Source organism: Chiloscyllium punctatum, chromosome 42 (genome assembly GCF_047496795.1).
Source record: "Chiloscyllium punctatum isolate Juve2018m chromosome 42, sChiPun1.3, whole genome shotgun sequence".
In the NCBI taxonomy this organism is placed as follows: Eukaryota; Metazoa; Chordata; class Chondrichthyes; order Orectolobiformes; family Hemiscylliidae; genus Chiloscyllium; species Chiloscyllium punctatum.
The window spans coordinates 19,845,030-20,998,462 of NC_092780.1; the positions used below are offsets into that span (position 1 = coordinate 19,845,030).

The window sequence follows — 1,153,433 nt, forward strand, 5'->3', positions numbered from 1 at the left end:
TGTGTTTCATTTGATAATCTTGTAAATAAATTTTGTTTTGCTTAAAATTAAATGGTTTGACTAGCGACATCTCTCATGGAATATCCACTTTGCACCTGCATAAAGCAACTAGCAAAGTTAGGGTCTGGGCTACTTTCTTCAAATGTTTTGAGGGGGTCTTGCCTGGTCCATAACACCTCACACAGTCCAAAGATGTTTAGGTGGATTGGACAAAGCCAAATTACCCATAATATGTAGGTTAGGTACACGAGCCATGAGGAAATGCAGGATGACAGAGATGGTGGGACATGGGCCTCAGTGGGATGCTCTTTGTTCGTGCGGACTCGATGGGCCAAATGACCTGGTTCCATACTGTAGAGGATTCTATAACAATTAATCAGTGTATTTGAAATTTAAGCAAGGCTAATGAATTTTATTTTAACAGCGATGTTAGCCATTTATTTTGACTGAACTAGGGCTCGGTAAATTTGTGGTCTGACGTGCAACTAACATGAGACACTTGAATATGGAGCAAACGTTTTGCCCTGATGTTTGACCAGATGTTGCTGAAGTGAGATACTTTACAATTGTTTAAGGAGGCTGAAATTCAAGTTGCTTCTACCCTGTTGGTTCATCAATTGATTTAAATAAGTAAAGGATCTTTAGATAGGCATCTTGTTGGCAGCTTAGACATGTACACCGCTAATCCATTGGCTTGTCCAGTAGTTGGTATCTTGGTATCTTCCTTCAAGTGGTAAAGATGGTTTATGGGCAGCATGGTGGTTCAGTGTTTAGCACTGCTGCCTCACAGCACCAGGGTCCCAGGTTTGATTCCAGCCTTGGGCGACTGTCTGTGTGAAGTTTTTCCCTGTGTCTGCATGGGTTTCCTTCAGGTGCGCTGGTTTCCTCCCATGATCCAAAAATGTGCAGGTCAAGTTAAATTGCCCATAGGTTAGGTGTGTTAGTCAGAAGGAAATGGGTCTGGGTGGGTTACTCTTTGGAGGGGCGGTGTGGACTTGTTGGGCTGAAGGGCCTGATTCCACACTGTAGGGAATCTAATCTAAATTTCATCCACTTGTTTAGTTATATTTTTATCCTGCTTCTCTACTGTAGCATCCAAACACCCTCTGACTTTTCTGACTTACAAAATGAACATGCAGGCCACTATGGACACAACTACATGTATCAATGTCAATTCTACCAGTGTCTTTAAGTCGTGTCCTGTGATACACCAGGGTATACCATTAAGGTCAAAAAGTGTGATGCTGGAAAAGCACAGCGGACTGGGATCCGAGGAGCAGGAGAGTCAACACTTCGAGCATAACCTCTTCATCAGGAATGTTGATGCCTGACCGGCTGTGCTTTTCCAGCGCCACACTTTTTGACTCTGATCTTCAGCATCTGCAGTCCTCACTTTCTCGATACCATTAAGGTGATTAATGTTGTTAGGCATTGTGACGTTATGAACTCATAGACTATTTGATATTAAACATCATGTAAGACAAAAAGGATAGTTGTAAATTACCGAGTGGAAGACTGTTGGGTTTTTACTTGGAGAGCCAAAATTTAAAATTCATTTTGTAAAAGCATCTGTGAAAATACTGTGCATGTTAAATAAAGGGCTTGTCAGTCTGATTAAACATTGGGACACAGAGAGGCTTCACACTTATTGTTGGAAAAGCTGAACTATCGTGAGAATGTAATTGAAAAGAAGTTCTGGGATTTACATATCAAAAAACAGAAACCAGCATATCCAATTTTAAATTATGAAAAATTTAATCTAATATTGTTTACCATATCACATCTCTGTGACACTGGACTCCTTTGGGCTATAAATTCTGTGATCGTGATCTTATCCTCCACAACCACCTGATGAAGGAGTGGCACTTCCAAATAAACCTGTTGGACCAAAACCTGGTGTTACGCAATTTTTAACTTTGCCCACCCCATTCCACACTGGCGCCCCCAAGCCATGCTAAATAAAGAGCATTGTTAGGGCTGTAGTACCGCTGCGTCCAGCTGGTGGCAGTATTAATAGAGGCTTTGAATTGTGGGCAGAATTTCCAGCAAGAACATAGTGTTATTTGTGAAGAATTACACTTGTATGGCCTTAGCCTGTTAAGAACCATGTTATCATTTTCAGCCAAACCTTGTTATATCACTGTGATAAAGTATGAAGCAAATCTTTTCTTAGAAAAGGAAAGTCCAAATGAGTAAATTATGGAAATGTTTTCGATGCCAAAATGAAGATACTTTGAGGCAGGCTTCAAAAATAAAAGAGGCTTTAGAATAAGAAATAACAAAAGTGATGATATAACTTGGAGTTAATCTGACAGTTGTACTCCTGCAATCAGGGAGATGGGAATGAGCAGCATTATACTTATAGTCAACTCTCCAATGAGGTTACGAGGGGAGATGAACAACTCAGATTTCTGAGGTTAAGTATATTCAATCCTCGAGTTTCTGAAGACATTGCATTTCCATATTCCTTTATGTTTAAGCCTTTGTTTTCGAGGATTATATAAAATGACCGTACCCTTATTAAATTATGCACTAGTTAGATTTTGTCAGCATGCTCATTTATTTCTGAGAGCTCCTTTCATTTTCTTTTGTTTGGTTCAGTTTTGACGACTGTCTTATGTCTCATGGTCAGTGTCTTTAGAAGACATGTTTATGATGTCTTCACTGTCTTATAGCATATGACCTGAGGAGCTAATGGTCTTGAATTCTATCTTACCTTGGATCATTTGAAGCAGTGACCCTTTACTGGCAGCATGCTGCTCTCTATTGTAAACTAAAAGCTTCATATTAGCTCAGCCATGTATGTGCCTGAGGAATGTGGGCTTTGTACATAATGGCTAAGTGTAATAAATGTCTGTTGCATTTTTTCAGTACAGGGAATCTCTGATTTAAGAACAGCCTACTTACGAACACTGGTGCTTACAAACACATTGTATTTATGAACGGGAGCCCATAGAGGGTTATGTTAATATTGATTTTAGAGATCTTGCACACAAATGTTTTATTTTACTTAAGAATAGCTATTTTATATTGTCCTGCATTGTTTTCCAACTTGTATGAAAATTGACTTGTTAGCAGACTCAGACTCAAGTATAGAACCCCTTTGCAATCCAAGGGCCACCTATACCACGATGTCCACACCTAATTTCTTAGTTTGAGATGGATAACATAAGCATTATCGTGAGGGAAAACACATTCCTAGAGGCAAACTTACACCATTGACCAACTACATTAATCATCTCATATGTTCCTGTGAGCAGTGAAGGAACAGCTTCTGTCTTTCATCTCAAAATTTCCCAGAGACATTTTGCAGCGCGGTCAGTGGAGATTTCTTGTGAATCGGCGTTTCATTGAGTGTGACATTCTCTGTTCAGGGCTGTGTGAGCAAGTCATGCAGCAGTCAGACTATTGAATCAATCAAATGGTAGATTCTCACTATGACACACGTGCGCCGTTGCTGTCAGCTTTACCCCTGGAATGATGTCAAATGTTGACTGCGGCATCATTGTTAATGCAGCAAAATAAATCCCTCAATGAAATATTACGGATGAGATAATTTTCAACTTAATATTGGAGTCTCAAATTGATCATATTTGATTGCCTGATCTCCCTTTCATTGGATTTTACAACTTTCACCTTTATGTTCAAATCTTGCCTCTGCCTCATCACTTTTTATCTCTATAAATTCTTCTTGTCCCCTTACAATCCCCACTTTGAATTGTTCCACCATTGTTGGCTACTGCAAAATTACTAAAAGCCTAGAATTTCCTCCCTAGTCTTCCACACCTCACTATCTTTCTTTCTCCATTCAGGATGATCCTTCAAACCTACCTCTTTGATCAAGTTTTTGGCTATTTACTGAATACCTCCTTATGTAGCTCTGTTATAGATAGAAAGAGATGGTGGTGGCAGTTACCCCTTTGCCCATACCTCTCAATTGTTCAAACGTTCCTAGCCTGTGAGCTCTTACTTTAAGTAAAACCTTTGATATTGCAACTTATCAAATGCCTTCTGGGAATCCGCCAGGTTCCCTTTACTAATAGGATATAACTTCTTAAAATAATTGGTCAAATTGTTTTTTCCTTTCTAACACCAAGTTGACTTTGAATGCTTCTCGAAGTGCACTGCTATAATATACAATATCTTTCCCTAAGAACTTTTCATATCTTCTCTAGGAAAGATGTTATGCTAACTGATCTACAGTTTCATCCTCTTTGCCTCCTTCTCTATTTGAATAAAGAAGTTGTGTTCACCATTTTCCCGTCTCTGAATTGATGGCATCTCATAAAAATAAATCTAGTGCACCAATTATTTCATGAGACATTTCTTGTATAATCTTGGGGTGATGTCCATTAATACCATCTCGCTGGTGATTGTAATTTTTGTTTGCATTTCTTTCTTTCTTCTATTTCCTGAATTATATCTATTTCTGGGAGGTTACATGTATCTGCCCTAATGAAAACTGATACAAAATGCCATTTAATTCATCATCCATTTTATTAGCTTCCACTATTAACTCCCCAGCATTACTTTCTGTTGGACCACTGTGTTAACTCTTTGATTTTTTTGCTTATTTTCTCTCATAATTTAATGTTCTCCCTCGTAATTAATCTTTTAGTCAATCTATGTTGTTTTGCTTTTTAACTGGTGTACCTAATCTTCTGACCTGTAACTGATCTGTGCACAATTATACATTTATTCCTTTAAGTTTGATACTTTTTTTTACCCTTTTTAGTTAACCACAGATTGAGGATCCAACTCATTGAATTTTGTTTTCTCTTCGAAATGTACTTGTTCTGTGTATCCTGAATAGTCCTTTAAATGTCTTACATTGCATCTCCAGTGACCTATCCCCGAACCTAATTTACCAATTCACTTTAGCGATCTCTGCTTCCATGCTGTCATAATTGTCATTATTTAATTTTAAAATACTCATTCTTGGATCCACTTCTCTCTCCCTCAAACTGATTGTAAAATCTAATCATATTATGGTTGTGGCTAGCTCAAAGTCCCTTCACTGCAAAGGCATGAATTAATTCTATTGCATTGCACAATCTTTCTCTTCTCCTGTGGCAGTACCTCCGTGGTGCCTGAGTAGTCAAATCCTGGAGGCGGAGACTCTACCACAAGTGGTGTTTGTTGAGATAGTTGGGGGCTAATACTCCAGATACAGGCCTCTGGACATGGCCACCTTCAAGCTCACAAAGCCCTTTGACTCTGCCAAACATGAGGGATAGTGGAATACCCTCCTCAAGTTTATCACCATTCCCCGGCTGCTTCACAACAACATGCAAACTGTAATCTTCACCGAGGGAGCCACCACAGACCCAATGCAAGTTCAAATTGGGGTCAAGCTTCGCAACGAAGCTTTTGTCCATTTTCATAAAATCATAGAATCCCTACAGTTTGGAAACAGGCCCTCGGCCCAACAGGTCCACCCTGACCCTCCCAAGAATAACCCACCCAGACCCATTCCCCTACCCTATTATCCTATATTTACCTTTGACTAATGGACCTAACCTACACATCCCTGAACACTATGGGCAATTTAGCGTGGCCAATTCACTCAACCCGCACATCTTTTAGATTGTGGGAGGAAACTGGAACACCAAGAGGAAACTCACCAGACACGGGGAGAATGTGCAAACTCCACACAGACAGTCGCCAGAGGCTGGTTCGAATCTGAGTCCCTAGCGCTGTGAGGCAACAGTGCAAACCACTGTGCCACTGTGCCCACCTTCCCCCCTCCACAGTCTCCCCAAGTGAGCCACTGTGCTGTTCCTCACTGCTACACTCAAGCCTGTCACCATGAAGCTCCCCACTGGATTGAAACAATCCTAGGTCTGGTATAGCCTGGCCTCTAGTCAGGTCCAGCACATGCGGTCTTAAAAACTGATCCCAAAAACATTCTGTGAACTCTGCAGCCAGGCTACCTTTGCAAATCTGATTCTCCAGTCAAGATGTGGAGTAAAATCTTCCGTGTTATTCACTGCATCTTTCTGACAAACTCCCATTACTTCTGCATTTATACACCATTCTACTCTAAGGTTACTGAGAGGGTACAGTTGTACAACTTTTGTCATTTGCATAAATTATTTGGATGAGAGCATAAGAGGTACAGTAAGTAAGTTTGCAGATGTCACCAAAATTGGAGGTGTAGTGGACAGCCAAGAAGGTTACCTCAGATTACAACAGGATCTGGACCAGATGGGCCAATGGGCTGAGAAGTGGCATATGGAGTTTAATTCAGATAAATGCAAGGTGCTGCATTTTGGGAAAGCAAATCTTAGCACGACTTATACACCTAATAGTAAGGTCCTGGGGAGTGTTGCAGAACAAAGAGACCTTGGAGTGCAGGTTCAAGGTCCTTGAAAGTGGAGTTGCAAGTAGATAGGATAGTGAAGAAGGTGTTTGGTATGCTTTATTTTATTGGTCAGAGTATTGAGTACAGGAGTTGGGAGGTCATGTTGCGGCTGTGTAGGACATTGGTTAGGCCACTGTTGGAATATTGCGTGCAATTCTGGTCTTCCTCCTGTCGGAAAGCTGTTGTGAAACTTGAAAAGGTTCAGAAAAGATATACAAGGATATTGCCAGAATTGGAGGATTTGAACTATAGGGAGAGGCTGAACAGGCTGGGGCTGTTTTCCCTGGAGCATTGGAGGCTGAGGGGTGACCTTATAGAGGTTTACAAAATTATGAGGGGCATGGATAGGATAAATAGACAAAGTCTTTTCCCTGGAGTCAGGGAGTCCAGACTAGAGGGCATAGGTTTAGGGTGAGAGGGGAAAGATATAAAAGATACCTAAGGGGCAATGTTTTCATACAGAGGGTGGTACGTGTATGGGATGAGCTGCCAGAGGAAGTGGTGGAGGCTGGTACAATTGCAACATTTAAAAGGCATTTGGATGGGTATATGAATAGGAAGGGCTTAGAGGGATATGGGCTGGATGCTGGCAGGTAGGACTAGATTAGGTTGAGATATCTGATTGGCATGGCCAGGTTGGATCGAAGGGTCTGTTTCCATGCTGTACATCTCTATGACTCTATGATTCTAAGTGGCTTTGCCCTTTTCATTTTCACCTCCATTCAAACTGCTTCTGTATCATGTACTTCTGAATTTAGGACATGGCTTTTCATAATACTAATTAACAGACAACTCCTCCATTCTTATCTGGCTGTTTGTTCTTCCTAAATGTCATGTACCCTTCAATATTCAGCCCCCAATCTACATCAACCTGCAGCAATGTCTCTGTAATCACTATCTAACATTTGTTTTTACTTCTGTTTGTGCTATCAGTTCATTTGTTTCATTTTAAATGCTGTACACGTTCAGACACAGAGCCTTTAGAACATAAGAATGATAGCCCCTCCAGCCGGCTCCATCATTTGGTACATTCATGGCTGATGTCATCTTGGCCCGAACTCTACTTTCCTTCTTGCTCTCCATCACTCTTTAACCCATTACTAATTAAAAATCTGTCAGGACAATGACCAAGTGGTATTATCACTGGATTCTTAACATAGAAAGTTAGCTGATCTTCTGGGGAGCCAGGTTTGAATCCTGCCACGGCACATGGTGGAATTTGAATTCAATAAAAAATATCTGGAATTAAGAATCTAATGATGACCATGAAATTATTGTTCATAAAAACCCATTTGGCTCACTAATGTCATTCACGGAAGGAAATCTGTCTCCTTACTCTGGTCTGGCCTACATGTGACTCCAGACCCACAGCAATGTGGTTGACTCTTGACTGCCTCTGAAATGGCCTAGCAAGCCATTCAGTTGTATCAATTGCTACAAAAGCTCAAAGAAGTGAAACCGGACAGATCACCTGGCATTGACCTAGGCACTGGAAAAGACAATGGAAGAAATAGCACTGCCAATCCTGCAAAGTCCTCCTTGCCAACATCGGGGGCCCAGTACCAACACTGGGAGAGTGATCTCACAGATTAGTCAAGCAACAGCCTGACTTATCCATTACAGACAATGTTACGGACACCACTATCAACATTTCTGGATATGTCCTATCCCACTGGCAGGACAGACCCAGTAGAGGTGGCAGCACTGGGGTGTACATTCAGGAAGGAGTTGCTCTGGGAGTCCTCAACGTTGCCTCTGGACCCCATGAACTCTCATGGTTTCAAATTAAACACGAGCAAGGTAGCCTCCCGCTGATTACCATGTTCCACTCTCCCTCGGCTGATGAATCAGTACTCCTTCATATTGAACAACACTTGGAGGAAGCACTGAGGGTCAGTATCAAAAGGTGTGGTGCTGGAAAAAGCACAGCAGGTAGGGCAGTATTCAAGTAGCAGGAGAGACAATGTTTCAGCCATAACCCTCCTGATGAAGGGCTTATGACTGGAACGTCAACTCTCCTGCTCCACGGATGCTGCTTGACCTGCTATGCTCTTCCCAGTGCCACACTTTTCAACTCAGATTTTCCAGCATCCTCATTTTCGCCGGAAGCTTTGAGGGCGGCAAGAGTGCAAACTGTACTCTGGGTGAAGGATTTTGATGTCCACCACTAATCAAGCTGATTGGGTCCTTAAGGACATTGATGCTAGACTGCGTCTGCAGCGCGCGGTGAGGGAACTAACAAGAGGGAAAAACATACACAATCTCATCCTTACCAATCTGTCAGCTGCAGATGCATCTGGCCATGACAGGATCAGGATTAGAGTGGTGCTGGAAGAGCACAGCAGTTCAGGCAGCATCCAAGAAGCGGGAAAATCGACGTTTCAGGCAAAAGCCCTTCATCAGGAATACAGGCAGAGTGCCTGAAGGGTGGAGAGATAAATGAGAGGAGGGTGGGGGTGGGGAGAAAGTAGCATAGAGTACAATAGCTGAGTGGGTGTGGGGATGAAGGTGATAGGTCGGGGAGGAGGGTGGGGGAAGGTAGCAAAGAGTACAATGGGTGGATGGGGGTGGGTATGAAGGTGATAGGTCAGAGAGGAGGGTGGAGTGGATAAGTGGAAAGGAAGATAGGCAGGTAGGAAAAGTCATGGGGACAGTGCTGAGCTGGAAGTTTGAAGCTGGGGTTAGGTGGGGGAGGGGAAATGAGGAAACTGTTGAAGTCCACTTTGATGCCCTGGGGTCGAAGCATTCCGAGGTGGAAGATGAGGCGTTCTTCCTCCAAGCATCGGGTGGTGAGGGAGCAGCGGTGAAGGAGGCCCAGGACCTCCATGTCCTTGGCTGAGTGGAGGAGGAGTTGAAATGTTGGGCCACAGGGCGGTGTGATTGATTGGTGTGGGTGACCCAGAGATGTTCCCTAAAGCGCTCTGCTAGGAGACATCCAGTCTCCCCAATGTAGAGGAGACCACATCGGGAGCAACGGATACAATAAATGATATTGACAGATGTGCAGGTGAAACTTTGATGGATGTGGAAGGCTCCTTTAGGGCCTTGGATGGAGGTGAGGGAGGAGGTGTGGGTGCAGGTTTTGCAATTCCTGCGGTGGCAGGGGAAGGCGTCAGGACAGGAGGGTGGGTTGTTAGGGGGCGTGGACCTGACCAGGTAGTCATGGAGGGAACGGTCTTTGTGGAAGGTGGAAAGGGGTGGAGAGGGAAATATATTCCTGGTGGTGGGGTCCGTTTGGAGGTGGTGGAAATGTCAGTGGATGATTTGGTTTATGCGAAGGTTGGTAGGGTGGAAGGTGAGCACCAGGGGGGTTCTGTCCTTGTTACATTTGGAGGGGTGGGGTCTGAGGGCGGAGGTGTGAGATGTGGATGAGATGCGTTGGGGGGCATCTTTGACCATATGGGAAGGGAAATTGTGGTCTCTAAAGAAGAAGGCCATCTGGTGTGTTCTGTGGTGGAACTGGTCCTCCTGGGAGCAGATACGGCGGAGGCGGAGGAATTGGGAATACGGGATGGCATTTTTGCAGGAGGTAGGGTGGGAAGAGGTGTAATCCAGGCAGCTGTAGGAGTCGGTGGGTTTGTCAAAAATGTTGGTGTCAAGTCGGTCATCATTAATAGAGATGGAGAGGTCCAGGAAGGGGAGGGAGGTGTCAGAGATGGTCCAGGTAAATTTAAGGTCAGGGTGGAATGTGTTGGTGAAGTTGATGAATTGCTCAATGTCCTCGCGGGAGCATGAGGTAGCGCAAATGCAGTCATCAATGTAGTGGAGGAGGAGGTGGGGAGTGGTGCCAGAGTAACTACGGAAGATGGACTGTTCTACATAGCCAACAAAGAGACAGGCATAGCTGGGGCCCATACGGGTGCCCATGGCTACCCCCTTTGGAAGTGGGAGGATTTGAAGGAGAAATTGTTAAGGTTGAGGACCAGTTCAGCCAAACGAATGAGACTGTCGGTGGAAGGGCACTGTTGGGGACGTCGGGAGAGGAACAAATGGAGGGCTTGGAGGCCCTGATCATGGCAGATAGAGGTGTAGAGGGATTGGATATCCATGGTGAAGATGAGGGGTTGGGGGCCGGGGAAATGGAAGTCTTGGAAGACGTGGAGGGCATGGGTGGTGTCTCGAACATATGTGGGGAGTTCCTGGACTGGGGGGGTAGGACAATGTCAAGGTAGGTAGAGATGAGTTCAGTGGGGCAGGAGCATGCTGAGACCATGGGCCGGCCAGGGTGGTCTGGCTTGTGGATCTTGGGAAGGAGGTAGAACCGGGCAGTGTGGGGTTCCCGGACTATGAGGTTGGAAGCTGTGGGTGGGAGATCTCCTGAGGTGATGAGGTTCTGTATGGTGTCAGAAATAATGGTTTGGTGATGGGTGGTGGGGTCATGGCCGAGGGGGCTGTAGGAAGAGGTGTCCTTGAGTTGACGCCTGGCTTCATTGGTGTAGAGGTCAGTGCGCCAGACTACCATTGCACCCCCTTTATCCACTGGCTTGATGGTGAGGTCGGGATTGGAGCAGAGGGAGTGGAGGGCAGCGCGTTGTGAGGGTGAGAGGTTGGAGTGGGGGGGTAGGCAGGTTGAGGCGGTTAATAACTTGGCAGCAGTTGGAAACGAAGAGGTCGAGGGCGGGTAATAGGCCAGCAGGGGGTGTCGAGGTGGATGGAGTGTGTTGGAGGCAGGCAAAGGGGTCCTCGAAAGGTGGGCGAGAGTCCTGATTGTAAAAGTAAGCTCGGAGGCGGAGGCGGTGGAAGAAGTGTTCGATGTCACGGCGTGTATTAAATTCATTGATGTGTGGGTGGCGGTGGACGAAGGTGAGTCCTTTGCTGAGGACTGATCATTCGTCCTCAGTGAGGGGGAGGTCAGGAGGAATGGTGAAAACTTGGCAGGGCTGGGAGCTGGGATCTGGTGTGGGTGCGAAGCTGGGAGTAGGGGCGGAGCCTGTAACTGGAGTGGGTGTGGTGGGGGAATGGGGGTGGAGTCATGAGCAGGGATGGTGTTCCCCTCAGGGTTCTGGGGGGGGGGGCGGGGATGGTGACAGTGGGATCTGTGGGGGGGCATGTCAGCAGAATGCAGGTGAGTGACATTGGTGGGGGGGGGAAGTGGTGGCAAACATGGCAGTGGGGGTGGCGGAAGTCACTGAGAGTGTGACATCAACGACGATGTGAGGGGTGGAAGTGATTGCACATGTGGTGCATGATGAATTGCGAGGGGTGTAAGTGACGTCATCCATCACCGTGGAGATGGTAGCTGCATCAGCCGCATAGCTTATGGCGTCCGAGCAGTTCCAGAGGCCAGGGGAATCTACTGGAATTTGTGAGGAGTGCTGGTTATGGAGGTGGGTATATAAAAGTTTGTTGTACTTACAGTTTTTGATGTTTGAGACGGAGTTGAAATACTGTTTGTTGAGAGTATGAATTATCCTGAGGATGTAGTACAGAGTGGGTCCTTTGCAATTCTGAGAGAGTGTGGCCCTCAGTTGAGGCAGGGCTAACTGTAGAGAGGTTAGGTGCCGGCACCTCGCTGCAAGCGTGGAGCGGAGGATCTTGAAGGAGAACCATTGCTGGTGTTTTTGAATCTGTAGTCTGTACTGTTTGTCCTGTTCTGACCCAAACTCTGCTGGTTTAAAGGTGGTCCGGAGTCCGTGTGGGATGAGTTGGTTACGGAGGCAGGCACTGAGAAAACTGGAGAGAAAGTAGCATAGAGTACAATAGGTGAGTGGGGGTGGGGATGAAGGTGATAGGTCGGGGAGGAGGGTGGAGTGGATAGGTGGAAAGGAAGATCGGCTGGTAGGACAAGTCATGGGGACAGTGAGTAAGAACAATCAGTCTTTGAGGAGACCAAGTCACTTCATACTGAGAATAACCTCCATCATTTTGTGTGGCATTATCGCATAAATAGGACAGATTTCGACCATGTTTTAAAAGAAGCTCCTTTAGCCAGGCTTTCACAGGTTAACGAGTGAATCGATTAGTTAATAAATTCAAGAAAACTTAATAGACAGAGAATAGAAATAAGAAGTAACTCCAAAAGCAGATAAAAATTAAGACCTGTATGTTCTGTCTGTGGATTATTAGTGAAGAGTGGGGAGTGAAATGTTAGTGGTTGACCAGTTAATTTGGAGATTCTTGGCTTTCAGGTTGATTAATATTTTTGTCCTATTTCCTTTTGACTGGCTCACTGATTCACTGGCTTAAAATACCCCATACTTGCAACACAGGGATAAGTAATTGGTGGCTCTTTGACTTTGATTTTCATAACACAGTAGTGCTTGAAATTAGACTAGGAAACATGAGTACCTCAGCTCACAAGCACACATACTGGTTGAACTGGCTTTTTTCCTTTTTCTTGTGTATTTTTGAAAAGGAGAGATATATAATATGTCTCGTGCACAGACTGCTGTCTTTTCTCCCATCATGTTCACAATCTGAGAGAACTCCTAGAGGTTTGCAGTTCAGTTTGTAATGTATGTTCACATTTTTTAAGTTCATCCCTTTGAAGCTCCCTTGATTTTGTAGGTTAGACTCCCTACAGTGTGGAAACAGGCCCTTCAGCCCAACAAGTCCACACCGACCCTCCGAAGAATAACCCACTCAGACTCATTCCTTTATATTTACCCCTGACTAATGCACCTAAGAGTATGGGCAATTTAGCATGGCCAATTCATCTAACTTGCACACCTTTGGAGTGTGGGAGGAAACTGGAGCACGCGATGGAAACCCACCCAGACGCGGGGAGAATGTGCAAACTCCACACAGACAGTCGCCCAAGGGGGCAATTGAACCCAGGTCCCTGGTGCTGTGAGACAGCAGTGCTAACCACTGAGGCACCATGGCACCCATAATTGATACACAACTACTGATTTAAATACAGTTCAAAACTACTAACCTATTAGTCGTTTTTTAATAATCATGCAGAGTCATACAGCATGGAAACAGACCCTTTGGTCCAACTTGTCACAGTCAACCAGACATCCCAATCTGATCTAGTTCCATTGTCATTCCTGAAGAAGGGCTTATGCTTCTGCTCCTCGGATGCTGCCTGGCCTGCTGCGCTTTTCCAGCACCACACTTTTCAACTCTAGTTCCATTTGCCACCATTTGGCCTATATCGCTCTAAACCTTTACTATTTATAAACTCATCCAGATGCCTTTTAAATGTTGTAATTGTACCCACTGGTACTACCTTGTCTGACAGCTCATTCCATACATGCATGACCAGTTACCCCTCAGGTCCTTTATAATTGTTCCCCTCTCATCTTAAAACCTATGCCCTCTAGTTTCTCCCCCACTCTAGGAAAAACACCTTGGATATTCACACTATCCATGCTCCTCATGATATTATAAACCTCTATAAAGTCATCCCTCGGCACCCAACATCCAGAGAAAAAAATCTCGAGCCCATTCAACCTCTCCTTGGAATTCAAACCCTCCAACCCCAACAACATCCTTGTAAATCTTTCCTGCACCCTCTCAAGTTTAACGGCATCTTTCCTATAGAAGGGTGACAAGAATTGTATGTGGTGTTCCAAAAGTGGACTCATCAATTCCTGTACAGTTGTAACATGTCATTCCCAGCTCCTATGTTCAATGTTCTGACCAATGAAGGCATATTGGAATTGAAGTTCTATATGTCCATAAATGATGCAAAATTATGTTCTATGGTGATAACAAGCGACTAGGAGAAAGTGAGGACTGCAGATACTGGAGATCAGAGCTGAAAAATGTGCTGCTGGAAAAGCGCAGCAAGTGAGGCAGCATCCAAGGAGCAGGAGAATCGACGTTTCGGGCATGAGCCCTTCTTCAGGAATGAGGAGAGTGTGCCAAGCAGGCTAAGATAAAAGGTAGGGAGGAGGGACTTGGGGGAGGGGCGTTGGGAATGCAATAGGTGGAAGGAGGTGAAGATGAGGGTGATAGGCCGGAGAGGGGGTGGGGGCGGAGAGGTCGGGAAGAAGATTGCAGGTCAAGAAGGCGGTGCTGAGTCCCAGGGTTGGGACTGAGATAAGGTGGGGAAAGGGGAAATGAGGAAGCTGGAGAAATCTGCATTGATCCCTTGTGGTTGGAGGGTTCCTAGGTAGAGGCGAAGGAATTGGGAATATGGGATGTCTCCGCCGCATCTGCTCCAGGAGGACCAATTCCAATACCGAACAACCCAGATGACCTCCTTCTTCAAAGATCGTAATTTCCCCTCAGACGTGGTTGACGATGCTCTCCACTGCATCTCCTCCACTTCCTGCTCCTCCGCCCTTGAACCCTGCCCCTCCGATTGCCACCAGGTCAGAACCCCACTGGTCCTCATCTACCACCCCACCAACCTCCAGATACATCGTATCATCCTTCGTCATTTCTGCCACCTCCAAACAGAACCCACCACCAAGGATATATTTCCCTCCCCTCCCCTATCAGCGTTCCAGAAAGACCACTCTCTCCGCAACACCCTCGTCAGGTCCACACCCCCCACCAACCCAACCTCCAATCCCGGCACCTTCCCCTGCAACCGCAAGAAATGCAAAACTTGCACCCACACTTCCCCCCTCACTTTCATCCAAGGCCCCAAGGGATCCTTCCATATCCATTACAAATTCACCTGCACCTCCACACACATCATTTACTGTATCCACTGCACCCGATGTGGCCTCCTCTACATTGGGGAGACAGGCCGCCTACTTGCGGAACGTTTCAGAGAACACCTCTGGGACACCTGTACTAACCAACCCAACCACCCTGTGGCTGAATACTTTAACTCCCCCTTCCACTCCTCCAAGGACATGTAGGTCCTTGGCCTCCTCCATCGCCAGACCATGGCAACACGACGCCTGGAGGAAGAGCGCCTCATCTTCCACCAAGGAACCCTCCTACTCCTTGGATGCTGCCTGACCTGCTGCACTTTCTCAGCAACACATTTTTCACATCCTTCGAGTGGAGGATGGCTTAACATTTAAATCTTCCTCACGGAAGTATTTGGTTCCTTTTAAAAAGAGCCACAATTTGCAACTGCCCTGGATTGCTGGATTTACTATGCTGCTGAAACAGTACAAAGCCTACAACAACAATAGCTTCATCCTTTTATAACAGCTGACATCATACATCTTCTACATGTTGAGCAGGTAGGCTGGTAGACTTCTTGATACCCCAGTGTTATAATTAATTTTGAATTACTCAGAGGAATCATGTAGTGATCTAACTTATACAACAAATTAATGAAAAGTTATCATGATGAGTGGTTTAATTGATTTTTTTTAAAAATTCTCTGAACAGAGATGAATTATTGACCTCAAACGGATACTTGGTAATCAGCATGGGCCATTATACTCTTAGCTGAAAAACACAGAAAATCATTGATGCCAAAGCTACAGCAGCTCAACAATAGAAAAACAAAGTATGAATTTAACCATGAAAAAACATCATGTGGAACCTTTTCTGTAAGCTTGAACTTGTCCTGGATTGACACATTGTTCTACATGATCTGAGGTTTTGGATTTGCTCTTTTCAGTTGTGAAACTCGTGGTGGGTTGCTAATCAGGAGATTGGCCTTTCCTAGATTTGTCCCCCAGGGTCAGTATCACACGGTTCTGAGGAGGGGTCACTGGGCCTGAAACATTAACTCTGCTTTCTCTCCATAGATGCTGCCAGACCTGCTGTGGCTTTTCCAGCAACTTCTGTTTTTGTATCACCCTTTGCTGATCGAGTGCAGATGCATCAACTTTATTAGAAAGTACATGCTTACACTGCACAGTGCTATATATTTTTTCTCATTTCTAACTTTAATTGGCCAATTTTGATACATAGAGATGTACAGCACAGAAAGAGACCCTTCAGTCCAACTCATCCATGCCGACCAGATATCCTAAACTAATCTAGTCACATTTACCAGCACTTCGCCCATATCCCTCTAAACCTTTCCTATTCATATACCCATACAGATGTCTTCTGCATGCTGTAATTATACCAGCTTCCGCCACTTCCTCTGATAGTTCATTCCATACATGCACCACCCTCTGTATGAAAAAGTTACCCCTTGGGTTCCTTCTTTTGACCAAAGTTTCCAGTGCTGGATCAGAAGAGCAGAGAATGAATCAAACCATGCAATGTACACTAGCCTGTGACTAAAAAATAGGATAGGTATAAGGGCCAATCTTATAGGGATCTGAGCGATGTGGACAATGGAAGATTTGTGGTAAAGTGGGATGAGACGTCCAGCGAGGTCTCTCTCTACACCATGAGCATTGTGTTCCATGTCTGCCATGTTTCTGGCATGGTGAGTTTCTCATGAGGCAGAGGAGAGTTGTCAAGGGGGATAACTGTTTGTTAAAAACTTTATTAATGCCACAACTCATCTGATTAATATTCAGCTTCCTATCTTACCAAACACACCAAACAGGCTAGGTATTGAGAAATCTCAACATGGAAGTCAGTGCAAGTGCCTAGCGACTTCAGGTCACTGCTGGCTGCGACCAGCCTCCATGTTGCTCAGCAACAAGTAGTATTTCCGGACATGATTCACAGGCAGCAGATGCGCCTACCCCTTATCCACAGACATTGGCATCCAATATTCATCTTCACAATCATCATGGCACTGCCCCAATCCACCTGCAGGAATCAGAGACCTGCAATGAATGGCTGCTGCAGTTTCTCAGAGTAGGTCACTTCCTTCCTTGGTGCCATCCAAATCTTGCCTTGCTGTCCCAATTAGTGCAGTGACACAATCAGGCAGTTTACCCTCCTTTTCAGCCATCTTCAATCAAATCAGGCTTGCTTTTTACTGTAAGGCAATGTACTGTGTTAATCTCACACCTTGAAACATACAAAATAGGAGGAGGCCGTTCCATATGATCATGGCTGATCATCCAACTCAGTACTTTTTCCCTGCTCCTTCATCAGGCAGCTGTGGAGCAGGATCATAAGACACAGAATTTATAGCAAAAGATTACAGTGTCATGCTACTGAAACAATATATGGAACAAACCTAGGTTGCTGTTAAGTCTTTCATCTTTTAGAATGGGTTGCTGGTTTTCATTAATATGTAAATCCCAGAACTTCTTTTAAGTCACATTCTCGAGATACCTTAACTTTGTTCAATATATCATTTCAGCTGCATAGCACTGTAATAGTTTGTGTAAATTCTGTGAATTATGATCATGTTCCACAGCTCCCTGATGAAGGAGCAGCCCCCCGAAAGCTTATTGGACTATAACCTGGTGTTGTGTGATTTTTAAAAATGTTATGTATGTTACAGTGTTGCTAAATATCAAAAATCTATTTTTGTGACCTTTAAAGAGTAAAGCTGCTTAAATTCTGGCTTACTTTTACTTTGTTTTTCAAAGGTCACATCAATGATAATGAAATTAATCAGCTACAATGGAATAAATAAATAATACAAGGATGGAAACACAACTGAAAATCTCATAACGACATATGTTCTAATTGAATAAAAATCAGTCTGGTCAATCATAATTACTAAAAGAGCCTAAGGTTCCTTCAACGAAATTGGTAAATACTTCAGTAAAACACATGTCATTCCTGCTAGAAATAGTTTTTAACTTTATATATATTGTCAACCATAAACTTTTATTTCAATTTAAAACCAACCATGTTGTAGGGAATTTTATTTTATATGGTGCATTTTAAAATATTTCCACAAGGGGCCACTCTTTGACTAACAAAGAGAGCAATTATTTTTTAAAAACGCAATATGAATTCTAGCAGTAATTGAAAAATGTACTCTGTGATGGAATATTAAATCTCACTCCCTGAAATCGACTTACATTTTACTTCCCCATAAATCCACATGAATATCTGTTTGTGAAGTCAAAACAACCTACCCACCCCCAACACGGGGACCCCAACTTAGCTTTCTCATCTCCTTCTTTTGCATTCAAATTATCAAGGGCAGAAATAATTTGTACTACCGTTTATTCTTTTATGGAACTTGGGTGTTGTTAGTAAGGTATTTGTTGCCTGTCCCTAAATCCCTCTGAAGGGCGGTACGGTGGCTCAGTGGTTAGCGTTGCAGCCTCACAGCGCCAGGGACCCGGGTTTGATTCCAGCCTCAGGTGACTGTCTGTGTGGAGAATGTACATTCTCCCCGTGTCTGCATGGGTTTCCTCCAGGTGCTCTGGTTTCCTCCTACAATCCAAAGATGTGCAGGTCAAGTGGATTGGCCATGCTAAGTTGCCCATAGTGTTACGTGCATTAGACAGAGGGAAATGGGTCTGGGTGGGTTACTCTTTGGAGGGTCGGTGTAGACTTGTTAGGCCGAAGGGCCTGTTTCCACACTGTAAGGAATCTAATCTAATCTAAACTAATTAGCTTACTGACCTTATCAGAGTGCTGTTAAGAATCAGCCACATTACCGTGGATTTGAAGCGAGAGTGGCAGGCAGTGGAGTAATGGTACCATCACTAGGCAAGTAATCCAGACATCCAGGCTAATTCTCTTGGGCCACGAATTCAAATTCACCATAACAGATGGTGAACATTTAAATTCAATTTGGATCTGGAGTCACGTGTAGACCAGATCCGGGTAAGGATGGTAGATGATCTACTTTAAAAGGTATTAGTGAATCAGATGGGTTTTAGGTTAATTGGTAGTTTCATGGTAACCATTACTGAGGCTACCTTTGCTATTCCAATTTATTAATCAAATTCAAATTCAATCAGCTTGCTTTAGTGAGATTTACATGATGTCCCCAGGGTAATATCCTGGGACCCTGGATTAGTAGGCCTTACTATTCACAGATGTTCTTTAAGAAGTGAGTCTGTTATGTTTGCCTTCACCACCACTTCTCTCTCAATTCATCCCTCATTCTCTATGTTACACTTTTGCAATCCTGATCCTACAACTTGACCTTCACTAAGGTTCCTCAGTTTCTGTTCTAGATTTTCTGTACAGTCAATGCATCAACACCTCCTCTCTATGCTTAATTTAGACATAGAATCTCTACAGTGCAGAAGGAGGCTTTTGGGCCCATCGAGTCCGCACAGACCCTCCAAAGACCATCCCACCCAGACCCACCTCCTTACCATATCCCTGTATTTCCCATTGCTAATACCCTATGCCTGCATATCCCAAGACTCGATGGGTAACTTCCCATGGCTTATTCAACTAACCTACACATCTTTGGACTGCAGGAGAAAACCCACGCAGACATGGGGAGAACATACAAACTCCACACAGACAGTTGCCTGAGGATGCGATCGAGTCCAGGACCCTGGTGCTGTGAGGCAGCAGTGCTAACCACTGAGACACTGTGCTGCAATTTCTAAAGAGAAGACATTGTTTGGATGAACTAAGACCATAACTTAAAATTTCAGTGCTTTGTAATCTCACAAGTACAAGAAGGATTCAAATTATTCTTCCATTCTCTGCTTTATGATTATTTTAATACCACAGGAGGGGACATATGAGCTTTACTGCAAACCATTACAGCAGTAATTGCTGTTCTCAGCTTTTTAGTATTTAATTGTTGATACATTGGAAAGCTTCAAATAGATGAGAGTTGTTTTATACACCGTGTGATGCCAAAGTTCACACATATTTCATGTCCTTATAACAAATCACAAATGCAGATATTGATCAATGGAACAGAATTCATCAATTAGCCACTCAAACCAGTTCCATTGTTCATTAAGGGCTGGGATGAATCTTATTTTTTTTGGGAGTGCCAGTTGTGTTAAAGCTTTTGGAGGGTTTTTGCCATGTGACCTCACGATATTTCTTACTGCATCTTACCAAACTCACCTTGTAAATTACCGACCTACCCCCCCGATGGTATCTGTCTTGTCACATTCCAGCCCCATCTTACCACAGGCCATTCCCAGAATAACTCGCCACTCAGCAGCTGTCTGCTCAATGACATCTGGTTCCTGTGTCACATGCACTGACATTCCCAAGCTGCCCAGACTGGTATTCATTCAGAAGATGTTGGAGAAGAGGAAGATGGCACTGCAGAGGGGCCTTATGGAAGGGGTAATGACTCTGAGGCAGAGGGGCAAACTTTTCCTGAAGGACAAGCTTGACAACAGGTCCTGGCAATCTGGTCAGAGGTCACTATCTGGGTAAGTCCTGTGGAACAACTACAATGCCCCAAGGTCAATGACGTTTCCCCCTTTCTCTAGAGTAATTGTCGCAGTCTCTAGGACCAACCTACATACCACTTCAGCCCTTCAGGACTTTCCGTTGGAGCTTAGGGACAAGTATGGCTGCATGTTTTCTGTCAGCATCCTATGCTCAGGGACACAGAAGCATCGGCACACATCAGATCAGATGACTCAACTTACTTTCCCAGCACTCACTCACTTGGAGGCTTCCAGTTTCTGTGGCTGACAAGGCATTTTACTGCAAGCAGAGAGAGAGAGAGAGAGAGGGAGGTAATTGTCGCAGTCTTCTCTCCTCTACATCATGTTCATTTTATCTCTACTATGGCACCCACCTCCTCGTGAGGCTCATCTTCTGCCACTCTCACTGTTGCCTGCAGCATCTTTCCTCATGCACAGAACTCCCCATATTTAAACCTAAGCTGCATTCCACTCCTAACTCTACCAGAGCACGTACCTCCCACTAAATGTTTTGAACATTAACTCTCACTGCTGCATACATTATGTCAACTCAACAGCTCTCACTCATCTCTTTCTCCCAAGCTGCTAACCTTTCCAACTTTCTGCATTTCTTAACCCATCTGCCCTTTGAATCACCACTAACTGCTCTTCCACCCACTTTCATCATGGGCAGTTCCCTCCCTTGCTCTCATTGCAAGAAATACAGGCTCAGCATCTGGACTGATCTCACCAAGTCTCCCTGACCAATCTACCTGTGAACCCTAGATTAATTTCATTTGAATGATTGAACCCCAACCCCCAGTCCGCTAGCTCACAGATTCAAAGACTCTGTTAGGACAAAGTACCTGACTGACCATGGCCCTTAAACAGGGACCGAACAAGCCCCTTGGCTGACCATGGTGTACACCCAGATTGTAGCTACCTCTTGTTTAGGACTGCTTCTGTTTGCCTGTCAGACGTGATCATTTGCTTGATCATGTACGGTGTTTTTGCCACATGAATTGTTGGCACAAGCTGCAGGTGTGACGTTGACAAATCCTGGTGCCGCACAGTGCCATGTCCACCCCTGTGATGAGCTGTGTTGAGTTGACATAATGTATGCAGCAGTGAGAGTTAATGTTCAAAACATTTAGTGGGAGGTACGTGCTCTGGTAGAGTTAGGAGTGGGATGCAGCTGAGGTTTAAATATGGGGAGTTCTGTGCATGAGGAAAGATGCTGCAGGCAACAGTGAGAGTGGCAGAAGATGAGCCTCACTAGGAGGTGGGTGCCATAGTAGAGATAAAATGAACATGATGTAGAGGAGAGAAGACTGCGACAATTACCTCCCTCTCTCTCTCTCTCTCTGCTTGCAGTAAAATGCCTTGTCAGCCACAGAAACTGGAAGCCTCCAAGTGAGTGAGTGCTGGGAAAGTAAGTTGAGTCATCTGATCTGATGTGTGCCGATGCTTCTGTGTCCCTGAGCACAGGATGCTGGCAGAAAACATGCAGCCATACTTGTCCCTAAGCTCCAACGGAAAGTCCTGAAGGGCTGAAGTGGTATGTAGGTTGGCCCTAGAGCAGGCATGAGGCTATAGTGAGACTAGTGGTTAGCTGTTGCCAACTTGTGTGGATAAAGGAGAGTGGTGACCAGGGAGCATGCAGTGGCATTGTGCTGAAGATGGAGTTCAGTGGTGGCCAGGGCAACCAAATATGAGCTGCAGCTGTAGGTGTCTGCTCTAATTTGCTTATCAGGAAACCGCACTATTACATTTCTCAGGGAAGAAGCGGTTAATTGGCGGTGCTGTTTAAAAACTGCTTCACGGTGAGATTCTGAAGTTGGTATTTAAAGTTTAAGGGGAAAATTGAAAAAAAACTTTCTTGACACGAAATCCTGATTACTTTTCATTCTTGCTGTATTTTCTCACATTCTATGATATTGCTCATGCTGCTCCAGTGAATAGAAAATTTCATCCATAATTTCAAATATCATGGGTTTTGAACAATCACTAATTGTGCCCAGCATACTAGCAGGAGTATTACTTATAATGTTCACATTTAAATTCACATCAGTGGGGAAAGCCCTAATAAGCAGATAATTAGCCTGAATGACCTGATGTAATTAAGGTCAGCAATGAGAAACTTCAGTACAGTGGTCAGAGAACTGTCCTTTATTAAGGGATCATCTTCGTGCACAAATCTACTCTTCAAACAAGAAATGAGACAAAAGGCACCGTTGCTTAAAAAGACTCTCCCATTTACTTATGTCAATCCTTTCTGCATGTTATTCTTCAATCAAATTAGACTGTTGTGTTTTTTTGTGAGTATGTGAGAGAGTGTGTACATGGATACTGCAGTATTCTCATGTTCTCATGTGTAAGTTCTTTCCTGCACTCTACATATAAACAATAATTTTTTATGTTGTTAGATGTTTAAGCAAAATAAGTAAAATGATTGAAAGGTGGACAGAAAGCAATGATCCCAGGAAATTCTTAAAATGATACAACAAATTTACTGTAAGTACATTAAGCACAAGCTTCTCTGCAAGTTATGTTCTATAGTTGGATTCTTGGTACTTTGGGACAATGGCATCTCTTAATTTGTCCTCAGATTACCTTCTCCCTTTCCAGAATCCACTTAATGTTTTTCCATTTTAGTCCATTTCTTAGCCAGAACATATAATAGGATATTAGACATGATAGAGTGGAAAGACTGCAACAAAAACTACCCGATCTTCTGTGAATTATGAATGATGTAAAGTGGAATTGAATGGAAAGAATGCAGAGCAGCTGCACTATCCACACTTGGCCAGATATTCCAACAACACCGTGACGTGGAATGCTCCATGCCAGAACATAAAGATGGAAAATTACCCCCTTATCTCGTTAATCAATGATACTTTAAAAATACCACTGTTGTAAATTACTAGCAATTAAAACTGAAAATCATTTTTTTTTCAGTAATCAGTTCATGTCCAGGCAACTGGCACTGATAATTAGTATTTATATGTATTTTGCAGCTGCATATTCTGATATTTATACTTCCACAATAGCAATCTGAGTAACACCATGGCAGGTCCACTAATTTTAAAATTACTTTCAATTGAAGTACCGCATCTGCTACCTTGCAATGTCATCACTTTCCTTGCAAGTGGCTAAGCAGTTAACTTATGCTAGCCTACAGGTCATGATAGGGCACAGGACAATGGCATAGCTAACTCTAACTTAGTCCACAGAAAGAATGGGAGGAATTGGGTTTTCATGGATTAGGGAATTAATTCCTGATTGACCAAGTTTGCTAAAGCAATTCAAATATATACATATATTTAACTTGTGTTTTGTGCAGTAAACAGCAAATTAGTTTCTTACTCTGGGTTGTCTGTGCCCTTAGGGGGACACATATATAATTTAGATTGCAATAAAATTGCATGGCTCCTGCACAAATGGTTTTCTTCAGTTTCAGTGGTCAGGTTTGTTACTAACAATGTAGTGCTGAGTTTCTGGTTGAGGCTAGTGTTGTACTATATGCTTATCAAGCTGAATATGGATCCTGAGATTTGGTAGGAATTATTATACACAATGCTAATTACAGTTATTTGGTAAGAAGCTGCTGATAAGTATGTAAATTGTACATATACATAAATTATAAATGATAATGGGAACATTATACACAGTGGGAGTTGGACAAATGAATGATGTAAGAGGATTTATTGCTTCACTGCTGAGTCCATGAAGATTTTCCAAGAAATGTTCTTGTGATAATAATGATTTTATTGTACTTTCATGTCACACATTTACGATATGTCTACTATAACCACAATATTGACCTAAGCGTAAACCATCATACAGCATATGCAGTGACCAGTTGTTACTTTTAAACCTACCGAGTACCATGCATTCAAGTGACCAGTAGAATTACTTTTGGATAAGGCATATGATAGTGGGAGAGACACATGATTGGAATCCTGCATAAATCATAACACAGATCTTTCATTTAGATATTATATTCCGCAATAATAGCATTTAAAAAGTGGCTGCCACAGTGGCCATGTGCTCCTGTGGCGGGATGTATCAGATGCTCAACTTCCCACGTGAAAGGTCTTTGAAGGGAAAGCATTCAGGAGATGAATATTAATACTGGTGCTGCTGTATATTTCCAAACACTGAGAATTTATCATGGATCAAGTGCCATTCTCTATCTATGCTTCTTGGACAGGAAAGGAGAGATTTAGCACAGATTGTGTTGTAATAGGGACAGACAACTTTTAATTATCTTTATAACTGCAGCCCGTGACCATATAATCAAACATTTTGACCTATATTAGAAAATAAGAGGCAGAATAATTTGGAACTTTGAGACTGCCCTGATCATGCTTAATTTCCTAACTCAACTTTACTTTATCAATGTCTCTTAATTCCATTCATAGCCCTTGAATATATTGGGCAACTGAGCATCCGCAGCTTCCTGCCTTAGAGAATTCCAAAGATTCACAACCCTCTAAATGAAGAAATTTCCTGACATTTCAGTTCTAAATGCCCAACTCATTATCTGAGAGTGCCACTAAATGATGAGAGGTTGCAGAACTCTGAGATGCAGAAAGATCTGGGTGTCCTATTGCATGAAGATCAGAAGGTGAGTCTGTAGTTGTGGGTGGCACGGTAGCACAGTGGTTAGCACTGCTGCCTCACACCGCCAGAGACCTGGGTTCAATTCCCACCTCAGGCGACTCTCTGTGTGGAGTTTGCACATTCTGCCCGTGACTGTGTGGGTTTCCTCTGGGTGCTCCGGTTTCCTCCCATAATCTAAAAATGTGCAGGTTAGGCGGATTGGCCACGCTAAATTGCCCATAGTGTTAGATACAGGGGAATGGGTCTGGGTGGGTGGTGGGTCGGTGTGGACTTGTTGGCCCAAAGGGCCTGTTTCCACACTGTACAGCCAGTCATCAGAAAAGCTAACAAAATATTTTGTTTTATTGTGAGGCGAGTTAAAGACAAGAGCGGAGAAATTATGCTTCATTTATTAAGGGCATTGGTGAAACCGTATCTAGATTACTTTGTACAGGACTGGTTACCATAGTTATGGAACTACATTAGTGCATTGGAAGCTGGTCAGAGAAGTTTTACTAGGCTAATAATTGAGCAGATTGCCCAATGATTAGGTTCCCTATGATATGGAAACAGGCCCTTCAGCCCATCAAGTCCATACTGACCCTCTGAAAAGTAACCCACCCAGACCCATGCCCCTTCCTATATTTACCCCTGACTAATGCACCCAACACTGTGGGCAATTTAGCACGTCAAATTAACCTGGCCTATACATCTTTGATTGTGGGAGGAAACTAGAGTACCCAGAGGAAACCCACACACACACGGGGAGAATGTGCAGCACTCTGAAAGCTAATAGCTACAAGTAAACCTGTTAGACTAGAACCTGGTGTTGCGTAATTTTTAACTTAATTGAAACATGTAAGACCTGAGGGGACTTGACCAGATGGATGTCAAAAGGATGTTTCTTCTTGGGGAGTTCTAGTTTAAAAATAAAGAGTTTGCATTTAATACAGAGATGAGGATTTATTTTCCCTCAGAGGTTTGAGAGTCTTTAGAATTCCCTTTCTCTAAAGGCAGTGGATGCAGAATCTTTAAAGGCAGAGGTTGATAGATTCTGATTACGAAGGGGATGAACGACCATTGAGGATATGCAGGAATGTAGAGTTGAGATTAAAATCAGATCAGCTGAGTGGCCTGCTCTTGTTGTTTATTTGTGTGTCACCACTAGATCTTGGAAATGTCTAAAGGACAATGTCTCCATCTGCATTATCTAATGTTGGGCCTCTGCTACCTGCCAGTGTTGGACTGGGGTGGACAAAGTTAAAAATCACACAACACCAGGTTGTAGTTCAACAGGTTTATTTCAAAGCACTGGCTTTCAGAGAGCTGCTCCTCCACCAGATAACTGTGGAACAGCTACCTGATGAAGGAGCAGCGGTTCGAAAGCCTGTGCTCCCAAACAAAACTGTTGGAATATAACCTGCCGTTCTGTGATTTTTAACTTAATCAAAAGAAAAATGATTGCCTCTGCCTCTGTTATCAAGGTCACCACGTCTTCCTGATATTTTAGCTTCAGGTTAAATCAGAGATTCCTTAGGCTGCACTAATAGCTTCAGTTGTTTGCAATATTGTACAAATTGTTTCCGCAGTTAGCAGTATCTTCAACAATGCCAATAAATTATCTTTACACAATCTTTATTTATGTGTGGAGTTGCTGATAACAAGGGTAAGAGTGTGTGGTACATGTTGGAAGACAGAATACATGAGATGGAGATGGAACCAATTGATGTTTATGGGAGATTGAGGATGAAAGACCAAAAACGGAGGAATGATGCTCTCAGGTGCTGAATACATTTGGCACACTGGCATCTCTGACTGTTTCTTCGTGACTTTTGTAGGAACTGTATGCTTTTCATCATCGTTTGAATTCCTAATTGATTTTGATTGTATCAGTGAGTGAGCACAACACGGAAATACTAAAATGAGGAGGCCTGAGTAAAGATGGAAATGGGAAGTCAGCTCCCTAATTCATGAAGATGGTATTTGAATGGCAACGTGTCATCTGCAGGCAGTGTTTTCTCCCAGTTTTGTAGACATGGATGACCATGTGAGAAAAAGAGCACAAAGGAAAGGCAAGAACATAAAATTACTCTGAAGTAGGGGCCAAGTGAAATGGATGTATTTTATGAGGGTAAGCTGTAGTGTAAAACATGTTTGAAATACTTAGTGATAGCAAAGTTTGTGAGAAGATTTGTAGCTCGGGAGCTCGTTGTTGTGGTTCTGTTCGCAGAGCCGAACACAAATTCCCGGCTCGGCGAACAGAACCACAACAACTTAGTGATAGCTTCAATTCACTTGGAGAATGGGCAAGGCACTTGTGTTGAAAGGCAGATTGAAGGAACAAAAACATTTATTGGTGTAGCACTTGTCATGATCATTGGCCTTCTTAAAGCCCTTTGACTATGAATGAAGTACATAGTCACTATTATAACATAGGAAATTAATGGGAAATTTCAAAAACCTGTGAATGCTTCTTTTCTAGTATTACACTTATCCACGGATACCATATCCAAAGACATGTTACAAGTTTTGAATTGCTAACCTGTGATCATTTCAATCGAGCTGTGACTGGAGCTTTGATTGCAAGTTCATTTAAAGTGACTAGGTCATATTGTTCCTCTCAGCTGAGTTTTTACACCAAGGAATCCATAAACTCCAGAAACCCACTCATGCTCTATCATGCATATTTAGCAATTATGAGATATGCACAGAATCATTTCAACTAAGTCATCATCAGAGAACTTGTTGCAAGGAATTTTTTAATCGGTGCTTTAAGAAGTCCAGATCTTGATCATGCATCATAAAAGAAGTAAAATTGGATGAGACCAGGAAATAATGGACCCATCTGGAAGAGCAGTTTTGACAGGACCAAGGTCGGATGGTACTTTTTATTCAGCCGAACCTTGGTTCCAGATTGGCAGTCAATGAACAGTGAAGGGCTTTTCCTTGCTCGGAATTCTTTAGACTGCAATGTCCATTCTATCCTTCCATCTGGATACAGGCAAAACTCCAACCTTCAAATCATAGTCAGAATGGATGTGACATTCTCATGCTCACGGGCTGTAAGATCCTGGAAACCTGACAGGTACATTTTACTCGGACTTCCTTTAAAGAGATTTTCTTTTTTCAGGGAACTTGTACTTGGGGGTGCTGCCTCATCACACAGTGAACACTAATGACAACTCAAGCCCCTTGCCCTGATTTCAGAGATGGTTGAAGTCAGTTGTCAGATCCTTCAAGTACATCAATTATCAATGTAGCTACGTATCAATCCTTCAAATGAAAGAACACTTGGTTTTGAATGTGCCTGAAAATTATCATGGGAAATTCATGACACACCAACAGAAAATATGACAAAAATTAATTAAACCCATCGGCAAAGAAATTGTACTAATTAGAAAAATTAAGTCTCTGCTATTATGTCTTCCAGCCTGTCATTCTTTTCATTATGTATTAAACACAGCACCAGTTGTCCAGAGACCAAGCAGTAATAAATGTAACACATAGTTAACAGCAACGCAAAGCAGCGAAGTTACAATGATGAATCTTAGGGAATTAAAAAGGGGAACATTTGAACTCCCTCTGCCTGGTATAAGCCAGATGGACTGAGGGAGTTAAAACACAAGTAGTTTGGTTGTTGTTTATTTCCCACAGTATTCACAATAAGTAAGAAGCAACAAAGCCCTGCTTCATCTGTTTCTCTATCATCAATAGTTGTTGTGCAGCTAATTCTTGTGGGATGTATAGTGAGGTAGAGTTGTAGTTGGTTCCTAATGGCAAAAACTGCAATGCTTCTGGTATATGAATATTGACGAAAATCAAGATCATCAGAGTCATGTATGTGGCAGTATTTAGCTGTCCTTTCAGACTGAACTAAGTAGCCTACCATCCTAATGTCATTAGTGAACCTGGGCTCTGTTCCTTGCTATGTCAGCAATTACTGATCTGACTGTAGTTTCCCTGTTGATTGGGATAGCAGCTATTCAAATAGTTCCACAGAGGTCAGAATCCCGTCACCAAGCCACATTTTATTTACATGAACGCTGTATTTGACATTGGTTTGGCTTCCTCAGAGTCAGCTCACAGAGTGAACTTCTGACACTGCTGATTATATCTGTCAGCCAAGGCTCCCTAATTAGACCAGGTTAACAGCCCCAACTAGGGAATTCATATTCTATGAGGTCCACCTAGCTGACTTCATGACAATCAAACAACGATTATGATTATGAGCAAATCTACTCTATGAAACCCTTCATCACAGCATGCTCTCGGTAAATGATGAATACTACAAGCTTCTAGAACTGCTCCTGACTCATCAAATATCCTTTATTTCAGTTTGGAACTTCTGTAACTATTAACTGTTTGAAGTGCCATAGCAGAATGCAATATTTACATGTGATTACCTGAAATCCATTTTCAAATTTTCACAAGCCTTTCTAATTCCTTTTTCTCAGGACTTTACATGCTCATTGCATGAAAGTTTAGCTTGTTATTGCTTTGATATATTTAACTCTTAATATATTTAATATCGAACATAGAGATGTACAGCACATGAATGGGCCCTTCGACCTCCAATGTGCCAAACATGACCCCAAATTAAACTAATTCCTTTTGCCTGTCCTTGGTCCATATTGCTGCATTCTTTGCATATTCATGTGCATATCTAAAAGTCCCTTAAACATCCCTATCATATGTGTCTCTGCCACCACCCCAGCAGCATGTTCCAGACTCCTACCACTCTCTGTGTCTAAACCTCACATCTCCTTTGAACTTTCCCCCTCTAACTTTAAATGCATGCCCCTTAGTATTAGACATTGCAACTCTGGGAAAAAGATTCTGACCGTCAACCCTATCTATGCAACTCATAATTTTATAGACTTCTCCCCTCAGCTTCCGCCGCTCCTGAGAAAACAACCCAATTTTTTCTAGTCTCTCTTTATAGCTCATATCCTCTAATCCAGGCAACATCCTGGTAAACCTCTTCTGCACCCTCTCCAAACATCCATATGCTTCCTGTAATGTGACAACCAGAACTGAATGCAATACTGTTGACCTAACCAAGGTCTTATAAAGCTGCAACATTACATCCTGACTTTTGTACTCTTTTCCCTGATCAGTAAAAGCAAGCATGTCATAGACCTTCTTTACCACGTTATCTACATGTGTGGCCACTTTCAGGGAGCTATGGACTTGAACCCAAGATCCCTCTGTTCATCGATGCTGTTCAGGGTCCTGTCATTAACTGTATACTTTTCCTTAGCATTTAATTTGTCAAAATGCAGCACCTCACACTCATCCATTTGTCATTTCTCCACCCATATCTGCAACTAATCTCACTATATTCTTTGACACCCTTCTACATTATCCACAAATCCATCGATCTTTGTATTGTCTGCAAACTTACTAACTCACCCACCTACATTTTCATCCAAGTCATTTATGTATATATATATATATATATACATATATGAGGCGCCAGTGTGAATCCCTGTGGAGCACCACTAGACATGGACCTCCAGCCCGAAAACCACCCTTCCACCATTACCACCACATATGTATTATATATATGTGTATAATATATGTTTATTTCATAAAGTTTCACTTACAGAAAAAAAAAGTTAGGTCTCTTAAGATCAGATGGTTTCACATCCTTGTGAAATTATTTTCTCTGCTATTTTGTTGGTATTAACTCATTTAAAGCCTCTGATAAACCATGAGACTGGATTTCAATCAAAGTCCCTCAACATCCTTTCAGGGTTCCTACTTCTTTAAATTTTGAAAGTAACTTCTGTCTGTAGGGGGCAGCATTAGGTTTTGTTGAAATCGTATTCTCATTTTCATTTAAATCCTTTATAAATTGATATTGTTTTCTGAAAGATCTTAGATTTTACAATGTTGCTTAGATTTTTCTTTTTTTTTAACCAATGTATTTCAATTAAATTTATTCAAGTTGCAGTTTGGAATAAGGACCTATTATTAGTAATGTTTGACTTGCAATGATTTTAAAGACATGTAGTTAATGAACAATAAATCCATTATTTAATATGGAACAATAAATGTAGTGATAGTATTGTGGATGCTTGAACTTTGCATCACTAAGATGATCTACAGCCATCACTTACATTCCCTTCTTCTTGAACTCCTTTTTTGTTATGCTGCTTCATGGCTCTGTTTCCCAATCTCATTTTCATTTTACTTTATCTGGTTTTTTTATGAGTCTGCCTCTGTTTTTCTCTCTGCTGTTCACTCATTCCGTTTATCACTTCCCTGAGGGACCATTGCAAGGCAGTATTCTGCTCCAATTGGTCAGTCTGCTCCGTGTACAGCTCCTATCTCCAGAATCACCGTGATGCTGGATACAGTTCCCAGGGAGTCTCCAAGACCACAGCAGCCTTCCTGCAACAATGCTGCACATGTTCCTGAGCGTTCTACCTTCACAGATCTCCACAAGAGCAGCTGAAGCGAGGACAGCTCCCAGTTTTCTACACTGTCTGGAAGCATTAAGCTACCTAGCAACGGGGAAACATCATTCGAAGTGAAAATCCTGGGCTACCTAGCAACTAAACAATGTCATTTATTGCCTATCCAACTCCCAGATTCGAAAGGGGACCTGCCTCATAACACAAAGACTAAAGCTGCCTCAAGAACAAAACTACACCGGACAGCGATTGATGTTTTCAGTGTGCTGCTGAAAGGATGTCTGCACTCCGTAGAAAATTCGGTGAAGACTATCAAGTTGTGAACACTTCCCGGGTTTCCACTTACAGTGCTCCCGTAAAAAAGAAAAGGCAAAGGTTTGTAGACAAGAACGGTCGTTGTAATGTGCAGCATGGGAACTTAGGTGGAGAGACAAGTAGGTACATTTCTGATTTGTTCACTACTTTAGTGGATCTGAAGTGGAGATGGAACCTCCTAATCTTCATTCTGACTTATACAATTGCCTGGCTGGTGATGGCTTCAATGTGGTGGATCATAGCCTACATCCGAGGAGATATAAACCAGACCCATGGCGAGAACTATACCCCGTGTGTGGCCAATGTCTACAATTTTCCATCTGCTTTTCTCTTCTTCATAGAGACAGAGGCCACCATTGGTTATGGCTTCAGATACATTACTGAGAAATGCCCAGAGGGCATCATCCTCTTCTTGTTCCAATCCTTGCTTGGTTCCATTGTGGATGCCTTTTTGATCGGGTGTATGTTCATCAAAATGTCCCAGCCAAAGAAAAGGGCAGAGACTTTGATGTTTAGTCACAACGCAGTCATCTCCCAACGTGATGGCAAAATGTGCCTGATGTTTCGAGTAGGGAACCTTAGAAACAGCCATATGGTTTCTGCTCAGATGAGATGCAAAGTGATAAAGGTAAGCACAAAGAAACTAATTTGCTGGTAAAAGTCAGCGCAATATGTTCAAACAAACCAGGCACTCTTAATTCAATTTTGCTCTTTGGATTATTTGTTCAGCTAAACTGACATGTTTCCTAAACAAATGTTTTATTACCCAATTTTGTTGTAATCAGGAGATGGAAATTGTTATAAATTGAATTTCAAAGCATTTAGCATTTGCTGACTGAAACACTTAAGCAGAAAACAGTGTTCTAGGCAAATACAGCTGTGAAAGAGTTAAAGTGTCATTACGGAGATTTCAAATACATTCGGTATTTGTGCAGCCTTGAAATGTAAGCAATTAAACAGAGTTTATCTGCATATGTTCAAATAATCCAAATAATCTCTGCTGTCTAGATGTCTAGTTACATAAATGATAGTGGTCAGTGACCTGGAGCTGTAATCACTGATATTAACAGCCACTGGTTAGCCAGACAGTGAGACATTTGTTGTTCCTCTATGTTGCTGGAAGTCCTATTCAGTATGTTAAATAATAGAATTTCAATATGTTGCTTGTGCCCATGTAGAATCCCTACAGTGCAGAAAGAGGCTATTTGGCCCATTGAGTATGCATCAACCCTCCGAACCGCATCTCACCCAGGCCAACCCTATTCCCCCACATTCCAACATGGCCAATCCATCTAATCTGCACATCTTTGGACTGTGGAGGGAAGCTGGAGCACCCAGCGAAAACCCATACAGCCATGGGGAGAACATGCAAATTCCACACAGACAAATTCCCTGGCATTGTGAGACAGCAGTGCTAACCACTGAGCCGCCATACCACTCTAAGTTGATTCCTAATTTGAATAATGAGTTAAACAAAGTCAATAGCTCAAAATTTCATAATATATCAAACCCAACAGCTTGAGTTTACAGAATGAGTGGGAGCCACCTCTGTTACATGTATCAATTGGATGCAAATCCCTTTAGGGATGCACCTTAGGCCACCCATTTGGCCACTTTTGATGAAAATGGTGGGAAACGACCACTGTCATGGGAGTGCTGGAGTTTGGAAGTGACTATTCAGCAATTTCTTCCCATCCCCTCCCGCTGTGCCTTCTTTTGCAAGGAGACCCCCATAAAAGAGGTAGTTGCATTTATATAGCAGCTTTCTTTGGTTCTTGCCCCAGTACTTCACAGCCAATAAAATGCTTTTGAAGAGCAGCCAAGGTTGTAGAGACAATGATAGGCAATTTGTGTACAGCAGTTAGATCAATTGCCGGTTGAAGTATTTTTGCAAGTGTTATAGTTGAAAAATAAATGCTGGCTGTGGCAAAACTTCACTGTTTTTCCAGTAGTGCCATAGGATTCATATACTTGATCAGGCAGAACTGAACCTTGGAGAAAGATACTACCCATGAAAATAATAGAGCACCTCCCTCTCTTCGAAGTGTTGATTGAGATAATGTGCCAAAGGGTAGGGGTGGAAGGAATAGTTATGGGGCCCTCAAGCATGGAAAATATGGAGAATGAGGTAACAGACATGAGCTGAATACGAAAGTTTGATTTCCTCATAGCACATCGAGAAGTCGACATTCAGTCAACGGCATTTGTTCTGTGGTCGGTTAACACATGTAATACATTTGCATGCATGAATGCCTATTACCATAAAACACTTTAAAATAAAGTCATATCTTCGAGATAAAGTCAGCTCGCAAGAGAATCTGTGTCACCTGTTTCAAATCAGTTTAAATGTGACATGAAATTGTGTCTCAGGTCAATTGTTATCATAGAAACACTATTCAATATGAGTTCTGATCATTAGGCTCAATAGTCTAATCTTGCCCTATCACCCAATGAGCCACAAGAACTATATCTACCTCCTTCTCGAGAACATTTAATGTTTTGGCCTCAAAACATTTTCTGTGGTAGTGAATTCTATAGGCTCACCACTGTTTGGGTGAAGACATTTCTCCTTATCTCAGTTCTAAAACATTTTACTTTTTATCCTTAAACTATGAACCCTGGTTCTGGAGTGCCCCACCATTGCGAACATCTTTCCTGCATCTAGCCTGTCTGGTCCTGTTAAAATTTTACAGGTTTTTATTAAATCCCTTCTCATTCTTCAAAACTCCAGTGATTCAATCCTAATTGACCCAATCTCCTCTCGCATGAGAGTCCTGCCATCACAGGATTCCATTTGTTAAACCTTCAATGCATTCCCTCTATGGCAAGAACATGCTTCTTTCGATAAGGAGATGAAAATTGCACACAACATTCCAAGTATGGCCTCACCACTGTCCTGTATAATTGCCAAAAGACACCCCTGTTCCTGTACTTGGGTCCTCTCACAATGAAGGCCAACATACCGTTTGCCTTGTTTACTGCCTGCTGCACCTACATGCATGCTTTCCATGACTGGGTGCATGAGGTCATGCATAACCCATACACATCCTTGTTGAGCTCTACAGCACAAGTGAGAGGAACAACACAATTGCAGCTTTCATAGGGACTCAGCTTTGACATACATGAGTCAGTGGTGGTGGCGAGGTGTGGCTTGTGTTAGGGGAATGATGGAATGAAGTAAGAATCCTTGAGGTGGTGGGAGTTGGTAGAAACAAGGGAGCTTGATCAACGTAAAAACCATGGGATGTAAAGGGCAGTGTCAATGCTGTGCTGATAACAATCCAATGCAGGGTGTTCATTGGCAAAGTTTCTAGGGCTTTGAGTTCACTTGCAACATTCAAATTACTTCTGCTGAGGGTGATCTCTGATGATGTCCTTCACAATGCATTGAAGAGAAGGCTGGCTGCCACTGCACTTTCAACCACTTCCCACAAAGTGTCAAAGACAACATTGCACTTTAACATGAACATTCAGTAAAGAGTGAACAAAGAAACACTCTATTTGAAGGAAACCATAATGGAAATGACCCTCTCTCCCCTGTAACCATCAATGTCATGCCAAATAGTTTCCATGCAACGCATTTAGATTTCTGACTAAGCTAATTTTAAAAATAACAGTGATGCACATATGAATAAAATGAAATCAATATAATGTGAGTTATTTAAAAAGTGAAGTTTAACTTAAAAAATACCATGCTTCCTTTTTGTCCTCAATATGCCTAATATTAAAGGCAATAGAATGGGACAGGATAGTTGTGAACGTGCTGAAGAGTCTTCATGTTTGGCAATAAGGCCCTTTTCTAGCCTGCCTGTACCTGCTTTGTTGTCAGCTACGGATGGGTTTCACCATTGGAAAGCCAACCTGATGTGTGGTCACACTTGTCTCCCATGTACATTGGCAGCATTTTAACTTTAAACTAGAATCATGCGTGAACCAGCAAAAAAAAATAGAAGTGACACATGCATCTAGTTCCACCATTAGGAACGGTATGCCACTGTTAAAATGCCACCCAAAATTGTTTGAAATGACATCTGAACCCATTGCATAACTTTTTAACTCAACAGACTAAAATTAGGCAAAGCTAACACTTGAACCAGGATTTCTGCAGTTACTTGGCATGTCATCTAGCATTACAGTGCTGGATCCACAATTGAGGATCAGTAGCGGAATCACTGTCCTAGAGAGGTTCATGCTCCCCCAATCCAACAATTGCCTCTTGTTCACCTTGACAGGAGCAGGTGGAGACTCTGTGTTTTAAAAGGCAGTGAAAAAGCTCTCATAATCAGCTTGGAACTGACATTCTCCTGGTAATTTCCAGTAGGAAGCTGGTGCAATCTTGGGGATATTCTGGGTCACTAAATTCTTCTGCATTTTTGGCTAATTTATCTCCCCTGGAACCTTTCATGAAATTTCCGGTTATGTGAGTCACTGTTTTAGGATGAAAGGTTATTTACTGGAATTGTACAGACGGTTGTTGGACTCCTGAAGCCAATTTGGAGGCATGCATGCACGGAGGCAAGTAACAGAATCAACAAGTTAATCGAGTTTCAAATGATAACTTTCATAAAAATGTTAAAATTAGAACTGTCCAGAGTACAACTTGACAACTGAGATAAGTCCAGAAATATAGAAATATTATTGATAGCAGAAATACAGAATAACCCACTACTCATATGGCAAAGCAAATAGCTCATATTATAGTGTTAATGTTTGCACTAAACATCAATATCATATGCTTAGGATTATCAACATGGTAAACGGTTATCATGGAAAATAGAATTAATAAAAACAAACAAATTAATAAGAGATCATTTCAAAAAAGGGTATATTAAAAACATTCATCATAATTTTTCTGGAACCATTCCGATAATAAAATTATTCTTATGATGTTTTACTTTTTTATTATACTAGTCACGTATCAAAATGTTCTGGGGGGTGTAACAATTCCAAATTTCTAATGGATTTTGTAAATGCATTAATGAAAAACTAGAGAACTGATGATCGCATTTAAAATAAGTAAATAATTTAAATGAATTTGCCTAAAACTGTATGTTAATAATACAATCTCATTACATTCTTGCAGTATGTAACCAATATACTCTCTTTTAAATCTTTGCAAAATGCAAGTAAAACATCTTTTAGATCTATACTTTCTCATGTGTATAATCTGTTATTTTATTGAACACAAAATTATAGATCTCCATGTTGTGCAGATATGTTAGCTGCACGTCTGTTTTGTAACATATTGTAATTTCAGTTGCAGGTCTTCGTTTTTGAATTTGCACAACATGAATTGTAGATTCTGGGTTAATATAAAATATCGTGAATTGAGTTGAATTCTGTGATCAAGATGGATTTAAATGTAAATTGCTGCCATGAAATGAATTGATTGCACAGTGACAAAAGACATGAACTTAATGTTGACATTAAATCACAGCCACTTTTATAATAGCCATTTTGATACAATTAATGAGAGTTCAGGTCAAGTTCAAAACTTAGTTGGTTACAAACATCAGTGCAATTCGTGGTCCACCATCATAACAGTTTCCTCAGAGGTGACCCTACATTTGAAGTATCACATACTGTCATTTCTATTAGTCAATTTAGCATCTTTAATCCTTTTCAAGTCTACAACAACGTTTCTGTCTATCAGTCAAATACGGCATTTCCTATTATTATTGACTGTGACATGAAAGAGGGCTGGAATGTGATGCAGAATAATGACAATAAAGCAAGTTTGATCCTGACCGAGGTTGTTCTTAGGCCTTGACTCCTTTCCTTGCTTCAGGATGATACTATAAGCCATGCCAAATCTTTGGATTATCATGTCTCCATACTGACGTCCATTGTATTGAAAAGAAGCATGATACTTCTTAGACTTTAAGGTCTTTAGTCTCTAAAGGTATAAAGGAGCTTCAAGAAGATAAAGGTTTCAAACAAATACAACTCCTGCTTTTCAAAAAAAAATTGAGTAAAATACAGGAATGTGTTCCTTTTTTAACTGGTGACCATCACTAGTTCAAGGATTTAATAGAACTGATTGTCATCTCTCCTGCATATTCAGAAATGTAATGAGGATATTTTGTTATTCTCTTTCATATCAAGCATTGTAAAACAGCTTGTTTGTAAAAGCTTTTTGTAATAAGATTCAGTGTCTGTGTAGAAAACAACTAATCAAAACGCTTGTTCTAGACATGAACTAATACAGACTCAGATCGTGGTAAAGGCCATCCTTATGGAAGGTGAGTGTGGATGACACAGTTGTTACTTTTGGTGCAGGTGTGGAGAGTGCTGAGTCTGACAGCTGAGTGGTTAGGCAGTACAGAAGGATTGCAAGGATAATGCTGTTGAGACATTGGCTCAGTAGCAGCAAAGCTGAAAATGTGTTGCTGGAAAAGCGCAGCAGGTCAGGCAGCAACCAAGGAACAGGAGAATCAACGTTTTGGGCATCAGCCCTGCTTCAGTAGCAGCAAATAAGAGATTATGTTTCCTGTCAATATTGAGAGTGGCAGAACATAAGCCTTGATGGGAGATGGGTAGAGTGGCAGAGATAGAGTGAATGTTTTGTGTTGTAGAGAAGATACTGGCACTTATGCTGAGCTTTCCTCCAGGCAATTGAGAACGTATTGAGTGTAGGGGCAACTTCAGACCAAGCTGATATGGTCTGGTGTCTTGTTCCCCTGCTGGTTCTGAGGGAAGAGGAAATGCTGCCCTGAATCACTTTTTCCAGCAGCATCCTCAGGTCCATGCCTGCACAGCATGGTACCCCTCTTTGACCCATCTGCACCAAATGTCAGCAACTGTACAGGGCAGCTTCAGGCAGCCAGTGATTAGCTGGATGCACAAGTGCCTTTTAAAGATGGCATGGACACAAAGAATATTGGTGGATTCAGATTATCTGCAGAGTGGCAAGTTGTTGGGAAGATGGGTCTGAAATCAGATATGAGGATTACTACAGGTGCTGGTCAGGTAGTTAATGAGCTGAGTTAGGTAAGAAACAGTGATAAAAATCATGATACCTATGTGAAAAATGTCATCCATATGTAATGACTTCAAGTCAAACAGTTATGTTCTTAACTATGACCTTGTGACAGAACTACTTGTCTTTCTGCCAAGTCTGATTTTAGTTGCCCTAGTAATATATTATGTGATCAGTATGTTTTAAAACTATTACAATCAAAAAAATTTTTACATCTACATATGTGTATGCCGAATGTGGAGTGAGAATAGAGGAACCTTGAAAGGAAGGAGTTCAATTATTGACACTGTTGTCAAGAGCCTTATAATACAGCTGGTGTAAATTGCATGGTGTATTTTTGATATGTTTGTCACGATAGAATTCTGTCACTATCAAGGTGTGCATTATGGCGATATAGTGTGATGTGGAATAAAGACTGTAGAGCAGGTTTGATCGTGGCTGAGGTTGTTCTTCAAACTTGACTTCAGGATGATACTATAAGCCATGCCAAATCTTTGGATCTACACTTTGTGAACAGAGAGAGCAGCAACCAGTTGCCATTTTGAGGGGATGGTGCATTGGTTTACATTATGAGGTTAGCCAGTTTTGAGAAGATTTGTAGCTCAAGTCAAGATTCTGAATGTAGGTTTGCTTGCTGAGCTGGAAGGTTCGTTTTCAGACATTTCGTCACCATACTAGGTAACGTCATCAGTGAGCCTCTGGATGAAGCACTGGTGGTATGGTTCGCTTTCTATTTATGTGTTTAGACATCCTTGGGTTGGTGATGTTATGTCCTGTGGTGACATCATTTCCTGTGGTGGTGTCATTTCCGGTCCTTTTTCTCAGGGGTGGTAAATGGGATCCAAGCCAGTGTGTTTGTTGACAGAGTTCTGTTGGAATGACATGCTCCTAGGAATTCTTGTGCATGTGTCTGTTTGGCTTTTCCTAGGATGGATGTGTTGTCCCAGTCAAAGTGGCGTCCTTCCTCAACTGTATGTAAGCATACTAGTGAGAGTGGATCATGTATATTTGTGGTTAGTTGCTGTTCATGTATCCTGGTTCCGAAGCTCTGTAGGAACTGTGCAGAGCAGAGGAAAATCACCTATACAGTGTTATCAAAAAGAATGGGTATCCAATGAATACAGTCTGCCGATTTCTCAGCAACAAATCCAACCAAGTAGACAACACACGTCCAGAAACCCTCGCCACTCTCCCCTACATCAAAGACATCTCAGAAATGACTGCCAGACTACTCAGACCTCTTGGCAGCATGGTAGCCCACAAACCCAACACTAAAATAGCAGCTAATGAACCTGGAAGACCCATTCATTTTGTCACTGAGAGCTTATCCTCTTGAAGCTGTTAATTTGTTATGTCATAAATTGTACAATAAAATGCTGCTCACGTATCTGGAGCTCTTGCCATGCCTCCGCATGCAGATAGCTCAGCAATTTCCATCCACTTGTCATGCAGGCAGCAACCGTCAGGCAAGTGCTTCAGTGTCTAGGGAGCGAGCAGGCAGGCAGGGATACAGGGAGGTGGATCATCACAGCCGCCAGGAGCTCTGTGGAACGTACTCACCTGCTGCTTTTGGTTTTGTGTGGAGCATGAGGAAGAATTTAGCCTTGTAGTTTAGATGGCTGCTGCTCTACAAAAGCCTGACTGGAATAGACCAATCACGCGGGCAGGTCTGGTTTAACTGAGGAACCTGAAACGAGCATTAGGGCTGTGTTCAACATGACCAAGATGCCTTATCCTTGTTTGAAGTCACTACCCTGGAATCCATTTGTGGGGAGAGAAAACACAGTTAACAGTTCAACTCTGGTGACCTCCTTCAGAACAGAAAGCATGTAATTGCACTGGAAAAGTTGCAGTGGAGAGTCAGAAGGATATTGCCAGTATTGAATAATGGCAGCTATGAAGAAAGACTGGATAGGCCATCTTTGCTTTCCTTAAAACCAAAGAGGCTGAGGGGAGATTATATTGAGTTGTACAAGGTTGTGAGGCACTTGGACATAATAGATAGGAAAGACCTCAATCATTACTTGAGGGGTCAGTGATTAGGGGACATGGATTTAAAGTCATTTGGTTGTGAGTATTCCTGGATTTCATATTTTAGTTTGAGATGTAGTTAATCTGCTAGTTTTTGTCTGACAAGGGAAATGGGTCATTAATGCAGTATCTTTGAAAGAAGACGTATTGTGCAGGCACACTTATAATCCTAGAACACTGACAAACTGAACTTTGAGTAGCAGTGTGCAATGTATGATTAATTAGAAGCTCTTCAATCAGGGCAGTAGGGTGGCTCAGTGGTCAGCACTGCTGCCTCACAGCACCAGAGGTCTGGGTTCGATTCCTGTCTCGGGCTACTGTCTGTGTGGGGTTCCTCCCACAGTCCAAAGATGTGCAGATTAGGTGAATTGGCTGTGCTAAATTGCCCATAGTGTTAGGTGTAGGAGAATGGGTCTGGGTGGGTTGCTCTTTTGGAGGATCGGTGTGGTCTCGTTGGGCCAAAGGGCCTGTTTCCACACTGTAAGTAATCTAATCTATACTGCAATTGAAAAGTAAGTCATGAATTTTTTATTTTTTATTAATTTCTGTCAGTATTTTAGAAACTTTTGTAAGAAAGGACTATGGTAATGTATTGAGTAAAACATCCACAAGAGTCTTACCAGCAACGTTATCCTCAGCTAAAGTTTAGCCAATTAAAAGTTTATGAATAACAGCTTGTTCTTTTTAAAATAAAAAAGGCACTCTATTATCTTCAAGTGAATAAGATCTTATATGCATAGAAATATAACCATTGCCACATTATTAGTAAATTAGATGTAGGATATTTAAATTAAATGACTATTGATCAATCCCAAATGATCTCTAAAGTAAGAGTTCTGAGCATCATGTAATTTTGAGTACTCCAATCCTGAGGGCAGATTAAGTGCTGTCTCACCCCAAGTTGGTATTATATCAATCTGAAGATGTTATGTTTCATTAGAGTTAATCACGGGTTTGTTGAAAATTGAAGTCCGAATGGTTAGTCAGGGACTGCTGTCCAGGTTTTGACTGTTATCAGGGATGGTTAACCAGGGACGTCCACCTGGGTTTTGACTGTTATTAGAGATGGTTAGTCAGAGGTGTCTGTCAGTGTGACACATGAGGTTTTTGTCCGAGAGCCAGATTTTGGATCCAGTTTGAAGTCTGTCTTTTATTCCTGATAAGTCTAACTTTTGTGTTTTTTGGTTATTACTTAAATAGTTCTTAGTTGTTAGAAGAGTGGCTTGACTATACCTAACAAAATCTGATATTACACAATAATCCATGCTCTCATCTTGCCTGATGATATATTCCTGTTCAACCTGTTGGATTTGAACTACGCAAGTTTATGGGTTTATTCAAGAATTTTAATTGGGCCAGCTCAACAGAATTGAAATATTGTAAGTTTTCTAAACTCTGTTTCAAAACTGGCACAGTAGAAGCATTAGTGGGAGACGAAGACACTTATTTTCACCCAGTAGGTGATGGGGTCTGGAATTCAGCAATTGAAAGGGTAGCAGAAGTAGAAACTCTCAACTCATTTAAAAGGTTTCTGGATACGCAGCTCAAGTACTGTAATCTCCAGATAGACAGATCAGGTGCTGGTAAATGGGAATACGCTGGCTGGTTTGTTTTTCAGGATGCTCAAAGTGGCCTCCTACTGTGCGATAAATTTCTCTACGTTTTCTAAATATTCAAAGTATCTGCAAAGGAGAAACTTGCCTGGATGTGATGATAGGATGGGGAGAGGCAGTACATGAATTGTTCCTTAGGAGGACCAGCATGGAAATGATGGATCTAAAGGCCTTCCTCCATGCTGTCACAGTTTTATGATTCTATCAGTGTTATCCCGAAGACTATAAATATCTTCATTTTGATCTACAAGTTGCTAAGTTTTGTATCATCTTCAACTTCTGTGATGCTGCTCCCTGCACCCAGATCTCAGTCATTCAGAAAAATTGAAATGAGTAGTGTACCCAAAACTGACAGACAGATTGAAAGGTAATCTCTGGAAGCAGCATTTTTCATGTGATGTTCTGAAATTAAATCAAGAGCAGCCTCCGATACCAGTGCAGGACCTTAGACATGGTCAACCAGCCACATGGACAGCCAGACTCAGGATGGCTTCCACATAAGGGGTAAGACACCAATGTCAGGCTCCCCACCACCTATCTTGAGTCTTTCTGCCCTATTGTGGCTTGTTGTCTTCCAGGACCAAGAGAGAAGCAGGTATTAACAGAAGATTAAAGTATATAGCACAACTGTTACTGTTGGTGCAACTGGGGAGGTGTTCCTAATGGGTGAGTAGGCAGCACAGAGGGCACGCAGAGTTCGTAGTGTTGGTGCTTGGGCTGGAGTTGGTGAGGGTGAATGGGGAATATTGCAGCAACCCTGAGAATGGCAGAGCATGAGCCTTAGTGGGAGGTAGTACATAAGCAGAGATAGCGTGCATGTGAGGTATTGGCGAGACGACGTTGGCACTTACCCTGGTGAAGTGGAGATGGTCATTAACAATTTTACAGTGTTGAGCATTCCTTGAGAAAGCTGAGACTGCTTCAGCCCAGATGGCAATCGCAGACTGGAGTGGCCTGGTGTCATCTGTCACAGTGATCCCCGGAGAAGAGGAAGGTCTGCATTTTCATTGCTCCATTGAGCACAACCTCCAGGCTCCTATCCTTAAAGGAGCTGCCTATTTCCAAGTGATTGCATTTTTCCAGCTGCACAATGGGCTCTTAAAGATGTTATCTGTGTCAGGGATACCAGTCAATTCCGGTATATCCCAGCATGAGTAACTTGTTCTTGGAATGGCGCATAGTAAGATGGGGCCAGAATTAGATGTGAGAGATGGCATATGGCGAGGTAGTTAATGAGGCAAGTTTTTGGTAAGATATGGTGAGAAAACTGCTAAGCTTCATGGAGAAAATCCATCCAAAAAAACCTTACACAACTGGCACATAACCAAAAAGAACTATGATTCAATCTCTAGTTTGGGTTTGAGCTATCTCATCCCTGAGTATTCTCCATTTCTGTATCTTTTAACAGCCTTTCTCAGTCTAACACCCCAATCTAACCCCTATGCAAAGCTATATAATTCTGTCATGAATGACTTTTAAAAGCCTCTTAAAATTGAATTTGTTTTGTTTCATTTTAAATCCAATTTTAAAGTATGAGTGAGTTTCAGAATCCTGATAACAATGGACAAAATGTTCGCAACTGTTTTCCATCAGATTTGCTAATCTGTTTACTTGCCATGCATTTTAATAAAAAATGAAATTAACATCTAGAGGGAAATAAATCCTTAATTGTTGACAGATAATTTGATAGAGCATAAAACAGTCTTCAAACATGGCACTAATTTGATGTTTTTATTTAGAGTAGACAGTGCATCCAGAATTAAATGGCTGTTCTGGGTTTTAATTATATGCAGCAAGGGATGAAATACTGACTGGAAGTTTAGCATTGTTACCTTTTTGTTTTAATGTGGTTATATTGTTGACTTGAATCCTACTAATATATTAATATTAGATGTGATTAATACTGCAGTGCTAGAACATTGTGTAAGATCTTAGGCAGAAATAAATACAGGGGAAAAATGAGAGAGTGCGAGGCAGAAAGATAGCACAAGTAAATAAAGGGGCAAAATGAAAAGTAAAATAAGAAATAAACTTTAGAAAGGGGAAAAAATAAAAAGAACAGTAACAAAATGCATTAAGAAAGTGAAAAAAATGACAGTAGTGAATGAAGCGACCAGAAAATACACAGAAATAGGAGATCATACAATGTTCTCACTTGTAGCTGCAATCTCCAATGTATATGTACTGACCAGCAGTTACTTATTTTCAGAACCTAGGGTGGGATTCATGAGCAAATTCTGTGAAATCAATAATGGATGTTGCATAACTTTCTACTGGACCATAAGGGATTAGAAGTCTTTTTCCTCTGTCTTACTGCCTGCTACATGTGCGATGTCTTTTCCTGTCTTGCTTCCTTTCATTGCCTAATGGTTAAATCCCTCTCTCTTCCTATCCACAGATTACCAGCAATAGATAGGAAATGTCTGGGAAAATGCATTTGTACATGGTTGATTGGCTGGCCTGCTAGACCCATGTGACCGTTACCTCGGCTTTAATGATTTTACTATTGTTTGTGGCAGCCATTGCATGAAATATTCTATCAGATGTATGAGGCTGACATAAGGTCAATATTCAGAACTTTAAGAGCACCAGCTGCTATAAAGATACAGTAAGGAAAGATTGAAACTGCAGTCTGTAATTTTGTAGCATGGGTGAGATGAAATAGTATTGAATTTTCCACTCCCTGTTGTTTTGGAAATGGTCAAAAATCACACGACACCAGGTTTTAGCCCAATAACTTTATTTGAAAACACAAGCCTTCAGAGCTTTATTCCTTCTTCAAGGTGCTACAAAAGCAGATGTGAGACAGAATTGGAATTTTCTCCACTCTCAATGTGAAATAGCGATAATATTTGAACAAGAAGCTCAGCAACTTAGAATAGCTACTGTATTATCAGTACTGTGGGAAGATTATAGCAAGTTTGATTGCAGCCTAAATCTCACTGAGAATCCAGAGAGAAGAAATTTTGAAGACATATTTTCACCTTAACATTGCTAATACATTGTATATGTTCAACTTCACAGCTCAGGGAAAATAAAGCTGACAGCCTAGTGTGATAGGAAAAATAAAGATCTGTAGATCCAGATGGAAGATCTTATTCAAAATCCACTTAATTTAGCTGAACCAAGTCTAATGTGCAGATAGGTAACCTTATATTTACCAGGAAGATACTTGCAGTATTTCACAAGAGGTGAAACATTTGACTGCTGAACAGATTAGGGAAGATCATTAGTTTGTTCTTATGGGTCTTGAATGTTTTCCTGGTGTGCATCATCTCAAAGTAGATGAGACTGTGGGAGCAGTTCAGTATCCCATGGGAAGAGTTTCAGTTGCCTTTGGGGACAGTCTGAAAGAAATAATTAAGGAACTGATGGAGCCACCAACTGAGGAGAAGAAAGATCAGAAAGCAAAGAAATCACCACTTAAGCAGCTGGCAACTGGTGACACAGAAGTAAGATTAAAAGAGGAAATCATTACAGAATGATGAAAGATATAGTCATGATCGAAAAAAAACCATAAAAGAAGGAGACAAAAATGCAATCGAATATGCTTGAAGTGTAGTATATAGGGTCACACACTGACAGCAATAGTAGCAGAGATTCAGCAACCAACAAGTCTGAAAAGAATGCAACAATTTTCTGGATTCATGAACCATCTAACAAATTTCTTTGTTAGATTTTCATGAGACTATGAAGATTTCTTTCTTGCGATGGAAGAACTAAAAGTAATTACCCCTCGATATTATTAGGCTGAATGTACCTAATGGGTTCTTTAAAGTCTGATCAAAATGAATAAAAAAGTCACATTGCACTTTAATATTTAGCAAATTCAATTGCTTAATCTACTTAATATACAATACAATACATTATATTTGAGACATATGCAAATTAATGAGTGAATCTATTAGCCTAAACTAGATAATATACAAATATATAAAAACAAATGGATCTCACAATGTCTTCTATCCATCAGAGATTTTAATGACAGTGGCACTTGGAGCCCTATCTCACATTCCATAGCAATGATCTCATAAACCCCAACCCGATAGTGAAAAGTCCAATGAATAGGGCAAAGTCCATCTCAATAATGCAGTTCTGAATCCAAGATTATGTGCTGAAACCCCATTTCAAAAGGCTTTCAGTACTTTTCTAGACATTCCATTATGCAGAATCAAGTTGAAAGGTTTCAACTCTGTGTTAGTTATATAAAGATATGGTTCCCACAGACAGCCAAGGTTATGCAGTTACCTCCTAGCCAAAACAGGTAGGTTATTTTTTTAACGCCAGGCCTATTTTCATTTATTTTTCCAATTTGCTTCATTTGCTCATTGCTATGACCTTAATAATTAACGTTTAAATATTTTGTTTGAAGATATCTTTAAGTCCAAAACTGCGCACCAGGATGGTCTCAGGGCTCTCCACTTCTTCCTGGAGCAAAGGTCTGAACCATCTCCACCCACCGTCCTCCTCCACCTGGTGCAGCTCGTTCTCACCCTCAACAACTTTCCTTTTAACTCTTCTCAATTTTTTCAGGTCAGAGGGGTGGCCATGGGTACCCGCATGGGCCCCAGCTATGCTCGTCTCTTTGTGGGGTATGTGGAACATTCCATGTTCGAGTTCTTTTCTGGAATTCTCCCACAATTCTTTCTCTGATATATCAATGATATCATCAGTGCTGCTTTCCTATCTCATCCAGAACTGGAAAATTCATTGATTTCGCTTCCAATTTCTACCCTATCCTCACTTTCACCTGGTCAATCTCTAACTCTTCCCTTGCTTTCCAAGACATCTCTGTTTCCATTTCTGGGGATAGAATGATCACTAATGTCCACTATAAACCCACGGACTCCCACAGCTAACTGGACTGTATGTCCTCACACCTTGCTTTCTGTATGGACTCCAATCCATTCTGCCAGTTTCTTTGTCTCTGTCGCAAATGTTCTGATGAGGCTAATTTCGACAAGAGAGCTTCTGAAATGTCTACCTTCTTCCTTAACCAAGGATTCCCCCAGCATCGTCATTAACAGGGCCCTCAACTGACTCCAATCTATCTCCTGCATTTCCACTCTCACCCTCGTCTTTTCCCTCCTGTAACAGTGATAGGATGCCCCTTGTCCTTACCTATCATCCCAACAGCATCAACATCCAGAAGATCATCAGCCACCATTTCTGCCGTCACCAGCGAGATCCTACCACAAGACACATGTTCCCCTGTCCTCCCTGGTCCACCTACCACAGAAGTTGTTCCTTCTGGAAGACCCTGGCACAAGCAGCAACTCCCTACACCACCGTAGCTCGGTAACAGCAGAGTGAACTATCTACGAGAAGCACTGCAGAAATGCACTAAAGATCCTCAGACAGCTTGTTTTAAATCCACAACTACTTCCATCTAGCAGGAAAAGGGCAGCAGATATATGGGAGCAGAACCACCTTCAAGTTCCCCTCTAAACTACTTACCATCCTGTATATTGCTGTTCCTCCGCTGTTGCTATGTCAAAATCCTGGAATTCATCCTTAATGGCATTGTGGGTCAACCCACAGCAGATGGACTGCAGCAGTTGACAAAGGCAGCTCACCACCACCTTCTCAAAGACAGCTGGGAAGGGGAATAAATGCTGGCCAGCCAATGATGCCTGCATCCCACAAATTAATTTTTCTTAAATTAACTATCCAAAATTCCAATTTCCCCTAATTTTTCAGAGCACCAATTCACGCCATCAAACATTCAAGATAAGCAAATCTTACTCAGAACTAAAGATTCATTCATATATTACAACAATAGGATTAGGGAAAGCCCTAAGGCTTTCTATAGGTATGTTAGGAATAAAAGAATGACTAGGGAAGGAATAGGTCCAATCAAGGATAGTAATGGGAAGTTGCGTGTGGAGGCTGAAGAGATTGGGGAGGCGCTGAATGAATACTTTTCGTCAGTATTCACTCAGGAACAGGACATTGTTGTCGATATGAATACTGAGGCACGAATAAGTAGAATGGATGGCTTTGAGATATGTAGAGAAGAGGTGTTGGAAATTCTGGCAAGGGTGAAAATAGATAGGTCCCCTGGGCCTGATGGCATTTATCCTAGGATTCTCTGGGAAGCAAGGGAGGAGATTGCAGAGCCATTGGCCTTGATTTTTGTGTCCTCTTTGTCGACAGGAGTAGTGCCAGAGGACTGGAGGCTAGCAAACGTGGTTCCCTTGTTCAAGAAGGGGAGTAGGGATAATCCTAGTAACTATAGGCCAGTGAGTCTCACTTCTGTTGTGGGCAAAGTCTTAGAGAGAATTGTAAGGGATAGGATTTATGCACATCTGGATAAGAATGATGTGATCAAGGATAGTCAGCATGGTTTTGTGAAGGGCAGGTCGTGCCTCACAAACCTTATTGAATTCTTTGAGAAGGTGACTAAGGAGGTAGATGAGGGGAAAGCGGTAGATGTGGTATATATGGATTTTAGTAAGGCGTTTGATAAGGTCCCCCATGGTAGGCTACTGCAGAAAATACAGAGATATGGCATTGAGGGTGAGTTGGAGGTTTGGATTAGGAATTGGCTCTCTGGAAGAAGACAGAGGGTAGTAGTTGATGGCAAAGGTTCATCTTGGAGTGCCGTCACTAGCGGTGTTCCGCAAGGATCTGTTTTGGGACCATTGCTGTTTGTCATTTTTATAAATGACCTGGAGGAAGGGTTAGAAGGTTGGGTGAGCAAGTTTGCGGATGATACGAAAGTCGGAGGAGTTGTAGACAGTGAGGAAGGATATGGCAGGTTACAGCGGGATATAGAGAAGCTGCAGAGCTGGGCAGAAAGGTGGCAAATGGAGTTCAATGTAGCTAAGTGTGAAGTGATTCACTTTGGTAAGAGTAATAAAAAGATGGATTACTGGGCTAATGGTAGACTACTTGGTAGTGTGGAAGAGCAGAGGGATCTTGGTGTCCATGTACACAGATCTCTGAAAGTTGCCACCCAGGTAAATAGTGCAGTGAGGAAGGCATATGGCGTACTGGCTTTTATTGGTAGAGGAATTGAGTTCCGGAGTCCTGAGGTCATGCTGCAGTTGTATAAGACTCTGGTACGGCCGCATCTGGAATATTGTGTGCAGTTTTGGTCGCCATACTATAGGAAGGATGTGGAGGCACTGGAACGGGTGCAGAGGAAGTTTACCAGGATGTTGCCTGGTATGGTAGGAAAATCCTATGAGGAAAGGCTGAGGCACTTGGGGTTGTTTTCATTGGAGAAAAGAAGGTTTAGGGGTGATTTGATAGAGGTATACAAGATGATTAGGGGGTTAGATAGGGTTGACAGTGAGAACCTTTTTCCACGTATGGAGTCAGCTATTACAAGGGGGCATAGCTTTAAATTAAGGGGGGGTAGATATAGGACTGATGTTAGGGGTAGGTTCTTCACTCAGCGAGTCGTAAGTTCATGGAATGCCCTGCCAGTAGCAGTAGTGGACTCTCCCTCTTTATGGGTATTTAAGCGGGCATTGGATAGGTATATGGAGGATAGTGGGTTAGTGTAGGTTAGGTGGGCTTTGATCGGCGCAACATCGAGGGCTGAAGGGCCTGTACTGCGCTGTATTCTTCTATGTTCTATGTTCTATGTTCTAATATTTGGAAGTTCATTCTGGAGAGAAAATGAAATTCCAAGCATAATAATTCAACCATAAAGTCTTTGAAGTTTACAAGTTATCCAGAACTCTCCCCTTAAACAAAATGCAACACACAAAGTATCGCATTTTAAGGAAAAAGGAAATAAGTTATGCCATCTAAGTTAATTTCCTTTCTTTAATTGGTATCATATGACTGCAATCAATTCCAAGGGGTATCTGTTTTTTACCAAGTCCTTAAAAAACTATAATTCCACATAAACACCTCCATAACATGGTTTTCTTTTACACAATCACTGATAGTTCCTTAAAGCGAAATCAGCTTAATGCCAGCCCAGATCTCGAACTCCAGAGAGGAGAATAAAGAAATGACATAAGACAGCATTTTGGCAGTCAAGGAACAAAAACATACATAAACCACATCACAAAGAATTAACAGTTCAGAGACTATGGACACCGGAGGAATTCACATCCAGACGGAAACAATTTATTACCTCAATCAAACACAAAAGCTGGTCTCTCCTTCTCTCTCCTACAAACTTTCTTTACTCATAATGAGAGTGAGATGTCTTAATAACTTTATATTCAAAGATTTACATTCCAGAACCAGCAGATTGAGTCCACCATCATAGCATTATGTTGGTTGTCTGGTTTCCTACATGATTACCTATTATTCAACTCTTGGTCATGTTAGCTCAGTTTTATCTTGTCAAGTTCTGCCTGTGGCGGCCACTCTCAGGAGTCCATCACTCAGGACCTGTAGCTGCCTTGCCAAGCTAACTTTCAATGGTCCAAAAGGTCGTAACTATGCTGTGTAACTTCGCACAGCTAAATCGCTGTCTACCTTTTGTTCTAGTGTGAGCCAGTGGAATGAATAAATTCATTCATTCACCACCTGGAGTGCACTTGCAGCATCAAGGTGGTTCATTGTAGATACCTCTCTCTTTCTCAATCAGCTGAAGATAATAAAGAGTCTACAGTGATTGGATTCACTTTCCAAGTTTCACCCTCTTATTATATTGGGCAGTGGCCAACTTGAGAACCCTCTGCCAGCACAATCTTCTGCTGTTTTACTGCAGTCATGGCTGTCAGTCAATGTACTGTCCGCTTCCTTTGATTCTCACACCTCATGAGGCAACGTACAGAGGCTGGTCAGCAGAATCCACCCTTTGGGCAGCACCCTTACTTTGTTTTGGAAAACCTACTTCCCCAGACAGTCCTTCCGGGTATGGAGTAGACCCTTGGGAGTTTGCTGCAAATCCCCCAAAACTATGGGAACCCAATCCAGCCAACCACCTCACTAGCTCACCGAACCCATCATTTAGGACAATTCTGGGACATGGAATGTTTCCCCAGCCACAATATCCTCCTTCTTGAACATTTTGCTCAGATTGTGCCAAATGTATTGTTCGATTGAAAGTACCTTGCAGGTTCTTTATGGTATAATCAAAATGAAGACAAGAAGGTACATTCGTTCAAAGCAAATTTATTAACCTAAACTACTTAATATGGGAGTTGGGAAGTTATGTTGAGGTTGCACAGGACATGGAGTCCTTTTCTGGAATATTGTATCCAGTTCTGGTCACCCAGTTAAAGGAAGGATAATATCAAGCTAGAGAGGGTTCAGACAAGATTTAGGAGGATGTTGCAGGGTATGGAAGGTTTGAGTTATAAGGAAAGGCTGCATAGGCTGGGATATTCTTCGCTGGAACCTAGGAGTCATTGTGTCATAGAGATATACAGCAGGCTCTTTGGTCCAACTCTCCATGCTGACCAGATAACCCAACCTATATCTAGTTCCATTTGCCAGTTCTTGGCCCATATCCCTCTAATCACTTCCTATTCACATACCTATCCAGAAGCCTTTTAAATGTTGTAATTGTACCAGTCTCCACAACTGCCTCTGGCAGCTCACTCCATACATGCACCACCCTCTGTGTGAAAAAGTTACCCATTAAGTCCCTTGTACATCTTTCCCCCTCACCCAAAATCTATGCCCTCTAGTTCGAGACTCTCCCACCCCCGGGGAAAATACCTTGTATATTTATCCTATCCATGCCCCTCATGATTTTGTAAACCTCTAAAAGGTCACCCCTCATTCTCCGACACTCCAGGGAAAACAGCCCCAGCCTGTTCAGCCTCTCCCTATAGCTCTCCCTATAGCTCAAATCCTTAACCCTGGCAACATTCTGGTAAATCTTTTCTGAACCGTTTCAAGTTTCACAACACCCTTCTGATAGGAAGGAAACCAGAATTACATGCAATATTCCAAAAGTGGCTTAACCATTGTCCTGAGTTGAGAGGTGGTGGCAAAAGGTGTGGTGCTGGAAAAGCACAGCTGGTCAGGCAGCATTTGAGGAGCAGAAGAGTCGACATTTCAAGTATAAGCTCTTTATCAGGAATGGCATTGCTGATGAAGAGCTTATGTTTGAACCGTTGACTTCCCTGCTCCTCGGATTCTGGCTGACCTGCTGTGCTTTTCCAGCACCGCACTTTTTGACTCTGTTCTCCAGCATCTGCAGTCCTCATTTTCTCCCTGTGTTCTGAGGCAACCTGAAAGAAATTTATAAATTAATGAGATATATAGCTAGTGTTAATGGTAATAGTCCTTTCCCTAAAATAGGAGATTTCAAGACTAGGGGTACATTTTAAGCTGGGAGGAGAGAAATTTAAAGAAGACAAAAGTAGCATGTTGTTTATACAGAGGGTGGTTTGCATGTGGAATGAACTTCCTGAGGAAGTGGTGGATAGCGGTACAATTACAACGTTTAAAAGACATTTGGATAGATACATAAATAGGAAAAGTTTGAAGGGATATAGGCCAGGATTCCAAGCTAGTTTAGTTTGGGATTATATTCTGCATGGACTAGTTGGACTGATAGGTCTGTTTCCATGCTGCATGAATCTATGACTCTATGTAAACCAATGAGTGAATCTATAGTTTAAACTACATAATATAAACAAGTGAGTCTCACACTGCCTTCTATCCATCAGAGATTTTGGTAAGTGGCACTCGGAGCCCTATCTCCGATTCCATAGCAAAGATCTCACAAACCCCAATCTGATGGTGAAAAGTCCAATGAACGAGGCAAAGTCCCTGAATCTAAGGTTACATGCTGAATCACCATTTCAGACTACTTTCAGTACCTTTCCAGATATTCTTTTGTGCAGAAACAAGTTGAAAGATTTCCAGGTGACTCCCTTAAAGAATGGTTCCTAAAGACAATCAAGGTTATGTATTTACCTCTGAGCCAAAATAGGCATGGTTTTTTTTACACCAGGCCTGTTTTCACATATTTTTCCACTTTGCTTCAATTGCTCATTACCATAAACAATGAACCCTTACTGATTAACCCTTAATGATCTGGCTTGAAGATATTTTTAAGCCCAACACTATACACTCAAATAAAAAATAACTAGCAACAACATAATGTGGAAATGCCAACCAGCAGAAATATTGAAGTAAATTACACCCAAGTAATTTAGCGAGTTTTAAGAAGATTTGTAGCTCAGAATGAGGTTCTCGATATAAGTTTGCTCGTTGAGCTGGAAGGTTCATTTTCAGATGTTTCGTCACCATATGAACATCAGTGAGCCTCCAGTGAAGCACTGGTGTTATGACACACTTTTTATTTATATATTTAGGTTTCATTGGGTTGGTGGTGTCATTTCCTGTGATGATGTCATTTCCTGAAAATCAATTTTCTGAAAACTACCAATCAAGGAAACCTAAACACATAATTAGAAAGTGGGTCATAACAACAGTGCTTCGCTGGAGGGTCACTGATGATATTGCCTAGTGTGGTGATGAAGCACCTGAAAATGAACCTTCCAGTTCAGCGAGCAAACTTATATCCAGAACCAAGTAATTTGCTCTGTTTACACACACCTTGGGAACAATATTCCCAAGGGAATGAACATTACCTTTGGAATGAGTAACTCCTTTACAAATTGATAATAAGAACTCATATGTGCATTAGAAAAATAACTGAACACTTTGGAAACAATGAATGATTACATGTGCAGATACTGATGAAAGTGGGGTTGATTGAATGCCAATTGCTTTGTTTTCTATGAGACATGTAACAACATGGTGTAACCTATAACTGCAAATGACTTTGGAAAAATTCATTTGTGCATAATGTGCTGAATGGCTCTCCATAGTGATGTGACCTTCATCTCCGCACTGTTGCTGCGACTTTGTTTGAGGCAGCTTTTAAATACTTTGCATGAAAGATAGATGAAAATTATAGAATTCTTGAAGCTGGCAAGCTGTTCTTATGTTATGATAATTGATTTGTTGTAGTTATTGATTGTTGGAACATGAGCAAATTTGGATTCTAAGATATATAAATGAATATTTGTTTTTTAGAGGGTGTTAATAGTCCACAGATCTGAGTTATATGTGAAAATTATGTATTCTTAATGTAGTGTATGTGAAAACCTAGGAAAATGCTTAATGAGCAAACAGGAACAATACAAAGAACGAGCTCCAGATTTAATTTTACCTTCTCTCTCTCTTCTTCAGTCCAGGCAGACCCCAGAAGGAGAGTTCCTGCCCTTGGATCAGTGTGAGTTGGATGTGGGATTTGGGACTGGTGCGGACCAACTGTTTCTGGTTTCCCCTCTGACTATCTGTCATGAAATCAATCCGAAAAGTCCCTTCTTTGACCTGTCTCAGCGATCATTGAGAAGTGACCAGTTTGAAATTGTGGTGATTCTGGAGGGAATTGTTGAGACCACCGGTAAGTCGACGTGTATTTCTATGCAGCATTGAGCTGTTTCATTCCTTCCTTACCTTTCAAATAATCCAGAAAGTTACGTTTTAACAAACTCCCTGAACTTTTACATGACAATGTCTATCTCATGACAGGCTGTTTCTCCCTTGTTCCCTTTCATTTTGGAAGCTATTTAATTCTGCTTTTTAGTGCTGATGGATGGAGAAGATTTTCTAGTGCCTTTGCTACTGCATATTTTGAAAGGAGCACACTAGTGTTCTTGTTCTTTGCCACACCTACCCTTTTCAAAGTACTTAATTAAGCTTATGATACTGTTAAGACAAACAGGAACTTTCTACTGCTCTGGTGCAATACAGCAATGTAGCATAACATTGTATCAGCAAAGACTCCATCAGTTTGGGATACCTAAAGTTTGGAGATGATGATAAGTAATTGAATGCCTAGTATGTTTGTATCAAATATTTTTACTCTGCGTTTTGGACTGGAAACTTCTGATAGCATTTTAGTAAGTGCTCATAGAGTAATTATCAATGTCCAGGAATTCCAGACCTCAAGCTGTTGTGCGATGGCAAAGAACCACCACAAGAGAATCTCATGACTCAAGGACACATCCCACTATTGTTTATATCATGACAATTTTATGAAAAAATGTATTGACCTCTGTAATTCCTCAGTGTAAATGTGTTTACAATAATATTAAAATTACAAACTGAAAGCCCCTAGACATTTTCACAAGTTTCATCAAAAATATCTGCAGAATTATTGCTTCAGACAGAGAGAAGAAAGAAATACTTACATTGATATAATGCCTATCTCAGGATGTCTCAAATAAATTTATAGTCAAAGATTTAAGTATGTTTTGATAGTGGGCAATATGGACAATGAAATGTTAACTTCCATCATTTGATTGTTATAACTAAGACCTTTTAATGGACTTAAATAATCTCAGGAAAAGCACAAAATCGGCCCAAAAATAGTGCTGTGGTCACCTGATTACAGATGTAGCAAGTACAGGGGACTAAGGTGGAATAAATTAACCAGTCTGCACTGAAATTACAGGTTTATGTAACAACATAAGGGTGGCACAGTGGCTCAGTGGTTAACACTGCTGCCTCATAGCACCAGGGTCCCAGCTTCAATTCCAGCCTCGGGTGACTGTCTGTGTGGAGTTTGCACGTTCTCCTTGTGTCTGTGTTGGTTTCCTCTGGTTTCCTCCCACAATCCAAAGATGTGTGGGCCAGGTGAATTGGCCATGCTAAATTGCCCATAGTGTTAGGTGCATTAGTCAGAGGGAAATGGGTCTGGATGGGTTACTCTTCGGAGGGTCAGTGTGGATTTGTGGAGCCGAAGGGCCTGTTTCTGCACTGTAGGGAATCTAATCTAAAAACATCAAAACCAAGCCACTGAGTCAGCATCAAGAAATTTATATCTATTTTAGTTCACACTTCTATGGTATTTTAAGAAATAGGAGATAAATAGCTCCCTTGCCAGTTAGCTAGCTTGGGAAGACAATGAGCCAGACTTGGAAGTAAATAAACAAATTTTACATATTTCAGGAGTTGTTTTTTGAGCAATACAGCAGAGAGAAGGCAAAGAAATTCGTGACAAGATGAGCTACATGTCTGTCTCTGTGTTTCTTTCAAGCTCTCAGAATATAACACCTCATTAAAAAGCAAATTGGGGAAACAATGATTCACTGAGAACTCAAAGGTAACCATAGATTCTGCAACTGCTAGGGATATAAATCAATAATTAAGTATCTATGGTTTCTTAAACCTCTAAAGGACATTTAAACTGCATAGCCAGTATTCTTTCCAGCTGAACAGCACACTTTTTTTTAACGTATTAACTGACTTTTGTGTGCATTTGATTTTGTATCTTATTTTTTTTCTCCTGGCTAATGGGTAATAAAATTCCTCTTTCTTTCACTCGTAATTGATTCATTCAATTTGAACAAGTTAACTACATGTTTTAATTGAAGTGTGGTAGCTGATCATTAAAAAGAAACAAAAATATTTGATGCGACTGAAAGAGAAGTGTTAAAAGAGGGGAGCTGAATCTCATTTGACTATAACCAGTATAATGTACTGGTATGTGTAGAATTGTATCATGTTGTGTTTTGTATTTTACAAGCAGTTTAATTTTACAAGCTGTTTTCTGCTGTTTTCTACCAAAGTGATTTGTCCAGCAGCCAATTTGAACTCTGCTGCTGATACAAGTGTTACCAAATCCTCAATCCACAAAATGACTGTGTGTATCTCACAGGAAGTATTCCAGTGAGGTGTTGCCAAGAGCCAAGCCTTGACTGATGAAGAAATTAGGTTTTTCTGCTGGACAACAGCAGCTTTTCCATTTTGCTCCTGCCTATTTAGTCACATGAATGGGCGTAGATAAAAAAAAACTTCAAATACAGTAATTCACCATAACCAATGTCAATTTGAAGGATGAGATTGCTCTCCTCCATTTTACCAGTACAGTGTTGGCTGTTATTACTGTTCACATTCACTGTAACTATTTTATTTTCTAAGAAATAATTGCTGCCTAGATTTGTATGAGAACGGGCAACCCTCAGTTTGCAATCGATTGTTTGACATCTTAGCCCAGGTCTAATTTTAATTCTCAAAGTGGGTGGTTTTTGAATGGGTTGTAAAATCAGACTCTGGCCTGTTGCATCTCAGGTCATTTAAGGAGCTAAACCCACCTACATGTTTGAAATATATTAGGGACTGTGTTACTTCTTATTGAGAATTAATGTGAAAATGTAAAATGAGAGCAGTGTAAAATACTGTACAAGTGGAGTTCTGAAAAATAGAACTCACCAATTGCACTTACCTTACTCAAAAGTTTTGGAAAACGGTGCAATTCAAAGCAATGACATGAGTTCACGTTCAAGCTTCTTTATTTGCTAATTATAATATAATACCAATGGTCATGCAAACTTGTAGAGAACGAATTGGGAAAAGTTACATTCATCAAAGCTCTGTTGCAATTACTTTTTCTAACCTGAGATAGGCACAAAGCAGCACTGTAAATGCAACTACTATGAGTTCACTATGTAGTAGAGCCTGGCGAATGGAGCAGGTCAGGTACGCAGGTAAAGAATGGGTGCAAGGTCTGATCTATCTGGGAATTATTATAATGCAGCAATCTCCTTTAGGCTCCCAGAAAGTTTTGTTTCAGTCCAGTGACATCTTGTGCTTCTAATTTGAGGCACAGCTTTTCAATTTTAATTAGGGTACCAACATTTACCAACAGGACCCAATCTCGCCTGTGTTGGGAGTAAACAACCTCACATTGATCCCTGCTGACTTTTGACAAAGGGTATCGTAGGGTAAGCTGCCAACCAATCAGAGGCAGGTGGGAATCTTGCTGGAGGGTCAATTTGAGGTCCCCCGGAACTGCAGGAACTGCAGCCAGCCATTGCAGTTAAGGGAGAAGAAGTTGCCTGACCCCAACATGCTGCACTAACAAACCAACTCGGCACTTCTTAAATATTTGAAAAATACTAGGCACATATGATGGATCATTGTTGTAGAGGGATACCTCTTTCACAGGACAGTCTGTGGCTGTGGCTATGATCACATAGGATGGGGGTAGAGAGAGGGGCCTCAAAGTCACCTTCAAGCATGCTCTCCTATTCTGTTGTCAAGAGGACCCATTCAGACAGCTACTTTGCTTGTAACATCACACGAAATCTGCGATTGATCCCAATTCGCCTTTGATCATTGGTTTATAAGAAACCTAGCAAGCAATCCACAGCTTGCTTTATCCCTGATAGGGACTCCTCTGATGCAGTGATATTGTCCCTACTTCTGGACCAGGAGGTCTGTCTTCAGATCTCACCTGGTGAAGAAGTCGTATCACCTCTGAGCAGGTTGATTCGAAAATATCGGATTTATCCCTGACCTGGCCTTTCTGAAAATGGTTCCAGAACAGGAACTTGGTGACAAACTAATCAGAAGTAGTGTTATTTTCACTGACTCCACTGGTCTCTGAAAATACTGCCATTGTAAATCCCAGCAGTGATATTGTTCTAATTTCCATAGTGATTCCAAAGGGATTTTCTTTTAAGAATTAATTTTTATTCACAATTGACATGTATACTGAGCGGTTAAATTTAGGGTTCGAGTCTTTGAGGATCTCAAAGTCAAACAACTTACATTCAGCTGGAAGAAGCTGATTAGTCTGCTCTGCCCATTATCTACCACCATTATCTATAAATTCTCCTTCTGTCTTTCTCCCAATAAAAGGCATAAAATCCATTTTTTGCATTTTATTTATCTTGTAGTTTTAAAGAGCTATTGCCTGCTTTATTGTGTCGACTGTGTTTTCTAATTCTTACGATCAGGCCATAAAGAAAACATTTTTATGATCTGTTTTATATTCTCTCTGTGAGTGTTAATCCTCCTCATGGCTGAACTGATAACCCTCAACTCCAATTTTCTGCCTTTTCTCCATGACCCTTGCTTCCCATACTGATTAAAAATCTCAGCCTTGAATGTATTTAACCATCTGACCTCTACGATAAAGAATTCTACAAATTCATGATCCCCTGAGAAAAGAAATTCCTCATCATCTCTTTCTTAAATGGACGATCCCTTACTTTGAGATTGTGCCCTCTGATGCTAGACTCTCCCCCAAGGGAAACAACCTTTCTGCATCTATCCCTGCCAGCTCCTCCAGAAACCTTATATTTGGGTGTAGAATCTTCAAAAATCTGATCCTGACTTGCCTTTAGCTCACCCACATTTGACCTTAATTGATGGAGGACAGAGGACACACTACTAATTAACTGTGAAACTTTAAATACATGCTTCACTTGCATTCACCATTTTGAATTTAATTGTAGAAGTCAAGTTCTCACAAAACTTAGGAAACTGGACAGCGAGAGAGTGTCACCACAATTTTTTTATTCATTTGTGGGACTTGGGATTGCTGGCCAGCATTGAAGGCCCATCCCTATTTGCTCTTGAGAAGGTTGTGGTGAGCTGCCTTCTTGAATCACTGCAGTCCACTTGCTGTGGGTTGACCCACAATGTTGGTAGGGAGAGAATTCCAGGATTTTGACCCAACGACTGTGAAGGAATGGCAAGATATTTCTAAGTCAGGGTGGTGAGTGGCTTGGAGGGAAACTTCCACGTGGTGGTGTTCCCAAATACCTGCTGCCCTTGTCCTTCTAGATGAAAGTGGTCATGGATTTGGAAGGTGCTATCTAAGGATCTTTGGTGACTGTCACAATGTGAAACACTAATGGTGCCTGCTCTTTGACTCTATGCCCCATTCATAAAATCTAGAATGCTACATAATTTTCTAACAGCTCTCTATATGTTCTACAACCTTTAATGATTTATGTGCTTAAATGTTCAGGTCTCTCTGAGTGTCTCTATGTGTTCTTTAGAACAGTATCCTTTATTTTGTTCCACCTTTCCCTATTCTAGGAAGCAAAGTGTAGGCACTCACAGTTCTCTACATTGAAATTAATTTGCCACCTATCTTCCCATTCCACCAACATGTCAATATCTTTTGATAGTTTACATCCTCTTCATGGTTTACAATACTTCCAAGTTTTGTGTTACCTTCAAAATTTGAAATTGTCCCCTACACAGCAAAATATAGATCATTGTTTTATTGACAGAAAAAGCAAAGGTCCCACTACTAACCCCTGGGTAACAGAATCCTTAGGTAAGACTCTTAGTTCTAAGTTAGAAAGGTATCAATTTTAAGACTTGGTCACGTAATGTGATGTGACCCTCCAATGTTGTGCTGTATTGTTGGAGACAAACTGCTTTTGGAAGAAATGTGAGTCTGTCAAGTCAATGTTAAAAGATCCAACGTCACTACGAGAAGAGCAGTCTCAGATAATACACCATCCAATGGAAAGAGTATCAAAATAAGTGTTTCACCTCATTGATGTTTGTAGTTCCACCAGCAAATGGTTAAGGCCCCATTATCTGCAAAGCCATTACCTGTTGAAGAAATGATTGTCCCAAAGCTATACAGGGCTATGTCCAAGCACGTACACTAGTGTTAAGTTTGCCTTTGCCACTGACTTCACTGGGGTTTGCGGATATAGGAATGAACAATTGATTAACAATTACCAATGCAGAATGCCACAAGATTTAATCTGATAGAATGCCAGACCAAAAGATATCTTGGGTCCCTCTCTGGCCAAAAGAAAAGTGGAGCTCCCACATCCTCTACTGAAGGTTGAGGATGCGGGTGTCCTGGAGCAGGTATTTAAATTGAAAGTAAGGGATATTGTTCATTGTCTGTGGGAGTTTAGCTGGTACTTTGGCTTTGACCTCTGAGCTGGTCCCAATCAGTGCCATCCCTAAAATCGTTCATCTCTTGCTTCTTGACATTGGCCTCTGATGTTACTCCAGATCTGTGAGGGGAACAAAGTGGATTAGTGCACTGGATCTTGCTCCTCTGATGTAAATGCCCTTGCAAATTCTGTATGGATGATCTTATCTTTACCAGACCTGACAGGTGCTGACAATACAGGTTGGGGTTAGTTTGGTTCTCAACTTTAATTGCTAGCACTACAGACCTGCTGATGTTGATTTGACAGAAAAATCTTCTCAAAATAAAGGCATATACTTTCATTTGGATGTATTTTTTCTTCTAAGAAGGTCTTAGGTTCCAACTTGATTCCTGGAAATGCGCACAATATGTACACTGAAACTCCCATTGCAATGCTGGGTGCTTTTCAGAGAAGTTGGAAATCCTACTGGGCAAAGATCTGGTCTGGAAACCTCCAAAAAATCCTCAACTCCATTGAGTCAGAAACTTTGGATGATTCTGACTTGAATAGTCAGCCAGGAAATGTTAGAGAAATAAATACCTGTTGTAACTCCTGGCTATCAATTAGGCTAAACTTCCCAGCCGGGCTCATCACTGATTACCCCACAACAACTCTTCTGACTCCCATATACAAACAGCACTAAACCTCAAACTGAATCCTGTTGCATTCCTGATCCGACTCCTGACTACCCTCCAATTCCTACCTCAACCTGACCCCTGATGTCCACAATTCCAATATCTCCTGTTCTCCCCTCCATGCAATCTTGGACTCTACCTTCTCTGGATTCCTTACAGGCACCCATCACAGCCACCCACCCTCCCAACATCTGGCCCATCACATGTTCCTCCTAGTAGATCACACTAACCCCCCATAAGCCCTCCCACCAGATCTAAATTGACCCAACTTCCACACCCTTGAGACAGGCCCCCTGACCAAATCCAATTCCCTCTTTCTTCAACTGGACTCACACCGACATCCCCAATAATCCTCCTGACCTTATCCCTTGTCCATCCTAAGATCTCACCTAGTTATATTTCACCTAACCTCTTCCACCCAACAGCTAACATATCCCCTCAGCCCTGTGGCATTAGTACCATTCACACCCCGTGCATCTTACCACCCACCTACCTAATAATTGTACCCTCTATCCACCCAGGAAACTTGCTTCCTCATCCACCCCATCCACCTCCCCCTCCTTCACCTACCTCCTCACCCACCCGAAATCCTATACCGTGGCTCCCAACCTTCACTTGTCTCTCATTCCTACCTTCATTCAGTAGCTGAAGTCAAAGTGACTTCAGGACCTATGAAATTATGCTTCAGCAATTGCTGAAAAAGAAGGGCATGATTTCCACATCAATCCTCTTTGGGGTCTTCTGTTTTTGACATGCTACTTCTACTGGGAAGACTCATGCATTTGGATGTTTGCCTGAAAAATTCCTCCTGTGGTGAGTGGGCAATGTTTAGTCTGATCAGGATGGGAAATAGGAATTCTGACTCAGATCAGAAGACTCAAGCCATAATATTAAGGTCTGTGCAGGCAGACACAATGGAAACAAAGGAAGAACATCCATTGGTTTATGAATTAATCCACTATCTTCTGAGGTAAAGCTGTGACTGAGACTGCTCAAACTGGCATGTAACCCCGGAATCAAAAAGAGTGAGAAATAATAACAGCAAGTTACACATTGGGCCGATGAATCCTCACTATCCACTAAAAAAAATCAATGGAGGTTCTGCAGAAAACTCAGAGAAACAACGGAAAAGAGAGGTATGTCAAAATGTTTTATGCTTTAATTTAAATTAAATAAATCAGCCTAACTTAATCTGCAGGATTGCATGATATAGAATGAAACATAAAAAGTGAAAGTAAGTGGGACTAAATTAGGATAGGATATCTGGTTGGCATGGACGAGTTGGACCAAAGGGTCTGTTACCATGCTGTACATCTCTATGACTCTATGATTAAGCGTTGAAGATCATTTCTACAATCTAGGGTCGAATTCCTCTCGTGCATTTTCTTTTCATGTTTGCTAATGGATCTAATCCTGATTGAGAAAAAGGGCATGTTAATAATTTGCTGCATTGAAAATTAGCCAACAGTTCAAGGAATTAAAAGATAGGCCTTTATTAATTATTAGGATTTGATGGTAAATTTATTACACTACATCATTGCTTTTCATTAATAATCTCTTACCCTCACCAACCTTATAATTTTAAGAATTAACTACATTTGCATGGTCATTGCTGTCTGTTGATTAAGAGCGTAAGCTCTCTATTAACAACATGATAATTATTAATTCCTTTGACCCTCTTGTGGCACAGTGGTATGTTGCTATCCCTGAGCCAAGAGACTTGGGTTCAAGTCCCACTTTCTCCAAAGATGTGTTATAACAACTCTGGACAGGCTAATTAGGAAAATTCATTTCTTGCCAGTCAGGCTCAGAAAATAACCAAATGATAAATTGTATTCTTGAATGCAATAAATTGTTAGAAGTGTTAAAATTATCAAATTTAAAATACTTTGCTTTTTTTTCCCTTTTGGGCTTTTATTCTCTCTTCACCTAATCATTCCTTCCCTTCCTATTTCTCATTCTGGGTTTGATTTGGCTCTCCTCCACCCTGCTTATCCTTTGTTCCTCTGTATCTTCCTCAATCTTTGTACCTTACTGGTGAAGACATAAACTGTTGATCCACGTGTTCCCTGAGATGATCCGAGATGCCAAATTGCCTTTGCTGCATCGTAATCATTTCACACCTCCAACAAATTACATTGCAAGAAAAATCTTCAAGCTGTAAGATACAGATGCAATTCTAACTAATGACATGTACCATTCAGTGCCCATTCTACCTTTGTTGGGTTGAAACTATACTCAGAGGAAATATTCACTGTCAAATAATAGTTAACCCTGAGAGTCCAGTGCTCTTGCCATTCACAATCTGCTTTTTCAACAAAATGCTGCATCATTATACTGCTGGTTACAGCATGCCTACAATATAACCTACTGATCAGTGTAATAAATCAGTTTGTTATCTGCTGAAAGTCCTATTGTTGTCTGAATAATGCAGAAAGAGATCTAACAGTGCCCAGTGCAAAATGCTATCCTCTATCATGAATTGACCTTTTACGTGTACTAAATTGCTGCTGAACTATATTTTGAATATTTGCTAACCTGGGGCCTCAATGAAACTTTATCAACTGCAACCTAAAGAATACAATACAGAGAAAATTCAATCCCTTCATGCCATAAAGAATAACAGACAACTGTTAAAGTGAACAAGGTTGATTAGAGCCAAGGATCCAGTGATTAGATTACTTAGATTACTTACAGTGTGGAAACAGGCCCTTTGGCCCAACAAGTCCACACCGACCCGCCGAAGCGCAACCCACCCAGACCCATTCCCCTACATTTACCCCTTCACCTAACACTACGGGCAATTTAACTTGGCCAATTCACCTAACCTGCACATTTTTGGACTGTGGGAGGAAACCGGAGCACCCGGAGGAAACACACGCAGACACGGGGAGAACGTGCAAACTTCACACAGAGTCGCCTGAGGCAGGAATTGGTGAATGACTTGAGACTAGCTCTGACCATCTACAAGACCAGACAGTATGAATGAATTATTACATTGTAAGTTGTAACGTAGAGGAGGACTCATAGTACAGTCTCTGCTTCTGAGCCAGAAGGTCCAGCTTCAAGTTCTTCTCAAGGACTTGACCAAACAATACGTATTCATAACATGGTCACATATATTGGATATCAATCACAAATGTTTGGCAATGGTCGGTGGGGAAATTCTTGATCAGCCTTGTGATGGAAAGAATTTGGAGTTCTAGTATCACTCGCTACACTTCCAGCCTCCAGGCTACAACATGCGTGCAAAAATGTATGTTGCCATAGCAATTCAAATTCATTGGTAGGCTGATTGGCTCAGTTGGCTGCACATCCAGCATGGACTAAATTGGTAGCAAGTGCAAAGGTTTCAATCCCTGTCCGATTAGGATGTATTCTGACACACCTCCTTGATGTACCTGTGGTGGACATTGTGGTGGACAAAGAACTCAAGGAGAACTGCATGCAGCCATATTACATGTAAGTAAAAGTTTGCACAGGAGTTAATCTCCAGCAATAAATTGCAACAAATCATAACCAATCCATCCATAAATGTGTGGAAAAAAGACAAGGAGAAAAGAATAATGTTACCTTCTAGTATTCACTTCTGAGGTAACATTGAACAGTCATTAAGAAAGTTATATACAAATCAAACAGTTGCTCATCTAGAGAAAGTTCCAGTAACAACATTAATTAACCTCTGACTGAGATCAAGACCAATTTAAAGTATTTTTCACTGGCAATGCTTGGGTGGAGGCCTTAAAAAGTCAGGTTAGCAGTTGAACATTGCAACCATGCTTTATATCCATGGCATGACAGAACTTCAGCTGGTACATATAATAGTCATGGCTACCACTTCTGCCATATGTGAAAGTTATTTTGTAAGTGAGACCTGCAAAATCTGTTAGATTTTCACCAGATATTTGAAAAAAATAAAGCTGTTAAAAAATCCATTATTTTTGTATCCCTTTGTTTTTTGTGGGTTAGTACTCTATCAAGATTGTAACGTTTAAGCACAATGTGTTTCAGAAACAGAAACATTCATTCCTGCTTTGTAACAAGGGCAAAGCTCAGAGAATTTTGATAGGTCATCCAAATGGTCAATGCACAGCGGCTCAAGGGTAAGAGTCAGTTTTAGTCAGTGAGAGAGTATCAGATAGTAACTCACCATTGGACAGAAACAGTCAAAGTGGAAGGTTGCTGTCTTCAGGATGCTGGTTACTCTTGTATTTAGAAGAGTCTCCAAATAGCAGAGGTATTCATGTTAGCAGAGCCCATGCAGTCAGGGCGAGGAAAGAACTGAGAAGGTGATTGAAGATCGTTGGCTCTGTGATGAGATATTAAGGACACATAAGAAACTCCAGGAATGATTCCTAATTTAGTGTGGCCGACAGTGGTTGTTTGCTTGATGTAGTTGAGAAATATTACGATGAAGAGAAAGTCAGGGCAGTGCAAGCTTAGTGAAGCTAGCTGTCTGTGAAAGAGCTGGAAATTGGGCCCATGTTCCAGTCTTGTGAATTCAGTAGAATTACAGTAACAGAGGAAGGGGTTGAACAGTCTTTGAGGAAGTTTGTGATACAGTTGCATCTGAGGGGGTTCTAAGGCTGGATCATCAAAAATAACCTATTGGAATCTTTCATAAAGCAGGCAAAGTTTTAGAGATACTTGGGGGCCCAAAATCTGTGAAGGTGTTTTGGTGGGGATTACAGAGAAATCCGTAGCATCAGTTTGTCTGCTAACACATATTTACCACATGTTATTTCTGAATATTAGAGTATAAGTTGTGTGTTTAGTAGATTCTTTCACTTTTCTTACCCTAGTAAAGTTTTGTGTGGTTGTCCAAATAAAGCACAGAATGTTATGGCTTTATTCTCTTAGTGACTAATTGCAATTCAAATGTCATCTACTTTAAAGTGTTCCTATTCAGATTGCAACATAATTTGCCAGTCTTGTCAGGGATGGGAACATACTAAACAGCAACTCAGCCTACTAATTAGAAAGTAGAATCTTAATTCTAAAAAAGAGGAAAGGGAAATAATATTTTCTTCTGATCTGGAACCAGGATTTACAAACAATTGCCAATCACTAAAACTTTCTCAGCAACAACAGTTAGTTAATAATTAACTTAAGTATATGCCCGTGCATAGCAATTTGACTTTGTGGTACTAAAGTGACTAGCCAAGTTAAACATAGCGCCACTGTATTGGAAAGGAATATATTTTATTTTCATGGCATAATGCTCTGGGCAGGATAAAACAATCTGTAGTAATTACAACACAAGAAATGGCTACCTGACTGCAACAGACCGTGAGCAACTGACTTTAATCACATTTACCCAACCTATTCCCCTATCCTTTCAAAACCTCTTTCCTTCATTCATCTTTTGACAGAAATTTATTTTTAGTTGTTCAAGGGATGTGGTTGTCACAGGCAGAGACCAGCATTTATTGCCTTTTTTGAATTGTCTTTGAGAAGATGGTTCTTCTTGAACTTCTACAATTTGTGGTGTAGGTGTTTGCCTGTTGATATTAGAGAGTCCCAGGATGTTTGGTCAAATGATGATAAAGGAACAGTGATATACTATATTTTCAAAATCCGGCTGAGCGTCCTGGAGAGGATTTCTATCCAGTTTTTGCCCCAGCCATCGAAGCGTTAAGGTCATTGGTTACAAAATTGCTGCTGGAACAGTCTGATCCATGTTTGAATTCAAAGAACGGCTGTCATGCCAAAGGTTTGCATGAGGAATTCGCAAGGGATTCAGGACTACAGGAAGAGTGCGGGTAAGTGGAGTTGAAATGCCCATCAGCCATGATTGAATGGCGAAGCGGACTCCATGGGCCAAATAGCCTTACTGCCACTCCTCTGTCTTATGGACAAGGTGGCTATGGTGCATCTTGTAGTTATAACACACTGAACTGTGTCTGCTCTCATGGTAGAGCAGCTGAATATTTAAGATGGCGGAAGGGTATCAATCAAGGAAGGAAGCTTCTTTGTCGAGCTTCTCGAGTATTGATGAAGTGGCCCTCAACCAGTCAGCAAGAGAATATTCTAACACACTTAATGTATGTCTTGTCAATAACGATTTTGACTATTTTTTCTATTGATCTACTTTACTTTCTGTATAACATCGATTTGTTATTAAAATAAAATCTTAACCTTGTCAAACATAAATTATATTTGAAACGCCATACTGTCAGCCTTGAATAACTTATGCACTTCCAAACTCTGACTTCCTATAAGTAACACCCAGAAGATCCTTTATCTATTCTGCATTGTGACCAGTATTTATTGAAATTTACAGCAAGCTGTTACACTAGATTAGACCCATTGTACAGGGCTGAATAATCTTTATTGTGAAGCATGAATATTTCATTCTGGTGTGATATACTTACTCTGGTAGAAGTAGGGTATAAGCATCTGTTGTTAACAAAACAGCTTTTAGTTTGTTGTAGAATTGATGTGACTGAGAAAGATATTTGAAATAAAGGAAGTATGTGATCCTTCAATGTATTACCAGAGATGGTTTAAAGGTTAGAGAAACAAATTTGTCTTCTCCTTGAATAGAATAAAGAAAGATTTTTTTCAACCGTTCATAAAGAGTGCTGGCAAATGGCAGGTTGAATGGGCTGGGGCTATTTCCCTGGAACATTGTAAGCTGAGGGGGGTCTTATAGAGTCACCCCTTATAACCTCATGAGGATCATGGATAGGGTGAATAGACAAGATCTTTTCCCCAGGGTGGGGGAGTCCAAAACTAGAGGGCGTAGGTTTAAGGTGAGAGAGAAAAGATTTAAAAGGGACCTTAGGACCAACCTTTTCAGAAAGAGGGAGGTGCGTGCCTGGAATGAGCTGGTAGATGAAGTGGTGGAGGCTGGTATAATTACAGCATTTAAAAGACATCTGGATGAGCACATGTATAGGAAGGGATTAGAGGGACACTGGCCAAGTGCTGGCAAATGGGACTAGATTAGGTTAGGATATCTAACGGCATGGATGAGTTGGGCCAAAGGGTCTGTTTCCGTGCTGTATAGCTCTATGATGCTATACGTTGCCTTTGAAAGTTTACATGTAGGCATAAGAGTTCATGTTGGCTGCAAATCTGTTAAAAGTCTGATAATTAAATACTGAACAGACATCCTACTCCTGGAATATGTTTTCTCCAAGCTTGCTCACAGTGATTGAATTACTAGCAATTGAAGCACAAACTACAACAGTCTGGATAATTGTATACTTGACTTCTAAACCTCTGAATACCTACAGTTATAACTCGTTCGAACAATGATCCTAAATATGATTTCATCTGTTGTGTATAATTGATAGTGATCATTGAGGCACGCATACATTAACTCAATTACACGGGTATGACATAATGAGCCGTGGCTCCGAAGGTAGCAATGTTGCCTCTGAGGGACAAGGTTCCCAACTCAAGGCTAACTCTTCAGTACTATCTTTGAAATGGGATACCAAACCATAGGCTTCTTTTGTCAATAGGATGTGAAAAATTCCATGGTACTATATCGAGGAAGAGGTTATTCCCAGTGTCCTGGTCCATATTTATACTTCAATCAATGTGAGAAAAGCAGATAATCTGGTCACTAACAGATTGCTGTTTAGAAGAGTTTGCTTTGTACAAATTGGCTGCTATATTTCCGATATTCCACAGGGGCAACATTTTTAAAAAGCTTTTTCTTTCTTTCCTTCTTTTCTTCTTTTTTCCATCTTTCAAGATTTTTTGGATACACTGATATTATGAAAAGTTTGTGGTAACCAGTAAAAATATGACGTATGGGAAATTTGGACGTAATGTTTCAATGACTACATTATACTTAGATTCAACACAGTAGCAGCCTTTTCCTAGTCAAGCAATATGTCATGAGATGAATAGAGTTCTCCAGTTCATAACAGGCAATACCTCCAGGCCAGGACATCCAGACTAGCTTTCTGGACATGACTGACCATCAGTGTCTTAGAGGCTCAGCCTCTCACATCAGTTCTCTTCAGAAATGTGCAGTATCTCCAGAAGAAGTTCTTTTGCCAGTTTATCCAGCAGATTGTCAATGATAGCCAAGGTTACCACAGGGTCTGAACTTGTTAACTTCCAGCTCCTGGGGATCTGCTGGTGACATTTGTAAAATTTCAGAATCTGCTATGCACCATCTCCTAAGTGATGGGCTCACAGTTTGCATCTACTGATAAGGTCATTCAGAATGAGAGGGCCTTCAGAATTGCCATACCTTTAGATTCCTGAAGGTCCAGAGAGACAATTATTTCACAGTCGAGGCACCCTTAGACCGGCAATATTCATTGATCAAAAAGTTATTACTCCACAATTGTTCATCTGGAATGCAACCCATAAAAATTCACCGTGCTTATCTGTGCAAGATCCCAAAGAAGATGCTGTGATCCTTGATTCGGGACCAGGCAAGGTTCTCACATTTATACTTTGAAGCAAAGTCAGTGGCTGGCCCTGTAAAGACAAATAATGCCTTCTAAGAATGTAAGTGATGGAGTCTATGAGGATCCTTAACATTGTCACTCAGGAAAGATCCATTCAAAACCACAGAACCATCAATTAACAAACCATCGGGATACTAAAATTGTAATTCATGCATCTGAACAGATCTGGGGAAATCTTTCAGTATGCACTCGCAACAGCATCCACAACAATGGTTGCTGTGCCTTACACATCATGGCACAACACAGAGGATTTGAGTCCTAGGGTGAAGAAGGTCATGGTTTCCCCTGCCTGTCTGGAAAAGGAGGAGGAAGAGGAGACTGATTTGACCAGAGTCCTGTTCACTTAGCTGTCAGCTTACAGACACATTTCGATATGCTTCAGCTAGACTTAGACAGTACAGCTGTCAGACATGCCATTGCTGAAAACACAAAGTATTCCCACAGTCAACAATCTATCCTTCTCACTGACATCTTTTGCTTTTGTTATATTACTTTCTTCAAGGCTGGAGGCCACTGGGAAAACTACAACAATGGGCATATCTGGAAAATATAGCTTTAATATAAAACTTAAAAGCATAAACATTGAACATAAGATGAACAATTTAACACATTGATTTTACCGTGTGGAACTTCAATTCCTTTTCTTTACACTCCTATGTGTTGCATCCATGCTATATCAGCAGAATTAGAGTCAGAACTAGAACAGCTGGTCTGTTTGTGGCTGATATCCTTTGGGTCTTGGAATCCAATGAGGTCCCTGCCAAAAACTGTCTCACCTCCACCCTGCAGCAGCCATGATCACAATGACTGAAGAACTATCCGTATTCCCCTGCTTCACCCTGGTCTTCCATGTTCTCTTCTCCTGTAAGGAAAGATTTATGAGAGTGATAAATGGAATGTGTTAACGGGGTGGAAAGACACAGACGTGAAGAGTGTCTGTGTGGGCTGGGTCCAGTGACTGCTCTGATGAGATGTGAAATGTTTTGAAAGAGGCTGGGTGACCTGCTAAGTTGGTCTGAAGAAAGCTGTGCAAGGAAAACCTCTCAAAGTCAAAGTGAGGGAATTGGCACTTGAATGTGACATGCATTGGCATTCACTTACCCTGTTGTGGTAACTGAACCACTTGTGACAACACACAAGAACCTGCTTTATAAAGGTCAAAACATTAACACTCACCCCATTTCTTTTGAACAGTCATGGAAAGTATCAGGAAGATTCGATCTGCATGCTCTTGCTGCATGCCTCCTCTGCCGCTTCTTACCCACTGTTTGAGATGTCTGCGTCCCATTCATTGGGAACAGAATTACCCAGTGAGCCCCGTTGTACAATGTCCAGTGTTGTACCTGAGAGGCTTAGAACAGTATTCCTTTGTTGAGACTCTATCACTTAACTAGCTGTCTCTCTATTTGCAATGGCCGATTTTTGACCTTCACAGAGTTTCAGTAAATTATTGAATCTTCAATGTCACTCACTCCTCTAGTCTTATGTCTCATGGGTCAGTATATCTTTATGGAATATGCTCATGATATCACCAATGTATTATAGCATGAGCCCTGAGGATATAAAGGTCTCCGACTCCAGTCTCTTGAAGCCTAAAAACTGACAAAAGCATTCTGATGTTTGTAACCAAATAACCTAATACTAATGCAGACACTGAAAAATCTATGAAATCTGATATTTGTATATAACGCTGAGCAGTAACAAAAGCTCTGTTTGATTCTTCAATACCACATTACCCATGTCTAGATTCTTACATTCTAAGAGATATCATAAGCATTGTTGCATTAGGGAAAGATTAGAGACAGAAGACACAATGTCTGTACATTTTACTCAGTCAGCAAAGCCAGCAGCAGAATGCTAATGTGTTTGCTTCATTAAAAAGCTGCTGAAAGACCGGGGACTCAAACATTCAGGTGATGGAAACAATGTCAGCTTCATCCTGCTTCGAATAGAATCAAGCATTGAAATTCACCCCATTACTTTTGCTCATTCCTGGTAAGAATCAGAAGGATTTAATCTGCATGCAGTTTCCTAGAAGTTATATCCTGAAGGCTTCCCAGATCAGATTTCTTTGCTAAAGAATGGGTATATGAATAAGAAGGGGTTTGAGGGATATGGGCCAAATGCTGGCAAATGGGACGAGACTAATTTAAGATGGCTGGTAGGTACGGGTGAATTGGACCAAAGGGTTGTTCCCATGCTGTACATCTCTAAGACTTTGCTCCTTTCTCAATTCCACCAGATTGGTGTCAGTCTGAACCAGGAAAGCTCCATAAAGTTCTGATGGGTACCTTTTATTCTGAGATATACTTCAGGTAAATAGTGCTGCCTGTCCTCCAGCACTTAACAAACTTTAGCTGTAGGATTCTAATGGAATTGAACATTAAGTTCTCAAGTCAAATGGGGTTTTGAGTAAATTCATATGACACATAACCATTGCATTATTTTTAGACATCAATAACAATTTGAATTTTCAATGATTTATAGAATACGATGCTAAAATCTTACATTTCACCAGAAGCCACCCTTGCAATTATGATTCTGTTTAAAAAGCAGAAATAACTGGCTCAAAGGAATGCATTAAGCTGTCATTTACTAACGTCACACAACGTTGATGTCTAGTCTATATTATACTATAATGTAATGGAGGAGCAATAACAAAACCTAAGTTAATATAAAGATGTTTAAGCTTTATAGTACTCAAAAGAAAATACAAAATATAAAATGGCATACATACAATAAAGCCAGCATTTCAAAGTACGCCAAGAAATCAGGGCCAGTGGACAAACAGAAATTCGTGATGTGTATATTTAGAACAGATATCCGGAATGACTCTTCTACTCCTAGACTAATAAATGTTGGAATAATCTACCAAGTAATTTAGTAAAGGCTAAATGATTGAGTAATTCATGATACCATTAGATACTGTGATTGCAAATGTAATGTCCTCGAGGGATTAGCTTGGGTGGTCTCTTATCCCTGACAAATGTTCTTTTGAACTTGTAATATATTATTATCTGCATACACCATAAGCAATAACATTGATCAAATCAAGTATAAGATACAAATGTAATGTTGGGAAATAATTTATTTTGCATGAACATTGCTCATGGAAATATTTGTGTTACTAGAAAACAGAACATCTTTCAACCGTATTTCGAGTCCAATTTGAATGTGTCAGGCTGAGAGAAACAAAGGGTATCGACAAATTAGCTGAATGTTCGCATCAGAATCGAACACATACTGTCTCAGCATGAAGCATTCACTTTCATTTCCTAAACCAAATATCTTTACATCTTCATTAAGTCAGAGGCACTTTTGTGCCTGGTAGTTCTGGATTGTCAATAGATTTAATCCTGAGATTTGTACTGCTCTCTAATTCAACTGGCTTGCAGTAAGAAAGACTTTACAGATACACAACAGTGTGTTGGGGTCACATGTAGTGTGACATGAACCCAAGATCATGGTTGAGGTCATCTTCATCGATATGGAACTTGGCTATCAGTTTCTGTTCATTGATTCTGCATTGTTGTGCATCTTCAAGGCCACCTTGGAGGACTCTTACCTGAAGATCAGGGGCTGAATGTTCTTGACCACTGCAGTGTTCCCCGAATGGGAGGGAACATCCCTGTCTGGCAAATGTTGCATGGTGTCCATTCATCTGTTGTCATGACATCCGAATGATCTTGCCAAGATACCATGCCTTGGGGCATCCTTCCCTGCAGCCTGGGGATTTCAAAGAAACCTGTTGACCTATAGCCTGGTGTTGTGTGACTTCTGACCTTGTCTACCCCAGTCCTACATTGGCAACTCTACATCATGTGCAAATGCAACAACATCTCAACAATATCTAAGCTTGGGCCATACAAGTACTAGGCAATGGCCATCTCCAGCAAAAGAACATTTAACCATTGCCCTTTGACTTTCAATGACATTACCATCGCTGAAACATCCCATATCAACATCCTGGAGGTTACCATTGACCATAAACCGAATTGGACTAAAAGGTAAAGGTAAAGTTGGTATGGCGTTCAAGGGACCACAGGGCTGCTCTCTCACGAGAGAGACAATAGGTTACAGTGAGGGGAGAAGTTGAGAAGGAGAAACCTTCATGGTTACCTCAGCCAGTGTCTGAACTGAACCTACGCTATTGGTATTAATATACATCACAAACCAGCCATGGACTAGCCATATTAACACTGTGGCTAAAAGCACATGTCAAACATGGGGTATCCTGCACCAAGTAATTCACCTCCTGACTCCCCAAATCCAATCCACCATTTCTGGGCATAAATCAGGAGCATGATAGAATGCTCCCCATCTCAGCCAAAGCAGCCCACTGATTGGAACCACATTCATAAACATCCAACCCCTCCACCACTGATGCACAGTAGCAACAGTGTGTACCACCTATTACCTGCACTGCAGTGACACGCTAAGACTCTTTAAAGGATATCTTTGAAACCCATTCAGAAGGGCAGCATGCGGACTACAGCAGTTCAAGAAGACAGGTTACCACCACTTTCTCAAGGGCAACCAGGGACTTGCAATAAAACTGCTGGCCAGCCAGTGATGTTTCTGTCCTACAGTGAATAAAAAAAAATTACAACACAACCACCAGCAGACTTCTCTCCAAATCACTCATCATCCTGACTTGGAAACATGTGCCTACAGTATCTTTTATCTGCAATTGTCTCTAACAGGGTTATGGGTACACTGACAGATTGCGGTGTTGGAGCAGATGGCTCACCAGCAACTTTTCCAGGCAGTTCAGGATGGGCAATTAATCCTGGCTCTGTGGCAAAGCCCACATGTCCTGAATGAATTAAGATTTTAAAAAAACTTCCCTTGTATTTCAGTTGTAATATGTGGAATCAAATCCTTGAACTTTCACAGTGTCGATTTTAAGGCAGTTGAATAACAAATATACTTCTTTTAGTGGTCGTTGTAGGAGATAGTTATGGTTGACTGTTTTATCATTTGCACTTCCCTAATCACACTGGACTTGTTTCATGAGTTATTTGACATTTCACTGGTTGCTATGAAGTATTTCATTTCCCAGTAGATGTTAAAAATCTTAAACAGTCAGTGAGGCAGTTTCAGATAGTAAATTGGCATTGATATAATTTATGGAGGAAAATGCAGAAGTAGAGCATTCCCTGGTTCTGAAGAAGGTAGGAAGCAGTGAGGGTGGCATCGAAGAAGGCACTTTTATCCAGAAAGTGAAATCCTTAAGGAGGACATGGACAATAGAGGAATTAAATGTGTTTGGAATTGAAAGAAGGGGGAAATTGCTTCTCAGCAGGAGTTTCAATCTGAAAATTTATGCTACAATATTATAGAAAGGAAACTGTACAATGAAAACAGGCATGCTGAAGTTGTTCTAATCACTAGAATTTTAATTTGATTTTGGATGTCCTTGTTATCATTAGTTTTGATTGCAGTGTCAGCACTGCACCAATTTTTATTACAGACCTGCAAAATCTGGCTGGTTCCCATGCTTGCATAATTTTATTACAGTTCAAAGCTAGTTCTAGTTTTAACCATAGATTTTTGACATTGTTGAATTAAGTAAAGGAATTTGAAGATCTTCATCTTGCACTCATCAGGACATTGTATAAGAGTACCAGTTCAAGGCAAATATCAATCTGCAACGTGAGAAGAGAGTATCAGTCATTATCCACTTAGCAACCAATCAGCATTCTTGTCTAATGATTTTTCCCTTGAATTGGTATTCTTGCAAAATGTTCTGATGAGTGCAAGATGAAAAGCTTTGAGAAAATGTCTCTTTACAACAATATTCAAGTTCTGTACCAAAAAAATGAATAAAATGTTTATACAAATAGGAAATTCATTAACATGTTATAATATGCAGGAGCATTTTCTTCTACAGTTTGTTTTAATGTTACCAACAGCAAATTTCCAGTATAACCTTCAAGTGCTTTATGTTTTTGCATCCGTTTCTTTAAGTCCACCCAAAGGATATTCTCTTTGGTGACTCTTGGAGAAGGGAAGGAAGTTATATTAAAACTTTATAAACCACAGATTAAGCCTCAGTTTGAGTAACATATCCAGTTCCAAGCTTTACACGTTCAGCAGTTATCAAGGCCGTGGAGAGACTACAGAGAAGATTTTCTGGAATAAGAGAGCTGTGAGACCTCAGTTTTGTGGTGAATCTAAAAAAGCCAGCATTGTTTACCTTGAAGCGTGGAAGGTTTAAGGGGGATTTTAGAGGCGATCAAAATCCTGAGTGGTTTTGAGAGTATGGGTGGTGAGAAACTGATCCTTGCAGATGGGGTTGTAACTGGAAGAGACAAATTTAAGAGAACTGGCAAAAGAATGAGAAGGAAATGAGAAGTTTTTCTTTGCAGAATGAGCTATTGTGTTCTGGTTGAAAAGATGCAGAAGCAGACTTAATTGTAATTTTCAAAGAAGTGTTTGATATGTCCTTTGGAAATTGCTGTAAACAGGACTGAGGCAGTGGGACTAACTAAATAGCTTCCTTCAAAGACACAGCACAAATCAAAAAACTTTGTGTTTTTCTCTCTATGTGCTTGATTTTGTAGCCCCTGCAGGAGCAAAGAATGTAAGTAATCAGGAACTAAATTGTTTTCTTCTTTATTCTTCCATGGGATATGGGCATTAATGGCTACATGAACATTTATGCCCATCTCTAATTACCCTGGAGAAGATGAGCTACTATCTTGAACTACTATGGTCCTTGGTGTCTACGGCTCTCCCCCAATGCTGTAAGGACATTCAAGGATTTGGACCCTGTTCCGTAGATCCAGGTCAGGGTGGTGTATGACTTGGATAGGAACTTGCATGGTGTTTCAATATATCTGCTGTTCTAGTCCTTCGAGATGACAGAGGTAGTGGGTTAGGAAGAAGCCTTTGGTGAGTGACTGCAGCTCAAATTGTAGATGGCATACACTAGTGCCACTAGCACACTGAAATAAAGGGAGAGAATGCTGAAGATGCTGGACGGGGTGGCAATCATATGATCTTCTCTGTTCTGGATGGTGACAAGCTTCATGAATGTTGTTGAAGTAAGTGGGAGTATTTTATCCCTTGCTTGTATCCTGTACATAATTGACAGGCACTGAGGAGTCAAAGTTGAGTTACTCACTACAGAATTTCTAGCCTTTGACCTGCCGCAGTAGTTATTGTTCAGCCAGTTTCTGGTCAGTGGTAACTCTGAGGACGTTGATAGTGGGGATTCAATGATGGTAATAACATTGAATGTTAAGGGTGATTATAGACTTTTCTTGTTGGAGATCATCACTGCCTGATGTTTGTGTATGCAAATGTTAATTATCAACCTAAATCTGGCTGTTGTCCAGATCTGGCTGCATATAGACCTGGACTGTTCTGGTACAGAGGAGTCACAAATGTTAAGCTTTACGCAAGCATTAGTGAACATGCACATTTTAAACATTATGATAGATGCAAGGTCATTGATGAAGCAGCTGAAAATGTTTCAGACTAGGACATTACCCTGAGGAAGCCCTCAGTGATGTCCTGGGACTGAGAAAATTGAGCTTCCACAATCATAACCTCGTTCTTTGTGCCATGTATGGCTCCAATCAGTGGAAAGTGTACAACTTGTTTGCATTGATTCATCTGAATGTTGCCTTGATGATAAGGTCAGTTACTACCAACTCATCTCTGGAATGTAGCTGTTTCGTCCATGTTTGGACCAAGATTGTAAGGAGGTCAGAAGTCAGTTGCTCTGGGGAAACCCAAACTGAAAATCAATGAGCAGCTTTTCCCTTTGCAAATGCAGCTTGAAGGCACTGTCAATAACTTCTTCCCTCACTTTTCTGATGATCACGAATAGACTGATGTAGTTATCTTTAGTACTGTAGCCGATGGCAACATCCAGTGCATTCAGCCATTTCTCGATGTCACATGGAGTGAATTGAATTGTTTGAAGACTAGCACCCGTGAGGCTGGAACTGCTGGAGGAGACTAAGATTGATCATCTTGCAAGGTTGAAGGTGGAAGAAAACAATTGAGTCTAGTATTTTCTGTTTATGCTAGGCTTCCAGGTGGGGGTATTTGTGGAGCCTCTGGTTCCTGTTTGTTGTTTAATTTTTCACCGCCATTCAATAGTAGATGTGACACAACTGCAGAGCTTAGATTTTATCCATTGGTTGTGAGATTGCTTAGCACTACCTATAGTATGGAGCTTACCACTGCTTGCCATGCAAATAGTCCTGTGCTATAGCATCATCACATTGACATTTCAACTTTAAATATTAGGGGGTGGCATTGTGGCTCAGTGGTTAGCACTGCTGCCTCACAGCACCAGGTTCCCAGGTTCCATTCCAGCCTCGGGTGACTGTCTGTGTGGAGTTTGCACATTCTCCCTGTGTCTGCGTGGGTTTCCTCCAGGTGCTCCGGTTTCCTCCCACAGTCCAAAGATGTGCAGGTCAGGTGAATTGGCCATGTTAAACTGCCTACAGTGTTAGCTGCAAAGGGCAGCAGGGTGGCTCTGTGGTTAGCTCTCCTGCCTCACAGTACCAGGGACCTGAGTTCGATTCCCAGCCTCAGGTGACTGTCTGTGTGGAGTTTGCATGTTTTCCCTGTGTCTGCATGGATTTCCTCAGGATGCTCCGGTTTCCTCTCACAGTCCAAAGGTGGGCAGTTTAGGGTTGATTGGCCATGCAATAGTGCCCAGGGATGTGTAGGTTAAGGAGGGATAAATCTAGTGGAGAATGGTATTGGGTGAGATACTCTTTGAATGGTCGGTATGGACTTGTTGGGCCAAAGGGCCTGTTCCCATTCTGGGGTGGCACAGTGGTTCCGTGGTTAGCACTGCTGCCTCACAGCACCAGGGTCCCAGGTTCAATTCCAGCCTGAGGCAACTGTTTGTGTGGAGTTTGCACATTCTCCCTGTGTCTGCGTGGGTTTCCTCCGGGTGCTCAGGTTTACTCCCACAGTCCAAAGATGTGCAGGTCAGGTGAATTGGCCACGCTAAATTGCCCATAGTGTTAGATGTATTAGTCAGAGGGAACAGGGTCTGGGTGGGTTACTCTTCAGAGGGTCGGTGTGGACTGGTTGGGCCAAAGGGCCTGTTTCCACACTGTAGGGAATCTAACCTAATCATTCCTGCTGCTGCTCCTAGCTTACCAACCTGAACTTCTTTATTGAACTATAGTTGATCCCCAGCTTCATACTAATGGGAGAGTGAAGGAGAAGTGGGCCATGAGGTTAAACAGTGTAGTTGAATACAAAATTCTGCTGTTGCTGATGGCCCACTGTGACTCATAAATATTAAATGAAGCAGAGCCAGATCTGTTTGAAATTTACTCCATTCAGTACAGTAGTAGTGCCACACAATACAATGGTAGCTATCCTCAATGTGAAGATAGGAATTGATATTCACCCGATCTGCGCAGTGGTCATTCCTGCTGGTATTGACATGGGCAGATGCACCTAAGACAGATAGATTGCTGAGGATAAGATCAAGCACATTTTAACCTTTTGCTGCCCATCCAGAGAGCATTATGTCCCCCTGCCACCCACAGTGCTGTCTCCAAGTGGTGTTCAACATAGGGAAGAACTAATTCATTAGCTACGGGAGGATGGTTGGTGATAATTGGCAGGACGTTTTCTTGTCCAGGTTTAACCTGATGCCATAAGATTTCATACCAATACTGAGGATACCCAGGGCAATTCCTCCTTGCTTGTATTCTATACTGGTCATACTTGTATACTGGTCATCTGGTTGACCAGTAGGAGTTAGCAGTGTCAACAGTCTGTGTTTGCCTTCATTATTTCTGGAGCTTGATTGATGCCATGTTGTCCGTCAAGTTTCATTCTTTGTTTAGATATCATAGCAGTTTGGCATTGGTACAGTTGAATAGCTTGCTCGGCGCTAGAGTCAATCTTATTGCTGTGGATATGGCATCACATGTCAGCCAACCACGTAATGATGACAAAGTTTTTCCCTAAAGGCTGTTAGTGAACCAGATGGGATTTTATGACAATTGACAATGATTGTATGGTTGCCATTAGGCTAGCTTTTAATTATAGATTTTTATGGAATTAAAATTCCAGTATTTAAAACTCATTGAATATTAGTCTGGAGTTCTAGATTACTCATCCACTGACATTATCACTGGACTTTGCATCTTAATATCGCTACTTAATATTACTCTGACAAGGACATACAAGTCTTGGGTCTCCTCCACCGCCAAATTCTAGCCACCCAACACCTAGAGGAAGAACGCCTCACATTTTGCCTCGAGATACTCCAACCACATAGGATCAATGTCGATTTCACTAGTTTCCTCATTTCCTCTCCCCCCACTTTATCCCAGGTCCAACACTCCAACTCAGCACCGCCCTCTTGAACTGTCCTACCTGTCCATCTTCCTTCCCACCTATCTGCTCCATCCTCCTCTCCAACCTATCACCATCACACCGCACCCCCCCCCACCTTCATCTACCTATTGCTTCCCAGCTACCTCCCCCCCAGCCCCACCACTCTCCCCGACCCCTTTATCTCTCAGAACCCTTGGGCCACACCCTCATTCCTGATGAAGAGCTTATGCTCGAAACATCAACTCTCTGGCTCCTCAGATGTTGCCTGACCGGCTGTACTTTTCCAGCACAGCACTCTTTGACTGATCTTCAGCATCTGCAGTCCTCACTTTCTCCTACTTTTTGGTATGCCAAATCTCCAGTTCCATCCTGCTCTATGTCATTTTTCCACCTCATACAGCAGGGACATCCACCCATTATTAAAATTCATGTGAGACCAAATAAAAGCTGCCAGCTAGGATTACTGTGTTGTTCTCCTAGTTCCCACTGGGGGCAGTCACTAGTTCAATGGCCTGGGGGTGGCTTTTCAGTGGCAGACTCAGCATTTGGCTCACCAAATGATTTAAGGACAGCATGGTGGCTTGTGGGTGGCATGGTGGCTCAGTGGGTAGCACTGCTACCTCACAGTGCCAGGGATCCAGGTTCAATTCCAGCCTCTGGCAAGTGCCTGTGCTCTCCCTGTATCTGCGTGGGTTTCCTCCAGGTGCTCCGGTTTCTTCCCACAATCACAAAGATGTGCAGGTTAGGTGAATTGGCAATGGCAAATTGCCCATAGTGTTCAGGGATGTCTAGGTTAGGTGTATTTGTCTAGAGTAAATGTAGAGCAATAGGGTAGGGAAATGCATCTGGGTGGGTTACTCTTTGGGAGGTCAGTATGGAATTGTTGGGCCAAAGGGCCTGTTTCCACACTGTAGATTTACAAACAGGTCTTGCCACTCTGCCTGCCTGGCTGGGAGCAGCAGCAGCTTCATGACACCCTGTGAGGAGGTAGCCCTGCCTCACTCTCACAGCCTTCCTCTTGCTCCCCTCTGCAATCACACAGACCCACAGTGATGGTGTGGCTATGGAAGCCATTTTGTTTTTAATGTAACAGTTAGCAAAGCTGATGAGAGGGGACCTCCATTTCAAACCATCCCTCTCCCTCACCAATCATCGCAACGTGTTGTCCCTTTCAAACTGCAGGGTCTCTGATTGGCCCTGCAGCTTGGACAAGCCACCCACCATCCTTAATTGGACTGTGATCCCACCTCTGGCCATTAATTAGGTACTCCAGGGGAACAGTAATGAATGACTGTTTCCATTCCAGTGCAGCCTTCTGACCCACGCTTGAACCTAACAGCAGGATTCAGAAGCCTGCAGAGAAAACGCTGCATTGTAATGCTATTTACAAAGGATATCTTTTCTCAAGCAATTTCTGTAAGACATCGATTAAATATTTTGAAAGTAGAACAGACCTAGTTAAAATTAGACAAGGATGGCGATCAATTTAGCTGTCCGATTTGATTGTAGGTGTCAATTTTAGTCAGTGCAGTGATTTTCCCAGCTGCTCATGTTTTATTTAAGGTGTTTTCGATGTGTTTTGTGGGAGGTGATAGAGTAGTAGTATTATCGTTAGACTATTAATCTAAAAACCCAGGTAATGTTCTGCAGACCTGCATTCAAATATCACACAGTAGATAGTGAAACTTGAATTCAGTTTAAAAACAAAGTCCACTTGTAAGTGTTCTTGTGGTACAGTAGCAATGTCCCTGCCCTTAAGCCAGAAGGCCTGGATTCAAATTCCATCTCGTCCAGAGCTGTATCACAACACAGCTGAACAGGTGCATTTTAAATAAAAGTCCAATGTATTTCATGTTTAAACAAGCACAGTTGAAGGAATCGTTCACGGTGGCTCAGTGGTTACCGCTGCTGCCTCACAGCACCAGAGTCCGGGTTTGATTCCTGACTTGGGCAACTGTTTGTGTGGAGTTTGCACTTTCTCCCCGTGTCTGTGTGGGTTTCCTCTGGATGTTCTGGTTTCCTGCCACAATCCAAAGATGTGCATGTCAGGTGATTTGGCCATGCTTAAGTGTCCCATAGTGTTCAGGGATGTGTAGGTTAGATGCATTAGTCAGGAGTAAATGTTGGGTAGGGTAATGAGTCTGGGTGGGTTGCTCTTTGGAGGGTCGGTGTGGACTTGTTGGGCCAAATGGCCTATTTCCACACAGTAGGGAATTTAATCTAATCTAAAACTGGAGGGTATTCTGAAAAAAAAGACATATCTCAAAATGCTATGCCTGAATTGTTTTGCCCTTTTTTCTCCCTTTACAAATCTATGCATTATTACCACTTTTTCTGTGTTCATTGTAAATTTCATAGGCTTTCTTTTTGGCACTGTTCATTCTTTTGCTGTTGGTTATGGCTCCTTCATGCACAGTTGGAACACTTATAAGTAGCTCCTGGTACTGATTGATGTCAAACACTTTATGAAAAGACTCTGCAAATATCTGCTTCATTGTGCATTTTAAAAGAGGTTTGAATCACACTGTAATCACACTGGCATGATAACCTGCAATAAAAACAGAAAATAAATACATCTGAAAAGGTGAATGAAAAGTTAACACATCATCAGAACGGAATATAGTAATCTTATTACTTTCTTGAAATAAGACCTAACTATGCTCTGTGCAGTTGTACACAGGATGAAATTTTAATTTGTTCTCAGCACTATAGACATTCCTCCTTCCTCAGTTAATTTCTTTTTCCTTCTTCCAAATCCCCATGAGAAAGAAGGTAAGAAAGAAGGCAATTAATATCTTTCACATCCTGAAGACACTTGAAAGTGCCACACAACTGATTAAATACCTTTGAATTGTAATCAGTTTTGTGTTTTGAAAATTCAACAGCCAACTCAAGAGGCAAAGTTCCACAAACAGCAATGTGATAATAAACAGATCGACTGGGTTTGTTTTTTGATGATGTTGGTCAATTGGTAACTATAAGCCAGTGGTAAGGAGAACATTTCTGTTCCTGTTTGATGCTGTGTCATCCACCCAAGAGGACAGATGTCACCTTGTCCAGTTTTGTTTGACTAGTCTGGCCTGTTGATTCATTGGACCAAACTTGTCTGTTGATTTTTACATTGCTCTAAAGCAATGCAAAAGATATTCACCCTTGGGTTGGACTGCACTTAGAGTCATAAAGATGTACAGGCCAGAAACAGACCCTTTGGTCCAACTCGTCCATGCCGACCAGATATCCCAACTTAATCTCATCCCACTTGCCAGCAATTGGCCCATATCCCTCTAACCCCTTTGTATTCATATACCCATCCAGATGCCTTTTGAATGTTGTAATTGTACCAGCCTCCATTACTTCCTCCGGCAGCTCATTCCATACACACATCACCCTCTGTGTGAAAAAGTTGCCCTGTAGGTCTCTTTTATATCTTTCCTCTCTCACCCTAAACCTATGCCCTCTAGTTCTGGACATCCCCATCCCAGGGAAAGACCTTGTCTATTTATCCTAGCCATGTCCCTCATGATTTTATAAACCTCTATAAGATCACCCCTTAGTCTCCGACGTTCCAGGGAAAACATCCCTAGCTCATTCAGCCTCTCCCTATAGCTCAAATCCTCCAACCCTGACAACTTCCTTGTAAATCTTTTCTGAACCCTTTCAAGTTTCACAACATCCTTCCGATAGGAAGGAGACCAGAATTGCATGCAATATTCCACCAGTGGCCTAACCAATGAGCTTTCCAGCCGCAACGTGTCCTCCTAACTCCTGTACTCAATACTCTGACCAATAAAGGAAAGCATATCAAACACCTTCTTCACTATCCTATCTACCTGTGACTATACTTATTGCATACATATGGCCAAATTGTAACTTTCCATGTACTGTTTTTTAACTCAGCTGCTAAACATTACTTGCTCAGCTAATGATCCACATCTGTAACATGAAGATCAGGCTGTTACAGCAGAAGCAGAAGGGTTTGCACTGGGAGGGAGGGCAAAGGAGATTCCCCAGGATGTTGCCTGGAATGGAGCATTTCAGCAATGAATGGAGGCTGGATAAGCTCAGGTTGTTTTCTTTGGAGCAGAGAAGGTTCAGTTAGGCACCTGAACTGTTTAAGATTATGTGAGGCAGAGACAGAGTGAATTGTAAGCTGCTGATCCACTTAATTGAAGGGTCAATAACAAGGGGGACATTATTTAAAAGTGAAAGGCAGGAACCTTAGAGGGAATATCTTTTCCACCCAGACAATGGTGGGGTTCTGGAGTGCAGTGCCTGGAAGAGTAGTTGGCTACCTCACAACCTTTAAAAAGTACTTGGATGGGCACTTAAAGTTATGGGGCTAGTGCAGAAAAGTGGGAGTAGTGTTGATAGTAGTATACTATTGGTTGTATGGACTTGATGGCACAAGGGATTCTCTAATACTGTAGTATTCCATAATTCTATGTTGTTGTTGCAGGTTTTCCTCTAACTACTTCATATTTTTCCATGGCCTTCTGGAAGAAGGCTCCATGTATGCTATACTTTCTTCAAATTTTAATTGAAAAGAAGTTTGAATTGGGAGAAGAAAATGAGGCATTCCCTTTTCCAGGATTTGGCACTTCAATAATTTCAAAATTGTTTTTTTTCCTTCCCAAACCAATCCTGCACCTGCACTGTTCAAGTGCAGTACAGTAACAACTAATGCACTGCTAAAAAACTGATGCAACAAACATTTTTAATTGGGGGATTATGGTCCCGAATTTTTCATTGATCCAATAAATCTCAGAATCTTATGGTAGTCAGGTTGGTGTATCACATTACCCTTTGGAAAGCCCTGTATTCCTGTACTAAAACAGTTTTTGCTGTCCCTTTTCTTGGAGGGGGATAGCAGCTGAATTTTAGTAGGCCTAGGAGGCCATGATGATCCTTTTGATATATCACACACCATATCAAAAAGCTCCAGAAAGGCAGGACACAAAAACACACACAGACACATGCATACATACACACACGTACACCCACACGTATACACACACACACACACGCAATTATAGTAAATAATTCTAATATTCAATGCTTTGTAGTATTTTACTAAGTTAAAGTCATTATAGAAATGCAAATTGTTGTTGTCTCATCCAAAAGATAGTCCTCCATCAGTGCTACACAACTTCATTACAACAGTAGCTTGTCAATGTTGAGTGACATGCCATGATACATGTTGATTTCATAATATTCTGACAGATTCAAGAGTGCAAATATTGTGCGCTGGCTGATACTTTCCACGTGAATAATTTTCTGATTAAACTCCCACACATGTTAGCCAATCCAGAAATTGCTTCATAAATAGTAGAATTTCAGTTTGGCAGGTATATCTCTAAATCTATGATGAGTTATTACTGTGTTCATTAAATAAGCTGTGGTTGGGTTAAATGAACTTCTTATAATTTTCCTCAGCCTTCCCTTTAATAATTTCACCCAGATGGGGATCTGGCCACACGGGAAATAGTTCTATCCCATGTTTGGTTCATAAATTAAGAAGTGATATTGTTAAGCACTCTTTCCTCAGAGTTAATTATGAACAAGGAAGCCTATGGTAGGCAGTTTTGTATTTTTTCCTCTTCCCTCAAATCTCGTAATATTTTTCCCCTTCAAGCATTTATCTATTTCCACTTAAAATATTGTGATTGAATTCTTTAATGAGGGAATTTTGTTAAATATTTCATATTCTAATAACTGAGTTTATGATCCACTATTTCAGATTCATCTTGAGGCAGAAATGATCTGTTTACCATTTATCAAATGTCTCCATAGTTTTGACTGTTTCTCTTGTTTATTTTAAACCTTTGTGCTCCAGTGAATATAATTAATACTTTTTCAAATCTCTCATCAGTCAGTTTAACCATAATTTATTAAATATTTGAATCGATTTTGGTCTCTTGCATCAAATTAGGATACGTACTTAGAGGGTAACAGCTAAATCCAAGCATGTTATATGTCTGAAGAATTAGCTGTTGTACTAAAGATGCACTTTACACCCTAATAGTGATTTTTGATCCATTATCTGGGAACATAAATTGAACTTTTGAAAATAGAATGTTTAAATACAGACTAATATGACATGACCTCACAGCTAAAATGATTACCACATTTGCATTATTGAAATTTTAACATTATATCCCTATTGAGGTGGAGATGTCTGCAGAAAAGCATCAAAAATGACAAACCCGGAGACAAATAGATGAACCATGTGCACACAATGTCCAGGTGTTCAGTTGCTTGGAGACCAAACTTCAAACCTAATCACTTGAACAGTGGACCCTGGCAAAAAAGAGGGTCATGAGCTAATCACAGTGCAATTAGAATACCTGATCACATCTGAATTACTAGTCAGCCAGAGAGACAATGGTCACATAACAAGTAGATCCTTCTTTATGTTGAAAACACGTTTCCCCAAGCAGTACTGAACAAGCAGCTTAAAACCTGAGAGAAAGAGAGTCTTACTCCCTGGCTGTCTCCACTCAACATTCAAACCTTTGGGGCCTGGTCTTCTATTGTATGACTCTCTCTCTCTCTCCATGTGCAGTAGACCAAGATTTATGAACAGCTCAACTCAGTAGCTGTGTTTCAAGATGACTAACTTAATTTGTGTTTAACTAACTTTCTGGAGTTTATGAGAAGGAAACAAAGAGTTTTGATGAGGTTAGTGCTGCACTGTGCACCTGCTTCCAAAACATTTTTGTCACAGTTCCACACAGCAGATTTGTAAGCTAGGTTAGAACTCCTGGAATCAAAGGGACAGCGGTAACATGGATATAAAAAAAGGTTGAGTGATAGAAAAGAGGGTAATGGTTAAAATGTATTTTTGAGACTGAAGAAAGGTTTGTAGTGGAGTTCCCTTGGGGTCAATATTGTGTTATGGATTAGGCCAGACCCCACAAAACATTTGAAGAAAGTAGCCTAGACCCTAACTTTGCTAGTTGCTTTAAGCAGGTGTAAGATGGATATTCGAGGAGAGATGCAACTGGTCAAACCACTAGTTTTAAACAAGACAAAATGTATTTATAAGTTAACGAATGAAACACAAACTCAACAGATCATCCCAGCTTAATGATGTTGTTCCAAATATCTGCAACAATCCCCATAACCCTCTTGGCACAAAAGGTAAAATCAAACACAGGGTCTTACAGGAGAGAAGTCAGAGAGAGAGAGTACCAGACTTCAGACCAGCAGCTTTTTCAACACCACTGCTAAAGTCTAAACCAAACCAATGAAGAGCTGAGCTGAGAGAACTGGCCACTTCCCTCTCATTGTACAAGTGTTTATTTTCAAAAACGTGAAAGCCTCTGTTGCTAGAGGCAGTATCTGTTAGCTATAATCAAACTGGCCTTAAAACCCTTCAAGTTAGACTTTTCGGAGTCTATGTCTTTTACAACCTCTCTGGAAAATAAACCAAGGTGCCAATGGGCTGAGGAGTGGCAGTTGGAGTTTAATTTAGATAAATGCGAGGTGCTGCATTTTTGGAAAGCAAATCTTAGCAGGACTTGTACAATTAATGGTAAGGTCCTAGGGACTGATGCTGAACAAAGAGATCTTGGAGTGTTGGTTCATAGCTCCTTGAAAGTGGAGTCACAGGTAGATAGGATAGTGAAGAAGGCGTTTGGTATGCTTTCCTTTATTGGTCAGAGTATTGAGAACAGGAGTTGGGAGGTCATGTTGCGGCTGTACAGGACATTGTTTAGGCCACGTTTGAAATATTGCGTGCAATTCTGGTCTCCTTCCTATCGGAAAGATGTTATGAAACTTGAAAGGGTTGGAGGATTTGAGCTATAGGGAGAGGTCGAATAGACTGGGCCTGTTTTCCCTGGGGCATTGGAGTCTGAGGGGTGACTTTATAGAGGTTTATAAAATCATGAGGGACATGAATAGCATAAATAGACAAAGTCATTTCCCTGGAGTGGGGTACTCCAGAACAACAGGGCATAGGTTTAGGGTGAGAGGGGAATGATATAAAAGAGACATAAGGGGCAGCTTTTTCATGCAGTGGGATGAAGGTATATGGACTGGGTGCTGGCAAGTGCAACTAGATTAGGTTGGGATATCTGGTTGGCATGGATGAGTAGGACCGAAAGGTCTGTTTCTGTGCTGTACGTCTCTTTGACTCTATGACTGCATGACAGCATAATCTTGTTAAAGGAGCAGCATCGTCACAATTGGGAACCTTACTTTTCTAGATATCTGTAAATGGCCTAGACATTAGCTTACTGGGGGCTATTTCAAAGCTTGTATATAAAGCTTGGAAATGTTCTAGACTGTGAGGAGGACTTTGTAGAATGTAAATAGGACATTGGCAAGTTTGTGGAGTGGGAAGATAAGTGGTAAATGAAGTTAAGTGCAAAGAAGTGTGAAGAGATACATGTATATAGAAACAGCATTGAGAGAAAGTACATAATAAAGGTTACGTAGGAGCAGAGAGAACTTGATGCATATGTATATGTCATTGAAGGTGGTAGGACAGGTGGAAATATCAGTTACTATCGAATACAATATTCTAAGTTTTATTCATGGCAACATAGATTCCAACACCAAAGAGTTTATGCTAAACTCATGTAAAACAATCATTAGACCTTAGCTGGAGTACTCTGTACATTTTTAGGTGTCACCCTTTCAGGAAAGATATGAAAACATATGGAGAAGGTACAGAAGAGGTTCATAAGAATGATTCCAGTGATTTGAAAATCAGCTACTTGCATAGATTGGAAAAGATGGGACTCTTTTCCTTAGAGAGAAAGCTATGAGGAGATTTCAAAATCATAAGAAATTTGGCAGGGTAGATAGGAAGCAACTGTTCTCACTTATAATAGCATTGAAAATGAGATGTAACAGACTTAAAGTCATTTGCAAATGAATACATATGAGAAAAACATTTTCACAAAGCGAGTAGTTAAGGTCTGCACTGCTTGGGTATGTGGTGGAGGCAGGTTCAATTGAGATATACAATTAGATATACAGGATTATGGGAAGAAGGTGAGAAAATGACTGAGGCATTTAAGAGGCCACTGGATGATTATTTGGATAAAGATAATGTGCAAGGATACAGGGAGAGAAAACAGGAGGTTGGCATGAGGCAATGATGCTCAGTTAATGAGCAGGTGCAGACATGATGGACTGAATGACTACCTCCTGCACTGTAACATTGCCATGATTCAGTGAAATGAATTGCTCATTCAGAGAGCCAGTGCAGATGTGATGCACTGAATGGCCACCTCCTGAATTGTAATGATTCTATGACTCTGCAAAGTTGCTACATATTTTACTATTTTTCTTAGATTGGTTTAAGAATTAATAAAACAAACCTCTTTCTTGGTTCAGTTCTGCAGTTAAACACCCTTTGAATTGACAAGTATGTACTTTTCAAACAGGAAAACCTATTGCAAGAAACAGGAAGTGTAGAAAGAGGAGAGTTATTTGGCCGCTCCTCACCTGATCATTTGACTGTACCTCACCATATATTAAATGATATATGTTTATCAGAAAACTTAAAGGAAGCAATAATAAGGCACTTCCACTCTTTTATGTTCAACTCAGAGAGTTGTAAGGGTATGGAATACTTTGCCTGCAACGGTAGTAGATTTGTCAAGTTTAAGTGCATTTAAGTCGTCATTGGACAGGCAAATGGATGTACATTGAATAGTGTAGGTGGGATGGGCTTTAGAATAGTATGACAGGGCAGAGCAACATCGAGGGCCAAAGGGCCTGTACTGCGCTGTAATGTTCTATGTTCTAGTTCTATGTTCTAACTATATCAATTATCCTGACGTTAATGATATGCAAACATGTTTTATACTAGCACTTTTGTCTAATCATTCTAATTGAAATAATGAGATAATTTCATAAACTCCACCTATTTAGAAAGCTTTTTTTTATTCTGCTTTGCAGGAATGACATGTCAAGCGAGGACCTCATACACAGAAGATGAAGTTCTTTGGGGTCATAGATTTCTTCCAGTCATGTCACTAGAAGAAGGATTTTTCCGTGTGGATTATTCCCAATTCCACTCCACATTTGAGGTTCCCACATCTCCCTATAGTGTAAAGGAACAAGATGAGAAGCTGTCACTGACATCACTTTGTCCCACACCTTGTATCAGCAACAGCAAGAACAGAAGGGAGAGAATTTTCTCCTTGGACTGCATCGATACCCTAGAGGAGAAGGGCAACAAATTGCCAGCCAAACTTCAGAAAATGAGCGCCGGCAAAGAGGAAGCGCAGAGGAAAGTTATGAGGATGACTGCTGACATAGGAGAGAAAACTTGCAGTACTGGCGATCTGCCTCTAAAACTGCAGAGATTAAGCTCTAACCCCAGCAATTTCACTGCCGAAGAAAGACTCCCGCTGAAGAGTTTCAAAGTCAATTCAGAATCCATCACTCAATCAACGGGAGATCTTCCACAGAGGGAACATGGCCTGCAACTCACAGGAATACGAATGGAGGACAATTTACCTGCCAAACTGAGGAAAATGAATTCTGGTCGCTTCACTTAGACAGAGACAATATCAAATACAGCATGTTACTTTTGAAATATCTGTAAAAATCTGAGACTTAAGGCCTTTGCTTTGAGTGTATTGGGCTATTTAGGTATACATTTTCTGTTGATGTTGGCTATGGTTTGCATGACTAGGTGACTACAATGTTTTAGTTGCTTAGTTACTAATTTGAGGGATAAGATGGCCCAATTAAGTCAAAGTCAACACCAAAAAGGCATCTCTTGTATTTCTAGAAAAGCCCAGACAAACTCAATTGAAATAATTTAACAGCAAATCAACTTTTAAAAGGCCTGAGTAAAGATCATTTCCTGGATCCCATGGTGTAGTTCAGTCGATAAATTAACTTTACACTATCAGTCAGTTATGATTGACTTGAGATCTACCAGCTACAGTCAACCTGTGATCTTTCTTGAATTAGTCCATTAGCAGGGTACTAATCTAAACTTAACATTTACTTTAGCATCCCTGGGTTAAAGAAGAGAGAAATCAACCAGTTCTATGCATTGACTCCAACTGGTAAATTTTAACCACCAAAATAGATAGGTTGGAGTCTGGTCAGGCATTAAAAATTAAAAATGAAACCTTACTGAATGTGCTATAACATGCACAGTTGTGGGTTTAACATAGGCAGCGCAAAGTCTGTTTGTGTTTGCAGCCTATCCACTCCTGGGAGACAGGTTGATTAATTAAATACTTTAATGAGGTTTGCAGCTTCTGATGTAAACTGCTTTGGGGGATTAGAAATGATTGGCCAGGTTGATGAGGTCTCAGGAAGTTGGATAGCCTTAGGGACATGGGAACAATTCTGGCAAGAATCTAATTTGCCTTTACAGAAATGCAAATGTAAATTGCTAGAGAAACTCAGCAGGTCTGGCAGTCTGCGGAAAGAAACGGATGAACTCTTCCAGTCTGATATGACTTTTCTTTACAGGACTGATCATGAGGCAGGAGAAGCACAGTATCCCACCCTGATTCCCTGCTCTGCCAAATGCCCCATCCCATCAGATGTCTCCCATACAAAGATGTGTAGGTTAAGAGGTCTGACTCTCTTCTTTGGGATTGAGCACTCTCACCTTCAGGTCATGGATGAGATTTACACTTCACTCTTCCAACTTGATATATCTGTTCCTGTGGCATGTTTCAGAGTCATCCCAGTTGAACTTGAAAGCCAGGCTGTCTTCTTGGTCAGAAACCGAAAAGGCATAAGTTGTGGAGCCTGGCCTTATGGATTTTCCACCTGAAATTCATCCCTTGTAATATGTAGGCCACATTTTTACAGTAATGTGCCTGTTCTGGTCCAAAATAGAATGAAAACAAGTGCCCAATATTATATCAATGTCACAGCGGTATTCAGCCTCCAATAACAAACTCCATCTTCTGGTCCTAACTATTTATTATCAGAAGTGAATTAGTAAAGAAGCAACTCAGTTCTATTCTATAGTCTAATAAAACCTTGGCAAATGCTGAAGTAAATGAACATCCTTGAATGTTATTCCGAACTTCTACAAAGTTCTGGTTAGGCCCTAACTATAAGTGTGAGCCAGATGATCATGACCATTTCTGTGTTCCAAGCTTCTGGATGGATGTCAAGAGCAGGGGAATTATTCAGAGGGAACCAAGTGTGAAGGCTTTGAAATTTCATAAGAACACTAAAAATAGCAGAGCAGACAAAGTTGAGGAACAATTTTAAAATCAGAAAGGGTTTTGTGTGAATGAGGATGAATAGTTCCCAGTGGCTAAATGAAGAGTAACTTGAGGATTCAGATTTGAAGTGAAACCAGTGGCAGGCAACGCAGGAAAATTTTTTTAAGGAATAAGTTCTTCTGATCAGGTTAGCAGTGCCCAGAAGGAGATTCAATAATGCCTGTTGAAAGGGAGATGAAAGGGAATTTGTAGGTCCATGTGGAAAGAGCAGGCATTTTTGGGTAGGTTTTTCAAAGCGCTGATGCTAATGCAATGGGAAGAATTGCCCCCCTTCTGTGTTGTCCCATTCTACAGATGTGAATTGTCAATGATGGATTCAGGTTGCACCTAGTAAACAAAGAGCTGACCAGTATTTATCTTGTCATACAGGATGGCTGCCTACAAGTTGTAATGCAAGTCAGCACCGAAAACTGTAAACCAATGCTGCAGCAAAGGAGGGAAAGAAAATTGGAAGAAAATAATTTTGTATTTTTTTCCTGACATTAAAAATCTAATTTTAGTGAAACAGTACATTCTATACTAGGAATCCAGCTGTTTATTTAGGCTACAAGATAAGGAATCTATTAATTTGAGATTGAATGTATATTGCTTCTATTTTTTCAGTGTAGTTGATTGTTACTCTGGCATTTTGATCTCTGAAAAGCACAACACTTAAGTCTCATCTTGTCTCCAGCAACTCCAACCATCTAACTGACATTGACACGTTACATGGAGACTTCTTGATGTAAACGAGCATCGATAAATATTGACATCAAGATTACTCTGAACTTTGCAAAACCCTGTTAAGATTCCAACTGGAAGATTCTACCCATTCCTGAGTCAACTTCAATTTGAGGAGTACTTTAGACTGTGGGGAGAGGACAGTCCTTCAGGGTAGACCACTGGATTTTTTGACACAACTAGTAAATAACAAAGTTAAAAATCACACAACACCAGGTTATAGTTGAACAGGTTTAATTGGAAGCACTAGCTTTCAGATCACCGCTCCTTCATCAGGTGTTTGTGGAGGACACAATTGTAAGACACAGCATTTATAGTAAATGTTTACAGTGTGATGTAACCGAAATTAAACATTGAAAAATACCTTGATTGTTTGTTGAGTCTTTCATCTGTTCGAATACCATGATAGTTTCACTTCTTTCATGTGTAAATCACAAAACATTTTTTTAAAAGTTGCATTCTCAGGTTAACTGTAACAATTGGTGTTAGCTAGACAATATGTTGAAGGTGTTAGCCCCCTGTGTTCTCTGTCTGTACCATAATGTTTAGACTGATTCTAATCAAAAAGTGAGTTAACAGAGTCTTACATGAATTGATGCAGTTTTTGAGCAAAGTACAATGTAACTCTGCAAGTCCAAATTCACCCCACAAACGTATATGTATATGTGTGCATGTGGATCTTTGTGCAATTTAAAAAAAAAGTTTTGTGATTTACACATGAAAGAAGTGAAACTATCATGGTCATTCGAACAGATGAAAGACTCAACAAATAATCAAGGTATGTTTCAATGTATAATTTCGGTTACAACACACTGTAAACATTTGCAATAAATTCTGTGTCTTACAATTGTGTTCTCCACAACCACCCGATGAAGGAGCGGCGCTCCAAAAGCTTCCAATTAAACCTGTTGGACTATAACCTGGTATTGTGTGATTTTTAACTTTGTACATCCCTGTCTAACACTGGCATCTCCAAATCATGACTAGTAAATAACAAATTGTTTCCAAGTCAAGTAGAAACAAGATAAACACAAAGTTCTACTCTGAAACTGCTTGCATTGTATAATTTATGATTTCTCCACTGTCTCCTTCTTTTGTCTCTTTCTCTACACTTACTGATGTGTCTCTTATTACTGACTCTCTCTCTCTCTCTCTCTCTCCTCTCTTCTCTCCTCTCTCCTCTCTCCTCTCTCTCCTCTCTCTCCTCTCTCTCCTCTCTCTCCTCTCTCTCCTCTCCTTTCACTGCTCTGTATATTCAGTTCCATAGGTGAGAGTTTGGATAAGGCAGTTGAGAGGTGCAGGGAGTATGATTCCTAATTAACCTGCACTCAATTGTGGTGAGTGTTAGGAGGTTCAGAAAACAAATGCTCACCTTTGAAAGGGGTTCAGGAACTACTCCAATCAAACATTAGATAGCAATTAAAATACATAAACATCATTATCAATGAATGAAATGCAGTTCCAAAGCAGACGAGATGCAAAAAGATACTTAATGCTGTCGCATGATTGATCAAAATCAGTTAATATATTATACTTACAAATCCTCCCTTCACATTCTCTATTACGCCTGACTAAAGTTTAATATTCAGAGCCACTTCCTCACCACGACTGCCTGGCACTTTGGTAATGCACAATGCCAAACATTCAATGAAGCCAGAACATTACCCAAACACATTGCACATTTCTACATGTACATTCTTTTATCCCTTCCAGAACAATGTGTAACACAATCATAGTCAACAGCAACAAACCAACTAGGGAATGCGCATGGTACTATGCTGACACTCCCATGATGGAGATGATGCTAGTTATCATTAATGATTCCACAACTGAGGCCATGGTCACTGGCAGGGCTGAAGCCACAGAAGTGATGGAATGTTTTGACTAGTCCTCTTCCTCATATTCTACCTGGCCCCTCCTCTCACGATACCTTCCGATAACTCCAATCTAAAAAAACAGTGCTGAGATGGGATCGAAAAGTGATTTGTAGCTAGGGTAGCCAAGAAAAGTATTGTGGGTGCTAGCTTTGTTAAGGACGAGGGAGAAGTGAGTTTGCCTCCAACAGTGTGCTTGACATGATGTAGCAATGCTTACATAATTTCCATAATAGTAGAAACTGGCTTTGGATAGTGGATCATTCAAGAATTAAACAGAATTTTATTACAACAAACTATTATTTACAAGCATTCTGTTCCTTTGGCACGAAAGTATCTGAGCTAATACTATGCTTTTAGTTTACAACTGAAAAGTATGCTACCAGTAGAGTGTGATGCTTCAAATGATCTAAGGTAAGATGGAGTATAAGATCTTTGAGCTTCCAGGTCACATGGTATGATGCAATGATAGTATCACGAGCTTGACTCTTAAAATCATACTGACATATTGAACCTGAGTCGTAATGCAACATGGTTTCAGCTGCAAGGGATAACAATGAGGACGTCAATAGGGGAATATACAAAAAAAATGACAGGAAGCTAGGCGAAGGCAAGGCCATGACTCTGTTAATTGATCATGGTATTAGCACAACAGACAGAGTTGAGCTAAGTTCAGGAAACCAGAAAGTAGACGTGGTTTTTGTTGAGAAGAGAAATTATGGAAGTAAAATTCGCTTGTTGGAGTTATGTGTAAACCCCCTAAAAGTAACCACTTGATAGGACAGTGTATAAGGGAACAAGTAATGAGAAAGCTTGTCAGAAAGGTACAATAATATTCCTGGTGGGTGTTTAATCCACATATAGACTGGCAAAGTCAGATAGGTAAAGGTAGCCTTGAAGAGGCACTCATAGAATGCTTTCAGAATAGTTTCTTAGAACAGCGCGTTCTGGAGAGCAACCAGAGACCAGGTTCTTCTGCTCCAGAATTGTGCAACAATTATTTACTGATTTTATAGTGAAGGCATTCTTGGATCCAGTGATTATAATGTTCAGTTTTTGTGACAAAGGAATCGGTCCAAGACTAGTATTTTACACTTAAATGTGGGCAGTTATGAGGGTATGAAGGCAGAGTAAATTAAATTGAAATGGCCGATTAGGGGTTATTTCAGAATAACATAACAGAAACATTCCAATGAGAAAGAAGAATTCAAAGGGAGAACCCACTATCTGCAGTTAATTAAAAAGGTTAAAAATATCAAACTTCAAGAGAAAGCTGAGAAAAAATAAAAGGGAGGCAAGAAAATTGAAAAAAAAGCATAAAGGATTACTGAAGAGGGAAAATATTTAGAGTATGAGAGAAAGCTAGCTTGAAATATTAAAGGTTTCTATAGGCATTTTAAAAGTAAAGAGTTAACATTGGGGAGCATTGATCCTATGGAAAGTGAGTCTGCGGAATGAAAAATAAGGAGGTGGCAAATAAACTGACCAGCCATTTTAGTCTACACTATAGAGGATACAAAGAACATCCCAGAAATAGCTGTAATTTTCAGCAAATGGAAGCAAGAAAGAATCCAAATAAATTTGTAATTTACAATTACCAGGAAAGTGGTACTAAGCCAATTGACGGAGCTGTGTACTGATAAGTGCCCACACCCTGATAGACTTCATGCTATGGTCTTTAAGAAGTATCTCATGGCATACTTGATGTCTTGGATCTAATTTTCCAAGTGCCTACGTTTGGGAAAGATTCCATTAGATCATCAAGTAGTAAATGTAACTTCTTTATTCGAAATGAAAAGGGAAAGAAAGCAGGAAACTTAAGTTCAAGTAGCTTAATCCCCCATCTTTAGAGTGAAAATGTTGGAAGAGATTGTTAATACAGGCCATTTCAAAATGTTTGAGACAATCAGGCAGAGTCAACATGATTCTGTGAAAGGGGAATCATGTTTAATGAATTTATTGATGTTCTTTGAAGTTATAGTATGTGATGTGCATGACAGGGAACTGGTGAATATAATGTACTTTGATTTTCTGAAGGTAGTTGATAAGATGTCGCACCAAAGATTATTGCAAAAAATATCGGCTTACACTATAAGTGGTAGCATATTGGGATGGATAGACAGAGATAGCCAGGTTCTTCATTGGTAAGGGGATCAAGAGTTATGGGAAGAAGGCAAGAGACTGTGGTTGAGAAACATGTCAGAAAAGCGCAGCAGCTCAGGCAGCATCCAAGGAGCAGGAGAATCGACTTTTCGGGCATAAGGTAGGGAGGAGGGACTTGGGGGAGGGGCATTGGGAATGCAATAGGTGGAAGGAGGTTAAGGTGAGGGTGATAGGCTGGAGAGGGGGTGGGGGCGGAGAGGTCAGGAAGAAGATTGCAGGTCAAGAAGGCGGTGCTGACTCAGCACCGCCTTCTTGACCTGCAATCTTCTTCCCGACCTCTCTGCCCCACCCCCTCTCCAGCCTATCACCCTCACCTTAACCTCCTTCCACCCATCACATTCCCAACGCTCCTCCCCCAAGTCCCTCCTCCCTACCTTTTATCTTAGCCTGCTTGGTACACCCTCCTCATTCCTGAAGAAGGGTTTATGCCCGAAAAGTCGATTCCCCTGCTCCTTGGATGCTGCCTGACCTGCTGCGCTTTTTCAGCAACAAATTTTACAGCTCTGATCTCCAACATCTTCAGTCCTCACTTTCTCCTGAGAAACATGTCAGCCATGTTTGAATGGTGGAGCAGATTCAGTAGGCCAAATTACTTAATTCTGCTCCCATATCTTACGGTCTGGTGGTCTAACGGATACAACACTGGCTGGCTAACAGCAAACCCAGAATATATATATAGTTTGTTCTGGTTAGTGGGACATATCAGATGTTGTGTTCCAGGAATCGGTACTGGGGAGTTAACTTTTTTAATTTATGTAAATTGGTTGTATGTAAAGACCAAAGGTATGTTTGACAGATTTTCTGATGACATAAAGGTAAGTGGGGAGGTAAGTTGTGAAGACGATACAAGAAGGCTACAAAAATATATAGATAGGTTAAGTGAGTGGACAAGGATGTTCTAAATAGAGTATAATGTGAGAAATGTGAAATTGTCTAATTGGCAAGAAGAATAAAACAGAAGTGTATTACCAAATAGTGAGAAGTTGCAGAGAGAACTGGGTATCTTTGCACATGAATCACAAAATGCAGGATACAGCAAATAATTAGGAGAGTGAATGGAATGTTACTGTTTATTATGTATAAGTTGAATACAGAATTAGGAGACCGAGAGTAGATTCATGTTCTCCTTTTTATAACTAATATTTAGACCTATTTTACATCTCAGTATCTCTTTTACTTTACAATGTCCCTTTGTCTTTTGCTCTGTGCACTTTCACCATTTGTATCACTTACTCCTCCTCCCCCTTTTGACAACAGCATGAGTAAACATCATTTTCCAACCCTGTTAGACCTAAGGAGGAATTATATTGGGATCAAAATGTTAAGTCTGTTTCTCTACACCTCGTGAATCTCCCCAGCACTTTTTTGTTTTTCTTACAAAAGTAGGTAGGTTATATTTCAGTATACAGAGTATTTGCAGTACCTGGTACACCTGGTCTCTTTACTTAAAGAAGGATGTAAATGCAGTTCAGAGAAGGTTTACGAGACTAATACCTGGAATGGGTAGGTTGTCTTATGGCAAAAGGTTGACAGGCTATATTTGAATCTGGTGGAGTTTACAAGAGTAAGAGACGACTCAATTAGAACAAAAAAGATCTTGTGAAGTCTTGACTAGGTGAATGGAACTAAGGATTCACCTATTGAAGACAAAGGTGAGAAAGATTCCCTTTTTTCAAAGGACCACGAGCCTTTGGAACTGTCTTTCTGAGAAAATGGGCAAGTTGATTCTTCTGATATTTTTAAGGCTCAGCTAGATGGATTCTTGGTAAGCAAAGGGGTGACGTATCACTGAGGGTCAGGTAGAACATGTTTTTGAGGTTAAAATTAGATCAGTCATGATCTTACTAAATGGTAGAGTAAGCTTAAAGGGTTGAAAGGCCTATTTCTGCTCCTAACTTGTGTGTTTGTATATGTGTTAGAAGAATAATAGTAGAAGGCTGAGGATTCTGGGTAATCCAAGATGGAGGTTGGGAATAATTGCTGGCTGTAACAGGCTGCTCCTTTTTTGAGGTATTTTAGGTGCTGGAAGTGATTTCCTCGAATTCCAGAAATAGTAATTACTGTTTTACATGCTATTACATTGTTTTGGAACTTTGGAGAAAAAAGAGTCAAAACAACAGCACTTTTAAAAGGGAGAGGAACAGACAAAGGCAGCACATGGTCTGTGCAGGAGAGAGAGAGAAAGAGAGAGAAAGAAACCCACACTGTTAATTGCCACAGCAGTGAACCTGCACAGTTACTGCCTTTGCTGTTGAATGTATCGCTGGACATTGGAGTGCATCTAGGAAAATTAACAGTGAAATTCACAACTGACCTTGGAGGAACCTGTTTGGGAGAGGTCAAAGCACAGAAACAGGTAAGTGAATAGTTTTAAGTGTGGCCTTACTGTAAGTCTGCAGTAGTGAGTAGGGTGGGTTCTTTCTTGATTATATGTTTTATTGAGATACGTCTCTTGATTAAACTTAAAAATATAAGCCACAAGTATTATGTTAGCCTGGAGTAGTGTTTTGTAGAGGAATAGGATGGTGCTATTTTCTGGGTCTGTAGAGTGGAAGAAGCAAAAATGGCCCTTAGTAGAGTGATATGCTCTTCATGTTTGATGTGGGAGTGTAGGGAGAGTTTAAATGTTACTGAGGATTATATATGCAATAGATGTCATTGGTTACAAACCCTATCAGATCAAATGGATTGATTGAAGTGACAGTTAAAGACAATGAATAATTTATAAGAGCAAGGGAATGTGATAAATGGCAGCTATAGGAAGAGAAAAACGTTGCAGATACAGACACATAGATGGGTTAACTTTTTACAATATATGTAAATGATATAGAAGATGGTATCAGCAATAACATTAGCAAATTTGCTGATGATACAAAGCTGGGTGGCAGGGTGAAATGTGATGAGGATGTTAGGAGATTACAGGGTGACCTGGACAAGTTAGGTGAGTGGGCAGATGCATTGCAGATGCAGTTTAATGTGGATAAATGTCTGGTTATCCACTTTGGTGGCAAGAACAGGAAGGCAGATTACTACCTCAATGGTATCAAATTAGGTAAAGGGGCTGTTCAGAGAGATCTGGGTGTTCTTGTCCACCAGTCAATGAAGGCAAGCATGCAGGTACAGCAGGTCGTGAAGAAGGCTAATAGCATGCTGGCCTTCATAACAAGAGGAATTGAGTATAGAAGCAAAGAGGTGCTTCTGCAGCTGTACAGGGCCCTGGTGAGACCACACCTGGAGTACTGTGTACAGTTCTGGTCTCCAAATTTGAGGAAAGACATTCTGGCTATTGAGGGAGTGCAGCGTAGGTTCGCGAGGTCAATTCCTGGAATGGCAGGATTGCCTTACACGGAAAGACTGAAGCGACTGGGCTTGTATACCCTTGAGTTTAGAAGACTGAGAGGGGATCTGATTGAAACGTATAGGATTATGAAAGGATTGGACACTCTGGCAGGAGGAAACATATTTCCGCTGATGGGGGAATGCCGAACCAGAGGACACAACTTAAAAATACGGGGTAGACCATTTAGGACAGAGATGAGGAGAAACTACTTCACCCAGAGAGTGGTGGCTGTGTGGAATGCTCTGCCCCAGAGGGCAGTGGAGGCCCAGTCTCTGGATTCATTTAAGAAAGAATTGGATAGAGCTCTTAAAGATAGTGGAGTCAAGGGTTATGGAGATAAGGCTGGAACAGGATACTGATTGGGAATGATCAGCCATGATCATATTGAATGGTGGTGCAGGCTCGAAGGGCTGAATGGCCTACTCCTGCATCTATTGTCTATTGTCTATTAACTTCAGGAAAGGTAAGAGAGGTAGGTAGGTAGTGCAGGAGTCTTCTGTGGCTATCCCCGTTTCCAATGAGTATGCTTTTTTGGAAAATGTAAGGGAATGTAGCATGAACAGCCAAGTTTCTGGTATCAAAACTGGCTATAATGCAATAAAGGGGACATCGGGTTCCAAGAGATCGATTGTGTTAGGGGACGCTCTAGTCCAAGCCACAGACACACGTTTCAGTGGCCAGCAGCAAAAATTCAGAATGTTGTATTGCCTCCCTGGTGCCAGGATCAAGACTATCTCAGAGAGGGTGCAGAATGTTCTCAAGTGGGAGAGGGCCCAGCAGGAGGTCATTGTACACATTGAAACCAATGACATAGGAAGGGAAAAGGATGAGATTCTGAAAATAGAATATAGAAAGTTAGGCAGGAATTTAAAAAGGAGGTCCTCGAGGGCCGTAATACCTGGATTACTCCCGGTGCTACGAGCTAGTGAGGGTAGGAATGGGAGGATAGAGCAGATGAATGCATGGCTGAGAAGCTGGTGTATGGGAGAAGGATTCACATTTTTGGATCACTGGAATGTCTTCTGGGGTAGAAGTGACCTGTATAAGAAGGGTGAATTGCACATGAATTAGAAGGACACTAATATACTGGCAGGGAGATTTGCTGGAGCTGCAAGGGAGGATTTAAACTAGTAAGGTGGGGGGAGAGGGACCCAGGGAGATAGTGAAGAAAGAGATCAATCTGAGACGAGTACAGCTGAGAACAGAAGTGAATCAAACAGTCAGAGCAGGCAGGGACAAAGCAGAGAACAAGATAGGACTGATAAATTAAACTGCAATTATTTCAATGCAAGAGGCCAAACAGGGAAGGCAGATGAACTCAGGGTATGGTTAGGGACATGAGACTGGGATATCATAGCAATTACAGAAACGTGGCTCAGGGATGGGCAGGACTGGCAGCTTAATGTTCCAGGATACAAATGCTACAGGAAGGATAGAAAGGGAGGTAAGAGAGGAGGGGGAGTGGCATTTTTGGTAAGGGATAGCATTACAGCTGTACTGAGGGACGGCTTTCCCAGAAATACATCCAGGGAAATTATTTGGGTGGAATTGAGAAATAAGAAAGGGATTGGAATTGTATTATAGACCCCCAAATAGTCAACGGGAAATTGAGAAACAAATTTGTAAGGAGATCTCAGTTATTTTGTAAGAATAATAGAGTGGCTATGGTCGGGGATTTTAACTTTCCAAACATAAACTGGGACTGCCATAGTGTTAAGAGTTTAGATGGAGAAGATTTTGTTAAGCATGTACAAGAACATTTTTTGATTCACTATGTGGATGTCCTTACTCTTGGGAAATAAGGCAGGATAAGTGACTGAGGTCTCAGTGGAAGAGCATTTTGGGGCGAGCGACCATAATTCTATTAGCTTTAAAATAGTGATGGAAAAGGACAGACCAGATCTAAAAGTTGAAGTTCTCAATTGGAGAAAGGCCAATTTTGACGGCATTAGGCAAGAACTTTCGAAAGATGATTGGAAGCAGATGTTCATAGGTAAAGGGAAGGCTGGAAAATGGGAAGCCTTCAGAAATGAGATAGCGAGAGTCCAGAGACAGTATTTTCCTGTTAGGGTGAAAGGAGAGGCTGATAGGTAAAGGGAATGCTGGATGACTAGAGAAATTGAGGATTTGGTTAAGAAAAATAAGGTAGCGTATGGCAGGTATAGATCGGATAGATTGAGTGAACCCTTAGAAGAGTATAAAAGCAGTAGCAGTACACTGAGGGAAATCAGGAGGGCAAAAAGGGGACATGAGATAGCTTTGGCAAATAGAGTTAAGGAGAATTCAAAACGATTTTACAAATACATTAAGGACAAAAGGGTAACTAGAGAGAGATTAAGGCCCCTCAAAGATCAGCAAGGCAGCCTTTGTGTGGAGCTGCAGGAGATGAGGGAGATGCTAAACAAGTATTTTGTATCTGTGTTTACTGTGGAAAAGGACTTGGAAGATATAGAATGTCAGGAAATAGATGGTGACATCTCGATAATGTCCATATTTTACGTGTTTCAAGACATCAAGGAGGATGTCTTGAAACACGTAAAAGTGGATAATTCCGCAGGACCTGATCAGGTGTACCCTAGAACTCTGTGGGAAGCTAGAGAAGTGATTACTGGACCCCTTGCTGAAATATTTGTATCATCGGTAGTCACAGGAGGGGTGCCAGAAGACTGGAGGTTGGTTAACGTGGTGTCACCATTTAAGGAAGGTGGTAAGGACAAACCAGGGAACTATAAACCAGTGAGCCTGACTTCAGTGGTGGGCAAGTTGTTGGAGGGAATCCTGAGGGACAAGATGTACATGAATTTGGAAAAGCAAGGACTGATTAGGGATGGTCAACATGGCTTGCGCATAAGAAATCATGTCTCACAAACTTGATGAATTCTTTGAAGAAGTAACAAAAAGGATTAATGAGGGCAGAGTGGTAGATGTGATCTATATGGACTTCAGTAAGGCATTAGACAAAGTTCCCCATGGGAGACTGGTCAGCAAGGTTAGATCTCATGGAATACAGGGCAAACTGGCTTGAAGGTAGAAGACAGAGAGTGATGATAGACGGTTGTTTTTCAGACTGAAGGCCTGTGACCAGTGGAGTGCCACAAGGATCGGTGCTGGGTCCACTACTTTTTGTCATTTATTTAAATGATTTGGATGTGAGCATAAGGGGTATAGTTAGTATGTTTGCAGATGACACCAAAATTAGAGGTGTAGAGGACAGCAAAGAAAGTTTCCTTGGATTACAATGGGATTTTGATCAGATGGGCCAATGGGCTGAGGAGTGACAGATGGAGTTTAATTTAGATAAATATGAAGTGCTGCATTCTGGGAAAACAAATCTTAGCAGGACTTATACACTTCATGATAAGGTCCTAGGGAATGTTGCTGAACAAAGAGCCCTTGAAGTGCAGGTTCATAACTCATTGAAAGTAGAGTCGCAGGTAGATAGGATAGTGAAGAAGATGTTTGGTATGCTTTCCTTTATTAGTCAGACTATTGAGTACAGGAGTTGGGAGGTCATGTTGTGGCTGTACAGGACATTGGTTAGGCCACTCTTGGAATATTGTGTGCAATTCTAGTCTCCTTCCTATCGGAAGGGTGTTGTGAAAATTGAAAGGGTTCAGAAAAGATTTACAAGGATTTTGCCATGATTGGAGGATTTGAGATATAGGGAGAGGTTGAATAGGTGAGGGCTGTTTTCCTTGGACCATTGGAGGCTGAGGGGTGACTTGATAGAGGTTTATAAAATCATGAGGGGCATGGATAGGGTAAATACTCAAGGTCCTTTCCTGGGGGTGGGGGTGTCCAGAACTAGAGGGCATAGGTTTAGGGTGAGAGGGGAACGATATAAAAGAGACCTAAGGGGCAACTTTTTAATGCAGAGCGTGATGCGTATGTGGAATGGGCTGCCAGAGGAAGTGGTGGAGGCTAGTACAATTGCAACATTGAAAAGATATGTGGATAGGCATATGTATAGGAAGGGTTTGGAGGGATATGGACCAGGTGCAGGCAGATAGGACTAGAATGGGTTGGAATATCTGGTTGGCATGGATGAATTGGACCGAAGGGTCTGTTTCTGTACTGTACATCTGTATGACTCTATCACTCTATGATTCATGGGAACACCACCACGCACAAGTATCCCTCCAACACGCACACCAATCTTGTTACTGTACCTTCACTATCGTGAGACAAAAATCCTGAAACTCCTTTCTTAACAGCGCTTTGGGCTTGCTTATACTGCAGCAGTTAGTGGTGACTCAACACCACCTTCGCAAAAGCAATTAGAAATGAACACAAACTGCTGTCCTAGCCAGTAACCCGCACACGGTCTGGAAGAACAGATAAATGTCTAATATGCCCAAAGTAAATTTACAGTCTAACTTCTGGGTTACACCATGGTGAAACTACTCTTCCAATGAGATTCTAATGTGACATGCACAAAGTCGCGACTGTAAGTTTAATTTCATAGAATCTTTTCAGTGTGGAAACCGGTCCTTCGGCCCAACAAATCCACACCAACCATCCAAAGAATAACCCACCCAGACCCATTCCCCTATATTTACTCCTGACTAATGCACCCTATCTACACAACCCTGAACACTATGGACAATTTAGCATGGCCAATTCGCCTAACTTGCACATCCTTGCACTATGGGAGGAAACAGGAGCAAAGTCACACAGACAGTCACCAGAGTCTGGAATCAAACCTGGGTTCCTAGTGCTGTGAGGCAGAAGTGTTAACCACAGAGCCACCAAGCCACCATTTTCTTTAGTAGCTTTAATTTGTTTACTTTAAAGTTGTAACTTTATTTTGTTTGTCACTTCAAAAAATTCAAGCCTAAATCACTGACTCCAAAAGTTACAACATTGCTTGGACTGAAAGTATTGGGATGTGCCTGTGGTCATGAATAAGAACAAATGAATCCTCTGTGAGCTTTCTTGAAGAATTTAAAAGGCTTCACTCTTCAAGTATCCCAGCCACACTGTATCAACTGACCAAACGTTGATGTGGAAAGGCTGAATATCACTGGGTTCAGTCCTAGTACCTTTCTGCTGTTACACTGTCGTTAAGCCTACCTCAAGTCTCCCGCACTAATTTTAATCAAATTACATAACCTATTACATAATAGGTCTGGCCATACCTATTGAAAGAGAAACAGGTTTGATACTTTGAGTCAAATAATTCTTCTTCAAATGGACTATTGCTACTTCTTTTAGTTTAGTTATCCCATCATGTCTTTTTTCTCTCTTTCTCTGCCTGTTGCTTGTCACCTGTTTACGCAAACTGACTTGCCAGAGTTTTACCGTTTTCCCAAAATACCTCAGTAGCTGAACTCCACCATAAATAAGCATTTAGAGCTGCGGCTTCATGCAGGAGCTCCTCTTTTGCTGTTGCTGGAGGAAGGGTAGGCGTAGTGGTAGAAGTACCACAGTTTAGATTATATTGTTTTCTCCTCCCTGTAACTAGCATGCCTGAGACATTTGAACATATAACACGCTCTTATAGTAAGTTCAATGTTTTGTCATTCAGATCCAGGTGCAGAAAGCAATGTAGTTTTTAGTCTGCTAAAGATAAAAGGTTTTCAACATCTTAATGACCTCCAGTAATAGGAAGTACAAGAGACCAACCAGCTTTTCATCCAAACACATTCTGACTGCCAGAGACCAATTGCCAGTATTAAATGTGATGCATCATGATTGAATTCTACTCTGACCCACATATAAGGAATATTCATACCTAATCCAGGATTTTGAGGTACGGATATAATGTTGGCTCTGGATACAAAATATTGCTGTGATTATCCATGTTTGTGCATAGATGTATAAATATTTGAAATTATGTTTGCTGAACTCATCATCTGTCAAACTGACCAAATCAGATTTTGCACTTTGGAGTATTTATGACCCAAAACAATGTAAAATCTCTTATGAAACTTAAAAAAAATTCCTCTGACTATTCTGCTGTGTTCCTGTTTGAAAAGCCTACAAAGCTAATGAGACAATCACCAGATGACCAGCAGCCATGAAAAGTTTAAGCAATAGCATGATAGACCAACAATGAATGGTTACTTGTGTTAGCAAGCTACTGGCTAAGCAAACCTATTTGCGATTTTTAAGAAAATTGAACAATTCTAGCTGCCAATCCTGTATTTGAATAGCAATTCAATGTTAAGGAAAACAACGCAAGAATATAAAACGATGATGGTGACGATTTTTCTTAAAAAAACTATGCATCAATACAACCTTGAAAATCACAGGAAAAAGCCTCAGGTAAGATTTGAAGCAGTGCAGAAGTTACATTTACACTAAGACACCATATAAATGGTGCTGGCTGGACTGTGAATACTTGATTTGTAAGGAGGCCAGCTCAGTAATTCATTCAGTTCAGAAGTGGATTGTGGCTGCAGGGTCACAGGTAACTTGCTGTGCCAATCTTGCACAAGAAAAAGCATGTGAAATGATAAACTTGACCTATAACAGCATGTGGAATAATTTAAACAAGTAAAAATCACAGCAGCTGAACTGTTAAACCTTCACATGGAGTAACCTAATAGGTTTGCTATTATACATCCTCTACACATTGATAGCATTCACAAAGGAGAGAAAACATCAAGAAAGTGACTATCAAATTCCCGAGCATGAATGGGAAATCCACAAATCTCTGATCTGAATCAGGCTTTTTAAACAAAAGGTGGGAGCTATGGACTTTTTAGATTTAGTCATTGCAGATTGAAAATGCAAGTGGTAAAAATAACGCTACACCTTGAAAATAAGAGGCTACACAGATTTGCAGCTCTATCTCAAGAAAACCAGAGAGATCCTACAAAGCTATACGAAATGCTAAAGGATCAGCTTCATATGAAAATGAACTTTCAAATTCACCATCCTCAGGTAATGCCTTTGAGGCAACAGCTATAGAATCAAATGATCAGTTGATCAATAGGAGCTGTGAGTTGTCAGAGCAGATATTGGAGCTGGTTATAGCTTTAAAACTTTCTAAGTAGAGCTGTTGGAGAAAAAAAACAAGGTTATGACATTGACACATTGCTAACAGCTGGCTCTAAATATGAAACTGTTGTAGCCAGACATCATCTGCAAGGCATTTACCAGTATTGACACAGACGACAGAATACAGAAAGCAAGCAAGCTGCATGAAAAGTGCAGTTTGTTGAGCACATTGTGAAGCTATCCTGCATTCCAAGGCTTTTGCAAATCATGATACAAAAGAAAACAAGCTTACCTATGCAAAGAATCTGGTTCTATCAATACAACCAGTGTTGCCTCCTTACCTCCAGACTGGTGCAGATGGAGGCAGCCCTCGGGGTAGCAGGCAAAGTACCTTGGGTCTCCGGGTCAGAAAGCCAATCATCCTCTCACCTGCAGAAAAAGCCACTAATTAGGCTAGTGGTGAGTTGAACTCTGTAAATGGCTGTTGATGAATAAGTCAAGAAAGTCACCAGTGAAGTTTCTTGCTCAATACTTAATTGCTGAGGTGGCAAGAAGGGGCTGCATATCCACAGACTCATCATGCAAATTATTTGCATGTCTTGTTATCTTACTGGTCACCTCCAGGCCGAGGAGAATCATGTCCAATGTGTGGCCCAAATCAGACAGATGGAGGCTTTTGCCACTAAATGTTATGCACCCAAAGACAATTAGCTATCACACGCTTAAATCCACAGCTGACACGCAAACAAGTGAATCAGAATTCTGAAATGTATCTACCTGGATTGTTGGAGGTCAATGGAACTTACAACAGCAAAATTGATTGCTTACAATGGGACAGCCTTTAGGGGCATTGATGATGAAACGCGGCCTCATGACAACACAGCAGAAACCTCAATTAATTATAGACATATTGATCTTTTGGGCAAGACATGTATTTTATTAAAGTAAAGACTACAAGCCAAGCCTAACTGACATTGTAACTAAGAATGGAATTCATTGACTATTTAAAGATTCCCTGGAGTGAACTGTTGTGAAGATGGGGATGGACTGCACCTTAAAGAAACTTAAAAGCTCGCAGAAATACCTGACAGCACCAAGTGTTCTCAGCAACCTGCTTTATAACATGTGGTCCAGCAGTTGGTGTAGCTGGTTGCTGGAGACATAAACAGATTTGAATCACGCTAATCAGTTTAAATTATACTCTCAAAAATACCAAATCAAGTTTGAATTTAGTATATTGACAATCTTAAAAGCCAATTACATAATCCAATGCTTTGGGCGGAGGTGTAAGACCAGGAAAAATTGAACAGTTGGGTGGAGAACTCCCTCAAGGCCAACAGAGGTAGACTGCTAGTCAGAAATGGGAGAAAGTGAGGACTGCAGATGCTGGAGATCAGAGCTGAAAATGTGTTGCTGGAAAAGCGCAGCAGGTCAGGCAGCATCCAAGGAGCAGGAGAATCGACATTTCAGGCATGAGCCCTTCTTCAGGAATCATTCCTGAAGAAGGGCTCATGTCCGAAACGTCGATTCTCCTGCTCCTTGGATGCTGCCTGACCTGCTGCACTTTTCCAACAACTCATTTTCATCAGTGCTAGTCAGAAATGTCTGAGAGATACCTGTCTAGGGAAGGACTTTGCACAGAGAAAAATATTGACACCAACCTGGAGCGAAAATCTGCAAAGAGAAGATTCAACAGCTGCGTAGTATTGAAATTTGAATTTTTCAGTAAATCATAATCGTGGGGTTTTATTGGACTAGTATTATAGAAGGGTGAGTAAAAGATAGGTTAGAGGAAGGAGTTGTAAATAGTTGTTTGTTCATTATTCGCTGTTATATTTTAAGAAATAAAGTTGTTAATTTTTTTACTTTAAATAGTTCTTGGCCTCAGATTTTCACAGATTACTGCACAAGATAAATCTTTTCTGTGTTGCTGGTTTTAAATTAAGCAGGAGATTTTACCCGTGTCGTAACAATTTTGGGGCTCATCTCGGATTCGAACGGTTTGGGTGGGCTTCTGTCTGCGATTTGAACAGTTTGGGTCTTGAATTTGGGATTTGAACTGGCTTAGAAAGATTTTAATAGGTTTGAGCGTATGAAAAATCTCGGCAGATTTAAGCACTCACGGGTTAGTGTCTTAGATCTTTAAATAAAATGTAGGTAAGACAATTTGTTTAATTTTGGTTACTTGTGGTTTATTAAATTATAAGCGAGAGAAATGGCTTTTAAATTGCAAAAGAGGTTCTGGGATTTGAAGATCATTCTCAAATTTGCCAAGAAAGTTTAGAAGGAAAAAAAAGGCCATACTTTTAGAATTAGCAAAAAAGTTAAGTTTGGTTTTAATCAAGGACGAAAGTAGACCTGAAATTGTAAGGGAATTACTGAAACGTTTAGGTGTGTCAGAGAAACAGGCAAGTGCAATAGAGGTAGAAATATTACAATTAAATTAAGGGGGGGTTGTAGGAGTGTAGGTTTGCTCGCTGAGCTGTAGGTTTGATATCCAGACGTTTCATTACCTGGCTAGGTAACATCATCAGTGGCGTCCTCCAAGTGAAGCGAAGCTGTTCTCTCCTGCTTTCTAGTTATATCTTTCTCCTGGATGGGGTTCCTGGGGTTTGTGGTGATGTCATTTCCTGTTCATTTTCTGAGGGGTTGATAGATGGCATCTAGATCTATATGTTTGTTTATGGCGTTGTGGTTGGAGTGCCAGGCCTCTAGGAATTCTCTGGCTTAGCCTGTCCCAGGATAGATGTGTTGTCCCAGTCGAAATGGTGTTTTTTTTCTTCCGTGTGTAGGGTTACAAAGGAGAGAGGATCATGTCTTTTTGTGGCTTGCTGGTGTTCGTGTATCCTGGTGGCTAACTTTGTTCCTGTTTGTCCTACGTAGTGTTTGTGGCAGTCCTTGCATGGAATTTTGTAGATGATGTTGGTTTTGTCCATGGGTTGTACTGGGTCTTTTAAGTTTGTTAGTTTTTGTTTGAGAGTGTTGGTGGGTTTGTGTGCTACTAGGATTCCAAGGGGTCTCAGTAGCCTGGCTGCCATTTCTGAAACTTCTTTGATGTATGGTAAGGTGGTTAGGGTTTCTGGCTGTGTTTGGTCTGCTTGTCATGGTTTGTTCTTGAGGGATCTGCGCACTGTGTTTTTTGAGTATCCGTTCTTCTTGAATACGTCGTACAGGTGGTTCTCCTCTGTTTTTCGAAGTTCGTCTGTGCTGCAGTGTGTGGTGGCTTGTTGGAATAGTGTTCTGATACAGCTTCATTTGTGTGTGTTAGGATGGTTGCTGGTGTAGTTAAATATTTGGCCAGTGTTTGTTGGTTTTCTGTATACACAGGTTTGTAGTTCTCCGTTGTCCTTTCTTTCTACTGTGACGTTTTGAAAATTAAATTACAATTGAGGAAAATGGATTAGAAGATATACAAAAAGAGAGAGGAAAGAGAGAGGGAGAGAGAAAGAGAAAGAGAGAGAGGAAAAAAGAGAGAAGGGGGTTCTTAGCTGAGTAAAGAGAGAGAATAAAAGGGAGAGACAAAAAGAGAGAGATTTGAACATGAGAAGTTGTGACTTCATCAGCAAAGTCAAGTTAACAGGATGGAGATTAAAAGAGAAGGTAGTGATATATACAAAGTTGTCAAAACTCTGCCACATTTTGATGAAAAAGAGGTTAAAGCCTTCTTTATTTTATTTGAAAAATTGGTTAGGCAAATGGAGTTGTCCGAGGATTTATGGGTGGTAGGCAGAGCTAGTGAGGTATTTGCCGCACTGTCAGATGAGGTGTCAAGTGATTATGAAAGGTTAGACAGGCTATTTTTAAGTGCTTCTGAATTGGTATCGGAAGCTATAGACTGTGGTTCAGAAACACAAAGAAGGAACCAGGTCAGACTTACATTGAGTTCAAAAGAATTAAATATAGTCATTTTGATCGATGGGTGTGTGCTTTGAAAATAGATAGGAGCTTTGAGGCTCTACAAAAGAGCATTCTGCTGGAGGTGTTTAAAAACTCACTTCCAGAGATGACAAGAATTCACATGGAGGAACAGAAAGATCAGGAAGTGAGAAGGGCAGCAGAATTAGCAGATGAGTACATGTTGGTAAATAAGGCAAGCTTCCGGCCTGAATTTTGTCCTGTGAGAGATAGAAGTTGGGAGAAATGGAGATCCTACACTAATAAACCAAGAGTAGAGAGCACTGGTAAGAATTTACCATGGGATAAAAAAGAAGCCCAAGAGGGTGGACAGGAGGTGAAAAGCCTCAGGTATTTTCACTGCAATGGAGTGGGACACAGAAAATTGTGGTGCCGGTGGTTTCAGAAGGGCACTGGGAAAAGGTGTTTTCACGGCCAGAAGGTGGGACACGTAACATCTCAGGGCTGATCGTTAAAGAAAGGCATTGTGGGAAAAGATGTGTTAAAAGAAGCTAAGCCAGTGAAATTAGTGAAGGTAGTAAAGGAATCCCCAAGAAGAACCCAAGGAGCTGCAGGAGAGTGCACAGCCTAGGCAGGGATTGGGTATGGAGTTAGTCCATGATCTCTACAAAGAATTTGCCTCTGTGGGTAAAGTTTACTCAGAAAGAACAGAGGGAGAAGGACAAGAAGTTATAATTTTGAGAGATACAGGATCTAACCAGTCGCTGATAGTAAGGATTGAGCGAATATGTACTCTTTCTGATCTGTTACCTGAAAGTGTAGTAATTTGTGGGATAGATGGACAAAAATTTAAAATTTCCCTATGTAAGATCAGGTTGGAGTGCCAACTCAAGCCTGGGGAAGTTACAGTGGGAGTGATTGACAGAGTGTCAGTTCCAGAAATTCAGTTTGTTCTTGGGAATGATTTGGCAAGATCCAAGGTGGGAGTGACATCCCTTGTTGTGGAGAAGCCTAAGGAAGACCAAGAAACTGAGGAGTTAAAACAGAATTATCCTGGTATTTTCCCAGATTGTGTGGTAACTAGTGTCCCACTATCGTAAGTCACAGCACCATACAAAAAGTAAAGAACAAGATGAAGGCGTTGAGGTTCAGTTAGTAGAAACCCTGTTTGACATAATGGTACAGGAAAAACCTGAACAGGCAGATGGTCAGACAGAAGTGTTTAGTCCTGAAAGATTAAGAGACTTGCAACAGCAAGACATGTTAAAAGATATAAATGTGGAGGCGTACTCCGAAAAGGAGGCAGAAAATATTCTGGATGGCTATTATCTGAAAGACCAGAATCCTAAGACTGAAATGGAGACCACAGCAGGTTAGTGCAGAGGGAAAATGGGCCAAAGTGTGCCAGATTATGTTGCTGATAGCATGTTGATAGGGGGTTTTATGGGTAACACAAGAACTACCTGTAGGAGGTCACCTAGGATTATGAAAGACTCAGGCTAAGCTACAAAAACATTTTTATTGGCCTGGAATGCACAAGGATGTAGTTAACTTTTGCGGTACATGTCATATATGCCAAATGGTAGGTAGGCCACAGGTGGTTATAAAACCAGCCCCTTTGTTGCCAATTCCTGCATTTGAAGAACCTTTCATGTGGGTTATAACTGATTGTGTAGGTCCCCTCCCGCGAAACAGTACTTGTTAGTCATAATGTATGTGTCTACCAGATTTCCGGAGGCAATTCCATTACGGAGTATCAAGGCAAAAAAGGTGGTAGAGGAGTTAGTAGCTTTCTTCACATGATATGGGCTACCCAGAGAGATTCAGTCTGATCAAGGGTCAAATTTTACTGCTAGGCTGTTTAAGGAGGTTATGGATAATTTAGGTATACAGCACTTTAAATCTGGTGTGTTCCATCCTGAATCCCAGGAAGCTTTAGAAAGGTGGCATCAGACCTCGAAGACCATGTTGAGAGCATACTGTCAGGATTACCCGAATGACTGGGATAAAGGTATCCCATTCGTATTGTTTGCTATTAGAGATGCCCCAAATGAAGCTACTCAGTTCACCCCTTCGAATTAATAGTTTGAGCTACACCAAACTTTTCAAAATCTTTTAAAGTTTCCATTGATGTTAGTGACATAGGAGTTGAAGCTGTACTCCTACAGGAAGATGAGAATGGGATTGAACTGCCAGTTGGTTATTTTTCGAAGATCAACATCACCAAAAGAAATAGTTAATTATTCTCTATTATACTTTAAGAAATAAAGTTATAGAAATGTACAGCATGGAAACAGACCCTTCGGTTTAACTAGTCCATGCCGACCAGCTATCCCAACCTAATGTAGTCCCATTTAGATTAGATTAGATTCCCTACTGTGTGGAAACAGGCCCTTCTGCCCAACAAGTCCACACCGGCCCTCTGAAGAGTAACCCACCCAGACTCATTTCCCTCTGGCTAATGCACCTAACACTACGGGCAATTTAACATGGCCAATTCACCTGACCTGCACATCTTTGGAATGTGGTAGGAAACATACACAGACACGGGGAGAATGTGCAAACTCCACACAGATAGTCGTCCAAGGCTGGAATCAAACCTGGGTCCCTGGTGCTGTGAGGCAGCAGTGCTAACTACTGTGCTGCCTGCCAGCACCCAGCCCATATCTCTCTAAACCCTTCATATTCATATACACATTCAGATGGCTTTTAAATGTTGTAACTGTACCAGCCTCCACCACTTCCTCTGACAACTCATTCCATACAGGCACTACCCTCTGCATGAAAGTGTTGCCGCTTAGGTCCCTTTTAAATCTTTCCCCTCTCACCCTAAACCTATGCCCTCTAGTTCTGGACTTCCCCCTCGCAGAGAAAAGATTGTCTATTCAACCTATCCATGCCCCTCATGATTTTATAAACCTCTATGAGGTCACCCCTCAGCCTTTGATGCTTCAGGGAAAATAGGCCCAGCCTATTCAGCCTCTCCCTATAGCTCCAATCCTCCAACCCCGGCAACATCCTTGTAAACCTTTTATGAACCCTTTCAAGTTTCACAACATCCTTCTGATAAGAAGGAGACTAGAATTGCATGCAATATTCCAGAAGTGGCCGAACGAATGTCCTGTACAGCAGCAATATAAACTCCTAACTCCTGTACTCAATACTCTGACCAATTGTTAATTTTTACTTTAAATAATTCTTGGCCTCTCGGATTTTCACAGATTACTGCAGGGGATAAATCTTTCCTGTGTTGCTGGTTTAAATTAAGCAGGAGGGTTTACCCATTTCACAACAGAACCCCTAGAATATTGCAACTTGTTGGGTACACGGGAAGCTTCAAAGAGAGAGAAACTACATAAGCCAAAGGTAACCAATTCTCACCCTCTCAGCAGAAAGTCATTTTGTCAGTTCTATTCCAGACTGTGGATCTGAGTTAAAAGGTATATTTCTGTCTTACACTTTCAGGAATATACAAAAATGTGGTTAAAAACCGACATCAACTCTAGTCCATGTGTGTTATTGCACTGATGTGATGAAGATATCAACTAGCTCAGTTGGCTGGTTTGTGAAATAGAATGGTACCGATAGCATGGATTCAGTTCTGGTTGCCAACTGAGATCATGATGAAGGAATTAACCTTTCCTCTCACCTGAGCCATGGTGACTTTCAGGTTAAACTGCCCCCAGTTGTCTCTCTGTAATAAGAAAGTAGCCTGATAGGACAATGGTGATTTTACCTTTTTAATTTCATTTCGGATGCATCAAATTTTATCTTGCAAACATTAGTTACTGCTGTAAGAGCTGAGTATGATAATGAGCCAAGCAGCAGGATGATACCAAACTAACAGCAGGCAAGAGGAGTCTAATCAGCAGTGCCTTAGGCTCAGAAAGTGTACTGTACTCTGTAACTGCAAATTATCAGTTTGTCTGTTCAAAAAAAAAACTGTTTGAGGTTTCTAAGCAAATTGAACTGGCATGATTTGCTGATCCAGTGTGAATTTAATATTTCTGTGTTAAGGAAAGCAACACAATGAATGTGACAACTCGACTTGTATGGCTGGGGTAGGGGCTAAGGTGTTCCACACATCTAGAACAACAAAAAGTAGAAATGTTGGTGTGCCTAGGGTCAATTATTTTATCAGTGTTCCTGATTATTTGCCTTCAAATTGCTGAGGAATTATTTATTCAAGTCCCACCAACTGCCTCCATCCTGATTGCAGGTTGTTAACCAATGAAAGGGACAGATTTCAATCCCAAGTGACTTGACCCTTAAAAATACCAGTATACTGCAGCCTCCAATACATATTTCTAGGACAGCTGCAGAATAATTTCCTCCAATTTGCTTATTTTTCCTAGTAGGAGACTGTACATCTCTATGACTCTATGACTACTCCCAGGAAGTTAACCCTTTTATTGTAATCTGAACTATTTTGCTGATGCCCTGTTTTAGAATTGATGGAGGTTTTAAGATGTTCTCAATTTAAGTTGTCTCTTTACCTCGGTGACTCTTTCTTGTCCGATCCGTTGATTCTTTGGAGAAGCAACAGTTCCAAGTATGTTTTACTTGGTTGGGTCAAAGTTTTCCTTCACCCATCCACAAATGGGCACCTCTTTCTATCTCTTAATTTTAATGGATTTTGTGCTGCAAACTGCATAACTGCCTCACAGCGCCAGGCACCCTCGGGTTCGATTCCCACCTCAGGCAACTGTCTGTGTAGAGTTTGCACATTCTCCCCGTGTTTGCACGCTCCAGTTTCCTCCCACAGTCCAAAGATGTGTGGGTTAGGTGAATTGGCCATGCTAAATTGCCATAATGTTAGGTGCATTAGTCAGGGGTACATGTGGGGTAGGTCTGGGTGGGTTATTCTTCGGAGGGTTGACGTGGATTTGTTGAGCCAAATGCCCTGTTTTCATACTGTAGGGAATCTAACCTAATCTAATTTAACAAAGGATATAACATGTGTAATCAGATGTAATAGGGCTATTTGTAATTCCTAGTACCTTAATAATGAGTAAATGACAATCAACAAGTTGCTGAATGCTCAGAAGGATGTTTTTTGACCCATCATATTTGTATTTTTTCCTTTGAAATCCAGACTAATTTCACTTTTGCTTTATTTAATGCCTGGAGTATTTTCAGCAATGGTGAGAAGAAGTGAAATGAGCTATAGTGGATTCTGCATCTCTACTTGTCTGGGAATAGGAGGGATATGAGGAACATATTGATGGTTAGCCAGGTTTCTTTACTAGTACAATTTGAAGAATAGGAAAATAGTACAAGGTAATTCTCGTTTTGAGCTCCCCTTTGAAGCCCTGGTTACAAGTTAAAGGGGAATTTGGCAGTATATCAAATACCAAGCTATGCCATGTTTTTATAATGCTTGGAATGGAAAACAGATGGTCTTTTTATCAAAGTGAATAGATATTTGAATAATTTTACCAAAAACATGTGCTTGACTGGATTTGACTGAGAAATTAGGACTGGAAAATTATTGAAGGCTGATGACATATATCAAGAGATGCCTGAGTTTGCATTGACTACATGTACAGATGGCAAATAATTCACAAGGAACCTAATAGACTCAGTGCAAGATATGTTTTAAGGAAGATAAGTGAATATACTCCAATGAATTTACTTGTAACTTGTTACAGTTTTACTTATTTATGTATATGTTAAGTGCAATATTGAAGTAGAATTATAAAATATTTACTCAATGAGGTTTGCTGTAACTCTAGTACTTGGTGTATTCAAGCTGAATGGTCATTTTCCAATATTTCAATTTTGAGGGTGAAAGGTTTAATCACTACCCTGATACATTGAGTTAGGTTTATGGAATAAAAATCGAAAGTGCGAGAGAAATTTAGCAGGTCTAGCAGCATCTCTGGAGGAAGAAACACAGTTAATGTTTGAGTCAAACAACAAAATATAATTGACTTTATACTTTGGAATTTATTGGGAAAATGTAACTCATTTACAAAAAAATATTTCAATGTTTGTGAAAACGATGCGTAGAGGGAATACTGGAAACTAAGTCGAGAGACAAAGCATTCTCATTTGACACATTTCAACAGAAATACAACAAAGATAGCCTATCTGATGAACAGACCAGTGTTTTATAGTGCACTTGAAAACTTGTTATTTGTAAATTCATTTAGAAATGCTTCTCAAAAGAAATTTTCAGAAAGGACCATATGACACGCTTGAGGATTTATGAAATTTAGAACCACATAAAGAAAAGAGATTCTATCTCAATTAAATTGATTTTACAGACGAAACAGCACCATATGGTCTGGGGCCTCTGGAAACAGAGATAGCCTACATCAGAATACTTTGTTGGACTCTGCCGGAAATTAAATATCCACACAAAAATAATTAATATAAAAAATGTGAAAGCTTAAACATTTCTAAACAGTTTAATTGTGTGAATCATGTAGCCAATGGATTTAGGTGTGCCTACTTTATTTTTTAAACAATCTACTATCCTTACCAACAATATTACATTGGTGTTTCATCTCTTTTTTGTGGCATTCAATTGACTTCCATCTTGTGTTTCAAACAAATCACCCAATATTGTTTCTGTCTCAATGGAGGAGAAGAAATAGCAGAATTAGCTTTGCTCCTCAGAAAAGCATGGTCTTCAATGGTATTGATGCTCACAGCAAGAATCTTTCATGTTGTAATGCAACAAATAGACTGGACAAGTAAAAAATGACCTACAATTTTACAAGAACTGATGACAGGACTTTGTAGAAAGCCAGTCATTCAAACACTGAGAAAAAGGTATCTCCATCCCTCCAACAAGTAATGATCCCTATCTCAATGACTTGATTTTCCCTCATAACTATGTTTCACCAGAACTAATAAGAACGGATAAACTAGAAAGTTTAAAAGAGCAGTTTCTTATTTATAAAGCATTGTATGGTTGTGATATCAATAAGGACTCATGCCATGCCCAAATTTGTATCAATGTAATGTTACTTGAATTAGTTATAAGCTCATATTAATCACATTTATTGGAACTGTTGCTCTCTAGCATCTCAAAGCTAGATAGCAATTTGTTGTAATGGGGAAAACAAACAATAATGAAAAAGCACGTACATACTGGAAAATTGAGCTTTGTTGTTTTGAATTATGCCCAACAGACGTACTAAACTGCATTGTTGCCACTTATCGCAAAGAAAGGCAAAATCATCATTATTGATTTGTGGCAGGACCTTAATGGAAAAAGTGCATGTTTACTTTTTATGATCTGATATATAATGTCATTTAGTCACGCACATGTTTTTGAGATCACTTCTGAAATAACTGTGCATTTTGTGACTCATGCATTGTTGATGTTAAAACTCTCATTTTTATTTTTGAAAGTTACAAAGACCTCTCAGTGATCAAATGAACTACAATGAATTACCATATCTGTTCCAACTTGTGAAGTGTAGTAATCCCAATTCTTTTCAAGACATTGACAAACAAATGTATGCAAAATGACCGCATCCAGTAAATAAACTATTACAATTCCTTTATTACATCTCCTGTTGCAGCTGTACAGGGCATTGTTGAGGCCACCTTTAGAATACTGTATACGATTCTGGTCTCTCTTCTATAGGAATGATGTTGTTAAATGTGATGTGGAGGTGCTGGTGTTGGACTGGGGTGGGCAAGGTCAGAAGTCACATGACACCACACAACTTCACCTGATGAAAGAGCAGTGCTCCAAAAGCTTGTGATTTCAAATAAATCCCTTTGGATCAGAACTTGGTGTTGCATGATTTCTGACATTGTTAAATGTGAAAGAGTGCAGAAAAAAAATTTCAAGGATGTTTACAGCACTGGAGGGCTTGAGTTATAGGGACAGGCATGAACAAGCTGGATTTTTTTCCCCTGGAGCTTAAGAGATTGCAGGGTGACTTTGTAGAGGTTTATAAAATCATAAAGGCCATTGATAAGGTGAATAGCCAAGGTCTTTTTCCTAGAGTGGGGAGTCTAAAAGTAGAGGCTGCAGGTGAGAGGGGAAAGAATTAAAACATACCTGAGTGGTAATGATTTCATGCAGAGGGTGATGCATATATGGAATGAGCTGCCCGAGGAAGTGGTGGAGATGGGTACAATTACAACATTTAAAAGCCATCTAGATGGGTATACGAACAGGAAGGGATTACAGGTTTATGGGCCAAGTGCTGGCAATGGGACCAAGTCAAATTGCGATGTCTGAACATCATAGATGAGTTGAACCAAAGGGTCTGTTTCCATGCTGCATCACTCTATGATTCTATGACTCTTTATAGAAAACTTTTCCTCAATAACGGTTGAAATACCTTCAGAGAGGATGGTTTCCCATCACCAAATCACCCTTTTATTTGCACATGGAGTGTCTTTGACACTGATTCAGCTCCCTCAGAGCCTGCTCTTAGTGTCTGACATTCCTGTTCTTATCTGTCAGCCTGGGCCCCAATCAGGGAGACTTGGTCCACTTGGCTGACCTCATTACAATCATTTCAATGGTCGTTCCATGTTTTCATTGAAACATGCCTCAGAAGTACCATAGAATAGTATAGCACAGAAAGAAGCCATTCTGCCCATTGATTCAACATCAGTAGTTTAGAAAAACAATTCACCAAGTGTATAATTGGCTATAGTCATTGCTATAGGCAATTCACTCCAATAGAGAGAAGTGGTTATACAGCTCGAGGGACTCCAATCTATAATACGCATGAGGAAAGCCATTAAGGCAGGCTAGTACAATGATGAAACCCTTCTTGTTGACATTGTTCTACACCATACTGTAACCAGTGAGCTACCTGAACTAACCAGCCCCTATCAATTCATTACAAATCACATTTTCAAGCCTTTCACCTTACAACTGCATTTATTTTTCTCATTCAAGTATTTATCCCATTCACTTTTGAAGGCCGCATGTTGGCAGGCAATGAATTCAAAATACTACTCAATTGTTAATTGTTGAAGATTAATTTATCAATAAACTTAATTTCATTGACATAGATATGAAGTATATATAAAGTTTCAGTTACAAATTAATAGTTTGACTTAAAAACACAAGAAGTGCCGAGTGAATAAATCTGAATTAGGGATAATCCTGGGAATTACAGACCAGCCAGTCTTATGTCTGTGGTGGGCAAATTATTGAAGAGCATTCTGAGAGACAGGATTTATGATTACTTGGAAAATCAAAGTTGATTAGAGATAGTCAGCATGCCTTTGTGAGGGGCAGGTCATGTCTCACAAGCCTTATTGAATTCTTTGAGAGTGGGACAAAACACGTTGGTGAGAGTAGAGCAGTGCATGTGGTCTATATGGATTTCAGCAAGGCATTGAATAAGGTTCCCCATTATAGGCTCATTCAGAAAGTAAGGAGGCATGGGATATAGGGAGATTTGGCTGTCTGGATACAGATTGACTGGCCCAGCGAAAACAGAAGGTGGTAGTAGATGAACAGTATTCAGCCTGGAGCTCAGTGGCTAGTGGTGTTCCACAGGGATCTGTTCTGGGACGTCTGAGCTTTGTGATATTTATAAATGATTTGGATGAGGAAGTGGAAGGGTGGGCTAGTAAGTTTGCTGATGAAATGAAGTATGGTAGAGTAGGGGACAGTGTGGAGAGCTGTTGACAGGATGCACAGCTGGGTTGATAAGTGGTAATGGAGTTCAATCTAGAAAAGTGTGAAGTGATTCAGTTTGTAAAGTCAAATTTGAATTCTGAATACAGAGTTAAAGGCAGGATTCTTGGCAGCGTGGAGGAACAGAGGGATCTTGGGGTCCATGTCCATAGATCCTCAAGGTTGCCACCCAAGTTCATAGGAGAAAGTGAGGACTGTAGATGCTGGAGATCAGAATCAAAACGTGTGGGCCTGGAAAAACACAGCAGGTCAGGCGGCATCCGAGGAGCCGGACAGTTGATGTTTCAAACGTAAGCTCTTCATTCTTGGCACTTGGTGTGTTGGCTTTCATTAGCAGGGGGATTGAGTTTAAGAGCTGTGAGATTATGCTGCAGCTCTAAAGAGCCCTGGTTAGACCATAATTGGAATATTGTATTCAATTCTGGTTTCCTCTTTATAAGAAGAATGTGGAAGCTTTAGAGAGGGTGCAGAGGAGATTTACTAGGGTGCTGTCTGGACTGGAGGGCATGGCTTTTGAAGAAAGGTTGAGAGAGCTAGGGCTTTTCTCTTTGGAGTGAAGAAGGATGAGAGGTGACTTGATAGAGGTGTACAAGATGATGAGAGGCATAGACAGAGTGAATAATCAGAGACTTTTCCCCAGGCCAGAAATGGCTGTCACAAGGGGGTATAATTTTAAGGTGATTGGATGAAGGTTTAGGGGAGATGTTAGAGGTAAGTTTTTCACACAGAGAGTGGTGTGTACGTGGAAAACACACTGGCAGAGGTGGTGATAGAGTCAGATACATTAGGGACATTTAAGCGACTCTTGGATAGGCACATGGATGATAGTAAATTGAAAGTTAATAGGTCACTTTGATCTTAGAGTAGATAAAAAGTTGGCACAACATTAAGGGCTGAAGGGCCTGTATTGTCCTGTACTGTTCTTTGTTCTATGTTCTATGTTCTAAATTAGAAGGTGACCAAAAACCTTGTGAAAAAGTTGAATTTTGAAGAGATTTTTAAAGAAAATAGAAATTGAGAAGTGTAGAAAGATGTCATCCATACTCTCATGAGTGAATTTTAACAATCCTTATTAATGTAATCATTTATAAGACATGATGAGAGAGAACATGCTTCTACAGTTTCAGAGACACGGTTCCAGTTCCCTATGATCTGACATTACTGTGACACAGCTCCTTTTGTGCACACTTAACAGATCTTCTTGGAGTAGTCCTGATTAACTTGTCATCATCATTGTTTTCCAAGTTATTTTATGGTACCCCATTTTGCCATTAACATTTAACTGTGAATGTTAAATTCGTTACTCTCATTCACAATCCCCACCCCTGGCCCCCACCCACCAACAAGTCTTTGAAGCATCAGTCTCCAGCTGTATTCTCAGTTCACTGGGATGGAGAGAAGATCTGGACTCCTTTGTCCTAATTTAGAACAGAGAATGCATGCTGTGAGATAGCTTTTTTTCACTCGTAAAGGATAATGCTGGAACTTAACTGTGAGATACAAGTGTATCCCCATGTCTGAAGGAATACAGTTCTGACACACAGGCCCTGTATCATACTGTGTTCTGCAGTCTGGATGGCCAAGGGACTGACTTTTCACATGTTTCAAAGTTTTTTGACAAGATCGTTCTCTTCCTTCAGGTCATCTCGATCCTCAGCAAAGATTCACATCTTTTTAATAATGTTCTGTGAATCAAAAGGAAAATTTTTGTTCAGTTCCTCCACTTAGTTAGTTTTAAATGTTGGATATGAATATTTTCCTCTGCTAAGAGTTTGCACAGAGCTTGGAGCATGGAACATTTCTTTGAGAAAGATTTGTCCTCTTAATATCAAGGCATCCCTTTTATGTGTCAATTGTGTGAGACTCTGCAGGGAGTTTGTGGACCTCTGATGTAAGCTGTTCTTTTCTAGTCTCCAGGACTTGACTACATTGAGTGAATGATCCAAGCAGAGCTTTTAGATCAGAAGTCTCTTTAAGTCTTTGGATTGTTGAAAGTCTCATCAAAACTTTGATCTGTTCGAACTCCTTCACAAGCTTAAGCTGAGCTCTGCCAAAGCATTCTGCCTCTCCTGGAGCTGTGTAGTTTTATCCATTATTTGTTGAAAAAAAAACTGTCAATGCATGCATGGACTATTGATGAGGCATTCCAGCTGCCAGATTTTATGCAGCTCACACTTTCTGAGTACTGGCCTGATCCAATTCAGATTCATTGTATCATTTTCTTTATCAATCCTTTTGCTAACTGCTTGCATTTGTTGAATTTCCTCTCTAAATCATTCCAGATGCTTGAAGACTTTGTCCTAAGTATGTCAAATTTGTGCTGATGCTCTCAATGCATTGTAAAGATGGATTGCATAGGATTGCTTCTGTGTTTTGGGTGGAGCATCTTCCACTCTGTCTCAACCTTCAATGTTTATGAACTTAAGCTGGAATTCAGAAAATATTTAAAATATATTCATGAGGCATGGTATTGCTGGCTTGGTCAGCATATATTGTCCATGCTTAATTGCACTGGCGGGTGATTTACCTTCTTAAATCTTTTATCTCTCCACCCTGCAGGCCCTCTGCCTTTATTCCTGATGAAGGGCTTTTGTCCAAAACATTGATTTTCCTGCTCCTCAGATGCTGCCTGAACTGCTGTGTTTTTCCAGCACCACTCTAATCTAGACTCTGGTTTCCAGCATCTGCAGTCATTGTTTTTACCTACCTTCTTAAATTGGTCACTTCTTAGTGTAGGGAAAACCATTCTGCTGTTAAAAAGGGAGCTCCAAGATTTTGATTCAATGACACTAAAGAATGGCAAATATAGTCCTAAATCAGGATTGTGTATGACCTCGAGGGAAATGTGCAGTTGGTGATATTCACATGTATCCTCTGCATGTGTTCTTCTCAGTGGTAAAGGCCACAGGTTTGGATGGTCCTGCTGGAAGAACATTGGTGAGTTATTGCACTGCATCTCTTAGGTGGTACACACAGCTGCCACCATGTGCCAATGGTGAAGGGAGTGAATGTTGAAGGTGGGTCAGTCAAGCAAGACACTTTGTCTTGGATGGTGTCAAGCTTCTTGAGTATTGTTGAATCTGTGGTGGAAAGTGTGGCAGCAGGTCAGGCAGCATCCGAGGACCAGGAGAATCGACGTTTCGGGCCATCCATCCAGGAAAATGGAGAGTATTCCATCATATTCTTGACCTAGAGTCACAGTCATAGAGTCATACAGCTTGGAAACAGGCCCTTCTGCCCATCATGCCTATGCCAACCACAAATACCAAATTAAGTTAATCTTATTTATCTGCACTTGGTCCATAGCCTACTATGCCCTGGCATTTTAAGTGTTCACCAGATGCTTCTCAAATGTTGTGAGAGTACCTACCTCCACTACCCTTTCAGGCAAAACATAACATTCTACCACGCTCTGGGTGAAAATATTTTTCCTTGGATCTAAACCACTTATTCTTCACCTTAAACTTGTGCCCTGTGGTCTTGGACAGAGCTGCCATGGCAAAAGGATTATCACAATGTACTCTGTCGATGCCCCTCATAATTTTCTACACCTCTGTCAGATTGCCCTCTCAGCCTCCTCTGCTCCAAGGGAAACAAACATAGCCTATTCAGTCTCTCCTCGTAACTGAGACTTTTCATCTTGATGAATCTCCTCTGCACTGTCTCCAAAGAAATCAAATCTTTCCAATAGTGTAGCAATCAGGAGTTTGTCCAGCATTCCATCTGTGACCTAACATTTCTCCAAAGAAATCAAATCTTTCCAATAGTGTAGCAATCAGGAGTTTGTTCAGCATTCCATCTGTGACCTAAGCAATGTTACCCAAAGTTGTAACAAGATTTCCTTGCTCTTATATTCTAATCTGCTTTCTTCACCATCTGGCTACCTGTGCTCAGGGGTCAGTACACTAAGGTCTCGTTTTTCCTTAGTATTACCTATAACCTACCATTCATTAAGTATACCCTTCCCTGTTTAGACCTCCCAAACTGCATCACCTTGCATTTATCAGAATTAAATTCATACCCCTTAATTTACCAGCTGACCAATATCAGACAGTAGTCATCTGAAAACTTAATAATTATATCTTTAATATTCACATTCAAGTCATTAACGTACTAACAAACAGCAAGGGTCCTAGTACCAATCCCCATGCTATGCCACCAGTCATAGGCTTCCAATTACTAAACTGATCTGCTGCCATCAACCTTTACCCCCTATTTGCAACCAATTTTGGATCCAGGTTGGATCCCATGGGCTCTTTTGGACCAGCTTTCCATAAGGGACCTTGTCAAAGGTCTCACTGAAGTCCTTGTAAACTACATCAGTTAAACTATCCTCATCAATACATTTAGTCACCTTTCCAAAAAGCATTATTTAATCAGTCAGAGAACGTCAGCCTGATTGGTCTGTAATTAACTGGCCAATCCCTGTTGCACTTCTTGAACAAAGAAGGGAAGTATTAAGTCCATCTGCAGGGACCCAATAATCTTCTCCCTTGCCTCCAATAGCTTCCTGGGATGTATGTATCAATATGCCCACTTTAACATCTACTACCTCCCCTTATTATTCTAGAACCTCATTATCTCAACTGAAATCCCTGGCTACAACATCTCTACTTCTCTGTGAATTTGGGTAAGAAATATTTATTTAAGATCTCAACCACATCCATTGGTTCAATGCACAGTTTCCCCTTTTGTCTCTAATTGACCCACTCTTTTCTTGGTAATCCTCTTACTCTTACTGTCCTTGTAAAAAGCTTATGGTTCCCCTTATTTATTTGTCCCTTTATTAGAAGGTTTCTTTGGCCTTCTAATTTCCTTTTTAAACAACCTCCTACACTCACTTTAAAGGTCTCCCCTCTTTTTAATGTGCTATACCTGACACATGCTTCCTTCTTTTCCTTTATCAGTTCCTCGATATTTCTTGACATTCAGGGTTCCCTTGGCTTATTGCCTTTACCCTTAAGAGGATCGTGCTGGCCCTGAATTCTCACTGCCGCTTTCCAAATGTAGACTTACCTGCAAGTAGTTGCTCCAGTCTATGTTTGCCAGATCCTGTCAAATGATATTGAAATCAGCATCCCCCTAATGTAGAAGCTTAACTTCTGCACTATCCTTATCCCTTCCATGGTGACTTTGAAACTTCCGGAATTATAGCCATTATCCCCAAATATGCTCATCTACTGAAACTTCAACCACTCGAACAGCTTCATTCCCTAGGATTATGTCTTGCATTTGCCCATGTCTAATAGGGCTAACTACAAATTGGCACAAAAAGCTCTCCTGGATGCATGTTAAAAATTCCACCCCATCTGATCCTTTCATTCTAAGGCAATCATAGTTAATCTTAACAAAGTTGAATCTTGTAAGTGGAAGATAGAAATTGAGGTGACAGATCGTGAGTTACTCACCATAGAATCCCTAACTTCTGACCTGATGTTGTATTTACATGGCTTATCCAGTTCTGTTTTTGATCAATGATTATCCCCAGGATATTGATTGTGGGTGATTCAGTGACAATAATGTCATTGAACATCAAGAGATGATAGTTCCATTTTGGATGGTTGGAGATAATCAGTGCCTGGCAATGTATGGCCCAAATGTTATTTGTCACTTATTAGACCAAGCCTGGATGGTGTCTTGGTCTTGGTGCATATGGACAAGGGCTGCTTTATTATCTGATGTATCGTGAATGATGCTGAACATTATGCAATCACATCCCCACTCCTGATTATGATGGACGGAAAGTCACTTATGAAGCAGCTAAAGATGGTTGGACCTCGGACACTACTCTGAGGAATCTCTCCAGCGCTGTCCTGAGACTGAGATGATTGACCTTCAGTAACCACAAACATTTTCATTTGTGCTGATGTTGACACCAACCAAGTTTCCCAGATTTGTATAGTTTCGTGTTTTGCTCAGGCTCCATGAAGTCATACATAGTTGAATGCTGCTTTCGTGTGAAGGACAGTCACCCCCTCCCACCTCTGGAGTTCAGGCATTTAAAACACGTTTGGACCAAGGTAGTAATGAAGTCGGGCTAAATTGCCCTAGCAGAACCCAAACTGAGAAACAGTGAGCAGGCTATTCCTTTTTATGAATAAAGATTTCTGATTTCCACAATCCAAGGCATCAATGATGCTGAGAACACATTAGCAGCTGTAAATTTATTCAAGTCTTCACATATTTCCCTCTATGATTGAACTTGTATGACTTGTATAACTTATATAAACGGTTCCTGTTTTCTTAGGGTGTTCCAACATCTCACCATGGGAAAATTTTAAAAATCGGATTGCTTCTTTTACATCGATTGGACAGGAGATTGTAGGAGATTGCCATTTTTGCTGACTAGTAAACAAATTTTGCTGTCATTGTCGGAGAGTAACCAATGTTGGGCTTTATAGCTTTTTGTCTATTTTAATCACAGGTTTTCCATTAAATGTATCCCATGCTTAATTTTTCTCATAATTGTAATTCCTGAAAGAAACGCATCCTTTTTATAGCTGTCTATCGCAACCATTCTAGCAGTAAATCATAAGGATCACTTTGATGAATTATCATTACTAATTTGACACATTTTATATCATATTGAAATCCATGGCATAACATTTTAAAACCATTTCCACTGAAACACTGAAGAGTAGTTTGGCAAAATAGAAGGATTTTCATGCAACTGAACTAGATTGAGTGCTTCACAGTTTGATTTCAAACCCCAGGGGCTGTGAACAAAATAAATAGGGTTCTCTGATGGGCTCTTTTTTCCAACATGTGACCGACGTTAACAACCCTGACACTTCTGTGATTAAAGTTTGGTGGTAAACTCATTACTTTCTGTTGCCTGAAGGTTACATTTACAGAGTCTCAAGAAACCTGATCAAACACGAAGTGTCAGATTTTATTTACAGCCATTTCAATTTTGATGCACAGCTTATGCATAAAAGCACATTTAAAATAACAGCTCCATAAATAAACAGTGGGCCACATTAAGCTGATTTACTTCCAGCTACCTTAATTCCACTTAGCACCATATTTTACACTCTAACTTCTTGATGACAAAATTCAGGCAAAACGTGTGAGAACATCATAGTAAGCCATGTATATTCGAATGTTCTGTGTTAGTTGAACAAACTAAATGGAGACCTGACTTTATGTGGTCATATCAAATAGACAACAGAGCAGCAATTTGTTTTGCACCTCACCCCATTTCTGTTTCCATTGACACCAGTAGAAATAAGAGTCAGCGTGGATCTAATCCAACGTTTTTATTGGCGTTTTTATAAGTGGCTCTTCTTGTTGTACAACCTCTTTCCGTGTGGTGCTCAGATGCATTATCCTCCTTCAATAATTTTGATATTACATATTTATCTAGTGGGAAAATCACTGGGCTGGATTTTAACAGCCCTCTTTGGAACTCTTTGCTGCGGGGGCAGAGTGCTCCCTAGATTTAGGGCTGAAATGGATAGATCCTTGGTTAGTAGGGGAATTAATTGTTACAGGGAAAGGGCAGTAAAGTGGACATGAGGGCTATCAATGAAACTCAGCAGGTATGGCCTAAGGAGAGAGCAACCCCAACAAGTTCTGCTCCATAGCTGACCATCAACTCCTGCCCTCAACACATTACCCCCTCCTACCTCACCACCACACATTTTGGGTTACATCTTGACTTTGATCCTCAGGTCTCTATTTAGCTGATTGGTAAAATGACCTTAGCTGCCTTTCTTCGAGGTGCAGTTCCAGCAGAGCCCACCACTCTCTGTGGCACCACTGAGCTGGCTAAACTGCCAGTTCCACACAACAGCATTTGTACTGCCTGAAATGAATTAATTGCCAGACAGCGGGAAAATCAAAATATGGCTGTGAATCTCATCAATGACAGAAGTAGCATTCAGGACATGCTGGGGAATTCTGGTCACTTTGTCCACATGCTCAGTTCCAATAATCTTAAATTGAGTCAGAGCATAAAACCCAACCATTTTTATTAAAGGTGCTGTTATCATGACCACAGGAGGAGGAATGATTGGTTTCCTTTTCTTTGTAACCTCCTCTTGTTGTTTGTCATTTCTGTGAATGAGTTGGATAAGAATTTAGGAAGTATAATTAGTAAATTTGTGCATTACACCAAAATTGGTGGTGTAGTGGATGGTGAGGATGATGATTTAAAATCACAATGGGATCTTGATCAATTGAACCAATGGACTGAGGAATGGCAGATGGAATTTAATTTGGATAAATGGGTGGTACTGCATTTTGGTAAAATGAATAAGAGCAGGGCTTATGCAGTTAATTGTAGGGCCCTGAGGAGTGTTGTTGAACAGAGAGATGGAGGCGTAAGGTCCATAATTCTTTGAAAGTTGTATCACAGGAAGACAGGGTGGTAAAGAGGCATTTGCCATGCTTGCCTTCTTTCTCAGACCATTGAAGTTAGGAGTTGGGACGTCATGTTGCGGATGTACAGGAGGTTGGTGAGGCCACTGTGTACAGTTCTGGTCACCCTGCTATAGGAAGGATATTATTAAATTGGAGAGGATGCAGAAAAGATTTAGAAGGCTGTTAGTTGTACTGGAGGGTTAGAGTTACGAGGAGAAGCTGTATAGGCTGGGACACTTTTGGAGAGTAGGTAAAGATGTGGCAGATGGAGCACAACGTGGGAAAATGTGAGGTCATGCACTTTGGTAGAAAGAATCGAGGCATAGGCTATTTCCTAAATGGGGAAAAAATTCAGAAGTCTGAAGTGCAAAGAGTCTTGGGATATTTAGTCCAGGATTCTCTCAAAGTAAACTTGCAGATTGAGTCAATAGTTAGGAAGGCAAATACGATGATGGCATTTAATTTGAGCGGACTTGAGTGTAAAATCAGGGATGTACTCTGGGGCTCAATAAGGCCCTGGTCAGGCCACATTTGGAGTATTGTGTGCAATTTTGGGCCCCATGTCTCAGGAAAGATGTACTGGCCGTGGAGCATGTTCAGAGGAGGTTCACAAGAATGGTCTCAGGAATGAAAAGCTGAACATATGAGGAACGTTTGAGGTTTATACTTGATGGAGTTTAGAAGGATGAGGGAGATCTACTTGAAACATACAGAATACTGAATGGTCTGGACATAGGAGATGTTGGGAAGATGTTTCCATTGGTTAGAGAGACTAGGACCCAAGGGCATAGTCTTAGATTAAAGGGAAGACCTTTCAGAGCATAGATAAGGAGAAACGTCTTCAGCCAGAGAGTGGTGAATCTATGGAATTCATTACACAGAAAGCTGTGGAGTCCAGATCATTGAGTTGGTTTAAGACTGAGATAGATAGGTTCTTGATTGTCAAGGGGATCAAGGGTTATGGGGAGAAAGCAGGAGAATAGGGTTGAAAACCTTATCAGCCATGATTGAATGGTGGAGCAGGCTCGATGGATGAATGGCCTAATTTCTGTTCCTATGTCAAAAGGTCTTTTCACTCGAGCATGAGAATGTGAGGAGTGCCTTATAGAGATTTTAAAAATTAGGAGGGGCATATATAAGGTGAATGGCAAAGGGCATTTCCCTAGGGTGGGGGAGTTCAAAATTAGGGGCATACTTTTAAGTTGAGGGGAGAAAAATTTAAAAGGGATCTGAGGGGCAACTTTTTTCACATTGAGTGGTTCACATGTGGAAAGAACTTCTAGAGGAAGTGGCAGATGTAGGTACAGTTACAACATTTAAAAGGCATTTGGGCAGGTACAGGAATAGGAAAGATTTTGAGGGATATGAGCCAAACACAGACAGATGGAACTAGCTTAGTTTGGGAAACTTGGTCAGCAGGGATGAATTGGACCAAAAGGTCTGTTTTCCGTGCTGTGTGACTCAATGGCTGGTGACAACAAATTTATTGTATTTCTTTTCTCAGCATGCAGCTTTCACAGTTGATTAGATTACTTACAGTGTGGAAACAGGCCCTTCGGCCCAACAAGTCCACACCACCCCGCCAAAGCGTAACCCACCCATACCCCTACATCTACATCTACCCCTTACCTAACACTAGGGGCAATTTAGCATGGCCAATTCACCTGACCTGCACATCTTTGGACTGTGGGAGGAAACCGGAGCACCCGGAGGAAACCCACACAGACACGGGGAGAATGTGCAAACTCCACACAGTCACTCGCCTGAGGCGGGAATTGAACCCGGGTCTCCGGCGCTGTGAGGCAGCAGTGCTAACCACTGTGCCACCATGCCGCCCACAAATCTTATTTCACCGGGTCACAATGAGGGAGGGCCAACTTCAAGATTTTCTTGTGTGAAACAGAGTTGGGTTTTATTACCTATTAAACCCAAGAGAAAATAGAAAATGTAGCATCAAACACATAGTTAATTTTCTATTCTTGGGACACTGAGCTATAGGGAGAGGTTGAACAGGCTGGGGCTGTTTTCCTTGGAGTGTCGGAGGCTGAGGGGTGACCTTATTGAGGTTTATAAAATCATGAGGGGCATAGATAGGATAAATAGACAAAGTCTTTTCCCTGGGGTGGGGGAGTCCAGAACTTGAGGTATAGGTTTAGGGTGAGAGGGGAAAGATTATAAAAGGGACCTGAGGCAACTTTTTCACTCAGAGGATGGTACATTTATGGAATGAGCTGCCAGAGGAAAAGGTGGAGGCTCATTCAATTACAACATTTAAAAGACATCTGAATGGGTATATGAATAGGAAGGGTTTGGAAGGATATGGGCCAGGTGCTGGCAAGTGAGACTAGATTGTGTTGGGATATCTACTCAGCATGGACGAGTTGTACCGAAGGGTCTGTTTCTGTGCTATGCATCTCTATGACTCTATGACTCTATGACATTTATTGCCTGTCGCTAGTGCCCTTGATGAGCTATCTTCTTGAACCACTTTTGCCCATGCAGGAAGACCCACAATGGCCTTAGGAGGGAATTCCAAGATTTTGACCCAACAACAGTGAAGGAATGGTGATACGTTTCCAAGTTAGGATGATAAGTACGTGGCAGGGAAGTTGTAGGTTGTGCTGCTCTTGCCCTTCCAGATGGAAGTGGTCAAGATTTTGGAAGGTGCTGTCTGAGGATCTTTGCTTTAATATGCTTTAAGAGTTTTGTATGCTTCTGAAGAAGGGCAGCAGGCATGTCCAGTACAGACAGGAAGATAAAAGGTAATTACAGTGAAAAAGTGTGGTGCTGGAAAGGCACAGCTGGTCAGGCAGCATCTAAGGAGCAGGAGGTGTGATGATTCGAACATAAGTTCTTCATCAGGAAGGTGGGGATGGATGGTGGGGAGGGGCGAAAGGGGGTTGAGATGTAAATGGGGTCAGGATGTGGTTGAGGGGAAGGGAAGGTAGCTGGAAAGGCGATAAGGAGATGAAGGTAGGTTGTGATGGTGATAGGTCAGAGCTGACGGTGGAGCGGATAAGTGGGAAGGAGGATGGACAGGTAGGACAGTTCAAGAAGGCAGAGCCAAGTTGGAGGGTTGGATCTGCGATAAGGTGGGGGAGGGGGGATCCCAAGGTGGAAGATCAGGCATTCTTCCTCCAGTCGTTGGGTGGCTGGGATTTGGTGGTGGAGGTGGCCCAAGTCTTGCACATTCTTGGCGGAGTGGGAGGGGGAGTTGAAGTGGTCGGCCACAGGGCGGTGGGGTTGTTTAGTGCATGTGTCCTGAAATGGTCCACAAGTTGGCGTCCTCTCTCCCTAATGTAGAGGGTATAACATTGAGAGCAATCGAGAGGTAATTCTAGTTTACTGAAAGAGCCTTCAGAAAGAGTCTAGCTTGAAGAATTTCTGTCTGTTTATCTTTCCCAATGATTCGAAGTAGACAGGAAATCTTCACTTCTCATGCACCTTCCTGATGTTTCATTTAACAGAACACAATTATTATTCACTTGCTAAAGTTTGAAATGCTTCTTGTATCGATTAAACAACTCATTTGCTTTTTTAAAATGAAATTCTTACTGACTTGAAAAGTGATGCTATAAGCTGGCTTTAATACCTTGATGACAGTGTTTTGTTTGATTCTCATTTCTAATTACAAAGGTGTTAATGGGCTTTCATCAGAAATTACTTGATCCTTCTGTTGCTGGTATTATTTTTGCTTGCTGCTTTCTGTTAGGATTGAACTGAGAATTTTCAGATTAGGAGGATGAAGTTTTAGATTCCATGAGGTGAAAGTGTGAAACCTGATCCCAATTGTTCAGCTGTTTTCTTGTTTTCTCAGAGTCGAGAGTGTGGTGCTGGAAACGCACAGCAGGTCAGGCAGCATCTGAAGAGCAGGAGAATCGATGTTTCAGGCCCAAGCCCTTCATCAGCCCTACATTCCTGATGAAGGGTTTATGCCAGAAACGTCGATTCTCCTGCTCCTCGGATGCTGCCTGACCTGTTGTGTTTTTCCAGCACCACACTCTCGACTCTGATCTCCAGAATCTGCAGTCCTCACTTTTTCCTTCTTGTTTTCTCAGAATGACAAAGCTTGCAGTTAATGTGGTGGATGTTCTGAATGGTTGTAATTGTTCTAAGTTTCTTATCATGAGGTGGTTTCTGAAGTTGAAAGAGAAATTGAAGAGCTTTCAGAATCCTTGTTTTGATCAGTCCATCCCATTCTTTCTTTCTTTTTGCTCAAAAGTTATTGCTTGTCATTTAGTTCTTTTGAAAATTATAATTAGAACTCCTACAGTGTGGAAACAGGCCCTTCAGCCCAACAAGTCCACACTGACCCTCCAAAGAGTAACTCAGCCAGACCCATTCCCCTACATTTACACCTGACCTATACATTCCTGAACACTATGGGCAATTTAGCATGGCCAGTTCACCTAACCTGGAAACCAGAACATCCAGAGCGAACCCACGCAGACACAGGGTGAACGTGCAAACAGACAGTCACCCAAGGCTGGAATCGAACCCGGGTCCAGAGCGCTGTAAGGTCGCAGTGCTAATCACTGAGCCACCATGCAACCCCTGTGTGCTTGATTCATTCCAAGCTGGAAAGTTGTGGGTAACCTTTCCTTTTTCAATATCTGAATGTATTATGACAGTGTGAGTCAAACAAGAGATGCAAATTTTTTGATTCCTGACTAAGTGCCTCTTGATTAGAATGTTAATTCCAGTGCAGCTGGTTTCATGCATTCCATGTGGGTTGACTGGGCTTGTCAAGTGATCGCAACTACCAATTTTAGATCAGTGATGTCCTTTTTAAATAACTTACATTCTTTGAAATGTTCAGGTATTAACATCAAATGATGGAAGTTAAATATTGATAGTCCACTTGTATATTACAATTGTACCATCATGAAAGCAACAGAACAAGTAACATTTCAGCTCAGCTCAGTCCTTATTAGATACCTAGAAACTCAGAAAATAGGAACCAGAGTAGGACAATTACCCATTCGATGTGATTATGGATAATCATCCAACTCAATCCCCTGTTCATCCATTCTTAGCACCCTTAGCACTAAAAGCTCCACCTACTCCTTCTTGAAAACATTTAATGATTTGGCCTCAACCACTTGTTATGGTAGAGAATTCCACAGGCTCACCACTCTCTTTGTCAAAAAGAAAAAGGTGGTATGGGTAGGGTTTACAGAACTGAAGGCAGACACAGCCCTGGGAAAGTTTAAGAAAGCAGGAAAGAACTTAAACAAGGAGCCAGGATGGCTAGCAGCAGCAATGAACTGATCTAGACAAAGAAGATTAAGGAAAATCGCAAGGCGTTTTACATATCAATTACAAGCAAGAGGGTAGCTAGGTAAAGGTAGGTCCATTAAGGAATTTATGTGTGGAGCCACAGGACATGGGTGAGGTCCTTAACAAATACTTTGCACCAGTATTCACAAAAGAGAAGGACGTGGTGAATGGTGAGTTGAGAGGGAGATATGTTGGTATTCAAGGGCACATCGATATTAATAAAGAGGTGGTGTTGGGTGTTTTGAAAACATGAAGATAGACAAGTCCCCATGCCTGATGGGAACAGTCCCAGAATACTAAGGGAAATGAGGGAGAAAATTTCAGGGTCCTTGTACAAAATCTTTGTATTCTCTTTAGTCAGGTCCCAAATAAATGGAGAAGAGGCAGTAATGTTTCTTTATTTAAGAAGGGCAAAAAGGATAGTCTGGGAAATTACAGGCCAGTGAGCCTTACATCAGTTGTAGGAAAATTATTGGAGAAGATTCACAGGGACATGATTTACTCACATTTGGAAAAATCTGGACTTATTACTGATTCGGCAACATGGTTTTGTGGGAGGTAATCATATCTCACGAACTTAATTGAGTTTTGTGAGGAAGTGACAAAAATAATTGATGAGGACAGGGCAGTAGATATTGTCAACATCGATTTTAGCAAGCCCTTTGACAGGGTCCCTCGTGGCAGGTTGATACAGAAGATGAAGTCACATGAGATCCACAATGAGCTGCTAAGATGGATATGAACTGGCTTGGTCATAGAAGATAGACAGTAGTTTTTCTGACTAGAGATCTGTGACCACTGGTGTTCCACAGGGATCAGTGCTGGGACTCCTGTTGTTTGTAATATATATAAATGATTTGGAAGAAACTGTAGGCAGTTAGATTAGTAGGTTTGCAGACGACAGAAAATTTGGGGAGCTGTGGATACTGAGGATTGCCAGCAGATAAAGCAGCCTATAGAACTTGGACAGAGAAGTGACAGATGGAGTTTAATTCGGACAAATGCGAGGTCATGCATTTTGCAAAGTCTAATGCAGGAGAGAAGTATACTGCAAATGGCAGATCCCTCAGGAGCATCAACATTCAGAGGAATCTCGACCACAATTCCCTGAAAGTCATAACACAATTGGATAATGTTGTCAAAAAGGCATCTGGCATGCTCAGTCAGAGCATAGAGTATAATAATTTCCAAGTCATGTTGCAGCTGTATAGAACTTCAACTAGACCATGTTCAGAATATTGTGTACAGTTCTGGTCACTACACTACCAGAAGGATATGGAGACTTGGAATAGGATACAGAAAAGGTTTACCAGAACGTTGTCTGGTTTGGAGCCTTACTAGCTACGCAGAAAGATTAGACAAACTTGTTTTGTTTTCACTAGAATATCAGAGGATGTGAAGTGACTGATTGATAGAAGTTTACAAAATTATGAGAGTCATGGAGAGTTGGAGTCTTTTTCCAGGGTAGAAATGTCTGTTTCCTAGGGGACATAGGTTTAAAGGAAAAGGGAGAATGTTTGAAGGCAACGTGGGATGCAATTGTTTTTATACAGAACATGGTAACTGCTTGGATTGTGCTGTCAAAGGAGGTAGTGGAGGTGGATACAATAGCAACATTTAAGAGTCATCTTGACAAATGCATGAATAGGCAGGAAGTAAAGCAATACGGACCCCATCGAGACAAAAAGTTTTTAGTTTAGAATGGTGCCATGTGTCAGCAGAGTCTTGCTGAGGTGAAGGGCCTGTTTCTGTGCTGTACTGTTCTTTATTCTTTGTTCTTTGTCTGAAGAAATTTCCCAATCTAGTCCTGTTACAACTTTATAGGCATCTGTGAAATCCCATTCTGGATTAGAGGTGCTGGAAAAGCACAGCAGTTCAGGCAACATCCAAGGACTGGTCCTCGATGCTGCCTGAACTGCTGTGCTTTTCCAGCACCTCTAATCCAGAATCTGGTTTCCAGCATCTGCAGTCATTGTTTTTATCTATGAAATCCCCCCCCTTGTTCTTCTAAACTCCAGTGGATATAATCTTAACCGATACAGTCTCTCTTCGTACACCACTCCTGCCATTCCAAGATTCAATCTGGTGAACTATCATTGCGCTCCCTCCATAGCCAGAAAATTTGTTTTCACTCGAGGTCTGATTTTACCAAGGCTCAGGACAATTGCAGAAAACCATCCCCAGTTCTGAAGTTGAATTCTCTTGTTCTGAAGGCCAACATGCCATTTGCCTTCTTCATTACCTGCTACACCTGCATGTTTACTTAAAGTGACTGTTCTGCAAGGACATCTAGGTCTCCTTGCAACTCTCCTTTTCCCAATCTATCGCCATTCAGATAGTAATCCTGGCTGAAAGGTAGGAACACTATCACTGCATCATAAGAGCCAGCAAAACATGTCAAACTATTTAGTACTTAACACCTGTCTCCTCCAAACTGTCACAGTGATGGTGTGGCCAATATTATTAACTCACACCTTATGCAATGTGTTAAAGGATCTTGCGTGAATAATAAACACTTTCACAAATGATTACAATGATAAGAGAAAGGAGCAGGAGTAGATATTCCTGTATTTGCTACCAAACTGTTCTATGATTTCTGTACAATAAGCTAAGATGTTGTTATTGGTAGTCATCCAGAATGAAGATTGAGTTTAGCAGTTCTTTCAGGTACAACCCAGTTCATCATCTCTTCACAGTCCAGAGGAAATATCTTGGTATAAAGCATTGAAATGCAACTGATCAGGTTTCTCTGGGTTTAGGATAATCATCATCACTGCCACTTCTTCTGCCATTTAGAGTCCCCAGGCTCATTTATGTTAGAACATTTATTTCTCTCCTTCTCTCCAGATGTATTATTGCTCATTATCCTTTGCATCATATCACTCTTTTGGAAGAATCTGACATTGCTGTACATTTACAAATGCTTGTTCTTATTTTATGATCATTAGGCTGTTGCTTGTGATGACAAGAATGCCTTGGACTTATGCCCTGTGATTCCTAGTCAATAGGTTAAGACAATATCTTCCTCCTCTCTTAGCTGGTTGAAAACCCAACCTAGATTGACTGAATGAATATGTCTTTATCTACGGTCCTACCTAAAATGAATATGGGCAATTTTCAATCATGTTTAGACAGTTATAGCTCAGTATAAATAAACCATGAATTTGAAAAATTGTCAAATCATTATGAGCAGACAGCTAATTCAGTCATCAGTGTTCTTTTGCAGAAAAGACATTGATTTCAGAGAGAGAGTGAGGAGCAATTGAGATAGAGATTAAAATCACAGGTCAAGGGAAGAAAGGAAAGTGAATATCTCAGTTAGAAATTTGAAGTCAGGCTTATCTGAGATTTTATAGGAGGTGAGAGGTGTTGGAATGAGTGAAGCCTTCAAATGAAGACCAAGTGTCTGAGGCAGGGACCAAGGTGTGAGTTAATGATATTGGCCACACCATCACTGTGACAGTTTGGGAGAGATAAGTGTTAAGTACTAAATACTAAGCTCAGAGCTAGAACGAACAGAGTTGTTGTCTCTGGTTTGTTACCCGTGCCACGTGATAGAGAGTCGAGGAATAGGGAGAGAGAACAGTTAAATGCGTGGCTACAGGGATGGTGCAGGAGGGAGGGATTCCGGTATTTGGATAACTGGGGTTCTTTCTGGGGAAGGTGGGACCTCTATAAACAGGATGGTCTGCACCTGAACCTGAGGGGCACCAGTATCCTTGGGGGGAAGTTTGCTAGTGCTCTTGGGGGGGGTTTAAACTAACTCTGCAGGGGCATGGGAACCCAGACTGTAGCTTTAGGGTGCAGGACCTGGAGTGTAGGGAGGTTAGGAATATGGCATCAATCTTAAAGGAGGGTGCCTGTAAACAGAAGAGTGGCTTGAAGTGTGTATACTTTAATGCCAGAAGTATACGAAATAAGGTAGGTGAGCTTGCAGCGTGGGTTGGTACCTGGGACTGCGATGTTGTGGCTATTACGGAGACATGGCTAGAACAGGGACAGGATTGGCTGTTGCAGGTTCCAGGGTTTAAATGTTTTAGTAGAGTCAGAGGTGGGGGTAAAAGAGGGGGGATGTGTGGCTTTGCTTGTCAAAGATAGTATTACAGCGGTGGAAAGGAAGATGGACGAAGATTTGCCTTCTGAGGTAGTTTGGGTTGAGGTTAGGAATAGGAGAGGTGAGGTCACCCTGTTAGGAGTCTTTTACAGGCCTCCTAATAGTCCTAGAATCATTGAAGAAAGGATTGCGAAGATGATTCAGGAGAAGAGTGAAAGTAATAGGGTGGTTGTTATGGGGGACTTTAACTTTCCTGATATTGATTGGGAAAACTATAGCTCAAGTTCGTTAGATGGGTCAGTGTTTGTACAATGTGTGCAGGAGAGTTTCCTGACACAATATGTAGATAAGCCAACAAGAGGTGAGGCCATACTGAATTTGGTTCTGGGTAACGAACCAGGCCAGGTATTAGAACTAGAGGTAGGTGAGCACTTTGGGGACAGTGACCACAATTCGGTGATTTTTACTCTAGTGAAGGAGAGGGATAAGTGTGTACTACAGGGCAAGAGTTATAGCTGGGGGCAGGGAAATTATGATGCGGTGAGGCATGACTTAGGATGTGTGGATTGGAAAAGTAGATTCCAAGGCAAGAGCGTAATTGATATGTGGAGCTTGTTCAAGGAGCAACTATTGTGTGTCCTTGATAAGTACGTACCTATCAGGCAGGGAGGAAAGGGTCGTGTGAGGGAGCTGTGGTTTAATAAGGAATTGGAATCCCTTGTTAAATGGAAGAGGGCGGCCTTTGTAAAGATGAGGCGTGAAGGTTCGATAGGGGTGATTGAGAGTTATAAGGTAGCCCGGAAGGACCTGAAGAGAGAGCTAAGAGCAGCAAGGAGGGGACATGAAAGGTCCTTAGTTGGTAGGATTAGGGAAAACCCTAAGGCTTTCTATAGGTATGTTAGGAATAAAAGAATGACTAGGGTAGGAATAGGTCCAATCAAGGATAGTAATGGGAAGTTGCGTGTGGAGGCTGAAGAGATTGGGGAGGCACTGAATGAATACTTTTCGTCAGTATTCACTCAGGAACAGGACATTGTTGTCGATATGAATACTGAGGCACGAATAAGTAGAATGGATGGCTTTGAGATATGTAGAGAAGAGGTGTTGGAAATTCTGGCAAGGGTGAAAATAGATAAGTCCCCAGGGCCTGATGGCATTTATCCTAGGATTCTCTGGGAAGCAAGGGAGGAGATTGCAGAGCCATTGGCCTTGATTTTTGTGTCCTCTTTGTCGACAGGAGTAGTGCCAGAGGACTGGAGGCTAGCAAACGTGGTTCCCTTGTTCAAGAAGGGGAGTAGGGATAATCCTAGTAACTATAGGCCAGTGAGTCTCACTTCTGTTGTGGGCAAAGTCTTAGAGAGAATTGTAAGGGATAGGATTTATGCACATCTGGATAAGAATGATGTGATCAAGGATAGTCAACATGGTTTTGTGAAGGGCAGGTCGTGCCTCACAAACCTTATTGAATTCTTTGAGAAGGTGACTAAGGAGGTAGATGAGGGGAAAGCGGTAGATGTGGTATATATGGATTTTAGTAAGGCATTTGATAAGGTCCCCCATGGTAGGCTACTGCAGAAAATACAGAGATATGGCATTGAGGGTGAGTTGGAGGTTTGGATTAGGAATTGGCTCTCTGGAAGAAGACAGAGGGTAGTAGTTGATGGCAAAGGTTCATCTTGGAGTGCCGTCACTAGCGGTGTTCCGCAAAGATCTGTTTTGGGACCATTGCTGTTTGTCATTTATATAAATGACCTGGAGGAAGGGTTGGAAGGTTGGGTGAGCAAGTTTGCGGATGATACGAAAGTCGGAGGAGTTGTAGACAGTGAGGAAGGATGTGGCAGGTTACAGCGGGATATAGAGAAGCTGCAGAGCTGGGCAGAAAGGTAGCAAATGGAGTTCAATGTAGCTAAGTGTGAGGTGATTCACTTTGGTAAAGTAACAAAAAGATGGGGTACTGGGCTAATGGTCGGATACTTGGTAGTGTGGAAGAGCAGAGGGATCTTGGTGTCCATGTACACAGATCTCTGAAAGTTGCCACCCAGGTAAATAGTGCAGTGAAGAAGGCATATGGCGTACTGGCTTTTATTGGTAGAGGAATTGAGTTCCGGAGTCCTGAGGTCATGCTGCAGTTGTATAGGACTCTGGTGCGGCCGCATCTGGAATATTGTGTGCAGTTTTGGTCGCCATACTATAGGAAGGATGTGGAGGCACTGGAAAGGGTGCAGAGGAAGTTTACCAGGATGTTGCCTGGTATGGTAGGAAGATCCTATGAGGAAAGGCTGAGGCACTTGGGGTTGTTTTCATTGGAGAAAAGAAGGTTTAGGGGTGACTTGATAGAGGTGTACAAGATGATTAGGGGGTTAGATAGGGTTGACAGTGCGAACCTTTTTCCACGTATGGAGTCAGCTATTACAAGGGGGCATAGCTTTAAATTAAGGGGGGGTAGATATAGGACTGATGTTAGGGGTAGGTTCTTTACTCAGCGAGTTGTAAGTTCATGGAATGCCCTACCAGTAGCAGTGGTGGACTCTCCCTCTTTATGGATATTTAAGCGGGCATTGGATAGGTATGTGGAGGATAGTGGGTTAGTGTAGGTTAGGTGGGCATTGATCGGCGCAACATCGAGGGCCGAAGGGCCTGTACTGCGCTGTATTCTTCTATGTTCTATGTTCTATGTTCTACATTGACGTGTGTTGGTGGCTCTTGCGGTGCAGTGGTAGTGTCCCTACCTTTGAACCAGGAGACCTGGGTTTAAGTACCACTTGCTCCAGATATGTGCAGTAACATGTTTAAACAGATTGACAGAGAAAGTATTTCTAAGTTGGGTAGCCATCTGTTCTTGAAGAATTTTAAAAAGCTAATTAGAGTTCCTTGCAATTTTCAGAAATGCATACCAATACAGAAAGAAATGGACAAATCCAATATCATTCAAATCAAATTCAGAAATGCAACATGTTAAATGATCTTGCATGAATAATAAACACTTCCACAAAATAAATACAATGATAAGAGAAAGGAGCAGGGGTAGGTCATTCAGTCTCTTAAATCGGCTTCACCATTCAGCAGGACCATGGCTAATCTGATAGTAATCCCAATTTCCTAATCCCATTTATCCCTACAGATATTTCCACCCTTCACGTACTTAGAATCTAGTCACCTCCACCTTCAAACTACTCAAAGACTGTACTTCAATTACATTATCAGGTCATTCCAAAGACTCATGACACTCTGTGTGAAAAAAGTCTCTCATCTTGATTTTAAAGAGTGACCCCTTATTTTTAAACAGTGACCCCCTTGTACAAGACTCTCACACAAGAGGAAACATCCTTTTTACCTTTATGCTGTCAAGATCCCTCAGGAATAGATATGTATTAATCAAGTCACTTCTTACTCTGCTAAATTCCAGCAGACACAAGCTGAGCCTGTCCAACCTTTCCTCATAAAACAACCTAGCAACGCAAATTTCAATGTGGGAAACCTTCTCTGATCTGCTTTGAATGCAATCACATCCTTTCTTAATAAGGTAACCAGTGCTGTGCACAATACTCAAGATTACCTCACCAACGCTCTGTGCAACTGAAGAATAACATCTCTGTGTTAATATTTAATTCCCCTTCCAATAAATGATAAAACAATTTTAACTTTTCTAATCACTAGCTGTGCCTGCACACTAGCCTTTTACAATTCATGTATAGGATACCCAGATGAGGTCAGCAATATCTTACCAGTTAAATAAAATATCTTGTTTATTATTTATCCTTTATTATTTAACCAAAGTGGACATTTCTCTTTTCCTCACATTACACTCCATTTTCATTTGGCAGATCTTTGCCCACAGAATAAACCTATCTATATATTTCATAACTTTTTAATGTCCTCTTCACAACATGATTTTCTACCTATCTTAGAACATAGGGAGGATAGACAGTTTGGACCAGAGACCCATTGGGAAGGTAGTACTCAAGTTTCAAAACTTACCTCGTGTATAGGGAGAACCCACACTGAGCAGGAGTGGACACGGGACTGGTGGGTAACTGAGGCTTTATATTTGAACCATTCCTTTAACCAAAACACTACTCAGGTAGTGTCTCCCACACATCCTCCTCCTCTAACCAAAAAAAAGGGTTCTGTGCAGCGGATTGATAAAGTGAATCATCTCTTTTTCTCTCTCTTTGAGTTTTCAGTAGGTTCTTTGGGAATTTAGAATAGTGGGAATGGAGGTTAGGGCAGTTGAATGTTCCTCCTGCAGAATGCAGGAAGTAAGGACCACCAGTAGTGTCCTTGTGAGGGACAGATGCATGGTTGGTGTGTTGCTTCCCAGGTGTCAGGGTTCGTGATGTCTCTGATTGTGTTTTCGGGATCCTTAAGGGGGTGGAGGAACAGCCCCAAGTTGTGGTCCACATAGGCACCCATGACATAGGTAAGAAGTGAGATGGGAATTTAAGTCAGAAATTCAGGGAGCTGGGATGGTAGCTAAGTGCTAGACAACAGAGTTGTTATCTCTGGTTTGTTACCCATGCCACGTGCTAGTGAGGTTAGGAATAGGGAGAGAGAGAAGTTGAACATGTGGCTAAAGAGGTAGTGCAGGACAGAGAGTTTTGGATAATTGGGGCAATTTCTGGAGTAGGTGGGACCACAACATACAGGATGGTCTTCACCTGAACCAGACAGGTACCAACATCCTGGTGAGAATATTATGAAGATGTGGGTGTACTGTACCTAAGAGAGTTAAAAGCTAATAGAGCTACCAGACAATACCAAGTGTTCTCAATAAGATACAATGTAACAGGTGCTCCAGCTGCTCAGGTAGCTTGGGTAGCCAGTTGCCTGGAAATGACAAAACAGATTTTAATTAGGCCAATCAGTTTAAATTATACATTTAAAAAATACCGAACTCCAATCCAGTTTGAATTTAGTATACTGACATTCTTAAAAGCCAATGATATAATCCAATGCTTTGGAGGTGTAAGACCAGGGAAATTGAATAGCTGAGAGAAGAACTGCCCAGCTACCAGCATGTAAAAAGACTACCTGAAAAATAGCTCTCTTAAAGGTACCCTTATCGATCAGTAATTTGTGAAGCAGAATCCCTAAGAAGAAAAGACAACACAGGAAGATCCAAATAAAAGAATCAAAAGCTGCCTGGTTTTGAGGTAAGAAGTTTGTTTTTGGAAATCGTAAAAGGGAGCTTTATTGGCCAAGTATTATGGAAGGGGAAGGTAAATGATAGGTTAGAGGACAGAGTTGTAAATAGTTGTTAGTTAATTATTCTCTGTTATATTTTACGAAATAAGTTTGTTAATTTTTACATTAAATAATTCTTGGCCTTTCGAATTTTCACAGATTACTGCACGGGATAAATGTTTTCTGTGTTGCTGGTTTTAAATTAAGCAGGAGAGTTTGTCTTGTGTTGTAACAGGAAATTTGTTAATGCTCTTTGGGTGGGTTTAAACTAATTCAGCAGGGGGATGGGAACCTAAATTGTAATTCGAGTATAGAGGAGGTTGAGAGTAGGGAGGTCCAAAAAAAGGCTTCAGAGGCCACCGGCAAGCAAACATTAGTTTAAAGTGGGCTTTTTTTTCAATGCCAGGAGCATCCGGAATAAGGTGGGTGAACTGGCAGCATGGGTCGGTACCTGAGATTTCAATGATAGAGCCATTTCAGAGACATGGGTAGAGCAGGGACAGTTGCAGGTTCTGAGATTTAGATGTTTCAGTAAGAACAGAGAAGGTGATAAAAGAGGTGGGGATGTTGTTAGCCAAGGACAGTATTACGGCTGCAGAAAGGACGCTTGAGGACTCATCTGCTGCGGTAGTATGGGCTGAGATTAGAAAGTCGAAAGGAGAGGTCACCCTGTTGGGAGTTTTCTATCAGCCTCCGACTGTTTCCAGAGATGCAGAGGAAAGGATAGCAAAGATGATTCTCGATAGGAGCCAGAGTGACTGCATAGTTGTTATGTGGGACTTCAACTTCCCAAATATTGACTGGGAACACTACAGTTCAAGACTTTAGATGGATCAGTTTTTGTCCATTGTGTGCAGAAGGGTTTTCTGGCACAGTATGTAGACAGGCCAATGAGGGGTGAGATCACATTAGATTTGGTACTGGGTAATGAACCTGGCCAGGTCTTAGATTTGGAGGTAGGTGAGCATTTTCATGATAGTGACCATAATTCAGGTATGTTTACATTCGTGACGGAAAGGGATAGATATACATCGGAGGGCAAGAGCTACAGCTGGGGTAAAGGTGATTATGATGTGATTAGACAAGATTTAGGATGCATAGGATGGGGAAGGAAACTGCAGGAGATGGGCACAATTAAAATGTGGAGCTTATTCAAGGAACAGCTACTGTGTGACCTTGATAAGTATATACCTGTCAGACAGAGAGGAAGTTATCAAGCACAGTGTGGTTTACTAAGGAAGTTGAATCTCTTGACAAGAGGAAGAAGAAGGCTTATATTAGGATGAGATGTGTAGGCTTAGTTAGGGTGAATGTGAGTTACAAGGTCGCCAGGAAAGACCTAATGAGAGAGCTAAGACAAGTGAGGAGGGGACATGAGAAGTTGTTGGCGGATAGGATCAGGGAAAGCCTTAAAGCTTTCTATAGGCATATCAGAAATAAAAGAACAAATAGAGTGAGATTAGGGCTAATCAAAGACAGTACTGGGAAGTTGTGCGTGGAGTCATAGGAGATAGGGGAAGCGCCAAATGAATATTTTTTTGTCAGTATTCACACTGGAAAAAGACAATGTGTCGAGGAGAATACTGAGAAACACACTACTAGACTAGATTGGATTGAGGTTCACAAGGTGGAGGTGTTAGAAATTCTGGAAAGTGTGAAAATAGATAAATATCCTGGGCCAGGTGGGATTTATCCTGGGATTCTCTGGGAAGCCAGGGAGGAGATTGACGAGCCTTTGGCTTTGATCTTTATGTTGTCATTATCTACAGGAATAGTACCAGAAGGCTGGAAGAAAGCAAATATTGTCCCCTTGTTCAAGAAAGGGAGTAGAGAAAACCCTGCTAATTATAGACCAGTGCGCCTTACTTCAGTTGTGGGTAAAGGGTTAGGAAAGGTTATAAGAGAAAGGATTTATAATCATCTCGATAGGAATAAATTGATTAACGATAGTCAACACAATTTCGTGAAGGGTCAATTGTGCCTCACAAACCTTATTGAGTTCTTTGAGATAGTGACCAAACAAGTGGATGAGGGTAAAACAGTTGATGTGATGAATATGGATTTCAGTAGGCATCTGATAGGGTTTCCCATGGTAAGCTACTGCAGAAAATACGGAGGCATGGGATTGAGGGTGATTTAGTGGTTTGGATCAGAAATTGGCAATCTGAAAGAAGACAGAGGGTAGTGGTTGATGGGAAATGTTCAGCCTGGAGTCCGGTTACTAGTGGTGTACTGCAAGGATATATTTTGGGGCCACTGCTGTTTATTATTTTTTTAAATGAACAGGTTGAGGACGTAGAAGGATGGGTTAGTAAATTTGCGGACGAAGGTTGATGCAGTTGTGAATAGTGCCGAAGGATGTTGTAGGTTACAGAGGGATATAGGTAAGCTGCAGACCTGGGCTGAGAGGTGACAAATGGAGTTTAATGCAGAAAAGTGTGAGGTGATTCACTTTGAAAGGAGTAACAGGAATGCAGAGTACTGGGAAAATGTTAAGATTCTTGGTAGTGTAGATGAGCAGAGAGATTTCGGTGTCCATGTATACAGATTCCTCAAAGTTGCCACCCAGGTTAATAGGACTGTTAAGAAGACATATGGTGTGTTAGCTTTTATTAGTAGAGGGATTGAGTTTTGGAACCATGGTGTCATGTTGCTGCTGTAACTGGTTCAAAAACTCTGGTGCAGCCGCACTTAGAGTATTGCGTGCAGTTCTGGTCACCGCATTATAGGAAGGATGTGGAAACTTTGGAAAGGGTTCAGAGGAGATTTACTAAGATATTGCCTGGCATGGAGAGAAGGCCTTATGAGGAAAGGTTGAGGGACTTGAGGCTGTATTTGTTGGAGAGAAGAAAGTTGAGAGGTGACTTATTTGAGACATATAAGATAATCGGAGGGTTAGATAGGGTGGACAATGGGAGCCTTTTTCTGAGGATGATGATGGATAGCATGAGTGGGCATAGCTTCAAATTGAGGGGTGATGGATATAGGACAGATGTCAGAGGTAGTTTCTTTACTCAGAAAGTTTCTTTACTCAGAAAGTAGTCGGGGCATGGAACGTCCTTCCTGCAACAGTAGTAGATTAGCCAACTTCACAGGCATTTAAATGGTCATTGGATAGACAGATGGATGAGAATGGAATAGTGTAGAGTCAATGGGCTTCAGATTGATTTCACAGAGCAGCGCAACATCGAGGGTCGAAGGGCCTGTACTGCACTGCCATGTTCTCTGTTCTATGTTTGAATGGGGCCTGAAATTTACAAGGCTGGCCATAGAATGCAGATTTCTTGACGTTGTATGTGATATTGACCATTTTGCCTGGTGATGGCTCTTAGTGCCTGGGTCTGTTTTCTACCCATGACGAGCAACTGAGTTTGTTAAGGCTTGCAGATACACTTATCCCTCTCCAGTAGATTCCGTGACTGCCAGTGATGTACCATTTTATCTACAGGAGTGTCATCTATTGATGCATGTGGTGGTACCTGTTTGGGTGATGTGGCTGAATGATTAAATATGTGGGCAAGATACGAAATGTAGGTGTGAGACTTGCTTGAGTGTTAATATATGAGGGTTTGGTGCAGCAGACAAAGTTATGAGTTGGAATTAATGGAGATTATAGATAAGCAAGTGATGAGGATGCAACAAATGGAGCAGTTTTGGGACTACTCATTGCAGTGACAGGACACCTTTGGTAGGGGATTGAGAGTAGCATACTGACATGGATAGTGAACTGGTTGGCAGACAAGAAAGAAAGAATAGGAATAAATGGGTCTTTTTTCTGAATAGCAGCCAGAGAGTGGATTCAACAGGAATCCATGCTTGGACCCTAGCTACTCACAATACAGTACATATTAATGATTTAGATGAGGGAGCTAAATCTAATTCCTCCAAGTGCTCAAATGACACAAAGCTGTGTGGAGGGTGAATGGTGAGGAGGATACAGAGATGCTTCAGTGTGATTTGGACAAGTTGAGTGAGTGGGCAAATGCATGGCAGATGAAATATAACGTGGATTAAATGAGAGGTAATCCACTTCAGCAGCAAAACTTAGAAGGCACCTTATTATCTGAATGGCAATAGATTGGGAAAAGGGAGGTGCATCAAAACCTGGGTGTGTTATATGCCACTGTTCAAAAGAAGGGTGACTAGAACTGAAATGTTAACTCTGCTTCCTCTCCACTGAAACTGCCAGACCTGCTGAGTTTCTCCAGCACTTTCTGTTTTTGTTTCTGATTTCCAGCATCAGCAGTTCTTTGCTTTTTTTGTTTCATGTCTTATGCACCAGTCATTGTAATTAAGCATGGGTATAGTGCCCTTCATAGCGAGAGGATTTGAGTACAGGACTGGGGATGGTTTTCTGGACTGAACTGAGATTTAGTGAAACGACACCTCGAGTACAGTGTACAGTTTTCATCTCCTTATCTAAGAATGGATGTTCTAGCTATGGAGGGAGTGCAACAAAGGTTTACCAGACTGACTCCTGGAATGGCAGAATTGATGTATGAAGAGAGACTAGATTGCACATGCATTTAAGAATAGAGCAACCAAAGTTTAGAAAAATGGGGATATCCCATAGAAACTAATAAAATTCAAACAGGACTGGTAAGCTAGAGGAGATACTTGTTAGGAAGGAAGATGTGTTGGGCATTTTGAAAAACTTGAGGATAGACAAGTCCCCCGGGCCTGACGGGATATATCCTAGGATTATGTGGGAAGCAAGAGAGGAAATTGCAGAGCCATTGGCAATGATCTTTTCGTCTTCACTGTCAACGGGGGTGGTACCAGGGGACTGGAGAGTGGCGAATGTTCAAAAAAGGGAATAGGGATAACCCCGGGAATTACAGGCCAGTTAGTCTTACTTCGGTGTTAGGCAAAGTAATGGAAAGGGTACTGAGGGATAGGATTTATGAGTATCTGGAAAGACACTGCTTGATTAGGGACAGCCAGCCCGGATTTGTGAGGGGTAGGTCTCGCTTTACAAGTCTTATTGAATTTTTTGAGGAGGTGACCAAGCATATGGATGAGGGTAGAGCAGTGGATGTAGTGTACATGGATTTTAGTAAGGCATTTGATAAGGTTCCCCATGGTAGGCTTATGCGGAAAGTCAGGAGGCATGGGATAGTGGGAAATTTGGCCAGTTGGATAGAGAACTGGCTAACCGGTCGAAGTCAGAGAGTGGTGGTAGATGGTAAATATTCAGCCTGGAGCCCAGTTACAAGTGGAGTTCCGCAGGGATCAGTTCTGCTGTTTGTAATTTTTATTAATGACTTGGAAGAGAGAGTCGAAGGGTGGGTCAGTAAATTTGCAGATGATACGAAGATTGGTGGAGTTGTGGATAGTGAGGAGGGCTGTTGTCGGCTGCAAAGGGACTTAGATATGATGCAGAGCTGGGCTGAGGAATGGCAGATGGAGTTCAACCCTGTCAAGTGTGAGGTTGTCCATTTTGGAAGGGCAAATAAGAATGCGGAATACAGCGTTAACAGTAGGGTTCTTAGTAAGGTGGAGGAGCAGAGGGATCTTGGGGTCTATGTTCATAGCTCTTTGAAAGTTGCCACTCAGGTGGATAGAGCTTGTAAGAAGGCCTATGGTGTATTAGCGTTCATTAGCAGAGGGATTGAATTCAAGAGTCGTGAGGTGATGTTGCAGCTGTACAGGACCTTGGTAAGGCCACATTTGGAGTACTGTGTGCAGTACTCACTTTAGGAAAGATGTGGAAGCTTTGGAGAGGGTGCAGAGGAGATTTACCAGGATGTTGCCAGGAATGGAGAATAGGTTGTACAAGGATAGGTTGAGAGTGCTAGGCCTTTTCTCATTGGAACGGCGAAGGATGAGGGGTGACTTGATAGAGGTTTATAAGGTGATCAGGGGAATAGATAGAGTAGACAATCAGAGACTTTTCCCCCGGGTACAACAGAGTGTTACAAGGGGACATAAATTTAAGGTGAAGGGTGGAAGGTATGGGGGGAGGTCAGGGGTAGGTTCTTTACCCAGAGAGTGGTGGGGGCATGGAATGCGCTGTCTGTGGGAGTGGCAGAGTCAGAATCATTGGTGACCTTTAAGCGGCAATTGGATAGGTACATGGATAGGTGCTTAAGCTAGGATCAATGTTCGGCACAACATCGTGGGCCGAAGGGCCTGTTCTGTGCTGTATTGTTCTATGTTCCATGTTCTAGGACCAGACAGGGTGAGTACAAGAAGAATGTTCCCTTTGACCAGAGTGTCCAGAACCAGGGGTCACAGACTGAGCATGGACTGAGATAAGGAGAAATTTCTTCAACCAGAGTATTGAGCCTGTGGAATTTGCTGCCACTGAAAGTAATAAAGACCAAAACAATGAATATTTTCAAGAAGAAGTTAGATATAGGTTTTAGGGCCAAAGGAATCAGAGTGTGGGGAGAAAGCAGGAATAGAATACTGAGTTGAATCATCAGCCATGACAATGGTGAAGCAAGGCTGAATGTCCTGGTAATGCTCCTATTTTCTATGTTTCTGTATACTACTTGATAATATACACACTGACCTTTGTCACGTATATAACATCATTGAAGTTCTTACATCACTTTATCCAGATCCTCAGGGCTTGAATCCTGGCATGGACTTCCACAGATAAAAGCTCTCACTCTTCTTGAAGAATGTTTAAAAATTTCATTAAGGATCCATTTCTTATCTGCAAACAAGTACTAATTGCTAAGCATGTATCTGGAGATCCTTCTAGTCTCTATCAAAGCTCACGTTTGTGCATCCAGATACCTCAAAGTCCACTCACAGTGGGGCCATTCTTCAATGTTTCCCAAGTCAGATTGACTGCCTGCATGATTGCCAGCACCTGGTCCAGTCACAATACACTCTTCATTTCGGAGGGTGCAAGCTGACCTTCAGCAATGCAGATCAGCTGTATGTGGTGCTGGTTACGCATACGATTGGACCCTTGATGATGTCTACCATTGAATTGTGCTAGCTGCTGGCATCATCCAAATGAGCAGGCTGCATTGCAGAAAGACAGGAGCAGACTAATCATACAATATGATACTTGTGCCAGTTTTCAGGAGCTATCCAATTGAGCTTCCCAGAGCTCTACATTATTGGAAGAGAATTCTGAAAACTAATTGGTGTGGAATGAACTGTTATGTTAAGACCATAAGACATAGGCGAGGAAGTAAGGCCATTCGGCCCATTGAGTCCACTCCGCCATTCAATCATGGATGATGGGCATTTCAACTCCACTTACCCGCATTCTCCCCCTAGCCCTTAATTCCTTGTGACATCAAGAATTTATCAATCTCTGCCTTGAAGACATTTAACGTCCCGGTCTCCACTGCACTCTGTGGCAAGGAATCCAACAGGCCCACCACTCTCTGGCTGAAGAAATGTCTCCGCATTTCTGTTCTGAATTTACCCCCTCTAATTCTAAGGCTGTGTCCACGGGTCCTAGTCTCCTCACCTAACGGAAACAATTTCCTAGCGTCCACCCTTCCCAAGCCATGTATTATCTTGTAGGTCTCTATTAGATGTTGATGTACTATTGTTCAGTGTGGATGCAGTTTTGCATTTCACTGGTGTTACAGTTGCCATTAAGCAGCGGAAAGGATCCTCACCCTGAGCTTTTGCACAAGCGTTAACTTTGTACCTTTGAGAAATTCAATTCACATTGGCACTGCATTATCACTAATACGATTATATGTATAAATTTCAGAGTTGAATTATAAATCAAACCTTACCTATAAATCACACTGTGATAATATATCAGTTGGGCTATGTTTCCTTAACAGTATTATGTATGCTGTATTAACTTTGCAATTAAGCACACAGTTGGGATCCATACTCAACCACATAAGTCAGTCTACACCGAAATGATGTATAGTAAAGCTGCTAAAGATAGGTAGCTGTATATAATTTATTGAATCAACAATAAATTACTATTTATTTGATATCATTGTAGAATATAAAAATTCCTTATAATATGATTCAATAACAACATATAAGATCTATGCTGTGGCATTTCAAAATGATAAAGAAGGAAAATACTTTGAAAAGCAATGGACTGGCTATATTCTGATAGAAACTGAAATGGGAAATGAGTGAATCGTGGTAGTTTGAAAAACCATCCAATTTAAAGTTTGCACCTTGAAAATGCAAGGCCAGACCGATTATAACATTCCTACCACATCCCGGAGGGTTCCCCATGGCAACCCTCTAACTCTAGACTAGTTCACAACATAGTTCACTCACACTCGTCAGAAATTACATATATTATGACACTGAGACCTGTTATCCTGTGGCAAAAGCAACATGAACTTGCTTTAGAGATTTAAAACGTGATGTCTCAGACACAATACTAGACACAAAGACGAAGTACATGTAAGGAAGAAAGTGAGATGATTACAGTGTTTGATTATTTTGGTCTCTTTCAAGAGGAAATGGAGGCCTTGCACTGACATTATTCTTCTCGGGTTCAGAAAAACACTCCAGTTCCTCCTGTTGCCATGAGGATAACTGTAGTAATGCTAATTACTTTAACTTAAAGTCTCTTGATAATGCAGAAATTGAGTTTTGCTGAGTACTTGAAAGTACTAGATACAGCCCAGACATACTGATGGATATTATCAGTCAGGCTTGCAATGTGCTTTTCATAATTAAACAAAAGTGAGTGAGGGGACAATAGTTCCTTGCTGAATTCTGTATGGCAGTGCCTTGGCCAATCAAAGCTGACTTGGCAACCAATTAGTACCCTTTTCTGATGCTGCGTAAATTGTCACTCCACTTTTAAATTTGGCATTTTTGCATCTGAAGACAACCAAACGAACAGCAGCAACAGCATGTCTCATTTTTCAGCAATTGTATCTTACACTGAGAGAGCAATTCTGTTGACTAACCAGGTTTTACTGAGTGTAGTGTTGAAGGTGGGTGTTTGGTCAGTGGGGAGTCAAAATGTGATTGTCTTATATCCAATTTGGATACAGTAATGAGACTTTCATCTGATTCAATTGCTCACACCAAATGTCAATTGGAAGACCTTGAGAAATATTCTGCTGGAGTTTTAACTGAGCATTAAATCTCTGTGTTTTAATGTAACTATTGTCCAGTTTAACCTTACTCAACCATCAAGTGCAATGTTACCTTCACATTCTGCCCATTATGCATTCTATTGAAAATGGTACTTTATATAATTAGGCCTGTGCTTTCAACTGGCATTCCTCTGATCTCATGGACATTCTGCTGAGCAAGTTAAACTAAAATTATATTTAATAGGCTTGTAATTGGTCCTGTCTATTCTATCCAGTATGGAGAACTGTGATACACACATATCTAATCCACTCCGCACTCCTGTATTCTTCCTCCTCTGCTCACAATGATCGTAACAGGATATCACCAGTATTTTCCATCAGACTTCAACTTTGAGAGCACATAATCTCCTTTACACAGCAAGTAACATTGTCCAGCTGTTGTTTACACGTGTTGTAAAAGGCCAATGTCAATATTTGTGCCAGTTGACAGATGGGCCCAAGTGGTGAGCCAGCATCAAAGAGACTACAAGGTAAATTAAAACAGTATGGGTGATTGTCTGTGAAGCTGTGATTATTCTTTCAATTTATTTTGGCTGACGCCACAACCATGTTATCAGCGTGATGTTATCTTTAAATGTGCGAGCGAATGTTACAAAACATAAATTTAGCTTAATGACCAGAAATGGTATAATATCCATGTTATTTTATAATCTGATTTAAAAAGTAAACATTTAGTTTTACTGAAACTAGATCAAAAAATTGATATTGATAGAGTGGAGGACATGGCTTATGTGGAAAACTTTGACGTTGATTGAAGATAAACAGAGCTAAAACTTAATAGCATTTTCTTGTATCTAGGAACTGTTTGTTAAAACATATCTTTTTTGTCCAAATATTGGAACATTTTAAATAGAAACTGCAGAACACGTTCAGCTAAGTATAAAAAATATGTCACCCTATCTATCCATCTATCTATAATTGCAGCAAATTGCATCTATGAACATAATATAATAAATTTGACAGTGTAAAATATACAGCATAAGCCATAGAAGTATTATCAAGCCAAATTTGAGCTACATAAGAGGTTTTGAAAAAAAATTGTCCAAAATGTCATTTTAATGAATGTCTTGAAGGATGAAAGAGAGGGAAAGAGATGAAGGAGTTCAGGGAAGAAACTCCAGGGCATATGACCATGGCACTTGCTATAAATGGCACTTGCAGTTTTATTATTGTCTTTGATCAGATCAGTTTTTATATTTGAGATGCATGTACGTATTAACACAGAGTAGCTGGCCTGAATTAAATGATTCTAGAAGAGAGCTTTTTGCAATCGCAAAATAAGAAAAAAGACTATTTATTATCTTGAACTTGCTCTAGAGATTTAAATTGTGTTGCCTCATGCAAACTAGCACACACAAAAATTAGGTTCAGGTACAAAAGAAAGCAAGAGTGGTTAAAATGTAGGATTATGTTGTTCTGTTTTATAACGGGCTTGGCATTTCTTAGAGGAATTAATGGATTACTGGAGGAAGGTCTTGTAAAAATGGAGTGTTCTCAGTCAGCTGAGAGGCAAATTGTATTTGAAATGCCAGGATTTTGGGAATCAGGTGAATGTGAAGCTGAACATGTTGGGGATGAAAGTCTTACACTCACTGTTGATGTATAGTTGCTTTGCTAAGAAGGTAATGCCTTTTAGATGGTGTTCCAGACGGTGTTTGTCATTAATTTTTTTCTTCAGAAAAACAATAAGGTAACAAAGATAGATTCCCTTACCTTCGACAATGCTACATATTACCTGCTGCAAATCCAAAGGCCTTTTCCAACTAAGATGGTGTGTTCAGCCATTAAACATTATGTGCTGTGGCTTTTCACACCCTGAGTGTTTGAGACAGTCAAGGTCATTAGGTTTGGAATAAGGAGCCATTTTTATACAATAAAACGTCAAGAAGATAAATTACCTATTCATCCAGCACTTCTAAATTCCAATGTCTCTATTGTCATGGTAAAGTTGAAAGATGTGTTGACTTGTCTCTCCTTAAAACAATTTCAACAACTCTATTAGATCCACTAGATCCCCTACAGTGTGGAAACAGGCCCTTTGACCCAACAACTCTACACTGACCCTCTGAAGAGCAACTTACCCAGACCCACTTCCAATCAGAATGTTATGAATGAATTTGCCCAAGTGTCTCACAATACCAAAGTGATCAAATCAATATGAACACAAGACGATACAAATGCAAAATAGTCCCACTTTATTAAGAACAAAATTACCATAATCTTTAATATTAAACATACAATCTCTAATCCAATTTGGCCCCTTAAGGTTACAGTACTTCCTGAGTCTCTTGAAGATTCGCTCTACCTTTTATATGGTTTTCAGGAACTTTCTATAGTTCTGGCCAATCAGGGAGATACACTTGACAGTTTGAACCAGATTTAGTCATTTAGATGGCATGTTACTGTTTGTTTCTTTGTGTAGCAGGAGCTGTTGTTTTTCTGTATGGATCCTCCTTTGTTTGGTGGGTTAGTTGTTGGGGACATATCTGTCCAGGATAACCGCTGCATCTTACACTGTGTTAACATCATTAGCACCTGGCTGCTGTATTTGCACTCTGTCTGGTATGTGGGTTTTTATGATTTCAGACTTTTATTTGGCCAATGCGCCCAGCCTCCCTTGCTATTTGAGCAAGTTAGTAATCTGTGTTTTAGCAGTCAGGAGGCTGACACAGATGCATCAGCTGGTGTATCAGAGTCCTATTTGTTGATCATCCATCCTTAATAAGAGATTTGCAATTTTTCAAAAGTAGTAGTGATTGTCTACATTTAGCTAGGTGTCTAGGTTTGAATTTCAGAATTGTCTGGAACTGAATTTGCAAAAATCGCACGATACTTTGCATCTCAAAAAATATTTGTGCCCATTTTAAAAACATAATTTTAAAATTTATGGAATTTTCATGCCTGTATAGGGCATGACACATTTGAAGGCGTAGTGAGCTGCTAACTGTTGTGATCCTAACTAATGATGCTACCAGAATTAAATGTGGCTTGATAAATCATATGTTTTATCTTTCTTCTGGTTTGCTTTTTAATGTGGTGGTGAGTTACTGAAACATATTCACACAAGCCTACAGAATGGATTCCCTACAGTATGGAATCAGCCCAACAATGACCCTCCGAAGAGTAACCCACCGAAACCCATTCCCCTACCCTGTATTTACCCCTGACTAATGCACCTAACACTATGGGCAATTTAGCAGGACTAATTCACCTGACCTGCACATCTTTGGACTGTGGGAGGAAACCCATGCAGACATGGGGAGAATGTGCAAACTCCACACGGACAGTCCCCCAAGACTGAAATCAAACCCAAGTTCCTGCTACTGTGAGGCAGCAGTGCTAACCACTGAGCCACTGTGCCACTCAAAATGTTCTTTAACACAGAATGTAAGTATACAGCACAAGTAAAAGACAACAAAAACTAAGTTATCAATACATTACAATTGGAAAGATCTTGACACAAACATTAAAATAACCTCTCTACTTGTTTCCCAAAACTATCTGTTCATCAAATCACAGAAGTAGATGATTCATTGTGTCTGAATCAGATATCCAATTAGCATAATGACTTAGTGATATTTTCCCAATAGCATTATACATTGTTTTTATTCACACCCTTCCTACAATGCCCTATTCAAAACTCCAGATGCACAGTACTCCAGATGAGGTCCAGTAAGTGGCTTGTATAAGTTCAACATAAACTCCTTGGATGTGTACTCTATGCCCCAATTAATAAAGCCCAGATTGTGTATGCATCATCAACAACCCTTTTCATCTGCCCTGCAACCTTCCTTTGCACCCAGTTATGAATTCTACCCTCTCTTTTACATTGCTTTTCCCGTGGACTTCATACCAATCATGGTTAAAGTGAAACAATTTGTGTTCAAGAGGCCAGGATTGTTGAGTGTAGATATCTTGGAAAGTTGTCCTGCTTGAGGATTTAACAGAAATAAAGCCAATAAAACCAATGCAGCTAAACCATTAGCAGTTATCATAACAATGGAGTTTAGGAGAAATCCCAAAACTCCAGAGACAAGCTATTAATAATTGAAAGCTGCGGTAAAATTTGGTGTTGTTTCCCTGAAGTTGTTGTATTTTTATGAATTCCTGAACAGAGACTGCAATTCAGCAATTATTAATTGGTTGAAGTATTTGGGATGTTTCGAGGATGTAATGAGGCACTATTTAATGGCATGCCCCACATTTTTAATGGAGTAGCATTAATCATGATAAATAAAGTCTACTATTTCTCCAAGATGACTTTTTTGGCTGTGGAGATATGACAGATCACTTCACTTCACAATCGAATATGTGACTATTTTTTCCATTAGGAAACTAAATACATTTCCAATCTGACAAAATAAAACATCTGAAAGTGGGAGAAATACATTTTATATGTCATTCTTTACTGGGAAGAATGAGATTCCATTCAATGAGCATACCTTAGCTTGTCACCATCATATATTCACATGAGATAGTGCTTACATCTCCCTTTATTGAATGCTAGTACATTCAATGAGTGTGTCTTAACTTGTCATCATCATATATTAACAGTGTTTACATCTCCTTTTACTGCATGTTACTTGTGGATGCATGACAAGAAAAATTCTTCCAGTCTCTTTAATACACAGAATTCAAATCTCTAATTTACAATTTCCTGTTAACCATAAAAGCTACCTTTCACCTTAATTAACATAATTAATTTTAAAAACAAATTAAGTGGCAAAAGGAAATAGGCTAAATGGAAGATGATTCAAAGAGTGAGTAGACTGGTACAGCGGGGGCTTGCTGGGCCTGTAACCTGGTGGTTGATGGATCAAAACCACCCTCTGTTGTGTGTTGCTGCAGTGTGGCAGGATTCCTTGGTCATTCTACACCACTGTGCTTTCCTGTAACTGAAATAAATGGAAGGTGATTAAGTGCGGTGAGTGCTCTCGAAACTGAGATGCATTCAAAGGAAAGGATTTAAAAATTAATGGAAATGACCAAATGGTGTTATTTATACAGCAATATATTCTTAACATTATTTAAAACTGGGAAAATATCCATTCACATGTTGATGAGATGTGAAAGCTCTTCATCTTCTATCAATTGTATGTTCAATAGGAATTGCCATTCAGTCACAAGAGTATTTTAATAGGATTTAGGCTGCTGAAAAATGCTGTACTGTAATAATTTATAAGAAATCTCTACAGCATACCTCTGTTGACTTCTATATAAGTTCATCTTGCTTGATTCATTAACCCTGTAATTTGAGATTTATTTTTCACTGACTTTGGAGGATGTGAATGTTTTCTTATTGATTTCAACAAATTTCAAATTCTCTAACTAGCTTTCAAGTTTCATGTGTTTTAGTAACCAAAACACACAACCCAATATTGTAACAGTCAGATTGTTCATGTTAAGAGCAACAATCTCAAAAATAAATATTATAAATTAAACCTCGTACAAGTGGCTGAAATTTCGCCTCCCTGGAGGTGTTGAGAGATGTGGTGAAAAGAGGAAATAATTGGGCGAGTTAGCCCTGAAGAGGTACTTGCCTCCTCCTCACCCCCTATCACCAATTACATGCTGACTGAGAAGATCCATTGGGAGACTTCTTCGACTTATCAGGAATTGTGGCCCTGAAGTGTTCATTTAATAGTCACTTAAGGGTCTCACTCACTATTTCCTGATTATCTTTCTTCTAATAAGGTCAGAAAGGTGACTGCTTTCCTGATCAAGATGTCCTGCATACCAGGTTCATTGAGATAATTCCATTTATCTCAATATGGGGCCAATTAGAGATATGGATGGGGGAGCAAGGATGTTGCTTCTGAAAGCCACTTCATTGCCTTTACCTCTGAATCCTTTATTCTTCACTCTCAGTAATCCTCACCATGTGAGAAGCAAGAGAAGAGAACACTTACCTCTCACCTTTGGATCCTCTAAAGAGTAGGCCTCCTTTGGACCCAGAATCTGCTAGCTTCTGATTGGTCAATAGCTTCTGGTGAACTCAAACTCACTGTTGAGGCCTATGATAGACCAAGAGCTCTCTAGCTAGTTGCTAACAAGCTGATTGGCTTATTATCCAGTGATCTTTCTTCAAAGTTGGAGCAGTGAATCAGTTTCGATATAGCTGTCCTCACAGTCAGCTTCCAAACTTGAGAATTACAGCAAATATGACTTTTGAATATAATGTGATTCTTCTCAATTTCATTTTTTTGCTGATGTTATACAACTTGAAAGGGTTCAGAAAATATTTGCAAGGATTTTGCCAGGATTGGAGAGTTTGAGCTATAGGAAGAGGCTGAAAAGGTTGGGGCTATTTTCCCTGAAATGTCAGAGGCCAAGGTGTAACTTTATAGAGGTTTATAAAATCATGAGGGGCATGGATAGGGTAAATAGACAATGTCATTTCCCTGGGGTTGGGGAGTTGAGAACTAAAGAACAGAGGTTTAGGATAAGAGGAGAAAGATTTAAAAGGGACCTAAGGGGAAACCTTTTCAAGCAGAAGTGGATGTACAGAATGAGCTGCCAGAGGAAGTGGTGGAGGCTGGTACAATTGCAGCATTTAAAGGGCATCTGAATGTGTATATGAATAGAAAGAGTTTAGAGGGATAAGGGCCAAGTGCTGGAAAATGGGACTAGATTAATTTAGGATATTTGGTGAGTATGGACAGGTTGGACCGAAAGGTCTGTTTCTGTGCTGCACATCTCTATGACTCTTTCATTATGGCTGTAAGACTGGGAGTTCCCTCTTCCTCATTGCTGTTTGATATTCTCTGTGAATCTTCACGAGAGGCAACTTTGACATTGCACAATTGCATAAAATGGTTGTCATGTCACCTCTCCTGATTGCCATTTCCATTAAAGTCAGTGGAAGCAATATGTATTTAATCCTAAAGCAACTTTGTAATTGTTAACAGATATAAAGGTTATAGCTGTGAACATAATCGTGAATTTGTGGTTATGTAACATGAAAAAAATTAAAAATTAAAAGCCCAAATAATTACTCAGGTTATGTTCATTCATAGTAAGACTATTGCAGAGAAATTGATAAATAGATTTTTTTTTGCTTTAAGATTCTGACTTTTAGATAAGCTATGAAATTATACACATTAATATGACTGTTATTGTAATCAGCTCTCATATTAAATTTGGTAATTTGAAATTGTTCTTGTTTGACTACATAATTGTTGTCTGACTTCATACACTTTGAATTACAGCTAGAAATGGCAATTTTATCTTCAGCAGGCCAACAATCATTGGCTTTGTAATACAGTTGTTGCTGGTATATGAAATATTATCTTCAGTTTGAGTAAGAACTCTGTATTTTTATTTTTGTATCTTTAAAAACAGTGGACTGCAAGTAGAAAAACCTGTGTTTTTGAGATGATTTTTACTAGGATGGATCCATAATTTCATAGGAATGAATTCAATATCTATTACAAACTTTTATATATATATAGCTATGCATTCCTACAAAGTATGAAGGCTCAGGAGCTGAAAATTGTTTGTGAAGTCACAATGGTTGGCCTTCAGCTAATTGAGCAGATTAGAGTTAGAAACAGGCTCCAGGGACACAGACTCAATCACAGAGAGTGAAGAAGACACAGAAATATATGCTGGTGTTCTCTCCATCAGAAGCTGCCTGTTCTGTGCAATAAAGGAAAACAATTGCATTTTGTTCAATAGTTGCTTTGAGCTGTGACTTTTGATTTGATAAATTAGACATTTTCTAAGTGAATCAGTTGCTCTGTACTTTTTACAAACTAGTGGAAGCTTCAAGAGAATGACATCTGAATCCTGAGAACCTTTTTAACCAAAGAAGGATTATTCCAACATTGGAATCAAGAAGCAAAGACCAATGATCCAACCTTCCAGGTTTTTTTTCTACATTTGGTGATAATCTATTTATTCTATTTTGTTTGTGTGTGTGTATATAAGTGGCATTTATAAAGGGTTAGAGATTTAGTTATATTATGTGCCAATAGTTTATAACAGTTTACTTGTAACTATAACCTAATTACCTATAATAAATAATAATTTTTGTTTTGTATTGAAATCTGGTCTATGCATTTTATCAAACTTGGTCTGAAAGTCAGGAAAGTTGATGTTCTGTACATATATTAATCAAATAAATTTAATATTTGGTACAACTCCAGGAATAGCAGGGCTTGATTTATGCCATATGGCCCCAGCAGGTCACGTTTGAAGCAATGTAAATAAGTTACCTTCTAATGGCTAGCAGTTTATTCATGATGACCTGCGTAACTCAATCTAATTAATAGGTTGCTGGAAAAGCAGTCTAACAGGAAAGAGAAATGCAATACAGGAATGAAGGCATTTTCATTATCTGTATAATTCACCTAATTGTGTTAGTACTTTCACAACAAAATGCAAGTTTAAAACACATTTCTTCAAGTATTTTCCCACAGATATTATACCCTGGTTAGATTAGATTCCCTACAGTGTGGAAACAGAGCATTTGGCCCAACAAGTCCACACCGACCCGCTGAAGAGTAACCCACCCAGGCTCAGTCCCCTATAGTTATCCCTAAATGATGCAGCTGACACTCTGGGCAATTTAGAATGGCTACTTCACTTAACCTGCACAACTTTGAATTGTGGGAGGAAACCAAAGCACCTGGAGAAAACCCATGCAGATACGGGAAGAAAGTGCAACATTTCACACAGCTGGAATTGAACTTGGGACTCTGGGGAAGCAGTGCTAACCACTGAGCCACCGTATCACCCTAATTAAGGGTACCAACAGATATGGAGCAAAGGGGAGCAAATAGAGTTGAGCTACAAATTACAAACAATTGAATTGAGTGACAGTGCATGATGAAGTAGTATTTTGATTAATAACTCCCAATCCATGTACAACACCAGTTTGGACATAGGGATGATACCCTCCCAGAGATCTTAAAGGTTCACTTCAACTGAAGCTTCACACAGCCGTGTTCCAGGCTTTATGTTTAGTTGGAGTAAAGGTAGTCATTTTGCATTGATAGAATTTTGCTGAGGATTTGGAGAATGGGTTGAAGCTACTTAATATGCCATTTTGTTTGTATCCATCTCTATCTCAAATCTGAGTGCTGTTGAAATCCTTACCCATGCACTTGTCACCTCCATTCATTTTCAGGCCGGCACAATTCATGCTGACAGACAGAGCTACTGCCTTCACAAGTTGCAACTTGCCCAAACCCTTTCCTGTAATTTTTCCTTGAATTCCAAGGTTTCAAATTTTCATCGGTATTCACAAACTTCCCTGTCAGTTTTCCCCTACTGTTCTGTGATCTGTCTAAGGCAGTTGCTCCATTACCTATTCTTTGCATGCTTCACCTATGTCTGTTCCACCTTCTGGGATATAGCTTTCAACTATGTCAAACTTGCTCAGAACCTTCCTCTTTGATCAAATCTTTGCTTGCATCTTTTTCATATCAATGTTTCATCTTTCATGTCTCTGCTGTCAAGTGTTTTAGTTTGTTGAAAGCATATCAAATGCAAGATATTTTCATCATCAATATTCTAATGTTTAGAAGAAAGATTATTTGAGATGAAAATTGATAGAGACAAGTTAAGGTAAGGAAAAACAAGCAATGCTGTTCCCATTAGCTGATAGTACAAATATAAGGGAATATAGATTTAAGGTTTTGACCAAGATCCACTCAGATACTATGAAGAAGAATCGGTGTTAATTACTTATACTCCCTATGAGGTTGGTGCAAGCAGAGATGATTGATGACTTCACAAAGGAAATTAGATTGACACATGAAATAATCAAACTTGCAGGACTAATATTATTCATACAAGATTTGGATTTGCATGTAAGCCTCAAGGTAAAATGTGATGATTTGAAATAAAACAGGATGGCCATCCTATGCCATAATGATCCCATTCTGTTCCTCATTTGATATTATGATGAGTAAATCTTCATTTTACTGTTCTCCATCTAGATGTTGGTCAATTTGATTGTTTGAAATGAGCTTCAGAGAGGGATTCCTCCAAAGAGCAGGAAAAAGAACCTTTGAAGATTGCCCATGAGCTGACAGTACTCTGAAGATTGAATACAAAGAATAGCGAGAAGGAAAATTCCAAGTACTTAACTCAGTCAGTCAGGCTTCCAGCTCAGCACTGTTCTCATGACCTGTCCTACCTGCCAATCTCCCTTCCCACCCATCCGCTCCACCTTCCCCTCTGACCTATCACCTCCATCCCCACCCCCATTCACCTATTGTACTATTTGCTACCTTCTCCCCAGCCCCACCCCCATTTATCTCTCCACCCTGGAGGCTCCCTGCCTCTATTCCTGATGAAGGGCTTTTGCTCGAAACATCGATTTTCCTGCTCCTTGGATGCTGCCTGACCTGCTGTGCTTTCCCAGCACTAATTTGATCTAAACCCCAGTCAGGCACAATGCCTGAAGGGATGGCAGCTTTGGGAGAGACCTTGCCATTACCTCAATGATAATATGGAAGATCCACAATGAGGCCAGAAGTAGAACTTTGGAGGCAGAAGATGCAATGCTATAGAATAGCTTCAGGCTTACACATACCAACATGGCCACTTATTTTTATGTGCTGAAAGCCCAATAGCTGATGTGTCTTCGATAAGACAAAGAATGGAACAGAGCATGAATGCCTATGATGCATTAAGTATTTGATGCATACTTATTTAACTTTAATACTAGAAAGACTGACTTCAGTCCACGATCTCATTACTTAAGGGAATCAGTGGAATTAGATGAATTCATCAGTAGCCTCAATAAATTATCAATGAGGTAAAAACAATGACTGCAGATGCTGGAAAGCAAATACTGGATTAGTGGTGCTGGAAGAGTACAGCAGTTCAGGCAGCATCCAACGAGCAGCGAAATCGACGTTTTGGGCAAAAGCCCTTCATCAGGAATAAAGGCAGTGAGCCTGAAGCTTGGAGAGATAAGCTAGAGGAGGGTGGGGGTGGGGAGAGAGTAGCATAGAGTACAATGGGTGAGTGGGGGAGGAGATGAAGGTGATAGGTCAAGGAGGAGAGGGTGGAGTGGATAGGTGGAAAAGGAGATAGGCAAGTCGGACTTCAACTCTATTAACTCACAACCACAACACCAAAAGGAAAGCTTTAATTTCCCAGATGTCATAGTGTTTAAATTGGCACAAACAACAGACAGAAACTACCAATTTTAATTGTCAAAATAACTGAAACATATTTCTACATATATAAAAAAATCACCCAAACTACAAACATTCTACCAACTGGTGAGTTCACAGCTTTTAGTCACATGCTCACATTAACAATTCATACAGTGTTCATTACAATAACATTCGCTGCCTTTTGATGGAACAGTTAGTCTACATATACGGCCTTCAGCAAGTAACTCATTAACTCTGTGGTTTTGATTTTTCTTGGCTCTAACCTAGGTGAATTTGCTTGCTTTAAATTCATTTGTGGGATGTGATCATCACTGGCTGGTTAGCGTTTATTGCCTGTCCCTAGTTGCCTCCGAGAAGGTGATGGTGAGCTGCAGTCCACCTGCTGTGGATTGACACATAGTACCATCAGGGTTGGGATTCCAGGAGTTTGACTCAATGACAATAAAGGAACGGTAGAATATTTCCAAGTCAGGATGGCGAGTAGCTTGGAGAGGAACTTGAAGGTGGTGGTGTTTCCAAGTATCTGCTGCCCTTGTCCTTCTAGATGAAAGTGGTTGTGGGAAGGTACAACCCCCCGAGGATCTTTGTTGAATTTTTTCAGTACATCTTGTAGATTGTAAAACACTGAGCATTGGTGGAAGAGGGGGTGGATGTAATGCTAATCAAGAGGGCTGCTTTATCCTGGATGGTGTCAAGCTTCTCGAGTGTTGTTGGAGCTTCACTCATTTAGTCAAGTTGGGAGCATTCCATCACGTTCCTGACTTGTCAGTTGAGGAGTCAGAAGGTGAAATTACTTGTTTCAGTATTCCTAGCCTCTGACCTACTCTTGCAGCCACTGTATTTATGAGTTGAGTCCACTTGAGTTTCTGGTCAATGATAACTCCTACAATGTTAATAATGGGGGATTGAGTGATGGTCACAACATTGAATGTCTAGGGGCGGTGGTTAGATTGTCTCTTATTGGTGTTGGTCATAGTTTGGCATTTGTATGGCCTGAATGTTGCTTGCCACTTTTCAGCCCAAGCTTGGACATTGTCTTGACAAGATTGAAATTGTTTTCTCTTCTTTGCAGCCTTTTACTCTCTGTCTCTGTACTTGCTGCCTCACGCTTTCTCCCAAGCCCTTTGCAATCTCCTTCTCTCCCCCAGCCTACTTCAACATCCCATCCTCCCCATTCTCCCCTCATTTTTCTTATTGTTTTCCTATCTGGATAAGGCCAGAAACTTTCTGGCAAAAAAGTGGCTCATCACTTGTCCCAGCCACAGCACCAGCAAAGAGACTGCTTCTCCGTTCTCAGTAAACTGACAGTCAACTCCTGGCCTTAAACGCCCGCTCCTGGATCTTAGCCCCTGATCTCAGTTTCCTCTTCCTTAGCCTCTCACTCTTGGCTCCCAGCCTCCCATTCCTGGTTCACGTATTAGTAGCTCTTATTTACTCTGATCCTCTATTCAAGGTTTGTTTCTCCCCCATTTTTATTTGGATTAGATTCCCTACAGTATGGAAATAGGCCCTTCAGCCCACAATTCCACATCAACCCTCTGAAGAGTAACCCACCTAGATCCATTGCCATACCCTATACTTACCATTGACTAATGTCACTTAACACTATGCGCAATTTAGCTTGGCCAATTCACCTAACCTGCATATCTTTGGATTGTGGGGGAAACCAGAGTACCTGGAGGAAACCAGAGAGAATGTGCAAACTCCACGCAGACATCCAAGGCAGGAATTGAACCCAGTTCCCAGGCACTTTGGGGCAGCAGTGCTAACCACAGAGCCACCGTACCGCCCCACATGTTATGTGCTGATTGTTTCCTAATGAGCCCTACAGCAGCAGGGTAAAGGAAAGACCCAGCCCAGGTTTGGAATACATGCTTCTCCCCATTTTTCTTTCAGTCTAATGATGTTCAAATTTTAAATTCTGTCCTGCTCTACTACTATTTGAGATGGATTGAAGTGGAAGACTTCATTCAACTACAGCAGAGTCAGTGGACAAAACCCTGAGAAGGGTGCATGGTTTTCAGAAAGAATTAGAATTGGATCACGGACTTCAATTTGTGAAGGAGAGTTTGAGGAAGGTCACTTTGAAGGTAGGCAACAATGGCTGACAGGCTGTCCACTCCATCCTCAGTTGAATGGAAAGATGGAAACAGCAGGTAAGAATATGAAATCAATGACATGAAGAATCCAGATTAGATATTAACTCTGGTCAAGAATAACATCATTAAACACAATCTCAAGCCAAATCTAACAGCAGCAGAGAGGCACAGCTTTAGACACAGGGTGAAAACTCTGTCAGATGTGTCACCAAGTCTGGTTAAGGGATAGGAAGTCTAATGTCAGATTACCTGAAGATAAATTCAAGAGGAACAGGAAGGCACTGATTTTACTCACGCCAAGGAGAGAGACTGCATATGGATTATGATAGAATATTGGACAGTTGTACCTCTACTGTATCAGAAGCTATACATGGGTCACACCTTCACCATAGTGCTGAACTGAAGTGAACTAGATTGGGACATCCAGTCAGAATTTCAGATCATCTTAACCTGTGACATTCAAAATTATGGAGTGGGAGAGGAGATGATGGCAGTGAAGATAGCAGTGTTCATGGTAATAATTACACTCATAATGATGCTAATGATTGCAAATATTAAGGAAGAACAAACCAACTGGAATATGTAGACCAAAATCAGTTTAAGGTTAGAAAAACTTGGGGGTAAGGAGATGTAGTGTAATGATATTCAGGTAAATCATGATGTAGCTGAACAAATAACTTTGATGTCAATAGGAGATAGAAGTCATGTCTGAGGAGAGAGGTCTTATCAACTATAGTCGAGAGCTATATTTGAGGACCTACTCTCTACAAGTGTAAATAAGGGACTTTTATGGTTCATAAGGAATTGAGAAGCCTTACATAGAGTTAAGGACCAAGGAGCATCAGGGACAAACTAAGTACAGACACCTATATTGCAAGATACTTAAGACTGGTTTCTCAATGTGCAGGTCACACTAATGGTTTAAAACACAAGATGAAACAGAATCAAGTGCCATATTCTCACTTGTCTGATTGGAAATATTTCTCCAGAAATCCTTATTGGATTCATTAATGAAAATTTTACATTTCTGTGTCCAAGACTTGGATCCCCTACATCAACCCTAATGAACTCCTTGATGTGCTTAACTAAATAACATGGCTATAGTGATGTCAGAAATGTAAAAGCTCTTTATTTCTATCATTAATCTAACCTGCAGCTTTAGAGTGATATTGCTAATACTGCTAAAATAGCAAGTGATTTTATGTTGTGGATCCATTAATGTATCTATTAGTATTTGCTAAGAATTACGTGCAATCAAAGGTCTATGTTTGAAACACAGTTTGATTTCAATGAAGAACTGAGAAATACATGCAACATGATTGCTGTATTCAGCAAAAAGCACTTGGCTGTCACCATATGGGTACAATCCACTCAACTCTGCATGATTACTTTTGTCTAAAATATCAAACAATTCTAAATTATAACTGCAGCAAAAACTGCAGGTGATCCCACTTGACCCTCGTTTCTCATCTGCATCTATCATCTTAACTATGTATTCCCTTCTTCATTAAACCTTTGTCATCCTTCCCTTTAAATGCATCTCCACCATGCCCCGTAGCAGAGATTTCCACATTCTTCCCACTGTGGAAAAACATTTCTTCTGAATTCCCCAGTTGGGTTTCTCAACAATTACCTTATATTGATGGCTTCCATATATGCTGTACCCCACAAAAGCAAACATTCCTTTTGCATGTGGTCTGTCAATACCTCTCATAATTTCTTATCTGGCAACATCTTTTTGCACAACAACATGGTCCCTTTTAAAAAAAATGTCATTGCTATGTGATGTCTAGTGAAGGCTGATAACTTGAGGCTGATGCTCCCTGTTTAGCATAAGCATTCATACTGCTAATCTTTTAAATGCATTTAATTCCTGTTGAAGGCAGCATAGATGAACTCTCTCACCTATTATACCATGAAAGCTTAAAATTACGGCTCTGAGGTTACTTCCATTATGCCTTTGTAATCCCTGTGAGAGTATTCTCCCATGTAATTGAATCTGCCTGTTCATCTTGTTCCGGAGATGGATGACTTTTAATACATGAATTTTAAGAGATGAAATTGTTTACCCATCTGTTACCTCCAGTTTTATCATCTGTAGCAAGCATCTTAACAACATCTTTAACCAAATGTTCCATAACAGAATATTATTTCCTTTTGGTACCACGATCAGCTAGACTGCTAAATTAAATCAAAGCAGTTTATTGACTGAAAAGCTGTTGTCAATCAATAGAATCAACAGCTGGATGCACAGAATCAGCAAAGTACTTAGATCTGCCAGGTTCTTCTGTTATTCCTTTCCCTTGCCTCATGTCTTTGTGAGAGTAAGGCTGGTCATCTGAGTTGCAAAATTCAGCTCCATGGCCTGGCTGATTTGATGTGATGGAAGCTTACAGAATTATAGAACCCCTATAGTGTGGAAAGAGGCCCTTCATGCCCCACAATTCCACATTGATCATATGTAGAATGACCTATCCAGATCCATTCCCCTCCCCTATTTTCCTACATTTACCCCTGACTAATGCACCTAATCTACATAGCCGTTAACACAACGGGCAATTAAGCATGGTCAATTTACCTAACCTGCACAGTTTGGAAAGTGGGAGCAAACCCCAGCACACAGAGAGAAAAAAAAAATTGTTGGTGAAACATGTCCGAGGATTTCCAGCGTGGTCAAAAGTGATCAATTGTGTGGACTTCCCTAGTGTGCTTTGTGGTGAAGTCTGGAAGCCAATGGCCACGATCACACCCAGAGTGGGTAGGATAAGGGTCTTGATCTGAAAGAGAGGGGACTGTATGACACAGTCATATATGAGGTCCTTTAAAGGAAAACAATGTTACACAGAGAACCATGCACCATACAGGACAGAGACTTATGGAAACCCAACCCAATGGTGATTCAAATGTGCTAATTTCCCCATCTTTTGCAGATCTCCCGAGCCGGGGCATTGCTGACTGTTTCAATCACATCAGCATCTTTGGACACATTAGCCAGGGAAAGAAGGTCAGGAATGGTTTAGAACAAGGGGCATTGCAGTCAGCAGAACCCATTGGCCTGTATTTACTTTTTTTCCATTTTGCTTTCACATGCTGCAGAAGGCTCCCAGCACAGACATGAATCCATCTTGTGTGGACATCAAGTTAGGCATCACACTGCTACGGTTAAATTTGATGCTATACGGTTATTCAAACAGATGTAGTGCCAAAGCAATAAAGTTATTCAAACATATTCATACACATGCCACCAAAGCATCCTGAATACTTTTCAGTTTCTCTACTTCCCACTGTGTCTTAGTGTAATCCCTGATTCTGAAATTGGAGTGGAGGGAGTCTGCTTTGAAGTGGAGTTCTTTGACCCTGGAGCTTTGGTGAGGAAACCTTGGTGTTTATGTCTTGATAGCACAGACATGCTGAAATCTTTCTGCCAGAGGCAAGTGGACCTTCATCAATTTGAACTTTCAAGAGTTGGAGGGAATTCAGTCTGTGTGGAGCTGGAGGCTCTGGCCACACCTGGAGGGTCCTGAGTGAATTGACCTAGCCTTGATAAGGTTTATTACATGGTACTGAATAAATAACTGCAGGTTATTCTGCTATAAAGGTATGTTTTGTTCATGTGAATTTGCAGTAATGTGATTAACAAATCGGGACACTTTTTAAAGCACAAACTTTCAAAACATGTGTTGGCTGAACGTGATTAGATCACCAACACTGTCAACGCTGTTTCTAAAGTGTGATTTTTTTTCATATAATGCACAAGAATGCAGCTATCATATTATAGAAGAACTACCCATAATTACATTACATCTGAGAGACACATGTAATTAGATTAGATTAGATTACTTACAGTGTGGAAACAGGCCCTTCGGCCCAACAAGTCCACACCGCCCCGCCGAAGCGTAACCCACCCATACCCCTACATCTACACCTAGACCTAGATCTACCCCTTACCTAACACTACGGGCAATTTAGCATGGCCAATTCACCTGACCTGCACATTTTTGGACTGTGGGAGGAAACCGGAGCACCCGGAGGAAACCCACGCAGACACGGGGAGAACGTGCAAACTCCACACAGTCAGTCGCCTGAGGCGGGAATTGAACCCGGGTCTCCGGCGCTGTGAGGCAGCAGTGCTAACCACTGTGCCACCGTGCCGCCCACGATAGCCCCCTGTGAGAAATCAGGTTCTTCTTAATAGTAAATATGCATTACTCTAAGTTACATGGATATAGCACTAGAGCAGCTTAGAAAGACCCTTGCAAAACATCTTGCATGCAGAGTGATGTTGAAACCTAAAGACATGCTGTGCCATAATCATTTCCTTTGGCTCCCTGCTGGCTGAGCAAAATAGTTCCACTGACTCAGCCTGATGATGGGGGGAGGAATATATTGATCTTTGCTCTCCTGCTTTCCTCTCCTGTGTTTGTTCACTCACAAATGAGCATCTCAATGATTATAAATAAATCTTGTTCAGCTAGTTTAAGAAAATGCAATCTGACGTGCTTTATCTGCTTGGTATTACCTAAACTTCCGCCGTTTGGCTGACGCTGGTCATAAATGCATCTTTAAAGAGTACACTCTCCCCAACCACAAGCCCACCCTTCCTTCACCTGAAGCCTGATGTGGCAAAGCGAAATTAAATTTACGTAAACCTTCAGATACAATATCCTGCAAAAACTAATATTAAAAGTGGGGATGCATACCATTAACAGCAAATTAAAATCCAAATGGAGGAGCTTTGGAGTGACAAAACAATTACTTGTTAAAATGATTGAGTACAACATGTTCACTAAACTGATTAAACACTACAATAAGAAACTTGAAATGTAGCTTTATGACACATAAGCACAGACAGAGGATGGTAACAGGAGACATCTTATTTGGAGTCATAGGCTCCAATTCCATATAACCTAACACACTAACTGTACCCAAAGAAAAAGTATAATTCACTTTACTCTCCATATGATTACTGATCTCAAAGGAATTTACATTGTCATCTTCAACCTGGTCAGTCAGATACTCATCTCCCTCCCACATTCTATGGTCTTCAATCTCATCCATGATCAGCAATGCTTCCTCAATAATCCACCTATCTAATGTTAGGAGAAAGTGAGGACTGCAAATGCTGGAGATCAGAGTAGAAAAGTGTGGTGATGGAAAAGCACAGCAGGTCAGCCAGCATCTAAGGAGCAGGAGAGTCGATGTTTCGGGCATAAGCCCTTCATCAGGAATGGACATTCCTCATGAAGGGCTGATATTGGAAATGTCAACTCTCCTGCTCCTTGGATGCTGTGCTTTTCCAGCACCATACTTTTCAACTACCTATCTAATGTTGCCTATTTGTCTGCTTTTCCCCTTATCTCTTTGGTTATAAGACACTTTGAGACATCCTGCAATCATAAAAGGCACTATATAAATGTGTATTCACTTGTTTTTCTTTTCCTTTGATCTGATATCTAATTACTGTATTGCTTCAAGGTTAACTTAGAAATACAGAGACTAGGAGCAAGAGTAGGCCCTTCAGTACAATGCAGCCCGCTCTGTCACTCAATATGACTGTAGCTGATCCTATATCTCAATGCCACAGCTCACTCACCACAGCATTGATGCCCTTAGCATCTAGAAATATTTTGATTTCTTACTTCGATGTATTCAGTGAATTGGCTTCCACAGTTTTCAATGGTTTACAATTTCACAGGTTCATCACACTCCAAGTGGAGAGGTTTCTCCTTATCTCAGTCCAAAGTAGCTTACTGCGTTTGCTGAAACTTTGAGGTCTAGTTCTCTGTTCCCTGCTGTGGGTAACATCATTTCTGTATCTAGTGCAACCAATCTGTCCATTCTGTACATGTGAGAGGAAGTAGAAAGCTGATAGATTTTGATGAAAAATAGAAGATAGTATCCTTTAATCACATGCAAACCATGTGGCCCATTATGTGACAAACTATGCAGGCACCCAGTCAGTGGTCAATCAGCTTCTTGTGCACTGACCCAAAGATTTAGTTGTGATGGATGAGATGGAGCATGTCACTCAAGCAGATGTTCTTTCCATTCCGAATCAACTAAACATTGGCCAACATTATGAACAAGCACTGCTGGTTGGAGGTTGGAGCATGGAGAAAGGGTTAGCAATGATAAAGAAAAGGTAGAGAAAGTGATATGTCACAATGCAGTTCACTTTATAACAAAGGATTTCACATTGGGCGAGGTTTCAAAATGATTCACATTGCTTGACTGGTTTTCTTCCTGCACTGTTAACTTAAATCCTTAAGAACTTTGTGAATCATGAGGGTACTCCAGATAAAATGATTTGTGTTCTTTTCATCAACAGAGACCATTTCAGACTAGTTATAATCCTGATATTTATTTCCATTTGCTCCTTTGCATGTTCCAATGGGTCAACTGTTTATAGCAGAGCTGTCTACATCACCCAGGAACACCTACAGACTATGATTAATAGAATGCTTATTAGTTGGGTTTAAATATTGGCCAGCATGTTACTGTAAGACAGGGAATATTCCTAGAACACATTCTCCCAGAAAAGGGTCAAGCAAGGAGAAGGGGTCATAGATTCACTCCTACAATAAGGTAGTCCAAAGCTTTCCTTGGGAGTGGGAGAATGATCAATTCATCCTTCAGTTTAAAATCAGTTTATCAGCATATAATAGTGCATTCTTGTAAAACAGAATCTCAGTAAAACCCTGATAACAATCATTGGAGTTATGCTGATATTCTAAATTACTCACAAATCATAACAATAATTGATCTGTGCCTTTGAGGTATATTCCAGGAGGTAGACTATGGGGAAGAATTACAGAAACTCAAGCTGTGGTGCCTCACTAACATTTTGCATTCCTACTTGAGAAGGTGAAGTTAGTGATTTTAACTACTGGGTCTTATCTGAATATTATCAGTCAACTACTTGTGCATTTTGGGTGATAGAAATGTGAAGAAGATTAGATGAAGCAGTGGATGTGAAGAATACCTATTTGTGATGAATATCCTGGTTGGAAAAAGAAGTTGGCTCCTTCTCATGAAAACTAGACACAGGTTTTGTGGATTTGTTTAAGGTTTGCTGCAAATTCACTACATCTGACACATTCTTTCTAGCTGACAGATATATTTTCCACCAGAAATCCTGATGTGAGCTAAATTGCCTTTTCATTGAAGACCTACTGGAAATGTACTGTGTCTGTGTCACTGTCATTTTAATAATACTGACGTAATCTGCTTTCTGGCCCTTTGAATTTAAAGCAGAAGTGGCAACACACGCTTCAACAAGACTACAGAGATACTTATCTCAGAAGATTTAACCAGAACATTTCAGAACTAACTGTCCTTCAACTGTTCCTTCATAATTGATGTGTTCTGCTCATCATGGATGTCATTCTTGGTCAGTGCTGCGCAATAGAAAATGTTCCATTATGTAGATGATCGATAATAGAGCTTTGTTTTATAAATGTCAGTTTTATGGCAAACGCAAAGAAAAGAAATGAAATGATTTCATTGCTAAAGTCATTTCTAAATCAAGTAAAACTGAGAATGAGATCTCGCGCTCCACAAATACATTGCAAAGAAACAGATGTGATTCTGGATTACGTGGACCCCTAGCATTCTCAAAAAATATGTTGAAGTAGGGGTAGAGTTGAGGTTGAGAGTTGTAATACAATTTCTGAGATGAAATACAATTTCTGAGATGTTACCAGCTTGAAAGCAAACAGCTACTGCACTTCCTACTCTGTTTAACATATCATCAGTGATTACACATCTAAAGTGATTTATTAGCTGTAAAGTAAACTGGGAAGGCCTGATGTTTTAAAAGATACTACAGAAATGCAAATTCCTTTCACTGACATCAAAGCAGATGAAAAACAGCAGAGAATAACCACTTCCAGTCTGAATAAAAAAAGGGTTAGCTCCATTTCTAGTATTTTGAATTGAACAGGAACAGCTGAAATGGCTCAGTAGGAAGCCTGACCTGGAGTCCTTGTGTTCAAATCCCTCACCAGGACTTGTTAGCCACTGAAGAACTCATCTGTTGAGTAGGCAAGTAATACTACTGGTCCAAAGATGGGTGTGGGGGTGAGGGGGGAGCTGTTGGAGGTCAGTGGGAGGAAGGCATGCATGTGGCTGTGAAGTCAAACCCCAAAAGTGGTGGCTGTTTGTGAAGGTTTTTAGCAACCCTTATGACATGGGGAAATGAGAGATTGGGCATTAGGTCAGTGAAAGAAAAACAAGCCATTAAATTAAATCAAACTTATGCATTTAGCACACTTCCCTTCATTAGCAACATTTGAAAAGATTTGTAGCTCAGGGTTGGGGTTCTTGATGTAGGTTTGTTCGCTGAGCTGGAAGGTTCAGTTTCAGATGTTTCATTAACATATTAGGTAACATCATCAGTGAGCCTCCAGATGAAGCTTCAACCAGAGGCTCACTGAAGATGTTGCCTAGTATAGTGACGAAACATCTGAAAATGAACCTTCCAGCTCAGCAAGCAAATCTACATCCAGCTTCCCTTCATTGCTCAGAACATTTAGTTGAGACATAATGTCATATTTTACAGGATAATTGTGAGGCCACTTGTGGGATATTATGTACAGTTCTGGGTGCCCTGCTATGGGAAGGATATTATTACACTGGAGAGGGTTCAGAAAGGGTTTATATGGATGTTGCCAGGGCCGGAGGGTTTGAGTTATAAGGGGAGGCTGGAGAGGCTCTATAGACTGAGACATTTTTCACTGCAGCATAGGTGCATGATTAAAGTGAATAGCAAAGGTCTTTTCCCTAGGGTAGGGGAGTTGAAAACTTGACTGCATAATTTTAAAGTGACAGGAGAAAGATTTAAAAAGGACCTGAGGGACAACTTTTTCAAACAGTGGTTCATGTGTGGAGTGAACTGCCTGAGGAAATGGTAAATGCAGGCACAGTTACAACATCTAAAAGATGTTTGGACAGTAATATGAATAGAGGTTTAGAGGTATATGGGCCAAACACAGGCAAATGGGGCTAGTTTAGTTTGGGAAGCTTGGTCAACGTGGATGACTTGGATCAAAGGGTCTAGTTCCATGCTGTATGACTCTAAGACTCTATCAGTCTATAAAAATAGATGAGAGAACCAAGAAGAAGAAACCAAGAGCTGGTGCATTATGTTGGGGAAGGTAGCAGCTGAATCCACTTCATCACAGTCAAGACCAAGTAATAGTCATCCAACAGTGGCAAACCCTTCTCTGATTTCCCCTTTATAAAGTCTGACACAGGATTCCTGGCCAATGGCAGGGAGTCAGTTTAACGCATGTACACCATTGAGTTGCATGTCCCACCCCATCTCACTGCACCTCCCTGAAACACACCCTGTAATCCCATTCATTATGTCAATGTGAGGCAAAGATACCATTGCACTCAACCAGCATAGAACCCACAGTCAAACAGCTTGCTAACATTAACTTTCTCATCAATATTTGGCAGTATATGCCATCCAAGGTGTCTTTTCTCACCTTTGCCCTTGGCCTCCTGTGGGTGCATTGCCATCAGCCACCGTGTGTTTGTAAGCCCTGTTGGCGGAAATTGGAGCTGTTGGCATCAGATTGACTAGCAGCTCTCAGCAGACAGGCATTGATGCTGCTGGGCCCAATCACAGAGAAGGTCCATTAGAAGTCTCTTATAGTCCTTTAAGACATGAATCTGGCCAACACACCAACCCCGAATCCACACAAAACTATCTTCAACCAGATGAAACCTCCATTGGCCAACAAAACCAGAACTCAAGTTATCCAAAATGCAGTGTCAACTCAAATGTTCTGAAAAAGGGTCATTGGACCCAAAACTGTTAACTCTGTTACTCTCCACTGCCAGACTGATTGAGTTTCTCCAGCAATTTCTGTTTTCACTTCAACTGCCAATTTCAATTTAAAATTGATTTTTGCATATTGATTATTGTTGGGATAATATTCAAATAAAGTTCTGCCACATATAATCTGGCCCACACTAAGTCCTACACATCAATCACATCTACCTTGAGTAATCTATATTATTACCCATTACCCAGTGTATTCAATTTAAAATTCTTCTTTGAATTTTCCCATGCTTCCCCCATTGTATATCCTCTTCCAATGCAATTAATCCCTTCCTTGCACTACCCAAATCTTCCATTCTTCTGACTCCAGCCTCCTGTGCAAAACCAGGTTCCACACATTTATTAGGTGAAGTATCAAGAAATATTATCCATGTTAAATCCAGTATAAAACACCAGATTGTGGTGCCTACTCAGTAGCTTTATTGCTACAATATTATCGTTTATCCCAGCAGCATGCTGTCCTATATAAGCTGGCTTGTTCCAGTGCTTCCCTATGTCTACCAGCTGCCTGAGAGTTTAATGGGAGCCCATGCCAATTTTTCTCTTGTCTCAAAATTTCTGTGGGCGTTGGTCACCTTCCAACAGTTGATTCTTAGCTAATATCAATGGCAACGTTTCCACAGTTAATGTTGGCAAGCTATTTGGCTGCAGGTGCCATTCTGCTGAACAATACGGTGTCCTGGCCTTACATCCTAATACACAAATATCCAATGAGGTTGAATAGTAATCAGAAATGAGAGCTTTGGTGCAGTTTTTTTCTTATCATTGTTAATTACCACATAGTGACTTAAACTGAGAGCTAAGTTTGGCTTTATTAGATTTTAAGTTTAATTATATTAACGGGGGCTCCTCACTTTGAAGGGACAATTACTCACTTTTTTGTTGGTGACACTGGCTACCCCAATGTCATCCTAATTTTACAATTTAAAAGCAGCATTTTCTTTGCTGTTGGGATAACAGTAATTAATACTTTACAATGTCTTGGCTGTTTGGATGAAATAATGATTGTGCATACTAGTTACAAATTATGAAAGCAGTTTAGAATTCTGAGTTTTCAGTAAAAGTCAGTCAAAAGCACTTTCAGACACAGCTCTGTGTAATTGCTATTGCTCACCAAAAGCATTTTTTTCCTAACTTTGCTACATTATTCTCTCCACCAGTCTTCCTCACATTGAACTTGATGTGCAGACTTTCACAGAATCTTTTGTTCATGTTGCAATGTATGGACATCAATTGACAGAAATACTTTGTAGATCGATTTTTCTTCTTCAAAAGACTCCATTCGGTTTGCTACCTTTTGACATGTATATAAATGCTTCTATTTGTATTATGCCTTTTCATGTCTAAATATCTTACAGTCACTGTGATGTAAGTGACTTTTTTTTATGTATGAAAACAGAAGACATTCTGTTGAGGCAGACCTTCTGTATCAGCAAGAAAAGCACACTGCGACAGTAAAAAAAATATATAATTGCAAGTCTCTCTGCTATTTTCCAAACTGAGTATTGCAGGCACCCTGTAGTATTTGGCAAAAGTGAGTACTGCAGATGCTGGACATTAGAGCCAGGCGTGTGCTGCTGGAAAAGTACAGCAGGTCAGGCAGTGTATGAGGAGCAGAAAAGTTCTTGTTTTGGGCAAAAGCCCTTAGTATTTACCAGCTACAGTCTACATTCTCTCTAATATTTCCTGCAGCTGTGTGGACTTCCAAGGGCTATGTTTGAGAAAGCCTTATCATGTTGTTCTCCTAAACTCGTCATGTTCAATGTCACTCAGGGCTTGGGAAATCTCCAACCTTTTACTTATGGACTATAATTCAATCAAACTATCCTTCCTCATTCCCTGTAATCCTCTGCAATCAGAAATCAATGCATCCATATACCAGATGGTATGGGCAAACACTCCGAGTAGTCATGCAGCTGCGTAGCTTAGAGGAATAGTTGCTATCAGTATGTGGTACTGGTGGTTTGAGTTAGCTCACTGTCACCTAGCCTCCTTTGTCCTGGATCTACGTAATAATTAATGATAGAGAGAGTTGGTTCATTGAGAAGGCTGCACAACTGATTTGCGATGCAGAGTGTTGCCAACAGCATGGATACAATTCCTGCACCAGCTGAGGTTACCATGAACGACTCTCTTTCCCAACCTCTGCCCTAACCTGAAACGTGGTCACCCTCAGGTTAAACCACCATCAGTCATCTCTCTCTAATGGGAGAGTAGCCTAATGATGTAGTAGGGCAATAGTGATTTTACTTTTATCTTAGTGATAGAGGATACACCATCATAAAGTAGGAACAGATGAAACATTTTAATCAAATTTTTAAAACATTATTGCATGATGGCAAAAAGTACAACTACATTTGGTCAGGCATAAGTACTTGAACCGTAGGGAACTGGTATAGATAGATATATCCTGTCTGAAAGCTAGATTGAAAGCCCTTATCACCACCCACAGGCTGCATTTGACATCAATAGAATGCATAGATCCCATGCAACAGGAACATTAACTCCTCCAGAACATTTACTTTGTATAACAGTCTCCATTCCACATTCCCAATTAATAAAAAGACTGACCACTCAATCAGGTCCATTGAACTCCATTGGTTCAGAGAGGACTGTTGGGTAAAAAGCTGGTAGAACTCCCTTCTCAACTTTGAATGAGATATTTAAGGTTGAACAAAAGAAGTAAAAACAGTTTGGCTTATTTTTTCATAAAAAGCAGCACATCTGACACATTAGCAGCTCCTCAATATGCTTTTTAAATATATTCACAGGCTGTAGGTGTCTCTGGTGAGGCCAATGTTCATTCTCCATTCCTAATTGCCCCTGAGAGGGTGGTGGTGAGCTGCTTTTCTGGACTGCTGCATTGCTGTTAGGAAAGGAATTCCAGTTTTATGACCTGGCAACAGGGAAGCAATGATTACAGAATTATCATTGTTTAGTCGTACAAAACTTAAGCATAGTTGAAACAGGACAGATTTTATCAAAGCCCTTTTGTTTTGTACTCATCAAAACAGTGGCAAGGAACACTAAAGAAAAGGGAAAACAACATTTATTTTGTACATGAAGAGAATGCTACTGTGTTGGCAAAGGGACTCTGACTGGTAAAAGTATTGCTATGGAGAATTGACCAGTTAGTGATGACTGACAGTTAACTGACCAGCTTTGTTTAAATTTTAAATTAGGCAGGTTGACTTAAATTATTCTAGAAAGGCAAGGAAAGGTGATAAACAGGTGACACCATCTATTTCAAATGGTATCATGTTACAGTAGCAACATGAGAGGTGTTTGCCTTTAACAGGATGTTGCAAGAATATGCAGGGGAATAATGTCGGATAAAAACTTCAGTGTTGTTGTGATGCTAGGTACATAGGCTGAATATCCCAGGATCTGGGGGCATTATCAAACAGCATATTCCTTTTGATGTTCACAGCAAGCAGTATATTGACCATGCGTGACCAGCTTGGCCTTGTAAACCTCACAAAATGATGGCCAACACTAGATGTGATTCTGTGTTTGAGCAAGATTTTCTGAATAATCCTGAATGTGAAAAGAATTATGCTGGTAACCTTTCAAGCTTACAGTGCAACACCCTTGCATGTATTCAAAACCACATATATTAATACACAGGATCCTATTCTTTGAAGGCACTAAGAAATTCTGTAAACAGTATCTGTTTCAACTTAACAAGATAGTTGACAGCCATTCTCTAGTTCATTTCTCAGGACAGTGCCTTGACCAGAGTGAATCTGGTTGTTTTAAAATGTAAAACAATTCTTGGTAGTTAACTTTCAGTCATCATTAAACTGTGTATTCTCCATGACCTTGAACAATCAGAATACACTGGTTGAAAAATCAGCACTTTTCCACTCATACAATACAAATAATGCTATCCCTTTACTTGGACATTCTCATGACTTGTCCTGATGACTGCAAGATGAAAAGCTTCAACAAAATGGGTCTTTTTTCACTGTGCCTCGGTACACATGACAATAAATTCAATTCAATTCCATTCAATCCAAATGTCAGAAGTCAGATGATACCAGTTCATAGTCCAATAGGTTTATTTGAAATCACAAGCTTTCAGAGCACTGGTCCTTCATCAGGTGACCTTATCTACCTTAGTTCAACACCAACATCTCCAAACTAAATCAGAATGGTTTATGACTTGGAGAGGAACTTGTAGGTAGTGCAGTTCACATGCATCTGTTGCACTTGTCCTTTTAGGTGGTAGAGGTTATCATTTTGGAAAATGCTTAGAAGAAGCCATGATGAATTATTGCATTGAATCTTGTAAATGGCCAGCTCCACTGTCACAACACATTAGTGGTGGAGGAAGTAACTATTGATTATGGTGGATGAACTGCCAATTAAGTGGGCTGTTTTGTCCAGGATGGTGTTAAGCTTCTTGCATGTTGCTGGAGCTGCACTCATCCAGACAAGTGGAGAGTATTCCGTCAGACTCTTGACTTGAAGTTGATAAATATTGAATAGTTTTTGAGCGTCAGGATGTGAGTTACTTGTTACAAAATTCTTGGCTTCTGACATGTTCTTGCAGGTACAGTATTTATATGGCAGGTTCAGTTCAGCTTTTTATCAGTGGCAGCTCCCAAGATGTTAATAGTTGAGGAATTCAGCAATGGTAATGTAATTAAACATCAAAGAGAGATGATTGGATTCTTCCTTCTTGGAAATGGTCATTATTTACCACTTGTGACGAACAATATTACTTGCCACTTATTTGCCCAAAGTCTGATGTTGCTCAGGTCTCACAAAAAAATGGACACAGACATCTTCAGTATTTTAGGAGTTGCAAATAACACTGAATCTTGTACAATATTTCACGAACATGGCTGCGTCCAATCTTATGATGGAACAAAGATCATTGATGAAGCAATTGAAGATGGTTGGGTCAAGACCCTACCCTACAGAACTCTTGCTATGATGTACCACAACTAAAATGATTGATTGCAACACCCACAGCCATTTTCATTTTTGTTAGGTGCCATTTCAGCCAGTGGAGAGTTTTGTCCTGATTCCTACTGACTCCTGTTTTGCTTGTGCTCCTTTGTTCAAATGCTGTCTTGATGTTAAAGGCAGTCACTCTCATCTCACTTTTGGAGTAAAGCTCTTTAATGCATGTTTGGGCCAAGGCTATAATGAGATCAAGAGCTGTGGGGCTCTGGCACATCCCAAACTGAGTTTCAGTGGAAAGTTATTGCTGAGTAAGTTCTGCTTGATAGCATTGCCTACAACTCCTTCCAAGTTACTGTGATGACTGGCAACACAGGCAATTCCAATTTAACCAAGTAGAAATGAAGATGGTGGAATCAGTACAGAAGGAGGCAATTTGGCCTGTTGTGTCCGAAACTACTTTTCTGCAAGAATATCTGAGCAAGACCCACACTCTCATTTTGTTCCTGTAACTCTGCCAATGTCTTCTCTTCAAGTAATCATCCAATTCCTTTTTGAAACCCACCAGTTCATATTCTGAGTCATGACCTTCCATTTTACAAGTTCCTTCTGCAGTGTTAAAATTAACTTGTATTGTTGCACTCTTCTTTCATAGTTTGCTAACAGTGTGATGCATAAAAGTATGAATTCTATTTTTAAAAGGTGAACAATAAAAGATAAACATTCATCAAGATCACAGAATGCCCTCAGTTTCATGTCATTCACGCAAGGAAAATGGCAGATTGATGAATACGATGTATCTCCCTACTTCAAAGCAACTAAACGTCCATGCACTAAACACAACATTAGCTCTCAGCAAGCATGGCCTTATTGTCAGATGCAGATTTCTTTGTGCAGATATTATTGAAATCTGGAATACAGCAAAGATAACTGAAAATGAAATTACATTTTCCAATTGCAAAAACAAATTCTTAGAATTGATTTTAAAGAGTAAAACAGCAATTTATGCAAATATTATAGATTGCTGGCATAGTAGAAATCATACAGGGAGAAATTAATAGGATTGTTCTCCAGTACGTCACATCAAAGAACCTTGCTTCCTCTTGCATTTAAAGGACTTGTATTGCTGAATGCTGGCAAGAGTCTCTTATCTTCTCACTGTAATTGGTTGTATATGGAACGTGTTAAGACTTTTGTCATCACTACATGAAAAGAACCTCAAACTGTGACCTAAAGCCATAGATTTAGTTAAAATGGTTTATTCAGTCCATTGGCATTGTAAAGGATGGAAAAATATCTTTATATACAGATCTTCCCGATGTTGTCCATGATAAATCATAGGATATATTATTTTGTATTAATAGGCTGAGAACTGATCTAAATTTGAGAGGAAAACATTACAGGGAATAAGTGTGATATGTATTCCATACAGAAGGCATTTTGATATATTATAGATATGTGAATCAGTTATATTCAGAAAATGTGCATAAATAACAATGCCATATGTGTGCTGGAATATACAATGTATGGAAGCTTAGAATACTGGCATTACAAGGACAAGTACTGTTGTGGTGGAATTGGCTGCCTCAGTTGGCTAGAGAGTGGTGCAGAATGATTTTAATTGTATAGATTCTATCAAATTCTTACACTTTAAAAGCAGAGTGCAACTCCAACGACTCCCTGTTGTTAACATATTCTGAAGCCAGTTGAAGTAGGAAATAAAATGCCAACCTTTTACTTAATACTAGATTTATTTACAAAATACTATATCATAAATGTTGACTTCCACTCCAAGCAACACCCAGTGTTCTAGAAATTTTTGTATTTATCAATGATTGCCTTCCAATTGTGTATCCTTCACCCCAATGCAGTCAAAATGTCATTTAGGGTTCTTGTGTCACCGGTGCATAATAACATCTCTGAACAAGTTGATTAGAAAATAACTCTTAAAACATCATTAAAGGATACCATTGTAATGTCCGTATATTTGAGCAAGTGTGCCTGGCTTCAAGTCCCACCTGCTTGAGAGCTGTGTATAATAGCATGCTTGAAGAGGCTAATTGGAAAATACCTTAACATATCATTACCACTTTAATGAGTTGTGGTAGTTCATAGAGCACTGCTTCCTTTCCTTGTCGAATATTTGATATCCCCTCAAGCTTTAAACCCACTTGTTTCTCTCTACTAACTGAGATAGTTATCCTCTCCTGTGGACTATGCCTAATGACCTCACCTTAACATTATTTTAAAATCATATTTGTTGTAATATGGTACAAAACAGTCTTCTGATTACAAGTTCTGTTTTGCAGATATATAGCAACAGAACTAATGCTCCCAATACGTGTTATTTGAAAAGATTTAAAAGTCAATGCTAACATTTCTGAATCTGTACAAAAGAGTATATTTCATGCCAAATGTTCACGTTTATGTCCAAATTTAACAGATTTAATTTTACCTTATCACTGGCTTTTTTGCTACGTGCATTTCATTCTTTCCATGATACATCAAACTTAAGCCCCATTTATTTTTTAAATACAGGTTTTAGTGATACCATTAAACTTTCTGAAGAGTGCAGGCATCTCCTGAAACGTGGCAAATAATCTTTCCCTCAAACTATGCCACCAAGCAAATAATCTATTCATTGATCTCACTGCTTTTTTGGAAAATGTTACAGGCACAGGATGATGCTACACTTACTTATATAATAGCAACACCACCGCAAAGCAGTTCATTGTGTGCGAAACATGTTTAAACCTTTCAGTATGAAGCATGTGTCATTTTGCATCACTGGGCTGAAATCATTCCAGTGGCTTCCGAAAATAAATTAATGATTTTCCCTGTGCAATCACAATTTACTGTTCATGTTTACTGCTGTCAATACAGCAGCTGACAGCTATATCCCAGAAGAACATTTAAATAAATCAGAAGCACTAAATTGTTCTACAATGGCACCAACCACTGATATTAAAGGATATTTCTGAATATTGCTGTACCTTTAATTGTATGTTCATGAAAAATCTTGGTATTGGCTAGTTCCATTTAAATATCTTGACCTTCTAATTTTCCCAATGAAGAAAATTGTCAATTGTTAATTCAGCAGACAATATCGGAGATATTCTCTATAAATAGTTATCTACATTCCACAAACACTCCACATACCCATTAATGCAAGAAAAACCACATTTACCTAACCTTATTCTCAAATGTGCATAGAACTTCTACTGAAATGTATCAGTGACATGTCAAACATGCAGCTGAAAATATAAATAAAGAATAGAAGTTAGTAACTTATTCACTGCTAGTTCAATTCTCTCTTGTGAGCCAAATGCATTTCAACTCTTGAGTGAAACAGAAAATAAATGTAAGTATTTTTAAACCTAATGTTGTGCACTTAGACATTTTCCATCAATGATATTATGTTACCAAATCAGAAGCAGTGAGCGCTCTTTTGCCATTTTAGTCATATATGAGATCTTATTAGCACATGCTGAAAAGGATCCAAAGATGTAATTGACCCTTGACTACTATGCCTGAGTGGGCAACCTATCATGGCTGTCCCACCAAATAAAGTCAGAGAAAGCACTGGTTCTAGAAAAGTCACTTTATATTCATCTTAGAAGCCAGCAGGCCTTGCCTATTTTGGCAAGAGGCCTAAGAGGCCTTGCCTCTTATCTTAAAAGACCACAGCATTGTGGAACCTCCTTCATTAGAACATAGAACATACAAAAGTACAGCACAGAACAGGCCCTTTGGCCCACGACGTTGTGCCGAGATTTAATCCTAATGTTAAATATAGTAACTTAACCTCCGCACCCCTCAACTCATTGCTATCCATGTGCATGTCCAGCAGTCACTTAAATGTCCCCAATGACTCTGCTTCCACCACCACAGCTGGCAACGCATTCCATGCATTCACAACTCTCTGCGTAAAGAATGTACCTCTGACATCTCCTTTATAGCTTCCTCCGAATATCTTCAAACTATGACTCCTCGTACCAGTCAATCCTGCCCTGGGGAAAAGTCTCTTTCAAATAATTCTATCTATTCCTCTCATTATTTTGTACACCTTGATCAGATCTCCTCTCTTCCTCCTTCTCTCCAGAGAGAAAAGTCCAAGCTTGTTCAACCTTTCGACATAAGGCAAGCCCTCCAGTCCAGGCAGCATCCTGGTCAACCTTCTTTGCACCCTCTCCAAAGCCTCTGTATTTTTCCTATTGTAGGGTGACCAGAACTGGACACAATATTTCAAGTATGGTCTTATCAGGGACTTGTAGAGCTGCAGCAAAACCTCGCAGCTCTTAAACTCGATCCCCCTGTTAATGAAAGCCAAAACACCATATGCTTTCTTAACAACCCTATCCACTTAGGTGGCAACTTTGAGGGATCTATGTACTTGCACACCCAGAACCCTCTGTTCCTCCACACTGCCAAGAATCCTGTCTTTAATCCTATATTCAGCATTTGAGTTCGACCTTCCAAAATGCATCACTTCACAATTTATCTATTTTCTATAACTTCTACTTTCATGTTAATGACCATTATGGGCAGCCTGATTTGCTATTGCTGGATACTGCTGCCTTCCTATTGTCTGTTGTTGGTAGCCAGCTACACAATGTGTTGCCTGAAATTTGAGTTTAATTATTTGTGGTCCTAAAAAAGAATCCTCTCTGAGATTGTTATGAAGCAAACTTGATTAAGCCTTGTTGTTTTAACCAATTTCCACTTTTTAAAATATTATTTTCCATCTATGGCTGTATCTTGTAAAGAAGCAGAAAGGGAAAGCTTTCTGCTTCCATTTACCCTCTGCAAAGTCAATAGGTTATTCAATTTACTATAATACTTTGAAAGTAAGATGTCTTTTCTGTTTGAAAACTTCATTCAAATAACTTAACTTGCATTTTAGAGCAATAAAGGGAGAGATTGGTGACAATCATTCCAGATTTAATGAAACCAGAATAATCATTGCCTTATTGCTGGAATGAGCATTGATCTTGTATAGACATTGTCATCTGGTAAACAGCCTTGCAACTGTCAGTAAAATGGAATATATTACAATGCCTCCTTATAACTTCCAAATCTTGCTTATATTTCCTGTTTAAACATATAGGAAACACTTCCTAGATAGAAGATAGCAGAACAAATTACAAAACACACATACCAGGAAATAACATTGATGGTGAAAATATAAATATAAAATTTAAATGTTTCTAAGTGATATAATAATGGAGGGGCAAAACAACTTTAAATCTTACTTGCTGGGCACTAATGGGGAAGATAGATAGTTAAAATCTTCCAGACTTCTAAACAGCTGAAAAGCTTTAGAAGGTGGGTGGCTAATTGTAGTTTTTGAAAATGCTTTCATCAAGCAATAGATGAGGAGTCAGTGCCTTGTCTCAAAGGATTTCAACTAGTTTGGCCTTAGTGGTTAAATTAGTATCATGGGCTTAGCTATCTTTTATATTGTTTGAATCCTCAGTGAATAAGCCAGAGAACCTTTTTACCAAAGTCTCAATTGAATTCACTGTCAAAACACAAGAGGTGGCCTTGAATGTAGTATACTTAGCCTGGTTCATTAGATTGCTTAACTATCTATTGGATGGCACCAATATGCCTGATTTGTAGGCTTACCAGAAAAAAATATTAAGATCAGTACTTTCATACTATACTCCCTAGGACAGTTTGACCTGGTCCAAACCTTTAGTGTAATGAGAAGGTTCAGTGGTTTAGGCAGAAAATATTGTCTCTACTTGTGAATGATTGAAAATGAGAGAAAATGTAGGATGGACATTAATAAATACAATGGGGAAATCAGGATAAATGTATTTTCCCAAAGAGTATGAAGAGTATGTTCAACTCTGAAGATGATCTAAGTCTTGACTATTTGGCTTTTATACTTCTGAGTCTGCTCATTGCTTTTTTTGAGCTGCCTAACAGGTGAGTCTTTCATGTCCCAACATGTGAAATTGTCTGGTGTGAATTTAACAGCATGTAAATCTCTTACCACTGACTTAATGTCACAGAGTCATACAGCATGGAAACAGACCCTTTTGTCCAACTAGTCCACACCCACCATTTCCCAAAACAAATAGTTCCACTGATTTTGGATGAAATGATAATTTCAGTGCAGATAAATTTGTATACCTCAGATTTGTTCCACAAGGCTTACCCCAATCTCTGCTCAGGCAAACACAGCATCTGTTTTAGATTAGTATAATGTCACTTTAGTCCATGAGATCTAGGATATTAAATTCAGAAGACAGAAGTTGAATATTGATCGGCCATGGTTATCTTTTGAGGGCAATTCCCCATCACACAGATGGACAGGAGTAATATGTTTTTTTTTAGCAGAGAGCTTCCCATTACTACAACATTATAATCTACACCTCATTGCCAGTATGTTTTGCTCACTGGATTGCCTCTGGTGGCTCCCATCAGTGGTCTCTGCTATGGGGTATATCATTTGTTTTGGGAATGGGGTTTTTCTCAAACCTGTTCCATTTTCTCTGGTACCCTACTGTGATCAGCTGGTTATTCAGCTTATGCTATTCTCTTTTATGGCTCTTCTACTATTTCAAGTTTCAGCTTCACTTTCTCCTGACCTGATTGTGAATACCCCTGATTTCTAGTAATTTTATCATTAATTTAACCAGATTTCTAGTCTAGTCCTGTTATCTTTGTAATTTTTACTGGTCCCTTCTGACTCTTTGGCTTTTTTTATGACTCTTGGCTCATCTCTAGCTCTTTTAACTCATCTGGGAAATGTCATGGCATTTTCTGACATCTTTGGTTTACCTTCAGGCCTGTTTACATTCAGTGGACTGCCTCAACTCTTAGATATTCTATTAACCCTTTCTGAAGCGCCTTGTCACTTCCTGCTGATTTAGTTTGATCAACCTTGTTTAGTCACATGCTTTGTTGCTCCCTGTAAAGCTTTTGATCCATGTTGAGCTCAGTATATTATGAACTTTTAAGTTAAAGCATTTAAAACTGGACACAAACAGCAATTAAAATGGCTGTTGCAAATCATGTCATCATTGGCATTTGAACTACAGACATTCCCAAGTGTCAAGTGAATATCTTATTAAATAAAGCCAAATGGGGAATTTGCACACCACTTTGTTTAAGAATGGACCAACACGAAGGGGCTATATAATTTTCACCCTGTCTGTCTCTCTGTTTCAAAAGGGGACATCAAAACTCAAATGAAAGTGATTTGTTGCATCACTGTCCCATTGTAACAAGAAGTCTGTCAAACCCTCAAAGTGCTAAAGCACAACACAAGGTTTTGGATTATAAATGAACGCCACCTTTACTTGAACTAGGAATTGGACTTTTAGAAAGTCAGATGGGGGAGCCATGTTGTAGTATTTTTGTTTTTAAAATCAGCTTAATATTGTTTGCAGACAATTCCACCTGAACTAATAGTAATACCATAAGCAAGCCAGGCCACAAATTAACAATAGGTCATGTAAGCAAGTGTAATTAATGGAAATGCCTTGAAAGAAAAGTCATACATTTTCCACAACAAAACTTACTGAGCACAGACAGAAAAAAATCTATATTTTATCCATGACAGAAGCATATCAGGTGTACAGCTAACTAAGGCATGGTCTAGTTTTTCAACAGCAGATTAGCTGAGGCAGGAATGGCATTAGGTAACATGATGGAGATAGTCGGTTTTAATCATAATACAGATAACAACAGTGAGCTGCGTAATCCAATTGGCTGGAAATATCTATGGCAACGTTGAATGTATTTGTTTATAATAATTGTATGTTTGTACATAATTCAAAACAGAACACATTTTGGAAACACATGGGATATGGCTTGAATTCTACTTGCAAGCTGAAAATTGCTAATTGATTATTTTATCACAGAATTTATCAATGCACATCAATGGTTTGCTATTGGTCTTCATGCTGTATTCTCTGTATAAAAGATAATGGCATTCAGTGATAGCCAATAGAGAAAGCCTGATTAATTCAGGTTGTGGCTAGTCTTATGTAACCTGTTTTATTGTGTGTTTTAGTCTTCCATGTACAACTTCTCGAGTCCATAGTGTTTTCTTTAAAACTCTTACAGCATCAAAGATTCACATGTTCTCTAGACCCTTGGCAGACTTCCTGCTCCTGTTAGATAATAATCACAATCATGTGACACTAACATGATCATTACATCAATATACATCATCATCATTGCTATCAATTCGGTTGATGTCTCATTACATATTGGCACTCAATTTTTATTTGCGTTTATATATCTCAAAATATATTATTTTATTTCACTGATGAAGTTTGCTATCATCTTGAACAAAGCAGCTCATTTGATCAACACCCCATCCACCACATTAAGCACTAACCCCCTGCAATACTGACACATAATGGCAACAGTTTGTGCTATCTACAAGATGTTTCAGTAACTCACTAAAGCTCTTTCCTCAGCACCTTCCGAACCTGTGACCTCTACCACCTTGAAGGACAAGGGCAGCAGGCACATGCGAGCTCCACCGTCTGCAAAATACCATCCTGACTTGGTACGAGATCATTGCTCCTTCATAGTTGCTGTTTCGAAATTCTGGATCTCCCCTACAAATAGCACTGAGCATGTCTGACACACCATGAATTGCTGCAATTCAAAAAGGCAGTTCACTGTCATCTATTCTGGGGTAAGAAGGGGCAAGGATTAAATGCTAGCCTAGCCAGCAACATCCACATTTCATAAACAAATGAGAACTCTTGTATCGATCAAATGGCACCATGGCATAGTTCAAAGTATATTTAAACTATTAAATTGAAGTAAGATAGTTCCACTGAATACTACCTGAAATCATCAATTTAGAGAATTTTCGAATTGAAAGGATGGCTTACATTGATTATAGCACCATTCACAACTTCAGGGCTTGCCAAGATATTGTACTGCTGATAGTCACTGCTATGATGTAGTTAACCTAACAGCTAATTTGTGCACAACAGGAGACCAAATAATTAACAATTAACATGTTTGAATGATGTTGGTTGAGAGGCTATATTGGACCATGACATGATGGATAACTACCCTGCTCTTCTTGGAAATGCTGTTACCCATCTGAGCAGACAGTCACCTGAAACTTGGCACATCTGACAGTGTAGTTATGGTCTTGGGACACTACAATTGAGGAAAGTGATGAAGAGGAAATGTGAGAATTAAAATGGCATGTATCTCAGACATGAGTCTTAGAATTTTGTACCTTCAACTGCGACCAACAAACCTGAAAATTAAGGTGAGTTTTGGTTTACATTTCAAGGGAGGCAGTAGCATTGTGTTAATGTCACTGGGATAGTAAACCAGAGACCAAGGCTGCTGTTCTGAGGACATGTGTGCAAATCTCATATGGCAGCTGGTAACATTTGATTCAATAAAGTTTGGAATTATGAGCTGATCTAATGGTAACTATGAAATAAAACACCATTTAGTTTCCTAATGCCTTTTAAGGAAATAAATCTGACAGCCTTACATGGTCTGTGCTACATGTTACTCCAGGCTCAGAAACAATGTAGCTCACTCTTAACTGCCCTCTGAAATGGCCTGAGTTCTTACCAATTCAAGGGTAACTGGGGATGGATACCAAATATTGACCTTGCCAGTGACACCCATATCCCATCCGGGAACAAAATGAATGGCGTATTTCAGCTCATGAGCAGTATGCTCTGTCTGACACATAATTTTTAGCTATTGGAATTTATCCAATGTCTCCAACAGAACCTCTTCTCAGTCTTCAAAAGTAGTAGAGCAGGGCATTGAGCAAATGAGAGAGGAATAATATGGCAGTGAACTTTATTTGGAATACTAAACAGGAAAATATATTAAGCAATCATAATCTAATGTTCATACATTCTTTCTTTGTATAGTCTTATCATTACTTGAGTCTTGCTAACTATGGGTGCTAGCCAATCACACTATTCCCTGTGAGGATTCCAAAGACAATTTTCTATTAGCTCAGCTTAATCATCAAATCCACCATCTATACTGTATTTTACTGGTTGCTATGGTTTCTTGAAATTTTCATAACTCACGCTCAAGTCTGAAAATAATTGGTTGTCAAACACATAACTGAAAAATTACGGTCTTTGTGCAGAAATAGATTGGTTCGTAATCTCAAGCCTGATGTTCAAAAATTCACTTGAATTGCCCTCATGGTGTACTTATGCAGTTTTGATTGGAACATATGGTTTCTCTCTTTTTTTTTAACTGCTGCTCATTTTAACTTCTTTAAACATTGTGACTGGATTTAAAATAAAATAAGTCATTAAGTCAAACCTAGAAAACTGAAAATATTAAGTTTTGGAGTCACCTTTACTATTTATTGTTAAGAGTAGCTCTGTAACCCAAGAACTCTCACATTCCCTGAAATTCAGTTCTGTTCAATACTACCCAAATATGAGAGGAGAAATTTCACAAAGGTATCTCACCATCCTAAATAGGATAAAACGAGAGCCTGTCACAAGAAATCAGTTCCTCTTTCGCCTTTAACCCTCAGTTAGACTTTTACACAACACTCCTTTCTGTCTTCATCTTATGAAATGATAGCTTCTCCGAACTTTCCGCCTTCACTATTTCTCTGCTCTCAATACACTGTTCTATGGACAGCTTTTGGTTAGAATTTTGCAGATTAAGACTAAGAAATTTTAACCTTTCAAGTGTGTGAGTGCTCCAAAATAATGACTTCACAGCTCACAGGAACTGAGAAGAAGCAGTTATGTCAAATCTAAGAACCGAACAGCAAAAGAAACGTCCTCTGGATTTCGAGTAACTGTAACCCGGTGATGTTAGGGAAGAGGCATTTTGCCATGTGTTTTGAAATCTTTTCATCTGCACTGGACTGAGATAGACTTATTTTGTTTTCATTTTTTTGTGTCATAAATTTTGCTTTTTTTTGTTAAAAACAAATTGGCAGTCTTGTGCGCTTACATTCCAGAGAAAGACCGCTATGTTAAATGAAGCAAAAGAAAGAAGTATGGTCAATTAATCCAGATTTCATTCTTTGATCCAACTTGTTCATGATTAACATTAGCTGGGATCATAAGAACTAACAAATAACTCTTTCTGGGATCTAAGTTCTTTGTCTAAGTGATCTGTGTCTTTCTTAAAGAAATAAGCATACCCAGGTTCTGGGCACAAATGTCTGTGTTTATTGCACAGACTTTGAAAATGGTTTTGAGTGTTGCCACAAGTTTTTAGATAAAACTTTGGGATATTTCAAATTGTTGTCTTAGTCTAAACTAAGAAGGTTAGCAGATCAATTAATAGAATGAAAAGCACAATCTCAAAAGAAGAAGCTGCTACGAGTGATTATTCAAGATGTAAAATTAAAAGAACAGGAACCTGAAATTAAAATGTCAAGGCTAGAATAAACTACGATAAATTTAGAAATTAAGCAACTTGATTCGAAAAAGAAAAAGAAATGTAACTTTAGAAGGTCAAGAGAGGGAAACAAAAATAAAAAAAATTGAATTAGAAGAAAGGCAGAGACAAAGGAAAGTGCAAACAACTTGAGTGGGAAAACAAAGAAAAGCAGAGTGAAATGGAAGGTGGAGCATCAGAGGCTGAGAGGTGACCTTATATAGGTTTACAAAGTCATGATGGGCATGGATAGGTAAACAGACAAGGTCTTTTCCCCAAGGTGGGGGAGTCCAAAACTAGACAGCATAGATTTAAAGTGAGAGGGGAAAGATTTAAAAGGGACCTGAGGGGCAATCTTTTCACACAGAGGGTGGTGTGTGTATGCACTGAGCTGCCAAAGGAGTTGCTGGAGGCTGGTAAACTTACAACATTCAAAAGATGTTTGGGCAGGTAGTTGGGTAGGAAAGGGATATGGACCAAATGCAGACAAGTGAGACTAGTTCAGTTTAGGAAACCTGGTTGGCTGAACGAGTTGGGCTGAAGGGCCTGTTTCTATGCTGTATGACTCTAATGGAAAAAGGATGGAATTTAAGAAAAACTTGAAGTCCAAAGAGATAGAGGAAATAGACAACATATTTGAACATAGCAAAGCTTAAATTAAGGATGCAAGAAGATTCAGAAGAAAATTCTGATTCCAATGAGAGATTAGATTTAGCTGAGGCTCTATGCTTATGCTTACTGCCTCAAGTTACTGATGATGGAGTTGAAAGAAATTTCAATTAATTTCAGAAGGTAAACATGGCTGAAAGGTATTTGTTACAAAGTGTGTTTTGACAGGATACAACTATAACACTGAATGCAAGATTGTCAGAAGAACAATCTGGAAATTCTGAAACTCTTTGAAAAGCAATACTTCATACTTATGAGCTTCTCACTGAAGCGTGCCCATTAAGATTCTGACCTTAAGAAAGGAACCTCATCAAACATGAGAAGAATTCATAATGGAAAAAGATTTGCTGAGACCCGTAGCTTCAGACACTAAAGAAAAATGAATTTAAGGGCCATTGCTAAGCTCCTGAAATACACAGGTTGTTATCTGTGTCTCTGAGGACATCAATTTAATTGTTTTAATGAGATTGGATGCCTAAGTTGCCTAAATTGAAAGTTGTGTCAGGTATCAAGTGTGCAAGAGTTTTCCTGTTCACATTTTCATCTCATTACCATCCAAATAAACTTAAAAAAAGGGATGTCTTTGAGACAAAATTCATGCCCAGTGATCTGTAACTGGACTGAAATGTTGACAGTGCTACACCGACAGTTTTTGATTCATTTGTCTTCCTTTGAAATTCATCTTCCTCATTTTAAGTAATGGGACTGTCATTGGTTTTGGATAGTCCATTTATCATTCCGTTCATATTGTTGGAGTTGCAGGTTTTGTGAGATCTTGAACAGGGTCTATGAATTGTTGCAAGGATAGAACCCACTAAAAGAGCCTTAGGATGAGATATTTCTTCATGAGCTCTGCTGACATCAGTTTATGGTTCACATTTATTATACTTCCAGTATCTTGCACTCTCAGTTGGATTATCAAGAACCAGATTCATAACTTGCAATTGTGTTGATGCTGCTGCTATAGGCAGTCCATTTTTAAAATTCATTCACAGGATGTGGAGGTCTCTGGCTATCCTCATTGTCCAGAGGGCTGCAAAGAGTCAACCACATTGCTGTGGGTCAGGAGTCATGTGTAGGCCAGACCAGGTAAGGATGGCAGATTTCCTTTCATAAAGGACATTAGTAAACCAAACGAGTATTTTTTTTTATGATAGTGGTTTCATGGCCATTATTGAACTCCTAACTCCGATTCTTTATTGAATTCAAATTCCAACATCAGCCATGGTAGGATTTGAACCAATGTCACCAACATTAGCTGAATATCTGGATTAATAGTCTAATGATAATATCACTAGGCTATCACCTCAAATTGCCCTTGAGTGAGGAATGAGTTATTTTAATCCTTCCCCCCGAGTAACTGCAGAAATCAACTTTTCGAATATGCAATATATTTCTTAATATCTCCTGTAACCTGTAGATTTACTCCAATTTTACATTAAAACTTCTATCATCACATCTTCTTTCTGAAAACATGATTTAGAGATGCCGGTGTTGACTGGGGTGTACAAAGTTAAAACTCACACAACACCAGGTTATAGTCCAATAGGTTTATTTGGAATCACTAGCTTCCGAAGTGCTGCTTCTTCATCAATCACCCGATGAAGGAGCAGCACTCTGAAAGCTAGCGCTTCCAAATAAACCTGTTGGACTATAACCTGGTGTTGTGTGAGTTTTAACTTTCTGAAAACAAATACAGAAATGGATGGAATATTTATTTTTCATCTTTAATTATTTCAATGGAAGTACTGAAGGTATTGACCAAATGGCGAGTATAACAGTAATCACTTTATTTTTAAAAAAGATAATTACTATAAAAGCATTTTGTGACTAGCTCAATTATTATTGGGAATATTGGAGTGGAGAGCAATCGTATTGTTCTTTTGTTCATTTAGAAATTTATGCTCTCTTCATGCCTCCTTAATGCATTTTAATCCCTCTGAATTTTGTGTTGTAGTCTTACAAAACGTTAGCAAGCACTAAAGTGCTGCCATTAATATTATATAACTGTTTCTCAATACCCTCCATCAGCTCAGTAATAACAATGGGGCCAGATGACAATGTACCACCACTGGCTTCTGTTTCAAACAAGTATTATGCTTTCTTTACACCCTTCATACCTTACATTGTCTGCTCTTCACTTTCTGTTGTGTTTATTCTTTCATGGGATGTGGACATTACAGGCAAGGCTAACAGTTATTGCTTCATCATAAGTTGCCCTTAAGGAAGTGCTGGTGAGCTGCCTTCTTGAACTGCTGTAGTCCATTTGGCATAGGTACACGCATGGTGCAGTTAGGAGCAACAGTGAGGGAACAACAATACATTTCCATGTCAGAGTTGATGAGTGAATTCAACTGGAACATGTAGGTGGTAGTGTTCCCATGCATCTGCTTCCCTTATCTTTTATAACTGGTACTGGTTATGCTTGAGAAAGTGCTATCTGAGGAGATTTGCTGAATTTCTGTAGTGCATTGTAGATAAGTACACACTGCTGCAACTGAGCATTGATAATGGAGGGAGCGAATGTTTGTGGTGTGGTACCAATCAAGCAGACTGCTTTGTCCTGGATGGTGTCAAGTTTTTTGATGTTGTTAGAGCTACATTCATTTGAGTTCAATTTGCTCCCGTGTACAGAACTTGGAGTAAAAATCATTGTAATTGTTTAAAGTTTAATATTCTTGCATTTGTCCTGGTTTGATAAAAAAATTACCATCAGGAAATTTGTGATGGTCCAAACTCTTACCAGTAGGAAACTCTTCCAAAATTATCTTTTAAGACCAAAATCAATTGCGCTCTCTTATATAAAACATCTCAGTAATCTGCATGCGTAACTTGGGGTTTGAATCTGAATTCCTGCATGTCACTATCAATGTTATTGCCTTACCTCAATAGCCTCTACTGAATTGTAAAAATGCTTAAACTGTATCACAAATGGGGCGCATCTTGAAATGAATGATGAGTAAAAGCCTTTTAGTGAAGGATCCCTCAATGATTTCATCTGCATTGCAACTTTACACTAAATAACTATTGTTTGAGTATAACACCCAACACGTGGGAGACTACTCACTATTAATACTGTTAGAGAAATTTCTTTGATACATTTTATATAGTTCTGCAGCACTTACAACACCTCAACAGGTCTCTGCTATTAGGTAATAACAATGACTGCAGATAGGTCTCTGCTATTATTGAGCCTCAATTTGGGAACATAGAAGGAGGAGGCCATTCGGCCTCTACCATTCTAGATCCTAGCTAGTCATCTAGTTCAATGCCATTTTCCCATGCTATCCCCTGATCGTGGTCATAAATAGGGATTTATCAATCTCAGTTCTAAACATGACAATGACTCAGCTTCCACAGCTGTCTAGGGTAGGAATTCCACAGATTAACTATTTGCCGAGTGAAGAAATTCCTCCTCACTCGAGTCCTAAATGGCTTGCGCCCTATTCCAAGATATGGAGGTGCCAGTGTTGGACTACCTACCTGATGAAGGAGCAACACTCTGAAAGCTTGTACTTCCAAATAAACCTGATGGACTATAACGTGCTGTTGCGTGTTTTTTCGCCTTCTTCCACCACAATGCTCCTGGTTCTAGAACTCCTGATAAATGAGTGCAAGATGAAAAACATGCCCCTGTTTTCATCATTATTCAAGTTCTGTTCTACCAAATGACTTTGCTATATTTAACCTTGCGCTTATTACTTTGACATGAGCTTTACCGCTGTAAGCTATTGATATTTTAATGCTAGGATAGTTAATATTTGAATTGTATAAACTGCTTGAAAATTTGTTGCAGATACAGACTTCAAAAGCAATTCAATATTTAAGGAGGTTTGCTTGTCAGTCCTTCAAAGATCAATAATTTCTTGGCTATGCAAAAATTTGATTTCTTCAAGGCCATCATTCAATAGTCACCAGAAAATTACTTTCCCACTTAATTAACTTCTCACCGTGTAATTAATGCCATGTGCTGATGAATGCGTAGATTTTTAAGTTTAGCTTGTTAATCCATATGCAATTTCAGTGAAATCGCAAAGAGCTTCCTTTTGCAAAGGTTCTCATGTGTCTTGTCAGGTCTCTAATGGCATAAGGCATTTATTAAACTTTTCTCATTTAGAAACTTGAACAGTGCAGGCAATGAAAGAAGACTCAAGGTTTGCATTTGATAGACAGTAAAACAGTGATTTCTAATATGTAAAATTGTCTGATCATGAGAAACATTACATGTGGCTTTAAACCTGGATCAAAAACTGCAGAAATCAGAAATTAAAATTGCAGCGCCTGAAGAATTTGCAGAAAAATCAATCAGCTTATTTTGTTTCTAAAGTCTTCTATCAGCTCTCTAAAATATCCTATTGGCTCCCAAATTGAAATTTGATAGCTGCATGTTCTTTCCTGAATTTTAACTTATTGACTATCAATGGATTCAATTCAATTTCTATCTTTGCATCATGTGTACAACACAGCATGTGTTGCACACTTGAGTCAGAATCTTCCCAGCTCTATGCTCCACCCCCCCCTACCAAAAACATAGGCAATGACGAGTCAGTTGGGAAATTATGATGAAATCAGAGAAATGAAATTTTTGATATCATGAACAAAATGTCTGACTCTGCAACTAAGTTTTGAGAATTTTGCTAGTGGCCAGCATGATGCCAATTTGAGAGCATTTGCATGCTATTAATATTTAATCACCTCTTGTTGACGTGCAGTGTTCCATTCTTCCCCACACCAGATTGGAACAAGAAGGTGACAACTCTAACTGGAAAATCAGAGCTGGTACTTGATGGATCCAGTCTGTAACATTCTCCTGTGGGCCTACATCTCATAGATCATAGACTCATACAGCATGGAAACAAACCAGTTAGTACAACTGGCCCATGCTCTCCCAGTTTCCCAAACTAAACTAGTCCCATTTGCCTGTGTTTTGCCCATATCACTCTAAACCTTCCTTAACCATGTACCTGTCCAAATGTCTTTTAAATGTTGTAATTGAACTTGCATCTACCACTTTCTCTGGCAGTTCATTCCATTTATGCATCATCCTCTAAGTGAAAAAGTTGCCCCTCAGGTTCCTTTTAAATCTTTCCCCTTTCACCTTAAATGTATGCTCTCTAGTTTTGAACTTCCCTACCCTATGGAAAAGACCTTTGCTATTCACCTTATCTATGCCTCTTATTATTTTATACATCTCGATAAGGTCACTCCTCAACCTTCTACTCTCTATGGAAAAAAAATCCAAGCCTTTCCAATCGCTCCTTATAAGTAAAACCTCCCAATCCCAGTAAACTCCTTGTGAATCTTTTCTGCGTGCTTTCATAACATCCTTCTAATGGAAAGGTGACCAGAACTGTATGCAGTATTCCAAACGTGATCTCACCAATGCTCTATACAGCTGCAACATGATGTCCCAACTTCTGTACTCAATGGTCCGACCAATGAAAGTAAACATGCGAAATGCTTTGTTAACCATATAGTTTTTACAGCATAAAAAAAGACTCTTTGGTTCATTGTGCCATGCTGATCATCAGGCATCTATGTATTCTACCTCGATTTCCACCACTTGACCTGTAGATTTGTATGCTATGGCATTTCAAGTGCACATCTAAATACTTCTTGAATGTCTTCAGAGTTCCTGACTCTACCACACTTTTAGGTAGTGATTTACATATACCCACAATCCTCTTGGTGAAATATACTTCCTCAAATTCCCTCTAAACGACCTTCTACCTACCTAATCGCTGTTCCTTCAGTTAATGACCTCTCCACTAAGGGGAAAAGTTTTCTCTATCAACCTATCAAACTCATTCACAGCTTTATACATACCTCAATTAGGTCTACCTTAGCCATTTCTACTCTAAGTAAAGCAACCCCAGCTGATCTGGTCTCTTTTCATAACTGAATCATTGCAGTTCAGGCACCATCTCCTGAATTTCCTCTGCCCCCTCTCTAATGTAATCATATCCTTTCTATAGTGTGACAACCAGAACTGCACAGAGTACTTCAACTAATGAACATTATACATAGGTCCATCATAACTTCCTTGCTCTTGTACTCAATGCAATAAGGGAAAGTATTGTGTATGACTACTTAACCACCTTATCTACTGTCCTGTTGCATTGAAGAATCTTTGCACATGCACAAATGGTCCCTCTGATCCATTGTAATTGCTTGGGTCCAAATATTCAATAAGAAGGCCAACATGAATAATCCAGGAAAATATAGGCTGGTGAACACTATGTCAGTGGTAGAGAAATTATTGAAGAAGATTCTTAAGAAAAGATTATTTTTCATTTGGAAAAATATGGACTTATTAATGATAGGTAAAAAGCATTGTATGGAGGAGGTTGTGTGTCACAAACTTGATTGAGTTTTTAGAGGAAGTTAGACAATAGACAATAGGTGCAGGAGTAGGCCATTCTGCACTTCGAGCCTGCACCATCATTCAATATGATCATGGCTGATCATCCTTAATCAGTATCCTGTTCCTGCCTTATCTCCATAACCCTTGATTCCACTATCCTTGAGAGCTCTATCCAACTCCTTCTTAAATGAATTGAGAGACTGGGCCTTCACTGCCATCTGGGGCAGAGCATTCCACACAGCCACCACTCTCTGGGTGAAGAAGTTTCTCCTCATCTCTGTTATAGAGTATAAACATTGGCAAGTTATTTGCAGCTGTATGGAACTTTAATTAGGCCACATTTGGGAATATTGTACACAGGTCTGAAGGATGTGGAGGTTTGGAGAGGATACAGAAATTATTTATTGGATGTTGCTTGAGTTGGAGGATATTAACTATGAGGAGAGATTGGACAAATTTAGTTTGTTTTCTCTTGAACATCAGAGCTGAGGGGTGACCTGATAGAAGTTAACAACATTATGAGAGACATGGATAGAATGGACAGTCACAGTCTTTTTTCTACAGGCTAGATATGTCAATTACTAGGGCACATAGGTTTAAGGTAAAACATGGAAAATGTGAATGAGATGTGAGAGACAATTTTATTTACACTGAAGGGTGTAAATGCCTGGAATGTGGTGCCAGGGGTGATGGTAGAAACAGATACAAGAGCAATATTAAAGAATCATCTGGACAGATACATGAAGAGGTAGGAATAGAGGTGCACATAAAGAGAAAAGTTTTTAGTTTAGAAAGGCATCATTTTGTCAGTGCAGGCTTGATGGACCAAAGGGCCAGTTCCTGTGTTGTACTGTCTTTGTTATTTTTGTGTATTCACAGAATTTAGAAGAGTAAGGAGGATCTCATTGAAACTTAATACTGACAGGCCAGGATAGAGTGGATGTGGAGAAGATGTTTCCACTACTAGGAGAGACTAGGATCCAAGGGCACAGTCTCAGAGTGAAGGGATGACCATTTGGAATTGAGATGAGGAGGAATTTCTTCATTCAAAGGGTAACGAATCTGTGAAATATTTTGCCGCAGAAGCTTGCGAGCACAGATTATCGAGATAGGCACAGAGATAGATAGATTCTTGATTGGTAAGGGGCGATCAAGGATTACAGGAGAACGGTGTTGCAAAACATATCAGCCGTGATCAAATGCTAGAGCAGTACTAATAATCTGAATGGCCTAATTCTGCTACTATATCTTCTGGTCTTTTGGCCTGTGTCCTTTGTGGCTGTCCTCCTACCCTTTGTTGTTTCATTTGGACTCTGGGTCTAACGTTTGTCATGATGCCTGTGTAATTGGTGCATTCACCCTTTCCTCAGCTAGTTGCAGGTGAGGGCCAGCTGCTCTTGTTGGGTGTATTGCCAGCAATGATGATGGTCTGTCTGTTCACTCACCTCCACTGCATACAATTGAGCTGACAACTATTCCATGGAAGTCCAAAGTTGCCACTTAGCTGTGTTTTGCTGACTTTGTTGAATTTTAGATTCTGACAAACTCCAATTCTGGCATTGGTTGAAGAGTTTTGTCAAAATTAAATCTGGCTTCCTGCCGTTTCATCTCTCATTTTTACTTGGCTTTTTTTTTGAGAACATTGAAGGCCTATATCTTGACCAGCTCTCCCCTTCTCAACCATGACAATCGCTTAGCAGACTTGTCAAAATGAATTTTGATTTTCTGCGATTTCTCCTTGGCTTTCTCACTCATACCTGTTCCCAATTCTGGCTTCAGTTGATTTTCTTTCCTGTTAGTAGAATGGCTTGGGTATGATGTGACAAAAGTCTTTGTAGTGGATTGCTTTCCATGCAATCCACTCAAGGGTTGCTTTTGCGTTCATCTCTGTGGGATTTGTTTGATTTTTTTTATGATTTCTTTGATCAATTTCATTGCTACTTTTCCCTTGGATTGGGGATAATGTGGAGATGATATGTAGTATCGAAGTTCCTAATCTAAGGGCCACTGTTTCTCATGACAATGCTGGCAATGCTGTAATAACTGAAACATGCTTTCAAGCATTTGCCTTTCTTTGTGGAAGTCATTGACATCAGCTGAGTCGAGAGTGTGGTGCTGGAAAAGCACAGAACATCAGGCAACATCTGAGGAGCAGAAGAATCGACAATTTGGGCAAAAGCCCTTCTTCAGTTGACATCAGCTGGTCCACCTTCAGCTGACATCAGCTGGTCTACTGTAATGAGACAATTAGTTCTTGAGAAGGTGAAGAGATCAGCTTCCAAATTCAACCAGGGTCTGTCTGGGATTTCATGTGTCATCAGCTGTTCTCTAGTTCCTTTATTTTGGTAGTCCTTACAAGCCTTGATTTTTGTGCTTATGTTTCGCCAGTAGAAAACATTTCTTGCCATAGTCTTTTAAATTGACTCAATTCTTTGATAGTTTGTATGGATGCACTTTAGTACTTCGCCACTCAACCCCTCAAGGATAATATTTCCTTTGTACAAGAGGCCAGTCTAGCCTTGCAATTCACCACTATATGCCCAATACACTCTTGTACCAACAGTTGTGTCCTTGATGCTCTCTAGCCCTCCTTTTATCACTGGTTTTCGCAACACATGGAAAATTGCAACTTATTTGGTAGTCTGCTTTATTTAAGCAAGGAGCTTGTTCGTTCTGTTCAGTGTCTCTGCTGAGGTGATGACTTTCAGATAATGACAGGCTGCTGCTTCACATTGAATCTGGAAGATTTCACACTTGCTTGGAGCAGCCTGCACTTTCTTTATTGTGATGACTGCTTTCGACAGCCTGTCTGTAATATGCATCTGCTCCCCTTGCTTATACGCCACACCCAGATGGTACTTCTGATACGGAGTAACATTCTTTGCAGAGGCCTTGGACTAGATAGTAGCAGGTTGTGGAAAATGCTTTGAAGTGAGTTGTGGTCTGACTCAACTGCCACTTTGTCTTTTCCATGTCTGTATTGATGAAAATGTTTACATGATAAGACATTGGTACTCTTTCTCGAACTGAGCATAACATTTTTCTGTTTGTGTTAGTGCCCTGGATGCATATGCAATTGGTTATCTTTGCTGCATAAGGATTGCTCCAAGTTCTATCTCACTGCAGAGTGATTTCAACCTTCTTGTTGTAGTAGTTCAGCACTGGCATTGTTGGATTTTGGTGAGCACTGCCTCTTCTTCTGTGTTCCAATATCATTGTACATCCTTAACCATGAATTTGCGTAATGTTTTACACTCTGACAACAAGTTGGGCAAGAATTTTACCAAGCAGTTGATAAATCCAGCAACGTATTGCACTGCTTTAGCACCCATTGCTTGCTATATCACTGCTACTGCCTCTCGTCTCTTTGAAATCTGGACAAAGACTTCTTGGTGTCAATACATGGCCAATTATTTGACTTTGGGTATCCTTAATTGCAATTAATCTTGTTCAGCTATGGGTTCCCTTGACAAGCTCTGTCAAGCAGTCACACAAGATTTTGATTGTGATAGTCTCGTTGGTTGTGATTTTGCATCCATGAATTAGCGGACTCTCCTCTGTAGCTTCCCCTCCAGAAGATCACTCGCTATCCCATTTTATCTGCATTGATATTCTGCTGGAGCAGTGGAAATGCCAACTGCACTCTGAATGATCTGTACATCATGAAAGGGTGTCCAGAAAGTGTTTAGAAAGCTACTGTTTTCATCAGTTTCATTTGCTAATGACCATTCTTTATATCTAGGGTAGTGAAGAGTTTTTTTATTTGCAAGTTGTGGCAAAATTCTTTCGATGGGTTAGTGAGATCTCTTTGGGGCTCTGTTTAGATGCTTTGGGTCAATGTGCAGTCTCAACTTTCCAGGTTGTTTCAGGGCTACCATGCTACTAATCTATTCTGTAGGAGTTGACTTTTTTTTATTACTATCTTCTCTTCTAGCTCTTCTATCTTAACTTTGAGGCTGGCCTTGGGACAGCGGGATTGTTCCATGACTTAAAGGCATAAAGCAGGGACCTACTGTCATCCTGACTGCTCTTGGCAACATTGGATGAAACATTGGATGAAACATTGGATCTAACAGCCAGCACCATGATGTGGTGTGGGGTTTTCACTCATGTTAACAAATTTAAGACTGACTTGTTCTTTAGTTTTGAGTTAAGACTTACCTACTAAATAATGTTTACTCAATGGTGATTTTAGTCTAATAAAGTAAAACTTCAAAAACTTTAACTCTTGTGTGTTTTCTTTATATTGGTCACTGGGAACTCAGATATTTGTTAAAAACTTATCACTTTCTGTTGGGATTGTGATAAATTGAGAGTCATTTTTGTAAGATGTGAATCCAGAAGGTGGAAATGAGTACACCGGATCTTGTCAAAATTTACTCAAACAAGGTTTCACAGTTGCCTTTGCAAAATCAGAATGATTACTTCGACTGCACAAGCATTTCTGGACAGGGGATCTACCTTTGAACGCATTGCAGTGGTTACCAAAGGTTCATTTTGAAGATAAAGGCAGGGGACTTCGGAATAGATTCAAGAGTAGGCGCTGAAGGAGAAATTGTTGAAATATTGCTCCTTTTCTCCATTTGTTCTTCTTTATCCCCCTCTTTGTTTTCTTTTTCTCTCACATTGGCCCCGGATGTGAATCCTGGAGCAGCGGGAGGCATCTGTGAGCCTGGAACAGCACACGGGCTGTGAGCTCTGGGACGGTGATGGGCTATGAGCCCTGGAACATGCAGACAGCAAGTCCCGTGCATGAGTGAAGCTGTCCTAGAACTTACACTAGAGTAGCTGTGCTCTGGTATGGAGCGGACTGGAGGCTTGGAGCGGAGTGGGGTTGGCTGTTGAACGGGGTATGGCGCTGGTAGTTAGACCATGTGCAGAAGCCCTGCACTGAGCTGCCACAATGTAATGTTTATTTGAAATTTTTTACCCAACTGTAATGTCAATCCTTTAACAATGTCTTGTTTCTAATATTTTTGAAACCTTGTAAGGTAATGCAATTACTTCTTATTCCTCTGTTGTATCGAAGATTTGTATCTAGGTACTTGTGCCTAAGATGGTGCCATATGAGGCAACCACTGTAAAAACTTTTCAATGCATTTCTACAATGGAAAGCATGTAACAATAAATGATATTCTTTTCTATTCTAATGGCACAAGCGCATCTTGGGGAAGCAAAGAGTAACTCCTTGAGCATAAATATCAAGTTAGGTGGAATTCAATGACATACAGTAGCACCTCGACTTACGAACTTAATCTGTTCCAGGACCAGATTCGCGAACCGAAAAGTTCACGAACTGAATCAATTTTTCCCATTGTTCAGATAGCGTAAGAATGCTTGGACGTAGCAGTGAACGCTGTTCACAGCGCACACGCCAAAGACAAACTGAATGAGATCACGCGGGGCTCGAGAGTTTTTGCATTCAACAAGCACGTATCAAAGCAGAACAATGAAACCACGTGGTCACACACAGGCTTTTTGCGTTCATACCTTCATTCGTACCTTGAATTTCGTATGTATGTTGAAGCAAAATTTTACGTACAATCCTGTTCGTAAACCGATTTGTTCGTGAAAGGGGTCGTTCGTATGTCAAGGCACTACTGTACGTCCAAACTTTAGATGGAGCAATAGAGAAATGTAAGAGGTTGCAACTGAGGAAGTGAAACACTTAAAACTTGAATTCCAAAGTATGTGCCAGGACCTGGGAAGCAAGACTAGCACTTTCAGTGCCTTGAGCCTGTTCCAATTCTCAATTAAATCATGGCTGCAATTTATCTTAACTCTATCTACCCACATTGGTTCTGTTAACCTTAATACATTCATCTGACAAAGCTGGTGAATTTATTTAAAAAAATAAAACACTGGTGTGCTCTAGGTGTCTATGATCCTTTATTAAAATGCTTGAATCATGCAGTGGTTGAGGATTAACAAAACAATTCAGAATGTAAAAATTGTAGGAATAAATATCAATGCCAATACCATGATTTTTGCCAAATTCTGCCATTAAGCAATAAGGGGTGGAAGAATTTAAATAAACATTTTTTACAATGGCTCTCTGGAGTTAGTGCCTGGATCAAAAAACATTGTTCACCCTCATTATGACATTTTGTCGCAAGGTTTTGGAGAATTGCTGGTGACTATGGAAATGTGGAACTGTAAGATACACAATTTCAGGAAAAAATGCTGAATAAAATGTCTCTCACTACCGATGGAGAGTAACCTCATCAAACTGGTATTTGCTGAAGTTACAGCAGAAAATAGACTTCAAAGTGGCCACATCATGACTGAATAAATTACAATACAATATGTTTCAATCCACAGTATTTCTAGTGCAGATTTTCATGCCGTGAGAATGTATGTTGGGAATTTGTAGTATGTGTCACCTTGCATTACCCATCTATTAGATGTGAAGTTGAAAATTTACTTCATAGTCATAAACTTCCATTGATTTGGCAAATGTGATATGAAATATTTAAAATGTTTCTTTACAGAAACACAGATTTGGAAATATTTTTAGTTACTAATTTTGGTAAATGTTATTTAAATCTAAGCCCTCTTATAACTGAACAATTCCTAACACTGTCACTTTAATAAAAACAGCCAAACGTTGAAAAAATCCAGTGGGGAGCAATTACCTTTTTATTACTTTGTACTTAATAATCAGTTTCCACTTATATGATAATTAGGTTCTGTGCTTCAGCTATGGCACTGATTAATTATTCATTACGATGCACAATTAATCACAATGTTTTCTAATTATTTTACTCCAGGGATTTTGTTTACACCATATGTTGCATTGAAAAGGTACTAGGTAAGCATTTTAAACAGATAACGAAGTAGATTTCAGAAAAAAAAAGGAGGAAATGAAGGATGTACCATTCTAAGGGGGCAGTTTGCCAAAAGATGTGAACTTTTCTTCATACGGCAGAATTGATTTTGTCAATTGATCTGAAAATAACTATTTTGAATGTCATATCATGAGATAAAATTCTCATTTTAATTAGAAATCTAGGTTTGTTTTAGATTAGATTACTTACAGTGTGGAAACAGGCCCTTCGGCCCAACAAGTCCACACTGACCTGCCAAAGCGCAACCCACCCATTCCCCTACATTTACCCCTTTACCTAACACTACGGGCAATTTAGCATAGTCAATTCACCTGACCTGCACATCTTTGGACTGTGGGAGGAAACCGGAGCACCCGGAGGAAACCCACGCAGACACGGGGAGAATGTGCAAACTCCACACAGTCAGTCGCCTGAGTCGGGAATTGAACCCGGGTCTCTGGCGCTGTGAGGCAGCAGTGCTAACCACTGTGCCACCGTGCCGCCCACTGATTATTTGCAACAATCTAAAAAAAAAGTAGACCTTGTGAAATTAATTTGCAGCATGCTGCATGGTATGTCCACATCTATCCCGACCAAGATGGCTAAGGCATACCATTGGACAACCAACCTCATTGCAGAACTTCAATGCTATACACCACAAGCATTGAGGTGGTCCTCTCAATGTTGCCGTTATGTTCCATGTATAGCAGAGATGATAACAGATTTGTCTGCTGATCAAATAGTATAGGTGGACCTGCTTTAACTTAAAGGCTGACTGCCTCTTTAAAGCAATCTGGGAAGCAATGCTGCAATTGCAGTTCATGAAAACAATAATAGGACACTAAATGGTTACACATTCACGGATGTATTGCTGAAACCAGTAGTGGGATTGATGGGCAGAAGGTAGATGCTATGATCTTCCAGAGGAGACCAAAGACCCTCAAGGACCACTGTCAGAAAGAAGGGAGTGTAGTCTGACTGGGAAAATCAACTCTAAAGACCCTGAACTCATGGTTCTGCCAGCAGACAAAAGAGCTCCAATGATCTCATGTGGATGATCAATGTCAGTGAATCACTTTTCCTATGAATCTTCTCCCATTGTGCCACCAACCTCTCATACAGCTCCCACCTATACCACTTCCTGGCACTCAGGATATGGGTCGACCATCCAGATACTCCAACTCATTCTTTGAAATCTACAAATTTTGTCAACTTTCCTCCCAACTGCTGACTGTATTCAAATGCCTCCAGTTATTCAGTCTTGGCAGGCAGATCATGAAGACACACATCAATATAAACAATAACATTGTTCCCTCTATCCTGCAGAAGGAAGCAGAGCACAGCAGATCTTGTAGGGACAAGGGTGCCTACATGCCCTCGGAGCTACGAGGGGATGAGTTCCTCCATTGGCCCTTTGTGCTGAGGCCTGCAGCATGTGGTGTCAGTAATGACATTGAAGATCCTGGCATCTTTCAGCTTGTGCCCCTTCTCAGTTCCCAGCACATTCTGGGTCTGCCACCTGATATAATGAGAAAACTGATGATAATGTCACCCTGGATCTCTTGCTTCCCAATCTCAACCCAGTCCCTTCCTTCACCCCCACGTTTTCACTCTGATTTCCTTCCTTCAGATACCCAAGAGCTACCACGTACAAACCAAATAAAAGTTCAGTGAAGAAGAGGAGCAATGATTAAGAAGCCAAACCACTATCCTTCAACAGCACCTGTCAAACACATGACCTCTATTATGTAGGGTAGCAGATGCACAGGAAGAGAACCACTTGCACATTTTCCTCCCAGCCACACACCACCCTTATTTGAAATTGTATAACTCTTCCGTCATGATCACTGGATCAAAATCCTGGAACTCTCTTCCTAACACTGTTGATGTCCCCACACCCCATGAATTGCTACAATTAAAGAAGGCATCTAAACACCACCTTTTGAAGAGCAATTAGGAATGGGCAACAAATGCTGTCCTAGCCAGTTATCCTGTGAAAGGATGAAAATAAAAACAACTTCATCCACACTTGAACTGCTGCTATATCTGTACTTACCTTGGTGTCAAATATTGTGCTGGACTTAGCAATATGGGGAGACATTGGACATAAGTAGATGGCAAGAAGGACAGGGGTAAAGGATGATTCATATACCAGCTTATTTCATTTTGTGACTTTTGATTAAATTGTTATAATGCTTCTCTAATTTACTGATACAAGTTGCACCACCATTATCTATCATTAGCTCAGTCAACTAACTCCACCTCTGAGAATACGTCTCTAGGTGTGAAAATGGCTCTTCCTTGAAATTTTGCTCTTGAGATTTTTTGCTCAATAATTATTTTCCCATGATAAATTCAATACATTTCCTTAAGTATTGGAAGTGCAGTGTTATAATTTTGAATGTTAGACTCTTTGCTGAGTAAACTGGCAAATGTGTTTGGGTCCTATTGCAACTTTGAAATTAGCCAGACATTTTAATTGAAATCTGACTAGCCTGTTGTTAATGCACATATTGGCATATCATTTATTATTGTATTCATCTTCTACAGCAAGCAAGAGAATGTGACCTTCTTCTGCGTCACCAGTAGCTTCCCCTGCAGTAAATTGCTGCTATTGCCTTTGTTCCCTTTTCTGGATTTTGGACTGATGCCAGGAAAATAAATCAGTTCTCTTTATGTATAAGCCAAGGTAGACAGGAAAAACCTTTCAAATTGCAAAAGCTTCAAATACTATTTGAGCTTATTTTTCCATGACCATTATTACATCTTTTTTCTGAGTATTTTTTTTTCCTTTCACCTGCTTTGTTGTCACTTCATTCATTTTACATAGAGTTTTGTTCTTCTGAAAGCATTTCTCGTAACATTAATGTGCAAGTCAATAGCAAATCTCTCTCTGATTAAACTTTCCCCTAGAGCCCTATAAATACATATATCAGCTAAGGTGTGGTATTTCCTTCCACGTAACTATATCCTTGTAGAAGAGAGGACTTTGAGATGACTTGAATATAAAAGCAGGGATGTACTTCTGAGGCTCTATCAAGGTCTGGTCAGGTCACATTTGGAGTTTTCTGCACAGTTTTGGGCCCCATATCTCAGGAAGAATGTACTGGCCCTGGAACGTGTTCAGAGGAAGTTCACAAGAATGGTCCCAGGACCATTCACATGAGGAACATATGTGGAATGTTTGAGGACTCTGAGTCTATACTTAATGGAATTTAGAAGGATGAGGGGGATCTAACTGAAACTTACAGCGTACTGAATGGCCTGGACAGAGGAGATGTTGGGAAAATGTTTCCATTGATAGGAGAGACTAGGATCCGAGGGCACAGCCTTAGAGTAAAAGGAAGACATTTTAGAATGGGGATAAGGAGAAACTTCTTCAGCCAGAGACTGATGAATCTATGGAATTGTCTCAGAAGGCTGTGGAGGCCAGGTCACTGAGCATTATTAATTAGATAGGTTCTTGATTGTCAAGAGGACCAAGGGTTACGGGGAGAAAGTGGAGAATGGAGTTGAGAAACTTATCAGTCTTGATTGAATGGCAGAGCAGACTCGATGGGCTGAATGGCCTAATTTCAGCTCCTATGGTCTTATGGCCTTATGGGCTTATGGCATGACAGTTTAAATTATTGTATTCATAATATTCATTTCATTGGCTTCCCTAAAACAGATCTGTTGAACCTTGGTATGAATGCCTTACTGTGCAGGTTATTTCTTTACATTCTTTACATTAACAAAACTGAAACTAGAATCCTATTTTACCTCTACTTTAAAATAAAAATTACCAAATGATAATAAAATTGCATCACGTTATCATTTAATTTTAACTGGTGTGACAACTGATAAGGCAATATGGCAGGTATAGTCAAAAAGGACAGAACCAGTCTTGAGTTCATCACAGAGATAAGTAGATAACCAACAACTTAGAAAAAAATGCAGGAAGATTTTTATAGCTTCATTTTTTTTTCCATTTATGTCTTCTAAAATATCCAGTAGATTTTGAATTCCTTCCAATTTGGATACACTGGTCATAAAATACTTGTCAATAATAATTGAGAAGTGCCTCAGGTCCACAGCCTGTACTGGTCACTGTTAACATGCAGTCCCTGTTTCTTGGATAAAAATCTGCCTTCTGATTCTGCTCAAGGGTGGAGGTCCTTTATTTCACTGCAATGAAAAGGCTTTAAAGGACGGCAATATTTTCAGTACTGAAACTGGGCTTTGTTTACATTGACAAATGTTCTTGTTGGAAATGTATCTTCCTTTATTGTGAGTTATTTTAAGGGCAGAAATACAAGCTGCTGTCACCTTCATATGGCTTTAGTTGCTCTCCATTGGATAAAAAAAAATCTGGATGTAGGTTTGCTCGCTGAGCTAGAAGTTTCGTTTTCAGACATTTCATCACCATACTAGGTAACATCTTCAATGAGCCTCTGGATGAAGCACTGGTGATGTCACCCGCTTTCTATTTGTATGTTTTGGTTTCCTTGTGTTGGTGATGTCATTTCCTGTGGTGACACCATTTCCTATGGTGATGTCATTTCCTGTTCTTTTTCTCAGGGGATGGTAAATGGGATCCAAGTCAATTTGTTTGTTGATAGAGTTCTGGTTGGAAGGCCATGCTCCTAGGAATTCCCGTTCATGTCTCTGATGGTTTGTCCCAAGATGGATGTGTTGTCCCAGTCAAAGTGGCGTCCTTCCTCATCCATATGTAAGGATATGCAGGGTGAAATGTGATGAGGATGATAGGAGATTACAGGGTGACCTGGACAAGTTAGGTGAGTGGGCAGATGCATGGCAGATGCAGTTTAATGTGGATAAATGTATGGTTATCCACTTTGGTGGCAAGAAAAGGAAGGCAGATTACTACCTCAATGGAATCAATTTAGGTAAAGGGGCAGTACAGAGAGATCTGGGTGTTCTTGTACACCAGTCAATGAAGGCAAGCATGCAGGTACAGCAGGTAGTGAAGAAGGCTAATAGCATGCTGGCCTTCATAACAAGAGGGATTGAGTATAGAAGCAAAGAGATGCTTCTGCAGCTGTACAGGGCCCTGGTGTGCAGTTCTGGTCTCCAAATTTGAGGAAAGACATTCTGGCTATTGAGGGAGTGCAGCGTAGGTTCACGAGGTCAATTCCTGGAATGGCGGGATTACCTTACACTGAAAGACTGAAGCGACTGGGCTTGTATACCCTTGAGTTTAGAAGACTGAGAGGGGATCTGATTGAGACATATAAGATTATTAAAGGATTGGACACTCTGGAGGCAGGAAACATGTTTCCGCTGATGGGTGAGTGCCGAACCAGAGGACACAGCTTAAAAATACGGGGGTAGACCATTTAGGACAGAGATGAGGAGAAACTTCTTCACCCAGAGAGTGGTGGCTGTGTGGAATGCTCTGCCCCAGAGGGCAGTGGAGGCCCAGTCTCTGGATTCATTTAAGAAAGAGTTGGATAGAGCTCTCAAGGATAGTGGAATCAAGGGTTATGGAGATAAGGCAGGAAGAGGATACTGATTAGGAATGATCAGCCATGATCATATTGAATGGTGGCGCAGGCTCGAAGAGCTGAATAGCCTACTCCTGCACCTATTGTCTATTGTCTATTGTCTATTGATACTAGTGAGAATGGGTCACGTCTTTTTGTGGCTAATTGATGTTCATGTATCCTGATGGCTAGTTTTCTGCCTGTTTGTCTAATGTTGTGTTTGTTGTAATTCTTGCAAGGTATTTTGTAAATTACATTAGTTTTACTTGTTGTCTGAATAGGTCTTTCAAGTTCATTTGCTGCTGTTTAGTGTGTTGGTGGGTTTGTGAGTTACCATGATACCAAGAGATCTGAGTCATCTGGCAGTCATTTCCAAGATGCTTTGATGTCGGGGAGAGTGGCTGAGGTTTCTGAACATGTTTTGTCTGTTTGTTTGAGTATTTTTGTTGAAAAGTCAGCAGACAGTTTTCATTGTGTACCCATTCTTTTTGATAACAATGTATAGGTGATTTACCTCTGCTCTGCATAGTTCCTCTATGCTGCAATGTATGGTGGCTCATTGAAATAATATTCTAATGCAGCTTTGTTTGTGAATGTTGGTACCCAATGAACACAGTCTGCCCATTTCTCTGTTTTTCTCCACAAATGCCACCAGACCTGCTGAGTTTTTCCAGCAATTTCTGTTTTTGTTACCACAGAGACTATTCTGCACCCTCAACAAGTCCCTGTGACGGCATTACAGTTGGTGGTGTTTACTGAACACATCCAAGAATTAACCCTTTTAGACACATACATCATTTTTCCTTCATTCCCTCATTCTATTATTGTTCTACATTTGTTTATGTTTTATATGTATCATTACCCTATCTTTCTCTAAGTCTTTCATTTTACTTTACAATCTAGAGATTCTATACATGAATGGTAGTTTGTTGGTTAAAAGGTCATTGACTTGGACTGTCTTCCTTATGTCTGAGGTCTGTAGTTTTCAACTGTATGTAGACAGTTGTATAAACAAATCTCAGGAGACAAAGTTAAAATTATTGTATTTTTTGAGGTATTCTTGTAAATTTCTTCTCATTCAGTAAAAAAGTTAAATGTTTGTGATCCATTTCAATTACCAATTTCCAAACAAGTGTGTTGTCTTAAAATCTCTCACCTGCCCAATTAACCAAGAGACTTCCTTCTAAATCCAAACATATTGTACATTTTTATATCACATGATATTTTTGTTGCATATAGGACTGGTTTTCAGCAGCCATTCAACCGCTCCTGAAAGGGTGCTGCCTTTAAGCCTATAGCTGCAATATCAACTCTTGTTGTTGTTGGAAATGGAGAATTATCATGTACTAGATATCACCATTTTTAACCTGCTGGAAAGTGTTCACTTGATGAAGATTCTAATTGTGTCTTCTTGAGAAGTTGTTTCAAGGGTCCTGATGTGGCTTCTAGATTAAGCAATGATTTTGCCAAGTCATGCAACTATCTATGAATTTTTGTAAAGTCTGGAATGGGTTTGGAGTTGGGAATTCTGTGATGCCTTTCGTAATGATCCACCATTATGTCTTCATAGTTGGAAATGTATCCCAAGAAACAAATGAATTCATTGGAGATTTTAGACTTGCCATTGAAAGGGAGGCTTTTCTTTTGTAAGCATTTTAATATTGCATTCATTCTCTGATCATGCTCTTCACCATTCCTTCATGGATCAGTATAATATCCATATGGAATATAACTCTGCACAGACATTGTCGGATATTTGGCATCGTTTATTGGAAAATCTCTGGGTAGATGCAATTCCAAATCTGTTAAAGTAAAATGTTTTGAATGGAGTGATAAATGTGGCAAGCGACCTTGATTGCTCACCCAGTGGCTCTTGCCAGAATCTGCTATTTGCATCAGGTTTTGTGAAAAGTCTGCCCTTGAATCATGTAGCTAGACTCTCGACAACTATGGACACAGAATGAATTTTTCTCACTACTGCTCTGGTGATTTAATGTCAGAGATCAAAAGAGTCCATATTGTTTCAGGCATTCCTGATGAGACTTTGTCAGATTTATTTCGGCCAAAAAATGGTCTGTGGGAGACATTATTACACAGTATAAATATATATTTTTTAAAAATCAGTGGAAAATAACACCAGTAAAACTTTTAACAGTATATGCTCTGTTAAGAAATATAACTCCAGTGAATATTTCACATGAAAATGTCATTAGCACACATACATAATGCACAAAGCTAATTGATGTAGTTTTCAGAACAGACTATTACTTTGAAAGCAGTGAGTGTCTATACCTGTATCTCATTAACTGAAATATAAGTGTTGCAAATTTATTGCTGATCTAACTTCTGATAGAAATTGGCAGCAATTTAAATCCTTATTATTTGCTGCCATTATTGACCCCCCCCCCAACAGTGCTTTTGGCTCATGAACCAGTCTCTATCAATAGACAAGTGATGATTAATTCTGATACTTTGGAAAATTTTATTTATATCTTACTAATTATTCCCTCTCCTCAAATTCTGGTCTCTTCCTGATTTTCACCACTCCAATATTGGAAGTTAGGGTTTCCAAATCTCCCAATCGCTCCTTTGAATGATCTCGCTGAAGGTGGGATCAGACCCATACCAGCTAGATGCCTGCTATTGGTGGTGGTGGGGGGGGGGGGGGGGGGGGAGGGGTTTGGTGGAGGGGGGTTTGGAGGGGGAGGTCACCAATTAACAGCGATAAATTGGTCACTTGGGGATAAACTGGTGAAGCCACTGGGGTTTTACTGATGGTGGATGGGCCTCCTGCTGAGGCCAAATCTCAACACAATGGCTGTCAGCAGCAGACCAGGAGGCATTCTTTAATACCCCCACCTCTGAGGCCTGGCCTGGCAGCTGTGGCCACAGCTTATTATTAAACATTCAAATGTCTTCAAAGGATACAAAGAACAAAGAAAATTATGACACAGGAACAGGCCCTTTGGCCCTCCAAGCCTGCGCCAAACCAGGTCCTCTATCTAGACCTGTTGCCTATTTTCCAAGGATCTGTATCCCTCTGCTCCCTGCCCATTTATGTATCTGTCTAGATACATCTTAAATGATGCTATTGTGCCTGCCTCTACCACTTCTGCTGGCAAAGCGTTCCAGGTACCCATCATCATCTGTGTAACAAACTTCCCATGCATCTTTCACTTAAACTTTTCCCCTCTAACCTTGAGCTTGAGACCCCAAGTAACTGAATACCCCACTCTGGGAAAAAACTTCTTGCTAACCATCCTGTCTACACCTTTCATATATTTTGTAGACGTCAATTAGATCCCCCCAACCTCCATCTTTCTAATGAAAATAATCCTAATCTACTCAACCTCTCCCCATAGCTAGCATCCTCCATACCAGACAACATCCTGGTGAACCTTCTCTGCACCCTCTCCAAAACATCCACATCCTTTCAGTAATGTGGTGACCAGAACTGTATGCAGTATTCCAAATGTGGCCGAACCAAAGTCCTCGACAACTGGAACATGACCTGTCAACTCCTGTACTCAAATCCCCGTCCGATGAAGGAAAGCATGTCATATGTCTTCTTGACCACTCTATTGACCTGTGTTGCCATCTTCAGGGTACATTGGACCTGAACACCCAGACCTCTCTATGTAACAATTTTCCGCAGGCTTTTCCATTTACCATATAGTTCACTCGAGAATTGGATCTTCCAAAATACATCACTTTGCATTTGCATGGATTGAACTCTACCTGCCATTTCTCTGCCCAACTTTCCAATATATCTATAGTCTGCTGCATTCTCTGACAGTCCTCTTCACTATCTGCTACTCCACCAATCTTACTGTCATCTGCAAATGTGCTAATCAGTCCACCTACACCTTCCTCAAGATCATTTATGTCTATCAAAAACAACAGTGGTCCCAGCACGGATCCCTTTGGAACACCACTAGTCACAGTTCTCCATTTTGAGAAACTCCCTTCCACTATTACTCTCTGTCTCCCGATGCCCAGCCAGTTCTCTATCTATCCAGCTCGTACACCCTGGACCCCGTGTGACTTCACTTTCTCCATCAGTCTACCATGGGGAACATTATCAGACACTTTACTGAAATCCATGTATGTGACATCTATAGCCCTTGCCTTATCCATCAACTTTGCCAATTCCTCAAAGAATGCAATTAAGTTGGTGGAATATAACCTTCCCTGCACAACACCATGTTGCCTATCACTGATAAGCCCATTTTCTTCCAAATGTAAATAGATCCTATCCCTCACTATTTTCTCCAGCAGCTTCCCTACCACTGATGTCAGACTCACCAGTCTATAATTACCTGAATTATCCCTGCTACCCTTCTTGAGCAAGGGGACAACATTAGCAATTTTCCAGTCATCCAGGATTTCACCTGTGTTCAAGAATGCTGCAAAGAAATCTGTTAAGGCCCCAGCTGTTTCCTCTCTTGCTTCCCTCAGTAACCTGGGATAGATCCCATCTGGATCTGGGGACTTGTCCACCTTACTGCCTTTTAGAATTCCCAACACTTGCTTCCTCCTCATGCAACTTGATCTAGAGTAATCAAACATATGTCCCTAATCTCAACATCCATCATGTCCCTCTCCTCGGTGAATACCGACGCAAAGTACTCATTAAGAATCTCACCCATTTTCTCTTATTCCACACATAACTTTCCTCCTTTGTCCTTGGATGGGCCAACCCTTTCCCTAGTTGCCCTCTTGCTCCTCATATATGAATAAAAGGCATTGGGATTTTCCTTAACTCTATTTGCTAAAGATATTTCATGACCCCTTTTAGCCCTCTTAATTCCTCGTTTCAGATTAGTCCTCCTTTTCCAATACTCTTCCAAAGCTTCATCTGTTTTCAGTCACCTAGACCTTATGTATGTTTCCTTTTTCGTCCTAGCTAGTCTCACAATTTCAGCTGTCATCCATGGTTCCCTAATCTAGTCATTTTTAACCCTCATTTTCACAGGGCATGTCTGTCCTGCACTCTAATCAACCTCGCTTTAAAATTCTCCCACATATCAAATATGGATTTACCCTCAAACAGCTGCTCCCAGTCCACATTCCCCAGCTCCTGCCAAATTTGGCTTTATTTGGCCTTACCCCAATTTAGCACTCTTCCTTTAGGACCATCCTTGTTTCGTCCATTAGTATTCTAAAATTTACGGAATTGTGATCACTATTTCCAAATCAGGTCCCCCTGAAACTTCAACCACCTGGCCAGGTTCATTCCCAACATTAGGTCCAGTATGGCCGCTTTCTGAGTTGGATTATTTATGTACTGCTCTAGAAAACCCTACTGGATGCTTCTTACAAATTCTGATCCATCTAAACCTCTAACACTAAGTGAATCTCAGTAAATGTTGGGAAAATTAAAATCTCGCATCACCACCAGAGGTTGTTCCTACATCTTTCCATAATCTGTCTATATATTTGTACCTCTATCTCACGCTCGCTGTTGGGAGGCCTGGAATACTGCCCCAACATTGTTACTGCACCCTTCCTATTTCTGAGCTCTGCCCATGTTGCCTCACTGCTCGAATCCTTCATAGTGCCCGCCTTCAGCACAGATGTGATATTCAGTCTGACCAGTAATGCAACTCCTCCAACCCTTTTACCTCCCTCTCTATCCCACCTGAAGCATCTATATCATCAACTTTTTAATTTTGCTGCTTTGGGAAGATCAAGTAAATTGACCAATCTTAAAAATCATGATGATTGGCACATGGATATGATGCTTCTGTCCCATGTTTATTAAGTAAGGTTTATTAAGTACTTCTACCATGTCGTGTAAGATGGTGATGGTTATAGATTCACAGTGAACATTAGCAAATTTATAGCATTGCTATTAATTATGGTAGGATAAGGCATCTCACTCATGACTATCAGTTCAATTATAGACTTGCAGTGAGCAATTGTACTTTTTGACTAAGCAGCTAATGTGAATGTAATATCTATTATTACTGAATCATTTTCAATGTAATTTCAGTAACTTATTGTTACCTACTGAAATCAAATTTCTTGACCTCGAGTATCTCCTCTGCAATTTCCTACCATTGTTTCTCTTTTTACCTTGTCTCAGTTTCCCTTATTTGTCTCACTGATGGCCTCCTGATTCTTGGAACTTGTCACAAAGGAGATACTGGCGTGAAATCCCAAGCAGAAAAGACCACAATTATCGTGGATTATTCCTTCATGAGTCAAATGTGTTACATATTACAGGGTCAGACATCACATGACCAAATTTCTAAGAGTGTCTCCCACCAGTGTTGGCAGTGATATTGGGACCATTCTGATAGATATAACTTCAAGGTCTGGAATTCCCTCTTCATACCTTTTCGGTTCTCTATTTTTCTCTCTCTCGTTTTAAGATATTCTTTAAATCTTCCTTTGTCACTAAGTGTTTAGTCACAAATATGTGCTGCAATAGCTCATTCTGCTGTAATTGGCTTCCTGCATTAAAGGTGGCTTATGTTGTACATGTTGACATTAAAGCAAAATGAGATTAAGATTGCACTCCAATGTTGCCGCTTTTAAGGTGCTGCAAAAAATTTCTGTTTCCTAGTAATAAGAAAGTGATTGATTCCATAATCCATCCTGGTCTGCAGCTGTAGGGAAATTGTGTAAAGATAGTTACTGTAAGAGTTCCATACTCACTACTGTCCTCACATACGGATGAGGAAGGACACCACTTTGAGTAGGACAACACATCCATCCTAGGACAAGCCAAACAAAGACACATACGAGAATTCCTAGAAGCATGGCATTCCAACCGGAACTCTGGTTGGTTCCAAACACATCGAGTTAGACCCCATCTATCACCCCCTGAGAAAAAGAACAGGAAGTGACTTCACCACAGAAATAACATCTCCATGGGAAATGACATCACCAACCCAAAGAAACCCAAACATATAAATAGAAAGCAGGAATTTTCTGCATTGCTTCGCCTGAGACCCACTGAAGATGCTACCTAGTAGGGTAACGAAACATCTGGAAATGAACCTTGCAGCTCAGCGAACAAACCTACATCCAGTTCCATTGGAACTTCTGAACACTTTGTAACCTTCAGAAAAGTTTATTTAACTACTTATACAGTGGGAGGTCACTCATCCTAATGTATTTAGAATTTACTGGCTGAGTTTGCAGCCTCATCCATCTGTATAAACATGTACAAATTACAGATGAAATAAGTTCATCACAAATATGTATAAACATAAAAAAGCCTATGGTATTAACACTGGACGGGTAACCCAGAGATACAGGTAAAGATCTGGGGACCTGGGTTTGCTTGGGGGAATTCAGTAGTTAGAAAGAATTTGGGATTAAGATAATAACCATGAGGCTTTCAAAAAAAAAGGACTGCAGATGCTGTAAATAAGAAATTGCTGAAAAAGTTCAGCAGATCTGGCAGCACCTGTGGGAAGAAATCAGAGTTAATGTTTCGGGTTGAGTCACCCTTCCTCAGTACTCACAAATGGTTACTGGAGCTCGGGCACAAGCTTGAACGGAATGAGTTTGAAGTTGCCTATGAGCTGCAACCCTCTGGGGAGAAGCTGGGGCTGCCTAGTATATAGGATTAGTTGATTTGAAGGATTGTGAGAGGGGAGATCATGTCTCCTCTGATTCCCAAAGGCCCTTTGTGCTATATTATGCACACCTATAAGAAATTCAGATTTTTTTTTAGAAGCGTGAACAAACGTTATAAATTTTACAGATTCTATGCATGAGTATGATTTTTTTAAACTGTACATCAAACTGCTAGTCCTTGTAAAGATCGCTGCTTTCACTTATTCAGTTTCATTCTGCACAAATTTCTTTCATGTCTGTGGTGTATATCTGGACATTGTGGTCTGTACTTTGAAACGATGAGATGCTGCTTCCTCAACAATGGGTTGATCTGTACTAACAATGCAACAATGAGGATTCCACCAGTAATGTGGATATAGAATGTAGAGGTCTTCTCATTGCTCATCTGAGGGTTTTTTATGGCCAGTGTGAGGTCAGGTTGATAGGCAGAGGTTCGGAACTTTTGCATTTATGTTTGTTTAAACTTCCATCCACTGGCTTATAGAGCCATAGAGCCATGCAGCAGGGAAACAGACCTTACAGTCCAGAGTCCACGCCAAGCATAATCCCAAACTAAATTAGTTTGCCTGTGCTTGGTCCACATCCCTCCAAACCTTTCATATTCATGTACTTATCCAAATGTATTTTAAATATAGTAACTGTACCCACATGCACCACTTCTTCTGAAAGCTCATCCCACACACTAACCACACTGTGTAAAAAAATTGCCCCCATGTCTTTTTTTAATCTTTCTCCTCTCACCTTAAAAGCATGCCCCTACTCTTGAATTCCCCCAACGCACAGAAAAGTCACCTGATTTATACCCCTCATGATTGTATAAACTTCTATAAGGTCACCCCTCAACCTCCAACACACCTGTGAAACAAGGTCCCATATTATACAGCCTCCCCTTATAACACAAACCCTCCATACTCGACAACTTCCTGGTAAATCTTTTCTGAACCCTCTCCAGCTTAATACTATCCTTCCTATAACAGGGCAATCAGAGCTGGACGAAGTACTCCAGAAGAGGCTACTGTGTTTACATTGTTTATGTTAGTTCCACTATCTGTTACCTGGATTATAAACCCTTGTTGTCATCATAAGGCTCATCATAATGTCATAATGGAAAGCAGAATTGCATTTATCACAGCTTACATGGCTGCATAATGGGTGACAGCTAACAATTGATTCCCCTATCTGTACTCACAGGGAATAACAACTGAGAATAATGGATCCCCAGGTACATTTCTTGTTATATCTCACTGCAAGTTCCCAACAGCGTTCCCTGTGAAGGCACAATCAGGGAATTAGTCCTCAAAAGATAAAAGGCAATAACTGTTTTCCATTTGCTTAACCCCAGGGATGTGAATTCTTGCTGATTTGATAAAATCTCTTATTGAATTAAAGCAAATCACAGAGTGTGAAATCAGGAAATGGTGAATCTGCCCCACCTTTTTGACTTACATACATGTTAAGAAGTGAATTAAGAGTCAATAAAGTGTGGCGCTAGAAAAAGCACAGCAGATCAGGCAGCATCTGAGGAGCAAGAGAGTCGATATTTCGGGCTTAACCCTTCATCAGGTCCGGGCAGGGGGAAGGGGGCTGAGAAATAAATGAGTTGGGGGGGGTGTGGCTGGGAATTAAGGGTAATCACAAGGTTTGAAATTCGGGGGAAACAAATAAAATAATTAATGGCAGGGGATTAGTGAGGGTTCTTGGGGCACAGTGATGGCATCCCTACCTCTCAGCTAGAAGGCCTGGGTTCAAGAATCCACCCAGCCCAGAGATGTACCAGGGCATGTTCAAGTTATTAAAATGTTTGCACCCTTTCCAGGCAATGCAATCCTCCATTTGTTTCACAATATCTTAAAAAATTATTTTTAAGAATTAAAAAAGTGTAATATCAGAAATATTTTCCCTGTTTTTAAAGACAGGTTCCCAGCAATACCGCCATCAGCCACTACATCTGCCCAAACTGTTAATTAAAACTGAAAGAACTGCGGATGCTGTAAATCAGAAACAAAAACAGAAGTTGCTGGACAAGCTCAGCAGGTCTGGCAGCATTTGTGAATAGAAATCACAGTTAACGTCCCAGGTCCGGTGACTCTTCCTCAGAACTCAGTTAACCATTGAATGCTGCATTGCTTGAGCTCACTGATAATTTTAACTTGCTGTCCGACAAATCCTCAATCTCAGATTTCTCATCCATGTTTTCAAATTCTCCCATGATCTCACTCCTCTCTACCCCTTCCAGCCTCACAAACCTCCCAGGTAGCTAAATGCCTCCAATTCTGCTCTCATGGAAAACTCTGGTTTTAATTGTTCCACTATTACTGGCATCACCTTCAGATCTCTCAATCTTAAGATGTAGAATTCCTTCCCAAAACATTGCCATTTCTCTATATCTCTTTCTCTCCCCCTTTAAAATATGCCTTAAAACCTAACTCTTTACCCAAGTTTTTGGCGAGTTTTCCTTTTTGTGGTTCATGATTATGTTTTGTTCACTATCGCTTTTGTGAAGCACTTAAAGATGTTTACTCTCTTAAAGATGCAATTTAAGTGTAATGTTATTCTTGAGACTTTGGTTGCTCAATACCATTGGGCTTATCATTTAGAGCTTCTGTTACAGTGGTGTTAATTTCTAAGAGCAATGAGCAACTAATACTCACAACTTTCTTCTATTGAACTCTCCCGGTTATGTATCACCACTCTTTGTGTTGATATGCGACTTTGCCAGCCCAAATACAAGTCTGCTGTGTAACAGTAATAATTCATAACATTAGACCTGTGTTGATTTTATGATCAGGTTGGTGTTTTACTTGAAGTAAGTATAGTAACTGTTCATAGAATAAAACCATCCAACTGTACCGTTTCTATTATTTTCAGGATTTATCATTTTTTAACACTGCATCGTGAAAGTTTGGGCTGGTTATTACATGGCAGCCTCCCAGGTCTGTTTTTGGGGAAGGCATGTGAAAAAGGATGGGTGCCCATCCCACCACCTCCCGACCACCCTAAAGCTCATCACAATAATATGGGATGGGAAGAGTTAGAGAGTAAGTGGAGATGAAATTGGCAAATGCCCACGCTATATAAATAAATGATTAAGGATCAATAGTACTTGTTAAAAACTCAAACTGATCCCAATATGACCTGCTCCCATTCCATAATATGCTTGGTGTGGGCAGCCACTCGCCTTCCTGACTTGGGAATGTTTTGTGTTCATTCATTGTCAATCAGTCAAAATCATGGAATTCCCTCCTTAATGACAGTGTGAGTCTACCTACAGCACATGGACTGCAGCAGTTCAAGAAGGCAGCTCACCACCAACTTCTCAAGGGCAACTAGGCACAGGGAATAAATGTTGGCCCAGCCAATGACATCCATATCCCACCTGTGAATTTCATTTCCTACCCCTATGTATTTTAAAACCTACATATCTGCCCCACCTGACCTCCTCACTAAAATGGCAAAACCCTCTTCACCCAATGCCCCAGACTGATATACATTCAGGGTTTCACTGAATCCACTTCATGGACCTGGCTGCAGTCCCTACAAGACCAGATTGGCAGCACGCACTGCAGAGCTCTGGTGCTGCTGAGGTGGCAGTCCCACTGTGCTCCAATTTAGCCCACCCACAGCACTTCATAGTTGTGGGGCAGGGTTGTCTTCTGTCTGTTGGCTGACTGCTGACTTCCCAAGGGCAATGATGATGCTCCCTTCCATGAACTCCAGTCCCTTGTTTGACCACTGTCTCTTTCTGATGTGCTCAGGAATCTTGTTGTCAACTCTTTCATCAACTAGTTCACACCCTAGTATTCCTCTCCCAAAGCCCTGATCTTCCACCATCAAATCATTAATCCCTGACATCTTTCAGATGAATTCCAGTAGCTTCTCATATTGCCTCAGAACTTTGAAAGAAATCATATAACAGATACACAGGGTTAGAGTGACCACATTACAAGTTAATGGAACAGGAATCAATGAGTGGTGAGTCAACAAACTTTGCTCTCAGTCACCTTGAAGATCTATGAAGACAGATTAAATATCTTGCTCTTTGATATTAAGCAAGAGTAAAGTGACAATATTCTTAGAGTTGTGCACAGATTGAAAAAGGTTGCAGTATGAGTTCTGTTATGGCATAACCCATTTCTAAGATGCAAGACAGAGGGCAAAGGTTTAATTTGTTCTGGAGAAAGTGCCACTGCAACAAGATGGAAATTTGCTTCAGTGGGCAGACTTTCATCCTTGAGAACACTGAAAGTCAGTGCCCCATAGGAATTACATTGCCATGGCATGGGCCATAGCAGAAAAGAAGCTGGTTTAATTCAAAAAGAAATCAAAAAGAAAACACTCCTCATTCTTGTTAACAACATTTTCATACATGTGTCAGTATATATTAGGAAGTATTCTGTGACATAATGGGTTTAACTTTAATAAACTTTACTATGCAATAAGTGTGTATCTTTGTGCTTGAGCTCCCTTTACTTACATGCACTTCCATAAGCTGATTGTACTGGTGATACGTTACAAATAGCACTGAATACTTGTTATCCTTGACTAAAGGATTAGATAAGCAACGGCTAGATTTTTTTTATTCCTCAAGGAGGCACTCCATAACTCCTCCAGACACAATTGACATTTTCTGATTTATGAAAAGGGCAGTCTACTCCTGGAACTTCCTGACATTTGCAATATTAATTAACAATGGATTAGTAACCCAACATCTCATAAATGCTTGTTATTTTTGTTTTTATCAACAAATTGATATCCTTGGTGAACTTGGCTGAATTATTCCATCTGATGAAGTTAAGGAACAAACTTGAACATGGAGATAAGGATTTTAAAATCAAAGCATTGTTGGATAGGAAACCAATTTTAATTAGTGTACAGAGGAACCTCGACTATCCAAAGGACATAGGCAGGCAGTAATGCATTCAGTTAGTCGACTTCCAGATAATCAAATACCTGATAACATAGCTTAGCCAAGCATCGAGACCTTGCAATCTTGCCAAATAATCCAATATTCAGGTAATCGAATGCCAGATATCCGAGGTTCCTCTGTAAATGGGTGATGGGTTAATGAGATTCTTCACTGCGTTTTAGGTTCTGGAAGGTGAAAGATTGGAGACAAGCCAGAAGTGAATTTCAATGGTTAAGGGTGTAGCTAACAAAATATAGATGAGAATTTGAGTGAGGGATGTCCTAAGACAGGAGTAGAGATGGGGAATGCTACAGAGATGGAGATGGACAAAGTAATATTGAGGTGAGAAGCTTATCTAAGGATCAAATAGGAGATCAATAACCATACAACTCCATTTTGAGTTGTTAGATTTTTGGTATTGAATCAAACTGAGCATAAAGACAATTAGACAATCCAGGTAGAGACCAGCGCACTCAAATTGTAGTCTATCTAATCTTCAAACATTACAGTGAGCAACAAATAAATGAGAAGTGCTATTAGTTTGATGTGACGACCTCAGGACCTCTTGTTTAATGGACCCTCTGGTTAAGGCATTGTCTACAGCAGAAATGCTAACTTGCTAAATTTAAGCTGTCATGGGGTTATAGCAGGTGTTCTTCTGTTTTCAACTCTACACATTATTTCAGTCATCTCTTACCATTATATATTTTTCTCTGTAGAATGAAATTCTTCAGCTTTGAAATCTCCTCAGGCTCTTCTAGCAGAGCTGCATGCAACTACCCAATTCTTTTATTCCACTGGGACAAGCCAAGGTGGCTGAGAATAAAAAAAATGAATTGTGAACTAATCTGCCAAGTTATGTTGGTAAATTCCCCAAATTATCCAAAGATCACCAGCAAATAACAGATCCCTAAGGAACCAATTCAGAACTTGGGGAATTTGGGAGCTGTAAAAAAACCCAAAATCAGCCTGTGATAACAGTACAGATTTGAATGGGATGCCTGATATTCCCATCACTGGATTCTTTGCAGTCATTGCAGTATAATTTAAATGATGCCTTAAATAGTTATCAGACACTCTAAAAATTGATGTATTGTTTGAGGTCAAACATTATCTCTGCTTTCTACTGCATAAAGAACATTCAAACCCAAAACTCCTTCAATTAAGTTCATTGAATAATAAATAACAATGGTCCTTTGTAAATTGTTTTTTTTCACATATAGGGCCTCTGGCCTAACTCTTTGAGAAATCTAGTTGCTCTATTTCTGATTTCAGAGCAGACCTCAGACATAATGGATGAAACAGGCAACTCTTAAGTGTTTCATAATTTGTTCTTGTGTGCTATTTACATCTGCCTGGTGATAAGATGTGAGCAACTGATATAAATAACTAAGAACCATTTTCCAGGCTGCTGACATTCTGTTGGTGATGGAACATGTTGGGAGGCCACTCTCTGCAAATGGTTTCCCTTGGTAATGTTGTCAGAGTCGGACGTTCCAGGGGCCCAAACCAGCAACAAAGGTCACCATCACTGGAGGGAAATTCCAACCAATTGCCAGGGCCTGTCTGTTTGATCCCAGTGAGAATAAAATCCGGCACTCCTACTAATTCACTTCAAAACAGAGGTACTCCTGCACTGGCCTTGCTCCCTCAGCAGCAACTGTGGTTATTCATGGCAAGGTTGAGGATGCAGACCTTATGGCCTCTGCAGAACCATTGGGCTGGCAATGTGAAAGGTTCACCCATCTTCTTTACTGGTCATCTCAATCACTGGGGAGACAATGGCCTAGTGGTATTATTGCTGGATCTATTCATCCAAAGACCCAGGTAATGTTCTGGGGACCTGGGTTCAAATCCCATCATGGCTGATGGTGGAATTTGAATTCAATTCTAAAAAAAAATCTGGAATCAAGAGTCTAATTGGCAGAAACATTCACCTGGTTCACTAATGTCCTTCAGGGAAGGAGGTCTGCCATCCTTACCTGGTCAGGTCTACATGTGACTCCAGACCCACAGCAATGTGGTTGACTCTTAACCACACTTTGAGCAATTAAGGATGGGCAATAAATGCTGGCCTAGCCAGGGATGTTCTCATCCCATCAATAAATAAAAAAAAAATCAGAGCTTAATTTCCTCATCCTCATCTTCAATATCCTCAAGAATATCTGACTTCCCAATTGAAAACCTCCCAAAATTGAGATATTCCTCTTCCTGGGAATATCCCAACATAGTGGTTCCATGTCCTTTTATTGCCCCAACTACCCCTTATAGATTCTTAAATGTTGGCCTGATTTCTTCTTCAATTGTTAATATCGGTAGTTAGTCACAATCTAAAAAGCCCTCTTTCAAAACAAAAATATCTCCTGCTTTCCATCTTAAATTTCTTACATTTAATCTTTTACCCATGTACTCTATATTCTTTATCTATTGGAAGCAGTGAAATGTATACACTGCTCCCTTGAGCCCAAGATTCAAGTCATGAACAGTGAACATTACAGAAATATTAGAATTAGAACCAGAATCCCTACAGTGTGGAAACAGGCCTTTTGACCCAAAAAGTCCATACCGACCTTCTGAAGAGTAACCCACCCAGACCCATTCCCCTATCCTATCACCAATATTTATCCCTGACTAATGCCCCTAACCTACACACCCCTAAATACTTTAGCATGGCCAGTTCACCTAACCTGCACATCTTTGTATTATGGGAGGAAACCGGAGCATTTGAAGGAAACCCACACAGACACAAGGAGAACATGTTGAGGGCATTATTACCAACACTACTTCCTGATCACAAATCCTGTGACATGTACTGATATTGATGCCACTGTTTGAATGTACTGGTGTGGATGCATTGATGGGTGAGTACTGCACCCCTCCAATTCTGCTCTGTATACCTTGTTTCTCCTCTTCATTTTCCACTAAGCCAAGAGAAAGGGAATTCACAAGGAGAAACACATTACATTCTACCTGACATGATGGTAGTGCTGGTAGGGATGGGCAGAGTCAAGGGCAACTGGAACAAAATTTAGTGTCAAAGTAGTTGTCAACATCAAAGAGTTAAAAATATTTTGATGCTATGTATATGGCTGCTTTCCACCTTGAACAACTGCAGCCTAACAGTGAAGAGGAAACAATTGGATGTCATGAAGAATAAAGTATGGTGACAATATTGTGCTTCTCAGCTTCAGTTATGGAGAGCGAGTGAAGTAGACGTGAGGCCGAGATAAGATCAGCCATGATCATTTCAAATGGCGGAGCAGGGTTGAGAGGCCTCATTCCCACGTGGTTGATGATACCCTCTAATGCATCTCATCCACTTCCTGACCTCCCCCTCGAACCCCACCCCTCCAACTGCAACAAGGACAGAATCTCCTTGATCCTCACCTTCCACTCCACCAACCTCCGCATAAATCGCATCATCCGCTGACATTTCTGCCACCTACAAACAGACGCCACCACCAGAGATATATTTTCTATCCCCACCCCTATCTGCTTTCCGTAATGACTGTTCACTTCGTGACTACCTCGTCAGCTCCATGCCTCCCAACAACCCATCCTCTCCTCCTGGAACCTTCCACTGCCACCGCAGCAATTGCAAAACCTGCACCCACCTCCCACCTCCCTCCAAGGCCCCAAAGGAGCCTTCTGCACCCATCAATGTTTCCTCTGCACATCCACACATGTTGTTTACTGTATCCGTTGCTCCCGATGTATATTGGGGAGACAACATGCCTACTCGCAGAGCACTTCAGAGAACATCTCCGGGACACCGACACCAACCAACTCCACTGCCCCATGGCTGAACACTTCAACTCCCCCTCCCAATCCGCTAAGGACATGCAGGTCCTGGGCCTCCTCCATCGCCACTCCCTTAAAACTCGACACCTGGAGGAAGAATGTTTCATTTCCGCCTCAGGACCCTCCAACACCATGGCATCAATGTGAATTTCACCAGTTTCCTCATTTCCCTTCCCCCCACATCCTAATTCCAATATTACAGCTCAGCACTGCCCTCATGACCTGTCCTACCTGTCCTTCTTCCTTCCCACCTATCCACTCCACCCTCTTCTCCGACCTATCACCGTTACCCCCAGCTCCATCCACCTTTGCACTCTCAGCTACCTTCCCCCCAGCCCCACCCCCCTCCCATTTATCTCTCCACCCCGAGGCTCCCAGCCTCATTCCTGATGAAGGGCCTTTGCCCGAAACATCGATTTTCCTGCTTCTCGGATGTTGCCTTACCTGCTGTGCTTTTCCAGACCACACTCTTGACCCTTGAGGAGCTGAATTGCCTACTCCTGCTCCTAATTCTTATGTTCTTTGTGTAACTGCATGGAGCTACACACAGATTGCTGCAGTCAATGCAATGGGCATAAAGGCTGGCACTATGTGACTCTATACAAAGCTTCAATGAGGTTCACTGAATCAGAAAATCCCCCACAACCCTGGCAATCATTTTCTTTCAAGTTTTTCAAATTGTTGTGCTGGCACAGGAAATAACATCTCCTTTTGCCAGTCCTGTCCAGGCTGTCATTCCTAAATACAATAGAGGTATCATTACAGAACTAAATGCCTAAAGAAAACCCATAAGTGCATGTTGTCCCAACTAATTTTTGCTAAGTGGTCTGTACATTAAACTGACAGCCAGCTAGCCATTAGCTGCTTTTCTGCTAAGTTCAGTGCCATGCTGCTGCCCTGGCTCCTGATGCACAGCCCTTGGCAGCTCCAGAGGATACTTTCCCAATGTATTAAACCTGATAGGAAGATGCATTAGCAAAACATTCAACACAGAATAAAGGATACTGTGGATTTTAATAGGAATGGAAGAAGGGAAGGAATGGAAAGTTCTGGATTTCCTCAAAGCTTAATTTAAAATTTTTATTTGAAATTAAATTCCCATGTGACTGTTCAATACAGAAATAGCAGGAAAGAGTTTGGGTTGACTGACATCCTTTTTTTAATCATTGAGAGTTCCTTTAGAACTTCGGAAGTGCGGACCTATGGTTACATCACACTGGAAAAATGCCATGTCATGTGAGAAACAGCTCCTGGTCAATGAACATCTATTGGAAACATAAAGATCAGGTTAACCATGTCATCAATCAGCATGCATTGTGGACTTAATGGTAACAACATAATTTTGGAGCATTATACTCCAACTCTTTCTTAATCACACAACTAAAGACAGCTGTAAGGGGAATGAGCAAACTACCTTCCAAAGCACTGAAAAGATGAATTCTCAATGAGTGATTTAACCTGATAATGTGTGTAACCACATCCTTGTGTCATCAGCAAAGAGTCGGAAGGAATCGAAAGGAACTTTAAGAAATAACTCACTGGCATCTGTGGTCCAAGCTGGTGCTATTGAACTGCTTTTCCTATTTTCTTTGTCCAACTATAATATTCATATCTTGTCTAACGTTGTGTGTCTATCGTTATGTGTAAATGGGAATTTTTACAAGGGGTAAAATTTAAGTTGTTCAGTTATAGATTAGCAATTCAATTGTCTACTTTTTGCAATTATTTAAAAATAGTTTGACAACAACAGTTACTTTCTTGTTAATAAAAAAAACTTGATACCCATACTCTTTTAACTTGAATCAGACTGTTGGTGGAACTGGTACAATTGTTGGTGGAGCCTAATCAAATTTTCACATTTGTGATGACTTGGGCAATGATGTAGTTTGATTTACAGCTCACTACCCCCAATGAGTTGTGACTGTGCCCTTGGAAATCTTCAATGGCTAATAGCCCGGTCGCATACATGATGCCTTCAGCCTGCAGGAGTACACAGTGCCAGTTGCAATTGAAATACCATGGCAAGCAAGGGCTGGATGCTGGGTAATAAAGGCAAATCATTGATTGTATTGTTGATAATTCTGGTGCACAGCTCATGCATGAATGCTCAGCATGTGTACAATGGAAACTTTGTTGCTGCACAATAGCATGTAGAGCAGAGCATCGGCATCCGAAGCAATGCTTCCACTCCTTGTCTGCTGTGGAGGAATGCTGAAGTACTTACATTAAGGTTAAGGTGGTCTGCTGTATGCTACACAACCTCTTAGAGGGACAGTCTTGCCTCCAGTTAAATAGCAGGTGGAGGAAACCGCGAGAGTTGTAATCTCTTTATGAACAATCCATCCAAGCATGGTTCCAGTAACTGCAGTCCCAATTCCCTATTCCTCAACTGTCCGACACATTAAATTCCGTCTGGCACTGACGGTTCTGAAAGCAACAGAACTCTGCGTTGGGCACTGCCAGTGCTGCATGCAAGCCCACAAAGGAGACTCAATAGATTCCTGAATTAAATCTATCAGGGAGCTTTTAGAGTTTTGGCATCTCAGGGAGGCAGCTGAGGGGTTTTATGGTCAATATGTAGCTGGGGTGAGATTTGTCGCATAGAATCATAGGACAGAAAGGGTGGGATATCTTCTTGCAGGTGGGCATTGCCCCCATGGGCAAAGGGTATCTCATGAGGATATACCCGTATTCTGATTGTTTTATGCCCATTCTTGCCTGCGTGCACATGGCAGCCATCTTATGGTGTCACTGGCCAACACAGTGCTAAAAATGATCACACTGTAAAAATAAAAACCATCAGAGAATAGTCTTTCCATATCATATTTATGAATGGAATCATGCCATACTACATTCAAATATTCCATCAGGAATACATAATCTGGGATCATACCTCATAAAGAATGTATTGACCTTAGATAGAGTGCAGTATAGAATTTGCCAAGATCGGGGTAAAATTACAAAGAGCGATTACACAAACAAGGTTATATTCTGTAGCATTTAGCCAAATAAACGACAATGTGATTGAAGCTTCTGTGACCTTAAAGGAGACAAAGATTGTAAATAAAGGGAAACTCTTTCTGCTTGTTGGGGAGTAAAGGATTATAATATAGTCTAACTATCAGAGCTAGATCTATCAGGAGTGACATTAGGAAGCACATCCACACAGGAAGAATAGTAAAATGTTGCAATGGCAACAGGTGTCAGATAAATTATTAACTTTACATTTGAGATTGATAGATTTTTGTGAATCAAAAGATTAAGGGCAACAATTGGATATATGGAGTTGGGTCACAAATCATCTGTGATCTTATTGAATGTTGGAGCAGGTTTGAAGAGCTGACTGACCTACACATATTCCTACACAATGCTCATTGCCCATATCCTGTACTTTTATCAGAACGTACAGCATAGCACTAAAATTACTAAATGTTCTGTTATGATCCTAGCTGATGTTATTATTGGACAAGACAGATCCCACACTGAAACTTGATTTGATAACTTGCATTTTGTCTTGCATTGATTTTTTTAAAAATGTTGTCTCTCACTGAAATATAGACACATGATGTTGCTGATTTTGTTTTAGTAACAAAACAGAAATTTATTACCATAAAAAAATGAAGAAAAAATAGAATAAACCAAATAATCTACTTATGACACAAATTCAAAGATTTTCAAACACACAATACAAGTTTAATCCCATTAATCGAAAATGCTCCTTTATCATTTGAGAAGGAAAACAACAGCGTTTGTATAGCACACAAAACACACCCTGGAGGCAGTATCCAAAAACAACCCCGGTACAGCACTCACACCGGAGTCCCTGCCTTGTAGTCGTTTGATAGGTTAAGTCATCTGTTACGTTTGCAGGCTGGATGTGCACGTAGCTTCTTCCTGGAGCTATTGTATGCATTTGTTTAAACATATTCAGCTTTAGGTAACCTCTACAGGATTTTACCTTAACGCTCCTGGTCTGGGAGTATGATTAACTCTTTCCTCTAAGGTAATCTAGTTACACTATGTCCTTCAGTTCTCAAGAACACTGATCTATACAACCAACTTCATCCAAGGAATACATAGAATTGCTCAAAACCCAAAGTAAAACTAAAAAAAAACTCACTAAGCTATGGGTGTTTTTCCCTTAAGCTTAAGAAAAGGTTGCTAGTCTTCAAAATAAAAGCTTATTAATTCTGTTCAGTTGTAAAACCTCACCTATATACAGAGAAAAGATTTCAAGCTTGGCCATAAAAACTATTTAAAAAGAAAATTCCATGGTTACAGAAATGCTTGAAAGTTAATTATTAAATTCAGGTACATGGAAAAAACCCATGTCTCTCATTAACCCAGAATCCACAAATCCAAACTTGCATTAAATTACATTAAACATATACATAAAACAGACAATTTACATTTCGGTATCCTTACTACCTAACATGCAAAATTCTACTTGCCAGCAAAATAACTGACAGTCTTGAGTATTAGCTTCTTGAATTCTCCCATTAATTTTGAAGGAGGGTTTTGTAAAATGTCTCTATCCATATGCAATTCACAAAAATGTACAGTGATAAAAAGCTGTGTCATGCAAAATTATTTTGTAGTCTGTCTATGAACCAGAAGGAGAAAACCAGAATGAAATGATCAAATCAGAAACTCAATATTATTATGTAAATAGCAAAGAAGCATCTTCTTGACCTGGTTTGAAGATTTCAAACATTTTTAAAAAAGGCAATTGAAAAGCCTTCAAATTGATCTTGGATTGTTAAATATTTAACTGCCACATTTAATTAATAATATCGTTAATCATTCTATTTACAATGGGCAGCCTCGGCTTTTATGTGGATATAAGATGGTAGACAATTATGGATGAAGAAAACAAGCTAGAGAAACCCTACTTTCCCAGTTCTCCACTCTCCAAAGTTACATGATTTACTCCTCATATCTGCACTGTGATTATAAATAGAACTTTGATAGCGAGGAGGATTAAGGGAGGAGAGAAAACTTGCAGAGTCAAAGAACAGAGAGCAGAATGGATTGTGAGTGTCACCACTGAGGACAGAGATTCATTCAGACTGAGGCTGAGGGAGGAAATGTGGGAATGAATCTCAGTGAGGGACTCAAGGAAGAGGTCTAGGACAAAAGACAACATGAATTCTAAAGGAGAGACAAACATTAGTGTCAATCAATGCTTGAAGAAAAATGTGCCTATATAGTCAGCTGAGAGAAAATGATGTGAAATAAAAGCATGTTAACATTTCACCCCTAGACCGTCTGCCCTTCTGCAGCAAATCCTAACACAAACTGGAGGAACAGGACCTCATGTACCACTTAGGCATTTTACAGCCTTCAAGACCAACACTGTGGTCAACAACTTCAGAGCATACCATCCTCCATTTTGATTTTAATTCCCCACTCCCCATCATACCTTGCTTACACAGGTTTGCTCTCAGCAATGCTGACTTATCTTCCATTATTTAGATCTATCATTAACACGTATTTTTCATCAACATCACTCCTCTGTTACCACTAGCTCTCTCTTTGTCTTTTTCTCTGGGTGCCCTCTCCCTATGTTCCACTCACTTCTCCTCCTTCTTTGCCAACAGCAAGTAAACCATTATTTTTTGGTCCCCTTCAGTTCCAGAGAACAGTCACACTGGACTTGAAAATTCAACCCTGCTTCCCTCTCCACAGATGCTCCAGACCTGGTTGGTTTCTCCAACACTTTATGTTTTTTTTTGAGATAATGATGAGATATGGTGATAACGTTCACACAGCCATTGCAAACGTTGGGGCAGGGCACATGAAGGAAAGTTGATCCAATGTGGAGTCTTCGGTAAAAGACATGATGTTTGAGTGTTTCACTTTTTTAACCAAGCCCATTGCTCAAGGGCACTGTGTTGTTATTTAACATAGTGCAACTAGATTTAGATTTCTTACAGTATGGAAACAGGCCCTTCGGCCCAACAAGTCCACACCGACCCTCCGAAGACCATCCCACCCAGACCCATTCCCCTACACCTAACACTACAGGCAATTTAGCATGGACAATTCACTTGACCTGCACATTTTTGGACGTTGGGAGGAAACCGAAGAACCCAGAGGAAACCCACGCAGACACGGGAGAATGTGCAAACTCCACACAGTTAGTTGCCTGAGGCGGGAATTGAGCCCGGGTCTCTGACACTGTGAGGCAGCAGTGCAAACCACTGTGCCACTGTGCCACTACAGACAATGGCAATTTAATCAGTTTATTATCCTGAGCAGTCATCACTAAAAATACAATATTGTTAGATATCATTTAGTGGCACATTTTGAAAATGATGCCAGGAACACCTACCTTGTAATTAACATGAGCAAATAAATATAGTCAGAGAGTTCTATCAAGCCTGCACCAGCAGCATGACAGTGTGAACATAATGATTAATTGCTCTGCTTCACTCTTATGCCCTGTCACTGTAGTTACATGGGAGAGATAAAAATGGATTGCAACCTCAATAATCTCAATCTCAACACCAAAAGGGAAGCAAAATCAGTTGACAGGAGTTTTCATGAAGCTTTTCACAGATATTCAGGAGCTCAAATCCATGCAAGGATTCAGCTTACATCTTGGAAATAATTTGATGGTCTTGGCAGCAGACCAATCCACCAGGTGGAGAGCCAGTGGGATTTCTGTCAGGCCCTTCTGGCCCCTCGTCACGACCAAATTCAATGCTAACCATGTACCCATGTGGTTTGCTACATGGTCCTCGTCATGTTCAATGGGATTTTGCTGGGTCTAAAAGCTGTTGATCAATTAGATGCTGCTAGCTGTGGTGCACTGGGAGTGCCACGAGGAAGGTTGGCCAGTCCTGTTACTGTAGGATTGTCGCAAGTGTCAAGGTGAGACAGGATCATGGAGGCAGTCGGGGGGATCCCATTGTGAGAAGGGAGAGGGGACTCAGTTTACACAGAAAGAAGGTGTGGGGTCTTTCCCAATGAGGGTCTGTAGTTGCTAGTTGGCCTTTACATTGGGGAATGGGCTGCCCAAGTAGGATGGACCCCTCAGGCCAGATGAGGAAAGCCATCCACAGCTGCCTCCTGCTCTGGACTCAGACGAGTGGAGTCAGTGAGGTGATAGGGCTTCCACCCCAGATCATCTCCCTGTATAGTTACACTGTCTCACAACCTGCCTCCAAGATGAACGTTAAATGCCATCTTTCATGAGTTTATTTGTCACCTGCATCATAGCAGAACCTGCCAAATATTTGTAATATATTCACAAGACAAATTTAACAAGACAAAATTCTGACCATCAGAGTGTTGAAATTAATGCTCTTAACGTGCTTCAGTTTAGAGTTTCAGAAGCTATCCACAATGACTTGTAAACAGCACAAGCTCAGGAAATCAGATATTGATTTCTGAATCCACGGGCAAGAACTTTCAATCATTCATTGTCAAGCTTTTATGCTCCTAATCAACAGTGCAGTGTAAACAGCACAGACATATGTTCGACCACATTTTAATTATAAATTTCAATTTGTTACTTCTCACATTCTATTAACCTGCATTGAACAATCTGGCAAAATGAGGTTTGGTGAATGAAAAGAGGAGCATTGGTACACTAATGAATGAGCCATTAAATATATAAGAGGCACGCTATCATAATCAAATCAAACCCTTTCAATCTCCTGAGAGAATCATTTCTCTGCACTTTGATGATAATAGTTTTGGACTGTATTAACAGATGGTGACGTTTTTCATTATTGCATGTTGCTAAACGGTAAACAAACTGAACAATCAGACCTCTGGTACCTTACATCAAGAAAACCTTTCAGCCCCTATATTACCACATTCTTTTCTTTGAATGCATATATGGTGTAGCATTTTTAATGCATTTACAGGGTCAGAGTCACAGAATTTTTACAGTAGCAAAGGAGGTCATCCAGCTTGTCATGTCTGTGACAATTCCCTTTAGGAACACCTTACCAGGTGCCACTACCCTGCCTTTTTTGTGTAATCCTACACATTCTTTTAGATTAGAGTCTAATTCTCTCTTGAATGCCTTGAATGAATCTGTCTGCTTCACATTCTCAGGCAGCGCATCCCGGATCCTAACTGCTTGTTAGATGAAAAACATTTTGTCGTGTCACTGTTACATCTTGTGTAATTACCTCAACTCTTTGTCCTCCTGTTTTTAATGATTGGAGAGAACACTGAGTACAGGAGTTGAGACGTCATTTTGTGGCTGCACAGGACATTGAGGAGGCCAATTTTAGAATACTGCTTATAATTCTGGTCATCCTTCTCTACAGGAAGAATATTGTTCAACTTGAGAGGGTTCAGAAAAGATTTACAAGGATGTTGCTAGGACTCGTGAGCTATAGGGAGAGGCTGAACAGGCTGGAGCTTTTTTTCACTGGAGTGTCAGAGGCTAAAGGGTGACCATACAGAGGTTTATAAAATCATGAGGGGCATGAATGAGCTTAAAAGCCAAGGTCTTTTTCCTAGAGTGGAGGGAGTCCAAAACTAGAGGTCATAGGTTTTAGGTGAAAGGGAAAAGATTTAAGAGGGTCTTAACTTTTTCATGCGGAGGGTGGTGTGTGTATGGAATGAGTTACCAAAGGAAGTGGTAGAGATGGGTACAATTACAACATTTATAAGGCACCTCGAAGGGTGTATGAATAAGAAAGATTTAGAGGGATATGGGCCAAATGCTGGCATATGAGACTAGGTCAGATTGGGATGTCTGGTTGGCACAGACATGTTGAACTGAAGGATCTGTTTCCGTGCTATATGACTCTATGACTCCACGATTCTATGATTCTAATTCCACAAAAGAAAAATGTGAATCTGGGTGAGCGACTGCAGTGCATTTTGTAAAAGTGGGTGAAAGTTAAAGATGGTGACTGGGATGCCAATTAAACAAGTTACCACGTCATCGATGATGTCAAACCTCTTGGATGATATTAGAGCTCAGCTAGTTCAGGTAAATGGAGAGCATTCCATTACACTTCTGACTTGTGCTTTACAAATGGTGGACAGACACTGGGGCGGCAGGAGGCAAGGTACTCACTTTAGAATTTTTATCCTGTGGTCTGCTCTTGTAGCCACTAGTGGTGACAAATGGCCAGCCAGTTCAATTTCTGGTCAAAAGTAATATCCAGGGTATTAATAGTAGGTGATTCAGTAAAATCCATCAAATGTCAGAGGAGATAGTTAGGTTCTCTCTCATTGGGGATTCATACTTGCTCTGGTCTTACTCCATATGGGCATAGACTGGTTCAGCCACTGATGAGTCGAATCCTCAGCAAACATCTCCACTATGACTGGTCAGGGAATTAGAGGCTGAATACAAATTTGATGGTAATACCATGTAACGTGAAGGGATTGGTTAAATGTTCCTGTGTTGGAGATTGTCATTGCCACATTTGTGTGGCATGAAATGTTTGCCATTTATCAGTTAAAGTTTCAATGATACAAACATACATACATTGTATTGTATTGGAGATACATTCCATAAAAGAGTATTGCATTCTCCTACCATCCCATGTTCACTGAACTGCACTAATACCTGGTTAAACAAAACCTTTCATCCTCATTCACATGTCCCTCCATGCCTGGCCTCCCTCTATCTCTACATTATGGGCTATTGGAAAAACATGAACAAATATTACAGGCAAATTATAGTACCACTTTAAATGGAAATTGAAACCTGAGAAAAGATAGTCAACTGCTACATCACCAGGCAAAGCATTTATGATAAATAAGCTGTAATCATTGCATCTCCACAGTAAAAAAAATGAAATGTACCTACTGTAGAATATGATGGAAATGCAATGTTGAGTTGGAATAATCCATCAAAAAGAATGAAAAGTGCCTTGACTGTAATTGCACACAAAGAGATTATCCAAAAGATAAACTAACACACTGGCACTTTTACAGTAGAAAAGCTATGTTTAAAATTTGATAGACATTGCCAGTATTGAATTTTATAATATATTCCTTTCTTGCAAACATTGATCAGAATGATTGCTCAGAGAGATGAAGCTATATTGAGAGTTTGGTTGCTGATATTCCTGTTTGCTTAGTGGTGTTTATTAATGCATCATTGCTGAAATGCTTTGATAGGTAAACAATGATGATTTTGGATTTTTAATAAGCACAGAGGACATACACACTGACGCAGACAAGAGGAGGTATATGATCTTATAATTATTCATTAGCATATGCTCTTCTGGTTGCGCTTCATTCAAAACAAGTACACAGGTCAATAATTGTCGATTAGATTGTTGTCCTTTATTAAGTGAAGCAATATAAAGATGTACATTCTCGACTGAAAAAAAGTGGAAAGTGGTAGCAAGGTTACTGGAGATATGGGGCAGAAGCTTCCCAGCCTCTCAACAACCCGAACATTGATGAGCCAGTTAAGAAATACAATGGGATTAGAAAAAAAGAGATTTTCGATGTTGTGAGAAAATGCTCTAATTCTCTAACCAAGTTTTGAATGGTGAGACAAAAATCTCACACATACGTAGCATAAGGCCTATTTGCATCTATTTGCATGACATTAGTATCTCAATTCCTATTTTCATACCCACCAGATAAAAACTAGATGACATCCTCAGCACCTTCGTCTTTCACAGCAGTCCCCAGTGTTTCATGATATGCTCCATGGGCAGAGACTGCTGCATCCACCACCTATGAATGTTTGGCAATGGACACGTACCAACCTAACCACATCATCATGGAACATCTCCGACCCACCTACAATCCAATTCCACTTCATTGCTGCCCTTTGGAGTGCACCAAGAATCTGGATTACTAGAGTCCAGGGAATGGCTCATAGTCAGTCTTGCAGATCGAGTGTAAACTGTCTGAGGAATTGCAGCAAGTCAGTTGATAAGCACATGGAGATCAGTCAGGGATCTGGTCACCCATCAGTCAGGCTGTCCATCCAGGTCAGTCAGGGACTGGGCTACATCAGCTGTGGGAATCAGCTCAATGAAAGTCAAGGAGGATGTCAAGGATCACTGCTGCAGTGGGGAAGTCAGTTTTGGGAATTGGAGGCAGCATGGTGGGATGTAGAGGGGCCAATAATTGTGATGAGGGTAAATTCAAACTACAGGTAAATTCAAAATGCATGAGAGGACATGGGTTATTTTATGAGAGTCCCCTCAGGTTGTGCAGGAGGCCCAGAGTATATTGTTCTCAGTGCCATTTCCACTTGATGGTGTTGCTACAGACTGAGGATGTCCCAGAACAGAATAATGTCAACTAATGAAGGAGGATTTGCAACTTGGAGGGGTGAGTGGCCATTCTATTCCGGTGGCTATTAAGATGACAGCTGCACTATATGTTTACGCAACTGCTTCCGAGGATCCACTGAGAATCTGCATGGAATCTTTCAATCATCAACCCACAAATGTGTCAAGGTCATTTCTGATGCCATTCATGTCAGATCACATCGCTTTGCCCTGATTCCCTGTAAAAAGGTCAATTCTGCAGCTTGGGTAGTAGACTTTGCCAACATAACTCATTCCCCCCAGTTGTAGGGTGCTATAGAGGGCATGCACATTGCATTGAGAACTGCATATTACAACGTGGTTGACTTTGTCAATAGAAAAGGATTCCATTCCATCAAAGTACAAGTGTTCTGTAATCATCAGTATAACTGCACCAGGTAACCTGGAAGCAGCCATTTTTCCGTGAGAACTCTCATACTCTTGCTCTGTTTCTAGGTCAAATGCCTTACAAGGATGGTTACTGCATGATAAAGGATACCCTCTGCAACCATGGCTGATGAATTTTCTAAGGCTAGCATAGATACAATGCTATGCATCTTTCAACCAGGACCAGAATGGAACAGATAATGGAACTGTTGATGATAAAAGTTAAATGCTTAGATCAATTAATGATGTTGCTGGGGGTGGGGGGGGGGGTGTTTCTATGCAATCCAGACCATACAGCGTACAATCCTAGCATGCTGTGCTCTGAACAACTATAGCAGGCAAAGAGGGAATGGGTCGTACTTTGGGTTCAGAGAGTGCCAGCATTCTTCTTAGAGGGAAATGAGGACACAGAGCAGGAAAGACATCACCTTCAACCTGATAGAGCCTTCCAACACCAGGTACAACAAGTTTGACAGGATTTAATTAACATCTGGTTCCAATCGATTTGAGATGGGTGCAATGATCACTTACTGATTATAAATTTATTGCTGTTCAACAGGAAAGCAATCCGTGTTTGTTTCCAGAAGTAAATGCAGTTTTTCTTTGCTTTTACTGTTGCTGAATAAAAGTGAACATTTTCAACCATTTTAAGGCTTTCTGGAAGGTAATGCTCCTACATTGAACAATGGGAAGATGTTGGGCTTGACTAGGCTTTAGTGAAAGAAAAGCACTTCTTTAGACAGGATTGTAAGATCAGATGATGTTATACAAGCAACAGCTGTGTGGCTCAGTTCTTAAATAGTAATAGACATCTGAACGAGAATTTGTATTTGCAATGAAGTGTCAGCCATTGCTACCTTTGCGCCCTCGGAGGCACTTGTTTGGTTCTCTCCTACAATGCCAACTCTAGTGGATAGCTCCTGGATGGCAGCATTTAACTGGGCACATGAGTGGGCTTTAAAAATGCTACCAGTACCAGGAATCTCAGCTGAGGCCACTACTCCTGAGCTGAAAATGTGTTGCTGGAAAAGCGCAGCAGGTCAGGCAGCATCCAAGGAACAGGAGAATCGACATTTCGGGCATCAGCCCTTCCTGACACTGGCAAGATGGAAGATAAAATATCTGGGACACCATAGAGGCATAGTGCATAGCTCATGTGGTGAACAGTAGCACTAGAGTCTAGAGGGAAACTCTCAATAAAATCTGCCAAAATTGACACTTCACTGATTTCTGATAAAATTCTGCCTGTGTTAGCAGTGAATGGCACCAACAAAGACTAAAAGAGTTATGAGATTGTGATCTAGAGCAGGGTGTGGGGAGCAAATTGTGCAGAGAAGTATCACAGTTAAAGTTGAAAACAGAACAGAGTATTGGAGTAAGGAGTGATACTGTCTTCCAACCTCACAAAAGTGACCAGCTAAACTGTAACATAGATGTGCAAAGGTTTGCGGAACAAGAATTTGGGTTTGGTGAGACTTCCAAGTGAGAAACTAATGAATAAATCCAATGGATGTCAGCAAAGATGGAAAAAGTGACTTGAATTTAGGAATGGGAGTAATGGCTTGTAAAAGAAATTGTACCATTCTTTTGCACTTATACTTTCTTGAAGTCTCATGACTATTAAAGCTAAACGAATAAGTTTGTTCAAATGTCTGAGTCTGACTACAATTAGTACAGGGAGCAGACAATTTATTCCTGTATAAGGATGATATTTTGGAGACAATGTTCAGCTGATTTATCTTGTTTATTTGTTAGTCTTAATAGTGAGGTTACTCATGGTAGCACTTTATGAATGCAATAAAGAGAGTGAATGGAACACTGCAATATGAACAAATAAGTCAGGACAGAATAACAAATCACTGCATTGAGAGTATAAAGAAAGCAATTATAATTATATTTTCTGTTGCAATAGTTTGAATACTGTTGTACTTGAAGATCTTTATAGTGTTTCCTCAAGCCACTGACCTCCGGGGGCTGGATTCCAATGCTGAAGACCCCTCTAGTCCCTCACCCAGCTGATTGCACCTCATTGGTAAGTTTTAACGTGCTTGCTTGCAGCATGAAATTAGCCTTTTAACAGCATGTGTCAGGAAATTCTCTATTCAATTTCCCACTTACGAGTTCCTGGGCAAATCCTTCAAGAACACAAGAATAGCGGCAGTACGAGCAAGGCAGATTTCAGACAGATTTGTGATGAAAAGAACATTAGATTTCTGTCATCATTATCCATAGATCCAACATGTATTTAAACATGCATGTTGCCATGGCAACTCAGACTCTGTATGAACTGTGGCGCAACTATAATACACTATAAGGGGCATGTATTTAATATATCTTCGTGCCAGTTAGGGAACCTGCCTGCTGCTATAATGATTTTCTACCATTTGCTGGAAGAAGATGTTTCCTCACCAATAGGGCACTGTCAGAAAGTGATGTGTATGTTACCTCCACACTGTTCTTCCAAATCAGTTTATTAAACAAACTTAAGTAAATATTAACAGAATTTGTGTTTTGCAAAAATTAGTCCTTTACTCACAAGAACTCCAGACCATTTTCTAATGTTGCGAGAATCTCTTTGTCAGCTACTTATCAGATAGAATCTTCCACTATGACTTTGATTCTACAAACATTTCATGATATAATTAAAATCAAGCTTCCCTTCAAACTCTTTCAGTCAATGTCAGATTTCTCGTATAAATGCTTTTGTGAAATTGTCTTCAGATACAAACCACATGGCTCTGATCAGCCATGATTTACACAGGAGAGAGGAATTCATTTTCAGGAATCAGTGGGCTTTGTGCTGTCAGTTTGTGTAAAATGCATATGTGTAGTGCTTGGTGTATGAAGGAGTTCACTGAATCAAATTATCCAAGGCTGTATTACCTTTCAAGCTGTCTTAGAAAATCAGTGTGTGAACCATCACATTCTGTCAAAGTAAACTTGTTTCAGTAATGTGTGAATAATTAGAGAGAATTGTCATGTGCCTACAGATGGCTGCCTCTGTATTTACATATAGTTTTGTGCAGCCTCAGTACTTCACGTAATGGCTCTCAGGGTGAGTTTGACAAGCACCAATGAACATTTCTCATAACTGGATATCAAAATATGATTTTCAGTCATCCTGAAATCGTATTATCTTTGCTTTTGAATTAAGATATGTTTTGTTATGGGATATTGAAAATTGTAACCTCTGACATAAACTGGAAATTGTTTTGCTGTGATGGAGGAAATATGTTTCCTCAGTGCTAATGAATGTCATTTCTACTATTTTTTGAATGAACTGCAGTAAGATTGAGCTCTCTGTTTTTATTAACTCGCCTGTCCACAATGATGAGCACAGTATTGTCAGTATAAGCACAAGTGTCTCCAGTGGGCAATACAATAAAACCTATATCTTTTCTGCTGGGGTTTTCTGATTAAACCAGGACTGGCCTCAAAACAAAATGATTTGGACAGGACTAACAAACCATAAGCAGTTCTCCTTGATTGAGGAGGCAATCACAGGGGGCCATAGTTTTAGGATAAGGGTCAGGAGATTTAGAAAGGATTTAAGAGAAAAGCTTTTTCACTCAGGGGAATCTGGAATGCACTGTCTGGGAAGTAGTGGAGGCAAGAAACCTTATAACTTTAAACAATATGTGAATGGGCACTTAGAATATCATAACAATTAAGGATATAGGTCAAGAGCAGGAAATTGGGTTGAGTGCACTTTTAACGGTAGTTATTGTAAGTACATACTCAATGGGCTGAAGGGCCTTTTCAGCACTGTGCTGTATGACTCTAAGCATCTGTAAGGACAATTGCAGGAGCTCACAAACAGACCAACAGAATTGATCAAACAAATCAGTTAGCTAGTTCAAATAAAATTATTAGTTCTTGATAGCAAAGAACTTGGGTATTGCTGAAAAGAGAAAACATGTTGACAAAGTAGATAAAATAAACTTTGGAAAAATTAAGGACCAGGTGTTGTCACAGCTTTGATTAGATTAGATTCCCCTATCTTGTGGAAACAGGCCCTTCACCACAACAGGTTCACACCGAGCCTTTGAAGAGTAACCCACCCAGACCTACTTTCCTCTGACTAATGCATGTAACACAATGGTCAATTTAGCATGGCCAATTCACCTGACCTGCACATCTTTGGACTGTGGGAGGAAACCGGAGCACCCAGAGGAAACCTACGCAGACACGGGGAGAATGTGCAAACTCCAGATAGACAGTCATCCAAGGCTGGAATCGAACCGGGGTCCCTGGCACTGTGAGGCAGCAGTGCTAACCAAAAGATATTCCCGTATTTAGTGCTGCCTTGAGCAGATAAAATTGGTGCCTTATATCAGTTTCCACAGCAATTTGTTTCTGGAACAGGGTAAAAAAATCGGACAACATCAGGTTATAGTCCAACAGGTTTATTTGGAAGTACAAGCTTTTGGAGCGCTACTCCTTCCAGCTAAATTATTTAGCTGGAACAGGTCACCAACCTTCTTTAGAAGTGCCTCTCCACATCAAGCATAGCTGGCCAAGACTCTTTCCCACTCTTAGTGATCAACATAGGTATGTTGGAATGATTTACAGGATGGTCATCAACCTACTTGACTACAGTATGAATGCACCTTTCATACTCATTAAGTAGGACTCGAACTTAAAATTTTTGGTGTCCATTTAAGAAACAGAGTAAAGACTAACATTCTAAGGAGATTGTTGAACATTTTAGATATTATTTGGGGATTTGCTTTTGTAATTCAAGGCATTACTTGCTGACTGACTTACTGTTTATTCGATGTTGCCTTTAGTTTGCATGTTAACCTAAAAGAACAAAGACAGCAGATGCCTGGGAGCACCACAACATCCAAAGTACATGCCATCCTAACATGAAGCTGTCTCATTGTTTCTTCACTATGTTATGGACCAGGCCAGACCCCCTCAAAATATTTGAAGAAGGTAGTCTAGACCCTAACATTTTCTTATTTTAAAGGCAGATGTGAAGTGGATATTCCAGGTGTGATACAGCTGGTCAAACCACCCAGCTTTAAGCAAAGCAGAATTTATTTAAACACTACAGTTGAAACGTGAACAAAAGAAAATAGAATTTTGAATAACTTAATTGTCTGAAAGCCCAACCAACTCGATATAGCAACCTAACCAAGGAGCTGTTCCAATACCCGCAACATCCTATAAACACACCCCTGGGCAAAAGGTAAATTCAAACACAGGTTCTTACAGGCAGGAGAGATTTCAGAGAGAAAAGTCAGCCAGGGGTCATCTGCTGAACTATGGAATCTTTTCTCTGCAGCAGCTTCTGACTGCCTGCTGATACTAAACCAAACTAGAAAAACCCTGAATGGGAGAACTGGACACCCCCTGCCATTGTTAAACAATTCAGTTCCTTTGCCTTTATGATCTCTCTTGAAGAAAACCAAGGACAAAATAACCTTGTTGAAGGGACAGCATCCTCACAACTGCCACTGGATCAAAATCACAAAACTTTTTTTAAAAGTTACATTCTTAGGTTAACTTTAACAACTGGTGTCAGCACAGATAATGTTTTGAAGATGTTAGCCCCCTGTGTGCTGTTGTCTGTGCCGTAATGTTAAGACTGATTCTAATCTAAAAAATGAGTTAACAGAGTCTTACATGGATTCATGCAATTTTTCAGCAAAGTACAATGTAACTCTGTAAGTACAGATTCACCACACAAATAATTCTGTGTATGTGTGCATGTGTGTGTGTGTGTCTGGAGTGGGGGGTTGTGAGTGTCTGTGAGAGAGAAGGTATATGTGTGTGTCTGAGTGTAAAGGGTGCAGGTGTGAGTGTGGGAGTGTGTGTGTCTGTAGGAGTGTGTATGTGTGTGCGTGTGTGCGTGTGTGTAGAAGAGTCTATGTATGTGTGCCTGTGTGTGTGAGTGAGAGTAGGAGTGCCTGTGTGTCTGTGTGTGTCTGTGTGTGTCTGTCTGTATGCGACTCTGTGCCTGTGTGTGTGTATAGTGCAATGGTGGTCACCTGTAGTGTGACATGAACGCAAGGTCTTGGGTGAGGCCCTCCCTATGGGTACTGAACAAGCCTCTGCTTGACCACTTTTTGCTGCTGCCTGTCCCAAAGCCCGTCTTGAAGGATGGTCACCCAAAGGTCTGAGGTCGAATGTCCTGGACCACTGAAGTGTTCTACAACTGGGAGGGAACACTCCAGTCTATTTATTGTTGTGGAGTGCCCATTCATCTGTTGCTGTAGCCTCTGCTTGGTTTCACCAATGTACCATTGGTGAAACCGAGCATGAATCCATGTTAGTTGTTAACTCATTTTTTAGATTAGAATCAGTCTAAACATTATGGCACAGATAACAGCACACAGGGGGCTAACACCTTTAACACATTATCTGGCCTGACACCAATTGTTAAAGTTAACCTGAGAATGTAACTTTTAAAAAGGTTTTGTGATTTACAAATGAAAGAAGTGAAACTAACATGGTCATTCTAACAGATGAGAGACTTAACAAACAATCAAAGTATTTTTCAATGTATAATTTCAGTTACATCACACTGTAAACTTTTGCTATAAATTCTGTGTCTTACAACTGTGTACTCCACAACCACCTGATGAAGGAGCAGTACTCCGAAAGCTAGTGCTTCCAATTAAACCTGTTGAACTATAACCTGGTGTTGTGTGATTTTTAACTGTGGACTGCAGCAGTTCAAAAACAATTTTTAAAAAAATAACAGTCTTAAAACTTGAAATCTTGTTGGGTCATCCTTTGGTCTTCCAGTGGCAGATTGAATTTGTCCTTAAAAGTTAAACGTCTTTGTAGGGATCATAGGAGATCTTCAAACTCAGTTAGTATTTATTTGTTGAGTCACTTTGTTGCACTGTTGTTGGTGAAGTTATTGGGGCATCCATCTGAAGGAGACAGGATATTATTCTATTCTGCAGTTGTTCCATGAACATCTCCGTGCTTTTTCACTTTGTACCCTGATGAACACTGTGCTGTCTGTTTCTTCAGTAATACTGTATATTAGCGATTGACGTATTGAAAAGTCCATCACCCTTTAAGTCGTGAATGTTCTTAATGGCAAGCTGCCTATATGAAGTGCAAATAACCCCAGGAACACAATTATTGTTCTTAAATAGAGTTCAAATAAGTAAAATTGAAAGTATTGGCCAAGTGGATCAGTCAGCCCATCTGCTGCCTACCTGATATGGTTTGCTATGCCTTAACACTAGCATCCTTATATGTGAGTTGAGACATTGTCCCACTCCAAAAATAAAGCAGAAGGAATATCTATGCTGAGATTTCAGTTCAATATTGAAGGAACTGCTATAGTCTGACATTCTGTTGTTTGGATTAGATGTTAAACCAGGTAAGGTTTAAGACATGTTTAAGAGTTTAAATCCTTTCAGGACATGTAAAAGAACTCACTATTCCAAAGAGGAACATGAGAGTTATCCCAGAAGTCCTGTTCAATTTTTACCCTTTACGACATCTATGTGCAAATTGGTTGACACGTTGTCAACATTACAGCAAGGACCACGCTGCAGGACCTCTTCACTGACTGTAAAGCATTTTTGTGGTAGTTGTTTAAAAATGGCTGCAGGACTCTGAGAGCTAAAATCAAACAATATGCAGCACAGCTTGTTCTGACAACAATTGGTTTTTCTTGACAATAGAACTGCATGCAGTTGGCTAAACTTGGGTGCTTTTTAAGAGACATTTTTTTGTTTATGTGCTAGATATCAAAACTAACTCCATAATGCATGCCTGTAAGGATAGAGGATAGAGACCCTTGTTATATTCAAGAAGTATTTGGTTTTGTAATGCCAAAGCCCACAAATGCCTAGTGCTGGAAAATGGGATTAGCATAGTTACGTGTTTTATTTGACTGTTGAATGGGCCAAAGGGCCTTTTTCTCTGCTGTAAATCTCTATGACTCTAATGCTCTGTAATGTTATAAATCAGAAGAGAAAACATACTAACTAATTGAGCTACATAAATAAAGTTAGTCAATTTTAAGCACATAAATTTCTGGTTCTGATTCAGTTCCAATCCAAAAAAATCAACCCCAATCATTTTAACTCAATGGCATTATTAGTCAGAGAGTCATAGAGATGTACAGCACGGAAACAGACCATTCGGTCCAACCTGTCTACGTCAACCAGATATCCCAACCCAATCTAGTCCCACCTGCCAGCACCCTGCCATATCCCTCCAAACCCTTCCTATTCATATACCCATCCAAATGCCTCTTAAATGTTGCAATTGTACCAGCCTCCAACACATCCTCTGGCAGCTCATTCCATACATGTACCACCCTTTGCATGAAAAAGGTGCCCCTTAGGTCTCTTTTATATCTTTCCCCTCTCACCCTAAACCTATGCCCTCTAGTTCTGGACTCCCCAACCATAGGGAAAAGACTTTGTCTATTTACCCCATCCATGCACCTCATAATTTTGTAAACCTCTATAAGGTCATCCCTCAGCCTCCGACGCTCCAGGGAAAACAGCCCCAGCCTGTTCAGCCTCTCCCTATAGCTCGAATCCTCCAACCCTGGCAACATCCTTGTAAATCTTTTCTGAACCCTTTCAGGTTTCACAACATCTTTCCAACAGGAAGGAGACCAGAATTGAACACAATATTCCAACAGTGGCTGAACCAATGTCCTGGTCAGCCACAACATGACCTCCCAACTCCTGTACTCAATACTGTGACCAATAAAGGAAAGCATACCAAATGCCTTCTTCATTATCCTATCTATCTGTGACTCCACTTTCAAGGAGCTATGAACCTGCACTCCAAGGTCTCTTTGTTCAGCAACACTTGCTTGGACCTTACCATTAAATGCAGAAGTCCTGCTAAGATTTGCTTTCCCAAAATGCAGCACCTCACATTTATCTGAATTAAACTCCATCTGTCACTTCTCAGTCCATTGGCCCATCTGGTCCAGATCCTGTTGTAATCTGAGGTAACCCTCTTCAGTGTCCACTACACCTCCAATTTTGGTGTCATCTGCAAACTTACTAATTGTACCTCTTATGCTCGCATCCAAATCATTTACATAAATGACAAAAAGTAGAGGACCTAGCATTGATCTTTGTGGCACTCCACTGGTCACAGGCCTCCAATCTGAAAAACAACCTTTCACCACCACCCTCTGTCTTCTGCCTTTGAGCCAGTTCTGTATCCAAATGGCTAGTTCTCCCTGTATTCCATGAGATCTAACCTTGCTAATCAGTCTCCCATGGGGAACCTTGTCGAACGCCTTACTGAAGTCCATATAGATCACATCTACTGCTCTGCCCTCATCAATCTTCTTTGTTACTTCTTCAAAAAACTCAATCAAGTTTGTGAGACATGATTTCCCACGCACAAAGCCATGTTGACTATCCCTAATCAGTCCTTGCCTTTCCAAATACATGTACATTCTGTCCCTCAGGATTCCCTCCAACAACATACCCACCACTGGTGGCAGGCTCACCAGTCTATAATTCCCTGGCTTGTCTTTACCGCCCTTCTTAAACAGTGGCACCACGTTTGCCAACCTCCAGCACCTCCAGTCTTCCAGCACCTCACCTGTGACTATCGATGATACAAATATCTCAGCAAGAGGCCCAGCAATCACTTCTCTAGCTTCCCACAGAGTTCTCGGGTACACCTGATCAGGTCCTGGGGATTTATTCACCTTTAACCATTCCAAGACATCCAGCACTTCCTCCTCTGGACATTTTGCAAGATGTCACCATCAATTTCCCTACAGTCTATATCTTCCATATCCTTTTCCACAGTAAATACTGATGCAAAAAATTCATTTAGTATCTCCCTCATTTTCTGTGGCTCTACACAAAGGCCGCCTTGCTGATCTTTGAGAGGCCCTATTCTCTCCCGAGTTACCCTTTTGTCCTTAATATATTAGTAAAACCCTTTGGATTCTCCTTAATTCTATTTGCCAAAGCTGTGTCATGTCCCCTTTTTGCCCTCCTGATTTCCCACTTCAGTATACTCCTACTTCCTTTATACTCTTCTAAGGATTCACTCGATCTATCCTGTCTATACCTGACATATGCTTCCTTCTTTTTCTTAACCAAACCCTCAATTTCTTTAGTCATCCAGCATTCCCTATACCTACCAGCCTTTCCTTTCACGCTAACAGGAATATACTTTCTCTGGATTCTTGTTATCTCATTTCTGAAGGCTTCCCATTTTCCAGCCATCTCTTTACCCGTGAACATCTGTCTCCAATCAGCTTTCGAATGTTCTTGCCTAATACCATCAAAATTGGCCTTTCTCCAATTTAGAATTTCAACTTTTATATCTGCTCTATCCTTTTCCACCAGTATTATAAAACGAATAGAATTAAGGTCGCTCGCCCCAAAGTGCTCCTCCACTGACACCTCAGTCACCTGCCCTGCCTTATTTCCCAGCAGTAGGTCATGTTTTGCACTTTCTCTAGTCGGTACATCGACATACTTAATCAGAAAATTGTCTTGTACACACTTAACAAATTCCTCTCCATCTAAACCTTTCTCACTATGGCAGTCCCAGTCGATATTTGGAAATTTAAAATCCCCTACCATAACTACCCTATTAATCTTACAGATAGCTGAGATCTCCTTACAAGTTTGTTTCTCAATTTCCCTCCAACTATTAGGGGGTCTATAATACAATCCCAATAAGGTGATCATCCCTTTCTTATTTCTCAGTTCCACCCAAATAACTTCCCTGGATGTATTTCCAGGAATATCCTCCTTCAGCACAGCTGTAATGCTATCCCTTATCAAAAATGCCACTCCCCCTCCTCTCTTGCCTCCCTTTCTATCATTCCTGTAGCATTTGTGTCCTGGAACATTAAGCTGCCAGTCCTGCCCATCCCTCAGCCATGATTCTGTAATTGCTATGATATCCCAGTCCCATGTTCCTAACCAGGCCCTGAGTTCATCTGCCTTCCCTGTTAGATATCACAATATGAATTAGTGATCCAACCGTGACATTTTCTTGAATTGAATTTTTGAATGCTAAGTATGTTAAATTCACAAATACCTATGCAAAACTCAGAAAACTGGTAACACATTCTTGATCCACAATAACTTTTTTACAAAATAAAAGGGATTTTTTTCCTAGTTCCCAATTAATTCCCATTTCCCAATAAATGATAGGAGCTAATAAGTATAGGGTAAATAGACAAGGTCTTTTCCCTGGGTGAGAGGAACCCCGAACCAGAGGGCAAAGGCTTAGGGTGAGAGAGGAAAGATTTCGAAGAGGTAGCTTTTTCATGCAAAGTGTGGTGCATGTATGGAATGAGCTGCAAGAGGAAGTGGTGGAAGCTGGTACAATTACAAAATTTAACAGGCATCTGGATGGGTATATGAATAGGAAGGATTTAGATTAGATTCCCAACAGTGTAGGAACAGGCCCTTCAGCCAAACAAGTCCACACCGACCCTCCAAAGAGTAACCACCCAGTCCCCTCTGACTAATGCATCTAACACTATGGGCAATTTAGCATGGCCAATTCACCTAACCTGCACATCTTTGGACTATGGGAGGAAACCAGAGCACCCACGGGATACCCACACAGACACAAGGAGAATGTGCACGCTCCACAGACAATCACCCACGGCTGGAATCAAACTTGCGACCCTGGTGCTGTGAGTCAGCAGTGATAACCACAGAGCCACCATTCTTGCAGAGGGATGTGGGCCAAGTGCTGACAAATGGGACTAGATTATCTGGTCAGTATGGATGAGTTGGGCCAAAGGGTCTGTTTCCATACTGTACATCTCTATGACTCTATGTGTCCAAGTGGAAAGTTGTCTTATTTTCTGTTTATAGAAATTTCAATGTAATCAAACCACGTACTTTGACATGGTGGAAATTGGGCATGTAAAAGAAACGGTGAGCTGCACTGAATCAGATGAAACAAAGCAAGAGTTCCAGTGGTCTAGTACCTTTCACCAGCTCAGGATATTCCAATGTGCTTGCAGTCAGTAAAGTACTCTGAATGTATAATCATTGTGTGTAATGCAGGGAAATTAACACTACATTTGTATACAGCAAGATCCCACAAATAGCAAAGAGTTAAACTGCTGAAATCTGTGTTCAGTGATGGTACTTGAAGAATAAGCATTGGCTAAATCATAGGAGATTTTTCTTGCTCTTCTTGGAATGGTGATCTTCAGATTTCTTGTGTGCATATGAGAGGTCAAACAGAGCCTCTGATTGAACTGTCCTCCCTCAAAAAATCATGTAAATTTCACATTGAACTGAGAATGGCATACTTTAAAGTCAGCTGTCTGAAGTGGGAGAGATAGGAGTTTGAGCTGTAATGCCAGATGGTAATATATCATCACACTCACAGTGATTACAGGATCAGGCTGCTCTGTGTGGGCTGAGTTTATTTTCAAGAAGACAGAGGTAGGTGGTAATAGCTGTGGTCACTGACATCCTGATGAGTAAAAACGTCTTTGTGCTGATTCTTGCACTGTTCGGATAATAGGAGGGATTATTTTTGTTGTGAAGATATTTTGTGAAGTGATGAGATAATTTTTTTAAAAATGAACAACCAGCTGCTACTTAGGAATTTTTAAATTTCCTGTGGTATTTGCCACCTTAAGCTAATTCCAAATCGAACAGGGAATGTGTCTTAATTGGACATGGAACTGAAAACATATCTTGATGTGAACATATTTTAAAATGGGGACTTATCATTATTTGATTTTGTTCAGGCCAACATGTTAAAGTCACTATAGTATAGCAAATGTCAGAATCAAGAGGAATAGGAATGTTTTCACCTTGACTTGTGCATGGTAGGTCAATCTGATACATAAGTGGAGCATTTTATTATTGCGCGTTTACTGTCTGGTTTTAAATAGTATTATCAGGTGTCCAACCTTGAGATTAAATTGTCCAGTTCAAAACTAGATGGTGGCCATTGTAGCTGTTGCTCTTTGAAAGCTTTTCTTTCCAATACTTTCTCTCAGAGCTTTCTTTGCAGCCAACGACAAGTTTGTAAAGCCAATACACAGGCATCACTGGGAAGAATAGCTGAGCAGAGGAGCACAAGGGAGTCTGAATTATATTGATAATGCAATGGATCATGAGTGTTTTAATTTGTGCCATGACTGTTTTCAAAGGTGAGAAAACAAATACAACAACAGCTGGCAACCCTGAAATATGAGCTTTTCAAAAAAGCAGTTTTGAAATAATAGCGTTGAATAATTAGATCCCCTCATGCAAAAAGCAATGCGTCTAACAAACACTCACCCTTATCAGCAAATGTATGGAGTGAATATTGACGCATCACTGCTGTAAACATTGTTTTTATCATTTATCCCCATTTGGATATTGTACAAACAAGAACATCTGGCTAGCCGTATGCCAAACTCTTTATCATGGTCTTCATAGAAACCAGTCTTTCTGTTCAAACACCCTCCTGCACAGTTTTGACTCAAATTAATAATCTAACTGTGACCTCTTGTAACCCTGATATTATTTAAAATTAAATAGAATTTCATCTAATGTGTGCAGTAACAGGTCAGTTTGACAACTTGTCCATGCTGGTATTAATGCTTCTCTTGTAACCCTGATATTACTTAAAATTAAATAGAATTACATCTAATGTGTGCAGTAACAGGTCAGTTTGACAACTTGTCCATGCTGGTATTAATGCCTCTCTTGGTTCATGCTTAACTCCATCAACATGATCTCTCAAACTTGCCATGTCAATCAATTCCCTTGTAGCCATTGTTATAACCTCCCATAACTTCCATGTGAACATGTGCCTCTGTAACTATCTCCCATAATGCTTCAAAACCTCCATTCCCTTCTCCCTCATACATTTGTCCACCTTCCCCTTAAATGCATCCATTGGTTTGCCACATTTAGATTAAGATGTTCCTTCAATTTCTTATCAATTATCTTATATTGACAACTGTAAGTGAAAAAGCTGTCTGCAAGTGGTATGTTCAAAGTCATGAGAATTCCTGACTCCACAACCTTGACTTTCCAAAATGACTGCCAGGATATCCAATTTTCAGCCTTGGGAATGGGACGGAGAGTGGTGGTGGTCAGATTATATCAGTAGTCAGAGCACGCCAATAGTCACGATAAGGATCTCAGCTGCAGATATGGGTGAGTGGAAGTCGTGCCTTGGGTCCTGGCACTGTGAACAATTTTTTTTAAAAGCATAAAACATTCCCAAAACCCTCACTCTTTAAACTCACTCAATCCCCTACTCACTCTACATGTCCATCCATGCAGTGAATGCCACCTCAGGATTTTTCACCCTCCCTCCATAATCCCTGTTACTTGTCATATAAAACAATACCCCTATAACCGCTGTCACATCTTTCATAATCTCTGTTGGAACATATGTCACTGTACTTATCTCCCATAATGCTTCAAAACTTTCATGTCAACCTATTGCCCATACCCAACTCCTGTGGCCTTTATAGTCCCAACATCAATTTAATGTCAATTCATGCTAAGCCATGTTCTCACCAATGATCCTTTATTCTTACACCTATCACATCAAGACAGCCAGCAGACCCCAAAATCTATGTGGAGATGAGAGAAAATAAAAGTTTATGAAAGAAAGATTTATAATTTGTTTCAGACTTCACTATTTAGAAAAAAATGTTCACATTTATAAAGCCCATTTGCTACATTCACATTCCTTCAAATATGAAATTTCTCATTGAAATGCACAATTTAAAGACTCTATAACATCTTATGGCTGTCAATCAATCTGTGAAATGACAGACACCTACCATCAGAATAAATGATTGTGAAACTATTCATACAACAATAATGCATTAATGGAAGCTTTTATGCTTCTGTTAGTGTTCAGAGTAAAATAGCAAGAAATAGTGTTTTTATAACGCTTAATTCATTTCTTTCACGTATTTAAAGGGCAGGTCTTTTAAATGCCTTTACAGTTTGATAGCTGTCTTTGACAGTTACTTTTGGCAGTTCTTCTTGTCAGTATTTATACTTCCTCTTGACAGTTGTTTTGACAGCTCGGACAGTTGATTCTAACAAGTTGTTGACTGTCCGATGAACTTACGAGTTTATGAACTTTGATGCTTACTTCAAACCATTCCAAAGGGTGACCAAACTCCCACAAAGGATAACTTACCATTTCCAACAAGTATACCACAGCCATATCCATATATTTACTTCCCCAAAAGGAGGTCTTGGTAATCTAAAGAAGTTGAAAAAGTTCAGACTTGCTGCTACCAAGTAAACATTGCACACTTTGGATTTCATGCTCCTGGGCCACGAGAACTATACTTGGCTGCAGGCCACTGATAATGTAAGTGGCCAGCTGTCTCTGTGCCTGGGTGAACTACAAGCCTTCCCCATTCCTTTCCAGCGTGTAAATCATAAACATAGCATATGGGACTGAAATTTCAATTTCTGGACTTATCCTCCATTCCTGATGAAGGGCTTTTGCCTGAAACATCGATTTTCCTGTTCCTCGGATGCTGCCTGACCTACTATGCTTTTCCAGCACCACTCTAATCTAGACTCCATTCTTGTCCTGACAGAGAGGCTCTCTGTCTCCGTAAAAATCAAGGCCTTTGTCTCTACTCCAACAGTACCTTCCATAATTTTAAGGACTCTATTAGATCACTCCTTAGCCTTCTCATTTTCAAGGGAATGGAACCTAAATCTAAATTTCCCTTATTGTTGATATGTTTTTGGAGTAGACTAACTAGCTTTCTGTGAGAGAAATCAAGACACATTGATGCCTTGTGAAAAAAAGTTGATGCATGCAAATATAAATTAAACCAGAAAGCGCATTTAGGCTTACTACGATAGTTGGTAAAATTAACTGTGATCGGAGTAGTTTTCTCTATTTTTCTCTCAAACAGTTATAACAATATGAAAACTGGTGGTTTCTCTTTTATGGACACTAACTTCAACTGCATAATGAAAATTGTGATCAATGGGCAAGACGTTAGATCACACTGCATTCATTTTGCAGGTGAAGAAACTGGAAAAAAGTTTGAATTTTGCAGAATGCATGCCAAGGTCGTCTGAAATACATGATCTTGTTTTGTTTTGGGTGTTATTCTGGCATCTCAGATAGTCTCCTAAAAATAGGTATTAGGTCCGCTGAATCTCTTTTTAAAAAGACGAATGCCTGTTAAGGAACTTGTCCATTAAAGCTTGGACTTGTTCTAGACCCCATACTTTTTTTTTTGACTTTGTGCGACCCAATCTTCATTTATATATTTTCCTTTGTGTGGATTCTGGAGAGGAGAAGTACTGCTTTACGACACTAAACCTACAGGCGTTCTGTGTACAACTCATTTCTAATGTCCATCTTTCCATTAACACCTGTCCACTCCCACCCCACCAATCCAGGTCATGATATCTTCGAACCAATCTGCTCAGAGATGTTATTTTAATAATCCAGTAATGGAAACATTTATGCTTCTGTTTTTGTACAGAGTAAAATAGCAAGAAATTGTCTTTTTATAATGCTTAATTCATTTCTTTCAAATGTTTAAAGGGCAGGTCTTTTAAATGCCTTTACAGTTTGATAGCTGGAGCAGTTGGGACTGAACCGGGCCTCCCGATTCAGAGATAGGGACACAACGACTACACCACAACAATTCCCTCATCCTAGGGTCTACCTGCGAGACTCTGTCACTCGACCCAAATTTTGTTTCTTCAAATCATCAAACTGTCTCTGAGCACCCAACTGAAAAAGGCAGCTTATGTAAGCTCATACTTCAACTTGGGACAGGGCTCCAGTTTCTAGCATGCATTTAGAGTTTATTGCCAGTTTCAGGGCTGAAAACTAGCCTCTTCATGAAGGGCTTTTGCCTGAAACGTCGATTTCGAAGCTGTTTGGATGCTGCCTGAACTGCTGTGCTCTTCCAGCACCACTAATCCAGAATCTTCATTTTGGAAGTCTTGTCCTTGTAGAAACTTATCATTCTCTTCATGCAATTACATCAATAAGAGCAATGCTTTAACCACTCATTCAAGAGCAGTTACACTGACATTGCAGTGTTCTTGCAGAACTGTAATGAAGTGTTTCCCTCGATCGTTGCACAAGTATAAAGAAGACCATAACCTCCCAGATGGCTAATGCAGTGAAAATGGAAAAACCAAGCAAGCAAGCTAGCACTTAGCTGTAGTTTGAAATCACATTTGCACTTTTTTTCATTAATTATCTCATCACGATCTGTGTGACTGAATTTGACATAGTGCATGATGGTGATGTGAGCCTACATAGTTTAAGAATCTCATTATAGAGATATAAGGCTGAATCTTACCAAAAATCAGCTAACTTTTTGACAAGTTTCATGGAAGGTCCCTAATGGTCAGCATAAGCTTTCTCAGCCTACCTTCCAAATTCACCTCAGTACCTATGCTCCTATGGCACCTCGCTCATTATTGTTTCCTACTCACCAAAGATGGAAGTATTTGCCATTGCTGGGACCTCCAGAGACTCTCGATGCTAGGTTCTTCTTTAAAGCCCAACCATCTACCTGGTCAAGCACTGTCGGACCAGAGCTGCCCTCGATGGTTCTTGTCAATTGCCTAGACATGTTTGACAAATGGAAATTGGCATCCTGATTTGCCAACAGGGATCTAGAGGTCCTTGTGGATGGACAGGGGGTGCACACAGTTGCTGGCCATGGAGTGTACTTGGAGACAGTGGTGACTGATGTAGGATTGTTGGGGCAAACAGCAAGTTGGAGTTACCAGGTCACCATTCTGATTTTCTTGTCAGGAATTGCTGTGGTCTGATTTCTGTATGACAGGTGGAAGATTAGGAAATTACATATTATTAAGGATAGACAATGTAATAAACTCTCTCATAGGACTGTGAGTTTTTAGAACTCTTTGCCACAGAGAGCTGTGGGAGGAAGACTTTCTGTGTATGTTTGAGCAGAGATCAATAGATACTTGATCGGTAGTAAAATTAACAGTTATGAAGAAAAGGCAGGAAAGTGGATGTGAGGAGTCGAAGTGTGTGGTGCTGGAAAAGCACAGCCAATCAGGCAGCATCTGAGGAGCAGGCGAGTCAACGTTTCAAGCATATGCTCTTCATCAGGAATGTGCAGTCCTCACTTTCTGCCAGGTATGAGGAGTGTCAGATCAGTCACGACTCTTTGAATGGCAGAGTAGGCTCAAAACGCCAAAAAACCTTCTCCTATTTCCTATGATCTAAAGGGTAACCATAGGATCGACAGAACCATAGATCTGTTCTCTCATCAAAGGCGGTGGTTTCACTGGCTGTGGTTTAACCTGGGGGTCTCCAAGCCTCTGGCAACGGGTGGGTTGAAAAGGTGGGATGTCAGCCAATGCGAGAATTGAACCAACATTGTTAGTCCTGCTCCTTGGATACTGCCTGACCTGCTGTGCTTTTCCAGCACCACTCTCATCCAGACTCGGGTTTCCAGCATCTGCAGTCCTCGTTTTCTCCCAGCATTATTCGTGTCAACTTTGAATCGCAAATCAGCCTACTGACCCGACTAATCCCTTGATGATAATGAGGTAATAATACATGCTAATGCATGTAAATAGGCCTCTCACACTCACTAGCAAGAATCTCATCTCACCATTCAACACTCAGCCTGGTATGGCAACTGCTCTGCTCAAAACCGTAAGAAACTGTAGAAGGTTGTGTGCACAGCCTAGACCATCACAGAAGCCAACTTTCATAGACACCACTTACACAGCTCACTGCCACAGAAAGGCTGCTAACATCATCGAAGACCCATCGCACCCCAGTAATGCCCTTCTATGATCACTTCCATCAGGCAGAATATACGGAAACTTGAATACATGCAGCAGTGGGTTCAGAAACAGATTCTTCTCAGCCATTGTTAGATTGATAAATGGACTCTCTATCTTCAAATAATGCTGATCTTGCTAATACTGATCTTGCTTAATGAATGTCCTGTGTGACGTAATCTGTATGCCTCTGCCTACGTTTTTTGTTCACCCTATGATCTGTGTATCCTTATTTACTATGATCTGCCACTGCTGCTCGTAAACAAAGCTTTTCACTGTACGTAGATACATGTGACAAGGAAGAAATCAAATCAAAATGGGGGTACTTGCTCTTGCCGTAAAGCTCCTCCATGCCAATCTGACAGGATTCTCCCAACTTTCTCGTCAATGCCCCCCGTGTTCACATGCCAGGAAAATTCTGCATATAATCTTTCTTTTATGCACATGAAACCAATTAAACATTTGCTTTGCTCCTGTGGTGCAGTGGTAGTGTCTCTGCCTCTAGGTTGGGAAGTCTGAGTTCAATCCCATCTGCTCTAAAGGTGTATGATAACATCTCTGAACAGATTGATTAGAAAGATAGGTTAAATAACATTTTTTTTAAATTACCAATGTTTTGAAGTAATTCAATGGTTTTGGCCTGAATTTAGGCAGCAGACATTCCAATTTGAATGCTCATCAAAGTATGTGATAAATACTTGAGTTGGTCAAATTTGCAAATGTTGCTAAAATGTTTCCACAGCAGATTTGTTAGGATAACATCAGGAAAGATGTTTGGAACTGTAATGTCAGCATTTGCAATGTTTGGTGTATATCATATGAAATGTCAAGTGGAACAATACAGTATTGGAATTTATCGTTTGGAATGTCACCTTGTCCAATTCTCACCAATTGATCAATGTGAATCTACTGAAATTGGAATCTTTCTTGTAAATCCACAATTTTTCAGTAATTAAAGGGTGAACAGGTTGTGAGACTGATCGTTTCTCTTCACTGCTCATGATTTCCTACAGAAAGCATAGTGCAATTTACCTGCCAATTATTTAGTGCACAGACTGACATCATGCTCAGACAAGTTGACAAAAGAGTCTCCGTTCGTTTAGTGGTATATATCGAATTAGCTGATTTCAACCCAGGGAAGCATTAATGATAAAACAAATTATATTCAGCACACCTGAAGCCAGGGCACAGCAATCAGAGTTTCTGCTTCTGACTACTGCATTTAACTGTCCAGATGTCATTGGAGATGGCACTACACTTGTTCATTATTAATAAGGAATAAAAGCATTTTTGAATGCCTTTCACAATGTCAGGTCATCCCAAAGTGACTTATAGTCAATAAAATAATTCATGTAGAGCAGTCACTCGTATCATATAGGAAGTGTGGCAGTCAATTCATGCACACAGTTCTACAAGTATCAATGTGATAACTGTTTGGGAAAAATGCATTTGTATATCATCATGAGGGTTCTTGTGGTGTAGTAATAATGTGGCGTGTCATAACATATCTGAACAGGTTGATTAAAATATCTTGTACATAGTCATGTGACCTCTAACATAGTCAGTTTCATTTTAAACTATAGCCATCAGGTGCAGATGTTCAAATAAAAGCAAAATACCTCAGATGCCAGAAATCAGAAACAAACAAAGAGAGTGCTGGAGAAACTCAGCAGATCTGGCAGCATCTGGGGAGAGAGAAACAGAGTTAGTATTTCAAGTCCAATATAACTCTGCTTCAGAATGGAAGAGAGTAAAAGTTTCCACTGCATTTCCCGCTTGGCTTAATTTGTCCTCTTAGGACACATTTTTTGTTGATTAGATGTGGCCATCACTGCTAATATCAGCAAATACAGTCCATCCTTAATCACCCTCAAACTGTTTGGCTTGTTAGGCTATTTCAGAGGGGTGTTAAGAGTCAACCATACTCTGGGGTTATATGTAGACCAGATCAGATAAGGTCAAAAATCACACGACACCAAATTATAATCCAACAGGTTTATTTGAAAACACTAGCTTTCAGAGTGCTGCTCTTTCATTAGGTGTTAGTGAGGGAGGAAGACCTTCGACACTGAATTTATAAGGAAAAGATAAAAGTGTCATACAACTCATGCAAATAAATTGAAGACACCTAAGATGGCTCTTAGATTTTTAATCAGTTAGAATGGAGGTGCAGGTTTCAATTGATTAATATGCAAATCTCAGACTTTCTTTCAAATCACTGCTTTAAGATAACTTAAAGTGTTATCAATATAAAGGAGTTGACACCTCTGGTCAGACAATGTATTTTATGTGTGAGGTCCTGTTTGGAGTCTGTGTCTTTTACTTCAAAAGTAGGAGTTTATAAAAATGCCACATTGACTGTCTACAAATTGTGTGCTTTTTGAACAAAATAGAATATATCTGCAAATTCACCCCATAGATTTATATGTGCATGAATGTGTGTATGAAGAGAGATGGGGAGAGAGAGAGTGTGTGTGTGAGAATAAGTGTATGTGTGTGTGTGTGTGTGTGTATGTGTGTGTGTGAGGGGGAGAAAAGAAGGGGAGAGAGAGAAAGAGAAGCAGAGACTATGGTGGTGTTCAAAACTATGTCCCCAGGATGTTAACCTAGATTTTGGGAATAATCTTCAGTAACATTCTGATTACACCACCACTCTCCCATATGCAATGTGAAGGATGAACAACTCAAGTTCCAGATGACAGGCATTCAGAAAATTCCATCCATCTCAGCTAAAGAAAGTCTAACCCTATATTGTTAACCCCACACATGCCAGAGGAAATATGCAGTATCTCACAGGCCACTATGCCATTGACAGCTGAAAAAATGATGCTTTTCAAGGATGACTTCCCTGGTGAATATCATCTCAAACTATATGACAATGTGAAACCAACTCTGTACCTGTCTGTGTGTCTGAATGTCTGAAACTAATAATTAACTTGTAAATATTTCTGTAACGATGATGGTTTCTTTTACAATAGTTTTGAAGGCTGGGTGCAGAGTAAATGGCTTTTAGTACACTAATGGACTTCTATTTATTTTAGAATGTTTGTGAGCCAGCATGGAGATTAGTGTGGCCTCAAACATTTGTTAGCCTGTTTTAAAATCCAATTTTTAAGTTTGAGGAGTTAGCATTAGCCGAGGCATAGAGACTTCTTGAAATACCAGCACGGAGGCTGGTGTCCCATCACAAAATCAACCTTTACTTACAGTGCACTGTAGATGTGCTGTGACCAGCCAGCTCCAAGCCAGTCTGTACACTGAGGAGATCTTGTAAATCTCCTGGTTATTTTTTGTATGTTGTGTGTATGCAGATGTGAGACACAGTGAATGACATAAGGTGTACAAATCTTTATTCAATTCTACCACCAGGAAGAAAGGAAAGTGGCCAGTGACAAGTAGTGCCCTTCTTAGAGGTCAATGCTGCATGATCAAACAGTGAAGGGGAGGGCAGGGATTAAATCAAAATAGAGTTGGAAAGGGAAATGATACACTCCACTCCATGCAGTGCCCACCTCTCCCCAAACAGCTCAAGGGTGTTGGTGGACACCGCGTGCTCCTTCTCCAGAGACACCCGGGCTCTAACATAACCGCGGAAGAGGGGCAGGCAGTCGACCCTAACAACTCCCTCCACGGCCCGCTGCCTGGACCTGTTTATGGCCAGTTTGGCCAGGCCCAGGAGCAGACCCACAAGGAGGTCTTCAGACCAGCCCTCCTCCCTCCCCATCGGTGTCCAAAAATCAGGAGCGTGGGACTGAAGTGCAACCAGAAACAGAGGAGATGGTTTTTAAGCAAATCAAAAAGGGAGTGCAAGTGCCCACACCCAATATATACATGGTCCATGGACTCCACAGCACCACAGAACAAGCAGATGGGCTGGGAGTCTGTGAACCACCGCAATCTGCGGTTGCAGGGGACTGCTGCATGCAACACCCTCCACCCCAGAACCCTGGGAGAAAGGGAGAGGACCCCTGCGCAGAGAGCCCTCCACTGGGGAATCTCCTGTTTATTTGTGTTTTTCCGTTTTTGGGTTTTTTTCCCCCACACTACCACCTAACTGCGGTAGTGTTTATTTTTCCCCAGCACTCGTGTGTATGCAGGTGTCAGACTCAGTGAAAGACACAAAGCGTACAAATCTTTATTTAATTTCCACCACCAGGAAGAAAAGAAACACCGGAGTGGCCAGTGACAAGCAGTGCCCTTCACGTCAAAGGGCAATGCTGTTTAACCAAACATTAAAGGGGAGGGCAGGGATTAAATCAAAATAGAATTGGACGGGGAAATAATACACTCCACTCCCTGTGGCACCCACCTCTCCCTGAACAGCTCAAGGGTGTTGGTGGACACTGCGTGCTCCCTTTCCAGAGATACCCGGGCTCTAATGTAACCGCGGAAGAAGGGCAAGCAATTGGCCCTAACGACCCCCTCCACGGCCTGCTGCCTGGACCTATTTATGGCCAGTTTGGCCAGGCCCAGGAGCAGACCCACGAGGTGGTCCTCAGACCTGCCATCCCCCATCTGTACTGGGTGTCTAAAGATCAGGAGCGTGGGACTGAAGTGTAACCAAAAACAGAGAAGAATATTTTTTTAGAAAATCAAAAAGGGAGTGCAAGTGCCCACACCCAATATATTCATGATCCACAGACTCCACAGCACCACAGAACAAGCAGTTGGGCTGGGAGTCCATGAACCAATGCAATCACCACATAACACATACTCCTGAATGATTTACTGGTTAGCAATCCAGTTTTGGAGCTCAAAATGTCATAATTTATGGGAAAATTCTGCACTTAATAAACATCCTCTAACTTGCTGAAAGGGATTACAGTCTGAAATTTATAGGAAGATATACTGGAGAATATGTAATTCCCACCCACATTATTTCATGAGATGAAGGAGAATACATCTGTCACCAATTATCTTCATTGATCAATCTACTGAAAAATACTTGTTGAAATGATGGAACAAAAAGCTAGTCTTTTCAAGAATAACCCACAATCAACTCCTCTCCAAATATTATTGAGCATCAATTATTCCTATCAACAGTGAGAAATGGCTTTATGACAAATATGAAATACAATTTAGCAGTGAAGAACAGAAATTCAATGTGTTGAAAATGTGATTTGACTGTTAAATTGACCCATATAAGGTACGGAATCATAAATGAAATTTACTGACAAAAGAGGTGGGGACATCAACTCAAGTGCAGAAGGAACATTTTAAGTATTCTGTTGAAGGAAGATGATTGACATCAAAATACGAGTTGTGTTTTAAAGCTATAAATAACAGATTAGAATGCATAAGCAAGGAAAGAAATCGTGCTTATATTCAGTACAATAGAGGACTAGTATAACCCAAATAGTGAGTGATAAAGTGTTCCCATTGTTAACTAAATTAATGAATTGGTGGAAAATCAAAATAAAAACCAAAAGAACTGAGGATGCTCTCAACCAGAAACAAAACAGAAATTGCTGAAAAAGCTCATTAGGTCTGGCAGTATCTGTGGAGAGAAACCAAAGTTAACGTTTGAGTGGCCCTTCTTCTGTTCTGAGAAAGGGTCAGTTGGCCCAAAATATTAATTCCAATTTCTCTCCATAGATGCTGTCAGACCTAATGAGTTATGGTGGAAAAATCTAATTCAATTGCTTAATGGGATGATTTCCAATTCTAGGTCTTACTTGGCACATTACTTGTTATTCATTATTCATGGTCGCAAGCTTGAATGAGAAGTAGGCTGGTGGTAGTTAAAAAGACATAGCAGTGAAGATATCTCAGGCCAGATTTCAGCAGAAACAGAAGTGTTTCTAATTTATCCTCTTCATCCACCAGCACAAAATTAATTTTGAGTGAAAGGAAAATTCCCATGTGAATAAAGGAACTAAATAGTTTTACACAGATGACTGTTGTATATTTCTTTCAATGTTATATACCTTGCAACTCTTTTTGTGGAGTCCTTTAATTCATAGATGATTAAATCAATGACACTTACTCGACAGAATGAGATGTGTGCTGCAATCAAACTAAATTCCCTATTATAGAATCAACATTCACTCTTGTTTGCAAATGCAGGACATCAGATACTGAAAACTGTTCTCAATTTCTCACAAAAGGCAACATTGTATTAAATGCAATGGTTTCCTAGGTGATGCGGGTGGATCAATTTAGGAATGACTGGGTCACACACAGCATAAAATAATTTGATCCCAACAAATATAAGTATTAAAATGGATGGCAGTTCCAATTAAACCATCTATGACAATAATTTTTGTAAATTAGTAAAGCAGAAAATTATTTGACAAAAAACATTAAACACCACAATTGCACAAATTCTTGCCGTGGTTGTGGGTATGTTTGCCGAGCTGGGAAGCTGATTTGCAGACATATCCAGCACCTGAGCTACAAATCTTTACAGGGACCTTGTGCACAAATTCTTGCCTAGATGTTCTTGCGCAATTTGAAAGTGGCATTTTCCAGTTAATCAGAAAGGTTTTTAAGAAAATTGTTATACTTTTATTTAGCAAGAGTGTTGAGAGAAACAATACTAGGACAGGTAAATTGATTTGAGATAGGAATCAGCCATGATCATTATTGAAAATCAGAATCTAAGTGTTGAATGGCTTACTCCTGTCTTTATATTCTCCATTTTGAAGAATGTTTTGAACCTGAATTTGTCTTTTTCAATTTTAGTTTTAAATAATCATTGGAAATTTGGTGAAAGGATTGAGACCATGAATCCTATTGTGTCCTTAGAGATTAAAAATGATCTATATCTAACCCTTTCCAAATCTTAGTCCTTAACCTTGTAACTTATAGCAAATCAAGTTTGTGCCATGTACTTTTTTAAATGTATTGAGGGTTTCTTCCTTTCCCACAATATCAGATAAGAGTTCCAGACCCCCAGATCCTCTGAGAGAAAATATTTCTGTTCAACTCCGTTCTGATCCTTCCAACAATAACTTTAATCTTTAACCCCTTGTACCTATCTCACTGCTAAATGAAAGAGATCATAGTGTCATTGTGCTATGGTGGGACGCCATTCAGCCCATCAGGTCGATCACCTAGATTTGATCATTGATTTGTATAGAAGCATTAACATTTAATTGGTTATACCAGCTTTCGGTTGGGAGGGAGAAACGTTAGACAGGATTTCTGTGCATGATCCAACCCAGACATAGTACAAGTGTATGACAAAGTGATTTTTTTAGGACAGAAGAAAAATTAAACTAGACTCAAAATATTAACTCTATTTCTCTCTCTACTGATGCTGGCAGACCTGCTGAGTTTGTCCAACATTCTGAGTATCTGTTTCAGATTTTCAGCATCTGCAATATTTTGCATTTGAATAATATTGCAATTTACAGCACTTCAAGCAGTAGCCCTACTTTTAAATGAAGTGAGGGAATCTTCCTCTCCCATAATACTAGATCATGAGCTCAGAACAATGTCTATTATTTTTTGAAATGTGAAGTACTCTGGTGTCAAATTAACAGTTATAGAATTGAAAGCTTTGTAGATTAAAAATTAGTTCCAAATGTCTTCCAGATCCCACAAAACATCACAGGTGCATCTTTCCTACAGAAAAGCTGGATTTGCTGTCACTATGGCTTCCTTCGTCCTTTGATAACATTTATGTGGCCCTCATTGTAACCAATGGCACAACAAGTATTGAACATAATATTCATGGCACACATTTATTGTCTAAGTTGTGAATATTAGCAGTTCTAAATTAGCATGCAGCAGCCTTTTAATGTGTGTACTTTGTTTCAGATATGTGACAACTGACACTTCTCAAACCAATGCTTCGAAATGGGTTCTCTTGCAAAAGGTATTGCTGCCTGCAGGATGTGATGAATAAGCTGATCTTGTTCTCTATTATACCATCACATGTCGCCGTATCATATCTGCTTGTGTGTGTATTCAAGGCATTGTGACAGAAAACGAAACGATACCAACTCACTGCAATGAGGACTGCGCCATGGAACAGAAAACAGGGAGATTGCTCATTATTAATATCTGTCCCAAGTCCACTTCGGCAGCTATCTAATTAGAATCTGGGAAGGGATTACTGATGACAGGGGTTAGGCAGTAGTCTGTTCAGTCACCTGCCTGTACATTTGTAACCTGCATTCTTTCCAGTTGGAGATTTATTTGCAATGAAGATCCAAATATTAAAAGATGCAAATAATCTGAGCTTAACTGCATTATGCAAACATTTTTATTCTGAAGTAGCTCAAAGAGCACCACACATTATTTATTCCTAAACTGCAAATTCTGTTTCTTTATGCAGCAATAGCCTAAACCATTTGATTTCATTAAAAAAGCAACCTGTTACAATGCTTTTCTTTTGCACTGAAACAATGTTAATGTTTCTTCTCCTTTCTGAAGTGCTCCCTGTATAGGTCAATATCACTAGGCCTGCCAGGCGGTGAGGAGGTTTTGGTGATTTTTTTCCCCCCAGGCTTCAGCTTGCATGATCAGAATTAGGAGGATTTGGCTGATTCTGAAGTCTCTGGGCATCCTGTCAAAGGGGCAGGGCAAGGTTTGAACAACTTGGCAACTGACAGCCGAGAAAGATGAGCATGTCCAGACGTTGAGCAGGTTTATCAGTATTCAGACTTCAACCTGATATAATGACCAACAAAAACAGATGGTGCCCGTTGGTGTGCAAAGAATTGCCTTACAGCCAAGGGAAATATCAGCAGATAACATGAAACAGTACCAACAGCATATGAGGCAGTAAGTGTCTTTGGTACAAGGGACAAACAGACTAGTCAATAGCACTGTGACTGGAGGCAGGGCCAGACTATAAATATAGAATGTCTTGGCACTAATTACTCGTCAATTATACCTTCAAAGCAGTGATTACATATACCTCACATCTTTCACAAGCAAATATAATTACAATGAAAGGGTTTGCATCTCTATCCTGTGAGATCAGTCAGCTTATTTCTGGATGCTTGGCATTGGCAATTAAAATAGATTACAAGGTGATTTTCAACACATGCATTTAAATTATAAAAGTTTTTCTGCTGTCTTTAGTTGACAATTGACTATGCCAATAATTATTCTATACAAAGTACATTACCACAGCAAGGCCTTTTCCTCAGAATGTCCTAGACATCAACAGGACAGCCATCTTAATACAATAAAGTTTGCCTTGTTTTATGTAATATGTGTAATGGCTACTCATTTTAAATTCGCATATCACCAAATAAATCCTGTTTCATTAAAAAAGAGAACATTTGCATGTACTATCATATGCAGTTAGAAGTTACACAGTGTACATTGCTTCTAAAGAAGATGATCACTTAAAGACCAAAATAAATGTGTGTGTATATCCGCACGCGCACACATGTGTCTGTGTGTGTGTGTTTATTCTGGTTTGGTAACTGCTCATTCCCAAGTCTGTATTCTGTATCTGAGGAATTTTGTCCCTACGGCAAGTGCTTGAGCAGTGCAGGATACTTGTCTCTGACAAGGTGAAATGTCTCTGCTGACTTCCAGAGTATGCCAAACCATTGCCACTAGTTGTTGGATTGAAGTAAAATGTGCTTCCTGTTCTGTGGTCCAATACCACAGCATATTCTTAGCAGTTTACACTCTGTTGATTAATTGAGCAAAAATTCTGCCAAATCTTGGCACAGCAGCTACAGATATCATATTGTCATGATCTGGTGAAGTCTTATCACTGCCAGCACATTACTGATGTACTTGACTTCAGGGATCTTTTCTTTCAGCCATAATTTTCTTTCTCAGCTCAGGTTCATCTGATTGAGCTCTGAGATAATTTCTTCCATTTTATCTCAGCATACGCAGATTAGCAGATTATCCATGATCGTTTCCATTTTGGGTGATTATCTGCTGATGTCTGCTAGCTCAGTCAGTTGGTCAGCTGATTTGTGCTGCACAGCAATGTCAACAGCGCCAGTTCAATTCCTATACTGGCTGAGGTTACCATGAAAGTCCTACCTTCTCAATTTGGGCCCTCACCTAAGACATGGTGATCTTCAGGTTAAACTCATCACCAGTTGTGTATCGCAAATGAGACAGTAACCTTATGGTAACATTACTGTCTGGGATTCAAGATCTTAAAAATATAACCAGAGTACAGGATTCAAGTGTCCCTTTGAGGCCGTCAAGGTTAGCTTTTCTGCCCATCATTGAGGTCAAGGGTGTGTACAACTTGAAGCACTCTCACTTCAGTTCTGTTTATATGGCTGTTGCTCTTATTTGTTCAGACTCTTCGTTTGATTCTATTGTAAAAATTTTCAATTCTTTCTCATGTTGCCTTTCATTTTTACAGAACCAAAGACTGTCAAATGTAACTCAAAGTTGAAGACTACTGTTCATACTCTTTGTTGTTGTTTCTTACTGTACCTGGCAGACCAATAGCTCTGGAAGTACAAACAATTTCAGCTGCACACTTCTAAAATCAATGCATTGTGTTTCGTAGCTCCTCATACTAAAGTGAAAGCCTTGTAGCAGAGATCACATGGCAAGGGCAGCGACAAATGTAGAGTCCTTAGTAATGCAATTCTCCAAACAGGCCTGGAGATCTCTTTTGCAATAAAGAGCTAGATTCTCCTCCAATATCCCAACACAAACCAGATGAAACAGAAATACAAATGAAGAGAAATTGAGGCCTACCAACTATAATTCTTATTAAGTCATTTGTACATCTGGCTGTGCAGCAGTATGAAAGGTTCAGTTCAGTTTCAAAAAAAGTACCATATTGAGTTTTTAAAATATTTGTAGATTGAGTTGGGGATGAGGTAGTAGATTTGTTCACTGAACTGGTGTGTTTTTCTGCAGACTTTTCATCGCCTCGCTAGTTGACATTGTCAGTGTTTCCTTGGAACAGTGTTGGTGGTCTGTCCTGTTTGTTATTTATGTGGCATTATGGTATTATGTATTTACATAAATACTAGGCAGGACAGACCACCCCAACACTTTATCGAAGATGCACTGACGGTATCAAATAGCGAGGCGATGAAACATCTGCAGAAAAACATTTCAGCTCAGCGAACAAATCCACGACCTCAAAATACCATATATTAAAAGAAGCTTTGACAAAATTATAAAGAGTACATTGTTATCAACATCTCTCATCTCAACCCAGATTTTGGTTCTGCCCAGCAGTGCCTCCACCCAAACAGGGCACCTGCGGGCAATCATTTCCCTTGTTGCCATTTCTTTAACATTTTCTCCACGTTCCCCTGCTCCCAGAGATGTTCACAATGTTTCAGGGAGCTTTGTTTCTGGCTCCAGACAAATCTGTTCCCGAAAAGTGATCACGGCTCGAACTTCACGTCATCACCTTCAGCTGGATAACAAGTGGCGATGGTAAAACAGCAAGCAGCTCCATGGGCTGCCCACGAGCTAACTGATCATTTTTCAAATAAAAACTAAACCACTTCTTGTGATTCATTGTTATACTTTTATACTTCATTGGCCCAGGGACAAGGGATAAGTGAAGAAATTGCAGAACTGCAGTAAAGGGATAAGGCAACCTTGGGATCTTCACTGTGGGTAACTGGTGGAAGATTGTTCCCACTAATGGGTGAGTGGAGAAGGGGACAGGACTGAGAATTCTCATTAGAACATCTGAGGGTACAAAGAGAAGAAATACTTTTGAACGAAGGAGAGTTAGACAATGGGATGCTTCACTACAAATTATGATTGAGAGTCTATGCCTTTATTTACACATGAATTTGATTGTTTGAAACCTACCCAATACCAAAGGGCAGGGGTGAAATGGAATTACAAGAGACAGTGCCTTTCCAACTCAGGCATTGGAAAGGTGACAATGGAACTGTTTCCTCCCACAGTATTTTCTATCACTCTGAAAACTCTTCATTACAAGCTCAAGAAGTGAATTAAAAATGGTGATTCTGAGCTGAATAAGGAACCAAGATCCCTCTACAGATCCCATAGCACTTATAAGCGGTTGTTGTACAAGAAAAAAATGCTGAACTAAATGCAATAATATTGCTCAACATTATGTGACCTGCTAACGTGTGTCAATCCAAGTACAGGCATGGAGGTATTATAAATGTTAATCTTATGCATTTAGAACAGACATAACAACTTTTAAAGTGGCTGGCCACGCATTGTGTGACTTTGGCCACATCAGTTGCAATGGACAATCATTCAAAGGGTAAGTTTAATTAAAAGAGTCCCTTCATTAGGCAGACCTTGAGTCTGTCAAAACGCATGAAGGAAAAACAGCCACAAATCAAGATGTGCAATGGTATAACTTGCCACCTTATTTGGGAAGCAACATTTGGGAAGCAAGTTAAGTGAGTAAGAGGTCACATTGGAAAGGCAGCCATGTTTATACCTGCTTTCAAAAGTAACAGCAGAGGCTTTTCTGATCAGAGCCAAGTAGAGATATAAAATTCAAGTAATTGAACTAGCTGCAAGCCAACATTGCAGTCAAGATAAACAGCTATGTTTTTAATGTGGAAGCAGGATTCTCCTTCAATCTATTTCAATGTCAAGTTCACCTCAGTACTGACCCCCTGGCAATTCTATTGCAAGAAACCTCCAGCTTAATGGGAATCCTGTGTTTTTACCCAAGCTCCACTCCAGCTAAAGGACCAACATCATTGTTGGCAGTGCCTCGCAGACGCGGATGACTCCCTTCTACTCTCATCGTGAGTCTGTAGGTGGCTGTACAGACCGATGCAGCTACCGCAGGGTCTGTTACATTTAGGGTAAAAGGTGGTCACGGGAAGGAGTAAGTAGGGCATCGGAGTAGCAGTGTGCCCTTATCGCTGTTTTTGTCTGGCTTCTGCTTTGTCCCATTGGCAAGTCTTGAAGTGCTTGACACCTTCCCAAATACTGCTCCTCCACTTTAGACGGTCTTCAGCTGGTGATTCCCTATCCATGGTGGAGCACCTGTTTGGGGAGTCTAGTATCAAAAGCACCAAACCAGCTAAGAAACAAAGGAACTTCTATGAAAGAGGCTGAAATCATTCCTATTTGTAATTGTATGAAATATTTTCCCTCATCTGGATCTAATCTTTCTGGATGTGATAAATTGTATGAGTCATCATGTTACAAGCTCTGGGACAATTATGTGATAATTAACATGTATCTTTATTTTTATTCATGAAAGATTGCTGCATAAACTTATGTTCATTGGGACAAATGAATCATGAATAATAAGAAAATACATAAACTCTGACCATACCACTTGATGATGCTTCATGTAGTTGGACACCACATGATCAAATCTACAGAAATATTTCTGGAAGAACTGTTAACTCAAACTTTTAGTTGCTTTGGAAAATAGATGCCACATCCCCTTTCACCTTTACAGCTCTTGCCATTAAAAACAATATTCTGAAAGTATTATACATCTTATATCCAAAGCATAATAACCCCGATTTCCCTTGATGACTTCCATCTGCCATACTTTTGCCCAGACTATCAACCTGCTTTTGAAAGCTCTCGCCTCTATCCATACAACATACCATGCCTCGTCATGTAAAGTCACTTTCAAACTTGAAAATAAAACACAGAAATGCAGATGCTGGAAGTCTGAAACAAAAACAGAAATTGCTGGAGAAAGTCAGCAGGTCTGACAGTATCTGTGGGAAGAAGGTAGAGTTAATGTCTTGAATCTGGATGTAGGTTTGCTCACTGAGCTGGAAGGTTTGTTTTCAGATGTTTCATCACCATACTAGGTGACATTATCAGTGAGTCTCCAGATGAGGCACTGTTGATGATTCCTGCTTTCTATTTATGTTTGTGTTTATTTGGGTTGGTGATGCCATTTCCTGTGGTGATGTCATTTCCTATGGTGGTGTCATTTCCTGTTCTTTTTCTAAGGGGTTGGTATATCGGGTCCAAGTCAATATGTTTGTTGATGGAGTTCTGGTTGGAATACCATGTTTCTAGGAATTCTTGTGCATGTCTCTGTTTGGCTTGTAATAGGATGAATGTGTTGTACTATTCAAAGTGGTGTCCTTCATCATCTGTATATAAGGATACTCCTACAGATGAGGAAGGACACCACTTCAACTGGGACAACTCATCCATCCCAGGACAAGCCAAACAGAGACATGCACGGGAATTCCTAGAAGCATGGCATTCCAACCAGAACTCTATCAACAAACACATTGGCTCGGATGCAATTTACCACCTCCTGAGAAAAAGAACAGGAAATTACATCACCAACCCAAAGAAGCCCAAACATACAAATAGAAAGCAGGAATCATCAGCAGTGCTTCGTCTGGAGACTCACTGAAGATATTACCTAGTATGGTGACAAAACATCTGAAAATGATCCTTCCAGCTCAGCAAGCAAACCTAAATCCAGAACCTCAACAGGAGCTACAAATCTTCTCAAAATACATTAATGTTTTGAGCCCAGTGCCTCGAAAGGTTCAGATGAAGAGTCACCATTGAAATGTTAATTTAGCCACTATTAACCTCTGTGGGTCAGGTTAATGCACATCTTGCTTTGTGGCTGTTTATCCTTTGTGAGTGTTGTTACAGTCAGGATCTTCTTACTTAAAGGACACATTCAATTCAAATTGCTCTTTAAATATCTGGGTCAGTCTGCAGCTGATACGGACAAAGATAAAATCATAGGTTATCGTCCTGAAAAAGGAGCAGCATTCTGAAAGCTTGTGATTTCAAATAAACCAGTTGGACTCTAACCTGGTGTCGTGTGACATCTGACTTTGTTAATATTTGTGGAGTGAGATGTCTGGGCTCTTTGCACCAAGCAGAATATGTTAAGGGAAAGGAGGCACAGCTTCTCAGATGTGGCACTGGAGATCGTGGTGAAACAGGTCCTGAAGAGGTGGCATATCTTGCACCTGTAGTCTTTAGCTTCAGGCAAATGGAAAGGTGGTAGCTTAGTGGTCACATCACTGACTAATAATTGGAAGCCCCAGGGCAATGTTCTAAGGATGAGTTTGAATCTTACTGTGGTAAAAACAATGACTGCAGATGCTGGAAAGCAAATACTGGATTAGTGGTGCTGGAAGAGCACAGCAGTTCAGGTAGCATCCAACGAGCAGCGAAATCGACGTTTCGGGCAAAAGCCCTTCATCAGGAAGGGCTTTTGCCTGAAATGTCGATTTCGCTGCTCGTTGGATGCTGCCTGAACTGCTGTGCTCTTCCAGCACCACTAATCCAGTATTGAATCTTACTGTGGCAGATGGTGACATTTGTATTTAATAAAAAATAACTGGGATTAAGAAAGCTGGCTTAATAGTGAACAAATAACCACTAATGATCGTTTTTAAAAACCCATCTAATTCACTAATATCCTTCAGGGAAGGTAACTGCCATCCTTACCTAGTCTGGCCTGCATGTGATTTTAGACCCATAGCAGTGTGGTTGACGCTTTAATGCCCTCTGGGCAATTAGGGGTTAGCAATAAATGTTGGTTTAAACAGTGATACCCTCATCCCATAAACAAGTAAAGATTAAAATTAAAACACTTATTTTTGGATGAGGCTCACAGATAATTTCTGCAATAAATGTTACACAAGTGATGATAATCTCTTGGCAAAACATACAAAGAAGTCTTCTGCTGTGTTTCATAGATCTTCTTTGTTACTCTCTCAGCAATAACTAGTTGCTGTAAGGAGAAGATATCAGTCGGACTACTGCCTTGCAAAAATGCTGTGCATCTTCTTGAATGAACATTAACAGGCATTTTAAGTGGCAAACACCTATTTAATAAGCCTCTGGACTGATATTCCTCATATTGCATTCAGTTTCTTTACAACCATCTAATCATGAACACTTCTGTCCTGCCTAGAATATTTGGCATAAATCTTCCTGTGCTCCTTCATCTATGTCATTAATAAATGGTGAAAAGCAGAGACTTCTGTCCAAATTCCTATCACATCAAGGCAATCAGAGTACCCTCACATTATCCCAGTCTCTTTAGCTCACCTGGAGACCTTGAAACAGAACAAAGTTGCTTGAGATCAATCTCCTTAGATAAGGAAAATAGAGTTGTTCTCTCAAGGTTATCTCAGATAACAGTGATGGGTTCCCTCCGGTATAATGTTACTTAGCACATTTCTTTGCACCAAGCAGAATATGCAAAGGGAAAGGAGGCACAGCTTCTCAGATGTGGCACTGGAGATCGTGGTGAAACAGGTCCCGAAGAGGTGGCATATCTTGCACCTGTAGTCTTTAGCTTCAGGCAAATGGAAAGGGGTAGCTTAGTGGTCACATCACTGACTAATAATTGATGGTCTTCTAGCAGTCATTCTAATACCACAGGCAATGTATTATCACCTCCCCAATCAGTGATAAGGCTGAAGTATTGTCAAGAACTGAAATTGCTGCAGTAAGATTATGGGACACCAGAGGTGTAAATGGTTGCATACATCACTTGGGCTTCAATAACATCTTGAAACACCACTGACATCACAATCCAGAATGCTCCCATTTTGATACCATGAAATTATAACCAGTGATTTTTTTTTACTTTTTTGCATGGGATGAGTGTCTCTGGCTCAGTCGGCCTTTGTTGTCCATCCCCAGCTGCTCTACAGAAAGTGTTTGTCTTCAAGTGGTACAGAGAGATAGCTGGGGCTCAAAAAAATAATTGAAGGCTAAATATATCAAGCCATTCCAAGGTGGAAGATTTTATGAGACTATCCTTTCTTAAAAAGGATTAAATTAATGTTTTGATGCGGGAAGGAATTCCTTGGGAATTCAGGTTGCCTCCTGAAGTCCTAAGTACTAGCTTCTGTAGGACATTCCCCCATGTGTATTACATAGTAGGTCTTGATACTGAACCCCATGGTGACTATGTGGGCCATTAGGCACGTAGAGAGCCTACTGTAGAATAGTAGGGTATGGGTTGAGCAAATATTCTCTGTGCACAGAGTTCCCTTGGGATTGGTAGCATTTTCAATGGGCTTGCAAGGGAATGAAGCCAGTGCTGTGGTAAGAGACAGTGTTTTTAATCACAAAATCACAGATGGTGAGGAGGCTGGTCAGCTCAGAGCAGGACTCTGGGCTTCAAGGTAGTGGCTTCAAGGAGGCAGCTGGTGGTGGGTGAACATGGGAACTGGTATCAGCTGCTGCATTAACGAAGGCACCATCAGCAAGGTAGGCCCAACAGTGAAAGGTATCACCTGAGGAATGGTGACTTCGAACGGATGGTGGTTGGGTCCACACTGGTGGCAGTGAAGTGATGGCAGAAAGGTTATGGACTTTCTGTAAGCTATAACCTTTTATTTATTATTCCTAAACTATTCAACATGGTGCCAGGATCACAGTGACAGGGGAAGCTTTTCACTTTATTTTACTGTATTTTTCACCGTGAAATACAGATAACAATAAAAAAAGTATTCAAAAATCATTCCATCAAATTTGAATACCATTCATCCTTTTAGCCAATAAAAACTTGCATCATTTCAACCACAGAAAGTATATGAATAAACAGCATTACTATAATAAGGGTTAACATTTAATTTGAATCCTGAATTCAAGTATCACCCAGAGTGACATGTGACATTCTGATATAAAGGCACCCACTTCAACTTCAGTCACTCTTACTGTGTTATGCAGTCAGTATATCACATCAGTCAGCTAAGTGTACATAATATACAGTTACATCAGTAGAATAGAAGCTACACTATGTGTGTAAGTCTGTGATATATTAATGATGTGAATAGTTGGCATTGTTAATAAACTTCAAAATACCTTTCTTGATAAGAACCTGTATCTTTGTGGGATATGTTGCTTCGACTAATAAATGGAAAGCTATAAACTACATCACTATGCAGTGGTAAAGAACACGATGTTCTAGTTTACACTGCAAATGATGTCTAGTAGACCCTCTGCAAGTGCTCATGATTTTGCTAACATAGCCTGTGCCATTTTAGCTCAGGAACTAATTTGAAGGATGATTCAGCTGTTTGTGGTTACTAGGGGTCTGATTTATGAGAGATGGTGTTACAATATATCTCTTTAAGAGAATGAAGCAAGCAATTTCTGTTGCAGGCTGTGGGTGTTCTGTAATCACTCCTTAGTTCTATGAGAGAACCATTAATAATGTCCATATATTTTAAAGATTGCGAAGTATCGAAAATTTTATAATGGGAGCTGACATACTTTCCATCACAGAATGTTATTTGGCATTAGTTTCTGTTGAAAATATTTGTTAGTTTCCTGGGAAACAATAAAAAGATGCCATAAGAAACAGGAATGCAGCATGTGTTCTTAAAACACTGTGTGGAATCTTGTTGAGTCTTTGGAGGGTCTCACCTCCTGACTGGAGAGCCAACAGGAAACTGCAGTGTCGCTCTGGAGGAAGTTCCACCAAACTGTATGCCATGCAGACATTGGCGAGGCTACCAGAAGACCTTCCACTGGAATCAAGACCCCTAGGACAGGAATGTCACCAAGCTCAATGTATTGGCCAATCAGGGGCCAGCAGCTTTTGCATTCAGCAGCATTACTTTGGTGGCCATGACTGCTTCTGCAGGACAATTCCCTGGAGTTCCAAGAATGTAAAGGACCCAGGAGTCAGTACGATTTGTGCAGGATGTTCACAAGGCAGGTACCGTGGGGGAGTCCAAACTAGAGGGCATTGATTTAGGGGCAACTTTTTCATGGAGAGAGTGGTGCATGTATGAAATGGGCTGCCAGAGGAAGTGGTGGAAGTTACTACAAATGCAACATTTAAAAGGCATCTGGATGGGTATGTGAATAGAAAGGGTTTGGAGGGATATGGGCCAGGTGCTGGCAGGTGGGACGAGATTTGGTTCGGATATCTGGTCGGCATGAACAAATTGGACCAAAGGGTTCTGTTTCAGTGCTCAACATCTCTATGACTCTACTCTACACCATAAACCTAAGCAGATTAAAAACAAAAAGCGGTGTAGAAATTCAGCAGATCTGGCAGCATCTGTGGGGAGAGTAACAGAGTTAACATTTTGAATGTATGGTTCATAATTAACATCGATGACATATTCTTGTTGCTTGATTATCCTTACCTCTATTCAAGAAGATGGTTTATTTTGTGGATTATTGAACAAGCTGACTTGTGGTTTTTGCTCAGTTAGAATTTCAAACTCACCTCCATTTAATTAGAGATACAAGTTGAAGATGCCCCATGTGATTTAGTGTTGCTCTATTTGCAAAAAAGTTTGCTCTGAAGCCATTAGCAATTTGCTTGATGAAGGTCTTATGCCCGAAACGTCGATTCTCCTGCTCCTCAGATGCTAACTGACCTGCTGTGCTTTTCCAGCACCAGACTCTCGACTCTGATTTCCTTCATTTAGGGTGAAATTACATTCTCTAAGACAGTGTAGAGAAGCATGCAGGTACTTTTTGAGTTCACTTTCAGTGGAAGTGTAGATGCAAGTTTATCACCAATACTCAGCATTCCTTCAATACTTCAGTTGCTGAATGTCTACTGATGATTGGAGAGAGCAAAAAAAAAGACAAATTTTTCAGCAGTTTTGATTTAATAGTAGCCTACATTGAAGTCAAGTTGAGCAAAGTGTTGTGCACCATTCACTAATTCCTCAAATCTATGATCTTGATTGTTAGTGTCACGTGTTTTTCTCATTGTACTATTTTGGTTGGTGATCATGTATTGAAGCGGAAGATCATGTATTGAAGCACTCTTGTTAAGTGGAAGAAGGAGGCTTATGTGATGATGAGATGAGATGGATCAGATGAGGTGATGGGGCGTTACAGGTCAGCTAGGAATGATTTAAAGAGAGAGTTAAGAAGAGCAAAGAGAGGACATGAGCAGTCTTTACCTGGTAGAATAAAGGAGAACCCGAAAGCTTTCTATCGGTATGTAAGGAGTAAAAGGATGACTAGGGTAGGAAAAGGGCCAGTCAAAGACAGACGTGAGAAGTTGTGTGTGGACCCTGTGGGGATTGGAGAGGTGCTAAAGGAATATTTCTCATCTGCTTTCCCTTAGAAAAATGAGAATATTGTAGAGGAGAAGAATGAGATACGAGATATTAGACTAGAAAGGATCGAGGTTGGTAAGGGAGGTTAGTGTTATCAATTCTAGAAGAAATGAAAGTAGATAAGTCCCCTGGGCTGGATGGGATTTATCCAAGGATTTTCTGGGAAGCTTGGGAGGAGGTGACTGAGCCTTTGGCTTTGATCTTTGAGTCATCATTGTCAACAGATTTAGTACCAGGGGACTGGAGCATTGCAAATGTGCCCTTGTTCAAGAAGGGCAGTAGAGATGACCCAGGTAATTATAGATCAGTGAGCCTTATGTCTATTGTAGGAAAAGTTTTGGAAAGGAGTACAAGAGATAGAATTTATAATCATCTAGCAAGCAGCAATTTGATTTCAGATAGTCAACATGGTTTTGTCAAGGACAGGTCATGTCTCACAAACCTTATTGAGTTTTTTGAGAAGGTGCCCAAGCATGTAGTTGAGGGTAGGGCAGTTGACATGGTGTACATGGACTTCAGTAAAGCCTTTGATAAGGTTCAACATTGTGGGCTGTTGGAGAAAAAGGGATTGAGGGTGATTTAGCAGTTTGGATTAGAAATTGGCTTTCTGAAAGAAGGCAGCAAGTGATGGTGGATGGAAAATATTTAGCCTGGAGTCTGGTTGCTCATGGTGTGCCCCAAGGGATCTGTTTTGGGACCACTGTTGATTGTAATTTTTATAAATGACTTAGACGCAGGCATAGGTGGATGGGTTAGTACATTTGCAGATGACACTAAAGTCTTTAGAGTAGTGGACAATGTGGAAAAATGTTGCAGGTTACAGGGGTGCTTGGGTAAACTGCAGAATTGGGCTGAGAGGTGGCAAATGGAGTTCAATGTAGCTAAATGTGAGATGCTTCATTTTGGGAAGAATAACAGGAAGGCAGAATACTAGGTCAATGGAAAGATTCTTGGTGTGTAGATATGCAGAGGGATCCCTGAAAGTTGCCATCCAGGTTGATAGTGCTATTAAGAAGGCATACAGTGTGTTAGGTTTTATTGGTAGAGGGATTGAGTTCCAGAGCCATAATGTCATGCTGCAACTATATAAAGCTATACATGCCACACATGGAATATTGTGTACAGTTCTGGTTGCCCCATTATAGGAGGCATGTGGAAACATTGGAAAAGGCACAGAGATTTACCAGAATGTTATCTGGTCTGGAGGGAAGGTCTTATGAGGTGTTAAGAAGGGACTTGATAGAGACATACAAGATGATCAGCGGATTAGATAGGGTAGACAGTGACAGTCATTTTCCTAGGATGATGATGTCAGCTTGTAAGAGTGGGCATAACAACAAATTGAGGGTGATAGATTTTAGACAGATGTCAGAGGCAGGTTCTTTACTCAGACAGTAGTAACGGCATGGAATGCCCTGCCTACCAATGTAGTTAACTCAGCCACATTAGGAAGATTTAAACAATCCTTGGATACGCACATGGATGATGATGGGATAGTGTAGGGGGATGACTCTTAGTTTAGTTCACAAGTCGGCGCAACATCGAGTGTCGAAGGGCCTGTTCTGTGCTGTATTGTTCTATGTTCTACGAAGCAGATTTTAATCTGGCTCACACGCTTGCATTTCTTGATGGTTTATATGAGGGACATTCAAGGCAGAGCCTCAAACCCAACTTTCTCAATAATGTCAAGGTCAATTAAGTGGTGGAAGTACATGTAAGTGACATCCTTCTGGTAGTATTTGTGTAGTATTTAATTTTGCTATTTAACATTTTGCTAATTTTGATAATTAATAAATTTGGGCAAAGCAGTTAAGTTTTTCATAAGCTTTACTTTGTTTGCCAGTACCAGGTGCAGTGGTGATCATGGGCAATATCTCACAAAGACTTCAAGGGGCTTTTGAAGTTGAGGAGGAACTTCACAAGCTGGAAAAGCTTTAGAACTGAGTTCCAAGGATTTATGTTGAAGATTCTATTGAAGAGATTATTTTCCAATCATTTTGATTTGATCAAACAAATTAACAATAAACTTATTTTCTATTTGATTACAGTAAATTGTAAAACACTTCCTGTAAGGGAAACAGCCATGCCGTCCATGTCAAGCGTATGCACATGGATTGATAATTTTATGTGTATTAGTTTATGGCCCAGGCTAAAGAAAATTTAAGGAGACCATTGTGAAAGTGTTTTGGTGTAAAAAGCTTCTGCACAAAGGCACAACTTTATTTTAAAATAGTTTAATATATAAAGGGATATATTTATTGGTTTCTGTGGTATTTTGAGCTTTAACTTGTTTTAGGAATCAGAAACGTATGGTGGGGTTACATGCAGCACGACATGAATCCAAGGTCACTTTTGAGGTCATCTTCAAAGGTTTAGAACTTGGCTATTGTATTGTAGGTAACCAATGGTTCTTTAGTTAAAGACGTAGAACATAGAACATAGAACATTACAGCGCAGTACAGGCCCTTCGGCCCTCGATGTTGCGCCGACCTGTCATACCAATCTGAAGCCCATCTAACCTACACTATTCCATGTACGTCCATATGTTTATCCAACGACGATTTAAATGTACTTAAAGTTGGCGAATCTACTACTGTTGCAGGCAAAGCATTCCATACCTTTACTACTCTCTGAGTAAAGAAACTACCGTTGACATCTGTCCTATATCTATCACTCCTCAATTTAAAGCTATGCCCCCTCGTGCTCATCGTCACCATATTGGTTTTGGAATTTTGGTAAATGCCTCGATGTATCAGCTGGATTATTTATAATGATATTAAATCACCAGGTAAAGTGACACTACAAAACAAAAAGCAGGTGAAGAAATTGCACAACAGTGCCATATTACTTTGGTACTGACATAAGATGTTAATGAACTGAAAAGGACAAGTTGGCATAAAAGGGATGTGATTGCCTTTGCAAGGAACAAATCAAATCAAGAAGTAGAATCAATAAGATGCCCTTTATTCTTAAAGAAACCAATTGTAAGTTGAGCACACACATTTTAGTCATTCTGGGATTAATCATGTGCTGGGTATTCATCAAGATACTAAATAAAGTTCAGCATGTTTCTGATCACTCAGAAGGGTTGGTGACTAGCAAGGGTTCTTAGTAGTTTAATGCACTAGAAAACCATAGAACTTCAGTCAACAGAAGTGCATGTGCCCAGTCAATCAGAAATGCAAGCTGGTGTACTAACAGGGATCAGTTGAAAACAATTGCTTGAACTGAGCATCATTTCTTTTGTAGCTGCTGTCATAAACTTAATAAGTTCAGTGAAACTTGTAAAAATATATTGATAGCTGATCGTGGTTTGTAACTATTCAGGAATAGTCAACTCTTACATAAGCTGTCTCAACATTGTCTATAATAGTAATTGGTTTCAGGTAAAGTCAAAGAGAACACCAAATTTTACACAGTAGTGGAACTATAGAGATATTTATTTCCAATTTAAAACATTCAACAACATTAAAGTCACGCTTAGCTGCTAGTGGCCACAAATATGTGCAATATTGATCACTTGTTATGTTTGCTTCTTTCTCATTGCATATATTTTATTTTTCATGGGTGTAGAATAGGTTGTTAGACTTTGGTCTCAGGTAGAGTCAAATCTTACACATTAGTGGAACGGACGCCCAATACAAACCTCTGTCCAGGTAAATATGGGAGGATGACTCACAGGCTTCTGTCTGGTCCCAAGATGGAAGGGAGACTTGTTTTTTTGAATAGAATCCCTACAGTGTGGAAACAGGCCCTTCATCCCAACCAGTCCACACCAACCCTCCGAACAGTAACCCACCCAGTCCCATTTCCCTCTGACTAATGCACCTAACTTACATGTCCCTGTATGGGCAACCTAGCACAACCAATGCACCTAACCTGCACATCTTTGGACTGTGGGATGCAACTGGAGCACCCAGACGAAACCCGCGCAGACACAGGAAGAATGTTCAAACTCCACACAGACAGTCGCCCGATGTTGGGTTTGAACCTGGGTCCCTGGCGCTGTGAGGCAGCAATGCTAACCACTGACCCACCATGCCACCCCAGGGCCACCTTCAGGTTGCTGATTGCACAAAAGAATGACTGGTCACAAATTGTTAATATGTGTACATTAACTGTTTAACAAAAATCTGTCTCCATTATTTGTTACGTATGTTTATGACATTGTCAGGTAATTGTAAAATGTCAAAACCTGTGGGTGGCTATGTTTGTTATGCACAACCAGAAATTGAGTTTTATAAGTTAATTCCAGTAATTCATCAGTTTAGTTGCCTGGAAACAAATAAATAAGCTTAACCACGCTTGTATAACTCAAATAGGACATCCAACTAAGCTGAACATTTCCCCATTCCTGTAGGTTTGTGACATTGTAAGCACTGCAAAAGAAATTCTTTTTGACTTCACCCACATGGGACATGGGTGTCATTGGCTGGCCAGCATTTATTGCTCACCTCTAGTTGCTCTTAAGAAAGTGTTGGTGAGCTGCCTTCTTGAACCTCTGTTGTCCATGTGCTGTAGGCATACCAACAAAGCCATTGGGATGGAATTCCAGGACTTTGGCCCAGTGACAGTGAAAGAATAGTGATATGTTTTTAAGTCAGAATAATGAATGGCTTGGAGCGGCACTTGCAAGTGGTCGTGTTTCCATGTATCTGCTGCCTTTGTCCTTCTAGATGGAAGTGATCCTGGACTTGAAAGATGTTGTCTCAGGATTGTTGGTGAATTCCTACTATGCCCCTTGTAGATAGTACATGTTACTCCTATTGAGCTTTGGTGGTGAAGGGAGTGGTTATTTGTGGATGTAGTGCTAATAAAGTGGATAGCTTTGTCCTTGGTGGTGACACACTTCTTGTGTTGTAGTGAAGTACTTTTGAAGCATAATTACTATTTGGATGCAGGAAAAGCAGCAGCCAACCTATGCATAGCAAACTCCCACAAATGAGAATCTGATAATGATCAGAAAATGTGTTCTTCTTTTGTGATGCTGGATGAAGAATATGAGTTCCCACCCTCTGCATATAACAGTCTTATGGAGTTGTTTAATCCACTTGAGAGGGTAGGTGAGACCTCAATTTTTCATTTCATCCAAAGGGCTAATTAATCCAGGCTTTCTTTATTTCCTATCTATTGCTTAATGAGTTTTAGGCATATCCTAAAAGGCTATGATTCTTTGCTTGTCCCTAATTATCCAGGAGGAGGAAGTGGTCAAGCCATTCTCTTGAAACACTGCAGTCTGCATAATGAAAATACACTAACGATGCTGGGATAGCAGATTCCATAGTGTTAGTTACCGAACAGTGATATATTTACAGGTCAGGGTGCATTAAAACTTGGAGGTGGTAGAGTTACTGTGCAACCCTTTGTGTTTCAAGGTAGCAGAGATCATAGACTTTAGGAGTGCTTTCCAAAAGGCTTAGTTTTAGCAGTGCCTCTTGATTGGTGTGCTCTCATCATGAAGTGACCACTGTGTTAATAAAGCTTTCAAATACACAGCCAGCATAAAATGCAACAGCGAACATGCATACTCTTCAAAGCTCTCTTCAAATATATAACCTCCCACTGTGGAGGAATTGGTAAAAAAGTTACTAAAATATTTTACAGCATATTTTTTCTTCTGCACTGAGGACCACTTAAGCTTTTTCGAGTTGATGTTAATGGGCTCATCATATTGATGGTAGCAAATGACTTTACACAGCCATTAGTGAGAATAAAAAAAAAACAGAAGAAAGTGAGGACTGCAGATGCTGCAGAATCAGAGATGAAAAGTGTGGTGCTGTAAAAACACAGTAAGTCAGACAGCATCCGAGTAGCAGGAGAGTCGACGTTTGGGTCATAAGCTCTTCATCAGGAATGTAGAGGGGGAAAAGGGCTGAGAGATAAATGGGGGTAGCGTTGGGGCTGGGGCGGAAAGTAGCTGGAAAGGCGATAGGTGGATGCAGGTAGGGTGTAATTGTGATAAGTCGGAGTGGAGGGTGGAGCAGATCGTTGGGAAGGAAGATGGATGAGGAGGATAGGTCAAGAGGGTGGTGCCGTGTTGGAGGGTTGGATTTGGGATGAGTCAGGGGGAGGAGAGATTTGGAAGCTGATGAAATTGATGTTGATGTCGTATGGTTGGAGGTCCCAAGGCGGAATATGAGCCATTCTTCCCCCAGTTGGTAGGTCAATCAGACAAAACAAGACAATCAGATTTATCTTGTAGCAATTACCCTTTCATACTTAAATATTTAGGAAGTAAAATTAACTAACATTTTTGCAAATTAGGGACTGGAGAACTAAAATATAATCATGTAATGGCTCTAATCAAATGTCATTTGATTATTTTCAAAAGAAAAGCTCCAGATATCAAAGAGGTTTCTGTTCTCTTTGTTTATAGTTCAAGACACATTGCACCTTATCAATCACTGAACATTCTCCAGATTCAGTAACAACGTTATTATAATACTGGAAGGGGGTTACAAAGTAATAATGTTATTTGCCTGGGTGATTAGCAAGTGAAAGGATGATCTATGATCTGATTAATTGTGGCAGAGAAATAATTTTTAAAAAATCAAAAATAGGACAGTGCTACAGACAAACCAAATGGCTGGAATAACATGATAGTTATAAGAGTTGCATGTTGAGGGTGTAACCAAAGTAAGAAGTAATCCAAAACTATACAAACTAATTAAGATAGAGTGATTATAACAAGTCATCAAGGTGATGGTGCCAAAACTGAAGATCTTCCAAGTACAGAAAAGTACGATGGGGTTACATGTAGCGCAACATGAATCCAAGATCACGGGTGAGGCCATCTTCATGTGCACAGAACTTGGCTATCAGTTATTCCAGCCATTTGAACACAGAACATAAAACATGGAATATTACAGCGCATCCTTTGGCCCTCGATGTTGTGCCAACCTGTGGAACCAATCTGAAGCACATCTATCTTACACTATTCCATTTTCATCCATAAGTTTGTCTAATGACCATTCAAATGTGCTTAAAGTTGACGAGTCTACTATTGTTGCAGACAGAGCATCTGGTTTATTTCTAGCATCACTTTACTTTTGATTTGTTGTAATTATCTCTCTGACTCAATTAATCAGCTCATAGGTCATCCCTTCATTTACTATTCAGCTGCTGACACTTTACTGACACCATCTGACACTTTTGATCACCTGCAAAGACTTACTATTCAGCTTGTTGATACTCCACTCACACCATTTGTACCATCTTTTGACACTCTTTATTACCTGGAATTATTTTTCAATGATCACTCCGCCTATATAGTCTGTGCCTGTGTGCTTCCCTCCACTTCACCTGATGAAGGACCAATGCTCCAAAAGCTTGTGATTACAAATAAATCTGTTGGACTATAACTTGGGGTCATGTGATTTCTGACTTTAAAACATTTCTGAACAGGTTACTTAGAAAATGCTGATAATTGTTTGCTGCTTTCAGTTCAATGATGATGATGTTTATTAGTTAATAAGAGATAATGTTTGGACATAATGTAAGGAAATATCAGGAGATGGATTGGAACAGAAGGAGTAACATTGCAGGACAAGGCATTTTCAATTTGGTATTCTTTTTTAGGATCATACTGTACATTTTGTGAAACTGGACAAATGGCAACTTCTAATTGAAGTGTAATTCTGAATATAAGCTCATATTGTTAATTAATAATTGTCTTCCAGCTTTGTAGTTATTTCAAATAAGAGACATTAAAAACATAAATAATTTGATATTATTATGGACTAAAATCTGTAATTAGATCATTATTGCTCCAATGTTAAAAGCCAGTAATGTTTGAGGAAATGGAGAATTCACAACTTTTCTATTTTTAGTCATTAAAAAAAATGTTTATGCACATTTAACATATTTGCAGCTGAGTTCTGGTCTAGTAATGCAGAATGCGCTTTACTCCTATTGGTTAACTTATGTCATTGGTCCCTTTAGCTCTGTCTTGCAGGGGTGAAGACCAGGGCTCATTTGCAACAAACATAGGTATTTAGATTATTGGGACCTCATAAGAGTAAGTTTTCTAATTTTCAGTGAGATGACCAGAGTTCAGGAACTGTTGGAAATCAAGTCAACTCAATGATGGTGGGAAGGTAGCAGCTTTACAATTTACAGATATATGGGAAGATGCAGTTTGAAATGATGTTGAAAGGGCTGAACATGGCAGAGAAGTCCTATTCCACTAGAAAAAACATTACTGTTTAATCGTACACCACCATCTTATACTGCTGTGTGAGTTCAAGACTTCTTGCTACTCTCTTGAAATGAGGAAAATTTGAATCTTGGCAACTTTCCTCTGAAAAATCTGCAAAAGTTAACCTCAGCAATGGCTGTTGATTTGGGCCAGAGCTTTGCCTACTTCTCTGGTGTGCTATGCACAGCCTCCTCACCAACCCTCATCATTAATCAGATACCTAACTCCACATTAATCAAGGCTTTGATCTCCAGAAAATCCTACTTTCTGGCAGGGTGGTGATACATACTGGATTGAACCCAACTCCACAAAGGGGAAAATCCATTCCCTTTCTTTTAATATGAAGCATCCCTGGTCAGAACTTGAAGTTTATGGCACTGCAGATTAGACCAGAAAGCATTGCACTTCTCAGCTGAGTGAATGAAGTACAAAGAATTATGTGCAAATCCTCCAAAAGTATTTTTAAAATGTGGTATAGTGGCATATTTTGTTTGTAATAGTGACTACATAAACATATTTACTGGTGGAACTTTGCTATGAGCAAATTGGTCACTATGTTTCCTACTTTACAACAAGGACTAGATTCCAAACTTGATTCATTGGTTAGCGCGTCTTTTAAAGAATTCTAGAGTTGTGAATAGTACTATTGAAATGCAATTCTTTCTTTTTGAAACCCACAACATAAAAGGTCTATATAGTTCAAAGTCCACTGCAGTTTATAATAGAATAAAACCAACTCCCAAAATTACAATGTCTCAGGAATCACTTTGTCAAATCATCAGATGTATGGAAACAAAATAAAGAGACTTGTCACCATTAATTGCTGTTCAGTTGGTAGTCCTATAATGCAAATTAATCAAAAATCCCAATAGAGACCACAACAAAAGTGATTAAGATCCCATATTATTTTTGCAGAAGGACCCTCATTCATCAGTAAATAGATCAAAATCAACTGGCCCAAATTCTTCAAGCAAACATTTCACCTGTTTTCATCCACCTTTTTCCTTACATTCAGTGTGTTCAGACGGTATACTGCCCTAACATGACAGACATAAAAATAGAGTTCTTTAAAAATGTTAAAACCTTTCCATTAAAATTATCATTTGGTGTTTACCTCATCTACTTAAGCAAAGGTAAAGTCACCTCTCTTGTTTGAGAAATGACTAATTTAACTTGAGGGTCAGCACCTGCCTGAGAACGCACGACTTTCATGATAACCTCGACTAGTGCAGGAATTCAATTTACTCTGTATCATAAACCAGACAGCTGAGCTAACCAGCAATCCTACTAGAGGTGTGCCCTTGACAGAATTGCTTTCTTTTGAATAAAACATTGGCTATGAGCTGAACATTTCACCTGAGCTAGTTTGCTCGGAATTTTCACTAACATTGAAAAGACCAATGTGTATTAGAGAGAGATACAGTGCTTGCAGCTTATGCCCTATTCTTATGCTGCTTGTTTAAGGTTTTATTTTCCAGCATTTCTCAACAAGAGCTGCTGGCAGTCAGGGCAGTTGCATTGCAGTCAGTTAAGAGCATTATCTACATACTGCCCAAGACTTGTCATCAGGCTGTCTTCCATTTGAGGCAATCACGTTCAGGAATCGATCTTAGTACAGTCCATGGAGTGAGCCGTATTCAGTCCGGCACCTCAGTTGAATGCGAGTTTGGTGAGGCGGAGAAGTTGAGGCGACTGTAGGGAAATGGAGGTGGAAGGAATCAATGCAGGATTTTTGACTCTGGGTGCTTCAATACCTTGCTTGACTGATGTTGGATCAACCCATTGATTGCCATTGGTCCCTGTTGACTGGTTATTATTACCAAACATGTCAAGCTCCCTGGTTATCTCTCTGTGCTAAAAGGCAAGGCAAGGCAGAGATCGTGTAGGTATCCAAGTAAGTGGAAGTGGGTGAGCTCTAAGAAAGCTAAGAGCTCTGAGGTGCCCCCAGTTCTGATGTATTAGATGAATGCCTATTGTTTAACAGACCTATATTCATGTGTTGAAATAATGTGACAATGCTGTCATGATAAGAGGTTATTTTGTCCTTTTTCTTTGAAGAGAGGTTGTAAGGCAGAGGGTTAAGATACTTATGTAAACAGTTTGGAAGGCGATGTTTTTTTTAAACAGTGTGAGTGAGTGTGGCCAGCTGTCACAGATTAGGTTTTCTAGGTTTTGGTTTTTCAGTAGAATTGGAACCTACAGTGAAAGTCTCCTGGCTGCTGCGTTCTCTGAATTTTCTCTTCATGTTTTTCCTCCACGATTGGGGAATTGCATGTGAGAGTCTGTGTAAGAATTTTCCTTTTCGCCAAGTGTGTTTATGGGATGTTACTATATTGGGTCAGTTAATTAGTAATAGTTACAGTATCTGTTGTTCTGTTAAGTTTCCAATGCAGTTAAGTTATTTTAAATTCCTCTTTCTTTGGTTGTATTTTTACTACAGTGTTTAAATAAATTGTTTAGCTTAATGTTGACTAATTTGACCAGATACATTGCAACTGCAGCAGGTATTTATCTTTATAAATAAGAAGATGATAACATCCAGGCTACCTTCTTAAAATAACTTGAGGGGGTCTGATCTGGTCCATAACAATCAGCACAAACAGATTTCCAGGAATTTTATTGTGAATCTATATTTGGTGCAAGCAGCAGTTTTTACCCTTCTCCTTCAGGACCGAGGGTAGTTCAGAAGAGTGTATAGGGTAAGCTGGGAGATCTGTTCAATAGCTACTCTGAAGTAAGACTAATTGTCTAACTTTTCTGGTATAATAGTTTACTTGACTCTTTAAATGAATACCTTTAGAGGGTTCCACAAGTTTTTTTTCATTTGCTGGCTGGCCAACATTTATTGCCCATCCTCTAGTTGCCCTTGAGAAAGAGGTGAGGAGCTGCCTTCCTGAACTGCTGCAGTCCACTTGCTGTGGGTTGATCCAGAATGCCCTTTGGGATGGAATTCCAGGATTTTGACCATTAAACAGTGAAGGAATGGCGATATGTTTCCAAGTCAGGATGGTGAGAGGGCTTGAAGGGAAATTTGAAGAGGGTGTACATGTTGCCTTTGTCCTTCTTGATAGATATTTGGAAGGATGTCTGAGGATCTTTGATGAATTTCTGCAGAGCACCTTGTGGATATGCGACTGAGAGAGAGTGGATGCTTGTGGATGTTACTCCAAGCAAGTGGTCTGCTTTGACTTGGATGATGTCAAGCTTCTTGAGTATTGTTGGAGTAGCACTCACCCAGGCAAGTGGGGAGCATTCCAACATTCCTGATTTGTGCCCTGTAGATAGTGGGCATGCTTTGGGGAGTCAGGAGGTGAGTTACTTGCCACAGTATTCCAAGCCTCTGACCTACTCTTGTAGTTACTGTGTTTATGTGGTGAGCCTACTTGAGTGTCTTTTTGATTAAGGGTGGTGATTAGATGTCTCTTGTTGACAATGGTCATAGCCTGGCATTTGTGTGGCCCAAATGTCATTTGTCAGCCTAAGCCTGGTTGGTGTTCAGATCTTGGAGCATTTGAACTTGAATTTCAGTATCTGAGGAGTCACAAATAGAGCTGAATATTGTGCAATGATTGGCAAATATCCTTACATCTGACTTTATCAGGGAAGAAAGGACATTGATGAAGTAGCTGAGGATGGTTGTGCCAAAGACACTACCCTGAAGAACTTCTGCAGAGATGTCCTGGACCTGAAATGACTGACCCTCCAACAATCATGACCACCTTTCTGTATGTCAGGTATGACTCCAACCACTGGACAGTCTGCCCCCTGATATCTATTTATTCCAGTTTTGCTTGGGCTCCTTGATGCCCCACTCAATCAAATGCAGCCTTGATGTCGAGGGCTTTCATTCTCACCTTACCTCAGGAATTCAAGCTCTTTTGTCCACGTTTGAACCAAGGCTGTAATGAGGTCAGGAGCTGAATGGCCCTTGCAGAACCCAAACTGATCGTTCCTGAGTAGGTGCTGCTTGACAGCACTGTTGATGACATCTCACTGATGGGGAGGTATTTGACCTGGTTGGATTTGTCCTGCTTTTTATGTACAGGACTTACCCGGGCAATTTTCCATGTTGTCGGGTAGATGCCAGTGTTGTAACTGTACTGAAACAGCTTGACTAGGGGAAGGGCACATTCTGGGGCACAAGTCTTTAGTATGAATGTTGGTTTGTTGTCAGGGTCCATAGCCTTTGCAGTATCCATTGTCTCCAAACATTTTTTAATATCACTTGGAGTGAATTGAATTGGCTGAAGACAAGTATCTGTAATGTTGGGGACCACTGGAGGAGGCGGAGATAAATAATGCACCCGACACATCTGCTTGAAGATTGCTGTGAAAGCTTCAATCTTAGTTCAGCACATCTGTGCAAAAGATCTTCCATCATTAAGGATGAGGATATTTGAGGAGCCTCGTCCTCCAGTGAGTTGTTTAATTGTCCATCAGGACTGCAGAATTTAGATTTGACCTGTTGGTTGTGGAATCACTTAGCTCTGACTATCATTTCCTCCTTATGTTGTTTGACTCGCAAGTGGTCCTGTTTGATGGCTTCACCACATTGACACCTCATCTTCAGGTATGCCTAGTGCTGCTCCTGGCATGCCCTCCTGCACTCTCCATTGAAACAGAGTTGGTCCCCTAGCTTGATTGTAATGGTTGAGTGGGGAATTTCCAGGCCATGAGGTTGCAGATTTTGCTGAATTACAATTCTGCTGCTGTTGATGCCCCGAGCCTCATGGATGCCCAGACTTGATGTGTCTGACATTTGTCCCATTTAACACAGTGGTGGTGCCACACAACATGATGGAGGTTATTCTCAATGTGAAGGAGGCAGGACTTTGTCTCCGCAAGGACTGTGTGGTGGTCAGTCTTACTAATACTGTGATTGGTAAGGATGAAGTCAAGTATGCTTTTCCCTCTTGTTGGTTCCCTAACCACTTGCTGCAGACCAGCCTAGCAGTTATGTCCTTTAGGAACTGACTAACTCAATCAGCAATGCTGCTGCCAAGCCACTCTTGGGCGTGGACATTGAAAACCCCCACCCAGAGTGCATTTTTGCCTTTGCCATCCTCAGTGCTTCCTCCAAATGTTGTTCAACATGGAGGATTACTGATTCATCAGCAGAGGAAAGATGGTACGTGGTAATCTGCAGGAGGTTTCCTTTCCCATGTTCAACCTGAAGCCATGAGATTCCTTGAGATCCAGAATTGTTGTTGAGGACTCCCAGGATAACTCCCTCCTGACTGTACACCACTGTGCTGCCACCTCTGCTGGGCCTGTCCTGCCAGAGGCACAGGACATATCTGGGGATTGTAATGGTGGTGTCTGGGGTATTGTCTATAAGATATGAACCCATGATAATGACCATGTCAGGCTGTTGCTTGACTAGTCTGTGAGATAGCTCTCCCAATGTTGGCACTAGCCACAGATGTTACTGAGGAGGACATTGCATAATCGACAGGGCTGTTTCTGCCATTGTCCTTTCCGGTGCCTAGATCAATGCTAGGTAATCCAGCTGGCTTCATTTCTTAAAGATTTTGTAGCAATTGGTACAACTGAGTAGCTTCCTTCATCATTTCAGAGGACAACTGAGAGTCAATCACATTGCTGTGGGTCTGGAGTCACATGTAGGCCAGAGCAGGTGGGGATGGCAGATTTCCTTCCCTGAAGGACATTAGTGAATGAGGTAGATTTTTCCAACAATCAACAATGATTTTGTGGTCATCAGTAAATTCTTAAGTCTAGATTTTGTTTTTAACTGAATTCAAATTCAATCATCTGCCACGGCTGGATTCAACCCTAGATCGTCAGAACACTAGCTGAGATTCTGAATTAACAGTCTAGCGATTAGTCCATCGCCTCCTGACCTTCTTACTGAAATAATGTTGGTGTATGTGTAGCATTCACCTTCTGGAACTTTGCTCAAGCAGTCATCATACCTCAGTGAGTCTTGATCATTTCAACAGTTGTCAGACTGTCAAAACCACTGAGACCTGGTGGCAATTCAGGTGGCAAAGGTCATCAAAGTCAATGCAGCATCCTCGAAGCAGAGAACTCTCTTTTTCTTAGTACTTGGAAATTATACTTTCACGGTAACCGCATGTAAACTCACTGCAACAATCTGATTTGAAGTTTGACATTCATTGGCCTTTTTGCTATTTCCCATCCATCTCTCATTCTAATCTTCTAGAGTATCTTGACACTGTGTCACACAGCCATTTTAAATGGAATCATTGCTATTTTGGTTCTGGTTGACATGAGGTGGAGGTGCCGGTGTTAGACTGGGGTGGACAAAGTCAGACATCACACAATACCAGGCTTTAGTCTGACAGGTGTATTTGAAATGACAAGCTTTCGGAGCACTGTTCTGAAGGTGCCGCTTCACCTGATGAAGGAGTACTGTTCTGAAAGCTTGTGATTTCAAATAAACCTTTCAGACTATAACCTGGTGTCATGTGACTTCTGACCTAGTTTACACGCAATCTGCTCAAGTTAGTTAGGCTGCATAAATTCAGGGAATTTGTACTTGGTGTCCCATCGCTGGGATTTCCTCACTTATCACCCCGAGTGCTGGTGCAAATCATTATCTCACATTTGCTGTTATTCTGCAGTTTAGTAAATGCTAAAGAGAGCTCTGTGAGATGTGTTTGTCCATATGGGCAGGCGCCCACGGGAACTTAGTACATGTCAAGTTTATGTGGGAGCTGTATTAATAAGGCAATGTGCACAAATAGCCACCTTGTCAGTTGCACATAATTTTCTAGGTCAGTTTAATTCACACAATGTAATTGCAATCATGATTGCCTTCTACTAGATTGTTTTCTTTATAATGTTTTTTTTGTATTGAAACCACTGCATAAATGTGCATTACAGTTCAAGAATATGATGAGAAGCAGGCACATACAGAAAATCAGAATAATGTCATTGTAATTTATAAACTGATAGAACTGGAAATAAATGGAAAGACTGGGAGGAATATAGAGCTGAATATGAAGAGCTGATTACACAATCTTATCCTGAAGTGTGACCAATCTATGCAGAAGTTTAGATTGAGAGAGCAAAATATCCTTGAGGTTTGTTAGGGGTTGATTACTGATGCAGAAGCAGATGGTGCTATGGGCAGAGCTCTGCCAGTAATAAAGAAAGCGGGCGGGTTTACCTTCAAAGCACTTAGCAGCTCTCTCTGTTGTATCTAATTGAGGAAAGCCAGTGGTATTGTCTTTGAACTGACAGATTATTTTGTAATATTTAACATGGGCAAAAGGGGCCTCAGCCCATCAGCTGCAGAAGTGAAGAGAGCCTCCCACCACCTATTCCCATGAATCAAGCACTTTATGGGCGTTTCTTGGGATCAAGGACCCTGGGAAGAAATTCCTTCTTGTCCAGGACTATCAGAGGCTGGCAGCTATTTGTTGCTTGGCACAGCCACCAGGGAGGTGGTGGCTGCATGTATCCTACAGTCACATTCGGTCTAGGCTCATCAGGGATCCAGTTACAAATGAATGATGGTGGGAGGGTGGAGGCCACAAGGAAAGGAGATCGGCAGCAAGGCTCAGAGCAGACCCCCTCCTTTCTAAGTTGGTTCCCACGATCAGGTTTGCGTGGTTTTAAATGAGGAATTTCATCCTGGGTAAATTCACAATTCCAGGTTCCTGCATGTTGAGTGTCAGACTCAGTGCTGGCTGAATGCTAATAAAGGTGGGATGGGGCCTTCAAGTGGGCATGAATCGCCCACTTAAAGGGTCAGTTGACGACAAGTTGGGAAGGCTTTCCATGGGCCATCTCACCATGCACTTCATCAAAGTAGAGGGGGAAAGATGGTGGATCTCTGCCCTGCCCACCACCCTGTGGCTTTGTCAAATACCAACCCCCACCACCAATATTGCCGGGGGAGGGCATTAAATTTCACTCACAGTCTCTGGTTTTCCAATACGTTGAGCACAATCGCAGATAATGAGGTTGGGCTTCTAGGTAGCTCAGTCAAAAAGACAAAATGAAGTTGAATGGAATGGATGTTGAATTGGATACAGCTTTCTCATGTGAAATTATTTCACAATCAAAGGGAATTATTCTCTCACTGTGCTCAAAATTTATCATCAACGCTCTTCAAAATTTTCCCAGGTCCTGCTGAGCTGGCTTCCCAATCTTCCGAAGTCTCTACTAATCTGAGCAATCTGAGGCTGAGTGGAGATGAATATAGGGCTATTTCTTCATCAGTAGTATTCGTGGTTTGGTGGTGGCCGTAGCTTCCATTTGAACTGTAAAGAATAACAGGAATTATGATTTTGAATCAAATAAATTGCAATTTCAAATATGACCCATTCTGTTCACACTGGCACACCATCTCCACTTATATTGAAGTCTAGTATCATTAATGAAGCAAACAAGTGACAGTGGAATATATATTCTGAAATGATGATAACAGAGTGGGCACCCTGCACCAACAAAGACTGTTTAGTAGTGGGAGTGTGACTGACATATATACAAACAATTATATCTTAAAGCTTCTTAATCTCGCCTAATTAAGATGCCTGTTAAAATATTTAAGTTCAGAAAGTGATTCACTCCACAGTTCAGCCGTTTGAAAAGAAGCAAGAACACAGAATTGGATAGCCATTAAAAAGAGTTCATTAGAGGCCTTATTAATAGAGTTGGGTGTAAACTAAATAGTGATATTACATAAAAACAGAAATCCTGGTGAAGCTCTTTTTGTTTCAGAAAATCAGAATCCAGTTATTTGTTTTATTTTCGTGATATGGAATATATTGATCACTTAACTTTTGGATATTAGTTTGTATGTGTGAGGTGGATCAAGAGAATGACAGTAAAGCCAGAATTTTCAACCAAAGCCAGAATTTTCAACCAAACAACAAACCCAACATTTATTTAATATTTTGAATTAAAGTAATTCATCATAGAAAATAGCCTGGCAATAGCTGTACTACTGCTTCACAATGCCGGCTCCTGGGTTCAATTCCTGCCTTGGGTGACTGTCTGTGTGGAGTTTGCACATTCTCCCCCTGTCTGTGTAGGTTTCCTCCAATTGTCCAAGGATGTGCAGAGTAGGTGGATTGGCCATGCTAAGTTGTCTATCATATCCAGGTATGATCGATAGGCTAGATAGATTAGCCATGGGAAAAGTGGATAAGGTAAGTATTTGAGTAAGATCCACTTCAAAGGGTCAATATGGATTTGATAGGTAAAATGGCCTGCTTCCACACTGAAGAAATTCTATAATTATATGATTGATTGAATCAGCAAGATGGTTAATTTGCTTATCTTTGACTACGATATAGGAGCTAAAAATGTGTTGCTGGAAAAACGCAGCAGGTCAGGCAACATCCAAGGAGCAGGAGAATCGACGTTTCGGGCATGAGCCCTTCTTCAGGATCTAGGACAAAAGAAACTGACATGAAAATAATTCAATGTGCATTTATTACAAGCAAACTTATCTTTAACAAGTGGCAAACAAATAATTAAGTACAACAGCAACTTAAACCATATCCCAAACATGCATATATTCATTATCAAATAGTAACATCAAGGCAGACAGCTCTGCAGAAATTTTTGATCAATCTGTTTAGGCATGTTACGACATGCAACAGGAATAAGTGGGACTTGAACTCAGCTCTTCTGAACTGGAGCACTACGCTTCAGCACAAGAGCCTTTTAGTGCTGCAGAAATATCAGGAGCAGAGTTCTTGCTAACTATTTTTTTCTTCTGTGCAGGAGTCTGAGGTCCAAGATGACTGTGGCTTCTAGAACCAGATGAAAATGCTGCGAATAGTGTCGGCACATTGATGTTGCGCATGGACCCTTGGGCCATGCATAGAATCCACACAGTGCAGAAAGAGGCCATTCTGGCCATTGAGTCTGCACCAACCTCTGAAAAGCATTCCACCTGCCCTCACACCCTATCCTCATAACCCCAGATGGGTTTTTTTACCATAATTAACCTACCAAACCTACAATTACCTGGGAAATTTAGCATGGTGAATCCACCTAAACCCCTCATCTTTGGACTGTGGGAGGAAACTGGAGAACTTGGAGGACACCCACGCAGATACAGGCCTGGGTGTGATGCTCTTCAGGGGTGGTTGCAGACTCGATGGGCCAAATGGCCAATTTCCCTGCTGTAGTGATTCTATGATTCTGCCAACTGAAGAGGTTAGCTTACAATTATTTTCACCACTTCCTGAATCACCACAGAACTTTTTGTCTTTTGATGTAAACTTGAAACAATAGCCTCTGGTTTCCAGTGACCTGAGAAAACAACCTCTATTCATCATTCTGATTTTTTTTAGATTTTGTTGGCTCTTGCCTAAACACTTCATTAATTGTTTGCACTAATTTTGTGCTGGAGAACAACTAGGTGTGGTACAAATGAAGTTAAAATATCACCAAAACTTTGCTAAAGTCCACATGCAACCATGTGCATGGAGCACTGAGCTATTGCAACGGGCATACTTGACATGGTACGTATCCCACGGATGCAGTATTATCAATTTCATGCCCAAACATATTCAGGTCCCAATAGACAGAGCTTTATCGAAAGAAATAAAGATGGATATTACTGATTCAACAAGTCAAAAATGTAGACCTGAGAGCCATCCGTATTAATACCAGGTATCTTGGGAACAGCCATGACTTTCATAACTTGTAACATTGTAATATTCAAGCTCTGTTGCAGGAAGATTGCAAACTGAATGAATAACCACTGGGGGATTCTGGCTATCTTGCTCAATCCATTACCATGGCAACAAAGTTCAATACTAAAACCATTTTGAAGTCTTGAAGCAACAGATCTGTTGGCTAGGTCACCTATGTGATGCATTACACCATACACAAAAGAGTATTTTTGAAATTCATTTTTTTATTATTCATTCATCGGTCATGGGCGACACTGGCAGAACAGCATTTATTGCCCGCCCATAGTTGACCTTGAGAAGGTGGTAGCGAGTGGCCTTCTTAAACCACTGCAGTCCATGTACTGAAAGAAGGGAATGCCCAAAGGGAGGGAATTTCAGGATTTTGACCCAGTGACATTTAAGGAATGGCAATATATTTCCAAGCCAAGATGATGAGCAGCTTGGTGGGGAACTTGTATGCGGTGGTGTTCTGAAGCATCTGCTGCCCTTATTCTTCGAGATGGAAGTACTTATGGATTTGAAAGATGCTGTCTGAGGAACTTTAGTGAATTTCTGCAGTGCATCTTGTAGATAGTACACACTGCTGCTACTGAGCGTCAGTGGTGGAGGGAGTGGATGCTTGTGGATGTAGTGCCAATCAAACTGGCTGCTTAGTCCTGGATGGTCAAGCTTCTTGAGTGTCACTGGAGCTGCACCCATCCAGGCAAGTGGGGAGTATTCCATCACAATCCAAGACTAGTACCTCGTAAATGATGGACAGACTTTGGTGAGTCAGGAGGTGAGCTCATCACCAATATATTCCCAACCTCTGATCTGCTCTTGTAACAGTGTTCCCTGTGCTCTTTGATAGTCTATCCACAGAAGCATAGAAGATAGGAACAAGTTTGGGCCATTTCACACCTGGCCTACCTTTCAGTGTGACCATGGCTGATCATCAAGCTCAATACCCTAATCCAACCTTCCTCCTTATCCCTTTAACCATAACAACTATAATTATATTTTTCTTGAAAGCACAAGGTTTTATGTACTTTCTGTGATAGTGAATTGCAGAAACATTCTAGAGAAGCATTGGCAATGTAAGGATGTGAATGCACCAAAAGCACCAAGCAGCTATTATCATAATCTTCAAATGAACACCAATACTGTCAGTATTAGTAATGCTGTGTGAGCAATGACTTCCCTTTCTGCTTGTCTGGTATGTGCTACTGATGCTCTGCAGTTTACAGTGAATGTATAGGGATGAAATACATATCAGCTCAGCATTGATCTCCACAAACATTACATACTGCAATTTAGTGGTCAAAGGAAAATCTCAAGTTGGAGTTTGGGCCCGGTTACTATTTTACATAGGCGAATGCCAATGTCAAGCCCTCAGTAACACCTCCCACATTCGAATAGCAAACCTACCTTCCCTGGTCACTGTACATGTTGAGTTCTGACAGTTCTCTGAACTATGAAGTGACCTTATCAACAATCTTGAATACAGGGCGTTTGTTCACCATGAAAACTTCATATTCAGATCAGGCAGATAATGCTGGATAATTACAACCCTGAATAGATCATTTGCCACTGTATATTAAGCAAATTCATTGACAGTCCTCACGATCCTAAAAACTGCCAAGTCCACCTCAGATATGAGTAAGGTATTTTAAACGTTTGAGCAGCAATGAAGCTAATCGTTTCATGTTGCTACAATGCAGTTTGGGGTCGGGGTGGGGTGGGGGGGGGGGCGCAAATGTTCAAATAGTTCAGTTGGCTGGATTACTGGTTTGTAATGAAGAGTGATGCCAACAGTGCGTGTTCAATTCCTGCACCAGCTGAGTTTCCCGGGCAGGACTCAACTTCTTCCCTCACCTGAGGCATGGTGATCTTCAGGTTAAACTACTATTAGTTGTCTCTCCTTAATAAAGTTAAAAATCATGCGACACCAGGTTATAGTCCAACAGCTTATTTGGAACCACTAGCTTTTGGAGCGCTGGTCCTTCATCAGGCGATTGTGGAGATTCTCCTTAAGGAGACAGCAATCCAATGATCCAGTAGATTGATGATAAATTTACCTTATCTCACTGTTTTGCAACAACATGAGTGTTGTTCACCATTAACAAGATGCTGCTATCAAAAAGACATTTTGTCTGTCACACAAATGAGGAATATGCTTTATGAATTTCAGCGATGGCGTGAAGCCATGTTTGTAGGCTTTGCAAGCCAATGATCATATCCAACAGCTGTTCTCAACAAGCAAAGTACTGATCATACCCAACCAGCCAATTTCAAATGATAAATGAGGTTTGCAGTTTAGTACATTTGCATGTATTGGAAGCTGCATTTTATGCTCAGTCCAATGCTTTGCCGACAGAAAGAACATGTTCACACTCTGCACCTGTTTCAATGTGACAAAAAAAAATGAAAGCCATTCAATTGTTCATTTCTCAAGGCAATGTGATGACAAATCAGAGTTGATGTGCTTGGTTTACAATTTAAATAGAACATGATAGTTAACTGTCAGTCAGCATTGTTAGTGCATTCTCCATGGCAATGCCTCTACCAATCAGAATCCACTTTGTCAACTGAGCATGCAGTATAAATGTTGATTTTCCCCTTGAATTTGCATTCTTGCAAAATGTCTTGAAGAGTTCAAGTCTTAAACCTTTCTCACAATGTGTCACTTTTCAGCAATACTCAAATTCTGCATTACCAACTATCTAGTAGTAGAATGTTTGGTGCAATGTCTCTCTGGTAGCTGGCTGAAGGTCAGTTTTATGAGAAGGGGTTTAGAATCATAGAGTTGTAGAGACATACAGCATGGAAACAGATCCTTTGCTGCGACTCATCCATGCCAATCAAGTTTCCCAAACTAAACTAGTCCCATTTGCCGGTGCTTAGCCCATTTCCCTCTGAACCTTTCCTATTCATGTACCTGTCCAAGCATCTGTTTAATGTCATAACTGTGCCTGCATCTACCATTTCCTCTGGCAGTTCATTCCACATATGAGTCACCCTCTGTGTAAAATATGTTGCTCTCAAGTCCCTTGTAAATCTTTCTGCTCTCACCTTAAAACTATGCCCTCTATCAGCCACCCTAGGGAAAAGAAATTTTCTGTGCCTTGTCTATGCCCCTCATGATTTTATAAACTTCAATAAGGTTTATAAAATCAACCCCTCATGCACTCCAGTGAAAGACATGCCAGCCTCTCTGGTGTCTCCTTATAACTCAAACCCTCCAGTCCTAGCAACATCCTTGAAGATCTTTTCTGCACCCTCTCCAATTTAATAATACCCTTCCTATAGCAGGGTGATCAGAACTATATGTAGTACTCCAAATGTGGCCTCACAAATGTCCTACACCATTGAAATACATTCCAACACCTCTACTCAATGGTCTGAGCAATGAAGGCCAGTGTGCCAAATGCCTTCTTTACCACCCTGTCTACCTGTGATGTGACTTTTAAAGAACTATGGACCTGAACCCCTGGCTCTCTGTTTGAGTAGGTAATGTTAGTGGGTGGTAGACAATGGCAATGACTGTGGAGATACTCATCCTTTCAAAAAAAACATACATTTCACTGAAGGGTGCAATCTTCAACCCATTTGTAAGTAATTTCTAATTGATTTTGAAATCCACTAACACAGCAAATGCAGCTTAACTGTAAAGGCTTGGTTAAAGATGGAGTGACACTAACTACATCGTAGTTAGCACCAGGGATCTAGGTTCAATTCCAGCCTTGGCTAACAGTGTGTGTGGAGTATGCACATTCTCTTTGTGTCTGTGACAATTTCCTCCAGGTGCTCTGATTTCCTCCTACATTCCAAAGATGTGCAGATGAGGTGGATTAGCCATGCTAATTTGTCCCATAGTATCCAGGAATGTCCAGGCTAGGTGGAGTAGCCATGATAAATTTGAGGTTATGGGGCTAAGTCTGGGTGACATGCTCTTCGGAGGGTCAATGCAGACCTGATGGGCTGAATCGTCCCTTCCTGTACTGTTGGGATTCTATAACAGCTTTATAAGAATAGGTCTGGTTCAGGATAATAGTATTTATTAAGTGGGCACTCCATTATATATTAGATGGAAATATGTTCCTGTTCATATAAAATACTCCATCAAATAAGTTGTGAACAATGTCATAGGAAGGTTCTTATTGATCAAATACTCTTTCCCACATATTTATGACAGATCATGTGGTAATGTTGCCTGCCTTGCTTATTATCATGCCAGAAAAAGTACTCAGCTAAATATCTTTGCATGCTTGGCTACCAACCATCTGCTGATACTATGAAAGGTTCAGAACCAGTAACACCATCCTTAAAGATAAATGGTGTTGAAAAGGGTGCTTGAAGTAAAATGCCCCATTTCACGGTAGAGATGTCTTGGTCACAATAAGTTACATATACCACATTACAAGATAGATATGATTCTATGCCATGTATCTGAATTCAGCAGGAACAGCAACAAATTCAATACAATTGGTTATAGTATAAATTAACGAGTGGAAACAAAATCAGACAGTGTTTTATTCCTGATTGCTAATCAATATATCTGAGAGGAAGTGAAAAGGGGTAGGTTAGAATAAAGCAAAGAACTGTGGATGCTGGAGTTCTGAAACAAAACTAATGAAGATTAGGAGTCACTGGACTGGAGACATTAACTCTGCTTTCTCCTCACAGATGCTGCCAGACCTGCTGAGTTTCACCAGCAATCTCTGTTTTTGTTATGGATAGATTAGAAGTTGTTTGAGACCCAGAGGCAGAACTATTAAAAAAAATATGAGCTCCAATATTAATTCTCGCCACTGTTTCAGCTGGGCGATGGGACAGCATCAATGTTACTGGGCCACACTGGAGTGGGGGCACAGGAATTCTATCTCCTAGGTCTCATTACCCAATCCAGGGCAAACAGATTTCCAATACTAAGGGATAATGTTACAACATGGCCGTGAACCCCTCTGTTAATTAAACCAACGCTCAGAAAAGCTCACCTCACCGCATAATCTGTTAAAGTATGAGTGACAGAAAACTCCCAAATTCCACTATTTAAAGAAAATAACATCAGTTTATTGTTTAACTCTAAAAATGAACATTAAACAACAACTATTCACAACTCTAGGCTCCCTTTCTCTTAACTGATTATTATCTGCCTCCAATTCTAGAACAATATACTGTTCCAATAAAACACTTATTAAAATTACATCAACTTAATTTAAAACCATATAGCAGCTGTCATTGTCGGTGTCATTTCTTCTTCCAGCTGAAGATCTCCCTGGGTCATCTTCTTTCTTTTTACTACAAACATGTTTCGTATGAAATGGTATCTTTGATAGAGAGCGTTTCAATGGCAGTTACTCTCTCGATGGCAGTTACTCTGTCTGACTTTCAAACTGCCTGCCTTTTTTATGCCACCAATATTGGATCATCTCATTGTTTCAATGATGGAAAAAACAATAAATTCAAACGCGATTGGGCTTTAGTATCCTGTAGCATAATTAAAACCGATTGGTTACATTTAAATTGTTGTCAAAACAGCAACCAATTCAGGTATCTATTTCACAGCCAAATGTTCCATATTTTCAATTATCCAGTACTCTCTGAGACTGCTAGTTAGCCATATGACAATTGTTTGTAAGCTCCCAGTTCAGAACAGCATTCATTCCCTCTTAAATGTACAATACACACCTCACCTTCGTAACAATAGGAACAATATTTCAGGTGACAGGAGTAATGTGTGGGGGTGGAGCTGATCACAGTCAGGAGAATGGAGGTGAATACAAGGCAGGAGAAGTTCAAAGTTTCTTTCTGAGTCATGTAGGAGCACTGCTCCTGGTGCAAAATAAATTCAAAAACGTTTTTTAAAAACTTAGGGCTGAATCTTGCATTTGTTTTTTTGCTTAAGTCTAAGATTTTTATACTGTTTGTCACCACGAGACCTTGTGAACTTTCTCACTGTATCTGACCAAACTCACCTCAGTAATTACCCACGATCCCTCGTGGTGCCTCTCACTTCCAATTCCAGCGCCATCTAACCACACATATTTTACAATATATATGTGGTCCGCAGACTCCACAGCACCACAGAACAAACGGTTGGGCTGGGAGTCCGTGAACCACCACCATCTGTGGTTGCAGGGGACCACTGCCTACAACATCCTCTACCCCAGATCTCTGAGAGAAAGGGGGAGGACGCCTGCGTAGAGAGCCCTCCACTGGGGATCTCCACCGCCTGGTGGCAAATGGGCATGCAAGGCGTGTCCGGGCCAAGCAGAGTTCTATTTTGTTTCAGCCCTTTAAGATCTAAATTAGAAGTAATAGAAAACTAAATCAATACATTTATAATCAACATTTATTAATCAACATCTTCTTTTGAAAGAGTTTATTCATCAGGTTTAGAGGAGGACATAGTTATAATTATACTTCCTCAAACTGAAAACTCTGTTGCTGGAAGCTTCTGATTGTTGGATAATCCTTGGCAACTTGTGTTCAGCTCACCCATCAACCAATTTCAAATCTAATGAGAAGAATCCATGATCATTAGTGAGTTTTGAGAAGGTTTGTAGCTCAGGTTGAGGTTCAAGGTGTAGGTTTGCTCACCGAGCTGGGAGGTTCATTTACAGATGTTTCATCACCATATTAGGTAACATCATCAGTGAGCCTCCGGATGAAGCACTGGTGGCATGGCCAGCTTTCTGCTTATGTGTTCAGGTTTCCTTGGGCTGATGATGTCATTTCCTGTGGTGCTGTCATTTCCTGTCTTTTTCTCAGGGGTGGTAAATGGGATCCAAGTCAATGTGTTTGTTGATAGAGTTCTAGATGGAATACCGTGTTTCTAGAAATTCTCATGTGTGTCTCTGGCTTGTCTGAGGATGAATGTGTTGTCCCAGTGAAAGTGTGTCCTTCCTCATCTGTATGTAAGAATATTAGTGAGAGTGGATTATGTCTTTCTGTGGCCAGTTGATGTTCATGTACTCTGATGGCTAGTTTTCTACCTGTTTGTCCAATGTAGTGTTTTAATAAATAAAAGTAATAAATATTGGCATGGATATTTGCATAAATGATACCTGACACCATCACATCAAGGGTTCCTGTTCTCCCTGGAGAAGAGATCTGCCCTCACACGAAAGGCACACGAACCCTTGAGCATCAGACCACCAACTTGACAAAAGCACACACTGCATCCTGAGGTCATATGCATAGGGGTATTTCACTAATGAAAAGGGTAATTTGGCTACCCCAGGTAAATTCTCTGATGTGGTCTGCTCTCTACATTCTAGGTTCCAGACAATGGTTATACTTCACTGGTGTGACACATCGGGAAGCTCTGCGCTTCCCAAACACAAAAGTCATACTTTTAAATTCTCCAATGCACAGAATACCCCAGTTTATCTTCTTTTAGACCCAAGCTGACATAAACCACAGACTAGGTTTCTGTACTTAACATGGATTAATATTTATAACAAGGAAATAGGCTCAAGTTAGAGGTAAACAATTATGAACCATAGGCATATAACTTGAACAATTAAAGCTCTAATCCCATTATAAACTTCTCCTTACACGGAAAGGAAAGTTTTTTTTTAAAGAATGGGTGTTATGGATGGAGGGAAAGACTGAGAAAGCAATATAATGGTTCTAGTTCACAGACTTGCTGAGAGAGATTGTGTATTGATTAGAATGTTGCTTCTCAGTCTTCCTTCTCTGGATGCTTTCAGTTTGTGGGAGGCACAGGGTGACTGTCATGAATATGTCAAAAGGTTTCTAACTTATTAATTAAATATCACAGCTGAAGATAGAGTACAATGATTTTCTTCAAGTTTGAAGTGCTTTCATTTACTGCAGAAAACAGAGACAGTTCCCGAGCTGGTGGAGAATAGAATGGTTTCTCTCTACCTTGTCTCAAACTTTTGAATTACCTGAGAATCAATCACTTAGTTTTTAGCAGACAGAAGGTCTTTTTCATTGATAACTGGTCATCAGTCCATAGACCAATCAGTTACTTGTTGAATTTCCCTTTGTATACCACAGCTCATATGTGCCATCACTGATTATTGCTTGAAACAGTAGCTCTCTAAACAGGATTTACAATGACTGTTAGGCCACTTGTTTTCCGAGCATGCAACAATCCTTCGACAGTCCTTAGTTTTACAGTTTTTTCCCATTTCAGTACGTAAGTAAAATTAAGGGAAAAATAAAGGGAAAATTAAAGGAAAAATATGCAGTGGCAATACCATAACCAGATGTAAGTGGAGGCAGAGTCAAAGTGTGTGGCACTGGAAAGGCACAGCAGTTCGTCAACATCCGAGGAACAGGAGAGTCGATGGTGTGGGCATAAGCCCTTCATCAGGAATGTGGGGTCAGGGAAGGGGGCTGAGAAACAAATAGAAGGGTGGGGGTGGGGCTAGGGAGAAGGTAGCTTGGAAGGTGATAGGTAGATGTAGGTGGGGGAGGGGGTGATGGTAATAGTTCAGAGCAGAGGGTGTATTGGATAAGTGGGAAGGAAGATGGACAGGTAGAACAGTTCAAGAGGGCAGTGCCAAATTGGAAGATTGGATCTGGGATAAGGTGGTGGGAGAGGAGATGAGGAAACTGGTGAAATCAACATTGATGCCGTGTGGTTGGAGGGTATCAAGCTGGAACTTGAGGAGTTCTTCCTCCAGGCATCGGATAGTTTGGATTTGGCAGTGAAGGAGGCCCAGGACTTGCATGTCCTCGACAGAGTGGGAGGGGTAGTTGAAGTGGTCTGCCACAGGGCGGTGGGGTTGTTTGGTGCATGTGTCACAGGCATTCTGCAGACACCATTCCATCCGCAACTCCTTTGTTAGGTCCACACATCCCAATAACCCACTCTCCACTCCCAGCTCTTTCCCTTGGTACTGTAAGAGGTGTAAAACCTACAGTTCCCCCCTGATCTCCATCCAAGGCCCCAAAGGATCCTTGCACATTTGGCAGAGATCTTCCTGCACATCTAAACATCTCATCTACTGTGTCTGTTGCTCTTGATGGGTTCTCCTCTACATTGGGGAGACAGGACCCCAACGTGCGGAACAGTTCAGAGAACATCTCTGGGACACATGCACCTAACAACCTCACCGCTCTGAGGCTGAATGCTCCAACCAGCCCTCCCACTCCTCCAAAGATATTAAGTCCTGGGCCTCCTCCACCTATCCGCTCCAACCTATCAGCCCCCACCTTCATCTACATTTCGTCTTCCAAGTTACATTCCCCCCAGCCCTACCTCCTCCTATTTATCTCTTAGCCCCCATTGGCACTGCCCATCCACACACACATGCCTGATGAAAGGTTTATGCCCAAAATGTCCACTCTCCTGCTCCTTGGATGCTACCTGACCTGTTTTTCCAGCGCCACACTTTTTGACTCTGATCTCCAGCATCTGCAGTCCTCACTTTCTCCTGTGAATGGAGACAGCTCGCCATTTAACTCCAGTTATCTCTGTGAACTACATGTGGGTGAAGTCTGGACAATCCCCAAAACCCATCCCCATAAAATCAGAAATTAGGTATTTGGAGATGAAGATTCTGAGTTTCAGAGGTTTCCACCAAACATTTTTACAGTGATGGTGGAAATCTAGGCCCATGTTGCTGCATGAGCTATGCTGGCAAAAACTGAGTTATTCTTTATCATTCTTAATGATGTGAAGCAGGCTGGTGGGATATTCATGTAATGACAAGACAATAACACTGCAACAGTGCAGGATATTTTCAGAATTACTTTTCTTAAACCAGTTCAGCTCTGATAGCTCTCTGAACACTGTGCACTATAACTTCAGTATGATTTGCTGTACTGTTCTTCTGAGTAATGGATTTCAGTTCTTTGTAGATGCATCAGAAAATCATCAAAGGTGATGAGAAACGTGACCCCTTTTCCTTTTCTGCTGCTTTCCCAACTTTTTTTGCTTGTGATGGGATTGATCATCAAGTTGAGGGATGTGAACGAAAGCACTTTTTGTCATATTATGTGTTAATAAATACGATGCTAATTAATAGACTAAGTCTTCAGTGATGTCAGACAATACATATTTCGTGAAATAGGAGCTAAGTGTGTAGAATTCTAGAAATTTCCTCTCCTACTCTGCCCTGTCTATAATGCATTTTTTTTTTAGATTAGATTCCCTACAGTGTGGAAACAGGCCCTTCGGCCCAACAAGTCCACACCAACCCTCCGAAGGGTAACCTATGCCCCTCTGACTAATGCTCCTAACAACTATGGACAATTTAGCAAGGCCTAACCTGCACATCTTTGGAACATGGGGGGGTGAACCAGAGTACCTGGAGGAAACCCACGCAGACACGGGGAGAACATGCAAATTTCATGCAGACAATCTGCCAAAGGCTGGAATCGAACCTGGGTCCCTGGCGCTGTGAGGCAGCAGTGCTAACCACTGAGCCACCATGCCGCCCCATTTAATAAGAGGCTATTGATATTCCTTTACATGTGTTTAGATAACCTTCTATCTAGAGCCCAAACTGTTTTTTTATGAAGCAGTGGCAGCATCCTATCCCTGGGTAGGACTCCCAAATGACATACAGGAAGGTGGGGACAAGATATCAAAGCTGTCAATTTTCACAGAAACAACTCCTAGGAAATGCCCAAAGTGATAACTGGATCGCAGTCCTGGTCAACACTATGGACAGAGTCAAGTTCTAAAATCAGTGTTAGACAGTAAGTGTACAGGAAAGAGAGGGAATATATAAGAACATGCAAATTAATAGCAGTGCTAGGCCATTCAGCTTCTAAGGCCTGCTTCGCTGTTCTACAAGATCATCATTGGTTGAATTGTATCCTCAACACCATATTTTTGCCTGTCTCTGATTATTCCTGACTCTCTTGTCTCCTAGTTGAGACCAGAGAAGGCAGCAAACTCAAGAACTAGTCAGGTGATCAGTGAGCATAAAGCACAAGACCAGAGGAGGTGTGGCACAATGATAATATCATGGAATTAGTTACTAGTGGCCAGGCTAATGCTCTGGATGCATGCATTCAAATACTACCACAGCAGATGGTGGAATTAAAGTCAACTTAATAAATCTGAACGTAAAAGCTAATCGTGGTACCATTAACCAACTGTTGATTGTTTTTTTTTAAAAAAACACTGCTCATTTACTGATGTGTATTCAGGCTGGAAATCTGCCATCCTTACCTGGTCTGACCTACATGTGGCTCCAATCAACAACAAAGAAGCTGACATTTAAGTGGTCCAACAAGTTGTTCAGTTGTATTAAACTGCTACAAAGTGGGAGAGCTGCCCCCCCTGATTAGTCAAGCAGCAGTCTGATACAGTCATACTCATAAAAGCATATCCCCCAAGACAATGTTTTTGTCATCACCATCACCATCCTCGAGTATATCTTCTCTATGGCACCATGATATATAGCCAGGAGGAATTTATCTGGATGTCTTCAACATTGATTCCAGACCCCATGACGTCTCATGACATCAGGGCAAACATGGCCAAGGAAACGTCCTGCTGATTATCACATACTGGTCCTACTCAACTGATGAATCAGCACCTCTCTGTTGAACATCAACTGAGAGAAACACTGAGGGCAACAAGGACACTGAATGTACTTTGGATGGAAGACTTCAATGCTCATTAAAACATTGGCTTAGGAGCATCATGAGTGACTGAGCTATTCGAGTTTTATAAGACATGATTGCTAGACTGGGGTCTGCAGAAGGTGTCAAGGGAACCAACAGGTAGGAAAAACCTATTTGACCTTGTGCTCACTAAACTACCTGCTGCACATGCAGAAATTGCTGGTAAATTTCAGCAGATGTAGCAGCATCCATGGAGAGAAAACAGCATTAACATTTCGAGTCCAATGATCTTTCTTCAGAACTGCTGGTTGGACAGCATTTATTTGCCTGTCCTTAGTTGCTGTTGAGAAGGCAGAGGTGGTGGGCAGCCATCTTGAACTGCTGCCATCCATGTTCTATGGGTTAACCCTCAATGCCATAGGGGGGCAATTCCAAGATTGTGACCCAGCAACACTGAAGGAATGGCGATATATTTCCAAATCAGGATGGTGAGTGACTTGGAGAGGATCTTGAAGGTGACGATATTTCTGTGTATCTGCTGCACTTGTCCTTCTAGATGAAAGTGGTTATGGGTTTGGAAGGAACTGTCTAAGGATCTTTAGTGAGCTTCTGCAGTGTGTCTTGTAGATAGTTCATACTGCTGCTATTGAGCTTAGTGATGGAGGGAATGGATGCTTGTCCTGTGAGCTGCTTTGTCCTGGATTGTGCCAAGCTTATTGTGTGTTATTGGAGCTGTAACCACAAAGGCATGTGTGGAGTATTCTATTAAATTCCTGGCTTGTGCTTTGCAGATGGTTGATGGGCTTTGGGGAGTCAGGAGGTGAGTTACTGGACACAGTATTCTTAGCCTCTGACCTGTTCTTGTAGTCACTGTGTTTATGTGATGAGTCTACTTGAATTTCTCTTATTGAAGATGGTCATTGCCTGGCATTTGTGTGGCACAAATGTTCCTTGGCACTTGTCAGTACAAACCAAACAGAAACCTCTATTTTCTCTCCAGAGATGCTGCCAGGCCTGATACGTTTCTCCAGTAATTTCTGTTTTTCCGTAGGTTCTTTGTTTAATTTTATTAGATTGTTGCAGATGCAAATGCCCATGACAGCACAGGTAAGATTGGCCACTGCACAGTCTTTGCGGAGGTCCAGTATTCAAGTTGATGACATCCTCCATTGTCATGTGGCACTACCACCATGCTAAATGGGTTGGGATTTCAAACAGTGAGAGGAATTCAAAACTGTGCACCTCATGAGTCCATTTGGGCCCTCAGCAGCAGCAGAATTATATTCAATCGCAAAGTGTAAGCTCAGGCCTGGTACATTCCCCACTCAACCGTCAGCATCAAGCTGGGAGATTGATCCTGGCTTTAATGAAAAATGAAAGGTGGCGTTTTATCTTGACAATTTGGTCATTAAATACAAGTAACACTTTCAAGGCTAAAAGTTAAAAGGTTTTGTACTGCCTGAGGTTCTGAAAGGTGCTGTATAAGAGGAAAGTTCTTCCCATTTTCTTGACTTTTCTTCACAATATATCATTAATAGACGATATATCAAAGCAACAGGATTGAGCCTGATATCTGCAGGTGATTGCAATAACACGCTACAAAACAAAAACTGACTTTTGATTGAATACGTGAGTCCAGTATAAACTCCAAATTGATTATTTGTGGACCTCAAACAGAGCGGTGATTGAGTGATGATCTTGTTACCTTCATAAAGATTTTAAACAGAACTGTCGATCAGTCAGGCTGGACTTGATACTTTCTTTTATCAGTGTCCATGTGGTAGAGAACAATCTGTCTAAAAATATGATCCAAAGCCTTCAAAAGTGGACTAAAAGAAAAAAAAACTGTATTTCTAAATCAATTACTACAAACAATAAGCCTTTGAAAATAGCAAAGCTCTTTATCCCTCAACTAATCTGTTTACGTTAGAGAGTGTGTTAACATTTTCCAAAGCTAACCAGTGCATGCTATTGAATCCTTGTGCATTTTCTGTATCTTGCAAACTTCAACTCACTTAATCTGCACCGTTCTCTACATATTAAAACAATATTTTGCATTTAGTGGCATCTTCAGTGTGGAGACGCTTTCCATCTATTTCACCGAGGTGCAGGATGAATGCTGAGTTAAAAAGGAGCAATTTAATAGAGTTGTTTGAGTTTTGAACTTGCTTCAATGAATGGAATAAAGTGTAACGGTTTTCAAGGGCAGAAAGGTTGGATCTGTGGACACAGATTCAATGATTCGTAAAAGAACCAGTGGTGGTGTGAGGAAAACCTTTTGATTTATGCAACAATTTGTGTGGTCTGGAATGCAGTCTCAGAAAGGCCAATGGAAGCAAATTCATTATTAATGTTGAGAAGGGAGACATTTGAAAAGTTTTTAATTTGCTGTGAAATTGTTTTTGGGCAGCAAAATGTTGAGAATACACTTTGTGAATACAAGTTCTTCATTTGTCATCCATCCTGTAGTTCTTCCTTCTTCTCTTTTACAGTGTTCAACTTACTTTCATTATTCACTAAAGTCTCTTCTGTCTCACGTTCATTATTAAATGAGTTTCTAAAGGAAGCTAATCTTGATATAAACAGCAATTCCACTAAACTATTAAGCAAATAATCTCCATTTAACCTATAATATGAAAAACAGAAACACACGACTAATATCAGTTTGTAATCACTGTATAATCTATGTCGAGGCTTTCCCAGAACTGTACAGCTCTATAATGATAGAACTCCTGACTTCTCATTGTGAGTGATTAATTGCTGCAGTCAGCTATTCTGCACAGAGACGTTTAAAATATTATCCAGAATTGGTTTTTATTCCAACTGCCAACTGCAATTAAACATAAGTTAGAAGAAGTTAGCAATCAGGCATAAGTTTGTCAATGATTTTATGCGACCCTCTTTAAAATATTTATCCATCCTTGAGATATAGGGTTCATTGGCAAGCTTTGTATGCTGTTTATTTATTGGTGGAGACCATCTGAGAGTTCAAATTGGACTTCTGAAAAAAAAACTATATACATATGTTAGCTGAATAGAATTGACAATAATAGTCTTTTTCTAGTCTGTGCAGCATATGGTAATCAAAAATTACCCAAGATGTTGAGGGTGTCTATGAAGGCCATTTTAATGAGTTATGGCTGCTCATTTGGGACTGAGGTTAATTGAAGGCCAGTAAGGGGATTAAGAAGGGATTTGGTGGTGCTGTCAATACTGTCCTTAGCTCTGAGACAAAAGATTCAGTTGGAGTCCCTTTCCAGCACTTGAGGCCAAGGGAAGTACATTCATGAAGCAGTCAGACACCTTTTGTGTTTCAACCTGAAAATCCTTCCACAATATTCTGACTACAGGCGGAAACCACATAGGTTTCTGCTTAGCCATGTGATGGAAAGAAAGCGGGAGCCTTTAACATCACTATCCGCAGCTCCAGACTACAATATGCAGGCAAAAGTGTGCATGTGTATGAGAAACTCAGACTCCCTGAGTGAACTGAAACATCTCATTGCTAAGGAAATCAAAGACATAATGTGAAGAGATAAGAAATGGAGTTAATGTAAGTCCAATCACAATCTTATTGGGCAGTGGAACAGTTTTGAAGATTACATGGCTTATTTCTTACTTGTTTTTTTTAATGGCCCCACAAGATCTGATGGGGTTGGCAGAGGAAGTTACCATGGGTATGGGCCTGATATGAATTCCAGAAAAAACTGATTTGTGGCTTTTTGGGATGTAACTCTTTTCAGGACAGGTAAAAAGGGGGACAAACATAAAGCAAATACTATTTGAAAGAAAGAATAAAAACACAAACAATAAGGAAGAAGCCCATAAAGTCAAAACAAAAGTAAAATATGGTGTTTCTGGAAAATCTGATAGCCAAGTAACTTTGTGTTTTGTTGCCTTACTGCTTTAATTAATATGTTGAATCAGATAAAGTAATATTCTATGTTCTTGATAGCTGATACTTCATGAAAAGCAAGGAGAATTACAAACCAATATAAAAATCTAATCATTATTTTGTTAGCTCAGCCTCCCTTGCTGTTCCAAGATACATGATGAAAGATTTTTAATACCAATGAATGTGGACAAATTATTTCTCACCACTGTCAATTTTGGATTCAACTGAATGTCAGATGATTTATAGTGCAATTGCAATTTATTTGTGATTAATCATACTTTTCCTGTGTGGGCGGTAATCATTCTTTGGTACTTTACATTATTCTGAAAGGAGGGTGTTTTTGAAGTATATTGCTTCATTCAGGGCATCTGGAGATCTAGGAATCTGTACAATCATTGCAGCAAACATCATACTCTACTGGTATGATATGGTCTCTAAAGGCTTATTCTAACTTTTCGTGAAACTGAGGATATTGCAGAGAAATGGTAGGTTACAGTAGAATGTGGGTCCCTTTGTCTGAGTTCTGGATGGCCACCATTTTGAAAGTAGTGTTTCCAGTAACATGTGAGAACTTGCCACAGACCGGGGAGATCCTTGTATGCATACAAGACAGTATGGTGCTTTATAGGACCTCTTGACCATGAATTTAACTTACAATGTGCAAGTAGTACACTGTGGTGCTGACTTTGGTGGCATGAATGAAAAAGCAGAACATTAATTAAATGGAAAATGACTGTGCCATTCTAGGGGTGTATATGCTTTGAAGATGGTACAGAGAAAGTTTATTAGATTGATACTGGGAATGAGTGGGTTCTTTTACGAGGATAGGTGGATAGGCTGAGCTTGTTTCCACTTGAGTTTAGGGGAATTATTGATTTGTATGACCCTGAATGATCTTGACAAGTTAAATATGGGAAGAATTTTTTTTTTAAACTTGTGGGTTAGCCCAGAAGTATGCGGCACTGTTTTAAAACTAGGGTTTAGCCTTTTAGGCCTGAGATCAGGCTTTTTTTTTCTCTAAGGGTTGTGCAACTTTGGCACTCCCTGCCTCAGAAGGCAATGGAGACCAGACCATTTAGTATTTTTAAGGCATTGGTAGATAGATTCTTGATAGGTAAGGGAAGATAGGTAGGTGGACTCTTGATAAGTAAGGGAATCAAAGGTTATTGGGGGGTAGATGGGGGATTGTGGAATTTGAAACACAAACAAATCAGCCATGATCATACTGAATAGCAGATTAGACTTGAAGTAAGACCACAAGGCTATTAGGAAAAGGAACAGGAATGGGCTGTTCAGCCCTTTGAGCCTTCTCTACCATTCAATAGGATCATGGCCTGACCTGTCATTCTTCACATCCACTTGCCTACCTCTTTGCCCATAACCCTCGATGCCTCTACCAATCAAAAATGATCTAATTGTGCTTCTATTTTATATTTTTTTGCAATGCAAGAGTCACCAGAGAAATGCAGCATCTACCACTGAAAGGAACTTAGAAAAGAAGGACAGAATCTGATAGGGGTCTGAGTGATATGGGCTTTGGGGAGATCTGTGGCAGAATGAGGTGACCAGTCCAGTGAAGTGCATCTCAATGTCAAGATTATTTTGTTATATATTTTAATACTTTTCACAAGTAGCGTAGCCAGATTCTCGTGAGGGAACTGACAGGGACAAATGCTTATTGGATGTCCTGTTAATGGCACAACTTGCTTCATTAATGTTCAGCCTCCCGCCATACCAACCCCACCAAACAACCTGACAAGAAAGCCAGAGTGAGCACCTGGTGAACTCAGCTCACCATTTACATTGAACAACTTCCACGTTCAATACTGGGTGCCAACATCTCAGGACATGCTCCATTGAAATCAGTTACTTGCATCCCATTGTTGGCATCCAACATGTGCCAGCCTCTAAGAACCCACGTGGTATATCTCTGATCTAGGTACAGCATACTTCTTCACACTTACACTCAGAGACATGGTCGTGGACTGGATGAGGCTGTAACTTCAGACTCTATACTTAGTGTCATAGTGCTCCCTCACTTTGACACTGCCCAGATGCTCACAGCATTCCTGCCTTGCCTTTTTGTGCTTTGCTCCCCACTTCCCCCTGCCCACACCCCCACCCAGAGATATATGGTGCACATTACTGTCTTTTTGCAATGCTGTTTAGCACAGATGCAAAGCCAGGAGGTTTGCCATAGTTGTCAGCAGACCTCAGTCAAGTCCAGGGGGCAGAGAAAGTCCTGCCTCTGCACCACCTCATCCAGCAACACCTCCTTTCCTGAAGAGCATGTCACCGGCCTTCCAATATCTGCCTTGTCCAGAGCAAATGTCAGTAACTGTGCATCGCAGCTTCAGAGTGGCAGGGCTTATCCATGCAAACAATGGGTAATTAAAGAGTGCAAGAGATGCTGGGCAGTTCTGGGATATCCTAAGTGGCAAGTTGTGGGCATTTGCACTCTCTTTTTGAATTTCTCAAAAACCTCCTTCTCTGTTTTTGGTTGCTCTTCAGTCCCACGCTCCTGATCTTCGGGTACCCGGTACGGAGAGAGGAGGGCAGGTCTGAAGACCTCCTCGTGGGTTTGCTCCTTGGCCTGGCCAAACTGGCCATAAACAGGTCCAAGCAGCAGGCCGTGGAGGGGGTCATTAGGGTGACTGCCTGCCCCTCTTCCACGGTTACGTTAGAGCCCGGGTGTCCCTGGAAAAGGAGCACGCGGTGTCTACCAATACCCTGGAATTGTTCAGGGAGAGGTGGACACTTCAGGGCGTGGAGTGTATTATTTCCCTCTCCAACTCTATTTTGATTTGATCCCTGCCCTCCCCTTCACTGTTTGATCACACAGCATTGCTCTTTGATGTGAAGGGCACTGCTTATCGCTGGCCACTCGAGTGTTTCCTTTCTTCCTGGTGGTGGAAATTTGAATAAAAATTCATGCAACTTGTGTCTTTCACTGTGTCTCACACCTGCACACACACACAACATGGGTGCTGGGGGAGAAAAATAAGCACTACCGCAGTTAGGCGGTAGTGTGGGGGTAAAAAAAATATAGAACTCTGCCTGATTTGTGAAGAACTGTCCTGAAAAATAGAATATCTATTGCATTTTACAGGTTGTTATACTGTGTTGTATTATTGTTGTTTGTGTGGTTGAGTTCCAATGTGTTGTACATGCAGATTCAGAAATGAAGAGTGACATTGTTATAGCTGTGCAACATTACAGAGAGAATTTGAGAACAGTGAACATTTGCCATACAGGAGGTAGAGAGACATTTTTCTAAATTGTAATTAATTATCCTCTCTAAGTCACATTTTAAAGGGAAGACGCAATTATATGAAACAGGATTTAAGGTGATAATGATTGAGTGCTAAGGAACTGCAAGCATTCATTTCAGTTATCTTATTACATTTTCTTCACCTCGTAGTGAAATGATTACAACAATATATGAGTAAAAAGATAAAAAGCAGGCAGGAAAGTGGGTCACCACAACATTTGAACGTTGGAGTCTCAATTCACAATTGTCCAGATCAATTCAGATCAAGGTCAGAAGCAAGCAAATTTGATGCAATCACTTCATCCTTGTGATGATTGTGTCTGTGTTGTTGTCATTCCCAGCTATGTACTCAGCAGAAGCATCCAGTAGCATTGCCCAGAAACCAACATTATGCAGCCAGGGTAGACATCTCTCTTAATGAAAAGATACATATAAGAAAACTATTGTTGCTATTCAGTGGTGGTAATGAGAATAGTTGGGCAGCGAGCACTTTGAACAAAGAGTCCAGGGTGACAGAGGCCAAATTGGAGGCATTTACTGTAGATATGGGTAAGTGGAGAGAGGACATGAAGGTGCCATGATTCCTTGAAGATTGGAAGGCTTTGTGAAGGGGTTGGGGGAGCAGTTGGGTTTCAGGATGCCTTCCATAGTCACCCTGTGAAGTGAGTTGGAGCCGGGAGCCAAGGAGGTCAATTCCTCATCCCCTGTGCTTGTGCACCTAAATCTGTATAATAAACGCAGGATTGCAGCACAGAAGACCCACAGGGAAAAAAAAGGTGGACTCCTTTCAGATGCTTTCCATAAAAAAAAATTGCCAAAATATGAGAGTCTGGTCTTTTAAGGAATGCTATTGCAGAGCCCATCTTGCAGCCTCATACTTGATCTTTAGCAGAATGAAGTGCAAATTCATTGCTGGAAATAGCATTGCCCAAATCCAGGATCCTGGCATCACATTGATCAGTTAGGTATCTTGAATATCAGGATGGTGCTGCTGCAGGGGAGTCTTCTGCACCCTGGATATGCCCACATAAGTATCATTTTTAACAGGCCCCACAAGATTGTTACAGTTGGCAGTGCTGCATACCCCTGTAAACCAATGCTGTGCCTTCCACAATTGAATATTACAACTCAGGAATCAAAATTAAGTGGATAATTTTCACTTTGTGGTAATCTATTGGATTGGAATGGAATGATTTTTATGTCACGTTTAACATATTTAATTTCCATTGATACCATCCAGATTATCAGTCAGGCAGAAAAAATGAAAATTACCCCTCAAAACACAAATACTGGACACACATTTGAGATGTGAATTTTGCTAATGGTTTATTGTCAAGCAAAATTTGTTCATTCAAGTGAAAAATCTGTAGAGAAGCCAACACTGTGGTCTGAAACAAATTCAATGCAGTGAGGAAATCAGAAGGGGGTGGAGCATGTAGGAAAGCACAATGACATTGACAAAAGAGGAAGATGAGGAGGGTTGTGTGTGTGGGCAGACACAATTGGGGTCTAGTGGCAAGAGATGGTTTAGGATTGATGTTAGAAAGATATTAAGATGCAGTTGGCCAGATAAATAAGGAAGGTGATCTGCCTTTTGGTTATTCTTGAATCTTATGAGGGGCATGGATAGGATAAATAGACAAAGACTTTTCCCTGGGGTCGGGGAGTCCAGAACCAGAGGGCGTAGGTTTAGGGTGAGAGGGAAAAGATATAAAAGGGACCTACGGGGCAACTTTTTCACGCAGATGTTGGTATGTGTATGGAATGAGCTGCCAGAGGATGTGGTGGAGGCTGGTACAATTGCAACATTAAAGAGGCATTTGGATGGGTATATTAATAGGAAGGGTTTGGAGGGATATGGGCTGGGTGCTGGCAGGTGGGACTAGATTGGGTTGGGATATCTGGTCGGCATGGACGGGTTGGACCGAAGGGTCTGTTTCCATGCTGTACATCTCTATGACTCCATGATTCTATAAATCAAGTGCTGTGAGTTTGCCTCCAGCAGATGTTCTGACATAATTTATATTTGCATTGTGGGCATTGTGTAATAAATAACTTGATATCAAGATATAAGTTAGCAGTTTCCAGTGGCTCCTTTGACCTACTTAGAACTTTACCAACTAACTTTTCCCTATGTTCAATACCACCACCAACCTTTGTGGAAACAATGTGTACCATCGACAAGATGCATGGCAGAAATTCACCAGACTCCTTAGACTACACCTTCTAAATCTACAACTACTGCCATGTAGAAGGACAAACGCAACAGATATATGGGAACACCACCACTTGCAAGTTCCGTTCCAATTCACTCACCATCCTGACTTAAAATATATTGCCATTCATTCAGTGTCACTGGGTCAAAATCCTGGAACTCCCTCCCTAATGGTATTGCAGGTGTACGTGCTGCAAATAAATTGCAGCAGCTCAAGAAAGCAGCTCAGTTGCACCTTCTGAAAGACAACTAGAGTTGAGCAATAAATGCCAGATTAGATAGCAATGCTTAGACAGCAACACCCACCCTCATCAACAAATAAAAACAAAAGAACTGACATTCCCCCTTGTTTTGCAATAACAAGAGAGATTAATCTTCTAGCTTATGAAGTATCACATACTTCCAAGCCTATTTTGCAGTTAATGTTAAAACTTCAATCCTTAAGTAGAAATTTGTGTATTTACTTACTATTTAACCTTATTTATTAATAAACTAATGAGTGGTCTGTATTTGACATTTAGATGGGAAATAATCCAATAGGTTTCCACATTCATGCATCAGTGAAGTTGACCATTCCAAATATCAGACATCAGCTAATGTGCATAATTCCATACTAGGAGGTTTTAGCCCACATGCAATAATTATTTAATAATATTCTTTGTATTTTCTCATGGTATAAGTACATAATCATGGAGATTTACCTCAATAACAACAAGTTTCAATTATTTGAAGAAGGAATAACATATTTTCCCTCCTTGCATTAACTAGTTCAATATTAACAATATAGAGTTCAGTAATGTAGCAGATATGTCCACTACCTCAGTTGTCTACATGACTGGTTTGAATTGCAGAGTGATGCCAATACTGTGGGTCTAATCCTGTATCACTGAGGTTACCATGAATGATACTCCTTCCTGATTTCTCCCCTCACCTGAGGCATGCTAACCCTCAGGCAAAATCAGCACCAATCATCTCTCTAACAAGAAAGCAGCCCTGTGGTCCATTAGGACTTTTGTGACTTTGCCTTTTACCATCTGTAGAAAACAGCAAGCTGCTTTTACATCATTAAGTTACAAAGTAGGAGACCATAATGCAGCATTTGTGTCATTTTCCTTTTTCAGGGCAAATTACTGATGTCTCTGAAGGGAGAAATCATTTTACAACATTTCCAGCTGAAGTTAACAACGCAAAATCAAATCAGTCTTGAAACTTTTAAAGAAATCCATTTTAGTCTATGATAATACTACCCAAATTATTCAAACTTAAAGATACATATTGGTGTTATAATGAGTACTGTGTGACACTCCATAATAAAAGTTCCTCTATACAGTACATAAGTGAACTTCAAAACAATTTATCCAATTCCAGACAGAGCTGAGAATTTTTGAGATGTGAGCATATATAAATGCTTGTTTTTTTATTTTTCTTCAATGATGTCACAATATTGCATTAATTATGAATTGAGATATTGTAGGCTAGAATGATTATTTGTGATATTGTCAAAGAGTTAGTCCATTTTAAACAAATATATGAACACCTTTGTAGAACAGTAGATGCCACGAGACTTCGTCTGTTGAATGTCTGAACTCATCGCTCGGCTGAATTTGCATCGTTTTCTCTAAACAAGTGAGAAGTGCAATACTATGGCAGAGTATAAGCAAAAGGCATCCAACAATGCAGCTAACTGGAACTAGTGGCAACAAACTAACTGGAAATAGTTCAAAGTACGTTTTCATTGGCACGTAGTTAATTCAATAAGATGACATGGCACAGACAGGCAGGAGACAGACACGAATTAAAAACAGGACATCATAATAGTCGATTTTGCTTGAAGTTAGCCCTCGCTTTTTGGCCAAAAAATCCATCATTTCTCATCTACCTCAAACTAGTTTTCGCATTGGCTTTGGTGGCCGGAGCCCGATGCGACTTTACAATTTGTCTTGACTCGCTGGAAGCAAGAGAAAACCCGAGATAAGAATTCAGCACCAAGGCCAGCAACCCGCGGGACCTGATCATTACCGGTAGTTCCGAAGAGCTGACATGGATTCCAATTCATTCAAACAGCTTCTCTCATGTAAGACAACACTCACATGTTATGGATTCATCAGCTTAATTTTAATTACCTTTATTTAACCCGTGCGCACATGTTATGACACACCACCAGGGCAACTGAGACTTGCAGTTGGACATTATCCTTCTCTACCACTGCTCCACGGGATCTCTGAAGCTCAGTTTTTTTCACAAGCGTGTACAGTAATTAATCATTAGTTTTGATGGGAAGAGACACAATTGTGAGAAAATGGGGGGAAAAAAGAGAATGGGAGTAGCTGATTGTTATTTGTAAGATCTCCGAGCAGACCTAATGATCGGAATTACTTCTTTGTGTGCTGAATCAAGCTCTGATTTTACAGCAAATAAATGACATTGAAACAGTGAAATTTTCTCTCAGTAACCTCTCTGCTAACTTTCATCTTTGTCTTGTGTTTAAAGAATTATCTCCAAAACCTGTAGCTGCTCCTGACTGAAATTTGGGACGTTGAAAGGGGCTCATAACAGGGAAGGGGCAGAAGATGAGTAGAATAAACCATTTTTTCAAAAGTCAAGAACAATAGAAAGATAAGAGAAAAATACCACAAAATAAATTAGAATCGATTGTTTGGTACCTGATACCTTTTAAAAGTTGTAATTCAGAGTCAGAGTGAACTTAAGGGAATTTATATTTGCCAGGATTTGGTGTTGGAGAGACTGTTAGGTCTGAAGGTTGATAAGTCTCCGGGACCTGATGGCCTGCATTCCAGGGTACTGAAGGAGGTGGCTCGGGAAATCGTGGATGCGCTGGTGATTATTTTCCAGAGTTCAATAGAATCGGGGTCAGTTCCTGAGGATTGGAGGGTGGCTAATGTTGTGCCACTTTTTAAGAAGGGTGGGCGGGAGAAAGCAGGAAATTATAGACCAGTTAGTCTGACCTCAGTGGTGGGAAAGATGCTGGAGTCTATTATAAAGGATGAAATTACGACACATCTGGATAATAGTAACAGGATAGGACAGAGTCAGCATGGATTTATGAAGGGGAAATCATGCTTGACTAATCTTCTTGAATTTTTTGAGGATGTAACTCAGAAGATGGACAAGGGAGATCCAGTGGATGTAGTGTACCTGGACTTTCAGAAAGCTTTTGATAAAGTCCCACACAAGAGGTTAGTGAGTAAAATTAGGGCGCACGGTATTGGGGGCAAAGTACTAGATTGGATAGAGAATTGGTTGGCTAATAGGAAACAAAGGGTAGTGATTAACGGCTCCATTTCGGAATGGCAGGCAGTGACCAGTGGGGTACCGCAGGGATCCGTGCTGGGACCGCAGCTTTTTACAATATATGTAAATGATATAGAAGATGGTATCAGCAATAACATTAGCAAATTTGCTGATAATACAAAGCTGGGTGGTAGGGTGAAATGTGATGAGGATGTTAGGAGATTACAGTGTGACCTGGACAAGTTGGGTGAGTGGGCAGATGCATGGCAGATGCAGTTTAATGTGGATAAATGTCTGGTTATCCACTTTGGTGGCAAGAACAGGAAGGCAGATTACTACCTCAATGGTATCAAATTAGGTAAAGGGGCTGTTCAGAGAGATCTGGGTGTTCTTGTCCACCAGTCAATGAAGGCAAGCATGCAGGTACAGCAGGTCGTGAAGAAGGCTAATAGCATGCTGGCCTTCATAACAAGAGGAATTGAGTATAGAAGCAAAGAGGTGCTTCTGCAGCTGTACAGGGCCCTGGTGAGACCACACCTGGAGTACTGTGTACAGTTCTGGTCTCCAAATTTGAGGAAAGACATTCTGGCTATTGAGGGAGTGCAGCGTAGGTTCACGAGGTCAATTCCTGGAATGGCAGGATTGCCTTACACGGAAAGACTGAAGCGACTGGGCTTGTATACCCTTGAGTTTAGAAGAATGAGAGGGGATCTGATTGAAACGTATAGGATTATGAAAGGATTGGACACTCTGGCAGGAGGAAACATATTTCCGCTGATGGGGGAGTGCCGAACCAGAGTACACAACTTAAAAATACGGGGTAGACCATTTAGGACAGAGATGAGGAGAAACTACTTCACCCAGAGAGTGGTGGCTGTGTGGAATGCTCTGCCCCAGAGGGCAGTGGAGGCCCAGTCTCTGGATTCATTTAAGAAAGAATTGGATAGAGCTCTTAAAGATAGTGGAGTCAAGGGTTATGGAGATAAGGCTGGAACAGGATACTGATTGGGAATGATCAGCCATGATCATATTGAATGGCGTTGCAGGCTCGAAGGGCTGAATGGCCTACTCCTGCATCTATTGTCTATTGTCTATTGTCTATTGTCATTGAGGCAATTGTATTATGATACTTAAAAGCTGAGCAGAGAGGAAAAATTACAAATAACCAACAAATATTTTATTGCGTTGCTCATAGCGTTGCATGTAGTTTATGAGGTGCCTCCAAAAAATGAGGAATTGAAAGAGCATTGATGTAACAGAATGGATTTCATGATGGTAAAAATTAAATAACAGGCAGACAGAAAGAGGACAAGCCTATTGGATGGAGGACAGAATCATAACAGCCCAGTGTTGACAGTTGTGCATAGTTTATTCTCATTAAGAATCCTGGCACTAAAACATTATGACAACTGTAAGCGACATTGGTATTTCAGAAATTTCACGAATGGCAACCATTACTCAATTAGTGGCTGTCTCCTCTCTGTGTCAGCAGTTTCTGGGTTAAAATCCCAATCCAGAAGCTTGAGTAAAAATATCCTCGGTGAAACAAAAATGCGGCATTAATAGCATGGTGCACTGTCAAAGCTGGTATCTTTCCAGTGAGGAATCAAACAAAGACTGGCCTGCTCCTCAGGTGGACATAAAAGATCCTATGGCATTATTTTGAAGATGAATTCTGAAAAACACCCATGACAGACCGAAAAGTTGACCCTGTTTCTCTCTCCACAGATGCTACCACACCTGTTGAATTTCTCCGGCACTTTCTGTTTTTATTTCAGACTTTTAGCATTCGCAATATTGTGCTTTTATAATGGCATGATGAGTGGAGGAAAGGACTGGGAAAGCAGTTCAATAGACCTTGTTCACAGGGTCAGCTGAGACAGTCATTTTGGATTGTCAAGACATACTGCTCATTGATTCTCCTTCATGATGCAAGTTGCAGTCTTAAAATTACTCCTATTGAGGTGGCATTTTCGCACAATGGAGCACTCTTAATTCTTGAACCAGAAGGTTATTGTTTTCAGTCCCACTACAGAGAGTTGAGCACATAATCCAAACTGACATTCTGGAGCAGTACTGACAGAGTTCTGCATTTTTCAGCATCCCTTAGGATATATGCCATTCAAACTAAAAATTAATCAAAGACACTGTGTGCATCTTAAACTTTAGATTTAGATTTAGATTTAGACTTTTATTATCATATGTACTCAGGTACAGGATCTAAGAGTAAAGTGAATAGTGTACAATGTTGCCACATGCATTGCTACCTAAGGTACAAAATATCATTTACAGAAATGGAAAAATAAATAAATAAGTTAAAAAGCTCAGCGATACAGTCTTCTTAATTTAAAAGCAGAAAAATAAAGAAATAAAGTTAAATTGCCAAATATTACAGTCCTTTCTTAAGCCATGGGCCTGCAGATGCTCTAAACTGGGCTTTCCCCAAGAGGGCTTGTGCTCCACCACACGAGGCATGCCTTCACCCATGCTAGGCTAAGGCCCAACCAGGGCTCAGTGCTGCTCATAAGGTTTCATCTCTGACCACCACTGCCACCATCTGAGCTGAACGCCATGACACAATTAGGAAAAGAACAAAAGTTCTTCCAGCATCCTGGCTCATATTAGTCCTCCAACTAATATCACTGCAATAAATTAACTGGCCACTATCTCATTGATAGTTTGTCCAACCCTGCTGGATGGCACATTTCCCTCAGTAACTTCAGTGACTAGAGTTCTTAACTGGTTTTGAAGCACTTTAGGTTATCCTGAGGCAATCAAAAATACATCATCAATACATTTCTTCCTTTTTAAAGTGTGCTGAACAATATAATATTGGCCCTCATTTTGACTGGGACAGGAGCAGAGGAGCGACAGGTTCTGTATGTTTTGGAGATTTAACACAGCAATTTGTGTCTTTTTCTTTTCCAGCAAGTCCCCCTCCTAATGCTTTTGGCCCACAAGCAGTGCTAGAAAAGCTTTTAGTGCTCCAACATACAGTGTTGCCTCCATTTGTTTGCTTAGCTGCACAAGGCTCCAGAAACCAAGCAAGTTAAGGTTAAACTCAAAAAGACAAATAAAATCGAAGGCATACTGCCAGGTGTTTTCATGAAGAGTCATCCAGACTCGAAACGTTAGCTTGCTCTCTCTCCATGGATGCAGCCCAACCTGCTGTGAGTTCCAGAATTTTTGTTTTGTTTTTAGAGTGACTATAAACTTGGCCAATTACTGGGAATGGACTGGTTTCTTCGTGACCTTGTTAAAATTAGAAATAGGCACTTTGAAGTGGGTTGAATTCAAGTTTCTTTTAAATAATCACAGCTTATCTAACACACCCCCACACATTTTATTTCTCACACTCTCTTCATATAGCTGTAACGTCATGGTTTGAGTGTAATACAATATTTCCAAATTTCTTTTTTTCAAAATCCAGGCTTTCAAATAACTATGCATTGATTAATCTGAAAATGGGTAGGGTGCATTTTCAATGCTGACTTTTATTTTGCAGTAGTATCTAAAAGTTTCTGAAACATTAATTCTTCATTCTTTGAACTCCTGTTGTACATTTTAAGTCCCAGAGAACCCGCATATACTACAAGATCAGAATAGGATCTCTTTCTATGCCTCACAAGATAATTTAGTGGATTGCAAAAAAGAAGGTAGTTACTTTTTGATATGTTTCTTGTTTACGTTTTTCTTATTTGTTCACAGAATCAGGGCATTGCATGAAAAATGGGGGAGGGAGTAATATAAGATGGCTACCATGAATCTGCCAGAGCAAAGTCATCTTCCATCTGTTATGGACCAGGCCAGACTGTAGCCCAGACCCCAACTTTGCTAGTTGTTTTAAGCAGGTGTAAAGTGGGTGTTCTAGGAGAGAATCAGCTGGTCAAACCACTTAGTCTTAAATAAAACAGAATCTTGTAAATAAACAGAATTTATTTACAAGATTACTGAACGAAACACAAAGAGCAGAAAACAGAATACTGAATAACCTATCCTATCCTTTCTGAAAACCCAACAGACTATTCCAACTTAATGATGCTGTTCCGGATAGTTGTAACACTCCCCATAAACACTCCTTGGCACAAAAGGTAAAATCAAGCAAGTTCTTATAGGATAGAAGTCACAGAGAGATTACCACCTGGACCTGCTTCTTGGTCCAAACACTTTTCCACATGACTGCTGAAAGAAAACTAGAGAAAAGCTGAGCTGGGAGACCTGGCCACACCTTTTTCATTGTACAAGTTGTTTTTAACTTGAAAGCCTTCTGTCTGAGGCAGTATCTGTTAGCTATTATCAAATTGGCCCTAAAATCCTTTAACCTTCAGACTTTTTGGAGTCTGTCATTTATAGCCTCTCTGAGAAAAAAACAAGGACTGCATAACCTTGTTAAAGGAGCAGCCTTGTCACACACTTGTCTAAAGCAGTTTTATCTGCTGGGTTTCACCAGATCGTTTCTTTCACCAAATAAGATAAATAATTTGCAAAAAATATCTTCATTTTAAAGTGGCTATGCACTGATAGCTACTCTGGAAACATTCCATTTTTTTCCTTGTCCAAGATCCCACTAATTGTATGAAATATCCTAGAGGCATATACCTCAGAGGAGATAAAAGGATCCTTCTCAGGATGAAAGCCAGTGATTAGTGGTGTTCAACAAGGATCAGTATGGGATCACAACTTTTCACTTTATACATGAATGATCTGGATGAAGGACTGAGGGTATTCTGGTAAGTTTGCAGATGAGACAAAGATATGTAGAGGAGCAGGTGGTATTGAGGAGGTAGGGAGGTTGCAGCATGTTTTAGACAGGTTAGGAGAGTGGGCAAAGAGGTGTGGGAAAGTGTGAGATGATGCGCATGGTAGGAAGGATAGAGGCATGGATTATTTTCTAAATGGGGAGAAAATTTTAAAATCTGAAGTGCAAAGGGACTTGGGAGTGCTAGTTGAGGTTTCTCTGAAGGTAAACTTGCAGGTTGAGTTGGTAGTTTGGAAGGTAAATATAATGTTGTCATTCATCTCGAGAGAACTAGAATATAAATGCAAGGATGTACTTCTGAGGCTTTATAAAGCTGTGGTCAGACCACATTTACTGTATTGTGAGCAATCTTTGGCCCCGTACCTCAGGCAGAATGTACTGGTTCTGCAGCAGGTCCAAAGGAGATTCACAAGAATGATCCCAGGGATGAATGGCTTAAGATGTGAGGAACATTTGACGACTCTGGGACTAAATTTGATGGAGTTTAGAAGGGTGAGGGGGAATCTGATTAAAACTTACAGAATACTGAATGGCCTAGACAAAATGAACTTTGGGAAGATGTTTCTATTGGCAGGCGAGATGAGGACCTGAGAGCACAGCCTAAGAGTAGAGGGAAAACACTTTTGAAAGGAGATAAGGAGAAACTTCTTTAGCCAGAGAGTGCCAAAACTGTGGAATTCATTGCCACAGAAGGCTGTGGAGGCCACGTCATTGAGTATATTTAAGACAAAGATAGATAAGTTCTTGATTGCCAATGAGATCAAAGGTTACAGGCAGAAAGCAGGAAAATGGGTTTGAAAAACCTATTAGCCATGACTGAATGGTGGAGTAGACCCGATGGGTGGAAAGGCCTAATTTCTGCTCCTATGTCTTATGGTCTTATGGCATGGTTCACTGCCTACATGTTGGAAATATAAACCTTTGTCCAAATCAGTTGGCAATTATTGCAGTGCACATGGGTAGTGTGGATACATATTAGCGTGTCTTTTTTTTTAACAGGGACACTTTAGGTGAAGAAATTATATGCTGGAAGGTTTAAGTTTGACTATATTTCTCTGCATTTTCTGTATTACTGGTTTTACCCTTACGTCTGTTGATATGCATTTAAATGAAGCGTGTAGATTCCTGACCTGACAGCTTCACAGGATGGAACAATCCCAGCACATTTGTAAAGTGGCAGTGATAATAAACAGGTAGCAACATTTTCAATGATTCTAGTGCATCTGCCAGCTCATTTCTCCCTCTTTCAGTTTCAGCATGACTGCACCTTACAGTAGCATCAACATCAAAGGCATGTCTGTGGAGAAAAACCCTCGAACCAGTCTCCAAAAGCTGGGATCATAAATATCATCATATGTGGGATTCAAAACCACTGCCAGGCTCACCAATAAAGGTTACTGAAAATGGGCAGTAAGCAGTTCATCGTGTGATAAAAAATGTACAGCACAGAAACAGACCCTTTGGTTCAACTCATCCATGCTGACCAGGTAGCCTAAATTAATCTAGTCCCATTTGCCACACATCCCTGTAAACTATTCCATGTACCCATTCAGATGCCTTTAAATGTTGAGGGAGGAGAAAGTAATGACTGCAGATGCTGGACATCAGAGTCGAGAGTGTGGTGCTGGAAAAGCACAGCAAGTGATAAAAGGCTTATGCCCAAAACATCGATTCTCCTGTTTCTTGGATGCTGCCTGACTGGCTGTGCTTTTCCAGCAATACACTATCAGCCTTTTAAATGTTGTAATTGCACAAACTCCACCACCTCCTCTGGCAGCTCATTCCATAGATGTACCACCCTCTGCATGTTGCCTCTTACATCCCTTTTAAATATTTCCCCTCTTGCCTTAAACCTAGTTTTAGACACCCCTACTCTGGGGAAAAGGCCTACCCATGTCTCTCAGCTTCCGATGCTCCAGGGAAAATAACCCCAATCTATTCAGTCTCTTCCTATAGCCCAAACCCTCTAACTCCAGCAATATCCTTATATTTTTTTTCTGAACCCTTTCAAGTTTCACAATATCCTTCCTAAAGCAGGGACACTGGTTCAGCACTCACCCATCAGCGGAAACATGTTTCCTGCCTCCAGAGTGTCCAATCCTTTAATAATCTTATATGTCTCAATCAGATCCCCTCTCAGTCTTCTAAACTCAAGGGTATACAAGCCCAGTCGCTCCAGTCTTTCAGTGTAAGGTAGTCCTGCCATTCCAGGAATTGACCTCGTGAACCTACGCTGCACTCCCTCAATAGCCAGAATGTCTTTCCTCAAATTTGGAGACCAGAACTGCACACAGTACTCCAGGTGTGGTCTCACCAGGGCCCTGTACAGTTGCAGAAGAACCTCTTTGCTTCTATACTCAATCCCTCTTGTTATGAAGGCCAGCATACTATTAGCCTTCTTCACTACCTGCTGTACCTGCATGCTTACCTTCATTGACTGGTTTACAAGAACACCCAGGTCTCTCTGTACTCTCTGTGATGAAAATAAAAATCCTACAAAGAGTTAAGAGAAACAAGATGCATAAACTCAAGCTGGTTCAAGTTGTTATGGAGATATCTCTGCATTTGTTGTTTTTTTTTCTTATTTTACTTCTGGTGCAATTCCTGTCAGATTACATTTGCTATCCATGCCTTGGATTTGCAAAGAACTGCCCAGGTGTGAAATGCAATTTTTCATTCAAATTTAAAGAGACAAACCTGTAATGAGTGCAGTATACAGTTGACAGAAGTTGTTGGAATCTAGTTAAGAGAATATGCCTCTTGAATTGGAATGCTTTTCTCAGTAGCAATGGGTTTTGAATGCATTCTGACCACATCAGTACACATAGTTTTAAAACAGAAATGCTTTAATGAATGGGACAATTCAATTTCCACTGAAGTGCACTAATCAAATAGCTTTCATACTTACTTGTTGCTGTCAGGATAAACTTAGCTTTATGTAAGTGAAACAGTTGTGCAATTATAACACAGGCTATAAATTGCAATATTGCTATTAAAATGTCTGTTTGTATTGTGAAGCTTTAATTTGCATGCATTGTATTGGGTCACTAACTCATTCGTAGGACATCAATCTGCCTAAACTCATAGAAGGCACAGGCAGGGAATTTACCTGCATCATTCTATGCTGATGTTCAGAGACCAGCAGCATATTGTTGTAATGATAACTTTTACAGTTCATGAGTGCAGAACTATTTTGAGTAGAAGCACATTTAAGCCTTTCTGTGTCAATGATGCATGAACTTGTTAGATCCTCATAACATGGAACAGCTTCAGTGATGTGCTATGTCTTTGTAGGTTGTCCAGGATGAACGTGATGAAAATGCTCAGTCTGACAAACAGTCATCAGTTGCCTGTTCAATGCATTTCCACAATGAAAAATGAATGTGTTTGCTGGTATTCCCTGTTGCAACCTGGAAGGATCCTGAAAAATAAAAATTGTATGCGGTGATTGGCAGCTGTGCTGACAGGTCTATTCCTATATTAGTATGTGGCTGGGTACATGTTTGAAGCATGCAAAGGAATATAGGAAACTTCAAAATCACAGAAGATCATTCTAGTCCCAGTTCAATACAGCTCAGTCACAGATCACTTGTGATGAACAGCCTATGGAGACATTATTCCTTGAACAATCACAGAAAGCTAGAAACAAAAACAGAAGTAGCTGGAAAACCTCAGCAGGGTCTGGCAGCATCTGTGGAGAGAAATCAGAGTTAATGTTTTAGGTCAAATGACCTTTCCTCAGAACTGGAGGCTAGCCTCTATCTATGTTTGCTCGTTGAAATGTGTAAGTAGGTGGGTGTGGTTCTTCTCTGATATAAATTCACCTCCTCTTCTTTCAAAAAGGCACAATAATTTATTCAGAAATTTCCACAGAGATATTGTTGTCTCAGTTTCAAAAACTAAAATAATTAAGTCTGAAAATCCACAGCCCTAAACTTGGCATCAACTGTGAGGATTATATAATTGTGGAAGAAAACTTTCAGAAAAATGAAGCTGACAGAAACAATCAATTCTATTTGTTTCCTCTCCCTTTAAATCATTTCGACTTCCAACATAGAATCTATCGACATAGTGACTCAGAAGGACCAAGACAGTGGGTGAATTTTACACAACCCCAGCTAATGTATTTACAGTTGGGAGTGGGGCATGCATAAAGTAGGCTAGCCCACCCATTTCCTTCACACTCCTGAACTGTCTCTGATAATATTATGGGCTGTTAAGGCATTAGCTTGCCTGCCTAACCTATTAAGGTTATCAAGCAGCTATTTCTCTCGCTGCTGCAATAACATACATAGTGTGAAGGCCCAGATACCAGTCCCATCTTCTCCAGAGATGTATAATAACATCTCTGAACAAGTTGATTAGGAAATATCTATACATGTCTGGGGGAGAGAAGTAGATCAGCCCACTATTTCAACACCTCAGGGTGCAATGATTGCAGCTAATGTGTTACTGGATAAGTCAGATCCCAGAGTGATACCTGGCTTGATAAAACATGTTTCGATTTTGCAGTCAGTGTCTATAGAGTTTAGTCACTGAGCATATGGGAGGCACGGTGGCACAGTGGTTAGCACTGCCGCCTCACAGTGCCAGAGACCCAGGTTCAATTCCCGCCTCAGGTGACTGTCTGTGTGGAGTTTGCACATTCTCCCTGTGTCTGCGTGGGTTTCCTCCCGGTGCTCCGGTTTCCTCCCACAGTCCAAAGATGTGCAGGTCAGGTGAATTGGCCATGCTAAATTGCCCGTAGTGTTAGGTAAGGGGTAAATGTAGGGGTATGGGTGGGTTGCGCTTCGGCGGGGCGGTGTGGACTTGTTGGGCCGAAGAGCCTGTTTCCACACTGTAAGTAATCTAATCTAATATGCACATGAGGCTGCAAATGTTCCTTAACAAAATAATACAAGCTTAGTACTTGGGAATGGAGGACAAAAATAGGGAGGCCTTGCCAAAACTATGCAAGACACTAGTCAGACCACAACTGAGGTACTGTGAACAGTTTTGGTCTCCATATCTAAGGAAATATATATTAGCATTGGCAACAGTCCAGAGAAAATTCACCAAGTTGGCAGGGTGTTGTTTGAGGATTGCTTACATTTTTCAGCCTGTCCTCATTTGTGTTTAGAAGAATGAGGTACTTATTGAAATGCAAAAGGTTCTTAGGGGAACTGACAGGGTAGATGTGGAAAGGTTTCCTCTTGTGGGACAGTCTAGAAGCAGTCAGCATAATCTCAGAGTAAGAGGTCACCCATTTAAGACAGAGATAAGGAGAGATTTCTTCTGTTGGTTGTGTGGAGCTCTTTACTGCGAAGAGCTGTAGAACTTGGGTCACTAAAAATACTCAAGACCGAAACAGACAGATTTTTAGTCAGTAAGGAAGTCAAGTATGCTGGGAGAACGTTGTGGCCAGTTTAGCAGACTAGCAGTAAAGAAAGTGACCCTTCTCTCCAGCATGCCATACCACCAGGACTGTGTCAGTAAATCAAGACACAAAATTGCTTCCCATGGCTATTTTTTTTCCCACACTATTACTAGTGAAGGCTTTCCCTTGCTTTCAGCAATTGAATGGTTAAATGAATGGGATTTAAAGGTAAAGTTGCCATAGTCCCAGAGGACTGCTCACTCATGGAGAGAGATGATTGGTGGCAGTTTAACCTGAGGGTCAATGCACCTCGGGTAGGGAGAAGGTGGAACTTTCATGGTAACCTCAGTTGGTGAAGGAATTGAACCACTTGTATCAGAAGCCAACTGTCCAGCGACAGAGTTTACCAATCCCCTGGGATTTAAATAGGGCACTGTCCAAACTCCATGATAGTACTGTATTATCACAAGGTCTAAGACATAAATGAAGTGAGACATGTGCTCATCAGAGGCACTCTTGCCCAATGCCATCCTGTATCTACTGGGGGAAGTTGTAACCCCCTTTGTCACTCCCCTCCCCCCACCGCCAAAGCCCAAACCCCAGACATTCTTCCCTAGATTCCCGATTCCTGAGCATATGATCATTTCCATGGTCCAATGAAGAAATTATGTTGTCATCTAATCGAAGAGGCAGACCGCAAATTGAAAATTAGAATGATGCTCCCTATTTTTAAAATGGGTGCTTCTTTAAGTCCATGTAAAAGAGAGACTTGCATTTGTATAATCCATTTCACAGCCTCAGGATGTCTCAGAACATTTTTCCAGCGACGTGGTACTTTTGCAATTTAGTCAGTGTTGTAAAGACTATTATCTGAAGGGATCTGCGCTGCACACATCTCCATTCATGCTTCCATTTGATTACATGCAATTTATAAACTGCATGAAAATCTAGCTGGAGTGCAACAAAAATAAATGTTCTTAATTGTGAGCTTTTATGGCTTCTAGAGTGTTTATGAAATGTAGTTTGTACAATCTAGAATGAAGAGGAACTGTTCAGAATAATATATGCATTAAGTCCTAAACTGACTCTATTAATAAGGATGTCTCTATTTAATGGAGAAAACAAAGTTAACAGTGTTTATAGCCATCAGCAGCTTGAGAAAACCTTTGAATGTGTCTGTACTACAACAAAATGCTTCCTCTGTTATAAAAGGAAATGGGAGATAGCATATTTAGCTAAAAATTGTTTCTCTGTGGATAGTAAGGTATTTCTAGAAACCAATATCTGACAACTAACTGTGACAATGAATGTTGAATTTGCTGATTGACATTTTCCCATAACACCCGGGGAAAATGAACTCCAAGTAAAGTTCCATCTGTCAACAGTTTTCGTGGTCACACAGCTAATACTAAGTGAAATGACTGTCAAACCCAATTGATGTAAGGTACAAGCCTAATCCGATATGACCTTTATGCAGGATAGTTCTTATCCATCTCATGGACCAAGAGCATACTTACGCTGGAATCTAGATTTTAAAAAATGGCAATATTTTAAACTAGGGTAATCTAGTGTAAAGAAATTGTAATTGTTGGTTCTGAAGGACGGACTGGTGGAGCCTTTGCACGCTTGCATTAATCAGGAAATAACTGGCATTGAGCCCATAATTTGTTGCTGCATATCAGCAGTGTGTGAGATATTTCACCATGTCCAAGGCCTTTAAACTCTTACTGTGAGTTATAGAATAAAATACTGTGGATGCTGGAAATCTGAAACAAACACAGAAAATGCTGGGGAAACTCTGCAGGTCTAGCAGCATCAGTGAAGAAAAAAACAGAGTTAACATTTTCAGTCTAGTATGACTACTTCTGAACTAAATGTCTGTTCATAACTTTATTTGTAGCCCTATTCCTTCATATTGAACAGGTCCATTTTATTGTTAATGCTTCAAATTACACTTTAATCACATCATTTTGATCTTGTGGCCCACTAAGTATCTATCTTATGTTAGCTCCCTTACATTTAAAGAGTTGATTTTACCATTTGAAATAGGGCACCTGCATTTCTTTTAAATGAAATGGCTTCTCCTAAAAACAGTTTCAGGAAGCACAAAAGCAGTTAGCATCCAACGTTGAGAATTTCCTGAATGTTGGATAACTGCAAGGTGCCAAATAAGTGCCATATACACAGTCTTGTCAGCAAGAGAATGCCAAAATCTCCAGAAGGAGTGCAAATAGAACAGGTACTAACTTGCATGAAAGCATCCAACTCAGTGGATGTGCAGAATGGGAGATGTAGGTGTTTCCATGGTATTAGCAGTTGACCCTTACTATGAAACTAATGACGAGAATGAATTTAAAAGAGACTAGATTTGCAGAGTCCCAACACTACAGGTGCTAGATGTTCATTTGAGGTACTCCAATTAATTAAATAGAGCTCAATGCCCCATAATACCTAATGGACAACATGTCAGGTACCGAAGGTCACAATTTTGCTTTCTCAGGATTCTCGAGTGCAAGAGAAAGGGTTAGAATTATATACCCTTTCCATACAGGAAGAAATATTAAGGGAAGATGAGGTTTTTTTAATCAAGATTTTAAACATTCGCACTAAACCATGGACAACTCAACAGTACAGCTTCTTAAGAATTTACTATTTAGCTAAACAGAGGCATCAGTAGACTGTAAGAGCTTTGAGGTTCTAAGGGGATGCTGCTGCACAGTTCTAAATCAATGTTGGACTTCATTAACTTTTTTTTGGTTAAGGATGTTCATTGATTAAAGCAGGCATTATACCTTTGAAATTGCAATTAAATGGCAAAACGCCTGAGTCCTTTTATACAAAATGGGTTTAGCCCCAGGAAATCAACACTTTCATGAACCACCATACACCAGGTTGTTAGCAATTGGGTCTTGAGATCTCTGGCCTTTCAGTCTCCCTTGAGAGGTTGCCCTACGCTCTTTGTTTTCTTGATCAGGATCCCTTTGTAATCTGAGGTAACCTGCTTCACTGTCCACTACACCTCCAATTTGGTATCAACGATGGGCTGAGAAGTGGCAGATGGAGTTTAATTTAGATAAATGCGAGGTGCTGCATTTTGGGAAAGCAAATCTTAGCAGGATTTATACACTTAATGGTAAGGTCCTTGGGAGTGTTGCTGAACAAAGAGACCTTGGAGTGCAGATTCATAGCTCCTTGAAAGTGGAGTCACAGGTAGATAGGAGAGTGAAGAAGGTGTTTGGTTTGCTTTCCTTTATTGGTTGGAGTATTGAGTACAGGAGTTGGGAGGTCATGTTGCGGCGTACAGGACATTTATTAGGCCACTTTTGGAATATTGCGGGCAATTCTGGTCTCCTTCTTATCAGAAAAATGTTGTGAAACTTGAAAGGGTTCAGAAAAGATTTACAAGGATGTTGCCAGGGTTGGAGGATTTGAGCTATAGGGAGAGGTTGAATAGGCTGGGGCTGTTTTCCCTGGAGTGTCGGAGGCTGAGAGGTGACCTTATAGAGGTTTATAAAATCATGAGGGACATGATTGGATAAATAGACAAAGTCTTTTCCATGGGGTGAGGGAGTCCAGAACTAAAAGGCATAGGTTTAGGGTAAGAGGGGAAAGATATAAAAGAGACCTAAGGAGCATTCATGCAGAGCAGGGTACATGTATGGAATGAGCTGCCAGAGGAAGTGGTGCAGGTTGGTACAATGGCAACATTTAAAAGGGATCTGGATGGGTATATGAATAGGAATGGTTTGGAGGGATATGGGCCAGGTTCTGGCAGGTGGGACTAGATTAGGTTGGGATTCCTCGCTGGCATGGACTAGTTGGACCGAAGGGTCTGTTTCCAGGCTGTACATCTCTATGACTCTATGACCACATTACCCCAATCCCATTCCAACTTAGCTCGCAACAATACTTTGACTTTTCTCCATGCTCTATTTATTATAATAATTTCTGAGTCCCAGCATCTTGGGAGCATGAGTCTCAACATTCTGAATCAGAGTATTTACCAATTGCCATCCCGCTCTTTCCAGCCAACAATTTCTGGACTATATTGTTTTAGAGTTAGGTAATTTATTGTAATGAATGGTTGCAATTCAGTTATTTTACAGCTCATGAGAATAATTCACTGCATTGTCACAGGCCTACGGAAAATATGCCATTACATGTGTAAAGTAACAGCGTTCTCAAGCAGTAATAGTGACTTCCACAGTTACAGTCAATTGAAGTTCACTTTCCTGTTTATTTCATCATAATGCTTGCTGCTGTCTGTATAAATGATGAGCCTTTGTGCCAAGCCCAGGAGATGTAGTCATTTAATTCTACACTGTAATTACTAGATGTGAAGCCAAAGTAGTAATGGGTGCAGTCACAAAAGCATTTGATAAGAATTGATGCATGACCAATGAAAGATGTTACTGGCACAAAGGCATATCTTGCAGATTGGCTTCTTTCCCTGGTGGAATTAATTTCTATAAAGACAAAATGTGAACCTGCACCCATCCTGTTATTCCAGCACATCACACTGGTCTGTTGACGATAATTGATGACCGACCTGGGAAAAAGGAGTGATGATTTTTGGAACGTGGTCAAATATCACTTTGCAAATGGGAATTACTTGCAAGGATTCCTATATTAACATTCAAAAATATCACAGATCAAATAGATTGACTGGGGAAAAGATGCACAGATGCTTCATGTGTAGGTGCTTTATCTGCATGAATATGAATGAATAAGCATTCATTGCTGGAAATAACAATAGAATAACTGAATTTCAGTTTTTCATCCATTTTAATGCCCAGCTGTTCAACAATTTTTAATTTCTGAGTGCAAACAGGAACAATACTTTTAAAATCATCAATTTTTTTTAACTTACCTGAAGTTAACTAATAACAATAAGAAGTAACAGAAAGAAATGGATTGACACTTATATCAAGGTTTTCATGTCCATTCAGTGTCTCGAGTGTTTTACATTCATATAAGTACATATGTTTTACATTCATATAACATGATTGAGTTTTTTGAAGAAGTAACAAAGAGGATTGATGAGGGCTGAGCAGTAGATATGATCTGTATGGACTTCAGTTCGACAACCTTCTCCATGGGAGGCTGGTTGGCAAGGTTAGATCTCATGGAATACAGGGAGAACTAACCATTTGGATGCAGAACTGGCTCAAAGGTAGAAGACAGACAGCGGTGGTGGGGGGTTGTTTTTCAGCCTGGAGGCCAGTGGAGTGCCACAAGGATTGGTGCTGGGTCCTCTACTTTTTGTCATTTATATAAATGATTTGGATGTGAGCATAAGAGGTACGGTTAATAAGTTTGCAGATGACACCAAATTGGAGGTGTAATGGACAGCGAAGAAGGTTACCTCAGATTACAACAGGATCTTGAACAGATGGGCCAATGGGCTGAGAAGCAGCAGATGGAGTTCAGTGCAGATAAATGTGAGGTACTGCATTTTGGGAAAGCAAATCTTAGCAGACCTTATGCACTTAAGGTACTCAGTAGTGTTGCTGAATAAAGAGACCTTGGAGTGTAGGTTCATAGCTCCTTGAAAGTGGAGTTACAGGTAGATAGGATAGTGAAGAAGGCGTTTGGTATGCTTTCTTTTATTGGTCAGAGTATTGAGTACAGAAGTTGGGAGGTCATGTTGCGGCTGTACAGGACTATGGTTAGGCCACTTTTGGAATATTGCATGCAATTCTGGTCTCCTTCCTATTGGAAAGATGTTGTGAAACTTGAAAGGGTTCAGAAAAGATTTACAAGGATGTTGCCAGGGTTAGAGGATTTGATCTGTAGGGAAAAGTTGAATAGGCTAGGGCTTTTTTCCCTGGAGCGTCGGAGGCTGAGTGTTGATGCAATAGAGGTTTATAAAATCATGAGGGGCATGGATAGGATAAATAGACAAAGTTTTTTCCCTGGGGTAGGGGGGAGTCCAGAATTAGAGGGCATAGGTTTAGGGTGAGAGGCGAAAGATATAAAAGAGACCTAAGGGGCAACTTTTTCACGCAGAGAGTGATACAAGTATGGAATGAGCTGCCAGATGAAGTGGTGGAAGCTAGTACAATTGCAACATTTAAAAGGCATCTGGATGAGTAAATGAATAGGAAAGGATGGGAGGGATACGGGGCAGGTGCTGGCAAGTGGGACTAGACTGGGTTGGGAATTCTGGTCAGCATGGACGAGTTGGACCAAAGCGTCTGTTTCTGTGCTGTACATCTCTATGACTCTAAGTACATCCGAAGTATAATCAATGTTGTAAAGCAGAAAGCAGAGCAGCTAATGTTGTATCCAGCAAGCTCCTACCAACAGCAATGACCAGATATCTATTTGTCCTGATGATGATTGTGGGATAAAGGTTGGCAAGGATATCAAAGATAATTCCCTTGATCTTCCTTGGAAGTCCATGAAATAGTTTACATCATTGGAGGCAGTTCAGCGAAGGTTAACTGGAAGTATCCCTGATATGGAGGGATTGTGTATGAACAAATTTAAACAGGTTGTCATGATTTGGAGATGCCAATGTTGGATTGGGGCATACAAAGTTAAAATTCACACAACACCAGGTTATAGTCCAACAGGTTTATTTAGAAGCACTAGCTTTCAGAGCACTTCTCCTTCATCAGGTGGTTGTTGAGTATAAGATTGTAAGATACAGAATTTATAGCAAATGTTTACAGCGTGACGTAACTGAAAATATATATTGTAAAAGGTCTGGATTGTTTGTTAAGTTTCTCATCTTTTAGAATGACCATGTTGGTATCAGTTCTTTCATGTGTAAATCGCAAACGTTTTTAAAAGTTACATTCTCGAGTGAACTTTAACAGTTAAGGTACCCTGTGCGATTTCAGTTACAGCACACTGTAAACATTTGCGATAAATTCTGTGTCTTACGATCTTATACTCCACAATCACCTGATGAAGGAGCAGCGCTCCAAAAGCTAGTGCTTCCAAATAAACCTGTTGGAGTATGACCTGGTGTTGCGTGATTTTTAACTTTAAACAGGTTGTGATCTATTTACTGGTGTTTAGAAGATTAAGAAGTGATCTCACTGAAACATATAGGATCCTTAAGGGCCAGGATAGGTAAATCCTGAAGGGATGTTTCCCCTCATGGGAGAGCCGAGGACAAAGGGAGTAGTCTCAGAATAATTTAAGAATAAATTGGGCACCAATTTAAGACTGAAATAAGGACAAATTTCTTTTCTAAAGGGGTTGTGAGTCTTTGGAACTCCTTGCCACCGAGAGCTGTGAGGGTGAAGTCCTTGTGTATATTTAAGGTCGGGATAGATAGGTTCTTGATGAATAGGGGAATCGAAGGTTCCAGGGAAAATGTAGGAAAATGCCTGGTGAGGAATGTTGGATTGATCGTACTAAATGGCAAAGCAGGCTCAAGGGCCAAATAGCCGACTCTTGTTCCTATTTCTTGTGGTCATATCCACAACGTCAGGCCAACAGGGTCTTGGTTTCATGTTGGATGCAAAAGATGGCCTCTCTGACAGTGTAGTACACCCTCAGTATGGCACTGGGATGTTAGCCTTGATTTTTGCACACAAGTGCCAGAGTGAGAATTGAACCTAGAAGATCATAGGCAAAGATGAAATCATTGATTTGATCATCTTTCCTTCCTTTTCCATATCAGTACTAGTGTGCTGGCACTAAAATTAGCAACATACAATGTAACTTGGTGCCTATAACTAGCCTGTTGACATCCATGAAAATTGCTATTTTTTAAAATTCAATGGAAATCAAATGGCTTAAAAAAAACACATAGAAAAAACTCTACTCAGTTTAAGCTCATATATTAACCATGCCCACATGAGCTGTATCAAATATTTACGGGCTGAGATGAGACTCTCCTGAAATGAAACTTGCTGCATTCATGAGAAGAGTTTTTTTTTTAAATAGATTTAAAAGGTTTGTGATGATGTTACATGGTGGAACAGTTGAGGACCTCAAAGCAGTAACATCTGGGTCACCTAAATGTCCCTGTAACAGTGTCTGTTATATCAATATAACCTGTAATGAGTTGCTGACATGTAATAAACTACATCTTGTTATCGACAAGAGATTGTTGTACTTCAACCAGGAAGTAGTTTTTCGCTACCAGATTGAAGCAAACAAATCATACAATCTCTTACACTTCAAGATGGTGCTCATGGGTAGTTGAGCTGGCCTGCCCATGAAAGGATGAGGTGTGGAATTGGGACTAATGACAAAAAGGTTATAACTTGGCTCAGAATCCAAGTCAACAATAATAACCCATATCCATGCAGTTAGAAATTAGAAGTATATACTGATTTAGAAATTAAATCTAAAATCTAAAATGATTTAGAAGTCAAATCCAAAATGTCCACCATTCAGAGTTCATTTTGTAGATTGTCCATAATAAGTGGGAATAGCTATCATCTTGATCATTATATTGTGTTGAAAATTTCTGTACTTGTCTTACAATTTCTCAGGTTTTTAATGCGAAGAACTTCTTCCTTCTTAATTGTATTCAATCTTCAGAGAGTTATGTATTAGCAGTTTAACTCAAAGATTATTCAAATTGTTCCACATTCAGTTTTTCTAATTCAGTGTTTCAATCATGTCTGAAGTTAACTTGGCCACATTTATTATCAGATCATCTGAATCTTGAGTAGTTTGTCACAACAACAACAAAAAAGCACATTTTTAGTCAGTCGGTAAGATACCAGTTTTTTTTTGGCATGGTTTTAGCTCTAAAGCGGATGGCATTTTCAAATCAGATGCTTCAAACATGGTGTTTAAAGATAAAGATGCGGAGTGGAGTATATGAACAATAAGAAAACTGAATACTGAGAATGGGAACGAATAAGCAGTAGATATGGAAGATAGGGAGAGCAAAGGTCTTTTCTGCAAACCACTGTTTTAAAATATTTATTTCATTCCACAGCATCAAAATTATGATAATAAAAATTACTTCAGACTGACAGTTAATTGCTCTGAGACTTTCAACTACATAATAAGCTGAAAGCCTCGTAAATTGGCTAGCTCGAGGCAATTAGTATCCAGCCTATGTTGAGCTAACTTGGGGAGATGGAGAAATAAATTCTGTATGATCACTGTGTTTGAAAAATCATCTGGATTAGCAGTTTTGAAAATGAAGAGTTCTAAGCTTGGTATATATAAAACTAAGCAATTATAATGCAGAATATTGTGGATCTGAGGCTGCTCCGTGTATGTAGAAGTCTGCCAATGATCCAGTCTACTGCAAAACGTATTTTGAATTTCCATTAAAGTGTACCTGGCATTGTGATTCTTACTAAGAGAAAGAATTTAAAAGAAATGTTACTCTTGTAGATGTGGGGTTATCTTTGTGCATCAGGCTATGCTGTACTTCTTTGTGAAGGGTTGGATGCTGACAATTAGTTCCTAAAAAAGGACAAGTTCCATCTCCAACCTTATTATTCTTTCATTTTGATGAGCACTGTTTTTCAAAAATAAAACATATTCATCAGTCACACACCCCGATTTTTCTTCTGAGGCTATTTCACAGATGGTATTCAGGTTTTACAGTGCATGGTTCTGTTAACAATGACAATACATGCTCTTCAGGGAATTTATGTTGGCTTCAGGTGATTGAAACCATTATGCTACTGATAGGGAACTGCAGAACAAGGCATCATCAAGGGCATTCAGCATTGTCAAATGGCCTTGTTGGTAGCTGTGTTTTGATGGTGAACATTTCAGTAAAAGTCTGCTGCAAAGCAGTCACCGCAATGAAATACTAGGCAAAACAAAAAGAAGGGAATGTACAGGAGTGAGTTAACATATACTTAATCTAATTCACTACCTTTATCCACGGGGAGTCTTATTGATTATGTATATATGTCAACCAGTTCTTTCTTGAAAACAGAGCTTTTAAACACAGCATGTTGGACTGATCTCTCCAGGATTAAAATTATTAACACAAAGGAATGTTTAGAGAGGTTGTAGTCTAACTAAAGGCTCAAGGTTACATTCAGAAATTGCTTTCTGATTATCTTCTCTGAATCATTCTATTAGGTTTTGTTATCTTATTATTCTTGGATTAAAGAATTTAAAATAGTTGTCAAATGCCCAGTGCTAAATGCTGGTATTATACCAATGATACCTTTTCTAGCAGGTTACTATGATGAGCTGACTCACTAAGGCATGTAGTATTATAATAAAAGATAACCCATGCCCATGTCAATAATCATCAATCATGTTAAGTGTAACTCTATGCAACAGATAGCAAGAGAGGAAATCTCTCGAACTATACAGACCAGGCTCTCAATTTCATGCGATTCTGATGACATTGTGTTATTACCTCTGTAGTTCAGTAGCTGTTATTACTGTAACAGTATAGTTAACACTTTGCTACAAATACCCACCCAACTTTGTTCTTCCCACAAACAATTAACCTCATGAACTATTTATCATTTATATCCAACTTCTCTGCCTCCCTTTCTCATCCAATTTGTAGCTAAGCATCTCACTTTCCCAGGATAACTTCCTGAGGACTGTTTGCAATTGTTGTTCCATGCCATCAGTTGGCACAATGGAATCAACAGACAATTTCATCCCACCTTGATAAACAAACAGCTGAGTCTCCTCAAGATAGGCAGCAGAGACTTCACCATCATTGGCAGAATAGTCAAAAAGGGTAGTAAAGCTCAGAACCCCTTTTTCCAACAGATTGCCTTTCTCCTGCACTTTTTCCTGAAAGAGAGAATTAAGATCTAGAACATCATCTTACAGCGAGCCACTGCTACTCTTGGTGCATCCTTATCCTGCCTCCAGCTCTTCCTCAAAAGAAGTGAAAGATCTGCAACATGTTCCGGTGGCCTCCAGTTCACAGTATAAGGAATCAATTTCAATTCCTTTATTAGCTGGTGAATAAAGAAGGTCCAAAGCTGTTAGTCATGCATCAACAGCAGAGAAAATGTTAAAGTCTGTTATAAAGGATTTGATGACAGGATACTTGGAAGATACCAAGGGGATTCATAAATCCATGTTGTCTTTGTGTGAAGGGAAAGTGTTTGACAAGCGTATTGAAGTTTTTTTGTTATGAGTAGAACAAAAGAGGGAGATGCTATGTGGGTATTCAGAAAGCTTTGATAAGACCCCACCTAAGTGATTATTGTACAAAATCAAAATACATGAGACTGGTGGTTGAATACTGGCCGAGATTGACAATTTATTGGCAGAAAAGAAACAGAGAGTGGAAATAAAGGGGTAATTTACAGAGTGGAAGTCTGTGACTTCAGCAGGAATCACTGACATAATACAATCGTAGGACTCAGATGCAGAAGTGGACCATTCAACCCATGGAGTCTATCCTGCTATTCAATGAGATCATGGCCAATCTGATAACTCTTTCATTTTTTGTGCCTTTTCCCCATAACCCTTCATTCCCTGACTAGTGAAAAATCTGTAAAACACATAATGACCCAGCCTCAACAGTCTTCTGTAGTAAAGAATTCTACAGATTCATTGCCATCTGAGAGAATAAATTTCTCCTCATCTCTGTCTTGACTGTGTGACTCCTTTTTCTAAGATTATCCTCTCTGGTCCTTGACTTGTCCATAAGGGAAACAACCTCCTCACATCTACCCTATTAAACCTCCTAAGTACCTTGTTTGTTTCAATAAGGTCAACGCTCCTTCTAAATTCCAAAGAGTACAGGCCCAACCCACTCACCATCTCCTCATGAGACAGTTGCTCTATATCCAGTAGTGAATTTTCTCTGGGCTATTTCCAATGCCAGTATATCTTCCATTAGTTAAGCTTGGTCCCTAGCTATTATCAATCTATTTTTATGATTCGAATGAAGGAATCATATATAATATTGTCAAGTTTTCTGATGACAAAAAGAATGTACGATTGTGAGTGGTGATGAGTTTGCAAAGAGGCTTCAAAGTAATTTCTGATGAAAAGTTTATGCTTAAAACATCGATTCTCCTGCTACTCGAATGCTGCCTGACCTGCTGTGCTTTTCCATTGTCACACTTTTCAACTCAAAAGTAATTTAGACCATTTGAGTGAGTGGGCAAGTGCAGGGCAGATACAGCAAAATGTAGGCAAGTGGATACATATCTAGGGAAACAGAGTAGCAGAAAAGAGCTTAAATGGGGATAGACAAAGTTAAAAATCACACAACATCAGGTTATAGTCCAAGAGGTTTAATTGGAAGCACACTAGCTTTTGGAGCGACACTCCTTCATCAGGTCGCTCCAAAAGCTAGTGTGCTTCCAATTAAACCTGTTGGACTATAACCTGGTGTTGTGTGATTTTTAACTTTGTACACCCCAGTCCAACACTGGCATCTCTGAATCATAAATGGGGATAGTTTGGGAAATGTTGATGTACAGAGGAATTTGGCTGTTCTTGTGTGTATGGCAGCAAGAGGTTAAATCTCATGGAATACAAGAAGAACTAGCCATTTGGATACAGAACTGGCTCAAAGGTAGAAGGCAGAGGGTGGTGGTGGAGGGTTGTTTTTCAGACTAGAGGACTGTGACCAGTGGAATTTAACAAGGATCGGTGCTGGGTCCACTACTTTTCATAATTTTTATAAATGATTTGGATGTGAGCATAAGAGGTACAGTTAGTAAGTTTGCAGATGACACCAAAATTGGAGGTGTAGTGGACAGCGAAGAAGGTTACCTCAGATTACAATGGGATCTTGAACAGATGGGCCAATGGGCTGAGAAGTGGCAGATGGATAAATGTGACGTGCTGCATTTTGGGAAAGCAAATCTTAGCAGAACTTATACACTTAATGATAAAGTCCTAGGGAGTGTTGCTGAACAAAGAGACCTTGGAGTGCAGGTTCATAGCTCCTTGAAAGTGGAGTCACAGGTAGATAGGATAGTGAAGAAGGCATTTGGTATGCTTTCCTTTATTGGTCAGAGTATTGAGTACAGGAGTTGGGAGGTCATGTTGCGGCAGTACAGGACATTTATTAGGCCACTTTTGGAATATTGCGTGCAATTCTGGTCTCCTTCTTATCAGAAAAATGTTGTGAAACTTGAAAGGGTTCATAAAAGATTTACAAGGATGTTGCCAGGATTGGAGGATTTGAGCTATAGGGAGAGGTTGAATAGGCCGGGGCTGTTTTCCCTGGAGCATTGGAGGCTGAGAGGTGACCTTATAGAGGTTTATAAAATCATGAAGGACATAGATAGGAGAAATAGACAAAGCCTTTTCCCTGAGGAGGGGGAGGCCCGAACTAGAGGGCATAGGTTTAGGGTGAGAGGGGAAAGATATAAAAGAGACCTAAGTGGCAACGTTTTCACGCACAGGGTGGTACGTGTATGGAATGAGCTGCCAGAGGAAGTGGTGGAGGCTAGTAAAATTGCAACATTTAAGAGGCATTTGGATGGGTATTTGAATAGGAAGGGTTTGGAGGGATATGGGCCGGGTGCTGGCAGGTGGGACTAGATTGGGTTGGGAAATCTGGTCAGCATGGACAAGTTGGACCGAAGGGTCTGTTTCAGTGCTGTACATCTCTATGACTTTTTGACTCTAAGTTAGGAAGGCAAATAGTATGTTTGGCTTTCATTGCAAGACAGTTTGAGTAGGAGGAACAAGGAAATCTCACTGCAGCTGTAAAATGGGAGGCAATGGTCTGGTAGTATTATCATTGAACTGTTAATCCAGAGATCCAGATATAATGTTTTGGGAACCTAGGTTTGAATTCTGCCACAATAGATAGTGAAATTTGAGTTCAATTTTCAATATTTGGAATTAAGTGAATTATGACGATCATGAAACCGTTGTCGATTGTTGGAAAAACCTATCTGGTTCACTAATGCCTTTTAGGAAAGGAAACTGTCATCCTTACCTGGTCTGGCCTAGACTCACAGCAATATCTTTGACTCTTAACAGCCCTCCGGTCAATTAGTCATGAGCAATAAATGCTCACCTAGCCAGCGTTATTCTCATTTTCTGAATGGAAAGGCCTAGGTGAGACTACAGCTGCAGTATTTTGTGCAGTTTTGATCTACTTATTTAAGTAAAGACATATTTGCTACAGACAAAATGCAGCAAACGTTCACCAGATTCCAGGGATGACAAGGTTGTTGTTATGTTGAGAGCTTGGGTCAGCTGGACCTGTATTCACTGGAGGTCAGAAGAATGAAAAAGCACCTAACTAAAACATGCAAATTGTCTGAAAGGGTTGGACAGTTTGGATGCAGGGATGAAGTCTCCACTGGCCAGAGTGTCCAGAACAAGAGGTCACAACGCCATTTCAGACTGAGCTGAAGAGAAATATCTGTAGTGAATCTGTGGAATTCTCTATCACAGAAGACTATGGAAGCCAAGTCTTTTAAGAAAGGAGCAGATTTACAAGGGTGAAATGTTTCAATGATTCTCTGCTTAAATTATTTAAACTTTATTTCTGTAATAACAGTCACATATTACAAATGATCATGATTGCAGTATTTACAATAACTGAAAGATTCAAGTATGTCAGTAATTGTGAATTGTTGTATATGTTTGTATCAGAGGGATATGTCATAAATATTAGCTTGAGTAGGTTTGTGTGTCCAGAGGTATTTAATTTCACACATAAACATTTATCACAGACTGCTGCATTTGCTCCATTGGCTATACCCATATGCAAGTAAAAGACCCATGCAGAATATATCATCCAAATTTGAATTTTGGTTGTCAACAGTGAAATTAAGTTATTTACAAAAGCAATAAAGAATACCTCATTTCTTGTTCATGTAGACAAATATAAGAGCCCCCAGACCCTGAGCATAGCTTACATTCATTACAAAAACCAATTTGACAACAAAATAATAGGATTTTTTTTAAATGAAGTCATAGAAACCAGAAGCTATTTCAATTACTTTCTAACTGGAATTGAATAAAGAGTGAATAAACAATCAATGGCCAAAGCTGCATATTCAGAAGATTTTGCCAACCAAGGTTTTCAATATAAAACTTTTTAATGTCTTCTTTCCTATCAGTTCTCTCCGAAATGCCATTCTCCCTGAAAAATGGAAGATGTGGAATCACCCCAAAGCCAGGAGCCAACTTTGCTTCACAGCCAGCGGTTGGGTGGTTCTCAAGAGCAGTTTTGACTTGCAGTCTGTTCTTTCATCTCTCCCACAAGCCTCAACAAATGTAAGCTATAACAGCAACTCGATTATACACATGGTCAATCATACATTCAAATAAATCAGCCCCTTTATTCAGTATGTGAATTAAGGTAGCCTTAGCATTTTCCTTGAACAGGGATATCAAAAGACAGTCATGCATTCATTTATAACCATTTAAATATCCAGATGGACAAAGAGCATTGGGCTTTCTGAAGCAATGGCCATAAATGGAGTGTAGCTATGAGTTGGGAAAACACTGAGAGAATTGGTTTTGTCTCCACTGAGGCAGATTTACAAATCAAAAAGAAACATTTCACATTTTTCTAGAATTTGCCTAAGATTCCAGTCATAATTTGACTTGCTCTGTATTCAAACATTAGCAATAAATATCTATCCAAAAGGTGATCTTATTCTCAAGAGAAGTTCTGGCTTTACACTGTCACCAAAATAGCATGGTATATATTTGGATGGTCAGGCATAAAATTATTCTGAAGTGTAACTATGTAATATAATCTCCTCTGGTGAGTTGCAGCTCATTTCATTGTAAATCAAGTGACGGTCCAACACTAGATTGGGTTACATTTATACTGGAACAGCAATAGCAGTGTGGCATGATGTCACTTAACACCAATGACATAGTTGTAATGTTGATGCACACTTCACTTGGTGGTGTTATGGGAATCATTATGATGGAGGAGGGAATAAAACAATTATCTCACATTCCTGAAGCTTTCTCACAATATTTGATTCTTCTGAGGTTTCCCCCCTAATGGGGATAGGAGCAACAGGAGGAAGGAATATTTCACTATTGTCAGACCTAGACTCAAGTCGCTGTATCTTTTTCCTTGGCTGCAAGTGGCCTCTTATTTGATTTCCCATTCCCAGTTGAAATTCATGCACCACTGTCATCAGAATCAGACAGGAGACTGTGTGGGGAAGTGTAGATTACCTAAATGGAGCAAAATGACTTGGACTTTGCCTGACAAGTCCCTGAGAATTCTCACCTAGAATCAACACATTAAAGCCATCGATAATAATCCTTGCAACATTCTGGTTTATTCAACTAAATATGTTTCCAATACTGTTTAGTATTGTACAATAAGCTATGACATTTGTCTGCCATTGGGGCAAATTATAGGCTCCAATCCCAGGCAATTTATTCAATGAAAATTAATCTTCAGTGATGTACAAAGAGCAAGTCATCTGTTTGGCTTGATTCTGTCTTTGTTTTGACTACTGTATTTATCTTTGTTGTAGTCAAGAGGCATCTTACACAAGTAGTCATCATATTAAAGCCAAGCATTGTTCCTTTGCTTGAAATTCCACCATTAAGTGATGTATTTATCCAGTAATAATGTTGTCCCATTAACTGTGAGTTAACACAATACATCACATGTTATTTGAATTCATTTGCTGTACTAGTTTGAAATGTGAGGAGCTACAGTTGAATTCAATAAGCCCTGAAGTTATGTTAGTTGCTGGCAATCTCTTTTCAGTGTGAAACATAAAGAAAACAATGTAGACAATGCACAGGAGGGTTTCTGTGGACTGTAACAATGTACCCTAACATAAATCATCAACTTCGGGAGAGGTAGTAATGGGAAAAAAGGCTGAAGGGCAGAAAACAAATTCATATTTGTGATTTGGGCACTAATGTTGGTCAGCTCTAGGATAGTTTGTTTTATCTGACCTGTTCTCCTGACCATAAATCTGTTGTGCCAATCTGCAATGGAATTCAAAGGTTGCATTAAAGTCATTGACACTGCTATAGACCACTGAAAGGAGAATGTTACACTCCATTGAAGTTCATTCCTAAGCACCCTAAAAGAAAAGTGGTTGCTTTGATGCAATATGAAATAATGACTCAACTGAGTTACAACTGCTAAATAAGGAATGGAGAACTCGGGGGAGCAGACAGACCACTGTGCAATTCCAGTTTGTTCCATAAATCTGAGCTCAAGCAAAACTCTGACGAACATATCCTAATTTCCACCAAATCTCACTTACCCATTAGCCCAGTGCTTGCCAAATTATATTGGATAATGATCTGATAGCAACTTAGTTTTACAATTCTCATCCTCACATTCACTAATTCCATGGCTTCACAACTTCTTATCTTTGTAACCTTGGCACTATTCCAAAATTCTTGGTGTTTCCCCAACTCTGATCTTTTGTCTTATGCATTCTCGTTTAGTGAAACCCACTATTATAGCCATATAATTAAATTAATGGCTAAAAGTTCTGAAATTTCTCTTGTCTAAATTTCTCTAAACTTTTACTTCCCTCTGCCTTTAAACTCCTTTCTTCCTCATTGAAACTTGTCAAATTCACCATGATTTTAGTCTTCATCAATGGCTCAGTGTCAGTTTTGTCCTATTTTTCGCTTCAATGTTTTCTTACAATGCAAATACACAATGTTGCAGTTACTATCGTAACAACATCAAAAAATAAAATCAATCATTCTTAAAGACAGGAGGAATTTCACCATTGCTCCATCTATTGATTCAAAGCTGCAGTCTGGAAAAATAGCTTTTTTCAAAATAACACCATAGTATGAATAAAAATTTCAATGGTAAAGTTTCTGTTTATTCGATATCACCCTATTATCTTCTGAGAACAAAGTTTTCTCCAGTTATTGAGCTTACAAACATATCATTATGTTGTCATGCTGAAAATACTGTTTAGATGTCACTTCTCCTGTATACAGCTACAAAGGCTCAATTTCCAAATATTACTGCAAATCTATTAGCCAACGCAAATCTGATACTTTTACCAATGGTCAAATAAAATAGAAGAAATTGAGTTTGCTTGACTAAAGTACATTTTAGTGTTTACTTGACAGCAGGCTTTGAAAGTTATGACAAGATTATTCTGGGAAAAATTACAATATTTACCTTGACTTTTAAAATGTTTGCATTCTTTAAGTGGCTATTAACTTACTTGAGACACCTTCAGAGAAAAATAGGTCACTGTTCAACAATTTACACAATTCATTCTTTCTCTTATCCAGAGTCAAACACTGGAAGCAGAAATTTACATGCTGTTGGGAGGAGCACATGTTTGCAAATAAAGGGGATGGAGAATTAATGAGTAAATTAGGATAAATAGTAGTTAAACCCTCTTGTGACCCACCCATTTCTAGGCTTAGCCCAGGGGGTTTGCAAGGAGGTGGGGAAAACCACGGGACTGTCGAGGAAGTAACCTTGTTAAATATGTCATTTCAGTTGCATGACACTGTAATCTTTTGCTATAAATTCTGTGCCTTATGATCCTGTTCCACAATCACCCAATGAAGGAGCAGCGCTCCAAAAGCTAGTGCTTCCAAATAAACCTGCTGGACTTTAACCTGGTGTTGTGTGATTTCTAACTTTGTAAACCTCAGTCCAAGAGGAGAACGTGAGGACTGCAGATGCTGGAGATCAGAGCTGAAAATGTGTTGCTGGAAAAGCGCAGCAGGTCAGGCAGCATCCAAGGAACAGGAGAATCGACGTTTCGGGCATCAGCCCTTCTTCAGGAATGATGCCCGAAACGTCGATTCTCCTGTTCCTTGGATGCTGCCTGACCTGCTGCGCTTTTCCAGCAACACATTTTCAGCTCAAACCTCAGTCCAACACCAGCACCTCCACGTCATACGAAATTGGTGTATGTGCTAGCTTTGAATTTCCAAATTCCCTTGATTTTGGAGTAGATCCAACAGTTTAGAAATTAACACATGTAACATTGCTGCTCAACAAAGACATCAGGGTGAAAACAGGGAACTACAATCAAGTAAGGCTAACATCAGTCATTGGGAAAGCTGTTATGGACCAGGCCAACATCCCCTCAAAACATTTCAAGAAATTAGCCCAGATCCCAACTTGGCTAGTGGTTTTAAGCAGGTGTAAAGTGGGTATTCCAGCAGTGATGTAGCTGGTCAGCTGGTTAGTTTTAGACACAAACAGAATTTATTTGCACGATTACTAAACGAAACACAAATAAAAGAAAACAGAATATAGAATAACTTAACCTATCTGAAAACCTGACAGATTATCCCAACTTAATGATGCTGTTCCAAATTCCTGCAACAATCCTCATAAACACGCTTGGCAAAAAAAAAGTGTAAAATCAAACATATGGTCTTACAGGTGAGAGATGTCCGGAAGAGAGGATCAGCATGGAACTGCTTCTTTGGGTCCAGCAGCTTCCACAACTCTGTTTGCTAAAACCAAACCAGAGTGAAGCTGACCTGGGAAAACTGGCCACTCTCTTTTCATTGCACAAGTGTTTTTTTTAATCTCGAAAGTCTTTTGTCTGAGGTAGTATTTGTTAGCTACAATCAAATTGGCAGTAAAACCCATCCAAGCCAGACATTTCTGAATCACTGCTTATACAATCTCTCTGGGGAAAAAAAAAGGCCAAGGACAGCATAACCTTGTTAAAGAAGCAGCGTCATCACAAAGCTTAAGTATCTATTATTAAGGAAGTCTGAGCAATGCTGATAAAAAGCATCTTGTGATCAGAATAAGTCAATGCATATTTATAGATTGGAAATTCTGTTTGACAGATCAAGTGTTTTGAGGATTTAACCAGCATGATACATAAAAAGAATCAGTGAATATAGAATACTTGGATTTCCAAAAGTAATTCAATCAGATTTTGACACACAAAATATTCACGCGCACAAGATAAATGCTTATGGACTTGTGAATAAGGGGTGACCTTACAGAGGTTTTTAAAATCATGAGAGGCATTTTAAGGTGAATAGCCAAGGTCTTTTCCCTAGAGTAAGGAGTTCAAAACTAGAGGACATATTTTTAAGATGAGAGGAGAAAGATTTAAAAGGGACCTGAGGGCAACTTTTTTCATACAAAGGGTGGTTCATACATGGAATGAACTGCCAGTGGAAGTGGTAGATGCAGGTACAATTACAACATTCAAAGGGCATTTAGTCAGATACATGAATAGGAAAGGTTTAGATAGATAGCACAGACAAAGAGGATTACATGGGTTTGGGAAATTTGGTTGGCATGGATGGGTTGGACTCAAGGGCCTGTTCACGTGCTATATGACTATTTACAATCTATATTCTCGATGGCTCAGAGATTAGCACTGATGCCTCGCTACGCCAGGTACTCGAGTTCAATTACACCCTCAGGCAACCGTCTGTGTGGAGGTTGCATTTTCTCCCCATGTCTGCCTGAGTTTCTTCCACGTGTTCTGGTTTCCTTCCACAGTCCAAAGATGCTCAGGTTAGGTGGATTGGCCATGCTAAATTGCCTTGCGTTTGACAGAATTGATGTGACCCTAAACTTGCTGGATTCTATGGTCTCTGTTCATCTCTCCTGAAGAATAGTCGGACGTAAATGTTTCACGCAGTATTTTCTGATCGGTTTGGAAAGCAAATAAAATGAAAGGTTTCTTTCAAACTTTCTTTGACTAGATAGATTAGCCATGGAAAATGCAGGGTCACAGGGATATGGTAGGGTTGGATCTGGGGGAGATACTCTGAAGGTCAATGTGGACTCAATGGGCTGAATGGCCTGTTTATATGCTGTAGGGATTCTATAAGACCAAGAGTAATCTATTCTAAAGTTGTTGACAATACAAAGATGGTGGGAATGTAAACTGTGAAGAGGACACAAAGAAGCTACAAAGATATAGGCAGGTTATATTAATGGGCAAACAGGAGGCAGATGGATCATAATGTGACAACTTGCAAAAATATTTACTTTGGTGGAACAAGTAGGAAAAAGCAGAATATTTTGAAAAGACTTGAAACTTGTTAAAATTGATTTCAGAGAGACCTGGTTACAAGGAACACAGAAAATTAGCGTGTATGTCCGGCAAGCAATAATGAAGGCAAATTGCATGTTGGCCTTTAATGCAAGGGGGATAAGAGCCCAAGAATATAATTGGGCAGGGTTTTAGTGAAACCATACCTGCAAATTTGTTCTCCACATTTAAGGAAATATGTGCTAGCTTTGGAATTGATCCAGTGAGGTTAACTAGTGAGCTCCTTGGGATCAGTCCAATGATATAAGTGCTGTGCGTCATGTCTATATTCTCTGGAGATCGGAAGAAGGTTATGAGAGGTAAACTCATTGAAACATTCAGGATTATGAATGTGCTTGATGTGATAAATTCTTAGATGCAGTTTCCCCTAACTGGAACAAGGCAGAACAATCTTGGAATATAGGACTGATTATTTAAGATTGAGGGGAAGAGAAATGTTTGCACATGAAGAGTTAGAAATTCTCTACTCCAAAGGGTTATGGCTACTCAACCATCAAAACCACTTAAGGCTGAGATAGACAGATTTTGGTCTCAGGGAATCAAGGGATATGGGCAGCAAGCAGAATATTGGAGTTGAGGTCAAACATTAGCCATCAGCACAGTGAAAGGTCACAGGGGACCAAACAATCTTATCTTGCTTCAACCTCTTCTGGTACCATGGATGTCTTTAACAAGTCTTTCATTGGACAGATGCTACTGGTGTATTTCTCCATTTTGCTCAATAAATTGGTATCACTTTCACAATTTGTGCAGTTTTAAAACATAAACTAATTTTCAGTAATAGTCACACAGTTGAACCAATTCATAGCATCCACCATCTGAGTCACACAGAATTTTACAGCACAAATTTGAATGAATTGTCCACTTCTTAATTGTTGTGCTCCATTGCCATCAATCTCAGCTTCAACTCGAATCCATAGTTGATTTCTGGTTACTTTTTCACACCATGATTTACTGAATTATGTGTGCTTCGGAAGTTTGAAAGAAACCTTTCATTTTATTTGCTTTCCAAACCGATCAGAAAATACTGCATGAAACATTTAAGACGACTTTCTTTGAGACAGATGAGCAGAGGCCAAAGAATCCAGCAAATTTGGGGTCACATCAATTCTGCCAAATGTAAGGCAAGTCCTCAGTAAAAATGCTTTTCTTGCTTTCTCAGCCAGCAGTTGATCAAATTAACAAGTTGGTCATTGCTGGCTATGATTAGCAGTGGCAACTGGAGACCACTGGGAAGGTTCCCTAGCAGAGAAGCACACTGCAGATTGGCACTTGTAGGTGACAGGAGAGATGGGTGGGGGAGTCTTTCAGTTATGGCAAGGGTTTCCAAAGAGACTATCATCAGCATTATGCAGGCTGAAGGCTTTCTTCAAAGCCTGAGGAGAGCATTTTGGCTCCTTCTGGACTAGCCAAGGATCATTATAGGACATTTATTTTCTTGATGTCGCAGTTTAGATCTGCATTAAATGAGAGGCTATTCAATTGAAAACAAGTTTCCAATGTAAAAGCCTGTGTGAATGAATGTTCCAATCTGAGAAATGTCTCACTATGTGCCCTTGTAAAAAAGGCAGCAGGCATATATACGATGGGTTAGCATTTCACTTCATTTATCTTACATTTAACCTTTAGTCTCCAGCTCCCACAACTTGATCCTCTACTGCCATTATATGCCAGGTTCTACCAAATCCTCAATACCATACTGTGCAGGCCCATGATAGGTCCTATTGAACTGTTCAAAAAAAAGTACATAAAGTCTCCCAAAATGGGGCCAATACTGATCTGACAACTCTACCTAGAAGAGATGAATCATTTAGATAAGCAATTGCTTCCCATGAGCCCTTACTATATAAAAGTTGACCTTCTCTGTTTTCTATCATTGTAACAGAGACTCTAACTGAAAACTATATGTTTATTGATAAATGTTTAGGGGTATATTGTGGGGTTGGGATGGGATTAATGCTATATAAATGCTTATTCTTTGTATCTTTGAATCTTTTCAGAGTTTCATTATCCAAGGGTCAGTTATGGATTGTGGTGCATCATTGAATGCTGTACTGAATACTGAATATGATTTCATAACCAAGTTGTTCATTATTACAGTCATATAATGGCCATCTCAAATTGGCAATACATATTTATACCCTTTGTGGGATTGGAAAGGACTGCTGACAATCGAGTCTCTCCAGTTTTATTGAATTGTAATTCTGTAATTGGAAAAAAGGCATCAGGAATGCAGAAGTTATTTGGTTCCCTAGTTCACAACCAATGTCGTACATCAGAAATTTGATACAGAGACTTGCCAATCCCCCCAGCAGTTCTGTTTATTGTATAAAACATCCAGCTATTTGGGAGTAGTGACCACTAAATTTCTGACAGGACAAAGGCTCCCAGCAGCAGCAGCAAAAACTTGTAAAATTAATCCTTTAAATTCAATGGAAGGTTGAACACAATGCTAATAAAATTCACAGTTTTCAAATGTCTCGAAGCTTCTAGTTTTTTCTTCAAAATCACTGCAGCCAGAAGGTTGGAAAAATAGGTTTCAGTTAAGTGATATCTTCTCATTGAGCTAGAGATGAGCTAGTTCTAGAAAAGCTGATTAATGAAATTGAATCAAGCATGGCCTAGGAACTTTAATGATTCTGCATAGTTGAATGTCAATTTTTCACAAGGGTGGCTTTTAGTGAGGACTAATTTCTATGGTAACAATTCATATTATGCTGAAAATAATTAGGAATGGCAGAACAGATTCAATTTAATTTATTGCCTGCTTTCTCGCGACTTCTATTAAATCAGCCGTTAAATGAATTTCTTTGTTAGCAACTAATAGGCAAGATTTTATTAAAACTGGGTTAGTTCATTGTAACTAATGGAAAAATAGATTTCACCAAATAAGAGATAACATTAGAGATGCATGACAAGCCACTACAATATACAAGAGCCATAGTCAGGACTCATGACCACTTCTATCCAACATCCATTTGCTCCAAGCCCAGGAGGTGTTCAATTATTCTGAACCACCTTTCAGAAAAATCACCTTATAGCATCTGCAAAGGGCTTCACATATAATGACTGATATTGCAGAGCTGTGACTCTTGTGATGGAGGAAAACCTGCTGAACCTGTTTTGTGCACAGCAGGTTGCCAGTAACAAAACTGAAGTTAATCCATTTTTTAGCTAGAGATCAATGAGTGCTTTTTTAAAAATTCATTTGTAGGATGTTGGTGTTACTAACTGCAGCTAGCATTTATTGCTCATCCCTAGTTGCTCAGAGAGCAGTTAAGAGTCAAACACATTGCTGTGTGTAGTCACATGTAGACCAGAAGTTTCCTTCCCTAAAGGACATTTGTGAACCAGATGGGTTTTTCCTCCAACTATGACTTCATAGTCAATGATAGACTCTTAATTCCAAATTTTCTATTGAATACAAATTGCACTACCTGCCATGGCAGGATTTGAACATAAATCCTTAGACATTACCCCAGTCCCTAGATGAACAATGATAGTACAACTAGGCCATCAGCTACCCTGAAATATTGATGGTGCTGACCAGGATATTCAGATTTCCATTTGCCTTTCATTAATTTAATAAGATCTGTAATATTCAAATAGAGTAACGTTCGATTTGACATCTTCCAAAGGATTACAAATTTCATTAAAGCTTCACTCTCTCGGAATTGCATTGAACCACCTGTCCAAAGTATGCATTTAAGTTTTATAAAATAGCATAATCCCGCAATTTACTTAATTGGGAATGATATCAAATTAATAAAACTGAAAATGACATGATACCAAGAGCCTTCTTAAATTTGTCTAAGGGGAGATGATGGTGTAGTGAATGTAGTAATATTAATATTTTAGATTTAGCAATCTGGAGCCTCAAGCTAATGATCTAGAGACAGGTATTCTAGATAGTGAAATTTGACCTCAATAAAATCTTGAAATAAAACATTTAGATGGATGGCAGCCATGTAACAATTATTGTAAAAACCCATCTGACTCATTAATCTCCTTTAGGGAAGGAAATTTGTCATGAGTGCTTGATCTGGCCCACGCGTGACTCCAAGCACACATCAATGTTGGTGACTTTTTATTGTCCTCTGAAATGGATTAGAAAGCTGCTCAGTTGCAATAAATTGCTACAAACTCTAAATAAAAGAATGAAAGCAGGCAGACCACTCGACAGTAACCTATGCACTGGTAATGACATCAGCAGACTGAGCTCCATTGATCCAAACAATGGGGTCTTTGCAACATCTGGGGGTCTGTGTCAAAATTGGGAGAACTTTCCCACAGAGCAGTCAAGCAACAGCCTGATTTTGTCATATACACAGGATTATACCTTGCAGAAAATGTCCCAAACACCAACATTATCATCTCTTAGTATGTCTTGTTCCACCTGCAGAACTGATCTACTGGAGGTGATTTCACCATGGCAAACAGTCAGGAGGGAGTTGGCCTGGGAGTCTTCAACATTGATTGTGGACCAAATCTTTACAGGTCGAATATGAGCTCAGAAACCTCCTGTTGATTGCCATCTACTGCAGACTTCCTCCTCATGAATCTGTACTCTGACATATTAAGCACCACTTAGAGCAAGCACAGTTGGTAGCAAGGCCATAGAACATTTTCTGGGTGGGGATTTTAATGTCCATCAAGAAAATAAACTTAGCAAAACCACTACAGACTGTACTGGCTAAGTCTTAAAGAATATAACTACTTGAATGGGTCTGTACCAGTAGCAAAAGAATCAATAAGAAAGACAAATCTGCTTTATCTCATTTTTACATATCTACACATCTTAGATGCATCTGCCCATAGCAGTAATATAGGAGTGACCACCACAATCATTATGGAGACAAAGTTATGTCTTCACATTGAGGATACTGTCCACCGTGTTGTATGCCTAACTGAGATAGCCTTTGAACAGATCTTGTAACTTGAAACTGGGCATTCACAAGGTGATGTGTCCGCTCAGAATAATAGCATGTTAGCACAATCTGTAATCTAATGGCCCAACATATCTGACACTTGACCATTAATGGTAGGTGGGGAAATCAACAAAGAATGCAAGAGGGCACACCAGGAGCCACAACAGGCATGCCTAAAAATGAGGTATGAACCTGGTGAAGCTAAAATGGGAGAAAAAGTGATTGCCCTTAACATCTAGGCAGCATTCGACTGAATGTAGCATCAAGGAGTTCAAGCAAAACTCAAATCAATGGGAATCGGGGAGAGTTCGATGCCAAATGGTGGAATACCTAGGAGTTGGTAGTTGGAGGTCAATCATCTCAGTCCAGGACTTCGCTGCAGGAGCCCCTCAGGCAGTGTTCTACACCCAACTATCTTCAGTTGCTTCATCAAAGACCTTCCTTCCATCATAAGGTCAGAATTGGAGATGTTCAGCACCATTGATGATTCCTCAAATATGAAGTAATCTGTGACCTAGACAACATCCAAGTTTGGGCTAATAATTAGCAAGTAATATTCACTTTACACAAGTGCCAAGCAAAGGCCATCTCCAACAAGAGAAATCTAACTATTCTCCCTTGGTTTTCAGTGGCATGACTATTGCTAAATTCTCCACTATCAACATCCTAGGATTGCCATTGACCAGAAACTGAACTGGACTAGACATATAAATACTATGGTAAAAACAATGACTGCAGATGCTGAAAACCAAATACTGGATTAGTGGTGCTGGAAGAGCACAGCAGTTCAGGCAGAATCCAATGAGCAGCGAAATCGACGTTTCGGGCAAAAGCCCTTCATCAGGAATAAAGGCAGTGAGCCTGAAGCATGGAGAGATAAGCTAGAGGAGGGTGGGGGTGGGGAGAGAGTAGCATAGAGTACAATGGGTGAGTGGGGGAGGAGATGAAGGTGATAGGTCAAGGAGGAGAGGGTGGAGTGGATAGGTGGAAAAGGAGGTAGGCAGGTTGGACCAGTCCGGACAAGTCAAGGAGACAGTGCTGAGCTGGAAGTTTGAAACTAGGATGAGGTGGGGGAAGGGGAAATGAGGAAGCTGTTGAAGTCCACATTGATGCCCTGGGGCTGAAGTGTTCTGAGGCGGAAGATGAGGCATTCTTCCTCCAGGCGTCTGGTGGTGAGGGAGTGGAGGTGAAGGAGACCCAGGACCTCCATGTCCTCGGCAGAGTGGGAGGGGGAGTTGAAATGTTGGGCCACGGGGCGGTTTGGTTGATTGGTGCGGGTGTCTCGGAGATGTTCCCTAAAGCGCTCTGCTAGGAGGCGCCCAGTCTCCCCAATGTAGAGGAGACCACATCGGGAGCAACGGATACAATAAATGATATTGGTGGATGTGCAGGTGAAACTTTGATGGATGTGGAAGGCTCCTTTAGGGCCTTGGATAGAGGTGAGGGAGGAGGTGTGGGCACAGGTTTTATAGTTCCTTCGGTGGCAGGGGAAAGTGCCAGAATGGGAGGGTGGGTCGTAGGGGGGTGTAGACCTGACCAGGTAATCACGGAGGGAACGGTCTTTGCGGAAGGCGGAAAGGGGTGGGGAGGGAAATATATCCCTGGTGATGGGGTCTTTTTGGAGGTGGCGGAAATGTCGGTGGATGATTTGGTTGATGCGAAGGTTTGTAGGGTGGAAGGTGAGCACCAGGGGCGTTCTGTCCTTGTTACGGTTGGAGGGGTGGGGTCTGAGGGCGGAGCTGCGGGATGTGGACGAGATGCGTTGGAGGGCATCTTTAACCACGTGGGAAGGGAAATTGCGGTCTCTAAAGAAGGAGGCCATCTGGTGTGTCCTATGGTGGAACTGGTCCTCCTGGGAGCAGATACAGTGGAGGCGGAGAAATTGGGAATACGGGATGGCATTTTTGCAAGAGATAGGGTGGGAACAGGTGTAATCCAGGTAGCTATGGGAGTCTGTGGGTTTGTAAAAAATGTCAGTGTCAAGTCCGCAAAGACCGTTCCCTCCGTGACTACCTGGTCAGGTCTACACCCCCCTACGACCCACCCTCCCATTCTGGCACTTTCCCCTGCCACCTTAGGAACTGTAAAACCTGTGCCCACACCTCCTCCCTCACCTCTATCCAAGGCCCTAAAGGAGCCTTCCACATTCATCAAAGTTTCACCTGCACATCCACCAATATCATTTATTGTATCCGTTGCTCCCGATGTGGTCTCCTCTACATTGGGGAGACTGGGCGCCTCCTAGCAGAGTGCTTTAGGGAACATCTCCGAGACACCCGCACCAATCAACCAAACCGCCCCGTGGCCCAACATTTCAACTCCCCCTCCCACTCTGCCGAGGACATTGAGGTCCTGGGTATCCTTCACCGCCACTCCCTCACCACCAGACGCCTGGAGGAAGAATGCCTCATCTTCCGCCTCCGCATCAATGTGGACTTCAACAGCTTCCTCATTTCCCCTTCCCCCACCTCATCCTAGTTTCAAACTTCCAGCTCAGTTACTGTCTCCTTGACTTGTCCGACCTGCCTATCTTCTTTTCCACCGATCCACTCCACCCTCTCCTCCTTGACCTATCACCTTCATCTCCTCCCCCACTCACCCATTGTACTCTATGCTACTCTCTCCCCACCCCCACCCTCCTCTAGCTTATCTCTCCATGCTTCAGGCTCACTGCCTTTATTCCTGATGAAGGGCTTTTGCCCGAAACGTCGATTTCGCTGCTCGTTGGATGCTGCCTGAACTGCTGTGCTCTTCCAGCACCACTAATCCAGTATAAATACTATGGTTACAACAGTTGGTCAGGACATAGAAATCTCACAGTGAGTGATTTACCCCTGTCTCCTCAAAGACTGACTACAGACGTTTAACAAGGCACTTGTCAGGATTGTGATAGAATACTCTCTATTTGCTTAGATAATGGCATCTCCAACCACATGCAAGTAGTTCAACATCATCTAGAATAGAGTAAGCCTTTTGACTGAGACCTTTTTTTAGAATCCATACAGTGTGGAAACAGGCTCTTCAGCCCAACAAGTCCACACCGATCCTCCGAAGAATAACCCAACCAGACCCATTCCCTGTACCTATTGAATTTACCCCTAACTAATACACCTAACCTCCACATCCCTGAACAATATGGGTAATTTAGCATGATCAATTCATCTAATCTGCACATCTTTGGATCATGGGAGGAAACCCATGCAAACATGTGGAGAATGTGCAAACTCCACACAGTCACCTGAGGCTGGAATCAAACCCGGGTCCCTAGCACTGTGAGGCAGCAGTGCTAACCACTGAGCCTCTTTAATCACAACCATAAACATTCAAGCTCTTCACCACCAACATCAATGATGGACATGCATTCCATGACATACTGCACTAGCTCACCAAGGGTCCTCCAAGATCACCATCCAAAACCACACCCTCTACCATCTTGAAGAACAAGGGCAACAGATACGTGAGAATTCCACCACTTACAAGTTCTTGTCTAAGTCACACATGATCCTGAGTTGGAACTACATTGCTGTTCCTTCATTGTCATTAAGTCAAAATTCTAGAATACTCTCCTCAAAGACACAATAGCTGTACTTACTGAAGCAACTCATTCAGGGCAATTAAGAATGGTCAATAAATTCTGGTCTAGCCAGCAATGCCCACTTTCCATTCATTACTTTTTTTAAAGCATCCTTTTGTCATACATGGAGAGAGCCAATGAATATTATATAATTCAACCATGGAAACCATCGTAGCCAAGTCTGATTGATCAAGACTTTCTAGCAGGAGTACTGGGACATCAGGATGAAGTCTGTTTTACTTCCTTCAACCTCTTGTTCTGAATCCATAACTATTTAATTGAGCTTCTTCTATAACTCAGTCAGTAAATTAATGCCCACCGAGGCTAATTGTAGCACATCTGCCTGACATGTATTAAGTAACTCAGTGATTTGCTGATTTGCATAATTCAATTGATTACTGAATTGTACAGTTCTACTTTGGGCTATGGTGGATACTTAAGACTTCAGAATTTTCAAATTATTGCTTCAGATATCAGCAGCTGAGAGTTTGGCACAATTACAAGACAATCGTTTGTCTGCCATTTCAGTGGCAACTTTACATATTCATTTTATATGGATTAACACTCCTATTAAATACTGAAAAAGTGAGAATGTTGTAAAGCTCTTTAAGCATTATGCACTAATATCTTCATTAAGTGTCAGAAAAGCTTGCAAGCACTTGTGTTTCTTAAATAAGTCAGTCCTTTAAGAATGTTACAGAAATTTGCACCTCAAATTAATAGAACAAACACTTATTATTCTTATAATATAAGAATATAACACTATTTATATTATATCCTTCCTTCCATGTGATCATATTTGGCATATTTCAGTAAAAGAATAAGTTTTTTTTAAAATGCTTCAATTTCCTTAAAATTCAATGTCGGCCATAATCTCTTGAAGGTGTCAGCAGGTGTAAGGGAGGTGGGTTTTCTCATATCACGCTGTTCTTTTTATTGTAGAGTCTGAACATTCCCAGACAAGTATGGACTTTACCAAGTCACAATAATTATTGCTAAACAAGTAGGATATTATTTAGAGCTTGCCATTCGTGAAATAGAGAGTGCAATCAACCAAATCATGCAGCCACTTGAACTCAATCAATTTGCTGGAAGAACTGAATTTATTAAGTGTTCTGATTTTTCAGTAACAAAAGTGAAAATTGGTTAAAATGAGTTGCACTTTTATAAAATAAGGTCCATTAAGCAAAGGATAACTGGTGGAGGTCAATTTTACAAAGTCTTATCAAAGGGAGAAAGAATGATTCACATTTCAAAGAATGCATTTCATGACCTTGGGATGTCCCAAAGTGCTTTGCAGTCGGTGAAGTTTGATTTTGATATGTGGTCATCACAGCAATATAGGAAGCAGACAAAAGGAGCTTACTTTATCCAACTAGTGATATTTCAAAACCAACTATTTTCCCATTGTTCAGTCACTATACATAAACCATTTTGCCCTCTGTTTTTTGCACTGGCATATAAACAGGAGGCACTTATTGAAACCCCTCCTTCAATTAGAGTAGGACTAGACTACCACTTCACCTAACACTACGGGCAATTTAGCATGGCCAATTCACCTAACCTGCACATTTTTGGACTGTGGGAGGAAACCAGAGCACCCGGATGAAACCCATGCAGACACAGGGAGAATGTGCAAACTCCACACAGAAAGTTGCCTGAGGTGGGAATTGAACCCAGGTCTCTGGCACTGTGAGGCAGCAGTGCTAACCACTGTGCCACCGTGTTTATATGCCAGCGCAGAAAATAGAGGGCAAAATGGTTTACATATAGTTTTTTTTAAGATTAGATTACTTACAGTGTGGAAACAGGCCCTTCGGCCCAACAAGTCCACACCAACCCACCGAAGACCAACCCACCCAGACCCATTCCCCTATATTTACCCCTTCACCTAACACTACAGGCAATTTAGCATGGCCAATTTACCTAACCTGCACATTTTTGGACTGTGGGAGGAAACTGGAGCATCTGGAGGAAACCCACGCAGACAGGGGGGAGAATGTGCCTGAGGCGGGAATTGGACCCAGGTCTCTGGCACTGTGAGGCAACAGTGCTAGCCATTGTGCCACTGTGCCACCCACTGCCACTGCGCTGCCCACTTATAGTTTATGATACTAAAATCTGATAGTCACATTTCAATTTTCTACCTGCTGCTCAATGAACCAAATCATCTCCACATTTGGGCACTTCTATAAATTGGTATAAAGCATAAAATCATCAGCCTTTATGTTCTCACTCACAGACCTAAATACAACAATGTGCTCCAACAGGATAAAGTAAAATCAAAATAAAAGTGTCTGGTAGATTTTCCATATCACAACAGTTCTGGTCCCCATAGAGTAGGGATTGTTTTAGTGAGGTAATGTTGTTTATATCACCAGGGAGGATGTATTCTGGAACCTTCTGATTCTGTTTCACAGTATCTTTTCTATCTTGCTTTAAGGATCCATGTAATAAATCATTTTTAAGATCATTATTTTTATCCTCTATGTGAAAGTTAAGGTTGAACTTATAGTTTTCAATGATGTAGTTTCATACTGTTATTTAATGAAAATTACACAAGTGGTAGTAGAAATTCCCAAGGCCTGTAATAAGACTGCTAACAGCATGATATTCATCATACAATTGTAGATAATTGAAATGTGATTGCCATCTTTGGAGATATTAGGATTCAAGCAAGAGGAAATGGTCCAATGCTGGATACAAATTGCTGGGGGGTTATGTGAATTAGGAAAATAAATTAAAATCTAGTGATAGATGGATAAGTGAAGTACGATGCAGGACAAAATGTCAACAAGAGAATTTTGGACAATGTGAGGTTTACAAACAATTGCCAGGAAGAGACCTGAAAGGAAGAGACGGTGGAGAGATGACGGCCGAGTGGCATTATCACTGGACAGTTAATCCAGAGACCCAGGTAACTTTCAGGGATTGAATCATGCCATGGTAGATGGTAGAATTTGAATTCAATTTCAAATATCTAGAATTAGGGTTTTAATTATGGCCATGAACCCATTGTCAATTGTCAGAAAAAAACAGCTAAAATCATTTTGGGGAGGAACCTGCTGTCTTGACCTGGTCTGGTCTATATGTGACTCCAGACACAACAGCAATATAGTTAACTTTTAACTGTCCTATGGACATGGATGTAGATTTGTTCGCTGAGCTGGAAGGTTCATTTTCAGACATTTCATCACCATAGATGGTAACATCATGGATGAAGCTTCAGCTGGAGGCTCACTGAAGATGTTACCTAGTATGGTGATGAAACATCTGAAAACAAACCTTCCAGCTCAGCAAGCAAACCTACAATCAGAACCTCAACCTGAGCCACAAATCTTCTCAAAACTCGCTGTCCTCTAGACAATTAGGGATGGTAATAAATGTTGACCTAGCCAGTAATACCCATATCCCATGACTGAATTTTAAAAAAGAGATATATCCTGCATGACTGATTTTAGCCAATCATTATCACAGCAGATAGCTTATCATTCATGTTGCAACCTCGAAGTGCTATTGAAACAGGGCTATGATTATAAAAAATTATTTTCTTTAGTTCAGGATTAAGTATCAGTAGGAAGTGATTGGGTTGTTATCAAATGAGAGATTTCTTTGAATATGGACATCAAAAAATGTATCTTACTTCATATCTGCTTGATCCTAAGGTCTGCCTATGGTAGATACTAGATGAGTTGGCATGGACGGTTTAAGGACTAATGGTTGTGTGGAGAGTCGATTGACATAGAGCATATGAGGAGCCATCTGGTGGTGGGAGACATGAGGTGATGTAGAGAATATGGGGGTTTAATGGTGCGTGAGCAATGAGGGCTAGAGGCGTTTTTTTTTAAATAAACCTGCACCACTGAGGCTGGTTTATCCCACAGCATGCCTCAGTACCTGGCGTTATGTGTGTTTGGTTCCAAGCTCTTTCCAGGGCAGGGTATCTGACTCTTGCAAGCACTTGGCCACCTTCCTCAAATTCACCCCAAAGCCCACACAAAGACGAAACCAACTATCTGAGGCATTTTTTCCCCTGTCGAGTTTGTGGAGTTGGGAATTTTCCCAACTCTGTCTCAGCCTATACTTAATGACCCAGTCTCAACAGCCCTTTGTGGCAGAGTTCCACAGATTCATTACCCTGTGAGAAATAAAATTCCTCCTCGTCTTCATCTTGAATGGGCAGCTCCTTACTCTGAGATTGTACCTTCTGAACCTAGATTCTCCCTCAAGGGGAAACAACATCTCTCCATTTATCCTTTGAAATTCCTTAAGAACCCTATATATTTCATTAAGATCTCCTTTCATCCTTCTAAATTCTAAAAGCACATCCCAAACTTATCAATCTCTTCTCATAAGAAAATCCCTCTGTACCTGAAAACAGCTTGGAGAACCATTCCTGAACAGCCTTCAATGTCAATATATCTTTCCTTGCATCAAATCATTCACAGTATTCCAGCTATGATCTGGCAAGTGCCTTGTTTGGTTTTAATAATACTTTCCTCTTTTTATATTCGATTCCCTTTGAAATAAGGGCCAAAATTCTATTTGCCTTCCGTATGATTAACTGAAGTTAATCGTTTGCGTTTTATAGCGTATGAAGACCCCCATGTCCCTCTGTGCTGCAGATTTCTGTAAGTTTTCTCCAGCTGAATAATATTCAGCCATTCTGTTCTTCTGGCCAAAGAACATAATCTCACACTTTCTCACATTATATTCCATTTGCCATTCAGTTGCTTAACCTGTCTTTACCCCTCTGCAGACTCTTTGTCTCATTATTACCAACTGACTTCCCACTTAATTTTGTGTCTTCCACAAACTTGACCAAAGTGCATTCACTTACCTTATCAAAGTTATTAATATAATGTAAATAATTAGACCCCAGCCCTGACCATTTTTTTTCCATCTGCTACTAATAAAGCTACTCCAATGCTTTTCCCTTCCTGGTTCTCCTATTGAAAAGTTACATTCCTTGAACATTTAATTTCCAACTTTGATCTCCTGTTAGCCATGTTTCCATAATGGCTATAGATCATACCAACTAACCTCTATTCTATTAATTTATTTATGTGTCATTAATTTATTTATCATATTTTGACTACTATGTGCATTTAAGTAAAGAACCATCTATGTTTCCTTTTTTAATATTTTTATACCTTTTGTCCACAATTCTTGTTCTTCTATGTGTATACTCTCTCCTTTTCTGTCCAACGCTGGGTACCCTTATCAAAATAGTTGTCCTGCAATGCTACCATATCCTTTTGCTTCATAAGCCCTACTTACCTGTATCCCAAATCCTCTCCTCCCAATCAGGGAATATGTTATATGCAAAGAAAGAAAGCAAGTAAACAATTTTAAAATATTTTAAAATGCTCAATTGCACTAGTTAATTGCCAATTTTATTTTGGCAACAGTCTGAGCACAAACATGAACCATAACTTCACTTCTGAAAATCAGCAACATTAAGAGCACCATTTTTGCCATAATTGCTGGCTGCCTTCTATTACTATGACTCTGGTGCATTTCTTTGTAAATTTAATTGGTTGTGCTATTGCTATCTGCTGCTTTCCTTGAGATTCAAATTGTGAGAATGCATGATATTAGTTGAAAAAATATATAACTCACGTAGGAGAAATTACAAGTGAAAGGAAAGACAGACATCACATAATTAAAAGAAATAACAAACTACTGTGTGTGTCTGTGTGCATCAGCAAAAGGATTTAGAAAGAGTGTGAGAGAGGGAACGAAATTAGACTAGGGAGAACAGTGAATATGGGACAGTAACAATAAGAAGCACATTTGAAAATTAAAGGAGCTTGATTACGGAGTCATAACAATGTGAGGTAGGGAGGACAAACCTCTGCAGATTTTGAAGTCATCCTTAAAGCAGTCAGAGCATTCTTCAGTGCTAGATAGAGCCATGTAAATAAGCAAGATCAAGTAAAAGATCAGATCATTCTAACACTCAACCACATGTGGCAAGAGACCAACCAGACTCTGTATACATTTTACACAAGCAAAAAACATCTTTTCTGAACAGAAAGACATGTATACAGTGGGTACTTCTGGAAGTAGCAGTTGAAGATAGCAGGAAGTGTCCTGGCTTCCCATAACTCATGCCAACTCAGATTGCAACAAACACATTATCCAGAACTAAATTTGATCAAACAGATGTCACAGAATTTTCCCCAGTTTCAGAAATAGAAATATTTTCATGGCTCATAGCAAAATCATAGAGTCATACAGCATGGAAATGCACCCTCCGGTCCAAGCAGTCCATACCAAACATGTTCCCAAACTAAACTAGTCTTCTGGATGTAGGTTTGCTCGCTGAGCTGGAAGGTTCATTTTCAGACACCATACTAGGTAACATCTTCAGTGAGCCTCCAGACAAAGCACTGCTGGTGTTTCCTGTTTTCTATTTATATGTTTGGGTTTCCATGGCATGGTGATGTCATTTCCTGTGGTGGTCATTTCTTATGGTGATGTCATTTCCTGTTCTTTTTCTCAGGGGGTGGTAGATGGGATCCCAGTCAATGTGTTTGTTGATAGAGTTCCAGTTGGAATGCTATGCTACAGAAGCAATCATCCCAATGTTCACAAACGAAGTTACATCAAAACATTATCCCAATGAGCCACCACACACTGTAGCACAGAGGAACTATGCAGAGCAAAAGAAAATCAGCTATACAGTGTATTCAAAATGAATGGGTACCCAATGAATACAGTCCACCGATTTCTCAGCAACAAACCCAAACAAGCAGACGAATCATGTCCAGAAACCGTAGCCCTATATCAAAGACATTTTGAAAATGACTGCCAGACTACTCAGACCCCTTGGCATCATGGTAATTCATAAACCCACCAACACACTAAAACAGCAGCTAATGCACTTGAAAGACACAATACAGACAACCAGCAAAACTAATGTCATTTACAAAATACCTTGCAAGAATTGTAACAAACACTACATTGGACAAACAGGCCGAAAACTAGCCATTAGGATACATGAATATCAACTAGCCACAAAAATAATGATACATTCTCACTAATATCCCTACATACAGATGAGGAAGGACACCACTTCAACTGGGACAATGCATCCATCCTAGGACAAGCCAAACAGAGGCACGCACGACAATCTCTAGAAGCATGGCATTTCAACCGGAACTCTATCAACAAACACATTGACTTGAATCCCATCTACCACCCCCTGAGAAAAAGAACAGGAAATGACATCGCCAAAATAAATGACATCACCAACCCAAGGAAACCCAAACATATAAATAGAAAGCAGGAAACACCAACAGTGCTTCGTCCGGAGGCTCACTGAAGATGTTACCTAGTATGGTGACACAACATCTGAAAATGAATCTTACAGCTCAGCGAGCAAACCTACATCCAGAATCTCAACATGAAGTACAAATCTTTTCAAAACTCGCTAAACTAGTCCTACCTTCCTGCACTTGGTCCATATCCCTCCAAACCTTTCCTATTTATGAACCTATCCAAATGTATTTTAAATTTTATAACTGTGTCTGCATCCACACTTTTTTAGGCAGTTCATTCCATATACGAACAACTCTCTGTATTGAAAAGTTGTCCCTCATGTCTTTAAAAATTTGTCCCCTAGTTTGGAACCCCCCACCCTAGGGAAAAGACCCTTGTCATTTGTCTTATCTATTTCCCTCATGATCTTCTAAACCTCAATAAGGTCATCCCTCAACCTCTTACACTCCAGTGAAAAATGTCCCAGTCTTTCCAGAAAAAGCTACAAGAAATCAGGAAAGTACAAAGAGGAGGTATGGAATGTCCCCAGATTGGAAACATTTGCCAAGAAAATAGCTCAAGATATCATCTAAACAGTCCATTTTTGAGGTTATAGCACAAATATTAGGGACACCTAATGATAATGAATGGTTTTCTTGTCTTCAACCAGAGATTGGTCATAACCAGGATATTGATGGGAATGGGCTTTATCATAGAATCCATGGTGAATATGGAAGAATATTTAAATGTAGAGTTTGTGGAAAAAAATCTTTGTTATGGCCAGGAACTTCCAAGGCAATTGCAGACTTCATATTGTCCTGTCATATATGTGTGGCATATGACAAAATACCAACAGAACTTCTAATATTGCCTATTTTACCAGAGACCTTGGCAAAACTTGGGACTAGTTTATTCAAATTCAGAGGAATGGCATGCTTCATTACTATTCCAGGTGGTTAGAAGCTACTACACTGCATAAATCCAAAGTCAAAACAGCAATAAAACTGTGAAAATTATCTTCCCACCCATGGTCTTCCAGATGAAGTTGATTCAGACAAAGGTTGGCAATTCATGAAATCAATGCTTTAAGAAATTTGCAGGATTGGAGAATTTGAGCTATCGGGAGAGCCTGAATAGGCTGGGGGTGTTTTCCCTGCAGAGTTGGGGGCTGAGGGGTGACCTTACAGGGGTTTATAAAATCATGAGGGGCATGGATTGGGTAAATAGACAAGGTCTTTTCCCTGGGGTAGGAAAGTCCAGAACTAGAGGACATAGGTTTATGGTGAGAGGGGAAAGAATTTTAAAAGGAACCTAAGGGTCAACTGTTTTGTGCAGAGGGTGGTGTGTATATGCAATGAGCTGCCAGAGGAAGTGGTGGAGTCTGATAAAATTGCAACATTTAAAAGGTATCTGAATGGGTACATGAATAGGAAGGGTTTACAGGGATATGGGCCAAGTGCTGGCAAATGGGACTAGGTTAATTTGGGATACCTGGTCAGCATGGATGAGTCAGATTGAAGGATCTGTTTCTGTGCTGTACATCTCTGTGACTCAATCACATTATTTGTATTATCTTCACCCAGAAGCAATGGAAGGCTGAAAGAGCAATAAAAGCCAGCAAAATACTGATGTCTATAGACTGGGATTCAGCATTACTAAATTATTGAGCACTGTCCCAGAACAGAGGTTGCTTATGGCTGAAGAATAAAACACAAATGTAATTTTGAAGCAGGATATAGACTGAATATTACATCAGATGACCATGAGCAAGAAAGAAACATGAACAAGAATTTAGAAGAAAAACAGAAAAACTGATGTAAATTCAGGAATAGAATACAACCGCTGTCCACATTCGCACCAGATCAAACAACATGGATCAAAAATTGAAAATCTGTAGGCACAAATGTTGCATAAACTGTAATCCTATCTGGAATGTCAGGAGAAACAGAAAAGCTCAAATACTATTACAGGCTGAAAAATATTTTGACTTCTACAAACTTTAGGATGATAAAGGAAGACTACGTCAATTGCCTCAAAGAATCGTGATTCAGTCAGCGAATAGCTTAAAGACCATCACCCTTGATCAAAGGTGGCAAGAACTGGAACACAGTGAGCTGTAAAACCAACCCAAAAGCTTGGTCCATGAGTTTGGACTTTGTGGGGAGATAGTAGGAATGTAAAAAAATTCAAGGTAATAGTTTAATAAAGTTGTTTCAGCAAGTTATTATAAAATTGAGATTAGGAGAAACTGAAGACTGCAGATGCTGGAGATCAGAGTCAAAGAATGTGATGCTGGAAAAGCACAGCCGGTCAGGCAGCATCCAAGGATCAGGAGAATCAATGTTTTGGGCATAAGCCCTTCAGCAGGAATGGCCTGGTCAAGAATGCTGCCTGAGAGGCTTTTCAAGCATCACACTCTTCAACTAAAATTGAGATAATACTTTCATCACATAGTCTGCTATTACACACAACCCATTGTTAGCCACTAACAGACATCATTAATAACTTGTCATCCTCCTAGCTGGGTTGTTATCCATGCCTTTGTCTGTCCAACTGTTCTTCTCTCCCTTTGGGTTCTATCCCCACCTACTATTTACTCCTTACTATCACCCCTTATCCTGTCTTCTGCATATAAACCAGTATTTTTCCAGCTACCATCGGTTCTGAGGAAGGGTCACTCAACCCAAAATGTTAACTCTGATTTCTCTCCACAGATGATGCCAGACCTGTTGCGTTTTTCCAGCAATTTCTATTTTTGCTACACTCGGTTGGTTTGGGTAGGAAGTACGGCAGGCGATATAGAGTAAGCATAGGATCCCTACAGTGTAGAAGCAGGCCATTCGGCCCATTGACTCCACATGACAGCAGGAGAATTAGCAACAGTGCATTTTAATTTCTTCCAATGGTCTCATCTGCTGGTATTAAGCTTTTAGTGCCCTTAATGGTAAATAGTGAAGTGGGTGGAGTGATATCAAAATGACATGGTAATGCCCATTTTAAGCAACTTTTTTCTGTTTAATTGTTAAATGTAGAAATCTTCTAGAGTACAATTTAGTGGAAAGGACAAAACATTTAAAGAACTTTTTAAAATGTATTCATTCACAGGATGTGGGTGGATAGTTAAGACTTAACCATATTGCTACGGGTCTGGAGTCACAAATAGGGAGAATGCTAATTTCCTTCCCTGAAGGACATTACTGAACTGGATGGTTTTTTTCTTGGCAATCAACAATAGATTCTTGGTCCAGTTTTTTTTTCTTACATTGAATTTAAATTTAACCATCTGCTGTGGTGGGAATTAAACCCAGGATATTACCTGGTTCTCTGGATTAACAGTCCAGTGATAATACCATTAGGTTATAACCATCCTTTGTGCAATATTGCAAAAGCTCCAAACTATTGAGGAATGTCTGTGCTATCTGAAGAGATAAATATATTGAAGATGATTTTCCAGGAAATATGCATCATTATAGTGGAGCACTAATGCCATCAGATCACTTGAACAATGCAAAGAACAAGTTGGGATAGGTGGCTATCTCATCATTATACTGCACAATGTTCTCTTGCAACTTCCCACCATTACGCAATATTATCAACACTTGGTGCTAATTTTCACAGCCTTAGTCCCCGTTATAAACAATGGTGCTCGAAATTAAAAGATGCAGTTGAGTAAAGAGAGTTTAAGAAAATTTTGGAAAATAGAAGTTGACTCGAGTGAATGATCTGTGAACACAATTTAAAGGTTCAGAGGTAAGAACTTTTCATTAGCTTACAAATTATTATTTTTAAAAATGGTTTGTGGTTTAAGTTCTACCTTGATCCTATTTGGATGTTTGTTCAGTTAATCTGTGTCCTGGCGTTTACTAGTGAGATTATCTCCAGCTAAGACTTACTCCTGTCTGACACTGATAGATTTCTGCAAAATTCCTATTATTAACACTATTATACAGGGTCTGCTGGGAGGTAATCATCTCTTTCTGGTACAAACCATTGCTCCTTTCTTTTCAGAGTACAGCTCATGATGTTTAATGTCACTATCACAGCATCATAGATATCACTATCTCATTGCCACCCTCAGGCGACTGTCGGTGTGGAGTTTGAACATTCTCCCCATGTCTCTGTGGGTTTCCTCCAGGTGTTTTAGTTTCCTTGCACAGTCCAAAGATGTGCAGGTTAGGTGGATTGGCAATGCTAAGCTGTCCATAGTGTCCAGGGAAATGCAGGATTACAGGAATGGGGTGGAGCTGGGTGAGATGCTCTTTAGGGAAGGAAATTAGCATTCTCCCTATTTGTGACTCCAGACCAATAGCAATATGGTTAAGTCTTAACTATCCACCCACATCCTGTGAATGAATACATTTTTAAAAGTTTTTAAATATTTTGTCCTTTCCACTAAATTGAATTCTAGAAGATCTCTGCATTTAACAATTAAACAGAAAGAAGTTGCTTAACATGGGCATTACCGGAATACCAGTGTAGGCAGAATATGCATGCATGCCATTCTGATATCTCTTCACCCACTTCACTATTCACCATTAAGGGCACTAAAAGCTTAACATCAGCAGATGAGACCATTGGAAGAAATTAAAATGCTCTGTTGCTAATTCTCCTGCTATCATGTGGAGTGGTGCTTCACAAGTCTGATTCTCATCAAATTTTTGGTCATCCATTAGACGCTGCTCTTGTTGCACATCATGACATGCTTTTTGTCTGAATTAAGCACAGTCCATTTTCATGGATAATTGCAACCATCTTCAGTTCAATTCTGGAAGAATCTCTTTTGTTCAGTATTCAAACATTTTGTTTGATGTAACTTTCAACAGACCAGCTTTTAAAGAAAAAAATAAAGTCAGTTGACATTCAACTTAGGAGATGTAGAGCTGAAATCCTGCTCCCATGAAGAATTAGCAGTGGAACAGGATTACCAACCCCCTTCAGGATTTAACCACGAACCGCTGACTTTCCTCCTAAGCTCACATTTTCTTCAGAGGGCAGCTTAAAGTAGCAATTCCACTCCTAGTAAGCATGAAATATTAATTGAACGGCATATTTTCATTCATTTGAAGGGGTTAACATACATTTTTCGTGTAAATGATTCTTAGTAAATTAGTTAACAACCAAATCAACAATATAGAAACTTGATGTGCTGTTTCAATGTTGCAGTAATTAACACATTTGTTTTACACTTGAAAGGGCCCTACTTTGAAACCAGGCAGAACTACTAACAGAAGCTTGATGTGACCATATTGCCAGTGCACTAGTGGAATTTCAACTCCGTAAAGTTGCCAATTTATAGAACAGGTTATCATCAAGTTCAATGACTGTAGACTGGACTGAAGCATTTAAAAATTAACTGAGGACATTTGTGACTGTATAAAATGACCTGGTACAAAATCAGGAGAGAAAGAAGAGCAGGTTTCATACATGGACCTAAATTAAAGGGTGAGTTCTATGGACTGTACTCCCATGATTTGTTCACAGCCTATATCCAATACTAATGCTGTTGAAACAATATTTGTTCATAAGCTATAAACAGAACATAATAAAATACTGTTCGGCTTCAGATGAAGCATAGTTGTTGGATTTGATATTGTTATTTCTCTCCCTCACTCCAACAGCCAGGGCCACAATTAAAGATTAAAACATGACAGTTAAGGTAGACCTAGCAAAAGTGGCAAAGGATGTAGAAAGGATAACAAACATGGGTCATGCTCCCCACCAAAGTTCATATTTATATAATTTGTCATGACAATATTTTAGATTGGTTTCAAGGGGTGACACGGTGGCTCAGCGGTTAGCCTCACAGCGCCAGGGCCCCAGGTTCAATTCCTGATTTGGATGACTGTCTGTGTGAAGTTTGCACATTGCTCCAGTTTCCTCCGATAATCCAAAGATGTGCAGGTTAGGTGAATTGGCCATACTAAATTGCCCATAGTGTTAGGTGCATTAGTCAGGGATACATATTGGGTAGGGGAATAGGTCTGGATGGATTACTCTTCGAATGGTTGGTGTGAACTTGTTGGGCTGAAGGGCCTGTTTCCATACTGCAGGGAATCTAATCTAAAATGTGCAAATCTTGCTGATCAGTAATGTATTAGTAAAGATTTTCGTATCAGGTATAAATTGAATTATTATTTCATTTGACAATGAATACTAAAAGCCATCACCATTCAAAATCATGTAAAGTCATTTTTGATGTCAGTACAAATTTATGGACAACCATATTTGTTAATATTAGGGTTGTTTATATTTTAAATATTTTAAAATAAATGTGGTTATTTCTGAATGTTTGCTTCTTCAAAAGGAGATACTGCCGCAGAAATTGCACGTTTGTGGTGGAAATCAAGACTTGGAAATTTGCCAAATATAGCAATCTGAGATGAGGAGAAATTTCTTCACTCCAAAGTTTGTAAGCCTTTGGAATGCTGTCCCCTAGACTGCTGTGAATGCCCAGTTAATGATTATATTTAAGATTGATTCATGAATATGAAAAAGAATCAATAGATATAGAATAGAATTGATATACAGGTATATGCTCAGCCATGATCCTATGGGGGGAGTCTCAGTGCAGTGCATGTCTCCCTTGGTTCTCTCTTATATATTTCAATCAGAATATGAAACTGCAGTTCTGAGACAGCAGGAATCTACCTTTAGAATTTTCATTTTTGTGTTCACCAAAAATAAAATATTATTTATCATCTGGAGAAAGCTGCATACATTTTTCATGAAGTGTACCATGTACAGAGCGTGAAACTGCTGAACTTAACTGCCTTGCTGCAACCCAGTAGTTTGGTATTAGAATAATGCTGTGTCAGTCGAGATATAAAGCCAGAGGGAGAGATAACTCACACAAATGTTCAACATAATCAATCATTGTGGAATATCATACAGCTCCTTTTCCTACGTTCTTTTGAAAGTTTGACACACCTCATGCTCTCCCAGCCTAACTCCACATCTCACATTTGTAGGTTTCAAACACGAGCAATAGATATAATAATACATAAATGGAAAGAACTGTGCATAGTGTGCTGTCTACTGCTTAATTTCTCTCTGGTATATGCTCAAGAGTAATGCCTGGTGCAATGGGGCTGGCAGTAGTAATATGTCCTATAACATATGTGTGAATATTTAAAAACTGGCACCAGAAAGTTTGATTTTTGAATAATTAGTTATTATTTCCAATGCAGGCTATACCACTGTCTGGGAGTAGTGTAGCTACAGGGACAGGGTATTGGGTTGATAAAATGTTGAGCCCCTACAGGAGCAGTGAGCAATTGAACTGGATTAGCCATATAAATACCATAAACTACTTTTGTACTCAGAGTCTGGGAATTTTTAATGAATAACTCACTTCCCACTTCCCAATATCTGTCATCTACAAGGCACATGTCAGGAAAGTGATGGAATAATCGCCACTTGCTTTGATGGGTGCAGTTCCAACAACACTCAGAAATACATCCAGATCTTTTGACTGGCACCCCATCCACATCTTCAAAACTCACACACACAAACACCTGAAAGGACAAGGACATTAGCGATATTGGTACACCACCATTGGCAAGTATCCCTCCAAATCACACACTATCTAAACTTGGAACGACACCATTCCTTTATTTGTCCCTAGATCAAATTCTTAGAACTCCCTTCTTAACAGCACTCTGGATCCATCTATGCTCAAAGGTCTGCCATGGATCATGAAGGCAGCTCATCATAACCAGCAAACAATGCTGATCTAGCCACCATATCCCATGAATGGATAAAAAATAATGAGTTTGTGTTCTTTTTGCATAAAAAGGTATCTAATTTCCACAATCCAAAGGGTGTTTTATAACTACCTGCATTATCTCTCCAGATGGATGGCTTGCCATCCCAAAAAAAAGTGTCCTGGAACCAGATTTAAAATAGTACAAAGGGTATCCAAACAAAACATGCTAAGAATACATCTGCTCTGATCTGGTCTATATCCCCATACTCCAGGGACTCTAAACCGTATTTTCTTTGTTAACAATCACACAACACAAGGTTATAGTCCAACAAGTTTATTGAGAAGTACTAGCTTTTGGAACACTGCTCCTTCTTCAGGTGGCTGTGGAGCAGAATAATAAGGCACAGAATTTATAGCAAAGGATTACAGCGTCGCGCAACTGTACCTGATGCTACCCAATGAAGGAGCAGTGCTCCAAAAGCTAGTACTTCCAAATAAACTTTTGGACTATAACCTGGCGTTGTGTGATTTTTAATTTTCTCCACCCTAGTCCAATACTGGCATCTCCAAATCATGTATTTTCTTTGGCAGCAACTAATCCTTCAAATGGCTAGCTGCCTCCAGGTACTGAGCACACGGGAACTGCAGACCGTCCCCAGTCGCAATCCTGCACAAACTAGAGATGCCGGGTTTTAGGACAGGGCTTGATATTCCAGACATCTGCCAATTTTAGCACAGTAGAGGTGCTCTTGGATGTGGTGAAAATCTGGACCATTGTCAAACATGAAAAAGTTTGACCCTTATCAAACACATTTCAGTAACAAACAAACACAGACTCAGTTGATTGTTTTGCAGAACACCTCCACTCTGTCTGCAGGAATAACTCTGACCTCCCAGTTGCATGCCATTACAATAAAACACCCTGCTCCCATGCTTGCAATTCTGTGCTGGGTCAGATCTAATGCTCCAACAAAGTATTACGCAAGCTCAAGAAACAACACTTCATTTTTTGCACAGGCACTCTGCAGCCTCAAACTCTCAATATTGAATTGCATACCTTCAGAAACTGACCATTCTCTGGTTCCTCTTCCCCTTCCCAACTCCACTCCCACCCTCCATAGCCTTTTATTATTTGTTGACATCTTGCTTACTTTACCCTTTGTAAAGACTCATTTCCTCCCTTTCAGATCTTAATTTACACCCATTTTACATCTCTTTTTCTCTTTCCCCACCATCAAAAACCCCTTTGTCTTTTGCACTGGACCTTTCAGAAGTATATATAAAACAATTTTCCAACACCCCTCAGTTCTGAAGAAGAATCTTACCAGACTCAAGATATTAACTTGGTTCTCTCTCCACAAAAGCAGCCATACTTGCTGTGTTTCTTCAGAGTTCTCTGCATTTTTTTTAGATTTCCAGCATCCGCAGTATTTAGCCTTTGTGTCTGTTTCATGACATCTATCATGCATTTATCTGACTTCTATCTTTGTACATTGCTATCACTTTAACAAGAATTTGCCCGAAAAGGCATTTATCGGCAAGTGGAGCACAATTTTAGTGCAAAATTGCCATGTGAAAATAATATCTCATCTCAACTGAAGTAATCAACTGTCCAGATCAGCAGAGCAGAGAACACAAACTACACAGCACCTGATTAAAACACAGAACTACAAAACAACAAGATATTTCTTCTTGCCTTGTATATTTTATAGCTTTCCTGGATCAGCTGCAGCACTTAATTGAATAATTTCAAAACAAGCATAATACATGGCTGAATAATTCATGTTTGTAAAGCTAAACAAAGTCAACCTGGTTCATTTAAGTTATCTTTCAAACAAAAACAATCTTTCATGAAACATTTGTTTGAAGTGGTTAAGTGTCCAATCATTAGAATAATAATGTGCAATAATTTAGTACCTTTATCATAGAAAACATAAGACATCTCACGGGTGGAAACATCAAAGGATAGGAAGTCATTGTCAGAGATTGAGAAGGGATGGGCAAAATTCCTACGCTTCTGTCCCTTTAACAGGGCCCCTGGGATTTCACTGAGGACAAACTAGGTGTTTCCAGATATAAAGATGCCATTAATAAAAAGTGCGAGGGGACATCTCCAATGTCTGGCCTTAGTTCCTGTTTGCAATGGTGGTTAGCACCTCAAGGACACCCAGTGAAGATTTCACTATTCCCAAGCATTCGACAATTGCCCACATTTGGGACAAGCCAAAGTATTTCAAGCCAGCATTTGTCAGTCTAATCAGGAATTTCTGGCTGCTGATTTTGAAAGGCGTGAGTACTCCAGATGCTAGAGATTAGAGTCAAGAGTGTGGTGCTGGAAAAGCACAGCTTGTCAGGCAGCATCTGAGGAGCAAGAAAATCGACGTTTCAGACAAAAAGCCTTCATCAGGAATTGTTGGTTTTGAAAGTCATACAAAGGTTCTGTAGGAGGCACTGGGCATAAAACCTCATTGATCTGAGGATTATTCTGGGTACACAAGAATCGAAACACCTGAGTTTATTCTTTTCTCCTCACCCTCACCCCGTACTCTGAACATTTGACACTGTTTCATGTTTTTTGATATTCTAATTTCGAAAGGATTTTGGCATGCTAGAATTAAAGCTTTCACCTTCTCAGCTTGCTACTGCTGTTAATCCAGTTTACTTTGAATGCTGTTTCCTTCTGAGCATGTCTGTTCACTAGTGACTGTTCCACCACATCTTCATAATTCCTATAATCCAATTTGTACCTCTATGACAACTGAGCAAAGAAAAGTATTTACTGAATATCTGTGGGTCGCTCATTGTCAAGTACTTAGCTTTAAGTGATTTCATTCTCTCTGACTATTATTTTTAAAATAAAAGTATTGTTCTATTCCCTTTATCTTGTCTGTCATACAAACAAAGAATTTGAAGGCAGGAGTAGGCCAATTGGCCCTTGACACTGGTGCACCACTCAATAAGATCATAGCTGATCTGATTGTAAGCTCACATCCACATTCCCAGTTACTCCTGACAACTTTCCACCCCGTTGTTTAACAAGAATCTGTAGTGATTGTAATGACATCAGCCAGGTGGGATCTCATAGAATACGAGCTCCTAGACTGGACCAGATTAATAGCCCCAACCAGCGAGCCCTGGCTGACTGATAAGAACAGGCGGCAGAGAGCCTCTTATGTTGCAGAGGTAGACCCCTTGACTGGGAGGCTCAGGTTCAAGTCCTACCTACTCCAGAGGTGTATAATAACATCTCTGAACTAGTTGATTAGGAAAAATATGCTAAAGAAAAACAGTGTCAAACATCCTGTTCACTCTGAGAGCTGGCTCTGAGGGAGCTGGATCAGTGTCAAGGACTCTGTACATGTAAATAAAGGGTGACTTTGTGACAGAATACCAGCCTCTGTGGAGTTATTTCAGAATCTATCTCCCACCACCTGAAGACTATTCAAAGACTCTGCTTCCAACATCTTTTCAGGAAGAGAGATCACAATGTGATAATTTCTTCATTAGTGAGATCAAATGCTGACTGGGGGACCACTTGATACAGTTTGCCATTATGGTTACCCTAATTTTGAGGATTACTTTAACTTTACTTGTAAGACCTACGGCAATTGCAATGAGAAAGTCAATAATGTTGGGCAGCCCACATTAATCAGAAAAACCATTCCAAGTACAAATATGTTTTCACAAATTTTATGGCATTAACATTTATCACAACAGACACAAATATAATAATATTTAGCATATATCATGGCTTTCAGTCCAACTATTTCCACTTCCAGTTGGTGACTTTGGTTGTTGGGCACTGATCTCTTGTTCTGTTCTATTGACTAAAGTTCTCAATTTTCCTTTGGTTTTCCTTCTTTTATATTGAACCATTAAAACCCAGACCTTATTAACTCTGACAAGGCACTACCCACTATGCATGATTAGATGCATCCTGAACTCTAATTAAGTTAGTATATGAACAGTTCATGGTCAATCTTGGATTTGCCCAGCAATATTGGCCCAATTCCTGATTGGTTTCTTTAAAAAGTAGCAGCACTTCCTGTTGTCTCCTGATGCATTCTTTCACAAGTCAACCACTTTAGTAGGATCATTCCTTCGATGAACAACATGCCCCTCTTAGCTCATTAACTCCAAAGATTTTTACCAATGTGACAATGCGAAATGTACAAATGTATATTGTCACTTTGAAGTAATAAACTATCATCAAAACTAAACCATTCTGAAACATAGATGTGTCTTTGAGTAAAATTACTTTACCTGAAAACATTCTGATAAATTATCCTAAATTTACATTAGCCCAATGATAAAACACAACAATTCCATAAATCAATGACTTTACTTTTGACTTGGACCATATTGGTTTCTTCCCTGTAGAAAACCGGTTTTACAAATAACTTTAAAAAAGAAAATAACTTAATTCCTCACTTATTAATAAAGTCAAACTCATTAATTATTGAAAAATAACTCAATCTTACATGCCTAATGAATCCATAGAATTCAATTCCTTTGAACTGATATATTGACATGAAGTGAAAGAACCCAGATTGTAATCAAAATAATAATTTCAAAATGATAAACCAAAACTCAATTTAAACTATTGACCTATGTGTCTACCTAAAGTAAGTGAGTTGGTCAAAAAGCTTTTTTAAAAATTGCTCAACAAACAATCAGAATCAGAACAGATGTAGAGGGCAAAGGTCGGAATTGTGTCACTGGAGGTAAAGTTTTCATACAATTAACTGTGCCTGAGGAGACATTACAAGCAAGGTTCACCAGACCTTATCAAATCAAAAAATAAACTAAGAACGTGAATTATTTAGTGAGTATTCCAGACTGGAAAAAAAACAAATCAGTGAAGCTTCATGTTAATATTGTAAAAAGTGACACTGACAGGAATGATTACTGGGGAGAAATTCGCCCGGTTACAAAGAGCTATTTTGCTCAAGAATCTGTCAAAAGTGGATTTGTCAAAGTAAACGTGGTTTATTTGGGCCACATAGTGGGACAAGGCCAAGTGCAACATTAGAAGGCATCCCATCGCATTGGGGAGACAAATACAAAAAATCAGTCTGTCAGAAGAACAGAGCTATCCAGAATACCAAGGAGTATGCAGACTTCTTTCAGATAGAAAAGCTGGTCATTCAGAGGTAAGAGATCTGTAATAGCACAATTAGAATTCAACAGTTTCCAAAATAGAAAGGACAGAAGAAAAGCAGTCTTGACTGATTTAAAGTTTGCCAGAGGAAACCTTGAAAAACAGAAGGCTATGGAAGAGGGGTTTAAGGAACGCACGTAAAGAACTAAGTGAGCTATGTTAGTAGTTTGCTTAAGGATCTCAGGAAGAGACGTTAGCAAAAGGAAATAATATCAACCAACTGCACAGATTTGCTGAAAAGAAACTCATTCCTGCCTTGTCACTGAACAGAAATCTTTAAAGTGGAAACAGATGACCCTTTGCTGGGGTTTGAGTATAAACTGTAATAAAATTGTTTCAATTAGTTATACAGTCATAGTCATAGAGTCAGAGCTAAAAATGTGTTGTTGGAAAAGTGCAGCAGGTCAGGCAGCATCCAAGGAGCAGGAGAATTGATGTTGCGGGCATGAGCCCTTCTTCAGGCTTATGCCCGAAATGTCAATTCTCCTGCTCCTTGGATGCTGCCTGACCTGCTGCGCTTTTCCAGCAACACATTTTCAGCTCTGATCTCCAGCATCTGCAGTCCTCACTTTCTCATAGTCATAGAGTCATACAGCATGGAAGCAGACCCTTCTTTCCAACCAATCCACGTTGACCGTAATCCCAAAAAAAACTAGCCCCACATGCCTGTCCTGTGGTCATATCCCTCCAAACGTTTCTTATTCATGAACTTATCCAAATGTCTCTTAAATGTTGTAATTGTACTCATATCTACCACTTCCTCTGGAAGTTCAATCCACAATGAACCATTCTCTGTGCAAAAAAATTGTCTCCCATGATCTTTTAAATCTTTCTCCTCTCACCTTAAAAATATGCCCCTTAGTCTTGAAACTACCCCCTCTCCCTGCACCTATGGGAAAATATACCTTCCATTCACTTTATCTACATCCCTCGTGATTTTATAAACCTTTATAAGGTCACTGTCAACCTCCTACGGTCCAGTGATAAATCATCTCAGCCTATGTAGCCTCTCCTTATGACTCAAAGTCTCCATGCCTGGCAACATCCTGGTGAAACTCTTCTGAAACCTCTCTAGCTTAATAATATCCCCTCTACAACAGGCCAACCAGAACTGGACACTAATCTCCAGAAGAGGCCTCACCAATGTCTAGTACAACCTCAACATTACATCCCAGCTCCTATAGCCAAAGGTCTAAGCAATGAAGGCACATATACAAAATGCCTTCTTAACCATTCCATCTATGCAAACTTCAAAGAATTACATACCTGAACCTCTAGGTCTCTGTGTTCTACAACTCTACCCAAGGCCCCCTCCTTTTAATTATGTAAATTCTGCCCTTATTTGTTTTACTAAAATGCAATACCTCACATTTATCTAAATTAAACTCTACATGCCACTCTTCAGCCCATTGACCCAATCGATTAAAATCTCTTTGTAATCTTCTTCACTGACCCACTGTACGATCAACTTTGGTGTCATTGGCAAATTTACTAACCCCACCTTCTATATTTTCATCTAAATCATGCATATAAATGACAAAAGTGGACCCAGCACTGCTCCCTGAGGAACACCAGTCACAGGCCTCCAGTCCAAAACACAACCTTCCACCATTACTCTGTCTTCTGCTGTTAAGTCAATTTTGTGTCTAATTGTCAAACTTCTTCTGCATCCTATGTAATCTAACTTTACTAATTAGTCTACCATGCAGAACCTTGTTGAAGGCTTTACTAAAGTCCATGTAGACAAATCTACTGCTCTGCCCTCAATCTTCTTGGTTACTTCCTCAAAAACCTCAAGCAAGTTTGTGAATAAAGTTTTCCCTCGCACAAAACCATGCTGACTGTCCCTAATTGCTCCTTGCATATGAATCCTATTTTTCAGAATCACTTCCAACAACTTACCCACCACTAATGTCAGGCACAATCCTTGTATAATGCATTAGTGTTTTTATTTGCTTTTGCGTAATTAACTTTCACATGCTTGTGTTAAACATACATTGGCAGCCTCATGTGAAGATGTTCAGAGATGAATTTCAATAGTAAACAGGATAGCAAAAATTAAACTTATGGTGTGTCAAGGCAGGTTTCACTCTGGGGTCCGACTTGTTCAATATTATTATCTGCTGGGGTCATGACACATGTAACATGTTGATTTTCAAGTTGTCGTCCTTCTTTTCAAATTCCCACGTGCTTCCAATTTCTGTAATCTCCTCCAGCCTCACAATCCCCACATGATATTTGCACTCATCTAATTCTGACTTCTTCTGTATCCCCAATTTTAATTTCTCCATCATTAGTGGCCATGTTTTGTGTTGCCTTGGCCCAGAGTTCCCTCCTTACACTTTTTTTTTTATTCCTCACCTTTCTCTTTGAAGACACCTCTTAAAACCTACTCTTCAACCAAACTTTAATCATCTAACCCACATGTCCTTCTGTGGTGCTTGTCATAGTCTCCTTTACACTTCTTCTGAAGCAAGTTCCGATACTTTATTACATTAAAGATATGAGATAAGTCTAAAAATTGTTGGACTGATCTGCTTTAATTCCACTGAAATTAGCTAACTGCTAATTAAATTTTGCAATCTAAAATTCAGTGCTCACTTTCACTGACACGACAGTAATCACATTGAGAAAGTTCATACTAGAGCTCATAATTACTGCATCTTAGTTACATGAATTCTTTTTTTGATTCATTGCCTTCATATGAATAGAATAATGAATCCCATTCATACGTTATTAATATTCCATTTGAATTCACATAGGCTAGCAACTTTGACGTTTTGCTGCTGATAGGGGGTATTGCCTTATGAAAGGAACGATTTATTCCCCATTCAGAAGAACTGCTTCATGTGTATATTGTGTGATTGCCTGGCACATATATCCTAGGAGTAGAAGGTCCTCAGTGGTTTTTATCTCTGGTTACACCATAATGCAACCCTTGCTCAAATTTATGTTTCAACACTGTTCCTAAAACTGTTACGCTGAACTTAGAGGATTGGTTCCATTAAAAGTTGTTCAAGCAGAAGATTTGAATGGAGCTGTTTTTGTAAGGTGTGTTCAGGAGGGTTTCCTAACTCAGTACGTTGACAGGCCGAGGAGGGGAGAGGCCATTCTAGATTTGGTGCTCGGAAACGAGCCAGGGCAGGTATCAGATCTTGTGGTGGGGGAGCATTTTGGTGATAGTGACCACAACTGCCTCACATTCTACAGAGCTATGGAGGAGGAGAGGATTAGACAAAATGGGAGGATATTTAATTGGGGAAGAGGAAACTATGATGCGATTCGACATGAGTTAGGAAGCAAGGACTGGGAGCAATTGTTCCATGGTAAAGGCACTATAGACATATGGAGATTGTTTAAGGAACCATTGTTGCGAGTGATGAATAAATATGTCCCCCAGAGACAGGCAAGAAGGGGTAAAATAAAAGAACCTTGGATGATGAGAGCGGTGGAGCATCTCGTCAAAAGGAAGAAGGCAGCTAACATAAGGTGGAGGAAGCTAGGGTCAAGCTCAGCTCTAGAGGATTACAGGCAGGTGAGGAAGGAGCTCAAAAATGGTCTGAGGAGAGCCAGGAGGGGGCATGAGAAAGGCTTGGCAGAACGGATTAGGGAGAACACAAAGGCATTTTACACTTATGTGAGGAATAAGAGTATGGTCAAAGAAAGAGTAGGGCCGATCAGGGATAGCATAAGGAATTTGTGTGTGGAGTCTGAGGAGGTAGGGGATGCCCTAAATGAGTTATTTGCTTTTGTCTTTATGAAAGAAACAAACTTTGTAGTGAATGAAACCTTTGAAGAGCAGGTGTGCATGCTGGAATGGATAGAGATAGAGGAAGCTGATGTGCTGAAAATTTTGTCAAACATTAAGATTGACAAGTCACCAGGCCCGGACCAGATTTGTCCTCGGCTGCTTTGGGAAACGAGAAATGCAATTGCTTCGCCACTTGCGAAGTTCTTTGCATCCTCGGTCTCCACTGGAGTCGTACCTGAGGGCTGGAGAGAGGCAAATGTAATTCCTCTCTTCAAGAAAGGAAATAGGGAAATCCCTGGCAATTACAGACCAGTAAGTCTCACGTCTGTCGTCTGCAAGGTGTTAGAAAGGATTCTGAGGGATAGGATTTATGACCATCTGGAAGAGCATGTCTTAATTAAATGCAGTCAACACGGCTTTGTGAGGGGTAGGTCATGCCTCACAAACCTTATTGAGTTCTTTGAGGATGTGACTAGAAAAGTTGATGAGGGTCGAGCTGTGGATGTGGTGTATATGGACTTTAGCACTGGTGAGAGGTGTTCCACAGGGCTCTGTCCTTGGGCCTCTACTGTTTGTAATTTTTATTAATGACTTGGATGAGGGGATTGAAAGATGGGTCAGCAAGTTTGCAGATGACACAAAGGTTGGAGGTGTCGTTGACAGTATAGAGGGCTGTTGTAGGCTGCAGCGGGACATTGACAGGATGCAAAGATGGGCTGAGAAGTGGCACCTGGATAAATGCGAGGTGATGCATTTTGGAAGGTCGAATTTGAAAGCTGAGTTCAGGATTAAGGACAGGATTCTTGGCAGTGTGGAGGATCTTGATGTGCAGGTACATAGCTCCCTTAAAATGGCCACCCAAATGGACAGGGTTGTTAAGAAAGCATATGGTGTTTTGGCTTTCATTAACAGGGGGATTGAGTTTAAGAGTCGTGAGATCTTGTTGCAGCTCTATAAAACTTTGGTTAGACCGCACTTGGAATACGGCGTCCAGTTCTGGTCGCCTTATTATAGGAAAGATGTGGATGCTTTGGAGAGGGTTCAGAGGAGGTTTACTAGGATGCTGCCTGGACTGGAAGGCTTATCTTATGAAGAGAGGTTGACTGAGCTATGACTTTTTTCTGGAGGATAGGGGACCTAATTGAGGTATACAAGATAATGAGAGGCATAGATAGAGTCGATAGTCAGAGACTATTTCCCAGGGCAGAAATGGCTAACACGAGGGGTCATAATTTTAAGCTGGTTGGAGGAAAGTATAGAGGGGATATCAGAGGCGGGTTCTTTACATAGAGAGTTGTGAGAGCATGGAATGCGCTGCCAGCAGCAGTTGTTTAAAGCAAGGTCATTGGGGACATTTAAGAGACTACTGGACATGCATATGGTCACAGAAATTTGAGGGTGCATACATGAGGATCAATGGTCGGCACAACATCGTGGGCTGAAGGGCCTGTTCTGTGCTGTACTGTTCTATGTTCTATGTTCTAAAATATGTTCGTTGACTATAATCAGAGATTAAAATCAGTTGTGACTGAAGTCTAGGATAACACTATCATAGCCTTTGGGTGTTAAGCTCCAATTTTCATGAAGGAATTGGGAAGCTATGAGAAATAGAGTGTGTGCATTACAAAAGGACTGAGAGAGTGGGGGAAAATGAAAGAGGGGAAAAAAGAGAGGGAAAAGGTAGTGAGAAAAAAGAAAGGAGAGAGAGAGAGACAGAGAGAGAGAAAGAGAGAGAGACAGAAAAAGAGACACATAGAGACAGAGAGACAGAGACAGAGAGAGAGAGACAGAGAGATTTCCAAGAGAAACAAATCTGTCTTTATTAGCAGTACTGCATCATCTTAACCATTACCTTTTATTTGTGTTTTGAATGTTTATAAGTGCAGTAGTGGTTGGGGCAGGGAGCAAAACAGAGATCTGCTGTGTGCAATACAACGTCATGTGATGAGTGTTTCCATGAAGAAGGACAAAATTCCATCAAGATTTGATTCCTTTCAATCAATTTACTTTCACAAAAAAGGAAAGAGAATCTTTGTATTATTTTTAGGAAATTGAGATACAGGCATTTTACAAATACCTAGCACAATCCCTGCAAAACCGGAACATTTGGACAACCTAGCCTGATGGTCACTTCGCCAATGATACAATATTGTTGAAAACAGTATAATGACTATTCTTTCTAGTAGAAAAGTAGAGAAAACAGATTGCCAGTTTCAATCAACAATAATGAGTGAGCATCATGGTTTCAGTTTTAACAACAAAAAACAGTTGTTTCTTTTGTAAGTCAGTTGTTACTGCAAACGGCAAGCAAATCAGAGCCTGTAGATAGACAATAAAATAATCAATTACTTCTCATGAAAATAATAGAAGGTTAGTGACATTGCTATCAGTTTAGGAAAACATTTCAAACAGCCTAGTCAGTGCTACTTCTGTCAGTTAGGTCTTACTGCAATGTTTATAAACTAGGTACTTAAATCCCCTGAGGTTGCTTACTTGATAGATTTAGTATTTTCTTACAATGTTCTGTCTCTACATCTAAGGACATTTGTTTTGTTCCATCAAAAGAATTAACTTCCATCTCAACCTCAAGTCCCAAGTGAAATGTGACTGCAGCTCTCTGGAAATGAAGCCTCACAATTTCATGGCAGCAATGAAAGAGGTTCTTATCCATTATATATTAAATTCAAGTTATCACCCTCAGAACACATTGCAGTTTTAAAATCATTATTATTCAGTGCCACTTCCTATCAATAAAGTAAGTGCTGCCCATTTGTTATCTAAGCTTAAAATGTTTTGCAGCAGGTTTACGCTATTATGAAAAGATTTCAAGGTTGCTTGAACTTCAGCTGTTTTGACGATTACTAACCATTATCTAGGAAGAAAACAACATATTCTATAAACATTCATGTTCAGATATAAGCAGCTTATTGCAGTTGTACATATGTACTTTCAAAAGTTGTTCGATAAAGTACAACTAATAATTTGTCGGTAAAATTGAAACAGATAATATAAAAAGGGATGACTTGGTTACAGAATAGAAAAAGAGAGGTTGTGTTTTTTTGGACTGACAAATGAAGTTCAATGCAGAAAGGTAAGGTCAAAGATTTTGAAGAATGAAGAGAAATGACAGGAAGCAAAATGGCACAACTTTCAATGGGGCGAAAGAATTGACATAGTCATAGAGTCATAGAGTCTACAGCATAGAAAACAGTCCTTTGACTCATCATGAGTGCGCTGGTCAAAAACAACCATCTGACCATGCTGATCTCATTTTCCAACTTTTGCCCTTGTCCTTACAAGTGCACATCTAAACCAGAGAGACTAGGGTTTGTGCATTAATCCTTTGAAGGTACCATGACAGTTAATAACGCTTATGAAACCTAATAAAGCTTACAAAACAGCACAAATAAATGATTTTCAGATGGAAGCAAAATACTGTGGATGCTGAAATTCATGAAATAAAAAAAGTGACAAAATTGGATAAAGTCAGCAGTTCTGGCAGCATCTGTGGAGAGAGAGAAACAGTTAACATGGAGTCTGAAACTCTTCTTCAAAACTGAAATTCTTCAGGAGTTTTTGGTTTCGAAACATTGACTATGTTTTTCTCTCCACAAATGCTGCCAGACCTAAGTTCCTACAGTATTCTCTGCTTTTAGTTTACAGTTATACATCTTAAACAGAATAAAATGTTGCAGTTGTGCTTATAGTACAGAGGCCTTATAAAATAAGACACTGAGCCAAACAAGGTGATTTAGTCTGATTGCCAAACATTCCTTAAATCAGTCATGGGATGTAAGTTTCATTGGCAAGGCCAGAATATGCTACCCAGTTCTAATTGCCCTTGAAGAGGTGGCACTGAGACACCTATTTGAACGGCTTATAGTTCCTGTGGTGTAGATATATCTATAGTATTATACGGGAGAATCAATACGTCTAAGCAAAGGTAATCTCGGAAGCTCTATTGCAATCCATCAATCATTTTTGGTCATAGCTTTTTGTTGTAAAATCAAAGCATCGATTTTCCAGCCATCCAAATAATTTTAACTGAGAATTGAGCAGGTTTATCCCAGTAATAGGAGCTCACTTCTGGCATCTGGTGGCTGTTTTGTTTCAATGTTGCTGTCCCATTGTTTTTCAGACAGATTATAAAAAACGCAAGATAGAATGTGTGTTTCTCTAGTACATTTCCTCATTCTGAAGCACTTTACAGACTTAAGGTGCTTTTTTGAAGTTTTAATTACGGGGGAACAAAAAGCAATTTTCACACGGGAAAACTCCACAGATATCAAGAATTGCAGGAATAGCCTGATGTTCTACTTTGATAGTTTTCTTTTACTCAATAACACGCTTGAAAACTTCCCTGTCCTCTGCCTCAATTGTAGTATGGAGCATTCATATTCACTTGGAAAATAAGACTTGGTTTAATGTCTTGTACCTCTTGCAGCTCAAAAAGTTCTTCAGCAATGACAGCAAAATGTCAACTGAGACTGGGGGGGCTCGTTTCTCTGGAGTGAGACTCAAAGCGGCAACCTAACATAAATCGACCAAGTCCTCAGCTGGATTTAGCTGCTGGAGGAGGAAGAGTCACTCCATGGATCCTGCCAGACCTGCTGAGCGTTCCCAGCAATTTCTGCTTTAATTTAGCTGCCGGATTGTCCGACACTCAGGAAACCCATCTAACATAACAAGTTCAGAGTGTAGTTTGACAATAAGGGTTGCAGATTTCCTGCCTCAGTTAAAGCTGGAGGTGCACAGAGCAGAAACAGGTTATTGTCAGTGCTCTGAGTTTTAAGAGTTTAACCCCATCTCTCCTCTATGTAATTGCCCTGAAATTAATTATTTTTGTGTTGTGATCATATGTGGGCAACAATCCTTTTTAAAAATATCCTGGATAAAGTGTACATTTCTTCAGCACATTTCCAAAGCACCCATTTTCATTCAGAAGCCTACGGAAGTTATTGAGTAGGCCTGATCAGCTGAATGATCTTTTCTGCTTTTAATATTCCAAACGCTGTAGTAACGCTTGTTAACAGAACCAATCGACTGTAAATTTCAATTTTAAACTTCAAATTTGCACAATAAATATGTTATTCGTTCTCAGGATGTGAAATGACTGTCAAGGCTGTATTTTCTTTGCTCAGCACTGGTTTCCCCATACTTGTACATCATCCAGCAGTTAGAGAAAGTCTTCCCAATTGTGCCCTGCATCTAAATGATACTTTATAATCCTTATTAAAAAGTACACAGAAAAGCATATTAAATATCAGAAATTTTGAAGATCAAAGAAACAGTTCAGGATTTTTTTTCTGAAATCGTTTACTTTCATTCTCTGTTATGATGCTTTTTTATTGTACACCGATATTTCAGATTTTGGCAATGCTGGAGGATGTGCATTTTAGGTTTGTCATAAGCAGACACCACCTGCTGTAAGTTGGATGCTTAAGAAACATTTCACTTCCTAAAGATACACAAGGCACAATTATACTTCTAAGCCTCCATGTCCAAATCCCACCCTTATACTTAAACTGAATTTCAATTGTAATGTCTTTACCTACAATTGTAACCAAGCAAATTGAAGAATTTAGTCATATCCAACTCTAAATTTCCTGTACTAATGCTTTTTGAAGTCATTACTTCAGGGAGACAATTAATATCAACCAAACTGCAAAACTAATATTTGTTAAAACTGAAGGAAATAAATTCACTGTCTGCTCAGTCCATTTGGTATAATACAGTATGTTGTTCTCTACATCAATGAACTGTGAAATGCAAAGAAAATAATTAAACTTTGTATGCATGTCATGGTATTATCTGAATACAAGCCTTGTAAATGCATCATTAATTTTGTCTACAAAACAGCAATCATTACACTTGAAAAGTGATTCACCATGCACAGTATTTAGAAACGTCATGATTCGGCTCCTTATAAAACCAGGTACTGTCATTTATTGTAATGTGTTCAAATATTGTGGAAGTGAGCAAAAAAGCAATCAATGTTTGAATCTTGTTCAAGCAAATGACATGAAAAAGGTATTATTAAGGATACCAATATCTGTTTAATGGCATGAAACCAGTGTTTTCAGGCATAGGGAAAATGCTGGCCATAATTCACAACTCATTGATAATTGATAGGGAGCTTTGCCTTAGCAGTTCTTCAGCTAAGTTTGACATTGTGGAAGCTCTCATCACAAATCTAAGTTCAGATTTTGCATAATCTGTTTTTCAGTCATTTTACTGGATAGAAAATCAACAGCAGCTTTTGATCTGTTTTGTGATAAAGGCTTCTGCCCAGTGAAGCTCTTAAATCACAATAATCTGATCCAAAAAGAAACACCAAAAATTGTTAGTCTGGGAGGTAGAAGTGTTGGAAGATACAGTGAAGCAAGGCAGGGAGGCAGGGTCAAGTTATATAACTGAGGTACTGCAGAAGTTTATTTAACCTACTAATTTTTAAAAATCTGATCAGAAAAATGTGCTCTAATCTAAAGAAAATCACAGGGCAGCCCAAGGTCATTTTTTTGACTGAATAAATGATCAAAGTGAAATGAGGTCTATGGAGACAAATCTTCAATTTATTCCTGTTTCCTTTGCACTTCTTTATCCTCCTTACTTGAAAACACGAACATTCAAATATTCCTCTTTATAATCAAGGGGCATAGCTTTAACAGATTTCAACAAAAGCTAAGAGATAGCAAAGCTCATTGTGCACAACAAGTTGCCAGATTTCAAATCTGCTCTCAGTTTTGGAAGACAAACTTGCTGCATTTTTTGTGGCAATTTAATGTAACACCATTTTGAAGTCAGTCAGGAAAAAGTATTGCATTCTAAGTGGAAATAAGGTGCTAAATTGCCTCAGTTAAAAAGAAAACAGGTAAAGAAATTGCGATCTCATAAAATAATAACATACTCCACTCGGTGTTCTGATCCAAGTTGATTGGTGCCCAAACTAGAAGCCTTGAAATAATGTGCCAGAACTTCCAAACTTTCGTGAGCAATGAATATCCTATTACTGACTAAAAGTGACAAGTTATTGAATCAGTTGGCAAATAGGATGGAATCAATCGATTAGCTGTACCTAAGGAAAACGATGGTTGTCTTCTGGTTACAGACCGACTGAAATCAAGTGGCCATCGATCTCCCTGTGCCTGATTGCATCAAATGCAATGGTCTGTTTAAACAGAGCTCTGGTCATAAATTCTCATACTGGATTAGTGGTGCTGGAAGAGCACAGCAGTTCAGGCAGCATCCAACAAGCAGCGAAATCGACGTTTCGGGCAAAAGCCCTTCATCAGGAATAAAGGCAACCTCAGCTGTGTTTATGGTGTAGTCAAAGATGAGAGAAGATAATGGCTGTTAGTTTGCATGTGCCATTTCAGTAAGCTCCAATTCACATCCAAGTGAAAGGGAATATATGGTGTTAGTGGATATAAAGTTGCATGAGGTCTGGATAACAAAAAAGACAATTGGTAAAAGTTAAAAAAAAAACAAAAGAAGTTTTGTGCTGCAAGTAACATGACAGTATTAGTTCAATAGTAGCATTTTTAAACTCGGAGTCAGAAAGTTACATGGTCCAATGCAAAGAAGTGAGTACAATTTAGGTCAACTCTTCTGGCAGCACAGTGGTACTGTGCTGTCAGAGACGTCATCGGTCAGATGTAATGTTAATCTGAGGTCTTGCCTTTAGGTCAGAAGATCTCATGGGGTTGCAATTCAAATATTTCTTGCTTGTTCAATGATGCAGCTTCAATGTTGGTTTTCCCTTGAACTTGTATTCTTGCAAATTGTCCTGGTGAGTGCAAGGTGAAGAAGTATCAACAGTTGTCTTGTTTTCAAACAACACCTTCAGATACTTCATTGATGGCATTTTGTTCATCGTAAAAGATCACAAGTGAGGATGTTGATTGATGTTTTGACAGTTTTCTGTTCCATTGTAGTTTCCTAAGTTAATGAAGCAGTTCATATATTCCCATACAACAAGTCATGGATAATATTCAGGTTTAGATAGATGAATGGCAAGTTGATAGATAAATGGTAAGTATTGATAAATGGCTAATGCCTGATACTTAGGTTCGGTACTTATACTCACAGAACATAAGTAGCAGGCATAACTATCTTCAACAGGATAGAATTTATGTACTTGCCTTTGGCATTCAATAGTGTTCAATAGTGTTAAATTACACACCATTAATATCCTGGGGCAGTGAAGTTATCATTGACCAGAAACTTATTTGACCATCTGTATATATTACATGACAACAAGAGCCGATCAGATACTGGCATTATCCATTCAGTGACTGCGATTCCTCAAAAGCCTTTCCACCACCTACAAGGCACAATTCTGATAGAAGATTCAGCATTTGCCTAGATGGGCATATGCCCAACAACACTGATGCAGATGGGCCAAACTTTGACCGTCCATTCATATCTTAAGCTTCCAGCCTCTCTTGTGCACCATTTCTGCAGTGTGCAGTAGAATGCAGGAACACAAGATGTAGAACAATATCTTGCCACAACTTCTTCAACAGCATTTCCCAAACATGCAACTTTTACCACCAAGAAGGACGAGAGCAGGGCATATCTGGGAGGTGCTCACTCACCACTAATCTCTCCTCCATGCCTGGAACCTTTCTCTGCATCCACAGGGGAGGCAAAAACTGCCACCACACATCCCCCCTCACCTCCATCATTCCAAGTCCAGCAGAGATTCACATGTATTTCTTCTAACCTGATTTACTGCATCCGTTGCTCCTGATATGGTCTCCTCTACATCAAAAAGATCGAGTGCAAACTCAGGAACCAGTTTAGGGAACATTTATGGTCCATACACTCTAATCAACCCCACCTCCTAGTTGCCAGCCATTTCAACTCCCCCTCCCACTCCTTCAATAAAATGTCCATCCTGGACCTCCGTCACTGTCAAAATAAGGCCACATGCAAACTGGAGGAAGAAAAGCTCACCTCCGTCTCATAAGCTTAGATCCAAATGGTCTTAACACAGAATTCACCAAGTTCCAAATGTCCTCATGCCCCTTCCACCTCATCCCAGACTCTGCCCTCTCTCTCCATCCCACCCCCCTTAACCTGAACCTATCTGTCCATCCTCCTTCCCAGCAGCTGCTATGTTCCTCCCACTGACCAATCACAGCCCTGCATCCACCTATTGCTTCCCTAGTCATCTTTCTTCCAGCCCCACCCCCTTCCTCTATTTATTTCACTGCCCCCTTCCGCTCCCCCAGTCCTGAAGAACGGTTCCGACCTGAAACATCCCCTCCTCCTCTGATGCTGCTTGACCTGCAGTGCTTTTTCCTGCTCCACTTTGACTCTTCCGTACCTCCAGTCCTCATTACCTCCAAATCTACAATCTTCACATGCCATTCTGACTTGGAAATATATCCACATTCCTTCATCATTACTGCATCAATTTCTTTTTAGAAAAATCCTTCATGGGATGTGGCCATTGCTGACAGTGCCAATATTTACTGCCAATCCATAATTGCTCTTGAGAAGTTGGTGGTGGGCTGTATTTTGAACTGCTACAGTCCATATTTCATTTGTTGACCTATAATGCCCTTAGGCAAAATCCTGGAAACACAGGATTTTGACCCAGTCACACTGAAGAACACCAATATATTTCCAAGTCAAGAAGGTGAGTGGCTCGGTGAGGAACTTGAAGTTGGTGGCGTTCCCATGTATGTGCTGCTTCCTTCAAGACAGGAGTGGATGTGAATTTGGAAGGTGCTGTCTAAGGAGCCTTGGTAAATTTCTGTAGTGAATCTTGTAGCTAGTATAGATGGCTGCTACCTTGTATCGGTGGTACAGAGAGTAGATGTGGTGCTAGGCAAGCTGGCTGCTTTCCCTTGGATGGTGTCAAGCTTCTTGAGTGCTGTTGGAGCTGCACTCCTGAAGGCAAATGAGGAGTATTCCATCACACTCCTGACTTGTAGCTTGTAGATTGTGGACAGTCTTTGTGAAGTCAGCTAGTGAGTTAGTAATTGCAGGATTCCTAACCCCAACCTAGATTTCCTACCTGTAAATACTTTGGACAATCCTGCATTATATGGTCTGTAACAGTCAAAGCGGCCTTTTCATGGCACTTAGATGTGTGCAATAAATACTGGTCCTGCCAACAACACCCACATTCTCGGAATGAATAAATTAAAATTAAAAACAAGAACAAACAAGACTACTAAAAGAGGTAAGTACAGTGATTTTGTAAAAGAAGTTAATTTCAATCAAACTCAGTTGTAATATAGATATGAAAATCCTGTTTTGCCATGTTAAATCAATTGCATACGTTACACTAAGTTGCCTAGGCAACTGCACCTAATTCATTTCAACAAAGGTTCAATGTAAAGACTGCAAAGTAATAACAGTTTTGAATTATCCTTTCAATTTTGCTGATGTCCAATTTAGCAAGTGCAGGTTGAGACATTGTCTAAGAAATTAATTAAAAATGAGTAAAGCTTATTTTTATCTGAGTAGCCTTATCTTGACAGACTTTGAAAACAAATTGAATAAAGTTTCATTTCAGGAGTTGTAATTGTACCAGCCTCCACCACTTTCTCTGGCAGCTCATTTCCACACATGCACCACCCTCTGTGAGAAAACGTTAGCCCTTAGGTCCTTTTATATCTTTCCACACTCATCCTAAATCTATGTCCTCTAGTTCTGGACTCCCCCACCCCAGGGAAAAGATCTTGTCTATTTACCCTCTCCATGCCCTTCATGATTTTATAAACCTCTATAAGGTCACCCCCTCAGCCTCCGACGCTCCAGGGAAAACAGCCCTAGCCTAGTCAACCTCTCCCTATATCTAAAAGTTGAAGTTTTAAATTGGAGAAAGGCCAATTTTGACAGTATTAGACAAGAACTTTGTAAATCTGTTTGGGGGCAGATGTTCGCAGGCAAAGGGACAGCTGGAAAACAGGAAGCCTTCAGAAATGAGATAACGAGAATGCAGAGACAGTATACTTCTGTTAGGTTGAAAGGAGAGGCTGGTAGGTATAGAGAATGCTGGATGACGAGAGAAATTGAGGGTTTGGTGAAGAAAAAGAAGGAAGCATTTGTCAGGTATAGACAGGATAGAGCAAATGAATCCTTAGAAGAGTATAAAGGCAGTAGGAGTATACTTAAGAAGTAAATCAGGTGAGCAAAAAGGGGACATGAGATAGCTTTGGCAAATAGAGTTAAAGAGAATCCAAAGGATCTTTACAAATACAATAAGGACAAAAATGGTAACTAGGGAGAGAATAAGACCCCTCAAATATTGGCAAGACAGCCTTTGTGTGGAGCTGCAGAAAATGGGGAAGATACTAAATGCGTATATTGCAACAGTATTTACTGTGGAAAAGGACATGGAAGACATAGAATGTAGGGAAACAGATGGTGACTTCTTGAAAAATCTCCATATTACAGACGAGTAAGTGTTGAATGTCTTGAAACACATAAAAGTGGGTAAATCCCCAGGACCTGATCAGGTGTACCCTTGAACTCTGTGGGAAGCTAGGGAAGTAATTGTGGGCCTCTTGCTGAGATATTTGTATCATCGATAGTTATAAGTAAGGTGCTGGAAGAATAGAGGGTGGCTAACATGGTGCCACTGTTTAAGAAAGGTGGTAAGGACAAGCCAGGGAACGATAGACCAGTGAACCTGACATCAGTATTGGACAAATTATTGGAGGGACAGGACATACTTGTATTTGGAAAGGCAAGGACTCATTAGGGATAGTCAACGTGGCTTTGAGGGTAGGAAATCATGCCTCACAAGCTTGATTGAGTTTTTTGAAGAAGTAAGAAAAGAGGATTGATGAGGGCAGAGTGGTAGACGTGACCTATATGGACTTCAGTAAGGCATTCGACAAGGTTCCACATAGAAGACTGGTCAGCAAGGTTAGATTTCATGGAATACAGGGGGAAATAGCTATTTCAATACAGAACTGGCTCAAAGGTAGAAGACAGAGTGTGGTGGTGGAGGGTGGTTTTTCAGATTGGAGGCCTGTGACAAGTGGAGTGCCACAAGGATCGGTGCTGGGTCCATTGTTTTTCATCATTTGTATAAATGATTTGGATGCGAGCATAAAAGGTATAGTTAATAAGCTTGCAGATGACACCAAAATTGGAGGTGTAGTGGACAGCAAAGAAGGTTACCTCGGATTGCAACAGGATCTTGATCAGATGAGCCAATGGGCTGTGGAGTGGCAGATTGAGTTTAACTTGGATAAATGCGATGTTGTATTTTGGGAAAGCAAATCTAAGCAGGACTTATACACTTAATGGTAAAGTCCTAGGCAGTGTTGCTGAACAAAGAGACCTTGGAGTGCAGGTTCATAGCTCCTTGAAAGTAGAGTCGCAGGTCGATAGGATAGTGAAAGAAGGCATTCGGTATGCTTTCCTTTATTGGTCAGAGTATTGAGTATAGGAGTTGGGAGGTCATATGCAGCTGTACAGGACACTCGTTCAGCCACTTTTGGAATATTGCATGCAATTCTGGTCTCCTTCCTATTGGAAGAATGCTGTAAAACTTGAAAGGGTTCAGAAAAGATCTACAAGGATGTTGGCTGGGTTGGAGGATTTAAGCAAAACTTTAAAATCCATTCCAGCACAGCTCAAGTCATAGATTTCAGCAAAAATATATACTTTACTAAAGATAAAATGACATTAGTTGCAAACATTTAAATGTAGAAAACAAAGACAATAGTGTGTTCTGGTAAATAATTGATTAAAATCTGTTCAGAATTACTTTACTTACTTCATTTATAGGATGTGGGCATCATTGGCTGTGCCACCATTTATTATCCATTTCAAATTGCCCTTAAGATGGCGGTGGTGAACAGTCATTTTGAGACAATGTTGCTCTTGGGGTGTCAGGACAACTCGCAGAAAGTAATTTTCAGACTTTGAGCCAGACAGTGAAGGGAAGACAATTTAGTTCCATTTCAGAATATTGTATGGCTTGGAGGCATTTTGCAAGTAGAGATGCCCTCATGCATCTACTGCTCTTGTCCTTTTCGATGGAAGAGATTGTGGGATTGGAAGGTGAAGGAGCTGAGGTGAATTAATCCTGTGCATTTATAGATGGTACTCACTGGTGCCAAATATACACCGATGGTCAATAGAATGAACGTTGAAGATGGTGGGTGGGATGCCAGTTACTGTGATGCTTTGAACTGGTTGGTTTGAGATTCTTGTGTTATTGTTGGAGGTGCATTCATCCAGGTAAGTCGGGTGAATTCCAGCAGACTACCATCTTGTAAATAATAAACAGGCTTTGGGGATCAAGAGGTGAACTTCTTACCACAGAACACTTAGCATTCGACCTGCTCCTGTAGCCATAGTAATTTGCACACAAGATACAAATGTCATTAACCAATTTATGAATGATAGTTAAAATTAATACACCAGTAAATTCATTAGTATTTAAATCAGAGAAATAAATTGAATATTATCAATATTTCCAATAACTTGTACAGTTGTAACAAGACTTCATTATTTTTTAAATACCAACCTCTAATCAATAAAAGACAAAATTTAATTTCTTTTCTTGCTTGCTTGTTGCATCAACATGCTAATGTTGTTTCTTTCATTCAGAAGAATGCCCAGATTCCTAAGTGCTGCATTTCTGTTTTGGAGTCTCTCTCCAATTAAATAATAGTCGCCCCATTTATTCTTCCTACTAAATTGCAGGGCATCACACTTTCCTATGTTCAATTCCATCTGTCAAGGTCTTGACCATCACTTGACCTATCGATATTCCCTTGCAGCTTCTTTCTGTCCTGACCAGAGAATATCTGTCTGCCTATTTCTGTATCAACCAATTTGGATACATAATGTTCACACCTTCATCCAAATCATTGATAAAATAGCAAATAATTCAGGCCATTCCTTAGTTCCAACCAAATGAATTCCACATCATCCACTGTACCTGTATTACCATTCACTACTACATTTACATCTTTATTGACAAAGCTAACATATATCCTTTCCCTTCTTGCCTATTTTTCCAGAATATCAAATAACCCTAAATTTGGAGTTCCCGGTCCAGGTAACCCTGCAACCACAACTCCCTAACATCTGTCAAGTCATACTTATTTCTATTTGCGCCATCAACTCAGTTATGTTGTTTCAAACATTGTACGTATTCAGTTGAAGTGCCTTAAACACTGGCTTTTTACCAATCTTATTTATTATGATTTTAATTTCTGTTGCAATGCTGTACTTATATTTTCTGCCCTTCCCTGCCACACTTTGATTACTGTTGTCCTCTTCACTACCCTCTGCCATTTCCTTATGATGTTTTAAACTTCCTTCTTTACATACAGCCAGTTCCCACAAAGCTAAATGTGATAATGACCTAATAATTTATTTCTGAGATATTAATTGAGGAGTGAATATTTGCCAGGACACTTTTCCTCTTTAAAAATAGCACTGTCCAATCCTTTATATCCATCTGAAGGAGTAAAGGGATCTTGGTTTAGCATCTCAAATGAACATCTGCTGCAAAGTACTGATGTGCTTTCAAACTGCTATCAAATATAAGAGGGAACAGAAAATTAAAGAATCCCCTTTACCATCCTTTCCTTTACCAATAGACAGCCAAATTCTACACCTCACACCCTCTTACAACCTCATACATTTTCATAAGAGTACAATGTAAATTCTGTCAGCATAATATGGAGGTAACAGTAGCTTAAAAATGTATTAAACACTCCAGATGGTCAAATATATAACAGTCTGCATACTGAAAAGCAATATTTCAAAATTTAAATCTGTATCTTCTTGATCTAACTGAAAAGAATCTTTTCCATTTAATAGTCCAGTCAAAAAGTGATCATCCACAAGGTTGAAAGTCCCACCTATTACCTTCCTGTTACTATTAAAAACAAACTATGTTTCCTTCACTGCCTGCAATAACTTGTGCAAATACAAGGCTGCCTATCAGGAGTGAGTTTATATCACTTGCCTCAAATGAATTGTAGTTTTATTCCTCCAGACTACATGACACAGCTTGAATTTGCTACGATTTGGCCTTGATCCAAGGTGTTATTGAAGAGGTTGATAACAATGCTCCTGAAAACTGGGATACAAGTCAAAGATACAATTACTATTCATAATATAACCGTTTAATAAATTGATTCGAATCTACATGTCTTATATGCAATTATCTGCTAGAGTCTACTATTTATTAAGTGGCAGTGGTCTTAAAATATTCAGCTCTAACATTCTTTCCATCTGTAGGTCTCTCCCCATTCAGATACACAGTTGTTACTGCTATCGGGTATATTTTAGCAGGTCTCCAGGTTTTCTTCAAGTTAAATCAATATGACTCCATGAGGGAATTTTAAAACGACAAATGCAATCCATCACCTCCATTCCTTGTCCTTTCTTGCCTCCGGCATCACTGCCATTTGATTCCCACATCAGTGTAACTACTGTCAGTCCAATCTGAACTCTGTTCCTTCTAAAGTCCACATATTCAAGCTGACACAATGTCCTCTCTGTTTTAAAATGAATACACATTCAGCATATACAATATCATTCTCAAATCCATTTTTTCCCAGGATCAGTTTGAGGAACAAATATTCAGACTACATGACAGTACCAGGCTCAGAGGAAGGTGGAAACTAAAAACAGCCAGGTCAGCCGGATAGCTGGATGCCAAGCTCCATTCTACCTATGGGCTGTACTGGCAACGGTGTGGTCAGGACTGAACAGGGCCCACCTGAATACAAGGCACTGTAGATTAAGCTTGAAATAGCTCCACAAAGTCCAATATGCATTCACTAAGTGACCTTTTATTTACGCATGCACATTACTTGGCACTGACCCAGCTAGCTCAGAGCTAGCTCCTTGACACTCCTGTTTACCTCTGTTAGCCAGGGCTCCCTGATTGGACTAGATTAGCAGCCCCACTCAGAGAACTCACATTCTATGAGATCCACTTGGCTGACCTCATTGCAATCACTGAAAAGCTCATTATGAATTTAATTGAGACCTGTTAAAGGAGGCTAATTGAAATAATGTAGTTCCAGTAGCCGAGAGGTTTCTGCAGTATAGTGGTAGTATCCCTACCTCTGAGCCTAAAAGGTCAAGGTTCAAGTTCCATCTGCTCCAGAGGTGAGTGAGAATATTACTGAGCAGGTTAGTGAAAAATACCCAGTTCATGCAGCTGAATGTGGGAGCCCTGTGATACAGCAGATCAGAGTTGGGCTGCAGGCAGATCTAAATGTCCATCCTCCTGCATCTTGGTCGCAGGATCACTCTATACTGGAGGCAAGATTTTGGGATTGTGCGATCCAAAGCACCAATGGAGCACAGACTGATCACTCATAGCTGGATGGTTTCTTTCAAGCGCTTGTGTTTTTCCTAATACAGGATGTGCCTTAATCAGCTATTTACCGAGGCCCTGTAAGAAAGCCTGGGTGGAAGGGTGGGTATTTATTTTGTCTCTTTGCATATCAACTGCCCCAACAAGGAGATGAAGGGAGGATAGAGAGTGGAGGTTGGTGATTGGACAGAGAGATGAGAAGGAGAGATGAGGGGGGAGGATGGTGGAGGAAGGGATGAGAGGTTTGTGAAGGGATTGGGGTGGGAGAGATGGGGGTTCTGATGATAAGAAGGGAAGATGGAGTACATACTCACCCCCTACTCAACAACCCTTTTATCCTCCCACCCAAGTCTGAGGCAGGAAAATGGGATCAAACTGAGAAAAAAAACTAGTTCAACAACTTAGCAACATGCCAATTGTGATTGTTGATGAGTTGATGAAAATGAGGACTGCTATTTTGCATTTATTTGGTGTTCCAGATTAGATAGTACTGGACAATAAGTTGCAGTTCACTGATAAACCATGTCAAAATATGTATACTAAGGTCTAGTAGAATATGTGGTATATGCTATCAGAACAATGATCATTAAGTGATGAAAAACTTGTGTAGTTCCAATGAAGCATTTGGTAGTACCAATGGAGGAGTGATTGCTATCCCCAGCACAGCTTATAATCAGTAGGCACATACAAATGACTTTGCCCAACAGCCAATTGTTTAAGTATTCTGAGACCCAGGTCTTCTTTAAAGACAGAAGAGATTGAAAGAGCTACACAATGAGTGAGCAGTTAGATTAGATTACTTACCATGTGGAAACAAACCCCTCAGCCCAACAAGTCCACACCGACTCTCCAAAGAGCAACCCACCCAGACCCATTCCCCTACACCTAACATTACGGGCAATTTTACCCATAGCAGAGCACCTGGAGGAAACCCACGCAGACACGGGGAGACTGTGCAAACTCCACACAGACAGTTGCCTGAGGCAGGAATTGAACCCAGGTCTCTGGCGCTGTGAGGCAGACCACCGTGAATTACAAAAACTGGACACTGGGCAGTTTGTGAGTTGGAAATTCAAATACAAACACATGGATACTAGCAAAGCTTTCTAAAATATGCAACCCCCAGCCCAGATCATACAAAGTCTTTACTGATCATCGCAAAAGAATTGAAGTCAGCTCAGACCCTGCAATGCTGATGACTGTGTAGTAATGTTGAATGACAGCACCAACAGCAAGACAACCAAATTGTAAAACAAGTGAATTAAAGGATAACCCATACCTCCCCAGATGGGCATACCAGATCAGGACCATTCGGCAGACCTCCTAAGTATTATATTGATGTTTGAAATAATAGCACTGTAAACTCTGTTTTACCTGTTTGTATAATTGTTGATTTAACAAAATATGGCTGTTCATCACCCTGTAAATCTGTTTGGGAATTTTTTAATCTTTGTGTTATGCTTCATGGTCAAAATACTTTTTGTTAGGAGTTATGTTCATACTATCATTGCTGTTACATGGCATGTCACCAGAGGGTATAAAAGTTTCATACTCCCTCTTATCCATGGGATCACTTGACGCATGACACTGTGATAGGAGCATGCTCCTCTGTTGTAATCTCATCTCTTAGTGTTAGTCCATTACTTATGACCCTGAATGTTACATCTGTATGTGACATTTAGCTGCAGTAAACGTCAGTCAGATTCTTCAATACCATGATATTCACTCCTGGTTTCTGATATTATGAGGGCTAACATAAGCATTGCTGCATCCGGTAAAATGCCCTGCAAAAGTAAATAGAATTACATCAAGGTTTGCAGACTAGAAATGGTTACTTTGTCAGATTGAAAGGCAGATTGCTATCAAAGCAGCTGCAGTATCCAGTGCAGCCAGCAGAAAAATGCAGAATGGAGGCCAGAAAATTAAATGTGAAACAGAGCTTCACCGTTGAAAAGAATACACAACAGTTAGATCTGGCAGCATTTGTAGGGAGAGGAACAAAGTTAATATGTCAAGTCTGACATGCCTTTTTTTGGGGAGAATTGATAGGAAGAGTAGTATTGGATTTAAAACATAAACACAATCTTTTGCTCCATAGATAATGTCAGATTTGCTGGGTTTTCCAGAACTTCCTGCTCTTATTCCAGATCATCAGCACCCACAATATTGTTGCTATTAGTACACAATCGTCAGGGTCAAAGACAGGAATGTGTTCATTGTAAAGTTTTAAAGTCAGGGATTGAGTTCAAATTATTTCATTCTTCAGTGCAGGGGATAATTAAATCAGTAACATCATCACCACATTAGATCTATAAGAACCAGGTGAGTCGTTCCAACCAGACGGACAACAGAAGAGGTACATTACCTTTAGTGGGCTTTGCTTGTAAATTAATCAATTGGAAAACACGGGAGATTTATTGGTGGTGGTTAATCAATGAAAAATATCACAGGTGATTTGTTGGTGAGAGAAAAGCTGTTCAATTGTGTGTGATAACATTTCCAGATGTAAAACAAAAGACAAAAGTGTAGGTGTATTACAAGATGGTGTGATTAGTCTGTTAAAAGCTGCAGATGGATTGAGAAGGACAAGGCAAGAAAGTTTACCTTTGTCATAGTCAGCTAGGATGTCATTAGGTGACTCTGATCAGATTTCTTCCAACACTGGGGCTAAGTGAATGCCTGATTAGAGGATTTCAAACATGATGTTCTGGGAAAGATTGGCATAGATTCCTGTGGCAACAATACGTATTCAAGGATTTTAAAGAAGAACAGAAGAAATTGAACTTGAAATTGAACATGGAGCAATAATTTGCAGGACAGCGGAGTCAGGGGGTTTTTGAAGAAGGGGTGATAATGGTAGATATGGATGAGAGAGGCAAGAATGAAGGCCAGGAGGGTAAGCATTGGTGGGAGTAGGTAGAAGACTAAAAACAATGAAAGCTTTTTTTTTACCTGTCTGTTATGTGGGCTTATGTGAAGGATCAGCATGAGTTTGGCTTAGTTTAGAAATAAACAGCTAAAAGACAACTGACCATGATCCATTGATTTTTCCCAGGTTCTGGATTCTTGATCCAGCAGCGCATGTAGCAATTAACTGGATGTCCACTCACTGGTAGAATTTGATGTTCATGCAGCTCAGCTACATAGAGACTGGCATGAGTCAGGGCTTGAGGCCTGCCAACCCAGCAGGAATTTAGCTTCCAACATGTTTGTACAAGAGTGATGTGTTTACAAAATGGAAAAATATAGGGTTTGTCTGTGCATGCTGAGTACTGGATTAGTGGTGCTGGAAGAGCACAGCAGTTCAGGCAGCATCCAACGAGCAGCGAAATCGACGTTTCGGGCAAAAGCCCTTCATCAGGAATAAAGGGCAAAAGCCCTTCATCAGTGAGCCTGAAGCGTGGAGAGATAAGCTAGAGGAGGGTGGGGGTGGGGAGAGAGTAGCATAGAGTACAATGGGTGAGTGGGAGAGGAGATGAAGGTGACAGGTCAGGGAGGAGAGGGTGGAATGGATAGGTGGAAAGGAGATAGGCAGGTCGGACAAGTCCAGACAAGTCAAGGAGACAGTGCTGAACTGGAAGTTTGAAACTAGGATGAGGTGGGGGAAGGGGAAATGAGGAAGCTGTTGAAGTCCACATTGATGCCCTGGGGTTGAAGTGTTCCAAGGCGGAAGATGAGGCGTTCTTCCTCCAAGTGTCTGGTGGTGAGGGAGCAGTGGTGAAGGAGGCCCAGGACCTCCATGTCCTCGGCAGAGTGGGAGGGGGAATTGAAATGTTGGGCCACGGGGCGGTTTGGTTGATTGGTGCGGGTGTCTCTGAGATGTTCCCTAAAGCGCTCTGCTAGGAGGCGCCCAGTCTCCCCAATGTAGAGGAGACCACATCGGGAGCAACGGATACAATAAATGATATTAGTGGATGTGCAGGTAAAACTTTGATGGATGTGGAAGGCTCCATCAGGGCCTTGGATAGAAGTGAGGGAGGAGGTGTGGGCACAGGTTTTACAGTTCCTGCGGTGGCAGGGGAAAGTGCCAGAATGGGAGGTTGGGTCGTAGGGGGGTGTGGACCTGACCAGGTAGTCACGGAGGGAACGGTCTTTGCGGAAGGCAGAAAGGGGTGCGGAGGGAAATATATCCCTGGTGGTGGGGTCTTTTTGGAGGTGGCGGAAATGTCGGCGGATAATTTGGTTTATGCGAAGGTTTGTAGGGTGGAAGGTGAGCACCAGGGGCGTTCTGTCCTTGTTACGGTTGGAGGGGTGGGGTCTGAGGGCGGAGGTGCGGGATGTGGACGAGATGCGTTGGAGGGCATCTTTAACCACGTGGGAAGGGAAATTGCGGTCTCTAAAGAAGGAGGCCATCTGGTGTGTTCTATGGTGGAACTGGTCCCCTTGGGAGCAGATACGGCGGAGGCGGAGAAATTGGGAATACGGGATGGCATTTTTGCAAGAAGAGGGTGGGAAGAGGTGTAATCCAGGTAGCTGTGGGAGTCGGTGGGTTTGTAAAAAATGTCAGTGTCAAGTCGGTCGTCACTTTATGGAGATGGAGAGGTCCAGGAAGTGGAGCGAGGTGTCAGAGATGGTCCAGGTAAATTTAAGGTCAGGGTGGAATGTGTTGGTGAAGTTGATGAATTGCTCAACCACCTCGCGGGAGCACGAGGTGGCGCCAATGCAGTCATCAATGTAGTGGAGGAAGAGGTGGGGAGTGGTGCCGGTGTAATTATGGAAGATCAACTGTTCTACATAGCCAACAAAGAGACAGGCATAGCTGGGGCCCATATGTGTGCCCATGGCTATGCCTTTGGTCTGGAGGAAGTGGGAGGATTCAAAGGAGAAATTGTTAAGGGTGAGGACCAGTTCGGCCAAACGAATGAGAGTGTCAGTGGAAGGGTACTGTTTGGGACGTCTGGAGAGGAAAAAACGCAGGGCTTGGAGGCCCTGGTCATGGCGGATGGAGGTGTAGAGGGATTGGATATCCATGGTGAAGATGAGGCGTTGGGGGCCGGGGAAATGGAAGTCTTGGAGGAGGTGGAGGGCGTGGGTGGTGTCTCGAACGTATGTGGGGAGTTTCTGGACTGCGGGGATAGGACAGTGTCGAGGTAGGTAGAGATGAGTTCTGTGGGGCAGTAGTATGCTGACACAATGGGTCGGCCAGGGTGGTCAGGCTTGTGGATCTTGGGAAGGAGGTAGAACCGGGCAGTGCGGGGTTCCCGGACTATGAGGTTGGAAGCTGTGAGTGGGAGATCTCCTGAGATGATGAGGTTCTGTGTGGTCTGGGAGATGATGGTTTGGTGATGGGGGGTGGGGTCATGGTCGAGGGGGCAGTAGGAAGAGGTGTCCTCGAGTTGGCGTTTGGCTTCAGCGGTGTAGAGGTCAGTGCGCCAGACTACCACTGCGCCCCCTTTATCCGCTGGGTTAATGGTGAGGTTGGGATTAGAGTAGAGGGATTGGAGGGCTGCGCGTTGTGAGGGTGAGAGGTTGGAGTGGGGGAGGGGGGTCGACAGGTTGAGGCGGTTAATGTCCCGGCGGCAGTTGGAAATGAAGAGGTTGAGGGCAGGTAATAGGCCAGCGCGGGGTGTCCAGGTGGATGCAGTGAGTTGGAGGTGGGCGAAGGGGTCCGCGGAAGGTGGGCGGGAGTCCTGATTGTGAAAGTAAGCTCGGAGGCGGAGGCAACGGAAGAATTGTTCGACGTCACGGCGTGTATTAAATTCATTGATGCGTGGACGGAGGGGGATGAAGGTGAGTCCTTTGCTGAGGACTGATCATTCGTCCTCAGTGAGTGGGAGGTCTGGAGGGATGGTGAAAACTCGGCAGGGCCGGGAGCTGGGATCTGGTGTGGGTGTGGAGCTGGGAGTGGGGTCGGAGCCAGTACCTAGAGTGGGTGTGATGGTTGGGGGAATGGGGGTGGAGGGATGAGCAGGGGTAATGTTCTCCTCGAGGTTCTGGGGGGTGGGGATAGTGACAGTGGGGTCTGTGGGGGGCGTGTCAGCAGAATGCAGGTGAGTGGCGCTGGTGTGGGCGGAAGTGTTGGTGACCATGGCAGTAGGGGTGGCGGAAGTCACTGAGCATGTGGCATCAGCGATGGTGTGAGCGCCGGAAGTGGCTGTGGGAGTGGCCATGATGGAGGCAGAAGTGACATCATCACTCAGCATGGGTTGGTAGCTGCGTCAGCCGCATGGCTAATGGCGTTTCCGAGGCCAGGGGAATCTTCTGGAATGTTTGAGGAGCGCTGGTTATGGAGGTGAGTGGATAAAAGTTTGTTGTACTTACAGTTTTTGATGTTTGAGATGGAATTGAAACACTGTTTGTTGAGAGTATGAATTCTCCTGAGGATGTGCTCGTTGGATGCTGCCTGAACTGTTGTGCTCTTCCAGCACCACTAATCCAGTATTTGCTTTCCAGCATCTGCAGTTATTGTTTTTACCTCGTTGATTTTAACCCTACTGCAAATCCTCTTGCAAGGATGCCTGCCTTGAAGAAGTTTTCCTCCTCTCTCTACAAGAATCTCAGGGAGTCCCTCTCCCACTGCAACTCCCAGGTCATTTCCTCTGCTCTGAAGCTCTTCAACCATGTCGTGAAACAAACTCACTACCACAGCCACATTTGCTTCCTCAGTGCATGCCCCCGTAACCAACTCATCCCACACGGACTCCGGACCACCTTTAAACCAGCAGAGTTTGGACCCGAACAGGACAAACAGTACAGACTACAGATTCAAAAACACCAGCAACAGTTCTCCTTCAAGATTCTCCGCTCCACGCTTGCAGCAATGCACTGGCACCTAACCTCTCTACAGTCAGCCCTGCCCCAGCTGAGAGCCACACTCTCTCAGAATTGCAAAGGACCCACTCTGTACTAAATCCTCAGGAGAATTCATACTCTCAACAAACAGTATTTCAATTCCATCTCAAACATCAACAACTGTAAGTACAACAAACTTTTTTCCACCTACCTCCATTTCCAACTGCCGCCGGGACATTAACCGCCTCAACCTGTCGACCCCCCTCCCCCACTCCAACCTCTCACCCTCACAACGCACAGCCCTCCAATCCCTCTGCTCTAATCCCAACCTCACCATTAACCCAGCAGATGAAGGGGGCGCAGTGGTAGTCTGGCGCACTGACCTCTACACTGCTGAAGCCAAACGCCAACTCGCGGACACCTCTTCCTACTGCCCCCTCGACCATGACCCCACCCCCCATCACCAAACCATCATCTCCCAGACCATACAGAACCTCATCACCTCAGGAGATCTCCCACCCACAGCTTCCAACCTCATAGTCCGGGAACCCCACACTGCCCGGTTCTACCTCCTTCCCAAGATCCACAAGCCTGACCACCCTGGCCAACCTATTGTCTCAGCATGCTCCTGCCCCACTGAACTCATCTCTACCTACCTCGACACTGTCCTATCCCCCCTAGTCCAGAAACTCCCCACATACGTTCGAGACACCACCCACGCCCTCCACCTCCTCCAAGACTTCCATTTCCCCGGCCCCCAACGCCTCATCTTCACCATGGATATCCAATCCTTCTACACCTCCATCTGCCATGACCAGGGCCTCCAAGCCCTGCGTTTTTTCCTCTCCAGACGTCCCCAACAGTACCCTTCCAGTGACACTCTCATTCGTTTGGCCGAACTGGTCCTCACCCTTAACAATTTCTCCTTTGAATCCTCCCACTTCCTCCAGACCAAAGGCATAGCCATGGGCACACGTATGGGCCCCAGCTATGCCTGTCTCTTTGTTGGCTACGTAGAGCAATTGATCTTCCGTAATTACACCGGCACCACTCCCCACCTCTTCCTCCGCTACATTGATGACTGCATTGGCACCACCTCGTGCTCCCGCGAGAAAGTTGAGCAATTCATCAACTTCACCAACACATTCCACCCTGACCTTAAATTTACCTGGACCATCTCTGACACCTCGCTCCACTTCCTGGACCTCTCCATCTCCATAAAGTGACGACCGACTTGACACTGACATTTTTTACAAACCCACCGACTCCCACAGCTACCTGGATTACACCTCTTCCCACCCTATTCTTGCAAAAATGCCATCCCTTATTCCCAATTTCTCTGCCTCTGCCGTATCTGCTCCCAGGAGGACCAGTTCCACCATAGAACACACCAGATGGCCTCCTTCTTTAGAGACCGCAATTTCCCTTCCCACGTGGTTAAAGATGCCCTCCAACGCATCTCGTCCACATCCCGCACCTCCGCCCTCAGACCCCACCCCTCCAACCGTAACAAGGACAGAACACCCCTGGTGCTCACCTTCCACCCTACAAACCTTCGCATAAACCAAATCAACCACCGACATTTCCGCCACCTCCAAAAAAGACCCCACAACCAGGGATATATTTCCCTCCCCACCCCTTTCTGCCTTCCACAAAGACCGTTCCCTCCGTGACTACCTGGTCAGGTCCACACCCCCCCCCACGACCCACCCTCCCATTCTGGCACTTTCCCCTGCCACCGCAGGAACTGTAAAATCTGTGCCCACACCTCCTCCCTCACTTCTATCCAAGGCCCTGATGGAGCCTTCCACATCCATCAAAGTTTTACCTGCACATCCACTAATATCATTTATTGTATCCGTTGCTCCCGATGTGGTCTCCTCTACATTGGGGAGACTGGGCGCCTCCTAGCAGAGCGCTTTAGGGAACATCTCAGAGACACCCGCACCAATCAACCAAACCGCCCCGTGGCCCAACATTTCAACTCCCCCTCCCACTCTGCCGAGGACATAGAGGTCCTGGGCCTCCTTCACCGCCGCTCCCTCACCACCAGATGCCTGGAGGAAGATCGCCTCATCTTCCGCCTCGGAACACTTCAACCCCAGGGCATCAATGTGGACTTCAACAGCTTCCTCATTTCCCCTTCCGCCACCTCATCCTAGTTTCAAACTTCCAGCTCAGCACTGTCTCCTTGACTTGTCCAGACTTGTCCGACCTGCCTATCTCCTTTTCCACCTATCCACTGCACCCTCTCCTCCTTGACCTATCACCTTCATCTCCTCCCCCACTCACCCATTGTATGCTATGCTACTCTCTCCCCACCCCCACCCTCCTCTAGCTTATCTCTCCATGCTTCAGGCTCACTGCCTTTATTCCTGATGAAGGGCTTTTGCCCGAAACGTCGATTTCGCTGCTCGTTGGATGCTGCCTGAACTGCTGTGCTCTTCCAGCACCACTAATCCAGTATTTGCTTTCCAGCATCTGCAGTTATTGTTTTTACCTCTGTGCATGCTGAGTACTTAGCTAGATAATTTAAATGGAAGATTTCAAAACTTACCGCAGTAGATAAAAGGCCTCCAAAATTTCAGTCATTTATATTTCCCACCATGAGAAGGGGATCCCTACCATTTTGGTGATGATTGAGTATCCTTGAATATTTCTATTTATTCCCATCAAAGAGAAATGGTTTTCAAGTGACCCTAGTTCCAAACGTATCCTGCACCAATATTGTTAAGTCCAAATGCCAATACTGAACCCAGATCTGAGTGGAATCTGAGATCAAACACCACAATGAAATGGTCTCAGTGCTTCCCTCTGTTTTCCCATGTATTGTATACCACAAAGACCAGGTACTTATGGAAACTTACTAACCATAACTCACTTAGTGTTTTTAATTGCTGTTGAGTCAAAAAAGTCTAGTTCTCATTCAGCACCTAACTGCTGAGGTGGCAAGAAGGGAGTAAATATCTCTCCAGGGAAATCTTGGCCCAATTCCCTCCCCTTCTCATCTCCTCCTTCAGCAACTCTGGGGAAGGGAAAATTCTACACTATTAGTTCTGACACACATTCACTGACTCAGAGTTTGCAGGGCTCATGAAGGTCAGCATCCAAAGCTGAGTGAAACCAACAACTCCAGCAGTTCAGTGTCTTATCCGCACTGTTAGAACCTTCCAGGTTTCCCAATCACGCTGCACCCTTATTCCCCACTCCCTCTCCACAAATATTGGAGCTATTAACTCTCTCCTTTATACTGACTGACTTGTTGAGGGTTTCTGTATTTATTTCTGAAAGTATATGCCTTTGTTTGTCTTAAAGTTCTTAATATTCAAAGGTAAATACATTTTATTGTGTTTCATTTACAGACTTCATCTTGCAGGCTATTGGATTTTGTCAGGATCTTACCAACACTCCAGCAACAGCATGTAATTGACATGTATTATTGCAAGTCTCTGAAGTCTCACACTGTTGCTGTCATTACACAATCCCTCAGCAGAAATGCAAAAAGGTCCTCACTCAAAATGTTAACCTACTTTTTTCTTTCATATCATGACTAGCTGTATCAATGTAAAATTTCAAGTTTTTAAAGCTTTCTTTATCGGAGGATATTCTGCAATCCCTGCTGACTCCACAGGGATTGACCTCTCAGTGTTACTCTGGGGAGCCCATCACCTCAGTGATCCTCTAGAGTTAGAGTTTCCAACAATTGCCTTTGGGTCTCAAGTGGCTCAGTGGATCACATTTCCTCCTTAGATCTAGAAAGCTTCAGGTTCAAGTCCCACTTCAGCACTGTGCAGCATAGAAGGTGTCTTCAAACAGCTTAATGCAGATTGTTAATTGACATACAAAATCCTTCCAAACCACATTCTCTAAGGGAGCAAGGAGCGTGAAGACTTTCAGAGCAACAAGTGGGGGCCCAGAGCCTCAAATAGTGATTGAAAATTAAAGATAACATTTTCTAGTCAATAAACAGAACACATAGGAAGTATTCAGCAGAGCAGGTAGCATCTTTGGAGAAAGAAACAGAGTTAACATTTCAGATTAATAAGAGTTCAATAGGTTGTGAGCAAAGGGCAAGTGGGATAAAGGCAGTGATGGGATGGAAGATAGGATCGAAACAGGATAAATTAAGTGACAGAAGCATTGGTCTTATGGAACTGGGGAAGATAACAGGGCAAGATAGGAAAGAAAATGTGTGCCTAGAGCAGGTGTGCTGCCGCCTGAAAGTAAGACTAAGAAAACCTGAAAGACGCAAATAAAATAAAATAAACTAAAGCAACAGAGTTTATGGTTTAAAATTATTAAAGTTAATATTGAGTTCAGAAGGCTGTAAAATGCTTCAACAAAAATGGTTGTTATTCATCAAGCTTGTATTAGGTTTCATTGAGGCAGAACAGCAGGCCAAGGACAGAGAGGTCAAAGTGAGAGCAAAGCAGAGAATTAAAATTATAAACCATCAGAAGCTTGCAGGAGTGATGCTTGCAATCTAAACAGGTCAACTTGTTACCCCATTTGCATTTTGTAGTGATTGGGACCAGGTGGACCCTGCTGACTACAAGGTTTGTGATTGGCTTGGGCCAATCAGGAAAGACTTGGCTAAGAAATATAACCGTAAGATTAGAATCTCCTCAGTTGAGGACTGACTCCAAGCTGGCTGGCCACAGTCAGTATACTGTACACTGGCAACTAAAGGGTGACTTGGTGACGGTAACTGGCCTCTGTGTAGTTATTTCACATTTAGACTCCGCAAAGTAGGGGAAACCACATTATAAACAGAAAATACAGTAGATTACATACCCAACACCACATCCATGCAAATATAGGCATCATTTGACATCTTTTTACCTCCTCTTTCCTTACTACCAATTGCCCCAAAATTCAATCTAGGTGAAGCAACAAATCATGTATTCTTTCAATTCATGTAGCTGTTGCTATCCTTAATATAGCATCAAGCATTGACAATTCAGTGCTGCAGTGAGTAACATTGCTATATATTACCTACCCATATACAAAACAAAGCTTCAATAAATGCTTCAGGTTTGCTGTTAGTTGCAGATAAACTTTATGTAAATGCCACAGAAACTTACAATAAGTACTTATGGAACTAAAACACTACTTCTCCCATTTTTAATGAATCCTGATTATTAGAGCAACTTACAGTGTATCTAGCAATCTACATTTGGTTTATGGTATGTACATTCTGCAGTACTGCTTCAGGCAACCTGATTTTCTTTATATTTATATCAATAACCAATTCAGTTAGCTAGCACAAAAAAAAATATGGTGGCAGTGAAGGATCAGAGAAATAATTAACATTCACTCTCACAAAATACGATATAAATTAACAATTAACAAGCTAATTAAGGTGCAAGTAGCAATACGGAATGGTGTAATTTAACTGGGACTTTTTTTTCCCCAAATGTGTGTCAAAACAACAAATGACTATAGGGATATTTTAGGACTCATCTACTCTAATGTAAGCAAATTCTTCATGGTGTTAAGTCTTAAAAGCTTATTTTTGCAACTGTGGTGTCACATTCTTTCAGAGTTTAATTATTGTTAAAAGGATTTGTTTTTAAATTAAGTGTTTTTTATGTCTCACTCAAACACATCTTTCACTCCTTCCATTATTTTGTTTTATGTTGCATTGGTTTAAACATTCAGGTTCAATGCTTCGTGGTTCAGGTTCTTCACTGAATTAATATTTCTTTAGGTTATTTTCTATTCAAACTATCCAGAGAGATGAAATTATGCACCTCTGGGGCAGGTGTGACTTGAACCCAGGCTTCCTGGTTCAGAGATAGGAACGTTACCACTGTAATAATTCTTCAATTGGATTGGTTAAACTGATGCACAGTTCATACAGGTACTGTCCTGAAATGGCACTAATCACAGTAAGTTGAATCCAACTTCCAAAGACTACTTAAGAGTAAGTATAAGAAACTTTTCTTTCAACACCAAGAGCACAAAGACAGTCAAATACTTTTATCTTGTCTCCTTTCATATATTTATTTTAAGATAGTTCTTTAAATCAGTGATTTTCAATTAGGGTTCTCTAGAACCGAACGTTCAATGAGCATCCGTAACTGGTTCTGTGCAATGTTTAGGTCTTTGAATATTATACCAATATTGTACAGAAGAAATATTTTTGAACTTTGGGCAAAAATAATTACTGCGGACAATCAATATTAGTGCATGACAAAAATGCAATATTGATTGGTATTGTTTAATTTTAGCAGGAATGTGTTGCAGTTCCAAATAATTTCACAATATATTAAAGAATGGTTGAAAGATTCCACTTCAAATGTGTAGACATATAACAGGTAACATTTTGAAGTATACAGTGTTGAAAAACTGCCTTCCAGTTTGATCCCCATTTCTTTTCAAGCCTTTTTGCCCAGTCTCTGATAATAAAACATAGAAAGTGTAATCTAAAACATCTTTGTATTTTTTATTCATGGATATTTTTTACAACAACTGTAGCAACCATACGGCAACAATGATGTCCCCTTCTCATGCTTTCCCACAAGTAGATAAAACGTGTTGTCATGAGACAGCAAGAAAATCTCTCAACATTCATTATGCAATTATGACTAAATTGGTACTTTAACAACATGATAAATGGTCTCAAAGCTACTTTGAAACAATACATGATAATTTCAAAAGCATTCTGACTCAGCTGTGGTTCCTACTAATATTGACTTGCATTTAGACACAATAGTACTTTGGTACTGGATAAACATAAGAAATAAAATTGGTGCATTTTTCAACTTATGCAGTGATATTGCAAGCTATTGCTTGTGCTAAGTCAGAATACTCACTAAAAGACTGAAACATTGGTCCAGGTAATCCTGTGACCAAGTAATCACTGTATCTGAGTAGACTGGATGTGGCACACCTGGACCCATATGGAATCCACAGCATAGCTTACTCAGTGGGAATGGTCCAGGAAGTTGAAATTTCTGAATGCCTGAAACCACTCCGAGAAATCCCTGTTAAATCATAGAATTTGGAGGGTTCAAATTCACTGAAGGTTAATAGTTATAGAATCATACAACATGGAAACAGACCCTTTGGTCCAACCAGTCCATGCTGACCAGGTTTAGCTTCTCCAAACTAAACTAGTCCCATTTGTCTGCATGTAGCCCTCTAAACTTTTTCTATTCATGTACTTGTCCAAATGCCTTTTAAGTGTTTAACTGTACCTGCACCTATCACTTCCTTTGGCAGTTCATTCCATGAAAGCACCACCATCTATGTGCCTCTCAGGTCTCTTTTAAATCTTTCCCCTTTCACCTTAAATCTATGCCCTCAAGTTTTAACTCCCCTATCTTAGAGAAACGACCTTTGCAATTCATTATATCTATGCCCCTCGTGATTTAGTAAACTTCTATCAGGTTACTTATGGACCAATGTTTCAGTCTTTTAGTGAGCATTCTGACTTAGCACAAGCAATAGCTTGCAATATCACTGCATAAGTTGAAAAATGCACCAATTTTATTTCTTATGTTTATCCAGTACCGAAGTACTATTGTGTCTAAATGCAAGTCAATATTAGTTGGAACCACAGCTGAGTCAGAATGCTTTTGAAATTATCAATCTCTTCAGGGGAAAGAATCCCAGCCTGCCTCTGTAACTCAAACATCCTTGTAAGTCTTTTCTAACTTAGGGGTCCGACCTGACCTCCAACTTATCCAATTACCTTGCACCCTATCAGCCCACCACCCACCTACCGTCCTACCCCTCACTTAAATACCTTTCCTGAGTCAGTACTGAAGTCATTTGAGACCAGCTCATGAAATATACCAGCCAGTGTTGTAAAAGAGAGGCACATCTTGTCCTGCAATGTCACTCTTGCAATGGGTGATTTTTAAGAATCATTGAATCTACATTGTGGAAGCAGGTCATTCGGTCCATCAAGTCTCCACTGACCCTTCAAAGAGCATCCCACACAAACTCACACCCCCTACCCAATCCTTGCCACCCTACCATTTCCCATGCCTAATCCACCTAAGCTGCACACTACAGGGCAATTCAACATAGCCAATCCACCTAACCTGCACAGCTTTGGACTGTGGATGGAAACTGGAGCGAACCCATGCAGACACGGGGAGAATGCGCAAACTCCATCAGCCAGTTGCCCAATGCTGGAATTGAATCTGGGTCCCTGGCCAGTAGAGGCTGTAGTGTTAACCACTGAGCCACTGTGCTGCCCTAATGTTCTCTTATGTGTCCTCCAATAAACACATTTGGGACCAGTCAGACTCAGACTCTCTTGCAGAAAAATTGCCGACAGGTAGTTGGGTAATTTTTAAGAGATACTGCCACCATGATAATACAAAGAAAAGGGCAACTGTGGAAGCTGGAGATCTGACACAAAAAGAGAAAATGTTGTTGAAACTCAGCAGGTCCGACACCGTCTGTTTAAAGAAGGCAGAGTTAAAGTTTTGATGCAGATGAAGATGGAAACCACTTCACACCAATAGCAAATCTGCCATGTAATTCCACTTCAGTTAAAGTAAGCAAGATACAAAAATAATGATTAAATACTTTAACAAATAAATTTAAAAATGTATTTCTTAATAGTAAACCTTTTCATCCTCCCCTTTTTCTCTGCATCTTGATATTTCATATGTCACCATTGTATTTTAAGCACACAGTTCCACTTATCAAGAGAACATTAGTATGCAAAGGAAATAAGATCTGGAATACATTATTGATTTATGATAAGTTTGAAAAGCTCAATAATAAATACTTCATGGAAGCTGTAATGTAGTATTAAAAAATTAAAATCTCCGCATGGTGCTTTTAACTTCAATATTAACACATTAAATCAGTGAAGTCTTTCTGCTCAAGTCCTAGTCAATTTAAAGCAAGCAGTATTTTACTCTTCAGCAGCATAGTCAATCTGATTATTAGCAGAAAGAATTTGAGAGCAAGATTAGCAATTATAGTTAAAACACTGAACTTCTTTAGTCCTTGCTTGATCACAAAGGAACAATAAATTTCACTTCAAAATATGTGTGTTTATCTCAAAACAACATTAGATACAGTAGCATAGTGGACTGGTGACCCAAAAGCTTGGACTCACAATCCAGAGACATCAGTGTACAAATCCCACTATGGCAACTGAGGAAAGTTAAGTTCAGTTTTTTTTTGTTTAAAAATGTGAAACAAAAAGCTGGCATCTATACTGATGACCATGAGAGTGTTGGATTTTAAAAAATGCTTGTTTCATTAATGTCCTTCAGTGAAGGAAATCTGATATCCTTAGCTGGTTTGGTCAATACGTAATTGAAACTGAAGTGTCATCTCTAAAGGATGGATTTAACTCTTTATTTTCTTGTGACCAGACAAGACTCCGGTTTCTTTGTTTAGGTATTTATTTATGCATGCATAGGAGATATAAACATTAAGAAAATAGAGTGTATCTCAAACTTTTATCACAAGAACAAAGATTTTATACAAATTTTACAGAAAACAAGCCTTTAATTATTATTACTAGCAATAGTAGTTTTCAGTGAGTTACACACTCTTCTTTGTTTGCACAGCTCATATTCCAAGGTGGTACCCCATGACTATATTATCCAATCATGTTCAAACTAACACAGGTGATAATATTATCCAACCATATTAGTACATGTCCATGTTCACCTCTCATACTGTCAACACATACTTGTTCTTCGAGGAAATAGCCTATTTTCCTTTTCATCATCCGGAATGTCTAAACAAGTCATTCAGCTGTATTCAAGATGGTTCAATGGTGTTTAGGATGGGCAATAAACCTGGCCTTATCAGAGAGGCCTACACAATGCGAATAAATTAAAGTAAATGTTGGACCTGGGAATGAAATCACAAAGTGAATCATATGCACGTTGGTTAATAACTGGCTAATTCTGCTTTATTAATGATGATTAAGCCTGGGTACCTTAAATAGAATGCTGCCATCAATCCTTCTTCCTGTGATAACTTAAGGGTTTTCCATTTTTTTTCTGATGAAGGATGAAGTGTGAATAAGTTTCTTCAAAAGTGGGACTTAAGTAACAAGATAAGGTTTATTTCATTTTGGTATACTATATACAATATTATGTAGGTTATCATATATTCAGGTTATATTATACCGATGGCAACATGATTAGAAAACATGACCAATCCAACTTCAACTTCACAGAACTGTCTAAAAAGTCTTCAAGACACGCTAAACACTCCTCAGAGCTATCTTTAATAATATGAGAGTGGGCAGTGCTTCAGCTTCATTCCTAGATTAACCGTTTCATACCCATTACCACATACAAAACATTTTTCCTGCTAACGTCAGATCAAATCATTAGAAAGTTAGCTAATGAACTGGGTGGCCTTGACTCTGAGACGGGAGTGCATCTCAGATTTCCAATCCATAACAGACAGGATTTTCATTGATCTGAGATTATTACGCATTAACTCTAGGCCTTGGGTCTATTAGTGCAGAGGCATCTATCTGGAAAATATCAGATACCAACAATTACACTATAAGCCAATTTGATTTTGGAAATAAAATTATTGCAATTCTTGAACATAGTGCCATAGCTACTTCTGATCAACAACTTTATCCTATGTAAACCAATTTATTTTGTGATACATACTATTTGGAAAGTGAACAACATATTTTGTGCTTATTATCTTTATGTTTGATATTGGGATGTTTCAGTGACTCGGTGGAGATGTGTTTGTGTGTAGCAGTGAATGCCCAGTGTATTGTACATAGCAAGCTAGAATGTACTGGTTTATAAAGTCAGGATGTTAAACTATATTGATTACAACATAGGTATGAGTCCTTTAGGAAAGTTGATTGGTCTGTAATTTTTAGAAGCTGCACATAGTGACTGCAGGAATGGAATTATCTCACTTTGAGAAACAGATCTCCCAGCACTGTTCACACTAGTGCACTACTTGTTGCTGTTATCTAAGAAAAGCTATTTTGCCATACTAGTGACAGTCCAAAGAAGTTTCACTCGACTGATCCTGGGTCTGGGAGGGATTGTCTTATGTGGAGAGTTTGTGTAAGTGGGGTCTGTACTGAGTGAGGGGTGTTTTATTGAATTGTAAAGACTCTAACAGGATTTAACAGGTAGATGTGAGGAGGCTGCTTCCTCTTGTGGGAGATTCTAGTTCCAGAGGGTATAATCACAGAATAAGAGATCACCCATTGAAGACAGAGATGAGGAGAAATTTCTTCTCTCACAGGGAGGCACGGTGGTACAGTGGTTAGCACTGCTGCCTCACAGCGCCAGAGACGCGGGTTCAATTCCTGCCTCAGGCGACTGTGTGGAGTTTGCACATTCTCCCCGTGTCTGCGTGGGTTTCCTCCCACAGTCCAAAGATGTGCAGTTTAGGTGAATTGGCCATGCTAAATTCCCCATAGTGTTAAGTTAGGGGTATGAGTGGGTTGCGCTTTGGTGGGTCAGTGTGGACTTGTTGGGCCGAAGGTCCTGTTTCCACACTGTAAGTAATCTAATCTAAATATAAGTAAGTAATCTAAAATCTAAGGTGTTGAATTCTTTGCCAAACATGGCTATCCAGGCTGGAATTTTTCAAGGCTGAAACAGACAGACATTTAACAATGAAGGGAATCAAGGCTTACAGGAAAAGACAGGAAAAAGTGGAGTTGAAGATTATTGGATCAGGTATGATCTAATTGAACGGTGGAGTACACACAATGGGCTGGATGGCTTACTTCTGCTCCTACGCCTTATGGTCTAACCTGAAGAAGACCCGTTTATGCCTGCCCTCTGCTTCCTGTTAGCCACCTAATCTTCCATTCATGCCAATGTGCTTTCCCCTACACTGTCATGTTGTCTTCCTCCAATAATTTTCGATGTGGCATTTTATTAAAGGTCTTCTGAAAATCTAAGTACCAGTGGTTCCCTTGATCCACAGCACATGTTACTTCCTCAAAGAATTCCAACAGATTGGTTAACTTGGATTTGCCTTTTATAAAATCATGTTAACAGTCTCGTGAAGCTGAAATTATCTAAGTGTCGTACTTTATTTTCCTTAATAATAGATTTTAACATTTTTACTTAGAGCAGATGTCAAGCTAATTGGCATTTAGTTTCCTATTTACTGCCACACTTCTCTTTGAATAAAGCATTTACATGTGCTATCTTCGAATCTAATGGGATCTTACCAAAATCTAGGTAGTTTTGGGAGATCAAAATCATTGCATCAACTGTCTCACTAACCACTTCTTTTAGACAATAGGAAGAAGTCCATCAGGACCCAACACTTGTCAGCCCACATCTCCAACAATTTCCTCACCACTTTGCTGATATTGTAATTTTCCTGAGTTCCTCCCTCTATTCCATTTCTGGATGTCAAGTCATTTTTGAGATGTTACTTACATCTTCTATAGGGAAAAGTGTTGCAGGATACCCGTTCAATTTATCTGTCATCTCGTTATTTTCTATCATCACTTTTCCAGTTTCATTTTCGAAGGGATTAATGCTAAATTTGATCACTCTTCTCTTGTTTAAATGTGTGAATAAGCTACTATTTATTTTTTATATTTCTGGGCATTTTGCTTATACTGTTATTTTTCTATCCTTAATAATTTACCGTCATCTTTACTGCTTTTTTATATTCTTTCTAATCTTCTGATATGCCTCATGTCTTTGCATAATTACATGTTTTTTTCTTTAAGTTTGATATTACCTTTAACCTTTCTGGTTAATCACAGATTGTCGGTTTGCCTGTTGGAACTTTTCTTATTTGCTAGAATGCACCAATTTTGTATATTTTGAAATATCCACTTAAATATCTGCCGGTGCATTACGATGGACCTATCTTTTACACTAGTTTGTCAATTGATTTTAGTCAGCTCTGCTTTCATTCCCTCTTAATTGCCTGTATCTAAATTCAAAGCTGAAAAATGTGTTGCTGGAAAAGCGCAGCAGGTCAGGCAGCATCCAAGGAGCAAGAGAATCGATGTTTCAGGCATAAGCCCTTCTTCAGGAATTTTCTAAATTCAGAAAAGTAGTTTCAGACTTATTCCTCTCTCCCTCAAACTAAAATGTAAAATTCAAACATTTTGTGATTACACTGTGTTATTGTTAATTAATCCTACCTCTTTGCACAGTACTAAGTCAATCCTCTACTAGTACTAGTAAATTCTGCTGTCTGGTCAGATCCATATTTGTTATAAAAAAAAGCTGAAACCATTCCATCATTCTATTCACTCCTCAACTGGGCTAACCTCTTGTCATCGGACTTTTCCAGTAGATGTAGATTAAAATCTCCCATGACTATCACTCTGCCTTTCTAACAAGGTTCCATTATGTTCAGCCTTATCGTGTGGTTACTGTTATGTGGCCTGTATACCACTCCCACAGCTGTTACCTTTATCATTTCTCATCTCTATCCAAACTGTTTCACTAATCACCTGTATCACCTATCAATTGAATGAGTAAGACTTTAAAAAGTCCTTTAATAAATAATCCTCAAGAAACTCCATAGAACAATACTTAAAAGAATTGTTTTGATGGATAATAAGGTTCAAAGAAGGGGATCTGTTGACACATCTAAGTAGTCTGCAATTATCTGACAAAGCCACGGTTGCAAAGTATCATATTAAAAGCTGCACATCCAATGGTCTTTACGAAAAAAGGCATAGAGTATAAAAGCACAGAATTTTTGCTGAACTTACGTAAAACACTTCACACCCACTGTAGTTATAGTTACCAATTCACAGCACCAGGAGAATATAAAGGTTATGTAGAATTGTCAGAGGAAATTTACAAGTATGTCTCCAAGGATAAGGGATTACAGAGAAGCTGGAGTTCTGCTTAAAAGAAAGAAGCCTGAGGGGATTTGATGAAGATTTGTAAAAATGTGAAGGATTCAGATTGAATAAATAGAAGCGTTTTCAAATGGTGAAAGGATTGATAACCAGAAGACACAGGTTAGCTTCATAAATTGATTCGCATAAGAACCAGAAGCAACCCGATGAAAAGCTTTTCCATAAAGAGTGGTTATTAAGTGGAACTTCCTGGCATTCCCTCCCTGCTCTTCTGATGGATACAGATTCAAGTTAGTGTTCAAAAGGAAACTGAATAGTTAGTTGTAGGAATTAACATGAAAGAACAAATGGAACTGACTATACTTCTCTTGCAAAGAACTGGCACAGGCTCGATTAGCAAAATGACCTCCTTTTATATTTCACTCTTCTTTTCTCCAGATCCCAAAGTCCAACATGGAGGCACTCAACAGAAACTGTTGAGGTTTAAAAGGAGGTGTGGGATAATGGGCCTGGGAACAACAGAAACCATTGTTCCCAGACCCATTATCCCACACCTCCTTTTAAACCTCAACAGTTTCTGTTGAGTCAGGGCCAATGCTTTCTCTCCCAGGCTCTGGGACAAGGATAAATTGAAAACAACAGCACATATACTCTCCAGAGCAGCTTTATATAACAAGATGTTGATTTCATTGATGAATTGAGTTGCACATTCAGTCCCCTGTGGTACAATGGCCAGCAAGCTGGAATAAACCGGAACTAATCTGTCAGGTGCAGATTCAAGGCTAAGAATTCATCAGAATATGTCAACATTGTGCAGAGGGTTGGCTAAACAAATGGCCTAGCGGCATAATCATGTAGGTTTCTTTTAAACATAGAAAACATTTCATTACAATTGATGAGATGTTAGTCCATGATGACAGGTTAGTTATTCAGAGAAGAGACCTTAAAGCAACCACATCAAGATCTACAAGGTAGTCTGGAATTTCAAAAGATATTGAAGAGATTATTTCTAATTGCCAAGTATGTGCAATTTGCCAATCAGAACGCAAAGAACTAAATTTCCAACTAAATATCATTGATTACTTTTTATGGTGGGTTTAAGTTAAATGTTGTAAGCTGCTGTTAGAGACCAGACCAGCCTCCCCCCAAAATATATTCTGCAGTTAGCCTAAACCTTAATTCCTATTTTATTCTAAAGACAACTGTAAAGCGCTGTGTTCCAGATATGATTTGATTGGTCCACCACTAAGCTTTAATCAAAATACACTTTATTCTTTCAATGTAATTAAATGCAACAAAACAAAGAATTGATATAACTTTACTGATATACTGAACCACTAACTGTTCCAATATAGACAGCATTACATAGACACATGCTTTGGCAAAAAAAATGTAATACATCATAACAGTTACAATTCTCACATGCTGTCTCTCTCCAGTCCAGCAGAAAGAAATGCTGAGAGAAACCATCTGCCCCTTCTGATAGCTAAGAGGTGTGATGATACTATTCCTTGAAGAGAGATATGTTCGGCACTGCTTCTCTTACAGAGGGCGTTGCCACAGTGGTACTGAAATGTCTGCTTCAGACAGGCCATTGGTAAACAATTCGCAAGTTCTCCTGAGTGTTTCTTTTTGAAAGAATCATGAGTGGGTGGGGTCAAGGCTCATAAAGGAAGGTCTCTCGTTTTGATTTCAGTTAGTGAGAAGGTTTCTGCTGGCTGCTAAAAGTGAAAAGCTTGAGTTCCCAGCTGCTAGAGTCTTAGACAGTGAGGCTTCCACTTAAAAATTAAACAGGGAAGATTGTTAATTTCGGTGAGAAACAAAGCTCACTCACTTCAATAATTTCAGTCCGAGACAAGATCTGAATCAGTAGTGTCATTTATTTCGCTCTTGCAAGAGGGGTGTGGTGTCTACTGTGTACAAAGGCAGTCACACACACACACTGAATTCAACTAGTACACTGTATTTATGTAATTCATTCCTATTCTTTCATTCCATTGCTCCTCCCCTGTTTACATCTTCCACCTCTCTAAGACCGGCGCCCATTACTCTTGTTCATCTCTTGCCTTATCCAGCCTTGTCTGTGACAAAATGCTTATTTATGGCCTCACAAGGCTATTTGGCCACATCCCACCATGGTCCAGTATCCTCTTCCTGCCTTATCTCCATAACCCTTGATTCCACTATCCTTGAGAGCTCTATCCAACTCTTTCTTAAATAAATCCAGAGACTGGGCCTCCACTGCCCATGGGGCAGAGCATTCCACACAGCCACCACTCTCTGGGTAAAGATGTTTCTCCTCATCTCTATCCTAAATGGTCTACCCCCATATTTTTAAGCTGTGTCCTCTGGTTCGGCACTCACCCATCAGCAGAAACATGTTTCCTACTGCCAGAGAGTCCAATCCTTTCATAATCAGATCCCCTCTCAGTCTTCTAAACTCAAGGGTATACAAGCCCAGTCGCTTCAGTCTTTCAGTGTAAGATAATCCCGCCATTCCAGGAATATAGTTTTCATTCTTGTTGACTCAGCTCTTGGCTGAAACAATTATACACTGGTGTGAGTTCATTTACCTTGCATAAGTAATTATGATTGCAGAAGAAACACTACTTTACCTATATCCCATATTTCTTTTGGACTGGAGAGAGGCAACACATGAGAACCAGAATTGTTTTGTTAAATTGCATTTTTTCCAAAGGGTGTGTTTGTGGGATACTGCCGATATGAGAATAACCAATGATCAATGGGTAAATCATATATTATCTTGTTAAGTATTTCAGTAGAGTTATGCCAGTTCTTCTTGGTGTTTTAAGCTGTTTGTAAGAATGAAATGTGTTTTGCTTTAGGCCTAGTGGTGGTCTAATCGAATTAGATTTGGAACACAGCACCTTCCAGGCACTCAAGGAACACAGGCAGTTCACAGAAACATTGCAATAGAAAATCTGCAGCTCGGAAATCAAAATCAAATCAAATTATTTGCAAGAGTAAAGGGAAAAATATTCAAATGTGATTGTGGAGTGGAAGTCGAGGTTGATCTTTCAGGTGGGTTCAGCTTTTCAGAGAATTTTTCAATTCATGCAATTTTTTCAAAATATTTTAGCTTTTTCACTTTCAAGATGGTGGTGGAGTAGGGCTCCTTAGCTGGAGCTCGTCTATTCCCTATATCTTTTCTTTCTTGTTCTCTCTCTTTTTGCTTTGCTTTTCTTTACTTTTTTTACACCCTGCCCCCACCCCCAGTTCTCAGGCAGCATTGGCAATGTCTGGCATGAAAGCTAGCAGGGACTCATGGACGCAGCGTCGACGACACTTCCCAGAGTCAGCATGGACCCCTCCTCTCGGACCCAAGCAGAGTCCACGCTGGGTCCGAGAGGCAGAGTACCTGCTGGGTCTGCATGGTGGGATCCATGCCTGGGTCCAGGAGGTGGGGTCCAACCTCACAGACCGAGCATGATCCCGACCTCCCGGACCCACCGTGGACCCCACCTCCTGGACTCAGTGTGGACCCCACCTCCCGAACCCAGCTTGGACCTGACCTGCTGGACCCAGCATGGACCCCATCATCTGGACCCAGTGTGGATTCCACACCTGGACCAGGTGACAACCCGACCTCCCGGAACCAGCGTGAACCTCGCCTCCCGGACCCAGCGTGGACTCTGCCTCTCAGATGTCTTGGTTGAAAGACTGATAGTCTTACTTCTCTGAGCACTGCTGCCTCACAGTGCCAGGGACCCGGGTTCAATTCCTGACTCAGGCGACTGAATGTGTGGAGTTTGCACGTTCTCCCCGTGTCTGCGTGGGTTTCATCCAGGTGCTCCGGTTTCCTGCCACAGTCCAAAGATGTGCAGGTCAGGTGAATTGGCCATGCTAAATTGCCCGTAGTGTTAGGTAAAGCGGTAAATGTAGGGGAATGGGTGGGTTGCACTTCGGCGGGTCGGTGTGGACTTGTTGGGCCGAAGGACCTGTTTCCACACTGTAAGTAATCTAATCTAATCTTACTTCTTTATTTTTCTAATATTTTTCCCCAGGAATTTGTATGTAAGAATCTGTACCTAGGTAGCTTGGTACCTCAGAAGGCACAATGACGATTTTCAAACTTTTCACTGAACGCATGTGAGGACGTGTGACCAAGTTAATTCAATACAACTAGTTCAATTACACTTGTCTTTAAATAGGTATGAAAGTTAGGGTCTAGGCTGTCTCCTTATGATATTTTGAGGTGGGGGAATGAATCTGGTCTCGCAATACAGAGGAAAACTTTGTTTAGGTCTTCAATGTAGAATTAGAATTAGAATTTACAAGTAGTTCTGTTATAATGTGCGTTTTGTCAATGCAAATTCACTGTAATGCAATTGATGAATTGAACATGCTACAGTGCAAACATTTAAAACATGTTGGCTGTAAAGTGATAACAGTGCCAGTGCTGTTTCTAAAGTGTGACGTTTCTATAACGTGGGATTGCACAAGAACGCAACCATCATATTATAGAAGAACTGACTGTATTGTCAAGTGTATTCAAGTATAGGAATGCACGAGTACAGTGAAGAGTGCATAAAGTTGGCATTCTGCAACACCATTTTCATTGTAAAATTAGAATCTCAAAAAACAAGCAGAAATAAAAGAAAATCAAAAGGTAAGAAAACCTGACAGCAGAGAAAACTCTAGCTGTCGCCTCCAGCAGCTCAGTAAGAAAGAAAAATCAATTTTGTAATCGTACCAGTCTCCATCACTTCCTCTGGCAGCTCAATACATACACACACCATCCACTGCATGAAAACGTTGCCCCTTAGGTTCCTTTTAACTCCTTCCCTTCTCAAGTTAAACCTATGCCCTCTAGTTTAATCTCCCTCATTCTGGGAAAAGACCTTGTCTATTTACCCTATCCATGCCCTTCATGATTTTATAAGATCACCCCTCAGCTGCTGGTGCTCCAGCCTATTCAGTCTCTCCCTCCAGCTCAAGCCCAGCAATCCTGGCAACCTCCTCATAAACCTTTTCTGAAGCCTTCCTAGTTTTATACCATTCTTCTTATAGGAGGGAAATCAGAATTGTATGTAATACTCCATTGGCCTAACCAATGTCCTTAACAGCTGCAACATGACTTCCCAACTCCTATATACAATGAAAGATATAAAGAGGACCTAACGGGCAACTTTTTCACACAGGATGGTGCCTGTATGGAATGAGCTGCCAGAGGAAGCAACGGATTACAACATTTAAAAGGCATCTGGATGGGTATGTGAATAGGCAGGGTTTAGAGGGATATGGGCCAAATGCTGGCAAATGGGATTAGATTTATTTAGGATATCTGGTCAGCATATACAAGTTGGGCCAAAGAGTCTGTTTCCATGCTGTATATCACTATGAATCTATGATGTATTACAAAAGGAATCACATCTTGTATTTTTCTCCCGGTCACAATCCAGAATTATTTATTTTCTTTCAGGAGAGGAAATTATTCCTGACTTACTGAATCCATTGCCCTCAAGCTCTCTTCTTTTCCTTATTTGATAAGGAACTTCCTCTAATTTTCTATTTTTAATTTCATTGCTAGACATGCATTGTATATGATGAATGCCTTTTGAGTCAATTTCAGCAAATAGAGCAGCTATTTTCCATTGTTTTTGTTTTTGGCTACTTGATTTGTTGCCAGGTAGTGTACAGAGATTTTAGTGAAGCTTAGAGTCCAGAAAGTGTGAAAGCAGGCCATTAGGCTCATTGAGTCCACACTGATGGCTGGGTGGCAGGATGAAATGTGATGAGGATGCTAGGACATTACAGGGTGACCTGGGCAAGTTAGGTGAGTGGTCAGATGCATGGCAGGTGCAGTTTAATGTGGATACATGTATGGTTATCTACTTTGGTGGCAAGAACAGGAAGGCAGATTACTACCTAAATGGAATCAATTTAGATAAAGGGGCAGTACAGAGAGATCTGGGTGTTCTTGTACACCAGTCAATGAAGATAAGCATTGCAGGTACAGCAGGTAGTGAAGAAGGCCAATTGCGTGCTAGCCTTCATAACAAGAGGGATTGAGTATAGAAGCAAAGAGGTTCTTCTGCAGCTGTACAGGGCCCTGGTGAGACCACACCTGGAGTACTGTGTGCAGTTCTGGTCTCCAAATTTGAGGAAAGACATTCTGCCTATTGAGGGAGTGCAGCGTAGGTTCACAAGGTCAATTCCTGGAATGGCGGGATTACCTTACACTGAAAGACTGGAGCAACTGGTTTTGTATACCCTTGTGTTTAGAAGACTGAGAGGGGATCTGATTGAGACATATAAGATTATGAAAGCATTGGACACTCTGGAGGCAGGAAACATGTTTCCACTGATGGGTGAGTGCCAAACCAGAGGACACAGCTTAAAAATACGGGGTAGACCATTTAGGTCAGAGATGAGGAGAAACCTCTTCACCCAGAGAATGGTGGCTGTGTGGAATGCTCTGCCCCAGAGGGCAGTGGAGGCAGTGGAGATTCATTTAAGAAAGAGTCGGATAGAGCTCTCAAGGATAGTGGAATCAAGGGTTATGGAGATAAGGCAGGAACAGGATACTGATTAAGGATGATCAGCCCTTATCATATTGAATGGTGGTGCAAGCTCAAAGGGCAGAATGGCCTACTCCTGCACCTATTGTCTATTGATCCTCCAAAGAGCATCCCATAAGACACACCTCACCACTCTATCCTGCATAACCCTACATGGCTAATTGTAAATTTAACATGGCCAATCCACCTAAACTGCACATTTTTGGACTATGGGAAGAAACCAGAGCACTCGGAGGAAACCTACGCAGATATGGGAGAATGTCCAAACTTCACACAGTCACCCAAGGGTGGAATAGATTCTAGCTCTCTGGTGCTGTGAGACAGCAGTGTTAGCCACCAAGCCACCCTAAATAATGTGTCCAGATTAATTATCCTGAACTCATACTGAGTCAACCAGCCCAAATCCTCTTCAACATTTACTATATGCTTAAAATTGACACGGGTGCAAGATCAAATATCATCTCTGTACATGTCTTCTACGTGATATAACGGATAACTGACAGCATGTTGCAAACCACACAAACTAGGCTAACTGCTTGTAATGGGTATGACATTCCATAAATTTAAAAATCACACGACACCAGGTTATAGTCCAACAAGTTTATTTGGAAATACTAGCTTTCTGAAGGAGCAGCGCTCCGAATAAACCTCTTGGACTATAACCTGGTGTTGAAATCAACTAGGAGAAAGTGAGGACTGCAGCTGCTGGCGATAAGAGTCGAGAGTGTGGTACTGGAAAAGCACAACAGGTCAGGCAGCATCCGATGGGCAGAAGAATTGACGTTTCAGGCCTAAGTCCTTCATCAGCCCTTCCTGATGAAGGCAATGTGCCTGAGATGTCGATTCTCTTGCTTCTCGGATGCTGCCTGACCTGCTGTGCTTTTCCAGCACCACACTCTCGACTATAACCTGGTGTTGTGTGATTTTTAACACTTTCCACCCCAGTCCAACACTGGCACCTCCTCATTATAGATTCTATAAATTAGCATTATTCATTTTAAATACAAATTCAAATTCTCAGAATGGACACCCAAAACCTTTCATTTTCAGGAAAGAAATGTTCCTTTAATAACTTGTCTACCAAAATGCATGGATCAATGTTTAATTATGTAACAAACCCGTCAGTTGTAGCACCAAAGATTCCAGACTATAGTATTATCATACATTTTGGTCACAGACAAGCAGAGCACTGATTCAGATGATGTCCAGCTACAACAGCAATAAAAGTATCATTTTTAACCAGTTGGTGAATGCATCCAACAGTTCCTCAAACTAGCATATTCATTCTGGTCATGAAGTGTGACTATGCTAGAATGTAGTCTTTCAGGTGAACAAGTCATGGTTCTGAAATACTGAAAGGCAGGCAATTGCCACAGATCTATACAAATTATATAACAGCAGATAGCACACTGCAGAGCGAAGCCATGCCACCAAGAGGAGATAACTGTATCTGACCAGGAGCTGGTTGCGTTGTACACAATATACCTATATGCATCCTTGCAATTGTTATTGGAAAAGCGTTCTCAATCCTTAAATGAAAAAGAGTAAATGCTGTGTTATGTCAAATGTTCCAGACTAACTAAGCCTGTACCTTTAAGATACATGACATCATTGTGTGATCTTCCAGCATTAAAGTACCCACATCACCTGCTGTCTCTGTTCCTGAGTCAGTAAAAGTGTCTTCAGTTCATCAGTTATGTATATGAACTGTACAATAACATCAGTAAGCACAGAAACTTAATTATGTAAGTCTGCAAAATCGTTCCTTATAAATAAACTTGTATCCTAAATAAACTTTTCAAGGTATCGTATTCAAGAAGAACCAATTTATTGGTGATATATTATGCGGGATAACATTTAGAAAAGTACAAACAGCATTATGGAAAGCATATTGTACAGGACTAACTCCCTTAATTTTCTTCACAATAATCCCATAGGATTTTTTATAGTTGGCTGAAGAGGAAGATGAGGCTTCAATTTAATATCTTATGCAAGCGCCAACAATGCTAACAGAGCAGTGCATCCTCAGTATTGTACTGGAGTACCAACCTTTACTTTTGTACACATTATTCCTGAAGTGGGACTTGACCTCTAGACCTTACCACTGAGTACTAACAACTGATCCAATGCATCAACCTGACGGTAGCTAGATGAGTAATTAATGTGACCGATTAAAATCCATTTCACAAATAAGTTTAAGACTGGGAACACCCCAACTGGGTGAGTAGTTGGAAGCATTCACATCACACATATACTAAATTGGCCAAATCTCCCAATTTACAAACCTTTCCAATTTCTCATGTTGAAACATCTTCCTTCAGAGAGGATTTGGATCTGTAGCTGTGCTAGTTCAAAAAGTACTGCAGGCCCCATCCACAACTTTTTTAAAAATCACTGTTTGATGTTGCCAAGGTTTCAAAATTTACCTTAGCAGATGTGTCTAAAGTCTTCACAGAAACAATACATGGTCCTCAACAGGAACATTAATTGGGCATGAAAAAATTACCATGATATTTATAAGACAAATCCTACTGTGTTTTTTCCTCAGGTCTACGTCAATAAAGCATTACAATGTCACAAAACATACACCATGGGGCCAGATTTTATCTAACTCACCAGTTGGGAAATTGATGAGATTAGATGCAATTTTGTTTTTATACTCCACAGGAGTTTACTTCCTATTGAAGTCAGTGAGTTATATTGGGTGGGTCTAAAATGAACCTCTGCCTGGTCCTATGTTTTCCCTTTCCACAAGTTAGGTTTAAATTTCCTTCTGTGCCTCAGCTGTCTTTGACATTTTGATTTTCTAATTAAAGTAATGGTGCACATCAATACTGATGCATCAAGTTCAAACTGCCGCAAAACCAATTGAAGGAAACAGAATTTGGTTATATTCAGTCCCATGATGCCAATCTCTAAGAACATACAAGTATGTAATTTCACAGCAAATGAAGAAACAACAGCATAAATGGCATCTGAATGTCATTCACATATTCTCCAACATTGTTAACAGAGCATTTAAGAAATGTCATGTGAGCTGGGTGTAACAGCCAAAATTATTCTAATGGGCTATCGAGAAAAGACAGCATGACAATTTAACTGAACCGAGATTATTTTCCCTCAGTTTAAACTCAAAAACTTAACATATTAAATGCACAATGTGACACTGTCAATTGGAAGCACACTGTCATAAAGCAGCAAAATTACACATGGCTTGTTTCGATAAAAGAAACAAGTTAAACTGGGTGAAACAAAATTGTTGCATCGACAAATCAATGAAGGCTGCAGAAACCAACTGTGAGGAAGCCAAGTGCTGTCAAGAATGAATGGCATGAATGGTGTTGGAAGTAGTTATATTTTACAGCAAAAAAGCTCTTGATGGCAATATTCCATAGCAATCTGAAGAGTTTCCCGTATTACAACAGTGACTACACTTCCACAGTAAATCAATGTGAAGTGCTTTAGAATGTGGAGGTTATAAAGGTGCTATGTAAGTGCAAGTTCTTTCTGTCATGAAATGTAATTTCTCGAAAACATGTATACCTTAATTAGCTTTCAGCGTGTTCTGCATCAAATACAAACAATATTGACAGCAGGACATCCAAGAACTGTTCTCACGATTCTCATTTTACAATATAAGACAGTCTCTCTACTCACTGGCTCTGCATTTTAATTAACAGCATATGTTGGAATGCTATTATTTTGTTTCTGCCCACTCATTTAAAAAACTATGTAGTTTTGTCAAAATTCTATCCTTTCATAACTAAGTACAGTCCAGCCATTTTGTACCGTGCAATTGCAAACAACTTCTACTGAATAAATTTTTAATTGCGTCACATTAAACAAAAATAATTTCTGTCAAGTCTTTAAAGTCAAAAACTTTGAATTTCATTAATTCTAGTCAGTTGAAATCAATTATCAAATTGATTAAAAGTGTTAATATCAGCTTTTAATTCTTTTGCAAACACAGGAATAGTTCCAGTAAAGTCTGAGTATTTTCAATCACATCTAACAAAACTAATGGAAATGCAAGGAGAAATGTTATATTAAATTAAATATTTTTGTTCCACAGTGCCAATTCATCCTCTGCTGTATTGTATAAACCTCACGGATGGAATTAGTTCTCATTAGTGAGGAAAGTTAAACAGCTTATTTCTGTCTCTAAATAAATTGTACTTATGCAACACTAATAATCAGCTTGCTTCAAATAACAATGAGAAACAAGGGATTGACTTTAGTTTGGAGAAGGGGAGTGGGGATTGTTGAGGATGATGAGTAATTATACTCTCCACATACCAATTATAAACATGCCAGTTAATGTCAATACTCAATCTTTATCATGATGACTTTTCTAACAATAGCCAAAAGACTATTGTTTGGGGCGGCAAGGTGGCTCAGAGGTGAGCACTGCTGCCTCACAGCACCCGAGTCCCAGATTCGATTCTAGCCTCGGGCAACTGTCTGCGTGGAGTTTGCACATTCTCCCCGTGTCGGCGTGGGTTTTCTCCGGGTGCTCCGGTTTCCTCCCACAATCCAAAGATGTGCAGGTTAGAGTGGATTGGCCATGCTAAATTGCCCATAGTGTTAGGTGCATCAGTCAGAGGGTAATGGGTCTGGGTGGGTTATTTTTCAAAGGGTCGGTATGGACTTGTTGGGCTGAAGGGCCTGTTTCCACACTGTAGGGAATCTAATTTCAAGACAAAAATGCTAAAAGCATGATTGTTTGGCTGACTTTCATATAAACTGATTAATAAGCACTTGGAAACAGTAATAAATGTTACAAGTAACCAAACAATATTTCTGAACCAATCTGACAAAAAAGAATTACAGTCCTTCTTCATTACAGTTAAGAATAATGGTTGTTTGGAAGAATGCTTCATGTTTTATTATTGTGTCACATAAAGACAATTAAAACAACTTACAACACAAAAAAAAACACAAATGCATTAACACAAGAACATTATGGTTACTAAGCAGCAAAATCAGAAGTCAATATGCTGAAATTGGATAAGATAGGAATCCAGGAAGGAGACTTGAACATGGATCAATAAAACATTAACCAACAGGGTATAATCAAATGGGATAAATGGGTTCTTTTGTCCATGGAAAAAGGTACAGTATTTTTTTACAGAACTACGCACAAGATATTGATGTAATGGATTAATTTTGATTTTGAACTGTCTCAAAAACCAACACAATTAAAGTAGTTGGTTGAGGGAAGAATGTTAAATAATATTGTGGATTCTGATCACTTTTTGGGGCAGTTAAGAAAGTTGAATTGAATTGGCATTAACTGTAATGAACACAGGAATGAGTGCAGTGGAAATTTGTAATGTCTCTGCTTTGGCACCATCTCAGATACAGGGTTCTTAAATACAGATACATAAGTATGTATTGCAGACTTGAGAGAATCATGAATTAATGTTCAGCATAAGAATAACAAATAAAGAAGTTTTTTTTAAAACAAAGTTTGCTCAAATTTTACGAATAAGTTCCTCGAAGAATAATAGGGTAGTTATGGTAGGGGATTTTAACTTTCCAAACATAGACTGGGACTGCCATGGTGTTAAGGGTTTAGATGGAAAGGAATTTGTTACGAGCGTAGGTGGATGTACCTACTAAAGAAGGTGCAAATCTTGACCTACTCTTGGGAAATAAAGCAGGGTAGATGACTGAGTTGTCAGTGGGGGGAGCACTGGGGCCAGCGACGATGATTCTATTAGTTTTAAAATAGTGATGGAAAAGGATAGACCAGATCTAACAGTTGAAGTTCTAAATCGGAGGAAGGCTAATTTTCACAGTACTCGGCAAGAACTTTCAAAAGCTGATTGGGTGTAGATGTTCACAGGTAAAGGGATGGCTGGAAAATGGGACGCCTTCAGAAATAAGACAATGAGAGTCCAGAGACAGTATATTCCTGTTAGGGTGAAAGGAAAGGTTGGTAGGTATATGGAATGCTGGATGACTAAAGAAATTGAGGGTTTGGTTAAGAAAAAGAAGGAAGCCTATGTCAGGTATAGACAGGGGAGATCAACTGAATCCTGAGAAGAATATAAAGGAAGTAGAAGTATGGTGAAGAGGGAAATCATGGGGGCAAAAAGGGGACATGAGATAGCTTTGGCAAATATGGTGAAGGAGAATTCAAAGGGTTTTTACAAATGCATTAAAGACAAAAGGGTAATGAGAGAGTGAAAAGGACCCCTCAAAAATCAGCAAGACAGCCTTTGTGTGAAGATGCAGGAGATGGGGGGGGAGATACTAAACAAGTATTTTGCATCAGTGATTACTGTGGAAAAGGACATGGAAGATATAGAATGTGGGGAAATAAATGGTGACATCTTGTAAAATGTCCATATTACAGAGGAGTAAGTGCTGGATGTCTTGAAAGGCATAAAGGTCGATAAATCCCCAGGACCTGATCAGGTGTATCCTAGATGTTTATGGGAAGCTAGGGAAGTGATTACTGGGCCCCTTGCTGAGATATTTGTATCATCGATAGTCACAGGCGAGGTGCCAGAAGACTGGAGGTTGGCTAACATGGAGTCACTGTTTACGAAAGGTGGTAAGGAAAAGCCAGGAACCTATAGACCAGTAGCCTGAAGTTGTTGGAGAGAATCCTGAGGAACAAGATCGACACAAATTTAGAAAGGACTAATTAGGGATAGTCAACAAGGTTTTCTGGGTAGAAAATCATGTCTCATGAACTTGATTGAATTTTTTAAGAAAGTAACAAAGAGGATTGAGGAGGGCAGAGCGGTGGACATGATCTATATGGACTTCAGTAATGTGTTCGACAAGGTCCCCATGGGAGACTGCTTAACAAGGTTTGATCTCATGGAATACAGAGAGAATTAGCCATTTGGATACAGAACTGGCTCAAAGATAGATGACAGAGGGTGGTGGTGGAGGGTTGTTTTCCAGACTGGAGGTCTGTGACCAGCGGAGTGCCACAAGGATCAGTGCTGGGGTCCAATATCTTTCATCATTTATGTAAATGATTTGGATATGAACACAGAAGGTATAGTTAGTAAGTTTGCAGATAACACCAAAATTGGAGGTGTAGTGGACAGCCAACAAGGTTACCTCAGATTACAACAAGATCTGGACCAGATGAGCCAATGGGCTGAGAAGTAGCAGATGGAGTTTAATTTAAATAAATACGAGGTGCTGCATTTTGGGAAAGCAAACCTTAGTAGGACTTAAACACTTAATGGTAAGGTCCTGGGGAGTGTTGCTGAATGAAGAGACCTTGGAGTGCAGGTTCATAGTTCCTTTAAAGTAGTTTCACAGGTAGTTTGGATAATGAGGAAGGCATTTGATATGCTTTCCTTTATTGAGGATAAGAGTTGGGAGGTAATTTTGTGGCTGTACAGGACGTTGGTTAGGCCATTTTTGGAATATTGCATGCAATTCTGATCTCCTTCCTATCGGAAGGATGCTGTGAAATTTGAAAGGGTTCAGAAAATATTTACAAGCATGTTGCCAATGTTGGAGGGCTTGAGCAATAGGGAGAGACTGAATAGACTGGGGTATTTTTCCTGGAGCATCAAAGCTCAGGGGTGACCTCACAGAGATTGATAAAATCATGAGAGGCATGAATCGGATAAGTAGACAAGTTTTTTTTCCCTGGGGTGGGGGAGACCAGAATTAGAGGGCATAGTTTTAGGCTGAGAAGGGAAAGATATAAAAGGGACCTAAGGGGCAACGTTTTCATGCAGATGGTGGTGCGTGCATGGAATGAGCTGCCAGAGGAAGTCGTGGAAATTGGTACAATTGCAACATTCAAAAGACATCTGGATGGGTATCTAAATAGGAAGGGTTTAGAGGGATATGGGCCAAGTGCTGGAAAATAGGACTAGATTAGATTGGATTCCCTACAGCGTGAAAACAGGCCCTTTGGCTCAACAAGTTCACACCGACCCTCCGAAGAGTAACCCTTCCAGACCCATTTCCCTCTGACTAATGCACCTAACAATATGGGAAAATTAGCAAGGCCATTCACCTAACCTGCACATCTTTGGACTGTGGGAAGAAACTGGAGCACCTGGAGGAAACCCACGCAGACACGGGAGAATGCACAAACTCCACACAGACAGTTGCCCAAGGCTGGAATTGAACCTGAGTCCTGGCACTGTGAGCCACCGTGCTACCACATTAGGTTGGGATATCTGGTCGGTAGGGACGGATTGGACCGAAGGGTCTGTTTCCATGCTGTACATGTCTATCATTCTATCACTCTAAGCTGGTGCCAACCTTTAGACTGCCTGGGCCAAGTCTCTACAACATACTGGGCTGCAAACCTCAAGGCCTTACTCCTAGTCACAAGACTCTCGCCAATGGGACTCACCTCCCCCCATGCAGGCCTGGTTTGGGACTCAGCTCTGAGACCCACCCCCTACCCGTGCTGGCCTGGCCTGGGACTCACCACCGGGACTCACCGCCCCTGTGTTGGCCTGGCCTGGGACTCATCTCCGAGACTCACTGCCCCTGTGCAAGCCTGGTCTGGGACTCATCTCCAGGACTCACTGCCCCTGTGTTGGCCTGGCCTGGGACTCATCTCCAGGACTCACTGCCCCTGTGCAAGCCTGGTCTGGGACTCATCTCCAGGACTCACCGCCCCTGTGCAAGTCTGGCCTAGAACCCTCCTCTGGGACTCACCTCCTCCCTGTCCCGGCCTTGCCTGGGACTCATCTCCGGGACTTGCCTGGACTCACACACCCCTGACCCCATACTGGCCTGGAGAAAGTGAGGACTGCAGATGCTGGAGATCAGAGCTGAAAATGTGTTGCTGGAAAAGCACAGCAGGTCAGGCAGCATCCAAGGAGCAGGAGAATCGACATTTCCTGAAGAAGGGCTCATGCCCGAAACGTCGAGTTTCCTGCTCCTTGGATGCTGCCTGACCTGCTTTGCTTTTCCAGCAACACATTTTCAGCCCATACTGGCCTGGCCAAGGAGTTGCCTCCAGGACCTGTTATGACCTTTGGTCTCCTCCATTTGCCTCAGGTAAGTTAAAGTTATAAGTTTAAAACAAAGAGAGAGAAAAAGGGAAAAAAATAGGTGGAGCAGAGGAGCTCTGGCTGGAGCGTCTTATGCTGCTGCCATCTTGAATGACATTTTACAAAGCTTTTTTTCACACATTGTGCTGTATTGTCGGGTGGATTGATTTTGTACACAATGTACAGTGTCAATAGTTATGGGTGTGGCTGAGATTGAGGAGAGGCATGGTTGGGAATGGAGGTATGAGGTGTCATGCGTGCTGGTTGTAGGGATATAAATTGGCTGTAGGAGACATTAATAAGACTTGACATATCTTTCAGCAGGTTCTTTTATACAGATTGTGATTCATAAGACCTCTAAGGGACCATGAATCGTGAATGCTTGACAATCCATGAACATTACATAGAACTAGGACATGATTTTCCTCACGATATAGCTGATATGGTTCAGGCTGCAGGCTTATGATCCACACCAGCTGTCACCCTTATCTAACTTTAATGAAACTTGACAATGCCAGGAAACCCAGAACTGAGTCCAGATCACCAATTTGCCAAACAGCAGAGTCTCTCCCACTGTTAAAAAAATTCCAGTTCAATGTTTAAAACTAATGGTCCTTCATCAGAACTGAAGCCTATTTTTCTTTCCTTCAGATATCCAGTATCAACAGTATCTTGCCTTTGCAATCTAGTATTGCATATTTTTTATTCTTTCATGGGATGTGGATGCTGGAAAGACCAACAATTGTTGCCCATCTCCAATTGCCCTGGAATTGAATAGCTTGCTAGGCATTTCAGATCACAGTTTAGGGAGAACCACACTGCTAGCAGGTCATATCGGAACCAGCTTGAGTAACAATGGCAAATTCATTTTCTAAACAGTACTAGGAAACCAGGAGGGTTTTTGCAGAAATTGATATTAGTTTGTTTTTTTGTCTCTAATGGGGGCTAGCTTCATCTTCGAGCTTGATGTTTTATTTTATTAACTGAATCAATGTGAATTTGAGCTGATATCCTCAGACCATTAGCTCAGGTCTCTGGTTGGTAATCACATCTACGTATTGCAACAAAGCCTCTGTTGATCCTTGGTCTCAGGTTCACATTCATTCCAATAATCTTTATTATAAAAATTATGGTGACCTAATACTTCAGTATTTTCATGGCTTATGTTTTTTGAGAACTATGTTGGTCTGTATTATTTATTTAGATCAATTAAACTATTACTGCTGCAATCCTATCACATTTTATCTCGCACTCCCTTTCACCCAGTATTTTGCCAGGGTTCACTGGTTCGATATAGAAGAGAGTAAAAACCTAAGCTTACACAAGCATCTACTGACCCCAAAACAATTCATAAGATTTTAAAAATTGTAAATACTGTTCTTATGGAAACAAATGCCGATATAAATTTGCCGACAGCAAGCCCTGCATTTCTCGGATGAATAAGTGAATAAGTTACAATTAGCTTACCTGTCTCTGATCTGAGCTGAGTTCTCAGGCTTCAGAATACAATCCTTTTCATTGTTTCATGAGAACTCATCATCCTTGTTCATGAAGGCTTTCAATTTACCATATCGGAAAAGTGTTTCTCGTCTTCATTTTAACATGTCAAAAGTGTAAAAGAAAACAAGCCCAGCTGTCACAACATACTTACTCACACAACGTAATAAGTAGGGATTATACTCTAGAGCCAATAAAGTATGGAGCCAGAAAAGCACAGCAGGTCAAGCAGCATCAGAGGAGCAGGAGAGTCAATGTTTTGGGCAGGACCCTTCATTAGGAGGGTCGTGAAGAAGGGCTCTGCCTGAAATATCGACTCTCCTGCTCCTCTGATGCTGCTTCACCTGCTGTGCTCTTTTGGCTCCACATTTTAGTGACTCTGACTTCAGTCCTCACTACCTCCAATGGTTATACTTTACACTTTCCCTTCTCTGGAATTATCGCCGAAGTGTGTTACGATTCCAAACAGCATTATCTATGTCTGTAACCCATCATGTTTGGTAGGCACTGTTTAAATGGTTTCAGTTTGATGGAAGGCTAAAGACATATTGTTGGGCAAGAGTAAAAGGTCATTCTGGGATCACTCAAGGCTGACAATAATTGTCAATCACAAACAACATGCCCCCTGACCCAAAATTAACAATTGGCATCCACAGATAAAAAAAAAACCAAAACGGGGATGAGAGAAAGAGCTGATAAAATGTACACTTTTCGGTCCTTGTTGGGATCAAATTGATTTTTGATGATTGATTAGATAAGTGCTATGTGACAGTCTCGTATTTCATGCAGAGATATTAAATATACATAAAGACTAGTTAATAAAACCAATGTTTCCCTGGGGCATTCTATGACTAAATATGAAATGCAAGGGTTTTATCCCAGCTCATTAAAATAAAAATCCTTCTATACAAATATACACCCTATTCTTACCAGTATGAGACCACAGCTAGAAGCAAAGTAAATCATTGTTTATCTGATTTAAGAATAAACTCTCCCAAGTGGCTCTGGGTAAAGAAGACTTTATGTACCGAATCACAAATAGTTACAACTGCAAATCACAAAATGTCTATATTCATTTCGGTTTGAAATATAATTGCACCTGCAAAAAAAAACTAGCAGGCAGCTGCCAAAAAAACACGAAATTATTCTGAACAGATTTAGTAAATCAAAACTATTTATAAATCAGCTGTCTCATGATTCATTTCATTAAATAGGTTCTGTTCCAAAAAAGTTGGAAAGCTCTTTAAGAAAGAGCTAGCAAATCACCTCCTTTGACGCTATGTCAATCCATGTTCCAACTCTCCAATTTAAACATTAAAATTAGTCAATTAGTCAATGTTGAGGTCTACAATGAAGCAACTGGTTAAGACATCACACCTGCTCAGCAGAATTTCAAGCCCCACAACAGCTGAAAAGAACATGAATATCAAATACCAGTCGTAGTGCACTTATGGTGCAGTATCATGACCCTACCTCAGAGCCAGGAGGCCACGGTTCCAACCCCACCTTCCACAGAGCTGGTGTGATTACATCTTAGAATAGGTAGATTTAAAAATAACGTATGCTATTTGCTGAGGGCTCTTATGGTGCATTGGTAGTGCCCTTACTGCTGGACCAGGAGGCCTGGATTCAAATCTAGCTGCTCCAGAGGTGTGACATAAGATGTCTGAGCAGGTTGATTCGAAATTATCTAAGTACAGGTAGCTGTCAATTAATGCGGATTTGCCACAACAAGGTTTTAATTTACTCCCCAGCATTCATATAAGATACATCTGATTCATGAAAATGCAGTCCTTACCCAACACTCAGCAATACGAAGTAAGATTTGTAGCTCGGGTTGAGGTTTTGGATGTAGGTTTGCTCGCTGAGCTGGAAGGTTCATTTCCAGACGTTTCATTACCCTGCTAGGTAACATCATCAGTGGGCCTCAAGCAAAGCACTGCTGAAATGACTTCACCACAGGAAATAACATCACCACAGGAAATGACATTACCAACCCAAAGAAATCCAAACATATAAACAGAAAGCAGGAATTTTCAGCATTGCTTCACCTGAGGCCCACTGAAGATGTTACCTAGTAGGGTAACAAAATGTCTGGAAATGAACCTTGCAGCTCAGCGAGCAAACCTACATCCACAAAGGAAGAATTGCATGTTCCAAAAAGCACACCTGGCAATTTCTTGGACATTCAAGTTGTCTTTGCTATTGCCTGCCTGAATGGCATCTCCACCTATCATATCTCCTCAAGGCACTGGCTGTGAGAGCAAAGAAATGGTCCTAGGCAAAGCAGGAAATCAATTCAATGAGTGTATGATGTTATGGACTAGGCCAGACCACTCAAAACATTCTTCAGCAGGCAGCCCAGACCATAACTTTGCAATTTGTTTCAGTATGTGAAAATTACCCGGAGTAAGTTAGCTAGGTTGACTACAGGTTTTAAAATAGACAAAAACTTATTCAAAAAATTACAGAATGAAACACAAAGAACAGAATAAAGAACACCTACTGAACTCAGTCTATCCAAAGTAGACTTAATTATGCTATTCTGAATACACACAATAGTCCCAATAAACAAACCCCCTTAAACATAGAGTAAAAATGAAATAAAGGCTAACAGGTTGAAGTTAGAAGGGCAGAAGGAGAGAGACTCTTGCAGCCTATTTCCACACAGCACACAGCTGAACTTCTAACTAAAGTTCTGAACTAAACTACTCAACTAGAGAGCTGGCCATGCCCCCTTGATTTATACAGGTTACTTCTGAAAACATAAAAGCTTTGACCGAAAGTCTCATCAGTTAACTTATAAACAAAAGGCCTTTCATCTCTGTACCAAACCAGTTGATTTAGAGCCTGAGTGGTTTACAACCCCTCTGGAAAAAAATCAAGGACACAGTATGCTTGAGGAAAGGAACAGCTTTTAGAAAAATGACCAGCTTTATGATAGAAGTTAGGCATGCTCTCTTGATTCAAGAGTGCTGAGAAGAATGTGCAAATCCAAAGAGCTTTGTAACTCATTAATAAGACTTTGCATAGAATTCAGGGTAATGCTTATATAATTAAAGTGAGTAGCAAAAATGTAACTCCGTTATATCCAGCTCAAATAGTTCATGCACAAAATCAGAAACTACTAGAAAACTCTACAAGTGCTGATAGTCTCTGTGGAGAGAAAGAAAGGTTAATGTTTCAGGTCCAGTGACCTTTCTTCAGAACATAAGTTTTGCTGAGTCTTTCCAGTAATTTCTGTTTTTGTTTTTTACTCTCTGAGTAAAGAAACTACCTCTGGCATCTTTCCTATACCTATCACATCCACAGTTTTGTTTTTTTAGTGGTGACTTTGGAAAGACTTACAGCATCCTGGGCTGAACATCAAAATCAAAGAGATGTGTCTCTTGTCTTAGAACATAGAACATAGAACATAAATCATTACAGCACAGTACAGGCCCTTTGGCCCTCAATGTTGCGCCGCCCTGTGAAACCAGTCTGAAGCCCATCTATCCTACACTATTACATTCTCATCCAACTGCCTATCCAATGACCATTTAAATGCCTGTAAAGTTGGCGAGTCTACTACTGTTGCAGGCAGGAAGTTCCACACCCCTACTACTCTCTGAGTAAAGAAACTACCTCTGGCATCTTTCCTATATCTATCACCTCTCAATTTGAAGCTATGCTAGCCCTTGTGCTAACCATCATCATCCTCGGAAAAACAATCTCACTGTCCACCTTATCTAACCCTCTGATTATTTTATATGTCTCAATTAAGTCACCTCTCAACCTTCTTCTCTCTAACAAATACAGCCTCAAGTCCCTCAACCTTTCCTTGTAAGACCTTTCCTGCACACCAGGCAACATCCTTCTGATCCCTTTCCAAAGTTTCCACATCCTTTCTATAATGCAGTGACCAAAACTGCAGGCAATATTGCAAGTGCAGCTGCACCAGAGTTTTGTACAGCTGCAGCATGACCTCATGGTTCCAAAGCTCGATCCCTCCACTAATAAAAGCTAACACACCATATATCTTCTTAACAGCCCTATCAACCTGGGTGGCAATTTTGAGGGATCTATATATATGGATATTGAGATCTCTCCGCTCATCTATGCTACCAAGAATCTTACCATTCACCCAGTACTCTGCATTCCTGTTACTCCTTCCAAAGTGAATCACCTCACACTTTTCTGCATTAAACTCCATTTACTACCTCTGAGCCCAGCTTTGCAGCTTATATATGTCCATCTATAACCTATAACATCCTTCTGCATGATCCACAACTGTACAGACCTCAAATATCGTCTGCAAATTTACTACCCATCCTTCTACATCCTGATCCAGGTCATTTATAAAAATGACAACCAGCAGTGGCCCCAAACAGATCCTTGCAGTACATCACTAGTAACTGAACTCCAGGATGAACATTTCCCATTAACCACTTCTGTCTTATTTCAGCTAGCCAATTACTGATGAAAATCACTAATTCGCCCTCAATTCGTGCCTTTGTATTTTTTGCAGTAGACTACCATGAGGAATCTTATCAAACACCTTACTGAAATCCATATACACCAAATCTTCACACACCTGTTTGGTCACCTTCTCAAAGAACTCATGAGGCATGACCTAGCCTTCACGAAACAGTGTTGACTATCCCTAATCAATTTATTCCTATCGAGATGATGATAAATCCTATCTCTTATAACCTTTTCCAGCATTTTACCCACAAAGTAAGGCTCACAGATGTATAATTATCAGGGTTGTCTCTAAACCCCTTCTTGAACAAAGAAACAACATTTGCTTTCCTCCAGTCTTCTGGCAGTATTCCTGTAGACAATGATGACATAAAGATCAAAGCCAAAGGCTCTGCAATCTCTTCCCTGGCTTCCCAGAAAATCCAAGGATCAATCCCATCTGGTCCAGGGAATTTATCTATTTTCACACTTTCTAGAATTTCTAACACCTCCTCCTTGTGAACTTAAATCCTATCTAGTCTAGTAGCTTGTTTCTCAGTATTCTCCTTGAAACGATTGTCTTTTTCCAATGTGAGTACTGATGAAAAGTATTCTGATTGTGATACCGGGAAAAGTTAAAGCCCTGTGTGAGGACTTGAAAAAGAAAACAAATAATCCTGATGTGAACTCTTTCCCTGTTAGTTGAGGGTGGTTTGAGCAATTCACAAAGACAGACTTGTGTTATGTTAGGATGACTGGAAAATACAGGGAAAAGAATGGAGGCCTTTCCTGGAGTACTGTCCTCTTCTTGTAACTGCTCCATAAGCTGGTGATGGCAATCATTTTATTTTGCATTTCAGCTGCTAACTGCCTGTGTCTTCATAACGAAGCAATGTTTTAAAGTGATAAACCTAGTTTGTCTTCAAACCATTTTCCTTCCTTCTCCAGTTTTAAACTGATTCTTTCTGTCCACTGCTGATCCCTCTACCATTGATAACCAGTACTGTCATAGAGTCATAGAGTCAGAGAGATGTACAGCACAGAAACAGAGCCTTCGGTCCAACCTGTCCATGCCAACCAGATATCCCAACCCAATCTAGTCCCACCTGCCAACACCCGGCCCATATCTCTCCAAACCCTTCCTATTCATATACCCATCCAGATCCCTCTTAAATGTTGCAATTGTACCAGCCTGCACCACTTCTTCTGGCAGCCCATTCCATACATGTACCACCCTCTGTGTGAAAAAGTTGCTCCTTAGGTCCCTTTCATACCTTTCCCCTCTCACCCAAACCTGTGCCCTCTAGTTCTGGACTCCCCGACCCCAGGGAAAAGACTTGGTCTATTTATCCTATCTGTGCCCTTCATGATTTTGTAAACCTCTATAAGGTCACCCCTCAGCTTCCGACGCTCCAGGAAAAACAGCCCCAGCCTATTCAACCTCTCCCTATAGCTCAAATCCTCCAAGCCTGGCAACATCCTTGTAAATCCTTTCTGAACTTTTTCAAGTTTCACAACATCCTTCTGATAGGAAGGAGACCAGAATTACACACAATATTTCAAAAGTCGCCTAACCAATGTCCTGTACAGCCGCAACATGACCTCCCAACTCCTGTACTCAATATTCTGACCAATAAAGGAAAGCATACCAAACGCCTTCTTCACTATCCTACCTACCTGCGACTCTACTTTCAAGGAGCTATGAACCTGCACAGTGTGTCATATCTTCTGATTACCAACCATTGGTGACTTGTTATGACTGGGATGGTTCACTGTCATCAATTGTGCTTTCTTATCAATTTTTAATCAACTTGATCAGACATATGACACCCTTCTGGCCCAGAGGTTGTGCATGGCCAGGTCTCATAGTGGGAGGGGTTAGGAGTTGTGAGGAATGTACGGTTAGAACTGGCAGCGGGGTAGGGGTTGGTGAGGAGGCTGAGTATCAAGACTGAGGTGGTGGGGGTGTCAAATCAGGGCCTGGAGAAAGTAAGGGGTCACAGGGAAGTGTATTTGGCTGCATGTGATTTAAGTACAGGATCAGTTAATAGTTACTCAGGAGTTAGAACAGGTTCCTGAGCAACTATTTTACTTTATTTCATCAGAACTCTCTGAAGTCTCAGCTTTAAAAGGGGAATTTAATAGATTTCCAGGTGTAGAGGAAACGTTCAGTGGAAAATTCAATTCCTTGGGCAATTCCTTTGAAATGTGCCATGATGGGATTCCACAGAGTCCCCATGCATAATTTCCATTGACGTTAGAATAGTTCCTGTCTGACCAATGGAAAATTCTGGCCCCATTTAATGGCCTAGTCATTGCTTTTTGGAGTGGAGTGTTCCAAAATATCTCATAAACCCCTCAGAGAGAAATAAAACATTCTCCTCATCTTTACCTTAAAAGGCAACCTCTAATTTTAAAACAGTGCCTCCAAGTTCTGGACCCACTCTCATGAAGAAACATTATTTCTACATCCTCTTTGTCAAGACCATCCAGGATACTTCAATCAAGTCTCCTTGATTCATGTAAACTCTCATGGAAACATGTTCTGCTTGTCCAACCTATCCTCAGAAGACAGTGTATTCAATCCAGGTAACAAACTTGTGAAACACTTCTGAAAAGCCGCAATTGAATTTACAAACTGCTTTAAATAATGAGAGAAAAGCTACTCACAGTATTTGAGATTTGGTTTCATTATTGTCCTAAATAACTGAAAATAACAATCCTTTCTTTTCTGCTCAAATCCTCTCAAAGTAAAGGATAGCATCCTAACAGCCTTCTCAATTATGTGATGTCCCTGTGTACTAACTTATTATGACTCATTGAAATTGCATCTTGGAATTCGATAGGTCTTTCTCAACTTAAGTAACACTGTAACATTTGCAGGAAAAATATGAAAGTATTAACTTCACATTTTTCTATCTTATATTCCATATGCCAGATTTTTGCTCACTCACTCAATCAATCTGTATCCATCTGCAACTTCCTTATATCTTCTTCACAACTTACTTTCTTACACAACTTGGTGCCATTTCCAAATTTAGCTAGTTTTACCAATCAGGCAGGGCTGCTTTGTCCTGCATGGTGTCAAGGTCCTTAGGTTTTGTCAGAGCTGCACCCATCCAGGCAACTGGGGTGTATTTCATCACACTCTGTCCTGGCTTGGGCCATGTAGACAGTGTGAAGGCTTGGGAGTCAGGAGGTGAGTTATTTACTGCAGGATTCCTCGCCTCTGACCTGATTTTGTAGCCACAGTACTTAAATGGTGAAGCTGGGGATGGGCTGTAGGCATTCTGCTCCCATAAATTGGAACTTCATTCCTATGAAGGCAATGGCTCTCGGTTGATTAGAGTCAAAGAGTGTGGTGCTGGAAAAGCTCAGATAGTCAGGCAGCATCCGAGGAGAAGAACAATCAACACTTCGAGCATAAGCTCTTCACCAGCTCTCTATTGATTAGGCTGGACTCTCTGTGACAATTCCAGTCACTTTGTAACGAATGAAAATGTCAGCTCCACTGCTCCTGAAGACAAGAAAACTTCCATTTGTACAGTAACAACACTTAAAAATACATTTCCTTTGCTGCACATGATACTTATACTCCACTGATTCACTCAAAATAATGCCCAATATAATTTGATGGTAAATATTATGATTGACTATCCTCAAAGCTCACAGAGACATTCAGTGGAAACATTTTTAAGATAACACATGTGAAACAAATTATTCATGTCAAGCCCAGAAGATATGTTGACCTTTATAAAACATTGCAAAATGGTCAAGTATCAATTCCACTGTATGATACAGTAAGAGCGACAATGTTATTCCTTCATGCTATCATGGGCTTTGTTCTTGTTAACTCCATTCAGATATTCAAACACTACAGATAAATGGATTTTTAATGAGGGATTGAAGCAAACTAGGTGGGCCACCTTATGATGTCCAGCAGCAAAAGGGAGACATCAATCAACTTTTAAATGGTATTTCATTTAAGCTTCAGTTGCGTTATGGTCTAAATTAGAATAATTCCTCCTTTGAGTAAGTATATTGCATACAAATGCCTTTTATGAATTAACCTGAATACAATAGGGAAGATTCTTCAATTTGATCTGCAAAAGAGTGTTGTACATTACTGCAGCAGTAATCCAGTAAATATTCCCAATTTAATGCAATAAATATATTATGTACTAGTTTGTTTCTGTCTTGAACTTCTAAGGATGAATACTTGGATAAAGCCTGACTTTTGTTTTCAAAGATTTCATCAATAGAGGGTTGAAAGTTAACAAATCTATTAAATCATCAGAAGAATCCTCTAGGGTTTGGTCCTGTTAGACTGACAGAAAGATGATTATTGTAGTAAACTTAGGTCTGCACTCAGAAGGAGTGAACATCATCAACAGGCAATTCTGAATATAACTACATGAGAGGTGATCTCACTGAAATATAGATGATCCTTAAGGGGCTTAATCATGCAAATGTTGAGATGTTGTTTCCCCTTGTGGGACAGTCCAGGACCTCAGGGCATAGTCTCAGAATAAAAGGACACTGATTTAAGCCAGAGATGAGGAGGAATTTGTTTTCCCAGTTGGTTGCGAGTCTTCAGAAGTCTTTGCTACAGAGAGCTGTGGGGGCAGAACCCCTGGATATATTTAAAGCTGAGAGTGATAGATTCTTGATCACTAGGCAATCCAGGGTTATGGGGAAAGGGCAGGAAAGTGGAAATTAGGAATGTTGGATCAAATTATGATCCCATTGAATGGCAGGGCAGTCTTGAGCAGTTGTGTGGCCTACTCTTGTTCTTATTTGTTCTGGTCTTTGTGATCTTAAAGATGAGTGAGAATTTCTAGTACCTCACACAGAAGAGAGACAAAGGTATTTTGATTGTTTCTCTTTGCAGGCCAAATATATCTCCACCACAGTGGCCCCAGACAAGCCACGGTCACCTGGTCAGGGGCCAATCACAACATTCTGGTAAAGCAATCATCCTCTTGCACAGAACCTATTGGCTCAATGCTACCTGCATTTGTTTTCAAACAATATAACATGGCAATAACTCACAATGTACTCCAGTAAAAATGAGTCTTAAAACTGCAGCCATCTCTTTGCGCAATCTCTTCGGTTTATAGCTACAGCTTCTTTTTTTTTATCCCCAGTCCAAAAACTAAAGGGAAAAAAAAGTGGTCTCTACATATATAAACACCATCAACCCTCACTTAAGGTAAAATCACTCATTCATGAGGCATGGTGAAGCTGACCCTTTTATTTTACACTCACTCCTGTTTTAAATCATTTGAATTCCATTTGGATTGATTTTGTGTTTTACTAGTTACCTCTTGCTTTCTTTAGCTGCCTTTATAGGCCACATTTTGATTCAATGTGGTTTGATGATGGACAATTGATAATGATGTTAACTGGTCATGTGACTGACATCAACACGAGTGATGATGTCAAATGAGAAGTTGCATGCAAAGAAAGGGATCTCAGGTCACTTTTCCAAACCCCCAGTCCCTTTTATAACAGGTGACCATGCCTCTCCCACATGACCTCATTTCCAAACATGCTTTTACACTACACCTCCTTACATTTTGGATGCTCTTCAGAGGGCATGGTGGCTCAGTGGTTAGCACTGCTGCCTCACAGTGGCAGGGACACAGGTTCAATTCCAGCCTCGGGCAACTGTCTGTGTGGAGTTTGCACTTTCTCGCCGTGTCAAAGTGGGTTTTCAGCAGGTGCTCTGGTTTCCTCCCACAGTCCAATGATGTGCAGGTTAGATGGATTGGCCATGGTAAATTACCCATACTGTCCAGGGATGTGCAAGCTAGGTGGATTAGTCATGGGAAATGTATGGTTACATGGGTGGTGGTCTGTGTAGGATGCTCTTTGGAGGGTTGGTTGAACTCAAAGAGTTGAATGGCCTACTTCCAGACTATAGGGATTCTATGATTTATATTTGCCACCCCTTATAATTTCGTTGCCCTTGCCTCCCAGCTCTCCAGTCCCTAGTCCCCACAATATGGTTCCCCAGTCTCTTTTCTGCAATAGTGGCCCCTTTTATCACTACTACACCCTTACCCCTTGCCTTCATTGGATGGACACAATGGACTAATCGTGGTCTACCCCCTAGACCTGACCTCACCAGATAGCCCTGGCCAAGCAAAACCCAGAACCCTGACTGATGCCTGGATATCTCCTCCACTGTGTCAGCATTCACCTCCAGTCTGACCTTAAGGAACCATAAGGCTGACTGTGACCCATTCCCAAGATTGTATCGAATCACAGAAACATTGAAAACAGGAACAGAAGTAGGCCATTCTGTCCTTCGAGCCTGCTCCACAATTCAGTGTGATTAAGGCTGATTATCCAATTCTGTTCCTGCTTTGTCCCTGTACCTTTGGTCCTAAGAACCATATCTAACTCCTTCTTGAAAACATTTAATGTTTTGGCCTCAACTGTTTTCTGTGGCAGAGAATTCCATAGGCTCACCACTTGATTGCAAAGGCAGAAGCTTGATTGCAAAGGCATGGGTTCCTGAATCGACATTGTCCTAAGTACACACTGTGACTGTGACCAAGCCTCTGGACTAATCTTGGAGAATGCCCTTGATATACTGTGGCAAGACCCCCTGATTGATGGGTGCTGCCGTACACTTCACTGGAGACCACCCTGCACAGACATAGTCGTTGAGACATAGTCATTAGCTCGTAGTACAATGCAACGTGTTTCGGCTTTAAAATACAGAAGCATCCTGCAAGTGGACTGGAGAGGTGCCATGACAGTCCTGAGAAACTGGCAGGTGTCAGGTGCCAGTAGCTATGAATGTACATTCCCTGGAAGGTGCCATGAGACATTGTTGCTGGATGCTCAAGTTGGTGGTCCCAAGGAATAAGTGGCAAGCTGAAGTCACCGGGTATCTGCTTTGACCTTCAGGTCAAGAATTATCCATGTCTAGTTCTTTGCGACAGAGGGTACAACAGGAAGCTGCATATTAGACAAGATGAGACATGATTCTTTGTTAATGAGGCTGTTAACAAGCATAGCCCCCTTTAGAAGGCATATCATTGCTCCATGTCTGGGTAGATACCCATGAATCAGAGATGCTAAATGCCACTATCGGAACGTGCATGTAGCAGTATTGACTTAAAGCACAGATAAAGCACTGGGAAAATTGTATCTATCAGCTAACTCTTAAACTGTACCACCAAGATAAGAGCTGGATTTCACAATGTTAACTCCGAAAGGCAGGGCATGGAAACTAGTTTTCAAAATCTGAAATGAGAGTCAACATGGTTCAGGTGATAACATGCTCATCTAGGATCAGAACCTGCAGGCTCTTAGTCCCAGAGAGGATAAATCCTTTTGTGAATCTGGAGGGCACAATATAGTGACAGTGAAATGAAATAATAGCATAAATGTAAATAAGAGAAATGCCACTCAATGACTACAGCCACATCAGAGATTGCAGTTCCAGTCAACTACTAGAACTGAAAATATAATGGTATTTCACTTTATTCTCAGGATTTGTGTAACATTCAATTAGAGCATCTGATTATACACAGATTTCTCACATTGCAATGATAAGTGTAGGTCAGAAGTAATGCATTGGGAGTTAGCTTGCTACAACTGAGAACCTAATAGTGTCTGCCCTGAGTTAATCTACTTCTCTGGGCCTTCTTCCCAAAAAATACATCACAAAGTTACTAAAAGTGTGAGCTAGTAACATTACAGCAAGGGAATTAAGACATCCAGCGACTTGAGTGAACTGGATAACCGCAAAAGGGTATCTCCTTATCCAATGATATTTAGGATTGGAAAATAAACAGTGGAAGGATTGAGAAGGAAATTAAAGAGGTAAATTCAGTGTTAAACCAGGTACAGAATCTAAATATAGAGAGAGGCAGAATGTTTGGATTAAAGCTGCACAAAATATACAGAGTATAAAAAGGATTCCTGATAAATTATGCAATTTGTCAAGGCTTTTAATCTTGCACTGATCTGGACAATTTGCAATAATACTAATTCAAGGGGAAAGCTAATATCTATGCCGCATGAGGGTAGATGTTAATTAGTTGGCAAGTAGATTCTGAATGGTAGAATCAATGGAGAATGCATCCATGAATAATGACTGAGAGTTCTGGGCTAATTGGTTATAGTCATATCTCTTCAGGTGCTGATTTTACCCAAAACCTGCAATTAAGTGTGCAACACCTGATGCAATTCTGTAATTAGGAAACATTTGCCTGATAATCCTAAGTGTGTGAAGAATTACATTGACAACCAATTAAGGATTGTGAATTGGACTTGCAGTTTGGTGCACTTGTATATACTGGAAGCGGCGTATATTAATAAACAGAGCCTTGTTCCTCAAGATTCTATGTACTCTGGAGCGGTTATAGAGTCACAGAGTCAAAGTGAGGTACAGCATGGAAACAGACCCTTCAGTCCAACTCATCCATGCCGACCAGATATCCAAAACTAATCTAGTCCCATTTGCCAGCACTTGACCCATATCCATATAAACCCTTCTTATTCATATACTCATATCCAGATGACTTTTAAGTGTTGTAATTGTAACAGCTTCCACAACTTCCTCTGGCAACTCATTCCACACATGCACCACCCTCTGCATGAGAAAGTTACCCCTTAGGTCCCTTTTAAAGTTTTTCTCCTCTCACCCTAAACCTATGTATTCTAGTTCTGGACTCCCCCATTCCAGAGAAAAGAGTCTACTTATCCTATCCATGCTCCTCATGATTTTATAAACCTCTATAAGGGCATAAGTCAGCCCCCAACAGTCCAGGGAAAACAGCCCCAGCCTATTCAGCCTCTCCCTATAGTTCAAATCCTCCAACCCTGGCAAAATCCTTGTGAATAATTTCTTAACCCTTTCAAGTCTCTCAACATCCTTCCAATAGGAGGAAGACTAGAATTGCACACAATATTCCAGAAGTTCCAAGATATAATCCCATTGTTAAAAATAGAGGGACAGAGAAAATGGAGGGAATTATAGACCAGTTAGCCTGATACTGGTAGAAGGGAAATTGCTAAAATCTATTATAAAAGACTTAGTAACATTGCACTTGGAAAACTTTGACATGTTTGGACAGAGGCAGCATAGGTTTATGAAGGAGAATTCATGCTTGATAATGGTTAAAAAGGCATTTGGCAAACTTGCCTTCATTGCTCAGGTCTTTGAGTATAAGAGTTGGGATATTATATTGAGATTATACAGGACATTGGTGAGGCCTCTTCTGGTGTACAGTGTCCATTTCTGGCTGTCCAGTTATAGGAAGGATATTATCAAGCTAGAGAATGTTCAGGTGAGATTTACCACGATGTTGCAAAATATGCAAGTTTGAGTGATAAAGAAAGACTGGAAAGGCTTTTATATTGGAGCATAGGAGATTGAGAGGTGACCTGATAGAAGTTCATAAAATAATGAGAGACATAGATAGAGTTGGTCGTTGTCTTTTCCTCAAGGTGGGAAACTTCATCACTAGCACACACATTTTTATGGTGAGAGAAGAGAGATTTTTTAAAAACCGTCAGAGGGAAATTTTTTACATACACAGTGGACAGAGGGTTGTTTGCTTGTGGAATGAGCTTCTTGAGGATGCAGGTACAATTATAAGTTCTAAAAGATGTTTGGTTGGATACATGAATGGGAAGGGTTTGAAGAGATATGGACCAGGAGCAGGCAGATGGGACTAGTTTAGCTTGAGCTTATGGTCGGACCAAAGGGTCTTTTTCTGTGCTGTATGACTCTATGACTATGACTTTATGATGTTTTTCGATAAGTTCATAAATGGATGTGGTTTATTTGGATTTTAAGAAGGCTTTTGATAATATCCCACATGAGAGATTAGCATGAAACATTAAAGCACACAGGATAGGAGTAGTGTACAGGCATGGTAAGAGAACTGTTTAGCAGACAGCAAACAAAACAGAGGAATAAAAGATAATTTTCGGAGTAGTAGCCAGTGATTAGCAGGGTATGACAGGGATCAATGCCTGGACCTCAACTATTCCCAATACATGTTAATGATTTAGATGAGTCAACTAAATGTAATGGCTTTAAGTTTGCATGTGGCATAAAACTAGATGGAAAGGCAAACTTTGAGGAAGATACAGAAACGTTTCAGTGTGATTCAGACAAGTTGAGTGAGTAAATGCATGGCATATCAAGTATTGTATAACGTGGATTTTATCCATTTTAGTAGCAAAACCTGGAAGGCAGATTACTAACTGAGTGGCAATAGATTGAGAGAGAAAGAGATGCAACAAAACCCAGGTGTCTTGTACACCAGTTGTTGAACATAAGCACGCAGGTGCAGCCAGTGTTGAAGAAGGCTTTTGGAATGCTGACTTTCATAGTGAGAGGATTCGAGTACAGGAGCAGGGATGTCTAGCTGCAGTTGTACAGGGCTTTGGTAAGACTACACCTGGAGCATTGTGTGCAGTTGTAATCTCCTTATCTGAAGAAGGATATTCTGGCTATAGAGGGAGTGCAACCAACGATAACCAGACTGAACCTTGAATTGACAGGACTGACCAACGAAGAGAGATTGGATCGGTTAGGGCTATATTCACTGAAGTTTAACAGAATGAGGGGGAATCTCATAGAAAACTATAAAATTCTTACAGGACTAGACAGGTTAAACCCAAGAAGGATAGTCCCAATAACTGGGAAGCCCAGAACCAGGAGTCACAATCTAAGCAGATGGAGTAGGCCATTTAGGACTGAACTGAGGACAAAATCTTTTCATCCAGAGAGTGGTGAGGCTGTGGAATCTGCTGCCACACAAAGCGCTGAGGCCAAAACATGGAACTTTTTCAAGAGGAGTTAGATATATTTCTTAGGGCTAGAGGGATCAAAAGATGTGAGGTAAAAGTGGGAACAGGACACTGAATTGGTTGATTAGCTAAGATCACACTGAATTGCCATGCAGGTACAAAGGGCTGAATGGCCTATTCTTACTCCTTTTTTCTTTGTTTCTATGTTATATCTTATGCAACAAAATGAATTGATATTTCATAGTAAAAGTCGTAGGTGCAAATGTAACAGCACTATAAATTTAAATACCTTTGCAAATTTACATCAGTTTCAAACATAAAGTGGAATTCGTAGCTGTTTACAAAAATTGAAAGGATTAACAATTAAGAGAATGTTTTAATCTCTTCTTTTGATCAATTTCAAACATTGCTTGAGGACCGCAAACATAGTTCTCATTAAGTTAAAAATCACACAGCACCAGATTATAGTCCAACAGGTTGTGTGATTTTTGTCCACCCCCGTCTAAAAGCAGCACCTCTAAATCAGATCGCATAAAACTGACCACCTAATTAACTTTCAAGTATAGCTATGTATCTGAAACAAAAACAAGAAATGTGCATGGCAATATAAATTAATGATATAATTTGCACAAATTAGGAAGGTGTTTTTCTTAAATTACATTATCTAGAATGAGAAAAGACTATTTGGCCCCATTAAGCTTGTCCATCCAGATGCTAGTTATGATTATTCTATTTACAGTGAAATTTTCTCACATTTAATATGTTCAGATTCTCCATATTATGCAATGTCAATTTCCTTCACAGAATACCTTTGAAAAAAGTCACTCATAGTAAATATTTTTAACATTTAATCCCACTTCTCAGCAGATCCAGTTCCTTTTAAAATGTAGTAATAGAGCGCTAGTAATAGAGAAATAGGGCTCTCTGAGTGCTTGCTCGACATATCCACTCGTGTGGAGGAATTTTAAAATGTATAATTCTGCAAAGTTTCTGAAATCTTTACGGTTTTTGCAGTCAATAAAAGCAGCAGTCCAGACTTTAGTCATACCAATAAACAAGTGTGTTCCCTAAGAGGAGGATGTCTACCCAGTACAAATAAACTGCTGTATCATAAGATATTGCAGAGTGAAAAGCTGCAATCAAATCCAAAGTGAGAATTAACTATAAAGTATGTGGCGACATGACAGGGGACAGTTTGTTACTTGAAGGATTATGTGCCTAACAGCTGAGTTCAATATGTAGAATATATGGATGAAAATTCCCGTCATGAGTACTAAAAAAGATTTAACTTAACAATCTATGTCTGAAATTTGTTCAATGCAGTTCTGGATTTCTGTCCATTAAATTAATGGCAGGAAATTCATAGGCTGAGAACTTTCTACAATGTATTTCCCTCGTGCTTAAAGTACAGAAGCAGAAAATCTCCCCACCACAGGAGGTAATCAATGATTCAACTGACTGCTGAACCCAAATGACTGACTGCTGAACCCAACCAAATTGGACCAATGTTGTGTTATTTTATATTCATTTATTTGATCATTGTCACTTACAACAATAGAAGACATATCTATCAATGGTTGGCCAGTAGCAGAACTGTTCACTTATTTCTCATAATAATGCAACCTAAAAAAAGAAATACAAAATAAGCAATTTTTTAAGTTCCAAATTAAAGATTAAAAAATATATTCCCAACATTGAATTCCAAACACAAATCACTGCACCTCGTGTCAACAGTGCAGGCACAAAATTATGACATTTGAGACTGTTGCTGATGGTGAAGTATATTCCTATCTAAAATCTGCACTGGTCTCTAAAATTATGTTTCAATGCAGTGAAGATTGTCATCCTTATAAGCAGACAGCACATTTTGCAGAGCAAGTTACAGAGTACTACAAATCACAGGCAATGCAACCATTTATTAATTTGCTATGGGAGTCTGACTGGGACTCAAAGGGAGTGAAATTACTTTAAGCTAGCAGTGAGAAATTGGTACTTAATAATTTGGCAGCTGATTTTTCACTGGTTTCAATCTCCGTTCCACTAGAGATCACAGAATGTTAATTTTAACTCTTTGGAAGACTCGTTTCTTGGTATCAATGTCCCTTTGACTTTGTTTGAGATTTAAAATCTTAGCAATATTTTCCAAGTTAAAGAATTGGGATGAAAAATTGGTCTCCATTTCATTACATGTACATTTTGAGCACTAGCAGATACCAATTTCAATTTCAACCATTCTACACCAAATTCAATGGCTTGTTGTCCTGCAGTGGGCTATTGTGGGCTGTATGTTTGACTATGAATGGGATATGGGGAGGGGTGTGAATATAATATGAAAGGACGTACAGAATACAATGAAGCTGCATGATAATACAGTAACTAGTATTCCCAAACACTGTTCCAAATGCAAATGTCGAGAACACAATAGCTTGCCTGATGGTAATGTGTTATCCTGCAGTGTACTGACAAACTGCATTTCATTACTTTGATATTTCAACCACAGAGATGGAGGTAGGCATGAATATTAATCTTCCCCTTCCATTTGCCAATCTGCACAACAAGGACAGAATGCCCCTGGTGCTCACCTTCCACCCTACCAACTTTCGCATAAACCAAATCATCCGCCGACATTTCCGCCACCTCCAAACAGACCCCACCACCAGGGATATATTTCCCTCCCCACCCCTTTCCGCCTTCTGCAAAGACCGTTCCCTCCGCGACTATCTGGTCAGGCCCACGCCCCCCTACAACCCACCCTCCCATCCTGGCACTTTCCCCTGCCACCGCAGGAACTGTAAAACCTGCGCCCACACCTCCTCCCTCACCTCTATCCAAGGCCCTAAAGGAGCCTTCCACATCCATCAAAGTTTTACTTGCACATCCACTAATATCATTTATTGTATCCGTTGCTCCTGATGCGGTCTCCTCTACATTGGGAAGACTGGCCGCCTCCTAGCAGAGCGCTTTAGGGAACATCTCCGGGACACCCGCACCAATCAACCACACCGCCCCGTGGCCCAACATTTCAACTCCTCCTCCCACTCTGCTGAGGACATGGAGGTCCTGGGCCTCCTTCACCACCGCTCCCTCACCACCAGACGCCTGGAGGAAGAACGCCTCATCTTCCGCCTCGGAACACCTCAATCCCAGGGCATCAATGTGGACTTCAACAGTTTCCTCATTTCCCCTTCCCTCACCTCACCCTAGTTCTAAACTTCCAGCTCAGCACTGTCCCCATGACTTGTCCGGACTTGTCCTACCTGCCTATCTTCTTTTCCACCTATCCACTCTACCCTCTCCTCCCTGACCTATCACCTTCATCCCCCCCCCCACTCACCCATTGTACTCTACACTACTTTCTCCCCACCCCCACTCTCCTCTAGCTTATCTCTCCACGCTTCAGGCTCACTGCCTTTATTCCTGATAAAGGGCTTTTGTCCAAAACGTCGATTTCGAATCTCCTTGGATGTTGCCTGAACTGCTGTGCTCTTTCGGCACCACTAATCCAGAATCTGGTTTCCAGCATCGGCAGTCATTGTTTTTACCACAGGGAGTATACTGCATACATTGGTCTTCCTAACAGATCTGCTTCCACTTTAAATATGCAAGTCTAATGTCAGGACTGTAAATCATGCAGATTTGGGGAAAGAAACTAAATGGAAATGAGCCAAGATTTTATCTTCTCTGCAAATTAGATTTCAGTGAGCCTGAGATGGGGGCACATTTTACATATTTCTCTTATAGGTACCCTTCCCCTTAACCGTTCAAATCATATTTAATTGACCATAACTGCTGAATATAAGGTCAGTAAGTAAATTGTTAAGATAAGCTTGTAAAGTACCCTCTTGCTCATTAACCTTTGAATGTGAGTTGTAATCTTCCAGGTCAATCATGAATAATTCATTAACTACCATGTGCTGCATTCCATTCATTATTTCTACCTGAGCTATTAACTAAGACATTGTTCAATGGCAGTGTTTTCAATTGTAAGTAAAATATGTTATTTCACCCTTTTCTTTTTCATATTTATTCACTGTATTGAAGGTTTCAAAAACCAGGGCATGTATGTTCAAAATTAGGAGAAAGAATGAAGAACTAAAGTGTAATAAACCATTGGAACAAATAAACACAGCCATTCAAACAATCAGAAGAAATCAGTTCAAGAGAGAATGTGTTTCAGAAAAAAAGATATTAAGGAACATGATAAGAAGCTGGGCAACTGGAGTTGATATTTGAAAATAGTTAGATGTGGGTCACTTCATCCCGAGATTGGTCATCACTCTACTCTACCTGAGGAAAACATGTTCAGCAGGATACTGGGAGAGCTCCATCCTTTTGTTTGACCAGTCATAGAATCATAGAGTCTTAGAGTTGTACAAAACAGAAACAGATCCTTTGGTCCAACTTGTCCACACCAACCACATATCCCAATCTGACCTAGTCCCATTTGCCAGCATTAGGTCCATATCTTTATAAACTCTTCCCATTCATATACCGATCCAGATGTCTTTTAAATGTTGTAACTGTACCCGCCTCCACTAACTCTTCGAGCAGCTTGCTCCATGCACCTCTGTATGAAAACGTTGCACCTCAAGTCCCTTTTAAATCTTTCCCCTTTCATTAGACTTATTAAGATTTCATTTAATATCTAATTCTAAAATTGCACCTCCAACAGTACAGCACCTGCTCAGTACTGCACTGAATGGGTAGCCTATGTCATGTGCTCCAATTCTGATAGGAATTATCTTGTGACTTAGAGAAGAACATCTTACAAACTTGAAACGAATGTTTGCAAACAGCAAGTTAGTGAACAGTGCAGAACAGATAAATCAGGAATATTACAACAAATTAATCATGACTATGATAAGGTGACAGTTTTTTTAGAATGTAGTTCTGACATTATGGGTGTCACTATTAAGGGTAACATTGGTTGTCCATTCTTACTTGCCTTTGAAAAGGAGTAGTCTTGAACTATTGCAGTCTGTATGGTGATGGTACACCTACAGTGCTCTTTAGTATGAAGTTCTAGTGTTGTGACCCAGTGACATTGGAGGAAAGGAGTATATGTTCATAATGGATGATGAATATACAAGAGTAATTCACATTCGAATGATATTCTAGGTAAAGTAAAGAAGGCGAGTGTTTCCAGAATCATTTCGCAAACTGACACCTTGTTTGGAGGCCTGTTGGATATTACGTAGAACATAAAATATAGAATGATACAGCGCAGTACAGGCCCTTTGGCCCTCAATGCTGCACTGCCCTGTGAAATTAATCTAATGCCCATCTAACCTACACCATTCCATTATTATCTACATGTGTGTCCAATACCCATTTAAATACTCTTAACATCGGTGAGTCTGCTACTGTTGCAGGCAGGCCATTCCACACCCCTACTACTCTCTGACTAAAGAAACCACCCTGATATCTATCCTAAATTTATCACCCCTCAATTTAAAGCTATGTCACCGTCCAAGGAAAAAGGATCGCACTGTCCACCCTACCTAACCCTCTGATTATCTTATACGTCTCGATTAAGTCACTTCTCAACCTTCTTTTCTCCAATGAAAACACCCTCAGCCTTTCCTCATAAGACCATCATTCCATACCAGGCAACATCCTAGTAAATCTACTTTGAACTCTTTCCAAAGCTCCACATCCTTCCCATAATTGTGGGCGGCACGGTGGCACAGTGGTTAGCACTGCTGCCTCACAGCGCCAGAGACCCGGGTTCAATTCCCGACTCAGGCGACTGACTGTGTGGAGTTTGCACATTCTCCCCATGTCTGCGTGGGTTTCCTCCGGGTGCTCCGGTTTCCTCCCACAGTCCAAAGATGTGCAGGTCAGGTGAATTGGCCATGCTAAATTGCCCGTAGTGTTAGGTAAGGGGTAGATGTAGGGGTATGGGTGGGTTGCGCTTCGGCGGGGCGGTGTGGACTTGTTGGGCCGAAGGGCCTGTTTCCACACTGTAAGTAATCTAATCTAATCTAATAATTCAGTGACCAGAACTGTACGCAATACTCCAGGTGCAGTCTTACCAGTGTCTTGTACAGCTGAAGCATGACCTCATGGCTCCGAAACTCAATCCCCCTGCTAACAAACGCCAACACACCATATGCCTTCTTAAAACCCTATCAACCTGGGTGGCAATTTTCAGGGATTTATGCACCTGAGCACCAAGATCTCTCTGTTCATCTACACTGCCAAGAATTTTATTATTAGCCCAGTACTCTGCATTCCTGTTATTTCTTCCAAAGTGAACTATATCTCTCTTTTCCACATTAAACTCCATTTGTCACTTGTCCACCAAGCTCTGCATCTATCTCTGTCCCTCTGTAACCCACAACATCCTTCAGCACTATCCATAACTCTGCCTGCCTTAGCGTATCCACAAATTTACCAACCCATCCTTCTATGCCCACATCCAGATCATTTATAAAAATGACAAACAGCAGTGGCCCAAAAACAGATCCTTGCAGCACACCACTGGTAACTGAGCTCCAGGGTGAACTTTTCCCATCAACCACCATCCTCTGTTTTCTTTCAGTGAGCCAATTTCTGATCCAATTCGCTAAATCACCTTCAAGCCCCAAACTCCGTATTTGTACGATAGCCTACTGTAGCAAATATGGAACCTTATCAAATGCCTTACTGAAGTCCATATATATCACATCAGCCCTTTTACCTATATTCACCTGTTTTGTCACCTTCTCAAAGAACTCAGTAAGATTAATTAGGTACGACCTACCCTTCAGAAAACCATGTTGATTGTCCTTAATCAAATTATTCTTTTCCAAATGATTATAAATCCAATCTCTTATAACCTTTTCCAACACCTTACCCACAACCAAAGTAAGGCTCACTGGCCTATAATTACCAGGATTGTTTCGACTCCCTTTCTTAAACAAGGGAACAACATTTGCTATCCTCCAGTCTTCTAGCACCACTCCTGTCAACAATGATGACATAAAGATCAAAGCCAAAGTCTCTGCAATCTCTTCTTAACTCCTATTAATGGATATGAATTAAGATGGGCTGAATGTCTTCCTCATCTTTACATATCTATAATACTCCATTCATGAAAATTAGCAAAAAGGTCAGATGTGGAAAGCTTCTGGTAGCTACACTAATAGTTTGCATATACTGCCATTCAGGTTCAAGAATGTTATGACTGTATGGTAAGAGCTCCATTGCCATTTAACTAGGTGCATCTACAACACTAGACTATACCAGGCTACGAAATATCAAAACTGTAGCAAATATGAAGATCATATTTGCATCATTCAAAGTAAGGAAATTGTAATCCTTATCTCCCTTTTGTCGTGACCAAGACACCTCAGTACAGATTTGTTTTGAGCACTTTGGAATATCATACATAAAAGATGTTGTCTCAAGTCATGGTTCCAAATAGATTAATGTTGAAAACAGCATTAGACTCCCCCAAAATCTGATAATATCACACAATCTTTTGTGAACAATAAACAAGTCCACTTCTGGAACTTTGTGGGTTTAGATGAATCATCCCTGTCTCCTGATAGTCTTATTAATTATGTCTAAGTAGCCAACATAACTTGTATCTATTGCAGTTGTGCATTAAATTATCTTTTGTTGTTAACTGCCTCTCCATGTTAAGAATCACTTGTCATTGATCCTCTACCACTGTTAACAGAACAGGCACTTGAACCCAGCATAACAAGAAGGATTGGTGGGCAGTACTCTACCCCAGTCATTAGCTGGTCATGTTTGTTCTGCAATACTTATGACATAGTGGCAGCTGTGGAATCATTGCTTAAATACTCCAAAGTAACAATAGTGAAAAGAAATTCCATTCAACCCAAGGGAAGGAAATTTCAGAAAGCGAGTTTAATGTTTTAAGAACTTAACCACTTTAAGAATATTCCATCAGATAGCAGCTGCAAGTGCTTAAAGGGTTAAGCCTCCTGCAAATTCATGAAAGGATGAACCTCCACTTCAGAACTAGCAGCAGTTGCAGGAAAAACAATGTGGACTAACAAAGCTATAAAAACCTAGTCAGTTGCAGAGTCCTTAGAGAATAAGGATGTGTGAAGCATCCCAAATCAAGTTTTGGCCAGAAAGGCACTATTCCAGTGTTTTGGCAATAAAGTTAGAGATCCCTGTAGGCAAGGAGAATAAACTTAAAATTAATAGCACAGATGATTAGACTGGGAAGGATAAAGATTAAAAAAAAGAGCATTCACCATTTACAATGAGTGGCATTACCATAGCACATAATGAAATACAGCCACAGCAGTGAAAAGGGACATTAAATTAATTTGCACTGAGGCCACGGCATTGGGAACAAAGCACAACAGATTTAAGATGACAAAACGTTAAGTTAAATGATTTAGAAGACAGTCTGACAGCAGAAGACAGTTAAGAATATTTTAAAACAGTCACAACATCTGGAGATTCATTATTTAATGCAAGGATTTGGTGAGCAGATTTACTAAGGCCTCAGACATAGAGGTTTATTTGAAAAAATCAGGAGCGGGGGTGCGCATTATGTTTTAGGTTGTAAAAAATGGGAAAGTGTCCATTTTGCCTATGAAGTGGCAGGAAACCTTTGTCTAGATTGCATAAAGACTACAAAACCTCCAATTTAGCTGCAGAAGATGGAAACCACCATTTTAATAAAAAAAAAAATTCCCAACAGGCAGTCCAGAGATACAGTATTGTTTACCAAAATTGGAACTTTACTAGAAGAAAATGAATTTAAAGCTTGAAGGGATTTGAAAAAGCGGTTTGAAGATAGATGTTGCAAGATTAAAAATATAAAATTCAGCTGATTAAAACAATTTTAAAGTGTTAAGCCTCAAGAAGAAATGGCAGAAGAAATAACACTATTCATAAAATTTACGGTCACAGATGGTAATAGAACACAGTTTTTGACATCTTGGAGAAAACAGCTCTTAATATACAGAACTGCTTCAAAATTATATATTGAATCACAAGCTGAATAAATAAACATATTGCATTCAATAGGATCTATATTTGATTATGTTTTTAAGTCACACTTTTATAGAATCTCTATAAAATTCTTTAAAGAGCAAGTTAGCAGGAAAGTTCAGCATCAAGGGAAATCCATAACTAACTTCATTAATGATCCTTGCGGAAAATTGCAATGATGCAGCTTCAAAATCTGAAGCAGAAGTGCTGTTGGAATTATTGATGAGTCTTTGCCAGATTTCTGATTTGGAGATGCCGGTGTTGGACTGGGGTGTACAAAGTTACAAATCACACAACACCAGGTATTAGTCCAGCAGGTTTAATTGGAAGCACTAGCTTTCAGACTGCCGCTCCTTCATCAGGTGGTTGTGGAGGACACAATTGTAAGACACAGAATTTATCGCAAAAGTTTACAGTGTGATGTAACTGAAATTATACATTGAAAAATACTTTGATTGTTTGTTGAGTATTTCATCTGTTAGAATGACCATGATAGTTTTCACTTCTTACATCGGTAAATCACAAAACTTTTTTTAAAAGTTACATTCTCAGATTAACTGTAACAATTGGTGTTAGCCAGATAATATTTAGAAGGTGTTAGCCCCCTGTGTTCTCTGTCTGTGCCATAATGTTTAGACTGATTCTAATCTAAAAAGTGAGTTAACAGAGTCTCACATAAATTCATGCAGTTTTTGAGCAAAGTACAATGTAACTCTACAAGTACAAATTCACCCCAAAAAGATATGTTTATATATATATATGTATATATATATATATATATATATGTGTGTGTATGTGTGTGTGTGTGTGCATGTGGGTTTTTGTGTCTGTGTGTCTGTTTGTGTGTGTGTGTGTGTGTGTGTCTGTCTGTCTGGGGTGGGGGGGTTGTGAGTGTGAGTGTGAGAGAGTGCATATGTGTGTGTATGTGAGTGTAGAGTGTCTAAGTCTGTGAGGGGGTGCATGTGTGAGTGCGGGAGTGTGTGTGTCTGGTAGGATTCTAGATTAGAGTGGTGCTGGAAAAGCACAGCAGGTCAGGCAGCATCAGAGGAGCAGAAAAATCGATGTTTCAGGGTGGAGAGATAAATGGGGGGTGGGGGGGACTGGAGAGAAGGTAGCAAAGAGTACAATAGGTGAATGGGGGGTGGAGATAGAGGTGATAGGTCAGAGAGGAGGGTGGGGGAAGGTAGCAAAGAGTACAATAGGTGGATGGAGGTGGGGATGAAGGTGATAGGTCAGAGAGGAGGGTGGAGTGGATAGGTGGGAAGGGAGATTGGCAGGTAGGACAGGTCATGAGGATGGTGTTGAGCTGGATGTTAGGAACTGGGGTAGGGTGGGGTGAGGGAAAATGAGGAAACTGGTGAAGTCTACATTGATGCCCTGGGGTTTAAGTGTTCCAAGGTGGAAGATGAGGCGTTCTTCCTCCAGGTGTCGGGTGGTGAGGGAGCGGCGGTGGAGGAGGCCCAGGACCTGCATGTCCTCGCCAGAGTGGGAGGGGGAGTTGAAATGTTGGGCCACGGGGCGGTGGGGTTGATTGGTGCGGGTGTCCCGGAGATATTCCCTAAAGCGCTCTGCTAGGAGGAGTCCAGTCTCCCCAATGTAGAGGAGACCACATCGGGAGCAACGGATACAATAAATGACATTGATGGATGTGCAGGTTAAACTTTGATGGATGTGGAAGGCTCCTTTGGGGCCTTGGATGGAGGTGAGGGAAGAGGTGTGGGCGCAGGTTTTGCAATTCCTGTGGTGGCAGGGGAAGGTGCCAGGACGGGAGAGTGGGTTGTGGGGGGGGGAGGGGGGTGGACCTGACCAGGTAGTCACGGAGGGAAAGGTCTTTGCGGAAGGCGGAAAAGGGTGGGGAGGGAAATATATCCCTGGTGGTGGGGTCCGTTTGGAGATGGCGGAAAGGTCAGCGGATGATGCGGTTTATGCGAAGGTTGGTAGGGTGGAAGGTGAGGACCAGGGGGATTCTGTCCTTGTTACGGTTAGAAGGGTGAGGTTGAGGGCAGAGGGCAGAGGTGCGGGATGTGGATGAGATGTGTTGGAGGGTATCTTCAACCACATGAGAAGGGAGGTGATCTGGTGTGTTCTGTTGTGGAATTGGTCCTCTTGGTAGCAGATATGGGGGAGGCGGAGGAATTGGAAATACAGGATGGCATTTTTGCAGGAGGTAGGGTGGGAAGAGGTGTAATCCAAGTAGCTGTGGGAGTCAGTGGATTTGTAAAAACTGTGAGCGTCAATTCAGTTGTCATTAATGGAGATGGAGAGGTCCAGGAGGGGGAGGGAGGTGTCATAGATGGTCCAGGTAAATTTAAGGTCAGGGTGGAATGTGTTGGTGAAGTTGATGAATTGCTCAACCTCCTCGCAGGAGCACGAGGTGGCGCAAATGCAGTTATCAATGTAGTGGAGGAAGAGATGGGGAGTGGTGCCGGTGTAACTACAGAAGATGGACTGTTCTACGTAGCCGACAAAAAGACAGGCATAGCTGGGGCCATAAGGGTACCCATGGCTACCCCTTTGGTCTGGAGGAAGTGGGAGGATTTGAAGGAGAAATTATTAAGGGTGAGGACCAGTTCAGCCAAACAAATGAGAGTGTCAGTGTAAGGGTACTGTTGGGGACATCAGGAGAGGAAGAAATGGAGGTCTTGGAGGCCCTGGTCATGGCAGATGGAGGTGTAGAGGGATTGGATATCCATGGTGAAGATGAGACGTTGGGGGCCGAGAAAACAGAAGTCTTGGAAGAGGTGGAGGGCATGGGTGGGATAGAACCAGGGGGGAATAGGACAGTGTCGAGGTAGGTGGAGATGAGTTCAGTGGGGCAGGAGCACGGTGAGACAATGGCTCAGCCAGGGTGGTTAGGCTTGTGGATCTTGGGAAAGAGGTAGAATCGGGCTGTGCAGGGGTTCCTGGACTATGAGGTTGGAAGCTGTGGGTGGGAGATCTCCTGAGGTGATGAGGTTCTGTATAGTCTGGGAGATGATGGTTTGGTGATGGGGGGTGGAGTCATGGTCGAGGGGGCGGTAGGAGGAGGTGTCTTCGAGTTGGCGCGTGGCTTTGGCAGTGTAGAATTCAGTGCACCAGACTACCACTGCACCCCCTTTATCCTCTGGCTTGATGGTAAGGTTGGGATTGGAGCAGAGGGAGTGGAGGGCTGCACGTTGTGAGGGTAAGAGGTTGGAGTGGGGGAGGGGGGGTAGATACATTGAGACGGTTGATGTCTCGGTGGCAGTTGGAAATGAAGTGATTGAGGGTGGGTAATAGTCCAGCACAGAGTGTCCAGGTGGATGGAGTGTGTTGGAGGCGGGCGCAGGGGTCCTCGAAAGGTGGGCGGGAGTCCTGATTGTAAAAGTAAGCTCGGAGGCGGAGTCAGCAGAAAGTGTAAGAGTTTGTGTATGTGTGTGAATTCATGAATTCATGTAAGACTCTGTTAACTCACTTTTTAGATTAAAATCAGTCTAAATATTATGGCACAGACAGAGAACACGGGGCTAACACCTTCAGCATATTATCTGGCTAACACCAATTGTTACAGTTAACCTGAGAATGTAACTTTTAAAAAAAAGTTTTGTGATTTACATATGAAAGAAGTGAAACTATAATAGCCATTCTAACAGACGAAAGACTCAACAAACAATCAAAGTATTTTTCAATGTATGATTTCAGTTACATTACACTGCAAACTTTTGCTATAAATTCTGTGTCTTACAATTGTGTCCTCCACAACCATCTGATGAAGGAGCAGCGGTATGAAAGCTAGTGCTTCCAATTAAACCTGTTGGACTATAACCTGGTGTTGCGTGATTTTTAAGTTTGCCAGATTTATTACAGTTCAAAGAAAATTTGAGTTTGGAGAAAACATTTTAAATAATGCTGCAAGTATAAATCATGAAGATTCATTATGAATCCTGAGAGGAGATGGACAACTTCACCACATGAGAATATCCAATTCTATCCAATTTACAAATTGTAAGCAGACAGACATGATAAAGAGCAACCAAACAGCAGATACTCCCAGCAGTGCAATACTCTGTAACAACAAGAAGCTTCACAGGCACAAGCAGTGTCCAGTTATGAAAAATGAGAATGCTACAATTGTAAAATATGTCATGCTCAGAAAATATGCAGAAGTAGGACATCATTTTGCAGGAGAAAAAGAGTCAAATGGTTACTCACACAAAAATGTTATTGCTATTGACCTTTCAGCATGAAGAGAATTTGGTGATTCAACTGACTCAGGTTTGATTGACTTATTATATTATATGCTACAGGTACACTGCAACACATACAGTATATGAGAGATGATGCATATGTAATTCTCAATCAACAGTTTTGAACCTCCCCATATATCTTGACTTTAACATCCTTGGAGCAGCAGGAGGAGTTCAACCAATTCAAAGTGAACAACTGGTCGATGAACATGCTGTTGCCAATCAACCAGTCAAGGGAAAGTGGGTAGAAGATTTTACTGGGCTCCCAGGATCATGGTGGAATTCAAGAAGAAGAAAGAATTCATTGAGATACCCATATTCTCATAATTTCAAACTCTCAACATAAGGAAATCTGTGACTTTACAGAAACAATAGAAATGTTTTCCATTCCTATTATCACCTCATATGACAAAATTCAGCAAGATTTGTTAGAGTAGCAAATACAGAGATGAATAATAAGCAGAACAGCATGCTTAAACCCCTCAGATTTCATGAAGAAACTCAGACGGTAACTTTGTTTGTGGTGACCATAATAGATATGCATTAATGTTCACCCGTCCATTCAGTTACGTCTGCAAAGCAAGATTGTAAATTCCATTCTGTTCCAAACAGCACCCTGAACTAACTACTTAAGAAGCTTTTAATTAATGGCAAGTGGGTTTCCCATTCCTTACCACTTGCCAGCCCTTTCAACGTTGAAACTATGTGAGAGACAGAAGGATGTATTGATGGCATCAATAAATACCGATCCTCACCACAATTGGAAAGTCCTTCCAAATTCTCTTCTCCCAGTTGATAACAAGGATCCTAGGTGAAGTGAGTTTTGGGAGGAATAAAGTCTCAATTCAGTTCCTTGTTAGTGCCTAAATGTAGCCCTTCTCTCGTAACTAAGCATGGCTAGTTCAGCAAGTCCCTGTATTTATATTGATTTGCAATATGGAATTCTGATCTGCAATTAGAGACTGAAGCAAAATAAAGTCACCCAGTTTGTGATTGTTCTGACCCAGAAATGCATCTGCTAACATCATGTGGAAAACAAAGTTCTATTGAACCTTGACACCATTTCATTCTTACTGAGCAGGGAAGTTCATCAAAAATGTAGAAGTGAAAAGGGATAATGAAAGAAACTTCCTCAACAGTTAAAGCTGGATTGTTTGTTCAGACACATTTATGCTATAGATTTAACTTTGATGAAAAAAGTGCAGCTTGTCATGACACAGTAATGTTAATATAACTTGATTCATAATCTGAATTCTGAACACATGGTCTAGCCAAATGATATGAGACCTTCGCCATCTCACACATCAGTGTAACTTCATATGAAGTGTGGTAACTCCAATTGCTATACTGTGGGTATCTTTTAGTAATATGCTGGACTTCCTGAACATTTTAAATCCTCACTTTCCAATGCTTTTCAACTTCACAATGAAGTGTGCAATCCTTCCTAAGCTCTCTTAGTACTTTGTAAAAAAAACTCCTGATAGTGGAAAGCACTGCACATAAGGCAAAATGTGCCTTTGTTGCTTTTCTCAATGTGCTATTTGCAGTCGAGGTATAGCATTAGTTTGCAAAATATCCACTGTTCTTCATAGATATCATTCTGAAATCAGAAGCAGCTGTATGACTGCCTGAGAATTTTTTTTTGTATTTTTTAATATGATTACAATCCAGATAAAGGATTTCCTATAATCATCATATGGTCAGATTGAACCCGGAGAATGAAAGTTATTCTCATTTGTAAGGGTTTATCTTACTAAAATCTGTGTTTCCTAGTAACCTGTAATGGAACTTCAACTGGGAGCAAGGAGTAAAATGAATTAATCAAGAGTTTCATATGAATAGAATAAATTAAAAATTTTGATCATCTGCACTTTTTAATAATTTGTATGAAATTGTATAATTGCAAACAGACATTTTAGAATAAAAATCGCTATTCATCTTCTACTTTGGCTGCATAACCCATTGTTGCCAATCATTACAGGCATCCCACTGTAATGCCACCTGTCCTCAAACTGAAATTTCCAGACTACCAACTTGGTTATGGAATGCCAGCATATGGGCATCAGTGGGGTATCACCACATTCTCTTAATGATCTCTAAACCACATAATATTATATCTAAAGTACATTTTAACGGAAGATATTTTTCTACTGTTAGCAGAATACAGAAAACCTTTGTATTAACAAATGCTGCTCCAAGATTGTGATACCGTCAGGATTTTTTTTTGTGTTAACAACGCTTCCTTGTCAGCACTTTGATAGAATACCAAGACCAGAGTTTGGCTGAAAATGTGTAGAACATCACAAATTTGAAATGAGCAGTACACCAGATGATTGCAGTTTTCTTTCTTTGTGATATGGTTGCATATGATATTAAATATAATCTTCAGACACTTCAGGTCAAGACCTTCATCAACTGAATGGTTTGAATGTAAAATCATAGTCCTGCAATCATGTGTCGATCCTTATTCTTGATGTTCTAACAAATCAAACCACAGTCTGAAAGGGTTGACTTTGGTTAAGTGGTTTTGCTGCTATACTGTAGAAAGTCAGGCAGCAAAGCAGGGAGAATGGAGCTAGAATGCTTCTCAATACCTCAAATCTGCCAGAAGAAATCTTCCCACACACCTTCACTCTGACTGCACCTCGGCCTCTCAACAATAGGGACGGAGAGGGGTAAACAAATTGGTCTGCTGACCCAAGCATAATCCATTCAGTAGTGAGTACTTATTCAGATGGTGAAGGGAGGGTAACTGAGGTTGTTTAGTTCAAACAGTCACTAAGAGCAATATCAGCTCATGTCAAAATGGGAGCTCAGCTTCTTTAAGGTGGGTGCTTTTTTGGGTGCTAGAATACCACTATGTTTTCATTCTGTATAATCAGGCCTCCCCACCATGGACAAAATTCCCCAGAAGAAAATACAGATATCTGTGGTGAAGTGTGCAATATGATTCCACCATTAAATCCTCCATCATCAACATCTGACAGATGGAGTTTAATTCAGATAAATGCGAGGTGCTGCATTTTGGGAAAGCAAATCTTAGCAGGACTTATGCATTTAATGGTAAGGTCCTAGAGAGTGTTGCTGAACAAAGAGACCTTGGAGTGCAGGTTCATAGCTCCTTGAAAGTGGAGTCACAGGTAGATAGGAGAGTGAAAGTGGTGTTTGGTATGCTTTCCTTTGTTGGTCAGTGAATTGAGTACAGGAGTTGGGAGGTCATGTTGCGGCTGTACAGGACGTTGATTAGGCCACTGGTGGAATATTGCATGCAATTCTGGTCTCCTTCCTATCGGAAAGATGTTGTGAAACTTGAAACGGTTCAGAAAAGATTTACAAGGATGTTGCCAGAGTTGGAGGATTTGAGCTATCGGGAGAGGCTGAACAGGCTTGGGCTGTTTTCCATGGAGCATTGGAGGCTGAGGGGTGACCTTATAGAGGTTTACAAAATTATGAGGGGCATGGATAGGATAAATAAGCGAAATCTTTTCCCTGGGATCGGGGAGTCCAGAACTAGAGGGCATAGGTTTAAGGTGAGAGGGGAAAGATATAAAAGAGACCTAAGGGGCAACTTTTTCACACAGAGGATGGTATGTGTATGAAATGAGCTGCCAGAGGATATGGTGGAGGCAACATTTAAGAGGCATTTGGATGTGTATATGAATAGGAAGGGTTTGGAGAGATATGGGACGTGTGCTGGCACGTGGGATTAGATTGGGTTGGGATATCTGGTCGGCGTGAACCAAAGGGTCTGTTTCCATTCTGTACACCTCCATGACTCTATGACTATCTCATCTAGCACCATGTTCTAGCAACTTAACAAGTAAACCCCTATAAATGCTATGACTACAAGAGCAGGTATTCTCTTGGTATTCTCTGGCGAGCAACTCACCTTCTGGCCAATCGTTCATAATGGCCCTTTGTTCTCCACAGCCTGTTTGATGCAAGGTGTAGTCCCTTTAAGGTTCACGCACAGTCACATTACATCTCATCAACCTAAGTGTGTACAAAGGCCTTTTTGAGATTTCATTCCATTCCAAAGGTGTTAGCAAAGGCTTGTGGTGCATCTCAACCTGGAAGTTCAGTCTATGTGGTCATCTGTAAAGTTTTCACATCTCTCTTAAGTTGGTAACATATTTGTCTCCATCAAGAGAATGTTTCAGTCAAATTTGATTGTCCATACAGAGGTTGTTTGACGTACTCAGACTGAACACAGTTTCTCAGAGATTAAAAATTAACTTTTAGAACCATTATGTTATATTATCCCAAGACCCACCTGGAATTGTAGTCTTTGGTTTAATGTTCAATGTGAAGTGAATTAGATTCCCCTTTTAAGTTGTATAAGGTCTCTGCCAGCTCATTTCAAACATTTTTGGACCACAATGGCAATGTTCCAGAGATAAATCCACAGTCATTCCCTAGCATTGTTGTTGTGAAAATCAAAATAGTTATGCAGTTTCTCACATTTTATACTTCAATTACAATTTTGCTGACATTAATAAATGGAGGGGCAGAAGCATGTAAGGATGGTGGAGACAATTCACCTCACCATACCTCAGCTATCCAGAAATCCTCCAAACACAATACCTGTCTCTGCAGTTGTTAACTTCATTCCTTTACCTCAAAATCTCTTTCAAATCTGAATTATTCTTCTACTTGATCTAACATCCACCACTTTGAACCCCCTCTAGTACCAATGCTTCATAGCTGCAGCACAGAGGTTTCTTCATGTTAGGTCAAGATGTTGGGTCAATCCTTGCAATTCCTATCCTATTGGCATATTATCTACAGCACAGCTGATTGAAGTAGTTCAAGAAAGAAGCTCAGCACCACTTTCTGATAGTAATTGGGAATGGGCACTAAATGCTGGCTTTGCCAGTCATGCTGACGTGCCATGTCTGAATAAATAAAAGGAAATTATTTTGTTGACACTATAGTTGATACAACATTGTCACAGTTTAGTCATTGGCTTAGGTAAGTCAAAGGCCACTTCGGGTCAAATTTTAATTCAAATTGGATATGCAGAGTGAATAGTTAAGCTTTTTGACCCAACACTGTGATGCCTGGGAATGCATGGTAAGTTCTATGAACATCGGAGGATAATGCAGAATCTGCCACATATGCAATCTCAATTGACTGGATGGCTGGTTCACGATGCAAGGTTATGCCAACAGCATAGGTTCAATTCTCACACCAGCTGAGGTTACCAGGACACTCATTCTCAACCTGACTGGTAATGGTTTAACCTGAGGCTTGGGTGACCCCCTACCAGTCATCTAATGAGAGAATAGAACTATGGTGACTTTACCTTTTACCTATTCATGATATGAGGGAGGAATATATTTATGTGATTTTGCCTCAAGGTATATTAAATGACATGATGTCAAATGATCCTTCATTCATTCCTTGGATCCTAATCACTTTGGAACATGGGCTCATTTTTCTAATCCACTCTAACACATGCAGTAATCAGTTACACCCATGTACTTGAACTGAAAACATTTTCTTTCCCCATTTCACTCTTGCTACTTCAGTCTAAATCAACATCCAGCAGAAACTTGCAGACTGAGCCTGAAGGCTGAACAATACATTTTGGAGTACATATCCCTCAGGTAATCATTGCTTCATGCCACTGTTGAATAAATAGCAAGTTCTGTGCTTTTTGTAGCATTGCATAATGTTCTTGTATTTCAAGCTCATGCATCACACATAATTTTGTTTTATCTGCAATGACAAAGGAAAGAACAGAATACACTGAGGTACATTACTCATTTTGATCCTCAGTGCCACCTTTATAGTTTTGCAAAAGTTATTGAGGACAGGCTCCTGTGAGTCATTTGTTTAATGTGTCTGACAAACAATAAGGAGCTCGCACGAATAGTGACGTATGGAATATGAACACAATTGGTTGAGGTAGAGAAATGAAAGGAATACGAGTGATTCCATTTGATGCATATTGAATGGAAAACAACATGCCAACACAATGCATGAAAATAAAAAGGGAACAATGTTGGTATAATACAACTGGGACAGTGAAAAATCCAAACATTAGAAGCAACAAAATTCAACATATTCTTTTAGCTGCGGGTAAGCTGATAAGACTCCCATCTCACAATCACACAGCTTTGAGTTCCTGCCCCACTCTAGAGTTTGACCACAGAAATCAATGCTGGCGCTGCAGTGCAGTACCAAGGGAGTGCTATGCTGTTGGAGGTGCTGACTTTCACTTCAGGTATTGAAGTGAGGCTTCTTCTGCCTTCTCAGGTGTATGTAAAAGTTCCCACAACACTACTTCATAGAAAAGCAGTGGAGCTCTACCTGGAATCCTGCGCAATATTTATCCTTCAATCAATTTTACAAAAACTGATGATCTGTTCTTACGATACTGGATCTAGGTTATGAAAATGTGGGAGTGTGCATGCAATCATTGGCTACCACATTTCTTACATGACAACTGTAACCTTATTTCAAAAATATTTCATTGGCTGCAAAGTGTTTTGAGATGATTGGTAGTTATGGAAAGCACTATATAAATGCAAATCTTTCTTTGAAATGCTCAGCACTAGACTAATCAATGCGGGTAATTTCCAACATTATCAGTTGTAAGCTGGTGAGTGCAAATTGCCTGCTAATTGGAGAGCTCATCTGCCTGATTTCCATTTCATTGATTAATGGAAAGATGTAATTCCTTAAAAGTATGAAGGCATAGAATTCTTCTGGATCTTCTTCAATCTCAGTTTGCAACTTTGTTTTGCTTTAGTTCTGCTTTTCTTCTACGGATTAATCAAAAGATTGCCAAAAAAATTCTCTGTGGAAATCTTTCATGTCAATTCTCCATTTCCATCTTAGATTAGATTAGATTATTTACAGTATGGAAACAGGCCTTTCGGCCAAACAAGTCCACACCGACTCTCCGAAGAGTAACCCACCCAGACCCATTCCCCTACATTGACCCCTTCACCTAACACTAAGGGCAATTTAGCATGGGCAATTCACCTAACCTGCACATTTTTGGACAGTGGGAGGAAACTGGAGAACCCGGTTTCTGATTTTTTCTGACTCATCTCCTTTCAATACAACACTGAAAGTATCTCCCAGTGATTTTCTTTTAGCAATGATAATTGAGGATTATTTTACATCCCTCTGCCAACTGTTTAATTCATTTATGTAGTCTCCTATAATCATCGCAGGTTTCTTTTTAATTGCTTCTTTGCAACTTAGAGTTCAATAAGTTTGTGTGCGTAACTGAGTGAGTGAGTGAGAGAGTGTGTGTATCAGAAAATGGTGGTAATGTAAAGAATAATATTTAGTGAATGTATAGATATTTGCTGAAAGGAAACCATTGCAAACTTGTCAGTTGAGTAGAAAATTAAATAGTGGAGATAAGAATGACAATTCACTGGGGTTGAATGTCTGCAAAAGATATTGCTGGGAAAAAGATTTAAATCTCTCTTTTTGCAGATTATGATTAGATCTTTCTATTTTGTACACATATACAGCTTTTTAATTTCTTTTCTTTTGAGCAACAAGCTTATGTTCTTTTATTAAAAGTACATTTCAGGCAGCCTCTTCTGAATATGTTGAGGGACCAGCTATGGCTACAACCAAATCGCAAAAAATAACTTATATCCCTCTCAACCAGATTTCATCCTGGGTTCTAATTTGTTCAATATTACCATCAGCTGAGATTATAACAAGGAAATATCATGTTCAACCAATTTATCTGTATGCTTTGAGGAAGAGCCAATGGGCTGAGAAGTGGCAGATGGAGTTTAATTTAGATAAATGCGAGGTGCTGCATTGGGAAAGCAAATCTTAGCAGGACTTAATGGTAAGGTCCTGCGGAGTGTTGCTGAACAAAGGGACGCATGTTCATAGCTCCTTGAAAGTAGAGTTGCAGGTAGATAGGATAGTGAAGAAGGCGTTTGGTATGCTTTCCTTTATTGGTCAGAGCATTGTGTATTGGATTTGGGAGGTCATTTGCGGCTGTACAGGACATTAGTTAGATCATTTTTGGAATATTGTGTGCAATTCTGGTCCCCTTCCTATCGGAAGGATGTTGTGAAACTGAAAGGGCTCAGAAAAGATTTACAAGGATGTTGCCAGGTTTGGAGGATTTGAGCTTTAGGGAGACGTTGAATAGGCTGGGCTGTTTTCCCTGGATCATTGGAGGCAGAGGGGTGATATTATAGAGGTTTATAAAATCATGAGGGGCATGGATACAGTAAATAGACAAGGTATTTTCATTGGAGTAGGGGACTAGAGGACAAAGGTTTAGAGTGAGAGGGGTAAGGTATAAAAGGGACCTAAGGGGCAACTTTTTCATGCAGAATGTATGGAATGAGCTGCCAGAGGAAGTGGTGGAGGCTGGTACAATTATAGCATTTAAAAGGCATCTGGATGGGAATCTGAATAGGAAGGGTTTAGAGGGATATGGGCCAAGTGCTAGCACATGGGATAGACTAGGTTAGGATATCTGGTCAGCATGGACAATTTGGACCGAAGAGTCTGCTTCCCTGCTGTACGTCTTTATGACTCTAAGTAACACTTGAATAAAGGGAACTATGGCTATACTTATACTCAGTTTTCGTATGACATTTGATAAGTGGCACATCAATGCCTATTGTGGAAAATAAAAGCGCACGATGTATGGGATAACATATTAAAATGGATGGAAGATTATCACACTAAAAGGAAATTTTGGTCCAGATGTTCTTGGGAGTGGCAATCACAATCAGATTCAGCACAATCTTTTGCAATATTCAGTCTCAGACCATTTTTTGAACTCTGAATGGGCAGCAGCACAGCTCGTCACTTTGATGCCTGTCATGAAAGGAGCAGTATGTAAGGTAAAGTTTGAGATGAGGGTTAAGGGATTAAGGTACCAAGTTGGTCGATGCTAGGGTGGGTAGGGAGCCCAGTAAGTGATGGAGTACAAATGGCAGCCCTCAGCATGCCTGTCTTAGCTTGGTGACAGAGAATGGAGTGTGTTGGGTGAAGTGACAGTGTGAGTGTCACATAGGATGGTGTCAGGATGATGGAGCCATGATGTCAGGCAAAAGGTGGGTGTCAGGGCTGGCCTGTCTTAGTCATTGGTGAGGGGTGTCGAGTCTGGAGTAATGTTGAAGATGTGTGATTCTTTCTTCTTGAGGTGGTCTCACATCTCGTTTCAGAATCTAATCAGGCTGATTTTGAGCACGAAATTTATTTCAGTAGAAATCCAAAAGCACTTTACATTGATGTAAGTGAAGTAGTAAAAATAGATTAATGCATACATAATTTCACTGCAAGCATGCCCACTTCTGTGTAATTTCTAGAGTTAAGCAGGATTTTAGTCAGGTCACTGCACATCACTTCAAGAGATTTCACTTCTACTAATCATGTCTTCAAGGCAAATGTCATGTACAGAAGTGCTGAGCATCTCATGTAATTAATGTTTGCCCACAGGTAGAGCAAGTAATTAGGAAGGCAAATTGCATGTTAGCCTTTTTGTAAGGGGTATAAAGTACAAGCATAAGAAGGTCTTGCTGCAGTTGTATAACGCTTTGATGGGATTATACCTAGTGTAATCGACTGTGTGCAGTTTGGATCTCCATATTTAAAGAAGGCTATACTTGGGAGGCAGTGCAGCAACTCTTGGATAATTACCCTAATATGAAATGCTGAGTAAATTGTGTCCATATTCTATGGGGCTTAGAATAACATTGCGTGAAGAAATTGATAAATACAAGGTTTTGACAGGGCTCAGTAGAATAGATACTGAGATGTTGCTTCCATTGGTTGGAGAACCTAGTATGCAGGGAACAATCTCAGGATTAGGCTTGATAATATAGCATTGGGTTGCAGACAAATTTCTTCACTCAGTGGGTAGAGAATTCCAAAGATTCACAGATACAGATGCAACAGTGTTGAAAATAATTATGGCTGAAATAGATGGTCCTTTGAGGTGGATCTTCCCAGGTTCTGAATGACGTGGGTTATAGTGCTGCAGAGTCAGGCAACAGGTTCAGTGAGCCCCATCTCAATATTGAGATCATCTCGCCGCATCTTACTCACTTTTCTCAAGTGGCGTAGTGAGATTCTCACTAGGTAGCACCAAGTTACCAGTTGATACTCATATTTCTTGTTAAACACATTGTGAAAAGCCCAACTCACAACATTTTACCAAGTTCGCCATCCAAATTAGCTACAGGGAAAACATGGAATGGAAATCATTGTGGGTGACTTCAACAGGTTCAACGTTTGCTCCAAATGACCTCAATGGTGGACATCAGACAACATCTCAGGGCATATTCCATGGGCACTGGCCACATGCAGAACATATGCAGGGACATTGGTATGCGATATATGCCAGCCTCTATGAACTCTCTTGGCATATCTCTGATCCACTAACAGGATCCACTTTCAGCTTCAATATTGCCCTGTATGCAGCACTAGCAACCATGATGGTAAAGTTGTAATGAGGGCATTGTGTGTTCAGGGATCACACACCCAGCTCATGACTAGCCTAGACTGCTTCTCACTTGCTGTCCTAGCACTCACTCACTCTCAGCCTTCCTGAAGGTCCCTGTGTTGATTTGTAGAGCCTTGCCTTTTAACCTCACATCTCCTTAGCCAGAAATACCAGGCTCATATTGCCGTCCAGCCATGCCACTTTGTATCTGCGCTAAGCCAGAAAAATTTCCATAGTTGTCAGCAGGCCTCAGTCCAGTCAGTGGGGAAAGCCTTCACTACAAGGATTCTGGCACAGGAAAGGGCAGCATCTGATACTAGCCCAGACCCTGCTAGTCCAGACCAGTGGTCAGAGTAAGCAACCTCTGCTCATAACGTGTAAGGAGCCAAATAATGGGCATCACACCACCCACGTTGACTCTTTCAGCCATTCCGTGAGCTGGTTTGCTCTTGGAATTAGAGAGAAGCAGATATTATGGAAGATTAAAGCTAACCCAGCTATTACTTTTGGTGCAAGTGGGAAGGTTTTCCCAAATGAGTGCGTGGGCAGCACAGAGGGCATGCAGGGCTTGTGGTGGCACAGGTTGGGCTGGGTGATGATGAGCAGGGATAACGCTTTATGCATTAATGACAGTGGAAAAGCATCAGTCCTGGTGGGAACTGGGACAGTAGTGGAGACAGAGTGAGTGTAGGATTTGGAACTTAGCACAGAGAAGGACATTAACCTTCTTCCTGCAGTGCTGTACTTTCCGCCAGATGGCTGAGACTGCCCTAAACTGAGTGGCAACCTCTGCCAATATGGCATAGTCTGGTGTCATGGTCTCCATTGCTGGTCCCAGGGAAACAGGCATCCTGTCCATGGAGCATCAATTCCAGCAGGAGCTCCAAGACCAAACCTGCACACTGGTGCACCAATTACCATCAGCCATGTGAAGGCAAACATCAGCAATTGAGCAAGGCAACTCCAGAGTGACAGTGTGTGGTCAGTTACACAATGGTCTTGGAAAGATGGTGCCAGGGTTGCCAATCAATTCCAGGATCTCCCAAGAATAGCACATTGCTCTGGAAATAGGATGAGGTGGAAACCAAACATGATTCTCACTGGGGAGGGCTGAAATTCCAATTAATACAGAAGGTTTTTTTATGGCAAAGTGACAAAACTCTCTCAGCCTTGAAATAACTCCACTGAGGCCAGTGTCCTATCATCAAGTCACCCTTTATTTACACATGGAGTGTCCTTCACACTGATCCAGCTCCCGCAGAGTGACTCTCATGTTTATATCTTTCAACTGGCGCTCCCTGAATGAACAGATTAACAGTCCCAATCAGGGAACTCATGAGGTTCCTTGGCTGACCTCATTACAATGCCTACATCCCTACCCCTCTGAGTCCAAGGACATAGTCTGTTTTTTTTTGTAGCTCCTCCTGGGGCATTTTAGGTCAGATTCTTCCAACTCTGCCTCTGATACAGGCAGTGTATAGCACATAGTAGCTTACATTTTGCGTCCGGGGCATCTGAGAAGAAATTCAATCTCCTTTTCAGGTGGCAAAGGCATCAAGGCAGCAACATCCATCGTGTCCATCTCAGAATATGAAGTATCTTCAAAGCTTGATGAAGAGTGAGAACCCATGCATTCTAGTACAGACAGAGTGGCAATTGAGGAGGCCAGGCACATTTTGCTCCCACACTATTTGCAAGTTTGCAGCTCTCATGTGGCCGTTCAGGACCACCACAGCTACCCAAATTTTATACATCACTGGACCTGACCTTGTGTTGACCATGCCTCTTACCCATGTGGGGTCTATAACAAACTCGGTCCTCCAAAATAAACTGTCTTTCACTTAGAGGAGTCTTATATCCAGTAATGGTATTCCTGGTGCCATTTCACCCTCCCCCTGCAGATCAAAAAGCCCGGATTTAACCTGGTATGAGTCTTCTCCCCATTAGCCACTCTGCTGGAGCTATCCCTGTAGTTACGAGGGTGGTCCTTTAATCAAATAGGAACCAGGACAGTTTGGTATCTAGTGAAGCTATAGGCTATTTCTTTAAGCCTGCCTTCAAAGTTTGCACTACTCTTTCTGCCAAACCATTGGATGCATGGTATGCAGCTGTCTTTATATATCAAATCCCATTCAACTTGAGGAAATACACAAATTCCCTGCTTGTAAACAATGGCCCATTATCTGTGACCAACACTTCCAGGAGCCTGTGTATTGCTAATGATGTGCACGGTTTTTCTATCATCATCCCCGAGTTTGCTAAATGAACTCTGTGCATGTCGAGGCACTTTAAGTGGGGGTCCACAATGAATAACAACATTGAGCCCATGAAAAGACCTGCATAGTCAACATGTACCCAAGTCCAGAGCTTACCCAGCCATTCCCACGACTGTGAGGGAGCCATTGGCAATAATTACTGTCCTTGTTAGCATTCTGGGCACTGTCCCACCAATGCAGCAATGTCTGCTTCCAATCTTGGCCAACACACCTAACTTCTCACCAATATCTTCATTTTGGAAATCCCATCGTCAACAGCGACCTGGCCTCTTTGGGTCCAAAAAGGTTTCAATTCTGGCCCTTTGGTTTCTTCCATCACCACCAGCTGTTTCCGTTTGGCCAGGATTGGACCTTCCTGCGTCCAAAGTCTGATTTTGTCAGCTGTAACTTGAAGTCTAGAAAAATTTAAAACTATCATGGTCTCTTCCAGTGGCAGTACCACAACTCATGTATCTGCCAGTGGGAGGTGTTTCAATGCATCACATTTGCTATTTGGCCTCCGGATTATGTTCCAACTTGTAATTATATGCACTTAGTATTGGAGCCCACCACTGAATTCAGCCTGAAACTATGGGTAGCACTGCCCTGTCCTCTTTAAGTAGACCTAGAGGGAGTCTGTGGTCCATTATTACAGATTTACATCCATAAAAGGGTTGGTGGAACTTCCTGACTCCAAATGTCCTCTCTCTCTGGGTGTATTTACACTCTGCATTAGCCAAAATCCAGGATGAATACACTATTGGGCAGTCCTCTCCATTGGGTCACCTATGGCTAATATTATCCCGCTGTCATAAGGGGAGGCATCATATGTCAGTACCAGATCTCATCTGGGAGTGTCAAAATCTTAGAGGATGATAGCTGTTTATTCAGTTCCCTGGAAGCTATCTCTTGGCTACATGATCATTTCCAAGGCTGACCCCTTTCTACAATTTGGTGCAAAGATGCCAGGATGGAGGCCAGGTTATGTATGAACTTTCTGTAATAGCTCACCAGGCCAAGAAAAGACCTAACTCCCAAGGAAAGACTAACATGAGAGCCTGGGCACGTTTGATCGCCCTCACTTTAACTTTCAATGGGCTCAACCCAGTCTTGTTGAGTCTGCAGCCTGAGTAGGTCATTGAGGTGCCTGGAACACATATTTTTCACTCCTAAGTATGCGCGCGTGGTCTAAAGACTATGATCTATGGTCTATAGTCTAAAGACTATGCCCAACTTCTCTAAGTACTCCTTATTGGTCTTCCTGTTATTAGCACATCATCCAGTTAAAAGGCAACCTGAGTTAGATCTTGTAAAACTTTTCCATTGTCCGCTGAAACATTGCACAGGCTGATGACACTCTAAATGGCAGTCTCTTATATTGGTACAAGCCCTTATTGGTATTGATTGTAGCACACTTCTGGGAATCCTCTTCTAACTGCAATTTCAAGTACGCATGACTCATGTCCAGCTTTGTGGAGGACAGCCTACTGCTAACTTTGCATATAAATTTTCCATCCAAGGGATTGGGTATTTATCCAGCTGTGAAAAGGTGTTGACCAATTGTTTAAAATCCCCATAAAGGCAAAGTGAGGCTTCACAATCAGTATGACCACAGCTGCCCATTCTACAAGTTGAGCTGGTTGGTGATTCCTTTACTTTCCAGCTTTCTGATTCCTGTTTCTATCTCTGTAAGGCGAATGGCACTGGGCGGGCTTTGCAGAATCACGGAATTTTTCCTGTTCAACTTTCAACGTGGCCTTGGCTCCTTTGGTAGTCCCTCGACCTTCCTGAAAAATGTCCAGGTATTTTCTAATTGAAAAATGTTGAGCCAATCTAGGTGAATCTTTGTCAACCAGTTTCACCCCATCAAGCTTGGGCCTGAGCCTTTTACTACAATCAATGGTAACTGAATAGCTGCTGATCATAAGAGACTGAGAACTAAAGTTGTACCCTTAATCTGTAAAGAGTCCCTGGTATTGGTTCTCAGTCTAGACAAGGTTGTGCACAAATTTAAATGTTGGAGTCAAGAGCGAATTTTCTTACAGAGCATTTCTGTGATCACTGAAACAGCTGTGCTGATATTGACCTCAATTTGAACCAGGTGACCCTTTAACCAGATGTTTATTTTGATTGGCTCTGAGTGGGATGTTGCTAAGCATTTTAACTCTTCTAAACCAGATACCGGTGGACATTCAAGGTAGTGTACACTCCTCAATCCTGGTCTATAAGTTCTCTTATTCAGTTGAGATCTAGTGGGATTCTTTTGCTGTCTCGAGTCGGCGTACCAGCAGCAAATACTGGCTTGCTGGCCTGGATCCTGAAGAAAATTTTAACCATTTTGCCAAGGCTTGGCTTTGTTTTGGAGTTTTGCTGTGGGCTGACCTAGAGTCCGTCTGTTCAGGATATGTCCTAAGTGAGGCAATGCAATTGCCTTCACTCCCGTGGTGTTGCCCAAGCTCAGTCAGACTAGCGAGGGTGCCCACTTCCATTTGAATACCCTGCAACTCCTAAGCTCCACTTGCTGTAGTTTCCAGTGATATATCCAGTTGTAGTGCCTGTTTGAATTCCAATTGGGCATTAGCTGATAGGTGTTTTTGCATGGTTACATCATTAATCCATTATATCCAACAATCTCTCAGCATCTCATTAAAGGTTAAACCAAAGCCACATCTCTCTGCCAGTCGTCTTAACCTCATCAAAAATCCTGATTTGATTCCCCTGGTTCTTGAATTGCTGAATAAAATCAATAACATCTCAGAATTAGAGAAGGCTTGAGAGGAGAAAATTCTTTAACTAAATCAGTCAACTCTTCAAAGGCTTTAGTATCTGGTGCCTCAGGGAAAGTGAGGCTCCTAATATCAGAAAAAGCTGTGCGTGTCGGTCCCAATGTCATTTGCCCTGAGAAATGTAACGCGTTCTTTCCACAGATGGCAGGATGGAATGAGTCAATCTTCCCAAATAAAGGCATGATGCCAGAGATGCTTATCCCAACTCAAAGACAACTGTTGTGAGCAAACGTCTTCTGAAGCATGCTTTTCTCTTGTCTCCACGGAAATAACTCTACAGAGGCAGATATCCCGTCACCACAACACCCTTTAGTTACACGTGGAGAGTTCTTGGCACTGATCCACCTCCCTCAGAGCCAGCTCTCAGAGTGAACAGAACCCCTGACACTCCAGTTTTTATATGTCAGCCAAGGCTTCCTGATTGGGGCTGCTATTCTGGTCCAATCAGGAAACACATATTCTATGAGATCCACCTGGCTGACCTTGTTACAATCACGACAAGTCTCACAGTGAGAATTGCCACCAAGCTCTTCACAACTTGCACTTTGCCAAAATACCATAAGATTCAACCATTGGCCTTTCAGGGAATCTGGGAACATGGTGAGCAGGTGGGGAGGTGGAGTTAAAGCTGGTAATCAGCCATGATAGTACTGAATGGTGGAGTGGAAGGGAGGTCTTATTTGTCATGCTGTTGAGCTTAAATGTATCACTATCAATGCAATGGATGGTTGCAAGTCTGTTGGATTTCAGACTCCTCCTTCATTACTTCCCTGTATTAACAAGCACACAACATGCTTATATTACAGCACAATCCTTTTATTCATAGGTGTGACAAAGCAAGTCATTGTTGGACTTGTTCTCTGGCAGCACGTGATTTTATTTTAATCAATAAGTTTGTTTCTGAACAGGAAAAATATTTGTACAGAACTTCCTGTAAAGACAGGGGTGAGGGATGATAATTTTCAAAATCCAGGACAAGTGTAAAAAACTTGAATGTTAACTTGGTTCAATAGCTTAAAGTGACTTGGCAAATTATTTCCCTTAGAATTCCCTTCAGAGTTCTCTAATTCAGAGAGCTGTGGATACTCAATCATCCAGGGATGAATAGTGTTTTGGAGACGAAGGAAATCAAAGGATAATGGGGGATGCTGGACAGGCTTAGACAGAAGATGTTTATGGTCTTTCCGAATTTGACACATCAGGTTTGAGAGAGTTGTTGACCTGCCAATGCTCTTATTCCTTTTGATCTTATATATTATGATCCTGCCCCTAGCTACCTGACGAAGGAGCACCACTCTGAAAGCTAGTGCTTCCAAATAAACCTACTGGACTATAACCGGGTGTTGTGTGATTTTGTCTATCCCATCCAACACTAGCACCTCCTCATCACGCCTTATGTTTTTAAGAAAGAATCAGAGAGTTATAGAGATGTACAGCACGGAAACAGACCCTTCGGTCCAACTCATTCATGCCGACCAGATATCCCAACCCAATCTAGTCCCACCTGCCAGCTCCCAGCCCATATCCCACAAACACTTCCTGTTCATATACACATCCAGATGCCTCTTAAATGTTGCAATTGTACCAGCCTCCACCACTTCCTCTGCCAGCTCATCCCATACACGTACAACCCTCTGCATGAAAAAGTTACCCCTTAGGCCCCTTTTATATCTTTCCCCTCTCACCCTAAACCTATGCCCTCTAGTTCTGGACTCCCCGATCCCAGGGAAAAGACTTTGCCTATTTATCCTATCCATGCCCCTCATGATTTTATAAGCCTCTATAAGGTCACCCCTCAGCCTCCGACACTCCCGGGTAAACAGCCCCAGCCTATTCAGCCTCTCCCTATAGCTCAAATCCTCCAACCCTGGCAATATCTTTATAAATCTTTTCTGAACACTTTCAAGTTTCACAACATCTTTCCGACAGGAAGGAGACCAGAATTGCACACAATATTCCAAAAGTGGCCTAACCAATATCTTGTACATCTGCACTCTGATCAGTAAAGGAAAGCATAACAAACACCTTCTTTACTATCCTATCTACCTGAGACTCCACCTTCAAGGAGCTATGAACCTACAGTCCAAGGTCTCTTTGTTCAGCAACACTCCCCAGGACCTTACCATTAAGTGTATAAGTCCTGCTTAGATTTGCTTTCCCAAAATGCAATACCTCACATTTATCTAAATTAAACTCCATCTGCCACTTCTCAGCCCATTGGCCCATCTGGTCAAGATCCCGTTGCAATCTGAGGTAGCCTTCTTCGCTGTCCACTACACCTCCAATTTTGGTGTTATCTACAAACTTACTAACTATACCTCTTATGCTCACATCCAAATAATTTATATAAATTATGAAAAGTAGTAGACCCAACACTAATCCTTGTGGCACTCCATTGGTCACGGGCCTCCAGTCTGAATTACAACCCTCCACCACCACCCTCTGTATTCTACCTTTGAGCCAGTTCTGTATCAAAATGGCTAGTTCTCTCTGTATTCCATGAGACCTAACCTCGCTAACCAGTCTCCCATGTGGAACCTTGTCGAACGTCTTACTGAAGTCCATATAGATCACTTCCATCGCTCTGCCCTCATTAATCCTCTTTCTTACTTCTTCAAAAAACTCAATCAAGTTTGTGAGACATGATTTCCCACACACAAAGCCATGTTGACTATCCCTAATCAGGCCATGCTTTTCCAAATACATGTACATCCTGTCCCTCAGGATTCCCTCCAATAACCACCGACATCAGGCTCACAGGTCTGTGGTTCACTGGCTTGTCCTTACCACCCTTCTTAAACAGTGGCACCACGTTAGCCAACCTCCAGTCTTTCATAAATCTCTCTCAATTTTCATTTCATTAAATTAATTTATTCATTTCATTAACAATCAAGAGACTTAGAATGTTATAGAGTCATAGAGATGGACAGCACGGGAACAGACCCTTCAGTCTAACTTGTCCATGCCAACCAACTATCGTAAGTTAATCTAGTTATTTGCCTGCACTTGGCCCATATTCTTTGAACAGGAGAGTTCTGTGCATTTGTCCTTCAATAGACTTGATGTTCAATATGTCCTCTGCCATTAAAGAAAGATAACCATTCAAGTGTACAAGTTCAAGGTGATCATATTTAAACTATATTGTTAGTCAGGTCACATTGAATATAGTATTTCTAGCTACTGGTACCCGAGAAATATTCAAGCCCGAAACTAATACAGGTAATTTATCCCTATTCCAGCAAGGGATTGTATTGTGTTGAAACTTTTTGAGTTTTTCAGCCTTTTAGAGAAATAGAAGTAAGCTGAATTTATACCAGTTTAAAGAAAGATGGTAGCATAAAGGAAAAGATTCAAACACTTCTTCCAACCACACCATGAAAATAGGTCAGGAATACAGTCCTGAATGAGGAGTCTTGTGGTGCAGTGGTAGTGTCTCTACCTCTGAGTCAGTAGGCCCAGTATTAAATTCTATCTGCTCTAGAGCAATGTCATAGTATCTCTGAACAGGTTGATTGAAAATACCTACAGTAATGAACAACAAACTGAGGACTGATGCAAGGAACACCTTTATGCAAAATGTGATCAACACTTGTGAAAGAATTCTGAGTGGGGTTTTGAAAGCTCGTGCCTAATGTGGATTTTAACTGGAAGGGAGTGGAGAGAGCATTTTAACCTTCAAACTGCCTGAGAGTTTTACATTGTCTACCAAGACAGGATCTTAATTCTGCTGCTTGTTGGTTTTACCTCACTCCATCTAGTTTATCACATTATCTCACAGGTCAGCTGTCTGGAAAGAACACTAGCTGCCTGTTGAAGATACATTTAGTATTCCAAAAAGCCAGCATTTTCTTTAAGGAACACTGGTTATCCCATTCCATCACAAGTATTAATGGATGATTTTTTAAAAATGTATTTATTTTGTGGGATGTGGGCATCACTGGCTGGGGCAGCATCCAATGCCCATCCTAGTTGCTCTTGAGAAGGTGGTGGTGAGTTGTCTTCATGAACCATTACAGGCCACCTGCTGTGGGTTGACTCACAATGCCATCAGGGAGGGATTTTCAGGCATACATAATATCAGTCTCCTATATGTGTCATAACAGACCAGTTGTAATATTTTACTGAGGCTGCTGCTTAAAATTGGCCACATGCTCACTCCACCCCTTCTTTTCTGTGATGCCTCCAGTCAATACGGAGACTTGGGGGGGGTGAGAATGTGAACAGGACAGTCAATTAAACTCTGACATTTTGGAATAGTGGCTTTACTCTGAAATCCCACTTTAAAATGCATAGTTTGAGAAACTTGGCTCTAATAAGACCTACTTGCATCATATATCTCTTGTCTCAGCTCTTGTTCTACTTTCAGTTTCAAGCGCTTTAAAAACCTATCTATTATAATTACCTCCAATTGATGTATTCCATCTTTACCTCCAAGGTATAAGCTGTTGGAGGCCCTGGCTCAAATTCCACCAGGTCCCAAAGTGAATGATAACATTTCTGAACAGGTTAATTAGAAATCAAGATTACTATTCGGCCTCATCAATCTCCAGCTTCTGCTGTGTCTATTAATGCTTATTCTCTATTCAGAGCATTAATGATGATTAAGCAGCATGTTGATAATGTTACTGGATCAGTAATCGAGAGATCAAATCTAATAATCTTGATTTCATAATGCAACATTGACAGTTGGGGGTATTTAAAAATTCAGTACAAATAAGTAGTAAATCTGGACTGAAATGCTAATTTCAAAATCAATAGTCATAAGACTTGTTGTAAAAACACAGTTGGCTCACTAAGAGATTGTAGGGAGAAAATCTGCCATTGTTACTGTCTGCCCCAAATGTGATCCAAAGAAGTGGGTATCTCTTAGGTACCTTCTGAATTGTTGAGAGTGTGTTGCTGGAAAAGCACAGCAGGTCAGGCAGCATCCAGGAAGCAGGAAAATCAATGTTTCGGGCTGGAGCCCTGCATCGATTTTCCTGCTCCCTGGATGCTGCCTGATCTGCTGTGCTTTTCCAGCAACACATGCTCAACTCTGATCTCCAGCATCTGCAGAGCACACTGCCTCCTGCCTTCTGAATTGGCCAAGCAAGCATCTTAGCTGATCAAACCACTACAAAAGAAAGCACTCTCAGTACAACTTCAACGCATGGATTGCAACAGTTCGAAAAGATGGCAATATCCCAAAATATTTCCAAAATGGGGCAGCATGGTGGTTCAGTGGTTAGCACTGCTGCCTCACAGCACTAGGGTCCCAGGTTCAATTCCAGCCTCGGGTGACTATCTGTGTGGAGTCTGCACATTCTCCCCGTGTCTGCATGGGTTTCCTCCGGGTGCTCTGGTTTCTTCCCACAGTCCAAAGATGTGCAGGTCAGGTGAATTAGCCATGTTAAATTGCCCATGGTGTTAGGTGCATTAGTCAGAGGGAAATGGGTCTGGGTGGGTTACTCTTCGGAGGGTTGGTGTGGACTAGTTGGGCCAAAGGGCCTGTTTCCACACTGTAAGCAATCTAATCTAATCTTAGGGAACCTAATCTATTGTGCCATCGGGTCGGCACGATCAGTCCAGAACTTCCCTGCAGAGTTTATGTTAGATATGGCAGATAAGTGAAATTGGCTTCCCACTTTGCAGACAGGGTCTTGGAGGTCCTGCTGGTCACAGTGGTTCAGGGTTAAAATGTACTCTTCCCTCAGGACCAGCACTGGAGGCAACGACAGTGGACCACGCTCAGCCTGCTCTGAGGTAGCCACCCAGGTTAAAACTGTCTTAGCTAACTGGAGGAATGCCCAGCAGTGTATGAAGAAGGTCAATGTCCTTCTCAACTTCACCAGCATCTTCTCCCTAGTACCTTACCCTTACTCTCTGCCATTGCACCCTCCTCCAACCAAGGCTCATGCTCTATCAGATTCATTATTGTCCAAAACATCCTCCCACTTGCTAGCCCCTGACACCAATAACTTTGTGTGCCCTCTGTGCTGCCCATCCCTATCAATAGTCAAAGCTGCGCCACCCATTCATCTTCTGTAATACCTGTATTACTCACATTCCATGAATAAAACAGCCCACAGTAGGGCAGTAAGAGTCTTAATGGTGATGCTATTTTAGATCTTCACCCGTTATGAAGACAGCATCCCATCTCTGACCACCCCACAAACAGTGTATGGACTGGCACTGGAGGCTGCCATTGACTTACCATGGCAGGAATCCCTGAATGAAGGCTATCTCCCTTGAATGGCTTAGAAAACAGAATTACCATTGTGTCTTCATGTCTGCGTCAAATAACATGGCAAAACAGCAATGAGTCCAGTATCTCAGACTGAAGGGTCAAAACACAAAAAGACAAGGCAAGAAAATGCAAGGCAGGGATGCTGTGAGCACTCAAAGTGAGTGAGTGCAATGACAGTGAGTGAAGAGCTCAGAAATACAGCCTGGTCCAGTCCATGAGCTAGGTGTCTGTCCTTGCTGCAGCATTACAATGGCAGGTGTCAGTGCAGCCTGAGATACATGATTGAAGTGCAGAAACATCCTTTCATGGGATTGGAGATGGCTGTGAGAGTTCTTGAAGACTGGTACATGTTAAATGACCATGTCTATGGATGGGAGGTGTGTGTGACATTGCCCATCAAGCATACCCTGATGCTTGGTGCCTGGTTTCCAACATCAAAGTTGTTCAGAACAAGCTGTGAGTTGAACCAAATAAGTGCTCACTCTAGTTTCTTCATTGAGTTTTCCCAATGTTTAACCTGTTGGCGAATTTGACAAGAAGGGTAACTGAATATTCATATGGCAAGTTGAACTTTTAATAAGGTGTTTAACAAATAATGACTGTCAATTAACAGCTTGCCGCTGCCTAGTGAGAATCTGATAATATTGCTTGTGAAAAGGATAAAAGATAGCAGGAGTTGGTGTCGATATGGGCCACATTTCGCCCAATTTCATTCAATGGTACATTTGTTACCCAGTTTTGCCATCCACCTTGCCATCGCCCACACCGGTCACACCCCATAAGTTTCTGCCCTGTATCTTTTCCACAAACCTTTGAAAAGGAAGGTATTATCTGGAAATATCATGTGCTTAGCTGGAAATGACATGAGAAAGTTTAGTCATAATAAAGTTTCACTTGACAATTTCCACCTCTGTCCTAAACCTATCCTCTGATTTTGATTTTGTATTTAATCCTTTCAATCTGTCATCCAGTCTGAGGAAAGGTCACTGGACCTGAACCATTAACTCGGATTTCTCTCCACAGATGCTGCCTGGCTTGCTGAGCTTTTCCAACAATTTCTGATTTTATTTCCGATTTACAGCATCTGTACTCCTTTAGATTCTTGTCTATTTTCAAAGGTTTGTTTTGTGGTAAGCCCTTTCTTTGATCCCTCTGTTTACCATTTTCCAGATTGAGAAAAGTCTCCTGGAACACAGCATCTGCCCACAGCATATTTTACCCATTTAGCTCAGCATGCTGTGTAGCTGATGCTTTTATACAATGAATGTGAAGTTACACAGCCCTGCAGAAGGATACGAGACTAGCGTAATTACATATCTATGTTCCAGATTCCGGGAAAATGCTCTGTGGACATTCCAACCAGTGGACAACAAACCTGATTGCTGCATTGCGAAGAAATTCAAACTAGAATATCTCAGCAAATGACTTCATTTTTTTTCAATATTTGTAAAATATGTAAAACAGTATGAATTCAAAATCAGTAGCAAATGAATCGAGAAATAAAAACAAATATGCTGAAGAAACTCAGCAGATCGGGCAGCATCTGTGAGAGAGACAGAGTGAACATTTTGAATCTATTATGACTCTCCTTCAGAATGTTTCTTGCTTGCCATCAATAACTGTAAAGTCCATACACATGGAGACTAAACAAAGACAGAATTAGGCTCACCCCAACCCCTCAGTATCTGACACATGAAAGAGCAGTCAGAGATACTAGAGAGTTAGTGCAAGTAAGAGATGCCTCTGGTTTGTTTGGATAGAGTCAAGCTCCAATGTTTATTTGTTTTCTTAATATGTTACTCTACATAACTGAACAGCATTTGTGACTGTGTGTGTGTTTTTTTTTGTGAATAAAGTATATTTTTAAAGTAAAATCAACAAGAGAGCTGTTGGTATCTGTGAACCCCAGAGCCAGTCATTACCTTCAGTAAAGATGGTAAAGAAAAGGTGCAAGCTTGAAGTAGCTTCCTTTTTATGTGCATAATCTCATTTTCATTCTGCACAGATAGAATTGGGCCATCAGTTTCTTTATTAGAAGCTGAAGAAATAGCAGGAACTATTGCTACTATCACCACTGGAAATTAGACGGGCCAAGACTCTATCATTTGGGGAAAAAACATTTTAGATCACAACATCTGGTCTGCCAAAGGAACAACCTACCTTTGCAAACTCCACAGCATGCCACAGGTATTATTTTAAATCATGTTGACTGCATGTAAGATCAGTTTACCTCTACTAATGAATTCCCAGAATTTCCATTCGGATCATTTATATGCTGCAGTAATCCTGCTGAACCCAGTGACTAGCATATTTTAGCTTAATTTGCACCAAATTAAACGAATGACAGATATGCAAATGCACAATCAGCTCGCCTCTTTTAGAGTTCAGTCCAATTCGTCCATGCCAACCAGATATCCAAACCCAATCTAGTCCCACCTGCCAGCAGCTGCCCCCATATCCCTCCAAACCCTTCCTATTCATATACCTATCCAGATGCCTTTTACATGTTGCAATTGTACCAGCCTCCAACATTTCCTCTGGCAGCCCATTCAACACACGCACCATTCTCTGTGTGAAAAAGTTGCACCTTAGATCTCTTTTATATCTTTCCCATCTCACCCTAAACCTATGCCCTCTGGTTCTGGACTTGCCCACCCCAGGGAAAAGACCTTGTCTATTTATCCTATCCATGCCTCTCATGGTCTTGCACACCTCTATAAGGTCACCCCTCAGCCTCTAATGCTCCAAGAAAAACAGCCCTAGTCTGTTCAACATCTCCCTATAGCTCAAATCCTCTGACTCTGGCAACATCTTTGTAAATCTTGTACTCGATACTCTGACCACTAAAGGAAAGCATACAAAACGCCTTCTTTACTATTCTATCTACCTGCGACTCTATAGTGGCACAACGTTAGCCAACCTCCAGTCTCCCGGCATCTTATCTGTCACTATCGATGATACAAATACCTCAGCAATAGGCCCAGCAAACACTTTCCTAGCTTCCCACATAGTTTGAGGGGGCACCTAATCAGGTCCTGAGGATTTATCCACTTTTATGTATTTCAGCACTTCCTCATCTGTTATATGGACATTTTTCAAGTAGTCACCATCCATTTCCCTACATTCTATATCCCCCATGTCCTTTTCCACTGTAAAAACAGATGCAAAATACTCGTATAGTATCTCCCCCATCTCTTGTGGCTCCATACAAAGGCCACCTTGCTGATCTTTGAAGGACCCTATTCCTTCCCTAGTTACCCTTTTGTCCTTAATGTATTTGTAAGAGCCCTTTGGATTCTCTTCAACTCTATTTGTCAAAGCTATCTATTGTCCCCCTTTTGCCCTCCTGACTTCCCTCTTAAGTATACTCCTATTGCCTTTATACTTTTCTAAGGATTCACTTGATCTATCCTGTCCCTCCCTGACATATGCTTCCTTCTTTTCTTAACCAAACCCTCATTTTCTTTAGTGATCCAGCATTCCCTATACCTACCAGCCTTTCCTTTCACCCTAACAGGAATATACTGTCTCTGCATTCTCGTTATCTCATTTCTGAAGGTTTCCTGTTTTCCAGCCGTCCCTTTACCTGAGAACATCTGCCCCAATCAACTTTTGAAAGTACTGTCAAAATTGGCCTTTCTTCAACTTAGAGCTTCAACTTTTAGATCTGATCTATTTTTTGCCATCACTATTTTAAAACTAGTAGAATTATGGTCACTGGCCCCAAAGTGCTCCCCCACTGACACCTCAGTCACTTGCCCTGCCTTATTTCCCAAGAGTAGGTCAAGTTTTGCATGTTCTCTGGTGGGTACATCCACATACTGAATCAGAAAACTTTATTGTACATGCTTAACAAATTCCTCTCCACTTCTCTTTCAACTCCATCTGAGTCTTTTGTTCTGTAAAGGATATACTTGGCAATTTAGTGAACATTTAACTAACAAGCTGCGATCGTAAGAATCTAAATTACGTAGGTTTTCTCAAATTTAAAAATGTGGTTAGCTTTATTGTACGAAGTATCGAAGAAAATGAATAAAACACGCAGTAGCTTTCTGTCTATCATCCACACAAATGCACATTACAGACTTGGGAAGGTTGGTCAAATTCTAGTCCATAAAAGTCAACCGAATATTCTACCTGCATTCTGGTGACTCCATTGGCTTCAGGCTGAACTTGATGGTCCTGTGACTTCCTTCCATGGTCCTGATACTTCCAGTTTAAAGATAAAAATGGCTGACTTGCTTGTTCTCCTGGGAACAATAGGGCTGAGTTACATTCTCCTAAAACGTCTCTGTGTGCTGCAGGATGTCTTTGGATGCTTTGAGCAAACAGGGCTCAAAAGCTGCAAGGTGGATTGGAGAGACAGGAAGGTAGGAGGAATCTCTCACTTGATCTTCTCTCCTAGCATTTTAGCTGTTTATCCATAGTTCTGCAAGAAACATAGGTTGTGTTTAAAATAGGTCAGAAGTCACATGACACTAGGTTATAGCCCAACAGATCTATTTGCAATCACAAGCTTTCAGAGCACTGCTCCTTCGTCAGGTGAAGTTAACTGGTGTTGTGTGACTTCTGGCCTTGTCCACCCCAGTCAATACCAGCACCTCCATATCATGTTTAAAATACACAGTTTGTTGATTTGTTAAATGACCTTCCCCTTCCAACTTACCAAGAAATCTAGATGAGGTAATTGTCCATATAGACTAAGGGTAACTCGTTTAATTCATGTCTGAGATGATCTCTTAGTCTGGGTCCTATTGTCCAAGTGATGAGGTTAATCAGTCATCTCCAACAGATGAAAACCTCAAACAAAAACATAAATTCCTTGAAAAACTCAGCTGGTCTACCAGCATCTGTGTGGAGAAAGCAGAGTTAACATTTGAGGTTCACTAACCCTTCTTCAGTACTGACTGTAGGTTGGAAAAGGTTGGTATATATGCTGAAGATAGAGGAGGGGAGGGGCAAGGAGTAAGCATTAGGTGCCCAGAGAGAAAACAGTTAGACAGACAAAGGAATGGATAAAGGTCAGTCTGGGAGAATGAATAGCTATTAACAGGCACCATGAGTGGTAGTGTTTAGGCATGTAGTATCAGTCCATGTGATGAGCGGTCCCTGTTGTGTGGAGATTGGGGTAAGGATAAGGACATGGGAGAAGATTTAGAATCCCTACAGTGTGGAAACAGGCCATTCAGCCCAACAAATCCACACCAACTCTCTGAAGAGCCACCCACCCAGACCCATTCCCTTATTACGCTACATTTACCCTGACTCATGCACTTAACTTACGCATCCCTGAACACGATGCGCAATTTAGCATGGTCAATTCACCTAATCTGCGTATCTTTGGGCTGTGGGAGGAAACCCACGCAGACACAGACAGAATGTGCAAACACCACACAGACAGTCACCCAAGGCTGGAATCAAATCCAGGTCCCTGGCACTGTGAGGCAGTAGGGCTAACTACTGAGTCACCATGCCACCCTGATGCTCCAGCCCTAAAATTGTTGAACTTGATCTTGAATCCTGAAGGCTGCTGGGCCCCCAAGTATCTGCAGTTCTTTTCTATTTTTGTCCAAGAGGTCATTCTTCTTTTGTGGGCTTTGCAGATATGCTGCTCCCATTTTAGATTAGATTACTTACAGTGTGGAAACAGGCCCTTCGGCCCAACAAGTCCACACCGCCCTGCCGAAGCGCAACCCACCCATACCCCTACATCTACCCCTTACCTAACACTACGGGCAATTTAGCATGGCCAATTCACCTGACCTGCACATCTTTGGACTGTGGGAGGAAACCGGAGCACCCGGAGGAAACCCACGCAGACACAGGGAGAACGTGCAAACTCCACACAGTCAGTCGCCTGAGGTGGGAATTGAACCCGGGTCTCTGGCGCTGTGAGGCAGCAGTGCTAACCACTGTGCCACCGTGCCGCCCACAAATTAGGAATGGATGGCAGTCCCGCAGAGGAATGTGAGTCAGAGGCTAGACTAGACATTATTTGAATTCACCCGTCAACACCGCGGATCTTTACAGGGAGCCCACCAGCTGGCAGAGAGCAACCATGAAAATTAGGCAGTGCCCAACAGCAACATATCAATTTGCATATACGTCATGCCTTTAACATAGCAAAACATTCCAACGTGATAAGAGCAATTTGATACAAAGCCAAAGAAGATATCAGAAAAGAAACCTAAAACTTGGTCAGATGTATATTTTAAAGAATAACTTTGAAGCAGGGAAGAGAAATTGAGAGTAATCTTATCGGAACTGACAATCTGCCATATACACAGTGATGGGCTTTTTATCTTCAGCAGGGTATTTGGACCTGATGAAGTGATCCTTGTGTTCGTTCCTATAAAACAAGAGCTGGACGTGAGTAACATTGTACTGAATAATTCAGTTGGTATTTATTACAGCCCTTGCTTATTACATTCACAAGCATATCTGTGTCTGGGCTAGTACTGAGCAAACTTAGTTCCAAAAGGTACACTTCCTTCCTTGTATCATGCTGTAAGTCATCCAAATAAGGTAAAGATTCAGGCATTTATATCATCAGGTCACATGCCATGATACATTGATTACATAATGAACATATCCCTTAAAGGTATATTGCATACAGCAGCAACTAGGAAACACAATATATTGTCTCTTCAAAGAAATTCTAAAGCAATAGTACAAACAGGTAAAACAGGTTAGTATTTCAAACCTCAGTACAATGCTTTGTAAGTTTGCAAAGGCATCCTGATCTGGTGGTCATGTACCCACCTGGAAAGGCACCCTGATGTTCAGGACCCCACAAAGGAAGAGTTTTAAACTTAGGGGAATTATGAAAGCTTTATTTTTTCTTTCTTAGCCCAGCACCCATGCCATGTGTGTGCAGGTGTCAGACACAGTGAAGAACAACAAGTTTGTAAATCTTCATTTTTATTCCATCACCAGGAGAAAAGGAAACACCCGAGCGGCCAGTGACAAGCAGTGCCCTTCACAACAAAGGGCAATGCTGCATGATCAAAAAGTGAAGGGGAGGGCAGAGTTTAAATCAAAATAGAGTTGGAGGGGGAAATAATACACTCTACTCCCTGTGGTGCCCACCTCTCCCTAAACAGCTCAAGGGTGTTGGTGGACACCGCGTGCTCCTTCTCCAGAGACACCCGGGCTCTAATGTAACCATGGAAGAGGGGCAGGCAGTCGGCCCTAACGACCCCCTCCACGGCCCGCTGCCTGGACCTGTTTATGGCCAGTTTGGCCAGGCCAAGGAGCAGACCCACAAAGAGGTCCTCTGACCCCACCGCACCCCCCCCCAACCCCACCCCTCCCCGCACCGGGTGCCCAAAGTTCAGGAGTGTGGGGCTGAAGTGCAACCAAAAACAGATAATTTTTTTAAGAAAATCAAAAAGGGGGTGCAAATGCCCACATCTAATATATTTGCCTGATGAAGGACTTATGCCCAAAATGTCAATTCTCCTGCTCCTTGGATGCTGCCTGACCTGCTGCGCTTTTCCAGCACCACACTCTCAACTCTGATCTCCAGCATCTGCGGTCCTCACTTTCTCCACACCCAATATATACGTGGTTCACAGACTCCACAGCATTACAGAACAAGCAGGTGGGCTGGGTGTCTATGATCCACTGCAATCTCGAAAGCTGCAAGGTCCCCAAGCATCTGCAGCTCTTTTTTTATTTTTGTCCGGGAGGTCATTGTTCTTTTGTGGGTTTTGCAGATATGCTGCTTCCATTCTAAGTTTTTGAATATGGAATGTACAGTAATCCAAACTTGCATGCAGCACCCTCCACCCCAAACCCAGAGAGAAAGGGGAGGACTCCCAGTGGAGAGCCCTCCAGTGGGGATCTCTGGTGGTACATGGGCACACCAGGGCATGTCCAGGTGGTGGATGAGGGAAAAGAGGTGGACGGTGTGCAGCAGCATTCTGTACAGGGTTATGAAAAGCTTTAAGGGGTTGCCTACGATCAACGCATTTGAATGTGTAATTTTCTTACCCCCTGACTTAACAGATCAGTCTTAATTAAACCCACAGCACAGCCTTATGCACATAAAACAAAATGTCTATTTATTTTTACACCCTCCCCCTGGAGTTACTAAGAAGCTGAAAACCAGGTACACAAAATTAGTTATAGATGAAAATTTGAAACAATGTTGTGGTTCTGTTCGCCGAGCTGGGAATTTGTGTTGCAGATGTTTCGTCCCCTGTCTAGGTGACATCCTCAGTGCTTGGGAGCCTCCTGTGAAGCGCTTCTGTGATCTTTCCTCCGGCATTTGTAGTGGTTTGAATCTGCCGCTTCCGGTTGTCAGTTCCAGCTGTCCGTTGCAGTGGTCGCTATATTGGGTCCAGATCGATGTGCTTATTGCTTGAATCTGTGGATGAGTACCATGCCTCTAGGAATTCCCTGGCTATTCTCTGTTTGGCTTGTCCTATAATAGTAGTGTTGTCCCAGTCGAATTCATGTTGCTTGTCATTTGCGTATGTGGCTACTAAGGATAGCTGGTCGTGTCGTTTCGTGGCTAGTTGGTGTTCATGGATGCGGATCGTTAGCTGTCTTCCTGTTTGTCCTATGTAGTGTTTTGTGCAGTCCTTGCATGGGATTTTGTACACTACATTGGTTTTGCTCATGCTGGGTATCGGGTCCTTCGTTCTGGTGAGTTGTTGTCTGAGAGTGGCTGTTGGTTTGTGTGCTGTTATGAGTCCTAGTGGTTGCAGTAGTCTGTATAGGTGTTCTTCTTCCTCTTTTTGCAGTTCTGGTGTACTGCAGTGTGTTGTGGCCCTTTTGAATAGTGTCTTGATGCAACTTCTTTTGCAGCACACACAAAACACCTATACAATGTATTCGCCAAAAATGGATACCCGCGCAATTTCATCAACAGATGCCTAAGGGAAAGACAATGGAATGAGGACATGCCGCAACCCAAAGGACTAGCCACACTACCATACATCAAGAGCATTTCCAAACTGACAGCCAGACTACTGCGACCACTAGGACTCATAACAGCACACAAACCAACAGCCACTCTCAGACAACAACTCACCAGAACGAAGGACCCGATACCCAACATGAGCAAAACCAATGTAGTGTACAAAATCCCATGCAAGGACTGCACAAAACACTACATAGGACAAACAGGAAGACAGCTAACGATCCGCATCCATGAACACCAACTAACCACGAAACAACACGACCAGCTATCCTTAGTAGCCATACACGTAGATGACAAGCAACATGAATTCGACTGGGACAACACTACTATTATAGGACAAGCCAAACAGAGAACAGCCAGGGAATTCCTCGAGGCATGGCACTCATCCACAGATTCAATCAATAAGCATATCGACCTGGACCCAATATACCGGCCACTGCAACGGACAACTGGAACTGACAACCGGAAGCGGCAGATTCAAACCACTACAAATGCCGGAGGAAAGATCACAGAAGCGCTTCACAGGAGGCTCCCAAGCACTGAGGATGTCACCTAGACAGGGGACAAAACATCTGCAACACAAATTCCCAGCTTGGCAAACGGAATCACAACGAGCACCCGAGCTACAAATTTTCTCACAAACTTTGAAATTAGAAACAATAATTATCAACATTTATTTATTTCATTGTAGGCTTGTTGTTTTGAGATTCAGATGCCAAGTTGTTAAAAGTTAAGACTTTGGAAGTGCAGAAATATTATGGAAGCCATGATGGCTTCCACAGTTGATCAGCCACTGGTTAAATTCACAGGCAGGTTGTACAGGGAATGAAGGAAGGGGATAGAGTGGTCCTTTGGTTCTCTCCTGTCGAAATGCAGTTGTGGCCTTTTTCCAGCCTGATTCAGCAGTTCAAGAATGGGGCATGTCAGTTCCTCCCTCCATATGGTAGAGTCCTGAGTTTTGGTGTTATATTAAAGAACTGCAGATGGTGAAGATCTGAAACAAAATCAGAAATTGCTGGAAAAAGTCAGGAGGTCTGACAGCTTCTGTTGAGAGAAAGCATAGTTAGCGTTTTGAGTCCAGTGACCCTTCCTCAGTGTGGTCTATTTTTGTTTTTAGCTTTTAACAGTTTCTGTTATGTTTTAAACAGGGAGAAACAATAGTCGCTGTATCATGTGACCCTGTAGCAACTGTCAAACGATGTTCTGAATAAAGATATTGTGATAATTTTAATTCATAGTTTGAAGTCTCCTCCTCGATCTCTTTTTCCTCCTCTTTCTCTCCCTCTCATCTTCTTTCTCCTCTTCCATTCTTACTCTTTCTGCTCCTTCTCCAGTTGGCATTTCACATCTCGAAGTTTCTTATCAGTCAAACATCTGAAGGGAAGTTCTTAGTGAATAGAGTCTGTTTGTGGACATCCATTGAATTCTTAATTCCATCCAAAATTAAGAAGAGTTTGGATCTATGATTGTGGCTGTCTGTTTTGGAGCCTTTTTAAAGCCAGTATTTTGTTTTCACAAGCTTAAAAGTACATTTTTAAAAACATTTGTAACACTGTCACGACAGCAGGCTTTTCTGACTGTACACCTGCTCGGCTGGGTGTACAAGAGTGACAGGTCCCTTCCCCAGCAAACAGTTTAAATTCTTAATGAGTTAGCTGCATGTCAAAAGATCTCTATCTGCATTTGCTAATTAGGCTTATTTGACAGCAAATCTGGCAGTGTTAAAGTAACAGACATGTGGGGTCAGAGGGGAAAATGAAACTGCTCCATTTTGATTGTTTCTTTGCTCTGTTGTCACTGCTCAAGGGAAGTTAAGGAGAATGATATTTTTTTTCAAGGAAAGAAATTTCTAATTAGACAGAATGGACCCGCTGTTCATTATTTCCTCCCTTTAAATATTACGTTAATTGAGTTTATGAGAGGGAGCCACTACCTGGCTCAACTAATAGACAAGATGGATTAAGGGGACAAAATCTTCCAGTTCTTATCCACATAAAATTATTACAAACTTATCTCACTTAAAATTATGGAAAATAAAGAGCATGAAAGTTTGGGAAGGGTCAAGTTTTGAATGCTTTAAGCGAATTGGTTCCAAACCAGCAGTCTATTTTAAGGGTCTTTGTGGGAATACGATTAAACTCGTGGTTGTCACCACATACGGGGCTATCTTAGACTCTCAAAGCATCCCTCTGGCAGATACTTGATGGCTGTGTGGTAAGTGAAGAGGGTTGCGCCCAACGCTGCCTGCCGACTAGAGTGGCAGCTGTGCACATATAATGGTTGTTATATCAACACACGTGCAGCTTGACGCTACGTCACAGTCAGCTTTGTGCCAAACTAAGCGACGGCATGTCCCTGATCCAATGATTCGGATTGATATCATAGGACAGCTGCGAGGTATCCCTAATGAGTTTAAGGCCCGCAATGAGATTGCCGCAGGCTGGGAGGCTCTCATCTCAGTGATAGGGGTTAGCAAGAATGTTGAATAGATTAATTACATTGATTACAACCAGCAAAGATGTATTAACTATACTGACGATGCCTTTGTGGTCGTGGGAGAACAATTGGATGCTACTACTAAAAGGACATGGCAAAAGAGACAGGCCTTAGATTGGATACTGGCAGAAAAAGACACGGGTTTGTGTGATGTTTGGGGAGCACTGCTGTACCTTTATACCTAACAACACTAGCCCTGGGGGATCTTTTACAAAAGCAATGGAGAAATTAAAGAATCTGAGACAGGAACGGAAAGACAATGCAGGGTTTGGTCATCAGGTTTTTGACTGGTTGAATAATATATTTGGATGTTGGGGAGCATGGTTTGTCAAGATTGATCTTATTATGGGTATGGTTTTACTTGTTGTCGCTTTCGTCTTTTGCTGTGCTTTACCTTTTATTAAGTCTGTTTTAGTTTGCGTCACTACACGGCAACTTGTGGTCATTTCAGCTACCCCAACATGTGCCTCGTCCTCTGACGGAGCCCCACCGCTCTACTATTATGATCTGACAACAGTGACGGTGCAAGGAAAATGTCCACATGAGGACAACGATGATATTTCTGAAGAATGCATGGGTCCTAGATTGTGAGGGATCTTGGGTCTTTTTTTCTTGCTTTGGTTACTAGAGGACAGGGTTTTGGCCCAAGGGACCCCAAGAGCAAAGGAAGAACCCTTTAAGACTCAGACTCACAAAATCATTCAGTCTGTGTTGGGACCTACATTGTTCGTATTGGGCATCAGAGGGTCTGAGCATATTGTCTTCTTTCTCTAGGTGAGACCAGTAGGTCTCAAAGTGGAAATATAGAAAATAAAGAGCATGAAAGCATGGGAAGGGTTAAAGCATGAGGGCCACTGGCAATCTGTTACAAGGGGTCTGTGGAATGCTACACTAGTCAAAAGGTCACGGTGGCAGGATGGGATAGAAATCGTGGAATGCTCCTACACCAATTAGCAGAGTCAGGTTGAGGCTGAAAGGTCACTATGGTGGGATGAGATAACAACAATTAGTAAAGTCAGCCTCGCCTACAAAATATCACCATGACAGGTTTAGTTAGGTCGTGACAATAAATATTTAGGACATTACATTAATTAGTAATGTAATCTAGTTAATAGTTAGTAGAGTCAGCCTGCTTGAGACCCTTGTGGCAGAACATAGAGTCATAGAGTCATAGAGATGTACAGCATGGAAACAGATCCTTCGGTTCAACCCGACCATGCCGACCAGATATCCCAACCCAATCTAATCCCAGCTGCCAGCACCCGGTCCTTATCCCTCCAAACCCTTCCGATTCATATACCCATCCAAATGCCTCTTAAATGTTACAATTGTACCAGCCACCACCACATCCTCTGGCAGCTCATTCCATGCACGTACCACCCTCTGCATGAAAATGTTGCCCCTTAGGTCTCTTTTATATCTTTCCCCTCTCACCCTAAACCTATGCCCTGACATTATATAATTCATTAGTAGTTAGTAGAGTGCGCCTAGGACAGGAGACAACTATGGTAGATGTGGTAGTAAAATATCTAAGCATAGCAGGTCAGCTTGGGACAGGAGACCATTGTGGTAGATGGGGTAGTAAACTAACTAATCATGACATTAGAATAATATTGAGTAGGGTCTAGGATGGAAGTCCATTGTTGCAGAGGTGGTAGTAAAATATCTAATCATGACATCAGAATAATATTAAGCAGAATGTAGGAAAAACTATAGTGACAGAAGTAGAGAGATAATAGGAACTAACATTATTGGTTTATTGTATACCTGGAGTGAAGTAATTCTAACTAACACAGTTGGGCGTGCTGATAAGCTAATGAAAACATGATAACAAAAAGGTATAAAGAACCGTGGACCCTGAGGTTAGGGGGCATTCAAGAATTCATTTTCTGAGCGTCACGGTTTTTGTTTGCAAATAAAAGACCTACTCCTCGAAGAACTCTCCGCATCTCCTGATGATTCTCTACATTTTCTCCACGACAAAGTCTCACTGGGTAATCCTCCACTGCAATATATTTCACTGATGAGAAGTTCTAGAAAATGGTTCAATGCTGTTGGTGGAAACCTCCACAGCACCTCCATTAATCATAATATTGATAAATGACTTGGATAATGGCACAGAAAATCATATATTTAAATTTTCTGATGACACAAAATTAGCAGCATAGTAGGCAGTGTGGGTGATAAAATTACAAACAGATGTTGATAGACTAGGTGAATGGGCAAAACTATGGCAGATAAAGTTCAATGTAAGCAAGTGTGAGGTTATCCATTTTGGACCAAAGATAGGTCAAGGTACTTACATAGAACCTTGTACATTGAACACAGAACAGTACAGCACAGGAACAGGACCTTTGGCCCACCATGCCTGTGCAGGCTATGATGCCATTCTAAACTAATCCCTTCGGTCTACACATTGTCCCCTATTCCCTGCCTGTTTATGTGTCTGTCTAAATGCCTCTTAAACTTACTTTCAACCTTCCTGGCAGCAGATATAGTAACCTACCACCTTCTGTCTAAAACCCTGCCTCATTTTCTTTAAACTTACCTCCTCTCACCTTAAACATATACCCCTAGTATTTAACATTTGCACTCTGGGAAAGAGACTCTGACTATCCACTCTATCCATGCCTCTCATAATTTTATATATTTCTATCAGGTTGCCCCTTAGATCATTTTCATCTAAAAGGTGGAGGCTAAGTTTGTCCAATCTCTCCTTAAAGCTAATACATTCTAATCGAGGCAACGTTCTGGTAAACCTCCTCTGCATCCTCTCGAAAGTCTCCACATCCTTCTGACAATATGGCCACCTGAATTGCACTCAATATTCTAAATGTGATCTGATCAAGGTCTTACACAATTGCAGCATGAGTTGCCAACTTTTACACTCAATGTTCTGATCGATGAAGACAAGTATGTATATGTCTTCCCTATTGCTTTATCCACTTGGATTCCACTTTCAGGGAGCTATGGACTTGGACCCCAAGATCCCTCTGTAAGGACATGGAAGCTAGGGAACTTGTGGAAATAAATATTGAGGTCTTGAAAAGGGTTCACATTACAAAAGAGGAGGTGCAAGAGGTCTTAAAGCACATAAAGGGACATCAATCCCAGGAGCTGATCGGGTGTTTCCCATAATTTTGTGGAAAAGTATGGAAGAGATTGCTGGGCCTCTTGTTGAAATATTTGTATCATCAATAGCCATAGGTGAGGTGCCAGGAGACTAGTGGTTGTCTAAGGTGGTGCCATTATTTAAGAAAGGCTGAAATGAAGAGTCAGGGAACTAGATACGGCGAGCCTTACATTCAATGGTGGGTAAGTTGTTGGAGGGGATTCTCATGGATGGGATTTTCATGCATTTGGAAAGGCAAGAACTGAGTACAGATAGTCAGCATGACTTTGTGCATGGGAAATCATGTTTCCCTAACTTCATTGATTTTTTTGTAGAGGTGACAAAGAAGATTGATGAAGGTAGAGCTGTAGACGTTGTCTATATGGACTTCAGCAAGGTTTTCGGTAAAAGTTCAGCAGTCTTGACTGGTTAGTAAGGTTAGATCACATGGAATCCAGGGTGAGCTAGCAAATTGGATAAAAAATCGGCTTGAAGGTGGGAGACAGAGGGTGGTGATGAACGGTTATTTTTCAGACTGGAACCATGTGACCAGTGGTGTGCCACAAGGATCAGTGCTGGGTCCACTGCTTTTCATCATTTATATAAATGAGTTGAATGTGAATATAGTTGGTAAGTAAGTTTGCAGATGACATCAAAATGAGTGGTGTAATGGATAGTCAAGAAGGTTATGTCAGAGTACAATGGGACTTTGATCAGATGGGCCAATGGACTGAGGCGTGAGCTAGCAAATTGGATAAGGTGGAATTTAATTTAGATAAATGTGAGGTGTGGCATTTTGGTAAGGCAAACAGGGCAGGACTTATACAGTCAATGATAAGGACTGAGAATATTGCCAGAGACCTTAGTGTGCAGATCCATTGTTTCTTGAAACTGGAGTGGCAGGTAGACAAGATGATGAAGAAGACTTTTGGTTTACTTCCCTTTATTGGTCAGTGCATTGAATATAGGAGATAGGATGTCATATTGCAGCTGTACAGAGCAACAGTGAGGCCACTTTTGGAACAGTGCATACAATTCTGGTCACCCTGCTATAGGAAGAATGATGTTAAACTTAAGAGGGGACAGTAAAGATTCACATGAACACGTCTGGAGGTTTGAGCTACAGGGAGAGGTTGAAATCTTGGGGCTATTATTCCTGAATTGTTAAAGACCAAGGGTGACCTTATAGAGGTTTATTAACTCATGAGGGACATGAATCAGGTGAAAGCGAAGATTTCTTTCCCCCTAGGATGACAGAGTCCAGAACTGGAGAGTAGAGGAAAGATTTAAAAAAGGACTGGAGAGGTAGCTTTTTTGTGCAGAGGGTGGTGCATATATGGACTGAGCTGCCAGAGGAAATGGTGGAGGCTGATACAATTACAACATTTAAAAGGGATCTGGATGGGTATACAAATAAGAAGGTTTTGTACAGATATGGTCCAAATACTGACAAGTGGAACTAGGTAAGATTGCGATGCCTGGTCAGCGCAGTTGAATTGGACTGAAGGTTTTGAACACTGACATAAAATGGGGAGGAGGCTGCTTTAATCATTTGGAAAATAACTCTTCTAAACAGAAATTGGAACTTGCACTATGAAAATATTGAAAAGGAATTGAAATTCATTAGGATTGTCAGAGTCACGTACCACAACAGTGTGTTTTGTTTGTAAATTGGGTAAAGGTAAGGTTTCCTTTGATGAATTTACATGCAATCATAGTAAACAATGCCCTGGTAGTATCTGTTGCAAAGAGTAAATGCTAATTGGAAATACAGCACAAATTGACATGAATAAACATCCATAAATCTGCCTTCAAGTCTGTGGGATTGGAAGAGGTGGCTTTAAATTTTATTGGAAACGTGCAGCCTTGTTGGAAGAGAAATCAGATTGGACGTTATTCAGAACTGAGGAAGGGTCACTCAACCCGAAACATTGACTCTGATTTCTCTCCACAGATGCTGCCAGACGTGTTCAACTTTTGAAGCAATTTCGGGTTTTGTTTCTGATTTTCAGCATTCGCAGTTCTTACGGTTTTTATTTAGCCTTATTAGAAAATATTTTCATGTGGGTTGCTGCAAATGAAGGTTAGTGGGTCTTTGTTGCCTTAATTTGGGGCATTTCATCTAACATTAGGCACCCTCCATCAACAAAACATGGGTGTTAAATATGATAGACAGCCCTCATCTTTTCACTGTTCTGTGCTTTTGATCGCTGACATAAAATGGGGTAAAGGTGATTTTAAAGGCCAAGGATTGATGCACTTTAAAAAAAAACTGAAACTCATTGTAAATGCTTTTTACACAATTACTTGTACAAGAAGCATTGAAGGCACTGTTACAAGTTAGAATCAGGGTGCTATAAATGGAGCTTTGACCAGGAACATGTAGTTGATTGGTCTGTGAACTTGGCACCACTCATTGCCTTCTTTCTGGCAATAATTATGTGATTGGCTCCCAGTAGCTGAACAGCCTGGGAGTGAGAAAGGGAGTAGTTGTGTTTTTACTCAGCAGTAGAAAGCTTCTCAAGCCTGTAGAAAGCAAATTCATTTCCATTCATTTGTACTTTAATGTACTTTTATTTTAATTAATAAACCAGAGACATTTATGTGTGAATCAGTCACGCTGACTTCAATTGGCCCATCCAGTCCTTACTGCCAATAATATACTATTACGTACCCACACAAGCCCCTTGAATGTTACAATCCTTCAACTGATTAACCAAGTATTTTTTAATAGACAATAGGTGAAGGAGTAGGCCAGTCTGCCCTTTGAGCCAGCACCTCCATTCATTATGATCATGGCTGATCATCCTCAATCAGTATCCTGTTCCTGCCTTATCCCCATAACCCTTGATTCCACTATCCTTAAGAGCTCTATCCAACTCTTTCTTGAAAGTATCCAGAGACTTGGCCTCCACAGCCTTCTGGGGCAGAGTATTCCATATACCCACCACTCTCTGGGTGAAGACGTTTCCCCTCAACTCTGTTCTAAGTGGCCTATCCCTTATTTTTAAGCTGTGTCCTCTGGTTCGGGACTCACCCATCTGCAGAAACATGTTTCCTGCCTCCAGAGTGCTCAATCCTTTAATAATCTTATACGTCTCAATCAGATCCCCTCTCAGCCTTCTAAACTCAAGGGTATACAAGCCCAGTCGCTCCAATCTTTCAGCGTAAGATAGTCCCACCATTCCGGGAATTGACCACGTGAATCTACGCTGCACTCCCTCAATAGCCAGAACGTCTTTCTTCAAATTTGGAGACCAAAACAATGCACAATATTCCAGGTGCAGTCTCACCAGGGCCTTGTAGAGCTGCAGAAGGACCTCTTTACTTCTATACTCAATTCTTCTTATTATGAAGGCCAGCTTTCTTCACTGCCTGCTGTACCTGCATGCTTGCTTTCATTGACTGATGTACAAGAACACCCAGATCTCTTTGTACTGCCCCTTTACCTAACTTGACTCCATTTAGGTAGTAATCTGCCTTCCTGTTCTTGCCGCCAAAGTGGATAACCACACATTTATCCACATTAAACTGCATCTGCCATGCATCTGCCCACTCACTTAGCCTGTCCAGGTCACCCTGTATTCTCCCAACATCCTCCTCACATTTCACCCTACCACCCAGCTTTGTGTCATCAGCAAATTTGCTAATATTACTTTTAATACCTTCATCTATATCATTAATGTATATTGTAAAAAGCTGTGGTCCCAGCACTGATCCCTGCGGCACACCACTGGTCACCGCCTGCCATTCCGAAAGGGAGCCGTTTATCACAACTCTTTGTTTCCTGTCAGCCAACCAATTTTCAATCCATGTCAGCATTTTGCCCCGAATACCATATGCTCACTAACCTCCTATGTGGGACTTTATCAAAGGCTTTCTGAAAGTCCAGGTACACTATATCCACTGGATCTCCCTTGTCCATCTTCAGAGTTACATCCTCAAAAAGTTCCAGAAGATTAGTCAAGTATGATTTCCCCTTTGTAAATCCATGCTGACTCTGACCTATCCTGTTGCTGCTATCCAGATATGTCGTAATTTTGTCCTTTATAATTGATCCAGCATTTTTCCCACCACTGAGGTCAGACTAACTGGTCTATAATTCCCTGTTTTCTCTCTCCCTCCTTTCGTAAAAAGTGGGACAATATTAGCCACCCTCCAATCCTCAAGAACTGATCCTGAATCTATAGAACATTGGAAAATGATCACCAATGCATCCACGATTTCTAGAGCCACCTCCTTGAGTACCCTGGGATGTAGACCATCAGGTCCCGGGGACTTATCATCCTTCAGACCTAACAGTCTCTCCAACACCATTTCCTGCCTAATATAAATTCCTTTCAGTTCAGGTCCTTCAGCCACTATTACATCTGGGAGATTGCTCATGTCTTCCCCAGTGAAGACAGATCTAAAGTACCAATTCAACTCCTCTGCCATTTCTTTGTTCCCCGTAATAAGTTCACCCGTTTCTGTCTTCAAGGGCCCAATTTTAGTCTTAACCATTTTTTTTCTTTTCACATACTAAAAAAAGCCTTTCCTATCCTCCTTTATACTTTTGGCCAGTTTACCTTCGTACCTTATTTTTTTCTTTGCGTATTTCCTTTTTAGTTATCCTCTGTTGTTCTTTAAAAGCTTCCCAGTCCTCCGATTTCCCACTCATTTTTGCTCTGTTATACTTTTTCCCTTTTGTCTTTATATGGTCCTTAACTTCCCTCGTCAGCCATGGTCATCCCTGCCTCCCCTTAGGATCTTTCTTCCTTTTTGGAATGAACTGATCCTGCATCTTCTGCATTATACCCCAAAATACCTGCCATTGTTGTTCCACTGCCATCCCTGCTAGGGTATTGCACCTTTGAACTTTGGCCAGCTCCTCCCTCATAGCTCCATAGTTCCCCTTATTCAACTGAAATATTGTCACTTCTGATTCTACCCTCTCCCTTTCAAACTGCAGATTAAACCTTATTGTATTGTGGTCACTACCTCCTTATGGCTCCTTTACTTCGAGGTCCCTGATCAAATCCAGTTCGTTGCACAACACCAGATCCAGAATTGCTTTCTCCCAGGTAGGGTCCAGCACAAGCTGTTCTAAGAATCCATCTCAGAGGCATTCCACAAAATCCCTTTCTTGGGGTCCAGTACCATCCTGATTCTCCCAGTCTACCTGCATGTTGAAATTCCCCATAACAACTGTAGCAATATCTTTGTGACAGGCCAATTTCAGCTCCTTATTCAACTTACACACGACATCCAGGCTACTGTTTGGGGGCCTGTAGATAACTCCCATTAGGGTCTTTCTATCCTTAGAATTTCTCAGCTCTATCCATACTGACTTTATATCCCCTGATTCTAGGTCCCCCACGCAAGGGAATGAATATCATTTCTTACCAACAGGGCCACCCCACCCCCTCTGCCAGTCAGTCTGTCCTTACAATAGCACATATAGCCTTGAATATTCATTTCCCAGGCCCTGTCCACTTGAAGCCATGTCTCAGTTATCCCCACAACATCGTAACTGCCAATTTCCAAATGAGCCTCAAGCTCATCCATCTTATTTCTAATGCTTCATTCATTCATATATGATATTTTAAATTTGTTACTCCCCTCACCCTTCCTATCAATTCTTATTTCACTTGACCTTACGGCATGATCCTTTTTTGAGTTTTCTGCTCCATTGATTCTGTTATCTTTCTTGACTTCTCTTGTTCTAACTTTCCCTTTAACTTCCTTCTTACACTTCCTTGTCCCCTCCCCCCGCCATTATTTAGCTTAAGTGCAGCTGTGTTGCAGTGGCAAACCTACCTGCCAGAATGCTGGTCCCCCACCTATTGAGGTGCAACCCGTCCCTCTTGTATAATTTATGCTTACCACAAAACATATCCCAGTGATCCAAGAATTTAAATCCTTGCTTCCTGCATCAGTTCCCCAGCCACACATTCAAGTCCATTATCTCCCTGTTCCTGTCTCCTCTCCAGCCCGAGGAACTGGAAGCAACCAGAGATAACCACCCTGATTGTCCTGCTTTTCAGCCCTCTTCCGAGTTCTCAGAAGTCCCGCTGTAGAATGTCCCTCCTCTTCTTTCCAACGTCATTTGTGCCGACATGCACCACCACGTCTGGCTCTTCACCTTCGCCCTTGAGGATTTCCTGCATTCTGTCTGCGATGTCCTTAATCCTGGCGCCAGGAAGGCAACACACCATCCTCAAATCCTGCCTGTTGCCGCAAAAACCCCTTTCAGTCCCTCTCACTATGGAGTCCCCTATTACCACGGCTCTGCATGATGTCTGACTCCTCGGCTCTGCCTCCATGCCAATATCTGATTGGCAGACCTGACCGCCTCTCAGACTGGCAGTGACGTCTGTCTCTACTGTTTCCAAGAGATTCAACCTGTTCCTGACAGGTACTTCCCCTGGGGTCTCTTGCACTTGTCTCATCTCTGCCTTCCTCATCGTCTTCTCCCTTCTACTCTCTTCTGATAAGCTCAGTGTAAAAACCTTGCTGAAGGTCCCGTCCAGAAAGATCTCGTTCTCTTGGATGAGCCTGAGGTCATCGAGTTCTTTCTTCAGTGCTGCAATATGCTCTGTCGGAAGCTGAACATGTACACACTTTCCACAGTTATACGAGCCAGCTACACCAGAGTCCCTGACCTCCCACATCATGCACACAGTACACTGAATCAGCTTGGCAGTCATGTCTTCACCCTCTTCAACTGTGGTGTAATCACTTCTCTCAACCTCTTTGTCGAAGACTCCTGAGCCAAAGACTTGCTCTTTTCTCAACAGAAACTTCCCTCGACCCCTGTGTTTTGTTGCAAGTCTGTGGACTTTTAACTTAGGTTAGAAGAGGAGGGTGGGAGGGAGGCCCTACTGTGTAGGACCTGGGGCCTAGAACACACCTACTTAAATAACACTCACCCGCCTTCCCAACAGCCTCCACGCTCCGACTTCACTTCCGTCCAGCTCCCGCCGCTCTCTGCTGCAAAAAAAACAAAAAAAAAGTCATCCTCCACTGTGATCTGGTTTCCCCCATCTCCACGAAATGTGTCAGTTTTGCCAGGACTAGATCTTTCTGCATCCAAAGTCTGATATTGTCAGCTTTGACTGGAAGTGTGTCCAGAAATTTAAAACCATTATTGACTCTTGCAGTGGTGGTACCACAGGAGGTGGATTTGCCAGTGGGAGGCAGCTCAATGCATCCGCATTTGTTACTTGGCCTCCCGGATGGTGTTCCAACTAATTATATGCACTTAGTATTAGAGCCTACTGCTGAATTCGGCCTGAAGCTCTGCCTTGTCTTCATGAAATAGACTTGGTAGGAGTTTGTGGTCTGTTTATATTCCAAATTTATGCCTGTAAAAGTATTGGTGGAACTTTCTAACACTAAATATGACCATCAAAACTTCCTTCTCAATCTGGGTGTATTTATGCTCTGCATTTGCCAAAATCCTGGAATCATATGTTACTGGGCATTCCTCTCCATTGGGTCACCTATGAGCTAATATTACTCTGATGCCAAATGGTGAGGCATCACATGTCAATACAAGATCTCGCTTGGGATCATAGTGCACCAACACCTTAGACACTCATAGCTGTTTCTTCACTTCCCTGAAATCTACAGCTTGGCTATGCAATCATATCCAAGGTTCACCTTTTTTAAGAGGTGATGCAAAGGTGCCAGAATGGAGGCCAGGTTATGTATAAATATTCTGTAATAATTCGCCAGCCCAGGTAAAGACTTAGCTTTAAGTGAGAGCCATTGATCTTTGCTTGTCCTCATTTTATCTTCCAATAGATGTAAATTATGCAGATTAATGATTCCACAGATGATTATCTCATACATTGGTGCAAACCCTTATTGGTATTAATTGTAGCATAATTCTGGGAATCCTCAACCAACCACAATGACAAGTCAGCATGTCCAGCTTCCTGAAGCACAGCAGCCCCCTCCCAGCTTTGAGTATAGGTCCTCTAAGCGATGGATTGGGTATTTATCTAACTGTGAAAAGCAATTTACTATTTGTTTGAAATCCCCACAAAGGCAACTCCCCACAGGGCTTCACAACTGGTATGACTAGTGCTGCCCATTCCACTAACTGGGCTGGTTTGATGATAACTTCACTTTCTAGCCTTCTGATTTCCGGCTCTACTTTTGCACATAACGTAAATGGCAGTGAGTACGCGTTGCAGAATCGCAGAATCGCTTCCTGGTCAACATGCAAGGTGGCCTTGGCTCCTTTGATAGTCCCTGGACCTTGCTGAAAAACGTCCAGGAATTTAATTAGGACTTCACTCAGGCAGCCATTCACTAAATGAGAAATGCTGAGCCAATCTAGGTGAATCTTTCTCAACCAGTTTCACGCTATCAAGCTTGGGCCCAAGCCTTTTACTACAATCTGTGGTAACTAAACCAGTTGTTGCTCATATGAGACCAGAACCGAAGTTGTGCCCTTAACCTGTAAAGCGTCCCCCGTATAGGTTCTCAGTCTAGCCAAGGTCTTGTGCAAACTTAAGGTTTTGAGTAAAGAGTGAGTTTTGTTAAAAATTAGTCTACGATCACTGAAACTGCCATATCAGTATCGACCTCCATTAGAACTGTGTGATACCATTTAATCAGACATTTAGTTTGATTGGTTCTGATTTGGATGTTGCCATGCAATTTAACTGTTCAAAACCTGATGTTAGAGGACTTTGCACGCTCCTGGATACAGACCTCTGAGTTCTCTTATTCAATTTAGGTCTCATGGGACTCTTTATCTGTCTCAAGTCTGCTTATTGGTGGCACCTGCCAGCCCAGACCCTGAAGAAAATGTTAACCATTTGGCTGGGACTGGTCTTTGTTTCAGAGTTTTGCTGTGGGGTTGGTCTAGAGTGCCTCTGTTCAGGATGTGTCCTGCATGGGGCGATTATCTTCACTCTGGTGGTGTTCCCCAAGCTCAGCCAGATTGTTGAAGGTGTTCACTTCTATCGGAATACCCTGCAATTCATACGCTCCACTTTCTGCATTTTCCAGTAACAAAGCCAGTTATAGTGACAGTTGGGCTTTAGCTGTTAGGTACTTCTGCATGATTACATCATTAATCCACATACCAAATGGTCTCTCAGCATCTCATTAAGAGTTAAACCAAAGTCACATACCTCTGCCAATTATCTTAACCAAGTCAAAAATCCCGATCCATATTCCCTTGATTCAAGAAATGCCGAGTAAAACCTACAGTGTCTCAGAATTAGAGGAAATTTGGGGTCATAATATTCCTAAACTAAGTCTGTCACCCCTTGTAAGGTTTTAGTATTTCATTCCTCAGGGAAATTTAGGCTTCTAATAACCAAAAAAGCTGCAGGTCCACAAGCTGTCAGGAGAATTACTTATTGCTTTTCATCCACTCCAAAGTCATTTGCCAAGGAAAAGTCATGGATTCTTTCCACATACTGGGCCCAGTCTTTGATGACAGGATTGAATGGGTCCCGAATAATGGCATAATGCCAGAAATGTAGAAATACTTACCCCAACTCTCTAATAGGAATTCCCTCCCAAATGGCATTGTGTGTTAACCTACAGCCGGTGGACTGCAGCAGTTCAAGAACGTAGCTCACCACCACCTTCTCAAGGGTAACTAGGGACATGCAGTAAATACTGGCCAACCAGCGACACCCACATCCCACAGATAATTTAAAAACTCAAAGACAACCATGCGAGTGAATTTCTTCAGGAGCGTGCTTTTCTTTTGTAGGCAAAATCCCGTCACCAAGTCACCCTTCATGTGAAGAGTCCTTGACACTGATCCAGCTCCCTCAGAGCCAGCTCTCAGAGTGAACAGGATGTCTGACACTCCTACTATCTGTCAACCATTGCTCCCTGATTGGACCACAGTAACAGTCCCAATCAGGGAACCCATATTCTATGAGGTCCATCTGGCTGACCTGGCTACAATGAGTGCAGAAGACAGGATTATAGAGTTAGGCCACGTATCAGCTATGACCTCATTGAATGGCAAAATAAGTTTGAGGGGCTGAATAGCCTACTCCTGTTCCTATATATTTCTGTACACACATTTGAATGAGGAATTCAGTTATCATGGTAGTGTACAGGAAAGACTTTCAGGATATGCAAAATATGAAAGAGATAAGCTAAGGTCCTGGAGTCTTGCTTTTTCTCATTTTTGTTTTATAATCTCAAGAGATAGTATTTAATGTGGATTCCTAGTTACCCTTGAGAAGATGGTGGTGACCCATCTTCTTGAACTGCTGCAACCCATTTGGTGTACGGTTGACCCACAATACCATTAAGGAAGGGTGTTCCAGGAGTATAGTCCAGCAATGCAAAAGGAACAGCAGTGCATTTCCAAGTCAAGATAGTGAGTGGCTTGGAAGGGAACTTCCAGGTAGTGATGTTCCCATGTATCTGCTGCCATTGTCATTCTCAATGCTAATGGCTGTGGGTTTGCAACGTGATTTAATTAAGTCTAATCAAGATGTAATGGTAGAATATGTAGAAATTCAGAAGAAATATACTTGAAGTTGTATTTGAGGGAAAATTTTGAATCAGTCTAGAAATAAAGTAATGTGTTGCTTTTGCTCAAACCACTTTTATTTGGGAATTTGGAATTTACTTTGTGCATCAAGTCTCTTGGCAAAAGCTGTCATAATGAAACAATAAACAAGCAAAATCTGAAAGCAAAAGAACATTAGATGACTAATGAAGGTATTAAATGTGGAGCAAAAGAAGGATTGAATAGAGATTTTCCATAATGAGTGTGACACTCGATTTATTAAATATAAATATCCTATGTGGATGTTTTTTCAATAAAATACCACATTACATTATCAAGGTGATGAAAGAGGATGGCGCTCGGGGAAAATAAATTCACTTTCTTGTCTACTTCGCTCATCCATCTCATCTTAAAATGCATGAATGGATGAGCACAGCTGGCTGAGAGTGATGAATTCAAATTATTTGCACGGAATATGGCAAGAAATGGAACAAGAAAATCTGTTGAGAGTGTCTGTTACTTCTGGCAGGAAAATGTCAGCCATTAAAGGTCCTATTAAATGTTCTATTTCCACATTACTGAAGAAGTTCCGTAAAATATTATAATCCTTTTTTCATTCATGCACAGAGCTATTGGGTCTGAAACTCACCAGCTAGCAGCAGGTGGCGGAGATTATTCTGTCATTTTTGGTATTGGATACGCTGCTTACGTCACTGTAACAATAATCTAGATGCCTGCGTTAGTAATCCTGAGAATGAGTTCACATCTCACCACGCTCAGTGTTCTCATGCAGTCTGTGACCAGACAAGCTCAGTCAGTGGTGACTGAGGTGACATTGGAAACAGACATCTTTCACAGATGCTTCCAGACCTGCTGAGTTTTTCCAGCAATTTCTGTTTCTGTTTGCTTCAAGTGCTCTGGTCTGGTATTCTGAAACCTTTCTTGGAAATCCAGACGATCCCCAGGAAGTAATAAATAGAGCTTCCTTGGCAGCAGCAAGTTGACCCACTGTTTAAAAACATATCCCGAGCTGCTCACACTGAAGCTGAGGCAGGCGCAGTCCCTAAATTATGATATATCAAAAATGAGGTACAGATGAGGAAATGTAGCTCCTCCTCACAGACCTGCAAACCAGAAAAGAACAGTGGTCCATCAGGTAGTAGTGTCACTGAAGTACCGTAGGGAAATATTTTGTCAAGCTCCAATGGCTGGGTACATCCATATATCCAATTCTCTATCAGCCAAAAGCTCCAAAAGGATGTGGTAAGGTTTAGCAGAAGCTGCCATGTCAGCCAAGTTAATGGAAAGTCTCAACCTGCAATAATAATTCTCATGCTGGCTTTTGGGAAACCGTTCAGCAAGGTGTTCGTGCACCGTGCAGGGCACCTGCCCAAAACAAAAGAAGATGTCTACACATCCTTTGCATTGTGGACCATGGCAACTCATTTCCCATAGGCTACTCCCTTGAGAACCATGTCTACTGAAACTGTGTTAGAGAATTGACCTAATTTTTCACCTGATATAATTTACCAACAAAAATCTAGGCAGATCAGGGTTGAAATTCTATGTCCAACAAATTCCGCCAGTTTATTGGTAACCTGGCTGTGACCCAGTGGAAATCTTCAGTATATCACCCACAGTCACAGAGGATACTATAAGGGTACCATCATAGAAATCCTACAGTGTGGAAACAGGCCATTCGGGCCATCAGGTCCACATCAGCCCTCCGAAGAGTTACCCTAGCCTATACATCCCTGAACACTATGGGCAATTTAGCATGGCCAATTCATCACATCTTTGGACTGTGGGAGGAAATCAGAGCACCTGGAGGAAACCCACGTAGACACTGGGAGAATGTGCAAATTCCACACAGACAGTCACTTGAGGCTGGAATCAAACCCGGGTTCCTGTGAGGCAGCAGTGCTAACCACTGAGCCACCATGCCACCCTCAAACAACGATCAGGGCATACTGCAATGTTTGCAATAACTGAGTTAAAGGACGAGATCTTCTCTTCACCACGAGGGACTCATCTGCTGATTTTACTGGCTTTACTCTATTTGGATTAGTTTATGGAACCAAGTGTGAGGATTTCTAAAACTAATCAAGGTGAAATTTTCAGAATTGAAGGGGAAGTCTCTATGTTAGACTTCATAGCAGAGTTCCAAAAGCAGCTCCTGTGAGCCTATAAAATGGCTCAAAAACAGCTGAAAATCACCTGCACAATATCAAAATAAAGAGTAGCTAAACCCTCAACCTTTTAGCCAGGAGACTATCTGTTAGTGCTCTTTCCAAAAACATGTGAACTCTTAAACGCTTGCTTCAGTGGCTGATATAGGGTAGTGAAGAAGCTCATTAAGGTGAGTTACTTGATTGAGCCCCCAGCTCGGGAAATAGGCTGTGTCATGTCGATATGATAAAGCAATAGCACGGTGAGAAAGGGCTGTTTCACCTGAAAGGTGTGTCTGGGGCCTTGGATAGTGCGGTGACAGGGGCAGGTGCCGTGGGAATGTGGGGACCTGTTGGGGTTATGCTTGTGATTCACTATAACCATAAATAGAACACAAGGTAGATGGAGGGTGACCTTGAACAGGGAACACTTTATTATGCATCCTCTCAGCTCCACAGGACATCCAGTTTCAGAACCTATCTGATCCAGAGATGCTCAATAACATCTCTAAACAGATGCTTATAAAATATCTACAACCATCACCATTTTCTCAGAGCAATTGGACATGGGTAATGCATGCTATCAATACCCCTATTCAGAAATAAATTTCAAACAACAATGTGCTTAGACAATCCATTTATCAGTCTTCATTCCTCTTTCCATTTCTTTCATTCCGGGTAAAGCTCCTTTACTACCTCCCCAAATATGCTTCCTTCTTTAACTGGAAGATGAGTCATAGTTCCATACATGGATTTCTACTTGGCAACAATCTACCCAACTGTGTAATTAGCTGCTCATAGTTGGGTCACTCTGAGGACTTGCCAGGTTTTTCTTCTGCTACCGCTTCTATTATTACTCTCAATGACTCTCAGCCAATTTATTCAGCCGATGGCAGGGCAGTTCCTTCACTGAATGGGTGAAGAATTGGTACAGTATAAAACTGCAGTGGATGGAATATGGAAGCTAATCCTTCTTGTATTAGCCTAAGCCTACATCTGAACTAAAATAAGCCTTTTCAATGGAATTTTAATACTCCCATTTCAAAAAAGGTACAATTTTAATATGGATGAGGATCCAATTCCCTACACTTATAAAAAAAAGGACCATGTCGCTTTTTTAAATGAAAAAACTTTGAAAAAGATTTCCAACCCTAATACTAAAAATTCATCTTCTTTCTGAATAGTTAGTGTAATAATGTATAAATAAATTCTGGTATATCTCTGCTATAGATATCACAAAAATAATGGGGGTTGTTGGAAATTTTAACTTGCATTCCCATTTCAAACAGCCCATAAAGCATAAAACTACTTTAAAATGTAGTGACCAACTCAGTAGGCATTAACTTCTGAACTTAATGCTTAGGTGAAGCATGTTTTGAATGTAGGCATGAAAGACTGTAAAAAAGAGTTTTGTAAAATATAACATTCTCCTTGGCCACCTATCATTGATGAACACTGCAATGAAAATCCATTGTTTCAGGTTGGATTTTGTTGAGTTTGTTTCAGTAACACATGCTAATGATGCTTTTGGAGACCAGAATTGTGGATGACTAATTATGGCTTCAATATTTTCACTTTTTGTGCATTGTGTGCTGCAGTATCTAGCTATTTACTGCACATTTTAATCACAAGAAGGTAGCCATGATCAATTTCCATCAGACCCACAGCTACCTGCACTGGGATTATTCGCACTCCCAATTAGTTGCAAGACGTTTCTTCAGATTTCGAGCCTTTTACTTGCTAAATGCATTTTATAACATTTGATTGATTTCTCTCAGGCTTTGTATTTTGTTTCATGTGGTTTTCTGGATATTCCAGAACCTAGTAGGATTTACTAACAAGTAGTTTATAAATACTTTGTGAGTTTGACCAAAACAATCAGAAATTGTGTCATCTTTCACCTTTAATTTTGATATAAAATACTCCAATGGAAATTTTATCTCCTTTCTGTGGTTTGGTTCATACTTCAACTGAGTAGGGGACAATCTTGAATATAATGATCGAATAAACTCTATCCTGCCTCATTGAAGACATGTGTTTGTGTTTAGGCTAATAAGCAATGATTAAAACAACTATAGGTCATAGTTCCTGGGTGCTTGAAGCTTCCATTCTATGAATTTTCATTCTTCCCAGAAAATACAATTAAAAGTTTGCAGACTGACCTCAGCTGCCCTTTAAAATTCCCAATCAAGAATTGTTAAGGTACTAACCATTAATTATACTTTTTTCACAAGAGAACAGAATATTCTTTGCAAATGGCAAATGTGAGTGAAGCTCATATAAATTGGCTATTTGCAGTTTATTACTTTGAACTTGGCAATGCAGCACATGATGCATATATAAGAGCATTACCAACAGCTATCAACCTTTCAAACTGGTCCATGTTGCTGACTATAAACTGCAATATACTTGTTTATTAGCATCGAGCTACTCCATCTGTCTCTCAAACTCATTCCTGTCAAGCAATTTATTGCTTGCAGTAAATGTACCTTGATCTCTCTTGCTTTAATAACATTCCTTAGAGCTTTTCATGTGGATAGTTTATTGCTTTTCCTGGGTGCTCTGATGATACCATATCTGTACTGGAAACTTCTGTTCAAAGTGATAGCAGAAAAAATTAGGGGCATTGCATTTCTGTTGTGCTAATGCTTTACTTCTTAATGAGGAAATTCTTTCCTACTTTCAGATCTTGACGAAGAATCTCCAGTCTTGGACTCAACGTTTAGGACCATATAAACAGATGTGCTGATAAGACTTTGTTAGAACTGGGCTTTTCTCTTGCGGGAGGAACAGAGAAGAAAAACGAAAAGCCATGTGCACAAACAGAAAGCTTCTATATGGTTTGACAATTAATAACATTTGCTTATCTCACCCTTCTAGCTTCTTAATGGGCAACAAGGTTTGTAATTGGTAAAGGTTTCTTAAATGCACATTGCATTCTTATTAAGGAGAATGTCATACTATGTGGTTGATGTACACCATTGAAGCTAACTTTACAGCAGGCAAGCCCATTTTAATAAGAAGGTGCTGCGAATGTTTCTTGGAGATGGGTAGGAAGCACAGACTCATAGGATTGACTTGGTTTTATTGTCATGAGCACTCGAACGAGTCCAGTGGAAAGTTTGCAATGTCACTGCTTATGACGCCATCTTAGGTACAAGATACTTAGGTATTGATACTTAAGTATTTGGTATAAAAATGAAAGAATAATAAATAAATTTTGAGCATAAGAATTAAAAGGAAAAAAGGTACTCTATTTACAATTCCTTCAACCCAATCCATGCCAGCACCTAGACTCCAGGTCAAGTCTCGAGACCACGTTGGCCTTCAAAGCTCAAGGCTTCTCCTCTAGTCTGCAAGTGCCCTGCCTCCCAAGGCCAGCCTCCAGTCTGGGAATCACCTCCTCTTTTCCCCTTTGAGTTGGAGCGTCCTACTAGGCTGCCATCTTGAAACCTATCTTGAGACCTTATCACAAACAGCAATTAAGTCATTTTCCAAGCAACATCCTTCACAAATACTCACTCTGAGTGAAGTATCACTCCTGTCTTTATTTATCTGTTCATGGGGTATGGGTGTTATTGGTTCAGCCAACATTTATTGCATAACCCTAACTGCCTGGAGAACTTGGTGGTGTGCTGCAGTTGAAGTAATCCAATGTAAAATCATACAGAAACACATATGAAGATTGATATAATTTGTGTGGGGGATATTTATGTAAAGTTGGTACATTAAGCTTTTGCATCATCTAATAGTAATATAAAAGAGTGCATACTTGCTTAATGTTAACAGAGCTAAATTAATTCTCATTATTTACTTATGAACAGATCCAAATACACAAGCTACCCAGATGATATTATGAATTATATTAATTTGATTTAATTTATTATTTTCATATATACCAAGATACAGTGAAAAGTATTGTTTTGCTTGCTAACCAGACAAATCTTATTTCACATATGTGCATCAGGATAATATAATAGAATGTAGAGTATATTGTTACAGCTGTAGAGAAGGTGCAGACAAAGATCAACTCTACTATATGAGAGGTCTGTTCATAAGTCTGATAATGTGGGGAAGAAGCTGTTCTCAAATTTGTTGGTATATGTTTTCAAACCTTTATACCTTCTGCCAATGGACAAGAGTGGAAGAGTGTATAACTAGGTTAGGAGGGGACTTTGATGCAGAGTTGGGCAGAGCTGTTGTCATATCAAACTATGATACATCCAGACAGAATGCTTTCTATGGTACATTTATAAAAAAATTGGTAAGAATCTTTGTGGACATGCCAACCTTCCTTAGCCTTCTGAGGAAGTAGAGGCATTGATGTGCTTTCTTGACTATAGCATTGACATGGATAGACCAGGACAGATTTTTGGTGATATTTATTCCTAGGAGCTTGAAGCTCTTGACCATCTCCAACTTAGCACCATTGATGCAGACAGGGAGTGTCTTCTCTGCTTCCTGAAGTTTATGACCAGCTCCTTTGTTTTGCTGACATTGAGGGTGAGATGGTTTTCTTTACACTATGTCACTGAGCTGTCTGTCTTTCCTATACTCTGTCTCATTGTTGTTTGAGATCTGACCCACTATAGTGGAGTCATCAGCAAATCAGTAAATGGAGTTATAAATTTTTTGCGTACGAGATGTCCTTCAGGAAGATGGGGCAATGGGTGGTGGCTATTTTGCTTTCCAACGTGCAACCTGATAAAGTCGGGAGGGAAAGAACCAACCCTGTCCTTGATACAGACCTCCCCACCTGGCTCCCTGCAACTTCCTTTTCTCCACACTCCCAAACTTCCCAGCAGCGACTGGCACCCCCTTCCCCACAACTCCACCTTCCCCCCGCCACCCAAACTTCTTTCTCCAGTTTTAATTGCAGTGACAATTAAAGATTTCTGCTGGCTGTGGTACCAGCAGCAACAATATCTTTTCTGGTGGCATTTCCATCCAATATGGCCTCTGGCCTCTCTTTAGCCAGATCTCTTATTAGATGGGACCTTCCAACACCTGCTTCCTCATCCTAGAAATCCTGCTTCTGTTCAATTAATCAGCTAAGATTAATTGACAGGCTGGTCCCAAACCAAAATAATGCAATTTTGGTCACCTTATTTAAGGAAGAATGAAATGCATTAGAGGCAGTTGAGTGCTGATGTACTACATTGATGAATAAGTGAGTTGTCTTGTGAGGGTAGATTGGACAGGCTGGGCTAGTTTCCACTGAAGTTTGGAAGAATGTGGGACATTTTGATTTAAATATGTTCAATCCTGGATGACTTTGACAATGTGGATGTGGAAAGGGCACTTCCTCTTATGGATGAGATCAGAACAAAAGGCACTGTTTAGAAATTAGGGGGTAACCTTTTAGGACAGAAATGAGATTTTCTTTTCTTTCAAAGGATTAGGCAACTTCAGAGCTCTCCAGCAGATGGTGATAGAAGCAGGACCATTGAATGTTTTTAAGACAGAGTAGACAGATTCATATTAAGCAAGGGAACAGAGTTATTTGGGTTGGATGAAAATGTAGAATTCACAACACAAACAGAAAAGCCATGACTTCATTGAATGGTGCAGCAGGCACAAGGGGCCAAATAGGCTTATTTGAACTCTTAATTTGGATGTTCCTAAGGTGAGGCATTCGATGGTTCTCCAGGAGAAAGTGAGGACTGCAGATGCTGGAGATCAGATCTGAACATGTGTTGTTGCTGGAAAAGTGCAGCAGGTCAGGCAGCATCTCCAGCCCCATTGAGTGTCCCATCACTTCAGTCCTGTATCTGCAGTTAGAAACCAATTTAATTGTTCTCCTTTTCAATTACTTTTGCAACAATGAATACAAATACAATAACCTTGATCTTGTGCTGCATGAATATATTCTGTGGGATATGAGGTCTATTAGAAGAATCCTGGCTGTTCCATCTTGTACTTTTATATTATTGCACATTACAGCGCTCCTTGATGAGAGCAAGGTAATGCAGCAATTATACTACCTTCATATTTTACATTTACATATTGTTCTACATCCAGAGTCTGGAATAAAAAACAGCCATTAATTACCACACAAACTTGAGTGTTCATTAAACATAACACTGACCAACCTGTGATTTACATTCTGTGCCTCTATAGCAATCACTTATAATGTCAAGTATATTTTCTGTTTTAGAGAGCTGACAGTTATGGGAAGTTAAGTTAACATGATGTATGTATTCAGCTTCTGCTTTTAAAGTTTGCAAGAGAATGAACTGCAGTTCCAATTTTAAAAGTTATGTAGTTGGTATAGAAAGTAAGGATTACATGCATTTCTTGGTTATTTCTGACAACCAGGTAACAACATAACCATCAAAACTTTGGGATATTCAATTTCTTGGCTGAGATAATGACATATACAATTTAACAGTGCACTGCAGCTTTAAAGTTTTTGTATCTGTCTATTTGACGAGGCCCTAAGACTAACTCCAATCTTGTTTAAGCTCCCAGTGGTCAATGTTGCTTATATCATTTCTCCACCTATTCCTATATACCTTTACTCACGTTCTTTTCAACTATCTATTCAAGCTTATACTTAATTTTTTTTTTCAGTCATTAACTCTGCTGGTGCTTTCCACCACCTCACTAACCACTGGAAAAAAGGTTTCTTTTGATCTTTGCAACAAATCTCTTGTATTTGACCTTGTGTCAATGATCCCTCATTGTCCACTTAATCATTAAAAACAGCCTGTTTCTAAATAATCTGGCTCCCTCTTCAAAAGTTTTAAAAATATCTATCAAATCACTCCTAAAACCCCAAACAAAAATAGCCACAATTTTTTAATGTATTCCATAAAATTATTTAGGCTATAAAACTCCGAACTCGATTAGTTCTTTTTATGACCGTATAAACTTGAGGCACCATTTAAATGCTTCTGAGCACATAAATACATCAGTGTAGCATTGGTTGGGGTGCAGACTTCCAGATGAAATGAGAAACTGAGACCCTGTTTAACCTCTAAGGTGCATGTAAAACATCCAAAAACACGATTTGAAAAGCTATTATCTAATGGTCAACATTTTCATGTTTTCAATCTAAAACTTATCAGTAATATTTACAGTAATTATTAATAAATAGGCACTCTTACTGATTCAATTCAAGCACTACAGTTGCCAAACATTTCTGCAAGGAAAGAAAATCACATTGAACTACTTCCATTTACAATAGTAATGAAGATAAATTATTTGTTATGTCTGTGTATTTAAATAAAAGATTTATCCATAAATACCAGAGCTTGCAATCCTGTCTTCACTACAGATTTGAACAATGCAGGTTAGTAGTTGTTACTGCAATTAAATTAAACAATTGTTTGCTATGTGCCTGAAATGAATACTTTGGGAATATTATTAGTAGCAGTTAGAAACTCATCTTGTTGGATTTGCATATCTGCATATCGCCAAACACAAATCACAGAAATCCAACAAGCCATCACTTACTTTACTGAGCTGTGTTTTCTCCACATGCCCTAACTATAATACAGTATGACATGTTGAAAAAATAAGAGTACATGGGAAAATAAATGATCTAACAAGATTGACTAATCTCTCAAGGGCTTCTATTCATGGTGTCATTTTTTATTTGGTTTATTATAATAGGTCTGTTAAAATGTTGACATATTTTCTATTTTGATTGCAGGTAGCTTTTGAAAGTGCACTTTTTTAATGTTACTTTTTAGAATAAATTTTCCTTTGTTGCTCACAGCAGGAGAATGAAAACCTTTCCAGTTTCTGACACACAACATCAGTATCTAATTAACTCTCAGACTCATGTCAACATAGGTTGAATGTAAAATTCTGTCTCCACTATCTCAAAAAAAAGGCTTTAACCTCAAATCCAGGCAGGGTCACACAACCAAATCAAGACAATTTTTGTATTTTCTGGGATGACTGTCCAAGTTTGATTGCCAAATGGTGTCACGTTGTTGACTATTTTGCATTTGTACCAAAAATAAGATGGATTCTGATTCTGGATTAGTGGTGCTGGAAGAGCACAGCAGTTCAGGCAGCATCCAAGGAGCAGCGAAATCGACGTTTCGGGCAAAAGCCCTTCATCAGGAATCTGATTACACTGCCAAAATTAACTTCATTTTGTATTGCCATTGGTGCAAGCAAAAGCAAACTTATCTGTCAACTTGATTCCAAACCTGAATTCCCAAGATATATTGAATCTTTGATACTCAGTACCTTTTTTTATTTGCTGTGTTAAGTATTTTTGAGGCACAGAGGAAGTACAGAATGCATGATTACATTTTATTCACTTGCCACCTTATAAGGACACACAGCAGACTGATGAGCTGGGTTGGAAGGTATTTAATGTGAAAATATGAAGCATTGGACAGAAACTGTTGTAAAGAACTTACAATACTGGGAGAGTGAAAAAGTGCCTCTCCAGATGGCCTGGGGTGGTTTGGGTAATTGATGTCAGTGTTTTTTTCTGAAGTGCAATAGACATCTTCACACCACTTATTTTGTCTTAAATTTAAGCTGGGGAACAAAAGGATAAAATAGAGTTTAGGGTTGCTAATTCCTCTAAGCAAAGGAATTAATAGGAAGACCGTAAGATGAGAGGACCTAGACAGTTAATAATGTTGAGTTCAAGACTGGGCCTATGCATCACATGAAAACAACAAATGCTGGAGATCACAACAGGTCAGGCAGAATCCATGGAGAGACAGCAAGCTACCATTGAGTCTACACACCTCTTCAGAGTGACTTGAAACATCAGCTTGCTGTCTCTCCATGTGTCTGACCACTGTGACCTCCAGCATTTGTTGTTTTCAGTACAGATTCCAGCATCTGCAGTAATTTGTTCCTACCTATGCATCACATGCTTAGTTTACCAATGCCATTGTACTCATGTATTTACTGTGGAGAAGATTATATAATGAATTTGCCTTTGAATTAGATGGTAACCAGAAAAAAATTTTATCTTTAATTGTTTTTATTCATTACAGCTGTCCTTGTGAAGTAAAGAAAAAGATGAATAGAAACTGAAAAATTGAATTAAATATGTTAGTTCACAAAGCAGTAATCACATAGTAAGTGCAAATATCCCATTGACTGATGGTTTAGCTGAAGGGAAACAAGTGTCCTGATGCATTCAACCCATCAGTAAACGTATATTCATTATGAATTGTTTTATTTAACAGATAATTGGATGTTGTTGATTAGTCATATAGAGAATATTGCAATCGTATCATTCACCATTTGCATTTTAGTTACAAACTTGCGTTTCACAAGACAATCAGAAATCTTCTAAAGCATGACCTGACAGTATATTCCCTTGAAATATTTTTGTACTGTATTACCAAACCTGAAGGAATAGCTTAGTAAAAGTAAAAGGAGACGTAAATACTTGAAGCCACATTTAAATTACTATAGACACCCCACAGAAATTTAAAACCATATGTGAACTTAAAATTACATTTTGTTTGTTCGAAGATAAATTTGTTTATAATAAAACCCTGTGGTTGCTGACTGCTGTGAGAGTTCCAAATTTAATGCATTCTTAATACAATAGAAAATTGATCATTCATCATAATTACAAATAAATTAATGAATGTTTTAACAATAACTCTGTTTATTTGAAGGTCAGGGGCTACAAAAACAACATAGTTAGGGACTGGGAGCTTGGCATCAAAAATCTAGTGAATTATTTTTACATTTTGATGAGCAGCACTCAAATGAAAAATCATGGCTTCTGAATACTGCTTCCAATCTTTAAATCTTACTTCTTGATCCAATTGTTCCCATTGTTAAAAGGATGGAAATCCTGCTCAGCTTTAGTTTTAAATGGACACTGAATGGTTGTTCATGAAACTTAAAGAAACATATCACCAATGCCTCTGAGTCATCAGAAGTTGTTTTATTTATTTTACGTGCAAACTGTCACAACAAGGTGCCCCAATTTTTTTTATGGTTCCAGATGGGATACTCCACATTGTCAACTTCCTGGGTGAGGAGGGAAGTATTAGCTCCTCTTCATTATTCACAAACTCCTATGCTTCATCTCAAATCAGTGAATTCCATCAGGGTCATTTCCCTTGTAGATGCCTTTCTCCAAAGCCAAGTGCATTTGAATCCAAAGAAATCAATTTGACCAGACTTTCTTTTCTTGAGGTTTTGTTACTAAATGCAAGAAGAACCAATAATGCAACACACATACACACAAATTAGGAATGAGAAGTGAGTCCAAAAACGATCAAAGTTGAAAGAAATATATGGATCAGTCTGGGTCCCATGAAGAGGAGACAATAGAATATTGCAGGTGTTACATTCAGCAATACCAGTACACTGATGCTAGCAGGTGTGCACTTGATTTTAAGATGCCTGATTTGTATTTGGTGCAAAGACCTTTGTCTTGTCTCATTTCTCCTTGCTTTCTGGCTTTCAGCAAAAAACAAAGAGATGACTTTCATTTTACCTGCAGTGCAGGGATGCATAGGGGTTTTCGCAGCTTAGCTCTCACATCACACACCTTCAGTCTTTAGTACACACAGACCTGGGTTGAAGTTGGTTTTAACTACTGTTCTTGTCTATCAATGATAATTTCAAATCCACATTCCTGCCTTCCCATGATAACCTTCCACCTCCTTGTTTCCCAAAAATAAGAACTACTGCCGCCTTAAAAATATTCAAAGACTCTGTTTCCATATCTTTTCAGGAAGATTTTCATGACCCTCTGAGAATAAAAAAAACACCTCCCCTCATCACTGTTTTAAACAAATGACCCCTTTTTTTAAATAATGAGCGCTAGTTTTAAATTCTCCCACATGAGAAAGCATTCTCTCCAAATTCAATCTGTCACACTGTCTCAGGATCTTAGTATTTCTCAAACAAATCACATCTTAATGTTCTATACCTCAGCAGATACAAGCCTAGCCTGTCCAATCTTTCCTCATAAGCCAAATTGCCCATTCCATGTGTTAACCTGGTAAACTTTCATCTTCTGCTTTTAACACATAAACTTCATACCTTAAATAAGGAGACTAACACTGCACACAGTACTCTAGATTTTGTCTCACCAGTACTCTGTATATCTAAAGTATAACCTCACTATCTTTGTATTCAATTCTTCTCCTATAAATTAGAATATCTGTTAGCTTTCCTAATTATTTGCTGTACTGGCATACTAGCCTTCTGTAATTCCTGCATGACAACACACAGATCCTTCTGGATTTCAGAGGTCTGCAATCTCTTGGCATTTAGATAATGTGTTTCTTTTTTATTATTTTTCCTACTAAGATGGACAAATTCACGGTTTGCAATATTATACTCCATTAGTCCAATTTTTGCCCACTCACTCTATGTATTTTTTTTATTTCTCTTTATGTCATCTTCACAACATACTTTCCCATCTTCACAACATACTTTCCCATCTTCTCTGTAACATGAGCAAACACCTTCCTGCCTTTACAAAAGCCATCTGCATAAATTATGAACACTTGCATTCCCAGCACCAATCTCTGTAGCATACAACTTGATACATCCTCCAAATGTGAAAAAGATCCAGTTGTGCCTACGTTCTGCACTCTATTAGTCAGCCAACTTTCTATCCATGCCAAAATCTATGCCATGAGCTTTTATTTCAACAAGCAAGAAAATACTGATATAAAACTGTGCACAACACCATGATATCACAAAGTTCTTTATTGCCTATTAAGTAATCTGATTTTCTGATGTTGATTGAGGGATTACTATTGACCAGGACATTAGAGATGTGTCTCTTGACCTGAGACCTTTTACATCTATGTGAGAATAATGTGTAAGATCATCGGCATGTTCAAAGAATCTTAGATAGTAAACCTTCGTCAGTTTTCACTACTAATTGTTTGCACTATGTTTAGATGCATAGTTCAGCAGAATTCCATTTGAACCTCCCTCACTCAGGTCTCAGTTCCAAAAAAATCTGACATCGTTTTTGGAATATTGGAGAAATGCAAACATTACTCCCAACATCCAATATCACTCCTGCATAGAGAAGATTGACAGATAATTCCCCACAATTTCCACTCTCATTTCTTTCAATATCCTTGGATGCACCTCTTCTGATCCCAATGCCTTATGAACTTTCAGTGCCAACAGCTTACCTAATACCTCCTCCTTATCAATGTTATGACATTGTTTTGGTCTAGTTTTAGATTCTTCTACATGAGGAAGCATTCTTTACAAATTCTCCACATCAATCCTTGGTTATTCAGACATAAGCACTGATTAAGTTACCATCGGTCATCAGCAAAATGTGTTTGAACGTTCTTCATTTGGGGCCTGCCATTGTTGACTTTTTTCAAATGTTTTCATTCAGTGCACATGATATTCTAATGGAAAAACTCCCGCCGTGCAGCATTTACTACCCAGCATTAACGTCATAGCACCTCCACCTCGATGATCTGGATTGAACCTGTCTTGTAGGTAAAATCAGATACAAAGCATTCATTAATATCTCAATAATGGCTCTTACATCTTTGTATAAATCTCCTTGTTCCCTCTCTAATCGCCCTACTCCTCAGCAGTTGTCTGCCATTTCAATACACCAACTTGTTCACATGTTAACATTGCTGTCCTGGGCCTTCTGCAGTGAAGCTCAAATAAGTTGGAGAAAAAGTGCAACATTTTCCACCTTACAACCTTCAGAACTCAACAACTTTCAAACATGAACACTGCACTACTTTTAATTAAAACTCATCACCTCACCTCTCCCACTAACCACCACTTCTCCCCCCTCCCCCCCCCACCACCCATCCCACCCCACCTCCAAAATCCCAGTGTCCTGTTAACATAGGTTTGCTCTCGGCAGAGCTTACCTATTTTCTACTATTTACATAAACCAATATATATGTCAATTTTTCAAACCCCCTTTGCTACCATTAGTGCTGCTTTTGTCTCTTGTTCTGGGCACCTTTACCATCCATTACATTTGCTCCTCCTCAGTCAATAGCATAAACATCACCAATTTCCAACCTCCTTCCAGTATTGAAGAAGATCCTTTGGATTCAAAACGTTAACAGCTCCTTTCTCCACTGATACTGTCAGACCTGCTGAGTTTCTCCAGCATGTTCAGCTTTTATTCCTTGCAATTCCTTGTTTACACTTGTCCCTTGGTTCTCCCTGATTTCTGGTAGGATTTTGGCACTTTCCTGTGTGAATAGAAACGCAAGGTATCCATTTAGTTTCTCTGCCATTTCGTTCTCACTGCTGAAGAGGGACAGGATTGCAAAAACTCAGTGAAGTCAGATATAAACTGTCCAGTCAGGTTTTCAGAATATCCTCCCTTTCATCTGGATAGTCATTCCAGGCCCTTGAAGACTGGTTGTTGGAAGACAAAGGTGCCAATCGCAGTGTTGACTAAGTAATTTGGCCTTGTCCAACCTTACCTTTGGCTTGTGGGTTTGGAGGCAAACTGCTGTTGTGTGTGATGACTATGTCAAGAATGCCACGTGCATCCTTGACTTGTTCATGTATTGACTCTTCTTCACATTCTGCTGTGGAACATTGTGTGCTTTGGTCTTCTCTGGGTGATCAAATTCCTTCATATTTTACCCCAACATCTTCCTGTAGAACATAGGTTAATAGGTGACTCTACACTGGACATGTGGTCAGGTGTAGTCCATCATCTCCTGAAGTAAATGGTTGCAACCAAGGTCATCAATCCATTATTCATAATATCAATTTAGAACATAGAACATAGAACAATACAGCGCAGAACAGGCCCTTCAGCCCTTGATGTTGCGCCAACCTGTGAACTATTCTCAGCTTGTCCCCCTACACTATCCCAAAATCATCCATGTGCTTATCTAAGGATTGTTTAAATCTCCCTAATGTGGCTGAGTTGACTACATTAGCAGGTAGGGCATTCCACGCCCTTACCACTCTCTGCGTTTAGACCAGGACTCATAAAGAATGTCATATGCACAGGATGACTAAACACTTACACTCCTTTAAGAGTAGGAAGTACTGCTGGGGAAACTGTTGTTCAACTGTTTAACAGGACATGCGTCAAATTTCTCTCCCCACATTCTAATACAGACTTGAAATAAATGCCACCTTTGTTAACAAGGCAGAAAAGGAACATTGTGTAAATATGAGTACAATGAGCACAGTCAATAATAATTCCAACCTGTGGTGCCTTAAGAATGTATATTCTGACTGAATGACAATGCTGAGGAATATTATTTCAGCAATATGAGTAAAAATGTCTGTTTGACTATTAAAAAATTCAGTTGCAACAAGCTGTTCTTCTTATGACATGATTAAGGAGTTGCCACAGCATTTATAAAGAACTATGCACATCGATCAATTGCTGAAATATATTGCAAGGTGCTATGATGTGAATGCTGGGTTGTAAAATGCTGCACGGCAGGAGTTTTTCCATTAGAATAGCATGTGCACTGATGAAAACATTTCAGAAAGTCAACAATGGTAGGCCCCAACTGAAGAATGTACAAACATATTTTGCTGATAACTGACAGTAACTTAATCAGTGCTTATGTCTGAATAACCAAGGATTGATGTGGAGTAGAAGGAGAAATTTGAACGTAATTATCTTCCAATTAAAAATTCATGTTTTGAATGGTACAAATAGGATTTCATTTTTGTTTCCATGATGATCAGTAATTCAGCATCAGACACGACTTTGAATAGAGTGAACACCACTCAGTGCATACAGAAACCTTCTACCGCATTGCAAAAAGCAATTCATTATGTTACAGTAATTTCTTATTTCTTGCTTCTTCTAGTTTGTAAGACAACAAAACACAGAGTTTATATAACCCATTGCAATATCCGTTAAAGTACAGGGGAGAAAGCAGCAGGGAATAAGGCTCAGCAATATCATGGAGTGTTGTTTGACCTTATTTATATTTTGTGGAAGGAATTTAATGATGCCTCAAAACTGGTACTGGTTGATGTCTCCAATAAGTTAAGCTTTATGTTGATGATATGTATTGCTGAGATTTTGTATGAAACTTAAACTGTGTGCAACATATAGAATTGTAAAAGCCAACGTATGTTCAACATAGGAGAGTTTTCCAAGCAATAATTGAGACAAAGAAAATTTGATGAGGAATTTTTAAGGTTACTGTAATAAAGCAGTTATCTTCAAAGGGTTACCATTCAGCTGAAATCATATATATCCACATGCCAAAGCAATCATTAATATGCATTAGTGATATGTGTTTGAATTGTAAACTATAGTGTCATACTGGTTCACACTTGCTGTTTTATTAAGTTGAGATTCTGTCCATGCTGTGAGGCTGAAATTGCCAAAATAGGTGCCATGTAATTCTTTGCTGGAAGAGGAAATCAAAAGCAGATTCAGTCAAAAGTATTTCTGTGAAAATCTTAGAGATCACTACAAGAACAATATGAAATTACTCAGCCCCTCTAGCTTGTGGCAGTGCATTGAAAGAGCTACCCAATTAGCCCCACTCCATGACTCTTTCTGGGTACTGCATGAAAAGCTACTTAAGATAAGAAACCCCATGGTGTTTGGGATTGTCTATTAACATGGATAGAGGATTGGTTAATTAATAGCTCACAAATGGCTGATTATTACATTTTATTTGGCTAAGACCAAGTTGTGTTGAGGTTTCTGGAGAATACCTTGCCATGACACCTAACAGATTTTCTTACCCTACCTTAACAAACCAACGTTATTAATTACCTACCATGCCCCTATGACATCTTGCATGTCTGATTTCTGTCTCATTTTAGAAAGAGTCATTGCCAGAACAATATATTAGCTATTAGCCTAAACAGTGGCATCCCTTGCAAATGCACCATCTTTAAAGTGCCACAGTGCCCTGGGACGTGCACTGGCATTGCAATTTTGCCTTAGCTCGGTCAAGACTGAATTGGAACATGCAGGAGGAGGGCAAGAGGCTCTAGGTTTCCCTGACATGGACCAGGATATCCTGCTGGCTTAGGTGGTGTAATAAAGATGTGCCCTTTTCCCAAAGGACTGGCAGAGCAAGGTGTCTCATCAGACACTGCCAGCCTGGTCTGAAGTTGGTACCCAGTTCAGTGCTCCCTCCAGGATGCAAGGGACTGACCACCAATGTAGAAGCAATGACTTTCACCATTCTGCTGCATCTTTCTCTCTGCCACCTCACACTCGATCTATCAGTGTCACTCCACAAATTTCCCACCAAGGCTCAGGCCCCATACCTTCAATACTTTTCCTCACCCACCCCCTTCCCTATCAGCCTCCCACATCATCAACCCTGCAGGCCCTTTATTCTGTCTTCTTAGTCTATCTGAACATCGTTCCCCCGCATCCAGGCGGACCAACAGTTGTGTCACCCACCATCACCTCACTCATTCCTCCTCTTTTCAGTATCACAGCAAACAACAGTACATAATAGGACAGAGAGAGCCCATATGTGCTGGGGGATCTGACATTCATACCCTCACCCACTTACAAGGAGTGAATCCTAATCCTGACGGGAGAAGACCAGGACTGCTCCTGTGATATGCTGAGACATCCATGTCTTGTTGAACAATTAAGCGGACTCTGCATGTCACTGCCACTCTTCTAATAACCTCACTATTACTCTCAGTCATTACATACTACTGACTGTGACAGAATCTCTCTCTTTAGTCATTCAGGTTCCACAAGCTTCCCAATGATGTCTGTGGAGAAAATGGCTGCCTGTGAAAGTACCACCTTCCTCGATCTCTGATGATAACTACCAATTTCCTACATGTTCTGGTCATCCTCCATAGTGCTCCCAGGGTTCCTTTTTAAAGAACGTATCCCTCTGGAAAGTCAGTATTCATTCCAACCAATATTTCAGGCAATGTATTCCAAATGAGAACAACACACTGTGTCTGATAAATATCCCCCCCTCCTCCTCCCCCCCACCACCCCCTCCCCCTCCACCCCCCCCCCCCCCCCCCCCAACGCCTCGCTACTGCCACTTTTGTCAACTAAACACATGCTGTCTGGGTAACAACCTTTCTCTCAGTAGTAACATAAATCAGTCTACTGATTCACTCAGAAACATTAAGAAATACCAGGAAAGGCCTTAATCTATCTCATGGCTTGAAGAGGATAGATTTGGAGTTCAGTGATAGGAAAGGAATTAATACCTTCCAAAGGCTGCAAGAATAGCATTTCAAAATTAATTAAAGAAAAGGAAAAAAATGACGACAACTTTCTTGATGCCTTGTTTTGGTGAATCGCTTCAGTTTTTCTTTCTATTAATGAATTTTATAAGCACATTCATTTGACAAAAGTCCTTTTAAATAAAGGCAACACATAATGTTTTATTTTATGATGCATTTATTAGAAAAAATGACAAGTGCAGCTGTGTAAAGCAATTGCGCCCTGTTCCAAATATCATGTCATCAGACTGGTTTTGCCTCGGTTGCCGAACACAGAAGAAGCTAGAAATTTGTCTTGGGCAATAATTGATTACAATGAACAACATAACCCACGTTGCATTTAACTGGAGGCCAATCTGATGCTATCTTTTAACAACTCTACTCCTGAGATGAATATCTAGCCCAATACCTTTTATATTCCAACCATGCTGGGCAGCTTCTTTTTCAGAGTTATACACTGCAGCAGTAAAAAGCATTCTGGAAAATTAAAATGTACAGCTTTGTATATACAAGACATCAATAACAAAGTGCAACAGATAAACTCCAATGATATTTGCTATCAGCTACATCACTTGATTGGATTTCTACTAAGTAATTCATTTATACATGTCTATAATTCTTTACATATAATGAGAGTGTATGAAAGAAAATAAACTCATTATCACAAGCCTGTATATATAATTAAAGTAGCCAAATGATGTCTATGGAAGTATTTTATAAGAATCTTTGCATGATTAACACACAAATCAAAACAATATTTGATCTAAAATTACTTTCAGATGGTATTTTCTTAAAGTCAGATATTATTGAACTTTGTATCATAAAACCAAATTGCACTTCTCTTTCATTTATTACTTTACAAAACCCAGTGGATGAATTTTAATGCCCCCACACATGTCATGCTGGTGGCTGGACCTGGGTGAGACGCTCTTCAGAGGGTCGGTGCAGACTGAATGGGCCAAATGGCCTCTATCTGTCCCATGGAAATGCTAAGCGTCAACAGTGTTGAATCCTTCGATTTTTGCTTTAGGTTTAAATGGAAGGCTTTCATAAACCAGGGTAAACTTGATACAGCCGCTCAAGAATCTTCAGGAAATTTTTATTTGCAAGGTCATTCTTTCCACTGGTTGCAACTAAGTATCAGATGGGAGAGGCTCAGAGCACCAACAAAAGTGGAGAGCTGGACACAATTGCTGTGATTAGTTGATGTATCTATTATGGCAGGAACATATCACATTGTTGGCAAACCTGTCTGGTCACTGCTGCATGGTACCACTTTTGCAGCTTCCAAAAACAGAGACCATCCTGACTTTTCCGCTGCCTGTGTTGGTTAATGAGTTTCAGCACTTCATAGATATGGTTAACTATTTGACATGGGCTCCTACTCAACTTGGCACACATTACTGAATTACTACAGCAGTTCCTGAAACACAACAGTCCTGAGGTTTGGCAACAATAACTGGCCTTTGATATGATGAAGGACAGGCTTATATTTACCCATATGCTGGTCTATAATGGTCACCTACTGCCCATCATTGCTATAGCTGACATATCCTGCATTGGACTAGGGGACATTTTATTCCAGCTTCAATGGCCAATCAACCTGATCCCCAGGTCACTGATAGCCTTGGCTCAGAGATAAGCTGTCATTGAAAATGATGCTCTGGCAGTCACCTGCGTCTGTGAAAAGATTTCAGAGTATGTCATAGGCCTCCAGTTCATAATCCTCCTGAAACTCTCCTTAAAACCAAAGCTGCCACCCTGGTTCCAACAATTCCAATTACAGTCCTTCACAGCACAGAATATAACCAAGGCAAACTTCAGAGAACAGTCCTAAATCCCCGTGAAGAACCCTATGCAGAATAATGTCCAGGGATTGCCTCAGGATGGATCTGTTTGTCTTTTAGGGAAAAGCTTCCTCGCTTTCGGTGATGATTATTAGAATCATAGAATCCCTACAGTGCAGAAAGAAGCCATTCAACCATTGAGTCTGTAGCGACCCTCCTAAGAGTATCCCACCTGGACCCATGGCTAATCAACATGGACACTACAGGACAATTTTTTTAGTATGGCCAACCTACTAACCTGCATGGATTTGGACTGTGGGAGGAAACCAGTGCACCTGCAGGAAACTCACACAGACGGGGGTGAACATATTATCCTTGATGGCTGGAAGCCATGTAACGAGAGAGCCCCGCCTCAGTTGTGGATGGATATCGCTATATTCGAATAGCTTTTTACTACACAAATGAGGACTCTCCAGGAATTTAAATCCACAAGCTATAGATCAACTCATGCTAGGCCATATACAAACAGATTACATGGGCACAGAAAAATAAATAGAGATTACCACATAAATCCATATATTTGTATTAAACATGATCATCTGCAGTCCTCACTTTTTTTCCCTCTCAACTAATCAAGTCATGTTAAATGTCAACTCCATCAACTTCAACAACTGAGACTACTCTTTCTTCCACGTGAGATTGGTTATGAGACATGGTGCAAAGTTGGGAATTTTCATGTCAAGTTTAGAGTGGTGCTGGAAAAGCACAGCAGGTCAGGCAGCATCTGAGGAGCTCATTTCTGCTAAAGAGCTTTTGCCCAAAACTTTGATTTTCCTGCTCCTCGGATGCTGCCTGACCTGCTATGCTTTTCCAGTATCACTCTAGTCTTGATTCTAATCTCCAGCATCTGCCATACCCACCTCTACCTGGGAATATTTATGTCATGGCAAAGGAGGCTCCAAGGTCCTTAACCTCCCAGAGGATTGATGCTCCACAACCTGAGACACCTTCTGAGTGTGTGTAGGGTGTCTTTCTACCTTGCAAAGAGATGGATTTTGTACAGCCTGCTGCTGTACATCACCCACTTCGACTCTCACATCTGCCACCCAGACATACCTTGGCATGCGTATTTAGCAAAGGGCAGTGGGGATCCCCAGTGGAGGGCTGTCTACACTGGAGTCTTACCTCTTTCTATCAGGGACCTGGGATGGATGGTATTGCATGCAGCAGTCCCTCATAACCACATTTGCGGTGGTTCACACGCTCCCAGCCCAACTGTTTATTTTGAGGCACTGTGGCATCCATAGACCATGTATTTATTGATGGTGGCCGTTTGCACCCCCTTTTTAGTTATTTGAAAAACACTTTGTTTTGTTTCTGGTTGCATTTCAGCCTCATGTACCTGATCTTTGGGTAGCTAGTGCAGAGATCTGTGGGCAGATCAGAAGATCGGCTCGTGGGTCTGCTCCTGAACCTGGCCTGGCTGAGTATAAAAAGAACTGGGCAGCAGGCCGTGGTGGGGTCATCGCTGTCGACTGTCTGCTCCTCTTCCACAGTTATATGTAAATTTCTAATTAGCTACCCAAGTGAGTTACTGGTGGTAATTAATAGTTTAAAACATTAGTAGAACAACAAAACAGACCCAGGGCTACATCAGCAGAGCTGTCCATCCTAGGCTGGGACTAGCTGATGTACACTATGAATAGTGGCTCTATTTTGGTGTTCAACAGTTAATGATATTCCTTTCCAGTCAGGCTTCCTGAGTTATTACGAAGAGCATTGCCAACAAACGTGCAGACAGTTATCCTTAGGTGAACCAGGATAACCAATGCAAGTTTGATATTTTTGTATAAGCATTCCTGAAGAAGGGCTTATGCCCGAAACATCGATTCTCCTGCTCCTCGGATGCTGCCTGGCCTGCTGTGTTTTCCAGCACTACATTTTTCAACATTAGCATATGAATTCATGGGAAGATATAATTTCTCTTGCTCAAGCTTCTGATGCAGACAGATATGACTTAACAGGGTCCTGATTTTTGTAATTGTATCCAGCTACTTAATGTTAATTTTGCCTATTTCTATTGTGCAATAAACAGTGCCTTGTTATGTAAGACAAAGTGCCTCACCACTAACCCCTCACCCCTCACCCCTCAACTGAGGCACCGTAACCTTCAGGTTAAACTCATCACCAATTGTCTCTCTCTCTCTAACGAGTAAGCAATCCTATGGGATCAAGTCGACTCTACCTTGTTAAAGCTCCTTATGGTTGAGTTGTCCATCATAACTAATAAGAAATCCATGATTGGGTTTCAAGCAAATATTCCTTGTCAATACTTGATTAGAAGGGATCGACTGCGTTGCCCGTATTGGAAGCATTATAAGCCTATAATGCTGCCAGTGACTTTCCTCCCATCTAAATTCAATTTAGTTTAATTGAAGGAAATTCAACAGGCTCCTTATTGGACGTGATCATCTCCTGTGGGGTTTTCCTCGGCACAACACCCAGGCAATCTGTTAAACTCAAATAGAGGAATATCACCTCTTAATTTTCATTCCACTGTAATTAGTTTGTAAGTGACACCCAATGCCCAGCATCATTATGCACAAATCCACAGAGAGCCACATCAAGATGAAAATGCATGTGGCACTTTTGTATAACATGCAGCCACTACCACCTAGTGGTGGTTATCCTTATTTAAAAAATAGATCAGATTTATCTCCTGATGTACTATCAAAAGGAAAGATTGCTGAGTAATTCTGATGATTGCTGATTTATTCTATATACAATTATAATTTTCTAACACATTGACTGTGTTCACTATAATCCCATCTTAACAGCAGTGTTTGGCTTTAGTTGTCTTTTTCTCATTGAGGTTGAATTGTGTATTCGCCAGAATTGCTAACACAGCTACAGCTACAGTGACAGGCAGGTCAACCATAAAATAGGCTGGATTATAATCATCACTTCTATTTTACTGAACAGTGAGTGAAGTAAAACAAAGATTTGCACTTACATAAAAATTGAATGAACTGTGGATGCTGTATATCAGAAACAAAAACAGAAGTTGCTGGAAAAGCTCAGTAGGCTTGGCAGCATCTATGCAGAGAAATCAAAGTTAATGTTTCGGGTCTGGAGACCCTTCCTCAGAACTGATGGAAGGTAGGAAAATGTAGGTTTATAAGCAGAAGATAGGGTTGGGGGGAAGGGGTAAGGAGTAAACGATAGGTGGGAATAGAGCCCAAATAGAGAGAAGAACAGTTGGACAGACAATGGAGTTGATAACAATCTGGCTGGAAGGGTGAATATTTGTTAATGGAGTTTGTTAGTGGCTAACAATAGATAGTGTGTAATAACAGACTATGTGATAGACTGGGTGACTGCTTAGCAGAACATTTACGTTCTGCCTGCAAAAAAGACTCTGAGCTTCCAGTTGCCTGCCACTTTAACAGAACACCCTTGCCCCTGGCCACACACCTCTGTCTCGGGTTTGCTGCAGTGCTCCAGTAAAGCTCAGCATAAGCCGGAAGAACAATAATGCATTTTCTGCTTGGGGATCCTGCAGCCCTCCGGATTCAGTATCAAGTTTGTTAATGTTAGGGCCTAAGCATCCTCCATGTTCTAGCTCCCCACCACACATACCAGGCCTTGTCTATCCAAATGTTCTTCTTTCCCTTTGGGCTCTATCCATACCTATTGTTTACTCCTTATTCCCTCCCCCAACCCTATGTTGTATGTAAAAACTGACATTTTCCTAGCTACCATCACTTCTGAGCAAGGGTCACCAGAACTGAAACATTAACTTTGATTTCTCTTCACAGATCATGCCAGATCTTTTTCAGCAACTTCTGTTTTTCTTTGTTTTGTTTTATCCATTTGTGTGGAATGGTGACACAGATGTTATCACTGCTGCCTCACAGCACTCGGGACATGGGGTTTGATTCCAGCCTCAGGTGACTGTCTGTGTGGAGTTTGCACATTCTCCCCGTGTCTGATGATTTTGGTCCGGTTTCCTCCCAAAGCCCAAAGGTGTGCAGGTTAGGGTGGATTGGCCAAGCTAAATTGCCATGTAGTGTCCAGGGATGTGTAGGCTAGGGAGTTAGAAATGGGAAATGCAGGGTTGCAGGGATGGAGTGGGTCTAGATGGATTGCTGTTTAGAGGATCAGTGTGAACTCAATGGGCTGAATGGCCTGTTACCACACTGTTAGGATTTTATGGACCATCAAACACCCCAAATTAACTCACAATTATTGGAGTACATTTCTTTGGAAGTACACTATTGTAATGCAGAAATGTGGCAGCCATCAACTTCCTACAAAGAGCAATATGATAACGATCAATTAATGTGTTTTTGTGAAACACCTAAGTACTGATGAGAAGAACCCCCTTGGTCTTCTTTGAAATGTTGCCACACAATTGTTTATATCCACCTGAGAGACACATTCAGGGCCTGAGTTAACATCTCGTTCAAAACATCACATCCTACAGTGTGACAATGAAACATTACTCTTGAATTGATATGCTCAAATTCTGGAGAGGAAGTTGAACACCTTCTGACTCAGCAACTGAGCAACAGAGATGCTGGTACTAGTTCGAGAATCCAGACCTTTTTCTCATACTACCAATTTCTGCTTTAGTTTATCATAATCATCATCATCATCCCCTTTTACCAATTCCATTGGTCTATCCTATCAAGGTGAAAAATCACACAACTTTAGGTTATAGTCCAACAGGTTTATTTCAAAGTATAGGCTTTCGCAGTGCTGCTCCTTCATCAGGTAGTTAGTCGAACAGGGTCATAGAACACAGACTTTATAGTAAAAGATCAAAGTGTCATACAACTGATGAGATGTATTGAACAAACCTGAATTGCAGTTAAGGCTTTAAACAATTAGAATGGGTTGCAGATTTCAATATGTAAATCCCATAACTTCTTTAAAATCACAGTCCTGTTATAATTCAAGGTTTTATAAAAGAAGGTGACATCTCAACTCAGAAAATGTGTTAAAGGTGTGAGGTTAGAGTTTGTCTGTATCCCACCTTGAGTCAGATCGGTCCTATTTTCAAAGTAGGAATTTATTAAATGTCACATGGACTGACTACCTTCAGATTGTGTGCATTTTGAACAAAATAGAATGATGGTGGGATGAAACTTGTTGATATCACTGTGTCATTGTTTCAGTGATTCCTTGCCTTGGCTCCAGAAGAAGAAAATGTCATTAATGTATCTGATGTATAATGTTGGTCAGATGTCCTGTCCTTCCTTCCGAAGATACACAAAGCCAACACACCTGGACATCCCACCATATCAGGTAATGGGACCCTGTGTGAGAACCTCTCTAGCTATATCAACTATACAGTGATCTCAACAAGTTTCATCCCACCATCAGCCTTACCATGGACTACCCTTTGGTATTTGTCTCATTTTTGGACACACGCATCTCCATCAAGGACAGGCACCTCACTATCTCACTGTGCTGCAAACCCACAATGATAACCTCATGATGCTGCACTTCTCCAGCTTCCACCCAAAACATATTAAAAAGCCATCCCCTACACACGAGCCCTACACATACCCAAGATCTGTTTAGATGAGGAGGAACATAACAGACACCTGAAGGTGCTGAAGGACATCTACATATGAACAGGATACAATGCTCAACTCATTGATTGCCAGTTCCAACATGCCACAGTGAGAAACCATAATGACCTCCCCAGGAGACAGTCAGGGGATGCCGCGGATAGGGTAATCTTCGTTTCCCAGGAGCAGAGAAACTACGCCATGTTCTTTGCAGCATGCAACAAGTTATCGATGAGGATAAGCACCTCGCCAAGACCTTCCCTACCCCTCAACCTCTCGCCTTCCAACAACTACCAAACCTTAAACAGACCATTGTTCACAACAAACTGCCCAGCCTTCAGGACAACATTGACCATAACACCATACAACCCTGTCATGGCAACTACTACAAGACGTATCAGAGTGTCGACATGGATACCACCATTACACATGGGGACACCACCCACCACATGCATGGCAGGTACTCATTTGACTCAGCCAATGTTGTCTATCTCATACGCTGCAGGCAAGGATGCCCCAAGGCATGGTATACTGGTGATACCAAGCAGATGCGATGATAACGGATGAACGGACACTGCATAACAATCGCCAGTTATTCTCTCCCATTTGGGGAACACTTCAGGACATTTGGTCTCGGATCTTCAGGTGACCATCCTCCAAGGCAGACTTTGGGATATACAACAATGCAGAGTCACTGAGCAGAGGCTGATAGCCAAGTTCCATACCCATGAGGACAGCCTCAACCAGGATCTTGGGTTCATGTCACAGTACATACCCACTACACTATACACTCACACACAAGCATACATACACACTCATACACACACACACAGATCCTCTCTCATTCACATGGTCTCGCTCAGACGCACACACAACACACACGCTACACTCACACTCATGCGCACATCCTTTTAGAGGCATATACTCCGTCACTCTCAAAAACACTTTACCAAGCATGCACACATGCACACACATACACTCAGACACTCTCTCCCTCACATACACACACAGACTCTTTCTCTCACTCTCTCATGTGCACACGCACATATAAGTTTATGCGGTAAATTTGCATTTACAGATTTGTATTTCCAGATACATTCTATTTTGTTCAAAAAGCACACAACCTGTAGGCAGTCAATCCATGTGACATTTATAATTCCTACTTTGGAAATAGAACCAGTCTAACTCAAGTTTGGAATACAGACAGACTCTAACCTTGCACCTTTAATGTATTTTCTGAGCTGAGATGTCAACTTTTTATTTAACCTCAATTTATCTCAGGATTGTGGCTTGTAAGAAGTTCTGGGATTTACATATTAATTAATTGAAGCTTGCAACCCATTCTAAGTGATTAAAGACTTAACAGCAATCTAGGTTTGTTCAATACATTGCATCAGTTGTACGACACTTTGATATTTTATATGAATTCTGAGTCCTGTGATCCTGCCCCACTGGCTACCTGATGAAGCTTGTATTTCAAATAAACCTGTTGGACTATAGCTTGGTGTTGTGTCATTTTTAACTTTGTCCATCCCAGTCCAATACTTTCACATCATGGCTATCCTATCAAGGGCATTTTGATCTTTCTTTTATATCTTTTCTCTCTAGAATTGTAACTGAGTCAACGATGTACTGTATGATCAGGTAGCTCCTTGTTCCACTTTTTCTGATCCTGTGCTTTCCTCTTCAGTTGTTTGTAGGAGTCTCACATTTTCACTTTCAGTACCAAAGAACACATGTGGTGGTTTTCAGTTGCCTTCTTAAGGCATCATTGAAGAAAGCACAATTTCTCTGTCAGTGGGGTCCTTTTCCAACTGCAAATAGTTGATGTCTCTTTTAGGTCTGGATCTTTCTCCATGACCACTGAATATTCATTGCTCATAACACTGAGCACAAGACACATACCCAGATGTCAGTTTCCAGTTCAACAGGTCCAATTCAACCTGGTGTCAACTAGAACTTGGGACAATTGAGACATGTTGAGTTGGTTTCATGGAGGCTAGGAATAAGTCAGACCTGTTGGAAATTTCAACTGGACCTTTCCTTCTTTTTGACCTATTTTACCAATGATAGAAAGCTCAACTTAATAGTTAGACTTCCCAGACATAAGATGCAGAACAGTGGAACAATTTATCATCACGCTGCTCCCTGCCTCAAAATGTAAATCCCAGAACTTCCTTCAAGTCACAGTCCTGAGATAACTTAAGGTTTTATATTTAAAAAGTGGCATCTCAGCTCAGACCATGCATTAAAGGTGTGAGGTTAGAGTCTGTCCGTATCCCAAATAGTAAAGATATCGTTTGCTATTTATGTTGTTTAAAACTTCCACTCAGAAACTTTGAACTATCTGTGTGAGGCTTAGGTTAAAAATAAAATCTGGTGGCTGTGTTCATGTAGTGTGCCATCGCGAATTCTTCTTAGCATGCATCAGACATGCACCAGCCTCACCACATCATCATGGCACACCTCATACACACTTCGAGTACAGTTCTTCACTTCAGTGCTGTTCTCTGGAAGTCACCAATACTTTTCATTGCATTCCTACTGCCAAGTTGCTTTTGCACGCTGGGATCTGATCGCTCATCATTTAGGACCATCCTTTCAGTCTGTGAGTTGGACCACAGTCAGTCTGGGGTATGTTCACTGATGGTCAAAGGAGTTGTCAGGGGTCAGTAGTGTGGTGGGGAAGTCATTTCTAACAATTTGAGCAATCATACTGAGATGAAAAGATGATAATATTTGAGAAGGTAAGGACACTCAACATATAAGGGTGGGAGACGATACAGCACGTGAGACGTGACCCTACAGCACAAAGCGTAGGGTCAGCAGTGGTCACTTTAATGGGTTGATAATGCAAACTATGTTCGGCATAACTAAGCCAAATGCCTGGGGCTCAGGGGGTAAAGTGCGTAGACGATCCGTTCAATAAAAAAGTTGCGTGGGAACATGGGAAAAATTAAAGTTGATGGGGTTGACAAGGAAGAGCAATGTAGAAAGGAACAAGAAGGTTTGAGCAGGTCAATTAGATTGTGTTGTTTTTACCCTCTGAAGGATTAGATTAATTTTACTCAATGTCCGGCCTTTCAAGAGTCAATAATGTTATATAGACACTCATATAGTACAGCTTAAAGACACCTGTTATTGCATAATTTTGAATATGGACCTCATTCATTGACCATGTGTGTTAACTATCAATCTTAGACACAAGTAATCCTCACCACATCATTCACCATTACAGATTACTCCTAATGAAATGCTGGCGAATGGGTCTAGATCAGTTTAGGATACCTGGTTGGTACAGATGTTGGACCAAAGAGTCTGTTTGTGTGCTGTGTAACTCTCTGACTCTATGATAATTGTGAACCGCGAGGAATGTCAGGTGAAGTATAAAATTCACCTTAAGTGTAAGATTCCATTATCTGCAAAAGATCCAAGAGTTGGTCACTTCACACCTTGAAATATAAAATATACAAACAATTATCATGTGCAATGCTGCATTTCTTCGGTAATGTGGGGATAGAGAGTAAGGGGAGAAATTCTCATTATTTCTATCACATGTACAATAGCCTACTAGATGCGCCAAAATGGTTTGAGCAGCAAATATCTAAATCAGATCAATGATGTGCAAAGTTCATTCAGAGGCATCCCATTTCTTTCCTTATCAGAGTCCTCTGAGGCTCAACTTTTCAAGGATGCTGTTCAAATTTTATTTGTACGTGTTGTGACTTGACCACACTATTGAGGAACTACTTTGATTCTAATAGTTGTCTGAAACAAAGAATGCTATGACTGCATCTGTATCTGAGGAGTCATGAATAGTGCTGAACATTATACAATCATTAGTGAGCATTTCCACTCCTGACTTCACACTGGGGAGAGGGTCATTGATGAAGCAGTTAAACATGATTGGGTCTCAGAGACGACCTTGACGAACTTCTATAGTGATGTTCTGGGTCAAGATGATTGACATCCCACAACCACAATCATCTGCCTTTGTGCTGGGTATGACTCTAACCAATGGAGCGTTTTCCCCTTGATTCCCACTCACACCAGTTTTTTTTCAAATCTCGGCATCCTTGATCTGAACCATTAATGTATGTAAAAGTATACAGCTTTAATATAATCATTTTACACACATAATCTGCTGAAAGCATTATTCTGTGGTGCATTCAGAATATTTTATTAATATCAAATTATGGAAATTTGCTCACTGACCTGTAGTCCTTATAATTTGCTGCGGGATTCACTTTAGGCAAATTTAAATGGCCACCTACCAACAGTCAAATGTAATACTTCTGTTTTTATTTAGCTGAATGTTTGGAAACCTCATTATTTTTAACCATGAATAAATTCTGTCTAAAGTCACAATATTCATTTATATTGATTTTAACATAAATTGCCATTAAGAAAATCTTTATATTCTAATTTTGGCTGACTTCTGTGATTCTGGTTAGTTATTAGTAGATAACTTCTGTTGTTTGAATTCTATTTGTAATAATCTGCATTGTATTAAATTAGTGGGACCGTTTACATTTTGGAAATTAACCTAAAAACAATGAGATTTTAGAAACTTCTTGAAGGGAAGCTCTTTTTAATAAAGAGAACATAACTCAACGTGAGTATAATCTTGTGGTTACGAGATTATCCATTATCATTGTTCTAAATGTGCCATAGAAATCATTCTTTCAGTGGATTATGTTCATAAAACATTTAAATCAATGTTGGATACTGTTACATAAGGTAATGGTCTTGATAAATCAGCTCTAGAAAACAAATTGGAGTCAGTGGGAAACCAAGGAGAAAACTACAACTAAAACTGGTTGAAGTCATATCTAGAACAAAGGACGATGATTGTGGCTGTGATTATAGATGAGAGAGAATTTGATCATGTAATTCTCAATATTTACAGTGTATATGTCAAATAAAGAAAGGTTAAAGTCATTATTGAAATTGGACAGTTCTGACTAATATGAGGCTATGTTGCTGCTTCATAAGTGCAATATAACCATAACAACAGTAATTTTGTTTTTCAGAATATTGTAACTAAGTCACAAGTACAGTTGCCTATGTTCAAAGGCAAATTAGCTCACTGCAAATTGCCAGTAAAAAAAATAATGATTTACTGCATCTTTTTAATTGTTATTCTGGTTTAGTAGCAGCAGTTCATTTGAACCCACAACATGTGATTTGATTATTTTGAAATAATGGGAGACAAATTCAACACAAAACATGTGATTTGCATCTGTCACACTTATCTTTGCCATTTGATGTTCAGTTCCACTGACTTCAACAGATTTGGTTATCATGAAGAGTTTATAACTGATGCTAGATGCCTCCCATGCCAGGTTCAATTTCATCAGCATAAAATCAAAAATGGCTAGAAACCACATCTCATTGTTATCTGTCCAATTGCCATTGGGTATAACTTGTTTCCTGTATAATCACTCCCAAGTATTCATATTTTTTAATGTAATTATGCTGTGCAATCTGTTATTTTCAATGTAATCTCTCCAGGGTATTCAATGATCCCTATATAATTAAATCAAGAGGACCTAAGGACTTCTAGAAAAGCAATGTTTGCACATTTTATACAGTTTAAAAATACATGAAATTGATTTGAAACCTTATGAACCTTCAGGTATTTAGTTGATATAATCTCTTGCTGTAGGGCTGCAGGCTGAGTAAATGACTGGGAAAATGTTCAAGGGCATTGCAAGGGGAGGATGTTGAAGATTCTCATAATAACCAGAAAGAGTTTTATGGAAGTGCAGATATTTAAAATAGATAGCCCTGGAGATTTCGAGGCAAGCTGTTGAAATTAACCACAAAGCTAAAGACAGTCAATTAAATGAAAAAAAAGTGAAGGGACTAGAACAGGGAAATTAAGTGTAACTTTTCAAAAAATGCTTGTTAGAATGGTTGCATGAGGGAAATCACTGTAATGGGAGGGGTGATTTAGCCTCTTAAAGGTGGTTTGAATCTAAGAATGGCTATCATCACTTGACAATACTGCTGCACAAACACCACTCAGGGAACAGAGTCAAGAAATGTTTACAGCACAGAAGGAAGCTATTCAGCCCATCATGTCCATAGCTGGCTTCCACAAGAACTCTTTAGTTAGCCTTATCCCTTCCCTTAGCCAAATTTTCCCTTCAGACACGCACCCAATTCCTATAGAACAATGTGATTGAGTCTTCACCATTTTCTCTGACAGTTCATTTCAAACAATAGGTATTCATGCTATGTTTTCCCTACTTATTGTTTTTATTAAGTTTTATTTATAGAGTCATAGAGTCATAGAGATGTACAGCACAGAAACAGACCTTGCGGTCCAACCGTCCACGCCGACCAGATATCCCAACCCAAGCTAGTCCCACCTACCAGCACCCGGCCCATATCCCTCCAAACCCTTCCTATGCATATACCCATCCAGATGACTTTTAAATGTTGCAATTGTACCAGCCTCCACCAATTCCTATGGCAGCTCATTCCACACACATACCACCCTTTGCATGAAAATGTTGCCCTTTAGGTCCCTTTTATATCTTTTCCCTCTCACCGTAAACCTGTGCCCTCTAGTTCTGGACTCCCCACTCCAGGGGAAAAAACTTTGTCTATTTATCCTATCCATGCCACTCATGATTTTATAAACCTCTATAAGGTCACCCCTCAACCTCCAACGCCCCAGGGAAAACAGCCCCAGCCTATTCAACCACTCCCTATAGCTCGAATCCTCCAACCCTGGCAACATCCTTGTAAATCTTTTCTGAACCATTTCAAGTTTCACAACATCTTTCCAATAGGAAGGAGACCAGACTTGCATGCAATATTCCAACAGTGGCCTAATCAATGTCCTGTACATTTGCAACATGACCTCCCAATTCCTGTACTCAACACTCTGACCAATAAAGAAAAGCATAACAAACACCTTCTTCACTATCCTATCAACCTGCGATTCCACTTTCAAGGAGCTATGAACCTGCACTCCAAGGTCTCTTTGTTCAGCAACACTCCCTAGGACCTTACCATTAAGTGTATAAATCCTGCTAAGATTTGCTTTCCCAAAATGCAGCACCTTGCATTTATCCAAATTAAACACCATCTGCCACTTGTCAGCCCATTGGCCATCTGGTCAAGATCCCATTGTAATCTGAGGTAATCTTCTTCACTGTCCACTGCACCTTCAATTTTGGTGTCATCTGCAAACTTACTAACTGTATCTCTTATACTCACATCTGCGCTCCAATGTCCAGCGATACATGAGTTCAACAGCAAAGGCAGTAACTGCAGGTTCATGGCTGTGTCAGTCAGCACTGTTGGTTTCTTTCTCTCTCTCCTGCAATGACCTCACAATGTGCTTCCTTTGTCTGTTCCTCTCCCTTTTAAAAGTGCTGTTGTTTTGACTTTTTTTCTCTCCAAAAGTTCCAAAACAATGCAACAGATTATAAAACAGTAATTGCTACTCCTGGAATTCGAGGAAATCACCTCCAACACCTAAAATGCCACAAAAAAGGAGCAGTCTGTTGCAGCCAGAAATTTTTCTTGTCCTCCATCTTGGATTACACCAGAATCCTTGCCTTCTCTAAGTGAGTTTCTTCCTGATACTGTTTCTATTGTATTTTGAAATGAGTGCACAGAAGCCGGTATCCCATCATCTATCACCCTTTATTTACATAGCCTTAACATAAACAGCACTGTACATGGGTTGTGACCAGCCAGCTCAAAGCCAATCCCTCAACTGAGGACACCTTCTGAAATCTCCAGTTTATGTCAACCTGGACTTCCTGATTGGCCAAGGTTAACAATTCCAGTCAAGGATTTCACAGTCAATAAGATCTACCTGGCCTCCATTCCAATCACAACACATTTACTAACATGGTTTCAGATTCCAACATGGTAACTTATAGAATTTAAATAGCTGTGAGTATAGAGCACTCTGATAGAACATTTCATTCACTCTTAAGATACCCAGAGCTCAGATGCAAGTCCTCTGCTTTCTTAGTGACCAAGAGGAGCTCAAGTGCATCATTGTTCTAGGAATGTCATTTTGTTTTAAGTTTCCTTTAAAATTTTGATTTTGTTACAGTGCACATTTAAAGACTATCAACAAATCAATTGTTAATTTGATTGTTCTTTGCTCTGAAGAGAGTGCTGACAATCTAGGTTATTTAACAGAAGACAATAGAATAGAATATCCTTTCTTGTCATGTGTACTCAAAGACAGAAGTACAGGAGTACAGTGAAAGGTTTACAATGTCACCCTATATGGCGTCATTTTAGATGCATGGTACATAGGTTCAGATCTTAGGTACAAAATACAGAAATGAAGGGGAAATGAAAAGAAAAAAGTTACATTACTTACAGTCGTTCATAGAACAAGTTAGAAAAATGAGAACAAGGTTGATAAGACAAGCATTACTGTCCTTCCGTAGATCAGGTCAGGGCACTTCCACACCTGTTTTGCTCAGGCTCACAAGCCAATGACCATCTGCACTCCACCAACTGACCCGCTCTGCTCAGGACTCAGGCCCCCTGGCAATCCCTACTCCCCACAGGCCTCCAGCCCGCTGGCCGTCCCTGTGCACTATGAGCCTCCAGCTTTCTGGCTGTCCCTGCTCCCCATGAGCCTCCAGCTCTCTGGCTGTCCCTGCACCCCTTGAGCCTCCAGCCCACTGGCCATCCCTACTCCCCTTGAGCCTCCAGCCCACTGTCTGCCCTTGCTCCCCATGAGCTTCTACCCCGCTGGCTGTCCTTGTGCCCCATGAGCCTCCAGCTTTCTGGCCGTCCCTGCTCCCCATGAGCCTCCTGCTCTCCGGCCGTCCCTGCTCCCCTTGAGTCTCCAGCCCACTGGCCATCCCTACTCCCCTTGAGCCTCCAGCCCACTGTCCGTCCTTGCTCCCATGAGCTTCCACCCCGCTGACCGTCCCTGCTCCCCATGAACTTCCAGCCCACTGGCCATCCCTGTTCCCCATGAACCTCCAGCCCACTGGCCATCCCTGTTCCCCATGAACTTCCAGCCCATTGGCCATCCCTGCTCCCCATGAGTCTCCAGCCCACTGGCCATCTCTGCGCCGCTCCGTGCCTCCAACCGTTCTACCTCTGGAAAGAACACCAAGAAGGGAAAATGGGAGAAAAAGACAGAAGAAAATGGGAATAAACAGGAGTGGTGGAGGTCTAGTTGGAGTGTCCTACTCTACCACTGTCTTTACCAGGTACATGTAATGGTACATTCTGTCACTGAAGAAAAGGATTCACAATTTGGGTTATGACCCACTTATCACTCTGGTAAGTATTGAGTAAAGAACCCCTTTCTTAAAGTGTATTCCAGCCTACTATTCTCTGCGACAAAGATTATATATTTATCCCATTTTCTGGAGAAGTCCCATTGTGTATAGAATGAATCACCATCAGCCATTGTTGGAACCCAAGAATTCAATTATATTTTGTAATTCCAGGAAGATTATCATAAAAACTCGTGAGAATTTTCTATCTAATTTAACTTAATAAACTACAATTGCCTGGCACATTGGTACTTAAAACAAGTTAATGAAGATCATGTGTACAGTGAATGAAGAATATGCAGACAGTATTTCTTATCTGCAAACAAAACTGAAGAAAAGGGTGCTGTTCACAAGTTCTTTAACATACAAGTTGTCTGCTTATCCTATTGCTATAAATGAAAATTAGTTTCCTATCTTTTACATTGTGCTGCAAAGTGGAAGTGTATTGTTTGGTAACTGCAATTAGTGGGACTGTATGTTATATTGATGGGTGTATTATTTTTGCTTGTATACATTTACATGTTTGTGTGATGACTATATGTAGCCGTTTATGTGCATTAGCTAAACTCTGCAATGGACAACATGGGTTTTGATCTGTGTTAAAAGTTAATGTGTGAATGACATATTAATTTTCTTGATAGAAATATGTAGATAGAAATATTTTCCTGATAGAAATATGCACATCTTCATCTTCACTGCTCGCAGAGTAATCTGACAGACCCCTTCCAATTTTCATCTGCTGATCTTATTTTCACATCTATTCTCAGATACTAATGCAGCTCAAAAAGATCTCTCTGATCCATATTTTTGAGCACAATACAACCAAGTAATATTTGAGTTACACCTCATACTGCTTGCTTTGCAAAGTGTGTCCTCGCAGTTGATACCACAATGAAGCACACTGGGAGAAGTGTCTTGTGATTGGTAACGCAGTGAAGCACTCTGGGAGGGGTGTTCTCATAATCGGTGTCACAGTGAAGCATTCTGAGAAGTAAGTCCTTGTAGTTGGCGTCACAGTGAAGCAGTCTGGGAAAGTGTCCATGGTTTGTTGCCTACTTGGTGTCAAGGTGAAAGACATCTTGAATCAGCATGAAAGAATACTGGGGAAAGAGGGGGAGGATCCATTTGTTGTGGTCCATGTTGGCACCAATTACTTGGGCAAGAGCAGGCAAGAAGTCCTGATTGGGGAATATTAAGAATCAGGAACAAAATTAATAACAGGACCTCAGAGGTGTAACCTCTGGATTGTTACCTGAGCCACATGCAAATTGGCAAAGAGTAAAGGAGTAAATGTGGCTAAAGCAATGGTGTGGGAAAGAGGGGCTCCATTTCATGGCCACTGGTATCAGTATTGGGACAGGACTGAACATTGAGATGGACTCCTCCTGAATCAATCAGAGGCCAGGATTCTAGTGGAAAGGCTAAATAGGGTGGTCATGAGGACTTTAAAGGGGGGGATGGCTCAGGAGCGATTACTAAAGTTTCAAGAACAAGTAATAGGACAGATAGTATGGGAAAGATCAGGAATCTAACTTCAGGCACAATAGTTAAGGGACAACTATGACAATGGGGGCAGTCAATGCAGGACTGAGGATTTTGTACTTTAATGTGTGCAGAATACGAAACAAGGTAAATGAGCTTGAAATTGAACTTGGTGGGTACAATGTGTGGGCATCACAGGGATATGGCTACAAGAGGGTCAGGGCTAGGAACTAAATATCCAATGATATGCATCCTAATGAAAGGGCAAGCAAATGGTCAGAAGGAGTGGGGTTGCTTTGTTAATAACGAATGAAATTAAATTGATAGTAAGAAGCAATATGCAGTCAGAAAGCATAGAATCTGTATAGTAGAGTTGATGAAGAGCAAAGGAAAAAAGACCCTGATATATCAGTCTCCTAGATGTGGGTCAGAAAATAAATCAGGAGATAGGAAGGACATGTAAGAAAAGTACTACTACAATAATCATGGAGGGTTTCAATATGCAGACGGACTGAGAAAATCAGATTGGCAGTGGATCCCAAGAAAAGGAATTTGTGAAATGTCTATGAGACAGTTTTTTCAGAGCAGTTTGTGGCAGATCCAATGAAGGAAGAGGCAGTTCTGGATTTGGTGATGTGTAATGAGGCAGACTTGATTAGGAAGCATAAGGTGAAGGAGCCCCTTGGGGGCAGTGAACGTAATATGATAGAATTCACCCTGCTAGGGAGAAGCTAGAATCAGATGAAATGATATTACAATTGAGTAAAGGTAACGACAAAGACACACGAGAAGACCTGGCCAGAGTTGATTGGAAGACAAACCTAGCCGTGAGCAGGCTGGTACAGCATTGGCAGAAGTTTCTGGGAGTAATTCGGGAGGCACAGCAGAAATTCATCCCAAGAAAGAAGAAACCTACTAAGAAGAGGACGAGGCAACTACGCCTGACAAGGGAAGTCAGGAACACTATAAAAGCAAAAGGAAAAGCATACAATGTGATGAAGATTCGTGGGGAGCCAAAGGATTGGGGAGCCAGAGGATTGGGAAGTCTTTGAAAATGAACAAACAACAACTAAAACAGCAATAAAGGAAGAGAAGATGAAATATGAGGGTAGGTTAGCCAGTAATATAACAGAAGATTGCAAGAGCTCTTTTTTAGGGATATGAAATGTAAGGGAGAGGCAAGCGTGGACATTAGACTGCTGGAAAATGAGGCGAGTGAAGTAGCAATGGAGATGAAAGAAATGGTGGATGAACTGAATAGGGTCTTTGCAATAGTCTTCACAGTGAAAAATACCAGCAGCATACCAGAACTTCAAGAGAGTTGGGGTGAAGGTGAGTGTCATGGAACAAAAACAGAAATTGCTAGAAAGTCTCGGCAGGTCTGGCAGCATCTACAGAGAGAAATCAGAGTTTCGAAGAAGGGTCACAGGACCCAAAACATTAACTCTGCTTTATCTCCACAGATATTGCCAGACCTGCTGAGTTTTTCAAGGAATTTCTGTTTTTGTTTCAGATTTCCAGCATCTGCAGTTCTTTCAGTTTTTTTTTAGAATGTAGTGGCCATTACTAACGATAAAAGTCTGGTGAAGTTAGAAGGTTTGATGGCAGATAAATCAGCCAGACTGGATGTTGCACCCCAGGGTTCTGAAGGATATAGCAGAGGTAGTTGTGAAGGCATTTGTAGAGATCTTTTAGGAATCATTGATGTCAAGGAGGATTCTAGAGGACTAGAAAATGGTGAATGTAACACCCCGGTTTAAGAAGGTAGGGAAGCAGAAGACAGGAAACTACAGGCCAGTCAGACTGACCTTGATTGTTGGTAAGATTTTAGAGTCCATTATTCAGGATGAAAGTGTGGAGTACTAAGAAGTGTATTGTAAAATAGGGCTGAGTCAGCATGGCTTCATCAGGGGAGGTCATACCTGACAAATTGGTTAGTATTCTCTGAGAAAGTAATGAGCAAGTTAGACCAAGGAGAGCCAGTGGATGTGAGTTATTTGAATTTCCAGAAGGCCTTTGACAAAGTGCCACACAGGAGGCTGCTAAATTAGATAAGAGCCCAGGTTATGAGCAAGGTACTGGCATGGATAGAGGGTTGGTTTATTGGCAAGAGGTGGAGAGTGGGGATAAAGGAGTCTTTGTCAGGATGGCAGCTGGTAATTAGTGGAGCTCCACAGAGATCACAACTCTTCATGTTATATATTAATGATCTAGATGAAGGAACTAAGGGCATTGTCCTTTCTGTTTTACATCTTATCTTAATCTATGCACTACACGCTAGTTACTTGTTTATTTATTTCAGAGATTGATTATTCAAAGTTATGTTAATATGATAGAGCACTTGCAAATTAATGAGCTCTTACATTTTATATAGCCAGATAATTTTCCAGAACACAATAATTAACCAAAGGATTCACAGATTGGTCATGTCTCCTAGTCAACTTCAACCTAGCATATTGGAGAATTTTATAAATATGTCCTGTCATGTTGTATGTATATAACGAGTAGAGGAATGATATTTGGCTGGTGACCCAGTTGTGAAAATGCCATAAGGGAGCAGCTACTCATTGTAAAGATCATGGAAACTGCCCAGTTTAATTTCAATAATGACCAATCCCTAGTCTTATTCCTGAATTCGATTGAAATCTAATCCAATGACATTAGATGTGATCCAAAACCATTAGTCCTAATTTCAACTCTGTCTGAAAGTGTTTAAAGTGAATTAAAATTTTATCCCATCTTTCTGGTTCAATAACTGCTTCAATCAACATTGCTTCACAATAAATCTGACTTTTAGGGATGAAAATTAGATGAGAAAATACAGTTCAAGCCCTCGTCATCTGATTCCTGCCCTATTCTGCAAAGAAAAGGAAAATATTGAAGATACTGCTGTAGAGTTGTATTACCTTAATTTAGAATTGTTGCTCTTAAAATTAAAGATTTTTAAAATGTGCTTGAAATCCAACAATGGAATTACCTTGTGAAAATTAAACCATACAAATAAAATTCAATATTCTAGGTGTAAAGCATTATCCTGTCCCCCATAAACATGTAAGAAAACTCACATTAATCCCACTTGACCCCAAGCAATACTGCTTTGTGGAAGGAGCATCTCTTAAATGAAAAGTTAGGAGCTCCCTATTGATTCAAGTATGCTGAAAGGGAGGAAGCCATTTCCATTTCACCCAGTCTGCCAGAATTAGAGATTGCTTCACTCAATTTGGTGAGGGAGACCCGAACACAACCTGACTGACTTGGCTGAAATGAAGAAAGCAATCTTCATCCTTTCGATCAAATAAATTAAAGGTAACCTCAGCTTACCGTACTGAAGGGAAAAATAATCTCTCTTATACTTTGATGAAACTTAGACGGAAAACTACCCTACGGCTCTCAAAGAATAAATCAAATTTGCTAGCTCAAGCAATCTGTGAAGAGAGATGTTCTTGATTGTCAGACAGCACTAAATATTGTTCAGGGAGACATTCTCCTTATAAAGTAGCAATGAAAAGAGGAACCGCTCTATTTGAAATTGACCTTCCTGTATTAATCTTTGTCATTTGAATTGATACTAAGCCGGAGAAGAGGTTTTTGTAATTGGAGCCATCGATTCTGTTTCTGTTACATTTTAGTTTGACAGGTTCAAGACATAACAAATAACACACCAGTCTAGAGGCGTTTTTAAATTCTTTGCTGGGAAGGCCAACATTTATTATCCGTCTCTTAATTGTCCTTGAGAAGATAGTTGTCAGCTGCCTTCTTGTACCACTGCAGTCCATCATGTAAGGAAGTGAGTACAGTATTTTGATCTCACAATGTAAAGTGATGGTGATAAAAGTCCAAGTCAGAATGATGTGTGTCTTGGAGAGGTTCTTGCAGAGGTACTGTTCCCATCTGTCTGCTGCTCTTCCTCTTCGGAGGGGTTGCAGATTGACATAAGGGGTGAAAAATGACTTCAAATGTAGCAAAAATGTTAGTAGGAAAACAAATATAGTTACTGATTTGTTGCTATTGTTCTGCATTTCAGTTAAAAACAAATTATATTCCATTATGGTTGGTAGTGGTTCTAGAATCCCAACAGTGCAGAAAGAGGCTATTCAGCCCATCAAGACTGCACCAACTCTCTGAAGAGTATCCGATCCAGATTCCTACCCTTTCCCTATATTTACCATAGCTAATCCACCTAGCTCATACATCTTTGGACTGTGGGAGGCAACTAGAACAGCCAGTGGAATCCTACACAGTCCCAGATGAACATGCAAACTCCACACAGACAAGTCACCCAGGGCTGGAATCGAACCCATGAAGTGTAATTTATCAACTGCCAGAAAGATGTTGTCCATTCATTTGGGGGCATTGTAAGTAGATCTGTATCCTTCAACAAATTAAATTTTGTATTTAAGCCTGAATACAGTCGTCCAAATATTGGATGTTTCTATGATAGATGGGTTATCCTGTTCAACAGATGTCCTCTCTGGTTAAAACAAAAATACAAACCTTAAAGGAATTAAATGCATCTCCAGATTGAAATATAAGTGTTATGATTAGATTACCTAAAGTGTGGAAACAGGCCCTTCAGCCCAAACCAACACTCTGGGCAATTTAACATGGCCAATTCACCTAACCTGCACATCTTTCAACTGTGGGAGGAAACCCACACAGGCACAAGGAGAATCTACACAGACAGTCCTCCAAGGCTGGAATTGAACCTGGGAGCCTTTCACTGTGAGGCAGCAGTGTAACCACTGTGCCATCATGCCATTATCTACCAAGTATTCTACCACATGAGATAATACAACAATGGGGCATCATTTATACACAGGTACTGGGTTTATTACTACTCTTTCAGTGCAAGATCTGTATCATAATCATAATACCAGCTGTCCAGCCCTCCTCTTAATCCAAGTTCAAACACTTCTGTAATCAACTCAAGTGTGCCAGACAGAGTACTCTCCATGCTGAAATAGTGAAGCCCAGAGGGAGAAAATTGGATTTTGACTGAATCTCACATATACCTGTATATGACATTGCTACATTGAGACCAGCATTTTGTTTAATGCTATTATATCCATTATCATCATTCTATTCAAACATCAGAATCACTAATCACATTTATTCAATTCTATATATTATAAAATTAAACTTTTTGATTTGATGCCGGTGTCAAGAAATGTTTCAAGCTATATTTTACCATATAGAACACAAGAGGTATTTTTACTGCATAAGCATATGATAAATGGAAGTTATCCCTTAATTAACGAATATGTATCTGCCTTAATACTGATTTATTTTGGTATTTGCTTCCTGGATTAGGCTTCTGTGCCAAACCAGTAACAAAAGCTCAATGGAAAAATTCTATTTGAGAGAAACATGAATTGATAAGTGAATGAGTACAATTCAATAAGACCCAAGTCAAAAAATTAAATCCAATTACAGATGAAACTCATTTTAAGAAAACAATGACGGTGGATTAAGACCCAATTGGGAATTGACATCAAGCAGGATATCATTGGCCAACATGTCCAGCAGTCTTTGGAAGTCAATATCTATTGAGCAGGCATATAGCTGATTGTGTGGATCCTATTCCCAAGTCCAATTTCATGTCTAAAATATATATTTTTTATCCAGTAATGAGATGTGGGAATCACTGACATCACATCTATCACATCTGAAGGCAGGTAAGAGTCAGCCACATTCCTACGGATAGTCGGCTTCTTTTCCTGAAGAACGTAGGTGAACCAGATGAGTTTTTACAATTGACAACAGCTACATGGTCAACATTAAGCCAGCTTGTTATTCTAAGTTTTTAATGAATTCAACTTTCTCCATCTGCCACAGTGTGATTGTTCCATGCACCCAGAACATTAGCCCAAGGTTCCTGAATTACTAGTCCAGTCACAGTATTGCCATTTCCTCTGTTTATTTCAGGAGCTATAAGAAATTCCTTTCAGGCCAAGTGTCATTTCAGATGGTGTTCTCTGCTGTCAACTCCTTGAGCTGAATCTTTTGGCTGGATCTGAATTGCATTGAGTTTTCTGGAGGGACTTGCACTATGAGACCGAGCAAGTTTTCTTGCTGTTTTCTCACCAAACTTACCAGATAAACTGGATTAGTGGTGCTGGAAGACCACAGCAGTTCAGGCAGCATCAAAGGAGCAGTAAAATCGATGTTTCGGGCAAAAGCCCTTCGTCAGGAATAAAGTCTGAAGCGTGGAGAGATAAGCTAGAGGAGGGTGGGAGTGGGGAGAAAGTAGCATAGAGTACAGTGGGTGAGTGGGGGAGGGGATGAAGGTGATCGGTCAGGGAGGGGGGGAGGGTGGAGTGGATAGGTGGAAAAGAAGATAGGCAGGTAGGACAAGTCATGGGGACAGTGCTGAGCTTTAGTTTGGAACTGGGGTGAGGTGGGGGAAGGGGAAATGAGGAAACTGTTGAAGTCCACATTGATGCCCTGAGGTTGAAGTGTTCCAAGGCGGAAGATGAGGCGTTCTTCCTCCAGGCGTCTGGTGGTGAGGGAGCAGCAGTGAAGGAGGCTCAGGACCTCCATGTCCTCGGCAGAGTGTGAGGGGGAGTTGAAATGTTGGTCATAGGGCAGTGTGGTTGATTGGTGTGGGGGTCCCGGAGATGTTCCCTAAAGCGCTTTGCTAGGAGGCGTCCAGTCTCCCCAGTGTAGAGGAGACCGCATCGGATAAACGCATACAAAAAATAATATTAGTGGATGTACAGGTAAAACTTTGATGGATGTGGAAGGCTCCTTTAGGGCCTTGGATGGAAGTGAGGGAGGAGGTGTGGGCGCAGGTTTTGCAGTTCCTGCGGTGGCAGGGGAAGGTGCCAGGATGGGAGGGTGGGTTGTAGGGTGTCGTGGACCTGACCAGGTACGGAGGGAATGGTCTTTGCGGAAGGTGGAAAGGGGTGGGGAGGGAAATATATCTCTGGTGGTGGCGTCTTTTTGGAGGTACTGGAAATGTCGGCGGATGAGTTGGTTTATGCGAAGGTTGGTAGGGTGGAAGGTGAGCGCCAGGGACATTCTGTCCTTGTTACGGTTGGCGGGGTGGGGTCTGAGGGCGGAGGTGCGTCCGATGTGGATGTGGACGAGATGCGTTGGAGGGCATCTTTAACCACGTGGGAAGGGAAATTGTGGTCTCTAAAGAAGGAGGCCATCTGGTGTGTTCTGTGGTGGAACTGGTCCTCCTGGGAGCAGATACGGCAGAGGCGGAGGAATTGGGAATACGGGATAGCATTTTTGCAAGAAGTAGGGTGGGAAGAGGTGTAATCCAGATAGCTGTGGGAGTCGGTGGGTTTGTAAAAAAATGCCAGTGTCAAGTCGGTCATCATTAATGGAGATGGAGAGATCCAGGTAAATTTAAGGTCAGGGTGGAATGTGTTGGTGAAGTTGATGAATTGCTCAACCTCCTCGCGGGAGCATGAGGTGGCACCAATGCAGTCATCAATGTAGCGGAGGAAGAGGTGGGGAGTGGTGCCGGTGTAATTACAGAAGATCGATTGTTCTACGTAGCCAACAAAGAGACAGGCATAGCTGGGGCCCATACGTGTGTCCATGGCTACCCCTTTGGTCTGGAGGAAGTGGGAGGATTCAAAGGAAAAATTGCTAAGGGTGAGGACCAGTTCAGCCAAACGAATGAGAGTGTCGGTGGAAGGGTACTGTTGGGGACGTCGGGAGAGGAAAAAACGCAGGGCTTGGAGGCCCTGGTCACGGCGGATGGAGGTGTAGAGGGATTGGATATCCATGGTGAAGATGAGGCATTGGGGACTGGGGAAATGGAAATCTTGGAGGAGGTGGAGGGCATGGGTGGTGTCTCGAATGTATGTGGAGAGTTCCTGGACTAGGGGGGATAGGACAGTGTTGAGTTAGGTAGAGATGAGTTCAGTGGGGCAGGAGCATGCTGAGACAATGGGTCGGCCAGGGTGGTCAGGCTTGTGGATCTTGGGAAGGAGGTAGAACCGGGCAGTGCGGGGTTCCCGGACTATGAGGTTGGAAGCTGTGGGTGGGAGATCTCCTGAGATGATGAGGTTCTGTATGGTCTGGGAGATGATGGTTTGGTGATGGGGGGTGGGGTCATGATCGAGGGGGCGGTAGGAAGAGGTGTCCTCGAGTTGGCATTTGGCTTCAGCAGTGTAGAGGTCAGTGCGCCAGACTACCACTGCACCCCCTTTATCCGCTGGCTTGATGGTGAGGTTGGGATTGGAGCAGAGGGATTTGGGCTGCGCATTGTGAGGGTGAGAGGTTGGAGTGGGGGAAAGGGGTAGACCGGTTGAGGCGGTTAATGTCCTGGCAGCAGTTGGAAATGAGGAGGTTGAGGGCAGGTAATACGCCAGCGCGGGGTGTCCAGGTGGATGCAGTGTGTTGGAGGTAGGCAAAGGGGTCCTTGGAAGGTGGGCGGGAGTCCTGATTGTGAAAGTAAGTTCGGAGGCGGAGGCGGCAGAAGAAGTGTTCGACGTCACACCGTGGACAGAGGGGGATGAAGGTGAGTCCTTTGCTGAGGAGTGATTGTTCATCCTCAGTGAGGGGAAGGTCTGGTGGGGTGGTGAAAACTCGGCAGGGCTAGGAGCTGGGATCTGGTGTGGGTGTGGAGCTGGGAGTGGGAGCGGAGCCAGTAACTGGAGTGGGTGTGATGGTGGGGGAATGGGGGCGGAGTCATGAGCAGGGGTGGTGTTCCCCTCAGGGTTCTGGGATCTGGGAATGGCGACAGTGGGATCTGTGGGGGGCGTGTCAGCAGAATGCAGGTGAGTTGTGTTGGTGGGGGCGGAACTGGTGGCGGACACGGCAGTAGGGGTGGCGGAAGTCACTGAGCGTGTGACATCAGCGATGATGTGAGGGGCAGAAGTGATGTCACATGTGATGCATGAGGAATTGTGAGGGATGTAAGTGATTGTAGGATTGGCCATGATAGGGGCAGAAGTGACATCATCAATCAGTGTGGGGGTGGCAGCTGCACCAGCCACATGGCTAATGGCGTCCGTGCAGTTCCAGAGGCTGGGGGACTCTTCTGGAATGTTTGAGGAGCACTGATTATGGAGGTGGGTAGATAAAAGTTTGTTGTACTTACAGTTTTCGATGTTTGAGATGGAGTTGAAATACTCATTGTTGAGAGTATGAATTTTCCTGAGGATGTAGTACAGAGTGGGTCCTTTGCAATTCTGAGAGAGTGTGGCCCTCAGCTGAGGCAGGGCTGACTGTAGAGAGGTTTGGTGCTGGCGCATTCCTGCAAGCGTGGAGCGGAGGATCCTGAAGGAGAACTGTTGCTGGTGTTTTTGAATCTGTAGTCTGTACTGTTTGTCCTGCTCGGGTCCGAACTCTGCTGGTTTAAAGGTGGTCCGGAGTCCGTTGGGATGAGTTGGTTACGGAGGCAGGCACTGAGAAAACAAATGTGGCTGTGGTAGCGAGTTTGTTTCAGGACATGGTTGAAGAGCTTCAGAGCAGAGGAAATGACCTTGGAGTTGCAGTGGGAGAGGGACTCCCTGAGATTCTTGTAGAGAGAGGAGGAAAACTTCTTCAAGGCAGGCATCCTTGCAAGAGTATTCGCAGTAGGGTTAAAATCAACTAGGTAAAAACAATGACTGCAGATGCTGGAAACCAGATTCTGGATTAGTGGTGCTGGAAGAGCACAGCAGTTCAGGCAGCATCCAAAGAGCAGGAAAATTGACATTTCGGGCAAAAGCCCTTCACCAGGAATAAAGGCAGAGAGCCTGAAGCATTGAGAGATAAGCTAGAGGAGGGTGGGGGTGGGAAGGAAGTAGCATAGAGTACAATAGGTGAGTGGGGGTGGGGATGAAGATGATAGGTCGGGGGGGGGGGGAGGATGGAGTGGATAGGTGGAAAAGAAGATAGGCAGGTAGGACAAGTCATGGGGACAGTGCTGAGCTGGAAGTTTGGAACTGGGGTGAGGTGGGGGAAGGCGAAATGTGGAAACTGTTGAAGTCCACATTGATGCCCTGGGGTTGAAGTGTTTCGAGGCGGAAGATGAGGCGTTCTTCCTCCAGGCGTCTGGTGGTGAGGGAGCGGCGGTGAAGGAGGCCCAGGACCTCCATGTCCTCGGTAGAGTGGGAGGGGGAGTTGAAATGTTGGGTCACAGGGCGGTGTGGTTGATTGGTGCAGGTGTCCCAGAGATGTTCCTTAAAGTGCTCTGCTAGGAGGCATCCTCTCTCCCCAATGTAGAGGAGACCACATCAGGAGCAACGGATACAATAAATGATATTAGTGGATGTGCAGGTAAAATTTTTACCTTGCCACATAAACTACCTACCCCATTCTAACGGTAACCCTCGTGTCTGATTCTGGCTCCACTTTGCCATGCGCCACATGCAGAACAACTCGTTACTTCAGGTATTCTCTGAAAGATTGGCAAAGCTTTTAAACGCACATCAATGTAAAGCCGTTGTTCGCCAGACTGGTGTTGGCATTCTGGCACTACTCCTCAACAGCAGCATCGAGGCACAAACACACAAGAGCATTCCCCTGATCCAGGCCAGTTCAAGCAGTGGAACTGTATCTTCAACAAGCCTATCGTGATCCACAATGGTCCTAGTCAAAACATAGGCAGCTATTGTATCTGCACTCTGCATCAGTCAGGGGGGTGTACAATGATGTCATGAGCCATGGTCACAGTGGGTAGCCCTTGTCCCCCTCACACCTAGCAACCAGCTTTGCAAGATCCAGGACCCTCAAATCCTCCAGGTACATGAGAGTGCTCCAGGATTTCGTAGGGGGCACACACATCCAGAGAGTGATCAAATGGATCATAGCCACCTAGACATTAATGAAAGGAACCCTTTACTGTTGATGAATTTCAGTGCATTGTGATAAGGCCATGTATTTGCAGTCGATGGCACCCTGTACAGAGGAGAACCCAGCAATGTTCCCAAATCCTACTGCCCAGATTGTAGCACTGACTTCAACATGAACGGGAGGGATCAAAATGAACGGCTGTGATCTGGCACCGCACCAGTCACTGTCCTGATGTATTTGTGGAAGCATGACTCACAGACCCACACAGGCCACCTGTCGCTCCCCAGGAGGAACCAGTCACATTGAGGTTCAAAGCAGCTGTCACCTTCACAACCACTTGGAGAGGCTGGTTTCTCACTTCTGCAGCCTGCAGGACCCGCTCCAACATCCAGCGTTTGTTCCATCACAGCGTCCCAGGACTTATTGCACCACACTCATTCCTTAGGAAATGGAGTTGGGGCTGGAAAACTCTGGGCCTCCTGCACACCCCATGCATCCTGAGGGACCCTGAAGCAGCGACCTCTCCCTGAGCTGGGATCCCCTATTCCTTCACACTGACCTGCTGCTGCTCTGGGACTTGCTGTCAGCCATGATCCTCTTGCATCCGCCATTTTAGGAAAGCAGCCACAGAGACCAATGTGCTATATGCCAGCAAGCAGGACCCTCAGTGGAAATTACTTAAAATATCAACAAAAGGAGCATAAGAGATTCATAAATCTCAGAACAGCCATCGGTGGCGTACCTTGCAGCTGAGAGCTGAGTCCATAAGTGAGACATACTATACCCAGATAACAATGGAAATATCTGCATCATACATCCACATTCAGGCTCAATCTGTGCAGCAACTTGTCATTTATTCAACATTTCACTGAATTTACTACAAACCATCATTCTGCATATGTGGCAAATGATGAAGTGTTATTTTATGGCTGTCACAGGACCTTTAATAGCGACATGAAGAATGGTTCCCCTTCAGCCAGCATTAGCCTTTTGTAGCATCACTGCTGCTCTCTTCAACATCATTGAGATGCCCAACATCAATTTGCCAGCACCAATGGGCACGTTGCAAATTGCCTTTGACCAGCATCTGCCCCCAGAGCACCTTATGCTGCATGCATAGCAATTGAATAATTGCAAATAAAATGTCGCTGAGCTCTGAAAATGCCTGCATCATATATTTGTTTCCCCAGTAGTCCAGCAGCTAGGAAACATGAATCCCGCACTTTCATTCATCAAAGCAATACCAACTCCACCTACTCTGGGTGCTGTCCCAGCATTTTCTAATAGCGTTTCATGCCTGGTGAACAGGCAGGGATGGCGGGGAATGCTGCTCAGCACTGTCAGCATTGGGCTCCACTTGACTGGACTGTGGAGGAGCATCCGCCAGTTTCTCTCATAGCCACTTGGATGAATAAACGTGCAGTGTGTTTGCCGCATGGGTAGCTAGCAAGCACATGCCAACAAGGTGTTAAGTTGACATTTTGGTGTGTCACCTTCCCAGGACAGATCCCTGCTGACAATCTTAATGAGCAAGTTGTCTGTGTGGCAGTACTGCTAGCCTTTAGGCTCTGGTTGAAGTGCCAACACGTTAACAGGTGTGGCACAACATGGCAAAGCAGGGATGCTGCGAGCACACAGGTAGGCACTGCTAAAGCAAGAGCAAGTGGATAGCTCTGTAATGCAGCCTGTTCCGGACCTTGAACTGAATGTTCATGTAAAGCACCACCGCTTCAGCTTTTCAATACTCGTTGCCAGTGTGCCCCGAAACTGGGCACACGAAGTGGACTACCAGTGTATTTGAGGGGTGCCATGGTACTTATATTAGATTAGATTACTTACAGTGTGGAAACAGGCCCTTCGGCCCAACAAGTCCACACCGACCCGCCGAAGCGCAACCCACCCAGACCCATTCCCCTACATTTACCCCTTCACCTAACACTGCGGGTAATTTAGCATGGCCAATTCACCAAACCTGCACATTTTTGGACTGTGGGAGGAAACCGGAGCACCTGGAGGAAACCCATGCAGACAAGGGGAGAATGTGCAAACTCCACACAGTCAGTCGCCTGAGGCGGGAATTGAGCCCGGGTCTCTGGCGCTGTGAGGCAGCAGTGTTTATCACTGTGCCACCCACAAGTTGAGAGGGGTTGGCAAATGCTGGATGCCAATGTCCATGCAACTGGTGCCTGTGGATGGTGCCCTGAATGGAATTTAGTTGTAAGCAGCAGACAGGTCATTTGGAGCAAGGACGGATCTGGATCTGACAGCTACCCACTCTGATATTCATGGTCACTTTTCTCAACATCTAGTTTGATTGACACTTTTGGCAAAGCTGAATATTATTGAAGTGAGTTGGGCCATCAATATGGTATTTAACAAGCAATAGTCTCCCTTAATTGACAACTTGCCACTCACTGGTGAGAAACTCACTGCACCACTTGTCAAAAGTATAAGGATGGAATGAGATGCTCCCGATATTGAGATGGTTATCGCCTGACTTTTCATCCAATTCTGCCAACAATTCCATTATAGCCCACCTCATTCAGACCCTTATAAGATTCCCCCTTTTATTGCCAAAGAAGCCTAAAGGCCTATCTGAGCCTGCTTGTCTAAATCTGGACTTCATTTTTGTGACAATTAATATCTCTCACTTTCATTTAACAACTTATGTTTCTTTCCAGGCTCTTAGCCAAAACTCTTTTCATGCTTCTTTTGAAATGAGGATTGACAGCACTGGTGAATGGAGCAATTGTTTTATTCTTTGACAAATCCTCTTGCATCTGCTGATGGATGCTCGTGTAACACAGGATTTCCACTGTCATTGTTTACTTCTCTTTGGGTGTGTTACACCTGTCTGGCATTGGATACAGTTGAGTTGGAAATGACAATACTTTCATTCTGAATAAGCATTTTGTCTGCTCCATTTTTTTGTAATCTCTGTCATGGAGAACATTTCATTGCCTTATTATGCAAATCCATTGTTGTGGCTATATGTTACTGAATAATAAATTATGCAAAATTATTCCATTATTTTATTTTATGTTCCTCTGTCTTATTAATATTTATATTTTATTAATATTTTCATCTGTAATGATTTAGTCAATAACGAAATGACATTTTAGTCTATGAACTTAAAATAGATGTCATTAAGATTAAAACGTATTAATTATTTATCCATGTCGGATGCATAAGATAATAAAGGCATCAAAATGATTTACCTTGTATTACAGCCATGACTGTATAGGACTGTATTTAAGATCCTAATGAACTTTTATTCAATTTCTGTCTGCCAAATCCCCAAAGCTCCTTTATATATGCTTATTTATTTCAATGTTTTAATGTTAAAGCCACAAAGGACAGTTATGTCTGCTCTACTCACAATACAAACCAAACTTCTGTTAATAGACCAAGAGCTGAGAAAATGTTTATTTCCTGAACTATTTGATGTGGTGTCTGCAGTCATATACTTGTACAGATAATTCTTCTATAATGCAAGTTTCTCACCAGTGAGTGGCAAGTCGTCAATTAAGGGAGACTATGGCTTGTTAAACACCATGTTGATGGCCCAACTCACTTCAATAATATTCAGCTTTGCCAAAAGCATTCATCAAGCTAGGTGTTGAGAAAAGTGACCATGAATATCAGAGTGGGTAGCTGTCAGATTCAGATCCCTGCTTGCTCGGAATGGCCTGCCTGCTGATTACAACTAAATTCCATTCAGGGACCATCCACAGGCACCAGTTGCATGGACATTGGCATTATAATTCTATAATTCTTCTATGCATTCTTTGCAACCCCGCATTATAGAAAAATCACACTTTAGAAACGCGCTTAGAGTGTTGGTGAAGTAACTGCATTATAGCCAACACACGTTTTAAAAGTTCGCACTTTAGAAACAATGTCTTCAATTCGTCAATCACATCACAGCAAGTTTGCATTAACAAAATGCACATTAAAGCAGAATGACCTGTATGTCAGCTATACACCAGTAATACAGAAATACAGAAAAACCTCTCTCCCATTTCGAACATCCCCAGTTTCTTCACAGGAAAAGAAAAATACTTTTATCTTGCTATTTAATTAGTATGAGGTAGACCAATGTATTCAGTGAATTCTGCACACAGAGAGGTTCCTTTCTTAATCCGTCATGGGGGAGCTCAGCTCTGGTTGTTTTACTTTGCAACCTGCAACATGTGATCTCATCTCAGATCATTAAACATATAACTTTGTTCAGAACGTCTCATTTCAGAATCAAAAAGGGAGCAATTATTCCAACTCTCATGCACACACACCACTCCCCCCCACCCCCCCCCCCCCCACCTCCCGCCCACCCCCTAGTACTGCCCACAGTTCCCCAGGCACAAAGATCATCTGAAAAGGTCCCAAAGTCCCACCAGTTTTCTGAAAGAGCTTAACTCAGTGGGTATCTGCCAAAACCACAGGAGTTCCTAGTTTCTCCTCTCAATCACTTTCTCAATGTGTGCATGCTTCTGGGGTCTACCTTGGATCTGCAGCCTTGAAAATCAGGCTGTTTTTAATCCAATAGTGTGGCCCTAAGATCTGGGCTGATTTTTCGTGCTTCTTTCTATCAATCTCTCAGAGCTGGATTGGCAGCATTGGATGCCCAGGGCTATGCCTTATATTCCTGTCCCTTTCACCAACTCAAACCCATAACAGTGTAGATACCCAAGTTAGAATTTCTGATAATCATGTACTAAGGAACATCTGTGTTCATTCTGTTTCACCCTGCCACGATAATGTTAAAAATAATCTTGCTGTCAGCTTGCATGTACAAGGAAAGTAAATTTCTAACTGGGAGAGGGGAAATGATGATTTGAGTGCACTGTGTTTTGGGTGATCTAAGAAGCTGAAATTTCAGAGTGATTTATCCAAAAGTGCAGACTTATGTGTTTCTATATCCTAATTGCCAATCCATAAGTGGAGATTGCTTCAAATGCTGAAGATAACCATAGTCTGGAATCAGTGCATTCAATTGACAAAAGTTACATTACATCTCCATAGGGATGAGTTTCTCTACTCTGCTCGTGGATAGGACATGCTAAAGTTGTTTTTTCTCTCTCTCTCTGTGAATAGCACAGTGGCTCTAACCTCCATTAAGTAGATATATATGAAAAATTAAAACCTGAATATAACATGCTTTTAACAAAACTGCTTCAGTGTAACCAAGAACTCACTAAACTTTTGTTCCAACTATCAATCATGTGAAATAAGTCATGTTTGACAAAATATTTGCTTTATGGATCAATGGAACCAAACAATCTGAAGGTCGGCAATCAGTAAAAGTATTTTTAAGTAGTCATTTTGCCGGTGCATCTTCCTCATTATCTGCTGAGTTGACCTGTCAAATCATATTTAGCATATGAAATGTCATTTTATTTGAGTTTTGCATTCAGCAATATACAAATACTGCATACACAGTGTGTTGCCATAATAAATGTCAGTTGCTATGAAAACTCCAACCCTGCTCATCCATTAATGGTGTGTTTTAATAAGGCGAGTAGAGGGAATGAGTTCCCTCTTCTTAGCCATCTCTCAATCAATAAAAAAATTTCTAGTGGAGCAAGCATATTACCCTCCAATTAAATCACAATTAACAGTAGATCCGTATGAGTCAGATTACAAGGTTTTCGTGAATGAAAGAAAAAATAATTTTATTATTGACTAACCCTGAAAAAAAATACAATATTAAACACATTAAGCACAGATAATAAGTATAAGTAGAGTTGAGGTAGGAGGATGTCACTGGAGAGAGGCAGGTAAAGGCGGTTGAAGTGTAATAGAGTCCTTGAAGCATTAGGCATAAAGCCGAGTTTGGATGTACAGCTGTTGTCTTGCTTCTTGAAGGGTAGCAAAGTTTGTAGATAGAGTCATAGAGTCATAGAGATGTACAGCATGGAAACAGACCCTTCAGTCCAACTGGTCCATGCCGACAGATATCCCAACCCAATCTAGTCCCACCTGCCAGCATCTTGAATTTTCAGTGAATTGTTGTTCATCCAAGTTATTTTGTCACCTGGCACTAACACCTGAAACTGAGAGAGAGGAAGAGTAAACCTTTTAGTATCATTGTTGTTCTCAGTCCATGTTGCTTTCTATCTCCGTACAGTTCCTTGTGAATTCAGGTGTCTGTGATTTTGCTTCATTCGAAGCTGCACAGCTGTAGGCAATATTTTAACTCACAAATCTGAGATTGTTTTAACCTTCATTAAGTTTTAGCGCCTCTTGATAAAAATGATAATTTGATGCAGTCAGTTTTGTGAATTCCATGCAAGTTCCAGATTTGCCTCAGTCTCTGGTCAGGTGATCACAGTAGCCATTTTAGATCAGCATTTGTTTTTTTTTAAACCTTTTTTTAGTCTGTGGAAAGTCTTTGGGATAACAATCGACAACTGAAGTTGAATATTAATGTTCTTGTCTTTTTCCTATTGTTAGAGGAGATAGTCACTGGTTATAATGGGCAGCGTATTTCACATGATTTGCTATAGAATTGTACATAAGCAAAATAAATTATGTTAGTTTTCCATTGAAAATGGGCCATTTGAAAACAGCTTGAGTTTTCAGATAATCTGTTGCTCAGCATGTTGAAAATATTCATTTCATAGTTTATGTGTTTTAGTAGATTTCTTTAGTATTTGAACTTAAAGTTTAATAATAGAACATGGGGAAAATGAAACTGAAACAAAAGGAAGTCCATTTCATATGAATATTGGGACCACATTGCTTTATGAGATTAGTAGCTGGAAATATAAGATTAGAAACAGTTGGAGGACTAGCTTTGCTGGAGACATTGTGTAATGATGGTCCAAAGAGGTTTTTTTTGTTTGTTTGTGTGTTAAAGCTAAAAATATTTAATGATTGTAAAAATTATTAAAGCCATTTATTTTTATCAGATCAAAGAAATTGTAAATGAGGATAATTTAACCTAAAAGTCAGTTTATGATTAGCACAGAACAGCCTACCTCTTCTTGGAAATATGTGAAGTTGAAGAAGATTCTTCAATTTTGATTTATCATGTGTGTTATGAGGTGTGCCTTTAAGAACGATTTGTTCTGTCATGTTTCTTGCGAAAGCAAGTGTTGTGAACTTGGAGCCACACTATCTTTCTGAGCACAGTTAGCTTTGTTCTTTGTTAAAGTTAGAACAAAGACGCAGCATAAAGGGGTGGGTGGGATCAAGTTCCCACAGACCCAGGATTATGGTTTAAGTTTCACTAGTTGTTGAGGTTTGGAAGCTGTTATACATCTTGTTACAGCAAAACACTTGAATTCTTTCTCTCTCTGTCTCTCAAAGTCTTCTCTTAACGTTCATTCCTCCTGGACTGGAGAATTGCATGTGAGACAATCTATTTTACTGAATTTACCTTTGTCAAGGTTGTGTTTATGGAATGTTGCAGTATTGGAACAGTTGCTGTTTAGTAGTTAAGTAATCTAGTATTCTGTTAGTTTTCCAATTGGGTTAAGTTATTCCAATTCTTCTTTCTTTTGCCTGTGCTTTAATTATAAAGTAAGAATAAAGTGTGCTTCGCTTCAAGCCTGGTAGTCTGACCAATCGAATTGCATCCTAAACACAACACCTTACACATGCATTTAAGAGAATTGGGATCTAGGTTATCTTCTTAATATATCTTGAGGGCGTTTGGCCTAGTTTGTAACATGCGTGTATCTGCTGGGTGAAGTTAATTGTCACTTGAGGTGGTTAGAGTGCTGAAGCAAAAAGGTGCCTTCAGACAGCACAAGCACCTCTGTTAGCATTCTCCAGGAAGTTAGCTCTCAGACAAAGAACCAAGGAAGGGTTAATTCTGTGCTATAGAAAAAGATTGAGGCTTAAAAGAAGCTCAGGGAGATGTTAATAGTTCAGTGCAGCTGAGAGTAAGGTGATGGAGGCTCACAAATAGTACTTGCCTCATGCAGCTCAGAAAGATTGGTGCTTTGAAAAGTCAGTGCCTTTCAGTGAATCTAGCTGCTTGATGGAACCTGACATTTTGTCAGTGCTTAGATACTTGGGAGCAATCTCGTGAGTCATGGAGAACTAAGTTGTAGAAAAAGTGATCGAACTATCAAGACAGAGTGGTAATCAAAGCTGTTTTAGGTTGAGATGTTTTTAGGGTCAAGAGTGTAGTGCTGGAAAAGCACAGCAGGTCAGACAACATCCGAGGAGCAAGAAAATCGATGTTTCAGGCAAAAGCCCTTCATCAGGGTATTTTAAGGGCATTCTGAAGACCTTTAAATGTGAAGACTGGAAAGGAGATGAAAGTTGGATGAAATTTCCTGATCCATAGAGTGACTAAACTCAATGAGATCTTTCTCAAGCACATCAATCATTTAAACTGCTGTCTGTGAGATGTTTCACCACTGTTTGTCTGTTCACTCATTTACTTCATGTTAATGCTGAACGTTAGAGTCCATGTTGTGGACGTATAGTCGACATAGTTTAAAATCATTATCTTACCTGTTCAATGTGCTGATTTTAGTTCTTATTTCTTATGTTTGCTTTGTTCAAGTTTGAATAATAAAGATTTCTTCTATGTTGCAACTCAACCCTCGATTCCAATCATTTATTACTATGTCCTTGCTTCTTTCATGTATTTTATTTTATAAAAAATTATGGTCTGCCAGGCCAGATCATAAAAAAAAAGCTTATCTACTATTACCATAACACGTGCATCCAATTGACATTGAGAAACATAAAAGCAGGAGCAGGTTATACAGCCACTGAGGCCTGCTCTGTCCTTAACCTAAATTATGATTGATCTATAATTTGGTTCCAATTAAATGACGGATTTATCTTGGACAAGGGTTATGTAATCTCATTTTTAAAGTAATCAATTGAGGTAGCACCTCTGAATTTTCAACGAGAGTTTTCCAAAATTTGTGTGAAGAATTACTTTCTGAATAGTCCTAGTTCCAACGTTACAATTATGACCCCTTACTCTAGACTCCTTGCCCATCTACCCAATTCAATCTCTTAAACATCGCCATCACGTATTTCCTTCATCTTTAATAAAGGGCATAGGGAAATTCCTGGGAATTACAGATCAGCTAGTCTTACGTCTGTGGTAAGCAAGGTACTGGAAAGGATTCAAAGAGATAGGATTTATGATTATTTGAAAAAAGAAGTTTGATTAAAAGTAGTCAGCATAGCTTTGTGAGGGACAGGTCATGCCTCACAAGCCTTATTGAGTTCTTTGAGGATGTGATGAGACAAGTTGAGCAGCGGATGTGGATTTCAGTAAGGCATTTGATAAGGTTCCCCATGGTCGGCTCATTCAGAAAGTTAGAAGGTATGGGATACAGGGAAATTTGGCTGTCTGGATACAGAATTGGCTGGCCAAAAGAATACAGTGAGTGGTAGTACATGGAATGTATTCTGCCTGGAGGTTGGTGACTAGTGGTGACCCGCAGGGATCTGTTCTTGGGCCTCTGCCCTTTGTAGATTTTAAAAATGACTTGCATGAAGAAGTGGAAGGGTGGTTTAGTAAGTTTCACAAAGACACAAAAAGCAGTGGTGTTGTAGATGGTGTCGAGGGCTGTTGCAGCCTACAACATGACATTGACAGGATGCAGAGCAGGGCTCAGAAGTGGCAGATGGAGTTCAACCTGGATAAGTGTAAAGTGATTCATTTTGTAAGGTCAACTTTGAATGCTAAATACAGGGTTAAAGACAGGATTCTTGGAAGTGCGGAGGAACAGCGGGATCTTGGGGTCCATGTACATAGATCCCTCAAAGTTGCCACCCAAGTTGATAGGGTTGTTAAGAAGGCGTATTGTGTTTTAACTTTCATTAACAGGGGGATTGAGTTTAAGGGCCGTGAGGTTTTACTTCAGCTCTATAAAACCCTGGTTAGACCACACATGAAATGTTATATCCAGTTCTGGTTGCCTCATTATAGAAAGGATGTAGAGGCTTTAGAGAAGTTGCAGAGGAGATTTATCAGGATGCTGCCTGGATTGGAAGGCTTTTCTATGAAGAAAGGTTGAGTGAGCTCAGGCTTTTCGCACTGGAGAGAAGGAAGAGAGCTGACTTGGTAGAGGTGTACAAAGTAATGAGAGGCACAGGTAGAGTAGATAACCTGAGACTTTTTCCCAGGGCAGAAATGGCTGTCATGAGGGGTCCTAGTTTTAAGGTGATTGGAAGAAGGTTTAGGGGAGATGTCAGAGGTAGGTTCGTTACGCAGAGAGTGGTGGGTGCATGGAATGCACAGCCAGCAGTGGTAGTAGAGTCAGAGACATTAGGGACATTCAAGCAACTGCTGAACAAGCACATGAACAACAGTAAATTGAGGAGTGTGTATATTAGGTTGATCTTAGATTAAGATAAATGCTCGGCACAACATCGTGGGCCAAAGGGCTTGTACCGTTTTATGTTCTATGTTCTTCCAGCTTTGTATCAGCTTTGGGCTCTGATCTGTCCAAAGTTTGTGGATCTCAGGCTGGATGACATAGGAGAAGGCAGACTGTGCTATTAATTCATAATCCAGCTTGAACATGTACTTTAACATTCTGAATCCCATCCAGGAAAAGACATGCAAAATAAATTTAGGGAATATGCTAAAACATTTAACTTGACCTCTGAATGTTATCACAGAATTGAAATTTCTCGGCGAGGAACTGGATAAGCTAATTTATAAGCCTACAATCTGCTTTGGACATCAGTCAGTCATTTTTTTTTAAATGCAAGTGTGTGAGCAAATGAAAAAAAGAACAGGCAAAATGAGATTTAACTCTTAACCAGCAAGTCCTAAAGGAAATGGAGCAGAATGAATAAATCTGCAAAACCTGTCACAGCTAGTTCCACAAATAGCAATGAGATAAAAGAAGTGAGCAGCACAGGCATATTATAGAGTGAGCTACAGATGTTAATGAGGGAGGCAGGGGCAGAACAATACATTGACAATACTCCACAACCATCTGATGAAGGAGCAGTGCTTTGAAAGGTAGTGTTTCCAAATAAACCCGTTGGACTAAACCTGGTGTTGCGTGATTTTTAATTAATATGAAGTAAGATCAGCAGACAAAGGAAACTCAATCATGTAAAAACTGGCATACATATGTTAGGCCAAATGGCCTGCTTCTGAGCTGTAAATTCTAAGTAAAATGGTCACAAAGTACCAGTTCTTGCGGTGTTGAAGTAGTACAATAGGATATGCGTTTGTCAATTATACAAATGATTCTACCCTGGCATGAGCAGAGAGAAACATGACCCAAACTGAAAGAGACGCAGAAGAGAAACAATAAGCTGTGTTCAGTATAATGTATATCAGTATATTAAGAGTTTGCTATACCACAGAAAATGAGAGGACCCCTACACTGAGGACAAAGTAAGAATGCAACAGACTCAAAGTATAACAGTTTAATCAAACAGTGTTACCTTTAAGAGTGTAAAAGTAGATATCAAACAATCTCAACAACCACAAGTATAGAATCCATGAAAGCATAACCAACTGGCAGGCAAGTGCCTGGAGGAGACACACAAAGCATAGACTTAGCTCTAGAGTTCAAGGCATGGTTACACCAGAAGTTTCTCAAAGCTATTGCTTTGAAGAATCAATATGGGTCTCAACTTATCTTTGATATGTTGGAATTCAAATTTACTGTCATATACAAGTACTACAGCAAAGCGTTGGCCTAGATTATATCTGCAAATGTCATTCAAATACAAGCAAAATACTGCAAATGCTCGAAATCTGAAACAAGCACAGAGAATGCTGGAAAAGCTCAACACATCTGGCAGCATCTGTGGAAAGACAAATAGAGTTATTATTTCATTTAAAAGTCTAAAATTACTTGGCTAAAGGTACAAGATAGAGGCATGGGTCTGCAGACTAATGAACAGTTGGTTGATCTCATCTCAAATTAAGATAGTATCCTCTTTTCCACACAGCCTCCAGCAATCCAGACATTTTTGTGGAGATTCTGCAGAAGTTGGACCTTTTGAATAATCACACATAAGATTTTGGGACATCTATCTAAGTAGAACCTAACTTTTCTTTTGTTTATGTTGTCAGGAGAGGAACTCTGGAATGTCACAACTCTGGTTGTCAAAAATGTTTCAAAGATCAAAACTGCGTCACAAATTGAACTGTAATTCCTTGGGAGTTATCTCAGACTATGAATACAATGGGGGAATGGCTGGCTGAGAAACATATTTCAAGTCTTATCTTCCATAAATATGTGACAATAGTGGTTAAGAGCATCTTTCATGAATCACCATAGAGAGTGAACAATTTTTTTTTTGGACTCACTTCTTATTATTAATTTAAATTGTTATTTTTGTGTTCCATAACTAATCCACTCACTTATTGTTAATCCAAGAAAGCTAAGTTAAATTGACTCTTTTGAACATACAAGTTATCCAGAAGGGAGGAGGTTCTTTGTAAATTAACCTTGTTGCAGCCAACTGAGGGGGCAGCCGAATAAAGAGGTTTACTCTCTTAACCAGAAATCTTAATAATTCGGAGAATCTTTTCCAGTGACATAATCACTTGGGTAACCTTGCCCAGGGTATGAATGTAATAGATGCAACAATTCACATCAGAGCCAAGTCTAATTGATGTTGAGAATTTTAAAAAATGACATTCTTACTTCTTAGTGGCAATCATTTTCCAGTTACCATAACATGAATATGTGGGCATATTGCAAATTTTTTTCCAGCTAAACCCTGATCAAAGTTCCAGTCACTTCAGCTGTGCGTCATTTCATGCCTGGTCTAAAGCACAAAGGACACAAAAGCTTTGGAATTTTGATGGTAATAGCATACATACTAAAATAACCTTGGCAAGTTTCTGCAGAGTTTACTACACATAGTAGTGATGTGGGAAAGGTTGGGTCCAGTGGCAAACAATGGTAAAGAAAACTTTTCTGTCCTGAATGGTGTCAAGTTTCTTGAGTATTTGTCAGAATCATCAAAGGACAGACAGTAATAGTGGCAATTGCACTGGGTTAAATTACAGCTAAATTTCTAATCAAATGGCAGCCAGCAGAATTAAACCTATTTCATAAATCAGGAATGTATAGGTAGTCTGAGTAATGGTGTTCATCACAGCCATCAGCGATATTTGGAAAAGCTCATCTGGTTTACTCAATCTGTCAATTTTACCTGCTCTGGCCTTCATGTGACTCCAGACATACAGCAATTTGGATGACTTAGCAGTCCTCTACGACAGCCTAGCAAGCCACTAGGTTTGAGGGAAATTAGGGATATGCTGCAAAGTCTGACCTTGTCAGTGATGCTTACATCTCAAAGGTTAGAGAGAAAATAAAATTTTACTTTTATTTGCTTAAATCAAATGGGTGGCACAGTCACTTAGCAGTCACTGTTGCCTCACAGTACCAGGGACCTGGGTTTGATTCCATCCTTGGGTAACTGCATCTAAACTGCGTCAAAACTGCATCACAAATTGAACTGTAATCCCTTGGGAGTTATCTCAGACTATAAATACAATGGGGGAAAATGAGCATTTGTTTGGAAAAGAACATCTGTTTTGAGTTTGCACATTCCCCCATGTTTGAATGGGTTTCCTCCAGGTGCTCCAGTTTCCTTCCAGAGTCTAAAGATGTGCAGGTTAGATGGATTGGCCATGTAATATTACCCATTTCATCCAGGAATGTGCACACTAGATGGATTGGCCACGGTCAACACAAGGTTACACGGACAGAGTAAGGGGGGCGAGTCTGGGTAGGATGCTCTTCAAAGGATCATTGTGGACTTGATGGGCCAAATGGGCTGATTCCACACTGTAGGGATTTTATAAAATATAAATTTAGTGCAAAATCTTAACAGCTTAAGGGGACAGACAATATATTGCAGTCTGTGGAAGTATGGGGTAATTATGGGCCTTATATGAGCTGAATTATACTGGCGCTGTCTGAAGAAATACACGTGACAACACACTAAATGCTGGGATTAGTAGTGCTCAGCAAAGTGGGACAAACACTTCTCCACTTAGGAATAAACTGTGATAATGGCTGCGCAGAAATACATGTACATGCATAAAGAGTGGAAACAATTGACAACTTGTCAACAGGAAAATGACCTTGGTCATGTATCCCTCATGTTCACCATCAGCCCTATATCCCTGAATCCTTTGTTTATCATTCTGTGTTAAATTGCATTATTGCATCATATTAATAAAATGACACATAGTTGACCTGATTCTAATTTTATGAAAAACCCATTTTCAGCCATTTTAATAAAACAGCATCGGATTCTCACCCTTAAATACATCTATGAAGATGTTTAATACAAAGGAAAAAACATCAATGTATTCTATTGCTCAGACCAATTGCATTGGTTAATGGAAGGTGATTATGCCAGTGAAATTAGGATGAAACTTAAACAATAACTTCACATTGGAAAAAGGGTGCAATCTTTGGCCAGGGTGCCAACTGCACCCCAAAGTGAAAGGTCTATGCCATCTGTTTAATAATGGAATAGATTTGTCATGCTTTAGCACCGGGGGCAAAGTTGGGGACAGCAGCACCTGTTTTGCTGGCTGTTACTGGATATTTAGGAACCGATACATCATGTACACATCTGTTGCATATCTTGGAGAGGGTATTAATGTATGTCTGCTCCTCACATTCATCAGCAGTATGCAAAACAGGCAGATCATAACATCAATCAACGCATCGTTTCGGGGCTCAAGTCTCCGCCAGATGTTCCCTCATAACTTCATACATCTGATCGCACATTAAGCAGCAAGAAGCAATCCTCAATTCCCAACAGCACCGTTTAAAAGGGATCATCAGCTACTTAAAGACTTTAGTTCCAGTTCTGCAAATGTTTGGTGTCTATGGCAGTTCTTTCAAGTTACAAATGTCCACAGAAAGTATGGGGCAGGTGCTAAAGAAAATTCTTTGCCAAAATTAAGGCTGCTGCTCAGACCATTTTCTCCCAGAGACTCGTGCATATTGTGATGTGGCTTGACAAACTATCAGGAGACTCAGGGCGCAGGAAAGTTCCATTTATTCAAGTGTAGATAGGGAGAGCCAGCCTTAGACAATCCATGACAGTACGCTGAGGAACCGTAAGTACGCATTCTTTCTGTACACCTTATGTCACATAGCTTACCCAATTCAAACCTTGTCACAGAGTCATAGAGTCAATGAGACATACAGCATGGAAACAGACCCTTAGGTCCAACCTGTCCATGCCGACTAGATATCCCAACCCAATCTAGTCCCACCTGTCAGCACCCAGCCCATATCCTTCCAAACCCTTCAACTTACAATCTTGTAATAAACTGATTTACTAGCACACCTCTTTGTCCGAGCCTCTTTCTTTATCTGCTCCTGATTACATCTAACAATTGTCCTGTTCTCCTCATTTCTCCTTACATCTTGTTTTACTAAAAGACATTTCTAAGGGAAACTATTTAACCCTTTCAATGCATTATTAGGCATTCTACTGGAATACAGCATGACTGGGAGAATGAACAGCGGCTGCAGAGAAGGTGACAGGAGAGAGAGAGAAGACTGTCTGCTGGAGGCCAAAACTGTCCAGAGTGTTCAGGGAGAATATAAATAATAATAAAGAACAATGTGTGAGACAATAGCTCCTTGAATGTGGAGTCACAAGTAGAAAGGACAGTGAAGAACACATTTGGTATGCTTGCCTTTATTGGTCAGTGCATTGAGTACAGGAATTGGGAAGTCATGTTGCAGCTGTACAAGACATTGGTTAGGCCACTTTTGGAATATTGTGTTCATTTCTGGTCTTCCTGCTATACTAAGGATGTTGTGAAACTTGAAAGGATGCAGAAACGATTTACAAGGATGTTGCCGGGGAGGAGGATTTGAGCTATAGGGATTTGAGCTATAGGCTGGGGTTGTTTTCCTTGCTGTATCGGAGGCTGAGGGGTGGCCTTATCGAGGTTTATAAAATCATAAGGGGCATGGATAGGATAAATAGACAAGGTCTTTTTCCCGAGGTAGGGAAGTCTAAAACTAGTGGGCATAGGTTTTAAGGTGAGAGGGGAAAGATTTAAAAGCGATGTAAGAGGCAAATTTTTCATGCAGAGGTTGGTGCATGTTTGATTTGAGCTGCCAGTGGAAGTGGTGGATGCTGATACAAATGCAACATTTAAAAGGCATCCAGGTGGGTATATGAATAGGAAGGGTTTAGAGCGACATGGGCCAAATGCTGACAAATGGGACTAGATTAATTTAGGATATCTGGTTGACATGAACGAGTTGGATTGAAATATCTGTTTCTGTGCTGTACATTTCTATGACTATGACTTTATGACCTGCACTGCCCTAAAGAAGTTCTCAATGTAATCTGCCACTTGTAACAGGCACAATCCTTTAAAATGGGCAAGCTTCATACTTGCAGCTAATCAATAGGCAGTTAACACTGCATACAGAAATCATCATAGCACGCAGTGCAGAGTTGTCATGTTGTCTGCATTACAATTAACTGGCGCAGCTTAATCACACATTAGGGAAACCATAAACATCTAAGGAAGGCATTCAAATTAACCCTAGTTTTTTTCCTTTCTGCTGAATTGAAAGCCTATTTATTAATCTCAATAGTGAGGGTCTGATCTGCTCCTCTAAAATTACATTCTAATGAACAACAGCTCTAGGGCACAAATATTGCACTTTCTTTGGGTTTATTCAAGAAGACAGGTTGATTCTGCAGTGCCCATTCTCGCGTTTATATATCAGAGGTTTCAAAAGGAATACTTCATTCATCGTAAAGATTAAAAATGGCAAGTAGCAACATTTATCATATCTAAAACAAATTCAAGGTAAGTCTCTTCATAAACCTGAAAATTATTTTCCACTGAAAAGGTTACAATCTGCATTAATGACTTTACCTTTGGCCTCTAATGAGATGCCTCTGATGCTGCCAGTAGTCTGTGTCATGTTTAATTGAGTTTAGTCAATCATAAAACTGAACATGTTAATTGTGCTGCTGGTTATCAACATGGTCGTTTTGATCTATTGTCAAAGGCCAATATGACGCGCCTGTATTTTAAAAACCCTTTAGAGATAACGGTATGTGAAGGGCAAAATTATCAAAACATTTTATGGAGCACGAAACATCAAATTTTACTTTTGATTCAGCACCACTCATTCTATTCTCATTGTGTCTAGAAGTCTGAAACAGAATTCCAGCCATGCTATGCCCATTTATGCTGGGCACAGGAGATATTACATTGCATGAATAAAATACAATTTTCTTTCTTTCACCATCCTGTGAACTGAGCTTTTTATAAATAGGACCTTGCAGCTGTCCAGCACAACTGTGCAAATGGTCATATTCAAGCAACATTATCAGCCTTACAACAAAAGAGATTTATTGTTACCTTGTAACAGTAAGATTGCAATCACAGCAGGAAGCCTTGCTGTCATTGTCATTTTAACAGAAATTTTAAGTCTGTTCTTCAGGTTTTTGCTTGAGTTATCTGATATTTTTCAAGCTGTTAGACAGCTCTTCCATTTTTCCCAGTTGACTGCATGGGTTTGAAATGTGAGATTCACACCACTAGCTTTGCAACATCTTTTTTTTCCTTTGAGGTTTGATGGGAAAAACATGTCACAAAAGGCCTGTGATACTGTCAGCATTGAGGCTATCAATGCTGCACCTTATCGTTTTCCAAGCCTTTCAAAATTGGGCATTTCCTACGTCACCAGATTAAATTTGTCACAGTGGATTAGTCAGGTGCACTAAAGGGTGAAGTCTCTTTTAATTCAGGAGAAATTCTCTTCCCTCTGGACATCTTGTTATCACCTGGGACACTATGGAACATTGCTAAACATCTTGTGACAGTATGGCTTATGATTACAAGAAAAACTGTACTTCAAACATTCTTTATCATTTAAAGTAGTTTGACATAGTCAAGTAAATTGGGATACAAGAGGAAATTCTTCTCAACTAATACAACAACTTTTGAGTTTTGCCATAACATGTGCCAGTCCCTGCTTACTCTGAATTTCATATTATTAAATGGTTAAACTGTATTCTGCCAAAGTCCAGATTTGCACTTGAGAAGAACTGATATATTTCTTTATGCAGAAATATTGCATCTGTTTGTTTAACAGCTGTGAGCTACTTTTAGTTCTAATTAAAAACATACCATTTATTAAAGTGAAAGTTTAGTGTAGTCTTTATTCTTGAATGAGTTTATTTAAGTTTATTTAAATTCTTTGTTTGTAACAAATAATTTCTTAGTCCAACATTAATTCAAACACAGACGAACTCTGACTGCAAAAAGCCAACCATTACTGCAAAACAATCATTAAGGATTTTGAGCCTTCAGGCAGTCCTTTCCAGAGAGTTCTAAAAGTCAGTACCATTTCACATGACACACTCTGATTATATAATATTTCAAGTAAATTAGTGTCCATTTAAGGAAATGTCAGTTATTTAATCTAGCATTAATGAATATAAACAGAACATGCTTAAATTTGTAAAAGGCAGTAATACAATTTGATTTCAGACACTGTTCCAAACACTGTAACTACTGTTCAGGGTGGCACAGTGGCTAGCTCTGCTGCTTCACAGCACCAAGAACCAGGTTCGATTCCATCCTTGGGTGTATGTGTGGAGTGTGCACATTCTCCCAGTGTCTGTGTGAATTTCCTCTGGGTGCTCCACTTTCCCCTCCCACTCCATCCCACACCACCTCCATCTCCTGCGAACCCCACCCCACCACCACCACCGCCGCCCACCCCCCCCCACCCCCACCCACCCCCATACACACACACACACAATCCAAACATGTGGTTTGAGCTATTAGGGAGAGGCTGAATAGGCTAGAACATTGGAGATTGAGGGATGACCTTATAGAGCTTTATATCATCATCAGGGGAATAGTGGGCAGCACGGTGGCACAGTGGTTAGCACTGCTGCATCACAGCGACAGAGACCTGGGTTCAATTCCGGCCTCAGGCAACTGACTGTGTGGAGTTTGCACATTCTCCCTGTGTCTGCGTGGGTTTCCTCCAGGTACTCCAGTTTCCTCCCATAGTCCAAAGATGTGCAGGTTAGGTGAATTGGCCATGCTAAATTGCCCGTAATGTTAGGTGAAGGGATAAATGTAGGGGAGTGGGTATGGCTGGGTTGCGCTTCGGCGGGTCGGTGTGGACTTGTTGAGCCAAAGGGCCTGTTTCCACACTGTAAGTAATCTAATCTAATCTAAGATGAGGTCTTTTCACCAGGCTGGGTGAGTCCAAAACTAAAGGGTCTGGGTTTAAGGTGAGAGGGGAAAGATTTAAAAGAGACCTAATTGGCAATTTTTTTCATGCAGAGGGTGGTGCATGTATGGAATGAGCTGCCAGAGGAAATGGTGGAGGCTGGTAAAAATTACAATATTTAAAAAGCAACTGGATGGGTATATGAATAGGAAGAGTTTAGAGGGATATGGGCCAAATGATGGCAAAAGGGACTAAATTAATTTAGGATATCTGGTCAGCATGAATGTGTTGGACTGAAGGGTCTGTTTCTATGCTGTACAGCTCTATGACTCTCTGTGTAGGTTAGGTGGATTAGTCATGGGAAATGCGAGGCCATGGGAATGATGTAGGTCTTTGGACGGTCAGTGTGGATTCAATGGGCCGAATGACCTGCTTCCGCACCATAGGGATTCCAAGATATTAATAAAAACTAGAAAGAGCTGCTAGTGAATTTTTACTGCCTATTTCTATTGTGGCAGTAGTTGGAATATTTTCCCAGAAGCACTGCATGTCATGTTAATGGATGAACTCTTCAAGACTTTGTGCAGTTATCCTTTATCCACTATGTTTAACAGTCACCAAAACTGAAGACTATCCATTTAGGGTTTGTCTGCTGAAAACACAGACAATACTTAAAAGCAGTGAGTGTCAATAATTGTAAACATTTGTACGAGCAATGAATTCTGAGTCCAGTGAAAGAGATTTATTATTGATGCCATGTGTTAGAAACCTCATTATCAGAGTGGGGCACTTCACTCTGGTTCTTAGTTTAGCTGAAGTTATAAGTCTGTTTGCAGACTTAAAAAAGGCACAAGAAGGAAATATCAAGCACCACATTTCTGGATCAGAAGGATGCCTGAAAGATGACTAAAAAAAATGTCATTCTGTTAAAGCATGAATTGAATATGCTCATAACGATGTCAATCAAAAAGTCAACTACTGTCTTTAGCTGTTCTCAGAGAGAACCCTTATAAGAATCTGGTTTTGGCTCAGCCTACCTATTAGGTATGACCCCATTGTCTTGACAAGATTTCTTCCGTTATCTCCTTTTATCTCTCTGTAGATGCTGTCTCATTTGAATATTTCCAGCATTATCTCTAATATATATTGGCAATCACTGAATGATGTGAGCGAAACAGGATGATAGTTGTAGGGATCTCAACTTTGCTAACATGAGTTGGGAATTGCCTTGGTGAGAAAGGATTAGGTGGGGTGAAAATTTTAAAATGCATCCAAGAGAGCTTTTTGTGACAGTAGGTAGATAGTCCTACCAGAGAAGCGGCAGTGCTAGACCTAATCCTAGGGAATGAAGTCAGTCAAGTGATTGAAGTTTTAATGAACGAACATTTGGGGGATAGTAACTACAAGTCTGTAAGTATTAAAGTCATTATGGAAAAGATAAGGACATTACAGAAGTTAAGTGTCTAAACTGGGAGAAGGCCAATTCAGACAGGATATGGCAAACATAGAAAGGGAGCAGCTATTTGCAGGTAAGTCCACATTTGGAAAGTGGGAGTTTATTAAAAATAGTAGTGAGAATTCAGAGCCAGCGTGTTCCTCTAAGAGTGAAAGGCAAAGACTCCAAATCAGGAAACGTTGGATGTCAAAGCATATTCAGAGATTGATAATGAAAAAGAAAGAAACATTTGCTAGGTTCAGTGCAGAAGAACATCGGACGGCCTCAGAAGTATTTAGGGTATGGGGTTGTTTAACAAAGAAATTATGAGGACAAACTGGTGCCATGGAACATCTTTGGCAGATAGGGTCAAGGGAAACCGGGAGATATTTTCAAAGTACATTAAGAGCAAGAGGATTACCAGTAAAAGCCTGAACCCTATCGGAGATCAAAGGGAAACCTGGGTGTGGAGCCAGTGGCTGAGGTCTTAAATGTACGCGCCTCATCTGTATTTACAGAGAGAAAGACATTGTACCTGGAGATTTCACTTGGGATGGTGAGGTTCTATGACATATTATGATTAATAAGGGGGAGGTATTCGATATGTTAGCAGGCATAAAGGTGCATAAATGCCCAGGGCTTGATGAGATGCATCCCAGGCTGCTTTGGGAGGTAAGGGAGGAGATTGTTGGGTGCCTGGTAGATATATTTTATAGTTCACTCACCATAGGTGCAGTGACAGATGACTAAAGGATAGTTAATGTGGTTCCTTTCTTCAAGGGCAGCAGAGATAGACCAAGTAATTACAGACAAATCAGTTTGATGGCAGTGAAAGGAAAATCTTTGGAAATAATTCTGAGGGACAGGATTAATCAACACTTGGATATGAAGAGATTGATCAGGTATAGCCACCATGGATTTGTTGGAGGGAGATCCTGTCTGACTAATTTGATTGAATTTCTTTTGCAAGGTAACTAAACATATTGATGAGGATAGTGTCTTCAATGTGATTTATGTGGACTTCAGTATGAGCCTTGTCAAGGTCCCACATGGAAGGCTGGTCCAAAAGTTAAGAGCCCATGGGATCCATGGCAAGTTTGCAACCTAGATCCAGAAGTGGCTTGTAAACAGGAAGCAAAGGATTATGGTGAAGGGATTTTTTTTTTGTGACTGGAAGCCTGTGAACAGTGGCATACTACAGGGATCAGTGCTGGGACCCTTGCTGTTGTTGTGTACATTAACAATTTGGATGTAAATGTACAATGTGTATCCACCAGGGATACCCTTATCTCCCAAAGCAGTCTGGGATGCCTGGGCATTTATGCACCTTTATGCCTGCTAAAATCCTCAATATTAATCATAATGTGTCATAGAACCTCACCATCCCAAGTCAAATCGCCAGGTACAATGACCTCAGCCACATCCATTGACTCCACATCCAGGTTTCCCTTTGGTCTCGGTTTGCAGATAGCACAAAGATTGGTGGTATTATTGATATTGAGGAGTATGGTTTCAGGCTACAATCTGATACTGATGAACTAGTAAATTGGTCAGTGCAATGACAGATTAAATTTAATCCTGATAGGTACAAGGTAATCTTAGGAGGTCTAATAAAGGAAGAATATACGCAATGATGGGAGATTTTTTAGGAAAAGCTACAGAACAGAGGGACCTTGGTGTACAAGTCCACGGTTGACTGAAGCTGGTGCAGTCGACAGGGTGGTGGTGCTTATGGGATGCTTATCTGCATTACCAAGGCAAAGAATATAGGAGCAATGAAGTCTTGTTACTACTTTATAAAACATTGGCTAGGTCACAGATGGAATATGGTTTAAGGTGAGACATAAGTGGTTTGGGGGAGATCTGGGGAAACAAACAAAATTAACCCAGCGGGTGGTAAAATTATGGAACATACTCCCTAAGAGGATGGTGAACACAGGTACTCTGGCAACATTTCAGAAGTGCCCGGATGAGCATTTAAAATGCTTGGATATGGTAGGATATGGACCCAGTGCAGGTAAATGAGACTAGTGTAGTTTGGTCAAAGATACAAATTATAGAGATATACAACAGAAATGGACCCTTTGATCTAACTCATCCATGCCAACCAGATATCTTAAATTAATGTAGTCCCTTTTGCCAACACTTGACCCCTAGCCCTCTAAACCCTTCCTACTCATAGACCCATCCAGATACCTTTTAAATGTTGTAGTTGTACCAACCTGCATCACTTCCTCTGGCAGCTCATCCCATATATGTACCACCCTCTACATGAAAACAAAATTGCCCCATCGATCCTTTTTAAAATCTTTCCTCTCTCACTTTAAACCTGTGCACTCTAGTTTTAGACTCACCCCACCCTGGGGAAAAGACCTGGTCTATTTACCCTATCCATGCTCCTCATGATTTTATAAATCTCTATGAGTTCTCCCTCAGCCTCAGACACTCCAGGAAAAATAGCCCCAGTCTATTCAGCCTATTCCTATAGCTCAAACCCTCCAACCTTGGCAACATGCTTGTAAATCTTTTGTGAACCCTTTCAAGTTTCACGACATCCTTCCTATAACAGGGAAACCAGAATTGTAGTATTCCAATAGTGGCCTAACCAATGTCTTGTACAACCACAATATGACCTTCCAACTCCTGTACTCAATGTACTGACCAATAAAGGCAAGCATACCAAATGCTTTCTTCACTATCCTAGCTAGCTGCAATTCCACTTTCAAGGATCATTTGTTGGTTAGCATAGACATGGTGATTGAAGGGCCTGTATCTATGCTGTATGATGCTGACTGCCTATAACTCTAATACGTTCCAGTAATTCAACTTCTTCTGCAGATTGACTGCACAAGAATTATATGGGATGTTATTCTCAAAAATAATGATGCAGTGCATCCTCCATTTGAATATCCTAGGGCATCCTCAACAGGCTGTAAAAGGGCCAGCAACCCAGTAATTAAAACCATGAGCTTCATTATCGTATGTGCAGATTAAGATCTGTGCATTCACTGACATTTTAAAATATATCTTCAAATAACTTACGCTAATTATGAATCTAAGTTGAAGAGCGTAAGTGCAGAAGAACTGCAGATCTCATTAGGTGCACCACATTTTCAAATTATGGTAACTTTAATTTTCAATTTATGGATTCTAATTAGAATAAAGCTCTTATTCATTTTAAAGATGAACCATTAAAAAGCAATTAGTGCGATGGCATGCTGGTTTGATGGAAGGTTTGTACTGGACCAATGAACAATGAACACTCCAAGACATACTTTTTACAGTAAATAATTATTTTATAGAAATAAGAAACCTTTCAAAGTATAGTACTTTGTAAAAGAATTTGGACAAGTCAAAATCAAGTCTGAAAAGAAGGCAAGATTCAGCGTATAATGTGAATTTGGAAACAAATGTGACGCAATACCATTGACAGCTTAGGTGAAGTGGGTGAGAGGGACTCAATGAAAATAAGACCATGGGGAACAGAGTTTGAATGAGTTTAAATTTGTTGAGTGTGGAATGCAAGAGGTTAGCCAGCAATGCATTGGAGCAATCAAGTCTAGGGGTACCAAAGATATGGATGGGGATTTCAGCAGCAAATGGGTTAAAGTAGGGTCAAAGTTGGGATTGTGTGAAGGAAATAAAGAGGTCACAAATGATACATAGGTTAAGTGAGTGGGCAAAGATCTGACAAATGTAGGAGAATGTTGTTCATTTTGGCCGAAAGAATAAAAACAAGAATATTATCTAAATGGTGAGAGACTACAGAGCTCCAAGATGCAAAGGGATCTGGATGTCCTAGTTTATGAATTGCAAAATGTACAGCATGCAGATATAGCAAGTAATTAGGAAAGCCAAAAGCATGTTGTTGTTTACTGCAAGGAAATGTGAAGACAAAAGTAGGGAGGTTATGTGTCATTAATACAAAGGCATTTGCAATTCTATCTGGAGTATTGTAGGTCCCCTTGTTGAAGAAAGGATGTAAATGTGTTGGAAGCAGCTCAGAGAAGGATCAAAGGGTAAATTGTGTTATAAACAAGGATTGGACAGTCTAAGTTTATGTCCAGTAGTGTTTAAAAGTGCAAGAGGTGAATAACTGAAACGTCAGGTGGGATCTTTGGGAATCCGAGCAACATGGGCTCTGAGCCATAAGCAGCAGAATTGGGAGAGAAGTCTGGTAAGGTACAATGCAACATCAAAATCATTTCATCCCAACTTTTATGTTTTTCACAAAGTGGCACAGTGAGCTTATTGTTGGATAGTGGCAAGTTGCCGATTGAGTGTTTATTGTTTATTAAGGTTCTTGTCGACAGCCTAACTCACCTCATTAATGTTCCAATCATGATCTTACCAAACTTTCCAAACAAACTAGTCATCAGGACAACTCAAGATGGATACCACAGCAGATGCTTGGCGGTTTCAGCTTGCTACTTGCTCCAAATAACTTCCATATTGGAAACTAGGCACCCACATCTTAGGGCAATGCTCCGTGAGCAACGGCCAAACACAGCCCACATCCACAGAAATTGGCATCTGACATGTGCCAACTTCTAAGCACCCTCATGACACATCTCCAGTCTCATACATGATGCTTCTGCATTTTAATGTCGCTGCACATTAGGCTACATCATTGTATGGCTGCAGCAGAAACGTGCATCCAGCTCAAGAAACGGACCAAGCTGCACCTCTGGATTTTTTATTCACTGTCATTGGGTTCATTCACTGTGAGCCTACATGGATGCTCACAGCTTGACCTTGCTGTGCTTTGCACTCTCAGCCAAGCTTAAAGGACTAGAGTATTTCCATGTCAGTTCGCCCGAAGTCAGGGAGCTTGTTGTAGCTGTCAGTATGTCTCAGCTGTGTCAAGGTGGATAGTCTTGGCCCCGACAGAGTGAGTCAAGGGCAGCCGCTGATACCAAACGTATAAACATATGAACAAGAAACAAAAGTAGGGCCACTCAGCCTTTTGAGCCTTCTCTGCCATTCAATAAGATCATGGACGGTATGATTTTAGTCCAGAGTTAAAAATCGCACAACACCAGGTTATAGTCCAACAGGTTTAATTGGAATGCTTCCAATTAAACCTGTTGGAATATAACCCGGTGTTGTGTGATTTCTAACTTTGTACACGCCAATCCTACACCGGCATCTCCAAATCATTTTAGTCCAGGGCCTTCTCAGGTCAATCAGGTTAAGAATCCTCTCCTTGAATCAAATGACTGATAGCATAATACCTGTTTTGATACTTTCTGCATTACCATGGGATGTCTTCCTCACGGAATGAGCGAGGCAGTCATTATGAGAGATGAAAATAAATGGGATTGCTATTACTGTTGGTGTAGATGGGAAGTGGGGATGTGCCAAGCAAGAGGGCATGCAGGGTTAGTGGTATTGCAGGTTAAGATGGGTGATGACAAGTGGGGAGACTTTGCAGGCAACAGTCAGAGTGGCAGAGCATAGGCCTTGTTGGAGGTGAGCCCAGTAGTAGAACTAAAATGAGTGTGAGGTTTCAGACAGAGAAGATAGTGGCACCTCTGCTGGCCAAGTGTAGAAGGCAATTGATCTTTTTCCTACAGTGCTGGGTATTGCTTCAGATAGCTGGTGTTTATACAAGCAGATGTGGACAGGATCCCCAGAAGCTACCGTTACTCTCTTGGCTTGTTGTCTAAATTCTTTGGTTCTGCAAGTAAATGTAAAGTGCACTCCAAGGAGACAAAGGACTCCCTCTTCAAGTCTGGCAATGACATACAAGGAACACCATCAATGATACCCATAAATAATGGAACAATAGCGGTCTGAACAGTAAGTGTACTCCAAGTGTACTTCAGGTGCCTGGGCAGATGTGAAAGTGCCATTCAACACTTCAATATGGTAATATTCAGTATTCTGCCTTCTCTACAATATTGCATAGCAATGATGATTAGAGTCACTGGGAAAAGAAAGGTGCTGAATATCATTTGCAAAAGAATTAAATGAAGAGGAGGAAGAGTAAAATGGGGTCCCCAATACAGGTACACATTGCTGAATGTGGTGCCACAGATTCCATTATAACTGTAAGCTTCAGTTAGTCACTCCCACCAGACCTAAGAAATCATCACATCCAAAGACCAGTCTCCGCTTCCCAATCCCACTGAGGCAAAGCAGTTCTGCAACTCACCATTGACTGATTGCACACCCTGCCCACTGAATCACATCGTCACTGCCAGTGGGTTCATGTTGCAGATTGTACTCTTTGCACTTCCACTCCTCCATGAAAAGGTTGGCTTCCTCCAGGGAATATCAATCACAGCAACCAAATGAGTCAACAAGGCTAGAGGAGAACTGGATAGATTTTGGACAGCAACATACTTTTCACATTAAATAGGATGACAGGCACATTTGGTGTGGTGGTGCCATTTTTCCCATTCTTAATTCATATTTTTATTTGTTAATGCCAATGCTATAAAATATGGAAGTTAGAAAATTTAGTGATTTGTAGATATGTGCTGAGAAGCTCATTTCAGGGTCAAATATAACACTAACAATCTGCCTGATTCTGCCAGGTAAAGGGAGTCAGTGACCAGCGAGCCAACTAATGCAAATCAGCAACATTTGGTCCATTGCTTTCATTTCATGAAAAGAATTGACAGAGCATAGATTATCAGTCAAAGTAAATTAGCATCTAGTGTCATTTTCAACTGCAAAGAATTTTAAATACAATGTTGTTTTTAGCTGAGGACAAACACTGGTGTGTATGTTCAAAACTCTCCCACTACTCCAGAAATGAGACATACCATTCATAATAACTTGCTGGCTGTTATAGACAGGAAGCTGGTGAGTGGCTTGCTATCGAGACCAAACTTCCCTCAGAGCTGCACAGGTGCACAGCCATGCAACCATTAGAAATGAGAAATAACAGCTGTGCACAACTGCAGTCCTTAAGGTGCAGATGTGTGCAACCTCGTGGCATTCTTAAAGGGCCCATGCACAGCAGTAAACAGGCCGCACACAAGGAAGAGACAATAGAAGGAAATATTGAATGAGGCCCATCCATTGTAATCAGCCAATTCTCTCTGTAAATATCCTTGATATGGAGGTGCCAGTTGGACTGGGATGGACAAAGTTAAAAATCACACAACACCAAGTTATAGTCCAACAGGTTTATTTGGAAGCACTAGCTTTCGGAGCACTCAGAAAGCCAGTGTTTCCAAATAAATCTGTCGGACTATAACCTGGTATTTTGTGATTTTTAACTCTGTAAATATCCTTGGACATGCTGGCGGCCCAAAATGCCATATCATATCCTGGAGAAAAATTACCAACACCCTTCCCTTTAAAAACCCCAATTTCAGATTGATTCCTATTCTGTTCAATGTGTCTCAATCTCATCTGTTCAAATGTTTAGATGAACAAAAGGATACTTTTTTTTATACATTTAAGTAAAGAACAAGGTATTTTAAGTGGACCCATGCACATTTTTAGTAACCGTTCTAAATTATCATCCTTGGAAGACCAATGTAATGATTAAACAAGATTTGTTGAGTGCTCAGTGTTTATAAATGAACTCTGAATCCGAAGAGGAAAGATATTTGAGAAATATTATTTGTCAGTTGTCTGGTTCCCCTCCTACATGGTTGATGATGCCCTCCAGTGCATCTCACCCACTTCCTGTACCTTTGCCCTCGCACCTCACTCCTCCAACCATAACAAGGACACAACCCCCCCCCCCACCCGCCAATCATCACCTTTCACTCCACCAACCTTCATATACATCGTATGATCCTCTGCCATTTCAGCCACCTACAAACAGACGCCACCACCAAAGATATATTTTTCTCCTTTCAGCATTCCGCAGAGACCATTCCCTCCACGTCTCCCTCGTCATGTCCACGCACCCTCCCACCAACCCACCTTCCCCTCCCAACACCTTCCCCTGCCACCACAAGAATTGCAAAACCTGCGCCTGCACCTCCCCCTTCACCTCTGTCCAAGGCCCCAAAGGAGCCTTCCGCATCCATCAAAGTTCTATCTGCACTTCCACATATGTCATTCACTGTATCCATTACTCCCGATGTGGTTTCCTCTACTTGCACAGCGCTTCAGAGAACATCTCAGGGACACCCGCATCAACCAACCCCACCACCCAGTGGCTGAGCACTTCGACTCCCCTTCCCACTCAGCCAAGGACATGCAAGTTCTGGGCCTCCTCCATCACCACTCCCTAACCGCCCGACACCTGGAGGAATAACGCCTCATCTTCTACCTTGGGACCCTCCAACCACACGACTTCACCAGTTTCCTCATTTCCCCTCCCCCCATCTTATCTGAGTTCCAATTTTCCAACTCAGCACCACCCTCACGACCTGTCCTACATGTCCATCTTCCTTCCCACCTATCTTTTCCACCATCGTCTCCAACCTATCACCGTTACCCCCACCTTCATCTACCTATTGCACTCTCAGCTACCATCCCCCCAGCCCCACATCCCCCCCCCCATTTATCTCACCATCCCTTTGGCTCACAGACTCATTCCTGATGAAGGGCATTTACCCGAAACGTCGATTCTCCTGCTGCTCGGATGTTGCCTGAACTGCTGTGCTTTTCCAGCACCACACTCTCGACTCTAACTGCTTCCCAGAGGAGTCAACAAGTATTAAGATGTAAATGAAAACAGCACAGATAAAAAATGTCTCATTTTCTCACACCAGCTGGACTGTGAAATGTCATCACATTGACTCATTGAACTTATTTCATGTAAGTTCAGGCATTTGGCATAAAAGACCTATTCAACAGCTGGGATAAAACAGCCATGGTTTTGATTCCCTGAACTGGGGGTGAAGGAAACAAACACATGGAAACTAGATTTCCATCCATAGCAATGACCATGACCCATTTCCAGATAGATCTCCACCCAACAGAGATAGCCCACAAGTGCAGCTGAGAAGGGAACCTACAGCTACACCAGAAATAAGAAGGGGCTTCAAGTAAAGGGAGAAGAGGTCCCCTGACAATATTGAAGATGCTTTAGAAAATGGCTCTGACTGGGAGTTGAAAAATGGTGATGTTCAATGTGCTTATTGCTTTTCCCTTACCATGTGGTAACAGTAGCCTTGGGGAGTTTTTTTGTTTATTCGCATGGTGTCACTGGCTAGGATCAGCATTTATTCCCCATCCCTAATTGCTTTGGGTCAGGACTCACATGCAGTCCAGACCAGGTAAGAATGGCAGTTTCCCACCCTTAAGGACATTAGGGAACCAGATGGGTTTTTCCTGACAATTGACAATGGATTCAAGGTCATGATTAGACTTTCAATTCCAGATTTATTTTGAATTCAAATTCCACCATTTACTGGTATTTGAATCCAGGTCCCCAGAACATTGTCTCTGGATTCACAGTCCCCTGATAATACCATAAGGTCATTGTCTTCCCTAATTATTGCAGTGCATCTTGTAGAAGGCAAAGACTGCAGCTTTATTGGATCAGTGATAGAGACAGTGCATGTTAAAGAGTTGGATGAGGTGCTGATTAAGCAGACTGTCTTTTTCAGGATGGCATTGAGTTTCTTCAGTATTATTGCCACCCTCATCCAGGCAAGTGAAGAGCTTCCCATCAAATGCATGACTTATGCTATGAGTCATTTCATGCTGAATGCTCAACTCTGACCTGCTCTTGTATATACAATATTGGTTTAATGGGCCCAGTTAAGTTTCTGCTCAGTGGTTACCCCCATAGATTGATTTTGGAGGAATAAACAATGGTAATACATTAGATATGAAGGGGAGTTTGTTAAATTCTCTCTCAGTAGAGATGGACATTGTATGATATATCACTGATCCAATGAGTCTGCAGTAGCTACCATCTACAAGATGCTATAGTAATTCCCCAAGGCTGCTTTGACAGCACTTCCTAAACCCACAACTTCTAGTACATAACTTCATCTTCTTCTTAGGTTTTCCCTTGTGGTTAAGGATGAGTTGCTTCCACACTAAAAATGAGTTCTCAGGTGACTGAAGAGTCTAACACATGATGTCGAGTCTGTTCTACAGGTGGGACAGAAGAAGGGAATGGATGGTTGGGGGAATGGGAGGGTGGAATGCCAGGTTGCCACATGTGCCTTTCTCTGTCAATACTTGACTCTAGCTTGCCATCGATGATGAGACTCAGTATGTAAAGATCCATACAGCTACAACGTAGTAGGACAAAAGCAGCAGTCACATTAGAATACCACTGTGTTTTAAGCCACACACGTTCCTGATTTGGAAATATATCACTGTACCTTCATCACCAGGTCAAATTCCTCATTAACAGGACTGTGGATGAACCTTCAACACTGATGACAGCAAATGACACTTGGTACTATAAACCCAAAACTGAATGTTGACCAGGTCTCACTGCACATGGGAGTAGACTGTTCAGTTATCTGAGGACTTGCAAGTGGAATTGAACACTGTGTAGTCATCAGCAAACACACCCCCCATGTCTGATCTTTTAATGAAGGTAAGGTCATTGATGAAGGAGGTGAAGATGATTGAGTAAAGAATACTAACCTACGGAACTCCTGCAGTGATGTCCTGGGGCTGAGATCATTAGTAATCCAACAACTAGAATCATCTCCTTTGTTATAGATATAACTGCTGAGTCCACTGTTGTTCATCATTCATATAAATGATTTGGATGAGAATATAGGAGCCATGATTAGTAAGTTTATCGATGACACCCAATTGGTGGGAAATTGAACAGTGAAAATGTTAATCTAAGAGTACAATGGGATCTTGATCATTTGGGCCAGTGGGCCAAGGAATGGTGTGATGGAGTTTAATTTAGATAAATGCGAGGTATTGCATTTTGGTAAGGGAAACCAGGACTGGATTTACACTATTAATGGTAGGACCCTGGCTAGTGTTGCCAAACAGAGAGATCTAGGGACATGAGATCACAGGTAGATAGGATAGTGAAGAAGGCGTTTGACATGCTTGCCGTTATCAGTCACAATTCTGAGTACAAGAGTTAGGTCATCATGTTATGGCTGCACAAGACATTGGTAAGGCCACATTTGGAGAACTGTGTACAATTCTGGTTGCCCCGCTATTGGAAGGACTCTATTACACTAGAAAGGATGGAAAAACATTTCCAAAGATGTTACCAAGACGGGAGGGTTTGAGTTATAAGGAGAGGCTAGATAGGCTAGGACATTTTTCTCTGGAGCTTAGGAGACCGAAGAGTGATTTTACAGAGGTTTAATAAAATCATGAGTGGCATCAATAATGTGAATAGTCAAAGTCTTTCCTCCAGAATAGGGGAGTCCAAAACTAAAGGGCATAGGTTTAAGGTGAAAAGATCTAAAAGGGAGTAACTTTTTCACACAGAGGGTTGTGTGTATATGGAACAAGTTGCCAGAGGAAGTGATAGAGACGAGTCTAATTACAACTTTTAAAAGATATTTGGACAGGTACAGAGATAGGAAAGATTTAGAAAGATATGGGCTCAATGCAGGCAAATGGTACATATTTGGTTTAGGAAGCCTGGTTAGCATGAGTTGGGCCAAAGGGTCTGTTTCAGTGTGACTCCATGACTCCAGACAATGAAGAATTTTCCTCTGATTCCCACTGATGTCACTCCAGCTCCTTAATGCCTCATCAAGAGTACTCAATCATATCTCACCTTTCAGGTGAGGCAGCAATTTTGTTAAATTCCTTTCAATGTAATCTACTTATTCACTGTTCACAATGTTATCTACTCGACATTAGCAAGACCACATGTTTTGCATAATATCTCCACTCCATTCTCAAGAATAACCCTGACTTTCTGGTCACTAATATATTATCTAGCTTTCAGCTACCATTGCTGTCATAGGCCTCTTGCCATGTTTCAGAGAAGCCCATCACATGCTGGAAGAACAGTACCGCATTTTTCACTTTTAACTTTACAGAGTTTAGAAGTCAATACTGAGTTCAACAACTTAAGACCACCGACACTGTTCTCCATTTTGACTACCTCCTACCCCCATTCCTCAGTGCCATGTTTTCATGTGTTTATGCTTTTCTGCTATGACACCTCTCAGCTCAACCTATGTCTCTTCTCTTCAATGATTAGCACTGCCTTTCCCTTTTGTTCTAGGCACCTTTATCATCTGTTCCACTTGCTCCCTCCAACCTATTTTTCTACAGCGTTAAACACGTCACTTTCCCAGCCCCCTTCAGTTCAAAAGAAGAGCTAAAATGGACTCAAAACATTCTCTCTCCACAGATGTTGTTAGACCTGCTGCGTTTTTCAATAACTTTCTGGTTTCATAATTTGCAGCACCTAGTTTTTGTTTTAAAGTTATCCCCAGAGTCCTGGCTAATCAACAGGTCAACATCACAGAAAATGGTGATTTGGTCATTATCGCATTGCAGTTTCTGGGAGCTTGCTGTGCACAGGTTAACTACCACATTTCCTGAATCCCAGAGATCAATAGATTTCAAAAGTAGTTCATTAACTGTAAACACTTTCCAGTAATTGTGAAAAGTGTTGTCTAAATGAGAATTTCACTTTTTTGAAGGTTGTTAGTGAGCTGGAGTTTTACAGTGATCTGATAGTTATTTGGTCACTATTATTTAAGTAACGGAATGGAAATATATGAGTTGCTATAATAAGAGCAGAATTCATGTCTCCAGCTGATTAATACTGGCCTTAGGTTTATCAGTCCAGTAAGATAATTGCTGTGATACCATTCCTGATTTCATCATCTTAAAATGAACATTAAAAAAATGTATGTTCTAATGTTAAAACTTACAAGCTGCTGACACTGTCTTATCTCCACTGCTTGCAATGTCCTTAATAATTCCATTTCATTGCATTTGCTTCAGCTAGTTTATACATACTTTTAAAATTGCTTCATATTTTCAATCTTAAAATCAATGAAGCCATTTAAAATAAGTGAGTCCTTCAAAGATATGACTCTGTGTTTTTCTGAGTCTTGTGAATTATTAAAAGAAATGCTATCACATTTGCACAGCACTTTACAACATAAAACCAATCAGTAGGAGCAGTGACTGGCATGTGTAGATATTATATTTAACATATTATGTTCACAAAGCAAAGCAACAGATTGCAGTTCTTCAGAAGATTTCTTTTGGACCAAGTGGTCTTGTGTGTAAAAAGATTAACAACCTAGGCCTAACTAATCAGTCCCTTTGTAGCAAGTCAGTCTGTTGCATTCTGCATCCACTTACATGTTACAAGGAAATGCTATGCGTTATTACAGAAACAACAGAGAGAAGTGGTCTTACGACTCACTCCTTCAATGTCCTTAACACTCTCCTTAACAGTGCTCATGCCAGTATCCAGGTGGGTGGTACGTGTGTCACATAATCAGTATTAAAACTTTCAGATCCACATACAACAACCATTTCTTAATCTCCCATTGTTTGTGCACCACCTGTAAATGACAAGTTTACGAATCCTCCAATACATAGCGGGTATTTGAGTCTTTGAGACATGCAGGTGTGTTTAATCCTTCTCCTCCACTAACTTATCTTTGGTGGTAATGGGTGCAATAAATCATCTTTTCAATATTTTTGGTTTAGGGAAGGCAAGTCACTCAGGATTTTCACTCTTGAAGTCATTTTTAGCAACATCAATTTTTGAAGTCAGTGTTTCTTTTAATAATTCACAAGACTCAGAAAAACACAAAAGCATATCTTTGAAGGACTCGCTTATTTTAAATGGCTTCATTGATTTTAAGATTGAAAATATGAAGCAATTTTAAAAGTCTGTATAAACTAGCTGAAGCAAATGCAATGAAATGGAATTATTAAGGACATTGGGTCAGACCAGGAAGGAACATCTTGTACATTTATCCCAATTCTCTGTATTCTGTCAGACAGCCAATCCTCAATCCATGCCAGTAGCTCACCTCGAACACCATAGGCCCTCACCTTACTTAGCAGCCTCCCATGAGGCACCTTATCAAAGGCCTTTTGGAAGTCTAGATAGATAACGTCTATTGGGAGTCCCTGGTCTAACCTACTTGTTACCTCTTCAAAGAATTCTAACAGATTTGTCAGGCACGACCTCCCCTTACTAAATCCATGCTGACTTGTTCTAATCCAACCCTGCACTTCCAAGCATTTAGAAATCTCATCCTTAACGATGGATTCTAGAATTTTACTAACAACCAATTTTTGGTTATTGGTAAAATTTTACCAATTTTCCATCTTTTGTCTTGATCCTTTCTTGAACAAGGGGTTTACGACAGCGATTTTTCAATCATCTGGGATTTCCCCTGACTCCAGTGACTTTTGAAAGATCACAACCAATGCCTCTATTATTTTCTCAGCCACCTCCCTCAGAACTCTAGGATGTAGCCCATCAGGGCCAGAGGATTTATCAATATTTAGATCTTTTAGCTTTTCTAGCACTTTCTCTTTTGTAATGACTACCATGCTCAACTCTGCCCCCAACTCTCCTTGTTGGGATATTACTCATGTTTTCCACTGTGAAGACTGACACAAGGTACTTATTAAGTTCGTCAGCTATTTCCTTACCTCTGATCACTAACTTTCCAGCATCAATTTGGAGCGGTCCAATGTCTACTTTTGCCTTTTGTTTGTTTCTTACGTATTAAAAGAAACTTTTCCTATAATTTCTAATATTATTTCTAATATTATTGGCTAGCTTACCTTCATATTTGATCCTCTCCTTCCTTATTTCTCTCTTTGTTATCCTGTGCTTGTTTCTGTAGTCTTCTCGATCTTCTGATTTCCCAGTGCTCTTGGCCACTTTATAGGCTCTCTCTTTTTCTTTGGTACATTTCCTGACTTCCTTTGTCAACTATGTCTGTCTAACCTCTCCCTGGATAATCTTTCTTTTCTTTGAGATGAACCTCTGTACTGTGCCCTCAATTACACCCAGAAATCCCTGGCATTGTTGCACTACTGTCTTCCCCGCTAGGCTCTGCTTCCAGTCAATTGTCAGTTCTTCTCTCATGCCCCTGTAATTATCTTTATTTAACTATAACACCATTACATCCAATTCTGCCTTCTCTCTTTCAAACTGCAGACTGAACTCCAACATATTATGATTGCTGCCTCCTAAGTGTTCCCTTACTTTAAGATCTTTTATCAAGTCTAGCTCATTACATAGCACTAAGTCCAGAATAGCCTGCTCCCTTGTGGGCTCCATCACAAGCTGCTCCAAAAAGCAATCCTATAAGCATTCCATGAATTCACTTCAGTTATTACAGTTCAGGCAGGCTGAATCCTGAAGGACGTGGCTACTAGGTTGCAGCAGGTCATGAAAAAGTCAAGATGGGACAATTGCACACATTTATTTCTAGCAGGGATCAATGCATCATATCTAAGAATGTATACCAGATTGGGTGTACTTGCTATGATCTCTGTTGTTATCTATTTTGTGATTCTTACTGTCAAGGTATAAGAATTACTGCTGGCCACTTGAAGAGCAATCACTGCTTGTGCAATGTTCTCAGAGAGGGACTTACCTCCTTCAAATGAGAAAAAAAAATGCTAGGCTTCCAGATTTTAGAGGAATCAATACCAAGGGTGAAACAGGCACATATACACACAAACATTATCTCTGAATGAAATTGATCCCAGTGCTACTACAAAGACAGACAGTAAGTAACATTAATTGCATGAACCTGAAGCTGGATCAGTGCATGAGAGGGGAACATTAGGCTGATATGATTTAGTGCAGAATTGGAGAGGTGGGGAAGACTTGTGTCGAACTTGTGACCAGCAGAGATAAATGCCTGTTCTGGGCTGTAGGCTCAATGGGGCTCAATGTAAAACATTATTTTTGTTCTCCAATTCAAGTATCACAATGGTTCATTCATTAGGAAACTGGCCTTTAACATCCCATGTGCATCACATTAACAGGGTGTAACCCTTTTGTGGTAGCATGCTGACTTTGCGATTTCCTAATGGTTTCAAACAATGTCCCACACATAGTGGGAGACAAGAGGCTGGTTTCTACACAGCTACACCTCTCCAGGTGTATTTCTGGCAGGGTTCACATAAAGAATGAGGGGCAGCAAAACCTGCCCAGGCAACATCAACCCTATCCCCATTCTGGCTGGGCAGAAGCTGAAAGCAGCTTTAAACAGAATTAACAGGTCACCAACCAATTTGCTCATGTTTCATGTTGCCCTAATGTGGTTATCTGGGCATGCATGCATGAGGGTATAGGCTGTTTTCTATTAAAAAAATGTATTTAGAAAGGTAGAAATGAGGGGGAATGCCCTTTGCACATCAGGGGTATGCCCAAGATCTTTGCTTCTTCCTCCTTGACTTTCAAAACACTACTCCCCTACACCTATGGTGCCCAATCCCACCCTGCCAATAAAGGCCAGCCTTACATATCTCCAGCATCCATCTTCTCTTCTGCCTGGGGTCTGCTTGCAGTTCCAGCAGTGCCCACATCATGGTTCTGCCACTGCTGAGACTATTGAGTTGTTAGCCAATCAGACTAGCTAGAAGCTCTTGAGGGTGGGACTTCTTCCTGTTGAGTCAAGATTCAAGTGGTGCTGGAAAACCACAGCAAGTCAGGCAAGCAACCGAGGAGCAGGAAAATTGACGTTCCTGATGAAGGGCTTTTGCCCGAAATGTCAATTTTTCTTCCTGTCGAGGCTTAGTTGCCCCAGTCTCGGTGGTCAAAAAAACTCAATGAACTGTGGATGCTGGAAAACAGAAATTGTTGCGAATATGTAGCAGGTCTGGCAGTTTCAGCAGAGAGAAAGCAGAGTTAACTTTTCATGTACATATCAGTTCCAAAACATTAACTCTGATTTCTCTCCATAGATGCTGCCATTTCCAGCTTGTTGTATGTTTCCAGCAAGTTCTGATTTTGTTTCCAGTCTCAGTGCGACTCATTCTCTTTTGCTTTTTTTGGTCCATTGGCTGCCTTTCTGATCCTCCATAAGAGGGCAGGTGACAAGCATTATGAAATCCAGCACTAGGACAATTTCCAGAAACTTTGGAGCTTTGTTTACAAAGTTACAATACATAATTTGTCGGAATTTTATTCCACGTCCAAGAACCAGCTAAAAAGAGGTTGGGAATTGGGAAGATAGGGAGCATAAGATCAAGTGCAATGGTAGGGCTTACCAAGATTTTACCAGCTGTGGAGGAGATATTTTCTATAATCAACCTGCTCAGAGATGGTTTACACACCACTGGAGCAGGTGGGACCTGACCCCAGGCTGCTTAACTCCAAATTAGAGCTATTCCACTGCACCACATGTGCCTCCCTCCTATATAATTTGGGGTATTTGGGTATTTGGCAGCCCACTGACCCTTTTGCCAATTGAGGCCTTTCAGTTGACTCATTAATGACCACTTTATGATCTCTTCCCACCACCATTGGTATTTCACCAAGAGTGGTGTTCATGATGAGCCATCTGGTTCCAGACAGAGAGGCCTAGGCCAACCTGTTTAGGCACTGAATGCCCAGCAGAGGCTATTCCTCAAGAAATGGACCAAAGGATCTGCTTCTCATCTGTTAAGCCCACCATCCCCACCTCACACACATCACGCAGCAGCCTCCTAATTATACCCAATCACTGAGGTCTGCCTAAATGGCTAAGGTGCCCTGACCTGGTCTCCTCCATGACACCTCACAGGGGACTTACTGCAGTCTCACCAGTAGCCATCTTCCTACTGGTGCTGTAGCAACTTTCTGTGGGGCAAGAGTCTTTACATCCATGAAAAGTTCTAGTTTCACTGTTTGTGATTCCATATAGTTTTGTTTCTTTTGGGCAATTGTGTAATGAAATAGTTTGCGCAATAGATTTAATAATAAATATGTTTTGCATTGATTTCATCAGAGTCAGCAAGTATTTAGCAATACTTTAATCATCCCTTTGTAGGTCAAGACTAAGTTCACTGTACTTTGGTTCTCTGTACAGTGCCAAATGTTCATTACCCTTCTCAGTCCAATATGGTAATGATGCAACAAGGAAGCCAAGTTTGTAAGCAAAACAGGAAACTGGTTTGGCAGTGTTGCACAATGAGTGGCTCTGCAATTGAGATAATTGAACTAGTCGTTATACTACTGCCATCCTTAGACATTGTATGAGACAGATGCATTAAGTTTTTTAAAACTGTTTTTCTTTGATTCATCTACTTATCCCCCCAGATGTAAATCATTGTCTCTTTCTGTACCACCCTGCAATCTTTAGTAATACCGAAGTATGACCGTCAGAAACGAGATTTGTAGCAAAGAAATGACCCACTAAATATATATTTTAAAAGTTTCAATTCCTCTAACTTCTCCACTGAACCAGGTAGTTAAGATGTACAAGGACTACAGCGAATGCTAATGATACTGGACATATAATCCAGAAACCAGGCTAATGATCCACGCACAAGAGAAGCTGGGAACATTTATATTCATTTAATAAACACATTTGAATTACAATCAAGTCTTGTTCGCTGTGTTTCAGTCTTTTGTGAATTTGCTTTATTGAAACAAAATTTACTGTATGCGTTTTAACCCAAAGTGTAGTTTAAAATAAAAATAATTAAAACTTATTTTGTGGAGTAGAAAATGTACAGTCTACATGTATCTCACACTATGCATGCCACAGTCTATCACATTTGTCATTTGGAGATATTACTGTTTATGAGGTTACCTTGAAACATAACCCTCACAAATGGTGGGATGCTTTTGCAAAATGCTTATAGAATTAGTAGTAATTATGGAACTACATAATTGTTATTAAAGTCCCATCTACTTCCTTCACTAGTGTCCTGAGGATGGGAATCTGCCACCCTTATCTGGTCTGGCCGACACATAACTCCAAACACACAGCCGTATGGACTCTTAACTACCTTCTGAATCAGTCTAGCAAGCCACTTAACTCAAGGCAACTGGGAATGGCCAACAAAGGCTGAGAACAATTTTTTTTGAAGTTATTACTGACCTAGGGTAATTGAGTGTAAATAACATACAATAATAAATGGAAATTAATGTAACTGATGCAGCTCCAGCCACCGACTGAATCATTGGTGGCAAAGCCAGGTCACGTCTGAGGGGGAGTTATGATCAAATCAAGGACCTATTAAACATTACCTGGGCAATGGAGTGGCTTCCTTAGTATTTTAGGGCAGAAGTTTTGCCAGCATTTGGCCACATCCTATTCATATACCCATCCAGATGCCGTTTAAATGTTGTAATTGTACCAGCCTCCACCATTTCCTCTGGCAGCTCATTGCATTCACACACCACCTCTGCTGGAAAAAGTTGCCCCTTAGGTCTCTTTTAAATCTTTCCCCTCTCACCTTCAATCTATGCCGTCTAGTTTTGGACTCACCCCACCCGAGAGAAAAGACGTTGCCTATTTACTCTATCCATACCCGTCATGATTTTATGAATATCTACAACATCATCCCTCACCCCTCAGCCTCCAACACTCCAGGGAAAACAGCCCCAGTCTATTCAGCCTTTCCCTATAGCTCAGACCCTCCAACCCTGACAACATCCTAGTAAATCTTTTCTGAACCTTTTCACGTTTCACAACATCCTTCACAACAGCATTTCAAAAGTGACCTAACCAATGTTCTGTACAGCTGCAACATGCCCTCCCAAGTCGGATATTCAATGCACTGATCAATAAAGGCAAACATGCCAAACCTCATCTTTCACTATCCTACCCACCAGTGACTCCACTTTCCAGGAAGTTTGAACCTGCACTCCAAGGTCTCTTTGTTCAGCAACACTCCCCTGAATCTTACCATTAAATGTATATGGCCTGCTCTGGTTTGCCTTTCCAAAATGCAACACCTCACATTTATCTAAATTGACCTCCATCTGCCACTCCTCAGCCCATTGTCCCCTCTGATCAAGATCCCATTGTACTCTGAGGTAACCTTCACGATACGTTACTCCTCCAGTTTTGGTGTCGTCTGCAAACTTACTAACTATACCTCCTATGTTCATACCCAAATCATTTATATAAATGATGGAAAGCAGTGGACCCAGTACCAATCCTTGTAGCACACTGCTGGTCAAAGGCCTTCAGGTGGAAAAGCAACCCTCCACCAGGGTTTGGACCTAGTCCCAAATGCACAGTTTGTGTCTATGCTATACATCTCTATAACTCTATGACTCTGAATTCCATCCAATGAGAGCTGCAGGCACTGGCTAATTGTAAGAAATGCTGTCTCATAGCACTGGGGACCCAGGTTCAATTCCAGCCTCAGGCAACTATCTGTGTGGAGTTTGCACATTCTCCCCATGTCTGTATGGGTTACCTCCAAGTGCTCCAGTAGATGCTGGAGATCAGAGTCGAGAGTGTGGTGCTGGAAAAGCACAGCAGGTCAGGCTGCATTTGAGGAGCAGGAGAATCAACGTTTCAGACATAAGTTCTTCATCAGGAATCAGGTTAGGTAAATGGGCCATTGGAAATGTAGGGTTACAGGAATAGGGTAGGGAGGTAGGTCTGAGTGGGATGCTCATCAGAGGGTCAGTGTGGACCCATTGGGCCAAAAGGCCTGATTCTGCACTGTAGTAATTCTACAGGTTCATTGCAGATGGCATTATCAGAATCAGCAGGTGCTGCCAGGTGTGCTATAGGTTCCTCACGAGAGACTGTTTTGAGTTCTCTAAGCTTAAGCCATCATGGTGAGGGAGCACAGAGAAAAGGAACAGGAGTTTCAAGGCAAAGTCAACCCCACCACCCCTCCCCATTCCTGATGCCAGATTTTTCCTTTGAGTACATTGAAAAAGGAACCTCTTCCCAAATGTAGAAGCAGGCTGTGATTTTACTGATCACGCTTGCTGAGTGGCCTTCAAGAGGTGCGAGAATACAGTGCCAATCATATTTAGTCCCTGAGCCACTAAGAAAATCTGGCGGAATCAGCGACAATTGGTGTTAAATGGCTCAATAATAAGCCTAACTGATGCCCCCCTTATAATTAAGTGAGTTTTCCCCACTAAACTGACATCTGGCCTCTCTTGCGATTAAATGGGTGTGGCTGTGATGTTTTCCACCACAACTGACTGTGTTAACTGTAGCCAATTGTGGGTCCTGACTCAATATTGGAAAATGCTGTAGGGGAGAAGTTGACATGCATTATATCTACTTTCGAGGCATAAATGCCAGTCATGCCAGTTAAACATTCATGCTCAATGTGTGCAGCCTTTGATCCCACTGATAATTTTGTGGGGAACATATTTAGGCATTCTGGGAAATATCAATATCCATTCACTTGTTCAATTTGCACATTTACCACTAAGAACTCCACATTGCATTGCTCAATGTAAGTTTCATTATCTTTGTGTTATTCTCAGTTGCATTGCAAAATGTAAAAATGTATTTCTAAATTTTCTTTTTGTGTTGAATGCTGACCTTCAACTTGCTCTTCTCCAACAAATATCTCTGATGCTAGAGACTGTTTTCCTTGTTTGTTCTGTATTCAGCCTGTGTCTTCTATCTCCTTTTTAGCTTTGATGGAGCTCTCCAAGATAAAGAAGAAACTGTTCATCAGGGTTCATATTAAATCGGCTTCAGTTTACAGCAGACACACATCATAACTTCTCTGTTGCTGCATGAGGAAGATACCAGCTAAAGCAATCACTTTAAATATTTATAAACAAAAACTCCAGGAGTGGTTTTATTTCCGTCAGCCACAAATTTCCCAGGATGTCCAATATAAAGAGTGAGAATGTGATGGCAATGGAAGTCTATGTTTGGATTTATGAGTCAGGCCTCCCACAGCAACAAGACATTGACCTTTCATAACCACCTCCTTGCAAACACACATTTTTCTTTTGTTTTGTTTTATTTATTTTGCTTTCCTTCTCTTTTAAAAACTTTGATTGCTGCTGTGATACAATTCTCCGGCCACTTGGCATTCTTGGGTACTCTGCACAATCAGCCAGTCTTCACAGTGGTGAATCATAGTGATGTACAACAGGGAAACAGAATTTTCGGTCCAACTCGTCCATGCCAACCAGATACCCTAAAGTTATTTCATGATGTCAACCATTGTCAATACATAGAAATCTACCCTACCTTGACGTTCAAACACAAACATTTTCCAGTCATTGTCATTTAGTGGCAATCCATTTTGATCTTCCTAGCCTAGAGATAATGCTGCCTGTTTCAGATGCTCTATTTACCACTCATTTCCAACTCTAACACGTGGACCATACCCAAAGTAAATTATTTCTGCCCAGGTCTCTGGTCTATTCTTCCCAGAATTAAATGGAGTACATCTAGAGACTTGGCCGCCAGCCTCAGAAACACAGAATCCAAAGATCCATTAGATAGGCAAGAAGAAAAGTTCAATCTAGTGTTATGACAGAAGCTGGAGAAATGCAATGTCTCTCTGCTGTCCCACTACTCCACTAGTCACAACATCTGTGACAAAAATGTTTTGCTCAGTTCTCGACATGACCAACAATATATGTTAATTGATCCATTTCAGAATGTAAATCCATCAACCAGCACTCTTTAATAAACAAAAAAATCTATTAATTTATTATAAAACAAGATTTATTCATCAGAGATACAAAGCTGAATAACATTGCTTGAAATGTGATGGCATAAATATCTAAGTAACCTAACATAGATAACAGTTGAAGAAAATGTACAGAATCTTTAACTACAAGTATCAACTTCACAAAAAAAAATCTTTGGTCAGATCCTTGGGGAGGTGATGGTGGTGCGGTGATAATGCCTCTGGGTTAGTACTCCAGCGTTATGTGGTTTCAAATCCCACCATGACAGAAGGGGAAATGTGAATTAAGTTTATATGGCATTAGGAGGATGGGCCTATTTCTATGCTCTATGACTCTATGATAAACATCTGATAATTCATGAGGAGAAAAAAGGATGTAAAATGTTTCAGAGGCTTTTGTTTGGCATCCAGGGTCAGAGTGGCAAGGAAACTCCTTGTCAGTGGTCATGGATTCCGCAGGCCCTTGTGTGGCTGAAGACCCCAATCTTAGAGCCACATCTCCAACCATACATTTGTCAGATGTTTCCAGGAGATAAAATTGGTCCTTGGCCTTGAGATTACTAGCATTCCTTTCTTCGGTTCCTTTTCCATATTTCCTCTTGCTGACAGGTGTTTGCAAAGAATTGTGTCCCTTCCTAGAGAAATTGCCTCCAAGTTGGATTGTTCTGAACGCGTTGGGTGCCTCTCAAGCGTTGACATCTATGTTGTTTTTTTCTTGAGAGAAGCCTCAGGGAATCTTTGAAAGGCTTCTTTTATCCTCCTTCATTCAAGAGTCTTCTTTGAGTTTGGTGAAATTGATTTATTTTGATATTTGGAACTCAGGTATCCTAACGACATGACCGGCCCAGCAGAATTTGTTTTGAATGATCATGACCTCAATGTTGGTGCTATTCACTACTTCAGGACGCTGATGTTGGTACATCTGTCCACCTGGCTGATGTGGAGGATGGTCTCAAACTGCAGTTTGTGAGCATTATAAAAGAATTGGAAGGATGGCTTACCTACACACAAGGATCTTGGTATCAGCCTGGATGTGACATTCATCAAAGACTCTCAAAGACGTATCTGAAGGCGCTCTCTCAGATTGAGTGAATCGCTGCATCAATGTCAGCATTAGGTGAGAGGTTATTTCCTAGCTGGGGATGAGTTCCATGGTTGGGAGGATTTCTCCATTGATTTTAATGGAGGAATGGCAAGAACGTAACTTGGGACAGATTGGTAAAGGATTGGAGTCATCTTGAGTGTAAGGCTAAGACCAATTCTTCGATATGCTTCAATGAAGCCGTTAGGTAAGACTTGAAGATTCTGCTCCATAAATGTGGAGGCGACGTTGTCATCGACACATTGAAGTTCAACACTGGAATTTTTTCAGGATGATTCATTCTGGTGATGTAGAGAAAATGCCTTTCAGAAACTTCTCAGGTGAATGTTTTGTTTTTTTTTATTTTTGCTCTAAAACCAGTCTTTTAAAGGCTTTTCTCAACATGGTTGCAGAGGGGTGAGTTGGTTGGCTTCTCGCAGCAGGCTACAAATGTCAACTGAACTCCAAACAATATTAAGTAGTCAAAACTCCTGACAGCCAATCCTGTGAAGTATAATCATTTGAGCCCATTGACAGATAGTAGAGATACACTCTGACTGACTGTAGTCCCCCTTCACTGCACCAAGTCCAGCTCTCATTTGACTTCCACGTATCATACATGCTGCAGATCTAACATTGACATCGCATGGTGCGCACAGCACCTGACCACGCCTGTCAGAATGACAGAAAAGCATTCTCCACTATCACAAACTGGCTGCCTTTCCTTCTGTGCAACAAAGTAATATGAGCCAGTGAGGCTGGCAGCCTGTAGGATGATGCTAAAGTCAGTGAATGTGAGCTAAGAAAACAATGGGAAGTAGGCAGAAGCTGTCAGCTCCTCTAATTAAGTGCAAAGTGAGTGAGCACTCGGAAAACAAGGTAAGAACAACAAAAGACGCATGGGGTATGGATGTGTGTCCCTTCATACGGAGCGGGCTGACAGAAGCATACAAGTCATAGGTGTTCCTGAACTCCAAGGTCAAACATTGAATGACTGAAACAGCATCTGACTTGATTCAAGAGCAAGCATGATAATGTGACCTGAGCCTGGTGAATTGCAGATGCCAATTGATGTGGATGGAGGATTGTGGGTGATGGTTACCATGGAACATGAAGGCACATTTATCTAAAGAAGCAGTTGCATAATGACTGGGACAAGCATTTACCAACCTACAACCACCAAGTACATCTCCTAATTCACATGTTGGGAATTTGTGCTGTCTGATATCACCATGAAGAAAATGAGAATTGGAAGTGACATGGAAATAAGGTAAGTTTGAGTTTTAATGAAATGCAAGTATATGGGAATAAGGTATTCACCGCTCAATGGAATTCTGAAATTGTCATTTAAGACTTGAAAGGAAAGTCAAGAAATATTTTTCCACTGTCAAGAATCAGGTCTTTTTTTATTCTGATCATTTTTTTCCCATCTTTCCTGCCATTACACAGACCATACAAGGGAGAGGAAAATTCTGCAGTGAGTCATTTTAATTGTTGTGGTAAGTTGAATTGCTTGTAAATGTTTCCTCAAAATGACAAAAATAAGTAGTTGGAGCAATTTCAGCTTCTATTATGGAAGACCAGAGTCATGTGAGTTGTGATAAGGAAAGCAACAGGGATAAATATTATGCCGGACAAGAGGTAAGTATTCCTTCCGAATAACTTGGGCTTTAAGCACTTCTTACTTATTAATTTTAATATTAAACAAGCCCTTCTAGAAGCTTTAAAAACCAAATATTTTATTCAACATGGGGATTCATCCTAAATCTTGAGTCTTATGTTTTGTAAAATCCCAGTAGAATGCAATGGTCAGTTCTGTAATAAATGTGCCAGGTCTGTGTGCCTCGACTACTAAGTCAATGACAATATGATAGAATGATATTCAGCAATCAGAAAGGGTCAAGACTAATGTGAAGGTACAGCATGATTCTAATTGAATGATGCCTACTGTCAAATTTGTGACTATCTATCTCCTTCCTTTTTAATGTAGCTGTACATTAGCATAACTATTGTTATACTTTTGTCTTCAGTTGTTAATCACTGAGGATTGTCAACCTACAAATCCCAGAAATACTAGCATCTTCAGAATACGTTACAAAATTATCTCACATGCTAATGCTTAAGGGGAAAAAATCTATTTGCTGCAATGAAAGCCTTATAATTTGTTATCAAACCAAAAGTTGTACTCAAGTCTAGTCTTAACATTCATTGAGATAATTTGATTTTCCCAAATATGGACATCAACCACTTTCCATATGTATGAGGGCTGAATGAAATTACTGCACCACTTTCTGAAAATAAATACACGTGAAGAAAGGATTTCTCATGACTAATGATTTTAACATGTTTTCTGCTGACATTTTTGCATTATAATTTATTTTTGTTGATGTTTCAAGGCTGCAATTTTCTTGGACAATCCTCTTGATATATTCAGACTCTATTGGAACTGTTGCATCATACTAGGTCCAGTTCTAATAAGTGTTCACAAAGCATCCTGGTGCCATTGTATCTCATTAAATTACATTGCAACAATTTTCCATGCGTTGCTTCAGGTCATGAATTACAGGACGACCCATAGACATGTGGAAGATGAGGTAAACATGTTGCAATACTCATCAAGGCAAATCAGAAATTACTAGAGAAACTCAGCAGGTCTGGAGCATCGCTGGAGAGAAATCACAGTTGCCATTTTATGTCCAGTGAATCTTCTTCAGAACAAATGGGGAGTGGTTATGATAAGCCAGTGCAGGCACTATGGACCAGAAAACCTCCTTCAGCACCATAACACATCTGTGATAGTTATTCCAATGTTCAGTTTTGAATGTATGGTCGGTAGCTTGCTCATCTGCACCACAATATTCTGAGTTCCAATTCCAGGATTTGAGAGTAAAAATCAAGACCTGAGACTAACACAGTGCCGAAAGAGTACTGTACTGAAGAAGATGCAATTTTCTGGTGAAACTTTAAACCGATGTCCTATCTGTCTGCCTAATAATTTATTTCCCAATCACCATCAGATAAACAGATTATCTAGTTATTATTACAGTGGCTTCTTTTTAATCAGAGCTTGCAAATTGATAGCACATTCCTGTATGAGAATAGTAGACATACTTTAAAACTACCCAGTTGGCTGTAAAGTCAATTATTATGTTTGGCAGTAGTAAAAGGTGCTAAGTAAATGCAAGACATTTCTTAAATATTTCTATATGTTGAAATACATAACAATCTAAGCACAATTGTCTCTAAAGATAAGCTGTAAACTTGGCTCCATCTGGAAAATTTACTAATGACACCTTATATTTATATAAGACCTTTAAAGGAAAATACCAGGCCACAGGAACATTATGAAACAATCCCAAACACAATCAAAACTTGAAGCTCAAGTCTCAGAGAATTTGAAATTCAAGAATGGTCATCCAGTTACAAAGCTATAATTCTGTATCAGCACAGCACAACAAAATATTATCTATCACAAACAAAACAGAAATTGCTGGCGAAATTCAACAACTGATGAAGGGTCACTGCCTTGAAATGCTTACTCTGCATTCTCCCCACAGATACTGCCACATGTGCTGAGTTTCACCAGTGATTTCTGTTTCTGCTTCAGATCTCCAGCATCTGCAGTTCTTTGTTTGATTAAAACATTCCCCATGCCCCCATCTCTGTCCCAAGGTTACCTCAAGCAGTCGATTAGGTCAAAATTAGAGACATGTCAGCCTCAACCCCTTGTCTAGAGAGATTACAGGTAAATTAAATAAATATCAATTGGGTTAGCTCACTTTAAGATAACGTAGGTTTAGCTATACAAAATTTGAATGTTAGCCCTTTTTTAAAGGGGTTTAGAATAGGGAAGTCCTACTGCAACTGCACAAGGTGCTGGGAAGACAAAACCTGGATTATTGTGAGTAGTTTTGGTGCCCTTCTTTGATGAAAGATATCATTTCATTGGAGGCAGCTCAGAGAAGGATCACCACGATGATCCCTGCATTGGAGGGATTGTGTACTGAGGAAAAACTAAATGGCTAATTACCTACAAACCAGAAAATACCAGCAGAAATGAGAGTGGCATCTCTCCAGCATGCAGAATATAACTCCGAGGCACAAGCCTCATGACAACACGAGACAGTTACAATATTCAGTAGAGAATGTAACCAACTTCCCTTGATATCCAATGGGTGTTGAATCTCCCACCACCAACATCCTGGGCAATACCATTGGCCAGGAATTTAACTGTACCAGTCACGTAAATAATGTCACCACAAGAGTATGTCAGAGGGTGGATATTCTGTCGTGAGAAATTCACTTTGTAACTCACCAAAGCTCTCCACTATTTACAAGGCACCAGACAAGAATATGGTGCCTGAAGTGATTCATTTCCAGCAACACTCAACAAGTTTAACACCATCCAGCAAAATTCACCTTGCTTCCTTAAAACCTGGTATACAATGTTAAGTATTTAGTGCCTCCACCACCAGAGCACACAATGGCAGCAATACCATCTTTAAGGTGCAGTCCAGCAACTCACTAAATCATTAACATCACTTCCCAAGTCTTGTCATCTACCAAGAAGAACCAAGAACAGCAGGTGCATAGGGACCACGCCAACTTCAGGTTTTCTTTATTTTTGCTACATTAAAATCCTTGAACAACCAATCTAATTGACCTGTGAATTTTCCATATCATTTCAAGCTGCCGCAATTCAAGGATAATTAAGGATGGGGTAGAAATGCCAGTGACAGCACAGTCTGTGAATGCATTAAAAAAAAGCTTAGTGTATTGAAAGTGTATATCTGTCATGTCTTAAAGCAGCTTTATCAATATCTTTCATCAGTTGTACCATGACTCCTTGCCGTGTTCAAAGTTAGGTGCATCAAGTTGATAAATTCAGGTGAGTTTTGCAGTAAGAAATGATCAAAATCACTGTCTTTTCGACAGCTAGTTGCCACTAAGAAATGTGATGCGTTATGTTTCCTCTAATCTAATTAAAACTTTAGTTTCCGAGACAAGAACAGTATTAGTTGAGATTATTCTGTCTGCTGCATCTTAACACATGATCTTTCCTTAAGCACTTGTTTCATTATAGTTCTCCTCTATTTGACATTGTAGCACTTCTGAAGTTCTACCAGCTTCCAAAATGAAGTAGGAAAGGTGTCCCGTTCCTTTTCCAACATAGGAAGAAGGTTTCTTGTACTGGAAATAATAAATTCAAACAAGTCCTGAAAGGATCCTCATATTGGTCAATTCAGACCATCCTTTGAGGGAGCAGGAATATGACATTCGACTCCACCACACAATAGGATTATGGCTGATCTGGTATTCCTCATGTCCACTTTCCTCTTGTTTTTGAATGAATGAATAATTGAATAAAGAGAGTCCATCAGTCCTAAGTCAGCTCATCAACAATCTCTGTGCCATTATCCTTCCTCCACTGCCTTGCTGCCATCTACATCAGGTGCAACCAATGTTGAAGTTGCCACACTTCAGGCGCTATCTTTCACCGCTGGCCTGAGTCTCCTCTGCTACCACCTTGCCACCACCCATATCAGACCCACCAATGCCAGAGTCGCATCTCTCCCCGTTGGGCCCACCTTGATGCCGCTGTGACAACCACCATTAAAATGTTTGCAACCAGAGGGTTTTGGATGCCTGGCACTTGTTGCCTAAAGATGTGTTTCTTCCTGTGGTTCACCTGGTTTCTGTGCTTGCACCTTGAGGAATCCACCACAACTGGCTCTATCTAGGCACCACCATCTTCTCCATAACCCTTGATTCCATGACTGACCAAGAATCCATCTATCTCAGGCTTAAGTATACATAAGGACTCTGCCCCACAGCTCTCTTGTGGCGACAAGGTCGAAAGACTCACAACCCTCTGAGTGAAGTAATGTCTCCTCATTTTGGTCTTAAATTGGTGCTCCTTTATTCTGAGCCCTATGCCCTCTGGTCCTAGAGGGGAAACATCCTCTCAGCATTTACCTTGTCAAGCCCCTTAAGAATCTGAAATGTGGATGTAGGTTTGCTCGCTGAGCTGAAAGGTTAATTTTCAGACGTTTCATCACCATACTAGGTAACATCTTCAGTGAGCCGCCTTTGGGAAACCTAGGGAAACCCAAACACATAGATAGAAAGCAGGAATCATCAGCAGTGCTTCATCTGAAGGCTTACTGAAGATGTTACCTAGTAGGGTGTCAAAACATCTGAAAATGAACCTTCCAGCTCAGCAAGCAAACCTACATCCAGAGCCTCAACCTGAGCTACAAGTCTTCTTAAATATCTGAAATATTTCAATGAGATCACTTCTCATTCTTCAAACTCCAGTGAGTGGAATCTCAACCCATTTAGCCTTTGCTGAAAAAACAAATCCTCCATGCCAGGGATCATCCAAGTGAACATTCTCTGAACTACCTCCAATAAAGCAATATATTTCCTTAAAGAAGCAGAGCAAAACTGCTCACAGTACTCGAGTATTGTCTATCCAGTACCTTGTACAGTTACATTAAGACTTCCCTACTCTTATACTCTAAACCCCTTGAATTAAGGACCAATATTACCTGTGCTAGGTTTTGTGCTCAAGTGTCCCCAAGTCCCTTGTATTGCACCTTCTGCAATTTTACTCTATTTAAATAATATTCTGTTCTTTTATTCTCCCTCACTTGCAACTTCACATTTTCACACATTATACACCATTTGCCCACTTATTGCTCACTTATTGCCCAATTATTTAACCTTGCAATATCTCACTGTAAACTGCTTGCATCCCTCTCGCAAATTCCCTTCCCACCCATTTTTGCACTCTCCAGTGGACTGTATTTTCACACAAGTACTTATTCTTCAAGAACTGATTGTACGAGTGTGAAATATAATTATGGAGCATATTCACTGTGTAGGAGCGGTGGTCATTGCTTTGTGCAAGTTCAAGAGGGCCTGGTGAAATTGAAATGGGTTCAAAATTGTTGCAATCCAATGAGGTACAACATCTCAGCAGCATTTACATTCTATATTAAACAGAAGGACATCAGGTTCAAAATTTACTCCAGAATAAATGTTGTAGTCTAAGTTTTAAAAACTTTGTCATTGTGCAATCAACTTGAAACCAGGGGCTGAACTAACCAGAACCCTAAGTGAAACACCATTTCTGCTCATGACTCCACCCCCATTCCACCCCCATTCCCCCCACCACCATGCCCACTCCAGTTACAGGCTCCGCCCCCAATCCCAGCTCCACACCCACACCAGGCCCTAGCTCTCTGCCCTGCCAAGTTTTCACCATCCCTCCAGACCACCCCCTCACTGAGGACGAACGATCAGTCCCCAGGAAAGGACTCACCTTCATACCCCTCCGCCCACTCATCAATGAATTTAATACACGCCGTGACGGTGAACACTTCTTCCGCCACATCCGCCTCCGAGTGGACTCCCACCCACTTTCCGAGTACCCCTTCGCCCACCTCCAACACACTCCATCCACCTGGACACCCCGCGCTGGCCTATTACCTGTCCTCGACTTCTTCATTTCCAACTGCCGCCGAGAAATTAACCGCCTCAACCTGTCTACCCCCTCACCCACTCCAGCCTCTCACCCTCACAAGGCACATACCTTCAATCCCTCTGCTCCAATTCTGAACTCACCATCAAGCCAGCGAATAAAGGGGGTGCAGTGGTAGTCTGGCGCACTGACCTCTACGCTGCTGAAGCCAGACGCCAACTCGAGGACACCTCCTCCTACTGCCCCCTCGACTATGACCCCACCCCCCCATTACCAAACCATCATCTCCCAGACCATACAGAACCTCATCACCTCAGGAGATCTCCCACCCACTGCTTCCAACCTCATAGTCCGGGAACCCCGCACCACTGCTCACCACTCCTCTCCCCTCTCCACCAGCACCTCCAGGTCCTAATTGTTAAATCCTGTTAACAATATTCCTCCATCTGACATCTCTACAGCAAATAACTGGAACCATTCAGGGAAGCTATGGTCTGGCCAGTGATTGACCGGGTGAATGGCTGGACTTTAAAGATGGTGCTGGCACTGGGAGTAGAGGGTTGTTCTATCAGCAGCCAGTACTTCCAGTGGTAAAAAATTATCGGTGAGCTACCATCACGGCATACTGCATAGGTAACTAGGGGAGTTTTAGGAAGAAAGCATGAGAAAACTTCTTCACATTTACAAAGAGAAATGTTCCATGAAACTTGACAATATTGACTCTTTAGCTGATGTCTTGTGAAATTTAGTACGGTGTCTATGGTCTCACAATTAGTTACCTGTGTGATGACTTGAATCAATTATATAATCTATGGATTAATATTCAGAAAACTTTAAGCTCAGAGATGGCATTAATGTTATACTTACATCTATAAGTTCTGTAGATGTTCATAATAGGTAATATTTATACTGCAGTCGAAAGTGTGGTGCTGGCAAAGCACAGCAGGTCAGGCAGGATACAAGGAGCAGGAAAATCAACATTTCAGGATGAAGGGCTTTTGCCTGAAAAGTCAATTTTCCTCAGATGCTGCCTGACCTGCTGTGCCTGACCAGCACCACACTCTCTACTTGAATCTCCAACATCTGTAGTCCTCACTTTCGCCTAATATTTACAATGCAGTCCTTTCCAAACTGGCATTATATTTATATATTTGGATGACTTAATTGTTTATTCCTTTGGTTGAAATGTCAGATCTGAGCGCTGAGGGTAAATAATTTTTCATGAATGTTGGTAATATAGACTGGAGCATTGTTCTGATAAAGCAACATGTATCCATTCTCGATGTCTATCCAGTGATCACCAGTTATTGATCATTGTTTGATAACATTTTAAAAGAAGCGTTTTATCAACAGGAAAGCTTGAAACTAATACTGACTATTATTTGCCATCTTAGTTAAATAATCAGTACTAATTATTTAAAGGCAGGGCAGGAAAACAAATTAAAGTTCACATCAATGATTCGCATTTCTTTCTTGGTTTAGATTACTCTGGAATAACACTTCCCAACGCATCATTCTTCAAAATAAGAATATTGTGGGTGCTGTATTTCCCAAATAAAAACAGAAAAAGTTGGAAATGTTCTGCAAGTCAGGTAGCATCTATCCCCTCTCTCATTCCACAAATGCAAAGATTGCTGAGTATTTCCAGGATCACTATATTTATTCCAATTTTTCTTATGCTTTGGTAACTGCTGTCAACCTTTGTTCAAACCATTTAGGAGACAAATATTGTAGCAATCAATATGTGCAAGGCCAATAAAGAAAGCATTCATAGCAAAGGTCAGTACTAATGAAGTTGAATTCTTTTTGTTTTTGGGGAAAAGAAATAAAGGATAGCAAGAAAAAGGCAAATGTCTTACATTGCTATAGTCCACAGGTGCAATTTTTAATGTTGCCTGCAACTCTATAATGACAAATTACATTATTTTTGTTTGTTTACTGACTATTTGGAGATGTTATGTACACCTCTAGGACAAATGGGAATTGAACCTTTTAGTGATTGGAATGAGGTCAGCCAGGTAGATCTCATACAATATTGCGTCCCCTGATTGGGGCTGTTAATCTGGATAGAATGGTGCTGGAAAAACACAGCAGTTCAGGCAGCATCTGAGGAGCAGGAAAATCGATGTTTTGGGCAAATGCCCTTCATCAGGAATACAGGCAGAGTACCTGCAGGGTTAAGAGATAAATGCGAGCAGGGTGGGGATGGGGAGAAAGTAGCATAGAGTACAATAGGTGAGTGGGGGAGGGGATGAAGGTGATAGGTCAGAGAGGATGGTGGAGTGGATAGATGGAAAAGAAGATAGGCAGGTAGGACAAGTCATGGGGACAGTGCTAAGCTGGAAGTTTGGAACTGGGGTGAGGTGGGTTGTAGAGGGTCGTGAACCTGACCAGGTAGTCACAGAGGGAATGGTCTTTGCGGAAGGCAGAAAGTGGTGGGGAGGGAAATATATCCCTTGTGGTCGGGTCCGTTTGGAGGTAGCGAAAATGTCGTTGGATGATTTGGTTTATGCAAAGGTTGGTAGGCTGGAAGATGAGCACCAGGGGTGTTCTGTCCTTGTTACGGTTGGAGGGGTGAGGTCTGAGGGCGGAGGTGCGGGATGTGGATGAGATGTGTTGGAGGGCATCTTTAACCACATGGGAAGGGAAATTGCGGTCTCTAAAGAAGGAGGCCATCTGGTGTGTTCTATGGTGGAACTGAGCCTCCTGGAGGAGATACGGCAGAGGCGGAGGAATTGGGAATACGGGATGGCATTTTTGCAGGATGTAGGGTGGGAGTGGTGTAATCCAGGTAGCTGTGGGAGTCGGTGGGTTTGTAAAAATGTCGGTGTCAAGTCGGTCATCGTTAATGGAGATGGAGAAGTCCAGGAAGGGGAGGGAGGTGTCAGAGATGGTCCAGGTAAATGTAAGGTCAGGGTGCAATGTGTTGGGAAGTTGATGAATTGCACAACCTCCTTGCGGGAGCACGAGGTGGCGCCAATGCAGTCATCAATGTAGCGGAGGAAGAGGTGGGGAGTAGTGCCGGTGTAATTACAGAAGATGGTCTGTTCTACATAGCCAACAAAGAGACAGGCATAGCTGGGGTCCATAATGGTGCCCATGGCTACCCCTTTGGTCTGGAGGAAGTGGGAGGATTCAAAGGAAAAATTGTTAAGGGTGAGGACTAGTTCAGCCAAATGAATGAGAGTGTCGGTGGAAGGTTACTGTTGGGGACATTGGGAGAGGAAGAAATAGAGGGCTTGGAGGCCCTGGTCATGGCGGATGGAGGTGTAGAGGGATTGGATATCCATGGTGAAGATGAGGCACTGGGTGCCGGGGAAACAGTAGTCTTGGAGGAGGTGGAGGGCGTCGGTGGTGTCTCGAACGTATGTGGGGAGTTCCTGGACTAGGGGGGATAGGACAGTGTCAAGGTAGGTAGAGATGAGTTCAGTGGGGCAGGAGCATGCTGAGACAATGGGTCGGCCAGGGTGGTCAGGCTTGTGGATCTTGGGAAGGAGGTAGAACTGGGCAGTGCGGGCTTCCCAGAGAATGAGGTTGGAAGCAGTGGGTGGGAGATCTCCTGAGGTGATGAGATTCTGTATGTCTGGGAGATGATGGTTTGATGATGGGGGGTGGGGTCATTGTCGAGGAGGCGGTAGGAAGTGGTGTCCATGAGTTGGCGTCTGGCTTCAGCGGTGTAGAGGTCAGTGCACCAGACTACGATTGCGCCCCCTTTATCTGTTTTGGCTTGATGGTGAGGTCAGGATTGGAGCAGAGGCAGTGAAGGGCTGCGCGTTGTGAGGATGAGAGGTTGGAGTGGGGGAGGGGAGTAGACAGGTTGAGGCAATTAATATCCCAGCGGCAGTTGGAGATGAAGAGGTCAAAGGTGGGTAATAGGCCAGCACGGGGTGTCCAGGTGGATGGAGTGTGTTGGAGATGGGTGAAGGGGTCCTCGAAAGGTGGGCGGGAGTCTTGATTGTGAAAGTAAACTCAGAGGTGGAGGCGGCGGAAGAAGTGTTCGACGTCACGGCATGTATTAAGTTCATTGATGCATGTGCAGAGGGAGATAAAGGGGAGTCCTTTGCTGAGGACTGATCATTCGTTCTCAGTGAGGGGGAGGTCTAGAGAAATGGTGAAAACTCGGCAGGGCTGGGAGCTGGGAGCTGGTGTGGGTGTGGAGCTAGGAGTGGGGGCGGAGCCGATAACTAGAGTGGGTGTGGTGGGGGAATGGGGGTGGAGTCATGATCAGGGGTGGTGTTCCCCTTAGGGTTCTGGGGGGCGGGGATGGTGACAGTGGGATCTGTGGGGGGCGTGTCAACAGAATGCAGCTGAGTGATGTTGGTGGGGGCAGAAGTGGTGGCAAACATGGCAGTAGTGGGGGGCGGAAGTCACTGAGTGTATGACATCAGCAATGATGTGAGGGGCGGAAGTGATGTCAGGTGTGGTGTATGAGGAATTGTGAGGGGCGGAAGTGGCTGTGGAAGCGGACATGATGGGGGCAGAAGTGATGTCATCAATCAGCATGGGGATGGTGGCTACACCAGCCGCATGGCTAATGGCGTCCAAACAGTTCCAGAGGCTGGGGGAATCTACTGGAATGTTTGAGAAGCACTGGTTATGGAGGTGGGTAGATAAAAGTTTGTTGTACTTACAGTTTTTGATGTTTGAGATGGAGTTGAAATACTGTTTGCTGAGAGTATGAATTCTCCTGAGGATGTCGTACTGAGATCAGTTCTGAGATCAGAGAGCCTTTGCTGACAGATATAAACAGGTGTCTACGTTAGAGCCCAAGTGTCTCTGGAAAAGGAGCATGTGGTATCACCAACATCCTGGAGTTGTTCAAGGAGAGGTGGGCGCCGCAGGGAGTGGAGTGCATTATTTCCCCCTCCAACTCTATTTTGATTTAATCCCTGCCCTCCCCTTCACTGTTTGATCACACAGCATTGCCCTTTGATGTGAAGGGCACTGCTTGTCACTGGCCACTCGGGTGTTTCCTTTCTTCCTCGTGGTGGAAATTTGAATAAAGATTTGTGCACCTTGTGTTTTTCACTGTGTCTCACACATGCACACACACACCATGGGTGTTGGGGGAAAAATAAGCACTACCGCAGTTAGGCAGTAGTGTGGGGGTAAAAAGGGGGGACAAAGAAAAGAGAAAAAAGAAAAAATAAACAGGAGGATTAAAACAAAAGATGTCAGAGATTCTGTTCACTGAGAGATGGCTCTGAGGGAGCTGGACTATGCACATGCAAATAAAGAGTGACTTGGTGACAGGATACCAGCCTCCGTGCAGTTTTTTTCAGAACCCAGACCCCCTTGCCCAGAGATAAGGACACTATTACTGCACCACAAGTCTGATTGTTTGTGACTAGGATTTGATTCCTACATGGTTCCCACAGTGTGCACTTTCCACATGCAAAGCTCTGTGATAACCAATGCTTTAAACTGTTAACATTCCTCATTAATGCAGTTACCCCTTGAAGAACCTTGTGTCACTCTCAAGTAGAGCCCACATGCTCAGACAGAAGATAAAACACATACTCTGCCAGTCCAGATGTGATCATTGCGTTTTTTCCATTTTCATTACATATTTATGAAGTATAAGTATGGAAGCAACATAGGCTGAATTTGCCATAGAGACTTACAACCTGAGCCCAGTAATCAAGGACCCCCTGCATCATCACGTTCCTTTCTAGCACTCCCTGCCTAGTCCCTCGGTTCTGAGCTTCCACATGTTCCCACACACCTCTTTGAATTACGACATAATGTCTGAACATTACCCCCGAGCCCTGGCCCTCCAGCTTCCTCATGCCAACCACCATATTGCACTGTCCCACACACCCCCATTGAGGGAGGGTGGTTGTGACCATTAAATAACACCCCTCCCCCGAAAACGTGTTCGACAATGCACTAACATCTCCCCACCTTATATGTTGAGATTCATTGATCATGATTATTGTCCCTTCTGTGCTGCAGCAATTGACTTCCCCTAATTCCCTACTATAGTAAAGGCCCTAACAAGACCCTCTTGATGTTCAGTGAGTTGACATCTCAGGACTGACTGTGTTTCCCCCCTCCCCCCCCACCCCCGCCACTGACTGACCTGGATAGATAGCCCTGACTGAAGACTGGCCAGATCCCAGACTGATCTCTATGCAGTTTCCTGATTGACTTACCAGGACTCCCCAGACTAGTTGCACTGCGACTCACTGAACAAACTGTAATGGTAAAGACCCCCTGACTCTGGAAGCCCTAAGCAACTGACTGACTATATCCAAGTTCCAAGGGTGATCTCAGATACTGCCCTTTCCTTACTGTGCTGAGTCTTCCTTGGCCTGACTGTGCCAAATTTAGACTTTAAGATACGGCTATTTGGACAAAGCATATGAAATGTGTTTGCCGTGTATGCTGCTGGCTTATGGTGCAAGGAAGAAGTTGATGTAGCTCAGTGCTGTACAGCGGCATTGCCCACCCCCTCAACTGATAACTGCTAACATCCATGAAAGACCGCCTGGCTTTGTGGTTGCTCTAAACAGTAAAGCAAGTCAGATGCACAGTGAGCCTTTACGTTCTGGCTAATGAGGCAAAGCATAAAAACAAAGGCAAGGCAGGAATGGTTTGAGCATCCAAGCTGGTGCAAAGTGAGAGAGCACTAAGAAAGCAAGTGAGGACCCTTGCCCCCTCATCCAATCCATGAAATGAGTGATTGTCCTTTCACTCAAAGCATCCTGGCAACAGCATTACAAAAAAAGGAGCCAGTCCACTCCAAACTGCAGCATTGGAGTGCCTAAGGGTGCTGTGAGGCTGGTATATGTCCCATGCCAAACTGAGGATGTGCAGGTGGTCACTGCCTCTTCATTTTGTGCCAAAATGCTAAAAGAGAGTGATGAAATCTTCTATGAGTTCTGCAGAACAACAAGCCTATATGCTTTGGTAATTCTAGGAATGAAAATGTGCTGCTGGAAAAGTGCAGCAAGTCAGGCAGCATCCAAGGAGCAGGAGAATCAACGTTTCGGGCATGAGCCCTTCTTCAGGAACGAGGAGAGTGTGCCAAGCGGGCTAAGATAAAAGGTAGGGAGGAGGGACTTGGGGGAGGGGCATTGGGAATGCGATAGGTGGAAGGAGGTTAAGGTGAGGGTGATAGGCCGGAGTGGGGGTGGGGGCGGAGAGGTCAGGAAGAAGATTGCAGGTTAGGAAGGTGGTGCGGAGTTCGAGGGTTGGGACTGAGACAAGGTGGGAGGAGGGGAAATGTGGAAACTGGAGAAATCTGAGTTCATCCCTTGTGGTTGGAGGGTTCCTAGGCAGAAGATGAGGCGCTCTTCCTCCAGCCGTCATGTTGCTATTTTGTAGCGATGGAGGAGTTCAAGGACCTGCATGTCCTTGGTGGTGTGGGAGGGGGAGTTGAAGTGTTGAGCCACGGGGTGGTTGGGTTGGTTGGTCCGGGTGTCCCAGAGGTGTTCTCTGAAACGTTCCGCAAGTAGGCGGCCTGTCTCCCCAATATAGAGGAGGCCACATCGGGTGCAGCGGATGCAGTAAATGATGTGTGTGGAGGTGCAGGTGAATTTGTGGCGGATATGGAAGGATCCCTTGGGGCCTTGGAGGGAAGTAAGGGGGGAGGTGTGAGCGCAAGTTTTGCATTTCTTGCGGTTGCAGGGGAAGGTGCCGGGAGTAGAGGTTGGGTTGGTGGGGGGTGTTGACCTGACAAGGGAATCACGGAGGGAGTGGTCTTTTCGGAAAGCTGATAGGGGAGGGGAGGGAAATATATCCCTGGTGGTGGGGTCCGTTTGGAAGTGGCAGAAATGAAGACGGATGATATGATGTATATGGAGGTTGGTGGGTGGTAGGTGAGGACCAGTTGGGTTCTGTCCTGGTGGCGATTGGAGGGGCGGGGCTCAAGGGTGGAGGAGCGAGAAGTGGAGGAGATGCAATGGAGAGCATCGTCAACCATGTCTGAGGGGAAATTGCAGTCTTTGAAGAAGGAGGCCATCTGGGATGTTTGGTATTGGAACTGGTCCTCCTGGGAGCAGATGCGGCGGAGACGAAGGAATTGGGAATATGGGATGGCGCTTTTACAGGGGGCAGGGTGGGAGGAGGTGTAGTCTAGGTTTATAGTAAATGTCGATGTTGATTCGGTCGCCCAAGATAGAAATGGAGAGGTCTAGGAAGGGGAGGGAGGAGTCTGAGACGGTCCAGGTAAATTTGAGGTCGGGGTGGAAGGTGTTGGTAAAGTGGATGAACTGTTCAACCTCCTTGTGGAAGCACAAGGCAGCGCCGATACAGTCATCGATGTAGCGGAGGAAAAGGTGGGGGGTGGTGCCAGTGTAGCTGCGGAAGATGGACTGTTCCACATATCCTACGAAGAGGCAGGCATAGCTGGGGCCCATGCGGGTGCCCATGGCTACTCCTTTGGTTTGGAGGAAGTGGGAGGATTAGAAAGAGAAGTTGTTCAGAGTGAGGACCAGTTCAGTCAGTGGAAGGAGAGTGTCAGTGGAAGGGTACTGGTTGGTTCGGCAGGAAAGGAAGAAGCGGAGGGCTTTGAGTCCTTTGTGATGGGGGATGGAGGTGTACAGGGACTGGATGTCCACGGTGAAGATAAGGCGTTGGGGACTTAGGAGGAGGTGGAGGGCATGGGTGGTGTCCCGAACGTAGGTGGGGAGTTCTTGAACTAAGGGGGACAGGACCGTGTCGAGGTATGCAGAGATGAGTTCAGTGGGGCAGGAGCAGGCTGAGACAATGAGTCGACTGGGGCAGTCAGGTTTGTGGATTTTGGGCAGGAGGTAGAAACGGGCGGTGCGGGGTTGTGGGACTATGAGGTTGGAGGCGGTGGATGGGAGATCCCCTGAGGTGATGAGGTTATGGATGTTTCAGAGTGAGGACCAGTTCAGTCAGTCGAAGGAGGGTGTCAGTGGATTTCAGAGTGAGGACCAGTTCAGTCAGTCGAAGGAGGGTGTCCGTGGATTTCAGAATGAGGACCAGTTCAGTCAGTCGAAGGAGGGCGTCAGTGGATTTCAGAGTGAGGACCAGTTCAGTCATTTCAGTTCAGCACCACCTTCCTAACCTGCAATCTTCTTCCTGACCTCTCCGCCCCCACCCCCACTTCGGCCTATCACCCTCACCTTAACCTCCTTCCACCTATCGCATTTCCAACGCCCCTCCCCCAAGTCCCTCCTCCCTACCTTTTATCTCAGCCTGCTTGGCACACTCTCCTCATTCCTGAAGAAGGGCTCATGCCCGAAACGTCGATTCTCCTGCTCCTTGGATGCTGCCTGACCTGCTGCGCTTTTCCAGCAACACGTTTTCAGCTCTGATCTCCAGCATCTGCAGTCCTCACTTTCTCCTAATTCTAGGAGTGGGAAAGCCAAGGCTGAGACTGACTGGGAGCAAATTGTAAAATATTCACTTTTTGTAAACAAAGGCAAGAGCTGCTGTGCTGTCTGTTTTCAGCTGTAAGCTTTGAAAAAGAGAATGTGAGAAAGACCTCACAGAGACTGTAGCACATAACCAGCAGATAGGTAAGAGTGTTCCCTTTCTATGGGCTGCTAGGCAAATGTGGGCAAGAAAACAGGATCTAGTTAAAAAGACACACCCCATGGAATTCTTAGATATCCGGGGTGATGAACAAGGATGGAGGCAGGGGGAGGAATTCCAGAATAGACCTTGTTGCTGGTATTCAGTTAAAAAAATTTCCAGAATCTAAGTGCTTCTTGATGATCACTCAAAGTTACAATGTGGCAAAATGAGGAGACACGAACCTATAACAAGTGCATTTCTACGGAGAGGGAGACATAAAGTATAGCTATGATGTGGAGTTAGAAGTTAAAGAAGGGATATCTTTACTGTAGTTCATCACCAGTTGCCTACGAAATATTGTTCAGTCAATGTTGCTTATAATATATTTGTTACAGCAAAATTCTCAAAGATGACATCTTATGAAGTGATCCTTCTAGTCAGTCAGATCTCTTGTTTAGACTTAACAGTCTCCATGGGAATCATTAACAACCTCCATTAAGTTTTGAAATTTTTCTGTGATCCCTGAAAAGAGAGGTCTCCATGTGCAAGACTTACTCTACAGGCTTGGTTCCATCTTATTCAGGTACTTCAAAAATAAGGAGATCTCTTTAATTACCCCATCCCTCCTCTAATGATTCATGATTTAATATGACAGCAGCATGTTGCCTTTCTGTATCAAAGTTACCCATTCTGAAATTCTAAATAGAGAGTATTTCTTCTAAACATCTAATATGAAGCATTTAACAAAACAAGTTCTAGTGTGTTCATCCCCAGCTGAAATATACAGAAAAACCCACAAATATCAGTTCTGTAAAGTGCTTAATTCATATAGTTATCGTTCATGTAACACTGCTATAAAGCTTCTAAAATCAATGTGCAAAAGCATGCAAAATGAAAAGCACTTTCTTCCAATAAAACATATGATAAGGTTATCTTCCTGACCTGTAATTTGCCCATTAAAGACCTATTGGCTGCCTTGGATTAAATGATCCAAAAATCTGCTATTTAAAATATTACTCTCTTTTTATTTCATGACCTGGAGTTGCTGGTATTGGACTAGGGTGCATAAAGTTAAAAATCACACAACACCAGCTTATAGTCCAACAGGTTAATTGGAAGCACTAGCTTTTGGAGGGCAGCTCCTTCATTGGATGGTTCATCAACCACCCGATGAAAGAGTAGCGCTCCAAAAGCTGGTGCTTCCAATTAAACCTGTTGGACTATAACCTGGTGTTGTGTGATTTTTAACTTTTTATTTCATGCTCTTTGCTTCGAGCCCTCCTGCCACACAATGCTTTCCTCAACGCTAATGTTCTTCGCCTTCCCCAAAGTATCTGCTCACTGCTTTCTTTCTGCTTGTCACTTACCCTCTCCCAGTCCTCAGGTTAAGACATCTGAACTTTCCCACTTGCTGTTTAATACTCTCTCCCAAAACTGTTGCTGATTCCTGCTCACTGCCATGCTGTGTATTAGTACTCTCAGCAGAGGGTTAGGAACAGAGGCGAGGAAGCAGGAGGGATGGCAAATGGGATAGAGGGAGCAAGAGTGACAGGAGAGGGAAGCAGTGAACAGCAGGGGGTTCCGACAGGGAGCCGCAACATAGCAGTTTGCTCCAAATAAAACTAAACATGAATGTGCAATGTGCTAAAATAAAAGTCAAGGCAGCATTAGTTACAGAACTTTTAATACAAACCGCACAAAAACAAAAACATGTTACTGTTATACACTTTAAATGGCAGCCATCAATAAATTAAATGCTGCAAAATCTGAGTTAAAAACTGCAGTAACTAGTAACGAGACCGATTTCATCACCCCCAATGCTGTCTGCATTACTTTATGGATTCCTTGTTTTTAGTTGAATGAAGTGTATTGTCAACTAGTATCTATGAAGCAGTCTTTCAAGACTGAAGTATTTTTGATAAATAAAAGATGATTGCTTGGTACAGATCATCATTTCCATCTTCTATAAAACAAAAGCTAATTATTTGTGCATTTTGTTGATCTGAAGGGATTGCGTCAGTAAGAATTCCTTATAAATACGAATATAACTTTAAACCTCTGACATTTTTGAGAAGCATTTGATCCCCTTTCTCTATAAGATTGAATTTAGAACATCGAAATGCATTATTTCACACTCTGTGATCACATTCTCAAGTAGAGAGAATTCAGACCAAGCAAAAAGTGCACACTGAGTCATTGCACGTCCTCCAGGGAGTCGCAGCTTTAAAATAATCATGATCATATTCAATTTACTTTAATGTTTTAGAGAAAACATGGAATAGAGATCCCAAAACGATACTTATGATTACACTAGTGAGGCCACTCTAACTTAATAACTGAAGTGAATTCAGTGACGTGTGAACAACCAATCGATGGAAGTAGAAAGCACATTACACAAAGCTCTGTACAGCAATTTGCTTATAGTAAGTAAAGTTCTGAGGAAAGCTCAGGCTGAATTATATTAGGTGCTGTGGTCACTGTCTGGCTAGGCCAGGGTGAAGGGAGAAACTAAACAGGGGGAGAATGGCTGTGCCACAATCAATTAAAGGCCAAATGGACATTAACAGGCTTGAGGTGGGAAGTCCACTCCTCAGCGACAAGAATGTTCTTCTCAAAGAACTGACAGTCCATCAGAAAATCCAACTCCCAATGTATCGGTCATGCCAGAAGGGGTGGCAGAGACTGTTGCTACTCTACTCAGACAATGAGGAGGCAAGTTGCAATGGATAGAAAGTATTTGTTGATGGGCTGGTGTGAGGCTAGGCCTTGAAGGCCAGGTAGGGAGGGAAAGCAGGGTGAAGGAGTGCACAACACATTGACTGGCCCTCCAATTGGCACAGGGGTCAGGTAAGGAGAGACATACTATCTTCTACTCTATCCACCACCAGGCCCTGCAGGAGAACCTGCTTAGGTGGCTATAAGACCAGAAGGAATAGGAGCAGAATTAGACCATTCAGCCCATCAAGTCTGCTCCACCATTTGATTATGGCTAATATGTTTCTCAACCCCCTGCTTCTGCCTTGTCCACCTAACCCTTGATAACTTTGCTAAGCATGAAGCTATCTATCTCTCTCTCTCAAGTATGATTTAGCCATCACAATCCTCTTCAATGGATTCCACATATTAACCACCTTCTGGCTAAAGAAATTCTTCCTCAATTCAGTTCTAAAGGGTTGTCCTTTCACTCTGAGGCTCTGTCCTCGAGTCCTAGTCTCTGCTGTTCGCAGAAATATCTTCCCCAGTCTATCCAGTTCTCTCAGTATTCTGTAAGTTTCAATCATCCTTCTAAACTTCATAGAGTACTGACCCAACGTCCTCTACCACTTGTCACATCAAAAGACCTTCATGGCTGGAAGCATTCTTGTAAACCTCCTCTAGAACCCTTTCAACGCCAGCACATTTTCCTGATTGGAGATCAGTGGTGAGCTGGGTACTGTAGGGGTCGGTGTCAGGCCTGTAACTGTTTCTGTTTTATATATATATATATATATATAGATTTGGAAGAGGAGACCAAGTGTAACGTATCCAAGTTTGCTGACGACATTAAATTGAGTGGAAAGGCAAACTGTGCAGAGGAATTGGAGGGACTGCAGGGAGATTTAGATAGGTTAAGTGAGTGCCAAGGATCTGGTACATGGAGTACCATGTTCATAAATGTGAGGTGATCAACATTGGATGTAAATATAGCAGATCAGTGTATTATTTAAATGGTGAAAGAATGCAGCATACTGTTGTGCAGAGGGACTTAGGAGTGCTTGTACATGAATCACTAAAAGTTGATTCGCAGGTGCAAGGGGTAATCAGGAAGGCAAATGGAATATTGGCTTTCATTGCTAGAGGAATTGAATATAAGAGCATGCAGGTTCTGCTGCAATTGTCCAAGGTGTTGGTGAGGCTGCACCTGGAGTATTGTGTACAGTTCTGGTCTCCTTACTTGAGAAAGGATATACTGGCTTTGGAGGTGGTGCAGAGGAAGTTCACCAGGTTGATCCTGGAGATGAGGGGGTTACCCTGTGAGGAGGTACCTGGGACTGTACTCGCTGGAACTTAGAAGGGTGAGAGGGGATCTTATAGAAACATATGAAATTATGAAAAGAATAGATAAGTTAGAGGCAGGCAAGTTGGTTCCACTGGTAGGTGAGACTAGGACTATGGGACATGGCCTCAAGATTAGGGGTGGCAGATTTGGGACAGATATGAGGAGGAACTGCTTTTCCCAGAGAGTAGTGAATCTATGGAATCCTCTGTCCAAGGAAGCAGTGGAGGCAGCTTCATTAAATATATTCAAGACACAGTTGGATGGATTTTTGAATGGTGGGGGAATTAAGGGGCATGGGGATAATGCAGGTTGGAGGAGCTGAGACAATGAATAGATCTGCCATGTTCTTAATGGATGGCAGTACAGGCTCAACGGGCCAAATGGCCTACTCCTGCTTCAATTACTATGAAACGTTCCTTAGATACAGGGCCCAAAATGTTTCACAATATTCCAAATGTTGTCTGCCTGCATAGCCTCATCAGTACATCCCTGTTCTTGTTTCTTAGCCCACTTGAAATTGCATTTGTCTTCTTAACTACCAATTGAATCTGCATGTTAACCTTAAGACAATCCTGACATAGAACTCCCCAGTGCCTTCATACTACCAATTTCCAAAACCTTTCCCCATTTAGAAAATGATGCATGCCTCCATTCTTCCATTAAAATGTATAGCCTCACACTTTGACACATTGTATTCCATCTGCCACTTCTTTACCCACTCTTCCTCCTATCCAAGTCCTTTTGCAGCTTCCCCGCTTCCCCAGCACGAATTGCCACTTCACTTTGTATCATCTGCACACAAAGCAACAATGCCCTCAGTTCCTCCGTCCAGATTGTTCATGTATAACATGAATAGTTTTGGTCCCAATACAGAACCCCACAGGACACTTCTAGTCATCAGCTGCCATCCAGAAAAAGACCCCTTTATCTCCACACTCTGCCTTCTACCAGCCAGCCAATGTTCTATCCATGCAAGTACCTTGCTCCTAACAGCGTGGGCTGTGATCTTATTTAGCAACTTCCTGTGTGGCACCTTGTCAAAGGCCTTCTAGAATTCCAAATAGAACACTCCCACTGGCTCTCTTTTCTCTAACTTGCTCATTACCTCCTCAAAGAATTCTAACCAGTTTTGTCAGACATGACCTCCCCTCGATGAAGCTTTGCTAACTTTGATCTATTTTATTATGCACTTCCAAGTACTCCAAAATCTCAATCCTTAACAATGGACTTTAAAATCTTAACAATGACCAAGGCCAAGTTAACTGGCCTATAGATTCCTGTCTTCTGCCTCCCTCCCTTCTTAAATACAGGTGTTACATTCACTATTTTCCAGTCCTCTAGGACCCTCCCTGACTCTTGTAATTCCTGAAAGATCACCACCAATACGTCTACAATCTCCTCAGCTATCCCCTTCAGGAGTAGACCAACTGGTCTGGATTTATCCACCTTCTGATCTTTCAGCTTCCCTGGTACCTTCTCCTTAGCGATGGCCACCACTGCCCCTCAGCTCTGCCCACTGACTCTCTTGAAGTTCTAATATGCTACTGTTGTCTTACACCATGAAAACTGATGCAAAATACCTATTCAGTGCCTCCATCATTTCTTTGTTCTCCATTATTTCTCAATCACTTTCTAATGTTCACTCTTGCCACTCTTTTTACCTGTTAGATAGCTAAAAAAAGGGCTCCTGCAATCTTTTTTTATATTACTAGCTGGCTAACTCTCATATTTCAACTTCTCTCCTTTTATTGCATTTTTTAGTTATCTTCTGCTGGTTTTCAAAGTGTTCCAATACTCTGGCTTCCCAGTCATCATTAGATTACTTAGATTACTTACAGTGTGGAAACAGGCCCTTCGGCCCAACAAGTCCACACCACCCCGCCGAAGCGCAACCCACCCATACCCCTATATCTACCCCTTACCTAGCACTAAGGGCAATTTAGCATGGCCAATTTAGCATGGCCAATTCACCTGACCTGCACATCTTTGGACTGTGGGAGGAAACCGGAGCACCCGGAGGAAACCCACGCAGACACGGGGAGAACGTGCAAACTCCACACAGTCAGTGGCCTGAGGCGGGAACTGAACCCGGGTCTCTGGCGCTGTGAGGCAGCAGTGCTAACCACTGTGCCACCGTGCCGCCCACATCATCATCACATTGTATGTTTATTCTTTGGTTTTTATACTATCCCTCATATACCTCATCAGCCATGGTTGCCTCATCCTCCCCTTAAATTTTTTCTTCTTCCTTGGGATGAATTTCTGTTGTGCCTCCCAAATTATTCCCAGAAACCCCTGCCATTGATGCTCTACTGCATTCCCAGATAGACTCCCTTTCCAATCAACTGTGCCCTGCTTCTCCCCCATGTCTTTCCACCCTCATTTAAAGGTAATTACAAAGACATGAGGTGGTCACTTGATGTAAACCTCTCCCATTGCCAGTTAAGTGTGAGCACCAGTAAGATAAGGCCTTTAGGCGGGCATCAAATACCCACTTAAGTGTTTCAATTGGCAAACTAGCAGGTGGGACACCCAGAGCCCTCACTGGGAGCAGGTAAGCAAGTGCCTGGTAGCTTTTGAATTTAATGGGACCCTCCTCCCTCAAACCCACAGTTGACAGAGCACTACATGCATTCTCTTGTTTCTCTGAACATGGACATAACTTATGAATTTCTAGAATTTTCAATTTTTATTTCAGATTGTGGCATGTTAAGTGAAAACACATAACTGAACTTTGAGGAGCAACCTTTCAAATGTGTTTGATGGTGGGAGTGTTAATAAAGAAACCTGCAGTATGACTGCCCTCCAATGATGGGTCAGCAAAATCTCAAGAAACAAGGAAGCAGGCTGTTGGGTATGGATTTTTGTGTCATCTGAACTCCGACTCTACATCCGTTATGAATTAATCATTACAATATCAGTAATGGCATTACAGACATATGTTAACTATTGGATAAACTAAAATAAACAGATTCCACAGTGCAACATTGCAAGTTTTATCAAAAATTGTATTATTGAATCAAAGTAAATGCAAATTTTGTTCTTTAGAATTTGATTATAAAACAAATTTCAATCATGTACAATTTTTCAAAGCAAATTGGAAATCGACAGACAACTATCAAATACAAAGTTCATATTGGTATATAAAATGGCCCAATAAGACATCCCAGATTAGAATAGAAAATACTTGAATCTGTGAAAAGATCAGAATTAACTTTTCAGGCCACCTTGTGGGCCCTTCAATTGGGGTCGGGGGCTAGCTATGGGGAGACCCTCCCAACATGGAGCTCACACAAGGAAACCAGGCTTGTCACTTGTCTCAGTCCTCCCATTGTTGGTTAAATGCTGTAGGCAGTGAAATCAGTTGAGGATGACCCACCTTAGACTTTGAGATATAGTCATTTGGTTGAAACATATGGAATGTATTTGCTGCACATGCTGCTGCCTCAGTGCGCAGGAGTGTGATTTACATAACTCAGCAACATGTCCATACTTTCGACTGCTTACTGCAAATAGCCATGACAAGCTGCCTCAGCAGACACAAGACAGAAAACCGTGAGCCTTTAAGTTCAGGCTGAAGGGCAAAAGGACAAAAAGGCAATGCAAGCCAGAGATGCTGCAAGTTTCCAAAGTGAGTGAGCACTGGGAAAGCAAGTGAGGAGGTCCAACCCATGAGATGGGGGCTTGTCCCTACCACAAAGTATCCTTGCAACAGCATTATGACAAAAGGTTTGGGATACTCAAAATGGCAGCATTGAGGTGCGGAACTGTAAGTAGGTCAGAGATATGCCATGAGGATGCAGAGAGATTGTTATGTGTTCAATGCCAACCTACAGGGGACAGGTGGTCACTGCCCAGGAAGCAAGCTCTGGAATGTTGATGACTGCTATTCAAGAGGGAGAGCCAGATGAGGAAGCAGCAATCTGGTATCACAAGGTACCCAGTTTGCTTCTCACATTATGAATTTTCGCTGTTTAGTTTCTATTTGAGGGTGGGAGAATCAAAAATTATCAGAGATACTCGATGTTAATAAGCAGAGTCCAATTGTCCAACCAAGTTTGGAATGACAAGATGAGATTTTTGCTAGTGAGTGGTGAGAGGCCTATTTTCACTCAGTTGCATGCATTAGCATACTAATATTTCCTAATCTCACCTCATTGAAATGTAATTTCTGATTCTCCAGTATCAGGAAGACTGAAGTCTTTGTTTTTGGTCTCCAGTATGAATTCCAATCCCTAACTACTGACTCCAGCCCTCTCACTAGCAACAGTTTGAGACCATGCCAGTCTGTGTGCTGCTTTGATATTATACTTGACCTTAAAGTGAACTTGCAACTACATATTTGCAGTATCATTAGTAGACCCTATTTCCACTTCCAGAATGTGTCCTGCCATTGTCTTAGTCGCATCTTATCTGCTGTTGAAATCATCGTGCATGCCATTGATACCTCTCAACTATATTTTAACACACCCCAGCTAGTTTTCAACTTACTTTCCTCCAACATACTTGAAATCATCCAAAACTCTAATGCCCCTGCCTTAACTTGCCCAAAACCCATTTGACCAATACCCTTGAAGAACAATGGTTACCTGTCAAGCAAAACATTAATATTAACAATTTTGTTTCCAAGAGATTCTGTGGCCACATCTTCATTATTTTTGTAAACATTTTTAGCCTCAGACCCCCCTGTGATATCTGCACTTCTCTAACTTTAGCCTCTTAAGCATTTCCAATTCTAATTGTTCCAACATTAATAATTGTCTCCAGGAGCTTAGAACTAAGCTCTGTAAATTCCTTCCCATACTTCCACATTTTCGACATTCCTTAAAACTTCCCTCTTTGACTAACCCTCTGATCATCTGAGCTTATATCTACTTGATTTGGAGATGCTGGTGTTAGACTGGGGTGTACAAAGTTAAAAATCACACAACACCAGGTTATAATCCAACAGGTTTAATTGGAAGCACGCTAGCTTTTGGAGCGTCCCTCCTTCATCAGGTGCCTGATGAAGGAGCGACGCTCGAAAAGCTAGTGTGCTTCCAATTAAACCTGTTGGATTATAACCTGGTGTTGTGTGATTTTTAACTATATCTACTTGTGCAGCTTACAGTTGTAATCGAATACCTTGAGATTCTTTTATTACTTTATGAACACTATCTAAGTAAAGATGAAAATCACACAACACCAGGTTATAGTCCAACAGGTTTAATTGGAAGCACACTAGCTTTCGGAGTGATACTCCTTCATCAAGTGATAGTGGAGGGCTCGATTGTAACACAGAATTTATAGCAAAAACTTACAGTGTGATGTAACTGAAATTATACATTGAAAAATTGATTGTCTGTTAAGCCTTTCATCTGTTAGAATACAGTGATAGTTTCACTTCTTTCAGTTGTAAATCACAAAACCTTTTTTTAAAGTTGCATTCTCAGGTTAGCTGTTAACAATGGTGATAGCTAGACAATATGTTGAAGGTGTTGGCCCCCTGTGTTCTCTGTCTATGCCATGATGTTTAGATTGATTCTAATCTAAAAAGTGAGATAACAGAGTTTTACATAAATTCATGCAGTTTTTGAGCTCAGAGTTCTACATGAATGCATGCAGTTTTTGAGCAAAGTACAATGTAACTCTACAAGTACAAATTCACCCCACAAAATATATGTGTGCATGTGGGTCTTTGTCTGTCCGTGTGTGTGTGTGTGTCTGTCTGGGGTGGGGGTTGTGAGTGTGAGAAAGTGTGTGTGTGTGTGTGTGTATAGTGAGTGCAGAGTGTCTTAAGGCTGTGAGGGGGTGCATGTGTGAGTGTGGGAGTGTGTGCGTCTATAAGGGTGTGTGTGGCCGAGCAGAGGCTGATAGCTAAGTTCGGTACCCATAGGGAGGGCCTCAACCGGGACCTTGGGTTCATGTCACATTAAGGTGATCACCATTGCACCACACACACACAGAAAGATATTCCTACACACACATACACTCTCACATACACACAGACATGGGTACACACAGACGCGCACACAGACACCCACACACACCCTTATAGACACACACACTCCCACACTCACACATGCACCCCCTCACAGACTAAAGACACTCTGCACTCATTACACACACACACACACACACTTTCTCACACTCACAACACCCACCCCAGACAGACACAGACAGACAAAGACCCACGTGCACACATATATTTTGTGGGGTGAATTTGTACTTGCAGAGTTACATTGTACTTTGCTCAAAAACTGCATGCATTCATGTAGAATTCTGAGCTCAAAAACTGCATGAATTTATGTAAAACTCTGTTATCTCACTTTTTAGATTAGAATCAATCTAAACATCATGGTATAGACAGAGAACACAGGGGGCTAACACCTTCAACATGTTGTCTAGCTATCACCATTGTTAACAGCTAACCCGAGAATGCAACTTTTAAAAAAAGGTTTTGTGATTTACACATGAAAGAAGTGAAACTATCACTGTATTCTAACAGATGAAAGGCTTAACAGACAATCAATTTTTCAATGTATAATTTCAGTTACATCACACTGTTAATTTTTGCTATAAATTCTGTGTTACGATCGAGCCCTCCACTATCACCTGATGAAGGAGCATCGCTCCAAAAGCTAGTGTGCTTCCAATTAAACCTGTTGGACTATAACCTGGTGTTGTGTGATTTTTAACTTTGTACACCCCAGTCCAACACCGGCATCTCCAAATCATTAGTCCAGTTAGTCTTGGAACTGGTTGATGAGAAAATATTAACGAAAACTTAGCGTTCCTGTGGCGCAATGGTAGTGTCCCTTGTCTCTGAGCCAGGAGGCCTTGGTTCAAGTTTTACCTGCTCCAGAGGAGTGTTATAACATGTCTGACCAAGCTGATTAAAAATTGTTCTTATTAACCAAACATTAACCTTATATCTTCTAATCATTACTGCAAGATCTTCACTTTAATCATGCAAAGCTATAATGAGCTTCCTGTAGTCTATGCTCTCAGCAATAAAGAAAACTAAATTTCAGTGATGCCATTGCAGTGTAGCCACAATGATACAATTAGAACTGCAGATAAAAGCTGAACTGAAGCAAAAGCCCAATCAAACAGATGTTGAATTACAGATGTTGCTGTGGTCTGGGTTTCGTCAATTCAGCAAAGTTGCCTGTGACCTGGAAATTTCTTTGGTTGATTCATTATTTGTCAGAAAACAATCTATTTAAATTATTCCATGAGTGTAGTTACTTTGTGCTAAATTGAAGTGTTTAAAATTAAAGTATTGCTTTGGCATATGGAAGTAGTGAGTTTTAAAAGGGCTTCCATGTAAATTTACAGCAGAACTATATGTATTGTTTTGCAATATTTACCTATCAGCCCATGTGTTTTCCAGGGAGAGTTTACCTTAAGAAGGGAAAGAGAAATGTGACAATGTCCCTTCACAATTTTCTGCATTTTTTAACCACACAATAACACATTCTAAAACTATATAATGGTATCAAACTGCCTGCTTCATGTCAAAATACATTGACTCACCAATAAAGTAATTGCCTGTTCAGCAAGATTCAATTCACTCTTCTTTACAAAGGTACAACAATGCCACCTACTGTTTGAGAGATGTTTGCAAACTATAATGGCTGCACTTCAGCTTTTCCAAATGGTGTGATTCAATGAATTGATACTTGGAAATAAAATATTCAATAATCTCAACATGTTGACAATTCAAAACTTCAATGTGGGTAATGTTCATACTTAACAAAGGCTGAAAGAAAGGACAATCACTTAACAAACTTCTCTTGATCATGATAAAGCAGAAACAAAAAACAGAAATTGCTGGAAAAACTCAGTAGGTCTGGCAGCATCTGTGGAGAGGAAGCAGAGTTAACATTTTAGGTCCAGTGACCCTTCTTCAGAACCAATTGCAGTTATGATTTGGAGGTGCCAGTGTTGGACTGGGGTGGACAAAGTCTGAGGTCAGGTGACAAAAGAACAGCGGTCCATAAGCTTGTGATTTCGAATAAACCTGTTGGACTATAACCAGGTGTCATATGACTTCTGACTTTGATTGACATTAGGAAAAGATTGGTATATATGCTGAAGATGGGGTGGAGAGAGGGAGTGAGGGAAATAAACTATAGGTGGTGATCAAGCCCAGAGAGAGATAACAGGAATTGGTGTTGGTTAACAACTTATTAATTTTGCAGTCTCTCTAAAGATGCTGCTGCACCTGCTGAGATTTTCCATCAATTTTTGTTTCTGTTTTCAATTTCCATCAAGCACGGTTCTTTGGGTTTTTTTAAATTGCAAACTAAAGCAGACTTGGCCAGCCCTGATGAGTTTGAAAGGTTTCCAGGGTGGGGGGTATAGGAAAGTAATGGAGAGCTGGTGAAGTTTCACAGAGGTGCTCTGAGCTACCTGATGAACGGAGCGGAGGAATTAACGAAGTAAAACCTAAATTAGGGGCAACTCAGGAGGCCTAGCAGCATTCCACCTGCAACAGAGTGTTCTCCTGCTCATCCTGGGGAAGCTGCACCTCACTCCAGGTGACCCTCCTGAGGGAAGCTGCGACCTGTTGAAATGGAAGAACCTATTGGGGCAGGAAGCTTAATAGAGATTTGGGGCTAACGCTGACCTTGACATCCCAACCACACCCCTCAGCGGGCTTCCCCACCAATCTGCAGAGCGTGCTGTGCTCTCCATGTCTAAAAAATGTGATTCACTTTACCTTGCTGATAGTGCATTCTCCTACCTGTCTCAGCAGTGTCACAACCCTATCCGTGGTTCTGCCGAGACTCTGGAATTTGTTAGTCCTGTGATTGGACCTGCAGCATCAGAGCCTGTCAGCTTGTCAAGCATGGAGGCAGCTATTGAGGAGGTTGAATCCAGGGACATAGCCTTCCTGGTCTGGCTGCTGGCAGGTGCAGAATCGGGACTCTGACATGGCTCTGATGTCAGAGATCTGAAGCCAGCAGCAAAATCCCACTAGTAACTTCTAATAAGCCTGTGTGGAATAGGGAGGAGGCGTGAATCAATTGAAGACAAGTAGCTGTATGTCAGTTTGTTGGTCTTCCTCTCTGAGATGTAAGGCAACTCAATATATAACAATGCAATATGAAGCCAAGCTGGAGTAAGGGAAGGTTATTAAATCGGAAATCTCCAAAGCGGTTAAGAAAAATCCTGGAAGGGCCCCTAGAGGAAGGCTGATAGACTGTCATTTTTAACTTCAAGGGGAATTGAATATAAAAGTTTGTATGTTCTGCTTCATTTATACAGGATGGGGAAGTGCCGGTGTTTGACTGGGGTGGTCAAGGTCAGAAGTCACACGACACCAGGTTATAGTCCACTGGTTTATTTGAAATCACAAGCTTTTGGAACACTGCTCCTTTGTCATTTATACAGGGCATTGCTAAGACCACATCTGGTGTTCTGTGTGCAGTATTGGTCTCCTTAATTAAAAAAGGAACTCATGCATTGTAAGCAGTTCAGTGAAGGTTTACTAGAGTTAGAGATGGAATAGGTGTGTTGACCAATAAGAAAAGATTGGGCAAGCTAGGCTTGTATTTGCTGAAGTTTAGAAGAGTGTGGAAAATTTGATTGAAACATGCAAGATACTGAAGAGTCTTAACAGGGTGGATGTGGAAAGGATATTTTCTCTTGTGAGAGAGTATAGAACTAGGAGCTACTGCTTAAAGGTAAGGGGTCCCCCATCTAAAACAGAGATGAGGATTTATTTTTCTAACAGAAGCCATGAGCTTTTAGAACTCTCTTCCTGAAAAGATAGTAGAAGCAGAGTCTGTGAGCACTTTTAAGGCAAAGGCAGATAGATTCTTGATAAACATGAAAATGAATGTTTATCAGGAAAGCTGGGATTGTGGAGTAATCAGATCGTCTGTGATCCTATTCAATGATAGAGTCGACTCAAAGGGCTGAACAGTGTACCTTTACTCCTAATTCACATTGGCATGAGGAGAAGCCACTCTATATATTCATAGCAGGACCAACCAGGTGTACTGCATATCTTCTTCAAACAGCTGATTAAATCACATTCTGGTGAAAGACAACAGGATCAGAAACTGGGGTCTTGATTTCAACATATTTCTGGCAGTAAAAATTGGGTCTTTGATTTGGTTTAAAGAGTGTGTCCAAACATGTATCGTCATATCTAACGCATTAAAACAAAATTAAGTAGTTATGAATTTTAGTTCAACAAACCCAATGTGTCAAAAGCATAAAGATTACCCTAGCAAGAGATGAAAAATAAAGAGGAGAAAGTGAGGACTGCAGATGCTGGAGATCAGAGCTTTAAAATGTGTTGCTGGAAAAGCGCAGCAGGTCAGGCAGCATCAAAGGAACAGGAGAATCGATATTTCGGGCATAAGCCCTTCTAAAGGAATCATAAGTAATGAAAAATAAAGAGGCCAGTTAGTTCAGTTGGTTAGATAGCTACATGTGGTTCAGGATAACACCAATGGTGTGGATCTGATTGCAGTTCTAATTGAGGTATACTCAGGATCTGCCTCCTCATCCCTGCTCCTGAGAACTGTTGGCCAAGCTCCAAGTTGTCATCAATACTTTCATTAAGGCAAGAAAAAGCATGAGCTTTACTATACATATTGATTATGTAACCCAAGAATCCCACCTTTCCATTCCCCCAATTACCAACTGCTCCAGCTATGGCAGAGCCTATAGGTCATGGGTTGAACATCACTTGAGAAATCAGTGTTACTCTGGAAGCCTAAGATGAGCTCCTGAGGGTGGAAGGCAATGACAAACTATAACTGAAAATAAGCCAAGGACGAACCATCAGCAGACAATGAGTCAAGCACCTGCCTTCAGGTACAGCTCACATGAAAGAATGAATTGCAATAAAATCTTCAGCTATTAGTTCGCCCAGGAGTTCCAAGTTAATACTCATCATCTGCAATTAGAGATTACATTTTGATTCAGGAACATGTATTAAAAATAAAAGTGAAAAAATCCATTTAGAACAAATTAATTAGTAAAGGTGAAGTTACAGATCTAAAACAACTGTGGAGACCACACAATGATGTAGCTAGTTTGTCTACAATTATAATACACTGTGCTGGGGAGAGGCAGATTCATAGCTGTGATTTTTTCAACACAGACTGTTTGACTTATAGTAAGATTTATCTTAACAGTTTATAAATAAAACTTTCCATTTCTACAAGACACTGAAGCATATGTTGCTGTTAGACTTTTCCATGTATTTCTGGAACACAGTAAAAGTGTGTTGCAAATTGTCACAAGTAGGCTAAAATCCAATAGAGTAAGTGGGGGAAATCTTTAACTGTCCAAAATGGCCGAGTTTGATTTAGGGGGATCAAAACAACGTCCCAACCAATTCACCTCCAATATGCCAGCTTTTAGTTTTAACAGGGGCAGGCATGGATTTGAACAATCAACCTAAACACAGGAAATAGTTTTGTCAATTTAAAGATTATATGAGGTTGCATGCTTCATGATTTTTCACCAAATTAAATTTACTTCTGATCTCAGGAAATCTGGAAGGCAAAGGGAGGTAAGGTCTAAAAGATCCAAGAGGTACAGAAGCAGAATTAAGCCATTCAGCCCGTTGAGGCTGCTCTACTATTTGATCATGGCTGACAACGTTTCTCAACCCCAATCTCCTGCCTTCTCCCAGTAACCCTGGATCATCTTACTAATCAGGAATCTATCCCTGTCTTAAATATACTTGGCCTCCACAGCCCTCTGCATTAATCAATTCCACAGATTAACCATCCTCTGGCTGAAAAAATTCCTCCACATTTCAGTTCTAAAGGGTTGTTCCTTCACTCTGAGACTATGCTCTTGTGTCCTAGTCTCTGTTACTAGTGGAAAATCTCTCCATCTTTCCATGTCCATTCTATCCATGTCTCTCAATATTCCAGAAGTTTTAATAAGATTCCTCCTCATCCTTCTAACCTCCATTGAGGCCAGATACAGGATCCTCACCCCCTCCTCAGATGACAGGATTATTTTTGTAAACCTCATCTGGATCCCCTACAATGCCAGCACATCCTTTCTTAGATATGCTCACAATATTCCAAACATAGTCTGACCAGAGTCTGAACATCCTAAACAATACACTTCTGTTTTTGTGTTAGCGCTATCTTGAAATGAATGCTAACATTTTCCTTCCTAACTACCAACGGAACCTGCATGTTAATCTTAAGAGGATCCTGAATAAGTTTCTTTATGCTTCAGATTTACAAAACTTTTTCCCATTTAGAAAATAGCCTACATCTCTATTCTTCCTCCCAAAGTGCATAATCTTATGTGTTCCCACATTGTATTCCATCTGCCACTTCTTTGCCCACTCTCTTAGCCAATCCAAGTCCTTTCACTGCCTCCCTGCTTCCTCAGCACCAGTTGCTTCTCCACCTACCTTTGTGTCATCTGTAACTTTAGCAAAGCTGCCCTCAGTTCCTTTGTGCAGATCATTAATATATAACGTGAATCGTTGTGGTCCCAACACGGCCAGTAGAACGCCTCTAGTCACCAGCTGTCACCTTGAAAAAGACCCCTTTATCCCCACACTCTGCTTTCTGCCAGTCAGCCAACACTTTATCCATGCCACTACCTTGTCCCTAACACTTTGGCACCTAAGAGGGAAGATGATGGCCTAGTGATATTATAGCTAGATTATTAGTCCAGAGAGGTCAGGCAGCATCCAAGGCAGCCTGACCTGCCGCGCTTTTCCAGCAACACATTTTCAGCTCTGATCTCCAGCATCTGCAGTCCTCACATTCTCCTATTAATCCAGAGATACAGGTAATGTTTGAATTAATGTTTGAGTAGATGGTGGACTTTGAATTCAATAATTTCTGGAAATAAGACTTTAATGATGACCATGAAACTATTGCCAATTCCTTTAGTGAAGGAAATCTGCCATCCTTACCTTTTCTGGCCTATGTGTGACTCCAGACACCCTGGGCAATTAGGGGTGGGCAATAAATTCTTCCAGCCAGTAGCACCCAATCCCATGAACGAATTTTTTAAAAAACTAGACTCATCTTATTTACCAGCTTCCTGTGCAACACATCGTCATTATCTTCCAAATGTCTGTTTTAGCAACAACTTCCCAAACCCCACTCCTCTAATAGGACCCATATCCTCCAATCTTATCCATCTGTTTGATAACCCATTTGTTCTCCTCCTGCAACTTTTCCAATCTTCTCCACATTCTTTCTAATCTTCTCCAATAGACTCAGGCCTCAGAATCATATTCTAATCTCTCCCCTTCTTTGGATGTGATCCTCCCTGTGATCTCCACCCACAACCTTCCACCCTAATCATCCCCCAACCTTCAAACACTCTGATTCCTCTTTCTTGCTCCTCTTTGCTCCATGGCTGTTGCCATGGTGACTAAGGCAACCAACCTCCCAAACTGCCTGACTGTGGCTGGGAAACAGAGATAAAAGTTGCTAACCAGGACTTAATGTTAAATCCAGCAGGGAAGCCCATTCACATAACTGGCAAACCTCAAGTCATCATCCACTCATTCCCACACAAATTAATATCCAGCCCAATGTTCCTTAAGACAATAATCACAAGGTCACTGTTTGAACTATATATTTTACATATTACATAATATTTTATATATTTATTCACTGTCACATTCAACTGAGGGAAGTAGCAAGCAGAATATTTTGGTAAGATTGAATGTCCTCAAAATATAATTGATGAGCGAATGTGTTGCAAGGGAGAAGATCTTAATCTGCAGGCAGCTGTTTCTCCTACATGATAATTTTCAGCACACAAACACAACAAGGGTTTTACTGAGCAGTAATTTTACTATTAGTTGAAAAGCTACTTAAACTTGTAACTAATATTGCTCCATCAGTCACGTGGATTGTCTGCATATGTTCTGTAACTACCTTTCAGATCTTCAAACACTCCTACCACTTCACAAACAATTGAATAATTTCAAACATTGCTTTCTGGTTAGTCACAAATTTAGTCGTCTACTTTTCCAGGCTATTCTGTAGGAATTTAACATTATGTGTAACCACAATATTGCAGGTCAATGCAGTTAAGTTTTATAATAAAACCATTTCAGACTCCAATGTCTATTTTCTTAATTCTTCCATTCAATCTCTTGGTGCATCAACTGACAGCAATTCTGTGTACGTATATGATATTGCTCCCCCACAACCCCCCCACCCTCCACCCCCCCCCCCCCCCCACCAACACCTCCACATATATTCTTTCAAACATTCACAAAGCATTGTATCATAACTAATTTAACCTGTTATTCTTTGTATGAATATTCATGATCTTCTTTATTTTTCATTTTTCGAAACAGAGTTAAATTAATTTGACAGAAGATTAAAGTGCTTTGAATGGGAAGTACTGCAGCTTAATGCATTTTAAAATAAAGTAGTGCTGTTAGCCTGTAGCACTAATGTGCATTACATCATACATCCAGTCACAAGAGTACATGATCTTCTTGTTAATGTACTTTGTCCTTGGCTGCAGGTTGCTTATCTTGGGTTTGACAGCATGAGGTTGTATAATGTGAATGTTTTTTTTCTATTGCACAAACAAATGTCTTGAATACATACTACAAATTATTTTTGAAATATATATGTTCAACTTAAGATGATCGATTTGCTTGGAAGACAATGATATACGTTCAGCCTTATAAACTGTCTGAATTTAATGCATAAAATCTGCATTAACTTTAATAAGTAATGGAAGGTATACTGTTCTGTTATCCAGGGCAAATTTTGCAACAATTGAAATTAATAATGTCTTATTGAACTCTCCTTCCTGTTGTTGTTTTTATACAATTGCAATATCTCATCTCATTTATTTGTCACTAAAATTAAGACTATTCACTTATTTGCCTCATTCTGCTCAAATTCATGATTCCCTAACTATGTCCAACTCACTCGACATACAAAATGAATGTTACAGTTTGTCCCTTGCTTCATACTAGTACTCACCAGATTAATTTCCCATGAGGTCTATCTCATAACTTAGCTCCTAACCACTCACCTGTTGTCAACTGCACCATCAGTTTACTTGGATCTTGATGACCTTGATACTCTGTTGGTAACCTTCAATCTCATCTTTCCCACTGAGGGTTTTCAAATGTTAATTCTTTTAACACTGCTCCCTCTTCCATCAGGTTTTTAATATATTCATAATATGTGGTCTTGGCTGGTTGGGCCAGCATCCATTGCCTATCTCTAACTGTCTTTGCGAAGATGAGCTGCCTTCTTGACATGGTAGGTACACCCACAGTGCTGATAAGGAGGGTGTTCCAGGATTTTGATCCAGCAACTGTGAAAAACTTTCATGTTTTCAAATTAGAATGTTGAGGGCACTTGGAGAAGAACTTGTAGATGATCCCAAGTATCTCCTGACCTCCATCCTTCCAGGTTTTAGTGGTCATGGGTTTGGAATTTCTTCAGTGCAACTTATAGATCGTATACACTATTGCTTTCTCAGTGGTGAAAGGGGTGAACATTTGTGAATATGGAGCCAATCAAGTGGGTTGCTTTGTCCTAGATGGTATCAAGCTTCTTCAGTAATAGCACTCATCCAGGCAAAAGAATAGTATCCCATCATATTCCTGATTTATGCCTTGCAGACAATGGACAGACTTTGAGGAGTCAGAAGGTGTGTTACTCACTGATGATTCCTTGCTCCTGACCAGTTCTTGTAGCCATCCAGATCGGATTTTGGTTAATGGTAACCCCCATGATGTCTTTGAATGTTGGGGAGGTGATGGTTAGATTCTGCCTTGTTGGAATTGATCATTGTCCAGCGCTTAAGTGGCACACACGTTATCACTTCCCATACAGTTCACACAACTAACAGAGCCCTGATGAAAATGATCAACAAAATGTTGTATGATTGACGCATTGCATCTTTGAAGTTTTAATTTAACACAATCATCCTCCTCCACTATCCCATTTCATTATACACCACTCTGATACTGTCCTAATATAATTATATTCCTGCTGACTAAAGACATAGCTCATTCTTGTAAAGGCTTCTCCTCCTGAACTCATGGCATTTCCTCCAAAAACTCATCGTGAGCCATCTCGTTTTTCTCATTTCTATATTACTTTTTGAAAATATTTTTCTTAAGTATGGGGTTAGTATATGTATGTAAACCAATAACATCCAGATTTAATTCTCATGCTACGGTCACTGTGTTTTCTGCTTGTCATCACATAATGAATGACCCAAAACATTTTGCAGCTCTGCATTGGCATGACCAAAGTCATCCTGGTGAGCTTTGGTCAAAACTTTGTCTTAACTTCTTTCCCCTCTCCTAAATGTTCAGGTAGACTAATACCTGGAAATGGAAGCTTGACTTAAGAGCAAAGGCTGGACACACAATAGGCTTGTATCTGTCAAAGTTTGAATGAAACACAAAAGATCCTGAGGAGATTGGACAATAAGAAGTCACTTACTGAAGCCAGAAGAAGGAGAATTTGTTTTCTCACAGAGGTTTGTAAGTTTTGGAATTCTCTTCTCAAAAGGTAGTGGAAGTAGAATCGTTGAATATTTTTAAGGCAGTAGTTGATAGATATTTTGTAAGCAAAGGGGTGACACACTATCAGGTGTAGACAGGAATGTGGACTTGAGTTTAAAATCATATTTTATCGAATGATGGCACAAGCTTGGAAGGCCATGGGAGCCACTCCTGCTCTTAATTTGTACATTATGATGCCAACATTTCTCCCTCAGCAATTAAAACATTAATTGATAAATTATCCAATTACATTTAGTGAGACATGATTATAATGTCATGATTTCCATACTTCCCAAACAATCAACAATGATTTGCATGGATCAACTGTACACCTTTAATATAAAAGGATCAGTAAAGTTGATGAAGAATCAAGGATAGTTTGTATTTTGGTAACAACGTTAATGTAATAAAACATTTCAACACATTTCAGAGGCATTACTAAAAAAATGACATGGCATAAAATGTTAAAAATCACACACAACACCAGGTTATAGTCCAACAGGTTTAATTGGAAAGTGTCGCTCCGAAAGCTAGTGTGCTTCCAATTAAACCTGTTGGACTATAACCTGGTGTTGTGTGATTTTTAACTTTGTACACCCCAGTGCAACACCTGCATCATAAACATCATATTCCTGATGAAGGGCTTTTGCCTGAAACGTCGATTTCGCTGCTCATTAGATGCTGCCTGAACTGATGTGCTCTTCCAGCACCACTAATCCAACACCAGGTTATAGTCCAACAGGTTTCATTGGAAGCACATTAGCTTTCAGAGCACCGCTCCTTCATCAGGTGGTTTTGGAGGACACCTGATGAAGGAGCGGCGCTCCGAAAGCTAGCGTGCTTCCAATGAAACCTGTTGGACTACAACCTAGTGTTGTGCGATTTTTAACTTTGTACACCCAAGTCCAACACCGGCATCTCCAAATCTTAAAAATGCAGAAGAGGTAGGAGCATCATAACGAGGTAGTAACATCATAAACAGGCTGGAGCATCTTGAGATGTCGGAGCACCTTAGAAATGTGGGAGTGTCATAAAGAGGTAGCAACATTTTAGAGAAGTAGCAGCATCTTCAAAAGGTGGCACTTGTACACTGTAATGGGGCACAGTCAATATTCTTTAGATGAACAGAGTCAGATCATTTCGAGTTAACCCAGTGAACATGAATTCAATCATTAGAATGTCATCTGTCTCGTAATTTTACAAGTAATTTTGGTTGGTGGTGGCTTTTTGTTGTTGTTGTTGTTGGTTTTGAACAAGAATAGGTTGTGAAGGTTGCCTGCAATGGAAAGCAGAGCAGGAATGCTCAGCCAAGGCTGGAGTGCAGGCCATAGCTGGGGCAGCGTGGCACTGCGCCTGCGCGAAGGGCTCGGTCGCGTCGGAATTGTCCCCGTGCGAGAGCCCGTATTACCCAGCGTGCAGCGGGGAACCAAGATGGCGGGGCCGAGCGGCCGAACGATGTTGACAAACTAGAGACGGGATCGGGCCTTGGATTCGCGGAGCCCGGCGATGCGAGGTAAGAGGGCGAAAGGGCGGCCGGGGAAGCATCGTGATGGAGCGAGTAAAGGTTGGTTTGGGGGGAAGGGAGAGGGCGGGCGAGTGTCTCTCTGCAGCAGCATCAATGTGCGGCTGCGGCCGAGGGCATGGAGCTCTCGAGAGGCGTCTCGCAGCGAGAGCGGGACAAAAGCGGCGCAAAAGCCGGACACAGCGCCGCTGGCCCTGGGTCCCCTCCAGAACTGCCCCGCTGCCTCCTCCTTTTCCTCAAGCTAGCCCCAGGGAGTGGGGTTTAAAAAGGACTTGGCCAGATAGAATTAATCCGAGCAGTCTATCGCAGCGCAGCCCTCAGTCTGCCGGCGTCGGAGACAAAGCCAAGGACGCCCTCCCTCCTTCATTCCAATTGGCTTAACTTAAGTGAGGCGAATATCTTGGAAGTTCTGGCCCGTTGGAAAACGGGGGCCTGTGCCACTGTTGATTTTGTATGTACGTGTTTCACGATTTTCAGGCACTTTTCTAACTGATGCCTGCAGCAAAATGTGTAAGTCCACAGGGGTAATGCAATCCTGAGCATTTAAAATTAAAATCTTCATCCAAACACTTGGAAATAAGCAGTTTTACCAGTCTTTTGGCCGGCCTGATGGCTAAACCCGAAGTGATGCATGAGTATACTTCATTTGCGAACCATCAGGTATTTTATGCGAAAGGGGGGTTGGTTTTATTTAGAAATGCTTTCTCATGTACGAATTGTTAACATCAGGAACGTTTGATTTTTGGTTTCCATATGGATGTTGAAACTCACTAGCCCCAAGGTTGACAATCACTGAGAATAATACCCCCCCAGCAGCCCCATAGGAATCAACGTGAATCAGACTTGAGTGCTAGTATTATAGTGTTTTTGAATTGGTACTCAATTGTAGTTGAACCTTCCGTTTCCCATGGAATTATTTGTGCTCACAGGCATGCTTCCTGTTGACAATGTAGTTGAAATTCTCTTCACAAGAACATGTGTCACTCTATGCTGTTGCAAATTATTTAAGATTTGCATACATTTCTTTGGAGGTTAGCACGTCCCATAGTATGGATTGGATGTTGGTTTTTCTCAATTTTAAAAGCACTACTACCTCCTGGTTTTCTCTCCTTTAAGTCAAGTTCTGTTGTGGATTTTTGGTTACTTTCCAAAGTAAACAGTTACTGTTCTGAATCCAGAGTTTAAACCTTAACTATGTAAACTGCATTATGTTTCCCATCTTTGTACCTTTCTGAAATTCGCATATCAATTGTGTTTAGTTAAGAACAGCATGTAGCGTTGTGTCAGAACAGTTTCGAAGTGGATGTCTGATGTGTGGAATGCTAAAAGTTCCAGTAGTTTTTTTTTAACTAAGTCTGCATGATTATAAATATGATACTAAATTGTCACATCACAATAGCAAATGTACATTCAGTAAATTGGAGGACTACCAAATTCCTGAAAGCCTAACTAAAGTTTGGAATTTTGCATTCTCACGAAGTATTGTGGTTTTCAAGTTTAGGACTGCTGCAGACTGGCCACTGAGTCATTTAAAGTACCAAACGGTGTGTATGACAGTGCCTGCCCAGGGTGTTCCCTGTAATTGATGCTAGTGGATCACTTTACAACAGCAAGCATTAATATTTTTTTACACAGATAATTTATTTTATGAGAATGAAAATGTTGTATTGATTGCACCTTTCTACCACCCATATATGTTTCTTCTGCTTTGAATGCATTATCAATGACGGATTGTGCATAAAACATGACTGTATGTGTTCTCCAACTGGAATTTTGAAAGCATTAAGTATGGCAATGAGGGAGAACTAAGTAATGGGTGACATACCTTTAGAGTAGGAGAAAGTGATGACTGCAGATGCTGGAGATCAGAGCTTAAAAATGTGTTTCTGGAAAAGTGCAGCAGGTCAGGCAGCATCCAAAGAACAGGAGAATTGACGTTTCGGGCATAAGCCCTTCTTCCTGAAGAAGGACTTATGCCCGAAATGTCGATTCTCCTGTTCCTTGGATGCTGCCTGACCTGCGCTTTTCCAGCAATACCTTTAGAGTAGTCAATTTAGTATACTTGTCGCATAACTGATGAAATATAGCCCCAGTGAAATTATTTACTTTGTACTTCAAAGCCTTTGACAATCTTCACACCTTCAAATTTCACATTGCTTGTTTCTGTTCTGTCATAGTAGGAGATGCTATATCCAGAACTTTTGGTTCTTACTTGGTCCTCACTGACTGTTCAGTTTACACTGAGCAGAACAATTGCATGTAATAAATTGAAAGATTTGTGTCTAAATCCTAGCCTTGCTGCCAAAGTACGAGCTTTAATAAAATGATGTGTTATTTGTAGATAAAGTGAATAGGTAAGAAAACGTTTGGCTTCCAACCAAGCGATATTGGTAAAGCTGGCAAAGATTTCTATAATTGCATACCCAACCCATCTCTCAACTAAAACTAATGTTGTATGACCGGGATGGGGGGATTACATGCAGGATGTAAAGACCACAACTTTTATTTCCTTTATATGTGGACCTAGAAAAGAAGATACTGCTTTAAAGCAAGGTGACTGTGCAAAGTGATAGCTAGAGTTATTTTTTTAAATCATGTTTACTCAAACATGTTGTGAGTTGTATACATTGTTGCACGTTCCTGAGGCAGTGAAAGCAAACACCACAAAATGAATGGTTTATGAACTAAGGGAAAACTACTTGACTACGATGTTTTGATTACCTCCTGACTGTGCCTTGTGTGGGAGCAGTGCGGCAAAGAACCACCTAGCCTACAAAGAGAAAGCATCAAAAATTCTGGGTCTATCTCTTGTGTAGGTACTGGAAGATGTCCAGTAAAACTGGTTATCTTTCACTCACTCTTTTTTCTCTGCAAGTCCTGTGTTGAAAGAGGAGCAAAGCACCTTTAATGACAGCAAAAGGCAAACTCAACCAGAGAATGAAAGAGAATAAGTGTACAGACAACCTCATCTTCTTGGCAAAGAATTCCAAGGAACAGAAAGAAAATAACTCATTGAATCTTGTGGTCCTGACTGGTGCTATTGAACTGTGTTTCCCTGACATTTTTCTTTTCTCTCATTGTCTCTTAATATACATATCCTGTGTGTCTTCCTGTTGTGTCTATTTGTGAAGAGGGAATTTGAGATAAAGTTTAAGTTGTAGAGTCATAAGTTAGCAATTCGTATCTGTTCTTTGCTATTAGTTAAAAGATTATTTGTTCCAAAGAAAGTTATTTTCTTGTTTGAGTACAGAAACCTGGTGAATGTTTTCTTTTAATCTCAGTCAGGTAAATCAGGGACTTTGGGTAGTTTTATTAAATCATTTCATGTTTGTGTCAACTTCAGGAATAGTAGAGCTTGATTTCCAGTAGACTAACTCAGCGAGGCATGACAGGGAAAGAGAGAAAAAAATTAGCATTTCACCCTACAGACATGCTCTGCCATTTAATATGATCCTGGCTGATCTGTTTGAGTTTGGAATTCCATGCTTCCATATACTCCTAATGACCTTAGATTTCTGTTAGGCAAAGGAATCAATCTTGCTCTACCGTAAAAATATTCAATGACCCCACTTCCATCACTGCCTGACGTAGCACTTTTCAAAGTCACACATGTTTTGGCAGAAAGATTTTCCTCATCTCTGTCCTATAGCTAGGAATTGCCCCTTTTAAAGCATTGAATATTTGGATGACTCATAGTTACGATTAAATTTAATAGTTCATGAATCTGGTTAGAAAAGTTCCATCTAAGTAAAAAATGTAAGTGTCTATACATTAGTATCTATGTTGTAATGTTCTCATTTATATAAACGCACAGACAAAAATGTTTAAATATGTAATGTCGATGTCATATGCAAGTCAGTTATGAGTGTAACACCTGGATCTTGCAGTCATGAGCAAACAAATGATGCAAGCCATTCATTAGACTTCTGTTTGTCTACACATCTGTGGAATTTTGCACTGATCTAGAATTCAAAGCTGTGCAACAACCACTGTACGTGTTCTGGGACTGTGGTAACAGGGCAAGCAACTGTGTATCTCCTTTATTCAAATTTCCTGAGTCATGTAAAACACAGAGTAGGTCATTTGGCATCTTGATCCTGATTCAGCATTCAGTAAAATCATAACTAATGTGATTCTGGCCTGAACTTCACTACTCTCTCTGCCCCTCCAATGTTCCTCAATTCCCCTGTTAATTGAAAATCTGTCTAACTCAGCCTTGAATACATTCAGTAATCTAGCCTTCACAATTCATTGGGGAAAGAATGCCAAATACCTTTGACCTATATTAAAGAAAGAAAGAAAGAATCCTCCTAACTTGCTCTTAATAGGAAACTCCTGAATGTTAAACTGTGCTGCCTAGTTCTGGATTTCCGGTGAAGAGAGATATCCTATTAGCATCTAGTCTGTTCAACACCCCTCTAGATCCTTGTGTTTCAAAAGGATCACTTCTCATTCTTCTAATCTTCAGTGTTTGTAGACCCAACCTGCTCAACTTGGCTTCACGAGAAGCTCATAATTCAGAAATAATTATAGTGAACCTTCTCTGTACTGTTTCCAATATATGTGCTTTCCTTAATAATAAAAGGACCAAAGTATGTGCAGAAAGCCACATAAAGCAAAGGATTAAGAAATAGATAAAAGACACAAAGAAAATGACAAAAATGATTTTTAAACTTTCATCAACAATCAATTTCTGAAAGAATGGAACTTCACACTTTAAAAGTAAATTTTAAATGAGAGAGAGTTGGTTTGGCAGTAGTTATCATGCTACATACTATATTTGAATGAATAAGCCTGAGCTTTTCTGTCAAGTTTAATTGGTACCTGTCATTGTACATAGATGAATATCATGTTTTCCCATGCTGAGTCTCTGAGAAATACCATTATAGAAACACCTCTAGTGGTGGAAGCCATCTCAGATAATAACTTCCTGATTTCTGTATTTAACTGCACGCATTGTGGGAAGTTGCTGTCCGTTTTACTCTTTAAATTGAGAACATGGCTGGTATTGCCATTATTTTTATTGTAACATCTGGACCATTAGGTGTTATTAAAAGAAGAGAGTTATCAAGGTTTTAATACCTTTCTCTATACTCGGATTCAGATAGTCTTACTTGCATGCCAGCTCAAGACTTTATTTTTTTAACACCATTGAAAAATTACTTGATTTTGAAACTTATGCTAGGCAATTTTAGTAAGTAGTATGAGCTCCCCTTAAATGAAAGTGTGCAGTATAGGTCCTTAATATTGCATGAATACTGATTTTTTTTTTAAAAGCCAGGTCCACCATAATCTGTAATTTTCAATTACTTAACCTTACTAGAAATATCAGCAAGCTGGGGTTGATTGCTTAATGATAATCAGTAAAACTATATTGATGCCAAGTTTATATTCATGAACCAATGATGTCTGTCTGATGATGAAAGAAGGCTTTATAGAGCAAACACAGAGAGAACTAGACTGCCCAATCTCATTTCCTGTAGAATCTTCATATCCAAAAGACAGACAACAGATTTGCTTTGGGCTTAGAGGTGAGAGAGCAGTGAAACCAGGTTTTCTTTTATTTGTAATAAGTTGGCCATTTATTTGGCGATTTTCTCCTTTCCTAAAGGCTTTACAGTATCACAAGCTTTTGTGACAGATTTCCAGCATCTGCAATATTTTCTTTTCATGATGCTACAGGTGCAGCTTAGCAGTGAAACAGTGGGCTGGCCAGCTTTGCCCTCCCTATCCCAGAGGTTTTCAAAGGCATTTGTTTCAAGTCCATTTGATCTTTGGCTATTACAGTGGTTGAAACTGGAACCTTCTTGGTTTTTACAACTTGGTATTACATCAGATAAACTCTGAGCCTCCCGGGCAACTATTCAGTCTGTGCTGTGTAAAACATGTACACAGTTAATAAGTGGCAAGGTCTGTGTCTGAGTCGTAGCATCTACTGTCAAAGTATGAGCTCGATTAAAATGATAGATTGGGTGTTGATGAAGTCAGACTGTAAGAAAAAGTTGGCTTCTAATGGAGTAATATTGGTAGAGTTCTCAAGGCATTTTTGACTTCCAACCCCACACCCTCTTTCAGGTGAGGCTAATCAGCCATGATCATAATGAATGGTGCTGCTGGCTCGAAAGGCAGAATGGCCCACTCCTGCACCTATTGTCTATTAATCCAAGAAGTTAGAAGAGGTGGTAGGGAAATATTGAGAACCAGTATCATAAACTGACCTTCCTTTGAGGAAATTCATATCGTTGACATGACTTTAATACCACCCTTACGGTTTAAATAATTAATACTGTTACCTGATGTGGTAGGTAGTTAACACTCTTTGGTTTGTTCATGTAATAGCCATCGTTAGTTTTAATTGCACACAAACATTATAACACATTTGGGCATGTTGAATGTTTTGTACTTGTCTTTGAATAGTGATGTAATCAGTGTTCTATATCTATTGCTTCACCATTAAGAGAACGAGTGATGAAGAATGAACTTGTGTGTTATCCAGCTGAAAGAGGAGTCAGCAGTGCTTTCTTAAGCAGAGCATTAGTCTTCCGAACGTACAGCCTTCTCGTAACCAAATAAGTAACCTGGGGATGGCAAAGGCAGGTTGTCCTGTGATGAAATTAAATGAAGAAAGTTGCTCTGTTTTTCAAACAAGAAAAATTCCTGTTAACCAACACTTGATCCTGTTTTGCCTCAATTCAATAATATCTAGGTTAATGTCTAATTATTTTTGATTCAGTACTTTGTTGTGGACATGTTGTTTCCAGGCAAAGAGTTACACTTTCTGTTATGTGACTTGAGTAATTTGTCTGTTGGGAGAGTACAGTTCCAAAAAACTAGGTATCAGAGTTGAGCCCTACCAGCACTTTTTTGTAAAATTCAAAAACAATGGAGAAGAAGCTGTTACTAGGCAACAACAAAACTGAATGATTATGATGTCATAAGTATCGAGAGCAAGGTTTTTGACTGGTTTATAAGCGGAACTTGATCTACAACTATACCTCCTGACCTGGGTTGTGTCTTTATAATTAACTTTTACAGGTAAAAGGTACTCGTACCTAATTACTAATTTCAACATAAATATCCCCCTTCACCCATGTATTAGGACTGCAAACTTACATATATCCGATGCAACATAAATGTTACAAGTTTTGCTGTGACCTGTAAACCATACTACAATATTTTTATCTACTCCATACATGATTTAATGTATAATTTTGTGCATATCGACATGACAGCTGACATATATTTTCATCTCTATTTCAGGAGTGTGCTGCCGATCTGGCTTTGAATAGTTTTGGATTTTACATCATGAGCATTGTTCACGATAAACTAGCGAACGAATTCCTCAGGAACGGTGGGATGGAACCAAACTTCTCTTCTGGTATGATTATGTTCAGTCACCTCCCACCAATCACAAATTTTTCCACCCTTGCTGCTCATTCTGTCGCACCAGCTGTACCTCAGGATTTGATCCTTAAAAAGGATCCCGATGCTCCAGCAGAAAAATATCCTTCAGACTATATGCAACCCACCTCGGATGTTAAAGAGAAAAAGTTCTCCGCACATGATGGATTTGTATTTTTTAAGAATAAACTTCTCGAAGAAGAGGAAATGGGCAGGGGACAGAGCATCTTAACCCACAGTCTGACTCACACCAGTGTAGTAAGTATTGCATTACCATCCCATCTCTGATACTGCTCGTTAGTAAATTTATTTCTTGCCCTGTACATCAATGAACAAAATTCTGTCATCTGCCCAGATTGTGCTAGCAGCATACTTGAATTTTATTGCTGCAATTAAATCTTTGGAGCAGATCACTTGACTCTGTTTTCAAAGTCACCCTTGAGTTTGAGAGATCAGCCTTCACATTTAAACTCAAGACAGACGTACTATTTTACCATGTGCAGATGATTTTGTTTTAGCTAACCATAATTTATTGTCATCTTGTGCTTTCCCTTAGGTAACCCAACACCATCAATGAAAGATGGCACATTTACTTTCTCCCTCTTCTGTATCCGTAAAGCTGTCCATTACCAGATCAATGAGCTCAGCACATACTTGTGATCAAACCTGTCCGTGGTTCAATATTATGCTGCATTCTCTGGTGAATTGCTGGGAAGTCCATCATTTGTTAGCTTTGTTCTCTTTCTCCACATGCGCCACTTTAGAATCATACAGAAGAGGCCTTTCTACCCATCGAGTGTGCACCACCAGAAATACACTGCTTCATTAGTTCTTTAACCTTGAATGTTATATGCTTCAAGTGTTCATCCAAGTACATTTTAAAGGCAACCTGCCTCAACTACCCTCTCAGGCCATGTATTCCAGACCATGTCTCCCTCGGGTGAAAAATATTTTCCTCATATCCCATCTACACCTTTTGCCTTCCATTTTAAAAGTGTGTCAACTTTTTGAAAGTTCTTCAGTTTGCTTATTACAGTCAAAGCTGAAAGTTAGAAAACTTATTTTCCATTTTGACACCTCAATGTCAGCAACAAGAATTCCCAGGTCAAATATTCTTGGATGCTGTACTTCAACAATATTGCATAACTTAAATCTCTGATGAATTGCCTTCACCAGACCAGCATGAATTTTGATGTTTCTCACATACGGAATGAAGAATGAACAGTCTCACTCAAGGCAGCAGTTATTCAAACGATCCTTTATACGAAGCTCCGAAATCCAAAGGTTTTTTTGTGACGTTTTTTTCTCATTAACAAAGTTGTTTGGCATACAAACAGTTAACCCAAGTCGACACCCACTCGATGCGTGTCACTCAGATGCGACTTGGGAGTGCGTGTCCAAGCACTGGCAAGCTTGGATTCTCCCTCAAGGCCTGTTTTTTACTTAATAAGTCTGCTCCTTTGATTACACTTTTAAAAATTTCACCATTTAAATGTGAATATAAATGGATATAAAGCCTGTCTGATTCATGTTGCCATCGAGATGGGCTTCAACAGGGGAAAATAGGCATTACTGAAGGGTTAGCCTACAGAATGAGTTTGTAAAAATGTCATTGAACCCCTCAATGTCTGCCAGAAGTCAGAGAGAGATCTAAAAGATAGCGGCAGCTAGAGTGTGGGTGGGAATGTATGCTTTGAGTGAAGAGACCAATTTGTGAATATTTAAACAAGACAATCAGATTCACCTACCTTTGGGTAGGAAAACAAATCTCCAGAGAATTCTTGTAATAAAAAGCATTTCATTGTTGGGAAGTTATCTAACTGTAAAGAGTAGAGAAGGGAAAAGAAGAGAAGAATAAAGTCGCTGGTGAAGGAACAGAGTGAAGTAGATGGGAGATATTCAGTTGCATTAAAACAGTAACAAGGGAATCTTTCTCCAGTTTAGAGTATGAGTTCCCTATTAAATAGAGTTTAATTGATGTTGCTTTTAATTTGTTTAATACATTGAGAATCTGAAAACTCAACCCTTCATGCAATTCCATTAAATTAGTCACTGGGAATTGTAATTTCGTTTTCAAAATAAGTTGCCAATCTCTGCAGGGATTGCAACAAGTTTCATAGAATCATGCAACAAAGAAAGAAACCATTCAGCCCACTATAGCAATTCTTTAAAATAAACTATTCAGTTAAACCTATTTCCTTTCTTTCTTCCATATACACTGTAAATATTGCACTTTCAATTATACGGCTAATTTACTTTCAGTTCCGTGTGCTTTTACCATTCACTGCATTCTCAATCATTATAATTCACTGTCATAAAAATATGTGTTTCCCCATTTGTCTGATCATCACGCTTCTGTAAAGGCCTGCTACTAATGCTTCTATGCCCTTCTAAACAGTGGTTCTTGAGCAATATACTGTTAGCATTCAAGGAGAGTTCTTGTATGTGAAATAATTATTTTGATCCACTTGCTCAGACATGCTGTGACGCACCTCTGGGTCAGATAGGATTTGAGCTTGGAACTTCTGGCCTAGAAGTAGAGACATTTTAATAGGGGATTGATTTGGAGCTAGTGATCATAATTCTATTAGTTTTAAAATAGTTATGGATAAGGATAAGCCTTCCATAAATGTTAAAATTCTTCATTGGAGTAAGGAAAATGTTAATTGAAGTAAACTCTTCATAGGTAAAGAGACAACTGACAAGTGGGAGGCTTTCAAAAATATGACTGAGAGTTCAGAGGCATTATATTTCTGTTAGAGTGAATGGTAAGGCTGATAAGAGTAGTGAACAATGGATGAATAATGATATTGAGATTCTAGTCATGAATAAGAAAGAATCATATATTAGATAACTGGGATCAAATGAAATTCTTCAAGAGTATAAAGATGGAGAGACATTCTTAAGAGGGAAATCAGGAGGGCAAAGAAGGGATATGAGATAGCCTTGGCAGATAAGGTTGAGGATAATCCAGAGAGATTCTACAAGTACAGTAAGAGCAACTAGAAAGAGAATAGGGCCCTTTTAAAGATCAACAAGGTTGACTATTTCCCTCAGGAGGTGGGAGAGATACTAAATGAATATTTCATGTTAATTTTTACTGTGGAGAAAGAAATGCAGGCTAGAGAACTCTGGGAAATAAATACTGAAGTTTTAAAAACAGTTCACAAGAGAAAGTGCTGGAGGTTTTAGAAAACACTAAAGATGGATAAATCTCCAAAACCTGCTCCAGTGTATCCCAGGATACTGTGGGAAGTTAGGGAAGAAATTGCAGGGTTCCTCGCAGAGGTATTAGCATCAATAACTACAGGTGAGGACTGGAGGGTGTTGTGCCTTATTTGAAAAAGGCTGTAAGGAGAAATTTGGAATAAAGACCTGAGAGTCTGAAATCTGTGATGGATAGGTTGTTGGAGGTGGTTCTGAAAGATAAGATTTATGTGCATTTGGGGAGGCAAGGACTATTTTGGGATAGTTAGTATGGTTTTGTGTGAGGGAAGTAATGCCTCACAAACTTGATTGAGTTTTTTGAGGAAGTAACCAAAAAGATTAATGAGGACAGCACAGTACATGTTGTTTATGTGGACTTCACTAAAGTCTTTGACAAGGTTCTGCATGGTAGACTAATTAGTAAAGTTAGATCACATGGGATTCGAGGTGAGCTTGCCAATAAGATACAAAATTGCCTTGACAACAGGAGACAGTGCTGGTAGAGGGTTCTTTTTCGGACTGGAGGTTTGTGATCAGCAGTGTTCCACAGGGATCAGTATTGGGTCCACTTTTGTTTGCCACTTATATAAATGATTTGGATGAGAGTATAGGAGGCATGGTTAGCAAGTTTGCAGATGACACCAGAATAGGTGGTATAGTGGACGGTGAAGGTGGTTTTGTATGAATACAAAGTGATCTTGATCAATTGGGTCAATGGGCTGAGGAGTGGCAGATGGAGTTTAATTTGGATAAATATGAGGTATTACATTTTCGTAAAACAAACAAGGGCAGATCTTATACAATAAATGGTTGGGCTCCAGGTAGTATTGTAGAACAGAGAGACCTAAGGGTTCATATACATAATTCTTTGAAATATGCATTGCAGGTAGACAGGTTAAGGGGTTTAGATGCTTACATTCATTGCTCAGACCTTTGAATTAGGACATCGTGATGAGCTTGTACAGAACATTGGTGAGGCCTCTTCTGGAGTACCTTGTGCGGTTTTGTTCGCCCTGCTTTAAGAAGGATATTATTAAATTGAAGGGGACTCAGAAAAGATTTACCAGGAGGATTTGAGTGTTTTAAAAAAACATATATAGGCTGGGACTTTTTTCACTTAAGGTTAGGAAATTGAAGGTTGATCTTATTGAGATTTATAAAAGGTTCAATTCCCGCCTCAGGCGACTGACTGTGTGGAGTTTGCACGTTCTCCCCGTGTCTGCGTGGGTTTCCTCCGGGTGCTCCGGTTTCCTCCCACACTCCAAAGATGTGCAGGTCAGGTGAATTGGCCATGGTAAATTGCCCGTAGTGTTACGTAAGAGGTAGATGTAGATGTAGATGTAGGGGTATGGGTGGGTTACGCTTCGGCGGGGCGGTGTGGACTTGTTGGGCCGAAGGGCCTGTTTCCACACTGTAAGTAATCTAATCTAAAAAAAAATAAGGTGAATAGCAAGGGTCCTTTCCCTAGGTGGGAGAGTTAGGGGTAATATTTTTAAGATCAGGTGAGAAAGTTTTAAAAAGGACATGAGGGGCAACTTTTTTCACATAGTGGATGTGAAATGAACTACCAGAGGAAGTGATGGATGCAGGTACAGTTACAACGTTGAAAAGATATTTGGATAAGTACATGAAAAGGAAAGGTTTGGAGGGATATGGGCCAAACATGGGCAGATAGGGCTAGTTTAGTTTGGGAACATGGTTGGCGTGGACTAATTGGACTGAAGGGTCTGTTTCCCTGCTATATGACTGTATAACCAGATTGTGGCCCAGTTATACAATTTCCTGCTGTGTTCATTAAATAACAAGTAAGAGTTGAAGTCCGTGCAGTTTGGGTTTTGTCAATGGGAAGTGAAACCAGTTCAAATTTTGCTTCATTTTAATTTTCTGAATCCAGTTATTACTGAATATGAATGATCACTTGACTTATACTTGAAGGTTTCCACCTGTATTCACAATACTGAAATTCCTATCTTTCTACACTTCCGGGGCTTGCTACCTAAAAACTGCTTTGGAAACTTTGAATATTTATAAGTGCCTGGACTATTTGAATCAATAGCGGAGGTGAACAGCGTTCAAAGGAGTGGTTCAGCTCATTGAAAGATTTACTTGCTAAATATGTTTGTTCTTTGCTGTCTTTCAGTGCTTTGAGTTGGAGGCCAGAATGACCTGTTGTACATTATTGAAGTTACAGTGCAAATGTATAGTACATAGTGTTTTTAATATTTAAATTAGAATTCTTATAACTTAACATTTTGAGTGCCTTTTTATTGAGCCCAGTCATATCTGTGAAAATACTTAAATGTACTTTTTCTCTTATTATCAACATTTGGCCAACATATTTCTCAGAAATATCAATATAACAGTTTATTCCCTCAATATCCTATTTTGCTGCCTAATAAGTTACAGTATATCAGTTTAATGAAACTCATACAGTGACAATATTTTGACAGCAGTTGAAGTAGCTTACCACTGCAGTTCATCACATGGACATTCTAGGTTTTAGACTGATCTTCCTCTGCACTAAAATCTATTGTTTTATTATGTTTATTGAAGAAGGAATTCGAAGGATGCCAGACACATTTACTCAATCGGGTAAGGTTGATCCTCACTTTAATGCTTACACCCTCCAGTTAACTAGAGTTAATTTGCCAGTATTCTGGTTGTGAATACATAATCACCTTTCTAAGCCAAGCCAGGTATATGAAGAAAAAGAAGAAACCGTCTTAAAAAGAAAGAGCCTTTAAAACCATTTTTGAATCTCCCATTTTTCAATGTGAAATCAATTAATAACTAATTGACATGTTTATTGAACTGTTCTAAATTGTCAATACGTTTTGTTGAAAACTTCGAGGAGACAGTGTTCTAGAACTCAGCATAAAGCAAAAGGCCCCTCTGGACATTAGCATTCTCCATTATTGTACTCCAAAGAGGAGTCATTAGACTCAAAACATTAACTCTGTTTCTTTCTCCACAGATGCTACCAGGTCTGCTGAGTTTCATCTGCATTTTTTTTTTCATTTCAGATCTCTGGCATCTACAGTATTTTGCTTTTGTTAACATTTTCTTAATTTGTTTCCCTCCAGTCTCAAGTCAGATATGAAAAAGATTACCTCACTGTTCCCAAACAAGGGAATGTCAAGAGGGCTAAGAAGCAGAACTCACAATCTCAGGATACAAAACCCAAGCGAAAACGAAGTGAAACATCCAAGGTAAGGATTTTCTTTCACAGTGCCTTGATTACATGGAAGATGGCTTGGAAAGTTAACTGTTCAATGAGTTACAGTTTTAGTTAATTCTTTTAGAAATTAACTGGGCAGCTATTAAATTTTAAAATACTCAACAGTGTGCTTGTTGATGATTATACTAAATGTGTCATTAAAATTACAGTACCAAATACAGTGCACCACATTACTTTCAATGGTATTCAGAATATAAACTCAAGGAAGAGGGCCATTTTTAATTTGGATGAGTGATGAATGCTGATCAGTTCAAATACACCATTTAGAGGATTTGACTCTAACCTCGTGATTGAACTGAAGTAATGAAAGCAAGTTTGGTAATGTTCTTTCAGTTTACTTCTGCTACCTTACCAAATTGTTGCTGCCAATTACCACACTTTGTTTTCTAAAAAAGGACAGTGTAAATTATGGCAAAAAGTGATTTTTCTAATGATAGTTGCCATATACTCAACATTGTATGTAAAATGAAACTAAGAGGTTATCTCATGGATTGCAATTCTGGATTCCTCAAGAGTGTACACACACACACACACACAGGAAGTATGGCACTTATTTTGGAAGAATTGCTCTCCCCTAATTAGATATTCCAGTTTTCATATTTTAAAATGTATTCACTTTTTTCTGTATTAATGTCAATAGTTTGAATGTCAGAATAGTTTTATTAACAACATGACGCAATCAAATTTTTTCTTTTTTTTCAAAAAGAAATGCTTATAATTCATGGGTAATCAAAATGCTCTTGAAAATCTCTGATGGAATTAAGCAGAATAATGCATGAATGCCATTCTATAAGCACTGTAGAACCTTGATTAAAGTAGTATTTTCTAAAGAATGCTAAAGCCCTCTGTGTGCGTGCACTGAAAACATGTTGGTATGACTGAGAAATTTAGGTAAAGGTAGTCATTGTTCACCTTGTTCAAGAGTCATGCCATCTTGTCAGAATAAAAAGATTTATTTACAAGCTATTATATCTTACACTTCCTAGATGTTCTTTTGTACCTGTTGATTCTTCCATTTACTTGCTACTTTCTTTACTATTAAATGTTTCAATAATGCATTCCCTTGACCATAATTTAGTCATGACGTAAATCCATTACAAATATGGATAAAATAATTGAAATTGACAATGCAGGAATAAAGATAATATATGACTTCAAAACACAAACTGAATTACAGTTGCCAAGTATCATTTGCACTCTCTGCTGCTAAATGCTACTGAAACTTTTGGCAACTTGTATGATGTATTTTGTGCCCCTATGTTCTATCAGTTTTGCTCATTAATTGTTCTCTGAATTCATAGCATTACAATTATGTTTTGGCAATAGAAGGAAGTTAATTAAATTAATAAAGTTACCACCATCACATCTAAGTTTTTAACTCACCACGGTATCAAGCAGAAAGTATGTTAAATCAAATTAATTCTTGGGCTTTAACGAAGTATATTTTTCCTCATAGTCTTCAACAGGTGGAGACGGTACCAACCTTCTACACGGTCCGAAGGTTCATATATGTGAGCATTGCTGTGCCTCCTTCCGTAGTTCTTACCATCTTCGTCGCCACGTACTCATTCATACTGGTAAGAAATGAAAAGTATTGATAGCACTGAAAGTAAGCTATGAATTTTCCCAATATTTTCCATGTAATTCTTAATGCTTTTTCCTAATGATTTGCTTTTTCTTTTTTTACTGATGAATTTCTTTCTTCAGTTCTTGTTTGAAACTATTTAGTTTGACCTGACAGCCTTTGTTGGAGGGGTAATTCTAAAATTGTTCTTGGTGTAGGTGAACGACCTTTCCAATGTAGCCAGTGCAACATGTGTTTCATTCAGAAGTATCTGCTTCAAAGGCATGAGAAGATCCACAGTGGTATGCACCTAGCAATTTTATTGGCAACTATTTCAGCTAATTCAATGTTGAATTTTTCTTGTAACTACTTAAAATTCTATAACTATGTGGTGTATTATGATACTAGCTGATGGTACTACTGGACAGGTCAGATCCCAGAACTAAATCTGGCCCAATCAATCTTGCATTTTTTTTAATCTTGGCTAACATGATGGTCATTCACTGAAACATAGTCACATGAAGCTGCAGAGTCTCTTTAATCAAAGAACTGATGTTTACTACACGAGACAAAAACAAATAGAATTAACAAGCTTTCTACATACAGAACTCAGCCAGAATATCCTTAAAGGCCTCCAGCAATGATCCAACTCTAGGGCAAACTGATTCTTCGCAGTTTCTGACCTTGCGTGAATACTCTCAAAACTGGGAGCTTAGACTTTCTCAGTTTCTATGAACCTGCAGACTTCTAATCAAACATTCCTGGTCTGGAAATTGCATAAACCAAACTTTTCTACAGAGAGAATTTTACTCCCTGACCAGTCAAATCTCTTCCAAGCTGCCCAAAAAAATGTGAAGTCTGTTATTTTTCTAAACCAAACAACAATTCTTGATTATTCTGAACTTAAAGCAAGTTAATGGCCTCCGGTGTTTACTCCACCTATCATAGGTTCCACAAAATGTGACACTCAAGGGGTTAATGGCTAACTGACACATTAGCTTGGGTCACTGTTGCAGAAAGACTCTGACCTAGTTGATTGGGTTTTGTTTTAAAATACCTTCACAAGATTAACCAACACCCAAATGTCATTACTTTGAAATGCAAACACAAAATGTAATCCATGTATATATACATCACATACCTTTCTTTCCAGGTGGACTTGTGTACAGACATTGATACTTGTATATACTTTCAAGTTTAAAATCTAAAGTATATATGCATATATCATTCTCAGGAGAGAAGCCATTCTGTTGTGATCAGTGTAATATGAGGTTCATCCAGAAATATCACATGGAGCGACACAAACGGACACACAGTGGAGAAAAGCCTTATCAGTGCCACACTTGTCAACAGGTATCTGTGAACTGACTGCTTATGAATGCAGTTCCTGTGAATGGGAAAGATGTAAATAGCAAGGCAGTGTTGTTAAATTAATAAAAACAGTTTTGTGGAATGAGTCTGGATTTATATAATCTAGCTCTGTAATTAGGACCACCATATATTGTGCTGCTTTACTTAAACAGTTTTTGATTAGATTAGATTAGATTACTTACAGTGTGGAAACAGGCCCTTCGGCCCAACAAGTCCACACCGCCCCGCCGAAGCGTACCCACCCACACCCCTACATCTACATCGACCCCTTACCTAACACTACAGGCAATTTAGCATGGCCAATTCACCTGACCTGCACATCTTTGGACTGTGGGAGGAAACCGGAGCACCCGGAGGAAACCCACGCAGACACGGGGAGAATGTGCAAACTCCACACAGTCAGTCGCCTGAGGCGGGAATTGAACCCGGGTCTCCGGCGCTGTGAGGCAGCAGTGCTAACCACTGTGCCACTGTGCCGCCCACATTTTATAATAGTTATGGTTGAAGTAAGTCATAAAACCTGTTGGGCAGTATTGGTAAACCAGTGAACTTATTAATTATACTCTGTTCCAAGAGCTGATTCAGTTTCCTGTGTGTGTAGGCCAGCTGAAGTGTGTGTGGCAGGGCAACATATGGTAAAATATTCCCTGGCTGCTGAGACTTTCAGGAGAGAGCTTGTAGAGAATTAAGTATGTAATCAAAGAGTAGGCCAAATGTTAACCTATTTTGAAATGTCCATGTTGTATATACCAAATTAATTGCTACAATTTTTACAATTCTGTTTGTAGTGGATGGGAGGTGGATTTTTTTGAAAATGTTGAAAGTGACCATAGTCAATATTTGCAGAAGCATTCTAAATTTCACCCCTTAGATTGAAAATTTATAAAAGAATATGCAACATCATATAAGGGTCACCTGTGACACCCTGCAGCATATTGTTCATTATCATGGAAGTGTCACCTACTATTAGTTTTCTCCACTTCCCTGCTCTCAAGGTTGCTGCTTCTATGAAATATTTATTTTTGGGAATAGAGCTCCTGTTTTAGTTTCAGTGGTCATTCATTACTAGTGTTTTATACTGCAGCCATTCTATGATTCTCTAACTGTGGCATGTATGTGAGTGTAAATTATTGTACAAGAGATTTATAAATCTTTTTGTCTTTTTCCCAGTATTTTTCTAGAACAGACAGATTATTAAAGCACAGACGAACATGTGGTGAAATCCTTGGTAAAAGTGAAAATGGAATGGAGCCTGGGCCATCAAATCAAATGGGGAATGGTTGCTTCACATCAACTCAGGGAACTACAGGTCCACGCAAGAAAACAAAATCAAAAGCTACATCTCAGGAGACTAAGGAGAAGACAGCTCGCAAAAAGAACAAATCCAACATTTCTGAACTTCCAAGTAGCTTAACCACCTGCAAAGATAAATTGTCTGTATATAATATGCATGAATATGCTGTTGAGATGCCAATGGTGTCCTCTAATATGAAATTGGGAAATGAAGAGGATTTGCAAACCCGAGCACCAAAACTGGTCATCAAAAAAGTGAATCGGAAGAGCCCTCAAAGGACAGGTCCGAACAATGCAACGCCTCTAGTTATACCTGCCACAGAGCTGGTGAGGCAAAAGCTGATGACTAATAAACAAGGGACTTTGGCATTGAATAATAGCACCAGCATGGATAATATTGTCTTACTGCAGAATACAGGCAATAAAGCAGAACAGGCTAGCAACTGCAACTATGATGATGCAATGCAGTTTTTTAAGAAAAAAAGATACCTGCAGGCTGCTTCCAGTAATAATGACTATGCAGTAAGTATAGGACAGATGGCATCTCAACAGTCTGTAATTCAGGCAGCAGTTGCGAGTGTTATGGATAATGAAAGCTCACTTACTCTGCTGGACTCTTCTCCAATGAATGTGGATGTGAAAGTCTGTCATGAAAAGTCTGGAATTCCAGATGAGGTCCTTCAAAGCCTTCTAGACCAATATTCCCACAAGCATGAGGGCCAGCATGATGTTCCTTTTGATATTGCTGACCAACATATCCCAATCCATTCTTCAGGAGAAAATCCAGAGATACATGAGAATGCTGTTTGCCCAGATCCACATGCATCTCGTGGTGACAAAACAGGAATGCTCCAAGAATATTCTAAGTACCTGCAGCAAGCTTTAGAGAGAACGAGTCAAAGTGATGGGTTTTCACTAAACCCAGGGATGCAGTTTTGTCCCACTAGTCTTCCATCCAGTCTCCCCAGCCATAATTTATTCCCTGATAAACAGGCTTATACTACACCTGCACTCGAGTGTGGTTTCAGTCCATCTATTACCTCAGTATTGCCAACCACCTCACCAAAATCACATTTTGGTTTGTTGATTGGAAGTTCCCAACCTGGCATTCATTTTCCTGGTACAGAAGCTGCTCATCAAAGGCTGACGCCATCTCAGGAGTTAGTGGGGCAGCTGGAACAGCAAAAGAACTTGGAGGCTGGCCTGAACCATCAGGTCTATCAGATTGAGAATTTTGCCCAGGCCTTTGGATCTCAGTTTAAGTCAGGTGGTAGAGTGCCAATGACCTTCAGCAGTGGCACCAACGAAGAGGCAGGCCACAGAATAAGGACTACAGTTTCTGAATTCTCAGGGTACACTAATTTGTTGTCTGATGCTAATGAGCCAATTAGTACAGGAGCCAAGACTCCAACCAGCCAAAGTTACAGGTAAGGTCATAAGTATGACCAGGCTGGAGGGCCTTGAGTGCTTGATACCATGTTTTTGACCATGTGTAAGCACATTGCCAGTCCAAATGTTTATATATCAGGTTCTGAGAAAAAAATGTATGAAGCCCTTCCAATGCAACATTTTACCATTTTGTTTGGTGCATTCAGTCTGTAATCATGTTAGAACAGTTTGTATTAGGAATAAATTTTAAACACAGTGGATAGGCAGAAAATTAAACAAGTCTGGAATTTTTTTCTCAGTGGATTGGGAAATGTTTTAGCAGAATAGCATGACTTGGATGGGGTTAAATGTTTTTTTTGTGGGATTTGTGTTTTTTAAAAATTCAACTGTACTATTAATGGAAAAAAAGAGTAACTCAAAACATCAGGGAAGTGCTCAACGTTCAATTTTCAAAATAGAGACATCAATAATATTGAGCTATGGCTCTAGTTTGTAGTATGACTCAGGAAACATTTGATGCAGTAAGGGGAGATTTCTATTGAAACAAATTCCACAAGCACTGACTTGAAAGGGGAGCAGAACTTTGATGTTGGGAACTTTGCTGTGCACATCTGTGTGTGACGCATTTGGTCCTTGATAACAGCTTTGAAGCTGTAAAGCAGTAACCTCATTGAGTCAAAAGGAACTAATGACCAATTTCATTTCAGTGTAGTAATAAAAAAAGGTTTTAAAAAATCTTTAAAAAAATTAGGTAGGCAAGACTTTATTTACCTCATTCTGCATTTTGAAAGCCGTGAATAGGCAGGTACCAATGCAAGTATCAGTAGTACAAGTAGCATGAATCAACATTGTGTAAATATGATAATTCCCACTAACATTAGCGATGTTTACAGGAGAAAAGATCTTTGTTTCAGAAAACTGCAAAGTACAGGGTGAAAGGTTGAAACTGCAGTTCTGTACAGTGAAAACTATGGGTGCAAAGTATGTTGAAAGGTTCAGTATGCTACATAAAGTCTTTTTATACATTTCATAGTGTTGCAAAAGCATAGTGTTACAGTTCAGATTTGCCCATCAGTTTAATGGTAACAACCTGCTATTATAATAGCCATTAAAAGTGTGTGGTAATTTGCTGCTTTATTTTTGAGTTTTAAGAAATTAAAAACAAGAAATGGTCAAAAGTAACAAATTTAGTTAAACATACACATGCCTGATTTATTCACCTAGTTGTATATATTCAAAGTAATTTTACTTTGATTCTGTATTCCATCCTGAATGCCTAAGGACTCAAATGATTACAGTACATAAGCTTTGTTATTTATAATTCATAAATAGTTTGTGTAGTATCAGAGAGAGATCTGTAAGATTGCTAACAGTTATATTGTATGTTTTGAAAAAGTTGTATTTGACTTGAATTATCTCAAGGAACAGTTAGAGAATTTCCCTTAACTGGGAAAAGCCAGTGGAATAGTAAGTAAACTCTCGTTGTGGATTGTAAGTCTAGAGTCAAGGATATCTCCTAGAGCTTTTCAACCCATAATACATCTAGTGGTAAAGTGATCAGAAATTGTCTAAACAGCAGTAATCAAGATCCACAGCTTCTTTTTCCTTGTGTGTTGGTTATAATCAAGACTGGTGTTAGACCTACTTTCAAATGATACCAGCAGTGTTCTTGTTGCTGATTGAAGTACATCGGTTTATCACTAAAATGACCAAGCCTTTAAACCATTGTAAACTAAATGCTAGGTATCCTATTTTTTTTCAGTTTGAGGCTATGTGTCCTGCTTGTCAATACACTGCCTTATTTTTGGTTCCCTGATTGAACAAAGAACTTAGTTCAGTCTCCGATGGAACACATGCATGGAAGAAAATTAACTTTGTTCTTTGTCCATTGTAATGAAATGAGATTCTTTTTAACTGATAAAATTATAACATTGCAAGACCTGAAATTTAGAGTGTCCTGATTGGTTCAGATTAAGGAGGTCCTTATCCCAGTTTTAGTGTTCTCTTCATAATACAAAATTTATTGTCTTCCCATTGCAGCAACCAACTGTTTCATAAATTAATCCAGTACCCTCTGATCAAACACACTTCCTGATAACCCATTCCATTTGTCCCAATTTTGCCATTCACTGCTCCACATCCTTGTATCTTGCTACCCTGAATTATATAAAGTTATTGCTTTTGAGTTTCTTTACTCTGATTTCTCATCAGGGAATTTTCTTTGAGGTGCAAGAGCCCCATCTTATTCATATGAAGATACTAATTAGGAGCTGGAGTAGGCCACTTGGCCCCACCAACCCGCTCTGCCAATTCTCCCAATTTTTTTTTCTTTGTTGATGGACTTTACCTCACATCAAGTTGTAAACTTGGATTCTTTGCCAAATCAGAACCCAATACAGTGGTTGAGTTTTTGTTTTGTTCACATGCTTTTTGGAGTCATTACTGAGCGTAGTTGGGAAAGGGGTTGGTTGGTGGAAGGGAACTGGAAAAGATTGAAGCCATTGCTTCACAATAGCATCAATGAGCAGGCTACAAAATGGGAGGAAAAATTATCTTAATAATGAGGAAGCATTGATGTAGTTTTCCCAGTTGTGCATGTCTTGATTAGGGAAATTTCTTCAAGTGCAAATCCTCATTTTAGCAGTAAACCATGGCATTTAGATGACAGATGTTCAGTCACAACCCAGTGAGATTAAATCATTAAGTCACAATTTATCGATCCTCGCCTTGTTATAATGGAGTAATATTGAAGTGAAATGATTCTGCACTGATTATTTCTTCTGCCAGAAGCGGGAGACCATCAAGTGATTCTCAAAAATGGACTTCATCAGTTTTTATTTTTGCAAGCAGTTTGCTGGTAATTGGATTCAGACCATTTTTAAAGTCGCAGTACATCAGAATGGTTCTGCATCTCAGAGGCATAACCATTCTTTTGCTATTGAGATCAAAGACTTTTCATTGTTCAAAAAGGTTATAAAAGTTTGCAATTAACATTTTATACCAAATGGAATATGCCTACAAGCCACTTACTACTAACTTTTCTGGTTACTTTTATCTAAAAGTGGATAGAGGAGTTAACACTAGTTTAAGGTATGTTGTGTATAATGTACTAATGCAATTGCATGTTATGTGGAGCATTCATTTCACTTTGACTTCTGCTATTTCCATTATTATTGCAGACTTTTTTGCTTTCCGTTTTCAGTCAGCAATTACATCAAATTTCTATTTTCTGCTTGAAATTATAAATGCCAAGTGCTACACCTTTTTGTTTTTGCCCCGTTTCTGGTAGTTGTCTAGTTGGAAACTTAGATTTGCAGTTTTGTTCCAATTTTGTTACGTGTAGCTAGTGACTTCATTCATCATTGATCCAATTTTCTCTGATATGTAGGATTCACCACAATGCCACAATAACTGGCCAGCTATAAAATACCTTTTGAAGTAATTTTTTAAAACCAGGTGACTAGAATATTCTAATCTGATACACTCCATCGACCTTTGTCAAAACATTATAGACTGAATCAGGTATTGTATATAACTACCTTTTTATCAGCTTATTTGCTGTAAAATACTTCAAGTAAGTCTGGATTGTATGTTCAGAGATACTCATCATACTAAATGTGTAATTTCAGTAGATTAGGTGAGATAATTTGCTGGCAGTTTAAAATTACTCTTCACAGAGATCACACTCTGTATACAATACATCTTTCCACAAGCACCTTTATCGATAGATTATGTCTTTAAAGCCATAATTAGGCCTCACTAAATCAAGTTTTTAAGCGCTGTAAAGCCACTTACTAAACCATTCTCCTGTGCGCCACTGTATGTATATCACAGTGTTGGTAAGAGTAATCTGTAGTCGCTGTAATATTTCCCATTGAAAATTTTGTGAAATATTCAACTGATAAAGGAAAAGTTTGAGTTTGGATTTCAGGAACATTCAACTTTTAGTCGCACAAGTGCTATAAATTGGTTTTGTTATGTGATCATCACGCCATCTAGAGAAAATTGAACTGTTATGTTATTAATTAATTAGCAACATGAAACAAAGGCCTCCTATGACCTCAGCAATAATGAATGTTATATGTGGATTCCTGTTTCCTGCTTTCATGCAAAAGAGTAGAGTAAAAATTATTTTAAGTGATTGCACACTTGTGCAGCTAAAGATGTAAAAATTTTAGTCATTTTTTAATATCAATTCTATTATCAGTCATTCGGATGACTCTTCCAGTGCTTTAATGCATTTTATCTGGCAAGACTTTATGAATCTTGTTCAAAGTTATTTGCTGCTAATAACTTAGATCAGATTGTAGATCTGTCTTTAGGGGGTTATTAGATCACATCTCCCTTCTCTAACTACGTGCTATGACATGTAATTATTGATTGCCAATTGCCCAGTGTAGGCATATTTCTAGATACAATGACATGCTCGGCCTAGCAATATATAAAAAGGAAAGAACAAATTCCTCCAAATATAATATAATGTGTATTCCAACAGGTCTAGCTAAGTTTTTTTTATCATCTCATTATGAACTAATTTGACAGATTTGTTTGAAAATAGTAATCAAGGCTTAGTTTCTTATAAACTACTTTCAAAATTAAATTTACTTGTTTGGCATTTTATAGCTCAATAATACTTTTTGGTTCAATAATACTGTGAATATCTTCAACAATGCATTTTAGAAAATAATAGAATTTATGACTTTGTAATCTAGCCGAATTTAGCAGATGCTTTTAAAGTATAACTCAGTGACACTGATTCAGTAATGATGTCTTTCACAAACTACTCCCAAGTGTGAAAGGCAGAGTTTGGAAAGAGGAATCCAAAAAGATAGATTTAAATCTATATTTCTGCCATAATATTCTATTTTATGCTTGTTCTTAAGATTCTGGCCTGATTGCCTAGAAGTGACCACAATGTGATTACAATTAATTAACTAATTTTGCTTAGTATGCTGAGTACAATGTGAACTACCTTTTTACTTTAAAAATCTTTTTTGCAATTTTTTTTTCCCCAAGGAGGTTATTTCTGATTAGAAGAACTGTAGCACAATGCAGCTTCAAATAACATTATTCTGTGTGCTGCAAGGTCACAGAGTATACTCTGCATGAATGGATTTCTATGTAATTGAGTTATATGAGGAAGTGAACTGGATACTTTTCTGAGACCTTACAGCGCAAGTTATTAATTCATGATTGTGAAATCAGGCTGTGTACCTTCAATGTCAGATATGGTGTCTTCTTTTTAATATCATCTATTCACAATTGCCTATTTAGATGTTGGTGTTGCATGAACCACTGATCAGAATTAGCTTCTTGTGTTGCATAATCAATATAATTCATGAAACAAATTACAGACAAATGAACTTCCTGGATGGGCTGTCAGAGACTGGCTCAAATTTTTAAATAAATTTTCATCAGTCCCTGAAAGTCAGGGGTTGTTGCTGATCATTGGGCCCTGAATTAAGTAAAGGGCATTTTGCATGCACTGTATTCTTTCCAATCTTTAATGTGGATTACCACCTTTCTTGTATTTTGTGACCCATCATATGAAGCAGGTGTTTCTTTTTAGAACTTTGAAGTTAGGAATTTTCTTCAGGCTTTTATCTCCAAGAAAAAAAATGCCCTAGTATTTCAACTTTAAATTCTAGTAGGAAATCCGAATGTGTATTAATTCCTGTGTAACTTTGAACCACAGTGTCACATTGAAATCTTCAAATATGGGTAAATATTTGTAGTACGGAATAGATTAACATGAGATTCCACCTTTAAATATTCAGAAGTAGTCTATAGTGTGTAATATTTTCTTTATCTAGCTGCATTTATGTCTAGCAAGTTTTTAGTAGATTTTAATTTTGCAATAAAGAAATAAACTGCAATTTGTATAAAGGTTGTACCATTTCATTTGGTGGGTGGTAAGAGAGAAAGATTGGTGTTCCTTTTTTCCTCCCCTTTCCACACACGTACACATACTCAGAAAAAAAGAGGTGTGAACAGTGATTTGTAAGTAAAAGTGTTAGAACACTACTTATAAAAGAACCCTGGAGTTACTCTTAGTCCCCTGTCCACATTAGTACCAACTACAGACTGATATCAGAAAAGCCTTGCTTGCATCGTATATGGTTGCCAACTCTGGTTGGACATTTTCCTGGAGGTTCCATCTAGTGATCACTAGCATCCAGCCATACTGCCCGTCCCAAAAGCTATTTTCCCATCTTCAGTATTTTCATAACTAATACAATGAAAAATGCTCCTATGATTTTTTTTCTTCCAGGTTTCTCACAGCAGGAGACTCCTGGAGACTCCTGGGCAATTCTGGAGGGTTAGCAATCCTGACCCCATCTCAATCTTGACACCTTAAGGCTAATTCAGTAGTACTTCTCACCCTGGGCAATATGAAAACAGCAGTACAGAATATTGTAGATAATTAATCCAGGTGGTGATCTATGCAAATTTTATTTCACAAATATAAAAGAACTTCCTTCTTATTGAACATATTTCTCGACTTGCAACTCTTGCGACTGCATTAACAGGACTTCTGGTAGACCTTGAAGCAACCTAACATATGAAAACTTCGAGAGCTATTCTGTTCTGTTGTAGAACTGCAGATATTACGTTTGTCATGAAAAGCCATTACAGTGTATGCCTTGTAAATATTATACATTTATAATATTTAAATATTTTCACCAGAATTCAGATGTGTGAATGTTTAGAGGTCATTTTTTTCATGTCTGTATAAACCTCAATTATCAACTTTATTGACTACTTATCCTGCTATTTCATGAGGTGTGAACAGGCTGACATCAGTTCGTTTGATACACCAACACAAGGATTTTAAGATATTATCAAATCTGCTAATTACAAACTTATGAAAAGGCAAAGTAAATGTATAAGTTTGTAGTTTAAATTTCCAAAAGAATTCATGATCTTTCCAATGTAACACAGTTAAAGGGAGTCTACTGTTTTTTTTTTGTTTTTTTTTTTGCACATGACTAGTTCTCAACCTGTGTAGAACTTAAATTTGTGATTGCCTAATGAACATGAGTGAAGGGGGCAGAAAAGGGTTCTGCGGTAATGCTGTAATAGAAAGCATCTATGTCATGCAGTGGAGACTTAAATCAACACTTGCAGCTATTATTAAAGCACCAAAAACAAATGCAATATTCTGTGAATTAGGAAAATCTGTTATCTCTCTATTTAAACCGTTAGCCTTATATATTAACATACCACATTTACCTCACAATAGCAGTTTTTGTAGAAAGTGTTTAATTGTGCATTTTTTTACAAGTTTGTAAGGAAACTGTTTACTTCCACTCATTATGTGAAATATATTTGTATTATGTAAGAACCCTTCTGTTATAATTGAGCAGTGTATCCTTATTTGCTTCACACTTGATCCAAATTATGTAATGGATTATGACTTCTACCTTTTTCTTTTGTATAGATCATGAAATATTTCATGTGAACTTTATTAATGGTCAAGCTAGTGTGTGGTGCACCATTTCTGACATCAATAAAATGTTCCTGCCAACCTAATACTTGGTTTTGTCCTATTCTGAAGTTCTGCTTAAAGAAAATTACCGGATTATTTTTTTTAAATGCTTAATGTAGCAATGTTTAATGTAAATGAATATCCCTTGAGCATTAACTGCTACACAACCCAGCTCAGTATTTGATCCAAATGTTTGTAGGTGCACAACGTTTTCCATTGCCCATGTAGTCATTGGATATCATTTGGGCAGTCAGTGTATGAAATCTACATTGACACAATGAAAATGTACCCAAATGTATAAATTGTGTTAAGGAAATAAATATTCTTCAAATAGTGGGCTATTGTCAATTGCTTAAAATAAAAATCAATACATTTTTTGTTATATAAACCAATCTTATTAACTGCTACCACACAATTGCAGATTTTATAACCTCTGTTTTCTACGTAGTAAGTCCACTATGTTGTGATTTAGTACATGGATCAGATAGCAGTAATTGTACAATTGCAATTTAAGGCATTAAGTTAATTTATAAAGTTCTCTCCAACTAGTCCATGCCAACTGTATTCCCAAACTAAACTATTCCCACCAGCCTACGTTTGGCCCGCATCCTTCTAAACCTTTTCTATTCATGTATTTATCAAAATGTCTTTTAAATATGGTAACTGTACCTGCATCCAACACTTCCTCTGATAGTTCATTCCACATATGAACCTCACTCTGTTGTTTTAAAAAAATTGCCCCTTGTGTCTTTTTAAAATCTTTCTTCTCTCACCTTAAAAAAAAAATAAGCCCCTTAGTTTTGAACTTTACCACCTTGGGGGAGAAATAGACTTGTGTAATTCACCTTATCTATGCCCCTCATGGTTTTATAAACCTCAATAAGATCACCCCTCAACCTCCTGAGCTCCAGAGAAGAAAGTCCCAGCCTATCTTGCTTTTATTAAACCCATCCCTTGCAATATCCTGGTAAATCATTTCTGAAAATGATTTTACGAATTCTCTCCAGTTTAATAATATCCCTCCTGTAACAGGGTGACCAGAACTGCACACAGTACTCCAGAAGAGGCCTCACCAACAACAGCATCAACATTATTAGTAAATATTTAGGATAATCAGACACATTTCTACTAATCTTGTCAATCTGTGTAAACTGAAAAGCTTTAATGTATAACTCTTCAAAAGGCTACAGTTGAGTATGCTAGCAAGTGAGATTAGATTACCTGCAGTATGGAAACAGGCCCTTCAGCCCAACAAGTCCACACTGACCCTCTAAAGAATAACCCACCCCCCTACCCTATATTTAACCCTAACTAATGCATGTAACATGGCCAGTTCGCCTGACCTGCACATCTTTGGGTTGTGGGAGGAAATCCACTCAGACGCACTGAGAGTGTGCAAACTCCACACAGATGGGAATTGAACCCAGGTCCCTGGCGCTGTGAGGTTGCAATGCTAACCACTGAGCCACCATGCTGCCAAAAGTGAGAAAATTTCTTTGTGCTCAATGGCTTATCTTTGAATATTGTATGGTAAAAACAATGACTGCAGATGCTGAAAATCAAATACTGGATTAGTGGTGCTGGAAGAGCACAGCAGTTCAGGCAGCATCCAACGAGCAGCGAAATCAACGTTTCGGGCAAAAGCCCTTCATCAGGAGGGCTTTTGCCCGAAATGTTGATTTCGCTGCTCGTTGGATGCTGCCTGAACTGCTGTGCTCTTCCAGCACCACTAATCCAGTATTTGAATATTGTATGTAGATTTATCAGGTTTTGTATTGAGGCAATCAGGGCAAAACAGTTGAGGGAAGGGAAAAAAATCTGAGCCTGTAGAGCCTTAATGAAGCTTAGCAGTGTGATCATGCTGGAACTGCTGCCTGTTTTAGTTGGTTCACTTGCATTAGTTCAAGTTGGTTTATGCTGTGAGCAGGGGTAAACCTGAGCTTTAATAATGGCCTAAAATGACCTAAAGGATTTGGAGACATGTATCTGAACGAGCGTAAGACTTGGGTGTAGCCAGCTCTTGGACTGAAAAAGAATTCCACGGGGAGAAAGACTTACTGATTTCACTACTTATACAAATTATTATTGTTGTCACATTTCTTGTGGCAAGATTTTTTTCCCCTTATCCTAAACAGCATTTGTCCAACTGCCAAATTGTCACCCACTTAAAATGGAGACTAAACTATTTTCAAGCCATATTGGGTGTGTACCACAAAATGGAAATTGCAATCCATTGCAGCTATAAAAAGAAAAGTAAATGGAAAAAAAATGGCATCAACTGGACCATAAAAGTGTCCACTTCTTTATCTGACTCTAACCACGAGGTCAGATTTATTTGGAAAGCAGTATACTGTAGAAATAAATCTTATTACTGGTGGTACAAATATTCTAAACACACCAATTCACAAATGATCAAGATAGCGTCCGCAGAAAATTGAGAATCTGGTGATCTGTAAGGGATGTGGCTGAAACAAATGTTTGTACACTACGTAACTCCAGGAAGCACATTTGCCGTGTGATAGATCATGTCTTTTAAGTTACAACATATGGTGCAAGAGGATTCAAGTATTTATCTCGGCTGTCTGTCAAGTTTAAGGATCCACTGGAGCATCCCGTACCCAAAATAATTGATGTAGACCTTTAAATCAATGAGTAGCTTGACTATGTATAACTTAAGTTTTATAATCTTAAAGCATTTGGTCTCACCCCAAAAATAATGCCTCTATTATGATGTGAGACCAGCAAAATCTAATTCAATCTTGCTTCTTGTTCATATCTATTTTTGTAACTCTTCTGACAGACTCGTTGACCCTAGTAAGATTTGAACTGAAACATAAGCATCTAAAGACAATAAGGCACATCATCACTGATATACTATTCTTCACCTCAGCTGAAAGAAGTGCATCTTGGCTTTTCTGTATCTCAATGTTTGAAAAATTAAAATAGTAAGATTTCTCCTGAGTATTGACAAGTCTTTCTCAGATCTTGGGCTGTATTAGAGACAAAAAAACTGCAGATGCTGGAATCCAAAGTAGACAGGCAGGAGACTGGGAGAACACACCAAGCCAGGCAGCATCAGGAGGGACAGGCAGGAGGCTGGGAGAACACACCAAGCTAGTCAGCATCAGGAGGTGGAGAAGTCGACATTTTGGGTATAACCCTTCAGGACTGAGGGTGGGTGTAAGGGGAAGTTGCAGATAAAGGGGGTGGCGGAGACAGAGTGGTAACGTGGGGATAGGTGAAGACAGGTAGAAGGTATGACCTGCTTGGTCAATGGGAGGAATGAATCCAGTTGGTGGAAGGGATGGGAGGGGCTGGGAAGGAAATCAGGGGATGGGAGGGAGGTTATTTGAAATTGGAGAACTCAGTGTTGAGTCCTCCGGGCTCTAGGCTGCTTAGGTGGAAGATGGTGTTGTTCCTCCAATTTGTGGTTTTGTTCGTTGTGGCAATGGAGGAGACCAAGGATGGTCGTATCGGAAAGGGGGTGGGAAGGGGAAGGGGAATGGGCAGTGACTGTGGGCCTGGCTGAGATGATCGGTGAACCATTCCCTAAGTTTATGTCAGTCTCCTTGATGTAGAGAAGACCACATTGGGAGCATCTGATGCAGTAAACTAAGTTGGAAGAGAGGCAGGTGAACCTCTGTCTCACTTGGAAGGACTGTTTGGGGTCCTGGATGGAGGTGAGGCAGGTTTTGCATTTTTTCAGTTGTAGGTGAGGTGATGAGGTGTTTTACTGTCTGGACGACAGAGGGAGGAAGCACCTTGTTCGAAATAGGTGGGCATCTGGGATGCTTGGGAGTGGAATGTCTCCTTGACTGAGCAGATGCAGTGGAGGCGGAGGCATTGGGAGAATGGGATGGAGTTCTTGCAGGATACTGGGTGGGAGGAGGTGTAGTCCAAATAGTTATAGGGATTGTGTTGCCATCTATTAATCCATTCATTGCATTGGTCAATGAACTGTGGCAACACTGTTTGAAATCTTGGAACCTTCCCTTGGCCTATTAAGCTTAAGACAACCCTGTTCCTGTCTACTGAGTCTGCTATTGTAGATCAGTAGGGTGAAAGGGGTTGTGTTGACTGACCTGGCCCATGTGAAGTATGCTCAAAACTCTTTGACCTAATCTGCACTGTCCATAACTGTCATCTGACTTAAAAACATTTGTTTTCAAATTCAGATTGCTATCTGCAAGATTAATTTCCTAAAGGGACTAAGATGTCTCCCCAGGGTTACCAAACATAAACTTAGGGAATGGTTCACCGAGCATCTCAGCCAGGCCCACAGGCCGACCTGACCTCTCAGTCACCGCCCATTTCAATTTCCGCGACCACTCCCTTTCTGGCATGACCATCCTTGGTCTCCTCCATTGCCAAAATGAACCACAGTGCAAATTTGAAGAACAACACCTCATCTTCTGCTTGGGCAGCCTACAGCCTGGAGGACTCAGCATTGAGTTCTCCAATTTCAAATAACCTCCCTCCCCATCCCTCGAATCCCTTCCCAGCCCCTAGCCCTCCCTTCCACTTCTCCCTGCCAACAACTGGATTCATTCTTCCCATTGACAAAGTAGGTCGTACCCTCTACCTGTCTTCACCTATCCCCACTTCACCACCCTACCCCCGCCACCCCCTTCATTGCAGTTTTCCCCACACCCATCCCATGTTCTGAAGAAGTGTTACACCTGAAACGTCAACTTCTCCACCACCTGATGCTGCCTGGCCTGTTGTGTTCTTCCAACCTCCTGCCTGTCTACTTTAGATTTCAGCATCTGCAGGTTTTTTTTGTCTCTAACCAATACTAGCTCCTGCCACTGGGTGCTGCTGTAGAGCTAGGAATGTTGTCAGTGGACTAAATAAATAACTCAGTTTATTCTTTTAGTAGCAGAGAATATTCATTGTGGTTTCCTCAGCTTCGTGCCCAAAAGAAATGTTAGTTTAGTAGGAGAATTGTCATAAGATGTTAGCATAGATTGTTTAAATCACAGTGTGGTCCCTGAGCCAAAATATCATTTTTCTGTTTGGTATCAGTTTTGAGTCAGTGGGTAGTACTCATGCCTCTGGATCAGAAGGTTGAAGTCTCACTCCAGAGCCTTGCAGACTCCAGACAGTAATTGAAACTGATACTCCATTGGAAGATGCTGGCTTCCCGATTAGACATTAAACTGAGGCCCCGACTGCACTCTTAGGTAGATATAAAGGATCCCGAGACATCATGACAAATGAGGAATGGAAAATGACGTTATCCTTAGTGATGATGTGGAAGAGCTGGTGTTGGACTGAGGTGGGCAAAGTTAAAAATCGCACAACACCAGGTTATAGTCCAACAGGTTTATTTGGAAGCACTAGCTTTCGGAGCGCTGCTCCTTCATCAGGCAAAGGAGCCACTTGATGAAGGAGCAGCGCTCTGAAAGCTAATACTTCAATTTAAACCTGTTGGACTAAAACCTGGTGTTGTGTGATTTTTAACCTTATCCTTAGTGTTAGGGCTAATATTTATCCATCACCTTTTTAACAAAACACATGATCTGGTCATTCTCATATTATCGCTGTTTGTGAAATCTTGCTGTGTATAAATTGGCTGCTGGGTTTTGAATGTTCCAACAGGAACAATGGTTCTCGAGTACTTAATTGACCGTACAGTGCTTTGGGGCATCCTGAGATAATGGCTACAGAGCTAGGTTTTCTTTTCCCCATGCTAAAACATTAGCCCAATGTGAAGCGTTATTGTCCAGTCCAGTTTGCTGGCAATGCTGCTTTGAATGGAAGGTGAAACTGACCTGTCCAGCTAAGTACCAAAAACAGAAATTGCTGGAAAAACTCAGCATCTGTGGAGAGAAATCAGAATTAACATTTCAGGCCCAGTGACCCTTCAGTTCTGGAAAATGGTACATACTCCGTGGCATTGCGGGGCAGGGGGTTCCCATTCCCTGCTTGAGCCAATGTCATCTCAGAAATTGCACCAATCACTTCTGTACTTTGTATGTTGTTGATACACTTGCTACCACCATGTTAATGTAAGCAATCTTAATGGAATTTTTTAAATTCACTCATGGGCCCCTCTGGCTGGCCAGCATTTGTTGCTCCTCCCTAGTTGCCCTTGAGAAGATGGTGGTGAGCTGCAACAATTCAAAACCATATTTATTCAACCAAGACAAAACAAACAACTTCAGATCTGAAACGGAAACTGAAATTACTGGAGAAACTCTGCAGATCTGGCAGCATTGGTGGAGAAAAAGCAAAGATAACTTTCTGAGTCCAATGACCTTTCTTCAGAAGTCACCCTACCATCTGATGCCAGTGAGGCTGGATTTGGAACAACCCCAATGCAGCAAAGATAACTGGTTATATTTGCATCTGAGGCATTAACACAAAGGGGAAGGTACTGTGCTTAGGGTGACACAGAATGCATGTCCATTGTCTTTGTTTGTGAACATTTGTATTAACACCAATGTGGAGACAAATTGACAACCAAATCCAACAACAAGACACTAAGTGCTTTTTCCTTGAACTATTTTTATTTGCTCCAAATCAACTGCAAAGCACACTACTATGGTCACACAAATATCATCTGGACATGACACCCAAGCAAGAGAAACAGATGTACATCACTGACATGGTATTGAAAGCAGCCTTCCACATAAAAAAACGTAGAGGGTGTAATGACAGAACATGAAAGCTTCCAGATTCAATGCAATGCAGCAGCTCAACATGCTCAGCAGAAGTATTGTGTCTAAAAGGCAAGTTCCTTGCTCAAATCAAGGGAACTGCCAAACAAGATGCAGCCACCCCCAAGTGTTGCAAAAGCTGAAGATGAAAGGTTGGCTTGAAAGTATCAAGAACATGCCTGTTTTAATAAGGGCATATTAGGCGTACAGAGGGGACGTGAAAGCTCAAGATGGCATATTATACAAAACAAGTCATGGAGAGTTGAAAGGAGAGATGATCAAACATAACAGCCAACAGTAACATATATGAGCACGACTAAGAGACCAGTATGATTTCATGACTACATGTTTAATGCACAGGCAAAGACTGATAAACAAACTGCTAATGCATGAGAGCAGTTGTATAAATGATGAGTAACTCTCACTGTAAATGATAAAACATGCATTTTTTTGTTCTTTTATTTTTCATATAAAAGTACAATGATACTAACATGCCACATTCTTGGAGAGAAAGCAAGTTAACATTCTGAGTCCAGATGACTCTGATCAAGATGGATGCTGCCTGACCTGCTGTGATCTTCAGTATTTTTTTGTTTTCAGTACAGATTCCAGCATCTGCAGTAATTTGCTTCCATACTAATATCCCGCCTGGCTTGATGTAGCCATATGACCTGTACCATGAGGCACTCACTGCAAACATTGATCTTACAACCAGAACAATAAAAACATAGTGAACGTACAGCAGTTGTCCAGTGACAGTCATCTTAATTTCCCAGTCAAGCTATTTCTTGACTTCAAAAGACCGAACTACAATAACCTTGTAATTGATACTGGTCTTCAACTAGTGCTTCAAAAGGTGGGTATGTCAGTTAATTAATGATTCTGTATAGTTAGGTTTTTTAGGAAATATTTCAAAGTTTATTGATTCCTCACTTTTCTATTTGAATTGGAAGCGACATTAAGCTGAACAAAGCCTACAATATGTATATAATGGTTCAGCACAAGCACATGTTGTGTCTTCTATCTGTGCCACTGAAAATGCCATTAAATGTCTTCAAGATTGAATTCATTTCTGTGAACTATAGATACATCATAGTTCTCAACTGTCTGGATTTCTTTACATCATTTTTACTCTAATTTTTCTTTGCCCATAGCTGTGTTCTTGTCCTTCTGACATTAGCTGCCAGGCATGTTTCAGTATTTACATAGGTCCTTGGGGATTGTTTAGTTCAGTTGGCTGATTAGCTAGTTTGTGTTGCAAAGTAACAGCAATGGAATAGGTTCAATTCTTGCACTGACTGAGTTTATTATGAAGGCCCCACTTTCTCAGCCTCACCCTTTGCCTAAGGCATGGTTACCCTCAGGTTAAACCACCTCTTCTCATTTCTCTGTAATGGAAGAACAGCCCTTAGATGACTTTGCCTATATCCTAACAGTGCATGACCGATTACCATTTGTCACAGAAGGCTCACAGTTCAACCAAGGGAAGATAAGATATTGAACGTTGGTAATCTGAAAGAAATGTTGGAAATGCTCAGCCAGTTGATCAGTATCAGTAGAAAGAGAAACTGAGTTAGTACATCAAGTTGGTAATGTTTTTCTAACCATGTCACCAGTACTATTATTACAACAAAACCAAATTGTTGTTCTCATTTAGAATTTAGACCAGGAACAGAAACAGTCATTACTTTACCAGTCCCGATGTTGAGGTCAACTGTAGCATTTCTGCTGCCGTCTCAGGGTGATTCAGCAACAGGAACTTAACCTGGGATTCTTCTGGTCTTTGCGATGCAATTACTCATTGAATTAACTGATCGTGTATGAGGCAATTGTTATTTCAAAATAAGAAGAAGAATAGTTCAAATGCTTGAGGATTGAAATGGATCACGAAAGCTGAACCTCAATCAATCCCCACAGATCATTTTGCTGTGGGGAAATCTCATTCAGTATGCAACGGGCAATGAAACTGTGATCTGGGAAGAGAACCATTTGTCCATTTTTTTCTTATTATAATAACTATCGCCAGTACTGTTCAATGAAGACTTTCACAGTTCCGGATACAGTGCTAATGTCACTGGACTAGTAATTTTGAGGACCAAAATTTCAAACTCCACCATGGTAGCCAGTGAAATCTAAATGTCAAAATTAAATCTGGAAAATATTCTCAGGGATGGTGACCACAAGAGCAATCATTGATTATTGTTTTAAAGATCCATTTGGTTCTTTAGCTACTTTGGTCTGCATGGTCTTCCTGTCAATGCCCACATACCATAAAAGAAACTAAAAATAAAAATCAAGAATGTGAGGTGCTATCAGTAAAGGAATGAGAGAGAAAGGTGGACAAAAAACAGAGTTTTCATTAAGCTACCATCGGTCCCCATCCACAACCTTTTGTAAATAATTCCATAAAAGGAAAGAAAACTTTAACCTTTTGTGGCATAACAGATTCATTAGTAAATTGAGTGCAGTTTACAATTGTAATAGATACCTTCAAATAATTTGTTGGATTAAGGAAGCATAAAATTATTAATGTAAAATGGGAAAATTGATACAGGTCATCCTACTTTAATGGATTATTTCTGGCTGAGTCTTTCATTTCAGCTTAATTGAAACCAATCTTTTACAACCTCAGCCACTTTGCATTTGATTTCATTATATAATTATGTTCATGAATAATGAAAGAACTAATGTAAGCAAAAGTCAATAAAAATTATTTCATATGCCAAAACATGTTGCAGTAGTATTGTTGTGATACTTAAAACAAATGTTGTTTCGAATCTATAATTTACCATTAAAAGGATTTCTTATTTTGGCAACAGCTTGTATCTTAATGATGTAATAAACCTGAGGATTTGACCTGACTGGATCTAATATTGTGGAGAAAGTGAGGACTGCAGATGCTGGAGATCATAGTCGAGATCATGCTGGAGATCATTGCTGGAAAAGCACAGCAAGTCAGGCAGCATCCCAGGAGCAGGAGAATCGATGTTTCGGGCACCCACCCCCACCTCCATCCACCTATCGCACTCTCAGCTACCTTCCCCCCAGCCCCACCCCCCTCCCATTTATCTGTCCACCCCCTTGGCTCAAAACCCTCATTTGCCTGGAGCATGGATTCTCCTGCTCCTGGGTTGCTGCCTGACCTGCTGTGCTTTTCCAGCACCACACTCTTGACTCTGGATTTAATATTGTATTCAGTTGTAAAATGTGAAACAAAATAATTTACATTGAGAAAGCACATTTCATGATTTAAGAATGTCCCAATGCATTAATTAGGCACTCTGAAGTAGAATTAATGCTGCATTGTAGGGAAATACAGCAGCCACATTGCACACATCAGCATTGAGATAATAACCAGGTAGTCTATTTAAGAGATGTTGGTTAAGGGATAAAATTGGCTAGGATGCAAGCAGTATCATAACTTGAAAAAATTAAAATGGAAAATGACATTGTTTATATTTTACTGATAGAAACTACTCCCTGATTTGTGATGTAACAGTAGTAATTTTGACAGTTTTGAGTTTGTTTCACTGACAAATAAAATCACAGGAAAATTGTGTCTTGAATTTGCTCTCTCATATGTTCTTGAATGGAGAGAACTGTTTATCAAAAAGAGCTGTTGAGAGAGGAGCCTATTGTCTACTTTCACCATGCGCTGGACTTCAGTGCCCTAAGGAATCATATCAAAGCAAAATCTTAAAGCTCCATACACTCATTGATCTGTCAATGACATGTGCTATGCCTAGTTGAGAGGGCAGTGCAAACTGCTTTATCCTAACCTCTGTCGCTATTTCTGAATAACTACCGACACAGAGTAGTCAAGAAAATCCCTGCCTCCAACTTGCCCATCTTTCAAAGAGGAGTTGCCAAATGGCCGATCACTAATTTACAATGTGAGGAATTACAGTCATGGGCTCAGAAACCTATGGGATGACAATGCTGTAATGTGCTAAGTGACCACGTCATTCACATCTGTTGTAAGTGTCACGAATGAGCCAATGCCGAAAACATTCCATTCATAATGTGTGGGCTGGCAAAATATTTCCCAATTGACTATGTCAGAGCTACCTGGTAAAGCAGCAAAAGGATATTGTGATAATCTTTCTGTGCTTTTCGAAAGGAAAACAACGTTCTTAAAAAGACTGAAAGATGAGAAGCAGTGAACATGTCCATGAGTTGTTGCCACTAAACTGAGTGACCACTGAGTGATTCCATCTCCTCACTGGTTAAAGTAATCATTTTGTGAGCAAAATGACATTTTCTTTATTTCACAAACTACATTCATTTGTCATTTTCCAGGGACTTGAGGCTTAATATTTGTACAAGACCGATAGCATTATTTACTTCATATAAATCTATGATCCTATCAAAACATCACAAATGGCTTCTTTGCTTCATACATTGATTTAATATTAAACCTCCTTTGTTAATGGTTTGGGTATTCTTTCTTCCTTTGAATCTGTAACTCGCATAAGACACACACATATAAAAATAAGCCCAACCAAACTGTGTGTGGCTGATTTGGAGGAGCTGGTGTTGGACCGGCGTGTACAAAGGTTTGCCTGAGCAGATTTTCTTGCTCCTCAGGTGTTGCCTGATCAGCTGTGCTTTTCCAGCACCACTTTAATCTAGACTATAAATCACACAACACCAGGTTATAGTCCAACAGGTTTAACTGGAAGCTTTTGGATTGCTGCTCCTTCATCAGGTGGTTGTGGAAGATCATAAGAGACAGAATTTATAGCAAAAGTTTACAGTGTGATGTAACTGAAATTATATATTGAAAAAGACCTGGATTGTTTGTTAAGTCTCTCATCATTTAGAATGACCATGTTGGTTTCAGTTCTTTCATATGTAAATTCCAAAACTTGTTTTTAAAGTTACATTCTCAAGTGAGCTTTAACAATAAGTGCCATGTTGGCCCAGATAATGTATTGAAGGTGTGAGGTGCCCTGTGTGAGGCTGTCTGTGCCCAAATGTGCACAGACTGATTCAAATCTAAAAAAGGGATTTACAGAATCTTAGATGGACTTGTATAGTTTTTGAGTAAAATAAAATGCAATTCTGCAAGTACAAATTCACCCCACAAACTTGTGTATGTGTATGTGTGTGTGTGTGTGTGTGTGTGTGTAAGGGTGGGGTTATGAGTTTCTGTGAGAGAGTGTATGTATGTGTATGACTGTGAGTGTAAAGAGATATAAGTCTGTGAGTGGGTATGTGTGAGTGTATGAGAGAGAGCTTGTGTATGAGAGAGGGTCTGCAAGAGGGAATGACTTAACAAACAATACAGGTCTTTTTCATACATCATTCCAGTTGCACACTGTAACCTATAAATTCAGTGTCTCATAATCTTATACTCCACAACTACCTGGTGAAGGAGCAGTGCTCCAAAAGCTAGTGCTTCCAAATAAACCTGTTGGACTATAACCTGGTGTTGTAGTCTGGATAGCTGAAGAACATTAGATTAATGCATGTAAACTGCAATGAGTTTAACACCGTCAATATAAATAGATGGAAATTTGTATTAACACCTACTAAGCAATTGGGCCTAATGGCTTACCTTTAAACACTATTTAACCAAAATAGGTTATTGGTTTGAACTATGCCTGGATGTATTTCAAGTTGATTGTAATATAACTAGTTTGAGAATTGGTATTCATAAAGATTGCAAAGACACCAAGCCATCGTGCAAGTTCTACAGTGGCCTTTAACTATGCCAGTGCTATCTAAAAGAATCTGTATGACATTTAATTTTATTTTATGAAAAAATGAGAATGAGCCCTCTGCTTCAATTCTCATGATAAAAAGGTTTTGTTTAGAAAAACCCGAAAGACAGCTTAATGTTTGTTTTGTCACCGGTGTTAGAGGGCTTGAGCTGTAGGGAGAGGCTGAATAAGATGGGGCTGTTTTCCTTGGAGCAGCAGAGGCTGAGAGGTTCCTTATAAAGGGTTATAAAATCATGAGGGGCATGAACAAGGTGAATAGCCAAGGTCTTTTTCCCAGGGTAGGGGAGTCCAAAACTAGAGAGGATGGGTTTAAGGTGAGAGGGAAAAGATTTAAAAGAGACCTAAGGGGCAAAGTTTTCATACAGAGGCAGGGTGCATATGCAATGAGCTGCCAGAGGAAGTGACGGAGGTTGGTACAATTGCAACATTCAAAGGACATCTGAATGGGTTCATGAAGAGTTTAGAGGGATATGAGCCAAATATTGACAAGTGAGACTAAATTAATTTGGGATATCTGGCCATCATGGACGAGTTGGATCAAAGAGTCTATTTCCCTGCTGGGTACTACTCTGTGACATTGCCATTCAGCTGCACTTGTTGTGAAGTTAAGTGTTAAGGCAGAAAACTTTCTGGAATTGAATTCACACCTTGGAGTTTAATTAGTTTTGAATGGCTTCATATCCAAAATACTCTATAAACAATGAAATATTCAAAGGATTGTGTCTTGGCACAAAATGTATTTTATAACTGCCTATTTGGGGCCAGTCTATATGGCAACTCCCATTGGTAAGTACTTTGATAAAGTAGATTTGTTGGCATTTGGTTTTCATATTTTAAGAAAATGTTGTAAACCTTTTGGTATAGTTTGAAATTGAAGACGTTAACATTTTAAACAAGTAAACCCAGACTTCAATATATTAAAAAAGATGCATAAACAATACTGTGAATTTGACTTTTACAGCCCTCTGGTTACAGGTCAAAATCAATCAGCGATCCCTTATCAGTTTGAGGTAAATTGCTGAAATAAAGAACACCTGTGTCTCTTTGTTTTATTCTAATCCCTTCTGGCAGGACAAAGCAATCCATGGTTAAAGATTACTAGAAAAGGTGTAAACAGCAAACGAAATTGGAGTTAAAGCCACAAAGTCTTTGTTTTTTTTGGCTTATTCCCTTCTTTTCCAAGTAACTCAGATACAACCAAATTTAGAACAGTGTATCTCTTTAGTTTTCCCTGTAACAATGTCAACAAATGTGTTTTTTTTCCGCTGCTTAACTACAAATGTTCTCTAAATTCTGTTTGTTTGGGAAACTTGCAAACCATTTGCAAAGCATAAATCCCATTAAAATATAAAGCCACTAGCATTTTATTTGTGCTACTTTAGTCAAGCATTTCAACATTTCATGTTTTGTGGGATAAGGCTCATAATGGCGATGTTTCATTGTGAAAAAAGGGCCTTTTCCTAAAAGCAAAAGTATCCTAAATTTGCAGCAACTTGGAAGAATTTGTTTTTATATATCTATAATATGACAAAACAACACAAGTTGATTACCAAACAAGTAAGGGAAATTAAAACTGACACTGACCTAAATTGGGAGATTTCAATAGGGCCAACCAAAAACTTATTCTGAAATGTTTCAAGGAGAATGTGAGATGAGGTAATGGGCTGGAGTGACTCTTAGAAATAAGTTGTGAATCTAAGACCAGTCAAGACTAGAAAGAATTTATACACATGGATGAGCATGTTAAACATCAGGCATTTGTCTTTGTACAAACCAACTTAGGGCAGTACAAAGTTAAAGATCGCACAACACCAGGTTATAGTCCAACAGGTCTATTTGGAAGCACTAGCTTTTGGAGCGCTGCTCCTTTATCAGGTTCATTGTGGAGTATAGGATCGTAGGGTATAGAATTTGTATCAAAAGTTTATTATGTGACATAACTGAAATTGTATATTGAAAAAGACTAGGATTGTTTGTTACGTCTCTCATCTTTTAGAATGATCATGTTGGTTTCAGTTCTTTCATATGCATATCCTACAACTTTCTTAAAGTTACATTCTCAAGTGAACTTTACCAATAGGTGTCATGTTGGCCCAGATAGTGCATTGAAGGTGTGAGGTGCCCTGTATGAAGCTGTCTGTGCTCCAATGTTCAGACTGACTGCAGAGGGTAGTGCATGTGTGGAATGGGCTGCTAGAGGAAGTGATAGAGGCTGGTATAATTGCAACATTTAAAAGGCATCTGGATGGGTATATGAATAGGAAGGGTTTGGAGGGATATGGGCCGGGTACTGGCAGGTGGGAGTAGATTGGGTTGGGATATCTGGTCGGCATGGACCGAAGGATCTGTTTCCGTGTTGTACATCTCTATGACTCTATTGTTCCACATGCCTTTGTAGATTCTGTTCCACAATATAATTTGACGGACAACTTGACAGAACAAATTCACAGACACAGTACAGAGATGGATCACATTCACTATTTCATTGAAAGAAACTTTCAGCCAAAAACATTTTGTTTTCTTCCTTCTAAGCTTTTTTTCAAGACAAGCTAATTTCCAACCAAGGTGCTGACTGTTGGTCAGGCAAAACCATACAAGAGATCATTGTGAGTACATACGATAATAGGAAACTATATTATTTATAGTCTTGACATGCTAGTAAAGAATATTTACAGAGTCATACAGAGAGAAGAAAAACATTTACTTTTTCACACAGAGGGTGGTGCATGTATGGAATGAGCTACCAGAGGAAATGATGGAGGCTGGTATAATTGCAGCATTTAAAAGGCATCTGGATGGGTATATGAATAGGAAAGGTTTGGAAGGAAGTGGGCCAAATGGGACTAGCTTAGGTTAGGTTATTTGGTTGGGGGCGAGTTGAACCGAAGGGTCTGTTTCTGTGCTGTACACCTCTATGACCCTATAATTTTATTTTAAAAACATTTTATTCTGCTTTCATCTTGCCAAGAGTTTGCGAGAGATGGCGAGATCACATGACATTCCACCACTTTGTGATGAGGTATAGCATATTTCATATGCATATCTCGCAGTCAGATTTAATGTCCAATGCGACAGAAACTAAGCCCGACAGCACAAAATATATCAGAAATTCATCTGTGTGCTAAGTTCAGAAATTGACATGGGGGGGATAAACACACATTGTGTAACTAATATCCCTCATATACAAAAATACTACATCTGAAGAGGTGCACCTGCTTGTGACTATAAATTACACAAATTTAAAAAAACTTTTAAGAAGCTTATTTCTAAAATTATTATATTTCTACAGCATCAGGCATACACATGTATGGCTTCCTTGCCATTCTGCGGAGTACTCATTGAGTACTCAACCCAATGCTTCCATTCATTGTTAAAAACCACACAACAATAGGTTATAGTTCCACAGGTTTAATTGGAAACACTAGCTTTTGGAGTGCTGCTCCTTCATCAGGTAGCTGTGGAACAGGTTCATAGGACACAGAATTTATAGCAAAATGTTACAGTGTCATGCAACTAAAATGATATATTGAATAAACGTGGATTGTTATGAAGTCTTTCATCTTTTAGAATGGTTTGCAGGTTTCAGTTCATTAATATGTAAATCCCAGAACTTCTTTTAAGTCACCTTCTTGAGATAACTTAAGGTTTTATAACAAAAGGTGACATCTCAGCTCAGACAGTACGTTAAAAGTGTGAGGTTAGAGTGTGGCTGTATCCCAATCTTGAGTCAGACTGGTTCCATTTCCGAAGGGGAATTTAAAAAAAATTACATGGATTAACTACCTGCAGTTTGTACATTTTTTTAAGCAAAATAGAATTAATTGCAAACACAAATTCACCCCATAGGCTTATATGTGTGTGCGCATGCGTGAGAGAGTCAGTGTGTGCATGTGAGTGTGAGTGCTCACGAGAGAGTGTGCATTTGCGTGTGTGAAAGCTTCGTAAAGTCTGTGAGTGTATGTGTTTGTGTGTGTGTGTTTATGTGTTTGTGTGTGTGTGTGTATAGTGTAATCGGGTCACCTATAGTGTGACATGAACCCAAGGTGTTGAGGCCACCCTCATGGGTACTGAACTTGGCTTCAGCCTCTGCCCAACCACCCTGTGTTATTGTTTGTCCCGCAGTCCACCTTGGAGGATGGTCATCCAAGGATCTGAGGCCAAATGTCCCTGACCACTGAAGTGTTCATCGACTGGGAGGGAACACTCCCGCCTGGCAATTGCTGTGCGGTGTCCATTCATCTGTTGTCATACCCTCTGCTTTGTCTCACTAATGTACCATGCCTCAGGGCATCCTTGCCTGCAACGTATGAGATAGACAATGTTGGCCAAGTCACATGAGTACCTGCCGCGTACACGATGAGTGGTGTCCCTAACGGGTAATGGTGGTCTCCTTGGTGACCCTCTGACTCGTCTTGCAGTGATTGACATGATGGGATCGTCCATTCATTGTGTTCCGTGTGATGCTGCGGATTTTCTGGTGTTTGCTTGTCTGTGCCTAGTGCTGCTGCAAAGCAGTCTGGTGTCTGTCAGGTGGATGATTCTTAAGGACAGCCAGGGAGGGATTGCAGAGAAGCAAGCACACACTAATAACCAAATTTAAAACTGCAATTCGCTAATTTTGCCTTCCTGTTCGTGAAAACACTCCCACTAAATTAAATGGAGTAGTCACCCATAATCTAATGATATTTTTAGTGATACTTTGACTGGAAGTACTATTCTGTAACAATAGACCTATATATAATAGTGAATGAAGAAGAACCACAATGTAGATTAGACAATGTTCAAATATTTCTGACCTGATTAATACAGACTCTCTGTGATTTATGTTTTGTCAACCAAGTGAGATACGATTATTTTGTTTCCAGAAACATTAACAGAGCAGATCCAAAACATAGTCTTCGTGAAGTAATATTTGATTCACAGTTAGCTTTGTTTCTCGCAGCCACTGGTCGTTTGTATAATGATTCACCACAGAAACAATGACTGGCTGGCAACAAGTGACACTAAATTGGGATACATTGTTCATGAACCGAGGGAGGAGTCTGATTGGCTGAGTACTTAATTTCATGCTTTCTTAACCTCTTAACTCCATCAAAATGAATTTGACCTCATAAACCGCAGATTGAAACTCAAATATTTTGTGACTGTGATGAGAATCTCATGACTGAATAGCAGCAATAAATTCAGCTGACTAAGACATGGATTTTAATTTTTTCAAGTATTTATTCAGCAACAACTCTGAATGTCAGCATTGTGTCCTGATGGTAATACAAATTACCTGTGTCAGAGCTATATAATTGCATATTGAATCAGCCAGTGCTTCATTGGTAATGCACTCACCTCTTAGAAGGTTTTAGATTCAAGTCCCACTCTGGGACTTGAGCATAAAAATCAAGGCTGATGCAACAAAGCAACGCTGAGGGAGAGTTACATGAATTGTCAAAGGAGCCACCTTTCAAATGGCGTAATAAACCAAGGCCATCTCTAGCCTGAGGTGGACATAAAAGATTTCAACACAGTATTGGGAAGAGGAGCAGGGAAGTTATCTCCAATTTCCTGATCAATCAACATCACAATGAAAGAGATTGTTTGGGGATGTACAAATAGGCTACTGCCTTTCATACATCACAGCAGTAGCTACACTTCAAAAGTAACTTATTATTTTCACAGTTAAAATACTTTTATTAAAGGATTATATGTACACAATGTTTAACTGCCAGCATGTGAAGATTTATTGACTGCTAAGGAGATGTCTTATGGCTAAGTAGGTAATCCCTCCACCTCTGAGTCAGAAGCTCTGTATTCAAGTCCCACTCCAGGACCTTTTGGTCATAGAAGGAGTATTCATGACATGGTTCAACAAGTTAGTGAAGCTAATCCAGACAACTCTTCCCCTTATTCCCCAAGGAGGAAAAAAAATGGATGTTTGAAGATATGTAACATACAATTGGCTGTACAGTGTTTAGGGACTAAGGTCATACAAGGTACTTTATAAATGCAAGCTTTTTTTTCTATTTATTCTATGCAATAGAACACTGACGATCTGTATGGGATAGACTATATGTCCTTGCCAGCAGAGACACACAAGCATTTATAGTCAATATAGCATTGCAACAGTACTTCTTTAAATTTGGGATTTCTAGTTGTTCTTTCACTAAAGACTGGGACAGCTCACACGGAAGAAAGCCACACAATGCATAAAGCAGATCTGTGAATATAGGTACAAGTTTTGTCAAGAATCTTTCTTTGCTACTTCTTTATAATCCAAGAACATGAAAGTCTAATTGGGAACTTTTTTTCCCTGAGTTGAAAAGACAGGTTTGCATTGGGTAGTTTCAATCTTATTCAACAAATATAAATTATCTTAAAAACTGCTCATTATAATTTCTGCATCTATCATCAAAGGAAACAGATTCTTATCTACCAATCTTGACATAGTCCTTTTTTAAGATTCAAGTTCCGCATTATTATTCCTCCTTTCTTCAATTGAATTTTGTACATAGGTGTGCCCACTGGAATTAGACTGCGTAGAAACTTCAGAAGGTCCACACTTATCATCTTCTTTGTCCATAGAATCAACAGTGAAGGATTCTTTTAATTCACCTGATAACTTTTCTAAAACTTCTTCCACTCAAATCTCGCGAATCTTCAATTTTAGCACAAAGAATAGCTTTCAAATAATTGCCCCTGCCATTTTTCCACATGTAACAAATTCCATCATCTCACCCATCCGTCCCATGACATACACATCCCATACTCTTCCAGCATTCTTTGCCATCCCTCATGCCACTCCTCATTTCATTCCTTCCATTTACCCCATATCAATCCCATTCCTCATGGTAACAACTGTTCCATTCAGGGCCACATTCTTGATGAGCACTGCTTGGATTCTGCTGTTTTTGATGTGGAAGGCCTTGCCCATCCACACCCGCCCCCCCCCCCCACCATAACTCTGACAATGCCATGCATTGACAGGCCACAGGTGCCTCCACACACTCCAGTCCTCTTCAAAGTCCACATGCTTCTACAAACACCATGCACCGCCCACCAAATAAACCCACCAATCGACACTTCCCTTAAACTGACCAATCAAAACAGTCTGGCCAGAAAAGTATGTACCATTATTATACGTTCTGTGTACAGTCTCTTGTCATTACTTCCCTAACCTTTTACCACTGTGACCCCATTTCATGGCTTTGTTGCACCGGCTCTATTGGAGTAGGGTTATGTCTACTATAACTCAATCAAAGATCCATGGCAGTCTCTATATGTTTGCCTGTGTGTATATTTGTATGTATAGAGGAATTCTAAAAGTCCTGTATGTGGCTCTAGAGCCACTGGTTGCAGAGTCCTCAACTAAAGTCTTAAATAAATTGTCACATTTGACCATATTGATCCAATGTTGTCCCACACCAGTTGAGGTTACTATGAAGGCCTTTCCTTCCCTACCAGTCCCCTCGCCTGAGGGGTGGTCACCCTCAGATTAAACCATCACCAGTCATCTCTAATGGGAGTGCAGCCCAATGGTCTGATAAGACTTTGCCTTCACTTTACCATATAGTACTTTGATATTAAAGCCAGGGTATAGACAATATGCTACATTATAGGGGTTTGCGAATGAAGTTAATGCACAATCAATTGCAATATTGCAAGTTGATAACAATGTCTAAGTATATCTGTACATCATGTTACATCCTAATAGCTTCCTATTTTTTGGGACTATAAAAACAGGATTATTAGGGATATGCAGGATTGGAGAGCTGCGTTAGAATCAGGTCAGCTGTGATTATATTGAATGGTGTAGCAGGCTTAAAGGCCTGAATGGCCTTCCCTTGTTTCTAGTTTGTATGTTCACATGTTTGTAGAGCCCTGATCTCAAAATCTTAGCTCACAACCTCACCAGACCTCCACTTTGGAAAGCCCTGCTCTTTGTAATCAATATTGCACATTTATTCATTTTGATCTTAAGACTTCCGTGAGGCACATGCTGTCTCCATACAGTACATTGTTAAACAGTGTTTACTGTATTGTCTACTTGCTGTATCAGCTTCACATACTGTTGATTTACATACATCTTTTCATTTCCTTATTTGCTACTCTATGTTCTGCTCTGTCAAAAACCTGTCCCAACTTTTCGAATCCATCTTTAGAACTAAAGTGTATCATCCCTGGAATAATTCTAAGATACCTCTTTAGTACGCTCCAAGACATTTACATCCTTCCTGAGTGTGGCACCCATAACTGTACACAATGACCTTATTAGTACAGTCTAGAATATTGTATATTGAATATTTCAACTTATCGAAAAGACAGGGAGGTCGGCAGAGGGGGTGAGGGTTGCCTTGTTAGTTAAGAACAATATTAAATGTATGGCACTGAATGACATAGCGTCAGATGATGTGGAGTCTGTGTGGGTGGAATTGAGGAACCACAAAGGCAAAAAAACCATAATTGGAGTTGTGTACAGACCTCCTAACAGTGGTCAGGAGCAGGCACGCAACATGTACTGGGAAATAGAGAAGGCATGTCAGAAAGGCAAGGTCACAGTGATCATGGGAGACTTCAATATGCAGGTGGACTGGGTAAATAATGTTGCCAGTGGATCCAAAGAAAGGGAATTCATGGAATGCTTACAGGATGGCTTTTTGGAACAGCTTGTCATGGAGCCCATAAGGGAGCAGGCTATTCTGGACCTAGTGCTTTGCAATGAACCAGAATTTATAAAAGATCTTAAAGTAAGGGAACCCTTAGGAAGCAGCGATCAGAATATGGTAGAGTTCAGTCTGGAGTTTGAAAGAGAGAAGGCAAAATCGGATGTAATGGTATTACAGTTAAATAAAGGTAATTATGAGGGTATGAGAGAGGAACTGACAAAAATAGACTGGAAGCAGAGGCTTGCGGGGAAGACAGTGGAGCAAAAATGGCAGGAGTTTGTGGGTATAATTAAGGACACTGTACAGAGGTTCATCCCCAAGAAAAGAAAGATTATCCAGGGAGGGATTAGACAGCCATGGCTGACAAAGGAAGTCAGGAAATGTATTAAAGAAAAAGAGAGATCGTATAAAGTGGCCAAGAGCAGTGGGAAATCGGAAGATTGGGAAGGCTACAAAAACAAACAGAGGATAACAAAGAGAGTAATAAAAAAGGAGAGGATCAAATATGAAGGTAGGCTAGCCAGTAATATTAGAAACGATAGTAAAAGTTTATTTCAATACATAAGAAACAAACAACAGACAAAAGTAGACATTGGGCCACTTCAAACTGATGCTGGAAGCCTAGTGATGGGAGATAAGGAAATAGCAGGAGAACTTAACAAGTACTTTGCGTCAGTTTTCACAGTGGAAGACAGGAGTAATATCCCAACAATTAAAGGGAGTCAGGAGGCTGAGCTGAGTATGGTTGTCATTACAAAAGAGATAGTGCTAGAAAAGCTAAAAAGTCTTAAAATTGATAAATCTCCTGGCCCCGCTGGGATACATCTTAGAGTTCTGAGAGAGGTGGCTGAGGAAATAGTGGAGGCATTGGTTGAGATCTTTCAAGAGTCACTGGAGTCAGGGAAAGTCCCGGATGATTGGAAGATCGCTGTAACCCCATTGTTCAAGAAAGGATCAAGACAAAAGATGGAAAATTATAGGCCAATTAGCTTAACCTCGGTTGTTAGTAAAATTCTAGAATCCATCATTAAGGATGAGGTTTCTAAATTCTTAGAAGAGCAGAGTCTGATTAGAACAAGTCAACATGGATTTACTAAGGGGAGGTCATGCCTGACAAACCTGTTGGTATTCTTTGAAGAGGTGACAAGCAGGTTAGACCAGGGAAACCCAGTGGATGTGGTCTATCTAGACTTCCAAAAGGCCTTTGATAAGGTGCCACACGGGAGGCTGCTGAGCAAGGTGAGGGCCCATGGTGTTCGAGGTGAGCTACTGGGATGGATTGAGGATTGGCTGTCTGACAGAAGGCAGAGAGTTGGGATAAAAGGTTCTTTTTCAGAATGGCAGCCGGTGACGAGCGGTGTCCTGCAGGGTTCAGTGTTGGGGCCACAGCTGTTCGCATTATATATTAATGATCTGGATGAAGGGACTGGGGGCATTCTAGCGAAGTTTGCCGATGATACGAAGATAGGTGGACAGGCAGGTAGTACTGAGGAAGTGGGGAGGCTGCAGAAGGATCTAGACAGTTTGGGAGAGTGGTCCAGGAAATGGCTGATGGAATTCAACGTGAACAAAGCGAGGTCTTGCACTTTGGCAAAAAGAATAAAAGCACAGACTACTTTCTAAACGGTGAGAAAATTCGTAAAGCCAAAGTACAAAGGGATCTGGGAGTGCTAGTCGAGGATTCTCTAAAGGTCAACATGCAGATTGAGTCTGTGATTAAGAAAGTGAATGCAATGTTGTCACTTATCTCAAGAGGGTGGGAATATAAAAACACGTGTCTGCGTGGGTTTCCTCCGGGTGCTCCGGTTTCCTCCCACAGTCCAAAGATGTGCAGGTCAGGTGGATTGGCCATGCTAAATTGCCCGTAGTGTTAGGTAAGGGGTAGATGTAGGGGAATGGGTGGGTTACGCTTCGGCGGGGTGGTGTGGACTTGTTGGGCCGAAGGGCCTGTTTCCACACTGTAAGTAATCTAATCTAAGTAATCTAATCTAATCTAAACCATTGTGCTACTGAGACTTTATAAAGCTCTGGTTAGGCCCCATTTGGAGTACTGTGTCCAGTTTTGGTCCCCACACCTCAAGAAGGACATACTGGCACTGGAACGTGTCCAGCGGAGATTCACACGGATGATCCCTGGAATGGTAGGCCTAACATATGAGGAACGGCTGAGGATCTTGGGATTGTATTCATTGGAGTTTAGAAGATTAAGGGGAGACTTAATTGAGATGTACAAGATAATACATGGCTTGGAAAGGGTGGATGCTAGGAAATTGTTTCCGTTAGGTGAGGAGACTAGGACCCGTGGACACAGCCTTAGAATTAGAGGGGGTAAATTCAGAACAGAAATGCGGAGACATTTCTTCAGCCAGAGAGTGGTGGGCCTGTGGAATTCATTGCCGCAGAGTGCAGTGGAGGCCGGGACGCTAAATGTCTTCAAGGCAGAGATTGATAGATTCTTGTTGTCTCGGGGAATTAAGGGCTACTGGGAGAAGGCGGGTAAGTGGAGTTGAAATGCCCAGCAGCCATGATTGATTGGCGGAGTGGACTCGATGGGCCGAATGGCCTTACTTCCACTCCTATGTCTTACGGTCTTATGGTCTTATACTTTATTAACCTGCCTTGTCTACCTGTCCTACCACTTTAATGACTTGTGCACGTGCACACCCAGAGTCTATGCTAACTCTTTTGTATAGTGCCCTTTATTTTATACTGTCCCTCTCCATGTGCTTTCTACCAAAATGTATCACCACAAGCTTCTGTACTTTGATCTTCATCTGTCACTTGTCTGCCTTTTTGTTCTATAATGCCTTCTTCACAGTTTACAGTATTTCCATGTTTTAGACCATCTGTAAACTTTTAAATTATCCCCTGTACAATAGATCATTGATACATATCAGGAAAAGGAAGGGACAGAATACATGATGAAGGGCTTATGCCTGAAACGTCGACTCTCTTGCTCCTCCTATGCTGCCTGACCTGCTGTGCTTTTCCAGTGCCACACTTTTCAACTCTGTCAATAGTTTCACAGTCAAACCCACAACATGCCAGTTTATATGTCTATCAGAACAAGATACCTTACCAACATGGTACCAGATTTTGCAGGACACATTATGAAGCAAAATCTGGTACATGATACATAAAAAGATATTAGGTAAATTGACCAAAACTCTGGTCAAAGAGGTAGGTTTTAAAGAGTCTTAGAGGGAGAAAGAGAGGTGGAGAGGCAGAAATGTGTAGGGAGGGGATTCCAGAGTTTAGGATCTACTGGCAACTGAAGGTGTGGGCACCAATGGTGAAACATGTAAAATTCAGGCTGCACAAGAAAAATGAAGATATCTCAGAGGGTCATGTGATTGGAGATTACAGAGATAGGAAGACCATCAATGGATTTGCAATCAAGAATGTAGATCTTAAAATCCTGATCTTGCTTGACTGCTAAATTGTGTCAGTAAACACAGAAATGACTAGTGAACAGGATTGGTGCAAGTTAAGACACAGGCAGGAGGGATTTGGAAATGTCAAAATATGGAAAGTAGAATGTGAGAAAACAGCCAGGACTGCACTGAAATAGGCACAGCCAGAGTTAACAAAGACTTGAAGCAACAAATGAGCTGAGGCAGGGGCAAAGTCCAGAGTTGTTCAGAAGGTAGAAATGGGAGGAATTGATTAAGCGTGTTGGAAGCTCACCTCAGTGTCAAACATAACACTAACATTGCAAACAGATTAGCTTAGACTCAGTTGCTAGGGAGAAGGAAAAAGTCAGTAGCTGGGAAGTGTGGTTTGGGACTGGTACCAATTTATTGAATTTATATTGAAGTTCATGTCGAGTAACATATTGCATGATAGGTTTAAATCTCCAGCAAACACAAAGTGCACTTATGTTCTGACGAACTACCTTCCAAAAGTTTCAGGTGATGTTAATCACAGAGGAACAAGGTAAAATATGCCTTTAACAAAGCAAAGGCACAACAGGCCAGTGATCAAAGAGAACACTTAATTTACAGCATCTACATAGTTTCTTTCTCTCTCTCTGCCGGCTGAAGTAAGCATGCAGCTTTTGAAATTTATGACTTACTCCAACCCACCAGTTGAACAACTGATACCACATTCCAAATGATTGCATTATTTAAAATTTGATGTTGGCGTCAGGATGTTATTAATGCTTAAAGTTCAGTGTAGGGTACTGGATAAATCGTGTGATACGGCTTCGAGGAAGGGATGTAAGGAACATCAATCTCATGCAGTCGCTCATTTCTATGTATGAAGACATCACTTTGTGCTGGTGAGACCTGTAGCTTAGGTTGTGTGGTTGAGTTAAGTGATGGGTTAGAAAGCTGTAATATAGATATGAGGTTTAAAGGCTGGGATCCAACTTTCACGGTCATGTTGGCATCTGGCTGAATTTGGATGTACCTGTCTGTAAATTTGTAATTGCGTTTTGAATGCAAAAGATTTAATTTTTCTAACTATTTATGTGTGATGATGTGGATGTTTCAGTTCTTAAGAATTTTAAAGACTTCAGTGAAAATTTGTCAATAGCAAAAACAAATTCCAAAATGTACATAACTAATAAGCAGCTTATTGCCAGGATTTTGTTAAAAGACAGGGAAGTAGCATATTGAAGTGTGAAATGTTCATTCAATATTGCAAACAATAATTTGTAGATTTTTATTGTGGAAATATGGTGAAAAGTATGCGATAAATTCCATTGTATTTAATTTTAATCACTGTGTTTAGCATTGGAGAATAATATAGAAGAAGTTTATTTTATTTTATCTCTGGTTTTGCCGTGATTTGTTACCAACGAAATCTTGTAATAAATAATCTTTGTCTTTGTGGTAACTGTGTGAGTTCTGATATAACTGATGTCCTTCTGACAGTACCGAGCACATCTTTTAAGACACATTGTATAAGTGCAGAATAGAGACGTTGTCTGCATCACATTTTTACCAGGACGTTGTCTAGGATGAGAAGTTTCAATTACAAGGAGAGACTGGGTAGGCTGGGTTTGTTTTCCTTGGAGCAGAGGAGACTGAGGGGGAAGGGGGAGATCTAATTGAGACGTACAGAATTATGACAGGCTTGGACAGGATAGAGAGTGAGGGTCTCTTCCTCATGGCAGATGTGTCTAAAACCAGAGGGTGTAGGTTTCAGGTGAGGAATAATGGCTTATAGGAAATCTGAAGACTTTTGTTTCACCCAGAGGGTGGCGCATATATGAAACATGATGCCTGAGAGGGTGGTGGAGGCAGGTACTCTCAAAACATTTAAGAAGCATCTGGATGAGCACTGAAAATGCCAGAGCACAGTAGGCTATGAACTAAGTGCAGGTAAATGAGATTAGTGTAGTTTGGAGTTTGTTGGCTAACATCAACATGGTGGGCCAAAGGGCCTGTTTTCTATGCTGTATGAATTTTTGACTCTAAATCACGATCACATAACATCAAGGGATTGTGGTTCTTCAGAATGAGGCCAATCAGCCCATTGAGTCTGCACCAGTTCTCCAAATGAGCATTATGACTTAGTGCCATTCTCCATCCTTTTCCATGTAACCCTGCTCATTCACCTGCTTGAGCTTGTCTTGACCACGATTCCAGGTGGTCAAGACCTGGAAACCTCCAACTGCACGCTGTGTGAGAAAAATATTTTGATTCATTTGCAAACTACTTTAAGTCTCTTAACACTTGTTTTTGATTTTTTTAAGACTGGGAGCAATTTCTCCCTATCTACTCTGCACAGACCCCTCATGATTTTGAAAACATCCATCAAATCTTCTCTTGGCATTTTCTACAAAGAAATCTATCCAACTTTTTATAATTAAAGTGTATCATCCCTGGAATCACTCTCGAATACTTCTTCAGTATTTTCAAGAATATTTACATCCTTCCTGAGTGTGGCAACCATAACTGTACACATGACCTTATTAATACAGTCTCGGATGTTGCATATTTTATTAACTACCCTGTCTACCTGTCCTGCCACCTTTAATGACTTGTGCACATACACACCCAGGTGTTTATGCTAAATATTTTGCATAACGCCCTTATACTGTCTCTGTCTGTGTGCTTTCTACTAAAATGTATCATCATAAGCATCTGTACATTGATCTTCATCTGTCGCTTGTCTTCCCTTCAGTTCTATAATGCCTTCCTCACAGTTTACAATGTTTCCATATTTTAGACCATCTACAAACGTTGAGATTGTCCCCTGTACAATAGATCAGGAAAAAGAAGGGTCCAAATACCAATCCCTGAGGAATTCTATTACAAACATTCCTGCAAAATATTCATAAAACAATCACATGGGGATGAATCCTACATTATATTGGCTAAGTCTGAGTTGTGGTGTATTTTTATGGATGGTGGAAGGTCTAGCAAGAATTCTTACCATATCTGATCAAAATTCCCTCAAGTATCCTCCTCACCTGATTCTAGTCACATCTTACCCAGCGAGATAAAAACAATGACTGTAGATGCTGGAAACCAGATTCTGGATTAATGGTGCTGGAAGAGCACAGCAGTTCAGGCAGCATCCAAGGAGCTTCGAAATCGACGTTTCGGGCTTCCTGATGAAGGGCTTTTGCCCAAAACGTCGATTTCGAAGCTCCTTGGATGCTGCCTGAACTGCTGTGCTCTTCCAGCACCATTAATCCAGATTCACATCTTACCCAGTGCCATTCCCAGAACAAATTGTCACTCAGCAGATATCCCCAAATTCCTGGCAGCCCTTACATCTGCTCCATCTTTGAAAATGCATTGTACACTCAGATTCACCCTGTCAGACCAGAGCTGCCCTGCACAGTTCCTGACATTTGCCCCAGACATTGAAGACAGGAGGAAATTGGTGCCGTGCTTTGCATGAAGGGACCTGCAAGGCCTACTGGAAGGGATGATACAATCAGGACTTCCTCTTCCCTGAGAACATGCGGTGGAGACCACGATAGCAGACCATGCCAGCTTGGTAATACCTTGGTTAAAGCAATCTCTACCATTTGGAGGAGCGTACAGCACTGTAGGAAGAAAGTCAATGTCCTTCACCACTCTCCAAGCATAAGTGTCGCCATCTTCACTCTAATACCCCACACTCACTGCATCATTGCTACAGTACCCACCTGAAAGCTCATGCTGTACCACTGTCACTATCATCTGCAACATTTTCCCTCCCTCTTTCACTCTCACCACCTTTCCCGATGAAGGGCTTTTGCCCGCAACGTCATTTTCCCTGCTCCTCGGATGCTGCCTGAACTGTTGTGCTTTACCAGCCCCACTCTAGTCTAGAATCTGGTTTCCAGCATCTGCAGCCCTTGTTTTCACCCATCCAATGTCTTGACACAACTGCAGGCCTTTTGGTTGCCCAATCACTCCCTTGGGCTGCCTCCTTACTTGCACCAAAAGTAATTTCATCTCCCTTAATAGCTGCCCCTTTCTCATTCCATGAGGAAAACTGGTTACAGAGAGTGGTGAGTTCAGCCCGGACAATCACAAAGGCCAACCTCCCATCTGTAGAATCCATCTACCAGGCCCGCTGTCAAGGAAAAGCCGCCTGCATTCTCAAAGGTTCACCCCCACCCTGGCAATGCTTTTCTATCATTGGGGAGAAGGTACAGAAGCCTGAACACAAACTACAGCTAGTTTTGAAACAGTTTCTACCCGACTGTTGTTTGAATACTGAACGGACTTACAAACTCTTAGCATTTAAGACCATAAGAGCATGAGACATAGGAGTGGAAGTAAGGCCATTCAGCCCATCGAGTCCACTCTGCCATTCAATCATGGATGATGGGCATTTCAACTCCACTTGCCCGCATTCTCCCTGTAGCCCTTAATTCCTTGTGACATCAAGAATCTATCAATCTCTGCCTTGAAGACATTTAGCGTCCCGGCCTCCACTGCACTCTGCGGCAATGAATTCCACAGGCCCACCAATCTCTGGCTGAAGAAATGTCTCCGCATTTCTGTTCTGTATTTACCCCCTCTAATTCTAAGGCTGTGTCCTAAGGCCTGTACCTGTGTTTTGGTTTTTGCTGCTGTTTACCTATTATTTACTTATCTGTGCCTGTATTGCTCACAAGACAAAGCTTTTCACTGTGCCTTGGTACACATGACAATACATTCAATTCAATTCAATTCAAGATGGGGGGGGTGGGCTGCCCTGATATTTGTCCCCTCAACCCTCATATAGAAGGCAAGACAGGGATGTTGTGACCATCCAGATAGATTCAGAGTGAATGAGCTATATGACAGTGACAGAAGAGCCTGGAGATGCAGCCTGACCCAATCCATCAGCTTAGTGTATGCCACTGAGCACACAGTGTCCTTGCTGCATTATTACAATGAAATTTTCCAGTGTAGTAAATGTATGGCATTGACTTGCAGAAGTGTGGGATGTCAATATGTGGAGTGGGTGTGGCTGGTGCCCATGGAATTTGCCATGAGATGTTGATGCCTGGTGTCCAACATGGAGAGCCTTCAGGGTAAACATGAAGCTGAATTCACCAGGTAGCCACTTTAACGTCCATTTAAATTTTCCCAAAGTCTGGCTCATTTGCCAAGTTTGGTACGATGGGGAGCTGAATATCAAAGAGCTGAGTTGGGTTATTAACAAGGCAGCTAGTAAATAATAAAAGCCCTTAACTGGCAACTCACTGCACTCATGTCAAAGGTGTAAAGAAGGAGTGAGATGTTCCCAGTGTCTAAACCGGCTTTACTGAACTTCTCATCTGATTTTGTCACAAATCCCACCAATGCCCATATTGCTCAGTTCTCTATAAAATTCCACCCACAATGCCCTATCATTTAGCCAATCCTATATCTACATGTGACAATGCTGCTCCTCTAACAAGGTTATGTTGTTCTTGGCTTTTTCAAGAGGGGTTGTAAAAGGCAGAGGTTCTGATTTGTCTGGCATTTGGGTCTTTATATTGGCTAACAGATACTGCTAAAGGCAGCAATCAGGGAAAAGGCTTTTACATTTTTTTTAAAAAACAGTTGTGCAATAAAAGGGGAATGGCCAGTTCTCCAATTTCAGGGATTTTTCTAGTTTGGTTAGAAACTGCTAGACACAGAGAAGTAGCTACAGCAAAAAGAGGTTCCATGCTTCAGCAAATGATCCCTGGCTGATTCTCTCTTTCTCTAACATCTCTCCTGTAAGAACCTGGGTTTGATTTTACCTTTTTTTTTGCCAATGGGGTGTGTTTATGAGGCTGTTGCAGGAAATTAGAACTGCATCATTACATTGCATTAGAGTTGGTTGGGTTTCCTGATAGGTTAAGTTATTCCATATTCTGTTCTGTTCATAGTTCATTCGGTAGTGTGTATGTAAACTCTGTTTTATTTAAAACTGAGTGCTTTGACCAGCTGCATCATTCCTGGGACATCCACTTTACATCTACTTAAAACAACTAAAAAGGTTAGGGTCTGGGCTACCGTCTTAAAACTTTTGAGGGGTTTGGCTTGGCCCATAACACATGTTGCTACAGTCCCTTTCATTCCCTTTTATTCTGATGTTTTAAAAATACCTGATGTTTAATACTGATCTCACTGCCCTATCCATGTCATGCTATCATTAGATTACAGCAGAGAGGGAATGTCACAGTTGCTCGAGCCTGCGCTGATACTGGTCCTTCAAATGTAGCCCACGTTGATCCTGTTTTAGAATTAACAAAAACTGTGGAAGCTGGTCTGGAAAACGTCTGCTCTGATTGGAACCATCGGAGATCTTTATTTCACCCTTTTTCCTTTCTGTCCAACATTTGGAAACAGTTACTCAGAAAATAATTTACTTCCCGGAGGCAAGTTACAAATTATTGTCCAACTTAGTCTGATGTGATTTCTCATGTAGAAACCATGAAATGGTTATTAATTATTATTAGCCTGAAATATCCTCTTACTCCTGTTTCTCTTATAACTGTGTGGGCTTAAGCAAAAGGGGCCTTTGATAGGCTGGGGATCGTTTCCAAACCAGCCTCCATTCTCATACAAATCTTGATCCTCTCATGTTAAATCATTCCACACTTCATTAGCACAGCGTGTTGGCCAGGAGCAATGCTGATTGGAAAATATGCCACAGACTAACTAGTGATTTTATATATAGCATCTGTATTAAATATTAAGTGTCTGCAATTGCTGTTATTGCAGTTTTGGCAATGGACAAAATTGGGCTTTTGAGCACCTTGTTAACCTCCCACTAGGTTTGTACAACAAACTTGCTGATCTGTTAACAGTACCGTAAGATCGGTGATGAATCAAGGGGCCGGGGGGACAGTGGCTTTTCTCACAGGCCAGAGCGTTTTAAAAGGATCTCATAAGTGTTACATTTCAAGAAGGAGCAAGAGGCCAAAGTGTTTAACAACAGGAACTTCATTAAGGTGGTGTTCACTCTGTAGGCAGCAAGGTTAGACTAAGCTGTTTCCCTCTTAAAATGGTCAATGGCATCATCATGATGACAAGTGACTGAACTCTAAAAGTAACAGTACTCACCAAATACACAACATCCCTCCCTTTTACATCAGATGATCCTGCAATGAAAACAATTGCAATATTTATAATCATATCTCCAACAGTCAGTAGGTAGGGCATCGATTCCTATGAGTCTGTCAGAGCAGCTCAGGCACCTGTCATTGATGCTGATCACATTTAGCAGGTGTGCACCTAATGACAAAGTTGATGGGGTCCTCAGGAGAGTGTTCCAGTTCAATGGATCCCACCAATACTCTTGTAGGGAAGAGGTCAGGTAGCTCAGTTGGCTGGATGGCTAGTTTGAAATGCAGACTGATGCCAACAGCATGGATTCAATTCCTAATACCAGCTGAGGTTCCCATGAAGGACTCTCCTTCTCAATCTCTCCCCTCACCTGAGCTGTGGTGACCCTCAGGCTAAACCACCACCAAACAACTCTCTAAAGCGAGAGTAGCCCTATGGTCTGTTAAGAGTATGGCAACTGTACCTTTACCCCCTGGGGAAGTCAGCAAATCCATGGACTTTGATACACCAGTCTCCTCACGGTAGAGGGAGCTTGCCATGCATAATGAAGTTAGATGGCCTAGTACCTGTCACCAGTTGAATGCAAGTCCTCAAAACTCGTTTGCAGTCTTTTGGGATGTGGGAATGGGCTGGCTGAGCCAGCATTTCTTGCCATGGGAATGTGGTGATGCGTTACCTTCTTGAACTGCTGCAGTTCATGTGCTGTAGGTAAACCCACAATTCCACTCAGGAGGATGTCCCAAATGTTTGAATGGAAGAAACCAATGCTGTAAAAAATTAGAGCCATCAACTCCTCTATTATCATTGATAGAATTCCTTGCATTTCCTGTACCCTCTTTATAGTGTGCAATTGGTTCAGTCTCCAGCCATAATGCCCTCAATGTGGCATATTTGAACCCCCTACAAATCCTCAAGGTCATTCTTTGTAATTGATGAATGTCCCATAAATAGCACGTTACCCTGCTTTCACCTTCCTTGCAATAGAAATAGCTTGGGTCCTAATGTAATTGCCTTGTATAGCTTTCAGTAATTGAAAAGATAAGGCAGGCAAGAATAAACTCTCAAAAATGCCATGTTAAATAATGAAAGAATCTTAAATAATTTTTAGTCTGCAGAGAAAAAAGCTGCAACAGCCTCTTTACTGACATACCAAACTGAGAGTCATGCGATGCTTGTAAATCATACCATTCCAGGTCACTCATACTGTTTCTTTTCAGTCTGGTTGATCACAGCATTAATCCTGCAATCCTCAAGTAACTACAACAGAGAGCTGAAAGGCAACAATAGGTTTTTGAAAGCTTTGGCAAGACCTAATAACACAGCAGCACATATGATTGAACAATCTGTACAGGTTTAGAACTAATGACATATATCTGTTCTTCTGTAAGTTGCTGAATGTTTACAAATTAAGGGGTGGCATGGTGGCTCAGTGGTTAGCACTGCTGCCTCACAACGCCAGGGACCAATGTTCGATTCCAGCCTCGGGTGACTGTCTGTGTGGAGTTTGCGCATTCTTCCTGTGTCTGCGTGGGTTTCCTCTGGGTGCTCTGGTTTCCTCCCACCATCCAAAGATGTGCAGGTTATGTGAATTCGTCACGCTAAATTGCCTGTAGAGTTAGGTGCATTAGTCAGGGGAATGGGTCTGGATGGGTTACTCTTTGGAAGGTCGGTGTGGACTAGTTGGGCCAAAGGGCCTATTTCCACACTGTAGCGAATCTAATCTAATCTAACCATGGCCAGCATCAGTAATGCAGCTCCCCCCACACCTACCCTCAGTCCTGAAGAAGGGTTACACCTGAAACATCGACTTCTTCACCTCCTGATGCTGCTTGACTTGCTGTGTTCTTCCAGCTTCCTGCCTGTCTATTTTGGATTCCAGTATCTGCAATTTTTTTGTCTCTAGCAACATTAGTGTAGCACTCTAATGGCACAATTACCTAGCGATCTCAGATCTATAGACCTTCTGTTTAATGACAATGATACATTGCTGCTCAATTAAGAAACTGGTAAAGGGTCAAACTATTTTTACTCCTGGATTTTCCTGAGCATTTTCAGCTTTTGTCTGGCCAGTATTGATGCAAGCTGGGTTAGCCTATTGTAGCCAGGAAACATTTCAGTGAGAATGTAAATAAAAACAGGATTTATACCTCATGTTACATCAATCCTTTTCCACCACTCAAAAATGATCATAACTGATCTTCGAATTCAACTTCAATTTCCAGTCTACTCTTCATATCTCTTGATTCAATGAGACCAGAAATCTGTTTAGTTCAGCCTTAAATATACTCAATGATGACCCATCAATGATTCTATGTAGAAATCTAAAGATTCACAATCTCTTGAGTGAAGAAATTTTTCCTCACCTCAGTCCTAAATTATTGACCCCTTATTCTGAGACTGCAGTCACTTATTGATTGCTCTGTCAGGAAAACAGCATCTCAATATTCACCCTCGTAAGCACCTTTGTGATCTTTAATGATTCAGTGAACTACAAAAGGTTGCCATAGGCCAAGTTGACCAATAGGGCTACAGTTTCATCAAAGAGGGACAACTGATGATGGTCTTAAGCCCAGGCTATTGGTGTTACTCTGTGTTGCAAGCCAGATATCCAACCAACTGAGCTAACTGACCCCCTTCAATGAGATGAGCTTTCATCTTTCAAAGGTCCAGAGTGTAGCAACACAGTTTACTAATCCTGTCATTTTAGAATGACCCTCTCATCCAGGGACCGATCTACTGAACCAAGTGACCAATATTCATGAAGGTATTTGAGTGAAGAATGTTGGCAGGCTGGTTAGCTAAGATTTACTTCAGGTTTGATGATAAACTCAAAAGTAATTGATGGACAAAACTCAGAAATGGAAACCCTTGCTAATTCTTTTGTTTCTTCTCCCAGAACGTGCTCACAAGATTCAATAGTAAAAGCCTTATCTTAGCTAAGATTTACTTAACATACTCCCGGGATTGAACCTGGTACATTGTGGTCTTGCAAAGACTCTGAACTAGTCTTCAGTTACTGCTCATCACTGGTGGAGTTTGTAACTGTTAGGCGTAGACCATTTTATTTGCCACAGGAATTCACTGTTGTCCTTAAAATTGGGGTGTATATTCCTCCCAGTGCTAATGCTAAGGAGGCACTCTGTGAACTGTTTTGGGCTATTAGTGGTCTGCAGAATGCATACCCTAATGGACGGTTTATTGTTGCTGGAGATTTCAACCATACGAATCTCAAGGCTGTGCTCCCTAAATTCCAACAGCATGTGGACTTTGTGATGAGAGGGGAGAACATACTGGGTCTGATTTACAGAAACATCCCCAACGCATACAGGACAGAGCCCTAGTCCCACCTTCGCTCCTCAGGCGACAGCTCTGTTATGCTAATCCCAGCATTCAAACCACTCATCAGACGTGTCAAACCGGTTCTGAAGCAGGTGAAAACCTGGCCGGGTGGAGTCATTTCTGCTCTTCAGGACTGTTTTGGCGTACTGACTGGCATGTATTCAAGGAGGTGGGAACCGATGGAGATCCCATCATCTTCGAGGAGTACACAGCGTCAGAGATTTGCGACATTAGCAAGTGTATTGACAGCGTCACTGTATCCAAGACCAACACTTCTCACCCCAACCAGAAGCAGTAGATGAGCACAAGGGTGTGTGTGCTGCTGAGGCCCCGTGACACTGCCTTCAGGGCCGATGACAAGGCGGCCTTAACAACAGCGAGGGCCAACCTGACCCGGGCCATCAAAGAGGCAAAGTGAGCACACGCACAGAGAATACACAGCCCCTTTCAGGACAGCGGTGACACACAGAGCATTTGGAAGGGCATCCAGGCCATCACCAACTACAGAACAGCATCGCCTGCTTGTGTTGGTGATGCCTCCCTCCTGGATGAGTTGAACAGCTTTTATGCACCGTTTGAGGCACAAAATGACATGGCAGTGAGGGAGTCCACCCTCCTCCCCACCGCTCCCCCCTCCCCACCCCCGCAATGACCAGGTGCTGGGTCTTACCACAGCTGATGAGAGGAAAGCCCTATGCAGAGTCAACCCACAGAAGGCTGCTGGACCAGATAACATCCCTGGCAGACGACTCAGAGGATGCTCTGACGTTCTGGCAGATGTTCTCACAGACATCTTCAACATCTCCCTGAGCTGTGCCATAGTTCCAATATGCTTCAAGGCTGCTCCCATCCTCCCCGTGCCAAAGGAGTCTTCAGCGTCCTGTCTCAACGACTACTGCCCTATTGTGCTTACACCCATCATCATAAAGTGCTTTGAGAGGGTTGTCATTAGGAATATTAACACCCTGCTACCCCCCTCACTGGACACCCTGCGGTTCACATCTCATCCCAACTGCTCAACAGATGATGCCATTTCCACCACCCTCCATCTGGCCCTCACCCACCTGGAGAAGAAGGTCAGACCACTGTCCATAGACTTCAGTTCTGCATTTAACATGATCATTCCTCAGCACATGATTGGAAAGCTGAGTCAGCTGGGCCGAAATACTTCCCTTTGTAACTGGATTCTGGACTTGCTGACTGGGAGACCTCAGTCAGTCCGTATTGGGAACAGCATCTCCAACACCATCATGCTGAGCATGGGGGCCTCCCAAGGGTTGTGTGCTCAGTCCACTGCTGTTCACTTTGGTGACACACCACTGCCAAGGTCGAATCACATCACATCATCAAGGTCGCTGGTGACACGACTGTAGTGAGTCTCATCAGCAGGAACAATGAGTCAGCATACAGAGAGGAGGTGCAGCAGCAAACGGACTGGTGCAGAGCCAACAACCTGTCTCTGAACATGGACAAGACAAAAGAGATGGTTGTTGACTGCAGGAGGGCACGGAGCAACTACTGTCTGCTGGACATCAACAGCTCCCCTTTGGAGATTGTGAAGAGCACCAAATTTCTTGGTGTACACCTGGCGGAGAATCTCACCTGGATCTTCAACACCAGCTCCATAGCCAGGAAAGCTCAGCAGCATCTCTACTTTCTGTGCAGGCTGAGGAAAGCCCACCTCCCACCCCCCATCCTCACCACATTCTACAAAGGGTTTGGAAATTGCACCGTCTCAGATTGTAAGACCCTACAACGGATAGTGAGGACAGCTGAGAAGATTGTCAGGGTCCTCTTCCCTCCATTACAAACATTTACTCAGCACGCTGCATCCGAACGTCTAAGAGCATTGTGGAAGACCCCACACACCTGTCACTGAAACTCTTCTCCCTCCTGCCATCTAGCAGAAGATTCCAGACCATTTGGTCTCTCACAGCCAGACTGTGCAACAGTTTCTTCCCCCAAGCCATCAGGCTCCTTAACACAGTACGATCAGACTCTTTCCCAGCTGAAATTCTTTGCACGGCTTTGAATTAAAGGAACAATGTCTATTATTTATCATCCTTCTATTACACTGTAACTTGTGTGTTTTGCACGTCTTATGCATTTTATGCCATGTACGATTGTGTTGTTTGTTCTGTCCATGTAGCACCCTCGGGCCTGGAGGAACGCTGTCTCCTTTTTTACTGTATCAGTTGTGTATGGTAGAAATGACAAATAAAAGCTACTCTACTGTAGTAGTTTAGCACTATGCTAACCAGTAAACTCACCCAAAGAATTTGAGCCTTTTAGGTACTGTACTTTAGTTTCTGTCTAATTGTGTAGGCTATTAACATTACCATAAAATTATCATAGTTAAATTATTAAGTCCAAAGGCTTGAATTAGTATCAGCAGAAATAAAGTGATTGAGTGCTTTGGATTAATTATTGCATCATTTAATAATGTTTGTTGATTACTTACATGGCATACCATGTCTCAATTTTCTATTATTATTTTCAGCAGTTATTTTTAAAAACTAGAAAATCAACAAGGAGAGACAGGAAAAGCACCAGGTAATAATCAGAATCCCTGCCGATAACTTGGTCCTGCATCTTTTTCTTTGCTAAGTACAAGTTGCATCATGCTTTTTGAAGGGTTTGTTACCACAAGACCCAGTGAGATCTCTCACCTTGTCTTACCAAACTTGCATCATTAAATGGCTACCCCTCTCTGTGGCATCTTTCAAGTCTGATATCACTGTGCGTCATTCCCTGAATAACTTACCATTCAATCGATAGCACATACCACCATCCCTTGCACCCACGCCATCTATAAAAGTCATTGTGCACTCAGACAAGCACTGCCTGCAATTGTCCTGCGTGGTTGCTGGCATTTTCGCCAGAATATGACAGATATGGGAAAGACCGTAAGATGTAGGAAAAGAATTAGGACATTCAGCCCATCCAGATTGCTCCACCATTCAATCACGGCAGATATGTTTCTCAACCCCATTCTCCTGCTTTCTCTGAGTAACATTTGACCTCCCTCAAGACATTCAATGATTTAATGAAATTGGCACCTCACTTTGCATGCAGGGACAGTACTGTTATAGAAGTTGCTTTTCCTCTTGGACCAGAGGTGGAGGCCATGGCACCTGTTGTGATTGAAATGAGGGCGAGGTGACTCTCATTGAGTATGAGATCCTTGATTGGGGTTGTTAGCCTGGCCCAATAGACAATAGGTGCAGGAGTAGGCCATTCTGCCCTTCGAGCCAGCACTACCATTCATTATGATCATGGCTGATCATTCTCAATCAGTATCCTGTTCCTGCCTTATCCCCATAACCCTTGATTCCACTATCCTTAGGAGTTCTATCCAACTCTTTCTTGAAAGTATCCACAGCCTTCTGGGGCAGAGCATTCCATACACCCACTACTCTCTGGGTGAAGAAGTTTCTCCTCAACTCCGTTCTAAGTGGCCTACCCCTTATTTCTAAACTGTGTCCTCTGGTTTGGGACTCACCCATCAGCAGAAACATGCTTCTTGCCTTCAGAGTGTCCAATCCTTTAATAATCTTATACATCTCAATCAGATCCCCTCTCAGCCTTCTAAACTCAAGCGTATACAAACCCAGTCGCTCCAATCTTTCAGTTTAAGATAGTCCCACCATCCTGGGAATCAGGGAGCCCTGGCTGACTGATATAAACAGGAGATTCAGACAGCCTCTTCACTCTAGGGACTGGCTCTGAGCTGGCTGGTGAGGAACCTCGATTATCCGGCATCCAATTGTCCGAACATCAGATTATCCAGAAAGATTGCAAGGTCCCGATGCTTGGCTAACCTATATTATCCGGAATCCGATTATACAGAAATCAATTAACCAAATAAAATACTCCCCACCCATGTCCTTCAGTTAATCAAGGTTCCTCTGTACTTTGCCAGTGTAAATAAAGGATGATTTCGTGATGAGATACCGGTCTCTGTGCAGTAATTTCAGCACCAGACCATGCCAGCTTGCTCCAAGGTTGCCTCCCAGATTAAAATCATCTCAGCTCAAGGGGGAATACTCTGGAGATTTGAGGTATTGGGTTTATTTGTTCAAGTTAGGAATAATGGGTCATTTCTTGGTTTTCATAGTTTTAGCAATGTTTGTAGTAATAGTCTTGAGATTTGATAAAGTCTGATTTTCCTCCACTCACTGTACATTGTTTGGGTTTCTTCCTCTCGGGAGATTGTGGGCTGTAGTGTGCAGTCATGGCTAGCAATCTGTTCAGGTGGTGCACCTGGAATATAAAGGGGAGCCATTCCCCCATTAAAAGGAAAACGGTGCTCTCAAATCTTAAGAAGGAAAGGTTGACATCACTCTGTTGCAAGAGACATATTTGACCAATAGGGAACATTTGAAGTTCCAGCAAGGTGGAGTATGATAGGGTATTCACATCCTCCTTTAACTCCAAAAGCAAAGGAGTGGCCATACTGGTACGAAAGAACCTCCTATTTCAGGTGACCGATCAAATCAAGGATGAATACAGATGGTTTGTCCTTCTCAAGGCTCTGGTATGCAGAGAAGAGTATGGCATCCTGAACATTTACTATCCCCCAGTGTATCCTCTCACATTTTTAGTTGACGCGGTCTCTAAATTAATGGCTCTTGGGGTATGCCGTACAATTATAGGAGGAGACTTTAATTGTCTCATGGATCCTGGGCTAGACAGGATGCCAAAGGGACTGTCGGGTACACCTCAGCAGTCTAGACAATTAGCAGACTTGTGTGAGGAGTTGGGGCGAGTGGATGTGTGGAGGTGTCTCTACCCTAATGGGAGGGATTTTACCTTTTACTCTAACCCGCACAAGAATTGATATGTCCTTTACTCTGTTGGTTTGTTTGGACTTGGTGTTGGCCTGCAAGATTTGGAGCATACCTATTTCGGACCATGTGGTGGTGTGTTAGATGTTAAGACCAAAGGTAGTGGAGTAGGCACATAGCACTGGTGCATGGATCCGTTTCTGTTGAAGGATGGCAACTTTGTACAGTATATTACAATGGAGTTCAGGGTCTTTCGGGGCATCAATTGGGGCATAGTCAGTAATCCATCAATGTTCTAGGAGACCACCAAAGCATTCTTAAGAAGTCTGATTATTTCATACTCGGCAATGAGAAAGAGCCAGAGAGGGGAGCAGCAGTGGATATTTGAGGCTGAGCTGAAGGTAGCAAGTCGGCATATTATACCAGACCATCTGTGGTCAAATTACAACAAGTCATGGCTCTCCAGGCTGCTCTGGACTCACCACTCACACAAGCAGAGAAGAGGGGGGTCTCCTTTGCAAAACAAAGGCTGTTTGAATATGGGAATAAGCCAGCTATATACCTGGCTAGCAAAATCTGGTTTCCAGCATTTGCAGTCATTGTTTTTACCGAGTCATTCGTATAGCCAAGACTGCCTTTCGCCCTCTCTTAGGGAGGCCAATATCTCCCTTACTTTAAAGAAAGGGAAAGATCCTGAGGATTGTGCATTGTATCGACCCACCTTGTTGTTGAATGTGGGTTTTAAAATCCTATCAAAGCTGTTGGGTCTGAGGCTGGAGAAGGGGCTGTCTATTATTATAGAAGAGGACCAGACCGGTTTTATCAAGGGCTGCAACTCCTCCAACAGTATCAGGCAAGTACTGAACCTAGTCCAAATATGTCAGTAGAGACTGACTCTGGGTTTGGTGATCTCCCTGGATGCAGAAAAGGCTTTTGATGGGGTGGAATGGTCGTATCTCTTTGCTGTTCTAGATCGCTTTGGTCTGGGAGGGGCCTTCGCCAGGTGGGTGGCAGTGTTATATAAAGACTCCAAGGCAGCTGTTATCACGAATGGGGTTAAATCGAACAGTTTTGGTGTGGGGAGGGGCAGCTGACAGGGATGTCCCCTGTTGCCGCTGCTGTTTACCTTGGTATTTGAACCACTGGTGGAGGCCCTGAAATAATGGCACCAAAGGTGGGACTTGGGGAACACAAAATCATTCTCTATGCGGCTGATGTCCTTCTGTTTTTGGCCAACCCCGAAAAGTACATATCCCAGCAAATTAAATTATTTGGCAGCTTTTCGGGATGCAGGATAAATTTTACAAAGTTAGAAGTCATGCCCATGGGGAGATTGTGGAAGCTGGAGGACAGAATGGAGTTTCCTTTTAGATGATCACAGAAAGGTTTTCTCCATCTGGGAATTTTTATTACCCCTGCTTTCCGGCATCTGTACAGAGCTAACTTTGTACAGTTGTTTGAGAGAATGAAGAAGGACTTGCAGCAATGGGAGGGACTACCCATATCATGGCTAGGCCGTATAGCCTTGATTAAAATGAATATTCTTCCTCGGCTGCTATATCCCATGAGGATGCCCCCCATTGTTATTACCCTAACAGGTGCTGTGGAGGTTTGTTGGGTGGCTTGGATCATTTATTTGGTGCTGCAGGCGCCCCCCCTAATTAAATTCACCAAGCTGGAAATTCCGCAGGATGGGGGGATTAGACCTCCCCAATCTGAAGAGATACCAAATAGGTGCCCTGCTGTCATATGTAGGTGAATGGGTACGTAATGACTCAAAGTCAATATGGCTTGATGCTGAGGCCTCGCAGGTAAGATGTCCCCTCACAAATGTACTATTCATGGATAAGATGAGATTGGTAGTTGAGCAATGTGAATGTCTGATTATCATGAGTACTGTGGGAGCATGGAGGATAATGCGGCAGGGTGAGGGCAATTTGCTTAAGACTTTGCCACTCACCCCATTAGTGGGAGCCCCAGGATTTAGACCCGGGTCAATGGAGTCCGGCTTCAGAGCATGGGAGGGTAAGGAATCTCCTGTCTGGGAGATTTATTCAAGGGAGAGGTCTTGATGTCTTTCAACCAAGTAGGTCAGAAATACGGAATCTCTAACGGGGACCTTTTCCAATACTTCCAGATTAGGGATTATGTGCAGAAGAAGACCACTCTCTTGGACCAACTCTACAAGTCAGATATAGAATGAAGAGTGCTCTGATGTGGGGGCGCGTTCTCAGTTAGTACCATTTATCATCTGCAGAGAGGGAATGCCTCGGGGGAGGTGGAGAGACTCCATGAGATTTGGAATCAGGAGTTAAAAGAAGAAATCTCATCAGAAATGTGGGAAGGCGTATGGGGGTATGTTAAGAAAATTTCAACATGCAATAAGGCACAAGCGATGCAACTGGAGATCTTTCAAAGGGCCCATATGGCACCAGAGACGTTAGGCAAAGTTTAAGAAAGGATCTTCACCGAAATGTCCCAAATTGAGCTCCTCACCCATTATAGGAAGATGATCTTGACTTGCCCTCTTGCAGAGCCTGCATTAGTGCTGAAGGATGCCCTTGGCTTACTGCATCAGGACCCCCTGTGTGAAGACCATGTTGAGGCCTGAAATGACAAGATTCCTGGCTTTGTGTATGCGCTAAATGGCAGAACAAGCCAGCAATAATAATGAGCCTGGTATCTCCGGCTGAGGGAGAGAAGCAAGGCATGGGTGCTGTGTAGCCTAATTCCGCCATAGATCTTGCCATAGCTCACGTCCCTCAGACCCCAAAAAGATTTTCTTTCATCTCCTAATGGTCAAATATCTTAAATAGTGTTTCAAAAAAAATGTTCTTAATGTGTTCAGAGAAATTATGACACATCTCTGGGGCAGGTGGGGCATGAATTTAGAGAGTCTAGATGTAGGGACTCAACTATTTCACCACAGGACACTTCTAAGAGGGTTTCTATGCTGACAGATCTGTCAGTGGAAAACTGGATTCAGGTACAGAATTACCAGATCAGGACCTATCAAATTTCCAGTGAATCCTGCAAACCTCATCAAAGACCAGGAATGTCTGCGTGCATCTTGTCGAAGAATTTCAGCAAAACCATTTTTCTTCCGTGATGCATCTCACAGATGCAAAGGTCTCCTGGATTAAACTTGGAATAAAACAGGGGAGGGGGGATTGCAACAAAGGAAAGCTATAGAACAGGAATAAAAGGGGGCAGGAGGACAAGCAATCAAGAGTCTACAAAAAACAAGCGTTAACAAAAACCGCAGCAAGATCTACGAAAATGAAGTGAAAACAAATAGAAGGTTATGAATGTGTCAAAATGTATACAAAGAACCATTAAAAATCTACGGAAATTATTCAAAGTTTCCATTCTTTCTTTGCTCGCATCACGTTGTGTGTACAAAGGAAAATTAATATGGAAAATCATTGGAAAAATACTGGTTAAAAGTGATTGCTTTGTAATGGTTTCATGCTGCGTAAGTGACAAACTGAAAATGCATTTGTTCCTTGCTATACTGCAGCAATTTATTAATCAACTCACACTGAATCCTAGCTCCCAGACATCAACACTCCAGTCACACAGTCCTGAGACTGAAACATTTGCTCAGCAACTACTAATTATTTACCAGATGCTTTTAGTTCATATTGAAAGAGCACCATATTAATGAAGAGTACACAGAATAAAACATAAGATCTAATAGCAAAGATTTTGTGCCTCATTTTAACAATTTTTATAGTCTAAATCAAGTGAAATTTATGAAAATCTCACTGAAGTGCATATTTTTCTTTGGCAAGAAGCAACAGAGGAGACCTGCGATGTAAGCAGTTGGCAATTCCAGATGAACAGTCATCTGATCCAAGTATAGATTTTCAATGGAGCCCAGCACAACCAAGTCATCTGCTGCACAGAATTCCTGATTCGATAATAGATTTCCAATGTAACTCACCATGGTTTATCTATCCAATAATATAGCATTACAAATCCAGGTATTGTCGACTTCTGATTTCTGGGCTAAAATTTGCCAGAATCATTTTTCTGTGCAAGGGCAGTGGTAGGTAACTGAGTTCCCCGACTCTAATTTAGCCTCTAAGAATATATACATGTTCAAACATATGTTAATGAATACATGATACATGTTAAAAGTTCTATTTTCTTTCCTGTAAAAGAAACGTTCATCTCACAGGCTTGAAAATTGCACCATCTCTTTCTTATTCTTCGTCGAGTTAAGTATCTGAAATGATATCTGTTCATTTCACTCCATTCTACTGCAGATTTTAAAAATCCAAACTTGAGGTTGGCTAACCGCATTCCTGATATGCACCATCTTTTCTGCTGGCCCCTATCAATGCTAATGCTGTTTGCACTGATGGCATTGACTCCTCATTGACATTTTTCAATTTCTTTTTAAGAATCTATTTTAAAGCATGTATTGCAGATTGAGTTACTGGATGAATGATTCCCTGGACTGTGCACAGACACATAAAACGTGATTCTTTTTCATGTGATTTATGGAAATCTTTGATTTAAGTGCAGGGTTTCCTGGTAAGCTAGCCACACAATAATCAGCTTATGTTATAATGCCATTAGTTTGGGGCATATAAGGTTAGACAAATTGCAAGCCATAATAATTCCAAGTAATGTATCAAAAACAAAATTAGGAGGCAAAAATAAATAATAGGGTAACAGCAGGTCAACAGCCAAAAGAATGATAAAGCATGGAAAATGTAACTAATTTTTATCTTTCCCACCTTTTCATATGTTAGGTGTTTAGATGTTTCTTTGTTCCTCTATTTTAAACACTTCTGCATTTCAGTTTTTTCTTTCTCTGCATTTCTCTTAGTCCAAGCTGTGTCTGTCTTCTGATTGAATATTATAAATCCTGACTGGGGAGCCATCCCTGGTAACTTGACTAATCTTTTTCCCTTATCCAGCATTGCTGACCATCATCAGATTGGAGTTTGTGGAGCTTGCTGCACACAAATTAAAACATTTTCCAATGGTAATGACTTTAAAATGTACTTTATTAATTGTAAAGTGATTTGTGGTCATCCTGAAGTGAAAGCCACTAAATAAAAACCTGTCTTTCTTACTCTTACACACTTTCTCCTCTCTCTTCTGAGTTCTAGAATGCCGCTGAGGCGCAGTGGGGAAAGACCATAGTGTAACATCTGCCTGTCTGAGAAGAACAGGGGGCCCACGCTGATGCCTCAGCTAAATATATGGATATATGATTGATAAACGTACAGACCTGTATATACGAATGATCTCTGTATGCAAAGAAATGGAATGTTTCTGTATGTATGGCATGACCAACTGTACAGACCATCAAAATATTTTATGAATAAAGTATATTTTTGAAATATAAAAAAATTCTGAGTTCTAGGATGTAGAACTGCAAGTTATGAATGGACACCAAGTTGAGCATCATTCCTCATGGAAATACATAGAGAATATAACAGGTACACTGCTCAAAATTTCCCAGTAAGTGGACCAGGTAGTGAGATTCCCTCTACAAAGGTGACATCCATAAACTAGATGTCAACTTTCCCAATATGTTAATTGGTTGATTAGAATTCAAAATGATTGCCACATAATAATCAAGAATTGAAATTTGACTGGTGATTTCAGAAATCTGCATTCCTGGTGTTAGATTTTTCACAACATTCTTGAACATTGAACTCAGGCATTTGCACAGACAGTGTAATACGAAATCAAACCTACAAATGAAATTGGCCTCACTTAGTTAGAGATTGAAATATATTACTGTGGGTTAGGCCTTTTCCAATGCCTGTCACAGACAAGCAGCCTTTATGCATTCGCCTTGCTCCCTTCTACCTTTCTTAGGGCCAAAGGGATCAAAGAGTAAGTGATCAGGGAGAAAATAAAAACATGGTTGTGAGTTAGCTGGCAGAACAGGGTCAAAGTGTCAATTGGCTGAACGGTGTACACTTGCTCCGATTTCTTATGTTTCTATGTTTCGACCTGACAATCGACAGATTCCCATGTTACATCATTGTGAAGAAGTTAAAACACAGCTCCGCAAAAATAAAATTTAATTGGTGTATCAATTACCTGAATTTTCCTTACTTAAACTCTTCCTCATTGGATTAACAACTTCAGCTACCTCACTTTGTTACCTTATCAATAGTTTCACTCTTTATCTGAAAGATCTGACTTCACAGTCCGGTGATAATTTAAATTGACTTATATTTATTTCCTGCTTAATTGACAAAAAGGCTGAAGGCTAATAATAACACAATACAGAGATAAGTCAACTGCATGGGACTGAGGAAACAGTAAGATAATCTGATTATTCAAGAAATCAAGTCTTCTAATCCTAAATACAAATGCATTTAAATTCCCCCAAAACTATACAAATGAGATGTAATAAGTCATTGCCTTCCTAATAAGACATTGTCTTCATGACCCTTGCCCCAGGCTGCATATATTCCACTAAGATCAATATTTCTGGTCAGTTCCTAATAATCCAATTGTCACATTTAGAAAGTTTCTTCAATGTCTCTGTGGCTAAATAAAACTATCTGCTGTACGACTCAGATTGGAATATAAGAACTAGGAGCAGGAGTTGGAAGTTCAGCACATCAAGCCTACTCCACCATTTGATATGATCATGGTTGATCTCAACTCCTCTTTCCTGCCACTTTCCGTCAACCTTCAACTCATTACTAATTAAAAATCTGTCTATCTTCTCCTTAAATTTACTCAGTGCCCCAGCATCCACTGCACGCTGGGGGAGTGAATTTGACAGATTCATGACCGTTTGAGAGATAGGCAACAACAAAAAGTAGCCGAGCAGAGGCTGATAGCCAAGTTTGGTATCCATGGGGATGGCAACAACTGGGACCTTGAGTTCCTGTGACACTACAGGTGACCCCATTGCACTGCACACACACACACACACACACACACATTCAGATCTCTTTACACTCATATGTACAGTCCCACACACACCCTCTCACAGACGTAAACCCCTTTAAACTCACACACATACACACATCCTCTCACAGACACTCATAACCCCCCTCAAACCACCTCTCCCCTAACATCCTAACCCCCTGCCACACACACACACACACACACACACATATAAGTTTATGGGGTGAAGTTGTACTTGCAGAATTACATTTTACTTTGCTCAAAAATTGCATGAATCCATGTAAGATTCTGAAAATCCGTTTTTTGGATTAGAATCAGTCTGACCACAGACAGCCTCACAGGGAGTTAACACCGTCAATACCTTACCTGGGCCAACATGACATTAATTGTTAAAGTGCACTTGAGAATGTAACTTTTAAAAAAAGTGTTGTGATTTATGTATGAAAGAATTGATACCAACATGGTCATTCTAAAGGATGAGAGACTGAACAAACAATTTAGGTCTATTTCAATATATAATTTCGGTTACATCACACTGGGAACTTTTGCTATAAATTCTGTGCTTACAATCTTACTCTCCACAATCACCCAAAGAAGGAGCAGCGCTCCGAAAGTTCATGCTTCCAAATAAACCTGTTGGACTATAACCTAGTGTTGTGTGATTTTTAACTTGATACCAAAATTCCATTTTCCTTCCAAATTACCTGCGTATTACTTTTCTGTAATGCATGCATGAGGGCACTACACCCAAAAATCAAAAGTCTCTATTTTTCTATTCCTCTGACCAAGTGAAGAACCTCATATTTAGCTATGTTAAACTTAATCATTCCTGGTTTGATTATTGATTTGTGGTGAATTGGTAGATCTTACCAAAAAAGAAACATTCAATGATTTTTACCACCTCAGGATAGCACAAAGCACTTTGTAGTCAAGGAAGTGCGTTTTTGAAATTAGGTCACTGTTGTTAGAATAGAGAAAGATAGCAGCTTAATCCAGCAATAATGTAGCTGATGAGCTAATCTCCCCTTTCAAAAGTGCAGAAGCCTGGATTGGAGAAGTGCACAGATTCCATGGATGGTTAGAGGGGGAGCTGCAGGATAATACAGAATCAGCAGGATTGAAACTATGGAGGAATTTGAAAACAAAGATGAGAATTTTCAAATTGATCCATTAAGGGTCTGGGAGGTAGTAGATAACCAGAACTTGAAAGCCAAGTTTTGGATGTGCTTAAGTTTATGGAGGGTACAAATTGAAAGACTATTCCATGAGAATAGCAACTATGTGGTGCTAAGATTATAAATTGTAGTCAAAATTTGGGCTTAAGTCCACAACTTTCCAATTCAAAAGTGAGAATATTAGCAATCAGCCAAGATTCAGACCTTTGTCCAAGTAACTAACATTAGTGTGTCTACTATTTGCCTCAAATTATGAAAAATAGAACCTAGAGCTCCTACTCCTCATGTTTCTCCATGATCTGAGCTGGAAAAAGCATTGGTAAAGACAGATGAGTGTTTGATCATGATGGCCTACATGGTTGAATAGGTACCCAACATTCACATGTGAAGAGTGGCTAGATTGATTGATTGATTGATTGCCATCACATGTACCAAGATACAGTGAGAAGTATTGTTTTGCATGCAATGCAGGCAGATTGTATCATACAAAGTGCATGATGGTAGCAGAACAAAATGCAGAATACAGCATTACAGCCACAGAGAAGGTTCAGAGAATGAGATCAGAATTAACATTTGAGAGATCTGTTCAAATGTCTGATAATAGCAGAGAAGAAGCTGTTCTTGAATCTATTTGTATGTGTATTCAAACTTGTTTATCTTCTGCCTGATGGAATAGGATAGAAGAGAGTATAACCAGGGTTGGAGGGGTCTTTGAGTGGGAAGAATACTAACAGGCAGTTAGTCCTGTAGATGTGTGGTCAATATGAGATAACGCATGAAAAGGGAATAAACAGCGTATGTTATGACATTGAGGAGCCAGGCGGTGCCATGATGTTAGTCTAAAAGATTATTCGAAATGCAGTCTCGTGCCAATAACCCGGGAAGTTGTTTTTAATTGTATGTTTCAATGAGAAGTAATGGCGTAAGGTCATTGACTACAATGTTAACTCTTTCTCTCTTTGCTGCCTGACTTGCATTTATTAATTTTATTTCCGATTTTCAACATCTGTAAACGAATTTCAGACCCAATCCAAGTTTTTACAATGCTACATTTTTCCTAACAAGTGATAAACCCCAATCGGATTAGGCCAGGAGAAACCTCTTGGAAGTGGTGAAGTTAGAAAACAGTCATCCAAGATGGAGGACAGGAAAAACCTTTGGCTTTTTTGAGGTATTTTAGATGTTGCAAATTGACAGCAGCCATACTTGTTTAGAAATCTCTGAAGAATTTTGTCTATGACTGAAGGTAATTTACAAACCTGTTTCCTTCATTGTTTTCAAGGAGGGAAGAACATTTGTTTGGTATTGGAGCTTAATCAGTCTCAGTTCACACATCAAGAATAATCTGTTACCATGCCGCCTTCTATAAATCAATCTGTGGTCAGTCTAACCAGCCACACCTTTCAAATTACACACAAAATAAAAAGGGTGCTATACCAACATGACTGATACAACAAAAAAGCAAGATCTAGGAAGCCTAGGAATGGCCTCCAGATTAAAAAAAGAGTATCAAACCAACAGGAGATTGCAGGATTTGGGGCTGGTACACGCTGTGCGAATTCAGCGTGCTATTTAAATATCTTGTTTATTTCTGACATACAATTCATAAGATATTATCATATAATCTCCTTTCAATTCAAACACAATGTAATCAATCTGGCAATCAAAATGTTCTCTTTTACCTAATCACTCCCATTAACTAAATAATATCAGCAGAACATGTGCTTATCCACAGCAGGATTCTGTGTAGGACTTCAAGCCATGTGCTTTAATGTCGCAATTATGTTCTGGGATATGTTGTGTGTGCTGTCATTTGTATCTTCTAAGTTTGTGGGTTCTTTCGAGACTTACATAGTTTAGAGTGTGCAAAGTTAGCCAGCTTCTGGTCTAATCAGAAAAGATTTGTACAATAAAGCAACATTTCCTTCATCTTTTGAACACAGTTCTGTAACTATTTCTTCCTTTGCTCAACTTTGATAAGGTGCTACCAATGAGCCTGGTATTCATGGCTGGAAGTCACTATTGGGTTCACTTCTGTCTTCCAACAGTCCTGTTTAGGTGTGAACCACATTCCAGGGAAATAATTCAGACCATATCTACTGTCTTTTGACCAGTCTTGAGTGGTGGATGTGGCTGCTGCTATCCAGACTGAGTGATGAGTATAGGCACATAATACTGCAAAATGCTGATGGCACGGTGGCACAGTGGTTAGCACTGCTGCCTCACACCACCAGAGACCTGGGTTCAAATCCCACCTCAGGTGACTGCCTGTGTGGAGTTTGCACATTCTCCCTGTGCCTGTGTGGGTTTCCTCCCACAGTCCAAAAATGTGCAGGTTAGGTGAATTGGCCATGCTAAATTACCTGTAGTGTTAGGCGTAGGGGTCTGGGTGGGTTGTGCTTTGGCAGGTTGGTATGGACTTGTTGAGCCAAAGGGCCTATTTCCACACTGTAAGTAATCCACTTGGTGTTGACTAAATTATATGTTTCCTTTGGGGATCTACCAGTGCCTCCATTTCCCTTCAGATAGAACTCCCTAAAATTGTTCCCTCATTATTTGGGTCAAGCCTCAAATGGTCAGGGATCATCATATTCCTATTTTCAATAGTTGGGTTTCACTCCATCTGGCATGAGCTGATTTGTTCCCCCATTCATATTGTAAGTAAAAAACTCCTTTGTGATTAACCGGTGATTGAAACACCTGTATCCTCTAATCATAAAGTCTCTACAGTGCAGTTGGAGACCATTCAGACCATCACGCCTGCACTGACCTTCTAAAGAGCATTCCACCTAGAACCATTCTATCTCCATAACCCCATACTTACCATAGCTAATCCACCCAGCCTATACATCCCTGTATGCTAACAGAGTAATTTAGCATAGCCAAGCCCTAACGTGCACATCATTGGACTATGGGAGGTAACCAGAGCACCCGAAGGAAACCAGTGTAGACTTGAGGAGAATGTGCAAACTCGATATAGACATTCACCAAAGGCTGGATTGAATCTGGGTCCCTGGCACTTTGAGGCAGCAATGCTAACCATTGAGCCACCTTGCTGTCTAAGCACACTAGCATTTCATACCAGCAGCTCCCTGATGATGCTTTTATAAATACTTGTGGGTCCTGTCCACTCCTGCCTTCATGGGCTGAGGAAATGCATTTATTCATTTGGCAATCCTTCCAGGATCTGTACTGGACCAGCTCCCCTGACCCAGGATCTGATGGGGGCAGCTTTACCACAAATAAGTTACTGGCTGGTCTTAATAACCGTATTCAACAATGCCACTATTTCGCAACTGCTGCAATGCTTCTCAAAGTTTTCTTGCTTGTTAAATGGCTACCTCATTTACCCATTGTAGAATGGGTCTGTAATCAGTGTTGAAAATGTGTTGCTGGAAAAGCGCAGCAGGTCAGGCAGCATCCAAGGAGCAGGAGAATCGACGTTTCGGGCATGAGCCCTTCTTCAGGAAGGGCTTCTTCATTCCTGAAGAAGGGCTCATGCCCGAAACGTTGATTCTCCTGCTCCTTTGATGCTGCCTGACCTGCTGCGCTTTTCCAGCAACACACTTTCAGCTCTGATCTCCAGCATCTGCAATCCTCACTTTCTCCTCTGTAATCAGTGTGTCCTAAGAATCCAGAACTAGAATTTTCTGTAGCTCTAACTGATTCCTTCCTTTAGCATATTAAGAAATACTGGTTCATTCAGAATTGGATTATAAACTCCTAAGAATTCCAAATATGCCATGTATTTTCTTTCAGCATAACTCTAGCCAGACCTTTCCCCTGGGTTTTGGGTCACCCCTATTCTTCTTATCACTTCTCCCATTACTTTGTTCATTGCCCAGCACTCCCTCTACTGTTTCTCAAATCCTTGGGATATTTGGTGGGGCATATTTGTTGCCTGGGCATTGGCTCCATTGTTGTCAGAAACATTTTGCTCATAAAAGAACATGTATCTCCTTTGAATGCATATTGTGAATCTGTGTAATTTTCACCAATTAGGTGATGTGAGGCCCTTCAAAGTACAATGGGATCACACAAAAAGACACCCACAAGCAGCAAGTGCTACCTGTGTACTGCAGCTGTCATGTTGTGGACTGTTCTGGGTGCCTCATTTTGGTAAGGTTGTGACCACATTGGAGAGACTGTAAGAGAGATTTACAAGAATGGTTCTTGGATGAAAACCTTCACTTATGAAGGTAGATTGGAGAAATTGCAACTTTTTTCTTTGAAGAAGAGAAGGATAAGAGGAGATTCGATAGAAGTTCTCATAATCATGACAGACCTTACATTGGAATATATGAGCAAGGAACAAGAGTAGACCACTTGGCTTTTCAAACTTGCTCCTCCATTCAATAAGCTCCTGACTGATCTGATTTTAAACGTACATATTGCCTGATAATCTTTCATCCCCTTGAAATTAAGAATCTATCAGCCTCAGCCTTAAAAATATTTATTCAGCATCCTCTGCTCTTTGAGGAAGGGAATTCCAAAGACTCACAACCTTTTGAGAGAAAAGAAATTCCTCATATCTGTCTTAAATGGAACCCTCCTGGAACACTGTTTGGGACATTGTGAGTTTGCCATGTGTATATGTGCTCAAAACCCTTTTCTCCCTTCTTCATAATTGAATTAAAAAACCTGGGCCTGAATGACCTTTTGATTAGTTTGGAATGGGTCAGGGTGGGTGCAAAACCATGCCAAGAAATTATTTCTTCAACAAATGTTAAACATAAAAGAGGTATTTCTTACTGTACAGTGCTGTGGTGCTATCTAATGCAGAAATAGCATAGCTCCCAACAGAGCGATACTTAAGGCCTACCAATATTCCCTATATCTGCTCCCAATATGGTTGCATATTACACACTTTTCCTCCACTTTTCCTGCTTCCTTCATTCTTTTCCAAGTTAAAGTTCCAAAATCATAAAACTACATTTCTGGTTTATCTCACATGCCTTTACTTATATTAGATTCTATACAATGTAAAAACAAGCCCACACTGACCCTCCAAAGAAGGTCCTACCCAGATCCACTTCCTTATATTTGCCCTTGACTAATGCACTTAACTCTAAGGGCAATTTAACATGGCCAATTCACCTAACCTGCATATCTTTTGGATTGTGGGAGGAAACCCACACACAAACCATCACCTAAGGCTGGAATTGAACCCAGCTGCCTGGTGCTATAAGGCAGCAGCGCTAACCACTGAGCCACTGTGCCAGCCTTTAATGAAATAAGTTTGAACTTATTGTTTACTTATGTGGCTTTTCTCCTTGCTCTCTTTCTCTCCTCTAATTGATTTTCTTCTTGCTTTTTCTTGCTCACTGTTATTTCTCCTGCTCATTTCCCTTTATCAAAAAGAATTTTATGCTACTTTTCAATGTTTCAAAGTTTCTTCTCTCTCAGCTCAAATACCCTGCCACTCCAGGTGTCAAGCTAAGCAATGTACAACAAAGGTGGTTGGATAGTTTCTCTTTAAAAATTATGCACTTTTGTCTACCTCCTCTAAAATATCCCATTTGTGTAATTCCTTAGAGGTGAAAATCCACATTTGTAGGGGACCTCAACAAGCATCAATTCCCAACGTCTAACTGGGAATCCAGCAGAAAATGGCAGGCATCTCAATAGTGAGAACACTGCAAATTTTCTCTTGTAGTGTTGACTAAGAAATGTGCCTTGAGGAGCGGCAGCACTTGATCTGTGTTTTTTTCCCATTCGGTTATCTCAAGAATGAATTGGTGCCTGAGTAATGTTCCCATGTAAACACCTGTTCCCCTCAGCAGGGGATCATTAATTGGCACACATTGTACCAATACTGATTGGTGTTGGCTGCAGGCATCTATAGTATGGATTGTGAAGTAGAACATAGAGTTAACATGGTTAAGAACTCACTGTGGGAAACCTCTGTGAATTTACAAGTTAGAAGTACTTCATAAAATGAAGGAGCACAGAAACAAAATCCAGTGTTTAGCCCATGAGCCAATTCAGAAAACAGAAACAGCTTCTTGGTGTTGATGAAATGTGCATTGTATTCTTTTGGGTGGAGCATGAAGTAGCATAAAGATCAAATCTGGATCTGTTTAATGTGGATTCACTGGCCAAATTGCAGGAAACAATATGAACAGTAAGAGACTTGGCCTTCAAACAAATGTTAATAAAATCCTGATGCCTTATATTCATTGTGAAACTTATTGCAATAGTTTGATTAAACTAAAGCTAACTGACTTGCTGCCTTTAAATAAACTTTTGCAACATTATTATGATCATTTACACTCTGCCAATCACCTCCACCACAAATCCCTTCGTGAACTCCTGCCCCTCTACTCTTTCATTCAGGTTGTTTTTCAGTTAGTTCCTTGGTTGACTGGTTTGAATTTAGTTGTCCACTCAGCTAAATTATTAATCATTATCATTTTACAATGCTTTGGCCTTGTGAGTTGCTTAATTTTGTGTGTGAATGTCATGAGCTCAATCAATATTGACTGAGAAATCTAAATGTTAAGATTGGTGCTAGGGATTTCTGACATATGTTGCATCGCAAAGTTACAAACTCCAACCACAAACAAAACCTGATTAGGTTGTCAACCACCTTCCATGAATTGCAAACTTCAAAAAGGCTTTTATTGAAAACAGAACTAAATGATTAGTCTACTCATTTTCTGAATTTTCAAGTTCATGTAAATGGTAACTCCCTTCCCGTTGAGTCAGAAACTTGTGAATTGAAGCCTTTAGGATTTGACCCTTTAAGTGTAGCTCCTGTTCCAGAGTAAATCTGAGGGAATGCTGCTTTGTCAGAGATGTCACCTTTTTAAACTCTAAACTAAATTCTAAATAAATAGAAGAAAGTGAGGATTGTAGATGCTGGAATCAGAGTCAAAGAGTGCTGGAAAAGCACAGCCAGTCAGGCAACATCTCAGGAGCAGGAGAATTGATGTTTCAGGCATAATCCTTTCAGCAGGATAAAGGGCTTATACCCGAAATCTTGATTCTCCTGCTTCTCCGATGCCGCCTGACTGGCTGTGCTTTTCCAGCACCACACTCCTCGGCCCTAAATAAATAGAGTGAAATATTTAAGAAGGATGCAAAATATTAAGTAATACTGGGAAAGAGATTGGAAGGGCAAAAAGGGGATTTAGGAAAAGTAAGATAAAATCGCCACTGTCCCAGAGGACCATAGGACTCCATTAAAAAGAGACAACTGGTGGTGGTTTAATCTATGGTGGGACATTCAGACCAGTGTAGGAATTGAACTAGTTTTCTTGGTGTCACTCTACATTACAAACCAGCCATCCAACCAACTGAGCTATGAAGTAAGAGTAAATTGAAGGAGCTCAAGATGGAGAGATTTTAAATGCGGAAGATGAAGATACTAAATAAACACTTGGTATTTCTTTTCACAAATTACAGTAAAAGCAAACGTGTGCTGACAGGGGCATTTATTAAAAATAACAGTAGGAAAAGAAAATGAATCTGAAAACAAAATTTAGGCTGCAAGTCACAAGTCCCTTATGGTTTGCTTTCCAGGCTGAAAAGGATTAGCAGATGCTCTGGCCATAATTTTTCAATCCACAGTTTTTAAATCCTCACATGCACAACTTGTGCTGCTTAACTGGAAACTAGCCAATGTAAGAACTTTCTTCAAATAGGAAGAGAGGGATAAAGTGAGTAACTGCAGAATAATAAAACTGACGTCAATTGTGGGCAAACTCATCACATTGTAAATCAAGGAAGAAAATAGTCAGCATGTAGAAAAGCATGAGGTAGTCAAGATTAGTTGTTCTGGATTTGTTAAAGGCAAGTCCTGTTTTACAAATTCGGTAAAAGCTCTTTTTAGAGGTAACCAACTGAATAAAACAAATGTGATATTATATAATGTACATGGATTTGTAGAAGAAATTCAATAGTCTGTCACATGTAATGGTCGAAAAATTCAGGCATATGGTAGGAAAGAAAATATGCCATAAATAGGAAATGAATTGATAAAGCAAAAAGCTTGTTTAAATTTGTTCTGAAGAAATGTCATGTTGGCCTTGAGACAATGGCTTGTCTCTCCGCAGATGCCATTCTGCTGACTTTCTCTATCACTTCCTATTTGTACAGTCATGTAAACTGGTGTTGCTTAGATTGGAGAAGGCTTATAAATGGTAACCTGGGTACCGTGCTGTTTATAGTAGACACGGATCATTTAGATATTGGGATGCAGCTTTCAGGTTCTGTGGTTGATACAAAAGTAGGGGTGTTAGCAAGCAAAAATGCAAAAGCCTTCAGGAAGACACATACAGCAGTGGAATATGTAGGCAGGCACTAGCTCAAATTTAACAAGGATTAAGGTGAGGTAATGAATCTCTGAGAGACAAATAAGAAAAGGGAATTATATCTTTAATGGAAAGATATCAAAGATTATGAATAAAGAGACACTTTAGGCTTCAAATTTTCAATTCCTTGATACATGTGTCAGGTGGACAAACTGTGAGAAAAAAAACACCAGTATTGTGGAATTAATAAATAAAGGCACAAAACAGAAAAGTAATGATGCATTTGCAATAAACATCTGTAGAACCACAATTAGAATATTGTGTGTGCCATTAAAGCCATAGGGTTCCATGTCAGTGTGATATTTTTATCTCTGGAGGTGGCAAGAGAGGTGGCAAAAAGGGGAAATATTGGGGTGAGTCTGCCCAAGGCAGAAACTCATCCTCTTCTCATCACCTCAGTAATTATGTTCTGAGCAAGAAGGTCATGGTGACTTTTTGACTTCAGACCAAATAAGCCCCTTAAGTGTTCAATTAATTGCCACTTAAGGATCTCAAGTTATCACCTTCCTAATCACCTGCCACTCAAGCGGATGAGAAAGATGACTAATATTCCAATTGGGAAACCAGCGAAAACTACCTGTTAATTTGAAGGCCTTCAAATTGGTCTAATATGCTCTGTGAGAAGAGTCAAAGTTGTACTTCTGACCACTGGATCCCCTCAGAATTAGGCCTTGACCAGCAAGCTTTATGACCCAGGCGTTTCTGACGTCTCATTTGCCAGCAACATTTAGTGAGATGTGATGCTAAAGATGAAGTTTGTAATTTGCCAAGCATCTTGGCAAGCTATCAGCAGTTGATTGACAGGCAATTTGATGTGCTTCCTCAGCAATGGACTCAGTGCGTTAGTCATTATCCAACCCATTCGACCCTACACTTTAAGAGAAAATGGGAAATTTTCAGCCACAGAGTAAACGCATCAGCCATTGATCAGTTGGTATATTCTTGCCTCTGAGTCATAAGATTTTAGGTTCAAGCCTATTCCAGGATTTGAGCACAATTGTCAAGGTTTGCACTTCAGTACAAAGCTGAGAGAGTGCTGCACTATTAGAGGAGCCATCTTTTGGAGGAAACGTTAGAGAAGGCCAACTACATATAAAATATTCCAGGGCAGTATTTTGATGAAAAACAGAGAAGTTATCCCTGCCAACATTTATAACCTAATAATCTCACAAAAAAAACCTTACCTGATCATTCTCACATTTACTGCATGTGGGAAAATAATGTGAAAATTAATTGGGAGGCTTCCTGCATTACAACAAGGAATCTACTTCAAAAGCAATTTGTTGGCTAAAAAGCATTCTGAGATACCTGATGGCTGTGTAGAGCATGATATAAATAAACCTTGTTAGATTACTTTACAGTGTGGAAACAGGTCCTTCGGCCCAACAAGTCCACACCGCCCCGCTGAAGCGCAACCCACCCATACCCCTAACCTAACACTACGGGCAATTTAGCATGGCCAATTCACCTGGCCTGCACATCTTTGGAGTGTGGGAGGAAACCGGAGCACCCGGAGGAAACCCACGCAGACACGGGGAGAATGTGCAAACTCCACACAGAGAGTCGCCTGAGGCTGGAATTGAACCCGGGTCTCTGGCGCTGTGAGGCAGCAGTGCTAACCACTGTGCCACTGTGCCACCCACATTTTTTCATTTTTGAGCTAGGGTGCAGCAAGGAATCATCAGGTTGGGGAACTGCAGTTACACAAAGATACTTGAAACTACTTCTACTGGAGTGTTGATTGTTAAATTGAGATTTGTAAAACACTGTAAGGTTTTGATAGCACCTGTTGGAAAGATTAGTTGCCCTGTTAACAAGTTATCAATTTGAAGCTTTAATCAAGGGAACAAAGAAACAGGTTTATAGAATATAGATCCATTTGACTCCATGATCACTCTCGCTTCTTTGGGCAACCCTTTCATACACTAATTCATATTTTCAAAAGCGACAAGTTAACCAGGCTTTCTTCAATTAGCAAAAAGAGCAAGCTTATTAATTTCTAAATGCAAGAAAAAATAATATTTCGACATATAGACAGATTAGAGATAAGAAGTGAGTTTAAAAATATTTTGTAAGTGCAAGGATCAGTCTGTGAATTGTTCGTGAAGAGTCAACATTGCAGATGTTGCAGTAGATATCATTAGCAGCATTGACATTGGAAGTTTAACAACCAATTTTGAGGTTTTGGCTTTGTAGGCTTATTGTAACCCTTGGCGTCATTTTTTACAGCAGTGGTTGCCTGGCAGCACTCAGAGTTAGAGTGAGGTCATTCCCTTTGCTTTATCTGCGGTGCTTAACTGGCTGTTTTCAGAGCTGTGGCCAATGTAGCACACTCGTCCACACAGGAGAAGGTCAGTTCAGGCCACTAACACGCATACACTAGGGTGGAGACTCATGTTCAACTCCTGTCCCTGTGTATTCTTGAAAGGGGGAAATGCATTTATGTCTCTCAGAAGATGGGTTTCCTGGAATTCAGCTGAAATTCTAATCCAAGTGCCTCAATAATTCTTTTAACTATTTAAAGGATAGAATGTTTAAATTGAACTTTCCTTAATTCTAGTAGGAACATACCAGTATTTAAAGCAGACACTTCTACGCTGTAGCATGCAAACTCAAAATGCCTTTTGCAGTTGTTTCTTTGCATATTTTAAAAGGAGCCAGGTTAATCAGGCTTTTTTGAAGTAACAGTAGGAGTGAGCTTATTAATTAAAGAGTTAGGGAAGAAATACAACACATGCACACAGAATAAAAATAAGAAATGAGTCCAAAAAGATAAAGTTAAAAATAAAATAAGCTGATCAGTCTGTGAAATTAGATTAGATTACTCAAAGTGTGGAAACAGGCCCTGTGGTCCAACAAGTCTACACCGACAAGCAACCCACCCAGATCCATTCCCCTACATCGACCCCCTTCACCTAACCTGCACATCATTGGATTGTGGGAGGACACCAGAGCAAACCCACGCAGACACTGGGAGAATGTGCAAACTCCATTCAGAGAGTCACCTGAGGTGGAAATTGAACCCAGGTCTCTAGCGCTGTGAGGCAGCAGTGCTAACCACTGTGCCACCATGCCACCCTTAAATGTTGGTGAAATATGAATTGTTTAACATTATGACCTGCTGAGACGAGTTTGGATGGTCTGCCTCTCATTATCTGTCCCTTATTAGGCTTTCCATTAAAAGTTTCCCTGACTTTGGACAGGTATGAGATTCTATGGTGTCATCCAGGACTTTGCCAGATAGTGGTTGAATTTACACCAAGTACATGTTTGGCTGTGGTAGAGCTTGTTTACAAAATACCATTTTGAGTTAAAAGTTAACAATGTCCATGGTAGTTCAAGGTTGTCTTGATTGTACTGTGTCTTTATTGAATTGCTGAAAGATGGATACCTGCACTGAGTGCCTCATGGTAAAGGTCACATGACCACAGCAAGCCAGGAAGCTCATTAGTAAAGTGTTGCATTTCAATACCAAGCATCCTTCTTGTTATGCAAACAAAATTGGATGGTTTATCATTTACATTGTAAATTACACAAATTATCAACTATATGCACAATTGTTCTCAGACAATTATTCTCATCAGTCTTTGCATATGCATTGTACACATAGTCTTTAAATACTCCCGATCTTGAAATAGTACACATGTATGTTTTTGTAGATGGTACACCGGGTGATGTGAAATCGATAAAATATGGCGCTGAAAATAGCACAGCAGGTCAGGCAGCATCCTAGGAGCAGGAGAGTTGACGTTTCGGGCAGGACCCTTTATCTGGGTGATGTTCCAGCCTAGAATGTCTACTGGCATATTGCAGGACCTGGTCTATTCTGTCATGAATATGCTCTCGCTGCTGATTTACAACCTCAATCCATCTGCAAATGTCAATTAATTGCCTGAGAGTAAATTTCTCCTCTCCCTCAGTCATCATGCTTTGATTGTGGGACCTGTAAAACTTACTACAATTGTGTCATTAATTAGATCATCTTTTAGTGAAACAATTCAAGATTCCCAAGATTCTAGGAGCTGTGTCAATGAGATCACAAATTGAATAATGGACTCTTTTTCACTTTGGGGTCCAATTTTGAACATATACTGTTCATAGCTTATATTCACTTGGGCTTCAAAGTGAGCTTTCAAAATTTCTGCTCCATTTTATCAGTTCTTCAGAGAGATTTAGGGCACTATACACTTTGTAACAGTCTCTTCCCAACAGTGAAAAAAGTACAGCCATTTGCAGCTTCTCTCGCTTGTTAATTACATTCGTTGCTGTCTTGCAGTTTTTCCATTGCATGTGGAAAATCTGCCTGTTCTGCTTCAAATTATTTTTCGTTTTGACTGACACTGGAAGAGGAATGTTTGTTGAAGTTCTGTCTTAACCAAACGTTTTCAGCTGTGGCTTGCATCTTTTTTCATTTTCTTTGACTTCCTGTAACTTTTAGCAACCTACAGCAATTCTAACCATTCCTTTGTTCTTCTTTAAGTAGCTATGCCTTTATACATTGCTCCAATAATCTGTCTCAGCTCCACTCTGACACCATGTTATGAACTGGCACATAACTTCATTGCTTGTACTGTGTCTTTGCTGAATTGGCTGTGAGGTACGTATTTGCAGTCAGTGACACATGGTAGAGCTCACATGACTACAACAAGCCAGGAGACACTTCTGTACAGTATTACATTTCTATCCCTAACAGTGTGAATGCTTGGTGTGACATGTTTAACTGAAATTCCAGCAACCTAGGCCAAGTTAACACTACTCTAGGTTTCCTCTCCTTCAAATATGTTTAAGAAATGTTACTAAAACCTTCAGAAAACGATATGTCAGTCTATGCCTGTTAAAGCTTGTGAAAAGTGAATAGTACAGATTTTGTTGCCAAAATAATAGCAATTGATTTGCGCTGGCCAATGCAGAATTCGGCCAGCATCTTGTGGTGAGGAAGAGATACTGTTGAATTGAGTCAGTACTAGTTAGTACAACACATTTGCAGAATTGTTTGAAGTGTATAAATTTCAAATAAAACCATATAACAAATAACTGACCTAAAAGGAATCTCTTTTTTGCTAAATACAAAACATTTAAGCCTCCACAGCCTGTGGCGATGGGATCATCCATATCAGAGCAGGTGGCTTGTGAAAAGAATGACCTTCTTGTGATCTTCATGATAATGAATTGCTCTCCAGGAAACAGGACACATACTTTCAGGTGAAGTGCAACATCAGCAAAATAAAGTACTCTTTACATTATCCCATCATTGTATTTCAACCTCAATACCCAACTGCACAAAAGTGACCTATTAATTTCTAGCGTTGTGCATCATTGTGACCTCTGAGTAAGATTGCAGAATGAGTATTAATTGAAGTGAATTCAAGGGCAATTTTGTGGTGTGCAGATTTTTTTATTAGGAACCACACTGTGACTGAACAAATAGGATATATTAAGTAGCCTTAATAGTCCCTTCACAAACCCTTCTAATCATTCTGTCTGCATTTTTATGATTACAAACAGATTCTAAGGTTTGATCAGAGAACAGCTATATAATGTTGGTTCCAGGATGAGGAATGTGAGTCATGCATCAAAGATAAGTCAACCTTCTTTGCATTGCTTCTTAAATAACATTAATTAAGGTCGACATAGTGGCTCACAACACCAGGGACCCAGGTTCGATTCCAGCCATGGGCGGCTGTCTGTGGGGAGTTTGTACATTCTCCCTGTGTCTACATGGATTTCCTCTGGGAGCTCCGGTTTCCTCCCACAGTCCAAAAAATATGCTGGTCAGGTGAATTGGCCATGCTAAATTTCCCACAGTGTTAGGTGCATTAGTCAGAGAGAAATGGGTCTGGGTGGGTTACTCTTCGGAGGGTCGGTGTGGACTTGTTGGACTGAAGAGCCTGTTTTCACACTAGAGAATCTAATTTGTGTTTAAAATGTGCAGATAAAGAAATATATTCTGCTTGTGCATTTCGATCAGTCTACAACACTTCATGACTGTGAACAGCAATATCAAATTGTCATAAGACAGGCATTTCTGTGTTATTTGGCATGGGAATTTTAAAAATGCGCATTTTTACCTGGATGATATTCAAATAATGTTGCCAGGAATTACTAATTATGACAATCTTGGAATGCTGAAATTCAGTGCAATTTATTTTCTTTGCAATGAGACTATGACTTAACATTTTCCGCTGGATAAATCTAACATAGCTTTCCCTCACAAACCTATTAATGTCCTATAAGGGAGACCGTGCTTAATCGTAATCACTGGGCTTGTCGTTCAAAGGCCAAGGCTGGTTCTTTGGAGATGAACTTCCACTATGGAACTGATTTAAAATCAATTGATAAATTGGGTTTGGAAGTTAATTGCAAAGGTGGCGAACATCAATTTTCATAAAAACCCGTCTGATTCATCAATGCCCTTCAGGGAAAGAAATCTGTGACCTACATTGTTTACATGGATTTTCATGGAATTACATTGTTCTTGTGGTTTCCTATTGTCACTAGAGAGAGAAATGGCCCAGATAGATGTTTTCTATTTAAGTCCTTTTAAGATCATAAAGCATATTGGAAAAAAAGGTATAAATGGACAGTTCTTTATGAACAAACCTTGGCAAATTATTTGAAAAGTATACACATCCAATGTTCCTCCTCCGTTACTTATGGAGAAACTACATCTATGTTGAAACTTTTGCAACTGATTGTAAACATTTAAGATCCTGGGAGCAATTGAACAGGAAGAATGCTGAGAGGATGTTTGCTCTAGTGGGAGAAGCTAAAATTGGGGGAGGCCATTTAAAAATAAAAGAGTCTCTCATTTAAGACCAAAATAAGATTCATTTTCACCGAGGAATTCTCTTCCTCAGAGAACAAGGAACCCAGGGTCTTTAATATTTTTAAGGCTGAGTTAGATAAATTCCTGATTAAGAGAGTCAAATAATATAGGGGGTTGGCCAGAAAATGGGCTTGAGGCTATAATCAGTCCAGCCATGATCTTGTCAAATGACACAATAGCTTAAAGAGGCTGAGTGGCCTACCTTGCTTCTAATTCATTTGCTTATAAAATATTCCATGGTACCTTTTAACAGTGGTGTAGAGAATTATCTCTCGGATCCTAGCTAATATTTATCCCTTAATTAACATTACTTAAGCAGATTATCTTATCTTTTCACATTGCTGTATGTGGCAGTTTGCCGTCAAAATGTTAGTTACTATGTTTCCAACGTTACAACAGACACCACACTTCAAAAGCATTTCATTGTCACTATTGTATTTCAAGATGCCCTGATAATGTGAAAAATTCTAGATAAATCAAAGTTTTACCATTAACTTTATACGCTCTTTATAGGCAGATGACCTCTGACAACATCCTCAAGGTGAATTGTGTGTTTATCCTTGGAGTTAACAACCGATTGTTACTAACAAACAGATTGTGAATACCGTGACTTCACTATACGGATTGACTCTATTGTACCCTGCAATAAACCTCTCCCTTGGTCACTTTTTAATACCTTGACCTATAACCTTGGTATTTAATTGGTACACAATAGGCATTCAATGCCTCACAGCTAATGCAAACTGATATTCTAAAATCCATGATATAACTTCAACTAATGTGAATGCTTTTATAGCCTCTAAATAGAGACAATCTATAGAACTAACTCTCTGATTAGTTGTACCATTTCACCCACCCTACTAAAATCTGTGATCTTAGCAAAGTGAAAATTCATCCATCATTTTACCAATTCAAGAATGATGCACCGATTAGCATCATTTTCTTCTCTGAGTAAGGGATTTAATGCAAAATCTAGGCTGACATTCCAATGCAATTCTGAGAGAGTGCTGCACTGTCACAGATGTTATTTTTCAGAAAAACATTAATCCAACAGGCTGCCTGCTCTCCCAGGTAGATGTAAAAAGATTACACAGCGTTATTTTAAAGCAGGGCAAGGTGTTACCCTAGTATCTTGGCTGCTATTTATTCCTCAATCAAACATCACTTACAAACAAATTACTATAACTTTGCTATTTTAGGACCTTGCTTTTTGAAATTGATTATTTTCTTCTACATTACAACACTGAATCAAAAATAATTAATTGTCTATAAAAGGCTTTGAAATGACTTGGGTTCAGGAAGGCACTTTATGCATGAGAATCCAGCTTGCATCTCATACATTTTAATATTCCCATTTACTTCAAGAACTATTTAATATTATTTATGAATCTACCTCAACAACAGTTTATGATGGAGAATTTCAGATTCTAATTATTTCCTGTGCAAAGATAGCCTCTTAATTAATTCTCTGCGTGGTTATATTAAATATTTGCCCTTCCTTTACTGTTTCACCAACCAACATGCTGCTCTTCAATTCCATTCAAACAATATATTTATCCAGTTTTTTTAAAGTTATTAGCATTTTTATAAATCCCAATCTTAAGCATTGTTTCAGGAATGTCAGTTTTATGTTTATGTGAGATAATTCTCTTAGGCCGGCTTAGCTAAACAGTCTGCTTCCATGAAATTGCAGACAGAACTCAGAATGTTCTGTTCACTTGACAAGCGCCCACATTGGTATGGTTACAGGATTTTGTTTTAAATTCTATGAAGTATAAATCTGTAGAATTAAATCTGGATGGGATAAGCACAATAACTTCTGAGGTGGTTAACTCTGCTCCCTCCATACAGCAATACCTTAAACATTGCACAAACAGTCATTTAGCTATTTATTAGCCTTTAGGTGAAGCATTTTTTGAAGCGAGCATATTCAGTTATAGTGGGCTAATATTAACCTAGGCCACATTTAAGTGTTGCAACTCATGGTAAGTTAGCCAAATGAATGGCACTTTCAAGCAGATTATTTCACTGCTGGTGAGGAACTATCATGCTTGCTATCTCTGAGGAAACTTTAGGCTTCTGATTGCAAAACAATCAGAAGGTAGGTTAGACTGACAAGAGGACATGATTTTCAACATGGTCGAAGCACATTGGGGTAAAATTCTATGTACAAATGGAGGCTGGGAATGTCACCTTATTCACATTTGGAAAACTAAGGTCTGTTGTAGAATCATTGAAAGGTGTAGAAAGAGGCCTCTCTGCACCAGCTGAGGACCAAGCCAATAAACCTAATACCACATTCCAACATTTGGACCATAGCCCTGCAGGTTACAGCACTTGATATGTATATTCAAACATCTTATAAATGAGCTGAGGGTTTCTGCCTTTTCCATGCCCACCAGACTAGTTACAGACCCCCAACGCTTACAGGGTGAAAAACTCTTCCCTCAATACCGCTCTAATCCATCACTTCAAATCTATGCCCTCAGTCACTGACCTCTCTGCTAAGGCAAATAGATCTTTCCCAGACAGCCAGGCTCCTCACAATCTTATGTCCGTTCAACTCTTCTATTTCAACCTATCCAATCCTTCCTCATAGCTCTATTTTTCCAGTCTTGGCACCCTTGTGAATCTCTTCTCTACCCTCCCTAGTGCAATTATATTCATTCTGGAATGAGTTATCCAGAATAACACACCTTTCACCTAAATGTTATGTTGGACTCAATCTTGCAGCAATTTGCAGCACAATGATGTTTGGGGGTTGAATGATGAGTGAAGATGTTTAATTAATAAAAGACGTCTAACTCCAGAAAATTCCATGCCATTGATGCACCATCTTTGGAATTCACAGTAATGTAATCTGAGAATGACACTGCACTGCTGACCGAAGAGAAGTGGATTCCATTTTGCCATGTGTAAATGCAGAAGTGAGTTGAATAGATCAATAAATCTTAGTAGATGATATTGACCCAGTCAAACCAGGGACGTACAAAGACATGATTCTTCATCTGTGTTCGGTTTAGTTTGTATGATGAAGGCATAGCAATGTTTATTTGCTTTATATCTTCACTTACTTTCTTTGTCTTTGGGGAGGTATTGGAAGGATGTGCTGGCTGCTTATCAACTCTTATGAAACATTTCATGAGTATTACATGTCTTGAACTTAGAACTCCTGACTGTGAGACAGCAGAATGACTTATGAAACCACAAGACTCTCAGGGCTGTAACTCATATCCCCTTCTGGTGAATCCAGTTGTGGAAACAGTTAGCTGGGAATCCTGCTTCTAATCAGTTCGTGCTACATTGATGTGGCGAGGATTAGATTCAGTTACAATACAGTACATAGCTCGGTAGCCCATTATCCAGGCTTATATAAAAATAATTACTTTTGCAGTAAGATAATGAGTGATTTGGTGTCATCCTAAATCCATATTGTGCAATTATTTATGTGTCCAGCAGATGGAGTCATGACCTGGTGGTAATGATGAACATGGTTGAGATGTAGAAGATTGAGTTGGAAGCTGCTGCCAAAACAACCTTAATTGGAATAGAGACAGATTCAGAGAAAGGCATTGTTTCTCTTCAAATTCTGTGTATGCAATTACCTCAGTAATCCTTTCAGGAGAGCAGGAAGGAAAAAGGAATATTTTGCATTAAAAAAATATCAAGTATATTTGATTGAAAATAGATCTGAAATCATATTGAGCTTAAGACTGAGAAAAACTCAGTATGATACTGTCATTGTGACTGTAAGACATTACTCCCCTCATTTAAGTGGAGCATGTAAAGGAATTATTTGCAACTGAAAAATACACAAGATTGTTAAATGGTGGGTTTATTATAAATTTATTACAACATACAGTTTACGCAGAGTAAACAGGTTGTACTGTAACCATTTAGGAGCCACATAATAAATTTAAAGCAGCCACAAACTAACAGCCCGAAGGGAATCGGACGCAGCAGATCTAACATTTTGTAACAGTCATCAGGAAATACTACATGTACTCATGACAACGGGTCTGTTCAGGCAGGTAGATTTGAACTGACAGGCAAGTGTCCCCTTTTCTGTTGCTTTCTCAACTGCAGTTTCCCTGTGTTACAGTGACATTACTGTATCTCAAGACACAAAAGAATTAATTTATTCAATCTCCAATGGAGACTGTTTACAGCAGTAACAATTGCAGCCAGGGAGAGCTCAATGAATTACTTGATAGTCAATATATAAAAAAAGGACCATTTTCATCTTCTGAAGAAGCAACAGATTTAGGAACAGGAAAATCATTTTTTTTTCATTTTATTACCTGCTTGAAGTTCTTACTTAATAACAAATTCTATGAGCCTTTATGGTTCATTATATTCTTGCCAATGTAATGTGTTTAGCTTTCTGTTTCCATGTCAACAAGCCTCACTATTAATTGGTAAGAAACCAATTTAAAGCTTCAAATTGAAAGTGTGGGTAACTGTTATTTTGTGGTATCTATTGTCAGATCATGAAGTTCTTGCAAACTGTGTGGAATAGAGAGGGGACAGCAGGGTGGATGAGTACAGTACAATTTTACCAGTTGTTATAAACAATATGCAAACATTTGCTTCCTATGTTCTATTTATAAAATGTGTCCAAACACACAGCAGTACCATGAACACTAACAAGTTATTCACCACACTCCCTGCAACAGTCATCCTCACACCCTTTTAGCACACTACAGGTAGTTCTAAGATGTAGGAAGTGGGTACTGCACATGCTGGAGATTAGAGGCAAGATTAGAATGGTGCTGGAAAAGCACAGCAGGTCAGGCAGCATCTGAGGAGCAGGAAAATCAACTTTTTGAGCAAAAGCCCTTCATCAGTTCCAAGATGTACCCCCAAGCCCATCAGTAACATAACCAGAGAATGCTCTAAACTACATAGGACTCTCAGATGTTTACAGGTATTGTTAAGTTGGCAGAGTGTGGGTGATCGGAGTGGAATTTCTCCTGGGTCAATATCCTGATGTACTAGATTGCCTCCATGGGCACTATTAAAAAGCAAATGGTTCAGAATCTGCCTGAGTTTCTTTCCACTCAGATACTACATCCACTCCCATGATACCATGTTTGACATTCACTAAACCCAGTATGCCTGGGATCAGATCCAGGGAACTCTCTACCTGTATAAAATTTTGATTGCATCTGTCTGGAGCAGATTCAAGCTTCAGTTTTTGAGATGTAAAGCATTTTGTTTGAAACTGTTGTGCCATCCAGTCGAGGTTGAATTGACTTCTCCCTGAATTGATATCAGGCAAGCAAGCATGCAAACAAAATTGCAGATTCGCAAACTGTGGCAGGATATTTTCCACTTGTTGTAATGGATAACAGGGAAAAAAAGTCACTCATTGTTTATGAATCAACTGCAATGTTTTGTAAATGGATTTTGAATTGAAAGCAGGGTTGTGTTCCATTTTCAGAAGGAGGCATTAAAATTTAAGAGTCATTTTAAAATGAATGCTTCCTCTTCTGCAGTAAATGTATACAGCTGGAGGAATAAGGGATCCAGGTTGAGAATCTGGAGTTTGAGTTTCAGACATCAGGGAGGAACAATGTTAGCTGGACACTTCATCACATACTTCAGGTTAGGCATTTCGAACTTCGTCTGTGGTCAGGGGAAAGTGGGTGTGATTGCCGCTGAGGCAGCATTGGGACTCAGAGAGCTTCACTTAAGGAGTCTCAACCCTTAAAATTGCTATGAGGGTCTTGTAAGTTGTGTGGGGACAGCAGCACCTTGGTACAAGTGGCCATCAAGTGGGGACACAGAATGGGAATGTAATTGTGATTGGGGTCAGTATAATGAAGGGAACAGATGCGGTTCTCTGAAACACGGAGTCCTGAAGGCTGTGTTACCTGCCAGGAACGTAGGTTAAAGACATCTCCTCAAGGCTAGACAAGAACTTGGCGAGGGAGAGGAGGGATCTAATTGTTATTATCCATGTTGTTAGCAAAAACATTGATAAGGTTAGGCAGGAGGTTGTGCTGAACAGTTAGGAGCTACATTAAAAAGTAAAACCTCCAACGTAAGACTCTCTGGATTACTGCTTGAGCCACAGGCAAACTGTCATTCAGCAAATAATGTCAAGGAGTTAAATGCATGGCTCAACAATGGGTGTGGGTGGAATGGATTTCAGTTCATGGGGTACTGGCAATCCTGGGGTAGGATGGAGTTGTTCTGGAGGGAGAGACCTCACTTGAAATGGGCTAGGTCCAGACTCCTGATGAATTGAATGACCAGGACTGTTGAGAGGACTTAAAGTAATAGAGGGGGCAGGGTTTGGAGATGGATGACAAAGCAGAAAGATACTGCTATTATTCCAAAAATACTAAATAATCAAAAGGCACAAAAGGAACAGGAAATAAATACAGTAATTATCACTAGAAAAAAAACTAGGGAAAATAATTGGGCTTCCCCCATATCTGATGGCTTGTCTCCTAAGTCATGAAAAGAACTGGCTACTGAAGCGATTACTCTAATAGTAATCTTGCAAGAACTCATAGATCAGGAAAGTGCTGGAGAATTGGAAAACTGCCAATGTAACTTCTTTATTCAAAAGGAAGAGATTAAATAAAAGCATTATAGGCCAGTTAGTTTAACACCTTTTACTGGGAAAATGTTAGTCTGTTATAAAAGATGTATCACAGAGCATTTAGAAATGCATAATATAATCTACCTGAATCAGAATGGATTCATGAAGGGGAAATCATGTCTAACACATTTATTATAATTCTTTGCATGTTGTCCCATTCCCCCCCACCCCCACCTCAGTCAAAGCAAAATGTTGAGAGACTCAATATAGTTTTACCTCCTTCATCTTTATTCCGGGACCTGGAGGGAGAGAGAACGATCGCCCATGTGCACAGGGACATGGATTCACAGTCTTCTCTGGAATAGTAGTTTCTTAATGAATTATATAGTCATTTTACAGGAAGAGCATCCAGATAAGGCAACATATATATTAATTGTGTGACCATTACAATCAACGAGTTCTATAGCAAAGACTAAGCCCTTTACTATTATACAAGGAATGTTCTTAACCTTGTGAACTGGATTCATATAATGGATACTTTTCCACTTGTTAGCTGACCTTGCATACTGAATGCTTGCAATATTGTTAAATGGCTCTACATAATGACTGCTTTTCCACCTTGTTAACCCATTGCCCTTGCTCCCAGCACCCCATTGTTAACTGCATGTTCTTATCTGATCTGAGTCATGCTCAGCTGAACCTCTTGATTCACAAAACTTAACTCTTTCCCTGCCTGCTTATACCTCATACACATTCTCATTCCCTCCTTTTATCATTTCATGATAACCACCGAGATGGTACTACCAGATTTCATAAGACTCTTACAGCTAGTATTTAAGCAAGTTATTGACATACAGCATACGATGATTATAACAACAAAAATTACGAGTCTGTTACAGTGATTAGAGTTTGAAGAATCCTACCATGTGGAAAAAAATCCACCAGTAAAGTTCTTAAATCCACAGTCCTTAGTGACCACGCCATTTCCGCCAAGTCAAACCAGTTCTCCAAAATTCTGCTGTAAAATGTAACAAAGCCAACTGGCTGTTGTGATGTTAGCTTGATCAGTGAATCTTCATTTCCCTTAAATGATTGAAAGAGAAGGTAAAGCTCATGTAGTTTAATGTCCATAGGAAGGCCACTGGCAAAACGCGTACCGACCTCCTCTTCACTGTTAGCTTCTTTCCTTTTCATGCTAATGACTAGGGAGCTGATTGAATTCATTGGATCAGGCTATGGAGGGGTGGTCGGTGGTCCAAAGGCATGCTTTACCTGTGAATGGAGAAACTCTGGAGAAGATGTTTGCTGCTGAAAGTATCATTCCTCTCTCATTCCTTCCTTACCAAGATGGATATCAGTATGAAGACAGTCACGTATTTAACTACACTAAATTGTCTCTGCCTATTTCAAACTTCTTTGAATTCTTGAAGTCTGTTACTCTGTTCACTACTTGTGACATTATCAAGTTTTATACAATCTATAAACTTCTAAATTGTACTACCTAAACAATTCAGTCATTTATAAACAACAATCAGTGGTCCTAAGATCACACCCTCAGGTACCTCATTCAGGTTATTCAAAAATTATTTTCTTTTAACAAATTGATACTTGGCTAATATGAAACCTATTGGTGAAAAAAATTCCAAAAACCAGAATAGCAAGAAAACAACAATCTGTTTCCTGTGCTTTAGCAATTGAAGAGGCAGTTTCAGTTCAGATTTAAATCTCAAATATTCATGGGAAACAAATGCTGAATATTTTAAAATATGTTCTCCAAATGAAACTTCCCAAATAAAAAGTCAGAATTACAGTGGTAACTTCAGTAGAGACCAACATTTCTTTGAATTTGCAATATGAAAGTGGCCAATGAAGTTTTAACAATAATTAACAGAACTGAAACGCTCACCCTCAAGTTCTAATGTTCTCTAGAAAGCCTTAACAAAACATCAAACTCAAAATGTACTCTTCCTTTTGTGAACACTCTGCATTAAAAACACGGCAGCAAAGATATTGTAATACAATACTCTCATCTGGTTAAAGCATGACCACTGACCCAACTGTTCCTTTTTAAACATGCATTGTAGAATTTCAAACACACTGGGGGCTCAAGGCACACAATCAATTTGTTTTAAGGTTACAAGTTTGATAATTTTAAAAAGGACATAATGATAGACAATTTCGATGTTAGAAGAAAATCTGCCCGACCATACACCCCACAAAACACATTGAATTGAGATCCTTATTCAAGCAAGGCAAAACAGTTACTTGAAAGGATGTTCCGAACCGGTATTTTAACAAACAAAAATTTTTAAACATCAAACACTCTCAGCATGGCACAATCTACATTGAAACTTGCCTTTTTCAGCCCAAGTATTAATACAACCTTAATTTCAGTTTTTCTCGGGTTTTTTTGCCTTCTCTCACTGACACTTATAAAAATAGAAAGCCCTCACAGCAGACCACATGGTGCCGCAGTCCAAGCCACTCTCTTCCCCCAGAAAAAAGACTCATAGAGCCTCAAATTCCACCACTTAGGGGACTTAAACCCCTTTCTCACTTTACTCCTCACCAGGGCTCATACCCCAATTAAACACAGAGAGCTCGAATCTCACTTAAACACAGAGAGCTCAAACCTCGCTTAAACACAGAAAGCTCGAATCTCAAACACAGAGAGCTCAAAGCTCATTTAAACTTGAACCCCAGTATCACGCAGAGGATTTGAACCTCAAATCATATCCCCCCCAGGGGACTTTATCCCTGGTACTGCACAAGGGAAATGAACCTCAATCACACCCCTTCCCCCAAAGCAGCACAGAGGACTTGAATCTCTGCTTGCCAGTGTACTTGCAAAACTGTGTCTCTCGACTGAACTAATTACTGTTTGAGGAATCCATGGAATAGAGAGCAATTGAACAAGGGGACCATCTCCAGCACACAGAATATTGAGAAGGACTAAGGTTTAAAATCTTACCTTGTGGGCCCGTCCATCTTGAGACACCAATGTTCTGGGCAACCGTGACAATGTCCGATCATAACTATCCTCTTGGATCCTGACAATTAAGTCAATATTATTGTCCCATTTCCCCTCCCCCCCCCCCCCCCCTCAGTCGAAGCAAAATGCTCAGTGGTGCAATGTAGTTTTATCTCCTTCATCTTTATTCTCGGCCCTGGAAGGAGAGAGACTGATCGCCCATGTGCAGAGGGACATGGGTTCACCGTCTTCTCTGGAATAGAAGTTTCTTAGTGAATTATAGTCATTTTACAGGGAGGAGCATGCAAATAAGGCAACATACATATTAGATGGGTGCCCGTTACAATCAACGAGTATCAATAGCAAACCCTTTACTTTTACAAAATGAATATTTTTAATCTTGTTAACTGGATTCATTGAATGGACACCTTTCCCCTTGTTAGGTGACTTTGCATGCTGAATGCTTCCCTTATTGTTAAATGGCTCTACATAATAACTGCTTTTCTACCTTGTTAACTCATTACCCTTGCCTCCAGCAGCTCATTGTTAACTGTAAGTTCTTATCTCGTCTGAATCATGTTCAGCTGAACCTCTTGTTTCACAAAACTTTATCTAATCTGAGTCATGGTCAGCTGATCTTCTTGTTTCACAAAACTCAGAACTTAATTCTCTCCCTGCCTCCTCATACCCTATACACATTCACATGAGGAAGTAGCAACTGGATAGATAAGGCAAAAGCAACGGAATTAATATATTTTGATTTCTAGAATGTTTTTCATATGATCAGAGCATGCAGTGTTGTACATTAGCATGAAGGGATGATTTAATAGAAAACAGGCAGGGTAAGGGTTGTATTTTTAGAACCATGGGATCAATGCTGGGCCATATTTTTCTCTATACACGTCAATGACTTGATTAGATTAGATTAGATTCCCTGCAGTGTGGAAACAGGCCCACCAGCCCAACAAGTCCACACCGACTCTTGGATGAGGAAAGTGAATATACTATCGCCAAGTTTTTCAGAAGACACAAAATAGGTGTGAAGGTAAGTGGTGAGAATGAGCCAAATAGCGTGCAGAGATGTTAAGAGAAAGGACAAAAATTTGGCAAACGGAATAAACTATGGGAAAATATGAACTTATGTGCTTTGGCAGGAATGACAGAAGAGCTGAATATTATTTACATGGAAAACGATTGCAAAGTACTGCAGGACAAAGCAATTTGGGAGTCCTTATGCATAAATCACAAAAAACTAGCACACAAGCAATGAGAAAAGCAAATAGAATTTTAGTCTTTACATCTATAGGATTGGAGTATATAAATAGAGAGGTCTTGCTAAAACTATGCAAGGCACTAGTCAGATCACGCATGGAACACTGCTGCTTTACCTCAGGAAAGATATGTTGGCATTGCAGGCAGTCCAGAGAAGGTTCACTAGTCTGATCCCAAGTCTGGGGGGATCATTTTATTACAGTTTAACAAAGTGAGAAGTGACGTTATTGAAACATACCAAATTCTTAAAAAACTTGACAGGGTGGTGCAGAAAGGTTGTTTCCCCTTGTGGCAGAGTCTAAGACAAGAAAACATAATCTCAGAGTGAGAGGGTCACACGTTACAATAACACAGGAAAATCACACAGGACTAAAAGAAGGAGAAATTTATTTTCTAAGAGGATAGTAAATCCGTGGGATTATGTAAGACAGATGGCTGTCAAGGCTGAGTTGTTAAATATAATCAAGGCAGAGGTAGACAGATTTTTAATCAATAAGATAATCAAGGGTTATGGGAAAAAGGCCGGGAAGTGGAGTTAAGGATTGTTAGATCAGGTTTGATCCCAACTGAGTGATAGAACAGACTTAATGGGTTGAATGATCTACCTCTGATCCTATGTCTTATGGTGTTGTGATTTCTTGAAGTAACCAAAGGAGTAAGAATTCATAGTGCAGTGGTAGTCTTTTAAAGTTGATCTGCTGTTTTAATGTGTATGTGTTTATGTAGTGTTAATGTCACTGGTCTAATAATCCAGAACACCACAGTAATGTTCTGGGGGGCCCAAATTCAGACCCCATTATGGCCGATGATGAAATTTGAATTCAATAAAAACTGGAGTTAAACATTAACCTAATGACAATGATTGCTGTAAAAACCCATTTGGTTACTAATGTCCATTGAGAAAGGAATCTGTTGTCCTTGCCTGGTCTGGCCTGCATGCAACAGTGATATAGTTGACTCTTAACTGCTCTATGAAATGGCCAGGCAAACCATTCAGTAAGAGGGCAATTAAGAATGGGAAGTAAATGCTAGTCAAGCAGTGCCCAAACATGCCACAAATGAATTGAAAGAAAAATGAATTGCATTAATGCTTTATCAGAGATTTCAAACACTTTCTGGAGAACAAAATATAGTAGCCCTTGGCATGAGTATATAGTTCCACAAAATGGGGATTTTTGAATGGAGACTTTAGGACCATTCAGAAAAAGTGAGACTTTGCCAACAGGATCTAAGTGGAGAGTGAAACATTTGGAAGAGGAGCCCAGATTTCCTCCACTGGAGACAGATAGCTCTGGAGTGTACCATTTCTGCAGCCCTGCAGGAATTCCCCTGAGATCCTCAAACAATATCGTCCAAACCCACAACCACTTCCATCGAGAAGGACAAGGGCAGCAGGTACATGGGAACACCACCATCTTCATGTTCCCCTCCAAGCCACTCCACCATCCTGACTTGGAAATGTATTGTGATTTCTTCACTGTCACTGGGTCAAGATCTTGGAATTCCCTCCCAAGTAGAATTCTGGGTCAACTCACTGCAGGTGGACTGCAGTGGTTCAAAAAGGCAGCTGACCAGACGTTCTTAAGAGCAACTGGGAGTGAGCAATATAAGACTAGCAATGCCCCAAATCCCACTGATGAATTTTAAAAAGTGAGTTAGATGACAAAATTTGTAAACAATAGTAAAGATCCCAGCATCTGACTCACGGAAGTGGAGACAGAAAGTGTCAGGGTCCAGGGGTTTTACAAATGGTAGGGTATTATTGGATGGGTGGTGATGGTCAGGGGTGCAGGTGGAATCCTAGAATATTTAGTCATTCCAATTGTAATTACTCCCCCTATTCACAGCGATGCCATTGGTTGCCAAGGTTCCCAAACTCTCAAGGTCCAGCTCTGTCTTTCTTCATTCCATCTTCAAGATAATCTTTAATACCTTTCTGACCAACCTTTTGGTGCAACAGCTTCATCTTCTTTTGTGGCTCAGTGTCAAATCTTGAAGATAACATTCCTCTGAAACATCTTGGGACGTTTTGCTGTGTTCAAGGTGCTATATAAATATAATTTTCAGTTGTAGGAGTATAAAAAAATGGCAAGAATTGGAGAAGGCAGATCCCTATCCATTCCAAACATACATTTTCCTTCTGGCTCTATTCTCAGCTTGAAGCCATCTTTCTGCACCACATGCATTCACTGCAAATGTAGTTTAATTGTTTCTCTTTGTAAATGGCTCAGTTGAAGCTCTGGGGAGCAGACATGTTACCATCATGACATTGTAGATTAGAATTTATCCACTGAAGAGGTTATAAGAAAACCTTTTGAAACCCCTATGACTAGAGGTTAAAGCAGTGATTAAGGAAAAAGTGACAGCATTTATTGAGTTGCATGATCTCTGAGAGAATAGCTTACCAGTTTTTGCGTGTTTAGTAAATACTTAAGGTAAGGCATTTAAGGAGACAACAGGCTGAAGAGCAGGGAGAATGTTGGAAGGGATAGAAGTTACAGAACCCCAACATTGGGCCTAATAGTATCTCAGGATCAAGTGCACTTGAACAGCAGAGACCTGGAGTGTGACAGGCTGTGGGCACATAAAGTCGTTCAAAATGGGCAACAAGCTCAAGCATTTGGGTTCAGACAAAATGTGAATAATGACTGGTAGACATACTTTCTACGTGATCTGGGAAATTTTACAGATAAGTTAAAATATTTCCACTCACTCCAATAGTACATTCCAAATTGTGAATAGTTGGCAGGTAATTGAGGTTAAAAAACAGAGATAGGAACTATATTGAAATTGTTTGGAGATAGTTCAACTTCTCTTTTCCATTAAATGCTTTTATAACATTTCTATTGAATGAAACAAACATAAAATTGTGCATGTCAACCAACCAAGTTTAAGAAATTTAATGGCGATGGAATGTACGTCGTAAACACAATGCAGAATTTTCCTTTCAATTTGAACAGTAACAGAGAAGCATGATAGAAAATAAAAACATTCAAAAGTTTTGTTGGTATTCTGTGATATTGCCTGTGCAGAGTTGGAAAACATGGTACAGTTCCGCTTGCAGTTGGTGTGTTGTTAGGGAGAAGGACACTCAAAACTAAATCTTACAAGAAATTGATTAAATGTCATTTTCATCAATTTTCATGCAGGGTTTTATCTCCATGGGCATCAAGTCCCTAGGAAACCTATATTAGCTCAATTGTCCCACTCGCTGTAGGCAGAAGTCCTTGCATTGCTGGGATATCACAGGATCCCTGGTGCAGGCAACATCTTTGCAACTCACCAAGTGTTGGCAGTCAGGAGTTGCCTGTCACCAAGCAGGTAGTGAGATAGCTCATACTTCTCAGAACATGTACGGGGCATGGCTGACACCTCCCTGCAGGTACAAGTGCATATTCCTACACATTATGCTGGTGAAACACCAAGCCCCACCTTTCATTTCTCCTTAGCCTCTCTAAGCAGTGCTTCTCATTACTCAGTGCCCATTGTAGGCCAACGTGGTAGGAACATCGCATGCAGGAAAGCCTTCAAACCAGTTACTTTGATTCAACAGCAGCAAAGCCTAACAGCAAACAAATAAACAGGAGCTACAGTTCTCTCTCAGAACAGAAATGGATTGTTTCACTTTTGAATCAAGAACTGATCATTGCACCCAGCTCCCATCCACTGGAACCAGGTTTCAATTAAGTCCCAATGAAGATTTCAATAAACGTTCTTGCTCTCATGCCAACATTTCCATCCTTGGCTTACAGCACAGTGTTCCATTGAAGCTCAACACTAACTGAAGGAACAACATATCATTTTCATCTGAGGTACTTTCTAAGCTCTTGGAATCTATACTGAGTTTCACAACTTTAGAGTAAAGCCCTCTGCTCTCTATTCTTCTGATATGTCACATGCCTGATGAAGGGCTGATACCGAAATGTTGACTCTCCTGCTCCTCGGATGCTGCCTGCCTTGCTGTGCTTTTCCAGTGCCACCCTTTTTGACTCTTCCATCCATTCACTCCATCTATACTTACCCCTGCCTCAGGAAATCAACCAACGTAATCAAAGATCCCTCCCACCTTAGTTATATTCTCTTCCACCCTCTTCCATCGTGCAGAAGATATAAAACTTTGAATACATGTACAAACAGATTCAAGAACAGCTTCTTCTCCACTGTTATCAGATTTTTGAACAAACTTCTCAAATGTTAATCCTGGTCACTTTCTCAGCACCTTCTTTACACTCTGTCCTGATATCCTGATGCACTTTATATGGTAAGATTTCCATGTATAATGCGCAAAACACCTTTCAAAGTATCTTGGTACCTGTGACAACAATAATTCAAACAATCTGTCATTTCACATATACAATGTTATGATTACAAATAATTTCAACCTGTACTCTGCAAGTACATGTTTGATGCCATTACCCCTTGAAGGGTTTCCCATCCCTCAGAACTGAAGCCCATGGATAGAAATGGAAGACTGACTCTGTCCACTCCCAGGTGTGGTTGCAGCATTTTCAATTCACATTTAGTTTGCATTAAGGAGTCCTGAGAACATGGAAGGTACCCAGGCCATAGGCTTATCTTGGTAATCAAAGGAAGTGCCTCCCAACTCAAACCTCCATGACACTGTCTAACAGACACTCCTGATCCTCCACATCTACTGACCAACCACTTAGAATTACATCTGTGACTCTCCTCCTTACCTACTCGGTTGTGCCTTTATACTTTAGTCCTGCAGTGATAGTGACTGCCTTTAACACCCCTCCCACAGCATCCCATGACCATGCAACTTCCCCACTTCATTTGTCAAATTCCCCCCTTTCATCATCCTTGTGCCGTCTGTATCCCAGCTTCTGCCACCTAGCCCCAGCACCAAGTTCCCCCACTACCGTGCTACAGCAGTGCCTCCTGACAACTCCCCAGGTTCCACTGACCTCTAGGACTGAGTGTGACCCTACCCCATAACTGACGGTTGGATCACCCTGACTCCTGACTGACCAGACCCCTGACTGTTCTCTGTGTAGCTCTCAGACTGACAAACCATGAATCCTTTGGCTGCTGCAGGACTGGCCACGGCCTATTCTCTGGACTGATGTCCTTGACTGGCGATTTTAGGAAGTTCTGACTTGATTTCTCTGAGGACTAATCCCCATCGACTTTGGGACATGCCTGTTTGTTTGAAACACATGCGTTGTGCTTGGCGCATATGCACTGGCACATACTGTAGGGTAACATTGACAAAGCACAGTGTCATATAGCAACATGGCCATCCCCACTGACTGATCACTGCTGACAACCACAACAAGCTGCCTGGCTTTGTGTCCGTACTAAACGGTAATGCAAGACCAAATTATTGTGAGGGTTAAGGTGTGAGCTGAGGGGACAAAGTGAGGTAAGGTAAAGTAAGGCAAGGTAAGCTGGGGATGCTGTAAGCCCTGAAGTCAGCACAAGTGAGTGAGCAGCTCAGAGCTGCACCCTGGTTCATGCGATGAGCTGGGTCCCCCGGGCAAAACATACTGACAGCACCGTTGCAATGAAAGGGGCGAGTACACTCCAAACTGCAGAAGCAAAATGTAAGTGAATCAGAGACGTGCCATGATGGTGTAGCGACATTGTTAAATGCTGGGTGCCATGGATGTGTTCTGCACGTGGCTGCTGCCCAGGGACTACAGTTTGTGCTCAGTGCTCAAGATGGTGGACCAGGGGAGGAGGTGTTGAGCTGCAGTCACCAGATAAATGCTCTGACATTTGTTTCGGGAATTCTTGATGCTCAGTTTATGCCTAGCAGGTGGAAATTTGGGCAAATTGCATATTAATGAGGTGAGATTAAGCAGTAATGAGGATGATAATGAATGATAATCCACACAAATAACTCACTGGTCAGAATCTCATCTCAATATCCAACACTTGGTTAGAAAATGAGGCATTTGATCTCTACATCTCTCCCAATTTTCCCAAATTCCTCACGATAGTCCATGTCAATCGGTTTGTGAGGATTCATCTATAACTCCTCTCCTCTCTTCTATCTTCCTATTCTTCTCAACTCTCCTCCTTGTTCTGTATCATACTTTCCCACTCTACTCTTCTTTCTTACTTTGCCCCTTACGAGAACTCTACCCAATGAATGTGAGTTGTAATGTTTATATTTTCTATCAATACAATGCAAGTGATTATTACTCAAGGATCAGTGGCTTTTTAATTTTAAAAAATGAAATCTGGTCGGCATGTACAGGTTGGACCGAAGGGTCTGTTTCAATGCTGTACATCTCTATGACTCTATGAAATGACCTTCAAACTATTTGAGAAATTTTTCCACAAGTTCACTTATCTTTTTCTGTTTCACAACACCACAATGGAGTGGGGCTCACAAACAGCAGGTGCTGACATGCTGTCTTACTGATGTAAGATCAAAAAATTGACAATCGTTTGAATATGTGGAATGTTATTTGAATAAAGCAATTCAAAATCATAAACCAGCTTTGTGATGAAATGTGGAAATTCGTTTACAGCACACAAACGATGTATCATCTTCTCTGTTCTGTTTTGGTTTTTATGCTATTGTAAAATATGTAATGCTTTTTATTAAATTGGAAATCTTAGATTGAAAATGGAGTCAAGAAATATTTTTGGAGATCTACATAGGAAAGAGAAAAATCAATCTGACATTCTGTACTTAATCATTGCACATCAAACTCACTGAGTATCTGGCATGAGGAAGCAGTCTATAGCCTTCTGAATGTACCTATATCACATGCACTGTTATGGTTCAAAAGGATGTCGCACTACCACCTTCTCAAAATCCATTCAGGATATGTAATAAATGGTGATCTTGTAATAAATAGTGACCCCATGTCTAGTTTGTGAACATGCAATATTGATTTGTAGGTAAAGAGTAGCCACTTGGACAAAACACTAGATAGAAGTTAGAAGCCATCTGGGCAACATTTTAACTTCTTCCAATAGGATGGCATGGATGATACTCAATTGTTAAATATCTCATGCAAATTTCTTCTCTAATAGGGACAGTGTCAAGGTATGTTAATTGAAATTCCTATCCAATATCATGAAAATTAAAATTACCCCATGGAACCCTGTCTCAGCAAGAGTCAGAGTCCTCAGCAGAGAAATGGAGAAAGGCATAATTCTCAATGTATCTTCAAAGAACCCATACTAGTAATAAAAGACTTTCAATTTTACGTGAGGTCATTAATAATAAGTAAAGCTATTATAAATTTACAATTCATTAACAAAGTTGCTTAGTAATATAATCTTACACTATTATTTAGAATATGAGCTGATAGTCCCTGTGATAACTAATTTACCAAAACCATTAACAAACTGTATTATGACCACTGGAAAGAATGAGTAACTTATTTTCCAGTGATTTCTGTACATAATAATTCATGGTGAAGATTTCCCTGAGCAAAGTTGGAGTGAAACCTTTTTCACTTCCACCTTTTTTTGCTAGCTGGGAAAGAAAATGAAGTAAACCTCTAGAATTTAGAGGTGCTTATCTTTTCCTGCTCATGGGAAGACTTCAGCTAAGCCTGGCTGGCTAACACTGCAGCCTAACCTGATCTTGTACAACTGAATCCTCTCAAAAATTTGTTGTGTGATTGTAATTCTTATAGTGAAGAATTTTGGAACTCCAGGCAGCATTCCTGTAGGATGTTCTGTAGATGTCTGTTGTAAGGGTCGCAAAAAGAACACGAACGTAGTTATGTTGAGCGTTGGCCTTAAGGCAGAATTTCACATGGGGTTGTGTGGGGTGGAGTAAGAAGGGCCAGCAACATAACATTTGGAGATTCTGCTTGAAACCTTTCATAAGGTTGGCACATGTACATCCGATTTGAAGTACAAGTCGAGGTTGAGATCCAAATCCTCGCAGGCCACAAAGATGTGTTTTGGAGCATTCCCCTCATTTGAAACTATTCACAATAGTGCAGCATTCCTTCAGCACTGAACTGGAGTCTCAATCTATTTCCTGTCCTGAACCAACAACATTTTGATTCAGAGGTAAGTGTGCCAGCACTAAACAAAGATGACATAATTTAATTCAAACTAAAAGGAGACCATTCTGTCATCTTTTAAATGTTTTGATCCCGAAATTCCTCAACATGTTCACTTAGCCTCTTGTTCCATCCACCCCTTACAAATGGATAGATACAGGCTGTACTCTGGCATTCATGTGCTCACATTCCCAGCCGCACTCACACATTCATGTACACCCACCTGAGCACAGCACAATCTGCAAAGCCTTGCTCAGGAGCATGGAGTACAAATGACGTGGTACTGTTCAATTTGCGTTGAAATAGACTCAGCATAACCCAAGGGATTTCCTTAGAGATATGCCTAGTTTTGATTAAATCTGTTGGGGTGCTATTACAACTTTTAAGCATGTTTAATGGAAATTATTAAATAAACCAATAAATGATTAATTGCTGACAGTATGAAGCAGATGATATTTTATCATTAAATAATCATACAGTGTACAGATATTGGTAGGTTAAGCCTTGAAGGAAGATTGTGTAAAAAAACATGCTCAGACTAATAGCAAGTAGAAAAGAACCTGTACGAAGAATAATTATCATGTTGGTTATTAATTTGCTGAAATGTTATTAATTCTCCCTTATTGTGAAACTCCTTGATTATCAGGAAAATTGAAACAATTCACCATTTGGAGGATCGCTTTATAAACTTGACTATTCCGTGTGCAAGTATGCAGATGTCATTTGCTTAACTTCATAGAGAGTAAGGTGCTTCAGGTAATTCTGAAAACATTCTTTAACTTCTGAATAGGAAATAATATTCCATATTGTGTGCATTTCAAAAATTTTCAACATAAACCAGTTGTGAATAAATGTAGGTGGGGACCAAATAAGTATTCCCCTCACAGCTTCTTCCCTCAGTCCAAAGGAAGCTGACACAGAATGTGATACAGTCTCCCAAAGGTCAATCATCCTCCAGTACTTGATTCAAGACCGACTATGACTCAGCTTTTTTTTAAAAATCATGTACACATCACAGATGAGCTCATTTCTTATTCAATCTCATCCACAGCCCAGTGACCTGGTGCTTGTAGGATTGTAATTTTCAGCCTTTGGAAGTCCTTCTTTCTTATAACATAATGTTCATTCGCATGCTCATTCTAGCAGGAACTAGATCATGATCTGAAAGCAAGAATTTTCCATCTTCACCAACTCCAAGCTGGGACCAGTTATTTCTAAATCAGTCTTGCCAAGTGTAAACTGAAACTTGCTGAAACTTACATGTTTGAAGCAACACACGCTACCTAAATTCACAGTGCAGGACAAAGTGCCTGAAACAGCTAGAGGTTACTTAATATAATAGCTTGACCCAGGTATACGTTCTATGCAAAAGCAAAGTACAAAAAATGCTGGAGACCTGAAATAAAAACAGAGTGCAGGAGAGACTCAGCAGGTCTGGCAACATCTTCAAATGAAGAAAAGTCGTAAGGATCTTGAAACATTAACTCTGTTCCATTCAATTTGCAAAGAAAATGCTTTATTCATTAAACGTAGATAATGGTTCAAGCCAGACATTACAGGAAATGCAATATTAAAATTACATTTTTCATTTGAGCATTGCACGTTTCGGTAAGAATCTCTACAGTGTGGAAACAGGCCCTTCGGCCCAACAAGTCTACACTGACCCTCTGAGGAGTAACTCACCCCCCATTCCTATTGCTCTACATTTACCCCTCACTAATGCACATTACCTACACGTCCCTGGACACAATGGGCAATTTGGCATAGCCAATTCACCTAACCCACACATCTTTGGATTGTGGGAGGAACCCCACACAACACAGGCAGAATGTGCAAACTCCACACAGTCGCCCAAATCGAACCCGGGTCCCTGGCATTGTGAGGCAGCAATGCTAACCACTGAGCCACCATGCCGCCCACTTTGTTCCTCTATCCAAATGCAAAATTGGAACATTAACCAAATATGAGCAGAAATTATGTACATTCCAATACAAGGGGTTCAATTACTTAACAGCTCTGATGAAGAGTCATCTGAACTCGAAATATTAGCTTGCTCTGATTCCACAGATTCTATTGTGATTTCCAGCATTTTGCTGGTTTCAGTACACATTCCAGCATCTGCAAAAATTTGTTCCTATTACTTCACAGCCCCTTGGCACACTATGGCAGAAAGGCGCCAAACAGTGCCCTTTTCCCAGTGTACTTTCGGGATTGTCCAGGGTTTAAGGTATCCTTTAGCACTGGTCCTGGACCTTGGAATGTGCCACTCGGTTTTGGACAACTGGAAGATCAACAAGTTTCAGGCAGACCAAAGACGGGTCTTTGAGCAAGTTGTTGGTACTCGAGGCGCAATTGTTAACCCTGGTTCTCCCTCCACAGATGCCAGCGCATCTGCTGTGCTTCTACGGCACTTTCTGTCCTTTTTAACACCATCCACGCGTTGTGGACCACGGCGGCGGACGTAAATGGAAGGGATTCAGTGCCGACTTTCTCGCTCCTGGGCTGAAATGTTCGGAAATGCTGATGGCTGTTCTATTATACCTCACGTCCTGTGGGTGTACACCCCGCATGTCTGAGATGCTGGATGTAATTACCCCGCTCTGTGCATGCGAGTAAGGTTAGCGCTTGGAGTCTGACTCAGACACACACACACACACATATACGGAACCATTGGCTGTGTATTGTCATGTATTCTTGTCAACTTGAGTCATCTCGCCCTAGGGGCAGGAGCTGAGTCTTTGCAGACGATACGCCTTTAAGGCCGGCGAGAGGGTGGAGTCTGAAGGCGCCGTGAAACCGCTACATCTGCTGAAAGTGACCAGAGCCGGGAGTTTTGCTTAACACCTGTACGGTACAGTCCACACAGGGAGTGCGGATGACGGACTGATTGACTGACTGTCTGGGAACCAGGCCCGTTCAGCTTTTCCGTGGGGGGTCGTCAAGGGAGAGACCGCCTGAAGCAGCAGCACTGTCGTTTGGATAAGGAGCCCGCGACCTTTATTTGATTCCCTGCCCACCATCAGCAACCCCCTCACACTGCTCTCTCAGGCCGAATTTGTAACCAGCAACCAGGATGGCGATGATACACAGAGTCACATTGACTTGCCTCCTTTCGCTTATCTGCTACATTACAGTTGAAGGCGACACCAGCAACAGCACTGCGTCCACGGGTAGGTCATTGGGAAATTGTTCCCCCCATCCTCCTGAGGGTTTACTTGGATGGGGGAAGGGGGGGGGGAGGTGGAATAGTAAGAATGGTAACAAACTTTGTTTAAGAAACTTTATTTATTTGGAAAAAAAGGAAACAAAAATGTATCTTTGTTGAGTTCCTTTCCAAGAAACCAATGTTTTATTTTAAAAAGCAAGAAATCCGTCAGGCGTAAAGTTTCGCTAATCTTCTTACAATGATTCGCTGCGGTTCACATAGCAACTGTGCAGTGACTCAGATAACCTGGAGCACTCCAGTGAGGTATCCCCTCATGTTAGTCTGAAATCCAGATCGAACACGTTTAAATCTCTGCCAGTGAGGCTTGTTGTGCGTGTGAGATATATTGTCTGAGCAACATTGCGCATTTTTTTTTTCCGTTTGCGTTACAATGAAGTGGGAGTGACGCCTAAAACAAAAATTCACTGGCTGTAGCTTTCATCGTGTGTTTTTTTTTCTCTCTCTCAGTTGGTATTGCCACGGTGGAACCCGGACAGTTCGGTTGCTCTCTGCCCATGCCTGTTCAGTTTAATTTTATCGGTTGATGAGCCACCAGCATTAACTAGCCCTTGATATTAAGCATTTGGTTTGAACTGTTTTGTCCATAAAACCGCCTGCTAGATCAGTCTTGCCTAAAGTGGACAGTGATGAATGTTAGAAGTCTTTCCTGGGCTCCTTGCGGATCTTTCCTTTCAAATGGACACTTGAGTAAAAAAAATAACTTGAACTATTGAATGCTAACAATCTGTGCCCAGCAGTTGTCACTGTTAGCTGAATTCCAGTCTCCAGTTTAGTAACTGGAGGGAGGTTGTCTCTCTATTGTTTCAGTGATCCCAGTCCCTTTTGTGAAGGGAGCGTAAGTGTATTTTTTCCTGAGTTGTGTAACTTGTCAGTGTCAGAGATGTACAAGCCATGTTTCGTGTCATTCAGTTGATGCACAAGAATTAGGAACAAGATCAAACCATACCTCCAGCTCTGCCATTCAGTTTGATCACAGCTGATCTCGGATTCAAAATGCAAGCACTGAGCTCAACAGATCAATAGTGCAAGCTTTACCCTCCACGTGGAGGTTGCCAGGAACAAGAAAATCTGTGTTACACATGTACGGGCTGTTTTAAATTGGATTCCCATTTTGATCTGCCTTTATCCATCTAAGTGGTAGGAGTGCAATGCTACTATGATTCACTGTTGAATAGCTGTACCAGTGGTTGGTCACCAATGGAACTTGGAGCATGTCAAGATTGGTTTGAAACTATGGAGATTGCAACATAATGTACAAATGTCGCAATTGACTTGCATTTGACTCACTTGGAATGGATCACAATCAGACAACTCTAGTGCACTGTCAGAGTAACTTCAATAAATATTCATAATTTGAAAGATATGTAGCTTCTGTTTTTTTCTAAGGTTTGTCATTTAAAGCTAGGCTTTAATGGTATGGAAAATTAATTGACTGTAGCATTACCGAATCCAGTTAGAGCCCTACTTGTCTGGTTGCCTTTTGCTTGTGCGTCAGTTCTGCCCAGATGAAGCTGACAATATTAACTGATGCTCAGGCTGTTTTGGTCAGAGGCTGTTGGCGGCAATTAGTCAAGAGGTTTTATAGTGAGTCAGGAGGCAAGGTGATGAATCGGCATTTAGCTTTTTATTTGGGCTAACTTCCCCTAGCAAATTGTTTCTCTAATTGCAGGAAGCTGATTCTAGGGTTGTGCTTTGAATCTTTGTACTTTTTAATCCCATTTATACATACAAGGGTACGTAAGGATCAGCAGTAGGCCGTTTGATGCCTTTGCCATTCGCTAAGATTGTGACTGATCTGATTTGTGACTTCAGCACCACATTCCTGCCTATCCCATAAGTTTTGAAAGAGTTGTTTTTAAAGGTGGAATGTTTGTAACCACTTACCTCTTACCTGTGCTCTATACTATTATTCTGGATAAGAGTGGTGCTGGAAACTGTCCCATTTACAATTCCCATTCTTGGTCAGTATAGCTGGTCTCTAATTCTTCAGTTTGAGCACAAGTAGAATGGTACAATCTGCTCATGCTGCTCCTAATTGTTATTAAATGATCCAATGGGGAAATATGGTGGGAATGGTACATGCTAAACAGCTGACACACACAATAGGCTCACAAATCTACAGAATAAAGTCTCAAATTTAAAAATTGGCTTTTTCTTGATGCTAGCCTGCCACAAGGGATGAACTCAGATTTCTCCAGTTTCCTCATTTCCCCTCCCCCCACCTTGTCTCAGTCCCAACCCTCGAACTCAGCATCACCTTCCTAACCTGCAATCTTCTTCCTGACCTTTCCGCCCCCACCCTATCACCCTCACCTTATCACTCTCACCTTAACCTCCTTCCACCTATCGGCATTTCCAACGCCCATTCCCCAAGTTCCTCCTCCCTGCCTTTTATCTTAGCCTGCTTGGCACACTTTTCTCATTCCTGAAGATGGGCTCATGCCCAAAACGTCGATTCTCCTACTCCTTGGATGCTGCCTGACCTGCTGCGCTTTTCCAGCAACACATTTTCAGCTCTGATCTCCAGCATCTGCAATCCTCACTTTCTGCTACCCTATTCAATACTTGTATGATCATCAAGATGAAATAACTAAAGACTCGCTGAACACTTTGTGTAAATCTAGTTTGATGCAGGAGTTACCAGTTCTCGAGTATGCTGGGTCTTTCACCATCTCTTTCCATCATCCAGTTGAGGTTGGGTGCTGGCTCTGGATTTACATTTCAGCATTAGTAACACTGAGTTTGACTACAACCATCATTTATCTAAACCACAACCTAACTTCAAGTTGCAGTGCATCCATTTTGTTCACTCGCCATTTTCAGCCATCCCTGGCTGCCCTTGGGAAGGTGCTGGTGAGCTGCCTTCTTGAACCACTGCAGTCCATTAAATTAGATTCCCTACAGTGTGGAAACAGGCCATTTGGCTCAACAAGTCCAAATCAATGCTTTTGAAGAGTAACCCACCCAGCCCCATCCCTCTGACCAATGCACCTACAGCATTTTCAATCCCCCCTAACCTGCTCATCTTTAGATTGTGGAAGGAAACCAGAACAAACCTGGAGAGAATGTGCAAACTCCACACAGTCACCTGAGGTGGGAATTGAACCCAGGTCCCTGGTGCTGAGGCAGCAGTGCTAACCACTGAACCACCATGCTGCAGGTTATTAGATTAGATTAGATTACTTACAGTGTGGAAACAGGCCCTTTGGCCCAACAAGTCCACACCGCCCCGCCGAAGCGCAACCCACCCATACCCCTACATCTACCCCTTACCTAACACTACGGGCAATTTAGCATGGCCAACTCACCTGACCTGCACATCTTTGGACTGTGGGAGGAAACCGGAGGAAACCCACGCAGACACGGGGAGAACGTGCAAACTCCACGCAGTCAGTCGCCTGAGTCGGGAATTGAACCCAGATCTCTGGCGCTGTGAGGCAGCAGTGCTAACCACTGTGCCACCGTGCCGCCCACATTTATGGTTATAAATGAACTATCATAATTGGCTACTTAATTTCCTACAATTGACTTCTTCTCCTTGGGATATGGAGATTCATGTCTTGATAAAATGGAAAAGCTTAATCTTAATTCTACTTTAGATGGTGGTACTGTCTAATAGTGTGAAGCTTGTGAATTTTTAACCATTCATGGAATCTGGTTATCGTTGGCAAGGCCAACATTCCTTGCATTTTCCTAATAACATCATGCAAAGAACTGAGTTGAAAAATTACGTGGAGGTGAATCATGAATCCCATCTGTGTTTTGCAGAGCTTGGGGATTAAACAGAATGATTTCTTGTAAACATTTCATTTGGAATTCTAATTCGCCCAATTTAAACAACTGGCCAACCGAACTGCATTCAGTAGTTTATTGTTGTCAGTAAGGAAAGGAAGACCCATCATCCTTGACTGGTGGTTTCCCTGTCAAAACAATTCTTCTCTGTGCTTGAATACCTCACGGTTTAGGTTTCAATGTTTTAAAACCTGGCAGAGCAGCCAAGTGATATATTTACACAGAGTCAAAATCCATTTGTCGACTGCAAATGTTTCCAGGAAATTTTTAAAACGTATTGGAAATTAAAGCAACTGTTGAGGCTTATCAACTTAGTATTTTTATGATCTACCTTTTGGAAAAATCAGATTCGTTGCTACAAGTTAGTTTGAATAGTAAATGCCATAACTGAAAATGTGTTGCTGGAAAAGCGCAGCAGGTCAGGGAGCATCCAAGGAGCAGGAGAATCGACGTTTCATCGGCTCATGCCCGAAACGTCGATTCTCCTGCTCCTTGGATGCTGCCTGACCTGCTGCGCTTTTCCAGCAACACATTTTCAGCTCTGATCTCCAGCATCTGCAGTCCTCACTTTCTCCTAGTAAATGCCATAAATAGAGTTTAAACAGCGGGGACCGCCCAGAACAAAAGCTTTCACTGATGCAGAGTGATTCCAAACTAGTAATAGCACACCAAATATTACCTTCCAAAAGCTCCTGAGTTATACTGAGAAATAAAAAAATGTTGTAGGGAACATTGGCTACTCACTTGCCCCCAGTGTGAACTCTGTCCCTTCCTACCCATTGACTACTTACGAGCCTCTGGTATGAATTCTGTCCCTTACTACCCACTTAGGCATTTTTTTTTCATTTTGATTCTTTTCTGCCTTATAAGAATATTGGTGCCATCCTAACTATGAAACGGCCAGTTTGAACCTGAGAGGAGTGCAGTAATGATCAGTTTTGAATGAATGCATTATGGGCTGATTGGACGTCTGGATGGGAAATATGTGAGGAATAGGGCAAGCCATTTTTACTGTGGCTGTTAACAGATTTGTATGCTTACAACAGTAAAGGCAAATGAAGGACTTTTATAAGAGGATCTTTCAATCCACATAAAATTCTTTTAGCTTTGATTTAAAATGTTTTCAAAGACGGAACTATTTTCTTCCAGGAAAGACAGCTCCATGTAATTATAAATCTCATAAAACAGGGGTCAGCCTCCAAATCATAAATTGTTGACAGAAGATTTGGTTACAGGGCAGCTCTGCTGGGAAAACTATCTCAGAAGAAGTTAGGGACTTGCTGGGAACAGAGTAGCTATCTCTTCCCAAGGGATGATTTTAGTTAAAGAATGCACGCTTATAACAGCCTCCCTTCTGAGCTGAGTAATTAAGCTCCTGGGCTCGCTTGCAAGTCTTAATGTTGCAATTGAATGACTCGCCCCTGGTGCCCTGCTTGTCTGTGTTTACACTGTGACTCCTGCTTGATTGCACTTCCAAGATCTTGACAAATGAAGGACGGATAGAGCTCACTTTGGACAGGTGTCCCTCCAAGATAACAGCAAGTATTGCAACATATGACAAAAGAAAAGAAATCACATCTGTGCAGCATTTTCCATGATCTCTGACTGCCCCAAAGCTCCTTGTAGCCAATGCCTTTTGAAATGTAATCACTGTTGTAGGGCATGTGGCAACCAGCATAATGCACAGCCTGGTCTCGCAAACAGTAAAATTGATAAGGAACTGATTTATTTTTCATGTTTTGGAAGAGGTCTGAGGTCTGGGAGGAATCCCTACCAAGTCTTCGAAAACCATGGAGTGTATTAGTAATCCTGAGCAGTAGTGGTTAGCTCTGTTTCACCTCATATCTGACACCACCAAAAGTGTAACATTCCCTCAGTACTCCATTTAATTTGTTAAGTTAAATGTCGTACTCACGACCTCTGGACTGGGCCTTGATCCTGTAATCTTCTACCTCAGAATTCTTCCCTGAAGGCGTGAATCAATTCTATATGGTGTTATTTCCAACGTCATTGCCTTTCTTGCAACATGTATTGGCATTTTTAAACTTTTTTTTGCTTTTGTGGAATAGCTTCTTCTATCCTGATGAAGGGCTTTTTCCTAAAATATCGTCTATCCTGCTCCTCGTACGCTGCCTGACTTCTTGACTCTAATCTCCAGTATCTGCAGTCCTTACTTTCACCTTGCTTCTGTCACCAGTTGGTTGATATATTTTACCAACAAGTTCAGAGGTGTCATGGCGGCACGGTGGCACAGTGGTTAGCACTGCTGCCTCACAGCGCCGGAGACCCGGGTTCAATTCCCGCCTCAGGCGACTGTGTGGAGTTTGCACGTTCTCCCCGTGTCTGTGTGGGTTTCCTCCGGGTGCTCCGGTTTCCTCCCACAGTCCAAAGATGTGCAGGTCAGGTGAATTGGCCATGCTAAATTGCCCGTAGTGTTAGGTAAGGGGTAGATGTAGATGTAGGGGTATGGGTGGGTTACGCTTCGGCGGGGCGGTGTGGACTTGTTGGGCCGAAGGGTCTGTTTCCACACTGTAAGTAATCTAATCTAACCTCTGGAACGGTTTGGACTTGAATGCGAGCCTCCTGTCTCAGATATAGGGACACAACCACTGCACCACAAGAGCTACTAGCTTCTGTAAAGCTTTGTTTTGAAGTGTTGCTGGGATTTATTGTCTTTCTGTAGATGACAGAAAATAGGATCAAAGGTGAATCTCAGCAGCATCTTTGGGGAGAGAAACAGAGTCAACGTTGCCATTAAATCTACTGAGTTTCTCCAGCACTTTGTTCTATTTCAGATTTCTAACATCCACCGTACTTTGCTTTGTTGTTCTCATATGTTGGGGGCTGCCTCCTTGAAAGAAGTTAAAAATCACACAACACCAGATTATAATCCAACAGGTTTATTTGGAAGCACTAGCTTTTGGAGCACCGCTCCTTCATCAGGTGGTTGGGGTGGTACTACCCGATGAAGGAGCGGTCCTCCAAAAGCTAGTGCTTCCAAATAAACCTGTTGGACTGTAACCTGGTGGTGTGTGATTTTTAACTTTGTCCACCCAAGACCACCACCTGCACCTTCAAGTCCTTGAAAGAAGGTTGCAGTCCAATTGGCTACTTAGTCAAAGTATAATGAAACTTTTTCTGTGCTGTATGATGCTATAATGCTATTTATGAATCTGCACATCTATGATTCTATGACCAGATAGCATATTTCAGTGGGTGTGGAACCACATATGGGCCAGACAGGATACAGGAAATGGGATTCCTTTCCGAACAAATATCACTGATTCAATTGGATTTTTAACAGCCTACCTACAGCTTTCTGATTATTTTTGCTGCTACCAGCTTCACATTTCCAGATTTTAAAAAAAACTGAATTCAAATACTCAAATTGCCATTTCAACTCAATTTCTCAGCTCAATAATATAGTTATGACACTGCAGCACCCAAGTTGAATTATTGGGCTAATTATAGCCAATTGTAAGGCTCCTTTTGTTTTAACTACCTTTCATCAGGATTAACTAAAATGTCTTCCACTTTTCAGATGCTAGTTGCCAATATCTGCCTTTGCCAGTTGATGTTGGCATATTGAAATTGTCCCTGGCCAACTTTCTGCTTTTCATAAAACCAAAGAACTGTGGATGCTGGAAATTAGAAACAAAATCAGGAATTGCTGAAAAAGCTCAGCAGGTCTCGCAGCATCTGTGGAGAGGAGGCAGAGTTAACATTTCGGGTCCAGTGATCCTTATTCAGTACTGATTGTAGCTAGGAAAAGGTTGGTATATATGGCTAGAGAAGAGTGGAGGGAGTGGTCGCCCAGTCTGCACTTCGTCTGCTCAGTGTAGAGGAGACCGCATTGTGAGCAGCGACTATAGTAGACTAGGTTGAGTGAAGTACAAGTACTTGCACGAAGTGCAGACTGGGTGACCACTTTGCCGCATACCTACGTTCTGCCTGCAAAAATGACCCTGAGCTTCCAGTTGCCTGCCACTTCAACACACCACCATGTTCCCTGGCCAACATCTTTCTTAGGCTTACTACAGTGCTCCAGCGAAGTTTAAAGAACTGCATCTAATTTTCCACTTGGGAACCCAACAACTTCTGGACTCTATCAAGTTCAACAGTCATAGGGCTTGAGCATCTCTCCCATGTCCTTACCCCATCTCTCACACGAGGCCTTGTTATCATATGGACTGGTACCACACACAACCAACCCGTTGTCAGCCACTAATAGTCCCGATTAGTTATCCCAGGCTGACCTTTATCCACTTCTCTGTCTGCCTGCTTTTCTCTCTCTCTCTGGTCTCCATCTCCACCTATCGTTTACAATTTCACCCTCCCCTGACCCCCTCTCTAACATATCAACCAACAATTTTACCCTCCCCCGACCCCCTCTCTAACATATAAACCAACATTTTCCTAGCTACAATCAATTCAGAAGAAGGGTGACTGGACCCGAAATGTTAACTCTGCTTTCTCTCCACAGATGCTGCCAGACCTGCTGAGTTTTTCCAGCAATTTCTGATTTTGTTTCTGTTATTTATTTCGTGCTGAAGATGGAGTTAGGGAGTTGTAGCTAATTGATGTGAGCTTTGAAGTTGTGTGTTAGTCAAATATCAGATTACCCTAGGGACAAAGGACGTGTCTAATCCTGTTCCCAACTGCATTCTTCATAACTGTGGTCATTGTGTGGTGATCAGGAATGCAAACGCTGGCCAATTTCCCAAACAGAAGCTGTTTCCAGATTTATCAGTGGGCTGATTTGCCACAAATTACCATTGTGTGGACCTCATGCAATTGTAAATTTGCCAATTTGCTCAAGCCAATGTACAGAAAATCTTATTCTTAAACTGGGGCACCCCAGACTATTGACACTTATCATTACGACAGAGTTGTAATAAGATTCCGACTAACGGCACAGGACCCACATCAACTTTTTTTATTTCAGAAATACTTTTTTATTAAAAATCTTGATACGTTCTAAATCACATTCGTACAGGTCTGCAGTGTTTAAAAAAAGTCAAACAAAAGATTGGAACTTTGACATTTCTCAGAGCCTCTCTACAGTTGCAAATAAAACAGACATTTTCTCCTTTATGTTCACTATGTTCTATGAACCATTATGTTCATTTTGAGGCCCCAGGAGGGTCTGACAACTGATTGCACCCATGTTATAATTTGGTAGAAGGACCCTAGACTGTCAGTTTTCTCCCAGTACGCTTTGGCGGTAGCTTTCCTGAGCACATAGTCCTGGACATTGAATATGCCATTCTGCAGCAGTCAGTCAAGTTTACAGTCAAAAACCAACAAGTTTCAGGTAAACCAAAAGCGTCTTTCTTTGTTTGTTATTCATTTTTGTGGGATGTGGGCTTCATTGGCTAGCCAACATTTATTGCTGTCCCTAGTTTGCCCTTGAGAAGGTGGTAGTGAGCTGCCTTTCTAAACTGCTGCAGTCCACCTGCTGTGGGTTTATCCACAAGGCTATTAGGGAGGGAATTCCAGGACTTTGACCCATTGAAGGAATGGTGATATATTTCCAAGTCAGAATGGTGAGTGACTTGGAGGGAAACGTGAAAGTGGCGATGTTCCCATGTATCTGCTGCCCATGTCCTTCTGGATGGAAGTGGCATGGTATTAGAAGGTGCTGTGTGATGATCTTTGAATTTCTGCAGTAAATCTTGTAGACAGTACACACTGTGGCAAATGTGTTTCGATGGTGGAGGGAGTGGATGCTTGTGGATGCAGTGCCAATGAATTGGGCTGCTTTGTCCTGGATGCATCAAACTTCTTGAGTGCTATTGGAGCTGCACCCATCTAGGCAAATGGAGAGTATTCCATCACACTTCTGACTTGTCATTGTAGATGGTGGATAGGATTTGGGGGATCAGGAAGTGAGTTACTTGCCGCAGTATTCCTAGCCTCTGACCTGCTTTTGTAACTACTGTGTTTATGTGGCAAGTCCACTTGAGTTTCTGACCAATGATCACTCCCAGAATTGTTGATAGTGGGGGATTCAGTGATGGTAACACTATTGAATGTCAAGAGGTGGTGATTAGGTTGTCTCTTATTGGTGATAGTCATTTGTGTGGTGCAAATATTACTTGCCAGTTTTCAGCCCAAGCCTGGATATTGTCGAGACCTTGTTGCATTTGAACATGGACTGCTTCAGTATCTGAGAAGTCGTGAATGGTGCTGAACATTGTGCAATCATCAGCAAACATCCCCACCTCTGACTTTATGATGGAAGAAAGGTCATTGATGAAGCAGCTTAAAATAATTGGACCTACGACACTACCCTATGGAACTCCTGTAGAGATGTCCTGGAGCTGAGATGACTGACCTCAAAGAATCATGACCATTTTTGAATGTGCCAGGTATGACTCCAATCAGTGTAGAGTTTGCACCCTGATACCCTTTGATTCCAGTTTTGCTAGGGCTTCTTGATGCCACACTCGGTCAAATACAGCCTTGATGTCAAGGGCTGTCCCTCTCCCCTTATCTGACAATAGACAATCTCTGGAATTCAGCTTTTTTGAGCCAAGGCTGTAATGAGGTCAGCTGTTGAGTGGTTCTGGAGGAACCCAAACTGATTGAGCAGGTTATTGCTGAGTAGGTGCTGCTTGATAGCACTGTTGATGACACCTTCCATCACTTTTACTGATGATTAAGAGTAGACTGATGAGGCAGTTACTGGCCAGGTTGAATTAGTTCTGCTTTTTATATACATAACATATCTGGACAATTTTCCACATTGTTGGGTAGATGCCAGTGTTGTAACTGTACAGGAACTGCTTGACTCTGGGAGCATCAAGTTCTGGAGCACATCTTCAATACTATTGCCAGATGTTTTCAGAGCCCATAGTCTTTGCAGTATTCAGTTCCTCCAACCTTTTCTTGGTATCAGATGGAGTGAATCAAATTGGCTGAAGATTGGTATCTGTAATGCCTGGGGACCACTGGAAGAGGCCGAGTTGGATCATCCATTCGGCACCTCAAGCTGAAGATTGCTATGAAAGTTTCAGCCTTGTCTTTTGCACTGATATGCTGGGTTGTTCCATCATTGAGAATGGGCATACTTATGGAGCTGCCTCCTCCTCCAGTGAGTTGTTTAATTGTCCAGCACCATTCTCAACTAGATGCAGCAGGACTGCAGAGCTTACATCTGATCCCTTGGTTGTGGGATCATTTAGCTCTGTTTATCACTCACTGCTTTGGCATGCAAGTTCTCCTGTTTGATAGCTTTACCAGATTGACAGCTTATTCTCAGGTGTGCCTGGTGCTGCTCCTAGCATGCCCTCTTGCACTCTCTATTGAACCAGGGTTGATCCCCTGGCAGAATGGTAATGATTGAGTGGGGGATATGCCAGGCCATGAGGTTACTGAATTCGCTGGAGTATAATTGTGCTGCTGTTAATGGTCCACAGTGGCTCATGGATGCTCAGTCTTGAGTTGCTAGATCTATTCGAAATCTGTCCCATTTAGCACAGTGATAGTGCCACACAACAAGATGGAGGTTATTCTCAATGTGAAGGCGGGACTTTGTCTACACAATGTCTGTGTGATGGTCCTTCTTACCGATTCTGCCATGATTCACCGAGTTGATGGTCCTCCAGGTCGGTTGATATTTGTCTCGCTGTGTATCCCAGGGAGACCTATATCAATTGCTTCTTGTGGTGGATTCTACTGACAATCAATAAAGAAATAGGTCAAGGAAATTGGTCAGTCTTAGCAACTTTGCCACCCAACTTCTGAGTGCAGCTAACTTGGCACCAACAGATCATTGAGCCCTGGTTTGTCCCTTGCTAACGTCACCAAGATGCTTCTATCACCCTGAGGAGATTTTATTTTCTCTCTTCATCTGTAAGATGAGGTGAGACTGTCAAAACTGTTTTTGAGAGGAAAAGAGCTAGAAGTGTATATTCAGATTTGTGTTGGCAACAATGCAGTCCATATGTCAGTTTAAATGATTATGTGAATGTTGTTTATATGACAAATCATTTGCAAGTCTCCAGCACTGATTATTTTTTAAATTACTGTTTGTTCTTGTAACCTAAACAGGAATATCAAGTTTCAGTATAAAAGTTTTCCACATAATGCTTGGTTAGCAGATTTTGCATTTGTATTTAAATCTCTGCATGCTTGGGCTGGCAATAATGTACATTAGAAATTCCAAATAAAGATCTGCCCTCTGATCAGATCAGCAAATTCAGCATGGATCAAGACTGAAACCTTGGTGTTATTCTAATCTATGTTGTTCAGCTGCTAATTTCAGTAGATTTGCTGAACCATCATAGGGGTCATTCCACATGGTGTGATCCACTGACAGGTAATTAAATCAATACAATTCTTCAAATGAGTATTCAGTATTTTAAAGTGCATTTAATCCATTTGGAGGAACAAATTATTTTGAGCCTGAAGCTTTTCTTTGCTAGAATACTTTAAAAACATAAGAACGAGGAGCAGGAATAGATCATTCACTCTCTCACTTGCTCTGTTATTCAATACTATCAGGGCTGATCTCATCTCAACCTCAACCCTACTTTCCTGAGGTCTCCATAACACTTCAACCCATTATTAATTAAAAATGTGTCAATCTCCCCTGTAAAATTAGAAACCACTGCCCATTGACATTTAGTGGTGTTACCATGACTGAATCCCCTACATCATGAAACCCATAATGATAACGTTAAAAATCACACAACACCGGGTCATAGTCCAACAGGTTTATTTGGAAGCACTCGCTTTCAGAGCATTGCCCCTTCATCGGGTCACAACCACCTGATGACGGAGCAGCGCTCCGAAAGCTGGTGCTTCCAAATTAACCTGTTGGACAATAATCTAGTGTTGTGTGATTTTTCACTTTGTTCACCCCAGTTCAACACTGGCAACTCCAAGTCATGACTACAATGATAAAATCACTCTACTTTTAATCCCTGTTTGTACTCAAGCTGTGCTAACACTCGCTATTCATTCCCTACATGTGAGCTACAGGTACCAGGTACTTGTTTTCAGTTAATGGCACTGTGCAAACATCAATGACTTTTAGCACGGGGCAGCAAAGAAAGGTAAAGGAGATAAAAGTGAATGATTGCAATCTTGACAGCCAAGACATTCAAATGAATGATCATTAGATGAGGCCTTGACAGGGTAGATACGGAAAGAGATAGTCTAGGACCTGAGGTCACACATTTAAGACAGAGACGAGGAATTTACTGCTTTCTGAGAATGGGAAATTTGTGGAATTCTTTTCTGCAGAGGGTTGTTGAGTCTGGGTCATTAAGTATATTTAAGGCAGAGATAGGTTTTCAATCAGTAAGAGAATGAGATTTATTGGGAAATGGCAGAAAAATGGGAGTTGAAGATGGTCAGATCAGCTGTGATTGCTTTGAATGGTCGAGCAGGTTGAATGAGCAAAATGGGCTATTTCTGTTCCTATGTCATTGCTTTAAGTGGCTGAGTAGATTCTGTCTAATAATGTTTTAGTATTGTATGTAGTTAGTTTATTTTTATTGTAATATTCATTTATTATTAATAATTAGGCTCACTTGACCCTTCTAGGGATGGAAAGCTTACCTTATGAAGAATGCTATGCTGTTCAAAATTATGTCTACTGAAGTTTAGAAGAATGAGTGGTGGTCTTGAGGAATCAGATAGGTGGCTACCGAGAGGATGTTTCCTGTTGTTTGGTCTCCCTTTTAGACACGTGAGAATTATTTTTCACTAGTGTCGAATTTTTTCCTCAGGAAGTAGTAGGGTCTCAATCTTTAAATTTATTTAAAGTTGAGTTAGATGCATTTTTGATAAAACATAGAAGGTGAGGTTAATGGGTACAGACAAAAAAAGTGGAGCTTATATCACGACCAGATCATCCATGATCATATAACATGGTTGAGCAGCCTCAAAGGGTCAAATGGCCATTCTGGTTCCTCAGTGCTATGTTACTCTGTATGAAGGCCACACCAGGAATGGCAAGTAAGATTTCAGAAAGTAACTTTATTTTGAGTAGAGGGAACCAGTCTGACTCAATGTTGGAATCCCTGTTATCTTCAATTAATTAATTTTAGTCTCTTTGTAAACTTTCCTAAACATTTTGCTTCCTATAGTATTTTTCTCACTCTTTTACATCTGTGTGGAGTATGGACAAATTAAAAGAGGAGGCAACAGTACACTCCTGAAAGAAAAATTTAAAATTATGGAAATATATAAATGTGTCAGTGTCTGATGGAGATCCAACTACAAAATTGAAATGACAGAGCAAATGGGGGAGTCAATTGACAGCAGTTTTGCGTCTGGGTCTAAGGTTGACTGAAAAGTTAAAAATTGCAAAAACAAATGAAGGGGAATGGGAGATGAAAGTAGGGAGAGGACTAGGGAAAATAAAATCTAGAGAATACTTTTGAATTTGGTCTCTGCTAAAATTAGAAATGTGTTTCTTGTGATCTGATTTCTTTTGTACTTTTTTTGTCCTTCCAGTTCCCAAACACACCTTCTGACTCACCAAACGTTGGAGCAGACTGCCCTTACCTTGATTTGAAAAAATGTTTAGTTGCACAAACCGTTCCGATTACATTATACTTGAACTATTTTAAAATAACTTCAGATGTTATCAGGCTGAAAATTTGACAGGGGGCAAGAGGTTAAGGAACAAAGCATGCCACGATGCCAGTATGGGTAGGGTGGAAACGATAGGCTGAAGTATTTTTATGTCCTGTATGTGTACAGCTCATTATTAGATCATTCTCCCCTTTTTTTCTGGAAATGCTGAGGTCCCAGGATTCAGCAGAGATGCCTGTTATTATACGCTCCTTAGCTGAAATCGGCCAACTTGTTAGAGACCAGCAAATATGCATGAACATGGACGTAAAAACTTCATTCACTAATGAATGAAGCTTTGTGCATCACTGAGCAGTATTTATAAATTGGATCATAGGAAGGTGGGTGGTAACTGTGGAATAACCTTTTGTAAGAAGAGATAATGTAGTTTAAAGTGGTGTCCCCAGTGTCATAAAGCAGGTTTCTTTCAAGTTGGGGCCACAATTTGGAGGCTAAGCCAATAATCTTTGTATTTATTTCTTTCTTGCATTTTGGAGTGTCTTTATTTCATGAGGGTTGCCACTTCAGTCTTCCTGTTTGGGAACCCCCACACATCACTGATAGTAAAGTAAGGTAAGAAATAATTAGGCAAGTTTTAGCTACTATTGAAAACAACTAACTTGGCACAAGCTGTTAATTGAGCCTGTGATTTTCCTGATCTTTATGATGTTTACCCAAGCTTGTTAATGTTTGTCATTTAAGAAGCATGTAACATAATGGGAACACAGATAAACTTGATGTTTTCTCTCTCATTCCTTCCCCAAGACTTGTATGGTATACACTTGTGCAGCCTATAAATACTCAAAGGCTTGAATGCACTTTTGGCTGAGAGATCAAATACACTGTTTAGTACTTGAACAGAGATCAGAAAAGCATTGTGTTTTTTTTTAATCGTTTTCTGTTAATCATCACAGATTTTGGTTATTGCAGTTGACCTCTGTAATCATACACTGAAGAGGCTTGAAACAAAATTAACCAAAGTTCTGGGTGGAGATGAAGGAAAATTTCCTGGAAAGAAGGAACAGATTAAGGTTGTTTGTGCTGTCAAACGGACCCTGAAGAGTCAAGGGAGAAACTAGCAAAAACATGCCATGCACAGACTTTGTTAGTAGTTGTGAAATAAATATGAAATAATAACAACTGAGGAAGTTTTGTCTTTTTAAAAAAAAGGAACTTTGACTTTAAATTTCTATTCGTTCAGTTCAATGTGTTTTGAGATGCAGTTACTAAAGTATTAAATCAATATAAAAGTCATGACTAACAGGTTATGTTATTGACCAGTTCCTCTAACAACTTCCATTTAATTAACAAAAAGATAATCACACTAAACATGTTCAAATTGAGTTGTCATGTTTTGTTAGTGCTGAAGAGTTATGGGTGTGACTGACTGTAGACACTTTTGACAGTTGTTTAAAGCAATGTGTGTAACCAGAATGCAGTTTAACTCACCAACTATATATAAAGGAAGAGCAAATGATTTATTAATATGGGGCCGATGGGGAAGTGTCCACTTCAGTACTGAACATGCTTAAGATTGAAGGCTTCCTGTTGAATCTGTCCGTTCTAATGCTGCAGCTTTACAAGGTTCGGATTAGACCACACCTGGAGTACTGTGAGCAGGTCTGGACTTCACACCTCAGTAAGGACTGTTCGCATTGGAGACAAAGTTAAAAATCACATGACACCAGGTTATGGTCCAACAGGTTCAATTGGAAGCACTAGATTTCGGAGCGCAGCTCCTTCATCAGGTGGTTGACCACCTGATGAAGGAGCAGCGCTCCGAAAGCTAGTGCTTCCAATTAAACCTGTTAGACTATAACTTGGTATCGTGTGATTTTTAACTTTGTACAGCCCAGTCCAACACCGGCATCTCCATATCATTGGAGACAATGCAGTTTAGACCTACTGAAATGATACCTGGGCTTTGAAAGAAATTTTGGAAGAGAGACTATACAAACTAGCATTACATTGTCTGCAATTCGGATTAACAGATGGTTTGATTAAATTACCAAGTTATCAGGTGAAATAGAAATATTACTCTTGGTGGTTGGGAGGTCTAGAGCAATGGAATATGATCTTTAAAAAAGCCAGATCGTTCAGGAGTTAGTTAATGAACAAATAATTTTAGCCATGTCTTTGGGTGGTTCTAGTTCTTTTTGTGCTGCTTATATTATGTTTAGCCGAACACTCCCTAAATCTATAGCTTCCTTTGCCAACGCATCCATGGGAATGTCTGAGAATGAGACCTTGTACAACAAGTTCATATTTGTCAGTACAGAATCAGTGCCTAGGGTCAGAATGGTCTAAGACTGCTGTTTTGTTTTATGAGTAAGTACAATATATTAACTTTCCAGTGTCAACTTGGCTTAATAATAATACTTTCACTTCTGAGTCAGAACGTCACTAACTCAAGCAACACTGTAGGTTTTAGGTGACACTTTGACTATTGAAGGTGTTATCAGATATGCTACTGTGTAGATGTTTTGTTAAACTGAAGTTTGACTTGTGTTTGTAAAGCTGAATGTACAGGATCCCACATTACTCTTTCAGAGAGTACAGTGAGTTCTCGCTCTCATCCTGGCTGACTCTGATTCCTCAATCAACATCACCAAAATGAATCAATAGCTTGTTTGTGTCAGAAAAGAATTGGCTGCCACGTTTCATAGGAATAAGAGTTGGCCATTCAGCCCCTCGAGCCTACTGTACTTTTCAAAACGATCATGGTTGATCTGTTGCCTAACTCTGTATGCTTACCTTGGTCCCATAAGTCCTGATACCCTTGCTTAATAAAAACATTTTTTATCAAAGATGGAAATTTAATAATTGAATTAGCATCAAATGCTGTTTACGTTCCAAACCTCTGCTATTTTTAGTGTATATAAATGTTTTGTAACATCTGTCCTGAATTGAGAATGTGGTACTGGAAAAGCACAGCAGGTCAGGCAGCATCCGTGGAGCAGGAAAACTAACATTTCGGGCAAAAGCCCAACATTAGGAAGGACTTTTGTCCAAAACATCGACTCTCCTGCTCCTCGGATGCTGCCTGACCTGCTGTGCTTTTCCAGGACCACAGTCTTGACTCTAATTTCCAGCATCTGCAGTCCTCACTTTCACCTATCTGTCCAGAATGGCCCAGTCCTAATTTTTATACTAACCCCACTGGTTCTAGTATCTCCAACCAATGGAAATTGTTTGTCTTTGTCTCCCCTATCTTTCCCTGTAAATATCCTGAAAACCTTGATAAAATCACCCTTTAACCTTCTAAAATCTAGAGAATAAAGGCCTAATTTGCCTAATTTCTCCTCATAACTTAACGCCTGAAATCCATTTAACATTCTTGTAATCCTGCATTAAACTCGGTACAGGGCCAGAACATCCATCCTAAAGTGTGGTATCTAGATCTGTTCCAACTACTTGAAAGTGGGATCTAACTAGGGTTTTGTATAACAGCAGCATAATGTCTGCATCCTGATACACCAGCCCTTTTAGATGTGAAGACCAGTGTTCCATGAGCCTCTTGACTGTTTTGCAACAGTGACTGCATTTTAGAGGTGCTTCATCAATTGGTAAAAAGTAAGCTAAAGTCTCTTTAGTTCCCACGGCTGATGTCTCATTAGAGGAACATTACTGGTAGTGGTGGTTTAACCTGAGGGTCGTCATGGAACATTCTTCATCATAACCTTAGCTGGTGCAGGAAATTAATCCACACTGTTGACATCACTCTGCATCATAAAGCAGCCGTCCAGTCAACTATGTTAAGTCCCGCCCCCTTTTGTCAATTGTAAACTGCTTTGGAAGCTCCTGAGGGTGTGAATGGCACTATATAAACGCACAGCATTATTTATATCTTGCTGTACATTAATTGATTGCCCTCTCTTAGCAATGTGACTGTACTTCCAAAAATTATCCATTGGCTGTGAAGTGCTTTTCCAAGTCCCAAGGATGTGAACAAACTATAATGCCCTGCCCTGCCACAAGTATAATTGACATGAATTGAAACTCCTTTGCCCTCGGAATTAATTTAAGTATAGGGGAATCCAGAATTTTTTAAAGAACTGAGATAATTCTGATGTGAGAAGTTATAATCAGTACAATATAATACAATATAATATTGTACAAATTTCAATTTTAAAAAAACTTTAGAATGTACAGCAGTCCTTGTAATGTTTGTCAAATTTCAATTGTTGCATTTTTGACAAGCCATTAAGGATGTCATAGAACTTAAACTTATAAAATTACAAGTCTTAAATTAAAGTTTTTAACTTGTAGTACTTTGACTGCATAAAGTATATCAATAATATGGGAAAACACCATGGAAATTGAATAAGGCATTTCAATGTATCATCCATGAACATTACTGTTGACATGACAAATGCACTGCTGACTACAATAGGCATAAGAACTTCTGTTATGCTCATCCATTGGAAAACTGTCAATGTAGCGCCCTTATTTAAAAAGGGAGAGAGGCAAAAATCAAGTAATTCTAAGTCAGTTAGCTTAACATCTTCCATTGGGAAAATGTTGGAGTCTATTTAAAACAGGCAAATTGCAGACCATTTAGAACTTCCTGACAACCACCTGATGAAGGAGCGATGCTCCGAAAGCTAGTGCTTCCAATTAAACCTGTTGGACTATAACCTGGTGTTGTGTGATTTTTAAATTTAGAACTTCGTAATGTAAAGAACCAGAGTTAACATGGCTTCGTGAAGGGGACATCATGCTTGATATACTTATTAGAGTCCTTTTGAGGACGTAGCAAGCAGAATAGATAAAGGGAGAAGTAGATATATTTGAATTTACAAAAGTTACTTCATGAGATCCAAGCATATGGTGTTGGGGCAGTATATTAGAATGGCAAATCAATAGAAGAGCAAGTTGGTGGCATTTTAAGGATGGTAAACTGTTACTAGTGGAATGCCACAGGGATTGATGGTGATGAGATACCTATAAATATATATTTGCAATATATTTTAATGATCAGGATGAGGGAAGTGAATATATTAAACATCAAATTGCAGATGACCTGAAATAGGTGGGAAGGAGAGTGGTGAGGATGACAGTCTAGAGAGGGACAAGTGGGCAAAGACTTGACAGGTTGAACATATTATGAGAAATTCTGGGGTTTTGCACTCTGGCAGGAGGAATAGAGAAGCTGAATAACAGTTAATAGAATCATACAATCATAGATTCTAAGATTCGCCATTCAAGTGGGAGCACAGTGGCTCAGTGGTTAGCACTGGAACCTCACAGCACCAGGGACCTGGGTTCAATTCCAGCCTTGGGTGACAGTCTGTGTGGAGTTTGCACATTCTCCTTGTACCTGCGTGGGTTTCCTCTGGGTGCTCCAGTTTCCTCCCACAATCTAAAGATGTGCAGGTTTGATGAATGGGCCACGCTAAATTGCACATAGTGTAGATTATTAATCAAAGGTAAATATAGGGGAATGGATCTGAGTGGATTACTCTTCGGTGGGTCAGTGTGGACTTGTTGGGCCGATGGGCCTGTTTCCACACTGTAGGGATTCTAATTCTCAAAGATGGCTGAAAGCTCCAGCACAAATGAATTTGGGGCTTCCATAGCATGAATTATAAAAACTTAATGTCCAAGTTCAGTGGGTATTAAGGAAGGCTAATGGAATGTTGCCCTTTATTTGAAAGGGAGTGGAGTATGAAAATAGAGAAGACTTGCTAAAATTATACAAAGCACTAGTTAAACCACACCTAGAATACTGTGATCAGTTTTGGTTCCCTTACTAGAGGAGGCTTATATTGGTTTTGGAAACTATCTAGAGAAAGTTCATTAGGTTGATCTGAGTGGAGGTCAAGTAGGTTGGATTTTGTGCTTGTTGGAATTCAGAAACATTAGTGTGGCCTTACTGAGACATAGTTACCTGATGAAGGAGCAGCTCTTCGAAAGCCAGTACTTCCAAATAAACCTGTTGGACTCTAAACTGGTATTGTGTGATTTTTAATGTAAACACAGAAATAGAGAACACACACTGGATCATCAACGCCACACTCACAGGAATCTGATTCACTAGAGAGGAAGAAAAGGACAACCAACTCCCATTCCTAGACGTGATGGTACAGAGAACACCTAACGGAGAATTCACCACAAAGGTATACAGGAAAGCCACACACACAGACCAAGTCCTAAACTACGAAAGCAACCACCCCAACACACACAAAAGAAGTTGCATCAAGACACTATTCAAAAGGGCCACAACACACTGCAGTACACCAGAACTGCAAAAAGAGGAAGAAGAACACCTAGACAATGTATTCAACAAAAACAGATACCCGCGCAATTTCATCAACAGATGCCTAAGGGAAAGACAACAGAATGCCGCAACCCAAAGGACTAGCCACACTACCATACATCAAGAGCATTTCCGAACTGACAGCCAGACTACTGCGACCACTAGGACTCATAACAACACATAAACCAACAGCCACTTTCAGACAACAACTCACCAGAACGAAGGACCCAATACCCAGCATGAGCAAAACCAATGTAGTGTACAAAATCCCATGCAAGGACTGCACAAAACACTACATAGGACAAACAGGAAGACAGCTAACAATCCGCATCCATGAACACCAACTAGCCACGAAACGACACGACCAGCTATCCTTAGTAGCCACACACGCAGATGACAAGCAATATGAATTCGACTGGGACAACACTACTATTATAGGACAAGCCAAACAGAGAACAGCCAGGGAATTCCTAGAGGCATGGCATTCATCCACAGATTCAATCAATAAGCACATCGACCTGGACCCAATATACCGGCCACTACAGCGGACAGCTGGAACTGACAACCGGAAGCAGCAGATTCAAATCACTACAAATGCTGGAGGAAAGATCACAGAAGCACTTTACAGGAGGCTCCCAAGCACTGAGGATGTCACCTAGACAGGGGACAAAACGTCTGCAACACAAATTCCCAGCTCGGTGAACAGAACCACAACGATTTTTAATGTAATTCTCGGAGGCATCTCACCACCTTCTCCAGGGATAGGCAGTTAGAGCTGGCCTACTAAGCAACTCCCGCATCCAGGAAATAAACTTAAAAAGAATATGCTGACATTTGAAGGATGCAATAGAAAAACATGTTTGCTTTTTCTTCGTAATTTAGATTTTGTTTTCTTTTTAATGGCCTTAAGAATGAGGCAAAGTAAAAACAAGTCAGTGTGAAAGTACAGTGTAAGGCTTCACCTTGCATTTCCCTTGCATTTAGGTAACTAAGTAACTGCTATGTTGGAAACTCTAAACATCCATGAAGTAACAGTTAAAGAAGGTACAGGGGGCCCATACAGACGTTTTTTTTGGGCTCTGCTGATGCCTCAGCCAAATATATGTATATATACAAGATTGAAAAATGCACAGGATTGTAAAGGACAAGGATAAAGTCGAATCTGTGTTTGTAAATATGGACATATGTATGGCATGATCCAATGTACAGACCATCAAATCATTTATGAATAAAGTATATTTTTGAAATAAAAAAAACAGTTAAAGAAGGTACTATCTTCACATCTCAGTTTTTTTTAAAATGCTGAATATTTACTTGATCAGTTCATTTATCTTTCCTTTTGTGGCTTCCCATTTGGATGATGACCTTGGTAGATAACCAATTTGAGCTATTAACTTTTTATCTATTTATATAAACAGTATTTGGCAGGGATATGTGTTTACACTGCACTATATGCTGGGCCCCATACCGGACAGAACGTCTCTCCCTTGGGAGGAATGTGGTGGTTCTCCTTTCTGTTGGTTAATTTTTATAAAAACTTCCTTATCTCTTTTCTCTGTTCCCACACCCAGCCCCAATTTATGTGCCCTGTTGTGAAATCGTGAAATATTCTAAATTCAATTCATAGCTTTAATATGATCAATCTAATCAGAAATTGGTCAGTCTCGACCATAGTCTATGTATCAAGGTGTGGAGTCAGGATCTGATGACGATACTGGTGAGGTGCATAGTCTCTGGTCAAATCGCTTGCTGATGTTTGCTGTATCTTTCTGGCAAAAAACTTGTGTGATCATAAAGCTAAAGATGCTAATGAAGACTTGAGAGAAGAAAATTTGCAAGGGAGACAGAAAACTTATTAAAACTGATTAAACATAATTTTAATCAGAAATCCCAACAACCATAATTTTCTGGTCTGTGTAATAATCCTTTTTAATGATGTCTGTCCACAGTACTTGTAAGTACAAAATAAACGTGGGCATTGACAGTTGAGTGCACCATGGGGCTGTTCAACCATTAAGTGGAGGATGATGAATGAAAATACATTATTATTATCCTTTTGAGTCACTGCAGCAGCATTCAGCTTGCAAATAAGCACTCCGTTCTGGAATTCAATGTGCTGCACAAACAAGCTAATTAAACTGATGGTTGTCATTACTACTAACTGCTTGAAGACTGGTTACAATGTCTGTGAGTTCTCTGTGTTTTCTTCACATTGCACATTATTTGTGACACTTTCCTGCTATACTCAGTGCTGACCTAATGGAAACAAATGGGGCCTGAGGGTTCAAAGCAAGAATGATTAACCTTAGAAAACTTGAGTTAGAAAACGAAATGTGTATCTGGTCCTTTTTCTCAGCTTATTTTCTGGGTGAGCAATGCCTAAACCTCAGCAGAGATGGCAAATTTATCTCTGCAATTTAACATACTCGGTTCGCAAGCTTTATTTTAAGTTCTTGTATGGTGCTTTGCATATGTTGTGGATTCCAAAGCGATAACTACAGTGCTTCAGGCATTTATTATCTTGCCTCCCCATCTCCATTATTACAAGGACTCCATTACAATTCATACTGCAGCAGGAAGGTAGTTGTCTTTCGTTTTTATGAGTACTTCTCCAAAAATTTCGCTTCTCACCCTGAAAATAAATGATTCGGCTGTGCCGGTGTTGGACTGGGGTGTGCAAAGTTAAAAATCACCCCACACCTGGTTTTAGTCCAACACATTTCTTTGGAAGCACTAGCTTTCGGAGCATTGCTCCTTCATCGGGTGGTTGTGGAGTATAGGGTTGTAAGACGCAGAATTTATAGAAAAATTCTTTGTTATTTTGCAATAAATATTGTGACTTAAAATCTTATACTCCACAAATACCCGATGAAGGAGTGGCGCTCCGAAAGCTAGTGCTTCCATATAAGTCTGTTGGGCTATAACCTGGTGTTGTGCGACTTTGAACTGAAAATAGATGTAAACTAATAGCAAAGCTCCAGCGAAACGTTGTAGATGTCGGAAATACTCAGCAGGTCAGGCAGCATCCATACAGTGAAAACAAGATAACATTGCACATTGTGATGACCTTTTCTTTGGGAATCAAACCTCTATGTTTCACTCTCCAGTGAATGCCGCCTGACCTGCTAGATAAACAGCACTTGACATTTCAAGTTTCATTCTTTGGGCGTGAGCCCCATGAGTTGTTTTCAAATACAAGGTCATGCATTTTGAAGCTAAAGTCATATGATGTTGATGCACAGTATAGTCATCAAAACTTACTCACTGTTACTGCTCTGTTTGTTTAATATTTGTACCTCTAACTTCCTGCCTCTCCAAATAGGGAATGACCATATTTGAAGGCCTGAGGGCTGATTATAACCCCTACCTACCAGCAGCAATCACTTGGTGCTATTTCCAAAAAAAAACTGTCCATATTGCTGGTCACTTCATTTGAGCCTCAAATTGATGTTTCAAAATCCCAACAATGAGCAATAGATGAGGAAGCAGATATTATCATTTAAGGCCCATTAGAAGGGACCTGACAAATTATCTCCAAGCAACCGCTTTAGAATAGAAAGGGAATTGTTAGCAGCTTACGTCAGAAGTGTTGTGAATTAAATGTTACAAACTGGGAGTTTCAGTGAAGATACCATGTTATGGAAAGCATCTTCGTTTCTTTTAAACTATAGAGGTTTTCATTTAAAATTTCTCTCATCATCACCATGTCAAATAACTGCAGTCATTTTTAAAATTCAATATGGAAGAAGACAGTAATTACAGTCAAGTTAACAATGGTTATTTTTACTGCAGTTTGGACTTCTTTCCCTTAGGCTACTGATGTCTGAACCTCTCTTTTTACCCTTCAGATTTGCTTTCCTTGAAGTTTATAGAAGCAAATGGAGATGAATCATGTTTTCTGCTGTTTGTTACTATGAACAATTTGTATAATCACTTGGCCATCCTAACTGATGTCTCAGAAAGTCATGCGGTGAACTCTGGGATTTCAATTTGCACTGGATTTATTGTTGATGGGAATCTGACACATTAGTGGCAAGTTTGGGAATCTCTACGGGTGCATTTACCAGGATTATGGTGCTAGTACTTCCACAGGATGGATGTTTCACTCTGCTGTAGTGCTGAATAACACGAGATGGAAGCACTTGATGCTGGCTGGATGCCAAATTAATAAAGTGCTTATTTGAAAGCACTGGTGCCTTTTAGTTAGAGCTTAAAAAGGAATTTGCCTCAAAAACATCTTCCATAGAAGGTATCAATTTAATTAAACATTGTTGGCCAAATTAATTTATTAGGACAATTTTAGTGACTGAAATTGGACTTGTACTTATGCCAGATCTCAACAGTACTTGAATGCACCGTCAACTGCATTTATGTCACCAGTTATATGTACTGACTCCTGAGTGTTTGGTTGGGCCAAATAGAAATAGAAATAGAAGTATGAATCCCAAAGGTGGCTGGGAGTTACGTTGTGCCAACGCTAACCCAAGTGCGACTGATGAGGCTGGAATCATTGGGGAGGTCCTGTAAACTCGAGTAATCGAGTAACTTTCCAATATAAAGGCAGTATTGGAGTAAATACATATTTGTGGTAGTCGGGGATGGACAAAGAAGATCTTTTGAAGCTTGCTGCTTTTTGAATGATATATAGGGTCATTTAACTTGGCAGAAGATCATGGATTAAGCAGTTAAAGCTGTCTGGAGAGCCTGATTTGGATCGAGTGAGTGAACCTGAAATAGCAGTGGGCACCAACTGAGTTCTAGCTAGCTCAGTCTATGAACCATGTGACTGTTTTGCCACTTGCTTACAAATGTTTTTGGCAGTCATCTAGTTTTTCCTAAATAAATACCTGACCTACTGTATACAAGCGGGCATGGAGAATGGCAGCAATCATTTAAGGTATAAAGTTGATAGTAAATTTGTGTGTACAGGTAGCCCTGGAAACACAAAGGCCTTTGTAGTGTTTCGAAACTGAATCTACCTTGTAATGTGGAAAGGAGTTTATGTTTATGTGTATGGTGTAAATCTGCAGCAACCTTCAAGTTAAGCATTCTGACAACCTAAGGGCATTGTAGCTTATCATGCTCAAAAATATGTGAGATGAAAGATTTTATCTTACTGACTCTAATCTAGGGCCAGTATTTTATTTTCATATCGTGTTATTGGTTTGATTGCCAAAGACTTGACTCAGTTTTATTGAGATAAGCAGTCCTCTCTTAGTGAACAGACAAGAGGAAAAATATATCTGTGAATGAGAGTTTGTCTACATCTTTATTCATTATTAACCTCCTCTCCCCCTGAATCCTTGGCTGTATTGGTGTGGGTTAAGCTCATAATACAAACTGTAGAGTTTTCACCCCCACAGCCTTGTTACCCAGGCTTTCTAATATTCAGAGATTGGGAGTCCTCGCAAAACATGAAACTTTCATACTTCATGTGGCAGGAAATGAACTCCTGTTGGAGTTCTTGTAGCTCCATGCAGATCAAAGAAACAAAGTCGTGTCGGTCCACAAGGTGACTGCGTTGTATGTGTGTTGCTACGCTGACCACTGCCATCTTGTGGTTGGGGTAGCTTGCTGCCACCATCACCTTTTCTTGACTGGCAGTAAGGGTCTACTTGGTTTAAAGTGGGAGAGGAAAACCATGAGTGAACGTTCCTGAGAAGAGGATCTTGTTTTAATACGTGGTTTATGGCATAATGGCAATCTGGTCCCAGTTACTTCACTAAGTTAGACATTGTTTAAAGGACTGAGATGACCTGTGGAATAGGTCAACACCCTACAAGGTCCCAAAGGCGCTCTGCCATTTTCTCACTCAATTCCTAATAACCTCATTAGCTTTGGTAAAGCCTTTCAGAGCTATTGCCACACGCAACAGTGTTGATTTTCACAAACTAGCCAATATGAAAGTATGGAGCAGGAGTAGGCCATTCAGCCCTTCAGCCTGTACTACCATTCAATACAATTAAGGCTAATTTGATTGTAATCTAAAGTCGAGACAGGATTTACATGCATTTGGAAGGGAAAGGACTGTTTATGGATAGTCAGGATGGCTTTGTGTGTGGGAATTTGTGTTTCACAAACTTGATTGAGATTGTTTGATGGTGTGACGAAGAAGATTGAATACAAAATTAACTTGATGATAGGAGACAGATGGTGGTGGTAGAGAGTTGTTTTTAGGACTGGAGGCCTGTGACAAGTGATGTTTTGAATGGATTGGTACTGGATCCACTATCTTTTGTCAATTATACAAACAATTTGGATGGGTTAGTAAGTTTGCTGATGACACCAAGATTGGTGAAGAAGGTTATCTTAGAGTACAACGGGACCTTGATCAGATGGGCCAATGGGTCAAGGAGTGTCAACTGGAATTTAATTTAGATAAATGCAAGATGTTGCATTTTGCTAAGGCAAACTAGGGCAGGACTTCTTGGTTAGGGCTGTGGGTTGTCTAACAGAAGTTCAGGTACATAGTTCCTTGAAAGAGGAGTGACAGGGAGGTGAAGTGGTTAAAGAAAGGTATTTGGCATGCTTGCTTTCATTGGTCAGACCATTGAGTATACAAGTTGTGGCTGTATAAGACACTGGTAAGACCACATTTGGAATACTGCATGCAGTTCTGATCACCCTTCTAAGGAGGGATATCATTAAAGAGTGCAGACAAAATTTACAAGAATGTTACCAGGACTGGAGGGTTTGAGTTATGAGGAGAGGCTGGGATGTTTTTCTCTGGAGCATAGATGTTTGAGGGGGTTACCTTATCAGATCATGAGGGGCATAGATAAGGTGAATTGCAAAAGACGTTTGTTATAAAGTGGAGGTTGACTTCCCTCAGAAAACTAAAGATAAAATACCCAAAGAGGAGCACCTTTCAATATAATGTGTAAAAAGAGTGTGAAAACTGGTGTAACCTGCTCTTCAGCAACTTCTAGTGGTTAAATAAAATAAATCCCTGACACTGACTTTAAAATCAACAAGTAACAGTGCATTTATTCAACGCTGAACAGTGAACAAATTAACTAAACTACGAACAAACCAAATAAATCCCTTCTAGCTACTAACTATTCCCAAATAAACTAAAGATTTAATGGTATGCTGTTCCAATAAATGTAAGTCCCACCCATATACAAAAAAAATTACAATTAGTCTCTCGAAATTACAGCCAGGTTATGTGTCTTCCGGAATGTTTTGTATCTCCTCAGTCGTTATTCTGTCAGGAATGTTTCCTCCGATTCTTCCGTCGGGAACGCCTTTTTCAGTACCATTAGTTTATTTTTAGATGGTGCTTTCCCTAATACATCGGTGACTGAGTGCCAAATTCTCTCTCTCTAGAGCTGAGGGTTTTTAGCTCTGGCTGATGGCAGTTAGCTTTGGGATTCTGTCCAACTGCCCCCTTTTATATCCATGGTGACATATCAATTTCTAACAATAAGATTGGTCCTATGTTGTCAAAATCATCAGATTTAAATTTAATATGCTTTTGGTATCTAAAGGCCTGATTCAAATTGATTGGCTAAATCCAAAACCTGTTGCATTGATTGAAAACTGCTGCTTTGCCTCCTGAGTGTTTTTCAATACAAAATATCCCAATTCAGGTGCTGTCTGTTCCTGCAAACTTTAAAACTGCAGTTCACAGACAACCATGTTTTTCAACCTCAGCACAGAAAAAAGCACTCTTCTCTTAAACGAACCACACAGTGCTTTCCCCATTTTTCAATTTTACACACAGCACCAAATTCTAACTTCCTGCCTCCCATTCCAACCAACTTTGCAACACTCTTCCCGAGGGTAGGGAAATTCAAAACTAGAGGGCATAGGTTTAAGTTGAGAGGGGAAAAATTTAAAAAGGACCTGAAGGGCAACCTTTGCACATAGTCAGAGGTGTGAATATTGAATAAACTTCCAGAGGAAATGGTAAATGCAGATATAGTAATAATACTTTAAAGAAATTTGGACAGTACATGAATAGGAAAGTTTTGGGACTGATTTTAATTTGGGGAAACTTGGTTGGTATGGATGAATTGGTCTTTTTCCTTGCTATATGACTCTGATTTTATGGCTCTGTGACTCTAACCCTGATAACATTTCAACCCATTGCTTAACAAATAAAGTAACTAATTGTGCCTTAAAATTATTCAAGGTCTCTGCTTCCATAACCATCACCGAGACTTGCTTTAAGCATTTGCATTGAAAGATATTACACTTGCCCAAATACTTTTGAACGACATGTCAATACCCTTGTATAATAACCATTCACATTATAATCACCATCTCTGCCATTTCATCTTTGTGTTACATAGATGAAAGTAACTCTCCAGACACAGCCTTTGTTTTGAGTAGAAAAATCTGGAGGGTATAGTAGCAGTTAAGTGTCAGTCTTGAACATTGCTCACTGATAGTTGTTTAACCTTGGAGTCGACAGGCTGTAGATTTGTGTCCTGCTGCAGATGCTCAAATGCATTATCCAGACCAATTCTGTGCAGTGCTGAGTGAGAGCCACACTGCTAAAGTATCCCTGCCTGCTGAGCCAGGAGACTTGGGTTCAGGTCCCATTTACTCCAGACGTGTGTAATGACATCTTTGAACCGGTTGATTAGAAAATTCTTCCTTATCTCTGGGATTCACCGGAAGTTGATACTAGAATCGTTGTTTTTCCTGATTCATATTTGGATTATTTAGACTAAATGTGCAGAGACCTGCAACGTATACATTTTGGTAGGAAAAGCAAGGGTATGAAATGAAGGATAACCTTCTAAAGGGGTGTGCAAATTGTTGAATGCAGCAGGGCAGATTGAGAGCGTACTTAGTGGGATCCTGGGCTTCTAAATCAAGCTATATACTCCAAAGGCTGGGCAGTTATGAAGAATCTTTAAAAATGTTCAGGTTCAGCCACATCTGGAATGTTGTGAACAATTTCTGCCTTTGGGTAAATCTTTAAGTATTTGAGAGGATGCTGAAAGATTTGAGGATGCTCTCAGGAATGAGGGAATTGTGTGGATGGATTAGGGAAACTGGGGCACTTCGTCTTTTAGAAAAAGTTAAGCATCTCCATCTCAAGCGTGGCAGGCATAAAATGCTTTACACAGCACCAAGTTGAGATCTGGAGCATGTTGCTTTGAGAGTCTGGAGGCAATTGAACCGTGACTTTCCAAAGGGAATTTTGCAGGAGTTCAAAGAACAGGAGTGGAACGAGTGAATTTTGCTTTTGCGGAGAGCTGGCAGAGCCCTGACAGGCCAAATGGCCTCCTGCTGTGCTTGGACCATTTTTAGCTGATGCCAGTTCAATGACTGTTGCAAGAAAGAACATATAGCATAAAGTGAATGGTAATGTTAATAAAAATGTTTTTGAGTCAGTGTTACAGCCATAATCTCTAATCATCATGAACTGTTACATGCTGTAATAGTACCAGTTTGCTGAAAAGGTTTAGTCACTAAAAACCTTGTGTTAGCTCCAAGATAGGCTCAGTACTCTGTGTACTTTCATGTTCCACAAGGATGGACACAATAACACTGGCATTCTTCTACTGATATGCAGCTTGGGCATTTCAATCCAGCTGGATAAATATGCCCATTTATTATCTCCAGTGTTATATAGTAAAATTATTGTAATGATTGAGTATACAGTTTTCACCCAAAATTAATTTGTCAGCTTTCATCTCTGGCTTCGGATAATTCTTTTCCCTCAGTGCCTTCCTCTTCAATTGGCAGCCTTTACTGTGTTGTCAAAAGTCAGTGCCAGTTGTGCATATGAACCTGCACCAGAACAGTTATAAAAGTCATAGACTCATTCAGCATGGAAACATACCCTTCTGTTCAACCCGTCCATGCCGACTAGGTATCCTAAACTGAACTAGGCCCATTTGCCTGAATTTGACCCTCTGAACCATTCCTAATCATGTACTTGTGCAAATGTCTGTTAAATCTTATAATTGTACCCACCTCTACCACTTCCTCTGACAGGCGAAAGTAAGGACTGCAGATGCTAGAGATTAGAGTCGACAGTATGTGGTGCTGGAAAAGCACAGCAGGTTGGGCAGCATCTGAGGAGCAGGAGAGTCGAAGTTTCGGGCAAAAGTCAATTTTCCTGCTCCTCAGATGCTGCCTGACCTGCTGTGCTTTTCCAGCACCACTCTCAATTCACTTCCTCTGGTTGCTCATTCCATACATGCAGCACCCTCTCTGTGAATAAGATGCCCCTCAGATGCCTTTTAAATCTTTCCCCTTTCACTTTAAACCAATGCCCTCTAGTTTTGGACTCCCCTACCCTGGGGAAAAGGCCTTGGCAGTGCACTTTATCCATGCCCCTTATGATTTTATAAACCTCTATAAGGTAACCCCTCTGCCTTCGCCGCTGCAGGGAAAAAAAGTCATCCTTGAATTTCTGAGTTTGGTTCCTATCTTAAAGATGGTTAAAAATATCCGTGGAGCAGAAAGAAGTACATTAGGCTTTGAGAAACTCAACAGGTTTGGCAGCATCTGTGGAGAGAAAGCAGAGTTAACGTTTTAAGTCAAATGACCCTTCTTCAAAACCTTCTTCTTGAGCTCTGAAAAAGGATCACTGGACCAGAAAGGGCAACTCTGCTTTCTGTCCATAGTGGCTGTCAGACCCACAGAATTTTTCCAGCATCCGCAGGTCTTTGGTATTTTTCATTCGGCTTCAAGATTGCCTGACAACAGCTGGGTACAAGAACTCTAGTGGTACTAATACGATAACATTTGGCCATCCAGCTGATTGAAAGGGAATGACTTTCTATTTGCTAAACGAGAGTCTACATTTCACTTAAGGTGGCTATTCCTCCTTTGAGTCCCATTGCAGTCACTGAGTTTTATTTTCGGTGTAATTCTACCTCAGCTTTTTCAAGAGCAGCCTTCAACTTTGCAGTGAGCAGGGGGATTTTTTTATTTGGTGTTGAGGAAGAGGATTTTGTGCGGATAAGGCAGAAATGTGGCACTTTTTCAATATTTAGTAGATAGATTGTATTGAATGTTTTTACTGTGTTTGGAAGAAAGATTTGTTTGTGAGCTAATTAAATATGGAAATGTTAGTTGATTAATCTTTCTGTAGAGCTTCAGATTTTGTGAATTTGAAAGTGGCTAACTTTTGGACATTGATTAATGTTTGGCCAATAACTATGCATATTTATTTCAGAATAAATAAGGGTCAAGCAACTGGCTTCAGGATAAGATGAGCATGCACCTGCCTGTAAGGTCAATGCAACTCTTCTGGCAATTCCCAAAGGAATGGTTGCCAACTCTCCAGTTGGATAAGTTTCTCAAAACGGCTTGACTTGCTCACTCTGCCTCCAGCTAATTTTCTCAGTAGAACACCTTTCTCCTCGTCTGCAATATTTTTATCACCTTAAAACAAGTGAAAACAAAATTATGCAAATATGGACATCTGTTGTTTACTGAGTCAATCACCATGACATTGACCCCAGCCAACCCCAGCAAGAGACCGTAAATGCTTCACTAAAGGTGAAATGAACGTGTACATTCAGAGTGTTTGTGTATCAGAGGCAAGCCAACTGATAGAGTTGGTATTGGGGCTACTGGAGTTGGTGGTGGCTGGCAAATACATTTCAGTGCAGAGAAGTGTGAAGGTTAGTAGGAAGAACATTGAAGGACAGTATAGAGTAGGAGCACAATTCTGAAGAAGCTGCAGGAGCAGTGATACCTGTTTGGATGCTCAGTCCTCATCCACCGATTCATTACCGGGGAGGGGTCAGCTCCAGACCCCATTTTTATTTTTATTGACTTGTCCGCTCTGATTGCACAGTCTTTCATAATACCTAGAGTTACATAGAAGCAGTATCAGCAATTTTGGTATCTGCCAGAAGTCCATGTTCCATTCTCTGTGGAAAACAAGGAATTGATGTATATGAGCACCAATCATCAAAGGCAAAAGGAAAGGCAGAGAGCAGTAAATAAAGCACATAGTATCCTTAGCTAGATAAATAAGGGCATAGAGTACAAGAACAAGATGATGTTGAGCACGTATAAAAAAACTTCTTAATCCACATGGACATACATGGAATAGTGTAGGTTAGATGGGCTTCAGATTGGTATGACAGGTCGGCGCAACATCGAGGGCCGAAGGGCCTGTACTGTGCTGTAATGTTCTATATCTATGTTAACAGCTGGAGTATTGTGTACCACTCTGAGCACCACTTTTTAGGAAGGATATGAACACATTGGAGAGAGAGAGAGCAGAAGTGAGTTGCAAGAATTGTTTTTCAGGGATGAGAAATTTCAGTTATGAGGATAGATTGAAGAAGCTGCTAGGACTGCTCTCATTGGAGAGATAAAAGCCAAGAGGAGATCCAAAGGACGTTTTCAAAATCATGAGTGGGTTGAACAGTGCAGATGGACGGAAACTGTTCCAGCTCAAACCAAAAAACACAAGTGTGCAGTGATTTTCTTTCAAAAGAAGCAAGGGTGGTCTTCACAGCAAGTTGTTAGTGTCACTGATGCACTGCCTAGAAGCGTGGTGGAGGCAGGTTCAATTGAGGCATTTGAAGAGTTTGTGGGAATGTTGGATAAACATAGTGTACAAAGGTTTAAGAATAAAAGCAGGAGATTGGCTTTAGTTGATGCTCATTTGAAGATCCGGTGCAGACACGATGAGCTGAATGGCCTTCTCTCGTACAATAACACTTCTGTGATGCCGTAATGTATGACCACAAGATAGACTCAATACTGGAATGATTACTATGGCCTCTTTTCCAAACTTCCAAGTTCTGATTGTTGGCAGAACTGATTCTTATTGACTTGGCATTCTTGCTTCACCTATTCCCTGCAACAAACTACATGAAATATCTTTAATCATTATGCTTGCATAAATCTAAATAGATTCATTCTTAATTGCTATTGTCTTGTTTCGTCTTTTAAAAAACGACTTCCTGAAGTTCCAAATTCTACAATTGTTTTTTGCCTCAGCTGAAGAAATGAGATTGACAGAGTCTGGTGTTTACATCAGTAGATCTGTAGTCCAGGCACTTTATTAGGTGGCTTTGCTTTTGCAACATCATACCAATATCTTCAATCTGCTGGCTCAGCCAGATGGAACTAAACACAAACACTGCGTCATTTCAGTGGTGGGAGTGCTCTCACTTTTACAGGGGTGGAGTGTTTGTTCCTGTTCAGCTTGTGTGAAACTGAAATGTACAAATTCAACTGTATACCCAGTCATCCATCTCTGACCAAAGCGAATTGACCCTGTCCATTATTTTCTGTCCTTTCTGTGTAATTGCTTGTGAGATATCACAGTTTCCATGCACACCAACATGCCTATATTTATCTTTTTAATTGCTGTAATCAAACAGTACAATTTCCATAACCATCGAGAACATTGCAGTCTATCATTATGGAAAGTTTTTTTTTACTGTTTTAGTGTCCTAAGCTGAATGAAAAATCCTCCATAAAATGTGTGTTTTGTTTAATCTTTCACAATTATTTAAATAGGAGATCTAGACTGTCAGAGGTGCCATCTTTCAAATGAAATAATAAATCTATATCCTTGTTCAGGAGAATGCTGAAAGATTCCATGACATTGTTTTGAAGACAAGCAGTGTCCTAGCCAATATCTATTTACTTTTCAACATCTCGAAAAAACAATTTACTGGTTATAATCATACCAATGTTAGTGGGAGTTTGCTTTGTGTAACTGAACTGCCAAGTTCCCTACATTACGCTAAAAAAATTACTTCCTTGGCTAGTAAGTGCTTTAAGATGTAGTTGCAAAAGCTGCCATCTAAAAGCAAGGTTTTTTAAAATCACATGTATACATTTACTTCAATTGGTGACACTGTTCATTACAAAACAATCACCTGTAAATGCTGCGTTTTCTTTCATTTCTACCAAATTTTCACTAACTTGTGTTAAGTTGGTAATTCAAACTTGCACACACTTATGGAAAAATCAACTGTCCTCCTGAGACTGCTGATAAGTGAACATGGCCATCACTGTCTCTATTTAGATTAAGGTGATGAAATTGAGGCCTTCCCAGTCCACAGAGATTAGCAGCTCATCATTTGCATTGGAAGACTTCCTTCACCGCACTATGTTGTTACTTTGATTTAGAAACACAACTAAGATTGTGGATTGTGACTGACCACTTTTTAAATTCTAGTCATTTGACAGCTACTTGCTCCTTCCTCTCTGAAGAGGAGCAGTTGGAAGGCTGGATCTGCCGTGCTCTCCTGTATCTTCAATGTTCCCCTTCAAAATCCTACAGAGTGGAACAAATGAGCATATGAAAATGATAAGAGGCCATGCAGCCTGTCTGGTCAGTTATACTCGTGATCTCAACTTTCCTATTTATTGCTATTCTGTTAAACTCTCTTGTCAATCACTGTTTAACTCTGCCTTTAAAAATCTTGAATGACTTTGTCTCCGCTGCTTTGTGGGGAAGAGAACCTCCAACTATCTAAGGACACCTAAGAGAAAAGAATAACTCCTCATCTCTGTCTTAAATGGGAGACTCCTTATTTTCCAACAGTGTCCCCTATTTCTAGCCTTTCCCATATAGGGAAACAGTCCTTTCGGCAACCACACTACTCCAGAACTTGATCGAAATTAGTGAACCCTAACCCTGCTGCGATTGAATAACCGCTGGATAAAATTGAATCTGAAGCTTCAATGGCTGAAAATGTAGTTTGATTCCTTTTTTCAAAGTGCAAGGCCTGGCAATTTTGAAACCCCAAATTCCTGCCAATTTTATGAATTTTAAAGTTGGAAAGGAGAGCCATATTTGAATCTTGGGGCATTTTAGGACCCAAAGTTGTTCTGTTGATTTGTGAAGTACTGTGTTCGAGCTCTCCAGATCACAGCTGTTCTGTGTCTTAAAGCATACAACCCAATTTAATTTTATGTGGTCACTTGAATGAAAAAGGTAACTTCAATTTGAGTTGGTTGCTCAGATTGATTTTGGAGATGATCAAGTGATGCGTGGAGCAGTTGCATTGATCACTAAAAATGGAATAGCAGCAAACACATTTAGAATTGCCAGTGATGCCATTCACCAGACTTAGCAGTCAGCAGCAATGCTGGGTACATTATTACTGCCTGCAAGGTTTTCTGTGCTCCGATGGGACACTACGGTTTCAACTGGGAATTTGGATCCTGGCTGAAGCAGGAATGTGCAGCACTGACTCTCTCGGGCTAGACCAGCAATCACGGACGTTTCAAAAGAAGACCGCCCTTTTGCTGTTTTTGACTGCACTAGCTGCACAACAATCAACAGACAGGAGTGTTCCCTCCCAGTCGGGGAACACTTCAGCGGTCCGGGACATTCAACCTAGGACCTTCAGGTGACCATCCTCGAAGGCGGACTTTGGAACAGGCAGCAATGCGAAGTGGCCAAGCAGAGGCTGATAGCCAAGTTTGCTATCCATGGGGATGACCTCAACCAGGATCTTGGATTCATATCACACTACAGGTGACCCCACTACTCTCTTTCTTTCCTTCTTTCTTTCTTTCCTTCTTTCTTTCTTTCTTTCTTTCTTTCTTTCTTTCTTTCTTTCTCTCTTTCTCTCTTTCTCTCTTTCTTTCTTTCTCTCTCTTTCTTTCTCTCTCTCTCTCTCTCTTGCACAGACACTCCTACAGACCCATGCACTCATGCAGACCCTCATACATAAGCTCTCTCTCATACACACACACTACACTCCCACGATGCCTCTCACAGACTTATACCCCTTTCCACTCCCATTCACATACATACACAACTCCTCTTTCCCCCCCCCCCACCCAATATACACACACACACACACACACATAATTTTGTGAGGTGAATTTGTACCTGCAGAATTACATTTTACTTTGCTCAAAAACTGCACAAATCCATGTGAGGTTCTGTAAATCTGTTTTTTAGATTAGAATTAGCCTGAACATTCGGACACAGCAGCTCACACTTTAAATGCGTTATCGGGGCCAACATGACACCAGTTGTTAAAGTTCACTTGAGAACGTAACTTTTAAAAAGTTCTGCGGTTTACATATGAAAAACTTAAACCAACATGTTCATTCTAAAAGATGTGAGACTTAACAAACAATCCAGGTCTTCTTCAACATATAATTTCAGTTACATCACACTGTAAACATTTGCTATAAATTCTGTGTCTTTCGATCATATACTCCCCAATCATCTGATGAAGGAGCAGTGCTCTGAAAGTTACTATTTACAAATAAACCTGTTGGAATATAACCTGGTGTTGTGTGATTTTTAACTTTGTACACCCCAGTCTGACACCGGCATCTTCATTATACATTATATTCCTGTATAATGTTTTTTTTTCTAATGGTCCTGAGCCTTCCAGTGGATGGGTGAACAAATGTATAAGTGGTGATGGGAGTGTGTTTCAAGTCAGGTCAAGTTGGATGATTTCTGTGTAGTTGTGACTGGATGGGGTCTTTAGTCATACTTGACGAATCCCTAACTGATACAGACCAGCGTAACCTTTCCTGGATAAATATCTGGCATAAATCTCTCACCAAGAACTCAGGATTGAAGACATTTGTGGAGAGTCCAGAACCAATGAACATCAGCTCACTTGAGTTTAAACCTACCCAGGCAAGTACAGGACACACGGTCACAGCTGGACCCCACACACAACAGACTTAAATCCAGATTTCACTGCTCTGGATGTTGGAAGATTTAGGACATTATATTGTGTTCTCCATTATAGCACAGCTTTTGTTGCACTGGTATCTGTCATTGAGCTAATAAAGGTTCAAAAAGGAATCCGGAAACATTTCCGTTCTGGAGGAGGAGGTGGGTTGAATTCATGCAATGTGGTATGGTTGCAGGATACCAGCTACAAAATATTTCAAGAATGCAGGATAATCCCTGTATGTTTGAGGGGTCAGGCTGTGTGTATGCTCTAGGGCTGATTACAGGCACACGTTGTGATCATTGTACTCATTTATCTTGGCCTCTGATATCAAGGAGGAAAGATAGCATACTAAATATCGACCTTTTGTGCAAGAGCCATAATTATAATTTCTACCACAGAAAAAGGCTGGGCATAAAAATGGCCTTCAAGCAGAGTTTGGGAATTTCATTTCCGTTTGGCATATGCTGAAATAATAATGAATAATTGAACTGGCTGTTTTCATGAATATTTACTGATAAGATTGTTGTTACGAAAGAAAAAAACTGAACTTGCTGTTTTTGAACTGTTACTGTCATGAATAGGGAAGGTGAGTGCATTCTGTGTCTTTTACCTCCCAGCCATCTTTTTTTAAAACTATAAACATTGGATTTTACTTTGCTAAAAATTTCCCTCTAATTTACACAAAAGGTCCAGAATGCCAGATACAATCCTACTCAAATTCCACGTATGTTCAAATGTCTTGAATTCAGCTTATAATTTTTAAAATTTGTGTGGAGTTTGGATTTCTAATATCTCTATTGAGAAACTGAGACTAGCCCTGTAATGTAACGAATGTGTGAAATATTGCCAGTAATCCTTGAGCCTTTTTTTAATATTCATTTACAGAATCATAGCATCACTGGCCAGCACTTATTCACCATCCCTAATTGCCCAGAGGGTAATTAAGAGTAAAACATATTGCTTTGGGTCTGGGGTCACATGCAGTCCAGACCAGGTAAAGATGGCAGATTGCTTCCCTAAAGGACGTGAGTGAACTAGATGGATTTTTCCACAACAATCAGCAATAGATTGATGGTCATCATTGCACTGTTAATTCCAGTTTTTTTAAATATTGAAGTCAAATTCCATCATCCATGGTGAGATTTGAACCCAGATCCCCAGAACATTACCCAGGTCTCTAATTAACAGTCCAGAATAATACTACTACGCCATCACATCTGCTTGATGCTCAGAGAAAATAAGTACAGCTTGGTTGCGTGGCTGAATAATAATGAATCCTTGAATTACCATGTGAGTCAAGAAACTCAAGTGGGCTAAGTGTTCATCATTTTCCACTACCTAAACAAGGTATATACCCTTGTAGATATGCCATTAGAGAAGCGCATTGAATTTGTGCTGAGACATTAACCATTTGTCTGGTCATTGACCAGATGTTTTACTTTGCAAAACAGATTATTTCAGTAAAGTTATTCAAGTGGAAGTAATGGATCTTGTGACAATCTTTTAACTATCAGTTCCTAAACTTGTTGTTTAGCGTTTAGTGCCGTTACCAAAAGCAGAGGTACTTTTGTTAGTCAATCTTGAAATTGGCTCCAAGCTAAAAGGGCACGAACCTTCTGGCATTCTGCCTATGCAATATAAAAGAAGACATCACATTCTGAGCTGATTAATTGGCTTGTAAGATTAGAAAAACACATTGGGCAGGTCAAAGTTGCCTCATGCTACCTGCCACTTGCTGGAAAATAATAATGCTGTTGATTGAACAAATCATTACTTTATGTTCCCTCTGGCAGCTTTTAATAGTTGACTGACAACAAACATAGCCAATTTTACATAGCATTATTTGTAAATTACATTTTTGACCATGTTTTTAACACAAGTTGTAGATTTCTCTTAAATGTTTGTATTGACCATGGAATTATGAGAAACGCGTAGGATAGAAACAGACTATACCACCCAGCTAGTTGATATCTGTTCTGATGCTTCATTTAAGCCTCCACTCCCATCTGCCTCCATTTAACCCTCTCCAAATTTCTCCTCTTATTCAAACTAGTTTCTCCTCAGTTGTATTACTGGGAGTGGATTCCACAAGCTTCTTTTGGTGGTACTATTCAAACGCACCATCTCTACTCTCTGGAAGAATAAGAACAGCAGACGTACAGGATTACCGCCACTTACATAACCTCCTCAAGTTGCACGTGGAATGATTTCCTGCTCTGTCATTGGAATAAAATCCTGGAACAACCTGTCTAACATCTCTGTGATTGTACCTACGTCACAGACTGCAGTACATCAGGAAGGCAGCTCACCACCACCTTCTTAAGGGTAATTAGAGCAACTAGTGTTGACCAAGTCAGTGACACTGACCTTCAATGATAGGTTGTTTTTTTCAAAAATTACAAACTCTGTATCTCCGATTTCTTGTGCATTCTCCATTGAACTGATGAGTGATGGTGGTTATGGCTCATAATTTTAGACTCCCCTCTGCCAAAATGGAAGCAACATTTGTGCTTACTCAATCAAACCCTTTCATAGTATTGCCCAGTTGGCTTTCATACAAATTGGCATGGACCAAGATGCCCTTCGTATTCTATTTCACTCAGTAGGCGCTAAAAGGTTGATTTGAATTGAATTGAATTAATTTATTGTCATGTGTACCGAGGCGCAGTGAAAAGCTTGTCTTGTGAGCAATACAGGCAGATCACACAGTTAAGTAGCATTGATAGTAAATAATAGATAAACAGTGGCAAAAACAAAAACACAGGTACAGGCAAATGCTAAGAGTTTGTGAGACCATTCAGTATTCTTAACAACATTAGGGTAGAAACTGTGTTAAAACCATCTTGTGATTCGACTGACTATGGTGGTGTCATCAATGAACTTGTAAATGGCATTAGTCTGGTATTTGGCGACGCAGTCATTGGCATACAGTGAATACAGTAGGGGGCTGAGTACGCTCTGGGGGGTTCCAGTGTTGAGTTTTAGTGAGGATAAATTATTGTCCCCAATCTTCTCTGATTATGGCCTGTGGGTTAGGAAACTGAGGATCCAGTTGCAGAGAGTGGTGCTCGGTCTGAGATCACTAAGTTTAGTAATCAGTCTCGAGGGGATAATAGTATTGACTACAGTTCAGCCTTCAATGAGTAGGATTCTTAACGTAGCTGTTCTTGGTGTCAAGATGTTCTAGGGAGGAGTGAAGGGGAAGTGATTAAGGCATCTGACGTGGATCTGTTGGTTCAATAGGCAAATTGGAGTGGGTCAAGAGTAGTGGGGAGGCTGGAGTTGAGTAATGCCATGACCAGCCTTTCAAAGCACTTCATGACCACCAAAGTTTGAGCCACTGGGCAGTAGTCATTGAGACATGCTGCATGAGCCTTCTTAGGCACAGAGATGATGTTGGCCCTCTTGAAACAGGCAGGGACAGTGGCCTGCTGCAGGGAGAAGTTGAAGATGTCCGAGAAGACCTCTGCCAGTTGATCTGTGCATGCTCTGAGTGCACGGCCTGGTATGGCCTGCAAAGTGTGAATCTAATAGCAGAAAAGTGCAGTACAATTCAACCACCATAGTAAGACATTTTGAAAGTATTTTTAATTATGTTCTTTTTTGTTCTCTAAATGATTGACTTGAGATACAGTTCCAAAGTTAACATCACACCAGTATCTACTCTACTCTGTGTATGACACTACTCTTTGTGCATGTATCTGTACCCTAAGTGTAGAGATGGTTTCATTATCCTGAGTTTCCTCCATTACAACAGTGACCACACCTTACTGCTGATGAAATGCTATGAGACTATATATAGATGTGAAAGTCACTGTATTTAAATGGAAGTTTATCTTTCTCTGCAAGGACATTGCAGCTTGTCATGGTATGGTCTTTTTGCTCCTCTTGATGTTGAGATGCACAGCTTTTTTTATGTAGAGGTGCACAAGCTGCCATTGTCTTCTGAACAATCCCAAGAATTTCAGAAATCCCAGGGCATATGCGACAAAGCCCCTTAAAATTAATATATTTGCCCAAATTTTCAGTCTGACAAATGGGTGACAAAGAACAATTTCTAGCCCTATACTTTTGAGACTACATTCTATTTGTAAATCCTATTCATTACTGTGAAGGTACTGCTATAATTTCTGTTGGGGATTGAAGGTTGTCTTTAGATTGGATTCCCTACAGTGTGAAAACAGGCTATTTGGCCCAACAAGTGCACACTGACCCTCCGAAGAGTAACCCGCCCAAACCCATTTCCTTCTGACTAATGCATCTAACACTATGGGCATCCACCTGACCTGCACATCTCTGGATTGTGGGAGGAAACTGGAGTACCCAGAGTTTGCTGAATAGCTAAGCCTGTAAGGAAGTACCACAAACAAAAGTGAACAAAGAATTGGTTTCTGCTATTACAAAAACTAAGGAAAAATAAATTAATAATCTTGCAATGCAAATACCTTACAATCCTGATTCTCAGTGCCCAATTACGTTTCTCTGATCCATGTCCAAGTTAACTGACTAAAGCACTGCCAGAGACCTGTTCGAATTGTGCTTATTTTAAAGGGCACGCTGTTCAAAGAATTAAACGCAGTCCTTTCTTTTCCAAATGCAGTGGTGTTAATCACATGAAACTGTGACATTATTCATTTCTGTAATACCACTATAAAATGACCCTTCTTCCCTACAACAACAAATGATTTGTCCATTGTGTGTTGCTGAACTTGAACATTGGTGAGGTAAATTTGAATTTTTTGTTTACTGATGGCAGTTGCTAGGGTTGAGAATTGCTTTCACTCTATTGTGGGAAATTCCTAACTGAAGAAATTTGACAGTATCTAACTGCCTTGTTACAGTTAGAAAGTATTCATGTTTAATGTTGAGATGCAGAGGAGGGTACCATCTTGTTTACTTTTTATGATTAACTTTTAATGCGAGGGATGTGAGCTGGACTGCATGTTGTGCGCAAGTGATCATGGAATGTTTAGTTAACAAGAAAACAATAATTAATCTGCAGCAAAAAAACATGCTCACTCATTGAAAGAAAACAACCAATACCCTCGCCTTAAAAGGTAACATCACATTACCTGTCATCATCACAGAACAGAAAAGAGAAGCAAAGGTGAGAAAATAAAGTCTACAAAAGGGGCATTTAGTTCATTGGAGGTGAGACGGAGTGAAAATATAATCGGAGAATTGCAAGTTTGTATTACAGCGCTTGCAAATGGATTATTGTGGATACATGTCAATTAATTCCAGGTGACTGGTCTTGAACTTCAAGTTGATTTATTAAAACATATAAATCTGTCAGCAGTAAGAGGCAAAATAATGCTTGCTGTTTATAAAGAAACTGTGCTTGCCTATTCTGGGAAAAATCAAAATCTTAGGAAAATCAGATACAGCTAGAACAACCACAAGATCAGTAAGTGACTTTTTAAAAATTCATTTATGGATTGTGGGTAGTCTCTTGTTGGGACAACCTATCCCTAATAACTCAGAGGGCAGTTAAGACTGGATTAGATTCTCTACAATGTGAAAACAGGCCCTTCGGCCCAACAAGTCCACACTGATCCTCCAAAGAGTAATCCACCCAGACCAATGTCTCTCTGACAAATGTACCTAACACCATGGGCAATTTAGCATGACCAATTCACTTGACCTGCACATCTTTGGACTGTGGGAGGAAACCGGAGCACCCGGAGGAAACCCACGCAGACATGGGGAGAATGTGCAAACTCCACGCAGTCACCCACATTGCTGTAAGAGTTGGAGTCACCTGTAGGATAGTGGATTTTCTTTCCTAAAGGACATTAGTGAATCAGATTTTTTTGCTAATGACAATTGACCGTGGTTACATGGTTGTCATGAGGAAAGCTTTTCCATTCACCATCTGCCATGGTGGGATTCAAACACATGTCCCCAGAGCATTTACTTGAGCTCTGAGAAAGAGTCAATTGGACTCAAAATGTTAGCATGCTTTTTCTCCATGGATGCTGCCTGACCCGCTGGGATCGCCAGCATTCCTTGTTTTCATTTACCCAAGGTACCTGGGTAACTAATTCAGTGATATCTCCACAAATCCAAAGCCTTCCTTTTAAACTTTGAGGCCGTTTAAATGTTTGTGAGCACATAACATAATTTACTCCCACAAACAGTGATGATCAGATAACCTGCATGTGGTGTGTACTGAAGAATAAATATTGACCAGGTCACCAGAGACAGCCTTTTAGATTGTCTTTGAAATAGTGCCAAAAACTATGGAACAGTCCATCTACCGCAGCTACACTGGCACCACCCCCAACCTTTTCCTCCGCTACATCGATGACTGTATCGGCGCTGCCTCATGCTCCCACAAGGAGGTTGAACAGTTCATTACTTTACCAACACCTTCCACCCTGACCTCAAATTCACCTGGACCGTCTCAGACTCCTCCCTCCCCTTCCTGGACCTTTCCATTTCTATCTCGGGCGACCGAATCAACACGGACATTTACTATAAACCGACTGAGTCCCACAGCTACCTAGACTACACCTCCTCCCACCCGGCCCCCTGTAAAAACGCTATCCCATATTCCCAATTCCTTCGTCTCCGCTGCATCTGCTCCCAGGAGGACCAGTTCCAATACCGTACAATCCAGATGGCCTCCTTCTTCAAAGACCGTAATTTCCGCCCAAACGTGATCGACGATGCCCTCCACCGCATCTCCTCCACTTCCTGCTCCTCCGCCCTTGAGCCCCGCCCCTCCAACCGCCACCAGGACAGAACCCCACTGGTCCTCACCTACCACCCCACCAACCTCCATATATAGTGTATCATCAGCCGTCATGTCCGCCACCTCCAAACGGACCCCACCACCAGGGATATATTTCCCTCCCCTCCACTATCAGCGTTCTGAAAAGACCACTCCCTCCGTGACTCCCTCGTCAGGTCCACACCCCCCACGAACCCAACCTCCACTCCGGCACCTTCCCCTGCAACCGCAAGAAATGCAAAACTTGCGCCCACACCTCCCCCCTTACTTCCCTCCAAGGCCCCAAGGAATCCTTCCATATCTGCCACAAATTCACCTGCACCTCCACACACACCATTTATTGCATCCGCTGCACCCGATGTGGCCTCCTCTATATTGGGGAGACAGGCCGCCTACTTGCGGAACGTTTCAGAGAACACCTTTGGGACACCCGGACCAACCAACCCAACCACCCCATGGCTCAACACTTCAACTCCCCCTCCCACTCCATCAAGGACATGCAGGTCCTTGGACTCCTCCATCGTCAGACCATAGCAACACGACGGTTGGAGGAAGAATGCCTCATCTTCCGCCTGGAAACCCTCCAACCACAAGGGATGAACTCAGATTTCTCTAATTTCCTCATTTCCCCTCCCCCCACCTTGTCTCCGTCAAATCCCTTGAACTCAGCACCGCCTTCCTAATCTGCAATCTTCTTCCTGACCTTTTCCGCCCCCACCCCCACTCCGGCCCTCCACCCTCACCTTGACCTCCTTCCACCTAACGCATTTCCAACACCCCTCCCCCAAGTCCCTCCTCCCTACCTTTTATCTTAGCTTGCTGGAGACACTTTCCTCATTCCTGAAGAAGGGCTCATGCCCGAAACGTCGATTCACCTGCTCCTTGGATGCTGCCTGACCTGCTACGCTTTTCCAGCAACACATTTTCAGCTCTGATCTCCAGCATCTGCAGTCCTCACTTTCTCCTTTGAAATAGTGCCATGTCAACATTGATGCCCTTTTGAAAGGGATCTCATTTTAACATATCTTCTGGAAATCAGTATTTGGCAGTATTGCATGAACCTACAAACATCTGGTTCCGAAGTGAGGGTGATCCCCACTGAGTCACAATTGATAATGCAACACACTGCTGGAATCCATGACAAAATCTGGCATTCGAGAAACATAAGCCAGAAGAGGGTAGAAATGTCTGTTCGCCTGGCCTTGCTCATTTGGATGGACAATTGTTGATTTTGATGTAAAATTTTCTGTGCCTTTGACTTTTATGAGCTCTCTAAACTCATCTCCATATATTTGAATGTGTTTGCTCGTTCCTTTTGATTAGTGATAACTCCTAACTACTCTATTACTAAGAGCCACTAAAACATCATCCTTTACAAATTTGTCTGTCAACAACCGGTCAATCCTGGCTGGAACAATGTTGGGCTCCCAAATTGGTGTGATAATTCCTGTCACTATTGTCTACTACCTTTAAAAGCTGAATGGTTTTCTTTACGTAGTGTTACCATTGTTTGCAGTTGTTTGGAGTTCTAAGTTTCACTTACTCAGCACCTGTGAAACTGCTTGTTTGCACAGCATCAATTGAAACCATTACATCAAATGTATCTTTATAGCAGGGTCACTTTTTCTTGTTTTGTCATATTTCTTTTTGTAAAGTCTGGCTATTGACTGTTTTGACTTGATGCTTGTGAACGAAATGATTATTGTTTTGTAAAAATATTGCCACCAAAATACTCTTTCTCATCAATGCATCCTGTAACCCCCAAAAAATCTTGTGGTGTTAGTCTTTACATAGACATTTCAAGGATGATAATCCTTGATAATACTGCCTTTTAAGTTCAAAAGTGTACCACTGTGAGAAAAATGAACTGTTCTAATGGTGGTTGCTGTACCTTTTAAATATTTCATCATAATGCATTTGGAATTTAAGCAAGTTGGCTCAGATCAGAAATTTTGTTTCCAAGCCTGTCCAATTTGCACATTTTATCAGTTGCAAGTTTGAGAGTATTATAATTCAAGTTATGAAGTATGCTATATGATTTGGTTTAGTTCATTGCAAACTGGCCTACCCTGATTTTGAAACTGAGATATGTGAATGTTCAAAATATGGATGCCCTGCTAGGCATGTCTTTCTGAATATTGTATTCACTGCAACCAATGTGGCCTACTTTGCATTGGAGAGGCCAAACACAGACTGGGTGACCGTTTTGCAGAATGCCTCCTGTCTGCGCAAAAGCAGGACCCTAACCTTCCCATAGCTGGTCATTTTAACACAGCTTCCTGCTTGCGTGCCCACATTGACTGTCCTCGGCATGTTGCAACGCTCCAGCAAATCACAGCGCAAACTGGAGGAACAACATCTCAACTTCAAACCAGGCACTTTACAGCCTTCTGGACTTAATATTGAGTTCAACACCTTCAAATTGTGAACCATTTCCTTCCTTTCCTTTAGCTTGTTATCGTGGGTTAGAGGGTTTGAGCTCAAGTTAAATGTTCAAGTACTGCAAAATTGACCAGTGAAATCATTCAAATCATTTCTTCATGTTGTATATCAGTTTACTTCATTCAATTTACAGCAAGACACATGGAGAAGAATTAACAACACCTTGACCGGGCAAAATAAGAATTAATCAATTAAAATGTCATAGACTGAGCTCAATAGACTGAGGTAGTTTTTTCCTGGAGAATCGGAGGCTGAGGGTGATCTTAATAGAAACTTATGAAATGATGAGGGACAAGATCTTTTCCCTGGAGTGGAGAGTCCAGAACTAGAGGGTATAGGTTTAGGGTGAGAGGGGAAAGATTTAAAAGAAATCTAAGGGGCACCTTTTTCATGCAGAGGGTGGTGCACGTGTGGAGTGAGCGAACAGAGGAAGTCTTGGAGACAGGTCCAATTACAACGTTTAAAAGGCATGTGGATGGGTACATAAATAGGGAGGGTTTAGAGGGATATGGACAAAGTGCTGGAAAGTGGGACTAGATTAATTTAGAGTATCTGGTCAGCACGGACAGGTTGGACCGAAGGGTCTGTTTCTGTGCTGTACATCTCTATGACTGTGTCCTTCCCTCCCCATCCCACTCACTGTCCTTTCAAGTCTGGCAGGAGACACACCATTGTTCTTCCATTCTCGTATTCCAATCACTTAATGTAGACTACTAACATCGCACTCTACACCCACGAAATAGCCCTCCCGCCCAAACTGTAGCATAAATGCTGTCCCTCCACACTCCATTTCAGCTCTGAGGAAGAGTCCTTTAGACTCAGTGTTAGCTTGCTGTCTCCATGGTTACTGCCTGACCCACTGTGATCTGTAGCATTTGTTGTTTTCATTAGATAACCTTCATATCCACAATGAACAAGCTGTTAATCTAAATGCACTGTCAAACATGCACCCAGATCTTGAAGCAAGGACACATTCCTGAAACAATGGCAATGCTTAATACTTCTGGAAATTGTGTAGCTATCACCCTTGCCATTGTATTTGTCTGAGTTTCTTGCACACTAGCTTAGCAGGCTTTTCTAAGAATACTGTAATGTGATAGCATGAATGGTGAAATACAGAATTAGCTTATTTTCATGAAGATTCTTCTCAGAGGCACAAATTCGACTGTTTTTGAGAACTTAATTTATGTTTGTTTGAGTTTTGTTAACTTTTTTTCTGTTTAAGAAGAAGTTCAACTTTAAATACAGTTCACAAGTAGAGGTAAATGTAAATGCATCATATACAGTGGCTATTCCCTCATGATCAAAATTATATAGTTTGTTGCATAAAGGAAGTAGTGTCAGTACAAAGCAATCTAATCTCTCTGAGCCACCATTCTTAAATGTTCAAGTACTGCAAAATTGACCAGTGAAATCATTCAAATCATTTCTTCACATTGTATATCAGTTTACTTCATTCAATTTACAGCAAGACACATGGAGAAGAATTAACAACACCTTGACCGTACAAAATAAGAATTAATCAATTAATTTGTCATTTAAGCGTAAGCAACACTTGCAAGAGAGTATCCTTTGCATAAACCATTTCCTTTTGATGGGTGGCACAGTGGTTAGCACTGCTGCCTCACAGCACCAGAGACCCGGGTTCAATTCCTGCCTCAGGCAACTGTCTGTGTGGAGTTTGCACATTCTCCCCGTGTCTGCATGGGTTTCCTCCAGGTGCTCCAATTTCCTCCCACAGTCCAAAGATGTGCAGGTTAGGTGAATTGGCCATGCTAAATGGCCCGCCGTGTTGTGGTGAAGGGGTAAATGTAGGGGATTGGGTCTGGGTGGGTTGCTTTTCAGAGGGTCAGTGTGGACTTGTTGGGCCGAAGGGCCTGTTTCCACGCTGTAAGTAATCTAATCTAAAACTCAAGTTAGAAATGTTTTTTTACCTCCATCTTCGGTAAAACAGGTGTCCAGATATGACAGGATCAAGCATACTACAATGCAAATGAAACTACATTCTCCAGAGTCCAGGCTTGGAGGGCCAAAGGGACTGCTCCTGTGCTGTAATGTTCTTTGTTAGCCGCCTGTAACAAACTGAGTCACCTGATCAGGTCATAGAGATGTACAGCATGGAAACAGACCCTTCGGTCCAACCTGTCCATGCCATCCAGATATCCCAACCCAATCTAGTCCCACCCGCCAGCACCCGGCCCATATCCCTCCAACCCCATTCTATTCATATACCCATCCAAATACCTTTTTAAATGTTGCAATTGTACCAGCCTTTGGTAGCTCATTCCATGCACATACCACCCTCTGCATGAAAAAGTTGCCCCTTAGGTCCCTTTTATATCTTTCCCCTCTCACCCTAAACCTATGCCCTCTAGTTCTGGACTCCCTGACCCCAGGGAAAAGACTTTGTCTATTTAACCTATCCATGCCCCTCATTATTTTGTAAACCTCTATAAGGTCACCCCTCAGCCTCCGACACTCCAGGGAAAACAGCCCCAGCCTGTTCAGCCTTTCCCTATAGCTCAAATCCTCCAATGCTGGCAACATCCTTGCAAATCTTTTTTGAACCCTCTCAAGTTTCACAACATCTTTCCGATAGGAAGGAGACCAGAATTGCACGCAATATTCCAACAGTGGCCTAACCAATGTCCTGATCAGCCGCAACGTGACCTCCCAATTCCTGTACTCAAAACTCTGACCAATAAAAGAAAGCATACCAAACGCCTTCTTCACTATCCTATCTACCTGCGACTCCACTTTCAAGGAGCTATGAACCTGCACTCCAAGGTCTCTTTGTTCAGCAACACTCCCTAGGACCTTACCATTAAGTGTATAAGTAATGATTAGACAGAGAAGATATGGCTTTGGAATCTCTGCTTGGGGCTGGAGTAAACCACAAAGCTGCAAGTAGTCTGGTTCATCCCAAGAAGGTCACTAACGAGGAAACCAAAATGTGTGACATTGCTGCATGTTGTTGGCAGAGCCTGGAGGCAATGACTACAATCTTGCCTGTGCTCATTTGTAAGAAATTCTGGTTTGTTGTGATGATTTGGAAATGCCAGTGTTGATTGGGGTGTACAAAGATACACCAGGGTATAGTCCAACAGGTTTAATTTGAAGCACTAGCTTTCAGAGCACTGCTCCTTCATCAGGTGGTTTGTTGTGATCAATTTCCTGAAACAGACTGCTGGACCAGCTGGTGGAGGGATGTCTTAGGTGTCATCAATGTGCATGTAACTACTGTCCCCTTGTCTGTGGAGGTTGATGTCAAGCATAATGCTGATTAAGAAGCCAAAAATAAATCCTTCTAGGATTATGAGAGTAATGAGATTTGAGTAAAAACTAATGCAAATTTTGCAGAAAAAAGTAAATTACTGGGTATGGAATTCTTGTGAAAGGAAAATAAATTATTTCAAATCTTTGAAGATTTGAAAGTTTGTTGCATATTTCCTTTATGCAACAAACTTTATGACTTTGATCAGGAGGGAATAGCTACTGTATATGATGCATTTACATTTATCTACTTGCGAACTGTATTTAAAGTTGAACTTCTTCTTAAACCGAGAAAAGCTAATTAAACTCAAACAAGCATAAATTAAGTTCTCAAAAACAGTCAAAACCAGTTATGATTTGGATGACTTTATTAAAATGAGGGCAATATCTCTTAAATTCGATGTTATCGAGTCAATGAAATGTACAGCATGGAAACAGACCCTTCGGTCCACCCCGTCCATGCCGACCAGATATCCCAATCCAATCTAGTCCCAACTGCCAACACCCGGACCATATCCCTCCAAACCCTTCCTATTCATATACTCATACAAATGCCTTTTAAATGTTGCAATTGTACCAGCCTCCACCACTTCCTCTGGTAGCTCAATCCATACATGTACCACCCTCTGCGTGGAAAAAGTTGCCCCTTAGGTCCCTTTTATATCTTTCCCCTCTCACCCTAAACCTATGCCCTCTAGTTCTGGATTCCCCAACCCCAGGGAAAAGACTTTGTCTATTTATCCTATCCATGCCCCTCATAATTTTGTGAACGTCTATAAGGTCACCCCTCGGCCTCCAACGCTTCAGGGAAAACAGCCCCAGCCTGTTCAGCCTCTCCCTATAGCTCAAATCCTGCAACACTGGCAACATCCTTGTCAATCTTTTCTGAACCCTTTCAAGTTTCACAACATCTTTCTGATAGGATGGAGACCAGAATTGCATGCAATATTACAAGAGGCCTAACCAATGTCCTGTACAGCTGCAACATGACCTCCCAATTCCTGTCCTCAAAACTCTGACCAATGAAAGAAAACATACCAAGTGCCTTCTTCACTATCCTATTTACCTGCAACTCCACTTTCAAGGAGCTATGAACCTGCACTGCAAGGTCTCTTTGTTCAGCAACATTCTCTAGGACTTTACCATTAAGTGTATAAGTTCTGCTATAATTTGCTTTCCCAAAATGCAACACCTCACGTTTATCCGAATTAAACTCTACCTGCCACTTCTCGGCCCATTGGCCTATCTGATAAGATCCTGTTGTAATCTGATGTTAACTTCTTCACTGTCCACTACGCCTCCAATTTTGGTGTCATCTGCCAACTTACTAACTGTACCCCTTATGCTCGCATCCAAATAATTTATGTAAATGACAAAAAGTAGAGGACCCAGCACCGATCCTTGTGGCACTCCACTGGTCACAGGCCTCCAGTCTGAAAACCAACCCTCCACTACCACCCTCTGTCTTCTACCTTTGAGCCAGTTCTGTCTCCAAGTGGCTAGTTCTCCCTTTTATGTGGAATTTTTTTAACCAAATATTGATATTGGAATATGTTGTTTCAATATATTTTCTTGTTCATAGAAGTGGTAAGGTACAATTTACATTTAAGATGCAGCAAGGCTATGGTGAACAGATATTCTTGTTGCTTCTATTTCTTTTCAAGTCAAATTTTGTATTTGGTTAAAGTTAAATATGGTAGTGCTTTGGGTCAGTAGCAAAGCAATAATAGTCAGTGCTAACTTCGAAGAAAGATGCCACCAACAATCTAATTATTATAGCAGAAGAGACTTCCTGATGTTAATTTGAATCTTGTGTCAAGTCAAGGGGATTTCTGAGGAATCCGGCATCAGTGGGATCATCAAACAGGGTTAAATAACCAATTGCCATGAATTCTCAGTGACTAGGAATTAAAGATTGTCTGACACACATTCAGTTCTGTAGATAGCAGTCTAAAATTTTGAGATTGATATTTCAGCTTATTTTAAACTGTTTACTTTTTATCATGAGGAAAAGGGTGACACTGAACAAAAATAAACCCAGTATTTCAGGGCCAGAGATGATGTTCATAATAGGTTTTCACTCAGTACATCATAACTATTTTGATATATTTCCTGTTTCTTTGCAACCCATCTCTGAAGCATATGGGACTTGCAGTCACGTCCCCTGACTCAGAGATAGGAACACTACCACTGCACTAAAAGAATTCCCCCAATTAAATCTTTTGAACAAGATATGATACTTTCAGGGGCTTTTAACAGTGGTATTAGAGCATTAAAAGGGATGATCATTTTGAAAGTGTATTTGTGTTGGGAAAAAAATCACTGACAGTAATATTTGAATTTCCATGATTAAGTGTACACATGCACACTCAAGATATAATATTGTTGTGTGCTGACAGTTTTGCTGGGCAAAATCTAGGCAAAAGGCTCAACACAAAGTAACTACCAAATGAATATCTTTGTGCAGCATAAATTATAGAACCCCTACAGTATGGAAGTAGGCCAGTCAACCCATCAAGTCCACATCGACCCTCCAAAGAGCATCCTGCCCAGACCCAACCCACCGCTGTAACGCTGCATTTTTCCATGGCCAGGCCATCTCACCTGCACATCCTTGAACTGAGAGGAAACCTAAACAGACACAAGGAGAATGTGTAAACTCCACACAGACAGTTGCCTGAGGGTGGATTTGAACCCAGGTCCCTGACATTATGAAACAGCAGTGCTAACCATTGAGCCCCATGCCATAGAGGCCCCTACCCTCTACTCCATGGCAACCATGTTACAAATCCATCAGGCATCAATGATCTTGAAGGCACATATACATCTCTTGAAGTAAAACATTTTCCACTACCTCCATTAACAGTGACTATATTTCAAAATACTTTTCACTTCATCCAAAGCATTTTGAGATGAATGGTGGTCATGAAAAAGACTATATCAATACAAGTCTTTCTTTTCCCTTTTACTTCTCCAACATTGTTTTTCCTCACAAGGGAGATGTCCAGCTTCAAAATGGTAAAATATTTAATTCCAATTTGAGATATGATTTCTTTCAGGAGGGACAAATGCCACAGAATTGACTCCTGTGACGTCCAGGTCATCATCCAGCACCATTACAGTAGTGGAATCGCAGACAATTAAACACATACCCACTTCAAAACCAAGTACAGTTGACAAGAGCACTACTTCAACACCCAGTTCTGCCTCTGAGGTAACTGCAGTGTCTACCACTGTTCCAATATCTGACACAAGTCTTTCAGCAAGCTCCCCACTTATTTCCATGACCAGTGTAACATCATCTTCAACCAGAGAAAATGCAAGAACAACCGAAGCACAAACCTCTTTTTCAAATGCAACGTTTGCTCCCACGTATTCCCCAGTTAACGTGACAGTTGCAACGGCAGGGGCTTCAACTCTTCAAACGGTAGCCACAGCTGAGATTCCAACAAACACCACAGAAAATACCACCCAAAGTTCAACCCCAGAACACACAACCACCGCCGCCACACCTCATAATGCATCAACCAGCATACCAGCTACAAGTGGAGAAATTAATGTTACTATGTCAACAGTCTTTTCCACCACTGAAAGATCTACGTGGGTTCCAATGAACATTACGTCAACCAACACATCTGCAAACAGTGAAGCCAGCACAAATGTTACAATGCCAGCAACTGCTACAGTGTCAATGAATGCTACAGTGCCAATGAATGCTACAGTGCCAATGAATACTACAAGTGAGGCAATGACTCAGAGTACAGAACTTTCCAATTCTACTTGGTCCACAACCCAGCCTCCAAAGACCACGACTCCACAGCCTACAGGTAAGCCTACATTTTTGCATTGGCTGATGTTTCTCAGTCTAGTAAATTGCTTTGTTTCCTTTTGCTCAAAAGCTGGCTAATCAGTTTGGGGTTAGTATTTAACTAAACATCGTCAGTGTTAGCAATAGTTGGCTATTGGGATTACACATTTTACCACAACGGTGAGAACAGCAGTGTCAAGGATCCAAGTACCTGTCAAATAAATCAAGGCAAGATGGACTAACTTTTTTTATGGCATAGTTGTTTGCTGATGTAACTTCCTCCTGCCAAGTGTTAGTGCTCTCAAAATTAACATATATGACTAAACCTTGAGTTTTGTCAGCCATAATGACCTTCATTTCTTCTTCGTGTGTAGTAAATATCTTAAGTTGCAGTGAAAATGTCACTGACAACAGCAGTGAACAATCATCATCAGCATTTTTGCCAAATGAAACCCAAATGTTAAACATTTTTGGATTAAAACCATTCAAACCATTCAAAGTTTAGGAAAAGTAAACTTGATGGGAAGGGATAAATGATAGACATTAATTTCAGAGGGAAAGTGTTCTTTTTTAAAAAGCGATGTGTGCTTAAATCCATGGATTGCCCTTTTAAATATGAAAAAGTCTGAGATCTATGCCAATGCTGAATATATTGGCATTTTGTTCTTATAAACCCATCTTGGAGTCTGATGGAAAGTGGAATTTTCCATTAGTGCTTGTGTTGTTACTGTTGTGAAAGAGTGTCTGTTGTCTAAATAAGCATCTGATTTATTTACAGATTTGAACACCAATTTTCCATCTTGTGCAGTAAAATGATTTAACTTTCTGCTCCAAGGCTGTTTCTGTCAATACTTTGTAAAAATCACACAACACCAGGTTATAGTCCAACAGGTTTATTTGAAGGTACTAGCTTTCGGAGCGCTGCTCCTTCATCAGGAAACGGGTGGGGCAGGATCATAAGGCACAGAATTTATAGCAAAAGATCAGAGTGTCTTGCAACTGATACACTATATTGAACACGCCTAGATTGCTAGACAGCAATGAAGGAGCAGTGCTCCAAAAGCTTGTGCTTCCAAATAAACCAGTTAGACTATAACCTGGTGTTGTGTGATTTTTAACTTTGTACATCTCCAAATCATGTACTGGAGACAATATAGGTTGTTCTTTAACCAAGTTCACAGCAGAGCTTTGATTTAAATGATTATTGAAGCATGAGAGGGAGATTCCTTGCAACTCCATTGTACACTCAAAATTGTGTAACTATAGTTGGCAATGTGGTGGGGGTGGGGAGTTTGCTTGAAACTTGGGTAAATCTAAATCCCATTGTTAAACTCCACTGACAATTATGACCAATACTATAATTACATTTGTTAAATCCTGTAAGAAATAAGTTGTCAGCTGTTTTACTTCTAATCCAATGCTTTGATTCATTGTGTTCAGTAAATTTCAAATCATAGTGGATGTTACTTTACCAAATAAGTCTGTAATGAAACAAATAACAATTTCAGCATGTACTATTTTGATTTCCAGATCATTGCAAAAATGCAATCTGTCCTCCAAGCAGTACTTGTGTGAATCTGTTTCAGACGTATAAGTGTCAATGTTCCCCTGGGTTCTTTGAAAAGGAAAATAGCTGTGTAACAGGTAAAAAGAAAATTGTCAACCCTATTGTTTTCTGATAATATTTACATCAAAGTCTTGACTTACATATGCTACTTTTATATTAACATAAGACCTGATCCAGTGATGCTAACTCCCAATATGCTGGTCTGTCTCAATGAGGGGAAACTTGCAAACATTCCTTAAAATTAATGATCCCAGCATTTTAGTATAAGAGCAGCTTAAGATTTCACTTTTTGGGAGTAGATTAATTACATTTTTTATATTGTAGAGTAGCTGTTTGAGTCATTATGCAGTAACTGCCACAGTCATTGTTGTCCTCTTTATTAAGATGGAGGTAATTTTTAAGATGCACAAGCATGCTCCCTGCTTTAACAAAGGGTCAGCTAGACTCGAAACGTCAGCTCTTTTCTCTCCTTACAGATGCTGCCAGACCTGCTGAGATTTTCCAGCGTTTTCTTTTTTGGTTTCAGATTCCAGCATCCGCAGTAATTTGCTTTTATCCATGCTCCCTGCTTACTGTAGGACAGCAACTGCTCCAAGTTCATCTGTAATAGTCTGCATGGTGGATATGGAGTCACCAATTTTAATGAAGAATGAATTACACTTCCCCCTCATTTTTTGTCCACTGACTATCCTCAATATATAGATCAACAAGAGTATAAGTGTTTCACTGACGTAATTCCTTCAAGCCAATCTGTCTTTGCTAGTCTTTCCATATCTTTCCTTCCTGCACTAGTAGAGACTGATTAAAGTTGAGGATAGGTAAACAAAGTTACTGGTATGGAGCCCCCACCAGCTTTCTCCACCTCTAGATGGGGAGAAGATTGCCTAGTATCAAGAGAAAGTGGATTAAATAAGAAAAATGCATCTCCAAAGACCCTTTTTTTTCATAATCTGGCATAATGTTTTTCATGTGCAAATAACACTTTCTTTTAAACAGTTGTCAGACTGGATTGACTTTGTGGAGAAAAGCAGCCTTGTGTTGATGGTAACTTTATTGTAATTATTACTTGCTGTCGAGTAGTCTTTATTAATATCTTCAAAGAATCGATTCAGGAGAAGAACTCCCACTTCAAGTCTGACATTTGATGATGTTGATTGAAGGGTGACACCATTATGCATGTCCAACTGCCACATTGTCAAAGTTACTGTCCTCCAGCTTCAATCTTAACCCTACCCGAACAGGATCTGTCCCCCTGCTCTCTAGCAGTATGTAAAACTGCAATGAAATCCTGATTTGCTGCCTAACCACCTTTCTCCAACTAACACCACCAAAGTAGTTTGGTTGCTGCATTTATTGGATGCAGTGCCCTTTACATTACATTTAGGAGACAAAAGATGCTACAGAAATGGACATTTTTATATAAAATAATGTTGATTAATTAAAATTTTCTATATTGACTGAGAAACCCTTTGCACAGAAAATATTGGTATTAAAATATTTGCATTTCCATGATAGCTCAATTTGTCCAATATCTCTTTTTTAACATCTGTAGATGCTTCTTTCCTTTTGCAGTAATTTTCACTTTTGTCAAACTGTGACTGAATTGTTTTCTCTCAGTTATAATTGTACACTTTTTTATTCGTCAGTATCTATTTGGAGAATATTTTCCGACTCCATTCTGAGTGAGTTTTATTTTTGAATTATGTTGGTTAGCAAACTGAAAATGACAATAACAGGAATTCATAGCCCATAATCTCACTTGTCCTCTGGTTTGTTTCCATGAGGAAAGGAAGGCAATCTGTCTGCCTCGTGGTTTTTATTGCTTAAGTCCTTACACTAATTGTCCAGGCTACATGGTCAATATGTCAATGTTTTGTTTCTATCTCTCTCTTTCTAGCGAGAATCTTCCCAGGAATCTTGCACTTATCAAAAAGCAATTTTACGGACGACATGAATGAAATAAACTCAAAGGCATTTTATGACACTGCAAAAGAAGTAGAGAAAGAGGTTAGTTATAATCTACTTAGTCATAACTAACATACTAACCTCACACGCAACACCACAATTCTGGTTTAATGTCTGAGGAAATCTCTGGTTATGGGCAATTATTCCCCTAATGGGGTGGAAATATTCCACATTAAATCTCCTGTCAGAATCTTTTTCTATAGTTGCGGAAGAACTCCAAATTTTATATGTTGGGCAATTTGTAGTCATTGAAAACTTGGGAAGCATTTACTAAAGTCCTTAGCAAATAGTGCCAATTGTGAAACTATGTAAATCTTATCTGGCATTGTGTTTAAATGGTACTGTTGGCTAGCCTCTCCTAGTTTAGTTAAGAGGGGACTGATATCCTGCTGGTTTTGTCATGATCCACTGAACAATAGTCTTTATTCAACAAGAAAAACCTTTGTTGTCATGACAAATTGAATGGGGAGAAAACATTGGAGAATTGGTGCCTGCAATCTGCACCTTTTTTATGTGAAGTGTTGTCTTCTGCAATGTATGACCATGTACCTTTTTATAACAGCAGAGGACCTTTTTGTGCTAGTTGATTTTCATTTCCATCCTCAAGTAATTTTATTTTGTACAGAGTTGTGTTTAGCCATATGGTTCAGTGGTATTTGTTTCTCATTTTCTTATGACTTATGTATTTTCTTTCATTTCCCACCAACTGCCGCTAACTTTAGTAATAATTGAACAACACTGTGAACGTCAAAATATTTTTGAACAACCACGGTGAAACTTATTTTAATATGGTGTGAAAGTGCCGTTGCTTACAGATAGACATGTACACATTGACATGATTCCTCAAACTACTTCTTGTTTTCTGCCTTTCTCCCCACTGTTGTTAGATGGCGATCCTTTTCAAAAACGACAGTTCCTTCTACAAATCCGTTGTTCGGAAGCTTGAGTAAGTATCCATATTTAATTGCTGGGTAACCCTGACCATGTGCTAAATCCTGTTTTCAGCTTGGAAATGCATGTTTGTCTGTTTAGATGGACCGATAAGTAAGAGTTACCTCGCGGTCACTCAATAATAATCTGAACAATTTGCCCTTTGACACGACCACAATGTAAGAAAGAAACACATAATACAATAAAAATAAAAGAAGCTCATCATAAGCAATTAATGTTCCAATGAAAGAATGGGGAATCTTCCCAACTAAATGAAAATGCATCTGCAGTTATTAGATGTTGTACGCCCTCCCGGTGCAGAATCTGGGAGTTGGGACTCTTCGACCATGCAAGCTAATGCCAAATTCTTGTATGTATCTGGCTTCTTTGTTTCTTTAATCCCATTGTTCAATTTATTCACTTCAAGTTCTTATTTTCTGCTCCTCTTTTCAGTGCATTATGCCCCAGTGATTTTACAAAGTAAAACACAGGTATAGTTGAACAATGAAAAGAATTGGGACATCTCTTTAACAGTCCCTCAGGATTGAGGATGACTTTCTAGCATGATGGGTTCTGACACGGCTGATAATTCCAAAGTGGAATTTGCAAACTCTGCCACGTCCAGGCAATCAGTGCTCATTGGACGTTTGTGCAGTTTCTCTAATGAAGGCTGTTTGTGTTTGGTGTCTTCATCAGGATGTGGAAAATGAATCAGGATTTCCAGGACTTTGCTGTTGATCTTGAATCGATAGGTAGTAGTTGTTAAGTGAGTGCATGTTGTAAAATGATACGCGTACGTAGATGATTCTAAACTGTCATGACACAACTTGAGGAGATATTGGCCTAAATCTCACTCTAATGTGTTCAGTTGTTGTGCTCAGTCTCAAGAGTGTTATAATAATTTTGTTAACTTGGATATAACCATAGGATTCCTACAGTGTGGAAGAAGGCCAAACAGCCCATTGAGTCCACACCAACTCTCCAAAGAACATTCCTCCCAGTTCCAGCTGCCTACCCAATCCCTGTAAACCATGGCTAACCCACCTAGCCTGCACACTATGGACAATTTAGCACTGCCAACCCATCTCACCTGCTCATCTTTGGGCTGTGGGAGGAAACTGGAGCACCCAGAGGAAACCCATGCTGACATGGGAAGAATATGCCAGATCAAAACCAGATCCCTGGTGCACTGAGGTGGCAATGCTAACCACTGAGCCACCATGCTACACCACAGCATAACTTGTATACAGCTGGCATGTTCATGTAAACAGACTCCAAATCAACTCAGTATAGTTTGGGTTATTTGAGACAGTGTGTAAATTTGCACAGGTTTGCAATGTTTCTTTGTATTGTTTCAACATGAAGGCCTCTGCCCGGATGCACACACTACATCACATGCCTGCAGTCTGCCAAGTGGTGTACATTGGTGCTGGTGCTTAAATTGAGTCAATGGAGAATTCTTGAGAATGTGCTGAAGTTTAAATAGCTCACCTCATTTGTGAATGGAAAAATTGTTCATTTGACATTATACGTAGGTGGTAATCCAAAACAGTTTACGTAAAATGTCAAATTGCCAGTTCCTTTATGTATTACAATGGACGAGAAACTCAGGCAGTAAAACCAGTGCCTTTCCTCTCCATTTACTTCAAATTGTGTACACTGGCTGGATAAAATTAATTCTTAAGTCAGAGCTACTTATTACAGACAAGCCTGCTTGTACATGGAAATATCAACATCTATTATCTTCAGATGAATGGTCTATTTACTTCAAGTAGCCTGTTTAGTTCTAATGTAGGCGATTTAGCAATGTTTGGTTTTCAGTGACATTTTTTCCTTTCGGTATGATGGAACTGCGACAAAATCTACCTTGGACTAGCAAGTTTTGAGAAGAGTTTTAGCTCAGGTTGAGGTTCTGGATGTAGGTTTGCTTACTGAGCTGCAAGGTTCGTTTTCAGACTATGTAACATCATCACTTAGCCTCTGGATGAAGTGCTGGTGGTATGGCCTGCTTTTTATTTATATTTAGGTTTCCTTGGGTTGGTGATTTCATCTCCTATGATGATGCCAGTTCCTGTGGTGATGCCATTTCCTGTTCCTTTTCTCAGGGTGATAAATGGGATCCAAGTCAATGTGTTTGTATATAGAGTTCCGGTTGGAATGCCATGCTTTTAGGAATTCTCACACATGTCTCTGTTTGGCTTGTCCTCGGTTGGATGTGTTGTACCAGTCAAAGTGGTGACCCTCCTCATCTGTATGTAAAGATATCAGTGAGAATGGATCATGTCTTTTTGTGGGCAGTTGATGTTCATGTATCCTGGTGACCAGTTTTCTGCCTGTTTGTCCAGTGTAGTGTTTGTTACAGTTCTTGCACGGTATTTTGTAAATTACATTTGTTTTGCTTGTTGTCTGTATAGGGTCTTTCAAGTTCATTAGCTGCTGTTTTAGTGTGTTGGTGGGTTTGTGGGCTACCATGATGCCAAGAGGTCTGAGTAGCATGGCAGTCATTTCTGAGATGTCTTTGATGTAGGGGAGAGTGGCTAGAGTTTCTGGACATGTTTTATCTGCTTGTTTGAATTGGTTGCTGAGAAATCAGCAGACTTTGGCCTCACATACCTGGCCAGCGCGGGACTGAGTGAATGTTGTGCTAATCTTCCATCTGAAGCCTGGTGGCATGGTGACTCAGTGGTTAGCGCTGCTGCCTCACAGCACCAGGGACCCGGGTTTGATTCCAGCCCCTGGCAACTTTCTGTGTGGAGTTTACACATTCTCCCCAATTGGGTACTTGTTCTTTTTTTGAATACTCTGTATATGTGATTTTCCTCTACTCTTTATAGTTCTTCTGTGCTGCAGTGTGTGGTGACTCATTGAAATTATGTTCTAATGCAGCTTCATTTGTGGATGTTGGGATGATTGCTTCTGTAGTTCAGCGTTTTGTCCGTATGTGTTGTTTTCCTGTAGACGCTGGTTTGAAGTTCCCCGTTGGCTGTTTGCTCTACTGTAACATCTAGGAATGGCAGTTTGTTGTTGTTTCCCTCCTCTTTAGTGAACTTTATGCCAGTAAGGGTATTATTGCTGGTCTTGAAGGTTTCCTCTAATTTGTTTTATTTATTGATGACAAACGTCTCATCCACATAGCGGACCCAAAGTTTGGGTTGGATGGTTGGCAGAGCTGTTTGTTCTGCATTACTGCCTCTGCTAAGAACCCTGATATTGGAGAGCCCATGGGTGTTCCATTGGTTTGTCTGCAGGTTTTGTTGTTGAAGGTGAACATTGGACCACAACATTGTTTCAAAATTTCAAGACTTGTGCTGCTTGAGGGCAAATGAATGTAAAAGTGACCAGAACTGGGGAATGTGTTTATTGGTAGAAGATATGGCCTGGGAATTCATCCAAGTTTCAATCGTTAGCACTGGAGCTTGGAGAGACTTGAGAGACCAAAAAAATTAAAATGAAACTTGGCTTCCAAATAAATATTATGAAATAAAACTAATAATAAATAAAAACTGTCAAGCAATATAAATACATACTAGTGGTAATCAGAGATGCTAGCATGTTTTAAACTGAGGAAATAACCTCCCAATCAACGTTCTGCACGAGCAGCCAGCAACTTATTTCCTAATCTGAAGAACTAGGTGCAGCTTGAATTACTGAATTTGGATATGTTGCATCTAAACACAGAATGAGTTAAAGAATGTTGTGTAACTAATTACTGAAATTGCCCCTCTCTGTCTTGGAGCCCACTGCTTTTGCTTACTAGCCCTTCTCATTCCCTCCAAAACAAAAGATACCATTACATGTTGATGCAATGACACGAGTATTTTTCCCTTAATACAATGCTTAACTTTTGCTGTCAATACCAACCATTAGATTGTATAGAAGTTTATAAAATTATGAGGGCTATAGATAGAGTGAATGATGGGTGTCTTTTTCCTGGGATGGGGATTTCAAGACTAGGGCGTACATTTTTAAGGTGAGAGGAGAGAGATTTAAAAAAAAGACACAAGGGGCAGATTTTTTTACACAGAAGGTGGTTCAGGTGTGGAATGAACTTCCCAAGGATGTGGTGGGTGTAGGCACAATTATAACGTTTAAAAGACATTCAAAAGTACAGAAGTAGGAAGAGTTTGGAGGGATATGGTCCAGGAGCAAGCAGGTGGGATTCGTTTAGTTTGGGATTATGTTCGGCATGGACTGGTTGGACCAAAGGGTCTGTTTCCATATGGTGTGACTCTACATACCAGGCTCATGGGCAGCTACATTCCAGTGGCTGTACCTCCTGAAGTATTTTCCATCATCTCTGACACTTGCAGTGACTAAAAGCAAACCTTGGTTTTGCAATCATGTGATGAAAGGATGCACTTTGAGAAGGGCTTCAAGTATTTGTATCCTGAAAATCTGAAATGTAAATTTTGAAAATCCTGGTTGAATTTGGAAATAGAATTGACTTCATTCGCAAGCTGAAGCCATAGGGACCTTTCTTTCTTTCTGAAAAAGATAAATTTGAAATATCCTTACTTGAAGGATGCAAGATGCCCAAGACTGGAAAATATAAGTAAAGCTTTAATGTAAAATGATCAAGTAAACATCAACTTAGGTGGTTACTTGTACTTTACTTCTGAAAACACAATGAAATACAGCCACAAAGACTCAGGGCTGAAAACTTCCCTTTTCCAATATAAATCTCCCAGAAAGTCCTGAGCTATTTGTCAGGTTCTTAAAAATTGTCCACATTCTTGGGAGCAACACCAAATCTTTCAGCTGAAATCTGAACTTCTGTCATTATTCCAACATATGAACTTACAAATAATTATGAATCTGCCTGATTTCTACTGTCTGTATACTTCTGTACTACAACTGCTGCACAACTCTTGGTCAATCCTTTTCCATTGCCTCTGAACTCTGGGCTTATACATGAAGTTCGCTGCTTCCAGCTCAAAGGCCAAATCTTCTGGCTCCTCCAACATTGAACGCCTGTCTCAGAGCAAAACACACAGATAAACCCCACAGAAAGGCAACATATTTCCATGGTAACGTGGCATGCCTGGAATGTTCCAAACATAAATTTATATTAATTAACTCTTAGCTTCAAAGCAAAACCTGAGATCCGTAGAAATAGTTTAAATTTCTAATGAAATTAGAAGACTTTGTTTTATAATTCTCCAGCAAAATGAAGGTCGAGTTCTCTTTTTATGATGGTAAAAACAATGACTGCAGATGCTGAAAACCAAATACTGGATTAGTGGTGCTGAAAGAGCACAGCAGTTCAGGCAGCATCGAACGAGCAGCGAAATCGACGTTTCGGGCAAAAGCCCTTCATCAGGATGAAGGGCTTTTGCCCGAAACGTCGATTTCGCTGCTCGTTGGATGCTGCCTGAACTGCTTTGCTCTTCCAGCACCACTAATCCAGTATCTCTTTTTATGATGTTCACCCTCCTACCTCTGACCACGAAGGGGCACATGGCAAGGGGTTTTGATAGAAATACATTGGGTGGTCTTGCACCTCGTGACATTTGGTAACATCTCACTTAAACATTTAATTTGCCAAAATTGGCATTTGTATCTCTAAAAGTAATTATAAATGAGGGATATAGATTGTTACCTTAATCTGTGGCCCAGTAAATGCTCTAAGCAATGAGTTGATTATCTATAGAGTCGTTTGTATGTATCTATGCTGATTCTTATTTGCTGTTCTTTGTCTTTTCAGAAAAGGAAGTGTTAATGCCTTTTTAGACAATATTTTTGCATTTTCTTCCAACGCAACAGAGAACTCTGTCGCCACACATATCAGATCTGGTATCAAAAATTGTGCATCCTGTAAGCTAATATCGCCTTCAGACTCTTATACTAGTAAGTGAATGTTCTGTGTTAATATGGAGCTGCATTTCAATAATCCAACAGAATGCATTCTATCATTGTCTAGGCAATGACTGCTGTGTTTACAGCAGAGAAAGAGGCCTCTGAACCCATTGTGTCATGACAGCCAAAATGCCAGCCACCCAGCCTAATCTCATTTTTCAGCAGCAGACCCATAGGCCTATAGTTTATGGCATTTAAGGCAATATAACTCTATTAAAAATGGACATCTGGATTTCTGTTTCCACTACCCTATTGAGCAGTGAATTCCAGGTTCCTACTTCCCTCATCTCCCCTCTAATCGTTCTAATTGTAATTTGAAATAAAGAGCTCTACTATTGTAATTTGGCACTTCCCAGATCTCTCAACGATTTGTACATCTCGATCAGTTGTCCCCTCAGCCTCCTCTGGTCTAAGAAGAACAGTCCTGGCCTGTCCAATCTTCCTTCATAACTGCGTTTTTCCAGTTCTGACAAGATGTGGGTAAATCTCCTATGTGTAACCCTATCTGGTGCATTACATCCTTTTTGTAATTAGGTGACCAGAGTTGCACATAGTACATAGGTTATGCCTTAGAAATTGATTTGTACAGTTGCACCATTGCATCCTGGTCTTATATCCTATTCCTTGACTAATGAAGGATTTAGAAGGGGCTGATGTATGTGGGTTGCTTTCATGACCAGAGTTACCTGTTTGTGAGCAATAAATGTGATCTTATATTTGACTACAGGTTTTGTATTCTGAAATGCAAGTTGGATTGGTCTCATTCTTCACTTGCCTCCTCTCCCCATAAGCACATTTGAAAACCTTGTGGGGGTCAGGAGAGAGTGTACACATCATTCTGTCTATTCTCTCCCCTCTGTTTTCAAGCTGTTTTCGTAGTATCTGCCATCAGCTACATCTGTACTATTACATAGTTGTGAGCTATAATTCTCAATGTTTGAAAACCTGCATCCAGACCATGACCCTGTGGGTATTTGCTTATCTTGCTCAGAACTGCATTTCCTCAGGTAAATTGTATTCTTCTGACTAAGAAGCTGCATAAAAGCTGGAATTTGTTTTTTGTCCTGGGCATGAGAATCACATGCCCTTTTATAAGCTTGGAATATCAGGAACTGGAACCGCTTTGTTGCAGCTGTTTTCTTCTGCCTGAACTGCAGTGTCGAAGAAAATCAATGTAAGTGACAGTGAAGCAGATTTTTGAAATATTTACAGAGCCAAGTGCCAATGCAACAATGACTCGTTCATCTATTGCACCTTTAATGTAGTAACATGTTGCAAGTCACTTCACAGGAGTCTTTGGATGAATGCAGACATAAGGACAAATGATCAAAAACTTGGTTGAAGGGAGAGGTTTTAAGGGGTGCCTCAAAGGAGATGTTTGGGGAGGCATGGAATTCAAGTTTTGCTGTTCTGGCAGCTGAAAGCACAGCTGCTAATGATGGAGCAATTCAAATTGGCAATGCACAAGAGGCCAGAGTTGGAATGGTGCAGAGATGTCTTAAGCCTGTCCAGCAGGCCGAGGTTATAGAGGGCAAGGCCTTGAAGGGATTTGAAAAGAAGGGTAAGAATTGTAAAACTAAACAGTTTCTGGAATGGGAGCTGCTGTCTATGTCCTAACTCTATTTTGGACAACCTCAAAATTATGAAAGATGGAAAACAGGAGGGCAGCCAAATTACTGATATCCTTCTTCGCTTGTTTTGTTCCAATTGATTTGGAAATGTTATTTTGTTGAGTGGAACACTGGCAATAACTGTGGACCAGTTGTCATTGATATCCATTTACAAAACAGCTTCTACTTATAGAACACTGGTTTACTTAAATTATAAATTTACAGGCTCAATATTCTTAAATTACATCTAATTACAGGATCTTTTAAATTTTGGGGCAAAGGGGAGTGTTCAGAGTAAAGTTAAATCTGCATGGTGCAACAATGTTGTGGGCGGCACGGTGGCACAGTGGTTAGCACTGCTGCCTCACAGCGCCAGAGACCCGGGTTCAATTCCCGCCTCAGGTGACTCTCTGTGTGGAGTTTGCACATTCTCCCCATGTCTGTGTGGGTTTCCTCCGGGTGCTCCGGTTTCCTCCCACAGTCCAAAAATGTGCAGGTCAGGTGAATTGGCCATGCTAAATTGCCCGTAGTGTTAGGTAAGGGGTAGATGTAGGGGTATGGGTGGGTTGCGCTTCGGCGGGGCGGTGTGGACTTGTTGGGCCGAAGGGCCTGTTTCCACACTGTAAGTAATCTAAAAAATGTTCTGTGCTCACAATTTAACCACTTCTTTGGGGTTTTTTTTTCCAATTGCAATTGTTAGGAATTTATATTATGCTTGACCCAAGAACAGAAGAATGAGTCAAAAGCAGAAATTGCTAGCGAAACTCAGCAGATCTGGCAGCATAGAGTCATAGAGAATAACAGCAGAGAAACAGACCCTTCAGTGTCCCAATTTGTCCACGCCGGCCAGATATCCTAAATAAATCTAATCGCATTTGCCATGATTTGGCCCATATCCCCTAAACTCTTCCTATCCATGTCAAGAGTGTGGTGCTGTAAAGGCACAGCAGGCCAGGCAGAATCAGAGGAGCAGGAAAATCGACGTCACGGACAAAAGCCCTTCATCAGGACTGCCTGAGATGTCGATTTCCCTCCTCCTCGGAGCATTCCTGAGGAAGGGTTTTTGCCCGAGATGTCAATTTTCCTGCTCCTCGGATGCTGCCTAACCAGCTGTGCTTTTCCAGCACCACACTCTCAATTCTAATCTCCAGCATCCGCAGTACTCACTTTTGCCTTTCCTTCCTATTCATGTACCCATCCAGATGCCTTTTAAATGTAATTGTACCAGCCTCTGTGAGAAGAAAGCAGAATCAATATCTTTAGTCCGGTGACTCTTCATTGAAATGTCATGAAGACTCTATGGCTCAAAACATTAATTCTGTTTTCTTCCCACTCACACTGCCAGACCTGCTGAGTTTCACCAGCAATTTGTTTTTATTACAAATCTCTAGAATCTGTATAGTTCTTTTATTATACAAGATTGGGTCTTTGGTATAAGATAATGAGGAACTAATGTGATAAGGAGATGATAATAAAACAAAGAACTGTGGATGCTGAAGATCTGAAACAAAAATCAAAACTGTTGGAGAAACTCAGCAGGTCCATCAACATCTGTGCAGAGAAAGCAGAGTAAAAGTTTGAGTCCTTCTTCAGAACTGAACTCCAGTTCGGAAATAGTCTGTACCAAGACCCAGGATATTGGTGAGGCCATTTTTAGAATGCTGTGTCTCCATGCTATAGAAAATATGTTGTTAAAAAGATTTACAAGGATGTTGCAGGGATCGGAGGCTTTGAGCTTTGGGAGAGAGGCTGAATAGGCCGGGTCTTTTTTTTCCCTGGAGCATTGAAGGCTGAGGGGTGACCTTCGATAGAGTTTTTTTATAAAATCATGAGGGGCATGGATAAGGTGAATAACAAAAGTCCTTTGTCCAGGGTAGAGGAGTCCAAAACGAGAAGGCATATAGTTAAGGTGAGAGAGAAAAGTTTTAAAAGGGACCTAAGGGGCGACATTTTCATGCATATGGAATGAGCAGGAGACAAAAAAGCTGAAGATGCTGGAATCCAAAGTAAACATGCAGGAGGCTGGAAGAAAACAGCAAGCCAGGCAGCACCAGAACGTGGAGAAGTTGACGTTTCGGGTGTGACCCTTCTTCAGGACTGGAGGTGGGTTTCGGGGGAGCATCTGAGGGAGGCAGAGAACTTCTTCAAAGTGGGCAGTCTGAGGAAGTGATGGAGCCAAGTACAATTGCAACATTTAAAAGGCATCTAACTGGGTATATGACTAGGAAGGGTTTGGAGAGATATGGGCCAAATTCTGGAAGATAGGACTAAATCAGTTTAGGATGTCTCGGCGTGGACGAGTTGGACCAAAGGGTCACTTTCCATGTTGTATGACTCAATGACTAATGAGAGATACACTCACAGAAAATAGTATTATGTGCACTATTATAAGTAAGGGTTTGCAAAAACTACATAGAACCTGACAGCAGTCAGTCATAGGTAATGCAGAATCATTTCAGGCAACAAACTACCAGCAGAGATGCAAACTCACGAATCTGCAGAATAAAACTTCTGGTGGCTCGAAACACAAATTGTTTGAGAGGGGAATTAATGTAACAGATTGCAATTTGCTAACCATAACTTTGTGGCATTCATTGAAACAGGATTCCTTTTGTGCATTTTGGAGTGGTCAGCATTTAAATCCGAGATAAAAAAATAAAATATCTAGGAAAGAATGCAATCTGTAGTGAGGTTTGGAATGTGTTACAATCCATTGTGTTTGGATTTCAATGGAGGCTGAAAGACAACTGCCTAGCACAATGGAGTGAGACAAAGAGAGTGACAAATTGGCTGTGATCTACAGAAACAGGCTCCTGAGCGAGAGTGCTGGAAGCAAAGATAGACAGATTGCACAGGTGCACAAAGAGGGATAAGACCTCTCAGACTATTGGTTGGAGGTATCAAATTACAGAGTAAGAGAGCAGAAATACAGGTCATAAGCAGTCCAGTGTTTTATTTTCTCAAGGGTGACTCTATTGGTGGTTCCAAAGCCATCATTTTGATGGTGATTACCTCCCTCTTGCCGTTATTCATAATACTTAACTTCAGAAGGTTAGAATGATTTAGAAACATTTAATCACATGTGCTTCCTTGGAGTCTGCAAAAGATTGTGAAAGTTGCAGCAAATTCTGAAAATACTGTCTCCACAATCCCACATAGCTACATTTGGTAAGCTTTGTTATTTTAAGACTCAGCATGTACTTGCTGTCTCCAGCTTTTGAGCAAAGTTTGGCCCTCAATCATGTATTTAATGATCACTGCACTCTAAGTGACTTCACTTGCCACTAGTCGCCTGCACAGTGCAGAGGGTTTATAATGGGAAGCAATTTACAACAGTTACTCACACAGAGTGAGATGGTCCATAGCTTTATGTCAGCTTTTCCATTAGATTGTGGACTGGAAATGAACTTTACCAACTATTTTACATAGTGGGTCCATTTTTAAGCAATGAACTGAAGTTTTTGTTTTAAAATATGAAACTTTTTCGAAAATCAACATCTACAATATTTTGGGGTGGACATTTGTAAGGAAGACAGGGACATATTTAAGAACGTTAACTCTGCTTTCTCTGCAAAGATGTTGCCAGACCTGCTGAGTTTCTCCAACAAACTCTGTTTCTGTTTGTTTTAAATCTCCAGCATCTGCAGTGCTTTCTTTTATATTTAAAACCTTTCTATTTTGAAGTTATTTGTAACACATGTTTTACATCTGTTTGATGCTGTATAAGCAGTTGTATTGTTTTCCAAGGTTAAAATACAAGGGAGGGGGGCAGTATTGAATGATCTCAGCTCTTCATAAAGTAATTTTCAAAGGTCGTCCATTACCACTAAATATCTAGTGCCTGCTGCAGTGTAGCCTCTGCACAAAACCACTGCAGCGTTATTGGCTTCGAAACAATTGTTACAACTTGCAAGCTAATGTTTTCCACTTCAATTCTGTGGCTGGACTGCCAAAGCTAAGAGGACTGCCTGTTGGCAGCTTGATTAGCCATCATACTGCGATAGAGATGGAAGGGTTTCTTTCTTAAAATTAACTTCTGTTTTAGCTATACAGGAATGTTTACCTTTGTTGATATGACGCATAGTCACATTGACCATGCATTTACCTATCGATTTGGAAATAAATCTTGCCTGATATATGTTCAACTGGAATCTGTTGAACTAATATTACAGCGGTTGAGGGCAGGTCCTCTTGAGGTGTTTGCTTTGCTGGAGGGAATATTTGAAGCAAAGGATGGAGTAGAGCTGCAGCAAAAGCAGATATTGCCAAATTCCAAATAATATTGAAAACAACTGGAGCAAATTTCTTGTAACTGAAGTTTCCTTTTCTTGTTTTGCTTTTCTTTTCCCCAAACCCCCGCCTTTTTTTTGTAAAAAGGCCAAAACTTATGCAGCCTGAACCCTTGCGATAACAGCACCTCTCAATGTAAAGAAAGCAATGGGATTACTACCTGCAACTGTCTGTCCGGCTACTCCAAGTTTGCTGCTTCTGATCGAAGCTGCAAAGGTGGGTGACAACTCTCCAGTGAATGTGCTTTTCAATACATATTCAGCAACGACGTGCATTTGTATAATGCATTTAACATTGTAAAATACCCCAGACAAAAGAGCAACAGCAAATATCATTTGACACAGCAGCATATGACCACACATTGGAATGAAATGCTAAATGCATGTTTGAAGAGATTGGCTCACTTTACAAAGCAGAAAAATGCCAAGAGGTTTAGGGCAGATCTGATGTATGGGGTATGGGCAGATGAGAGCACAGTCAGTAAATGTGCAGTGATTCAAAATCACTGATATGTAAAGAGGCAGAATTGGATGGGTATAAAGATTTCCATAGGTTCTGTTACTGAAGGATGCAACAGAAAGGGTTGTGGAAATGCCATGACAAGTGATGAGGGCAGCCAAAACTTGAACTGTACAGGTCGTTCTGTTATGACGCATGTTTCGTTAATGCAAATTCGCTGTAATGCAACTGATAAATTGGGGAAACTGGTTTTATCGCACGAATGTTTAGAAATGCGTTGGCTGTAACGCTGTTACATTGCCAACACTTTAAGCACTGTTTCTACAGCACAATTTTTCTAAAACGCAGGATTGCACAAGAACACAACCATTGCGTTAAAGAAGAACTGTACTGGTCACCTTCCTAATTGTTTATAACACTTTCCGTATAATGTATTTTGTTGACTTTTGAGGCCAGATCTGTCATTTCAGAGTTAGTTGTTCTTACTGGTTATTCTGTTGGTGAGGTCATGTGACATGTTTTTACAGTTACTGGTGAAAATACAATCATAAGTTCCAAATTCTAGCCGTCACTGGAGAGGAGCCATCAAAGTAAGGCCTTGCGCATTTGTTGGTCTTGCAAAATAATCCATCCCTATGGGCTCTTGAAATGGATTAAGATCTGAAGGGCAAAGTAACTTGTGAAAATTTCCTTCATTTCCATGTTGTGTGAATCCAGTGATTTGATTGTCATACACCATGAATTTCAAAGAGTAGGATTTTGCTTCAAACTTACCAGATTTGTTGCTCTTTACTTTTGCACGTCTGGCAATCTGTTTGTTAATGTTGAACCACAATGATAATCCTACCAGTGTCATTCTGAAACCAGCCCTCATCACCAGATAGTATGATGCATCTTCATACTTCTCCATTAAAGCTACCAGTGAACTCTTTATTTCCAAAAAGCTTTAGATATCTGTACATTAGAATAGGAAATATGTATTGTAGCTGAATGCTAAATGTATCTTTCACATAATCAAAGAGTCCAAATCTCACTAACCTGCTAATTAATCTACAGCCCAGAGAAGATAAAATGGCCCAAGAAATACTGGATGCTTTAATGGTAACCCTTCATGATTCTATAGACTCTGGAACAGTTTCTATGGATTGGGAGGTAGCTCATGTAACCCCAGTATTTTTTTCAAAAAAGGAAGCCACAATAGAACGGGGAATTCGAGACCAGTTTTCCTGACATCAATGGTGGGAAAATGCTGTAAAGAGCAGAGCAGTTCAAAACAGTAATGGGATCTGACAGAGTCAGCATGGATTTACAAAACAGGAAACCATGGTTGACAAATCAGTTTTGGAAAATGTGTTGCTGGAAAAGCGCAGCAGGTCAGGCAGCATCCAAGGAGCAGGAGAATCGACGTTTCGGGCATGAGCCCTTCTCATGAGAAGGGCTCATGCCCAAAACGTCGATTCTCCTGCTCCTTGGATGCTGCCTGGCCTGCGCTTTTCCAGCAACACATTTTCAGCTCTGATCTCCAGCATCTGCAGTCCTCTCTTTTTCCCTGACAAATCAGTGTAGCTGGTAGTGTTGACAAAAGGGAACCAGTGGATCTGGTTTACTTGGACTTTCAGAAGACTTTTGATAAGGTCTCATATCAGAGATTAGCATATAAAACTAAACCGTGTGGCATTGGGGATGGTGTAAGGACATAGAGAACTGGTCAGCAGACAGGAACAAGTAATAGAATCACTGCAATGTGGTAGCAGGCCACCCAGACCCACCCCATCCCTAACCTATCCCTGTAACCCTACAATTCCCGTGAATGATGATCGATTGAGAAAAAAGTGGGAGGCAGGGTGCAATGAGATCTGGGTGTTCTCACAAACCAGTCGCTGAAAGTAAACATTGCAGCCAATGGTGAAGAAGGAAAAAAGTATGTTGGGCTTCATAGCTAGAGGGCTGGAGTACAGGAGCAGCCATGTCTTGCTGCAACTGTACAGAGCCTTGGTGAGACTGCACCTGGAATGTTGCCTGCAGTTTTGATCTCCTTACCTGGGGAAGGATCTTCTAACTATGGAAGGGGTGCACCAGAAGTTTTTCAGGAATCAGTCTGGTATGATAGGATTGACTTATAAAGAGAGAGATTGGATCAGTTATGACTATATTCTCTGGAGTTTAGGAGAATGAGAGGGATATCTCACAGAAACCTACAAAATTCTAACAGGACTAGACAGGATGAATGCAGGAAGGATATGCCTGATGACCGAGGAAGTCTAGAACCAGGTTTACAAAGGAGTATATGGGCTGCACTGTTTTTTTAAAATATATTTTTATTGAAAAAGTAGACTTTTTAAAATATTACAACAAATACAAAACAATACAGTTCAAAACAATAGAAAGAGAGAACACAAAGTAAAAAAACCCAACCAGCCCTCATGTACAAATGTATAAATATATGTGGAAAAATATATCATAAAAAAAACTATTTAACTAAATAAATAATAACCAACAACAAACTAATAGATAGTAATAACTCAACTCAGCCAAACAAGACACTCCTAAGTTCACAGTTCCTCCTCCCTGGGTATTGGACTCGTAAAACACAATTGTTATGAGCCGTAACAATTTAACAATTTAAAACTCTTATTAGTGTGGCAGATAAATCTGTGTCCAGGTAGTCCAAAAAGGGCTGCCATGTCTTATATAAATTCTCAGTTTTGTGGTGTACCATACTTGTGAGAAAATCCAAGGGGATATGCTCCATAACAATCTTCCGCCAACCCGACAGGCCCGGGGATTTTCGGATATCCAACCTAGCAAGATATTATTTCTTGCACAGAAAGTGAGGATATTGAAAAGCTTTTTCTTATGCGCATCTACAAGGAACACACTGGGCAGGGCAAGAAGAAGAGAGATCAGTTCCTTCTCCATCCTTACACCCAAAATCCTCTCCGTAGCAATGTTTTTTAACAGATGTAGTACTGCTATTGTGCTAATGGAAACATGGCACCAGTTGATATGTATAAGTATTAATGAAACATAATCAACTTATTTACTTTTCTTTTCTATACAGCCTGTCTAAGTGGATTTAAGCTTGAAAATAGAGTATGTGTGAAGTAAGTTGATTAAATATAAACTGCTGCAGCAGACACCTTTATTTGTGTCTGTTACTTTATTTCCCTTTCAATTCCTGTTACGATTTCAAGAAATACTATACACTTGAGGTAATCCAATTGATCCTAGTTCTGAACAGTTTTGTGGACTTGAAATATCTGTGATGGAAAGGCGTTTTTACTTGTTTGTAACTCAGTTTTGTTCAGCACCTTCTGTGTACTATTTGACTGCTTTTCTACTCTTGAATCGGCAGCCAGTCTCTGTTTGTGTACTGCACTGTTTTTAAAAAGAGCAAGTGTGTACAACATCAGCTTCCCATGTTTTCTTGATAAATCAAACAACCTTTACTGATTGTTTACATGAATGATTTAGATGAGGGAATTAAATCTGATACCTCCAAATTTGCAGCCAACACAAAACTGGGTGGGAATGTGAGCTGGAAGGGTAACACAGAGGTCCTTATATGTGAGTTGGAGAAGTTGAGTAAGTGGGCAATTGCATTGCAGATTAAGTATAATGTGGATAAGTGTGATGTTATCCGCTTTGGTAGCAAAAATAAGATTATTATCTGATTGACAATAGATGGGGTATTGGTATCGATAATTTGACTCTTTAACATCGCCAGGTTTTCGATCCTGAAAGGGAATGTAGCTCTTAGCCATGTCTAAGCATTGTGTAAAATTGCCTCTGTGTACCAGCGGGAAGCTGCAGCCTTCAGTAAAGGACTGATGCTGTCAGACTCAAAGACAGCTCATGCATTGCTCCAGATGGTCTGTGTCTTGTACGTGGGTAAAGATCCAGAGCTGTATATTTGAAAAGGATCAAAGTAATTAGTTTGATTGCAGTCCGACTCCAGGTGCAGCAAAGCCCAGTTGTGAATCTAGACTCCAAAAAGCACAGGATGGAGAGGCAAACTAATAGCTATTTCAGCCATGCAGTTGGATTAATAATTAATCCAAAAATAATTAATTTCTAATGACCTTTGGTCCATCAACTTTGACTGGAAATCCAGAAAGACCTCATTTTGAATGTATTATGCTATGCATTGTTGTTGATAATTTGAATCCTTATCATTGTAATTTAAGTGCTGCTGCATAGTTGGTGTTAGGTAGCACGTGATTCTCATTAAACATCCCTGGCTACGAAAATTCAGTGTACTGATTCCACGATAGGTTCCCAGTAGAAATAATCAACTATCCTTTTTAGTCTGTCTGCGTGAAATAAGCCTGTTAAGCTAATTTATTTTACTGGAAGGGCTGGGTCTGACTTTCAACATTTGCTCGACAATATAGTTCTGAGAAAATGATATCTTTGTTATTTCTAGGTGTCCATTTGGTTATGGAGGATTTAACTGTGATAAATGTAAGTACCCATCATTTAAACTTTCGCCAACAATTGTTTTTATAAATTATTCTGAGGTTCAGACTTTTTTTTTGTAGTCAAATAATGAAAGTGATTGGTCGAAGATAAATGTTTGGTGAAATGATCCAAGATGATATTGATGAAGTGAGATTTGTTGCAGTGGGTTGCACGCTCTGACTAGGTCTCTCACTGCTGGCCTGTACAGCGTGAAATCTGAGTGTAGCCTTTGATGCACAACGACCTGAAAAGTGGACTGGCATGGTGACAGAAAGCATGCTCTGTGGCTTTAGCAGTCGTCACTTTCTGGTTTCATGTAACACTGTAGCTATTTTAAGTAAAACCAACAGGTGCCAGTGCTTTTTTTTTCACAACTGAAGGACAATGCGGTTAAGTCTGAGAGCTGTTTAAGCCTTCAAGTTAAACAATTTTTTTTTGATTTTAGCCCTTGGCCACCGACACTCTCTACATACAGTCAAATTGAGCAAAACAAATGCACAGCTTGACAGAAAACAGTAGTTAATGCTGGCATTCCTATGACCAACCTTTTGCAAATATAATCACTACAGACATACGGTGCCTGTAATCCTGAAATTTAGCTTACTAATTATGTGCCAGGTATGCTTCAAGTCAGCAGCCTGCCTAACTCTGGATAACAACATTTCCCATTCCCTTGGTCCCACCATGAGGATTAGACTCCACCTCCTTCTGTTCCTCCTCTTTTTACCTTTCCCTGCTACCATGAGCATTCCAAAAGGTTGGCAGTGCCTGTCTCCTGCAGAGGGCAGCAGTGTTGCTGACAACTAACCACTGAAGGTGTCCTATTATTAAAAGAAATTATCTATGCATATAGATCTCTCCAAGTACCTTTCCTACTATTGGTCAGCAGGGCAGTAGTGTTTTTTTGAAATGCTATGTCTTAATTTGCCCACTGTTAAAAATTGTATATTGTTTGTAAGCCATTATTGAATGTGCAGGTCAAAGACAAAAAGCTGAAACTAGTTACTGAGCTGTGCCCTATTTGGAGGAAAGTTGCCAGTTTGGGAAATGTAATGCACCTTTTGATTTATGACCACATCCTGAGAAGCCAAATCAAGTTTCAGTCCAGCAGAAGCACTAGCCTGGATTTTTTTGAGACCCTGTAGATATTTCTTGGAGATCTTGACTTGGGTCCTCCCTCATGGACCAGTCACCGAAATGCCCTGATTATAACTGGAGGTCAGAGGCTGGAAATTCAGGACCAACTAACCTCACCTCCTGACTCCCACAATCCTGTCCACTACAAGGCTCAAGCCTAGGAGTGCGACACTCTACTTGCCTGGATGGGCACAGTTTCAACAACACTTGGGAAGCTCAACACTGCCCAGTAAACTTGTTTAATTGGCATCCCATCGATTACCTTTACTCCCTCCATCACTCAGATACAGTGGTAGCAGCATGTACCATATACAAAATCTCTGAGGCAATCCACTAAAGCTGCAGGGACAGCACCATCCAAACCCACAACCTCTGCCACCTAGAGGACAATATGGGGAGCGTCATTGCCAAAAGTTTTCCTCCAAGCCACAATTGACTACTTGGTACTAAATTGCTGTCCTTTCACTGGTGCTGGGTACAAATCCTAGAACCCTTTCACTAACAGCATTGAGTGTCCATACACTCTTTGGACTGCAGTGGTTCAAGAACACTGCTCACTTCTTGAGGGTAATTGGGAACGGGTAATAAATTCAGATTTAAGTAGTGAAACCCAATTCTGTTAATCTGAGTGGGCAGTGCCTATTGGATTAGCAAAACATAAACAGGATTATTTTGGAATGGCCTGTTGATAACAATTTATCAGACTTGTGGTGAAATTGAAGTTCTTATCAGAGTTTAATCTATTGTGTTTGAGTTGCATAATGGTATAGAAATAAACTCTTGCAGCAGGAATCCAAGGAGTATTTTGTTTCTAAACTGTAGAGTATTTTGAGATCATGTTAACCACCCGGACTTTGCAGTTGGTGAGAAATGAGTATGCATTGTAGAGGAGACCAAATTGTGAGCAGTGTGCACACCATAGTATGTGTCTGCAGATGGAAAGTCGCTCAGTGAAACTTCTGCACAACTTAGACAGCAACTTCCTGATCTTGGTATTTAACTGATCATGTGCAGATGTGAAAAGTTGCTTTAATTGAATTAATATGGTAAATTGTCACAACTACTTCAAAGTTTCTTTTTCAATTTTGGGTTGTGGAACAAAATGAGGAAACGATACTGCTTTAAACCAAGAACTGTGGAAGGAATTGCTGCATTCTTAAAAACATTGAGAGTTGTGTTCACGTATTTACAATGGGTGTATGCAGAGCAAGCTTTACGAAGAGACAAACTGCTGATTAGTTTGAGCAGTCAGGAATTATCAGCGTGGATAACAAATTTCAGATTGTTTACCTCCAGACTACAACAGGGAAAGACATTGTCGTATGCCCCCTCTGTCTTTATCACATGTGCTGTCTCTCTCTGTTGTGCACTTGCTCTCTGTAGCTCTCCCTGCCTGTCACGCATGCAGCCTCTGTGTCCAGTGCAACTACTGAAGCATGTCCAGGGACTCTGTCTTAATGTCCAAGGACTGTTCTGGTTATCCAGAAGAAAATAGCTGTTACTTACTACTTGGTTTTAACTATGTAAATTGGGTATTGGTAAAGTTGGAATAAAATCACTGCAGGGACGTGAGCCCTGAGGATTAAGAGACTGCAGCCTAAAAACCTAGGAATCCACGTTGAGGACGTTTAGCAGATGCTGCCTAATCTGACGAGTCATTCTATAGTAGTGATAAAGTGGATATAGTTATATGAAAATGGGAATATATAAATGACCAGCATTGTTGTGCTTCACCTCAGGAAATCTCAAAATCAGTATAGCTGAAAGCATGTACAAATCTGTTCAGGGAGAGAGAAGACAGCCAAATTTTTGTAACAAATATTTCATTATAAATAGTCATCCTGTAAATTCTAATTCCGTAATTACATGGTTTGAAAATGGAATAATTCACCTTTTTTGTGAATTTATATGTTTGGTTTAATGTGTTCCTGATCAGGTTAAAATCTGATTCTTTCTGGATATCCTTGAAAATGGGATACATGCCCAATGTGTCAAAACTGTAAGATTTTGCATTGAATATTAATGCATGGTTTCTGTTTCTCCAGCATATTTACTGGCAGTTGTGGTGATCTCCTGTGTACTGGGTGGTATCCTCCTCCTCTTGTTGTTGGCCCTAATTGTAACCTGTCTCAGGTAAGGATGTGACATGAAAAGCAGAGTTATTTCTGTCCTGTGCTGTTTAATAAAGGGTTGGGTTCAGGGAAAATGATGGTCTTTATTCCCAACGATGAAAACAGCACAATTGACCAATCATCCAAATTGGTAGCTTCATGACACTGGTGGAAATATTTCTTTAGAATTTATCTCTACTTGTTGCCCTAATGGTCTATCAACTGAATTGTTAAATGCTGCAGAATAAACCTTCACAGCTAGTTTTGAATGAACATCAAGCTGACGAGCCATCAAATATCCTCCCTTTCTCCTGTGAAATTCCCCCCTAAAGCCTTTTGGATGCTATTGTGATAATGAGCCAAAACCCAAAAGTACTATGGATATTTTTAATGTGTACTTCCAAAATCTAAAAGGTACAGCCAACTATGACTGTAGATATAAATTGAGTCGCTATCTGTGCATATGACGAGAGAGTGAGATACATGAAATGACACATCTAAAGAGGCAAAAAGAACTTCAAACAACAACCATTCAGAGGGGAAGGGCCAACTCAGAACTGACTGTACTGTGATTTTCTGTGACTACAAAAGTAACAAGAGACTGAGGAACCCCTGCTCAACAGCAAGCCACCTCCCCTGGATTATGCTCCAAACTGCAGAGATGATTTTTAATTTTCTCGTTGAAGAATACAGAAGGGCGTCAGTTAGAGGGTCCGGTTTATATTTGCTACTGTGTGCTAATGGGACTGAATATTTTCATGTGCCAATGGGTTAAGTTACCCTTTATGCACTGGCCTGGGTCCTAGAGTTAATGTGCTGTGCAGGTCACCGTTGATGACCTATCCCCTTGTCACCCCTGTGTTGCAAGTAGAGGGACTTCGTATTCTGAGTGCCAAAACCAACAAGCTAGCAAGCCAGACTAAAGGAAACAGGACAACAAAAGGACTCTCCCTTGTGCTGAATGCTGGAATTCAGTCACTGCCAAAAGGAATGAGGATAACAGAATCTCAACCAATCTACAAAGCTGAAAATCTTGAAATCAACTGTACAACTACCAATACCAACGCTACCAATGTTAGGCATCCGCAAGGGAAGGGTTCCATTTTAAAATTGATCTGTCACGACCATCAGGTTGAAAGGTGAGAATAGTTTGTGGATGAATAAAGAAGTTCATCCTTCTCCCTGGGAGCTTAACAGTTTAGGGTATCCTATCTAGGACCATAATAAATTAAAGAACATTGCCTGGAAACTGCGCAGAACAGTACCTATACTCCTTTCGTAGTGCACAGCAGTTACAGTGAATGCTATTGTCTCTGACTGGGTTGAATATCGTACACTTATGCCTAATTTTATATTTGACAGCCTATACTTCAGCCAAAATGCCTTGATAGGAATAAATGCTGGAGAAGTAGTGCAGTATTTCAGTGGCTCAATCTCCAAGGCTCCTTCCGCAGCAACAGTATGTTAACAAATGTTAACCAATAATTATTTTCCCTGGCTTCTAGGTTAGAAAATTTAAACTTTCATTTGTCCTTCACATACGATGCCCTTGAGTGTGAACCTGCTTTGCGTAGAGTGTCTATTGTTGTTTTCCCATTGTGTCCAAACCTTCTCCATTGTCAGCAACGTGTGTATCTCTTAACCTTACCCACAGCTAAAGTACTTTATTTTTGGACTTATACAGCAAATTTAGGAATATGCAGATCAGGTGGAAAGGTGGAGTTGAGATCTAGGTTCATCCGTGAATGGTAGAGCAGACTGACTCCTTGTTTTACAAATTGGTAGCTTAATGACATGGAATGATTGAAGTTTCTGTACTTGTTGCTTTAATAGTTTTTCAACCAAGTTGAAGTATTCTAAAGGAATAAGTCTTCACAGCTAGTTTTATTTTACTGCTCTTAGTCATGACAGTGAAGGCATCAGTCTGATGCACATCATTGTCTGTTATTAAAGAGTAGTGATTTTTAAAAAAAAATCATTATTGAAATACTGTTTCTTTCTTCATTGCACTAAAGGAAGGGTGATATTTTGGTCAGTCAAACCTCAGTAGAAATACTCCTTGGCTAATCAAAACAAGTTAAATGTCATTTTGAAGTAACATCCTCAATCTCTCATTAACCAACTCCACTGTAAAGGGGAAAATAAACATTGTGCAGCCATTTATATTATCTCTGCAGCCTTAATTCTACTTGGGCACACACACATTTCACATCAGTGGATAGATGCATGGGCTTAAAGTAGGATTTGAAAACTGTGAGATCTGCACACATCTAATTGCAAAATGTAACCCCATCATAGTTACACAAATTATGTTATCAAATGCTGAGATTGGAAGTGCAGTTAAAGTGACATTGGCTTTTATTTGCAGGTCCAAAAGTGGTTCTTGCAGTTCCTCCTCAGGCTCTCACGACTATGTCATGTGGCCCAAATCCGAGATGCCGAAGATTCCCCGTGCCACCATGCACTGGGATGGTAATCAGCTTGAAATGCAAGAGAATGGAAGCACCAGCAGTTTAAATGATATCCATCGAGATGCTGGGAGAACAGTGAGTGCACTTAAAACTGGAAAGTAGAGGGTGGGGGAAGACAAGGTGGATAGAAATTGGGCCATTCCTTTGATTAAATGCAATTCTTGCTGGTTTCACAAAGCCATAGCTGTCAGCACTCTCTAGTCACCACTAGGATTAGCACAGGTCTTCCCAACAGAGAACTGGAAAGTTTTGTTGTGTTGGAAAATGTTAGTATTTGGTTTTGTCTCTGATTTTCCTCTGCACATTCTGCCACTGAAGGACTGCATCCTTCTCCAAACACACATGCTTTCCAGTAAAGCAGTTTCAGACTTTTATTTTAGAATCGGAAACAAACCTCTGGTTCACCTGGAAATTTTGTGAAGCCTGTCGGCCGAACAGATATGGTTAGTCTGACACAAAAGTTAAACAGTGTCTAAAGTTCTTCATTTAAAATAGTCTCCTGAATTTTATATTTGTCTCAAACGTTGCTGTCCAGCTTCTCACTTACATTCTTGTACTTTTGGAACTGGAATAGCAATTTCAGTGTGGGTATGTTTTTGCTGATTATAATTATAGATACAGAAGGCCAATTAGCCCATGTAACTTCATCCACCTCGAGAGATTTTAATGTTTCATCCACCAAGCTTCCGGGCTTTTTGTCTCCATTATGCTTTATCTGAAAGACCATTTCATAAGTAAAGCACACTTTGGTGGCATGGTGGCTCAATGGTTAGCACTGCTGCCTCACAGCATCAGGGTCCCAGGTTTGATTCTAGCCTTGAGCGACTGTCCGTGTGGAGTTTGCACATTCTCCCTGAGTCTGTATGGGTTTTCTCCGGGTGCTCCGGTTTCTCCCACAGTTCAAAGATGTGCAGGTTAGGTGAATTAGCCATGTTAAATTGCCCATAGTGTTAGGTGCATTAGTCAGAGGGAACTGGGTCCGGGTGAGTTACCCTTTGGAGGGTCGGTGTGGACTTGTTGGGCCGAAGGCCTGTTTCCACACTGTAGAGAATCGAATCTAATCTTAATGCAAAAGAATCTTTAGACATCATAAATTTATCTGCTCCTAGTCTAAACCTGTGTGCCTTTTGATGGAACAAAGCTGTTTCATAACATTGTAGACCCAGTACATAACCAGAACTTGGTGTTCCAATTCCTGAATAAAATTCAAATTGCCTGTGAAGTGTGTTTTTGTACTGTTACAATTTAGTAGCAAGCTAGCCATTGTAATGTGTGAAAGGTCATTTGGTTTAATACATGGCCATCTCATTGGCAAGCATCATACACAAATGAATCTGTAAAGCCGCAGAGACTTGTTACCAAATAATGTCGAGTTACTGTAAATGGTATTTCCTCTTTTAAAGACTTTGATGTGGGTAAATATCTTGATTAAAAATATTACTCGCATTTCACTCTGGCCTAATTCTGAAAGTATATTAATGGCAATCACTTAAGTGTCAGGTGAATGGCTATCATTCTCCACCCTTGGAAATTAACTTAGAATGTCCATCTTCTCCTCTTTAGGAATATTGTACATGTTGTTCAGATCCTGTTAGAGACTCGTTATGTTTGAAATAAATTTGTCATTAACTGTAAGAATCATACTACAACTTTTCATAGTTTTATACATTAGCTTTACAATTTAAATTTTAAAAAAGCAGGTATAACAAACTTAACACTAACTTAATTATTAGTATGCAATGAGTCCACTGTTACTTTCCCCTATCTTTCAAAATCTAGAAAGCTCTTTCAATTTTTAAGGGACCAAGCCTGGGTGCCACAGCTGTCTGAAAATCACAATCCTGAAGAAGGGTCACTAGACCTGAAACGTTAACGCGGATTTCTGTCCATAGCTAGGATATTTACCCACTTCCAAGTCTTTAAAAGAGGAAATACCATTTAGAGTAACTGAACATTATTTGGTAACAAGTCTTTGCCGCTTTACAGATTCATTTATGTCTGATGCTTGCCAATCAGATGGCCATGCATGAACTGCTGGGATCTTGCAGCAAATTCTGGGTTTTTTTAAAGTCATAGAGTCATGCCACGCAGTAAAAGCCCTTTGGTCCATCAAGTTTGCCCTGACAATAATTACTACTAAAGGCTCATTAATCCCAATTTCCTACATTTGTCCCATATCCTTGAATGTTATGATATTTCAAGTGCTCATCCAAATATTTTTTAAAGGTTGTAAGGTTTTCGGCCTCCACTATCTTCCCAGTCAGTGCAATCCAGATTCCCTCCACCCTCTGAAAGGTTTATTTTTCCTCAAATCCCCTCTGATCCTCCTGTCCCTTACCCTAAAACTATGCCCCCTCATGATTGGCCCCTCAACCACGTGGAACAGCTGCTCTCTATTCACAATCATAACCTGATGCACCCCAATCATGAGCCCCTCAGCCTTCTTTGCTCTCAAGAAAATAATCCAGCCTGTCTAGTTGCTCCTTATAGCTCATTCTCCATCTCAGGCATCATCCTGGTGAACCTCCAGTGTACTCTCTCCAGTGCTATCACACCCTTCCTGTAGTGAGATGATCAGAACTGCACACCTAACCAACACTCTGTGCAACTCCAGCATTACTTCCTTGCTCTTACACTGTATGCTACAATTGATGAAAGCAAATATCCCATTCATGTGCTCTGAAAGTGGTAGCTGTCACGGTGTCTTTGAACTTGTGCCAACTCCATAAATGACCAGATTTACTCAGCTCAATTGCACAATCTGCCTTTTTCTTTTGGCCTTTCCCTCACTTTTTATTTCTGCTGTAAATCTCTTCCCAGGGTATTAGAAGAGGACATTTTGCAATTATGAAACTGAAACTAAGCATCTCATCAGGAACTGATAGAGACCCCTAATTCATTGAAACCTGAAACCTGTGAGCTTTCTGATTCCTAGCATCTGCAATATTTTATTCATCTGGAATTCACTTTTGATTTTTCCTTAATTTCACAGTCAAGACACTTGGAGACTTCCAGACTTCTTACTCTGCAAGGATTCTACTGCTTTTTGCCTTGACTTTGGACACTCTGTTCCCTCTAAGCCTGCCCCCATAATTCTTTTAAAGCAATTTCTAAGCTAGTTCTTCAAGCTGTTTTCTGCTTTCACCTCTTGTGGCATGAAGGGAAGGTAAAACCTGCACCCCCACCTTTTCCCTCCCTCCCTCCCAAGACTCCAAAAGATCCTTCCACAGCGATTTTCTTGACATCGAAACACCTTCATCTACTGTGTCTGTTGCTCTCAGTGTGGTCTCTACATTGGGGAGACAGGTTGCCAATTCGAGGAACGTTTCTCCGAACATCTCTGGGACACATCCACCAATCAACCCCACCGCCCTGTGGCCAACCACTTCAACTCCACTCCCACTCCACCAAGGACATGCATGTTCTGGTCTGCCTCCACCACCAAATCCTAGCCACCCAATGGCTGGAGGAAGAACGCCTCGTCTTCCGCCTCGGGACTCCCCAACCACATAACATCAACGTCAATTTTACCAGTTTCCTCATCTCCCTTCACTCCATGTCATCCCAGATCCAACCCTCCAACTCAGCACTGCCCACTTGAGCTGTCCTTCCTGTCCATCTCGCTTCCCATCTATCTGTTCCCCACCCTCTGCTCCAACCTATCACCATTACCCCTCCTCCTGCATCCACCTATCACCTTCCCAGTGACCATACCCCCCCCTAGCCCCACCCACCCTCCTATTTATCTCTAAGCCCCTTCTCCCCTCTACATTCCTGATGAAGGGCTTATACCCAAAATGTCAACTGGAGATGCTACCTGACCTGCTGTATTTTTCCAGCATCACACTTGTCGACTCCTTTTTTCTGCTTCAACGAGGCAAACAGCCTTTTACCGTAAATTTCTTACTTTTGCTCCAAATTAGGCAAATCTTCTAATTTTATCTTCCCCAATCATCAATTCCAAGTTATTAGCAAAATCATAGATCTGCAACTTCCTTCTGAGGACGCCTGGATAAAAGGTAAAAGTAAAGTGACCTTACCAGACCACAGGTCTGCTCTCCCTTTTTAGAAAGAGAGAGACAACTGATGTGTTTAACCTAAGGGTCATCATACCTTTGAGGGGAAAGGTTGAGGAGTGTCCTTCATGGTAACTTCTGCTGATGGAGGAATTGAACCCATGCTATTGGCATTCAAAAAAGAGCCAATTGAGCTAACAAACCCTTTTACTTTACAACTGGATAACATTTTTTCTTAAAAAAAGACCTCTTACCCTCAAATACCATCTCCATGGCAGTCTGGCAGGCTTTGGGAAGCTCATAACTGAAATATAAGCCAATTATCTTAACTTCAAGATAACTCCTTTTGATTCTGTGACCAGTACGAATAATTGCTATCTCTACTGGAGTTTGTGATCCTCTTTCTCAGAAGTTCTGGTCCCAACAAGAAACTCTCCGTTCACCAACTGCCTCTAGCTTCCTCTCATCTGGGGACCACAAACAATTTAAGTATTTTATTAAGACAAGGGGTTGATCTTCTGACCTCACTGCTAGCTTCTTTCTTTATCCAAGTTCTCACAACCAACTCTGACAATGCAAGATTAACGCAGGTTACCATTTAATTGTAATTAACTCAGGCTTGTTTCAATTGCATTTTTGCTCGGACTGTATATTAGTTTTTAATTCCATGTCTCCCTTTATCTTGCACTTAACACTTTAACTCCTGAAACTGAAAGTTGCCTCTCAAAAATATGAACAATGGAATGGAGACAAGTCGGCCACAAATCTAGAAGACTGCCTAATGAGACGACAAAGTCTTGGTTTCATTAGGCAATTTGTCGTATTTAGTTCCAGACGGAACCATTTCAATAATGAAAGGCTTTCTGTAGATAAAGGACGGAGAGTCAGCATTTCTTATTTCGACGTGTGCTGACTGCTGGCAACTCTAAAGAAAATTGTTAGAATCTAATAACTGAATTTTGAAAATTTTCTATTTTCTCAACTCCATTTCCTTGGGAGTCAGAAACAACAGGTGGATGTTAAGTGTTGGTTAATGATCGCAAAGTGTTGCACAAAGTATTACTATTGAGATTTGCTTATTTGAAATTTGTTGACTACTGACCCATCTTGGTTATAATGGCTGTCTTCACTTTATACTTTCACAATGAAAGCAGTTTCTTCTGTGTCCTTCACATCGGTGCTTGCTGCTTAATGTTCAAGCATTTATTTCAAGCGTCAAAAATACAGTAATTTTTCTAAAGTTTTAGTATCCTTTTAACTCTTCCGCAACCACATTTCGAAACTCTATTTGCATTTAAATAGTACATTATAATAGTGTAATGGCTTTGTCACACAACAGACTTTGTACTGCATTACAGTGACTTCTAACTTAAGATCTTTTCTGTCAGAATACTTTACAACTTTTTAAAAATTTCTTTGTAATGTAGTCATGAATTTGGCTGTGGCACCATTTGTCAAAGATTGTTGCATGGTGAGAAAATTTGTTGAACATCAGGTGATTCATTTAATGACTAGAATGACCTCATTGTGGATGGCTTGTGCTCAGCAGCTGTGGTCAACGCTGTACAAAATGTTTTATTTTGTTTTGCTTGTTTCTTAATAATGATCCGAGTAAGATTTAGGTCGTTGATTTCCCCTTCACCACAAAGCATTGTGCCTAGACAGTTTTAAAAGGTAGTATAGTATCTGCTGTCAGGTGTGCAGTTCCCCTTTCACGTGCACATTGCCTTTGGTAACTAGACAATCCCTTTGCTTAAACGATGAACAGTGACTCAGTAAAAGCTGCAGTCGAATCCGATTCCTCAGACAGGTTTCTTGTCCACTCGTGCTGTCAGCCTTCATCTGGAACAGAAAGCAATATTTTATCAAAATGGGTTTTATTTTGTCAGAAATGTCAATCTTGACACAAAGGGAAAACCTGGTGGAGCCCAGGGCTTGACTTTAAAATTTAAGAGCTTGCCCATTCAGGGGTAATGTCGAGAAGCACTCCCCTACACAAAGGGTGGTGGAAGTCTGAAATTCTCTCCCTCAAATAAAAAACGGCTGTGGCCAGAACAATTGAAAATGCAAAACCTGGGATTAATTGACTTTCATTAGGTAAGGGCATTGAGGTTTATGGAACCAAGCGTTAAGTGGAATTTAAGATACAGATCAGCTGCGATGCAGTTGAATGGCAAAGCAGGCTTGAGGGACTCAGTGACCTGCTCCTGTCCCTTTGTTTCTACAATACATTCCTCTAGAAGATTCTATCTTTAAACTTCAAGCAGTAAATGTCACTCATTCCTCACCCAGCAGCCCGTGCCTTTGCATTAAAAACAAAAAGGTTTCAAGATGTATTTGAAAGAGTATAACATTTTAGTAAAGTACACATTCAGTCAGTGTGCTCCTAATTAAATTAATATCTTGCGTGTTTCTATTCTAGCCTGAAAAAAATGATGACCTGAAGACCTTTAAAGGGAAGCAGCAGTCCCGGTACACCTATCTCTGCCAGGGTCAAGAGAATCCGTATTACGTCAGTGATGAGAAAAAACCTGAATATTTGTAAATGGAGCAGGATTGATTTTTAGAGGGTGAAGCAGATATTCTTTCAACTATTGATAATGTTTGTGCTTCTGTGCGTGTCGCATAGCAAGCGTAAAGGGTAGAGAAGGGGGAAGTAAAGGTGGAATTTTGTACGTTTTTTTAAACCAAATTCTTGGGACGTATTTCTGTAGTGAGGCAACTATGAAACAAAAACCTTCAACTTAGTATTTAAAAATTAAGACTCCAATTTTCCTGGCCATTAAAATGTCAGACGAGGGACTTCCAACTTCCGGCATTAACCTATTGGACCATTACCTTTGCCTCTCTTCCTAACACTGTAATAAAGCAGATTATTCTTCCAAATTTAACCGTGCAAAGCCAGGAGGAGCACAAAGACTTAATGGGGAGGGTAGGATTGGCAGGAGGTGCAGGGTGGTGTTTGATGTGTGTGGGGAGGGGGAGCGGGGGGAGTGGAGAATGTGTGGTAGTTGTTGATGGGTGGAAATTTACTCTGGTTAGCACCCAGAGTATTTCTTTTGTATTGAAGTGTTGAATCGTAATTTTAGAATTTTCCTTCCATTTTTACCAATTGATTCAGTACATTATTTCCAAACCATGATACCAAATGTAAAGGTCCCTCCTTCATCAGCTAGCTATTACATTGTGCTGAACACAATACTGTAGATGGCTGCAGTAGGAGAACATTGTTCATTGTTGGTCAGGAGACTACAGCTGACCATTGCGTCCATGAGTTCCTTCTAAATCTAGTATAAAATTAACAGGTTTCCACATTTCAGCATCCCTTATAGTGACTGCAAAATTGTAACATTTTAACTTTTGATTGGATGTATTTAAACTGGTTGCTCAGTCACACCACTAATGTTCTCTCTTTAGATTTGCATAGTTGTATAATTTTCATTGAGTTTTCATGAATATTCAATAACCAGCTCTTTTATATTGTGCTGCTGTCTTTGAAGGGGATGGAAAATGCAAAACAATATGGTGGGACTTTCCTTTCAAATTTTAACCAAGCAAAGTAAAAGAAAATTGAAGCAAATCTTATTATTAATGATTAAAATGTTGATTAGTAAATCATAGGAAATTACTAATTGTGACTTAAGTACCAGAAGGAGGAGAGTCTAAAATGGCACGCCAATTTTAGCACTGTCCAATCACCAGCCAACTGAAGAGGATGCATTTCCACCTTAAAAATGTTTTTTAAAAAATACATTGCACATTTTTCTGATCAAATATGTGGATGTAAATTGTAAATATACTGGGGAGATACCTATACTCCAGGATGTATATTTAGTTTTGTTTTGGTTTTAATCTTTTTTGAATTCCTTGGTGTTTTTTTTGATTTTTAGGTTCTTCAATATTTTTCTTCAATGAAGACTTTCCATGTTTGGCAATCTAAGCATAAATAATTTTGCCAAGGAAAAAGTGGTGGTATTAAGTTTTGCAAATAAACTAGGCAGTCCTTCTGATGTTTTTTCCCTGAAAAAAAAACTTCTTAAAGTTTGGTTTTTAATACTGATAAATTAATGTAAACACTAGCTTGTGTTCTGAGAAATGCCAATCATTAATTATTATCTAGTAATAATTAGTTTGTCCCATTCTTAAATAAACTTTATTTTTGCACTCTGGGCCTTGACTGACAGAACTAACTATACTGCTTGCCATGATTAATACTTGTAATGTGTGGTTTCCCTATAAACTATGGCTGTACCATAGAAACATTTGCAGATTGGCCATGACATTTTGGCTCAGGTGCATGTATGAACTAAGTGATCTTATGACCAAGAATAGTGATGCGCACACACACAAGCCTTCAAAGTGCATAGTTACTGCTGGGACAGCAGCTTTATGGGCCCACAGAGATTGGCTGCAGCCAAGCAGATTTTTAAGATTGACCTTAGAGTCTGCCAGCCTTAATTTGGTTGATTTAGTTTAATATAGCAACCATCTGCATAAACTTAAGCTACAACAACTGGTAGCTCAAGACCAGAGTAAAATGTATCTCTGAATAGTTGTTTGGGGGAATTGAGCATTTTGGGCACCTTTCCATTCCTTTTCTCTCTGATCTTGTTAAAGGATATTAAACAAATGACAAGCACTAGTAGCACTTGACTGTTCAATGGTAGGAGATGCTGTGACAAAGTGTTATTGAATAGTGAAGCTCAATAACCTTTTCCAGTTTTCAGTCGATAGGAAATAACTCCAAAGATTAGACAAGTAAAGCACACAAACATTTGTTTGTCCTTGGTAACTTTAGATTCCAAATCCAAATGTTGGCATCTCCTATTGTTGACGAATGGATATAGACCAGATTCCTGCAGAGCTTTCCCCAAAACGGTGGTTATCTCCTACAATATTCAACTTGAGTGTCTTAAATAATTGTATAATGTAAACTTCAAAGCATGTTTGTGGAAACACATAAGCTTGTGCATGTAAAAACTTTTGTTTCTAGATCAAAATGGAACAGCCTATAAATAAAGATGTGACTATTTTTCCCCTTATATAAATGATATATTTTTGCAATACAAAGAATGACTATCAGAAATGGAAATGAATTTACTGAACTGAAATGTACTCCAGCTTTCAATGCACAAGCCGATTGTACCTAATCTGTTTGAGTTGTTAGTAAGGTTTATGTTTTTCCTTTAACATGGACATTAGGCTTTGTCTTGTCTTTCTCTCCTTGTCATTTTCTACTTAGCCTCATTCTACTATGCACTTTGCCTTTTGTTCTGCTAATGAATAGATTATATATTATTGTTTGCCCAGGATAGGAACTAACTGCTTCATGAGGTGGGAGTATTCAGTGGGAAATTGGAAGTAGCCAATAACTGAGGCATAGAGCAATTACTCCTGGCTACATTAGAGCACAAAAAATGTTTTTTTTTAATGGATGTAGTTATTATGGTTCATGGGTTCTATATAGGTATCTTTTGACTTTCGGCATCCCATTGAAAGACTTGCAACTGTGCTTGGTTGCATTTTTTGAATTTATTTTTGGAGGGGAAAGCGTAGAGGGAAAAGAGGGTACACCACTCAGGTTGTGGCTACTACTGAATATTTTATAGATAGGAGATTGGTTTTAGCTTTGTGATGTGGTTGCCCATTTGGAGATCACCTCTGCACAAAACAGAATCAAAATTCAAATGAAGAACCCTTCAGAGGTGGCATAGTTTCTACATTAATTCCAAAAAATGTACATAAGGGAGACACTTTCACGTACCCAATGAACCTGCTTCATGGCTATCACTTGTGTCGGTGTTCTGTTATGTTTCAGTAAATGTGTAATGGAAAGTGTACTTCCTGGAGCTTAAAGATTCCCGTTGCTCAAAACAAATTTAATTTGCTGCTCTTGCATGGAATAAAAATGGCCAAAGTTGCATTCTCAATTTGGATTAATAGTTTTGCTTGTACCTTTTATTTTGTACATTGTAGTTATGTGAAATATAAAAGAATTTCATGCCAAATAGGAGTAAAATCATGAGAATTTCAAGTAACTTTGTTAAAATCACAGGTATTAAAATATGAATTTGTTTTTCTATTGATCACCCATTGTACAATTTAAAAATATTGAAATAAAGAAAAATTCTTTCCAGTTTCCAACATGTTCTTTGACTCCAGGTAAAATCAATACAGAGAATAGAACTGGTAAGTTTTTGTACAAATGTTGCCTTGTACTAAAGGGCGAGTTGAGAACCTGTTTGTTCTCGACAGTGCACTGCCAATTGAATATTCAATTCTGGTTCAACTAACAACTCTCTCAGCAACTAATCTATTCAATAGCCCACACAGATGAGAGAGCTAGTTTGGTTTGGCAATTGAACTTCCTTACAGATTGATTTTACATTTATCTGCTAAAAGATCAATTGTCTTTATTATTCAAAACCATGCATTTAACTTTGGAAATTGAGTGTTCCAAACCTAGGTGTTTGGTTGTTCAACTTTTGAAGTGCTTAAGGAATCAAAAAACATGCCATCTGCAAATGTTTGTGGATGCAGAATTGAGCTGCCTCAAGATCAATGTCCAAGTCATGATGTGGAAGAGTGGACTGTGGTGGTCAAAGTTAAAAATCACACAACACCAGGTTATAGTCCAACAGGTTTATTTGGAAGCACTAGCTTTCAAAGTGCTGCCTCTTCATCAGGTGTTCCACAACCACCTGATGAAGGAGCAGTGCTCCGAAAGCTAGTGCTTCCAAATAAACCTGTTGGATTATAACGGTGTTGTGTGATTTTTAACAACATCCCAACTCAGTACCTTAATTATTGTTGCTTACTGCAGGGGTATCAAAAGATAGTGACAATGCAATGACTTTTGTACCATCCAAGCCCCCCACCCAACACCCTTCTCTGGGTGGCTCCCTGTCTTTAGTACTGTTTTTAAAAATTGTATGGGATGTGGACAATTGATATCCATCCATGTTTGCTATTGAATTGATCGGCAGTTAAGAACCAACCACATTGTTGTGGGTCTGGACTCACATGTAGGCCAGATCAGATAATGAGGGCATTAGGATTCTCATAGTACGGTGGTAGTGTCCCTCCTCCTGGACTAGGAGGCCTGGGTTAAAGTCCCACCTGCTCCAGAGGTGTGTAATGCCATCTCTGAATGGCTTGATTGGAATCATATGTTAAATAAAATTTCAGTGAAACGGATATACTTTTACAACAATTGTAAGCTCTTATTCCAGATTTTGTTGAATTCAAATCTCTTCGGATGCCTTCCCCCCCTCCCTATACCATTCTCTAAACGGGCTTTGCTGTAAATTGTTCATTTGGAAACATGGGTGATTCACTAATAGTGGTTAATAGATTTTTTAAAAAACTCTGGGTGATTTGCTGATGGAGAAAATCTGTTCACTTGTGTGTAAGAATACTCCTGGATAGAAAATAAATTATATTTCCAGATCATGAGCCCAGCATTACTAGTCCAGTGACATTATTACTTTAAGGGTATTGCTATTCTTTTATAAAACTCTCTAATTGACTCTAGTAAATGCATTTGCAGCTGTACATAACCCTACTCTCTACGCAGTGGATTGTAGTAGTTAGATTGATTCTTCAGCAAGAATTAGCAGACCAAGACCTAAGCAGTACAAGTACTGCTCCTGAGTGTATACTTTGTACTTCAGTTAATTCATTCAATTAATCATCGGCAGATGGACAAAATCCAAGAGGTGTTTCTTCTTTTAGACTTAACCTATACATGACCACATCGTCTGCAGTAAAAAAAAACTGAAAATACACTGTGGGCTAAATATTGGTAAAAGAAATAGATTTGCATTCATATGATTTCCAACAATCCATCACTGCCACCAGGAGGGAGATTGTGGCACTACATCCATTTATCTCCGTGCTTAAAATGGATGTGAATGTTTTAGATTAGATTTCCTACAGTATGGAAACAGGCCCTTCAGCCCAACAAGTCCACACTGACCCTCTGAAGAGTAACCCACCCAGACCCATTCCCCTACCCTATATATACATCCCGAACTAATGCATCTAGCACTATGGGCAATTTAGCACAGCCAATCCACTTGAACTGCACATCTTTGGATTGTGGAGGAAACCAGAGTACCCAGAGGAAACCCACGCAGACACAGGGTGAATGTACAAACTCCACACAAACAGTCACCTGAGGCAGGGATCAGACCCAGCTCCCTGGCGCTGTCATGCAGAGGGCTCACTACTGAGCCATCATTCTGCTCCCCCCCCCCCCCATACTGTTGGCAGTTGTCACAATGTTATTTGGGCTTCTTAAGTGGATGGATTGCTGAAGTGGGGTGGTTACGCTAAACCCTTATATAGCCCTCATTAAGACACAACCTAGAGTATTGTGCCTAGTTCTTAACCACCATGTTTTATGAAGGATGCAGGGGAAATTCACCAAATGATACTAGGAGGAAATCAGGGTTTTTGCTACAAAGTCAGATTGGCAACAGTTGGGTTGGTCCTCTTATGAAAATGAAGGTTGAGGGGAGACATGATAGGAGTATGCAAGATTATCACCGGTCTAGATAAGGTAAGCATAGAAAGATTAATATGGCAAGGAGAAGGGGATACAGATTTAAGGGTTTGGTCAAGGAATGTGGTGTAGTTAGGGGTATATGGAATTCAGTTAAGGACACTTTACGTAATGAGTAGCAATGAGCTGAAACACTCTGCTTACAAGTGGTGGATACACAAGTAGCAGGAAGTGGCTGAAGCATCTGGATACTGGAGAGGCTAAGGATCCTGATCACATTGTGACAAGAGTACTGAAGACTTGTGCTGCAATCCTAGTCAAGCTGTTCAACTACAGCTACAACACTGGCAATGTGGAAAGTTTCCGAGGTGGGTCCTGTCCATGAAAAGCAGGACACGTCCAACCATTACTGCCCTATCTGTATCCTCTCAATCATTTACAGAGTGGTTCAATGGTTAGCATTGTGCCTCACAGTGCCAGGGACCTGGGTTTGATTCCAGCCAATTGACAATAGGTGCAGGAGTAGACCATTCTGCCCTTCGAGCATGCACCACCATTCAATATGATCATGGCTGATCATCCTTAATCAGTATCCTGTTCCTGCCTTATCTCCATAACCCTTAATTCCACAATCCTTGAGAGCTCTATCCAACTCTTGGATGACTGTCTGTGTTGAGCTTGCACATTCTGCGTGGTTTTCCTCTGGGTGCTCCAATTTCCTCACACAATCCAAAGATATGCAGGTTAGGTGAATTGGCCATGCTAAATTGTCCATAATGTTCAGGGATGTGTAGGTTAGGTGCATTAGTCAGGGGTAAATGTAGAGTAGTAGGGGAATGGGTCTGAGTGGGATACTCTTTGGAGGGTTGGTGTGGACTTGTTGGTTCGAAGGACCTGTTTCCACACTGTAGTGATTCGATTCTATTCTAACAAGGTGCTATCAAGATGCTCACAAGCAGCTCAATAACACTAAATGATAACCTGTTCTCTGACACTCAATTTGGGTTTCGCAATGTCCATACAGCTTCTGAATTTATTACAGTCTTGGTTTAAACATAGATAAAGCAGTGGAATTCCAGGAAGGCAGAGAGGGAAACTGTTCTTAAAGGTAACATAGTGACTGTCTGAGTGTGGCATCAAGGAGCCCTAGCATAGGAACAATAGAAAACTCTTTGGTGGTGTTCACACTTGGCGCAAAGAAAGATGGTTCTGACCGTTGGAGATCAATCATCTCAGCTCCAGGACATCTCTGCTGGAGTTCCTCAGGGTAATGTCCTGGGCCCAAATATCTTCATCTGTTCATGAATGAGTATCCATCATAAGGTCAGAGGTGGGAATGGTCGCTAATGATTGCACAATGTTCGACACTATTTGTGACTACTCATATACATTGGGGGGGGGGGGCGGGGGGGAGTGGGTAGCACGATAAGGATGGTGCTCCACAACCACCTGATGAAGGAGCAGCACTCCAAAAGCTAGCGCCTCCAAATAAAGCTGTTGGACAATAATCTGGTGTTGTGTGATTTTTCACTTTACAAAGCCAAGTATCCAATACGTTTCCTTAATTGTCTTATCAGCTTGCCAAGGCACCTTTGAAGGTTTGTGAATATTAATCCCTGGGTTCAGCAGCTCTGGCACCACTTCAAAACTCTACTATTTAAATTCTATGGCCTCTGCCACATCTTTCCCCCCAATGGAGTGGGACCATTCGGTGCAGGCATTTTGTTGTGAGCAATTTGGCGTGGCCTGTTTGGCGCAGCCCATTTTGCTGCCAACCCATTTAGGCGCAGAACTATTTCGGCACAGCTCATATTTATTGCTTTCATTAATGCTTTTAATTAAGCCTGAAAAGGAATAAATATGAGCTACGCTGAAGTAGCTCTGCACCTAAATCGGTCAGCAGCAAAATTGGCACGTGCTAAACAGGCTGCGCCAAGTTGCTCGCACCAAAATGGATGCGCCAAATGTTCCTACACCCTTCCCCCAAAGTGCCTCATTCACATTTATCCACACGGCATCATCCAACATCACCAGCCCAAGCCTATGTAAGTCCTCCTTTATCGTCCTCAGTATTTATTCTTACCAAGTTTTGTATCATTCACAAATTTTGAAGTGATTCCCTATATCAAATTTACATATGCCAATAAAACCAATGACTCTAGCCACAATCCTGGGGGACCTCAGGAGCGCACCTCTCCATAGAGCAAGACTCTTGACTCAGAAAAATTGTCAAGAAACATCTGCAGACATTATGTAACATTATTCCATACACTTTGTGAAATTGTTCCATAGTACTTAATGTAATGAGCCTGAAGTGTGAAAAAAAAATGCTCAGTTGAAAAGCAATGCAAAAGGAGACATTTACTATTTTTTTTTAAATCTCAGCATGCCCTGAAGATTGATTACAGAAATGATGTAGCCTAATAAATGTCATTGACTGGGAAGAGCTCCTCTTCCTACCAACCCCCCAGCTCTCCCAACCACAACCGGCAGGCCAACTCTTTCAGATGGCAGGAGGTAGAGCTCTCAATTGGTTGTGATAACAAATTACATGCTAATTACTTGCTCAATTGCTACTTCCATCACACAGCAGGGGATTTGGGTAAGAAAGAGAGCATTTCTATAACATTAGTGAGCATTTGCTTAAATTGGCAATGGCACAGGATTAGAAATGAGGTTGTATTCTGTGTAGTTCTATGACAGGTTATTTTTATATATAAGTACTTTCTACTTTGAACCCTTTTTTTATATGCCAGCTCATTTCCTGGGTTAAACCTGGAAACACAATCATAGCATTCATCACACTAAGAAAATGCATTTTTTTCTATTACCTAGTCTTCAGTGTCCTACACATTCACTGATGAGAAGCCAAAAATAAATATACAAAAATCACAGACAGAAAAAATGGTCTTTCAAACCTACTCGAAGTAAGCAATGTTTTCTTAAACTCATATCTTTACCACTTGTAATTATCAGAATGGGTTATTTCTTTGTCTTGTAAGACATTTCAATAGTCAAACTTATGGTTTGCAATAAAACCCTTTGTTGTGTTTGGTTACTAAGCATGTGCCACATTCAACTCATTAGAACTACAGAGGAATAAATGATATTGCATGTACAGTACTCCAAATCCAACAAGAACTGACCTTAAATTGATCATTTGTCTATCTGTGTGTACCATCCAACATTTAAAATGTGTTTTACAATTTATTCTAAAACAAAGCAAAATAGTACAGATGCGGAAAATCTGAAATAGATACAGAAAAAGTACTGGAAAAGCACAACGGGTCTAGCAGCATCTGCAAAGAGAGAGAAACAAAGTTAACCTTTCAAGGCAGCTCATCACTGAATTCTCAAAGGCAACTAAGAATGGGAAATAAGTGCTGACCTGTCCACCAATGCCTAAATCCATGTGAATGAATTGAAAATAAAATCCAACCTGACTCTCCTTCAGGTTCTCCAGCATTTTCTGTTCTGTTATAAAGAATTTATGTCATCATATCAATTAGTATATGTCTCAAATACCAGCATTCAGCAGTTAACCTGTACATAGAATTGATGGTTTGGGTTACTGTTATAACCCAACTGGAGCTCTTTCATTTCTTGGATCAATTGTAAAAGTCCATTCCTCTCAAACTTGTAAGGAGACTAAGGTCAAAATGACTGCTATGAGTTGGGTCATTCCTGATGAAGGACTCCTGCCCGAAACATCAATTTTCCTGCTCCTCAAATATTGCCTCATCTGCTGTGCTTTTCAAGCACCACTCTAATCTTGACTCTAATCTCAAGCATCTGCAGTCCTCACTTTCGCCACAAGTGTTTAAAGTGTTTAGAGATGAACTAATCAAAATGGTTGCTTCTTCATTGTTTTATTACCATGTTGATTTGATATAAAAATGTGTGGTCTAAACCGGTAATCCAAAATGTGGGAAAATCTGAAACCTGGTGTGATCCCAGCAGTGCTGGATTTGGGACACCTGTACACTAATATTCCCCAAATTGAGGAATAACTCAGCTAATCCTTTTAAACCTGCCTTCCTTGACAAAATTTTGATGAAAACCCAAATCTTTAAGGGTCTCTAACTACATGCTGAGCTTGTAATTCATTAGAGCATGAAAAGAGTTATTGTACATGAGAGTGCCAACAAACTACCAGATCATCAACTTGTTTATCACATAATTATTAAACTCATTCTCCTGAGGTAACTGACATATTTCATTACCTTATGATTATTTTCATGATCTTATTTCAAAATGGGGCAAGAAATGGAACTGAAAAAGTATGAATTATGCATCATACACCCCACATCCTGTACTTTCACAGAAGCTAGTTCACATATTCAGCTAAATTGTGCCCTGACATGTTAAACTGTAAACCATGCCATCTCTAAATATTTCATTATTTCTTGCTGCAGCACAAATCTCAAGCTATTTACAAGAACGAAGAATGTAAGAATTTTAATCATAAGAAATTGAAACAAATCCTAATCTTATGCATATACATGACTAGGATATTTTACAGCCAGTGCTGAGGGCTTATTCTCCCAAAGTGTTTTTTCAAACCGTCTGACCACAATTTTAATTTATTGTGTGAAGAATCACAACAAGGTTGCACCTAAGGACTCAGAAAAGTTGTCAGAAGTTCTACTTGAAAATGGTTACATTCTGCACTTCTTTCTAATACACCAGATTAAAAAATGTCAAAAAACATTTAATATATTATGAAACCATAATGTTTTCAAATCTGACATTATTTAAAATATTTGAAATGTTAACTGAACAGAACAAAGACGTGGCATGTGATTTGCATGTTGACTACAGCAAGATACTGAGCGACAATGATTAGGAGTTTCCTCATATCTTGAGAAACCAGGCATAAATCGCAGCTTGCTTTTGAAGTATCCAAACAACATTTATTACAGCTCAGTAATGTAGACAAATATTACATTCACAGGCACATTAGTGTCTTGGCTAACATTAAGCCGTTGGATAATGAAAGAGCAGTATGCTTTCAATAGGGTGTCATGCTTCAAGTGATCACATAAGATAGTATCTCAGACCTTTATACCTTGAGGTCACATGTTATCATAAGCATGTCTCTTAAAGATATACAGCATTCTGACCATGAGACATAACATGTTTGCGTTGGCTGCAATCATTGTTTTATTACCATTTGGGTACAGTAGCTGTATCCATGTCAGGTACAATAACTGTAACAAAAATTAGATAATTTAGGTCCCATTATTAATCGCCCATGTCCATGTTACTCAACAAATTAAACATTGAAGCAATCTGTCAGAATGAACAACTCCTGAGTGATGAAAATTAAAATTGTGCAGGTTTCATGACTTCACCTCCTCAGATAAAGTCAGAAACTCTATGATTTCTTTGTCTTCTCTGAGTTTCAAAATTCTGTTTGCAGACTTTTTCTAAATTAGTTTTCATGAAAAGTTTCAGGGAGATCAATTTAGTGAGCCATGACATAGACTTTCCACCAACACTGTAGGCCTCAGACGATGGTTTCGAATACCTCAGATCCAAACCAGCATCCTGTCCCTTGACATTGAAGTCAGCACCAGGATTACCAAGGCTCTTTGAGCTCTCATCTCAAAGTTGAGAAGTCAACAACAGCAAACTAACAGAAGCGAAACCACAACTGTGGTCAGTCTTATGTTCTCAGCACCCTCCGGGTGAGTCTGTAGGTGACTGTACAGACCAATGCAGCTGCTGCAGGTTTGGTTACACTTGGGGCAGGCAGTGGTCACAGGAAGGAGTAGCTGAGGCAACTCACTCCTTTTGCTGTCTTCAGGTGGCAAGTCTCGAGATGCTCAACACCTTGCCAGGTATTCCTCCTCCACTTTGGATGCTCTTGAGCCAATGATTCCCAGGTTTACATTCGATTCCCTACAGTATGGAAACAAGCCCTTCAGTCCAACAAGTCCACACCGACCCTCTAAAGAGTAACCCACTCAGACCCATTTCCCTCTGACTAATGCACCTAACCTAATGCAATTTAGCATGGCCAATTCACCTGACCTGCACATCTTTGGATTGTGGGAGGAAACTGGAGCACCCGGAGGAAACCCACGCAGACACAGGGAGAATGTGCAAACTCCACTAAGACAGTCGCCCAAGGCTGGAATCGAACCCGGGTCCCTGGTGCTGTGAGGCAGCAGTGCTAACCACTGAGCCACCATGCCACCCCAGTGTGTGTGGGAATGCTGCGCTTCACCAGTGAGGCTTTGAGGGTATCCCTGAAGTGCTTCCTCGGTTCCACCTGGGGCTTGCCTGCCGTTGAAGCCAGGAGTAGAGCACCTGCGTGGGGAGTCTTGTGTCAGTCATGCAGACAACATACCCAGTCCTTCAGAGCCAATCAAAGGTGGTCAGTGTCTCAACGCTGGGTATGTTGGCCTGATCGCGGACACTTGTGTTGGTGCGTCTTTCTTCCCAATGGAATCGAAGGATCTTGCACAGTCAACATTGGTGGAACTGTCCCAACACCTTGAGGTGTCTGCTGTAAACAAATACTGTATGTAGGCAGGAGGCTGGAAGAACACAGAAAGCCAGGCAGCATCAGGAGGTACAGACGTCAGGTGTAACCCTTCAGCTAATGTCAACTTCTGTGCGTCCTGATGCTGCCTTGGTTGCTGTGTTCTTTCAAACTCCTGCCTGTCTACTTTGGATTCCAGAATCTGCAATTTTTTGACTGTAGACAAATACTGGGCATCTCTAAGCGACACAAAGTGCCAAATATGGAATTACACCAAAGTGAAAGGCAGGAGTTGTTGTTTAGCAGGAACAGCAGCAGGTGGCCCTCCTGCCTAATCAAGATAGCCTAGTCAAAGGTCACAGCCAGAGTTCAGAACAAGTCTGCATGAATGATCTGATGCACTCCACAAAGGTATATGGCATTTTATAGTCACAGCAGAGTAACACTCATGAGGGCATCAAGCAAGGGAAGAGTGTGAGGACAGTAGCAAATCTTTTGTATTTTTTGCTTTTTGCTTTATCAATCTTTCATCAAAAAAGAAAGTTTCTCAATACCAAAGCTCAATTCTGGCTCACACGTCTGGGATTTTGTCAGAAGCTGTAACCTTTGTCATGGTTACTTGCTCATAACTTTGGCAGCCATAGCACATCCTTCACTCATGGCACTAAAGACAGTGACCATAAAGAATTAACCAATGCTTATGCATGATCCCTTTGCTCATCGGTGTTTTAGGCATTACTCCTGTATGTCCATTTGTCAACACCAGACCAGGTCAACTTCATTGGATGGCTGTGAAACTCCAGTATCTCCAGTAGAACGGATTAAGTCTGGGTCTATCCTTTTTTTCAAAGGGGTTTGGGATTCTTATGTCTGAGACTACTCATTCCATCTTTGATTGCTGTTGTCTATTATGAATAGCCTCCTGCAAACAGACAACAGATAGGATGGTTGAATATCATCCGAATAGGTGCATAACCAGTTTAAGAGCGTGTTGGCCTACTGCTGCCCCGAGCCCTTCTCAATAAGTATTTGACATATGCATGGTTCTGCAACTGGTCATCATCTATAGAATGAAGGGGCTTCCATACATTCAGTATACGGCTGAAACTGAGGCCTGTCAGCCCTTTGCAGCAGGTTATCATAGCAAGGCAAATTATGAGGAAGAGATAGCCTTCCTACAATTCCACCACGAGCATCAATCCAGGAATGATGACTCAGAGTCACCAGAGATCCCTCTTTTAGAGTGCTGCTTTCAATTCTGGTCACCCTTCTTTAGGAAAGATGTTGTTAAATGTGAGAGCGTTCAGAAATGACATAGAAGGGTGTTGCCAGGAGGCTTTGAGTGATAGGAAGACGCTGGATGAGCTGGGGCTTTATTCCTGAGAGCATTGGACTCTAAGGGGTGACCATATAGAGATTTATAGAGACAAGAGGGGCATGATGGGGCCTTTTTCCTAGGATGACAGAGTTCAAAACTAGAAGGTTTAAGGCAAGAGGGGAAAGATTTAAAAAGGACCCAAGGGGTACCTTTTTCACCCATTTGGTGGTGTGTGGATAGAACAAGCTGTCAGAGAAGTGGTGGAGGCTGGTACAATTATGACATTTAAAAGGCATCTGGATGGATAGAGGAGCAGGAAGGGTTTAGAGGGATATGGGCCAAATGCTGGCAAATGGTACTAGGTCAGAGTGGGATGTCTGGTTGGCACAGATGAGTTGGATCAAAGGGTCTGTTTCTGTGCTGGATAACTCTATGACTGTAGGAAGCACAGTGACAGTCTTATCCTGCATTTTCCACCAGTGCAGAGACAGGCACCTCAGTGGTTACTACTCTAGCTCAGGTTAAGGGTCAGGGTCCAGTAAGCACTTACTTCATAGATACATGCCTGCAGCTGACAGAGGATGTGTCAGACCTGGACTCTGTCAGTTGGATGAGAACCATTCTGAGACCCATCTGGATGATAGATCTCAGCCATATGGAATCAAATGGACACAGTGGCTCAATGGTTAGCACTGCTGTCTCACAGCGCCAGGGAACTGGGTTCAATTCTAGCTTCCGGTGGACTGTCTAGTTTGCACATTCTTCCTGTGGCTGCATGGGTACCCTTTGGGTGTTCTGGTTTCATCCCACAATGCAAGTATGTGCAGGTTAGGTGAATTGGCCATGCTAAATTGCCCATAATGATCAGGTATGTGTAGTTTAGATACATTAGTCAGGGGTAAATGTTGGGGAATGGGTCTGGTTGAGTTACTCTTAGGAGGGTAAGTGTGGACTTGTTGGGCCTAATGGCCTGTTTCCACACTATAGAGATTCTATGAAATGGAGATGCTGAATCAGGGAGCGGGAGTGTTTGACAGAGACAGTGAAAAGAGAAGGTACTGACGGTTGCACCTTGTCAGATTTTGACTACTGTTGTGGTTCTGTTCGCCGAGCTGGGAATTTGTCTTGCAAACGTTTCGTCCCCTGTCTAGGTGACATCCTCAGTGCTTGGGAGCCTCCTGTGAAGCGCTTCTGTGCTGTTTCCTCCGGCATTTATAGTGGCCTGTCTCTGCCGCTTCCGGTTGTCAGTTCGAGCTGTCCGCTGTAGTGGCCGGTATATTGGGTCCAGGTCGATGTGTTTGTTGATAGAGTATATTGGGTCCATCAACCTGGACCCAATATATCGGCCACTACAGCGGACAGCTCGAACTGACAACCGGAAGCGGCAGAGACAGGCCACTATAAATGCCGGAGGAAACAGCACAGAAGCGCTTCACAGGAGGCTCCCAAGCACTGAGGATGTCACCTAGACAGGGGGGCGAAACGTCTGCAACACAAATTCCCAGCTCGGCGAACAGAACCACAACAACGAGCACCCGAGCTACAAATCTTCTCCCAAACTTTGAAGACTTTGACTACCTTCACAAAAAGGTTGGTGACTGCCTTGGAGCATCAGGTCCAAAAGGACAGTCAGAGGCTGTTGGGTATGTACTCTGACTTGCACAAAAGGTAAAATCAAACACAGAGTCTTACAGGAGAGAGGTCAGAGCGAGAGGTGGCAGCAGGGAACACTCTGTTCCCCGTAGCTGTTTCTTGGACCAGCAGCCTCAAACTGCCTAACCGCCAAAAATCAAATCAAGCCAGAGAAAAGCTGAGCTGGGAGAACTGGCTACTCCCCTTTCACTGTGGAAGTGTTTTTTAACTCGAAAGCCTTTTTCCCAAGGCGGTATCCGTTAGCTATAATCAAATTGGCCCTAAAACCCACCAAAAGCCAGACCTTTCAGAACCACTACTTTTCGATCTCTCTGAAAAAAAAGCCATGGACAGCATAACCTTGTTAAAGGAACAGCATCATCACGGGTCCCACTGTGCATTGACAAGGAAGACAGCCCTGGACGGGCAGCCGAGGGACTTTATTCCAGGACTCTTCACGGGTTCCCTGGATCCATGGAGAAGACCCTCAGGAGGCCAGAGCCATTAAGGCTACGGACCATCAGAAGTCATCGCATGCAACAGGCTGCCTCCCCATCAACTGTGCAGCTCAGTGCTGCACTGAGATGTAGGGTTAGGAAAAGAAAGATGATGAGGTTTTAAAACCACAAAGGTGGCATTCATCGTATATATCCAACACAATTGGAAATATATGTTTAACCTAACTGTTTCTCACGCACATTGCATTTTCATTACATTTTGACAAAAATCAAGATGGATCCAGCAATGGAGTGTGGGTGGGTGAAGGTCTGGCAAGATGAGGTCAGGTCCAGCAAGGATTAGAGAGGAGGCTTGGGTCCAGTCTGGCAAAGGGTAGGGTTTTCGGTTCTGTCCAGCTGTAGGGTGGCTGGGCTTACATCATGCAAGTTGAAGAAAGGGGTTGTCGGGGTCCCTGGAGGTGGTGTAGGTGGTCTCAAGGATATGTAGTTGAGTGTGTGTGAGGAAATTATAGGGTCAGTTTAATAGCTGCTGAAGCATTAGACTATGTATTTACCAGTCCAACTTTCCAACTGTTCTACTTAATTTTATCAGAAGTTTCAGATTTAGATGAAAACTTCAGAAGGTTCCAAGCAGAAATGAATTGTCCAAATGAAAATTCAATTTCCCAGGCAATTCTTTCAGACCATGGTATGAGGGAAATTCCAGAAATTCCTTGTACAACTCCCATATACACTGGAATAAGGACTGTCTGGCAAGTGGAAAATCCAGCCCAGTACACTTTGGGCTAGAGTCTGACAGACAATGCACTTAAATGGTATCTTGTCTACAAGGCTCCTTTTTATGTATCTTCTAACCATGGGGAGCATTAGCAGAACCTGATTAGTCAGTTCACTTTCCAGCAGACATCTCTGGATAACAATCGACTTTAATGGATCTCCTCTACCATCTGCAACATCTCTACACATGCACCACCTGTGAGCAGTTAGCTTTACAATGTCTGCAATTTGAAACCTTCCTGGTTTATAATTTATCACTCTGCCACACCAGTATTTAACCCATTTAACCACTGGGCTGCCAATATTTAAGTGTTGTGAGAGGATTACCCCTTCTCAAAGAAATAGTTTTCTGTCAGTGACTGCATGTGTCATTTGAATATTAGCAAACACTGGTTCACTAATTAACTGGTTTGCCATCTGCCAAAATATTTCTGTTTTTTCAATAATGTTATACTTGAATGAATATTCATCAAAATGCATTGAGGAGAGACTGCTGTGTATTATTATATTATTTTTTAAAAAGTTGAGGTTGGGTATTACTTTTCTTCTGATATGATCATTAATTCAATTCATTACCTCACTTCAGAATGTGGAATCTTTCGTCCATATTAAGTTTCTCCCATTAAAAGGCATTAATGAACCATGAAGCAATGCCAGAGCTGCTGATAGGTCAAACCAGTTTGAAAAATTTGGATGTTATCACTAAATGCAGTGTGGTCAGGCCCAGCCTAACCTTACAGAAAGTCTCTATTCTGTGAAATAACTCTGAAATGTCTTGCACACTATCTAACCTGAATGCATTTATTCCCAGTAGACTTTCATGCCTCTACACAATTATCTTTTTACATACTTAAGAAGAGAGCCAGGTTTCCAATATCATGCATCAAATTACCTTCTGCAAATTAATTAATGAGTAATATCATGCACTCAATTAAGGTAGCAGGCAGAGATCAAGTATTTTTATCAAAACCTTTTAACTGGAAATTTAATAACAGAACTTCATGTAAAATACAGTAGCAACATTCAAAAGGGAAAAAGAAACTTTAATTTTAAAGGAAATAGAATCCCCTATCTCAAAATAGACTGCACAAGAATATTTACATCCAATTTCAGCTGGAAAAAACGACGTGGACTGGTGCATTGTGTTGATTCTCTGAAAGTGATCCATTTTGTTGCATTCTTTTGCCATTCTGTTTTTTCAGTGCTTCAATCTCTATTCATTACCATTTAAAACACCTTTGCCTCAAATTTTCAGGTTGCAGCTAATAAGGTCATAACATATCAGAGTGGAAGAAAGGCCATTCGGCCCAGCGAGCCCTCTCTGCCATTTAATCATGGCTGATGGGTGTTTCAATTCCACTTACCCGCACGCTCCCCGTTGCCCTCAATTCCTTAGTGGGACTTAGTGTTATTAAAGATTGAAGGTGATGGTAACCTCTGGTTTATATCGGTATTTTTAATCAATCTGTTCAGATGTATTAATAGCACACCTATGATATATCTCCTAAATCTGGAGCAGGTAGGGCTTGAACCAGGCCTCTGGCTCACAGGTCAGGATACTAACACTGTGCTTCTGGCAGATGTCCATGCACAGTTTAAGATCAAAATGCTGAGTTTCTGTCAGTGATGCCCAGATCCTTCAGAGGCTGTGCTGTTGAAGACTTCAGTGACGGCATTACAGTGATTTTTGTGCAGATTCTATCTGCCTGACACCATTACAATAATTAGATATTTTTTAATCAAACTGCTCAGAGGTGATATTACATAATACCGGAGCAGGTGAGACTTGAACACATGAAGTCTTGTCCCAGAGGTAGGGAACACTACAATTGTGTCACAAGAACCCTATTACAGTAATTACCCACGTGTCACACATTAAAAAAAGACAAGTGAAAACGTCAGGGATAGAAAGGTAAATGGGTTTTTCATAAGCGACCTTTACTGCTGAGCTACCTATCTACCGGAAAAGGATTCCAAGTGTGAATTCTCATTCTTTCAAAAGAAATTTTATGCCATGCATTTTTGAAATTTTTTGTTTGAGATTTGATGATTCATGTCTCCCCTTTAATCCAATGTTCATGTTTGATTTTTGTGCAGTGACTTGAATGTCTTTTTCCCCCTGCTTTGCAATTCTATCTTTCGAGCATGTTTACCTACTTCCTGGCATTTTAGTGTAGAAACATGCAAGGCAGGAGGAGGAGGTCATTCAGCCCTTTGTAACTGCTCTGCCATTCAATATGATGATAGCGGATTATTCAATTCGGTATCCTGCTAATGCTTTCTCCCCATTCTCTTTGATCACCTCAGCCGCAAGTACTACAGCTCACCCCTTCCTTGTGGCAGAAAATTACATAGGCTTATCACTCTCTAGGTGGAGAAATTTCTCCTCAACTCAGTCCGAAATGGCCTACCCCATATCCCTAGAATGTGATGCCCTGGTCCGACTCTAATATTCCGACAAAAATTCTATAAAAATGTAACTTGCTGTTGTTCGCCATGTCAGATGAATCATGATTTCCCCTCCCCCTTTTGCCCCTCACAGCAAAATCTTGGACGTTTAATCACTTTATTCACCTTTATGACTCACCACTGGGGCTGAGACCTCTCAGCCCCGAACTCGGATCTTCTGCATTGGGGTAAGGATCACTCTGACCTCAAAACCTTTCTGATTTATATTTGTGGATTTGCTTCCCTCACGAAAGCATTCACTGCTCCGATCAACAAAACTCAAATTTCTGCTATAAATATAATAATGCGTCTCTCCTTGCATCCACATCCTAGTACAAATTCTACAGATTGTGGGATTACATATTTCAATCTCAATACCAGATCTGTTCAGACACTTAAACAACCCAATATTAAAACAACATTCCTTGAAGTGGTCCAATGTAGTCCAAGTCTGTCCAATCCTCTGCCCGTAAACTTTAGTTTTGTTTGTGACTGCAGTCGACGAAATAAAATCTGTAACTTTCCCTTTAATTGCCCAGAGATCCTTTAAACAGAATAGGAAGTAGGCTTTACCCTTCCAGTGAGCGGAGCTAAGTGGGAGGAGGATGTGGCTGTACGTTGGGCTGTTGTTGGTTGTGTATTTCGTCTTCCATAAAGTTTTCCGCCGCTCCTCCCCGAGTGTAAACCCTTTCTCCGGAGACACGAGGAGACCACCGCAGCCTCTGGTCACTGATCCAGAAGCGAGGAAGCGACTTATCCACAAAGGTCTCATATATTGTTGCACTAGAAAAGCCGTCCAAAGTCCACATTCATGCAGCAGCTGTAACTGTTCAGTCGCGTTTTATAACGCGGAAATTCCCCAGGAAGGTCAAAAAATCTTGAGTTGAATTTGTTTGAGAGACTTGTGTCGTGTCCTAAAGCCAGGTATATGAGTAGCAGTTTGGGAAGCACAGTACTGAACTAAAACAATGATTTGGAGATGCCGGTGTTGGACTTAGGTATACAAAGTTAAAAATCACACAACACCAGGTTATAGTCCAACAGGTTTAATTGGAAGCACACTAGCTGTCGGAGCGACGCTCCTGTTGGACTATAACCTGGTGTTGTGTGATTTCCAACTAAAACAACCACGCCTCCGTCCCTCCAAATGGAGAAAGAACTTAGTGTGTATCTTCCCTTAAAAGCAATCTATAGTCCAATTTTGTCAGGTGTCAGGCACGACTGTTTGGGCCACAAATCCGTTATGTTAGGAACAAGCTTTATTAATCACAACACGGATTTATTCTGAACCTCTAGGCCAATGAATATACAGCGACTCTGCCAGTATTTGACATAGTATAATTTTCAGGTTCTTAAACTAAATCTCAAAGATTAGACTTTCAACTGCTACCCCCAAAGTAGGTTTGTTTCACCAGTGAACTGATACCAGTCATATTTCTGACAAGGTACACTGAGATTTCCTAAGGGGGACATAGGAATATAGAGATATGAGAACCACACTGTGAGTTTTATTTTTTTTCTATAGTATTGGTCTTCATCCTTTGCTATGGATCCTCAACCTCCCTATGGGTCCAGCAAGCATATGTTTTCAAAAAAAAATATTCCTTGCTATGTTGTATCTGCCCAACATGTCACTTGGAATCTGTCTAAGTTGACTGGAGAACAATGTAGATGGCCCCTAACCTTTCATTGTTTCTAATATGTCTTTGTGATCTTGTTCAGGCTTTACTGCAGATAAAGTGCCAGAGAACCTTGATGCTATTGTGATTGGCAGTGGAATTGGAGGGCTCTCAGTAGCAGCAATATTGGCCAAAGCTGGCAAGCGTGTCCTGGTGCTGGAACAGCATGACCAGGCTGGAGGATGTTGTCACACCTTTATTAAGAAAGGTTTTGAGTTTGACGTTGGTAAGAGCTTTGGATTTGAAATCTACTACGCGGCAAAATAATAATCTTTATTTAGTGTGACCCCTTTTCTCTTTCACTTTTAATTTCTCCACTATTGGGGTTCTTCAACCAATAACAAAAGGAGCTAATCTCTGATTCCTGTCTGTTCTTGGCTGTTAATGTGTGAAATACCAAAGTCAAGTACTTTTCAAAACTTATTTGTAAAGAATAAGTTTTACAAATAATGAGTGCTATTCATTATAGGAAAGTAAACCTTGCAATTATTGAATAGCCTGCCATATTATCGAATATCACTGTGCCTACCATATCGTAGGATACTTTATAATCACTGAATTACTTTGATGACCAACCACTGTTTGAGGTCAATCTGGTCACCAGTTGTATGCAGTAGGATGTCATAAATAGCTGAGGTTTATCTCTGTTTTGATGGTATTTTTCAAGAGACATGCTGGCCTGACACAATAACAATGTATTTACTTATGTCTTCAACTTAATAAAGCATTCTAAGGGGCATTGTAAAACAAAGTATGTCACCAAGCAACATTAGGTCATATAGTCAATAGCTTGTCTTAAATGAAGGCAAGAGGGAGAAGTGAAGAGTTGTGGCAAGGGTTTGCCAGAGATTAGGGCCTACACTACTGAAGATACAGTTATCAATGGTGAAGTGATTAACATCAGGGATGCACAAGAGGCAGAATTAAAGAAGCACCAACATCCCCTCTGTGGACAGTGCTGTGGGAATATTTTGCATTCATCTACACTACTGGAACAGCCCAAGAGGATTGAGGTCTTGTGCCATGGATGACATATCGAACAGTAAGGCACTGCCTTCACACTGCCCTGAGATAGCAGCCTCGATTGTATGTTCAAGTATGGAATGGGAATTGGTTTCTGTTACAGAGGCAACTATGCAACTTGCTGAGTGAAGTTCAGTTTCTATCACATGTATTCCTGTGCTTTGTGCCATTGTTTGGGTACGATTTTATAAATCAACTTTTTATTTCCACCTGCACTCCTGCTAAATTTTAAAAAGAAATGGAGGTGAACTAATCTGAAGAATCGGTTTCATAATAATTCTCGGTGGATTTTGGTAGTTGTGATGAGCGAGAGGACACTTTGCAGCTGTTTTATTGACAATGGCAGCAAAATAATATTGCACATTAACATTGGGGCAAGTGAGACAGTTCTTCATGGTTGCTATCTCTATAGAAAGGGCTTCCTCAACAAATTTGAGATATATTGAATTCCAATGTGAGTTGGCAAAAGCAAGAAATAGCTGCAGTCAAGAAGGGTCTGCCTACTGCGGTCAGTCATCAGAGTGGAGTCTGTAACATGGAGGTCATGCCTCTTTCTCAAAGCTCCTTTCATGAAATGAGTAATTCGTAATGACTAATCTTTAATGAATACAACATTGACTTTGACATCTAAAATGCAAGGTGCTGATGTGCTCATATACACTCTTCCATTGTGCAGGAGGGTAATGCTGATGATGTAGCTGAGGATTTTGGTACAACGACCATATGAAGAGATTTGATATTGGGAGAAATTGCTTTGTTGTGTCATGGGTTCAATGCCTATCATGACTGGGCTACAGAGAGACAAGCAGTTACCATCTTCATTGTTTCATGAGGTATAGGTTCTGAGCATAGGAATTAGGATCTGTAATTTATGATACTGTAGATCTACCTGTGAGGAGGTTGGTGTCAAATCACTCAAAACTCCTGATTGCTGCTTACCCAGGCTGCTCCTGTGCACCAGTTATCTGCAGTCTAAATGGGATGGATTCAAACTTGTGAGTCATCGAACGACCAACTAATGATTATTTTCCTGGTTCAGGTTGAAGCTAAGGGAAGCTGTCACTGGAATTAAGGTGGCTGTGTGATGATTTGCCTGGCAAATTAGTTCAGAACTAATTTAAGTCCCCCCATGGCAAACATGTTACGTGTGCCAACAGACCCAGAGTACCACAATGTACAGGTCCTAGTTCACAAGCTAGTCTGGCCCACTCAGTAAAACTTTAACCATACTTATTTCTTTTGGGACCATATGGTTACAAATTACCCTATTGGCCAAATATTTTCAGTAGGTGGGTCGTCCTGGTTGGACAAGCTTCGATAGCAAGGTTACTACTGCTCTGTAACTAGACTATACCCAGTTAAATGCAAGCCATACCCCTGAGGGCAATTGCTAATCTTGATCTCCATTTACTGGATATTGATAAAGTGGAGTGTCTACTCTGTCCTGGCAAACAGAAACTATAGCAGTGTGGACTATTTAGTAATTTGGACTGGACGGTACTAACTATGGTGATGGATTTATACATGGCTCGGCCTCTTTACAAACTGTGGATGTATCCTGCTTTTAATATAATAGTGATAGGTGTGTACACTTGTATAGTTTTTTTAAAAATATAATTACATTATAGTCTTTTATCTTTAGAATTTGTGTGAACATATTTGATAGGGAATTGATGAGTGTGTTGAAACATTTTGCATGTTGAAAGCACAGCAGATCATGCAAGGTGACAGACCCTTTGGGGTACGCAAGCATTTGACCCATCTCTGTATGGCAGGAGAGTAGAATGAATTAAAACAGTTTGTCAGGAATGCCCTGACACACTTGGCAGTGTGCACTTAAACAGCATCTTTTGAAAAGGTTGGCAGAAACAACAGCCTATATTTACATAGTGCCATTCAAATAACAAACATCCCAATATACTTCATGTTGGTGCTATTGAACAAGGTTTGACAGAGAGCCACAGAAAGAAATAATATGACAGATGACCAAACGCTTGGTCAATGAGACAGTTTACAAATGAGTGTTTCATTGAAGGTGAGAGGTGGAGAGCTTGAGGAAGTAAATTCTAGAGCTTGGAATACAGGCAACTAAAAGTTTGATCATCAATAACGAAGTGATTATATCAGGCTACCCTTTTGACTGAGTGAGAGCAGAAACAAAAGATAAGTTGTGTGATTGCTACAGTTTACATATGACCACAAATACTGGGTCTCATTCTTTGGAGAATTAACCATTTATCTACACTACACTATTTCAGGAATTCATTACATAGGGGAACTGTATGAACGATCCTTCCTGCGGACATTAGTAGACCAGATTACAGATGGTCAGCTGCAATGGGCGAAAATGGATGACGTTTTCGACAATGTAATCCTGGGAGACCAGCAGACCCAGCGAATATATCAAGTCTGTGGTGGGAATCAAAATTATCGAAATTGTTTGAAGACTCAGTTTCCTCAGGAAACAGAAGCTATTGATAAATTCCTGGAACTTGTAAAGGTGACTTTTGAAAAAAATATAGAATTGTATAATCATAGAATGAAAAGATGGAATGAATTGTAAGCACTTAACAGAGCAAGGAGTTTTTGATTAGTTTGAGCACAATTCTTTGGATGATTTATTTTATTCTGAAATGTTATAGCTGCATGTTAATTGGATTTAGCACCAAGGGAACCAGTCATTGTTAGTAGCACTACTGCTACTTTCTCATTGGCATTATCTCCTCGTAACTTGTCACATTATCCTCGTCTTTGTATGCAGGCATGCATTTATAGACAGAACATACAGTAGATCCAACACTGTAACTCCAAATCCAAATCAGCAAATTTACAGGAAGTGTCTCCCCTAGTGTTGCAGCACAGAGATTCAGCTGTTAATGTGGTGTCACCATCAGTCTGTTAATTAATGGGAAATCAGGACAACTGAGTATGAATCGTGTTTGTCAAAGTATAACTCTGCACTCTGAATTATATCTGTCCAGCTGAATGAAGAATAGGTCATTCAACTATTTGTGAGGATGAAATAATAATTACTTTGAGCAGCATCATAAGAAAAGATGCATTTATTTTTGTCCGTGGAAGAAGAAAAGTATAACTTTTTGTTTGCATCAACTGTGACAAATTCCAGGGTTTAGTTTCATAACATTTTCCTTAATTCTTCTACAGTGCACAAGAGGTTAAAAACCACAACAAAATCATATCTCATCCTAGTTTGATATGTTGTAATCAGTCTGAATGTTTAAATTGTCTGAAGGACGCACAGAACAATTCAGCCTCCAAACAGTCTCTCTGACCTGTTTGTGAATGTGTTTAACAGGCTTCTCAGAATTTATCAAACCGTTGTTTAAATTCTGACTGGCTCAGTGCCTGAAGGTATTTCATGATTCTCTTTGTTAATGCCTCTCTTTCCTCAGGTGGTTTCTCTGTCCCTCATTCAAACTGTCGACCTTGGTAAAAGCCTCCCTTTGTAAAAAAAAATTGTGATATACAACTACCTCCATCTCTAACTTTTAAAGGCATCGTCATACTGAATAGAATAGGCCCTTCGGCCCATCAAGTCTGTGCCGGCCTATCTATACTAATCCCACCTTCCAGCACTTGGCCCATAGCCTTCATTGTTCTGACATTTAAAGTGCTCACCTATGTGCTTTTTAAAGGTTGTAAGGTTTCCTGCCTCTACTGCCTTCTGGGCAATGCATTCCACATTGCCACTTCCCTCTGAGTGAAAAAACTTTTCCTCAAAATCCCTCTAAATTTGCTGCCTTTCTCCATAAAATTATGCCCCTCCTTTAGTTTCTTTGCAAGCTCTTTGAATGCATTGTTACCTCTCCGATCTTTGCAATCAACATTCATTAGTTGAATTTCTCTCGTCCAGCTTCAGCTTTTCTCAAAGCATAGGATTCCCTGGCTGGTCATTAATGACTTCTGCTGTTAGCCTTCCTTCATGCAGTGTTTGAGGTAGTGGCCATGCTAACCATCCGTGTCAGCTCTGCTCTATTTTAACTTGTAGTGGGATTGCCACTGCAAATTCTACTTCTCTCAGGAGTAGCCAGCATATTCCCAGCTTCCTTTCATGTCGGGTATCCCACCATCCATGTCCTCTGAAGATTTATCCTTGCCCTTTTCTCATTTACATGTTGTACATATTGCATCATTACAAAATGAAAGAGAAAGGCTTTCATTCGCAATCAAGATTCAAATATATATCCTAAAACAGAATTGTCCAATATTAATGATATAGAAAATAAATGTTTTATGTAGTAGGACCTTCTGTAAGACATTATAAATGATAACAAGCTCTGAGAGCAGATTGATGGGCTTCCTCTTATCTGTATTACAATTTTGGACGACAACATTTTTCTTTCTCATTGTTGACCCATGTTTGCTGTTTTACTCCAGATGATTTCAAAAAAGATATCGTTGTTGGTAATCATTAAAATGGTCCCTCTTCTACTGGCAAGGTTCCTGATAAGGAGTGGCATCATCCACTGGATCTCATCAATTTTCAAGCTGGCATCCACCCCACTTTCAGACGTGGTTAATAAGCTGACAGAAAATAAAGACCTTCGAGCAGTCATGTGCTATATCTGTGGGGATTACGGTAATGTGCTTTCACACGTGGAGCAGTTTTTGGTGTACTGTACAACTTCAAAACCAGAAATCGGCTAAGTGTCATTTTTCATAGAGTACCAGGGAGGACTTCTCTCTGCGAGGCCTAGCGAATTATCTCATGCTAGTGTACCAAACCTGCCTCATTAACAACATAACATGCCTCTACAGTGCCCCGTTTGTCCAGCGCTAGCTCACATTTTCCCACTTATATACGTGGAAGTGCTTGCCATTCCTGAGATCCCAGGCACCGGCACCATCTTTAAGATGCTGTTTAGCTCTCAATCAGGTACTGGCATTACAGAGTTGCCCTGTGTGGCTCAAGTCATTTGGCCCAGACCTGGAAGATAAGGGGGAATTGGCATCCCATTTTATGGAAGTCTTGATGGATGGGTGCTTGACTTGCTTTTAAAAATTAATTGCCAAAAAAAGTTACATTTTTGTTGATTTAGACTGGAGTAGCTGAGCTTTCTCTTCTAGCAAGTGTGGAAATTTCTGCTGAGCATTTACATGCTGAGTGAAAGAGTGGTGGAACCATGTTTTAAAACAGAATTGGATATATACTTTAAAAAGGGAAACAAAAAGGGTGGAGCAGTGGCACTGATGTGGTTCCGTCAGAATTTCAACAGAGAAACACTGAGCTGAATGCAGCAGTGAAGGAAGTCATCATTATATGACAATGTTGGATTGGTGCGGTGAGTTGCATTCATTACGAAAAGCAAACATTTAGTCTTCCTTTGTAATCAGGGCAATCTGTACAGCAGTACGTCAGGGCAGATAATCAGGATATTACCCATTGTCAACAATCAATAACTGAATGCTCTCCACTTAAAACAATTACAAGGTTGCAATAAGGCTATGTGAAAGCAACTGATGAGCGCAACTGATTGAGTGCCTGAACTTGGTTGTCTGTTTGGGCTACTTAACCAGTTGTAGGTCTCTTCCTGTTACCACAAGGTGCTGCTTAAAGGAGTGGTTTCTGTACCTTGGAGATAAAAGGGCTCTCCCATCAACTTGTACCAAAGGAGTGTTTTCACACCATGTATCAATGTCTTACCATTTGGCATAAGTAGATAAATGAAAAATCAAACCAATTGCCAACTTTCAATAATGTATTATATTATTTGAATTTTATCTTGTACAAGCAGAGCTTTTTTCTTCCTTCTGATTACCTCTGCCTTACAAGTCCTTGGAAATCATTATAGCTCTGATAAGTAATTATTCACTCTAAACATTATTCAGACCTGTAGCACTGAGCTGCTGAATGACTCACGGACACTGCATTCACCTTTGATTAGAATGTATCAGGGTTGGAGATGGGATTAAATCAAGTAGAATACTGCTGTGATTTATTTTCTTCAGTTTCAGTTTTTTGCCATTATGAAAATGTTAACATTTAATCCATTAATTTATTGTGCACAAAGTCAATGAATTGTGTAGGTTCTTAATTGGGTCAGGGATCATTCGGATAGAAATTTAGGCATTAAGCTGCCTACCTTGCTCAGTGACATGGATAATGAGCCTTTATCTGATGGTCTTGTACCTTTTGACATAGGTCTAATATATTATTGCCTAGAGATCGCCTAATTTCTAGCTTCTCATTAACTGTTCTGGCTGCAGAATTCCTCTGGCTCTGTGCTTGATCCCTATGATACTGAAGTAGTCCCTTGATACAAGATGTATGGGATGCACTGCCAGTATGCCCTACCATTGGGATCATTGCTTTTAATGTGCTGTATGAATCTGTGCCTCACACAGTTCACACGGCATTGTAATGTAATGTTTCAACATCCGGTTTTCGCTGGTGGGTAAAGGGGTTGAGACATAGTCAACACAGGGCATGAAACCCAAATTTTCCCGTGCTGAATTCCATCAGATCTCATTCTGGCTATTCCTGGGGCCTTTAATTATTTATGAAGAGAAATTGAGCAGTTCAAGTCTGTGCTCCCTCTGGAGTTTAGAAAGATGATATGAGATCTAATTGCGGTGTATAAGATGCTAAAGGGGATTTACGATATAGATGTAGAGTGGATGTGCCCTCTTGTAGGGCAGTCATCAATGAAAGGTCATGGCTGTGAAATAATGGGTAGCAGATTTAAACCAGAAATGGGGAGCTATTGCTTCTCTCCAAAGGATCATTACCCCAGAATGCTGTGGATGCTGGGAGCTGAATAAATTTAAGGAGATGAATTTTTAATTAGTAGCAGGTAACATTTTAGAGAGTGGGCAGGAAAATGGAGTTGACGCCAAGATGAGACCAGCCATGATTGTATTGAATGGCAGAGCAGGATAAAGGGGCTGATTTTTCCTATTCATGCTCCTAGTTCTCATGTTCTTAACCCACAGTTGGAAATCATACATTTATGGAGTTGATATAACTACTGTTAAAAAAATGGATATGGTCTGTTTAAATGTCACAATCTGAGGTTTTTTAATCCCCTTTTTGTGTGAAATAAATGAGCTTAAATTGTCAGTGCTGGACTGACAAGCTATATGGTAAAGGTTTAAAATATTACCACCCAACCTTGCAGTTCCTCTTAACATTTCCCGAAAAAATTTTATCATCGTCATTTTGAATACTTCATTGAATTTCTATAGCTTTATTTATCTTAGCTAGAGATTCTAAGTTCACAGCTTTATTTATGGTTTCAACTAGAAAAGATTTGATGCCTATTAAATGAAAGTAGTTTTTTTAGTAAGAGATTAATTACTTGTGATTTAGAAACTTTGTGGTTTCTTCAATCAGACTTTTTTTTTAATCATGTGTGTTTGAGTGAGAGCTATATTAGATTTTCAGAAGTTTTTTTATCATCTCAACATGATTCTTGAAATATGTCCATCATGAATACAAGGTGGGTTGGCATGAGGTTGGCAAAAGGGGTTTATAGGAGGCATGGACATTTTAAGGTGCCATGGCAGGAGAGCAGATAAGGGTCCAACAGTGAAGGCTAGACTTCATTTAAGAGTCTAAAACAACTATGAAACATTACCTGAGAACAAAAGTATACCTTCTGACAGTGCTGCTGTGCTTTCCTTGTCCACTCCCTTGTCTGCTGCTGATCTGTCCCTGCGATTGGACCAGGGTGGGAGGAAAGGGTGCTAGATTTAATCATTTGCATGCCTCCCAATGTGAAATTAGGGTCGAACTTGGTGCATTAAAATGAGTCGGATCTGCCAAGAGGGAAATTTCCCCCACCAAACAGTCTATTGGGAGCAAAAATCTGGCCTTTAGCCTAATGTGTGTCTGAAATGCCGCAACTGCATAATTTGTAGGAAATTTGAGCTAGTGCCAGTCAAACTATGCCTAGTTAAGTTTTGACAAGGCAAGCACGCACAACTAGAAATTGTTAGTCCCTGCTTGGATTCCTGACCTAAATTTTGATAATTATTATATATGGAGATAGAATAGGAAAGGTTAGCTGAAGTAGGAGATCAGCCATAATCTTAGTGAACGACAGAAAAAATACCAGGGACCAAATATGTGACTCCTGATCCTAGTTCATATATTCTGATGTTCATAATAAAAATGCATAGTTTTGTCTACGCTGTTAGAAATCTCTTAATTTAATTCAGTATTTATATTTAGACTTTCAATTTAATTTAGTTTGGCAATTTCATCATAAATCAATTCCTCACTCCCATATTCAACTTCACAAAATTAATTGACTATTTACATAATAACTGATAACACATGCTGAACTCACTAGCAATTTAAACATTAACTGAATCTGACCAAATTATTATCTTGGTAAATATAACTTAATTTTATCTAATTTCTGTTTTAACAAAATATGTAAAATGACAGTATGATGAAGATAAATTTATCTCCAGGTAATTAATTAAAGAAAGATTTGAGCAAAGTTGTCTTAATGTATTTTATGCTACTCTTGACATCCTTCTCTTGCAGTGAATAACTTAAGCTACTATGTTACTGTTGTTTCATGATTTATTTTTATTTTGTTATTGCTTGGTGTCACGTTAGTGTTGAAACCTCATTTGTATTTTGGGCATTTAAATTTTGGCTTGAAATAACTAAGTTTAAAAACTTAAGTCAAGTGTGTTTTTGTGTTTGAGTAAATTGCACCACAAGATCTCTTGGTAAATAATGGTAACATCACTATCCCTTGGCCAGTAGCCCTGTGCTTGAGTCCACGCCAGGAAGTGTTGCCCGCACTCATAATGTGGTAGAATTGATAATAAGAATCAGCATCCCAGATGTCCTCCTACTTCAAGGACCATAATTTTCCCTCCCCTATGAGCAATGGTGCCCTCAATTGCATCTCCTCCATTTCCCACACGTCCACCCTTGAAACGCCCTCCAACCTCAACAAGGATAGAATCCCCTTGGTCATCACGTTCCACCCCTCCAATTTCCAAATCCAGTGCATCATCTTCGCCATGTGTGTCACCTACAGTCAGACCCCGCCACCAAAAATATATTTCCCTCCCCACCCTTATCTGCATTCCGTAGGGACCATTCCATCCGTGACTCCCTCGTTAGGTCCACATTCCTCACCAATCCCTGTCTCCACACCCGGCACCTTCCCCTGCAGTTGTAAGAGGTACAGAACCTGTGCCCATACTGCCTCCCTCCTCCAACCTCCATCCAAGGACCCAAAGGATCATTCCAAATCCAGTAGAGATTTACTTGTATATCCTCCAACCTCATTTACTGCATCCATTGCTCTTGAAGTGGTCCCCCCTGCATTGGCGAGACCGAGCGCAAATCCATGGAATAGTTTAGGGAACATCTCTGTTCCGTACGCTACCTTCCCGTGGTCATCCACTTTAACATCCTCTCCCTCATCCCTTAGTACGTATCCTTTCTGGGCCTCCTCCACTGCCTACACTAGGCCACCCACAAACTGGAGGAAGAACATCTTAGCTTCCATCTTGGGAGTCTACAACCACATCTGTTTCCAAGTCTCCCCTCCTCCCACCCCATCCCATCCCAGATCCAATTCTCCAACTCCTATCCGGCCCCTTTACCTGACCTACTTGTCCATCTTCCTTACCAGCTATCTGTTCCACAATTCCCACCAACCTATCACGTTCGTCCACCTAATGCCATCCCACCTAGCTTTCCCTTAGTCTCAGCCCCATCCCCACCCTCGACCCCCGTTTATCTCTCAGCCCTCTTTCCCCCCACCAGCCCAGACTTGAAGAAGGGTCCTCACTGAAATGTCAACTCTCTTGCTTATCAGATGCTGCCTGACCTGCTGTGCTTTTTCCGGCACCACACCTTATTAACGCCGACTCTCCAGCATCTGCAGTCCTCAGTTTCTCCTAATCTTTCCAATATGTAGGATGGCGAAGTGCTCCGTCATGCTGCAAGGGGTGGGGGCAAATCACTGTGGCATTTGTCCCGTAAATTTGAAACAACCACATGGATATCCATTGGCCTAACCCTCTGATGTGAGGACAGGAGAGAAGACAGTGAGAAATAGTTTGCATTTTAGAACTGAAATTTTGTAAACCTATTATTTTTTGTAAACCTGTATTTGCGCCTTTGTTTTAAATGTGTTTTCTTTTCCCAGGCGTCATGCCTAAAGAGGCCAGCTTTGTGATGCATGCCACAATTATCCAGCACTACCAGAATGGTGCCTGGTACCCAAAAGGTGGCGCCAGTGAGATTGCCTTTCACATAATTCCAGTTATTAAGAAAAGTGGAGGAGATGTTCTTATGCGGGCACCTGTCCAATGTATATTAATAAATAAAGATGGTCAGGCATGTGGTAAGTGTGAATTCATTGGTTTAAGCATCAAGAGACAACATATTTAATTATTGCTAATTAGGTTTGCCCTCTTTCTCACCAGGTGTGACAGTGAAGAAGGGAAAAGAAGAAATAAACCTGTTTGCTCCTGTTGTGATTTCTGATGCTGGAATATTTAATACCTACGAACGATTGTTACCTCATGAACTGCGAAGTAAACCAGGTGTGTGAGTATTGCAATTTTTTTTCACTATGGAGTATTACGAGAACTAGAACGAGTGTTTCTCATGGTTGATTACATCACTAATCTATCGCTTGACGATTAAAGAATAATGACTTTTCACTTTGTGCGAACTTTAAATCCAGAGAATCTCTGCCTTTTTTTTATTCATTAATGGGACGAGGGCATCACAGGCCATGCCAGCATTTATTGCCCATCCCATATTGCACAGAGGGCAGTTAAGAGTCAACCATATTGCTGTGGGTCTGGAGTCACACATAGGCCAGACCAGGTAAGGATGACAGTTTCCTTCTCTAAAGGACATTAGTGAACCAGATGGGATTTTCCAACAATTGACAATGGATTCATGGCCATTATTAGACTCTTAATTCCAGATGCTTATTGAATTCAAATTCTACCATCTGCCATGGTGGGATTCGAACCCAGGTCCCCAGGATATTTCCTGCGTCTCTGGATGAACAATCCAGGGATAATGTCACTAAGCCATCACCTCCTTGTGTTGCCCTGCCAATTTTGTTTGCATTTTTTTCCCTAAGCTAGAACGCAAAAGGCTCACTTAATGTTTAGAGTAGACACAAAGCCAGGAGGCAACTTGTGGTTGTCAGCAATCATTAGTCAAGGGATGGACACGTTCCTGCATGGTGATTTGTTGTGTCAATATCTTACCATGTGCCAGCAGGGGATTTAGCAACATACTGCATGTGCTTCAACCCAATGGTAATGTCTCAAATAAAGTAATCCTCAGTCAGGTCCAGGGAGACAACCTACTGTCAGGGTAAATCTGCACAGTGAATTTAAGGCAGCATCGATATCGGTGCAGGACCTTGAGGACAGGTCAGTCAGCTGCTCAGGACTGACAGAATCTCAGGTTCCACATCTCTACAGTCCACAGAGTGGGCTTTGGTCAGTCATAGAGATGTACAGCATGGAAACAGACCCTTTGGTCCAACCCGTCCATGCCGACCAGATATCCCAACCCAATCTAGTCCCACCTAGTCCGGGGAGTCAAGTGATGTCAGTCAGGGAGCTGCACAAGGATTAATCTGGGATCTGGTCAAATGGCCAATTGGAATTCTCCATCCAAGTTAGTCACGAGGGTGGGACATGGTCAGGCCATTGAAGGTCAAGGGGCTTTATCAGGGGCTGGTGCTGTCAGAGGGAACCTGGGGAACTCACTTGTGGGGATCAGAGTCAGCATTCTGAGATGCAGAGGGCATAACAATGGTTCAGGTGACCAACTCAATATACAAGGAGAGGAGATGATAGGGCATGAGATGAAAGGGGTAAGGCAGGAGGGGCTGTGTCATTGACAGTCAGCACCATTCTGGCTTTGATATTGTGCCTCCATATTTGGCAAAATGACTCCATGTATCTGAGGCTGAGGAAGGACAGTGCGGTGATGAGCAGTGAAATAATGCGGTTCAGTCACAATGTAGGGAACATCAAAACGGATGTGGTTGACAGCGAGGGCTATCAAAAATGGAATGTGAAGACTTGGAGGGTTACCTAGACTGAGAGGCTGACTATGTGATTCATTACATGAATCGTGACCGCTGTTTCCTACCATCCCGTTTGCAGTGGAGATGAAAATGGTATTCTATGTAACCAGAGCGGTCAGGGAAGTGTGACATTCTGAGAGAGGGAGCTTCACCTTCTGAGGCCCTTCAAAGTAAAACTGCATCAAATAAACAACCATACAGTACAGGTGAAAGATACTCGTAAGCACTAAATGCTGTACATTCAACATTGACCTACTGTGTGGAGTCCAAATCCTGGCTCAAGTCATTACATGTTCATTGTCCATTATTAGTTGTGAGAGTGAATGTCTTTCTAGTTGCAACTACAGGCACTCTTGACCATATCGTGTAGCATCAGGAATTAGTCCCACTAATGGCTGTGTACACAAACAATATATTGCAGTCTGGACTAACCCTTGCTGTCAAAGTTGCAATCACCTTCCAAGTTCCCATGGCCTGAACATGGTGCAGGAGCTGCTCAATTCATATCGCAGACTGTTAACACATGGTGTAGCATTAAGGATGGCTAGGCTCTGAACTTTCGCTCTTGTAGTTAGAAAGACATTCACTTACAACTGGTGATGAACAATGAACATATATATACTAAAGTAAGAATTGATTTATAATGAAGAGTTGCCCATGCCACCTCTGTGCCTTCAAAAGTATCATTGTCTTCCTTTCCCTCCCACTACTTCATTGTGCAGTATTAGGTCCAGCAGCTGGTTTGCTTGGGTGCCTACCCAACATGGAACCTGTCGACTCTGGAGGTTTGGCTGGGTGACCCTGCAGACAGTTGTGTCTAGAGGGCCCAGACATACTGAGTGTGCCCTGCAAATTATTCGCAGTAGCTCACAGGCTCCAATGGGTTCTCATTTCTCTCTCATCAAGTAATAACTTTCAGTGACCACCTTCAAGTGCTTTGGTCAGTTTTCAGAGCGTTTCTTAAATCCACCGTCAGGGTAAGGCCGGCTGTGTTAATTCTTCTTCCTCCTCACCACGTCTAGCCAAGTCTCTTGGAATTCTTAGAAGTCTGCAGGGTGTGTCATTTTGACTAACGTCTATCCCCTTTCCACTTCTGGCTGTGGCAGCTTGTAAAACCAAGCAGCCTTTTTTTCCAGCTAATTTGTTCCCCTTTGTTTGGTTCCCCTTTGCTTGAGAAACCTGGAACCATCAAGTCTACTCTCTGCTCTGGATCTTGATAAGAATTTCTCACCTCCCATCAAGTTCCGAGACCTGGGGTCTCTTGTTCCCATAGCAACTAAACCAGGTTTATTGTAAAGCAGCATTCGGCACCAGTCACATGATACCTTTTACTCCCTTTTACCTAAAACTAAATGTAAAGGTTACAGCAAGCAACGATCTTACAGACCTGAAAGCCTTTTAATCATTAGGGAGAGGTGATGATGTGGTGGTAATGTCACTGGACTAGTTATGACAACTGGGCACCTGTTTCTCATTTTGCTTGATCAGTCCAAGGAACATAGACTGACTGGATTCTCCAGCTGATCATCAGAATACACAATAATTATCTTGTTTGATAATCATAAGTTATATTACAACAATCCAGAATGTCAGAAATAATTCTCCTTTTATATTTATGCTGATATTTGGGAGCATGTAAATTATTTCTTCAGCTATGATGGATTCTGATGGTTATTGATCATTCTGTTGGTCCCACAGCAATCCAGGCTCAGCTGAGTATGATACGGCATGGAATGGGAGGATTCAGTGTCTTTATCGGGCTGGATGGTTCAAAGGAGGAGTTGGGGTTGAAAGCAGGAAATTACTGGTTTTATCGAGAGAACAATTTTGACGAGCTGTAAGTCCATGCAGTGCTTTACGTTTACTGTCACAGCATCGAGTGCTTGAGGACCCACCTCCTATTTAGTTTCATTCAGCTCTGTAAAATAACGTGATTACACTCCATAGTATTACACTGTCTTCTCCTGTTGTGTACTTCTAATTGTTTTAATTACCTTTTTTGCTTCCTCCTCTATTAATGCTTCTTTCATCTGTAATGTGTTTTTTAAATACCTTTCAAACCTGCAGTCTACCCATAAAAGAACATGGACAGCAGATAAAGGGGAACACCATCACCTGCAAATATCCTCTCCAAGCCACAAATCATCCTGATTTGGCAATATATAATAGTTCCTTCGTTAATGGAGTAAAAATGCCAGCATGCTCTATGTAACGCTGGGGATAGACCTATGTCACACAGACTGCAATAATATAACAGGTAAAAACAATGACTGCAGATGCTGGAAACCAGATTCTGGATTAGTGGTGCTGGAAGAGCACAGTAGTTCAGGCAGCATCCAAGTAGCTTCGAAATCGACATTTCGGGCAAAAGCCCTTCATCAGGAATAAAGGCAGTGAGCCTGAAGCGTGGAGAGATAAGCTAGAGGAGGGTGGGGGTGGGGAGAAAGTAGCATAGAGTACAATGGGTGAGTGGGGGAGGGGATGAAGGTGATAGGTCAGGGAGGAGAGGGTGGAGTGGATAGGTGGAAAAGGAGATAGGCAGGTAGGACAAGTCCGGACAAGTCATGGGGACAGTGCTGAGCTGGAAGTTTAGAACTAGGGTGAGGTGGGGGAAGGGGAAATGAGGAAACTGTTGAAGTCCACATTGATGCCCTGGGGTTGAAGTGGTCCGAGGCGGAAGATGAGGCGTTCTTCCTTCAGGCGTCTGGTGGTGAGGGAGCGGCGGTGAAGGAGGCCCAGGACCTCCATGTCCTCGGCAGAGTGAGAGGGGGAGTTGAAATGTTGGGCCAAGGGGCGGTGTGGTTGATTGGTGCGGGTGTCCCGGAGATGTTCCCTAAAGCGCTCTGCTAGGAGGCACCCAGTCTCCCCAATGTAGAGGAGATCGCATCGGGAGCAACGGATACAATAAATGATATTAGTGGATGTGCAAGTAAAACTTTGATGGATGTGGAAGGCTCCTTTAGGGCCTTGGATAGAGGTGAGGGAGGAGGTGTGGACGCAGGTTTTACAGTTCCTGCGGTGGCAGGGGAAAGTGCCAGGTGGGTCGTAGGGGGGTGTGGACCTGACCAGGGAGTCACAGAGGGAATGGTCTTGGCGGAAGGTGGAAAGGGGTGGGGAGGGAAATATATCCCTGGTGGTGGGGTCTGCTTGGAGGTGGCGGAAATGTCGGCGGATGATTTGGTTTATGCGAAGGTTGGTAGGGTGGAAGGTGAGCACCAGGGGCGGTCTGTCCTTGTTACGGTTGGAGGGGTGGGGTCTGAGGGCGGAGGTGCGGGATGTAGATGAGATGCGTTGGAGGGCATCTTTAACCACGTGGGAAGGGAAATTGCGGTCTCTAAAGAAGGAGGCCATCTGGTGTGTTCTGTGGTGGAACTGGTCCTCCTGGGAGCAGATCCGGCGGAGGCGGAGGAATTGGGAATACGGGATGGCATTTTTGCAAGAGGTAGGGTGGGAAGAGGTGTAATCCAGGTAGCTGTGGGAGTCGGTGGGTTTGTAAAAAATGTCAGTGTCAAGTCGGTCGTCATTAATGGAGATGGAGAGGTCCAGGAAGGGGAGGGAGGTGTCAGAGATGGTCCAGGTAAATGTAAGGTCAGGGTGGAATGTGTTGGTGAAGTTGATGAATTGCTCGACCTCCTCGCGGGAGCACGAGGTGGCACCAATACAGTTATCAATGTAGCGGAGGAAGAGGTGGGGAGTGGTGCCGGTGTAATTATGGAAGATCAACTGTTCTACATAGCCAACAAAGAGACAGGCATAGCTGGGGCCCATACGTGTGCCCATGGCTACCCCTTTGGTCTGGAGGAAGTGGGAGGATTCAAAGGAGAAATTGTCAAGGGTGAGGACCAGTTCGGCCAAACGAATGAGAGTGTCGGTGGAAGGGTACTGTTGGGGATGTCTGGAGAGGAAAAACGGCAGGGCTTGGAGGCCCTCGTCATGGCGGATGGAGGTGTAGAGGGATTGGATATCCATGGTGAAGATGAGGCGTTGGGGGCCAGGGAAACAAAAGTCTTGGAGGAGGTGGAGGGCGTGGGTGGTATCTCGAACGTATGTGGGGAGTTCCTGGACTAGGGGGGATAGGACAGTGTTGAGGTAGGTAGAGATGAGTTCAGTGGGGCAGGAGCATGCTGAGACAATGGGTCGGCCAGGGTGGTCAGGCTTGTGGATCTTGGGAAGGAGGTAGAACCGGGCAGTGCGGGGTTCCCGGACTATGAGGTTGGAAGCTGTGGGTGGGAGAACTCCTGAGGTGATGAGGTTCTGTATGGTCTGGGAGATGATGGTTTGGTGATGGGGGGTGGGGTCATGGTCGAGGGGTCAGTAGGAAGAGGTGTCCTCGAGTTGACGTTTGGCTTCAGCGGTGTAGAGGTCGGTGCGCCAGACTACCACTGCGCCCCCTTTGTCCGCTGGCTTGATGGTGAGGTTGGGATTGGAGCAGAGGGATTGGAGGGCTGCGCGTTGTGAGGGTGAGAGGTTGGAGTGGGGGAGGGAGGTAGACAGGTTGAGGCGGTTAATGTCCCGGCGGCAGTTGGAAATGAAGAGGTCGAGGGCAGGTAATAGGCCAGCGCGGGGTGTCCAGGTGGATGCAGTGTGTTGGAGGTGGGCGAAGGGGTTCTCGGAAGGTGGGCGGGAGTCCTGATTGTGAAAGTAAGCTCGGAGGCGGGGACGGCAGAAGAATTGTTTGACGTCATGGCATGTATTAAATTCATTGATGCGTGGACGGAGGGGGATGAAGGTGAGTCCTTTGCTGAGGACTGATCGTTCGTCCTCAGTGAGGGGAGGTCTGGGGGGATGGTGAAAACTCGGCAGGGCCGGGAGCTGGGATCTGGTGTGGGTGTGGAGCTGGGAGTGGGGGCAGAACCTGTAACTGGAGTGGGTGTGATTTTGGGGGGAATGGGGGTAGAGTCATGAGCAGGTGTAGTGTTCCCCTCGGGGTTCTGGGGGGTGGGGATAGTGACAGTGGGGTCTGTGGGGGGCATGTCAGCAGAATGCAGGTGAGTGGCGCTGGTGGGGGCGGAAGTGGTGGTGACCACGGCAGTAGGGGTGGCGGAAGTCACTGAGCATGTGGCATCAGCGATGGTGTGAAGGGCAGAAGTGATGTCAGGTGTGATGCATGAGGAATTGTGAGGGGTGGAAGTGGTTGTGGGAGTGGCCATGATGGGGTGGAAGTGACATCATCAATCAGCGTGGGGGTGGTAGATGCATCAGCCGCATGGCTAATGGTGGAATAGGTTCCGAGGCCAGGGGAATCTTCTGGAATGTTTGAGGAGCGCTGGTTATGGAGGTGGGTGGATAAAAGTTTGTTCTACTTACAGTTTTTGATGTTTGAGATGGAATTGAAATACTGTTTGTTGAGAGTATGAATTCTCCTGAGGATTTAGTACAGAGTGGGTCCTTTGCAATTCTGAGAGAGTGTGGCTCTCAGCTGAGGCAGGGCTGACTGGAGATAGGTTAGGTGCCGGCGCATTGCTGCAAGCGTGGAGCGGAGGATCTTGAAGGAGAACCATTGCTGGTGTTTTTGAATCTGTAGTCTGTACTGTTTGTCCTGCTCGGGTCCGAACTCTGCTGGTTTAAAGGTGGTCCGGAGTCCGTGTGGGATGAGTTGGTTATGGAGGCAGGCACTGAGGAAGCGAATGTGGCTGTGGTAGCGAGACAAAGAACCAAAGTGGTGGAGAGATTCAGTAGCTCTGGTATCATCTGTGGGAGAGAACACAACAAAGTTAACATTTCGAGTCCAGTGACCCTTCATCAGTTTTGATACAGGCTGCAGTTAAGGCTAGTCAGTAAAGGCCAGCTTTGCCAATGATGCCTGCAGCCCTTGAATGAATAAAAAAGTCTCCAAATCTGTTCCTGTGTTTCCAAATATTCTTGGTAAGGTTGACTTGGTTTTTCTCAACCATTTCAAGTTTCCTCTTTGTGGTGATTTGAAACTGGTTTGTCCTTAGTGGAGGAAGTATCTATCTTTCAGTGTTGAGAATCCAGCGGAAGTGTTTTTATATTGACAATCACACTTGTTAACTGTTGAAGAATTATGAAATCTAATCCACTAAATATTACTTTTTGGTATTTTTCTCTTGATTTCCAACTATTGATATCTGGGTTCCATGTTCCTATTTTTTTTTCTCCTTAATTTTTCTCCACTTAATGTGGTACTAGTCCTGGTTGGGAATATTTCTAGAGGATTCATTTTGGCAGTCTAAGCAAACTGTCTTTCTTTTTTTCAATTTCATTAATATTTTTGTAACTAATGGCTGACAATATTTGAAGAAAATGGGGTTTGGAGAGAAGGTAACATTTTCTTTCAATGCGCTAATGATTTTTTTTCCATGAGTTACTTCGAGCAGAGTCTAGTGGGTTGAAACAGTGAGATTATGCAATTCCAGAAGGAAGTCAAAGGGTTTGTAGCAAATCCTCAGTTGTTTTTAATTTCTAACTGCACCCAATCTTTTTCCAATAAAAACCACAGAATAACAGTTCAAGTCTATATCGAGGACTCCTTTTATAGTCCCATGATTTCTTCTACTTGGTTTGAAACTAAAAAACTTGGGAACATTTTCCGAGTCAGTAGCAAATACAAATTGGAATGATGAAAAACCAGTTGCCGATTAAAGCTCCTAGCATCAATCAGTTTCACCTCCGGGGATTCTGATGGCTGCAAAATCCAGCAAGAGTTGGTGACATTTCTGCACCCATCACTACTACGTTCCTGACTTCAAAGTTTCTGTTGCAGGAAACACCATTCACCATCTTCTGTGCTGCAGATAAACAGAACTGATGGCACATGTCACAGTCCAGTCACTGCTGGTTCCTGTTAAGCTGCCCAATTATTAGATTAGATTAGATTATTTACAGTGTGGAAAAATGCCCTTCAGTCTAACAAGTCCACACCGACCCTCCGAAGAGCAACCCATCCAGACCCATTCCCCTACATTTACCCTTTCGCCAAACACTACAGGCAATTTAGCATGGCCAATTCACCTAACCTGCACATTTTTGGACTGTGGGAGGAAACCGGAGCACCCGGAGGAAACCCACGCAGACACAGGGAGAATGTGCAAACTCCACACAGACAGTTGCCTGAGGCAGGAATTGAACCTGGGTCTCTGGCACTGTGCCACCCGTGCCGCCCCACTTCTGTCCTTCTCCCAATGGAGAAATTATATGTTGCTTCTTTTGTTGGAATGCTCCACCCACCCCCAACCCTCTTACATGATATATATCATTCTCATCTTAATGACAGGGAGATAATTGACTCTGAAATCTTTGTCCATTATCGAATTGGTCCCTGCGTTACAGAGTGGAGCATTGCATCATTCACAAATTAGGAGGAAAACAACATATGGAAGTTGCTTTCCTTCGACTTTGGTCATGGAAATCAGGAATGTAAAAGCATCTTCTTACCAGCAAGTGCAAAATATGTCATTGCAGCTCAGTTTGTAACCTTCTGCAATATGGAACACTGTGCCTGAAAGGCTGTAGATACTGGGTGAACTGATGCTCTCAGGACCAAGAGTGATGAGATTTTTCTTCTATGAGGGTATCAAGGGATGCAAAACAATATGGGTCAGCATGCAGCTCAGTCATGATCTAATTGAAGGACGGCACAGATTCAAAGGGCTGAATGGTTCAGTCTTTTCCTGTGTCCCTGACTTTTTTTTTCCCCATTTCTGTCCTTCTCCCAATGGAGCAATCATTAGCAGGAGCTTCACAGTAATCGGAATAACGTACATGGAAATGTCCTGAAGATAGCTGGAAAGAAGGAAGATTTATACATTGCTGTGTCAATTCTTCTTCATTTAAGTTGCTTTCTGGAAAACAATTTAGTTGCTTTGCTTATTAATATTTGCTTGCTGTTATTTAAGTTTCAGTAAATACTTCGCACTCAGCAAAGAAGATGTCGCTGAAGGGTGTCCCTTCATGTTTGTCTCTTTCCCGTCTGCTAAGGATCCAGCTTGGGATGAGCGTTTTGCAGGTAAATGACAGCAGGCATGTATCAAAAATATTAAAGCCAATACTGCATGGTATCTTCCCTTAGTATCTCATTCAGGAGAAATGAGCAACTCAGCCAAGCTGGACCAGAATGTCCCAAATTCAGTTCTTCTTGTGCTCAATTAGTTAAAATCACTTGGGCGTTCAAAGTGATTGAGGCAAAATCATCCCAGGTCTAGCTCCTGATATCCTTTAATGCTTCCCATGGATTGCTATCCATTAACTCATGTTAGAAAGTGGGCCCATTTGGACTTTGTCTGAACAGAATTGTCTCAGTGTGTATCACTATAGTTGGCCACCATATTGAAGCATGAGGAGTAAGCACTTAAACAGGGTATTGAGAGGGTGTTTGACACAGCCCAGCTAGAGTAACAATGCTTTTAGTGTATCAAAAGGATGACAATCGGGAGAAACCCGGAACAAAAAGGCATACCCCTTGCAATTTTAAAACAAATGCCAAATTTCCCATTCTGACAGACAATTACCAAGAAGAACCAATTTTAGATCAACTTTACCCCAACCTGGTGAAAGATCTTGGACTTGGGCAAGACAAGCACACAAATATTCACAGAAGGAAGGTATTGGGCCTATGATATCCATGCTGGTTTCTGGATAGAACTCCAGCTAGGCCCACTACCCACTTTCTTTGACCAAATCACTATAAATCTTATGTCAAGTATTTCTGAATGAAATTCCCTTTTTAAAATCACTGATTAATCTGATTTCACAACCCATTTAGGCAGTGCACTCCTGATCTAATTGGCTGTACAAATTTTTATTCTTCATGTCCCCCGGTCCCTCTGCCAATCACCTTAAACCTGGAGAAAGTGAGGACTGCAGATGCTGGAGACCAGAGTTGAAAAGTGTGGTGCTGGAAAAGCGCAGCAGGCCAGGCAGCATCCGAGGAGCAGGAGAATTGACGTTTTGGGCATAAGCCCTTCTTCAGGAATGGGACCTTAAACCTGGACCCTAGTTATCCATCTATCTGCCACTGCAAACAGTTTCTGTTACTTACCCTATCAAGTTACTCATGATTTTAAAACCTTCTCCTAACTTTCTCTGCTCCATGGAGAAGAACACCTGACCACCATGGCGTGTGCCACTTCCTTTGCTGATGTAACCCACAATGCCGTGACCTCCGCCCCACTCCCAACTCCAGCTCTACACTTTGTCCTAGCTCCCAGCCTTGCTGTATTTTTACCACGCGTGCCCCCCCCCCCCCCCCCCCCCAAGACCTCCCCCTTACTGAGGATGAACATTCAGTCCTCAGTAAATGTCTCACCTTCATCCCACTACGCTTCCGGGTCAATGAGTTCCACATGTGTTGCAACATCGAACTTTTCATTCCTTGTCTCTGCACTTACTTTTTCAATCATGACTGTCACCCACCCTACGAGGACCACTTCTCCCGCCTCCACTATATTCCAACCACTTGGACACCCCCACTGGTCTGGTACCCGCCCTCGACCTCTTCATCTCCAACTGCCGTCACGACATTGCCCACCTCAACCTGTCCACTCCTTTCACCCACTCCAATCTCTCACCCTTGCAAAGCGCAGCCCACCACTCCCTCTGCTCCAACCCCAACCTCACCATTAAAACCACAGACAAGGAGGGGGTGCAGTAGTATTTTATCACACCAACCCTTACTCTGCTGAAGCCAGGACACCTCTTCCTACTGTCCCCTCGACCACGACCTCACCTCCCATCACCAAATCGTCATCTCCCAGACCATCCACAACATTATCACCTCAGGAGATCTCCCAACCACAGCCTCCAACCTCATAGGCCCGGAACACGCACCACCCAGTTCTACCTCTTATCCAAAATTCACAAAACTGACTGCCCCCATCAATCCATCATTTCCACCTGCTCCTGCCCCACTGAACGTATCTCCTCAGATCTTGACACCGTCCTGCTCCCTTTGGTCCAGGAATTCCCCACATACATTCAGGTCACCACTCATGCCCTCCACCTCTTCCATGACTTTCATTTCCCTGGTGCCCAAAACCTCATTTTCACCAGGGACATCCAGTCCCTATATACGTCCATCCGCCATGACAAAGGCCTCCAAGCCCTCCATTTCTTCCTCTCCCGCCAACCCATTTGATAGCCCTCCACCTACACACTCATTTGAATGGCGGAACTGGTCCTCCCCTTCAACAACTTCTCCTTTGAATCCTTCCACTTCCGTCAGACCAAAGGGGTATCCATGGGCACCTGCATGGGCCCCAGCTGTGCCTGCCTCTACGGGTCCGTGGAACAGTCCATCTTCCATAGTTACACTGGCATCATCCCCCACCTTTTCCTCCACTACATTGATGACTGTATCAGCACCCCATCGTGCTCCCGTGAGGAGGTTGAACAATTCATCAACTTGGCAAACACCTTCTACCCTGACCTCAAGTTCACCTGGACCATCTCAGACACCTCCCTCCCCTTCCTGGACCTCTCTGTCTCCATTTCCAGGGACCAACTCAACACAGACATCTACTTCAAACCCACCGACTCCCACAGCTCCTCCCACCCTCCCCTTCTGTAAAAACGCTATCCATTACTCCCAATTCCTCCCTCTCCACCATATCTGCTCCCAGGAGGAGCAATTCCACTTACGAACATCCCAGGTGGCCTCCTATTTCAAGGTGAGAATTCTGGGTAATCCAAGATGGAGGATGGGAAACATTTCTGGCTGTAAGAGCTGCTCCTTTTTTTTGAGGTATTTTAGGTGTTGGAGGTGATTTCCTCGAATTCCAGGAGCAGCAATTACTGTTTTATATGCTGTTGCATTGTTTTGGAACTTTGGAAAAAAAAGCCAAAACAACAGCAGCTTAAAAGGGAGAAGAGCAAAGGAAGCACATGGTGAGGACAGTGCAGGAGAGAGAGAGAGAGAGAGAAAGAAAACCTGCACAGTTACTGCCTTTGCTGTTTTTGAATTTGTGTATCGCTGGACATCGGAGTGCATCTTGGAAAATTAACAAACAGTGAAATTCACAACTAATCTTGGAGGAACTGTTGGTCGAAGTTCACAGCACAGAATCAGATAAGTTAATTGTTGTTTTAAGTCTGTCCAAGAGAAAGGCTGCAGTAGTGGTACAGTGGATTCTTTCTTGATTATATGTTTTTGGAGATAAGTCTCTTGATTAAACTTAAAATATAAGCCATAGCTATTAATTTAACCTGGGGCAGTGTTTGTCGAGGAATAAGATGGTGTTATTTTCTGGGTCTGTAGATTGTGAAGGAGCAAAAATAGCCTTTGCAGTGATATGTACTTCTTGTCAGATGTGGGAGTTTAAAGAGAGTTTAGGCTTACTGCGGCTTATATCTGCCATAAATGCTGTTGGATGCGAATCTTATCAGATCGAGTGGATCGGTTGGAGAGACAAATAGAAGCGATGAGGAATTTGCAACAGCAACAGTATATGATGGATGGCAGTTATAGAAAGGGGGGAAAGTCTCAGATACAGTCACATAGATGGGTTAACTCTAGGAAGGGTAAGAGAGGTAGGCAGCTAGAGCAGGAGTCTTTTGTGGATATACCCATTTCAAACAGATATGCTGTTTTGGAAAATGTAGGGGGTGATGGATTCTCAGGGGAACGTAGCACAAACAGCCAAGTTTCTGGTATTGAGACTGGCTCTAATGCAATGAGGGGTACGTCGGCTTCCAAGAGATCAATTGTGTTAGGGGATTCTGTAGTCAGAAGTACAGACAGACGTTTCTGTGGCCAGCAGAGAAAAAGCAGAATCTCCTGTTGTTTCCCTGGTGCCAGGATCAAGGATGTCTCAGAGAGGGTGCAGAATGTTCTCACGGGAGAGGGGCCAGCAGGAGGTCATTGTCTACATTGGAACCAACAACATTGGAAGGGAAAAGAGATTCTGAAGGGAGATTACAGAGAGTTAGGTAGAAATTTAAAAAGGAGGTCCTCAAGGGTAGTAATATCTGGATTACTCCCAGTGCTACGAACTAGTGAGGGCAGGAATAGGAGGATAGAGCAGATGAATGCATGGCTGAGGATCTGGTATATGGGAGAAGGATTCACATTTTTGGATCATTGGAATCTCTTTTGGGGTAGAAGTGACCTGTACAAGAAGGACGGATTACACCTAAATTGGAAGGGGACTAATATACCGGTAGGGAAATTTGCTAGAACAACTTGGGAGGATTTAAACGAGTAAGGTGGGGTGGGGGCGGGGGGAGCAGGGGGTGGGACCCAGGAGATAGTGAGGAAAGAGATCGGTCTGAGACGGGTATAGCTGAGAACAGAAGTGAGTCAAACAGTCAGGGCAGGCAGGGACAAGGTAGGACTAATAAATTAAACTGCATTTATTTCAATGCAAGGGGCCTAACAGGGAAGGCAGATGAACTCAGGGGATGGTTAGGAACATGCGACTGGGATATCATAGCAATTATGGAAACATGGCTCAGGGATGGGCAGGGCTGGCAGCTGAATGTTCCAGGATACAAATGATACAGGAAGGATAGAAAAGGAGGCAAGAGAGGAGGGGGAGTGGCATTTTTGATAAGGGATAGCATTACAGCTGTGCTGAGGGAGGATGTTCCCGGGAATACATCCCGGGAAGTTATTTGGGTTGAACTGAGAAATAAGAAAGGGATGATCACTTTATTGGAATTGTATTATAGACCCCCCAATAGTCAGAGGGAAATTGAGAAACAAACTTGTAAGGAGATCTCAGCTATCTGTAAGAATAATAGGGTAGTTATGGTAGGGGATTTTAACTTTCCAAATATCGACTGGGACTGCCATAGTGTTAAAGGTTTAGATGGAGAGGAATTTCTTAAGTGTGTTCAAGACAATTTTCTGATTCAGTATGTGGATGTACCTACTAGAGAAGGTGCAAAACTTGACCTACTCTTGGGAAATTAGATTAGATTAGATTAGATTAGATTAGATTAGATTAGATTACTTACAGTGTGGAAACAGGCCCTTCGGCCCAACAAGTCCACACCGCCCCGCCGAAGCGTACCCACCCATACCCCTACATCTACATCGACCCCTTACCTAACACTACGGGCAATTTAGCATGGCCAATTCACCTGACCTGCACATCTTTGGACTGTGGGAGGAAACCGGAGCACCCGGAGGAAACCCACGCAGACACGGGGAGAACGTGCAAACTCCACACAGTCAGTCGCCTGAGGCGGGAATTGAACCCGGGTCTCCGGCGCTGTGAGGCAGCAGTGCTAACCACTGTGCCACCGCAGGTGACTGAGGTGTCAGTGGGGGAGCACTTTGGGGCCAGTGACCATAGTTCTATTTGTTTTAAAATAGTGATGGAAAAGGATAGACCAGATCTAAAAGTTGAAGTTCTAAATTGGAGAAAGCCCAATTTTGACGGTATTAGGCAAGAACTTTCAAAAGCTGATTGGAGGCAGACGGCTGGAAAATAGGAAGCCTTCAGAAATAACAAGAATCCAGAGAAAGTATATTCCTGTCAGGGTGAAAGGGAAGGCTGGTAGGTATAGGGAATGCTGGATGACTAAAGAAATTGAGGGTTTGGTTAAGAAAAAGAAGGAAGCATATGTCAGGTACAGACAAGATAGATCAAGTGAATCCTTAGAAGAGCATAAAGAAAGTAGGAGTATACTTAAGAGGGAAATCAGGAGGGCAAAACGGGGACATGAGATAGCTTTGGCAAATAGAATTAAGGAGAATCCAAAGGGGTTTTACAAATATATTAAGGACAAAAGGGTAACTAGGGAGAGAATAGGGCCCCTCAAAGGTCAGCAAGGCGGCCTTTGTGTGGAGCCACAGAAAATGGGGGAGATACTAAATGAATATTTTGCATCAGTATTTACTGTGGAAAAGGATATGGAAGATATAGACTGCAGGGAAATAGATGGTGACATCTTGCAAAATGTCCAGGTTACAGCAGAGGAAGTGCTGGATGTCTTGAAACGGTTAAAGGTGGGAAAATCCCCAGGACCTGATCAGGTGTACACGAGAGCTTCTGGGGGAAGCTAGAGAAGCGATTGTTGGGTGTCTTGCTGAAATATTTATATCATCGATAGTCACAGGTGAGGTGCCGGAAGACTGGAGGTTGGCAAACGTGGTGCCACTGTTTAAGAAGGGTGGTAAAGACAAGCCAGGGAACTATAGACCAGTGAGCCTGATCTCAGTGGTGGGCAAGTTGTTGGAGGGAATCCTGAGGGACAGCATGTACATGTATTTGGAAAGGCAAGGACTGATTCGGGATAGTCAACATGGCTTTGTGTGTGGGAAATCATGTCTCACAAACTTGATTGAGTTTTTTGATGAAGTAACAAAGAAGATTGATGAGGGCAGAGCAGTAGATGTGATCGATATGGACTTCAGTAAGATGTTCGACAAGGTTCCCCGTGGAAGACTGATTAGCAAGGTTAGATCTCATGGAATACAGGGAAAACTAGCCATTTCGATACAGAACTGGCTCAAAGGTAGAAGACAGAGGATGGTGGTGGAGGGTTGTTTTTCAGACTGGAGATCTGTGACCAGTGGAATGCCACAAGGATAGGTGCTGGGCCCTCTACCTTTTATCATTACATATATGATTTGGATGCGAGCATAAGAGGTACAGTTAGTAAGTTTGCAGATGACACCAAAATTGGAGGTGTATTGGACAGCAAAGAGGGTTACCTCAGATTACAACAGGATCTGGACCAGATGGGTCAATGGGCTGAGAAGTGGCAGATGGAGTTTAATTCAGATAAATGCGAGGTGCTGCATTTTGGGAAAGCAAATGTTAGCAGGACTTGTATGCTTAATGGTAAAGTCCTAGGGAGTGTTGCTGAACAAAGAGACCTTGGAGTGCAGGTTCATAGCTCCTTGAAAGTGGAGTCGCAGGTAGATAGGTTAGTGAAGAAGGTGTTTGGTATGCTTTCCTTTATTGGTCAGAGTATTGAGTACAGCAGTTGGGAGGTCATGTTGCAGCTGTACAGGACATTGGTTAGACCACTGTTGGAATATTGCATGCAAATTTGGTCTCCTTCCTATCGGAAAGATGTTGTGAAACTTGAAAGGGTTCAGAAAAGATTTATAAGGGTGTTGCCAGGGTTGGAGGATCTGAGCTACAGGGAGAGGCTGAACAGGCTGGGGCTGTTTTCCCTGGAGCGTTGGAGGCTGAGGGGTGACCTTATAGAGGTTTACAAAATTATGAGGGACATGGATAGGATAAATAGGCAAAGTCTTTCCCTGAGGTCGGGGAGTCCAGAACTAGAGGGCATAGGTTTAGGGTGAGAGGGGAAAGATATAAAAGAGACCTAAGGGGCAACATTTTCACAAAGAGGGTGGTATGTGTATGGAATGAGCTGCCAGAGGATGTGGTGGAGGCTGGTAACATTTAAGAGGCATTTGGATGGGTATATGAATAGGGTTTGGAGGGATATGGGCTGGGTGCTGGCAGGTGGGACTAGATTGGGTTGGGACATCTGGTCGGCATGGATGGGTTGGACCGAAGGGTCTGTTTCCATGCTGTACATCTCTATGACTACAATTTCCTCTCCCACATGGTCAACATTGCACTCCAGCGCATCTCCTCCACTTCCTGCTTGGAGTCCTTCCTAAAAAAAATCAAAATTTCTTAGACTTTTAGCATAAACAAGACCATTGCACACAAAATTTCATTTTCTAATTTTTAAAAATAGTTTGAAAGAATGATTTTGTTTTATTATTGTGAAATTTGTTTCGGAAAGGGGAATAATTTAAATTTGTATTCTTTAGGGAAGTCTAATATGGTAATTGTGACGTTGGCACAATATGAGTGGTTTGAAGAATGGAAGGATGAACGTGTGAAAAAGAGAGGAGAAGACTATGAAAATTTTAAAATGGATATTGCCAGAAGATTATTGGACCGAGTTACCGAGTATTTCCCACAACTTAAAGACAGGGTATGTTTATCAGCAAATGTAATCAAATAGCTTTCTACTAATGACATATTCCATGTCAAAGGAGTCCACCTATTTGGTGCCCCATCCATGACCGTAAATATTCTTGACCTCCACAACAACATACTGTAGTGGCAGTATTTAATAACTACAAAATGCACTGAAGCAAATCAAAAATGTTCCTCTGATAACACTTTTCAACTATGCGACCACAATCACCTGGAGGGACAAAGACGTTGCAAACTCCACCACCTACAAGTTCCAAGCCACACACCTTCCTGCTTTGGAACTGTACACCTTTTCTTTCATTGTCACTGGGTCAAAATCCTGGAATTCCCTCCCTAATACCACATGACACATCTACACCACATGGATTGCAACAATCCAAGATGAGAGCTCAACACTATCTTCAGAAGGGCAACTGGAGATGGGCAATAAATGCTGCTGTTACCAGCAAGTCTATATTCCATTAATGGACAAATATAAAAAACATAAATAAAAGTCTTGTTTGTTATTATCTTGTGAGAGTTAGAATTTACATTATAGAACAGAGTCTGTATTGCAGTCAGAGATTGACAGGCTTTAGCACTGCTTGTGTCGTCTACTAAAATCCTAAGCTTTTCAGGGCTATTCTGGATCAAGTCACCTTCCTGATTAGCGCTCTTGCCACCTGATAGAGTCAGAACCTAAGGACATTTAATTGGGTCTGCAGAGTCTCATTAATGTCTCCTTAAGGGTAAAAAAGCCAATGTGATTACCTCCCTCCTGATAACCTTTATTTTTATGTTGATAATAACCAGATTGTCATTTTCTCAGGGTCTGGTCAAATTGATCAGTTAGTTATTTCCCCACACAAAGAGAATGAGGAGAGGGTTTTGAACCTATTGTCACAGAAAATGAAGTGAAACAAGTTAACTTTTAAAAAATAGTAAAGTTTACGTAAAATGCATGCAATTTGGTGTGTACATGAAAAGCCAAAATTACTCTCTTTGATGTTTGTATGTTTCCCAATGAAGGATTCTTGCCTGAAACGTCGATTCTCCTACTCCTCAGAGGCTGCCTGACCTGCTGTGCTTTTCCAGCACCACACTCTCGACTCAGATCTCCAGCATCTGCAGTCCCCACTTTCTCCATCTTTTCTTATCAGCCAGTCATTTTTACATTGTTGTGAAAGATGACAACCATATCGCATTTTGCATGCTCACTCTGAATGCTGTTCAAAAGTATGTTTCCCGTGTTTGGCTGGAAAGTAACTTTTGAACCTAATATCTTTGCTGCTTCTTCCTTTGCACTTGTAAGCTCATAATTCCTTATAACTAGTGAAAAAAAATCATTTCTGCTTTCAGTTTCCTTTGGCTAACTTGTTTGTGTCTGAACCCTCCACAGATCGAGTATATTAGGGTTGGGACTCCACTTTCACATGAGTTCTACATAGCTTCTTCTCATGGAGAAATTTACGGTGCCAATCATGATGTATCGCGTTTTGCACCAGAAGCTATTGCCTCCTTAAGAGCAAAAACGCCAGTCAAGAACCTTTACCTGACAGGTATGCCACCTTAAATGAAGCGATAACAGGGATGTGGGATCCACAACAGAAGCTGGAAATTTCTTGTTTGGTTGAATGTATCGCTTACCCCAAGGTGTGGCATCAAATTGTCAGCAATAGGACAATTTCCTGAAACATGCAGCTGTTGAAAAGGCCATTGGTTGGTCTGAGTTGGAAAGTGTGGACTTTTGATAGGACTAATGGAGTGGGCACTTTTACTGCAAAATATGGTCTTAGAAGAAAAAGTATAAGCACAATCATAAAGGCATAAATTTACCTAAAATGCACCCTTTCTAACAACGTTTAGAAACTTTGGTCATTAAAGGTGGTAGTTTCAAGCAGTTAGTTACAACCAATAGGAAGGTGACAAGCTAAAGAATTATAATTTAATTAAAATGCTAAAGAAATTGGTCAAACCAGTAAACAGTTTAATGTAATTTTAAGCAGGATTTGGATTAAGCCCAACCTATTACAAAATCAAAAATAGTAAATTTTATTAAATTGTATATGTTAGAAAGATCACAATGGCCTTAAAATTATATTGTGGAATAAATTACGTACAAATTCACCCAAAATTCCCAACCATCCTGCTAATTTCAACTACAGATTACTCATTTATCTCAAAATATATTTTCAAGATCTGTAGATTTACAGTACATTCAAAAATGTTGAGATCAATGGTGTCATTTTTAGATCGTAAAGCCTCCTTTCATCTGTAACAGATGAAATCATGTTAACATAAAGTATTTGAACTTTCATGTTCTTATTCTATTGGAAATCCTTATCCACCAAAAAAAGACAGTTGAATTTTAAAATACAAATCAGTTACACTTAAGATGTGTAAAATATGCTCCAATGTCATAGAATCATAGAGTCACAGAATGGAAACAGACCCTTTGGTCCAACCCGTCCATGCTTCTCTTGTATTCATTTATTGGAAACAGCAACATGTTGGGTTGGTTAGTTCAGATGGTGTCTTGTGATACAGAGTGAGTTCAATTGGGTTCAATTCCCAAACTGGCTGAGGCTACCATGAAGGACTCTCCTCAACCTCTTGCCTCATCTGAGGCCTCGTGATCCTGAGGTTAAATCACCACCAGTTGCTCTCTGATGGAAGAGCAGCACTATGGTCTGGTAAGACAATGATGACTTCACCTTTATCTTTTTATTATTATCCTAATGATCTGGATCATGAATTAAACTCCCATCGCAAAACTGAAGAACTTAGATTCAGTTAATACATGCTCATTCATATTTAGCAGTAATGGTGACCTTGTAATTGTTGGATTGTTGTGTATTTTTTTTTTAAAAGTCACAATCTGAATCACTTGTACTCTTTAACTCTGCCATCCTTACCTGATCTACCTTCAGGTTCACAGCAATATGGTTGACACTTAACTCCCCCCTGAAATGGCCAAGCAAACCACTTGGTTTCAGGCAAATAGGAATTCGCAGTAAATACTAATGAAGACCATGCTTTGCAGATTTTTAAAATAAGCAAGCCCAAACCCAAAAAGAACGGGTAAACAATGAACATAGTCCATCGATTTCTCTGCACCAAATCCAAACTAGCAGACAAAATGCGTCCAGAGACCCTAGCCACTCTGTCCTACATCAAAGGCATCTCGGACATGACTGCCAGCCTACTCAGACCTCTTGGCACCGTGGTAGCTCACAAACCCACCAACACACTGAAACAGCAGTTAATGAACTTGAAAGACCCTATACAGACAACCAGCAAAACCAACGTCATTTACAAAATACCTTGCAAGAACTGTAACAGACACTACATTGGACAAGCAAGCAGAAAACTAGCCACCAGGATACATGAACATCAACTAGCCACAAAAAAACATGACCCATTATCACTAGTGTCCTTACATTCTGATGAGGAAGGACACCACTTCACCTGGGACTACGCATCCATCCTAGGACAAGCCAAACAGAGGCATGCATGAGAATTCCTAGAAGCATGGTATTCCAACTGGAACTCTACCAACAAACACATCAACTTGGATTCCATCTCTCACTCTCTGAGGAAAAGAACAGGAAATGACATCACCAACTCAAGGAAACCTAAGCACATAAATAGAAAGCGGGCCATAACATCATTGCTTCACTGAAGGCTCACTGATGACGTTACCTAGTGAGGAAACGTCTGAAAATGAACCTTCCAGCTCAGTGAGCAAACTTTACATCCAGAACCTCAACCTAAGCTACAAATCTTCTCCAAACTTGCTAATTAACCCAAGGGAAAAATGTTTCAGCATCTGAGCTATTCCACATTTTACAAGTATTGTTACTCAAAAGTAAAATTTGAGTTGTTATGCTATCAAATTAACCCATCACAAAACCATTAATTCAAAGAGTCTGTCAAACGCTGAAGTTTGTATTTGTCATAATGCAAATAGAAAAATTGCACCAGTAATCATGCTCCATTGTTTCACAAGCTGTCATAAAATGTATATATGGGTAAAATTCCAATGGGTCCACCAAATTGAACGATTTAGCTGGCTGACTTCTACTCAGAATAAAAGGATTTCACACTAGGTTTTGTCATTAGCAGTAAATAACTCTACAGTAACAGATATAACCTTAACAAAAAACAGAAAACATGGGATTTTTAATTTCTGAGTATGTGACATGAACTACATCCCTTCAAACCCCCAATACAAACACAATCCATCATGATTAAGCCAGATAAAAGGAAGTTTAATGGATCTATAATGGGTATAGAATGAAGAATACAGGAGGGTAAACAAAATTCCTGAGATCAGAAATCCGAATAGTGGAAAATTGTTTTCTCACATTCCTTTTGGTTTTAGCAATGATGGCATTCTGTTGAATTGATGGTTGATCAGGTGAACCTAGATCATTTATTGCTTTAGATTTATTTTTAAGCTTTTGTTTTTTTCTGTCATTTTTTCCACTGAGAGAGACATAGAGAGATGGATTCTTTCTGTTAGAAGGCTCTGACCATTTTATTTTCTCTTCTGCTGCCCTGCCGATTGCAACTTTTTTTAACATCCTGAAGCTCAATCAATCTGAGGGCTGTTATCAGATAGCGTTCCCTTGACTCAAAAGATTCTTGGTGCCATTCAATCTTCAATTCATCCTGTTACTGATTCAAGCAGCAACATTGCATCGCATAGCTCAACAAAAAAGCAGCTTTTGATGTTCAGGTTGCAAAACATTCCTGGTATTTCAGTTATTACAGTCCAAATTCCATTTTGGTTTATAGTCCCAACAAAGAAAATACAGACGTGGAGGAGATGTTTCCACTAGTAAGTGAGGGCATGTCATCAGAGAGAAGAGATGACCCTTTTGAACTGAGATGATGAGGAATTTCTTCAGCTAGAGGGTGGTGAATCTGTGGAACTCATTCCTACAGAAGGCTGGGAGGTCAATTCATTGAGTATATTTAAGACCGAGTAGGTATGTTCTTGATTGGTAAGGAGATCAAGGGTTTCGAGGAGAAGGAACGAGGAGTTGAGATACATATCAGGCATAATTAAATGTGGAATAGACTTGATGGGCCAAATTACCTAATTCTGCTGCTACATTTTATGGTCTTTTTAGTGTTGTATTTACACATTGTGTTGAGACAACAAGTGAAAGAGAGCGTAAATATCAAAATCAGAAATGGTTATTCTTGTCGACGTTGTTGTGTAATCCACTCCTCTGTTTCTTGCTTCTATCATTCCAGGTCAGGATATATTTTCCTGTGGTTTTACAGGAGCCATCCATGGAGGCGTCATTTGTGCATCAAGAGTTCTTCACCGCAATTTGTACAATGATATCAAGAACCTTAAGAAGAAAATGAAAAAAGCAAATGAAAAGAAGGAATCATAACAAAGCTGTTGAAATTCTATCTTATTGGTTTTGTGATTTTTCTTTTACATTGAGTTCCAGTTTCTATATAGACAGAGGCATTAAAACATTTGATAGTCAGCCAACTATTTCACTATGTTAGATGAGAGCTGGTGCAAATGTGTTTTCTTAAGACTTCAGTAGAATGCAATGAGAACTTAATCACGTATATCACAAATCTGGTTTTGTTAGCAATGTGTACACAATTGACCTTTTAATTCAGAATATCCAACATTTGGCATCACTATGCTGTCAGCTCCAGAATCAAATTTGCTGTCTAGTTTGTTAATAATGTGATCTGAATTGCAACGATTTCTATAAAAAAAACTGAGTTGATCAAAAATTAATCTTGGAATGAGGAATAATTGTGATGGTATGTACAGCGGGTTTGTCCTGGAGACTGTTTAACATAGATATGGTTGGGCTCAGCACATCTCCTAGCACTTCTTGTGCTGAGTACATCGCACAAACTGAAAACTGAAACAAATATAGAAAATACTGAAAACACACCACACTACCTAGAATTGACCAGGAAATTCAAATGTAATCTTTTTGCAATGTTACTAGGGAGAGAGAATTCATAAGGATTTAATTGTAAATTATCTAAAAATCATTGTTCCCTCTGGTGAAATACTAATTGTTGTGACGTTATTTGAGCTTTCTTTAAGAATTAAATTGTAAGCAATAAACCTGAAGCCAAGTGAAAGATCTAGTGATTTAACTGGAAAAGAGCACGAGCGCAGTTATTTATCAAAGGAAGCAGGCACCTTTTGCTGTCTTCAAGTGTCTGATTACCCTACAAGTGTACAGACCCAGCTGTTCTTGAGACATCACAAAAGTTGTACATTTTAGAGAAGTCCCCCCCCAAATTACCTTCCTTTTAGAACCCAAAGCATGAGCCAGGTTTCTGTACTTAAAATGAATGAGTATTTATTACAAAAACCTAGATTCATATTAAGGATAAACAATTTTGAACTATCTACATATAACTTGACTAGTTGAATTTCTAGATCCCTTAGAGCCTCCAGCTGAGCTCTCACAGAGATGCCAAGAATAATGGAGTTTGACTTCCAGCTCACTTTCTAAAGCAATAAGAGATCACTTCCCTACGCTGACGCTTATTCAGCACGTTTAGTGACAAACGCAACTCTTCTTGCTACGCACAGGAGTATTTATCAGATAAGTCACATTACAAACCCTCTTAGCCACTCTGTGCACAAGTCAATTTTGCTTTCGGGTTAACCTTGCAAAGGCCACAATATTAATACTTTGCTGAATGTTTATGTGCCCATTCTTTCTTTTTGCTTGTGAAACTGTCAAACGTTTTTATGGCTACTTGATGTGACTCTGTGGGCCTTTCTCAAAATATGGAATGTGACTTGGCATCAAAGATTCGTACGTTTTAGTTTAGAACTTCTCCATAATCAGTTATAATGGACCTCAAATCTTATGATCAGAGATCAGTTTGAATGGACTAAATCCAGTTGCTATCAGAAATTCAACAAATGAATTAAGTGGTGAGGAATTCAATTCTTTTGTCACAATCCTATGGGTATTCATGACAGTATGCCTTAATCGTGGTTATGAGTGTCTATGGTACCTCTCCAAAGCTCTTTTTTTGTGGTTAGTATACACATTTGACTTCAATTGGTTTAAACCCAATTTATTAGTAACCTCCTAGAAAACTTCAGATATAAAGGTAGAACCAAAATCAAATTGTATCTCAATTCATAGTCCATATTGAATAGAAAAAATTGAGTCAACCTTTCTACTACTTTCCTAGTTGTAATTGCCCTTAAAGGAATAGATTCTGGGAATCAGGTTGTCGAATCCTAAGTATGGTAAAGTTGCTATAGTCCCACAGAGTCATGTGTTACAACACAGGGGTAAACCCTCCTGCTTAATTTCAACCAGGAACACAGAAAAGATTTATCCCGTGCAGTAATCTGTGAAAATGTGAGAGGTCACAAAATAGTTAAAGTAACAACTTTATTTCTTAAAGCATAACAGAGAATAATTAACTAACAACTAACTACAACTTCTTCCTCTAACCTATCTTTCACTTTCCCTTCTATAATACTAGTCCGATAAAAGCCCCCTGATTAAGATTGTGAAAAAAAACTCAAATTTCAAAATCAGCCAGATTTCGAATCTTCTTTCTTCTTAGGGATTTCTGCTTCATGTGTTACTGATCAATTAAGGTACCTTTAAGAGAGCTATTCTCTGGGCAGTGTCTATGTGCTGGTGGTGTGGCAGTTCTCCTCACAACTGTTCAATATTCCGCTGTCTTATATCTTCAAAACATCAGATTGTGTCATTGGCTTTTAAGATTGTCAATATACAAAATACAAACTTGATTGGAATTTGGTTTTTTTTAGGGGTATAATTTAAACTGATTGGCCTAATTTGAATCTGTTTTTGTCTCCAGGTAATCAGCTACCCTAGCTTTCGACCCAGTGTTACTTTGTTACCTTATTCAGAACACTTGGTGCTGTCAGGTAGTTCGCTAGCTTTTAACTCTCTTAAAGGCACAGTACACTCACATCTTCATATGTACCTTCAACACATACAACTGCTCTGTCAGTAGAGAACAACACTGCTGATGGTTTAATCTGAGGATTGTTATACATTAGTTAAGGGAAGAGGTCGATAAGGAGGGCTTTATGTGATTCAAAATTGTATGGAAATACTAATACAAGGCTTTCGTTTTCATTAATGGTCTGCTAACACTACTGAATGATCTTCAAAATTAGTGTGAGAATCAAAACCTTGGTTTGATTACACACTGAGTTCTTCTACCACTTGACAAGTCTGATAGGTTATACAGGACTTCATTATGTCTTTATGAAGTCTTGACCATATAAAATACCTGTTAATTAATGCTTATATTTTCCATATTTCTACATGACTTGCCATAGAAATTTCATCTGGGGATCCAAGATGACAGCGACCCAGCAAGTCTGAGTCTATAGTGCTCTTCCCAAGACTTGGGTGAAGTGGGTCACCCACCCCCACCACACTCACCAAATCATTCATAATAGCTGTTAAATTTAATTAGTTGCTTAGTATTACATTTAAACAGTCTAATATTTAGTAAAAATGACCAAAGGGAAGGGAGCCCGCAGCTCTCGGGAAGCAGGACCCCCTCCCCCACCCTCTCCCTCTTCAGCTGCAGCAGAGATGTCCACAGCCACCCCGGGGGACTAACCTACAGTAACAAGGCTTGTGGAGATGATCTCCAAACTGGACTCAAAGATCGACACTTTTATCAAGGAGTCCCAAAATCGATGGGACTCACTCTCGGCCGCACAGCAGAAGCACGACCGAGACATCCAGGAAATCGAGCGCCTAGTCGGAGGGGCGGAGTTAAAAGCCACGACCTCCGAAACTACAGCGCAATCGGCCGTGGATCAGGTCCGGACTCTTGAACAGCGAGTCCGGACATTAGAGAATTACATTGACGACCTCAATAATCGAGGTCGTCGAAAAAAATATTCGTTTGCTGGGCCTTCCCGAACGGGAAGAGGAAGGCCAGCTTACAGCATTCCTGGAGCAGTGGCTGCCACAGCTTTTAAATCTGGAAGCTAGATCAGGCCAGGTAAGGGTAGAATGGGCCTACCGGGTCGCAATATGCGGGCCTGGTTCAAACCAGCGCCCACGCCCGGTCCTGTTCCAGCTGCAGAGCTATAGGGAGAGGCAGATACTCCTAGAAGCTTCTAGAAATCTTGGAAAAGACCCCCAAGCTATGTTCTATAAAGGATCCAAGATCATGTTATTCCAGGAATTTTTCCCAGCTCTGGTCCAAAAGAGGAAGGCATTTGACGAGGAGAAGAAGCGTTTAAGGGACTTAAATATTCATTACTCCTTACGCTACCCAGCGACGCTACGCTTTAACCATGAAGGATCCGTGTATAACTTCGGATCACCAGAAAAGGCTAAGGAATTCTTGGACTCTCTTAGATAAACTGTAAGAGATAATGGATGTTGGTTTGCCTTTCCCTCCACTTTGGTTTATATCCCCCCCCTTTTTTTTCTTTTTTCTTACCTTACTGTTTAATATTATCATGGGGGGTGGGGAGAGGGATTTGATTTTCTCCCCCCCCCCTTGGGGTTGTTTTCTTGTATTATTTTATGTATATATGTGGGTATGTATGTATATGTATATATATGGCTGGGGGATTTGGTTAATGTTGGTGGGGGGAGGTGGTTACCTTATTCTATTTTACCTCTGTCTTTAGGAGCGGGGTTGTTTCTCCCTTGTTATTTTGTATTATTATATTTAATTATTATTTGTTGAGGTTGTAATTTTATAGTTATATGTTTATATATGATATTAATATTACCAAATATATCTTGGTGTGGGTGGGGGTAGGGTGCTCACTGTTAACTCTAGCTTTGTATTATATCTGAATTCTCCTCATTTTATTGAGGAGCGCCTGGGACAAGGGTGGGGAGAGGATATGATGGACTTTTGGAGAGGAAGTGACACCCCCTGGGAACAAGGAGGAAAATCTCCAGTTAGGTACGTTTTATATTTTTTTTATTTAGAAATAGTTTTTTATTATACTGTTGTGAGTGTATTAGAGAGCCTTTATTTTTGTAAATTTTATTTGCTCGATGCTCGGGATGTTCTGGATAGGGTTTCCCCTCCCTAGGGGTCTCGGATTTGCCCAGATGATTATGGTTGATCAGTCGGTTAAGTGGTGCACCTGGAATGTCAAGGGGAGTAATTCGCCAGTCAAAAGGAAGAAAATATTATCAAATCTTAAGAAAGAAATAGTTGATATAGCTCTCCTACAGGAGACACACCTGTCGGATAAAGAACACTTGAAATTACGACAGGGTGGATTTGATCAGGCCTTTTTTTCTTCTTTTAGCTCAAAAAGCAGGGGAGTTGTTATTCTTGTTCGGAAGAATTTCCCTTTCAAAATCCTAAATCAGATAAAAGACGAATCTGGACGATATATTTTGATCAAAGCCCTCATAAATGGAGAGGAATATGGGATTTTAAATTTGTACTGCCCTCCGGCACACCCCTTTAAATTTATAACAGAAGCCTTTTCAAAATTGATGGCTTTTGGTGCCCGTCATACAATTATAGGGGGAGACTTTAATTGTATTATGGATCCGGAAATAGATAGGATTCCCAAGAGTACTGTAGGAGTATCTCCCAGATCTAGACAACTGGTGGATCTGAACAAAGAATTAGGATTAGTAGATGTATGGAGATGTCTTCATCCACAGGGCAGAGATTTTTCTTTTTATTCCAATCCACATAAATACCATGCCAGAATTGATATGTTTTTTGCCCCCTCGATTTTTTAAAATTCCATATCATCCTGTAAAATAGGTAGTATAGCAATTTCCGACCACGCTGCTGTATATATGGAAACTAAGGTGAGGAACAATGGGACATCCCCTCGGCATTGGCGTATGGACCCCTTCCTAATGAAAGATAGTAAATTTGTAAAGTACTTCTCTCAAGAATTTAAAACTTTTTTAGAAATTAATTCAGGTACGGCTAGCAACCCATCAATGATGTGGGAGACCATCAAAGCTTACACGCGAGGTTTGATCATCTCCTACTCAGCGACCCAGAAAAAATTGAAGGGAGAACAACAGCATCTGCTTGAAGCTCGTTTAAAAGCAGCTGAAACAGCATACACTCATAGACCTTCTATTATTAAATTGCAAAGGATTACGGCTCTTAGGACAGCTCTAAACACTACGCTTACTCAAACGGCTAAGAGGGAAATATTATTTGCAAAACAAAGGTTATATGAATATGGCGGCAAACCGGGTAGATACTTCGCATTTCTTGCAAAGAAACAAAAGGCCCCTCAGACTATTACGTCTATCAAGGAAAGTACGGGTATTTTGACTCATGATCATAAAAAGATTAATGCGATCTTTAGAGAATTTTATTCTGAGTTATATAAATCGCAGGATTGTGAAGATAGGACTAGGAGGATGCAGTCATTTTTAAAAAATTTGACCTTTCCGGGCTTAACTCCGGAACAGGTATCGGTCCGAAATGCTCCTCTAACAGTCCAAGAAATACTTGATGCAATTAGGCAACTTCAGAGCGGTAAGGCACCGGGCCCAGATGGTATTCAAACTGAATTCTATAAAGAATTTACAGAAATATTGGCTGGTCCACTTATGGACATGTATAACTATGCATATAGTCAGGGCTGTCTCCTGCCTTCGCTGAAAGAGGCAAATATCTCTCTTATCCTTAAAAAAGGAAAGGAACCAGAAGATTGTATGTCATACAGACCAATATTCTTGCTAAATGTAGATTTTAAAATCATTTCTAAAATGTTAGCACTGAGACCAGAAAGGGTACTGCCACATATTATAAAGGAGGATCAGACAGGGTTTATTAAGGGCAGTAGATCATCCAATAATATTAGAAAGGTTTTGAATATGATTCAAGCCTGTCATCAGGGAAACATACCAGGAGTAGTAGTTTCATTAGACGCGGAAAAGGCATTTGATAGGGTTGAATGGTCATATTTGTTTTACACATTGGAAAGGTTTGGCGTTGGACAGGTGTTTACCAAATGGGTCTCAACATTGTATAGTGATCTCAAAGCAGTTGTGCTTACCAATGGATTAGGTTCGGATAGCTTCAGTGTGGGTAGGGGCTGCCGTCAGGGATGTCCTCTCTCGCCATTGCTATTTACGCTAATAATTGAGCCACGAGCAGAAGCTATACGGGCTGATCCTAATATAACGGCCCCGAGGATTGGTACAGGTAAACATAAAATTACCCTTTATGCAGATGATGTTCTTTTATTCCTCAGTAATCCTCTGATGTCCGTACCTCGCTTAATCCAAGTTATTAATACATTTAACGCATTCTCAGGCTATAAAATTAATTTTTCAAAATCGGAGGCTATGTCAATGGGTGGCCTTGCTATGACACCCCAATTAGTGGACGGATCCCTTTTTCCCTTTCATTGGTCCCTGGAGGGCTTCTTATATTTAGGCATTTTTATTACTCCAGTATTTGTATAAGGCTAATTTTGTGCATTTACTGGAAAGGATAAGGCAGGACCTCCAGCGATGGGGAGACCTTCCAATTTCCTGGTTGGGTAGAATAGCACTAATTAAAATGAATGTCCTGCCCCGTCTCCTATACCCTATGAGAATGCTTCCAGTGATGCTGCCGAGGATGGTTCTACGTAAATTATATAGCTGGCTGGGTTCCTTTATCTGGAATCATAGATGGCCCCTCATTAAGCTGAAGAAGCTACAGCTTCCACAGACAAGGGGAGGACTGGACTTCCCAGATTGTAGGAAATATCAGTTAAGTTCCCTATTAAGTTACATAGCTGATTGGGTCTTGTCTGATCCACAATCAATCTGGTTGGACATCGAGGCTTCTCAAGTAAAATACCCACTTATTAACCTCTTATTTTCAGACAAGAGGAAAATCATTACAGATCACTGTAAAAACCCTATAATACTAAACACAATTAAGGCTTGGAATATAATGCGGCAAAATGAGGGTAATTCACATAAAACATACCCCATGCGCCGATAGTGGGAGCATGGGGATTCCAACCGGGGTTTACAGATGCCACATTTAAACTCTGGAGATCCAGGGGTATCTCATGTCTAGGGGACCTATTTAAATATGGGGTCCTGATGTCTTTTGAACAGCCACGTCAGAAATTCGGATTACCTAATGGAGACCTCTTTCGATACTTCCAAATTCGAGATTATATACAGAAGAAGACTAGGTTATTAGATAGTCCTTATAAATCAGATAGAGAATATAGTGTCCTACGACCAGTGGGGGTATCTTCCGTCAGTACTATTTATCATTTACCACATGATGAAGTATCGGGAGATATGGACAATCTGCTTAAAACATGGGATCAGGATTTGGGACTAGAAATCTCTATAGAAACATGGAATGATATTTGGGAAAACGCTAGAAGAATTACTATCTGTAACAGAACCCAGGCTATCCAGCTGAAGATACTTCATAGGACCCATATAGCACCGGTTCGATTGGCAAACTTTAAGGCAGGAGCATCTCCAATATGTCCCAAATGCAAAATAGTGGTGGGCCCTCTTGTACATTGCCTATGGACCTGTTATAAGATCCGTAGATATTGGACTAAAGTAGCAAGTACCCTGACAGAAATTTTAGGAACGGAAATTAAAGTGGACCCTGTATCTCTCCTTTTGGGGCTTTTCGAACTTTCCCTCCCTGGACATGTACGGGAAGAGACTATTTTCTATTCTCTCTTTCTGTGCAAGGAAAAATATTTTGGTGAACTGGGTGGCTGAGGGCCCCCCTGGACTTTCAAATTGGCACAGATTAATTATGGAATGTATTCCCCTTGACTTCCTTACAAATATGGTGCACCGAAAGACGAAATTATTTTATAAAATATGGCAGCCCTTCTTGAATTACATAAATACAGATATTTCGGTTATCCTAACAAGGGCTTTTATTTAATTGAGATTACAAACCTGGCTGATCCAGGGCCCCTTTGGAGAGGAATCCCGCATGAATACGGGCTTTATTACATTTGATGTTAACACATTCCGAGCATGTAAGAGACTTAAATATACACTCTGGCTAGTTGTAGGTTAGATTAGTAGAAAGTTGAGTTTTGTTTTTTTTTTCTTTTTTGGTAATTTTTTTTCTTTTGTTAAATTTTGGCTATTGTATATTTGATTTAATTGTATATCAATGTTTGTATTTGAGAGCTTTGTTTATTTTTGTAAACTTGTAAAAAGGTTAAATTTCTAATAAAAATATCTATAAAAAAAAGAAATTTCATCTGCTACTTGTAGTATCAAAGAACAAAGAATAGTACAGCATGTGGTGGCTCAGTGGTTAGCACTGATCCCTCACAGCGCCAGGGACCCAGGTTCGATTCCAGCCTTGGGCGACTATCTGTGTGAAGTTTGCACATTCTCCCCGTATCTGTGTGGGTGTTCTGGTTTCCTCCCACAGTCCAAACATATGCAGGTCAGGTGAATTGGCCATTCTAAATTGCCCATAATGTTAGGTGCATTAGTCAGAGGAAAATGGGTCTGGGTGGGTTGCTCTTCGGAGGGTCGGTGTGGACTTGTTGGGCTGAAGGGCCTGTTTCCACACTGTAGGGAATCTAATATAATCTAGGGAATCTAATCTAATCTCAGGAACAGGCCCTTCAGCCCATCAAGACTGCATCAACACATGACGCTTTTTTAAACTAAAAACCTTTTGCCTCCAAAGAGTCCGTGTCCCTCTATTCCCTGCCTGCTCATGTACTTGTCAAGATAATGCTGCCATTGTATCCACTTCTATCATCTCCTTTCGCACAGCATTCCAGGCACTTACCACCCTGTATGGGAGGGGGGAGATTAAAAAAAGACTCTCCCATCTCATTTAAACTGTTCACCCTTTTACATTAAACATATGACCCCCTAGTAATTAACATTTCTACCCTGTGAAAAAGACTCCATCTATCCATTCTATTCATGCCTTTCATAATTTTGTAAATCTTATTCAGGTTGCCCCTCAGCCTCCAATGTTCAAGATAAAGAAAATAAGTTTGTCCAATCTCTTCTCATAGCTAATGCCATCCAAACCGGGCAATGTCCTGGTAAACCTTGTCTGTACCTTTTCCAAAGCCTCCACATCCTTCTGGTACTGTGGTGACCAGAACTGTACACAATATTACATATGTGTCTAAATAAAGTTCTATACAGTTGCAACATGACTTACCAATTTTTATACTCTATACCCTGAACGACAAAGACAAGCATGCCATGTGCCTTCTTGACCAGCTTGTCCACTTATATTCCCATTTTGAGGAACTGTGGACCTGAATGCTTAGATCCTTCTGTATGTTTATTCTTCAAAGGGTTTTGGCATTTATTATATACTTCCCTCCCTCATTACATCTTCCAAAATCCATCAGCTCGTATTTGTCTGGATTGAATTCTGTTTGCAAGTTCTTTGCCCCTGATTCTGGGCTTCAATTTATCCTGTTTTAAAAAAAAAACTTTACAAACTGTGAGCCGAAAAAGCAAGCAAAAAGAATCTTTTCCCCTCTGCACGAATTCTTACATGGCCTCCACACTCCCCAGACTAGGCCCTGTTCACATGGTCTGCTGAGATGGTCCTTTTAACTTGCCGGGACAAGCTGTGCCTTGATTCTCCTTCTCCAGGCACTTTTCATTTGCTTGTTGAAAATACAAGGAGCTGAAAAATGTGTTGCTGGAAAAGCGCAGCAGGTCAGGCAGCATCCAAGGAGCAGGAGAATCGACGTTTCGGGCATAAGGGCTTAAGGCCCGAAACGTCGATTCTCCTGCTCCTGGGATGCTGCCTGACCTGCTGCGCTTTTCCAACAACACATTTTTCAGCTCTGATCTCCAGCATCTGCAGTCCTCACTTTCTTCTAGAAGATACAGGGAGGCTGGTTCACAATGTCTGCCTTACTGATTAAGAGGCACAGCTTACTACAACCACTGAGGGGCAAAAAACTGGCTATTTTCTGCTTGAAATGCTTTTTACTTAAGAGTAATTAAACTCAAACAGTCAACTCAATTTCACTTAACCAATCAACCAATCAAAACAGTATTAACGCGCACATACGTAAATGCATGGAGTGTGGAAAGCTTGATGGGCCAAATGGTCTAATTCTGCGCCTATCTCTTTAAGTCTTATGGCTAATCTCAGCAATTACAAACCAGTTAGTTTAGCTTCGGTAACGTGGAAATCTTTGGAAACAATTATACAGGGTATAATCAGTAGTCACGTGGGAAAAGAGGTTGATCAGGAAAAGCATGGATTTCTAAAGGGGAAATCATGTTTAACAAAATTGTTAAGAGTTTTATGTAATGGAAAGGGTTAGTGAGAGTAATCCGCTTGTGAAGTGCTGTACACAGATTGCAAAAGATATTAGGTATTTTGCCTCTCAATACACCTGTGAAAATATTTGTAAGTCATGGTGTAAAAGGGACAGCAGCAACATGGATACTAAATTGGTTGAGTGGTACAAAACAGAGAGAAATGGGCAATGATATGTTTTGAGGCTGGAGGATGATTTGCAGTGGAGTTCCTCAGGGGTTGGTATTAGGACCCTTGTTTTTCTTATATAAACTAACAATGGTTTGTTTCCACACTGTAGGGACTCTATGATTCTAACATGGAACCTGGCATACAAAATTTCGGTGACACTAAATTTGGAAGAATTGTAAGCTGTGATGAGGATAGTGCGGAACTCCAGAAGTTGGTGGAGTGGACGGATAGGTGCCAGATGAGGATCAATGCAGAGAAGTGTGATATGATGCACTTTGGTTGGAAGAACACTGAAAGACAACGTAAACAGGGTGTAATTCTAAAAGGGGTGCAGGACTAGATGGACCTGGTTACATATGGGCACAGAGGGTGGCAAAGCAGGTGGAGAGAGCAGTAAATAAAGCACAGTGTTTCAGTTTTTTATGGGTGGCATGGTGGCACAGTGGTTAGCACTGCTGCCTCAGCGCCAGAGACCCGGGTTCAATTCCCGTCTCAGGTGACTCTCTGTGTGGAGTTTGCACATTCTCCCCGTGTCTGCGTGGGTTTCTTCCCACAATCCAAAAAAATGTGCAGGTTAGGTGAATTGGCAATGCTAAATTGCCCGTACTGTTAGGTGAAGGGTTAAATGTAGGGGAATGGGTCTGGGTGGGTTGCGCTTCGGTGGGTCGGTGTGGACTTGTTGGGCCGAAGGGCCTGTTTCCACACTGAAAGTAATCTAATCTAAAAGGTAGAAATACAAAAGCAAGGAGGTGATGTTGAATTTGTATATGGCATTTGTTAGACCCCAGCTGGAGTATTGTGTACAGTTGGGAGTGCCATAATATAGGAAAAAATTGAACACATCAGAGAGAGGTGCAGAAATTATTTACTGGAATGGTTCCAGAGATGAGAAGCTTCAGCTACGAGGATAGATTTGGGAGAATTTGGGACTGTTCTCCATGGAGAGAAGGTTGAAAGGTGATCATTGAGGTTTTACAAAGCAGAAATGGGTTGGACAGAGTAGATAGAGTGAAGCTATTTTTGCTTGTGAAACAAACAATAAGATTTAAAGTGATGCATAAATGAAGCAAGGGTGATGCAGAAAAAGGCTTTTCATGCAGTGAGTTAAACTTTTAGGATATGGAATCCATACCTGGAAGTGTGGTGGAGGCATGTGCAATAGAGGCACTCAAGATGGCACTAGATGGTTTTTTGGACTGAAATTGTTTGGAAGGAATTAAGGAAAAGGCAGAGATTGGCGCTCCATTACTAGAACTGGATTCTTCTGCATTTTCACAATTGTGAATTCCCTCCTCTCCAGAGAGGAGTTTCAATTCCTATGGGCAGCGTGCGTAATGAACATTTTACCTTACATTCACAGTATCACACCCTTACTTTGGTGGTTTAAATTTTCAGTTGTTGCGTGAAATGTCTTGCACTAAAGCTGAGCCAGGTTCTTTGCAGTGACCGTTCCATGCACAAAAACAGCTATTTGAACCATTTCAGGATTGAGACCTGTTAGACACGTGCAGTGGGAGGGAGGGGTCGGTGAGGAGCTGAATTTGTCCTGTTAAAGGCCGGTACTGCGCTTTGTGTACAGACCGCTTGCATCGCTGGTGCAGTTTTGAAGGTTTGGTGATTCTCAAGGACATCAGCAGGGGTTGGTTGTAGTCTATAATGTCTTACTTGAGACTTCGCTGTTGATTGAACTTTGTTCTTGAAGACAGGTTTCATTTTCTCAATAGTTATATTTAGCAAATTCGAAATACTGCATTACAATCACCTTTCAGTTACATAACCCTTACATTGCTGAAAGGTTTTGGCTTTGGTTAATGTTTTTCTTACATGCTACAGATTTTTTTAACAATCTATATGATGAATGACTTTCATCATGCAAATATTATGCAAAACGATCGGAGTGCAATCCTCTAGCACTGGAGGGAACTTTTTGCAATGAATTGGGGCAAACATTTTTAGGATTAAAAATGCTGATGTTTACTTTTAACTCGCCTTGAACTCATGGCATAATGCAACAATGAGTGATGATTTGGAAATGTTTGTAGAGGTCGGATGGAAACGATAATTTTATGGGCATTAACAGTTGCAAGTTTAGCAACAAAGATGGAGCTGGGAGATTTGTTAACAAAGTCTTTCCAAATGGGGGTGGTCCTGGGGTTAGGGGATTTGCACTCTGACTTTGAAGAAGTGACGTCCCGTTCCTTATTTATATTTTGCAAATTCAATATCATGCATTAAAAGAGAAATCTATATCTCAAATCATCCTGCAGTTGAAACATTTTCTTCAGTAAAGGGAACACACAGCGCATCTCTACATGCACATTTACTTTTGCAAAAATAAAAATTGCAACAGTTTAGGAATTAAACTACATCTTTGCAAAACGAGGTGGAGATATGACGTTCTTCATGGCAATGCTTTGGCCTGGCTAAAATTCATCATTTGTGTTACATCTTGCATATTGTTTCGTAATGAAGACATCATTGCAAACTACACAGTGGGTATAAGATGCAGAAACGGGCAATTTGACAATCAGATATAGATAGGGATGAGAAAGCTTCTGTTAACGTCTCTATCACAAAGAGATATGCATTCAATTTTCACTTCTGTAGTGGCATCCTGCTATGTATTGAATGTCCCAAGATATGCAGGATCCTAGTTCATGTGTCAATCATTCTTATGAAGTTCTGGCTGTTCCACATATGCCTTTACGTAATCATAGAGTCGTAGAAACGTACAGCGCGGAAACAGACCCTTCGGTCTAACTCGTCCAACTCCTATCCTATAGTTTAACTAGCTTTGGTAGACAGAAAAATCCTAGTTTCCTCCACAAATTGGATCTTCCTGTGTAATGCCTGCCCCAGTAGAGGACCATGCAGTGGGGGTAGGGAAAGAATCATTCCAGGTGAAGCTGCCATTCTGCAACCCTTTAGGATTTTCATCAGCTGGTGATGGAAGCATTCTGTTCCAGCTGAATTTCCAGATTTGGAGAGGGTTGGGCAGGGAAGGGATGGCAGGAGTGGGAGTGTGGGAATTAAATGTTCTGCTGCAACTCCTGTTCCCCCCCCCCTCCAAATCGGTTCTACTTGGCCTAGTGTTTGAATAGCTCTTTCAGCTGCCCTAAAGGCAGATAGTCACCCTCTGTGTTATATGAGTGATCCATGCAGCTGTTCAAAGAGTGGTATGAACTCGGTCCTTTTGCTCACTACAGCGTAGACTTTGCCACCATCTATTTGGTCTGATGCGATGGAGTAAAATCATTTGGTTCTTTGACAACGCTGTACTCTTGTCTTAACTGAGATGTGGTTCATTGCATGTGAGCAGCCACGTGCAAGTTTTACAATAAACCAAAGCTATGAGGAAGACACAAATGGTAGGCCTTAGTCCATCAAAAGCCTAAGCTATTTCCTCCCAAAGCTTTATTGCCATCATCATAATTGGTGAAACTTAAGGTACTCCTCAGACCCTCAAAACCTTTGATCAACATCTAGCCCACCCCAGTCTCCTTCCCAATATGAATGCTTATACACATGTTGACTCAGTGGTTAACACTGCTGCCTCACAGCACCAGGGACCTGGGTTCAATTCCCTTCTCAGACAACTGTCTGTGTAGAGTTTGCACATTCTCCCCGTGTCTGTGTGGGTTTCCTCCCACAGTCCAGGATGTGCAGGCTGGGGGGATTAGCCATGGGAAACACATGGGTGAGGTGCTCTTCAGAGGGTCACTGTGGTCTCAATGGGTCAAATGGCCTGCTACCACACTGTAGGGATTCTAAAACCTATATTTATAATTATTTATGATTTCACAAATTCAAACTTCATTGTTGTTCCACATTGCGTGGTCAAAATGGAAGGTTCCAGCGTTTCTCTGGATGATTTCTGCTCATTACAGCCTTATTACATGACTCCCATTTCCTTAATGACTTAAATAAATCTAACAAATAAACTGAATGAATCTGGCTGCCAGAAGCTTTTAAAAAGAACAATTCCTGTACGAGTCGTGTTTCAGTAACTGACCCCTGCTATTTATAGGATGAATCCTGTTTCTTTTCAGCTTTTTGTTGTTGAGGTGGTTCCTGCTTGACTGCAGCTCCATATAATATAAATTCCTGTTGCTTTCATAGCTTTCTCCCTGGATGAATCCGGCTTTAGTAAATGCTTCCTATCTTTGTAGTGATTTAAATAGTGGATCTCCCACCTTTTCTACATCCTCAATAGTCTCTTAACTTTATTCTTCTGCTAGACTGCTGACTATGCCCTTTGTTGCTTTAATTCTGGTTGGTAAAAACAATGACTGCAGATGCTGGAAACCAGATTCTGGATTAGTGGTGCTGGAAAAGCACAGCAGTTAAGGCAGCATCCGAGGCTTTAATTCTGGCTTTGTGATGTTCTCAAGTTTGCAACGTATGTTTTTTTTCTATGGCTCCTGATTTCTCTTACTGTAGCTGAACACAGACTGTAGTGCAGTTCACCACCACCTTCTCGAGGGCAACTAGGGACAGGCAGTAAATGCAGGCCAGCCAGCGACACTCACATCCCACGAGTGAATTTAAAAGAAAGTCCCGTTCACAATGCTGTTGATATTCAATATGGGCTGGAACTATCTCTGTTTACTTTCGCCTTGCAAGCTTTTAAAACCACACCGCTTTTAAAAGCGTTTCCTTACCCAGAGATTTCAGTTCTACTCATGGAGTCTTCAGCAGAGGTAATCACCATGACCGGCTGGGATTTCCATAGCTGGTGCCATGTTTAAAGCTCAGTTGTGTACCATGGCCAGCCAGGATTAGCCCTTCACAGTGTACCTACACACAGTATGCATGCGTACACAACTGAGAAAGGAAAGCTACTGAAGGCATATAGATGGAATGGGTGACATTTCATTGCAAATAAAAGCCCAGGTTCATAAACGTACTGCTATTTTGTATCATCAGTTGTCTGATCGACTACCATAGTAACTGCAGCTACAAAAAAAACTGAGCAGACTACTCATCCTTAGTGCCTGGAAGCCTGTCTGAGAGAGCAGCATTCTCTCCCTCACACCCAACACAACATAACATCTTGTTATTATTCAAAGTAGGAGCATTATGTAGAGTCATATGGCACAGAAACTGATCCTTCGGTCCAACCAGTCCATGCCAAACATAATCCTAGACATAAACTTGACCTATTTTCCTGCTCCTGGCCCATATCCCTCCAAATCTTTTCCATTCATGTATTTATCAAAATGTCTTTTAAATGTTGAAATTGTACCTGCATCCACTACTTCCTCAGGAAGTTTATTTCACACGTGAACCATCCTCTATGTAGAAAATTTGCCTCTCATGTCTTCTTTAAATCTCTCTCCTCACATCTTTAAAGCATGCACCCTAGTCTTGAAATCCCCCATCCAAGGGAAAAGACAACTACCATTAATTTTATATACACATCTAATCCTTCTATAAGGTCGCCTCTCAATCTCCTATACTCCAGTGAAAAAAGTCCCAGTTTCTCTAGCCTTTCTTTATAATTCAAACCTTCCATGCGCAGGGATACCCTGGTAAATCTCTTCTGAACCCTATGCAGCTCAGCAATATCCTTCCTATAACTGAGCAACCAGAACTGGACACAGTAATCCAGAAGAGGCTTCACCAATGTCCTGTACAACCCCAATATAACTTCCCAACTCCTGCAGTCAAAGGACTGAGCAATGAAGACAAGCATGCCAAATGCCTGTTTAACAACCCTGTCAATATGTGACATAACCTTCAAAGAATTTATGCACCTGAACTCCTGGGTTCATCTGTACTACAACACTACCCAAGGCCCTACCATTAATTGAAAAAGCCCTATTCGTGTTTCTTGTACCAAAATGCAATACCTCGCATTTATCCAGATTAAACACCATCTGCCATTTTTCAGCCCATTGCCCCATTTGATCAAGATCCATGTTGGAAAGTCTTCAAACTGTTGAAATCAAAAGCGAAGGGAAAACAAAACAAACAAAAAAAGCTGCATTGTTTCTGGGAACAACCAGAGGCTGCAACAGATTCGCATTGAGTGAATGTTCACTTCTCACAGGGCTGAGCTATTGGAATCAGGTGTCACTAAAGTCGTAGCTGGCTTGTTGTGATGGATGCTGCACTACCCCTCTGTTGTAGGATGATTGTGACTGTCGATGATTCTCCCCCCCCACCCGCCTGTTCTCCAATGCACTATCGTCCCCAGCACCTTATGTGTTGAGTTTCCCTCTTTACAATTATTCTCCACTCTGCATCCCAGCATCCTGTCTCCAATTCCCACAATTGACCTCCTCAACTTCCCCACCACAGCAGTGCTCCTGATAACCCTGTGGACTTGTGATGAGCAGAACTTTGCTGTTACAATCAGCTGACCAATTTGCGGCCATCCATCAGTGGCAGATTTCTATAGCTGTATTGCCACAAAACGCGTCAAGTTTTGAGAGTTTCATGGGTGACCCAGGCACCTGCTCTGACCTCTTTGTCAGGAATTGTTGCCATCTCTGTCTCCTGGGAGAATAAAAACTGCATATAAATGAGATGTAAATGTATGCAAATAGGCTTTTCATTACTCAGTTGCAGCATTCGCATCTCAACATTCAAACTTTGGATGGAAAATCAACTTAACTTGCCTCAACATCAAAAATCTAATTTTCGATCTCGCCATATTTTCTGAGCAGACTTGCCAATGCCTGAGGCTGGGAGGATTCAGATCTGCCTCTCCATTGTGATTTCTCTCAGGCAGTGTTAACAGATCCAGAGCAATCTAACTGAGCCAGTGCTGGAAGCCATAGGTGGGCCTAAAGTTAACCCTGCTCGGATTACAGTAGAAGTCTAAAGTGCAGGAATCAATATTGATGAATAACTGTCCAACTACTGCCTTTTAGCAGTTGCATGATCTTGATGACGTAGTTAAAATTTACATTTCTTCACCTATTTCCAGTCAATATACTGGGTGAGTTGCATCAGGCTGAATTTTTATTTTGGCAACTTTTGATATTTGTTGGTCCTTTGATCAGGATTGAACTGATACAGGAACATCAGTATTGAGTTCCTGATGGAAGTCAATTCTAAGCAACTCATTTGAAATTGTAACCTCTTCAGGCTTTGAAGGAGTGCTCCTTTCCCCCAGTTTTTTCCTGAGAGGTTTGCAATCATTGCCTTATTTTCAAATCTGCAATTTTCTTCGTTTTGACCACATTTCATATTGCGAATGCCTGTCAATATTCTTGCTTTTTGGAGAAGACAAGGAGTAGCGAAGGAATATCTGACTGTGCCTGAAGCAACCAACATTCACCCAGCAGTATCTGCAGACTGGAACACACAGAATGACTTAAACTTCCATTTGCCTGAGGCCTAGTGTCTGCAGAGATATGAATCCATTAGAACAGTTGTCATGGAGCTAGGCCACATGCTGGAAGCAGCCCTACAGCTAAACTCCATCAGAATAGGGCACAATGGGTAGCTTTTAAACTTGTTGCATTAAGGATGTTTCAGGGTTACTTTGGAAACATGGCGAATATTTGCTCATTCCTAAACGTGAAGCAGTTTACAGATGTATTACTTCCTCAGTCGTGCCAATTCATTGACCCTTCCATGTGTACCTACCAGTAATATGTTAAGGTCCTGCAGTTTTTAATGTGATCCTGCTTATTTTAAGTGTGTTTCACAAAGTTATTTTTGTTGTCAGTTGTATAGGTGACCTACTTGCATTACGTGGCGTAGATTCTCACTAGACAAATGACTAATTTTGAGAGACAGAGGTACCAAAAAATTCCTTTTGTTTCAGAGACCTGGGATCCAGGTAGAGATTTCAGAGTCTCTTGCGCAGCTTTGGAACAGTAAATTCAATCTTGAGAGAATTATCCCTGATGCCACCCACTTCTTTCTGTCTGAACTTCCTTTTCAGTTTCATTTTCATTGATTGGTAGTGGCATCAGAGTAAACATAGCATCCAGGTTTTTTAAGGTGAAATAAGTTTTAAGTTGACTAACTTCCTCAGGTCCTGTTGTGAGTAAATGTATCCTTTAGTTTGCTTTCCTCCTGCTTTTCACTCTGCCTCACTGCTGTGTTTACTTAGGGACTGCCATTCATCACTACTTCTCCCTCATCCTAATGAAGATTCACCTCAATCCAAGTTACTGAATACAAGCAGACATCTTCTTGTTGCATCTGACTGCAATGCATTGACCACAAAGGCTTTGCTTTATCAAGAGCACACAAAGTTTATACAATGTTCTACATTTAGATCTGCAGCTTTCTTTCACTGTGTACCCCATTTTGCCAGTGGCCCATATAGTCAGCATCTTTTGTACAAGTCACACCGATCAAACAAGTGCAAGTTTATCAACCCAGTTACATACTACTGTAGAGCAAGTCATTTCAGCACCTAATCCATTTACAAACCCATTGTCAGTAGAGTAGGAAAATGCAGATATACCATTTAGCATTCCTTCTACTTGGTTGTATGTGTCTTGGTCATCAAAGTCTGAATGGGCACCCACTCTCAATCATTTAGCTTGTGTGCAAATAGCAACAATAATATCATGCAAGTGAATATTGGTTTCTGTGACAGCATGTTCATAATCTCTGTCACATGGACCCTCAACAGGCTGCACCTCATGTATTGCTATTGCTCTGTGAACTTGTAGCTCACACGCAGCCTTTGGAAGAAGCATATTCTTTTCTGAATGGGTGAATTCACAATCGTGTATTTACAGTGGAACATGCTCTTTGTTTGGGTTTGAATTCAGAAGAACCAATTGAGCAAGGTAAGGGGCATCTTTAGCTCTGTACCTAATTTCAGCACCTTAGACTAAGAGAGTTCAATAGCAAGAGCGGGGTAGTAGGAGAGAGAAAAAACTTCAAAGGACAGACATCTCTCACTGAATTACTATTAAAATGTTCATTTTCGGGAATTAATTTTGTAGTAACTCCCACTCTTGGAAGTTCGCTATCAGTTGACCCTTTATATTTAGGGATTATGCTTTTTTAAAACCTCTGCACGTTGATAATGCATAGATTGGCTGATGGCTCCTTTTATTTTCATAAAATTCCTTATTTTCTTGTGGTAAAAAAAACTCCCTGCAGCCTCTCCCAATGTACCCCATTCTGAGATTGATAAGACAGAAGACAGACACAGCTATCACATTCAGATGAACTTAGGATGGTGTTTATATGAAACAGTTATCCTAGATAATCTGATTTCAGTGAATATTTCAGTGCTCACATGAATTTTTTAGAGATTGATACCAACATTTAAGAGGCACATGGATACACTTTAGAGGCAGTTGGATAGACACATGAGCAGAGAGAGAATAGGGGGATACAGACAATATGCAGGCAAATGCTATTGGTTTAGAATGGCACCATGGTTGGCACAGTCATGGTGGGCTGAAGGACCTGTTCCTGTGATGTACCGTTATGTGATTTGAAGGGAGTACATTGTTCAGGATATTGCTGATAACAAGGTTTGTTTACTCCAGGTGGCGCTGTTCAGCCTTTGGACTGATAAGAATGGAAAGCAGTCATTGTGTGCGATATGAGCTGCTGGCTGAGATTGGAGAAGGAGCTTACGGAAAAGTGTACAAAGCAAGAGACCTGGAAAACAATGGGAGGTTTGTGGCACTGAAAAGGATTGAGATTCCAAGAACGAAGGAAGGTATCCCTTTCATAGTAATTCGGGAGGTGGCCTGGTTAAAACAGTTAGAAGTTTTTGACCATCCAAATGTTGTCAGGTGAGGTTACTCATGCATTGAAAACCATTCAGATTTCTGTGGATTCCTTCCCCATCTCCTTAAACTGCATACTCATTTATGTTCGCTAAAATTGGCTAATCAGGCTCTTAGTCAACAGTATGATGACTAAAGCCTCAAGTATTTTACCATTGAGGAAGAAGAGGGCATTGGATAGATCGCCTTGTTTCCTGCACATAATTTTGCAGGGGGTGGGACAACTGAGCTTTTCAAGAAGGATGAGTATGACATTGTTGATACTTCAAATAATAGCATCAGAGAAAGAATGAATGAGGACTATTTTCAAAAGATACAATGATTTAGCAGTGAACATGTTCCAGATATGCATATAATTTCATTATCTAGAATGCGTTCCAGATTTGCAAACCCAATTGTTTTTTTTTCATTGAAAGGTGAGCTTCATGCCTCAGTATAGAATCCTATTACAAAAAGAGAAATTGCTGCAGAAATTCAGCAGGTCTGGCAGCATCTGTGGAGAGAAAACAGTTAATATTTTAAGTCGAGTGACCCTTCTTCTTTAGAGTTTTGAAGAGGGTCACTTCAAGTATTTCCAGCATCCACAGTGCTTTGATATATAGAAACCTATTCGATTTGCTGAAACGTCACTAATATTTTTAAACTACATCTCTTCCATTTTTATTCATCTTTTACACTAGGTTCAACCAAGCAAGGGTAACGAGACTTGCTCCCTGATTTAATGTGCTGCATGGGATAGGAACTAATCATGGTCTGAACCACTCTTTATCTCCAGGCCATTGCTACAGCTAGTGCAGCAATGTCCTAAGGGAATAGTTCTTCAGTATCTTTGTTCTCCCGATGGAATAGCAAGCATTAGAACTTTACCAGAAGCTGTGGATACAGTTAGATTTCTGCACAATAATTATCTAACTACCAGCACATTTTGCTTACAATGCCTGTTCTGCTGTAGTTACTCACTGCTATTCTCTGATGAAGCCTATGCACTTGGCCTTGAGCTGTTCTGTGGAGTACAGCTAATTATTCTGTACGTGCAGCTTATATCACTTTTAATTAGACCAGAGGATTACATCATCAGAAAACATTGTATATATTCAGGCAAACTATGTTCCATTTATTGTGAACATAGTTTGTGTAGAGTTGCAAACCAGATGTATAAAAGTGCATTTTTCATGGCCTCTCAGGGAAAGACAGAGTCATACAGAATGGATACAGAATCTTGAGTACAACCAGGTCATTCCAAATATAATCCCAAACAAAAGTAGTCCCACCTGCCTGCTCCTGGCCCATATCCCTCCAAACCTTTCCTGTTCATGTAGACAAGCAAACCACCCTCTGTGTAAAAAAAAATGCCCCTCATGTCTTTTTAAAATCTTTCTCCTCTCACCTTAAAAACCTACCCCTTCGTCTTGAAATCCCCCGTCCTGGAGAAAAGACGACTACCATTAACTCATATCTATGTCCCTCATCATTTTATAAACTTCCATAAGGTATTGACTCTCTTGTCGTAAATTCAGTGTAGTTGCAAGAGAAGTAGTCTAGCTGTCTATACAGAAATGGAGTTTCTGATTTTTTCTGAGACATGATCTGCTTCTCTCACCAGTGATCTGCAATTTATGAAGAAGTGTCCATGGTCAGAAGTTTTTCAGATATCTGATCCAAACAAAAAGTCACACATATACATATGTGCATTTTAAAGATTGAGAATAACTCCTGTTTATCTTTAGCAGCACTGGTTTAGATTTAACAGGCATCAGTCAAACAAAATCAGTACAGCTCAGTCCATTGTATGAAACTTGACTGATGCTGTACTCCTTGATTTGGACAATGTGTGCTCAGCAAATGTTTCTAACGACAGTTACAATTCAGTCTGCATGATGCTGACTTTAGCAGTTCATCAAAAGTCTTGTGATTGCAAGCTCTGAACCGAACTTTAAGCAGAAACCAAATAAGCATATAAGGAAGGAAGAGATAAAAGGGCTTGTTGATAAGGTTAGAAGAATAAAATTTGGAGGAAGCTTGTGTAGACTGTAAACTGACAGCATAAACCTTTAGGACAAATTGCCTGTTCTATTTACCCTGAATTCTATGCCAATCAGTTTTGGGTTATGTCTCATTATAAGCGATTCAGCCATGTATCTGTGGACAAATAATGGCCAAAATTAGGCACTTATATGACATTAATGGCCTATTTTCCATAGTGACTATAGCAGTCTCTCAGAATAACTTATCGAAACCTTACAGTGTGTCCTTAATTGCACCTTTAAGATGTTAGACCATCGCAAGGTGCTTCATTGGAGTGCTACCAAACAAAATTCAGCATTGTGGAAATGAAAATTGTTCCCTGTCTTATTCAGGTTGTTTAACGTGGAGCTTAGTTCGCGGACAGATGAGGTGATGAAGTTGACACTTGTGTTCGAACTCGTTGAGCAAGATTTATCCATGTTTCTGACAAAGGTTCACAAGCCAGGCCTTCCTCATAAAGAAGTAAAGGTAGGCCAGCTGTCATATAAATCATGAGAGCTTGCATGCCCCAGCGCTCTGATGGGTTAGAAGTTAGTGAAAAATGATCGAAAGCGTTGGTTACTTCAAACCTTCAAACTCATTCCTGAGTTCGGTTGACCCCAGTTTGTGAGACACCAGATCGTTCTGCATGTGTCAGTCAGATGAATGTGGAATTTTGTTCAATGTTTGATTGTTAACTGTGTGACCAGGCCAACTACTGACAGAGGAGGAATGAGTAAATTAATTTATCGACATGACTTGAAAGATTGTGGAATTTTGTGAGTTTTGTGAGTACACAAATGCAACACATCCGAGTGTCTTTGACCTTGTCCATGTCCAACCCGCTGAACTGCTCTCTGCCTGCAAAGTTGGCCACACACCTAGTTTCCCAATAATCATTTTCTCTCCTGTTTATATTTGTTCAGGGAGGGGTGTAGGTGTCCTCATGTTCTGCTGCACAAATACCGGGGACTGACTGAACTTCGAGTAAATTAGTCATTCAGAAGAAGACTAGTCGACTGATTAGGAAGGTTAGTTCACATTAAATCCAGGGAGAGCTAGCTATTTGGATACAAAATTGGCCTGAACACGGGAGAAAGAGGGTGGTGGAGGAGGTTTTACTTTGGACTGGAGGCCTGTGACCAGCATTGTTCCACAGGGATTGATGCTGGGTCTACTGCTTTTTGCCATTATATAAATGATTTGGATGTAAGTATAAGAGGAATAGTTAATAGGTTTGCAAATGACACCAAAATTGGAGGTGTGACAGACAGTGAAGAAAGTTATCTCAGAGTACAACGGGACCTTGCTCAGATTAGGCAAGTGAGCTGAGGAGTGGCAGATGGAGTTTGATTTCGCGAAGTGTGAGATGTTTTATTTTGCTAAGGCAAAGCAGGGCAGGACCTAAACAGTGAATGGTAAGCCAAGCAAGGAGATCTCGGGGTGCAGGGTCATAGTTCCTTGAATGTGGAGTCACAGATAGACAGTGTAGTGAAGAAGGAGTTTGGTAAAATTGCCTTTATTTGTCAGTGCATTGAGGATAGGAGTTGGACTGTCATGTTGTGGCTGTACAGGACTCTGGTTAGACCATTTTTAGAATACTGCGTTCAATTCTGGTTCCTGCAATAGGAATGATGTTGTGAAATTTGAAAGGGCTCAGAAAAAATTTACAAGGATGTTGCCAGAGTTGGAGGGTTTGAGCTATAGGGAAAGGCTGAACAGGCTGGATCTGTTTTTCCTGGAGTGTCAGAGGCTGAGGGGTGATCTTTCAGAGGTTTATAAAATCATGAGGGGCAGGGATAGGGTAAATTGCCAAGGTCGTTTCCTTGGGTGGGGGGAGTCCAAAACAGGAGGGCACAGGTTTAAGGTGAGAGGGGAAAGATGTAAAAGGAAGCTAAGCAGCAACCTTTTCACACAGAGGGTAGTGTGTGTGTATGGAATGAGCTGCCAGAAGGAAGTGGTGGGGACTGGTACAATTACAGCATTCAAAAGGCATCTGGATGGGTGTATGAATAGGAAGGATTTAGACAGATATGGGCTGGGTGCTGACAAATGGAAGAGGTTAATTTAGGATATCTGGTCGGCATGGACGGATTGGACCGAAGGGTCTGTTTCCATGTTGTACAACTCTATGACCGTATGACTTTAAGAATCATATCAAACATAAAAGTTTAGCTGTTTCACTTTCCATTGATCGTGCCAAACCTGCATTCTCTGTTGTTTTATTTCAGGCTTCCAGTACCCACAGCATTTTGTTTTCTATTAACAGGGTGGAAGGATGTAGCCTATTTGCAGGCAGCCTGTTCCAAGGGCAGGCCTCAACTGACGTATCTGTCAGGAGATGTCGGTCTAAAGAGCTGACTGTGTGAGTGTGTGTGTATGTGTGTGTGTGTATATGCGCATGGATATTTTGCAGAGTGCCATCAGCCAACTCATGACTCACACTGAGCTGGCTTGAAGCCTCAGCCCAGATTCTGCCAAAACTTAACTGTGGAAGTGCAGATGACAGGAGTCCTCAGCATTCAAAGATTTGACTCCTTCCAGCGATTGTAGAACTCAAGGAACTTTATTTGACAAGTGCCTGACACTTGTTCTGGAGAGCTCATCAAATGTGGAATGTTTGCATTTGAGCAAAGAAGAGGACACGCTTCTCGTCCAAAATGGCTAGTTTTCTTAGAATACCTGGATAAGTCAGAGTGCATGTGGCTACAAAGGCTTCCCTTCAGAACCTGCAAAGCCCCCACAGAAAGAGCTACCTCTTCATATCCGGTGATTGTGACTCATAGTTGCCTGTGAATGAACAGCTCAGGGATGCTGATCTCAATGCATTTGTACCACTTGTTCACAGACTGGATGTTGTAGATTGAGTGACGTGGCCTATCTCACTATTGCTCGAGCTTATAATGCTTTTTCTTGTGTTGGTTGAGTCCATGTGCAGAGGAACCTCGATTATCCGACATTCGATTATCCAAATTTCGGATTATCCGAACAAGATCGCAAGGTCCCGATGCTTGGCTAAACTGTGTTATCCGGCATTTGATTATCTGAACATTCGATTATCCAAACAAAATACTCCCCGCCCGTGTCATTCAGATAATCAAGGTTCCTCTGTCTTTAAGATAGGCATGAGGAGGAATTTCTTCTCTCAGAAGCTGGTGAATCCATGGAATTCCTCACTGTAGAGGGCTGTCTAGGCTGGGTCCTTAAGTATATTTGAGGCTGGGATAGACAGGTTTCTAATCAGTTGAGGAAATCAAAGGTTGGGTGGGGGGAAAAGGCAGGAAGTGGAGTTTAGGAATGTCAGATCAAGTATGATCTCATTGAATGGTGGAGCAGGCTTGATGGGCTGATAGACTTCTGCCATGATGTCTTTTGGTCTTACACCTGTCAGTTTGTTGAGAAGACCTAGCAGGGTGTTGAGAAGCCACTTCAGGTGCTTGGATTATTCTGAAAATATCCTCTAGAGACAGTAGCAAGGATTCTCATAGATTGCTGCCCATATAGCTAATCCGACTCTCCTAGATCTCAAGGATGTGCTTATATAGAGTATAGTGTGCGGTTTTGGGGAAGGCTGTTCAGGCTGTGGAGTATAACAAAGGTGTACCAGACTGATTCCTGGGATAGCAGGACAGACATATAAAAGGAGACTGGACCAGTTAGGACTATATTCACTGGTGTTTAGAAGAACAACAGGGCATCTCATAGAAATCTGTGTGTCAGAACACGGAGTGCTGGAGAAATGGCCGTGTGAGAATCCGGCGGCACCCTTTAATGCCTCAGCCAAACCCAATAGGCAGTTCACTGCATCTTGTCTGACCCAAAGTGTCAAGAGCTGAGGCCCAAAACTCCATGATGTTGGACTCTCTGAGTCTGTCTTTGATGGTGGAGAGCAGTCCAGAATCGCTTGGATATCCCCAGTTAGCAGACACTCAACATTCTAGACTAGTGGCATTGCTAATTAGAAATGGTATAACGGCTGCAGAAAGGAAGTTTGAGGGGGATCTGCCTCTGGAGGTAGTATGGGCTGAAGTCAGAAATAGGAAAGGTGCAGTCACCTTGTTGGGTGTTTATTATAGGCCCCCCAATAGCAGCAGAGATGTGGAGAAACAGATTGGGAAACAGATTTTGGAAAGGTGCAGAAGCCACAGGGTCGTAGTCATGGGCGACTTCAACTTCCCAAATATTGATTGGAAGCTCTTTCGATCAAGTAGATTGGATGGGGCGGTGTTTGTGCAGTGTGTCCAGGAAGCTTTTCTAACGCAGTATGTAGAGTGTCCAACCAGAGGGGAGGCCATATTGGATTTGGTACTCGGTAACGAACCGGGACAAGTGGTGGGCTTGTTGGTGGGTGAACATTTTGGTGATGGCGACCACAATTCTGTGACTTTCACCTTGGTTATGGAGAGAGATAGGTGCGCACAACAAGGTAGATTTTACAATTGGGGGAAGGGAAATTACGATGCTGTAAGACAGGATTTGAGGAGCATACGTTGGGAGCATAGGCTGTTAGGGAAGGATGTGGTGGAAATGTGGGACTTTTTCAAGGAGCAGATACGACGTGTCCTTGATATGTATGTACCGATCAGGCAGGAAAGAAATGGTCGTGTGAGGGAGCCTTGGTTGACGAGGGAGGTTGAATGTCTAGTAAAGAGGAAGAAGGAGGCTTACATAAGGTGGAGGAAACAAGGTTCAGACAGAGCAGTGGAGGGATACAGGATAGCCAGAAGGGACCTGAAGAAAGGGATTAGGAGAGCTAAGAGAGGGCATGAAAAATCCCTGGCGGATAGGATCAAGGATAACCCCAAGGCATTCTATGCATATGTGAGAAACCTGAGAATGACGAGAACGAGGGTAGGTCCGATCAAGGACAGTGGTGGGAGACTGTGTATTGAGTCGGAAGAGATAGGAGAGGTCTTGAACAAGTACTTCTCTTCAGTATTTACGAACGAGAGGGACCGTATTGTTGAAGAGGAGAGTGTGAAACGGACTGATAAGCTAGAAGAGATACCTGTTAGGAAGGAAGATGTGTTGGACATTTTGAACAACTTGAGGATAGACAAGTCCCCCGGGCCTGACGGGATATATCCTAGGATTATGTGGGAAGCAAGAGAGGAAATTGCAGTACCGTTGGCAATGATCTTCTCGTCTTCACTGGCAACTGGGGTGGTACCAGGGGACTGGAGAGTAGCGAATGTTGTGCCCCTGTTCAAAAAAGGGAATAGGGATAACCCCGGGAATTACAGGCCAGTTAGTCTTACTTCTGTGGCAGGCAAAGTAATGGAAAGGGTACTGAGGGATAGGATTTACGAGTATCTGGAAAGACACTGCTTGATTAGGGACAGCCAGCACGGATTTGTGAAGGGTAGGTCTTGCCTTACAAGTCTTATTGAATTCTTCGAGGAGGTGACCAAGCATGTGGATGAGGGTAGAGCAGTGGATGTAGTGTACATGGATTTTAGTAAGGCATTTGATAAGGTTCCCCATGGTAGGCTTATGCGGAAAGTCAGGAGGCATGGGATAGAGGGAAATTTGGCCAATTGGATAGAAAACTGGCTAACCGGTAGAAGTCAGAGAGTGGTGGTAGATGGTAAATATTCAGCATGGAGTCCAGTTACAAGTGGAGTTCCGCAGGGATCAGTTCTGGGTCCTCTGCTGTTTGTAATTTTTATTAATGACTTAGAGGAGGGAGTCGAAGGGTGGGTCAGTAAATTTGCAGATGATACAAAGATAGGTGGAGTTGTGGACAGTGAGGAGGGCTGTTGTCGGCTGCAGAGGGACTTAGATAGGATGCAGAGCTGGGCTGAGGAGTGGCAGATGGAGTTCAACCCTGCCAAGTGTGAGGTTGTCCATTTTGGAAGAACAAATAAGAATGCGGAATACAGGGTTAATGGTAGGGTTCTTGGTCAGGTGGAGGAACAGAGGGATCTTGGGGTCTATGTACATAGATCTTTGAAGGTTGCCACTCAGGTGGATAGAGTTTGTAAGAAGGCCTATGGAGTATTATCGTTCATTAGCAGAGGGATTGAATTCAAGAGTCGTGAGGTGATGTTGCAGCTGTACAGGACTTTGGTTAGGCCACATTTGGAGTACTGTGTGCAGTTCTGGTCGCCTCACTTTAGGAAAGATGTGGAAGCTTTGGAGAGGGTGCAGAGAAGATTTACCAGGATGTTGCCTGGAATGGAGAGTAGGTCGTACGAGGATAGGTTGAGAGTTCTCGGCCTTTTCTCGTTGGAACGGCGAAGGATGAGGGGTGACTTGATAGAGGTTTATAAGATGATCAGCGGAATAGATAGAGTAGACAGTCAGAAACTTTTTCCCCGGGTACAACAGAGTGTTACAAGGGGACATAAATTTAAGGTGAAGGGTGGAAGGTATAGGGGAGATGTCAGGGGTGGGTTCTTTACCCAGAGAGTGGTGGGGGCATGGAATGCGCTGCCCGAGGGAGTGGTAGAGTCAGATTCATTGGCGACCTTTAAGCGGCATTTGGATAGGTACATGGATGGGTGTTTAATCTAGGATAGAAGTTCGGCACAACATCGTGGGCCGAAGGGCCTGTTCTGTGCTGTATTGTTCTATGTTCTATGTTCTAGTGTCTGAGATCTGTAATGAAAAGGAACATAAATGGTAATAAATGATATTACAGCAAACTTTTTAGTAACTGGACCTACAGGATCAGGAGTGTACCAGTTGATCAGATATTCTGGTGGACTAGAGATTCACATAGGCAAAAGTGAGGACTGCAGAAATCAGAGTCCAGATTATAGTGGTGCTGGAAAAGCACAGCAGGTCAGAATGTCATTCCTGATGAAGGGCTTTTGTCCGAAATGTCGATTTTTCTGCTCCTTGTATGCTGCCTGACCTGCTGTGCTTTTCCAGCACCACTACAATCTAGAGATTCACATAATCAATATAAAAACACCCAGTAAATAATAGAAATGTAATGCAGGGGTTTACACATCACTGCTGTATAATAATGTAACTTTGCCTTAAGTAAAACTTACCAGCAGAGAACCATCTCAGTTGTACCTCAGCTGACTGCATTGTGGAGATCACAATAATAATTCTGGTATAATTTTTGCCGGTATATTGAGAATGCCAGTTCATAAGGTGCCGGATAAAACAGAGTTTGCTGTACTGGGATGAAACGATCACAGCTTCATATGGATCATGAGAGTTGTATTGCTGGAGGTGGAAATGAATGTTGTAGTGGAGGATGGAGTGCCAGACAACTGGGTTGCTTTGTCCTGGATGGTGTCGAGCTTCTTGAGTACTGTTGGGGCTGTACCCATTCAGGCAATTGGATAATATTCCATCACAACACTCCTGACTTGTGCCTTGCAGCTTGGTGGGTAGGTATTGGAGAGTCAGGGGTTGAGTTACTTGCTGCAGAAGTTCTAGCCCCTGACCTGGACTTAAACCACAGATTCATATGGCTGATTGAGTTCAGTTTCTGGTCAATGGTAATCCCCAAGTTGCAGATTTCGGCAATGGAAGTGCCACTGAATGTCAAAGGAAGATAATTTGATTCTCTCGCTAGAAGTGATCATTGCCTGACACTTGATTGATCCAAATGTTGCTTGCCACATATTGTCAACTCTCCCTAGTTTTGAGGATGATGTCTACTTACATGTTTCATCTTTGAGTTTTCGTGTGGCTGAACAGGCAGTTTCTCAACCTGACGATCATTGGACATGTGGAGTGGACATATCACAAGGTAGTGGGATCTGGAAGGCAGGATTTGCTTCTGTTTCCTTCCTTTTCTGCCCCTCCTCTGCCTCATCTTTAAAACAAAACAGAAATTGCTGGAAAATCTCAGCAGGTCTGGCAGCATCTGTGGAGAGAAAGCAGAAATAAAATTTTGAGTCCAATGAATTGAAGTGTTCTGAAGAACAGTCACTGGACCTGAAACATTAACTCTGATTTCTCTCCAGTGATGCTGCCAGACCCTGCTGAGATTTTGCAGCACTTTCTGCTTTTGTTTCAGATGTCCGGCATCCACAGTTTTTTTCTCATCATTAAAACGTTTGGACTCAGATAGGATTCAGCCTGTTGGGCAGGTTGTCCCCATTATGAGCGATAGGTAACTCATCTCTCCTAGTCAGTAATGTCAATGCTGGCTCACTTTAGGGAAAGCTTCACAGTATCTTTGTAGTGTTTTATTTTCTTTCTGTGAAATGCTAGTCTTTTGGGACTTGAGACAACCCCAGAACTTAATTGGGGTAAATGCTTTTCAACCATCTCGAGCCCGGTCCATTGTAGTTGATTTGACAGAAGTTTTTAGGCACTCTAAATGCTTTTAGACACTCCTTAAATGTTGCCAAACCCAGACCTGGTCAGTCAAATATTCCACCTCCCACATATGTTGAAGGAGAGACTCCAGACTCAACTGAGCACTTCCCATACTTGGCAATCACTTTTGTCCAAAGATTGCTAGTTATCAAGCCAAGCCTGAATGTTGTCTTGCCACAGACTAAGAAGGACTGCTTCAGTTTCTGAGGAGTTCTGAATGGAGCTGAACAGCATGCAATCATCCCCTCAGACGTGGTTGACGATGCTGTCTCCCCTCAGATGTGGTCGACGATGCTCTCCACCGCATCTCCTCCACTTCCTGCTCCTCCGCCCTTGAACCCCACTCCTCCAATCACCACCAGGACAGAACTCCACTGGTCCTCACCTACACCCAACCAACCTCCAGATACATCGGATCATCCTTCGTCATTTCCGCCACCTCCAAACAGGCCCCACCACCAAGGATGTATTTCCCTCCCCACCCCTATCAGCGTTCCAGAAAGACCACTCCCTCCGCGACTCCCTCGTCAGATCCATACCCCCCACCAACCCAACCTCCACTCCTGGCACCTTCCCCTGAAACCGCAAGAAATGCAAAACTTGCGCCCACACTTCCCCCCTCACTTCCCTCCAAGGCCCCAAGGGATCCTTCCATGTCCGTCAGAAATTCACCTGCACCTCCACACACATCATTTACTGCATCCGCTGCACCCGATGTGGCCTCCTATACATTGGGGAGACATGCCACCTACTTGTGGAATGTTTCAGAGAACACCTCTGGGACACTGGCACCAAGCAACCCAACCGCCCCGTGGCTGAACACTTTAACTCCCCCTCCCACTCCGCCAAGGACATGCAGGTCCTTGGCCTCCTCCATCGCCAGATCCTGGCCACACGTCGCCTGAAGGAAGAGTGCCTCATCTTCCTCCTCGGAACCCTCCAACCACAAGGGATGAATGTAGATTTCTCCAGCTTTCTCATTTCCCCTCCCCCCACCTTTTCTCAGTCCCAACCCTCGGACTCAGCACCGCCTTCCGGACCTGCAATCTTCTTCCCGACCTCTCCGACCCCACCCCCTCTCCGGCCTATCACCCTCACCCTCACCTCCTTCCACCTATCATATTCCCAACACCCCTCCCCCAAGTCCCTCCTCCCTACCTTTTATCTGAGCCTGCTTGGCACACCCTCCTCATTCCTGAAGAAGGGCTTATGCCTGAAACGTCGATTCTCCTGTTCCTTTGATCCTGCCTGACCTGCTGCGCTTTTCCAGCATCTTTTAAGCTTTTAAGCTCTGATCTCCAGCATCTGCAGTCCTCACTTTCTCCTAGCATGCAATCATCAGCAAACATCCCCACTTAAAAACTGATGATGGAGAGAACATCATTGCTAACACAGCTACAAGTGCATTAAGAGCATCTAGGGAGAGAATAGGGCTCCTTAACGATCAGTGTGTGAACCACAGGAGATGGGGTAGCTGCTAAATGAATATTTTGTGTCAGTTTTTATTGTGGAGAAGGAAATGGAGGCTAGGGAACTCAGGAAAATAAATATTCATGTCTTGAAAACAGTCAGCATTACCGAAGAGGAAATGCTGGAAGTCTTACAAAACATAAATATGGATCAATCTCCAGGACCTAATCCAGTGTATCCCAGGATATTATGGGAAGCTAGGGAAGAAGTTGCGGGACCCCTAGCAGAGATATTTGTATTATTTACAGCGAAGGATGACTGCAGAGTGGCTAATGTGCCTTTGTTTAAGAAAGTCTGTAGGAGAAGCCTGGGAACTTGGGCCTCTGAGTCTGACATCAATGATGGGTAAGTTGTTGGATAGGATTCTGATGAGATAGGAATTGAGTGCATTTGGAGACGTAAGAACTGATTAAGGATAGTCAGCATGGCTTTCTGCTTGGGAATTCAGTCTCACAAACTTGATTGAGGTTTTTGAGGGTGTAACCAGCATGATTGATGAGGGCAGAGTGATAGATTTTGTCTTCATGGACTTTAGTAAAGCCTTTGACAAGGTTCCACGTGGTAGACTAAGTAGTAAACTTACATCACATGGTATTCAGGGCGAGCTTGCTAGTTGGATACAAAATTGGCTTGACATGAGGAGACAGAGGGTTGTTTGTTGGACTGGAGGCCTGTGACCAGCGATGTACAGCCGGGATCAGTGCTAGCTCTACTTTTGTTTGTTCTTTATATAAATGATTTGGATGAGAATTTAGGAGGCATGGTAAGCTTGTGAGTGACATCAAAATTGGTGGTATAGTGAACAGTGAACAAGGTTATCTAAGATTACAAAGGGACCATGATCATTCAGGCCAATGGTGTGAAGATTGGCAGATGGACTTTATTTTGGATAAATGTGAGGTATTGCATTTAGGTAAAACAAACCAGGACAAGACTTACACTGTTAATGGGAGGACCCTGAATAGTGTTGTCAACCAGTGAGATCTTGGAGTTCAGGTATACAGTTCTTTGGAAGTTGTGTCACAGGTAGACAGGGTGTTTAATAAGGTATTTAGCACGCCTGCCTTCATTGCTCAGCCTATTGGTTATAGGAATTGGGGGTGACTGTTGAGGTTGTACTGGACGTTGGTGAAGACTTGCTTTCAAAAGGATATTATTAAACTAGCGAGGGTGCAGAAATGATTTCCAAGGATGTTACCAGGACTGGAGGGTTTGAGTTACAAGGAGATGCTGGATAGGCTGGGAATTTCTTTCACTGGAGTGTAGGAGGTTGAGGGTGACCTCATAGAGGTTTATAAAATTAGGAAGGGCATAGATAAGTTAACTAGCAAATGTCTTTTCCCTGGGTTGGAGGACTTCAAAACTAGGAGGCACATCTTTAAGGCTAGAGGGGCAAGATTTAAAGGGGACCTGAGAGGCAACATTGTAACTTAGAGGGTGGTTCACATATGGAATGGACTGTCAGAGGAAGTAGTGGATGCAGGTACAGCTACATCATTGAGAAGGCATATGAACAGATACATGAAGAGGAAAGGTTTAGATGGATACAGGCCAAACACAGGTAACTGGGATTAGTTTCATTTTGGAAACTTGATCGGCATGGACTGGTCTGTTTCCATGCTGTGTGACTCTATGACTCTCTGATTGAGTTTAAGACACTAGTATGAAGAACACCTGTAGAGATATCCAGGTCTGAGGTGATTTTGTTCTCTGAACATTCTAATGCGTTCATCCTAACACTGTCAGGATGATAAATTCTCCCACTATGGTAAAAGTCAAGCCTTTCCATAATGGATGTTGATGACAAGTATATGTAAGATAAAAGGTCTATATACACTTATATACACATCAATATCATTTATTTTCGAGTTTGGACTTTGAACTAGTGAGCATGTGGATTTTTGTCTGTATGAGGGCTTTTAACTTGTCAGTGTTTTGGGATTTTTTTTAAACCAGTCTGAGAGAAAGAGTACTTAGCTGATAATGGGGATTCATTTGCACTGAGACAGTGGATTGAATAAACATTGAAGAGCATTAGCTTGGTTTCAGTTAGAAGGATCAGGAGTTGCCTTTTTTGTTGCTGATGAGGAGAAAAAAAAACCACATCACTTAGAAAGCCTTTGTTTTTAGTTCACAGCCGACCTGGTTGGGGTTTGACCTATAAACAAAGTTCTTTCTAAGGAAAGATGATAATTCAGAACAGGTAGAAAATCATTTATCTCAGTGTAAGGATTTTAGTTTCAAAGTTCCAGACCAGAAGTGTTTGGTTAGAATCCTGAAGGGATTATTTGAGACTGAGAAAGTCTAAATTTGGTTGTGTGAATAGGAAGTGGCTATCGAACTCTCAAGACTAGGAATTGAAAGAAACATTTAAAGCAAAGTCAGTTTTGTTAGACAAAGTTTTGGTGCTTAACTTCTGTAAAGTGACGGGGGCGTTGGGTTAGATGGTATTGTATTTCACTGCATGTTTCAAAGTCTTTCAAATTCTATTATATGTAAATAACTTGGTCTTTCATTGATTATTTTAGCTTTTCTTTTGTGTAATAAACTTTTATTTTAATGTTAAAACCTGATCAGTCACACTGAGTGATTGGGTTTAAGTGAAAGACAACCTTATAAAATATTTAAAAATCAGTCAAGTCAGATTAGAATGTCCGGTAATATATCAGTTAAAATCATAACGGTGCCAGTCAGGAAAAATAGCCAGTGAGAGAGATGCCAGTCTGGGATTCCTTTCTGCTAGGCTACAAGATATGAGAATATCCAGACCACTTTCTGAGGTCAAAATGGGTCAGTAAACCATACATTCATCTCCACAGATAAACAGGGCTCCTAAGGATTGGCCATCCTGAGTTCCAGACCATGCATAATTAGCAGTATTTCTCAACTGCAGCCATAAACAAGCATTTATACTTTTATACTCCTGTATGTATTATGGAACTACGTTGCAAATTTCTTTTGAACACACTACTTTTAACAGTTTTATCATTCTGCATTTAGAATATAATGCTGCAACTGTGTAGAGGCCTAGATTTCCTTCATGCAAACCGTGTGGTACATCGAGATTTGAAGCCACAGAATGTCCTGGTTTCAAACAGTGGCCAGGTGAAGTTAGCAGACTTTGGTCTGGCTCGAGTGTACAGCTTCAACATGGCACTGACTCCTGTGGTGAGTTCTGTCTGAAATATTCTGACCCCTGTTCCTCTGGACAATTTTGTGGTGCCTTGGTGTATTGAGGCGGTAATGATTTCATGTAAACAGTGGCTTTTCAAGAAAAATGATTCAAGGTTGGCGTCAATCTTTAATCCATGAAATGGGTCACACTGTGGCTGGATTTAATGCAGGCCATCATAGTGAGAGCTAAACTGACTAGAACCACTTAGTCACGGAATAGCCCCGTCTCAGTCTCCCATTGTTAGTAGACCTCCCCTGTTAAACATGGAAGGGCCCGATAGCCAATTCATTTCACTTCACGTGATATCAAGAAATGGCCGGAGACACTGGATACAACAAAGGCTGATGACATTGCGGCAATAGTACTGAGGGCGTGTGCTCCAGAAGTTGCCACTCCCCTTTCCAGCTGTTCCAGTACAGTTAGAACTTGCCCAGATACACCATGCACTCAAAAAGCAGAGCAAATCCAACCCATCCAATTATCGCTCCATTAGTCCACTCAGTAAACCGAAGGTGTCATCAACAATGCTCTGAAGCAGAACTTGCTCAGCAATAACCTGCTCACAGACGCTCAGTTAGGATTCTGCCAGGGCCACTCAGCTCCTGACCTCATTACAGCCCAGGTTCAAGCACGGATAAAAGAGGTGGGTATTAGAGATGAGATGAGAGTGACAGCTCTTGATATCAGGCTCCTTCTGACTGAGGAGCCTGAGTAGAACTAGAGGCATTTGAAATCGATGAGTGAGATGGGGAGAAGAATCCACGGGTCAATATCCAGTTGTTACAAGAGCAGGCCAGTGGCTAGGAATACTGCATGAGTAACTCATCTCCAGAATTCCCAGAGACTGTCCACTGTCTACAAGGCACAAATGTGATGGAATACTCCCCACTTGCCTGGATGAGTGCAGCTCCAAAAACACTCAAGAAACTTGACGCCATCCAGGACAAAGCAGCCCTGCTTGATTGACACCACCACAAAATTCATCTCTGTACTAGCAACGTTTAGTAGCAGCTATGTATACCATCTACAAGATGCAATACAGAAATTCACCAGGGCTCCTTAGCACATTCCAAACCCATGATCACTTCCCTGTAAAAGGACATGGGCAGCAGATACACTGGAACACCATGTTCCCCTCCAAGCCACCCATGTCCTGACGTGGAAATACATCACCGTCCCTTCGCTTGCTGGGTAAAAATCGTGGAACTCCCTCCCTAAGGGCATTGAGGATCTACCTACAATACATGGACTGCTGTGGTCACTATCACCTTGTCATGGGCAACAAGGGATGGGCAGTAAATGCTGGCCCACTTTCCATTTATGAATTTGTAAAAAAATTCCAAGTGAAGAGTGTGTGTGGCTTGGGGAATGGGAAGCTGTCTCTAGAGTTGCACTCTAGACTAGGCTAGTGAAGGACTGTTGCAGAAGTGCTCCTTTTGATAATTCACCCTTTCTTAACAAGGTAAGTGCATAGCAACATCAGAGATTCAGTACATTATAGATAACTGGCAAAATAGGAGGTCATGAAAAGGTAAACCAGACACTGGAACATTTGTGTATTTTACCTGTTCTACAAAGTACTCGTCACTTCAGCACTTGTAGATGTCAGTTGATGAGAAGGAATTTCCAAAATGTCCAAAATAATGTGCTTCTATTAGAATAAATCTGCATTCTGCATTAAGTCCAGGAGATTTTACTTCCTGATACTTCCTGCCGTATGTTTTTGCACAGTACACACAGAGGTGTATAACAGATTCACAATAAGCTGGCGTACAGCAGGGATTCATGTCATGCTGAGTTCATAGACTTAAATGGGTCTTTAGGGATGTAGTGAAAGGATGTAATGGACTTAAGAATGATGGGAAAGGTAAAAATAACCAGAAAATACATTTCCTCTGTTTATTAAAGTTTAATGCAAAAACAGAATACAGCCAACAAAAAAAATTCTTCCTGTCTTTAAAACCACATTTGAGGCTTTACTGCTGCATTTGTGTGTTCTTGAAATTAGCACCTTCTCTAAAGAAACACACTACTTGTCTTATCAGGTGTGAAACTATTTGATTTATTCCATATAGATTAAATTTGCATTTTATAATTTTCATTATGTATGTGGAGCCCTCTCTTGTCTTCGAAGCAGTTCCCTCCATTTCTGAAAAGTAGGAAGGAGAATATATTAACGATAAGTGCGTGTTCTCCCTCTGCCAGCACCCCATTCCTCCCCACCCTAAAATCTGTTTTGAAGATGAGTCATTTGAACTAATCTCTCTCTTGTTCAGGTTGTTACTCTGTGGTACCGAGCACCGGAAGTGCTTTTAAATTCAAGATATACAGCAGCTGTTGACATTTGGAGTGTTGGCTGCATATTTGCTGAAATGCTTCAACTCAGGTAAAGTATCAGTTATCAATTTATTCAAAGATTCATGCCCATGAATATTGCCTTTTCAGACTTTGATGCCATTAAAATTAACTTGGGGAGTTATTGATTCTTCTAACATTCTAATCCATGTAAAGATAGCAGTTTATTTTCTTCCTTAAATATAACCTCCTTCTCCACCATATCATATTTTCATCATGGGTGTGCTGGTTTGGGCTGAACTGTGTGCAGGTTCAATTCCAGCACCACCTGAGGTTACTATGGAGTACTGTGTTTCTCAAACCCCTCCCCCCACCTGAGGCCTGAAGACCCCGAGGTTAACCCACCAGCAGTCGCTCTGTAATGAGAGGGCACACCTGTGATCTGGTAGGACTATGGCGACCATACATTTTATAGTTTTATCCTTTGCTGTATTGTGTCCCATTTTCTGGCATCCTGTAACTAGCTGTAATCTCATTTTCTGTCATATTATGATCCATTGTAATCTCATTATGAGAGATTGGACCCATTTGCTGGGTTTACCATAATTCCAGTCTTTATTGTAAGTGCCCCCCTCACTGCTCTACCTCTTTTGTCTTGTCACCCTGTATAATCCATGTTTGTCATACCTAACGTTGGTTAACATCCTGCTGTTTTGAATAATATAATCTCATGTAGCATTGTTCTCTATTGTATCTAGATTCATGTGATGCTATGTAAACTGATTATATTGTCATACAATAAAGCCAGTTAACTCTTGTCTCTACTGTACCATAATCCCATTATTTAAAACACCATGAACACCACGGACCCTGGCTGTCTACTATATAACCTAGTTTGTGCCACAATGTAACACCATTCTATACTCCACATAATCCCATGTAACCTCATGTTGTAGGAAACATTACAAAGGAGAAAATGTACTGTAGGCCAAAACTTCAATAGCTTTGATTGGAAGGATTTTTTGAAAATAAAATTTGAGTGCTAAATTATTAATTAATGTCAAGCTAAGATTGGAGCTCATCTTGCTGTTGCGAAGAGGCTGCACTATTTTAATCTTGGCAGGAGCCACGGGCAACTTAATCCAAAAAAGCAAAGTAACCAATTTAAAGAATGTGAATTTCTGACCATCGCTTCACAGAAAAATGTAGCACCTGCTCTTGAAAAGAGGTTAACACAGTGTCAACGAATAGAATTGAAATCTATACAATTAAGTGCACTCAATACCTAAACAAAAGATTAACTGTCGAAAGGGTAAAAAGGGTGAGTGAGACTGAAAGTTAAAGCATAGCTAGAGGAAATTACATTACATTGAGTGCACTGAGTGACATGACACCACACAGAGCAGTGAAAACTTGACCACTGTTCAGGAATTCGACGATGTTGAGATTCAAAGAAATACGTACTTTAATATCTTCAGGGATTGAAGTAGAAATAAGAAATGTTGCACATCTAACAGTTAAAGGATCTCATTATTTGACTTTTTTTTATTTTAGACCCTTTCTTTGTGGGATTTCAGATATTAATCAACTGCAAAAAATATTTGAGTAAGTATCACACTGATCCACAGATGGAGAGTGATGTATTTTGTTCGAACCCAGGGCACAAACGTGAAGAGTGCTGATAATAAATTGCCTGTGGAGTTCTAACATGTCCCTGCCAGTTCAGCGGCTAATACATTTTGAGAGCAATGGTTGCAGTTAACTAACACGAACCCTCATAACTAATTTACGAGGCTGGAGGAGAAGGCTGGGGATGGAGACTTAATTGGGGGCCTCTTTGAAAGAACCAGCTTAAACAGAATGGCTTCTTCTTGTGCTCTTATTCTGTTATTGCATTATAGTCAGTCAGTCTTATTTGATAAAGGATTTCATTTTTATAGTCTGACAAAGATTCTAAGCCTAGAATTTAACTTATCTTTATTGAAATGCTGTCAGACCCTCTCCATATTTCCCACCCCCTACAGGCTATCCTTGTTATCCCAAGAGCACTATCTATTGCTGTTAATGAGATTTAACCTTTCACATGTGATATGTTGCTGTACATATAATTGCACAAAGTTAAACAGCAGGTCAGAAGATTGATCAGAATATAAAGAACGGCAGAGAATGACTAAAAGGTGAATGAGGAAAAAAATTGGAGTATCAGTAGAAGCTGGTTAGGAGCATAAAAACCGAAAATAAAGTGCTTCTACAGGTAATTCAAAAGGAAAGTAATGTGAGTGTAGGTCCTCTAGAGAGAGAGAGAGAGATGGGGAGTTGAGAGTAGAAAATAAGGAAATGGTGGATGAACTGAATAGGCATTTGCTTCTACCTCCACTTCAGAGTAATAGCTATTAATAATGAGGATGAAGGGGAGAAAGGAGCTTGATAAAAATTGCAGTCACCATGAAAGCAACAATGAGTAAACTGGTGGGTCTGGGGGCTGACAGATACCAGGCTTCATCCTGTGCTTTAAAAGAAATGGCTAATGAGGCATGATGTGTTGTTAATTTTTCAAAATTTGCTAGGTTCTGGAAAGGTTCTGTCAGACCTGAAAGTATCAAATATAACTATAAGCCAGTTATCAAGATGTCTGTTGTGTAGAAGGTTTTAGAATTGATCATTTAAGGAGGCTATGCCTGCAATGTAGAAAATCTGGAGGTAATCAGGAAGAGTTGACATAGTTTCATCAAGGGAAATCATGTTTAACTAATGTATTATGTTCTTTGAAGGAGTAGCATGTGCTATGGATAAAGGGGAGCCTGTATGCATACTGTACTTGGATTTCCAGAATCACATAAACAGTTATTGCACACAGTACAAGCTCATAGTGCAGGGATAATAGATTAGCAAGGATAGAAGATTGGCTGGCTGGCAGAAAACAGAGCATGCAGAAGTAGGTCTTTTAGGGTTGGTGCTGGGGCATCAGCATGTTGCAATGTATTTCAACTACTTAGACAAGGAGAGTGAAGGCTAAATTAGCAGATGACACAAAGGTTGGTAGGAAAGTATCTTCTACGGAGGGCACAGGTCGCAGACCGATGATAGATAAAGTGAGTGGGCAAAAATCTGACAGATGGAATGTAATGTGGCAAAATGTTAAAAGGTTCACTTTGGCTAGAAGAATAAAAGCAGAACATTACTTCAACAGATTCCAAGGTACAGGGGAATCCACGTGTTCTGATGCATGTCACAAAAAGTTAGTGTGCAAGTCCAGCAAGTGATTAAGAAGGTTAATGGAATTCCCTCCTTTATTACAAGAGGAATTGAACAGAAAAATAAGGATCAAACACAGAATGCTGAAGAAACACAGTAGGCCCGCCAGCATCCGTGAAGAGAGAGACAAAATTAATGTTTCGACTCTCGTACAGAAGTTGGAGGCAGTTCAAAGGAGGTTTACTAGAATGGTGTCTGGAATTAATAGGCCATCTTATAAAATATTTTTAGGGTGCAGGTAAACAGACTCTTGTTAGATGAGGGAATCAAGGGTCACTGGGCACTGGAGTGAATGTGGAATTTGAGATACAACTTAAGTCAGTCATAGAGTCATACAGCACAGAAATACCCTTCAACTCAATCAGTCCATGCCAACTACAATCCCAAACTAAACTAGTCCCTCCTGCTTGTACTTGGCCCATATCCTTCCAAACCTTTCCTGTTCATGTACCTATCCAAATGTCTTGTACTCACATCCACCACTTCTTCAGGAAGTTCATTCCACACATGAACCACTCTCTGTGTAAAACACTTACCCCGCATGTCTTTTTAAAATTTCTCCCCTCTCACCTGAAAATTGTGCCCCCTAGTCTTGAAATCCCCCATTTTAGGAAAAAAGACAATTACAGTCAGCTCTATCCGTACCTTGCATTATTTTATAACCTTCTATCAGATCACCTCTCAATCTCCTACGGTCCAGTGAAAAAAGTCCCAGCCTATTCCAGCCTTTCTTTCTTACTTAATTCTTCTATATCCAGCAAATTTGGTGTCATCCACAAACTTACTAACCATGTCTCCTATTTTCCCATCCAAATCATTTATATAAATGACAAACAAAAGAGGACCCAGAACCAGTCCCCATGGAACACTGCTGGTCACAGGCCTCCAGTCTGAAAAGCAACCCTCACCACCACCCTCTGTCTCCTTCCGCTAAGCCAATTTTTTTTTTTAGATTAGATTAGATTTCTTACAGTGTGGAAACAGGCCCTTCGGCCCAACAAGTCCACACTGCCCCGCCGAAGCGTAACCCACCTATACCCCTACATCTACATCTACCCCTTACCTAACACTACGGGCAATTTAGTCTGGCCAATTCACCTGACCTGCACATCTTTGGAATGTGGGAGGAAACCGGAGCACCCGGAGGAAACCCACGCAGACACGGGGAGAGCGTGCAAACTCCACACAGTCAGTCGCCTGAGGCGGGAAATGAACCCGGGTCTCTGGCGCTGTGAGGTAGTAGTGCTAACCACCGTGCCACCGTGCCGCCCACAATTTTATAATCAGTTGGCAAGTTCACACTGAATCCCATATGACCTAATTAGACTACCATGCAGATCCTTGTTAAAGGCTTTACTAAAATTCAAATAAACAATCTCTACTGCAGTACCATCATCAATCTTCTTGGTAACTTCCTCAAAGAAATCAAACAAGTTTGTGAGATACGAATTTCCTCACTTAAAACTATCCCTAATCAATTTTTGCCTCTATAAACATCCATAAATCCTATCTTTTATAATCACCTCCAACAATTTACTAACAACTGAGGTCAGACTCACAGGTCTATAGTTCCCCAGTTTCTTCTTACAACCTTTCTAAGTTATATGTTTACATACTAGAATCTCAACTACCAGCTACGTAAATGCAGTGTCCTCGTGAGGAGGTCAGAGGCTGAGAGTTCTGTGTTGAACTACACATCTCTTGGTTTCCTAAAGTCATTTATAAAGTCATAGAGATGTACAGCACTAAACAGACCCTTCAGCCCAACCCGTCCATGCCGACCAGATAACCCAACCCAGGCTAGTCCCACCTGCCAGCACCTGACCCATATCCCTCTAAACCCTTCCTATCCATATACCCATCCAATGCCTTTTAAATGTTGCAATTGTACCAGCCTCCACCACTTCCTCTGGCAGGAAGTACCACAAATATTCCATAACTGTACCACCCTCTGTGTGAAAAAGTTGCCCCTTAGGTCTCTTTTATATCTTTCCCCTCTCACCCTAAAATTATGCGAGTTCCGGACTCACCGACCCCAGGGAAAAGACTTTGTCTGTTTATCCTGGCCATGCCGCACATGACTTTATAAACCTCTATAAGGTCACCCCTCAGCCTCCAATGCTCCAGGGAAAGCAGCTCTGGCCTGTTCAACCTCTCCCAATAGTTCAAATCCTCCAACCCTGGCGACATCCTTAAAAATCTTTTCTGAGCCCTTTCAAGTTTCACAACATATTTCCGATAGGAAGGAGACCAGAATTGCACGCAATATTCCAACAGTGGCCTAACCAATGTCCTGCACAGCCGCAACATAACCTCCCAACTCCTGTACTCAATACTCTGACCAATAAAGGAAAGCATACCAAACGCCTTCTTCACTATCCTATCTACCTGTGACTCTACTTTCAAGGAACTATGAATCTGCACTCCAAGGTCTCTTTGTTCAGCAACATTCCCTAGGACCTTACCATTAAGTGTATAAGTCCTGCTAAGATTTGCTTTCCCAAAATGCAGCGCCTCACATTTATCTGAATTAAACTCCATCTGCCATTTCTCAGCCCATTGCCCCATCTGATCCATATCCTGTTGCAATCTGAGGAAACCTTCGCTGTCCACTACCTTCGCTGTCCACTACACCTTCAATTTTGGTTTCATCTGCAAACTTACTAACTATACCTCTGTCGGCGGTATAGTGGAACACTCCCCAATTGTCTGGAACTTGACTCAGTTTAGAATGAAGCAACTTGGTGTATGGCCTCATCTATTACATGAAAAGTTAACCAACACATATCTACAGCAGCAACTCTCCACAGCCCCTTCGACAGCATTTGCCAAAGCCATGACCTCTATCACCTAGAAGGGCAGGGGCAGCAGATATACTGGAACGCCACCACCCCCCATGATCCCTCCAAACCTGACTTGGAAACATATTGCCATTTCTTCACTTGTTGCTGAGTCAAAATCCGGTGAGTACCTGCCCACCTCAAGGGCTGCAGTGATACAAGAAGGCAGTTCACTACCTCCTTCTCAAGGGCAATTAGAGATGGATAATAAGTACTAGTTAACAGCAACCACAACCCATCAACCACCACCTTCTCTGGGGCAATTAGAAATACAAAATCAATAGTCCCCTTATTGGTGGGACTCATTCCATAAGCAAATATAAGAAAAGCCTGAGCCAGGAATGGGTACTTTAACTACTCCAGTCCCCAAATAGTACCCCTGCACCACAAATGACAAGAAATTCCGTTGGGACCAAATATGAAACAGGTGAATCGACTGATGCTGACATCAACTGACAGTAAAGATGTAATGTAAATAAAGTTTGGACTGCTTTCCTTGGAGAATGATGTTCAGAGAAGATATAATAGAGATATTGAAGAGCATGACAAGTCTGATTTAAAAATCACACAATACCAGGCCATCGTCCAAATTGTTTGTTCACTCTGAAGTTTCTGCTGCATGACACTGTCATCTTTTGCTATAAATTCTGTGTCTTATGATCCTGCTCCGCAACTACCTGATGAAGGAGCAGCGCTCCAAAAGCTAGTGCTTCCAGATAATCCTGTTGGACTATAACCTGGTGTTGTGTGATTTTTAACTTTGTCCACCCCCATCCAGCACTGGCTCTTCCACATCATGAGAGGTCTGAACAAAGTAGGTAGGGAGAACCTGTTCCAACTTGTGAAAGCATCAGGACAAAGGAGCATGGGTACAAATCAATTGACATAAGAGGCAAAATGGACACCAAGAAAACTATATTCAACAGCAGGAATTAAGGTGTGAAACACACTGCATGAGAGGCAATCAAAGCAGTCAAAATAGAATCAGATGGTGAGCTCACAGAGAAAACTATGCAGGGTTATTTGAATTGAAAGTGATCGTTCACTCATCACATCATTAAAATGTCTTCAGTGTTTAATGAGCTACTGCATTTGGAGTAACCTTAGCCTTATCTTTACAGTACCCTCGGTCTTCCTGATGAAGAGGAGTGGCCTACAGATGCTCCATTGCCCTACAGCTCCTTTACGGCCAAGCCTCAAAAGCCAATTGAAGATTTACTGCCTCAGATTGACTCATTGGGGAAAGACTTACTACTTGTGAGTTTGCCTATCTGATATCTTTGTGTTCTGTTTGAACAACAGTAACTTGTACTTACCTGGCTGCCTATTAGACATGGACATCAGACCAGGGGTAGGTCATCTGACCCTTCCAGATAAAGTAGGTGTTCTGCAGGAATGATATAAAACAATGATAAAAAAAAACAAAGGCTAAGTCTTGTGGACTAAGACTAAAGGCTTAGTCAAAGAGCTAACTATAAATGAGTATCCAGAGATGGAAATTCTAGAAGCTGAGACCTAGACAACTGATGGCACAGTCAGAGGCTGAGGGGTGACCTTATAGAGATTTACAAAATTATGAGGGGCATGGATAGGATAAATAGGCAAAGGTTTTTCCCTGGGGTTGGGGAGTCCAGAACTAGAGGGCATAGGTTTAGGGTGAGAGGGGAATGATATAAAAGAGACCTAAGGGGCAACCTTTTCACACAGAGGGTGGTATGGGTATGGAATGAGCTACCAGAGGAAGTGGTGGAGGCTGGTACAATTGAAACATTTAAGAGGCATTTGGATGGGTATGTGAATAGGAAGGGTTTGGAGGGATATGCGCCGGGAGCTGGCAGGTGGGACTAGATTGGGTTGGGAGATCTGGTCGGCATGGACAGGTTGGACCGAAGGGTCTGTTTCCTTGCTGTACATCTCTATGACTCTATGACTGTATGAGTGCAGATATTTCCGAGGGGTGTGAACTTGTAACAGGTATCAGAGATAAGAATGATGTCACAGGGGAGTTTCAAAATAAGGAGGAGAATTTTAAAACTGAGATGTTGCTTGATTGGGTCGTGGTCTAGTCCACTGAGCACAGGGCGAATAGGGGAATTTAGAAATCAGCAACAGAGTTTTGGATGACCTTAATTTTATTGGGGGCATAACGTAGGAGAGCAGCTGGGTTTCAACAAATAGTTGGGTGTAAATTCCTTTCTAGTTTTACTGTGTATGTCTCATTTCTATTCACTGACCCCATCTCAATCATATACGCACACAAAGTCAGACAAACTCATACACACATAATCACATATGCACATACACACAGACACACAGTCACACACACTTACGTGCATACATACTCACACATTCATATGCACACATCTGCATACTCACGTACACATTCACACTTAAATATTAATTTACACACATATAAACATTCACTCCCATACACACAAACTCACATAAACACAGTGATCCTCACAGTGATGCACGTGGTGATTGCCTTGTGTAATTGATAATAGGGCTCCAGTATGACCAATACATTTATTTTCATGTGAAACCTTTTTATTGACTTTCTCTGTTCTGTTGATTATTTAACTCTTGAACTGTCTCCATTTCTTCGATCTACTTCACTTTTTCCTCCCCTCTCTTTGAAGTGCTATGAAATATTTTTTGTGTTATATATGTCACATAGCAATTTTCGGATCAGTCACACTTTGGACATGCTCCTGCCACACCCCCTCCCACCTCCCCCCCCTCACCCCCAACCTTTCCTGTATTCAGCTTATTGAAGAGATTTTAACTGGAAGTAGAGACAACATAATGTTTAGGAGATTAATGTTCAGCTTCTCTCAGCATCTGTCTGAATTCCAGAGTATAAGAGGGTCAAATTGTGGTGGAGAAGAGGAAGAAGATGGTTTTTTTTGAGGCAGTACTAGTCCAGAATAAAACAGCATAAAATGGTTGAGTCACCAGGCTTTTGTCAGGGTGGTGGGATATTGCAGTATCCAGTTTAACCACTGGAGGGCCTTTCTGAGCTACAGTCTGAACAGAGCTCTTATGCAGAGGGAACAATGCACTGTTAACATTTTAGTTTTCATTTTAACTCCCTAAGCAACAGCCATTAAAACTAAATTACCCCCCACCCTCCCAAAAAATGTTAGAAAATGGGATTCCAGTACGTCAAAACACAGTAGACACAATTGGGGCAGATTTCCCTCTGGCTCCCAGGGATAGCTTCCCAGGAAGTCAGGCAAAACAAATCCGAAAGGGAAGCAACTCATCAACTCCTCAGCACCCACCACGATTCCAGAATTTTCCGCCAGAAGTAAAGTCAGGTGTTTAGTACCTCTGCTGATCCTTTTGCCGACATTTTAGCTGTCAAACTTTGGTGAATGCATCGCGTTGGAGGCAAATATAATGAATATATAATTTCATAGTTATATCATAATTATGTTCCCAAAAGTTGCTCTGAAGCAACAAAAAGTGCTTAGGAATGTTGCAAATGCCAGGAAGTTTAAATTTTAATCACACAAAGGAGTGTAATCAGAGGTCAAGTTATTTCAAACCCAGTTGTTTCATATGTCTGCAAAACAAACAGCCCCAAATTTCCTTGGTCTCTTATGGTGCAGTGGTAGTGTCTCTGCCTCTGAACCCGGAGAACTTGGGTTGAATTTCCAATAACATCTCTCTCTACAGATTGATTGTCAAGTATCTTATGGAGGGGAAAAAAAACCAGAATTCTGGTTGGATGAAACCATAAGGATATACGCTAACTTTGTGGTCTGCTTTTTTTCGAGGTGACCCATGCAAGTTGAGACCTGAAAGATGAGGCGGCATCATAAGTTGTCATTATAGGTCACTGGGGGGGGGGGAGGTTATGGGGGGGGGGGGGGGGGGGCGGTCTGTGTGCTCAGTAGGCTGGTTGATGGTCTGGAATGTAGAGTTCTGCCTACATGTGATGAACAATGGGGACCCAGCAGATGTGGTTTATCTGGACTTCCAAAAGGCCTTCAAAAAAGTGCTGCACAAAAGGTTGCTGCATAAGTTAAAGATGCACGGCGTTATGGGCAATGTATTAGTATGGATAGAGGATTGTTTAACTAACAGGAATCAAAGAGTGGAGATAAATGAGTGCTATTCTGGTTGGCAGTCAGTGACTAGTGGTGTGCCTCAGGGATCAGTGTTGGAACCGCAATCATTCACAATTTACATAGTGAAAATACTACACTAGTGTGTCAAAGTTTGCCGATGACACTGAGTGGTAGAGCAAAGTGCGCAGGAGACTCTGAAAGTTTGCAGAGGGATATAGGTAGTTTACGTGAGTGGACAATGGTCTGGCAGATGGAATACGATGTGAGTAAATGTGAAATCATCCATTTCTGTAGGAATAACAGTAACAAGGACTCTTATTTTAACGGTAAAAATTGCAGCATGCTACTGTGCAGAGGGACTTGGGTGTCCTTGTACATGAATCACAGAAGGTTGGTCTGTAGGTGTGACAGATAATGAGAAAGGCAAATGGAATTTTGTCCTTCATTGCTAAAGAGATTGAGTTTAAAAGCAAGGAGATTATTTTGCAGCTGTATAGGGTGCTGGTGCGGCCACACCTGGAGTACTGCATGTAGTTTCGGTCTCCTTACTTGAGAAAGAATGTATTGACACCAGAGGGGGATGCAGAGGTGGTTCCTTAGGTTGACTCTGGCATTGAGAGTGTTGCCTTATGAGGGGAGCCTGAGTAGCCTGAGATTATATTCATTGGAATTTAGAAGAATGAGGTGAATCTTATAAAAGCATATAAAATTATGAAGGGAATAAATAAGACAGAAGCAGGGAAGTCGTTTCCACTGGCAGGTGAAACTAGAACAAGAGGGCACAGCCTCAAAATTAGAGAGTGCAGATTTAGACTGAATTGAGGAGGAACGTCTTCACCCAAAGGGTTGGGGATCTGTACTTCACTACTGTCCAATGAAGTAGGTGATGCTACCTCGTTGAATGTTTTTAACACTAAGATAGATAATGTTTTGAATAGTAAAGAAATTAAGGGTGATGGTGGGTAAGTGGAGGTGAGTCCACGAAAGATCAGCCAGGATCTTATTGAATGGCGGAGCATGCTCGAAGGGCCAGACGGCCTACTCCTGCTCCTGGTTCTTATGTGTAGCATGGGTTCAGTTCCCACACCAGCTCGTGAGGGAGGGTGTCTTTGCTAAACTTGCCTATCGGTCCCAAGGCACTAATTGAAGCAAGGCTGGTGTCCTGACCAATACTTAACCCCCACTCACCAGCACCAGAACAAATTAGCTTATCATTTATCTCAGTTTGTGTGTGTTTGCTGCACGGAAATTAGTGACTGTGATTGTCTCTGCAACGGTGGTTACTATTCAAGAGTAATTTCCTTTGCAGTCATTACAGACAATTGGTAAACCTTCCCTATCATTCAGCTCCACTGATTCCAAACAGTATTATGTTTTATTGAAATGAAAACAAGAAGTGCTGAATAAACTCAGGACCGTCAGCCTCTGTGGAGAGAGAAGCAGAGTTCCCATTTCAGGCTTGATATTTGTTTCCTTTCGAACTTTGACACTCTGGAAAATCATTTAAGATCTGAAATGTGTTTCTCCACAGGTGGTGCCAGACATGCTGTGTTTGCCCAACACTTCCTGTTTTTATTTCCGATCACCAGTATCTGCTGTGTTTTGTTTCTGTAAAGTTGCATTGCTTCTGTTACTGAAATATTTTCTACATCACTTACAGGAGGAAAGTTTTTTTTTAATGTTTAGCCTTTGTCACTGTTCTGCTGATTTTCACCACTTTTGTTTGCTTTACTTTCGCACATGGGACATATCAATTCTCTTATCTTTCAGAAATGCCTTCACTTCAATCCGGATCAAAGGGTATCCACCCATGAGGCACTTGCCCATCCTTATTTTAGTGAAACGCCAGAACATTTTGAGGTCAGCAGTCACGACTGAGCAGGAGAGCACTTTGTGTTGAACAAAATGTCAGTTCATTTCTAATTAGTATCCACACCGAGTACCAAATTAAAAGGGAGAAGCAGTGTGAATGTAAATTATCGTGGGCGCAGAATAGTGAAGTGGTTCCCATCTATTTCAGCTTGCGACTATAATCAAAAAGTACACCATTGGATGAAGCTCACTTTGGAGCATCCAGAGGTCAAAGAAGGTGCTATATAAATGCAGAATTTTTTTCTTGAAACACAACTTGTTTTAGATGATACAAAGATGGTTATTGATGTAAAATGTGCTATCATTAGTAGAGTGTTGTGCTTTGTAAACTACAATTGCCATGTGGTTGAAGATTGACTCTTGAGTACATTTCTTTTTGTTATTGGTGCATCAGGACTGCTGCTGAGCGACACCGCAAAAGGTTTTTTTTTAACCCTGGAAATAAGTCTGCCAACACAACAAAAATGTCACACGTTAAAGGCTGCCAGACGTCTGGAGACTTTGCAGTGCTCAAATATAAAGAACTGGGATCATTAATATTTTCTTTAAAAAAGGAATCAGATATTACTGAAATGGCATACTTTCTACACCATTTACACTTTGAGGAAAGTGACTAACGTTCTCCCATTTCACACAAAAGCCGTAAATAAATGTAGTTTAAATGAAGAATACGTCAGAGTGGAATGGTAAATGGAAAATTAACTGCTATCCTGGCAGAGACACAATAACATTGTCTTTAGTCCTGCCCTACCCTCACCTGAATCTCCTTGGGCACTTTCTGTCAGTTGAAATGGAGTTTGAGCGCCTTGCTCTACTCATCAGAAGATGGAGAGGCATACCACACATGACTGAAGTCATACAGTGAATTTTCACCCAGTTAGTGTTGCAAAGAGAGCCTTGTTTACAGTGCTCGGGAAAGAGGGTGTTGTGAAGTCTTGGATTTAAGATTTATGAGCCCATTGACCTCACTGCAACATCTCAAAGGAACATAAGAACCAGGAGCAGAGTAGGCCATCTGGCCCTTCGAGCTTGCTCTGCCATTCAATAAGATCCTGGCTGATGGTTTCATAGCCTCCACTCCACTGGAGTGGATCAGTTATTAATAGTGAAGCCAGAACTCCGACATTTTGGGATAAGGTTACAGCAGTAATTCTTTCCCGAAGATTTTTCTCAATTTGTAATAATGTCTGTAGCTATTTCTCCTCACCAATATATCAAGTGCAACTTTTGTTTTGTTTCACATTTGTGGCTAAAGAGCAAATTATATAAACAGTGTCCCATAAAACTGTCTTGGATCTTTTTTTTCAAATGTAAAGGATTCTGGATTATCCTTCAGAAGTTATTAGATGAAGTGAGTGAAGATTGGTAATTTCAGTAAAATTACATGATGCCATTGTTGCATGTAGTAGTTTTACATGGATATTATATAGCATGTGGAAACATGCATTTTGTGAAATACTAATGTGAACAGCATCACTGGAGACTGAAGTGTGGAGCAGAGTTGAAGAAAGCAGGAAGAGTCCAAAGTTTGATTTCTGCTCTGAGTTGTTAACCTGATGTTAGCTGATAGGGCTGTCAGGGGTCTGAATCTGTGAGAGGAGGAAGTCAACCTCAGGAGAAGGAAACTTTACCAAATGCGTACAAAATGCCAAGCAGTAGACAGTCAGTGATGGCAGAGCCCTGTGGAAGTGTTGGCAATAGAAAGCACCTTTTTTCAATGAGACCAAAGTGGAGCTCTGCAAAATGTTTGGAATGCAGCAAGCCAGGCAGCGGCAGGAGGTGGAGAAGTCGGTGTTTCGGGTGAAATAGCTACTGACCCCCAGTCCTGAGGAAGGGTTACACCGGAAACATCAACTTCTCCACCTCCTGATGCTGCCTGGCTTGCTGTGCTCTTCCAGCCTCCTGCCTGTCTACTTTGGATTCCAGCATCTGCAGTTTTTTTGTCTCTGGTGACATATGGGTCAGCCACATCCGGGGAATAGGGCAGGGGAGTCCAGATGGGTTAAATCCCACTATATTGCATGTTCTGAACCAATCAAATAGAGTATAAACCAATGGAAATGTGCTGAGCATGCACTGTTGGACTTGTCGGAGGGCATTGATTCAGTCCATCTACTTCTGTAATGCTAAGCTTTGAACTTAATGCTGAACATGTCGCAGATTTATCAAGTCTGGACTCAGAGCATTTGGTGGTCAATTAATCTATGAATGGCGGACACTGAGAAACAAGAAGGGTTGGAAAGTTACGAAGGCCGCAGTCTGAAGCATTGTCTATAACGGAACTTCAAATGCATTTTCTTGCTGAAACACTGATTAGGGGAAGGTAGATACAGATGGAAAAAAAAATGCAAGCATGTAGTTCATCAATGTGATTTCTATGAGTGCAGTGATGCTTGAAGCCTTATTGTTTTGGTGTGTCTCTAAAATCAAAATCAAAACTTTTAAATCTTCTGTTGGCCAGGTCCTCAGCTCACTTGGTACAAATTCTGACCTTCCAAACTACAGATTGAGGCTTATTTCCTCCTACAGAGGCAGGCAAGGTCAGAAGGCTTTAGAGTTCTTTAAGGTAGAGGATTTATTTTTTAAACAGAGCCTTTTGCCGTTGGATATGATGTTCTTCACTTTCCTTAACTCATCATCCTGCGGAAAAATGCGTTAATCTTTCACAATGTTTTCTCTGATTTTATTTTCTCTCTCATTCCCTTGATGTTGTCCAAAGAATTTTCTATTAAAACGTTACTTTCAATAAACCTCAGGACAAAAATGGAAAATATTCTGATAAGTATTTCTTTTTCCTGGCAATTGAACATTTGCAGAGCTTGTTTGGAAGTAACTCTTCTGAGCAGTGAAACTAATGGATGGAACAGGCAGTTTTAGTGACAATGAGTCAGTTTGTAATAAAAGTTTCACAAAATTACTTTTAATCCAGCTATAATGAGGTACAAGAATGTCTCAGGGCTATTATAAGAAGAAGTTGTGAAAGTCTCAGTCTTGTCAGCTGTCCTTTGACTTCGGTTCACGAGCTTTTGCCTTGACTCTTTAGATATGACAGCAGACAAATTCCCCATCTCTGGGTACATGGGACAGGGTGTCTCCCAAGGCAGTGATATCCAGAAAATAGGATTTCTTTCCTTTTTGTTCCTGCTGTTCCTCGTTATTAAAACGGTGAGACTCAAAGCAGCTCAATGCAGAAGTTGCCACGATTCTGAATATTTGGGATCATGCTCCTCTCAGTTAATAAGGTCAATGGCACCATATTTCAAGGAGAGTTTCAGGGTGCAGTCTCTGGATCAAACGATAGACCCAGTGAACAAACGCTAGTTCCTTGGAAGTGGAGTCGTCGCAGGTAGACAGGATGGTGAAGAAGGCACTTGGTCAGAACAATGAGTATCAGAGTGGGGACATTCTGTTGATGCTGTACAGAACATCGTTGAGGTCACTTTTAGAATACTGTGTGCAATTCTGTTTATTCCTCTATAGGAAGGATGTTGTTAAACTTGAGAGAGTGTAGAGAGTTCAGACTGGCCCAGCAGGAAAGCTCCGCTATTGGCCTGCACTGGCTGGCCAGAATCCAGACAGCTGAAGACTTTAAGATGATCCCTTTGTTGTTCCCTGGAATGGCTTCATAACATGGGAGATAGTCTTCAGCTATCTGGATTAGTCTTCAGCTAACCCCTTCCTACTCATGTATCCATTCAGATGCCTGTTAAATGTTGGAATTGTACCCAACACCTCCTTTGAAGTAGATTTCAACAATTTCCTTCCCAGCAAAGTCATAGAGTCATAGAGATGTACAGCATGGAAACAGACCCTTCGGTCCAACTCATCCAGGCCGACCAGATATCCCAACCCAATCCAGTCCCACCTGCCAGCACCCGGCCCATATCCCTCCAAACCCTTCCTATTCATATACCCATCCAAGTGCCTCTTAAATGTTGCAATTGTACCAGCCTCCACCACTTCCTCTGGCAGCCCATTCCATACACGTACCACCCTCTGCGTGAAAACGTTGCCCCTTAGCTCTCTTTTATATCTTTCTCCTCTCACTCTAAACCTACGCCCTCTAGTTCTGGACTCCCAGACTCCAGGGAAAAGACTTTGTCTATTTATCCTATCCATGCCCCTCATGATTTTAAAAAAACTCTATAAGGTCACCCCTCAGCCTCTGATGCTCCAGAGAAAACATTCCTACCCTCGTCAACCTCTCCTTATATTTCAAATCCTCCAACCCTGGCAACATCCTTGTAAATCTTTTCTGAACCCTTTCAAGTTTCACAACATCTTTCTGATAGGAAGGAGACCAGAATTGCACGCAATATTCCAACAGTGACCTAACCAATGTCCTGTACAGCCGCAACATGACCTCCCAACTCCTGTACTCAATACTCTGACCAATAAAGGAAAGCATACCAAACGCCTTCTTCACTATCCTATCTACCTGTGACTCTACTTTCAAGGAACTATGAATCTGCACTCCAAGGTCTCTTTGTTCAGCAACACTCCCTAGGACCTTACCATTAAGTGTATAAGTCCTGCTAAGATTTGCTTTCCCAAAATGCAGCGCCTCACATTTATCTGAATTAAACTCCATCTGCCATTTCTCAGCCCATTGCCCCATCTGATCCATATCCTGTTGCAATCTGAGGAAACCTTCGCTGTCCACCTGCACTCCAAGATCTCTTTGTTTAGCAACACTTACCATTAAATGAATAAGTCCTGCTAAGATTTGTTATCCCAAAAATGCAGCACCTCGCATTTATTGAATTAAATTCCATCTGCCACTTCTCAGCCCATTGGCCCATCTGGTGCAGATCTTGTTTTAATCTGAGGTAACCCTCTTCGTTGTCCACTACACCTCCAATTTTGGTTTCATCTGCAAACTTACTAACTGTACCTCTTATGTTCGCATCCAAATTATTTATGTAAATGACAAAAGTAGAAGACCAAGCATCGATCCTTGTGGCACTCCACTAGTCACAGGCCTCCAGTCTGAAAAACAACCCTCCACCATCACCCTCTGTCTTCTACCTTTGAGCCAAATGCAAGTAAATCCTGTCATAAATTTATAAACCATGGAAACAGACCATTCGGTCCAACTAGTCTGTGCTGACTGTAATCCCAAACTAAACTAGTCCCACCTGCCTGTGCTTGACCCATATCCCTCTAAACATTTATTATTCATGTATTCATCCAAATGTCTTTTAAACATTGTAACTGTACCTGCATCCACCATTTCTTCTGGGAGTCCATTCCACACACAAATAACTCTCTATGTAAAAAAAGTTACCCCCCTGTCTTTTTAAAATCTTTCTCCTATCACCTTAACAAAAATCGCCCTTGTCTTAAAATTCCCTACCCGAGGGAAAAGACACCTGCCAGATTCACCTTATCGAAACCTGTTACTTTACAAACCTCTCCAACATTACCTGTCAACCTCCAATCCTCCAGTGAAAAATGTCCCTCAGAATCCTCTCCAACAACTTACCCACCTGTGATCACCGGTCTGTAGTTCCCTGGCTTTTCCTCATAGCCTTTCTTAAATACTGGCACCACATCAGCCATCCTCAGGTCTTCCAGTACCTCACCTGTGGCTATCGATGATACAGATATCTCAGCAAGGGGCCCAGCAATCACTTCCTTAGCATCCCACACAAAGTTCTGGGAAATACTTGAACAGGTACTGGGAGTAATTGAGTCAAACAGCAGAAGTGCTTGTGTCTGGAAGAGAGTTGGACACATGAAGGTGAATGGAATAAGGGGATCTATGGACAGATGAAGAAATGTGAGAGGGAGCTGAAATAGAGCATAAAAACCATGACCGGTTGAGCCAAATTGGCTCTTCTGCATAATATAATTCTACCAAGAAGGTTATTTGATCAGTTGCATTTAAAATAGCACAGGGATCCTATTCATTTCAGATACCAAGACGCAGAAAGTGATTGGACAGATGATCAAAAGCTGAGGTTTTTTTAAGGGGGCATCTTAAAAGAAGAAGGATACAGAGACACTTCAGGAGGGAACTCCAGAGCTTAGACCTTAGACAGCTGAAGGCTTGACTGCTAAAGATAGGACACTGAAAATTGGAGATACAACAATTAGTCAGAGAGCAAGGAATGACTTCCACACAGAATTTCTCTACAGACAGCAGTCAAATCTGTAACAGGAGTTGGCCATTTTCCCTTGGGCCTGCTGACAGGATTGTGGTTGACCTGGTTGTGGCCTCAACTCTCCTGTTCTACCTCTTGAAAACCTTTGACTGTCTTGCTAAGTAAGAATCTATTTAACTCAGCCTTAAAAATATTCAATGAGCCTGCCTTCACGGCACTCTGGGGAAGAACATTCCTCAGCCTAATGACACCCTGAGAGAAGACATTTCACTTGAGCTCGAAATGGGAACCCAATTATCTTTAAATGATGTCGCCTAGTTCTGGTCTCTCCCACAAGAGGGAATAATGTCTTGTCAACCCTGTAAAGTTTCCACAGGATCTGATGTGTTTCAATAAGATCACTCCTCAGCAAGAAGCAGGTTCAGCTCAGGAGAAAAGATCCATGTTAGCAGATATGTTGGTTAGCATCTTTGCTCAGTCAACGTAGCTGCAAAAAGCTTTAGGTTTTTATTCTTCAAGTTCAGTGAAAAAATTCAATAAGTTAGTCTGTTTAAGTGTGTCTCAGGGACAGACAGAATCACGTCTGGTGAATGTGCAGAAATGTACTCAAAGGAACACAGTTTGCAAACTTTGGAGTTGACTAAGAAATTTTAGAATGAAGGAGAGATACTTCATTGGGATGGATTTTCTGTAAAGAGCATTGTGAGTAAAAAGTTTATTGAAGGAACTATGGTAATTTCTTGTGAAGATATTCAGTCACTGACTACTACAGTAATGAAATAGTCAAAAAAAATACTAATGGTGTATCAAGCTAGGTTTGACTCTGAGATTTGACTTGTCCAGTATTACCGTCACCTGGGAATAAGAGTCACACCAACAGAGAAAAGCAGGAACTGACCATAATACTGTATAACAGAGGAATTCCTCACTCCCTAATTTCACTTTATCACATTTGTTCTTAAAAGAAGCTGCAAACATTGAATAGAACAAATCTCAAATACTATTCCTTTGTTGAAAAAACAAATCTGTAACTCCAGTAAATATAAAATAAAAATTCAAATTCATTTTATAATGTCAAAAGTTCAACATCCCACCAGAAAATATGGAGTCATAGAGTTGCACAGAACAGAAACAGACCCTTCAGTCCAACTCTTCCATGTTGACCAGATATCCTAAGTTAATCTAGTTCCATTTGCTGGTATTTGGCCCATATCTAACCACATCCCATCCAAATTTTAAATGTTGTAATTGTGCCAGCCTCCACCACTTCCACTGGCAGCTCATTCCATACACACGCCACCCTCCGTGTGAAAAAATTGTCCCTTAAGTCCCTTTTATATCTTTCCCCTCTCATCTTAAACCTATGCCCTCGAGTCGTGTACTCCCCTTCCCTGGGAACAAGACCTTGGCTACTCACCCTATTCATGATTTTATAAACCTCTGGAAGGTCACCCCTCAGCCTCCAATGCTTCATGGAAGACAGCTTCTCCATATTGGTCAAACCCTCCAACCCCAGCAACATTGTTATGAATCTTTTCTGCACCCTTTCAAGTTTAACAACATCTTTCCTAAAGCAGGAAGACCAGAATCAAAAGCAGTGTTTTAAAAGTGGCCTAACCAATGTCCTGAACAGCTACAACATGACGTTCCAAATAGTGTACTCAATGACTGACCAATAAAGGTCAAGTATACCAAATGCTTTCTTCACTACCCTGTCTACCTGTGACTCCACCTTCAAGGAAAAATGAACCTGCACGCCAAGGTCACTTTGTTCGGCAACACTCCCCTGGACCTTACCATTAAGTGTATAAGTCTGCCCTGATTTGCCTTTCCAAAATGCAGCACCTCACATTTATCTAAATTAAACGCCATCTGCCACTCCTTGGCTCATTGGCCCATCCGATCAAGGTCTCATTGTACTCTCAGATAACCTTCTTCACTGCCCACTGCACCACCAATTTTGGTGTCATTTGTAAACTTACTAACCGTTCCCCCAGTATTCACATCTAAATCATTTACATAAATGACAAAAAGCAATGGATCCAGCACTGATCCTTGTAGCACACTGCTAGTCGCATGGCTCTAGTCCAAAAAACAACTGGTCACAGTGCTCCAGTCCATCACCACCGTCTGTCTCCTACCTTCAAGCCAAGTACTATCTAATAAAACAGGTGCTAGAGAACCTCAGCAGCTCTCACAACATGTACAGAGAGAGAAAAAGAGAGTCAATGGTTCAAGCCCCATGATTCTTCTTTGGAACTTGAGGAAAAAAGTGTCTTTAAAAATAAAAGTTCATCTCAAATAGATTGAGAAATGGTGACAAGACCTCAAGGGGTGGCATGATGCCTCAGTGGTTAGCACTGCTGCCTCACAACACCAGGGACCCAGGTTTGATTCCACCCTTGCACAGCTGTCAGTGTGGAGTTTGCCTGTTCTCCCTGGGTCTGTGTGGGTTTCCTCTAGGTGTTCTGGTTTCCTCCCACAGTCCAAATTTGTGCAGGTTAGCTGGATTGGCCATACTAAATTGCACACAGTGTGCAGGATAAGTGGATTAGTGATGGGAAATGCAGGGTTATTGGGATAGGGTGGGTCTAGATGAGATACTGTTTGGAAGGGTGGCTGAATGGCCTGATTCCACACTGTAGGGATCCTATGATAAGTCCATGAAAGTTGCAGATTACATGTTAGAATTAAGAAAAACACCTAAACAATGCCTGAGAAAGTGAGTAAGGAGGTTAGAGGAAGTGAATTTTAGTGTAGAATTTGGTAAATACAGGTCTTCAGGTGGGTTTTGAATTTGCTGAATGACAATATCCCAGGGTGGTTTTGCAGCGAACATGAAAAATAGATTTTTTACGACACCATCTAAATATTAATCTTGAATCAGCTGGGTAGTCACAACATATGAATGTGGACTCGTCTGTAAGCTGAGGGCTACAAATACAGTTATTCACCTTCCTCCAAAATATTCCAGAAAAACATTTATTTGGGAACTTGGGTTTGTTATGTGAGTTCTTTACTTATTTACAATAAAAGAGGGCAAACATTTTTAAAGTAAATGCCACTGAGCATTTCTGCCATTTACTACTCTGCCAGCAGTCGCCCTGAGGAAAGGAAGCTGTAAATTTTCCTGTCAATATTAACACTGCAGCTGTTAGAAATGAAGCTACAACAACAACTTGCAATGATGTAGCACATTTAATATGGGAAAAACATCTCAAAGCAAAATCTGACAACAAGGCAATCTTAGATCAGGTGCCCAAAAGCTTCAGCAAAGGGTTTTATCTTAAAGTGAGGGCAGGGACAGAAAAATCTTGTAAGGAAACAGCACTGTGTAAGATTTGGTAAAAGTTAAAAATCATCCAACATCAGGTTATAGATCAACAGGTTTATTTGGAAGTACTTGCTTTCGGAGCGCTGCTCCATCACAAGGTGGTTGTGGAGCAAACACAGAATTTATAGCAAAAGATTACAGTGTCCTGCAACTGAAATGATACACTGAACAAACCTCAATTGCTGTTAAGCCTTTCATCTTTTAGAATGGGATGCAGGTTTCGGTTCATTAATATATAAACCCCAGAATTTATTTTAAGTCACATTCTCGAGATAACTTAAGGTTTTATAAAAGAAAGTGACATCTCAGCCTTAAGTTATAACGAGAATGTGACTCAAAAGAAGTTCTGGGATTTACATATTAATGAACCGAAACCTGCAACCCATTCTAAAAGGTAAAAGACTTATCAGCAATCTAGGTTTGTTCAATATATTGTTTAAGTTGCATGAAATTGTCGTCTTTTACTATATATTCAGTTTCTTATGGGCCTGTTCCACAGTTACCTCATGAAGGAGCAGTGCTCCGAAAGCTAGTGCTTTCACATAAACCTGTTGGACTATACCCTGGTGTTGTGTGATTTTTAACTTTGTCCACCCCAATTCCAACACCAGTTCCTCTACCTCATAAGGTCTGGGAGGGATTGTTCTTTGTTCATGGTGTTGTGCAACTGTTGGGAAATAGTTAAGGTTAAAGATTGTTAGCAGATATGATTGTTTCTCCTTAGAGTGTAGAACTAAAATCCTTTTGTATTAGAAGTAGCAATCAAGCTTGAAGCCACTCTTAGTGAAGGGAGTGGCAGTAAGCATATTTGAGTGACAACTCTGTATAGTCAGCAACTTGTGTCAAGTCATAGAGTCATACAGCACGGAAACACACCCTTCGGCCAAACTCCTCCGTGCAGACCAGACATCTTAATCTGACCTTCTCCCATTTGCCAGCATTTGGCTCATATCCCTTTAAACCCTTCCTATTTGTATACCCATCTAAGTGACCCTATGACTTGATCCAAGATGCTGACCGTACAGAGAATTTTCACTCCAACATGTATCCATGGTTTTATTTCTGCCAGGACTTGTATTTAACAACATCGTTAAGAACTGGATGAGAAAAATTGATCTTTTAAAGTTAATGATTGGGACTGTTGTATTGTGTCAGCTTAAAAACACCTCAGGCTGATTCTTGTTGGAACCCAGTTAAGTGTCAATTTTGTCAAGTTTCATTGGAGGATTTCTCTCCACAAGGCCTAGCAAGTTCTGTTGCACTTTCATCCGGAAGATGTATCATTGGTTATGTTCCATGCACCTATGGTACCCTAATTGTATGATGCAAGCCTGATTCCCCTGCTCACCATGGATTGAAACTAACCATTGCCAGGATATTCCAGGTTTCCTCATGGCAGAGCCCATTTGTAAAATTTTGTTCCCGATAAAGGGCTTTTGCCTGCAATGTCAGTTTTTCTGCTCCTCAGATGCTGCCTGACCTGCTGTGCTTTTTCAGCACCATTCTAATCTTGACTCTAATCTCCAGCATCTGTCATAGCCACTTCTGCCTAAATGCTGTTTTACACCTGGTCAAGCACAGTCAGTCCTGAGCTGCCCTGCACGCTTCGCGATATCTGTTGGGCCTTGACCATTAAGGGGATATTGGGGCTGCACTTTGTAGATAGAGTCATGGAGTCGTAGCATGGAAACAGACCCTTCGGTCCAACTCATCAATGCCGACCAATTTTTCCAAACTCAACTAGTCCCATTTGCCTGTGTTTAGCCTATATCCCTCTAACCCTTTCCTATTCATGTAGCTGTTGAAATGTCTTTTAAATGTTGTAATGTATCTGCCACTTCCACTTCCTCTGGCAGCTCATTGGTACCCCCACCCCCCTGTGAAAAAGTTGCCCTTCCAGTCCCTTTTAAATCTTGCCTCTCTTACCTTAAACTTATACCCTCTGGTTTTGGACTCATTTACCCTGGAGAAAAGATGTCACTCTATCCATGCCTATCATGATTTTATTAACCTGTATAAGGTCAGCTCTCAACCTCCTCCACTCCGTATAAAAGTCCCAGCCTTCCCAGCCTCTGCTTATAACGCAAACCTTCAAGTCTCAGTAACATGCTTGTGAACCTTTTCTGCATCCTTTTCAGGTTAATAACATCCTTCTTGTAGCAGCTTGACCAGAATTGTACTCAGTACTCCAAATGTGGCTCGTCTAGTGCAGCCATAACATGACGTCCCAACTCCTGTACTGATGAAGATAAGAGTGCCTTCTTAACCACTATGTCTACCTGTGACACCACTTTCAAGGAATTATGTACCAGCACCTCGAGGTAATCTTCCATGCACCTACGGTACCCCAGGGTCCTACCATTGATTGTTTAAGTCCTGCCCTTTTGTCTTAACAAAATGCAACACGTCAATTTATCGGAATTAAACTCCATCTGCCATTCCTCAGCCTAGTGGACCAGTTGATCAACATCCCTCTGTGCTCTTAGATAACCTTCTTCACTCTCTGCTATACCACCAATTTTGGTGGCATCTGCAAACTTATTAACAGTGCCTCCTATATTCACATCCAACTCATTTATATAAATGATAAACAATAATGGACCCAGCACTGATCCCTGCAGCTTTTCTTAAATTACAGCACAACATTAGCCACCCTGCAATTTTCTGGCACCTCACCCATAGTTGTTAATGAAGCAAATATCTCTGCTAGGCGCCATGCAATTTCTTTCTTAACTTTCCACAATGTCTTGAGTTACACTTGATCAGGTCCTGGGGATTTATCTACCTTTATGTTTTTCAGGATGTTCAGTACCTCCTCTTCTGTAATGTGAACTCTTTTCCTGAGTTCTCTAGTTTCCGTGTCTTTTTGCTTGGTAAATACTAATAGAAAATATTCATTTAGGATCTCAGCTATCTCCTGCGGTACCGCACATTGATGGCCATGTTGATCATTAAGGGGCTCTATTCTCTCCCTAGTTACTCTTTTGCTGTTAATATGTTGGTAGAATTTATTTGGATTCTCCTTGACCCTCGCTGAAAACTGCATTTAAATGAGATGAGATTAATGAATAATGAGATGGCAATGATTGCAAATGGATGTTAATAGGCTGCTCACTAGTGAGATTCTCACCTCACTGTTTAATTCTAAATTGGAGAATCTGATGGTTTTGTCTTGGCATGGAAAATTTCCTTCTTCCCGATCTCACCTTATTCTCCCAACTTTCTTGCCAATGTCCATGTCATTCAGGGGATGAGAAGACTCCACTCCCAAGTTCTCACACTCTAATTTTTGTCTCAATAGGGGTGTCAAAATCCTGAAAATCACTCCTCACAGCATTGTGGATGTACCTGTTCCACCTGCAGTAGATCAAAGAGGCAGCTTATCACTAGCTTCTCCATGGGGCTGTTAGGGATAGGCAATTAAATCCCATAAAAGAATAAATGTTTAAACATTCTATAAGGTACACTTTTCAGCTCACACATCCACATATATAACATCAAAGCACCTTTCTTATTTTTTAAGGAACGTCAGAACAAATTTCATTTTTAACTCAAGTAGGGGACCAGTGCCATTGCATTTCAGGTTTGGCTGAACACCGGATTCTAACATGGTTGTCCATTTGAAGGATTTCATTGAACTTTTAACAATGTACTTCACATTATAAGAGAGGACAGTTTGTTCCTTTCTTGTTCATCGATCTTATTGTGGAAGGGTTTTTTTTGTGCTTTAAGTGGTCAAGTTGTGTAATCATTCATTGATTAACGTTGCCTTGTTTACATAGGAAAGAAACAAAAATCTTTTATTGTTGAAGCCTCAGGAACATATTCATCAGGCTTTCACAGCTTAAGAACTAATTTGTTACTCAATACCTTAGGTGTACCATCAATAAACTACGCTGAAGTTAGGGGATGGCATTGAACCACATTGTTCAAATCCACTGCAAAACAGGTCAAGTCACTGAAATTTAATAGGTTTCTTTATTAAATTAGCTTTAGTTGGCTCACTAGTTATTGAAGTTATTGATGTGACACTTGTCTGTCTAAATTAAAGTACAAGTTTAAAATGTCATTAAAACAAACTGGGTGAGAAATGTCTAATAATTTATAAATGAGTGAAGAGGACATACAATAGAGTGCGCAACTACACCACAGTGTATAATCTCAATAATGTTATTCCAATTAAACAGCTCTTCATTGAAGCGTTTCTCTGTCTGGTTGATGTTCTGCATCTAAAAGGTCGAAAAAAATACTATTTTTGCTTAGAATTTCTGTCTCACTGAGGAAGTTTCCGGCTCCAAACTTTAGATCCAAAAATAAGTTCTGAACGCTGTGCTCATATTTTGCCAGCCATGGTAAATTCCTACTGGACTTGTTGGGACAACCTTAATTCTAATCAACAACATTATAAAAAAGTCAATCTGCCCTGTCCCCAAATGTTAACGGATTCTTTATTAAAAAACTCCAGGATCTGGATGTTTGCCAACACCTAATTGGCTCTTTACGGACCATACCCTTTGTGCCATGTTGAAATCTACCCATTCATTTCTGAGATATATTATTTACGAAGAGACTAACACATCAGAGGAAAACTGTTATCTTGGCCCTCCTTCAGTAATGGAGATAAGAAACCACATCAAAGTGTAGCAGGTAGTTCCAGTGTATCTTGACGAAGGGAACATTTGGTTTTGCAGGAGATTTTATTCAGTTACTTGATCCTGGTAAGAATACATGCTAAAATATTCGTCACTAACTTTTATGAAATTTTCACCTTTTACAAAGTAAGCTTTAAACCCCACAATTTGTATTTAACCATTGCATCACCAGTATTTCCAGAGGAATAAACATGTCCTTAGGCCAAATTCAACCTAGTTTCAGCAATCTTAAGTTTAGTGCTACATCATTTAAAACGCTTCTTAGAAGTGAGGAGTAGCTTTTATTATTCATACAAACATACAAAATGATTTTAATGAAGGCTCACAAATTTTAAATAATATATTAGCAGTTTTTATTGTGTATCTTCTTACCATTCTCATGCATCTGGTTGTACAGAGCTAAGGATAAATATGACTATGAGAAACAAGACAAAGCCATTCTATAGCAAAATCAAACATTGCTTTTAATTCCAATCAATTCCAATCAACTGGTCTTTTACGAACCTTAATGAGGAGTCTGAAATAAAAATAATGAGGAACAGATAACATGAATTGTTCTGATATTATATGAACAACTGCACCTACTAATTGGATTGTTCAAGGTGCAAATCAAATGAATCCATTTGCAATAGCCTCTCCAACGAAGAAATGCTCTCATTAGTAAGGGGATTAATTGGGTACATGTATTTTGCAGAGCTGAAATGAGCTACCCTGTTCCATAGATCGGAAAGTCAGCTTCACATCCAGCCAAGGGACTACATTTCCAAATGGCGACTCTAGACATGAATCATCATTTGTTACAATTAACATTGATCCACGTGCCCAATACACCTTCTCATTCTCTCTGAACCAAAACACAACCTTTTGGGATAGTGAGCCATTAGGTATGTGGTCAGCTATTTTTACTATAATCTGGAGTCCACTGAACATCAGCTTTCTTTAAATCATGATAAACATTCGACATGGCCAGCATTCCCTCTAAATTTCTTCCAAGCTGTGCAGGGGCTGCAACATCAGGAAATGGAATTCAGCGCTACCATTGGTGTTCTGATGCTGATCACCATGCACAGAATATTGGAACAATTATGCGCGTATGCACCGGAGAGGGAACAGACCGAAGTTTACAAATCAACTATGTTAAGGAATTATGTTAAACAACAGCAAGAGCACAACCACCGCAGACGTAGCTCGCTTACATCGTATGTGGGTGGAAATTTCCACGGTTTTGAGCGACATGGACAATGGTGAGAAATGTGGGAGAATAAAACATTAGATTTGGCAATATTGCAAAACTTTTTCCAGATTTGTCATAGAATCCCTACAGCGTGGAAGCAGGCCATTCGGCCCCTCCAGTCCACACCGACCCTCCAGAAAGCATCCCACCCAGACCCAACGACCAACCCCATAACCCTGTTTTTTCCCATGGCTAGCCACCTAGTCTGCACACTAATGTAGCATTGCCAATCCACCCTAACCTTTGGCCTGTGGAGGAAACTGGAGCACCCAGTGGAAACCCCCGCAGACACAGGGAGAACATGCAGACTCCACATGCAGTCGCCCGAGAGTGGAATTGAACCCGTGTCTCTGGCACTGCGAGGGAGCAGTGCTGACCACTGAGTCAAGCTCCCATCCTTGGGTTTAAGTGGTGAGTTCTGAAGTTAGCTAATGAGCAGGGACTTCCTTATTTATTGATTGATTGAATCATTTATTATCACGTGTATTCAATATAAAATACAGTGAAAAGTTTTATCCAGTTGCCATGAATTGGCACCATTCTAATTAACTTAAAATAAAATAAAAGCTAAAAGAAAGATAACTTAAAGAGAGTCCAACCTTTCCTTCTCCATTGCAACAATCCCACTCTGGTCTTCACCAGCCCACACCATAGCCCCAGGGTGCTGCTGTGGTCTTCAGCCCATGCCATGCCAGCCCCAGGGTGCTGCTCTGAGCTTCTCAGCCCATGCCATGCCATCTTCAGAGAGCTGCTTCAGGCTTCACCAGCCCATGCCATACCACCCATAGAGTGCCACTCTGAGCTTCTCCAGCCCATGCCATACCACCCACAGAGAGACTCTAAGCTTCTCCAGCCCATGCCATACCACCCATAGAGAGACTCTAAGCTTCTCCAGCCCATGCCATACCACCCATAGAGTGCTACTCTGAGCTTCTCCAGCCCATGTCATACCACCCATAGAGTACCACTTTGAGCTTCTGCAGCCCATGCTATGCCAATCCCAGAGTGCCGCTCCAAGCTTCAAAGGGCAACCGATTCTTTGGCCACACTGCCTCTGAAGGCACTTCCACTCTGGACCCCATTGAAGCCGCCTTACTACCAAATAACTCTCTTCAGAAGATAAGTTTAAGCAAAAACCAAAAGAAAACTAAGAAAAGAAGAAGGGGAAAAGAGGAAAAGAAAAGATAAAGAGGTCAAGCCCGGGCACAGGAGCCTGGATACTGCCTACTATGTCACTGCCATCTTGGATTTACATGCAATTGCATCTCATTATTAGGTAACATCACCTAATTTCTATGCAGTTCCTATTCTCCCCGTCTTCCCCAAGAACTAGACAGCACCAATTCCCAGCATGAGGATCATAGCAGTTACCTGGTGGTGGCAGCTCACTGTTCGCTTCTCCAGCCCTATATCCAACTACACCATTATCAACATTTTCCTGCGTGCAATTTGGAGACCGTCGTCCTCTTCCACCCACGTGGGCATTGCTCAACCACCAGCCTCACCATGGTTTCACGGCTGACGCACACCACCTCAAACCTTCAGGGCTACTCTTTCTGCTGAGGGACTTCTGTCTTGCATGCCTCTACGAGTTTGCTTTGCATACAGAGACATACACCCATCTGGTGCATCTGCATAGAAGACATTTTATGGCTGTCAGCTTACATTCCCAGTGCTCACTTACTGGCACGCAGACAGCCACCTTCTTTCGCTTGTGTTGTATGTTAGAAGGGAGAGGCAGGAAGCTTATCATTAAACAGAGCACTGAACTGTTAGGGGGATGGGCATATTGCTGTTGGCACCATGCTGTGGACAAACACACAGCAATTTTCAGCCAAATGATAGCATCTAAAATTCAGACCAATCCTTAGTGGAGACAAAGAGGACTGTGATCTGTCAGCGGTTGCAGCCAGAGGAAGTTAACAGGCTCATCTGAATTCAATCCAGGGGATTGTCCATCATTGTGTTGCTGTGGAGACACCTGTTTGAGATCTGTACTGTTATTAGCCAGGATTGTCTGCCATATTGGTTCAGAGGTTGGAATAATCCTGAGGGTTTGGGCATTACTGAGCAGTGCACATGTCAAGGGGCAGTTCATGGAGAACTGGGGAAAGTGAAAAGCTGAAGTGTGGGAATCCAGAGAGAGAACTCCCGAAAGGATTTTTTCACAAATCACATCCCTTTGGTCTCAACAAGTGGAGAGTGTATGGCCAACAAGGGTACAGCAATTCCTGAAGCTATGTACTTAGGGTAAATGAGGAATGTGAAAAGTTTAATGAAAGGTCTATATGGAAAGGGCAGTGGGAGAGCTAAAGGTCAATTGTGGAAATGGGGAATCATTGTTCATTTCAGGCAGAACCTACAAGTCAGTCAAAAGTACACAAAATTAAAACTTTGCCATCCTTTCACCAATTTAAGTGCACAATAATAAGAGAAAATTATGGCATGCAGAATACATGATTCTTTCTCTTTTCGGGGATGGGCTATAACTCCTTATATGTGAAGCAGTCCTGGGGCAATTGCATTAATGAGGCATCGCTTGATTGTGTAATGCCACTCAACTGGAAACAAATTGTAATTCTTTGGCAGATGATTCTTTTTGCAAGAATAAATATTACAAATTATGGCTCCATGCAAGCAAGACAATTATATACAGTACTTGGTATCTGTGATAACCCCTTTAAGGTCTACAGGAAATCATTAATTAATTTCCCAATGGAACTCATTAAATAGGAATTCACTTGGTAACAGGCAATGGCCCAGGGAGCTGGAATTCATTACCTGAGTCCTTTATAAAGCAGACACCAATGAGCTCTTTTGGTACTGCGGTAGTGCCTCTACCTCTGAGCCAGAATGCCCAGGTTCAAGTCCCGCTTACTCCAGAAATAACTCCATAGCAGCCGGAATCCTGTCACTAAGTCACTCTCTATTTACACTGATACAGCTTCCTCAGAGCTATCTCTCAGAGTGAATGGAACACCTGACAGTTCTATTTGTATCTGTCAGCCAAGGCTCCCTGATTGGACCAGGTTAGCAGCCCAATCAGGGAATTCGTATTCTATGAGGTCTACCTGGTTGGCTTGGTTACAATCACTACAGCTCCAGAAGTGTGTTTTTATTTGTCTGCAAAAATTGATTAAAAATATCTATAGGGAGAATCCTGGAGAAATGGCACCAAGTGAAATACACATTCCCAGAGCTTGTGCAAACACAATGGGATAAATGGTCTCCTGCAGTGCAACATTTCTGTGATTTTGCACTTGAGGTATTTGACAAAAGTAAGCAACGTGATAAAGCAGTCTCAGGGATGGGTTTGCAGCACTGCTCATCCTCGGCTGGGACTAGCCTACAGAAGCCATGGGTAATAGCTCTGTTTTGGTGTTCAATGATATGTGACATCCCTTTCAAATGGGCTTCCTGAGTTATTACAGTATCAACTCCTGTCATGTCATGTCAGATAAGCAAATCCATACAAACACAAACTTAAAAGTCTAATCTGTATTTGCCATTTCTGCATCAAGTTTCAGAACTGATACTGGAAGTCAATGCTTCAGAGCTGCCCCGGAGAGGACTTCCTTTCATTGTTTAACTTTCTGTTGGTTATATGGCAGCCTGCCCCTGATCAGTCCACAGGACCTGGTCATTGCAGCATTCCTTGAATGCATCTGTTGCTGAACAATTGTTTACTTATTTATATGATTGTTTGTGCAGTAACTAAAGGTGATCCCAGCATCAAGTGTCTCACTTGTTGGAGGGAAGGCAACAGTCAGTGTTTCAGGGCAGGAGCATTGCAAGCTGTAAAGGCTTGTAAGGGTTCAGTCAGAGTATGAAATCTGACTGTTATACAGTGAAATCTCTCATCACAGGCTGTAGATTGGGAGCAATCTTTCCACTGTCCCATCCATCAGCACCCCACTGACAGCGCAGTTGATAAGCCTTTGTGATGCTCTTTGACTCTATCATTCCTCTTCTGCAAGTCCAGACTTAGAATCATTGAGTCATATAGTAACAGACCCTTCGGTCCAACCAGTCCATTCTGAACATAGTCCCACCTGCCTGCTCCTGGCCTATATCACTCCAAACCTTTCCTATTCATGACAGTCCTGTTTATATTCATGACAGTCCATCCAAATGTCTTCTAAATGTTGCAATTGTACCTGCATCCACCACTTCCTCAGGAAGTTCATTCCACACACAAACCATCCTCAGTATAAAAAAATTTGCCCCTCATTTCATTTTCAAATCTCTGTCCTCTCACCTTAAAAATGTGCCCCCTAGTCTTGAAATTCCCCATCTCAGGGAAAAGACAACCACCATCAACTCTATCTGTACCTCCCATTATTTTATAAACTTCTGTCAGGTGGCCTCTCAACCTCCTACGCTCCAGTGAAGAAAGTCCTAGCCTATGTAGCCGAGCAGATTTTCTCAGGCTAGAGTTGAGTATTGACTATAGGGCCCTGTCAGCAAAATGAGGGCCTATCCTGCCTTCCTGCAGCATGTCCTTGGTGATGACAGACAAACAGCACACTATGGAGGGGCAGTTCCTGACTTGCAGCATCTGAAGTGCTGTGACACTGAGGTTTAAATATGGCACCAGCAGTGTGAACAGGGGGTCAGCACCTCTGCCACACCTTCTGTATGAGTCCAGGATCCAGGTACTGTAGAGGTCAGCTGCATCATTCATGAGGGCAAGAGCAGGCAACTGTGTGAAAAAAGTCAACAGGATCCAGAGCTATGAAACTCACGGAGAAACCCTTTGTCAAAATTTCAAAAAATCCAGACTTTTTTTAAAAAACAACATGGTAGTATGAGAAAAGATGATGAAAAGGATGCCTTCTCAATTATTTAGTTGGATATGAAAAATGGATCCAAAGACACCTTGTCAGCCCTGTGAGGAAGCAATAGAAAGCTCAGTGGTCAGGTTTTAATAAGGTAGAATTGAAGTGGGCTTAATACATTCTCAGAAATAAAAATGGCTTATTTCCAAATGACAACATGCATCTATTTTAATCAAAACAAGCTCACGTGCACAGAATGTGCAACCAATTAACTCTTAAAACAATGTAACGTTTAATAGCAATTATGGCAAGTGGCTTCTCTTGCGGTGTAACACTGATATCTACCAAACTGGACTCTAGCCTGAGGCAACCTGCTCACAAGTCTGAGCTTGCAGATGAGGAACTGTAAGAGACAAAGAGTTTAACAAAAGCGTATCAACTGCACAGACAAGCTGAGTTCATCAGCCATGTACTGCTTTGTCTGAGGCAGCCTATTTAAGAATTAATGCCATATGGACAAGGTATGAACTTTATTCACAAGTTTGAAACTCTCAGCCTCCAATCATTTAAACTCGCTTTCCTAGGTCTAGTTAAATTCTAAGTTCATATACATGGGGGTCCCCATTTTATCAATGTCCGACTTATGAAAGCTCATACTTATGAACTCAATCCCATAAAGGGGTGTAATTTTAAAGACCCGAACATTTCCTGGAACATTACAAATGACTGCTTTTGCTGTCCTCCGTTATGTTCTGGCTCGCATACAAATCGACTTGTGAATGGACTCGAGAATGGAACTCGTTGACAACCTGGGAATTGCTTTTATCTATGGAGTACTGTATCCAGAAGGGGCAGGTAGTTTGGGGCCAGAGGTCTGTCAAGTGTGGTTGTGACTCACAGAAACACAACTGGGAAGCATCTGCAACTGAGGAACAATTTGCAATTGTGGAAGATTGCAATGGGAACACCACCACAAACTGCAATAAATAGTTTTAGAGCAAATCTTCATAGCTCGAATAAATATTGGATCCTGTTGCAGTACACTCAAATGGATCTGAATTGTGTCTTCCTGGAGTGAGGTATGGTTTCTCCGCTATTGCAGAGAGGAGTGGGACAGATGGAACTGTTGGGCAAGATTAATGAAGCTTCGTTTACAACTCTGGAACACGTTGAGCTTGCTCCTGTTAGACATATGCAAATATGTTATTGAACATAATACACTTCCAAATGATAGCTACCAAACAGTTAGATAAAACATTAAAAGCTTCTGTTTGCAAATATTCCAATAGCCCTCAGACTGTTTCTGTGATACTTTTGCCCACTTTTTACTGAGTGTAATGTCCCAGTGACCAGTACAATTGTACATTTCCAGTTCTCTGAAGAAATTCTACTTTCAAAAGCACCATTCAGATTGAAACCAGCAAGAGTGATGATTTGTAGAGAAACAACATTTCAAGTCAAATGACTCTTCTTGAGAACTGACAAAGGGACTATTGGACGCAAAATGTTAACTCTGTTTTTCTCTCTACACATGCTGCCAGACCTGATGAGTTTCTCCAGTGCTTTCAGTTTTTGTTTCAGATTTGTCTGTAGCTTTCCTGCAGCTGCTCCGGTTTCCTCCCACACTCCAAAGATGTGCAGATTAGGTGAATTGGTCATGCTAATTTGCCCATAGTGTTAGGTGTATTAGAGAGAAATGAATCTGGGTGGGTTACTCTTCGGAAGGTTGGTGTGGACTTGTTGGACCAAATGGCCTGTTTCCACACTGCAGATAATCTAATCTAATCTCCAGCATGTTTTTTATTACTTGTGGGGCTACAGTTGACTCAGAGTTAATGCAGAACTTCTACACTGCACTGAAGTTAAAGAATCATTGAATCCCTACAGCGCAGATAGTGGTCATTTGGCCCATTGAGTCAGAACCAACCCTCCAAACAGCATCCCACCCAGGCCCACTCCCCACCCCCACCCTATAACCCCTGATTTGCCATTTGTTAATCCACTTAGCCTACACATCCCTGAACTCTATAAGTTAAGGCAGAATGGCTAATCTACCTAACTTGCACATCTTTGGACTGTGGGAGGAAACCAGAGCACCCAGAGGAAACCCACGCAGACACGGGAGAATGAGCAAACTCCACATAGACAGGCTGAAATCAAAGTTATCAGTTTAGCATTTGTTCTGAAGTCCACACTGAGACTTGGACTCCCAACTTTCTGACTGAGAGAGGCCAACCAAATCAAGCTAAGTCCATTAAACTAAGAGGGCAATCCCAAAAATAAGAAGAGCAAAATTCTTCACTTATGTCAGTGCTGAGGTGCCATTGAAATCTCCTGCAATCTCAGCTCATTTGTAAAATATTGTTATGAAATCTGGAGGATTGTTTTTCAAAAGCCTTCATCTAATTTAATAATTAGGACTGTCATGGACAGAAATGACTTTTAAAAAGACATCAAAAGCAGTGGTCTAAAATAGCTACAACATCACCTGATCCGAAGTGGTCAAGTTTCAGTATGGATTAAGTGAGAGACAGCTGAGCTGAAATTAACATTTGACCCAAAGATAAAGAAGGCAGTCGGCCCTTCCTGGGGGGAGCATGAACACACTCTCATCACATTTCTTTTAACTCTACGTCTTACGGATATTCATGCAAATACATTAGGAGCAGAGGTATGTCATTGAGCTGTACAAAACTGCTCCACCATTCAATTGAATTGTGGCTGCTCTGTTTGTGCTCTTACTTCTACGTTCCCGTGATTACATTGTCCAGCTAGAATCTGTCTCCTTTCCACATTTAAAATACATAATGATCCCAGATCCATTGCCTTTTGAAGCGTGGAGCTCCAAAGTTGAGAGTAAAATATTCCCCTCATCTCTGTCATACAAAGACAGCTACTAATTTAAAATAAAAATGAATTAACTAATTTTAATTGGACAGCGATTGTAACCTTGTGCCGAGTAGAATGTAAATCATTGTTGCAGCCAAACAGGAAACTTGATAAGGGGGGAGCTGATCCACCCCTCCTCATCTGGTCATGACAACAGAAGGTGTAAAGTGGTATTGTTCCATTTCAAACAGGTCTTTCACTAGCAGCAAGTGTCATGTGGAAAGTGCCAAACACATGATCAAAAAAATTACACAATTTCAACCGAAGATCGATGTGATTCCAAATGCAATGATACCAGATTTTATTTCAGTGTATGTGGGGAGAATAGCTTGTCCTATGTCTAAATTGTATAGTTGCAGAAACATTACAAACCTTGTCAGGTGTGATTAGTTCCCTTTTGTGGCATACAATTCCATTTCATTTTTGCATCAGCTTGCCTTCTAACTCCAAGGGTGCTGCTTTGGAACTCTCTGCCTCATAAGGTGTGCCTCATAAGGTGTTGGAGGTGGAGTTATTAAATATTTTGGGGACAGTGATGGATAGGTTCAGGGAAGTGCACCCCAGCTGCTAATATGATACATTTTGCTTTCTGATAAACGTTTGGTAACTTTGAGCTCATCACCTATGCTCCCTTAATCATCGATGATGTGGTGGAGCTGGTGTTAGACTGGAGTGGACAAAGTTAAAAATCACACAACACCAGGTTATAGAACAACAGGTTTATTTAGAAGCACTAGCTTTCGGAGCGCTGCTGCTTCATCAGGTGGTTGTGAAGAATAAGACCACAAGACACAGAATTTATAGCAAATTTATAGCAATCTTTTGGTATAAATTCTGTGTCTTATGGTCTTATTCTCCACAACCACCTGATGAAGGAGCAGTGCTCCAAAAGCTAGTGCTTCCAAATAAACTTTTTGGACTATACCCTGGTGTTGTGTGATTTTTAACTTAATCCTCAATGGCTGCGTCATTACACTGAGGATGGAATTGTCAAACTATGGCTAGTTTGGGTCTGCATCATAAATATGCACGAGCAAAATTTCACCGATAAATTGAAAGATGGTACAATTGCCAATGTGCTATAGAGGGCTCATTTTGGAGGTTGGTCAGCTCAGTTGGCTGGATGGCAGATGTGCAGTGTGAATGATGCTAACAGTGTGTGTTGAATTCCTGTACCAGCGAAGGTTATCATGAAGGATCCACCTCAACCTCTCCCCTCGCCTGAGGTGTGGTGACCCTCAGGATATTTTTTTTATTTCAAAAATATATTCATAAAAAAAACTGTATAAATACATTGTCACAAACATAGTTTGGTTCTGTACAGTGGCATATCAAAGAAACAAACAAGCATTCGAGATTGACTCTATCCAAAAAAACCAAATGCATCTCTTCCTTTAACCAGACATATGTACATGCATTTGAGGTACCACGAGGATCCGAAAACTGAATGGACCCCTATTTACCTTCAGCAGAAAGGCCTCAGATTGTGCCATGGGCAGCAGCTGCTGCGGGCTTTAGTGCGTCCCTCAGCACATAGTCCTGGACCTTGGAATGTGCCAGTCTGCAACATTCGGTCGAGATCAACTCCTTGTTCTAGAAGATCAACATGTGTCAGGTAGACCAAAGAGTATCTTTTACCTCTCCCTGTCCATGGAGGGAAAAGACCTGGTCATCAGGATGAGGCAATCTCTCTGTTCTTGTACGTGGTGCAGGTCTGGTCCATTCCATTGCAGTCACCCGAGTTACCTTCCACTTCATCTGGAGGTCTAAGATGGACCATGCCTGCAAGGATTCCATTACAAAACTCTGGATAAGAAGGGGGAAAACATACCCAATGCCACCCTTATCCTGTTTGCCACCTTTGCCGCAGCTGCATCAAGCAGTGCGTAGACCTTCGATACATGAACACCAAGTTTCACTATGTACTGAGGTTCTTCCTATCCCCATTGTTGCAAAGGTTGCCGTGGAACATCCCTAGTGGTTGGACTGTTCCACATCATCTGTGCTTTGTGGAAAAATTTGCAAAGAAAAGCAACTTTGACCACAGGTCCATCAGGAAGCGGTCAGCACATAGCATCCTTAAGACCCCTGCAGGAAAAGGAGAGGGTGGATCCTGTCATGCGGTTCGCTGAGCAGAGTGTCAAAGTCATTTGGTAGAATGCCTCATCACCAGAATTTTCCAACAGGCACCAAGACATCACTTGGCTGGTGGTGAGAAGGGCACTACCTGTGAGATCCTTCATGTGGTGACTCCCAGGTTAAACCACCATTAGTTGTCTCTCTGTAATGGGAGAGTGGCATGATGGTGACATTACCTATAGAGGGTCTTACACTGATTCGACTCAGTCATTTATGGTGATCTGTGACACTTCCATTGAGTAACACACTTGCAGTAGCCTTGATGTATCTATTTTGTTTTTATTTTAATTGGTGGAATACTTTTTATCGAAATAGGTTTGATGCCAAGTTCCAACAATACATCTCTGAATACACATTTATTCAGATGATGTTATTTACGTGCCAATATTTTAAATTTTCAAAGGATTCCCTGGTGAAGACCAACAAATGACTTTTAAACCTCAATCAGTGTTACAGTAACCAGCTGTTTGAACCTGAAGAGGAAATGCTTCTTTCCAGACAGTATGACTCTGGAAATGTAAAGATTCGTTCATCAGCAAGAATCTGAATCCTACTAATCCTTGACACATCTTTCCATATTAATATATCACTCCACTGCACTGCACTAAGATCCCAAGCTGAATTCTGCACCAAGCTGGATCAAGAATTTATCCTGTTAGTAAAATCTTCATTGTTGGCAGACTCGAGAAAATACTAAGCTCAAGATGTAGTCCGTTTGGTCTGAGCCAACATTTCACTTAAGTGATTTCTTCTTAATCTGGCAGTGGTTTTCATCAAAAGCTGTTTATAATCTGCATAAAGTAAACAATTTACAGGCAGAAATCCCACAAAGTTAGGTATGGCCTTACTCATGCCTGGAACCTAATGGACCATAGTAATACATTTTAGTGGTGTGAGTGTAAAATAAAAATGTTAAAGCTTTTAGTTTAGTAGTATAGATCGAGTCTCAGTTATTCTGCAAGCAAATGGCTGAATGTATTTTACACCAGTCATGTTCGTAATCTCTCGTTTTGGAATGTGAAGCGGCTTTACTCTTATCCGATAGAAACTGCCTTGAAATATAGCAGACAAATGCATCATTGCTCTTAAAGAGCTGCTAATATGAATTTATTAACAAACAATAGTCACTTTAAAAAATCCTGTTTACTATCTCCTATTATTGAACTGGAATGCATGGAATTGAGGGGTTAGAAGAAGGTGGATGATATTCCAAAACCAAGTTTGCATATTTAACTTAATTAAATGTCCCAAAGTGCTTCACAAGTTCAATTGTTAAAAACAATTGAAACCAAATGGGGTATGGAGATCTTAGGTCAGATGACAAAAGGCTTGGACAAAGAGAAAGCTTTCATGGAGAGTCTTAAAGGAAGAATAGTAGAGAGGCGAAGAGGTGTAGGAAGAGAATTCCATTGATTTGGGCCTAAGAAACTGAAGGAACAATCATTGATGTGGTTTATTGGGTCAAACACCATTGCCAATATGATATGGTCTAATATTTCCCTGTTCTGGAATGTCACATGTTACAATCTTATCTGTCTTAAAGGCACAAACCACCATATCAGGATCTATGTCAGAATATAACAACCACCAATTGTGAAGCGATTAAAATTGGGGATGATCAAGAGGACAGAATTAAAAGTGCACAGATACCTTGGTGGGTTGTGAAGTTCTAAAAGTGCTCAGTTGGGAATACAAAAGCATTACAATGTCAGACGTGTGGATGTCTTCATAAGAATTACTCATATCTTCTGTCAAAACAATTCTGATGCATGCTTCAAATTGACTGGATGGAATAAGGTATGTGCTTTTGTGAGTTTGCGTGGGTCTGTTATTCTCATCAAAAGTGAGGCATCTCTGCACCAAGTAGAGAAAATCAACTACTAAAATTTTACACATTAATGTTCACAAGGATTAGCTGTATGGCTTATATTTGAATAGCTGGAATCACAGAGCCCCATGATACCACACTGAAAGAGGATCCCAACAACCAGATGATTAGAGTGATCAGGAAGCAAGTTAAAATAGAAAAATGGAAGGACACAAGTGCAAGTTTATTATAGCTCAATACACACATGCACTTTGTGAGCACAAACCAGTTTGGGGTTCAAGTTAGACCAATCTTTCAACAACACCTTTTATTTATATAGTGCTGTTAATGGAGGAAAACATTCCAAGGGACGTCACAAAAGCATTATCTATCAAAATGTCACACCAAACCACATAAAGAGATATGAAGGCAGATGGCAAAAAGTATGGTGAAAGGAGTACATTTTTAAGTGGCATCCTTAGGACAAATGTTGATGAGAAAAAGAGAAGAATACAGAAGTAATTCCAAAGGCACGGCTAAAAATGGTGGAGTAATTGAAATCGAGTCTGCTCCAGAACTAGAGTCACAGAGATATCAAGGAGTTGTAAGATGGAAGAGTTTACAAAGCTCAGGAGGTGCCAGGCAATGGGGTGATTTAAAAGCATGCATAAGAATTTTAAATTTTAAATTCGAGGCTTTGGTTAACCAGGACCCAGCTTAGATCAACGAGTTTAGGAATGATAGTTGAATGAGGCTTGGTACAAATTAGCACACGGGCAGCAACGTTTGGATATCCTGATATTTACACAGGATGGTGTGGGTAGGCTGCCAGAAGTACATTGGAATGGTCAAGTTTATAGGTAACTATGTCCTGGAGGAGGATTTCAACAGCACATGTGCTAAGTCAGTGTTGAAGTCATCAGTGACACAGAGATGGAGACAGTTGGTCTTAATAATCATGAGAAATACTATGCACCAAATCTTCAGAACTCAGGAATAACTGTATGCACTGAAACTCAGAAGGGTACAACATGGTATGTATATTCAACATTAATTATGGTGTTTAGGGCAGGATCAAGGTAGAATGATTCTGCAACAAAAGCAGAAAATACTATCAGGCACTCAGCAGTTCAGGCAGTGTCTGTGGATAAAGAATAAAACTAATATTTCAGGTCAGTGACCTTTCATAAAAAACATGAAGGAGATTTAAGCATAGATAAAGGAAAAGGTTGGGGTATGGAAGGAAGTCTACAGGTTGGGACAATTAGATTAGATTCCCTACAGTGTGGAAACAGGCCTTTTGGCCCAACAAGTCCACACTGACTCTCCAAAGAGCAACCCACCCAGACCTATTCCCCAACACCTAACACTGCGGGCAATTTAGCATGGCCAATTCACCTAACCTGCACATCTTTGGATTGTGGGAGGAAACCAGAGCACCTGGAGGAAATCCACAGGGAGAACGTGCAAACTCCACACAGACAGTTGCCCGACGTGGGAATTGAACCCAGGTCCCTGGTGCTGTGAGGCAGCAGTGCTAACCACTGAGCCACCGTGCCACCCATACCTATTAAATGACAAAAAAGAAGAACTTGATATGTTGAGATTCCTCAATTGGTTTTCTTAATTATAGATCCAGCGTAGCATCTAACTTAGATAATATGGTCCAAAAATTACTGAACCCCAGCAGGTCTGGCACCATCTGTGGAGAGAGATCAGAGTTAATGTTTTGGGGTAGAGTGACCTTTCTACAGAACACTGTTTCTGTTTTTGTTTGTAATTTACAGCATCCGCAGTTCTTTTGGTTTTTACATATACTATGATGTTATTTTGTGATCTGAGAATGGAACTAATACCTGTTTTTTGGGGGTATGCCATGTTGTGGCATTAGATTTTACTGCAAAGCATCAAATGAAGAGACCATATCAATCTGGTGCATGTTGATAACTTCAGTATTCTGCTGATCTTTAACTATCAGAGGCAACATTAACTGATAGCAGCAAATCTTCTTTGTGAGCTCCAAATTATTAATAAGTCTGGATAAATACACCTTTGTATGCCAAGGGAAAATATCAAGCTGGTGTTATGAAATATAAAAGGTGGTGCTATAGATGGAGGTGATGGGAATGCTCGATGTTGCCTCCTTTTGGGAAAGTCCATTAATGTCCACTGTAGTGTGACATGCACCTTCCAAAAATAATGCAGGGGTTGGGGGGGGGGGGGGGGGTGGGGGTGATGCGGTGGCCACAATGGAGAAAGATACACTGCCTGTTTTAAGGGCTGTCGATCACTCAGAAGCTGGCAGCCATTCATTGCTCAGCAGTGCCACTGCAAAGGCTGTGGCTGCTTCAGGTACTGCATCCCCAGAGGCCCAGGTTTGCACCGGCCTCAGACCCAAGTGAAGTTAAGAGGTTAGAGTGGGGTAGTGAAGATGTGGGGGTCAAAGACTTTTGGCAGCATGGGCAGGGGATAGCGCTCAGACAAACTCCTTTCAAAATGCTAGATCCCACATGCAGTCACTGAATGATTTTGAACAAAGTGCCTGTCTCAAGAAATCCTAGACCGAATCCACACCCAGAGCTGAGTGAATGAAGTGGGATGTAATTGGCAGCAGAAAGGGGAGGCAGCTGGGTCACCACCTGTCACCCTCCGGTTCAAGTAAGTACCTGCAGCTCCCAAACTCACCATGAGGGGCGCAAGTGAGTGGGGATGGAGAGGTAGTGAGGGCACTAACTTACACCAAAAATATGGCCTACAACTGGGGAGATCCTGAGTAAGACTTGCAGCAGCCACAAATAAAAATCAAAATCCAAGTTTTATTAGTCTGTGTGTGCTGAGAATTGTTTGTTTGTTCTTAGTTTAAGGATTAGGTTAATTTGGTGTCAGTCGTGGGCTGAAGGACCTGTTCCTGTCCTGTACTGTTCCATGCTCTATGTTCTTACAATTTTGCCCTTCTACACATCCAATTTTTAACCTAAATCTAATTTACTCAAATCTAAAGTTCCAGCCTCGATGGATGTGCCTTAAGCTGCCTGAACCCTCAGTTTTCGAAATCCCTTCCTAATCTCTTCACCTCTCTTTTTAAAAATGGTTACGGCGCAAAAGAGGCTGTTGAGCCTGCCATGCCCATTCTGATTCTCTGTAGGAATATTTCAGCAAGACCCACTTTCCTACCTTCATCCTGTAGTCCTGGATTTTTTTTTGTGAGATAACTTTCTAATTCACTTTAAGATCTTTAATTTACCTCCCCTGCCTTTAAGCTCAGCTTTTGACCAAGCCTATCACATATCCTGGTGTCTCCTAGTTTGCCTGTGTGAAGCACCTTGGAGCTTTTTACTAAATCAAAGGCGCTATGTAAATCCAGTTTGCTGTTAGTGTAGCTGCAGAATGTGGATGTTGTGAAAGCATTGCTGTTTGCAGCATTGATCACTAGAGGGCAAGGGAGACCTAAGCTCCTGTCGCTGATCACTTGAACACCTCATTAAGCAACTGGAATAGTTCACATTGACCAATTGCAAGCAGTAGGGTCGAAACAGCTGCAGCAGGGCCTTGAAATGAGAATTTATGTTGCAATAACCCAACAGTAATGTCTTGTTACTCTTCAGTCAATATGATCCGTGCAGACATAATTCATCATGGCTTCGTACATTTACAAGTTAGCATTCCAATTGATTAATTTGATATTTTAGAATAGAAATGATAATGGTTTATTCACTTAATGCCTTTGAATTTGCCTTCGAATTTAGTTCCAATATTGAAAAGTCTCAAGTTTTATTTTACAGGAGGTAACATTAACTGCATAACCTGAGAAGCTGCTAATCCACTCTGCATTCTTTCAGTCTGTTTGCCACCTTCCACAACATCAGGTAGGAAAGAGGAGAGCTGCTGCCTCTGTTATCGCACAGGTCTGCAGAAAGACGGTTTGCCCTCAAAATGGCTACAGATTCACATCAATTTATATAGTTGCTCATGCTCAGCATTTACTGAGCAAAAACCAAAATGAAGATATGTTGCTTGATTTTAGGTTCAGCGCTTGCAGCCCAGTGATTGAAAGTGCTACTTTGGATTCCATCATGCCTCACTGGGTCAGTCCCCAGTCTGCAACAGGATTTCAACTTGGCCTTCACTATGTTACCTGATATCTGCTAGGTGGCAGCACAGGGGCTAAATTTAGCTGGAGAGCACACAGAAGAAAACAGCAAGGTTCCTGTTGACAACTGCTATCCAGTACACGCTGGGCAAAATGTGAAACAGAATAGGAGAAGGTTGCTGGTGAAGTCTCTACAGTTGAACAGCATAACAATGCTCACTATCCAAGGACCGGGTGTGAAATTAGCCACTCAGACAATATTCTGGATGTCAGTAGGGAGTTCTACAGTACACGTTGGGGGGAGGTGGTTAAGAAATTAATTCTATTTGGTGTAAATGCCTGCTCTGTGAAATTGCTAACCACTGTTTCATTGACAGCGAGAGGACAAATGAAGTACTTCGTCTCTTCCAGTGCAAGTATGTCATTTAGAGAGTGTTCATTTTTTAAGCTTCACTGGCCATCATGGAACAGTCAACATTTTGACCATTCTTCCCTGCAGGAGACTGCAGGGAAACAAAGAGCTCTTGAGTCACACAAAGTACAGTGTTCCCTTGATAAATTAGCGTCAGTGCTCATAGATTAAAGAGAGTAGCTGGCATCAATGGTCCTGTACACCATCGCCTTGAGGAGAAACAGAGAAAGCATAGAAAAACGCAGCACTAACATCTGCTGGTGTATGACTATTGCAGCAATGTATAAACATTGGGAGGAAAAAGTCTCAACGTACTTAACAGAGACCTGAATAAAACGGATAGCTCACCAAATGAGAGATTAAAAAGATATGACCAAGTACTTGGTTGAAGAGGTGAGTTTGAAGGAGCGGGGATTTTTATCTTAAAGGTAGGGGGGTGGGGGGTGAGACGCAGAGGGTTTAAAGAAGAGAAGACAGAGTGGGAGAGTGAGGGATTTGTTGGAGATGTGTAGGGCAGGAGGGGGTTAAATGTGTAACTCACCTTTGCTGACCTGGTGAGATTACATCACTGAACTGCATCCAGGGAAATGGTACTGGGCTCCTATATATCACCTTTGCCTCAGTTTCTAACAACCTTATCTGAAACATGAGGTTCTGGACTCAATTCCCACTTGAAGTTGACACTCCTATGCTGTGTAGGGGACTACTGCAATGTTAAGGTGCCTTTTGTTTGGATGCTACATTAAAACAAGTCCCATCTGCCTGTTTGGGTGAATGTAAAATGTTTCTTGGCACTATTTAATTGAAGAGCAGGTACCTAGTGTCAGGTGCCGTGGTTAATGTTTATCCCTCAACCTAAATCACAGAAATGGAATATCTGGTCACTTTGTGGGAGCTGATTGTGTGCAACTTGGCTGCTGTGCTTCCCATGTCATAACAGTGGCTACACTTCAGTTCATTGGCTGAAACGTGCTGGGACATCTGACAGTCATGTAAAGTGCATATAAATGTAAGTTCTTTTCTTCCTGGATGCTGACTTCTTAAACAACCTCAGTCCCAACATCTCTTTTTCTGCTGCAGGTTTTTTTCCCACAGCAGCACATCAAGAACAACATTAGTGAACAGTTGGGTAGCTTTGCAACACCTTGATCCAATTCCTTTATTTTCAGCCCTCTTGTTTCCAAGTCCAAATGCTTTTTAATTATGTCTTTTGCTTGACCCTTCAGAAACTTGCCTTGAGGTCGTGTTATTTCATTATGTTGACTGCCTTTAATTAAATGGAATCTCAAAATAAGGTATTAATGAAGCGATTGAGTTGAAATGACACTTGCAGACATGCTAGACATATTTCCAGTTAAAAAAATTGGATCCTGGCTCCCAGCTCACTTTGCCGTTAATTTAAGATCATTGCTTTTCATGTGAATGGTCTGTGTCGGCATAGATGTTGCTAAGATCTGTCAAGGGAAAAGTGAAATTAAGATGCAATTAAGAGCAGAAGATGAACACTTCCATTCATTTGCAATCTAGAAGATTGTGTATCTGAGTACATCAAAAGTAACAAAAGATCAACTTATAGGGATCAGTTTGCTGTTTATATCATTTGTAGTCAGAAGTAACTTTGCTGTAATATTCTGTTTCAGACAACATACACCCCTGTATCTGATCATTTATGCTCAGAAAGTTCAAGAATTATAAATAAGTCATCAATAGCTGATTAAATAGTCCCAGGACTCATACCATTGTGGGACCTCTCACCATTTTATGGTAATCATGGCCACAAAACAATAATAAAACATTCAGAACATCTTAACAATAAATTAATGGCTTGTGCGAGTATTGAAGGAACGTCTGTCTATAAAGGACACCTGTAATCACTGTGAAAGGTCATCATTATTTTAGTGTTATTAGGAATGTAATAAAATAACAAACAATATTATGTTCCCTAGGATTGACAATTTAGAAATGATAACATGATGTGCTGAAAAACGCAGTGAGCTCCAAACACAGTCTCTTAAAGTTGTGACCTGAGGGAATTCATCCAGCACCTCATGTAATGAAAAGTAACCTCTCATTGTTGACTGTAAGGAACCAAGCTGGAATAAACTGTAATACCCTGAATCGGTTTACATCTAAAACAATCAACAGTTCGTCACTAAATGTGAAACCTTACCCTGAAAAACTCATGTGGTTTCACACATTGAAAATAGAAATTTATGGGATTATTAAGAATTATGTTGAGAGTTGCAAACCACAAGTAATTGTGGTCGATGAATGCCACTCCATCATTCGCACTGTATCTCACCCTTGGCCTCAGTGTTATTTTTACAAACTTGCTGTTTTTGCAAATTAAATGGCCATGAAACTTGTGGTAGAAATTCAAGTTGCCAATCAAGAGCTAAGTAACCTTTTAGCAATGTAATACTGTCATATTAATGAAAATAATCATAATAATCCTCAATTGCTCATCATGGATTATTAACTCCATGGGTGGGTTTATTTAAATCAATAAAACACATTACAAGTCATCAAGCAGATATTACAACCAACTGATCTTGCATATGTTGCAGAATTGCTGACTTGGCTGGATAGCAATTTTGCAATGCACAGTAACACCAACAGTATGGATTCAATTACTGTAGTGACCGAGGTTACCACAAAGGACTCTCCTTCTCAATCTCTGTCCTCACTTGAAGGCAACAGTGAAGATTAGATTAAACCACCACCAGTTATCTCTGTCTCTAATGAGAGAGCAGCCCAAGGTCTGGTAAGACTATAGTGTCCTTACCTTTAACAGATTATTTGCTTTAAAAAGCATTTAGCAATCCTCCAGCAAACCTTTGGTTTTAAAATTATTCTTGCCTCATTTCAGACCATAATTTAGAATACAGAAAATTAAATAGATGGCATTTACATAAGATAAAGTTCTAATTGTCTATTCATTGATTTTCTCTTAGTTTAAAAATTATAATTAATTATCAAAATAACTCATTCACAATATTTAATGTCCTTCAAGGAAAGGTCGTGTACTGCAATCACACTCACAGAAGATGCAGTTTGCAAGTCTAATTAAGATTATTTTAAGTGCTATGAATGGAGCAACTTAAACATGGAATTGCATGGAAGATGGGCACAAATTTGGGAAGTGACAGCATCTTCATAGACTTTAAGGAGAAAATGTATGTTGGAGATGGGAGGGTATTTTCAAGGGCAGAGGGCATCAAGTGTGTTGAGGAGAGGGTCGATGGCTGTATTTTTGACCAAAAAAAGGGCCAAGTTCCTGAGAAGACATTTACCACGAATGCCATTGAGGTCAAGAAAATAAATTAGCAGGTCAGCAGCTTCTTGGAAATAGCTTCAAGGGAATGTGAGGCGTGTGTCAAAAATAAGTTGATTTCAGACAGGGCACAAGAGGAGATGAAAGATAAACTAGAGAAAGACATGGGTTGAAGACTTGGGCAAGCGGTTACTTTGTTGGAGGTTTGGCTTGAAGAAGCGGAAGAATGCAACAGGGGTAGCATAATGTTTGATCTCAAACACAGTGACAAGCAGGTCGATGAGCTCCTCACATTTGTTGGAGTTGAGGTTGGAAAGGACAGGGTAGAGGCTTTCATAAGCTGCCCAGTGGCAGAGGAAAGACTCGGCTCCTGTAGTGATTGGAACGAGCACCAGGTGGATCTCATTGACTATGAGATCCTCAGTTGGGGTTGTTAACTTGGGCCAGTCAGGGTGCTCTGGCTGATGGAAATTCAGAAAGCTTCCTGATTCTATGGACTGGCTGTGAACTGGCTGGTCAGAACCCTTGTACTTTACACTTATAAATAAAGGGTGACTTGGTGATGGAACAGCAGCCTTTTTGCAGTAATTTCAGCTCCTGTGGTTATTCTGGAACAGCTTTAGCAGAGAACAGCAAAATCTGACGGAGCTTCATGTGGTCTAACCGGCCCAGTTGATGAATAATTGCAGTATCTTACAAAATGAGCTAAATTCTTGTTTAGAAAGTTTGCTCCTCAGAATGCTAATAATGAATAACAAGATGAGGAATGAGAATTCATAAAGAAGGAAAGATGGATGAGACACATCACTGACACTTCACTCCTCGAGCTGCAGTAAAAATATGCACACTTGGACACAATTTTAAACATATTACAATTTTGAACATAAATGTTTATCATTTGAAGGAAGTGTAAGACTGAAAGGGCAGGCAACGTAGGGAGGTAAAATGTATGTTCCACTAACGAACCTCCCATCATGATGGACGATGTGAGTTCACTGTAATGACAACCCTTGTTCCCAACCTTGGACTGGTCTTAACAAAGACAGCGTGTATCTGCAGAAAGAGAGAGAGAAAGAGAACATTGGAATACAAAATTTCAAAACTCATCACTCATGCTCTCACTTAGTTCATCTCTTCAAGTGTCAGGTATATATTTTTGGCACTGTGTTTGATTACAGATGGGTGCGGATTATTGACAACTGAACAAGTGCTCGCTGCTCAGCGTGTCTCCAAACAGCTTACAGCAAATGGCTACATTTGTTACTAAATGCAAATTTCTCATGAACATAAGATTCAGGATGCAGGTTTTTGAGGGAGTCATTGACTTTCTGGTTAGGAGCAGAGGACTCAATGGTACATGAATTATTGGACGTCAACTATTTACGTGTAATATAAAACACACACAATACAACATGAAGCAATGAGTTCTCTTGCAATCCAGTCCCTGACTCAGTTGTTGGTGTCAATGATTGTAATTCCAAATGCACAGCAGCATCCATTAAATCACTACATATATGTCATATGAAAATGATGTTAAGTCCTATATATTTTTTGCACAGATAATTTTTAATGTTCCCAGTGTTTAACAGCATTTGAAGCAGATCACAAAACTTACAGACTGCTAGTTTCTCTTGATTTCTCCCCAGCCAACATGTGGAGAAAACACACACACTGACAAGAAAATGAATGTAAATTGAATGCCAGATGACAAATCTATGCCACGATCCTTCATTTATCACTTCTCAGTAAATTAGCATTTTTATTCTCTCTGCAATGACATAAAGAATTAGGTTTTGTGCTGGTATCCATCCAAATAAAACTTACCATTTGGGACTGAATTATTTTTTTCCAATTTGCGATCATAGCCACATTAACTTAGAGGAAAATGATGGAATATTTTTCCATTATAGACCACAAAATTGCCAGATAGTAGCACCACAAACAAAAGCAGATTTTTTAAAAAATTAAAAGAAAACGCAACAGGAAGAGATTTTGTGTCAGTGCTACAAAGTGCAATTTAAATAAATACTATAAGTGCTGGAAATGGGTCTGTCATTATCCATGCAGAACATAGAACAATGCAGCGCAGAACAGGCCCTTCGGCCTTTGATATTGTGCCGACCTGTTAACTATTCTCAGCTCGTCCCCTACACTATCCCATCATCATCCATGTGCTTATCCAAGGATTGTTTAAATCTCCCTAATGTGGCTGAGTTGACTACATTAGCAGGTAGGGCATTCCACGCCCTTACCACTCTCTGTGTAAAGAACATGCCTCTGATGTCTGTCTTAAATCTATCACCCCTCAATTTGTAGTTATGCCCCCTCGTACAAGCTGACATCATCATCCTCGGAAAATGACTTTCACTGTCTACCCTATCTAATCCTCTGATCATCTTGTATGTCTCTATCAAATCCCCTCTTAGCCTTCTTCTTTCCAATGAGAACAGACCCAGAAAGAGAAATAGATATAACATTTCAGATCAGCAGCTCTGCTTCAGAATGTTTGATGAACAATCTTTCTTCTTGGGCATCAACAGTGTCCATACATCCAGCGCCCCAAGGAGTTCAGGTTGCTCCAACACCTGTACATGCATGTTGTAACCTGGAGCTATTCAAGAGATGACAGAGACTCCAATTGCTTTCCATCACATGCTGAACAGGAATCTCTTCCATTGTTATTGCCTGCCATTAGTATATGGGAGAAATATTTACAAATTAGCAGTCAACTTGTTTAACCGAGTGCTAGTGATGTCTTGACCACGAATGGGACTCAAACCAAGAACTAATGGCTTAAAAGCAGGGATACATCTCAATATAAAACCAGTTTAACAGGGCTTATATGATGCAGTGGTGGTGCCCCTCCCTCTGAGTCAGAAGGCCCAGATCCCATGTGCTCCAGAGGTGTGTCATAACAGGTTGTTTGAAAATATCTAAAAGTGACTATATGTGCTAAGTAGAACTGCAAAGGTGACTGCATTTCTTGAGTGTTAACTATGTAAGAACCTGTAAATTAGCCCCATTGCATTCAATTCTGCATCAGCTGTACCTTTGTATAAAATTCATTATTGTATAATGTCAGCCAGTTTTACCTAATAGGTTCAGTGAAATCGAATTTGAATCCAACAGATGCACATGGTGTGTGTGAACGGGACTGTGTGGGGTTAAGCAGTTGATATTATTCCATTGTATTTGACAATTCCTTTATAACATTTGCTTGCTACCTCATAGTTTATCCTGGATAAAAACAGGACCTATGTGTTGAATACCTAGTTTTGCATGAATCTTGAAGACTGCTCAGACAAGGAAATGTCCTCAGTTTGTGCTAAACATGTTTCCTGTGAAAGTCTATATCTGAGAGACGGGTTGTGTTCAATGATCTATTCCTAAATATTATGAGTAGACTGGACTGTTAAAATTTAACACGTCACCTCAGGACTTTTGATTAAACACAGGAGGCCATTCTAACTAGTGGAGAACAACAGCTGAAAAATGTATAAATTATATGTGATAACTTCCAATATTCCTCTCTGCTGGTATTTGTTTAATGGGAATGTGAACCATCTGATCAATTGTTTTATGTCTATGTATATGCCAATCATTGGCTAAAGACGTGTTAGAGATCCTACAAGTAAAACGTAATGGGCTTCAGTACCAACCTTATCCCACAAACCCCATCCTCATGCCCACAGCCCCCATCCTCACCCCCACCTCCCCCAAACCTATTTCAGCATTTAATTAGATACACCTTAACTCCATTTACCCATTGACAGGTATCAATGTGAACATTTAACTCTGTTTTTCCTCGACAAATGATGTAAGACCTGCTGAATATTTCCAGAATTTTCTGTTTTTAGCCCATTTATCTGTGTTTTGATCCTGATCTGTGTTTGAAATGCATACAAATGAATAATCAGCCCACTCAGTCTTGAAAAGTTAGCTCGCCTCATGTCAACAGAGAGAATTTCATATCTCTACCACACTTTGTGTGCAAAGGTTTCTCTTTGCCTGCACTCAGTTGTCCTTGCAGACCCATTTACCTAATATCACTGCCTCTTCATGATCTGTAAAGGTCTCCATTAGCATAATTGGGAGTGTCAGCACTACACTGCATCACAATATTGTGTTCTCCCTTTCCTGGCAGCTGCGTTTACCTTAAGCTGTTACCCAATCCACTACCCCCTCCACTTTAAACCTACCTCAATGACTATGCTTTGTAATATCCCCTTATATAATTGGGAGCTGTACTTTGAGTGGAATTTTTCCCAATTTCAGAGTCAGTCCGAAAGTGGCAGTGATTAACAGGGAGAAATCCATGCATAAAGGGGAGGTGACAGCCAGTGCTATTATCACTGGACTGTAATGTCCTGGGGACCCAGGTTCAATTCTTGCCATGACAGATGATGGAACTTGAATTCAATTTAAAAGACAATCAGAAATTAAGAGTCTAATAATGACCATGAGTCCATTGATTTATTGCTGGAATAAGCCATCTGGTTCACGAAATTCCTTTAAGGAGAGAAACTGACGTCCTTACCCAGTGTGACTCCAGACCCACTGATTTTTGACGGCCCTCTGGGCATCGGGAAGGCCAATAAATGATCTCGCTAGTGACACACGCATCCCATGAATCATTAAAAATAATTGCCCTGTTAGGAATCTCAAAGCCTGTTGGAGCACTTGTAAGTCAGACATGTTATTGGTTGCCAGTGGCTTTCTACTGGGATTAGGACTCAGCTCAAGAAGTTCCACTTGCCAAGAGCTGCTGGTGAATCAGAGATAGCAATGGCTGCTGCCTATGTGAAACCCTGGACACCCAGGATGGAGAAGTGAACCATGAAACAGGGAGTGTTTTTGGAGGAGGATGTCCTGCAAATCTCTCAAACCATATTTGGGAGTGGTGGTGCACAGGGGTTTCAAAAGCAGGAGAAGTGGGTTGGCTCTCAGTGGCCAGTCTCTTGAGTCATATCCATGCTGCCGATCATGCACAGCTTCATATAGATCGAAGGAACAAGGGTCCCTCCCTACCACAACACTCAAGCAAGCCAACTCTCCTTCATCCTGCTTGGAGCTGAGGTTGAGCCCAGGGAAGAAAGGGCCCTTCAGAAGAAATTAATTGAGTACTTGGAACCAAAGGATGCAAGAGGTTCTTCTTTCTCATAATGTGCTTGATATTTCACTTATTTTGTTGAATAGTGTTTTAAAAAGAATGAAAGAAGTCAAAATTGACATAGGAAGATGCTAGTTACATCGTTCCAATGAATTCTACATTGGATGATCCTTTGGCCACCACATATTTACAGTAAACACTTTTGCTAACACCTTGATTGTCAGTAACAAGTAATTTCATTGTTGCAGGCAGCTTGCTGGTCAAATAAAAGGCAGAGGGGTTCTTAGATGGTTCTTTGCATAGATGGACCACCTAATGAGCACCTGAGCTGCCCAGTTTGTCAGGGTTTGCCTGATATCATTGGAGTCAACTTTGTTTTACTGTAACTGATATTTGAAGAAAAGAATATTGCAGGTTTAGAATGCATCAGCTTTAAAAAAATATTTTGGTTATTTCTCGGTCAGATTGAATCATATGTGCTCTGTGTCTTCAATATTGTCACTGACATCCTTCCATGGGTGTAAGACAATGGACGTACAGCCAACCTGTTGGGGAGGGGCTTGGCATTATCTGGGGCACAGTGACTGGTTGCTGAAGAAACAAATCCATGACAGGCTCTGCCACAAAAAAGTGTCATGTGTTACCAAGTGTCGTTGTTTTCGATTCTGACCCCAAGCCACAGTAACCACTGTACATCATGGGGTTGCAAAATAGCCCACAGGTGATGTTGCCATTTCCCTCTGTCATTAGCTAGTGTCTCTCAAGTGTGAGAATCAATTTTTAAGGCCCTCATTTGCTACGGTTGCAAGAATCCTTGAAGCAGAATTTTTGCTGTCCTTCTGGCCCTAGCTATCTTGTCATGTTACAAATCAATGCATGAGTATTTGACTGTCTTCTATCCTGTGCGTGTACCTAAGCCAGTGAAACCACCTTTATTTGACAAATGCCAACATGCTTGGAAGCTTTGCATTTGAGACAACTACTGCATTTGTGATTTTGTCTGCTATAGCTAACCTGAAAAGGAGCATAACAAATGGACTGTAGATCACAATAGATTAAATTTTAAGATGCTAGTAGGAAAGACATATTTAAAACCTAACAGGCCATGATCTTGGTGCAGCGCCTAAAGAAGCAAATGGCTGGAGCATAGCAAAATGATCAACTGGCTTCATTCCAATTATACTGAGAAGCTGTGGGCACCACTCTGTGAGGAAAATGAAGACCTAATGTATTTTCAGGGAAAGGCAATCAAGATGTGAAGAAGCCATGAATAATAGTGACATGTCATTTTAATATGAAAGATAGCTGCTTTGCCCATCGAAGTGAGTTTTTATTTCCAACTTATTTCTTGGTAGCTTCCTTAAGTGGGTCCATTTAATGGTATATATAAATCTGGTAATGCGGAATTTAGCAAGTCAGACTGTGTTCAGACTGAACCAGTCTTTGGTTAGCATTCTCAAGACGGCCTTAGCTTCCATATTAGGTCAAAGGGGCCCTCTTACCTGTTTTAGGAAGCCACCAGGGGACATAACAGGATACCTGAGTTGGATGATCAGCTGTGATCATATTAAATGTAGACAGGCAGGAGGCTGGAAGAACACAGCAAGCCAAGCAGCATCAGGAGGTGGAGAAGTCAGAGTTTCGGGTGTAACCCTTCTTCAGGACTGGGGTGGGTGGGTGTTGGATCATATTGAATGGCAGAGCAAGTTCCAGGGGTCAAATGGCCGACTTTGTTCCCATGTTCTACCTTTCCATCTCTACAGCATTTAAACCAATTTGGCGACAGAAGGATTGCTGATGTTAGTTGAGCACAAAACATAGGCCATCCTAATTGGACCTCTTGAAAATGGGCATCAGAACTGTACAGCTGAAAGATCATCTGGAACATTAACTCTCTTTCACTCTCCAGAAATATTGCCTGACCTGCTGAATATTGCCAGCATTCTGTTTTCATTTCAAGGTTGTAGGATTCAAAGTCTTTTGCTTTTGCCCTCTGATGTGGCCCAGCAAACCTCTCAGCTGTGAAACATGCTGTATCCAGAGATATACAGGCTAGGTGCATTAGCAATGCTAAAAATAAATTGTCCCATGGTGTCCAGGGATGCGCAGAGTAGGTGGGTTGGCCATGGTAAAAAACCCTATGCAGAGTTGCGGGGTTATGGGAATGGGATGGAAGGTGTGTTTGAGTGGGATGGTCTTCGGAGAGTCAGTGCAGTCTTGATCGGTTGAATGGCCACTTCCTGCATTGTAGAGATTCTATGCTGATGTACTTGCCAGCAAAAGGTATACACAGTCAAAAAAAAATTGTGTTTTTTCTCAAGAAAATATAGCACTCACACAAAATTGATTTCAGCAACCCTGCTGGAGATGAAAACATACTATGCCAGTTTATCCTGAACATCACTGCCGTTACTGCACCTAAACAGGTCTGATGAAATGTCAACTGACAAGGTCAAGAATCTGGTAACAAAAGGTGCAAAAGCACTCAGTTCCAAAGTTTCACTTGAAGTCAAAATCAATCTGAAGTGCTTTGATGTTCCAGTATGTTCAAACCTGAATTAATGGATAAAAAAGACACTGTCCATCCATTCTCTTTGTGAAATGGGTCTGTAAGTAAAGATGACAAAACGGATTGTGCAATGAATCCAACGATAAAAGCAGCTGTGAATTTAAATTCTGGGTTTAGATACAGATTCACTTGTACAGGTTCAAACTTGATAATAAAGATGCAACATTTATACTTAAGTTCTCCTGCTTTAGATAGACTGAGCTACGCATGCAATCTACTGTCAGATATCATCGCTGTCATTTGGTGAGTTAAGATTAACATGGTTTTGTGAAACAGAAACCAAAATTACTGGAGAAACTCAACAGATTTGGCAGCATATGTGGGGAGAAAGCAGAGGTAATGTTTTGAGTCTGGTGACTCTTCATCAGAACTTTTTAAAAGGTGAAACAGATGTAAAAATGGGCATCACGATATGCAATGTCAGATGTGAGTGAAGGTTGACTTTATGCCCACTGCATACTAGACTATGCTGAGGGGTGATTGTTGAATCAAAATTGACTAAGTACAAATTGGAATATATAGATTGCCTGATCGTATCCTCAAGTTTTGCCAAAAATACATCACAGTCAATGGATTACAGTGAAATTACAAAGAACCCAAATGAGAACTCAATAAAGAAGTACAAGGGTGAAAAATGTCTTCATTTTAAATGTATTCATACCTTAGAATGGCCTGAACATGTGCAGTTTTACTCGTGGTTGTTTTGACTCTATGTCCTTGTGAATCATGCTCTGTTCTGGCCTACTCTGTGCAGTCTAATGCTGGGGGAAGGCACAACCACTGTCACTTGATGGATTATGGGTTGAAAGCAGTCAATTCACGAATAGCCTGAATCTGAAGGGAAACATTCATACACCCTGTGAAGGGTTGTGTCCCACCAAATTTGATGTCCTCGCCATGCATAACAAATTCTATAAATCTCATAACGTTAGTGGCTGGATCTTAACAAAAAAGCATTTGTGTTATCTACATCCTTTCAAGTGGCAATGCAGAACATTGTCCCTTTGATCTAAATACCATCGTCATTGAATCCCTAAGAGCAGAAGAGGCCATTTGATCGATCTAGACTGCATTGACCCTCCCAAGAGTATCCCACACAGACCCTCCATCCCCATAAACCCATATTTACTGTGGCCAATCCACATAAGCTATACACCCCTGGACCCTATGGACAATTTGGCATGGCCAATCTACCCAACCTGCATATCTTGGGACTGTGGGAGGAAACTGGAGGAAACCCACACATACACAAGAACAATGTGCAAACTCCACACAGAGAGTCATCCAAGGCTGGAATTGAACCCTGGTCCTGTGATGCAGCAGTGCTAACCACTGTGCTGCCCGCTGTTACCATTGTGCTACCATCTTGTAATGCAATGAATAATGGAAATACTGATTTATTAACAAGTGGCTTTTCTCTAGCACAAGGCTGACTTGCACATTTTCCAAAGCTTTCCTACCCAGTTCCTCACTTTCTCAGAGCACCTGCTGCCCTCAGCTACCACCACCTATCGGCCATCCAATTCAAGGGAATGGGAACAAAGATCTTGCCCACAAGGCGCACATCTCATGAAAGAATAAAAGAAAACGTCTCTCCCTTTCACGGCATTCTTCCTAAAAGCCCTTCAGTTCAGTGACCCCAGCTGCCATCCTGAATTGGACAGCAAGCCCACCTTGGCCATCAATCAGCCAAATTGGGAACAATCTCAGTGAGTGTGTGACTGTTTCCTTTGACCCATATTTGATTCTCATGGTGGTGTTCAGAGGCCTGCAGTGAAAATCCCGCCCCATATGGTTGTGCACAATCCATCATAAAGCAATGTAATGATAACTGTCAAAGAAATGTGTTTAATAGCCAACGCAACATGGACCACAGCCAGGAAGACTGCTGAAGAATTGAGTCTAAAAATAAGCAGAGCATGTTTACATTGATTTTTTTTGCAGCTGTGGGAGACCCAGGTTACAAAGGTCAAGGAACAATATTAAAAATGTGATTTCAAGACCCCTGTGTGAATTCCTGAATTGATGTTTTTTTTAAATTGATTAAAAAATCTTTTCTTCACACTTACAGCTAGGATAAAATTTATGGCTTTTACATATGTAGTGATACTTGTCCCATTGGAGGTGGAGTAACTGGGTTGATGTAATATAGCTGGCTTGCTGTGAGAGTGTGAAATAATTTAATATATTTTAAAAATGATAAGCTGTGAAAATGAAACAATGGGATAGTTCACATTTACTGACTCCTGCATAATTTGTTTGTGAGGGAGATCCCTGGAAAAAAGAAGACTGGAACTTACGTCCTCCCCTTCTTTTTGTATTTGATGGTTTTGTCTTTTGTGTTTCCAGTGAGATAGGCTGGGAGTAGATCTCCTTCACTCATATTGTGGATGTGGTTTGATGTCTGTGGGCAGTACTCCCTCGGTACGAGGTCAATAAACAGAAAATCCAAAACAAAACATCTCCACTGTCTTAAACAAACTGCTTTAAAGCACAAAAATACAGGACAGAAAATAAGGATCATAAAGAAGTCAATGTCTCCCATTATTATAAAGCAAATTAGTTAAGTAAAATTTCCCTTGGAGTAAAACAAAAGCATTTCAACAGATTATTAGTGAGTTGGCCCAATTATTTGCTCTACTCAATCCATTTAAAACAGGCTAAATATGAAGGGACTTAGAATGGATCCTTCTGTGGCCTGTTGTCGTGTCCCTTCATATTTGAGCAAATAATAGCCAAAGTAATGACCTTTGAACTGCCTCCCATCTTTGCAGTTATGTGACATGGAAGTGCAGGCAAAATGAGGGGAACATATGTTGGGGATCGGGAGGTGAGGAGGTGGGGAGGAAGGCAACAGCTTTGTAAAGTGTACTTGCTGGCTGTGTCCTAAGAGAAAAAGCAGTTATGAGTAAATTGGTATATCTATTGTTTATTGTAATTCCAAGATGGTGACACAATGGTATTAAAATCAAGGGGAACTGATGCCCTGCATTGCCACTTGGAAGGATACAGATATTCTTGATGAAGGGCTTATGCCCAAAACGTCGATACTCCTGTTCCTCAGATGCTGCCTGACCTGCAGTGCTTTTCCAGTGCCACAGTTTTCAACTCTGATCTCCAGTATCAGCAGTCCTCACTTTCTCCTAGGATTCGGATAGCATCATTTTTAAAAGTTCAGATCCAGCCAATAACTGTGTGTTGCATATGGGGCTTGACGCATGACTAGGACATCAAATTTGCTGGGGCACAACCTTTCTTCTGCTGTAGAAACAAGAAGCCTTTAGATTCAGGTAATTCCCCAAATGCACAGATTCCTCCCTCTATTTGCATCCTTCCTTGTTAGATAACTTAGTCCTGGATATAGATTCCGGGAAGTTCCCTTTAGATGCATGTATCAACTTAGAGAAGGGCTCTTCCCAGATAAAGATTGCTAGGTACAAATATAATTTTCCTGAAGTAAAATGTTCAGAATCTTAGCTATATTATCTAGGCTTGAGACTAAATGGAGGCCAAAGGCTTCAGTATATCAAGGGGAAAAAAACAGAATAACAAATTAAAGGGGGGAGCCATTCAAACCCATTGTTACACGTCCAAAAGTCTAACTAGTATTTGGAGGTTTGGAAACATGCCATGATTACATCTGTTCTGTTCTCGAGCTTGCTGTCTCTGTGCACAGGCACCAACCTACATAGATGTCACCTTGCTTGCTGTTCCATATCAATGTAAATTATATGAATGGCAAGTTGCCTCCATAAAAACCCTTTAATGAAACATCTCAAAACACTTCAATAATAATGCTATCAAATCAAGATTTACTCCAAGCTGAATAGAGAGGTATTAGGAGAGCTTGGTAAAGAGATTGAGATTAAGGACCATAGAGTCATAGAGATGTACAGCATGGAAACAGACCCTTTGGTCAAACCTGTCCATGCCGACCAGACATCCCAACCTAATCTAGACCTACCTGCCAGCACCTGGCCCATATCCCTCCAAACCCTTCCTATTCGTGTACCCATCCAAATGCATCTTGAATGTTGCGATTGTACCAGCCTCCATCACTTCCTCTGGCAGCTCATTCCATACACATACCACTCTCTGTGTGAAAAAGCTGCCCCTTAGGTCTCTTTTATATCTTTCCCCTCTCACCCTAAACCTATGCCGTCTAGTTCTGGACTCCCGACCCCATATTTGCCTATTTACCCTATCCATGCCCCTCATAATTTTGTAAACCTCTATAAGGTCACCCTTCAGCCTCCGACGCTCCAGGGAAAATAGCCCCAGCCTGTTCAGCCTCTCCGTGTAGTTCAAATCCTCCAACCTCGGCAACATCCTTGTAAATCTTTTCTGAACCCTTTTAAGTTTCACAACATCTTTCCGACAGGAAGAAGACCAGAATTGCATGCAATATTCCAACAGTGGCTGAATCAATGTCCTGTACAGCTGCAACATGACCTCCCAACTCCTGTTCTCAATACTCTGATGAATAAAGGAAAGCATACCAAACGCCTTCTTCACTATCCTATCTACCTGTGATTCCACTTTCAAGGAGCTATGAACCTGCACTCCAAGGTCTCTTTGTTCAGCAGCACTCTCTAGGACCTTACCATTAAGTGTATAAGTCCTGCTAAGATTTGCCTTCCCAAAATGCAGCACCTTGCAGTTATCTGAATTAAACTCCATCTGCCACTTCTCAGCCCGTTGGCCCATCTGGTCAAGATTCTGTTGTAATCTGAGGTAACCCTCTTCACTGTCCACTATGCCTCCAATTTGGTGTCTTCTGCTAACTTACTAACTGTACCTCTTATGTTCGCAACCAAATCATCTTGAAGCAGGAGAGGAAGCCAAGTGAAAAGGTTTAGAGAGAAAGTGTCAGACAGCATGGCTGAAGGTATATGCCCCAATTGGGACCACATTAACCAGAATCATCGGCAATCTAACCTGTGATGATCTTGATCACTTTGATTGGTTTCCCCACAAACCTTGAAATAAATTTGTAGCAACTGAATGTACTGCATAGGCCAGCCTGCATACCTAACACAAGCCAGTGCATCAGCAGCACTGACAATGATGAATGGCCTTTCTGACCTATGACACTGGGAGACATAAAAGAGATGAGAAATATAGAAGTTTTATCCATTTAAATTTTGTGCAAAATATTGATTTGTTGAATTAGAAGACCTTGCTTTTTACTTATTTATTTGAAGGCATTATCATAATTCCATTCTGGGAGTTGGGGCTACTGGCAATTATTTGGGACGCTAAACCTCTTAAAACTATTGTCTAAGACTCCATTGCAACTATATACTATAGAAGTCCTGAATTGCATTGGGCACAGGGTTAAGTGAAGCTCACATCCACTGACTGAAGAGAGTGACAGGTTGTACTTGTATCAATCTTTTGTGATGTCCTATCATGGGTATTTCTGATCATTCCAAAAAGATGTTTCCCTCGCCCTGCCACAACCAGAGTTTCCTTTACAGTTTCAATAATTTTCTAACATCTCGGACAACCTTTGGTGTACAGAATTTTATTCCAGATATGGTCTAATGGAACTATCACCTCAGAACAACATGGATGAAAATCATCTCAATTTAGAACTCACGTATCCTATTTCTAAAGGAATTTTGGTCGGCTAAGGGGGAGAAATCGAGAACAGGGTGCTGAGTTGGCTGACCAGCCATGATCATATTGAATAAAGCAGCAAGCTTGAAGGGCTGAATGGCCTATTCCTGCTCCTATATTCTCTGTTTCCAGTTTTCTGAAGGAATGATTTTAGAATGGAGTATGCTTAAAGTGTGTGTGTGTGTGTCATAGAGTCATCGTGCTTACAGCCTGCAGGAAGTTTTGTTTACAAAGCCTTTACAGACACATGGAATTTCATTTTGGCAGATTTGCAGCGAACCATGTTGCTTGCTTTTATAAATATAGTTCGATCACTTTTGTATTCTGAACACTGCTTCACAACCTCTGAAATACTTCATATTTAAAATGTGTTATTTTCAAGAGATCCTCAGGAATGCTTTGCTCTATCAGTGGGGTACAATGATGTAAATGCACAACTACAAAATCTAAATTGCTTGAGTGACCTTCAGAACACTGTGATACTCAGGATATCCCAGAGCACTTTACAGTTAATGAATTTATTTTGAAGCGTACTCAACTGCAGAACACAACTGTTGTTAACTGCAGAAAGACTGGCCTCGAAGAATCATTTTTTCCATTTAGTTTTCCTCCTAAACCTGTTGCTGTTCAAGAACTGGACAGTGAGGGATCCAAGATAGCGGCAGTCTGAGTGGACTGCTCTCTCTGGGCTGGACTCTCTGCCATACCCCTGGGCAAAGTGGACCTTTACCCCCCTCCTCCACCCCTTTTTAACCACCCCAAGGAGAAAAAAGTATTAACTTAAACTTATGATTATTTTGAACTGCTGAAATCACCTGAGACACCTTCAGGTCCGGATGAAGACCGGTAAAGGAAAGGGGCCTAAAGGACGACAGCAGACAGGGCACTCCCCTACTGTATCGGGGGTGCCTGCAGGCAGTGCTCAGTCTCCTGGGATAGCCCCTTTAAAGAACTGGACAGTCTGTGATATCTCATCCAAATGTGAGCCCAGACAAATAGGCTATTCTGCCATGAGCATCATCATGGGCAGGCATAGCCCTGTCTCTACCTCAAGTCTCGAACTGCACAACCTTCAGTAGATCACTGGATGGCAAGCAGGACTGGAAACAATGACTGATTTCCCTTTCCCTAGTCTAGGAATGTTGTGGCAGGTTGATTTTTAATTTGTTCATTACATGTAAGCGTTGCTTCCTCGGCTGGTTATTAATTGCCCACCGGAGAAGGTGATGGCGAGTTGCTACCCTGGAAGTGTACAGACATTCACAATACTGTTAGTTATGCCTGAGCATCGCAAAAGGAATTGCAATATATTTCTAGGCCAGGTTGGTATGTGGCTTGGAGAGGAGCTTTTGCAGGTGGTGATCTTTCAATGCATTAGCAAACCTATCCAGCTAGATGGCAGTAGTCATGGATTTGGAATATTTTGTTGGACAAGCTTTGGTGAATTTCTGCAGTGCATCTTGTAGATGGTACACACTCCTGCTACTGAGCGTTGGTGGTGATGGTGATCAATGTTGAAGATGGTTGATGTAACGCCAATAAAGCAGAATGCTTTATTCAGAATGGTATCAAGCTTCTTGAGTGTAGTTGGACCTGCTGTCAACCAGGCATGTGAACAGTATTATGTCATACTCCTTACTTGTGCCTTGTAAATGGTGGATAGGCTTTGGGAGACAGAAGATGTGTTACTCACACCAGGATTCCGAACCTCTCACCTACTCTTGAAGCTGCAATATTCACATTGTTAGATTTTGATAGTGGGAGATTCAGTAACTTTAATGTCATTGAAAATGATCAATGCCTGCACTTCTGGGACACAAATGTTACCTGTCACCGAACAACCTAATTCTGGATGTTGACCAGGTCTTGTTACACATGGCCACACTCTGCTTCAGATTCTGAGAAAACATGAATGGATCTGAACAATGTCATCAGTGATCACCCACACTTTTGATTTTATGATGGAGGAAAGGTCATTCGTGAAGCAGCTAAAGTTGGTTGGGCCTGGAAACGATCTTGAGGAACTCCTACTGTGAACTCCAGAGACTGAGATAATTGATCTCCACCAACTAAAACCATTTTCCTTTCTGCCAAGTATGATTCCAACCAGCAGAGAATTTTCCACTGATTTCCATTGACACCAGTTTTCTTAGGGCTCCTTGACACTACACTTGGTCAAATGTTGCCTTCATGTCAAGGACAATGATTCTCACCTTCTCTCGGGAGTTCAGCTCTTTTCATCACATTTGGAACAAGTTCAGGATCCGAATGGTCCTGACCGATTTCTAAGTGAGCATTACTGAGGAGGTCATTCCTTTGAAAGTGCCACTTTATTGCCCTGACTTAAGAGTTTGCTAATATAAGTCAATTTATCATCAACTGAAAATTAAACTAAGGATCTTCATGTTTGTGTAACCAAGGGGAATTTTTGTAGAATCTTTCTGAGTGTGTGGATCTTTAAAACTGGTGGGTGGGATCTGCATTTGAAGGTCCCAACTCTATTTCTAGTTGAAACTAATTTTGCAACTAATGGAAATTTGGTGCCATTCACACAAGTAGGACTCACAATTCTGGCAATTCACTTAAAATGAATTGCAAGTTGAAACAGACCTTATTTTAGCTGATACAAGTGCCTTAACCTGTATTGGACGAGTCTCAAATTAATGGAGTAGACACACCCCAAATTAGTCTGCACAACTGACATTCTCTGAAGTATTTAAATCTCCTGCAAATCAAACTCTAAAATATAATCGAAAAAAAACCTACAGATATTACTAAACATAAACCTTTATTGCACTGCTTTGATTGACAGGCATGAGTTAGAACAAAAAGTAGCATTCAGCCATGCATTACCATTTCCCCAAGGTTGGAATGAGGTTAGCCAGATGGATCCCGTAGAATATGAGTTCCCTGATTGGGGCTGTTAACCTGGTCTTATCAGGGAGCCCTGGCTGACACATATAAACAGAAATGTCAGGGGTTCTCCTCACACTGGCAGCGAACTCTGTGCTAGCTAGGTGAGTATCATCTACTGTGTAATAAAGGGTGACTTGGTGATGGGATGCTGGCCTTTGTGGAGTTATTTCAGAGTTGACTTTAGGGGTATGAATTGGCATGGAGGGTATGAGGGGCCATGGGGGCACACATGATGGAGTTGAGAGGTGTATAAAATGAGGCTGGAGGGCCTAACCACTCCTAAAACATTGGCACAAAGTCCCAGAGAATCAAGCTGGGTCATCTAACTAGTGCCTTGGCACTTATCTGCCCCCATGTCTCCCCCCACCCCCCCCCCCCCCCCCCCCCCCACCCCGGCCACGGCAGATTATACTCTGAATCCTGTGTTTGCCCTGCATGCTGCATTTGGAACAGAATTCTTTTTATTCAGATGGATCCAACAAGTTGAGAAATTTCACACCTCTAGCTACCTGCCTCAGTAGTCAAAATCCTGCCTGAGTGTTTAACCAGTCACTACATTAACACCTATGATGCGAGGAAGGATGGGTAGAGGGCACTGGAATCTGATTCAGAGGAAAGACTAGAATTTCTGAGCCAACAACTATCCCCTGGAGGATCACTGAAAGCTCAAAGTGTTTAGGATTCAAAAACAGATATTTGTTTATAGTTGAGCAAAGCAGTCAGTAAAACATTTTGAGTTCTCTTGCCTTCTGGTCCTTCCTGGTTTCCCCTGAGGAAACCTTCATGGGAAAGCTGTTCCGTTATAAACTAACAGCTTTATTCTGTTTCCAAAATCATTGGGAATATGCTCTTTTCTTTGATCAACGCTTTTATTCCTATCACAAGAAAGTGTTGAACTACAGCTAAAACCAGTCACAAATCAGAGAACATATTGCAGACAACACATTATAGCACTTAAGGAAACTCTCCTTTCAGGTGGAAATCTTTACTCAAGCTACATGCTTCCATATACCACAGGAATGCTGCCACTCAGTGCTCCTGGAAATATTCTGATATCCAGCACGTTTTTTTTCATTGTGTCTGAAGGGCCACAATCTTCTCAACAGCCACAACTCTGGAGGTGTCTTTACAGTCTTTACAGTAAATCATAGAAGAGAGTTCAATACGAGGACTCCATTGGAGTGAAGTTTAAAACAAGACACAAAAGCTTAAACATAGGTGCCAACAGATTCAAGAACAGCTACATCCCCACTGTTTTCAGATTCTGAATTGACCTCTGAATTTAAACATTGTTCTCATTCTTTGTACATCTTCACTCTGTTCTATTACCCTAATGCACTTTGTATGGTATGATCTGCATGTACTACATGCAAAACAAACTTTTCACTGTACCTAGATATATGTGACAATAATCAAATCAAATAAAAAGGAAAATCAAAAGAGGTGTGCCTCATGATAGAGGTCACATGACTATGGCAGCCTAGGATAGACGTATGTACATGATTGCATTTTATTTCTAAAATCTTCCTTATGGAACAAACACCGTGACATGTGTTTACCTAGTACATTCTCAGTTACCCAAGTTATCAACTGTATGCACCGTTGTGCTCAAATGCCTCAGTAATTAATTATTTCCATCAGTCTCTGTGTTTGCATGGAACACATAATCCTTAAGTCATGCTGGTCTCTTCATGGTACACATACATGTTATTGTACTGGCTGTTCCTTTTGGAGAATGTTGTTGCTCTGGTAGTCCTTTTTATTCTTGGTGGGCCCTGGATGTTGCTGGCTGGCCAGCATCTATTGTTCATCTCTAGATGTCCTTGAGAAGGTGATGGCAAGCAACCACCTTGAACTGGTACAGTCCAACTGCTGTAGCTACACCCACAATGCAGTTAGGGAGGGAATTCTAGGACTTTGTCCCAGGAACAGTGAAGGAATGATAATATATTAACAGCTCAGGATAGTAAGTGGCTTGGAGGGAAACTTGCAGGTGATGGTTTTCCCATGTATCTTGTAGAATAGAACACTCTGCTACTACGTGTCACTGGTGGTGAGATTAGATGCTTGGGAATATAGTGTCATGTTTTCTATTTGTTGTTGATGTTCTTGACGTCTGGGTCTAATGATTGATGATTGGTTGTCTACCTCCACTGCATATAATCAAGGTGCACTCAAGTCCAAAGTTAGCATTTGGGCTGACTTGTGTTGAACTGTCGAATGTTTGTTACCCTAATTGGCTCTCCAACTCTGGCAATGGTTGAAGATTCTTGCAGAAATTAAATTTGGGTTTCTGCCATTTCACTCAAACCTACTACTGCTTATGATTGCAGGAGTTTTCTATTGTTGGAAAAGTAGTTTATGTGCAGTGTGACAATAATCTTTGTACCTTCCTGGTTTTCTGTACTTGTGTATCTCCATTCAAGGATTGAATTGTACATATCTATGTGTGGTATACTCAATTTATTTATGATTCCTTTGGTGATTTTTACTGCCGCATAAGCTTTTCCATTTGACTGGGGATAGAATAGAGATCAACTAGGAGCAAGTGAGGATTGCAGATGCCGGAGATCAGAGTCAAAATGTGTGGTGCTGGAAAAGCACAGCCAGTCATGCAACTGCAGATGCTGGAGATCAGAGTTGAAGAGTGTGGTGCTGGAAAAGCACAGCCGCTCAGACAGCATCTGAGGAGCCGAAGAGTCGACATTACTGATTTAAGCCTTTTATCAGGGAGGGTTTAGGCCTGAGACGTTGACTCTCCTGCCCGACTTGCTGTGCTTTTCCAGCACCACACTTTTCAATTCTGACTCTCCAGCATTTGCAGTCCTCACTTTCTCCAAATTGAAGTCAACTGGTCCACCCCCCAATAGTGAGACAGTAGTCTACTGTGACAAGACCATCAGTTCTTGTGAGTGTCGAGTGATCTACTCCCAGCTTCATCCATGATCTGTCTGAGAGATTGTGGGTTATTAGTGGTGTTTTTGCTTGGTTAGCTTGGCTGATGTGGTCTTAAATTTTGTTGCTCATGTTTGGCCAGTGGAAGACATCTTTTGTCTTCAACAAATTTGTTCAATTTCTTGATGTTAACATGGACGTGCTTTAGCAACTCTCCTCTCAACTCCTTCAGGAAAATTACTTTATTTCCTTTGTATAATAAATCATCTTGAGCTGTCCATTCATCTCTGTATGCCAATACATTCTTACAGCATCAGGCACATCCTTGATGCTCTGTGGTCATTCTTTTATCACTACTTCTTGCAACAGTTAGAGATTTGCATCTTGCTTAAACAAGGTCATTGTCTGTTATTTCCAAAGACATTATTTGATCTTTGCGTCGTTGCTCCAGCTCACACCTTTTTAGCGTCAGAATGAGGACTTACTGCTGCCAGCATAAGGTCAGTGCACTTGAATTCGGACATCTTTCATTGTAATTGTTCAGCTTCAGATTTATCTGGCAAGCTCTATTCAGCAGCCGCACCAGTTTATTTTATCCTGGTTAATAATGGCTTCTTCCACTGGTTTTGAAGTAAATGGCATGGCAAAACAGTGGAAACATGATCTTGTTATCTTTGGTTGAGGAGACTTTGTGCAAAAAATGCAAGGCAAGGTAAAGCAGGAATTGCTGTGAGCATCCAGCTAGGCCCAGACTGAGTAAGTGCTGTGACAGCAATCAAAGATCTCTGAAATGCAGTCTGGGCCACTCCATGAACTGGATGCTTGTCTCTATATGCACAGTATCCTTGCTGCAGCATGACAATGAGATGTACATCACTGAAGTACAGGAGTGCCCTGTAAGTGGGTCAGAAGTGTGCCATGAGGGATCATAGAGGGTGGTATATGTCAGACACTAATGTCTGTGAACGTGAGGTGAATGTATCCAGTGCCCATGCAGTGTATTCAAGATGTTCATGCCCCGTGCCCACGGTGAAAGTCTTTTGGAGGAAGTGGCAAGTTGAACCAACCAAGAACCTGTTCTGGTTTTCATGTCAGGTTTTCTTAATGACAAGCTTGTATAGTGAGTTTGGTAAGTTCACAATCCATGGTGACTTGGACAGTTAACAAGGCATCTAAGAAGCAATAATGAGTGTCAATTGGGAACTTGCCACTACCTCGCTAGAATCCTATTGCTTCACTTGAAAAAAGCAAACACAATGTGGTGCAATATACTTGATCTAAGATGGGGTTCACTGAACATCCCATCTGTGAACCATGCCCTCAAGAGCTCCAGTTCACAGCCCCCAAAGCAAGGCACGACTACCCCTGCCTGCCATGTTTGGGGCAAATGTCAGTAACTGTCCAGTGTAGCTCTGGACTGACAATACTTATCCTGGTGCACAAGAGCATTTTAAATATAATGCTGCAACAAGGGATATTGATCAATTGCAGGACCTCCGGTGAATGAGTTGCTTGGGAATGGCATGTGTTAAGGTGAGGTGCAAATCGAACATGACTCCCAGCACAGGGGCTCTAACAACAATGAATACTGCGAGTTTGGTGAGAAAGGGTGAGAAAACTCACCCGGCCTGATGGTGAGACTGCTCTTCAGAACTCACCGCCACTCATACTTTGCCAAAAGACTGTAAGATTCAACTCAAGGACTTTATGGAATTGAAGCTTAAGATGTCTGCCTACAGAGCGTGTGCCACATGGCAGGAGTCACATGACCATGGCAAATTAGGATAGACACATGCATGGGATTGCATTTCAATCTAAACATTGACTGTGATTCTGCCGCTGACACAATACATTAAACTGTCTTTGAGAACTTTACAACAGTGATAATTTATAGTATTGCTGTTTTTAAATGCTATACAAATCTGCTGTTTATAATTTATTTAGTTTGTCTTGGGGATTTACAACATTTTGAAAACATGGCCATTTCATATGCAGACCTTTTAAGCTCTAATTATTGCAAATTTCCATGCCCGTTTGACGCTTGTAAAATGCACTCAGAGATTCATTAATAAAATTCCCTCTACAGAAATTTGCTTGTTTTAAGAAGTAGCATGCACAATTACCACAGAAACCCAAACATATTTCAGAACATAAAAGGCAGAATGTAAAATTGTCATAGAGTCATAGAGATATACAGCACGGGAACTTCGGTCCAACTCGTCCATGCTGACCTGATATCCTAACCTAATCTAGTCTCATCTGCCAGCATTTGGCCCATATCCATCTAAATCCTTCATATTCATGTACCCACCCAGATGCCCTTTAAATGTTGTAATTGTATTGGCCTCCACCACTTCCTCTGGCAGCTCATTCCATACACGCACCATTCTTTGTGTCAGAAAGTTGCCCCTTCGGTCCCTTTTAAATCTTTCCTCTCTCACCCTAGACCTATGGCTTCTAGTTCTGGACTCCCCCACCCCAGGGAAAAGACCTTGTCTATTTAGCCTATCCATGAAATAGGAATAGGCATGGGATATTCGCCCCCTCTAAAGCTTGCTCTGCCATTCAGTTAGACTATGGATCACAGATCATCTGGCATTTCTCAAGTCCACTTTCCCACCCGGAAGACTATTCCAAGACATGGCATTTTCTGGGGTAAGTATTCAAATGCCCAAAATACATTTTTTTTAATTTTCAAACAAAAGGGAAACTCAAATGAATAAAAGGGAGAATAAGTCAATAATGAAAAATACTGCTTAAGTAACAAGTCAAATCATGTGTTGCCTTATCCTAGGTACTATTTCAGTTCTCTCCTGGTGAAGCATTGCTCTGTAACTTCATTGTTGTTTCAAAAATCCATGATGATTCATTGATATAAAGAAATTAAATTGGAACAAACCATACTCTGGATATTACATTTTTCTTCAGTTCACCGTCCAAAATAATTTCATAATCTTGCACAAATCTTATAATCTGTAAGGTACAATGAATGGAACAGCAAAAACACAACTAACCCTTGATCAATGATCAACTTGCAGATTCCATTAATACAGATGACATTCAGTAGAAAACAGGAAATTAATAATAAATAATAATGAATGAATGAGAGAATTAGCTAACAACAAACTACACACTAATTACCGCAGAAAGATTTAGTTGGAAGAAACAACTCATTTTCAATCAATGTGTTTTCTGTTGGGTGTGAATGTGAGTAATAGGCAATTTGAGGGTGAAATGGGTAAAATTTATCATTTTCTCCCTTCCATCAGCCACACTCATGATTGTTTTCTTACTGAATTTGTCAATTGAGACTACATCTGTAGATCTTCAACATCAAAACCTTTCCCATTTCGTTTTCTCCTGTTACCTTTCTGGTGTCTTGAGTAAATTTCTCCCTATCCAGATGATGAATATTTCCATGTTTTGTTGGCTGAAAACAAAATGATCTCACATCTCCTCTCCCAAAGCTATCCATATCAGGGTGCCAAAGCATAGCAGAGATTGATTTGGAATGACAGTGAAAGACAATATTGGATTGGAATAGGGGAAGATACAGAGCTGAGTAGAGAATTATAAAGAGTCCCAGCTGCCCACAGATTGAAAAAAAACCTGAGACGCATTCTTGTGGATTGTGAAGCAATTCAACATTTAGCTCTGTAAGATACTCAAAGTCAGACCCAATTGTCATTCCCTGTTTCTCGCTGCTATATAATGCTGATAGTACTTTTGTACGTTTATGCAGTATGTAGAGATTGCAGTTATTGGTTTAAACATAATTCAGTGTAAATATAATTGTTCATGAATGTACAAAGGAGAAATCTCACTCCCAGATGCTTCTGTGACTTCATCCAGCGAGCAGTTTAGACAAGGAGGACAGAGCTTTGATCCACAGAATGTGCTGAGTTTGTTTGTCTCAGGCAAGATAGCTACATGAATGTTATGATTTGCCACAGTAATGCTGCTTTATGGAGGAGAACATGAACTAATTCCTATTTGCTACTTAGTGACCACCACTAGGAGTTCTGCTGTCGGGACAACAGGCATTGCTGGTGAAATACCATGTAGCCAAACTGTCTCCTGCTTCACTTTGTCACAGCTTGCACTTTAGTGTAGACTATTAGGGCATATTAATGAGAAGGAGAGTATTGCCCATGGAACTCCAGTCTAGCAAAGGGTCAGTGCCATTATGGCAGGAGAAAATCAAGTGAAAGATAAAGTTAAGAGTGTCCATTATCAGAATTAGTCAATCATAAATTAATAAACTTTCACCCTCAAGTTGGACATATAAGTACTTTCCTGAATGTTCCTGTAGGACCATTGACCACTTGTGCTGCAATGTTTGAAAAACAGCAGGAGGATGATTATTGCTACTGTTCGTCCCAGTATTTAAATATGGCGCAGGATATTGCAGGACAGAGTTGGTGCCCAATGCTCCCAGTCTTGTCAAGTTTGGCACATTCTGGAGGAGTTCCTTTATTTTCAAGCTTTCTGTACCACTTTCAAACATCCTCTCTCCCCCCACCGACCCCACAACATTCAGTTACTGTCTGCCCCATTAGGTACAGTTCCACATCAACCAACAACCAACCCAGTAATTTATCCAAGTGACAATGTGTGTCAAGAGGTCACAACTGCAGTTCTGCATAAAACATCACCACGGCAACAAGTACTCTGCTTTTTAATCAAAAACAAGTTAGATGTCAAGTATCTTCCAATAGTGATTCAGAGATGTGCAAAAAGTATTTTTGTTTAAGTCAAGCCATCATAATCACAGAAACCATACCACACACGTGCAATATGTAACAAGTGGATGAATGCAGTGTTAAACAAATGAAAATGCTTGTAAAATGTGTTTTCTTTTTAATGAATACAATGTCCTTTTAGTGGTTTTATTGTTACTTCTCAATAATAATTCCAATCCTTTTCAAAATAGCTACATCTGTTTTTCATCATAAAGTCATAGTCATAGAGATGTACAGCATGGAAACAGACCCTTCGGTCCAACTCATCCATGCAGACCAGATATCCCAACCCAATCCAGTCCTAACTGCCAGCAGCTGGCCTACATCCCTCCAAACCCTTCCTATTCATATACCCATCCAGGTGCCTTTTAAATCTTTCAATTGTACCAACCTCCACCACTTCCTCTGGTAGCTCCTACTGCATGGAAAAGTTGCCTCTTAGGTCTCTTTTATATCTTTCCCCTCTCACTCTAAACCTACGCCCTCTAGTTCTGGATACCCCCACTCCAGTGAAAGACTTTGTCTATTTATCGTATCCATGCCCCTCATGATTTAAAAAACCTCTATAAGGTCACCCCTCAGCCTCCAATGGTTCAGGGAAAACAGCCCTAGCCTAATGGTCTCAGTATGCACTGGTGGTGGGAATGCTTGCTAGACCTCAGTGTCTATTGGATAATTGTGGTAGACACACTGTCAGATTCTCCAATCTCAGCTCAGTTTATTTTTAGGAGGCCAATTGGCCCATCATGCCTGTGCCAGCTCTTTAAAAGACAGTCCCACCCTTTTGCCCTTAACCCATAGCCGTGCAAACCTCACTTGGTTGAGTACATTTCCAAATCCCATTGTAAAGTTACTAAGGAATTTGTCACAACCGCCCTTTCTGGAAGTGCATTCCAAATTGTGACAATCTTCCACATAAATAAAATACATTCTCCTAATCTCCAACTTAGAGTTTGTTTCCAACAATTTCAAAATGTTTCTCTATTGACACCTAGAATATCTTTCGTTGGTTATGAAATATATTAATTATCTCCATTCTCTCCTCTCATCTCCTGTGGATCTTAAATTCTTTCCAGGACATAATAATTGACAAACAGAGACCATTAGAAACACTTGCTGAAGGTGCCTGTTACAGTTGTTTGAATGTTATTCTCGATGTCAGTGGATAGCTGAAACTAGGTCTTATTCAATTTTTTTTTCAATGACTTGCCCCCTGTCCAGTGTTAAACCAGTTATAAAGCTGCCAATTTCTGACCACATACAATATGGGCTTAGCAAAATAGAGAAGATTGCCATTCCCCCCAGTGGAGCTGTGTTCCAGCTGACTCTTTTACCTATTGGAGGAGAAAGGAAGTCATTCACTAGAGGAAGAAAATCTTTTTAGGATATCTTGAATGAGTTTAGAAATTGTTTAGTGTGGCTTGGGTTAAACCAAAAATTCAGATGGTGGACTGTGTGTTTATGCTTGTCAGGTCTCTGTGGATTCAGTAAAGTTAAAAGGTCACTGGTGTTGTGTTGAATTCTATGTTGTGTATTGGAACTAGTTTACAAAAGTAATTTTTTGGAGGAAAGCTGGCAGATATTAATTTATTCAAGTTTTCAGTGATACGTATTCCTAGATGGAAATGAAAGCTACAGTTTTGGTGTTGGCTTGTAAAGACATATCCAAATGGCCTAAAAATGATCTTGAGGTAAAAGTTTCTGAACTGCTTTTTTAATAGTGTGTTTTTGTTGGGTTGTGTCAGGTTACTATGGCGGTTGTTAGGGAGCAGGCACTTGGCTGGATAGCAGGAGTGACAGACTCTGTAGAGTTCATAAAGCAGTGTTTGACAGCTGTATTGAACTTGCTCCCGCAGTTTTGTTTACCTAAAGCAATTGAGTCATTAACTTATTCATTTGTTATTCTTTTGAACGGCTTGAGACATGAGGCTAAATTTTTGGGAGAAAGTGTACACTTAAAACCTTACATACAGCATTAGGCTGCATATTGCTTTCTTTAAATTATACTTTATTCATAAAATTTCTAAAATAGCAATGCCAAATTTGAACAGTTATGTGAAGTGCAATGCAATTATTCTTTTTCAAAATGCTGAGATGCTTTATTGTACCTTCCATTATTATAATTACAATGCTTACACTTCCTTTTATATTTCATTATCAATCATTTTCTGATTCATAAAGTCCATAGGATTTTGCATGATTTTCCGCCCCTCAGTAGGAGGGCATGAACTGTCCCTTCCTCATGGGGCTGCTACTACAAAGACACAAAGTTTTAGTGCATTCCTCAGCATGTAGTACTGAAACTCGAAATGTGCCAGTCCGCCAGGTTTGGTCAATTAGAGCTCTTCACAGTGGAAGATGAGCAAATTTCAGGCAGACCAGATTCAGTACAGTTTATGGAGCTTCAGCAGCAGTTGATGTTTGTCTCTGTGTACATCCCTGGGAACAGCCGATAGAGCTCAAAGTCCTGCATTAGAGAGCTGCTCTTGACAAAAGATGCTGTATCCCTTTCCAGACCTGCTTTGTTAAGGCACATTTCAGGAGGTGGTAGGTTATTAAGCAGAAAATGTATCACGAACAGAATAAACCAATGAAAGTAAGCATCTTTGTACTCATATCCAGAGTGCATGGATCCCTTTTAGAGGACAGCTTGCTGCTTTGTGCATTTTAAAAAAAGGCACCATCTTAAATATCTGTAATTAATTGTACAGAATCAAAAGGCCCCTTTGTTGTACAGTTTGGGAACAACTTTAAAGGCATATGCCATCTTACCAAGCAATAAAAGGTCTTCAGATTAGAATGGCTACCACAGAGCAGATAATAATGGGGAAAGTAGCCTCGAGAAATAGTAAGTCATTGGGAATTTCACCAGAAATACAGTGAGTAAATGTACTGTGTAATGTGGTACTAAACCAGCCAGACCAGGAAGATCTCAGTTTCAATCACTGGTTTGTGACAAACTTAGCTTGGCTGGTGTTAAATGTCTTGAGAAAGAAGCCTCCCTTGGCTCTGGAGGATTTAAATCAGCCTGGAGTTGCTGCTCTTGATCACTTGCTTTTGATTAAATAAAATCATGTAGATGTTTTGAAAATAGTTCACAGACACTCAATGTTGACCTCATTATAAGCAATTGCTAATTTGTTGAAGTACTGAAAGACTATTAGCACCTGTGAATCTGCACCCAGCACGAGCCATTATCTCAAGGGGGTGTGATATTAAATGTGTCCCATTTGACTGTTCAGGTGGTTATGAACGATTCCATGGCACTACTGAAAAGACAAGCAGAGGAGTTGTCCCCAATTTCCTCATCAAAATCTGTTTTTCAATTAATATCATAAAACTAAGCTTATCTGATCATCATTATATTATTAATCAAATTTATATTAATGGGCTGCCATGTTAGTCTGTGAAGCTGACACAACCAATCAGAAACAGAAGGAAAGAATTGCCAGTGGAAGTGATTTGATGGGACCAAATTTCCTGCCTTTCCTTGACTTGCATTCCTGACAATGGTCCAAGGTCAGAGGCACTTGCATGGATTAAATAAGTTGCAAAATAATTTACAACACTATTCAGTTACCAGGTGATAGAAAAATCCAAACTATGCCTGCGTGCTGGCCAGAAGTTATTTGAGGGAATATTTTCAGACCGACAGATCATTGCAAGCTGCTGAAGCAATTCCAACAAGATCAGTGGCATAAAAACAGCAAGAACTGCTGATGCTGTAAATCAGTAACAAAACAATGATATGCTGGAAAAGCTCAGCAGGTTTGTCAGCATCTCAAAATCAGTCAGAAATCAGGGTTAACATTTCCAGTCGAGTGACCCTTCTTCAGAAGATCAGTGGCATTCTCTACTATCTGTACTGGGCCCTGAGCCACTTTCTCATGTAGTACTTGATGCTGCAAGTGCTACATAAATGCAAGTTGTTGTTGTTGACTTGACAGTTCGACAATTCTCAATTAGCCCACTAGATGGAACACATGGCTGAAATAAGACATTCTAACTGGGATTTTCAGCTCCTCGATGCAGCATAAACAGGTGTACTCAGACATAGCAGCGAGATGTGCATGTAATACACAATGAATGGAATTTTTAATGGTGTATTCTAATAGAGAGACAGTACACTGTATTTAAACTGCTGCTAATTCGCACAATACAAAACACAACAATTGTGCCTAAAATTAGATGTAAAGTGCACATGTCACCTTGTACCAAGAGGTCTAGCTTTGTCATTCTTTAATTGTCTTCTAAAAATTTGGAAGAGGGTTTAACTTGAGGGAAGGAAGAAAAGAACTTGTATATGCACCCACATTCTGGCTTTATTCAGGAGATCCTGGGGCACACCCACCTCAAAGCCAGAAGATCCAGGTGCAAAGACCACCGTAAGGACTTGATGGCACTGGAGAGATTTCTGCGTCTTCCCACCATCAGCAAGCTGTTCTGAGCCTGAAAGGTATGTGGGCTACATTCTCAACTCAACACCAATTAAGACCTATAAGTGGTAAATCAACAATGTCTATGTTGGCCATTCTAAATGGTCAATTTACAGCATCAACACCACCACCACTCCGCACTGCCACTCCACCAGCTAGACTTATTAAATTTTTTTTTATGGGATTTGGGTGTCACTGGCTGGGCCAACATTTATTGTCCATCTCTAATTGCCCAGGGGGCAGTTAAGAATCAATCACATTGCTGTACATCTGGAGTTGCATGTCGGCCAGGCTAGGTAAAGGTGACGGATTTTCTTCCTTGAAGGATATTAAGTGAATCTGTTTGGGTTTTTATAACAAGTGACAGCAGTTACATGGTCACCCTTAGATGACTTTTTAACTTTGATTTGTATTGAGCTTAAATTTTACCATATGCCATGGTAGGATTTGAACCCCTATCCCCATATTGGCCTGAGTTTCAAAATTGCTAGCTTAGTCTCAATATCACCTGGGCAGGCAGGAAAAATAACTGCATTCCTGACAAGGAAACCAGCACTGCCAGACTGCCAGATTTCTAAGGGGTTTTGTCCTTAATGTGCTTTGTGAATATGGGAACAATAAGGATCCTCAATAGGGGCAGTGGAGTGGTCACTGATAGCTATCAACCTGCTGTTACAACTGATCCTGCTGACACCCCTCTCCCTATTGCCTCTAGCTCACAGTTTTGCCCCTGGAAAACATATCTCCTCGCCAATACAGATCTTCATGGCTGCACAGTTTGGCTCCCAGTGGCTGCTCATCTGTGATGGATGGATGTTTTCTCTTTGGTGGGGGTGAGGGTATCATCATCATTGAGGACCCCCACCATTGCTCTTCTTACAAAAAGCCCAAAATACAGCCCTCGTTTTGCAAAAACGTGGGTATTTCTGACTCGGGGTGAGACTGAAAGAATAAGAGTGAGTAATGACATAACAGCAATGTTGTTGGACTCAAAATCCTGAGGCCGAGACAAATGTTCTGGAGTTAAAACCTCACAACAGCAGCTGAGGAAATTTAAATTCAATTAATTAACAAATCCAAGATAAAATGTCAATGTTATTAATAATAGTGATCGAATGACCAATGGTCAGTAAATAAAAATTCATCTGGTTCACTAATTTTCTTCAGGGGAGGAAATCTGCCATTCTTATCAAGCCTGGTCTACTTATGACTGTATCTAGTTGATTCTTGACCTCATTCTGAAACTGTGCAATATGCAGCACTGTGTATCAAACAGCCAGAGGAAAACAGCATCACATGGACTGCAACGGTTCAAGAAACTGAATCACCACCAACTTGAAGAGCAAATAAAAATTGACAATAAATGCTAGTCTTGCTTCCAAGAATAAATATATGAACATTTAAAAACAGAGGGGCATCAGAGTTTTGAGAGAAAAGATTGCACCATTGGAATTTTGTGCCTGAATTTGGTCATATTACTCTCTATGAGTGTGTTTCAAATTGAGCAGGGAGACATTAGTGGACTCATGCTGTAATCTGCCCAGCAATCAAAATCCAGCAGCACAGCATGGTGAGTCACCATGAGGTCAATTCTCCCCATGCCCTTTTGTGCCCCTTGCACATTTCAGGTGCACTGCTGCAGTCAGTGCAGTGCAGCACAAGGCAATCAGGCATCATCACAACTACTTTGTGAAATGTGGAATCAGATGCTGGGTGCAAGGGACTAATTTTGCCTGCAACCTCTTTCCATTCTGCCTTCAGCCTCTGAGAAACAGTATGAGTGGGGTTGTAATGCTCTTTGGAACTTTTTTCAAAATTGTTGCAATTTCTTTTTATCTTATTGCTGTCACATCTGTTTATATTTTCACCTATCATTAAGTCTTTGGTTTCTCCCATTAGGTTAGCTTGGCCAAAATTGCACTGATAGCTATGAATAATTATGCAAATGAACCAAACATAGATATTTGCATATCATTAGTTGATTACTTGCATTCCTAGATTCATGAATTATTGAATTCATTGAATTATTTTGGACTGAATTCTACCTGAACCTCCAACAAAAAAAAACTACCCTCTCAGCTTGAAGGGCAAGGAAGTGATGTCAAATAGTAGATTTAAGATTAGATTCCCTACAGTGTAGAAACAGGCCCTTTGGCCCAAAAAGTCCACACTGACCCTCCAAAGAATAACCCACTCCCCTCTGACTAACACAACAGGTAACTTAGCATAGCCAATTCACTTGGCCTGCACATCTTTGGATTGTGGGAGGAAACCCACACAGACACAGGGAGAATGTGCAAATTCTACACAGACTTCTGAGGCTGGAATCAAACCTGGGACCCTGGTGCTATGAGGCAACAGTGCTAACTACTGAGCCACCATGCCACTGCAGCTAGGATAGGGAGTTTACAGGCCCCAGTGCTGATCCAGGTTAATGCCCTTGAATTGAAAACATTGACCCCCCTCCCCAAGAGCACTGGGTCCCAGCTATTGGCTCCTGTGGTATACATCTATCCTTGGTCAAGAGTACAACAGGTTGAGTCAGATCACCACCAAGAATCCTAAGCTGCAGTCAGAACAGCTTTGGCAAAGTCAAATTCAAGAGAGGTGGCAAGCAGCCTGCAGGAATAAAATATAATTGGAAACCATGTTGTCCTTGTGCAGCATATAGTACACTGGGAGCTTGGTGTATTAGGTTATATTAAACAAAGTGAAATTGGATAATATACTTGGGTGTGACAAAATTGTGTGGATCTATGGAGCCTGTCTCATTCCAGCTGCCTCATCACATTGCTTAATTGTACAGACGATGCCTTGAAAAGCTGAAGACCATGTAAATTTGGAATTTAATTAAAGATCAGATGAGCTGGAAGTTTTACTGTGGAGGGCACCGCATTTGATTGCAAGTTGATGTATCTCTGGAACAAAGTTTCCAGCTTGGAAGCTGTCAAAGAATTCTTCCTCAAGTTACTCAAATTTTGTGTGTTAGTTGTGGCTCACTTGCAACTGATTTGCAAGATTCTTGATCCAAGTCCCACAGTGATGCGATATGGTGGCTCAGTGGTTAGCACTGCTGCCTCACAGTGCCAGGGACCCTGGTTTGATTCCAGCCTGGGGTGACTGTCTGTGTGGAATTTGCATGTTGTCCCCAGTAACTGTGCGGGTTTCCTCCCACAGTCCAAAGATTTGCAGTTTAGGTGGATTGGCCATGCTAATCTAATCTAAATTTCCAGGGATGTGTAGGCTAGGTGGGTTAGTCATGGTAAATGAAGGGTTAAAGGGACGGGAAGGGTCTGGGTGGGATGCTCAATGGAGGATCAGTGCAGACTTGCCAGGCCAAATGCCTGTTTCTATTCTTCGACCTTTTAGATGAGGTATTAAAGTGAGAATGCATGCATCTGGAGCAGGGGCTTATCCTGTGTTTTCTGGCTAGTGCTTACCCCTTAATCATCATCATCTGATAATGGTATTGTTTGTGGGAGTTTGCTGTGTACAAATTGACTGCTGTGTTTCCAGTAAGACAGCATTACTGCGTGTTATGCTGTATTACCACTGGGGAGTTGGTTAGCTCAATTGGCTGAATGGCTGGTTTGCAATGCATAGTGATGCCAACAGCGTGGGTTCAATTATTGCTCACCAGCGAAGGCTACCATGAAGCATTCTCCATCACATCCTCTCCCCTCATCAGTGACATTGTCACCCTCGAGTCAAACCACCACCAGTGGTGGTTTCTCTCTCATCCTCTGATACAACAAGTATCTATATTGCAAAAGTATTTCATTTGCTGTAAGGTACTGTTGTGCTCATGAAAGTGTTGTATAAATAAAACCTTTTTTGTCACTTGCTTCAATGTAGAGCTTCCAGTGCTGAAGTCAGTGACTCAAGTTGTAAAGGATACCATCTGGGCCAAATGGCCTTTATTATCCACAAGGTTAGTCATTCACCCATGGAATGTGATAGCTGAGGCAAATTGGGTTCCTATCCATATGCCAGAGGCAGCCATTAGCCTCAGAAACCAGATCTTCAGACAATTAGGTAAGGCTGGTCAGTATCCTAAAGCTAGGAATTTGCCTTAGCTGAGTAACATTTGATACCCTTTCCTAACAAAAACAAAGATCAATTTTACATTTTAAACATTTACTGGATGCTGGCAGTTGATGAGTAAAGGAGTCTTAATCTCTTTGTAAAAATCAGTGAGTGAAGTGACTGACATGGAACGTAGTCCACTCCATGTCTCAAAGTGTCATGTCCCTGCTTCAGTATTAATATGATAATTGCTGGTGATTGTCCGATTTTGCAGCATTGAAGTGCAGAAGGGTCGGAGTTGTGCCATGAGGATTCTTAGAGGCTGGCACATATTGGGTGCCCATGGAAATGGGGATTCATGGCTGATGCCCACTGTGCATACCCCTGAGATGTTGGGGCCCATTGTCCAACATGGAGATCCTATGAAGCAAGAGGTGAGCTGAATCTATCAGGTACCTGTACCAGTTGCCATATTGGGGTTTTCTTGACACCTAGCTTGTTTGGCACGTTTGGTAAAATGGAAAGCAAAAGATTAAGGTGAGTCAGGACATCAATAAGGTATTTAATGAGCAATAATTCCCCCTTACTTGGCAACTCACCAGTGCCAGACAAGAAATCCACCCCACTACTTGTGAAAAGTATAAAAGAGGCAGCAAGATGTTTTAAAGTTCGATCAGCCTCACTGCACTTCTCCTTCAATTCTGCCATCCATCATAACATAGCTCATGTTGCTCAGACCCCCTATAGGACTCTGCCCTTTGAATAGTAAGGAAAATACAAATAGGTTCTGGGTAAGCAAGGGGATGAAAACTGTTGGAGGTAGTTAGGAATATGGAGTAATCAGATCAGCCATGCATTGATTAAATGGCACAGAAGGCTTGTAGAGCCAAATGGCCCAATCCTAATTTGGATATTCAATCAATCCTTAACCTTGATTTTTTTTTGTGTGTGGTGGTGGGGAAGGAGGAAGAAGAGAGTTCCACATTTTGTAAAAGCTTCTGATTCTCTTCTGACATTAGCCTTGAACAATGTAGCTTTAATTTTCTGCTCCTGCCGCTGTGGGTTCCCTAAACACTCCACCGCAGGTGAGATTATATTCCTGAAGAAGGGTCGTTAGACCCAAAACATTAACTCTGCTTTCTCTCTACAGATGCTGCCAGATCTGATGAGTTTTCCAATGATTTCTATTTTTTGGTCCTGATTTCCGGCATCCACAAAGTTCTTTGTTACTTTTTGTTTAGAGATGATATTCCTGTTATCTTGAGAGCAGTTGCCACCGCCACATTAATTTAGATTACACCAAAAGTTGCAGAGTTGTTTTGCTACCTTCTAAGGATGAGGTTACCTGTGATCACATGATTAAACAAATTGCTGAACTGAAGGAGGGTTCTCTGATCATTCCCCATGGTAGATTGAGAGTGGCAATTTGTTAGTCTTCACAGACACTTTTTGCCTTTGGGCAACAATGGAGAAATGTTGGAAAGTTTCGCAGGCTGATATTAACCTGGGAAACTTTGTCACGAACAGCCAAGAAATCCAGGAGTGTGGCTTGAATGGAGAGGAGGATCTACATACCTCCAGAGGGAACTTCTGAGAAACACTTCCATCCCAGACACAGGAGATTGCACTACTGAGGAAGAAACATTGGCCCCAGTGGGTTCCAAGGAAATCTTACAACTTTGTGGCTTTTAAATGGAAATGTATTTTCATTCTATTAGGTCTGTTGTTGATTATGAGTCAGGGTAAAGAGAGAATGGGGTATCTGCTAGTTCTGGAAAATTGGCTCAAACTATACCAGTGGGTATCTGTAAATAATAATTGAGGAATAGCTCCATAAAATAATAGAATCACATGGGTCCATAAAACAAAATAATTACTTGAATGTTTCTGGAAAGAGGTTGCGGAAAGTAAGAATTAATTTTTAATCATTTCTCCACTCAATTCCCCCAATCCTCACCGACTATGAAATGATCAAATCCTTTCAGAAGTTCCTTATCCAGAGCTACTATCTTATTAACACATAGAACCTGAAAGTTTACATTGCACTCATTGACAATTTCACTGTGAGAGGTTCAACTGGAATAATCTTCCCCTTGTGTATTAGGGAAGTATTTTTCACAAAAACATTTGGAAACAGAAGGTGAAACTTTTCAAAATATGCTGTGGATGATGTAAATACCCTTGACACACATCAACAGGCCAGCTTTGCTTGGATTGTACTCTCAGAGGTCCCAGCATATGGCCAATTGTATCCAACTGCTACATCCCCATATTCCCAAGATCAATCGCGATAGAGGTCAATTAATAATGGCAGATACAATTTCCACAAACCTCTGCACTCCAGATGCCATTCAATCATGACAGGTACAGCTCCAATGTGGTATGTTGCACATGTTGTCGTTATGATGAGTTCAGCAGTAGGAAAAACAGGAGGAGGAGGAGGCTCGTGATAGTGTCATAGTGTGCCTACCTCTGAGCCAGGAGACCTGAGTTTAAGTCCCACCTACTTCAGTGTCTAATAACCGAACTGAACAGATTGATAGTAATCACTAAAACAGGAGGAGGAAATGCATCCATGCCTCCCCTTTGCTTCCCACCCCACTCTACACCAGATCTCAGGAGCGTGTCTGCAAGATTAATCCTTAAACATCAACACAAAACTCGAGGCTGAAGCTGCAATGCACTAGCCAAGGGTGTGCTGCACCAGCAGAGATGCTATCTTTCAGAGAAGATGTTAAACCAAGGTTCCATCAACCTACTCTGAAGGACTATTACAAAGAAGAGCAGAGGAGTTATCCCTGACGTCCTGGCTAATTTTGCTCTATCAACCGCACAAAAAAGAATTATCTGATCATTATCACATAGCTGCTTGTGAGCATTTCTGTGCACAAAATTGACTGCTGTGTTTCCTGCGTTTCATCAATGACTATTAAAAATTTTAAAATAGTACCATAGCCAATGTGTGATAGAGTCTTCACAGAATTTGGAAGATGACAGTATAAAGTCATAGAGATGTACAGCATGGAAACAGATGCTGATCATATACTCTAAAGTAATCTAGTCCCATTTGCCAGCATTTAAACCATATATGATACGATATTGTGGGGATAACTGGGACGTGGCTTCATGGGGACAGGGCCTGGGAAATGAATATTCAAGGCTACACGTGTTATCGTAAGGATAGACTGACAGGCAGAGGGGGTGGGGTGGCCTTGTTGGTAAGGGAGGATATTCAGTCCCTTGCGCGGGCGGACCTAGAGTCAGGGGATGTAGAGTCAGTGTGGATAGAGCTTCGAAACACTAAGGGTAAGAAGACCCTCATGGGAGTCATCTACTGGCCCCCAAACAGTAGTCTGGATGTTGGAGGTAAGTTGAATCAGGAGCTGAAATTAGCTTGTCGCAAAGATGTTACTACAGTTGTTATGGGGGATTTTAACATGCAGGTAGACTGGGAGAATCAGGATGGTATCGGGCCTCAAGAAAGAGACTTTGTGGAGTGCCTCAGAGATGGATTTTTAGAGCAGCTGGTGCTGGAGCCGACCAGGGATAAGGCGATTCTGGATCTGGTATTGTGTAACGAACCAGAATTGGTCAGTGACCTCGAAGTGAAGGAGCCATTGGGAAGTAGTGACCATAATACAATAAGTTTAATCTGCAATTTGAGAGGGAGTGGGTACAATCTGAAGTGACAATATTTCAGTTGAATAAAGGGAAATATGGAGCTATGAGGGAGCAACTGGCCAAAGTTCAATGGTTCAATACCTTAACAGGGAAGACTGTGGAGGAACAATGGCGGATATTTCTGTGTATAATGCAGAAGATGCAGGATCAGTTCATTCCTAAAAGGAAGAAAGATCCCAGGAGGAGACATGGGCGGCCGTGGCTGACGAGGGAAGTAAAGAAACATATAAGGTTAAAAGAGAAAAAGTATAACTTAGCGAAGATAAGCGGGAAAACGGAGGACTGGGAAGCTTTTAAAGAACAACAGAGGATTAGTAAGAAGGAAATACGCAGAGAAAAAATGAGGTACGAAGGTAAACTGGCCAAGAATATAAAGGAGGATAGTAAAAGCTTTTTTAGGTATGTCCAAGGCAAAAAAATGGTTAGGACAAAAATTGGGCCCTTGAAGACAGAAGCAGGGGAATATATTACTGGGAACGAAGAAATGGCAGAGGAATTAAATGGGTACTTCAGATCTGTGTTCACTGGGGAAGACACAAGCAATCTCCCTGAGGTAACAGTGGCTGAAGGACCTGAACTTAAGGGAATTTCTATTTGCCAGGATTTGGTGTTGGAGAGACTGTTAGGTCTGAAGGTTGATAAGTCTCCGGGACCTGATGGCCTGCATCCCAGGGTACTGAAGGAGGTGGCTCGGGAAATCGTGGATGCGCTGGTGATTATTTTCCAGAGTTCAATAGAATCGGGGTCGGTTCCTGAGGATTGGAGGGCGGCTAATGTTGTGCCACTTTTTAAGAAGGGTGGGCAGGAGAAAGCAGGAAATTATAGACCAGTTAGTCTGACCTCAGTGGTGGGAAAGATGCTGGAGTCTATTATAAAGGATAAAATTACGGCACATCTGGATAATAGTAACAGGATAGGACAGAGTCAGCATGGATTTATGAAGGGGAAATCATGCTTGACTAATCTTCTTGAATTTTTTGAGGATGTAACTCGGAAGATGGACGAGGGAGATCCAGTGGATGTACTGTACCTGGACTTTCAGAAAGCTTTTGATAAAGTCCCACACAAGAGGTTAGTGAGTAAAATTAGGGCGCACGGGATTGGGGGCAAAGTACTAGATTGGATAGAGAATTGGTTGGCTAATAGGAAACAAAGGGTAGTGATTAACGGCTCCATTTCGAAATGGCAGGCAGTGACCAGTGGGGTACCGCAGGGATCCGTGCTGGGACCGCAGCTTTTTACAATATATGTAAATGATATAGAAGATGGTATCAGCAATAACATTAGCAAATTTGCTGATGACACAAAGCTAGGCGGTAGGGTGAAATGTGATGAGGATGTTAGGGGATTACAGGGTGACCTGGACAAGTTAGGTGAGTGGGCAGATGCATGGCAGATGCAGTTTAATGTGGATAAATGTCTGGTTATCCACTTTGGTGGCAAGAACAGGAAGGCAGATTACTACCTCAATGGTATCAAATTAGGTAAAGGGGCTGTTCAGAGAGATCTGGGTGTTCTTGTCCACCAGTCAATGAAGGCAAGCATGCAGGTACAGCAGGTCATGAAGAAAGCTAATAGCATGCTGGCCTTCATAACAAGAGGGATTGAGTATAGAAGCAAAGAGGTGCTTCTGCAGCTGTACAGGGCCCTGGTGAGACCACACCTGGAGTACTGTGTACAGTTCTGGTCTCCAAATTTGAGGAAAGACATTCTGGCTATTGAGGGAGTGCAGCGTAGGTTCACGAGGTCAATTCCTGGAATGGCAGGATTGCCTTACACGGAAAGACTGAAGCGACTGGGCTTGTATACCCTTGAGTTTAGAAGACTGAGAGGGGATCTGATTGAAACGTATAGGATTATGAAAGGACTGGACACTCTGGCAGGAGGGAACATATTTCTGTTGATGGGGGAGTGCCGAACCAGAGGACACAACTTAAAAATACGGGGTAGACAATTTAGGACAGAGATGAGGAGAAACTACTTCACCCAGAGAGTGGTGGCTGTGTGGAATGCTCTGCCACAGAGGGCAGTGGAGGCCCAGTCTCTGGATTCTTTTAAGAAAGAATTGGATAGAGCTCTTAAAGATAGTGGAGTCAAGGGGTATGGAGATAAGGCTGGAACAGGATACTGATTAGGAATGATCAGCCATGATCATATTGAATGGCGGTGCAGGCTCGAAGGGCAGAATGGCCTACTCCTGCATCTATTGTCTATTGTCTATTGTCTATATCCCTCTAAACCCTTCCTATTCATATACCCATCCAGAAGCCTTTTAAATGTTGTAATTGTACCAGCCTCCACCACTTCTTCTGGCAACTCATTCCACATACGCACCACCCTCTGCGTGAAAACATTGCCCCTTAGGTCCGTTTTAAATCTTTCCCCTCTCACTTTAAACCCATGCCCTCTAGTTTTGGACTCCCCTACTCTGGGGAAAAGATGTTGACTATTCACCCTATTCATGCCCCTCATGATTTTATAAACTTCTAGAAATTGCCCGTACTGTTAGGTGCATTAGTCAGGAGTAAATATGGGGAATGGGTCTGGGAAGGTTACTCTTTGAAGGGTTGGTGTGGACTTGTTGGGCTGAAGGGCCTGTTTCCATACTGTAGGGAATCTAATCTAATCTAAAAGAAAGGTCACCCCCCAGCCTCTGATGCTCCAGGAAAATAATCCCAGCCTATTCAGCCTCTCCCTTTGGCTCAAACCCTCCAACCGTGACAACATCCTTGTAAATTTCTTCTGAATAGTCAAGAGTTTTGGGGAGGAATAACAGGATAAAGCAGTTGCTTGCTCAAGCCAGAAGTATATTTTTCTTTGAGGAGGGACTGAAAGGGAGAGGGGCAGTGCCTAAGGAAAGGGATCCATTTACATTGTCAGCTAATATGGGTTCAAAAAGAATAATGGGTGGCCAGAGAACACAGAGAAGAAGTAGATGGGATTCATTTGGAGAGGATATCAGGGTTCATGGTAGAAAAATGAGGGAGACAAATTGATTAAGTGTTCAGGTGAGGAATGTAGGGAAAGGCTTGTGTTGGTGGAAAGAAAGCACTGGGAATAGCAGAAGCAAGTGAGGTCTCAATCTTGGCAACAATTTGTACCAGCATCTTGCACTTGTTGATGGAGGTGGAGGGAAAGCAAAGGGGCAAAGGAAGGCCTTGTTCTCTAAGATAATCCTGGACTAGCGTGTGGTTTAGCAGATGAGAGCAATACTCCTAAGTGCATCATATGGTCCAACTATAAGTAATGATGGATAGTTAAAACAACATGTGAGTTGAATAAACTGAAACCCGTACCTTTTTCACTCATGGAAGCAAAGAGGAGAACCATATAAGTGGGAACCTCTGAAATGTGTGGAAGACCAAGCAAAGGTTTTACTGGAACCAAAGTATCTAAGATGGGGGTGAAGCGATGGCTAAGTAAATTACCAACGAAAGAATCCCAGCAAACAGAAAGCTAAACTTCAGCATGCGGTTGAATGTTTCTGAAGTAAGCAGTCTTCGGGAACATTTGGTAAATATTATGCGGTTGTTACAACTCTCAGGAGAAACCCCAGTAGGATCTACTCCAGCAAATGAACCAATGTTGGGCTCATGTTGGCGAATGGTAAATTATAAACAGAATTAATTTAAAAGCTCCAACTAAGCCTTCATCATAACTCCACAATATTTACTTTCAAGAGACTGAATCAGTTATCGAGTTAACTTGCCTGCTCGACAACACCCTCATCAGGATGTATAATGTACAATGCAAGCACAACAAATATAAAATCTATTTATATTTTGCTTCAATGATTATGTGACAAACTTATACTTCAACAGTTTTGGCTGTGCTTTTTTAGCGTGTAAGAAGAGAAACCCTGATAATTGAACCTGTCAGTAGTCCATAGCATCTCACATACAATCTTCTGTGGATCACCAGCAGATAGTCACAAGTTGAGAAATATCAAAAACACAAACACGACATTTCATTCATGACTGTGTGTCAGAATTGTAATTAGGGTCAATGCAAAATAAGTTACAGCACTATGTATATCCTGCACAATCCAGGGCTTCAATCTGACTGAGCTATACAATAAAATTCTGAACAATTACAATGGCTAAATGTTCAAGTGTTCCCATTTTTTAGCAACACAGGATATGCAGAGTAGGATCACTTCAACTGAATGTGGAAGCATGAGGCATACCCAGTACGGGATGATGTGCCTTTTCATAAAGACAGCAAGCTGACAACAGCAAGAGCTGAAATGTTACCAACAGCCCTCACGATAAGTGAAGGAGGAAGGGAGTAATGGAGGGATATGCAATGGAAGGTTCAAGTTCACTATCCCAAGGGTATAATCTCAGGCCAGGGTGGGGGAAGTGGGGTCGGAAAGATCATTCCATAGTTGGGATGGAAGGACTGAAGGCCTGGAGGGCCTGTGATGGTTGGCTGCAAGGGAATCAATGCATTTTGAGACAATTAACTAGTAAGGAGTGTGGATGGGGGAATGAAGAGAATTAGCAAGGCAGCTATTATTGAGATCAGGTACAGTACACCTACTCCTTCTGTCTCCGCATCAGGTAGGTATGACCATCATGCCAATTACCACCACATTGTTAATAAATCAAGAAGGAGTCTTTGAAGTGAAGGACCATATTTATGTAAATGATTGCCACATTTGAATACTCTTTGCGTGACCTTCTGTCATCAATCCAACCACCTTATCCAGTAAAACAGACTGTTGAAGGCTATAGGCCCATGGTTTTTTTTATTTGTTTGTGGGATTTGGGCTCGCTACCATTTATTGCCCGGGCGTAGTTGCACTTGAGAAGGTGGTGGTGAGCTGCCTTCTTGAACCACTGCAGTCCACATGCTGTGAGTTGACCCACAATGCCACTGGGGAGGGAATTCCAGGATTTGAACAGTGAAGGTACGGTGATATGTTTCCAAGACAGGATAGTGAATCGCTTCGAGGGGAATGTGAATGTTTCCATAATTCTGAAACCAAAAGAGAAAATGTTGGAAAATCTCAGCAGGTCTGGCAGCATCTGTAAGTAGAGGAAAGAGCTGATGTTTCGAGTCTAACTGGCCCTTTGTCAAAGCTAAAAGACTTTTAGGTTTGACAAAGGGTCAGTTAGACTCGAAACATCAGCTCTTTCCTCTACTTACAGATGCTGCCAGACCTGCTGAAATTTTCCAACATTTTCTCTTTTGGTTTCAGATTCCAGCATCTCCAGTAATTTGCTTTTGTTTCCATAGTTCTGCTGCCCTTGTCCTTCTAGATGGATATGGTCATGGGTTTGGAAGGTGCTATCTGAGGCTGTGTGACAAAAGCTGACTGGTTAGTTTAGCCCTGCATTTGGGTCCCCAGAACATTCACACTTATAATTGTTTCCTGGCTAATTAATTCTTAGCTCTATAAAGACAAACAAAATTTAACAGAAACCCAATATTAAATTCTGACTGTGGAATAGTCAGCAGTGAAATTTTACACCTTGCATACAAACTTTCTTACCCTGTTTTTCTTTGTCTAGCTGATAAAAAGCAGATTTGCAGCAGCTTCTCAGTGAAGAAACTCGTCTCTTGTCTTTGAAACGACTTGCTGACAGATTGATTTTTTTTTGCTCACAGCTCCTGGAGCCAACTGCACAACTTGATTATTTCTTTGCAGGGGCAAAAGGCAGAAAGTAGCCCAGAATTCTGATAGCAGTTGGAAACACTGATTTTTTTCAAAGAATTTGTTCAGATGTTTACAAAGTCAAAATATTTATTTCTTGGTCTGAAATGGAACACACATTCACAGTTTAAAACCATAGATGGCAATAACAAAGGAAGATCAAAGTTTGAGAGAAGATTTGTAGCTCGGGTGCTCGTTGTTGTGGTTTTGTTTGCCAAGCTGGGAATTTGTGTTGCAGACATTTTGTCCCCTGTCTAGGTGACATCCTCAGTGCTTGGGAGCCTCCTGTGAAGCGCTTCTGTGATGTTTCCTCCGGCATTTGTAGTGGTTTGAATCTGCCGCTTCCGGTTGTCGGTTCCAGCTGTCCGCTGTAGTGGCCGGTATATTGGGTCCAGGTCGATGTGCTTATTGATTGAATCTGTGGATGAGTGCCATGCCTCTAGAAATTCCCTGGCTGTTCTCTGTTTGGCTTGTCCTATAATAGTAGTGTTGTCCCAGTCGAATTCATGTTGCTTGTCATTTGCGTGTGTGGCTACTAAGGATAGCTGGTCGTGTTGTTTCGTGGTTAGTTGGTGTTCGTGTATACGGATCGTTAGCTGTCTTCCTGTTTGTCCTATGTAGTGTTTTGTGCAGTCCTTGCATGGGATTTTGTACACTACATTGGTTTTGCTCATGTTGGGTATTGGGTCCTTCGTTCTGGTGAGTTGTTGTCTGAGAGTGGTTGTTGGTTTGTGTGCTGTTATGAGTCCTAGTGTCACAGTAGAATGGCTGTCAGTTTGGAAATGCTCTTGATGTATGGTAATGTGGCTAGTCCTTTGGGTTGCGGCATGTCCTCGTTCCGTTGTCTCTCCCTTAGGCATCTGTTGATGAAATTGTGGGGGTATCCGTTTTTGTTGAATACATTGTATAGGTGTTCTTCTTTCTCTTTTTGCAGTTCTGGTGTACTGCAGTGTGTTGTGGCCCTTTTGAATAGTGTCTTGATGCAACTTCTTTTGTGTGTGTTGAGGTGGTTGCTTTCGTAGTTCAGGACTTGGTCTGTGTGTGTGGCTTTCCTGTATACCTTTGTGGTGAATTCTCCGTTAGGTGTTCTCTGTACCATCACGTCTAGGAATGGGAGTTGGTTATCCTTTTCTTCCTCGCTAGTGAATCTGATTCCTGTGAGTGTGGCGTTGATGATCTGGTGTGTGTTCTCTATTTCTGTGATTTGAATGATTACAAAGGTGTCATCCACATATCTGACCCAGAGTTTGGATTGAATTTGCGGTAAGACTGTTTGTTCTAATCTTTGCATTACCGCTTCTGCTATGAGTCCAGAGATGGGTGAGCCCATGGATGTGCCGTTGATTTGTTCATATATTTGGTTGTTGAATGTGAAGTGTATTGGGAGGCACAGGTCCAGTAGTTTGAGTATGCCGTCTTTGTTGATAGGTTCAATGTCCTGTTGTCTGTTTTGTCTGTCCAGCAGGTTGGCTATTGTTTCTCTGGCTAGGGTTTTGTCGATAGAGGTGAACAGTGCCATTACATCGAATGAGACCATAGTTTCTTCCTTGTCTATGTGTATTTTTCTGATGATGTCCAAGAATTCCTGTGTTGATTGTATAGAGTGTCTGGATCCGCTGATCAGGTGTTTCAGTTTCTGCTGTAGTTCTTTAGCCAGTTTGTGTGATGGTGTCCCTGATAGTGATACTATGGGTCTGAGTGGGATGTCTGGTTTGTGCACTTTAGGTAGTCTATAGAATCTGGGGGTGTTGTTGCTTTCAGGTTTTATTCTTTGTAGGTCAAATCTGTCCGTTTTTTTGTAGGTTCCTCGGTGTGTTGTTTATCCTATTGGTGAGCTGTGGGGTGGGGTCAAACTCCCTCTTTTGGTAAGTGTTAGTATCTGGAAGTAGTTGTTGAGCTTTTTGGATGTAGTCTGCTTTGTCCAGGATGACCGTCATTCTGCCTTTGTCTGCTGGTATTCAAACTATTCATAACTATTCAAACAGACACTATTCAAAAGGGCCACAACACACTGCAGTACACCAGAACTGCAAAAAGAGGAAGAAGAACACCTAGACAATGTATTCGCCAAAAGTGGATACCCCCACAATTTCATCAACAGATGCCTAAGGGAAAGACAACGGAATGAGGACATGCCGCAGCCCAAAGGACTAGCCACATTACCATACATCAAGAGCATTTCCGAACTGACAACCAGACTACTGCGACCACTAGGACTCATAACAGCATACAAACCAACAGCCACTCTCAGACAACAACTCACCAGAACGAAGGACCCGTTACCCAACATGAGCAAAACCAATGTAGTGTACAAAATCCCATGCAAGGACTGCACAAAACACTACATAGGACAAACAGGAAGACAGTTAACGGTCCGCATCCATGAACACCAACTAACCACGAAACAACACGACCAGCTATCCTTAGTAGCCACACACGCAAATGACAAGCAACATGAATTCGACTGAGACAACACTACTATTATAGGACAAGTCAAACAGAGAACAGCCAGGGAATACCGGCCACTGCAGCGGACAGCTGGAACTGACAACCGGAAGCGGCAGATTCAAACCACTACAAATGCCGGAGGAAAGATCACAGAAGCACTTCACAGGAGGCTCCCAAGCACTGAGGATGTCACCTAGACAGGGGACGACATGTCTGCAACACAAATTCCCAGCTTGGCGAACAGAACCACAACAACAAAGGAAGATAGCAGGAAAGCAACAGCCAGGTAAAGAAACAAAAACCAGAAATTGCTTGCAAAACTCAGCAGGTCTGGCAGCATCTGTGGGGAGAAGTTGGCACGGTGACACAGTGGTTAGCACTGCTGCCTCACACCGCCAGGGACTTTGGTTTGATTTCACCCTCAGGCGACAGTCTGTGTGGAGTTTGCACATTCTCCCTTTGCCTGCTTGGGTTTCCTCCAGGTGCTCCGGTTTCCTCCCACAATCCAAAGATGTGTAAACAAGGTGGATTAGCCATGGTAACTCTGGGGTTACAAGGGTAGGATAGGTTGGGATGCTTTTCAGAGGGTTGGTGTGAACTCAATTGGCTGAATGGCCTGCTTCCATACTGTACGGATTCTATGGAATCAGAGTTAACATTTCGAATGCTATGACTGGTCTGAAAGCTTCTATTTCCTCATCTCTAGCGGGATGCCACCACCAGACACAAATTCCCAGCCCCTCTCCTGTCAGTGCTCCACAGGTATCATTCCTTCCTGGACACCCTAGTCCACTCCTCCTCTATTCCCAACACCTAGCCCAATCCCCACGGTACCTTCCCATGCAACCACAGAAACTGTAACAGCTGCCAGTTTACTTCCTCCCTCTTCACTGTCAAGGCACCAGCACACTTTCCAGGTGAAACAGTGATTTACCTGCAATTCACTCAATCTAGTTTCCCGCATTCACTGCTCACAATATGGTCTTCTCTATACTAGGGAGATGAAAGGCAGACTGGGTGACAGCTTTGTAGAACACCTATGTTCTGTTCATAAAAATGACCCCGAGCTTCCAGTTGCCTGCCATTTCAACACACCCACCTTGTTCCCACGTCAACATTTCTGCCTTGGGCCTGCTGGGGTGTTCCAACAAACCTCAGCTCGAGCTTGAAGAGGAGCATTTCATTTTTCACTTGAAGACGTATATGGAACAAGCTGCCAGAGGAGGTGGTGGAGGCTGGTACAACTGCAACATTTAAAAGGCATTGGGGTGGATATATGAATAGGAAGGGTTTGGAGGGATATGGGTTGGGCGCTGGCAGGTGGGACTAGATTGGGTTGGGGTAACTGGTCGGCATGGACAAGGTGGACCGCAGGGTCTGTTTCTATGCTGTACATCTCTTTGACTCTTTGACTCTCTGACCCTGCAATCCTTGGGACTCAACATTGAGTTCAATACTCCAAAGCTTGATTCCATCCTTCTATGTTTTTACCCAGTCCTGTCATGACATGGGTTGTTTTGAGCACAGCCATCCTGTTCTCACCTGCTCTTGTGTCTAGTATCACATTACAAGAGTTGCTTTTAGCACAAACTACCCATTCTCTACTTGTGTTAGCTCTTATTATCATTTATTCAGCTTCTCTTCTGTCAGGCCTGCAATCAATGTACACCTTGCCTGCCTACCCCTTCATATCTCTCTCAGGGCTCTATCCACTCTCCCCTCCTTCCGCACCCGCACCCGCACCCGCACCCCCCCCCCGCCCAACCTTGTCCTAGCTGCTCTCAGTTATGATGAAGATCCACCACTCTTGAAACGTTAATTCCGCTTTCTCTCGACGGATGCTGCCATATGTGCTGAGTTTTGCCAGCAATTTCTATTTCAGATCTCCAGTATTTGCATTACTTTATTTTATTATAGCCAGGTAAAGAAGTTGAGCTCCAACCAAAGAAAGACTTAATTTTAACCCCAGCGCAGGACAAGTGCAAACTGAATTGCTGATCTAAGATTTAGACCTGAGGTATCTTAATTCTCGCAATGAGCTGATTCAGAGACCTTGGAGTGTATGATCAAAGCTCCTTGAAAGTGGAGTCGCAGGTAGATTGGTGTTTGGTAAGCTTTCCTTTGTTGGTCAAGAGTATTAAGTACATGTTGCAGCTGTACAGGACATTAGTTAGGCCACTTTTGGAATATTGCATGCAATTCTGGTCTCCATCCTATTGGAAGGATGTTGTGGAACTTGAAAGGGATCAGAAAAGATTTACAAGAACGTTGCCAGGGTTGGAGGATTTGAGCTATAAGGAGAGGTTGAATAGGCTGAGGCTGTATTCCCTGGAGCGTCGGAAGCTGACGGGTGACTTATAGAGGTTTATAAAATCATGAGGGGCATGGATAGGATAAATAGACAAAGTCTTTTCCCTAGGGTGGGGGAGTCCAGAAGAAAAGGGCAGAGGTTTAGGGTGAGAGGGGAAAGACATAAAAGGGATCTAAGGGGCAACTTTTTCATACAGAGGATGGTATGTGTATGGAATGAGCTACCAGAGCAAGTGGTGGAGGCTAGTACAATTGTAACATTTGAAAGGCATTTGGATGGGTATGTGAATATGAAGGGTTTGGAGGGATATGGGCTGGCAAATGAGACTAGATTAGTTTGGGATACCTGGTCGGCATGAACGAGTTGGACCGAAGGATCCATTTCTGCGCTGTACATCTTTATGACTCCATGACTTGAAATGGATAAAAAGCAGCAGTAGGATGGTTGGTGATAACCAAATATCAAGAGGTTACACATGCTGGTTGGCAGTGTTGGAAAGTTCACTAGAAGTGAGGAGGTTAATGGAAGGGCATGTCTCTCATTGGGGTGGCTTGGGAGAGATTCAATGCAGGAAAGTTTCTGACTTCACTTGCGCCCACAGAAAGACTCTTATTCTTTTAGCACTCATGAAGGACAATTAATCACTCCAGCTCAATAGGAATCCATTTTTTTTCCATCATTGCCATTAGCCCGTAAAAAAGCATTGCCACTTGGGCCAGCAAGAAAAATACCGTATTCAAGCCATAGTTGATCTCATGTAAAAGTCGACCCCCCCGAATAATCTGGAATTTTCCACATATCTTGCGTAAAAGTCGACCCAAGTTCTTCACAAATGACAGATCAACGTTTATGAGTCAGTGTACCAGCCATCACGTCCCGCTCCAGCTTTCCAGTCTGCCGGTTGTTCCGCTCGCTCCCAGTCTTCCAGTCCGCTGGCCATTGTGTTCCACTCCAGGTTTTCAGAATTATCATAATTCATTGTTTATTTTTCTTTATTTGTTTAGAGTTCAATTGACTACTGTTAATGATATAGTATGAATTTTAACAGGCATGAATTTCAGCCTTCAAAAGTAGTATCCATGTAATAGTTGACCCCATAAATTTAACCTTTAAAAGTAGTCAAAAAAAATTGACTGTTACTCAAGTATATACGGCAACCATTTTGATATAAATAGCATGTTCCTTCATAAACTCTTGCCTTCTTCCCCTGGCAGCTCTCACACCCAAGCAGTAAAATGATGACCAAAGAGTTGAACAGTGATACGGCAGAAAGCATCATCATAAAAATCCCATCATCTTTAAACTCCAGGCATGGTTGGTTAAAACTCAATCTCTCCTGAAGAAGGGCTCATGCCCGAAACATCGATTCTCCTGCTCCTTGGATGTTGCCTGACCTGCTGCACTTTTCCAGCAACACATTTTCAGCTAAAACTCAATCTCACTGAGCGAACAAAGTTAAAAATCACACAACACCAGGTTAAAGCCCAACAGGTTTATTTAGAAGCCCTAGTTTTCGGAGCGCTGCTCCTTCATCAGGTGGTTCTGGAGTATAAGATCATAAGATTCTGCGTCTTACGATCTTATACTCCATAACCACCTGATGAAGGAGCAACGCTTCGAAAGCTAGTGCTTCCAAATAAACCTGTTGGACTATAACCTGGTGTTGTGTGATTTTTAAACTTTGTATACCCCAGTCCAACAGCAGCATCTCTAAATCGCTGAGTGAAATATTAGTATAGAACTGGGGGAAAAAAACTGATGACAAAAATGTGGGTGACTCAAATCTACCAGCTAGTGGACCAAGTGCATTACTCATTGCTTCCACTGACTGTGGTAAGTTTAACATTAGCTTATGAATGCATCTCTAATGGATCAGACCACTGCTTGGCAATTCCTCAGACACTAACTACCTCTGGCCGCTCTTCATTATCAGACCTGCTTTCAATTATTTCAGTGGCAAGACATTTTGGATTGTATGATTTCCACGTTCCATAATTGATTAAACATGAGCACATTGTGGAAACATTTCTCAGCAAAGCAATGAAATAATTAGACAAAAGAGAAACATGCATAAATTTTAGTACTGCAATATTTAGTGCAAACATTAGATTACCACTACATGTGTTTGTATTGCAGTAAAAGTCACCACAAATACATTCATTTATTTAATTGAAAGAAATGCTCTTTTTGATTTCTGTGCTGCTCCTTTGGGAAAACATCTTACCAAAAGTAACAGAATAGGCAGTTCATTCAAAAAGTCATCCAGAATAAAATGATGAAGCTGCAACTAGATTGAAAAGGTTATCAGAAAGTAGAATCTCTGTTGCTTCTGAGAAAAATTTTGGTTCAGCCACATCTAGGTCTTTTAAGATTTTCTTCCATGGAAGTGTTGAACACACAAATGTCACTTCATATGTGATCATTAGAAATATGATTGGGAGAAAGTGCAATTAGAGGAAACAATCTGGTTATGAAGAAAGGATTGAACTGACAGTATATATACAGTATGCTGGAGCTGAATATCAATCCCGAGGTAACTGCCCACATCCTGTGCAGATATGAATGATTACAGGAGAACTTCAATTTTATCAGCAACAGGAAGATTTTTCTTTACAAATTTCATTAGGCAATGCTACCACACTACCTGTCCTCTCCTCTCCTCTCCCCAGTTCATCCCCATATGCTTTCTGAATGTGCAAATAGGATGCAAGGAGGAAGACCTGTAGCACAGCGCTGAATAAGGTCAAGTAGCAGCCATTTTTCAGATAAGCTGGTGTGCTGGTCCTGCTGCAGGAAATATAGCAAACGTGGCTGAGGGTGCTTGTGGTGGGAGGAATCTGTGTTATCATAGAATTCTTATAGTGTAGAAAGAGGCCATTCAGCCCATTGAGTCTGCATCGATCCTTCGAATAACATTTCATGCAAACCCAAACCCCAACCCTCTACCCTATCCCTGTAATCCTGCATTTACCATGGCCAATCCACCTAACCTGCACATCCCTGGACACTGTGGGCAATTTAGCATGGTCAATACACCTGACCTGCACAGTTTTGGACAGCGGGAAGAATCCTACGCAGGCATGGGGAGAAAAAATGCAAACTCCACACAGACAGTCACCCAAAAGTGGAATCAAACCCGGGTGCCTGGAGCTGTGAGGCAGCAGTGCAAACCACTGAGCAACCAGGCTGTTGTATGACAAATGGCAGGTCGTTCTCCATCGCGAGGAAAAACCTGGTCATCAGGTGTGAGGCACTATCATTGCTGTTGTACGTGGCACAGGTCTGGCCTATTCCCAGAACCTGTGCTGCTGCAGTCACCCAGGCCATCTTCCAGTTTATATGGAGGTCAAAGATGGACCAGGTTTGAAGGGGCTCGCTGTACAAAGATTTGGGCAATGGGGGAAAAAATACACCCAATGCCACCCTCACCCTGATGGCCACCTTTGTGTGTGGCTGCATCAAGCTGTGTGTGGATCCCCGGTATGCAAACACCAAGTGTCACTACGTACTGAGGTTCTACTTGTCCCTGGTGTTGCGAAGGATGGGCCTGGCCTCGCTGCCGCGGAACGCTCAGAGTAGTTGGACCGTTCTGTATCACCTGTCCTTCGTGGAGAAGTTTATGAAGAAAAACACCTTTGACCACAAGTCCATCAGGGAGTGGTCAGCACGTAGTGTCCTTGAGACCCTTCGGGAAAAGGAGAGGGCGGATCTCATCGAGTGGTTCCCTGAGCAGACTGTCAAAGCCATTTGGCAGAATGTCTCATCGCCAGAACTTTCCAACAAGCACCAAGGCATGGCTTGGCTGATGGTGAGAAGGGCTCTGCCTGTGAGATCCTTTATGCACGCCCGGACTCTCAGCCGCACCGCACGCTGCCCTCGAAGTGGCTGTGGGGGGACAAGACTGTCAGACACTTCCTTCTGGAATGTGCCTACGCAGAAGAAGTCTGGAGAGGAATACAGTGGTGTTTGTCGAGGTTTGTCCCGAGCAGCGCCGTGATGCGGGACTCCGTGCTCTACAGGCTGTTCCCCAGGCCGCACACCGGGACGAACATCAACTGTGCCTGGAGGATCATCAACTCGGTGAAGGATGCTCTCTGGGCGGTCCGAAATCTGTTGATCTTCCAGCTGAAGGAGTTGACCCCGACTGAGTGTTGCAGACTGGCACATTCCAAGGTCCAGGACTACGTGTTGAGGGACACACTGAAGCTTGGGGCAGCTGCCGCCAAGGCTCGGTGAGGAAAGACCACCTCATCTGCCTGCCTAAGAAGAACAGGGGGCCCACGCAGTCATTTGGGTTCTGCTGGCGCCTCAGCTAAATATATGGGCATATGATTGAAAAACGTACAGGCCTGCATATAAAAATTATAAATTCTGATCTCTGTATGTAAATGTTTACATACGTATGGAATGACCAACTGTACAGACCATCAAATTATTTTATGAACAAAGTATATTTTTGAAATAAAAAAATGTGTGGGAGCCAATAGACATTCATTGGCATTGGAAGTCACACAGTCATTGTATATACCTTCTTGTCCATGCATTTCTTTGGCTACAAAAGGGGAAGAATAAATGTCAATGTTGAACTGCTGAAATCATAGAGAGACAGCAATGAAAACATGGAGTAACCACGTCCCTTCTTCAACATTCCTTCATTCACGAAAGTTGTAAGACATATCTCTAATGAAGCACACCAATAATCAACCATGTAGCAGTTTAAACGTCAGCTTGAGATATACATGGTCAAGATAAACTGCCTAGAGGCTAATTTTCAGTGTTCTCGTGTGATGGGAGGCGTTCTGGACACATCGGGTGGTGTTTGAGTATCTGAGGAAGTTGCTAACATTTCCATAAATGGTGTGTGCTTTGAGGGCAATGCGGAACCAACTAAAATGAAAAGACAGGTGGGAGGCAAGTCAGTCATATGCCAGGAATTGCATTGCCAATTTATACTGACCAATTTCTTGATTGTTACAATGGTCACATTGTGCAGAAACACAGGGGTATGACTTGTATTGAGGAAAAAAAAGATTAAGATCATTATATCAAGACTGCAAGAATACTGCCTATTTGATCTTATGTGTTTTGCAAAGGGCACTAGTCTGCAGTTTCTTCACTAATGGGTACCACTGATACTGTTATGTCAGGTTGAGTTCTAGATTACTTTTGTGGGGTCATACACTGCCGTAAGGATATATCTAGACTCTTAGGTCTTTTTTAAAGTAATAATCTATTAGCATCCAGGTAACTAGCTACATTGCACACTACAGGAGATCTAAGCTCCTAAGATTAGTCCTCTCATTATCATGTCGATCATCACGTGGTCATACCATCAATGGCCCAGTTTCCTGTGTTCATTGTTCAATTAACCCTTTACTTCACAATGACCATTTTCCTCAGCCTAATCTTATTCAAAGCGACAATATGCGATGCAATTGATTAGCTTCATAAGCACAGCTGGAAATATGCTAACATAGTTATGAACGAGACTTGGCTGAAAAATAGATGGTGAAGGCAGCTCCAAATTCCTGATTATAGGGTATCCTGACAAGACAGAAAGGGGAAATAAAGGGGTGTCACAATATTGAAAAAGGAATCAAATAAAGCAGCGAGAAGGGATAATATCTTGGAAGGATCATCAAATAAAACCATATGGGTAGAAGTTAACAACATACCAAAGCAGCAAACCTGTAGGTGGATGTGTACTGTAGGCCTCCAAACAGTAGGAAGAGATAAAGGATCAAATGTGTAATCAAAATTCAGAGAAATGTAAGAATAATAAGGTAACAATTGTATGGAATTTTAACTGCCCAGATATTAATTGGAATACTTCTAGTGGAATTTGAAGGGAAGGAACAAAATTCTTAAATTAAATCCAGGAAAACCTTTTTGGCCAGAAAATAGACAGCTCAACAAAGGAGAAGGCAGTTCTGAAGTAAATGTTCAGAAATAAGCATGGACACATTGAAGGCAAATCAGTGGGGTAGCATTTCAGAGAGTAGGTAAAAACAAGGACTGCAGATGCTGGGAACCAGATTCTAGATAAGAGTGGTGCTGGAAAAGCACTGCAGTTCAGGCAGCATCCAAGGAGCAGGAAAATTGATGTTTCGGGCAAAAGCCCTTCATCAGGAATAGAGGCAGAGTACCTGCAGGGTGGAGAGATAAATGAGAGGAAGGTGGGGGTGGGGAGAAAGTAGCATAGAGTACAATAGGTGAGTGGGGGTAGGGATGGAGGTATAGGTCAGGGAGGAGGATGGGGGAAGGTAGCAAAGAGTACAATGGGTGGATGGGGGTGGGGATGAAGGTGATAAGTCAGAGAGGGGGGTGGAGTGGATAGGTGGAAAGGAAGATAGGCAGGTAGGAACAAGTCATGGGGACAGTGCTGAACTGGAAGTTTGGAACTGGGGTGAGGTGGGGAAGGGGAAATGAGGAAACTGGTGAAGTCCACATTGATGCCCTGGGGTTGAAATGTTCCGAGGTGGAAGATGAGGCGTTCTTCCTCCAGGCGCCAGGTGGTGAGGGAGCGGCGGTGAAGGAGGCCCAGGACCTCCATGTACTTGGCTGAGTAGGAGGGGAGTTGAAATGTTGGGCCACAGGGCAGTGTGGTTGATTGGTGCGGGTGTCCCGGAGATGTACCCTAAAGCACTCTGCTAGGAGGCACCCAGTCTCCCCAATGTAGAGGAGACCGCATCGGGAGCAACGGATACAATAAATGATATTGGTGGATGTGCAGGTGAAACTTTGATGGATGTGGAAGGCTCCTTTAGGGCCTTGGATGGAGGTGAGGGGGGAGGTGTGGACGCAGGTTTTGCAATTCCTGCGTGGCAGGGGAAGGTGCCAGGATGGGAGGGTGGGTTGTTCGGGGGCGTGGACTTGACCAGGTAGTCACGGAGGGAATGGTCTTTGCGGAAGGTGGAAAAGGTGGGGAGGGAAATATATCCCTGGTGGTGGGGTCTTTTTGGAGGTGGCGGAAATGTCGGCGGATGATTTGGTTTATGCGAAGGTTGGTAGGGTGGAAGGTGAGCACGGGGCGGGGGGGTGTGCGTGGGTTCTGTCTTTGTTACGGTTGGACGGGTGGGGTCTGAGGGCAGAGGTGCGGGATGTGGACGAGATGCATTGGAGGGCATTTTTAACCACGTGGGAAGGGAAATTGCGGTCTCTAAAGAAGGAGGCCATCTGGTGTGTTCTGTGGGGGAGCAGATACAGCGGAGCAGATACGGCGGAGGTGTAGGAATTGGGAATACAGGATGGCATTTTGGCAGGAGGTAGGGTGGGAAGAGGTATAATCCAGGTAGCTGTGGGAATCGGTAGGTTTGTAAAAAATATCAGTGTCAAGTCGGTCGTCGTTAATGGAGATGGAGGGGTCCAGGAAGGGGAGGGAGGTGTCAGAGATGGTCCAGGTAAATTTAAGGTCAGGGTGGAATGTGTTGGTGAAGTTGATGAATTGCTCAACCACCTCGCGGGAGCACGAGGTGGCGCCAATGCAGTCATTGATGTAGTGGAGGAAGAGGTGGGGAGTCGTGCCGGTGTAATTACAGAAGATGGACTGTTCTACATAGCCAACAAAGAGACAGGCATAGCTGGGGTCCATACGGGTGCCCATGGCTACTTCTGTGGTCTGGAGGAAGTGGGAGGATTCAAAGGAGAAATTGTTAAGGATGAGGACCAGTTCAGCCAAACGAATGAGAGTGTCGGTGGAAGGGTACTGTTGGGGACATCGGGAGAGGAAGAAACGGAGAGCTTGGAGGCCCTGGTCACGATGGATGGAGGTGTAGAGGGATTGGATATCCATCATGCAGATGAGGCGTTGGGGGCCGGGGAAACGGAAGTCTTGGAGGAGGTGGAGGGCATGGGTGGTATCTTGAACGTATGTGGGGAGTTCCTGGACTAGGGGGGATAGGACAGTGTCGAGGTAGGTAGAGATGAGTTCAGTGGAGCAGGAGCATGCTGAGACAATGGGTCGGCCAGGGTGGTCAGGCTTGTGGGTTTTGGGAAGGAGGTAGAACTGGGCAGTGCGGGGTTCCCGGACTATGAGGTTGGAAGCTGTGGGTGGGAGATCTCCTGAGGTGATGAGGTTCTGTATGGTCTGGGAGATGATGGTTTGGTGATGGGGGTGGGGTCATGGTCGAGATGGCAGTAGGAAGAGGTGTCTTTGAGTTGGCGTTTGGCTTCAGCGGTGTAGAGGTCAGTGTGCCAGACTACCACTGTACCCCCTTTATCCGCTGGCTTGATGGTGAGGTTGGGATTGGAGCAGAGGGAGTGGAGGGCTGTGCGTTGTGAGGGTGAGAGGTTGGAGTGGGGGAGGGGGTGTTCAGGTTGAGGCGGTTAATGTCCTGGCAGCAGTTGGAGCATTTCAGAGATCATGACCACAACTCAGTCAGATTTTGAAACAAAGACAGAAGTTTCTGGAAAGCTCAGCAGGTTTGGCTACATCTGTGAAGAGAAATCAGAGTTAATGTTTCAGGTCCAGTGACCCTTCCTCATTTAGATTTTGAAAAGGATAAGGATGTCCTGGCAGAAAAAGGTGTAAATGGGGAAATAATACTTTTACTAATGGAAGATACAGTTTGAGCCAAGTGGATGGAAGCAGCTACTAGCAGATAAAACAGTGTCAGGGTAATGGGAGGCATTCAGGGATGTAATAGCAGAAGGACAGAAAAAAGAATGACAAAGGGGGGACCGGGCAGAGATAACACTGGATATCAAGGGAAATACAGGTTAAGATTAAGTAATAAAAGAGAAGCTTGGAGCAGATACTGAGGGCTTAAATATGACAGAGTTCCTAGAGGAGTATAAAAAGTGCTGTGGAATCTTTGACCTAAGGGGCAACTTTTTCATGGAGAGGGTGATATGTGTATGGAATGAGTTGCCAGAGGAAGTAGTGGAGGCTAGTACAATTGCAACATTTAAAAGGCATCTGGATGGGTATACGAATTGGAAGGGTTTGGAGGGACATGGACCAGGTGCTGGCAGATGGGCTAGATTGGGTTGGGATATCTGGTCGGCACGGACAGGTTGGACTGAAGGGTCTGTTTCCACGCTGTACATCTCTATGACTCTAAGACAGCTCGAAAAGCAAAGAGAGTGTATGAGAAAACGGTGGTAGAGTAAAACAAGAATACAAAGGAAATATTCAAATATATAAAGATCAAGAAATAACCAGGGAAACATTAGGATTAGTTAGGGGCAAGAGAGGTAATGTGTGTGTAGACCTGGAGGACTGTGAAATATTAAAAGAAATTAACAAAGTGGGAGAGGAGATTATAACAATCTTACCAACCTTTAAAAGGAATAAATCATTAGACTGAAGGAGATGTATCCCAGGCATTTAAGGGAAGCAAATGAGGAGATATTAGGGATTCTGGCATTAATTTTCAAATCCTCTCAGTCCACAGGCAAGGTGCCAGAAGACTAAGAGACTGCTAACATGACCATTATTTAAAAAGGGAGGAAGCAATAGACCAGGAAATGACAGGTCAGTCAGTCTAACCTCAGTGGTGGCAAAACTATCAGAAAGAATTCAGAGGGGCAAAATGTAACTGCACTTGAAGAGACATGGATTAATCAGGGGTGGTCAGGGTGAATTTGTTCAGGGAAGGTAGTGATTGACAAATTTGATCAAATTTTTTGACGTGGTAACTAGGAATATTGAAAATGGCTCTGCATTTGATGTAGTCTACATCAAATTTAGCAAAGCTGTTGGTATGGTCCCTCATCTCAGACTAGTCAAGAAGGTGGATGGATGGTGATGATGGTAGGTGGATTTTCTGTAACTAGAAATCAATATACACTGGCAATGAAGGACACCAATTCTACTGGGACAATGTTACGATACTGGGAAAGGCAAAACAAAGACAAACCCGGGAATTCCTGGAGGCCTGGTATACATCTGCAGTCTGTCCAATCCCTCATCATACCTGAAACTGTTCAGCCCAGGCAACACCCTGGTAAACCTCCTCTGCACCCTCTTCAGTATTATCACATCCCTCCTGTAATGTGGATTGTAGAACTGCACACATTGTAGCTCTAGCTATGGCCCAATTTACATTTTATCCAGTAGTGAGTACTTATGGAACTACAAAGGGTGATTAACAAATGGGATGGTTTCCCAGACAGACCAATTGAGATGAAAACCCTGACATCATTAAAGAATCAATAGTATAAACAAACATGTTGAAATAGACCCCATCTACAGACCACTACAGTACAAAACCGGAAATAGAACCACTCGCCATGACAAACAGAACCGTATAAATTCTGAGCAGATCACAACAACAGCACTTCATCTGGAGGCTACCCAGCGCTGAATGTGTCACCCAGGGGATTAAACATTTGCAAAAAAAATCAACCAGCTTAGAAAACCAACCAACAACTCCCATCTAGAAATCTGCTCACAGTGGGGTTCTGCAGAGCTCAGTGCTGGGGCCCTTGCTGTTTGTGGTGTATATTTAATGATTTGGACTGAAACGTTAAGGGTACAATCAAGAAGTTAATGGATGACACAAATTGGCAAGTTAGTAAATAGTGGAAGATAGCTAATAAAATGCAGGAGGATATCAATGGACTTGTCAGCTAGGCATAGCAATGGGAAATGGAATTCAACCCGGAAAACTGTGAAGTAATTCACTGCAGAGGGCTAATAAACCAAGGTATGACACGATGAATGGCAAGTCTTTGGAAAGTACTGAAGAACAGAAAGATCTTGGTGTGCATATCCACAGACCACTGAATGTCGCAGGGCAGGTAGATAACATGGTTAAGAAGGCCAAAGGGATACTTGCCTTGATTGGCCAAGGCACAGAATAAAGGAGGCTATGCTGAAACTACATAAAAAGCTGGTTAGGCCAAACTATGTACCACATGAAGTTCTGGTCACAAGTTATAGGAAGGATATGATTGGATTAGAAAGGTTGTAGAGGAGCTTTTCTGCAGTTGTCTGAGCTGAGGGATCCTGAGCTATGAGGAAAGATTTGATAGACTGAAGTCATTTTCCTTGGAGCAGAGATGGCTGAGGGGATTCCTGATAGATGTGTATAAGATTAGGAGGGGCACAGATAGGATGTTGCTTTTGCCATTTGTGGAGGGGTCAATAACCAGTGGGCATGGAGTTAAGGTAATAGAAAGCTAAGAAGAGAATTGAGAACTTTTTCTTTTAGAGTGTGGTGGGAGTTTGGGACTCACTAGTTGAGTTGGAAACCTCACTTAATACTTAAGCAGTATTTAGACATTTATTTGCGTTGCCATTGCCTGCGGAGATGGGATTAATGGAAAATGGTATTTGTGCTGTCAGATCTTGGCCGAATAGCCTCATTCTTTGTTGCAAGTGTCTATAAGTCTATTATGTACTCAAGTCTCCAGAGTAGACCTTGAACATACAATGTTCTGAGTTAGAGTTGCAAGTGTTAGCACTGAGCCAAAACTAACACCTCTCAGTGACGCATTCCAGGAGATGGATCAGAGTTAGTTAGGAAGCTAGACTCCAAGAGAGATATTAACCAGAGGAAATGGGCGTTTGGGATATTATTGTTTTACACATCCTCATAATGTACACAGCTTGCGTCTCAGTTGAGGTGGAAATAATTAAAGTTACAGCACTGATGGGAGTTTGTGTAAAGTTCAACTGCATCTTTCGGTTACTTTCAATATTAAAGAGAAAGAGTTAGAGCTGGATAGTTTCAGGTATGATGAGGGATTGGACAGACTGGGGTTGTTTTCTTTAAAGCAGAGGAGATTGAGAGGAGACATGACGGAGATGAATAAAATTCTGAGGGGTGTAGACAAGGTCGACAGGAAGGAACATTTTCCCTTGATGGAGGAATCAGTGATGGGGAGCATAGATTTAGGGGAAGGTGCAGAAAGTTTAGAGGAGATATAAGGTAAAATCTTTTCACCCAGAGGGTGGTGGAAATATGCCACCAGGTGAATTCATACTGAACTCAGATGCTGTGTGATACCACAATAACAGCAGACATATTCAATTAATCTGACTAGAAGGAGTCAGATTCCAGAATGAACATTTGTTAGAATGTGGTGCGATTTAATTTTCATCAAGGATATTTAAATAGCACAATATTTAATTGCAGTAAGTAACCTGCTAACTTTCACTGATTGCCATGATGTGGAGATGCTGGTATTGGACTGGGAGTGGACAAAGTCAGAAGTCACACAGCACCAGGTTATAGTCCAACAGGTTTATTTGAAATCACAAGCCCCTGACAAAGGGGCAAAGCTCCAAAATCTTGTGATTTCAAATAAACCTATTGGACTATAACCTGGTGTCGTGTGACTTCTGACTATCAATGATTGGACATATATCTGATATAGTCATGGAAATGTACAGCACAGAAAAAGGGTCTTCAGCCCAATACATTCTTGCCTGTCAAAAACAACCAGCTACCTATTCTAATCCCATTTTCCAACACCTGAGCCCATAACTTTGTGCCTTGGCATTGCAATAAACATCGAATACTTCTTAAATGTTATCAGGATTTCTGCCCCTACCACACATACAGTTGCAGACTCCCACCACCCTCTGGGTGAAATGGTTTTACCTTATATCTCCTCTAAACTTTCTGCGCCTTCCCCTAAATCTATGCTCCCCATCACTGATTCCCCCATCAAGGGAAAATGTTCCTTCCTGTCTACCTTATCTACACCCCTCAGAATTTTATGTATCTCAATCATGTCTCCTCTCAATTTCTGCCACTTTAAGGAAAGCAACCCCTGTCTGTCCAATCCCTCATCATACCTGAAACTGTCCAGCCCAGGCAACACCCTGGTAAATCTCCTCTGCACCCTCTCCAGTATTATCACATCCCTCCTACAATGTGGATTGTAGAACTGCACACATTGTTCTAGCTATTCCCAATCTACATTTTATATAGTAGTGAGTGACTGCTTATGGAACTATAAAGGGTGATTAACAAATGGAATGGTCTCCCAGACAGACCAATTGAGATGAAAACCCTGACGTCATTAAAGAATCAGTAGTATCCTGCAGCAGGAGGAATTGGTGATCACTACTGTTAGACAAATTAAGACGGGTCATGGTACTTTTCTTGGGTTCCTTTATGTAAACTCACCAATTACCCACACAACATTGGTAAACCAAAGCAGATTTTGTTTATTTGAAGACTCCAGCTGAAGAATATACATATTACAAGACAGCTCAGCTGTGTGAAGTACTCTAGGGTTCAGCCAGAGTACACTACTAACAGTAACTGCTACAATTGAACTCCTGCAATACCAACTGATTGCAGGTCACATATTCTGTGCATCCTGATTCCATAATGATATATTTCTATCAATTGCAAATTCCCTTCAAGTGATATCACAATTGGCCAATGGTCCTCCTTCAGCCATGATTATCCAGCCATTGCATCTTAGCAAGTTTTAATACCAAAGTTCTACAATGTCTGCATCAGACTGTGGCAGTGGCTGGAAGGGGCATGGATAGGGATCAAAGATTATGGCTTTGGTCTTCCCAGTGCTTGATGAGAGGAAATTGCACCTCCCTGAAGACAAGATGTTGAATATTCAGTCTCCCACCACAGTAAGAGTGACAGGATTTTAAGTGGTCCAGTAGTGCTGAGTGTTATTAGTCTACATGGCGGAGCTGATCTCATACCTGTAGGGTATGATGGAACATATGCATTTAGGGTTCTGTGGTGACATGCACAGAGGGAGCAGAAGTGAGTATAGATCTCTGGATATTGCCAATTAGTATAAACAAGCAAGGGTGGCTACAGTTAGACAAGAGGCAAGGTGTTAGAAGTGGTTGACTTGGCCAAGCCAGCCTAAAGTGAAAACAGAGAATGTGAAAGTAGGAGCAGAGGTAATGCACTGTGATCAAAGTTACAGGATTCAAATGTGGTGGCAGGAAAGGTGCAATGATCTGGGACATGACATTACAAGGACTTTGCAGGGACAAATGAGATAGGAAACATTTTGCAAGGATGTATGGCTTGAGGGAGAGAGTATTTTGATGACAGGGTTATGACAGCAGTTTTGAAAGACTACCTCAGAATTGAACTATTAGCAATGTTAGCTAGTGTTGCGTTGGAGCGGGGAGGTGAGTCAGGAAAAGAAAAGTCCAGTTTTCAATTTAGTGAAACTGGAGTTTCAAGCATCAGGAGATGAGATTGAGAATTGTACAGATCAAAGTAGGAGAAAAAACTGGAAGACCATGTGGGACAGAGATTGCAGGATACAGGAAGTAGGTGGTTAGGTTTGGTGGGTAGGTGAGGGGGAAAGAAATAGAAGAGGTTGAATGGACAGTGACAAAACAAAAACCCATGGTTTTCTAGAATGAATGAATGGAATGAGGATCAAGTGGGCAATGGAGAAGGACTCCAGGAAACCTTTAGTATTCAAGAAAAGACAATGGGAGTTCTTATTCCAGAGAACATTAAGGCCTTGATGTCTGCCAACCAGATCTGGCTGTGATAACTAAGACAATTCTGAGGCTCAATTCACTGCCAGACTGAAACTGATATTGCAGTTGTAACCATTTTGCCAAGGTCACAGTCATTTAAAGTGAAGTGAAAGAATGGTTAAACAAATGAATAGTTCCAAAGGCATTGCGGCAATAAGGTGGTCAAATGTAACACAGCTCAATAACCATGGTGGCTCAGTGGTTAGCAGTGCTGCCTCACAGCGCCAGGAACCCGGCTTCAATTCCAGCCTCGGCCGACTGTCTGTGTGGAGTTTGCACATTCTCTCAGTGTCTGCATGGGTTTCCTCTGGGTGCTCTGGTTTCCTCTCACAGTCCAAAGATGTGCAGGTCAGGTGATTTGGTTGTGCTAAATTGCCCATAGAGTTAGGTGCATCAGTCAGGGGGAATGGGTCTGGGTGGGTTTCTCTTCGAAGGGTCGGTGTGGACTGGTTGGGCCGAAGTGCCTGTTTCCACACTATAGCGAATCTAATCTAAATTTGGGGAGGCACAGTGGCACAGTGGTTAGCACTGCTGCCTCACAGCGCCAGAGACCCAGGTTCAATTCCCACCTCAGGCAACTGTCTGTGTGGAGTTTGCACATTCTCCCCGTGTCTGCATGGGTTTCCTCCGGGTGCTCCGGTTTCCTCCCACAGTCCAAAAATGTGCAGGTTAGGTGAATTGGCCATGTTAAATTGCTCATAGTGTGAGGTGAAGGGGGTAAATGTAGGGGAATGGGTCTGAGCGGGTTGCTCTTTGGAGGGTCGGTGTGGACTTGTTGGGCTGAAGGGCCTGTTTCCATACTGTAAGTAATCTAATCAAATTACAAATGTGCAATGGTGAATGAAATGGATGCAGATAAAGAAAATGTGGGGGAATATAATTGATTAGGTAATTGAATTATATCAGGAATGGAGACCATCCATAAGAAATGGCAGTTATGGGGCAGCCATGATTAATGGTGGATATATATATATATATATATATATATATACGTGTTATATGGGAAAGAGGTTTATGGAGAATAAAGGGTGATGACGTGGAGATTGAAATCATGGAAAATAAATCACCACAATAATTTTAGATATTACTACTTATGTGATCAAATTGTTTTTAAGATAAATTTACCTAAGGTTTTTCATTATCATTTTAAATAACATCACCTGACATTCTCAAATATTAGAAATGAACAGGAAATCTGTTCTCAGTCCCGTGTTTCTCTTGGCCTCACTTCCAGGAACTCCTGGATTAAACTCCCTGTAGCTCATTTTTCCTTCTCCTTATACGATAGACATTCACAGTGCAATCAGATTCTAGATTGAGAGAGTTAGTAATGAGCTTCATCAAGCTGAATGGAATTGTCTTATTTAAGATTTCTATTCACAAAACAGCAGTAAAACAAATTAGTATTTAATGCTCAAACATGAAATAACAGTACATTTTCACCAATCCAAAATACCCCTTCAGCAACAGCATATCAATCCATTCATTGTCAGCAAACTGAGCTCATCAGAAGTCAAAATCTCTTTACTTTAAGTGATGCAATTATAAAAAGCAGTAAGAGATCAATCAAGGCATGACTGTGATAAAAGAAAGTCCATTAAGAGTATCACTGAGCATTTGTAAGCAATTCAGCATGACACCAGTGTTTGGCATTGATAACCTGACAATCCTGAGTCAAATCCAAGGTTTCATGTCATCTGTCAGAAAGCTTCCCACTTAATATTCTAATTCACTTTAAGAACCAGCAACAAAATCTCCAGAACACTGGAGAAAAAAGACATGCCTTCAAGTTTAGCTAATCCTATTGACATAATTATCAATGATTTCAAGTGACAGAGACTAAACAATCATTAACTTAATAAATACTAGGTTTAAATTACAGTCTGAAATGTGAGATTAAAACAAATTTTGACTTGGGAGAACATGTCATTTAGATTATATTCACTTTGAAGGATTATAATATCCTCGCTGGCTCATTCAATTAATATATAATATCTCCTGCACTCACTGAAATATACATTTTTTAAACCAAATAAAGTGAAAAAGGCTACAACATCATTTTTTGTATGAGATAGTTTGTAGCGGCACAATATCTATATTGAAACATCAACCTACAGGAAAAGGGCTAAGGTCCAATATATCGCATAGAGTCATGGTGATGTACAGCATGGAAACAGACCCTTTGGTCTAACTCGTTCATGCCGACCAGCTATCCTAAATTAATCTAGTCCCATTTGCTAGCACTTGACCCATATCCCTCGAAACCCTTCCTATTCATCTAAATGTTGTAACTGTACCAGCCTCCACCACTTCCTCTGGCAGATCATTCCATACATGCACAAACCTCTGCGTGAAAAAGTTGCCCCTTAGGTCCCTTTTAAATTTTTCTCCTCTCACCCTAAACCTATGCTGTCTAGTTCTGGACTCCCCCAACCCAGGGAAACGACCTTATCTATTTACCCTATCCATGCCTCTCATGATTTTATAAACCTCTATAATGTCATTCCTCAGCCTCCGACGCTCCAGGGAAAACAAGCCCAGCCTATTCGGCCTCTTCCTATAGCTCAAACCTTTCAACCCTGGCATTATTCTTGTAAATCGTTTCTGAACCCTTTCAAGTTTCACAACATTCTTCCAATGGAAGGGAGACGAGAATTGTACACAATATTTCAAAAGTGACCTAACCAATGTCCTGTACAGCCGCAACATGACATTCCAACTCCCATACTCAATGCTCTGACCAATAACAGAAAGCATACCAAACACCTTCTTCACTGTCATATCTATTTGCAACTCCACTTTGAAGGAACTATGAACCTGCACTCCAAGATCTCTTTGCTCAGCAACACTCCCTAGGACTTTACCATTAAATGTTAAGTCCTGCCCTGATTTGCCTTTCCAAAATGCAGCATGTCACATTTATCTAAATTAATCTCTATCTGCCACTTCTTGGTCCACTATCCCATCTGATCAACATCCTGTTGTATTCTGAGGTAACCTTCTTTGCTGTCCACTTAATTGAACAGAATAAGGTGAGAAAAGTTAGAGAATAGTGATTAGGCAATACTCAAGTTGGCTTTTGACAGCTAGAGGCTTATGGAGGAGAGGACTCACTTAAAGTGGTAAGTAGCTGCACAATATTGAGATCCCAGTGAAGAATGAGTATCCAGAGGCTGTGTAAAGCTTTTATATCACTACCAAATAGCAATGCTGACATTCCCAAAGAACTAATATAATCTAATCTAATCAAACTTTTAACATGTGAAAGCATCCCAAGATGCTGTACAGTGCCATTATCAAAGAAATGACAACAAGTCACATATTAGGACAGATGACCATAACTTGGTCAAAGAAGTAGGTTATAAGGAGAATCTCAAAGGAAGGAAAAAAGATAGACAGAAATGTTTAAGAAAGGAATTACAGAGCTTGGAGTCATCAGCAGTGGACCAATGAAAATTAGGTGTGCACAAAAGGCCAGAATTGCTGGAGAATTGTAGAGGGATACATGAGGACACTTTTTAAACTTAAAAATGGGGAATTTTAAGAATGTTACTGAATAACAGCTCTCTGTGAAAGCAAGACTGTAACATATTCACAGAGTTCAAGCAATGTCAGAACCATAGAAATGGCATTGAAGTAGTTTTCAAATGCCACCTGAACTCCAAAGTAACAACTTTAGACAAAGTTCCAGCATTTTCTTTCTAACATGCCCAGAGTTAACGTGCTTTGTTTTGGAGTGAACAATGTTAAATTCCTTAGTCTACCTTTGTTATTATTTTATTCTTTGTGAATGACTTTGAATTCTAAAGCTAACTGTGGTTATGACAGATCAGAATACTCAAACTGAATCATAAAATGAGGCCATACAACCTCTAGCGCCTGTGCTGATCCTCTAAAGGACCAATGAATTGCCTGTCATTTATACATCTTTTCCCCATTTCCTTTCACAGTTTTTCTTTTCAGACAGTGTTCCAATTCCCTTCTGAAAGTTTCAATGGATCCTGCCTTCAACATATTCTCAGACTGTGCATTCCAGATGTTAGCCACTTCCTGCATGAAAAATATTTTACTAATATCACCATTGTTTCATTTGACATAAACCTTAAACTTGTGCCTTCTGCCTTTCAGCCCTTTGAACAGAAAATTTTATCTCTATTTGCTCTGACTAGCCCGATGGTTTTGAACACCTAGATTTAATCTCCTCTCAACCTTCAATTCTCCATGAAGAGCAGCCCCAATTTCTCCAATCTTCCTAAGTAATGTACGTTTCTTAATCTTGGAATCAATCTTACAACTCTTTCTGCACCCTCTTCATTGTCTTTACATCTCTCCTGAAGTGTGGAGCCCAGAACTGGATGCAAAATTCTAGCTTAGGCCAAACGCATGTTTCATACAACTTTAATAGAACATATTTTCTTTTGTACAAGAACAAATATTGCTGGAAAAGCTCAGCAGATCTGGCAGCATCTGTGGAGAGAAAGCAGAGTTACCATTTTAGGTCCATTGAAGCATCTTCAGCCCTTCCATCCACCCGTTGAAGTCATTTTAATGTTCTATGCTATTACTTACATGGTTCACAGCATTTCCAAGTTTTGTATCAGCTGCAAACTTTGAAATTCTGCTACGTGCATCAAGCTCCAGCCCATTTATATCTGCAAGGAGGAGCAAGGAGCCTAACATTGATCAAGGGGAAACTCCTTGATAACCCCCCTCTCCAATCCGAGAAACTTCACAATTACGGTTTGTTTTCCGTCACTTAGCTAATTTTGCTTCCATGTTGCTATTGTTAATTAATTCCACAAGTTTCAATCTTGTTTTACAATACTGGGTTGAATCTTAACAAAAATTGGTTAAGTATCATTTTGGTGAGTTCCATGGGAGGATTTTTCTGTGAGCTCCAGCAAATGTTTTTTTCATGCTATCTTCCCAAAAGCATTCCATTAATGACCCTATTGTGCCCTACATGTCATTATCTCCAAGTTGCCATGGGCAAAAGTACTGGCCAATGCCAGAACATCCCAGGACTCCTGGCACCAGCGCCATCTTGAAAAGCCCAGCCATGCACCAGGACCTGCACTGGTCAGGCCACAGAGATGTTGGATTGATTTGTTTTGAGGTCCAAACGTCCTGACGGGTTTATTTTTTGAGAAGAGTGGGAGGGCAGGAAGTTGGGTTGATCACTTCCTACCCATGGAGGCTGCCAGAGACATTGAGGACTGGTGTCTTAGATGGACAGATTGGGGACAAAGTGGAAAGCTGGAGTCACCAAGTCATTTGGAAATCCAGCAGGTGAGCAAATGAGAAACTATGTGTCCATTAGGCCAGCCTTTCACTACTTCCAAAAAGTGATAGTACATGAAATGAATTCCCAAAGAGAGGACTGCAGACATAATCCTGGAATAATTTAAGAACCAGTTGGTTCTTACAATCAAAGAGTGTGGTGCTGGAAAAGCAAAGCTGGTCAGGCAGCATCCGAGGAGCAGGAGAATCGACATTTCTGGCATAAGCCCTTCATCAGGATTCTCCTGTGCCTCAGATACTGCCTGACCGGCTGTGCTTTTCCAGCACCATACTCTTTGAATGTGATCCCCAGCATCTGCAGTTCTCACTTTCTACTGTTTCCAACAGTCAAAGGACTTCAGGTTCATTCCTGATGGTTGAAACTGGATTTGTCATCTATAATTATCGTATTCATTTTCAATGCAGGATTAACAGAGTCCTGCACTGTTAGATATACTGTCTCTATCAAACCAAAGTATTGAATATAATATGGACTAGATTTTAACTTTATATCAGTGAATAGGTTTTGAGGAAGTTAAAATTTAGATACCTATCTCTTTACTGAAATAAATGGAGGAGACTGTGCCTTCTTGGTAATGTCACTGGATAACTAATCCAGAATCATTGGCTAATGCCCTGCGACTATGGGTTAATGTCCCACCAGGGCAGCTGGTAGAATTGAAATTCAATGAATAAATTTGGAATCTAAATTTACCATCAATTATATATCGGGGGAAAACTCTCTGGTGGTCAAAATCATATCTGACAAATAGGAAAATAAAATCATGAGGGGCATAGACAAGGTGAATAACATAGGTCTTTTCTCTAGGGTAGGGGAGTTCAAAACTAGAGGGCATATTTTTAAGGTGAGAGGAGAGATTTAAAAGAGACATGGGGGCAACTTTATCATGAAAGGGTGGTTCATATGTGGAATGAACTGCCAGAGAAAGTGGTAGATGCAGGTACAGTTATAACATTAAAAGACATTTGCACACAAATAGGAAAGGTTTAGATGGATACGGGCCAAACACAGGCAATGGAACTAGTTTAGTTTGGGAAATTTGATCAGTATGAATTTGTTGGTCTGTTTCTGTGCTGTATGACTCCAAGTGTTGTTCAATGTAGAGGAGTAGCAATTCATCAGCTGAGAAAGGATGATATGCAGGAATCAGTAGGAGGTTTCCTTGCCTAATTTTAACCTGAAGCCATGAGACTTCATGGGTTCTGGAGTTAATTAGATTAGATTACATTACAGTGTGGAAACAGGCCCTTCGGCCCAACAAGTCCACACCAACCCGCCAAAGCGCAACCCACCCATACCCCTACATTTACCCCTTACCTAACACTACGGGCAATTTAGCATGGCCAATTCACCTAACCTGCACATCTTTGGACTGTGGGAGGAAACCGGAGCACCCGGAGGAAACCCACGCAGACACAGGGAGAACGTGCAAACTCCACACAGTCAGTTGCCTGAGGCGGGAATTGAACCCGGGTCTCTGGCGCTGTGAGGCAGCAGTGCTAACCACTGTGCCACCGTGCTGCCCAGACTCCAGAGTAACACCTTTCTGACTGCATGCCACCTCTGCTGGATCTGTCCTGTCAGTGGGACAGGATTTATCCAGGGATCATGGTGGTAGTCTCTGGGCTATTGTCAGGTATGATTCCATGAATATGACTATTTCAGGCTAATGCCTGACTAGTTGGTGAGACAGCTAGATGTTAGGAAAGAGGACTTTGCAGGGTCAACAGAACTGTTTTGGCTGTTGTCTTTTCCTGTGCCTTTGTCAATGCCAGGTGATTTGTCTTGTTCCATTTCTTTGAGACTTTATAGCAATCGATATAACTAAATGGCCATTTCAGAGGGCAACTGAGAGTCAACTGCATTGCTGTGGGCCTGGAGTCACATGTAGGTGAGGATGACAGATTTCCTTTCCTGAAGGGCATTAGTGAACCAGATGGGTTTTTCTGACAATCGGCCATGGTTTCATAGTCATCAGTAGATTCTTAATTCCAGATTTTAAAAAAAATTAAACTGAAATTCCACCATTTTCTGTGGCCGAGAACCTTATCTGAGTTTCTGGATTAATAGTCTAGCAATAATAGCACTTGACCATCACCTCCCACCTCTGCATAAGATCCTGTGAAATGTTTAAGAGACAGCACAGTAATATCTCAGTATTTTGTCCTCAAACACCACCATGACAGGAGTAATTGATCACTGGTTTCATTTGCCTTTTGGAATCTTTCTGTGCTCAAGTTTGCTTACTTCAATACAGGGCTATCTTTATGAAAAGTAAATGCAGATGCCGAGGACATGATACATGAATTTGAGGTTATTTTCCCTCAGAGGAAAGTAAGAATTCTGGTAACAACATCACAAATTGAAAGGTGCCAGGCCATAAAGCAATATAAAAAACACATTCCAATTTTTAGCTGAGATGAACAACTAGCTACAACATTGCTGTTGGTTTTGTTACAATTTTATTTTAGCTGCAGGCTTTCCTTCTGCACCAGACGACATTTTAACTCGTGTTTGCTCTCTGTTCTGATGACGCAGTGATGTTCGAAACTGCTCTTTTGCAAAATGCTCAAACATCTTACAGCAAATGTCACAGCAGTTCCAAATATAGCTGTAACAGATGGGAGGATTTTACTACTGCTGAGGCTGATTAAGTCTAAACTTTGAAAATAAAACCCTCCACTTAGATAATGTGAGACTCAAGGTGAAGGTTCGAGGTCCACAGAGTACAAAACGTCCAAAATTGAAATAAGTTTAAATCAGGTTAGTGACTCCAAAGCCTGGACATTTTCAGGAGAAGCAAAGGGCCCACAGTACAGAATTAATGTAGACCTACTACATAATGGTCATTTCAAAAAGCAGGCTCGAGCTTAAAACAAATGAGATTTCTTCATTGTAAAATACAATACTTGGGAAAGAATAACTATAGAAAGAAAAGATATGCAGATATATGGATGTATACCAAGTAGTACCCTTAATTCCCAGGGCTTAAGCTCACTTGTTTACTTACGTCGTTCCATTTAGATTTTCACTACTCTAGTTAATCATTCTAGGGTAAAAACTTGCAGCTATAAAAAAGTCAGCGATAAGCATTCCTGTCCAGCTTACATTTCAGGTACTGCCTATCTAAAACTGAACCATTTCCTTGACTTTTCTTTGGTTCAACAGGCCAAATCCTCCTGATGAAAGGCATTTAAGGTCAAAGATTTCTTCAAGCCATACCGCCTCTAAGTTCTATTTAAAGTTGAATCTTATTTTGGCTGTAAAGCTATGACATTACATAAGGTCAGTGCTTCACTCTGTTATTGGGACCAGTGTTAGCCCAAGGCTCTTGCCGAGAGCAGCAAAAGGATAAGTGGACGACTCACAAAATTGCATAAATAAACAAACAGCCTTTGGCAGTAGGAATGAAAAGGTCTAATTCGACAGATATACTTCTAAATATTTTAATCTATATTTAGATTTCCATGTACTTACATTGTAGCCTTTCCCAAATTTCCTGCTACATTCCTCAGACTGAATATATTAATAGTTTTACAAATTTGTATACCTACATGAATTCCTAAGGTTTAACCTATTATCGGAACTGGTGAGAAGGTTAATAAAATATAAAAGAAAGGAAAACAGATAATTGAATAAAATAATTACATAGTTAATTCAGACATGTAGAATGACAGAACAAGTGAAGGACCAAGGTATCGTTTGTACATTTGCTGATGGATGGTAGGTAAGGAAGTAAAGAAACTGCAAAGGGATGTAAACATGTTAAGTAAGTGGGCAAGGATCTGGCTAATGGTGTGCAATGTGGGAAAATCTATGCATCAATTTTGACAGGGATAATATTAAAGGAATACATTACCTAAATGGTGACAGACTGCAGAGCTCCAAGATGCAGAGGAATCGAGGAAATATATTTTTATATCGCATCACGACTCATGGAATAAAGGGATGGGAGTGATTAATATACAGCCTCCGGCTTCAGTATTAACACCATTTAAAGAACATATTATAAACAAACTGCTGTTTTATACAATGCACTGTTCCCTCAATAAATATCATTCTCAGAGAATTCACTCAAGCTACCTCGAGCTTTTACACTGAAGTTAAATCCACCAAATTACTTAATTGCAACCAAGTGGTAAAATTACTCATCAACCATTGTAAATTATGTCCAATTGCTTTGTCAAGTCAGTGGAGAGATTAATTGCAAAGTACAGCACAAAATTTCCACAGGACCTTTACTGACCCCACAGCTACAGGGCTTTTAAACACTATTGGCAAGTCAATAAATTATGGAATTAATACAGTTCCCTTGATATCAGTCAAGGCAGTGAGCTATAATTCACAGGATGAAGTATAATTGTCTGCAGAAAAATCTCAGTGCCAAAATTAAAGAGGGACGGTACTTTTTCCAGTATGAGTACTTCGGCTTCCAGGATTGAATTATTGGTAATGGGGGCTCAAGTAAAGAGTCTGTGCTAAGTTAATGGTCTATTGTAGATCTATTTAGATTCTAATCATCATAAAAGATTACTTGCCTGAAGTAAATTAAGCTTTTGTTGAACAATTCCATGCGTGAAAAACTGAAGATTCGTTACTATGCAATCAATGCCAATGTATTCAGTATCATTAGCTACTTCACAAGAAACCTGATTGGTACCATTGAAAGCGGAAGCATGGACGACAAGTTACTATGAACTTTGGCAGTAAATAAAATGAAAATCATCTTATTGCAGCGCCCATTGAATTTAATAAGATTCTATATTCCTGTACACCTTGCCCATGACACTTTATGTTTAGAAATAATATTGTGGTGGGTTATCTGAAATGACGTAGCTTTGTTGGACATATTACAGGCAATCTCCAAGCACACCTAATCATTCTGAATTGAAATCCTATTGTTATCATAATAAATTCTTCTATACATGAGTGGATGTAATTTTCATAAATGAATAATGGTTAAATCTTTTATAGGAACATACTGGAGGCAAATGTATGAACATGACTACAATACGGGCATACCCGGCCATTAACAGAAATATGATTGATCATAGGCCTCAACTCCACTTTATTATCTGTTCATTGTTGTACTGTTCTCTGTAACAGTTTGCAGAAATTTACTAGAGTCGGACAGCAGGCATTCTTAGAAATGATTACAGAAACTACCGAAAGACACAATGATAGCTATCTCTTTAATGTACAGAGGAGAACTCCTAAGTTTCATGACAACACAAACAATTTCCCACATTACCTGATTTCCCAAGAGGCCAAATTTCAAATTCGCCCTGATTGTACAACCAAGCAAGTGAGACTATGGGACGCCTATTGGTGCCCAGTTAAATGCCCAATTGGCTCTTAATTTGGTGACCCTGCCAAGAAAAAGGTTAAGCAGGGATTTCACTAGCTCTTCAGCCACCAGGTGAAAACCTTGTCACCTCTGTTAAATACCATCCCTTGTCTTCATTAACTGTTTGCTTCATGTATCTGACATCAAAAATTCATCTCTGTAGTTTCCACAAACATGGAACTATATCTATCCATTCCAGGGCTTGGCTCAGGAGCAAACATCCTTGACTGGCTCAGACTGTCGGTTCAGCTTCCAGTAGATGAGCATATCATAATTGCAGCTGCTATTTCTGTGTGAATTTGAAGCAAGTTAAATAGTGAAAGCAGTGTTGGTAATCCTAGTACCAGACAGTGCAGGCAAGAGCACAGCAAGAAGCAAGGGATGTCTAGGTTAAACTGCATTTATTTCGATGTAAGAGGCCTGACAGAAAAGGCAAATGAACTCGGGGCATGGATGGGTACATGGGACTGGGATATTAAAGCTATTACAGAAACATGGTTGAGGGAGGGACAGCACTGGCAGCTCAATGATCTGAGATACAGATGCTACATGAAGGATAGAAGGGGAGACAAGAGGAGGGGCAGTTGTGTTTCTGATTAGAGAGACCATGATGACAGCAGTGAGAGAGGTCATTCTTAGGTTTCGACCACTGAGTCCATATGGGTAGAACTGAGAAATAAAAAGGGGGAGATCATTTTGATAGCATAGGCTCCCCAGTAGCTAGCAGGAAATTGAGGAACAAATATGTAAGGAGATCACAAATAGATGCAAAAATAATAGGATTGTAGTAGGGAATTTTAACTTTCCTGACATTGACTGGGACTGCCACAGTGTTAAGAGCTTGGATGGAGGGAATTTGTCAGGTATGTTCAGGAAGAATTTCTCATGCATTATGTAGATAGCCCTAATAGAGAAGGGCCAAAATTTGACTTCCTCTTGGTAAATAAGGCAGGCAAATGATGGAACTGTTAGTGGGGGAGCACTTTGGGACCAGTGACCATAATTTTCAAGGTTTTAAAATAGCTGTGGAAAAAGATAGGTCTGGTCCACAAGTTAAAGTTCTAAATTGGGGCAAGACCATGATCTTTGACAGAAACTTTCAAAAGTTGATTGGAGGACGCTGTTTGCAGGCAAAGGGACATCTGCTAAGTGAGAGCCTTTCAAAAGTGAGTTTTTTTAGATTAGATTCCCTACAGTGTGGAAACAGGCCTTTCGGCCCAATTAGTCCACAACGACCCTCCAAAGAGTAACCCCACCCAGACCCATTTCCCTCTGACTATAGGCAATTTAGCAATTTAGCTGGTGTTCGTGCATCCTGGTGGCTAACTTTCTTCCTGTTTGTCCTACGTAGTGTTTGTGGCAGTCCTTGCATGGAATTTTGTCGATGACGTTGGTTTTGTCCATGGGTTGTACTGGGTCTTTTAAGTTTGTTAGCTTTTGTTTGAGAGTGTTGGTGGGTTTGTGTGCTACTAGGATTCTGAGGGGTCTTAATAGTCTGGCTGTCATTTCTGAGGCTTCTTTGATATATGGTAAGGTGGTTAGGGTTTCTGGCTATGTAGGACAAGCAGGAAGAAAGTTAGCGACCAGGATACACAAACACCAGCTAGCCACAAAAAGACACGACCCTCTCTCCCTCGTAGCCCTACACACGGATGCAAAAAACCACCATTTCAACTGGGACAACACATCTATCCTGGGACAGGCTAAGCAAAGACATACCAGAGAATTCCTAGAGGCCTGGCACTCCAACCACAACGCCATAAACAAACACATAGATCTCGATACCATCTATCAAGCCCTCAGAAAACAAACAGGAAATGACATCACCACAAACCCCAGGAACCCCATCTAGGACAAACATATAAATAGAAAGCAGGAGATAACAGCTTTGCTTCACTTGGAGGTCGCCACTGATGATGTTACCTAGCCAGGTAATGAAATGTCTGGATATCAAACCTACAGCTCAGCGAGCAAACCTACACCCTAAACCTCAACCTGAGCTACAAACCTTGCTTGAGGAGTATAGAGGGTGTTGGACTACACTTAAGAGAGAAATCAAGAGGGCTAAAAGGAAACACAAGATAGCTTTGGCAGATAAATTAAAGAAGAATCCAAAGAGATTCTATAAGTACATAAAGGGCAAAAGAGCAACTAGGGAGAGAATAGGACCTCTTAAAGATCAACAAGGACATCCATGTGTGGAGCCACAAGAGATAGGTGAAAAAAGACAATGGTGTCAAGGACAATACTGAGATACAGGCTTCAGGAGTAAATGGGATTCACGTTCGCAAGGAGGAGGTGTTAGCAATTCTGTAAAGTGTGAAAGTAGATAAGTCCTCTGGGCCAGATGTGATTTATCCTAGGATTCTCTGGGAAGCGAGGGAGGACATTGCAGAGCATTTGACTTTGACCTTTATGTCGTCATTGTCTACATGAATAGTGCCAGAAGACTGGAGGATAGCAAATGTTGTCCCCTTGCTCAAGAAGAGGAGTACAGACAACCCTGGTAATTATAGGCCAATGAGCCTTACTTCAGTTGTGGGTAAAGTGTTGGAAAAGGTTATAAGAGATAGGATTTATGATCATCTTGAGAGAAATAAGTTGATTAGGGATAGTCAACACGATTTTGTGAAAGGTAGATCATGCCTCACAAACCTTACTGAGTTCTTTGAGATGGTGATCAAACAGATGGATGAGGGTAAAGTGGTTGATGCGGCATAAACGGATTTCAGTAAGACGTTTGATTAGGTTCCCCATGGTAGGTTATTGCACAAACTACAATGGCATGGGATTAAGGGTGATTTAATGGTTTGGATCAGAAATTGGCTAGCTGAAAGAAGACAGAGGGTGGTTGATGGAAAATGTTCATCCTGGAGTTCATTTACTAGTGGTGTACCGCAAGGATCTGTTTTGGGTTCACTGCTGTTTGGCATTTTTATAAATGACCTGGATGAGGCCATAGAAGATGGGTAAGCAAATGTGCGGATGACACTAAGGTCGGTGGAGTTGTGGATAGTTCTGAAGGATGTTGTAGGTTACACAGGGACATAGATAAGCTGCAGAGCTGGGCTGAGAGGTAGCAAATGGAGTTTAATGCTGAAAAGTGTGAGGTGATTCACTTTGGAAGAAACAACAGGAATAAAGAGTACTGGGCTAATGGTAAGATTCTTGGTAATGTAGATGAGCAGAGAGATCTCAGTGTCCATGTACATACATCCCTGAAAGTTGCCACCCAGGTTGATAGGCATACGGTGTAACAGCTTTTTTTGGTAGAGGGATTGGGTTTCGAATCCACAAAGTCACGTTACAGCTGTACAAAACTCTGGTATGGCCGCACTTGGAGTATTACATACAGTTCTGGTCACCACATTATAGGAAGGATTTGGAAACTTGGGAGAAGGTGTTGCTTGGTATGGAAGGAAGGTTTTATGAGGAAAGACTGAGGGACTTGAGGCTGTTTTCATTAGAGAGAAGAAGATTGAGAGGTGACTTAATTGAGACATACAAGATAATCAGAGGGTTAGATAGGCTGTACCATGAGAGCCTTTTTCCTCAGATGGCGATGGCTAGCATGAGAGGACATAGGTTTAAATTGAGGGGTGATAGATATTGGATAGATGTTAGAGGTAGTTTCTTCAGTCAGAGAGTAGTAGGGGCGTGGAATGCACTGTCTGCAACAGTAGCAGACCCATTAACTTGAAGGACATTTAAATTGTCATTGGATAGACATATGGATGAAAATGGAATAGTGTAGGATAGATGGGCTCCAGATAGGTTCCACAGGTCGGCGCAACGTCAAGGGCCGAAGGACCTGTACTGTGCTGTAATGTTCTATGTTGCATCCTAAATTAATATTTCTCATCATTATTTACTGTTGTGAAAGGCAAAGATGCCAGGGAACTTGGGGAAATAAATAGTGATGTCTTGAAGAGAGTCCACCTCATAGAAAAGGTGGTCCTGGAAGTCTTAAACACATTAAGGTGGATAAATTCCCGCGACCTGATGAAGTGTATCCCAGGTTTTGTGGGAGGCTAGTGATGATATTGCGGGTCCCCTAGTGGAGACATTGGGTGAAATGCCCGAAGATTGGAGGATACCTAATGTTGTGCCATTATTTAAGAAAGGCTGCAGGGAAATGCCTGGGAGTTACAGATCAGTGAGCTTAACATCTGTGTGGGGTAAGTTGTTGGGGGGGATTCTGAGAGATAGGATCTACTGGCACTTGGAGAGATAAGATCTCCTTTGGGACAGTCGGCTTTGTGTGTGGGAAATGGTGCCTCATGAATTTATTGAGTTTTTTGAAGAAAGGGTGACAAAGAAAGTAGATGAAGGATGTTCAGTAGGTGTTATCTACATGGACTTTAGTAAGGCCTTTGACAAGTTACCGCATGGTGGGTTGTTGAGTAAGGTGAAATCTCATGGGATCCAGGGAAAGCTGTCCAATTGGATATAAAATTGGCTTGAAGGTAGAAGATACAGGATGGTGCTAAAGGGTTGGGAGGCCTGTGACCAGCGGTGTGTCACGGGGATTGGTGCTGGGTACACTGTTATTTAGAAAATGATTTGGATGAAAATATATAGGGGGCATGGTCAATAAGTTTGCAGATGATATTGGTGATATATTGGACAGTGAAGAAGGTTATTTGGGAATACAGCGAGATTTTAAATCAACTGGGCCACTGGGCTGAAAAATGGCAGATGGAGTTTAATTTAGATAAATGCAAGGTGTTGCGTTTTGGTAGATCAAACCAGGGCAGGACATGCACAGTCAATGGTAGGGCCCTGGGGAGTGTTATTGAATAAAGAGACTAGGGGTACAGGTTCATAACTCCTTGAAAGTGGAGTCACAGGTAGACAGCGTGGTGAAGACAATTTTCAGCATGCTTGCTTTCATTGGTCACAGTACTGAGTAGAGAGTTGGGATGTCTTCTTGCTGCTGTACAAGACGTTGGTAAGGTCACATTTGGAGTGCCACATGCAATTCTGGTTTCCCTACTATTGAAAGGATTTTATTACACTAGAAAGAGTGCAGAAAAGATTTATTAGGCCGCTACCTGGCCTGGAAGGTTTGTGTTATAAGGAGAGGCTGGATAGGTTGGGAAATTTTTCTCTGGAGTGTAGGAGACTGAGGGGTGACCTTATAAAATCTTTAAAACCATGAGAGGCATAGATAACGTAACCAACATCTTTTCCCCATGGTACAGGAGTCTAAAACTAGAGGGCATAGGTTTCAGGTGAGGGATACAAAAGTGTCCAGAGGGGAAATTCTTTCGCAGAGGATAGTGAGTGTCTGGAACAGGCTGTTCAAAGCAGTAGTGGAAATGTGTACAATTTCGTTAATTAAGCAACAATTGGACAGGTACATAGGTAGGATCGGCATGGAGGGATAAGGACCAGACACAGGCAAATGGGAATACTTTAATTGTGAAAACTGGATAGCATGGGCAAATTGGGCCAAATGGCCTGTTTCCCTGCTGTAAACCTCTATGACTTTACGAATATTGCATTGTTCGAGGGTCAGTTTTTTTTTCCCTCTTTTGGATAAAGCTCACCTATCCTTTACTGGTTTAGACATAGTGGGGGAACGTGACCCACACCACAGAGAATATGCTGAATGCCCTGTTGCTTGGTTTGTTCCTGAATGCCTGGGTTTCAAAAATGTTTGCAAACAACGCTGTTTTGAGGTACAGGCTGATAACAAACAGGACATTTCTATCTGGGATCACAGAGGGCAGCATCTCCTTAAATCTATGGGATTTCACAATGAAGTAATACATAGAACAAGGCCAGAGATAAAAGCTGAACTTAAGTTACTGAAGTTAAGTATAGAAAGATAAAAAAGGATAGACTGAATTAAGAGTGGGAAAATGAGGGACAAAGGAAATTTCAGAAATAATTCTTTTAAAAATTTAATTTTATAAAAAGACTAATGTGCTGAAGAGCTGAAACTCCAGATATTTAAGTGGTTACTTTCTCAAGAAGAGAGGTTGATTAGTAGTTATCAATACTGATCTCACTGTTAAGAGTACTTCTACTGGTAATTACTAGTCTAAACCTTCAGTCGATCTGCAGTATTGACTCTTGCCTCTTTAAAAAATACTGTGGCAAGATCAGCAGTTAATTATGCGCCAACAAAGTAACTTCATGAAAGTCATGTGAAGGTTATCTGAGAGATGTCATTTTTACAATGTTAAAGCAGGTAAAGTCTGTCAGCCACGTCTGTGTACTTACAATTCAAGCGGTATCATTCCCTCTCCAAATGTCACTTGCCAATAATAACGACATATATCATTCAAACACAGTTATTTGTCTGCAAAATTTGGCCCAAGCCTTATCGCGTTGCCACTGCGAACACCTGCCATTATCTTAGTATAAGCTTCAGCTCACTGAGAGATTTGAGTACTGTTCTTGTTCAGTTACTGGGCACAATTAAAAGAAGGGCTGAAACATTCCCACTTCTTCATCAGAAGGTTAAACACTGGTCTGAAAAGACAGTACTTTGTCACTATTTGTTTGACCATTTGCATTTATGAGGGATGTGCACATTAAAGAGTCTAACAATTATAATGATTATTGGACTCTTGTGTGGGAGAAGCAGCAACAGAAAGAACGTGACAAAGAAAATTGGAAAATGAACCATAGAGAAAGAACAAGGTAAATCAAAGGCTGATAAAAGAAAGCATAAGTGTATAGAGGTTAAAATGTAGCAGAGAAATTAAGAAATAAAAACGCTGGTTAAGAAAAAGGACCAAAATATGTCAGATATAAAAAGCTGGGATGAAGTGAATCCCTGGGGGAGTACAGGTGGATTAGGCTTCAGAGGGAAATCAGGAGGGCAAAAAGGGGATAGGAGATAGCCTTGGTAAATAAGGTTGAGAGATTCCACAAAAAACATTAAAGGCAAAAGAGTTACCAGGGTGATAAGAGGACCCCTTAAAGATCAACAATGTTGTGTATGTGTGAAACCACAGGAGGTTTGTGAGATACTAAATGAATATTTCACCTCAGTATTCACAGAACAGGAGGTGAGGTGGCACGGAAGCTCAATGATTAGCATAGCACCAGGGGCCTGGGTTTGATTCCACCCTCAGGCAACTGTCTGTGTGGAGTCTGCACATTTTCTTCATGTCTGTGCAGGCTTCCTCTGGGTGCTCCAGTTCCCTCCCACTGTCCAAAGATGTGCAGATTAGGTGGATTGGCCATGGGACATTCAGGGATAGGTTAGGGAGATAGGTATGGCTGGAATGCTGTAGAGGGTCAGTCTGGACTTGATGGACTGAAAGGCCTGCTTCCACACTGCATTGATTCTTTTAAGTATTGGAGGTCTTAAAATGCATCAAGGTAGATAAATCCCCAGGACCTGATCAAGGGTAATCCAGAACACTGTCAGAAGCTTTGGAAGAGATTGCAAGGCCCCTTGTTAAGATATCTGTATCATCTACTGCCATAGGTGAGGTGCCTGAAAACTGGAGGGTGGCTAATAGTTTAAGAAAGGCAGCAAGGAAAAGCCAGGGAACTAAAGACGGTGAGCCTTACTTCAGTGGTGGGTAAGTTATTGTAGGAGAATCTGAGAGATAGGGCTTACACGCATTTGGAAAGGCAAGGGCTGATTAGGAATAGTCAGCATGGCTTTGTGCAAGGGAAGTGGTGTCTCACAAAATTGGTTGAGTAATTTGAAAAGGTTACCAAGAAGATAGATGAAGGTAAAGTAGTAGACATTGTCTGCATGGACTTTAGCAAGGTCTTTATCAAGATCCCACACAGTGGACTGTTAGTAAGGTTAGATTACATGGGATCAAGTGATAGATAGCCAATTGGATACAAAATTGACTTGATGGCAGAAGACAGGAGAAGAGGCTTCTTATTCGGACTGGAGACCTGTCACCAATGATGTTTCAGAAGTGTCAATTCTGGTCCACTGTTGTTTATCATTTATATCAACAATTTGGATGAGAACATAGGAGGCACGGTTAATAAGATTGCGAATGATACCAAAATTGGTGATATAGTGGACAGTGAAGAAAGTTACCTAAGATTACAAATAGATCTTGATCAGACGGGCTAATGGGCTGAGAAGTGGCAGATGGAGTTTAATTTAGATAAATGTGAGGTGTTGCATTTTGGTTAGGCAAAACAGGGCAGGACTCACAATTAATGGTAGGGCCCTGAGGAGTTTGACGGTCCCAGTCTATGTTTGGAATGTTAAAATTACCTACCATTACAATCCTATTTTTCTTACAGATACCCGAGATCTCCTTACATCTATGCTCCTCAATTCCCCACTGACTATTGAGGACCTATAATACAATCCCAACAAGTGATCATCCCTTTCTTATTTCTCAGTTTCATCCATATATAACTTCACTGGATGATCTCCCAGGAATAATCTCCCTAAGTACAGCCATCACGTTATCCCTAACCAAAAAAGCCACTCCCCATCCTCTCTTGCTTCCCTTTCTATCCTTCCAAAGGCATCTACACCCCAGGACATGAATCTGCCAGTCCTGTCAATCCCTGAGGCATGTTTCTATAACAGCAATGATATCCCAATCCTATTTTCCCAACCATGCCCTAAGTTCACCTGCCTTACCTGTCAGGCCTTGTGCATTGAAGTAAATACAGATTATTAGTCTTATCTCATTTGTTGCCAAGCTCTTGTCTACCATGACCGTTTGACTTGGGTCCCTTATCTACTGTACTAGCCTCAGCCTTTTCTCACTGCTGCTTTGCTTCCCCACCCAACATCCCTCCAACCCAGAAATAAAGGAAAGTGGTCCATTTATATTATTCACCAATACTAAACATAATGATCAAAGCTGAATACAATGGAATTTAACACATATTCCCAAATATATCCACTCCAGCCACTGTACCCAACAAAAGGAATTGTCAATTAAAACATAGAAATTATTTTTTACAATACTGAATGAACATTTCACAACTCAATATGCCATTTCTGTCTTTTATCAAAATCCTGGCATTAAGCTACTTACTAGTATATACATATTGAAAGTATGTATCAGAAAACTGTGCACTCAACATGTGATCTTTTATCCATTAATTTTTAGATGCAGAAAATTTATACTTGAATATATTAAGGTAGAGACCTGAAGACAGAATTCAGTTGATGACTGGCAAATCACTAGATCAATACTCAATCCACATCTTCAGCATTCAGTCCCTCTATTGCTGATGAACCGGAGAAGCTGTATGCCATATATAAGCTCCACTGGAGTAAAATAAATGAGCAAGGGCATCAAACACATAAAAACATCATCACAAGCAAGTTCCTCTAGTCACACACTATCTGACTTGGAAACTTGCCAGCATTCCTCAACTGTCACTTGGTCAAAATCCTGGAACTCACTTCAGAACGGCACCTACATTGACAAAGCCTGCAGTAGTTCAAGTAAGCAGCTCACCACCATATTTACAAGAGTAATTGGGGATGGGTGATGAATTCTGATCCTGTTCACGATGTTCATGATTCATGTTATGACTCAGGTTGAAGGCAGGAATAGGTCAGACTTGCTTCATCAGTGACCTCCCTCCATCATGTTATCAGATGTGGTACAGTTCACTCTGATTGCGCAATCTCCAGCACCATTCAATACTTCTCAGATATGGTGAATACACGCATATATCTATCTGGTAACGATCCACTCTTCAACTGATAAGTGGCAACTAACATTGATGTCACACAAATACCAGAAAACACTATCTCTAACAAGAGAGAATCTAACCATTGCTCTTTGACACTCAATGGCATTACCATCACTGTTCTGCCACTGACGGGGATTAGAATAGACCAGCAACCAATTGGGACCAGCTATACTAATATTATTGCTGCAAGAGCAGGTCAGAGTCTACGAGTTCTGCTGCATATAATTCACTTCTTATCTCCTCAGTGCCTATCCATCATCTACAATGCACAAAACAGGAATGTGATGGAATACTGTCCACTGTCCTGGATTAGTACAACTTCAACAACACTCAAGCTTGACACCATCCAGGACATAACTGCCACTGGACTGGCACTGTATTCATAATGCTTCAAAATGTTCCCCTTTCATCAGTGATGCACAGTAGCAGCAGCATGTACAATCTGCAATACACTCTGCAGAAACTCACTGAGATCCTTTGGATTGCACTTTTCAAACCCATGACCTCTACTACCCAGAAGTATAAGGACAGCAGATGCATGGGAATATAACCACTTGCAAGATTCCACCTCCAAGTCACATCATCTGGGTGTGGAATTATTTTCACCATTCCTTCACTGTCAACGAGTTAAAATCCTGGAGCTCCCTTCATAATATCAGGGACTGCAGTAGGTCAAGGTGGCAGTGGGCAATAAATGGGATGGGCAATAAATGCCTAGCAAACGCCACCCACATCCCATGAACAAATAAAACCTCCTTAGCCCAGGTGGACTCCAGAATCACAGGCCCCCTAAAAATACTGCGGGCCCTAACACCTCTCCCTATGCAAAACTCTTACATTCATCCAAAGCTAATTGAACAGTCTTGCTGCTAGTAATATAATGTCCTCTTCTGATAAACCTTAAGATTTACTGTGAGCAGTGCCCTGGTTATTTTATGTCTATGCTGTATCTATAAAAGTCTATGGCTTTTTAAAAAAAAATCATAAATGGGGCAAGATCACTAATGCTGCAGATGTCCTTAATTCTATTTTCGATGAATTTAAACGTTCATGAGTGACACTGTTAGAATGATTTTGATTGCATTGCTTCTGACATATTTCCAGAACTGGATCAATATTTTAAACTGATGTCAGTCTGGCTTAGTCTAAGCATACAATGTTGCATGTGTTAAGTTGCTAGCAAGCCACCAGGATTCCTTGAATCTATTTGGGAATGTGTTGTACAACAGTGGAAGTTATGTTACAATAACTTGATAACATCAAGGTTTCCCTTCTAAAGGCACCGAGAGCTTCCCTGATGATTCTGATAATATACTGGATTTTGTGGAATGGAGATACGCATGCTAAAAAGATCTCAGGCTCATTGCCAGGATACAGTAAGAGTGCGACAATTGGTTTCAGTTCCCCGGAGTTATGGAGGAGGAAAGTATTTGTCAGAGATCCCTCCCAATCAGAATTCAACCTGTGCCCCCTGAACTAAGCCATGTAGACTTCATACCATCAATGATGCACTCACATTCTACGTCTCAGTTAGCACTGTCACAGCTTGCCGTTCTAAAATGCTTTAGGTCATTTTACTGGCTCTGACACATCAACCTGCTTAATCAAACAGATTTTATATCACAGTTTACAGTCACAGTGCCAATTCTAACATATCCTAGCCAGCATTAGGCATTACTAACACAATCCAAATTTCACATTACACACTAATGACTAGCCACATCACATTGCTGGACTCAATATTTCCTGCAACACATTTGAGGTCTTAGCCTACTGTGTACACCACACTCTGGAAAAACCACCCTGTCACAATGATACCCCGACCAACCCTCAATAATCACACAGATATCCGTGATGAGTTATATTGTGTTTGGTGAATCAGGTGCACACGGGCCATCAGAGATCCAGCTCTGACATATTAATTTTGTCATATTACCAGATATTTTACATTACAATCTCCAAAATGCCCTTCTGCACCACAGCTGGCCTCTGTGGCATACTGGCTGTGTATGACACAGCTAACCTTAGTAATGCGTTTACAAAACACTACTGTGTTTGAGACTTTCTTTGCATCACACCTTCAGTAATAGATATCCTGTTTGTCACTATTATGACTCTGGCATAATCCAACTGGATGGACACAATGGTATAGTTACAGATCCAGGACTCTCTGGATACTCGATCACAGTGTTGTCTATGATGTACTCTCATTAATCTGTTAGTTCCAACATGCTATCCACATTTGAATCCAAACACACATTGGCCCGAGGTATCATTTGGATTAAATTGCTGTGCCTGACCATTTATTCATACAGTCACATTATACCTTTTACATCATATTACAAAGCTGAATGCACTCTCTGTCATATTATTGGCCCCAGTATTCCTTCTGTGTCACAAAAGTAGCCCTGATGTAACTTGTAAAATACTCATAACGCACAATACATACAATTCTGGTCCTTGTTCATGAAACATAACTGATTATAATAAACTCTAAAATTTAGATCAATTTACTATTTATTCTGATCCCACATTAAAAGAACACAGGCTGTTCCCTTCCACACTCCACTTCCACTTTCTCATAGTTGCAAGCTTAGGTTTAAATTCCTTCGTTTCCACACCCTTCCATATTTTTGTAATTTCCTCTACCTTAGGGGTACAAACCTCCCACAATTATCTGTTCCTCTGAATTCGGTATCTTGCTCCCAGGGCCACCCCCAACATTCAGTCCTCACAATGCCTTATTAATGACATCATGATGTCACATCAGAAGCCCAGAATATTTTGAATACCAAGATGTATTTTTTTTTAAGAAAGGGCTGCTACAGACCAAAAAGAAATGACTGCTGATGTAAACAGAGTTCTATCTGGCAGTGCCATGTGTGGGACCCATGGAATGTTGCACCTGTGTAATATCAGGGTAACTTCAAATAGAGAAAAAGACTTAACAGGAAGATATAATGAGAACACTGACCATGTCCTCCTCCTTCAGAGAAAGCTACTGCTTGCAGATAGTTTTCATTTTTGCCCATTTAGGTATAGACAAAAATCTGTTAAATACTGACTGCAACTATTGTCTGTATGTGCTAGTGGGAGAAAATTGTGTCAGTTAACGGATATTAGCGTGTACAAGTAGTTCTCCTATAACGCTGTATTGCATTCCATCAAAACCTCACTTAATAGAAATAATGGGGCCTAGGGGAAAGTGGGCTATGGGCAGACCAGCAAAAAATATCACTCACAATCACTCAAAAATCTCCCAAAAGCCTAACACAAAGTATAGCACAGCCTGAATGAAGGTTTAAATCATACTTATTAATAAAACAAAAGTAAATTTAACACACTACACTGAAAAAATATTGTTACAGCAAGGACAGATGGTCATCATCACCAACACCTTCAGGTGCAGTTGTGGTTGCAGTAATGGATGGCTGTAGCTGATTGTTTTCTGACTGTCTCTGGGGAGTTGATTTAGATTGTGTGATATGCAGGTAGAAGAACAAATTAGAAAGGCAAATGGTATGTATAAGAGTAATACAGTCCTGCAGGAATTATTCAGGGCTTGTACAGGAATTATACAAGAATATTCTTGTCTCAGACGGAGAGCAATGAATATTCATAAGTTTAATTTTTGAGATGAAGCTGTTCAATGTATAGTACTATACCTCTCGCAGGCTCTTACAGCAGCTGACATTGGTGTATGTACAGAATGAAGTGTGTGAAATGATTGCTGCTGGAAGTGTGCTATTTTGAACAGAGGGAAACATTCTTGAAAATACCGTTTCCTAATTCTTCAACGACATTGTAGCCAAATTGTGCAGCCGAAACACGTCTTATATGTGAATTACCTGTACTATTCTGGGTTCAAGTGCTAATATGTGCTGAAGGTTAAGGTTTAAGAACCACCTACTCATCATCCCTGCATTGCAGGTAAAATGGGTTTCTTATCCAGAGTGCTGGAAGCTGGCCAGCTAACAAGCCAGTCAAAAGGAAACAGTACAACAGAAGGATGCTCTTGCGTGGCGTGCTGCCAGCTAAGCACTGTCAACAAAACCATTTCAACTCATTTTAAAAGCCATTAAATCACAGAAACAACTGTTCAATGATCAACTTTCCACTATCTACTCTTCTTGAACAACCTAGAGATACTAGCCATTATAAATTTTAACTTTTTTTGACACACTTATTTCTAATCTGTGTATGTGTTGTTACGTCTGTTCGTGTTTAGTTTCTAATAAACACATTTTTTTAATAAGAAATGCAGGAAAACCTGGTTAATTTGGTTAAACAAATTCATTTGGTCAGGAGAAAGGCATCCACAAAGAGACATTCTTTTTAAAGTAACCTTGTTGTGACCATATGCATCCCTTCTTACGAGGAGATTAATAATTTGGGGTATCCATCCAAAACCACAAAAATTTGGGGAATCTTACCCAGCATCTGGTCATAACAGCTAGGCCTTTAGCCATTAAATGCAGCGCTGCAGAGGTGGACTAATTTCTAGTTGTCTGGTATTAAAAGCACGATATAAATATATATTGTTGTTGGCTGTTTTAGAGTATCACTTTGTTGAAATAGTTGGTCAATGTTTATAATTGTTTTTAAGGAGGTTAGCAGATAGGCTTTCTTCTCAAAAATCGCTAAGACTTGTATATCCTCAGCTCACCATCACCTTCTCAAAGGCAATTATGGACGGGCAATAATGATCGGCCAAATCAGGGACACCCACATCCCCTGAATGGTTATAAAAGGAACATCCCACATATACACACAGCCAGGTTAACTTCTGAAGCATATATGGTGATATTAAAAGATTTTTTTAACTTAAAAATATAATTGAATGATAAAATCCAATGCCGTAAGTAACTACAGAGACCAACTCAAATGAGAAGAGAAGTTTGGGAAATTATAAGCTGAACCACATGTAAGGAAGCTATCGATTCTCCTGATTAAAGAGCAGGAGATTGGGACAACCATAACAGCTTCACTGTGAAGCTATCTACAGTGCAGGCACATTGGGCTTATATGGTACTTAGATTTCTGTCATTTTATATCATCTAAGTTTCAACAATCATATACACATGCCTTGCATTATAAAGCTGATCCTGACTTATATTATACCACAGAATCTTTACAGGCCACATGGCCTATCGTTGTATGTTGCAGACCATAACAAACTTTCCAAACTGTGAAGCCTTGTGAATTTCATCCAATATGCTGGCACTGACATAACGACTATATCATATATTTTGACCGAACACACCCTTTATTATTACAAAACCACCTTTGCTGTATTCTTTGGAGGACTGTACCAGCTCTAATGTGTTTGATGTTATATTTTGGCACTAGCCACACCACGATCATCTGCAGTGATCTTGAGTGTACTTTCTTTTTCCAACCCTTCACCCTCTAACAAATCCAGACATATATATTGTACATAACAAACAACAAATGTCCTAATAAATAAAATCACACCCTTTTTAAAAAAAAATAAACAAGCGATTTTCCAGTGGGCATGGGGCACAAAAGTTGTCAGAAAAAAACTTCCATCTTAAACCTTATTGTGCAACAAGTTTAATCTTTTCTTGCCCTATCAGTTCCTTGGATCTCCAATAAAGGTGTAGGTGCATACTAGTCGACACTGGCAGGATATTCTAAGTCTCAGCCCTTTATTTGAGTGGTGACTTTAACGTTGGGCAGCAGTACAGTTATAGAGTCACGGGCCCTTATCCCTCTAAACCTTTCCTATTCATCCTGTTTATTCAAATGTCTTGGAAATGTTGTAACTGTACTTGCATCTATCACTTCCTCTGGTAGTTCACTCCACACGCAAACTATCCTCTGTGTAAAAACTTGCTCCTTGGGTCCCTTCTAAATCTTTCTCCTCTCATCTTAAAATTATGCCTTCTAGGTCTGAATTCCCCCACCCTAGGGAAAAGACATTTGATATTCAACCTATCTAGTAATGACAATGGTCTATAAGATTTCAATTAACAGAGTGACACAGAATGCCTAACACCTGCAGTGCCAGTTCTGCTATAGTATGTGATTTTTTTGCTGTGCAAAGTCACCAAGGTGTAAGACCTAAACGTATTTTTAAAATGATGTGGAGTGCCAGTGTTTGATTAGGGTGGACATGACATCAGGTTATAGTCCAACAGGTTTATTTGAAACCACAAGCTTCCGGACCACTGCTGACTTCATCTTACATGTGACTTCTGACAATTTTAAAAATGATAATAGAATATAACAAATGGCTAGCAGCAAGGTTAAATCAAAATATTTAATCTAATGCAGGATTTAATATTTATGCAGCGCTATTGTTTAAGATGTCCTCAGAACCTCTCAATTGAAATACTGTTAACTTTTAAAACTAAATACTCTTCCTTCCCAAATCTCTCCAGATGAACCTTTCATCAATCCACTTAGTTCTCCATCTCGTACAATTTCTCAGTATGCCATAGCCCAGCAGTGCATGTTGGTGCATCAGCTGTCACACTGAAATTGAATTATGGGAGTTGTAGTGTTTTTCACATTATTTTCAAAAATTGAACAGGGAACTACAATTCCCAGGTGCACAATCAACTCAGCTCAAACTGAATTCAGCATTCAGATTGCAGTGATTGGCTTAGCACTGTTGCTAGCAGAAACTGGGAGGAAGCAGCAAAAAGATCTAGAGGCTGAATTTGAGCAGTAAAGAAAGGAAGCTACATTGAAGGCAGTGGGAAGGATAAAGAACATGAGAGCCATTTCAAAGACACCATTTTAAACATGCAGATATTTTGCTGCTGGAAAATTAATAATCATTACCTTTTTTCCATTAGTGATGGCTAGTTCTCCCACAGGCCAATAGATAGAGGTGTAAAAAGCATTCATTAAAGACTCCATAAAAGACAGACAGAAGTAAAATTCGGTATGCAAAGAGAATGGATTACTTAATTCAGCAGCAGAGGGACTTTTCTGTAATAAAATAAATGTTATGTCTGATTTGGTTTTATAATGCTTATTTTCAGCACTGTTGGGTTTAAATAAAAAATGTGGGAATTGCTGGCTAGGTCAGCATTGACTGCCCAACCTGAATTTCCTCTCAGGAAAGGTGGTGGTGAGTACCTTCTTCAATTGCTACAGCCCTTAGTGTAGATAGACTGATTTAGCTCATTTAGTTGGTCTGTGATTCTGAGTGATACCAACAATGTGGGTTCAATTCCCATCACTGGCTGAGGTTACTATGAAGGAGTCTTCTTCTCAATCTCTCCCCTTGCTGGAGTAGAGATGACCATCAGGTGAAACCACCACCAGTTTCTCCCTAATGAGAGAGCAGCCCTATGTCCAGTAAGACTATGGCAACATTACACTTGTGATACTGTTATGAAGGGCTTTGTACAGAAATGTGCTGTACTATTATCTCAGTTGGTGAGTCTGCACTCAACAGGCAGTCATTCACTTTTTCTCAGATTGAGGACTCCCTGCATCAAGTGGCAATAAACTAAAACATGGCCATTTACCAATCTCTAAGTGACCCTCCTGAAAAGTGGGGGATATAACTATGGAACTGAGAGGAGTCCCTGAACAAATTAACTACGGATGTTGTTCCTCGCTTGTTAACATATCAGCAAACTAACACGTTACCAAGTTGCTGGAATGCAGAATGCTGTTTAAGAATTTGAATGATGCCCTGGCTGATGGCACATTTGAATTTAAATAATGTTTTACCCATGCACACCAAAATCTGGCCAAATTGTACTGGCTTGATTGAGCTTCAAATTTCAACTCCAATTAACCTAATTATTCACAAACAAACTATTCCTTGAAAGTGTTTCATTTTGATCCCTTTTCCATAAAAATGCAAACCTGATGGTGTACCTAGACCCAATTTTCACTCCTTCACAATGGGGTAGGAGGTAGGGTTTTTAAATCAAGTGGCATTTGGTAATGGGGGGGGGAGGGGAAGGGGAGGGGAGGGGAAGGGGAGACAGGTGATTGGCTTATTGCCTACCTACCTCCACATGAGTTTTGCCATTTGCTGTTGACACCTTGAAGCAGCTAATTAAAGGCCATTTTAGACCCTCTCTTCGAATGCTCTAAGGATATCCATGTCACGTCATGGGGCTGTCATGTAATCCATGGAAGCAGATTTAACTGGGCTCCTTCTCTTCAAGCACTCTTTGCCCAACAAAAGCTGGCCCCACTGTTTGCTCATTGCAAAATTAGTGCAGTTAAAAGTCTTTCCCAAGGCAACTGCTTAGAAATATCTCAATTTTGACCCAAAGGAGGGCCAATGGGCAAGCTTATGAGCAGAGCTTCACTCGGGTGAATCAAGTCTCGAAACAGCAGTAAGGATTCAGAAAACATGAACACAAATGATCCATCATGCAAAGTATAACAACTTGCCCTGTTTCCAACACCTGCTCCATGACATTCCGAGTTTGCATGAAGGTCCCATACAATCCAACTTTTATTGCATTATTGATTTTGTGTTTTCTTCTATAAAAGAGAGAAGTTTGGAAACTCTGATCAAAAGCAAGTGAAATAGGCTCTTACAGCAGACAGTCCATTTATTGATGAGGTTGCCAAAACAAAATCAGTGTGTATTATGTAGTAAAAGCCTTTCTTTCAAATTAGAAATCAATTTTTGCTGCTTATTCGTGTTTTCTTTTAATAAGATATGAATATTTATGATTGTTGAACTTTTGATTGCAAAACATCAGAATTCAAGGTGCAATGTTACCTGCTGGTTCTGCTCCACTTTAGCATCCAGGTTGCTTGTTTGTTTTAAAGAGGATAAGTAAATATTTCAATGAACTGTCACTATCAACTGACTTTCAAACTCATGTCTCGGACTCACTGGCAATGTCACAAAATATCTAACAATATGATGTGAATGACCTTTTATTGATTGGTTAAGAGCCATATGAAACAAAAATAAGTCTGAGCAATTAATTTTTCTAAATTAATTTTTCTAAATTATATGAAATAGCAGTCATACTGGTTACATTCAGGCTATTCCATCAAATCTAAAGCTTGGGGAGTAACCTTCCCTCTAAGGTAATGAGTTATTATTGGGGTCAAGAAATTATATTGAACCATCGGAGATTTTGGTCAAGGCTGGGGAATTAGATTACTTAGTTTTTGAGCTCAAAGCAGGCAGCTTTTCAATGGGATCTGATTACTTAAAGCTTGAAATGTTTGCTTGATATATATTGATTATTGCTTTCTCTTTCTTTGCAAGAATTCTTGCTTCTTTCTATTGTGTATTCTACTTTTCACTGACTCTCTTGTATGCTACTTACTTATTTGCTGTGACTTCGGCTGTCGTTTTCACTAAGTTATGTATTTTATATCGCTGTTAATATGAAAATAGTATTTTTATGGGGGGATGGGCTGCATGGATGGGGGAGGGGAGGCATTCAACAAAATATGTGTTAAAAATATGATTGTGTAACGGGTGACTCAAAGAAAAAGAGGAAGTCATATATGCAACTTTACTATTGGTTTGCCACAATATAAGTAGCCAATCATAACCTATAATATATGAAGGTGTTGCAAGCCCCAATCAGAAAGCAGCACAGTCACAACACAGTCTAAACTGAGGATTTAACCCCACTTTTGCCAGTGTTGAGAAATATTCAAAACTCGAAGCTCGCTCTGCAGGCTGGTTGCAGCACCTCACTGTGGTACAAAGCAGCACATCAGAACATTATTGTCAAGATCAGAGAACTCTATGTTCAATGAGTGGGATTGATTGCTAACCCATATAAATTTATGCAGTTTTCTTTTCCAAGATAAGAGGCAGCAGCACTGGTACCATTTTTATACCAAAGTGAGTGCAAATTGGACACCATAGGAAATTCTCGCGCCTGTAATCCGAATCCAGATAATCTTCAAATATCATAACCTTCTGGAATCTTTAAGTTGTGTACTTTTTTTCCCCTACTAATATTCAAATTTAATTTCCTGATTTTGGAAATTACTAGTGACACTGCAAGCAGAAAGTGCCTCTTCAGCTGTAAGAGGAGTGCGGATTACAAACATTGTGTGTGTGAAAATGAAAGTTAAATGATAATTTTCTCCTGCTATATTTACATAACTAACATATCAAGGTAAAGGGGCCAAGTCCTATAATGTAAGCACCGTTGAGTTACAGAAAAGCCGATAAGATTGACTTAAAAAAAAGGTAAATCACCTCATAAATTTCAGTTAGTAGTTGGGTGGTTTCCTAACTTGCAATTCCTAAAAAAATCGTTGTGTTGATTTTGTTAAAGATTTTGTTGGTTCAGTGCCAATACCATTAATGTAGGGATTACTCTGCAACAATCACAATTCTGACATTACTTAGTAAAGGCACAACTGGATAAAACACATAACAGGGAATTTCTATGAAGGTGCTATTTCTCCGTGTAATGTTCCATACAATACCACATTTCACTGGTCAGAATTAAATATTTGATAAAGATCCCATTTCTGTGAGAGTTTATCATTTTTGTGAAAACCCTATACTCACCATTAAAACAAATCTAGTCGGTAAAAACAAGGATTGCAGATGCTGGAAACCAGAGTCTAGATTAGAGTGGTGCTGGAAAAGCACAGCAGGTCAGGCAGCATCCAAGGAGCAGGAAAATCGGCGTTTCCGGCAAAAGCCCTTCATCAGAATTAAAACAAATCTATTTGTCCAGTAAAACATAATACTACCTTGCAAATTACAAACAAGTACAGATATTTTATACTACTTGTGGTTCAAGCTGCTTGGAATTACCTTATTCCAATTTAACACTGCCTATTTTGATCATGCAACAAATGGCTCCAATGTTAATTGAAATATCCAGATGGTGGAGCTGGCATTTATCAAGCCATGGGCAACATTACTGTTGTGGTCCTCTAAACAAATCTGATCAGCTGTCTTTCCTTGTTTGTGGAATTCTAGATCTAACTGTATAATGCTGTTGCTGACTGAATCATTGTCACGTGATGGTGATGATGAGGTGTTAAAGTACAGCTTGGTGTTAGTTTGTTGGATTATGAAGCAAGAGATATTCTTGCCTTCCTATTCGGCACTACTTTTTCAGCTTATGAGGAACCTTATCCCTGTAAGTGCCCGATAACATCCTTGAAGGTGAGCAAGTTCACAGCCTCTTCCTTCTTCCCTGCCCCTTCCAAAGGGAAGTCTTCTTAGCTACATCCTTCATCTCTCTGATGCCTCATGGCTCAGCTTTGGAACTAGCTGCCAGGATACAGGTGGGTGGAAACCAGAGCTGCAGGCGCTGTACTAAACTCTCCTAGCACATAGCTGTGTGTTTCAATCAAATTGGCTCATTGTCTTGTTCCACTTGTTTTAGTGAACTGTTGCCTCAGCCTTTTGGTTAAAGTGGAGGACAGTGCCTACCAACAACACACTTCCTTGAAACAAGGGTCTCCATTTGTCTCACACACCAGAGATTGAACAGTTTTGTTACAATTCAATAAGATAATCTACACAAAACTTTCCATGTTAAAGTCATACTTTAATGAGGCTTAATTTAGAAGATGTTAATGATTTTTTTTAAAAAATGCCTATCTAATATCTTGGTGGAATGCCAGTTTCACCCATTACATCTGAAGCCAACTGTCAAAACAGCCCATTTTGTTCAATCATGCATTGTGAACAAAGCATTGGAATTTGTTTCCAAATACTGCCATCATATGATCATACTGGATGCCTGGAATGATATCAAAACATTTTAAAAGCAGAAGTTGTTAGTTACCAGTCATTTCATTACATTTACATATAATCAGGAGTTTCCCTAGTGTCATGTACCAAGTTAATTTTAAAAAAGGGGCTGGAACATATGGGACTGTTTGGTAATTTAATAATGATCTAACTTGGCACCAACTCTTAACAGTGAGCTTGGCTTTGAATATCACTCTGTACTCTACTTGGTTAACAAAACAAAAAAAAGTATCAACTTTCATGTCCCTCAAACCAGCTCACAAATCAATTAGTTCAGAGCTGATATGTATCTCAACTCCATTTACCTGCTTTGATCTCTGACCCAACAAAACAATCGATTTATGTCAAAAACCTCCAACTATCCCAACAGCCAGTTTTTAGGGCACTGAATTACCGGTTTCTACTACCTTTTGCATGAAAATGTACAATGCTTCCTAAGTTTGCTCCCAAATTCCCAAGTTCCCTTCCAAGTCTTTGATCATCCTGACTTGAAATATTTCACTATGCTTTCAGTGTCACTGTTAGATGGACTTCAAGTGCTTAGAGTGGACAAATCTAAAGCAAAGCAAGTCAGTATTTAGTTTAGTTCAAATCAATGGGAACAAAATTCCAATCTGTGCACAGCATCTTAGTCACAAAAAAATCCAAGCTCAGAATATGCATTATCTTTACAGTATTCACATGTAATATGATCCCTTCACAACGAGGAAAACAAGTCCAGTTATCAACAAAATAAATAGTTGTAGCTTAAGTGCTTTATTTCTGTTATCCCTCTTATCTCTGGAACTCTGAATCTCGTTATTCTCAGCTAGTTATGAAAGTGTATAATTTCATTAATAGTCACATGTCACTACAAATCCAACTACTAGATTGTACTGAAGTATAGGTAGCTTTACATTGGGAAGGATTAACAAGTCCACATCATTCAGGACTCTTACAGCCAGCAATGACTGATTGTTGGCTTTGAACTCAATGCCTAAGGCTCTCATTCTAAACTGTACAGTTTTCAAGTCTTCATTCACATCAGTTCGAACTAGGGAATAGGATATTCAACAGTAAGATTCTAGCAAAGGTTTTAGTTTTTTGACTCACTTAAGTAAATTCTGCTTTAAATAGAAATGTCACAGTAGCGCAGGTTTGAATTTTCATCCAGACTTGTTAATCTATGATGTGAAGACTTAATTGCCCCCTAGCCCCCACTAAACATTTCTAGGGCATTAATTATGACTTCAGAAAGTTAATCGATGCATTAAATGCAATATGCATGCTTTAAGCAGCAAAGTTTTCGCCTGCAGCTTAGGGAACATTTTGTTCCTCAATGCAGTCTAGAGCAGCAGGGAATAGGGTCATGATCCTTGGGAAAGTTTGCTGATACATGTACCCCCCTACTCCTGGGACCATCACAGAATTAAAGATTTAATCAAATTACTCAAAGACCCCAATTTTCCTGTCAGATAAGCTCAGGCTAATCGAAAACACTGACTAGGTTTCTATATTTACCAAGAGATTGCTAATTATTACAAGTAAATCAACTCTAACAACTGGCAAACAAAATATGAATTATCAACTTGTAACTTTAATTAAACTCTATCCGTCTTAAACTCCTGTATACATATGCAGAGAGACAAACAAAGAAACGCATATCATGGATGAATAAAAAAGTTAGGGGAACACAGTTCAATAGCACCAGCCCACAGGATTCACTGAGGTATACTTTTGCTTTCTCTGAGCCTTTTTGATCCCCAATCATTTTTGTTTCCAGTCTTTTCAGTTCTTTACTGAAAAGGAGAGTTGGCACGCTGATTATTCAGTCATTCAGCCACTGACCAAAGGTGGATAATTACAGGCAAATGGTGAGTTAGAATAATCAGCCAACTTCCAATTTGTACTTCTCTTCAAGGGGAAGGGGAGTCGGTGGTGGTGTGGGGGGGGGGGACAGTGGTGGTGCTAGAGAGAGATGTTTTTAGAGTTTATAGGCTTTCTGCTCCTGCGATGTTCACCTGCATAAGAGCCAGAGAATTGTTTCATGCTGATATTTCCTGATCTGACTGTTGATTGAAAGATCAATCTGTCCCTGTGAACACATGCCAATAAGTCTCCAGCATCTACCTGCTATAAACACGGAAAGTGGCAGTATCAATAAATTCAAAATGAGTTTTAGTAATTAATTTTAAAACTTCAACATCTCCTTCTCTCGTCCTTGATTTAAAGCAAACCTTTTTTCATTTTTCTCCATGATATTAGTATTCTTTAATGTGTCAAGTTATGACTTGTTCTGTTTTGCTTTGAGCCAATCAATAAAGTATTTCAAGAACTACATGGTAGCAAAAGTGGGTACTTTCAGTGTTGTAAAATATTAAGTGCTGTATGCAGAAGTTTTATTGTCTCACAGTGCATTACTTACAATATAGTTTTTGGTTAGTCAGATAATGTCATGTTTTACAGAAGATACCAGATAATGCACTATTCATTACTTGGCGATAAACAGACTCCATCTATTGATGGCCATAAAATTTTACTGTCAAGTTTTGTAAAACACTCAATATTTCATATTTCTTGGAGGACTTGACTTTTGAAGGATTGTGGAAAAATGGTTTTATATCCAGTTTTAGGGTGGCATCTTTAACATGGTTAAAATATCACTCTGCACACTACAGGCTTTTTTAAGAACAGGTTTCCATAGAAATCACTTGACTGGTGATTAAGTGTTTGGTATATTACAGGCCCCTGTTGGGATGGTTTTGAGTGATGACTTGCTTGGAGTCTCTCTGTACCTAATTGTGCATGTGCTGCCCAGCTGATCCCTCCCATTTCTGAAAAGAAAACCCCTCTTGTTGAGTTTAAGTTGAAATTTATTTGCTTTTGTTTTCCAGAGGGGCTTCTCAGTATGCATTTCCTGAGAACTCTGCTAGCTGTGATCCTAGAGAAAACTGTACATGATCCAATATCCTACAGTTATTAACCCATTGTCCAAAATATGTTTAATTAGTAACCCAAACCTCTGCAGATAGTAACTCAGTAAGTATTTTATTAAAGAAACCTGGTTGATAGCTCTTTGTTTAATCATGATAATAGACAATTTATTTAACTGACTATTTTTAAAAACTTGGAAATTTGTTTTACTTTATAACGTGATCCATGGAGTAATGGGGGTAGGGAGAAAGTGCACTCCTCCAGCTTTAGTTATAGTTCAAGTTAAAGCAGAAACTGATCAGTTAAAGTTTGTGAGAAGATTTGTAGCTCGGGTGCTTGTTGTTGTGGTTGTGTTCGCCGAGCTGGGAGTTAACCTAACTGTTAACTGTGATCAGTTAACCTAACTGTTATTTGGTCTAGGAACATAGCTCAGAAGTACTCAACATTTTAACCTTATTCTGTTTTTATAGCAAAGCATGAAACTTGGTCTGTGATGTTTGTACAGGGTTGGGATAACTTACAGGGAGAGAGGTGAAAGAAAAAAATCACTAGAATTATTCAATAATCTGTCGGATAAAGTGGAGGTGTGGGTGCTACTGTAGTTTTATTCTTGGATGGTTAGTGGTCTCAGCCACGTGTATTCATCCTGTGAAGATGACTATCATTCCATTTAAAAGAAATAATGGCAAGCAAGCCGACAAAATATGTTAAAAATGCGTAAATAAAAAGGCTATGAAACTGATCTCAGGGATGCCATTAAATGTCTCAGAGACACAAGCTTGAAATTTATTCCTTAAAAGGGAGAGAAACAAGATACTCATGGGACGTCATTGAGAACAGGGCAAATGGACTTGTGATAGCAAAGGAAAATCTAGACATAAAGTCTGGCACTAAAGGCTGATAATTGCAGATGAACAAGGGTGAAAATCATGAACAGGTACATTAAATGGGAGGTATACTGGAATGAATAGGTAAGAAAATGTTGACAACAAAAAAGAACAATAAAGCTCCATAAATGCTAATACAAGACAAGAGGTGGTATAGTGCAAATGGGCTTGACTATACAATATGCTTTTGCTTACCGTAACTTCCACAATTATTCCTTTCCACACTTTTCTTCACTGCCACAGCTGCATTAGTTAGAAATGTAAAGAGCAGATTTCCATAATTCAATTATGAGATGTGGGCACCAACATTTATTTCCAATCCCTAATTGCTCTGGAGGCAGCAATGGTATGCTGTCTTCCTGAACTGATGGAGGAGTAACGCTCCCAAAGCTTGTGATTTCAAACAAACCTGTTGGACTATAACCTGGTGTCATGTGAGTTCTGAGTTTGTCCACCCCAGTCCAAATCCGGCATCTCTACATCATTCCTGAACTACTGCAATCCTTGAGGTGTTCGGCACATTTCTGGTCCATGGTAAACTGCAGCATGAATATTGTCTGCACCTTGTTACATTTGGGCATGGACTGTTTTGGGATCTAAACAGTTAGGATGGCATCAAACATTCCCTATTGATGCTTACACAGCCACACTTTGAACCACATGATGGAGGAACAGTCACTGATGAAGCAGCTGGAGATGGTTGGTCCAAGGAAACTGCCTTGACAAATTCCCACAGCGATGGATTCCAGGGACTGACATGACTGATCTTCAACAACAATCTTTGTTTTTCCCCTTGATGTGCATTGATGCCACTTTTGCTGGGGTTCATTAATACCATAATCAGTTGACTGCTGCCTTGATGCCAAGGGAAGTCACTTTTATCTTACTCCGAAATTCAACTTTTTTTGTCCATGTTTGGATAAAGACTGTAATTAGGTCAGGAGCCAAGTAAAAGAATTGAATGCTAGTGAACAAGTTATTTCACTTCAAGTACTGATTGATAGCATTGTCAATAACCCATTTCATCACTTTACTGATGAACAAGAGTAGACTTGTGGCGAGAAGGCTGGTCAGGTTTTTGTGCACATGACGTAACTGGGCAATTTTGCACAGCACGGTGGCTCCGTGGTTAGCACTGCTGTGTCACAGGGTCAGAGACCCAGGTTTGATTCCAGCCTCAGGCGGCTGTCTGTGTGGAGTTTGCATATTCTCCCTGTGTCTTCGTGGTTTTAACTCCGGGTGCTCCGGTTTCCTCCCACAGTCCAAAGATGTGCAGGTCAGATGAATTGGCCATGCTAAATTGCTCATAGTGTTAGGTGCATGAGTCAGAGGGAAATGGGTGTGGGTGGGTTACTCCTTGGAAGGTCAGTGTGGACCTATTGGGCCGAAGGGCCTGTTTCCACACTGTAGAGGAACCTAATCTAATGTAAATCATCGGCTATGTGCCAGTGTTTGTGCTGTACTGCAAATTCTGCAAAATGCAAATGCTTCAGCTTTGTCTTTTACGTGGATGTGCTGGACTCCTCCATCATTGAGGAGAGAATATTTGTGGATCCACCACCTCCACCGATTGCTTACTTGGCCACCAAAATTCATGACTGATCTTGGGACTGCAGAGCTGAAATCTGACCCATTGGTTGTTTGATCAGTTAGCTCAGTAAATTGCATGCTGCTTCCGCTGTGTGACAAGCAAGTGGTTGTGTGTTATAGCTTTCACAGGCTGACACATTATTTTTAGGTATGCCTGGTGATACTTCTAGCATGTCACTCTTCTTTTAATCAGGCTTGATCTCCTGGCTTGATGGTATTGGTAGAGTGAGGTATATGGGGAGGGACCCTTAGATTACAGAACATACTTTAATACAATTCTGCAGCTGCTGATATTTTACGGATGTCATGTTTTGAGTTGCTAAATTGTTGGAGGTCTATCCCACATAGTACATTGGTGATGCCACACAACATAGAGAGTATCCATAATGTGAAGATGGGACTTTTGTCTCCACAAAGATTGTTCAGTGGTGGCTCCTACAATACTGTCGTGGATGGGTGGATCTCTGGCAGGTAGATTAGTGAAGACAAGATATCACCTTTTTTGATTCCCACACCACTTGCCGGTCATTTTGCTCTGTAAGACCAGAAGACATAGCAGCAAAATTAAGCCATTCGGCCAATCGAGTTTGCTTCACAATTCAATCATAGCTGATAGGTTTATGATTAGTAAGGGGATCAAGGCTTATGTGGAGAAGGCAGAAGAATGGGGTTGAGGGACCTATCTATCTCTGTCTTAAATATACTCAATGACTCAAATACACTCAGCTACACTCTGTGGCAATGGGTTCTACAGACTCACCATCCTGTGACCAGCGGTATGCTGCAAGGTGCGGTTTTGGGTCTACTGTTGCTCGTCATTTCTAAGTGATTTGGATGAGGATATAGCTGGTTAGTAACATGAATAGTAAGTTTGAAGATGACACCAAAATTGGTGGCATAGTGGACAGTGAAGAAGCTTATCTAAGATTACAATGGGATTTTTATCAACTGGGCCAGTAGGCCAAGGAATGGCAGGTGCAATTTAATTCAAATAAACATGAGGTGTTGCATTTTGGTAAGGCAAATCAGGGCAGGACTTACACAGTTAATGGTATAGCACCTTGAGGTGCAGGAACACAGTTCATTGAAAGGTAGATAGGTGGTGAAGGTGGTGTTTGGTGCACTTGCCTTCATCGGTCAGAACACTGAGTACAGGACGTAATGGTATGGCTGTCCAAGACATTGGTAAGGCCACATTTGGAGTACTGAGTATAATTCTGGTCACCCAGTAATAGGAAGGATGTATTAAACTGGAAAGGGTGGAAAAACGATTCATGAGGATGTTACTGAGACTGGAAGGTTTGAGTTATGAGGAAAGGCAGGATAGCCTGGGAGTTTTCTCCATGGGAGCCTAGGAGGCCAAGGGGTGACTAATAGAGATTTTTAAAATCACACAGGGTAGAGATAAAGTAACTAGCCAAGGTCTTTTCCCCAGGCTAGGGAGTCTAAAACTAGTGGACATAGGTTTGAGGTGAGAGGGAAAAAATTTAAAAGGCACCTGAAGATCAACTTTTTCAACAGAGGGTGGTGCACATATGGAACAAGCTACCAGAGGATGTGGTGGAGATGGGTACAATTACAATATTTATAAGACATTTGGACAGGTACACAGATAGGAAAGGTTTAAAAAGATATGGGCCAAATGCAGGCAAACATTTTAGAAACCTAGCCAGCATGGCAAGTTGGGCCAAAGGCCTGTTTCCATGCTGTATATCTCAAAGGCTCTGGTGGAAGAAACTCCTTCTCATCTCATTCTAAAGGGTCATCCCTTCACTCGGAATCTGTGCCATCAGGTCCTTGTCTCTCCTACTAATGGAAACACCTTCACCATGTCCACTCTATCCGGGCTTCTTAGTATTCTGTAAGTTTCAAGCAGATCTCCTTACATCCTTCTAAACTCCATCGCGTATAAGACTCAACCCCTCCTCACATGACAAGCCCTTCATCCCCAGGATCATTCTTGTAAACATCCTCTGGACTGGCTCCAACACCAGTGCATCCTTCCTCAGATACAGGGCCCAAAACAGCTCACAATATTCAAAATGCAGACTGACCATAGGCTTATACAGCCTCAGTAGTACATCCCTTCTCTTGTTTTCTAGTCCTCTTGAAATGAATGCTAACATTGTATTGGCTTTCCCAACTGCCAACTGAACCTTAAGGAAATCCTGACTTAGGACTTCAAAATCCCTTTGTGATTTCTGAAGCCTTTCCCCATTTAGAAAATAGTTTATGCCTCTATTCTTGTACCTAAGTGTAAAACCTCACGTTTTCTAACATTGTATTGTCTGCCATTTCTTTCCCCACTCTCCTAGTTTGTCCAAGTTGATCTCCACCCTCCCTGCTTCCTCAACATTACCTGTCCCTCCACATATCTGTGTCAACTACAACTTAGCAACAATGCCGTTAGTTCCTTTGTTCAGAATGTTATCCAGATCCTTCATCCAGATAGTCCCTTGTGCCAGTCAGCCAATCCTCTATCTAAGTCAGTTGCTTTCTCCTAACACCATGGGCTCTTATCTTACTTAGCAGTCTCGGTGTGGCATTTCATCAAATACATTCTGAAGATCACGTCCACTAGCTGTCCTTTGCCTAACTTGATTATTACCCCCTCCAAGAATTCTAACAGATTTGTCAGGCATGAATACCTCTTGATGAAGCCATGCTGACTCAGCCCTGTTTTACTATGGACATCCAAGTACTCTCAGATCTCATCCTTAATAATGGACTCTAAAATCTTACCAATGACTGAGGTCAGGCTAACTGGCTGATCTTCTGCCTCCCTCTCTTCTTAAGCAGGGGGAGTCCTCTGGGACTGTCCCTGACTCCAGTGATTCCTAAAAGATCACCAATACCTCTACAATCTCCTCAGAACTCTGGGAGATAGTCCATCTAGTCTGGTGATTTATCAGACTTCAAACCTTTCAGCTTCCCCAATATCATCTCCTCAGTGATGACACTCACCTGTCCCTCCTGACACTCTTGAAGTTCTGGTATGCTGCTGGTGTCTTTCACTTTGAATGCAAAGTACCTATTCAGTTCCTCCACATTTCCTTTTTCCCCATTATTACTTCTTCAGCCTCATTTTCCATGGTCCAATGTCCACCCTTACCTCTTTTTTACCTTTCATGTGTCATCACTTTTTTATTTTCTATTACTAGCTAGCTTACCCTCATATTTTATCTTCTCCCCATATAGAAATTTTACTGGTTTTATAAGATTTCTCAATAATCTTCATCACATTGTATGCTTTTTGTTTTATGCTGTCCCTGACTTCCCTTGTTAGCCACGGTTGCCTCATCCTCCCTTGAGTATGCTTCTCCTTCATTGGGATGAATTTTTACTGTGCCTCCTGAATTATACCCAGAAACCCCTGCCATTGTTGCCCCGCCGTCTTCCCTGTTAGGCTCCCCTTCCAATCTACTCTGGCTAGCTCCTCCCTCATGTCTTTGTAGTTATCTTTACTCAATTATACTGCCATTAGACTCCAGCTTCTCTGCCTCAAACTGCAGGGTGAATTCTAACAGATTCTGGTTATTACTGGATTAGTGGTGCCGGAAGAACACAGCAGTTCAGGCAGCATCCAACGAGCAGCGAAATCGACGTTTCGGGCAAAAGCCCTTCATCAGGTTCTGGTTATTGCCTGGTCCCTTCATCTTAAGCTCCTTAATCAAGTCTGCCTCATTACACATCACCAAATCCAGAGTTGCCTGTTCCCTAGTAGGGTCTACCACAAGCTGCTCCAAATAATCATCTTGTAGACATGCCACAATTCCTTTTCCTGAGACCCACTACCAGTGTGATTTCCCATCTGCACATTGAAGTCCCCTATGATTATTGTAATTGTGTCTTTCTTACATGTCTTTTCTATCTCCTGATTTATTTTCTTCCCCACATTCTGACAACTGTTAGGAGGCCTGTGCACAACTCCCATCAGTATTTTTTTTTCCCTTTGTAGTTCCTCAACTCTACCCACACAGATTCTGTGCCTTCTGACTCTATATCACTTCTTGTTATCAATTTAATTTTATTTCTCACTGATAAGGCAATCCTGCCCCATCTGCCTGTCCCTTTGATAGGGTAGGTATGTTTGGATATTTATTTCCCAGCCCTGATTACCTTGCAGCCATAATACTTGTCAATTTCAATCTGCACTACAAGCTTATTAATCTTCTTTCATATTCTGCGTGTATTTAAGTACAACACTCAAATCCTGTGTTGACTGTCCCCTTCTTACAGTTGTCCCCTTCTCTGCTGTGCATGACGTTAGATTTCTGACCCTTTCCATATTCTCTGTCCTCTTTCTTGTTCTGGAAACTTTAATAACATTTGCTAAGCCCTAACCCCCTTTTAACTCTTTCCATAATTTTCCAGGCAATCTAAATCCCTTCCCCTACAATTTAGTCTAAAGTCTTATCCCCAATCCTAGTTATGGATTTGTCGGGACTCTGGTCCCAGCATGATTCAGGTGGAGCCCACCTCATTGGTACAGCTCCCTCCTTCCCCAATGTTTCATGAATTCAAACCTGTTTCTCCCACACCATTCTTTGAGCCATGCATTAATCTTCCCCAATTTTCTCTTGACTCCAGTAGCAATCCAAAGATTATTATTTTTTAGTTTTGCTTTTTAATTTAGCCCCTAGCTACTCATATTCCTCAGCATAACCCTGTTTTTCTTTATATCTATATCATTGATACCTATGTGGACCACAGCAATTGGAACTTGCTCCTCCCACTCTTAGTTCCTCTGCAGGCCAGGTGAGATATCCTAAGCCGTGCACCAGGCAGGCAATACAACCTTCAGGACTCTCGATCTGGACCACAGAGAACAATGCCAATTTTCCTGATTATTCTATCACCAGTGGGCGGCACGGTGGCACGTGGGCAGCACGGTGGCACAGTGGTTAGCACTGCTGCCTCACAGCGCCGGAGACCCGGGTTCAATTCCCGCCTCAGGTGACTGACTGTGTGGAGTTTGCACGTTCTCCCCGTGTCTGCGTGGGTTTCCTCCGGGTGCTCCGGTTTCCTCCCACACTCCAAAGATGTGCAGGTCAGGTGAATTGGCCATGCTAAATTGCCCGTAGTGTTAGGTAAGGGGTCGATGTAGGGGTATGGGTGGGTACGCTTCGGCGGGACGGTGTGGACTTGTTGGGCCGAAGGGCCTGTTTCCACACTGTAAGTAATCTAATCTAATCAGTTACAACTACATTTCCCTTTTCTCCCCCCCCCCCGCCTCTTGAACAATCTCCTGTCCCAGGATGCTACGGTCAGTTTGCTCATCCTCCTAACAGTCCCAATCTCATCACACAGGGAGGAAGAATCTCAAACTTATTAGTCAAGCTCAAGAGCAGAGGCTCCTTCAGCACTACCTCCTGGATCCCTCTACCTTCCTCGCTGGTGGTCACCTCTTTCTGTCCCTGATGGCTGACCAAATTCAAGGTAGTCAATCTAATGTGTGTGACTGCCTCCTGAAAACAGTGCCCAGGTACCTCTCCTCCTCCCTGATGTGTCTTAGTGTTCAAAGCTCAGACTCCAACTCATCAACTCTGAGCCAGATTTCCTCAAGCAACCAACATTTATAACAGACATGGTCGCAATGAACCTCAATGGGGTCCACCAGCTCCCACATCATGCAGGTACAATGCATCACATGACCCAGCATCTCTATTTTATTTATTTAGTTCCTAATTTTTAAATTTTTGGATTTTTAAAAAAATCCTATGAGTTTTTAAATTCATAGCCTGTAAATATTTCCCCTATTTACCTTCAACCTGAAAGTAATGTATAATAGTCAAATTAGTGGCTATCACTAACCAATGAACTGATGTCATTCTTTTGCACTGGGCCTTTGTTTCCTGGCTTCAATTTATTCTGTCTAAAACAATTGAGCTAAAAGAAACAGAAACAAAGAGCACCTCCTCTCCTCTGCATTAAATTCCCACTCACCTCCAAATTGCCCAAACTATGTACTCAGTTTTGCACACTGTATGTGATCTCTCCTGAATGCATGAAGCTTACTGACCTCATAGAACATGTCAGAAGTGGTGCTACAAAGCCACTCTTGGTTGTGGATATTGAAATCCCCAAGGCTGAATACATTCTGTGTCCTTTCAACTCAGTACTTCCTCAAAGTGATGTTCAGTATGGAAGAATACTGCATCTTTAGCTGAGGGAGGTGCTAATCAGCAGAATTCTTTGCCCATGCTTGACATGGCATGAGACTTCATATGGTCAATGTTGACAACTCCCAGATAACTCACGTTTGGTATGTTGCCTCCCAGGTGCAAGGGTACGTGATGTCTCTGATCGTGTTTTCCGGGTCCTTAAGGGGGAGGGGGAGCAGCCTGAAGTCGTGGTCCATATTGGCACCAATGACATAGGTAGGAGGAGTGCTGAGGATGTTAGACAGGCTTTTAGGGAGCTAGGTTGGAAGCTCAGAGTTAGAACGAACAGAGTTGTTGTCTCTGGTTTGTTACCTGTGCCACGTGATAGAGAGTCAAGGAATAGGGAGAGAGAACAGTTAAATGTGTGGCTACAGGGATGGTGCAGGAGGGAGGGATTTCGGTACTTGGATAACTGGGGTTCTTTCTGGGGAAGGTGGGACCTCTATAAACAGGATGGTCTGCACCTGAACCTGAGGGGCACCAGTATCCTTGGGGGGAGGTTTGCTAGTGCTCTTGGGGGGGGGTTAAACTAACTCTGCAGGGGCATGGGAACCCAGACTGTAACTTTAGGGTGCAGGACCTGGAGTGTAGGGAGGTTAGGAATATGGCATCAATCTTAAAGGAGGGTGCCTGTAAACAGAAGAGTGGCTTGAAGTGTGTATACTTTAATGCCAGAAGTATACGAAATAAGGTAGGTGAACTTGCAGCGTGGGTTGGTACCTGGGACTTCGATGTTGTGGCTATTACGGAGACATGGCTAGATCAGGGACAGGATTGGCTGTTGCAGGTTCCAGGGTTTAAATGTTTTAGTAGGGTCAGAGGTGGGGGTAAAAGGGAGGGGGTGTGGCTTTGCTTGTCAAAGATAGTATTACAGCGGTGGAAAGGAAGATGGACGAAGATTTGCCATCTGAGGTAGTTTGGGTTGAGGTTAGGAATAGGAGAGGTGAGGTCACCCTGTTAGGAGCCTCCTAATAGTCCTAGAATCGTTGAAGAAAGGATTGCAAAGATGATTCAGGAGAAGAGTGACAGTAATAGGGTGGTTGTTATGGGGGACTTTAACTTTCCTGATATTGATTGGGAAAGCTATAGCTCAAGTTCGTTAGATGGGTCAGTGTTTGTCCAATGTGTGCAGGAGAGTTTCCTGACACAATATGTAGATAAGCCAACAAGAGGTGAGGCCATACTGGATTTGGTTCTGGGTAACGAACCAGGCCAGGTATTAGAACTAGAAGTAGGTGAGCACTTTGGGGACAGTGACCACAATTTGGTGATTTTTACTCTAGTGATGGAGAGGGATAAGTGTGTACTACAGGGCAAGAGTTATAGCTGGGGGCAGGGAAATTATGATGCGGTGAGGCATGACTTAGGATGTGTGGATTGGAAAAGTAGATTCCAAGACAAGAGCGTAATTGATATGTGGAACTTGTTCAAGGAGCAACTATTGAGTGTCCTTGATAAGTACGTACCTATCAGGCAGGGAGGAAAGGGTCGTGTGAGGGAGCCGTGGTTTAATAAGGAATTGGAATCCCTTGTTAAATGGAAGAGGGCGGCCTTTGTAAAGATGAGGCGTGAAGGTTCAATAGGGGCGATTGAGAGTTATAAGGTAGCCCGGAAGGACCTGAAGAGAGAGCGAAGAGCAGCAAGGAGGGGACATGAAAGGTCCTTAGTTGGTAGGATTAGGGAAAACCCTAAGGCTTTCTATAGGTATGTTAGGAATAAAAGAATGACTAGGGTAGGAATAGGTCCAATCAAGGATAGTAATGGGAAGTTGCGTGTGGAGGCTGAAGAGATTGGGGAGGCACTGAATGAATACTTTTCGTCAGTATTCACTCAGGAACAGGACATTGTTGTCGATATGAATACTGAGGCACGAATAAGTAGAATGGATGGCTTTGAGATATGTAGAGAAGAGGTGTTGGAAATTCTGGCAAGGGTGAAAATAGATAAGTCCCCTGGGCCTGATGGCATTTATCCTAGGATTCTCTGGGAAGCAAGGGAGGAGATTGCAGAGCCATTGGCCTTGATTTTTGTGTCCTCTTTGTCTACAGGAGTAGTGCCAGAGGACTGGAGGCTAGCAAACGTGGTTCCCTTGTTCAAGAAGGGGAGTAGGGATAATCCTAGTAACTATAGGCCAGTGAGTCTCACTTCTGTTGTGGGCAAAGTCTTCGAGAGAATTGTAAGAGATAGGATTTATGCACATCTGGATAAGAATAATGTGATCAAGGATAGTCAGCATGGTTTTGTGAAGGGCAGGTCGTGCCTCACAAACCTTAATGAATTCTTTGAGAAGGTGACTAAGGAGGTAGATGAGGGGAAAGCGGTAGATGTGGTATATATGGATTTTAGTAAGGCGTTTGATAAGGTCCCCCATGGTAGGCTACTGCAGAAAATACAGAGATATGGCATTGAGGGTGAGTTGGAGGTTTGGATTAGGAATTGGCTGGCTGGAAGAAGACAGAGGGTAGTAGTTGATGGCAAAAGTTCATCTTGGAGTGCCGTCACTAGCGGTGTTCCGCAAGGATCTGTTTTGGGACCATTGCTGTTTGTCATTTTTATAAATGACCTGGAGGAAGGGTTAGAAGGTTGGGTGAGCAAGTTTGCGGATGATACGAAAGTCGGAGGAGTTGTAGACAGTGAGGAAGGATGTGGCAGGTTACAGCGGGATATAGAGAAGCTGCAGAGCTGGGCAGAAAGGTGGCAAATGGAGTTCAATGTAGCTAAGTGTGAGGTGATTCACTTTGGTAAGAGTAACAAAAAGATGGGGTACTGGGCTAATGGTCAGATACTTGGTAGTGTGGAAGAGCAGAGGGATCTTGGTGTCCATGTACACAGATCTCTGAAAGTTGCCACCCAGGTAAATAGTGCAGTGAAGAAGGCATATGGCGTACTGGCTTTTATTGGTAGAGGAATTGAGTTCCGGAGTCCTGAGGTCATGCTGCAGTTGTATAAGACTCTGGTGCGGGCGCATCTGGAATATTGTGTGCAGTTTTGGTCGCCATACTATAGGAAGGATGTGGAGGCACTGGAACGGGTGCAGAGGAAGTTTACCAGGATGTTGCCTGGTATGGTAGGAAGATCCTATGAGGAAAGGCTGAGGCACTTGGGGTTGTTTTCATTGGAGAAAAGAAGGTTTAAGGGTGACTTGATAGAGGTGTACAAGATGATTAGGGGGTTAGATAGGGTTGACAGTGAGAACCTTTTTCCACGTATGGAGTCAGCTATTACAAGGGGGCATAGCTTTAAATTAAGGGGGGGTAGATATAGGACTGATGTTAGGGGTAGGTTCTTCACTCAGCGAGTCGTAAGTTCATGGAATGCCCTGCCAGTAGCAGTGGTGGACTCTCCCTCTTTATGGGTATTTAAGCGGGCATTGGATAGGTATATGGAGGATAGTGGGTTAGTGTAGGTTAGGTGGGCTTTGATCGGCGCAACATCGAGGGCCGAAGGGCCTGTACTGCGCTGTATTCTTCTATGTTCTATGTTCTATATTCTAACTCCTTCCTGATTGTATTGAATGTGCTACCACATCTGATTGGACCATCCTGCTGATGGGACAGCAGTTTGTAGTACTTGTGACAGTCATGGAATCATACCTTGCAGATAAGGTCTGGCTGATACTTGACCAGTTGATGCTGAGCGGTTTGTCCAGTTTCATTCCTTTGTTTATGCTTCATAGCAGTTAGATACAAGTTAGTAACTTGCTAGGCCACTTCAGAGGGTGGTTAAGAGTCAACCACATGGACTGTGGATCTGGAGCTATATGTACCTAGATTAGCACTAAAAATCATGAGGGAAGGAATCAGATTTGCAACATATTTGGGTAATGATGGTTTGGTAATTCTTGATGAAGGGCTCCTACCCGAAATGTCGATTTTCCTGCTCCTCAGATGCTGCCTGACCTGCAGTGCTTTTCCAGCCACCACTCTAATCTTAACTGAAATGGTGTCACCTAGTCGTTGTAAAAAAGTCATTTGCTAGAAGAAATTAAGTTGACAAATCTCGGAACAGTGATTTAGAAACAGGAAGAGACAAAAAAAATGGTCAAAATAGAAAATTATGTCAAGTGAGGATGCTGATTTAGTCCTGAATTTTGGCATTTTCTTTTTCTGTCTGGTCTTTTCCTGGTATATATCTAAAATCACCAGACCATAGTTCACCTTTTACAATATGTATCAAGAAATCAATTAAAAAACAAAGGACTGGAAATATTCATATGCTGTATGTGACAGTGTTAACATTTAAGATCAAATGTGACTCTTCTTCATAGTGTTCTGAAGTTACATTTAACTCAAAGTTAACTATTTCTCTCTTCCCAGAGGCTGCCAGACATAGATTATATTTCACACTTTGTTCTTATTTCTAACATCTGCAGTATTACATAGCAAACTACTTTATTCGCCATGACATCCTGCGTTGCCAAACTGTCAAGTTAATAAAGTTCAGAAAAAGTGGATGTCAATAAAGATGAATAAAAAGAAAAGGTGAACATGCCCTTGACTAAAAAGTGAAAAACTACTGCCAATTTGAACTCTGGTTGTCACCAACTTCCTCTTTACAATTTTCACTATTGGTTTGGCACAGTTACTTTCATAGACCAGATCTGTCTTGATTCTGTGTCACTATCATTTTAGTAGCAACCATCTCTCTCATTGTTATTCTGCATTTTTACAATTTTACTACCATAATTTTGTGAATAGAAAACATATTCTCTAAAGCTTTACTTAGAAGTTGGGATGTATACTCGGCATAAATTCCAAAATGACCTTTTGTTTGTTGCCGCTCAACAACTTTTCCAGACAAATTGTGAATGACATTCAAATAAATATTTCAATGAATGTTACTTCTTTTAAATTCTTCCTGTTTCTAACGGGTAAATAAGAGCCACCTCTTGTTTTCATTAATTTCCTTGAACTTAAATTTCTGATTATTTCTTTCAAAGATTAATATTTATTGATTAGACTGCTGCTGAAAAGTAACTGATCAGTTTCAATTCCTGCTGTACTTGGATAGGAAATATTCCAGTTAGGAGGAAGGCCAAGAATGGCAAGTTAAGAGACCTTTGGACAATGAGAGAGGTTATGAATTTAGTCAAAAGGAAAAAAAGCATACGTAAGGTTTAGGAAGCTAAAATTGTACAGAAACTGTGAAGAATATAAAAAAATGCAGGAAAGAACTCAAGTGGGAATTAGGAGAACAAAGAGGCTTAAAGAGACTCCCCAAGGCATTATATATATATATATTAAAAACAAGAGGCTAAGTAGGGAGAAGGTAGGATCACTCAAGGATAAAGGAGGGAATTCATGCTTAGAGGCAGAGAATGTGGCTGGGATCCTAAATGAGTACTTTGCATTTGTATTCACCCAGAAAGATATAGAGGTTAGTGGGATTTGTGTGGAGCGTTCTAATGTGCTACGGCAATTTGAGATCAAGAAAGAAGTGGTATTGGGTGTCTTGAAGAGCATTTACATGGATAAATCCTTAGAGCCTGATGGTATCTACCCCAGGTTATTGAGAGATCCAAGAGAGAAGATTGCTGGAGCCTTGACCAAGACCTTTGTGTCCTCATTAGCCACTGGAGTGGTGCCAGAGGACTGGCGAGTAGCTAATGTTGTTCCTCTGTTCAAGCAGGGAAATAGGGATAATCCAGGAAACTATACACCGGTGAGTCTCACATTGGTGGTTGGGAAGTTATTGGAGAGAATTCATAGGGATAGAATTTATGCATATTTGGAAAAGCATAGCCTAATTAGGGACAGTCAGCGTGGCTTTGTGCAGGGCAGGTTATATCTTACTAACTTGATTGAATTTTGAGGAGATGACAAAGGTGATTGAGGGTAGAACAGTGGATGTTGTTTACATGGATTTTCATAAGGCTTTTGACAAGGTCCCTCATGGTAGGCTCATCCAGAAGATTAAGATGCATGGGATCCAGGGTGACTTGGCTATATGGACTCAGATTTGGCTTGCTCATAGATGGCAGAGGGTAACGGTGGAAGGTTGTCTTTTGGGCTGGAGGTTTGTAACTAATGGTGTCCCGCAGGGGTCCATACTGGGGCCTCTGTGGTTTGTGATATGGATGAAAATGTAGATGGGTGCTTGCAGACGATACAAAGATCGGTGAGGTTGTGGATAGTGTAGAAGGATACAGCAGAATAAAGATCAGTTGCAGATATGGGTGGAGAAATGGCAGATGGAGTTTTATCTGTGCAAGTGTGAGGTGCTACACTTTGGGAGATCAAATGTTAAGGAAAAATATAGTTAATGGCAGGACCCTGAACAGCATTGATGTACAAAGGGATCTTGGGATTCATGTCTATAGCTCCCTGAAATGGGTCACATAGTAGATAGGGTGATGAAGAAGACATATTGCATGCTTGATTTTATTGGCCATGGAACTGAGTACAAGAGACAGGATGTCATGTTGCAGCTTTATAAGACGTTAGTTGGGCCGCACTCAGTTCTGGTTGCCACATTACAGGAAGGATGTGGAAGCTTTGGAGAGGGTGCAGAGGAGGCTAATCAGGATGCTGTCCGTAGAGGGAATAAGCTATAAAGAGAGGCTAGGAAAACTGTTTTATCTGGAGCAGCGGAGGCTGAGGGGAGACTTGGTTGAAGTCTATAAATTAATGAAATGCATAGATAGGGTTGATAGTCAGAATCTTTTTCCCAGAGTTGATACGTCTAATTCTAGGAGACATGCATTTAAAATGATAGGGGAAAGTTCAAAGGAGAGAATAGGGGCAAGTGTTTTTTACACTGGCAATAGTGGGGTGTAGAACACACTGCTATGGGTGATAGTGGAGGTAGATATGATACCAGCCTTTTAGAGACTTTTAAAAAAGCACGTGAATATACAAGGAATGGAGGGATATAGACCACGGATAGGCAGAAGGGGTTAAATTAAATTTGGCATCATGTTGGGCACAACATTGTGGGCTGAAGGGCCCATTCCTGTACTGTACACTTCTATGTTCTAAAATCCTTATACACATACCTTACTGCCCCAAGCCAGCCACTGTAAATACCGTCTGTGAATGAAACACAATAAACTTTCAGATGATTGATAACATGTCATGTGCAAAGTAGTAAACACCATTCGCAGACTACTTGAGCTTTGTACATTTTACCAGGGGTGGAAGTCAGCTGCACAACAAAATTCGGTGGAAGCAGGCCATTAAACTTGGACAGGTTCGCTTTCTACTTTTGTTAATAAAGGGTCAATTTAAATGCAGTGTTGTGAAAAGTCTAAATACGTATTATAAACACTTAAGTCACGTTTGACGTTATGAAAATAAAAATTTGTATTATATTTGTGCGAATCATGATTTCGGAAAATTATGGCATTCAGGCACTGAATCTTCAACATCCATTAAGCAATCCCGTTCTCGTCTCCAATACTCGACATGCCTCTTCCAGCAGTCTGTTGTGCATTTGCTTTATCAAATGCTGTATAATCAGCACTTCATTTTCTTCCAGTTTAAACTTTTATTTTGAGTTTATATTGTAGGACCAATACAATCCTTCCAGCCATTCAGAAAAGTAGCAATAACTGGTATCCATGGCATCCCACACCAGTAGCTAAAGGAGTCGCAGCCAATGATTTATTTGCATTGAATCCACTAATAAAAATGTTATCTCCACAAGAGCGAAAGTTATCTTGTCCACTATGACCATAAAGGTTTAACTAATTCTTCGCAGAAGTCATTATGCTGTTCTAATTTGCTGGGCAACATTACACATGATTATATTGGTCATAAAGTGCTTTGAGTTGTCAGGCACTTTAAACTCGAAGTTTGTTTTTCCCTCACCATCTTTTATATAAAGAAGGCATATGTTCTTTGGATGCTGAATTAGAGTTGACAATGTTCCAGCATTGCCCTCGAGGCTACAGTTAAAGGTTAATTCCCAATGAGAAAGGTCACAGTTATATTAAAAGACGTGTTACTACTTCCATTTTCTGTAAACACTTGTTTATTCGTTGTAAGAGCTTTTGGAGGTGGGAGCTAAAGAAAGACATCCAACCAAAATTGAAAAACATAAAATATATGGGGTAGCTGCTTGCAGTGACAAATTAGAAGGTAGGAGGTGAATGCACGGAAGTGCTTTCAGTTTCCTTCAAGAGCAAAACTTCACTTAAGTGAAATAGCAATGTAGTAATAATCCACAATAATGGTGCAAGTTAACAGTGACAAGGACATTTGCTTTTTTATGAAATATTTCCCAGAGTTTTGCTAACACATCTGACTTTCCATCTGCTTCTTGCAGCATTATAGTGGCAACATCAAAACCCAGTTCCCTCTATTATCATGATCGCCCGAAGTATTAATGTCATTCTAACATTAACAATTCTGTCAAGATTGGTCTCGTGTCAAACATTCATGTAAATGTCTTTCATTAATGGTGATCAAATATAGGAAAAGTGATTTCACATAACTAAATATAAATACAGTGCAGGTGAGGAAAACAGTAATTCCGTTCTCTGTATAGTATTAGCAGCTATACGGCAAGTGGTGGTGGGTGAGGGGAAAACGTGTGTGGTGATGGTGTACTACCAGGGAGTTCTCAACTCAAAATTTCAAAGGCGAGGAATTGAACACATGAAAGACAGAGGATGCTTCAATTTGAAGTATGTTTGTACTCTCCTTTGAATGACTATAAAAATTACACCATCAAAGTCCTGTGGAGAAGCTGCTTATTGCTATGGGAGTAGGAAGTAAACATAAAAAAATTAAACCTTCCATTGGAAAAAAAGAACAGTATGGAAGAAAAAAAATTGATTTTTATTTTTGTTAATTCAACAGTTTGTCAATTTACTAAATTATATGTTTTTGAAAAATGCATTTTGTTCACCTCACGCTGTTGACCAACTGAAAACTGTGCTTTTCTCACCAGACACCAGCACTAAAATGATTAGGTTTTAGACAATTCTCTCTGACAGACCTTGGCCAACAGGTCACTTTAAATGGCAGGAAAATAGATTTCAACTGAAAACGAGTTTTGATTTCCAACCATTCCAATTTTTTTCTGGTTCATAGAAAAACGCATTGATGTCATGGATCTATTGGTATGCTTTCAGTTGATGAAAAGATGAATTACAGTGACACCACAGTTATAAACCTTTTAGTTTGAGGAAATAGAACATTCATTCAGAGAGAACATGCTCATTCAGATGAATGTGAACTATTGAAATCTTCAATCACTAAATTTAGAATGAGGGTCATTATATAACTTAGTGCATTTTATTCGTTGAAAATCTCATTTAATTCCTGACGGTACTTCTTTACATAAGACCCATATATTCAAACAGCTTTTCAAGTGACAATTCAACTGCACTCCTGAACGTAAGCATTGCTATTTACTGTTCGAAGTCTTCACAGCACTGCGCAATCCGATCCACAGCAAATATCCAGAGTACTTTCCAGAAAGAGTCATTATTGGGATTAGGAACTCAATTTTAACATCCATGGAGATTATTCCTGACTGAACCATGTTTGCAAGGTGTATTGCCATAAGAAGCTGTGCATCAGCATTACGGTGACAAGTGCTGTTAAATGCCTTCAATTACAGCACACAGCATGCGACAATGAAATAATGTACCATATCGAAAACCTACAAAACCATTAAATTTGAAAGTAGGAGCATGCAACAAGCTATAATCTTATGTATCCTTGGGTTTTCTCTCATCCCACTTATCTATTGTGTTGCAGAGCTCAACGTGCTGTTTATTAAACCAACTGAGAATCAACAAAATTGACCCACAGCAGACAATGAATTACATACAATAAACATTGAATTGGAATTCATACGGCATGGGCAAGTACCTTACAGCAATCAGGAAGCAAAAAAGGTATTGATAACCAGAGGTGCCAATAAATAACATGACATACACTCACCCTTTTGATTTTAGACACCTATTTGTTTTATGTGCCTCCTTTCAGAGACCCATGTTTAAAAACCTTACATCTTTGGTAGATACTCAAGAAGTATTTCTTAAGCACGTCTAAACTGGCAGTCTTTCTCCTGTAGCTGTTGAAACACTCCATATAAGGTTCAGAAGAACACACTGCTGTTAATTCACCTTCCAAACTAATTTTCCTTCTATGAAGAAAAGTCCTTATCTTTCCTCTTTGTTGGCATTATTGTGCAGCCAAGTTGGAGAAATCACTACTTGGAGGATTTCACTGGTGACCTATCTCCCAATCTGTCAGATATATATTTGTTTACCTATTTTCTATACCACCATACAAGTTCTTGCTTTATTTGCATTTTTAAACTGCAATTTTCACAAACTGATAGAGGCAAAGAAGCAAAACTAATGCTCTAACAATAGAAACTTGACTGACTACACTTAAGTATTTAATTGACCAAAAAGTGCTTAGAGACGTCCTGAGGTCATGAAAGGTGCTTTATAGAAATTCAAATTAATTCTGAGATACAAAAGGATTTCTTGCACCCTCCATTAATTATTACCTTGGCATCTCCTCACATTCACAACAATCTTTTCAACACTGTTATCCTTCAAGTAATATCACTCAAACAAAAGGATGGATTTCAGTAAAATGTGATTAAAAAAGGTACAGGCCAAAGAAGGACTAACTTAATTTTTGCTGAAGTTGTGGATTGGATCAAAGACTTTTTTAAAGCGATTCTTTAAAATAGGGAGATGGGGTGAACTGATTATTTCTTAAATACTGTTGTAGGTTGTTTTATGATGTGAACAAAGTTTTCAGAGCAGGTTGTTGGATGTAGTTGGTCTAAAGCTTCAGTAAGACAGAAACTCTGAAAGATTCTTTCTGCAGCTTTTTAGTATCAACCAGGCAGGGAAAAGGCTAAAGGAAGAGCTACATACCTGTAATAATTCACAGAGGTAAACAATTAATGTTTTCTTAATTTGCTAATTCTGTATCCTGTTCAGCATATTAAAGCCAATTAGTCAGATGGGTAGAAGCGCAACATCACATCTAGTGGCAAATTTAGTCTTTTCCTCTTGCATCCCAATCCCTGGCTGGAAGCCCAGCTGATGAAAGGCTCTGGCCCGAAACACCAATTTTCCTGCTTCTCGGATGCTGCCTGACCTGCTGTGCTTTTCCAGAAACATCCTCTCAACTCTGATCTCCAGCATCTGGAGATCTCACTGTCTCCTGTACCAAAATGTGGCAGAATCATCCAGTGACATGATACTGATGAAATATGAACCATTAAGTTTTGGCTTCGATTACTGAATTTTAATACTTGTTTCTTTGATGAATGGTGGTGTTTTTTTTTAGAAAAAGTAAAGAAGCCAACTTAAGAATGCCCACAATGATCATCTGACCAAAAACTCAGGGAATCAATGCAAAATAAAACCAGTTGAACTGGTTAACAATTATCAACAAACTGGCGTCTTCTATTTTTGATTTATATCTGCATGATAAGCTTTAAAAATTTAAGATAAAAGACTTGCCTACAAAAAAATCCCAGAAACGAGCTACATTTCAACCATTTTGGCAGAGCAGACAAGATAACTTATACCTGGAATTGAATGCAGCAGGGTAAAGGGGGGGGTGGGGGGGGTGCTCACTCTGCTCTTGCTCAGAAAGGACAACACTAATTTCAAGAAACATCCAACACCATGAATTTAAAAGTTATCTGCAATATTCACAGCTGCTGCTGATCCTGGACACCACAAACCAACCATGGTCTCAGATTAACACCTAACTACTCCAGGGGCATCCTTAACACTGCATATTCTTTGATCTTCCCTTTTGTATTTGACATTATCCCCCTTTCTAATTGGGTACTTCTTTTTGGAACAAGTTGATGTTAAAGTCTTTATTTTTCTACTTGGGATTATTAATCATAAAAGTCCTTTTCCTTTCACTCAAGGAAACCTTTTAATTGGATCCTTCTTCAATTAAGGATAATTAAATCTTTGTTGTGGGCAACCAGGGAGGTTGAAAACAGGTGGTGGACCCCTTCTCATCTCGTCGTAACACATGTAACCCATCAGATGGGTTTCCCCTTCCCTTTCACCAGGAATTGCCTGGCTAATATTCAGCATCAAGGACAACTTGAAATTCCATTGAATAGGGAGGGGCTTTCCTACAGCCTGATAATCTGCATGTCTATGGAACGAATCGAAATCTCTGCTCAGCAGACAGTTGAAGAAATGTCTGTAATCTAGGGGAAGGTGGGCAGGGGGAGGAAAGAGAAAATGATTTGAGGCTTTTAACTGAATGGGGCTAGCAACAACATTCCAAGATTTGAGATAACGCATTAAAAAGAAGATGACTTAGAATAATGAAAAGTTATAACTAGGGTGGGTATAGTAAAACATGTTTCAAAAGGAAAAGCACAGCATACAAAGGGCAGAAACAGGACATTCAGTGCAATTAGTAATCCGTCTCCTACTTAAAAGTGCAAAGTGGAGCGTTTCCAAAAATTACCGTCGAACCATTCTTAGACTGAAAATATCAGAGCATACTGTTACTTTTATCAATTAGATAGAAGTTACTCTCCAGACCTTAGGGGCCACACAAGTTCAGATGTCAGTATTTTATTAAGTTTCATATAGAAACACCAGTAAATGGTGTGGAACAAATATACACATCTCCATCAATGACAGAAGTGAATATCTGCTCAGTACTCTACACACACACATTTAAAGACAATAACAAAAAAAAAGCTTTATATTCTATAAATCAATTGTTGCCTAATCACATAAGGAGGGTTGGGTCTTGATGTTACTCTGGCTAGCATGCAAACCTTCTTCTATATTGACCATTATAAGGATCTTGATAACAACCTTTAAATGAGAATAGACTGTTATTCCCTGATCAAAGCCGTTGTGGTAAGAGGCACATACATCCACTCACGTTATTTATTTCGCTCTTCCTCTGAATCTGATAGTTATGAACTTGTCATGGCTGAGGGACAAAATGGATTGCGATAAGGTACGCATTAAACTGTAAGTTCAGACATAGGCACGTTGCTCAAGGAGGGTAATCTTTTATACTGTATAATAATTTTCATCGGAAAAATGCACAAATCTCAGTCAGGAATTGAAAAGCTCAGGTAGCTCCCACCATTTCTATTCTACCTCTGGAACTGTACAGTAGGCACTGGAATCCAGTTTACACCAAAATCTAGTTTACACCAATTGTTAAAGCTGATTTAGCAATCTTGAATGTTACAAGCTGATCACTGCAGGTTTCATTCTAGGGCAAGAAAATGCCATTAAACACTGTGCTGCAATTTTCCATAAATTAATTGCAAGGCTTCCTCATACTTCAATTTTACAGGTTTCCTGCAACAAAAAATTAAGTCCAATGTGGGCATAACCTTCTGAAATTCATGTTGGGTGACTGGGTGACATAACTGTGATCTCTGCAATGGATGGAACTCATCAGACAGTGAAGGTAGTTATTGTGTCTGCGCATTTCTTTCTTTAGCGTTTTTTCTTCTCTAACTCTACGATACAAGAAAGGTGTCAGGACAATACACTCAGGACTGGGTCAGGGTATTTCAATGATGAGGGGTTTGCACGTGCAGAGGAGTGAAGTAAGAAGAACCTAGTGTCCTGGTGTGATGGGGGAAAAACAGTCAGTCGAGGCAAGAAAATAAGGTGCCTAAAGTGCATTGTCAGTACCTGTCCAATTGTGGTCACATTTCAGAGTGTTCACAGGCAGAGTCCTTACAGGGCATTGGGCGAATCTGCAACATTTCAATTACACCACAGTGCGATTTCAGACAATGCCTTTTAACATGCATTGAAGGGAAAGCCTGTTGATCAAGTTCAGCAATGTCCTGTAGTGGTAAGTTTAATACTGAAAAATAATATACATATTCAATGAAGAGTGAACACACAATACTATTTCCTGCACAGTAAAGGAAATGCCATGTGACATTTCATGCTAACTATGATGCTTGCCAGTGCTTTTAGCTTTCTATTTGAGAAATAATGATGATACACACATGAATAAAGCTAAACCAATCTAAAATAAGTTATGTAAAAGTTAAATTTAAGTTTGGAAAGCACTACTAGCACCTTTGTGCTCTCAAATCTTACATTAAAGCCTAGATGTGGTTTCCTGTAGATGTAAGGTAAAAACAATGACTGCAGATGCTGAAAATCAAATACTGGATTAGTGGTGCTGGAAGAGCACAGCAGTTCAGGCAGCATCCAATGAGCAGCGAAATCGACATTTCGGGCAAAAGCCCTTCATCAGGAATAAAGGCAGTGAGCCTGAAGCATGGAGAGATAAGCTAGAGGAGGGTGGGGGTGGGGAGAGAGTAGCATAGAGTACAATGGGTGAGTGGGGGAGGGGATGAAGGTGATAGGTCAGGGAGGAGAGGGTGGAGTGGATAGGTAGAAAAGAAGATAGGCAGGTCGGACAAGTCAAGGAGACAGTAACTGAGCTGGAAGTTTGAAACTAGGATGAGCTGGGGGAAGGGGAAATGAGGAAGCTGTTGAAGTCCACATTGATGCCCTGGGGTTGAAGTGTTCCGAGGCGGAAGATGAGGCGTTCTTCCTCCAGGCGTCTGGTGGTGAGGGAGCGGCGGTGAAGGAGGCCCAGGACCTCAATGTCCTCGGCAGAGTGGGAGGGGGAGTTGAAATGTTGGGCCACGGGACGGTTTGGTTGATTGGTGCGGGTGTCTCGGAGATGTTCCCTAAAGCGCTCTGCTAGGAGGCGCCCAGTCTCCCCAATGTAGAGGAGACCACATCGGGAGCAACGGATACAATAAATGATATTGGTGGATGTGCAGGTGAAACTTTGATGGATGTGGAAGGCTCCTTTAGGGCCTTGGATAGAGGTGAGGGAGGAGGTGTGGGCACAGGTTTTACAGTTCCTGCGGTGGCAGGGGAAAGTGCCAGAATGGGAGGGTGGGTCGTAGGGGGGGTGTGGACCTGACCAGGTAGTCACGGAGGGAACGGTCTTTGCGGAAGGCGGAAAGGGGTGGGGAGGGAAATATATCCCTGGTGGTGGGGTCTTTTTGGAGGTGGCGGAAATGTCGGTGGATGATTTGGTTGATGCGAAGGTTTGTAGGGTGGAAGGTGAGCACCAGGGGCGTTCTGTCCTTGTTACGGTTGGGGGGGTGGGGTCTGAGGGCGGAGGTGCGGGATGTGGACGAGATGCGTTGGAGGGCATCTTTAACCACGTGGGAAGGGAAATTGCGGTCTCTAAAGAAGGAGGCCATCAGGTGTGTCCTATGGTGGAACTGGTCCTCCTGGGAGCAGATACGGCGGAGGCGGAGAAATTGGGAATACGGGATGGCATTTTTGCAAGAGATAGGGTGGGAAGAGGTATAATCCAGGTAGCTATGGGAGTCAGTGGGTTTGTAAAAAATGTCAGTGTCAAGTCGGTTGTCACTAATGGAGATGGAGAGGTCCAGGAAGGGGAGCGAGGTGTCAGAGATAGTCCAGGTAAATTTACGGTCAGGGTGGAATGTGTTGGTGAAGTTGATGAATTGCTCAACCTCCTCGCGGGAGCACGAGGTGGCGCCAATGCAGTCATCAATGTAGCGGAGGAAGAGGTGGGGAGTGGTGCCGGTGTAATTACGGAAGATCAACTGTTCTACATAGCCAACAAAGAGACAGGCATAGCTGGGGCCCATACGTGTGCCCATGGCTACGCCTTTGGTCTGGAGGAAGTGGGAGGATTCAAAGGAGAAATTGTTAAGGATGAGGACTAGTTCGGCCAAACGAATGAGAGTGTCAGTGGAAGGGTACTGTTGGGGACGTCTGGAGAGGAAAAAACGGAGGGCTTGGAGGCCCTGGTCATGGCAAATGGAGGTGTAGAGGGATTGGATATCCATGGTGAAGATAAGGACGTTGGGGGCCAGGGAAACGGAAGTCTTGGAGGAGGTGGAGGGCATGGGTGGTGTCTCGCTGAGGGCCACACTCTCTCAGAATTGCAAAGGACCCACTCTGTACTACATCCTCAGGAGAATTCATACTCTCAACAAACAGTATTTCAATTCCATCTCAAACATCAAAAACTGTAAGTGCAACAAACTTTTATCCACCCACCTCCATAACCAGCGCTCCTCAAACATTCCAGAAGATTCCCCTGGCCTCAGAAACGCCATCAGCCATGCGGCTGACGCAGCTACCACCCCCACGCTGAGTGATGATGTCACTTCCGCCCACATCATGGCCACTCCCACAGCCACTTCCAGCCCTCACATCATCGCTGATGCCACATGCTCAGTGACCTCCACCATCCCTACTGCCATGATCACCACCACTTCCACCCCCACCAGCGCCACTCACCTGCATTCTGCTGACTCGGCCCCCACAGACCCCACTGTCACTATACCCACACCCCAGAACCCCGAGGGCAACATTACCCCTGCTCATGACTCCACCCCCATTCCCCCCACTATCACACCCACTTCAGGTACTGGCTCTGACCCCACTCCCAGCTCCACACCCACACCAGATCCCAACTCCCGGCCCTGCCGAGTTATCACCATCCCTCCAGACCTCCCACTCACTGAGGACGAACGATCAGTCCTCAGCAAAGGACTCACCTTCATCCCCCTCCGTCCACGCATCAATGAATTTAATACACGACGTGACATCGAACAATTCTTCCGTCGCCTCCGCCTCCGAGCTTACTTTCACAATCAGGACTCCCGCCCACCTTCCGAGGACCCCTTCGCCCACCTCCAACTCACTGCATCCACCTGGACACCCCGCGCTGGCCTATTACCTGCCCTCGACCTTTTCATTTCCAACTGCCGCCGGGACATTAACCGCCTCAACCTGTCGTCCCCCCTCCCCCACTCCAACCTCTCACCCTCACAACGCGCAGCCCTCCAATCCCTCTGCTCCAATTCCAACCTCACCATCAAGCCAGCGGATAAAGGGGGCGCAGTGGTAGTCTGGCGCACTGACCTCTACACCGCTGAAGCCAAACGCCAACTTGAGGACACCTCTTCCTACTGCTCCCTCGACCATGACCCCACCCCCCATTACCAAACCATCATCTCCCAGACCATACAGAACCTCATCACCTCAGGAGATCTCCCACCCACAGCTTCCAACCTCATAGTCCAGGAACCCCGCACTGCCCGGTTCTACATCCTTCCCAAGATCCACAAGCCTGACCACCCTGGCCAACCCATTGTCTCAGCATGCTCCTGCCCCACTGAACTCATCTCTACCTACCTTGACACTGTCCTATCCCCCCTAGTCCAGGAACTCCCCACATACGTTCGAGACACCACCCACACCCTCCACCTCCTCCAAGACTTCCGTTTCCCTGGCCCCCAACACCTTATCTTCATGATGGATATCCAATCCCTCTACACCTCCATTCGCCATGACCAGGGCCTCCAAGCCCTCCGTTTTTTCCTCTCCAGACGTCCCCAACAGTACCCTTCCACTGACACTCTCATTCGTTTGGCCGAACTGGTCCTCATCCTTAACAATTTCTCCTTTGAATCCTCCCACTTCCTCCAGACCAAAGGCGTAGCCATGGGCACACGTATGGGCCCCAGCTATGCCTGTCTCTTTGTTGGCTATGTAGAACAGTTGATCTTCCGTAATTACACCGGCACCACTCCCCACCTCTTCCTCCGCTACATTGATGACTGCATTGGCGCCACCTCGTGCTCCCGCGAGGAGGTTGAGCAATTCATCAACTTCACCAACACATTCCACCCTGACCTTAAATTTACCTGGACTATCTCTGACACCTCGCTCCCCTTCCTGGACCTCTCCATCTCCATTAGTGACGACCGACTTGACACTGACATTTTTTACAAACCCACTGACTCCCATAGCTACCTGGATTACACCTCTTCCCACCCTATCTCTTGCAAAAATGCCATCCCATATTCCCAATTTCTCCGCCTCCGCCGTATCTGCTCCCAGGAGGACCAGTTCCACCATAGGACACACCTGATGGCCTCCTTCTTTAGAGACCGCAATTTCCCTTCCCACGTGGTTAAAGATGCCCTCCAACGCATCTCGTCCACATCCCACACCTCCGCCCTCAGACCCCACCCCTCCAACCGTAACAAGGACAGAACGCCCCTGGTGCTCACCTTCCACCCTACAAACCTTCGCATCAACCAAATCATCCACCGACATTTCCGCCACCTCCAAAAAGACCTCACCACCAGGGATATATTTCCCTCCCCACCCCTTTCCGCCTTCCGCAAAGACCATTCCCTCCGTGACTACCTGGTCAGGTCCACACCCCCCCTACGACCCACCCTCCCATTCTGGCACTTTCCCCTGCCACCGCAGGAACTGTAAAACCTGTGCCCACACCTCCTCCCTCACCTCTATCCAAGGCCCTAAAGGAGCCTTCCACATCCATCAAAGTTTCACCTGCACATCCACCAATATCATTTATTGTATCCGTTGCTCCCGATGTGGTCTCCTCTACATTGGGGAGACTGGGCGCCTCCTAGCAGAGCGCTTTAGGGAACATCTCCGAGACACCCGCACCAATCAACCAAACCGTCCCGTGGCCCAACATTTCAACTCCCCCTCCCACTCTGCTGAGGACATGGAGGTCCTGGGCCTCTTTCACCGCCGCTCCCTCACCACCAGACGCCTGGAGGAAGAACGCCTCATCTTCCGCCTCGGAACACTTCAACCCCAGGGCATCAATGTGGACTTCAACAGCTTCCTCATTTCCCCTTCCCCCAGCTCATCCTAGTTTCAAACTTCCAGCTCAGTTACTGTCTCCTTGACTTGTCCGACCTGCCTATCTTCTTTTCTACCTATCCACTCCACCCTCTCCTCCTTGACCTATCACCTTCACCCCCTCCCCCACTCACCCATTGTACTGTATGCTACTCTCTCCCCACCCCCACCCTCCTCTAGCTTATCTCTCCATGCTTCAGGCTCACTGCCTTTATTCCTGATGAAGGGCTCTTGCCCGAAACGTTGATTTCGCTGCTCGTTGGATGCTGCCTGAACTGCTGTGCTCTTCCAGCACCACTAATCCAGTTCCTGTAGATGTAGCATTGTCAGTTGATGTTACCTTTCACATTAAAAAGCTTCTCAGCTGATAAACTGAATTATGATTTTTATTCATAGTGTTGACACTTCGAATTTTAATTCTGATCACATGAGAAAAAGCAAAAAGAAAGTCAAAGTGCCACCATTCCAGTTTCAATATCAGGAACATTGACAAAATCCCAGCTAATATTCCACCTTCTGACCAGCATCTTATTTTGAAATAATTAACCTGGTCATTAGTGGTTAAATATTTTGAAGACTCAAAAAGTAATACAGTGTTGAGTGGACATCCCCAGAAAGGTTACTCATTCAGTCATTCCATTTGGGTTGGACACAGATCCTAGTCTAGCAAAAATAGGAACTGACATTATCAGTTTTGTTTGCAAGCCTTTGAATACATTTCCATTGTTAAGAATATTATATTTCTAAAGACAAATACTGCTCCCAGAGTTCGTAGAAAGTATTGTTAATTTCAAGAGCTATATGGATAATGACTTAAACATTAACAACTCATGAACAGTGGAAAACCATTACATTTACGCGAGGTCTAAGCAGGAGGACTGATCAAGAACGTAGTGAAACCACTATGGCGAAAGTGAACAGCAGCAAAAATGATTAAAGTGGATTAGTTTAAATTTGAATCCTTGCAGTTTCACAATACAAAAGATCTAAGTCTTCTTGATCAGTCAAACTTCACCCAACAAGACTGTATGAGGAAGCATCTTCATTGCACCAATTGGATTGGGGTTGTCAAGTCAAATTTGATTTCTTGTGAAATTGGAAATGGATTAAGTACAATAACTCATTTTCCTCATGATTGTTTTAATGGAAAGCCAAATACTGGATTTCCATCAAATGAAGCAAATTCCTAAGGAGCCATTTACTGTAAGCTAGGGATACAATATGGATTAAATGAAGTGTGCCAAAATTTCACTGCCAGAAATTACAAATGTTAAACTTATGTGCATTCTGAAAGATGCCAGCATGTGTTTAACATTCCACATTGCACTGCATCCATTAAACCACTATAAAAATGACAAATGTTAACAGTCAAGGATTTCCAATCATGTTCTTGTCTGTTAGGAGGAATCATTTGAGCCTTTATATTGCACTTGGCCGTTGGAAGGGCAGCATGTAAGATGGAGGTGTAGAACATAAAATAACAGAACAAAATGGGAGTGCGAGTAATATATTAAAGAGGTAGCAATAGATCAGGTTTTAGAAAGCAGGTTGGGATAATTGTTCCCATCTTCTTGGTATGCTACTCTGTTTGGTTTCTGATTCACATATGTTGACATGCATCAAACACTGATTAGACTGTATCCAGTTGTTTCATTGAGGTCTGTATTCCTGGAGATACATGAAGATGCACGTAGATCTGCATGAAAAATACAATGTACAAATACACATTCTGATTGGTATTTCCTCAAGCACCAGTGTGACTACAGATAAAAAGACAACATTTAAAAATGGTAGGAATAGTTGACTAGGCTGTGAAAACGGAGAACGAAAAAGAACTTAGAGAAAAGTTCATTTGGCTTAGATATGCATTAGAATATTGTTCAAATCATTCCAATCTCACCTTCCAGAGTTCCCCATTATTGTATCTATTGGTTTAGCACTCTTACTGCAAAGAGATATTTCCTGTCTCCTAATAAACATATCAGTCATAACCCACAATCCATGCACTTTTGTTCTGAAATAAACCACCCTGATGAGTTTCACCCTTACATAAAACTCCAGCCTGTGAAATAATATTCCTTTAGGTTCATGGAGACATCCAACTGCTGATTTTGTAGTCCCTAAAAACACTCATTACTTTTTCTTCCTGTAACAAGCACTCCATCACTATGTTCTCAGCTGCAAATTTACTTTCCTACAAAGAAAAGTTACTTGTTCCCCAGTTCTAAACAGTTTTTATAGACTGACTTCTAAACCAGTACCCATGAGCTTTCAGCCAGTGTGCACTCACAGGGTGAAAATTTGTGTCATGAAGTAGCATGTTAAAAATAGAAAAAGAAAGCCAATCATTTCTAACCAAGAGCAACTTCCTCAGTAACTAAGTTGCCTGCAGGAAATTAGCCTCTGACTTCAGGAAGTCAGAAGAATTAGGCCTCGTCATTTTAAAGGGACGGGCCATATTGCAAACAGCCTAGCAAAATATGGAGATAACTGTGTGTCTTTAAAAAACAATGTAATCTCTGACAACTGGCAATTGCTTACAGTGTATGTTATTATTCAATAGATATACAAATTAATTATACAGTTAATATTTCATTTAAAATGCAAATTTATCACTGCCTTTGTCATACCTCTGGTATATATGTCCCATCCCATGGCACCTCAATCAAGCACAGTCTGCACAGGTGGGTCAGGCAACTCCATTGCATTCCTCCATTCTCTGATCCGATGATTTACAATTTCAACCTTACCGCTCCCCATTGAAACCTCACAATGCTCATGTCCGCAAGAAAACTCCTCCTCTGGAAAATCCCACCTCTGTTACAGTCCTCTCTCTAATTACTTTCTTGCGTCCAGTATCCATGTTCCTTGGCGACACAGTAAACAAGTCTATTAAGATATGTTTTTCAATGGGACAGTAATTAAAAGCCCTTGAAGATATCTCGTTTCCAAAGGTTACCACTCGCCCAGCAATTGCTTGTTATCACATTCACACATGCCAAAGTTTTCTTCTTTCACTCTTCCACCATTAAATTAAACATTCTCGTGCAAGTTCTTGCTTGCTAGCCCCTTCCTTGCTGTCATAGCACTCTTGCTTGTGCAATTTGGATCAATTAGCATCAGGTGCTTCTCAGGTATAGCTCCTCAAACTGGAGCAGAGTCTTCTACTTCTCAGGCCCAATCTTGACAAAAACCTCGGTTTGGAGTACGGCTTTGGAGGTTTTCAAAAGCATTTAAAAGTGGAAGCAAAAGTGAATATTTGCATTTTCCTCTCTTGGGGGAAAAATAAAGTCCCACATTTTGGTTTGTCACTTAGCATTTAAACCTACAACTTATAAAAACAAAACATTTCCTACCTTAAGTTAGGTAGGTCTGACGTATTGGAAGTATTTGTAAAGAGGGAAGAACCATGTTGTCAATTACCAACACTTTTCACAGCCAGTACTGAGTTTTTAATCTCTGAATTCATTCATCTTACAAGTGGGAAATCAAGGACCACTCAGATGACCCTTTCTTTTAAAATGAAGTTTTCTGACAATTGTGCAACTTATTCTATCAAATATCTCTAAGCAGTTCTGTGCTAAGCATTTGTTAATATACCAAAAGAAAAGGATCCCCCAAGAAGACTTCACATTCCACCGAATGTTTGTTCAGATTCCCTAATATATATGCTTGAACCTTACAAAACCTGATGTGCCAGCAATACAATCTTGAAGGAAGACTTTTACCACTCACATTTAAATCATAAACTGGTCTTTTATAGGCCATAAATACACAGAGTGTTAATGTTTCGAGACTGGCATGACACTGCTTCAGAACAGTTTTGAGACATTAAAATGATTTCCAACTCCATAGATGCTGCCAGACCCCCTGAGATTCTCCAGCATAGTGTTTCAGATTTCCAGCATCTATAATATTTCACCTGTAATAAGATCATATATTTGATTGAATTGAACAGGAATTCTGTTCTCTTGCATCCTTTACTCCCATCAACCTAAAGTTTTGCTGTGAGAATAGGGACAATTAGAGTGACAGAAACAGGGTAAGGGAAAAGATGTAAATTGGTGCCTTTCACCTTTTTGCATAGCCAGCTTTGAAACACACTGAACACTTGATATTTCCATTTTATAATCCCGGCCATTTTGTTCTGTGTAGCTATTTTGTTACGGTCCTTCACTGGATTCCTTAGAATTAGCAATTTACCAAATAAAAGCCGTTTGCAACCAAATATTTAAGTCTCTTGTCCCATTGTAAACATTTCATTCTACGGTTTTGAGGGAATAGCAGTCAATACATGTAATCTCAGCATAATTATTCATGGATGTAGGTTTGCTCGCTGAGCTTGAAGGTTCATTTCCAGACATTTCGTCACCCTATTAGGTGACATCTGAGTGGGCCTCAGGCAAAACATTGCTGACAATTCTTGCTTTCAATTTATATGTTTGAGTTTCTTTGGGCTGGTGATGTAATTTCCTGTGGTGATGCTATTTCCTGTGGTGAAGTCACTTCCTGTTCCTTTTCTCAGGGGGTGGTAAATGGGGTCTAACTTGATGTGTTTGTGGAGTGGTCCGGTTGGAATGCCATACTTCTAGAAATTCTTGTTTGGCTTGTCCTAGGATGGATGTGTTGTCCCAGTCGAAGTGGTGGCCTTCCTCATCAGTATGTAAGGATACTAGAGAGAGGGTCATGTCTTTTTGTGGCTAGTTGGTGTTCATGTATCCTGGTGGCTAGTTTTCTGCCTGTTTGTCCTAATGTAGTGTTTGTTATGGTCCTTGCATGGTATTTGGTAAATGACATTAATTTTGCTTGTTGTCTGTAAAGGATCTTTCAAGTTCATGAGGGCACTTGACAATCATTCTAAAATCGAAGAGACTACATTGAAAATGCGAACACACTACTTACAGATACCAACAAGTGGCGATGGACCAGACCTCACAACTAGAGAACAGAATCACAGCTCTATACAAAAAACTTCAGAAATCTGGAGAAATAAATAAGACTGACTTCCAAAAAATGAAACCAGACTGATCCAACACACCACGCTTCTACAGATCACCCAAAAATCACAAATCAGGAGCCCCCCTCAGACCAATAGTCTCACGACCTGGAACACCAACTTACAGATTGGCCAAGGAGCTACACCATAGACTAAACACTTAGTAGAAGACTCACACCATTCCACCCAAGAATTCCTGAAGACCAAAGACACTAAGATAGAAGAGGATGAAATAATGGTCTCCTTTGATGTAACAGCCCTATTTACATCAATGTTAACCTGGCCAAGGAAACACTATGACTACACTATTAGAAGACCCAAAGACACATACACCAAACACCACTAACTTCATCAAGGATAGTATCAAGCTAGTGGACCTATGCCTTACCACACACTTCCCCTTAAATAACAAAACCTATGGACAATCCAATGGAAAACCCATGGGATCTCCAATGTCAGGGTTCTTAGCAGAGACAGCTCTGCCAACCATCCAACCCAAACTTTGTGGATGACACCTTTGTCATCACTAAATGAAACAAATTAGAGAAAACTTTCAAGACCACCAATAATACCCTTACTTGCATAAAATTCACTAAAAGAGGAGGAAAACAACAACAAACTGCCATTCCTAGATGTCACAGTAGAACGAACAGCCAACGGAGAACTTCAAACCAGCGTCTTCAGGAAAACAACACAAATATTGAACTACAGAAGCAATCACCCCAACATCCACAAACGAAGCTGCATCAGAACATTATTTCAACAAGCCAACATACACTGTAGCACAGAGAAACTATGCAGAGCAGAGGAAAAATCATATATACCGTGCATTTAAAAACACGGGTCCACAATGAACACAGTCTGCCAATTTCTCAGGAACAAACCCAAACAAGCTGACAAAACACGTCCATAAACGCTAGCCACTCTCCCCTACATCAAAGACATCTCAGAAATGACTGCTAGACTACTCAGACCCCTTGGCATCATGGTAGTCCACAAACCCACCAACATACTAAAACAGCAGCTAATGAACTTGAAAGACCCTATACAGACAACAAGCAAAACTAATGTCATTTACAGAATACCGTGCAAGGACTGTAACAAACACTACATTAGACAAACAGGCAGAAAACTAGCCACTAAGATATATGAACACCAACTAGCCACAAAAAGAAACAACCCTCTCTCACTAGTATCCTTACATACGGATGAGGAAGGACACTACTTCGACTGGGACAACACATCCATCCTAGGACAAGCCAAACAAAGACACGCATGAGAATTCCTAGAAGCAAGGCATTCCAACCGGAACTCTATCACCAAACACATCGAATTAGATGCCATCTACCATCACCCACCCCCCCCCTCCCGAGAAAAGGAACAGGAAGTGACCACCACAGGAAATGTCATTTTCTATCGGTGATGCTATCACCAGCCCAAAGAAACCCAAACATATAAATAGAAGCAGGAATTTTCAGCAGTGCTTCGCCTGACGCCCACTGAAGATGTTACCTAGTAGGGTGATGAAACGTCTGGAAATGAACCTTCAAGCTCAGCGAGCAAATCTACATTCAAAATCTTAACCTGAGCTACAAATCTTCTCAAAACTTTATGTTTATTCATATTAGGGATGAGTGGAGACATGGCTCAATTACTAAATTGAATAGGTCACCAACATTAGACAGCTAGGTGCGATCAGACTTGGGACACAGCAAGCCCAACATACATACGACTTAATAGCAGTTCACTTAGTTCCCCTGCAGTCTACTCTACCATTCCATTTGATCATTGCTGATCAATTACTGACAACCCAAACACCCTTTCACAACCTGGCTCATCAAAAATCTAAGCTCTGCCTTAAAAGTATTCAAATATTCTGTGTTCATCACCTCTTGAAGGAGGGAATTACAAAGATTTTGAGACTTTGAAGGGGAAAAAAAATTGTCTCTTAAATGGGGTGACCTCTTATGTTTGAAGATATGCTTGGTTCCACATTCTCCCACGCAACAGTAAATTCTTTTCCACATCTATTCTGTCAAGACTCTCAGATCTTGTCTATTTCAACCATCACCTTTGTCTCTGAACTCCAGCAGACACTAGCTTGGCCTGTCCAACATTTCTTCCTTAGACAACCCATCCATCCCAGCTATTAGTCTAGTAAATCTCAATTTCTTCCACTGCATTTGCATTCTTCCTAAAAGGGAAGCAATACTTTATGAATTACTCAATGTGTTCTCATCAGTGCCCTGTCTGACTGAAGCCTCCCTATTGTTGCAATAGTTTCTTAATATGAAAATAATACTAATAGTTTTAATACTAACATTTCAGGCATAGTCCCTTACCCGTAATCCAGTTAAGATGGTTTCTTAAGGAAGTTCTGCTTTTAACATCAAGGAAATGACAGGGTACCAGTATGTCTTTACATTCAAATACATTGCAGGAACAATCTATTCAACACTACATAAAATGGATGCCAATTCTTAGATTGTTCATGTTGAACACAAAGAAATTTGATTGGCAACCATGCTTTTGAAATGCTGTGTCTTGCGTCAGTTATAGTTTGCAAGGTAAACATGAATAGCAAATTATGGGACTTTTTTTTAAAAAAACAACCACCTGATGAAGGAGCAGCGCTCTGAAAGCTAGCGCCTCCAATTAAACCTATTGGTTGACAACCTGGTGTTGTATGATTTTTAACTTTGCAAAAGCTTACCATGATTTCATTCCATTACTAAAAGGAAATTTACCATTTGTGAAAGCCTCCCAGATCATTAGAGTCTTTCTCACCCCATTACCATTGCATACATCCCTTGTCACGATGTAAACTCAATCTCAAATCTATACCATTTCAGACAAGTTATCTTCTGTACAACAGACGGAAATAAAATCTGAGTATAATGCAAAGAATTTGATCTCATGACTGTCTGGTTCAATCCTGGCGAGTGAAGCAGGGCAACCACATCAGATTACGGGCAGTCCAATTTTGAGCAACTCACTTGCTGGCAAGGAGGAAAAACAAAACTAAAATCTTTTCCCAATTCCATTCGGAAGTTTTTTTTAAAAATAAGAAAAAATAGATTTTAGACATGCAACACATGGACATTTCCAAACTCTTAACCATTGCTGCATCCCTTGATGTGGGCCAATGAAGTTTTCCCACCCAATTTTTAAGCAAACTTGTTCTATTATGAACAGTTACAATCCATTCTAGACCAAGATCAGTTGTGAAGCTGGGCCATTTGCATTCAGGATTCTTTAAGAACTTAAGTCTTTATGATTAAATACAGTTGGAAAGTCTCAGGTTATCCAAAATTATAAACCATGATATAAGCATCACTTTGCCAGGAATATGAAGTTTATTTGCGACTTTAGCAGTCAAGGTACAAGATACTCTTCTCTTTAAAGACATTCATTTTTATTCTTTAAATTGTATATATATATCCATTGAAAAGGTATATTTTACAAATTTATCCCCAACAATCTTGATTCTGGCTTCCAAGTATATTCTTGGGGAACTATTCAGGTTTTTTTTTTAAAAAGTGTTATCATTTTTAATTAACAGAATTTTAAACTAAAACTACATACTGTAATTTACTGGTCACTTTCTTTCATAAACCATTTTAGTATAATGAATAAGATGCAGAATATGGGATAATGGAAACACAGGAAGCAACTGTACAGAAAATCCCATTAAAAGCAAAAGTTGGTTTCAAAGTAATCTGGTGGGAAATGCACACAACTATTTGGTTTTGCCTAACTAGTTGGGTTGACAAACCAATGGCATAGTGGAACAATCCAAAACTATTCCAAACCATTAACTAGATTAATGTTTTAAAACAAGAATGAGGGCACAATTTTACATGACTGGCAAGAAGATCAACAGCCTACAATGCAGCAAACTGCAGAACAACCACAAACAGCCCCATTGTTAGAGGGCTCAGAAAAAAAGGTTTTCTCCAGAGCGGTGGCAGTGATGGATTTTGTCCCATAGGCAATCCTTTTGCGAAGTTTTAGTTAGCTGACAGCTAACTCAATATTAAGTTAAAATAAGGCAAGAGCACCCCCATTAAAACAGATAAACACAATGTTAAAAACATTGCACTGAATACTGTACTTCTGATAGTTTTGGTTGCTTCAAGTTTATCAATAAGTGTTGCAGAAGAGATAAGATGGTTGGGGAAATCACTTGTATAAAACACAAGTCAACTTTAATATCTCTGCGAAGGCAGAGGTTTAAAAATGTAGAGAAAAACAAAGTGCATCCCAATCCAAAATAATTAAGATTGTTTCAAATTTACAACGCAAGTTCAAAAGGAAAAACAATGCCGAGGAAAAAAAAAACCTAGACTCTGTACAGACTAAAAATATTTAGATTTATACACAGATTTACATACAAGCAGAGCTCATAGTTCAATCAACACTTTCAGACAGTTTCTGCTCCTGTTTGTACAGTTCGTTCTCTTTCAGGAGCTGGAGGTTTTCTGCCCTCAGCCTCTCCATCTCCCGCTCCAGTTCTTTTAGTTTGTTGCTGTTCTCCAGCTCCCCTGCCCGGGCGATCACCGCCGCCTTGCCGCCGTCCAGGCGGCCCCTCAGCCGGTTGTTCTCGTCCTCCAGGCGGGACAGGCACTTCTCCAGCTCCAGGTACTCTCGGATCAGCTCCTGCTTGGTCATGTTCTGCAGGCTCTCGGCGTGGTACTTCTCGTAGGTCTCGGAGAAGTCCCTCTGCAGGAACTCGCCGCCGCCGTCGCCCCCCATGCCGTCGCTGCCGCTGTCCTGCTGCTCCTCCTCGTCCAGCAGCAGCAGCTCGTCCTCCTCGCTGGTCTCGTCAGACTTGACGGCCCGCCGGGGGGGGCCTCCAGCACCAGCACCCCCCCCTCCTCCTCCAGCTCCCCCCGGGTTCAGGTCGGGCTCCTCCTGGTTGTGCTCCTCCATCAGGAACTGGGTGGTGTTGTAAGGGGCCACCGTGAAGCCCTTGGCGAACATCTCGGCGCGGGTCTTGGCCGCCCGCACGCTCTCCCTCTCGTCCAGCTTCTTCTTCTCCTCCCACGACAGCTTGAAGTAGGGCTTCCAGCGCCGCTTCTTCTTGGACGGCCGACGCCGGTGCCGCTTCTTGCCTCCGGCGAGAGCGCCTCCTCCCGTCCCGCCTCCGACCCCGCCTCCCGGAGCCGCGGGCTCTTTCGCCGCGGCGGCGTCGCTCGGCTTCGGCGGCGCTCGCCCTCTGCCGTCCCGACCCGCCCGGGCGACGCTCGGAGACGGAGGCGCCCGCCCGCCCTCCGCCTGACTCCGCTCCCCCAGCAAGTCTCCCGACCCCTCCGACATCATGAGCCCCTCCTGACCCACCGGGTCAAACGTGAGATTTATTTTTCTCTTTTTGTTGCCCCCTTCCCCAAAATGGAGTCTCTGCTCCGAGACTCCGCTTCTGTGGCGAGCACTCAGGCCCAACACCTAAACAACACTGACTACTCTCAGCTTAACTGCTACTGCTCGCCCCCCGAGGCGGCCTTTATATAACAATCAGGGCGTCTCACTGCGCATGTCCCCTCCGCGCCGCTGCTCACGGGATTTGTAGTCCAGCGACTCCGTAGCCGCAACGCCGACCGCCCAACCATGAACTACAACACCCACAAACCACTGACGGCGGTTGGACGGGGAGAAAAACCGCTCGATGGACCCGTTGCTTCCGACAGCCTAAGGCCCGCCTTCACTCCATGTTTATTGGTTACTTCGCGCGGGGCGGGCATATCGCTTGGGCAACTCCGACGTTCGATTGGTTTTTGTCTGCCGTCAATCATCAGCACATGCCCGGGACTGCTTCTCCAACGCTTCTGTGTTTGAACAGGAGGGAAATATCCCTGCGCTCGGTACTGGGGCGACTGTACCAGTTTTAACCCAGAGGGTGGATGAAATAAGAAGTAGAAGTGAAAATATAATTTCTTGTGTTAGTGATATATTGTATTTATATAAACGACCATATTCAAGTATATCACTAAGTTTTGCGAATTTTAACCGTTCATTTCTTTTCTGTTTTAAATTTTATTATAAACATACTATTAAAGTACCCCTCACTGAAGAATAAATTGATCCAAACTGTCACGTACCAGCTGTGAATAGAGTGATGTGTTTGTTTGGGGGCTCCATGTTTTGGACGGTTACCCACCGAAGGAAAGATTAGTTTGATTATTCTCCCTTTCCCCCAAAAAACAAAGCTAAAAAGCGAAATTTGTTACATTCCGGTCGCTGCATTAGCCTAGCGTTTCTGTCACGTCGATTGTTGGACACTGATCACTTCGGGGTTGTGTGGGAGGAGTTGCTGTTGAGGGGAGAAGCGATCAGTTGGTCCTAGTGTCCGAATTAAAACAGAAATACTGCCCAGAGATGGGCCGCAAAACAAAATGGTGGAGCTGAAGTCCTGAAACAAGCCTCACTTGAACCCAAAAGCTCTGTTCAAAACATGTTTTATTCTGCTTTGCGTGGCTTACCGGTGTCGGAGCGCCTTTGACGGGCGACTGGGTGAAGAGAGCGGCGGGGCTTCGCAGGCCTAGTGACAGCTCGCTCACGGAGCACTGTACAAGCTATGCATCCATAAAAATAAACAGTCAACTATAGAACTCTTTCCAAATGACTGTTTAAACACAATTGTATTCCAAAGTAGAACTGCATTCGCTTTCCCTTGCACTTTCTTTGGCAATGTTCCAGTACTTGGCAAACGAGAGGGAGTTACTGGGATAATTTAACCTAGAGATCCAGATAATGTATTCAGTTCAGAAACAAGTTTGCGTCCTCTGCATGTGTTGACCAAGGAAAGCAGGTTCATTGTCAGCTCTCCATATAATGTTGTTCAAGTATTTCAAGTTCACTTTCATCATCGGCGAAGCCTCTGTGTGTTTCCTGCCATTTTTGGGTCGCTGCTGTGCAGTTCAAATGACATAGTTTACACCTTGTTGTGTACTCTATTACTATGGTCAAGTACTTGGAATAGGAACGATTATTAAATTGAGAGGTCACAGTCGAAACTAGTGCCAACGTTCGTTAATCACAATTATCTTTACGTCTTTTAAGAAGTTGACCTTTAATGATATTTCCTGTACTCAAGTGTTGCACACTGGAGATGTCTTCTGTCAGAAGCAGTTTAACTATGTAGAAAAATGGATAATTCTCCCACATACGTCAAAAAGCAATTAATTAGGTGTTATAAGATTGACTACAACATGTTGGTAAGTGAATAAGTTAGCAATGAGTATCTGACAGGATGATACAATACCATGAATACGTCTATATACTTTCTGTAGACCGCCAAGCAGTTGAAAATGTTTTTCAGGACTAATGTTTATGGGGCATAGGAGAGTAAGGAGTCAGTTGACATTGCTCTTAATGTGAAAATGCCCAAATCCTAATGTATGACATGATTAAATCCCAGGAATGCATAATATAAACCCACAAATAGTCTTAAGGAATGTTATCCTTTTAGTATAAACTTTTTTTTGTAATTGTGAGGCATTACAATGTATCATCTTGTCTATTATGGCTAATAATACATACAGCAAACTGAACACAGGTATGCCATGCCAAAATATTTTTAGTTCATGTAAATAATAATCTACAAGTGAGTTTTGAGAAGATTTGTAGCTCAAGTTGAGGTTCTGGATGTAGGTTTGCTTGCTGAGCTGGGAATGAACCTTCCAGCTCAGCTCAGCAAGCAAGCCTACATCCAATAATCTAAAAATTGACACCCACAAATACAACTTCACATAGCAAACTAAATTATTGCATTCATATAATAATATTTAAAAATTTGTTCTGTTCATTGCCCATCCTAGGCCATGAAACATTTTATAGAAGTGGAGTTTAAAGTTTGGCCCACAATATACATTTGTTCCCTTGGTATCTTATGCGACGACTCACAGTACGAGTACTAACTCATCCCAAATTAGACACAATTTTGTGTTGCAGACAACCTTAACATTTGTGGGTGGAGAGGACTTTATTAGATTATGCTGGATTTGCAGAGATCACAGATGAATGACCATGTGTAACTCACCCTACCATCCAGTTTCTGCAGCACCTGCTTTAAAAAAAGAGATGCTGAGAAGAAACAAATACTTTTAAGATGAACAGATCCTGATTTACTAAATCACCACATGTCCTGCAACTAAGGCCATATGCAAAAACCAAGTGGAAAATAGTCTGTAAAAGAAAAAAATACAGGATGATGCAATAATGAGATGAGTAGAAAAGACTAATTGGTGTTATGAGATTTTGACAGTTGCCAATGAAGAGTATCACAAAGACATATACACCCTACCTTATGTGTTTAAATTCATGAAGAGGAATGTTGTGAGTGACAGACTTGTAAAATTATGCCACAAGACCATCAGTAAGAGATGGCCAGCTTTTGGATCCTTATGGAAAGGAATGTAGAATGTGTTATAGAATATTTGAAGTACAGTTAACTTTGGGCACAAGCAAGTGGAACCAATCCATGCTGCAATAATACTGGTCACAAACAATTTAATCAGGAAATAGCAGATATGGGTAGTGGTAAGTTGAAACATTATTTTTCCAGCATTCAGATGTCTAGTACTGACAGTGTAAAACACGATAACGGAAAATCTGATGGTTATATAAAAAAAATTAATCCCAAAATTTCCTACATGCAAAAACCCAGTGTAAGTCCAAATCCTGGAGTATGAAAACTGTCATTCAGTGAATAAACAGTACCTGTGATACCCAGAAGCCTAATCACATATCTTCAGTTGTTGGATACAGCAGTTATTGAATCTTTTAGAGTATTTTACAGGAAACATTTGCAAACCTGGTCACCTGAAGGCCTAAAATATCTTCTCTGAAAGGAACAGACTGAGAAAAATCACCATAGCTGGAGTTTCTGAATAATACCCAGGACTTAAGAGGCTATATATCCAATAATCTTTTGTGGGTATTCATAATGATTGAATCATAGCAAAAACAATACAAATGAATAGGATTTTGATACTATTAAACACAATTAGTGAAATTACATGATAAGGAATTCTTAAGTTGTTTTACTATTCAAACAGCGATGAAGGAATTTCTTTATTTGGCCCCTGAACAGCTTACATAGAATCCTTACAGTGTGGAAACAGGCCATTTGGCTCAACAAGTCCACACAGACCCATTCCCCTACCCTACTACTCTACATTTTACCTCTGATTAAAGCACCTAAATTACACACCCCTGAACACCATGGGCAATTTAGAAGAGCCAATTCACTTAACCTGCACATCTTTGGACTGTGGGAGGAAACTGAAGCACTCATAGGAAACCCATGCAGACGTAGGGAGAATGTGCAAACTTCACACGGAGAGTCGTCCAAGGTTGGATTCAATCCTAGGTCCTTGGTGCTGTGAGGCAGCAGTGCTAACCACTGAGCCACCGTGCCACCCTTACACACTGCTGCTTTTTATCTATTTCAAGTCATAAAGTCAGAGAGATGTACAGCATGGAAACAGACCCTTCGGTCCAAACCGACCATGCCGACCAGATATCCCAACCCAAATTAGTCCCACCTGCCAGCACCCGGCCCATATCCCTCCAAACCCTTCCTATTCATATACCCATCCAAATGCCTTTTAAATACTGTAATTGTACCAGCCTCCACCACTTCCTCTGGAAGCGCATTCCATACGCGTACCACCCTCTGCGTGAAAAAGTCCCTCAGGTCTCTTTTATATCTTTCCCCTCTCACTCTAAACCTATGCTCTCTAGTTTTTTTTTTAGATTGCTTACAGTGTGGAAACAGGCCCTTCGGCCCAACAAATCCACACCGACCCGCCGAAGCACAACCCACCCATACCCCTACATTTACACCTTTACCTAACACTACGGGCAATTTAGCATGGCCAATTCACCTGACCTGCACATCTTTGGACTGTGGGAGGAAACCAGAGCACCCGGAGGAAACCCACACAGACACAGGGAGAACATGCAAACTCCTCACAGTCAGTCGCCTGAGTCAGGAGTTGAACCCGGGTCTCTGGCGCTGTGAGGCAGCAGTGCTAACCACCGTTCTGGACTCCCTCACCCCATCTATTCCCCTCATAATTTTGTAAACCTCTATAAGGTCACCCCTCAGCCTCCGATGCTCCAGGGAAAACAGCCCCAGTCTATTCAGCCTCTCCCTACAACTCAAATCCTCCAACCCTGGCAACATCCTTGTAAATCTTTTCTGAACACTTTCAAGAGACCAGAATTGTACACAATATTCCAACAGAGGCCTAACCAATGTCCTGCTCAGCCGCAACATGACCTTCCAACTCCTGTTCTCAATACTCTGACCAATAAAGGAAAGCATACCAAACACCTTCTTCACTACCCTATCTACAGGCAACTCTACTTTCAAGGTGCTATGAACCTGCACTCCGTGATCTCTTTGTTCAGCAACACTCCCTAGGACTTTACCATTAAGTGTGCAAGTCCTAAGATTTGTTTTCCCAAAATGCAGCACCTCACATTTATCTGAATTAAACTCCATCAGCTAATTCTCAGCCCATTAGCCCATCTGATCAAGATCCTGTTATAATCTGAGATAACCTTCTTCGCTGTCCACTACATCTCCAATTTTGGTGTCATCTGCAAGCTTACTAACTATACCTCTTATGTCTCACAGTTCTTATGGTGACAATATACCTACCTTGCAAGTTTATGCTATAAACTGTATTGTTTTAAAATAAAATATTACTTTGTATGTTATCCAAAGTCAATTGGAAGGAATGTTTTTATGTACTATAATGGATAATATCAGGTTAATTGATTATTGGTTGAATGAATAAATAAAGCTAAGGTTTTGTGAAGTATAAATGTGAGGGTGTTTATTGCAATTTTTATATTTGTTTTGTGATTATGCCCTCAATATCATGGAAATTGTAAATTAGTGGCCTTGATTGTAATGTTTATTTATCTGTATGTCATATTCAATTTTATGTTCTATCTTTTTTCTCCCACAAGTGTAATTTATAGAAAGGAAGAGGGAAAGATATTTGTTGGAGGTGTGTGACAAGATGGAGAGTAGGAGAGATGATATGATTGGTCATACTGGGAGAACAGTCCCTGTATATGTAAACACTGGGGTGATATGGAGCATGGTGGCTTGAATCGGCAAAAGGTACATAGAAAAATGGTTGGGTATATGTGTATTGGAAAGGGTGTTAGATCGGAGTGTGGGGTTCTGGCTATGGGAATATTGGGAATGGTTTGTTAGGAACATGGAAGTGCTGGTGGGATAATCAGGGATTTGTGAGCATGGTCTCAAGATATCAGGTGTTACATGGATAGTGAAAATATTAGTACCGTAATGGGGGTAGATGAGTGGTATTAATACTGGGAGAGACCTCAAAGAACAAAGATAGAAAAGGTGAATGCTGTGGAATCTTGGGAGCATAATAATGGTGTATTGAACGTTTGAAAGCTATTAGAAGCTTATGGTGGAGGTTGGGCATTTCAAGAAGAGCAGCATAGTTGTTAGATGACAGAAAAATAAATAGTACAGTCTGGGACAGTTAGTGGTTTTGCTCAAATGCTGGACAGAATGGTGTGATAGTGAGAGATGTCTGGGGAGGGAATTTTGCGTTCCAGGTGTAAATCTATTTAGTAATGACTATGGTCTGGTACAATTTTGGAGGAGGGTGGGGTGAGGGTGTATGGAATAAGGACCATCAACCTTCATTATTCCCCTTCCCAGAACTTTCTAAAAATGCTTTTTCCATGAGGTTTGGAAGCTATTTCAGTAGTTTAAAACATTTACAGCATTTATATTGCAAATTGCTCATTGTATGTCAGCAATTACAGTATAAATACCTTGAGGGATTTAAATAAAAATCAGTTCTTGCTTTTGTGCCAGTTGCATTGTGGCTGGTCATCTGCTTTTACCCACTGAGAAAAACATGATAGGCCACATTTCATGCTTTATGTTTTTTAAAATTTATTCATTTTATGGGATGTGGGTGTCGTTGGCTGGCCAACATTTATTGCCTGTCCATAGTTGCCACTGCGAAGGTGGTAGTGAGCTGTCTTCTTGAACTGCTGCAGTCCACCTGCTGAAGTTTGACCCACGATACCATTATGGAGGAAATTCCAGGATTTTGACCAAGCAACAGTGAAGGAACGGCAATATATTTCCAAGACAGGATGGTGAGTGATTTGGGAGGGTTGGGGGGGAAGATGGTACTTGGAGGTGGTGGTAATCCCATATATCTGCTGTATTTATCTTTCTAGATGAAAATGGTAATTGGTTTGGAAGGTACTGTCTGAGGATCTTTGCTAAATTTCTGCAGTGCATCTTGTAGATAGCACACACTGTTGCTACTGAGCATTCATGATGGAGGGAATGGATGTTTGTGGATGTGGTACCAATCAAGCCAGCTGTTTTGTCCCTGGATAGTATCAAGCTTGATGAGTGTTATTGGGGCTGCACTCATCCAGGCAAATGAGTATTCTATCACACTCCTGACTTGAGCCTTGTAGATAATGGAGGAGAAAGTGAGGACTGCAGATGCTGGAGATCAGAGCTGAAAATGTGTTGCTGGAAAAGCACAGCAGGTCAGGCAGCATCCAAGGAACAGGAGAATCGATGTTTCGGGCATAAGCCCTTCTTCAGGAATGAGGAAAGTGTGTCACACTTTCCTCATTCCTGAAGAAGGACTTATGCCCGAAACGTCGATTCTCCTCTTCCTTGGATGCTGTCTGACCTGCTGCGCTTTTCCAGCAACACATTTTCAGCCTTGTAGATAATGGACAATATTTGAGGAATAAGGAGGAGAGTTACTTGCCGCACTATTCATAGCCTCTAATCTGCTCTTGTAGCCACTGCCTTTATGTGATGAGTCCAGTTGAGTTTTTGATCAATGATAACTCCCAGCATGTTGACAGTGGAGTATTCAGCAATAATAATATCACTGAATGTCAAGAGACGGTGGTTAGATTGTTTATTAGATTGATCGTAGCCTGGCATTTGTGTCACGCAAAGCGACTTGCCACTTGTCATCCTGGATATTGTCCAGATCTTGTGGTATTTGGACACGGACTGCTTCAGTGTCTGAGGAGTTGTGAATGGTGCTGAACATTGTCCAGTCATCGGTGAACATCCCTACTTTGACCTTATAATGATGGGAAGGTCACTGATGAAGCAGCTGAAGATGGTTGGGCTTAGGACACTATCCTGAGGAACTCCTACAGAGATGTCCTGGAGTTGAGGTGACTGACCTGCAACAATCACGACCATCTTCCTGTGTCAGATATGTCTCTAACCACCGGAGAGTTTGCCCCCGATACCCATTGATTCCAGTTTTGCTACACTTGATCAAATGCAACCTTGATGTCAAGGGTTGCCACTCTCACTATACCTCTGAACTTCACATCTTTTGTCCAGGTTTGAACCAAGACTGAAATGAGATCAGGAGCTGAATGGCTCTGGCCAACACTGAGCAGGTTATTGCTGACTAGGTGCTGCTTGGTAGCACTGTTGTTGACACCTTCCATCAATTTACTGATGATTGACAGTAGATTAAGTGGGTGGTAATTGGCCAGGTTGGATATGTCCTACTTCTTATGTACAAGAAATTTAGTCTTGTCTTTTGCACTGATGTGCTGGGCCCGTCCTTTGTTGAGGATAGGGGTATTTGTGGAGCCGCCTCCTCCAGTCAGTTTTTTAATCATCCAACATCATTCATGATTGGATGCGGCAGGACTGCAGTTGGTTGTGGGATCGCTTAGTTCTATCTGTCATTTGCTGCTTAAGTTGTTTGGCATGTAAGTAGTCCTGTTTGGTGGTCTCATCAAGTTGACAACTCATCTTCAGGTATACCTGGTTCTGCTCCTGATATGCCCTCCTTCAATATCCATTGAACTAGGGTTGATCCCCTGCTGTGATGGCAATGGTTGAGTGGGGAAAATGCCAGGCAATGAGGTTACAGATTGTGCTCGATTACAATTCTGCTGCTGTGAATGGCCCACAGCATCATGGATGCCCAGTCTTGAGTTGCTAGATCTGTTTGACGTCTGGTCCATTTAGCACGGTGATAGTATGACACAAGATGGAGGTTATTTTCAATGTGAAGGTGGGACTTTGTCTACACAATGTCTGTGTGGTGGTCCCTCTTACTGATGCTGTCATGAACAGATGCTGCAGCTGGCAGATTGGTAAGGTTGAGATCAAGTATGTTTTTCCCTCTTGTTTCGGTAAAGTGTTTGATAAGGTTCCCCACGGTAGGTTACTGCACAAAATACGGAGGCATGGGATTGAGGGCGATTTAGATCAGAAATTGGCTAGCTGAAAGAAGACACAAAGTGGGAAATGTTCATCCTGGAGTTCAGTTGGTAGTGGTGTACCACAAGGATCTGTTTTGGGTTCACTGCTGTTTGTCATCTTTATAAATGACCTGGATGAAGGCGAAGAAGGATGGGTTAGTAAATTTGTGGACAACACTAAGGTTGGTACAGTTGTGGATAGTGCCGAAGTATATTGTAGGTCACAGAGGGACATAGAAAGTGGGTTGAGAGGTGGCAAATTGAGTTTAATGCAGAAAAGTGTGAGGTGATTCACTTTGGAAGAAGTAACAGGAATGCAGAGTACTGGGCAAATCTTAAGATTCATGGTAGTGTAGATAAACAGAGAGATCTCTGTGTCCACGTACATAGATCCCTCAAAGTTGCCATCTAGGTTGATAGGGCTGTTAAGAAGGCATATGGTATATTAGCTTTTATTAGTAGAGGGAACAGGTTTCAGAACCATGAGGTCATGGTGCAGCTGTACAAAACCCTGGTACGGCTGCACTTGGAGTGTTGCATGCAGTTCTGGTCACTGCATGATAGGAAGGATGTGGAAGCTTTGGAAAGGGTTCAGAAGAGATTTATTAGAATGTTGCCTGGCTTGGAGGGAATGTCTTACAAGGAAAGGTTGAGGGATTTCAGGCTGCTTTCGTTAGAGAGAAGAAGGTTGAGAGATGACTTAATTGAGACATATAAGATAATCAGACGGTTGGATCGGATGGATAGTGAGAGTCATTTTCCTAGGATGATGATGGCTGACACAAGGGGGCATAGCTTCAAATTGAGGGGTGTTAGATATAGGACAGATGTCAGAGGTAGTTTTTTTTTCTCAGTAGTAGGGCGTGGAAAGCACTGCCTGCAATAGTTGTAGACTCAACAACTTTACAGGCATTTAAATGGTCATTGGATAGGCATATGGACGAGAATGGAATAGTGTAGGTTAGATGGGCTTCAGATTGGTTTCACAGGGCGGCACAATATTGAGGGCCACATGGCTCGTACTGCGCTGTCAAGTTCTATGTTCTGTTGGTTCCTTCACAACCTGATGCAGATTAAGTCTAACAGCTATGTCCTTTAGGACCCGACCTGCTCAAACGGTAATTCTGTTGCTGAGCCAGTCTTGGTGGGGGACATAGAAATCCCCCACCTACAATATGTTTGTGCCCTTGCCAGCTTCAGTGCTTCCTCTAAGTGTTATTCAACATGGAGGAGAACTGATTCAGCAGCTGAGGGGGATGGTACGTGGTAATCAGCAGGAGGTTTCCTTGTCCTTGTTTAACTTGAAGTCATGAGACTTCATGGGATCCAGAGTCAATGTTGAAGACTCCCAGAGCTTTTCCATCCTGCTCTATAACACTGTGCCACCACCTCTGCTGGTTCTGTCCGGCCAGTGAGACAGGACATATTCAGGGATGGTGATGGTGGTGTCTGGGATATTGTCTGTAAGGTATGATTCCATGAGTATGACAATGTCAGGCTATTGCTTGACTGGTCTGTGAGTTTCCTCTCCCAATTTTGGCACTAGCCCTCAGGTGTTATTGAGAAGGACATTGCAGGGTCGGCAGGGCTGTTTCTGTAATTGTCTTTTCCAGTGCTTTGCTCGATGCCAGGTGATCCATCTGGTTTCATCTCTTTGAGATTTTGTAGCAATTGGTATGGCTGAATAGCTTGCTAGACCATTTCAGAGGGCAATTGAGAGCCAACCATATTGCTGTGGGTCTGGAGTCATATGTAGGCCAGAGCAGGTGAGGTTGCAGTGATTTCCTTCCCTGAAGGATGTTTGTGAACCAGATGGGTTTTTCCAACAATCGGTAATGATTTCATGGACAACAGTAGATTCTTAAGTCCAGATTAAGTTTTTTTTAAAAATTCAAATTCCACCATCTACTTGAAGGATTCAAACCTGGGTCTCCGGAACGTTACCTGGGTCTCTGGATTAATAATCTTGCAATAATACCACTTGGCAATTGCCTTTCCTAGCATTTACGTCTTGGCAAACGTTCAGCATCTGAAAGAGTTTAAAAATAGATCAAGTCTGGGGAGCTTTGTTATTTTCAGAGCCACAACAGAATACAAGGAATAGTCCGTAGTGGTAACTGGTTGAGATCACTCTCAAGACTTAGAAATGGAATAACAGTTGACGAAACACAAGGCAAAGGACTCAATTTTTATGAGCTTTAGGTTACTTTTCAGTGTTAACTAAGGAAATCTTATTTTGTGACAGTGTTAGAGCATGTTCTCATAATTTGAGTGAAACAAGGCCTTGGAGTTTGGCAGTACTGAAGTAGTAAAATTCTTGAAACTAGTGTTAAGCTTTGCTCTGTGCTTGGCACCAAGGTCAGTGTGGTGTCAACTATCTGGTAGAAATCCCAGATGTGTCGGTAGAACCTCAATTACATTCCAGGTGTAAGTGCCACCACTTTCTCTCCAAGACCTCACATTATTTTTGCTACTATACCCATCTCCTACCAAGGCTCATGCTATACTACTCCCTCACTATATTGCTGCAACAGTTGGTTTCATTCTGCACACCCCCCCGCCCCCCAGCTCTAACTCTGCTTTCCATCTACATTTTCTATTCACTTGCATGGGACACCTCCCCACCTGCACCAAAACTAATGGCTGTGCCACCACTTCTATCTCTCAAAGTACCTGCTTCACTCCAGGAAGAAAACAGCTTACAATTGGGAAAAAACACACAAGAGAGGTGGTAGGCTGTTCACCCCTTATGTTGAGTGCATCCTGCCTCTGGCCACTCAGAGAGGCTGACTGATTATGTCCATGCTCCTCGACTGGTATTGGAGGCAGCCCTTAACCTGCTGTGTCAGGATGCACTAATCAAAGGCTATCTCCCTGGCATTGATTGGGACTGCTAAGGCACGTTGACAACCATGACAAGCTTCTTGATTGTGTCTGTGCTAAATGGCAAGGCACGAGAGAAGTGATGTGAGCTGGGCATCTCAGAGGGGAAAATGCAAAAAGATAATACAAAGCAGGAATTCCATGAGCATCGTGGTAGGCTATGAGTGAGTGAGTGCTATGAGAGCAAACAAAGATCCTGGAGTTATAGCCTGGTCCAGAGCATGAACTGGGTGAGTGTGTCCTTGAGAGCAAAGTGCCCTTGCTGCAGCATCACAATGATAGTTGCTGTTACATGGTGAGGTGTTGGTTCGTAGTGTCTGAAATGGAGGTCCTTAGAAGCAAGTGACAAGCTGACGTCAGCAGGTACCTGCTCTGACTTCCATGTCAAGAATTTCTAACACCTAGCTTGTTCGGTATTTTGGGAAGATAGGAATCAGAACATTATGATTTGAGTTGTGGTGTTAATAAGGGCACTTAACAAGAACAAATCCTTCTTAATTGGCAAATCACTGAGAAACTCACCTCACTGTGTGACGATGCCACTCATTTAACAAGGTTATGCTGTCCTTGACTCTTATTCTGTAAAGTCGAGTTTTGAATGGTTTTAGGGCCTATTTGATTATAGCTAACAGACAAAAAGCTTTGAACTTTAAAAACACACATGTACAATGAAAGGGGAGTGGCCAGTTCTCCCAGCTCAGCTTTGAACGAATATACACACACACACACACACAGATACAGAATATTACAGCGCAGTACAGGCCCTTCGATGTTACACCGACCTGTGGAACTAATCTGAAGCCTATCTAACCTACACTATTTCATTCTCTTCCATATGCCTATCAAATGACCATTTAAATGCCCTTAAAGTTAGCGAATCTACTATTGTTGCAGGCAGGGCATTCCACACCCTCGACTACTCTCTGAGTAAAGAGACTACCTCTGACACATCTGCCCTAAATCGATCATAAGGGTTTGTTTTGATTTGGGTGCAGAGCTGCTGGTCAGTCAGTTCTGAGGCTGCTACTCCAAGAAACAGCTGCATGGAAGGTGGTGTTCAATGCTGAATATCTCTGCCATCTCTTGCTCTCTCCTGTAAGACTCCATGTTTAATTTTACCTTTTTTGCCAAAGGGTATTTATGGGGATTGTTGCAAGTATTTGAGACAGCATCATTAAGTTGGGATAGTCTGTTGGGTTTTCCAACAGATTAAGTTATTCTGTAATCGATTCTCTTTTGTTTGTGTTTCATTTGGTAATCTTGCAAATAAATTCTGTTTTGTCTAAAACTAAGTGGTTGGGCCAGCTGCATCACTCCTAGAATATCCACTGTACACCTGCTTAAAACAACTAGAAAAGCTAGGGTCCAGACTACTTTCTTTAAATGTTTTAAGGAGGTCTGGCCTGGTCCATAACAACTTGACAAATGCTTAAAAGATGCATCCAATACTAAGACAGGCCTCACTGGATTGCTCTTTGCCACAAAGATCACCATAGCACATTTCACTCAAGCCCCTAAAAGTTTCCACTTCATAATTCATTGGATTGAAATCAAAGAAATTCAACAAGTAAAATAGGGTGGCTGAGTGGTTAGCGCTGGCAGCACCAGGGACCTGAGTTCAATTCTACCCTTAGGCATAGGTCTGTGTGAAGTTTACTCATTCTCCCTCTGTCTGCGCAGGTTTGCTCCGGGTGCTCCAGCTTTCTCCCACAGTTCAAATATGTGCGAGTTGGGTGGATTTGCTAAGATGAATTGCCTGGGATTGCCCAGTGTCCAGGGATGTGTAGGCTAGGTGGACCAGCCATGGGAAAAGCAGGGATGGTGTAGGTGGATGGAATGCTCTTCAGAAGGTCAGTGTGGACTTGATGGACCAAATGGCCTGCTCCCACATTGAAGAGATTCCATGAGTCAATTACTATCAAGATATGACAGTGGACGAAAGGTGAAAATCCAAATTAAGTTAGGAAGTGAACTCAGTAGAGATTTATTATTGCCGTAGTGGTTGCATTTACCTAACTTATCAGCTAAAACAATTTATATAACCTAAGTAATTGCTATTTAGAAGATTGCAGCCAGTATTGTTCAAGAATAATACTGACAGTGTGACAAGATGTTATTTTTCTTTTGAATTGGCTCCCCTCCCATTAATGCCCTTGGTTGGCCACAGATTTTTTTGTTCTTTTTAGCTTACAGCTTTACAACACTTAAGTTAAAATGCAATTTGTTAATTCAAGAATGAAGGAGAGTATTAAGATTGAGTGAAAGAGGAAATTTATTGATCTAAACCCAGAGAGAAATAATCAAATATGATCTCAAATGGACACATGTTTAAAATCAAGTTTAAAAATAGGAGAAGGTCCAGTACAAAAAGAAAGATCAGGATGTAATTTGAAAAGTCCTTGGAATCTTTGAAATGTCAAGTTTAACCTGAGATGGTTATTTAGTTGATGACTTAAAATCTCAGCAGCAGCAAAATTTGTGGATACAAGAGTTTTTGGTGAATGGGTGTTTCTATGATTTTAGAACATAGAACATAGAACATAGAACAATACAGCACAGAACAGGCCCTTCGGCCCACGATGTTGTGCCGAACTTCTATCCTAGATTAAGCACCCATCCATGTACCTATCCAAATGCCGCTTAAAGGTCGCCAATGAATCTGACTCTACCACTCCCACGGGCAGCGCATTCCATGCCCCCACCACTCTCTGGGTGAAGAACCCACCCCTGACATCTCCCCTATACCTTCCACCCTTCACCTTAAATTTATGTCCCCTTGTAACACTCTGTTGTACCCGGGGAAAAAGTTTCTGACTGTCTACTCTATCTATTCCTCTGATCATCTTATAAACCTCTATCAAGTCACCCCTCATCCTTCGCCGTTCCAACGAGAAAAGGCCGAGAACTCTCAACCTATCCTCGTATGACCTACTCTCCATTCCAGGCAACATCCTGGTAAATCTTCTCTGCACCCTCTCCAAAGCTTCCACATCTTTCCTAAAGTGAGGCGACCAGAACTGCACACAGTACTCCAAATGTGGCCTAACCAAAGTCCTGTACAGCTGCAACATCACCTCACGACTCTTGAATTCAATCCCTCTGCTAATGAACGATAATACTCCATAGGCCTTCTTACAAACTCTATCCACCTGAGTGGCAACCTTCAAAGATCTATGTACATAGACCCCAAGATCCCTCTGTTCCTCCACCTGACCAAGAACCCTACCATTAACCCTGTATTCCGCATTCTTATTTGTTCTTCCAAAATGGACAACTTCACACTTGGCAGGGTTGAACTCCATCTGCCACTCCTCAGCCCAGCTCTGCATCATATCTAAGTCCCTCTGCAGCCGACAACAGCCCTCCTCACTGTCCACAACTCCACCTATCTTTGTATCATCTGCAAATTTACTGACCCACCCTTCGACTCCCTCATCTAAGTCATTAATAAAAATTACAAACAGCAGAGGACCCAGAACTGATCCCTGCGGAACTCCACTTGTAACTGGACTCCATGCTGAATATTTACCATCTACCACCACTCTCTGACTTCGACCGGTTAGCCAGTTTTCTATCCAATTGGCCAAATTTCCCTCTATCCCATGCCTCCTGACTTTCCGCATAAGCCTACCATGGGGAACCTTATCAAATGCCTTACTAAAATCCATGTACACTACATCCACTGCTCTACCCTCATCCACATGCTTGGTCACCTCCTCGAAGAATTCAATAAGACTTGTAAGGCAAGACCTACCCTTCACAAATCCGTGCTGGCTGTCCCTAATCAAGCAGTGCCGTTCCAGATACTCGTAAATCCTATCCCTCAGTACCCTTTCCATTACTTTGCCTACCACAGAAGTAAGACTAACTGGCCTGTAATTCCCGGGGTTATCCCTATTCCCTTTTTTGAACAGGGGCACAACATTCGCTACTCTCCAGTCCCCTGGTACCACCCCCGTTGCCAGTGAAGACGAGAAGATCATTGCCAACGGTACTGCAATTTCCTCTCTTGCTTCCCACATAATCCTAGGATATATCCCGTCAGGCCCGGGGGACTTGTCTATCCTCAAGTTGTTCAAAATGTCCAACACATCTTCCTTCCTAACAGATATCTCTTCTAGCTTATCAGTCCGTTTCACACTCTCCTCTTCAACAATACAGTCCCTCTCATTCGTAAATACTGAAGAGAAGTACTTGTTCAAGACCTCTCCTATCTCTTCCGACTCAATACACAGTCTCCCACCACTGTCCTTGATCGGACCTACCCTCGTTCTCGTCATTCTCAGGTTTCTCACATACGCATAGAATGCCTTGGGGTTATCCTTGATCCTATCCGCCAGGGATTTTTCATGCCCTCTCTTAGCTCTCCTAATCCCTTTCTTCAGGTCCCTTCTGGCTATCCTGTATCCCTCCACTGCTCTGTCTGAACCTTGTTTCCTCAACCTTATGTAAGCCTCCTTCTTCCTCTTTACTAGACATTCAACCTCCCTCGTCAACCAAGGCTCCCTCACACGACCATTTCTTTCCTGCCTGATCGGTACATACATATCAAGGACACGTCGTATCTGCTCCTTGAAAAAGTCCCACATTTCCACCACATCCTTCCCTGACAGCCTATGCTCCCAACGTATGCTCCTCAAATCCTTTCTTTTCATTGATGTTAACTTTGAAAGGCTGGGAGGAGGAAAGAGCAGACATTCCAGTTCTCCTGTTACAAATTGATTTATTGTTCTCTCTACTGAAAAGCTATTACTTGAAATCGAGTTCACTTGTGTATTCCTATGTTCGTCTTCATTGATATTTCTCCTGCAACAAAAAGCTAGATAATCTGCAGTTGGATCTTTTATCTTCCAGCAAGATGAAAGAAAAGTCAAACACAAATCTGTCATTTTGATGACATATTGATGTATTCATACTGGGTGTTGTTTATTGAACCAATTTCTTGAAACCATCAATCTGGTCAGGTAAGCACAATAGCCATTTTAAGTCATTTTCCCCCCTTTTTTAAACCATTTAAATTTGTTAAAGTTGGTATTAAAAATCAGGTGATGGTAGTCAAATATTGAGAATTAATTTTTGCTGTCTTAACATGGAGGAAGTGTGCTTAAGCTGAGGGAGGAGTCAAACAAAAATTTAGAAAAATGATACGCTCAATTTATTAATTTTTAGAATCCTTAATTTCATTGTGTATTTGATATAATCAAAACACTTCAAATTATACTCAATGGTAACTTGTAGCAAAATAATTGGGAAGTTTGAACATCTTGAACATCTTGCTATGGCTTCTAGTACCTCTGCATCTCACAGAAGATGTTATAGTTTCAAACTGCAGAAGAATTTTGGAATATTGTGTGCAATTCTGGTGTCCTTCCTATCGGAAAGATGTTGTGAAACTTGGAAGGGTTCAGAAAAGATTTACGAGGATGTTGCCAGGGTTGGAGGATTTGAGTAATAGGGAGAGGCTGAACAGGCTGGGGCTGTTTTCCCTGGAGTGTCGGAGGCTGAGGGGTGACCTTACAGAGGTTTACAAAATTATGAGGGGCATGGATAGGGTAAATAGGCAAAGTCTTTTCCCTGGGGTTGGGGAGTCCAGAACTAGAGGACATAGGTTTAGGGTGAGAGGGGAAAGATGTAAAAGAGACCTAGGGGGTAACTTTTTCACACAGAGGGTGCTATGGGTATGGAATGAGCCACCAGAGGAAGTAGTGGAGGCTGGTACAACTGCAACATTTAAGAGGCATGTGGATGGGTATATGAATAGGAAGGGTTTGGAGGGATATGGGCCGGGTGCTGGAAGATGGCACTAGATTGGGTTGGGATATCTGGTTGTCGTGGACGGGTTGGACCGAAGGGTCTGTTTCCATGCTGTACATCTTCTATGACTCAGTGATGTCACTCCAACTGTTCCTGATATTTTCCTTTGCATTTCCCCAGTAATAATAAACATCTTTGAAATAACGTCAAAGGCCATATCCAATCACCAAGTCACCCTTTAATTTACAGGTGCATAGTACGTGACACTGACCCATCTAGTTCAAAGTTGGCTCCTAAACTGAGCACAACCCCTGACACTCCTGTTTATGTCAGTCAGCCAGGGCTCTCTGATTGGATCAAGTTAACAGCCCCAATCAATCAGGGAACTCATTCTATGAGATCCATCTGGTTCTGCAGTCCTCACTTTCTCCTTGTTCTAATCACTAGAAACTTCAGAACAATATTCAGAAGTTAGCTTTACCTGTGGTAGTGACTCATTTTATCATTGAGTTATTTGAAGACAGTCTTGTGAGTAGAAAATAATTTTACCAGGATGTATTGATCACTCTTTATATGCCTTTCCTGAAAAGGCATGTATTATGTTTAAAAAAGATGTTCCATAGTTGATATGCATTCTTATGTTTTCCTTCATTTATTTTCTGATTATTAACAAGATGAGCACAATCAGTTTATTTTCATTCTAGTTCTCGTCTGAGTTGTTATTTTCTTGGTTTGATCTGTGGTATTGCTGTACATTTTTTGTCTCCTTGGTTTTCAATTCGGTTTTTTTCCATATCTTTATTTAAAAATGAGCCAGTACCAGGTGGATATGTATCCTAATGTAGTCTCATCCTAATCTAGTTCCATTTCTCATGCCAAGGTGAGGACATATTTCCTGATCTCAGGCCAGTAGAACAAAACTGGAATGATTATTAGGCTATTAGAAAGTCTGATTCAAAAGCTAATTGATAGATCCACGCAATTGTACTTTCAACCATGATTTGCAATGGTGTTACTGAACAGAACATACTTTTACTTAAATATGATGGTACCAGGTCCAAGCTTTTTAAACAGTCCAAACTCCCAAGTGTGTCACTGAAGCCAAAAAAACCTAAAGCTTTGTCCATCTAGCTGAATATATTCTTTGACTTTCCGGTTGTTTGATAACTTAACTTACTAGCAGCACGTAAAAGCAATCTGTTTTGCTACCAAAGTGATATCTTGGGGGCCATTAAAATAATTATAGCTCTTGCTTGGCTGGCTATGGTCCTTCTAACTATGGTCCCTTGTACATGCTGTCTAATTGGCTAAAAATTACCTACCTCAAACTCGTTGAAATTGTTGATTCAACTATCATCCAATGGAATACTTTATTGACAGCAAATAGCACCTTACTCTTTAATGAACGGTATAAATTTAGGATTCTTAACAATACAACACTGGGCTCCAACAAAAATATCCTGTGGTTTTTAAAACAAAAGTGCAGGCAGTTTACTTTTGAGACTGGCATGAAAAAATACTTTCAACTTTTAACTAGGATGACAACTTTGTCTTCTGTGGATGTAAAGTCATGTTTCATTGTAAGAATGGAAAACATCTGTTGTCTGTGCTAATGATGAATGGTATTATTGAATGTCTTTAGCAGATAAGAATATTGTGTCAAGTGACCATGAACAGTATCAGGACTTTGAAATTTTGTCAAGGCTTGGAGATAATCTAGATACTGATCAAATTTGTTAGAGCATGAATCTTATCTGACCCTGGTGGAAATGTAGATGACAAGAGAAATTGAATTTAAGTAGAGACTTCCAACATATTGTTTCAAAATTAAATCTACAAACATTAGTATAAGAGAACTTGATAAGAGCATGAACACTCCCTGTAGGTGTAATGAAATGGTTGTCTCCCTGGGTGGATGATGTTACAAGTTTTCAGCTCACATTCAGTGATCCTGAAGTAAACATAAATACCACGTAATAAAACTTGCTTTCGTATCCGAGTCCCCATAATATTAATCCCATACTCATGGAAATAACTGCACAGAGGCCAGTATCCTGTTACTAAGTCACCCTTTATTTACGTTCACTGCACTAAGTAAAAAGACATTCAAAATTGTAGCTCATGATTTCAAAAATATTTTGGCTGCAACATTCCTGCAAGTGTATAATTTTAATTTCTAACCAAAAGTCAAAAGAGTTTAATTTAGATTAGACCTTTAAATTCTGATTTCAGGTTGCAATCAGGGGATATCCCTCACCCCATTTTCTTACAGTTACTGTCTGTTCCCTGCTACATCAACAGATGAATGGGAAGGCAGTTCAAAGGCTTCCCAAGTACATCTATGCCCTTGAAAGACTTAGATTAACCTCATACCAATTGAGTTTTGTATGAGGCATTTACTGTGTTTTGAAGGCCCAAACCTGGACGAGAATAAGGTATTCAATCTCAGAGGGGCTTAATTGTTTCCTGTAATTAACGATATTTCAAATAGTGTAAATATTATACTTTATTTCCTGTTTTTGGATTGTGGTCAAAAAACTGCTCTCACCCAAAGAGATGGCTGCAGTTTTGAAAAATAATTTTTTTTACTGGTGCACACTGAGTTGTATTCAATATTGCATTTTCCTGGAACAAGGATAGCAAAAAGCAGACAGCACTCATCTGATGGGTTCCAAATGAAGGAACAATTGCTTAGCAACATTTTAATTGGCTCCTGACTAGGTGCCCATGGCTGGTGTGGGGATAGTGCATCAAAGAAAAAGCATTAAAGAAAATCTCTGTCCTGGTTGGAAGCATGAGAAAGTCTTTAGTAACAATGAGCTGTCTTCACTCACCTTTCTCTGCAAATCTCCTGTTTCTGTTGGAAGAAGAATAAGACAATGTAAGGACAGATTCTCAATCATTGAATAGTGTCAACAGCAAAAGAACGAGAATGAATTGGAAGAAACTGAAAGACAACAATCAACTCTCGTGTTTGAAATTGGGTGCTATCAAACTGGTGTCGCTGACTTGTTTGTTTCACACTTAATATCCATGTCTTATCTGTTTGTTTGAGAGGAGGAATTAAAAGAACGGAGTTTCAGTTAGAGAGTCATAAGTTAGCAATTCATGTTTCCTAATTGCCAAAGACAATTTGTTCATAAAAGTTATTTTCTTGATAAGTATAGAACCCTGTTGAGTGTTTTCTTTTAATTCGAGTTTGTCAGCTAGGTAAAATTGGTGATTAACTTTGGCAATAATGGAACTTGATTTCCAGTGCACTATTCCAGTGAGTTGTGACAATATCACCTTTACAACCTTGGAAGTCAAAGGTGGTGGATGCATGGGAGAAACGTAACCTCCACCTTCTTCCTGTCAACTCCCAAAGTTGATTTTCAAATGTGAAAACAACCAGCATTCCCTCTAATTTGTTTTTATAGAGACTGGCAACACAGGCTTCTGTGACCAATGCACAGCAGCAGCTTCTGGAAGCTGTCAATGCCGCAATTGACTAACCAAAGCTAATTGCCACATGCAGAACATTGGAACAGCTCTGCACATGTCTTAGAGGGAACATTGGAGGCAATTTTAAAATTAATGTTTGGATTGCTGAAACAAAGTTGGATACATTATTTTCATCTATCAGATTGAAAAATGCACTACTGAAAGTAAAGGTATAACTGCTCAATATTTTATTACAGGGCAGAACACAGTTAAGTTCATTGGCCTGGATAACTGTTTTGCTAGAACAGGTCAAATGGTCTTGGGTTGTCAGGGAGCATAAGAGATGCTAAAGAAAGCTAATCAAATTAACAGATAGCAATAATAATTGTCAGAATATGGCATATTTGTAACATACTTGGTTGGTTTCAATTAGACAAAACCTAGAAAGACAGCCAATGTATCAGAGTTTATGATTTTAGAAATGCATTTCCATGAAGAAATGTAAAGAACATTTTTCTTTGTAACATTCATCATAGATTTACTAGATTAAAATGTGCACGTTAGGTATTAGCCAAAAAAAAAAGAATTCACGTGATGCCTTTTAGGAATCCTGCATAATGTTCAGTCCTGAGGCATTTGAAGAGAATGAATTTCTAAACAACTCTACCGTTCCTCTCATGGTTAGGTGACAAGCAACCGCATTGTGTCTTGGAAATACTGTGTGTGGCAGTGTCCTTTCATAAGTCTGAAAGAACCTTAAATTCTGAGTGCTGAGATATAAAAGATTCAAGCTAAAACCTTCAGCTTCTGCCAGCAACTATGCCTTCAACTATCATATCTTTGAGATATTCATCTCTCCCTGAAGTTCACATCTTGGTTTCTTGGCCTCTCCTCTCATAGTTTCTGACTACTCTTTTTGTGAAGGAGGATTTGATAGTCTAACATATTTCTTCTCTTCATCCACAGGCATTTTTCATTCCACTCTTAATGGAGCAATGTGCTGGTTTCTCTAACTACTAGACAGACAGGAGGCTGGAAGAGCACAGCAAGCCAGGCAGCATCAGGAGGTGCAGAAGGGTTAGACCCGAAACGTCAACTTCTGCACCTCCTGATGCTGCTGGCTTGCTGTGCTCTTCCAGCCTCCTGCCTGTCTACTTTGGATTCCAGCATCTGCAGTTTTTTTTTGTCTCTAGCCAAGTTTGTTTCTGTATCTAGACCATCCCTTGTCATCGCAGGCTACTAGACTTCCCCAACTTGCAATGAAGTGTTCGGAATTGTTGTTGCCACTCAAATCAATGTTCACTTTTAACCATTCCTTTTGCAAATTTCTTCAGTCCATTTTTGTCTTGTCACAAAACAGTCCAGGTCAAGGTCATATACTTTCAATTCGCCTGTCACTGAGATATCTCTGCAGCTTTCATCATACTCAACTAAGCCATCTTCCTCCAATAGTTCTTGTTCCTGACTGTAAATTCTCTTCCAATCTTGGTTTCAATGCATTCCCACTATTAGTGGGAAAATCCTTAGCTATCTTTCTTCACATTCTAGAAAAAGCCATTCTTAAGTCTTTGCAATTCTCTATATTTCAGTCACTTTAAAGAAAGCTTGAGGAATCCATATCTTCAGCAGAATCTTTGACTACTTATTGGAGACTCATTTTTACTAGGTCTGACTGTGACTGGAGTGCGTGGGATATTTTACTTTGTTAAATGTTCTGTATAAATGCAAGCTGAAAGAATACTGATAGAATACAAGTCCCTTTGAGACAATTGCTGGCTTATAAAATCATTATGGATTAGTCTATGTCAAATGTATTGATGAGCAATATTTCAGGATATTGGAATATTTTATTTGCAATCAGTTGGAGGAGGAGAACATTGTTTAAGCATCAAGGGAGTGCATATTTGTGTCTCCTCAGTCAATATTGGGTTCACAAGTATCTAAAATTTGGTTAATTTATACTAATTTGAAAAGGACAAGATTAACTGATTAGTAAATAAAGCATGATTTTGAAATCTTATGTCCTTGAAAAACACTTCAATTTTCAAACTTTAATGGAAAATAAAACATGTTTATTGTTATTTTTTCAAATTCAAAAGAAAGATACAGCTTGCTATTATGCAAAGTACTAACATTAATATATCCAAGTGATGATTTAACCCACGTGTTCAATTCTAGGCCCAAACATTAATCTCAGCCAACCAACATAACTGTTTCATTAATTTTCAGAGAGCAAGTTCAAGCACCATGAGAGTAATTTTTGTGCTGCATGTTTCATGATTCTGTTAAGAGGAAATACATATACACACACATACACATGTAAAGAAAAACCACTCACTCATGATGCAGTTCATTAACCAGATGGACATTTCTGAATGTATGGGAATACACTATCAAGTAGGCTTTCCACAAAAAACACAGAAGCAACTCAAAAGTTTTGCAAATTTATTTAATAGAAAGAGGAAGGTGCTAGTAAACTAACATGTAATGTCATCATGAAGTTAGATTGAAGAAATATAAATGATGGTATTGAATGATGCAGTAAATTAGATTCTCACCTCTGGAAGCAGGACTTAAATTCAGCCCAGACTGTGGGCTGAAAGACCCAATTTGCCTATACTAACCACACTTCAATTTCTAATTAGTAGGTTATGACTACTGAGTTGACCAGAGTCCTCCATGTCAGCTTTCTATCCTTGCTATGGCACTGAAACAGTCCTTATCATAGTTACAATTGACATCTTCAGTCACTAATTTACAATGTTATTCCCTTCCTCATATTCCTTGATCCCTCTCCAGCCTTTGACAACACCCTTTTGTCAACCTTCCATGATATCTCCCATACCAACACTTAACTATATCATCCTCCTTCTCCTCCTCCAAATGCCTCTGCTCAATGATTTGGATCATTAGTACCACCTTCACTTGGTCCTATTATCTGTGCAAATGTGGCCACAGCATTTCAAGTACTGTCATCTTTTATTATTCTTGAATCATTATTTCTGTAGTACTTTAAGAATTATGCGAAGTGTCCACTTTTTTTTTGCTGCTAAATAAGATAAGCACCATGGGTGTTAGTGGCAAGGTACTGACATGAATAGATGATTATCTGACTGGCAGAAGGCAGAGAGTAATAAAAGGGCCAGTGACTGGAGGAGATCCACAGGGTTTAATGTTGAGACTGCAACTATTCATGTCATATATTCATGATCTGAACAAAGGAACTTGTAAGCAGTTTTGGACCCTCCAAGGAAGGATGTGCTGGCTTTGAAGGGGGCCAGAGGAGGTTTACGAGAAAGATCCCAGGGATGAAGAGCTTGTCATATCAAGAGCAGTTGAGGACTCTGGGTCAGTACTCAGTTTAGAAGGATGAGGGATGAGAGATGATCTGATTGCAACTTAGAATACTGAGATACTTGGATGGAGTGGACATGGAGATGTTTCCATTAATTGGAGAGACACAGCCTTTAGCACTGAGAAAGAGGAATTTCTTCAGAGCGTTGTGAATCTGTAGAACTCATTGCTGCATAGGCCATGAAGGCGAAGACATGGTTATAAATTTTATTCAAAGATAAATAGGTTCTCACCTTTTATGGGGATCAAAAGTTGAAGAGAAGGCAGGAGAATGGGATTGTGAAATGAATCAGCCAAGTTCTTATATATATTCAGTGATTTGACCTTCACACCTCATCTCAGATCCAACCTTCCAACTCAGCACCAACTTCTTGACCTGTCCATCTTCCTTCTCAACTATCTGTTCTGCCCTCCCCACTGACCTATCACATCACCCTCCACCTGTATCTATCTAGCACCTTCCCAGCTACCTTCCCCAGCCTACCGCTTCCCCCCCACATCACCATTTTATCTTTCAATAAAGACAAAGACAAATAGCTCAAAAATAATGCAGTAGTCACATGAACAAATGAATACCAATGCAGTGTTGTTTAGGAAAATTCATGTTTAACTAACTTGGGAGTTTCAAAAGAAAGGAGGTAAGAAAAGATCTCCAGAGATCACGAATTTTAGGTATAAAGATAAACTGGGTAAAAACAATGACTGCAGATGCTGGAAACCAGATTCTGGATTAGTGGTGCTGGAAGAGCACAGCAGTTCAGGCAGCATCCAAGTAGCTTCGAAATCGACGTTTTGGGCAAAAGCCCTTCATCAGGCTTTTGCCCGAAACGTCGATTTCGAAGCTACTTGGATGCTGCCTGAACTGCTGTGCTCTTCCAGCACCACTAATCCAGAATAAAGATAAACTGGCAAAGTATTTGGAAAAGAGAAGACATGAGGGAAGTTTTGTACTAGATTTCAAAAACATTGATCTGAACAGACAGAAAGAAACCTCCTGCTTGTGAAAGGATGAAAATGAGAGAGCACAAATTTAAAGGCAATTGTCAAAGAAGCAAAAGCAGCACAAAGAAAAGGTTTTTCATGCAGCAAGTGGCCAAGGTCCATAGAGTTTAGTGAAGGGGAGTTTAATCAAAGCTTTCAAAAGAAAATAGAGTTATCAAAAAAGAAAGAATGTGCATAGTTATAAGGAATAGGCGAGGGAATAGCACTAATATCAGCTCATTTGGAGATTAGGTGCAGATACAATAGGCCGAATGGCCTTTTTTCCCTTCATCAGAAGGATACTACTTGAAGGAAAGTTATTGTTTGAAATGAAGGATAGTTTTAAAAATTAGAGTAGTACAGCATGTGAAGCCAATGATCTCTTCAATGTCCTTCTACAAAGCCCTTCAAATTTTCCCCAATGCTTTGTAGAAAATGTTTGAATCTGCTACTAATCTTTCAGTTAGTGCATTCCTGCTCATACTAACTTGCTGCATAATAGTTGACATTACTTTTGCCAAATGTTTTAAATCTGCTTTCTAATTATGCCCCTTTTGCCACTAAGTTCTCTAAATTCACACAATAAAAATACTTCAAATCTTCTTGGAACTGTTCTTGTAGCAATTTGAGAAAATTTGCAACTCAAGTTGATAAGTAAGTAAGGTAGCTTGCTGAGCTGGAAGGTTTGTCTTCAGACATTTCATCACCATGACTAGATAACATCAGAGAAAGTCTGGTGAAGCACTGGTGGTATGTCCCACCTCTGCTTATAGGTCTTGGTTTCTTAAGTAAGTGATATAATTTCCAGTTCTTTTTTCCAAGGGAAGGTAGATGGAATCTAAATCAATGTGTTCACTGACAGAGTTCTGGTTAGAATGCCATGCCTCTAGGAATTAGAGAGTGTCTTTGTTTCGCTTGTCCTAGGATGGATGTGTTATCCAGTCAAAGTGGTGTCTTTCTTTGTATGTATAGAAACTAGTGATAGTGGGTCATGTCCTTTGGTGGCCAGTTGGTGTTCATGTATCCTGGTGGCAATTTCCTGCTTGTTTGGCTACTTGTAGCGTTTTGTTTAAAACTGTTCTTGCATGCTACTTTGTAAATGATGTTAGCCTTGCTGATAAATACTAGGTTCATTAGTTGCTGTTTAAGTGTATTGGTGGCTTTGTGGGCTACCATGATGCAGAGGGGTCTGGGTAGTCTGGAATTCACTTCTGATATGTCTTTGATGCAAGGTAATGTGGCTATAGTTATTAGTTGTGTTGTATCTGCTTGTTTGGGTTTATTTCTGAGGAAATCAGTGAATTGTTTATTGGGTACCTGTTTTTCTTGAAAATGTTGTATAGTATTTTTCTTCTGCTGTTTGTGGTTCTGGGTGCTGCAGTGAGATGTAGCTAATTGAAATAATGTCTTGATGCAGCTCAGTTTGTGTTGGGATGATTGCTTCTGAAGTTAAGTATTTGGTCCGGGCGTGTTTTTCTGTAGGCGCTGCTGGTTTGAAGCTCTCCATTAACTGTATGTTCAACTGTCACATCTAGGAATGAGCGTCTGTTGTCATTCTCCTCCTTTTGTGAATTTTATGCCTGTCAGGTTATTGTTGATGGTGTTGTATCTTCTGTCTAATTTGTTTTGCAGACCCAAAGTTTGGGTTGGATGGATGGGAGGGCAGCTTGTTACTGTTTCTACTATGAGCCCTGATTTTGGTGATCCCATAGGTGCTTCATTGATTTGTTTGTAGACTCATTATTGAATGTGAAGTGGGTGGTGAGGCACAGGTACACTAGCTTGAGGATGTTGTCTTTGCTGAGAAGGTTGGTGCTGTCTGGTGTTAGTGGTCCTGGTTTTCCTAGTAGTGATGCCAATGTTTCTTTGGCCAGGTCGATGTTAATTGATGTGAAAAGCTCTGTAATGTCAAGAAGCTTGTCACCAGGATACATGAACACCAACTAGATAGCAAAAGACACTACCCACTATCATCAGTTTCCATACATACAAAGGAGGACGCCACTTTGGGACAACAACACATCCTAGGACAAACAAAACAAAGACACGCATAAGAATTCCTATAGGCATAGCATTCTAACCAGAATTCCATCGATAAATATATTGATTTATAACCCATCTACCTTCCCTTGGAAAAAAAACAAATCAGAAATCACAATCACCCACCTTAGGAAACCAAGACTTATAAATAGAGAGGCAGGACATACCACCAGCGCTTCAGAGACTCTCACTGATGTTACGTAGTAATGGTGATGAAATATCCGAAAACAAGCCTTCCAGCTCAGCTAACTAAGCTAGTAGTTCTACTGTCACCCTTGACATTCTTCCTGAAGATCTAAGTTTCTGAAGGATTCAATATAACGTCCTTATTTGCTTTGGTACTTTTTGCTTTTTTAAATATAAAAAGGATCCATGTCATTTGAACAGCCTCCTGAACTTATCCTACCACTTTCATATTTAATGAACAGATATTCATTGCCTTTCCTAATTCTTCCCAAATTTACTCATCTTAATTTCCTGTGCTAAGTTTCTGTTATGTGTCTGGTCCTTCACCAGTGTCTCAATATTTTCTGGAGTCTGTTATTAATCTTGTTCATGTTTTCTACATTGAGATTTTTGTTATCTGCGCTTGTAATAATTATATCTGATATACCCAAATCTAGATCATTTATAATCAGAAACAACAATGGTGCAAGTAGTAATCCCTAAGGGACAGTACGGAACACTTCCAATTTGGACAATAATGGCTTAACACTTCAGAATGCTTTTCTGTTCCTCAGCCAATTATGTAGTCATGCAGCCATTTCCGCTTTCATCCAATGGAGGTGTAAACACTGGTAAGTTAGCTTATTTTTCCCCAAACACTGACTCCATTTCAAAGCATGATATCAGATACAATTCCTGAATTTGTTTATTTCCCTTCTAGTGAACTTGAACTATCCTAAAATATTAAACTTAGAATACCACCAAGACTAATACTGGGAGAAGCATCTGGTAGGTCATTCTGGATATGAAAGCAAGATTGTAAGCCGAAAGCACCGTCTCCATTTTGCATCAACATAGTAAAGTGTCTGTTGACTGACGCTAGTAAAGATCTCCCACAACTGGGAGGAGGGAAAGAGAAAAGGAAAAAGAAAATGCTACTATCTCAAGGAACTGTTTGCTATTAGCCAGGAGGCATGAAATAAAGCAATGATTAACTTCAGCATTAGACAACATAACCACCAAGAAGGACTGGAGAGATGTGACTGGAGGGTGGGGTGGGGGGGCGTGGTAACGTTAATTCAAGTTAAATCAGACACATTCAGTGCAAAATGCTCAAAGATTTTTCTGCATTGGTTAATTTTGTACTACCTTTAATATCAAATGAAACAATATATTGTGCAACTGGTCCCGTGAGAAAGTTGTAACATGTATATGAACTTAAATCTGCTTGGGATAAGCCAGGTAAAAATCTAAGATCAGCAGATCATAATGAGCAGAAATGAAATGAGCTGGCCAGAGAACCTTCAAAATTGCCAAGCAAGAGGCCAATTTGTTCATCAGTCTGCTTCACATTGGAAGACAATACTGAGTATTATAGCTTCTTCCTTTCCTCTCCTATCCACAAAGCTCACAAACCCCACCTGAGTCATATAATCTTCAGTGGGTGACCAAAAGCGAAGAAAAAAAAAAGGCAAAAGTACTTTGGAAAATTTCTCCCTGATTCCCTGGGTGGTGAAAAGTCATCCATGAAATCACACAACTCTAGTATTATCTGTATCAAAACACTTACCTTCTACATGATACACCTCTGTCATATCAAGAACTGATTCATCTCCCTCTTGAAGGTATGCAGATAATTGCTCATCACTCTAGGCTACATTGCGGAGGGTCATAATACTCAGATAATTAACCAACTAGTATTCAGTCTATGCCTGTTTCTATAATATTCAAACTCACAGCCTCTTGTTCTCCCCAATCTATAAATCAGGAGACTATCTAGTCCATTGATTATATTATACATTTCTAGGACAGCACCTCCAAATCTGTGCTGTGTGTAGATCAAGTCTTTGAGCCTAAATAGATGGTGTTCTTGAAGATAGGAATCATTGCTATTGCTATGCTGCAGACCTTTCCTAAGGTAACTTAGCTTGTGAAACCTAAATTGAGCTTAGTATTCTAGATGCAATCTGACTAGCAAATCTATAAAGACAAATGAGTGTAATATGGTTTATATTGAATAGTTGAATTAAGACATCCCAATTTCCTATTCACTTCAGCCTCTTTATAGTCTTGCATATTATTGTATTTTGGTTTTACATTGTTATCTCTTACCTCTTCTGGCATCCAATGTAAACAGTAGTGTAGATCCAGTGAAGGGAGAGAGATATAATGAAAGGAAGGGGGGAAAAAAAGGCATGTGCTGCAAAAAGGAAACAGGGAAAGAAACTTGCATGGAAAAACATTACTGGATTAAATTTAGAGCACTAATGACTAACAAAAACCCAGAGTCTAATGGTTCCCAACCCAAGGTTTTAAAGTTAGGAAATTACAATTGCTTTACTCTTAATATCCCAGAGTTCTCTCAATTCCAGAATTGTTCCCTTTTTATTAGAAAACAGCTGATACAACTCTATTATTTAAGTGAGAAAAATTAAGAAATTATAAACTTGCTATTTTAACATCTGTTGTAAGCAAGTTTTAATTATATATAAATAAACCCAACCACCAATGAAAAAAGTCATCCAATTATCAAATAACAAACATTGCCCATATGGGTAAGTTATTGGAGTATATAATTAAAGACAAAGTAACCATGCACTTAAGGCAAATTAGGGCTGATGAGAGAGAGCCAATGGGAAGGTCATGTCTAACAAATCAAATTCATTTTTCTTGAGAATGGAACCTAAGTATTAGACAAGGCAATGAACAGTAGCTTGGTTAAGGTAAAGGGATCTCAACTGTTACTGTTCTACTACAGTTACAACACTGGCACCTACCTACCAATGTGGAAAATTGCACAGGGGTATTTCCTGTATACAAAAAGCAGAACAAATCCAAATTGGCCAATTTCCACACCATCAGTCTACTCTTGGTCATGAATGAATAGACCATAGACAATAGGTGCAGGAATAAGCCATCAGCCCTTCGAGCCAGCACCACATTTATTATGATCATGGCTGATCATCCACTATCAGTATCCTGTTCCTGCCATATCTTCATAACCCTCGGTTCCACTATCTTTAAGAGCTCTATCCATCTCTTTCTTGAAAGTATCCAGAGACTTGGCCTCCACTGCCTTCTGGGACACAGCATTCCATATATCCACTACTCTCTTGGTAAAGAAGTTTCTCCTCAACTCTGTTCTAAATGGCCTACCCCTTATTTTTAAACTGTGTCCTTTGGTTCTGGACTCACCCATCAGCGGAAACATGCTTCCTGCCTCCAGAGTGTCCAATCCTTTAATAATTTTATACATCTCAAATCAGGTCCCCTCTCATCCTTCTAAACTCAATGGTATACAAGCGCAGTTGCTCCAATCTTTCAACATATGATAGTCGTGCTATTCCAGGAATTGACCTTGTGAATCTACACATCACTCCCTCAATAGCCAGAATTGGTCTCCACAAATTTGGAGACCAAAACTGCACACAATACTCCAGGTCCAGTGTCATCAGGGCCATGTACAGCTGCAAAAGGACCGGTTTGCTCCTATACTCAATTCTTCTTGTTATGAAGGCCAGCATACCATTAGCTTTCTTCACTGCCTGCTGCACCTGCATGCTTGCTTTCATTGACTAATGGAAGGTATCATTAACAGTACCTGCTCACCAATAACCTACTTACTGACGCCCAGTTTGGTTCTGCCAGATCTACCCAGTTCCTGACCTCATTACAAGCTTTATTCAAACATGGACAAAAGTACTGGATTCCAGAGGTGAGGTGGGCCACATTTGATCAATTGTGTTATCACAGAGCTTCAGGAGGCAAACTCTGCTGTTTGGAGTCATAATTGGCACATTAGAAGATGGTTATGGTTGTTGGCGGTCAGTCATCTCATTCCAGGACATCTCTGCAGGAGTTCCTCAGAGTAGTACCCTAGGCCCAACTTTCATCAATAACCTTTTCTCCATCATAAAATCAGATGTGGGGATGTTTGCTGATAATTGCTCAATGTTCAGCACCATTCATGACTCCTTAGATACTAAAGCAGTCCATGTTTAAAAGATCTGGACATTAGCCAGGCATGGGCTAATAAGTGGTAAGTAACATGCACACCACACAATGCCAAATTAAGATTATCTCCATTAAGAGATAATCTACCCACTGACCCTTGACGGTCAACAGGTTTATTTGGAAGCACTAGCTTTCGGAAGGTTGTCCACCTTCATCTGGACAACCACCTGATAAAGAAGCAGCGTTCCGAAAGCCAGTGCTTCCAAATAAACCTGTTGGACTATAACCTGGTGTTGTGTGATTTTTAACTTTGTACACCCCAGTCCAACACCGGCATCTCTAAATCGGCAGGTCATTGTGGTTTAGTAGACTGATCAAGGTACTGGGTGATGAGAAGTAGGAAAGCTTTCTGTTCAGTTGTTCCAGAAGAGCATGAATCATACACTATTAACATCCTGAGGGTTACCATTGATCAAGTGTACTTGCCATTTAAATACAGGCAGTACAGGAGGCTAGGAGCACTGTGGAGAGTAATTCTTCCCGAATCCTCAAACCTGTTCACCAGCTACAAGGCACAAGTCAGGAGCGTACTGGAATACTCCTCACTTCTCTGGATGACTGCAGCACCAATAACACTTAAGAAGTTTGACACCATCCAGGTCAAGGCAGCTTGCTTGATTGGCTCCATCACTGACGGTCAATAGCAGCAATGTATATTATCTACAAGGTGCACTGCAGAAGTTAACCGTGGGCAGCACAGTGGCATAGTGGTTAGCACTGCTGTCTCACAGCGCCAGAGACCCGAGTTCAATTTCCACCTCAGGTGACTGACTGGAGTTTGCACATTCTCCAAGTGTCTGCATGGGTTTCCTCTGGGTGCTCCGGTTTCCTCCCACAGTCCAAAAATGTGCAGGTTAGGTGAATTGGCCATGCTAAATTGCCCGTAGTGTTAGGTGAAGGGGTAAATGTAGGGGAATGGATCTGGGTGGGTTGCGCTTTGGCGGGTTGGTGTGGACTTGTTGGGCCGAAGGGCCTGCTTCCACACTAAGTAATCTAATCTTTAGACAGCATCTTCCAAATCCATGACCATTTCCATCTAGAAGGACAAGGGCAGCAGATATATTGGAACACCACCACTTTTAAATTCCCCTTCAAGTCACTCACCATCCTAACTTCAAAATATGTCACAGTCCCTTCACTGTTGCTTGTTCAAAATCCTGGAATTCCCTTCCTAAATGCATTGTGGGTATATTCACAACACATGGATGGCACCAGTTCAAGAAGGCAGTTCACCATCACCTTCTCAAGTGAAATTAGAGATGGACAATAAATGCTGGTCAGTCAGCAACACCCACAGCATACGAGTGAATTTTAAAAAAAAACTGTAAAATGCCTCCAGGTTGAAACAAATCCATTAACTACAAGGTTTTGTACTGCAAGATTGAATCTTATTCCTAATCAAGTGTTTCAAATCTCTGCTGATACCACAGCAATCTACATGCAATCTCACGTGTGATGAGTTAATAAGGTCTTTCTGGAAGTTCAGGTAGGTAATTTCTATTGGCTTTCCCTTCTCCACTCCTTTAATGCTTCCACCCATTGGTAAAGGCAAAGTAGTACCACACTGTTGGAGTAGGACAAAGGGGCTTCCACTGTGCAGATTGTTAAAAATCACACAACACCAGGTTATAGACCAACAGGTTTAACACCAGATTATAGTCCAACATGTTTATTTGGAAGCACTAGCTTTTGGAGGGTTGTCCACCTTCATCTGGACAACCACCTGATGAAGAAGCAGCATTCCGAAAGCTAGTGCTTCCAAATAAACCTGTTGGACTATAACTTGGTGTTGTGTGATTTTTAACTTTGTACACCCCAGTCCAACACCGGCATCTCCAAATCATGTGCAGGTTGTTGAGGTTTAGTAGACTGAGTGATGAAAAGTAGGAAAGTATTTTGTTCAGTTGTTCCTGAAGAGCATGAAATTCACAAGGAAAAAAAGCATGTGTGTTTGAATACTGCAATCTAACCAAATTTCTGTTCATATTTTGGTATAATCATAACATTTCTAATTTAATAATTGATTGAAAGTGTATACAAAATAGAGTGACATCTATTATAATATAGCAATCAGCTCAATGAATTGTATTTCTCTGCCAATGTAAACAGAAGAAATCACCTTGGGGCTGCATAAGATATGCCAGCACCCACAGTGAGATGAGTCGCTGAATGTGTTAGTTTCTAGTCCTCATCCAATGAATACCAGAATAAATAACACTATCAGCAGTGAAGAAAGCTAAGTGTCATTCTAGTTCTGGAATTAAATATCATTTGTATAGCCATGTAACTCCAAGTCTGTCAACACCATGTTGCCAAGGAATTGCACTGTTGATATTGCTATTTAAGTGATAAAATTGGAAGTTCAGGTGAAGTACAGGAAATTGTATATCAGTGTCAGACTCAAAGGCAGAGTTGTACTTATGGAAAATGTACCTATGTATGCTGTAGAGTTCTGCTAATATTTCACAGGGTTAGATTAGATTAAACAGCTTGTTGTGTTTTGATATGCGTGCAATAGAGATGCATGACTGCTAATGTTGTGATATTAAGGAAAAGTTTTTAGAATAGTTTCTGGTTAGGATTGATCTTTTTCCCAGAGTTGAAATGTCTAATACTAGGAGGCATGCATTTAAGGTGAGAGAGGGAAAGTTCAAAGGAAATGTGTGGGCACGTTTTTTACGCCCTAGAACGTGCTGCCAGGGTTAATGGTGGAGGCAGATATGATAGAGTGTTACAGGGACTTTTAGATAAGCACATGAGTATGCAAGGAATGAAGGGACATGGACCCAGGGCAGGCAGAAGGGATTAGTTTAACTTTGAACATTATGTCTAGCACAACATCGTGGGCTGAAGGGTTCATTCCTGTGCTGTACTTTTCAATGTTCTGTGTTGGTAAGTAATTTAAATATAGATATTATATGCAGTCACGTCTTGAAGGATGGGGGAATTTCAAAACTGGGGAGCAATATTTTCAAGTTGAGAGGGGAGGGATTTAAAAAGACACGAGGGGCAAATTCTTTAGGGATTGGTGGATGTTACAATGTTTAAAAGACCCTTAGTTAAATACATGAATTGGAAAGTTTTGGAGAGATATGTGTCAGATACAGGCAGGTGGTACTTGCTGAGTTTGGGATTATATTCAGCATGGACTGGTTGGACTGCAAGGTCTGTTTCCATACAGTATAAATATATGAGTGCGTACAGTATCGGGTTGTTATGAATTACACTTACGAGTCAGACAGGAACTCAAAGAATTCCATCTTTCAATCTGTATGCTAGGTCAGTCCTCAGTTTTGTTAGCTTCCTGCTGCCTTCTTTTTTCCAATCTGAAGAAACGAGCAATACAGTGATTATTTTCCATCAAACAAGTTGTAGAGGATGTGACAAAAATAAAGCATTTTAGCCTTAGTTAACACAGTATAGGTATTTCTAGTCATCTTGATCAGATGTGATCTATAAGGACTTCAGTAAAGTGTTCGACAAGGTTCCCCATGGGAGACTGATTAGCAAGGTTAGATCTCACGGAATACAGGGAGAAATAGCCACTTGGATACAGAACTGCTCAAAGGTAGAAGACAGAGGGTGGTGGTAGAGGGTTGTTTTTCAGACTGGAGGCCTGTGACCAGTGGAGTGCCACAAGGATCGGTGCTGGGTCCTCTACTTTTTGTCATTTACAAAAATGATTTGGATGTGAGCATAAGAGGTACAGTTAGTAAGTTTGCAGATGACACCAAAATTGGAGGTGTAGTGGACAGCGAAGAAGGTTACCTCAGATTACGACAGAATCTTGACTAGATGGGCCAATGGGCTGAGAAGTGGCAGATGGAGTTTAATTCAGATTAATGTGAGGTGCTGCATTTTGGGAAAGCAAATCTTAGCAGGATTTATAACTTAATGGTAAGGTCCTAGGGAGTGTTGCTGAACAAAGAGACCTTGGAGTGCAGGTACATAGTTCCTTGAAAGTAGAGTCGCAGATAGCTAGGATAGTGAAGAAGGCGTTTGGTATGCTTTCCTTTATTGGTCAGAGTATTGAGTACAGGAGTTGGGAGGTCATGTTGTGGCTGATCAGGACATTGGTTAGGCCACTGTTGGAATATTGCGTGCAATTCTGGTCTCCTTCCTATCAGAAAGATGTTGTGAAACTTAGACCACAAGACATAGGAGTGGAATAAGGCCATTTGGCCCATTGACACAACTCCGCCATTCAATCATGGCTGATGGGCATTTCAACTCCACTTACCCCCATTCTCCCCGTAGCCCTTAATTCCTTGTGACATCAAGAATTTATCAATCTCTGCCTTGAAGACATTTAGCGTCCCAGCCTCCACTGCACTCTGCGGCAATGAATTCCACAGGCCCACCACTCTCTGGCTGAAGAAATGTCTCTGCATTTCTGTTCTGAATTTACCCCCTCTAATTCTAAGGCTGTGTCCATGGTCCTAGTCTCCTTGCCTAATGGAAACAATTTCCTAGTGTCCACCCTTTCCAAGCCATGTATTATCTTGTAAGTTTCTATTAGATCTCCCCTTAATCTTCTAAACTCCAATGAATACAATCCCAGGATCTTCAGCCGTTCCTCGTATGTTAGACCTACCATTCCAGGAATCATCCGTGTGAATCTCCGCTGGACACGTTCCAGTGCCAGTGTGTTTTTCCTGAGGTGTGGGGACCAAAACTGGACACAGTACTCCAAATGGGGCCGAACCAGAGCTTTATAAAGTCTCAGT

General features: G+C 41.0%; 7 protein-coding genes across 11 annotated transcripts in view; 5 read left to right on the plus strand and 2 right to left on the minus strand.

Annotated features, from left to right (window-relative positions):
- The first annotated feature begins 31,276 nt into the window (after nt 1-31,276).
- Nucleotides 31,277-518,708, plus strand: LOC140465806 (G protein-activated inward rectifier potassium channel 1-like). Of its 4 annotated transcripts, none has more exons than XM_072561598.1 (3): nt 31,277-32,355; nt 54,480-54,696; nt 518,648-518,708. In XM_072561598.1, the coding sequence occupies exons 1-3, from the start codon at nt 31,690-31,692 to the stop codon at nt 518,695-518,697; spliced, it is 933 nt and encodes a 310-aa protein (XP_072417699.1). In that variant the 5' UTR covers nt 31,277-31,689; the 3' UTR covers nt 518,698-518,708. The 4 variants fall into 4 exon arrangements, with proteins under 4 accessions (XP_072417699.1, XP_072417698.1, XP_072417700.1 ...); XM_072561597.1 differs by lacking the exon at nt 518,648-518,708 and adding an exon at nt 55,229-55,356; XM_072561599.1 differs by lacking the exon at nt 518,648-518,708 and adding an exon at nt 203,440-203,464 and having other exon boundaries at nt 31,278-32,355.
- A 126,261-nt stretch (nt 518,709-644,969) lies between these two features.
- znf281b (zinc finger protein 281b) lies at nt 644,970-672,106 on the plus strand. Its single transcript, XM_072561600.1, has 7 exons — nt 644,970-645,101; nt 652,371-652,769; nt 658,802-658,927; nt 660,413-660,533; nt 660,739-660,822; nt 661,755-661,873; nt 663,062-672,106. Exons 2-7 carry the CDS (start codon nt 652,416-652,418, stop codon nt 664,613-664,615), a joined length of 2,358 nt encoding a protein of 785 aa, XP_072417701.1. The 5' UTR covers nt 644,970-645,101; nt 652,371-652,415; the 3' UTR covers nt 664,616-672,106.
- Nucleotides 672,107-756,233: 84,127 nt separating this feature from the next.
- muc13b (mucin 13b, cell surface associated) lies at nt 756,234-847,416 on the plus strand. The gene is made up of 12 exons (XM_072561601.1): nt 756,234-756,893; nt 809,708-810,475; nt 811,987-812,100; nt 813,921-814,030; nt 814,876-814,934; nt 820,623-820,765; nt 826,762-826,890; nt 830,195-830,237; nt 831,560-831,597; nt 834,777-834,864; nt 837,211-837,388; nt 843,752-847,416. Exons 1-12 carry the CDS (start codon nt 756,797-756,799, stop codon nt 843,872-843,874), a joined length of 1,890 nt encoding a protein of 629 aa, XP_072417702.1. The 5' UTR covers nt 756,234-756,796; the 3' UTR covers nt 843,875-847,416.
- Nucleotides 847,417-863,549: 16,133 nt separating this feature from the next.
- On the plus strand, nt 863,550-899,697 carry LOC140465809 (all-trans-retinol 13,14-reductase-like). The gene is made up of 11 exons (XM_072561602.1): nt 863,550-863,723; nt 864,681-864,863; nt 867,919-868,160; nt 870,059-870,260; nt 875,806-876,003; nt 876,086-876,205; nt 879,421-879,559; nt 885,579-885,688; nt 893,423-893,589; nt 894,973-895,132; nt 898,839-899,697. The coding sequence occupies exons 1-11, from the start codon at nt 863,564-863,566 to the stop codon at nt 898,982-898,984; spliced, it is 1,827 nt and encodes a 608-aa protein (XP_072417703.1). The 5' UTR covers nt 863,550-863,563; the 3' UTR covers nt 898,985-899,697.
- Nucleotides 899,698-919,547: 19,850 nt separating this feature from the next.
- Nucleotides 919,548-949,298, plus strand: LOC140465561 (cyclin-dependent kinase 6-like). Its single transcript, XM_072561102.1, has 7 exons — nt 919,548-919,768; nt 922,120-922,255; nt 934,526-934,693; nt 936,977-937,086; nt 938,550-938,600; nt 944,212-944,347; nt 948,937-949,298. Exons 1-7 carry the CDS (start codon nt 919,548-919,550, stop codon nt 949,042-949,044), a joined length of 930 nt encoding a protein of 309 aa, XP_072417203.1. The 3' UTR covers nt 949,045-949,298.
- Nucleotides 949,299-1,115,149: 165,851 nt separating this feature from the next.
- Nucleotides 1,115,150-1,117,362, minus strand: hexim1 (HEXIM P-TEFb complex subunit 1). The gene is given in 1 exon segment (XM_072561610.1): nt 1,115,150-1,117,362. A coding segment is annotated over 1 exon segment (1,125 nt). The 5' UTR covers nt 1,117,348-1,117,362; the 3' UTR covers nt 1,115,150-1,116,222.
- Nucleotides 1,117,363-1,137,005: 19,643 nt separating this feature from the next.
- Nucleotides 1,137,006-1,153,433, minus strand: part of acbd4 (acyl-CoA binding domain containing 4) — a 163,563-nt gene continuing 147,135 nt past the window's right edge. Inside the window, exon 13 of one of the 2 annotated variants that reach the window (XM_072561605.1) lies at nt 1,137,006-1,137,586. The gene's annotated coding sequence lies outside the window, so the exon portion shown is untranslated. Of the gene's footprint in view, nt 1,137,587-1,152,016; nt 1,152,033-1,153,433 lie in introns of those variants that run through there. The other variant, XM_072561606.1, reaches the window with a different exon arrangement.

What these genes read in the sequence shown, in the direction of transcription:
- LOC140465806 (XM_072561596.1), top strand. Translation starts at nt 31,690, where the DNA reads ATGTCTGCACTCCGTAGAAAATTCGGTGAAGACTATCAAGTTGTGAAC. An exon ending in TGAGATGCAAAGTGATAAAG is followed by an intron (nt 32,356 to 54,479) that starts GTAAGCACAAAG and finishes TCTCTTCTTCAG; the next exon opens with TCCAGGCAGACCCCAGAAGG. An exon ending in GGGAATTGTTGAGACCACCG is followed by an intron (nt 54,697 to 90,314) that starts GTAAGTCGACGT and finishes TCTGCTTTGCAG; the next exon opens with GAATGACATGTCAAGCGAGG.
- znf281b (XM_072561600.1), top strand. Translation starts at nt 652,416, where the DNA reads ATGAGCATTGTTCACGATAAACTAGCGAACGAATTCCTCAGGAACGGT. An exon ending in CCACGTACTCATTCATACTG is followed by an intron (nt 660,534 to 660,738) that starts GTAAGAAATGAA and finishes TTCTTGGTGTAG; the next exon opens with GTGAACGACCTTTCCAATGT. An exon ending in GCATGAGAAGATCCACAGTG is followed by an intron (nt 660,823 to 661,754) that starts GTATGCACCTAG and finishes TATCATTCTCAG; the next exon opens with GAGAGAAGCCATTCTGTTGT.
- muc13b (XM_072561601.1), top strand. Translation starts at nt 756,797, where the DNA reads ATGGCGATGATACACAGAGTCACATTGACTTGCCTCCTTTCGCTTATC. An exon ending in TCCGTTGTTCGGAAGCTTGA is followed by an intron (nt 814,935 to 820,622) that starts GTAAGTATCCAT and finishes TTGTCTTTTCAG; the next exon opens with AAAAGGAAGTGTTAATGCCT. An exon ending in GAAAATAGAGTATGTGTGAA is followed by an intron (nt 830,238 to 831,559) that starts GTAAGTTGATTA and finishes TGTTATTTCTAG; the next exon opens with GTGTCCATTTGGTTATGGAG.
- LOC140465809 (XM_072561602.1), top strand. Translation starts at nt 863,564, where the DNA reads ATGTGGCTGTACGTTGGGCTGTTGTTGGTTGTGTATTTCGTCTTCCAT. An exon ending in GAAGCGACTTATCCACAAAG is followed by an intron (nt 863,724 to 864,680) that starts GTCTCATATATT and finishes GATCTTGTTCAG; the next exon opens with GCTTTACTGCAGATAAAGTG. An exon ending in TCCCACAACTTAAAGACAGG is followed by an intron (nt 893,590 to 894,972) that starts GTATGTTTATCA and finishes AACCCTCCACAG; the next exon opens with ATCGAGTATATTAGGGTTGG.
- LOC140465561 (XM_072561102.1), top strand. Translation starts at nt 919,548, where the DNA reads ATGGAAAGCAGTCATTGTGTGCGATATGAGCTGCTGGCTGAGATTGGA. An exon ending in TTCCTCATAAAGAAGTAAAG is followed by an intron (nt 922,256 to 934,525) that starts GTAGGCCAGCTG and finishes TTCTGCATTTAG; the next exon opens with AATATAATGCTGCAACTGTG. An exon ending in CAACTGCAAAAAATATTTGA is followed by an intron (nt 938,601 to 944,211) that starts GTAAGTATCACA and finishes TTATCTTTACAG; the next exon opens with TACCCTCGGTCTTCCTGATG.